The sequence below is a fragment of the Macaca thibetana genome, chromosome 3 (assembly GCF_024542745.1).
Source record: "Macaca thibetana thibetana isolate TM-01 chromosome 3, ASM2454274v1, whole genome shotgun sequence".
Classification (NCBI taxonomy): domain Eukaryota; kingdom Metazoa; phylum Chordata; class Mammalia; order Primates; family Cercopithecidae; genus Macaca; species Macaca thibetana.
Window position 1 is genome coordinate 130,661,382 of NC_065580.1, and position 1,153,433 is coordinate 131,814,814.

General features: G+C 44.1%; 3 protein-coding genes across 8 annotated transcripts in view; 1 reads left to right on the top strand and 2 right to left on the bottom strand.

The window, feature by feature from the left end:
* The first annotated feature begins 43,289 nt into the window (after window positions 1-43,289).
* CALN1 (calneuron 1) lies at window positions 43,290-706,185 on the top strand. 6 transcript variants are annotated; one of them, XM_050783591.1, is made up of 7 exons: window positions 43,290-43,514; window positions 87,934-88,177; window positions 215,654-215,778; window positions 374,199-374,342; window positions 457,217-457,329; window positions 674,975-675,131; window positions 697,739-706,185. In XM_050783591.1, exons 2-7 carry the CDS (start codon window positions 88,047-88,049, stop codon window positions 697,864-697,866), a joined length of 798 nt encoding a protein of 265 aa, XP_050639548.1. In that variant the 5' UTR covers window positions 43,290-43,514; window positions 87,934-88,046; the 3' UTR covers window positions 697,867-706,185. The 6 variants fall into 6 exon arrangements, with proteins under 6 accessions (XP_050639548.1, XP_050639554.1, XP_050639553.1 ...); XM_050783597.1 differs by having other exon boundaries at window positions 87,934-88,125; XM_050783596.1 differs by lacking the exon at window positions 87,934-88,177 and adding an exon at window positions 102,138-102,748.
* On the bottom strand, window positions 541,717-543,249 carry LOC126950315 (40S ribosomal protein S28-like). Its single transcript, XM_050783607.1, has one exon. The coding sequence runs from the start codon at window positions 543,067-543,069 to the stop codon at window positions 542,860-542,862; it is 210 nt and encodes a 69-aa protein (XP_050639564.1). The 5' UTR covers window positions 543,070-543,249; the 3' UTR covers window positions 541,717-542,859.
* A 63,849-nt stretch (window positions 706,186-770,034) lies between the features above and the next one.
* Window positions 770,035-1,153,433, bottom strand: part of GALNT17 (polypeptide N-acetylgalactosaminyltransferase 17) — a 603,442-nt gene continuing 220,043 nt past the window's right edge. The window contains exons 3-11 of the mRNA XM_050783574.1: window positions 1,106,596-1,106,762; window positions 1,078,422-1,078,596; window positions 1,073,310-1,073,507; window positions 912,003-912,120; window positions 819,267-819,452; window positions 814,784-814,921; window positions 806,653-806,748; window positions 772,716-772,883; window positions 770,035-771,654 (exon numbers count right to left, since the gene is read on the bottom strand). Of these exons, the coding sequence (XP_050639531.1) occupies window positions 771,526-771,654; window positions 772,716-772,883; window positions 806,653-806,748; window positions 814,784-814,921; window positions 819,267-819,452; window positions 912,003-912,120; window positions 1,073,310-1,073,507; window positions 1,078,422-1,078,596; window positions 1,106,596-1,106,762 (1,375 nt within the window). The 3' untranslated portion in view covers window positions 770,035-771,525. The remainder of the gene's footprint in view (window positions 771,655-772,715; window positions 772,884-806,652; window positions 806,749-814,783; window positions 814,922-819,266; window positions 819,453-912,002; window positions 912,121-1,073,309; window positions 1,073,508-1,078,421; window positions 1,078,597-1,106,595; window positions 1,106,763-1,153,433) is intronic.

Genomic DNA, 1,153,433 nt, shown 5'->3' on the forward strand with positions numbered 1-1,153,433 from the left:
TTCCAACTATTGATAGTATATCAAAACAAAACAAAACAAAACAACAACAAAAAACAGAGGTTGTGCATTATTTGTCTGTCTGCCAAGACAAGTATAAGGCCGCCTATTTCCCTCCCATTCAAGAAAGTGTAGAGCTTTCACTTTTGGTCGAGATAAAAGAACAGAGATCAGATTTCACAGATAGGCTTGGACACACACAAAAAGACAAAATATGTAAAAAACAATAAAAAACAGTTTCAAAATGCTGGATATCAGAGAAGAACGGACCATTATCCCTAAGAGATGAAATGAAATGAAAAAGAAATGAGACAGGCCCTACAATTGCTCAGCTTACTCCCCTGAGAGTATCCAGGCAGTGCTGTGGGAATGGGAAACCCAAGCAGAGCCAGGAAGCCTTCTCGAGTTGAGAAGAGATAGCTGGCATTCCGGGGAGATGAAGGTGGCTGGAATTCAAAGGACTAAGCAACAGACAGAAGCAAGCCGCACAGAGGAATCCTGAGTTACCAGAGGGCGACCCTCAGCTATTCAGCTGGATATTGATTAGTGTACGGAAGTCGGGAAACTACTCAAGGCGGGAGAATCACCTGAAAGGATTAGCGGTCATGATGCTTGACACACACACAGGACTGGGAATAGTGTCTGTTCCCACCAGCCAGAATAGAAAACCTCACAATTCATGGGACAGAAGGTAGAGTTCACAGGTCTTTCCTCAACAGGAGAATAATTAACTCTAGATTAATCACAGCTCTTGCCTCACGTAAAAAAACCTTAAAATCAAGACCCAAATGGATAAACTATTTCTAAATAGTTGTGTCTCAGAAAAAAAAAAAATCAAGAATACTTATAAAAATTTAAAAATAGCCAGCATCCAACAAGGTAAAATTCGCAATGTGAACTCACATCCAATCTAAAATTACCAGGCATGCAAAGATGCAGAAAAATATGACTCATGAAGAGAAGAAAAATCAATTGTAAAAACCACCCCAGAACTGACAATGGTGTCAGAATGAACAGATAGGATGTTAAAACAAGTATTGTAATTGTATTACATATATTCAAAAGTGAAGAAGAGACATGGGGACTGTAATAAAAAATTTGCAGTGAGCTAAGATTGCGTCATTGCATGCCAGCCTGGGCAACAGGGCGAGACTCTGTCTCAAAAAAAAATTTAAACCAAACTTTCAGAAATGAAACCCACAATGTCTGAGACAATAGACAGGAAAATGTTAATAACAAATTAAACATTTCAGAATAAAAGATTAGTGAACTTGAAGATAATTATCCAAAATGAACCACTGAGAGAAAAGAGAGAAAACAAGGAAGAGAGTATCAGTGAATTGTTTAGACAACTTCAAGTAACTGAATAAATGTGTAACTGGAGTCTGCAATGGAGGGAAGGGATTGCAGAAAAATATTTGAAAAAATAATGGCTGAAAATTTAGAAATTTGATGAAAACTGTAAACTCACAGATCTAAGAATCTCAATAAACCCAAGGCACAAGAAGCATCAGGGGAGGGTCTGGTGTGGTGGCTCACGCCTGTAATCCCAGCACTTGGGGAGGCCAAGGCAGGCGGATCACCTGAGTTCAGGAGTTCAAGACCAGCCTGGTCAACATGGCGAAACTCCATCTCTACTAAAAATACAAAAATTAGCCAAGCATGGTGGTGGGTGCCTGTAGTCCCAGCTACTTGGGAGGCTGAGACAGGAGAATCACTTGAACCTGGGAGACGGAGGTTGCAGTGAGCTGAGATCACGCCACTGCACTCCAGCTTGGGTGACAGAGCAAGACTTTGTCTCAAAAAAAAAAAAAAAAAGAAAAAAAAATTAAGAAACAAAAAGCAACAACAAACAACAAAAACAGAAAAACCCCACAAAAAACATTGGGTAAAATAAAAATGACACCAAAGCATATCATAATCAAACTACTCAAAACCAGTGATAAAGAAAAAAAAAATCTTAAAAACAGCCAGAGGAAAAACAGACATGTTATATATAAAAGAAACAAAATAAGAATGACAGTGAAGTTCTTGTAAGGAACAAAGTAAGTGAGAGGACAATGGAACATCTCTAAAATATTAAACAAGTATACAAACAAACCCTTTCCACTAGAAGTCAATGTTCAGCAATAATATCTTTCAAAAATGAAAGTGAAAGAAAGAGTTCTTTGGAGACAGAAAATTGAAAGAATTAATCAAAAAGCATATCTGCAATAAATGAAGTGTTTAAGAAATATTTTCAGGAAGAAAGAAAATGAGACCAGAAGGAAATACAGATTTACACAAAGGAATGAAGAGTACTGGGAATGGTAACTACATAAGTAAATATATATATATTTTTATTATTTAAATCTCTTTAAAAGATACTGACTTTTTATGCAAAAATATGAATAATGGAGTATTGGATGTATAACATATGGAAAAGTGAAGTATATGACAACAATAGTGCAAAGGTTAGGAGTAGAGAAATTGAAGAGTACTATTATAATGTTCTTACATATCAAATGGTATAATATCATTTGAAGGTAGACTGTCATAAAGATATATTCTATAAACCCCGATCAGTCACTAAAATAGCAAAAAAAAAAAAAAAAAAAAAAAAAAAGCCAACAAAGGGGGATTAAATGGAATAAAAGAAAGAATTCAGGCTGGGCGCGGTGGCTCACACTTGTAATCCCAGCACTTTGGGAGGCTGAGGTGGGCGGATCATGAGGTCAGGAGATCGAGACCATCCTGGCTAACACGGCGAAACCCCATCTCTACTAAAAATACAAAAAATCAGCAGGGCGAGGTGGAAGGCGCCTGTAGTCCCAGCTACTGGGGAGGCTGAGGCAGGAGAATGGCATGAACCCAGGGGGCAGAGCTTGCAGTGAGTCGAGATCACGCCACTGCACTCCAGCCTGGGCGACAGAGCGAGACTCCACCTCAAAAAAAAAAAAAAAAAAAAAAATAAAAAAATAAATAAAAAATAAAAATAAAAAAAATAAGAAAATTCAATTCATTCAAAAGAAGCTAGAAACAGAGGAAAAAGTGACCAAGGAACAGATGGAACAAATAGAAAACAAATACTAGCATGATAGGCTTAGACCTAATTATATCATAACTACACTAAACAGAAATGGTCTAAACACTCTAATAAAAAGGCAAAGAATTTCAGTTTGGATAAAAAAGCAAGAACCCTTTACATATCGCCTATAAGAATCACACTTTAAATATACAAATCTAAATAGATCAGAAGCAAATGATGTTAACACTACTGAAAATGAAGTTGAATGGCTCTATTAATATCAAACTAAGTAGATTTCAGAATCATGAATATTTCCAGAGATTAAAAAAGTCCATTTCACAATAATCAAGATATTGATTAATCAATAATTCTAAATGTTTATGTTCCTAATAACAGAGCTTTGAAATACCTGAAAGCAGAAACTGATGTAACTGCAAGGAGAAATACACAGATTCACAATTATAATTGAATATTTTAATACCTCTATGTCAATATTTGAGAAAACAAGTAGACAGAAAATCTAAGATAATAAAGATGTGAAAAACACTATCAACCAAGTTGATCTAAATGATATTTATAGAACATACAAGTCTCAAATGTCAAAGTATACAAATAATAAAAAAGTCCTATGACCAAAATGAAATTAAATTAGACATCAAGTTAAATTCTAAATCAATAACAGGAAGGCTTCCTGAAAATTCCCAAATACGTGGAAATCAAATAACACACTTTTAAAAAACCCATGGGTTAAAGAAGAAATCAAAATTGAAATTAGAAAGCACTTAGAATTGAATGAAAATCAAAATACAACACATCAGAATGTGTTGCATGCCATGAAAGCAGTATTTAGAGAAACACTAACAGCACTAATAAGTATATTAGAGAAGAAAGTTCTTAAATTACCTAAGCTTCCACCTTGAGACACTAGAAAATGAAGAGCAAGATAAACCCAAAATGAGTTTTTAAAAATAGGAATAATAAGATCAGAATGAAAAATCAGCAAAATAGAAAACAGAAAAACAATACAGAGTATCAATAAAATCAAAAGTTTGTTCTTTAATAAGATTGGTGAAGTCACCTGGGCACGGTGGTTCACACTTGCAATCCCAGCACTTTGGGAGGCCTAGGCTGGCAGATTGCTTTGAGTTCAGGAGTTCCAGGCCAGCCAGGCCAACATGAAGAAACCCTGTCTCTACTAAAAATACAAAAATTAGGCCGGGCACGGTGGCTTCAGCCTGTAATCCCAGCACTGTGCGAGGCCGACGCAGGCAGATCACTTGAGGTCAGGAGTTTGACACCGGCCTGGACAACATGGCAAAACCCATCTCTACTAAAAAAACAAAAATTAGCTGTGCCTGGTGGCCCACGCCTGTAATTGCAGCTACTCAGGAGGCTGAGGCAGGAGAATCGCTTGAACCCAGGAAGTGAACTGAGATCACACCACTGTACTCCAGGCCAGGCAACAGAGTGAGACTCTCAAAAAACAACAACAAAAAAAGATAAGTAAAATTGATAGACATCTAGCCAGATTTATCAGGACACACATTACCAATATCAGGAATGACAGAGGTGACATCATTAGAGATTCCATATACAGTAAGTGAATTATAAAAAATATGATGAACAATTTTTCTTGGACAATGAATTTGACAATGTAAATGAAACAGGCAAATTCTTTGGAAGACGTAAGCTATCAAAGTTCACTTAAAAAGAAATCAATAATCTGAAAAGCCCTATGTCTAGTGAAGAAATTCAATTTGTAGTTTAAAACATTCACAGAAAGAAAATTCCAGAATTTTCTGAATTCTACTGATTCAGATGATGAATTCTGAATTCTACTGAATTCTGAATTAATGAAGACAAAATACCAATACCACACAAACTCTCCTAGAAAATGGAAAGGGAGACAATATTTCCCCACTCATTAACACCAAAACAAGACAAAGACATGATAAGAAAAAGAACAAAAAAAGCAATAGTCCAATATCCCGCATAGATATAGATGCAAAAATTCTAAACAAATCTTCAGGAAATCAAATCTAACAATATATATGTATAAAGAAGGTGAAACATTAAAAACATTTATCCCAAGAATGAAAGGTTAGTTTAATATTTGAAAATCAGTCAATGTAATCCACGCTCAATAGACACAGTAAAACATTTATCAAAATCCATCATCGATTCCTGACAAGTACTCTCAGAAAATTAGGAATAGAAGGTAATGTTCTCAGTCTGATAAAGAACATCTGTTTCCCCTTAAGGAACACTCTCACCATTCTATTTAATATTGCACTGGAGATTCTCGGCCGGTACCAAAAAGTAAGAGCAAGAAATGAAAGGCATCCATACTGGAAGGAAAAACATAAAATTGGAAAATTAATGCTGCCTGATTTCAAGAATTACTATAAAGCTACAGCAGTTAAGCTAAGGTATTATTGGCATAAAAGTAGACAAAAGTGTCAACGGAATGGAATAGAAAGTTCAGAAATATACCCACACTTACATGGGCAATTAATTTTCAACAAAGATACAGAATCAATTGAGTGGAGAGAGGCTAGTCTATTCAATAAACTGTGCTGGAGGCTGGGCTCAGTGGCTCATGCCTGTTATTCCAGCACTTTGGGAAGCCAAGGTGGGTGAATCACCTGAGGTCGGGAGTTCCGGACCAGCTTGGCCAACATGACGAAACTCTGTCTCTACAAAAATACAAAAATTAACTGGGCATGGTGGCGTGTGCCTGTAGTCCTAGCTACTTGGGAGGCTGAGGTAGGAGAATTGCTTGAACTGGGAGATGGAGGTTGTAGTGAGCCAAGATCACGCCACTGCACTCCAGCCTGGGTGACAGAGCGAGACTCCATGTAAAAAAAAAAAAAAAAAAAATTGTACTATAACAATTGAATATCCATATGTAAAACCTAAAACTATAACGTATCTAGAAGAAAACATAAAAGAAAACCTTTGTGACCTTATGTTAAGCAAAATTTCTTAAAAACAAAAAGTGTGATTAAAAAAACTACAAATAGGCTGGGGGCGGTGGCTAACACAGTGAAACCCCGTCTCTACTAAAAATACAAAAAATTAGCCGGGTGTGGTGGCAGGTGCCTGTAGTCCCAGTTACTCGGGAGGCTGAGGCAGGAGAATGGCGTGAACCCGGGAGGCAGAGTTTGCAGTGAGCCGAGATGGCGCCACTGCATTCCAGCCTGGCCTACAGAGCCAGACTCCGTCTCAAAAATAAAAAACAAAGAAACAAACAAACAAAAAACTATAAATAGACAAATTAGAGTTCAACAAAATAAAAAAATTCATCTGTCTATAGGATACTGTTAAGGGAATGAAAAGACAAGGCATAGGAATATATTTGTGGGAAATAACTTGTAAATCATATTAAAGAAGTCTTGAATCCAGAATATATAAAGAACTTTCCAAACTTGATAATAAGAAAACAAACAACCCATTAAAATAGATAAAATATATGTACACACACTTCAACCAAGAAGTGGTTCATGGGCCTGGTGAGGTGTCTCATGCCTGTAATCCCAGCATTTTGGGAGGCTGAGGTGGGCGAATTGTGAGGTCGGGAGATTGAGACCAGCCTGGCTAACACGGCGAAACCCCATCTCTACTAAAAATACAAAAAATAGCTGGGGGTGGTGGTATGTACCTGTAGTCCCAGCTACTTGGGAGGCTGAGGCAGGAGAATCACTTGAACCCGGGAGACAGAGGTTGCAATGAGCTGAGATCTCACCAATGCACTCCAGCCTTGGCGACAGAGCAAGACTTCGTCTCAAAAAAAAAAAAAAAAAAAAAAAAAAGAAGTGATTCATATGCATGGCAAATAAACCTGTGAAGGAACAATCAATACATTAGTTTTTAGGGACATGCAAATTAAAACTATAATATACGCCCTATAATTTATTATTTTAATTACATTGTTTGCAAATGTTGACTTTATTTTGGGTACCCGGTTATTTATGATACACTCACAGTTCATTTCTGCATATACAGGGTGTCAGGACATGGAGGCAGCAGGGGAAGCAATCATTTACAGACTGACACCCCTAACTAGGCCCTGAGATCTCAGGGGCCTTCTCTGGGCTTCCTATCCTTGTTGGGATGAATATTCCAGGAAGACTGGGATGTTTGTGGCATGTCCTGGTCACCCAGGCTGGATTACAATGGTGTGATCATAGCTTACTGCAGCCTCGACCTCCTGGGGTCAAAGAATCCTCCTGTTTCAGTCTCCCAAGTAGCTGGGACTACAGGAACATGCCACCACACCCATCTAATTAAGAAAAAAAAAAAAAAAAAAAATATATATATATATATATATATGTCTTGCTACATTGCCCACTTGTCCTGAACTTCTAGCCTCAAGCAATCCTCCCTACTCAGCCTCCCAAAGTATTGGAATTACAGGCAGGAGCTAATGGCCCTGGCGTCATCACCCATTTTCATTCATTCATTTATTACATGCTTATTCTGATCCAGGCAATGTGCTAGGCTCTGAAGATATGAAGATGAATACCACATGGTCCCTGTCTTAATGCATCTTAGTCAATAATGGGTAAGGTAGGGATGTCAGAAAAGCATGATATGAATGCAACTGAAACAAAGGAGATTAGATAGAGGAGATTTTGGAGAATAAAGGCAAGTATTCCTGGGAGAAACCAGTGGACACAAAGGTGACTCTTGGCAAGGCAATGAAAAGAGAAGGAGAGGCTGAGGCAGGAGGAGTCCTTGAGGCTAGGAGTTCGAGACCAGCCTAGGGAAACACAGTGAGACCTCGTCTCTGCAAAATAAAATGAAAAAATTATCCAGGCATGGTGGCACGTGCCTGTAGACTTAGCACTTTGGGAAGCCAAAGTGGGAGTATTGCTTGAAGCCAGGAGTTCAAGACCAGCCTGGGCAAGAAAGCAAGACCCAGTTTCTACAACAACAACAACAACAAAAAGTTAGCTGAATGTGATGTTCCTCTTCTGTAGCCCCAGCTACTCAGGAGGCTGAGGTAGAAGAACTGCTTGAGCCCCGGAGTTCAAGGCTGTAGTGAGCTATGATCCTGCCACAGCACTCCAGCCTGAGTGACAGAGTCTCAAAAACAAGAACAAAAAAACAACAGAAATTAAAAAAGGGGTAAGGAGAAGGTGGCAGCCCCGAGCAATATCAGAACTCCTTTAACTCTGCTGTGTACTGGGGGCCTCACATGCCTCCTCTCTGTCCCTCACCTTCAACTCATTCTTTGCTCCCCTAATACAATTCTACTCATCAGATCTCAGCTCAATAGCTCCTTTCTCTTTCATGTTCTCAGGACATGCATCCTTCCTCCCTCCCTCCCTCCCTCCCTCCCTCGATCCCTCCCTCCCTCCCTCCCTCCCTCCCTCCCTCCCTCCCTCCCTCCCTCCCTCCCTCCCTTCCTTCCTTCCTTCCTTCCTTCCTTCCTTCCTTCCTTCCTTCCTTCCTTCCTTCCTTCCTTCCTTCCTTCCTTCCTTCCTTTCTTGTTGAGACAGAGTCTTGCTCTGTCACTCAGACTGGAGTGAAGTGGCACGATCTCAGCTCACTGCAACCTCCGCCACCTGGGTTCATGCAATTCTCCTGCCTCAACCTCCTAAGTAGCTGGAATTACAGGTGTGCACCACCACACCCAGCTAATTTTTGTACTTTTGGTAGACACAGTGTTTCGCCATGTGGGCCAGGCTGGTCCGAAACTCCTGACCTCAAATGATCCGCCCGCTTGGCCTCCCAAAGTGCTGGGCTTACAGGTGTGAGCCACTGCGATGCATATTTTCTTTATAGCATTTTCTCTAACACTGGTTTCACATTTATGCATGTGTTTCCTCAGTTGCTTTTTCCCTGCAATAGAACACAATCTCCAGCAGGGGACTCTGTCCCTGTCTGATTTGTTAACCTCTGCCCCCTCTAGCACCTTGTACAGTGCCTGGCACATGGTAGGCATGGTAGGTGTTCAGTATCATTGTGTGGAATGCATGAATGAATGCACAGTTTGAACAGAAGCTGGAAAAGCACCCCTGAATGTATAGGCTGATAGCATTTGAAGGCTGATGGGGTTGGTTGTGCAAAGGCCCCAGGATGCTAGCAGGCTTGGGCTGAGATATGATGTGGGCATGTCCAGTAGAATTCCACTATTTTGGAGGCCCTGAGAGGTCTCAGTCAGGAAGTGATTCACATCACTGCACTATGCTTGTAGGCTAGGCTTTGCCAATGGAGGTCACCCCAGAATTCCCAGGGGTTATCAACCATTTACACATTAAATGCTTGTATTAGTCTGTTCTCATGCTGCTAATAAAGACATACCCAAGACTGGGTAATTTATAAAGGAAAGAGGTTTAATGGACTCACAGTTTAGCATGGCTGGGAAGGCCTCACAATCATGGCAGAAAGTAAAGGAAGGCAAAGGAGAAGCAAAGGCACATCTTACATGGCGGCATGTAATCCCAGCACTTTGGGAGGCTGAGGCAGGCAGATCACGAGGTCCGGAGTTTGAGACTGGCTTGGCCAACATGATGAATCCCTGTCTCTACTAAAAATGCAAAAATTCACTGGGTGTGGTGGTGCATGCCTGTAATCCCAGCTACTTGGGAGGCTGAGGCAGGAGAATTACTTGAACCTGGGAGGCAGAGGTTGCAGTGAGGTGAGATTGCGCCACTACACTCCAGCCTGGGTGATAGGGTGAGACTCAGTCTCAAAAAAAAAAAAGAGAGAGAGAGAGAGAGAGTGCAGGGGAACTCCCTTTTATAAAACCATCAGATCTCGTGAGACTTATTCACTAACAGGAGAACAGCACAAGAAAGACCCACCCCTATGATTCAATTACCTCCCACCGGGTTCCTCCCATGACACATGGCAATTATGGGAGCTACAATTAAAGATGAGGTTTGGGCAATGCTCTTCTAAAACATCCCTAATATTTCTTCATTGGAGCCAAACTTGTCTAAATTTTCAGATGATCTTGAGCAATTTGTGCAAAAGGCATATGCCACAAAATTCATTTTCTCAGGGGGCTCATGAAAATCTGCACAGAGCAGTGTGAAAAGTAAATCACTCTAGGGTAGAGGAACAAATAAAGGTATGCATCAGAAAGATCTGTGTTGCAGTTCTGCCTCGGCCACTTTCTGGCTGTGTGATTTTTGGAAAGCAACTTCATTTCTCTGAATGTCTCTTTTTCTTTCTTTCTTTCTTTCTTTCTTTCTTTCTTTCTTTCTTTCTTTCTTTCTTTCTTTCTTTCTTTCTTTCTTTCTTTCTTTCTTTCTCTCTTCTCTTCTTCCTTCCTTCCTTCCTTCTTCCTTCCTTCTTCCTTCCTTCCTTCCTTCCTCCTCCCTCCCTCCCTCCCTCCCTCCCTCCCTCCCTCCCCCTTCCCTCCTTTTCTTTCTTTCTTTCTTTCTTTCTTTCTTTCTTTCTTTCTTTCTTTTCTTTCTTTTTCTTTTTCTTTCTTTCTTTCTTTCTTTCTTTCTTTCTTTCTTTCTTTCTTTCTTTCTTTCTTTCTTTCTTTCGAGACAGAGTCTCACTCTGTCGTCTAGGCTGGAGTACAGTGACACGATCTCAGCTCACTGCAACCTCAACCTCCCAGGTTCAAGTGATTCTCCTGCCTCAGTCTCCTGAATAGCTGGGACTACAGGCGTGTGCCACCACTCCTGGCTAATTTTTTTTTATTTTTAGTACAGACGGAGTTTCACAGTGTTAGCCAGGATGGTCTCAATCTCCTGACCTTGTGATCTGCCCGCCTCGGCCTCCCAAAGTGCTGGGATTACAGGCTTGAGCCACAGCCCCCGGTCACTTCACTTTCTTTATATGGAAAATGGGATAATGTTATCTTTGTCCAGTCTTTGCTGAAAGATTTCCACTGGATAAGACCCATACATGATTCAGGACAAAGCCCAGTGCATGTTAAGAACCCAGTCATTGGGAAGAATGCCATAATTGCTATGTTAGATACTGTCTTGGGAGGGTTTGATTCCCCAGGCTTAGGGGAGACAAAGTACTGCCTGGGGCGTGTCATGAAGTAAGTACAGAAGTAATCCAGATGAACAATTGTGGGGAGGGTGTTTCAGGTTCAGGGGGATAATGAAGCCTGGGCAAAGTCAATGATGGAGGAGGCCAGTGTGTTTAGAGACTGCACAGACCCACGTGCTGGGCACATGTGCGGAAGTGGCAAGAGGCAGGAGAAGGTCTCAACTCATACAGGGCTTTGTATGTCCCACCCAAGAGTTGGATTTTGTCGTTTTAGGGAGCAAGGAAGGGTCCCTGCCAGGGTTTTTTTTTTGTTGTTTTTTTTGTTTGTTTGTTTTTGAGACAGGGTCTCGCTCTGTCACCCAGACTGGAGTACAGTGGTGCAGTCACGGCTCACTGCATCCTCAACCTTCCCAGCTCAAACGATCCTCTGGCCTCAGCGTCCTGAGTAGCTGGAATCACAGGGATTACCATCATACCTGGTTAATTTTTGTATTTCGTGTTGAGACAGGCCTTGACTATGTTGCCCAGGCTGGTCTTGGACTCTTGGGTTCAAGCAATCCTCCCACCTCAGCCTCCCAAAGTGCTGGGATGACAGGTGTGAGCCTCTGCACCTGTTCTCTGCAGGATTTTAAACCCTGCATGCAGGTCCATCTCTTAGCGACATTTCCCTGAGAGCTTGGTTTCACTACCCCTCCGAGGAGTGAATACAAAGTAAGAAATAAGACAGAGAAAGAACAATGTCTTCTTTCAATGCCACACTGGAGCATTGCTTAATAAGGTCCCCTGGATTATTTAAATATAGAGGAGTGTTCCTTTGTTTAACTCACTATTGATTAAAAGCCTAGCCATTGTGGAGTTACATGTTAACTTGATGGATGTTTTCCTGCTGGAAATGCAATTGATTTCTGTCTGATAGAAGTGATACTTCCAAATGTTATGATCTTATTGGCCTGTAAGGACACTAACTAGTTTTGTATCCAACCTAGCAACTTTGTTTTAACAAAAACCTATAAATACTCAGTTCCTCAAATGCTTTTTGAATCAACTTTACTTACGCACCTTTTTTTTTTTTTTTTTTTTTGAGACGGAGTCTTGCTTTGTTGCCCAGGCTGGAGGGCAGTGGTGTGATCTCGGCTCACTGCAAACTCTGCCTTCTGGGTTCAAGTGATTCTCCCAGCCTCCCGAGTAGCTGGGATTACAGGTGCCTGCCACCATGCCTGGCTAATTTTTTGTATTTTTAGTAGAGATGGGGTTTCACCATGTTGGCCAGGCTGGTCTCGAATTCCTGATCTCAGGTGATCCGCCCGCTTTGGCCTCCCAAAGTGCTGGGGTTACAGGTGTGAGCCACTGTGCTCAGCCCTCAAATGGTTTTTGAACCAGCTTTACTTACTCACTTTTGAAACTGCTTTACCCAACTCTCTTAATTATTTCATTACTAAGTTAAATAAATCTTTGGCATGTGTTCATTTTACATTTACATGAGAACCATGTTATTAACTTTCTGAAAATTATACTTCGATGGTGCTATCAGCCAAAAATCTCTGTTGAAGAGCGAGTTATGAAACTGGAAAGACTGGAGTGATTTTTTTCATTTCAGTCTCAGGCTTGGGAAGCAAAGCTGGGAGGGGATGAGGGGAACCTGAGATGGAAAGATTGTCATGAGGATTAAAGGGAGTATCACAGCTCAGATGGGCACCCTGAGACCTCGGCAGCTTTGGTTGAGGGTGAAGAGTAGCAAGAACAGGCTGGGCCGGGCGCGGTGGCTCATGTTTATAATCCCAGCACTTTGGGAGGCTGAAGTGGGTGGATTGCTTGAATCCAGGAGTTCGAGACCAGCCTGGGCAACATAGTGAGATCCCTGTCTCTTAAAAAAAACCAAAAAGAACAGGTTGCACAGCCTCAAAAACAGGGGAACTGACCCAACTAAGCACAGGCACGTGGTGTTTGGTTGGGACCAGCGTGGACACTGGCCCAGTAGATGGTACAGGAAGGAGGGCTTCTCTGCAGCAGGTCATTTCAAGATTAGACTAGCGGCAGAAGCATATCTGCCTCCCGCCCCTTGCCCTATACTTCTAGATGTAAATCCGTTGAAGGAAGAACTTAAGCCAATTCCTGGCCAATGTCCAAGGGATAAAGTGAGCAGGCTCTGTCCCTTGTGGGAGGGATAGCAAGGTGTTTGGGCTGAGTGACACACCTTTCTTTTTTCTTTTTTGATGGAGTCTCTCCCTCTATTGCTCGGGCTAGAGAGTAGTGGTGCGATCTAGGCTCACTGCAACCTCTGCCTCCTGGATTCAAGCAATTCTCCTGCCTCAGCCTCTCGAGTAGCTGAGACTACAGGTATCCGCCACCATGCCCGGCTAATTTTGTAGTTTTAGTAGAGACAGGGGTTCGCCATGTTGGTCAGACCGGTCTCGAACTCCTGACCTCAGGAGATCCTCCCACCTTAGTGTCTCAAAGTGCTGGGATTACAGGTGTGAGCCACTGGGCCAGGCCTCGAGATAAACCTTTCATTGTAGAACTGGAAACACAGCAAAAGCTCCACCTTTCAGATCTGGCCAATGAGTGGGGGCAGGTGAGAATGAGAAGTGTTGGGACGTGTTGGGAACATGTTGGGGTCACGGGGCTCGATCCCAGGCATGGCAGATATTGTGCCGGGGGTGACTAAGGTGTGTCTACATTGTCTCTGACCATGATTTCATCCACTTGCTCAACAAGGATGTATTGCCTTGCAAATGCCAGGCTCAAGAACGGAGATGCTGCGGATGGGAAGGTTTTGGTGACTATGGCTGACAAAGTGGCACTCTCCCTTTTGAATATCCATGTTCTTGCCTTCACTGTGGTGGATTTGGAAGCAGAGGAGCAGCATTCTGTTCACCAGGCCTTCATAGGACCTTACTGGCTGGGCACAGTGTCTCACATCTATAATCCCAGCACTTTGGGAGGCCGAGGTGGGAGGATTTCTTGAGACTAGGGGTTTGAGACTAGCCTGGGCAACATAGCAAGATCCCATCTCTACAAAACAAAAAAATATTAGCCAGTGTCATGGTGGTTGCCTATAGTTCCAGATACTTGGGAGACTAAGGCAGGAGGATTGCTTGACCCAGGAGTTCAAGGCTGCAGTGAGCCAAGATCACGCCACTACACCCCAGCCTGGGCCACAGAGCAAGATTCTGCCTCAAAAAAAAAAAAAAAAAAAAAAAAAGTAGGACCCCATTGTGACGCCCCACGTGGTGGACGACTGTCTTGCTTGTTAACACTTAGCTCCTCTGATCACCTAACCTATGTCGGGAGAATTTCCCGTTTGATGGGCCAGCTCCTCCCCAAAATAAAGCTCAGGAATAAGCTCTCCCCATTACCCTTGCAGCTGAAGGCAGGCATGTGATCGAGGCTCTGCCCAGTCCCATGGACCTGCATATATTTCAGTTTGGAAGCAAGTGACCCACAGAGGCAAGAACCCCATGGACACCACTTGGATGAGGGTGGTGCAGAGACAACCTGCCTCCAGCACCAGCACAGAGCAGCCTGTGCCCAGAGACAGAGAGAGTATGTTCCCCCAGGGGAGGTGCATGGCTGAGGACCCACTGACGCTGTGTAGCCTCTCTTTAGCACCTGGTTCAGGCCATTCACCAGGCAGGACCAATGGGTTTCAGGCCCTTCACGTGTCTTCTCCCCAAAGGAGATCCCAGTGAAATACACCTGTCTCAAACTAGGGGTATCCTTAAGCATCTAGAAATGCCTCATGAAAAGGAATTCTGGCGGCCAGTTAGGAAACCCTATAAGCTCCAACTTGACTGTTCCTTTAACAGAAATGCCGGATGATTGATTATGTTGAGACCAGCCTGGGCAAGATAGCAAGACCCCATCTCTGCAAATAATAAAAATATTAGCCAGTGTGGTGGTGCTTGCCTGTAATTCTAGCTACTTGGGAGGCTGAGGCGGGAGGATTGCTTAACCCAGAAGTTTAAGGCTGCAGTGAGCCAAGATCACGCCACTACACTCCAGCATGGGCCACAGAATTAAATTAATTAATTAATTAAAAAAATAAAACAAAACCAAACAAAAAAAAGGATCTCATTATAATGCCGCATGTGGTGGACAACTGTCTTGCTTGTTAACACTTAGCTTCTCTGGCCACCTAATCTATGTTGGGAGAATTTCCCCCTTCTATCAGGGAGAAGACAGTGACTGGCTGTCACTGAAATATACTAATTCCTGATATGGGTTTGCTTCCCCTGCTCACGTGTTCTGCCAACAACACTATTTGTGGACTTGGAGAAAGCTTTGTTGGTCTTTATGGTATCCTACATAACAGATGACACATTTTATTATTTTATTTTATTGTTTAATTTTAATTTTATATTTTACCAAGGAACTCATTTTACTGCAAAGAAAGTAAGGACATAGAAAAGACAAATTGTCTCTTCAACTGCCTGGCTTAGGTCTGCATATGCCTGTGACTGATGAAAAACAAGAAATCTATCCCCGTTTCACACATTTCTAGGGGAGCTATATTTCTGATCTTGGAGTAGTCAGGATAATCACACATTTCCATGATCATCTCACCGTGCCATTTTATGCTATTTGTTGGCCAGATGTACGTTACTGGGATACATCCAGGCTTTAACATTTTTTTTAGAGTCGGGGGTCTTGCTATCTTGCCCAGGCTGGTGTTGAACCCCTGGACTCACGTGATCCTCCTGCCTCAGCATCTTGAGTAGCTGGGATTACAGGTATGAGCCACCACACCTGACTTCATCTGGGCTCTATGCACATCATTGCACATGTGTAATTCTCACAATAACCCATTTTGCAAATGACAAAGCTGAGGGGTTAGAGAGGATAAGTTGCCCAAGACGATATAGTTGGTAGGCTTCAGAGTTGCCTACCGTGTTCAGAGCATTGTACATGGCTGGTGGGAATGTAAAATGGTTCAGTCACATGTCTGGTGTCTCACACGTGCCTATGTTCTTTTCACTGTGTTATGCCCCCGCCTTTTGTGGGAAACTGAAGGGAGTAATGCTATACTGGCGCTGCAGGCTCTATACTGCCCCATCTCCCCTTCTATGTTGACTTTAGAATCAGGACGTGAAGCCACAATTTCAAGGGACAGCTGAAATTTAGGAGGCTGCTTATGTGGCATCCAGTTAGGAAAAGGAGAACTGACTCAAGTCACCTAAGAGTGAGGAAAATGATTTCACAATTTACTATAAAGCTATACTAATCGAAACAGTGTGGTATTGGCATAGGATGGATAGTTTTATCAATGGGATAGAATTGAGCGTTCAGAAATAAACCGGCTGGGCGCGGTGGCTCACGCCTGTAATTAGCACTTTGGGAGGCTGACATGGGTGGATCATTTGAGATCAGGAGTTCGAGACCATCCTGGCCAACATGGTGAAACTCTGTCTCTACTACAAATACAAAACAATGAGCTGGGTGTGGTGGCGTGTGCCTGTACTCCCAGGTACTTGGGAGGCTGAGGCACGAAAATTGCTTGAACTCAGGAGGTGGAGGTTGCAGTGAGCCGAGATCACACCACTGCACTCCAGCCTGGGTAACAGAGTGAGACCTTGTCTCAAAAATAAAATAATAAAATAAAATAAAATAAAATAAAATAAACCTATATATCTATGGCCAACTGATTTTTGACAAGGGTTCCAAGACTATGAAATAGGGAAAGGACAGTCTTTTTAACAAATGGTGCTGGGACAACTGAATATTCATATAAAAAAGAATGAAGTTATATACCTACCCCGTATTATGTTAAACAAACAAACAAAAAACTCCAAATGGATTTAAGACCTAAGCATAAGAGCTAAACCCCATTAAACCCTTAGAAGAAAACACAGGGGTGAATATTAATGACCAGGGTTTCATGAACCAGTGGGTCCTTAGATATGACACCAAAAGCACATGTAACACAAGAAAAATAGAAACATTCAACTTTATCAAAGTTAAAAACCTTTGGGCGTTGAAGGTCATTGTCAAGGAAGTGAAAAGGCAACCCACAAAATGGGAAAAAAATTGCAAATCATATATCTGATAAGAGTGTAGTATACAGAATATATTTAAAAAAACTCTTACAACTCAACAACAAAAAGACAACTGAATTTAAAAATGGGCAAAGGATTTGAACTGGCATTTCCCCAAAGAAGACGTAACAGTTGTCAACAAGCACATGAACAGATGCTCAATGTCATTAGTCACTAACAAAATGCAAATGAAAACCCCAATGAGATATGACTTCATAGCCACTATGGTGGCTCTTAAAAAAATTTTAAGTGTTGGCAAGAATGTAGAGAAATTGGAACCCATTGTACATTGCTGGTGGAAGTGGAAAATGGTTCAACCACTGTGGAAAACAGTTGGTTGTGCCTCAAAAAGTTGAACACAGGCCAGGCAGGATGGTTCATGCCTGTATTCCCAGCACTTGGGAGGCCGAGGCTGGTGGATCACTTAAGCTCAGGATAGTTTGAGACTAGTCTGGGCAACATAGCAAAACTCCAACTCTACAAAAAATACAAAAATTAACCGGGAGTGTTGGCACATGCCTGTAGTTCCGCCTACTCAGGAGGCTGATGTGGGAGGATTGCTTGAGCCCAGGAGGTGGAGGATGCAGTGAGCTGAGATCATACCACCGCACTCCAGCCTGTGTGACAGAGTGAGACCCCGTCTCAAAAAAAAAAAAAAAAAAAGTTGAACATAGAATTACCATATGATCTAGCAATTCCCCTCTTAGGAATACATCACAGAGAACTGAAAACAAGTACTCAAATAAATACATGTACAGAAACATTCATAGCAGTACTGTTCACAATGGCTAAAAGGTAGACGTAACTCAAATGTCCATCAATGGAAGAATGGATAAACAAATTGTGATATTTACATGCAATGGACTATTATGGGATCATAAAAAGGAATGAAGTACTGATACATGCAACAATATGGATGGACCTTGAAAACATGCTAGGTGAAAGAAGTATGCACAAAACATACTATATGATTCAATTTACAAGAAATATCCAGAATATAGGTAAATCCATAGAGATATCCAGAATATAGGTAAATTCATAGAGATATCCAGAATATAGGTAAATCCATAGAGATATAATACAAATTGGCGGTTGCTGGAGCTAGGGGTAGAGGGGAATGGGAAGTAACTGCCTTATGGGTCGAGGGTTTCGTTTTGTGGCGATGCAATGTTTTGCAACCAGGTAGAGATGGATGTACTAAATGCACTGAGTTGTTCACTCTAAGACGGTCAATTTCATCATGTGAATTTTAGCTTCATAAAAATATATTTTTAAAAAAGATCCAAGCAAGACAATAGTTGTATAGCAGAGGACTCTACTGAGGGTGTGTTGCTGGGGCGGGAGTTGGGTCAGGCATATGGATGGCCAGCTCTGATTGAAGTAGCAAGTCATAGTTAACCAGAGCATTCCAGAGGGCTAGAGTGAAGGAGGTGGACCCCCACCAGCCTGGGTGGGGCTCTGCCATGGACCTAGAGACTGCCACCAGCCAGCTGCCTCCACGGCCCCCTGGGAGTTAATCCAATCTTAGAGGTTTTACAGGGCTCTCTCGGGCTCCTCCTCCACCTGGCTGGCTGGACCAGGAGTCCTGGCCGAGCTCCAGGGAGCTCACAACACTCTTCTTCCTCGTATAGCCTGAGTGACAGCCTAGCTGGGGTCTGGCAGGCCTTCAGTGGGCTCCAAGGACGGGGCAGGGCTGCTCTGGCGTGGGACCCCCTGCCGTGTGGACACTGCAAACCGCCTTCTCAGCCCCACCAGCAGGACTGGGGACCTCTTTGGCAGCTCCAGGGAAAGGGCTTGGAACTGCCCAGGAACACAGGTAAACGAGACGGCCTGAGAGCTCTGCGGACTCATATTGGTCATAGGTTGTCTTGGACACATCTGAGGTATGCGTGACCCAGTGCTGGTCTCCTTGTATCTTAGACCTGCAGCAGGGCCTGCCACTGTTCTCTGGGGGTGATGGAGGGTGTTAGTCCAGGAACAGGCTTCTGATTAACTTCTCTTTGATCCTCAGAGCTCAACACTGACATCACCTCCTCCAGGAAGCCCTCCTATGCCCTAAGTGCCCTTCCTCTGCCCTCAAAACATCCTTCACTTCCTACATATCATTTTCTTCCTTCCTTCCTTCCTTCCTTCCTTCCTTCCTTCCTTCCTTCCTTCCTTCCTTCCTTCCTTCCTTCCTCCCTTCCCTTCCCTTCCCTCCTTCCTTCCTCCCTTCCTCCCTTCCTCCCTTCCTCCCTTCCTCCCTTCCTCCCTTCCCTTCCCTTCCCTTCCCTTCCCTTCCCTTCCTCCCTCCCTCCCTCCCTTCCTTCCTCCCTTCCTCCCTTCCTCCCTTCCTTCTCTCTTTCTCTCTTTTTTCCTTCCCGAGTCTCACTCTATTGCCCAGGCTGGAGTGCAGTGGCACGAACTTAGCTCACTGCAACCTCTGCCTCCTGGATTCAAGCAATTCTCCTGCCTCAGCCTCCCGCGTAGCTGGGATTACAGGTGCCCACCACCATGCTGGCTACTTTTTGTATTTTTAGTAGAGACGGGGTTTCACCATGTTGGCCAGGCTGTCTCGAACTCCTGACCTTAGGTGATTAGCCCTCCTCAGCCTCCCAAAGTGCTGGGATTATAGGTGTGAGCCGCTGCGCCTGGTGACCCTACAAAGCATTTTCAACTCCTCTGTGTTGTAAACACCTGATGATCTCTTGGTTCCCCTGACACACTAGACTGCGGATGGGGGTCTTTCTCCAGGGGTCTACTTACTGCCACAGTTGTCTTGAGTGCCTGCTAGTGACCTGGGAAGGGAGGACCAGTTCCTTCTCTTTGCCAGGTAATTTTCTGTTCACATCTGTGTAAACACACACACGCACCACGCACACACACCCACACACCCCACACACATCTCCAGGAAGTTCTGTAGGGTCTGTTCTCCTGTTTAGGTCCCTGTGGTAGAATCTAAACTATACAGAGCTGGAATGGGCAATGGAGGTGGAATGGGCCATGGAGGCGGAATGGGCAATGCAGCTGGAATGGGCAATGCAGCTGGAATGGGCCGTGGAGCTGGAATGCGCCGTGGAGGTGGGATGGGTAATGGAGGTGGAACGTTGTGACCTCCACCTAAACAGCTCAAACTCTTGCATCCTTCCAAGCACGGGCCTCTCTCTGCAGAGCTTTAGGGTATCCACTAGCAGAAGCATATATTCTCTTGGCTGGCCAGATCTTCCCCTTGGATCCTGTTTCTCATCTTTGTTCTACTCTGGTTTGCTTTTCTCCTTTCCCTGGTCCAGGATTATCTTGTGGTGGGGGTATCCCACACCCTCTTCCGTATCGGTGTCCCCATTCATTTTACTGTCACACAGAGTCAGGGGAGACCTGGAGCCTGGAAGACTGAGGAGAGAAGGGTGGGGATTCCACACTCTGGGTGGCAGCTTGATTTTCCTTTCTGTTTCTCTTTATCATTCTAAACTGTTTTAAACAACAAACCAGGCATTTTATACTGCAATTGTTAATCTCCTACCCACAGACCTCAATGATCCATGTATACGATTCATGTCTCCCTGCTAGCATAATGTTGGGACTTTATTATGATGGAAGAGTGTCTTGTCTCTTTCCCGAGTTTGGCTGTGACTTTATAAAACCCTTTTCTATTGGTCTGGCCTTGGAGAGCTCCGTGGTCAATTTCCATTGCTCATTTCTCCTGGCTGCAGCAATCAGGGGTGGGTTTGAGTGGAAAGATGTTAGCCCTGATACAAACACACACAAGTCACGTCTTAAAGCCCTAGTTTGGAGTTGAGGGTATCCAGGATATTGGCAGATGCAGGTCACTGCTAGAGCCTACTATAGGGGCAAGGAAGACAGAGCACAGAAGCTCAAAAGCGCACAACCTAGCATGCATTTGGGAGCAGACAGAGCACTGGAAACTTACAATCTGGTGATAAATATGTATGGGAGGTGCATGATGCTTTGAGATCACAGGGAGCTAACCTTGGGCATGAAGGAGGACTTCTCGGATGAGGTGATGTCTGCCCAGAGCCATGAAGAGCAAGTAAAGTTATCCAGGAGTGTGTCCACCTGTGCCCTGACCTCTGAATCCTTTCCTCTTTCTCAAGTTCTGGAGAGACCAGAGATGCCTCTATCTGGTCCTGTGCTGAGATATCGTCCTGTGCTGTGTCCAGGACATCTGGGCTTGGTGACCTGGACTCTGAAGTTTGAGCTGGACTGAACATACCAGAGGGTGTTCCTCTGGGACCCCGAGGCGGGGTCTGGGTACAGTTGGAGACATCAAGAGGAAATGGATGTTCTTGGAGTGCCATGAGGGTCGACATAGGTGGCACTGCCTCTGATTTCTCTCTGGGAGATTCTTAGGTTGGGTCGGGTCCCATTCCGGGACAAAAGGCACTGGTGGTTTCTGGTTTTGACACCTTTGCTATGGATGGCATCTGTCCCCAGGACTAAAACTGAGGGATCCAAGTGATACCCATTAGCCAACTTATCAGTGCTGGTTCCTCCTGTGGTTGGGAATATTGCTCTCACCTTACTAACTTCCCAAAGCTGGAGCTGCTCCAGTCACTGTTACTTGGGGCAGCTGTTAATTTTAGAGTCTGCAATGGGCTTTGCTCTTCCAGGTTCAATGAATGATCTCAGGTGGGTTTAGCAACTCTAAGAAAGGGTTAACTGCAGGGCTTGGTGAGACCTTGACCACATGGAACAGGGAGAAGAGGGATGTGTGGGATTGGCATGAAGGGAGGAGCTAGCAGCGGGTTCCCTTGGGATGCAGGTGGCTAATATGGACATTTGGGCACCATTGGAATACGAATTTTTATTATCCAGAGGCATTGAAGAAAAGATTAACACAGGTTTTGAAGTCAGGTCAGTATCGATACTCAGAGACAGTGCGGTCTAGTTCCACATGAAGGGAGAAACCCTTTTCTTTTTAAGAGACAGGGTTTTGCTTTGTTACCCAGGCTGGAGTGCAGTGGCACCGCCATAGCTCACTGCAGCCTTGAACTCCTGTGCTGGAGCAATCCTCCTGCCTCAGCCTCTTGAGTAGCTGGGGCTATGGGTGCATGCCACCATGCTCAGTTAATTAAAATCTCTTCTCTTCTCTTTCTTTCTTTCTTTCTTTCTTTCTTTCTTTCTTTCTTTCTTTCTTTCTTTCTTTCTTTCTTTCTTTCTTTCTTTCTTTCTTTCTTTCTTTCTTTCTTTTTCTTTCTTTCCTTCTCTCTCTCTTTCTCTGCCTCTTTCTTTCTCTCTTTCTCTCCTTTCTTTCTCTCTCTCTTTTCCCTCCCTCCCTCCATCCCTCCTTCCTTCCTTCCTACCTTCCTTCCCTCCCTCCCTCCCTCCCTCCCTCCCTCCCTCCCTCCCTCCCTCCCTCCTTCCTTCCTTCCTTCCTTCCTTCCTTCCTTCCTTCCTTCCTTCCTTCCTTCCTTCCTTCCGTCCTTCCTTCCCTCCTTCCTTCCTTCCCTCCTTCCTTCCTTCCCTCCTTCCTTCCTTCCCTCCTTCCTTTCTTCCTTCTCTCACTTTGTTGTTCAGGCTGATCTTGAACTCCTGGCTTCCAGTAATCCTCCTGCTTCTAAGAAACCCATTCCTTTAAATAGCCGGGCCAGGCCAGGAAAGGTGGCTCATGCTTGTAATCTCCACACTTTGGGAAGCTGAGGTGGGAGGATTGCTTAAGACCAGGAGTTTGAGACCAGACTGGGCAACAGAGCAAGACCCCATCTATAAAAAAAAAAATTAAAAATTTTGCCAGCAGTGGTGGTGCTTGCCTGTGGTCTCAGCCACATGGGAAGTTAAGGTGGAAGAGTTGCTTGAGCTCAGGAGTTTGAAGTTGCAGTGGGCTGTGATTGCACTGCTGCACTCCAATCTGGGAGACACAGTGAGACACTGACTCAAAAAAATAAAATAAAATAGGCAGATCTCCACGTTGCAAAACTCCAATGCTGGGGGGAGTACCACTGTGTTATGTGGATGGTGCTTCCTGAACTCCCAGAAAAATGCAGATATTCAAAATGCAAACCAGGCAGGGTGCGGTGGCTGATACTTATAATCCCAACACTTTGGGAGGCCGAGGTGGGTGGATCACTTGAGGTCAGGAGTTTGATACCAGCCTGGTGAAACCCCATCTCTACGAAAAGTACCTGGTGAAACCTCACTAAAAATACAAACGTACTGAAAATACAAAAATTAGCTGGGCATGGTGGCAGGCACCTGTAATCCCAGCTACTGGGGAGGATGAGGCAGGAGAATCACTTGAACCCTGGAGGTGGAGGTTGCAGTGAGCCAAGATTGTGCCACTGCACCCCAGCCTGGGCAACAGAGCAAGACCCTGTCTCAGTAAATAAATAAATAAAAATGCAACAATTCTGGCTCTGTGAGCCTCAGTTTCCACACCTGAAAAACAGAGATTATAGTACCTAACCCCACAGCATGGAGGTGATAATTAAATGCACCTCACCTAGTGCATGTACCAGGTGCTGAACAGTACACGTGATTGTTGCTAGAGTAATGTTCATTGATGGAAGACACGGGACTTGAGCAGAACTACGTGGATGGTAGAATCCGGGCAGTCGAGAGAGGAGAAGACTTTCTGGTGGAGGCGGTGTGGTCTGGCTAGAGGAAAGGATGTTCCTGGCAAGTTTGGGCAGGCAGTAGCACAATCACGGTTGAACCCAGGGTTGTAACCCATGTGTAAATCTCTCCTCTTCCAGAGACACTGTTCTCTAGAATTCTGGGGAAAAGGGGAACGCATCTCACATCTGCCCCCGAATCTCCCACCTGACAGGTGAACATGCGTGGGGCAAGCTTCTCCCTGCTGTCCAGTCCTGCTGTGAGCTGCACTCCTTTTAGTGCTGGTCATTGTCCCCACAGCCCATTTGGACTGCAACCTCCTCGACAGTACTATGGGATTTTCTCCTTACCGCTCGACCTCATCAGTCGTTCCCACCAGGCGATGCACACCAGCTTTGACTAAAGATACAGGGACAAGCCGGTTGCGGTGGCTCATGCCTGTGATTCTAGCAGTTTGGAAGGTTGAGGTGGGAAGATTGTGGGAGCCCAGGAGTTTGAGACTAGCCTGGGCAACATGGTGAGACGCTGGCTCTACAAAAAAAAATAGAGAAATAAGCTGGGCATGGTAGTGCACACCTGTAGTCCCAGCTACTCAGGAGGTTGAAGCAGGAGGTATGGCTTGAGCAACCTAGGAGTTTGAGGCTCCAGTGAGCTACAATTGCACCATTGCACTCCAGCCTGGGTGACAGAGCGAGACTCTGTCTCAAATAAATAAATAAATAAATTAAATTAAATAAAAGGACCACAGTGAAGGTATGATGTAGTGAAACATATATTTGGTCTTTGACCTGTTTCCTGGCATACAACTCCTAAAGTCCGAAGAAACTCCAAAGCGATGCCTCTTTTTTTCTTTCTCTCTCCCTTCCTTCCTTCCTTCCTCCCTCTCTCCCTCCCTCCCTCCCTCCCTCCCTCCCTCCCTCCCATCCTTCCTTCCTTCCTTCCTTCCTTCCTTCCTTCCTTCCTTCCTTCCTTCCTCCCTCCCTCCCTCCCTCCCTCCCTCCCATCCTTCCTTCCTTCCTTCCTTCCTTCCTTCCTTCCTTCCTTCCTCCCTCCCTCCCTCCCTCCCTCCCATCCTTCCTTCCTTCCTTCCTTCCTTCCTTCCTTCCTTCCTTCCTTCCTCCCTCCCTCCCTCCCTCCCTCCCTCCCTCCCTCCCTCCCTCCCCTCCCTCCCTCCCTCCCTCCCTCCCTCTTCTTTCCTTCCTTCCTTCCTTCCTTCCTTCCTTCTTTTCTTTCTTTCTTTCTTTCATGAAGTCTCACTCTGTCATCCAGGCTGGAGTGCAGTGGCGCAATCTTGGCTCAGTGCAACCTCCACCTCCCGGACTCAAGCAATTCTCCTGCCTCCGCCTCCCTAGTAGCTGGGATTACAGGCGTGTGCCACCACACTGGGCTAATTTTTGTATTTTTAGTAGAGATGGGACTTTGTTATGTTGGCCAGGCTGGTCTTGAACTCCTGACCTAAAGTGATCTGCCAGCCTCAGCCTCCCAAAGTGCTGGGAATACAGGCGTGAGCCACCGAACCTGGCCTTAAAGCAATGTCTTTTTGTAAACTAATGAGCTGACTGATGTCCTCTAGGTAGCTTCCAAGATCGAGGACGGATTAGAGGGTTGGGACTTCCAGCCTCACCCCTCAACCTCCAAAGAGGGGAGAGGGGCTGAAGAGCAAGTTGATCACCAGTGGCCAGTGGTTTAATCAATTATGACTACATAATGGAACCTCCATAAAACCCCAAGAGGACAGGGTTAAGAGGGCTTCCGGATAGCTGAACATGGAGAGGTTGCTGAAGGGTGGTGTGTCCGGGGAGGGCATGGAAGCTCCGTCCCCTTCCCCGCAACCTCACCCTACACATTTCTTTGTCTGTATCCTTTGCAATATCCTTGATCATAAACCGATAACTGTTAGAAAGTGTTTCCCTGCACTCTGTGAGCCACTCCAGCAAATTAATCTCACCTGAGGAGGGAACTGCAGACGCCCCAACTTGAAGCCAGTTGGTCAGAAGTTTCATAGGCCTGGACTTGTGGCTGATGTCTATGAGCCAGGCAGTCTTGGGAACTGAGACCTTAGCCTGCGGCATCTGATACTATCTCCAGGTAGATAGTGTTGGAATTGAACTAGAGGACAGTCAGCTGGCATAGGCTGCAGGACTGGTTGCTGGCTTATTGCTGGGGAAAAAACCCCACACATTTGGTCATGGGAGTCTTCTAAGCTGATAGTTGCTGTGGTGTGAGAGCAGAGGAAAAACACAATTTGAGTTAATTTTCCACTCACAAGAGGGGATCACTAAAACCATATGCTTGGCTAGGTGCAGTGGCTCACACCTGTAATCCTAGCACTTTGGGAGGCCAAGGTGGGTGGATCACCTGAGGTCAAGAGTTCAAGACCAGCCTGGCCAACATGGCACAACCCCCTCTCTACTAAAAATACAAGAATTATCCGGGTATGGTGGCGCATGCCTGTAATGCCAGCTACTCGGAAGGCTGAGGCAGGAGAATCGCTTGAACCCGGGAGGCGGAGGTTGCAGTGAGCTGAGATCGCACCACTGCGCTCCAGCCTGGGCAACAGAGCAAGACTCCATCCCAAAAAAACCAAAAACACAAAAAAACCCCCAAAAAACTCCATGTGCTCCATCTGACAGTCACCAAAGTGCTAGGGAAAAATCACAAAAAGTGTTTAAACCCTTGCAGAGGTCCACCATGGACTTGCTCTCATTTTTTGTGTGTATTGCTACCCTATTACTCAAGGTCAAGCTTCCTCTGGAGACTACCTTCTTCTAGAGCTGTCTAAAGGCCAGTATCCACCCCTTTGGAAGGAAAATCTGTCCTCTACCCTCGGGGCTAGTCTTGTCCTGCAAACTCCTTGTCCCTCCCTCAGCAAAACCTTCCCAAAGTCTGAATTCCCCACCCGGATAGCACCAATGAAAGTTCCCATAGGACAGTCTGGGGTAGGCTGTGGCATTTAAAGTCCCAGGAAGGAGTTTTGCTCTCCAAGTCCAAGATCTTTGACATCTACCTGAGGAGCTGAATTTGGGTTTTCTCCGTCAGACCATGGACTGGTACCAGTCCATGGCCTGTTAGGAACCAGGACACACAGCAGGAGGTGAGCAGCGGGTGAGTGGGCAAAGCTTCATCTGTATTTACAGCTACTCCCCATCACTCGCATTCCCACCTGAGCTCCACCTCCTGTCAGATCAGCAGCGACATTAGATTCTCATAGGAGCGGGAACCCTACTGTGAACTGTGCATGCGAGGGATCTAGGTTGCTCGCTCCTTATGAGAATCTAATGCCTGATGATCTGTCACTGTCTCCCAGGATCCCCAGATAGGACATCTAGCTGCAGGAAAACAAGCTCAGGGTTCCCATGATTCAACATTGCGGTGAGTTGTATAATTATTTCATTATATATTACAATGTAATGATAATAGAAACAAAGTGTACAATCAATGGAATGTGCTGAATCATCCTGAAACCTCCATCAATGGAATGTGCTGAATCATCCTGAAACCTCCCTCCACCCCATCCATGGAAAAACTATCTTCCATGAAACCGGTCCCTGGTGCCAAAAAGGTTGGGGACTGCTGATGTAGAAGGTAACTACCTAATCTTGTGGGGGCCAGTGTACTTCAGTATGAATGTGTGTTCATAGACACACACACATCTCAGGATCCATACTGTATCTCAAATACAGTGTATTCTAAATTCCACATTAATGAAGAAAGCTATTTCTTCAAATATTCAGAGCTGCCATGTTGCACAGCTTCAGGGAGCACCACTATGAATGTTGCAGAAAAACTTTATTATTTTTTAATTTTTAATTTTTATTTATTAATTTTTTTTGAGACAGTTTCACTCTTGTTGCCCAGGCTGGAGTGCAATGGCACCATCTTGGCTCACTGTAACCTCTGCCTCCTGGGTCCAAGTGATTCTCCTGCCTCAGCCTCCCGAGTAGCCAGGAGTACAGGTGCCCACCACCATGCCTGGCTAATTTTTGTATTTTTAGTAGAGATGGGGGTTCACCATGTTGGCTAGCTGGTCTCGAACTCCCGACCTCAGGTGATCCACTCACCTCGGCCTCCCAAAGTGCTGGGATTACAGGCATGAGCCACCAAACTTTATTATTTTTTAAAGACAAGGTCTTGCTCTGTCACTCAGGCTGGAGTGCAGTGACGTGATCATTGTTTACTCTGCTACAGAAAAACTTTGGTAAGAAATATGACCTAATATGCAAAATAAGAATGGTCTTTTTATTATTTTGCAAATAACATTAGTCCTGCTTTGCCCTGGCTTTTAGCTGTGTCCCTAAGTCTAATGTCATAAAGTACCCAATAAAGAGACACCTACCTATTCATGGCTACACAAAGAGCCTTAGAGCTCTGACGTTGCCGTCTTTCTGTACTTTGGGTCTCATCACATTTTCAGTGTCCTGGTATCTCTCTCTTGTGTTATAGTCCTTGTTAACTTACATGCAACTTACATATAATTATGCGTGCTCATCATAGAAAATTAGAAAACAGATGGGTGGAAGCGGACCGTATGAGGATTTACTCTTTCTGCACAAACCACCCTGGGCTAGTGGAGGTTGGAGGGACAATTTGCTGTAACTAACAGCTAGGTAGGGTCTTGGTAAGAGATGAGACCTGTCCCGTTCTCAGTCAATTCAGATTCAGCAATCCCAGGTCCATTTATTTATTTGAGGCAGAGTTTCGCTCTTGTTGCCCAGGCTGGAGTGCAATGGCATGATCTCGGCTCACTGCAACATTCACCTCCCGGGTTCAAGTGATTCTCCTGCCTCAGCCTCCCGAGTATCTGGGATTACAGGCACACGCCACCATGCCCGGCTACTTTTGTATTTTTCCTAGAGATGGGGTTTCTCCAGGTTGGTCAGGCTGGTCTCAAACTCCCAACCTCAGGTGATCCGCCCACCTCAGCCTCCCAAAGTGTTGGGATTACAGGTGTGAGCCACCGCGCCCGGCCCCTTTCATTTTTTTTCGTCCTTTAGTTCTCTTTAACATTATAGTGACCTCCCTCACTCCCCTTTGAACTGGATTCTTAGGGATCGCTGAGTGGTTGGAAGAAATTGTAGTTGGCTCTGAATGGTCTTTAGTTTCTAAAAATGTGCGACTTCTCAAGCCTGAAAAGGCAAACGAGGGGACTGATCTCAGCCTCCAAGGAGATGCTGAGCACACTGCTAGCTCTTCAGGCAGGGTGCACCAGGCTAGACTCTGCGAGAGAGGCTTGGAGCTCAGAGAGTCACCAGAATGGCGGTGATGATCACGGTTGTGTAAAGGAATAGGCAGCAGGGAGTAAAACGAAGCTTTTGCTGGGCTCTTATTGGCAATTGATCGAAATAAATGTTAACAATAGTAATCCCCGGATGGTGGCGTGTCAAAAGATTGCCCGTCATGTTTTCTAATTTTCTATGATGAGCATGCATAGTTGTATGTAAGTTGCATGTAAGTTAACAAGGACTATGACCCAACTCAGAGTGGATTACGACAAGTGGCTGAGTTGGTGTGGACTACATAAGGGGCATTGTAGATTGGGGATTGGGGCAGGAGTGAGTGCAGCCCCCACCCCTGGTCTCTGCTTAAGCCTTCCTGCAGGATCCCATCCCTTGACCAGAAGGAGCCATGTTGCAGGGACGGCTGGTGGCTGTTCACACCCTGACTTTGCTCAGTACTCAAATTTTTCCAAACCTTACAGCTTGATCACAGCTCTCTCTTCACAGTGGGCTTTTCTGTGTATGAAGCTGGGGTACCTGGGATGTCTAGGCTGTGGACATGGCCTCAATTCACCTCATAAAAGACTCAGCTTGTGTTTGCACCCACAGGCTTGTCTGACTGTATTGTTTTCTCAGAAGTCAGTGACACTATTGTTGGGTTTGGCATCTCCTTGGGCTTTGAAATAAGAGAGAAAGTGGGGCCTTCGAGTGTTGGTCAATGGCCTTGCCAAGTGACAGTGGCCTGATTTAGGGAAATGACATTGCTGCTTACAACATGTGTCTCCAGAGGACCCTGGCTCTGCTCAGAGAGGCTGAGATGGTGCAGCCAGCTGTGCTAGAGCCCAAGGTCAAGTGGCTAGAGCAAGGCCATCCATCAAGCTGCTTGTGAGCCACTCATCACCTCCGGGAAATTCACCTGGGGATCCCTCTTGGCTTCCCTGCGCTGCTGTGTCAGATGGTGAGCAGTGTCTACACAGCGTCTACACAGCCCACACCCCTGTTTGGATTTAGAGAGAGGTTTCTGAGTCCCAAGGCTTTTGTGCTCTCGGAATAGATCTCATGAATGACAGTTTTTAAAACATGAAAAACAGGCCGGGCACGGTGGCTCACGCCTGTAATCCCAGCACATTGGGAGGCCGAGTTTGGCTGATCACTTGAGGCCAGGAGTTCGAGACCAGCCTGGCCGACATGGTGAAACCCATCTCTACTAAAAATACAAAAAATTATTCTGGCGTGGTCGTGCTGCCTGTAGTCCCAGCTACTTGGGAGGATGAGGCAGGAGAATCGCTTAAATCTGGGAGGCGGAGGTTGCAGTGAGCCGAGATTGTGCCACTGTACTCCAGCCTGGGTGACAGAGTGGAACTCTATCTCGAAAGAAAGAAAGGAAGAAAGAGAGAAAGAGAGAGAGAGAGAGAAAGGAAGGAAGGAAGGAAGGAAAGAAAGAAAGAGAGAGAGAGAGAGAAAGAAAGAAAGAAAGAAAGAAAGAAAGAAAGAAGAAAGAAAGAAAGAAAGATTTTTTATTTATTATTATTATTAGTTTTTATGAGATGGAGTTTTACTCTGTCACCCAGGCTGGAGTGCAGTGGCATGATCTCGGCTCACTACAACCTCCGCCTCCTAGGTTCAAGCGATTCTCCTGCCTCAGCCTCCCGAGTAGCTGGGACTACAGGCGTGCACCACCATGCCAGGATAATTTTTTGTATTTTTAGTAGAGATGGGTTTCACCATGTTGGCCAGGCTGGTCTCGAACTCCTGGCTTCAGGTGATCCACCCACCTCGGCCTCCCAAAGTGCTGGGATTACAGGCATGAGCCACCACGCCCAACCCATATGAATTTTAATTTTAGATGCAGGGATACATGTGCAGGTTTGTTGCTAGAGCAGCAAACTGCTCCCCTCTTTAGTCCCCAGGGTCCATTATTCCCATCTTTGTGTCCACATGAACCCACTTTTTAGGTCCCACTTACAAGTGAGAACATGTGGTTTTTGGTTGTCTGTTTCTGTGTTAACTTGCTTGGGATAATGGCCTCCAGCTGCATCCATGTGGCTGCAAAGGACATGATTTCATTCTTTTTTATGGCTGTGTTGTATTCCATGGTGTATATATAACACATTTTCTTTATCCAATTCACCATTCATGGGCAACTGGGTTGATTCCATGTCTTTGCTATGCTGCATAGTGGCGCAATGAACGTATAAACACAGGTGTCCTTTTAGTAGAACAATTTATTTTCCAGGGTAGACAGCCAGCAATGGGATTGGTTTGGTGGTAGTTCTGTTTTAGTTCTTTGAGAAATCTCCATGCTGTTTTCCACCGGGGCTGAACTACTTTGCATTTCCACCAACAGTGTATAATTGTTCCTTTTTCCCCACAGTCTCATTGATGTGTTACTTTTTGACTGTTGTATCCTTCACGGGTCCTGTTCATGCTTCCAATCTGTCATGCCCCCTCATGAGACATTCTACAGCATAGGTGTGCCATCTTCCAGCCTAGGGAATGGGATGGAGAGAAGGAAGGAGGAAGGAGAGGGGAAGCTGGAGAGAGAGAAATGGATCAGGGATTGTTGGAACGTGCTGTTTCTGCTATTTGCAAATCCTTCGAAACCTTGAACTTCAGAGCCATGGAGGTGAACCCAGACTCAGGGTAATTCAAGAAGGAAAAGCCCTCTGTCCTGCCATGGGGGGAAGCAAAACCTCTATAGGGGGCACCTCCCAAAGCCACATCCACTGAGTAATGTGGCCACAGAGCTGACCACAATAGGTCAGAGAATGGGACACAAGGACTGAGCAACAGGAAATTAGACCTGGTGCTCAAGGGGAGACTTCACTCGAGATACATACAATTTATCCCATGCATTCGCAGAAATCTCATGGGGCGGTAAGGACTTCATTTTCTTTTATTTGAGACCGAGTCTCACTCTATTGCCCAGGCTGGAGTGCAGTTGTGTAATCTCGGCTCACTGCAACCTCCACTTCCAGGGTTCAAGCGATTCTTGTGCCTCAGCCTCCTGAGCAGCTGGGACTACAGGCGCCTGTCACCGCGCCCCGCTAATTTTTGTATTTTTAGTAGAGACGGGGTTTTGCTATGTTGGCCAGACTGGTCTCAAACTCCTGACCTCAGGTGATCCACCCGCCTCAGCCTCCCAAAGTGCTGGGATTACAGGTGTGAGCCGCCGCGCCTGGCCAAGGACTTCATTTTCATCTCCATTTTCCTACCTGTAGAATGAAGTGGATGTCTTTCCACCTTCATTAGTGACATCGTTTGGATGTTTGTCCCCTCCAAATCTCATGCTGAAATGTGATCCCCGGTGTTGGAGGTGGGGCCTGGTGGGAAGTGTGTGGGTCATGGGGGTGGATCCCTCATGGGTGGCTTGGTGCTGTCCCCATGGTAATGAGTGAAATTTCACTCTGTTAGTTCATATGAGATGTGGTTGTTTAAAGGGTCTGGTTTAAAGGGCCTCCCTCTCTTGCCATGTGATGCCGGCTCCCCTTTTCCTTCCGCCATGAATGGAAGCTTCCTGAGGCCTTCCCAGATGCAGATGTTGGCTCCATGCTTCTTATACAGCCTGCAGAACCGTGAACCAAATAAACTCCCTTTCTTTGTAAATTACCCAGCCCCAAGTATGCCTTTATATTAACAGCAATGCAAAATGGACTCATACAATGAGAGAAGGCTATAGGTTGGAGACTGGACGTTGGTGCTATCAGAAGCTGGTGGCTTGGTATCTTGCACGCCTGTATTCCATACACATGGAAGTCGTGTCATGTTGGGTTGTGATTTCTTTAAATTGGGAAATATACATTTCCTTTGATGTAGCAACTCTTGAGCATGAGTGAAGGGCTAGTTGCATCTGAGGCATTTTATTTCCACATTTAGGTTGGTCTAGCCTCCTTTTATTTTCTTTTTTTTTGACACAGCATTTCACCCCGTTGCCCAGGCTGGAATGCAGAGGCACCATCATAGCTCACTGCAGCCTCAACTTCCTGGGCTCAAGTGATCCTCCTGCCTCAGCCTCCTGAATAGCTAGGACTATAAGGCCTGCACCACCATGCTCAGCTTAGCTTGCTTCTGCAGGCAGAGATGCAGTGAAACAACTCTAGAAAATTTTGGCAATGTCAGGAAAATGAGAAAAATGAATAAATCGTAACTTGTGTATTACTCTAACAAATAAAACAACTATTTATTTATTGGACAGACTGTCCTTGGATTATAGGCCTTTAGTGGCTACAGGTTGTTGACATTTTATTAGAATTTCACAGGTGTGAAGTTGAAAAATCACGCATTTTACACCAGGGAGCTAAGCTCACTTCACATGTTAATATAGAAATATATGACCAGGCATAGCGGCTCATGCCTGTAATCCCAGCACTTTGGAAGGCCAAGGCAGGCAGATCACCTGAGGTCAGGAGTTTGAGACCAGCCTGGCCAACATGGTGAAAACCCATCTCTACTAAAAATACAAAATTTGGCTAGGAGTGGTGGCACGTGCCTGTAATTCCAGCTACTCGGGAGGCTGAGGCAGGAGAATCGCTTGAACCCAGGAAACGGAGGTTGTAGTGAGCTGAGATTGTGCCACTGCACTCCAGCCTGGGCGACAGAGTAAGACTCTATCTCAAAACAAAACAAAACAAAAAAACAAAAAAACCCCTAAAAAAAACAAAACAAATATATATGTATATATAAATATATTATATATCATATATTAAATATTATTCATATATTAAATATAATATATTGTTTATTATATAATATATTAAATAAAATATATTATATATTAAATATATAAGTATATTAAATATATATAACCAATTTTCATTTTAATAAGAATTTGTTGTGAGGCCATTCTGTGCCAGGCACTAAGAATAGGAAGGTGGCTGGGTGCAGTGGCTCATGCCTGTAACCCCAGCATTTTGGGAGGCCAAGGTGGGGAAGATTGCTTGAGCCCAGGAATTTGAGACCAGCCTGGGCAACATGACAAAACCCTATCTCTACAAAAAATACAAACATTATCCAGACGTGGTGGTGCATACCTGTAGTCTCAGCTACTCAGGAGGCTGAGGTGGGAGGATCACTTGAGCCAAAGTGCTGGGACTAGAGGCATAAGCCACCATGCCTGGCTGAGGGATCTTTTATATATTTATTATTATTTTAGAAATAGGGTCTCATTCTGTCTCACAGGCTCGAGTGCAGTGATGCAATCATAGCTCACTGCAGCCTTGAACTTCTGGGCTCTAGCAAGCCTCTTGCCTCAGCCTTCTGAGTAGCTGGGATGACAGGCATGCACCACTATGCCTGGATTATTTATTTATTTATTTTTTAATTTTTGTAGAGACAGGGTCTTACTATGTTGTCTAGGCTGGTCTAGAACTCCTGGCCTCAAGTAATCCTCCCACCTCGACCCCTCAAAGTGCTGGGATTATAGGTGTGAGTGAATGAGCCCAGCCATAGCTCGTTTATAATGGTACATGTCTCTTTTTTTTGAGACTGAGTGTCACTTTATCACCAGGCTGGAGTGCAGTGGCGCGATCTCGGCTCACTGCAACCTCTGCCTCCCAAGTTCAAGCGACTCTCTTGCCTCAGTCTCCCAAGTAGCTGGGACTACAGGCACGTGCCACCACGCCCAGATAATTTTTGTATTTTTAGTAGAGACGGGGTTTCACCATGTTGGCCAGGATGGTCTCGATCTCTTGACCTCATGATCTGCCCGCCTCAGCCTCCCAAAGTGCTGGGATTACAGGCATGACCTCATCATGTTAAGATGACTTAACCCTATAGTGGCTTCCCCTCTCCCTCACTGTCAAGTTCATAGCCTCATGACTATCTCTTGCTTACTTCTCCTGCCTGACCTTGACTGGTCTCTCCCCTTGATCAATGTGGGTTTTCCTCCTTGCTTGGAGCCTGGGAGTCTTGGAGCCCATTCTGTTGGTCAGGAGCAATCTCTCCTCCATCACCTCATCAACACCTATTATCTTCCAGGTTCCAGTGTCACCAACACCCATCTCAGGAGCCTCCTCCACGTCCCCGGAGTAACTCAGTCCTCACGATGAGAACCAGGGGCTGTACTGTACATTTCTTGCTTTAGACACTTGTGCTCCTTTGCAATTGTTTGAAGTTTATCTTTCCCGCCAGCTCCTGAGCTCCAAGAGGGCTTTATCTCCCTCGTTTGTCACTGAGTCATAGGATGTGGGTTATGATTTGTGAATGAATGGAGGTAAGGGATTCATTGAGAAAAAAAAATATATATATGTAATATATGCTTATGTATTATATATACACACATATATACATATACACACACACACATATACACACACACACATATATATGCACACACACACATACATATATATATTTTGTTTTTAGAAACAGGGTCTTGCTCTGTTGCCCAGGCTGGAGCACAGTGGTGGCGATCATAGCTCACTGCAGCTTCAAACTCCTGGGCTCAAGTGATCTTCCCGCCTTGGCCTTCAGAGTAGCTGGGACTACAGGTGCACTCCACCACGCCCAGCCAGATATTTCTTGTAAGAGAGCAGAGGCCGGGTGGTGGCTCACGCCTATAATCCCAGCACTTTGGGAGGCCTAGGCGGGCGGATCACCTGAGGTCGGGAGTTTGAGACTGGCCTGACCAACATGGAGAAACCCCGTCTCTACCAAAAATACAAAATTAGCCAGGCATGGTGGCGCATGCCTGTAATCCCAGCTACTCGGGAGGCTGAGGCAGGAGAATCGCTTGAACTCGGGAGGTGGAGGTTGCGGTGAGCCGATATCGTGCCATTGCACTCCGGCCTGGGCAGTAAGAGTGAAACTCCATCTCAAAAAAAAAAAAAAAAAAAAAAAGAGAGAGAGAGAGAGAGACCAGAGAAGAGATCAATAGGGCTTAACTGAAGCCAGCAGCAGTGGGAAAGCAGAGGAGGAGACAGCTGAGGACCGGATTTCTAAGACAGCACAAATAAATCACATTTGATGTGGTGTGCTGGAAGAGTGCAGAGAGGTAGGACGATGATCTGAAGTGTTGCAAAGACGCTTTTCTTCCTCTCCCCACATTTTTGCTCCTTCCTGTAATGAAGGAATACTTCTGTTTCGTTCTCTGGGCTTTTGCCTTTCTGCCAATCGCTTTCTATAAGGAGGAGAACTTGTGAATCCCTGACCTGAACTGGGACCTGGATTAGTGGCAGGGTCTGGTGTCTGTGGTCAGAAAGTTCATTGCCATTCACAGCCGGTCATTTTGTTGATCTTCCTGTCTTTTGGCAGACAGCCCAGTGGGACTGTCCCACTTGGGACAGGGCGTTCATTACTTGAAGCTGGCCTCTTTCAGCTGCCCTCTCTCTCTGTGTCTGGTGGGTGTCTGATCAGGCCTGCTCTCCAGGTCTCATCACCCCTGGTGGTCTCTCCCTCCTGCCAGTGGAGACACCAGAGTCATCTCTTAGGCCTCCTAGCCTAGGGCAGCTTCTCCAGGCACTGCCTGGGGCTCCTCTATTCTTTGCGTGGTTCTCAGAGCAGAAATCCCACAGACGATGAATTGAGAGCTGAATTAAGGCCTTCCAATTCCTTAACAACCTACACTAACCAAGTTCTAAAAATATTAGTAAAACGTACGGACATTTACCTAACACACCTAACACAGTTAGGTAATAAGCTGTGCTGGTATTCCATTTAATTCTCCTGAAGCAAAGTTTCTTAGTTGTCCATGAATTTTTTTTTTTGGTTGTGAATTCACTACATCTAAAATTAGACTTGGAATATTGTTTCTTCTTGATATGCTAATGTGGTTTAATAAATGACAAATATGTGATACAAGGACGTGCCAACGGGCTCCAACTTAAGGATTGATCTTAAAACTTCACTCTCTCTTATAATTCCTTTCATGGTTCCATGTTGACATTTATACTGTAACATGCATTGTCTGTGCCCGGCTGTTCTGATTAGGGCTGGACCACGGCTATGAAAACACTCCGATCTGGGATCTCCAAGGAAAATTTTTGTCCGGTCAGGAAAACAAAATCCACATGAGATGTTTCAAACAGATGGCATTTCATACAGATGATTAGTTGCACAGGAACTGGAAAGCTGAAAAAACCCAGAGATTTGTAATTGCAAGAGTAGCTAATGAGATAGGAGGTGGGACTTGACTGTGGACCAGATTGAAGACTGACTGAAACAGGGAAGAGGCACCTGAATCATTTTTCCGTAAGACATGCCCACTAGCACCATGACCGTTTACCATTGCCATGGCAGCATCCAGAAGTTACCACCCCTTTCCAGAGCAATGACCCAGAAGTTACTACCCCTTTTCTAGAAACTTCTGAATAGTCTACCCTTTAATTTGCATGTAATTAAAAGTGTATATAAATATGACTGCTGCATTGCCCCTGAGCTGCTACTCTCCACACACTGTCTGTGGGGTAGCCCTGCTCTGCAGGAGCAGCCACGGAGCTATACCACTGCCCCCTCAATAAAGCTGTTTTCTTCTGCCATCAGCTTGCTCTTGAATTCTTTCCTCAGTGAAGCTGAGAAACTTCCCAGCCTAAGCCCCAATTCTGGGGTTCACTTGCCCTGCATTACTACTACCACTAGGGCTGGGGGAAAGAAAAGGAAGATGTGGTTTGCCTGGCTTAGGAAGGGCTGGACCTCTGAGGGGTGCAGTGAGGCTGGCATTAGCAGCACCAAAGCTTGCTGGAGGCTTGAGTAAACTTTCTGCTGCTTTCCTTCCTCCTTGCCTTCCCATCTCCTGAGTCCTCCTTTGGCTGAATCTAACAGGAAGCCAGCAGGTAGGAGCACTCGTAATTGTGGTCTGGGGAACCTGGCCCCCCTATTGCAGAGTCTCTGTGGTATCCTGGAGCTAAGGGGCAATGGGAAGTAATCAACACAAAACCAGATTTACATACAGGCCAATTTTGAAGCTCTACAAAAATCACTCCCACCTTAAACAGACATTAGGCCTCCTGGATTCTATTCTGATAAGCTTATCTCTTAGAGGTTCAATAAAGTTAAGCTCCTTGAATTAGTCTGTTTTGCACTGCTGTAAAGGAATATCTGAGGCTGGGTCATTTATAAAGAAAAGAGGTTTATTTGGCTCACAGTTCCACAGACTGTGTAAGAAACATGGCACAAACATCTTCTGGTGAGGTGTCAGGAAGCTTCTACTCATGGCAGAAGGTGAAGCGGGAGCAGGCATCAAGTGGTGAGAGGGAGGAAGAGAGAGAGAAGGAGGAGGAAGGAAGGTGCCAGGCTCTTTTTTAACAATCAAATCTCTTGTTAACGAATAGAGTGAGAATCCACTCATTATTGCAAGGAGGGCACCAAGCCATCCACGAGGGGTCCACCCCCATAACCCAAACACCTTACTCCAGGCCCCATCTCTAACATTGGGGGTCACATTTCAACACGAGATTTGAAGGGGACAAATATCCAAACTGTACCACTCCTGCAGATGGGAATGAGATCAGAGCAGAGACCCCACAAGGAGTGAGTTGAGAGCTGAATTAAAGCCCTCCAGTTCTCTAATAACCTCCCCCATCCAAGTTCCAAAATATTCATAAAACCTATTAATATTTACCTAACGCACCTAACATAACCAGACAACAAGCAGAATGGTAATATGCAAATTATCCATAGTCCTTTGCTGTGCTGGCATTCCATTCAATTCTCCCAAAGTGAAGTTTCTTTTCCTTTAAAAAATGTATTGTAAATAGAGATGGGGATATCACTTTGTTGCCCAGGCTGGCCTTAAACTCTTAGGCTCAAATGATCTTCCCCTCTCAGCCTCCCGAAGTGCTGAGATGAGGGATTACAGGCATGAGCCACTGTGCCCAACCCCAAAATACAGTTTCTTAGTTGCCCCTGACATTTTTTTTAATTCACCACATCTAAAATTAGATTTGGAATATTTTTTCTTCTTGATAGGTTAATTTGGTGTAATAAATGACAAATACATAACACAAGGATGTGCCAAAAATAAACAAGGTAGAGTTTCTCATTTGTCCATGACTTGTCAGTCACCGGGGACAGGGCAGATCATCTTATGGGCCAAAGGGGTGCCAGTGGTGAACCGTAGGCAGGAGCTGAGGGACCGCCTTTCTCTCTGGGTTTTGGTTTCTCCTGTTTGGCAGTTGAGAGGTCAGGGTAGACATGAGGGTACTCCCTGGTGGTGGATGCTGTGGACATCTTACCAACCCACAGGACCGTAGGGGCCCCAGGAGAGTTGAATTCTTGTCTTGGGCAGGTTACCAGCTACAGTTTTTTCTTCTCCTCCTCCTCCTCCTCCCCTTCCCCAACTCCTCCTCCTACTCCCCCTTCCCCCACTCCTCCTCCTCCTCCTCCTTCTTCTTTCTTTTCTTCTTCTTTTTCTCTTCTTCCTCCTCCTCTTTCTTCTCCTTCCTTCCTTCCTTCCTCTCTCTCTCTCTTTCTTTCTTTCTCTCTCTCTTCCCCCTTCCTCTTCCCCCTTCCCTCTCCTCTCCTCCTCCTCCTCTTCCTCCTCCTCCTCTTCCTCCTCCTTCTCTTCTTCTTCTTCTTCTTCTTCTTCTTCTTCTTCTTCTTCTTCTTCTTCTTCTTCTTCTTCTTCTTCTTCTTCTTCTTCTTCTTCTTCTTCCTCTTCTTCTCCTCCTCCTCCTCCTCCTTCTCCTCCTGCTCCTCCTCCTCCACCTTCTCCTTCTCCTTCTCTATCTTCTTCTTCTCCTTCTCCTTTCTTCTCCTCCTCCTCCTCCTTCTGCGTGGTCTGAGTTCTGTTCTGAGGAACTATGGAGAAAGCTGGGGGAAGATGTGAACTGCAACATCCTTGGGCACAGAACTTCCACCAGGCCGTCATGGTGGCAACTATGGGGACATGATTGAGAGAACTCTAAGGGACTGGAGAAACGGCAGAGTTGAGGCCACTGCTCCTGCCCCATGTAAGTATCCTCCAATCTCAAAAGAAATTAGAGCTATATTTTATTTTTATTTTCATTTTTATTTTGAAACAGAGTCTCGCTCTGTAGCCCAGGCTGGAGTGCAGTGGTGTGATTTCTGCCTCAGCCTCCCAAGTATCTGGGATTACAGGCATGCACCACCATGCCCGGCTAATTTTTGTATTTTTAGTAGAGATGGAGTTTTGCCATGTTGCCCAGGCTGGTCTCAAACTCTTGGCCTCAAATGATCTGCCTGCCTCAGCCTCCCAAAGTGCTGAGATTACGGGCGTGAGCCGCCATGCCTTGCTGGGGCTTGATTTTGTTAATGAAAAAGCAGAAAGAGACCCAAAGATTTGAGGAAGACATAGTAGGAATAGTGTTTGGAACTCCCTTCCAGGCAATTCCTCATCATGTAGTCCTTGTTGGCCATCTGTGCTGTGCCATCCTCTGTTGACCTGAGTCCACTTTATTTGGAGATGCCCCACTGGGTGCTGGAGGTTGGGAGGCTCTGGGATTGTGAGTCTGTGGACACTGTTTATGCCAGGTGTACATCCCCCACTTACAACCTCATCATTTCCCTCACTTTTCTTTAAGGGGAAGAGAAGAGGCAATATGCAAATCTACTCAGAAGATGGAGGACAAGAAATTGCATGTGACTGATGTCTGAATGAGTGATGGCAGATTCTTTATTTTTATTTTTAAAGACAAGAGCTTACTCTGTTGCCCAGGCTAGAGTACAGTGGCACCATCATGGCTCATGGTAACCTTGAACTCCTGGGATCAAGCGATCCTCCTGCCTTAGCCTCCCACGTAGCTGAGACTATAGGCCTGCACAAACAGGTTCAGCTAGCTTTTAACTTTTTTGTAAAGATGGGATCTTGCTATGTTGCCCAACCTGGCCTCAAACTCCTGGCTCCAAGTGATCCTCCCTCCTCAGCCTCCCAAAGTGTTGGGATTACAGCTGTGAGCCACAGTGTCCAGCCTAAATTGCTGACAGCAGATTCTTTTGATTTATTTATTTATTTATTTTTGAGACGGAGTGTTGCTCTATCGCCCAGGCTGGAGTGCAGTGGCGCGATCTCGGCTCACTGCAAGCTCTACCTCTGAGGTTCATGCCATTCTCCTGCCTCAGCCTCCCAAGTAGCTGGCACTACAGGTGCCCACCACCACGCCTGGCTAATTTTTTGTATTTTTAGTAGATATGGGGTTTCACCGTGTTAGCCAGGATGGTCTCGATCTCCTGACCTTGTGATCCTCTGGCCTTGGCCTCCCAAAGTGCTGGGATTACAGGTGTGAGCCACCGCGCCTGGCCTGACAGCAGATTCTTTGCTGACAAAGATTTTGCGGCTAGTAGGGGTGAGGGCTGTGGGCATCTGACGGTGTGAGCCAGGCAGGGGTAAAGTGGGCACAGAGGGAGGTTTGCTGGAGGGGGCTCAGGGATTTTGCTGAAAGCCCACTCTTTGTGACATTGCCAGTCTGAGCTGGCCCAGTGCAGGATCCATTTCTCAGAGGAGTGACTGGGATCTGGGAGACTGTGGCCATCCCGCTGCATCCTCACTGACTCTGAGGTCCTTACAGATGATCCTGCACAGATTTTCTCAAGATTTTTAGGGCATGTCGTCTGCAGTGCGCCGTCCCCATCTGCCAAGAAGATTTGGTCAACCTTGGGGCTGAGATAATTGACGAGCTTTCTAAAAGTCCATATATCCCTTTCCTTCCTTTCCCTTTCTGTTAAGAGCATTACTGGCTTAGTTCAACCCTGTCTAATTTTTAAATTATAAACCCGGGCTCAAAAGGGGAAGGGGGTCCAATGCATGCTCTTAGTAGAGCTGAGATGGGATCTGGGGTTCACTCTGACACCACAGCCCAGCTCCCTCCTGGACACCCCGACACTCACTCCGAGGCATGTACCCTGGAGACCTCTGGGTTCTGAGCACCAATTGGCTGGATTTATTTTGCATGCTTATGAGGGGGAAACGGTATTAGAAAGATCATGCGGCCGGGCGCGGTGGCTCATGCCTGTAATCCCAGCACTTTGGGAGGCCGAGGCGGGCAGATCATGAGGTCAGGAGTTCAAGACCAGCCTGGCCAACATGGTGAAACCCCGTCTCTACCAAAAATACAAAAAATTAACTGGGCGTGGTGGCACGCACCTGTAGTCCCAGCTCCTTGGGAGGCTGAGGCAGGAGCACTGCTTGAACTCGGGAGGTGGAGGTTGCAGTGAGCCGAGACCACGCCACAGCACTGCAGCCCAGGCAACAGAGTGAGACTCCATGTCAAAAAAAAAAAAAAAAAAAGATCATGCAAGTGCCACCATATTGACTAAAGAAATATCACCGAAAAACCGACTCCATAGTATGGGATGCCAAGTGCAATGAGCTATTGTGAGGATGAGGCGTGGTCTTAGCCAAGACAGGCTCACAAAGGGACCAGCAGCTGCTCAAGCAGGGACAAGTGAAAAGAGGTGGCATGGGAAGGGGGTCTCTGAGGCTGGCCTTCTATCCCTGACACAGGAACTGTCCTTAACACAGATTCGTGCTCTATCAAAGGCAGCCGGAGATGCTGGGAATCCCCAACGTGGGTTTGCTCTTCCCCTCATTCCTGTGGCTACCTTTCTCTGTTCCTCTCCTGGCCATGCTCTGTGTCACAACTATTTCTCTTGGTGATCTGCCTGTAATATGCAGGCTTAGGGGCAGGGTATCTAGCTGGCTGCGGGCACAAGTCTGGAAAGTGGGCAAGTAGGTATGTGTGCATGGGCAGATGTGTGTGTGTGTGCATGAACGGGCATCTATGTGTGTACGGACAGACACGTGTGTACCGGGGCAGGTGTGTGTGTGTGGTATGGGCAGGTGTGTGTGTGTGCATGAGCAGGCATGTGTGTACCTGGGCAGGCATGTGTGTGTATGTGGGCAAGCGTGTGTGTATGTGTGTACATGGGCAGGCGTGTGTGTATTTGTGTACATGGGCAGGCGTGTGTGTGTGGTATGGGCAGGCATGTGTGTGTGCATGGGCAGGAATGTGTGTGTACACGGGTGGGTATGTGTGTACATAGGAATGTGTATGCATATACATGGGCAGGCATGTGTGTGTACATGGGCAGGTATGTGTACATGTATGGGCAGTCATGTTTGTGCATGGGCAGGGGTATGTGCATGCATGGGTGGGTATGTATGTATAATAGGCAGGCGTGTGTGTGCATGACAGGTGTGTGTGTACATGGGCAGGTGTGTGTGCATGCATGGGTGGGTATGTATGTATAACGGGCAGGCGTGTGTGCATGCAGCTTACATAAGTGGCAGTGCTCTCAGGAGGGGAGCACACAGTACAGACCAGGTTTCCCACTTTCCCCAGGCAGTGTCCCGTGCAGCCCCTTGTCTGAAGAGGGTGTCACTGATGCCCCCTGCCTCCACGGAGCCCAGCTCTTTCCCTCGGTCTGGAAGACAGCGAGCAGGACCTTGGTTCTTCCTAAGGTAGGCAGTGCCTGGGTCCACAGCCCTGTGGTTCCGATTCAAACCATGCAGCCCGAGAGACTCTGGTGGTTCTGGCTGCACTTTCCACCTTCTCAGCCCCGTTTTCTTGCTGGAGTGACAGGGCTGCAGGAAGCTTTCCCAGCAGCCGAAGCAGCAGCCAGAGCAGTCACGGCAGCAGCCACGGCAGCAGCACTGGCACCCTTCAAATTGGGACTCTAGCCCTTTAAATCTGCTCAGTTACCAAAAAAGAAGAGGCATCAGACCCTGTTAATTAAAGCTCGCCCCGGTCCATCATTCTGAGGAGCTGCAGTGCCCTGCTCCTTCCTGATGGCTTAGAGATTCTCCTTAACTCCCAGCCATGGATCTTGGAGAATTTCCCCCGAGATCAGCAGGAGGTATGACCCTTGCCGATGACACTCTGAAGCTTGTGTAGCTCTAAATCAATGATATAACTGACTGCATGGATGCTGCCTGCTTTCCCCTTTCTGCTTCTCCTCTTCCCCTCTTCCTCCTCTCCAATTTCCTAGCTTGTGTTTAGTTGAGACAGAATCAAGTTTTGATGGGTTTCGGAGGAAGGGGAGGGGTAGGGAGATCTGGAGGTGGCGGTGGCTCCTGGCGTGTTTGTTTTGGCCCTGGCTTCACCCAGCTGTCAAAGTGGTTTGGAGGAGTGGGGAGACATGCCTCTTTCAGCTCTGGCTCATGCAAAACCATTTCCTCCTGGCCGGGTCCCTTCCCCTTGGAGATAATGAAAAGGGCATAACCCTGACTTGACTTGCCTATCAAATCCATGCCCTGCCACTCAGTTGGAACATGGCTGTGTGGCTGCGCTCCCATGTTATTGGAAAACTCATTCCATACAACTTTCTCCCTGTAAATCGTCCCGGAGGAACATCTTGCCGACACCTGTCCCCCCTCCCCGCCCCTGCCCTCATTCTCCCCTCGTCTTTACTCTCTTTTCAAATGCTTGCTGTGTGATTTCAGGAATTCCTAACTCTGTCCCTTGTGCCTTTTGAGGAAACTCACTTCTAGCCGAGTCTCAGGTTCTGTGGCAAAGAGTTGTTTTGATTCAGGAATCTGCTCTAGCCTGGCAGAGAGAAGGAGTAGATCTATCTTCTTTGTACGTTGCATTGTGTAAATCGTACATGGGCTCAGAGAACATCTATCTGCAAATCTTTCATTGATTTGTTTTTGACCCTCGCGGGGTGCCTTCTGGGTGAAATGCTCTTCCCGAGTCATACCCAAAGGAAAGATTTCCTTTCCATCAGCTTGACACGACTTCGCAGACATCCCTGAAAGTCAGACTTGGGCAGAGGGAGGCATTTTCATTGGCCTGAGTGACAGTCGTCTCTGGGGGTCCCAGGGGCATGGGTTCGTGTGACTTGGGAGCAGCGCTTCTAAGGACTTCCAATTCCCCACCTGGGAGAGGAGCTTGGGAGGCAAAGTGCTTGTACTGAATTTTCCAGGGGCTTTAAAACATGCTGAATGGTTAACATCCCCGTTCAAGTCTTGAGAGGAATCTGAGCCAAAACACAGCTCACGTGAGTAGGGATTTTCCCCCAAAGTGATTGCCTGCAGAGTCCTGAACCGTTTCCATGAACGGTAGTTACCGCGTTTGCAGCTAAATCCCTTTGCAATCCCCCAGCCAAGGATGGGCACTTTCTCAGGGTGAATGTCCCGGAAGTCAGCCTGTCTGCTTCCCAGACACTGGAGGTGCAATGCATTTTGTAAGATCAGAATCATCAAACTCTCCGCTGTGGCAGAAACTCTCTGGTTTAGGAGAGACCATTCAGAGCTTATGAGTGAAGCTCTTGATGGAAAGAATTCTTATCCCCATGCCCATCGGTGGATCTGTGTGGTTGATTTAAAGATTCTGAAGAAGTAACCCTGGGAGAGATGTTTCCTGTAATCAGAAACTCAGTATGGAGGCCTTGGTCGCGCTGGTTAAAGGGAGGAGGCTTCCGGGAGGGTGGCGTTGGAGGTTTGAGGTCCTTCTGTTTTTTTGTTTTTTTTTTTGAGATGGAGTGTCTCTGTCGTCCAGGCTGGAGTGCAGTGGCCAGATCTTAGCTCACTGCAAGCTCCGCCTCCTGGGTTCATGCCATTCTCCTGCCTCAGCTTCCCCAGTAGCTGGGACTACAGGCGCTCGCCACCACGCCTGGCTAATTTTTTTGTATTTTTAGTAGAGACGGGGTTTCACCGTGTTAGCCAGGATGGTCTCGATCTCCTGACCTCGTGATCCACCCGTCTCAGCCTCCCAAAATGTTGGGATTACAGGTGTGAGCCACCGCGCCTGGCCGAGGTCCTTTTTAAAAGTCGTGCTGTCAGCTGGTCTGTGAGGGTCAGATTCTCTCCTGGAACTGAGGATAGAAGCGGACTGAGGCCATGGTTAGCCGGGTGAGTTCCTTGAGGTCACAGACCATTCAGTGGAGAAGGTTCATCCACACAGCTATAGGCACCTCTTCCTCTGTTGCCTGGTGGCCCAAAGGTCAACACCCTTCTTTTACTTTCTAAGGGAAGCCAAAAGAGGCTTGAAATAGATGTCACTAACTGTGTTTTTGTACCAGCTGGGGTCTATTAACAATAACTAATTAAGTAGACTGTTTCTTTGTGTCAAATTTTCTTTTCAACTTAATGGGGGGTGTGTGTGTGTGTGTGTGTGTGTGTGTGTGTGTGTGTGTGTTTTAATTCACTGATGGCTGCTGGTTTCAAGAAGCTGTAAACAGGTCCCAGGGGAGTTTGCTTAGATTTGGCAACTTTGTGTAGTTCTGTGGTCTGTTGACATTTCTTTAATGGCCGTGGTGGGCTCTTAGCTTACAGGGTGGTGGGAAAGGCATGCCCTTTCGGGACCGACAGACCTTCATTGGAGTCTCAGCTTCACCACACAAGAGCAGGTAGCCTGGGCTGCTGGTGAATCTCATTGCACGTCAGTTTCTCTGTCTGTAATATGGTAGCATTGTCAGGATTAAATGGAGTCATTTAGCTAAAGTCTGTGTAAGTAGCTGGTATAAAGGAGCATCTCTTCTTTCAATTGCATCTGCCTTGAATTAAATCAACATTAACACAAAGGATTGGACCATTTAAATAGTTTCAGTGACCCCTGTACTGACTGCTGGACTGTGCCTTTTCTGAGGGCAGGGATGGCCTCCTCCCTGTCACTCTGTCTCTCTCAAAAGCTGGCACAGGGACTGGCATGGTGCGGAAGCAACATCAAAGTTTATTGAATGAATACATGCCAGTCTGTGGACACGTAACTTTCAACATAGGTGGTTTTTAATGACTAAGCAAAACCAATTCTCACTCAGTTTACTTAAGAAGTACAGCTGAGTCAGTTAGATCAAAGAGCCTCATAACTGTAATAAATTTGGATTAAGATAGATCCATTTGTGGGGAAATTTGAACTGTACTAAAAAAAAAAAATTGTCTCCTGCACTGGAACCTGTACCGGGTGCCTGCGGACTCCAGGAGTGCCCCGGGAGCCATTCTGATTGCTAGCAGCCTTCCCTCTTCATGTGCTACTTCCTCTTTTTCATGCTTTGAAGAAGAGAAGAGACTCTGAAAGGGGAGAACTGCTGTGAATGGAAAGAGGAGCTTCAACTGCTACTCTGGGGTGTAGAACGAGTCTATCAATGTATCAATCCATTAAAAAAGAGTAAGTTGATTTGTGTGGAGACACTTAGTACCTACCGGGGAGAGCCATTGATTTAACAATTTTTTAAAAATTTAATTATTTAGTTTTTGAGACGGAGTCTCACTCTGTCACCCAGACTGGAGTGCAATGGCATGATCTCTGCTCACTGCAGCCTCCACCTCCCGGAGGTTGCAGTGAGCCGAGATCGCACCACTGCACTCCAGCCTGGGCAACAAGAGAGAAACTCTGTCTCAAAACAAAAAAAATTGATCAAAGATCATCATCATCGTCATAGTGAATACCACCACCACCACCTCACATTCGCAGAGGGTCTCTCTAGCTAGGGGTTGGAGGAACCCACGTGAGATTGGCTGCCCCCTATTCTCAAGTAAAGGGATGGGAGGTAAATAGTGTGTGTCATAGGCTACAAGGGGCACGAGTCCGGTGGATCATGGGAGGATGATGATCTTGGCCTTGGGAGAGCTTCTTTTGAGTAGATGATCCCCAAACTGAGTCCCGACAGAGGTGGCTATGAAGTATCATCCTAGGCTGAAGAAATTACACACGCAAAGAACAGAGGTGAAAGGAACACTCGAGGGAGCGGCAGCAAATCTGTCTAACCATTATGGGAGGCAATGTGATAAAAGAAGAAGCTGGAGAGGAGACAGGGGTTAGATCCTAAAGGACCCTGGGTGCGTGAAAGGCGGGGACTTCATTTTGAAGGAGATGGAGTCACTGAAGGATTTTAAGCAACGGAATTACCTGGGGAAATGGAATTGAACAAATACGCACTGAGCATCGATCCTTTGCCAAGCTGTGTCCTACGCACCGGGGATGTGGCGGTGAACACAGCACACAAAATCCCCTGCTCTTGCGGAACTTGCAGGCAGTGAATATGACAAAAAAAAAAAAATAAAATAAAAATAAAAAAATAAGCCACGAAAGGTAAATTGTACGGAGCACATCAGACGGTGACACACGCTTTGGAGAGAAATACAGCTGAGGAGGAGGATGAGGTCCCGAGACAGGCGTGTGTGTGTGTGTGTGCAACCCTTAATAATGCTCAATCCTAAGTGCAATCCTTAATAAAGTTTAATCCTAAATAAGTGCAACCCTAAATAAAATGCAATCCTAAATAAGTGCAACCCTAAATAAAGTACAATTCTAAATAAGTGCAACCCTACGTAAAGTGCAATCCTAAATAATTACAACCCTACATAAAGTGCAATCCTAAATAATTGCAACCCTACATAAAGTGCAATCCTAAATAAAATGCAATCCTAAATAAATAAAGGTGGCAGCAGAATGAAAACTCTCGGAGGCGTTGTAAGAACTTTGGCTTTTGCTTTGAGTGAGGCGGGAGCCAGCGCTGGGCTCTGAGCAGAGGAGAAACATTTTTAAATGATCCTCCTCACTGCTGTGTTGAGGAAAGACTGTGGGTGGGCAAGGCGGGAGCAGGAAGATCATCCAGGAGGTGAACATTTAATCCAGGCGAGAGGTAATGGTGGCTGGCCAGTGGGGTACCAGTGGAGGTCTGCCAAATGCTAGGATTCTGAACTTCTTGTTTTTTTTTTTTTTCAGGATGGAGGCAATGGGATGTGTTGATGGGTTGGAGAGTTGTGTGAGATGAGTCGAGGATGACTCAAGCTTCCTTGGCCTGAGACAGGGACAGCTGTGGGTGGAGCAGGTTTGGGAGGAGAGCAGGAGTCGGGTGTTTCTCATGTTAAATTGGAGACGTCTGTTGAGGCTCCCGGTGGAGATGTTGAGTGGGCAGTCCTGGGTTCACGGGAGAGATTTGGGCTGGAGACAGCCTTGGGAATCAGAGTACAGATGGTATTTAAAGCCATCTCAGATGAGATCATCGGGAGATGGAAGAGACGAAGAACTGAGTTCTGAGGCATCACGGCTATTTACAGGTTAAAAAGATGACCAGAAACCAAACCCGGAGATTGAGAAGGAGGTGTCTTTCTTCTTTCTCCTTCAAGACGATTCGCCCTGTTTGTACATTCTACATCCTCGTCTCTCCTGGGACCAAGACTCATAGCTCGTTCTCCCAAATATTTTTTTTGTTTGTTTTTTTGAGATGGAGTTTCGCTCTGTTGCTCAGGCTGAAGTGCAATGGTGCAATCTTGGCCCACTGCAAACTCCACCTCCCGGGGTTCAAGATATTCTCCTGCTTCAACCTCCCAAGTAGCTGGGATTACAGGTGTATGCTGCCGTGCCCGACTAATTTTTATATTTGTAGTAGAGATGGGGTTTCACCCTGTTAGCCAGGCTGGTCTCGAACTCCTGACCTCAGGTGATCCTCCTGTCTCAGCCACTCAAAGTGCTGGGATTACAGGCATGAGTCACCATGCCCGGCCCTCATTCTCCCAGTTTTTAACTTGTTCCTTTCTCCTGGCTTCTTCCCACCTCCCTGTAGGTCTGCTCAGATCTTTCTCATCTCAGAAAAAAACCTTCCCTTAGCTCCTACCGACTCCTTTAGCTTTTGCTCTCTTGTTCTCTTTTTCTTCACAGATAAACTTTTATTTCTTTCAGCATTAATCAAACAACTGCTGCATACCAGGAGTAAAGAATATGGAAACAAAAGACAGATTTTACCCTACTTGAAAGAATATTTATTTACACCTTGTCTACTTCCATAAAGCATTTTGGATAGCATTTTTGACACGTATATATAATGAAATATAAAATATATGATCATAAACTAAACATAAAAAATTTTGTACCAAAAATGTTTGTATTTGTATTCTAAAATACGATTTAGAACAGAGGAGCAAGATCAGGACAAAAAACAGAATGCAGAAATAAAGGTCATAAGATTCTATTTTATTATTATTATTGTTTGTTTTTGAGACAGAGTCTCGCTCTGTTGCTGAGGCTGGAGGGCAGGGGTGTGATCTCAGCTCACTGCAACCTCTGCCTCCCGGGTTCAAGCGATTCTCCTGTTTCAGCCTCTGGAGTAGCTGGGATTACAGGCAAAAGCCACCACACCCAGCTGAGTTTTGTATTTTTAGTAGAGATGGGATTTCCTCATATTGACCAGGCTGATCTTGAACTCCTAGCCTCAAGTGATCCACCTGCCTCAGCCTTCCAAAGTGCTGAGATTACAGGCTTGAGCCACTGTGCCTGGCCAGATTCTATTTTATTTTAATTTTGAGAGACAAAGTCTTACTGTGTTGTCCAGGCTGGTCTTAAACTTCTGGCCCCGAGTGATCCTCCCACTTTGGCCTCCCAAAGTACTGAGATTACGGGCATGAGCCCCTGCGCCTGACTGGTCATAAAACTGTATAAGAATATAATTGAGCTGCTAATCTGATCAGAACTTTCTGGTCAGAAAAGAGAAAATGGGAATTTCTTTTTTTCTTTTTCTTTTTTTTTTTTTTGAGACAGAGTCTCGCTATCTCCCAGGCTGGAGTGCAGTGGCCCGATCTCGGCTCACTACAACCTCCGCCTCCCGGGTTCAAGCAATTCTCCTGTCTCAGCCTCCCGAGTAGCTGGGACTACAGGCGTCCGCCACCACTCCTGGCTAATTTTTGTATTTTTAGTAGAGACGGGGTTTCAGCATATTGGCCAGGCTGGTCTCGAACTCCTGACCTTGTGATCCATCCGCCTTGGCCTCCCAAGTGCTGGGATTACAGGCTTGAGCCACCGCACCCGGCCTGAAAATGGGAATTTCTTAAAAAAATTTACCAATGCTCTCAGATCATAATTGTATGGGTCAATACATATTGGGGTTTTGGATATGCTGGGTGCTACCTAACCAGGACCCAGACCAAGAAACAGGACATGGTCTGCACCCCAGCGCCACCCCCATGATCATTTCCAGTTGGTGTTCTCTCCAGGGACTGACATTAACCATTTGTCTGTTTTAAACTATTTTGGGAATTGCATTCTGAGTTTTGTTGTCCGTGAGATGATATGGTTCCTTAAGGAAAACCAAAGCTTTCTGGCATTTAATTCTAAAATCATACAGTTGATCCTTGAGCAATTTGGGTTTGAACTGTAAGAGGCCACTTATACACAGATCTCCTTCTGCCTCTACCACCCCTGAGACAGGAAGACCAAACCCTCTTTTTCTTCCTCCTCCTAAGCCTCCTCAATGTGAAAAAGACAAGGAAAGGCCCGGTGCAGTGGCTCACACCTGTAATCCCAGCACTTTGGGAGGCCGAGGCGGGTGGATCATGAGGTCAGGAGTTCATGACCAGCCCGGCCAAGATGGTGAAACCCCGTCTCTACTACAAATACAAAAAAATTAGCCAGGCATGGTGTTGGGCGCCTGTAATCCCAGCTACTTAGGAGGTTGAGGCAGAGAATTGCTTGAACCCGGGAGGCAGAGGTTGCAGTGAGCTGAGATTGTGCCATTGCACTCCAGCCTGGGCGACAAAGCGAGACTCCATCTCAAAAAAAAAAAAGAATAAACGACAAGGATAAAGACCTTTATGATGATCCACTTCCATTTAATGAATAGTCAATATATTTTTTCTTCTTCATGATATTTTAATAACATTTCCTCCTCTTTAGCTTACTTTATTGTAAGAATACTGAATACATTATATCTAACACACAACATATGTGTTAATCAACTGTTTACGTTATCAATAAGCCTTCTGGTCAACAGTAGGCTATTAGCAGTCAAGTTTTTGGAGATTCAAAAGTCATATGTGACTGGGCATAGTGGCTCACGCCTGTAATCCCAAGACTTTGGGAGGCTGAGGTAGGAGGATTGTATGAGCTCAGGGGTTTGATACCAGCCTGGGCTTGTAAAATAATTTAAATTATTTCTGGAAATAATTTTAAAAATTAACTAGTTATGATGGTATGTGCCTGTAGTTACAGCTACTTGGGAGGCTAAGGAAGGAGGATCACTTGAGCCCAGGAGGCTGCAGTGAGCTATGATGGCGCCACTGCACTCCAGCCTTAGCAACAGAGTGATACACTGTCTCCACAAAAAAAGAAAGAGTTGTATGCAGATTTTCAACTGCATGGGGCAAGGGGAGCAGCACCCCTAACCCCCACAGCGTTCGAGGGTCAACTGTATTTTCTTCTGAGTTTCCATTTAAGGAATGCTGAAAAGTTAGGTGGCCTATACCTTGTCTATTTCCGTAACATACTTTGGATAGCATGCAAATTTATGTGTGTGTCATGAAACATAAAATATAAACTTATAAACTAAGGCAAAGAGTGGCAGCTATTTGGCATCACTTGAAGCCCAACCAGGGGCAGTCAGAAGGTAGAATCTGGAGAGGATGGAGTGTTAAATGCCAGTGAGATGAAGCAACATAAAGCCCGGAAGTGTCCGTCGGAGTTAGAAAGTAGGAGGCAGCCAGCCAGGTTCCTGGAGTGATGGAGGTAGAAGCCAGATTGAGGGAGGAGGTCAAGGAAGTAATAAGAAATTTGCTGTGATGTCTCTACGTGGCGGCTACTATTTTAAGATGGTCTATTCTCATGCGAAGGAGAGAAAAGATGGCAGGTAGAAGACCTTGCAAAACATAAGGAAGGATTTTGTTTATTTCTCAATAGAATGAGAGAGACTTAATCGTGTTTTTGGAGAAACAGGTAGTCAAGAAATACAGGCAAGGCTGGGCGCCGTGGCTCACTTCTGTAATCTCAACACTCTGGGAGGCTGAGGTGGGAGGATGGCTTGAGCCTACGAGTTCAAGGCCAGCCTGGGCAACATAGCGAGACTCCATCTCTACAAAAAAACAAAAATAAAAATAATTAGCCAGGGATAGTGGTGCATGCTTGGAGAACCAGCTACTCAGGAGGCTGAGGTAGGAGGATTGCTTGAGGTCAGGAGTTTAGAATAGCCTGGCACCATAGCGAGACCTCATCTCTACAAAAAATAAAAAGAAAAACAAATTAGCTGGGTGTGGTGGTTGCACACCTATAGAACCAGATGCTTGGGAGGCTGAGGTGGGAGGATCATTGGAGCTTAGGCATCAAGGCTGCCGTGAGCCATGATTGCACCACTGCACTCCAACCTGGACAACACAGTGAGACTCTATCTCAAAAAGAAAGAAAGAGAAGGGACGGGGGAAATAAGGAAGGAAGGAAGGAAAAAAGGAAGGAACAGAGGGAGGGAGGGAGAGAGGAGGAAGGAAGGGAGGCAGGGAGGGAAGGAGGAAAGAAAGAAGGAAGGAAGAAAAGAAGGAAAGAAGGAAGGGAGAATGGAAGGGAGGGAGGGAGGAAGGAAAGAAGGAAGGAAGGTAGGAAGGAAAGAAGGAAGGGAGGGAGGGAGAGAGGAAGGAAAGAAAGAAGGAAAGAAGGAAGGAAAGAAAGGAAGGAAGGGTGGGAAGGAGGAAGGAAAGAGAGAGAGGGAGGGAGGGAGGAAGGAAAGAAAAAAGGAAAGAAAGAGAAAGAAAAGAAAGAAAGGCAAAAGATAAAATGGAGAGAAAAGATAGTTAAAGCAAGCAAAAACCTAGATAAATTTGCATACTCTAGACACACACACACACACACACACACACATACTCCACACAACTGGGTTTCTCACCTTCTTTAACTTTTCCTGGTGACAGACCCTTCTCCTTGCCATTGTTCTCCTTTGTTTTGAAGCTAAAACAGCCCTTAGCAACCGAACCCCTTAGGATCTCCTAGGATTGACCCACTCAGGCTTCTCTCTAGTGAAAGGGACACTGTCTGTAATCTGTCAACTTTATTTCAGTCATCAGTCCCAGAATGTCAGGACTGCCAGGGGCCTTCGTGAGTGTCCAACCTGTGTTCTTATTTTCCAAATGAAAAAACTGAGGCCCATGATTTCCTGGCAAGGTAGAGAGAACAGCAGAGCTAAACCCCAGATTGCCAGACTACTTGACTGTATTTCCAGAACTCCCTATTTCCAGGCATTTTCAAATCTCTCCCTCCTAATCTCTAAAACTTGAGTGTTTCTAAAATTTCAGCAAGCACCAAAATCATCATCTAGAGGGTTTCTTTTTTCTTTTTTTTTTTTTGAGACAGGGTCTCATCCGATCACCAGGCTGGAGTGCACTGATGCAGTCACAGCTCACTGCAGACTTGACCTCCTTGGCTCAAGCGGCGCAAGCCTCCCTGCTTAGCCTCCCAAGCAGCTGGGACTACAGGCGTGTGCAACCATGCTTGGCTAATTTTTTGTTTTCTGTAGAGACGAGGCCTTGCATGTCGCCCAGGCTCATCTAGAGGTTTTTTCAAGACAGATTTTTTTGGGCCTCACCCCTTCTGAATTTCTGATTCAGTAGGGCTGGGAAGAAGGTGAGAATTTGCAGCATCAACAGCTTTCCCAGGTGACTCTGAGGCTGCTTGTTTGGACCCACACTTGCAGAACATTATTTAAGAGGGGGTGTGCGCAGAGCAGGCAGGGAGGGAGTGAGAAAAACTAGACAGGGGTTCCTAGAAGCAAGCATCTTCTCTGATCTGATCTCATTTCCCTTGGGTCAGGCCTGAATGAGGTGTGGTTGGCCAGCTGCCAGGCCCAAGAAGATCAACACCATTTCACCTTCTAGTCACCAAGAGGCTTAAGGAATGCAGTTGTATTAGTCTGTTCTCACGTTGCTGGTAAAGACATACCTGAGACTGGGTAATTTACAAAGAAAAAGGCGTTTAATGGACTCACAGTTCCACATGGCTGGAGAGGCCTCACAATCATGGAAGCTGAAAGGTACAAGGCACATCTTACATGGCGGCAGACAAGAGAGAATTTGTGCATGGAAATTCCCCCTTATAAAAACCATATGACCTCGTGAGAGTTAGTCACTATCATGAGAACAGTATGAGGGAAACCACCTCCATGATTCAACTACCTCCCATGGGGTCCCTCCCACGACACGTGGGGATTATGGGAGCTACAATTCAAGATGAGACTTGGGTGGGGACACAGTCGAACCATATCAGTCAGCAGTGTAGCAGGCTGAGCCCTGCAACTAATCCCAAGAACCTGGCTGTCATTAAATACAGCACAGTCTGTGCTTTTACATCTTTCTGCCTTCCATGGAAAGGGAATCACTGGGAAGCTGGCCATTCAGACCCAGGCTGGGGGGCATCTCATAGCTCACATTTCCCTTGCAGCCACTCTGAGGCCAGCACCCCTTTGTCACTCCCCAAGGGAATAGGGAACGCCCAGTTGGGTGAGACTCAAGGTTTCTCTTGAGCTTATTCCATTATCTTGGCACTCAGAGTGTATGTCAAGTGAATTCTGTGTCTCTGGCAGGTTATTACGAGCTGAATTAGTGGTAGTGAAATAAAAACCATAATAAAGCTGTACTGCACTCTTAAATTGTTAAAATTTATTAGAAAATGCGCATAGTTATTAACTGATTTTCGCCTGTGTGCATTCGCTTGTGCCGAAGCCAGGGAAGATGAAAAGTGGCTCTGTCAAACGGAGGCTGAGGGTTGGTTCCTGGAATTCTCCAGAGAGCCCTAAATGGGAAAGCATATTCACAAATTCACGGAGCGCTACTGGCCTCTCCGTGTTGGCCGCTGCCTCTCTCCTGTGCTGCCTGAGGCTCTCCAGGGCTGTAACTGTGGTCCCAGGGGAAGGAAATCCATCTGTCCACTTCCAGGAGGCCCCAGCGGCAGGCTGAGGGAGGCGTGGATGAATGGGGCCTTGTGTTTCTCCAGTGTTTACACTTAGAAGGCTCAGTTACTCACCCTCTCTAGTCTTCAGGCGGAATGTTCGAGCCCAGGAAAGCTGTTGTAGACAAGCTTCCACCACATTCTCTTGTGCTCTCTCTGCTGGCCTGTTTCCTACTTCTCTTTTCTTTTCTTTTCTCTTTTCCTTTCCTTTCTTTTCTTTTCTTTTTTTTTTTCCTTAGAGACTGGATCTGGCTCTGTTGCCCAGGCTGAAGTGCAATGCTGCAATCACTGGTCACTGCAGCCTCGAATTCCTAGGCTCAAGTGATCCTCCCACCTCAGCCTTCTGAATAGCTAGGACTACAGGCATGTGCCACCAAATCCAGCTAATTTTTTTTTTAAACTTTTTTTTTTTGTAGATACAGTGTCTTGCTATGTTGCTCAGGCTGGTCTCACACCCCTAGCCTCAAGTAATCCTTCCACCTGGGCCTCCCAAAGTGCTGGGATTACAGGTGTGAGCCACCACGTATGACCCCTACCCTGCCTTTTGAAAATCCAAAGAAGCAGCCAAATTTTCCTTAGCTCAACTAGGGCCATTTCTAGATTGCTTCACCAGCAAGTAACTGGTTATTGACTGTCCAGGCCTCCTATGAAGTGCAGAAATGCAGCAAGAAAGTTTTTCCTGCTGTTCTGCTCTGTGGGGAATTGGAGGATGACGTTTACTCATTTTCAGAGACAGAGAGAGATGCTTTTAGTCCTTAGTCCTTAGGAGGACGGGAGCCCTCCATGGTCTTATAGCTAAGAGGGCTCACCTTACTGCCTCTCCTCCTGCAAAGATCTTTCCAGTAACTAATTCTACCACTCTTTGTAAATTATTATTATTATTATTATTATTATTTAGATGGAGTCTCGCACTGTCGCCAGACTGGAGTGCAGTGGCACGATCTCGGCTCACTGCAACCTCTGCCTCCTGGGTTTAAGCGATTCTCTTGCTTCAGCCTCCCGAGTAGCTGGGGTTACAGGCGCCTGCCAGCAGGCCCAGCTATTTTTTTTTTTTTTTTTTTGTATTTTAGTAGAGACGGGATTTCACCACGTTGACCAGGCTGGTCTCAAACTCCTGATCTCAGGTGATCCACTCGCCTCGGCCTCCCAAAGTGCTGGAATTACAGGGATGAGCCACTGCACCTGGCCTGTAAATTATTTTTATCCTAAAAAAATTGAAATGTTATTTTCCTATTTGTTAACTTTAAGCACTCTTCCTTGGAAGAGAGTGGACTAGAAAGCAGGAAGTGATTTGTGCAAATCCAATATACAGTTTTTGTTTTTTTTTTTTCTTTCAGGAACAGGATCTCACTTTTTCACCCAGGCTGGAGGGCAGTGGCATGATCATAGCTCACTGCAGCTTTGAACTCCTGGGCTTAAGTGATCCTCTCCCTCAGCTTCCCGAGTAGCTGAGACTACAGGTGTGTGCCACCACCACGCCTGGCTAATTATTATTATTTGCAGAAATGGGGCCTCGTTATGTTGCCCAGGCTGGTCTGGAACTCCTGGCCTCAAGTGACCCTGGCCTCCCAAAGCTCTGGGATTGCAGGTGTGATCCACTGTGCCTCGCCTCCAATGTACATTTTGAATCAGATCCCATAAGACCTACCTTTGAGTTGATAGCAGCATCCGCATTGGTTTACTAGCCCTGGGTCCTTCTTGCTACCCTGAGACCCAGCTACGTTGTAAATTCACTTGAAGCCTGAGACGCTTCTGCTTAGAAGAAGTAGGGAAGCAGAAAGCTGAGAGTTTTCTGGAGTCTCTGCCACTGTGCTCGGATGTTTCTCTTGGGGTTTTCTGGGAGCCTCAAGCACCCAGGATGGGGTAGCAGGGCATTGCTTCCTGATCCTGGGGCGGCTCCCAGCCTTGGCATAATCTGTGGGATCCACGGTGAACTGAAAAACTCAGGGCCAGTATGGGAGAAGTGTTGGGTTTTTTAGTCCCCTGTGGGAGAAGTTTTCTCCTAACTAGTTTCTTTGTTGTTCCTGTTTATATAGCACAGCTGATGCGTACTAAGAGTTCAGAGGACACCACGTGGTTGAATTCCTGCAGTCTTGTGGATGTGTTCTCTCGTTTGGAGAGCGGTTAATCTATTTTTCTGTCCCTGGGATACTTTAGGCTGCTACCTGGTCAGGGGGCTGCTGGAGGGAGATCAATATCTCAAAGACTACTTCAAGGGGCAGGTTCCTTTCCCCCTTGTAGTCACTGATTCAGAGGAAAATGGAATTATACCAGCAGAAATTTAAGACACCTGAGCTCCAATGAGATCGTCCAACACTCTGAATCTTCCCTTTTTTTTGCCCTTGAGCCTAAAGATAGTCCATGGGGTGTGTAGAAAGAGTAACAAATGTTTGGATTCAAACAGAGCTATGGCCTTGTTCTTTTCCCGCCTCCCCTTGATGTGGTATCTAGAAGATAACGTGATTACATGAATATGTAATGCAGCGAAATCTAGTTAGTTTACCAGCACCGTCTCCTTGCCCAGGCAGAGTGATTTCCTGGTTTTAAAAGACAGTGAAATTGCTGATGTGAGAGCTGGTGCTTGCTGAAGCATGTCATGAAGTAGTCAACTTCAGAGAGCCCTGGTGCACTGCAGAAACCCAACATTTAGGATCCATTTATATACTCTCCACTTTGTTCCAGAAAGGATGCAAGGCGATTTGCAAAGATGAGTATCCAATTACAGGACAAAATTAAATGAAAAAATAAATAGACAACGAAAACAAGAGAAGGGAAAAGCGGGCCGGAAGGCAAGGATGGAGCCAGGAATGAGGTTAGGACACAAAATTCGTGACATCAGATCCTGTGCATTTACTGGAGGCAAAAGTCTGGGGTGACCCTGAGCTTTCTTTCAGCCAACACGGAGAGGGAAACAGTCCCTTGTTACACACCCAGCATCTGTGTGATGAAAGCAAGCCAGCTGCTCAGGAGAGGCATGGCTATTTCTGTTCCTGGAGGCAGAGAGAAATATTGCCCATGGGTCCTTGTATTAGTCTGTTCTCATGCTGCTAATAAAGACGTACCCAAGGCTGGATAATTTATAAATAAAAAGAGGTTTAGGCCGGGCGCGGTGGCTCAAGCCTGTAATCCCAGCACTTTGGGAGGCCAAGACAGGCGGACCATGAGGTCAGGAGATCGAGACCATCCTGGCTAACACGGTGAAACCCCGTCTGTAGTAAAAAATACAAAAAAACTAGCTGGGTGAGGTGGCGGGCGCCTGTAGTCCCAGCTACTCGGGAGGCTGAGACAGGAGAATGGCGGAAACCCAGGAGGCGGAGCTTGCAGTGAGCTGAGATCCGGCCACTGCACTCCAGTCTGGGCGACAGAGTGAGACTCCGTCTCAAAAAAAAAGAAAACGAAAAAGAGGTTTAATGGACTCACGGTTCCACTTGGCTGGGAAGGCTTCACAACCATGGTGGAAGACAAAGGAGAAACAAAGGCACGTCTTACATAGTGGCAGGCAAGAGAGTGTAGGCAGGGGAACTGCCCTTTATAAAACCATCAGGTCTCATGAGACTCGCTTATTATCACCAGAACAGCACAGGAAAACCCACCCCCATGATTCAGTTACCTCCCACTGGGTCCCTCCCATGATGCATGAGGATTATGGGAGCTACAATTCAAGATGAGATTTGGGTGGGGACACAGTCAAATCATATCAATCCTCAAAGGGAAGACATGGTATAATGTAATAATAGTGTCCTGAACGGTCTCACAGTTCATTATAACAAGGAGTTTAATAGGACTGGCTGCCTCCTCTTGTAATATTCCTCAAGATTGGGAGATGGTTAGGGAGGTAGAGCTGTCCCAAAACATTCTCTGATAGTCTGACTTAGTTTTTTTTTTTTTGGGGGGGGGGGATGAGGTCTCACTCTCTTGCCCCGGCTGGAGTAGTGTAATAGGAGGATCATGGCTCCCTGCAGCCTTGAACTCCTGGACTCCGAAGATCCTCTGACCTCAGCCTACTAGGTAGCTGGGACTACAGGCATGCACGACCACACTCGTTAATTTTTAAATATTCTGTAGAGACGAGGTCTCTCTCACTATGCTACCCAGGCTGGTCTCGAACTCCTGGCCTCGAACGATCTTCCAGCCTTGGCCTCCCAAAGTGCTGGGGTTATAGGCATGAGCCACTGAGCCTGACTTAATCTGATTTAGAGCTTAGATTACCTATGGTGGGCTGCCTTCCCTCCAAATCATTCTCTATGGCAAGTGCGTCCACAGAGTGGCGACAGAGGCTGCTGCAGTGTTAAGTTGTGTGTGCGTGTGCGCATGTGGGTGTACATGTGTGCGTGTGTGCTGGGGGAATGGCAAAGGATGGGGGTGCAGAGATCAGGAGGGTTCTGTTCCCCCCAAACCCTCAGTTTTTTGTAATTTTCATATTGGAGTTCCTCATATTTTTCCTGAAGAAAAGGGCCCCCCACTACTAATAATAGCTTTATCAGTGTTTAAGAAAAATAGATTGTTGCCCGGCTCAGTGGCTTATGCCTGTAATCCCAGCACTTTGGGAGGCTGAGGCGGGTAGATCATTTGAGGTCAGGAGTTCGAGACCAGCCTGGCCAGTATGATGAAACCCCGTCTTTACTGAAAATACAAAAATTAGCCGGGTATGGTGGCACAGGCCTGTAATCCCAGCTACTCGAGAGACTGAGGCGGGAGAATCGCTTGAATCTGGGAGGCGGAGGTTACAGTGAGCCGAGATTCCATCTCAAAAAAAAAAAAAAAAAAAAAATAGCCTGGCTTCACCCCATGGGTAGTTATTTTCCCAACACTGTGAGCACTGTGCAAAGAATTTTGAGATAATTCTCCTTGACAAAAACTTGGAGGGCAGTTGCCCTGGGCTGCTGGTTGAGTGCAACCCCATATGCTTTAACAGTTGGTAGAGCTGGAGGTGGCACTGAAATCCTCTTAGGAACAGGGAACAGGTGACCAGGACACCGTCCGGAACAAGATACCGTGCAGAGCGCATTTACAGCCAGACCGGTTCATTAGAGCCAGTGTCACTTCTGATTGGTTGGTCCTTAGCTCACCTCCATTTTGATTGGTCAGCGCATGCGCCCTACAGGGAGTTAAATACTGACATTCACCTGTGTGTGAGCAGGCTGAGAAGCCCCTTGAGGGGAATATTTGGGGTCCCATGTGAAGTCCAGGCAAAGGGTGTAACAACATCCCAAACTTTGACCATGGCAGAAAAACGTTCATCCAGAAAACACTTAAAGCAGGTGACCTAAACAGCCACCTCAGTAATCAACCTCCCTGTAAAATTTTATGTTTAACCTTAAACATCATAATTTCCTGGTGTATTCTGTTATAAATTGACCACAAATTAAATACCTAGGTCTTAGAATTTATATATATATATATAAAATTATTATATCTGTTAAAAATATGTGTAATTATAGATACAAATGTATTATTATTATAGATAAATATATACTATCTATAAATTTATAATTATATGTAAATATATAATCTATAAATATATGATTATGTATATACATTATCTATAAATATATGATTATATATAAATCTGTAATAATTACATATATTTGTTAAAATACATAATTACAGGCCAGGCGGTGGCTCACACCTGTAATCTCAGCACTTTGGGAGACCAAGGTGGGCGGATCACCTGAGATCAGGAGTTTGAGACCAGCCTGGCCAACAAGGTGAAACCCCGTCTCTACTAAAAGGACAAAGAATTAGCTGGGCGTGGTGGCAGGTGCCTGTAATCCCAGCTACTCGGGAGGCAGAGGCAGGAGAATCACTTGAACCCGGTGGGGCAGAGGTTGAAGTGAGCCGAGATCATGCCATTGCACTCCAGCCTGGGTGACAGAGTGAGACTCCATCTCATATATATATATACACACACACACACACACATATATATGTAATTTCATATAATAATTATATATATTTATGTAATATATAGAAATATTCTAAGGGAGTTAAATCATGAAGAATGTGAAAGTTTTTTTTTTTTATGATGACATTGAGTTTCAGAATAGCTATTGTACATACTTTCTTTTTGGCACTAATCTCAGATCAAAGCCACTTGTCTACAACAGCTACTAGTAATTCATGACCATAAAACCATGAATGACCTCCGTTGAAAAGAGAATGGTGATGATTTGGTTCTCTGTCAGCATTCCATTCGTCTAGGAGGGGTCTCAAGTCCAAAAGGTAGAAAATGAGGGGAAAATCCCACGTTACGCCACATTCATTTTGGGGGGATATTTTCTACAAGCCATTTGCTATTCTAGGTGCTGGAGATATTGCAAGGAACAAAACCAGTAAGATTCCTGCTCTGACGGGACTCATAGTCTAGGGGTGAAACACAAATAATGAAAACTTAGCAAATATTTTCTTTTAGGACCTCGAGCTAATGTCAATATCCAAATCCACTTGAGGTTGGTGTCCATTGATTGACTTTCCTCTTGAAGATGGATTCTATTATCCTGCTTATGGGTATGTCCAGTAATTTTGCATTCTACCCTGGACTTTGTGAATGATCTGTTGAGTAGTCTCTGGGTTCTGTTGGGCACATCTGAAGAATATTGATTTATTTGTCAGTTTTTGTTTTAATAGGAAGTTAGCCTGGCTGGACAGCAGCTGAATGTCTATTTGCTTCTCTTAGGCTGAGTTGGGCCTCTTGGAGTCTGTCTTGTGTGTATGTGTAGTTATGGGATCAACCAAAGGTTTGATAGAGCCACTCTCAAAATTTGGGTTCTCCCTGTGTGATTCTTTCTTTTCTGATAGGTCCCTCTAGCTTTTTTTTTTTTTTTTTTTTTTTTTAAACAGATGGGGTTTCACCATGTTGGCCAGGCTGGTCTTGAACTCCTGGACTCAAGCAATCTGCCTGCCTTGGCCTCTCAAAGTGCTGGTATTACAGGCATGAGTCACCATGCCTGGCCATCCTTCTAGTTTTCTAGCTGCTGGTGTCATCCTGAAAAGTCTCTTCTGATTTTTTGATAGTAAGACTTCAGGTTTCTGGCCTCATGCCAGCAGCAGTGCTGACTGGGGACTGTCTGCAGGTGAAAGCAATAAAAACTGAAAATTTGGGGCCAGGCATGGTGGCTCACACCTGTAATCTCAGCACTTTGGGAAGCCAGCGTGGGTGGATTACTTGAATCCTGGAGTTTGAGACCAGCCTGGGCAACACGGTGATACCCTGTCTCTACAAAAAATACAAAAATTAGCTGGACGTGGTGGCATGTGTCTGTAGTTCCAGCTGCTTGGGAGGCTGAGGCAGGAGGATCACTTGAGCCCAGGAGGTCGAGGCTGCAGTGAGCTGAGACCAGGCCACTGCGCTCCAGCCTGGACCACAGAGCAAGACTGTGTCTCAAATCAAATCAAATCAAATCAAATCCAAAAAATCAATCTGTGCCTTTCTCACTTCCAAAAATCACCCCCCTTTCAGTTTCTTCCTGCTTTGGGCCACTTCCCAGTGCCTCTTGAGCATTGTCTTTTGTATATTGTCCAAAATTTATGGTTATTATTTGTAGGGGAGCTGGTCAAATATGAGCTACTATGTGATTATGAGAAGAACTCTAAAACTTAGCAAGGAAGTAAGTGAACAGATATGATCATTCCCCATAGTGATCAATGCTATGATGGAAAACAGCATGACAGGGAGTGCCTGGAGTGTGTCTGCGGAGGGTCACTTCAAATGAGTGCAGAAGGGACATTGAGCTGAGGCTGGGATGACATGGGAAAGCCACATTTGTGTGGTGGGGCAGGAGCACCCCAGAGGGAATATCAGATGTAAAAATGTTCAGGCAAGAAGGACCTAGGCTGCCGGAGAGGCAAGGGTTAGGCAGTGGGGACAAGAGAGAAGGAAGGCAGAGATGCAGGCAGCAGCTGGACCATGCGACAGTCATTGAGATTTTATTCTACATAGAATGATCTATCACTGAGAGGACTTTAAGCAAGACAGTGATATGATCTGTTTTGCTCATTCAAAAGATCACTCTGCGGCCCAGCGCTGTGACTTCTGCCTGTAAACCCAGCACTTTGGGAGGCCGAGGTGGGAGGATTGCTTGAGGCCAGAAGTTCAAGACCCTGTCTCTACAAAAAAAAAAAGTGCCATACTTGGTGGCGTGCACCTGTAGTCCCAACTACTCAGGAGCAATGATTATGCCACCCTGGATGACAGAGCAAGACCCTGTTTCTAAAGAAAAAAACGAAAGGACATTGGAACCAGGTCCCCTCCATCCTAAGGTGCCTACAGAGTATCTTTCTCTGCAAAGAGTAAACATCATCCAACTCCGCACAGAGTGGAGCAGCAGGAAAATGCCCTCATCTAATTTCTGTGCTGCTTGAGAGTCCTGGACAGCCCAATAACCAGCTCCTTGCTGATGAAGGGATTGAGGAAATGGCCCTAGTTGAGCTCAGGAAAATTTGGTTTCTTCTTTTGGTTCTCAAAGGGCAGGGTAGTGGCTGGGTGAGGTGGCTCACACCTGTAATCCCAGCACTTTGGAAGGCCAAGGTGGGAGGATGGCTTGAGGCCGGGAGTTTGAGACCAGCCTGGCAAGGCCCCATCTCTACAAATAATTTTTAAAAATTATCCAGGCATGGTGATGTATGCCTACCATTCCAGCTACTTGGGAGGCTGAGGTGGGAGGATCCCTTGAGCCCAGGAAGTTGAAGCTCAGTGAGCCATGATCATACCACTGCACTGTAGCCTGGGTGACAGAGTGAGACCTCATCACTTTAAAAATAAAGATTGCTCTGATTCTGCAGAGAATAGGCAGGAAGGCCAATGGGGGGCTCCTGTGGGAGGGGGAGGACAGGGGCTTGGGTAAGAATGCCACCACACAGGCAGGCCCACCATGGGCAATGAGCATCTCCATGCACTATTGAGTCTGTATGAACAGAAAACATGAGCGGTCAATACAAGCCATAGCTGGTCACTGTCCCCAGAACCAAAGACTCAAGTCAGGTTGATAGAAGTGCTTCCTAAGAGACCACTCCTCAGGAGGCTAAATAGAGCCCAGTGGTTACAGCAGAACAGCCCTGCCTGGCCCTGTCCATCAATTTCGTGGCGCCTGGCCTGAGATATTCAGGCTCACAGTGTTTCAGCTACAGTAGATATATTAGTTCATTTTCACACTGGTTTAAAGATAATGCCCGAGCTGTGTAATTTATAAAGGAAAGAGGTTGAATTGACTCACAGTTCCATATAGCTGAGGAGGCCTCAGGAAACTTACAATCATGGAGGAAGGGGAAGCAAACATGTCCTTCTTCACATGGCAGCAGGAAGGAGAAGAGTGAACAAAGGAGGAACTTCTAAATACTTATAAAACCATCAGATCTTGTGAGAACTCTCATGATCATGAGAGCAGCATGGGAGAAATTGCCCCCATCATCCAATCACCTCCTACCAGGTCTCTCCCTCAACACCTAGGGATTACAATTCAAGATGAGATTTGGATGGAGACACACAGCCAAACCATATCAGTAGAGCACTTGAAGGCATTAGATGGGCCAGCTGCCTTGGGCTGGGCTGGGCCTGGGCCCCTCACCTTCTTCTGGTCCTTCAGCCAGGTGAGGCTCATCCACACAGTCCCTGGGGTAAGCGGACTCAAGTCTGGACAATGCATTCTTCACTTTCCGGAAGACAGTGGCAGAAATCCCTCCTGGTTTCTTGGCCTAAGCTTGGGTGCCAGCATACCCCATCAGAGATACCCCCCAATCAGAGGCAGCAGCTCACCTTCACCCTGAGGCATTCTGCTTCCTCTTAGCTGTGGCTCCTTATGTCTTTGGCTCCCTCCGAGGGCACCCTGGGGTGAGGGGGATTTTGGTTGTAATTATTGGAATCTCTTTCCCAAAGCCAAAGATAGCCATCTCCCTAAGGGACAGAGTGGCAGCTTAGACGTGGGACTCTGTGTACAGAGAGGCCTGGATTCAAATCTGCAATCTTAAGAATTTGCGAAGTCAAATTCTGCAAGCTTTATAGCCCCCTTAACGTCATCCATTAGCAGGAATACAAACAACTCCTACTTCACAGTGTGGCTGCGAGACTCAGATGAGATGGTAATGAGTGAATGACCTGTTGGATGCTCAACAGAATGCGGAAATAAGGAGCTGTCAATCAACATTAGCTGCAATAGAAACGATGAGGTATACTACTTTCCATAATTAAGAATGGCCAACTCTTCAGGATGGGAATAGATTCAAACAGTCGTGGATGGGCTGGAGCTGTACTGGAACTCATGAGTAATGAGGCGTGGCACTGATTCGGAGCATGGCCTCAGCCATGGGTACATGGGGCTGGAGGGCTCCTGGTAGTAACTGGGCAGGAGGCCGGGTGCAGTGGCTCATGCCTGTAATCCCTGCACTTTGGAAGGCTGAGGCGGGTGGATCACTTGAGGTCAGGAGTTCGAGACCAGCCTGGCCAACATGGTGAAACCTTGTCTCTACTAAAGGTACAAAAATTAGCTGGGTGTGGTGGCACGTGCCTGTAATCCCAGGTACTTGGGAGGCTGAGGCAGGAGAATAGCTTGAACCAGGAAGGTAGAGGTTGCAGTGAGCCATTGCACTCCAGCCTGGGCAACAGAGTGAGACTCTGTCTCAAAAAACAACCCCCACTCCTGCAAAAGCAAACCCTACCCCTCTCTGAGGTCCTTAGGTCCTTTAGCAACATGGATGCCAATGGTGGAAACCGTGCCAACGAGTCCTAGAGCTTGTGGATTGATTGTATCACTGTGTAGCATCCTCAGGCTCAGGAGAGAAACCTTAGAGATGGGCCCAGTCTTAGAGCCGCCTGAGTGAGTCCTGTGAATCTTGCCATTCATCTAGGATAGGCCCCAACTTATCAAGGTAGAAAATAAAAAAGGAAGCTACTCAGGAGGTTGAGGCAAGAGGATCTTTTGGGGCTAGGGGTTAAAGACCAGTCTGGTCAACATAGCAAAATCCCATCCCTACAAAAATACAAAAAAATTATACAGGAGTGGTGGCGTGCATCTGTAGTCCCAGCTACTGGGGAGGCTGAGGTGGAAGGATCTCCCGAGGTCAGGAGTTTGAGGCTGCAGTGAGCTACGATCACACCACTGCATTCCAGCTTGGGTAACACAGTGAGACCCGTTCTCTAGAAAAATAAAAATAAATTAAGAAAGAAAATTGAAAGGATGGAAATAAACAATCTTGTTTTACACCAGATTCATATTTTTGCAAGGTGCATGGTTTGGGAGACGAGATGGTCCTGAAATGCTGGGTGGGTTTAGTGCGCCTAAAATTCATTTTTACAACCCAAAAGTGCCATTAGGTTAGGGCACTACACATTTTAGTCCCCAATTCTAGAAAGTTAAAATTTAACTTTAAAATTTTAAAATGTAAAAGCCGCAGATGTTATGACTCAACTGAAGCCAGTCCTCTGCCTTAGGATTGTATTGGAAGTAACTGGAAGGCCTCATCACTTGCTGATGGAGGAAGGAAGCCTGGAGGGCTGCCTGGGGGAAGAATCTTCCTACCCAACAAAACAAGGGGGCTCTATTGAGAACCGGACACTGGTGACTGAGGGCAAAGCTGGCCTCTCTCTCTTGCCTTTCCCAGGGGGCTCTCTGGGGCTCTCTGGCTCCTGCTAAGGGATAGGAAGCCTGGGTCCCTGCCCCAAGATGGCAGGAGGTACAAATTCAGGTGCATGTATTTTCTTCTTTTCTTTCTCTCTTTCTTTCTCTTTCTTTCTTTCTTTCTTTCTTTCTTTCTTTCTTTCTTTCTTTCTTTCTTTCTTTCTTTCTTTCTTTCTTTCTTTCTTTCTTTCTTTCTTTCTTTTTCTCTCTCTTTCTTTCTTTCTCCTTCCTTCCTTCCTTCACTCTTTCCTTTCTTTTCTTTCTTTCCTTCCTTCCTTCCTTTCTTTCTTTTCCCTTCTTCCTTTCTCCCTTCCTTCCTTCCTTTCTTTCTTTTCCATTCTTCCTTTCTCCCTTCCTTCCTTTCTCTCTCTCTCTTTCTTTCTTTCCTTTCTTTTTCTCTCTCTTTCTCTCTCTCTCTCCTTCCTTCCTTCCTTTTCTTTCTTTCTTTTTCTTTCTCTTTTTCTCTCTCTCTCCTTCCTTCCCTCCTTCCTTCCTTCCTTCCTTCCTTCTCCCCCCTTCCTCCCTCCCTTCCTTCTTTCTTTTCTTTTCTCTTTCTTTCTCTCTCTCTCTTTTTTGTTGAGACAAGGTCTTGCTCTGTCACCCAGGCTGGAGTGCAGTGGCACGATCACAGCTCACCGCAGCCTCCACCTCCTGGGCTCAAGCCATCCTCCCTCCTCAGCCTCCTAAGTGGCTGGGATTACAGGTGTGAGCCACCATGCCTGGCCAGATGCATGTATTTTCCAGAGAGGCTGGATTATCTTCTTTGAATATGCCCAGATGGTGTGGGGCATCAGATGCCAGGCCCTTTTCTTAGAGCAGGTGTGTTACATGTAGCAAGGTAATTGTTACTGCCTTGTCCCAGGGCTGGTATCTCTGGGTCTCCTGGGGGTGAGGTTATCTGGAAAGCCAGCCTTGGATGGTCTGGAGGTCTATTTGGAGGAGACACAGCTTTAAGGACAGCTGTGAAGGAGGAAAACCTCCTGCCCTGCCCCTCTACTGGTCCCTGTCCTGGGGCTAGGCTTTCTGTGCTACTCAGAAAAGCAAAATAAAAAAGGAAAGAGGAAAGAAGGGAAATAAAAGAAGCACATTTGTCCAGTGATACAGGACTTGTAGAAAGTAGGAAAATTAAAACTTGAAATTGAAAGAAAAACAGAAGGAATAAAGACAAAAGGAAAATACAATAGTATAAGTTCTGAATAATTCCATCCAGTAAAAATTAAGATTAGGTGAAATTGGTAAGATGAAATGATAAGATAAAATGAAATATTTTCTTTTTTTTTTTTTTTTTTTGAGATGGAATCTCATTCTGTTGCCCAGGCTGGAGTGCGGCGTGATCTTGGCTCACTGCAACCTCTACCTCCCGGGTTCAAGTGATTCTCATGTCTTAGCCCCTGAGTAGCTGGGATCACGCCTGCTAATTTTTGTATTTTTACTAGAGATGAGGTTTCGCCATATTAGCCAGGCTGGTCTCAAACTGCTGACCTCAAGTGATCCGCCTGCCTCAGCCTCCCAAAGTGCTGGGATCACAGGTGTGAGCCGACGTGCCCAGCCAAAATGAAATCTTTTAATCTGAAATAAGATGAATCTGATAACATAAAGACAAAATGACACCATGAGAGTTCAAAAGCCAAGAAGATAAGATGTTAAAAGCAGAAAGGTTGACAAAGAGAGAGAGAAACAGGAAAAGGTGAGGATTCACATGAAGGATGAAGAATAAGAATGAAACAGGTAAATGATAATTTATATAAATAGAATCTCACTGGGAGGGAATATTTTAAGAAGTCAGCTGGAAGCACTTGCAGAGGACGAGGGAAGTGGCTTTGTAACTGGTTCTTAGAGTGTCCTAAACTAAGCCTCCCCTCTGCAGAGGTTGGTGTCACTCAGCAAGAAGAATTAAAGGATGCTGGGCACCCTGCAGCTTTATCAGCTGCTGCTGCTACCTTGAAAAGATTTTATCAAGATAAACTTGTGGTTACTCAAGAATCTCAACATCTCTAATCATCGGGGAAATGCAAATCAAAACCACAATGTGATACCACCTTACTCCTGCAACAATGGTCATAATTAAAAAGTCAAAAACAATAGACGTTGGCGTTGATGTGGTTGATGTGGTGAAAAGGGAACACTTCTACACTGCCGGCGGGAATGTAAACTAGTACAACCAATATGGAAACAGTATGGAGATTCCTTAAAGAGCTAAAAGTAGATTTGCCACTCGATCCAGCAATCCCACTACTGGGTATTTACCCAAAAGAAAAGAAGTCCTTATATGAAAAGGACACTTGCAGATGTATGTTTATAGCAGCACAGTTCACAATTGCAAGATGTGGAACCAGCCTAAGTGCCAGTCGATCCACAACGGATAAAGAAAATGTGGTATATATACACCATGGAATACTACTCAGTCATGAAAAGGAACGAAATAATGTCTTCTGCAGCAAGTTGGATGGAACTGGAGGCCATTATCCTAAGTGAAGTAACTCAGGAATGGAAAACAAAATGCCATATAGTCTCATTAATAAGTGGGATATTGGGAGACCAAGGCTGGCAGATCATGAGGTCAGGAGATTGAGACCAACTCGGCCAACATAGTGAAACCCTGTCTCTACTAAAAATTGCAAAAAAATTAGGTGGGTGTGGTGGCATTTGCCTGTAGTCCCAGCTACTTGGGAGGAGGCTGAGGCAGGAGAATCGCTTGAACTCGTGAGGCAGAGGTTGCAGTGAGCCAAGACTGTGCCACTGCACACCAGCCTGGGTGACACAGCAAGACTTCATCTCAAAAAAAAAAAAAAAAAAAAAAAAAAAAGTGGGATAAAATGAAATCTTATAATCTGAAATATGATGAATGTTATAAAATAAAGACAAAATGACACCATGAGAGTTCATGTAAAAGATAAAGCCAAGAAGATAAGATGTTAAAAGCAGAAAGGGCAATGAAGAGAGAAAAACAATTTGGAAAAGGTGAGGATTTACATTAAGGATGAAGAATAAGAATGCTTCTTTTGATTTTCCATTCTTGAGTTATTTCACTCATTGCTAAGTTATGAGGATAGAAAAACATACAGAGCCATCTAATGAACTGTGGGGACTTGGGGTGGGGAGAGGTTGGGAGTGGAGTGAGGGATAAAAGACAAAATCTTGGGTACAGTGTGTGATGTGTGCACTAAATCTCAAGAATCACCACTAGAGAACCCATCCATATAACCAAAAACCACCTGTACACTAAAAACCATTGAAATAGAATAATATTTAAAAAAAAGGAATCTGGGCCGGGCGCAGTGGCTTACGCCTGTAATCCCAGCACTTTGGGAGGCCGAGACGGGCAGATCACAAGGTCAGGAGATCGAGACCATCCTGGCTAACACAGTGAAACCCCGTCTGCACGAAAAATACAAAAAATTGGCCGGGTGTGGTGGCGGGCGCCTGTAGTCCCAGCTGCTCAGGAGGCTGAGGCAGGAGAATGGCGTGAACCTGGGAGGTGGAGCTTGCAGTGAGTCAGGATCATGCTACTGCACTCCAGCCTGGATGATGGAGCGAGACTCCGCCTCAAAAACAAAACAAAACATAAAAAAACCCAGATGCATCCAGATCAGCCTGGAGCAGGCCTGGTAAACTGGTCTTCTGTAGAGGCACTGTTGCCTTTGGGGGAATTTTTTGAAAAGGTGATTTCTCATGACCTGAACCAGGTGCCCAGGTGAATGCCAGCTCCTCTCCCTCTCTGTGTAGCCCTGCTTCCCTCCTTAAGGGGAGCCCTGGATTCAGATTTCACTCTGAAGTGAGTGAAGCCTCCCAGCCAGCATCTACTCAGCAAAATCTGCACATGGTTGGGGTTGCAAGAGGCGGTATTGCCTGTGGGGTTTAGAACCAGGTTATGTAGTTATTTCATGATGGGCTCCAGCCAAGGCAAGGTGGGCCGTATTAGATCGTGCCTCAATATTACCAGTATGGCTACCTCTGTCTTTCTTTTCCCAAATTTCTTTCTAGTCATGTCTTCATACAACCCAAGGGTGAGTGTTAGGGTGGGAGTTAGGGTTAGGGTTAAAGTGAGTGCCTAACCTGCATACCCACTTTGGGAATGCTGGAAATGAAGGCAGATCCCTGGGATTGAAATGAGATTGTTCCCTTGACCTTGACCCCCTTTGTGGGCAGGAACTGGAGTGGCTCGTTTCACTCAGCCTGCAGACTGTGGACGGCTAAGTGTTAACGACTCCATGAAGGGTCAGGGTGACAGCCTTCTGCACCTGTGCTTTTTGACATCCGGCTTCTTGTTCAGTGTCCAGGAAGAATCAGGTCACATGAACTGTTTGAAAGATGATGAATGCAGAAGACTTTATCGAGCAGTGAAAGTGGCTCTTGGTGGAGGGGGAGCTGGAAAGGGGATGGTGTGGGGAGACGGTGATCTTTTCCCTGAAGCTCAGCCATATCTGGCTGGGCTCCCCTCCAAAACCACATGTCTGAAGTTAGCTACGTGTACCTGCATCTCCAATGCTCAGTTGCTGCTTCTCTGTTCACTGCTCAGCCACTTGTGTCCTTGCTGGTCAGCCACTTGGGTTGCTCTTTTTCTTTTTATGGGCACAGGATAGGGGCGTGGCAGGCCAGTAAGGCAATCATTTGGGCAGGAAAATTGGGCCAGTTGTTTCAACTTAGGGCCGAGGTTCCAGACTGGAGAGTGGGGTTTTGCCGGGAGCCCAGCTGTTCTGTATCAGGATGACTCCAAGGCCAGCTGGGGAAAGTGGGGTTTCTGGGACACCAGTATTCATGCAGTCAAAGCCAAGAAGGGCAAACTAGTGCCTCTCAAACCCAGCCGTAGAGGATTACCTGAGCTGATCCAGACATGAATCCTGAGGAAAATACGGCAGCCAAATGCCCTGCCCCAAGATTCCATGGGTTACCAAAGAAGGAAGATCTGAGGAATCTTCCTTCCCAAGGAACGACTAGGGAATGACTGCCAAAGGATATGAGGTTCCTTTTGGGAATGATGAAAATGGTCTAAAATGGGCTGTGGTGATCACAATCCATTTTAGACCATTTGCACAATTATCGTGTGCATCATGGAATTTTGAAGCAGGAGGGTGAGAACTGTGATGCTTTGAGCAGTGGTAGGGCATCGTCAGCATGGCATTCATGTGTTGTCCAGCTCAACTTTGCACCCACTGGGATGGGCATCCATCTTCTTGGCTGCTTGGTGTTTCTGGGGATCTACTTCTAGGCTTTTCAATGGGTAGAGGTCTGCCAAACTGAAAAACAAAGTGATTACTTGGAGTCTTGCTTTGTCACCCAGGCTGGAGTGCAGTGGCATGATCATATTTCACTGCAGCCTCGACCTCTTGGGCTCAAGCAATCATCCTGCTGTAGCCTCCCAAGTAGCTGGGATAACAGGCATGCACTACCATGCCTGGCTGACTTTTAAAAATATTTTTTTGTAGAGGCAGGGTCTCGCCATGTTGCCCAGGCTGGCCTCAAACTCCTGGCCTCAAGCAATCTTCCCACCTTGCCCTCCCAAGAGCTGGGGTTATAGGTGTAAGCCACATCATCCAGTGACATAAGAGCTTGAACTACAGGGAGACCCATCCAGGTGGGGCTGAGCAAAGGACTGAAAGTCTCTGTGGAAAGCTCTGGTAAACTCCAGGAGCCCTATGTGAGCCGGAGGGGAAGCTACAGAGGACGACTGTCCGCAAGTGGTGAATATATGGCTGAGGTGCTGCGGATACTGTGGTAAATCTGGGGACTACTGTCTTCCAGAGTCCTGGAGGGTGCAGTGTGACAGTCACCCTGGGCAGAGCCCCTTCCCAAACCCAAAGGAAAATAATTTGTTCTGCCAAAAAGACACCTGCACTTGTATGTTCATTGCAGCATTATTCACAAGAGCAAAGACATGGAATCAATGTAGGTGCCCATCAGTGGTGGATTGGATAAAGAAAATGTGGTCAATATACACTGTGGAATACTACACAGTCATCAAAAAGAATGAGATCACGTCCTTTGCAACAACATAGATGCAGTTGGAGGCCATTATCCTAAGCGGATTGATGCAGGAACAGAAAACCAAATACTGCATGTTGTCACTTATAAGTGGGAGAGACACATTGGGTACATGTGAACATCAAGATGGGAACAACAGAGACTGGGGCTACTGGAGAGGGAAGAGAGGGAGGGGGGTAAAGGTTGAAACACTACCTATTGGTACTATGCTTGCTACCTGGGTGACCAGAATGTTTTTACCCCAAACCTCAGCATCACACAATATATCCATTTAACCAACTGGCACATGTACCTTCTGAATCTAAATTAAAGTTGGAAATTTTAAAACCCTTAAAACAAACAAACAAAAAGAGGAACAGGGAAAAACAGCTCAGCAGAGGGAGGAGCTCCAGGTGAAACTTAGGGACCCAGTGAGTCCCTGCGTGGGGCTCAAAACACAAGGTCCCTGTGATCGTGTTTAAGGCCAGGGTGTCCCAGGGCAGCGCGGATTACCTTGAACCCACTGATGAGGCTCCTACAACCATGACTAATGAACATCAAGAGCTAATGGACTCCTCTTCTTTCTCAAAGCCTCTGCCAACTCTGCCGCCAAGAATTATAAGCATTTAGAAAATAATTATACATCCGGACAAATCAGTTTCAGTCTATTGGATTGAATATAATCATATTAAAATATAATGAATACATTCAAACACACAATGCATGATTGAATAGTCACCTTAGGAACCAGTGCTGGTGAAGCATGCTGGCTGGTAACCAAGAACTATGTGGCAAGACCCCACAGCAGCCGGGACAGAAGTAGAAAGCCACCCCAGGCTTGCAATTGATTTCTTTGTCACCTTTGGTTTAGGTTCTAATTTACTTCCTCCCACCCTGGTTCGGGCGAATCCACACAAACTGGTTGTGGTTCCTGCAACCTGATTTTGTTGGCTGGTGCTAATCTTTGTGTCATTTGGGATGCAAAGGCGGAGTGGGGGAGGTAGGATGTTTTTGGCGGGCTGATGGCCAGAGACTGCAATCTTCTGAGCAGTCAGGGGTCTGCCTGGGGTCTCTGCCAATCCCATTGCACAGGGCATCTCACTCATGTCCTCCCTCGGGAGGCGAGGACACCAAACAGCAGTGGTGCTTCTCAAACCCTTGTTGTCTTATTATCCGTGGCTTCCAGATCCCAGCTGGGACCGCCCTCTGACTGCACTCATTGAGCATATCTCCAGCTTTCTGGGCCTGGATGAAGACTCAGGCTCTATGGGAATCCCAGGGAAGCTGAGCCTCCATCTGGCAGCTGACCTGGAGACCTGAAGCATGCCTTGGCTAAGCATGCCTTTCCCCACTGACTTGCCCTGGACCAAAGACTTGGCCTCAGCTCTCTGTGGCCTCTTTGTGCCCTGCACTTCTCTGCCTCCTGGCCCAGCCCAGCCCAGCCCAGTTCAACCCTCAGCTGACAGATGCTGACACTGATGCAGGAGAGGTGGGTCCCCAAATTGGGGTGAAGCCCGGGAAGGTTCTTTTTGTTGTTTGTTTTTTTTTGAGACGGAGTCTCACTTTGCCGCCCAGGCTGGAATACAATGACGCAATCTTGGCTCACTGCAACCTCTGCTTCCCAGGTTCAAGTGATTCTCTTGCCTCAGCCTCTTGAGTAGCAGGGACTATAGGCACACACCACCATGCTCAGCTGAGTTTTGTATTTTTAGTAGGGACAGGGTTTCACCATGTTGGCCAAGCTGGTCTCGAACTCCTGACCTCAGGTGATCCACCTGCCTCAGCCTCACAAAGTGCTGGGATTACAGGCGTGAGCCACCGTGCCCAGCCGGGTTCTTGGCTTCACTCAGGAAACAATTCCAGGGTGAGCCAGTGGCAGAAGAAAACAGCTTTATTGAGGCAGCAGCGTTACAGCTCTGTGACTGCTCCTGCAGAGCAGGGCTACCTCGTAGGCAGTGTGTGGAGAGCAGCAGCTCAGGGACAGTGCTGCAGTCATATTTATACTCACTTCTAATTATATGAAAATTAAGCGGAAGGCTATTCAGAAATTTTTAGAAGAGGGGTGGTAACTTCTGGGTGTTGCCATGGCAATGGTAAACTGTCATGGCGCTGGGGGGCATGTCTTACGGAGAGGTGCTTCCAGTCCTTCTTCCCTGTTTTAGCCAGTCTTCAGTCTGGTCTAGGGTCAAGTCCTGCCTCCTACCTCAACATCACAGGTGGAGATTGGAAAATGTCAAGGGTAGGGCGAAGGGAACAGTACAAGCCTTGGTAGTCAGCTTCAGAAGCAGACCTGCAACCTCAAAGGAAATGGAGCCCAGGCTGGGGCTGTTTGTTTTTGTGCTGCCTCTAGATGTGGGATCCTGGCCCCTGGGAACAGATCAGACTCAGGCACCTGGGTGGGCACTGGCCAAGAGAAGCCCTAGGTGAAGGAGCCTGGTGGTACCTGCTGGCGGAGTCACTGTCCAGTAGGGTGGTTCTATGCCCCCCGCACGCCCCGTACCCTCACGGGCCTCTGCCCACTGCCTGGGACCCTGCTGTCTTAGTCACCACTCAGGCTTCCAGCATTTTCCCAGGAGGACTGACTAAACTGAGATCGTGAGTTGGTGGCTCGCAGGCCCGGTTCAGCCCACAAACAGGTTTGTTGTTGTTTCTTGTTGTTTACTTGTGTCTTTGTTATGGTTTTCTCCCAAAGTGTTTTGAAACTTTGAAGTCGTTGCCAGCATTTGAAAAATCAGCTGATTTATTAACAATCTGGATTTCCAGCTCCTCTTTAAATCATGACATCTGGCAATGCCGGGCCATACTCACTCATAGCAACAATGGATGGGTGATGAGTCGTGGCTAGTGCTTTGCACAAAGGGAGCTACTTCCTCGTGGTCTTTGCCTCTTGGCATGACTGCCAGTCCCTGTAGGCATTTGAGCTGGCCTTCCCTGTTTTATAAGAAGGAAAAAACACAGGTGCATCTGGAGTGGATGACACAATAGTATGAATTAGACCCCGGTGCTCCCACAGGGAGAAAGATCTAGGTACTTTGTAGTAGTCTGCTCAGGCTGCCATAACAAAATACCATAGACTGGTGGGTGGGGAGCTTAAACTATAGCTTAACAGCTGTTATTTTCTCACAGCTCTGGAGGCTGGAAGTCCAAGATCAAAGTGCCGGCATAGTCAGGTTCTAGGGAGGACTCCTTTCCTGGCTTGCAGACAGCTGCCTTCTTGCTGTGTCCTCACATGGCAGAGATAGAGATCCCTCTCTTCCTCTTCTTATAAAGCCACAGTCCAATTGGATTAGGGTCTCACCCTTAAAACCTCATTTAAAATGACCTCCCCTAACCCCTATCTTCAGCTATAGTCACATTGTGTTTGAGGGCTTCAATGTAGGGATTTGGATGAGGGATACAATTCACTCCATAGCATATCTGGAATTCAAGATGTATATTTGGGGGCTGGGAAGGGAAATTAAATGACCAATGGGTGTCTCGGGTCATCCAAGCATGTCACAAAAATGGAAAGAAACCATTGCCATGAAATGGATCAACTTGGCAACAGAGACGGGTACACAGCTCATGTTCCCCCATCTACAGATACTGCTTCTCAGTCGTCCCGGGAGAAATACAGCTTACGGCAAATTCAGGACATCTTTCCTTCAAATATTTGCTTGAATTATCCAGATTGGGGGTCAACACTGGACTTCCAATCTCTACCGTTCTGTAATGTCTCTGGGAAGTTCTGTGCCGCCTTGCTAGTGTTAAGGTGGAGTGGGGAGTGAGTTCAGGGAGGCTGGCGTGAGGGTCTTGCCACCACCCATTCCAGGAGCCCCTGGTCTGGCATCAAGAAGGCCTCTGGCCTGCAAGAGAAGCCGTGTGACCCTAGGAAGCCACTCAGCCTCTCTGTCTCACTCCACCCAATTGTGAACCAGGGGTTGATGAGGTCAGTCTCTTTTGTAGGTCACTCTTCATGTGAGTAGATGATTTTGAGCCCTGGTTAAGGACACTGCACTGTAGTGGGTGCACGGAATGAAGGATTCGGCCCCAGGACTCAAGGAGGCCCATGGGCCTCTGGCTCCACCATGAGTTTCTTGAGCTTCCTGCCAAACTCCAGGATCCTGGATCTTCCCACAGCCTGCCTCCAATGAGTGAATCCGCCTCATACCTCACTGCTCCTGCTTGGCGAGAGTGATGGGAAGATACGGTATTAGTGGGTAATTAAGTTATTAGCTGCCAAAGCTTAATTGCTCTCAGGAGTATTTTAATTGTAGCAGGGGACTCAACAACAGAAAGCCTTGGAGACATCAGACATCATAGAAACAGAAGGAAGGGGGAGTATATGTGAGGGTGCGTGTGTGAGAGTGTGGTGTGTGTGTATGTATGTAAGAGTGTATGTGTATGTATGTATGTGTGTATATATATGCGAGTGTGTGTGATGTGTGTGGATGTGTGTGCATGTTTGTGTGTGTGTACATGCCATGCACGTGAATGCATAAGTGGGAATGTTTGTGAGTGGTGTGTATGTGTGTATGTGTAGTGTGTGTGTTTGTTACATGTATGAGTGTGTGCATATGTGCTGTGCATGTGAGTGTGCATAAGTGTGAGTGTATATGTGTATCTGTAGTGTGAGTGTGAATGTATATGTGTATGAGTGTGTGTGCATGTTTATGCACTGTGTGTGTAACTGTGCATAACTGTGAGTCTGTATGTGTATGTGTAGTAAGTGTAAGTGTATATGTGTATGAGTGTGTGCATATGTTAGTGTGTATATGTGTGTGTGTGTGGTGTGCAGGAGTGCAGGCAAGAGCTTGTGAGTGTGCATATGTGTGTGTGTTTATGAGTGTATCTGTGTGTGTGTATGTGTGAGTTTGTGTGCTTATGTGAGCATGTGTGGTGTGAGTACGCACATGTGTGTGTCCATGTGTGCTATATGAGTCTATGTGAGTATACATGTGTGTAAGAATGTGCATGTGTGGTGTGCATGTATGGGGGTGTATGTTCGTGGGTGTGTGTAGATGAGTGTATGTAAGTGTATGTGTGGATGTTAGTGTATGATAGTGTGTTTATGAATACGTGTGTGTACATGTGGTGTGTGTGTGCATAAGTGTGAGTGAGGTGTATGTGAATGTAAGTGTGTATGTGTGGTGTGTGTGAGTGTATATGTGTGTATGAGTGTGTGTGTGTGAGTGGGTGGGCACAAGTGTCAGTGTGTACGTATGAGTGTATGTGTAAGTGTGTAAGTGAGCATATGTGTAAGAGTGTGTGTGCATGCATGTGTCTAACAGATCTCTGCCAGGGCACCCATCAGTGCAAATCCCTGGGGTGAGCCCAGGTCTGAAGGTGGCCACCAGCCACTGGCCTACTCTAGGTGGGTTTAGAGTGAGCCAGCACAGCCATCAGAGAACCTTCTCAGAGCTAGACCAGCTGCCCCAGGAGAAAGATGGTGACCCTCAATATTATCCTACCAGGAAAGTCAGGCCTGGGGCTGTGGCCTCCATGGTCTGGGTGCTTCCTTTTGGAGGTGGGAGATGGATTCTCCAGGGAGAGCTGGGCCACCAGATATTTCTCTGTCCTGTGGCTTGACTGCTTCTAGGAACTTCCTGGGCTGAAGACAAGGGACTTTGACAAGGGCTTGATTTGGAATGTGGGGCATTTTTATTGTTCCAGTTTGTTTTTCCCAAAGCAGGTTTATGGGGGCATGGTGAGGGGACAAGAGCTGGGGCTGCTCCTCTGGCAGCTGCGCCTGGGTGTGAGAGGCGAAGCCAGCTGGGCTTCTGGGTCGGTGGGGACTTGGAGAACTTTTCGGTCTAGCTAGAGGATTGTAAATGCACTAATCGGTGCTCTGTGTCTAGCTAGAGGATTGTAAATGCACCAATCGGTGCTCTCTGTCTAGCTAGAGGATTGTAAATGCACCAATCAGCACTCTGTAAAATGGACCAATCAGCAGGACATGGGTGGGGCCAAATAAGGGAATAAAAGCTGGCGACCCGCCCCCCCCCCCACAGGGGCAACTCACCAGGGGCTCCTTCCACTGTGTGGATGTGTTGTTCTTTCACGCTTCATAATAAATCTTACTGCTGCTCACTCTTTGGGTCCGCTCCACCTTTAACACTCACCACGAGGGTCTGCGGCTTAGTTCTTGAAGTCAGCAAGAGCAGGAACCCAGCAGGAGGAACAAACAACTCCAGACGCGCCACCTTTAAGAGCTGTAACACTCACCGCGAGGTCCATGGCTTTATTCTTGAAGTCAGCGAGACCAAGAACCCACCAGAAGGAATAAATTCCACACACAGGTGGGCACAGAAACTGAAGGGCACGGTGGGCTCAGCTGCGTGCAGGTGACGGCTGGGTTGCGGCTGGGCCAGGTTGGGAGCCAGAATCTGGGTACTTTCACAGTCTGGAGACAAGCTCCAGATTATGGTGGCATTCTAATCTATGATTTTTTCTTTATTGGTTTATGATTCCTCTCTAAAAGAGAATTGCTTCATCAACTATTTGGTTATCCTGTAATATAATCTGTATAGAAAAGGCAGGACAGTTGTTTGGTTCTTTTCTTATTACTTTTAAAAGAGTAATTACTTTATGCCTTAGCAATTACATTCATATCAGTTTTCAGGATAATGAGTTGTACCATATTTGGTCATTGCATATGTCTTCCGGTTGGTTTCTCTGTCATTTGGCATCATTGAGAGCTTATCCACTTTTAGGCCTGACAAGACTTTTCGTATTTCCTCCCATGGAACTGGTTACTTAGCTGGAAATGGTATTTAGAGACTATAATTTGGGTGCTCATTGCCTGAGTTTTATTACCTTGACGTCTTTTCAGTGACAAAACTGACATGTCCATATTTTTTTAAAGACAAAAATAAATTATGAGTTCACACTGATATTTTTATTCAGACTAGATTTCAGAGTTTTTACTTAACCTTAAAATTGTTATATTTACAGCTCTTTTCTCTAACATAGAAAATGTTGATTCCTAATGATGTTACATGAATCTCTTATGTATGATTTCTTTGTGGTTCTTTTTGTCCTGAGACTATGTCTCAGTTGGAAAGCTCAGTCAAAATATTATGTTTTAAAGTAACTTGAAAAAAACAATTTTCTCTGTAGTTAAACCATTAACTTGAAATACAGTTGTGTTTGTATGTTCCAGTTCATTTTCTATTTTAAGGAATTGCTTTGCTTTTTCCTTTTGATACAATTTTTTTCAAATCTGTAAAACTTTTGATTTATATATGTTTGCTATTATAAATAGGGTCTGCTCATACATTATCTTCTAACTCAGTATTGCTTCTACACATCTCCTATTAAGTTCTGTATGCTGGTCTTACATTCTATTGCTTTACTAAATTCACCTATTATTTGTAATAGTTTTTTCATGAATTCTTTTGGATTTTCCAGACATATAATCATATCACTTTCAAATAACTTTATTTCTTTTCCCATCTTATGCCTCTAATTGCTTGTCTAATCATGTTGGTTAATGCCTACAGTACGGTGTTAATAGTAGCAGACATAGTGAACATCCTTGTATTTTTTCTGAGTTTAGCAATAAAGTTTCTAGTGCTTCCTGGAAAGTAGGGTGCTGGCTTGTGAGCTGATGTGGAGGTGTATGTATTTATGTTCAGGAAATATATATAGTTCCCTATTTTATTCTGATTTTCAATGTTAATTTTATTGTTGTGAGCCATTCATAGGTCTTGGTTTTCACTTTGAAGAACCAGGGTTTAGTATGTTTTGCTTATGTCAGTCTAAGCCAGGACCGAAGGGACGTTAGGGCTCCTGAGAAGTCTCACCTGCAGTAGAATTGTACGGAGGTGATTTGAAAAGCTAATTTCAGTTTTCAGATGTCGGCTTAGAATTTTGGCTTTGACTGTGTATGTATTTTATTTGCATGATGTTATCTAATTGGTTTTGGACAGAGATAGGGAGAAAACAAGTTTTCATTTTACATCACATAGAAGGATTTCGCTTTTGCATCTTTCAAGGAATTCCATGGACATTTTCTACATCCTGCATCAGCGGTTTTAGATTTCTTTTTTGTACTTTTGAATACATCTTAGTATTAAGATATTCAAAATGATGGCCAACAGTCACCTCTGCAGAGTCAGTAAACACAAGTGCAGTGATGAGACTTCATTGCTCATAAGCAGTTGAGTAGATGTGACAACCTTTCTTACATATTTAAAAGCTCCAGGCTCCCATGTTCCAGCAAATGCAGGGCTTAGCTTTGGGGCAGGCTGGAGCTCACACTCTGCCCCCATCCTCTTTTTTGTCAGCAACTCGTACCTCATTACACACCATATGGCATGACCTGCACCATGCAACATTTCGTCCAAAAGGTATCTTCAAAAAAGAATTATGTTCATTTATAACAAAAATAAATTCTTCTTGTGTGTTAAATGTGGTGCGTCTTTGCAGGGTTTTAGAGGAAAGGACCACGGGCGAAACCATTATCAAGCATTGAAAAAATTATGATTATAATGTGGCCCTCAACAATCGTAAAACCTAGCAGAGACCACAAGATGCGAAAGACTCTTAACTTGATGCCCAACGTGGTTAAAAGGTAGGGAACGTTCCTTGGTGATTCTTTGAACTGGGTCTTCGAGTAACAGCCTGGGAACCACTGTTCCATGGGGCTCCCAGAGACTAAATAAAATCATTTAACCCATGCTTATGAATTATTTATGCCCATAAACAACACAGGCTCATCCTCCTCCATTCACAAGTATTAGATTTTCAGCTCAATCTTGCTCCCAGTGATTGGAATTTTAGACACTTCAAAAGGGATCAAATCCATGAAGGACTTTGGTGTGCTCAGTCTGCTTGTAACCCATGTACCAGTTTGGTTGCTGAAGTCCACAGAGGCTGAAATACGCCTCCCTTCCTCAGAGGCTGGCACAGAGATCGATTTAAGAGTATACCCTGTGCCAGCCTCTGAGGAAGGGAGGTATATGGATACAGTCTAAGTGGACTGGCCGACCTCATCATTTCAGCCTCTGTGGCCTTCAGCCACCAATCTGGTGTGTGGATTACAAGCACAGAGATCCATTTAAGAGTATACTGGGCTGGGTGTGGTGGCTCATGCCTGTAATCCCAGCACTTTGGGAGGCCGAGGCAGGTAGATCATGAGGTCAGGAGTTCGAGACCAGCCTAGCCAAGATGGTGAAACCCTGTATCTACTAAAAATGCAAAAATTAGCCGGGAGCGGTGGCGGGCGCCTGTAATCCCAGTTCCTCGGGAGGCTGAGTCAGGAGAATTGCTTGAACCCGGGAGGCGGAGGTTGCAGTGAGCTGAGATCATGCCACTGCACTCTAGTCCGGGCCACAGAGCAAGACTCCATTCCACCGCCACCCCCTAGCCCCCACCCCAAAAAAGTATACTTGGGCCTAGGTGTGGTGGCTCACACCTGCCATCCCAGCACTCTGGGAGGCTGAGGTGGGTAGATTGCTTGAGCCCAGGAGTTTGAGACCAACCTGGGAAACACGGTGAAACTGCATCTCTACAAAAAATACAAAAATTAGCTAGGAGTGATGGTGCCCGCCTGTAGTCCCAGCTACTCAGAGGGCTGGAGGTGGGGCCCGCCTGTAGTCCCAGCTACTCAGGGGGCTGGAGGTGGGAGGATAACTTGAGCCTGGGAGGTCGAGGCTGCAGAGAGCTATGATTGCGCCACTGCACTCCAACCTGGGTGGCCGAGTGCAACCCTGTCTCAAAAAAAAAAAAAAAAAAAAAAAAAAAAAGAAAATAATTGGTGGTAATTTGTATGTCTTTTCATGACCACTATGCAATCTTTGCATGTAACAAAATTGCACTTGTATCCTATAAATTTATACAAAAAATTATTTATCCATGATGGCCAGGGCCTTGTTGGTTTTGTCACCAACATCACCAACATATTCCAGTTACACTCTCTGATCTTCGCATCTCTAGAGAGTCTTTGTCTTTATTATCTGTGTGTGTGTGTGTGTTTTAATTTTTTTCTGAGACTGAGTCTCACTCTGTTGCCCGGGCTGGAGTGCAGTGGCGTGATCTCGGCTCACTGCAACCTCCACCTCCCGGGTTCAAGTGATTCTCTCTCGTGCCTTACCCTCCTGAGTAGCTGGGGACTACAAGCGTGAGCCACCATGCACTGCTAATTTTTGTTTTTGTTTCTTTTTTTTTTTTTTTTTTTTTTTTGACGCGGAGTCTTGCTCTGTGCCCCAGGCTGGACAGTGGAGATCTTTCCCCCGAATAGACATGGAGTTTCACCATGTTGGCTAGTCTGGGCTCAAACTCCTGACCGTGGGTGATCCACCCCTCTTGGCCTCCCAAAGTGCTGGGATTATAGATGTGAGGCGCCATGCCAGGCCTACAGTTTGTTTTTAACGTCAATATGGAACCAAAGGGAATTAACATTGATTAAATGTGTGTTCAATACATGTTTATTGAACACCAATTATTTTAAGGATGCCCCTGCCTGGGCCTAAATGCCACACAGTGCACATCTGCATACCTAGTGCCTCAGAAGGGGAGAATCAAAGTCTGCCTTCTTGGATACCCTCAGGAACAAACCGATCCTTCAGACTGAAGGAGCAGGGACAATCTTCCCCTGTTCCGTGTGTTTGTGTCTGAGTTCTCAGCTTGACTCCGAGCTCTGTGAGGCTACATCTGTGGTGGATTCACTTCTGCATGTCCCACCTCCATCCCGCTGTGTATCCAGTCCAGCGCCCATCTGAGCAGAGAAGGAGCGCAGTCACTATCTATTAGTGCAAAAAGAAAAAAATGGAGAATGATAGTGTATTAGTCTGTTGCTTACTGCACTGCTATAAAGAAATCCCTGAGAGTGGGTAACTTACAAAGAAAAGGGGTTTAATGGGCTCACAGTTCCGCAGGCTATACAGGAAGTATGGCTGGGGAGGCCTCAGGAAACTTACAATTGGGTGGAAGGCCAAGGGGAAACAGGCATGTATTCACGTGGCCAGAGCATGAGGAAAAGAGAGGAGGGAAGCACCTCACACTTTTTAACAACCAGATCTCATGAGAACTCTATCACAAGAACAGCATGAAAGTGGGCAAAATCCACCCCGGTGATCCACTCACCTCTTACCAGGCCCCATCTCCAACATTGGGGATTACAATTTGACATGAGATTTGGGTGGGGACACAAATCCAGACCATATCAGGTAGCTAGCATATGTAGCACCTGCTCTGTGCCTAACACTTTACAATAACTTTAAAAGGTAGGTGTTATTATCAGGTTCATTTTGCAGATCAGGAAACTGAAGCCCAGAGAGGTTAAGTCACTTGCCCAAGGTCACACAGCCCCTAAGTGGCACAGCCAGGATTTGGACTGCATGGTCTAATTTGATTAGCGATGTTCTTAACAGCATCACTCCACCATTCTCTGCATATTATGGGTTGGTAAAAGTGACGCAGGTGATGGAGCACTCAAAGGGTAGACCCAGGGCTGCATCACTTTTTGGGTGGGTAAGAGTGCCTCCTACTGGTCTGAGCCCTAAAAGAGTGGCCAGTGTTCCAGGGACATTTTCAGTGCTAAAGGAAGTGGGTAGGTCACCTATTGGAATGAAAAGCTGACAAGGGGCTGGTGGCTCATGTCTGTAATCCCAGCACTTTGGGAGGCTGAGGCAGGTGGATCACTTGAGGTCAGAAGTTCGAGACCAGTCTGGCCAACATGGCGAAACCCGTCTCTACTGAAAATACAAAAATTAGCCAGGTCTGGTGGTGTGCACCTGTAATCCCAGTTACTCAGGAGGCTGAGGTGGAGAATGGCTTGAACCTGGGGGGCAGAGGCTGCAGTGAGCAGGGATCACACCACTGCACTCCAGCCTGGGAGACAGAACAAGACTCTGTCTCAAAAAAAAAAAACCCCAAAAAACAATAAAACAAAAAAAAGGCTGATAAGGACCCTCATGTGGGTCTAGGAATTAGCCCAAAGCTCTAACTTCAAGACTGAGGCTCAAAAATCCAGCTCCTCCCGGCTGACCTTTCAGATGGTGATTGTAAAGGCAATTAGCAAATGGACTTTAGAGGACAAATTCTGGAAATTAATCGTCCTTAGGAATCACATCAGGAAATGAGGTAGCCAGTTAATTTGGGGACAAGGAAGCTCATTGGGAAATGCACCTTGGGTCCCAAGATGCATAAGGCTGTGAGGACTCAGGAGGTGCCTGTGTCTTGGAGAAGCTTCCAGTTAAATGGAAAGATGGAGGTCTGTCTTCTCTGCAGATGCCAACATGGGGTGCTTCATTAGTTGGCCAAGGGTGGTCAGTCCGGCTTGTGCAGGGCAGTTTGGCTTCCCCCGTTGTTATGCCAGCAGGCAGCTGTGACTGGGAGAGGGGAATTCTGGAGAGATGGCTTCTGACTGCAGGAGCCAGCTCCATTTTGGGTCCCCTGGCTTTGTGTTTTTCTGGCACATCCCGAGTGACGCAGTGAGGGCACCAGAGGCCAGCTGAGCAGCAGGAGCCATTGTTCCTTACAGGGAGCTGACACCTTCAGTGCCGTGCGCCTGTTGAGCTGTGGGCAGGTTCCAAGTCATTAAATGTATTGGGCTCAGAAGCCTGGTGACCATCAGCCTGGAACATCCTTGCAGAGAGCTCCTGGTGTTCTCATCTGGGTGCCTTGCTCTGATGTCCACACTGCCTTGGGAGGTACCTGACAAGAGAAGGGACTCAACATATTCAGAAGTTTTTGCATATGGGGAGCTAATTACTGCTTTTTGAAATATGCATTTACCACCAATCACAACTTCCATGGTGCTGGGACTGCCATGGCAACTAAAAGCATATCTGAAAATAAAATGTCATTTTTTTTTTTTTTTGCGTTTCTACTGTAATGACACACTTGTTTCTCCTGTTTAACTTAACGAGCTAACTAGAGAAGTCTCCAAGAGTTTCAGCATGTGCAGCGTGTGTGGGGAAGTGGGTGTTGTAGTGTGTGTGAATATATGAGTCATAGGCATGTGTAAGTGAGCGGCGTACGGGTGCGTGCTGATGGGGACAGAGTGTGCAGCTGTGTGAAGTTGCGTGGGAGCCATGTGGGTGTGGGGGTGAGTGCTCCTGGGCATATGTCTCAGGAAACAGGCGAGTGAAGACATGCCTGTTTCCCCTTTGCCTTCTGCCATAATTGTAAGTTTCCTGAGGCCTCCCCAGCCATGCTAGGTGGGTCTAAGATCACCTCTAGGCTATGAATGCTACAAGGCTGATCTGTGAGCACGCATCTGAAGACCAGTGTGTGCATGTGTGTGTTTGAGGCCAAGTGCTGTTACGTGGATGCATTGCACACGTGCTGTTTGGTGAGACATGGCTTCTTGCTTTGAGACACTTACTCTCTTTAAGGTATCTTTGCGATCCCAGCCCTTGGGAAGTTCCAGCCCAGTCACAGGACATAACACCCTTCCTGTCCTATCTCATCATTCCTGTGGGATGGAGGGCTCAACTCTATCCCACAACCTTGGGGAACCAGAGACCTCAGAGGTCAGGGGCACCCAGACACCATCTGGTCCAGATCTGAGCTAAGGACACGAGGGTTTCTGGTCCAGGTGGAAATTACAAAGCATCCAGTTGGTTTATGTGTCTGTCCTTCATTCATTCACCCCAGTGGCTGATGAGTTACGCACAGGGCCTTGGGCTGAGCCTGTTTCATTCGAGCCAAATGAGGCTAATTTTCAGTGGGTAGTGTGTGTGCAGATTTACAACAATGATCTACAACAATAATGTCCACCATCCACATACAGCTCTTCAAGCCTTCTTCCTGCTTTCTACAGTCATTTTCTGAGCCTGATCTCCTAAAATCTGACTTTGACAGGAGACCGCTTCCCAGGCGTGGGCATGCACCTCTCGCCGGAATTGAGAGAGCAGAAAGAGGGCAGAGGGACTCTTCCCAGGATGCGATGTTCAGGGGCCAAGCAATGAGAAATGGAGACTCATCTGTGTGTGGCTGCGAGAAGCCATTGCCTGCTGCAACGTGCAGACATCCTTATGAGCACAGCTTTCTCAGATAGGTCCCTGATCCATGGTGGCCAGGGCTTTGTTGGTTTCGTCACCAACGTCTTCCAGTTACACTCTCTGAACTTCACATCTCTAGAGAGTCTTTGTTGGTCTTCATTACTGTTTGTTTTTAACTTCAATGGAACCAAAAAGAACTGACATTGATTAAATGTGTGTTCAATACATGTTTATTGAGCACCAGTTACTTTAAGGTTGTTCCTGCCTGGGCTTAAATGCCACACAGTGTGCATCTAGCCTGGGGTTTTTCTCAACACAGTGTTGGGAGGAAGGGATGGAGGTTGTAGACAAATGACAGTAGAAGTAGGCAGAGATGAGGGGTGCCTTAACTCAACCAAGGGAGAGGGCCAGGTCAAGGACAGCTTTTCAGAAGAGGTGACAGCTGAGCTGAGTTGTAAGGGACAAGTAGGCGGTAACTGGATATCAGAGAGAGAGAGAGAGATAGAAAGAGGATGTTGCCACTTGGTGACATCAAGTGGACGTAGAGATTCCGTATGCGTGGGCTGCAAGTCTGCACTGGAGCTGGTAACGGGATGCCGTCTTGGATGCTCTTTGCTTTAAGGAAGTTAGGAGGATATTGCCCTGGGATTGTGACAGCATCACCAAGTTTGGGAGACTTGGCAAGAGCCCTTCACCGTTAGACGGTGATTTCCAGCTCAGTCCCTCATTTTGTTTCTGTGGATTTCCTGGTGTCAGCAGCAAGGAAACAAATGATGCTGGCGAGGTGCTTTGCTTCCTTGCAAGTTGCAATCACGTTGGCGGCTATAGATCTCTCCACACTGCTCATACTCCAGCAATGCCCATGTGAGTACGAATGGAAAAATACCTGTAAATATTAAGGTTGGCTCCAAAAGCCCATTATTGGCTTGTTGTGCATTACCCTCTGGTGACATTGAGGCCTTATTAATAACTAAACATCTGTCACAACTGTAATTATATTTCTTGTGCCAGGATTGTGTTTCTACCATTGTCCTGTGTAAACACGGAAGGGAGGGTGTGAATTATTTAGGCGGCCGGCTTTGAGAAAAATAATCGCCCAGCACTGTGCAGGCTGTAAGTTTCTGTCAACTCCTTTCAGAGTCTCAGTGCCTTCGCTGACGTTCCTTTGATGTGCTCCTAAATCTCTCTGAGAACATCGCCCTGGACCCCCGATGCGGCTGCCAGAGCAACCCGGAGAGGGGAAGCCCGAGAATGAGAAAAAGGGGGACGGAGGAGCCCTCGGACGGGGAGAGGAGCCGCCGAGGAGCCAGGCCCCCGACTTCCCCACCTGGCAAGTCTTCTTCCCCCAAACCCCAGGATCTAGATTGTTTGGCAGCCCTCAGGTAGGGGGTGGTGCGGGGTCCAGGAACCTTTGCCGCTGCTGCGTGTCTAGGTTGGAGAGGAGAATCTATGAACTGAACACCTGGGAGAGCTGTCCGGGTTGGGTACAGAGATTCTATCCCCTTTCTTGAGCCTATTTGAGATGTGTGGATGGGACGAAGGGACGGGTTTGCAAACCGACTCTTGGGGAGAGACATGCTTGTTTTCAGGTGAACAATGACAAATACAACTTACAGAGTGTGGACTATGCACTAGCATAAAAATGGAACCTTTGCATCGACAATTTCAATCAATTCTCAAATAATTTCATAAGGATGTTGTTAGTCTCGCTTTGACAGGAGGAAAGTAACACAAACATTAGGCAGCTTGACTGAGATGACACAGCCAAAGGCAAACCTGGGATTCCTACCCAAGTCTCTCTGAATTCCACCCCTCCTCCCACCGCTAAAAAAAAAAATTATGTTCCTAACCACTAGGCTACCCTGTGTCTCTCTGGTCATTGATGCGGTCAGTTCGGGGTAAAGAGTTTTCTATGCTACCAAGCCACAGGCCTCCATGGGTTTTTTTTATCTTACTCTTTTTCTTTTCCTCGGAGACCCTCGGCCGTACAAACTCAAGAGGAGTTGCAACTCTGGGTGTGGTTTGGTATAGAACGCAGTTTTGGTCTGTGTGATGCTGGCATCAAGGAATCGGTCTGTGGTGAGTCCTATAAATGGGTACATTCTGAAATTCTCTTCCTAAGGCTGTTCAGAATGGGATCTCCAGCTCTAGCCACCAGCTTTCAGTGGCGGCTGAAAGCGTATATGGTGGGGGCAGTTAGTTTAGAGATAGGCTTATGGGGAAGAAAAGGAAGTGGATGTATTTATGGTGACTACAGCTCCTGGTGTTCAGCAATTTCTCCCATGAGCAGGGGGCCAGACTGTAGGATCCAGGAACAGGATGCTGCAAGACTTTGTTCAGAACCTTCTCCAACACAGCTTGACATTTGAGAAGCCAAGGGCGGGAGCTGATGAGACCCCTGGCCAAGGGAACGCTGACCAACCGGGGGAGCCACTCTCTCAGCCTCTGAGGAAGGATCTAGAATAGGACAGCGTAAAGCTGGAAATGACAAATGCTGAAGGGCACGCTCAGAGCAAGGAAGGCTGGCTAGAGTCAGAGAACATTTTGGGATGGTCTCCCCATCTCAGCTCATCCCTTCCAGGAGAGGACCCCCCACCAAAGGCAGGCGTGGTTGGACTTTCACCAGCCTAGGATAAATGAAAGGACGGTGAACACTTCCCCTGGTAAAGGGGTGGGGCATGTTGAAAAAAGGAGGTAAGAACTGAGTCAGAGAAACATTTCTGTAAGTCCTAGGAGGGCTGCCTTGAGTGACAAGTACAGTTGGTGGGACGGAGGAAAGGGATATTTGCCTGCCTCTGTAGATCTGAGGATATCACACAGCAAACAGAAAAGAAATCTTTTTGCTCAACACATTGTCACATTAAAAATGTTTCCCCATTTTATCCTGCATTTTGGGAACTTGGCATTTTTTGGCCAGAGTTGTGAGCAGCATGAATTAGGCAGTTTAGTGTCACCTGTCTCTAGGGGACAGCGATGACCCAAGGAGTCAGTTTCTCCCAAGGTGTGTGCTTCTCTTTTGGAGTTGAACATAAACTCCCTTTAGGGCCTGGGGCTAAGGGTCTCTACACCTCTGGCTGTTCCCATCACACATTTGCATGCACGTGCACACACACACACACACACGCACAATGAACATGCTTTTGTTTTTGTTATTCCATCCTTGGGCATGTACCCACACATTCCCCAAAGATTTCTTTGTGTAGTGGGCTGAGAGGGAGAGAGCCAAAAAGCAGCAGATTAGGTGGGGCCAGAGGAGGGAGATCTGTGGTCAAGATCTTGGCTCCAGGGAGTTGGACGTGGAGGGGAGTGGGAACATATCTCATCTGGAACGTGTTCTCCCGTTAGGTTCAGCAGTAATGTCATCTCTCAGAGCGCATCACCTCCTGCCCTTCAGTTCTCTGGCTGGCAACCTCCTTCAGATAAAGCACAGCCTGGGTATTGTGAGACCTTTGAGAGAAAGGAGTAAAAGAGAAGGCAGTCCCCATCTACAGGTCATCTTCTCCAGGTGCACTGAAAGAAGCATGTTGACACCTTAGCAAAAACAGGGGCACCAGGGGCCTCCTCTGACCCCAAAGCATGCTCAAAGAGCCACCACTACTTCCTAGCTGTGGTGGCCTGAGCAGTTATGCACAGCGTGGGCAGGGCAGGCGAAGTTAGAAAGCAGAGAGGAGCCTCCTTGATGTGTCTCGTCTTCTGTCTCCAGATCACTTTCACATCTCCCAGAGCCATATTGGTTGCAAGGGACAGAAGGCCAGGAGAGTTCTCAGGAATGAAAAGGGAAACATGCTAGGGATATTTCCATGGGAGTGGGCAGAGGGTGGGTCTCGTGAAATCCAAGTCCAGAGGTGCAGCTCTGGGATTACAGGTGGCTGCCACCAAACCCAGCTCATTTTTGTATTTTTAGTAGAGACGGGGTTTCACCATGTTGACCAGGCTGGTCTCAAACTCCTGACCTCAAGTGATACACCTGCTTTGGCCTCCCAAAGTGCTAGGATTACAGGCTTAAGCCACCGTACCCGGCCTTGATTCCTTCTTAATCTCACCTCATGTAATGTAGCCTCTGCTCCCATCAGTTTACTGATCAGATTCTGGAGGGAACGAGAGCTAGTGTCAGAGCAGAAGGAACGATGCCAAGCAATGGCCAGTTCAAAATTTAGCTCATCATCAAAGACCTAGAAGGATGTGGAAAATCTGAGAAAGCTAAGTCTCTTGCGTTTCTCTGTCCATGTGAAAATGATTCATGTCAAATAGCTACCCATTTAACAGTGATCAAATGGAGGAATCAGTGTGGTCTCAATTCCAAATCCCCTGGGAAACAAGCCCATTGCTGTCCATTCCTGATCAAATCAATAGTGCCCAAGAGAAGAGGGTCAGATGTATGAATGCAGCTGCTGCCACTCTAAATGGGCGGACAGAAGATGGGGAGGGGGAGTGACTGGAGAACTGGGGTGCCTCCTCATCCCCATGTATTAGTCCATTTTGTGCTGCTATAAAGGAATACCTGAGATTGGGCAATTGATTAAAAAAGAGGTTTATTAGGCTCATGGTTCTGCAGACTGGACAAGAAGCGTGGCCTAATCTGCTTCTGTTGAGGGCCTCAGGAAGGTTCCAATCATAGTGGAAGGCAAAGTGGGAGCAGGAATGTCACATGGAGAGAGAGGGAACAAGAGAGAGGCAGGCTCTTTTAAACAACCAGCTCTTGCATGAACTAATAGAGTGAGAATTCACTCATTATCACAGGGAGGGTGCTGAGGCATTCATGAGGCATTCGCGTGCATGACCCAAACCCTTCCCACTAGGCCCCATCTCCAACACTGGGGATCATATTCCAACATGAGATTTGGAGGGGACAAATATCCAAACTATATCATACCAGTTCCTTGAGCTATTATATGTATTTCTTATTCTTGGAGTTAATTGATGCTCCATGAAGTGCTGGGAAGGTATTTGCTATTAAGGCTTTAAGTTGGAACTTTTCAAGAAGGTAATCCCTACAAGACCCAAAATGATGAACTGTGACTTGTGGAACAAAAGCAATAGGTTACGCCAGGCGCAGTGGCTCACTTCTGTAATCCCAGCACTTTGGGAGGCCGAGGTGGGTGGATCATGAGGTCAAGAGATTGAGATCATCCTGGCCAACATGGTGAAGCTCTATCTCTACTAAAAATACAAAAATTAGCTGGGCATTGTGGTGTGTGTCTATAGTCGCAGCTACTTGGGAGGCTGAGGCAGGAGAATCGCTTGAACCCAGGAGGCAGACATTGCAGTGAGCTGAGATCATGCCACTGCACTCCAGCCTGGCGACAGAGAGAGACATTGTCTCAAAAAAAAAAAAAAAAAAAAAAGGCAATAGGTTAGACAGAACTGGCTGGGGACTGGAGAGGTAGGACCCCACCCTTCCCACAGCCAGCCTTCCTTGCAGTCCGTTGTCCCCCCATTTGTCAGCCTACATCACTGCAGAAGATCCTTGATTGTCCACTCATGTCTTTCCTAAGGTGTCAACATGCTTCTGTCAATGCATCTGGAGGAGGTGACCTGTAGATGGTGACCTCCTTCTCTTCTCCTTTCTCTCAAAGGTCTCACAAGGGAGTGAAGCAAGGAAGCCCTGACCTTTTTTCTAGCCTGTCAAGGTGACTCCTTGGCAAGGAGGTCTGAAAGGACACTTTAGCAGAAGGAAGCAGTGGGTGCCTCCCTCAAGTCACTGTATGGACTTGAGCTCATCTTTGGCTTATAATGGAAGAGTTGGGTGTGATCAATGGTGTTTAATTTTTGTTTTGTTTTGTTTATAGAAACTTTTCTAAAATAAGTCATGTGGGGAATGCTAATACTCAGAAAAAGGACCCACTTTTGTTGGAGCAAGGTGTGTGTGTACCTATTTGGGATAATGGGGTGTCTCCCAAGATCCCTAAGAGGAGCAGTGAAATCCTTCACTTCTTTACTTTTTGTCCAGACTTTGAGATCTGGAGCTCTTTGGACCAGGTCTAGAGCTGACTCATCCATGATGTCACCTAGAAGACAGACTCCAGGAACTAGAGTGATGCCCAGGTAGCTTCCACAAATGACAGCTAAGTAAACAACCCCACCACTGTGGTGCGGCTCCAGCCCAATCCAAAGGAAGCTTTTTTATTCATATGGGGAGAAATGGATGTGCACTATTGATATATGATCTAAAAATATCTCATGTTCCAAACAAAGTGTTTTTTCGTATTTTGAAATGAAAACGTGTAGACAAAGCAAGGATTTAGAATGCATGACTCATTAAATTGCTGACTCTGAAAGCAATGGAAATTCAAAGGGAACTTTTCTCTCTAGTTCTCCCTCCCACCCCTGCTCTGAATAGCTTATAAAAAAGTCTACACATAAACAAGACCTGTAAACTTCCTTGTGACGGAAGGTCACGCACAGTGAGAGGCTGAAAGAACTCAGCCTTTGTTGCCTGGATGCTGAGCTGCTCTTCCTTGCTAGATTGGAATCATCAGCTGGACTCCTCCTTGCTTGCCATCTTTACTTCTCCTCTTCTTGCATCTCTTCCCTGTCCCTAACAGGTGTCCGAGGACTTCCATCATGGCCCTTCTCTGGCCAATGGTCCTTCTTCCCTACAATGCTTGGCTCTTCTGGACTTCAGCGGTGCTGAACTCATCGGCCCTAAAAGGATGCATCATCCAGGAGCTGTGTCTTAGGGGAAAGTATACCTCACGTGGTACGCTAGCAGGATGCAGCAGTGGATACCTTCATCAAGCTCATCCTTGGCTTATAATGGAAGGGTTAGGCATGATCAATGGTGTTTAATGGTTTTTTGTTTTGCTCGTAAAAGCTTTTCTAAAATAAGTCTTATGGGGAATGCCAATACTCAGAAAGAGGACCCACTTTGGTTGGAGCAAGGTGTGTGTGTGTATGTATTTGGGAGAGTGGGTGCCCTCCAAGACCCCCAAGAGGAGCAGTGAGATTCTTCACTTGAGGCTACTGGTAGACTTTCATATGCTTGTTCCTAACCATTATGTAAAAATCTCTGCTTCATTGAGGAGCACATTCCCTGCCTCCCTCTCCCTCGTTGCTATCACCTGCTTTTCTTCTAGTCACCCATTCACTCCTGGAATTCCCTAGCAGCTTGTTCATTCTTGTATCTACCGCAAGTTGTGATCATACCGGGGAGATGAATGAGCATGGGGATGACCAGGCAACATTCTCACCTCTTGTTGCCTCAACTTCAACTCTTGTGACCTTTCCTGTTGACTTTCACTCCTATGGCCTCAACCTTGATCTCGTCATTCTCTAGAATGTGGACCCTCTGGGTAGGTGCTCACACTGCAACCTGCCTCTCTGTGGCATCCTCCTTGACAGCTGTTTTCCATTGTTACGTCTGCTTCAGTATGTGGAGTGCTCCAGGGGAAAATCCTACATGGGTTGAGTATGATGGCTTAGGCTTGTAATCCCAGCACTTTGGACGGCTGAGGCAGGAGGATTGCTTGAGCCTTGGAGCTCAAGACCAGCCTGGGCAACATAGTGAGAACCCCATCTCTGCAAAACTAAAAAAACCCTTAACCGGGCACGGTGGTGCATGCCTGTAGTCCTGGCCACTTGGGAGGCTGAGGGGGGAGGATTGCTTGAGCCCAAGAGTTGGAGGCTGCAGTGAACTATAATCGTGCCACTGCACTCCAGCCTGGGCAACACAGAAAGACCCTGTCTTACTCCTCCTCCTCCTACTGCTACTACTACTACTAAAAGATTCTACAAGGATATGGGACACAGATAAATGATCCTATATACTTCTAACCTTCAACCTCAACGAGGTTCTCAGTGTGAGTCATGGTTCTAGTGATCAGGTCTTCATGACTATTTCAACCCCGACTCAGTTGTCTTAAGAATGGTGTCACCTCCTCACTCACAATTGAAACAAAGACTCCAGGCAGAAACGTCCTCAACTCCCTGTCCACCTAACTGTCACCTTTTCTACATTCAGCTCTGTCTTTGCCACTCCCTGTCCATGATAGTAGAGGATGGTCCTTTCCCAAGTCCAAGGACCACCTGCCACATGTGCTGGAATATCTCTTCCCTGCCGCACTGTCTTCAGGGACCTTATTTCATCAATGATAGCTCCTCCATCCTATTCACCAATGTCTTATTTCTTCCCCCAAGAAAAATTGCATACATTGCTCTATTTCCCCACTTTTCGTTTCCTCCTTTTTTTTTTTTTTTTTTTTTTTGAGAAAAAGTCTCCCTCTATCACTCAAGCTGGAGTGCAGTGGCATGGTCTTGGCTCATGCAACCTCTGTCTTCCAGATCCAAGCGATTCTTCTGCCTCAGCATCCCGAGTAGCTGGGATTACAGGTGCCTGCTACCAAACCAAGCTAATGTTTGTTTTTTTAGGAGAGACAGGGTTTCACCATGTTGACCAGGCTGGTCTTGAACTCCTGACCTCAAGTGATCTGCCCGCCTCAGCCTCCCAAGTCCTAGGATTACAGGCTTGAGCCACCATGCCCGGCCTTGATTCCTTCTTAATCTTGCCTCATGTAATGTGGCCTCTGCTCCCATCAGCTTACTGATCAGATTCTAAAGGGAACAAGAGCTAGTGTCAGAGCAGAAAGAGTGATGCCAAGCAATGGCCAGTTCAAAATTTAGCTCAACATCAAAATGTATCTGGTGAGTTAAAAAAAAAAAAAAAAAAAAAAAAATATATATATATATATATATATACACACACACACACACACACACACACACACACACACTTGGGAAAGGACTGTCCTCTACTATAATGGGCAGGGAGTGGCAAAGACAGAGCTGAATGTAGAAAAGGTGACAGTTAGGTGGACAGGGAGTTGAAGACGTTTCTGCCTGGAGTCTTTGTTTTATATATATAATATATTATAATATATAATATATAATAATATATAATATATATTTTATATATATATATTTGGAGGCCCTACCTCCTAAATCAGAAACTTTGTAGGAAGCACCTGGAATTCTGATCGCTGGGCTCCTTCCCTGACATCCCTGCCTGGGTCTCGGAAGTCCCCAGGGCGAGGATTTTTGTCACCCTGCTGTCAGCTCAAGCATGCTTTGCTCACTCTTGTTCCATTGACCAAATCTTTTCCTTCTCAGTTTCCGCCATCCAATGGGAGTTTCAAATGATCTTACCTGAGAAACTTTCATCACTCTTTTGCCCTCCTGGAGATTCTCGTACCCCACCTCTTCACAATCCGACTTTCACCCGGGATCCATTGACTTCCTTTGTGATTCTTCTAATGCAGCATGTTACAGATGAATGATCCTCAGAACATCAATGTAAATAAATATTCCTCTGAAGGTGCTTCATGGTCAGTAAAATTTGGATGATGCTCCATACTATATCTGCCTCTTGGAGAATATCAATGCAAATTAAAATCTTAGTGATGCCCTACAGTCAAGAAAATGGTTTATCTTTGTTTATCTCAGTTTTTCCAAATACAATTTGAGCCTGGAATCCTGGATGTGAGTGAGTGTGTGTGTGTGTGTGTATGTTTGTGTGTGTGTATGTGTTTGCTAAAGCCTGGAAGCCATCCATTAAGTGTTTATTTTCTCTCCTGGAGACATACCTAGTTCTTAGATCAATGCAAATAATAGATAACTGACATATCCTGGTGCCCATGAATGCTCACACCCTCATTAATTCAGGTGCCATTGGTGTGCCAGGCGCTGTGCTGCATGTTGGAGGTAAAAAGATGAATAGTCCCTTTCCTCTTACAGTTTACAGGTTCATGGGGGAGATGCGTTACTACTCACCATAGAGTTTATGTGTTAAGATACTTGCAAGCCCAGGGTGTGCCTAGGGGCACATCAAGTGACACACACACACATGCATGAGCACAGGTGTGGAGTTCCCATGTATACCATTCATTACTTATAAGACAAGAATAGAATGTAGGCTGGGCACTGTGGCTCACGCCTGTAATCCCAGCACTTTGGGAGACTGAGGTGGGAGGATCGCTTGAGTCCAGGAGTTTGAGACCAGCCTGGGCAATCTAGTGAGACTCCATCTCTACAGAAAATAAAATAAAGTAAAAGAATCAGGCATGGTGGTACCCTTGTAGTCTCAGCTACTCAGCAGGCTGAGGTGGGAGGATTGCTTGATCACAGGAATTTAAGGCTGCAGTGAGCTATGATTGCACCACTGCAGTTCAGCCTGGGCAACATGGTGAGACACTGTCTCAAAAAAAGTCAATGGTATGCAACTTTTTTTCACTCAACAGTTTATTACCAGCATCCTTTTCTATTGTACTGCAATGTACTGGACCAGTCCTGTAATGATGTCTGTTCAGGTCATGCTCTGTTTTTGTTCTCATAGGCAATGCTTCAAAGAGCATCTGTGTATGAGCAACATTTATCCTTATGAACTTGTGCAAGCATAACTAAAGATACATTTTCTAGAAGTGAAACATCTGGGTCAAAATGTGTACATTTTTTTTCTTCTGCTAGGTTTTGCCAAATTGCTCTCCAGACTTAGGGTACCAATTCACTTAAGGGAAGGGCTTTTGAGGACGAGGACACCAGAGTGGAGGGGAAGGAGGCAACAGAAAGGAAGTGCTTGAGGGTGATCATTAATGGAGTCATATGTCCCTGAGGAAGTGAGAGGGTGCAGGATCAAGAGAAATGTCGTCATGATGAAAAAAATTCTATATGCCCAAAGTGTAAATTCTGCACGTCACCGTACATATCACCAATGATCTCAGCTAAGAAATTTTGATCACTTTTTCATCTTCCTGGAGATTTGCTGACCTAATGTCTTGGAAATCTTCTGTTCGCTCAGGATCCGTTTACTTCCTATGTGATTCTTTTAACAAAACATGCCACAACTTGATGATTAACATCAATGCTGATAAATATTTTAAGAGTGCTCCGAGGCCAGGTACGGTGGCCCACGACTGTAATCCTAGCTACTCAGGAGGCTGAGGCAGAAGGATCCCTTGAGCCCGGGAGGTGGAGATTGCAGTGAGTTGAGTTTGTGCCACTGCACTGCAGCCTGGGTGACAGAGTGAGACTCTGTCTCAAAATAGAAGAAGAAAACAGCTCTATGGTCAATAGACTAAATGGCTAAGCCCTAGGCACCTGACTCCTTCAAAAGGGCTTTGGCACATCAGAATTCTGTATACTTATTCTTTTGGCATTTGCCTGGGGGAACCCAGCTGTGGGACAGAGTACCTCTGACATCTGATGATAAACAGAGTACATGTTCATGCAATGTCCTTCTTACCTCATCACAGGTAATTTAAGACACTGTACTGTTAAAAACATACTTCATATGTTATGGTGTAGAATGTTAGTTTTTAAGACAAAAATATTGGACTTTAAAGATGGTTCTTGATTGTGTCTGGGCTGTTTTGGGCTATGACCCTGTAATTCTCCTTCATTAGAAGCCCTTTCATGGACAAATTTGGAATCACTGAGAGAGACTGAATTCACCTAACACACTCCTGGTGTTTGTACTAATTTTTTTTTAAGAGATGGGTCTTGCTGTATTGCCCAGGCTGGAGTGTCGTGGTGAGATCATAGCTCGTTGCAGCCTTGAACTTCTGGGTTCAAACAATTCTTCCACCTCAGCCTCCCAAGTAGCTGGGACAGCAGGTACATGCCAACATGCCTGGCTAATTAATTTTTTTTTTTTTTTTTTTTTTTTTTTTTTTTGAGACGGAGTCTCGCTGTGTCTCCCAGGCTGGAGTGCAGTGGCGTGATCTCGGCTCACTGCAAGCTCCGCCTCCCGGGTTCACGCCATTCTCCCGCCTCAGCCTCCCAAGTAGCTGAGACTACAGGCGCCCGCCACCACGCCCGGCTAGTTTTTTGTATTTTTAGTAGAGACGGGGTTTCACCATGTTAGCCAGGATAGTCTCGATCTCCTGACCTCGTGATCCACCCGCCTCGGCCTCCCAAAGTGCTGGGATTACAGGCTTGAGCCACCGCGCCTGGCCATTAAATTATTTTTAAGAGACAGGGTCTTGCTATGTTGCCCAGGCTGGTCTTGAACTCTCCTGACCTCAAGCGATCCTCCCACCTGGGTTTCCCAAAGTGCTGGGATTACAGGCATGTGCCACTACAATTGACCTGTACCAAATTTTAATTTGAGGATTTCGCTCCTATTGAGAAAGTGGGGTAGGGGAGAAGATTAGTCAATAGAGTTCATGCCCTAAATAGTCTTGCTGTTAGCAGAAGACAGTATGAAACAGTACTACTCTGGGTACAAGTCATTTCTACTCATCACAGTGCAAAGGGCACTGGAGAGACACAAGTTGGCCCTCAGTCCTGTTTTGCTATGTGCCCCTTCCCCGGTCTCTCCCATTAGAGCACCGTTCAGCTCTCCATCCATGAACCATGTAGCCGTCACAGGAGCCTCTTCTTCCTGAACTTCTCATCTCCTCTTAGTCTGGTTACTATTGCTTCATAATAAACTGCCCCAAACTCAGGGGGGATAAACCAACAACCATCCTGCGCTTGTGGAATCTTGGGGTCAGGAATTCAGTAGAGACAGCTTTCGTCTGCTCCGGGATGTCTGATGCCTCTGTTGGAAAAACACAGATGGCTGGGGGCTGACGTTATTTGGTCACTTCCATGTCAGGTGCCTAGGATGGCATGGCTGAAGGACTAGCTCAGCTGGGAGCATCTACATATGGCTTTGCCATGTGGCTTGCGTTCTGACAGCTTGGTATCTGGGTTGTAAGAAGAGCATCCTAAAAGGGAGCATCTCAGTGAGCCTTCCAAGAGAAACAGATGGAACCTGGTTGGCCTTTTAGGACTTAACCTTGCGAGCAGTGCTTCTGCCATACTCTAGGGGTCAAAGCAGTGCAAATCCTCCTAGATTCAGGGAGTGGAGGCGTAGATACCACATCTTAACAGAAGGAGGCTGAATGAATTTGGGGACTGCATTAGTCTGTTTTCACGCTGCTGATAAAAGACATATCTGAGACTGGGTAATTTATACAGCAAAAGAGGTTTCATGGACTCACAGTTCCATGTGGCTGGGCGGGGGCAGCTCACAATCATGGCAGAAGGTGAAACGCATGCCTTACGTGGTGGCAGGCAAAAAAATAAAAAAAAACCCAAAAAACCCAAAAAAACCAAAAAACGAAAAAAAAAACAACTTGTGCAGGGGAACTCCCATTTATAAAACCATCAGATCTCATGAGACTTACTCACTACCACGAGAACAATATGAGGGAAATCCCCTCCGTGGTTCAGTTATCTCCCACTGGATCTCTCCTGCAGCGTGTGGGAATTACGGGAGCTACAATTCAAGATGATATTTGGGTGGGGACACAGACAAGCTATATCAGGGACCATGTTTTAAAACGACTACACTCCTTCATCATGCTGGATCCTTTTGCTACCTGCTCCTAGCAATGCACCTCTTTGGGATCTTCTGGTTTCTTGCTGGGTGAAATGGAAAAGTAGGATTTTAGGGGAAGTCAACATAAGATGCCTTCCAGCGATCTGAGGATCCTGTGGATACCTCTGCTCATTATTAGGTTTGAAGAGTGTTTATCTCTTAACATTTTCCTAACCTGTCTGGGCTTGGTACCATCTTAGCCCTCTGCAGCTTCACTTTGGGTCTACATCTGGGACTCTGGATCTATCATCTTCTTTCAATATGCGGCTGCTACCAAGTCTCCAGCCTCTGGGGTTGGGAGGTGGATAGGGAGGGTGAAATTTGTTTTACTCCATCCTCTCTCAATTCTCCACAACCCCGTTAACACACAGCAGATGTATATAAATCAGGTTTTACTGAAGGCTTGGGAGTAACTGGAGAATTTCAATGTCAGGAAAAATTACAATGTACAAAGAAATCTTAAGAGTCAGAAAAAATATATTTTAAGGGTACTTTTGATGCATGGATCTCTTTGGCAGTCTGTTGAGGCCTGTGAATTATGTTTCTAAATGCATAAAATAGAATACTTGAGGTAACAACAAAGGAAATATATTATACATAAGTATGGTATCAAAAATATTAAGCAGAACAAATGTGTTGATATAATAACACATGTGCTTCTTTGTTGATGCATTAAATAATAAGGGCTATTGGTGGATAAAATAATCATGATTTTGAAGTGCTGTTATGGTAAGCATAAACAACATTTCAAAGTAATTGGGACAATGGGAACATGATAGGAAAATATTAGTGGCACAATCACAGGCGTTGCTAACTCTGCGGTGCCTTGTGGCTTGCATTCCTAATTGAAGAAAATGCTGGATTTCATTTATAGGATAATGGAAATAAAGGTATATTCTTTCCCATCCAAATTTGTGGACCTCTTGAATTCTATTCTTGGGCACCCTGGCTGGTGAGTTTTTCAGCCATGTTTCACTGCCTCAGGGCAGCCAATCTCTCTTCTTTCTATCGCTCTTTTTTTTTGAAACGGAGTCTCACACTGTCGCCTGGGCTGGAGTGCAGTGGCGTGATCTCAGCTCACTGCAACCTCTGCCTCCCAGGTTCAAGAGATTCTCCTGCCTCAGCCTTCTGAGTAGCTGGGATTACAGGTGCCTGCCACCATGCCCAGCTAATTTTTTTGAATTTTTAGTAGAGATGGGGTTTCACGATGTTGGCCAGGATGGTGTCAAACTCCTGACCTCATGATTCACCCACCTTGGCCTCCCAAAGTGCTGGGATTACAGGGGTGAGCCACCGTGCCCGGTCCAAATCCCTCGTATTTCTTAGAGCCAGTGTTTCTTTTTTCAGGCTTCCCAGGGCAAAGTTCCCACCCCTCCTTAGCCAACCTGGTCTCCCAGCCAGCCAGCCCATAGAATTCATCATACTACCCCAGCAGTAGGCCATGGGAATACTATTTTGGCAAATATCAAACTAGTGCTTGTTAATTCTCCTTTTTCTTTTCTTTCTTTTTTTTTTTTAAATGGGATTTTGCTCTTGTTGCCTAGGCTGGAGTGTAATGGCTGCAATGGCGTGATCTTGGGTCACTGCAACCTCTGCCTCCCGGGTTCAAGGGATTCTCCTGCCTCAGCCTCCTGAGTAGCTGGGATTATCAGCATGCACCACCATGCTCAGCTAATTTTGTATTTTTAGTAGAGACAGGGTTTCACCATGTTGGCCAGGCTGGTTTTGAACTGCTGACCTCAGGTGATTCACCCGTCTCAGCCTCCCAAAGTGCTGGGATTACAGGCATGAGCCACCAAGCCTGGCCCATTGGTATTTGATTGCAACTGAGCTTAAGTCAAGAGACTTTTTACCCCAGGGCAAGACAACAGTCATTTGACTTCTTAAGGAGACATTACACTTTAAAACCATGCTTCGTGGGCAGTGAAAGCTTGCAAAATTGAAGTCTAACAGGGAAGACTCAGATTTTTGAATTCTTTTCCTAGTGTAAAGAAGATGCCTCGGACACTTTTAAAGCTTAATTTTGAGGATGGAGCCAGAAAGAAGGAAGCTATGAAACAGAAGTAAAGGAATCTTCTATTATCTGATCAAAAGTTGGAGAAGAGAAGGGCAAAAGGAGAAAGAGACAGGAAAACTAGGATTCTTGCATCCTTCTCTCTTGGATTAGTCCCCAGGGGGTGTTTGATGTGAGTACCAGGGACAGGGGCTCCTGCCTTGCCCTTCCCTGGAGACCTTGGGAGCCCACTGGACAGAGCACCTGCTCAAAATGCTGCTTGCAAGTCTAGTTAAATGAATAGAGAGCGCAACAAGGTAGCTTTCCTGAGTCTCACTCAATGGCTGTGTGGTAACTGAAGGAGGCGCTGGATGCCAGGGTGTTTCCAGAACAGAGGATGGACTTAGCCTGTTGGGCCAGGTCTAGAGAGAGGGCAAAATAGAGACCCAGCGATCTGCAGCAAAACAGAGCTGAGAGGACACGCAAACACTCAGGGCAGATACCAGGAATCCTGAAAGCATTGCACCAACTCGAAGGAGCCCAAATGCACCAGTTCTGAACGTCAGGATTGGAGGCCAGCCAGGGCACACCTGCGACTGCATGGTAAGACACATCCCCCCTGGAGACCAACAAGTGTCTGTGGTCACGTATGTGGGATCAGCACGCAGGATGCATAAGCCACGATGCTCTCTCTTTCTCTACACATTTTTAGGCCATCTTTTAGGGAGAGGGCACAGATGGGGGAGACAATATGAGATTTAATTTTTTAAAAATAAACTTTATTTTTTTAGAACAGTTTTGGATTTGCAGAAACATTGCAAAGATAGCACAGAGTGCCCATATCCCCAACACCTGGTATCGCCCATTAGCATTTTATTTAAGTATGGTACATGTGCTGCGGTTAATGAACTACTTTGATACATTGTTATTCATTAAGGCTCATGATTTATGCAAATTTCGTTGAGTTTTTACTTAATGTCCTTTGATCTCATTGTAGGATATAACGGTACCTTTGTTTGTTTGTTTGTTTCTTTTTTTGCATTTTTCCTTGCTCTCCAAGACTCCTGAGACCATGTCCAGGCGGGACAGGAGGTAGGAAGTATCTCTTGGGAAGATGGAAGGATGTGCCCCGTTTTAAAAATTTTTATTGCCGGGTGCAGTGGCTCACGCCTGTAATCCCTGCACATTGGGAGGCCGAGGCGGGTGGATCACGAGGTCAGGAGATCGAGACTATCCTGGCTAATACGATGAAACCCCGTCTCTACTAAAAATACAAAGAATTAGCCGGATGTGGTGGCGGGCGCCTGTAGTCCCAGCTACTCAGGAGGCTGAAGCAGGAGAATAGCATGAACCCAGGAGGCGGAGCTTGCAGTGAGCCGAGATTGCGCCACTGCACTCCAACCTGGGTGACAGAGTGAGACTCTGCCTAAAAAAAAAAAAAAAAAAATTTTTTTAATGGGCTTAATAACTGTCATTTTTATGGGTTACAGTGTAATGTGACACATTTGTGGATTGTGTATTGATCAATTCAGGGTAATTAGCATGTTCATCACTTCAAACGTTGATCATTTCTTTGTGGGAAGAACATTTTAAAAAATCCTTTCTTCTACTAGGTTGGTGCAAAAGCAATTGTGCGTTTCACCGTTAAAAGTCAATGGCGAAACTCACAATTACTTTTGCACCAACCGAATAACTCTTTGGAAATATACAACATACTATTGTTAACTACAGTCACCCTACAGCGCAATAGAACACAGAACTTATTCCTCTCACCTCACTGTGACTTTATACCGACTGACCAGCCTCTCCCTATCCCCATCCCCCAGTTCTCCCCAGCCCCTGGTAACCACTATTCTACTCTTAACTTCTATGAGATCAACCTTTTCAGATGACATGTGGGTGAGATCATGCGGTATTTGTCCTCCTGTGCCTGGCAAGGGTGCATTTACTTGTCCTGTCTCCTTAGTTCCCCTTGGCTGTGACAGTTTCTCAGACTTTTATTTTTGATGACCCTGACAGCTTTGAAAAGTATTGGGTAGGTATATTGTAGACTGTCTCTCAGTTGGGATTCATCTGACGGTTTTCTCATGATTAGACTGGGGTGATGGGTTTAGGGGAGGAAGATCACAGAGGGGAAGGGCCATTTTCACCACATCGTATTAAAGGCTTACACTATCAACATGACTATCATGGTTGATGTTGACCTTGATCACCCGGTGGAGGGAGTGTGTGTTTGTCAGCTTTCTCTGCTGTGAAGTTACAACTTTTTCCTCCTTCCATACTGTATCCTTTGGGAGAAAGTCACTTCACAGACTACACTTAAGAAACAGGAGTTATGCTCCTGCGCCATGAGGTCAGATTACCTATAAATTATTTGGAATTCTTCCGTATGGGAGATTCCTTCCCTTCCTTCCTTCCTTCCTTCCTTCCTTCCTTCCTTCCTTCCTTCCTTCCTTCCTTCCTTCCTTCCTTCCTTCCTTCCTTCCTTCCTTCCCTTCTTCCTTCCTTCCCTTCTTCCCTCCTTTGCTTCTTCCTTCCTTCCCTCCTTCCCTCCCTCCTTCCTACCTTCCTTCTTCCTTCCTTTCTTCCCTCCCTCCCTTCCTTCCTTAGTTTGATCATGTATTTTCATAAGTATGGACTCATGGATATTTATTTTATACTTTGGGTTATGACCCAATACAACTTTTTTCTTTTATTGCTCAAATCGTCGTACCCTTGGCCATTGGGAACTGTTGCCCCCTGTGTTTTGAGAATTTTCTTACTTTCTGGCACTAAAAGATGCTCCAGGCTCATCTTGTGTATTGCTACTGGGGCATTGTTATTTCTAGGTCCCCTCAGCTGACAGAATAATGGAATATATGTATATATACTAACCCATGTATGTACACATATCTATACTTCTATATGTAACCATCTGTATCTATATTAAGTTAAACATGGGGTTAAGGCGAGCCAGGTCAAGGTGACAAGACTCCTTAAATTTTTTTGTTTTAATTAGCTAGGTGTGGTGGCATGCCCCTGTAGCCCTAGCTACTCAGAATCCTGAGGTAAGAGGATCTCTTGAACCCAGGAGTTCAAGGTTGCAGTGAGCTGTGATTATACCACTGTTCTCCAGATTGGGTGAAAGAGTGATACTCCATCTCTAAAAAACAACAACACATAGGTCTGCACTGATGTCTCCAACTGTAATCCATTATTACATGGTCATCCTAGAATTCTCCTCTTGTTTATTGGAAACCCCCACTTCAATACTGCAATCTGGCTCCTACTATCCACCATTTATTTGCTTAATTGCTTAGGTCTAGTTTACAAGTAATATCAGAATTGTTAACCCGTTCACCCATAGGAAACAGCCTTATCAACTAAAACGCTTATGTATAGTTCCTTTGCAGTGAGTTTTCTAGAATCCAGCCATTTCCAAAGTTACTTAGGTCAGCACTTTTCTCCTCACCCCTTCAGTGAGTTTGTGTCATGCCATTTGTAATACAGATTGATTTGTCACATTCTGTATTCCATCCTGGGATTCCATGGACCTCCTAGATCATTTTTTAAAATTTTCATGCATTAAGATTCATTCTTTGTGCCAAAGTTCAACGGGTTTTGACAAATACGTATTGTCATGTATCCACAGTTACAGTTCCATACAAAATAGTTTCACTGCCCTGAAAAATGCTCTCTGCTTCACCTCTTCATCCCTTCCCTTTATCCCTGAGAGTTTTGCCTTTTCCAGAATATTGTGCGATTGGAAGCATACAGTAGGCAGCCTTTTCAAACTGGCTTCTCTCACTTATATATCTGCATTTAAGATTAACCCATGTCTTTGTGGTTTGATAATTTGTATTAGTTGTTTTTACACTGCTATAAAAAACTACCCAAGACTGGGTAATGTATAAATAAAAAAGGTTAAATTGACTCACAGTTCTGCATGGTCAGGGAGGCCTCAGGAAACTTCCAGGCATGGTGGAAGGTGAAGGGGAAGCAAGGACCTTCTTCACATGGCAGCAGGAGAGAGAGTGTATGATGGGGAAACTGCCACACACTTTTAAACCATTAGATCTCGTGAGAACTCAGTCACGATCACAAGAACAGCACAGAGGTAACCACTCCCATGATTCAATCACCCCCACCAAGTTCCTTCCTTGATGCCTGGGGATAAGAATTCCAATGAGATGTGGGTGGGGACACAGAGCCAAACCATATCAATATGGTATTTCTTTTTTTATAACAGAATAATATTCCATTTTCCTTTGATACCTGGGGATGAGAATTCGAGATGAGATTTGGGTGGGGACATGAAGCCAAATCATATCAATATGGCATTTCTTTTTTTATAACTGAATAATATTCCATTTTCCTTTGACACCTGGGGATGAGAATTCAAGATGAGATTTGGGTGGGGACATGAAGCCAAACCATATCAATATGGCTTTTCTTTTTATAGCTGAGTAATATTCCATGTTATAGATGTACCACAGTTGGCTTATTATCCATTCACTTATTAAAGGACACTGTAATTGCTTCCACTTTTCTGTGATTCTGAATAAAGCTGCTATAAACATTTGCATGCAGATTTTTGTGTGGACATAATGTTTTCAAATTAGTTGAGTAAATACCTGAGATCATGATTGCTGAATCATGTGATAAGATTATGTTTAGCCTTGTAAGAAACTTCTAAATTGTCTCCCAAAGTGACTATACCATTTTGTATTCCCATCATCAAGGAAGAAAGTTCCTGTTGCTTCATGTTTTTGCTAGCAGTTATTACTGTCTTTTAAAACATGCTCTAGTCATTCTTATAGGTGTGTAGTGGTACCTCATTGTATTAATTTGTAATTCTCTATGATGAATGATGTTGAGCATCTTTTCATATGTTTATTTGGCGTCTGTATATTTTTCTTTGCTGAGGAGTACATTCAAATCTTTTGACTACTTTTCCCATGAGATTCTTTGTTTTTTTTTATTGTTGAGTTTTACCACTTCTTGGTATATTTTGACTACAAGTCCTTTATCAGATATGCGTTCTTCAAATATTTTTCTCCTCCCAATCTGTGGTTCATCTTTTCATTCTCTTAAAAGTGTGTTTTAAAATATTAATAATGTCCAAACTAGCAATTTTTTTCTTTTATGGATCATGCTTTTGGTGTTTTATCTGAAAGCTCACCACCAAACACAAGGTCACCTCTAGTTTCTCCTATGTATTCTTCTAGAAGTTTTATAGTTTTGTGTTTTACATTAAGGCCTGTGATCCATTTTGTTTTCTTGAGATGGGGTCTCACTATGTTGCCCAGGCTAGAGTGCAGTAGCTGATCACAGGTGCAACATAGCATACTGCAGCTTCGAACTCCCAGGCTCAAGCAATCCTCCCCCATCAACCTCTTGAGTAGCTGGGACTACAGGCACACAACACCAAGCCCCATTTTGAATTAATTTTCATTAACCCAAATTAATAAAAAGGTGTAAGTTCTATATTTAGGTTCATTTTCTTCCTCTCTTCTTCTTTCTTCTTTTTAAGGTTCATTTCTTTTTGTATGATCATTCAGTTGTTCCAGCAGCATTCGTTGAAATCAACATACGTTTTTTATTCTCTCTGTGGTCTTCTGATCCCCCAGGAATAGATCTTGGAGAGAATATGCACACAGTTGCAGACATTCACTCACCTCCCAAGGAAAAATTATACTTCTCAGAGACAGTTTTGTATGAGTCCACATAATGGAAAAAACTATTTTATTAAAGGCTACATAATCTGCAAAAATGTCCCCTGCCCATAATGGAGAAAGCATTTTGCCTCCTTCTTCTTCCAAGTCATATCCAGGAATGCAATTAGGCATAAGAAATGGGGATTAGTATTGATGGGCATTTGGGTTGGTTCCAAGTCTTTGCTATTGTAAATAGTGCTGCAGTAAACATATGTGTGCATGTGTCTTTATAGTAGAATGATTTATAATCCTTTGGGTATATACCCAATAATGGGATGCTGGGTCAACATGTATCCCTATGTAACAAACCTGCATGTTCTGGACATGTATCCCAGAACTTAAAGTAAAATTTTAAAAAGGGATTATTGTGATGCTAATGGGACAACAGGGCCAACTCCTCTGTGTCCCCACCCTTAGCTGCACTATGGATTGGAAAATAAGTTGTGAAATCATTGCTTATTCTCTCTACTGGGCAGGAACAAATGTTCAGACAGGACTTTTCTTCTCCTCATTGTAAAGACTCCCTGCTCTGTCCCTTCCCAGAACAATTCCTTGGAGGTAGGATGGGGTCCTATACTTGCAGTTATACAAGGACCATCTGCACCAGCTGCTGGGGACAGAAGTGAAGACGGCATCCCATAGGGCCTGCTCTCCGGGTGTCACATTCTAGACGTGCAGGCAGCCAACAAACATGAAAAAATGCTCAACATCACTAACCATCAGAGAGAGGCAAATCAAAACCACAATGAGATACCACCTCACACTAGTTAAAAAGTCAGAAAATAACAGATGTTGATGAGGCTGCAGAGAAAAGGGAAGGCTCATACTCTGTTGGTGGGAATGTAAATTAGCTCAACCACCGTGGAAAGCAGTTTGGAGATTTCTCAAAGAACTAAAAGCAGAAGTGTCCTTTCACCCAGCAGTCTCATTACAGAATATAGACCCAAGGGAAAATAAATTGTTCTGCCAAAAAGACACATGCACCCTTATACACTGCAGTACTATTCACAATAGCAAAGATATGGAATCAACCTAGCTGCTCATCAATGATGGATTTGGATAAAGAAAATATGCACATACACCATGGAATACTATGCAGCCATTAAAAAGAATGAAATCCTGGCTGGGCACGGCGGCTCATGCCTGTAATCCCAGTACTTTGGGAGGCCGAGGTGGGTGGATCATGAGGTCAAGAGATGGAGACCATCCTGGCCAATATGGTGAAACCCCGTCTCTACTAAAAATACAAAAATTAGCCAAGTGTAGTGGCGGGCACCTGTAGTCCCAGCTACTTGGGAGGTGGAGGCAGGAGAATCGCTTGAACCCAGGAGGTGGAGGTTGCAGTGAGCCAAGATCACACCACTGCACTCCAGCCTGGCAATAGAGTGAGACTCCATCTCAAAGAAAAAAAAAAAAAAAGAAATCCTGTCCTTTGCAGCAACATGGGTGCAGCTGGAGACTATCATCCTAAGCGAACTAACGCAGAAACAGATACCCAAATACTGCATGTTCTCATTTATAAGTGGGAGCTACACATTGAGTACACGTGTACATAAAGACTGAAACAACAGACACTGGGGACTACTAGAGGAGGAAGGGAGGGAGGTGGGGAAGGGTTGAGAAACTACCTGTGGGGTGCTATGCTGACTACCCGGGTGATGGATAAAATTGTACCCCAAACCTCAGCATTACACAATATACCCATGTCACAAACCTGCACATGTACCCCCTGAATCTAAAAAAAAATTGAAATAAAAAAAATGCGCTTCTAATAACAGTCACCAGGAAGCATTTTTCTGACAGTCTGTCACTCACTCTTTGGAAACTTAAGCCTCCCAGACTCTGCAGAGGTGTTTCTCACATGTCTGTGCGCCCAGATTCTCTTAACTTCTTGCCTGATGGCTGTCATTTTTCTCCCTTTCTCATTGTTCATCATTAAGACGGTCCTCTACCATGAACATCTTGTACTGACAGAAAAATTCCTATTGTTGATCTCCCTGGGCCACAGCTAGAAATGCCCAGGGACAATGCTCCCATCAGCTGAAGGACTTGTCTCCAACACTTGCAGCTTTGATTCCTCTTAGGGTCCATCCAAGGGGCTTGCATTTCTGTTTTGTTTTGCTTGTACATTGCAGTGATTCTTTTCCCCTACACCCATAATGTTAAAAAATGTTACTAGCACATATTTACCTATAAGTCTCTTATCATCAATTTCGGCAGGAAGTTGTGATCCACTTGAACTTCATACTTTTTAATCAGTTCAGAAAAGAAACTTAAGGTTTGCATTTTTCTGATGATTGCCTCTCTCCTATGGGTTTGGCTTACTTCTTGGAACACCTATAATTCTTTTTTTTTTTTTTAATTTTACTTTAAGTTCTGGGATACATGTGCAGAACGCGCAGGTTTGTTACATAGGTATACGTGTGCCATGGTGGTTTGCTGCACCTATCCACCCGTTATCTAGCTATTTGTCCTAATGCTCTCCCTCCCCTTGCGCCCATCCCCCTGACAGGCCCCGACGTGTGATGTTCCCCTCCCTGTTTCCATGTTTTCTCATTATTTAGCTCCCACTTGTAAGTGAGAACACGGGGTGTTTGGTTTTCTGTTCCTGTGTTAGTTTGCTGAGAATGATGGCTTCCAGCTCAACCATACCCCTGCAAAGGACATGAACTCATTGTTTTTCATGGCTGCATAGTATTCGTGGTATATATGTGCCACATTTTCTTTATCCAGTCCATCATTCCTGGGCATTTGGGTTGGTTCCAGCTCTTCGCTAATGTGAATAGTGCTGCAGTAAACATACGTGTGCATGTATCTTTATAGTAGAATGATTTATAATCCTTTGGGTATATACCTAGTAATAGGATTGCTGGGTCAAATGGTATTTCTGGTTCTCTATCCTTGAAGAATCGCCACACTGTCTTCCACAATGGTTGAATGAATTTACACTCTCACCAACAGTGTAAAAGCAAGGAACACCTATAATTCTTAGGTTGCATCTTCATTCTTTGCATAATTTAATACACATTTATCAACGTGTTTATATCTTTGTGCTTTCCGCCTGCATTCTGGGAGAGCTCTTCTAGTTTTTCTCTTACATCAAAACTATTTTTCAGGAAAACATCGAGTCTTTATTGCCTCTGATGTGCATTTTTATTCTGCTGCTGAATGTTTCATTCCTCTCTCCTTATTTTCTTGTTTGTGGCTTCTCTGTCACTATGCTGTGCTCTCTTTGCAGCGATCTGCCCCAGTCTCACAAAGACCATGTCTTCCTGCATCCTTTTAGGGTGACCCCATCAACAGGGTTTCTAAAATTTACTTGTTTCTTTTCTTCTTGAGACAGGGTCTTGCTCTGTTGCCGAGGCTGGAGTGCCGTGGCCTTATCATAGTTCACTGCAGCCTTGGGTGAGGCTCAGGGCTGAAGCGAACTTTAGCGCTGTCTGTCTGTCTGTCTGTCTGTCTGTCTGTCTATCTGTCTGTCTGTCTATCTATCTATCTATCTATCTATCTATCTATCTATCTATCTATGTAATCCATCCATCCATCCATCCGTCCGTCCGTCCGTCCATCCATTCCGTCCATCCATCCATCCATCCATCCATCCATCCATCCATCCCATCCATCCCATCCATCCATCCATCCATCCATCCATCCATCCATCCATCCCCTCCCCAAGCAGCTGTCTAGCTGGTTTGTCTCTTAATATGACTCTGATGCTAGGACATGAAGCTCGCAGGGAACTGAAAACGACACAGTCACCTCCCAGGTAAATGAGAAGTCATGGGCTCAAGAGATCCTTCTGCCTCAGCCTCCTGAGCATTTGGAACTACAGATGCGCACCACCATGCCCGCCTAATTTTTATACTTTTTGTAGAGACAGGGTCTTGCTATGTTACCCAGGCGGGTCTGGAACTCCTGGCTTCAAACGATCCTCCCAGAGTGTTGGGATTATAGGTGTGAGCCACCGCACCCAGCCTACTTCTGTTTCTTAAGATGGAATAGGCTCTTTCTTTGAGACTTGGGACAATGGTTTTCCTCCCTACATGTTGCAGTATCTTCTTGTAGGCCCCATGTTTACTTTTCATTTTCATCAAAGCTTGGCATTTGCTAATTTGTGGGGTTTGACTGGTATCCAGCTGGCATGGGGCTGTGGAACCTAAGTGGGATCTTCTCTTTTTCTGACTATTGGATTTTCTAACTCTGTTGGAGAATTCATCAAATTAATAAAAAACAATGTGCACTGTTTCTAACTATCTACACTGCTCTTCACATATTATGTTTCAGTAGCAAATACCCTATTTATAACACTTCTCCTTCAATAGCATAGACCGACAGGCATACTTGGTTTCTTCCATGGTAAGAGTTGTAGTGAATTGAAACAGAGAGAAGTTGTGTGAATTTGAGTGAGTGGGAGAAGGTTGCACGTGATGCCAGCAGTCTCCAAAAATATTCTCCTGCACCTGGGAGGTGGCCGTGTCATTTTCAGGTCCCTGCAGGCTTTGAGTCTTAACATCAGAGTTGTATTAAGAGACAAATCAGCTACACAGCTGCTGGGGGTGGACGGATGGATAGATTAGACAGACAGATAGAATGCTAAAACATAACTGATATGAATGAGAAACGTGTAGTAAATAAGGAATGCTTTCAAGTAGTGTGAAGAAAACTCCTCATTGAGAGTGTCCTGTCTCTGTTGGACATTTTTGTGTTTGCAAGAGTTTTCAAGGTGAAATTTGACATGGGTCATGAACACTGTGACCAGGGAATGGCTGATAATTGCCTGAAATTGCCAGCTGTAGTCACTTGGAATTTTGAAACGATGTAATGAATAGTGTAGTGCTGTTTATAGAGGTTGAGTGATTTTTCTGGTATATCTGTTGTATTAATTGAGATAGTTCATGAAGAGTGTTTAGTCTGGTGTCTGGTGTGCACCCTATAACTGTTAGCTAATACCGTTGCCATTAATTGGATGTATTTTACTTAGGGTTTAACCCTTTAATGTATCCTTTAAAAATTATTGTATTATCAGAGAAAATAAGAATAAACTGACCAGGTGTAGTGCTTCACACCTCTAATCCCAGCACTTTGGGAGGCTGTGGTGGGAGGATCATTTGAGCCCAGGAGTTGGAGGTTGCAGTGAGCTATGATCACACCACTGTAATCCAGTTTGTTTTTAGAGACTCTGTCTCTAAAAAAAATACAAAAACTTATGAACACAGCCTCAAATATTCTTTACAAAATTTTGACCAATGAAAATGTATTATATAAAAAGGATAGTCCAACACAATCAAGTGAAAGTTTATCTCAGAAATGGAAAGTTGGTTTAACATTCTAAAATCAAACAACATAATTCACCATAACAGACTAAGAAAACCCACATGATCATCTTGTTAGATGCTGGAAAAGCATTTGACAAAATCCAGCATTCATTCCTGACTCAAAAAGAAAAACTTTCAGAAAACTAGGAATACAGGCCAGGCACAGTGGCTCATGCCTGTAACTGCAGCACTTTGGGAGGCGGAGGCAGGCAGATCACTTGAGGTCAGGAGATCAAGACCAGCCTGGCCGACATGGTGAAACTCCGTCTCTGCTAAAAATACAAAAACAGATTTTGTATTTGTATTTTGAGATTCCATCTCAAAAAACAAAAGCAAAAACAAAAAAAACCATGTTTGGCAGATGGAAGTAAAGATTATAACATTACCTAATGGAGATTCTAAGGTATATGGAAGTAGTATATAAGACAACTACAATATAAAAGAACAGAATAAAAGGACTTATGTGCTGGTAAGATTTTTGCCTTCTACTTGAAGTGATTAACTAGAGAGTGACATCAGTGAAAATGGCAGATCGGGAACTCTAAATTCTGTGTTTCCATAAAAGCAATTTAAAAATCCTGAAAAAAAAGGTCAGAATCAATTTGTTGGAACTCTGGAAACTAGTCAAAAGCTTGCAGCAACCCAGGAAGCACTTATTCAAGAAAAATAGCTGCATTTTGGTGAGAATAACAAGCTTTGTGGGATGTTAACTTTCCCTATTCTCTGCTCCCCAGATAAGTGATAGCTTTGAAATGATAGCCCACATGTCCAGTACTGGTAATAGGATAAACCTCATTCACAAAAAATTGTAAGTATTTGTTTTAGCTTGTCTGATGACTCCCTTGAAAAAGCTCAAAAGGTTTGACTTTTTCTCATCTAACTTGGAAATCACCCAGTGCTGAAGCCACTACCAGGGGTTGTTAGATGAAAACATTTGCAGGCAAATGACTTAGTTCCTGCTGCTTAAGCCAATGGATTACAGTTGAATAACAGTTGAAGCAAACAACAGACTAATCAAAAAGTTTAGGAGGAATGGCTGGGAAATAAAATGCTTTGGGGGGAAGGGGAGGTTTTGAAAAGCTCTAACATATTCCTGGGAATTTAGAAGTTAACATTCATTCCCAGAGCTGTGAATATGCCCAGGAAGGATCTGAGGAGGCCCTAAGTGCTCACCTCTGGCTGACCTTCAGCTTCTAGGCATGTAGAAAGTAAAGACTATGTCACACTTGTCAACAGCTTGGCTGAGTGTTGGAGAAACTTACAGAGCTGTTCTGGAAAGACTGGGAAATTTGGGGTTTCATAAGTTTAAGGAAATCTCAGTCCAGTCATTAGCTGACCACTAAGCTAACCGAACAAAGATGTCAATGCCCACATATGGCAAATAATACAGACTTCACAAAATTAGTTCAGAGAAGTTGTTAAACAAACAATAACTAAACTAAGCATCAACAACAAACCATAGGCAAGGGGTATCTAATTTCCATAATTATTCTTTTATAATAGTAAAAATGTTCAGCATTCAATAAAAAATTACAATACATGCAAACACACACACACACACACACACACACACACACACAGGAAAATGTAGCCCATATTACCCACAGAGTAAAAAAGCAATCAACAGAAATTACCTTTGAGAAAGCCCAGATGGTGAACTTACTAGACAAAGACTTTAATCAGCTATGTATAAAATGTTTTAAAAGCTAAAGGAAAATACGTCTAAAAAAACTGAAGATAAGATTCCCCAAACTGATCTGCAGACTCAGTGCAACTGCTGTCAAAATTCTAACTGCCTTTGTGCAAAAATAAGCAAGCTAATCTTAATATTCATATAGAAATTCAAGGAACCATGACTAGACAAACAATCTTAAAAAGGAGAAAAATGTTGGAGGACTCACTTTCTGATTTCAAAACTTACTACAAGGCTACAGTAGTCAAAACAGTGTGGCACTGGCATAAGTATAAAAATACATGCTATGCATTCTTATACACCAGTAACAGACAAACAGAGAGCCAAATCAGGAATGAACTTCCATTCACAATTGCTTCAAAGAGAATCAAATACCTAGGAATCCAACTTACAAGGGATGTAAAGGACCTCTTCAAGGAGAACTACAAACCACTGCTCAGTGAAATCAAAGAGGACACAAACAAATGGAAGAACATACCATGCTCATGGATAGGAAGAATCAATATCGTGAAAATGGCCATACTGCCCAAGGTAATTTATAGATTCAATGCCATCCCCATCAAGCTACCAATGAGTTTCTTCACAGAATTGGAAAAAACTGCTTTAAAGTTCATATGGAACCAAAAAAGAGCCCGCGTCTCCAAGACAATCCTAAGTCAAAAGAACAAAGCTGGAGGCATCACGCTACCTGACTTCAAACTATACTACAAGGCTACAGTAACCAAAACAGCATGGTACTGGTACCAAAACAGAGATATAGATGGAACAGAACAGAGTCCTCAGAAATAATACCACACATCTACAGCCATTTGATCTTTGACAAACCTGAGAGAAACAAGAAATGGGGAAAGGATTCCCTATTTAATAAATGGTGCTGGGAAAATTGGCTAGCTATAAGTAGAAAGCTGAAACTGGATCCTTTCCTTACTCCTTATACGAAAATTAATTCAAGATGGATTAGAGACTTAAATGTTAGACCTAATACCATAAAAATCCTAGAGGAAAACCTAGGTAGTACCATTCAGGACATAGGCATGGGCAAAGATTTCATGTCTAAAACACCAAAAGCAACGGCAGCAAAAGCCAAAATTGACAAATGGGATCTCATTAAACTAAAGAGCTTCTGCACAGCAAAAGACACTACCATCAGAGTGAACAGGCAACCTACAGAATGGGAGAAAATTTTTGCAATCTACTCATCTGACAAAGGGCTAATATCCAGAACCTACAAAGAACTCAAACAAATTTACAAGAAAAAAACAAACAACCCCATCAAAAAGTGGGCAAAGGACATGAACAGACATTTCTCAAAAGAAGACATTCATACAGCCAACAGACACATGAAAAAATGCTCATCATCACTGGCCATCAGAGAAATGCAAATCAAAACCACAATGAGATATCATCTCACACCAGTTAGAATGGCAATCATTAAAAAGTCAGGAAACAACAGGTGCTGGAGAGGATGTGGAGAAATAGGAACACTTTTACACTGTTGGTGGGATTGTAAGCTAGTTCAACCATTATGGAAAACAGTATGGCGATTCCTCAAGGATCTAGATCTAGATGTACCATATGACTCAGCCATCCCATTACTGGGTATATACCCAAAGGATTATAAATTATGCTGCTATAAAGACACATGCACACGTATGTTTATTGCAGCACTATTCACAATAGCAAAGACTTGGAATCAACCCAAATGTCCATCAGTGACAGATTGGATTAAGAAAATGTGGCACATATACACCATGGAATACTATGCAGCCATCAAAAAGGATGAGTTTGAGTCCTTTGTAGGGACTTGGATGCAGCTGGAATCCATCATTCTTAGCAAACTATCACAAGAACAGAAAACCAAACACCGCATGTTCTCACTCATAGGTGGGAACTGAACAATGAGATCACTCGGACTCAGGAAGGGGAACATCACACACCAGGGCCTATCATGGGGAGGGGGGAGGGGGGAGGGATTGCATTGGGAGTTATACCTGATGTAAATGACGAGTTGATGGGTGCAGCACAGCAACATGGCACAAGTATACATATGTAACAAACCTGCATGTTATGCACATGTACCCTACAACTTAAAGTATAATAATAATAAATAAATTAAAAAAAAAAAAATACATGCTATGGAATATAATTGAGAGTCCAAAAAGAAAACCTATACATTTTGGTCAATTGATTTTCGACAAGGGTGCCAAGGTCATTTAATGGAGGGAAGAACAGTCTTTTCAACAAATAATGTTGAGACAACTGAATGTCCACATGCAAAAAAAACCCCAGAAAGTTGGATACCTACCTCATAACATATACAAAATTTAACTTCAAATGCCAGAGCTAAAGTTATAAAATTGTTAGAGGGAAACAGGTGTAAATCTCATGACTTGGGTTAGGCAGCAATTTCCTAAATGTGAATTAGAAAGTCCAAGCAATAAATATAAGAAATAGATAAACTGGATTTCATCAAAATCCAAAACTTATGTGAATCAAATGACACCATTAAGAAAGTGAAAAGATAACCCACAGAATAGGATAAAATATTTGCAAATAAAGTATGGTATAATGGTGTAATGTAGAGAATATAAAGAACTTGCAAAATTCAACAACAAAAAGACAAACAACTAAATTAAAAATGGACAGATTTAATGAGAGTAGATATTTCTCCAAAGAAGATACACAAGTGGTCAATAAGCACATGAAAGATGCTCAAAATCATCAGTCATTAGAGAAATACAAGTCAAAACCACAATAAGATCAAAACCCACTAGGATGGTGATAACAACAGCACCAAGAAGTGTCAGAAAGGATGTGGAGACATTGTAAACCTTTTGCGTTGTAGTGTAAAATGTTAAGTCATTTTGGAAAACAGTTTGACATTCCTCAAAGGGTAAACATAGAGTTACCATAGGATCCAGCAATTCTACTCCTAGATATATACACAAAAGAATTGAAAACACATGTTCACACAAAAACTTGTATATAAATGCTTGTAGCAGAATTATTGACAATAGTTAAAAATTGAATACAACCCAAATGTCCATCAACTGATGAATGGATAAACAAAAGATGGTATATCCATAAAGTGGATATTGACCAGCCAACTAAAGGAACAAAATACATACTTGGCTAAACCTTAAAAACATTATGCTAGGCAAAGAAACTGGACACAGAAGGCTGTATGTGGTATGATTCCAATTATAAGATATATCCAGAATAGGCAAATCCATCAAGATGAAATGTAGATAAGTGGTTTCCCTGGGATGGGGAGAAGGGGAAAATGGGAAGAATGGGATTTCCATTTGGAGTGGTGGAAATGTTCTAGTATTAGATAATTGTAATAGTTATACAACATGGTAAATATACTAACAAACACTGAATTATATACTTTAAAATAAGTAAAATTATATATTTTAGAACAGGCACAGTGACTCATGCCTGTAATCCCAGTGCTTTGGGAGGCCAAAGCAGAAGGATTGCTTGAGGCCAGGAGTTCAAGACCAGCCTGGGTAATAAAGCAAGACCCTGTCTCAAAATGTTTAAAGTCTATATTTTTATATATGCTTAATTTTATGTTATGCTTTGAAAGCAGATTCTTTTATTTTTTCCCTTTCCTTTTTTTTTTCTTGGAGGTGGGGTTTTGCTGTTTTGCCAGGCTGGAATACAGTGGCCCAGTCACAGCTCACTGTACCCTTGACCTCCAGAGCTCAAGTAATCCTCCCACCTCAGCCTCCCGAGTAGCTGGGACTACAGGTGTGCACCACCACACTCGACTAATCTGTTTGATTTTTTTGCACAGCCAGGGTCTTACTATGTTGCCCAGGCTGTTCTCAAACTCCTGGGCTCAAGCAATCTTCCTGCCTTGGCCTCCAAAAGTGCTGGGATTACAGGTGTGAGCCACCACATTGAAAGCAGATTCTTTTCTCTGGTCTAGCCTCCAGATGAGAATAGAGCTCACTGAACATTTTTATTTCAGCCTTTTGAGACCCTGAGAAAAGGGCCCAGCTGGGCCACACCAAGACTTTTGCCCTACGGAAACTGCGAGACAATGGGTGTTTAAGCCACTGATGGTGGTAATTTTTTATGCAGCAATAACAAATTAACACAACTACCATGTCATCTGTAAATAAAGACAATCTTTTTTTTTTTTTTTTCCAATCTGGATGCCTTTTTTACATTTTTTAAGTTTTTATAAGTATAAATAATTTTATTGATAGATTTTTTAACATACATGGAAAATTAGATCCATATTTGTATGTAAAAATTGCTTGAATTTATAAGAATCACAGTGTTTACAGATGATCCCAGTAGTATTCAGGTAAAATTGAAATTCAGAGGTTGAGCTATTTACAGGTCTTCATCTGAGCAAAATATGTGATAATAATTTCAAACAAAACATTAAATAACCTCATGCTTGGGAGAAGGTGATACATGAGAAAATTCATTGCGCTGTCTTGAATCTCCAGAACAACTTTGGATATAATTGGAAAGGGGATACCATTTCCTTGTTCCTGATCTTAGAGGTAAAGCACCCATCTTTCATCATTAAAATGATGCTAGCTTTAAGTTTGTTTGAAGTTTTGGTGCAGATGTCCTTTCTAAGGTTGAGAAAGTGCCTTTGTATTTCTAGTTTTCTTTTTTCTTTTTCTTTCTTTCTTTCTTTTCTTTCTTTTTTTTTTTGAGACAGAGTCTCTCTCTGTCACCCAGGCTGGAGTGCAGTGGCACAATCGTGGCTCACTACAACCTCTGCCTCCCAGGTTTAAGCTATTCTCCTACCTCATCCTCCCAAGTAGCTGAGGTTACAGGCACCCACCACCACACCCAGTTAACTTTTGTATTTTTAGTAGAGACGGGGTTTTGCCATGTTGGCCAGGCTGGGCTTGAACTCCTGACCTCAGGTGATCTGTCTGCCTTGGCCTCCCAAAGTGCTGGGATTATAGGTGTGAGCCACTGCCCCCGGCCTGCTAAACATTTCAATAGAAGAATAGTGTATTACACTCACCTGGATATTTCCTTTTATGTCGTTTTTCTTCATTCTCCAGGGTTTCAGGTTTCCTTTCTGCGTCATTCACTTTCTGTCTGAAAAACCTCATTCAGCAACTGTTTGAGAGCAGATCCATTGGCAAGAAATTCTCTTTGTTTTCTTGCATGTGAGAATGTCTTTATTTCACCTTCATTCCTGAAGGGTATTTCCACTGGATATAGAATTCTTGGTTTAGCATTCTTTCCTTTCCGCACTTTCAAAATATTTTTCCACTTCCATCTGGCCTTCATGATTCCACGTGAGAAATCCACTGTTATGTGAATCACTGCTTTTCTACAAGCAATGCATCATTTTTCTCTGTTTACTTTCAAGATGTTTTTCTTTATCTTAGTTCTCATCAGTTTATGGTGTGTCTTCATGTGAGTTTCTTGGGACTTCCTCTGTTTCTGATTCTATGAGCTTACCGAATCCATAGATTTACATACAGATGCCCCTTGACTTATGATGGAGTTACATCCTGATAAACCAACCCTAAGTTGAAAGGATCTTTAGGTTGAAAATGCATTTCATATACCTAACCTATCAAGCATCGTAACTTAGCCTAGCTTACCTAAAACATCTTCAGAACACTTACATTAGCCTATAGTTGGGAAAAATCACCTAACACAAGCCTATTTTGTAATAAAGTGTTGAATATGTCATGTAGTTTATTGAATACTGTCCTGAAAGTGAAAAACAAAATGGTTGTATGGGTACTGAAAGTATGGTTTCTATTGATGATTGATTTTGCACCATTGTAAAGTCAAAAAATCCTAAGTCAGACTATTTTAATTTGGAGAGAGTCTGCATTTTACAAAATTTGAAAAGTTTTCAACCATCATGTCTTAAAATATTTTTTCTGCAGCATATATATTTTTTTCTGTCCTTTGGGACTCTAATTACACAGATAATATTGGAATTTTTCCACAGGTCCCTGAGGCTCTGTGCACATTTTTTCCCCCAAACTTTCTTTTTTCTCTGTGTTGCTCAGATTGCATGATTTCTATAGGTCTATCTTCAGATTCTCTGGCTCTTTCTTTGGTTATGTCACGCAAAGCTGGTTAAGTGTGTTTTTAAAATTTTGGTTATTGTATTTTTAAGTTCTAAAATTTCCACAGGGTCATTCTTCGTATCTTCTACTTCTTTGCTGAGACTTTCTGTTTTTCTGTTCTTTTCAAAAGTGTTTTCCATTGTTTCTTGGAGCATTTTCTGGTAGCTACCTTTTTGCCAGATAATTTGCCAGATAATTCCAACATCCCTGTCATTTTGGCACCCTGGGGATGTGTTGGTTACCTTCACCCAAACATTTTTGGATTTTCTTGGTTCGTTGCATTTTGGGAATTTAGAGTTGTATCCTTGACATTTTGAATATTTTGTTTTGTGATTCAGGCTCATGTTTACACATTGGATAAGGTAGAAATTTTTGGTTTTATTTTAGTAGGCGATCAGTCTGGTTGGATCCAGGACTCAAGCTCTGACCAATTTTATATTGGTTATGGTTCCAATTTCAGTTAAGTTTCCAAAGCTTTTGCATTGCTATTCAGATCTGTCCCCTGTGTGTGACACCAGTGACTAGTTTGGCACCAAAGCTATTGTCTACTCCATTGTTCAGTTCTCAAAGTCTATAGATGTACTTTAGGATTGGATCAATATACTCATATGAAATTGAGCCCAAATATTTATAAACAACTCAAAGTAGTTACTTCAGCGAACTTTTCCCTATCCATGATCTTATCAGTACTTTCCCTTTTCTTGGTACTCCCTTTGTTGGCCCCCCAGCTATAAAGTTGCAGCTTTAGTTAACCCCAATCTGCTGCATGCTTTCTGCAACTACAGTTGTGTTGGGGCCAAGCAAACAGAGGACAGAAACAGAAAAAGCAACAGAAGTTTTTCCCATCCTTTTGGGACCACATATTATCTTATTGGAGAGTAAGGCTCTCTTTCCTCAGAGTTTGAGGCTCCTACTGTCCCCACCGCCATGACTGCTTCTGCTGTCATGAATTATTTGGGGGCTGAGGTGAAAGACGGTAAAGAAAAGGAAAAGAAAGAAATAATCATAGGGGATTTTCACATTCTGAGTATTAGGAAACCATGTATCCATTCATCAAGCCAGAATGAGAGGTGTCTCCTGGAGCCTTCCCTGTTTTGCTAATACCTACATTCAACTTTCAGGCGGCATTGAATTCAATCCCAGAAATGCCAGAAGAAGGAAATGGTAAACTCTCTACCAGTGTGGTTGTTTAGTGAATTTTCATCTTCTTTCCCAATCTGCCTGTTAGTGTATATGTTCAGAGTCCTTGAATAGCTGCTCCATGCATTCTGCCCTGATTTTATCGCTGCATTCATGGGGAGAGCAAGGGTCATGCATGCTTACTTTATCTTACCCAGAAATGGAAGCCTACTGAATTGATTCCTGGACTAAGATGCAAAGGCAATTCAGTGGAGAAAGCATAGTTTTATCAGTGAAATGTGGTGAAACTACTAGTTATCTGTATGGAATACATGCATGCATAATACATACACATATATGCATATATACATGCTACTTTAGTCCATTCTCATGCTGCCATAAAGAACTGCCCAAGACTGGGTAATTTATAAAGGAAAGAGGTTAACTGACTCCCAGTTCCACATGGCTGGAGAGGCCTCAGGAAACTTACAATCATTGTGGAAGGGGAAGCAAACACGTCCTTCTTCACATGATGGCATGAAGGAGAAGTGCCAAGCAAAAGGGGGAGAATCTTTATAAAACCATCAGATCTCATGAGAACTCACTCACTATCATGGGAACAGCATCAGGGTAAGTGCTCCCACGATTTAATTACCTCCCACCTGGTCCCTTCCACAACACGTTTAGGGGATTATGGGAACTACAATTCAAGATGAGATTTGGGTAGGGACACAGCCAGATCATGCCATATGCACACATGCAAACATACATACTTCAATCCTTACATCTCATAAAACTTAATTCAAAATGGATCATAGGCTTAAATGTAAAGCGTGATATCCTAAAAGTTCTGGTAGGAAATACAGAAGAAAACCTTTGCAACCCTAGGTTAGGCACATATTTTAAAAATAGCACATCAAAAGCATTATTAATAAGAGAACAAAATAATATACCAGATTTTATCAAAATTAAGAGCTTTCTCTTTGTTTTTGTTTTGTTTTGTTTTGTTTTGTTTGTGAGACTGAATTTCGCTCTGTCGCCAAGGCTGGAGTTCTGTGGGGTGATCTTGGCTCACTGCAACCTCCACCTCCCAGGTTCAAGTGATTCTCATGCCTCAGCCTCTCGAGTGGCTGAAATCACAGGCACATGCCACCACACCCAGCTTTTTTTTTTTTTGTATATTTAGTGGAGATGGGGTTTCACCATGTTGGCCTGGCTGGTCTCAAACTCCTGACCTCAAGTAATCTGTCACCTCGGCCTCCCAAAGTGCTGGGATTACAGGCGTGAGCCCATGCCCGGCCAAGAGTTCTCCCTTTGAAAGACACTGTTAAGAGAATGAAAAGACAAGCCATGGACTCAGAAAAAATATTTGTCAATCGCATATCTTAATTTTACCTTTTTTTTTTTTTTTTTTTTTTTTGAGACAGAGTCTTGCTCTGTCACCCAAGCTGGAGTGCAGTGGCGTCATCTCGGCTCACTGCAAGCTCTGCCTCCCGGGTTCATGCCATTCTCCTGCTTCAGCCTCCCAGGTAGCTGGGAACAGGCGTGTGCCACTCTGCCTGGCTAATTTTTTGTATTTTCAATAGAGACGGGGTTTTACTGTGTTAGCCAGGATGGTCTCCATCTCCTGACCTCGTGATCCGCCTCAAACCGAAAGTCAATCGCATATCTTATAAAGAACTTATGTGTAAAACATATGAAGAGCTCTTGAAATTTAATAATAAGGAAACAGACTACCAATTTAAAGATGGGTAAAAGACATGAGGAGAAGACCAAAAAATAGGTAAAATACATACGGCAAAAAAGATATACAGATGGCAAATAAGCATCTGAGAAGATATTCAACATCATTGATCATTAGGGAAATGCAAATGAGAACTACAATGAGACGTCATTAAATACCTATTAAAACATCTAAAGTTAAAATGACTATGCCAAGTGTTGGTGAAAACGAAGAGTCACTGGAACGCTCATGCATGACTGGTGGGAATGTAAAATGGTACAACTAGTTTGTATAACAGTGTTTGGCAGTTTTAAAAATAATACACATACATTTTTTGTATGATGTACATTACACTTCTAGGTATTTAACCAAAATAAATAAAAGCATATAGTCATGGAAAGACTCAAACGTGACTACTAATTGCAGCTTTATTTGTGATAGTCAGAAACTGAAAGCATGCTAAATGGCCATCAACAGGTTAGTGGATTAACAAATTGTGGTGTATTCATACAATGGAATACGACTCAGAAAACCATTGTTAGTCACAACATGGATGAATTTCAGAATAATTATGCTGAGATAAAGAAGCCAGACAACAAAAGTACATATAGCACAGTTCTATAAAGTTCTAGAAAATGCAAACTATGGTAATTCCTATGAGTGAAAGGAGAGAATGAGGAAGTGGAAGGGAGGGATTACGTCTGTAATCCCAGCACTTTGGGAGGCCGAGGTGGACGGATCACCTGAGGTCTAGTTCAAGACCAGCCTGACCAACATGGAGAAACTCCATCTCTACTAAAAATACAAAGTTAGCTAGGTGTGGTGGCGCATTCCTGTAATCCCAGCTACCGGGAGGCCAAGGCAGGAGAATTGCTTGAACCTGGGAGGCGGAGGCTGAGGTGAGCAGGGATTGCCATTGCACTCCAGCCTGGGCAACAAGAGCGAAACTCCATCTCAAAAACAAACAAACAAAAAATACATATATATATATAAAACATTTTGGGTAATGTACGTGTTTACCATCTTGATTGGTGATGGTTTCACAGGTGTATACAGGTATAAAACTTATCAGCTTACAAATTGTACACTTTACATGAACCTTATTGTGTGTCAATAAGACTTCAATACATCTGTTTTTAAAATGAGTTTTCAGGCTGGGCGCTGTGGCTCATACCTGTAATCACAGAACTTTAGGAGGCAGAGGTGGGCACTTGAGGTCAGGAGTTTGAGAGCAGCCTGGCCAACACGTCTCTACTAAAAATACAAAAACTAACTGGGTGTGGTGGTGGGCTCCTGTAATCCCAGCTACTCAGGAGGCTGAGTCAGGAGAATCGCTTGAACCCGGTAGGTGGAGGTTGCAGTGAACTGAGATGGCACCACTGCACTCAAGCCTGGGCAACAGAGCGGGATTCCGTCTCAAAAAAAAAAAAAAAAAAAAAAAAAAGAGGGAGGTTTCAAACCATTCTCTGTGATGGTGAAATCAGCAGAAATTTCCCTAGGACTTTGGCTTTGGCTTATGGCTGAAGTGTCATTTTTCACTTTGTCTTCTTGTATAAATTCATGAGTTCTTTAATGGTCATTTGGGAGAAAGTGTATCAGTCACTTTCAGACAACCTCCGTATGATCTGATGGTTTTGTAGCTCATATCTTTATTACTTTATTCATTCTACTTTTTCATTTTTGATGATTTTTCTAATTTCTTGAGTCGAATGCTCAGTAGACTTATTTTCACTCTTTCTTTGTATTTTCTTGTATATAAAGTTACCATTATCACGTACTCAGTTGGGAACATTTGAATGATACAAGCACACAAAAAGAAGCCAAAGTCATGCAGAATCCCATTTCTATATAGCACCACTATTAATATTTCTGCCGACATCCTTCCTGCCATCTTACGTGCTTTCTGGCTTTCTGTGCATGCATACCCTTCGTGTATATATGTAAAAAGTGCACAAATCACAAGTGTACAGCTTTCCACAAACTGAATATATCTACGTTACCAGCACTCAATCAGTTAACAGTTAACAGAACATTACTAGCATCCTAGATATATATATACACACACACACATAGATATATATACACACATAGATATATATACACATAGATATATATACACAGATAGATATAGATACACATATATATACACACACATAGATATATATACACACATATATATATATACACACATACACATATAAATATATATATAAATATATTTTTGAGAGACAGTCTCACTCTGTTGCCCAGGCTGGAGTGCAGTGGCACAATCTTGGCTCACTGCAAGCTCCGCCTCCCGGGTTCACGCCATTCTCCTGCCTCAGCCTCCTGAGTAGCTGGGACTACAGGCACCTGCCACCACGCCCAGCTAATTTTTTTGTATTTTTAGTAGAGATGGGGTTTTACCATATTAGCCCGGATGGTCTCGATCTCCTGACCTTGTGATCTGCCTGCCTCGGGACTCCCAAAGTGTTGGGATTACAGGTGTGAGCCACCACACCCGGCCTATATGTATATTCTTAAGAGACAAGGTCTCGCTCTGTCACCTGGGCTGGAGTGCAGTGGAGCTTCTTCCAGCCTTGAAATCCTGGGTTCAAGCGATCCTCCTGCCTCAGCCTTCTGAATAGCTGGGACTACAGGCGTGTGCCACCATACCTGGCTAATTTTTATTTTTATTTGTAGAAACAGAATCTCAGTCTGCCACCCAGGCTGGAGTGCAGCGGCGCAATCATAGGCTTCTGTAACCTTGAAATACTGTGCCCAAGCCATCCTCCCGTCTCAGCGTCCCAAGTAGTTGGAACCACAGGCATGCACCACAATGCCCAGTTAATTTTTAAATTAATTTTTGTAGAGACGGGAGCTCACTTTGTTGCCCAGGCTGGTCTCAAATTCCTGGGCTGAAGCAATCGTCCCACCTCAGCCTTCCGAGTGAGTAGCTAGGAGTACAGGTGCATGCTAAAATGCCCAGCTGATTTTTTATTTTTGTAGAGACAGGGCCTCGCTATGTTGCCCAGGTTAATCTCGAACTTCTGGCCTCAAGCAATCCTCCTGCCTCAGCCTCCCAAAGTGTTTGGATTACAGGTGTGACCCCAGATGCTATCTTTGTATCTGCTTCTAGTCCCAACCTGCTTCCACCAATCCAAGTTAACTAGTATCCTGACTTCTAATGACATAGGTTACTTTTGCCTTTTTTTTTTTTTATTTTGTTAAAATATAATCATGAAGCATGCTTTCTGCCCTATCTGCCTTCTTTGACTCAACATTATATTTATGAGGTTCATCCATCTGGTTGTAGGAGGTTGTCATTTATTCACTATTGTTGTGGTATATTCTTTCCCATTTGTGTGACTATATCATAATTTATTTATCCATTTTATTGTTGATGGGCTTTTGTGTGGTTTCCAGCTTGGGGCTATTCTGTATAGTGCTGCTGTAAATATTCTAGTGCATGTCTTTTGTGAGCATATCAATACCTTTTTTTGTTGGTTGCATTCCTGAGAAAGAAACTGCCAGGTCATATACATGCAATTTAGATGCAACTTTGAATAGTTATCATAGTGGACACACTATTTTGAAACTTGCTTTAGTCATTAAACAAGCGAAACTTTTCCATGTCAATTAATAATATTCATTATATGTGAACTTTAGAGACTCAGAAGTGGGAGAGTGGAAGGGGGGCCAGGGCTAAAAAGCTACATATTAGCTACAATGTACACGGCTCAGATGACCGGCGCACTAAAACCTCAGAATTCACCACTGCAGAATTCATCCATGCAGCCAAAAACCACTTGTACCCCAATAGCTATTGAAATTTTTGAAAAGAAAAAAAAAATAGATCAGGCACTGTAGCTCATGCCTGTAATCCCAGCACTTTGGGAAGCTGAGGCAGGTGGATCACCTGAGGTCAAGAGTTTGAGACCAGCCTGGCCAACATGGGGAAACCCCATCTCTACTAAAAATGTAAAAATTAGCATGGTGGTGTGCGCCTGTAATCCCAGCTATTTGGGAGGCTGAGGCAGGAGAATCACTTGAACCTGGGAGGTGGAGGTTGCAGTGAGCCAAGATGGCACCACTGCACTCCAGCCTGGGCGACAGAGTGGGACTCCGTCTCAGAAGTAAATAAAATAAAATAAAATAAAAAATTAAATTAAAAAATAAAAAAGATAAAAAATAGTGTTCATTATAGGAATGTACCATACTTTATTTAGTCACTCATCAATAGACATTTCCTGTGCTTCTCATTTTTCATATTATGAGCAATGCTTTATTCCACATCCTTATGAACATGTCTTTATGCAATTGATTGATTATCCTTTTAGGATAAATACTTAGAATTGGATTTAGGGAATCCAAGGGTATGCCCATGTGCATTTAAAATTTTGATACTTGTCTAATTTTCTTCTTGGAATGATAAAGTATAATTTAGAATTTCACCAACTGAGCAAGAGGGCACATTTTCATGTACTCTCACTCACACTGGATTTTCCCTGTATTTTTAAGCGTTGCCAGTACTGTAGAATAATTTCACATCTTTGCATTAGATAATGTTTCTTTGATTATTTGTGATCTTACACACTTTTTAGGTCACGCATAGTGGCTCACATCTGTAATCCCAGCACTTTGGGAGGCCAGTGTGGGATGATCCCTTGGGCTCAGAAGTTGGGACCAGCCTGGGCAACATAGAATGACCCTGTGTCTACAAAAAAATTAAAAAATTTGCAGAGGAGGGATGGCATGCATCTATAGTCCCAGCTGCATAGGAGTCGAAGGTGGGAGGATCGCTTGAGCCCAGGAGGTTGAGGTTACACCACTGCACTCCAGCCTGGGTGACAGAGCGAGACCCTATTCAAAAAACAAATAAATCAAATAAACATGTTTTAGAAAATGTATTTCTCATTTTATGTACTTTGCTAGTTATTTTATTGTTGTTTTTCCCACTGATTTATAAGTTCTATATACACTGAAGATATAATTCTTTTTTTTTTTTTCTTTTTTTTGAGACAAGGTCTGACTCTGTCACCCAGGCTGGCGTGCAGTGGCAAGATGGAGTCTTGCTGAACCCCCTGGGTTCAGGTGATTCTCCTGCCTCAGCCTCCCAAGTAGCTGGGATTACAGGCATGAGCCACCAGGCCTGGCTAATTTTTGTATTTTTAGTAGAGACGGGGTGTCACCATGTTGGCCAGGCAGTTTGAACTCCTGACCTCAGGTCATCCACGTGCCTCGGCCTCCCAAAATGCTGGGATTGCAGGTGTGAGCCACCACACCCTGCTAATTTTTGTATTTTTAGTAGAGATGAGGTTTCACTATATTGACCAGGCTGATCTCAAATACCAATATTACTTTTGAATAACAAATCATAATTTTATACATCTATGGGGCACAGTGTGATGTTTTGATATATGAATACAATGTGGGAGGATTAAATCAAGCTAAGTTAACACACCCATACCTCACTTACCTATCACTGTTGTTTCTTTTCTAATTTGAAATACACTTTATCAATATTCAGAATTCCTGAGAATCTATGTGTGTCTATTTCTGTACTGGGAATATAACCCTGTGTTTTGTTCATCCATTTACTCAACAAATACTTTGCCAGGTACTTTTCTAAGAATTTGTGCTGTATTAGTTAAAAAAGAGAGAGAGAAAAAACTCCTTTCCTTATGAAGCTTACATTTCAAAGGGAGGTATAGAGACAAAATACTAAATCATAAACATTATTTTTATTTCTTCTCCAGAATTAGTATGACAATTATAGATACATCTATAGTCGTAATTGCTATAGATTTATGGTGTCTTTGAGCTCAGGTAAAGGTAGTTCTTCCCCATTAATTATTTTGACTCTGTAAATATTGAATCTTACAGACAAGTTTTAGAATTGTTTGAGCAAATTCTAATCGAAATCTCACTGGGATTTCTGTTGTGATTGCCTAGAATTTTGAAATTAATTGAGCGATTTGATATCTTTACAAAGGTCTTTTCTTTTCTGGTAATGAGGTATGCTTTTCTACTGAAGTTTTCTTCTATTTAAGTGTCCTTCCATGTCCCTTAGAAGATTTTCAAATTTTCTCCATTATAGATCAAGCATTTATTTATTTTTTTTACTGCAATTTTGAATTAAAAGAACATTTTGTGCCAGATGCCATGGCTCACGCCTGTAATCCCAACACTTTGGGAGGCTGAGGCAAGGCAGATCACCTGAGGTCAGGGGTTTGAGAACAGCCTGGCTAACATGGTGAAAACCCTTCTCTACTGAAAATACGAAAATTAGCTGGGCGCATGGTGGTGCCTGCCTGTAATCCCAGCTACTTGTGAGGCTGAGGCAGGAGAATGGCGAATCGCTTGAACCCAGGAGGCAGGGGTTGCAGTGAGCCAAGATTGCACCACTGCACTCTAGCCTGGGTGACAGAGCAAGACTCCATCTCAAATTTTTTTTTTTTTTCACCATATGTTACAAGTAGCCTGTTACAGACATTTAGCTAATGCATATTCTCACCAATGAATGCCTGCTGTCAATACTTTTACTTTCAACGTTTTGTGTCTATTAAGTATAAAACCTAGACTGATACTTTTTTCTGTAAAAAAAGTAAGTTTATGTTTATTTGTCTTTTTAAAATTAGGTCGGGTACAATGGCTCATGCCTGTAATCCCAACACTTTGGGAGGCCAAGGCAGGCAGATCACCTGAGGTCAGGGGTTTGAGACCAGCCTGGCCAACATGGCAAAACCCCTTCCCTACTAAAAATACAAAAATTAGCCGGGCATGGTGGTGCCTGCCTGTAATCCCAGCTACTTGGGAGGCCGAGGCAGGAGAATCACTTGAACCCGGGAGGTGGTGGTTGCAGTGAGCCAAGATCGTGCCACTGCACTCCAGCCTGGGTGACAGAGAAAGACTCCGTCTCAAAAATAAAATAATAAAATAAAATAAAATAATGTGTCATATAATCTCACAGAAGGGAACAACACACTGGGGCCTATCAGAGGGTGGAGGGTGGGAGGAGGGAGAGGATCAGGAAAATAACTAATGGGGACTAGGCTTAATACCTGCGTGATGAAATAATCTGTATGACAAACCCCCATGATGTAAGTTTGCCTGTATAACAAATCTTCACATGTACCCCCTGAACTTAAATTAAAAAAAGAACATCCTTAAAACCAGGTGCTTCTACCTTGCCTATAATTGCCTGCAATGAAGTAATATCTGGGCCAGGCTGCTGGCCTGTGACGGGACAGGTGCCTGGGCAGACACAGAACCAGGGCTCTGCTCATTAGAAGTCCGCTTCATTTACCACAATATGGTAAATGTATATGAGCTGCTCGGGGCAGACACCAGGAAATGGATGCTGGCCCGAGGAGGTGATGGCTGGGCTGGGATCAAAAAGATGAGTATGATTTCTTCCTTGAAGAAAGGAAGAAAGGCTGCAGGAGGGGGAGAGTCCCCAGGACAACGGGACACAGAGGAATATCCTGGGGGTGGCAGGGACTGGGCACACAGGCAGGACAGAATGACAGCCAGGTGTGTGGAGGGGCAGAGAGAACTCACAGTAAAAAAACAGTGTGAGATGAGAGGTCCCTGGAACCAGGCCACCATGGAGAATCATTATCCATGAAAGAACTTGCATCTTTACCTGGAGAGCAAAAGGAAGTGAAGGAAGTGTATTTTATAGAGAGAGTGGTACCCAGACCAGATGAGGCTTTGAGAAGATCACCCTCCTAGCGTGATGCTTAGTAAGCCACCAGAGAAGCTGGTAGAGAAAGGACAGAGACTTAGAGTGGTCCCTTGGCCATGGAGAGAAGTCAACAGACTTGAGAAATATGTAAGCTATGAAACTCTTGTGACTGTAGATGGTGGAAATCTTCTCTGTCTTCACTGGGAGGTGTCCATGTAGGCGTATCACTTGTCAAAAGTCATCAAATTGGTGGACATAAGATACAGACATAAGATCCATAACACTTCCACAGTTAGCAATGAACGCAGCTGTGAACATCTTTAATTGTGCCAGTCCTGGACGTGGATATTTTATTCATTTGGACCATACCTCAAAATTAACATACTTAAGAAACTGTCACATGTTGTATTCTGTTAATGACAGAAACCTGTCCAAGGAAGAAATGGCACTATAGTTACACAGTACATGCTCTTTACCAAGGTAATGAGGAAATTTTCTCTCCTGTTTTTATCCTGTTCTGAGTATATGTATCTAGAACTCGCATTAAGAAATTAATCTAAGAATAAAACTGCATAAGAAAAAAATGTGTCATATGATCTTAAAATCTTTTTTCTCTTTGGTGATTTGTAATGGATACTACATGTATAATTTCCACTAATTTATAACTTTACATGCTTAAGCTGATGTTTTTCACTTAGACACCTTGGAATCAAACAGTTTCTACTGAACCTTTGCTCTGAAAGATCACGAAATAGATTATTCCTTTGAATTCTTTTTACTTCGTTCTCCTCGTTCTCCCCACTACTCAGTTGGCATTTCCTGAGTGCAGAGTGTGGTAACCTGGTAAACTTCTGGTAGATGATGTGATGATGCACATGTAAATGTGGTATCATCTGGTCCAGTGTATGAAACTATGATAAACTTTTATAAAACATTTACGTGTACAAATTAATCTCTGGAGTTAAAGATGAATTCTTTGTTTGTTTGTTTTTTAGAGACAGGATCTTGCTGTGTCACCCAGGCTGGAGTGCAGTGGTGCCATCATAGCTCACTGTAGCCTCGAACTCCTGGGTTCAAGCAATCCTCCTGCCTCAGCCTCCTGAGTAGCTGGGACTACAGGTGCACATCATCACGCCTGGTCTGAATTCATTTTTATTTAACATCAATTTTACTTAGTAATGGATTTTATAGTAGGTGGTATTCAAAATACTTAGCATCCAGCTCCAGGGACCAAGGCTCTGGAGGCTTGGCCGTTGGATCTGGGGAAATCTAGGGGTCTCCAGGCATGGGGCTGGAGAGTTGGGGATATTTGGAGATATTTGATGGTTCATCTTGATTTGTGCATGAATAACCTGTGGAGAATTTAAATTATAAAATGTAAGCTTATTTTTTTTTTTTGGTACAAAAAATGAAAAGTAGTACATTTTCATTGCAACAAATGCCAACAAGGCAGAATGAAATAGAATAAGCAATGTTAGGCTGGGCACGGTGGCTCACACCTGTAATCCCAGCACTGTGGGAGCCCAAGGCAGGCAGATCACTTGAGGTCAGGAGTTTGAGACCAGCCTGGCCAACATGACGAAACCCTGTCACTAATAAAAAAATACAGAAATTAACCAGGTGTGGTGGTGCGTGTCTGTAATCCCAGCTACTCAGGAAGCTGAGGCAGGAGAATTGCTTGAATCTGGAAGGTGGAGGTTGCAGTGAGCCAAGATGACGCCATTGCACTTCAGCCTGGGTGACAGAGGGAGATTCTGTCTCAAAAAAAAAAAAAAAAAAAAAAAAAAAAGAAAAAAGAAAAAGAAAGAAAAATAGAAAAAAAAAAGTGCTATAGTATTCATTTATCTATCTAATGCCATCGTTTCATTCCACCAAGGTGATTGACATCCCCAAGGTGATTGACATCCGATGTTGCCGGTTTGGCTTTTATGAAACCTAGTTTTTTCTGTGCGTCTATAAACATGCATGATGTCTTCATTCTTTCTCTGATTTTTTTAAATAAAAAAATTTCAAAACTAGAGACAAATCGTAAAAATAGTACCAAAAACAGCCATATATCCTGCACATTTGTTTCTTCTTTTCCTTTCTCCTCTTTCTTGAACCATTTGAGTATTAGGTGGAAATAAACGGAAAACATCACAACAGACTGCACCATTAAATATTTAGCACATATTTCCCAAAGACAATTACATTTTCCTACGTGACCACAATATCCTTATATCCAGGAAGCTTAACACTAATACAGTAAATGCAGGCCAAAATCAAATTTCCCAGTTTGTTGCAGTAATGTGCTTTATAGTTTGTTTTAAAACCAAGATTTAACCATGAGTTGGACATTCTGTTTCATTGCCAGGTCTTTAAGCCGTAAGAATTTCTTAGCTTCTTTTTATGTATTTTGGGACATTCACGTTTTTGCAGAATCCAGGTCAACTTTCAGAAGGTTCCTCCACTTGATTGAGTTTGTATGAGGTTTTCTCATGACTGGAATCAAGTTATTCGTTTTTGTCAGGAATAGTACATACATGATGTTGTCATCTTCTCAATGTGTCGTATCAGGAAGCACGTGGTGTCCGCATATCCTGTACCTCACTATATGTACATGTGACCTAAAAATAGTACCCTGTCAAGTGAAAAAGAAAGGTAGAGAACAATGTGTACATTGTGTTAGCATTTGTATAAAGAAGCAGCAGATATATGTAAAATGTCTCTGGAAAGAAACGCAAGAAAGTTACAATGCTTGCCTTGTAGGAGAAAAGAGGAGGATCTGGAAGACGAAACAGGGAGGGAGATGTGTTATTGAATATTGTTTTTCACGTTGGAATATTGAACCATCTGATGGGACTCAGAGATGGATTGAGAACGCCGTCAGGGAGGAGGAAGGTGCCAAGAATAACTCTGACATGGTCTGGCTTCGAAAATAGAGGGTATTATGCTGATTAGCAAACTAAAATCTACAGATAAAAGGTATGAGATCTAGTGCAGGGTTCCTAGAAAATGGGGAGGAATGGGATCCTACAAAGCACAGCGGAGGGTCTGGCCTTTGGCAGGAAGAGATGCAGGGCCTCTTCATGGGGAAATAAAAAACAGGCTGCACTGTGATGAGGTGGCAGGTTTGTGGCGTCGGTAGCAGCCAATGTAATTTTTTTTTTTTTTTTTTTTTTTTTTTGAGATAGAGTCTCACCCTGTCACCCAGGCTGGAGTACAGTGATACCATCTCACTGCAACCTCTGCCTCCTGGGTTTAAACAATTCTCCTGCCTCAGCCTCCCGAGTAGCTGGGATTACAGGCGTTATAGGCGCCCGCCACCATGTCCAGCTAATTTTTGTATTTTTAGTAGAGACGGGATTTCACCATGTTGGCCAGGCTGGTCTCGAACTCCTAACCTCGTGATATGCTTGCCTCTGCCTCCCAAAGTGCTGGAATTACAGGTGTGAGCCAGCGTGCCTGGCCGCCAATGTTATTTTTACGTCTATCTTTGTTGACTTTGCCCCATTGGCTTGAGGGGAATTCACCAATTGCACTTTTCTTCTCTCTCCAAAGTTGGGGTCAGTTTGACGGGGATCACAATGCCTGCTCTGGTATATTGCACCCAGAATTAGTACCACCTGGCCAGCCACAGGGAGTGATGGCTAAGTGCAAGGTCAAAGTCAAGACAGTGCTCCCTGTGGGCAGGGAGAGCCGAGGAGAGAGAACAAGAGGATTTTATCTTCCAGTCCTTTTCCTTACTCCATTTACTAATCAGAGAAGTGAGCAAGGAAATACAGAGAGATCCAGAGTGTTCCACTAGTGGATATCACTCCACGTGAAAATTTGTAATTCAAGGCTAGGCATGGTAGTAGTGGCTCACACCTATAATCCCAGCACTTTGGGAGGCCAAGGCTCAAGGATCATGTGAGGCCAGGAGTTTGAGATGAGCCTGGGCAACATAGTGAGACACTGTCTCTAGAAAAAGATTAAAAAATTAGCTGGGCATGGTGGTGCACACCTATAACCCCAGCACTTTGGGATGCTGAGGTGGGAGGATCGCTTGAGCCCAGGAGTTTGAGGCTGCAGTGAGTTATGATTGCACCACTGCACTCCAGCCTGGGAGACAGTGAGATTCTGCCTCTTAAAAAAATACGAAACCCTGTCTCTACTAAAAATACAAAAAAAATTAGCCAGGCATGGTGGTGCGTGCCTGTAATCCTAGCTACTCAGGAGGCTGAGGCAAGAGAATCGCTTGAGCCTGGGATCTGGGGACTCCGTCTCAAAAAAAAAATCATATATATATATACACACACACACACACATATATACACATATATATACATATATACACACATACACACACATATACACACACACATATACACACATATATACACATATACACACATACACACATATATACACACATATATACACATATACACACATACACACACATATATACACGTATACACACATATATACACATATACACACATATATACACACATATACACACATATATACACACACATATATACACACATATATGTAAACACATATATATATAAAAGAAAAAGAAGTTTTCTACCATGATCATTTTCTTCAGAATTCCTATAAACATGCTTATTTCTTTATACCTCTGCCAACATTGGGTTATAAATATTTTTAAATTTTGCCTATTGATTAGGCTAACCATGTTATCTCAAAATGGGGAGTTTTTTCAACTGCTGTTGCCTGGGCCTCACTTCTGTAGATTCTAATTCCATTGGTTTGATGGGAGTCTCATTTGTATATTTAAAAGCATTCAAAAACCTCATGCATGATGCTCATGGTATACAGCTAAGATCAAGGCAGCCCTGAGATTTGATTAGGGATGGAGTGGGGGTGGTATCAGCACACACTTTCCTCTACCTTTAATTTTCTTCTTTGATAAGAAATTTGCTTTATTTCCAATCGAATCCCTTTGTTTCACCATGAAAAAGGTGGGACTCACCAACACGGGCAGTACCTGGTCCCACGAGGCCTCTCCGCTGGCACTGATCTGTGGTGCAGGAGGAAGCTTTCTCATTCTGAGGCCCAGCCACATCTCCAGATCTCAGCTTGGGCTGGGGGATGCATTAGCAAGGCTCTTGGGCCCACAGCACTGCGTTGGTTCCGAAGCGCAGGAATTGTGGTCAAATGCCAGCATCACGTTTCATTTTGGTTCAAGTTGTGTTGTATCTGGCAAGTATTCTTTGGCATTTGTAGGGCAAGGTTAAGGCTGTCTCTAAGTTTCAGTTTGGTTTTCATTTTAATCATTAGTTCCTTTGTTGGTTTTTGTAGGTTTTAGGGAGGAGGTTTTAAAAATGTCCACTTACACTGTCATCTTTCCTTGAAGTCTCCACTTCTTCCCCTGAATTAAAAACAAAACAAAACAAAACAAAACAAAACACCAAAGCTTAGAAGTGTTGGTTTTAGAGGAAGACATATGTTGCCAAACACTAATATAATGCTCTAAGCTTTCTCACTCCCCCTGCAGCGGCTATGTTTAATCAGATCTGTTTCAACATGCCCAGACTAAATAATATGCTCATTTTCCTAATTTACAGTTTTTAGCTATTATATTTTGATTTTCTTCTCTTACATTGTAATTTATGTTCTTCTAGTTCTTTGATTACTTACTGTGTCAATCAGATTGAGCTAATAATGCACAATAATAATAATTGTTTTTAATTTGTAAGTTTGGCTTTATATATTTTGAGCCTATATTATTAGGTGTATCCAATTTTTGAAATGTTCTATCTTCCAGGGAGATTGGCACTTTTTATACAATTTTAGTCCTCCTTGTTAGTTTACATTCTTTTATTATTCTTTTAGTGATATCCCTAGGGACTGCAACGTGTATCCTTGACCCACCGATATATATCCTAAATGAGTACATTTATCACTTTAATGCAAGTTGTATCTAAAGTTGCAAGGACCTTAGAACACTTTTACTCCGTTTTCCCCTTTCTTACCTTTTGTGCAATTGTTCTCATGTATTTTATTTCTTAGTAGATTTAAGAACCTACCAAACATTATTAACATTTATTATTAGATTAAAATATGATAGTTACTCAGATTTATCTACATTTATCTACTTTCCAGTCTTCCATCTCTGTTCCTCCATTTGAAACCATATTTTTTTCCGTCTGAATAGCTCACTATAGCAATTCTTTCTTTTTAGAAAATTTTAAGCACAATCTTTAATCTAATTTTTAAATTATCATTTTAAATGAACACATAATAATTGTGCATATTTATGGGGTACAGTGTAATATTTCAATAGATGTATACAATGTGTAATGACCAAATCAGGTAACTAGAAAATCAATCACCTCAAACATTTATCATCCCTTTGTACAACCATAATTTTTTTTAAGGCTTCACTTTCTTCTTTTCAAATCAACTTTATTGAGGATAATTTACATATAATAAAATGCATCCATTTAAAATGTACACTTTGATGAGTTTTGACAAAATGTATAAACCTTTGTAACCATCACCATAATTAAGACATAAACATTTCCTTCAACCTAAACTATTCCCTTGTACTCTGATGGAGTCAACCACTCAGCCCCAGGAATCCACCGATTTACTTTCTGTCACCATAGATTGTCTTTTTCTGTTCTAGGATTTCATAATAATGAAATAATGGATATGTATTATGAATAATTTTTCCTTATCTGTGACTTGTCTATTCATGTTTTCAAAAATGAAATTTTCAGGGCATAAGATTTAAAATTTGTGAAATCAAAATGATCAAATTTTTCCTTTATGACTTGTGCTTTCTGTTTTGTTTTGTTTTTGTTTCATTTTGTTTTTGAGAGAGTCTTGCTCTGTTGCCCAGGCTAGAGTGCAGTTGTGTAATCCCGCCTCACTGCCACCTCTGCCTCCTGGGTTCAAGCGATTCTCCTGCCTCAGCCTCCCGAGTAGCTGGGAGTACAGGCGCGCACCACCATGCCCGGCTAATTTTTGTATTTTTAGTAGAGATGATTTCACCATGTTGGCTAGGCTGGTCTTGAACTCCTTGCGTCAAGTGATCTGCCCGCCTCGGCCTCCCAAAGTGCTGGGATGACAGGCATGAGCCACAGCGGCCGGCCGATTTGTGGCTTTTGTATCCTCGTTAAGCAATTTTTGGCTGGGCATGGTGGCTCACGCCTGTAATCCCAGCACTTTGGGAGGCGGAGGTGGGCCAATCACTTGAGCACAGGAGTTTGAGACCAGCCTGGGCAAATGGTGAGACTCTGTCTCCATAAAAAATACAAAAATTAGCCGGGCATGGTGGCGCGAGCCTGTACTTCCAGCTATTCCGGCGCTGAGGTGAGAGGATGGCTTGAGCCCGGGAGGTGGAGGATGCAGTGAGCTGTGATTGTGCCACTGCGCTCCAGCTTTGGCAACAGAGCGAGATCCTGTCTCAAGGGAAATTAAAACAAAAAAACAAAGAAAAAAAAAAAAAGAAATTTTTGCTTACTCAAGTTCTCAAAAATTTTCTCCTGGGTTTTCTTTAGAAATTTTGTGGCTGTAACTTTTATATTTAGGACTACGATCCATTCTGAGTTAATCTTTGCCTATAGGGTAAATAAAGTATCAAAGTTCATTTATTTCCACGTGAATATCCAGTTATTCCAGCACAATTGGATGAAAAGACTATCCTCATTAAATTAATTAATTTGAATTAATTTGGCACCTTTGTGGAAAACTAATTGGTCACATGCATATGAATGTATTCCTAATCAGTTCTGTTCCTTTGCTCTATATATCCTTGTGCCAAAACCACACTCTCTTGATTAGCTCTATAGTTAAGTCTTGAAAGCAGTTGGAAAGAAAGTCTTTCCAACTTTCTTCTCTGAAAAATTTGTTTTGGCTATTCTATGTCCTTTGCATACATATATAAATTTTTAAACCAGCTTGTCAAATTTTGCAAAACAGCTTGTTAGGATATGGATTGGGATGATGCTGAACCTGTAGATCAATTTGGAGAGAACTGACATCTTAAAATTATCAAACCTCTGATCCATTAACATGGTATAGATCTCCATTTATTTTTTGGTCTTCTTTAATCTCTCTTAGCAGTGTTTTGAGGTTTTTAGTATATAGAACTTACACTTATTTTGTTAAACATATCCCTAATATTTCATGTTATTGGTATTATTGTGAATGGGACCTTTTTTTTTTTTGTTTGAGATGGAGTCTCACTCTGTCACCTAGGCTGGAGTGCAGTGGCACGATCTCAGTTCACTGCAACCTCTGCCTCTTGGGTTGAAGAGATTCTCTTGCCTCAGCCTCCCCCAAGTAGCTGGGATTACAGGGGTCTACCACCACGCCCAGCTAATTTTTGTATTTTTAGTAGAGACAGGGTTTCACCATGTTGGCTAGGCTGGTCTCGAACTCCTGACTTGAGGCGATCTGCCCACTTTGGCCTCCCAAAGTGCTGGGATTACAGGCATGAGCCGCCACGCGGGGCCTGAATGGAAGTGTTTTTAAAATTTCTTTTTTCAGTTGTTTATTGTTGGCATTGATCTTGTATTCTGTGACCTTGTTAAGGTCACTTTTTCATTCAAATACTCTCTTTTTAAATGTACACAATCATGTTGCTTTTCAGTGGAAACAATTTTACTTCTTACTTACCAATCTGTATGCATTTTCTGTCTTTTTATTGACTTATTTCATGGCCGAGTCCTCCAACAAATGTTCAATAGAAGCCCTTTTCCTGATTTCACAGGGAAAGCATTCAGTTTTTAACCATTTTGTGTGACGTTAGCTGTAGGTTTTTTAGTACCCCTTAGCAGGATGAAAAAGTTCCCTTTTGTTCCTAGTTTTCCAAGTTTTCATGGAGAATAGGAGTTGCATTTTGTCAAATACTCTTCATGAATGCATTAGGATGATTGTAATTTTTTTCTTCTATAAATAGGATAAATTATACTGATTCATCTTTTAGAATTTAAGATTTAGACTAACTTTGTGTGACTTAAAAACACTCCACCTTGTCAAGATGTCTTATCCTTTTTTGTTTTTTCTTTGAGACGGAATCTCACTCTTTTGCCCAGGCTGGAGTGCAGTGGCGCCAACTGGGCTCACTGCAAGCTCCACCTCCCAGGTTCACGCCATTCTCCTGCCTCATCCTCCCGAGTAGCTGGGACTACAGGCACCCGCCGCCACGCACAGCTAATTTTTTTGTATTTTTAGTAGAGACGGGGTTTCACCGTGTTAGCCAGGATGGTCTTGATCTCCTGACCTCGTGATCCACCCACCTCGGCCTCCCAAAGTGCTGGGATTACAGGCGTGAGCCACCGCCCCCGGCCGTCTTATCCTTTTTATATACTGCTGGATTTAGTTTGCTAATGTATGTTAAGGCTTTTTTTGCGTTTATTTTCATTTTCTGCTTTGGTATTGCCTGTATTTAATTTTGATAAGAGAGACAGTAGCCTCATAAAATGAGTTGAGCTGTGTGCCCACTCCCTATTTTATGAAAACGTTTTATGAGATTGGTATTAGCTCTTCATTAAATGTTAGAAATCACCAGAGAAACCATCTGGGCACAGAGGAATTTGTTTATGTTTTGAGGGCATAGGAGGTTAATTATGAATTCAATTTATTTAAAAGATACAGGAATATTCAGATTTTTATATCTCCTTGGGTCTATTTTGGTAATTTGTGTTTTTTAAAAAAATTTTTCAGCCGGGCGCAGTGGCTCACGCCTGTAATCCCAGCACTTTGGGAGGCCGAGGCGGGCGGATCACAAGGTCAGGAGATCGAGACCATCCTGGCTAACACGGTGAAACCCCGTCTCTACTAAAAAATACAAAAAATTAGCCGGGCGAGGTGACGGGCGCCTGTAGTCCCAGCTACTCCGGAGGCTGAGGCAGGAGAATGGCGTGAACCCGGGAGGCGGAGCTTGCAGTGAGCCGAGATCGCGCCACTGCACCCCAGCCTGGGTGACAGAGCGAGACTCCATCTCAAAAAAAAAAAAAAATTTATCTTTTGTTTAAATTGTCCATTTTTTGTCATAACATTGTTTTATAATATTCGCTTGTTATTCTTTTTTATATGGTTAGTATCTATAGTGATTCCTGATCTTGGTACTTTGTGTTTTTGCCATATTTTCAAATCAAGTTAGCTACAGATTTATTAATTTTATGACATTTTAATTCATTTTTCTGTCCATTTTTAAATTTGATTTTTCCTATCCTTTTTCCTTTCTTCTGTTTTTTTTTTCAATTTAATTTGCTCTTCTCTTTTTAGCTTTTTAAGTTAGAATCTTAAAACATTGGCTTTAAACCTTTCATCTTTTTGTAAAGTAAACATTTTAAGCTGTAATTTTCCTTGTAAGCACTGTTTTAGCTGATCTCACAAATTTCAATACATTGTGCTTTCATTTCATTTAGTTCAAAATATTTTTAAACTTCATTTGTGATTATTCTTTGACATACGCATTATGCGAAACTGTTTTTTACTTGTAAAATTACTTGGGGAAATTTAAGGTATCTTATTATTGATTTCTAATTTAATTTTTAATTCCATTGTGGTCATAGAATGTTTCCGGTATGATTTGGATAACTTTAAAATCTCAAAGTGGGTGTTTTTTTTTTTTTTTTTTTTTTTTTTGAGATGGAGTCTCACTCTGTCGCCCAGGCTGGAATGCAATGGCATAATCGCGGCTCACTGCCAGCTTTGCTTCACAGGTTCAAACCGTTCTCCTGCCTCAGCCTCCCAAGTAGCTGGGACTACAGGCATGTGCCACCACACCCGGCTAATTTTTGTATTTTTAGTAGAGATGGGATAACTTTAAAATCTCAAAGTGTGTGTGTGTGTTTTTTTTTTTTTTGAGATGGAATCTTGCTCTGTCACCCAGGCTGGAGTGCCCTGGTGCAATCGCGGCTCACTGCAAGCTCCGCCTCCTGGGTTCCAGCGATTCTCCTGCCTGATCTCAAGCGATCTGCCCACCTTGGCTTCCCAGAGTGCTGGGATTGCAGGCATGAGCCACCACACCTGGCCTAAAATACTAAAGTACTGAGCATTATTCTGTGGCACAAGATACAGCCTATCTTTTATGAACATTCCAAGTGCACTTGAAAAGATTATGTTAATACAGTGCTCTATAAATTCAAAATTTGGTAATGGTTCCGCACTCTTTAAATGCAGTTCACAATACATTTAGGTTTAAATGTACCATCTTGCTATTTCTTTTTGTTTCATGTGTTCTTTGTTGCTTTTTCCTTTTTCATGACTTCTTTTGGTATTGATTATTTTTCAAATACTGTATTTACTCTCCTCTATTGGCTTATTTGCAATATCTCTTTGTGTTCTGGGATTTACAGTGTGCACCTTCAAATGTAACAGTCTGATATCAAATGGTATTATACCACGTCGTGGATAAATTGACTACCTTTTAATAGTATATTTCCATTTCCTTACTCCCTTTGTGCTATAGCTGTCATACATGTTTTACTTATACATGTCTTATAAATCCCATAAATGCATTGGGTAATATTTTTGTCTTAATCAGTAAACTACCTGTTAAAGAAAGTTAAAAATAATGACAAACTTTTTATTTTTATTCACATATTTTCCATTCCCAGGACTTATCATTCCTAAATTTCTGCTGTCATTTACTTCAGTCTGATGGCTATAAATTCTTGAATAGAGACAGAGTCTTGCTAGGTTGCCAAGGCTGGTCTTGAACTCCCGGGGTCAAGTGATCCTCCTGCCTTGGCCTCCCAAAGGGCTAGGATTACAGGCAAGAACCCCTGTGCCTGGCCTATAAATTATTTTACTGTTTGTTTATCTGAAAAACTCTTTATTTCACCTTTATTTTTTAAAATTAAAAAATTAATTTGTATTTATTTATTTATTTTGAGACAGAGTCTCACTTTGTCACCCAGTGCAGTGGTGCAATGGCATGATTCGGCTCACTGCAACCTCCACCTCCCGGGTTCAAGTGATTCTCCTGCTTCAGCCTCCCAAGTAGCTGGGATTACAGGTGTCCACCACCACGCCTGGCTAATTTTTGTATTTTTAGTAGAGACAGGGTTTCACCATGCTGGTCAGGCTAGTCTTGAACTCCTGACCTTAGATGATCCACCCACCTTGGCCTCCCAAAGTACTGGGATTACAGGTATGAGCCACCTCGTCCAGCCATCACCTTTAAATTTAGAGACTATTTTTGCTGATTAGGAAATTCTCGGTATTTTCTTTTTCTTTAAACTTTTACTTTCGTTTCGGGGTACATGTGCCAGTTTGTTATATAGGTAAATTGAGTCTTGCAGGGATTTAGTGTACAGATTATTTCATTACTCAGGTAATAAGCATAGTATCTGATAGGTAGTTTTCTGATCCTCACCCTCCTCCTGCTCCACTCTCAAATAGGCCCTGGTGTCTGTTGTTCTCTTCCTTGTGTCCATGTGTACTCAATGTTATAAGTGAAAACATGCAGTATTTGGTTTTCTGTTCTGCATTAAATTGCTTAGGATAATGGCCTCCAGCTCTATCCCTGTTGCTGCAAAAGACACGATCACATTCTTTTTTATGAGTGCGTAGTATTCTATGGTGTGTATGTGCCACGTTTTCTTTCTCCAGTCTACCATTGCTGAGTACTTAGGTTCATCCCATGCCTTTACTATTGTGAATAGTGCTGTGATGAACATATGTATGCACAGGACTTTATGGTAGACCAATTCATATTCCTTTGGGTATATACCCAGTGGATTGCTGGGTAAAGTGCTTATTCTGTTCTAAGTTCTTTGAGTAATCTCCACACTGCTTTCCACAGTGGAAGGATTCCCTTTTCAGTAAATGTTACTGGCATAACTGGCTAGCCAACACGGAAGATTGAAACTGGACCCCTTCCTTTTAACATAGGCAAAAATCAATTCTAGATGGATTGAAGGCTTAAACATAAAACCTAAAGGGTTTATAGGCGTATAAAAACTCTTGAAGGAAACCAAGAAGATACCATTCTGGACATAGGTCTTGACAAAGATTTCATGACAAAGATGCCAAAAGCAATGATAACCAAAATAAATATTGACACATGGGACCTAATTCAACTAAAGAGCATCTGCAAAGGAAAAGAAACTAACAAAGTAAACAGATGACCGACAGATGGGAGAAAACATTTGTAAAATATGCACCTATCAAAGGGCTAATATCCGGAATCTGTAAGGTGCTTAAATTAACAAGCCAAAAGCAAACAACCCCATAACAAAGTGTGCAAAGGACACGAACAGGCAGTTTTCAAAAGAAGACATATACATGGCTAATAAGCATTTGAAAATATGCTCAGCATCACTAATTGTTAGAGACATGCAAATCAAAACCACAGTGACAATTCTCGGTATTTTTGTTTTTGCTTTCAATTTCAGCACATTAAAAATGTTATTCCATTGTCTTTTGGCTTGTATTGTTTCTTAAAAGAAGTTAGTATTACGTCTTCTCTTTGTTCTCCTGATATAATGTTTTCTTCTTCTGGATACTTTAAAGTTTTTTTCTTTATCATGGTTTACAGCAATTTGATTATAAGATACTTTGGTGTGTACTTTTTGTATTTATCTTTCTTGTAGTAAATTGTGTCATGTGGAGCTGTATTTTAGGCTTTTATCAAATTGCGCAATATTAGCCACTATTTATTCAAATCCTTTTTTCTGTTTAACCTTCCTAACACACACACACACACACACACACACACACACACACACAGAGTCTCTCTCTTTTTATCTCGCTTTAGGTATTAAAATCGAACATATGTTAGGTAACTTGATATTGTCCCACCTGCCATCAAGGATTTTAAGATTTTTTTCAGCCAGCATTCTTTCTCTGCTTCAGTTGCTATTTTTTTCAAACTCACTTATTTTTCTACAATACCCAATGTTGTGTTAAGCCCTCAAATAGCTTTTTCACATTAAATATACATTTTTTCAGCACTACAATTTTATTTGCTTCTTTTTTTAGATTGCATGCCTTCCTTTATTGTTCACAATTTCCTTTAAATCCTTGAAAATATTTCTAATAGCTGCTCGAAAGCCCCTTTCTGCAGATTCCATCACCATTGTTATTTTTCCTTCTGTTTCCATGGACACTGTGGGTGTTGTGTTGTTGAGTTTCTGAATTTTGTTTTTGTCCTTTGAAAAGTTTTGAAGTTTCTTTGCTAGGCATTTGATTAGTAACTTGGGAGTCACTTTGATCCATTTGATGTTTGCTTTTAAGCTTTGTTAGGTCGAGTCTTACAATAGCTGTTATTCTAGAGCTAGTTTGTTCCTGCTACCAGGAAGGTGCAATTCACTTATGGACTCTATTGTACCCACTGGGTGTTCAATGCATTTTCTCACTCAGGATCATCAGAACTTGCCCATTTTCCAGTTCTTTCTTACATCTAGAAATTGTTCGACTTACAACTCTCCACTAACTGCTCTCTGCCTAGCGGCATGGAATTTGTCTTCTTATGCACATCTTAGTTGTCATCTAGGAACTTAAATCCTTACGAAAAATTTCCATCTTTTTTTTTTTTTTTTTTTTTTGAGACGGAGTCTCGCTCTGTCGCCCAAGCTGGAGTGCAGTGGCCGGATCTCAGCTCACTGCAAGCTCCGCCGCCCGAGTTTACACCATTCTCCTGCCTCAGCCTCCCGAGTAGCTGGGACTACAGGCGCCTGCCACCTCGCCTGGCTAGTTTTTTGTATTTTTTAGTAGAGACGGGGTTTCACCGTGTTAGCCAGGAAAAATTTCCACCTTTTTATCTGTGTAGCCTTCTCCTCTCCAGTTCTCTGCCCCCCAAAATTTAGCTACCTAAGCCTTCATGAACTCTGATCCCTCAAGTTAGTGAGACCCCTGTGTTCTGTTTGGCTTCCTTTTCCTCTACAGTGATACGGAAACTATCTCCAGGTAGAAAGCTGGGCAGTTGCAGGACACACATAATTTTTTCCTTTTCTTACATGGATCACAGCCCTGTACTATCTGTTGTCCAATTACAGAAAACACTTAATTTGTACATTTGTTTAGTTTCTAATTGTTAATAGTGGGAAGAAAACTAACTTATTATGTCGGTGCAAATGTAATTGAGGTTTTTGCCATTACTTTCTTTTTTTTCTTTGAGACAGAATGTCTCTCTGTTACCCAGGCTGGAGTGATCTCAGCTCACTGCAACTTTGGCCTCCTGGATTCAAGCAATTTTCTTGCCTCAGCCTTCCAAGTAGCTGGGATTACAGGCACCTGCCACCACTCCCGGGCCATTTTTGCATTTTTAATAGAGACAGGGTCTCACTATGTTGGCCAGGCTGGCCTCAAACTCCTGACCTCTCAAATGATCCACCCTCCTTGGCCTTCCAAAGTGCTGGGATTATAGACATGAGCCACCTTGCCCTACCGCCATCACTCTCAGTGGTAAAATCTGCAATTACTTTTGCACTAACCTAGTAACATAGAAGCAGAAATTGCTCCTTTTCTTTTTAGTGGGCATGTTCACTGCGTTCAGAATTTAGTGGATAGCTATTTTCTTTTAGTGCACCAAAGATGATACCAATGATTGTAAGTTGTACTGGCTTTTATTATGTTTGTTAACAAGTCGTCTGTCAGGTGAATTGTTCCTTTGCAAGGTGTATGTGTGTGTGAAGAAGAAGGGGCCTGGCTGCTTTTAATATTGTGTCTTGGCTGGGTGTGGTGGCTCATGCCTGTAATCCCAGCACTTTGGGAGGCCGAGGCGGGAGGATCATCTGAGGTCGGGAGTTCGAGACCAGCCTGACCAACATGGTGAAACTCCGTTTCTACTATAAATAAAAAAAATTAGCCAGACATGGTGGTGCATGCCTGTAATCCCAGCTACGCAGGAGGCTGAGGCAGGAGAATTGCTTGAACCCAGGAGGTGGAGGCTGCAGTGAGCTGAGATCACGCCACTGCACTCCAGCCTGGGCAACAAGAATGAAACTCCGTCTCAAAAAAAAAAAAAAAGAAAAAAAAGAAAAAAAAATTGTCTTTAGGTTTTAGAAATGTAATGATGACTGCTTTCATGTGGATTTCATTGTACATATCCTATTTGGAGTTTATAGGACTTCCTGAATCTGTGGCTTCATGTCTTTATTGGTTTTGGAAAATTCTCAGCCAGCATCTCACCCACCTCACTCTTTCTCCCCTTTCCTTTTCAGACTTGAGTTATATATTTGACGATTCACTTTGCTTTAATTCTCTTATTCTCTTTTCTCCATTCCCACCTTTTTCTTCTCCTCACACATTAGCAGGATATTTTTTACTGACCTATTTGAAGTTCACTAATCTCTTCTACTGTGTCCAGTTTGCTTTAACCACATCTATTGAGTGCATTTTATTTATTTTTTGATGGGTTCCAGAATTACTACTTTATTCTGTGTTAAAAATAAACAAATTTTGGCAGGGTGCGGTGACTCACACCTGTAATCCCCCACTTTGGGAGGCCAAGGCGGGTGGATCACTTGAGGTCAGGAGTTCGAGACCAGCCTGTCCAACATGGTGAAGCCCAATCTCTACAAAAAATACAAAAAAATTAGCCAGGTGTGGTGGTGGGCACCTGTAACCCCAGCTACTTGGGAGGCTGAGGCAGGAGAATTGCTTGAACCTGGGAGGCAGAGGTTGCAGTGAGCCGAGACCGTGCCACTGGACTCCAGCCTGGGTGACAGAGTGAGATATCGTCTCAAATAAATAAATAATAAATAAAATTTAACTGAATAGAGATCAAATTAAACATTATATATGGGAGAATCAGGACAGAATGTATGTGCGTGGATTGGAGAAACAAGTAAGAGTATTACATCTTCATCCTTCAGTTAGGTGTTTTAATTGGAAAAGAAAATAAATATTTTTAAAAAACCACTTATTTAGAAATATGGATATAACTATCCAAAGAGGTAATGGACTAGTTGAAAGTAGTTATCTTTGGGAAAAAAGAATGGAGGAGGAGGAAAAAGAGAACACCATTTTGCACAATTGACCTTTTAGAACTGTTTGATGTTTATTTTTAAATTCTACTTCTGCATAACAAATTACCATTTGACCTTTAACAATTATGGATCACATTAATAAAAAGTAAAAGTTCAATTATTGAATTAGAAAGAAATTAAGAATAAGTAAATAGACTTTAGCTCTTTAGTGGTGAATTTCTTTATCTTGTCATTCATTTTCTTAAACATCTATACAACTGTTTTAATGTCTGTTTTATATAAATCCAGTGTCTGAATTTCCTATGTTTGGTTTTCCTATTGTCTGTTGTTTCTCTTTATTTTTTCTTAATTTGATTCTTTTTCCGGACATGCCTGTTGATTTTTGATTAAATGCCACATGTTATATTTAAGAAATTATAGTGACTATATATTTGTTCTCTCTCCTCAGAGAGATTTAACTTTTGCATCTGGCAGGCATTTAGGGTACATAAAGATCATTTTTGGCTAATCAATTATTGAAATAATTTAAGGCTGAACTTGATTCTCCAAACGCTTTTGGTTTGCCCTTAATCTTAATGCATGTAGTATTTCAAAAGCTTCAACTGAAACCCTGGGGTGTTTATGAGTGTCCCTCGTCCTAGGGAGGTTATAGACTCCCAATTTCCCAAGAATTCTCCTTCCTGCTGCTTGGTTTCCCCTTCCCCTCCCCTCCCCTCCCCTCCCCTCCCCTCCCTTCCCCTCCCCTCCCCTCCCCTTCCTCCCTCTTTCTCTCCCTCCCTCTCTCTCTCTCCCTTGCCTTCCCTTCCCTCTTTCTTCTGTCTTTCTTTCTTTTTGTCTTTCTCTTTCTTTCCCTCCTTCCTTTTTTTCCTTTCCTTTTCTTTCCTTTCTTTCTCTTCTTTCTTTCTCTCCTTCTTCCTTCCTTCCTTTCCTCTTCTCTTCTCCTTCCTTCCTTCTTCTCTTTTTCCTTTCCTTTCCTTCCCTTCCCTTTCCTTTTCCCTTCCTTTCTTTTCTTTCCCTCCTTCCTCTTTCTTCTTTCTTTCTCTCTTTCTTTCCTTCTCTTGCCTTTTTTTTTTTTTTAACTGTTCACCATGTGCAGTTTCAAACACAGGTGAATGAATGCCTTTAAGGGCACAATGGAGCACAATGATGCCTCCACTTTCCAAGGTTTCCTTTTCCTTCTACGCCTGTGATGCTCTGAAGATCTCTAAGATGTTCTTTACTTTTGGCATTAAATAATAGTATCTAATACATATATTATGTAATATTGTATAATATATAATTATAATATACTATGTATGATATATAATTATATAATATGTATGATATAATTATATATAACATATATTATGCATGAACATAACAGTACATGTAATATATATTATGTAACATGTGCCATTATATATCATATAAGATATTATTTATATATAAATATAAATACCACATAAAATAATTTATATATGAATATATAAATGTATGTTCATATATAAATTTATATATTATATAAATATAGGCTATTTAAATATTTATATATTTTATAAATATATGCTATATTATATATACTTATATATATTTTTTTTATATGTAATATTTAACCTCAATTCCATTTTGTTGGCTGGCTAACATACGTTTTGAAAATATTTTCAAAAAAGCAAAAAGCCATTTATATTCCATTTATAAAAAGCCATTTATATAATAAGCATATATAAATAAAAATGTATGAACATTTATATACATAAATAAAAGTATATATTTATATAAATTAAAATATAAATATAAATATATATTTAAATTTATTTATATAAATAAAATATGTAAACATATATTCATCTATAAATAAATATATATATGTTTATCCCCTCAATACTGGTTCTCCAGAGTTAGTTAACAGAAAGCATTGGAATTACATTTGGTGCACATATGTGTACATGGATCCCATATACAAAGTTTTCTTTTTCAAAAGTGGCACCATACATGTTATTTTGCCATTAAGTTTTTTCACTTTACAACATATTTTTTGACATCTTTCTAATTTAGTAAATTAAATTTTTCTGGTTATTTATTGCTACATAACAAAAATTCATCCCAAAACGAAGTTACTTAACACAAAAATGTACGACTGCCTCTTGCGGTTCTGTGGATTGGGAATTCAGAGCGCGCATGGCGGGGGTGGCTTGTCTCTGCCCAGCAGAATCTGTAGCCTCCTCGGGGAAGACGCTCACAGCAGGGGCTTGAATCGCTGTAGACAGGCCTGGAACCTCTCTTTTTCTCCCTGTCTCTCTTTTCCTCTCTGAAATCATGCCACTGCACTCAAGCCTGGACAACAGAGTGAAACTCTGTCTCTAAATAAATAAATAAATAAAATTTAAAAATAAAAAAAAAATAGACCTTTCTTTATCTTTAGGCTCCTGCAAAGCTGCTGAGTGAGGCACAGTGTCTTTAAGACATGTAGAAGCCCTTTTGGGCATCCCCTTAAATATGTCTGAGGCCTTAACAAAGGATCGTACAGCCCCATTCTTGAGTCCATCTTTCCCAGAAACCAGATTTTGCTGCCCCAGATTTGAAAGGTTTTGCCTGGAGACGCCACAGTGAGAAACAGTAGTTCTTTCTAACCCAGCAGAGAAACAGTAATCCTTTCTAACTCAGCGAACTCTGGTTCCTTGCTATTCCATCTCAGTTCTACTAAAAAACTGGAATAGCTTCTTCTTCAATTAACCTGTCTCTGCTTACCTTTTCTCATAGGCATCTGGAAAAATCCAGCTGGCATTTTCTATTTTTCCACTTGGAAATCACCCTAGTCAGATCCATGAGGTCCTTAGGTATCCTTGCATTGGTTATATTGATTTTTTTTTTTTTTTTTTGAGACAGAATCTTGCTCTGTCACCCATGCTGGAGTGCAGTGGCTGATCGCAGCTCACTGCAACCTCTGCCTCCCGGGTTCAGGCAATTCTCCTGACTCAGCCTTCCGAGTAGCTGGGATTACAGGCATGCACCACCACGCTTGGCTAATTTTTTGTATTTATAGTAGAAATGGAGTTTCACCATGTTGGCCAGGCTAGTCTGAAACTCCTGACCTCAAGTGATTCACTCGTGTCGGCCTCCCAAAGTGCTGGGATTACAGGTGTGAACCACCACACCCAGCCAACCATTGACAGGTAGCAGTTTTGCTAACTGTTCTCCTGGTACGTGACTCAGGGGTTCTTTTCTCCAGCTTCCAATAAGCACTTTCTGTGCCCTTCATGTTTCCTCCAAGAGTTTTCCAAAGGTCCTTGCAACTCTCATTAATACTCTTCGGAGGAAATTATAGCTTTTTCCCGTTGCTCAATCCTAAAGCCAGTATTTTAAGTTTTTGTTACAGCAGCACACTCCTTCCAGACACCAAATGTTGTCCTGGTTACCGATTACTGCAAAGCAAACCACTGCAAGGTTTGTGGCAAACCCCTAGCCACACAGGAAAGAATGTGTGTTGTAAAGAATTTAGTGAGTCCTGGATTCCGTACTTTGATGGAAGACCTGAACAATTTTACCCTCCAACATATATTTCTCGAATGATTTTTTTTTCTACTTCTACCTATTTCTATTCAGAGTGCAATGAATCTTTTCATCACCCTCTACCCTTGGGTGTCTTGGGCACTTGAAGTAGATGTATTTATTGATGGTAAAATGAAAGAAGATAAGGGAAGGGGATATTTACAAGAGGATTATCACTGGTAAGGTAGCACTTGTCTCAGTGTCTGATTTGTGTAACTCTGAATCCCAAAGCTAGAGGCAGGTGGTAGAAGGAAGTTGAAATTGACTCCTCGCTGTTTCCTGGAGGGCTGTACTATTCTAGGTTAGAGAGAGAACTTATGCTAAATCCAGCTACAAATGCACGATAAGGAGAAGTCCTTCCTGTTCATTTTGTTTCATGTTGAGTTTAGCCTCCATCCCGGTAATTGGTAAAAGATTTTCTTTGGTATTTTCATAGGAAGGAGCTGACACATTTTGACAACATATATTGAATAAAAGTTGGAGCAAAAGTGCCAGGGCCTGTAAACCTCCAACCACCTTAACATGGAAGTCTCAAAATGGTCATAGCTGGGGAGGACCAAGAAACTGCAGAAGTCTGCCATCCAGCTTCTCTAGTTCTTTGTGTTTCTGATTTTTTTTTTTTTTTTTTTTTTGAGACAAAGTCTTGCTCTTTCACCAAGCTGGAGTGCAGTGGTGTGACCACAGTTCACTGTAATCTTGAACTCCTGGGCTCAAGGGATCCTCTGCCTTAGCCTCCTGAGTAGCTAGGACTACAGGCATATGCCATCACACCTGGCTACTTTTGCAAATCATTTTTTGTAGAGATGGCGTCTCCCTGTGTTGCCCAGGCTGGTCTCAAACTCCCAACCTCAAGTAATCCTCCCACCTGGACCTTCCAAAGTATCTGTATTACGAGTGTGAGCTACTGCCTAGCCTTCTCTAGTTCTGAGGCTTGCTGAACTTAGTGTCCTAAGGCAAGAGATCCTTGATTTTTTTTTCCTCCCAAAGTAAGGTCTTTGTTATGTGTTTGTGTTGACTATTCACTTGTAACAACTGCCAACATTTATTGAAAGCTTACTCTACGCCTGGAGCCAGGTAAACTGAGCGAACTGCTATTCACATAATCACATTTAATTTTCTCAACAACCTTGTGGAATAGATACTCTAATTATCCCCATTTTATAGATGAGGGCGATGAGATTTAGAGAGAATAAACAACTTGCCCAAATTTACACAGGCAGCAAGGGAGGGCAGAATGAGAGCTTTGGCCAGATGTTTCCGACTCTGGTTATGTGGGAGGCCCCCACATTTTACCAGGAACTTCATGTGTGTATCTACACTTACCAAGGCATTTGTTTGTCTGTTTTTTTTTTTCTTTCTTTTTTTCGCTTTTTGAGACTGAGTCTTGCTCTGTTGCCCAGACTGGAGTGCAATGGTGCGATCTCGGCTCTCTGCAACCTCTGCCTCCCAGGTTCAAGCGATTCTCATGCCTCAGCCTCCAGGCACCCATCACCATGCCTGGCTAATTTTTGTATTTTTAGTAGAGATGGGGTTTCACCGTGTTGGCCAGGCTGGTCTCGAACTCCTGACCTCAAGTGATCCACCCGCCTCGGCCTCCCAAAGTGCTGAGATTACAGGCTTCAGCCACCGTGCTTTGCCCTATCAAGGCATTTTGGTGACCTGGTTGCCATCTAGAAAGTGACAAAATAATTGCTTACAGAGGCAACAGATTGTTAGATGATGCAGTATTCATCCAAACTAAGGGATCAAAGGGAAAGATCTTATGGAGACCCTGTCAACTCTATTCATCTGCCTGTGACCCATTGTGGAAACTCTTGTAGTATAATACCTTCTGTATTAATTCGTTTTCACATTGCTGATAAAGACATACTTGAGACTGGGCAATTTACAAAAGAAAGAAATTTAATGGACTTACATTTCCACATGGCTGGGGAGGCCTCATAATCATGGTGGAAAGCCAAAGGCACAGGCACATCTCACATGGCGGAGACAAGAGACAGAGTGAGAGAGCCAAGTGAAAGGGGTTTCCCCTTATAAAACCATCAGATCTCGCGAGACTTATTCACTACCACCAAAACAGTATGGGAGAAACCGCCTCCATGATTCAATTATCTCCCACTAGGTCCCTCCCACGACACGTGGGAATTACGGGAATAAAATTGAAGATGTGATTTGGGAGGGGACATAGAACCAAATCATATCACCTTCTATGCACATCTCTGAACTAGGTATATGAAACTCAGCCAGTGGCTCAAGCATGTTATAACAGGGGCTGCTCACCCGGCACAGAAAGACCAGCTGTCCACATCAAGGTTTTGCAGCAGGAGAAAGGGAGGCATTTATTTGCAGGGCACCAACCAAGAGGAATCAGGCAGCTCATTCATGCTTAAGTCCTAACCACCCAGTTGACTTACAGGGAAGGATTTTTAAAGGTGGGAGGCAGAGGCTACAGGCAAAGCCATAAATCAATCCATGAAAGCTCGACATTTGGTTTGACTTAAAAAAGCAGACGTCTGGGAGCAGAGGCCCACATGGGCTCACACTGGGACTAGTAATCCCAATACTTTGGAAGGTGGGGGTGGAAGAATTACTTGAGGCCAGGAGTTTGAGACCAGCCTGGGCAACATAGGGAGATCCTATCTCTACAGATGTCATAGGTGAGTTCAAAGGTTTTCTGATTTGTGATTAGTTAAGGAGGTAAAGCTTTATCTAAAAATATGGGGTGTGCAGAAAAGAATGTTCATTCTGGCCCGTAGGTGTGGCTTCCTCCAGACCCTTCAGGAAGAAATTTAGAACAAGAACCACAGTTAGAGTTTAGTCCTCAGTTCCCTCTTATTTGAGGTCTATGTGCTAGTCGATCAGTTTAATGGGGGTCCAGGTTTCTGAAAAACAACTCAAGGACATACACTAAGATGTTATGTTTAGATTCTATAGGGAATGATATGGTTTGACTGTTCCTTTTTGCCGCCCCCAAGGTTGTGCCAACAAAGAAGGAACAACAAACCTGGCTGAAGCAGGCTAGTCCTTCCTTATAGCACTCGCCTTTCCTGGGTCCCCAGTTTCTTGTCCCCTCTTGGTGGCAGAAAGACTGGTTACCAGCTCAGATGCCTCCAATTCCCAGAACCAGAGAAAAGATACATGTGAAAATTCTCACACCAGTCAGCAACAAAAGCAGGCAGTGATTCTCTAAGCCTCTCATCCAAACAGCTTAGCAGTCACTTCTCCTTGACTTGTAAAAAATCTCATTTTGTAGCTCCCATAACTCCCATGTGTCATGGGAGGGATCCAGTGGGAGGTAATTGAATCATGGGTGCAGGTGTCCCCCATACTGTTCTCGTGATAGTGAATAAGTCTCATGAGATCTGATGGTTTTATCAATGGGAGTTCCCCTGCACAAGCTCTCTTGCTTGCTGCCATGTAAGATGTGCCTTTGCTTCATCCTTTACCTTCTGCCATGATTGTGAGGTCTCCCCAGCCATGTGGAACTGTGAGTCCATTAAACCTTTTTCCTTTGTAAATTAACCAGTCTTAGGTATGTCTTTATTAGCAGCACGAGAACAGACTGATACAGGGAACAAAAACATTTCCTGACTCTAACTTCCTTGGCTATTGTTTTAAGCTAAAATTACCTTCTTGCTTATCAAGTTGCTGGTTTACTTCTCAGGGCTAGCTGGGTGCCTGGAGTTTCTTTGAAGGAACTCAAGATTTTTCTGTGTTTTCATGCTGGGGTAGGGGACGGGTACCCAGCAAGTCCCTGAGAATGGTGCCTGTTACATCTCAGTTCTAAGATTGCTAGGGAGCATATGATACAGCAATCCCACTGCTGAGTATATACCCCCAAAAGAAGAAATTAGTATATCGAAGAGGTATCTGCATTCTGATGTTTGTTGCAGCACTGTTTACAATAGTTAAGATTTGGAAGCAAGCCAGGTGTCCATCAACAGATGGATAAAGAAAATGTGGGACATGTACACAATGGAGCACTATTCAGCCATACAAAAGAATGAGATCCAGTCATTTGTAACTACATGGATGGAAGTGGAGATCATTATGTTAAGTAAAATAAGCCAGGCACAGAAAGACAGACATCACATGTTTTCACTTATTTATGGGATCTAAAAATCAAAACAATTGATCTCATGGACAGAGAATCTATGAATGATTACCAGAGGTTGGGAAGGGTAGGGGGGCTGGGTGGGGGTTGAGAGGGTTGGGTACGTAGGGATGGTTAATGGGTTAAAAAAAAGAAAGAATGAATAAGACCTGTTATTCGGTAGCACAACATGGTGACTATAGTCAATAACTTGTATATTTTATGATAACTTAAAGAGTGTAATTGGATTGTTTGTAACTCAAAGGATAAATGAGGGAATAGTACCCTGGTCCCCATGATGAGCTTATTTCACATTGCATGCCTGTATCAAAACCTCTCATGTACCCCATAAATATGTACACCTACCATGTACCTATAAGAATAACAAATAAAAACATATTTTGAAAAGATTACTAGGGAAGTAGGGTCCGTACAAGACAGTAATAATATAGGTTAGCAAATGCTAAATGCCAAAGGCGTGGCACCCACAAGTGCTTCAGGGACTCTGAAACCATGCCCAAGCGACACACACACACACACACACATACACACACACGACCCTGATTGTGCTGCTGGCTAGCAGAGAAAAAAAAAAATGCCCAAACTTCCCTGACAGTTGAACCAAACAGTGGAGAGGTGACTGCTGAGCTGTTTGGATGAGAGGCTTGGAGCAGCATTGCCTGCTTTTGTTCCTGATTGGTGTGAGGATTTGCACATGTATCTTTTCTCTGGTTCTGGGAATTGGAGACATCTGAGCTGGTGAGCAGTCTTTCTGCCACCAAGAGGGGACAAGAAACTGGGGACCCGAGAAAGGAGGGTGCTGTAAGGAAGGACTAGCCTGCTTCAGCCAGGTTTGTTGTTCCTTCTTTATTGGCACAACCTTGGGGGCAGCAAAAAGGAGCTGGGAAGCATCTAATCTGTCTACGGGACAGTCTGAGCCCCACCTTGGTGCTTTGATTCTTCTTTTTCTTGCCAAGACAAACCTTGGTTGCACCGTGTATTCTGTCAGCTCCTGGGAGGCAGACAGGTGGGGACTAGGAAAGGTGACTGCTGTCTCCAAGCAAATGCGTTGCCCTTGAGACCCGGGGCAGGGGAGAGAAGGGTCTGTCTGGTCAGAGACTCAGCAGAGGTCAGCGCATGGGCAGGTTGCAGGCAGTCTGCGAATTTGTAGCTCACACCTGTGCCCAAGCGCCCTCTCCCTCCCATCGGATCCGTCCTATGACCTTGGAAGAAGTGGGGGCCACGCCACATGTTCTCAGGCCCTGGAGGAGTGGGATCCCAGGTGGGTGGGCGATGCCCCGCGGCAGCCGTGCCTCCCTGGATGTCGCCACGGGCGGTCACGCGGAATGCTGGCCCCCGCAGTTTCAGCCATCGGCCCCTCCACCTCGGCGCCCCGCCTTCTCCCTGGGCTCAGGTGTAATCGTGGCCCTAGGGTGTGTGCACCTGGGATGAAGTAGTGAAGGCGGCGGGCGCTAGGGTGAGTTGTCCTGTTCCGAGGAGCAGCAGTTTGCCAGAGTTAACGTGGGCAGCCTCTTTGGGAAGGGAAGGAAGGAGCACCGTCTGCCAAGCGCCTGCTCGCCCCCCGCGTGTCTGCCTGTGTGTGCCGTGCATGTGCGTGCGTGTGTGTGTGTGTGCGCGCGAGTGTGAGTGCGCGCGCGCCGAGGCGTTCCTCAGGTTGCGCTGCCTAGAAACCGAGGGAGCCATTGGAGAGGCGGAGGGTGGGGGTGGGGGCTCCCCGACCCTCGGAGGAGCCGGGGCGCAGGCGGCCAAGGCGAGCCCAGAAGCCCGGCTCCTGAACGCGGGCGCCGGCAGAGCGTGGACTGTGCTGCTGGCGGCCGCAAGGCCCCGGGGGACCCGCAGGGGAGGAGCTGGGGAGGAGGCCGGAGCTGCATGGAGTTTCTAGGGCGCGCAACTCCGGCGGGGCCTCGGCCACTGGGCTCCGGGGCGCAGCGAGGCAGCCGCGCACATGGGCTGAACCCGCGCGGCCAGCGGGAGCGGGAGGGGTAGAAGAGCGCGCGGTGCAGGGGGTGCGGGGCACACGTCCCCAGACGGGAGCAGAGGACAAGGACAGGGAGGCACGCGCCCAGATCGCGCTCCGAGTCGACGAGGGGGCTCGTGCAGGTCTCGGCGCGCGCGTGGGGAGCGGCCCGGGGGCGCCGAGGGAGCCGGCGGCAGCGAGGATGCCGGCGCGGGGACGCGGCTGCCGGCTGGGGGTGTGAGCGAGAGGCTAAGCGCTGCCCGCTTGGCGCCTCCATTCCGCGCCGCCCCCTCCCTGCGGGCCTCGGAGGAAGCCCCCCGCGCGGTGCGGAGGCGCCTCGGCTGCCGGGCTGCGGGGCCCCGGCCCAGCGAGAGGTGAGTGCAGCCGCCGGCTCCCCAGCTCACCCGCGCGCTCCCTCTCTTCTCCTCTTCCCTCGGTCCTCGCCCCTCTCCAGGGTGTCCAAACCCCCGGGCTGTCGCGAGCCCCCGTGTTCGGAGTGGGCGGGCGATTGGCAGACAACGCCTCCCGTACCTGTTGGCTCCGGCACTGGGGCACCCACCCGGCGGGCTGGGGGCTGCCCCGGCCACCTTGCCCTCCGTGGAGCTGGCTCTGGCTGCTTGCCTGGGGGCGTGGGGCTAGGGAAGGGCCGCGGCGCACTCTGCTGTCCCGGCACTGTGCGGACTGGAGGCTGGGAACCGCTCCTGTAGCCCCCAGGCGCCAGTGGCCACCAGGCAGCGCGCCCGCGGCCGAAGGCTCCCGGGCGGTGGGGAGGGAGGGCAGGGGACCCGGAGCCGCACCGCAGCCCAGGTGGGAACGCCCGGCGGCAACCAGGTCTCTTCGGGAAGCCGGAGTCATGGCGATCGGGGGAGACGGGAGGCAGGGTTCTCTCTACGTCCGGCCCCCAGCGCTGACTGCTTGCCTTCCTGGACGCACGATCCTTGCCGCCACCTACCCCGAGTCTGGGGGCGCCGGGGTGCAAGGGGTAACCAGAGAGGCCTCTGCAGTCCGGCTGGTACCTAGTCCCTGAGCTCCAAGCAGCTGGATGGGTCTGGCGCCCAGGCAGGGGCGGGCTCCGTCTTCCCCGGACAGTCTGGGTTTACCCGGGTTCCCAGTCTCTCCGGACTAGCGCAACGCGGAGTGAACTTCCCGAGACTTGGTCCGAGGGCTCCTAGGCAGCAGCAGGTAGTTCTGGGCCGCCCTCGGGGAGAGGGCGAGCGGGGGACACCCCATCCCGACGGGCTGGGGATACAGAGCGTGCACCGAGGGGATCAGTTTGCGTCCTAGCCTTGGGCCACGTGCGCCCGGGCCACCACCCCACCATGGTTTCCCACTGCTCTTTTTTCTTGGACAAGGCTTGTGTGAGGAAGGCGCCTTTCTTCCATTTGGGTCGAAGCCCTTAGCTCCCGGGTGAAGCGGTGCCTGCAGTTCCCTGAGTGCCAAGACTGGGGCGCCAGCCATCCCCAGGCCCTGAGCCGGTTTTCTGCAAAAAAAGGAGAGTTTCTTGGGCTCAGGGAATAGCAGCTTAGCGCCGGCTGTGTGTGGCTGGGAAGTCTGTTTAGTGGTGATAATAACTACATTCTAGAGTGACCCACAGTAGCCTCTGCGACAGAGTTGGGATGACCTTCCCAGAAAGAATGGGTAGATTTCTGCGCTGCGTGTTCAGACACACGCAACATTTGTGCACATAGGAGAACTCATGAGCTCCTAGGATTTTCAGGTTCTGCTTCTTTAACTGCTGACTTTTGCTCAAAAAGGGAAATTATTTTTCAATTCGGGCATCAAAGCTTTGGAAAGGAATTTAAAGCCATTTGGTGTGAAATTGTCTTGAGGCTAGAACAGGACGTGTTTTTCCTAGGAGCCTGATTCCAGCTCTCCTCCTTGGCTTGTTCGTGGTTTTATTTCATTTTTGTGGGGTGGGAGGAGGTGTTAGAAGAAGAAGAATGTGGAGTCTTGATTTTTATCTGCTACCTGTACTGATGTCCAGGTGTCACCTCAGACCTCTCAGCCTTGTGGTTCTGTCACCACGCCCAGTTTAGGATTCATTCCTGGGCTCCAGGAACTGCATAACTTTGCTAGTTCCTCAGGCAATCAGTGGGGTCTTCTACCAAAGCCCCAAGGATGCCCTGCGCTGTGTTTCCAGAGCAGCCTGCCCTGGTGGAAGACCAGTGGAGTGGCTCTGTTTTTTGACTTCACTGCAGACGTGTGGGTTTTTCATGGCAATAGCTGCATGGAGCTGTTTACTGAGAAGCTGTTCTACGACAGTGAAGTTGGTTACTGGGTGTATCCAAGTGGAGTAATGAAAACAAAACTCTTTGGAAATCCAATCCTCATGATATTTTATTGGAGGAGAGCTAAATCCTCTTAGAATTGTTCACCAAGATGTCACCTTTCCCTGAACTCTGAAAGCAACTATTGCCAGTAATCAGGCCTTCGGCTAGGGTGCAGGATAAGGGCTTTTTGGCAAGAAAATAATTTAATTCAGCTGGTTCTGTTGAGAAAGGGATGGGCAAGACTTGACCGACACACGTGATGCCCTTTCCTCTGTAAGGGGAGGGGGATACAGGGTGGGGGGTGGATGAGAACCGATCACTTTTGAATTTTACATTTATCTCCCCAGTGGGTAGCTTCAGATCCCTCCATAAATATTGGGCAGGGCAAGGATCTCATTTATACATTTCTTTTTCATAGCAACTGGCCTTGGGAGGGTCACCAGCCAAGGTGGGGTATCTGTGGCAGGCCCTTCCTCCTGTTGTGGTGTGTGCGGTGGTGTCTTTTACCACATTCTTATACTGACAGCCTATGCAGTGCTCGCTGGTTGTCAGAAGGGGGCACTAGTTCTCATTACGAGAGAAATTCCGATTGATAGAACTTTGGACGTTTAAAGCCTTCGGAGACCCTCTTAATTCAGATTTCTGAGACCCTACTTGTGTGCCAGACCCTTTCATACCTTTGAGCTCATGTCATCCTCATTTTTCCTGTTTGGAAACTGCTGCGAAGGGAATTGAAATCACTTTTCCTGGGGCTGTGAAGCTTGCAGGTCAGAAGCAGCGTTACGGTTTGAGGCTAACAGGCCGGGATTCGATCCTATGTGTGTGGCACTTTCCACACTGCTTCCTTAGGATAGGAAAAGTATTTTGGGAATCTTTGACCTGCAGTAATTTGTTTAGAGTCAGACACAGAGTGGGTGCCCTGTCTATGTTTGTTGAATGAATCTAGGTCGGCATCTCATTCCTCATTCCTGGTGAGGAAACTAAGGCACAGGAGGAGCTGTGTCTTGTGCAGTTGGTTTGGGGAGGAATGAGAATCCCACAGCAAAGCCCTTCCCTTGTCACGTGTGCCTGTACTGGTTTGATGATTGATGATAAGCTTTTTTTTTTTTTTTTTTTCATATTCCCTTTCTGTACTCATGTTGGTATAGGCTGAGTGGCACCTTAGCCCTTCACTTGGGGTTTCAGCTGGTGTAGTCAGAGTGTCTGAAATGTCCTTTCACGATTGAGAACCATTAGGCAGTGCAACCAGCAACAGCCTCTGATGCTTGTTAAAACAGTGTGAGTTCTGACTCCTAAGCTATGAAACCATCCTTCAAGATTAGCAGAGCATTGGCAGATTTCTCAGAACGCTCAATTTGAGGATAATTCCAAATGTGGTTCGGAAGGAGAAAAAGGAAAACACTATTGTTGCATCCAACCTAGGGTTTTTCAATGTGAATTATGTTTTTAATCATTTAACATTCAACAAGCATTTATTCAGTGCCTAGTATGTGGTACAGATAGATGAAGATGACACAGTGCCTGTCATCAAAAAATTCACAGATTAGTGGGGAGGGCAGACCATGTGTTAGGGTTGCACATTTGTGAGCAGAGGTGGATGGTAGCTAGGCAAGGGTGGAGGTGATGTCTGAGCTGAGTTTACAGGATGATTAGGACGTGGTTAGCTTTTCATGGGTATTCTGGTGCAGAGGAAAGGGTGGGAAAGGACAAGATATTAGAACACATGTGGAGAATATGAGGAAGCAGCTGGTAGTTTGGAGTTCTTAGTGCTTAAAGATTGAGACAGGGAGGTACAAAAGAAATGACCAGATGATAGATGGGGGCCTTTGGTCAGGACCAGGGACTCAGCATTTCTCCATTAGGGTGGCGTGGTCACTTTTGGCTGGAGACTTCGTGGTGAATGAATTTGGCACTGAGAAGACCAGAAACATGGATACCAGGGAGGAGGCTGGCTCTGAAAGCCAGGCAAGGCTGATGAGGCCATGGTGGGGAGGATGGAGAAGATGGGATGGATTCAGCAAACAGGAGAATTGTCAGCTAGGATCCTTGGGTTGCAAGCAACAGAAACTAAGTCTGGCTAACAACGTCAACAAAGATTGCCTCAGAAATATTGATGGAAACTCACAGGATTAAGAGCATCCCTAAAGAATCAGGCACGGAATAGACAGGAATTAGGCAGTGCAGGGGATCTCGGTGGCAGGAATTGACTTATGGTCTCTTCCAGCAGATGCTATGGAAGTAAATGATCACCAACCTTTTCTGTTATTATTGAGGTAGGAGGTGAGACTCAACTCTAGAGGTGGGGCTCAATTTGGTCCAATTAGCTGGACCAAATTGAGGACCAGCTAAAACAAGGCTGGGGGGCAAGCAGCTCTCCATAAGACACACCCACACATGCGCTATGTCAGTTTACCATTGCCATGGCAGCAACTGGAAGTTATTACCCCTTTCCATGGCAATGACCCAACCACCCAGAAGTTACCACCCTATTTCTAGAAATTTCTGCATAAACTGTCCTTAATTTGGATATGACTAAAACTGGGTATAAATAAGACTGCAGCACTGGGGTGCTACCCTGCACATACTGCCTAGGGAATAGCCCTGCTGTACAAGGAGTATCTCTGCTGCTGCTGTACACTGCTGCTTCAATAAAAGTTGCTGTCTCCCATTGACAATAGCAAAGACATGGAATCATCCTACATGCCCATCAATGATAGATTGGCTAAAGAAAATGTGGTACATATACACCATGGAATACTATGCAGCCATAAAAAGGAATGAGATCATGGCCTTTTCAGGGACATGGATGGAGCTGGAGGCCATTATCCTTAGCAAACGCAGGAACTGAAAATCAAATACCACATGTTCTCACTTATAAGTGAAAGCTAAGTGATGAGAACATACGGACACATGGGGACACACACACGCACACACACAAACACACACTGGGGCCTGTTAGAGGGTGGAGGGTGCGAGGAGGGAGAACATCAGGAAGAATAGCTGATGGATTCTAGGCTTAATACCTGGGTGATGGGATGATCTGTGCAGAAAATGACCATGGTACATACACATTTACCTATGTAACAAACCTGCACATGTACCCCTGAACTTAAGATAAAAGTTGGAAAAAAAAAAGGTACAAGTTGGGAAAAAAAATGAATAAGTAAATAAATAAATAGATATTCTGTGACTATTAGAAAAAAAAAGTTGCTGTCTCACACCCCTGGCTTGCCCTTGAATTCTTTCCTGGGCAAAGCCAAGAACCCTCCCAGGCTAAGCCCCAATTTTGGGCTCACCTGCCCTCCATTATTGTTATTGTATCATTCTGCTGCATTCAGGATGCTCAGAGGACATATCCAATTGGCATAGTTTTGGGTTCCTATATCTAGGGGTAGGTTTCTGAGAAGTCACTGAGATTGGGACAGATTGTTTTCTTTTCTTTCTTTCATTTTCTTTTTTTTTGATGGAGCCTCACTCTGTTGCCCAGGCTGCAGTACAGTGGTGCGATCTCAGCTCACTGCAAACTCTGCCTCCCGAGTAGCTGGGATTTTGGGCTCCCGCCACCATGCCCGGCTAATTTTTGTATTTTTAGTAGAGATGGGGTTTCACCATTTGGCCAGGCTGGTCTCGAACTCCTGACTTCAGGTAATCTACCTGCCTCGGCCTCCCAAAGTGCTGGGATTACAGGCATGAGCCACTGCGCCCGGCCGGGAGAGAGTGTTTCCTGAAAGGAAACTGGAATGATTCTGCTAAAAGACAGTGATGTTGAGCTTGTCTTCCATAAGAGGGAAAATTGGCAGGACTTACTAATTGCTGGGGAAGTGGGAGAAAGGGAAGGTGTCACCACCGGGTTTCTGGTTTAGGTAACAGGGTAGAGAAGCAGAACTGAAGTCTGAACGAGACTAAATAACTGGTTTGCTTTCCCACTGGCAGGGCTGTGGGCAGCTCTCCATGACCAGGTTATCGGAGAGGGTGACAATCTATTTTAACAAGCTTCATTAAGGGACTGTGCTGCTGTGAATAAGACCTATTTAAGTAGGTTACTTTATCTCACGCACCACAAATCTGGATTCTTTGAAAATGCTTTCATTCATCCAACCAGTATGTATTGAGCATCTCTGGTTCAGGTACTGGGGAAAATGATGAATTCATCAGACAGAGATGGTACCCTTATAGTCTAGTGGTGTAAGACACAATAAAAAATATAGAAATGAAATTGGAGGATATAATTGAGACAGATGCAAGGGCTACTTCAGATTGGATGGCCAACAAAGGTCTCTCTCTCTTTTTTTTATTTTTTGAGATAGTCTTGCTTTGTTGCCCAGGCTGGAGTGCAGTGGTGCAATCTTGGCTCACTGCAGCCTCTGCCTCCCGCATTCAAGTGATCCTTCTGACTCAGTCTCCAGGGCAGCTAGGATTACAGGCATGTACCACCACACCCAGCTAATTTTTGTATTATTATTATTATTTTTTGAGACGGAGTCTCACTGTGTCATCCAGGCTGGAGTGCAGTGGCATGATCTCAACTCACTGCAACCTCCGCCTCCCAGGTTCAAGCGATTCTCCTGCCTCAGCCTCCCGAGTAGCTGGGATTACAGGCGCCCGCACGTCCAGCTAATTTTTGTATTTTTAGTAGAGACGGGGTTTCACCATGTTGGCCAGTATGGTCTTGAACTCCTGACCTCAGGTGGTCCGCCTGCCTCAGCCTCCCAAAGTTCTGGGATTACAGGCATAAGCCACTGCGCCCGAACTAATTTTTGTATTTTTATTTATTTATTTTTTGAGATGGAGTCTTGCTCTGTCACCCGCACTGGAGTGCAGTGGCGTGATCTCGGCTCACTGCGAGCTCTGCCTCCTGGGTTCAAGCGATTCTCCTGCCTCAGTCTCCCGAATAGCTGGAATTACAGGTGTGTGGCACAATGCCCAGCTAATTTTTGTATTTTTAGTAGAGATGGGGTCTCATCATGTTGGCCAGGCTGGTCTCGAACTCCTGACCTCAAGTGATCCACCTGCATCGGCCTCCCAAAGTGCTGGGATTACGGGCATGAGCCACCGAGCCCAACCACGAAAGATCTCAATGATGAGCTCTATTTAGACTGACACCAGAATGACATGAAGAGATAAGGTGGGGAAATATCTGTGGAAGAACTTCCAGGGTGTGGGAACAGCCAGTGCAAAAGTCTCAAAGCAGGAATGAACTGGGCTCATTTAGAGGAGAAGGAAGGAGACTGGTGTGGCGGGAGATGAGTTCAGAGAGATGGGGGCTAGCTCATATAGGGTCATCCTGTGGAGTTTGGGTTTGATACTGAGTTCAGTAGAAGCCACGGAGGGGTTTTAAACAGGTGAGTGATATGACTTAGTCTATATTTTCCAAAGATCATCCTGTCTCCAGCTGTCCATTCTGCCTGCACTACCGTGGTACAATAAAGTGAGTCTTTATCCATCAGAATGTAAAATAAAATGTAGTGTTTAGGAGTAACAGATGGAGAGAAAATGCTTTGGTGACCTTAATTTGGTGATTTCTAACGTACCAGTTAAGTGTGGATACAAACAAAACTGCAATCATAGTATGATTTCAGTTTTGTTTAAAAACGTGGTACAGAAGAACAATGGAAATAAATGGACCAAAAATGTTAACAATGCTTGTCCAAAGCTGTTGGCATTATGAATGATTTTATGGTTTTGCAAATGAACACACATTTCTTTTATAATCGGAAAAATATTTGTTTTAAAATGTAGACACCGGGCCGGGCGCAGCGGCTCACGCCTGTAATCCCAGCACTTTGGGAGGCCGAGATGGTTGGATCAGCTGAGGTCAGGAGTTCAAGACTAGCCTGGCCAGCCTGGCGAAACCCTGTCTTTACTAAAAATATAAAAAACTAGCCGGGCGTGGTGGTGGGTGCCTGTAATCCCAGCTCCTTGGAAGGCTGAGGCAGGAGAATTGCTTGAACCCAGGAGGCGGAGGTTGCAGTGAGCTAAGATTATGCCACTGTACTCCAGCCTAGGTGACAGAGCGAGACTCTGTCTCAAAAAAAGTAAATAAATAAAATGTAGACACCGATGATCACCAGTGCCTTGAATAGAGTGTTGGGAGACTGTAATCTACTAAAGACTTTCCCCTACCATCTTATTTTGGGAATTTTAATCTCAAAAACCCACGGTCCTGGTTGGGACAGAAGATAGGATGCTCATTGTATTAGTCTGTTCTTACACTGCTAATAAAGACATACCTGAGACTGGGTGATTTATAAAGGAAAGAGGTTTAGTGCACTCACAGTACCACATGGCTGGGAGGCCTCCCAATCATGGCGGAAGATGAAGGGAGAGCAAGAGGATGTCTTCCACGTTGGCAGGAAAGAGCTTGTGTGGGGGAGCTCCCATTTATAAAACCATGAAATCTCGTGAGACTTATTCACTACCATGAGAACAGTGTGGGGGAAACCGCCCCCATGATTCAGTTATCTCCACCTGGCCCCACCCTTGACACGTGGGGATTATTGCAATTCGAGATGAGATTTGGGTGGGGACACAGCCAAACTATATCACTTGTTTTGACAAAGGTGCCCAATGAGTGGCTCTGTTTTGTGCTTAAGACATTTTTTAGTGATGAAATTAAACATTCTTTTTAAAAAAGAAATTAAAAGCTATACAGAAATGTTACAGAGAACATGGAAGCCATCTTTCTTCACTCTCATTCTCAATACCATTCACATTTCAAGTACATATATTGTTAGATTTTTTTCTATGCCTTTCAAATACATACATCTACATTTTGTTGAATTTGGGATATTGCTGTAAGAAGTCACCTTACTTCTAAATTACTCTCCAAGTTCCTTCTCATAGAGATTGAAACCAAGATGACCTTTTTCCACCCTTTTGAAACAAATTACTGGGAAATTTGAACACATAGCTAGGAAGAACCGAACCTTGCCTTTTTAGTATTCAGAGTGTTACTGAAAGCATAATTTATACTTATAAAGAATAGAGCAATTAAATATTCATCAAAAGCTCATTTCTGAACATTTAAACATTACTGCTTTCGTATTGGATCCCAAAAGTTTGTATCACGATTACAAATTGCTTGCACTTTTTCGTTATCAAAAGTTAGGCAATAGGAAAATTTAGAAGTGCAAATTCAACAGCTTGGCTAATTATTTTGGTGTCATATTTGTTACAACTAAGTATTATTCCTTGAAAACAGGAAAAGAAAAACATTCAATGAAGTGTTTATTTATTTATGTATGTATTTATTTATTTATTTTGGAGACAGAGTCTTGCTCTGTTGCCCAGGCTGGAGTGCAGTGGCGTGATCTTGGCTCACTGCAACCTCTGCCTGCTGGGTTCGAGCGATTCTCCTGCCTCAGCCTCCTGAGTAGCTGGGACTACAGGCGTGTGACACCACACCTGACTAATTTTTTATTTTTAGTAGAGACGGGGTTTCACCATACTGGCCAGGCTTGTCTCGAACTCCTTACCTCAAGTGATTCTCCCGCCTCAGCCTCCCAAAGTGCTGGGATTACAGGCGTGAGCCACTGCACCCAGCCTCAATCAAGTGTTACTCAGAACCATTGAGGTGTTCTGGAAGAGCTGGACATCCACATAAAGCCCAAGTCGACCTTGTGGTCTCATCCTATAGACTGGGCTTGGGGGCTTCAGTGTCAGGAATTAGCTGCCACAAACTCAGTCGCAATATGACTGAATAGTGTTGGATCGGAGTCTCATTATGTGATTCAGCAGAATTACTACCTTAAAAAAAGTCATTAATTAAACATATCCTTTTGTGGTGAAGAGAATGAATACGTGTTTAGAAGACATTGACTGCAAAGTAATAGAACCGTGGAATTAAAGGAGGAGAGGAATCTTGGTTAGCTTTTACAGATGGGGAGACTCAGTCAGAGAGATTGAGTGACATGTGCGCTGTCAGAGTTCATTTTACACCCCAGATCCCTTTCCCCTACACTCAGCCGTGGCTCCGTGTTATTGGAAACCGAATTTATTTTCGTAAACCCAAGAATTAGGAAAATGCTCCGAACCTCATGAAAACCGAGAGGGTTTTTGAACCGTTCATTCATTCTGTAAAGTGTAATCTGTTTGTGTACTGATAACAGGCCTAATTACTGTGTAAACATTTTTATAGCCTGGTAAGAAAACCTCAAACATCTGTACTGAACACTGATGTGGCGTCTCAGCCTCCAGCGTTCCTACTGCTGCCTCGGAAAACCAGTTGCTCTGCTTTTTAATCTGATCTGTGGTTGATGATTCATTTTATATGCATACACATAAACACATATTCCATCTCAGCAGGCAAACTAGCTTAGTGCTTAGTAGGTGTCATCTATTTTATTTCTCCCATTCTACAGATGAAGAAACAGAGATGTAGCCAGGCCACAGAGATGTTGCACAGGGTCACGGTTTAGTACTTGGAAACCCAGAGGTATGTAACCCACTAGCTAAAGCCTCCATCCTCTCTGTGCCTATCCAAGACAAACAACTGTTGTGCAAGGACGATCAGGATCTGAGTTTGTGAAACCATTTTCAATAGTTAAATCAAGGCCGGGCACGATGGCTCACGCCTGTAATCCCAGCACTTTGGGAGGCCCAGGCAGGCAGACCACGTGAGGCCAGGAGTTCGAGACCAGCCTGGCCAACATGGCGAAACCATGTCTCTACTAAAAAATACAAAATTTAGCCAGGCGTGGTGGTGGGCGCCAGTAATTCCAGCCACTCAGGAGGCTGAGCAGGAGAATCGCTTGAACCCAGGAGGTGGAGGTTGCAGTGGTAGAGGTTGCAGTGAGCCAAGATTGCGCCACTGCATTCTAGCCTGGGTGACAGAACAAGACCCTGTCTCCCACAAAAGCCCTCCAAAAAACAGTTCAATTACATTTTTCGCCCAGATGTCAAGCGGCAGAGAGATCTCTGCGAGGTTATTGCATTTTAAGCCTGTTTTGTGGGTTGCCATCAATCCGTTCCCTCCATGGCTCACTTGGTGGTAGCAGGTCACCAATAGATCATCTGCCCTCAGCTCAGATGGGTGGTTTTCTTTTCCTGCCAAGACCCAAGCCTCAAGTTAGTTACCTAGGCAACTAACTGACTTGGTTCCTGTATTGTTTTTATTTTATTTTATTTATTTTTGAGACAGAGTTTCGCTCTTGTTTTATTTATTTATTTTTGAGATGGAGTTTTGCTCTCGTTGCCCAGGCTGGCGTGCAATGGTGTGATCTCGGCTCACTGCAACCTCTGCCTCCCGGGTTCAAGCGATTCTTGTGCCTCAGCCTCCCAAGTAGCTGGGATTACTGGTGCTCACCACCACACCGGGCTCAGTTTTGTGTTTTTAGTGGAGACAGGGTTTCCCTATGTTGGCCAGGCTGGTCTCAAACGCTTGACCTCAGGTGATCCACCCACCTCGGCCTCCCAAAGTGCTGGGATTACAGGCATGAGCCACTGCACCCGGACAGCATTATTTTCATTTATTTATTCAGAGACAGAGTTTCTGTCACCCAGGCTGAAGTGCACAGTCACAATCATGGCTCGCTGCAGCCTCAGCTTCCTGGGCTCAAATGATCCTCCCACCTCAGCTTCCTGAGTAGCTGAGACCAAAGTTAGCCAACAAGCCCAGCTAATTCTTAATTTTTTTGTAGAGACAGGGTTTCACCATGTTGCTCAGGCTGGTCTCAAACTCCTGGCCTTAAGCAATCCTCCTGCCTTGGCCTCCCAAAGTGCCGGGATTATCGGTAGGAGCGACTGCACCCAGCAATCTTTAAATAAACACTGAAATTCTCTAATCTCGACACCCAAAGAGATAAATGCTTCTGTTGAGCTTCCAAAAACCCAGCCAGAACTCCTTGGAATCCTCAGAGGGCAGTAGGCAACGGGGAAAAATCACATTGAGACTGGGAGCAGCGGCTCATGCCTGTAATCCTAGCTCTTTGGGAGCAGGTGGATCACTTGAGGTCAAGAGTTCAAGACCAGCCTGGCCAACATGGTGAAACCCTGTCTCTACCAAAAAAATACAAAAGTTAGCCGGGTGTGGTGGTATGCATCTGTAGTTCCAGCTACTCGGGAGGCTGAGGCAGGAGAATCACTTGAACCTGGGAGGCAGAGGTTGCAGTGAGTTGTGATTGCCCCATTGCACTCCAGGCTAGGCAACAGAGTGAGACTGTCTCGAGGAAAAAAAAAAAAAAAAAAAAAAAAAAAAAATCACATCATTAAAGAGGAGGGAAAAAGAGAGAGCCAGAGCTGAAAGTGAGCTTTCCACTCCTAGGGAAAGCTTTTGGAGGTTACTGCGGAATAATATTAGGAGGGAAGGTAAATGCAAGAGGCAGGCATGGTTGGGACAGTGACCCCATCGTAAATGATAACTCCAGAGATGGGATGACCCTGCTGTGGTCTTGGAAAAGGGCGGTTATCAGTGATGCTTTTTCAGGAAACAGACCTTTCTGGAGGAGGTGAAATCCCTCCAGATCTTGGATTTGAGTGCTAGAATCTGAAGCAGAGATTTTAATTCAGTGGTTCTCAAACTTTGCTGCACATTAAAATTCTCTGGGGAGGCTTTAAAAAGTTCCAGTGCTCTAATCACATCCCAGGAATCTCCTGGGGCCTGGGAGGCGGTGGTGATTCCACTGTACAGCCAACTTTGAGAAGCAGGGCTCTCGCACACCATTTCTCCAAGGGATGTGCCAACCAGGGGATCTTGTTGAACTGCATTTAAAAAAAAAAAAAAAAAACAAAAACAACCCAGAGTCTTGCTCTGTCACCCAGGCTGGAGTGCAGTGGCACAGCCTCAACCTCCTGGGCTTAAGTGATCCTCCTGCCTCAGCCTCCCAAGTAGCTGGGACTATAGATGTGTGCCACAGCACACGGATAATTTTTGTGTTTTTTGTAGAGATGGGGTTTCACTATGTTTCTCAGGCTGGTCTCAAAGTCTTGGACTCAAGCAGTCCGCTCACCTCAGCCTCCCAAAGTGCCGGGATTACATGTGGCATGAGCCACTGTGCTCAGCCTAAACTGCAAATTATGATAGTTGAGTTCGGGGAAGATATCTCTTTTCTTTCTTTTTTTCTTTTTCTTTTTCTCTTTCTTTTCTTTCTTTCTTTATTATTATTATTTTTTTGAGATGGAGTCTCGCTCTGTCACCCAGGCTGGAGTGCAGTGGCGTGATCTTGCCTCACTGCAACCTCCACCTCCCAGGTTCAAGCTATTCCCCTGCCTTGGCCTCCCAAGTAGTTGGGATTACGGGCGCCCGCCACCATGCTCAGCTGATTTTTAAAATATTTTTAGTAGAGGCGGGATTTCACCATGTTGGCCAGGCTGGTCTCAAACTCCTGACCTCAGGCAATTGTCCATGGAGCAGGCATTTCTAACAAGCTGCAGCCGCCACTGCTATTGGGTGGACCCCAGTGGGAATACTAAGATGCTAGTTCAGAGAAGCGTTTTCCTGATGTCCTTAGCTTCACATGAAGGGCTTCCGGAATCACTGCCTTTTCATGAGATGCCTGGCAGCATGGGTTCATCCAGGGCAGGGTTAGAGAACAAAGGACTGAGGACCCTGCCTTTCCCACCCCTCAGACCAAGACAGACTCACTGCAAAGGCTCATAGCACCCTCCGAGTCCTCTCTACAGGGTCCTTCTCAGAACCAGTTGTTAGGATGAAACTTACTTATCCTTCAAGATTTAGCACATTCTCCTGTCCCTGGTCAGGATTTTTTTTTTTTTTTTTGTGGTTTGAATTACAAATTTGTTTATTTGCCTGCCTTCCCTTCTCCCCTCTGCCTCTGCCCTCCCCTCTCCCCTCCCCCCTCTCCCCTCCCCCCTCCCCCTCCCCCCCCCCTCCCCTCCCCTCCCCTCCCCCCTCCCCTCCCCCCTCCCCCCCCCCCCCCCCCTCTCCTCCCCTCCCCTTCCCTCCCCTCCCTCTCCTCCCCTCATCTCACCTTTCCTCTCCTCTCCTTTTTCTGTTCCCACTCCACCAGGGTATTTATTTATTAAAAAAAAATTTTTATTTTTGTGGGTACATATTTATAGGGTACATGAGATATTTTGATACAGGCATGCAGTATGTAATAATGACGTCAGGGTCAGTGGGCTATCCATCCCCTCAAGCATTTATCCCTTGTGTTATGAACAATCCAATTACACCCTTTTAGTTATTTTTAAATTTAAAATTAAATTATTTTTGACTGCAGTTACCCTGTTATGCTAGTAAGTACTAGGTCTTATTCATTCTTTCTATTTGTTTGTACCCATTAACCATCCCCACATCTCCCACATTCCCCCACTACCCTTCCCAGCCTCTGGAAACCATTCTTCTACTCTCTATCTCCATGAGTTCAATTGTTTTAATTTTCAGCTCCCACAAATAGGTGGGAACATGCAAAGTGTGTCTTTCTGTGCCTGGCTTATTTCACTCCTGGTCAGAATTAGAGTCAGAATTGGAGGCTTGGAGAAACGGAAAGGAACTTAGGAATTATCTACTCTAAACAAGGGATCTCCAACCCCTTGGCAGTGGATGGATACTGACTGGTCCATGGCCTGTTAGGCACCAGGCTATACAGCCAGAGGTGAGAGGTGGGCCAGGGAGCGAACAGGAGGTGAGAGGTGGGCCAGGGAGCGAACAGGAGGTGAGAGTTGGGCAAGGGAGTGATGTTTCATCTGTATTTACAGTCGCTCCCCATCGTGCACATTGCCACCTGAGCTCTGCCTCCTGTCAGATCAGCGGCAGTGTTAGATTTGCATAGGAACCCTATTTGCATAGGAACCCTATTGTGAACAGCGCATGCGTGGGATCTAGGTCGTGGGCTCCTTATGAGAGTCTAATGCCTGATGATCTGTCGCTGTCTCCCATCACCCCCAGATGGGACTGTCTAGTTGCAGAAAAATAAGCTCAGGACTCCCACTGATTCTACATGATGATGAGTTGTAGAATTATTTATTATGTATTACAATCTAGTAATAATAGAACTAAAGTGCACAATAAATGGAATGTGCTTGAATCATCCCAAAACCATCCCCTCCTGTTCCCCCGTCCATGGAAAAATTGTCTTCTTCCACAAAACTGGTCGTTGGTGCCAAAAATGTTGGGGACCGCTGGTCTAAACCACTATGTTTGGTGGTGGAGGAAGCTGGGACCTAGGGTGATTTGTTTAGAGTCACAGACCGTTAGGACAGGGCTGCTCAGGAGGACAGATGCGGCAGGGAGATGCCAAGAGAGATGACGCTTTGTGCTGTTCTTGGTACGGGAGAATCAGGAGACAGAGCTATCCAGAAAGACTGTGGGTATAGTCACGTTAAAGGCACCTGTGACTCTGGCAATGTCACAGTTAGTTACACCTGCGATTTTCCGTCCCCTCCCTCCAGGCACCTCACCAACTTTAGTTAACTCCACAGAAGCTTGATGAAGTTCTTTGCTTCTACAGTTGGAGTTGACACCTTGACAGATGTTCAACAGCTTGCTTCCAGGTGGGACGCCGACGTAGGCTGCCCCACTTCACGCAAAACAATTACGTTTACCATTTTCTCCCAAAATATTGTCTTCTGTCGTTGAAACCATAGAGAATGCTTGCAACCTATAGATTTCTTGGTGTTGTGGTGAATATGTTCAGCTCGTAAGAATAGTTCATAATTGACGCTCTCAGCATTTATCAGCCAGCCGTGATGTGCTCAGCGCGTGATGACTAATAAGTTTATTTCATTGGATCCTTTTTGCCTGCCTTCTCAACCCAAGTCACCTGTCTCAGCATGTCAGTGTCGACAGGGACGGTTTCCTGCCCGGCTCTTTGTGCTTTGTGAGCTGCCTTGAGATGAAGACAATAAATGCGAAACTCAAGGACTCAAATAGATGGTGCTTTTTCAGGGTGTGTGCATTTTGTCCCAGAAGATCAAGTGTTTAAATTGAATAGGTGAAGTCTTAGGGGGCACCTGAAAGTGAGCATAAAGATTGAGGCAGCATAATTACAGCTAATGGTTATAGAAGTGCTGCTTTCTAAGCACTTGGCACAGGTTAACTCATTTAATCCTTTCAATAACATTTTCATGGATGAGGACACCTAACCCCAGAGAAGTTAAGTACCTGGCTGAAAGTCACACAGCTATGGACTAGTGAGGTTGGACTCATGACTTTAAAAGCCATGCTCTTAACCTGCTAGGTTAGGCTGCCTCTGTGATTCTTTTTTTTCTTTTTTTTTTTTGAGATGGAGTCTTGCTTTGTCGCCCAGGCTAGAGTGCAGTGGTATGATCTCAGCTCACTGCAACCTCCGCCTCCCAGGTTCAAGCAATTCTTCTGCCTCAGGCTCCCGAGTAGCTGGGATTACAGGTGCATGGGTAATTTTTGTATTTTTAGTAGAGATGGGGTTTCGCCATGTTGGCCAGGCTGGTCTTGAACTCCTGACCTCAATTGATCTGGTTGCCTCAGCCTCCCAAAGTGTTGGGATTACAGGCATGAGCCACCACTTCCAGCTGCCTCTGTAATTCTGATTGCTGAAGTTGTTGTACAAGTGTCTGCAGAGTACTTCTTTGTTTATGTCGTCCTAGGTCTCAGGACCGTGGCACTTCGCTGATTCCATCCTGAAACTCGTTACCTCATTCTTGCTTCCCCAATAAGAGCCACTCCTGGAGCATGTGCACCTGGGGAACAGAGCTCCCCAAGTCCTCCCGCACTTCAGGCTCGACTCACTGGCCTGGATTTCCTGGGACTACCCTTGCCTGAATGGTACTGGATTGCTCTACCCTTTTGCAAGGTCATAGGCTGGGGTCTAGGCCTTGCTCGCTGCCCTGGTCAGCAGCTTGACTTGATCTTGGCCCTCCCTGTCTTCCTGCTTGCCTGGTATTACAGCCTGATTTTTAGAGGACCACAGTCCACTCTTTGTTCTTTTTATGAGATGGAGTCTCGCTGTGTCATCTCTGTCCGTTGCCCAGGCTGGAGTGCAATGGTGCGATCTCAGCTCACTGCAACCTCTGCCTCCTGGGTTCAAGTGATTCTCCTGTCTCACACCCAGCTAATTTGTTTTTGTATTTTTAGTAGAGTCTGGGTTTCACCATGTTGGCCAGGCTGTGCCTAGTGGTGAAGTCTGGGCTGTTAGTGTAACTATCACCCGAATAGTGTACATTGTATCCATTAAGTAATTTCTCATCTCTCATCCCCTCCCACCCTCCTACCTTTCTGAGTCTCCAGTGTCTATGTTCCCACTCTCTATGTCCGTGTGTACACATTATTTAGCTCCCAAGGCCCACCTGCCTTGCCTTCAGTGGACACCTCACCCCAGCCTGACCACAGATTTACCTCTGTGTTCTTGTAAAAATTAAAAAATATATGTATTTGTTAACATAGTATATTGCACATAGCTTGGAAACCAAATAGTTTTCTGACTTATTTCGCTTAAAGATAATGGGCTCCTGCTCCATTTCTGGTGCTGCTGCATTCTTTTTCATGGCTAAGTAGTATTCCATTGTGTAGACGTGTATATGATATGGTTTGGCTCTGTCCCCACCCAAATCTCATCTTGAATTCCCACATGTTGTGGGATGGACCCAGTGGGAGGTAATTGAATCATGGGGTAATTGACTCTTTCCCGTGCTGTTCTCATGATAGCGAATAAGTCTCACGAGATATCCTGGTTTTAAAAGAGGGAGTTTCCCTGAACAAGCTCTCTCTGCCTGCTGCCATTCACGTAAGATGTGACTTGCTCCTTCTCGCCCACAGCCATAATTGTGAGGCCTCCCTAGCCATGTGGAACTGTGAGTCCATTGCTTGGCTCACTGCAACCTCTGCCTCCCGGGTTCAAGCAATTCTCCTGCCTCAGGCTCCTGAGTAGCTGGGATTACAGGTGCATGTCACCATGCCTGGGAAATTTTTGTATTTTTAGTAGAGATGGGGTTTTGCCATGTTGGCCAGGCTGGTCTTGAACTCCTGACCTCCTTCTTTTGTAAATTGTACAGTCTCGGGTATGTGTTTATCAGCAGTGTGAAAATGAACTAATAGAGTATACATATGTCTATACCACATTTTCTTTATCCAGTCCTCCACTGATGGACACTTAAGTTGATTCTTTATCTTTGCTATTGTGAATAGCTCTTGGATAAACATATGGGTGCAGATCTCTTTTTGATGAAATGATTTCTTTTTCTTTGGGTAGATACCCAGTAGTGGAATTACTAGATCAAATGTAGTTCTATTTTCAGTTCTTTGAGAAATCTCCATATAGTTTTCTATAGAGGTTGTACTAATTTACATTCCCACAAATAGTATATAAACATTCCTTTTCTCCAATCCTTGCCAACATCTGTTTTTCTTTTTTTCTTTTGACTTGTTAATAGTAGCCATTCTGACACATGCCTGAAGTCCCAGCTACTCCAGAGGCTGAGGTGGAGGGATTACTTGAGCCCAAGAGTTTGAGACCAGTCTGGGCAACATAGCGAGACCCTGTCTGCACAATAAATAACAAATAAATAAATAAAAAATAAAATTAACTAAGCATGATGGTGCATGCCTATAGTTCCAGCTACTCAGGAGACTGAGGCAGGAGGAGTGTTTGAACCCAGGAGTTTGAGGCTGCAGTGAGCTATGATCGCACCACTGCACTCCAGCCTGGGTAATAGAGCATGACACTGTCTCAAAGGAAAAATGAAGTTAAATTGGAGGATTAACTATACAGTGGAGAGCTAGCTGTACATTTGGCCCTCCATTATCATAACTCCTGGACACCAATGTGGAAAGAATAAGCTTGTATTAGTTTGCAAGGTGGTTCTCCCTGCAAGGAATCCTGGTCTTCTGTCCCTTGCTCTGTGATTTTTTTGCTCCAGTGTAAGAGGGAGATAATAGTTGAGACACTAATGGAGAGGTTGGTAGTAGGAGAAGAATGGAAGTGTGTTAAATAAGCGACATCTTTCAGTCCCTCGAATTCGGAGAATTAGCAGAAGAGAAAGTAACGTAAGATCAAGGTGTTTCTTAAAGGGGCCCTTTAAGAATATCTGAACAGATGTATAAGACTTGAGAAGGAATCTAGAACTAGAAATACCATTTGACCCAGCCATCCCATTACTGGGTATATACCCAAAGGATTATAAATCATGCTGCTATAAAGACACATGCGCACGTATATTTATTGCGGCACTATTCCCAATAGCAAAGACTTGGAACCAACCCAAATGTCCATCAATGACAGACTGGATTAAGAAAATGTGGCACATATACACCATGGAATACTATGCAGCCATAAAAAAGGATGAGTTCATGTCCTTTGTAGGGACATGGATGCAGCTGGAAACCACCATTCTCAGCAAACTATCGCAAGAACAGAAAACCAAACACCGCATGTTCTCACTCATAGGTGGGAATTGAACAATGAGAACACTTGGACACAGGAAGGGGAACATCACACACCGGAGGGATAGCATTAGGAGACATACCTAATGTAAATGGGTTAATGGGTGCAGCACACCAACATGGCACATGTATACATATGTAACAAACCTGCACGTTGTGCACATGTACCCTAGAACATAAAGTATAATAATAATAATAAAAAAGACTTGAGTGTCATTTGCATTGAAACCAAATAATTCACTGTTGGGTCCTTTGAAATAGGGATGCTCCTTATGAATTTGAGTGTTTCCGGATCAGATTATTGACAGAGGGAGGTGAGACCAGAGAATAAGGGTCCCTGTGAGCAGTCATAGAAGCTCAATCAGAAATAGCACTCAGGTCTCATACTGTTTTGCGCATCACTGGGAAGTAGAATTTGTTCTATTGCACAGAGTGAAATATTTTTCCTAGTGTGGGCTGTTCTAAAGTTTGACATTCTTTTTTTCTGTACTTCCAGTGCATGCATGCCTTTCCTTTTTCACCCGTTGCAAGGATGTTCTTTGGATTCCCTCTGTTTACCGGGGCTGGAGCCTCCAATTCTGGGGCCAGTGTCACTGCTGGTGTCTCTTGGAGGGAGGCATTGAGTCCTTTTTCCTGGAAAGGCTAGAAGTAATGCTCCCCTCAAATCCCTAACCTCAGTCCTTTCTTTCCTCTCAGCCTCGCATTCCTTTCTGAGTCTTGTGGGGACTTCCTAGGCCAGGTCTGTCCAGGTGCCACACAGGTTCTGCTCTGAGTGGCAGCTGCCCAGTTTGCCCTGTGGTCACAGTTCTGTCTCCAGCGTTTGCAGCCCAGCTGTCCCATCCTGCCAGATGCTGGCTGCCATCAGTTCTCTGGTGGGCCGGCCCGGCAGAGCAGACAGAGTTGTGGGAACAGTTGTGGTACCAAACTGCAACACTAGATCCTCTCAGCCTTCGTTTGCAGAAATGTTTAGGAATAAATCCTCCTGTGGGGTGATGGCTTCTAAGACTCACCAGCCTAACAGGGATTTCCCCAGGAGAAAACTGCTGCTGTCTTGTTTTTGCCCTTCCTTCCTTCCTTCCTTCCTTCCTTCCTTCCTTCCTTCCTTCCTTCCTTCCTTCCTTCCTTCCTTCCTTCCTTCCTTCCTTCCTTCCTTCCTTTCTTCTTTCCTTCCTTCTTTTTCTTTTCTTCTCTCTCTTCCCTCCCCATCCCTCCCTTCCTCCCTCCCTCTCCTCTCCTCTCCTCCCCTCCCTCCCTTCCTCCCTTCCTTCCTTCCTTTTTCTTTTCTTTTCTTTCTTTCTCCCTTCCCTTCCTTCTTTTCTTCTTTTTCTTTCTCTCTCTCTCTTTTCTTCTTTCTCTCTTTCTTTCTCTCTCTCCCCTTCCTTCCTTCCTTCCCTCCCTCCCTCCCTCCATTCCTTCCTCCCTTCCTTCCTTCTTTATTCCTTTCCTTTCCTTTCTTTCCTTTCCTTTATTTGTTTCTTTTTCTTTTGAGAGGCAGAGTCTTGCTCTGTCACCCAAGCTAGAGTGCAGTGGTGCCATCATAGTTCACCGCAGCCTTGAACTCCTGGGCTCAAGTGATCCTCCTGCCTCAGCCTCCAGAATAGCTGGGACTACACGCACATGACACCATGCTCAGCTGATTTCTAAATTTTTGGTAGAAACAGGGTCTCACTATGCTGTTGTACAGGATGGTCTTGAACTCCTGGTCTCAAGCGATCCTCCCATCTTCCCATCTCGGCCTCCCAAAATGCGGGGGTTTTAGGCACGAGCCACTGCCCCCGGCCTAAAATATTCTTTCAAGTGCATAAGTAAAAGATTTGTGGTTAAACTTTTAAAGATAAGCAAATAGAAGAAAATTAAATTCACTCGTAATCCCACTGACCCCAGAGATAATCACTGATAACAGTTTCAGGCTAAAATGTCCCAGAGTCTGCATTTGTATGGATGTTGTATGTCTTTACTCTGTATTCCCTTCTTTATTATCTGAAGGGGTTGCAGCATCCATTCCTATATGAACTATTTTTTCACTTAATATCCTGTGAATGTTTCTATATTATTAAGTTGGTGCAAAAGTAATTGCGATTTTTGCCATTCAGCATTTTAAATGAATTCATCATAGTCCACAAATGGGTGTGCCATGTGTTGTTTTCGATTTCACTATTGAAAAATATGGCACATGTGTAGTATTTTTTTAAGGACAAATTCTGTTTTTTTTTTTGTTTTTTGACGTAATCTGTCACCCAGGCTGGAGTGCAGTGGTGTGGTCTCAGCTCACTGCAAACTCCACCTCCCAGGTTCAAGTGATTCTCCTGCCTCAGCCTCCTGAGGAGCTGGAATTACAGGTGCCTGCCAGTTTTTGTATTTTTTTTTAGTAGAGATGGGGTTTCACCATGTTGGTCAGGCTGGTTTTGAACTCTTGACCTCAAGTGATCCTCCTGCCTCAGCCTCCCAAAGTTCTGGGATAATTACAGGCATGATTCACACCTGGCCGGACAAATTCTTAGAAGAGGAATTATCAGGTCTACAATTTGGAGACCTTTCTTCAAGCTTTTTCCTATTTTCACTTCTAGCAGCAATGAAAAGAGGACTGATTTCTATACATCCTCACCAATGTCTGCTATTGGTGTTGTTTTTTGAAATTTTTTGTTTTAGAGACAGGGTCTCACTGTGTCACACGGGCTGGAGTACAGTGGTGTGGTCATGGCTCACGGCAGCCTCGAACTCCTGGGCTGAAGCAATCCTGCCTTCTCAGCCTCCCGGGTAGCTGGGACTGCAGGCATCCCCCACCACACCATCTAATTTTTTATTTTTGTAGAGACAGGATCTTGCTATGTTTTCCAGGCTGGTCCCGAACTCCCAGGCTCAAGTGATCTTCCTGCCTCGACCTCTGTTTTTCAAAATTTGACCGTTAAAATGGTTTTGTGTTATTGTCTTCGCTTGGATTTTTGAGGTTGTAAGCGAGCACATACGTTTTGTTTTCATATACTTACTGGCTGTTTGATTTTTCCTTTTGTGAATTGCACATTGATGTTTTATGTCTGTTTATTGATCAAGGTTTTATTAAAAATGTTTTTTTAAAGAATTGTAGTGGAAAGAATAGTAGCCTTTATTATAGAATTGTAGTGGAAAGAATAGTAGCCTTTATTACCTGTTGCAAAATTTTCTGTGTTTGCTCTTTGTCCCTTTCTTTAGTATTACTTTTAACTTAGTGTTTATTATTAAAAATTATTTTTATAGTTACAGGGTCTCACTCTGTCACCCCTAGGCTGGGGTACAGTGGTGCGATCATAGCTCACTGCTACGTTGAACTCCCGGGCTTAATTAAGTGATCCTCCTGCCTCAGACTGCCAAGTAGCTGGGACCACAGGTGTGTGCCATCATGTCCAGCGAATTAATTTTTAAAAAAATTTTTTAGAGATGGGTCTCACTGTGTTGCCCAGGCTGGTCTTGAACTTCGGCCTCAAGCGATCCTCTAGACTTGGCCTCCCCAAGTGCTGGGATTACAGGAGTGAGCCACTGTGCCAAGCCTAGAGTTTTTAAATTTTTTTATTTTTTTGAGACGGAGTCTCGCTGTTGTCCAGGCTGGAGTGCAGTGGTGTGATTTCAGCTCACTGCAACCTCCACCTTCCAGGTTCAAGTGATTCTCCTGCCTCAGCCTTTCGAGTAGCTGGGACTACGAGGTGCCCGCCACCACTCCTGGCTAATTTTTTGTGTTTTTAGTAGAGACGGGGGTTTCACGGTGTTGGCCAGGATGGTCTCGATCTCCTGACCTCGTGATCCGCCTGCCTCGGCCTCCCAAAGTGCTGGGATTACAGGCGTGAGTCACCGCACCTGGCGAGTTTTTTTTTTTTTTTTTTTTTTTAACAAAATGTTTTATTATTTCTTTTTACATCTTTAAGTTTCGGAATCATGTTTAGAAGATCCCTCCCCATCCCTGAGATTACACAAATATTTACCTGTGTGTTCTTTTAAAAATTAAAAAATATGGCCGGGCGCGATGACTCACACCTGTAATCCCAGCACTTTGGGCGGCCAAGGTGGGCGGTTCACTGGAGGTCAAGAGTTCGAGCCTGGCCAATATGGTGAAACCTTGTCTCTACTAAAAATACAAAAATTAGCCAGTCTTGGTGGCGGGCACCTGAATTTCAAGCTACTCAGGAGGCTGAGGTAGGAGAATCACTTGAACTCGGGAGGCAGAGATTGCAGTGAGCCAAAATTGTGCCGTTGCACTCCAGCCTGGGTAACAGAATGAGACACCGTCTCAAAAAAAAAAAAAAAAAAAAAAAAAAAAAAAAATATATATATATATATATATATATATATGTATGTATATATGTTAACATAGTGTATTGCACACAGCTTAGAAATTGAATAGTATTTTACACAAAGTGGCTGTCCCTTGCTGCCCTGGGAAGGTGTGCTGGAAAGCAGGAATCAGGTGTAGGCTGGGCTGCTGGAATTCCGCCATCAGGGCAGGGGAAGGTGGCAGAGGGCCCTTGATTCTGTGCACAGACTGGCTCCCCCTCCTTACCCTCAGTCGACACCTCACTCCAGCCGTGTGCTGGGCCTGGTGTGTCCTTTTATTCATTGCTGTCGAGGCTGGCCTGCAGGCTTCCAGGAACACAGACATAGGGGCAGTGTGCTGACCTCTTGGGTGAGGGATGGGGCTCTGTCCATCTGCCCCTGACTCCGGCCTCCTGTGCCATCAGCTACTCCTTGTGTCCCCTGTGGCTCTCAGGGTCTGAAGCCTGTTGTCTGGCTCATTCCTGGTGTAGACCCACAATAGAACAGAATTTGTCACACCCTGTGGTTACCATTCCCTCTTCTTTGTGCCTTCCACAGCTCCTTTGAAATCTCCCTTCCCTTCCTCTGTTTCCTTGTGGTTTACAGGAGAGCATCTCCCTTGCCTCTCCATTCTTTGTTCTTATTTTAGCAGTGTTTGGGGAAAGAGAGGGGAAAATGAATGAGTTCAGTTTGCCAATTATTAGCCTATAGTCCCATCATTAAATGTTTTAATCCAGGATGGGCACAGTGCCTCACACATGTAATCCCAGCACTTTAGGAGGCCAAGGTGGGAGGATCACTTAAGCCCAGGAGTTTGAGACCAGCCTGGGCAACACAGTGAGACCCCATCTCTATAAAAAATACAAAAAAATGAGCCAGGCGTGGTGGTGTGCACTAGTAGTCCCATCTACTCTGGAGGCTGAATTGGGAGCTGTCGCTTGAGCCCAGGAGCCATAGGTTGTAGTGAGCTGAGATTGTATCACTCCAATTCAGCCCGGGTGACACAGTGATACTCTGTCTCAAAGAATTTTTTTTCTTAATACAACTAGTATTCATTTGGCTATGGTAGGATATAGGGATATAACTTTACTGTTATTTTTTTCCAAATGTTTTTCATTTTTCCCAATAGTGCTTACTAAATAATCCATCCACTGATTTAGAAATGCCATTTTTGTTATGTGCCAAATTACCTTACTCATCTGGGTTGACCTCTCAATCTTGTTTCTTCTCCATTCCCCCATCCATTCTTTTGCCAGTGCCACCCTGGTTTAATTTTAGTAACTTTAAAGTTTATGATTGGCCGGGTGCAGTGGCTGGTGCCTGTAATCCCAGCACTTTGGGAGTCCGAGGTGGGCCATCACCTGAGGTCAGGAGTTCGACACCAACCTGGCCAACATCGTGAAACCCTGTGTCTACTAAAAACACAAAAATTAGCCAGGTGTGGTGGTGCATGCCTGTAGTCCCAGGTACTTGGGAGGCTGAGGCAGGAGAATCATTAGAATCTGGGTTGCAGAGCCGAGATTACACCACTGCACACAGTCTGGGAGAGAGAATGAGACTGTATTTCAAAAAAAAAAAAATTATGATAGGGCAAATGTTCCCTTATTCTCTCTTCTATTTTAAAATTATCCATATTTTTTTTCAATAGGAAAATAATCATGATCTTTATGGTCACTATTTTTCCAGTTGTCCCAAATCTTTCAACTTGTCATAACTGTTTGTTTTCCTTTTAAATGATGCCGTTGTCCTTCTTTCTTTGACTTACTTGTCCTTTCTGAATTTTCTAAACCTGAGGCATCTTTTCCAAAGTTACATTTTGAATTTGCAAAAGAAAAAGTATCTCCTAGCACGAGGATCTCTTGGTATACATGGCTTACCTGCAACCCAATTTTCTGTCCCCTCAACTGCAAAGTGGCACAGCGCTGTCTGTCCTGGGGCATATGGCTTATAGGTATAACATGGGGTGAACAACAAAATCCAAAATATTACAGGGAAGTGACTTGCTTTTTTTTTTTTTTTTTGATGAAGTCTCACTCTGTTGTCTAGGCTGGATTGCAATGGCATGATCTCGACTCACTGCAATCTCTGCCTGCTGGGTTCAAGCGATTCTCCTGCCCCAGCCTCCCGAGTTGCTGGGATTACAGATATGCACCACCACACCCTGCTAATTTTTGTATTTTTAGTAGAGACAGGGTTTCACCATGTTGGCCGGGCTGGTCTTGAACTCCTGACCTCAAGTGATACTCTGGCCTCAGCCTCCCAAAGTGCTGGAATTACAGGTGTGAGCCACTGAGCCCAACCTGGGAGTGACTTGTTGAAACCAGAATGCTTCTTGTAGTCTAGGGCAGGTGGCTTTTAGCAATGTCCAGAAATGTCGACAGTATCCCCTGGGGACGTGAATCTTACACAGCTGGAAATGGCACCTGTGGCAGGTCGCTTCTGCCGCTGGGTCTTGGAAGCCACTGTTGTTTTCCTCTTCCTTCTTTCCCATCACTTTTCTATGCTCATTTCTTGGATCTTTCATCTTTCTTTGGATCATTCCTATTTTTCTTCAAAGTCTGAGCCTTGCTATGGCATTCAAACCCTTCACAGATCACTTTACTCTGCTTGAAATACAGGTAATGGCCAGGTGCGGTGGTGGCTCATGGCTGTAATCTCAGCACTTTGGGAGGCTGAGGCAGGAGGATCGCTTGAGCTCAGGAGTTTGATACAAAACCCCATCTCTTAAAAAAAAAAAAAAAAATTAGCCGGGTGTGGTGGCATGTGCCTGTAGTCCCAGCTACTTGGGAGGCTAAGGTGGGAGGATTGCTTGAGCCTGGGAGGTCGAGGCTGCAGTGAGCTGAGATCAAGCCACTGGACTCTAGCCTGGGGCAACAGAGTGAGACCTTGTCTCAAAAAAAAAAAAAAAAAAAAAAAAAGGAAAAAAAAAGAAATACAGTTGATTCTTTGACAATGCAAGGTTGGAGTACTGACCTTCTGCACAGTAAAAAATTCGCATAACTTTTGACTCCCCCCAGAACTTAACTACTAATAGCCTACTGATGACTGGAAGCCTTACCAATAATATAAACAGGCAATTAACACATATGTTGTATATTTCATATATTACGTATTGTGTTCTCACAGTAAAGTAAATGAAATGTTATTAGTAAAAGAAAATGTTATTAGGGAAACCATATAGAAGAGAAAATCTATTTATTACTATTCATTAAATGGAATTGGGTCATCATAGAGGTCTTCATCCTCATCCTATTTGCATCGAGTAGACTGAAGACGAGGGAGGAAGAGGAGGAGGAGAGTTTGGTCTTGTTCCCCAAGGGGTGGCAGAGTCGGAAGAGGGGGAGGAGGTGGGAGGGGAGGCAGGAGAGAAAGGCACACTTGCTGTAACTTTTGAAAAAAATCCATGCATAAGCAGACCCGTGCCGTTCAATGTCATGTTTAAAGATCCACTGTATATATACATTTTCTCCTTTTTTTTTTTTTGAGACGGAGTCTTGTTCTGTCGCCAGGCTGGAGTGCAGTGGGGTGATCTTGGCTCACTGCAACCTCCACCTCCCGGGTTCAAGCGATTCTCCTGCCTCAGCCTTCCAAGTTGCTGTGATTACAGATGCCCACCACCATGCCCGACTAATTTTGTATATTTAGTAGAGATAGGGTTTCACCATGTTGGCCAGGCTGGTCTCGAACTCCTGGCCTCAGGTGATCCACTCGTCTCAGCCTCCCAAAGTGCTGGAATTATAGGCATGAGCCACCATGCCTGGCCTGCTCTTGCGTTTTGATGTAGATGTCACCAGATGCATCAGATGTCCACCGCCACACCATGCCAGCACATGGCTGAGAGCTGGCACTACCCAAAGTGTTGTCTAAATGGCACTAGGGTGATGTCAATATTATAACCATGGAAGCCAAGATTCCTTTTGTTCTGCCCTTTGTTTCTTGTCTACTGACATTAGCACTGCTGCATCTAGGCCATTGCCGTTGTTATTAAGCAGTCATTGTTACTGGGTAGTAGGTCGAATGCCAAGAGCTGGATGCATTATCTTCTTACCACATACCCGCCTCTGTGATAAGTATCTTCTGGATCATTTCGATTAACCCTCACAATGGCTCGATGAGGTAGATACCTTACAACTCCCATTTGATCCAAGGCAAAACCAAGACGGAGAAGCATTGCACCGTCTAGGGTTTTTCAGAGCCAGGACTGGGTCCGGGGGCTGTTTGGCTTGAAAACCAGGCAAATCTACTAGGCTGCCTCTTGTTGTGTATCTAGAGACCTAAGCGTTGCAGAAAGCCTCCTTCCTGAGCAAGTCCGTGAGCAGGACGTTATAACAGTCAGCTGGTAGCCACGAGTAGTCAGAGACTGAAGACATGGAGAGCAGTGTGGGAGCATCCCTGGGGGATGCTGGCAGACTGATGTGACAGGGCGCAGTGCTTAGGGAAGAGAGTGCTGGCAGGAGCCTCTTGGAGGGCATCGGAGTTTGTCCAGGCTTGCCCCTGGCCCTGGATAGCCTTGAAGCGGGAAGCACAGGTAAAGTTTCTCATTCAAAGTCAGCAAATCTCCCTGGACCTGGTGATGAAGGAAGGTCATCTCAGGAGAGAGTAGAGAGAAGATGACTAAATGAGGTTGGCTTTTGGACCTCTTTGGCTTGGAGCAGAGTGTGGGAAGTGGTCCAGTGCTGTGTTTCTTGGCCGGCTGTGGGACAGGAGACGACAGTGCACAGCGGGGGACTTTGCGCTTGTGCTTGTTTTGCCTCTCCCTGCCCTTCCCTGCTTGCCACTTCTGATTCATCAGCTTCCCTCCCATGCCCTCCGCCAAGGGCTCTTGAAGGTGGCTTCCTTCCCTTGGTCATGCACGTTGCCGTTCCTTGAGTCCCTTGTAACCCATGTGAGCCCCCCTCCCCTATTCTTTTCTGTGGCACCTTTGACACCTGCTAGGGCTGTGTTTCCAGGCCACAGGATCTTGCACGGGACATCAGAAGAGAGGGGTCCATTCCCGAGTTACTTGGGACCCTTTTGAGTCCCTTCTTGGGTGCCAGTGGATTTATTTGCACACAAACTGATGTGTATGTTTCAAAGAGTGGTGGTCCTGCTTCAGAATGTGACTTCAGAAAGATGAATAGGACCAGCATGGATTTCTAGGATAAATGAATGCCTTTAGTTGTGTCTTCTCCATCTGGCTCAGGATGAGTTCTGAATAGTCTTCCTCCCGTAGAGCCTCCCTCCAGGTTCCTGGCTTAGGTGAGAAAATGAAAAAGGCAGGCTATAGATGTTGTGCAAACTGTTGCCTCTGGAGCTAAACCGCCTGGTCTACTTACTAACTGCAGTTTTGAACCAGTTATTTAATTGGCCTATGCTCCATTTCCCCATCTATAAAATGGGGATAAGCTGTAACTGAGACATTACTTAACATTGCCTAGAATTGCCTAGCACATAGTGAGCCCTCTAAAAATGTTTACCATTTTCATGCATGAGTTAGTTGCATGAAATTTCATGCAAAATTTTCCTTTGGTACTTGCATACATGCCAGATGGGAATGATCCCCAGGGAAGCTTCTAGAATCATTGTGACTCCATGAAAGTTCTTCACCCAAGTTTTTATTTTTCTGCCCCCACCAACTTCAAGGTTGTATTTTGTTCCAGGAAGGAACAAAGAGGAAGGTCCCAACTGACAGGAGAAGCAAAAGGCAGAGACAAAAAAAAAAAAAAAAAAAAAAAAGAACACAACCTAACCCAAGAGGGCAAGTTCACCAGAAGGACATGGGAGGATGGTAACTCTGGGGGACTGATCATTTTATGTCATCTGCAGTGTTTTCATTGCAGTTCTCAGGGGGACAGGATCCCTCATATCATTAATTCCTTCATTCATTCGTGCATTCAGCAAACATTTTCAAATATTCCTTCTATATCTGACGTTGGGCTTGACACTGGGAGGGCATTGCATCCAAGCAGCTCGAGGTTTGGTGGTACTTTGTGGATTTCCCCTTCCTTCCTTCCTTCCTTCCTTCCTTCCTTCCTTCCTTCCTTCCTTCCTTCCTTCCTTCCTTCCTTCTTCCCTCCCTCCCTTCCTCCCTTCCTTCCTTCCTTCCTTTCTTTCTTCCTCCCTCCCTCCCTCCCTCCCTCCCTCCCTCTCTCCCTCCCTCCCTCCTTGCCTCCCTCTTCCTTCTCCTCCTCCTCCTCTTTCCTTTTCTTTTCTTTATCTCTGAGACAGAGTCTCACTCTGTGGCCCAGGCTGGAGTGCAGTGGTATGATCTCAGCCCACTGCAACCTCCTCCTCTCTGGTTCAAATGATCTTTCTGCATTACAGGTATGCACCACCATGCCTGGCTAATTTTGGTATTTTTAGTAGAGATGGGGTTTTGCCATGTTGGCCAGGATGGCCTCAAACTCCTGACCTCAAGCGATCCACCTGCCTTGGCCTCCCAAAGTCCTGGGATTACAGGTGTGAGCCACTGCACCCAGCCCTACTTTGTGGATTTCTGTCGTTTTATTTTACATCTTGAGCAAAGAAAAGCTCTGATTTCTTGTAGCAGATTTCTGTCCATCACTGTGTCTTTGTGAAGGTTAGTGAGTGAGAGGACTCACGAAATGTCCTTCTGGTGAACTCACCTTCTTGGGTTAGGTTGTGTTCATTTTTTTTGTCTCTGCCTTTTGCTTCTCCTGTCAGCTGGGACCCTCCTCTTGCCAGCAAATGTCCTGAGGCAACAGCCGTCTTTCATTCATTGTCCTTTGCTGGGCTGTTGGGATGATCTTGTGTCCTACTGGTGACATCCCTGTTGCCGGCTGCTGTCTGCAGAGCACTGGTGTCTGGGTCTGCATTGGGAAGTCTGTGCCCAGCATCACCTCCCCACGGCACCTGCACCAGAGGCTCAGCCAGGAGGTTGCTTCTAGTCCCCACTCTGTTCTCTTTGAATATGCCTAGTTCTCAGGCAGTCACATTGCCCAGATAATATCATATCACAGCTATTCTGCAAGCTTTGCGAGGACACAGGTTGTGACTTCTGCTGTGATACCATCCGGGGATCACAGCCCATTAGATGCATTAAATGCCCACCGCACGAGCGACTGAATGAATGAACTGACCTCTCTTGCGGCCAGACGAGCTTCAGCCTTTGTAGGGCATGCCCTCGGTTTTATGGCAGAATGAGAAGAAACCTCAGGAAAAAGTAATGCAATCTTTGTCCTCAGTGCTGTAGTCTTATTTCCAAACATTCTCATGCTGTCAACTCAAAAATAACAAGTAAGTTTCAAACGCTTTCCACCTGAATGATGGATTGAATGAATCTAATTTACATGCTATTCATTTTATGTTAATTGGCCAAAATGAAGCTAATCTCCAGAGGTCCTGTACCTTTCTGCATGAATCTCTTAAAAGCCTCTTCTGCTGAGATAGGGCTAATTTGAGTTTTAAAAAAATTTACAAAGAGCAAAAACCAAAAACAGAAGCCTGACTAGGGCCCCTGCTTGACTTTGTCTGTCTTCAATCATATTTGCTGTCAACCTGGTTAGTGCTGTCGACTGAACTGTGTCCCCCAACCCCAAATTCACATTTTGAAGCTCCACCTCTCCTCTATGTGATGCTATCTGGAGATGGGGTTTTGGGAGTGTCAACGAAAAGAGTCAGACTCTGTAAAATACCTGAAGAGATTTATTCTGAGCCAACTGGAGTGACCATGGCCCGAGACACAGCCCTCAGGAGGTCCTGAGAACAGGTGCCCGCAGCAGTCGGGACACAGCTTAGTTTTATTCATTTTAGGGAGGGATGAGACATCAATCAAATACATTTAAGAAATACAATAGTTTGGTCCAGAAAGATGGGGTAACTCAAAGTGGGGGCTTCCAGGCTATAGGTAAATTTAAACATCCTTTCTTGCTTGCTTGCTTGCTCTTTCTTTCTTTCTTTTCTTTTCTTTCTTTCTTTCTTTCTTTCTTTCTTTCTTTCTTTCTTTCTTTCTTTCTTTCTTTCTTTCTTTCTTTCTTTCTTTCTTTCTTTCTTTCTTTCTTTCTTTCTTCTTTCTTTCAGAGCAGGAATGAAAGTTTATTTAAAAGCTTTAGAACATTAGGGAAAGAAAAGAAGGAAGGCACAGATGGGAAGGCCAGGTGGGCAACTGGAGAAACCAGGTACACCATAAATTTAAACATCTTCTGATTGACGGTTGAGTTTGTCTTAAAGACCTGGGATCCATAGAAAGGAAATGTTTAGGTTAAGATAAAAGATTGTGGAGACCAAGGTTCTTCTGAAGTCTTATAGTGGCTGCCCTTAGAGACAGATAGATAGATGACAAATGCTTTCTATTTAGACCTTTAAAAAAGTGCTAGACTCTTATTTAATCTCTTCAGGATTGGGAGGGCCTGGAAGAAAAAGATCTAGCTATGTGAATAGACATTCTTTACAGATGCACATTTTCCCCACAAAGGACAGCTTTGCAGGACCATTTCAAAATATGGCAAAGAAACATGTTTTGGGATAAATTTTTTTGATTTTCTTCCTTGTCTTGTAATGTTATGCCAGTGTCAGGTTGGAAGGTAAGTCATGATATTCAAGGTTAAATAAAACCCATCTGATGAGTATTTATGGTTTGTAGGGCATGACTCCCTCCCTAGACCCCTTAGATAGGAATTTGGGCAAGGTAACTTTAGTCCTTAGGAGGTAATTAGGTTTAGATGATGTCATGAAGGTGGGGCCCTCATGATGGAATTTAGTGCCCTTACAAATAGAGATACCAGAGAGCTTGCTCTCTCTCCCTCTTTCTGTCTCTCCCCCGCCATGTGAGGACACAGCAAGAAGGTGGCCGTTTGTAAGCCAGGAAGAGAGCCCTCATCAGAACCTGACCATGTTGACCTCTTGATCTTAGACTTCCAGCCTTCAGGCAATGAGAAAATTAATTTCTGTTGTTTAAGCCACACAGTCTGTAGTCTTTTGTTATGGTAACCTGAGCAAACTAAGCTACTGAAGTCTTAAAAGTGCTGTTCTAGAGAACTGTCAACAATCAATGTTGGGTACATTGTGCAGTTATTTCCTGTAGATTGAATAATCCCTGACCTCTCACTGCCTTGGGAGAGGCCTCAGCCAACAGGATTCTCCCAAACTTTGCAGAAAGCTCTGTAAAGCTCTCAGTTTGATACAGGTGTCTGAGCAGCTAGAAATGTGTGGTGGACTTAGCAGGCCACTTTACATGGGGATCTTGAAGGAAGTTACATAGAAATTCATCACAATTAAATCCTTCCATATTCAACTTATTAATTAAAAGAGATCAAAACAGCCTTAAGGAGGAGCCTTAACAAGCAGTGGAACTTTTTGTGTAATTACTTTCGGAAAGAACAACTCGAAATCATCTGCCAAAAGCATTCCTGTTGGCAGGCCAGCGCCGGCATCCTTGTGAGACTGGTGTAGAATTTCTTCGAGCAGGAGCGTTCATCTAATTACCTGAAGGTTTGCAAGTCTCGGCAATTCTCTGGGGGCCAGTCCCAATCAAAATCAAAATTGGGATGGCAGGCACATGTCTGTCCTGGCTGACACAGCCGGTTGTTAACATGGGTCCTTAAAGGGCTCCGGCCCAGGCTTTCTCTTTTTGGAGGCCTGAGCTGCAGATAGCAGCTCACATGCGAGGTTGCAGGTCACTCCAGCCGTGGCCATGAGACAGCCTTGGTCTTGTCTGAGGGCTTCCTGGGGACTTACTCCCACATGGAGGAAATTCCAGCCAGGCTCTTTCATTTGTAAAATCATTTTAATTTCTCTCTAGCTGTAAAAATGAAATAGACCCATGGCACTAAGTGTGGAGAGTTTAAACAACTAAGTATACAATGACAGTAAATTCATCACTCAGCAATAACTAGTATTTACGTTTCAGTTTATATCCTTTGAAGAACTTTATATATCTATATAAATATACATGTATGTGGCTAGGTAGGCCAGGTCATTATATTTATATAGTTGTGATTATGCCCTACATAGGATTTTATGGCCTGACTTAATAAAAGTAATATAAGAATAGGATAATAAAAAGCAATATAAGTAGATACACGTAAAAGAGACGCTGGTAGCTGGACCCTCCATGTCAGAGGCAAGCATTTTAAGCCATTTTTCATCCCAGTGATTCTGGTGGATGAAATCACTCCAAGTAAAGTGCTTACTTTTTTTTTTTTTTAATTCCTTTTAATTTTGTAGAGATGAGGTCTTGCTATTGTTGCCCGGGCTGACCTGAAACTCCTGGGCTCAAGCAATCCCCTCTTCCCCCGGCCCCCGAACACTTTGGCCTCCCAAAGTACGGGGATTACAGGCATGAGCCACTGTGCCCGACCTTATGTGGTTTTGAGCATCCGCTTGAAATGGGATCTTCCCATCCTCTCCTTTGAAAGACAGGAAGAACGTGGAGTGTTTCCCCTTTCCCATCCCAGGCTCTGCCAATCACATTTTTAATTTTTCCAATCTGAATTGAATAGCTTTATTGCTTTCGCTCATAAGCTTAAGCCTTTCTTTATTAACTTGAAACCATACCTTTGGACCTCCCAGTCTGAAAGATGGTGGTTTGAGGGGAGGGCTTAGCACCTCTTCATTTCTTTCTTCTTTTTTGCAACTTGTCTTCTGTATTACTGACTCATAGAGTGACAGGCACTTACATTTGTTCTCTGTCTGAAATTTCCATGATTCTCCTATTAATTTCAAATTCAAAACCAAAGATTTTGTGAATATGATTACTATGATTATATAAATATTACTCACTGCAGAAACAAATATTATATAATTAATCCCATGACATTTACTTTTTGTTTTCTCCAGACAGGGTCTTGCTCTGTCGCCCAGGTGGGAGTACAGTGGCATGATCATAGCTCACTGTAGTCTCAAACTCCTGGGCTCAAGGGATCCTCCTGCCTCATCAGCCTCTCAAAGTATTGGGATTACAGATGTGAGCCAGCACACCCCACCTAGTGCGGTAACATTTATAGGAGAAAATAATAAATAAATTGGAAAGAAGACTGAAGGAGGGAGGGTGAGCCCACTCTCATTGTATTTATTTGATATTTGATATTGATGCTGGCTTCTCCTTCTCACTAAGTGTATGCAGTTTCTGCCTCCCGGGTTCAAGTGATTCTCCTGCCTCAGCCTCCCAAATAGCTGGGATTACAGGCATGTGCCACCATGCCTGGCTTGTATTTTCAGTAGAGACGGGGTTTCTCCATGTTGGTCAGGCTGGTCTCGAACTCCCGACCTCAGGTGATCTGCCCGCCTGGTATGCAATTTCTTTAACTCACTGGTCCTCCTTGGCACTGATTTACAACACCTGCTCCCGCCGTGGTCTTCTGGGGTCTCACCCATTGTTAGAATCCATCTCATGAATTGGATCTCATTTTCTCTCATTTCTTGGATTCCTTTTGCATGTTGCTGAAATAATTCACTGAGTGATTCTTTTTAGGTGATGTCTATGAATTGTAAACTTCCTTTAATTTATTTTTTTTGAGACAAGGTCTCGCTCTGTCTCCAGGTTAGAGTGCAATGGCACAATCATAGCTCACTGCATTCTTGAAACCCTGGGCTCAAGGGATCCTTCTGCCTCAGTCTCTCTGATAACTGGGACTACAGACGCATGGCACGAGGCCCAGATTCTTTTCTTTTTTTTTTTTTTGAGACTGAGTCTCACTCTGTCTCTAAGGCTGGAGTGCAGTGGCGCGATCTAGGCTCACTGCAACATCTGCCGCCTCCCGGGCTCAAGCAATTCTCGTGCCTCAGTCTCCCAAGTAGCTGGGACTACAGGTGCTCACCATCATGCCTGGCTAATTTTTTGTATTTTTCGTAGAGATGGAGTTTTACCATGTTGGCGAGGCTGGTCTTGAACTCCTGACCTCAAGTGATCCACCCACCTCAGCCTCCCAAAGCGCTGAGATGACAGGTGTGAGCCACTGCGCTTGGCCTGTTTTCGTATTTCTTTGTAGAGATGGGGACTTGGTATGCTGGCTGTTCTGGAATGCCTGCGCCTCCCAAAGTACTGGGATTACGGGCCTTTGCCACCACACCCAGCCAAATTGTAAACTTTCTAAGCCCCTATCTTGATTGGATTTTGACTGGGTGTAAATTAATTTTTCCTGTGAGGTTCAGGCCGCTTGCTCCACTGTCATCTCGTGTCTGATGATGCTGACGTGTGGTTTAATGTCAGCATGATCACCTTCATTAGAACGTTGTCCATCCTTTCCTCTAGGGCTTTGGGTGCTTTCTTGAATTCTGATGTTCTGAAATTTTATGAGGTTTTGGCTCCTTGTGAGTCTTTTCATTTATCCCATATAGCAGCTGACAGGCATTTTCAGTTTCAACCTTCATCTCATCCGTTCCGGGAATTTCTCTTCTACTATTTCCTCTCCGTGGTCTCTGTTCTCTTGTTCTGAAATGCATCTGCAATAATTTGCTGTGTATACAGTTTGAATTTGCTTTCTTATTTCATCAGTTTTTTAAACTCTCTTAAATTCCTCATCTGAGACTTTTTTTTTTTTTTTTTTTTAAAGCAGCCTCTCAGCTCTCCCTGAAGCATTACATTAAAATTCTTCCAAGGTCTCTTCTTTTTTCCAGAATCATCCTTGTTGTGACTAGGGTCACCTTTTCTGTCCTGCTGTGGGTGATGCTGGTTTTCTTCAAGTGTCTGGCAGTCCTTGTTTGGTCATTGCCATTCCTGCATTTCTGAATGGGACGGGCTGTGATAAGAGGCAGGTTTTAGAAGCAGCCTCTCTCCCTGAATGGGACCAATGGCTGCAAACCCTTTTATAGCAGTGGGGCATGCTGACCAGCAGGCTTCATTTTAGGGTTCGAGACTGGGAAGGGGTGAACAGGATGCCCCCATGTAAATGCCAGGGGAGGAAGGCCTTGCCCTGGGGGATCAACCTCAGATCTTCTCAGGCAGATCACTGCTTGCTTTTTTTTTTTTTTTTTTATGAGAGACAGAGTCTTTGCTCTGTCGCCCAGGCTGGAGTACAGTGGTGTGATCTCAGCTCACTGCAACCTCCGCCTCCTGGGTTAGGGTGATTCTCCTGCCTCAGTCTCCCGAGTAGTTGGGACTACAGGCACGTGCCACTGTGCCAGGCTAATTTTTGTATTTTTAGTAGAGACAGGGTTTCACCATGTTGGCTAGGCTGGTCTTGAACTCCTGACCTCAAGTGATACACCTGCCTCGGTCTCCCAAAGTGTTGGGATTACAGGTGTGAGCCACGATGCCTGGCCTGCTTGCTTTTAAGAGGATCTTTTTCTAGGGGTGGGAAACCCAGCAAGCTGATCCAAATGAAGGACTTAAATCAGTCACCCCTGGTCCACCCTGTCTCCAGTCCAGATCCTAGCACCTGCCGACTGAGACTACTCTCTGTGGGCTCTCAGAGCTTCTCCCTCCACCACTTTCTTTCCAGTTTGCCTGTTTTTTCAGCCTGGCTTCCCTCTGCCCAATTACATCTGTAAAGATGGATGAATTCATCCTGCCCTCCAGGGATCTGCTAAAGTTTTTGGGCCGATGATGGTCTTTCCCTGATATTCTATGCACATGTATTTATTTATTTATTCATTTATTTGAGACAGAGTCTCACTCTGTCATCCAGGCTGGAGTGCAATGGCATGATCTCAGTTCACTGCAACCTCCAACCTCCCACCTCCCGGGTTCAAACGATCCTCCTGCCTCAGCCTCCCGAGTAGCTGGGATTACAGGCGCGTGCCACCATGCCCAGCTAATTTTTGTATTTTTGGTAGAGATGGGGTTTCACCATGTTGGCCAGGCTGGTCTCGAACTCCTGACCTCACGTGATCCGCCCCCGCCTTGACCTCCCAAAGTGCTGGGATTACAGGCATTAGCCACCATGCTCGGCTATAAATATAATTAAACAAATACAATTTATACGTAAAAATAATATACATCTGTGTTTATGCATTTATTCCATTTTGTTCCCTACATCATGACTGTAATGGAATTTTAGGAGAGAGAAATGTGTTCATTTTACTCACTTGAAATACTTTTTAGAGTTAGTGGTATATTATAAAGATTTTTGGACATCATTAAAATTTTAGTAAGCCTCATTGATCCACAACATACTCTTATATGTATGTACTTTGCTTATTGATTGCTGTATTTTTAGCTGTTCTTTTTTTCTTGTTTTCATCATCTTTTTTTTTTTTTTTTTCATTAAAAATACAATGCAATGCCTTTTCTTGGTACACAAATCTTTGGCTACATCTGAGGACAGATTAAAAAAAAAATAGAATTACAGGATCAAAGAGCCAGAACTATTTTTTTCAGACTTGTGATGCAAAATGGCCAAATTACTTCCTCTGAACTGTTGTTTCAATTACTGTGAAGTATCAGTCCCATTACATTCTCACCAGCATGTCAAAAACAACTTGAAACAGGGCTGGGCGCAGTGGCTCACGCCAGTCATTCCAGCACTTTGGGAGGCCGAGGTGGGCAGATCATGAGGTCAGGAGTTCAAGATCAGCCTGGCCAACATGGTGAAACCCTGTCTCTACTGAAAATACAAAAAATTAGCTGGGCATGGTGGCGTGCGCCTGTAATCCCAGCTACTTCAGAGGCTGAGACAGGGGAATGGCGTGAACCTGGGAGGCGGAGATTGCAGTGAGCCGAGATCGTGCCACTGCACTCCAGCCTGGGCGACAGAGCAAGACTCTGTCTCAGAAAAAAAACAGCAAACAAAAAAACAAAACAAAACAAAAACTTGAAACAAAAACCCTCCCCCATTGAAAAAGCAGATAACATGGTCAGGCATGGTGGCTCAGGCCTGTAATTCTAGCACTTTGGGAGGTCGAGGCAGGAGGATCCCTTGAACCCAGGAGTTTGAAACCAGTCTGGGCAACACAGCACAACCTCAGTCTCACTCCCCCCCCCCTTTTTTTTGTAAAAAAATAAGCAGAAAAGAGCATCTTTTAAAAAATTGTATTTCTTTGGTTACTTGTGAGATCAACTATTGTTTTTGCATACTTTATTCTTTGTCTTTCCAATTTTGTGAATTATCTGATCATAGAGTCTTTGAGTTCCCTGTTTTCCTATTACCTTTATTTATGCTGTTTATAATGTTTAGAAGTTTATATTTTTATACTGGCAAGGCTATTCATCTTTTCCTTTGTAATTTCTTTTGTTTTACTTAAACTCTGAGTGTCTCTTAACTATGAAAGATGAGTTAAGTATTTACATGTATTTCACTCTAGGCTTTTCATTTTTATTTTTTAGTTTTCTCCTCTTAAATAGTCTCTTATTTTGTTCATGTCTCACTGCATTAAGTAGAATTTCAGGGATAGTGTTATTTAATAGTAGACATAATGGGCTTCTTGTCTTTTTCCTTGTTTCATGGTAATGTCTCTGCCTGATTTTCAAAGGGGAGGGCATGTAAGGTGATTTTTTGGGGTGTAAGAATAAAAGGAGGAAATTATACTTTACTGATTATCTGCAGTAGAGAATGACACTGGCGCCTTCAATTGCCCATGGGCCCTCTGGTCTGGTGTGAAGTGTTTAGGAAAAGGAGAGCGTCTCACACTGGGAGGTATTGACAGTGGTGCTTTCCAGTGACTTGTGACACAAGTGCCTGGTTAGGGGGATTGTGTTAGTCCGTTTTCAAGCTGCTGATAAAGACATATCTGAGACTGGGCAATGTGCAAAAGAAAGAGGTTTAATTGGACTTACAGTTCCACATGGCTGGGGAGGACTCACAATCATGGAGGAAAGCAAGGAGGAGCAAGTCACGTCTTACGTGGATGGCGGCAGGCAAAAAGAGGGTTTGTGCAGGGAAACTCCTCCCACCCTGTCCTTTTTTTTTTTTTTTTTTTTTTTTTTAAACCATCAGATCTCTTGAGACTCATTCACTATCACAAGAACAGTGCAGGAAGGACTCGCCCCCATAATTCAGTCACCTCCCACCAGATCCCTCCCACAACATGTGGGAATTCAAGATGAGATTTGGGTGGGGTTGCAGCCAAACCATATCAGGAATTGACAGATTATATTAATTTGCTTCAACTAGACTAATAGATAATGGGCAAGACGCTTTATAAAACACCTACCAAGAAACCTCAGCTTTTGATCATGCTGATCTAGCAGGCCCAAGTAGACCCCCGGACAGTGATCAAGTTGACATTTCCTTTGCTTGCAAAAGGAGCCCTTCATTAGTTACTCTATGAGTTAGAACACTGAGGAGTTCATCAGATTGGACAGAAGTTGGTCAAAATGACGAACAAACTTCCAAAAGACAATTTAAGATGGAAATCTCTATTGACTGTCACTGGCCTACATCTTTGAAATGAGATGGAAGACGGCTGCAGGTGGCTTTTGTGCCACAGTAAAGTGTGCGTCTTATTTTGGGGCAAAGTTCTCAAAAGAATTGTCAAACACAAATAAGAGTGGCATGCTTTTTGTCATAAACAGTCAAATGATCCACATTTTCTGGTCTTTTCTGAGATGGCAGGATGTTGTTGGCCATACACAGTTAAAGATGACATTTTAACAAAGATTGAGGAAATCACTGCTTCTCAAAGGAACCTTATGCTATGGAAAGAACATTTTTTAAAATAGATGTTTTTGGAAATGTTTCAACTATTATGTGATTTTGTAGCTTAAAAAAAAATGATGGTGAGTGCATTATCTACAAACTCTACTCCGTAAAGTTCAAAAATCTGGAAACAGAACTTTGTCAGCTGTGTGAGAAACTTCCAAATGAAGAGATCAAGGGAGTTTCAGACTCATTTGTTAAAAATATGAACATGCAACTGCTTTCAGTTTGCAAAATCATCCGTTGACGTTAGGGAAGATGAAACTTTACCAGCCAAATGTCAGCAAAAACCTTGGCATGCTTGTCAGATGGAATTGAAGAATGAATATTATGACTTCGTAAATACTGCCAATGACATTTTTCTTCCATTCGAATCTGTGTCTCTTACGGAGGTGTATTTTTGGTTATGGCAGACATGAAAGTAAAGTCTGGAAATAAGCTCAACCCAAAACCAGATCTTCAAATCACTGTATAACAAAGTGTTATGTCAAGGTTTTCAATAACTGTGAATAATATTAAATCATCTTGTTTTTGCGAAAAAAGAAAAAAAATTCAATTTCTGTATCTTGAGAGCAAAGTTATTCATTTAACTAGTGTTTTAAAATTTATTAGTTTGGAGTTGCATGTAGAATTCCTATATTTCAGGATGTTATCTATTTATGCTTTCTATATTTGTTTTAATAAACTTGTCAGAGATTTGTTGTTTATTGCTTTTGTTTTGGAGAACTAGCTCTTTCAAGTTATCTGTTTTCTAATTCACTGCTTTCATTATTTCCTGTTTTTTTCCATTTTCTTAATTTATTTTGTTGTTATTTTTTAACTAAGAAGTTAGCATTGAGGACTTAGTTTTTTTCCTCTTTAAGATAAAGAGAACATTTAAATAACAAAACTTTCTTTCTGAATGCTCCTTTGCTACACTCTGATTATTAAAAATAAGTATTATTTTTGTTATTTTAAATAATAAGTGTTGTTGCCATTTTCTTTACTTTAAAGATAGCCTGTAATTATAACTTTAATTTAAACATTGACCTAGGAGATATTTTGGGGAATGTAATAAAATTTTCAATTTTAGCTTCTATTTTATTTTTAAATTTTTTTTATTTCCATAGGTTTTTAGGGAAGAGGTGGTGTTTGGTTACATAACTTCTTTAGTGGTGATTTGTGAGATTTGGGTGCACGCATCACCCGAGCAGTATACACGGAAAGTATTGACTTTTATTATTGTCTCTACTTATATTCAACTCTGGTAGACCAACTTTTGAAATACCTATGCTGAAGTTTGCTCTGTGGTCTTATATCTGATAATTTGACGGATCTCTGGGGGACACACACACACAAATGCACACATTAAATTAGCCTTCATAGCACAATACTCACTTTTCTTCATATCCTTTTTGTTTCTATTTTTTATCCAGGTAATTTATCAGAGGCTTAGAGGGTGTCTTTAAAGACTTCAACAATTTTTTTTTTTTTTTTGAGAGGGAGCCTGGCTCTGTCGCTTAGGCTGTAATGCAGTGGCGGGATCTCAGCTCACTGCAAGCTCCGCCTCCCGGGTTCACGCCATTCTCCTGCCTCAGCCTCCCGAGTAGCTGGGACTACAGGCGCCCGCCACCTCGCCCGGCTAGTTTTTTGTATTTTTTAGTAGAGACGGGGTTTCACCGTGTTAGCCAGGATGGTCTCGATCTCCTGACCTCATGACCCACCCGTCTCGGCCTCCCAAAGTGCTGGGATTACAGGCTTAAGCCACCGCGCCCGGCCGACTTCAACAATTTTTAAAAAGTATGTATGTATGTATGTATGTGTGTATGTATGTATGTATGTATATATTACTTTTTTAGAGACAGAGTCTTGCTTTGTCGTCCCGGCTGGAGTGCAGTGGCAACATCATGCTCACTGCAGCCTTGACTTCCTGGGCTCAAACGATCCTCCCACCTCAGTCTCCCAAGTAGCTGAGGCTACAGGTGCGCACCACCATGCCAGGCTATTTCTAAATTTTTCATAGAGATGAGGTTTTGCCGTGTTGCCCAGGCTGGTTTGGAACTCCTGGCCTCAAGTTATCCTCCTGCCTCAACCTCCCAAAGTGTGGAGATTATGGGTGTGAGCCACTGTGCCCAGCCAGTTTTTCTTTATATTTAAATCATTTTTACTTTACAGTGCTATGATACGGTACATAGAAGTTTATGACTCATATGCTATCATTTTGAATTTTACCCTCAAACATAAAATGACCATCATCCTTCACTTGTACTTCACTGTACTTCAGTGTTTTTTAGTATGAATTGTTTGAAGTGAGAACTTTATTTTCTGTTACATTTGATTTAAAATATTGCCTCATGATTTACTTCGTAAACTTCTCTACTTATTTTAAGTGATCCTTTCAAGGTGGCAGGAGGTGGAGATAGTGTTGTTTTTGTGGCTGCTTCTAGAGGAACCTTCAGAAGCCGTTATTACTCTGAAGGAAACTGAATCTCATTTTGTTTTTTTGTGAGGTGCTCTGTCGCCCAGGCTGGGGTGCAGTGGTGTGGTCTCGGCTCACTGCAGCCTCCGCCTTCCAGGTTCAAGTGATCCTCCTGCCTCAGCCTCCCGAGTAGCTGGCATTACAGGTGCACACCATGATGCCTGGCTAATTTTTGTATTTTTAAGTAGAGATGGGGTTTTGCCGTGTTGGCCAGGCTGGTCTCAAACTCCAGATCTCAAGGGATCTGCCTGCCTCGGCCTCCCAAAGTGCTGGGATTACAGGTGTGAGCCACCATGCCTGACCGGTAACCTGTATTTTCTACCTGAATGCTTGGAGCATTTCTCCTTATCCTTGAAGTTCGAAATTGTCACCTGGAGATCTACCTCTGTCAGTGTCTTAAGCTAACATGGGTGCTTTTTCTGCTATCAACATAGAAATGCAGAATAAAATAGTAATAAAATTAAACGTGTCACTGTGCTGGTCATCTGCCTGCTTTCTTATGGATTTATCTGCCTTTTTCTCCTACTGGGCATGGTAGGGCTTGATGTTTGCAAACTACATTTCCAGATTCCCTGGCAATAGGCTGCTGACTGATTTGGCCAAAGGGAGGCCCCAGCAGGAAATGAAAAGGCGGGAAAAAGAGATAGGCTGGGGTATTTTCCCCATCTCGATCTGCTTTTGACGAATGTCTCCAGCAGTGGCTATGTCTTTTCAGTGGTTCTTGCTTTGAATCTTGGCAGAGCAAAGCCTTTCCATCTCTCCTTTTGGCTCCTATTGGGCAGCCCCTACCACGGTGCTAGATCCTTTTGGGAAACTCAACTTTGAGGCTCTGATAGTACCACCCTCTCCCTACGTCCTTCTAGGTTGGGGGTGGGAATACGTTGCTGCCATCTCTAATCTCTGCTAAGTATCTCTGTTTGGCTTTTCCACCCTTCCAACAACTTAGTAGATGGCTGTTTTAAATCCTCCTGTTGAACGGCCTGATACAGGCTCTGTTTTCCTGGCTAAGCTCTGATGAGTAAAATCAGTTAGTTTGGAAAGAAAGGAAGGAAGGGGAAACTCAGAGCCCAGGGAGATAAGCATAGGAGTGGGTACCACTCAACAGCAGGAACCTCCCTGCCACCCAGAAAGCTCTGGTGATGGGGTTTTAATGTTCATGCAGAGACAAAAGATGTGGTCTTGGAATGGCACAGGCAGGAAACAAGAAATGAGACTCCGGTTTCCCAGCCCCCTGGAATTCATGGACTAAATATTTATGTTTCCCCAAAAGTCATATGTTGAATTTTTTTTTCTTTTTTTGAGATGGTGTATTGCTCTGTTGCCCAAGCTGGAGTGTAGGGGTGCGATTGTGGGTCACTGTAACCTCCACCTCCCGGGTTCAAGTGATTCTCCTGCCTCAGCCTCCCAAGTAGCTGGGATGACAGGCATGCACCATCAAGCCCGGCTAATTTTTGTATTTTTAGTAGAGACATAATTTCACCATGTTGGCCAGGCTGGTCTCGAACTCCTGACCACAAGTGATCCACCTGCCTTGGCCTCCCAAAGTGCTGGGATTACAGACACGAGCCACCGCACCCGACCATATGTTGAAATTCTTATTGCCAATGTGATGGCATTAGCAGATAGGGCCCTTGAGAGGGATTAGGTCATGATATAGTGAGCCACTCATCTCTCAAAGGCCCTATCTGCTAATGAGCGGGAGGTGGAGGCCTCGTTCGCTAATGAGGTGGAATCCTCATGAATGTCCCCTTATAAGGGGACAAAGAGACCAGAGCTCTCTTTGCCGTCCACCTCATGGGGACACAGTGAGAAGAGGGCCACCTATAGACCAGGAAGAGGGTCTTCATCAAGAATTTGATCAAGCTGGCACCCTGATTTTGGCCTTCCAGGCTTGAGAACCATCAGAAACAAATGTTTGTTGTTTAAGCCACATATTCTGTTTTATTAGGTTGGTGCAAGAGTAATTGCGGTTTTTGCCATTAAAAGTAATGGCAAAGAGTAATGGTTGGTGCAAGAGTAATGGCAATAACTGCTATTACTCTTGCACAACCTAATAGCAACTTACTATTCATGGATGAAATGTTTGTGTTTTCCCAAAAGTCATATGTTGAAATTCTTTTTGAGACGGAGTATTGCTCTGTTGCCCAGGCTGGAGTGCAGTGGCCCTATCTGCTAATACTGTCACATTGGCAATAAGAATTTCAACACGTGGTCGGGCACGGTGGCTCATACCTGTAATTCCAGCACTTTGGGAGGCCAAGGCAGGTGGATCACTTGAGGTCAGGAGTTTGAGACCAGCCTGGCCAACATGGTGAAATTCTGTCTCTACTAAAAATACAAAAATTAGCCAGGCATGGTGGTGCATGCCTGTCATCCCAGCAACTTGGGAGGCTGAGGCAAGAGAATCATTTGAATCTGGGAGGTGGAGGTTACAGTTTTCACTTACAAGTGGGAGCTAGATTCAGTCTCACCACTGGCCCAGCAAAGTAGCAGTGATGCTTATTTCTTCCCAGAGCAATGGCTGCCAAAGACATATGCTACAGTGACAAATCAAAACTCTAAGCCAGTGTTCCAGGGGATGCGCTGTCCAAATGTACACTACCTGTGTGGTGCAGGCTTCTAAGTTAGGGAATTTATCTAATTACTGCTTCCAAACTGGTGAGACGCCCTGTGTGATGGACGGGGATCTCTGTGAACTTGGAACTCCAATGGGAAAGCGTCACCTGTTGTAAAGGCTACTGGGGTTCCTCCCCTCAACAAATGACAGGCCGCACTGGGAAACAGTTTGTCACCTAGGAAAATCAGGGTAGTACAAAAAGAGGATTAGTGCCTTCAGAAATGGAAATTATAGAATGATATTCTGAAGAAAAATATGAAATAAGTCAGTTAGAAATGGTTAAAAGGGCCAGGCGCGGTGGCTCACACCTGTAATCCCAGCACTTTGGGATGCTAAGGTGGGCAGATCACTTGAGGCAGGAGTTCGAGACCAGCCTGGACAACATGGTGAAATCCTGTCTCTACTAAAAATACAAAAATTAGCCAGGCATGGTGGTGCACATCTGTAATCTTAGCTACTTGGGATGCTGAAGCAGGAGAATTGCTTGAATCTGGGAGGCGGAGCTTGCAGTGAGCTCACATTGCACCACTGCACTCCAGCCTGGGTGACAGAGCGAGACTCTGTCTCAAAAAAAAAAAAAATAAATAAAAAAAATGGTTAAAAGGTGAAAGAAAGTATAAGAATCATAATGAAAGATTCATACTCAGTGAAAAATAAGAGGTGTGTTTATAAAAGAACCAAAGTAAACTTTTGGAAATGGAAAATATAGTCATTTAAATAAAAAATTCAGTAGACAGGTTCAACCACAATTCAGTAAAAACTGAAAAGAGAAATTGTAAATTTGCAAATAATTTGAGGAGATTACTTCTGAGATACACAGAGAGGTAAAAATGTGAACAATTAAAAGAGTTTAAGGAACATGGACAATACTATGAGGTATCAGTCAAGATTTAGTTCAAGAACCAGTAACCACTCTGGGTATTTTAAGCAGGCAGGGATTTAATATGAGGGATTTGATGCTTGCATAATTGTTCAAGGGTTGAAGGAGCGGATTTTAGGTGGTTGTCCGGCATGACTTCCAGAATAATTCAAAGCCAACTCTCCAGGAGAGTTACTACCACTGAGGCTGCCACTGCAGTATGTTGTCCCTGCAACATTCTCTTGACTTCCCAACATTTGGAGAATGGTCCCCTAGAGCTGTGATCTGGGGACTCAGAAGCCATTGCTACCACCCCCATAGCTGCTTTGTCACAGCCAAGAAACTGGCGTGTGAACAATGGAATGTTGCTGCAGGCAAATGTCATGTTTTCATGTCTTCTTTTCTGTAGAAAGTCACAACATGGCAAGGAGACAGTGACATGCTGGAGCCAGCTCATACTGGCTTGTGAGAACCCACTTTTACATTCTGAAGGATTTTGTGAGGTGATTTTTAAATGCATCTTTTTCTTTTTTTTTTTTTTTTTTGAGACAGGGTCTCATTCTCTGTTACCCAGGCTGGAGTACAGAGGTTTAATCTTAGCTCACTGCAGCCTTGAACTTCTGGGCTCAAGCAATCCTCCTACCTCAGCCTCCCGAGTAGCTAGGACTACAGGCACATACCACCATGCCCGGCTAATTGTTTTATTTTTTGTAGAGATGAGGTTTTGCTATGTTGCCCAGTCTGGTCTTGAACTCCTGGCTCCCACCTTGGCATCCCAAAGTGCTGGGATTACAGGTGTGAGCCACCACACTCAGCCTATGCGTTCATTTTTAAAAATGGAATATAAACTTACCATGAAATAAATTAAAAAATCAAGGTAATAAATATTTAAAATTCATCACTTCCTAATCGTTTTGCTACATTTTACTATTATTTGTGATTTTGTGGTTAATGTAGTCTAGTGTGTGTGTGTGTGTGTGTGTGTGTGTGTGTGTGTGGCGGAGATGCTGCGTGGCGGTATGCTGGTATACTGCTATACATCTCTTTCCAAATCCATGTTTAGTGGCACATGTTGGGAGCTTGGAATTGGCCCTTGTGGGAATATTTACACCATGAAAATGGAAAACGCTACACATCAAGAGTGCTTCTTTTTGAGAGCGAGTGCTAAACATTTACCAGTATACCGCTGCGTTCACCTCATGTCTATATTGCAAATTTTGTGTAAGAGCTTTTGAATATTAGAACTAACTTTCATCCCGAACCTTAGTAGCAAGAGAGTCTGGAAAATAGTTATTGGCTTCCCAGCTTCCTTGGTCAGATGAACTATGAATAGCTTTTGGGTGAACCAGTCAAGAGAATCTAGCTTGAACAGAGAGGTCTAACGTACATCTAATAAGAGCTTATGAAAAAGAAAATGAAGAGATTTGGAGAGTGCCTATATTTGAAAACATAATGACTTAGAATTGTCCAGAATGAGTATGAATAGGTGAACAGCAAGTATACCTATAGATTTCTCATCAGAAACAAAACATTTTCTAAGTGCTAAGGAAATCATTAATTTATAATTCTCTACTAGGTTAACCTTTGTAATTCAAATGAAGTTGAAATAAAGACTTTTTAAGACAAAGACTTAGAAAGCTTGCCATTTATAGCCCCTTATTTACATTTACACGTCACTGAAAAAGAAATTGAATCTGGAAGGAAAGAGTAGCCTGCAAGAACGAGTGACGAGCAGAAAATTGGCAAACTTGTGGAAAAGTTTAGATAAGCATCGGTTGTAAGAAACAATAATACTAATTTTGGGGGAAAAGGGGTTAAAAATAAGATTGAAATTAGACACTGGACAATAACATAGAAGGACAAAGCAGTGCAAAAATTATAAACAACCCAATACATAAAGATGAAAAGCACACTTGTAGCAGAAGAAATTGAATGGGCAAAAGCCATACAAAAAGATGCTTAAGCTAGCAGTCAAGGAAATCCAATTAAAAATGAAACAGTCTGCTAATACCAAGTTTTGGCAAGGCTATCGGGGAAATTGACACACTTCTAGACTAATGGTGGATCTGTAAATTGTCACAGTCACTAAGGTGGTTTTAAAACACATCTAAACATTCTCTGATACTCCATTTTTCAAAAGGTGGAGTCTAATTCCTTTCCCCCTAAGTGTTGGTTGTATTCAGTGACACAGTTCTAATGAAAATAATGTGGCAGAAGTGACGGTGTGTGATTTCCAAGACCAAGTCATAAGAGTCCCTGACCCTGTCTCTTTGATCACTTGCTTGGGGTGATCCAGCTCCCCTATGGAGAGACCCACAAGAAAGTGAGACCTTTTGTGAACATCTCTTTCCAAATCCATGTTTAGTGGCATCATGTTGGCAACCATGTGAGTGCTCCCAACTTACATGAACAAAGAGCTATGTGAGTGCGCCATCTTGGAAATGGATCCTCCAGCCCCGGTCAGGCCTTCTGATGATGGTGGCCCCAGTCAGTGTCTTGACTGCAATCAGAGAAGACTCCTTGAGCCAGAACCACCCAGCTAAGCAGCTCCTGATTCTGACCCACAGAACCTGAGCTAATAAATATTTATTTTAAGCCACAAAGTTCAGGGGTAATTTATTATATATCAATAAATAACTATTATATACTATTAAATAACCCAATCACTTTGGAGTGCAATTTCACTAAATCGAATAAAGGTAAAGATTTGCATACTCAACAAGCAGGTAGTATTTTATTTAGGTATGCAGTTCAGAGAACTATGAAGAGACACATGGGGATATTCATTGCAGCACACTTTTCCATCAATTGTGTAATTTATACAATTGGGTATTTGTACAATGGAAAACTGTTGAGCAGTTAAAAATTAATTAACTAGGTGTATGTGTATGGATTTAGATAGATCCCAGAAAGCCAATATAGAGTGAACCATGCAGGTTGCAAAAGCGTATGGAAGGTGTAATATCATTTACGTAAATTTAAAGATAGACACAGCAATAATACAATATATTCTACATAGTTACATCAAAATGTGGACAAATTTAAAAGCATGGACAGGAAGGATATGTTCCACCTCCAGAATAGAGTTGTCACTGTGGAGGGAGGGAAGTGAAGGAATAGAGTAGGTGGTAAGGGTTTCAGTGTAGTATGTTATTTCTTTAAAAAAAATCTAAGCAAAGAAGGCAAAATATCATTAAATCTGGGTGGTGGGTACATGGGTGCATTATGGTATGTGCTAAAATTTCTGTTTCTTTGAAATATTCTTCATTGCCATTAATGCAGATTTTCATTCTGTTACTGTTTTTGGATTTCTCCTTTGTTTGCAAATGTCTGCACCTTTTCCAAACTGGCTTACCTCTCAGCTTATTGCCTTTTCTTTTTGTCTTGACATCTCTTCTTCTCACTCTGATATTTCTTTATGAATTTGCATCCCTATGTCATAGACATCTTGCTGAAAAGTTTAGGGCATAAAACAGAAAGTTTGTAAAATTGTCCTTTCTTGTATTATATCATTGTTGCCAATAGGCTTTTGCTCTACTTCTTCTTGAAAGTTCTTCCTTCTCTAATGATGCAGAATTTTTACACAGAACTACTACGTTAGTGTTTTTGCTTACTCATTCTTGTCTGATTTGAGATCTGTCCAAACCCAGTGTTTGCCAACTGGCATGCCCCTGCAGGATTTTAGCAAGGGAATAAAACTGTTTTGTAAGCGCTTAGCCAAATGTCCAGGGTCTAGCTGGCCTTTGTCGAGAGCATCTTTGCTGGAGTAAGATGAGATCTTCTTGTCCCCACCACGTAGCTCTTGAACTGAGAGGAGGAGATATATATTTCTGGGTTATTCGAGGCCTTCTGCAGTTTTTTTCCTTTCTGAAGCAATGCTTGAAAAATCATGATCCCCATAGGTCGTTACTCCTGGGGTGCTTCTCACCAACACCTGTGCCTTGCAGCCAATTTCTCATCTTCATGTACAGGGTTCATGTCTCAGACCTTCCATTTCTAGCCACCTTGCATACTGGGAATTATGATCCATGAGTAGCTAGAGGAAAAAGGTTGTTGCTTCACAGTGGCGGAAATGTCAGTGGTGGGATTTGACCTTGGCTGCTTGAATAAAGCAATTCCAACACAGTCAGAAGGGTGATTGCCTGCTGTTCTCATTGGTCATCCCTAAGTCCCTGAAATAGAAGAGAATTTGGGTAGATAAAAATCTCTTCTTATCCCTGTACTATCTGACTCTATTATTCCCTCTCTGACTTCAAGGCTGCACCACTGATTATTCGTTATTCTAATCCTAACTGTACGGATTTTATGGAAGCTTCTTCCATACCCTGGCATTGGTGTCGTTGAGAATATCACTATTTTGGTGTGCTTTCATGGTTGTTTTTACAGGAATTTGGCAAAGGCTCTATCAGGGCTGGTTAGGCTCTTTAACCTTTAGCATGCAAGATCAATATTGCCCCTTGTATGTCTGGTAATTGTAGGACATGGATTGCCGTCAAGTCTGCAAGAGATGCCATGTACTTCTCCAGCACCCTATAGAGAGCTCAGGAATCAACTGAAGTCTTTCAACTTCTTTCAGAAGTCCATCTAAGACTTTTAAGAAGTCTTAAGCTCTTTGAAAAAGTTTCAGGGACAAGTTAAGATGCATTTCTCCAAGTGGTTTTCTTCCTTTCTCTGTGGTTCATTATCACAAATCTATACAACATAAATTAAATACTTTAGAGCTGTGCTTCTCAAACTATTTGTGAGGAAGGACCAGTTTTAATTTTTTTTTTTTTTTTTTAGTTTCAGTCTTGTGTAGACTGATACTTTAAAAAAGTACAGTGAGAAAGAATTACCAGGAAAAATAAAAGAAGCAAAAATATACAAAAATCAAGTCCACTGGTCATGTGCTTAGAAGTTGGGGCAATGCTCTAAATTGGTATTTCAATGCTTTCTCTCAATTCTTGTACTTATCTCACTGCAGACCAGCAACAAATGGTGTGCAATTGGCAGTGGTCTATAGACCACACTTTGAGTAGTACTGCTTTAGAAGCCCTGCAGAACACTCAGGGCTTTGCTCAGAATAATATACTACCCTCCTGCAATGTGCCTGGGTCTTTGGTACTGTAGAGGAAAAAAAAAAGAAGGTATATTAATGTGGGTTCTCCAAAGATACAGAATCTATCTATCTATCTATCTATCTATCTATCTATCTATCTATCTATCTATCTGTCTATCATCCATCAATCATCTATCACGTATCTCTATTTTTCTATCTATCAATCATCCATCAATCATCTATCACGTATCTCTATTTTTCTATCTATCTATCTATCTATCTATCTATCTATCTATCTATCTATCTATCTATCTATGTGTATCACTTTAAAGAGATTTATCGTAAGGAATTAGCTCATGCAGCTACAGACTCTGAAAATTCCACAGTCAGCTGTCAGCAAGCTGAAGACCCAAGAGAGCTGATGGTATAGTTCTAGTCTGGTTTGAAGACCTGAGAATCAGATAGTGAAATGCTCCAGTCCAAGTCTGAGTTCAAGGGCAGAATAAGACGGATGTCCCAGCTTGAAGACAGTTTGAAGAACAAATTCTTTCTTACTCAGTGTGTTCATTCCATGTAAGCCTATTCATTCTATTCATTACTGGATGAGACCCACCCACACTGGAGAGGAGAATCTGCTTTACTCAGGCTACCAGTTCAAAAGTTAACCTAATCCAGCAACACCCTCACAGACACTTCCAGAATAATGTTCAACCAAATATCTGGGCAACCCATGGCCCAGTCAAGTTGACACATAAAATTGACCATCACAAAAGGGCATCATTTCAAGTTAATGTGAATGACACTCTTTAGTTATTTAATTAATTTTTTTATAGACAAGGTCTCCCTCTGTTGCCCAGGCTGGGGGGCAGTGGCAAGATCATAGTTCACTGCAGCCTCAAGCTCCTGGGCTCAAGTGATCTTCATATCTCAGCCTCCTGAGTAGCAGGGACTACAGGCATACACCACCATGCTTGACTAATTTTTCAAATTTTTTTCTAGAGATACAGTCTTACCATATTGCCCAGACTAGTCTTGAACTCCTAGCCTAAAGTGATCTTCCAGCATCAGCCTCCCAAAATGCTGAGATTACAGGTGTTAGCCACCATACATGGCCTCTTTAGTATATTACTTTGTCAAGAAATGTACCAGTTCCTTGACCCCATTAACAGGAACCATCCCTTTTGGTTTTAACCTCTCAATATCTTTTCTTTGATATGACCATTTAGCCAGCCTTCCTGGCACCCAGAAAATGGACTCTTCTTTGGCTCTGGCAGTTTCCATTCAAGTAGCCCCTTCTGCATGATACTGCCAGAGCTTGCTGACACCATTCAGCACTGGAACCCGCTGGTGCTTTGCTGCTCACACCTGATCCCTCAGCACAGTGGTTTACATGCCAGCCTCTCCCTGAAGCTTGCCCTTTGTCAGGTCTCACTGACCCTCCTTTGTAATCCAGTATGTAATCCAGGCATCAATCTAATTCGTCCATGACTTCTTGTTGCCCCTGCATCCTGCTTCATATAATCCTTAGCAAATAATTACTGGTGATACTCACTGAGCAGATGCCTGGTGCTAAGTACAGTGCTTTCCGTATCGTATCTTTTTAGAGTCAGAGTCTTGCTCTGTTACTCAGGCTGGAGTACAGTGCTGTGATCATAGCTCCCTGAAGTCTCAAATTACTGTACCCAAATGATCCTCCCACTTCAGCCTCCCAAGTAGCTATGACTGCATGTGTGTACCACTGTGCCCAGCTAATTAATTAATTACTTAATTATTATTATTATTATTTTTGTCTGGGTAGAGACAGGGTCTTGCTCGGTTGTCCAGGCTGGTCTGGAAATCTGACATCAAGTGATCCTCCCGCCTTGGCCTCCCAAAGTGCTGGGATTACAGATGTGAGCCACCATGCCTGGCTGTTTATCTTATTTAATATTTACAACAGTACTGTTCTCTTCAGTATGTATTAAAACCCTAGTTTTACAGAAGAGGAGACAGGCTGACAGAGGTCAAGCAACTTATTTACCTAGCTAATAAGGGCAGAGGTAGGATTAAAATCTAACACTGTTTTTGACTAGAAAGTGCTGGGTTTTTTTTTTTTTTTTTTTGTTTTTTGTTTTTTGTTCTTTTTTTTGGAGGTGGAGTTTCCCTCTATGACCCAGGCTGGAGTGTGGTGACACAATCTCAGCTCATTGCAACCTCCACTCCCGGGTTCAAGTGATCCTCATACCTCAGCCTCCCAAGTAGCTGGGATTACAGGCACCTGCCACCGCACCTGGCTAATATTTGTATTTTTAGTAAAGATGGGGTTTCACCATGTTGTCTAGGCTGGTTTCCAACTGCTGCCTTCACCTCCCAAAGTGCTGGGATTACAGGCATGAGCCACTGCACCCAGCCAGTTCTTAACCATGAAACCACTCTGCCTGTCTTAGTTTCTACTGCTGTAACAAATACCTTAGATTAGCTAATTTATAAACAACAGAAATTCATTTCCTACAGTTCTAGAAGTTGGGAAGTCCAAGATCAAGACACCTGTAGATTTTGCCTCTGGCGAGGGCTGCTCTTGGCTTCCAATATGCTGCTTTGTTGCTGCATTTTCACATGGTGGAAGGCAGAAAGACAAAAGGGCCTTGCTAGTTCCTTCCAGCCCTTTTATAATGGTATTAATCCCATCCATGAGGGGAGGAACGCTCATGGACCTAATCAGCTTCTAAAGGCTCCATCTCTTAATACTATCACATTAGAGTCTTAGGTTCCAGTGTATGAATTATTGGGGGTCACATTCAGTCAGACCATATCACTGGCTTACATAAAATACAGAAAGATTGTTTTCATGACAGTCGCTTAAACATTTCACAATGAGTGAAACTGCTATTGCAAATATTTATTTATTTTTGTTTGTTGCCCTGTATAGAAGGATCCATCTTCAGGTTTTAGTTTCAGGACAAGATTTGTCTTTGCTTGAACTTATATATTTCTCTCCCCTTAGCCAAGGAGAGAATCTTAAAGCTTGGGTTTCCCTAGGCAGCTTGGAGTGAAATTTAGTCCTTAATTGCAGCAGCTGTTTTTAGCTTATTTAGGATAATGTTCTTCCCTTTCTTGAACATGACTTTATATATCTATATGGATGGTTCAATTGCACGTTTTCTTTCCCACTAGACTTTGAGCTTTTTGAATTCAGAGACTAAATGAACTGAATGTGTACCTAATTTTGTAAGCTGCCTTTTTTTTTCAGAAGCAAATTATGTTGGTATATCAAGTGGGATTCAGTTGTGACCAGTTTTCTTTGCAAAGTACTCAACATTTATTCTGTGGCTGAACTGGGGCGTGGGTTGGGTATGTTTGCTTGAATATAACATCCTTATTATGACTGTAAAATTTTGTGTAACGAATCCAAAGCTGCAGACAACCAGGTAAAAGGTGACAATAAGAAGATATTTAAAAAATGCTGAGAAACTAGAGTGATGCATGGTGGAATGGAAGGAATGCTTTTTGTACCGACCTTAGTGGGTCTTGTTCCAGGTAGCAAATTAGATAAGAACACAGCAGGTGTCTTTCCATGCTTCTGAAGACTTAAACATTGGTTAAGATAGCAGCTGGTGAGGCTCATCTAGTGAGGCTTAGCTAACAAATTAGATAATATCAGAGCAGGTGTCTTCCCATGTTTATGAAGACTTAAACATGTTAAGATAACAGCTGGTGAGGCTCACTGCGTGTAGGACTGGTGCTGAGGGTGAAGTTGAAATCACACAAGAAGTGTTAGCCAGGGTTGACATCTCATTTTCTGGACCATGGATGTCTCAGTCTGTTTTGTGCTGCTATAACAGAGTACCTGAGACTGGGTTGTTTACAAAGAGCAAAGATTTGTTTCTTACAGCTCTGCAGGCTGGGAAGTCCAAGGGCAAGAGTCCTCCATCTTTCAGGGGCCTTCTTGCTGTGTTGTCCTGTAGCACAAGAGGAAGAGAGCATGAGTGTTATTAGAGAATGAAAGAGACAGAGAAGGGAAAGAGGCTGAATTCATTTTTTTTTTTTTTTGAGACACTCTTGTTGCCCAGGCTGGAGAGCAATGGTGCGGTTTCAGCTCACTGCAACCTCTGCTTCCTGGGTTCAAGCAGTTCTTCTGCCTCAGCCTCCCGAGTAGCTGGGATTACAGGTGTGCACTACCACGCCCAGCTAATTTTTTGTATCTTTAGTAGAGATGGGGTTTCACCATGTTGGCTAGGCTGGTCTCGAACTTCTGACCTCAGGTGATCTACCTGCCTAGGTCTCCTAAAGTGCTGGGATTACAGGCATGAGCCACTGCAGCCAACTGAACTCATCCCTTTATCAGGAACTCACTCCTGTGATAGGTAACCTACACCTGCAATAACAGCATTCATTCTGCCCTCATGACCTACTCACCTCTCAGAGGTCCCACCTCTCGACACTGTAGCATTGGGGATTAAGTTTCTGACACATAAAATTTGGGGGAGACATTCACATTATGGCAGTGGGTATCAGTCCATACTCAAATGACCATGACACACAGTCCCAAGAAATCAGGATTGGCCTTAAGGAAAAGATAGAGTAGTCTTAATTCATATATGCGATTCTCCCTTTTAAAGCTTTTTCGTCTGAAAATTAACTTGGAGAAGAAGGGAGGTGGTCATCAAAGTGTTCTTCCAGAGAAAGATTCTTGTATTCTGTTTAAATATAAGGATAGATTTGGGAACATCTGACTTGTAACTAGCTGAAGATGTACCCCTTATAATTGGCAAATGCATGTGCCCTTTGTAATCAGTATCATGCCATTTGCGATTGTCCTGTGGATGTACATGTTGTTAGCCATGGAAAGAGTTAAGGGCGAAGGGATGGGTTGCAAGCTGACAGTTGGTTCTTGCCTCAGCCATGTGTCTGTTTTACTTTTTGGGGCCCCGAGCATTTGGGAGAGTTGTCCCAGTTGTTGTGATGAGCAAAAAGCACCTTTGATAGAAATAGAGAAACCAGGAAGTGTAGCCTACTTTGTAGGAAGATAATTAATTCATTTTTAGACGTTTTGAGTTTGAAATGAGGGTTTGACATCCGGGTGGAAATGTCTGGCGCTTAGCTGGGGCTGCTTAATGGAAATAGCATGTAGGATGCTGGAGTTCTAGAACAACTTCTGTCACTAACTGGCTTTGTGCTCCTGGTTAAACCTTTTAATTTTCAGGGGTTTCACAGGTTGAGTGCTGCCCAGTTTACCTTCCAGAAGCTCTGATACAAAGGTGTTCTCTACCCACTCCTTGTGATTGACTCCCTGTGCTTCCTGCCTGTTGGCCCTAATTCTGCTCAGAGGTTTATCCATACTCTTAATCCCCCTTGCTAGATGGGGAAGCAGAATATGAAGCATTTGGCATCTTGTTCAAAGTCATGGAGAGCATCATTGGACAAGTTGGGCCAGGAGCTGTGCTCCTTCTGCTTTAGAGATGATCATCTTCCCAGCTGCCTTTCCTCTTTCTTGTCTTTGCTTGTTCTTCCATTCTCTTCCATTGTATTTGCTGTCCTTTTATCTCACATCTCTTTTTTCATAGCCTTGACCCTCCAGTCAGTCTTGCATTAGTGGAAACTTCTAAGCCCCACTGATGACCATCTGGGTGCAGGAGCTTTTTTCTATTGGTCTAAAAGGATGCTTTAAATTTGTGTGAGAGTGCTGGAAGCAGCTTCATTGTGGGACACCTGAAGGCTGCCACGCCCCTTTGCAGCAGGGCAGGTGTGATTAGCATTTCAGAACGTGTGTGATTAGCATTTTAGAATGTGTGTGCTCACACACCACTCATGTAAGCAGCATCTGCATCTTAACCAGGCTTGGCAGCTGCTTCTTGAGATGCAGACCATTGCATGTACTTACTTAGAGCTTGGGCATTTCCTACCTGTTTTGAGTGCTGTGTGAGTGCAACGTCTGTATTATCTGGGAGAAATGAGACACTTGGATCTCGGCTTGATCACAGCCAAGACATGTAGTCCCTGGGCATGCCAACACTTCTGGGATTCTCAGTCCTTTCTTACAAGCATCAAGTGAGAATTTATCAGGCCAAGGAAAGGAGTCAAGGGTGTTGCCATTTGCATAAAGAGATAGTTTCATGGTAATGTGGTGTGCCATGATTAACAAGGACAACATGGTTCAAATTCATAATTAAATGGGGAAAATGAAGTAAGATGCACAGTGAAGAAATGGGAAGAACCTGAGTTCCTTTGGAAATTGCTCAGGTCATTGGGACCCTGGAAATATCCTGACTTTCCCACTAGAAATATTGTTATTTTACAATGACACCAGCCATCTGAAAATCAGATGGTCCTTTAAGAAAGGAAAGGAAGAATGAATGATGATGTCTTTCTTTTCCCCTCCCCTGTTCTCTTTTGGGCAGGGAAAAGATGCCGTTCCACCATGTGACCGCTGGCTTGTTGTACAAGGGGAATTACCTCAACCGATCACTCTCTGCTGGCAGTGACAGCGAACAGCTGGCTAATATCTCCGTGGAGGAGCTCGATGGTAAGGAGCCTACCCTGTTTGGGGGGTTGTCCCCCCTCCCAGGGAGGTGTTTGTGGCTATTCTGAAGCTCAATTGAATGCCCTGGACTTTGGCTACTCTTTGGCAGTTGTGGCCAAGTGTAACCATGGTGTGATGGGAAAGAGTTCAGAGACAAAATTTTACCCAAGTGACTTTTGTGTGTGTGTGTGGGACAGATCTGATAGCCTGAACAATCTATGGTGGATATTTCGGTTTTCTTGGATATTGACTAGGGGGATAGCCTTCACCTCTCTTAAAATGTGTTTTCCAATTTCCGGAGTCTTTATCACCAATGGAATTGTCTTGTTTCTATGTTGTCACCAACAATAGAGTCCATCTGCAGGGGAGGTTTAAGCCCTGTTAATGGCTGTCTCTTGACTTCTGGCCATGGTGCTTTGAATCCTGCCTGAATCGGAATCATCTGGAAGCTCTGTCTAGGTGGCAATGGATAGCAATTATTTTAATTGCCTCTGTTTCTTTGTAACACAGTACAGCCCTAACTGCTCAAGGCAGGAGTTAGGGATGGACATAAACCTGGGAATGTGACGACTAAATTCATCCTAGGACTGTGTCTCATTGTATCTTGGATAAACCAATCCTCTAATTAAAAAAAATTAAAAATAGGAAAAACAAGTTTTTTTTTTTTTTTTTTCTTCCTGGAATAGAGAATTAGGTTGATTTAGCCTGATGTTTTTACCTAGGTACTGCATCTGCTGAGGTCAAACCAGAATCAGTTTTCCCCAGTGTTTTTGAATACTTTGTTGCTTGTAATAATACCATTTTAAAGCACAAGGTTTAAATTTACTTTCTCAAGTAGAGAAGTAAAAATTACCCCAGATGGCCCACATATTTGCTTTTAAGTGTAATGGTTCAAATCAATGTGCTTTGTATGTGCACATTAGGGAGCCTCATTTCTCCCAGAAGGCAGGTGGAGGACATTTAACTCTGAGGCAGTGAAGCCAAACTTGCTTCACAACAGGCAGGAGGTGAGGGAGGTGAAGGGGAGAGGCCATTGAATAGCTTCTCTTTCTGTCATCATTTTGCTTGTGTGCTTATTTAAATGCTTGCTTATTTACATAAATGAGGAGGGAGGCAGCAGAGGATGTGGCCCTGGTAGGCTGGGTCCAAGGAGAGTCTGGGGGATGTTTGAAGAAGTGTAGTGATGGGGGCAGAGTCAAGATTCCTAGGGATAGCAGCTGCTTAGTGTGGTCTGGACAAAGACTGGTGGTCTGAGAGGAGATCAGGGACCCTTACATCTTCTGGTCTTCAGTTGAGCAAAAGGTATGCTGATATAGGACACAGAAGTGGGAAATTGAGCTCTGACCTCCTCCAGAGTGAGCCCATAAAGGCAACCACAGATCAGGCTGAGGTTGCCCTTGGGTGGTATCTTGGTCTGTTCAGGCTGCTTTAACAAGACACCATAGACTAGGTGGCTCATAAAGAACAGAAATTTATTTTTCGCAGTTTGGGAGGCTTGGAAGTCTAAGATCAAGGTGCCAGTAGATTTGATGTCTGGGGAGGGCCACTTTCTGATTCATAGATGTCACCTTCTTGCTATGTCCTCAGATGGTGGAGAGAGTGAATAAGTTCTTTTGGGCCTTGAGTATATAAGGGCACTGTCTTAGTCTGCTTTGTGTTGCTATAACAACATAGTACGTTCTGGGTAATTTATACAGAAAAGAAGTATATTTGGCTGATGGTTCTGAAGACTGGGAAGTCCAAGTGCATAGCACCGGTATCTGGTGAGGGCCTTCATGCTGTTTCATCCCGTGACAGAAGGTGGAAAGGCTAGAGAGGGTAAGAACAAGAAAGCCAGAGAGGACTAAACTCACTTTTATAATAATCCATGCTCTGGATAATGAACTTCCCCCTGAGATAATGACATTAATCCATTCATGAGGGCAGATCTTTCATAGTCTAATCACATCTTAACCATCTCACCTCTTAGCACTGTCAATGCCAATTAAATGTCAATGTGAGATTTGGAAGGGACATTCAAACCATAGCAGGCACTAATCCCATTCATGAGGGCTTTTCCCTCCTAATCACCTCCTGAAAGACCTCATTTCTTAATGACATCACGTTGTTGATTAGGTTTCCACATATGCATTTTGGGGGGACCCAAACATTCAGCTCATAGGAGGTGTGTTTGGGAGGTGAAGTGAGGCCCTGGCTTTTCCTACCTATGGGAGTCTTCAATGTGAATGGATATTAGGGCAGGTGGTGCATTAATGTGGGGTGGATGTTTGCCTGTGTTTATTTGAGTAGATCCCTGAGGCTCAGTCATCAGTTAGCAGGAGGGACTGGGAGTCCCCCATGCATGCAGGACCCACTGAGTGGCCCTGGCTGAGAACTGGGTAACGCTATCTATATGTTTTGGAGAATTCTTTAAGAGGTTAAAAATCACTAACCAAATGGAGTTTGGAAATCTCCATTTGGATTTTGGAATATGGAACATGGCTTCCCATATTCTCCCCACTTCCTGCTTCCCAACTTTGCCATGAATGATTAGGAGATGATTTCTCTGTGACTTCTCAGCGCAATGGCTTTTTTTCACTGTTAAATTCAATCTCTGCTAAGGCAACTGTTCAGGGCCACTGTGGAGGTGCATGGCTTTTCAAGAGGGCTGCTGGCTGGATTTCAATCCTCCTCTCCCTACTTGGGTGCCCTGCTGAAATTGCCCTCCACTTTCTTGGCCAAACAGAAAAGCATATAAACTTGCTATTTTAATCAGGCAAAGGCAGCTTGAGAAGGACTGAAATGTACTTTTTCAGTATGTAGATTAGTAGGAGTAATTCTAAGAACCCTGCAAGCCCAGGCTGGCAGCCTGAGCATTGGCAACCTTGGGGTATTTTATTGAGTGAAGTGGGGGCTTTGTAAAGGCCTGAGATTGGCTGGGTGAAGATGCTGTGTTTGTCCTTCAGGAGGGTAATCCAGGCTCTCAACCTGGGGAAGGGCCATTTATTTTCTGACGGAAGATTCATTCCACTTATTTATTTAGTTTTTGCCAAGGTGAACACTGAGTTATGACTGCTCCTGGTTTATTACAAGTATCTCGGGGCTCCGGGCAGTACAGTGCAGATGTGTTTGGAGTTTAGAGCAGGCACGCAGGGTCTGGAAACCAACTGGCTTGAATCAATTCAGATGACTATAGATTGGTCTTGGGGAAGTCAGTTTCCAGGGCAGTTTGCTTGCTGTTCTCTCAGGCTGCTTCATGGCATGGTGACCCTAAAGTTCTGCTGGTTGGGGGCACTCATTTACCCTCAGAAGACAGGTGGTGCTGCGCTGGGAGGTTGATGTGTTGGACACTGATGAACATCGCAGCATCCTTTGTGGTCTGGCCGCCTTGAGCATAGGCATTAGTTGGGTGCTATCCTTATCTGCTCTCTACCTCTCCACCCTGTAGTCACTGCAGCCTTCTGCTTGTGAATGGCTACACTTTCCCCACCTGTTCGTGTTTATCCCTTTCCTCCAGTGTAAGGGCCAAAGGCATGCACTTCATGAATGGTTATCCTCTGAAAACAGGCATGAAAAGGACCACTTGCCATGCAGGTCATTTTCAACTGCAGTTCCCTTCTGGAAAGTTTCTATTTCTTCTCTTTAAACAAAGCTCAGGAGGGAAACATGCAAAGCTGAATCAAAATGATCAAAGTTGGGAATCACCCAACCAAACTCACTGAAGGTGGATTGATGGAGAGTCATTCATTCATTCATCCATTTTTATTCATTCGTTAAAAGGATGTTTAGTAGGTGGAGGAGGAAATGCCTTCTAGGTAGTAGAGGAAAATCAAATAAGCATAATATTCATTGCCTCTTTCCAAGGAGCTTACATCTATCCAGGAAGTTTATGCATATACCAGATTTATTAGCAACATCTTATACTTTTAGAGTGCATTATAAGGAATTCTATTAGATATATGCAGTGTGATTGTTGAATAGTTTTCTTAATGCTATTTATTGAATAATCTCATGATGCTTTTTTTTTTTTTTTTTTTTTTTTTTTTTTTTTTTTTTTTGAGACAACAGAGTCTCACTGTGTCACCCAAGCTGGAGTGCAGTGGCACGATCTTTGCTCACTGCAACCTCCATCTCCCAGGTTCAAGCTATTCTCCTGCCTCAGCCCCCCAAGTAGCTGGGATTACAGGCATGTACCGCCACACCTGACTAATTTTTGTATTTTTAGTAGCGACAGGGTTTCACCAGGTTGGCCAGGCTGGTATTGAACTCCTGACCTCAAGTGATCCACCCACCTTGGCCTCCCAAAGTGCTGGAATTACAGTTGGGAGCCTCTGTGCTTGGCCTTGTAATGCTATCTTAATCTTAAACTAAATTCACCTCCATCTGAAGTTTACCTGTTTCCTTTAATATATAATTTCCATTGTATATAAATATATCTTAATTTATTTTCCTATTTTATTCTCAATGGACATTTGGGTTGTTTCCAGTTTGTATTAGGAAATAGCTATTAGCCATCTTCCAGTTTGTGAAAATCTCTTCTGTTTCCGGTCATAAATTATTTATATATATATTCATAATAAAAGTCTTTTTCTCCAAGTCTTCCAGATGACAGTACCTTTCTTTTGCATGAAATTTTTTTGTGTATAATTTATATTGCTTTTTTCTATTGCGTTTTGTAACTCAACACTATGACTTTTTTTGTAGGCTCAGTATTTGTCAGTAAACAAGGTGTATAAAGAGTCTAGCTTTGGCCAGGCACAGTGGCTCATGCCTGTAATCCCAGCACTTTGGGAGGCTGAGGCAGGAAGATCACGTGAGGCCAGGAGTTGGAGACCAGCCTGGGCAACATAGGGAGACCCTGTCTCTACAAAAAATTAGCTGGATGTGGTGGTGCATGCCTATAGTCCCTGCCACTTGGGAGGCTGAGGATTGCCTGAGCCCAGGAGTTTGAGGCTACTGTGGGCTATGATTGTACCACTGCACTTGCACTTGAGCCTTGGTGACAAAGAAAGACCCTGTCTCTAGGGGAAAAAAAAAAAAAAAAAGAATCTTGCCTTCTTCACTTTATCCCAAACCTGAGATAATATTCCCCACCCCCACCCCGCCTTTTTTTTTTTTGAAATGGAGTCTCGCTCTGTCGCCCAGGCTGGAGTGCGATGGTGCAATCTTGGTTCACTGCAACCTCCGCTTCCTGGGTTCAAGCGATTCTCCTGCCTCAGCCTCCTGAGTAGCTGGGATTACAGGTGCGTGCCACCACGCCCAGCTAATTTTTGTATTTTTTAGTAGAGACGGGGTTTCACCATGTTAGTCAGGCTGGTCTCGAACTCCTGACCTCGTGATCCACCCGCCTTGGCCTCCCAAAGTGCTGGGATTACAGGTGTGAGCCACTGCGCCTGGCCTCCCCTTTTTATCCTTAGTCTGGTGAGAGATTGATATGCATGCCGTCTCCAGTTTCCAGAAGACATTCATGTAGCCCATGGCTCTGGGCAGAGGCGGGGGGTCTCAATGGTCTTTCCTGCTGTCTTTGCTCCCTATGCTACAGAATTCCCCATCTCTGTTGTTTGTTCTTCCCCTCTCCTTCTCTCCTTCTCTCCAAACTACTCTTGTACATTCAGTCATCCTAGGAATATTTTGGCTTTCACCTGTGCTGTATAGATAACCCAGGATGCGACATACCAACCCATGGCTGCAGTTAAGTTGTGTTCCCGAAATGAGCTTAAAAAAGGGTGCTGCTGAAGTGGGCTTGGGTTGAGGAATAGACTCCCATGGAAAACAGTTGCTGTGAAGTAGGGAGTGACTGCATGATTTGCTGTCAATGTATTGTGGTGAGTCAGTCTTCCTTCCTTATGTGCCACTGTAGTTCCAAGTGTGGGTGGAAATGGTGTCTCTCCAATTTCATTGGTGGGGCAATTAGCAAAAATTCTCAGCCTCTCACATGTGTGCATGTCTCAAAATTAATATTTCTCTTTCTTTCTCTCTCTCTCTTTCTCTCTCTCTCTCTCCCCCCCACCCTCTCCCTTTCCTCCATTCCTCCTTCCTTCCTTCTTTTTTTCTCTTTTTCTTGAGACAGAGTCTGGCTCTGTCGCCCAGGTTGGAGTGCAGTGGTGTGCTCTTGGCTAACTGCAACCTCCACCTCCTGGGTTCAAGCGATTCTCTGACTCTAGCCTCCCAAGTAGCTGGTACTACAGGCGTGCACCACCACACCCAGCTAATTATTGTATTTTTAGTAGAGATGGAGTTTTGCCATGTTGGCCAGGCTGGTCTCGAACTTCTGACCTCAGGTGGTCCACTTGCCTCGGCCTCCCAAAGTGCTGAAATTACAGGCATGAGCCAACACAGCTGGCCTCAAACTTAATATTTATACTGATACACTCTTCTGCGTATTGTAGGGGGTATTTTCATTTGAGTATGGGAACAGACATACCAGACTGCCATCCTTGGAACCTGGGGTTCCATTTTAGTAGTTGACCAGTGTCACTTCGACTATTCCAGAGTCACTGCTCTCCTGCAGCTCAGTTTTCTCTAGGAGCCCCTATTTGCCTCCTCTAGATGACTTTTTTAAAAAAAAATTTTTGACAGAATCTCGCTGTGTCACCCAGGGTGGAGTGCAGTGGCATGATCTCAGCTCACTGCAACCTCTGCCTCCTGGGTTCAAGCGATTCTTCTGCCTCAGCCTCCCAAGTAGCTGGGGTTACAGGCGCCTGCCATCATGCCCAGCTAAATTTTGTATTTTTAGTAGAAACGGGGTTTCACCATGTTGGCCAGGCTAGTTTTGAATTCCTGACCTCAGGTTATCTGCCTACTTCAGCCTCCAAAGTGCTGGGATTATAGGCGTGAACCACCATGACTGGTCTAGATGACTTTTAATGTTTATTCAGGACTTTCTTCAGCCTCTGGCACTGTTGTTCACACCTTTGTTTTTGCAGTCCATCACTGCCTTGGTACTCATGTCATTACCTAGATCCCCTCCTTCCTCGTTTCTACGTATTTGTCATCTCCGCATTCATTGTGTACCGCTCATCCCCTGCCTGCTGAAAAATGTTTTTTTTTTTTTTTTTTTTTTTTTTAAAAAAGGCAGGCACAGTGGCTCATGCTTATAATCCTAACTACTCACGAGGTCGAGGAGGGAGGATTGCTTGAGCCAAGGAAGTAAGGCTGTAGTGAGCTATGATCGTGCTACTGCACTCCCTCAGAAAAAAGAAAACAAAAATAATTTTTTAAAAAAAGAATGGAAAACAGATATTTGCCATGCATTCCTAAACCTCTATAGATTTGAAATTTTTTAAAAAGATTAAAGAAATATGAGGCACACTCTTGTCTCCTGGGGTTGGTTTTTGTTGCCGTCTGCCTGGGCATCTACATGCTGATGACCTCAAGATCTATTATCTCCAGTCCTGCTTCTCTCTTGGATTTTAGACCTAGTACCTGTAGTCCTGTGCAGGTGTCTCACAAGTCCCTTAAACTCCAAATATCTAAAGCCAAAATGGATTTTCTTTATTCTTGAAAACTGCCCCTTGTCTGGGATTTTTCCCAGGAAATTATATTGCCAGTCAGCCACAGCAGTCATCTGGGAATCATCTTTGTTATCTCTTGGTCCTTACATACAATTGTGAGCCCCACATATCTTGACCTCTCTACGTATTGTATAACTCTTCCTTCCTCTCTGATCACACTGGTATTGCCTCGGGTCACGTTTCCACTTCCTAGACAACAGCATTCACTAGAACTGATCTTGTTGGGTTTCATCTGTGATCCACCTACATGTCAGTTCAGTTCGATATCATTGGAGGGATGCTACTCAAATGCACACCTAGTTAGGTTGTTCCTTGGCTTAGAACTTCTTGTTTTGTTTGTTTTATAAGACAAGTGTCTTGCTCTGTTGCCCAGGCTGGCGTGCAGAGGCACAAACATGGCTCACTGTAGCATCGACCTCCTGATCTCAAGCGATCCTCCTGCCTCAGCCTCCCAAATAGATGGGACTACAGGTGTGGGTCACCACACCTGCTAAATTAAAAAAAAATTTTTTTTTAGAGATGGGGTCTCACTATGTTGCCCAGGCTGGTCTTGAACTCCAGGTCTAATGTAATCCTCCCACCTCATTCTCCCAAAGTGCTGGGATTATAGGCATGAGCCACCACACCCAGCCTTGGCTTATAACTTTTATCTTCTTTTTTTGTATATATATACATATATATATATTTCTAATATCTCTTTAGTTTAAAAAAATTCAAATCCACAGAGGTTTTTGGAAAGTACAGTGAGTATTTGTATATCCTTCACTTAATTATTATTTTTTAGAATTTATTTATTTAGGTTTTTCAGGCAGGGTCTCGCATTGTCACCCTGGTGAGTTCAGTGGTGCCATCAAAGCTCACTGCAGTCTTGATCTCCTGGGCTCAAGTGATCCTCCTGCCTCAGCCTCCCAAGTAGTTGGGATTGTAGGCATGAAGCATTGTGCCTGGCTTACTTTTTAACATTTTTCAGCATTTAGTTTTTTTTTTTTTCTCTCTCTCAACACACACACAGACACACAGACACACACACACACACACGGAAACACACACAATTTTTTTTTAAATCTGGAATTTTTATTTGGTTCTTTTTTACAGTTTCCATTTCTTTGGTGAGATACCCCATCTGTTTAATCATTAAAACAATAGTTTTCTTTAATTCTTTGAATATACTTTCCTATGTTTATAGTAGCTCTTTAAAGTTCTGTGTGCTAAATCCAACATCAAGGCTCTAGGCCATCCTGGGATTGGTTTTTATGGACTTTTTAAAAATACTGTGGTCAGATTTTCTTGTTTCTTTGCATGCCTGTGAATATTTGACTATACACTGAACATTGTGAATCCTATATTAGAGTGACTACATGTTCTGTTATCTTTCTCTGAAGAGTACTAATTTTTGTTGTAGTAGGTAATTCAATTACTGGCTGACCACATTGAACTTGTGTAGATTTATTTTTATGCTCTGTTAGGGCAAATCAGTGGAAACTAACCATCTCTTCATCTCTTAAGAGGTGGTCTTTCTAGTGTCTTAGCTGGATGCCTGCAGTACTAATGAGGTTTTTCCACTATCTGCTGCTTCAGTTATAGTGTTTGTTTTCTACCTCATAGCAGCTGCTTCCTGGTAAGTCTTATTTAATCTCACCTTGCATCTGGATAACATAGGTTTCAACCAAATGTTCACGGGGAACCCACACACGGGCTTCTGATGTTCATTCTTTGCATAGTGTTCTTCTCTCTGCTGTCCTACCCTGCAGATTCTAGTTCCTGCAGCTACTACATGAATTACGGTTGGGAAATTGTCCCCAGGCAGAGAGCCAGGGTGAGCATAGGGCTCACCATGTGAATTTCCCTTCTCCTTGCAATTGTAATCTTGTGCTGCCTGTTGTTATTTGCCTGAAACAGTTGCCTCATATACTTGGTTCAGTTTTATTGTGCCTGGCTTATGGCACATGGTGGGAGGGTTATTCTTGCGCACGTTTCTTTGTCATACCCAGAAGTCTGTTACAGTTTTGTGCGCGCGTGCGTGTGTGTGTATGTGTGTGTGAGGCAGGGTCTCCCTCTGTTGCCCAGGCTGGAGTACAGCTCCAGCTTACTTTATCCTCCACCTTCTGGGCTCAAGTGATTCTCCTGCCTCAGCCTCCTGAGTAGCTGGGACTACAGGTGCACATCACCATGCCTGAATAATTTTTGTATTTTTTGTAGAGACAGGGTTTGCCATGTTGCCCATGCTGGTCTTGAACTCCTGGGCTCAAGGGATCTGCCTGCCTTGTCCTCCCAAAGTGTTGGGATTATAGGCATGAGCCACCATGCTCAGCCTGTTACAATTAATTTAATTTTATTTTGTTCATCTGAATTAGTTAAAATTGTCAACCATTATAGCACTTTACCTTTTAACATTTTGCTTCTGCTTATCATTCTTAAATAGCTCTCCACAGCCTACAGCCATGTTACCGGTATCTAGACTTGGTGACAAAGTGCATGAAGTCCTGTGTGGCTGAATCCCTTCTTTTTTTGGTCTGCTTCAACTCCCTGCTTACCCTCCACACGGTCCCCTGCTACCTTGGGCTCCCTCCTCCTCCGCTTTTGTTTAAGCTGCTTGGGCCAGACATATTCTTTGTCTGCCTGGGAAATCCCTACCTATTCATTCAACTTTTTAGTTTCAATATTGTCACTGTTGTCATCATCATAATAATCACATTTAAAGCTTATTGAGTGCTTGCTATGTGCTAGGCATTGTTCAAAGTGCTTTATGTGCATTAACTCATTTAACCCTTTCAATCATCCTATTATGCATGTACTATTATTGTAATTTGTATTTATTTATTTTTAAAATTTTAAAGACAGGCTGTCATTCTGTTGCCCAGGCTGGAGTGCAGTGGCATGATCATAGCTCACTGCAGCCTCAAACTTCTGGGCTCAAGCAAGCCTCCCCTCTCAGCCTCCCGAGTAGCTGAGACTACAGGTGCACAACACCACGCCTAGCTAATTTTTAAATTTTTAGCAAAGACAAGGTCTTGCTGTGTTGCCCAGGCTGATCTCAAACTCCTGGCCTCGACCAATCCTCCTTCCTCAGCCTGCCAAAGTGCTGGGATTACAGATGTGAGCCAACACACCCGGCCCAGGTACTGTTATTAACTACATTTTTGCAAATGTGAAAAATCCAGAAGTTAAATAACCTTGTCCAAGGTCACATAACCAGCATCTGTTGAACCTAAGAGCCATTCATTTTTATGTACTGAATCCTGCTCCCTGTGAGATGAGACCCTGTGTGCTTCCCTTGTACCCGTCACATCACCATCACATGCATCTCTGCCACCACTGTGACACATGGGTGAGCACTTGGCTGATTAATCAAATTTCAGTGGGTGGAGAGATATTTTTAAAGTTCTGTGTGAGCCCAGAGTGCTCCTTACTGAGAGGGGAGGTGCCCTGCAGCCCAGGAAAGGCTGGCCATGAGCATGATTTTATGCCAGGAGGGGGGCTGGTTTCTGTGCAGTAAGCTCTGGAGGGCCCTCTCCACCCGCCACCCATCTGGTCCATCCTACGTTTTCTTGTAATGAAGGTCCCCCCATCCCCTACTGTTTTCTCCCCTGCTTTTGCCGGTTGATTTCAGGATCCCAGAGGCAAACTCAACTTGCCTTTTTTGGAGACACTTCTCTCTACAGGCTTTCTAAGAGGGGGTTTGAAGGAGGCAGAAACATTCCTGTTACAAGAAGAGAAGCTCGCAACTCTTATCTGATGGCTCAAAGTTCTCTCCTCCAGAGGAAGCCTAAAACCTACGCAATGCATGAACCACATCATCATCCCAATAAGAGGGGGAGTGTCAGATATAGAGCTCTGCCCTGAGCTGGGAATTAGCTTTACAACTTACATCTTTTATCTACCTGGGTACCTTCCTCCTGGAGGCTTGACCTGCCTTTGAGCCTCGAGAGAAAAATCTTTTGTGGAGAGTTGTGAGGCTTTGTTAGCAGGGGAGAGCAGGGATTTCTCTGAGGGTAGCTGCTTCCAAGGGCCCATTCCTTAAAGGGACACTTGCTAAGTCTTCTAGTAGTTTCCCGCATGTTGTTCTGAAAATGCATTTTGATAGCTGTGACCAAGAAAGAAACCCGAGCACCTACCTTCCCCGCCAGCTTCGTGCTGTTAATTTGTAATTTATATTCTGCCTGTTTCCAAAAGCGATCGAGACATCATAAGATAAAAGAAAAACACAACTGCAAAGGCTGTCAGAATAGAAATAGAAAATAGAAATCCACACACAAGGAGAAAGAAAAAAAAATATGGCAGCCCCTTAAAGAAACACATTGGCTCGGAATGTGCATGATATTAGCTGCAAACTTCCAATTGGTTCAGGCAAAAAGTTAAACACCAGTTACCTGATTCCAATGATGGCCTTAAAGTGTCTATTGGAAGAATGGTTTTCTCAATTATATTTTAAACAGGAACTCTTTGCCGCATATTCAGATTATCTAATATACAGGTATTTTGTATTATTTCAGACACATTGGTGGCTTTCAACCTTATCTCACTATCAAATTTCTGTGGACTTTTTCAATACATATTTCTTCTAGTGATAGTAACCTATCATGGTGGCGATTCTCAATGAGGAAAGAGGTGCTCATACTAGACTTTCTAGATGCAAGGAGATAGGGGTACATTGTAGTTTAGTTTTGTGTGTGTGTGGTTTTTTTTTTTTTTTTTTTTTTTCTGAGATAGGATCTTAGTCTGTTGTCCAGGCTGGACTGCACTGGTGCCATCACTGCTCACTGCAGCTTTAACCTATCAGTTTCAAGTGATCCTCCCACTGCAGCCTCTCAAGTAGCTGGGAGCAGAGGTGCGTGCCACTACACCTGGCTAATTCTGTTTTGTTTTTTATTTTTGGAGATATAGGGTCTCACTGTGTTTCCCAGGCTGGTCTGGAACTCCTAGGCTCAAATGATCCTCCCTCCTTGGCCTCCCAAAACGCTGGGATTACAGGTATGAACCACTGTGCCCAGCCATTGTAGTTTAGAAAGCCTTCCCAACAGGTGATCTAAATACTAGCTTTAGAAAATGTTTCCTGGGTTCTTATTTCTAGGAACCCTGCATGAGATAGCAAGCAGAGGGTGGTATCTTGTTATGCAAAAGAACCTGCTGCATCTTAAAGCATAACCGTGACTTGAGCTAGTTGAGGAACAGGAGTAACCAAGTGTTTATCTCAATCATAAAATCACCTTTATCTTGTTCCTGGGGAATCTTTCACTCTTAACAGAAATGCATCATAATAGATCTAGTAAGGTAATTAAGCCCCATCATGCTTCCCCAGATAACTAAATGAGTTAACCTGTTGAGTAGAGTTGTTCAACATTATCCATCTGGATGCTGAAGGGAGTTTGCCAAAACCCATCTTTCCGACGTTGGCTTCACTGACACTGAGCTGTTTCTCCTTGCAGTAATTGGCCAGCAGCAGGTTCAGCTGTTCCCTGTGACTACTCAAGAATGTGATATTAGCAACATGTCCTAGCAGCAGTGACTCACTGGTCTTCTCTCTTCACAGTGGCATCCAGGGCATCTAAATTTTGCTCCACTCATTGCAGGTGATGAGTTAGGACACACCCATTTAAAATACAAATTTGCTCTATCAACGTGGTCATTAATATTTACTTCTTAAGCAGGAAGAGTGTGGAATTTACATCCAGGTCTGTATTGCCATATTACTGTATAACAAATGACTCAAACACTTCCTGGTTTAGCTTGGGCATGGTGGCTCATGCCTGTAATCCTAGCACTTTGGGAGGTGAGGCAGGAGGATAACTTGAGGCCAGGAGTTCGAGACTAACCCGGGCAACATGACAAAACCCTGTCTCTACAAATACCACAAAAATTAGCCAGTAGTTACATGGATGGAGCTGAAGGCTGTTATCCTTAGCAAACTAACGCAGGAACAGGAAACCAAATGCTGCATGTTCTCACTTGTAATCCGGAGCTAAATGATGAGAACACATGGTCACATAGAGGGGAACAGCACACACTGGGGCCTGTCAGATGGTGTAGGGCAGGTAGGAGGAGGGAGAGGATCAGGAAAAAATAACTAATGGGTACTAGGCTTAATACCTGGGTGACAAAATAATCTGTACAGCAAACCCCTATGACACAAGTTTACCTATGGAACAAACCTGCATGTGTACCCCTAAACTTAAAAGCTGTTAATAACAACAACAACAAAAAAATTAGCCAGGTGTGGTGGTGCATGCCTATGGTCCTGGATACTCAGGAGGCTGAGACCGGAGAATTGCTTGAGCCCAGGAGTTCCAGGTTCCAGACTGCAGCGAGCTATGATCGCGCCACTGCACTCCAGCCAGGGCAACAGAGTGAGACCCTGTCTCAAAAAAAAAAAAAAAAATTATCCTGCTTATTCTTTTTGAGGAGGAAGTGTTGTAGCAGATTAGGATCTACAGACAGATCTGTAATTTTAAAGCGTTGGAGGTTTTTCCTTTTTTGAAGATATATTTTGTTCAAAGATCTTAACTGGTTTTTATATGCAATTCTGGAATTGGGCAACACTTCATTCTATAAAGTGAGTGTTCTTATGAGCTGAGCAGAGAAGTTTGGTTTTATAGACAGAAAAGGGCTGACGAAAGCAGAACCAGAAAACAAAAAAAGCAGATTGATTGTTTCAGAGTGACTTTCCTTGTAAAGGTTAGAGCAGAGGGACTTCCTTCTCATGCTGGCTAAAACGGCTTGCTTAGGGATTTGGCTACCAGCTCTCAGTCTCCTGACTTCTCAGAAGGTCATATAAACCACTTAGTTTTGGCTTGGTCGTGTGGAACTTTTAGCACGAGGAACTCCATTTTGGTTTGGTTTGGTTTATTGGGCCGTGTGCAGGAGCTCAGTCCAAACCAATGGCCTCCCATCAATTTCACTTAATATTTATGCAAAGCAGTTCAGCAAGGTAAAAGGGGAGTGAACAGGGAAGGCTGGATGGCCTAGACCCTTGAAGCCTGCAGGACGACATTAATTTGGGGAGAATTTGTTTCATCCTTAAGGCAGTGCCTAAATATATCACGTTCATCCCTGGGAACAAACATAGTGAAATGATAGGCATGTAGTGACTGCTCAAAAATACTTGTTGAATAAATGAACACTAGTTCCTCTGATAAGAGAACTTTGTCAAAAAATGAGCTCATTAGGCTGGGCGTGGTGGCTGGCGCCTGTAATCCCAACACTGTGGGAGGCGGAGGAGGGAGGATTGTTTGAGGCCGGGAGTTCAAGACCAGCCTGGGCAATATAGTGGGCAACATAGCACAGGCTGGGCAACCAGCCTGTACAAAAAGTTAAAAAGTTACCCAGGTATGGTGGTGGGTACCTATAGTCCCAGTTACTCAGGAAGCTGAGGGAGAAGGATTGTGAGAGCCTAGGAATTTGAGGCTGCAGAGAACCCTGATCATGTCATTGAACTCTAGCCTGGATGAAAGAGTGAGTCCCTGCTTAAAAAAAAAATAAAAAAAATAAAAAAAATAAATTAAAAGCATGGTTGAAGATGCATGGCATTTGACCTACTTCACCACCCCACAAGTTTTGATTTTCTCACCTGTACCATGTGGATAATAGTATATACTTTATAGGGATAATAAGAGGTAATACATGCAAAGTGAGGAATTACTATTCCTACTATTGTTCCTATCTATTGGGCACGTACTGCATGCCAAATACACACCGTATGGGAACAATAGCAGGAATAGTAAATTGTTGTTATTGTTATGACGATGCTTATTATTTTGATGGAACAAACCCAGGCAAAGGACCAACACTGGGACAAGTAGTAGCTCTTTAGAGGAGAAGCAAAACACTGGACAGGGTCCAGTGCCAATTGTTCTGCCAGGACAGGCCCACTTCACAATGTGAATGCCTCTAACTGGAGAGGCTTGTCAATAAATGGAAGAATCTGGTCAACCCATTGTGATTCTTTGTGTCTTAGCTCTAAGCGCACAAGGATACCTTTCCTACTCCCCCATCTCAACTTCAGCACTTTGTATCCCAATGGCTGTCCTCACTGGTTTGGAGGTGAGAGACTAAATTGCCAGTGAGAGGAGAGGGAAGAGGAACCAATAATAGTTTCCAAACCTTGAATTCTCCTGAGGGATAGAACCAGGATCCTCTTAAAGAAAATGTAGTACATATACATATATGTAGTACATATACTACATATGGAATACTATGCAGCCATAAAAAAGAGTAAACTCATGTCCTTTGCAGCAACATGGATGCTGCTGGAGGCCATTATCCTAAGCGAATTAATGCAGAAACAGAAAACCAATACTCCGTGTTTTCACTTGTAAGTGAGACATAAACATTGGGTACACGTGGACATAATAATGGAAACAATAGATGCCGGGGACTTCAAAACAGAGGAGAGAGGAAAAGGGCGCATTGAAAAACTACCTATTTGAATAGTACTAGGTTAACTATTTGGGTGATGGGTTCCATCAAAGCCCAAACCTCAGCATCATGCAATATATCCATGTAACTAACCTGCACAGGTTACCCCCTGAATCTAAAAAGAAAAAAGAAACAAAAAAGGCCAAGGATCCTCTAAGACCTGGGTTTTGACGTGGGAAACAGTGCAGATGGCTGCAAATCCAGGCCTTCCAAATCCTCCGTGTGAGGCTTCCAAGGATCAGGAGGGAATGTGTCCATAGATCTCCTTTTAAAGTTAATGGATGTGTCCCGCAATACTTATTCCCTGGGTTGGAGCTGCGGTGGTGATGGGAGATGGGGAGGCTGAAATCAAGGCTGGTTGACCAGCACTCACTCCCCTATGGAAGGGGACACTGGAGGCTCTTTGAGTTCAACACACGGAAATATTTCTCTGCCTTCCTCTCTAAAGCAGGAGGTGGTGTTTGAAGAGCGAAGCTTTCTGAAATGGAAGAGCCCAACCATCCATCTTGCTGGTGATGGATGTTAGCATCGCTATATTCAGGAGTGTTCCTTTTCCCTGACTATTCTCACTCCTCTTGCGGTTTCCCTAACCTCATCTGGTTAAAATACAAGGCCATTTTTCTTTCAATGGTGCTTCCAAACTCTACTCATCAACTTCAATATTAAGAGTTTGTGGTTGGGCGCGGTGGCTCACGCCTGTAATCTCAGCACTTTGGGAGGCCGAGACGGGTGGATCACGAGGTCAGGAGATGGAGACCATCCTGGCTAACACGGTGAAACCCCGTCTCTACTAAAAATACAAAAAATTAGCTGGGCGTGGTGGTGGGCGCCTGTAGTCCCAGCTACTCGGGAGGCTGAGGCAGGAGAATGGTGTGAACCCAGGAGGCAGAGCTTGCAGTGAGCCGAGATTGCGCCACTGCACTCCAGCCTGGGCAACAGAGTGAGACTCCTTCTCAAAAAAAAAAAAAAAAAAAAAAAAAGAAAGAGTTTGTTTGTTACACTGAAGATTTATGGTGATGGTGAAAAAAGTATTGTGTTATTGTTGTTTCCTGTAAAGCTGCTAAAATAGCCTGGGTGCGGTGACTCATGCCTTTATCCCGGCACTTCTGGAGGCCGAGGCAGGAGGATTGCTTGAGCCCAGGAATTTGAGACTTGCTGGGCAACATAGGAAGATCCCATCTCTACAAAAAATTATTGAAAAAATTATCCAAGCGTGATGTGCATACCTGTAGTCCCAGCTATTTGGGATGCTGAGGCAGAAGGATCGCTTGAGCCTAGGATGTTGAGGCTGTAGTGAGCTATGATCGCACTCCAGCCACTGTACTCCAGCCTTGGCAACAGAGTGATACCCTAAGAATAAAAAAAAGCTGCTAAAATAAATGGTTTCAGGACTGCAGGTGATGCTGGCCTCAGCAGTGTGCCACCATTTACATGCTCACATGTACGGCTAGTTTTTTTGTGTTTTTGTTCTTGTTTTTGGTTTTTTGAAACAGAATCTCACTCTGTCACCCAGGCTGGAGTGCAGTCGCGTGATCTCGGCTCGCTGCAACATCTGCCTCCCAGGTTCAAGCAATTCTCCTGCCTCAGCCTCCAGAGTAGCTGAGATTACAGGTGTGTGCCACCACGCCCGGTGAATTTTTGTATTTTTAGTAGAGATGGGTTTCACCATGTTGGCCAAGCTGGTCTCGAACTCCTGACCTCAGGTGATCTACCCACCTCGGCCTCTCAAAGTGCTGGGATTACAGGCGTGAGCCACTGCGCCCAGCCTACTGATCATTTTTAAGCTGGTGCCAGTTGGTGTGGGCTTTGCTGCTGTTACTCTGCTCGCATCCAGTGAAATGAGCCTCGGGGTATGTTGCAGACCTCAACTATCTGGGGGATGATGCCTAGAAGCACCGTAGGGATGATAGATCATACAATTTTTGGTCTGGTACCCCTGTGTAATTTGTAGGGGACTTTGGAGAGCTTGGTTTCTCTGCCATCTGGTGCTGTGGTGGGGCGGAAGTGGGGAACAGGGTGTTATGGAGACACGCCTGAGAACTTAAGTGTTCTTTACACCTGTGTGGGGGGCTCCTCAGATAGTAAGTGCAATGGCTTAGCCAGCACCAATGGGGGGTGTAAAACTTCTGAGAGTTTCCGGTGCATGATTGATCGTGGTTTGATGCTACCCCCTTTAAGATCCCTTCAGAGGTGCCACTCTTTCTGGGAAAAGTGCCCTGAGCTGCTGCTGAAGTCGCTTGCCAGATTTTGAAGATCCCCAGTATGCAAGTTAAGAAAAATGTTGTTTCAGATTTTGAATCTTCCATGACTGTGGTTGATCAGCCCAGCAGCCTAAGTCTGAAGTTTTTAACCTGGGGTCTGTGCCCCTGTGGAGCTTAACAATCTTGTGTGTGTTTATGAGTAGTGATGATTTTTTTTTTCTGGAGAGAAGACAGATCTGTAAGTTTTGTCATATGGAGTTCAACAAAAGGAGTTTGTAAAAGGAGTTCAACAAAAAGGGAAACATCAATTGCTAATCCACACTCCATGAACTGGACTTCTCTTATTCTTATCACTGCACAGGGCTTTTGCTCTGTTTTGCTTTGTATTTATTTTATTTTTTCCAGAGACAGGGTTTTGCTCTGTCTCCCAGGCTGGAGTGCAGTGGTGCAATCATAGTTCACTGCAGCCTCAAACTCCTGGCCTCTAGAACTATAGGTGTGTGCCATCACACTCGGCTAATTTTTACATTTTTTGTAGAAATGGGATCTCACTATGTTGTCCAGGCTGGCCTCAAACCCAAGGCTTCAAGCTGTCCTTTCACCTTGGCTTCCCAATGCACTGGACTGTTTTGCTTTTGGTGGGAAGACTGGACAAGGTATATTGATGCTTGCGGATGAGATCCTTTTTGCATTTTAAAAGGTTGCATTGGTTGTGGTTTGCAGAATGGATTTGAGAGAAGTGGGCCTTGAGGCTGGGGCAACAACCAGAAGCCCTGTTGCATAGTTAGGGGAGAAAGGAAAGGGCTTAGACTGAGGAAGGAGCAATGAGTTGGGGAGAAGTTGGCATGGGAATTTAACAATACAGACCCTTGCTGTGTTTATGTTATTCCATTTGATGTTTGCAATAACTGGGAGACATTTGTGTCTCCATTATACAGATGAGGGAAATTAATGTGAAAGGGATTAAGTCAGTTGCCCGAGTCACACATACTGAGTCACGCAACTCATGGGAGTGAGATTTCCGCTCAGCTTAATCGGACTCCAAAGCCCATGCTCTTAACTAACTACCATGTTAAATTGTCTCTACTGTAATGCATCTTGATGAGATATGGATGTGGGGGTGAGGTGTGTGGCCACTTAACTAGGTAATGAGGTGCAGGTGGTGACAGCCACTGAGACCAGGGACAGGGAGTCTGGAGAGGGTGGGATGGTGATGAGAACTGAAAGTCATCTTACTGGAGATGTCCAGTGGGTTCTTGCATGTTGATTTCTCGGACTCAAAGTCTTTATCCCAGATATACAGATATTGGGGTCTTCATTATACTGAAGTGATGATAATGGGAAGACAGCCAAAGACCCATCCCCAAGACCCAGCAGTCTTAATCATGCTTGATCACAAGCTGGTCAGTGGTGGCTGGAGAACTGGGAGTCACTGCTTCTCTAGCTAAACTTCTTCATATCTATTTTTGATGTATATATATTTTAAATTGAAATGGAGTTTCGCTCTGTTGCCCAGTCTGGAGTGCAGTGATGTGATCTCAGCTCACTGCAACTTCCGTCTCTCAGGTTCAAGCAATTCTCCTGCCTCAGCCTCCCTAGTAACTGGAATTATTCATAGGTGTGTGCCACTGTGCCTGGCTAATTTTTTTTTTTTTTTTTTTTTTTTTTTATTTTTAGTAGAGACAGGGTTTCGCCATATTGCCCAGGCTGGTCTCGAACTCCTGACCTTGGGTGATCTGCGTGTCTCAGCCTCCCAAAGTAATGGGATTATAGGCACCCACCACCACACCCAGTTAATTTTTGTATTTTTAGTAGAGACAGGGTTTCACCATGTTGGCCAGGCTGGTCTTGAACTCCTCACTTTGGGTGATCTGCCAACCTCAGCCTCTCAAAGTGCTGCGATTATAGGCGTGAGCCACCGCACCTGGCTGGCTTCTTCATATCTTTTGGCTGTGTTTAACATGCCATGCTTAGTCCCCTAGTTTTCCATAGTATTCTCAAAGCCAAAATCCCCTATCAGAAAGATGAACACGTTGAGTTCAAAAAGTCACCTATTTGTGCTCAATTATTCTGGTTTATTGATTGACAGTGGCCTTGGGTTATTGATTGATGGAGTTCTCCTCTTTCAAACTACTTGTTTGAATAAGAAACTGGTCTAAACCCAGTAGCTGTCTCCGATTTTAAAGGAAGCTCACTCTGGCTCCTGGCCACACAAATCTCTTTTTCAGGGTATCATAGAAATATGCTGCAGTTTCCTCTGCTAAATGGAATCATAAAGAGACTGCAGGAAATCAAAGATTGCCTGCATATAATTTGGGCTGCCCCGTGGATAAGGAGCTTGCCTTCTTGCCGGTGAAGGAGCAAATTCCAGGGATTGTGAAATCAGACTGAATTTGGGTCAAATACTGGATGTATTGTTTATGATCTCTGTGTTCTTGGGCAAGTTTTTTTAAAAAAAAATTTCATTTCATTAGTTTTTCAGGTACAGGTGGGTTTTGGTTACATGGATACTTTTTTTTTTTTTTTTTTTTGAGACAGAGTCTTACTCTGTTGCCCAGGCTGGAGTGCAGTGGCACGATCCCAGCTCACTGTAACCTCTGCCTCCCAGGTTCACACCATTCTCCTGCCTCAGCCTCCCGAGTAGCTGGGACCACAGGCACCCACCACCTCGCCCGGCTAATTTTTAAAACTTTTTGTAGAGATGAGGTCTAACTCTATTGCTCAGGCTTGTCTCAGACTCCTGACCTCAAGCAACCCTCCCACATAGGTCTCCTAAAGAGCTGGGATTATAGGTGTGAGCCACTGTGTCATGCCAGGCAAGAATTCTTCGAGATGGAATTTCTTGAATGATAAGACAACAAAGCCCGCCATCTAACAGGACACTAATAATGTCCCCACAAGTTGTGAAATCTTAAAAAGTGCCCATCACTTCAGTATATCTCTCCTTAAAGAATATTTATTTAGGCCAGGCGCGGTGGCTCATGCTTGTAATCCCAGCACCTTGGGAGGCCGAGGCGGGTGGATCATGAGGTCAGGAGTTTGAGACCAGCCTGACCAACATGGTGAAACCCCGTCTCTACTAAAAATACAAAAATTGGCCAGGCATGGTGGCGTGCATCTGTAATCGCAGCTACTCAGGAGGTGAGGCAGGAGAATGGCTTGAACCCGGGAGATGGAGGTTGCAGTGAGCCGAGATCGCACGACTGCACTCCAGCCTGGGTGACAGAGTGAGACTTTGTCTCAAAAAAAAAAAAAAAAATTATTTAAGTGTACTAGACTGGGCATGGCAGCTCGCACCTGTAATCCCAGCACTTTGGGAGGCTGAGGCTGAGGCTGGCGGGTCACTTGAGGTCAGGAGTTCGAGACCAGCCTGGCCTACATGGCAAAACCCTGTTTCTACTAAAAATATAAAAATATTAGCCAAGTGTGGTAGGGGCACCTGTAGTCCCAGCTACTTGGGAAGCTGAAGTATGAGAATTGCTTGAACCCAGGAAGCAGAGGTTGCAGTGAGCTGAGATCATGCTACTGCACCCAAGCCTGGGTGACAGGCTCAGAAAAAAAGGAAAAAAAGTCTGGGTGTGGTAGATTACCCCTATAATCCCAGCACTTTGGGAGGCTGAGGCAAATCACAAGATCAGGAGTTCGAGACCAGCCTTGCTAACATGGTGAAACCCTGTCTCTACTAAAAATATAAACAAACAGAATTAGCAGGGTGTGGTGGTGGGCACCCATAACTCCAGCTACTGGGGAAGTTGAAGCATGGGAATCGCTTGAACCCAGGAGGCAGAGGTTGCAGTGAGCTGAGATCGTGCCACTGCACTCCAGCCTGGGTGACAGAGCGAGATTCCTTCTCAAAAAAGAAAAGTAAAGAAAGGCCAGGCATGGTGGCTTATGCCTGTAATTCCAGCACTTTGGGAGGCCAAAGCGGGTGGATCACGAGGTCAATGGTTCAAGACCAGCCTGGCCAACATGGTGAAACCCCATCTCTACTAAAAATACAATAAATAAACAAACAAACAAATAAATAATTGGCCAGGCATGGTGATGCAAGCTCTTAATCCCAGCTACTTGGGAGGCTGAGGCAGGCGAATTGCTTGAATCTGGGAGGCAGAGGTTGCAGTGAGCCACGGTGGCACCACTGCACTCCAATCTGGGCGACAGGGCAAGAAAGACTTTGTGTCAGGAAAAAAAAAAAAAAAAAAAGAATATTTATTTAAGTGAGCTAAGACGTCAAGGTATGTGCTAATGGCTTCAGGTTCACTTGTGCTGCGTGTTATGACTGAGAGCTCATAAACAGATTCTGTCCCCTCAGCAAAAAAACAAAACAAACAAACAAAACAGAGTGAGGAAGTACCCTCTGAGCCTCTGATCACTGTTTTTGATTATAATGTGTTTTTTCCCCTAAAGCATTGCCCTCTCACAGTAAAACACATTTGTCTTCGTAGAGACAGTGGCTCTGTGTGTGTGCTCGAGACAGCTACAAGTCACTTGGGAGGCTGATGAGTGGGGACAGCCGACGATGGATCCAGGCAGGGGACTCATGCATCACATTGTTCCTTCATGGCCTTAACAAATTACCAGGCAGAGACAAATCAAGTACACTCAAACAATCATGTTCTCTGCATTCTCCCCAAATTTGATGCAGTCCTGAGCAAATTCTGTGCAACAAAACCAGGGCATCTGTAGAGAAGGCAGCTATAAAATTGTTCATTGCCAGCCTAAGGAAATCCAATGGGACAGACTTCATCACAAGATTCTATGGGGCACTGCACAAGAAAGACAGCACAGCACTGAGAAAGGTTCTTGTGTATTCTGTACAGTAGTTGGTCTAGTTTGCTGACGGGCAGTGCTACCCAATGGTCAGAGCCACCAAGAAGAGCAGAAATGGAGCCTCAGTTTGCCTCCCAGTAAAATGGGGATATGAGGCTGGGCACAGTTGCTCATGCCTGTAATCTCAGCACTTTGGGAGGCTGAGGCGGGCAGATCACTTGAGGCCAGGAGTTCGAGGCCAGCCTAGCCAACATGGTGAAACCCCATCTCTATTAAAAATATAAAAATTAGCCAGGCGTGGTGGCGAACCGCTGTACTCCCAGCTACTCTGGAGGCATAGGCAGGAGAATCACTTGAACCTGGGAGGCGGAGGTTGCAGTGAACTGAGATCGCGCTACTGCACTCCAGCCTGGGCAACAGAGTGAGACTTTGTCTAAAAAAAAAAGAGGGGATATGGTTTGGCTTTGTATCTCCACCCAAATCTCATCTTGAATTGTAATCCCCGCATGTCCAGGGAGAGACCTGGTGGGAGATGACTGGATCATGGGGGTGGTTCCGCCATGCTGTTCTTATGATAGTGAGTTCTCATGAGATCTGATGGTTTTGTAAATGACAGTTTCTCCTGCACATGCTCTGCTTCTCCTGCTTCACCATGGTAAGATGTACTTGTTTCCCTTTCAACTTCAGCCGTGATTGTAAGTTTCCTGAGGCCTCCTCAGCCATGCAGAACTGTGAGTCAAAGCACCTTTACAAATTACCCAGTCTCAGGTATGTCTTTATAGCAGTCCTTAAAACAAACTAACACAAACGGGAATTGTTATCTTAGAATCACACCTTGACTCACAGAAGAAAGTTGTAAGGATGAAGGCACCAGTTCCATAGAGGTCATAAATAAATGAGAAATAAACTCATAACTGAATTTGGTACATTTTCATAACATGATCAAAAATTTGCATTCATTCTTCAAGTTTTTAATTGCATCTCTGCAATATCTAAGCAGTATCTCCAGATGCTGAAAACCAAAATGATCAATCAGACACAGGTCCAGCCTGTGAGGACCCAGCCAAGAGACTAAGTCCAGGTAGAACAGGGTGGATGGAATGTCAGTCTCAGAATAGGGGAACTTCAGCTCTCATCCATTCCAGAGCCTTGACTTTCTCTGAACCTCAATTTCCCCACTTGTAAAAATGGGACAATAATAATAAGTAACTTTGTGAAGTTTTTTAAATACCGAAGGCATAATATTCATTGATTTGCTCATTCATTCACAAATGTTGATTGAGTGCCTACAGTGTTTCAGGCACTGTTTTAAGCTCCAGGGTGCAGCAATAAGCAAAGTAGAACTCCCATAGAGCTTCTGCTCTTGTGGCAGGAGGCATAGTATATTATATTGTAAGAATTACAGAAAATAAAATAAGCAGGAACAGGAGTAGGAGTAGCGTGGAGGCTTTGTAATAATCTAGATGAGATATAGTGGTGGCTGGGACTAGGGTGGTGGCCCTGGAGGTTGGAAGGATCAGTGGGATTCTGGATCTCCCTCCCTCCCTTCCTCCCTTCCTCCCTCCTTCTTTCCTCTTTCTCTCTTTCTTTCTTTTTTTTTTTTTTTTTTTTTTGAGCCAAGGTCTTGCTCTGTCATCCAGGCTGGAGCGCAGTGGTGTGATCACAGCTCACTGCAACCTCCACCCACCCTAGGCTCAAGCAGTCCTCCCACTTCAGCCTCTTGAGTAGTAGCTGGGACCACAGGCATGCACCACCACACATGGCTAATTTTTTATTGTTCTTTTAGTAGAGAGGAGGTCTTGCCATGTTGCCCAGGTTGGTCTTAAACTCCTGAGCTCAAGTGATCCGCCTGCCTTGGCCTCCCTAAGTGCTGGGAATATAGGCCTGAGTCAATATGCCTGGACAGATTCTGGATCTGTTTCAAAGGTGGACTTACCAAGATTTGCTGATGGGGTAGGTGTGGAGTATAAGAGGAAGAGAGAAGTGAGGGATGACTAGCAAGATTGCTGGCTCAATCAACTAGAAGAATAGAGGTGAGATTAACTGAGAGGGGAGAAAGAAAGTCCAGGAACTCAGTATTGAACGTGTTGAGTCCAATACTTATTAGCTATCCAGGTGGAGATTCCGAATAGGCCATTACAAAACTGAGTCTGGACTTTGGGGAAGCATTAAGATTTACATAACTAAAATATCTTGTGTGTTGTGTGACAAAATTGGGTGCTGAATAACCTTAATTATTGATCAATCAATTAATTATGAATAATTATTAATCTATATTTTTAAAATTAAACTTCCAATCGTGAAATGTGTGTAGAATCACATGCAATTGTAAGAAATAATGCAGGAAGGTGCCTATACCCTTTGTCCAGTGTCCCCCAGTGGTAATGTCTTGCAAATCTATGGTACTATATTACAACTAGGATATTGACGTTGATACAGTTAATATATAGAACCTTTCCATCACCATAACTCACCCATATTCACATAATCTATTAGATGCCATAAACACTACAGAAAGTAAGCTATGGCATGGTGGCCTGTAATCCTTGCACTTTGGGAGGCTGAGGCAGGAGGATTGCTTGAGCTCAGAAGTTTGAGACTAGCCTGGACAACGGAGTGAGGCCTTGTCTCTACAAAAAATAAACAAAATGAGCTGGGCATGGTGATGTGTACCTATAGTCTTAGCTACTTGGAAGGCTGAGGTGGGAGGATCGCTTAAGCCCAGGGAGGTTGAGGCTGCAGTGAGCTATGATCACACCACTGCACTCTGATCTGGGCAACAGAGCAACAATCTGTTTCTAGAAAAAAGGGGGAAAAAAGTAGTTCAGAGGAAAGAGAAAGAATGTCCTGGTGTAACTGCTCAGACAAGCCTTCCAGCAGAGGGAGGCACTTGAGATGGGCCCTGAAGGAAGAGAACAATTGGGATAGATAGTATAATAAAGGGCAGAATGAAAAAAATCCTGTGATGTGGAAATTTGGTGTGTGCTGGGCCTTGGAGGCTGTCGGGCTTTGACCAGAGTAGAAGGTGAGAGGTGGGCACATCAGAAGCAGGATTGAAGGGCTGGTTAGGTCTGGGGGCTTAGGGGACCAGGTCAAAAGGTGGGACTGTAGTAGGGAGGTAGCCGGGGGATCTTGGAAGATTTCTGAGCTTGAAATGATGCAGCCTTAGCTCCAAGAGGATTGGTCTGGTCTCTATGTCTTTAGTAGGATGGAGCAGGGGGAACACTGGGGTGACCGGAGAGACCCTGCCCAACAGCCAAGGATAAAGGAAAGCCAGGCCCTTAACCTCATAGAGGATGGAAAAGGATAGTGTATGAGATCGTTTTGCATTGCTATATAGGGATACCTGAGACTGGGTAATTTACAAAGAAAAGAGGTTTATGTGGCTCACGGTTCTGCAGGCTGTATGAGTGTGGTACCTGCATCTGCTTGACTTCTGGTGAGGCCTCAGGGAGCTTTTACTCATGGTGGGAAGAGAAAGGGGAGTGGGCATCACATCGCAAGAGGGAGAGTAAGCAAGATGCCAGCCTCTTTTAAACAACCAGCTCCCACGTGAACTAATAGAGCAAGAACTCACTCATTACCGCTGGGAGGGCACCAAACCATTCATGAGGGATCCGCCCCATGACCCAAACACTTCCCACCAGACCTACCCTCCAACACCAGGGATCACATTTCTTTTCTTTTCTTTTCTTTTTTTTAATTATACTTTAAGTTCTAGGGTACATGTGCACAACGTGCAGGTTTGTTATATATATACATGTGCCATGTTGGTGTGCTGCACCTATTAACTCATCATTTACATTAGGTATATCTCCTAATGCTATCCCTCCCCCTCCCAGCTCCCCACAATAGGCCCCGGTGTGTGATGTTCCCCTTCCTGTGTCCAAGTGATCTCATTGTTCAATTCCCACCTATGGGTGAGAGCATGCGGTATTTGGTTTTCTGTTCTTGCGATAGTTTGCTGAGAATGATGGTTTCCAGCTGTATCCATGTCCCTACAAAGGACACGAACTCATCCTTTTTTATGGCTGCATAGTATTCCATGGTGTATATGTGCCACATTTTCTTAATCCAGGGGGATCACATTTCACCATGAGATTTGGAGGGGACAAACATCTGAACTCTATGTCAGGTGGCCCCCAAAATGAGTCTGTACCACATGCGAGTGGTTAAGAGTACGTTACGGGTACAAGAGCCAGGCTATTCATGTGCCTGACATCGCTCTCATTCAGTATTCACAACTGCTCTGCCAGGTCCTATGCTGTCATTATTCTGATTTCCAGATGAGAATGCTGAGGCACAGAGAGGTTGTTACTGCCACAAGGTCACACAGCTAGCAAGGCAAAGCCAGGTGGCCCACCCAGGCTGTCTGATTTCCAGGCTCCTTGTTTGAACCTCTCACAGTTCAGCCTCTCCTAATCATCTTATTTGGATGCCAGGCTTATTTTTTAAGGGGAAGAGCCAGTGGCAAGAAAAGATGAACACTGCATTAAGATCGAATTTTTCAGATACGTTTGGGGAGAGACGGTCTGAGAAAGAGTGGTGTTGGGTGAAGACGGATAGTAAAGATTTGGAATGAAGACTGCAGGGAATTGTGGAATTATGAAAAAGCCCATTTGAGTTAAAGGAGAGGTTATAGCAGGATCAGCATGGTTCACTGAGGGTCTGTTTCTCTTTTTTTTTTGGTTTGTTTTAAGACAGGGTCTCACTCTGTCACCCAGGCAGGAGTGCAGTGGTGTGATCTCAGCTCACTGCAACCTCCACCTCCCGGGTTCAAGTGATTCTCCTGCCTCAGCCTCCCAAGTAGCTGGGATTACAGATGCCTGCCACCACACCCAGCTAATTTTTGTATTTTTTGTAGAGACAGCGTTTTGCCATGTTGGCAAGGCTGGTCTCGATCTCCTGACCTCAAGTGATCTGCCTGCCTCAGCCTCCTGAGTAGCTGGGATTACAGTAGCCTGCCACTCCACCCAGCTAATTTTTGTATTTTTTGTAGAGACAGGGTTTAGCCACATTGGCAAGGCTGGTCTCAAACTCCTGACCTCAAGTGATCTGCCTGCCTCAGCCTCCCAAGTAATTGGAATTACAGGCACCCACCACCACACCCAGCTAATTTTTGTATTTTTTTGTAGAGACAGGGTTTTGCCATGTTGGCAAGGCTGGTCTCAAACTCCTGACCTCAAGTGATCTGCCTCAGCCTCCCAAAGTGCTGGGATTACAGGCATGAGCCACTGTGCCCTGCTGAAGGTCTATTTCTTGTTGAAGATCCTGTGGATAGATCTGGGGGAAAAGTGTGCCTTCTTGCCTGGGCTAGTCCTGCCTCCACCAGCCATTAACCATGTGATCTTGGGCAAATCTCTTGACTTCCTTGAGCCTTGATTTCTTGACCCGACACAGGAGGGTGGAAATGCTTCCCTGGCTTCCTGGTGGTCTTGCGATGATGGTTTCATGAGCTGTGTATGGGCAGCTGTCCGGTGCTTTGTACAGGAAGATGACACCTCTGTTGCTCACGGCTGGAGTGGAGGGGCTGGTGAATCTGTAATTTTTTCCATCATGATACTGAGTCAGGCAGGGGTGGCCTGAGCTTGTCCTCACTCAGGGCAGAATGATGAATCTGCATGTCTGTGTCTAATCAGGTCAGTCGGAACTCTGTGATGTCTAGTTGCTTTTTAGCACAACCCATGTGGTTTTTCAGTGTTTCTTTAATGAAGAAATTCGTGATCCATCACTGCTTATGTGATTTTTAAAATTAATTTGCCTCGCTTTCCTTTTGTCTTCTTGATTAAAAATAAACTTCTTTTAAGCCTTTCTCTTATATTTTGGAACGTTCTAGAACTTAAAATGTCCTTCTGAAATGTTTCCCATAGCAACAAAACATGATCGATTATAGACTATCCTGATTCTCAAAATGGGATTGAGATTATATTTTTGAAAAAAAAATTTAGATAGAGATTTAATAGATGCTGTGGTTGGCTGAACAATGTCCCCCGAAAGACGTGCCCCCAAAGATATCCTCCTAAAGATGTGCATGTCCTAATTCCTGACACTTGTGAATATGTTACTTTGTATGGCAAAAAGTAAATGCGGATGTGACTACATTAGGATGTTGAGATAGATTATTTGGGGTTATCTGGGTGGGAATAATAATGTAACGATAAATGTCCTTGTTAGAGGGAGGCTGGAGGGTCAGAGTCAGAAAGCCATGTGATGATGGAAGAAGAGAGAGAAAGGAAGAGAGAAAGAAGGGGAGAGAGAGAGAGAGAGCGATTAGCTGGAAGTTGCTGCATTGCTGACTTTGAAGATGGTGGAAGGGGCCATGAGCCAAGGAATGAAGGCAACCTCTGGAAGTGAGAAAAGGCAAACAGGCCGGTTGTGGTGGTTCATGACTGTAATTCCAGCACTTTGGGAGGCCAAGGTGGGTGGAGTTCTAGACCAGCTGGGCCAACATGGTGAAACCCCATTGCTACTAAAAATACAAAAATTAACTGGGTGTGGTGGCAGGCACCTGTAATCCCAGCTACTTGGGAGGCTGAGGCAGGAGAATTGCTTGAACCCGGGAGGTGGAAGTTGCAGTGAGCCAAGATCGTGCCATTGCACTCTAGTCCGGGTGACAAGAGCGAAACTCCATCTCAAAAAAAAAAAAAAAAAAAAAAAAAAGCAAATAAATTATCCACTAGAGCCTGCAGAAGGAATACAGCCTTCCCAGTATCTTGACTTCAGGACTTCTGACTTCCAGAACTATAAGATAATACATTTGTGTTTTTCTTTATTGTTGTTTAAAGACAAAGCCTCACTCTGTTGCTCAGGCTGGAGTGCAGTAGTGTGATTGTAGCTCACTGCAACCTGGAACTCCCGGCTCAAGCCATCCTCCTGTCTCAGCCTCCCAAGTAGCTGGGACTACAGGTATGCATTACCTACCATGCCTGGCTAATTTCTAAATGTTTTGTAGAGATGTGGTCTTGGCTATATTGCCCAGGCTGGTCGTCTCCAACTCCAGGCCTCTAGCGATCCTGCTGCCTTGGCTTCTCAAAGTGTTGGGAATCCAGGCATGAGTCACCATGTGGCTTGGCCAAATTTGTGTAGTTCTAAGCCACTAACTTTGTGATCATTGGTTGCAGCAACCACAGGAAACAAACACAGATGTCTGCCAGGGGACTGACTATGTTACCACTTCTGTAAAGTGGGCATGATAATCATAATTTATCTTTAATAAGAAAATGGTCTATTGAGGCCGGGCACAGTGGCTCACGCCTGTAATCCCAGCACTTTGGGAGGCCGAGCCGGGTGGATCACGCGGTCAGATCGAGACCATCCTGGCTAACATGGTGAAACCTTGTCTGTACTAAAAATACAAAAAATTAAGTCGGGCATGGTGACGGGCGCCTGTAGTTCCAGTTACTCCGGAGGCTGAGGCAGGAGAATGGTGTGAACCGGGAGGTGGAGCTTGCAGTGAGCCGAGATTGCGCTACTACACTCCAGCCTGGGTGACAGAGCAAGACTCCATCTCAAAAAAAAAAAAAAATGAAAATAAAAGAAATGGCCTGTTGAAAACCTTTGCCAGCCAAGGACCTACAAAGTTCATGAAATACCTTGTGGCTTTCTCCGTGACTATCTGGGTGGGGATAGGGTGAGTAGAGGAAGATGGCCACAGGGCATACACTGGGCTGTCTATGATTATATAGAAATTGTTCTGGTAGGGCTGGTCGGGTGCAGTGGCTCATACCTGTAATCCCAGCACTTTGGGAGGCCGAGGCGGGCAGATCACCTGAGATCGGGAGTTCGAGACTAGCCTGACCAACATGGAGAAATCCTGTCTCTACTAAAATATACCCTGTCTCTACTAAAAATATAAAATTAGCTGGGCGTGGTGGTGCATGCCTGTAATTCCAGCTATTTGGGAGGCTGAGGCATGAGAACCGGTTGAACCTGGGAGGCGGAGGTTGTGGTGAGCCAAGATTGCGCCATTGTACTCCAGCCTGGGCAACAAGAACAAAACTCTGTTTCAAAAAAAAGAAAAAAAATTGTTCTGGTAGGAATGAGGATCATTGGCCTAACTGTGAGGATGGGGCATCGGATAGTCCTGGGCAAAACAAAAAGTTGGTCAAAGGACCGTGTCCTTATTCTATGTCTTTTTTTCTGTCTTTTTCTCTTCTGTCCACTTTGAGGCATTTAGTATTATTCTCCTTTTTTTCATCACTTTCTTATCAAAACATTCTCTCAAAAGAGAATCTGGTAATAGTAATGTATACCTTGGATGAGTTTTGATCGTGGAATTACTGAGTCACTGAAAGTTAGCCTGGCAAATGACACTGGGGGCAGGACAGGGCAGCTTCTGGGGCTTCCCAGGGAGGACACCACTCTTCAAGGGACATTGCCAAGCCATGGTGTGTCACTTTGACCGCAGAGCCCGAGTCTTCTGACTTGGAGTCAGTCCAGAGCTGTCTGCAGGAGCCCTCACCCCTCACAATGGTGTCAGCGTTTTAAGGCCAGTCCCTAAATTTGAAATGAGAGCTTTTATCCTCTGCCAAAGAAAGAAACCTCAGGTCTCTCTGAGAGAGGAAAGGGAATGTTTCTGAGGTAAGGGTTTGACGGTCCAGAGGTCCCATTGCATAAGGAGTTGATTCCTTCATCCCAAGACCCAGACAGGAAATGGAACTGGAAAGATGTTACCATAATAAAGTGTCTGGAAATTACTTTTGTTAGATAAGAGGGCACTCTGGAACTAGAGAAGAGAGAGGGAATCCCATAGGGAGAAAAGAAAGGAGGCTGGGTACATCTTAGGTCTGAGTTTTGTTTCATAGTGACCCTTTTTTAATTCAAAAATGTGGAGAACGCCTTGCAGTATAAGCATTGCTGCCAGGGCAGTGAGAGCTTGTGGCCAGCTGCATTTCTTTGCTGGTGGAACAGAAACACATCTAGAAACGGTGGCTAGAAGAACACTGGTGCATAGTCGCTGTTGAAAGAAGAACTGGTCTTTTGGGTTTTGCTGAGGCGTCAGCCTAGCAAAGAAAGACCACGGGCTTTGGAGTCACAGACACCTAGATGAAAATCCCAGCTTGGACTCTAGCCAGTGGTGTGATGTCTGGGAAGTAAATTCTGTCTCTGATCTTGCTTTACTCAACTTTATTTATTTATTTATTTAGAGACAGTTTCATTCTTGTTGCCCAGGCTGAGGTGCAGTGCTGCAATCTTGGCTCACTGCAACCTCTGCCTCCCAGGTCAAGTGATTCTCATGCTTTAACCTCCTGAGTAGCTGGGATTACAGGTGCCCACCAGCACACCTGGCTCATTTTGTATTTTTAGTAGAGACGGGGATTTCACCATGTTGGTCAGGCTGGTCTCGAACTACTGACCTCAGGTGCTCTGCCCGCCTCAGCCTCCCAAAGTGCTGGGATTATAGGTATGAGCCACTGTGCCTGGCCCCACTTTACACAGCTTTAAAATGAGTCACAATACAGTACTGCACATAGGGCTGCAGGAGAAGTCAGCGTGTTGCTGGTGCCTAGGAATTGGTGGCTAAGATGATATTGTCCTTACCAGGGTTGGGCTGGGCTGCCTGCACAGAGGATGCATGAAAGCTTGAACAGTTCAGAGGGAGGAGGGAAAACCCCACATAGCACCTCAAGCGGGGATTGCTCTGTTTACATCACCTCACTTGAGTATTTTCCTCCAAGAGAACTCATCACCGATGATGTTTTGGGATGGAGCAAGGTGATGAGGATGCTGAATAATGTCCTGTTCTGTTTTCCTCGTGTGAAATGTAGGATGCCGGGTGATGTCACCCATCTCTCCACACCACGACTAGAGAAGCTGGAATAAAAGTCAGAGGGAGTCAGAGGGTAGCGACGTCTTAGTATTTGGTACAATTTAGGTAATTGGAATTTGCTTTTCCTCTCTCTCTGAAGTTAAGCACCAAGTTATGTAAGTTATTGCTAACTATGGCGTTGAGAAAGGGAATAGTCATTCTTTCTATCCATTGATAGTGCCATAAAACCAAATTTTTCTGCCTGCAAGCTACTTATAAATATATTTTCTCTGTCTGGGAAGCCCTTTCTGCTTGTTCTTCACCTGCTGAGTTCCTACTCAACCCCCATTTTAATTGCCACATCCTTTATGGAACCTTCTAAAATCACCCTACAGCTAGATGAAATTCATTCTTTTCAACCTGAGAAAGCTGATTTTTTAAAAAAGAGGAATTCATTCTCTATGCTTTAACTTGGCTTATTCCTCATTTATATCCCAATAATAAATTGTAGAGCTTTTCTTTTTTCTTTTTTTGTATTTTAGTTCCTCTACTAGATTATATCCTAGAGAGCGGGAACATGCTTCTTTTTGAATCCTGTTTACAACAGTCTTATGCATTGTAGGGACTTAATATGGTATTTATGGACTTGTTGAATAGCTTTGCATTGAAATAATTGAAACCAAATACCCAGAATTCTGAAATAATCAGAGTTTGAGGGATCTTTACCCTATCATTTTATTGGAATCTAGTAAAGGTTTACTGAACATCTACTATATGCCAGGCACTGTGAATGCAGTCATGAAAAAGTCGAGGTCTGTGTGCCGAAAATCAGAGATTTCTTCAAAAACATAACTTTAGGTTCTTTTCTGGAGTTCCTTGCAGGGTCAGGCCATGCACTGCACCTTCTATGTGTATGGTCTTGAACAAGGAGATTTAGCCTTCAGAAAAGTCCTCATTCCATTCAACAGGATGGGAGAATTCAATATACAGACTTGACAGTAGCTCTTAGAAAGACTATTGTACAGTAGATAGAGGTAGAACAGTCGGCATTCATGGTGACCTTGAGCTAGCAAATAAAGACTAAAAAGAAGGAATAGAGGTATGCCATATGTCTCAGCAATATTTCCATTCAAACTGGACTTTGTCTCCGGACTTCAGTTAGGCAGAGAAATTCACTTAGGTAGAATGAGTTCTTTCCTTCGGGCCAGTGAGGACTCACAGTTCTATGGCCCACTTTGTTGTCCACATACAGAATCTCATTAGATCAGTCTAGCAGCTTGATTGGCTCAGAAGGGCCAGGGGTTCTGTCTAAGGTCACTCACGCCAGCCAGGAGAACCACTAAGTCCTGACAGTGAGTGCTGGGGGCAGGGGCGGAGGAGGGGTGAGCGCTGATTCATGTGCTCTTTCTGCCTTCCTGTGCCTGGAGCTGTTTCTCTGAGTCCCCAACACTGCATCCCCAGATGCAGCTAAGGTTTGCTAGGGTCAGCACTTAGTACCGAAAGAAGCTCACTGATAGTATTCCATGGTGTATATGTGCCACATTTTCTTAATCCAATCTGTCACTGATGGACATTTGGGTTGATTCCAAGTCTTTGCTATTGTGAATAGTGCCGCAATAAACATACGTGTGCATGTGTCTTTATAGCAGCATAATTTATAATCCTTTGGGTATATACCCAGAAATGGGATGGCTGGGTCATATGGTACATCTAGTTCTAGATCCTTGAGGGACATGGATGCAGCTGGAAACCATCATTCTTAGCAAACTATCACAAGAACAGAAAACCAAACACCGCATGTTCTCACTCATAGGTGGGAACTGAACAATGAGATCACTTGGACTCAGGAAGGGGAACATCACACACCGGGGCCTATCATGGGGAGGGGGGAGGGGGGAGGGATTGCACTGGGAGTTATACCTGATGTAAATGACGAGTTGATGGGTGCTGACGAGTTGATGGGTGCAGCACACCAACATGGCACAAGTATACATATGTAACAAACCTGCACATTATGCACATGTACCCTAGAACTTAAAGTATAATAATAATAAATAAATTAAAAAAAAAAAAAGCTCACTGATTTAAAAAACGAACAGACGTTAGACAGTTGGGAGTAGGAAAATGAAATCAAGATTACTTCTTATCATAGTCAGTTTGGGCTGCTATAGAAATGCCATCAATTGGTTGACTTAAATAACAAAAGTTTGTTTTTCGTAGTTCTGAAGGGCTAGGAACTCTGGAATAAAGATGGCTGCTGATTCAGTTCTTCTTGAGGGCTCTCTTCCTGGTTTGCAGATGGCCGCCTTCTTGCTGTGTACTCATGTGGAAAGAGAGAGAACTCAGTCCTTTCTTCTCCTAATAAGGGCACTGATACCATCATGGGGGCTCCTCCCTCATGACCTCATCTAAACTTAATTACCTCTCAAAGGTCTACTTCCAAATATCATCACATTGGGAATTAGGGCTTCACACATTCAGTCCACATTACTTTCCTTTATCTGGATTACTGGTTAGGCTCAGATCATTGAGTGAAATTGGGTTTTGGGAATATCTACCTTCATATCTATTAATATCAAATGTCTTTGCCAACTTTAGTATCATTTTTCTGGAAATAATTGAAAGCCAGTTAATTTTTATTTTTTTAATTTTAATTTTATTTTTAAGTTGGAGTCTTGCGCTGTCACCCAGGCCGAAGTGCAGTGGTGTGATACTGGCTTACTGCAACCTCTGCCCCCCAGGTTGAAGCAATTCTTCTGCCTCAGCCTCCTGAGTAGCTGGGATTACAGGCGCATGCCACCATGCTCATATAATTTTTGTATTTTTAGCAGAAATGGGGTTTTACCATGTTGGACAGGCTGGTCTCTAACTCCTGACCTCAAGTGATCTGCCCACCTCAGCCTCCTAAAGTGTTAGGATTACAGGTGTGAGCCACTACACTTGGCCTTAATTTTAATATTTCAACCATATTTAGCCAATGAGTTTAGAAGTCCCTAAAGGTATGATCATTTACTATTTTTGAATTGTTCATGAATAGGTAAAAATCTGACATTTCCAAATCTTCCACTAGAGTGGATTTTATTTTCCCAACTGTGTACAAAAAATAATGAGTTGTTCTTTCTCCCAAAGGTTAAAAATAATTTAAGATTTTAAAACCCAAACATAAAGTTACCATATTATCCATCAATTTCATGCCTATGCCTCAAAGGATGGAAAGCAGGGACTCAGAAAGATATATGCACATCTCTGTCCATAGCAGCATTATTCATAATAGCCAAAAGGTGGAAAGAACGTGGTATATCCATGGAATGGAATATTATTCAGCCTTAAAAAGGAAGGAAATTCTGACACACAGTACGGTGTGGGTGCACCTTGAAGATAGCATGGTAAGTGAAATAAGCCAGACACAAAAGCAAAAATACTGTATGACTCTATTTCTTTGAGGTCCCTGGAATAGCTAAATTCATAGAAAGTAGAAGGGTGGTCGCCAGGGACTCAGAGGAGGACGAATAGGGTTGTTTAACAAGTACAGAGTAATTTAATAGGTAGAGTTTCACTTTGGGATAATGAAAAAGTCCTGAGGATGGATGGTGGTGGTTGCCCAATAATGAGAATGCACTTAATGCCACTGAACTGTATACTCAAAAGCTTAAATGGTTAAAAAGAGAGAGAGAGAGAGATTTTAAATACATAAACTTTCATCCCAGTGGCCTATACTTTTTAGATAGCATGGGCGGCTTTTGTTTGGAGACAAACTAAAGAGGCACGGCTGAGGGCTGAGTTATGGTATCTGTTGTTTTAGACATGAGTGTGTTGTGTCAGATATATTTGAACCTTTTTTTCTTTTTTTTTTTTGAAACGAAGTTTCACTCCTGTTGCCCAGGCTGGAGTACAATGGTGTGATCTCGGCTCACCGCAACCTCTGCCTCCTGGATTCAAGTGATTCTCCTGCCTCAGCCTCCCGAGTAGCTGGGATTACAGGCATGCGCCACTGTGCCAGCTAATTTTGTATTTTTAGTAGAGACGGGGTTTCTCTATGTGCATCAGGCTGGTCTCGAACTCCTGACCTCAGGTGATCTGCCCGCCTTGGCCTCCCAAAGTGCTGGGATTACAGGTGTGAGCCACTGCGCCCGGCCTGAACCTTTTTTGTTTAAGTAAATGTGTGGGGGGAAAACAGGATGTGCTCATACCATTCTTGACTTTTGAAAATTATTAAAAACAGAACAAAATAAAGACACTCCAAAAATGCAATGCACAAGACTGAGAAAAGACACCAAGAAATGACTCTCCCTTCCCCTAGTCCATGGCTGGCATAAGTTTAGTGCCCAATGAATGCCTGGTGAATGGTGAATACTTTCACTGTGCAAAGCAGACTCTAGCATGAGGGATTCTCAAGCCAGCTTACTTGAACTAAACTATTCAAATTCAGCAAATATTAACTAAGAATCTACCGTGTGCCGGAGAATGTAGTAAATGCTAGATTGGAATCAAAATGGTTCAAAGATAGTTTGATTCCACTCCAGTCTGTTGAGAGGGGCAGATATAGACTCGGATAATGTGGGGAGTAAGTAATGCTTTTAGAGGAGGTGGCCGGGAGCACTCAAGGAAGGTTCCAGAGGCCCAATAATGCTTTTAAAAGACCAAATATTTGTCCAGTGTAAACAGGCATGGGACTGGCCTTCCAGGTAGAGAGAACAGCAGGAAAGCATGATACACTCTGGTTTGTACAGGTCACTCAGAAACAGTTCAGACCAGTGGAAGTGATGGACCCTACACATTAGTGATTCTTTCTCCAAGAAAGCTGCCCACACTCAGTGAATGACTTGATTTCTTTGCTAGCTGACTATAGGCCCTTAAGACATCCTCAGGAATAAACTCACCAGCAACGAATCTCTTTCTTCTGAAGATGAGGGTAGTTTTAGCAACAGAGAATGGCAGTTTAGAGTCAAATCATGTGGAGCAGTTGATTGATCAAGCTGGCAATAATGTTTGTATGAACACGCAGTAACAAGTTGATCTGTGTTCCTTAGACACTGGCTTTGGAAGCTATTCAGCAATGTTCCCCAGGCGCAGCAGCTCATACCTGTAACCTTTGGGAGGCCAAGGCTGGAGAATTGCTTGAGGTCCAGAGTTCAAGATCAGCCTGGACAACAGAGCAAGACTCCAAGTCTACAAAAAGTTAAAACACTAGCCTGGCATGGTGGCATGTCCTTATAATCCCAGATACTCAGAAGGCTGAGGTGGGAGGATAGCTTGAGCCCAGGAATTCAAGGGTGTAGTGAGCTGTGATTGCTCTACTATGCTCCAGCTTGGGCTAAAAAAGCAAGACCCCATCTTTATTTAAAAAAAAAAAAAAAAAAGAAATTTCCCCAAGTGTTTCGAGAACTGTAGGACTAGCGGATCCTATGAAACTTCCCGAAGTAACCCCCGCACTCCTGGAGTCTCTGCTAAAAACATTAGTCTCAAGTTATTACAGCTAGAACTTGAGGCTAGGATTCACTCCAGGATTGTTTAGTTATTTACACAGCAAAATGAGCTGGTTGTAAGAATGTCACTCATATTGAAACTTAAAGCTTGGTTTCAGCATGGTCGAATAGAAATCCTCAAGCCCTTCCACCTTTGGCTTGAGTTTGCACTTCTCTGTCTCTGCTGGCCTGCAATGTACAAGACGATCCTACCTTCAGGAGGAGGGGCACTTTGACAGTGGTTCCGTTGGTTTTAATTAGGGCAATGCACACTTGAAGCTGTGCAATGTGTACTAAGTGGTGCACATTCTCTCTTCTGAACCCTATTGGGATCGAGGCCACCTCTAGGAGCTACCTGGCCAAGACTGGGCATTCTGTGTCATTAGAAAAGCCACATTTTTTTTTTTTCTTTAGCATCCATGTTATTCTATTGAGTTAACTTGATCTACAAACCTATATGCACCTTGGGGATTTAGGAAATTAACACCTTAGAAAAGTTATACCCAGAGAATTTAGAAAGATTTTGCTGTTTACATTTAAATACAGGAGTATACTAAACTTTTATTATATGCTGGTATTTCTACTGTGTCAGGTGTGCAGAATACAATAGAAACAAACAAACAAAAATCCCTGCACGTCAAGAGGGTTTGGAAGCTAAGAGAGCAGAGCGTCATAGAATCTTTGGTTTATTTATTCACTTTTTTTAGGGACAAGCTCTTGTTCTGTTGTCCAGGCTGGAGTGCAGTGGTGCGATCATAGCTGATTATAGCCTCACACCTGAGCTCAAGTGATCCTCCTGCTTCAACCTCCCGAGTAGCTGAGAATACAAGGACATGCCACCACTCCTGGCTATTTTATTTTTTTTTTTTTTGGGAAAGGTGGGGTCTTGGTGTGCATCCCAGGCTCGTCTCAAGTTCCTGGGCCCTAGTGATCCTCCTGTCTTGGCCTCCCAAATTGTTGGGATTACAGGCGTGAGCCACTGTTCCCAGCCATCACAGAATCTTTGAATAGAAAGCACCAGGAGGTATTTTAGAAATCACAGAGTGCAACATCTTACTGGCTGTAAAGGTACAGATAAGTGTGAAGACTTAGGCTGTTCAGTGTGGGGCAAGAGTCTGAGGGCCCTGTCTCCTGCTTCCTAGCCTTGTCCACATTAGTGGGGGGATGTCTGATCATGAGGGGTCTGTGTATCTTTTTTTTTCCTATCACACTGTATTAGCCTGTTTTCATGCTGCTAATAAAGACATACTGGAGACTGGGTAATTTACAAAGGAAAGAGGTTTAATTGACTTACAGTTCTACAGGGCTGGGGAGGTCTCAGGAAATTTACAATCATGGTGGAAGGGGAAGCAAACATGTCCTTCTTCACATGGCGGCAGCAAATAGAGGTGCAGAGCAAAGAGGGGAAAAGCCCCTTAAAAAAACATCAGAACTTGTGAGAACTCACTGACTATCTTGAGAACAACATGGAGCTAACCTCCCCCATGATTCAATTACCTCCCACTGGGTCCCTTCCCATGACACGTAGGGATTACAAGAACTACAGTTCAAGATGAGATTTGGGTGGGGACACAACAAAACCATATCAGACACTCATTATACCATGAATTTCCAGGGAATTCAGTGTTGCTAGGGAATAAATTCATTAAATAAAAAATTCATTAAATAATAAATAATACTTATTAAATAAATAATTCATTCAATAAATTTCTAGGAAATAAATTCATTATACCATGAATTTCTAGGGAATACATTTCTAGGGAATAAAGCCAGCAGCTCAGTCTCTTTGCAACTTATTCTCATAGACATTTGTTTCTCTGGATGGAGCAGACTCCACTTAAAATTTAAAAATAAAAGAAATGGAAATATTAAAACTCAACTTTGATGTGCTCTTATAACTATCATAAAATACTGATTTCCTTTTGTGAATTTTTCATTTAAGAGTATTATTCCTGAGCAACAATTTCAGTTTCCCAAGGTCAACACCTGCAGACTGTAAACAATTAGCTCTCACCTGGAGCTTTGGTGAACCAGCTGTCTTCTGTAGGGCTTCCTTCTTTTGTGGGTCGTTCCTTTCACAAGCTTCTGAATGCCACCTCTGTTCTTGGAGTCCTTTAAGATGCTAGATTCACACATCAACTTGGCAAAAGCCTTGTCCTTTATGCGTTTGCTGCCAACAATGCCAGGCAGAAAGAGCCCTGATGTTGCAGGCACTTCCATTTTTCATGGTAACATTTCTGGGGCACTCCTTGTTAAACATTCCTCATTCTCTTGATGTCTGCAATCTCACCTTATAGATTCCCTCGTGAGTAGCCAGAGAAACTCAATTTCTGAAGGATCTAGAAGAAGGAAGCGTTCCTCTCTGTCTTGCTTTTGTGTCGGTCGTTTTGGGGAACTCCTAAGAGAGGGAGGACCCAGTTAAGGGCTGGTGGTTCTTGAGTGAAACCAGCCCTCCCAGGACTCAGCCCCAAGAACCTAAAAAAGCCCATCTGAAATGCTCTAACAGGCAGCGAAGACTCTCCTTGGTCTAATGCATTTTTCTGCTTCTGTCGCCTGGTCCCCGCTGTGGCTTCTATGCCTGTTTCTGCCTCTCCTGGTCTGCTGCTCTCTCTAGTCCTCTGCTCAGTGATAGGTGCAGTCTGCTTCTTTGGTCCTGTCCTTTCTCCCTGTCTCCCTTATCTGGAATAAAGACCTCCCAATTTCAGCTTCTGGCCAGGGAGGTGGGATTCAGAGCAGCAGATGTTTGTGATGTTCCATTTTAGTGATGCCTTAAATACATTTGATCTTCTCTTACCAGTGTAATAAGAATTCCCCAGGGCTGGGTGCGGTGGCTCACGCCTGTAATCCCAGCACTTTGGGAGGCCGAGGTGGACGGATCACCTGAGGTCAGGAGTCTGAGACCAGCCTGGCCAACATGGTGAAACCGCGTCTCTACTAAAAATACAAAATTAGCCGGGCATGGTGGCGCACGCCTGTAATCTCAGCTACTCGGGAGGCTGAGGCAGGAGAATCGTTTGAACACGGGAGGTGGAGGTTGCAGTGAGCCGAGACTGCACCATTGCATTCCAACCTGGGCAACAAGAAGGAAACTCCATCTCAGAAAAAAAAAAAAAAAAAATTCCCCAGCTAAGTCAGACTTCACCCCCCACTGCAGGCTCCTTCAACACATCAATTAAATTCTGCAGACTCCCAGTATGGGGAGGTGTCCTAGGACACAAATCTATCCCTTGGACAAAAACCGTGAACATTGCTTATGAAATAATAATAACGAACATGTCTTGAGTCTTTTCCATGTGACAGATAGTTACAAGTACCTGTACTATGTCATTAAAGCTGAAAACCAATGACACCTTTATTTCCTCCTCCCAACAGTTAGCACAGTTTGCTCTGGGACATCATTTGGTTCAGATAATCCAACCATTAATTATCACATATTTTAGGGATAATTTGATTTTTGCGATGAGACTGGCGTTTTCCACCACGATGCAAGAGGAAAAATATTCTGCAACCCTGAACTTTTTCATGCATGCCGATGAATGGCAGGACTTGAGTTTCTCGTTGTGGCTTTGCTACTATCTCTATGGGCAGGTTTTTCTCACTGATTTCCTGGTTTAATCAACATATTTGAGCCTCCATATTGAGTGTTGTCAGTAGAGCCATTCCATTTCATTGGTTTCTTCTGCAGTTAATTCGGAGGGCGGGTGGGCTTGATGATTGGCTTTGAACACTGAGAATTTTGACTTTGAGTATTTTATATGTTCTCTTTCAGCCATATAAGCCAAAGCAACTCTTCCTTAAGCACTTAATGATAATTCCCAACCTCAATGAGCCTTGACGTAAGTGAGAGATACTGTGTACATAACAACGTTTCAAGGTTGGGATGGCCACTATCCCAATGATTAGGTGATTTTTCTGAGGGTTTGCAGCTTGTAAGAAATGGGGCTGGAATGTGCAGTCAGGTTCTTTTTCTTTCTTGCTTTCTTTTTGTGGAGAATGGGTTCTCGTTGTATTGCCTGGGCAGGTCTCGAACTCCTGGGCTCAAACTATCCTCCCGCCTCTGCCTTCCTAAGAGCTGGGATTCCAGGTGTGAGCCACTGTGCCTGACCCAGGATGTGAAATCAGGTTATTTGGACTCCAGGGCTGGTTCTTGGTCAGGCAGCAGTTCTATGCTACCTTGGAGCTTGGGATGTTTGCTTTGCAGAGGGTGCAAGTAGAGGTGTATAAGGATGGGGTACCGGGTAGGCGAGAATCAGAGGGATAGTGATTGTAACTTGGTCTTCCAGGGTTACATGGCCAAGGGGTGATGGGGCAGAGATTTGATTGACAGGCTTAATAACAATGTAAGACAGCAGAGGGAGAGATGTCATGGAGTCCAAGGTTAGGGGAGCGGGGGTGGGGGATGCTGGAGAGTTTTCCCACACATTTAGAAATGTGCCAGGTTCCCGGAGTGGAATTCTGAGCCCTTTACAGTCTAATCAACAAGGGCTGCTTTGACATCCTTCTCTGCTTCACAGCACAGTGTGTGGGACTCTTGCTGCTGCGGCTGTGAAGGATTTCATTTGCAAGCCTGTCTGTGCTAGTGTTAAATGATTTTTACACTGTGGAGCTATTGCTTTAGGAGTTGCCTTCAGTGTAGATTTCCCTGTAGCAAATTCTTTTTCAAATGCACCCAGGACAATGCTAACGCAGGATTTAAAGGAATTCTATAAGACGTGGACACACTGTAATTGATCTGCTTGAACTTTTTGAAAAATTATTAATTTACTTTTCTTATTTATTTATTTATGTATTTATTTATTTTTGAGACAGAGTTTCACTGTGCCACCCCGGTTGGAGTGCGGTGATGTGATCATAGCTCACCATGGCCTCCAACTCCTGGGCTCAAGTGATCCTCCCACCTCAGCCTCCCTGGTAGCAGGGACTACAGGAGCACGCTACCATGCGTGGCTAATTTTTATTTTTCAGAGACAAGGTCTTGCTATATTGCCTAGGGTGGTCTCAAACTTTTGAACTTCCAGAAGTGATTCTCTCACCTTGGCCTCCCAGAGTGCTGGGATTACAGGCATGAGCCACTGCGCCAGGCCTGTTTTATAAGTTTTTATAAGTTTTTATCTGTTGTGTTTCTTTAAAGCAAGTTTTAACCAATATGTTGGGAAATTTTAGCAATAGCAACCAGAAGCATTTGCTATTACTGCTTCTCTTCCGTTGCTTTCCACCCATAATTAAGTACTTAGTGGGTATCTCCTGAGATCCAGCATCTGGAGCATATACAAAATTAAATTAGAAATGGCCTCTGTTCTCCAGAAGTTAGGAAGATAAGACAAGTGGACTTCATGCCCGGACATGGTGGCTCATGCCTGTAATCCCACCACTTTGGGAGGCCGAGGCAGGTGGATCACTTGCGGTCTGGAGTTCGAGACTAGCCTGGCCAACATAGTAAAACCCCATCTCTACTAAATACAAAATACTAAAATACAAAAATTAGCTGGTGTGGTGGCACACACCTGTAATCCCAGCTACAGGCTGAGGTAGGAGAATCACTTGAACCTGGGAGGCAGAGGTTGCCGTGAGCTGAGAGTGTGCCATGGCATTCCAGCCTGGGTGACAGAGCGAGACTCCATCTCAAAAAAAAAATAAAAATAAAAAATAAAAAGGCAAGTGGACTTCAAATAACAAAGCCATCAACATTCAGGAGATGTCAGAGGCCACCCTGACTAATGGCCTCATACGTGCTAGACTGTGGGAGGTAGTTTGCTGGCTGGAGGAATCTAGGCAGAGTCTAATCTTGGCTGGGCTCCCGGGGAAGTTTCTTGTCTTCTCTTGTTGATATCCAAAGCAGAGATCGCAGCTTTTCTCTGTGCTCTGTAAGGTCTGTAAGGTTCTAATCCTGCTTTACCTTGTAATTCCCTGCTAACTGCCTATCTTTGTGGTAAAAGATTGAAACTGTCCATGGCAAACTCTTCTCAACCTTACTGTTTCCTTGTAAATATCAGTGTCTCTTTCTATTATTATGTTCCCTCTTTCTTTCTATCTTTTTCTAACTTAATTTAGTTTATTTGTTTATTTATTTTTGAGACAACATCTTGCTCTGTTGCCCAAGCTGGAGTGCAATGGCGGGATCTCGACTCACTGCAGCCTCTGCCTCCCAGGCTCAAGCGATTCTCCTGTCTCAGCCTCCCGAATAGCTGGCACTACAGTTGTGCGCCACTGTGCCCGGCTAATTTTTGTATTTTTAGTGGAAATGTGGTTTTGCCATGTTGCCCAGGCTGGTCTCGAACTCCTGACCTCAGGTGATCCGCCTGCCTCGACCTTTCAAAGTGCTGAGATTACAGGTGTGAGCCACCATGCCCGGCCTCATTGAGTTTTTAAAAGAAAGGGCCTTGCTCTATTGCCCACTGGTATGACCATAGCTCACCACAGCCTCCAACTGCTGGGCTCAAACGATCCTCCTGCCTCAGCCCCCCAAGTAGCTGACACTGTAAGTGCTCACCACCACTCCTGGCTAATGTTTCTGTTTTCTTTTTAGAAGTGGGGTCTCACTGTGTTGCCCATGCTGGTCTCAAACTCCTGGCTTCAAGTGACCCTCCTGCCTTGGCCTCCTGAGTTATTGGGATTCCAGGCATGAGCCATTGCACCCAGCCTTTTCTAGCTCTTGAAAGGAAACATCTCCTCTCTTTGTGAACACTGCCTTCTCTTCTCCTCCTAGCCCCTTAACTCTCCATCCCAGTGAGGGTCACAGGCGACTCCTCGAGACCGTCTTCTCCGTTGGCTCTTATTCTGTTCTTGGGCTTGCTTTTTTTCCATCTTCCAGCCCCGCAATGGGTCCGTTACTCAAATGATCTCCTCCATGCTTTTCTCCACAGTGCCTTCTTTTTTTTCCTTTTTACAGAATGATCTTTATTGTATCAAGAAGTCAAGCAGTAAAAGCAGTGATGAAAAACAGTTGCTTGTGTCCAAAATAAATGAACTAAACTTTTTCATCAACAATCAGAGAAAGAACTTAATAAAGCCAAAGCTTTTAAACAGGTACAATAAAATTATATGCATATACAGTATTGAAAACCGTGTTTCCATGTTATGGAAACATGCTAAACATGTTACATACTAAGCATGCTAATTTATGCTAAATTAAAAAAATAGCAAATTATGAAGAAGAAAGTGTCACTATCATCACTATATCCAATATAGATAGTGTTAAAGTCTGTTGTTTCCTTCCAGTCTTTTAAAGAAATTTGGCTTTTTATGTTGTATTAAAAATTTTCAATATATCATGTGTTTTCTAAACCATTAACTGTTCTTTAAAAAATATTTTTTAAGTCAGATGTGGTGGTTCATGCCTGTAATCCCAGCACTTTGGGAGGCCGAGGCGGGCGAATCCCCTGAGGCCAGGAGTTCGAGACCAGCCTGGCCAACATGGTGAAACCCCGTCTCTACTAAAAATACAAAATTAACCGGGCATGGTGGCGCCTGCCTGTAATCTCAGCTACTTGGGAGGGTGAGGCAGGACAATCGCTTGAACCCAGGAAGCGGGGGATGCAGTGAGCCAAGATTGCGCCACTGCACTCCAACCTGGGCGACAGAGTGAGACTATGTCTCAAAAAATAAATCTAAAAAATTTGTTTTTTGAAAGCTTTCTACAAGTCCATTGCATGAAGTTACCATGACTTATTTAACCATCTCCTCTTTTTTGGATTTTTGTTTTTCTCTAACGCTTGGCTATTGTAAACAGTACTATCATGTACAATGCAGTCATTCGATTAGTTGTCTCCTTCCTGGACCCTGGTTACTTTTGGCTTTTGCCTCTCCCCTCAGGGTTCTACAATGGTATCTTTAGTTCTGACTGCAATTCTAAGCTCTTGGCCCCAAATCTAAACCCCTTGCTGGAGCTGATGCGTGCTCCTACCTCCTTTCTGCTCCCCCTGCTGAAGCAGTTTCTTCTGACCACTAGAATGATGTCCCTGGGATTCCCATGAGCCAGCCTTTTGTCTTCTGTGACCCTACTCCTTTAACCCCAGCCTGCAGGAGATCTCCAAGTCGTGTATGTTTTATGCATCCAATATCGCAACACACATTTCACACCTGTCGGGCTCGTTATCAATGTGCTGTCTTGTCCAAGACAACGGTGTCTTTTCTGACACTTGCTGCCTCCCTCCTGCCCCCCAGTGCAACTTACATGCTACTAAACAAATTAATTTTATAAAAATATAGCTCTAGTTGATCACTCTTTTCCTTAAAGTCTACTCTTACCCTGACAGTCCAGGCGTTCCACAGCGTGGTACAGTAAGGGAGGGGTTATCAGCAAGGGAGGGGTTCCAAAGCCCTCAGTAGATGCCTGAAATCACACATAGCACTGAACTCTGTACATAGTACGTCTTTTCCTATAGGTACCTACCTACGAGAAAGTCATTTCATTTATAAATTAGGCACAGTAAGAGACTAACAACAATAACTAATAATAAAATATCATTCTATTACAAAGATACATGCACGTGTATGTTCATTGCAGCACTATTCACAATAGCAAAGACACGGAATCAACCCAAATGCCCATCCATAATAGACTAGATAAAGAAAATGTGGGTTCATGTACCATGGAATACTATGCGGCCATAAAAAAGAATGAGATCGTGTCCTTTGCAGAGACATGGATGGAGCTGGAAGTCGTTATCCTCAGCAATCTAACACAGGAACAGAAAACCAAACACTGCATGCTCTCACTTATAAGTGGAAGCTGAACAATGAGAACACATGGACACAGGAAGGGGAACAACACACACTGGGGCCTGTTGGACAGGGGCATTGGGGGAGGGAGAGCATTAGGAAAAATAGCTAATGCCTGTTGGGCTTAATATCTAAGTGATGGGTTGATGGATGCAGCAAACCACCATGGCACATGTTTACTTGTGTAACAAACCTGCACATCCTGCACACGTACCCCAGAACCTAAAATAAAATAAAAAAATAGCAGGTACTGCAACAGTCGATCTGATAGCTGAGTCAGCTACTGAGTGACTGACAGTCTGGCAGTGTAGACAGTGTGGCTAGGCTACACAAAGGCACGATTCATGTCCCCAGGCGGGGTAGTTTGGGATGGTATAAGGTTTCATCACGCTCCTTGGAATGGCAGGCACATGAAAACTGATGAATTTTTTTATTTCTGGAATTTTCCATCTGATATTTTTGGAATGTAGTTGAACTCAGGTAACTGCAACTGCAGAAAGTGACGCTGTGGGTGATGGGAAACGACTGTGCCTATGTTCGCTTTCTATAGTTGCTGTAACCAATTATCGCTAACTTAGCGCTTAACAGAATACGAATTTATTATCTTTCAGTTCTGGAGGTCGGAGTTTGAAATGCGTCTTACTGGGATACAATTGGGATATTATCAGGGCTACGTTCCTTTGGAGATGCTGGGGGAGAATCTGTTTCCTTGCTTTGTCCATCTTCTATAGAGGCTGCCTGCATTCCTTAGCTCATATCCCCTCTTCCATCTTCAAAGGCAGCAGTGGAGCATCTTCAGATCTCTGTCTCTGACTCTCCTACTGTCCTATTCCACCATTTTTTTTTTTTTTCTCAAGACAGGGCCTCATTCTTTTGCCCAGTCTGGGGTGCAGTGGTGTAATCATGGCTCACTGCAGCCTTGACCTACCTGGGCTCAGGTGATCCTCCCACTTTAGCCTCCTAAGTAGGTGGAACTACAGGTGTGTGCTACCACACCCAGATAATTTTTTTTTTTTTTGGTATCTATTTTAGAGTTTTGCCATGTTGCCCAGGCTGATCTTTTTTAAAAATATTTTTTAAATTTTACTTAAAATATACATGTGCAGAACGTGCAGGTTTGTTACACAGGTATACGTGTGCCATGGTGGTTTGCTGCACCTATCAACCTGCCATCTAGATTTTAAGCCCCACATGCATTAGGTATTTGTCCTAATGCTCTTCTTTCCCTTGCCCCCTAAACTCCCGACAGGCCCTGGTGTGTGATGTTCCCCTCCCTGTGTCCATGTGTTCTCCTTGTTCAACTCCCACTTATGAGTGAGAAGATGTGGTGTTTGGTTTTCTGTTCCTGTGTTAGCTTGCTGAGAATAATGGTTTCCAGCTTCATCTGTGTCCCTGCAAAGCACATAAATGCATTCTTCTTTATGGCTGCGTAGTATTCCATGGTGTATATGCGCCATATTTTCTTTATCCAGTTTATCATTGATGAGCATTTGGGTTGGTTCCAAGTCTTTCACATTGTAAATAGTGCTGAACTAAACATACATGTGCATATGTCTTCATAGTAGAATGATTTTTAATCCTTTGGGTACACACCCAGTAATAGGATTGCTGGGTCAAATGGTAAGTGATCCTCTGGCCTCAGCCTCCCAAGTGCTGGGATTATAGACGTGAGCCACTGTGCCTGGCCTTCCCCTTTCATCTTTTTAAGAACCTTTGTGATTACATGGGGTTCACCCAGATAAAACAGGATAATACCCCCATCTCAAGATCTCTTTTTAATCACATATGCAAAGTCCCTTTGTCATCCGAGGTAACAGATTCACAGGTTCTGGGGACCAGGACATGGTCATCTTTGGAAAGGCTTTCTGCCTCCCACAGCACCCAGCCTTTCTTCCATGTTAGTTTTTCCTTTTTCCCTGATTGTATCTTTAATGCTGGACAAATAATAATAATAACACATGGGCTGGATGTAGTGGCCCATACCTGTAATTCTAGCACTTCAGGAGGATCACTTGAGCTCAGGAGTTCAAGACCAGCCTGGACAACATCGTGAGATCCCCCACAACATCTCTACAAATAAAAAAAAATTGCCAGGGATGGTGGCATGTGCCTGTAGTCCCAGCTCCTCAGGAGACTGAGGTGGGAGGATCATGTAAATCCAGGAGGTTGAGGCTGCAGTGAGCTATGATCGCACCAGTGCACTGCAGCCTGGACTACAGAGCAAGACCCTGTCTCAAAAAAGGAGGAAAGAAAGAAATAGAAAAGGAAAGGAAAGGAAAGGAAGAGGAAAAAGAAAGAAAAGAAATAAGACAGCCAACACTTGTGGAGTGCTTGCTATATTCCAGGCCCTGCATTAAGCACCTTCTCTCTATCATCACCTTTATTTAAACCTCGTGACAACTGAACATCAGTTATTATTGTCCCAGTTTACAGATGAGGAAACTGAGGCTCAGAGAGTAATTTGCCCACAGCCATGCACCAATGAATGCTGGAGTATTTTTAAAAATAACTTTTATCGAAGTATTGTTTGTATACCATCAAATTACCTGCATTAAGTGTGCAGTTCAATGATGTTTCATAATCTTATGAAGCTGTGTGCACATCGCCATAATTCAGTTTTAGAACACATTTTATCACCCCAGAGAGACCCGGCGAGAAGCTCTCAACCCAGTGGGGAAGCCAGACATTTAAACTAATTGTTATGTGATATGCTAAGCTCAGGAGTGAAGTTACACGCATTCTAGGCACGCAGAGGACAGAATGTTGGGTGAAGGGAAGATTAAAGTAAGCCTGCTAGTCCCTGGAAACACTGCGTTCTGTCTTTGACCAAACTAATTAGATGAGAGAAACAGACATTGGGATCACAGGCATCTCACTGACAAGCCCCGTCCCCATTAAGCAGCTGTGTGGATGGAAGTTCCCATGACAAAGAAAGAAGAGCCGCGTTGATAGGCACAGACAGCAGGGCTTGGTTCGATATTTCCATACCTGTTCAGAACCCTTCTGCTTTGCCGTGAACCTGAAATCTGACATTGGAGGAGCTTAGCAGAAATGAGAGTAGGGATGGTGGAACTGGAAGTCACTCGGAGAAGGTGAGGGTCCTGGGACAGAGTACTTACTAGCTGGCGGAAGACTTTCGGGATGGTGTCCACAGTGCAGCCCGGGGAAAGCTCTCTGGCTTTCTGGTGCCTCTACTTCTCATCTGCACAACGATTCAGAGTGCAGTGGCGCAATCTCGGCTCACTGCAACCCCCGCCGCCTGGGTTCAAGTGATTCCCGCTTTTTTTTTTTACTTTTTATTTTAGGTTCAGAGAGTACTTGTGCAGATTTGTTGCAAAGGTGTATTGCATGATGTTGAGGTTTGGGATGTGATTGAACCTGTCACTCGGGTAGTGAGCATAGTAGTGAGCATAGTACCCAACGGGTAGTTTTTCAACCTTTGCCCGCCCCCCACAACCCAATGTCTGCTGTTCCCATCTTTGTGTTTGTTTTTTTTTTGAGACAGAGTCTTTCTCTGTCACCCAGGCCTGAGTGTACTGGTACCGTCTTGGCTCACTGCAATCTTTACCTCCCAGGTTCAAGCAATTCTCCTGCCTCAGCCTGCTGAGTAGTTGGGATTACAGGTGCCCACCACCATTCTCAGCTAATTTTTGTATTTTTAGTAGAGACAGGGTTTTGCCATGTTGGCCAGGCTGGTCTCGAACTCCTGACCTCTAGTGATCTGCCTACCTTGGTATCTCAAAGTGCTGAGATTATAGATGTGGGCCACCACTCCTGGCTGCCCTCTTTTTTTTTTTTATTTTTTTATTTTTTTTAAGCTTTTAATTTTAGATTCAGAGCGTGCCTGTGCAGATTTGTTACAAAGGTATACTGCCTGATGCTGAAGTTTGGGATATGATTGAACCTGTCACTCAGGTAGCAAGCACAGTACCCAACAGGTAAGTTTTTAACCCTTGCCCTCCATCCCTGGTTCCCCAATGTCTTTTTTTTTTTTTTTTTTTTTTGAGATGGAGTCTCGCTCTGTGGCCTAGGCTGGAGTGCAGTGGTGCAATCTCAGCTCACTGCAGTCTCTGTCTTCTGGGTTCACGTGATTCTCCTGCCTCACCTCCCAGGTAGCTGGAACTACAGACATGCGCCATCAGGCCTGGCTAATTTTTTTTTTTTTTTTTTTCAGTAGAGATGGGTGTCACCATGTTGGCCAGGCTGGTCTTGAACTCCTGACCTCAAGGAATCTGCCCGCCTTGGCCTCCCAAAGTGCTGGAATTACAGGTGTGAGCCACCGTGGCTGGCCTTATGGTTCCCATTTTCCTGTCCATGTGAACCCAATGCTCCCATCTGTAAATGAGAATGTGCGGTATTTGATTTTGTTTCTGCATTAGTTTGCCTAGGATAATGTCAGCCTTCTTTCTTATCTCTACAGTGTAGGAAGATGTGTTTGGGGATCATAACTTTCATCCTGTCCATGTAACCCTCGAAAGCACTGGGATAGTGAAAGCTGACCTTCAGTGATATGTCTTAGAGGAAGTCCTAACGATATAAGGTATTAAAGCTGGGTCATCTTATGAAGTTGCCTACTTTCTTGCCCCTTCCTTGCAGCTTTATAGGTGAGGAAACTGAGGCCCAAAGAGGGGAAGAGAAAGGACTCCTATGGGCTAGACTATGCATTGGGTCATGATGTCACCCCTGCCAGGTAGGCAGAGTTAGCCTCATTTTACAGTTGGGGAAATCATGGTTCAGAGAAGCATCTCGGTGGCATGAGCAGTTTTCCATTGCTATTTCTTTCTTTCCTTTTAAAATTATTTTGAGACGGAGTTTCACTCTTGTCACCCAGGTTGGAGTGCAATGGTGTGATCTTAGCTCACTGCAACCTCCATCTCCCGGGTTTAAGCAATTCTCCTACCTCAGCCTTCTTAGTAGCGTGCACCACCATGCCCGGCTAATTTTTTTTTTTGGATAGAGTCTCGCTCTGTCGCCAGGCTGGAGTGCAGTGGCGCAATCTCGGCTCACTGCAACCCCTGCCTCCCGGGTTCAAGTGATTCTCCCGCCTCATCCTCCCTAGTAGCTGGGACTACAGACATGCGCCACCACACCTGGCTACTTTTTGTATTTTTAGTAGAGATGGAGTTTCACCATGTTGGCCAGGATGGTATTGATCTCTTGACCTCATGATCCACCCGCCTCGGCCTCCCAAAGTGCCGGGATTACAGGCCTGATCCGCTGCTATTTCTTTCCCTGCACCCTTTTGCCTTGCAGAAGATATGCACAGTTGAAATTGCAAGCCTCAGACATTGTGGGTACTCGCTAGGAGCTCAGAAACAGCCGAGTTTGATTTTCTTGCAAAGAGCACATGGAAGTGAGGAACACACAAGATGGTGTGACATTTTATGCCCTTTCAGTGTAAATTCTACAAAATCATCAAGGTAGCGCCGAGGGCTTCGCTTTAAAATAGAATACACGTGGAATTATCAATCTTCAGAGACCGAGCTCTGTCTGATCTTCCCGTCCAGCCGCTTGTCTTTGGCACAGAAAACTGAAAATGACCTCTTTTCCCGACTGGCCGCTCCTTTTGAAGCTTGACCAACACGGCGGAAAGCCCTGCTCACTTCTTTGTAAATGGCCCTTTTTGGGGTGTCGTTGCCCCACCCCCATGCCGGGGAATGGTAATTGGCACCTAAGGATCGAGTCAGTTGGAAAAAGAACCGAAGCAGGGTGCTTACAGAATTGGGGACACACAGGAAGACACCCTGCTAAGGTCTGTGCTGCTGTCTCAGAACCTGGTGCTCGGTGAAGGAAGCTTCCCCGAGAAAGAGACGTGAAAGCCCGGCCCGGCCTCTTTTGGTAAAACAACTTCGTTCCCGGGGCCCTGTGAGGCACCACATTGGGCCTATAAGAGACCAAGTGCATAGAAAATGCTGGAATATCCTGCTCTTTTTTTTTTTTTTTTTTTTTTTTTTTGAGACGGAGGCTCACTCTGTCGCCCAGGCTGGAGTGCAGTGGTATGATCTCTGCTTGCCGCAAGCTCTGCCTCCCGGGTTCACGCCATTCTCCTGCCTCAGCCTCCCGAGTAGCTGGGACTACAGGCGCCCGCCACCTCGCCCGGCTAGTTTTTTGGATTTTTACTAGAGACGGGATTTCACCGTGTTAGCCAGGATGGCCTCGATCTCTTGACCTCGTGATCCACCCGCCTCGGCCTCCCAAAGTACTGGGATTACAGGCGTGAGCCACCGCGCCCGGCCTTATCCTGCTCTTTTTGTTTGTTTGCTTTTTGACAGGGTCTGGCTGTGTTGCCCAGGCTGGAGTACAGTGGCGCAATCTCGGCTCACTGCAACCTGTGCCTCCTGGGTTCAAGCGATTCTCGTGTCTCAGTCTCCCGAGTAGCTGGGATTATGGGCGCCAGCCACCACGCCCGGCTAATTTTGTATTTTTAGTAAAGACAGGTTACACCTTGTTGGCGAGGCTGGTCTCGAACTCCTAACCTAAAGTGATCCACCTGCCTTGGCCCCCCAAAGTGCTGAGATTACAGGTGAGCCACCATGCCCAGCCATATCTTGCTCTTTTTAAACAGCAAAGCTGGGTCTTATTTAGTTCATTGGGTTTTAATTCTGAACATGAGTAACAGCATTAAAAGAAGTCACTTGTTTCTTTTTTGACCCTGTAATATCCATCCCCCCAAAAATTTGTCTTCCATATGACTTAGAAACTGAAGGATCGCTATTTCCTTGTGCTGGCTTTGCACCGTCTTTGGTATACAGATGATGTTTCCTTTGCGTTTTACCTCCTCTAGTGATTGAAAAAATCACTTCTTCCAATTTTAATTCCCTAGAAGATTTTATTTTTTAATTTAAAAAATAATTTCAACTTTTGTTTTAGATTCAAGAGGGTACATGTGCCGGTTTGTTACAAGGGTATATTGTGTGATGATGAGTATATATTGCAAGGGTATATTGTGTGATATTGGGGTACAATTGATCCTGTCACCCAGCTAATGAGCATAGCACCCAGTAGGTAGTTTTTCAGTCCTTGCCCTTCTCCCTACACCCTCCCTCTAGTAGTCCTCAGTATCTTTTGTTTCCATCCTTATGTCTGTGGGTACCCGGTACTGAAGCTCCATGTAGACGTCAGAACATGCAGCATTTGGTTTTCTGTTTCTGCATTAACTTGCTTAGGTTGATAGCCTCCAGCTGCTTGCATGTTGCTGCAGAGGACACGACTTCCGTCTTTTTTATGGCTGCATAGTATTCCGTGGTGTCTATGCACCACATTTTCTTCATCCAATCCACTGTTGATAGGCATCTGTGTGGATTTCATGTCCTTGCTACCGTGAATAGTGCTGCAACAAACATGTGAATGCGCGTGGCTTTTCAGTAGAATAATTGGGTAGAACAATTTATTTATTTATTTTTTTGCTGGATCAAATGGTAGTTCTGCTTTACCTGGTAATGACTTCCTTTTGTGGGGGCCTTTGAGGGACCACATCAGGCCTATGAGAGACCAAGTTCAGGGGAAGTGCAGGGAATGTCTTGCTCTTTTTAAGCAGTGGCTGCTGGGTCTTCCTGCAGTTCACTAGCATTGAGAGAAGTCACTTGGTTCCTTTTTTACCCGTAAGCAATATCCATCCAAAAACGAATCACTTTCCCTACTAGTTACAAGTTGAAGGAGCACGGTTTCCTCATGCTGGTTTGGCCCTGTTTTTGGTTTAGAGATGATGTTTCCTTTGTATTCTCCCTCCTCCAGTGACTTAGAAGTCATTCCTTCAGATTTTAATTCTCCTGGGAGATTTTATTTCTCCAGTGTGCCCAGCTCCAGCCTCAATTTCAGATTAAGCTCAGCTCTGTTGTCAGGAGAATGGGAACTCCTCTTCTCCTCTGCCTGACTGCAGCCCATTAAATAAATAGCAGCAAGGAAAGCCCATCATTCTAATTATATTTTGAGCAGTGAGCCAACTGCTTTACCGGGAGCCTGTAGCTCACCCTAAGCAGGGGCTACCCTCTCATTTTCTTTTTCCATTGTTTTTTAGAGACAAGGTCTTGCTTTGTCGCCCAGACTGGATTGCAGTGGTGCAATCATAGCTCACTGCAGCCTCTAACTCCTGGGCTCAAGCGATCCTGCTGCCTCAACCTCTTGAGTAGCTGGGACTACAGGTGCATGCCACCATGTCTGATTAATTTGCATATTTTTTGATCGTGATGGGATCTCACTATGTTGCTCAGGCTGGTCTTGAACTCCTGGGCTTAAGCAGTCCTTGCACTTTTGGCCTCCTAAAGCACTGGGATTACAGGTATGAGCCACCACACCTGGCCTTCTCTTTTTCTTTTTACCCTGTGATTTCTGGCCATGGGGGTCTCTTGTGTCAAGCAAGATCCTGAGAGGTGGGTGAGAAACCAGCACTGACGCTTCCAAACGAGGCACCTGATAGGGTTTGGATCTGTGTCCCCCACCCAAATCTCATGTTCAGTTGTAATCCCCAGTGTTGGAGGGCGCCCTGGTGGGACGTGATTGGATCATGGGGGCAAACTTCTTGTGAATGGTTTAGCATCATCCTCCTTGGTACTGTCCTTATGACAGTGAGTAAGTCCTCGTGAGATCTGGTAGTTTAAAAGTGTGTGGTACCTCCCCTTTCTCTTGCTCCTGTTTTTGCCATGTGACATAATAGCTTTCCCCTTTACCTTCTGCCATGATTGCAAGTTTCCTGAGGCCAGCCCAGAAGCCAAGCAGATGCCAGCATTGCGCTTCTTGTATTGCCAGCCAATTAAACCTTCTTTCCTTTCTCTTTTCTTTCTTTCTTTCTTTCTTTCTTTCTTTCTTTCTTTCTTTCTTTCTTTCTTTCTTTCTTTCTTTCTTTCTTTCTTTCTTTCTTTCTTTCTTTCTTTCTTTCTTTCTTTCTTTTCTTTCTTTCTTTTTTTTTTTTTTGAGATGGAGTCTTGCTCTGTTACCCAGATTGGAGTGCAGGGGCGTGGTCTCGGCTCACTGCAATTTCTGCCTCCCAGGTTTAAGCGATTCTCCTGCCTCAGCCTCCCAAGTAGCTGGGACTACAGGCTTGTGCCACCACATCTGGCTGATTTTTGCATTTTTAGTAGAGACGGGGTTTCACCATGTTGGCCAGGCTGGTCTCAAACACCTGAGCCCAAATGATCTGCCTGTCTTGGCCTCCCAAAGTGCTGGGATTACAGGCATGAGCCACCATGCCTGGCCTAAACTTTACTCTTTTCTTTATAGATTATCTAGCCCCAGGTATTTCTTTCTTTTTTTTTTTTCTTTTCTTTTTATTTCTTTTTTTGAGATGAAGTCTCGCTCTGTCACCCAGGCTGGAGTGCAGTGGCACGATCTCGGCTCACTGCAACCTTTACCTCCAGGTTTTAAGCAATTCTCTGCCTCAGCCTTCCGAGTTGCTGGGATTACAGGCGTGTGCCACCATGCTTAGCTAATTTTTGTAGTTTTAGTAGAGATGGGGTTTCACATGTTGGCCAGGCTGGTCTTGAGCTCCTGACCTCATGATCCACCCACCTCAGCCTCCCAAAGTGTCAAGTTATTTCTTTATAGCAATACTGGAATGGACTAATACAGCACCCCTGTGCTAGAGCATAGCTTCTTAAGTGAAGGGCACCACAGCATTACCTGGGGGAGCATTTCCTAATCTGAGGGCCTGGCTGCATGTCTAACATCTTGATTCAGAGTCTCTGATGAAGCAGAAGCATAGGAATGGGCATAAAGTCTACACACAGACAGATAACCAGCCAAACAAAAAGTTTCCTTTGCACTTTGGTAATGAAGCATTATTCTTCAGAAAGTCCTGCTTGGCAGTTTTTGGGTACGGTGGTATATCAATCTGCTCTCACGCTGCTGATAAAGACATACATGAGACTGGGTCATTTATAAAGAAAAAGGTTTAATAGACTCCCAGTTCCATGTGGCTGGGGAGGCCTCACAATCATAGCAGAAGGGGAAAGGCACATGTTACATGGTGGCAGGCAAAGAAAAAAGAGCTTGTGCAGGGGAACTCCCATTTATAAAACCATCAGATCTCCCGAGACTTATTCAGTTTCATGAGAACAGCATGGGAAAGACTCGCCCCCATGATTCAATTACCTCCCACCGGGTCCCTCCCACGACATATGGGAATTGTGGGAAGTACAATTCAAGATGAGATTTGGGTGGGGACAGAGCCAAACCATATCAGGTGGTAATGATTCCTCACTGTGGCAAATGTGGGGAGGGGTGGAGATGAAGGTGTCATTAGGGAGAGTTTGGTGGAAGTGACCCTAATGGAGGCCCTGTTTGTCATTCTGGCACCATTGTGCCCCAGCTCTGTCTTTCAATCTATGTCTACCTGACATGAAGGAAGCAGAAATTCCTGTTTCCTAGGAGCCTTGGTCTTTGTTTTTTTTTGTTGTTGTTGTTTTTTGAGATGGAGTTTTGCTTTGTTGCTCAGGCTGGAGTGTAGTGGTGTGATCTCAGTTCACTGCAACCTCCATCTCCCTGGTTCAAGTGATTCTCATGCCTCAGCCTCCCAAGTAGCTGAGATTACAGGCACCTGCCACCACACCTGGCTAATTTTTGTATTTTTAGTTGAGGTGAGGTTTTACCATGTTGGCCAGGCTGGTCTCAAACTCCTGACCTCAGGTAGTCTGCCTGCCTCCACCTCCCAAAGTGCTGGGATTATAGGCGTGAGCCGCCACAGCCAGCTGGGAACCTTGGTCTTTGATTGTTTCTCTATTAGCACCTCGTGGGAAGTCGAGAGATGTTGTCTCAGGAGCAGTGACGAGGTTCCATTTTAACTTGGAACAAACTTGCATTGAGGACCAGTATGTGCCTGGAGTTCCTCAACTGTGCTTTTAGGCAGGAGGTGTAGGATGGGATTGAGAAGGCACAGGGAGCTGGGCGCGGTGGCTCATGCCTGTAATCCCAGTACCTTGGGAGGCCAAGGTGGGCAGATCACTTGAGGTCAGGAGTTCGAGATCAGCCTGGCCAACATGGTGAAACCCCATCTGTACTAAAAATAGACAGATCACTTGGACACAGGAAGGGGATCATCACACACCGGGTCCTATTGTCGCAGGGGGAGGGATAGCATTAGGAGATATACCTAATGTAAATGACGAGTTAATGGGTGCAGGACATCAACATGGCACATGTATACATATGTAACAAACCTGCATGTTGTGCACATGTACCCTAGAACATAAAGTATAACAAAAAAAAAAAAATACAAAAATTAGCCGGGTGTGGTGGTGTGTGGCTGTAGTCCCAGCTACTTGAGAGGTTGAGACAGGAAAATCAGTTGAACCCAGGAGGCGGAGGTTGCATGAGCCGAGATCACACCACTGCACTCCAGCCTGGGTGACAGAGCGAGACTGCATCCCCCCACCAAAAAAAAAGAGAGAGAGAGAAGGCACAGGAATGAGAAGGGCACTCAGACAGTTCCTACCCTCTGAGGACTTTCTGTTTAATAGAAGAGATACATGAACACTAAGAAGGTACAAGGCATGAGTCCTCATGTCAGAGGAGGCTCAGACAGTGCTTGGCTCATTGCGTTTCTGTCTCTGAGGTGGAAGGATCACCTGAGGCCAGGAGTTTGAAATTAGCATGGGTAACATAGCTAAACCACATCTCAACAAAAAGTTTTAAAAAATTAGCAGGGCAAGTGGTGTGCACCTGTATTCCCATCTACTCAGGAGGCTGAGGCAGAAGGCTGCTTGAGTCTAGGAATCTGAGGCTGCAGTGAGCTATGATCGCGCCACTGCACTCCAGCCTGGGCAACAGAGCAAGACCCTGTCTCAACAAAACAAAAAATAAAACCATGTATGACAGAAGCATGAAATCACTATTTTATTTCCATACTGGATAATAATCAATCTCTCCAACAGACCTATTCTTTTGTTTTTTAACAATTAGACAATAAGGACTTTATAACCCAAGCGTTTCCTGTGTTGCTGAAGCTGTCGTGAATTGTATTGCTGAATTCAATCCTGGGTTATAATAATTAAATTCCTGTCTGGCAGCCGGTGGCAACTGTTTTTCTTTCCCTTTTCTCCCTTCCCCACTTCCATTGTGATTTTCTGTTCTCCTTTTTTGTGGGTTTATCTTGCAGGGGGAAATCTAGGCTTTGGGAAGGACATAAAGGTAGAAATCTTAAATAAATAAAAAGTATTGGCCAACTCAATAGCCCACTTCCTTATGTTCTCTCCTATCTTCATTTCTCCTTGGATATTTCGCTCCAGGTTACATAACTCCTATTATGTTCAGAAAATAAACTCCTTGTCCTGGTTGGACTCGCTGCAGGACTGAGCAGAAGACGCAGGAAGATGATTTGGGTCAGGTTCTGCTTAGTGGGGCAGGCACGGGTTAATGGCAGGTCTAAGTGGAGGAGAACTCACTCTGAAAACACCAGCTCCTGGAGAAACATCTTCCCCTTCATTTACTTAGTCTTTCTCCTGTTGTCAGCCACTCAGCCCTTTTTTTTTCTTTTTTTGTAGATAGAGTCTTGCTCTGTTCCTCAGGCTGGAGTACACCGGTGCAATCTTGGCTCACTGCAACCTCCGCCTCCCGGGTTCAAGCGATTCTCCTGCCTCAGCCTCCCGAGTAGCTGGGATTACAGAGACACGCCACCACACTAGGCTAATTTTTTTGTATTTTTAGTAGAGATGGGGTTTCACCATGTTGGCCAGGCTGGTCTCGAACTCCTGACCTCAGCTGATCTGCCCTCCTCGCCTTCCAAAGTACTGCGATTACAGGCATGAGCCACTGTGCCCAGCCTCAGCCACTCAGCTTTATTTCCAGTTTTTCCCGGTCCTAAGTAGCGCTGTAGTGAACTATGGAAAAACAAATCTTTGCTTGTCTTTGTGATTGTTTTTTAAAGCTGCGACCTAACACAAAAAAATTAGCCAGGCGTGATGGCGGGTGCCTGTAATCCCAACTACTATGGAGGCTGAGGCAGGACAGTTGCTTGAACCCAGGAGACGGGAGATGGAGATTGCAGTGAGCCGAGATCAGGACACTGCACTCCAGCCTGGGCAACAGAGAGATACTTTGTCTCAAAAAAAAAAAAAAAAAAAAAAAAAAAAAGCCAAGACTTGTGCAAGTGAAAACACTGGGGCATTGTGTCTCTATGTTTTCAGGGCTCTTATTACAGATTGTCCAATTGCTTCCCTGATAGGTCAGTTCTTTTTCCACTCCTACTAACCGTGTGTGAAAAAAAACAACAACAAAAACTCCCGTTTCACCACCCTTTTGTCAACATCATGTTTATAGTTTTAGAAATTGTTGCCAATTTAGTGGCTTCAAATAAGACTGGAGTTTTGTTTTACTTTAACTACTAGTGAGGTGGAATTTTTTTTTATGAGGAGGCTAATCAATGCGTTTTTCTGCATCCTTTGATATCATCGATGCAGTTCTGGTTTAGAAGGTAGCTCTTGTTCATTCTAGGATTTTCTCTCTCGAACTGAGCCTATTGACAGTTCAGCCACTGAAATGTCTCCCATTCGCATAGGAAATCCTATTATATGCAGTTTCCTATTCTACTGCCTCTGTGTGTGAGTGTGCGTGTGTGCGTGTGTGCATGTGTGTGCATGTGTGTGTGTGCCTGCATGTATGTGTGTGCGTGTGTGCATTGCATGTGTGCATGTGTGTGCGTGCTTGTATGTGTGCCTGTGTGTGTGCTTGTATATGTATGTGTGTATGTGTATGTGCATGCATGTGTATCTTCATGGATTTTAATGGGAAATTGTATCAGGGAGTACTGTGTGTTGCACCTTGGATTCTGAAGTTCAGTTGACTCTTAAATGAACAGCGTCTCACCAGGTGCAGTGGCTCATGCCTGCAATCCCAGCACTTTGGGAGGCTGAGGCAGGAGGATCACTTGAGGCCAGGAGTTTGAGATCAGCCTGGGCAATAGAGCAAGATCCCATCTCTACAAAAAAGAAAAAGAAAAATTGGCCAGTTGTGGTGGAATGCACCTGTAGTCCTAGCTGCTCCTTAGGCTGAAGTTGGAGGATCACTTTAGCCCAGGATTTCAAGGTTACAGTGAGTTATGATCACGCCACTGCACTCCAGCCTTGGGCGACAGAGCAAGACCCTGTCTCTTAAGAAAATGAAGAAAAAATGAAGGGTATTTGACTCAGTTACAGCTGGCTGTTGCTAGGGAGGAATTTTTCCTCTTCTGTGCTCATGGTCAGATCTTAGGGTCACTAGAGGTAATTGAGAAATAGAATGGCTGAGTGCTTATTTAATGAATACATATTCCCCAAAAACGCATGTCGTTAGTTGTCAGAGTCGAGTGGGGTAATTCAGATAGGTTGCAGTTTACTATTTCAGGGGTGTGCTTCTCACGGCATCTGCAGTTCCCTGCACTCTGTTGCTCTTGGGACTACACAATTTGCATCTCCCCTACCCATCCCCTTCCTGAACTCCATGACTTTTTACCTGTGGGCCAGCTCAGATTAGATGAAGGTAGCCCAAGCGCTATAGAATGGATAATGAGACACTTCTCCTGCAGAGGAAAATCGATGTTGGACATAGTGCTTTACCAGTCATTGTTTTATAGGGTCATATTCATTAATGTCCATAAGAGGGACTTAATGACCACCCAGTCCCTACTCTCCCAGGGTTCCCCTTGAGTGGATTAATGGTTTTCTCTTCTTTGAAGGACAATTATGTTTACTTAGACATTGTACACTAAAGCAAAGTGATGTTTCGCTTTTGGAAACTTCTTCAAGTATGGCGTCCTCTACATGGTCAGGTTAGGGATTCTCACTCAATTCCTCACCCCACACAACAGAAAAACCAGCAAATCACAATAACAACAGGCTACTGAGCTGGGCTCTTCATTATTTCTTTGGGATACCAAAGCAACAATGCACAGTCATTTTATTTTATTTTTTGAGACTGAGTGTTGTGCTGTTGCCCAGGCTGGAGTGCAGTGGCGTGATCTCAGCTCACTGCAACCTCCTCCTCCTGGGTTCAAGTGATTCTCCTGCCTTAGCTTCCTGAGTAGCTGGGACTACAGGTGCATGCCATCATGCCCGGATAATTTTTGTATTTTTAGTAGAGATGGGGTTTCACCACGTTAGCCAGGATGGTCTTGATCTCCTGACCTTGTGATCCACCCGCCTCATCCTCTCAAAGTGCTGGGATTACAAGCATGAGCCACTGCGCCTGGCTTGCACAGTTATTTAAAAAAATTTTTTTTCGTAGAGGTGGGTGGTCTCACTATATTGCCCAAGCTGATCTTGAACTCCTGGCCTCAAGCAGTCCTCCTGCCTCAGCCTCCCATAGCATTAGGATTATAAGTGTGAGCCACCACGCCCAGCCCCAGTGATATTTAAGGTCACCAAGTTTGTCAGTTGGGTCTTTCTGGTTTGGACCCTACAGATGCCTGTGAAATCCTCCTTCTTCCCCTAGACCTTCTCTGATGACGACCTCTGAACTCCGATGTAGCTTTCTGGCCCATTTCTTCATCTGGCACGACTTAGTGTCTTCAGTTTTGACTGTGTTTTTCAGTCTCCCACATTTTGCTCTTTGAAGAGGAACTGGTTGCTATAGAAGCAGTGATGTCAGGACCAGGGAGAGAGGTTTATTGGTGTGGACCAGCGCTTTATAGAGTTGTTCTCTACAATAATGTTTGGGGCTGGTGTTAGTCATACTCCGAGAGGCAAGATGCCCAGGCCCAGACCTGCCTCCACCCGAGACTCCTGAGTCCTGTTACTCACTGGGTCACAGGGCTGTGCTGCCTGGGACAGGGGAGTGGCTGGGGTATGCTCTGTCTCCAGGAACTCTCTTGTCCATTTAGCTACGTCCCCCAACAGAGAGTAGAGCCCTTTAGGGGGAGTTTGGGGGTGGGATAGCGCCTGCACCTTGGTCCGTGGGGAAGCAAACCCCCAAAAAGGCCCTTTCCTTAATCTTTTCTTACATTCTCTCTATTGCCTCTAACATCCTGTCACATTCACACATGGGCTTAAAAATGGTGAAGGCCGGATGTAATGGCTTACACCTGTAATCCCAGCACTTTGGGAGGTGGGAGGATCATCTGAGCCCAGGAGTTTGAGACCTGTCTGGGCAACATAGCAAGACCCCGTCTCTTTAAAAAAAAAATGTCAGTGGGTATGGTGGCGTGTGCCTGTACTCCCAACTACTCAGGAGGCTGAGGCAGGAGGATCACTTCAGGTGGATAAGTTGAGTCTGCTGTGAGCCGTGATTGTGCTACTGCACTCCAGCCTGGCTGACAGAGCAAGACCCTGTCTCCCCCACCAAAAAACAATGCTGTGAAGTTGCCTCTTTTGGAGAAAGAGCTCAGGGTACCAGTCAGCTGCACTGTCCCCTGCTTTATTTTGGGATCAGAGGTACGTCTGGTCCAATAACTGATCTCTACATCTAGACCTCAGGAGCGAGAAGGCAGGTGAAGGGGACAGAAAGTGACAAGAGCTTAGAGGGCCACTGGCCCCATGCCGACTCTTCTCCCCCTCCCTAGGGTCAGGGTACTTTCTGCTTCAGATGCGCCCGATGATATGCAGAATTATGGCTTCTCCAAAGATGCCACCTCCTAATCCCCAGACCTGTGAAAATTATATGTATTTATTTATCTTTAGTGTTTATTTTTAGACATAGGGTCTTGTGTCATCCAGGCTGGAGTGCAGTGGTGCAATCATAGCTCAAACACCTGGGCTCCAGCGATCCTCCTGCTTAGGCCTCCCGAGTATTTAGGACTACAGGTGCATACTACCACTCCCAGTTATGTTAAAAAAAATTTTTTTTTTGTAGAGTCAGGTCTCACTGTATTGCCCAAGCTGGTTTCGAACTCCTGGCCACAAGCAATCCTCCCCCCTCAGCCTCTTAATGCGTTAAGATTATAGCTGTGAGCTACCCCGCCCAGCCCCAGTGATATTTAAGGTCAACGAGTTTGTTATTTGGGTCTTTCTAGAGGCACATGTTGAGATCAAGTGTGCAAGGTTTATTGGTGGGGAGGGAGGAAGTATTATAATAATGGCTGTGAAATTGAAAGGCCTGGAAGTAGAACCGAACAGGAGGAATCTCAGACTCCCATGTAGATCTGACAGTCTTGGTCCGACCCGTGCTCACCTCTGCAGCAAAGACTGACCATTAGAGGAACCCTGTGTTGGGTAGAAATGGCCAGGACCAAGTCCCATGGCCAGCCCAGTCACTGGCTGGGGACTGCCCGGGGAGGGCGTGGCTGTGGCTCAACACTGAGTGAATCCGGAAGGCCTCGTGCGGCAGGGAATTCTTTTTTGCAGGGAGATCCTGGCTGGGTCCATCCACAGCTGCTGTACGAAGGCAGTAGCTCTGTGTGGGGCTGTCTTGATTTCAGGTCTTTTGCAGTATTATGGGATAGAAATGATTAAAATTGGGGCTTCACTGCCTTTTTTCTCCTTTGTCTTCTTTTTTTTTTTTTTTTTTTTTTTTTTTGAGACTGAGTTTCACTCTTGTCACCTAGGCTGGAGTGCAGTGGCATGATCTCGGCTCACTGCAACCTCCGCCTCCTGGATTCAAGCCATTCTCCTGCCTCAGCCTCCCGAGTAGCTGGGATTAAAGGTGTGTGCCACCACACCAGGCTAATTTTTGTATTTTTGGTAGAGATGGGGTTTCACCATGTTGGCTAGGCTGGTCTCGAACTCCTGACCTCAGGTGATCCGCCCGCCTCAGCCTCCCAAAGTTCTGGGATTACAGGCGTGAGCCACTGCGCCTGGCCTCTCCTTTGTCTTTAATATTCAACAGAGGTGGTGACGCAAGTTTGCATCTCTGCCTGGGTCAGGCTTCTGGAGAGGTGACATGGTGTGTTGATGTAGCCACATCTGCAATCCTCATCTTCAATCATGCATTGATGTTAGCATGTAGACCAGTGGTCCCCAGCCTTTTTGGCACCAGGGACTGGTTTCATGGAAGACACTTTTTCCCACGGAGCAGTGGGGGATGCGGGATGGTTTTGGGATGATTCATGTGCATTCCATTTATTTAGCACTTTATTTCTATTATTATTACATTGTAGTAGATAATGAAATAATTGTATAACTCACCATAATGTAGAATGAGTGGGAGTCCTGAGCTTGTTTTCCTGCAACTAGACGGTCCCATCTGGGGGTGATGGGAGACAGTGACAGACCATCAGGCATTGGATTGTAATAAGGAGCACACAACCTAGATCCCTCCTATGCACAGTTCACCATAGGATTTGTGCTTCTGTGAGAATCTAATGCCGCTGCTGATCTGACAGGAGGTGGAGCTCAGTGGGAATGCGAGCGACGGGGAGTGACTGTAAATACAGATGAAGCTTCACATGTGCACCCGTCACTCACCTCCTGCTGTGCGACCCGGCTCCTAATAGGCCACTGCCTAGTGGTTGGGGACCCCTGATGTAGAAGACCTATTTTTTTTTTTTCTTTTTCCTGAGACAAGATCTCGCTCTGTCACCCAGGCTGGAGTGCAGTGGTGCAATCATAGCTCACTGCAGCCTCAAAGTCCTCAAAAGACCTATCTTAATATGCAAATATTTTTCTTTCTCTTTCTTTCTTTCTCTCTCTCTTTCTTTCTTTCTTTCTTTCTTTCTTTCTTTCTTTCTTTCTTTCTTTCTTTCTTTCTTTCTTTCTTTCTTCCTTCCTTCCTTCCTTCCTTCCTTCCTTCCTTCCTTCCTTCCTTCCTTCTCTCATTCTTTCTTTCTCTCTTTCTCTTTCTTTCTTTTTCCTTTCCTTTCCTTTCTTCCTTCTTTCTTTCTTTTCTTTCTTTCTTGTCTTGCTCTGTCGCCCAGGCTGGAGTGCAGTGGCGTGATCTTGGCTCACTGCAACCTCCGCCTCTCTGGTTGAAGTGATTCTGCTGCCTCAGCCTCCCAAGTAGCTGGAACTACAGGCATGTGCCACCACACCCAGCTAATTCTTGTATTTTTAGTAGAGACGGGGTTTCACCATGTTGGCCAGGCTGGTCTCAAACTCCTGATCTCAGGCAATCCATCTGCCTAAGCCTCCCAAAGTGCTGGGATTACAGGCATGAGCCACCGTGCCTTGCCTAATACCCAAATATTTATAAAGAAGGTAGCACATTAACTAGTCAATAGTTATGGTGCTAAACACCTTAGCACAAAACTTTGTGGATCGTTCATTGCATAGCGGAGGGGGTTGAGCTGGGTCATCTGCCCAGATTCGTGCACTTGCTGGGGTGGAGCTAGCGAGGCCTGTGCTCCTCCTGTGGCTATTGTGTTGGGTACCCTCTGCCTAGACCAAGGGCTCACTGCAGGGGCCTCTCCTCCACCCTCAGCTTGCTGAGCAAATATCACAACAGCGCCTTTGCCTCGTAGCCCTGGTCTCTCACTTTAAGATTGCCCCTGAAATTCAAGAAGCTACAGGGCTCTCTCTCTGGGCTTATGCATAACCCAACAATGCAGGGGGAACTGTGGGTGGTGGGTGCATCCTTCTCCCTCCCTGTTTGGAGCACACAGCGCTGGAGTGGAGTGCATTGTTGAGTAGACACAGCTGGTCACAGAGCCTTGTGGCAACACTTCTCAGAGCTGCCATCCCCCTGTCCCCAACTCAACCCTTTACCATCACTTTTGCCTTTCTGCAATGCTATTCCCCAAATAAACATTAGCTCATATGCTTTTCTTCCCCCCAACAGCTTTATTGAAGTGTAATTTATTAAGTGTAATTTACATACCATAAAATCTACAGCAATGCGCAACCCTCACCGAAATCCAATTTGAGTAGATTTCCATCACCCCAAAACACTCCTTAAGCCCATTTGCAGTCATTTCCCGTTCTCACTCCCAGCCCCAGGCAACCACTAATCTATTTTCTGCTTCTGTAGATTTGCCTTCTTTGACCCATAAAGTTTTGCCCGAGGCTTCTTTGTTTAGGGAACCCAGGTTAAGACACATAGCAGATAACTCAGAAAATTCCGTGATGTCCGAGAACTGCCACTTGCTCTCTCCGACTTTGAGGCCAGAGTGGACCGTCCTGGACATCTTGCTAGAGTGGAGAACAAGGATAACGTCTGGACAAATGTTTGGTTATTTTTAATTAGGACACACGATGCGTTAACAATTATAAGAGGCAGGATGGAATGCCTCTTAGTGGTAGCAGCGTAACTACCAGAACGGACCCATGTCTTCAGAGTAATTTTCATTCTGAGCAGAAATTCATCAGCAGATTGATCACAAGCCCTGTGAAATCAGGCAGAGCCCACAGCAAGGAGGGTCCTGAGGACGAGGCTTTCTCGAGCGTTTTTGTTTTGTTGACTCCACAATCAAAAGTTTCTCTCAAGGATTTTCTCCATGTGGAAGGCAACCCACAAACAGTTAAGGTATTTTGCATCATTACTGTTGACTGGTTGATACATTGGTTATTTAGAAACACCTTTTTAAAAAAATTTTTATTTTTCTTAGGAGTGAGAGTCTTGCTGTGTTGCCCAGGCTGGAGTGCAGTGGTACAATTGTAACTCACTGCGGCCGCCAACTCTTGGGCTCAAGTGATCCTCCAGCCTCAGCTTCCTGAGTAGCTGGGACTACAGGTGTGTACCACCAGGCCTGGCTCATTTTTCATTCTTTGTAATGATGGAGTCTCACTTTGCTATCCCAACTGGTCTTGAGTTCCTGGCCTCAAGCACTCCACCTGTCAGCCTCCTAAAGCACTGGGATTGCAGGCGAGAGCTACTATGCCAGGCCTAGAAATATCTGAATAATAAGATAGGTCTTTTTCTATGGTATCCCCCATGCATGACTGAAGATGAAGAAGATATTTTGGAATAGTTTCAATGGGGGCTGGGGCACTTCTTAGTCATAGCCCTTCAGTTCTCCCGTGTCATATCTATTGGGTAGATTCATCCCCTCTCTGGTATTTTTTTTTTTTTTTTTGAGATGGAATCTTGCTCTGTTGCCCAGGCTGGAGTGCAGTGGCGCGATCTCGGCTCACTGCAACCTCCACCTCCCGGGTTCAGGTGATTCCCCTGCCTCAGCCTTCCGAGTAGGTGGGATTATAGGCACCTGCCACCACGCCTGGCTAATTTTTTGTGTTTTTAGTAGAGATGGAGTTTCACCGTGTTAGCCAGGATAATCTCCATCTCCTGACCTCGTGATCCGCCCGCCTCGGCCTCCCAAAGTGCTGGGATTACAGGCGTGAGCCATTGTGCCCGGCCCTTCTCTGGTATTTAAAAGCAAAGGAAACATGGATTTGAAGTACAAAATAATCAGATATCCAGGAGCCACAGAAAAAGTTATTTGTCAAGCATCTATTACGAGTCAGGTCTTAAGTCTTATATGAAACATTCTCCACCTATTAGCGGGCCAGAAAACATGCCAAAAGCTCTCTATCATCATCATCTTTAATCCTCTGCACAACACTGTCATATTTCCATTTGAGAGATGGAGAAACTGGCCCAGCTAATAGGTGGAAGAATGTTAATTCAAACCCTGGCCTGACCCCATCACGGGCTGTCACCTCATCTGCCGACAAGTTAGATGAATAAGCCAGAGCTCACGGACTCCTATTTTAGCAGCAGGGACCGTCAATAGAAACAAGAAGATACAATGATATTTTGCAGTGATAGCTAACATTCATCGAACATTTGTGATGTACCGGGCCTTGTTTCTCATGCTGTAGGTGTGTTATCTAATTTAATTCTTGCTACAGATCTATCGAGTCGTTTCTTGGATCGTCATCGTTTTACGGATGGGTACACTGAACTACGGTAGGAGTCAGTTCATTGGCCCAAAGTCAGGAGACACAGGAGAGATGCTTTGCATGTGGTCTCTCCTTTCTTGCTGAAATAAAAGGCAAAATGGGGCTCCATCTGAGAGTCAGCAGTATGTATTTTAGCTGAGTCACACATAGTTAATAGGAAGGGAATGGGCGGGAAAAGTGTTTTAGGCAGAAGGAGGAGTTACAGCAAAAGCAATGGTGTGTGCAACAGAGTAATGGGTCTGAGCAACTCTACCTGGCCCAGCTTCTCTGGAGCCTGGAGAGGAAGGGAAAAGAGATGCAGAGACTGAGGTCTGGAGAGGTGGGAAAGGGTCAGGTTGGGGCCAGCCTGGAGAATTAGGCTACAGGGAGCCTAAGTTAATTTTGTTGGCAATACGAACCCTTTGAATGATTTCATTAGGGGTGTCACAATAAAATCTTAATTTCACTTCATTTTGTTTATTTTTTTAGAGACAGGGTCTTGCTTTGTCACCTAGGCTGGAATGCAATGGTGCTATCACAGCTCACTACAGCCTTGAACTCCTGGGCTAAGGTATCCTCCTGCCTCAGCCTCCCAAGTAGCTGGGACCACAAGCATGTACCACCCAGCCCAGCTAATTAAAAAAATTATATATATTTTTTTGTAGAGACAAGGGCTCATCATCTTGCCCAGGCTGGTCTTGACCTCCTGGGCTCAAGGGATCCTCCCACCTCAGCATCTGATATGGTTTGGCTGTGTCCCTACCCAAAATCTCATCTTGAATTGTAATCCCCATAATCCCCACGTGCGAAGGGAGAGACCAGGTGGAGGTATTAAATAATGAATCACGAGGGTGGTTTCCTCCATACCTTTCTTGTGATAGTGAGTTCTTATGAGATCTGCTGGTTTTGTAAGTGTCTGGTAGTTCCTTCTGTGTTCACTCTCCTTCCTGCCTCCTTGTGAATAAGGTGCCTGCTCCCCCTTTGCCTTCTCCTATGATTGTAAGTTTCCTGAGGCCTCCCCAGTCATGCTGAACTGTGAGGCAATGAAACCTGTTTCCTTTATAAATTACCAGTCTTGGGCAGTTCTTTATAGCAGTATGAAAACAAACCAATACAGCCTCCCAAAGTGCTGGCATTACAGGTGTGAACCACCACACCCAGCGTAAATTTTCACTTCAGAAAGATTACTCTGACAGCACAAAATCTTAGCATAAAATAATTTATTCTTCACATTCACCAGCACTCCCAAGGGATGGAGTACACCAAAGAGAAGCTTGATTAGGCTGGGGTGGGGAAGAACAGGAAAAATGGAACTGCAGGCACACCCCAAGGGGAGGCCGTTCTGGAGAAGCCCTAGCAGCCTGGTAGGAGATGGGAGGTGGACGGTTGGAAGGAGGAGAGAGAAGAAGATGAGAAAAGCAAACTATGTGTCCCTGCAGTTGTCCTTCTCAGTAGGACGAAAGGGGATAGGTGGTGGGAAGCCTGGGAAGAACCCGGAAGGGTAGAGAAGGGAGACTACCTTCAGAAACGAGGGCTGCGGGGGACGCTGCTGGAACACCTTCTTTTGACTTTGTTTTAATTTTTATTCTCTAGAACTTTTGATTGAAGTATCCCACTGGTACAGAAAAGTATATCAAGGATATTGTACAGCTCAGAGAATTTTCACCAAGTGGGGTGACCAGCCCCTAGGTCAAGAAACAGAACCTGAGCCTTGAAAACGTGCTTGCTTGAGAGAGAATCCAGAGACAAAAGGCCATGTAGGATTCCATTTCTATGAACTGCCCAGAATAGACAAGTCTATACAGATGGCTGGTAGAGTAATGGCTGCTTAGGGCTGGGGAATAAAGAGCCTGATAGCCAAAGTGTAGAGGATTTTTTGTTTTCTTTTTTTTTGAGGTGGTGAAAATGTTCTAATATTGACTGTAGTGATGCATATGTCTGTGAACATACTAAAAACCATTGATTGATTGTTTGCAAAGAGAAAGGGAGTGAGAGAGGGAGGAAGGGAGGGCAGAGAGAGGGAGGGAAGGAAGAAAGGGAAGGGAAAAAAGCAAGGAAGCAGAGAAGAAAGGAAGGGAGAAGGGAAGGGAGGAAGGGAGGAAGAAAGGATGGAAGGAAGGAAGGAGAGAAGGAGGGAAGGAAGGAGGGAAGGAAAGAGGGAAGGAGGGAAGGAAGAAGTCAAGGGAGAAGGGGAGAAGGAATGAAAGAGGGAGAGAAGGAAGGAATAAAAAAGGAAGAGAGAAATGACACAAGAAAGGAGGGAAGGAAGGAGAGAGGACAGGATGGAAGGAGAGAGGACAGGATGGAAGGAAGGAGGGAAGGAGAAAAGAGGGAGGGAAGGAGAAAAGAGGGAGGGAAGGAAAGAAGGAAGGACGGAAGGAAGCAGGGAAAGGAAGGAAAGGGAGGGAGGGAGGAAGAAAGAAAGAAACAGAACATGACCAGAATTTCTGAGCCCTGGAAGTGGTGATGTCTTTCAAATCCCAGCCTTCCTGGAGAGCAGCCACTACCTTTACTTCTAACACTGTGTATTCCCTTCTCCTGCTTTTGCATTTTAGGTAAAAGGAACAAAATGGTCTATTGTGTCTGACCTCTTTAGCTCAACATCGTTTGTGACATTCCTGTGTATCAAACATGGCTTGCTGGCTTTTTAAAAAATAGTTGTTTTCCCATTACAAATTAATATACACCCATTTTTAAAAATCCCTGGAAAATACAGAAAAGCAAAAAGAGAGAATAAAAGTCTCCAGGCATTCTGCCACCCAGGTGGAACCACCGTTAACATATTGGTATATTTTTTGACTCTTTTTCTCTGCCTCGTGTTAAACTGTTGCAGTTGCAGGCATGTCCCTGTGGTTTTCAAAATATCATCCGCGGAACTGCAGTTTCCCATGGACATGCCTGAGTGGTCGTGCAAGTGTTTTATTCATATTTAGTATTTTAAATACATTCTGTTCTATTTAGAGCTATGATAAAAATGACACCCAAATGTATTAGAAACCAAACTTATTAGAAACCACCAGTGTGAAAATTTGTGTAGCTTGGTTAACTTGCAACTGTGTAAACTTAAAAATAACTGTTCTCTTATAAATCCTATTCAGTGTAAGAATATTGTAAAACCAGGTGACTTATTAAAACTGCTACATTTGCACCTACCCGTCTATATGAATCAGGATCTTCCTCAATATTAAACAGCTAAATTAAAATAAGTGAATGCCATCTGAGGCTTTTATTAAATAACAACTTTCCTCCCTATTTCTCAATTTAAAATGTAAACTTTTCATTTAAAAGGCCTCTTTGTTTTATGGGTTGATTGTATAAGAGGCAACTGTCATAATCTGAGTTTAACGATACATTGATAAGAAAATACTGCCTTTATGTCTGCTATACTGGAGTTTCACAAAGATTTTGTAAAGAAGATTTGCTGCTAAAAACTTTGAAAACCAATGCTATAGATAAAATTGTATAGATTTTTTGTCTTAAAATGTATTTTTTACTATAAAAGTAATATATATGCATTGTAAAGTATGAAGAATAAAGAAAAATAACAAGAGGAAATAAAAGTCGCCCAGAGTTCCACCTGTCGTATATAATCATTATCCACGTAACAGACACGCATTGTGTGTCTGTTAATTATACGAAACTCTTCTAAGTTATGGGGTTATAGCAATGTAAAGACAGAGAATGTCCTTCTTACAAGGCTTATATTTTTGGTAGGGGGAGACACTCATATAAGAAAGTAAACAGGACAGGTGCGGTGGCTCATGCCTGTAATCCCAGCACTACTAGGAGGCGGAGCTTGCAGTGAGCCGAGATTGCGCTACTGCACTCCAGCCTGGGCGACAGAGCGAGACTCCGTCTCAAATACTACTACTACTACTACTACTACTACTACTACTACTACTACTACTACTAAATAAACAAACTAGCTGAATTTCGCTACTTGTAAGTGCTCTCAAGCAAATAAAACAGGCTGGCAGGTTGGGAACCACATAGGAGTTGGCCAATGAGAGTGTTCAAGGGAGGGACATTTGAAGGGATACTTGAAAAACAAAAAGTTGTTTGCCACTGGAATATCCAGAGGCAGAGCATTCCCTTCAACCCAAAGCTCAAGGTAAGAATAAGTTTTTCCCTCACCCCGACAAAGAGACAGAGGGCCGTAGTGGTTGGAGATTAGTGAATCGGGGAGAGAGTGGGAGGAGGCATAAATGTAGAAAGACCAGCTCAAATGAGCCCTTGCTAGTCATGGCATGAAATGCAGATTTTACCAGCATTTTGAGTAGTTCATTAGCATCTTTTTCTTTTTGGCAAATTGTAATAGTTGATATTTTATCATTTATATTGATGTTAGATAGAGATGATATAGAGACTGTTTCAACAGCTTTACAGCAAAGATAGAAAGAGGAGCTCAGTGACAGATAATGTCTATATTTGGGAAGATTACTAGTCTTTGGTTCTTATAAAAATACAGGGACCTAGCTCATTCAACAAGATTCCCATGTTGCAGCTGTCCCAGCTTCCAGGTGGCCAGGTGGGACAAATCTCATCAAGGGATAAATCCATTCTTATTAAAGGCTGAATAAGCAGGAAAAACCAAATCTTCAATATGGGATATACAAACAAATCTGCAGTGTGAAAGGAGATAAACATATTCCTCAAGAAGTAAAGAAAGGGCATAGTTAAAAAAAGATTTTTTTCTTTGAAAACAGGAACAAATTTTAGCCTGCCTCTGTTCTAGTCTTAAGGGATTTTAGGAAATGAAACAAGAAAAGAAATAAATAAAAGAATAAACACAATAAAGGGAAACAGACTCTAAAACAAAAGAGCAAAATACAAAAAAAGATAGGCTTATAGGATAAGGCACTAAGATGAAATGAGTTTGGCAAAATTTCAGAGTAGAAGAGGCAAATCATGCGATTGCAAGTCACATGTAGTATTAGAAGTAGTAAGAGGCAGAAGTAATATTACAGTGAATCTATGCAGTCATAAGGAAGAGGAGTTTGAGAGAAACTCTAGAATGTATAGGATGAGGACAAGAAACTAAAAGTTATTTGAGACATCATAAGTACAGAGAACAGACAGCAAAGATCCAACAGAGGGATCATTTGTATTTTCGAAGATGAGGCCAAAACAAATCCAATGACAGATGCTGCATTTCAAATATAACAATAACAAAATTCCTACCAGACATTTTTTGGGGAATGTGACAAAATGATTCTAAAATTCATCTGAAGAATAAATGGCTGTGAGAGCCAATTAAGTTATTCAAAAAACAAAAACAAAATGGTGAGTGAGCCCTTGATCTTCCAGATATGAGGATTCACTTTAAAAACTCTAATAATGAAAAGTGGTGCTGCTATTAAAGCAGGGAGACCAGTAAAGGATAGTAGAGAAGCTGGTGATGTATTTGAGTTTATTTGGCTAGTATGTAGCAAAAATCCAAAATCAGCGAGGAGAAGATTCAGTAAACATGTTGGGAAAATTTATTAATATTTGGAAGGAAAATTGTTGGGTTCTTTCCTTATGCTAAAGCATAAAATTAATTTGATTTGGATTAAGGAGTTAAATACATAATATGAAATCACAAATAACTGTTAGAGATTGCACTGTAGGTTAAATACACATAAACTTGAATTTGGGAATTCTTTTTCAAGTTTAACCCCGAAGTCATAAGGTATAAAGGAAAAATTGGTAAATTTGATGTTATAAAATTTAAAGCGTTAAAAAAAATAAACAAGTCTGACAAATTGAGATAAAATATTTCCTATATATTATAAATGTTTATCCTGAATATATTAAGTTTTTTTTTGTCTTGTTTGTTTTTTCAGTCGGGAGAAAAATACTTCTGACAGAAACTGGGGAAAGGCTGGGTGTGGTGGCTCATGCCTGTAATCCCAGCAGTTTGAAAGGCCGAGGTGGGTGGATCAACTTGAGGTCAGGAGTTAGAGACCAGCCTGGTTAACATGGTGAAACCCTGTCTCTACTAAAAATACAAAAAATTAGCCATGTGTGGTGGTACATGCCTGTAATCCCAGCTACTAGCGAGGCTGAGGCAGAAGATGCTTGAGCTTGGGAGGCGGAGGTTGCAGTGAGCTGAGATCACACCACTGCACTCCAGCCTGGGTGACAGAGCAAGACTGTCTCAAAAACAAAACAAAACAAAAACAAAAATAAAACAAAAAGAAAAACTGGGGAAAGAATGTGAACAGGTTTTGCACAAAAGGAAAAAAAATCAGATTGATCAATAAGCCTATAGAGAAGAATCGCCAACTTTTAGTAATAGAAATTGAAAATAAAGTAACAAAATGTCAATTTCTATCCACTATCTTAGCAGAGTTGGGCAGAAAAAGTAGATATCCAGTGTTGGCAATGCTGTGTGAAAATGGGCATTTTCATTTTTTATTGTTGGGATTATAAAATTGTAGAATTTTCTGGTATGGAATTTAGACAATATGTATAGCAGTTGAAAAATGTGAATTGCCTTGGGAGTCGCTTTCATTTTTAAGAATTTTATATTTAAAATAATTGTATTAGTTTAAAAAACCACATGTAGAAAGATGCTCATTCCACACTGTAGCAAAGAACTGGAAACAAGCTAAATATATGCTGTTTACCATAAAAGAATAAACACGATAAAGGGAAACAGACTCTAAAACAAAAGAGCAAAATACAAAAAAAGGTAAGCTTATAGAATAAGGCACTGACTAAGATGAAAATGAATTTGGCAAAATTTCAAAGAGTAGAAGCAGCAAATCATGCAATTGCAAGTCACATATAGTATTAGGAAACGTTCTAAAGGAGCGTTCTAAAGCCTTTACACGTATAATTCATTTAATCCACACAGCTCTGTGAGTTAACTACTGTTGTAATTCCCATTATGCTCATGAGGAAACAGGCACAGATGGTTTAATTTACTCAACACTGCATGACTAATAAATGGTGGAAAAGCGATTTGATCTCAGGAAATTTTACCTTGTGAACTAAGTTTTTAATTGCCACATTACATAGTATATTGTATAATGTGTAGTATAATTTCTATAATGTTAAAAATAATTATCCAATGATCGGGGTTGGTTGTGTTAATTATGAGTCAATTATTCATGGAATGGAATGCAGTATAGCCATTGAAAATAATATTGTTGAAGATTTTTTTTTCACATGGGAATTTGTTACATTATGAACAAAGGCAACAACAAACCGTATAGTTGAATACAGTTAACATTAAAAAAGAGTCCTCTTGGCCTTGGCAGGGCGCGGTGGCTCAAGCCTGTAATCCCAGCACTTTGGGAGGCCAAGGTGGGCGGATCCCGAGGTCAGGAGATGGAGACCATCCTGGTTAACATGGTGAAACCCCGTCTCTAATAAAAATACACACACACACACACACACACACACACACACACACACACACACACAATTAGCCAGGCATGGTGGCGGGCACCTGTAGTCCCAGCTGCTCGGGAGGCTGAGGCAGGAGGATGGCGTGGACCTAGGAGGCGGAGCTTGCAGTGAGCTGAGATCGTGCCACTGCACTCCGGCCTGGGCGACAGAGTGAGACTCCGCCCCCTTCCCGCCCCCAAAAAAAGAGGCCTCCTATATGAAGGCTATGCATGGGAAATGCTGCAAGAACATAACGAAAGTTAACAATGTTTTACTTTAGGATAATGGGTGTATTTTACCCCTTGGTGCTTTTCTGTATCTTCTGCATTGAGTTAGTATTACTTTTGGACTTAGAAAAAAAAAAAGTTATTAAATAATAAAGAAACAGAAAAATCAGACCTCAAATTACTTGGCAACAAAGGCAGCTTTTAAATGATGTTGCCCTGTTTGGGAAGGAGGTTCTTTGTATTAATTTTCATACAGCACCCAGCAGTGTATATAATTTAGCACTTGCTAACTTTTGTGAAACAGAGAAGCACCAGAGATTGTTTTAACTGGTTGGAAAACTTGGTGTGGACTGTAGTAGTCAGGATGTGATCCAGGGAGCACAGTTCCTGGTTTCTGGGAGTTGACAGAAACCACGGAGAAGGGGAGTTATCAAGGGAAGTATTGTAGGTTCCCAGAAACATCCTCACAGTCCTTAACCCACCCTAAACCCGCCGGAGTTTGGGGATTAAATTTTTTAAGGAAAACCCACAAATAGCATGACTGTGACCTACTCATTGTTTGGCATAAATGTAAGGTGTTTTTTTGTTAATTGTGCTTTAAGTTCTGGGATACATGTGCAGAACGTACAGGTTTGTTACATAGGTATATGTGTGCCATGGTGGTTTGCTGCACCTATCAACCCATCATCTAGGTTTTAAGCCCCACATGCATTAGGTATTTGTCCTAATGCTCTCCCTTCCCTTGCCCCCCACCCCGCAACAGGGTGTGTGATGTTCCCCTTCCTATGTCCATGTGTTCTCATTGTTCAACTCCCGCTTATGAGTGAGAACGTGTGGTGTTTGGTTTTCTGTTCCTGTGTTAGTTTGCTGAGAATGATGATTTCCAGCTTTATCCATGTCCCTGCAAAGGACATGAACTTATTCTTTTTTATAGCTGCATAGTATTCCATGGCGTGTATGTGCCACATTTTCTTTATCCAAAAGTCTGTCATCGATGGGCATTTGGGTTGGCTCCAAGTCTTTGCTATTGTAAATAGTGCTGCAATAAACATATGTGTGTGTGCATGTGTCTTTATGGTAAAATGATTTATAATCCTTTGGGTATATACTTAGTAATGGGATAGCTGGATCAAATAGTATTTCTGGTTCTAGATCCTTGAGGAATCGCCACCCTGTCTTCCATAATGGTTGAACTTAGGTGATATTTTTCTTAAGCTGCTTACTGGTGTATGTACTCTCAAAGCAAAAACAGCCAAGCATGTTATTTTCACAGATGTCAGACTACACAAGTGTGTTTCCAAAATCTCTGGTTACTCCTTGGTTTTCTAACCCTTCCCCTTAACTGTGTAGATAGTATTCTGGTGTTTTCCTGAACTTTCTATCGCAGGGAAAAGCCAGGGTCAGTCTGATTTTCATTCAGTTCTAAGTACTTTTCTCAGATCCTGAAATGGTTTAAAGTTTTCCAGCATTTCAATATATATTCTGCCAGGATATGTCTATGTGAGGATCTCTTTTTATAGAACATGATTTTTCTAAAGGTCAAGAAAAGATGTTTTCTATTTCTTTTTTTCATTAGTTTGTTGTTTTTGTTCTACTCTATTCTGAAAAATTTATTATATTTATATTGGAGTTTTAAAATTGGGTTTCACAGAGCTATCATTCTCATTACTTTCATTCCTTTATCCTTTTCCTCTACATTCTTGGAGAACTTCTCAGGTGTATTCTTAATATCGCTGATTTGATTTTCCTGTGGTATCGGTCTTGCTGATAGATATCTCCATGTGGATATTTAAGTGCTTTTTGATTTCTTGCAAATCTTATGTTACATATATCCCTTTTCATCTCTTTCCATTTCATTTTTCCTTTAGGAGGTTCTCTCACTACAGATTTTTACTCCCATTTCATGAAGCCCACATGTCCTTGAATTGTTTTGAGGCCTGCTCCTCCCCTTGAGACTTTGGGATATGGTTCTGAAAGGGTTTTAGGCATCTCCTTGTCGGTTTCCCACTTTATTTCAAAGCAAGGTTTGTCCGGACGTAGCTCTTGCCAACAGATAGGGATGTGGGTTGCTCCAGGCTGCGTCTTCTGTCCTCTTGGGTGATGTGTGGTGAGTTCCACTTCTAAGGCTAGAGGGAAGTTTGATGGATGATGTTTCAAATTTAGGTTCCAGGTTCTAGCTGGCTTTCACTTACTACAGTTACTGCCTTTTTTTTTTTTTTTTAAATCAGATTCAAGGGGATACATGGGTATGCTTGTTATATGGATATATTAAATGATGCTGAGGTTTGGGGTACGATTGATCTGTCATCCAAGTAGTGAGCATAGTACCCAATAAATAGTTTTTCTTTTTTTTTTCTTTTTCTCTTTTTTCTTTTTTTGAAATGGAGTCTCACTCTGTCACCCAGGCTATAGTGCAGTGGCACAATCTTGTCTCACTGCAGCCTTCACCTCCTAGGTTCAAGCGGTTCTCCTGCCTCAGCATCCCGAGTAGCTGGAGATTACGGGTGCGCACCACCACGCCTGGCTAAGTTTTGTATTTTAAGTAGAGACGGGGTTTCACCATGTTGGCCAGGCTGGTCTTGAATGTCTGACCCCAAATGATCCACCCGCCTCAGCCTCTCAAAGTGCTGGGATTGCAGACGTGAGCCGCCGTGCCCGGCACAATAGATAGTTTTTCAACCCTTCCCCCAACTCCTCCAGTAGTCTCTAGTATCTCTTGTTCCCATCTTTGTGTCTGTGAGTACCTAATGTTTACTTCTCACTTATAAGTGAGAATATGCAGCATTTGATTTTTTGTTCCTGAGTCCATTCACTTAGGATAATGGCCTCCACCTGCTTCCATGTTGCTGCAAAGGACATGATTTCATTCTTCTTTACAGCTGCATAGTATTTCATGGTGTATATATATCATATTATCCAATCCACTGTTGATGGGCACCTAGGTTGATTCCGTGTCTTTGCTATTGTGAATCGTGCTGCAATAAACATGTGAGTAACAGGTGTCTTTTTGGTAGAATGATTTATTTTCCTTTGGGTATATCCCAGTAATGGGATTGCTGGATGGAATGATAATTGTAATTTTAGCTCTTTGAGAAATCTCCAAATTGCTTTCCTCAGGGAGAAACAAATTCACAAGCCCAGTGTATAATATAGCTACAGCTTTGCCATGTGACATCCTGTTCTTTTCCCACTGTCTGGTTCTTCCTTGCTTTAAACCAACAGAGCACTTGAAAAACAGCCATCATCAGTGTTTGCTGCCGCCAGCGTTGGTGTTTTCTTATTCTCCGTGTGTAGTTTTTTTACTCATGGAGACTGCATCCCTCAGGAGCATAGCATGGTACGCTGGTAGAACCTGGGCTTTGATGGCAGATCTCAGCTCAAGCCCCGGCTCCACCCCACCAGCTCCATTTCCTTGAGCTAGTTATGGAGCTACTCTAAGTCTCAGTTTGTTCATCCATACAGTGGAGCTCAAAGCATCTTTGGGATGATTAAATGAGATAATACGAGACACTATTTGTAAGGTGCTTGAAACCTAGAAATAATAAACTGAGTGCTCACTATGGTTAAGCATTCTTCCAAGGACTTCATGTGTCTTAAAATATGAGGTAGTCACTATTAACATTTCTAGTTCACAGAGAGGAAGGAGGCTTGGAGAGGTTAAGGTATTTGCCCATCGTTGCACAGCCAGTAGGTGATAATGCTGGGATTTGCCCCTGGCTGTCCGACTTCAGAGACTGGGCTCTTAACCATCATGTCACCATACATGCTGTCTCAAAAATGTGTCACTGTCACTCCCTCCACTCCTCCCAATTGCATATTAATTTGGCTTTTTTGAGTTGATTTGTCGGGACATCAACATTTATGAAGAAAGGTGAGATATAGTGGAGAGGGGGTAGGATAAGGGGAATTGCAAAGTGCCATACAAGATGCAAAGTTCATTTCTTATTATATGAAGACTTAGGGGGACATAGTAGAGGTCGCCTGAGAATTCGGCTAACCTTGCAGGCTGCCTGTCATTGTTTCATGAGGTAGAACCAGGACAAGCCTTATAGTTTGGGCTGCGGTATAGGGATTCCATCTAGAGTTAGGCTGTAGTTTGACCATTGGCTCAGTTGTGGATTTTGTTGTTGTTGTTGTTTTGTTTGTTGGGACTCTGTCTCCCAGGCTGGAGTGAGTGGCGCAATCATAGCTCACTGCGGCTGTGATCTTGACCTCCCGGGCTCAAGAGATCCTCTCAAGTAGCTAGGACTACAGGTTTTGTGCCACTGCGCCTGGCTACTTTTAAAAATATTTTGTAGAGATAGCATCTTGCCATGTTGCCCAGGCTCAAACTCCTGGGCTCAAGTGATCCTTCTGCCTCAGCCTCCTGAATAGCTGGGCTTATAGGCAGGTACCACTGTGCTAACTTTTTTTTTTTTTTTTTTTTTTTTTGAGATGGAGTCTCGCTGTGTCGCCCGGGCTGGAGCGCAGTGGCCGGATCTCAGCTCACTGCAAGCTCCGCCTCCTGGGTTTTTACGCCATTCTCCTGCCTCAGCCTCCCGAGTAGCTGGGACTACAGGCGCCCGCCACCTCGCCCAGCTGGTTTTTTGTATTTTTTTTAGTAGAGACAGGGTTTCACCGTGTTAGCCAGGATGGTCTCCATCTCCTGACCTCGTGATCCGCCCGTCTCGGCCTCCCAAAGTGCTGGGATTACAGGCTTGAGCCACCGCGCCCGGCCTGTGCTAACTTTTTAATTGTTTGTAGAGATGGGGTCTCACTATGTTGCTCAAGCTGGTCTTGAACTCCTGGTCTCAAGCAGTGCGCCCCAGCTCAGCCTGCCAAAGCACTGGAATTATAGATGTGAGCCGCTGTGCTTGGCCAATTCCTTCTAGATTTAGGCTGTGGTTTGACCATTGGCTTAGTTTTGGAGAGAGAGCTGAGTTTCTGTATTTTTGGATTTTAGCCTCTCATGGGAAACTGGGAGAGTGGGCATTAGGATTTGTTTGTTTGTTTATTTATTGTTGTGTTGTTTGAGACAGGGTCTTGCTCTATCGTCCAGGCTGGAGTGTGGTGGTGCAATCTTAGCTCACTGCAACCTTCGCCTCTCAGGTTCAAACAATTCTCCTGCTTCAGCCTCCCGAGTAGCTTGGATTGCAGGCGCCCACCACCATGCCCAGCTAGCTAGTTTTTGTATTTTTAGTAGAGATGGGCTTTCACCATGTTGCCAAGCTAATCTCGAACTCCTGACCTCAAGTGATCTGCCCGCCTCTGCCTCCCAAAGTGCTGGGATTGCAGGCATGAGCCACTGCGCCCAGCCAGAATTTACCATTTTAAACCTCTACTCATTCTTCAGATGGTTCTGGACAGATCCTTTCAGGGGGTGCCTTTGAGAGCACAGAGATAACTGTAGGGATTAGTGAGAGCTTGATGACCTCCTCAGTGCCTTTCTCCAGCTGTAGCCCTCTTAGCCTTTCCCCAGTGTTAAAAATCTTCCCATCCCAAATGAAAGCAAGCCTGTGGTCCTAGAGTACCCGTCTGCCTTTCAGTATTGATCATCTAGAGTGCAAAGTGACAGAGTTGGTGCCTGAGAGCGCTTCTCTTTTCTGGCCCAGTTTTGATGATGAATCCTTTAGTAATCCCTTTTTCTTTTCGAGGTTGGTCCCATGCTATAGATATCACAGTCGGTAGAAGGTAGAATTGCTGGGAGTGGGTTATTTTAAAGGGTGGGGGGTGGTTATAGCAGACGGGAAAGGGAAGGGAGGGAGGAGAATGGCTTCTATGTGTAATATACTTGGAAATCCTGTTTGGAAGACTTTGATGTCAGGACAAAGTGATCCTTACTTGAAAAACTGCACATTATTTGAGGAAGAAACCTGGTATGGCTTGATAACAGTGATGTTTTTATCTAATCTCAGGTAATAAATAAAGCAAGGTACCTGCAATCCTTTGCCAAAATTCAAATGTCAAATTGATTATGTAAAAAGCAGAAGAAGCCAACGTTTTTTTACATGAAGGTTTATATTTTTTTATGGCCATTCATCATGCCAAAGTAAAAGCCTTGCAAGTATTGAAATATCTGATTACAAATGACTGAGCTCCTTCTGGCCTTTTGAATTACTCAGATGTATTCTTCCTCCTCTACCTTCTAAGCATGTTGCTTGCATTAAACATCTACTATTGAGAAGGCCATTCTATTTTTAAAATCATTTAAGAAGAGACTGGAATTTCCTTTTATGAAAGTCTTATATTTAATATATCAGGGAGCGCTAGGCACTTCCCCTCCAAAGAGGGAATGAACCTTTTTTTCAGGAGTTCTGAAGTTTTACAAAACCTGATTCTACATTAGACCACGAAGAAAAGTGTCTTAAATCCCTCAATGAAGAAACTCTGCAGGCCACGTTCTTTTTTACATTGATTTTTATTTATTTTTAATTTTTATTTATCTGTTTTTCGGAGACAGGGTCTTCCTGTATTGTCCAGGCTGGAGGGCAGTGGCATCATCATACCTCACTGCAGTGCTGAAGTCCTGGGTGATCCTCCTGCCTCAGCCTCCCGGGCAGCCAAAACTACAGGTGTGCACCATCTTGCCAGGCTAATTTTCTATCTTTATTTGTTTACTTTTTTTTTGCAGAGACAAGGTCTCGCATTGTTGACCAGGCAGGTCTCGAACTCCTGGCTTCAAGTGATCCTCCTGCCTCAGCCTCCCAAAGTGCTCGATTACAGGCATGAGCCACTATGTCCAGTCAGGCCACATTCTTTGGCCATAATGTAACACAAGTCTAAAGAAGCAAACCGGCCAGGTGCAGTGGCTCACGACTGTAATCCCAGCACTTTGGGAGGCCAAGGCGGGTGGATCACAAGGTCAGGAGTTCGAGACCAGCCTGATAAACATGGCAAAACCCCGTCTCTGCTAAAAATACAAAAATTAGCCATGTGTGGTGGTGTTCCCCTGTAATCCCAGCTACTCAGGAGGCTGAGGCAGGAGAATCGCTTGAATTTGGGAGGCAGAGGTTGCAGTGAGCCAGAGATTGTGCCACTGCACTCCAGTCTGGGCGACAATGAGACTTCGTCTCCAGTCTCCAAAAAAAAAAAAAAGCAAACCTTCCATTTCACAATGAAAACCAAACAACAGGAAATTAAATATAGGAGAACAAATTATTTAAGTAATAAAAAATTAGGTCAATCCAAATGACTTCTGGCGAAATTTACTCAAAATTACCCAGAGGTAAAATTTCATAGTTTTAAGTGCATCCATTCTTAAAGAAAATAAACTCATTCCTCTAGAGAGCTTTTCAAAGACTGTCCCTCATTTAAAGAAACAAGAAAGGAAAAATCTTAATGTACCCTCCAATTTCATAAGCAAAACCAAGAGGTCAAGAGTGTAGATTTGGAGCTAGTTATCTTCGGTTCATGTCCTGGTTTCATGGTACTAACCGTGTGCTGCTGAGCAAATGACTCCGTTTTCTCCTCGGTAAATAGGAATAAGAATACGTAACTCATGGGGATGAAATAATTACATAGGTAAGGTGTTTGATATAGTGGCGAGCACACAGGAAGAATGTAATATATGTGAACACATATTTGCATTCCGATTTCTTCATGCTGCCTTGGATGAATGTCCACCGTGAGTTGGGCCTGTCTCCCAGTGTGCTCCTCTAGTTCTTTCTTTTTCTTCGTTAGAGAATTATATTTGAATCTAAATATGACGTCTTTTTCTTTTTGGGTAACAGCTTGATTGAGCTGTTCACATACTGTACAATTCACCCACTTAATGTGTGCAATCCCATGACGTTTTGTACAATCGCGTAGCTGTGTGTCCGTCAGTGTAATCAGTGTAATCACTTTCAGAACATTTTTATTGCTCCATAAAGAAACTCAAGGGCAGGAGTGGTGGCTTATGCCTGTAATTCTAGTTTACTTTGGGAGGGGAAGAGGGTGGGTTGCTTGAGCTCAGGAGTTTGAGACCAGCCCGGGCAACATGGCGAAACCGCATCTCTATCAAAAATACAAAAAAATTACTACCCAGGCATGGCGGTGTGCGCCTGTAGTCTCAGCTACCTGGGGGGGCTAAGACAGGAGAACCGCTTGAGCCCAGGAGGCAGAGGTCACGGTGAGCCGAGATCTCACCACTGCACTCCACTGCAGCCTGGCTGACAAAGCAAGACCCTGTCTAAAACAAAAAGAAAAGAAAAGAAAAAGAAACTTAATACCCTGTAGCATTCACTCCTCCAATCTCCCCATATCTCCAACCCTAGGCAGCCACAAATCTACTTTCTGTCTCTCTCTGTTTGCTTATTTTGGACAATTTCATATAAATGGAATAATATCAAATATTCTTTCATTGAGTGTAATGTTTTCAAGTTTCCTTCATGTTGTAGCATGTATCAGTACTTCATTTCTTTTTATGACTGAATCATATTCCGTTGAATAGATATACCAATATTTTGTTTATCGTTTTTCAATTCTTGAACTAAATATGACACCTTGTAACTTCTAGTGACTTTGTTTTATTTTTCATCTTTCTCCACTGATTGATTAATTCCTTCACCAAACATTTATTTAGAAGCTAGAAAATGTTAAGTGCTGTGTTAGCCACCAAGAATGGGTTGATGAATAAAGTATTGTTCTTGACTGGGCACAATGGCTCATGCCTGTAATCCCAGTGCTTTGGGAGGCTAAGTTGGGAGGATCGCCTGAGGTCAGGAGTTAGAGAGCAATGTGGACAACATAGCGAGACCCCATCCCTACAAAAATTTTTTAAAATTAGCCAGGAATGGTAGCACTTGCCTGTAGTCCCAGCTACTCTGGAGGCTGAGGCAGGAGGATAGCTTGAGCAAAGGAAGTCGAGGCTACAGTGAACTATTACTGCATCACGCACTCCAGCCAGGGTGGCACAGCAAGATCTAGTTTCTTAAAACAAAAAAAAGAGAGAGAGATTGTTTTTGACTTCAGAATACTTATTTTCCAGCTGTGGGAAAGTTATGCACTGAAATATGTGCCTGAATTTAAATAATGGAAGCCCATACCTGTTCACTGGGAGGAGAAGACAGTGGTTATTCTGTCTGGTAGGGACATCAAAGAATGCACAGAGGAGCAAGGGCTCAAAAGATGAGTGTGTATGCACAGATATTACACAGGCAGTGGTGTCAGTCTGAGCTGAGGCATGAAGGCCCTTGGCAATGTGCTGCTTCACATAACAGGAACTGTAAAGTGACTCGACCTGCCTGATGTTGAGGATTGCGGATGGGATGAGTGGCAAGGAATATAGCTGGAGACAGGGGGAGGGGTCAGACCATAAAGTGTCTTGTAAGTTACAATGAGGAGTTGACCTTAACCTAAACCATATGGGACCATGGTAGAGTGAGGGAGAATTGTGGAGGACACAATAGAGGGGAGGAATATAAGGCAAGAGGCTCACGCCTGTAATCCCAGCACTTTGCGAGGCTGAGGCGGGTGCATCACGAGGTCAGGAGATTGAGACCATCCTGGCCAACATGGTCAAATCCTGTCTCTACTAAAAATACAAAAATTAGCTGGGTGTGGTGGCTGGCACCTGTAATCCCAGCTACTTGGGAGGCTGAGGCAGGAGAATCACTTGAACCCAGGAGGCAGAGGTTGCAGTGAGCCAAGATTGTGCCACTGTACTGCAGCCTGGCGACAGAGCAAGACTCTGTCAAAAAAAAAAAAAAAAAAAAGAGGCAAGAGGCCAGTTAGAAGATCCCCTCCTGCCCCAACCTGGTTTGTTTTTGTTTTTGTTTGAGACAGGGTCTTACTCTGTCGCCAAGGCTAGAGTGCAATGGTGAAATCCTGGCTTACTGCAACCTCCCCTGTCCCAGGCTCAAGCGATTCTCCTGCCTCAGCCTCCCGAGTAGCTGGGATTACAGGCACGCACCACCACACCTGGCTAATTTTCGTATTTTTAGTAGAGACAAGGTTTCACCATGTTGGCCAGGCTGACCTCGACCTCCTGGCCTCAGATGATCCACCGCCTCGGCCTCCTGAAGTGCTGGGATTGTAGGCATGAGCTACCACGCCCCACTGAGTTTTAGCCTTGGTTAATGGCATGGCCATCTACCTAGTCAAAGAGATGCCGTCATACACTGCATAATGACATTTTAGTTAGGGATAGACTGCATAAACAATAGTGATTCGGCAAGATTATAATACTTTTTATTTATTTCAATAGGTTTTCGGGGAACAGGTGGGTTTTGGTTAGATGAGTAAGTTCTTTAGTGGTGATTTCTGAGATTTTGGTGCACCCATCACCTGAGCAGTGTACACTGTACCCAGTGTGTAGTCTTTCATCTCTCACCCTCTCCTACCCTTTTCCCCAAGTCCTCAGTCTATTGTATTATTCTTATGCCTTTGCATCCTCATAGCTTAGCTTTAACTTATGAGAAAGAACATACAATGTATCATTTTCCATCTGAGTCACTTCACTTAGAATAATGGTCTCCAGTTCCATCCAGGTTGCTGCAAATGCCATTATTTTGTTCCTTTTTATGGCTGAATAGTATAGACAATTTCTTTATCCACTCATTGATTGATAAAATATTTGTACTGAACCTTTTGTCTATTTAGATGTATTGAGATACATAGATGCTTACCACTGTGCTACAATTGCCTACTGTATTCAGTACAGTAGCATGTTGAACAGGTTTGTAACCTAGGAGCAACAGCACATACCATCTAGCGTAGATGTGTAGTGGGCTAGGCCATCTAGGTTTCTGTAAGTAGACTATGATATTTGCATGACCACAAAATCCCCTAATGACACATTTCTCAGGACATGTCCCCATTGTTAAGTGATGCATGTCTGTGTCTTCCTACAATGGCATCTGGACCTGATGGGTTCCCTAGTGAATTCTTTGTTATTTTCAAGCTTGGATAATGGCTTAATTTTCTACAGAAATATCTGAGTCTTCTTCTACCTCTCTCTGTTGCCCAGGCTGGAGTGCAGTGGTACAATCATGGCTCACTGCAGCCTCAATCTCCCAGGCTTAAACAATCCTCCCACCTCAGCCTCCCAAGTAGCTGGGACCACCCAAGTAGCTGGGACCATAGTTATGTACCACCGCACCTGGCTATTTTTTTTTTTTTTGAGATGGAGTTTTACTCTGTTGCCCAGGCTGGAGTGCAGTGGCACAATCCTGACTCACTGCAACCTCTGCTTCCTGTGTTCAAGTGATTCTCCTGCTTTAGCCTTCCGAGTAGCTGGGACTACAGGCATGTGCTAACCACTCCCGGCTAATTTTTGTATTTTTAGCAGAGATGGGATTTCGCCATGTTGGCCAGACTGGTCTCGAACTCCTCACCTCAAGTGATCTGCCTGCCTCAGCATCCCAGAGTGCTGTGATTACAGGTGTGAGTCACTGTTCCTGGCCCTGGCGAAATTTTTTAAAAAGTTTTTGGTAGAAATGGGGTCTCCCTATGTTGCCCAGGGTATTTTAGCAGGTCCTAAAACCACCAGTCTGCCCTTGCTCCAGGCTGTTCTCTGCATTCCTGTCAGAGTTCCCTATCACCATCTATTGTGATAACTTTCCTGCGTAAACATCTTTCACTGTTCCTTATTGCCTGCGGTATAAAACCCAGACTCTAGACAGATTGACAGAACAATGCCCACCCCTATCCACAGATTCCCACGTCCTAATTCTCAGAACAGAACCTGTGAATATATTACTCTGTTTCGACAAGTCTTCTAAGACCGAGGCAGGAGGGTCAGAGTGAGAGAAGGAAACGTGATGATGGAAGCAGAAATACACAGACGCTTACCATTGTGTTACAGGTGCCTACAGTATTCAGTCCAGTAACATGTTGTATAGGTTTGTACCCTAGGAGCAATAGCATATACTCTGTAGCCTAGACGTGTAGTGGGCTAGACCATCTAGGTTTATGTAAATACACTCTATGATGTTCGAGCTTCTGCAGAGGTCAGAGGAAAGAGAAGATGCAACACGACTGGCTTTGAATGTGGAGGAAGGGGCCATACACCGAGGAATTCAGGTGCACTCTGGAAGCTCTCAGATTGGTGCAAAAGTAACTGTGGTTTTTGCCATTAAAGGTAATGGCAAAAAAATGCAGTTACTTTTGCATCAACTTAACAGAAAAGGCAAGGAAACAGGTGCTTGCCTAGCAGAGAGCATGCGGCTCTGCTGACACCTTAATTTCATCCAGTGAAACCCACTTCCGACTTCAACTTCTAGAACAGCCAGATAACGAAACCCATTTCAGACTTTGACTTCTAGAACGGTCGGATAATGAACTTGCGTTGTTTTAAGCCACTAGGTCTGCAGGAATTTGTGATGGCAGCCCTGGGAACTTCACACAGACTCAAACCTGTGGTTCAACCTGATTTGACCAGCCTCACGTCCTGCTTTCCTCCGTTCCATGTTCTCGCTGCATAGTCTTTCTCCTTTCCTCCTCTGCCGTTTTTTGTTTTGTTTTGTTTTGTGTTTTGAGACAGAGTCTCACCTCTGCCTCCCGGATACCCGCGATTCTCCTGCGTCAGCCTCCCGTGTAGTTGAGATTATAGGCATGCGCCACCACACCCAGCTAACTTTTGTATTTTTACTAGAGACTGGCTTTCACTGTGTTGGCCAGGCTGGTCTCGCACTCCTGACCTCAAGTGATCTACCCGCCTCGGCCTCCCAAAGTGCGGCAATTACAGGCGTTAAGCCACCGTGCCTGGCCTCCTCTGCCATTCTTCATTCCTCTTTCCTCTTGCACAGTCTGTAGCTTCCACCTAAATTGCTATATGGTTCTCTATTCATCTTGTAGGATCCAAAGGCTTTGAAGTTGCCAGTTCCTCTAGGCTGTCAATCGCATTCTTCTTGTCTTCCCAGCCTGCTTGCGTGACTTTATTCCATCCTTCATTACAGCAGATTGTAATTATTTGTTGATGCATCTGTCTCTCACACTAGACCATGACTTGCACAAAAGCAGTAACTATGTCTTGGCCACGTTTCATTCCTGGTTCCTGCTGTACAATAGTCGCTTTGAGTTTCTTGGTCAATGAATGAATGCCAAAGATGTAACAGAATTAGAAATGGGAATGTGTATTTGATAATAGCCATGAAGGAAATGTAAACATGAAAACATACCATTGAATGCTAATCAGGTTTTGAGCTTTAAATAAAGAAACACATTTTTTAACTGAAAGAAAAAAAATAAATCAATGTACAGATGTAGGCACTTGAGTAAGGCAGAGCAAGTTGGGACTGAGAAAGAATTTACAAAATGTATCCGATGCTAACCTCTCCCAGGAGGCATGGGATAAAATGACAGCTACGTCTTTCAAATATTCTAGGTACAAAGAACTCTTGCATTAAAAAAATAATTGTTCTGAAACATGGACACTGTAATGTATTAAATTTGTTCTACCAGGCAATCATGATCTTGAACTCAAACCTCAATCAAGGTATTTCAGAAATAAACAAGACTCAGTTTTTCATTAACTAGCATTTGGAAACTGGTGATTTGCAGAATGGTGCGCTGGAAAATGTGACTAGATGTGCCGGGGGGAAAGGCCTGTAGTCAAATAAGTGTGGGAAATGCTGCTGTCACTTCCCTCATCTTGAGATTTACAATGCACACCAGCTGGTTACAGCTTCTCAGTGTTCATGTAGCAGAGACCTGCTGAAGTGTTTTCGTTGTTGTTGTTGTTTTTTGAGACAGAGTCTTGCTCTGTCACCCAGGCTAGAGTGCAGTGGCGCAATCTCAGCTCAGCTCACTGCAACCTGTGCCTCCTGGGTTCAAGCGATTCTCCTGGCTCAGCCTCCTGAGTAGCTGGATGTGCCACCGTGCCCAGCTAATTTTTGTGTTTTTAGGAGAGACAGGGTTTTGCCATGTTGGCCAGGCTGATCTCTAACTCCTGACCTCAGGTGATCTGCCCACCTCGGCCTCCCAAAGTGCTGGGATTATAGGCGTGAGCCATGGCATCCAGCCATTTTTTTGTTTTGTTTTGTTTTGTTTGTTTGTTTGTTTACCCACCATTTACTTTTCAAGTTGGAGAATAAGCCCTTTTTAAAAAATCGGTATATACTAACATCTTGCTGGACAGTAAAAAATGCTGATATAGGCACAAAAGTCTAAAATAATCTACTAGCAGACAGAATTTGGCTATATGCATTCAAAGTATTGTATCCCACGCCCCAGTAGAGAAGCTAGGGAAAGAATTCATTACCATGGTACATCGTATGACTAGTTTAAGGAAAAGATGAAAAATCATCTCCGTACATAGTAATTTTTTTTTTTTTTTTTTTTTTTTGAGACGAAGTCTGGCACTGTCACCCAGATTGGAGTGCAGCGGCAGGATCTTGGCTCTCTGCGACCTCTGCCTTCCAGGTTCAAGGGATTCTCCTGCTTCAGCCTCCAGAGTAGCTGGGATTATAGGTGCAGGCCACCATACTCATTTTTATATCTTTAGTAGAGATGGGGTTTCACCACAATGGCCAGACTGGTCTTGAACTCATGGCCTCAAGAGATCCACCTGCCTTGGCCTCCCAAAGTTCTGGGATTACAAGCATGAGTCACCATGCCCGGCCTGTAGTAACTTGATTTAATAATGTCCAACACTTATTCCCAATTAAGCTTTATAATTCTAATATAATAAAGTCCTCTTTGACACCAGAGACCAAATGTTTTGTTGCTTCAGAAACAAAATCCTTTTCTGTAAAAGTAGGAGTGAAGCAAAAACAGTTCACTCTTCCATCAATACACAAATATTACTTTAGAAATTCTGACACACAGCAGAAATAGTACAACCACTTGGCTCCCTGACATCAACCCCAAAGGACAGAACACCCATACGCATGTCAATTTCCATCATGATAATCCACGACGATTCTCAGCGATGTTCACCCTTTCTGAAGCTCATGTATGCCTTTAACGTGGACAATATCGGGGGTTTAAGATTCTCTTAATTTTGGCTCTGATTTTGGGTAGCAGCATCTAAAGGTTAGTTCTTTCTGCTTCTCTCTTTTCTTTTTCCTCACTGGAGGAGCCACAGTTCTGAAGGCAGGGAGAGTCCTGGTAGGAGGAATGCTTAGTTGTTCCTCCTAGACCAAGATGGGGCGAGCTTTGTGTGTGTGTGTGGTGGTGGTAGGGAGTGGGGGCCTGGAGATAACTCTGGGGATACCTGGTCTTGCTGCATCACTGTGGTACCTGAGTCAGCTCCCGAGAAGATGGGAGAAGGACTGACACACACACCTTCAGGCTGTATTAGCTACACAACAGCTCTATCCTAATACAATATTGCATGATGGGGTTTTTTTTTTTTTTTTTTTTGCTTTTTAATTTATATGATTATTATTTTTAAATGTTCTATTTCCATACGTTTTTGGGGAATGGATGGTATTTGGTTACATGAGGAAGTTCTTTAGTGGTGATCTGTGGGATTTTGGTGCACCCATCACCTGAGACGTGTACACTGAACCCACTTTGTAATCTTTTATTCCTCACCCCCCTCCCACCTTTTCCCCCAAGTCCCCAGAGTTTACTGTATCATTCTTATGCCTTTGCATCCTCATAGCTTAGCTCCCACTTATGAGTGAGAACATATGATGTTAGGTTTCCCATCCTGAGTTACTTCACTTAGACTAGTAGTCTCCAGTTCCATCCATGTTGCTGCAAATGCTATTAGTTCATTCCTTTTTATGGCTGAGTAGTATTCCATCATATGTCAGTTTCTTTATCCACTCGTTGATTGATGGGCATTTGGGCTGGTTCCACATTTTTGTAATTGCAAATCATGCTGCTATAAACATGTGTGTACCAGTATCCTTTTTGTATAATGACTTCTTTCCTCTGGGTAGATACCCAGTAGTGAGATTGCTGGATCAAATGATAGTTCTACTTTGAGTTCCTTAAGAAATCTCCACACTGTTTTCCACAGTGGCCGTACTAGTTTACATTTCCACCAGCGGTGCAGAAGTGTTCCCTTTTCACAGCATCCTCACCAACATCGATTTTTTTTTTTGAGTTTTTGATAATGGCCATTCTTGAGGGAGTGAGGTGGTATTGCATTGTGGTTTTGATTTGCAATTCCTGCAGAATAAATTTTTGAAAATGAGAAATCGTGATTCCCATACAGATATAGGATGAACATATATCACACATTTTATATAAGGCATTCACTGAGAGAGCCAGTAAGGTGATATGACTTGTTCCAAGGAAAAGTCCAAGAACCACAGGTATCCCTGAAAAGAGTGAACGCTGAAATTGATTTACAAGTGGATGCAAGATGGGTCTGTCACCTAGACCAGCAGTCCCCAAACTTTTTTGGCAGCAGGGACCAGTTTCGTGGAAGACAATTTTTCCATAGACTTGGGGTGGGGATGGTTTTGGGATAAAACTATTCCACCTCAGATCATTAGGCATTAGATTCTCATAAGGAGCACACAACCTAGATCCCTTGCATGTGGCTTATGCTCCTATGAGAATCTAATGCCACCACTGATCTTACAGAAGGCAGAGCTCAGGAGGTAATGTTCCTTCACCTCCTGCTGTGTGGCCCGGTTCCTAACAGGCTACGGACCTGCACCTGTCTTAGATCATCTGTCCTAGACAGTGATTGCATTCCACCAGATGCTACTAATCTACATCTCTATGGACAAGAATTCCTTGCATTCTTAGTGGTTTTCTACCACTTACAGATTATGTAATAGGATGAAAGGCTGAGATAACCTGGAAAAAGGTGTCAGACAAGACACCCAGGAATCTTTTTCATCCATTTTCAATCTCACAATTTTTTCCCACAAAACACAGAAGAGTCATAATAATAGTAATGGTTACAATAATAATAATGATAATACCCTTCTTGCAGCTTTTAACTGGCTAAAGCAATCACATTCTTTTACCAAATTCTCATCAGTCTCAAATTGTCAAATTGGTTCCACTTTCATCTTCTTCCGAACTCCCCTACTTGCCCTGTCCCTTTCTGGGGACTCATAATATCACTTTATAGAACAGTTTAGAAAATGCTGATATAACCCAAAGGAAAAGAAATCATTCTATCAAAACAAACAAACAAACAAAAAAACCAAAAAACAACAACAACAAAAAACAAAAACCCTGCACTCATACGTTTATTGCAGCACTATTCACAATAGCAAAGTCAGAGAATCAACACAGGTGTCCATCAGTGGTGGACTGCATAAAGAAAAGGTGGTACATGTACACCATAGAATACTACGCAACTACCAAAAAGGACAAAATCATGTCCTTTGCAGCCACACAAATGCACCCGGAGGCCGTTATCCTAAGTAACACAGAAACAGAAAACCAAATACTGGATGTTCTCACTTGCAAGAGCTAAACATTGGGTACTCATGGACATAAAGATGGGGACACTGGAGACTACCAGAGTGAGGAAGGAGGAAGGAGGCAAGGGCTGAAAAACTACCTGTCAGCTCCTGTGTTCACTACTTGGGTAAGGGGTTCAATTGTACACCAAATCTCAGCATCATGTGATATCATCAGGTAACAAACCTGCACATGTACCCCTGAATCTACAATTTACAAACATTTAAAAGAAAATGCTGATATAGGCACTGATTTGTTTGCTTTGCCACTTCCACTCTTGCTGTCTTCTCCTTACCTATCCGAGCGAGTGCACGTGGATTTTCTCCCAGACTCCTCCCTTTTCCCACCTGTCCATTCGGTTCCTACTGCTGCTGTAACCACAATCACCATTTGAGTGGCTTAAAACAACAGGAATTCATTATCTTCTAGTTCTGAAGGTCAGAAGTGATGGGTGGGGCAGCAGGGCTGCATTCCCTCTGGAAGCTCTAGTAGAGTATCCTTTCCTTGCCTTCTCCTGCTTTTGGAGGTGACTAGCACTCCATGGCTCGTGGCCGTGCATCACTGTGGCTATGCCTCGGCCCTCACCTCTCCTTCTCTGACCCTCCTGCCTTCCTTTCAGTAGGGACTCTTGTAATGACATTGCACCCACCCAGATAATTCAGGATAATCCCTCCGCATTAGTTTGTTTTCACGCTGCTGATAAAGACACACCTGAGACTGGGCAATTTACAAAAGAAAGAGGTTTAATTGAACTTACAGTTCCACATGGCTGGGAAAGCCTCGCAATCATGGGGGAAGGCAAAGAGGAGCAAGTCATGTCTTCCGTGCTTGGCAGCAGGCAAAGAGAGAATGAGGAAGATGCAAAAGCGGGAACCGCTGATAAAACCATCAGGTCTTGTGAGACTTATTCACTACCACAAGAACAGCGTGGGGAAACCGCCCCTATGATTCAATTATCTCCCACCAGGTCCCTCCCACAACAGGGGGGAATTATGGGAGTACAATTCAAGATGAGATTTGGGTGGGTACACAGAGCCAAACCATATCACCCTCTATCTCAAAATCCTTAACTTGATCACACCTGCAAAGTCCCATTTGTCATGTGAGGTGATGTATTCATAGACACGGACATCTTTGGAGGGCCGTTACTCTGCTTACCGCAACCTGGTTTGCTGGCCTTGAGAAGCGAAGTTCTCTGCCTTCCTCTGGGAATCCCAGGGCCTGTCCAGGAAAGCTGCCTGAGCAATCTGTGTTTTCAGCTCTATCTCTGGGTTTTCTCCACCTACCTGTTTGTTATAAGCTCATTCCTCTTTTTCTTTTCCTTTCTTCTTAAGGCTGTCTTCAGCATCTCCCAGCAAATGCTCCTTCCTTTCATGGGATGTACAAGGGAAAGAGATGGGATCTCTTTCCCATGTACGTTTTTCCAGAGATAAAAGTCTATGCTTGGACTCTTTGGGTGAGCTGATTGGCCCAGAGGAAGGACTTTCAAGCCAACTGCACACAAATTGCAAACTTCTCACTCTCATTAAACAGAGATGCCTCAGCTTGGTGTGGTGGCTCAAGCCTGTAATCCCAGCACTTTGGGAGGCCAAGACGGGATGATAGCTTGAGCCCAGGAATTTGAGACCAGCCTGGACAACACAGTGAGACCTTCATCTCTACAAAATAAATAAATAAATATTAGCCGGGCTTGGTGATGTGCACCTGTAGTCCCAGCTACTCAAGAGGCTGAGATGGGGGATCACTTGAGCCCAGGAGTTCAAGGCTGCAGTGAGCTATGATTGCACCACTGCATTCCAGCCTGGGTGACAGAGTAAGGCTATCCCTAAAAAAAAAAAAAGATGACTTGGGTGGGCTGATTCCTCCCTAAGTATCTGCAGAATACTCAGATGATTCCTGAGGCCCGTTTGGAGCTCTGAGATAAATTCGAGTGTTTTCCTGCAAAGTGGAACATTAAAGTAGGAAGCGGTGGAAAAAGAACCAGAAAATCACCCATCACTTTTACAATAAATGCTATGTGTTTACCTTCCCAGCTACAGCAGAGGACACAAGGTAACATGATGTAATACTAATCAGAGTCAGCCACTGCTGAGTGCTTCCTATGTGCCAGAACTGTGTCAAGCACCTTAACTACGTTAACCTATGTTAACTCCTATATTGCTCACATGCCATAAATTAAACACATAAAAACATAAACTCATAAATAATAAATATGAAAATATAAACTCGTGTATCACACACAGAATGCCCACAACATAAGAGAGGGTAGTATTACTGTCTGCATTTAAAGGTGGGGAAACTGAGGCATGGAGGCATTACACAATTGCTCAAGGCCACAGAGGTAGTAAGGGCTAGAGTCAGGATTCCAACTTAGGCCGTCCGGGGCCACAGTCAATAAATGACGTAAAAGATAATGGCTCCGGATATGTCAATGTATTTGAAGACGACGATTGAAAAATTAACCTTCATGCCAGGCTGTGCCTCCAGGGTTATCCCAGTGAAGTAAGAGTTTAGAGGAGGGAGAGATGAGCATTTGCTAGCCAGTGACCTGTATGGAGAACTTTAGAAAGGTTCTTGGAGAAGGTGGGATGCCCCCTGCTGGTCGAGTAAATTCAATTTTCGTAACTGAACCGTTGTCATAAGGTCAATTTTTAATGATCATTTCCCCGTCCTCCTGCTTTGGATCCATGAAGCGACTTTACTAGAAAAAAAAAAAGTCAGTTTTTCTCTGCTCGAGGGGACTTTGGTTGCTAGGCAACCTATACCTCAAATTTGGGACTCATCTTTGACGCTAAGGACGGCATCCTGGCATACTGGACGTTCATAATTTACTTCCCAGAGAACATTAACATTTAAAAATGGAGAGGCTATAAATGTGAGTTGCCCTGCATGTGTTTTTAAAATGGAAATCCTGATGAGTTTATTTCTCTGAGATGTCTTTTGCAACTTGTCTGTTTTGCAAATACACTCCGTCACGTATTAATTCTTAATCAATTTGCACTGTGATTTGGCTAGTTAGCAAATGGAATTGCATTTCAGCGACTTCCTGTTTACACTCAGAAACCTCAGAGTCATCCTTCATTCCTCTTCTTCATGACTTCTCGCATTTTGGCAATCACCAAGTCCTGTAAATTTCACCTGTGAAAAGCTTCTCGAATGAATTTCTGCCTCCTTTTTTTCTACCTGGCAGATTTAAGGGATACTTCTAGACCCTCATAATTTTTCATCTGGGCCACTGTAGATTTCTAACTCGTCTTTTTGTTTTGACTTTTTCTCTCTTTTGGTCCATCTACCCTCTCCCCCTCCTTGCCTTTTTTTTTTTTTTTTTTTTTTTTTTTTGAGACGGAGTCTCGCTCTGTCACCCAGGCTTGCCTTCTCACTGTGTTCTCCTGCCTCTTTTAAAAAACCGTGTTAGCATAGATCTCCAGCCTGGCCAACGTGGTGAAACCCCGTCTCTACTAAAAACACAAAAAATTAGCTGGGCGTGGTGGCGCACGCCTGTAATCCCAGCTACTTGGGAGACTGAGGCATGAAAATCGCTTGAACCAGTGAGGTGGAGGTTGCAGTGAGCCGAGATCGTGCCACTGCATTCCAGCCTGGGTGATAGAGTGAGGCTCTGTCTCAAAAACAAACAACGAACACCCCAAAAGCAAACAAAAAACCCCATAGAGCTGACCATATTACTCTTGCTTGACAACTGGATGGTTCCCTTCAGTGTAATGATAACACATAGACTCCTTTTCATAGCATTCAATGCCTTCACCACCTGGTCCCGTTAAACCTTCCTCTGCTACCTCTCGAGCATACTCTGTCTTCTGGCCACACAAAACCTGTCACTGTTGTCCATATAATTGTCACAACTTTGTGCCTTTGCAGAAGCTGGTCTTCCTATCTAGAACGTCTTTTCTGTTTTTTTGTTTGTTTGTTTTTACAACATTGGTAGAATTTTCGTCATTTTTTTTTTTTTTATTTTTTGTTTTGTTGGAGACAGAGTCTCACTCTTTAGTTCAGGCTGGAGTGCAGTGGCACAATCTTGGCTCACTGCATCCTCCACCTCCCAGGTTCAAGCTGTTCTCCCGCCTCAGCCTCCCAAGTAGCTGGGACTACAGGTGTGCGCCACCACGTCTAACTAATTTTTGTATTTTTTGTAGAGACAGGGTTTCACCATGTTGCCCAGGCTGGTCTCGAACTCCTGGCCTCGAGTAATCTGCCCTCCTCGGCCTCCTAAAGTGGTTGGATTACAGGTTTGAACCACTGCATCTGGAAAAATAAATTTCAGTCATTTTTTAAAAGCCCAACTGATATTTCCTTTCCTACAGATTTTTTAGACCACATGCTCATCGCTATTCTGATGGCATTGTGAGAACACATCCCACTGTGTTATAGTTGTCTGGTAACACATTGCTCTTCCTAGACCAGCTTTTTTTTTCAGAGCATGACACACTTGATCAATGATGCACAGATATAGGACACACTGCCATGTGCAATGCTGAGCGATCCAGCTGCGTCTGCTCCCTGGTTTTCTGCATATTGAGACACATTGAGACCAGTGGCATTCTAGGGCTCACCTTGAATCTCTTCTCATTTATTTCTTGAAGAGGCCTGTCATTTGCAATTATCCCTACTCTTCTCTAAGGCAAGCTATAAATGATTCATGACCAACTTCTCACCTGAAGTGCAGGTGCACTAGAATGCTATGTTTATAAACAGCTGCTCGAGTCTGTAATCCCGTAAGAACTGAACATGCTATACCTGTCTTTGTAATCCAGTCACTTTGGATGGTGCTGGTACATAATATGAACCTAATACATTCTCGTGATAGAGACATGTTGAATAGGCTGAATACTTGTGTTCTTATGGTCATTGTTATGTGGAAATAAGTTTGCTTTCATATAGTCATAGATAAAAGTTATGGAAGTCGGCTGGGTGCGATGGCTCATGCCTATAATCCTAGCACTTTGGGAGGTCAAGGTGGGTGGATCACGAGGTCAGGAGTTTGAGACCAGCCTGGCCAGTACGGCGAAACCCCATCTCTACTAAAAATACAAAAATTAGCCGGATATGGTGGTGCACACCTGTAATCCTAGCTACTGGGGAGGCTGAGGCAGGAGAATCTCTTGAACCCAGGAGGCAGAGGTTGCAGTAAGCCAAGACTATGCCATTGCACTCTAGCCTGGGCGACAGAGCAAGACTCTGTCATAAAATAAAATAAAATAAAATAAGATAACATAACATAACATAACATAACATAACATAACATAAAATAAATAAAAGTTATGGAAGTCCTTACTATGAGCTAGGCAGTGTGTGCTAAGTCCAAAAACTAATAGGTTACCTAAGAACTGGAGGCTGCTGAAAGGACATCCACTGCCCAAAATGGAATAATTGAAGCAGTAAAAGAAATGAGAAATGCAACAGGTAGCAACACATTGAAAATATATAAACATACATAAACATTTTACATATTTTATATACTGTGTATTTGTAATATATACCATAAACTATATATTTATGATGTACATTTTATATACTATATATGTATTCCAATGTGTTTCTACCAACACATACATATATAGACTTATTTCCATGGTACTTTAATATGGTAGGGGTAAAAGCTTATATGGTACCAAACTTTTTTTTTTGGAGATGGAGTTTCACTGTGTCACCTAGGCTGGAGTGCAATGACTTGATCTCGGCTCACTGCAACCTCTGCCTCCCGGGTTCAAGTGAGTGTCCTGCCCCTGCCTCCCAAGTAGCTGGGATTACAGGCACCTGCACCACGTCTGGCTAATTTTTGTATTTTTAGAAGAGATGGGGTTTCACCATGTTGGCCAGGCTGATCTTGAATGCCTGACCTCAGGTGATCGCCCCCCTTGGCCTCCCAAAGTGCTGGGATTATAGGCGTGAGCCACCGTGCCTGGCTGGGTACCAAATCTTTACTCCAAAGATTGGCACTTAAAAAGCATAAACAATCCAGTCGTGGTAGGGGGTAGGTGGTAGCCTTCAGCTACGTGGGAGGCTGAGGCTGGAGGATCACTTGAGCCTGGGAGTTTGAGATTGCAGTGAGCTATGATGGTGCCACTGCACTCCAGCATGACCCACACTGTGAGATCCTGTCTCTAAAAAAAAAAAAAAAAGGAAAAAAAGCATAAACAATATTTCACATAGCCCAAGTAACAGTAACCAAGTAGCCCAAGTTGATTAAAAAAAAAAAAAAAAGGACACCTTCTTTATGAAGATGTCAATGAATAATTGTGGAAGAAGGTATTGCACTTGGAAATCACCAGTTTGCCACCAAGAATGAAATACGGTGTTTGCATCAAGCAAGGCACTGTGATGAAAGAAACCATGAGATGAAAGGTTTATGGAGAACTTGACAATGCACACTTAGGGCTGTCACCCTCTGAACCTGCTGGTTGTCACTACAGTTGGCATATCAGGTAGGGTGGAGTCCCAGTGTAGTACAACCTGAAGCTCACAGCATCCATATGAAGTTGTCTTCAGGAAAAGCTGAATATGAATCTATTCAAAGCTCTAGGGCCAACTTCCATTTACAGGAAATATGAGAGACAGAGGAACAAACTAAATGATACCACAAGGGCTTCCGGAATGTGGGACAGTCTTCAGGACAGCTGACATGGTTTCTGCAACAAGTCAATGACTTGAAAAGAATGAGAAGCCAGGGAGGGTGGAGCGCATTAGAGACAGGCAGCATGTGTGCCTTGTTTGTATCCTGATGCGAACAGATCATGTAAAATGACCTTTGTGAGACAATTGGGGAGGTGGGATCATGGATGAGTGTCGGATGAGTTTTTTTCATCCTGAGAATTATTATGTCTTTTGTTAATATGAGTCAGTATATAAGTTTTTTACTTAAGAAAATGTTTGTATTTTTTTTTTAATAGGCGTGCATTGCAGTGCGTAGGGGTGAAATGACATGATGTCTGAGAAGTGCTTTAAAATATTTTAGCAAGAAAGGGGGAAAAGATGAAGCAAATGTGGTAAAATATTGCTAATTGTTGAATCTGAGTTATGGTTATGTGTTGATTCATTTCATTATTTTCTGTCATTTTGAGCAAGTTTGAAAATTATGTGGATATATAAAGTTATACATATATATTACACACATGCATATATTCATATTTATTTACTTATTTTCTTCTTCAGTTTTAATTTTCATGATGATAAGTTAAATAGTCTACCAGTGTATAATGAGACAAGATTCTTCATCAGAGAAAACTTGCTGGTTTTGGCTGATGGAAACTCTGGGGCAGACCTAAGTGTTTGGTGACACTTGCCTTAACCTGTTTGGTCTTTGGGGACAGATGTATTCGCCAGCGCCAGCCATTACTCTTAAGTCACGATGGGAACAGTAAAAAAAATTGTATGACATTTAAAAAAGAACTTTTAATCTCAAGCATATTAGTCCTCATGCAAATGATGTTAATTACCCGTGAAACTTATTTAGCCTCTCAGAGCTGTCCTGGTTAGATGTATAAATAGAATGTTTTTGTTATCTACTTCCTTTTGTTACCGAATGCCCTTGAAAGTCATAATGCTGAATTTAAAGTTTCTCTAATTCAGATCGACTTTTCACCCAATTAGTGTGAGATATGAGTTCAACTAAAAACTTGCTTGCACGTGAGAAAATATCTAAGTTTTACCTTTGCTAATTTTAGTCCAAAAAAATCACCAGTTTTCATTTAATATCTCACTTATAAAGGAAACCAAATATTATTTGGGGGTTAGCTTTTAAAGTAAGCCGTGATGCCTAAACACCAAAAATATTGAAAACATGGAAAACCCAGACTTCAGACTTTATCAAATAAACTTCATATAAAATACAAGAACAAAGCATTTCAAAATTTGCTGTTTATTTTTCAATGGAGTCTAAATCTGACAAAATGACGTTTATAGTCCCTAATTGAAATAGACATCTGCAATACGCATCAACATATTACCCAAGTGAAAAATAAAGCGGGACTTTGTCAAAGAACCTCTTCTTCTTCTTTTTTTTTTTTTTTGACACAGAGTCTCGCTTTGTCGCCCGGGCTGGAGTACAGTAGTGCAATCTCGACTCACTGCAACCTCCGCCTCCCGAGTTCAAGCGATTCTCCTGTGTCAGCCTCCTGAGTAGCTGGGATTACAGGTGTGCGCCACCACGCCTGGCTAATTTTTGTATTTTTAGTAGAGATGGGGTTTCACCATGTTGGTCAGACTGGTCTCGAACTCCTGATCTCGTGATCTGCCCACCTGGGCCTCCCAAAGCGTTGGGATTACAGGCATGAGCCACCGCTCCCGACCCAAAGAACCCATTTTTAAGTTAGCAATCCCAGTGATTATGTATGGGATGTTACTCAATTTGACCTCTTGCACAAGTGCAGCCTTTCCCAACAGTCACACTTCCCATTGCCTTTTCTTTCTCAGAATTTCCTTTTAATGTCAAGCTGAAATAATTCTCCATGCTGAATCAGTCTCATCTAGATTTGTGGGAAGAAGAGGTCTTCCTTCCTGTTTCTGACAACACTGTTGTTCCGAGTTTCATTCCTTTGTGCAATACACACTGGGCCTTATTCTCCCTCTGAATTGCTTAAGAATCTTTTTCCCGTTTTTCAGGATGTGATTTGAGCTAAATGCAAACACACCTTCCTCATCCTTTCAAATTGGGGCAGGTTAGATTAATGATAATAAAAAGCCTTAGATTCAACTTCTACCAAATGGGAGCTTCTGCCTTGGCTCTCTGAGCAAGAGCCCTTGGCTGGAAAACAGGTGGTTGGACCAGAGTGAGTTCTTTTTTGTTGCCCTGGATCAGCACTGGGTGGAGGTGCTAAGGGACATGAACCTGTTACAAAGGAGAATGCTAGAAGAGAAATAAGAAAGAGCAAATAGCTTGGTTGCCATGGTCCCTGGAGCCCTGCAGAATGACTCTTCAGAAGGGCCAAATCTCCACCAAATGTCTTTTTTTTTTTTTTTTTTTTTTGAAATAGAGTCTTCCTCTGTCACCCAGGCTGGAGTGAAGTGGTGCAATCTCAGCTCACTGCAGCCTCTGCCTCCCAGGTTCAAGTGATCCTCCTGCCTCAGCCTCCCAAGTAGCTGGGATTACAGTCATGCATCACCACGCCCAGTTAATTTTTGTATTTTTGGTAGAGATGAGGTTTCACTATGTTGGCCAGGCTGGTCTCGAACTCCTGACTTCAAGTGATCCACCCTTCTCAGCCTCCTCAAGTGCGGGGATTACAGGCATGAACCACACTGCCCCGCCCAAATGTCCTATTTTAATATAAAACTTGCTGTAGAAAATAAGAACCCTGAGCTCTTTGAGAATAATCAAAAATTAATAACAAAAACCCTGAGCTGTTGATCAGTCTCACATTGATCCTCTGGCCAGGCCTGCTTAAGAGACATGACATAGCCTGGGATGTCTTATTTCTGTTTACCTTCCTTAAGTCTGTCTCCTCCTCCAAGTGTCCTCTTCTCTAAGTCAGGGTAAGCACTTGAAATAACAGTGAGAAGGGGCCACACAGTCAAAGCAGGGTGTTCTGGTGCATCAGAATGCTCATGTGCTCATTGAATGAATACACACATGAATGAGTGAATGAGCTCTTGTAGCTCAACTGGTTTGTGATCACGCTTAAGGATTACACCCACGCATCGCTCCTCCTCACCATTTCGGCAGGAGACGAAGGCTTTGAGTTAGATATCATACGAGGATGGCTTTGGGAGCCAGCACACCAGAAATTACAATAGGTGTTTCCACTCAGCCGCTACTGTTTGTGCTAACTTCAGACTAATTAGTCATTACAAGATGAGCTTTTGGAAGGGAGCAAGCCTCAAAATCATCCATCTTCAGTGTAAGTGTTCGTGGGCCAACAGAAAGAAGGGGATCTGGCACCAAATAGACAGGGTGGAAAATTCCTCTTCATTTCCATCCTGACATTTTAATTTTCTTTAGAGAAAATTGTCTGGGAAAGGGAGACTCTATTGAACTTTGGGCTTTCCTCTGCTGTAGTAGGCTGTTCCTGCATCACTAGGAAGAAAGACCTGAAGTTGGGTAATTTATAAAGAAGTTTAATTGGCTTATGGTTCTGCAGGCTGTACATGAAGTGTGATGCCTGCATCTGCTTCTGGTGAGGCCTCAGGAAGCTTCCAATCATGGTGGGAAGGTGATGAGGAGCCAGCATGTCACATGGTGAGAGTGGGAGAAAGAGAGAGAGGGAGGAGGTGCCACAGAGTTTTCAATAACCAGGTCTCACTATGAAGGCCAGCACTAGGACATTCATGAGGGATCCGCCCCCATGACCCAAACACCTCCAAGCAGGCCTCACCTCCAATACTGGGAATCATATTTCAGCAAGAGATTTGGAGGGGACAAACGTCCAAACTCTATCATATGCCAACAGCAAACAGCAGAGAATGCCTAGTCTTGCAGAATTCTAGCATCTTCAGGTTGGAAGAGGCCTTATGGGTTGGTCTCCACCTTTCTCACAAAGTTCCTCCAAATCCCTGGTCTGCCTGTAAGAATTAAAGAAAGAAGAAAGAGGAAAGAAACACGAAAAGTGGCTTAACAGTCAAAGACAGGTTTATTTTGGAGAATAACCCTGAGAGGAGCTTCGGGCCAAGCTAGGTCAGAGGTGCTCTCTCTTACAGACTAAGAGTTTTTAAGAGTTCAGGGTGGAAGAGCTTATCACAGGCTCAGAACGTTTCTGTGTCTCTTTGTCTTGCTTATCTGGGAGGGGGAGTTTTGTGTCTGTTCCCATACATTTTTTTGCAGTTGCAGGCATACCCTCTGAGTTTGCTTTTAGTTTTTTTTATTTTAGTGCACTTAAAGGGAAAGGAATATGCTTATTAGGGCCCACTATTTTACTGGGGCCCATTGTATGATTGTGAAGTTTGGTGGTTACCTAAGACACTTTCCCCTCTTCCTCTGTGCCTGAGCTGTTTTATTTCTGATTTATTGTCTGTTATTTCAGACTGCTTGTTATTAGAAGAGAAGTGATTTCCTTGAAATGCTTGAGGTTAGAAAGGGAGCTGGAACTTAAAAGTGGTGGTGTTTGTTCTCACAAAGTTCCTCCAAAGCCCTGGTCTGCCTACTTCTCCATGAATACCTCCAGTACCAAGGAACACCCTCTCCAGCATGGCAGCCAGTTTTAGCTGTGGATTATTCTTCCTGGTTAGGAAATTGTTCTCTGTCCTCAGATGAAGTTTGCTGTCTCCAAATTCCACCAGTCTATCCTGGTTCTTGCAATAAGGTTGTCCAGAAGCTGACTCTTGTATCTGATGGACATCTGAGGACAGTCATGATGCTCCTCAAGAATCTTCACTCGTGTCTCAGATTGCATGCTTTCCCACCCCACTTACTGTATTCTGAATTTGCTCTGGTTTATTCTTATTTTAAAAAATGATTTGGCTCACTCCTGTAATCCCAGCACTTTGGGAGTCTGAGGTGGGCGGATCACGAGGTCAGGAAATTGAGACCATCCTGGCTAACATGGTGAAACCTCATCTCTACTAAAAATACAAAGAATTAGCTGAGCATGGTGGCAGGTGCCTGTAGTCCCAGCTACTTGGGAGGCTGAGGCAGGAGAATGGTGTGAACCCGGGAGGCGGAGCTTGCAGTGAGCTGAGATTGTGCCACTGCACTCCAGCCTGGGCAATAGAGTGAGACCCCATCTCAAAAAAAAAATGATATTGAAGTATAGCTTACATACAATACACTGCACATATTTAAAGTGTGCAGTTCGTTGAGTTTTGACTAAGTGTATACCAATAATACTGCCACCCAATAAAGAGACCAAAGATTTACATCACACCCCAAAATTCCATGATGGTCCTTGCAAGTCATCCCTTCCTCCATGCTCTCACCTCCCTGTCCCAAACTGATCTGCATTCTATCACTACAGTTCAGTTTTTGTTTTCTGAAATTTTATAGAAATGTGATAATACAATATATACTCTTGTGTCTGGCTTCTTTCTCTTAGCATATTATTTTGAGATTCATCTGTGTTGTTATGTATTTGTAGTTTGTTTTTTATTGTTGGGTGGTATTCTGTTGTGTGAATATTCCACAGTTTATCCATCCACCTGTTGATGGACGTTTGTGTTTGTTGTTTAGCTAGTTTTTGACTATTATAAATAATAGGAAATTGTTCTCTATCCTCAGATGAAGTTTGCTGTGAAGTTTGATGTGATTTATAATAGTCAAAAATGTAATAAAGCTTCTTTGAATGTTTTTATACGAGTGTTTTTGTAGACATATGTTTCCATTTCTCTTGGGTAAATAGCTAAGAGTGGAATGGGTGGGTTGCATGAGAGATGGATATTTGACTTTTTAAGAAATTGCCAAACTGTGTTTCAAAGTAGTTGTACCATTTTAGGTTCCCACCATTGGTGTATGAGACTTCCAGTTGCTCCACATCCTTGCCAATCCTGATACTATGTCTAATTTTAACCATTCTACTGAACTGTGGTGGTATATAATTGTGTTTTTATTTGCCTTTTCCTAATGGCTAATGATGTGTATCCTTTCCTGTGTTTATTGGCTGTTTGTATTTCTTCATTTTTGAAGCCTCTTGTATTTTTTAGCTATATAAGTTCTTTACATATACTAGATATAAGTCCTTTGTTTGCATGCATGTTGCAAATACATTCTCCCAGTCTGTGGTTTGCCTTTTTATTTTCTCAACAGTGGCCTTTAAAGACCATTTTTATTTTTTATAAAGTTAGATGTATCAATATTTCATGTTGTGATTCATGCTTTTTGTGTGCTATCTAGATAATCTTTATTTCATGGTCACAGAGATTTCTCTTTTGCTTCCGACGTTTTATAGTTTTTGTTTTTCTATTTAGGTATATTATCAATGTTGAGTTCATTTTTATGTACAAGATGAGAAAATTGTTGTTTATTTTTTCTTGTGGTTATTTAGGCATTCCAGCATCATTTATTAAAAACAAACAAAACAAAACTACCTTTCTTTTGCCACTGATTTACCTTAGCACCTTTGTAAAATATCCATGTATATGTGTCTCTATTTCTTGACTCTATATTCTGTTCCATTATCTAGAAGTCTATCCTTTTGACTGGGCTTTCAAAATAAGTCTTGAGATCCGCTGCAGTTAAGTCCTTTAACTTTGTTCTTTTAAAAACATTGCTTTGGCTTTTTATAGCATTTAGCCTTTGTATGTAAATTTTAGAATCCAAATTGTCAATGTCTGCATAAGTCTGGTTAAATTTTGATAGTAATTGCATTAACTCTATAATCAATTGGAGAAATTAATCTCTTAACAATATGGAATATTTTAACCCATAAACATGATATATATATATTCATTTAGGTCTTCCTTAAGGCCCAAATAATGTTAAATTATAACTTTCAACTTTGAGATTTTGTATAACTTTTGATTAGTTTTCTTCATATGTACTTTATTTTTCTTTTTTTAATACTACTGAAGATGGAATTGATTTTTATAGCTTCATTTTGTTATGTATGCTCCTATATAGAAATACAGTGATTTTTTTCATATAAACCTTGTATCCTATGACCTTGTGAAATTTATTTATTCCTTTTAGAAATTGTTTTGTAGATATCTTGTAAATTTCTATACAAACATTCATCTGCAAATAAGGGATCATTTTACTTATTTTAAGTTCTTTTTTAAAAAAGATATTTACCTCTTTTTTTCTTGCCTTACCGCAATGGCTAAGACCTACAGTACAGTGGTAAATAGAAATGGTAACAGTGGGCATCTTTGTCCCCAGTTTTGGGGGGAAGTCTTCAGTCTTTCACTGTCAAGGATGATGTGATATATAGGTCTTTCATATATAACAGATTTTATCAGACTGAGGAAATTACCCACTATTTCTAATTTGCTGAGTGATTTTACCATGAATAGTTGTTAAATTTTGTCAATTACTTTTTTCTGCAGTCATTGAAATAGTCATAAGTATTTTCTGCTTCATTCAGTTGAAATAGTGAATTATCTCTTTAAAAAAATGTTGAACCAGGCTTGCATTCCTGGAATAAACCTTACTTAGTCATGATGTATTATATACCTTTTAATAAGTTTCTGTAGATCACTGGTTTAATTTGCTAATACTGTGATAAGGATTTTGGCATCTTTGTTCACTAGAGTTATTGGTCTGGAGTTTTCTTATAATTGCTTTGTCTGCTTTTTGGTCCATTTCACTCTTGAACACAAAGCACCAGGGCTGTGCAAGACTGACTAGTGAGGCTTCTGGCCCTAAGTCTTCTCCATCACTGGTTGCTGTGAAGGAGGGACAAATGGTCTGAATGTGATTGAGAAGGTATCAAAGCACTTCCCTGGTAGACATCTCATGCATCATTATGACATCTTCTTAGGCAAGGATGACTTCGTTTTTACTCGTGGAAAGCCTTGAAAACTAAGAGGTGGACAGGGAGTCTGAACAATGACTGTTAAAAACTCAGACTCTGGTTCAACTTTTCCACAGGTTCCATGGCCCTTACTTAGTCACAATCAGGCTGGACCCCATGGGTCTGTTCCCTGGCGGATTACTCTTTTGCTGATGAACCTGTTTGTGGCAATGGCAAAGAGGGATAATTGCAAAAGGACCAGCGGATAGAGATGCTGCTGGGATGTTTCCTGCTTTCATCAATTCTCAGTATGGTTTTGGCTCTGCTATTTATCACTACATGGGCTGTGATCTTTCTGGACCCCAGTTTCTTTGCCTTTAAAATGGGATGACGACACATTCCTTGAAAGGTTGTAAGAATCAAAGATGGGTGTGCGTGTGGACCTGTGTGTGTGTGTAAATGGTCAACATTATTACTATTTCAATATTTAAACACTCTGATCCTTAGTTTACTGATCACTAAAATAAATATAATAATACGTAAAATGAGGAGGATCCCCCAGTATTATTTTCAGACTAAAAATAAATTAACAGGACCTAGTACAAAGTAGATCTTCAAAAGCCTATTTTTTTTCTCTCCTCTCCTACTTGACATTTTAGTCCTGGATGTGGGCCTCTTTTTTGCAGGTCAACAAATTTGTACTGAGAACATACAAGGCTAAATAATACAGGTTTTCAGATGTTTTTCCTTCATTGATTTATTTGTTCATTTGTCAGCCATTTATTACAAATCATCTCTATATCAGTCACCATGCATTTTAAGAATTTTTTATTTTTATTTTTTAAGAAAATTGGGGTCTCACTATGTTGGCCAGGCTGGTCTCAAACTCCTGCCTCAAGCAGTCCTCCTCTCTGAGCCTCTCAAGTCACTGGAATTATAGGTGTGTGCCACCACACCTGGCTACACATTTTAGGAATGTATTTTAAAAGACTTTGATTATTTGGAGGCATAGAGCTCTAGTTAGCATCCAATTCCTTGACATTCAAGTTGGATTTGATTGGAAGTCAGCTTATCTTTTAGGGGTGAAAAGTTCAAACCGGCCAATAGCTAATTTTGACTCTGTGAAATCTTTTTGTTTGTTTTGAGACTGGATCTCACTCTGTCACCCAGGCTGGCATACAGTGGTGCAATCTAGCTCACTGCAACTTTGAACTCTCAAGGGCTCAAGCTATCCTCCCACCTCAGCCCCCAGAGTAGTTGGGACTACAGGCATACACCACCATGCCCAGCTAGTTTTTGTATATTTTGTAAGACAGACTCTTGCTATGTTGCCCATGCTGGTCTTAAACTCCTGGACTCGTACGATCCACCCGCCTTGGCCTCCCAAACTGCTGGAATTACAGGCGTGAGCCACCATGCCTGGCTGACTCTGTGAAATCATATTCATTGTTCAGCATCCTATTTAAAAGTCCCCACAAGTATGAGTTTCTAGTGCTTAATTCAGTTCATCTCAAATCTTTGGTAGAATATACCAAATAACTCGTCTCTCTCTCTGAAAGATTTTCCTGAAAAAATCTGGTTTCTTAGTTGTTTTGAAACCTTGATAAAGACATGACAGTGACAGATGACTTAAATTAGGCAGAGAATGACTCAGGAACACCCATCTCGGAGCTTAGGATGTAGGACTCTCTTTATGTGTGTGCCTGATGTTCTCTGTTCTCTGGAAGAAGGTAGGGGGAATGCCACTCGCCCTAACATCCAGCTTGAAATTCCTGCGACTTTAACCAAGTTATGTAAAAATGGTCATTCACTTCTTTTTTATCTTTTTCAAGATTGTTTTGCAAGTTGTTGCAGGTGCTGCTCATCTGGTTGGCTTATAGAGGACCTTGTCACGATCGAAGACTGAATGGTGATTGCTAAACGTGAATAGGAAATGCTTTCTAAAGTAGCATCAGAGTCATTAAGGCCATAAGTAGACAAGAGAGTAGAACTAAATGCCAGCAAAAGAAAGAGTTAGAGGGGTAGCCAGGCATGATAGTACACACCTGTAGTCCCAGCTGCTCAAAGGATTGAGCAGGATCACGTGAGGCTAGGAGCTCGAGATCAGCCTGGACAACACAGCGAGATCCTGTCTCTACAAAATGTAAAAAGAAAAAAAAAATTAGCTGAGGCATGTCCTAGTTACTTGGGAGGGAGGATGCTTGAGCCTAGGAGTTCTAAGCTGCAGTGAGCTATGGATTGTGCACCGTTGTACTCCAGCCTGGGTGACAGAGTGTGATCCTGTCTCTAAGAAACTAACAATAAAAATTGGCCGGCTGCAGTGTCTCACACCTGTAATCCCAGCACTTTGGGAGGCCGAGGCAGGTGGATCACCTGAGGTCAGGAGTTCAAGACCAGCCTGGCCAACAGGGCAAAACCCTGTCTCTAGTAAAAAAAAATACAAAAACTAGCTGGGTGTGGTGCAGGGCACCTATAATCCTAGCTACTAGGGAGGCTGAGGCAGAAAGAATTGCTTGAACCCGATAGGTGGAAGTTGCAGTGAACTGAGATCGCGCCATTGTACTCCAGACTGGGTGACACAGCGAGACTTTGTCTTGGGAAAAAAGAAAAAGAAAAAGAAAAAAGAAAAGGAAAATAACAATAAAAATTAAAGAATTAGAGGGAGAATGAGGATATAAGCAAGAGGCAAGGCTGCGTGGTGGCTCAAGCCTGTAACCCCAGCACTTTGAGAGGCTGAGGCAAAAAAATCACCTGAAGTTAGGAGTTCAAGACCAGCCTGGGCAACATAGAAAGACTCTGTATCTAAAAAAAAAAAAAAAAAATTAAGAGATGAGCTGGGTGTGGTGGCATGCACCTGTAGTGCTAGCTACTTGGGAAGCTGAGACAGGAGAATCACTTGAGCCCAGGAGCTCGAGGCTACAGTGAGGTGTGATCATACCACTGTACTCCAGCCTGGGTGATAGAGTGAGACTGTCTCCAAACCAAAGACAAAACCATAAAAACTAACAAAGCAAACAGATAAAAACAAGAGACAAGTGAGGGCCAAGGAGAGTGCATGAAAAATTTTACTTTTTTGGAGCATTTTTTTTTTCTCTTTTAAGTTCTTTTCATATGGTACAATGAGAGTTCTGGGCCTTCATTCAATACTTATTTATCTCCTGCCACATCAAGTATGCATAAATGTAGGGAAGAAGGCGATAAAGAAAGAAATAGGGCTAGGTGTGGTGGCTCATGCCTGAAGTCCCAGCACTTTGGGAGGCTGAGGCGGGCAGATCACCTGAGGTCAGGAGTTCCAGACCAGCCTGGTCAACATGGTAAAATCCTGTCTGTACTAAAAATACAAAAATTAGCTGGGCCTGGTGGGGGGCATCTATAATCCCAGCTACTCGGGAGGCTGAGGCAGGAGAATCGCTTGAATCTGGGAGGCGGAGGTTGCAGTGGGCTGCAATGTCGTCACTGCACTCCAGCCTGGGCGACAAGAGTGAAACTCCGTCTCAAAAAAAAAAAAAAAAAAAAAAAAAAAGAAGAGGAAGAAGAAAAAAAGAATAAGCAGGCATCCTTGAAGTATTTCTCAGAAAGGGGACACAAAACTTACTGCCATGAAACTGGAAGAGGAAGGGTAGTGTGGCATATTGTATTGACAGCTTATAACAAATCAAATTATGATAATAGACTGAATTAGACTACACAGGAGTTAGAACACTGTCTCTTTTACTTTTTTAGTTGCAGTCTATAAATCCAGTTGTGAAAATATATTGGAAGAGACAGATGGGTGCCATGTCTAGCTTCACACAAACATTATAAATAAAACATTTCTTGTAATGCTTGGAACTTTGCTTGGTGCATTTTAAAAGATCCACATTTTAAAGCCCTGAGCTGTAGATTCATTAGAAAATATAATTTTACTACTGATGCCAAACATAAATATGTATCCATGCAATTTTCTGTGTCTTGAATAACTTTTAAAAAATGTATTCACAGTCTAGTTCACAAATAATCAACCTTTGATTCTCCACCCTACAGATTATAGATCTTTGAATTGTCTATGTGAATATTTCAAGCTAAGATCCTCTTCCCAAGTTGTTTATTTTATGTATTTTTTTTGCTTCTTTGCAAAAATAAGTATGTGTTGAGAAAATGTAAATGAATTTTAATGCTAGCTTCAGGGGAGAAATAATTTTGAAGGGAAATTTTTCTATTAGAGAAAACCCAAAACAAGCCATCACTGTATCCCTGAGTCAGTTAAACATAGTTTCTGGCCATTAACATAGATTGCATAAATTTGACAACAATTCACATCTTGCCCAGGCAATAATTCCTTTGTTAAGTTCACAGCTACTGTATAAGCTTGTTGAGAGTGCTTAGGGAGTTATCTTTATTAACAGAATTCTATCTTCTGTATCCTGCTTTGACTATTTCCGCCAAGTCTTTGGAGCCTGGGATAAACAATTGCTGTCGCTCTCTTGACATGACTGTGATGTTTCATAAATACTCCATGAATTGTTACAAATCCAGCCAAATTACTTCAGCCAAACTAAATAGGTTGGAAATTAGGATGTTCGATGTCAAGTGCACCCAACAAATAATTTTATCCAACGTCTGCCTTTAAGGGAAGAAAAACCATCTCAGAGATATTAAATGATTCTTTGGATTCACAGAGCATGTGACTAGCAGTGTGAAAACTAGGATGCAGCCAGGCACGGTGGCTCATGCCTGTAATCCCAGCACATTGGGAGGCTGAGGCGGGTGGATCACTTGAGGTCAGGAGTTCAGGACCAGCCTGGCCAACATGGTGAAACCCTGTCTCTACTAAAAATGCAAAAAATTAGCTGGGCGTGGTGATGCATGCCTGTAATCCCAGTTACTCAGGAGGCTGAGGCAGGAAAATCCCTTGAACTGGGAGGTGGAGGTTGCAGTGAGCTGAGATGGTGCCACTGCACTCCAGCCTGGGCGACAGAGCGAGATTCCGTCTCAAGAAAAAAACGAAAGAAGACAAACAAAAAACAAACAAACAAACAAAAACATGGTGGCGGGCCCCTGTGGTCCCAGCTACTGGGGAGGCTGAGGCAGGATAATTGCTTGAACCCGGGAGGCAGAGGTTGCAGTGAGCCAAGATTGCACCACTGTATGCCAAGCTGAGTGACAGAGAAAGACTCTGTCTCAAAAAAAAAAAAAAAAAAAAAAAAAAAAAAAAAAACAAACAAACAAACAAAAAGAAAGTAGAATGTTAGTCTACTGATTCTCAGTCTACTACTATTTTCGCATTACACAACTGGGTAGCAGCCCCACATACTTGGTTGACCCAGCATGCCTGCTGCTGTTGTTTCTCAGCAGCATCGTGGTCCAAGGGTTTCCATCTGAATTAGTAACACAATGCATGTCAATTACTTAGAACCTAGAAAGCCATCAATAAATGTTAACATCAATAAATGTTAACAATTCTTATTTTACTTCTTCTCCTTCTTTTATTATTAACTGCTTTATTTTTACCTTGGTCTTTTCTTTTTTTTTTTTTTTTCTTGAGATAGGTGTTGCTCTGTCACCCAGGCTGGAGTACAGTGGCATGATCTCGGCTCACTGCAACCTTCACCTTCCCAGTTCAAGCAATTCTAATTCCTCAGCTTCCAAAGTAGCTGAGGCTACAGGTGCATGCCACCACCACGCCAGGTTAATTTTTGTATTTGTAGTAGAGATGGGGTTTCACCATGTTGCCCAAGCTGGTCTTGAACTCCTGGCATCAAATGATCCACTCACCTCGGCCTCCCAAAGTGCTGGGATTACTGGCGTGAGCCACCACCACACCTGGCCTACCTTGGTATTTTGATGCTAGAGGTAGCCAACAAGTAAACTCTGATCCATTCACAGCCTTTGAAGAATGCTTCGTACATTTACATAATCTGTTTGCCACTCCACTCTGTTTCCCATCTTTTGCTATTGTTTGTTAGGACTCTTAGGTAGGAGGGATATAGTTGTTAGTTTTATCAATTAGGAATGCATTTTGTAGCAAGTAATAGAAATATGGATGAATAGTGGCTTGTCACAAAGACAATGATTGCTTACTTAAGAAATTTCACCTGGGTGTGTTGGCTCATGCCTGTGATCCCAGCACTTTGGGGGGCTAAGGTGGAAGGATCACTTGAGACCAGGAGTTCAAGACCAACCTGGGCAACACCGTTGCAAGATACATGCAAGACTGTGATAGGCATGGTGGCTCATAGGAGACCAGGAGTTCAAGACCAGCCCGGGAAACACTGTTGCAAGACACGGCAAGACCGGGATAGGCGTGGTGGCTCATACTTGTAGTCCCAGATACTCCAGAGGCTGAAGTGGGAGGATTGCTTGCGCCTAGGAGTTAGAGGCTGCAGTGAGCTATGATCATGCCACTGTACTCCAACTTGGATAACAGCGAGAACCTGTCTCAAAAAATAGAAATAACAAAATGGAAACCTGAAAGTGGACAGGTCATGGCAGACACAGCAATACGTTGATATCCTCAGGTATTCAGGCTCTTTCCAGCTTTCTGTGCTACCACAGATAGCTGTGGATTTCGGTCCTCATGTTTATTGGTTTCATGGTGTCAGGAGGGCTTCCTTGCATCTAGGCATCACACAAGCATCTCAGGCATCAAAGAAAAGACCAGGGCAAAAGACCTTCACCTCCTGAGACGCTCTTTGTCTGAAAATATAACCTTTCTTCTAATGTTTTTCTTAGCCAGGACTGTAATATATGGCCAGTGCTCACTGCAGGTGAGGCTGGAACAGTGAATGTTTAGTTTTCTAGCCTCTGCAGCAAAGCATGAGAAAGGAGAAGGAGGTTCGGAAAATTGCTGGGTCAGCCACCAGGTCTGTTACACAATTTGGGTAGCAGCCTCACATACTTGGTTGATCCTAACATGCCTATGGGTGCGGTTTCTTGGCAACATCATGGTTCAAGGGTTGCCATCTGAATTGATAAAATGCAATGCAATGCATGTAAGTTGTTTAACCTGGCTACCTGGCATTACACACACAATTCATTTCCTTCTTCCCTGCATTTTATCTAGTATATGCTCAACCTTCCTCAAGGAAACAGTCCTCATGGCTTAAGTTTTATTTATTTCTGGGCAATTTTAAATGCTACTACCATGGATGAAGATATTATTTAGGCTCCATTTTTAAAATTTGATAATTTTTTTCCCTTCCCATTTTTGGTTTCTTTTCTTTTCTTTTCTTTTCTTTTCTTTTTTTTTTTTCTTTTTTCTCTTTTTCTTTTTTTTGTTGGAGACAGAGTTTGACTCTGTTGGCCAGGCTGGAGTGCAGTGGCATGATCTCGACATGCTGCATCCTCTGCTTCCTGGGTTTAAGCAATTCTCCTGTCTGAGCCTCCTGAGTATCTAGGGTGCTGGGATTAGAGGCGTGCGCCACCATGCCTGGCTAATTTATTGTATTTTTAGTAGGAACGCAGTTTCACCATGTTGGCCAGGCTGGTCTCAAACTTGTGACCTCAAGTGATCTGCCTGCCTTGGCCTCTCAAAGTGCTGAGATTACAGAAGCGAGTCACCATGCCTGGCTGCCACTTCTAGTTTCTGCCATCCTTCTTACACCTAAATGTATGGGCAGTTGCCTTGAAGAAATTTGAAACAGTAGGTTCTGGGTTCTGGTGGGCAGACACCATGCTGAACTTGTTCTTTGCTACCAGGGTCTTTAACCTTATATCTTGACAAAACATCTGCTTCCTTGTTTATACTATAACATTTACAATTTAGAAACAGTGAAATGCGTAGGGCTTTGACGCACAATTTGATGAATTTGGTAAATGTATATGCCTATTCAACTACTTAAAAGTATATACTTGGCTGGGTGCAGTGGCCTATGCCTGTAATCCCAGGACTTTGGAAGACTGAGGCAGGAGGATCCCTTGACGCCAGGAGTCTGAGGTCAGTTTGGGCAACATAGCGAGACTCTGTCTCTACAAAAAAACAAATAAAAACCCTAAATAAACCCCGAATTAAAAAATTAGCCAGGTGTGGTGGTATGCACCTGTATTCCTAGCTAGTTAGGAGGCTGAGGTGGGAGGAGAAATTCAAGGTTACAGTGAACTATGATCATGCCACTGCCCTCCAGCCTGGGTGACAGAGGGAGACCCTATCTCTGAAACAAATAAACAAAAAATGTATATACTCATGTAACCATGTTTCTGGGCTGCCATCACAAAGTGTACTATGAACTGAGTGGCTTAAAACAGTGTTAATTTATTTCCTCATAGTTCTAAAGGATGGGTGTTTGGAATGAAGGTGTCAGCTGGGCTGTGGTCCCTCTGACACCTGTAGGGAGAGCCCTTTCTTGACTCTTTCTGTCTTCTAGTGGTTTCCAGCAAAATCTTTGCCACTCATTGGCCTATGAGAGTAGAATTCTGATTTCTGCCCTTATTATCACGTGGCATTCTTCGTATGTGTCTCTGTCTTCATATGGCCATCTTCTTTTTTTAATTTTTATATTTTGAGATGGAGTTTTGCTCTTGTCACCCTGGCTGGAGTGTAATGGTGCGATCTTGGCTCCCAGGTTCAAGTGATTCTCCTGTCCCAGCCTCTAGAGCGGCTAGGATTATAGGCATGTGCCACCATGCCTGGCTAATTTTTGCATTTTTAGTAGAGACGAGGTTTTGCCATGTTGACCAAGCTGGTCTCGAACTCCTCACCTCGGGTGACCTGCCCGACTCGGCCTCCCTAAGTGCTGGGATTGCAGGAGTGAGCCACTGCGCCCGGTCTGTATGGCCATCTTCTTAAAAGGATACCAGTCATGTTGAATTAGAAGCCCATCCTACCCCATTTTTTTCTCTCTCTTTGATGTGTACAGGTTTCTTCTTTCTTGATCTTTTATCTCCTTTCTTTACATTTTTTTCCTTCTTTCTTCTTTCTTTTTACCTTTATCTTGTTTGTGGTAGTCTGATCATGGATTCATCAGGAAGCCTGGGAAATCTTCACTTGTTACATATTCAAATATTTCTTGTTTTATGTTGTCTCCCCTTCTGGATTTTCATTACAGATATGTTAAATCTCTCATCGTCTCACAGGTCACTGAATCTCCATCAGTATTTTTCTGTATCTTTTTCTTTCTGTTCTTCAGATTGGATGATTTCTATTGATCTGTCTTCAAAGTCATTGATTCTTCTGCCATCTCTAATCTTCTGTTAAGCCCATCTAGTGAACTTTACATTACTGATATCATACTGTTTAGTTCTAGAATTTTTATTTGGTTCATTGTAATAGGTTTGTTTCCTGGCAGAGGTTCTCCATCTAGTCACTCGCTAGGACATATTTTCCTCTGAGTCTTTGAAGTTCATTTTAATTGCTCTTTTAAAGTACTTATCTGCCAGTTTCAATATTGGGTTATCTTGGGGTCTGTTTCTATTGACTGTGTTTTCCACTATGTGACATGTTTTTCTGTTTTTTTTTTTTTCTCATCTCCAATAAATTTTTTTGTTGTAGTGCATTGTGGATAATGCCTTGTAAAGAATCTTAATTATGCTCTTTTTCTTGAATAATGTTTTTATTCTCAAAAGCAGTTAAATTATTGTTCAATCACCTTGACTTTATAGAAATTTGTTTTTATGCTCTTTTATGGCATTTTTCAATTTTGTCCTTCATGCCAGAATGAACCCCTCAGTTTTGGGACTTAGTTTTAATTTCAAGGGACTAGCCCTTCTAGTTTCAATGGAAATTCCAAACGTTTTACCAATCTCTGTAATTTGACAAGATTTGAACTCCATGCTCTGTCTCTCCAGCCTCTATGGAGGGCGGCAGCTGAAATCTCTGCTCAGCACTTTCAGCATTCTGGCAATTCTGTCCTTTTGTGCTCCTGTGCCTGAGCAGTTCAGAGGTCAGCTGTGGATTTGAAAGGCTTTGCCCTGTGCAGCTCTCTCCTTTCTGGAATATTTCCTTTCTATTTTTAACTCTTCTGGAGCCCCAAACTTTGTATCTGACACCTTGATCCATTAAGACTTTAAGTTATCCTTAAGTTCGAACCACCTCATGACTCACACAGACAGAGGAGTACCTTCAGAAGAAAAGCCATATAAACATGTATGTATCCTCTTTGTTTATTTGTTTGTTTGTTTTTTTGTTTTGAGACAGAGTCTTGTTCTGTTGCCCAAGGTGGTGTATAGTGGCGTGTTCTTGGCTCACTGCAATCAATCTCTGCCTCCCAGCCTCAAGTGATTCTCTTGCCTCAGCCTCCTGAGTAGCTGGGATTACCGGCATGCACCACCGTAACTGGCTAATTTTTTTTTTTTTTTGTATTTTTAGTAGAGACGGGATTTCACCATGTTGCCCAGGCAGATCTCGAACTCCTGTCCTCAAGTGATCTGCCCACCTTGGCCTCCCAAAGTGCCAGGACCACGGCTGTGAGCCACCATGCCTGGCCCATATATCCTCTTTTTTTAAAACCCCGAAGATTCTGATCCCCTTCACTTTCTATCTGCTTTTGGCCACCATCCTATGCCTTCAAATATTTATTTTCCATATTTTGTTCAGAATTTATTGCTGTTATCTGTAGGAGGATTAGTATGATAAAAGCTACTCTGCCCTTACTGAAACCAATACCTTCTGCCAACTGTTTTTATATATTTAACTTAGGGCACAGAAATTGGCTCTTAAAGCTCAAGGTAATAGATTATGTGACTCTCAGTGAATTTTATTTCCAAGTGGAAGGCAGAGAGAGCCTCTAGTAGCAAAGACGTAATTTATTCTTTCTCTGCTATAACATCAGTTACCTCTAGTCTAAGTGTTTCTGTCTTATAGAATGTTATTGAAAACTTCTAGAAGGAACTGACATATACCAAAATCCTAATATGCATATAAAATATATATATAATTTATATCATTCCACTTCCTAGATTTGTCTCCGTGACATTACAAGAATTACCAACTTTTTTTCTTTTTTTCTTCAAGTTTTGTTTGAAGCTCTGGGCTACATGTGCAGGATATGCAGGTTTGTTGCATAGGTGAGCGTGTGTTATGGTGGTTTGCTGCACCTAGATATTAAGCCCAGCATCCATTGGCTATTCTTCCTGATGCTCTCCCTCTTCCCACCCGCCACTGCCCCCTACAGGCCCCAGTGTGTGTTGCTCTCCTCCATGGGTCCCTGTGTTCTCATCATTTGGCTCCCACTTAGAAGTGAGAACGTGCGGTACAAGAACCGCCAACTTTCTAGCTCAGAATAGCTGAGTCTTCTTTGCCCAGCATTCTACCTCCTTCAAGCAGAGAGTTCCACATTTTAGGGTCTGTTGCCTCCAGCCACCATTTTAGGTACCAAATTCTAGATAATTTAGGATATATTTAGCTGTAAGTAAACAAATCAAGTGCCTTAAGCAAATATAATTTTTTTTGTCATTGTTTTATATGAGAAATCTGAGGCAGAAAGTCACTACCTTGGATTAAGCTGATTCATGACACCATTTAGGCCTATTTCCATCCTTCTCCACCGTATTCTTCTTTAGAAAGGAGAATTGACAGGACTGGGTGATTATCACCGAAGGTGAAAGAGATAGGTATTTCTGAAGTCCCTGACAACCAGCTCAACAGGTAGACCAGTAATCACTGTGTCGGGGAATACAGAAAGAAGGACAGATGTGGACAATTTGGAGGTTCCCTTGAGATTTCCCAAGTGAAGGCGGGGAATCCTCCTTATGTCATCCTTTTATTTATTGAGTTAGTTTGTTTGCTTTTTTCCTCACGGTCACAAAATGGCTGTTGAAGCTCCTGCCATGGTCACCTGACTCTGTAGAAAGGGGAGGGAGAAGAGACACGGAGGGACCCAGCTCTGTCTGCCCTTTTCATCAGAAAAGCACAAGGTATCCCAGAAGCTCCCTGCCAGCTTCTGTTTAACTTGGTTAGGTTTCATTGACCAAGATTGAGTTCCATGGTTATCCCTTCAAACAAAGGAGGCTAGACTTCTTCTAGCTTTCTATCAAGTATGGAAGGAAGATGTTGGGAATGGTTGCAGGGCTAGCTTGGGGACAGTGCTGCAGCAGCCATGGTGCTGGTAACTTTTCTGCATGCAGGGTCTTGCCATCAGTAGCGTGCCCCTCCCAGGCCTCAGAATCTCAGGCTGGAGGGAGCTGAGATTCTAAGATAAGCTGAGATAATAAGTAGCTGCTTATTATAGCAGAGCTTTGAATTCATGAACCCACTGTTATTTATCTGGGTTGCAATGGATCCACAAATGTCCATGTTGTGCAACTATTAAGCGTCAGAGGCTTACTCTAGTGTTGCATAAAAATAAAGTGTTCTGGCTAGGCATGGTGGCTCATGCCTGTAATCCCAGCACTTTGAGGGGTCGAGGTGGGCAGATCATTAGAGGTCAAGAGTTTGAGACCAGCCTGGCCAACATGGTGAAACCCCATCTCTACTACTAAAAATACAAAAGTTAGCTGGGCATGGCGGCGCATGCCTGTAATCCCAGCTACTCAGGAGGCTGAGGCAGGAGAATCGCTTGAACTCGGGAGGCGGAGGTTGCAGTGGCACCAGATCGTACCACTGCACTCCAGCCTGGGCGGCAGAGCAAGACTCTGTAGAAAACAAACAAACAAACAAACAAACAACTTAAAAGAAAATAAAGTGTTTTTTTACTGCTGATGATTGTGACGAATGTCTCTTCCTTCCTGTGACCATCATGAGAACTCATCAGGGAGTCATATTTTATGGTGACCTAATCTCTCCTTAGCATCTCAGTAAAATAACCATGTTATTCTCTGTGTTACCACGTAACCTAGTGTGCAGACCCACGGGATAGGGGAATGCCAGTTGGACTTGTTTGGGTTGGTTGCCCAGACCAGCCCTTGCCTTTCTGTCTGTTCTCACCTGCTTTCACTTTGGAAGTCGCAAGGGAACCTCCAAGTTGTCCACATCTGCTCTTCTTTCTGTGTTCCCTGACACAGTGATAAATGGTCTATCTGTTGGGCTGCTGGTCACAGACTTCAGAGATACCTATTTCTTTCACCTTCAGTGACAATCACTCCACTCTGTCAATTCTTCTTTCTAAATAGTTTTTGCACCTACCCACTTTTTATTTTATTTTTTAAAAATGAAGTCTCACTCTGCCACCCAGGCTGGAGTGCGGTGGTGTGATCTTGGTTCACTGCAACTTTTGCCTCCCAGATTCAAGCCATCCTCCTGCCTCAGCCTCCCTAGTAACTGGGATCACAGGTGCCCACCACCATGTCCAGCTAATTTTTGTATTTTTAGTAAAAGCGGGGTTTCACCATGTTGGCCACGTTGTTCTCGAACTCCTGACCTCAGGTGATCTACCTGCCTTGACCTCCCAAAATGCTGGGATTACAGGCATAACCCACTATGCCTGGCTATGTTATTTTATTTCAGAGACAGGGTCTCATTCTGTTGCCCAGGCTGGAATACAGTGGCGTGGTCATAGTTCTCTGCAGCCTCAGTCTCCTGGGTTCAAGTGATCCTCCCTGCCTCAGCCTCCCAAGTAGCTGGACTGCAGGCACGTACCACATGCCTGGCTAATTTTTTAAAAATGTTTTTGAGATGGGGTCTTGCTATATTGCCCAGGCTCTAGTTCTTTAAATCTCTATCGCAAGTGTCCTAGCATTGCACAGCATATCACTGAAGCGATTTTTGATTGCAATAAACAGAATACCAAACCAAAAGTGGCTTCATCAGTGAGAGGCTTTTTGTTTGTTTCTTTAAAAATCTCACATAATAACAGCCAGGCTCAGTGGCTCATGCGTGTAATCCCAGCACTTTGGGAGGCTGAGGCGGGTAGAAATCTGAGGTCGGGAGTTTGAGACCAGCCTGGCCGACATGGAGAAACCCCATCTCTACTAAAAATACAAAAATTAGCCGGGTGTGGTGGCTCATGCCTGTAATCCCAGCTACTCAGGAGGCTGAGGCAGGAGAATTGCTTGAACCTAGGAGGCGGAGGTTGTGGTTGAACTGAGATTGCACCAGTGCACTTGAGCCTGGGCAACAGGCTCCATCTCAAAAATAAATAAATAAATAAATAAATACATAAATAAATAAACAAATAAATAAATCTCACGTAATAAGAGGTAAGAGATAGGGCAGCTACAGGGCTGATTCAGTGAGTCAAGAATGGCATCAAGACTCAGGTACTTTCAAACTACTCACTCCGCTACCCTTAATGCCTCAGTCCTTAGAGTCACAAGATGCCTGCAACAGTTCTCAGCACAACTTGCAGATACAAACACATCGAGCAAAGAAGAGGGACGCATCTTGCTGTGTCACTCTTTACGGGGAAGGGAAACCTACCCACGAGGCCCCTCTGTAGCCTTACTCTCAGGTCTCGGTGGCCATGATTGGGTCACTTGTTTAGGCTGTAGCTAAACGAGGCTGTGAAAGTGAGTCTCTGGCATTTTCAGCTGTTGGTGTGGGAAGCAGGTTCTGCTGGCCAGGATGAAGGTTGGGCTGGAGAGGTGGAGTGGGGAAGGAGTATTTTGGAGGAGGTATTCGATATGATCTGCCTCATGCCAACTCATCTCCTGCCTGGACTACGGCCAGGGCCTCCTACTCTTTCTCCTTGTTTCTGGTCTTGCTTCCTTTCAATCCATTCTCCCCGCATTGCTGCTGCCAGGGGGATGTTTTCAAAGTGTTTAATTATCGTATTAATTTATGTGCTTAGTTGTTTATTGTCAGCGTCTCTTACGATAATGTAAACTACGCGAAGGAAGGGACCTTGTCTGTTCTGTTCCTGCTTTTATCCCCTAGAGCAGGGCCTCTCACATCAAAGGTATTTACTAAATATGTCTTGGCTGCCCGAATGAGTGAAATGTAAATCTGATTCTGTGAATCCTCTCTTAAAACCTTCAAATGGGCTGGGTGCAGTGGCTCACACCTGTAATCTCAGCACTTTGGGAGGCCGAGGTGGGTGGATCACCTAAGTAAGCTCAGGAGTTCGAGACCAGCCTGGCCAACATTGTGAAACCCTGTCTCTACTAAAAATACAAAAAATTAGCCGGGCATGGTATCAGGCGCCTGTAACCCCAGCTACTCTGGAGGCTGAGGCAGGAGAATCTCTTGAACAGGGGAGGCAGAGGTTGCAATGAACTGAGATCATACCACTGCACTCCAGCCTGGGTAACAAGAGCGAAACTCTTTCAAAAACAAACCAACAAACTTTCAAATAGTTTCCTTTGCCCCTGAGGTGAATTTGTATCTTCTGGAAATTGGAAAGCCAACTGAAATTGTCTGTCCCTCCATTTCCACTTGTCCTTCTTCCTCTCTTCTCCAGTTTTCTGGAACTTTCTTCAGTTTTTCAAAAATACCCTGTGTTTTTTTTCCCCTCTGTCTGCCTAAAACTTTTCGTTTCTCACTTTACGTGATTAAGTCCTTCTCTGGAAGCACATTTCAGTGGAAATGTCACCTTCTTTGGGAAACTTTCCAGACCTTTCTCTCACTAGGCATTGTTAGAAGCCCCTGAGTCCCCCCATAGCACAGGTTGGTCTCAAACTCTTGGGTTCAAGTGCTCCTCCTGTCTTGGCCTCTTAAAGTGCTGGGATTACAGGTGTGAGCCGCTGCACCCAGCCAATGTATTTTAAGGTACTTGTCTGTCTTCCTAGATCAGGAGTTTTTGAGGACATGGACCATGTCTTCTTCATCTTTGCATATCTTTGTTGTGTGCAGTACTTGGCATGCAACACATTCAACAAATATTTGCCAAATAGGTGAATGAATGAATGAATGAATGAGCTCTGACGAGTAGTTCCCATGTCATCAATCAAGATCTCCCACTAGGACAGATGGGCTCAACCGATTTGTTTGTACATTCTGCTGGTATTTGTTAATAAATCAGTACATTCTTTTATACTCCCATCAATTTGACTGGTGTTTGTGTCATTTCGTGAACCTCTGTCTCATCCATGGGGATTACAGCTCTCTGTAGGCAGAGGTTATATCTTGGTAATAATTTTGGCATCCCCTTAACACCCAGCATCACCACTCACAGAGACTTACAAGTGCGTGAAGTGCTTTGTGATTTGAAGTCTGTGCCTCTGAGGTTTTTGCAGGTGGGATTGTGATGTTCAGCCCCATCATCCTGAAGCAGCTTAGAAGGAACTGGTGGCTTCTGCGTCTCTTTCCCCCAGAGCACTCCCACCACGGGAGGTCCGTCCCTCAGAATGAGGAGATCATGATACAAACAGAACACTTTGTCCCAGTAGGGCACTCATGTCTGGATGGTGGTGAGCATGGCCCAATGTGTTTGGATGCCCAACTTGAGCTGCACCAAGCTCTGCCTGTAGGTGGCTACGGTGGTGACATGGGGACTCATGGGGCCCTTCCCCGAGGGATGGCTCTGTGCTGGCTTCCAGGCGCAGAGACAGTGATGGAGTCTTGCCTCCGGGCCAGTTAGTGTGAGCATTAGCCAAGCTTTGTGGCTTGGGTCCTAGTGTTGTGGGCCCAACTGCCTACTCGCCATCAGGCTGTCCACATTTGGGAAGATGCTGCTGGAGAGTGCCTCTTGGCATCATGATCTGAAGATACAGGGGGCTCTTCCCAGCGTTCTGTATTCAGGAGTCCTCTCTGAGCAGCTGGTCCTGTCCTATCCAAGCAGTTTTGCCTATAATCCTTCTGTTCCTTGGTTTCCTTAGGAAAACAATCTTCCATTATTTGGTAAGCCCATGCCATTCTTTTTGCTTAAATGTGGAAGCCCATTGCTGGACCCCGATGGCCTTCCAGGTTCTCCTTGGTTTGTCCTCTTCTGGAGAATCTCAGTGGGTGACTTTGGACCACTAGTTGCCTGTGTTAGCTGAATGATGGCCTCTGCAAAGATGTTCATGTCCTAACCTTGGAACCTCTGAATATGTTACCTTATGTGGCAAAAGGGAGTTTGCAGAAGTGATTAAGAGATTCTCCTGGAGCATCTGAGTAGGTTAATGTAGCCACAAGGGTCCTTGCAAGAGCAAGGCAGGAGGTTAGAGAGAGGAGAAAATGCTATTCAGCTGGCATTGAAGGTGGAGGAGGGAGCCGTGGTTGGTGTCTGGAAGCTGGAAGAGGCAAGGAATGGATTATTTGCTGAGCTTCCAGAGGGAACCATCCTGGCTACCACCTTGATTTTAGCCCCGTAAGACTCACTTTGGCCCTCTGACATCCAGAGCTATAGGATAACAAATTTGTGTGGTTTTTAAGCCATAGAGTTAGGGTAATTTGTTACAGCAGAAATGGGAAACTAATATATTGCCCCTAGGTTGGCATTCCAGCCCTCCCTAGTACAAAGGATCTCTGTCTGGCCAAATAGGATCACTCACTTTTTGAACTCCAAATGAAACTCTGTTCGTCTGCTCAGGCTGCCATAATGAAGTATCACAGAATGGGTGGCTTAAACAACACACATTTTCTTTTTCTTTTTTCTCTTTGTTTAAGACAGAGTCTTACTCTGTCGCCCAGGCTGGAGTGCAGTGGTGCGATCTCAGCTCACTGCAAGCTCTGCCTCCCAGGTTCACGCCATTCTCCTTCCTCAGCCTCCCAAATAGCTGGGATTACAGGCGCCCGCCACCACACCTGGCTCATTTTTTGTATTTTTAGTAGAGATGGTGTTTCACCGTGTTAGCCAGGATGGTCTCCATCTCCTGACCTCGTTAAACAACACATATTTTCTAACTGTTCTGGAAGCTGGAAGTCCAATGTGTTGCAAGATTGGTTTCTGGTGAAGCCTCTCTTTCTGGCTTGCAGATGGTCAGTTTCTCACTGTGCCCTCAAATGTCCTTCCCTCTGGGAATGCACAGAGAGAGAGTGAGAACCCTGGTGTTTCTTCCTTTTCTTTTTAAAAATTAATTAATTATCATTATTTTCTTTAGAGACATGATCATGTCCTGTTGTCCAAACTGGAGTACAGTGGTGCGATCATAGCTCCCTGCAGCCTCCAACTCCTGGGCTCAAGCAATCCTCCCACCTCAGCCTCCCAAGTAGCTGGGACTAAAAGCACACACCACCAGCTAATTAAAAAAAAAAATTGTAGAGATGGGATCTCATTATGTTGCCCTCATTATGTTGAGTTGGTCTCAAACTCCTGGACTCAAGTAATCCTCCTCTCTTCTCAGCCTCCCAAAGCATTGGGATTATAGGCATAAGACACTGGGCCTGGTTCTCTTCCTCTTCTTATAAGGACCCCAGCCTTACTGGATTAAGCCTTACCCTATGACCCTAGTTAACCCCATAACCTCCTTAAAAGCCCTACCTGGAGGTTAGGACTTCAACATCTGAGTTTTAGTAGAGGGGGACACAATCAGTCTATAACAGAGGCCCTCTGTGGTTATATCAGGGCAAAAGTGGGTAAAGGTTTCTCAGGCCATTTACATCTCGGGAGTTCAGTGCCCTTTGCAAACAAGAGTGGTGTGTAGGGACATTGCTAGCACACTGGTATCCTCAACACGGGACCCATACGAGTTTACCTTCTGCTTCTATAATCCAGAGCTTCAGAGGCTAATTTGGGATATTTGAGGATTTTTCATCAAGCGCGTTTGGCCAATCCTTCACTGATGGCAAATGAATTCTTCTGGGCCAGTCGTCAGGCATGTAGATGGCAAGCTTGGAGAGTTTTCAAGTTCAAGTTCAAGTTAGTCTTGGCCAAGGCATTTTGCGTGGTGCTGGACAAGGTGTCAACAATCCTGTAGTAGGCCCCCATCTCTCTTTTTTTAAATTTTTCTTCCCTCCCTAGTAAAAGAAGCAGTTTGTGTGGCCCTAGGTCATGATTTTGTCTTTCTAGGAGTTGAAGCCATCCCTCCCTCCCTCCCTCCCTTCCTTCCTTCCTTCCTTCCTTCCTTCCTTCCTTCCTTCCTTCCTTCCTTCCTTCCTTCCTTCCTTCCTTCCCTCCCTCTCTCCCTCCCTCTCTCCCTCCCTTCCCCCTCTCTCTTTTTCTTCCCCCTCTCTCTTCTTTCTTAGTTTGAGACTAGATCTCACTCCGTCACCCAGGCTGGAGTGCAGTGGTGCAGTCATAACTCACTGCAGCCTTGAACTCCTGGGCTCAAGTGATCCTCCCACCTCAGTCTCCCTAGTAGCTGGGACTACAGGTGTTCAGCACTACTCCCAGCTAATTTTTAAATTTATTGCAGAGACAGGGTCTTGCTTTGTTGCCCAAGCTGGTTTCAAACTCCTGGCCTGAAGCAATCCTCCCACCTCAGCCTCCCAAATTGCTGAGATTACAGAATCTTCTACTTCTGAGCATGCTTTCCTGACCTCCCCCAGCAGTGGTGAAATATTCCAGCGAGATTACAGAGAAGAGGGGCCTCTTCTCCCTCTTCCTAAAGAGGGCTTAGTAGGAGACCAGACTCGGTAAATCTGAACGAATAAAAAGGTGTTTGTCATTTGCAACGAGAGAGAAGGGAAGTAGTAACATAGTATATAGTCCTGAAAGTGAAGACCTTCTCCAAATACAGCCATCAGCTCTGTAGGGTGGGTTAAGGAGGGGCAGAGCACTGAGGTGCCTAGAGGGTGGACGTGGCCGAGGTGCTTAGAAGAGGATGGGCGTGGCCAAGGTACTTAGAAGAAGGTGGGCGTGGCTGAGAGGCTTAGAAGAGGGTGGACTTGACTGAGGTGCTTAGAAGAGGGCATGGCCGATGTGGGTAGAGGAGGGGGGGCATGGCCGAGGGGTGGTCATGGCCAAGGTGCTTAGATGAGGGTGGGCATGGCTGAGGTAGGTAGAAGAGGGTGGGTGTGGCTGAAGTTAGTAGAAGAGGGTGGGCGTGGCTGAGGTGCTTAGAAGAGGGTAGGTGTGGCTGAGGTGGGTAGAAGACCCAGGGTGGGCATGATGGAGGTGGGCAGAAGAGGGTGGGCGTGGCTGGGGGGGGTAGAAGAGGGTGGGCGTGGCCGAGGTGCTTAGAAGATGGTAGGCGTGGGGCTGAGGTGCTTAGAAGAAGATGTACATGGCCCAGTTCTGGAAGGGCCTGGGACATCAAAGAGGGGATGGATCTGACCTTGCCCCATATCCATGGGCTCTGGCCTGGTGTGGAATAGCAGCCCTATACCTGCTTGTTGAATGAATGAGTGAATGGGAGCCAGTGAGAAATTTGAAGCTGAAGCGAAGCATGATTAGACGTGATGTCTTTGACACACCACTCTGGATGCTGGAGGTACCGTCGACAAGAAGGGGAGGAGTCAAGGATGAATTTTTGAGGTTGAACTCTAGATGATGGCATTGCAATCTTTAGAACGCATTCAGGTAGAAGGAGCAGAATGACCAAATATTTTGTTTTTCATAGAACGTGTGGGCAGTCCTGGTCCATTATTCCAGAGGTAAAATGTGTTCCAGCATGTTTTTCCATTGAGAGAACTTCCTTTTCCATTATGGTGACAGTTCCGAAAGAAAGGGTAAGGGTGGGGGCTGGGGGGACCCAGGGGAGAGAGGCCAGCCAGTGGTTCCTTCATGTGCTGTTTTATCAGGCATATTGTCGTGAAACCAATTTTCATGTTGAAATGGCTTTTCTCCCCCTAAACAAATTGCTTTTTATGTTGTTGAATGGGATGGTAGGCAGCCTCTTTGAAGATTAGCTAACTCAGTTCTCAGCCGGTGCTAAAATATGCACCTTCAGAGCCCAGCTAAGGGCAGAGTCCCCAGCTCCTTTGCTCCTCACAGCTGAATTGGTTAATACAAGTAGGAGAAAAGAGTCTCCCGAGGAATCAGGTGTAAGAGCAGAAGCTTTGAATTTTGTGAAACAGGATTTCCACTCTGAGGCTTCAGATGGCATCAATAAAATGCTCCCCAGCATGGAGAGAACACTTGTAGTCAAGCCTTCAGTTTACTCATTGTTGGTTTCATTTTGTAGAATAACATTTTGTTCTTCTCAAAAGAGCCAGATACCTGGAGACGTCTATTAAAAAAAAAGAAAAAATCCAAAATAAAAATAAAGCCACCACCAAGAACTTCCCATGATCATCTAGAATTATCACCACTTGATGATAATTCCATCTTTACATGTCATATATTTCCTTTATGTCTTTTTTCCTTAGGCACATGTTTTCACAGGTTAAGCCATATTACACATATAGTTTTATATATTGATTTCTTAAGAAAACGTATTTGCTGATGTCATTTACTAAATGTGGTTTTTGAATGTGTGTAATATTTCACCACACGGATATAATTAAGTTGCCATCACATCGTCTATTTTGGTTTTACTATTTTACTTTAAATAATTTCAAAAATAGCAGAAAGTTGCATGAACAGTACAAAGAAATCCTATATATCTTTCACCCAGATTTCCTGATTGTAGACATTTGAGCACATTTCTGTATCATTCTCTCTTTCTCTCTCTCTCAAATCTATTTGATATATGCTATATTTATACCATTTATACTAAAATTTGTTCTTTTTCTAAACTTTTGTACAGTAAGCAGCAGATGTGCTGTCCTCCACTGTTGAATATGCTACAGTATATTTTTCACAAAGATGCTACAGCATAAGCATACTATAACCATCAGAATAAGAAAACTAATATCATATACCACCACCTAATCCACAGACTCTATTCAAATTTCCCCAGTTATCCAAATAACTTCTTTTACAGCTAAATCATTCAATCCAGGATCATACTGGCATACCACATCTTATACTTCACTTTATTGCACCTTGCAGATATATATATTATATATGTAATATATTATATAATATATAATATAATATATATATATTTTTTTACAAATTAAAAGTTTGTGGCAACCCCATGGTTGGGCAAGTCTGTCAGCATCATTTTTGCAAGAGCATGTGCTCACTTTGTGCCTCTGGGTCACATTTTGGTGATTCCCCTACAAATTATTCAATCTTTTTCATTATTATATCAGTTAGGACGATCTGTGTTACAGAGCAGGAGCGTCACCATCTTGAACAAACACCACCAAAGTTCTCTTTGATTAAAAACCAGCTAAATCCAGCCCCAAAGCATCAGCCTAATGGCTAATGTCAGCATAACCAGAAACATTCCAACCCAAAGATAAACCCCTCTCTGACCAGAAACATACCAACCCTGAGATAGCCTCTCCTCCGACCAGAGACAGTCCAACCCTGCAATAAACTTTCATTCACATAGAAACATTCTGAACCTATGACAAGCCCCACTTTCCAAAACCCTTAAATATCCGTAGTCTGTAAGAGAGAAGGGCTCTCTGAAATAACTTGGCCAGAAGCCCCTCTCAGGTTTGTTTTCTCTAAAATAAACCTGTCCTTAACTGTTGAGCCACATTTCATGTTTCTTTCCTTTCTTTAATCTTACATTGTGATCAGTGATCTTTGATGTTACTATTGTGATTATTTTGAGGCCACAAACTACATCTATATAAAATGGTGAACTTAATAAATGTTGTGTGTGTTCTCACTGCTCCACTGAGCAGCCCTTCCCTATCTCTCTCCCTCTCCTTGGGGATCCCTATTCCCTGAGAAACAACATCAAAATTAGGCCAATTAGTAATGTTACGATGGCCTCTAAGTGTTCAGGTGAAAGGAAGGGTCTCATGTCTCTCACTTTAAATTACAAACTGGAAATGATTAAGCATAGCGAGCAAGGCATGACAGAAGCTGAGATAAGCTGAAAGCTAGCCTCCTAAGCCAAAGAGTTAGCCAAGTTTTGAATGCAAAGGAAAAGTTCTTGAAAGAAATTAAAAGTGGCACTCCGGAGGACACATAAATGATAAGAAAACAAAGCAGCCTTATTGCTCATATGCAGAAAGTTTTAGGGTTCTGGATCAACCCTAAATATCCACAACATTACTTTAAGCCAAAACCTAATCCAGAGTGAGCAAGGCTTCAACTCTTTTCAGTTCTATAAAGGCTGAGAGAGGCAAGGAAGCTGCAGAAAAAAACATTTGATGCTAGCAAAGGTTGGTTCATGAGGTTTAAGAAGTCATCTACATAATGTAAAAGCACAAGGTGAAGCAACAAGTGCTCATGTAGAGGCTGCAGCAAGTTATCATGAAGATCCAGTTAATAAAATTGATGAAGGTGACTACATTCAACTCAACAATAGATTTTTTTCTGTGCAGAAAAAAACCAGCCTTTTTTTTTTTTTTTTTTTTTTTTTTGAGACAGAGTCTTGCTTTGTCACCCAGGCTGGAGTGCAGTGGTGCGATCTTGGCTCACTGTAACCTCCACCTTCTGAGTTCAAGCAATTCTCCCTGCCTCAGCCTCCCGAGTAGCTGGGATTACAGGTACCTACCACCAAGCCTGGCTTATTTTTGTAGTTTTAGTAGAGATGGGGTTTCACCTTGTTAGCTAGGCTGGTCTCAAAATCCTGACATCAGGTGATCCGCCCATCTCAGCCTCCCAAAGTGCTGGGATTACAGGCATGAGCCACTGCGCCCAGCCTAAAACAACCGTCTGTTGGAATAAGATGCCATCTAGGACTTTCATAGCTGGGGAGGAGAAGTCAATGCCTGGCTTCAAAGCTTCAAAGGATAGATTGACTCTTGTGAGGGGCCAATCCAGCTGGTGACTGTAAGCTGAAGCCAGTGTTCATTTATCATCCCGCAAATCTTAAGGACCTTCACAATGATGGTAAATCTATTCTGCTGATGCTCTAGACATGAAACAACAAAGCCTGGATGACAACACATCTGTTTATAGCATGGTTTATTGAATATTTTAAGCTCACTGTTGAGAAATACTGCTCAGAAGAAAAGACTCCTTTCAAAATATTCCTGCTATTGACAATGCACCTGGTTACCCAAGAGCTCTGATGGAGATGTACAAGGAGATCAATGTTGTTTTCATGCATTCTAACACAACACCCATTCTGCAGCCCATAGATCAAGGAGTTAAACTTTAAACTTTCAAGTCTTATTATTTAAGAAACGTGTATGAAATTAAGGCTATAGCTGCTGTACGTAGTGATTCCTCTGATAGATCTGGACAAAGTAAATTTAAAACCTTCTGGAAAGGATTCACTATTCTCGATACCATTAAGAACATTTGTGATTCATGGAAGGAGGCCAAAATATCAACATTAAAAGGAATTTGGAAGAAGTAGATTCCAGCCCTCATGGATAATGTTGAGAGGTTCAAGACTTCAGTGGAGGAAGTCACTGCAGATGTGGTAGAAATAGCAAGGGAAGGAGAGTTAAAAGTGGATCCTAAAGATGGAACTGAATTTCTGCAATCTCATGATCAAACTTGAATGGATGCAGAGTTGCTTCTTATGGATGAGCTAAGAAAGTAGTTTCTTGAAATAGAATCTACTCCTGGTGAAGATGCTTTGTAAACATTGTTGAAATGGCATTGTGAACATTGCAGAATATTCCATCAGCATATCCTTTACATAATAAAACAGTGGCAAGGCTTAAGAGGATTGACTCCAATTCTGAAATAAGTTCTACTTGGGTAAAATGCTGTCAAACAGCATTGCATGCTACAGATTAAATTTTTATGAAATGAAGAGTCCATCTATGCAGCCAAATTCATTGTTGTCTTATTTTAAGAAATTGCCACAGGCACCTCAACTTTCAGCAGCCACCACCTTGATCAGTCAGCAGCCATCAGCATTTAGACAAGACCTTCTACCAGTAAAAGATTATGAACTGCTGAATGCTCAGATGATTGTTTATATAGTTTAGCAATAAAATATGTTTAAATAAAAGTCAGTACATTTTAAAAGATATAATGCTACTGCATACATAATAGACAAAAGTAATAATGTAAATTTAACTTTTATATGCACTGGGAAACCAATAAATTGGTGTGACTTGCTTTATTGTGGTAGTCCAGAACCAAACCTGCAATATCTTTGAGGCATGTCTGAATTTAGCATCCATCTGTGGTGTCCCTTCTGTTTTCTCCAATCTGAAAAGGTTCCTTAGGTTTTGTGTTTTGTTTAGTGTCTCCATCTACTGGAGCTGCTATAACAAAATACCTTGGATTACTGGGTAATTTATAAAGAACAGAAATGTATTTCCCACAATTCTAGAAGCCGAGAAGTCTAAGATCAGGGTGCCAGCAGGAATGGTTTCTGGCAAGGGCTGTTCTCTGCTTCCAAGATGGCGCCCTGTTGCTGCATTCTGTGGAGGGAAGGAATGCCATGTCCTCACAGGGCAGAAGAACAGAAGAGCAAAACGGGCCTAAGCTAGGTCCCTCCAACCTTCTCAGGAGGCACTAATCCATTCATGAGGGCAGAGCCCTCATCACTTAACCGCTTCCCCAAAGGCCTTTTAATACCTTTTAATACCACTACAATAGGGATTAAGTTTCAACATGAATTTTGAAGAATTTTGAAGAGAACATACTCAAACCATAGCATTTAGCTTTTCATTTTCACCACTTGGATAGTTTTTAAGGTTACAAGCCAGTTATTTTGTAACGTATTCCTCATTTTGGATTTGTCTGATGTTCCTTCATAGTTATATTAAGTTATGCAGCTTTTGCAGAAATATCACAGAAGTGATAATGATGTATCCTTGTCCTGGCACCCAATCAGGAGATATGTAGGGGTGATTTGACCCATTACTGGTCATGTTGACTTTGATCGTTGAATTCAGGTGGAGTCTGTCAGGCTTTTCCACTCTAAAGTGGCTCTTTCCCCCTTTGTAATTAGTATTCAGTGGGAAAATACTTTGAAACTGTGTGAATATCCATAATCATCAAACTTTTACCCACTAGGTTTAGCATCCATTAGTGATTTTTGCCTGAATCAATTATTACTAAAGTGGTTACCATACGTAACCATATGATAATCATACAGTGGTTTTTCTAAGTCCATCATCTTTGCAACACTTTTTGTCATTATTCTGTACGAGCCTTTTCTTATCCTCATTCATTCATTTATATTGTATGGACTCTTCAATTCCTATTTTATTCAACAGATTATAAGCTACTGCTGTTATTGTTTATTTTAATATAGTAGTGGCCTCTTCAAGCTGGTTCTTAAATCCTTTTGGCATAATCTCATCATTCAAAATGATGGTCACATGACTCTATATTTCCCACTTGACAATAAATTATGAACATTTTTCATGTCATTAGGAGTCTAAGCATTATTTCTAGTCATTGTGTAGTGTCCATCAAATGAACTTAATGCTTGAACTCAGTGGTCCTCACCCTTTTTGGCACCAGGGTCCGGTGTCATGGAAGAGCATTTTTTCCATGGATAGTTGGGGGTGGATGGTTTCAGAATGAAACTGTTCCACCTCAGATCATCAGGCTTCAGATTCTCATAAGGAGTGCCCAACCTAGATCCTTAGCATGTGCGGTTCACAACAGGGTTCCCGTTCCTATGAGAATCTGATGCTGCTGCTGATCTGTTAGGAGATGGAGCTCAGGCAGTAATGCTCACTCGCCCACTGCTCATCTCCTGCTCTGCAGCCCAGTTCCTAACAGGCCACAGACCGAAATTGGTCTGTAGCCTGGGGGCTGGGGACTCCCACTTTAACTTTTCTGATGGGCAACATTGTCTTGGAGAGAACTCTCTCGCATGCTAATACACTCACTTCATTAGCCAAGGACATACAATATTGTCAGAAATGGAGTTAACACACTCCAGTAGCACACAAGTGCAAATTCAGCATATGTTGACATAATTTTTTCTGGGCCCCCACCCGGTAGACTGGCTGTGCAGCTGCTGGAGAGAAACACTGCCTATGCAAGATGCAAACATATATTTATTGTGGTGGCATCCTTCATATAATTTTTTTCAGCAACCTATATATCAATTAACTGGAGATGGAATGTTCTGTAGTGATGAAAACTAACTTCAAATGGTCCCCGATGGCTTGACTTATGAATTTTTGACTATGATGGTGTGAAAGCAACACACATACAGTAGAAACCATACTTTGAGTACCCATAGAACTATTCTGTTTTTCACTTTCAGTACAATATTCAAGAAATTACATGAGACATTCAACCCTTTATCATAAAATTGGCTTTATGTTAGATGGTTTTGCCCAACGGTAGGCTGATGGAAGTGTTCTAAGCATGTTTAAGAGAGGCTAGACTAAGCGATGATGTTCAGTAGGTTAGGTGTATTAAATGCATTTTGGACTTGCGATGTTTTCAACTTATAATGGGTTTGCTGAGACACAACCTTATAAGTTGAGCATCTATAGAGCTATATTGATCAATATGTATTTGTATGGATTGAGTTATTTGTGTATATCGATAAATATATATTGCATGTACATTGAGCCACTGGAGGACTTCATTATTCACTGAGAGTTTGGGGATGGATTTGGGAAGTGGGATTGAGGGCTTGAAGAGGATAATGCAGATCTTGAACGACAATAATGTGGGATGGGTGAAGAATTGTGTCTGGCCACAGGAGTGGAAAGACTCCTTAGAGGTACAGAACAGAGTCACAGAGAGCTGGGAGGTAACAGAGATGGGGTTTTGGAAAGAGAGTGGTTCCAGGCAACTTCACTAGTTGGGTTGAGTGGGAAGGGTCAATGAAGGCTGACAATCCAGAGAAATGCTGAAGAGTCAGTCTTGGATTGTTGATGAGCAGACGATGGGAGTGGCAGAGTTGGGCAAATATGAGGTCATGGAATGAGAGTGAAATTTTAGAGTTAAAAATGTTAGAGTGTGAACAATGTTAGGTCAGGGCAAGATCCAGAATTTGCACATGTGTCGGGTTTCTTGAATGGAGTGGAGGTAAAGCTGTTAGAGAAGCAGTTCGGGTATTGAATTCACTTAGAATAGTAACTGAAATCTGGGAATGGAGCAAGGTTTTTGTTCTGATATCTGGTAAAAGTTTAAAAGCATGAGGAGCAGCGATAGGTAAATTTAGCTCAGCTCCCCACTGGAGGACCATGCAAATTATTAGGCATCGTTTCAGTGCTGAATCATCAGGGGAGGTCAATTAACAAATGGAGTCTGCCATTTTATCATTGACACTAAACGGAATCATCACCATAGAGCATCTTGAATCCAATTACCATTCATCTTTAAGGATCATGTACATCCCTGCTGAAAAATCAGTTTCCTCCCATGACCCCCTCCCACCTCCCTCTTCAGATTTCTTCAGTTGTGGATATTATAGCACTTATCTCCTCGTGCTGTAATGGCCTGCTGGCTTCTCTGCCTCTCTCTCCACTCTGCCCCTTCATGAGTGCTTTAAGGGCAGAAACAGATCTCACTCAGTATCATGTCCTTACCCTGTGCCATCTCTGATGACCCATGGGTGCTTAGTACACCAAGAAGTATGATTCTCGAAGGAAGAGGGCTGTGGCAATGTCCTGTAACTGGGAATTAGTGGGTTACCTTCTGTTTGCTGATTGAGATAAGCTCTTTGATTAAGTCATTTCCTGATTTTTGCCTTTTCAAAAATAACCTTCTGTTTATTCAAATTACCTAAGAAAAAATACATTCTTTGTAGAATATTGGGAAAATAATAAGAATCACCCACAATCCCATCCTTCAGCAATAACCACTGTTAATGATTTAGTATGTATTTTTACAATCACAAATTTTACTTGTTTGGATAGATAATGGTACACATTTCAACAGGTAGAAAAGCATATACTGAAAGTGTCCCTCATAACACCTATCCCTCTTCCATTTTATCACCATCACCTGGTATCCCCCTGCAGAGGCAACCAGGAATATCTGTTTCTTATGTATTATCCAGACAAACTCTACACGTTAGGTTGGTGCAAAAGCAATTGTGGTTTTGCCCGTACTTTTAATGGCAAAAACCACAATTACTTTTGCACCAATCTAATATTTACAAGGACATTGGAAGGCAGCTATGCTCCCCACTATATCACTGATGCATCTTACAAGCACATTGGTCTAGTCTTTCTTCTTTTTTTCATAAGTAAATGGTAAACATTTGAATGCACACTGTTTGCATCTGGCTTCTTCATTTAACAATACATCTTGCAGGTCATTCCACATCAGGATATAAAATAAGCTTAGTCTTTTAACAGCTATATACTTGTCTTAGTCCATTTTGTGTGGCTATAGCAAAATACCTGAGACTGGGTAGCTTATAAAGAAAACAGGTTTATATGGCTCATGATTCTGGTGGCTGTAAAGTTCAAAATTGGGCATCTGCCTCTGGTGAGAGCCTCAGGCTGTGTCAAATCAGGGCAAGAAGCAGAAGGGGAGCGGATGTGTGCAAAGATATCACGGTGAGAGAGGAAGCCTGGTGGGGGTTGGTGCCAGGTTCTTTTTAACAACCAGCTGTTGAGGGAACTAATAAAGCAAGAACTCACTCACCCCTGAGGGAGGGCATTAGTCTGTTCATGAGGGATCTGCCCTCATGACTCAGACCCCTCCCACCAGACTCCACCTTCCAATATTGACACATTGGGTATAAAATTTCAACGTGAGGTTTGGAGGAGACAAATTGTAAACCATGTCCAAACCATAGCAATACTCTTCCACTGTTTGGGTGTATCATAGTTTATTTAACTTTTCTATTAATGGCTATTTGAGTTGATTCGGAGCTTTTTAATATTTGAGGTTTTATTATGGAAAATTTGAGTGTCATGAGTGCTAAGGGGGCCATCACTGAGCTTTAACTTGAACCAAGCATTTTTATTTACACTTCCATTTACCAACCCTCCTTCTTCCTATATTATTTAAAAGCAAATCCCAGACATTATATCATTTCATCTGTAACTATTTTAGCATATATCTCCAAAAAATATGAGGACTTAAGAAACCCCACAAAACTAATATCACTCCTAACAAGTGTAACAATAATTCCTTAGTATCATTAAATATGATCTTTAAAATGTATCTGTCTATCTATAACACACACACACACCACACGGTATTACAACCACTGCCTGGTTCATACATTATTCTATGTGTGTGTATGCCTGAAGAATACATTTCTAGAGGTGGAATCATTGAGTTAAAGTATGCATTTATAACCAGTATGAATTGCCAAATTATAAATCAAAGAGTTTATAGTAACACACTCCCAGCACTAATGTTTGAGAGGGCCTGTTTTCACACAGTCTTATCCATACTGTGTGCTATCAAACCATTTGATCTTTATCTGCCTCCTAGGTGAAATGTAAGTATACAAATGTACTTTTAATTTGCATTTCTCTGATTATGAGTTGGGCTGAACTTGGTGTTATATGTTTAAAAGCCATTTGTAATTCTGGCCTTGGGAACTGTCTGCTCTTGTTCTTTCAACATTTTTATTTTGGCTTGTTGGCCTTTTTTCTTATTGATCCTGTATATATAAATTTTTTAATGTGAGGGAAATTAGCTCCTCTTTTGTAACAAAAATTGCAAACACTTTTACTTTGTTTTTGATTTTTCACTTAGCTTATCCTGATTTTTGCCCTGAAAAACATTTTTAAAAAATTAATTAATTAATTAATTAAAAAATTAATTAAAAATTAATTAATTAATTAATTAATTAATTTTTTTTTTTTGAGACAGAGTTTCGCTCTTGTTGCTCAGTGGCCCGATCTCGGCTCACTGCAACCTCTGCCTCCTGCGTTCAAGTGATTCTCCTGCCTCAGCCTCCTGAGTAGCTGGGATTACAGATGTCCACCACCACATCCGGCTAATTTTTTGTATTTTTAGTAGAGGTGGGGCTTCGCCATGTTGGGCAGGCTGGTCTCGAACTCCTGACCTCAGGTGATCCACCCACCTCGGCATTCCAAAGTGCTGGGATTCCAGGCGTGATTCACTGCGCCTGGCCCGTTTTGGGATTTATATAGAACTTATTGGTCTTTTATTTTATGGCTTTTGGTTCTTGTTTCCTCCCTTATTCACTCTTAAAATTATTTTAAAATTCTCATGTTTTTGTAATAACAATTATAAGTTTGTTTTAATGCACTTAATCTTTGATTATTTTGGGATGTATTTTGGTATAAATTGTGGAGTACAGTTTCGTTTTTATTTTTTTCCAGATATCTACTTAGTTGTCCCCACATTATTTTTTGGATTCATCTTTCCTCATTATTTGAAGTGTCACTCTTGTTATATACTAAATTTCTGCACGCATACAGACCAATTTCTAAACTTAATACTATATTCAACTAAATGACTTCATATTATTCATTTAGCTGATCACCTATTGCTTGTGGTTTCCTATTTTCATTATTACAAATGAGGCTGTAATAAATATCTCTTAATATATATCTCTTATTTTTTAGGATAAATTCCTACAATGGAATTGCTGGGTGCAGGGTGTGCACACTTAAGAAATATTTTTATTACCAATATTGTCAAACATACCCAAAGACTGAGTTTCAACAATTTTCAACATTTTATGAATTATATTTCATCGATCACTCCTGCCCCCACCATTTTTTTTCCTGGAATATTGTGAAGAAAACCCAGATATCATATCATTTCATTTATAATCACATCAGTCTGTCTCTGTAGCTTAAATTGGCATACTTCTCTTAATTAAATTTCTCTAGTTATCTCAAAAATGTCCATTTAAGATTTGCTCTGATCAAACAAGGTCTGTATTTTTGAGGGCTCTTGCTACTTACTGTTCAATTGTACCAATTTACACTCCCACCAGCACAGTGCTAATGTTGCCATCACCTTACACCATACCAGGCACATCATCAAACAAGCCTTCTGGATTTTTCTTCCAGTTGCTGGAGTCAGAAACCTTGGAGCCTTCCTGACGTCCCTCCTTTTCTTTCATCCCACACCCCAGTTTTCAGAACACCCTGCTGGCTTTACCTTAAAACACATGCATATGTTGACCACTTTTCCCTCCTCCACTGCTGTCATCCTCTGTCCCCTGGACCACAGAAGCAGCTTCTCTCTGCTCTCAGGATATTCCAGTAGCCAGAGGCATCTTTTAAATACACAAGTCAGATCCCATGACTCCTCTGCTCTGTAACCTGCCAGAGCTCCCACCTCATTCACAGTAAAAACACAAAATATGCATAATCTGCCTTCCCACCCATTCCCTCTTGGGTCTTCTCACCTATTTTTCTCTTCCTGCCCCACTCACTTCACCCCTACTCAGTGACTCAGTATCCTTGCTGTTCCTCCAACACATCGGGCACACATCCACCTAGGGATTTAGCACTGACTGTTTCCTCTGTCTGGAACACTCTTCTCTAGACATCCCATGGCTACCACCCTTACCTCAAGTCTTTGCTCAAATATCCCCTCTGTGCCCTAACCTCTGTATTTAAATGGTACCATTCCATCCAGCAATCTACTGGATGGAATGATTGCTGGATAGAATGGTACTGTCCTTTGGGTTTTTACCCTTGGAGTCCCAAGGAACAGGTTACGATTTTTTTAAAAATTTTTATTTATATATTTATTTCAATAGTTCTTGGGGAACAGGTGGTTTTGGGTTACATGGACAAATTCTTTAGTGGTGATTTAATTCTTTATGGGTGGTTTCTGAGATTTTGGTGCACCTGTCACCCAAGCAGTGTACATTTCACCCAATATGTATTATATTCTTTCATCCCTCAACCCCTCACACCCTCCCAGTCATAAAAGAGAATGAAATAATGGCCTTTGCAGCAAATTGGATGGAGTCGGAGACCAGTATTCTAAGTGAAGCAACTCAGGAATGGAAAACCAAATATCATATGTTCTCACTTATAAGTGTGAGTTAAGCTATGAGGATGCAAAGGCACGCAGTTATGTGCCTGTAGTACGCCCAGTTAATTTTTAAAGTTTTTTATAGAAACAGGGTCTGGCTGTGTTACCCAGGCTGGTCTCAAACTCCTGGCCTCTAAGTGATTCTCCCCCCTTGGCCTCTGAAGTGTCATCTAATTATTATCGTTTTAATTCCCTCTGCTTTTTAATTTTCCAAAAGTGAATTTGGGTCTATGGTGTGATGCACAGTTGTAACTTAATTTTTTCCAAATTCTTAACTGTTCATTGTAGTCTACGTATTGAGTAATTCTTGTTTTCTCCAATAAATTGCAATGTTACCTTTACCACACTATTTACCTTCAGAATCCCCAAATCCACACGGACATGAGTCCCTCAGCTTCCTCCTGGACTCTGAGCCAGGTCACCGTCTCTTTAGGGGAAATATGGAATGATTTGTGTGTGCGTGTGCACGTGTGTTCTGAAATAGTTAGCTAACTCTCCTGTATCTTGCTTAGGATTACATTTCTGGCAGATGGAATTCCTAGAGCAATTTTTCCACTTTTCTGAGCTGCCCTTTTAATATCAGAGGGCTGGGATGAGGTCATTCTGCCTCAGCTGATTTCAGATTTATTTTTCAAGCCAGAGCCAGTGTGAGGCTTTGGAGATAGCCTTTTCAAAGGTGTAGACTTATTTCGATAGAGAAACAGCGTGTTAAAACAAAATGAGAGAGTTGGCAATTTTAAGCAAGTAAATTGCTTCCTATTGATAATGGGATATTTATGCACCCTGCAGTGGAGAACAATTTCCTTCATAGCCAGCCCTTTATCAATTATCAGGAAGACCAAATGGACTGAGAAATAATGCGGCAGAGAACAAATGCGAGTGCTGGTGTGCAGGGATTTGATGAGCTACAGAGGGGAGCGGTTCCCTGGGCTTCCCCTGAGCTTCCCTGAGCCAGTCTCAATCCTTTCCACGATTTACCCTCAAGTGGTCTCGCATTCTCTCTGGCTACCTTTTTACAGATAGTGACTCCAGGGCCTCTCGTATTTGCAAGAAAATTAGAAACAAGACATTGCTCGGTGTTTAAGTGTGCCCTTGCATATGACGACAGGAAGGACAAAGTTGATACGAGTTAAAATGGGAAAAAATCACACAACAGAAGAGGAATTCTTGTTTCGATTAGAACCAGTTCCTCCAACTCCCACCATTTGTCATTTTGTTCCACGCTTCAGTGCCATGAGTTAATTGACAGATGGCTTTAGGAGAATTTTTTGTTTCATGGGCTGAGCTACACAAGCAGAAAGTTTTCTGCTCACTTCTAGCAGGCAGCTAAAAGTCTTTGGACCCTGTTGTAGGCACCTGAGCTGTCTTGGTCTAAGACGCTACAAGATGGATGAATTAGGCGTGAGAAGTCAAGCGAATGTGTGACCATCACTGTCCTCTCGTTCTGTCAGGGTCACTGCAACAGTGGTAAATAGCCGGGACCTGCAGCCCACTCCCCGGCTCTGAATTCCCCCTTGGCCATGCAGTATTCAGAGTTGAGCCCAATCTCTCTCCCCCATAGCAAAATCCCATTGCCGTGGTCAATATAGCTATTGCAGTGGTGCTGGTTAGAGGCTGCCTTAGTGTGCTTTACAAGTATCATTGAACAATTATTTTCTTCAGCACCGCTTAGATGTCTTGTTGCTATTTATACCTTGGTCTCCTGGGACTTGGTCCTAGCACCTAGATTGCTGCCTGACATATAGTAGGTGCCTAAGAAATATTTGTTGAATTGAGTTGAATTGAATGATCCAAAGATAAACTTAGCTTTGTTTGTTTGTTTCTTAGAGACAGGGTCTTGCTCTGTCATCCAGCCTGGAGTGCAGTGGCAATGATCACAGTTCACTGCAGCCTCTAACTTCTGGGTTCCAGTGATCCTCCCACCTCAGTCTCCCCAGTAGCTTGGACTATAGGCATGTGCCACCATGCACAACTAATGTTTTAAATTTCTCATAGAAATGGGATCTGGCTATGTTGCCCTGGCTAATCTCAAACTCCTGGCCTCAAGTCATCCTTGCACCTCGGCCTCCCAAAGCACTGGGATTACAGGTGTGAGCCACCTGCCCAGCTAAATTTAGCTTCTTGAAAGGATTCCCAAGACCCTGGGGGCAGGGGAGGTGGTGCCATTCCTGAGGGAACTTCTCCCTTCTCTCCATTCACTTTTTCTCTGGTTTCTTTCTGGAACTTGGATTTTGTTCTTCTGGCCTGCATCTCTATGCTAAATCCACAAAATGATTTTGTTTCCTCAGCTGCCAGGGAGTCTCTAATCTCGGGATATTAACATTTGTAGCTTAGGAACAGTCTGATCTAATGACAAATTAACTGTATTGATTATTACCATGTTGTTCACGGATACATTCCACTCAATTTGCCACTTGCAGACACATCCAATATTGCCAAATGATGCAGTTTCTACTGTCTGACTTCGGCAGGCAGTTGGCCTAATTTTCCCTGAGAAGATGCCTGTGGCCGTGTGACAAATGACTATTTTGTGGAGGGGGTGCCAGGCTTCTCGCCTGACACTGTGGAGTTTGCTGGAAGGTGGGAAAAGGTCGATCTTTTTGTAGAACAAACTATTATATATTACATGTAATATAATATATATTATATATAATTTATAATGAATATGTAATTATATAATATATATTATAATTATAATAAACATGTTATAATCAACCATGTTTATAATAATCAAAACACATATTTATTATAATATACTTGTTTATAATAATTATGATAAAACCTTTATAATAATCAAAACATTTTTGTTATAATAAACATTTGATGTCTATAATAATCAAACATGTTTCTGGGTAGATAGATAATTCTGTCTACCCAGAAATGTAATCCTAAGCAAATCACAGGCCAACTATTGCAGAACACGTGTGCACACACATGCAAATCATGTCATATTTCCTGTAAAAAGACAGTGACCTGGCTTAGAGTCCAGGAGGAAGCTGAGGGACTCATGTCTGTGTTGATTTTTGATTTTCGTATATTATATATGACATAATTATATATCTATATTGTATATAATACATAATTGTACAATATATAATTTATATATCTACATTATATATAACACATAATTGTATAATATACAATTTATATATCTATATTGTATAGAATACATAATTATATAATATATAATTTATATATTTATACTATATAATACATAATTATGTAACATATAATTTATATATCAAGTATATATAATATAGATATATAATAGATAATATATAATTATATAATGTAGATATATTACAGATTATATAATTATATATAATTCATATATATCAATTATATATCATATAGACATATAGATAATATATAATTGATAATTATATATAATATAGATAAATAATATATAATATATATATTATATTATATAAAGCATTCCACCCCTAAAACAGTCCTGGCTCTCGAGTTAGGACAGTAGCTTTCTCCCCACTCAAACCTCTCCTTCTCCCTTTTCAGGGGAGCCCTTTTCCCCTCAGTGAGTCCTGGCCCCCTCACCTGGATTCAGATGCTCATGTGTCTTTCTTGGGGACCTCCTTAGGGCCAGGCCCTGTGCTGCATGTGGGGTTCACTCATCATCCCACAATCACCCTGCAGGCCTTTTTTAGACATAATCTGAATTACCTCCTTTTCCTTGAAGTGTAGGCTTGTAATCCTATGGATCTTGAACGTCAAGAACTAAAACCTAAGAGATAGCTGGATGAAAGGTGTATTTCCAAGGGGACTGTATTTCTGTGCCTGAAATTGATGGGAAGCAGAGGGTGGTGTAATTGATACTGCCTTTTTGAGGGCAACTTGGCAATGTGTATTAAGTGCCTGAAAAGTGTTCTTGCCCTTGGACCAGTTATTCCATTCCCAGGAAGTCATCTTTAGGAAATGGCCATGAAAATACATGACAATTTGTGTACAAAGATTTCCATTGCAACATTATGTAAAATTGGAAATTATCTAACTATCGCACAATAGGAGTTTGGTGAAATCAGTTTTGCTATGGCCATAGGATGGAATACTAAATCAACCATTAAAAATGGTGTTTTGCAGACTAATTACCAATATGGAAGATTGAAAATTGAGTATGTTAAGTGAAAAAAAGATATAAAGCTATAGAGAGAGCATGATCCTAGTTGAATTAAGAACATTTGCATATTAAAAAGTATAGAATGAAATGTGCTAATATGTTAGTAATGGTTATTGCTGACAATGAAATATAAATAATTTTTTTTTCTATATACATTTTGGGGACATTTTTTCATTAAAAAATATGTGTTGGACATAAAGATGGGAACAATAGACCCTGGGGACTACTAGGGAGGCAAGGGCTGAAAAACTACCTATTAGTCACTATGCTCTCTACCTGGGTGACAGCGTCATTCTTGCCCCAAACCTCAGCATCGCACAATATACCCATGGAATGAACCTGCACATGTGCCCCTCTGAATCTAAAGTAAAAGTTGAAATTATTTTTTAAAAGTTATGTGTAATCTGGAAAATGTAGCCTATCTCATATGATTTGGCTGTGTCCTCACCCAAATCTCATCTTGAATTTTAGCTCCCACAATTCCCACGTGTCATGGGAGGGACCCAGTGAGAAGTAATTGAATCATAGGGATGAGTCTTTCCCACGCTGTTCTTGTGGTAGTGAACAAGTCTTACAAGATTTTATGGCTTTATAAAGGGGAGTTTCCCTACACAAGTTCTCTCTTGCCTGCCGCCACCATGTAAGACATGCCTTTCCCCTTCCACCATGACTGTAAGGCCTGCCCAGCCATGTGGATCTGTGAGTTCATTAAACCTCTTTTCCTTTATAAATTACCCAGTTTCAGGTATGTCTTTATCAGCAGTGTGAAAACAGACTAATACAATATTCTATGTAGGGTTAGCTCTGTTTTTTTTTTTTTTTTCCTTTCTTTTAACATATAATGCAAGTGATATGGTTTGGTTTTGTCCTCACTCAAATCTCATCTTGAATTCCCACATGTTATGGGAGGGACCCACTGGGAGGTTAATGAATTATGGGGTCAGGTCTTTTCTGTGCTGTTCTTGTGATAGTTAATATGTCTCGTGAGATCTGATGGTTCTTAAATGGACAGTTTCCCTGCACAAGTCCTCGCTCTTCTCTTTTCTTCCACCATGTAAGACATGCTTTTCACCTTCTACCATGATTGCGAGGCTTCCCCAGCCATGTGGAACTGTAAGTCCATTAAACCTCTTTCTTTTGTAAACTGCTCAGTTTTGGGTATGTCTTTATCAGCAGTGTAAAAATGGACTAATACAGCAAGTTTATAACAGAGACTTTTAAAATACCGATGAGCAAAGAAAATAAACATCAGCTGTAATCTCACCACACAGAAAATTCACTGTTAATATTTTGAGGTCCGTTCTTGCAGTCTTCCAAAATATGTATCATTTTTATTTTATTAAAATAAGATCACAACATAGACACTGCTTGAAATATGTCTTTTGACTTTTAAAACCCATTCTGAACAGTTTTTCAAGCTTTTTTGGAGGAGCAGTTGCCTTACTGATCCTCTGGAGTTGCAGCTGTTGATGACCTAGCAGTGGAGTCTAGAACCACTCCAGACAAATGGAACTGATGTGTTCCAGCAATGCGAGATCCCTTCCTTCTGACTTCACTCGTCATCTGCCCAGAGGGGTCAGCCCTGAGAATTTTCCCATTTGTCATTTTGTATGGAGACCCTCCAGTGATTATCACTCTCATACATATTTAAATCTCATCCACTCATTTTCCTTTCGGCCCTGCCTGGAGCATTCAGTATCTCTGGCCGGGCTGGGCTTCCTTGTTTGTTTCTGTTCTAATTTGCTTTGTTCTTTCACTGTTGGGGAATTTTCCATTAGTTTTAACCTACCTGGCATGCTAAAATCGATTCAGCTTAATCTGTCCAGGTGTAACGTTTGGGGACAGATTAACTTTATGCTCTAGTTCTTAAACCCTTAGAAATGCCCCTAGCTTTCTGACTATCTTGTGCCATTCTAGCTGAAGAAAGGAATTACTTTTCATGACCTGGGATTCTTTAGTTAGTCAGTAGAATTTCACCATCTCATAAAGTTACCAAAATGCTCTGCTTTCAGAATGCTAGATAGAGAAGTAGTTGACTTAATTTTTCAATTAAAGATGTGATTTTGGCCACGAAAGAAATTATTTTTCATAACCTGAGATAGTCTTTGTTGGTATAATTTCACCACTTAATAAGTTACAAAAATGCCCTTCTTTCAGAATGACAGCTAGGGAAGGAGTCAGATTCACATTTTAATTAAAAAATGTGGTTTTGGCCATGAGGTAATGAGAAAGGCCAGGAGTGTGGCATGCGGGGACATCTGAGATGCACAGTAGGTTCATCCTATCAGTGCCCCACTAGCCCTGAGCACTGGGCCTGTGCACGTTTTTCCCCAACACTGCCTCCTGCCTGTTCCCAGGGTCAACAGTGATTCTTTTTTTTCTTTTCTTTTTTTTTTTTTTTTTTTGAGACTGCGTGTTGCACTGTTGCTGGAGTACAGTGGTGCGACCTCAGCTCACTGCAACCTCCGCCTCCTGGGTTCAAGCAATTCTCCTGCCTTAACCTCCTGAGTATCTGGGATTACTGGCGCTCGGCTAATTTTTGTATTTTCAGTAAAGATGGAGTTTTACCACGTTGGTCGGGCTGGTCTCAAACTCCTGACCTCAGGTTATCTGCCCAGCTTGGCCTGCCAAAGTGCTGAGATTACAGGTGGGAGCCACCATGCCTGGCAACAGTGACTCATTCTTAAGCAATGTAAACCAAAAATAAAATCCTAGGCCCCCAACCAACTGAACAGACCCCAGTTTGGGCCAAGGGGACCCCAGAGCACTCTGAAAAACTGAATTCTGGCCATGATGGGAAGGGAGGTCAGACACACCTTGTTATGTCCCCTCCCTGTCAGAGTTTAGGCATAACTGACCTGCATTAAGATTAAAATGCAGATTGTAAGACTGACCAAACAGTATCTTAAGGTAATAAAATACCGAATCCAGCCTGATGGGTATAGCATCACATGCTCTCTGAGGGCTGCCACCTATGAGACTTCATCTACTTAACAAAAACCTTGGCTTCCACAATCCCCTTATTTTAACTCGAGCATTCCTTTCTTCTGACTTCTTAGGTGTGGCATGATTATAGCTCACTTTAGCTTCAAACTCTTGGGTTCAAGCAATCCTCCCATCCCTCCTTAGTAGCTGGGACTACAGGTATGCGCCAATACTCCTGGTTAATTTGGTTTTTAATTTTTTGTAGAGATGGGGTCTCACTATGTTGCCCAGGTTAGTCTTGAATTGCTGGTCTCAAATGATCCTCCTGTCTTGGCCTCCCGAAGTGCTAGGATTACAGGCATGAATCACTGCACTCAGCCTCAAAAATCTTTGAATCCTCCTATGACCTGTCAGTACCCCCACTGTTCCCCTTCCATGTATTGATTTATGTCTTTGCTTATAATTTCTATCTCCCTAAAATTATAAAATTAACTATAACTTGACCACCTTGGGCACTTTCACAGGACCTCTTGAGACTGTACCCCAGCCGTGATCATTCATATTGGCTCACAATAAACCTCTTTAAATATTTCACAGAGTTTGGCTCTTTTGGTCAACAGCTGGGTGGTAGCTGGCCAACGTGAATCTGGGCTGGAGAATTTACAGATTTACAGGAGTCCTGTTCAACGCTGGATTCTCATCTTACAGCACAGATGCAGTGACTAGTTCCAGATTAATACCTGCAGCTAACTTGGAAGTATGGCTGGCCACTAGTGCTAGCTGTGCCCTTTTGCAGGGCGCCACCCAGCAGAAGCCCAGAGCTCCAACTCAGTCTCCTTCTGCTTCCCTACCCTGTTGTGCCCTCTTTGAAGGGCCTCTCCGCCATGCTTCCTCCAAGCCTCAGCCTCTCTCAGCCTCCAAGTCTCACCTCCTCCCTGTGTGTTTCCTCACAGATTTCGACTTCATCTTTCTCTCCTCCAACTCCTGTGCGTGTTTTTCCCTTAGGTAAAATTTAAGCCTTTTTTAAAAAACAGGGACAGGGTCTTGCTATGTTGTCCAGGCTAGTCTCATTTAAGTCCTTGAAACTGCCTAAAATGCTTTGTGAAATAAGATTCCATTTCAGCAAACAAAAGCGGGAAGTGTCTTCAGGACTGGGCTCGGCTCAGGCGTGCCTCTGCCATGTCTCACTTGAGCCTTCTTCTCAAGTCTGAGCCTGGAATAGAGGCACGTTCAAAGACTATTTATTGAAATGGATGCAGTCATATCTCAAATAACAAATCACCTAAGGAGTCATAATCCCTTTTTAAAATGTGCCCCGAAAAATAAAAACCAGGTTGTAGTCCATATACACAATGGACTATTATTCAGCCATAAAAGAGAATGAGATCCTGTCATTTTCAGCACCATGGATGGAACTGGAGGTCATTATGTTAAGTGAAATAAGTAAAGCACAGACAGAAAAATATTGCATGTTCTCATTCATATATGGGAGCTAAAAAAAAGAAAATCTCATGAAAATAGAGAGTAGGTTGCTGGTTACCAGAAGTAAGGAAGGAGGGGAGAGAAGGTGGGGGATGGAAATAAAAAAGAATGTATATGGCTGGGCACGGTGGCTCAGGCCTGTAATCCCAGCACTTTGGGAGGCTGAGGCAGGCAGGTCACGAGGTCAGGAGTTTGAGACCAGCCTGGCCAACATGGCGAAACCCGGCTCTACTAAAAACACAAAAATCAGCCTGGTGCGGTGGCACAGACCTGTAATCCCAGCTACTTGGGAGGCTGAGGCGCGAGAATTGCTTGAAGACAGGAGATGGAGGTTGGAGTGAGCCAAGATGGCGCCACTGCACTCCAGCCTGTACGGCAGTCACTCTGTCTCAAAAAATAAATAAATAAATAAATAAATAATGTATATGTATAATGTATTTATCATCAGTGAACTGAACACTTAACAGTGGTAAAGATGGTAAATTATATTTTTGACCTCAATTAAAAATATTAAAAAATAAATTAAAATAGATCTTTCCATGAAAAAGTAAAAAAAAAAAAAAAAAAAATTCCCGGTGGAGATGATGATGCTAAAAAAAAGTGAATTATACAAAGCAGCAGTGTATCTACCCTTCCATCTAAGTGGCTTGTTTCTGTGTCCCATGTTATTATTATACACTGTATATTATATAGTATATATTATGCACTATACATTAATATATCCTATATAATTGTATGTTATGTATAATATATACTATGCAGTATATAATAATGTAGGACATTATGGACATTATACCATATATTTATATTATACTATATATATTATACTATACATATAATACTATATATGTAGTATAATGACCATATATAATGTAATGTCCAAAATGTCCCACATTACTAAAACTGGGAACACTTCTGAGCTCCTGCTGCATGCCCAGCCTCCTTTTTCTCTTGTCGCTCAGGCTGGAGTGCAATGGTACGATCTTGGCTCGCTACAACCCCTGCCTCCCAGGTTCAAGTGATTCTCCTGTCTCAGCCTCCCGAGTAGCTGGGATTACAGGCATGTACCACTATGCGCAGCAAATTTTTGTATTTTTAGTAGAGATGGGGTTTTGCCATGTTGGCCAGGCTGGTGTTGAACTCCTGACCTCAGGTGATGTGCCCGCCTCAGCCTCCCAAAGTGCGGGGATTACAGGCATGAGCCGCCGTGCCTGGCCCCAATCTCCGTTTTCTAGCACACTTCCTTCTGCCTTCAGAGCTCTGTCCCTTTCACCTCTGTGTCTCCTAACTACTGAAGTCAATTGGTCATATTTGCAGACTGATAGGTTATAATTAAATTAGAACTCATTCACACCAAAGCCCTCCCTGGGATTAAACCAGCATTTTCTATGCAGTGATCATCATTCTATCCCCGTTTTCCATTCTTGTCATATTTTCAGCATCACCTGTCTCCAAACTCTTGTCAAATATTTGCAGCTGCTCACTAGAAGCAACCACCAGGGTATCAGTCAGACACCTGTCCTCAGTGTGGCCAAACTGCTCCTCCCTCCAAGACAGCCTTCAGTCCCTCCTGAACTGTGTGTTGTTAATGCTGTCACATAAACTACAGTGTTCTCTCCTCTCCTCTTATCTCCTCTCTCCTCTCCTCTCTTCTCTTCTCCTCTCCTCTCCTCTCCTCTCCTCTCTCCTCTCCTCTCCTGTCCTTTTCTATCCTTTCCTTCTCTTTTCTTGTCTTGTCTTTACTTTTACTTTTATTTTACTTTCATTTTTACTTTTACTTTACTTCTTTCTTAGGTTTTACCATGTTGGCCAAGCTGGTCTCAAACTCCTGACCTCAAGTGATCCACCCGCCTCAGCCTCCCAAAATGCTGGGATTACAGGCGTGAGCCGCTGTGCCCGGCCCTCCAGCGTTGTCTTTCAAATCGTCCCTCTCCCAGACTCTGACATCTGAGCTCTCCCTGAGCACCATCCACTCTCTCTCTGAAAAGTCTCTCAAGCCCTTCTTTCCATAGTGTCCTCTGCCACCATGCTGGCTTAGCTCTGAGCTCATCATCTTCCCCTCAGACTCTGTGACAGCTTCTTATCTCTTGTTACTCCAGCAGTAGCCGCCCTGATGCCTGAGCTCTTAGTCTAAAAATCTCACCCTTAAAAACATATATTTTAAAACCACTGGGAGCTCCCTGTGGCCTACATGAAAGGGTCACACACTTTAAAAAGAGAAGTCCAGAGTATAAATATTTTAGTGTTTGTGGGCCACACAGTTCCTATCACAATTATTCCATCCTGCTGGTGTAGCACAAAATCAGGAGATGATAGACAACCGGTGGAGACATATAGAAACAAATGAGCATGGTTGTGTTCCGATAAAACTTTATTTGTGAAAAAAGGTGGTGAGCTAGGCTTGGCTACAGGCCATCGTTTGCCAACCCCTGGCCTGCAGGGTGGAGCCCAGATGGCTCTGAAGGCCTGTTGCAATACTGCCTGTCTTAGTCTGTTTTGCATTGCTATAAAGGAATACCTGAAGCTAGATACTTTATATAGAAAAGAGGCTTATTTGGCTCATGGTTTTGCAGCCTGTATAAGAAGCATGGCACCAGCAATTGCTTGAGTGCTGGTGAGGACCTCAGGATGCTTCCACCCATGGAGAAAGGCAAAGGGGAGCCAGTGTATGCAAAGATCCCATAGTAAGAGAGGAAGCGAGAGAGAGAGAGGGAGGTGCCAGGTTCTTTTAACCAACTCTTGCAGGAACTAATTGAGGACTCATGCGACCCCTCCCGCTCCTCCCAGAGAGAGTATTGATCTATTCATGAAGGATCTGCCCCCGTGGCTCACAGGCCTCCTATTAGGCTCCACTTCCAACAGTGGAGATCAAATTTCAACAGTGGAAACATCCAAAGTATAGCATCACCCTAGTGCAATTCTCCACTCTCATTTCTCAGTGTTTCCGGTTTCTCCACCCACCAGGCAGCCAGAATTGTAGACATGCTCGTGTCTTGCCGCATTTTCCCACCCCTGCCCATTTGCCCTTCTCTTGATAGACTTGAGATTTAAAAGATTCAAGCATAACCCCAACAACCCTTCCTCAGAGTTGTCCCTTCAACATATCGACTTCCGTGGGATTTTGTGCAGACTTGGATTATAGCACTTGTCATTCTTGCTTATGAACATCTGGTCACCTCTCTGTCTCTTCAACTGTAATACAGATTTCTTGCAGCCTGGAAAGTTTCTTTTGCTACTTACCTATCCTAGCACAGCAACTGACATATAACTAAATAGCAACTCTTTGCAGAATGAATGGCTTATTAATCATCTGTAATCATTCATTTTTTACCTTTCTTCGAGAAGGTGAAACCCCTTCTAAATCTCTTTGTCATAGGCTCAGTCTCTGCCCAATTTCTTTCTTTGCATAAATAACTCTAGTTTTATATCTTACATTTTCTGGTGCATTTCCATTGCTTTTAAATAATTGTCTTGCCTAGCCTTGCTGAACCGCATCTTTCTCCAGTCTTGCAATGTCTCAGTGCCATGTATCCTCACAAAGCATCTTCTTTGTTAGTAGAGCCATCACTTTATGCAGTGAAGACCCACAATCTTCCTGAAGATATATTTCTGTGGAGAACAAGCAGCTTTTGCATCGTGCACATACTGAGATAGGAAAAACTGTTGTCTTCATTACCAGTGTGAGGTGGCAAATTAGTACTGTAAATTTCACCTGATTCTTCAAAGCCAAACATCAGCCAGCTAGTATCGATGCTGGCTGCTGTCTGGACTTTATCTGTTGCCTGAGAAATGAGTCTGCGCCCCGCGGTAGCTGTGCTTTTGCCGTTGTTCCTGCCTGGAATGGGCTGTGTCATTAGGAAGCATCGTGGAGCTGAGGCCTGATTGTCAGAGGGCGCTAGGTCTCAATGCAGACATTTTTTTTTTTTTTTTTTTTAAAGAAAAAAGAAAGCCTGGCACAGTGGCTCGTGCCTGTTATCCCAGCACTTTGGGAGGCTGAGGCAGGTGGATCACCTGAGGTCAGGAGTTCGAGACCAGCCTGGCTGACATAGTGAAACCCCGTCTCTCCTGAAACTACAAAAATTAGCCATCATGGTGGTGAGTGTCTGTAATCTCAGCTACTCATAAGGCTGAGGCAGGAAAATCACTTGAACCAGGGAGGCAGAGGTTGCAGTGAGCCGAGCTCATGCCACTGCACTCCAGCCTGGGTGACACAGCGAGATCATATCTCCAACATAAAAAGAAAGAAAGAAAGAAAAAAGAGTTACCAGCTCATGCCTGTAATCCCAGCGCTTTGGGAGGCTGAGGCAGAAGGATTGCTTGAGGCTGGGAGTTCAAGACCAGCCTGGGCAATACAGTGAGACCCTGTCTCTACAAAAAAATTAAAAATAAAAAATTAGTCAAGCATAGTGGTGTGTACTCAAGAGGCCAAGGCGGGAAGATCCCTTGAGCCCAGGAGCTCAAGGCTGCGGTGAGCTATCATGGCACCACTGCACTTCAGCCTGGGCAACAGAGCAAGACTGTCTCAGGAAAAAAAAAAAAAAAGTTACCAGCATAATGAGAAGTAAATCTCTTGGGCTGAATAACAGGATTATTTCTTTCCAAGTCCTTGCTTGGCTCAAGATTCTCTGCTTTCCTTTAGGGAGGAGGGGCTCAGATCCCTGTGGGAACGCCGACTTTGATTCTGGCGACTCCATATGCGTGTGGAGACTGGAGTCCTTCTTTGAGATGATGCGTCTTGCCACGTGTCCTTTCATACAGCACACAATGACAGTTGGACGGGTTCCTATCACCATTGCAGACAGCACTTCTGTGGCCCACAAAGACGTCTTGGAGGTGGCTAAAATTGGCATACTACTGTCTAACGTGCACGTGTTGCATGAGATGGAGGAGTAAAATTTAATTAAAGACCAAAGATACAGCATGCTCACGTAGCCCTGAAGCACCAGAGACTTTGGCCCAAAGAAAAGGAGTACGTTTCAGTGAAAAGCACACAACATTACTGGCTGTTCTTGAAAACTTGATCTGTGGTCCCCAGTTCCCAAGGATGGGAAAGTGGCCAAAGCCCACTCAATGCTGGGAGCCGTCCTCCTAGAGCCAGAGGGATCCTGCCTGTTCCAATGTGTCCGTGGGTTTTATGGGCATATTTTTCACACCCTGTTCTGCTATTAAAAATAAAATGAGGCACACATCACATGTCTCTCCCAGACTGCAAGACCCATTTCCTTCTAATAAGCCTCTGGTTCACCTGGGCTTTCCTTACCCTAGAAACATTAAATCTCTAGAGGTGCCTATTATGGATTTCTAGTTTTGTATTTTTTTTTCCTCTTTCTGCTATTTTGAAAAAAAAGAAGTTAGTGAGGTTTGTCTGCTTCTGCAGACAGACAGACAGACACACACACACACGCACACAGACACACACACGAATTCTCTACCTGGGAGCCAGGAGCTCCCTATGCAAATAGAGAATAAAGAAGGACAGATTTGTCTTACTTACCTGCATGCCACAGAAAATAGAAGCCTGAGCTGATGTGTGGCCTGCCCTGTCCTGGGCTTGGTTGGAAGAGGCCAGCCTTGCTCCAGACTACAGAGTAAGCCGTAGGCATTCAAGGCTTCAAAGGAGCAGGTCCCTTTAGCGGAGGGAAGTTCTGGAGTGACCTCCATCTATAGTGTGACTTGCTAAATCCAGTAGCCCCAAAGGTGGGGCAACCTGGAAGTCCAAAGGCTCAGCTGTCCAGGTCCTCATTTACAGGCCATGTTCTCAAACACCACCAGCTAGGGCCCGGTGGGGTGTCGTCCAGTGTAAGGATGTAGGTTGATGTTCACCCGTAAGGTCTAGGGCATACAGGGAGACCGCAGGAGCAAGGCCTGCCAATAAAAGGAACCCACCCTGTCCAGCCATATCAGCAGCCCAGCGAGTTCAGGATTGAATCAGAAGGAAAGGGAAGGGGAGATGCCTTGGGAAGGAGCGGTCCAGAGAACTAAGAGCAAGGCTAACTTACAACTGGCTATCCAGTGACTGTAGCCACAGACCTTGCCATCCTCTGACATTTCCTACTGTTGTCTCGTATGTCCTGGCTCCCATGTAAAACCCTGCTATAGAGGCTGGAAGGAGATCAGACCTAGCCCAATTTTTCTGATGGGGAAATTGAGGCTGAGGGGGAAGCCTGCACCAGCTTGAAGGGCAGCGCTGGTGCTGGCTGCCTCATGGCTGACTCTCACTTTGGGAGGCCTGGTCTCTGCATCTTCCCATCCTTGGCAATTGGGATCCGAGCTCAGGCCACATGAGGCTATGTCCTCCACTCCAGTGTCCTTGAGCACAGTGCGCCATGACCTCAAACTGAGCAGTGGCTCCAAGCTCCTTCCAGACCCGTCGGGACTTGGTAGGAAAACATATGGCTGTTCTAGGTCACCTTGAGCATATTTCATTGATGGGAAAAGCTCAAAATGCAGACAAATGCCTTGATTCAGAATTTGGGTTGGACTAAAATTTGTTTCTATACCATTGATGGAAAGAAAGGGGAGGAGGTGTTGAATAGCAGATTAATAGGGTATGTAAGAGAACACAGGCTTCCTGTTCTTCGCTTAACCACTTTAACGATGTCCACAGATTCATAGAAGAAGGGCTGGAGGACCTGGGGGATCCTTGCAGCCAGCACAGCTCATTTTACGCATGAACAAACTGAGGCCTCCAGGGTTTGGCCGCAGACCTAATTAGCTAATACGCCTGGCTGGAAGCCTAGGGTCCTGGTGCACAGGCTGGTCTCCTCTCTGCTGGAGCCCACAGTTCATCACAGAAAGAATTCAACATGCTGCATTAGTATTGATAATGAATTTACTACTAATATATGATTCTTATCCATTCAGACTCATCATCCGTTGAACAGCTATCTGTCTAGCGCCTCCTACAGTGTGGGCAGGGAACGCATTAAGATGAAAGAAGGGTAAGAGGTGCTTACCGCTCAGAAAAGAAGCCAATTGTATTTCTAGATGGAGTATGCCGGATGTCACAAGAAAGGAATGAATGACCTGCTGTGAACAGTCAGCAGAAAGGGAGATAACTTGGCTATGGTGAGCAAAGACAGTTTTGTGGAATCCATGACCCCCGCTTTGGTGTTTGGCAGTGGGCAAGTCCATGAAAACTTACTCCCAAAGTCCGAGGAAGCTGAGAGGCTGAAGAAAGAGGCTGGCATGTCTAGCTTCTCAGAAAGAAACATTTAATAGGGACTTACCCTATGCCTGTGTCTTGCGGGTTGGTGAGACAAGATGGTGGATCCCCCTGGCCTATCACCTACCAGACCCAGGACTTACATACCATAGGGAAGGAATGTGTAGGACAATTGTAGGGAGAGGCAGGAGTCTGCCTAAGGGCAGGATGTATGGTAAGTACACGGTCTTACACAAGGAACAGTAGATAAAATAGAAAAGGCATTCCCAGAATTAGAGTTTATCAGAAGTCAACAGGGCAGATTAGCATCCAAGATGGAGTCACTTTAGCATCCACACTTGACCTTGAAGGATGGATATAATTTTGGGCAAGGAAAGAAAAAGGGAAGATGTTTCGGGCAAAAACACTGGAAGCAATAGTGTGGCAATCTGAAAAGCAGCCTCCAAAGATATCAAATCCTAATCTCTGAGATTTATAAATGTTACCTTACAGAAAAGTCTTTGAAGATGTGATGAAGTTAAGAATCTTGAGATGGGGAGATTATCTTGGATTATCTGAGTGGTCCCTAAAAGCAAACACAAGTGTCCTTATAAGAGCAGGGCAGAGGGAGATTTATAGACAGAAGAGGAGAAGGTGGAGATTGGAGTGATGGGGCTACAAGCCAAGGAATGCTGGAGCCTCTGGCAGCTGGAAGAGACAAATAGATTTTCCCTTAGAGCCTTCACGGGGAGCACAGCTCTGCTGACATCAGGATTGTGATCTAATGTTGCTGATTTTGGAATTCTGGCCTCCAGACTATGAAAGAATAGATTTCTGTTGTCTTAAGTCACCAAGTTTGTGGTAATGACCATGCCAGGGCATGGCGAGATATTCAGTGAGGTAATAAGTAAATGAGTCAGAGTCAAGGGGCTTGTATGCATTTGAAGAGCGATAGAAAGTTTCTGCATGCATCTTACCATCCTGAGTGGAGTCAGGCTGAGTGGGAGAACCCCAATGCCTGGTGGATCATTTTTATTTCTCAGTATTTATTAATACTGTGCTTCTCACATGATAGAAAGTCAATACTAGTTGCGTGGCATGGTGAATAATGACAGCTGACATGTCTGGGCTTGCACTTCGTTTATTGATGAAAAGTCAAAGCTGCTCTAGGTCTGGTGTGCTCAGAAACAATTAATGAACCGTTCATCTTCACACTGTGACCTCCAGTTCCTTGTGTTGTACATCCAATCCAGGACTGACAGCTGCAGTGGCTCTGGAGAAGGGGACTTTGGGTGGAATTTAGAGCAACTCTGGTTTAGGGGAAGAGGAGGGGAGATTGTCTGCCAGGTGAAACAGCCCTTACTGACAGCAGAGTCGAGTTCTCTGCTAGCCCAGGGACAAAGTGATTAAAGGCCTCTTTTGAGTTTTCATGATGCTCTTATTGATCTGAGGTTGTTTATAGCTACAAAACACCTGTAAATTAGGAGAATGAGATACAAACAGCAGGATACTTAACCCTTCTCCTCCTATGAGGCTGAAAGAGCTTTCTGCACAGCTCCTACAGCTGCAGGGATCTGAAATATGCCTGCAGAGGGGAACTGCATTCTCCTTTCCTCCTGAGGACTGCAGTTAAGAGGCAGCTTTCTCCTCACAGCTGAAACCAAATCCTCACCTTTGCTCAGAAAGTGTCCTTGGTTAACATGATTCTCTGCTGGGACCACCATCTAATCGTGTGCCTCCTACAGAGTTGGAGGATGCTCAGGTCCAGCTGTCTCCTTTCTTCCTTCCTCCCCTCCCCCATTTCCTGTCCCCCTCCTCCCCTCCCCCCCCCCTCCCCCCTCCCCCATCTCCTCTCCCCCTCCTCCCCTCCCCCCCCCCCCCCCTCCCCCCCCCCCCCCCCCCCCCTCCCCCCTCCTCCCCTCCCCCTCCCCTCCCCTCCTTCCTTCCTTCCCTACTTCCTTCCTTCCTTTTCATTTTCTTTTTTTTTCTTTCTTTCTTTTTCTTTCTTTCTCTTTCTTTTCTTTTTCTTTCTTTTCTTCCTTTCCTCCTTTCTTTTTCTTTTTTCCTTCTTTTGTCTGACTGCCTTCCTTCCGTCCTTCCTCCCTCCCTTTCTTTTTCTTTCTTCTTTCCTTTTTCCTTCCTTCCTTCCTCCTTACTTCCCTCCTTCCTCCCTCCCTCCCTTGCTTTCTTCCTTCCTTTCTCCCTCCCTTCTTCCCTTTTTCCCCCTCCCTCCATTCCTTTCTTTTCCTTTCTCTTTTTTCCTCCCTCCATTCTTCTCTTCCACTCTCCCTTCCACCTTTCTCTTTTTCTCTCTCCCTTTCTCCCTTTCCTTTTCTTTCTCTTCTTTCTCATTTTCTCTTCTCCTCTCCTCCCTTCCATTTCCTTTTTTCTCTTTCCTTTTTCTTTTCTTTGTTTCTTTTCTTATGTTCTTCTTCTGTCTTCCCTTTTATCTGATTAAAGAGTTTTAACAAATCACTGTTTGTAAAGCAGTTAGGAGTTCTCGGTAGACAATCACCAATGACTGCAGTGCAATAAAGCCAACCATGTGACCACTGGACTTTCTTTGCTTTTCCATTGTAGAAATCCGAGAGGCCTTTCGGGTTCTGGACCGGGATGGGAACGGCTTCATCTCCAAGCAGGAGCTGGGCATGGCCATGCGCTCTTTGGGGTACATGCCAAGTGAGGTGGAGCTGGCCATCATCATGCAGCGCTTGGACATGGACGGTAAGACCCGTACAAGCAGCTTCTCCCCTGAGACGTGCCCTGGTCTCATCAGTGAGACGTCGGATTTATGCAGGGCCTCGCACTTTTAATTCCAAAGACTTGGTTTACATTTGAGAAACAGAAACCTGGACTAGAACAGGCTTTTTTGGTAACTTTCCATAGAGTTCTAGGGCCCTGTAGAGATTGTTTTAGGGCCACTATAGGATGGGGCAAGGAAAGAAGCCTGGCTGGTGGAGCAGTTATAGCACCTTCTTATTTCCCTTCTCCTCCTTCTCCTCCCCTCCCCCCTCCCCATCCCTCTCCCCCTCCCCATCTTCCTCTCCCTCCCCATTCCTCCTCCCTCCTCCCCTTCCTCCTCCTCCTTCTTCTTCCTCTTCCTCTTCTTCTTCTTCTCCCTCCCCCTCTTACTCCTCCTCCTCTTCTAAATAACAGCTTTATTGAGATAGAATTCACACACTCTAATATTCACACATTTAAAGTGTACAATTCAGGGGTGCTTAGTGGATGCACAGGGTTTTTTTTTTTTGTTTGTGTCCTCTTTCTTTATTGGATGCTTTGTAGATGTCACGCAGATCTAAAAGTTACATTGTTGAGGAATTATTTAAAAACTGGTCTTGGTCCAGAGCTCCAAGCTAGAAGCAAAAAGGAATGGAGATGGCGGGATCTTCCTCCAACATCACCAAAACCCCTCAAACAAGAATCCTAAGCTCCTGCATGGGCTAGAGCCTGGGCTTGGGCTCTTGGGCTAATCCTCAGTGTTTCTGGCTGCATCACAGGCAGGAAAAGTTCACCAGCAACGGGCTGCAGGGAACAGCCAGTAAAGTCCAGACATGGACAAATGTAACTGGAAGGAGGATATGAAACAGACAGGTAACTGTCCCGCTGTAGTTAAGAGTGCAGCTAACGCAGGTGGAGGGGCAGGGGAGGGGCCGTGGGAGCAGTGCTGCCGCACTGCGGGAGTGTAGTCCCAGTGTAGCCAGAGGAGAGTCACAGCTTTGTAAAACCAGTGCCACAACGGATTTTAGTTGGAAGCCATTATCCTCAGCAAACTAACACAGGTACAGAAAGCCAAGCACCACATGTTCTCACCTTTTTTCTTTTCTCATGACAAGTCTATTTTAACATTTTTATCTTACTTTAATTTAATTTTTATTTTTAATTGTATTTTATTTATTTATTTATTTTTGAGATGGAGTCTCGCTCTGTCGCCCAGGCTGGATTGCAGTGACACAGTCTCGACTCACTGCAACCTCCACCTCCCGGGTTCAAGCGATTCTCCTGCCTCAGCCTCCAGAGTAGCTGGGACTACAGGTGCCCGCCACCACAACTGACTAATTTTTGTGTTTTTAGTAGAGATGGAGTTTCACCATGTTGGCCAGGATGGTCTTGATCTCCTGATCTCACCTTGGCCTCCCAAAGTGCTGGGATTACAGGTGAGAGCCAGCGTGCCTGGCCTAAATTGTATATTATTTTAGGTTCCAAGATACCTGTGCTTTTCCTCACTTATAAGTGGGAGTTGAATGATGAGAACATAGTGGGGAACAACACACACTGGGGCCTGTTGGGGGTGGGGAGGGAGAGCATCAGGAAGAATAGCTAATGGGTGCTGGGCTTAATACCAAGGTGATGGGTTGATCTGTGCAGCAAACCACCACGGCACACGTTTACCTATGTAACAAACCTGCACATCCTGCACACAGACCCCGGAACTTAAAATAAAAGTTGAAGGAAAATAAAATAACACCTTCATCACTCCAAAAAGGATTGTCACGTCTCTTAGCCATCACCTCCCAATCCCCCTGTCCCCGCAAGCCCTAGGCAACCACTTCTCTATGTTGTCCGAGAGACTGGTCAGTGGGAAGCAGCTGTTGGTCTCCAGACAGAGGTCCTAACCCAAGACCAGAGGGCTCACATGTCGTGCGTCCTTCTGGTGAGCTGGGGATTCCCATGTACCAGCTTCGACTTGAGGTGTTCCCTGTTGGCCAGGATGTCTCCAGGCCAGTCAGTGTCTCTGCTTCCCACAGACCCGCATTTCCTGTGCAACCTGGAAAACAAATCCTAGACTTAATCCTGGGCCAGTCACTGTCCCCATTCCTGCCCAGCAGACTGATGGAAGGGGCTTCTAGGAAGAAAACTGCATTATCTTCCTGCCCTACCCCGCACGCCGATGTCTGCAGACTGCCTCCTTGCCTCTAAGTTCTTTGGGATGGTCTGTCCCAAGGACACCATAACACGCAGGCTTTGGAGCCTTCTGAGCTGGAGCTACTGTGTCATTCCCATTGTCACATCCTTCAGTCTGGACGTTCCCATTGTCCAGATCTGTTCAGAGGCTTCCCTCTTAGCCTCCTTTTTTTTTTTTTTCTTTTTTACCCAACTTCCATCTTCTCCAAAGCTTCCGAGAAATGACCTGCAGCTTATTCTCTGATGACTGTGGCAGTCCCCTATCTAGTCCATACCCTTCTTAGTAGAATCATGTTTTTGGATTGAAGGATCTTGGGACCAGTAGCAAAAGCACCCTGTTTTCTACCCAACTCTCTGCCCCATTTGGCTCAGTAATCCCAAGTTGGTTAACATCTCCAAGTAGCTACTGAAGACATGAAGTGTTTCAGTTAAGGCTTTCAAAGTAGCCCCATAGGCAGAGCCATAAGATCTGGTCCTCGCCACCTGTGTCTACACCCTGAGCCCCTTGTCTTAATTCAGTAAGCAAGTACTATGCCCCTTCATACGCCATGACTGCTCCACCCAACCACCTAGACACTCTCTGCTGTGCCTCACACCCGGCCAGGACCTCACTTGGTGAATGAGTCCAAAGTCAGAACTGACTGGCTTCATACCACCCTCAAACTCATTGATGGCGTCTGCCAGGGCATCGATGGTCTCAATATCCAGGTGATTGGTGGGCTCATCCAGGAGGAGCCTGTAGGGGTTCTGCCAGGCCAGCCAGGCCAGGCTAGATGCACAGATTTGTGCAACACATGCCACAGTCGATTTTAGAACATTTTCATTGCTCCAAAAAGAAACCTTGCATCTCACTTTTTTTTTTTTTTTTGACGGAGTCTCACTCTGTCACCAGGCTGGAGTGCAGTGGCGCCATTTCTGCTCACTGCAACCTGCGCCTCCCGGGTTTAAGCGGTTCTCCTGCCTCAGCCTCCTGGGTAGCTGGGACTACAGGCACCTACCACCACACCCAGCTAATTTTTGTATTTTTAGTAGAGATGGGGTTTCACCATGGTGGCCAGGATGGTCTCGATCTCTTGACAATGTGATCCGCCCGCCTTGGCCTCCCAAAGTGCTGGAATTACAGGTGTGAGCCACTGCATCCGGACAAAACCTTGCGCCTCTTAGCCATCACCTCTCAATCCTTGTATTTCCCCAAGCCCTACGCAAGCACTTCTCTACTTTCCGTCTCTGTGGTTGCTTCTGCTGGACATTTTCTATAAATGGAATCATGTAATTTGCCTTCCTTTGTGAGTAGCTTCTCGCACTTACTATAGTGTTTCCAAGGTTCACCTGTGTGGTAGCATTTATCATGACTTCATTTCTTTTGATGGCCATATTCCTATTCCACTGTATGAACAAAACAGCTTGTTTTATGTCTGTTTTCTATTTACTGAGTTTCCGCATACAACCTCGCTGGAAAAAATACAACCTTGTAGTGTTTCTTTAATTTGTGACAGAGTCTCACTCTGTCTTATGCCCAGGCTGGAATTCAGTGGCATGATCTTGGCTCACTGCAACCTCCATCTCCCAGATTGAAGCGATTCTCCTGCCTCAGCCTCCTGAGTAGCTGGGGTTACAGACGTGCGCTACCACGCCTGGCTAATTTTTGTATTTTAGTAGAGATGGGGTTTCACCATGTTGGCCAGGCCGGTCTCGAATTCCTGAGCTCAAGTGATCCACCCGCCTCAGCCTCCCAAAGTGCTGGGATTACAGGTGTGAGCCATCGCGCCCAGCCCTCATAATGTTTAAAAAGCTTTGAGAAATGGGCTGGGCACAGTGGCTCACACCTGTATCCTAGCACTTTGGGAGGCCGAGGCGGGCAGATCACCTGAGGTCGGGAGTTCAAGACCAGCCTGATCAACATAGAGAAACCCTGTCTCTAACAAAAATACAAAATTAGCCGGGCATGGTGGCACATGTCTGTAATCCCAGCTACTCAGGAGGCTGAGGCAGGAGAATCCCTTAAACCCAGGAGGCGGAGGTTGCGGTGAGCCGAGATTGTGCCATTGTACTCCAACCTGGGTGACAGAGCAAAACTCCATCTCAAAAATAAAGTAAAATAAAATAAAATAAGCTTTGAAAAATGACTAGATTTGATCATCTTTAAGGTTCTTCCCTACTCTAGAACCCTAAGTTTTATCCCAAACCAGCTAGATCTTGCCTTAGATAAAGGTCTAGGAAGGAGGCCTCTTTGTTTTGTTTTGTTAACACACACCGTTCCCCTCTGAAAAGCAGCTTAATTCTAGGCATTGGGCACCAGAGGATTGGGCTTTTGGCATCCCTGGGTTGAGCATGAGATATACACCAAGAAGCAAGGACAGAGGAGATGGGCAGGAAGTCTCTTTGGAAGAACAGACCAAGGTTATGATAAGGAGATGTTTGCTCGGCCTGCAGGCTAGTTGCAAGAGCATGGTTCTCGCCTGTTATCTTGCTGGACTTGTTGGGAGGATGATAATAAGGGTGACCATATGGTGAATGGACCCTAGGGCCAACCGCCAAGTGCAGCTGTAGACATTTATTTTCTGGTTCAGGATAGAGATGTTTTATCCAGGGTATTCAGTTGTATGAGTGGTTCCCAGCTTGTTCTCCCAATTCTGATTGCTGGTGACTCACCATGTCTTTGTAGGCCTGATTCGACCTTGCTTTATATTTTAGAGATATTTCTGAAAAGCTGGAGCAAAGCACACCTTTTCCAGCAAGATCTTACTTCCAGTGACTTCCATCATTATCTCAGAGATACATTTAGAGGAAAAAAATTTACTCCTTAAAACGAGAAAAGTCTTAACCTGTACCTCTGTTTCTGAAACTAAGAAGGCTTTGGGTCTTTGATTCTGCTCACACAACTCTTGTAATAAAACCTAGTCAATCGCACCTGTCATCGGAGGCTGAGGCGGGCAGATCATCTGAGGTCAGGAGTTCGAGACCAGCCTCACTGACATGGTGAAATTCCATCTCTACTAAAAATACAAAACAATTAGCCAGGTATGGTTGCACGTGCCTGTAATCTCAGCTACTCAGGAGGCTAAGGCACGAGAATCGCTTGAACCCAGGAGGCAGAGATTGCAGTGAGCTGAGATTGCGCCACTACACTCCAGCCTGGGCGACAAGGCAAGACCCCATCTAAAGAAACAAACGAACAAACAAAAATCCTAATCAAATGGACTAAATGTGAATGGAATTAGCAATTAGCAACTTCTTTACACACAGGAAGGGCTTATTTTTCTTGTAGAGTGTTATTCCTAGTTATGTCTGGAAGTTATTCCTATAATTGTGGGAGAGTTATTCCTATAAGATTTAAGGATCTTGCTGGGTACCGTGGCTCACATTTTGTAATCCCAGCACTTTGGGAGGCCAAGGTAGGATGACTGCTTAAGGCCAGGAATTTGAGACCAGTCTGGGCAGCATAGTGAAAACCCGTCTCTGCAAAAATAGAAAAAAAATAACTGGGCATAGTGGTGCACATCTGTAATCCCAGCTAGCTGGGAGACTGAGGCAGGAGGATTGTTGAGGCTGATGCAGGAGGATTGCTAGAGCCTAGGAGTTCAAGACTGCAGTAAGCTATGATTACGCCACTGTACTCCCACCTGGGTAATAGAGCTAGACCCTTGTCTCTAAACAAACCCCAAAAAACAAAAAAAATAAAAAAAGATTTAAGCGTCTTCAGCCCCAAGTTCATGCTTGTTTGTATATTCTTTCATTGGACCCCAGCTTGTGGGGAAATTTTTAGATTACTGCAAATTTTCCCTGATTTCATGAGAGCTTGGAGTCCCTTAGGGCTTTATGTGATGATATTGTTCAAAGAGCTCATCAGGGCTGAGGCATCTGGGATGCGATTTAAGAGACTTCAAGTTTCACCAATTTATTTGCAACTCATCATACTCAGCTACCAACGCTGAAAGCAGAACTTCTGAGCAAATCTCACAGCGGATTTCTATTCATTCCTTTAACAAAAACCCAAGTCATCAACTATTTCACGGTGACCCATCAGGTAAAAGTGCATTTATTTATTTTTGAAGCTCAGCTTCCTTGAAGTTTTGTTTTGTTGCCTACAAAAGATTTAGTACAAAATCCATGAAAATACGCAGCAGTGTAGGCTACAGGCATTGCCGCCACAAAATTTATACAATCCCTAAGTGTGAAAAGAGCTAAGTGAAAAATGCCCAGTCTGAGGTTGAAGTGCATGTCTTGAAGGTATTTTGCCAATTTCACTTTGCCAATGAGTGAAACTTCTCAGGTACCAGGTTCTGGATATGGATGGAATGACTGCATTTAGTTGTCCTTCTCTTAGTGGGACCTTTTGAGCTGTTCTGTTAAGAAAAAAAAAAAAAAATTAGGTTCTAATTATATCCTTCCTTCCTCGCTTCTGTAACTGGGAATCCTCCGGAGATTCGAGCCTACCTAATTAAGTTTCTCTTTGGTGTGGAACATGTGGAACGGCAGAGATTTTTATTAGGTTGGTGCAAAGTAATCGCACCAGCCTAGTATGTGGATGATGCCAAAAAAAAAAAAAAAAAAAAAAAAAAAAAAAAAAAGAAAGAAAAAGAAAAAGGAGTGTTTGGGGCAAAGCTTAGGATTCTTTGCTATAGGATGATCATGCCTCCTGTTCTGTACACCCTGGTATTGGGCAGGCGGGATGGCAACGGTGCGTCTATCCATCCAGCTGGCTGTGATTAGAAGCAGGTCTGGCCCACACACCAATCTTTCTTTCTCTGGGGTCCCTGCCGCTTTGCCCGACAGTGAGGTCATACCTTCGGCACGAGGCCCGGCTGGAATTAGCCTGGGTTTGTCTGTGCAACCCAAGTTGACACATGAGGTTTTCATTAGGTGACTCCTTGGGAGGGGGGTGCCTTGCCGGCTGCACATGGAACAGTCATCTCCCTGGATTAGGGATCTCGCCTGGATTTCCTGGACACGGATCCAGCCAGACATTTCCAGGGGACAGAATGGAAGGCAGGCAGGAGGGTCTGGGATTGCTCACCTGGCCTGTAGCCAGTTTGCCCTCAGTGGTGGGACTGGCTGTGTGTGTATGTGTGTGTGTCTGTGTGTGCGTGTGCCTGCATGCACATGTGTGTGCCAAATGGGCTGAACTGCTCAGAGTTATTTTATTTTATTTTATTTTTTGTAGAGACAGGGTCTTGCTCTGTTGCCCAAGCTGGAGTGCAGCAGTATGCAGTAATTGCTCAGTGCAGCCTCAAACTCCTGGTTTCAAGCTATCCTCCCACGTCAGCCTCCCAAATGGCTGGGACTACAGGCTGCCCCACCCAGCTAAGTTTTTTATTATTCTTTGCAGAGATGAAGTCTCACTCTGTTGCCCAGGTTGCTCTCAAGTTCCTGGCCTCAAGGGATCCTCCCGCCTTAGTGTCGCAAAGAGCCAGGATTACAGATGTGAGCCACTGGGCCCAGCCTGAACTATTCAGAGTTAAATACACAAAAAGCCCAAACTTCTGCCTAGTGCCTGGGGTCTCCTCTTTGGCTCGTCACTGCAAAAGTTATTTCTTGGAACTTTAACTCCGTTCTTTGTTCTCTTGTGGTCACTGTTCCATTTCTCTTCCATCAGCCTCTGCAGCTAAGGTGACTTTTACCAAGCACCAGTTGAGGACCAAGATCCGCCTTTCCTGGATGCCTATTTTTGGGGGCCAGGATCTCTCCATCAGCCCTGATTCTGGAAGCCTGCAGTTCTTTTCCACCAGGCTCCTTGAGCCCTTTAAGCCCAATTCCCAAGGTGTCCTTTGCATGTCAGGGTCAACTTTCCTCCTATGCATCATATTAGTTATGTATCATCCTTGGATTGGCTGACAAAATAGTCACTCAAAGCCCTGGCACGGTGGCTCATGCCTGTAATCCCAGCACTTTGTGAGGCCGAGGCAGGTGGATCACTTGAGGTCAGGAGTATGAGACCAGCCTGGCCAATATGGTGAAACCCCGTCTCTACTAAAAATACAAAAATTAGCTGGGCGTGGTGGCGGGCTCCTGTAATCCCAGCTGCTCAGCTGGTTGAGGCGGGAGAATTGCTTGAACCTGGGAGTCAGAGGTTGCAGTGAGCCGAGATTATGCCATTGCACTCCAGCCAGGGTGTCCCGGCGAGACTGCCTCAAAAACAAAAAAAGAAAAAGAAAAACAAAAGTCACTCAAAAAATTGTCTCCAAAGCTGTATTCTGTTTATTTTATTTTTATTTTTATTGGTAGACACAGGGGGTCTCACTTTGTTGCCCAGGCTGTCTTGAACTTCCAGCTTCAGGTGATTCTCCTACGTCTGCTTCCCAAAGTGCTGGGATTATAGGCATGAGCCACCACACCCAGCCAAAGCTGAATTATAGAAGCAAGTTGAGAAAAATGGCTTCTTGAAGTCGCTGTGGGCTGGGCTACACCCTATGTGTTCGCCTTAGTTTTGTGATCCGCACAAGCAGCTGTTTGGCTGATCTCAGAGCTTCCTGCAACATTCACTGGGGAATAAAGGCTTGGTATCCTCAAGACCTAAGGGATGTCTTCAATTGATTTCTGCATTCTCAGTACTTTCAAAACCACACTACTGGGTCATCTGGAGTGAATCCAGCTAACTTTGCAAATGCTTTCCTGAAACAATCGAACCAGGAAACATTCTCAGCAGCGCAAGGGCCCTTGCACCAGCCCCGCTCACACTTTCCTAATGCAATTCTCTCTTCTTCCAACCCGCGCCCACCTCTACTCTGCGAGGAGAACAAAGGTCCTTCTTTCAAACAGTTGAAGATCTTGCCCTCTTCCTCCTTGATTTACCTTCTGTTCCTCAAAGATGTAGAATCTCATGCAATTCTAGCATGTGTGTTGGAGTTTGGAAATTCATTCTCATTTCTCAACTTAGTTGTAATTTGTTTTCAAGGTTTGCCACTGCCTGGATAGGTGAATTTTATTCAGTTCAGTTAAATTTAAAAAGGATTTATTTCGGGCCCTTATGTGTGAACTTCCTTATTTTTATGGTTGGCAGGATTCACTCATGGTGTGTTTTGAGACAAACTGCTGAGCTGCCTAAGAACAAAATCATGGCCTGAGTCACATGAAAGATATTGGTGGTGTCCCCAATGTCAGCCCTCCTGTCCCCATCATCCCCTTTTCAATTGCCCATTCATTAAGAGTATTTATCCTGTGCTGATAAATCACATTAATATGACTTTTCTGTTTTCATTTCCAATCTCGTAGAAGACAGAAAGGGTATATAGCATATATAATGCCAAGCAGTGCTCATTTCCATTTCACCTTCAGACATGTCAGTGTGCTGGTCAGAATGCTCCAGAACTTGCATTCGGTCTCTTTGGTGAGATAGAACACACACTTCTTTCCTGTGCGTGAGGCAAGAAGCTCACCCACAGACTGCAGGAAGTGGAACTACCTGGCGAGAGGGGAAAGCGGGTGGAGATTTTAGCCTAAAGCAGAGGTTCCCAAACCTGATTACACATCAGAAGCACACGGGGAGTGTGTTAAACCCAAAAACAGGGCCAGGTGCAGTGGCTTACGTCTGCAGTCCCAGCACTTTGAGAGGCCAGGAGTTCGAGACCAGCCTGGACAACACAGTGAGACTCCCGTTTCTACCAAAAGACACACACACACACACACACTCACACACACCACACACACTCACACACACACACCACACAAAATAGCTGGGTGTGGTGACTTGCACCTAGGATCCCAGATACTTAGGAGGCTGAGGAAGGAGGATTGCTTGAGTCTGGGAGCTAGAGGCTGCAGTGAGATATGATTGTATCATTGCACTTCAGCCTGGGCAACAGCACAAGACTCTGTCTCTACAAAAGAAAAAAAAAAATAAAACAGATTGATAGAATCAGAATCCCCAAGCGTAGAGCCCAGGAGCCTGTAGCCCCCCTCCCCCCTTTTTTTTTTTTTTTTTTTTTTGAGACAGAGTCTTGCTCTGTTGCCCAGATTGGAGTACAGTGGCACAAGCTCTGCCCACTGTGCAACCTCTGTCTCCCGGCTCAAGGGATTCTTGTGCCTCAGCCTCCCGAGTAGCTGGAATTGCATGTGCATGCCACCATGCCCAGCTAATTTTGGTATTTTTAGTAGAGACGAGGTTTCTCCATGTTGACCAGGTTGGCCTTGAACTCCTGGCCTCACGTGATCCTCCTGCTTGGCCTCCCAAAGTGCCGGGATTACGAGTAGCTGGAATTATAGGTGCACGCCACCATGCCTGGCTAATTTTTGTATTTTTAGTAGAGATGGGGTTTCTCCATATTGGTCAGCTTGGCCTTGAACTCCTGGCCTCAAGTGATCCTCCCACCTTGCCTCCCAAAGGACTGGGATTACAGGTGTGAGCCATCATGCCCGGCCATGAGCCTGATCCTTTAACATCACATCAGGTTATTGTGCAGCCATATGTCCATTGACACAATTGGGCGGGGGGGGACCCTGGTTAAAAGAAAACTCTTTGGCTACAGAGTAGTCATCGAGCTTGCGGATATTTGCATGAGCAAGAAGGTCTGTGTGGAAGGTAAATGTGAGGTGATAAGGAGTTTTTCCTTTGGGAACCTGATGAAGGAAGTAAAGTCCGTCCTTAGGGGTTCAGTCACCCCTGTCTGAATGCAGGTGGCCCTCAAAGTGCTTGCATGTGCAGAGACCTGGTGTCCTCCCTCCTCCACGTGTGGTCTGAGGACAGTCAGAGTCAGCATCACCTGGAAGCATGTTTAAGATGCTCCATCTCAGGCCCTACCCCTAACTTGCTGAATCAGAATTTTCCTTTTTTCTTTTCTTTCTTTCTTTCTTTCTTTCTTTCTTTCTTTCTTTTTCTTTCTATCTATCTTTCTTTCTTTCTTTCTCATTTCTTTCTATCTATCTTTTAGAGACAAGGTCCCTCTCTGTTGCCCAGGCTGGAATGCAGTGGTATCATCATAGCTCACTGCAGCCTTGTCTCCTGGGCTCAAGCCATCCTCCTCCCTCGTCACTGGTACTACAGGCGTGCGTCGTCACCACGCCTGGCTAATTTTTATTTTTTATTATTTGTAGCAATGAAGTTTTGCCATGTTGCCCAGGCTGGTGTAGAACTCCTGGCTTCAAGCAGTCTCCCACCTTGGCCTCCCTAAGTGCTGGGGTTACAGGCGTGAGTTACCATGCTTGGCCCAGAATTTTCCTTTTACCGAGATTCCCAGATGTTTCATATGCACATTGAAGTCGGAGATACCCTAGTCTGGGGCACACTTTGACAGAATGGAAAGCAAACCCAATTATGTTTCCTTTTTTGAGGGTCTCTCTAGGGAGTGAAGCCCCTCCCTAGTCTCCTACAGGGAACTCAGTGCCTGGAGATTTGTATGACTACGAATGACATAATTCACAAAGCCACTAGTGTTGGTGAAGAACAACTAAAGAAAAATGTCTCTGCAAATGCTTGCATTTGTGAATAAGCATAATTGGTATTAAACTCTTTTGTATTTCACTCTGTGTTAGTGAATTATGGCTTGTATGCTTTTGATCTTACTGTAGCAAGTTTTAACTGGATAATTAATGATAAATAACACTTATGTAATGCTCACCAGGACCCCAGTGATAACACTGGATAACAATAATACTAGCTAATGCATGCAGAGTTTTCATCATGGGCCAAAGACTGTTCTAAGCACTTGATTTATTAACTTACTTAACTATTATGATTCTCATTTTGTGGATGAGAAAAATGAAGTACCGAGGTTTCTAGAAACTTGCACAGGTCATGCCACTAGTAAGAGCCATGTGACTCTAAGATCTTAACCAGATAGCTTTTAGATATAGTATTCTTTTTGTAATTTTAGTGGATATAGGTCACTGAGGGTGACAACAGGACATTGAAACTCTTAACTGAACACACACATATATACACACACACACACACACCCCCTTGAAATACCTTGGTATTTCAAACCTATATGTGAACGTTTTGGCTTCCAATTGCTTTCCAAAATAGTCTCTAGAAACATGGGGTTCTCATGAGGTTACCTTTGGTTGGGCAAAAGACCCTAGCCACTCCCCAAAATGTCCTTGTATGAGAGCAGAGGATGTGAATTGGAGACAGTCTTTAGGTTTCTCATTGTTTTGGTGAAGGGAGAATTCTTCAGACTTGCTTGGGACATGGAATGGTACTGGATGATCATGACATTTCCTCTCCAACGTTCCTATCTCCCTAAGCAAGTCCATCCTCTATAGCATGCCCAGAAAGATATGCCATCTCCATCTTACTAACATTGACCATGTTGAATTCAAGTTTCAGCCGATGACTAACTAGACTGTTTGAGTCACTTCTAGCTATTCAAGCCAATATATTAAAAAAAAATTCTGGGCCAGGCATGGTGGCTCACACCTGTAATCCCAGCACTTTGGGATACTGAGGTGGGGGGATCACCTGAGGTCAGGAGTTCGAGACCAGCCTGACCAACATGGAGAAACCTCGTCTCTACTAAAAATACAAAATTAGCTGGGCATTGTGGTGTGTGCCAATAATCCCAGCTACTCGGGAGGCTGAGGCAGGAGAATCACTTGAACTCGGAAGGCAGAAGTTGCAGTGAGCCGAGATCGTGCCATTGCACTCCCGCCTGGGCTGCAAGAGTTTAAAAAAAAAAAAAATTCTGGTATGTGCGCCTATTCCAATAAGAGCAGCCTCATCCAATTTTACAGTCTGTCTTCTTTGATTTAACACCTAGAGTTCATTGTTACACCTATTCCCCAGACGTAAGCTGATTGCAATTCTCTGTTCATTCACATCAGACCTAGAACGTTCCCTCTTGGGATATGCCAGTCTGATTCTAGCCATGGGCTTGGAGACAAGGAAACCTGGTAGGGGTAAACCTTGAAGAAATAGGCATCCCCTATCAAGGCAACTGCCTTAGCTGTGTTTATTACAGGTCTTCATGGTCTTCGAGTTGATCTTCTCTGAGCTGTAAGAGAGGACGTAAGGGAGACTTCGGGAATCAGTTTTCTAAACCCACCTAACAATTCCTGTTCTGAATCTCAGGTCCCACTCCTTTTCCATCGGGACCTGAAATTTCACATAAGAGATTTGATGAGTCTGTGATTTCAACCTATAATTCTACAGAGTGCACAGTTACATTTGGCATCTTCCCTGAAGGGTTATAAGAAATAAGAGATTATTTTAGGACCTCCATTGAAGCACGCTAGTTCTCTGTGACTTGAGCTGAGAGTCTAAAGGTCTGAGCTTGTTTGCTCTTACAAGGGTGTTCAGAAGCAGCCATCCCAGCTGGCAGTCCTGGTAGTCATCATTGTTACCATAAAGGTCAAACCTTGGAGCCACTTAGGTCTTCCAAAGCCTTACTTTCAATAATTATCGTATCCCAAGAAACCACAGATGACAGTTAATTAATCATAATGCTAATGCATGCGGTAGATACTCGTATCCCCTTTTCAGTGGGCAAGGAGGTCAGTGGTTAAAGGCAAGCAAACCAATCTCAGAATCTCACTTTGGAAGTTTGTTTTCTCCCTGGTACGAATGTACGGTGCCATCTTGAATGCAAAAACCATGCTGGATTCCTACAAGTGAGATTACTATGTGAAATATAGGAAGTTGCTAAAATTCTTCATGCTAAATAATATTTTCTTAGGCAATGTTTACCAAAAGGAATGTATGAGGATGCCTGTCTTAGAATGTTTTAACTAATATTGAGTATTATAATTTTTAAAAATCACGAGTAACATGATGGTGAAAAGTGGCAATTCATTTTGCTTTAACTAGTATGTGAGAGGAACAATTTTTTAAATATATTGATTGGTTATCCATTTTTTCCCCTTTGCAGGCTGCCTACTTTGTTTTCAGATCCGTTTCAGTAAGGATAGGCTAAGTTATGCTGCAGCAATAAATATACCCCCAAATAGCAGTGGCTTAAAACCACAAAATTAAAGCTGTCACTCAGACTGTGTGTTCACTGTGAGTTGGTTGGGTCTTTTCTCCATGTCATCCTCACTCAAGAGTTCTGGCAGAAAGAGACTCCAGCCTGTCTCTCCTTCCATGTTCGCTAAGGCAGGGGAAAAAGACCAGGAATCACACAGTGATTCTTAAGGGTTTTGTCACTTCTATTCACATTTCACTGGTTAAAGCAAGTCACATGGCCATGACTAATATCAAAGGATGTTGAGGAGTACAACCCAACTCTATGCCCTGGAGGGAATGAACTGGAAATATTTGGTGAACAACACCAATGATAACTTTAGAATTTTAGGCTTCTCCTTTTTTTTTTTTTTTTTTTTTTTTTACTAGAATACCATATTCATTGCAAAAGTTTTATCGCAGGGCAAGTTCTTAGAAGTACCATGAAAAGGGGAGAAACACAATTATTATGGGAGACTTTACACATGCCTTTCCATTTTATCAAGTGGACAAAACGAAGTAACACAATTTGAATGACATGGAATGTGTGTGTATTTGTGTGTGTGTGTGTGTGTGTGAGAGAGAGATATAAATTTTATACCCTTAAAAAGAGAATAGCTTTCTTTTTAAGCGATTCTGGAACATTAAGTAAAACATGACTATGTATTAGGCTACAAAGGCAAACTAATTAAATCCCAAAGAACAAGTAATATAGGCACATTCTTTGACTACAATATAATAAACCAGAAATTAATAACACAAGTTTGAATAAGAATCCCACCCACTTGGAAATTTAAAAATTAAAAACCAAAAACCTTTCAATCTCATGAACAGATCCAAGCACTGATTCTTTGAAAAAGAAAAGAAACAAATTCACAAAGCATATTTAATTAAGAAGGAAAGCATTATCACTAAAATAAACTAGATGTGAAAAGTAAATATGGGAGATTTTTAAAAAGAATACTTGATACAGCTTCATATTAGTGCACTTAAATATCTACATGAAATGGAGATTTTTCTGGAAAAATGTAAATTATTGAAATTGGTTCAAGCTGAAGTCAATAGTCTAAATCAGAAGTTGCATACTTGCGGCCTACCAGCCAAATACAGCTCATAGCCATGTTATATTTGGCCTGTACACCATTTTATAAAGCAGAAAATCTCACATTAAAAATATACATTCCTCCTGTTAAAATATTGGAGAATTTGGCAAGACTAGACCTGCATTCCTTCATTGCAATAATTTGGTGAAGTTGAGTGGCCATCCCCTCTGGGTAGGGCATCTGCCACAGTCTCCATTATTCATTAGTGTTTTATGCCTGCCTACTCCCGTTTTGATGGACTGGCTTGGTCTCTATAGGCTTTGGAGTTTGCCACCCTACCTGTACGGACCAGCAATAAGGGCATATTTTACTATTCTATTTTCATTCCTCACTTCCCTTAATTATAGGGAATTAATTTTTCTAGTTTTTAATTTTTATTTATTATGGATATATATTAGTTATACATATTTGTGGGGTACATGTGATATTTTGATACAAGCATACGATGCGTGATGATCAAATCGGGGTAATTCAGGTATCCATCACCTAAAGCGTTCATGATTTCTTCGTGTTAGGAACATAGCAGTTGCACACTTAGTTATTTTGAAATACGCAATAAATTACTGGGCTGTGTGTTTGTCTGTTTGAGACGCAGTCTCACTCTGTCGCCCAGGCTGGAGTGCAATGGCGAGATCTCAGCTCACTGCTACCTCTGCCTACTGGTTCCAGCGATTCTCCTGCCTCAGCCTCTCAAGTAGCAGGGATTACAGGTGTGCACCAGCAGGCCTGGCTAAGTTTTGTGTTTTTAGTCGAAATGGAGTCTCACCATGTTGGCCAGTCTGGTCTCAAATTCCGGACCTCAGGTAATCCGCCCACCTCTGCCTCCCAAAGTGCTGGGATTACAGGCATGAGCCACTACACCCGGCCAATAAATTACTGTTAATAATAATCACCTATTGTGCTCCTGATCACTAGGTCTCATTCCTTCTAAATAACTGTATTTTTGTACCCATTAACCGTCTCCTTTTATCCCCCACACCCACTACCCATCCCAGCCCCTGTAACCATCATTCTACTCTCTTTCTGCATGAGTTCAGTATGTTTTTTTAAGCTCCTGTAGATCAGTAAGAACATGTGATATTTTCTTTCCGCATCTGGCTTATTCCACTTAACGTAATGTCCTCCAGTTCAACCCATGTTGTTGTAAGTAAAAGCATTTCCTTCCTTTTATGGCTAATATTCCACTGCGTAAATGTGCCACATTTTAAAAATTCATTCATCCATTGATGGACACTTGGATAGATTCCATATCTTAGCTATTGTGAATAATGCTGTTGTAAACATGAAAGTGCAAATAAGGGAATTGATGTTTTTGTGGGTTTTTGTTGTGTATCTGTTACCATTTCTAGCTACTTCAATAGATTACTTATTTTATTTTAATTCTTTATTATTTAATAATTAAGGCAACTAGGATGGGAAATTGGACACTGAGAAAAGCCTCAGTGATATCTCTCAAATTTTGATAGATGGTTTTGATGTTTTCATTATAATGTTTTATTGTATTTTAAAATTGGGCTATAACCTCCTTCCTTCCTTCCCTTCCTTCTCTTCCTTCCTTCCCTTCCTTCTCTTCCTTCCTTCCCTTCCTTCCCTTCCTTCATTTCCTTCCCTTCCTTCCCTTCCTTCCCTTTCTTCTATCTCCTTTCTTTCTCTTTTCTTTTTTCTCTTCTCTTTTCTTTTCTTTTCTTTTTGTTTCTTTTCTTTGTAAATTTTATAGAAAACTATCTTACAATTTAATTTCTGAGTCACTGGATTTTTAAGTTCCTAGTTTACATTTTAATTTTTTTGTTTCTTTTTTGGATGGAGCTCTGTCACCCAGGCTGGAGTGCAGTGGCGCAATGTCAGCTTACTGCAACCTTTGCCTCCCAGGTTCAAGCAATTCTTCTGCCTCAGTCTCCCAAGTAGCTGGGATTACAGGCACACACCACCACATCTGGCTAATTTTTGTATTTTTTTTTAGTAGACATGGGGTTTCACCATGTTGGCCGGGCTGGTCTCGAGCTCCTGTCCTCAAGCGATCTGCCCACCTCAGCCTCCCAAAGTGCTGGGATTACAGGTGTGAGCCAATTTTCTATTTTCATTGCATTGTGCAAAGTAAGTATAACCTGATATTTGCTAAGATTTTTCTCTGTAACCAAGAATAAGATGAACTTTTGTGAAGGTATTGGCTCTATGCTACAAGGCTTTTTGTATGTGCATAGAAGTTATCTTCACATTACCCATGTGCCCTGTAGCCCTATTTTTGGTTATTTTGTCCAAGATAAATTATTGTGATGTACTGATGCTATGTTACTTCCTGGATTTACTTCCAACGGTTTTTATTTTAATTTTCAGCGCTCTGCCCTCATAGTGGATTTCACCTTTCATCAGTGCAAATGTTCTTTAAATGCTTTTGAGTTATGCTTTTGAGTCCTGTTGATTTTTGCCACATAACCTTTTTGCTTGTGTTTGTATAACATTTATCGTTATGTGCAGTGGTCACTGGGGCCATTCACAATTACGCAGTTTCTTCTCCTTCCAAGAATACGGTACACGATGCCCTACCTTTTTCTGTGATTTTGTTAGGGGTGAAACCTTTACCCAATATACATGATTGTGTTGTAATTTTTAATTATTCTGAGAGCCTTTTTATTGGTACACTTAGTCTTTTATATTTATTTCACATTAAGGCTGAGTCTTAATTCTGTCATTTTGTTTTGTGGGGGTTCTCCTGTGTACCTACTATGAAGTTATTAGTTTGTGACTATGGTTGTGTTTTTGTTTTTTATATTATCCACTCAACTGTGTGGAAGGTAGATATCTTACTTTTACTCTCTTTAGTGATGGCTGCAAAGTTTTTTGTGAGCTTATCTCTAACAGCTAACATCAGTTACAAATGAGTAATACCTTTATTATGGAAGATAAGAAATTAAATGTTATCTCTTTTCTGTTCTTTGTTAATTTTAATATATGGTGGTTATAAATATGTTCCTCCCATTTTTTACAAATTTTATTATTTTCAATTTAAATAATATATTATCAGTTTTATAATAATATTAGAAACATTTATCTTGTCTGTATATTTAACTGTCTTTAGTGCTTACTCCCAGCCATACTTAACTCTTTTTCTGTTTCTTATTTTTAATTAATATATATTTGTTCCGGCATAAACTTTCCCAAATTTCTTTTTTTTTTTTTTCAGGAAGTTTACTTTAAGCATTAATTCTCTTAGTTTTATAAATCTGAGAATATCTTTCACACATATTCACACAAATCTGAGAATATCTTAACACACAAAACAACTGGGTTAGATATAAAATTCTTGGGCTATAACCTCCTTCCTTCCTTCTCTTCCTTCTCTTCCTTCCTTCCCTTCCTTCTCTTCCTTCCTTCCCTTCCTTCCCTTCTCTTTTCTTTTTTCTCTTCTCTTCTCTTTTCTTTTTTCTCTTCTCTTCTCTTTTCTTTTTTCTTTCTCTTGAGATGGAGTCTCACTCTGTCTCCCAGGCTGGAGTGCAGTGGTGTGATCTTGGCTCACTGCAAACTCCACCTCCTGGGTTCAAGTGATTCTTGTTCCTCAACCTCCCAAGTAGCTCAGATTACAGGCGTACGTCACCACACCTGGCTAATTTTTGTATTCTTAGTAGAGACAGGGTTTCAACATGTTGACCAGGCTGGTCTCCAACTCCTGACCTCAGGTGATCCGCCTGCCTGGGCCTCCCTAAGTGCTGGGATTACAGGCGTGAGCCACCACGCCCGGCCTATAACCCTTTTCTTTTAAAGGTCTATGAGTGCTTCTTCATTATCGTTAGGGTTTAAATATTGTTAAGTTTGTGATAACCTGTTTTTCCTTCCTTGTGAGTAATCTAATTTGGCGTAGGATGTAATCATTTTCCAGGAGGTTTGAAAATGTCACCAGTTCATATTCATCTCTGTGTTCTAGTAGTGGTGGTCCTTGGTTTTGTGTTGTTGTTGTGGTTCCTTGGAATATGATTCACACTCTCAGTTTTTATTTATTTACTTATTTATTTTTAGAGACAGGGTCTAACTCTGTGTCCCAGGCTAGAGTGCAGTGGTGCAATCAAAGCTCACTGTAACCTCAAACTCCTGGGCTCAAGCGATCTTCCTGCCTCATCCTCCAGAGTAGCTGGGACTACAAACACGTGCAACCACAACTGGCAATTCTTTTCCATTTTTTTTGTAGAGGCGGAGTCTCACTGTGTTGTCCAGGCTGTTTCCAAACTCCTAGTTTCAAGTGATCCTCCTGTCTCTGCCTCCCAAAGTGCTGGGATTACAGGCGTGCACCATCACGCCCAGCCTACACTCTCAATTTTTAAACCAAGTTTTCTTTCTGGAAAACATTTGTTCAACCCTTTTTTGTTTTCTGCTTTTGCTCCGTGTATTTCAATCTCTCTTACTAGCCGTATCCACAGCTTAGATCCTGAGCTATGGCCTTCCAATACCCCTCATAGCTGTTCTTTCTCTCTGTTTTTGCTCATCCTTTTATATTCTCATACATATATTTTCTGCTTCACTACTTGGAGGTTTTCCGGTGACTAGTCTACTGATCACTGGATTTCATTTTTGTAACAATGCTTTCTCCTCTCTGTGAAATTCTCTCTCATTCTTTTTCTAATCTGGTTGTGACATCTTTTCAGTGTTGTCGAGGACATAAACTAGATACTTTTCTAACACTCTTTGGTGGATCTGTTTTAGTGCTGGGCAGTTGCTGAGTCAGACAATTGATTGGTGGTGGCTGTCTCAGCTTCCCAAATAGCTGGGATTACAGGAGCACATCACCACGCCCAGCTAAGTTTTGTATTTTTGGTAGAGACAGGGTTTCACCATGTTGGCCAGTCTAGTTGAAAACTCCTGACATCTTGATCCACCCGCCTGGGCTTCCCAAAGGCGTTTCTTGTAACAAAATGCTCCCTGAGGTTTTGTGTCTGTGCTATGAGAGGTACTTGTTATTTTTCATTTCTGCCTTATTTCAGTGGGTGGAACTTTTGGATCAAAATAATAGTAATAACTGTTATTTCAGACACTCTTTTGTTTCTGACCTTAATGATACTGATCCCCAGAGTTCTGAGTTTAAACTTGAAATTTACATCGATTGTTGTCTGAGATGGACACTATTTATTATGGTTAGGGTAATATCTTACTTGTGGTTTACCCCTTTTTTCTTTTTAAATCAATAACAACTTTGAATAACTTTTTGACATCTATTGAGATAATCATGTCGTTTTTATTATTTGACTTTGTGATGAAATCAGGTCTTTTTATTATTTGACTTTTGTTATTTGACCCTCATTTAACTGGATTTACAATAATCGAAAAACTGCCGCAGTTTATGGATTACTTCTCTTTAGCTGAGTTTCTCTCTCTATATCCTGTTGTGTTTGACTATTGTTTTATTTTTTAATTTAGGTTTTGCAAATATATCCATAAAAATAATTGGACCGGCCACAGAGGCTCACCCCTATAATCCCAGCACTTTGGGAGGCTGAGGCAGGCGGATCACTTGAGGTCAGGAGTTTGAGACCAGCCTGATCAATGTGGTGAAACCTCATCTTACCTAAAACTACAACGTAGCCAGGCATGGTGGTGTGCCCCTGTAGTCCCAGCTACTTGGGAGGCAGAGGTGGAAGAATTGCTTGAACTCCGGAGGTAGAAGTTGCAGTGAGCTGAGATCGTGCCGTTGTACTCCAGCCTGGGCTACAGAGCGAGGCTCCTCTCAATGAAAATAATAATAATAACAATAATTGATCCATTTCGTTTTCTTTCCATTTTCAGAGTTTTAATACCAGAGTTAGGCTAAATGTATAGGATATTTGGGACTTTTCCATCTTTTTTGCACTGGAAAAGATTACATAATAACCATTTTTGAGTATTTGAACACATATTTCTGTGAAATCACATAAAACTTAAAACAGTTTAGGGCAATTCTTTAACAATGTTTAGTTTATATCATGTTCATTAATTTACACAAGTGATCATTTTCTTTAGTGAATCCAATTATCTATTCATTTCAGAAATCACTAATTTCTTTTGGATTTCAAATGTATTAACATAAATGTATACTTGCCATTCTTTTATATTTTAGTGCCTTTTAATTCTGTAAATACACCATCTTTGCAATTTCTAACTTTATATATTTTTGTTTAATCTCTTTTTTCTTAACCCGACTTTCAGATGATTTTTCTTATACATTTGTTTTTACCCAGAGAATTATATCACTGTCTTGATTAATAGTGGTATTAGGTCAGTTTTTGGAGGGAAGATTTACATTGTGGATTTTAATTCTGCTAGGAGTTATTTTAGTTTGTTGTATTTTTGCTTTGTTTTCTTCAGCCTCCTTTTCATCTCAGCCTGTACCACCTGATTTTTTACTTTTTAAGTGAGACGTAATTCAAATACTCTAAAATGTAAAGCTCTTGAGTTCAGTTTGATGAATTTTGACAATTATAAACAGCAGTAAAACGCATACTCCAATACAAAGTATAAAACATTTCTATTACCCCAAGTAGTCCCTTGACAAATAATTTTTCCCATTCTGTGGCTACATTTCATTTCTTAATATAATAACCCCTCCTTATCCAAGAGGACATACGTCCTGTGACCTTCAGTAGATGCCTCAAACTGTACATAGTACCAAACCCTGTATATACTATGCTTTTTCGTATGCATAGTTACAATAAAGTTAAATTTATAAATTAGGTCCAGTGAGAGATTACAATAACTAATGATAAAATAGAACAATCTTAACAATATACTCTAAAACAATTTAAGTGAATGTGATTTCCCTTTCTGTCAATGTATCTTATTCTACTGTACTCTCCCTTGTAAAACATTTTTTAAAAAATTTGTAGAGATGGGGTCTTGCAGTGTTGCCCAGGCTGGTCTCAAACTCCTGGTCTCAAGCAATCCTCGCACCTCAGCCTCCCAAAGTACTGGGATGACAGGCTTGAGCTGCCATGTTCTTCTTGTGATCATGTCAGATGATAAAATGCTGCTATGATGAGATGGGGTGAATGGCATGGGCATAATGACATAGCATTTGGCTGCTATTGACCTTCTGACCATAAGTCAGAAAGAGGATCATGTGCTTCAGGTGATCCTGGTCATTGTGGAGCCATGACAATGTCAAAAGTAGATGGCAGCAGTGACTAACAGGCAGGTAGTATAGACAGCTTGGATATGCTGGACAAAGGAGTGATTCACGTCTCTGGCAAGTTGGAGTGGGATAGCATGAGATTTTATCACGCTACTCAGAACAGTGTGCAATTGGAGACTTATGAATTGTTTATATCTGGAATTTTCCATTTAATATTTTCCAACCGCATTGACCAGTTAACCAAGGGTAACTGAAGCCACAGAAAGTGAAACCGCAGGTAGGGGGGATCTACTGTAGTATCTTTTGATGAGCAGACATTTGAAACTTTGATTAAATCCAGTTTATCACTTTTTTCTTTCATGTTCGGTGCTCTTTGGTTCCTGTCGAAAAAAATCTCTGCCTGCATCAATGTTATAAAAATATCGTAATCCCAGCGCATTGGGAAGCCGAGGCAGGGTGGATCACTTGAGGTCAGAAGTTTGAGACCAGCCTGGCCAACGTGGTGAAACCTCACCTCTACTAAAAATATAAAAAACAATGAGCTGGGCCTACTGGTGGGTGCCTGTAATCCCAGCTACTCGGGAGACTGAGGCAGGAGAATTGCTTGAACCCGGGAGGTGGAGGTTGTAGTGAGCCAAGATCAGCCCACTGCATTCCAGAAAAAAAGAAGAAAAAAAAATTTTACTACATTTTTTTCTGGAAGGTTTATGGTTTTAGCTTTTACTTTTAGGTCTATGAGCCATGAGAAATTAGTTTTCCTATGTGAAGTGTGGTAGAAGTTGAGGTTTGGTTTGCCCTGTACAAAGTTTTGGTTATTGTAAGTGTAATCTGTTTTTTTTTTTTTTTTTTTTTTTTTTTGAGACGGAGTGTCGCTGTGTCACCCAGGCTGGAGTGCAGTGGCGCGATTTTGGCTCACTGCAACCTCCGCCTCCCAGGTTCAAGCGATTCTCCTGCCTCAGCCTCCTGAGTAGCTGGGACTACAGGCGTGTGCCGCCACGCCCAGCTAATTTTTTGCATTTTTAGTAGAGATGGGGTTTCACCATGTTAGCCAGGATGGTCTCCATCTCCTGACCTCGTGATCCGCCCACCTCGGCCTCCCAAAGTGCTGGGATTACAGGCGTGAGCCACTGCGCCCAGCCAGTGTAATCTGTTAAAACTACTTTTCTTTCCTCACTGAATTGACTGAGAAGCTTGATTGGACATCAATTGACCATAAATGTGACAGGTCATTTTTGGATTCTCTATTCTGTGTTTTGGATCTCTTTGCTCTCTTTTGTACACTAATAGCACACTGTCTTGAAGATAGTACTTTTATGCTAAGTCTTGAAGTTAAGCAGTATAGGTCCCGAAATTTTGTTAATTTCAAAATTGTGAATAACTGTAGAATGAACATGGGTATCCATGTATCTCTTAAAGAAAATGTCTTTATTTTGCCCTTATGGTGCAGATGGAAGACCTTAAGGTGCAGATGGAAGATTCTAGGTAATAGATTTTTCTTTGTGTAACATAAAGATATTTTATCTTCTGGCCTTCATTAGTTCTGACGAGACATTCACAAATATTTTTAGTGTTATTTTTAATTATATAGTACGTCTTTTGATTTTTTAAATTTTATTTATTTATTTATTTATTTTTTAGACTGAGTCTTACTCTGTTGCCCAGACTGGAGTGCAGTGGCATGATCTTGGCCCACTGAAACCTCTGCCTCTCAAGTTCAAAGGATTCTCCTGCCTCAGCCTCCTGAGTAGCTGAGACTACAGATGCACACCACCACACCCAGCTAATTTTTGTATTTTTAGTAGAGATGGCGTTTCACCATGTTGGCCAGGCTGGTCTCAAACTCCAGACCTCAAGTGATCCACCCACCTTGGTCTCCCAAAGTGCTGGGATTACAGGCGTGAGCCACCGCACCCAGCGATTATTATGTAGTATGTCTTTCCCATTGACTGTCTTTAAGCTTTTTTTGCAAGTTTTTGGCAGTCTGTGCTGTACCTAGGCATGGTTCAAGTGATTCTCCTGCCTCAGCCTCCCAAGTAGCTGGGACTACAGGCGCAAGCCACCATGCCCAGCTAATTTTTGTATTTTTAGTAGAGAGGGGGTTTCACCATGTTGGCCAGGATGGTCTCAATCTCTTGACCTCGTGAACTGCCTGCCTTGGCCTCTCAAAGTGCTGGGATTACAGGCATGAGCCACTGTGTCTGGCCTGTATGTATTTTTTCATTCCTTGCATTTTCATTTATTTTTATTTTATTTTATTTTTTTAGAGATGATGTCTTGCTCAGCCGCCCAGGCTGAAGTACAGTGGCATGATCATAGCTCGATGCGGCCTCAAACTCCTGGGCTCAAGTGATCCTCCTGTCCCCGCCTTACAAAACTCTAGGATTACAGGCACATGCCACCTCACCTGGCTGATTTTTAAACACAATTTTTGTAGAGATGGGGGTCTCACTATTTCTTTTGAAATAATTTCCATATCTCTGCTCAAACCACCAATTTGTTCATATTTTCTATTTCACCATGAGATCCTTTGGCACATTTATCATACTTATTTTAAATTCTGATCATTACAACATCTGGACCATCTTTTAAGTCTGCTTCTGTGAAATTTTCTCTTGCGTATCAGTCACACTTTCTTGCATCTTTTTTTGAGACAGAGTCTCTGTCTGTTTCTCAGGCTGGAGTGCAGGGGCGCGATCTCGGCTCACTGCAACCTCTGTCTCCCAGGCTCAAGCGATTCTCCCACCTCAGTCTCCCAAGTAGCTGGGATTATAGGCGCCTACCACCACACCTGGCTAATTTTTTGTATTTTTAGTAGAGACAGGGTTTTGCCATGTTGGCCAGGCTGGTCTCGAATTCCTGACCTCAGGTGATCTGCCCTCCTCAGCCTCTCAAAGTGCTGGGATTACAGGCATGAGCCACCACACCTGGCCTGCTTTCTTGCATCTTCTCATAATTCCTGATTGAATGCCAGATACTGCATGTAAAAAAAAAAACCCCGCAAGTCTAAGATAAATAAAATGTACGCACCAAATAGCAGGACCCTCCTGCCAGGCACTAGAGTCAGGCTTTCACGCGAGGTAATCTGTAGTTGAGCTGGATAGGAGTTCTGTTACAGCTTTAGTTGAAGTTGGTTCACAGCCACTTCAAAGATTTCGAGGGTAGCATCAGGACTTTCTGTTTTGCAGAGCTTGTGATGGGAGCAATGGGAAGACTCTGCAGATGTCTTTATGCTTTATAGTGGAGCTGCCAAGCTTTCTGAACCACGCTGACTTTTTGCTTACTGTCTTTTTCTGTCCAGTTCCATCCTGGTTTTCTGGGTTTTCAGGAGGTCTCCTTCCATTCTGTTTCTAGTCCTCAAAGAGCAGGTGCAGAAGGGACCTCAGCCATGGAGGGAGGGTCTCAGAGGGACTTCCCTCAGCTACCTGCCCTATCCTACCTTCGCCGTACTAACTGCCTACACCCAGTTAAGGTCTAAGGACTAAAGAAGTGGCGGGTGCAACGTGCTCTTCAGCTGGGGCTTTTTGGAATGTGAATCTGTCACAGCAGCTGTTAAAAGTTTGTTCCGGCTGGGCGCGGTGGCTCACGCCTGTAATCCCAGCACTTTGAGAGGGTGAGGTGGGCAGATCACCTGAGGTCAGGAGTTCGAGACCAGCCTGGCCAACACGGTGAAACTCTGTCTCTACTAAAAATACAAAAATTAGCCGGCCTGTTGGCACATGCCTATAATCCCAGCTACTCAGGAGGCTGAGGCTGGAGAATCTCTTGAACCCAGGAGGTGGAGGTTGCAGTGAGCCGAGATTGCACCACTGCCCTCCAGCCTGGGCAACAGAGTGAGACTCTGTCTCAAAAGAAAAAAAAAAAGTTTGTTCCAAGTTAGGCAGCCTCCTCCTGAAGCCCATGTCTACTATGAATGATAACCTCTGGGAGCCTCTTCTCTCCTAGGAAGGCCTCATTACTTTGTAGAATTTATCTCTTTTAGATTTCTTTATTTCTTAGCTCTTTGATGGATTAGAAAGATAAAGGAGGCTAGGCAGAGGTATCTGGGGTAGGAGAGATACCCACTCCAATTACGAAGACATCTGGATAAGTTCTGGCTAGTCCAGGAAGGAGCTGACAGCTGTTCTCAGGAGGTTTCTTAGCAGGGCTCACAGCTGTAATCCCAGCACTTTAGGAGGCTGAGGCAGGAGGATCACTTGAGCCTAGGAATTTGAGACCAGCCTGGGCAACATGGTGAGACCTCGTCTCTACAAGAAGATTTAAAAAACTAACTGGGCGTGGTGGTGTACTCCGGTAGTCCCAGCTACTTGGGAGGTTGAGGCGAGAGGATTGCTTGATTCCAGGAGTTGGAGGCCGCAGTGAGCTATGATTGCACTTGGGCAACAGAGCAAAACTCTGTCTCAAAGGAAAAAAAAACCACATACACCAAAAAAACCCAACCAAAAAAAAAAAAAACAAAAACAAAAACAAAAAAACTATGATTTTGTGTCTTATGCCAACTGTTCTCATTGTTGGGGTGAAGGAGATGGGGTCTTGTGACTTTCTGCAATTCTAACCATAATTGAATTTCCCCTAGTTTCTTTAGGCTTGTGTTTCACAGTTCATGTTTTCTAGAAGTTTCTGCTAACATAACCTAGACCCTTTCTGCTGTTTCTTTTGATTTCTATGGTACAGTTTGTGTCAATAGTATGCTGTTTCTGAAGATGGTTTTTTCCATAGCAAAATCCTTCACACACCCTACGGATAGGACGCTCTCACTGCTGTACATCAGTCCTTAAATGAGGAACAAATGACCAGGCCTGACCTGATCAATTGCCAAAAGTGAGGGTGGGCGCATTGTCCTCAGCTGTCCCTCAGAAAGTTCTCATTTGCAAATCTGAAACCAATTCCAGATTAGGTGAAGGGGGCTTTGAGAAGGCCACTGGATTGGGCCAGGATACTAGACCAGCAACAAACAGGGACAAGTTGAAAACGCACCTAACTGTCTCCTGTATCCTTTCTCTGTAATGCACACACTAATATGATATCAAACCTGCTGAGAACAGCTATCAGCTCCCCCTGGGCTAGTAAGAGAGTGGTTTGCTGATTTTAGTGGGCATCTTTCCCATTCCAGATACCTCTGCCCAGTTCTCTGACCCATCAGAGCATACAGGGTGCGTGGTGCCTCCCTGCCTGGAGTCTGTGTGAAAACCCACCCCTCCTAGCACGCCTTGTTCAGCAGGCACTTCCTCATTCTTGTGCTGACAGCTTTCCTTTTGTATCTAATACCCCACGGCACAGTACACCAGGGACTCTCTTATCCTGCTTCCACCCTCTACACCCCACATTCCCAATTAACAACCAGCTTGTTCATTCCACAGACATTAATTGAACACCCTCTATGTGCCATTCCAGGCACTTGGCATAGATCCAAAATGAAACAAACAAACAAAATCCCTGCCTCTGTGTGTTACCTGCCAGGTCCAGGTCTGTTCTGCCAGCATGCAGTAAATCAATCCCTGTGACACGGGTTTTGTAAAAGAGAAAAGATTTATTTGCAAGGGCACTGAGTGAGGAGGCAGGAGAACAGCTCTCAAATCCACCTCCCCAGAGATAAGGCTAAGGGATTATTTGTGAGTTAGGCAAGTGGGGTGGTTTAAGGCATAGGGAAAGGTGATTAGCAGTAGGGAAAAAAATGAAGTAACAGGTTCATTCTGCACAGGTATAGTTGGGTTCATGGCGTTCCATAGGACGTGTACAGAAAATGTGGCATTAGTATGATCTGAGGGTGGGGTTTTTCACCCACCATATCCAAAGGCAACCTCTTGGGCCAGGCGCGGTGGCTCACACCTGTAATCCTAGCACTGTTGGAGGCCGAGGAGGGCAGAACACATGTGGTTAGGAGTTTGAGACCAGCCTGGCCAACACGGCGAAACCCCATCTCTACTAAAAATACAAAAATTAGCTGGGCGTGGTGGCAGATGCCATGTAATCCCAGCTCCTTGGGAGGCTGAGGCAGGAGAATCATTTGAACCCGGGAGGGGGAGACTGCAGTGAGCCAAGATCATGCCACTGCACTCCAGCTTGGGCGACAGAGTGAGGCCCCGTCTCAAAAAAGAAAAGAAAAGAAAAAAGACAACCTCTTGGGCACTTGCACAGGCCTAGTTGAAGGGCCAGTGGTCTCAGTGAGTCTGAACTGGTCAGGAGCGGGCCCAAGTTCCTAAAAAACAACAGAAGCGACTCTGACCACGGTGACCTAGAAATGCTATCTATAAAGTAGCCAGTCTTCACTTAACCTTCGTTAAGTTTCAGATTTATTAGGTTGGTGCAAGAGTAATTGTGGTTTTTGCCATTACTTTCAAAATGGCAAACACCAATTGCTCTTGCACCAACCTAATAGCTGTGTGGCCATGAGCTACATGCCAAAAGGAAAAGTAACAAAAATAACAAAAAGCAAGTGGCCAAAAGCAAGCAGGTCAGGAAGACCTGGCCAAATTAACAGCTTGGTTTTATACGAGTTTATATTCTAGTGGGAATATACTCCTCTTACCTGTCTTAACTCGGTGTTATCCACACAGTAACCCTAGGAAGTAGGTTCTTTCATTGTTCTCATTTTCCAGATGAGAACATGGAAGCACAGAGAAGTTAAGTCGATTGCCCGAGGTCTTCCAGCATGATCTAAACAATGATGTCTTTTTGCTTTACTTGACTTTTCATCCTTGAAGGTCCTCAGCCATTGTGAGCTTTGCATCCTTGAAGAATTCACTGAGCTTGGTTTTCTATTAGCCTAGAACAGAGCTGGCATTTCATAAGGCTGCCGAGATCACGCCATTGAACTCCAGCCTGGGTGATAGAGTGAGACTCCGTCTCAAAAAACAAAACAAACAAACAAACAAAAAACTGCCAGGGAGATGAAGATGAGAAAGGAAGCTGTCCGTCTGTATTGGAAGTCAGTCCTGTTGAGAACTTATGCTTCACTTGGCTGCTGCAGTTTCACATTTTGAAATGAGGTCCTTATGAAATACCAGGCTCTGTTCTAGGCTAATAGAGAACCAAGCTCAGTGAATTCTTCAAGGATGCACAGCTCACAGTGGCTGAGGACTTCATTTCAAAATGCGATACTGCGGCAGCCGAGTGAAGCATAAGTGCTCAACAGGACTGACTTTCAGTACAGACGGGCAGCTTCCTTTCTCGTCTTCGTCTCCCTGGCAACTTTTTTGTTGGCTGGTTTGTTTTGTTTTTTGAGACGGGATCTCACTCTTATCACCCAGGCTGGAGTTCAATGGCGTGATCTCGGCAACCTCCATCTCCCAGGTTCAAGCAATTCTCCTGCTTTAGCCTCCCAAGTAGCTGGGATTACAGGCACCCACCACCACACCCAGCTAATTTTTGTATTTTTAGTAGAGGCGGGGTTTCACCATGTTGGCCAGGCTGGTCTCCATCTCCTCAGGTGATCTGCCTGCCTTGGCCTCCCAAAGTGCGGAGATTACAGGCATGAGCCCCTGCACCCGGCCCTCCATGACAGTGTTCTTACTCAGAGGGCGGAGGGGCCCGTCTCAGTTCCTCTCCTGGGCAATGGAGTTGCTCGACAATCTGGGAATCTGGGCTCCAGTTTTTGCTTGTCTCCAGTATCAGTTACTGTTGCCAGTTTTTGTCTGTTTATGGGTTTTCATGGGCATTTTAATTAGGAATCAGGGGAGGAGAAGTCAGATACTGCTCATCTGCTGCCAGGGACCGCTTGGGAGTCTCTGAGGCCTTACTTGAGACTCCAACTACCCAAGAGGCCACAGAATCCACTGCTTGTGATAGAAGTGATGGCTGCAGTTTTCCCAGAGGGACCCAGAGTACAGGTGGGATCGTCGCATGTGTTTTTGGTTAATCCTCGCTCCCTTCTCAGGGTAGCTGCAGAGTAAACCACTCTATGAGGAGAACACCCCATATAACCATTTCTCATGGGGAGCTCTGAAAGCAAACATTTATCCAAAAATTTTACCAAGCATATGCTTTTCTAACACATCACTCCTCACTCCCCTAAGCTTCCAAAAGGGCAAACACTTAGAACGACTGGCAAACGATGAATAGATTCTTCCCTCATTTACATACCTAGTCATTAGCCGGGATTGCCATGGCAACTCTACCTTCCAGACACAGACCTGTGGGCCCAGCACAACTTCATTTTGGAAACTGTCTAGATGCCTTGTGCTCCTCTCTCAGCGTTTGACAGGTGAGGAGAGTTTCAGGGGGCAGGAGGAGTCTCGATGTTTCCAACAGTCTGTAAGTGACAATTATCAGGTACCTGGCATAGAAAGGAAGGAAAGCACCTTGCTGGAAAGCAGTCTGCAAAGTGACGGCTTTGGTTTCCTGACCGCCTCTCTGTCCCTGGGAGCACGATGAACAAATGCAAACACCATGGATGTGGTCTTATTTCACCAGTGTCATTTGTCCCCTTGGACACACCCCCATCTGTGTGAGATCCTGGTTTGCAAACACATATACACACATCCCTATAGATCTGTCCAGGGAAAACAAGACTCCTTTGAAGAAAGACAGGGGTTGGGAAAAGAAAAAGAGAAAAAAAGGCCAGGCACAGTTTGTTCACGCCTGTAATCTCAGCACTTTGGGAGGCCGAGGCGGGCAGATCACTTGAGGTCAGAAGTTTGAGACCAGCCTGGCCAACATGGAGAAACCCTGTCTCTACTAAAAATACGAAAATTAGCTGGGCGTGATGGCGTGTGCCTGTCATCCCAACTATTCAGGAGGCTGAGGCAGGAGAATCACTTGAACCCGGGAGGCAGAGGTTGCAGTGAGCTGAGACCGCAGCACTACACTCCAGCCAGGGTGACAGAGCAAGACTCTGTCTCAAAGAAAAAAAAAGGATAAAAGAAAAAGAGAGAAAGGATACCAGAGACACTTAGAAAGATGTGTTTTCAACTTGTTTCTGTTACTTGCTGGTCTAGTATGCTGGCCCAATCCAGTAACCTTCTCAAAGCTCCCTTCACCCAACCTGGAATTGGTTTCAGATTTGCAAATGAGAATTTTCCAAGGGATACGAGATAGTCTCTGAGGAGCCGCTGCCCACTGCTGCTTTCATTCTGGAGAAGTGGGTTTCAACTGGACAGGCAGCAGGAGGAAATGTCTTTGCCTTTTTTTTTTTTTTTTTTTTTTTTTTTGAGACAGAGTCTTGCTCTGTTGCCCAGGCTGGAGTGCAGTGGCGCGATCTTGGCTCACTGCAAGCTCCGCCTCTTGGGTTCACACCATTCTCCTGCCTCAGCCTCCTGAGTAACTGGGATTACAAGCACGCGCCACCATGCATGGCTAATTTCATATTTTAATAGAGACGGGGTTTCTCCATGTTGGTCAGGCTGGTCTCGAACTCCCGACCTCAGGGGATCTGTCCGCCTCGGCCTCCCAAAGTGCTGGGATTACAAGAGTGAGCCACCACACCCGGCCTGCTTTTTTTTTTTTTTTAATTTTTAATATTTTAAGTGCCGGGGTACATGTGCAGGATGTGCAGGTTTGTTACCTAGGTAAACGTGTGCCATGGTTGTTTCCTGCACCTGATAACCCATCATCTAGGTATTAAGCCCAGCATGCATTAGCTCTTTTCAGCTGTTGCAGTTTCACATTTTGAAATGAGGTCCTCGGCCACTGTGAGCTTTGCACCCCTGAAGATTTTCACTGAGTTTGCTTCTCTATTAGCCTAGAACAGAGCTTGGCATTTCATAGGTGCTCAAGAAGTATTTATGGAATGAATGAATTGACCTCATCTGTGCTGGATTTTATCCTTCCTCTCCTCCTGACATTCCCTGTCCCCCATGCCCATAAGTACCTATGCCCTGTGCCCCAGAGACACATCTGCTCTCAGATCCTTGAGAACTTTTACCCTTCCTCCCCAGCACGTTTGTTCTCTCTGCTATTTAGCTTCCCCTAACACCCAGATGTCTCTATTTGTTGAAACCTAACCTCCCATGGCCTGAGGGTTGTGAAGATAGGACAGGGGGCTGGATACAACTATCAGACAAAAGGAGCAAACTTGACAGTGAGAAGCCACCAGTGTCACAGGGAATCCGAATACGTTGGTGCAGGGATGGAGCTGGGCAGGGCCAGGGTTGGGCTTGAGCATTGTCACCCAGGCCAAGACAGGGACAAAGCTGGTCAACACAGGCTGGAAGAGGAGCGCTAATTTTCCACCAAATGTTTACTGAGTGCTTTCTTTGTAGCTATCACCTTTCAAGGTAGGCTGTAGAGTAAGGCACAGGCTCAACCGGTAGACAGAAAACTACAGTAAACTAGGTAAGCTCCAAAATTCTCTAAAGATAGAGACTTTGTTTCAGCTGAACTAAAAGGTGAGATGTTCCAGCCTCTGCATTCTGACTTTCGGCCTGATGGTCTTTATTCCTGCTTGAGGCAATTAATCTTATGTGTCAACTTGACTGGGCCACAGGGTTCCCAGATATTTGGTCAAACATTCTTCTAGGTGTTGCTGTGAGGGTGCTTTCCGATGAGATTAACAGTTCAATAGGTAGATTGTGTAAAGCAGATTATCTTCCCACCAGTGGGTAGGCCTCATCTGATCAGTTGAAGATCTGAATTGAACAAAGGCTGACCGTCCCCTGACTTAGAGAGAGCTCCTCCTGCCTGATTGCTTGAGCTGGGACCTCAGTCTTTTCTTGACTTTGGACTCAAGCTGAAATACTGGCTTTTCTTGGGCCTCAACCGTCCTGAGACTTTTGGACTGGAATGACACCATCAGCTCCCCTGGGTCTCCAATGTGGCTGGAAGTAATGCTTCCATTCTTCATTTTCATACCGTTTAATTAATACATTTTTGACTTCTGTTTATTTATAGATCTTACCTCGTGAGACTGTTAACTTCTTCGAGGTATGATCTACTCTGATTTATGTTTGGCTCCCCAGGCTCCCAGCCTAATGTCCTACACATGGTAGACATCTCATGAGTATTTGTTGATTAGTGGAGTAAGTGAATGTTTGTGGGCGTGGCAAGTAGGTTGTCAGGGCACTGAATCTGATGCCAGGTTTCCTGTAAAAGGGGTAGATTTGGGGCCATGTGCAGTGGCTCACTCCTGTAATCCCAACAATTTGGGAGGCCGAGGTGGGTGGATCACCTAAGGTCAGGAATTCGAAACCAGCCTGGGCAAAACTAAAAATACAAAATCTACTAATCTCTACTAAAAATACAAAAATTAGCCTGGAGTGGTGGTGGGCACCTGTAATCCCAGCTGCTTGGGAGGCTGAGGCAGGAGAATCGCTTGAACCTGGGAGGCAGAGGTTGCAGTGAGCCAAGATTGTGCCACTGTGCTCCAGCCTGGTTGACAGAGTGAGACTCTGTCTCAAAAAAAAAAAAGGTATATTTGCTAATCTGTTATTGACAGAGGGGAACTGGTCACAAAGAGTCATTGAGGTGGCCCTGAGAGGTCCTGCCCCTATGACTAGGGCACTGTGTTTCCTCTGAGACCTACATCAGACTGCATCTTCTCTCTGGAAACATTTTCGTTCATGGGTGATGATATTTTTCTTCTCTGAACCCACAGCATGATCTTTTATATCTCCTCACTGGTTCGCTTTCTCAGTTAACCAAAGGCTGGTTTTGACTGTCTCATCTAGAAAGACTAATACAGTAGTTGTGTTCAAGTTTTAACCTGCTCTTCAATGGTTAGTTTCTTCAGGGCAGGGACCTGACACTTGATTCTCCCCAGTGCTTAACCAATTCCTTGCACCTAGTAGGTGCTGATCAGATATTTATTGAAAGAGGTACCAGGCCAGGCATGGTGGCTTTTGTCTGTAATCCCAGCACTTTGTGAGGCCAAGGCAGGAGGATTGCTTGAGCTGGAGAATTCAAGACTGAACTGGACAACATGGCAAGACCTAATTTCTAGAAAAAAATCAAAAAATTAGCCAGACATGATGGCATACACAGGTAGTCCCAGCTACCCAGGAGGTTGAGGTGAGAGGATAACTTGAGTCCAGGAAGCTGAGACTGCAGTGAGCAGTGTTTGTGCCACTGCACTCCAGCCTAGGTGACAGAATGAGATCCTGTCCCAAAAAGGAAAGAAAGGGAAGGGAAGGGGAAGAGGAAGGGGAAGGGGAAGGGGAAGAGGAAAGGGAAAGGGAAGGGAAAAGAAAAGAAGGCAAGAAGGAAGGTATGGAGGCAGGGAGGGTGGGAGGGAGGAAGGAAGGAAGGAAGGAAGGAAGGAAGGAAGGAAGGAAGGAAGGAAGGAAGGAAGGAAGGAAGGAGGGAAAAAGAGAGAAAGGAAGGAAGGAAGAAAGGAAGGAAGGAAGGAAGGAAGGAAGGAAGGAAGGAAGGACTAAATGCAGCCCTAATTCCACACAGATAATTATTCCACTCCCCTCCTTCTCCAGGCTGGTGTTTAATAACCACACTTGTAGTCTGAAATTATGGGTTTTTGAAGCCACAGAAAAGCAGAAAGAAAGTAGATCTTATCGGAGGTGCTGCATCTGTTTTTGTTTTCCATTTTTTTATTGTGTAAAATAAACAATATAAATTTTACCATTGTAACCATTTTGAAGTGTATAGTTCAGTGGAAATAAGCAAGCAAATATTGTTTAATAAGTACCACTACTGTCCATTTTTGTAACGTTTTTCTTCTTGGAAAATTGAAACTGTGTTCATTAAGCAACAACTCCCCATTCTCCCTTTCCCCCAGTTCCTGTCAACCATAGACACTTTCTGTCTCTATGCATTTGACTACTCTATAAGTATCTCATATAAATGGAATCATGCAATATTTGTCTTTTTATGACTGGCTTATTTCACTTATAAAATCCTCAAGTTTCTCCCATATTGTAGCACATGTCAGAATTTCCTTCCTTCTTTTAGATTGACTGGTAAGTAGGTAATTACTTCTGTCATTCACCTATTTGTTTCCTATGTACCTTAAAGCTTTTTGTCCATCATTTCCTGAATCGCTCTCTTCTTTTGCGTGTAGTGATCTTTTTGTAGTGAAATATTTAAATTACTTTCTCATTTCCCTTTTGTATATATCTTATGTCTATTTTCTTTGTAGTTACCATGGGGATTACATTTAATATACTAAAGTTATACATTCTAATTTGGATTTATACCAGCTTAACTCCAATAGCATATAAAAAATCCTGCTTTATAACTACATCCCCACTTCTTTTACTTGTTGATGTCATAGAAATACCTCTTTATATATTATATGGGCAAAATAATAAATTGATAATTTTTAAAAAATATATTAACCTCTTAAATTGTGTAGAAAACAAAATGTACAGTTACAAGCCAATGTTACCATAATACTAGATTGTATAATTGCCCACATAATTGCACCATTTTTTGTGATCTTTATTTCTTCATATAGCTTCAAGTTACTGTCTAGTGTCCTTAAATTTCACCCTGAAGGACTCCCTACACTATCTGTTGCAGGGCAAGTCTAGTGATAACAAACTGCTTCAGCTTTTGATTATCTAGGAATGTCTTAATTTCTCCCTCACTTTTGAAGGACAGTTTTGCTGGGTATTGGATTCTTAGCTGACAGGCTTTTTTTCTTTCAGCACTTTGGCTATATCAGCCCACTGCCTTCTGGCCTCTGAAGTTTTTGGTGAGAAATCTGCTCATGCTCATATTGGGGAATTTGTGGGGAAATTAACTTCTCTCTCACCACTTTCAAGATTTTCTCTTTGTCTTTGTCTTTTGAAAGTTTGACTATAGTATGTCTTGATGTAGGTCTCTTTGAATTCATCTTAGATAAAGTTCACTGAGCTTCTTGGATGTTGATATCAATATCTTTCATCAGATTGGAGGAGTTGCCAGCCATTACATCTTCAGATATTCCCCTACCCCTTTCTCTTTCTCAGATTTCCATGATGTGTATGTTGGTTCACTTGATGTTGTCCCACACATACTTTATGTTCTGTTTGCTTTTCTTCAATCTTCTTTTCCTTCTGCTCTGAAGAAGTGATCATTTCCTTTATGCTAGCTTCAAGTTCACTGATTTTTTTTTCTTCTGACTGCTCAAATCACCCACCTTGTTTATACATTGTTTTCTTGACTTTCTCTCTGTCTTCCTTCTTTGAGCATGTTTAAGACAGTTGTTTTAAAGTATTTGTCTATTAATTCTACCAGTAGGTCTTTTTGAAAGACAATTTTTGTTGATTTATTCTTTTTTTCCTTTGAATGGACCATACTTTCCTGTTTCTTTGCATGTCTTGTGACTTTTTGTTAGAAAACTGGACATTTGAATCTAATAATGTAGTACCTCTGGAAATTCAATTCTCTCCGTTCTCCAGCGTTTGCTGGGTTTTTTGTTATTGTTTCTCTTTGGTTTTTAATTGTCATGGGCTATTTCTGGGCCAATGATCTGTGTGAGGTGTAAATGTAAGATCTTCTCAGGTCTTTTCTGAACCTGCACCTTTTCATGTGTATACATGATTATTTTTTTCTTATTTCTCCTGTATGTATGATTGTTTTTAAATATCTTTGTCTTTGATATCTGACTTCCAAAAGAGGGAAAGAGAAAAATGAAAGGGGGTAAAATAGTGCTGACTCTAAATCCTCTGGAAATCATTTCTGCTGCAAGGCAGGGTTGGGGGTTGGGTGGAGCTTACACAGTGGGTGGAGGTGTAGCAACAGGGGCCCCTGCCTCTTTGTCTGCACCTCTCTGATCAGAGCACAGGACCCCTCTATTTGGAGGACAGGGTGGTTTTTTTTTGCCCAATCTGATTCCTGCTAGATGCATGCAAGCTGCTCCAGGAACATGTGCACAGCTCCCTGCCATGGGATTGGGAGTAGGGGATGGCTAGCAGCTACTGTGCTAAGAGCTGAAATCGATGGAAATTAACTGCAATTTACCAGCCAAGCCTTCCCCTGGAAGTTGTAAGCCTTCAATAGCCTGGAGTTTCAAAATAGTCACACAGGACAAATTCTGCCAGAGTGGTTGTTGTCCGGGTGGGGAGACGGATTCCTAGTGCTCTCTGCTTTGTCATCTTCTCCATCCAGTTTTGTTTTGACTTTCTGGGTGAACTCAATTAAGCCTTTGCATTGGAAGCTTTTCTATTTTATTTCACAGCAGGCTTCATGAACCAAATGTTCAATAGGACTTAAGAAATTGAATCATAGACAGGGGAGGAGACCTTATAAAAACTGCAACGTTTGGTCCCTTCAGACTGAAGTGGCAAAGTCTAACGGGGGACAAGATTAAAATCTATAATGTAACTATAGAGCGTCGGCCCAGAATCATATGTCAGATTTGGAAATTGATACCTTGTGGTCCCTTTTGCCTTGAATGAGAAGTTTTGGATACAAAATTAAATCCTAATTCATAGTGCCACAATAAACTCAGAGAACTCTTCATATCCCTTGAAGAAGAAAGAAGTAGGAGAAATAAATAAATTCCAAAAGGATCCAAGCAGAATCACGAAACACCAATAATTATGAAGAGCAGGTGGAATACATTTAATATTTGAGGTTGCCATCAGGAAGGAGAACCTAGCTGAGTCTCTGAGGTTTCTGTAACCAACAGAACGCTGGGCCAGGCAGAGCCTCATAGACCTGCAGCAGTTAGACAAATTCTCTGTCTCAGGACATACCTCATATATTTTGCCCCGGGCTCCTGAGGAAGCAATGTAAAAGCGAGGACCTAGTCCAAGTTTTCTTCTAGTGCAAGTTTTTACATTTTGGGAGAGAGAAAGATGAGAATGCCATAACGATTCTGCATTCCCAAAGGCATTTCGCCTTCCTCTGCCCTCCCTTTCATATGTGTTGTTATAGTTGACTGACCAAACTAGTTTTGACAGAGAGGCTGTTTTCTTTGCAGGGACAAGGATTTTTCCTAAGGCAATTAGAAAATATCAGGTAGAAGAGAGAATAGGATGGATCATGGCTAGAGGGAGTTGCCTGGAGACTGTCAGGTTCTGGGACTGTCTCTCTTCTGTGCCCCATAGGGTTTGGGGACAGATGTTGTTCTTGGGAAGGGACACTCCTGGTGAGGACCTCGGGACATACCCAAGAGGTCATAGTTGCACTCGCCCTCCCTTTTCTGACTGCTTTTGCACTCATTATGCCACTTATGTAACACCTTACTTTATTTGTACCGAATACTGTTGCTTATGCATAAATCATAGAATCCTAGTATCTCAGGATAGAGGGAGATTGGGAGGGGTATGGTAGGCCGAAAAATGGCCTCCCAAAGATACCAAGTTCTCCCTCTTTGAACCTGTAAACTTTACCTTATTTGGAAAAGAGGTCTTTGCAATCCTTTGTAAGTTAAGGATTTGGGGGGAGATTATCCTGGATAATCAGGGTGGGTTCTAATTGCCATCACATGTATCCCTCTGCAAGGGAGGCACAGGGAGATTTGACATGCAGAGAAAAAAAGGCCTTGTGAAGATGGAGCAGAGATTGGAGCAGTGTAGCCACAAACCAAAGGATACTGGAGGCACCACAAACCAGAAGAGGCAAGGAATGAATGCTCCCTAGAGCCTCCAGAGGGAGTGCTTTTGATTTGGCCCCAGTGATACTAATTTCAGACTTCTGGCCTCCAGAACTGTGAGATCATTCATTTAGGTCGTGTTTTGTTTTTTTCAGCTGCCAGGTGGGTCATACTTGGCTACAGCTGCCTCAGGAAACTAATCCAAGATGTCACCTCATTACACCTATCCACCGAGGACAATGTCCCATTAGGTTGGTCCCTGACAGGTGTCTGCATGAGCAGCAGAGACCCATTACCTGGCTGTGACAGCTCATCCTGAGGTCAGAGTTCTGACGGTCGCAGTGGTTCTCCTGAAGTCTGCGATTCCGCACGGACGTCTCCAGCCACTCTGCAGCGTCACTTGTGCTCTCTGTGTGCACTGACATCTGCCCCTCTGGTTGACCAGCCAAATTGTTCTTGATGGGAAAACAATTTTCATCGTACTCTAAAGCAGTTCTGAACTCTCCTGCAACTTAGAATCAGTCCACATCTACTTCCAGGTGTTTTCAGTGTACCTGTTTCCTCCAGCTTTTCCACCGTCTTCAATCAATAAGATAGTCACGATAATAAAAATAGCATTATTTTGCATCTATGTGATGGTTTAACCATTTGGGAGATTTTTTTCTTTAACCATCTTATGTGAGGTAGCTAAGTGAGTATTATTAATCCAACAAAAAATATATATATATACAAAATGAGGCCCAGACCCAGTGTGGTGGCTCACACCTGTAATCCCAGCACTTTGGGAGGCTGAGGCAGGCAGATCACTTGAGGACAGGAGTTCGAGACCAACCTGGCTAACGTGGTGAAACCCCATGTCTACTAAAACTCCCCCCAAAAAATTAGGTGGGCATGGTGGCGGGCATCTGTTATCCCAGCTACTTGAGAGGCTGAAGCAGGAGAATTGCTTGAAACCAGGAAGTGGAGGTTGCAGTGAGCTGAGATCGCGCCACTGCACTCCAGCTTGGGTAACAGAGTAAGACTCCGTCAAACACACACACACACACACACACACACACACACACACACACACACGAGGCCCAAAAAAAGAGGCCCAAAGAGGAGGAACGACTTGGTTTAGGTCAACAAGCCATGATTACAATCCAGGATTTGTTTAACTTCCTCATGGTTGATACCACTGGGATTCAAAGTGGTGTGTGTGTAGTTAAAGGGTTGCGGGAAAAATCCATTGGGGTATAAAAAGAAAATATTAGAACCTTCTCATATCTACTTCTCATCTAAAATTAAGAAGAATTGATCTCTGTTAATATTTGATGAGTAAATAGTGTATGTATATAATTTGCGAATAAATGAATGTCACGTATATTTTTGAATCTTTTGCTGGTGGAGGTGCATGCATTTAAAAAGTAGGGAAATTGCTCTCCCCCAACCCTGCCCCATCATTGTTCGTTTTAGCCAAGACTGATGATTTAAGCTTTAATTGAGGATGATATTTATGCATGAACATGTGGATGCAAATTGGTTGGTGATAATGAGATTACTGAATTAGTTTAGTTTACCCATTATCTGGTAGGCAAGCCAGACTTGTAAATAATGACTAAGATACAAAGTACACAGAAGCAGAGACAGAGGGACTAACTTTGGAAAAATTAAAACATTCTGCAAAGTTGCAAGGCAGTGTAGAATCAGCTGACTTTGCTTGTCTATGACTCCTTCCTGGTCTGTATCTGCCACTAAATGCAGGTGAAGAGGACAGCAGAAGGTGGTCTGAGGTCAGCCCTTCCTGGACCCGGGACCCAAGCATACTGAGTACCACTGCCCAGGTACATGACAGAGGCATGCCATTTGGTGGATCAGCAGTCAGCTCACTGGACTCCTCCTTAGCAAAGCGATTCATTGTAACTTATTGACTGATTCCCCTATACGCTTTTATTGAGAGATATCTGATACAATTGTTTATTTTTCTTTATAAGATACCGCTTTCCAGAGTGCTCTGGAGGCTTGAGAGAGTCATAGAAAAATTATGGCGTGGCTGAGAGTGGTGGCTTATGCCTGTAATTCCAACACTTCTGGAGGCTGGGGCAGGAGGATCGTTTGAGGTCAGGAGTTTGAAACCAGCCTGGGCAACATAGCAAGACCACATCTGTATTAAAAATAATAATAGAAAAAAATTGACTGGGCATGTAATTAACTCCTGTAGTCCCAGTTGCTCTGGAGGCTGAAGCAGGAGGATAGCTTGAGCCTGGAAGGTAGAGGCTGCAGTGAGCCATGATCACACCACTGCACTCCAGCTTGGGTGAAAGAGAGAGACCTTGTGTCTAAGAAGAGGTATGGAGAGACCCATTTTGGCTCTGTAGATGTCAGGCTCTACCTAAATTTCTGCCTCTTCCCATCTCCGCATCACTTGACCAAAAGACGGAAGAAGCCTCTCCTCTGATTTCAGACCCGTCTTACTTGGGGAGTAAATACCTGAGAATTATAGTTCCGGCTGGGTGCGGTGGCTCATGCCTGTAATCTCAGTACTTTGGAAGGCTGAGGTGGGTGGGTTGCCTGAGCTCAGGAGTTCAAAACCATCCTGGGAAACATGGTAAAATCCTGTCTCTACTAAAATTTTTAAAAAATTAGCTGGGCATGGTGGCACATGCCTGTGATCCCAGCTACTAGGGAGGCTGAGGCGAGAGAGTATCTTGAGCCCAGGAGGCAGAGGTTGCAGTGAGCCAAGGTCGTGTCACTGTATTCCAGCTTGGGCAACAGAGTGAGACTCTGTCTCAAAATAAATAAATAAATAAATAAATAAATAAATAAATAAATAAATAAAGTAGCTGGGCCTGGTGGTGCGTGCCTGCAGTCTCAGCTGCTCGGAGGCTGAGGCAGGAGGATCTGAGGCAGGAGGATCACTTGAGTCAAGGAGTTCAAGGCTGCAGTGAGCCGTGATGGCGCCACTGCACTCCAGCCTGACTGACAGAAAGACACCCCGTCTCTTAAAAAAAAATCATACATATAGTAGCCGTTTGCAAAGGCAGATTGAAGCAGGTATGGTTGCATTTGGTTGTAAAGCAGTAAGCAGAAAGGGACAGTTGGTTCCCGGAAACATCCACTTTTATCGAAAAAAAAAAAAGTACTGAAAATAAGGAAAATGAGTGTTTTAGACAGAGTGAATCTGGATTTCACCAAAGCATTTGACAAGTTTACATTGATGAATTTAGTATGTGTGTGGTTAAGATAGAAAATTATGAGCTGGATACTACTGCAATTAGGTAGAATTAGAACTGGGTGAATAATTATGCCCAAAGGAAGACTCCCAGTATAACATGCCCCAGGGCTCTGTCTCCCGCTTTATTGTGTTGAAAAATTTTAGCAGTGATTCCCTGAAGCCAGTGCCTGATGGAATTAAGATCCGAGAAGGTCTTGACAGGCTGGGACAATTAGGCCGAATCCAACACAATGAGATTTAGCAGAAACAATTGTAAGGTCCTGCATTTGCTTCCAAACAACCAACTATACAAAAACGAGGAGAAAAGTGTGACAAGAGCGGGACCGGTTTCCAGCACAGGTGCAGGTGACGGGCTTGAGCTCAGATGTGGATCCACAGAATAACGGGACTATCAACAATGCGGATTTTACTTGGAGGCTGCACTGTTAGACGTATTGCATCACATCAAGATAAGTAATTATCCTCCTATCCTTGCAAATTTTACTTGGAGGCTGCACTGTTAGACATATTGCATCACATCAGGATAAGTAATTATCCTCCTATCCTTGCTGTTTTTTTTTTTTTTTGAGATGGAGTTTCACTCTTGTTGCCCAGGTTGGAGTGCAATGGTGCAATCTCGGCTCACTGCAAACTCCGCCTCCCAGGTTCAAGCGATTCTCCTGCCTCAGCCTCCTGAGTAGCTGGGATTACAGGCACCCGCCTCCACGCCTGGCTAATTTTTTGTATTTTTGGTAGAGACGGGATTTCACCACATTGGCCAGGCTGGTCTCAAACTCCTGACTTCCACACACATGAAGTGTGGGGTTCAGTCCTGCTTTCCTCACCTTGAGATCACACAGACGACATGTGGAGGCAAGAACTGGGATCTCGATGGGACTCCAGAATACGTTCTGTAATGAATCCAAGATGGGATTGGGAATGCTTGCTTTACAGAGAAGAATAGGTGAAGATATGGTAGTTGTCTTTAAATAGTTTAGGTTGCCACTTGATATTAGAAGGGTTGTCGTGCAAAGAAGAAGGAATCTGTTTCTGGGGTGACTCTCAAGACTATAACAGGGACCAGCTGGGGTGGGGGGGAGTGTGGGGGGGTCAGGGAAGCCACTGCTGTCAGAAGGCAGAGTTTGATGCAAAGTAGAGTTATGTGGCTACTGAAACTTCCAGCAGTCAACAGATTGGGCTGTAGTATGAACAAACAGTAAAACTAATAGTTGAGATTGCTGGCCATGGTGTGTTGTTGATTTAAAGGTAGCCCATGTTCTGTGAGATTTCAATTGTCTGGGTGACAAAGGTCATTAACATATTAATATTTTAATGTTAATATTTTAAAAAATCAATATATTTTACATATATCAATATTAACACATATAAATATATTTTACATATATGAATATTTTTAAATATTAATATATTTTACAAACAGCCTGATGTCTGTTTGTGCCCAAGTGCACTGCAGCTATGTTTCTGCACAGAAGTGGTCTTAGAGCCACATAATAACAGAGCTCAGATTTTTTTTTTTTTTTTGAAACCCAGGATCAGCTTAAATGCCTGAGCAAGCACCAAACGTCCATAAAAGCTATGCAGGTTGAGTATCCCTTATCTGAAATGCCTGGGACCAGAAGTATTTTGGATTTTTGATGGGGGGATGGATTTTGGAATATTTGTATTATACTTACTGGTTGTGCATCCCTAATCCAAAAACCCAAAATCAGAAATCTGGAAGGCTAGAAGTCTTGCATCACGGATCATGAAAGAAATGACCTTGAGTTCGAAGATTCTATGTCAGGATTTAACAACCATCCCTGTCTATGTTAAAATAATAGTTGTTGCAAAATATATGATTTTTACTGGGGTTGTATCAGGATAACTTGTCAGGATTTGCTGGCTACAAAACCCTTCCCCACCTAACTGGATCAGTTACCGAATCTAATAGAGCTGTTTAGAATTGTCCATCTGGCTAACAAAAAGTACCTGCCAAAAGTGATTAGTTTTGCATTACCGTAATTGATTTTGAGTAATTTTGTCCTCAGAAAGTTCAATTGCACCTTGAGGGGTTATAGAATCTTCATAGAGAAAAACAAGTTTTCATTTTTATTTTTACTTATTTTTAATTAATTTTTTTTTTTTTTTTTTTTTTTTTTTTGAGATGGATGGAATCTTACTCTGTCGCACAGGCTGGAGTGCAGTGGCACGAACTTGGCTCACTGCAACTTCTGCCTCCTGGGTTCAAGTGATTCTTCTGCCTCAGCCTCCTGAGTAGCTGGGATTACAGGAGCATACCACCACGCCCGACTAATTTTTGTGTTTTTAATAGAGATGAGATTTCACCATGTTGGCCAGGCTGGTCTCAAACTCCTGACCTCAGATGATCCTCCTGCCTTGGCCTCCCAAAGTGCTGCGATTATAGGCATGAACCACCATGCCCGGCCAGAAAAAGAAGTTTTTAAAAATGCTATTACAAGAAGGCATATGTCCAGTTCATCCATAAAAGCTATGCAGGTTGAGTATTCCTTATCTGAAATTCCTGGGACTAGAAGTATTTCGGATTTTGAATTTTTTTTGTGGGGCGGGGGGATGGATTTGAGAGTATTTGCTTTATACTTACTGATTGGGCATCCATAATCCCAAAATCCAAAATCTGAATGCCCCAATGAGCATTTCCTTTCCACGTCAGGTTGTCACTCAAAATGTTTCAGATTTTTTAGCATTTCTGATTTCAGACTTTAGGATTAGGGATACTCAACCTGTATAAAGTAATTCAAATATATATTCAGGTATACTATCCAAGTTATGCTTTTTTCAACTGCCAGTACATGAAATGATTTGGTTTCGTTGGCTCTCATGGCAAGTCTGGAGATAAGATGAGCTCTTGGCTGGTGAATGTAGCCACTCAAGATGCCAGGCCTCTATCTAGCTCAGCAACTCTGCAGTTCTCTTGGCTTCTCCTTGTGGATACAGGATAGCTGCTACATATTACATCTTCACAGGACAATATGCAAAGCCAGAGCTGTCCCGTTTTAAGAGACAGGAAAACTTTCCCAAGACACTTATGACATTGCATGTCATACCATCTTGAAAAATTATTGTATGGCTTTGCAGATGTTGAAACTGGCTTCTTAACGCAATCTGAGAGTTATGGCCCTAAAACATTTTTATTTTTAAAATTTAAATTTTGGGCCGGGCGCGGTGGCTCAAGCCTGTAATCCCAGCACTTTGGGAGGCCGAGACGGGCGGATCACGAGGTCAGGAGATCGAGACCATCCTGGCGAACACGGTGAAACCCTGTCTCTACTAAAAAGTACAAAAAAACTAGCCGGGCGAGGTGGCGGGCGCCTGTAGTCCCAGCTACTCGGGAGGCTGAGGCAGGAGAATGGCATGAACCTGGGAGGCGGAGCTTGCAGTGAGCCGAGATCCGGCCACTGCACTCCAGCCTGGGCAACAGAGCAAGACTCCATCTCAAAAAAAAAAAAAATTTAAATTTTGAATTAATATACAGTTGACATTTGGGGGTGTACCGTTCTGTGAATTTTAACATGTGTAGATTCATACACATGTACAGATCAACACGTTCAAGATACCGCTCAAGAACAGCTTGATCCTTGTTTTGATCAGGTTTTGACACCAAAACAAACCTTATGTTATGTCTTTGTGTCTAAGTTCATGAGAGATATTGGACTCTAGGTGTTTTTTGTTTGTTTGTTTGTTTTTGTAATGTCTTTGGTTTTGGTATTAGGGCAATGTTAGCTTTATCAAATAAACTGAGACGTGTTCCTCTCTCTTTTATTTTCTGGAAGGGATTGTGTAGAATTGGCATTATTTATCCATAAAGAAAAAAATTCTTTAAATGTTTTGGTAGAATTTGCCAAGGAAGCCGTCTGGACCTATAGATTTCTTTTTTGGAAAGTTTTAAACTATGAATGCAATGTCTTTAATAGGACTATTTAGGATGTGTCTCTCTTTGTTGGTGAGTTTTGTGTTATCTGAAGAATCGATCCATTTCCTTTGTCATTCTTGCTAAAGGTTTAGATATTATATCAACCTACATTGAAAACCACACCAGACAATGTTATAATTTTGGTTTCAACCATAGAACATTTTTAAAGAACCAAACAGGGTAAGAATAATCTTATATTTACCCATATATTTGCCATTTCTTACGTTCTAAGTTCCTTTCTGGTGTCATTTTATTTCTTTTTCTTTTTTCTTTTCTTTTTTTTTTGAGATGGAGTCTCACTCTGTCACCCAGATTGAGTGCAGTGGCACGATCTTGGCTCACTGCAACCTCCATCTCCCTGGTTCGCTCCTGCCTCAGCCTCCCAAGTAACTGGGACTACAGGCATACACCACCATACCCAGCTAATTTTTGTATTTTTTAGTAGAGATGAAGTTTCACCATGTTGGCCAGGCTGGTCTCAAACTCCGGACCTCAAGTGATCCACCCACCTTGGCCAAAGTGCTGGGATCACAGGCGTGAGCCACTGTGACCAGCCCTAGTATCATTTTATTTCTTTCTGGAGAACATCCTTTAAAATTTTTTTTTAGAGCAGGTGTGCTGACAATTAATTCCTTTTCTTTTCTTCATTGGAAAATGTCTCCATTTTGACTGCATTCCTGAAGGTTGTTTCCACTGGATGTAGAATTCTGAGTTGATGGTTTTTATCTCTTGGCTCTTTAACAATGTTGTTCCACTTCCTTCTGGTCTCAGTGTTTTATGATGAGAAATCTGTATCATTGGAATCATTGCTTTCGGTTGGTAATGCGTCATTTATTTCTAACTGATTGCAAGATGTTTTTCTTTGTCTTTATTCTTCAGCAATTTGATTATGATATGTCTGAGGATTTCATTATTTTAGATTTATCCCATTTGGGGTTTTAAGGGCTTGGTGAATCTGTTAGTTTATTCCTATTGAGAAATTTAGAAAGTTTTTGGCTATTATTTCTTTAAACATTTTTTCTTCTCCGCAGCCTTTCTCATCTCCTTTTGTGACTCTGATAGTAGCAACGTTAATCACAGAATAAGAGGAGAAAGACTCACACCTTTTATTGATCTGTCTACAAATTCACTAGCTCTTCTGTCACCTCCATTTCTACATTGAGCCGAGCGTCTTTGCTGTTACTGGTTTTTTTTGTTTTGGTTTTTTTTTTTTTTTTAGTTCTGAAATTTTCATTGTAGTCTTGTTTATATCATTTATTTATTTGTCAAGACTTTCTATTTTCCCATTCCTCTCAAGACGATTTGCAAATGAGAGGAGTGGAAAGATAGAAAAAGATAAAGACCCCTCAATAAAGAAATAAGTTATATAAATAAGAACACAGTGTTAACGGTTTCATTAACATCTTTTTCAGATAATTCCAACAACTGTGTCAGTAGCATCTAGTGATTGTGTTTTCTTATACAGGTCAAAATTTCCTGCTTCTTCATATGCTTATTAATCATGTATTATAGTCTGGACATTTTGAATATTATGTTGTGATACCCTGACTCTTCTTTAAATCCTCCAGAGAACGTTGATATTTTTGTTTAAGCAGGCAAATTGAGTTGGTTGGGTGTAGGCTGAAAATTCTGACCAGCTTTCTTAGGATTGTGGTTTGTTCAGTTTTCCAGGGCTTTGCAAGGCTGTTCAGATCTCTTCTGCTCATTGGCCATTCTGGGAGTTGTGTAGTACTTTGTTCCACTGAGTTAGTTGTTGCTATAGAGGAGTTTGCCTTGCTAAGGAGAAATGCCTGAAACTGAGTAATTTATAAAGAAAACAGATTTGTTTGGCTCACAGTTCTGTAGGCTGTACAAGAAGCATGGCACCACATCTGCTTGGCTTCTGGTGAGGCCTCAGGAAGCTTTCAGTCATGGCAGAAGGGAAGGAGAGCTGGTGTGTCCCAAACCAAGAGAAGGGAGCAAGAGAGAAGGGGGAGATCCCAGACTCTTCTAAACAGCCAGATCTTACATGACTCACCACCACGCATCATGGTGAGTAGGGCACCAAGTCATTTACAAAGGATCTATCACCATGGTCCAACATCTCCCACAGGCCCCAAGTTCAACATTGGGGGTCACATTCCAACATGAGATTTGAAGGGGACAAATGTCCAAACCATCTCACATGTTTTGTAGTTTTCAGAGTCTAGGGCATGCTGTTTAGGATTAAACAGGTATGAACAACTTACAGGTGAGCCCAGGATTTCATACACAAAATGACGGGGTAGTTTTGCCAACCTCTTCACTCTCCAAGACCTTCTTGGTACTATCCATTTCTTTAGGACTCTACTTTTCATTCCTATGTCCAGCAGGCTGAGGCTTTATTTGTCCTACTCTTATGCATACTTTCCTTGGCTGTATCAGTTTCCTGATCCAGCTACAAGAGAACAGAAAGAGAAAACGGCATCAGGCATTTGTTCTTGCTCGAGACAATGGTTTCCTGATCAGAAGGAAAGGTTCTCCTTCAGACCCTTTTCCTACCCCTCAAGCCAGAACTGGAGGCTTCCTGGAGCTCTCACGATCCACACCCATGCCCACTGCCAGGAGTCTTTAGCATTGCATCTAGCTGGGCGGGGGGGGGGGGGGTACTCAAGGAAAAAGTATAGTAAACTCTTTGCTGGTTTGGTGTTACTTTAAATTCAGATCTTCTTCTCCAAATCACCTGCTACTACGACTTACTTCTCAGAATCTCCAAATAGCTGTTCCATGCGTTCTCTGCATGTTCCACAGCTGCCATCAGTGGAAAGAAGCAGGGTACAGTGTTGCTTCCTCTATCCATCATCAGAAACTCTTAGAAATTTTTCATAGGTTTTTTTCAACCTAAGTAGTTAGTTGAATGTTTTATCATAAATGAGGTCACTATAACCAAGTTATGAAATTACGGGAGGACTGGGATTGTAAAACACCGAGTGAATGCCACAAGAACTCACCAAAAATTGGGATGTCAGCTATCATGAGTCTTTTGCTGTGGGTACCCGGAGTTCACAATCGGCAATCATTTGCAACCTTGAAAGCTAAGCTCTGAAACCTATTATAGTTCAATTTCCTTTTGGAAATATTGTGCTTCTAACAAGATTTGAGAGCAAGGTAATTTCCAAGTAGTTTCCTTTAAATTTAGCCTGAAGTATTGACATATTGGCTTTTTCTTTCAGAAAACTTTTGCCAAGGCAAGAATGAGGATTGGGAGTTCCTAAGTATTAGGGATTCTCAGGGTTTGGTTCAGTTTGCCCATATTTTCTTGACATGGGTTATTGAAGGAATCTTCATCCCTACAGCTGTCATTTGAGCATTCCTTTTGTATACCATCCCTATCATACCATTGCTAATGAAGACCAGGTAAGTGGCAGGAGAAAGTAATCCTCTGATCTATTTTAGGAGGTCTAGAGCTTGGAAAGAGATGAATGGAGAAAGATTTGTGAAGACCGTAGATGGAATGACGTTCCTAAGAGTGGTTTGTTCATTTTCCTTGATAAAGGTTTTTGAAAGTGACCATTTAAAAGGAATCCGTTCTGCACATCTCTTGTGAATCCCAGAAGTTTTCAACTGCTTAATCCATTTCTAAAGTTTTAGTTTAAAAATATAATTGAAAGTGGATATTCACAATCCAGGAAGCATAACGTTTAGGTTTAAGTCCAAGTTTAAAACCTTGAATCTTCAACGAAATGGAAACATGTCAAAATGATGACACTTCCCCCTGTTGACAGCTGGGTTTTAAAGCCAGACAGCGTTCTTCGTTTTGGACTTTTGTTTTTTTAATGCAGAATGCTGTGGCTTCTTTTGCGCGTCACTGTCCTTTTGCACTGCATTGCAACTCAGCATCCCTAGTGCCTATGATCTATAGGGGCAAAGGCATATTTTTCAAAGAGAGCTTGTGAAGTTATTCTTCTCCACTATTTCAGTTCAGAGCTTACCGTCTTCCAAAGTCCTGCCCCCTCGGCCCTCTGCCCAGGGTGTGGACAGACACGCTTGGGTGTTCCCTAAAGACTACAGCTTGTTGGCTGAGTGTGGTTGCTCATGCCTGTAATCCCAGCACTTTGGGAGGCCGAGGTGGGCAGATCACCTGAGGTCAGGAGTTTGAGACCAGTCTGACCAACATGGTGAAACCCCGTCTCTACTAAAAATACAAAAAAATAGCTGGGTAAGGTGGTGGGCACCTGTAATCCTAGCTACTTGGGAGGCTAAGGCAGGAGAATCTCTTGAACCCGGGAGGTGGAGGTTGCAGTGAGCCAAGATCACGCCACTGCACTCCAGCCTGGGCGACACTGCGAGACTCCATCTCAAAAAAAAAAAAAAAAAAGATTCCAGCTTGTTGCAGCTTCTAGCCACCCCCAGCAGCCACTAAGAAATATTTACTCCCACTTTTTACTCAAGCGAGTTAATTTCTAGAGGTGAAACAATTGCACTTAAAATCATCCAGGGTCTATCTGGATAAGACTGGTAGCACATACAGGTATTTAATGTGGTGTGATTATTTAATATGTGGTGTAGTGGTGCGGCCCCAGAAGAGCAATTTTCTATACAATTCTAATTTTGCATGAAATGATCCGGATGGTGGTTGTATAACATTCTGGATAATATGGGTTGGTGCCAAGTGACATCTTAACTTCTGCACAACTTGGAAAACTGTGCTGCGTGTTCTATAGAGGAAATTATCAGCATTCAGCAGCCGTATTTGCTTGCCAGAACCATTACCCCTCAAGAACGCTTTCATGTAGACACTCGAAGGCATGAAAAAGAGAAATAACTTCCTGTTCTATTACAAACATATTTCATGCCAATACAGAAACGATAAGACCACACCAAAATAGGAGATCAATGGAGAAATATATGGCTTTCTGTAAGATGTCATAGAACCAATTTTATTATGAAGAGGTTTTTTTGTTTTTGTTTTTGTTTTTCCCACTAAGCCTTTTGCACTCATTATTGTAAAGAGTTTTAATAACATGTGTAATCTTCACAATACAATATCAAGTAAAAAGGACTGGAAAACATAATTTTAATTACTTTGTTTATTTGCTTAGAAGAAAATGAGGAGAAAATGCACATATGTTATTTCTGGGCAGTGGGTTGATTTTTCTTTTCCTATTTATATTCCTTATTCTTTTCCATTTTTCACTGTTACAAATAGTGTTACAATAAACAGCATGATGCAGAGATATTTGTCCAAATTTCTGAACACTTCATCGGGACAGATTCCAGAAAACGAATTATTGAATCAAAAAAAAAAAAAAAGGAACTTTTTATCTAAATGCCACTGCCAAATTAGTATCCAGAAAGTCCATACCCATGTTTGTTACCATCAGTACTAGTGAGAAGACTCAGCAAACTGTGTACTCTCAGTCTTTTCACTTAAAAATAAAATCTGGCCAGGCTCCATGGCTCAAGCTTGTAATACCAGCATTTTGGGAGGCCAAAGTGGGAGGATTACTTCAGGCCAGGCCTTCAAGACCAGTCTGGGCAACACAGTGAGACCCCATCTCTACAAACATTTTTTAAAAACAGCTGGGCTTGGTGGCATGTGCTTGTAATCCCAGCTACTGGGGAGGCTGAGGCAGGAGGGGCACTTGAGGCCAGGAATTTGAGGCTGTAATGATCTATGATCACGCCACTGCACTCCAGCCAAGGCGACAGAGTGGGACCTTGTTTTTAAAACAAACAAAACAACAACAACAAAAACGAAATAACATTGCATACTGAGGATATGGAACATGCTAGCTCATTATTGCTTTAATTTGCATTTATTTTCATATTATTGAAGTTGAACATTTTCTACATGTTTAATATTTGTATTTGTCTTTTGTGGATTATCTGTTTGTATCTTTTAGTATTCATCTTTCAATGAATTTCTTCATATTTGAAGAATGCTATTCTTTTGCTGTATTCATCGCATAGAGTTTTCTAAGATTATTGCTAAGTATCTAATTTAGTCTCTGATGTTTTTAACATGCAGAGTATGTTAGCAAGTCTGTGAATCTTTATTTTTTTGTTATTCCTTTATTGATTTTAAGCTTAGATAAGATTTTCTTCATTTTACCTATATATTTCTCTAATTTTTTATCCTCTAATTTGTGTTCTAGAGTAAAATGCCAAGTGAGGAATAAAATCAATTTTTCATTTCAAATTCTTAACCTATCTTTTCAGCACCATTTGTTAACTAAGTCTCATTTTTTCCATTCGATTATTTCCGTTTATTATCTTTATTTACTAGGGCTTATTTCTGAATTGTCTTGTTTTTTTATCTCCTACTCAGCCCTCATCAGTATTTTTTTATTGTAGTTTTATAATAGATTTTATTACTGATGTAGCATTATGGTCCTTAATTACTTTTAGAGGTTTTCTTTCCTGCTCATTCTTCCAAATGACCAATCCACTGGGACATTTTCAAAAAAATTCCATAGGGATTTTTCCTGAAATTGCATTAAACATATCCATTAATTTAGGAAGAATAAAAATTGTTAGAATAATCCTTCTCCCAGGATGCATGGTATTCTTTTATGTTTTCTTTTAAAGGCTTTAAAACTATCTAACTGAAGTTGTATAGGTTTCTTCATATGGGTCCTAAATGTCATTTTTTTTTTATAAATAGAGACAGGGTCTTGCTGTGTTGCCCAGGCTGGATTGCAGTGGTGCGATCATAGCTCACTGCAGCCTCAGCTCCTGAGCTCAAGCAATCCTCCTGCCTCAGCCTCCTGAGTAGTTAGGACTATGGGTGTGTGCCACCAAGACTGGCTACTTTTTTTTATTTTTTTATTTTTTGTGGAAATGAGGTCTTGCTATGTTGCCTAGGCTGGTTTCAAACTCCTAGCCTCAAGCAATCCTCCTGCCTTGGCCCCCCAAAGCATTAGCATTACAGGTGTGAGCCGCTGAGCTTAGTGCTAAATGTCATAAACTAGTAATTTTTCAATAAAATTACTCATTTCACAAAAGTTTTAAAATGTATTTGCTTTCAGTTATATAAAGGACAGTATTTCACAATTGTTATCTCCTCTGTATTTGTTGCTACATAGTTTTTCTCAGTTGCAATTTTATTTGAATGTTTCTAGATTAGATTTGTTAATTATTCATATGTTTTATAGTTTTCTCAAAGAATCCTCTTTTTTTGCAACGGTGATGACCATATCTATTTGTGTATTTCCCAATTAACTAATTCTGCCATTCCCTTAATTCTGTCATTACCCCATTACCATATTTATGTTTAACTTTTCTAAAGCTTTAATTTCCTGGTTATTTATGTCTTTATTTGCATTGGGGTTACTTTTTCTGTTGTTTAATCAGCCTCTGTTAATCTTTACCAGCCTGGTTAAAATGATGGATCCTGCAGTTCGACTGCCAAATTCGGAACCCCCACCTCACCCTGCCCCACCCAGCCCCAGGCCTGGCCCGTGCAAACTGAGCATAAGATCTTCTGATTTCCACTTCCTGTTTTAGGACATGAAATAATAATAATATCTACCTCGTTAGTGTGGTGTGAGAATTAAATGAGTTAACTCATGTACTATGATGCCTGGCAGACAGAAAATGCTCCGTGGATGTCAGCGATCATAAACAGCATTTCTCCTCCATCTGTTCTTTCGTTGTTTCTTTGGAATTCCTCTCCTCATCAGGTTAGATCTCAGGGATCTTAGTCTCCAGGTCTCTCAGCTTTTACCTCCCAGTCTCTAGCTCTGTGGTTTCTGTTTTGTTTTGTTTAATTTTTATTTTAGGTTCCAGAGTACATGTGCAGGTTTGTTATGATAGGTAAAGTCGTATCACAGGGGTTTGTTGTACAGATTATTTTGTCACCCATGTAGTAAACCTAGTACCCAATAGTTATTTGCGGTACTGTCTCTCCTTCATCTTCGAGTAGGCCCCAGCATCTGTTGTTCCCCTCTTTGTGTCCATGTGTTCTCATCATTTAGCTCCCACTTTTAAGTAAGAACATGCAGTATTTGGTTTTCTATTCCTGCATTAGTTTGCTAAGGATAATAGCTTCCAGCTCCATTCATGTTCCTGCAAAAGCCATGATCTCATTCTTTTTTATGGCTGCATAGTATTCCATGATATATATATATGTACATACATGCAGCCAACAAGCATATAGAAAAAGCTCAGTATCACTGACCATTAGAAAAATGTAAATCAAAACCACAATGAGATACCATCTCATACCAGTCAGAATGGCTGTTATGAAAAGTCAAAAATAACTACACTGCTGGTGGGAATGTAAACTGGTACAGCCACTATGGAAAACAGTGTGGAGATTCCTTAAAGAACAAAAAGTAGAACTACCATTTGATCCAGCAATCCCACTACTGGGTATCTACCCAAAGGAAAAGAAGTCATTATATGAAAAAGATACTTGCACACGCATGTTTATAGCAGCACAATTCACAATAGCAAAATCATGGCACCAACCCAAATGCCCATCAAAGAGTGGATAAAGAAAATGTGGTATATACCTGTATATATGATGGAATACTACTCAACCATAAAAAGGAATGAATTAGCAGCATTTGCAATGACCTGGACGAGATTAGAGACTATTATTCTAAGTGAAGTAACTCAGGAATGGAAAACTAAACATCGTATCTTCTCACCGATATGTAAGAGCTAAGCTATGAGGACACAATGGCGTAAGAATGATATGATGGACTTTGGGGACCTGGTGAAAAAGGTGGGAGGGGGGCAAGGGATAAAAGACAACAAATATGGTGCAGTGTATACTGCTGAGGTGATGGGTGCACCATAATCTCACAAATCTCCACTAAAAAACGTACTCATGTAATCAAATACCACCTGTACCCCAATAACTTACAGAAAAATAAAATCAAAAAAATAAATAAACTTTGATAAAGGTTGCAAAAGAAAACTGAAGTTGCTACATAGATCTAAAAAAAAAAAAATGACAGATGCTGGTAAGGTTGGGGAGTAAAGGGAACACTCCTATGCTGTTGGTGAGAGTGTAAACTTTTTTTTTTTTTTTTTTTTTTTTTTTTTGAGACGGAGTCTCGCTCTGTCACCCAGGCTGGAGTGCAGTGGTGCGATCTTGGCTCACTGCAAGCTCCGCCTCCCGGGTTCACGCCATTCTCCTGCCTCAGCCTCCCAAGTAGCTGGGACTACAGGCACTCGCCACCATGCCCAGCTAATTTTTTTGTATTTTTAGTAGAGACGGGGTTTCACCGTGTTAGCCAGGATGGTCTCAATCTCCTGACCTTGTGATCCGCCCGCCTTGGCCTCCCAAAGTGCTGGGATTATAGGCGTGAGCCACTCTGCCCGGCGAGAGTGTAAATTAGTTCAACCCTTGTGGAAGGCAGTGTGGCCATTCCTCAAAGAGCTACAAACAGAACTGCCATTCAACCCACCACTCCCATTACTGGGTGTATACTCTGAGTTTTTGTTCTGTGCAGACCAGCTGGTAATTTCAGAGTGTCTGTGAATCTGCATATTTGAAAATCATGCTTTTTAGTTTCTGGGAGTCTTTGGTGTACTCTGGTTCCACTCTTTGGGAGCACATATTCCTTTTGTTTGTTTGTTTTTTGACATAGAGTCTCTCTCTGTTGCTCAGGCTGGAGCGCAGTAGCAAGATCTTGGCTCACTGCAAACTCCACCTCCCGGGTTCAAACGACTCTCCTGCCTCAGCCTCCCAAGTAGCTGGGATTACAGGTGCCCACCACCACATCTGGCTAATTTTTGTGTTTTTAGTAGAGACTGGGTTTCACCATACTGGCCAGACTGGTCTCAAACTCCTATCCTCAGGTGATCCTCCCGCCTCAGCCTCCCAGAGTGCTGGGATTACAGGCGTGAGCCACTGCACCTGGCCACCCTCTAAGTTCTTACCGACATCTTCTTTCTTTAGTTGTAGCCAGTGGGAACCAAGTGCTTCGAAGTCTCATTGGGTCACCCTGTCTCTGGTCACTGAGACAGGGTGAGTTGTCATTTCTGAGACTGAAGTGAGTTGTCATTTCTCTTCCTGGCTGTAGATTTCCATCCGCCTTCTCTGCCAAGTCAGGGCAAAGGCACACCAACGGGTTGGGGGAAGTTCGGTGGTTTTTGTGTCCACCTGACCAGAAACAAGGGTGCCTCCTTCCTGAGGTCAAGGAGGAAGCCCCCTCTCTTTAGGGAACATCCCACCCAGGAGCAGGAGACACGGGCTATAGAGCAGTTTTTCTTTGGGTAGTCAGTAGTCAGTGAGGTCAAGATCATCACCCCCAAGCCCCCAATCCCCCCAGAGCCTGCTGGAGTAAACAGGTGTGGTCCTTCCTCGGGGAGCTTCCTGGGGAAGGTGTAGATCCTCTGTATCCTCTCTCTACCTTCCCTCCAGAGACCTGCCTGCCCTGGCCGGCGTCCACTCCAGAGGCGACTTGCCGGGACAGCAGATCGGGAGTTCTCGCTATTGTGTACTCACAGCCCCTGAACTCCGCATTTGCTCCATTTTCTAAATGGTTATTGCTGCCACACAAGAAAACAATTGATTTTTTTAAATGTTTGTCCAGGACCCAGCCACTGTTAGTAAACTCCCGGAATTACAATGGAGTCATTTCTTTTTTTCTAGATAGACAATCATACTATCCCCTGACTAGTGATCATCTTGTCCCACGAATTCCTTCAGTCATCTTTCTCACTTGTATCTCAAGTCATAATATTGGCCAGAACACGGCGAGCAACATTGAATAAAAATGATAGCGAGCGTCCTTGGGGCATTGCTTATTTTAATGGAAATTCCTCTGGTGTGGGAGAATGTGCTTCTGCCTTGAGATAGATCACTCTTACTTTGTCGAGAACGGATTATTCTTGTCCTCGTTCTAAAAAGTCCTGAAGGAATCTTATATTTTCCCCAGCACTGTTTGCAGCTTCCATAGAGATCACCAAACTTTTTATTATGTTATTGATTTGATTTCATATATGGATTGATTTTTCTAGTGTTAAATTGTACTCAAGTCCTGGAATGATCTGTACTTGGCCATGGTCAGCTATGTTTGGAGCATATTTTAAATTAGATTTTCCAGTTCCAGCTTTAGGGTTTTTGCATGTGAGATGTGTTGGTTGGTTTTCTTTTGCGTATTTTTGTATGAGAGTTATGTTAACTTTTCCACTTTTTCTTCATCCCGGAACAGTTAATTTAACATGAGGAGTATCTACTTCTTAACAACAGGAAAAAACTCAGATATAGTTTTTCCTAATTTGAGAAACTTTTCAGGTATTTTTAAAAAATAGTTTATCAGTTTTAGAAATCTGATTTCATTGTTTTTCTGCATTTTCTTAAATCAATACTAATGAATCTTTTTAAAATAAAGTCATTGGTTTCACAAAAAATCTAAAATAGATTAGCTTTTGGTTATACAAAGTACAGTATTTTATCTCTTCTATATTTGTGGCTGCATAGCTTTTCTCAGTTGTAATTATATTTTCTTCTTTCTGGGTTAGATTTGTCAATCATTCATATATTTTATAGTTTTCTCAAATAATTCTGTTTTTTGATAAAACGCATATATATTATTTGTGAAGTTCCTAATTAACGAATTCTACCATCCCCATAATTATATCATCACCCCATTATCTTTGTGTCTAAGTTTTCTAAATTTTTAAAAGAGTTTTCTTTACAAATAATAAAATATTATTTATTTATTTATTTATTTATTTATTGTGGTGGAGTCTTGCTCTGTCACCCAGGCTGGGATGCAGTGGCACAATCTCGGCTCACTGCAACCTCCACCTCCCGGGTTCATGCGATTCTCCTGTCTCAGCCTCCCAAGTAGCTGAGATTACACCCTGCTTGGCTAATTTTTGTGTTTTTTTAGTAGAAACAAGGTTTCACCATGTTGGCCCAGCTGGTCTCGAACTCCTGACCTCAAATGTTCCTCCCACCTTGGCCTCCCAAAGTGCTGGGATTACAGGCGTGAGCCACCAAACCCAGCCCAAAATAATGGAATTATCTTAACGCTATGAATTACCTCTGAGAATAACTTTGATTAATACCTACATATTTGAGTTATGTAATTTTCTCACTGTCGTTTTCTTTAAAAGTTGTTGTCTTGCATTTGTATTCTTCATTGATCAGGAGAGTGCTTTCCATTTCAGAGTGATCTAGGGCTCTCTGCTTGAATGTTTACTGTAATATTAAATCCTAGTTTATTTGGTTTTGAGTAGGAGAATGAGGTTTGTATATTTCAGCTTTGAAAAATTAGTTGTTTTTTTGTGTGATCTAGCGTATAATCCTGTTTTTATAAGTGTTTCATGAATGTTTTAAGAGGTATAGCCTTTTTTCCCTACAGCATTCTGTATATTACCTCTTATTTTACCATGTGTATAGCTAATAATCTAATAATTGCCATTGTACTGCTGAAATTCTTATCTTGAAAGAGAACATGGCATAATGGGAAGAAAAGAATGTTTTAGAGTGAAGGTAAATCAGGGTTCAAATCTGAATTTTATTACAATTAGTGGCATAATCTTGTACAGGTCACCTAATATCTGAACCTCCCTTATGCCTTATTAAAACAGGAACATCAATTAATACCTACTTTCGGCCGGGTGAGGGGGCTCACTCCTGAAATCCCAGCACTTTGGGAGGCCGAGGCAGGCGGATCATTTGTGGTCGGGAGTTCAAGACCAGCCTGACCAGCATGGTGAAATCGCCGTCTCTACTAAAAATACACACACACACACACACACAAAAAGAAGGTATAGCCAGGAGTGGTGGCACAAGCCTCTAGTCCCAGCTACTCGGGAGGCTGAGGCAGGAGAATCACTTGAACTTGGGAGGCGGAGGTTGCAGTGAGCCGAGATTGTGCCCTGCACTCCAGTCTGGGTGACAGAGTGAGACTCCATCTCAAAAATAAAAAATAAAAAAATAAAAAGGAGTAGGCGCCGGGGCTAATGCCTGTAATCCTAGCACTTTGGAAGGCTGAGGCAGGTGGATTACATGAGGTCAGGAGTTCAAGACCAGCCTGACCAACATAGTGAAATCCCATCTCTACTAAAAATACAAAAAATAGCCAGGTGTGGTGGCACATGCCTGTAATCCCAGCTACTTGGGAGGCTGAGGCAGGAGAATTGCTTGAACCCAGGAGGCAGGGGTTGCAGTGAGCCAAGATAGTGCCACTGCACTCCAGCTTGGGCAACAAGAGAGAACTTTCATCTCTAAATAAATAAATAATACCTACCTTTCATTGCTGTCATATAAAGTAAAATAGCTTAACAATATGCTTGCCCTGTAGTTCATCACGGTGAGTGATGTTATTAGTATTTGCTTATTTGATCTGCTATTGATTGATAGCACGTGAAAGTCTTCCCTTTCTTAGCTCAGAAAAATTGTCTCATTACTATACCTTCTAGTATTCTCGGATCCTTGTGTCTTTCCCTCTCGTAAAGTTCAAGTCTCCAATTTCTGTGTTTCATGTGTTATCTTTCTCTCTCATCATTTTACTTCTTTTTTATTTTCCCTGTCTAGACTAGGTCAGGGCTGTAGGTTATTGATATGATTATCTGTGCTGCTGCTGTTGCTATTTATTCTGCTATGGGAGTTGTTCTTTTCCTACCCCAGATAATATGATATCATATTTTCTGACTGGGTGCGGTGGCTCACACCGGTAATCCCAGCACTTTGGGAGGCCAAGGTGGGAGGATTGCTTGAAGCTGGAAGTTCTAGAGCAGCCTGAACAACATAGCAAGACCTTGTCTCTACCAAAAATACTAATAAAATAAAAGTAGCTGGGCATGGTGGTGTGCGCCTGTAGTTCTAGCTACTTGGGAGGCTGAAGTGGGAAGATTGCTTGGGCCCAGAAGGTTGAGGCTATAGAGTGCTATAACCATGGCACTGCACTCCAGCCTGGGCAACACAGCGAGACCCTGTCGAAAGAGAGAGAAGGAAGGAAGGAAGAAAGGAAGAGGAAGGAAGGGAGGAAGGAGGAAAGAAGGGAGGAAAGGAAGGAAGGAAGGGAGGAAAGAAGGCAGAGAAGGAAAGAAGGAAGGAAAGTAAGGAGGGAGGCAGAGAAGAAAGGAAGGAAAGAAGAGAAGGAGAAGAAGGGAGGGAGGAAAAAGGGAGGCAGAGAAGAAAGGAGGGAAGTGAGGGAGGGAGGAAGGAAGGGAGGGAGGGAGGGAGGGAATGAAAAGGAAAGAAATTATATTTTTCAAAAAGCACTTATGTTTACCTCTATAAAATTAATATACTAATACGCTATTTTAAGCAACATGAGGAGTATACGAAGTTGAAGTGTATAAGTAAAAAGTTCATATCATGCAGATTTCAACTTTTCCATTACACAGTGGCTTCCCTTTCTGCCCTTCCCAGCTCCTGTGTCCTACCCCGTCCCTGTTTTTTCCTTATCAAGTCACCTGCAGGCGCTACTCTACTCATACATGGTGGCCCTTAAAACGCATACCCCAAAAACAGAAATTGAAAACGATGATTAAAAAGAGATATGGGCTGGGTGGGGTGGCTCACGCCTGTAATCCCAGCACTTTGGGAGTCTGAGGCGGGTGGATCACTTGAGCTCAAGAGTTCAAGCCCCGCCTGGCTAACATGGTGAAACCCAGTCTCTACTAAAATACAAAAATTAGCCAGGTGTGGTGGCACGTACCTGTAGTCCCAGCTACGTGGGAGGTTGAGGCAGGAGAATCACTTGAACCTGGGATGCAGAGGTTGCAGTGAGCCAAGTTCATGCCACTGCACTCCAGCCTGGGCAACAGAGCAAGACTCTGTCTCACAAAAAAAAAAAAAAAAAAAAAAAAAAAAAAAAAAAAAAAAGCAGCAATATGAATGAATGAAGCCTCCGATACCTGTGCCCACACTGTGATAGATGCTTATGAGCATCTCTTACTTTGCTCACATCGTGGAGACCACTGCCCCAGACAATATCCAATTTCCCTGCATTTTCCTTCTGCAGCATTTTCCCCTTTTTAACACACACACCCTTGTGAGTCCTTGGTTGTCTGTGCTCCCAGCTGAACTCTAATTTCCTAGAAGACAGTATCCACGTGGCCCCTGTTCACTGCAGTATCCCCAAGGCCGAGCACGATGGCTGCCACATCAGGGGTTTGGGTAAATATTTATTGACGTGAGTTAGAAGTTGCAGTTTCCTGCCAAAGCATCCCAGGTAGGCTTTGACTTTGCTGGTGCATTGTTATTGTTCTTGCTTTTCCTCCTCACTGAAGCCAGACTCTATTTTCTTTTTTCTCTTTCATCTTATTGAGACAAGGTTCTGCTCTGTTACTCTGACTGCAGTGCAGTAGTGCCATCATAGCTCACTGCAGGCTTTAAGTCCTGGGCTCAAGCAATCCTCGTGCCTCAGCCTCCCAAGTAGCTGGAACTACAGGTGCTCACCACCACACTCAGCTAATTTTTTATTTCTTTTGTAGAGATGACATCTTGCTATGTTGTCCAGGCTGGTCTCAGACTCCCAGCCTCTCACCTCAATGTCCCAAAGTGCTGAAATTACAGGTAGCCACGACTCTCGGCCTCCTTCCACTCCTGTTTCAGCCTCTTGTATTTTCATTTCATCTTAGTATGTCTATACAGACTCTTATTTGTGGAAGGCTTTCACTGGCCATATCTAACATGAAGCAGGTGTTTCTTCCCCTTTCTTCTCTCTGATAGTGAATAATTTGGAGGGGTTAATTTTGTCTTTGTACATTGAAGGGCAATGCTTGCCTTCTCTGCTGGATTAAACCTTATGATTCCCCACTAGTTTTCAATTTTATTTTATTTTATTTTATTTTATTTTGAGACAGTTTCACTCTGTTGTCCAGGCTAGAGTGCAACGACACAATCTTGGCTCACTGCAGCCTTGACTTCCCCGGGTTCCGGTGATTCTCCCACCTCAGCTTTATGAGTACCTGTGACTATAGGCGCATGCCACCATGCCCAGCTAATTTTTGTATTTCTTATAGAGACAGGGTTTTGCTAGGTTGCCCAGGCTTGTCTCAAACTCTTGGGCTCAACCAATTCTCCTGCCTCGGCCTCCCAAAGTGCTAGGATTATAGGGGTGAGCTACCGCACCTGGCCTTAGTTTTCAATCCTTTTTTTTTTTTTTTTTTTAGAGGGAGTCTCGCTCTGTTGCCCAGACTAGAGTGCAATGGCACGATCTCAGCTCACTCAACCTCTGCCTCCCAGGTTCGAGTGATTCTTCTGCCTCAGACTCCAGAGTAGCTAGGATTACAGGCACCTGCCACCACACCTAGCTGATTTTTGTATTTTTTGTAGAGACAGGGTTTCACCATGTTGGCCAGGCTGGTCTCAAACTCCTGACCTCAGGTGATCCACCCGCCTCCACCTCCCAAAGTGTTGGGATTACAGGCATGAGCCACCACATCCTGCCTCTCTACAAAAAAATTTAAAAATGAATCAGGCATGGTGGTGTGTGCCTGTAGTCCCAGCTACTCAGGGAGGCTGAGGCAGGAGAATTGCCTTAGCCTCAGAATTGGAAGTGCAGTCAGCTGTGATTGTGTCACTGCACTCCAGCCTGGGCAACAGAAAGAGACCCGTCTCAAAAAAAAAAAAAAAAAAAAAAAAAAAAAAAGAAAAGAAAAAGGAGGAAGAAAACTGGAGCCTGTGGAGCCTATGGCTCCCACTCATTGCATTACTTTCTGGTGCTGGAACTTCTCCCCATGTAATATGCTGGGGTTGTTCCTGCAACTCAGGGTCAAAACAGAGGCACCAAGAAGGGAGAGGAAATGGATAAAACAGAAGGGGGACAAGATGCCAGACTTCCTGGTAATCCAAGCACACATAGTCAGGAGCTGGCTGTCTGGGTGCCTTGATTTTGCAGACCTGGGTCTCCCAGCTTGGGGCAGGCAGCGTATGCTGTTCACGCCACTTCCTACCCTTTCCTGGCAGGTGCTTTCTAGTAGTGCTTGCAGAGACCACCAGCTTCACTTCTCCATCCGCTTCACTGGAGCCATGCTGAGTGTACGTTCCCCAGATTCGTTCAACTGGATGACTATCTTCAGCTTCTAGGACCGCTGTGACTTTGTGTCTTTTTCTAGTTTCATGGAGACTTCCATGAGAAGTTGAGCAAAAACGTCGGAAATTGGTATCTCCGTGCCTCTTAATCCTGAAGTCAAGATTATTCTGCCGTCATTGCATCCATATTCTCAAAACGCCTAACATATTTCAGATCAGAAGTTTTAGGCTGTGGCTGGGTGCAGTGGTTCACGCCTCTAATCCCATTGCTTTGGGGAGGCTGAGGTGGGAGGATTGCTTGAGGCCAAGAGTTGGAGATCGGCCTGGGAAACATAGCGAGACCCCATCTCTTCAAATAATTAAATAAGTAAAAAATTAGCCAGGCATGGTGGTGCACACCTGTAGTCCTGGCTACTCAGGAACTTGAAGCAGGAGGTTTCGCTTGAACCCGGTAGTTTGAGCCTGCAGTGAGCTGTGATTGTACCACGGCACTCTAGCCTGGGTGACAGAACAAGACTCTGCCTAAAAAATAAATAAATAAATAAATAAATAAATAAATAAATAAATTTAAGCTGCAATTATTCTCTGAAGGTTAAAAAATACCCTGCAACCATCGGAGTAGATAGAAGGTGAGGTTTGATGCAATTGAGAGGCCTTTTTCTGTCTTGCCTGGATACTTTCTCTTCCATATGGATCCCTGAGGGAGGCGTGTGTATAGGAGAAGTTGGAATGGGAAATAAAGCTCCCCTTTATATCTGCCTTGCTCAGCCGCCATCTCCCCGTGCAGAAAAGAAGACAGGGGTAAGGTGGCTTGTCCTACTCTGAGGAGGCTGGCTCTGGATGAACCTACCACATAGGTGAGAAACACGACCAGAAATGGGCTTCAGCTCTGAGCACAAACTTTTAGCACATCCTGGGAGCCAACCCCATCTGATTTGCTCCTGCTGTTCTGCTCTTTGGAGGAGAGGAGAGAGAGGGGACAATAGCAGCACTAGGAAGTGCTGCCCCAACTCTTGTATTCACCCCTGATATGGTTTGGTTGTGTCCCCACCCAAATCTCATCTTGAACTCCCGCGTGTTGTGGGAGGGACCTGGTGGGAGGTAATTGAATCATGGTGGGGGTGGGGGGACTTACTCGTGCTGTTCTTGTGATAGTGAATAAGTCTACAAGACCTGATGGTTTTAAAAAGAGATGTTCCCCTGCACAAGCTCTCTCTCTTTGCCTGCTACCATCCATGTGACTTGCTCCTCCTTTGCCTTCCGCCATGATTGTGAGGCCTCCCCAGCCATGTGGAACTGTAAGTCCAACTAAACTTCTTTCTTTTTTAAATTGCCCAGTGTCAGGTATGTCTTTATCAGCAGCATGAAAACGAACTAATACAACCCCATTACCTCTTTTTTATTTAAGAGACAGGGTCTCACTCTTGTCCAAACTGGACAACTGCGGCCTCAAACTCCTGGGCTCAAGCGATCCTTCTGCCTCGACCTCCAGAGTGGCTGGGACCAAAGCATAGGACCATCACACCTGGCTAAGTGTTTTTAAAATTTTGTGTAAAGATGGGATCTGGCTATGTTGTCCAAGCTGGTTTCAAACTCCTGGCCTCAAGCTATCCTCCCGGGTCAGCCTCCCAAACTATTGGGATTCTAGGCATGAGCCACCATGCCTGGCTTGATTTTCCTACTCTGCTATGGTTAACTGATATTTTTCATTCTAATCTAAAGTGTACATAAAAGCATTTTTTTCTATTTTTATTGTTCTGCATTATGTAATACATATAAAAACTTTGTGCTTATTGTTCCACTCCCCTGGGAAATGGGCTTCCTGGGGGTGCTGGACTGGTGAAGGCAATGAACCTCTCTGGGTTGTCCAGACCTTTATTTAACTTTGACCAGCTGTGCGGGGATAAGGTAGTTCAGGAACTAGGAGAGCCTGCTGAATGTAAAATTCCATGAACAGAAGCAGAGAATGACGAGACTGTGCTAGTTCTTTCAGAATAACAGCAGCACCCTTGCACTGCACAGAGTTAAACATCCCAAATCTGGAAGGACCCTACCTTGTGTCACCAGCAGCTGCAAGATCTATATTAGGGCCTCTGAACCACGAGAAGCCATGCATCTATTCCTGCTCTAGGTTGAAATGTTTATTTCTATAAATTTTTGTGGCCTTGGCTCAATGACTCAGGAACTCAGAATGAGAGTGGGGGTGTGTGCAGAAGTGTTGGCCTAGCAAGATATCCTTAGGATGGCACATTTGCAAGGCTGGCCCTTAGCTGCTTTCTGGAAAATTGGAGTTTTGGAGGGGTCCCACCATTCCTAAAACTCTTAAGAGTGGTTCATCATGGCCTGTTTGTTCAAACAATATGGTTTATGCTAAGCACCATTTTCCTTTTGGGAGTCTTATTTATTTATTTTTAAGAGGTAAAGTCTCACTCTGTTGCCCAGGCTGGAGTGCAATGACACAGTCAGAGTTCACTGCAGCCTCAACCTGCTGGCCTCAAGCAATCCTGCAGCCTCAGCCTCCCAAAGTGCTGGGAGTATACGTGTGATCCACTGCTCCTGCCCCTGTTTGAGTCTTGAATTTGAGTACATGCCAGGCAGAGAGTGCCAGCATGACCAGCCCCCGGTGAAAACCCTGGACATTTATTCTCTAGTGAACTTTCCTGGCGGGCAGCATTTCACATCTATTGACACTACTCGTTGTTAGGGGAGTGATGCCTGTCCTGTGGATGCCACTGGGAGAGGATTCTGAAATCTTGAGTCTGGTTTCCTCTAGATTTTTGCCCCACACTCTGGATCTTTTAGATGATTGTGTGTTGTATTCTTTCTTCGTAATAAATTATAGCTACACTTACAACTGTATGCTCAGCCTTGGGAGGACTTGTACCAAACTATTGAACATGGTAATGGGTCTTGGGTGTCCCTCCAACACATGGCCCACCCACCTAACGTGAGATACCTCCAATGCATAACCCGTCTGAAAGCCTGCAGCCCCCTTTGAACCAAGTTGCTACTCCTAAGTCCCTTTTATAAAAATTCTGGTGCTGCTGTCAGGGCAAGAACATGGTTTTTGCCATCTTGCTATTCTGTGTTAGTCTGTTCTCAGGCTGCTAATAAAGACTTACCCGAGACTAGATAATTTATAAAGAAAATAGGTTTAATGGACTCATAGTTCCACATGGCTGGGGAGGCCTCGCAATCATGGCAAAAGGCAAGGAGGAGCAAAGCCACGTCTTACATGGTGGCAGGCAAAGAAGGAGAGGCCATGTGCAGGAGAATTCCCCTTTATCAAACTGTCAGATCTCATGAGACTTATTCACTGTCTAGAGAAAAGCACAGGAAAGACCCACCCCCATGATCCAATTGCCTCCCACTGGGTCCCTCCCATGACACGTGGGAATTATGGGAGCTACAATTCAAGATGAGGTTTGCACCAGGTGTGGTGGCTCATACCTGTAATCCTAGCACTTTGGGAGGCTGAGGTGGGCAGATCACCTGAGGTCAGGAGTTCGAGACCAGCCTGGCCAACATGGTGAAACCCTGTCTCTACTAAAAATACAAAAATTAACTGAGTATGGTGGTGTGCACCTGTAATCCCAGCTACTTGGGAGGCTGAGATGGGAGAATTGCTTGAACCCAGGAGGCAGAGGTTGCAGTGAGCCGAGATTGCACCACTGCACTCCAGCCTAAGTGACAGAGCCAGATGCTGTCTCAAAAAAAAAAAAAAAAAATTGGGGTGGGGACACAGCCAAAACATATCACACCCCGATCCCCTCACTCCGGTAATCAGTCCCACAATGTCCCTTTCTCGGTCTTCATCCTACTTGGCCCTCTGTGGCATTGAACATTACTAGAGACTAACCACCTGCCCTTGATTGGAGGTCTCCCTTGATCTCTCAGGCACCTGCCTTTCTCTTGGTTCTCTTGTCAGACTATTTTGTTCCCATTGTCCTTCATCTCCCGCCTCTTAACATGGAGTGTAATAGGATATCAAAAGGGCACTCTGTTGCCTCAATTTCAGGCCCTAAAGCTGAAGAATAATACAGTAGATGCCAACTTTTCCTCCTAGAAGTACATGCTAGACCACCCCCAAGCTAAGATGGCATCAGCTCTGCTGCCATTTTCCTATTGTTCTTCCTCATCTTTGTGTATCAGTGTGCTTGGGCCGCTACAGCAAGATACCACAGACCTGGTGGCTTCATCAACAGAAATTTATTTATTTATTTATTTTTTGGTAGTTCTGAAGGCTGAAAGCCCAACCTGAAGATGCTGGTTGGGTTGGTTTCTACTGAAGCCTCTCTCCATGGTTTGCACATGGCCACGTTTTCTCAGTGTCCTCACTTGGACATTTTCTCTGTGCGTGTGTGCATATGGATTAAGGTTCCATAGTTATGAGGCAATTTAACCTTAATTTCTTCATTAAAGGCCCTGTCTCCAAATACAACCATATTGGGAATTAACCTATGAATTTGATGGGACCCAATTCAGTCCATAACACTTTTTAAATTTAATTCAACTGTATTCAATTAATTTATTTTTTGAGACAGTCTTGCTTTGTTGCCCAGGCTGGGGTGCAGTGGCATGATCATAACTCACTACAGCCATGACTTCCCAGGGTCAAGCCATCTTCCTGTCTTAGCCTTCTGAGTAGCTGGGACTAAAAGCACATACTATCACGGCTGGCTATTTTTTTTTTTTTTTACTGTACTTTTTGTAGGGATGAGCTCTCACTATGTTGCCCAGGCACAACATTCCTGGGCTCAAGTGATCCTTCTGCCCCAGCCTCCGAAAGTGCTGGGATTACAAGCATGAACCAGGGATTCATGGGCATGGGATTACAACCATGCCCAGCTTCCTAACACTTTTTAAGAGGTTGACATTAAAGGATTAGGCAAAAGAATTCTCAGGGTGGGGAAGGGGTGTTTTCTCATTCCATTTGAGCTAAAGATGTTTCCTAAGCGCCATTTGTAGAGATTGACTTCTGATTGCTGCAGCATGAAGCATACAGCAGCTTATGTTTGAGCCATCTGCAAAAAGTTTAAAGGCCCGGGCTGGGGCTAGAGCTGCTGTTGAGTTTAGTAACCAAGCAGAACAGGAGAGGGTTGCCTTTGGAAGAGCTGCCATCTCAATGATACATGGGACAATGGAGGAGCCTGCTTGGGGATGTTTTGAGGACCTCCTAGAGTGCTAATATTGCCTCAGAGGAGGGAGAGACCTTCAGAAGCCCAGAGGTTTGGAAGGACATTTTCAGTAGCCCAAAGTGGGAGAGGCCCGGGCCCCCCTTTTCCTTTACTCTTCCAAGTCTATCCAACTATGGTGTGGCTAGAAACCACAGCTGCACAGTGGGGAAGAAGGTGGACTCAATAAGAGTGGTGGTGGTGGGGGAGACCTTGATCTATTCCTCTTCCTCACTCTAGGTTTACTAGCCTGGGTCAAGCCCAAGTCAAAAGAGGGAAGGTGTTTTCTTTCAATGGAGGGAAGTCTGTGGTTATGTGGTTAGTAGCCTGCACGGGATCTTTTATTATCTAAAAGTTACTGGATGACTTTTGATTCCTTAAGAGTCTATAACAAAGCCATGGGACAGCCCAGTGCTCTCTTCAGGGAAGGATTTGAGACAGGGAAGCTTGAACAGGGAGTTGTGAGAAAGAGCAAAGTGTTTCTGCTTGCACCCTGTGGAGTCTAGCTCATCCAACACGCCACCTACACAGCTGCTCCTCATAGTCCTCTTCTCTTTCCTGCCTTGCTCCTTTCCTTCCTTTGCTCTTGATGAGTTCATCTGGCTAGATACAAACAACTGAATTCACTGTTGAGTTTTTAAATTTTATTTACCTTTTGAACAGGTAAATGGTTCTGAACCTTTTCTGAACAGGTAAATGGTTTTGAACAGTCATATGGTTCAAATATAAAAAATTATGAAAAGATATTTAAGGTTAGGCAGGGTGGCTCACACCTGTAGTTCTAGCTCCTAGTGTTACAGGAAAGGGGTCCTGATCCAGACCCCAAGAGACAGTTCTTGGATCTCATGCAAGAAAGATTGTGGGGTGAGTCCGTAGAGTAAAGTGGAAGCAAGTTTATTAGGAAAGTAAAGGAATAAAAGAATGGCTACTCCATAGACACAGCAGCCATGAGGGCTGCTGATTGCCCATTTTTATGATTATTTCTTGATGATATGCTAAACCAGGGGTGGATTATTTATGCCTCCCCCTTTTAGACCATATAGGGTAACTTCTTGATGTTGCCATGGCATTTGTAAACTGTCATGGTGCTGGTGGGAGTGTAGCAGTGAGGAGGACCAGAGGTCACTCTCGTTGCCATCTTGGTTTTGGTGGGTTTTGGCCAGCTTCTTTACTGCAATCTGTTTTATGAGCAAGTTCTTTATGACCTGTATCTTGTGCTGACCTCCTATCTCATCCTGTGACTTAGAATGCCTAACCTTCTGGGAATGCAGTACAGAGGATTTCAGCCTTATTTTACCCAGCTCCTATTCAAGATGGAGTTGCTCTGGTTCAAACGCCTCTGACACTCGCACTCTGGGAGGCCGAGGTGGGAGGGTGGCTTGAGGTCAGGAGTTCAAAGTTACAGTGAGCTGTGATCACACCACTGCCCTCCAGCCTGGGTGACAGAGCAAGGCTCTATCTCAAACAAGAAAAAAAAAAAAATAGATGCTAGGTTGATGCAAAAGTAATTTCAGTTTTTGCCATGCTGATGGAATGGGAATTCTGGAGTCCATGGAAGGCTTGAAACTTCCAGGAGAAGGCTTGGGGGTGGTGTAAAAGTACCTCCCCATTCCTCACCTACAGCACTGTACTTGTGTTCCAGGAAGCTGTGTATGCATTCCAGGAGCAGCGTGCACACAATTTGTGAGAACTCGGTTAAATAAAAACATCCTGTCCTCCAAATACCAGGGACCTGTGTTCTGATCACTGATCAGTGGTTCTGATTACAGAGGTGCAGACAAAGAGGCTGGAAGCCATTGCTGGTGCACCTGGCCCCCTGTTGCAAGCCCCTCCCCCTCTGATTGAAGTTGCTTTCAGGAGATTTTAAGGTCCAGTGTCCTGTCCCTCCACCCCCCTCCCCCCACTTCCCCACTTTTATTTTCCCTCTTTGGGGAGCCAGACATTAAGTAGCAGGACATTCAAAAGCAATTGCCTCTACAAGGAACACTAGAAAGTGACTACACAGGCCCAGGGAAAGGTACAGGCACAGAAAAGACCTGAGAAGACATTCAGTTTAGTCAGATTGATCACTGGCATAGAGACAAGATATTCAGGCTTGGGTGGTAAAGGCAGCTCCCCATTCCCCACCCACAACCCTGTACTGGTGCTTCAGGAAACTGTGTATGAATTCCAGGAGTAGCTTGCACACAGTTTCCGAGAACTAGGTTAAATAAAAACATCCTGTCCTCCAAATATCAGGGATCTGTGTTTTGATCACTGATCAATGCAGTGTTTGCTTCCTCTGAACCTCGATGAGTTCATCTGACTGGATACAAACAACTGAATTCATTATTTAGTCTTTACATCTTATTTATTTTTTGAAGAGTTAATAAATGATATGGTTCAAATACCAAAAGTTATGAAAAGATATTTAAGGCTAGGCAGGGTGGCTCACACCTGTAGTCCTAGCTCCTAGCACTTTGGGAGGCCGAGGTGGGAGGATGGCTTGAGGCCAGGAGTTTGAGGTTACAGTGAGCTGTGATCACACCACTGCACTCCAGCCAGGGTGACAACCAAAAGAGTAAACAAAAACTAAAACAATACAAGTAAATCAAAACAAATAAAAAATGACAAAGTAATAACAAAAAATAAATCCTTGGGAGAAGGGAGAATCTGATTTCCAGAGATACCACTTGTTACATTAACATATCCAGTTTTCAGCAAAACAAAATCACAAAGCATAAAAGAAACAAGAAAGAATGGCCCATTCAAAGGGAAAAAAATAAACAGAAGCTGTTCCTGAAAAAGACCTGATGGCAGATCTACTACACAAAGAATAAAGAAAGACATTAAGAAAGTCAAGAAAATAATTTTGAAGTAAGTTGAAATATCTGTAAAGAGACAGAAAACCCAAAATGAAACGTAAGAGAAATTCTAAAGCCGAAAAGTATAATAATGGAAATGAAAAATTCACTAGAGGGGTTCAAACAGGCAGAAGGAAGAATCAGTAAACTTGAAGATAGGACAAAGGAAATTACCAAGACTGGAAAAAAATAGATTGAAGGAACATGAACAAAACCTAAGGAATCTGTAGGATACCATCATGTGGGCCAATTGACCTATTGTGGGAGTCCTGGAGGAAGAGATCATAGAGGAGGGGATAGAGGGAATATTTGAAGAAAGAATGGTTGTAAACTTCCTAAATTTGATGAAAAACATTAATATAAACATTCAAGGAGCTTGACAATCTCCAAGTAAGATGAACTCAAAGAGTCCCACAGCAAGACACATTATAATCAAACTTTCAAAAGACAAAGACAAAGAGAGAATCTTTGTAGCAGTAAGAGAGAGGCACCTCATCACATATGAGATCGTCAGTAAGATTGTCAGCGTGTTTCTCACCAGAAACTTTGGATGCAAGAAGGCAATGGGCTGATATATTCAAAATGATAAAAGAAAAAACATCCTGGTCAATCAAGAATCCAATATCTAGCAAAACTGTCCTTCAAAGGTGAGGGAGAAATTAAGACATTCTTAGATAAACAAAATATGAGGGAGTTTGTTATGACTAGATTTGCCCTGCAACAGATGCTAAGGGGAGTCCTTCAGGCTGAAATTTATGGACACTAGACAGTAACTTGAAGCTGTGCGAAGCAATAAAGATCACAATAAAGGTACAATTATGTGGGCAATTATAAAAGCTAATATTATTGTAACATTGGTTTTTAACTCTACATTTTGTTTTCTACATAATTTAAGACTAATGCATTTTCAAAAATTACTAGTTTATGGTTTTGGCCATGTAATGTATAAAGAGGTAATTTTGTGACATCAACAATTGAAAGGAGTGGGAATGGAAATGTAAAGGAGTAGTATTTTTGTATGTTATTGCAGTTAAGCTGGTATAAATCCAAATTAGAGTGTATAACTTTGGTATATTAAATGTAATCCCCATGGCAACTACAAAGAAAATAGACATATACACAAAAAGGAGATGAGAAAGGAATTTAAATGTTTCACTACAAAAAGATCAACTACACACAAAAGAAGACAGCAATGCAGGAAATAAGGGACTAAAAACTTTAAGGCATATGGGAAACAAATAGGAAAATGACAGAAGTAAGTTCCTCCTTATTAGCCTAAAAAAGGAAGGAAATGCTGGCATAGGCTACAACAGGATGAACCTTGAAGACTTTATGCTACTTGAAATAAGCCAGACACAAAAAAGACATGATTCTACTTGCATGAGATAGTTGGAGTAGTCAAAATCCAAGAGAGAAAGTAGAATGGTGGTCATCGGGGGCTGGAGGGTAGGAGCAATGAGGAGCTATGGTTTCATGGGTGGGGGTTTCAGTTTTGCAAGAAGAAAAGGATTCAGAGGATGGACGGTGGTGGTAATGGTTACACAACATTATGAATGCATTTAATACTAGACCTGTACCCCTAAAAATAATTGTGATAGTTAATTTTATATTATTATGTCTATTTTACTACAAGAAAAAAAGAAAAGGAGCTGTCATGAGAACACGCTCTACTATTCCTGTGCCCCACCTGCCAGACGTGCCGATGAATAAATTGCTATTATTAGTTTTTGGGGAGTGGGTATGTGTCTGGATATTTTTACATAAATACTTATGCAGAGAAATCAGACTATATATTCTCCTTGACCTCCCCATTTTTTTGTTTGTTTGTTTGGTTTGGTTTTTTTGTTTGTTTGTTTTTGTTTTGAGAGGGAGTCTCGCCCTGTCGCCCAGGTTGGAATACAGTGGCGCGATTTGAGATGGAGTCTGGCCCTGTTGCTCAGGCTGGAGTACAGTGGCGTGATATTGGCTCACTGCAAGCTCCGCCTCCTGGGCTCACGCCATTCTCCTGCCTCAGCCTCCCCAGTAGCTGGGATTACAGGCCCCCGCCACCACGCCTGGCTAATTTTTTTGTATTTTTAGTAGAGACGGGGTTTCACCATCCTGTTAGCCAGGATGGTCTCGATCTCCTGACCTCGTGATCCACCCACCTCAGCCTCCCAAAGTGCTGGGATTACAGGCGTAAGCCACCGTGCCCGGCCGACCTCCCTGTGTTGTTTTTTTTTTTTTTTAACCAAATTGTAGCATACTAAAATACAGTTCTATACCTTGCTTCTTCAACTTGAGAAGCTATCTTGAAGATCTGAGAGATCTTCCCATAGATCCTGGAGACTTTTTTTTTTTTTTTTTTTTTTTTTTTTGACAGAATCTCACTCTGTCATTCTGTTGCCCAGGCTGAAGTGCAGTGGCATGATCACAGCTCACCACAATCTCCGCCTCCCAGGTTCAAGCAATTCTCATGCCTTAGCCTTGTGAGTAGCTGGAATTACAGGCATGCACCACCATGCCTGGCTAATTTTTGTATTTTAGTAGAGATGGGGTTTGCCGTCTTGACCAGGCTGGCCTCCAACTCCTAGCCTCAAGTGATCTGTCTGATCGGCCTCCCAAAGTGTTGAGATTACAGGCGTGAGCCACCGTTCCTGGGCACATCCTGGAGACTTTTAAATCCACATTTTTTAGCTGTCAGGCACTCCCTGACACCAGGCACTCCCTGACTCCCTGACTGCACCTCAAAACCAGCATTTCCCCAGCACGTCCTCCTCCTGACATCTTTGTTATTCCTAATTAGTTTCATTGTCCCTTCGGTGTTGCAAACCAGACACCTCAGCGTCACTCTTGCCTCCTGCTCTTCCTACCCTTCCAGTCAGTTGCCATGTCTCGTCAGTTCCATCTGAAATGCCCTTTTCTTGTATCCAGTCTTCTCCAATCCCCATCCTCCACACTGGCTGCCTTCCCTATTGTCTTAACTAAGACCCCTTCCCCAGTCAGCTCTGCCCCATCCAGTCCAACCTTCATACTGTCCCCAGATTGATCTTTGGTGAGCAAAGGTCTGGCGCTTTCATACCCAAGCCTGGGCAGGTCCTACTGACTCTGCGTCGAAGATGAGCCCCTCAGCCTGCCTTAACCTTCTGGGCCCAGCTGGTCCTGCTGTCTTCCTATGGGGATCCTCTATCCAGCTTGAAGGGTGATCGGTCACCTTCCCTCCTTCCTAGCATCCTCACCCTTGCTCAGGCCACTCAGCTCATCTCCCTTTGCAGTTCATTAGAATCCTTCCCTCTTTTAAAGGCTCACTGCAAAACCGTGGAGAGTGACCTCTCTGGACCCTGCGTTCCTGACTTTGTCCTGCCTTAGCACAATGCTTTGAGGTCAATTACAGCACTCCCTTGATTCTGCCTTGGGTAATGGATTGCAAGCCCCTGGAAGCTAAGCTGTGCCTTATGCTTTGGGGATTTAGTCAACTAATTTGAATGGAGTCTCAGATAGACATTTTTTCTTGTCTCCTTGTTACCCTTTGAAGCCCACCGATTTTTCCTGTATATTCCTCTCTTCCCTTTTATTTTGCAGTGATTTTTTTTTTAGGATTATTTTACCTCCTTGTGAGAATTTCGCCTGGTTGGTCTTAATGAATGTTGTACAGTCCTGGCACTCCTGCAGCTTCCTGCCCTAGTTCAAGTTCATTACTTTGACTCACATAGCAGTGGGAAACCACGAGACGCAGTCCTTGGCAGGTTAGCTTTCTGTGCTTCTTGCTAAGTGGATCATGATATTTGGAAGCTGGAGAAGGGAAAATGAGGCCTGGTCGGAGTGAATTACATTCTTTCTTTCTGCAGCTACTTGCTCGTTCAAGAGTCATAAAAGAAGTTAATCAAAGTTTTTGCATTTAGAACCTCCTGAATTCCATGAAAGATTGCAGATCTGGGAAGAGGGTTACCTTTGTCTTTTGGGGTTATGTGATTCTGTAATGGCAGTTTGATGGGACCCTGCAGGGCCTGGACAGGTTTTGTTCATCAGACCAGTTCTTTTCTGGTGGAGGAGGTTTCAGACGTGTGCAGGGTTCTATGTGAAAGACCTGAATCCCCTCCCTGACAATGGAGCACCCATAGAGAATTACTAAGATCCTGACTGCAGTCAAAGAGGAGATTTGAGGAGCATCTGTTTAGACAATTGCCATTTGCATTAAAGCCCTTGATAGCCATCTATCCCAATTTCCCACTAACTTCCTTCCTAAACGCCCAGATAGGAAAACACACTATAACTCTCAAGCTTTGAAAAGAGCTTGAGATCCTGTGATCCTATGCCAGGACCAAGAGCTGGGGTCTCTGATGTCAAGGGAAGGCAGTACAACATTGGGGTTAATACCAGGGTTCTGATCGGGTGCAGTGAATCACGCTCGTAATCCCAGTGCTTTGGGAAGCTGAGGTGGGAGGATCACTTGAGGCCAGGAGTTCAAGTCTAGCCTGGGCAACATAGTGAGACCCTGTCTCTACAAAAAATTAAAAATTAGTCAGGAGCCGGGTGCAGTGGTTCACGCTTGTAATCCCAGCACTTTGGGAGGCCAAGGCAGGCGGATCACCTGAGGTCAGGAGTTTGAGACCAGCCTGGCCAACATGGTGAAACCCCATGTCTACTAAAAATATAAAAATGAGCCGGCCATGGTGGCGGGTGCCTATAATCCCAACTACTCAGGAGGCTGAGGCAGGAGAATCACTTGAACCCGGAAGGTGGAGGTTGTGGTCAGCCGAGATCGTGCCATTGCACTCCAGCCTGGATGACAGAGTGAGATTCTGTTTCAAAAAAAAAAAAAAAAATTAGCCAGGCGTGGTGGCAAATAGTGGTGGTCCTAGCTACTCATGAGCCTGAGGTGGGAGGATCACTCGAACCCAGGAGTTCAAAGCTGCAGTGAGCTATGACTGCACCACTGCACTTCTGAGTGAGAGAGTGAGATCCTGTCTCTAGAAAAACAAAAAACAAAGCAATTATGGTTCTGAGCTGAGCCCCCACTCTGCCTCATGGTAACTGCATGGCTTTGATATAGTTATTTTTAACCTCTTCTTTTCTAAGTTTTCTCATTGATAAAATGTGGAAGGGGAGAACCTATTTATAGTGTTGGCATAGAATTAAACAAGGTAATACATGTAAAGCCCTGAGCTCAGTGCCTGGCACATAGCAAGTATTAAATAAGTGGTTCCTATTACTTGTTATCACTCTCTGAAATGATGAAGAATAGCCTCTGGTGGCTGACCTGAGATGCAAGAGCTAGACCACAGGGAGCCATTTAGATTTCAGTTTGACTCTGTGTACCTGGTGCCGTAGCACTCCCTTGGTAAGAAAAGCCGGGATCAGGAGACAGTGATCCAGACAGACCATGTCAATGAGTGACCTTTTGAAAGGCCATAAAAAGCACAGGCAGACTGCTGGGGCTGGAATCTCGGCTCTACTCCCTGCGTAAGTTTCTGCAAGCTACTGAACCTCTTTGGGCCTCAGTTTTCTCATTTGTCAAATGGGCAACAGGAAGATGTAAATGAGTTAGCAGAGGTCCCAGCACTTTGGGAGGCTGTGGCAGGTAGATTGCTTGAGGCCAGCCTGGGCAACATAGCAAGACCTCGTCTCTGAAAAAATTTTAAAAGATTGGCCAAGAGTGTTGGCATGCTCTTGTGGTTCCAGGTACTCCATAAGCTGAGACAGGAGGATCACTTGAGCCCAGGAGTCTGGGGCTGCAGTGAGCTATGATGGTGCCACTGCCCTCCAGCCTAGGTGGCAGAGCAAGACCCTGTCTCTAAAAAAAAAAAAAAAAAATCATATGTGGGTATTTTAAAAAACCATGTCCACTGCATTGTGTGTGCCCAGTAAATCTTAGATAGTATTATGATTATGATTATCAGGTTTCCTGGACCTTGCTTCAGCCTGGCAGCTTGGGAATGGTTTTTAGGGACTTAGTGTAAAACCTACCTCTGAGATTCTATTTGTCTCCGTTCCCCTGAGACTGAGGTTGTGGGGGCATACAGATCAGACTTCTGGGTACAATGCTGATAACTTTTGGGGCATATTCCCAGCCCTGTTTGTCTGTTAAATTAAAATCTGCTAAAGAGGTCATTTCCATAGTCTAAATCGGAATAGAAACTTCATGTTTACCAGTAGGGTTGGCACAGAATTGTGGATTAGAAAGAAGAGTCTTCATTTACTGAAGGTCTGCAGAAAATGTGCTGTGTCCTTACATACTTAGGAACCAGAGCTGAGAAATATCAGGAGACAGCTAGAGATATGGGAGACCTACCCTGATTACTCCTCCAACCGTGGGCCTGGAGAAACCCCGATTTCCTCATTGAGTAACAAAGAGATTGTATAAGAAAAGAAGACTGTTTTCCCGATACTCTCATGCTCAAGACCAAATAGACCAAAGTGTGGGTTTTTCTCCCTCACCAAGCAATTCCCCAGTTATCTGCAAACACTGGACTGGATGTCCTACAATTAAATTGAATTCTGTTACTATCTGTTACTATCTACCTGAAGTTAGCATTATTTGAGGAGCACCTGTTTAGACAATTGCCATTTACATTAGGTCCCTCGGGTCAAGGGCTCAGTCCCACAAGATTGCTCCCACTTAGGACACCATTTCAAAGTCCACGTGGCCACCTGTGCTTCTGACCACAAATCACAGGTTTCCTCCTTGGGTTCATTCATTTAGTGGAGCAGTTCACAGAATTCAGGAAAGCACTTTACTGATTATTACCCATTTATTAGAAAAGAATACAACTCAGAGAAAGCCAGAGAGGCATAAGGTAATAGGAGTGGTACATGCAGCTTCCATGCCCTCTCTGGGAGCACCATCCTCCCAGCAACTCTGTGTGTTCACCAACCTGAAAACTCTCTGAACCTCATACATTAGGGACCTTTATTGGAGGTTTCATCGTGTAGGCATGATTGATTATTAACCCAATCTTCAGCTCATCTTTCCTCTCTGGAGGTTGGGGAGATGGGGCTGAAATTTCCAAGGTTCTAATCATGGTTTGGTGTTTCTGGTGATCATCTCCCACTGGAAGCCCACCAAGAAGTGCTTCATTAGAATAAAAGACATTCCTGTCACCCAGGAAGTTCCAAAGCATTTAGGAGTTCTGGCCAGGAACTGGGGTCAAAGACCAAATATTAGAACAAAAGATGCTCCTTGCACCCCTATCACTTACAGAATTATAAGTGTTTTATGAACTGTGTACCAGGAAACAGAGACAAAGATTTCTATATCTATATCTATTATCTGTCTGTCTATCTATATGTGTGTATTCGAGATGGAGTGTTGCTCTTTCACCCGGGCTGGAGGCCAGTGGCATGACCTCAGCTCACTGCAACCTCCACCTCCCAGACTCAAGCGATTCTCCTGCCTCAGCCTCCTGAGTAGCTGGGATGACAGGTGTGCACCACCACACCCAGCTAATTTTTGTATTTTTAGTAGACACGGGGTTTCACCATGTTGACCAGGCTGGTCTCAAACTCCTGACCTCAAGTGACCCACCCGTCTCGGCCTCCCAAAGTGTCGGGATTACAGGCATGAGCCACTGTGACTGGCCAATATGCATTTCTTATTATAAATCACAGTATCACAAGCAAAAAACACGTATCGACCAATCTGGGATTCCAAATGTCCTCTCCTAAATGACTGGAAGCAAATACTTCCATGATCTGGACCTCTTCTGCCAAGTCACGTGTACTCCACGCCATAGTTGGCCCTGCCCGTAGGATCCTGAGTGCCCTTCCCCGTCGCTTCTTCTCTGGCCAACAATTTGGAATAGCAAATGAGCTGCTCCCTTTGCCAGGACCAGGATGTGTTTCAGAAGCATCGTTTCTGCTTGTCAGCTTTTGGTCTGTAGTTCCCAGCCAAGTGCACCATCTGTGAGCTCTGCCTGGTGCTGTGATGATTTGGTCCAGAGCTCCATGTGGACCTGTGAAATGCACCAGTTCCAAACTGCTGCGCTCCCTGCACCCTAAGGCAAGGTTTCAGAGAGGTGGGTGGTCTCGCTCCTCCTCCTACCTTGAAGGTGCAGTGTTCAAAGACGGCCTCATTCTCCTGGTGCTGGCAAGCATGGGTTTTGCCACATCCTGTAAACTGTGAGATTCCCGAGTGGGAGGGAATGGTGCCCGTTATATCACGGTCAGGAGCTTAAGTAGCCTGGCGGACATATCTTAGATCAGGTCTCATGTGTTTTTTTGTTTGTTTATTTGTTTTTTGTTGTTTTTTTGTTTTGTTTTGAGACAGGGTCTCACTCTGTCACCCAGGCTGGAGTGCAGTGGTGCCATCTTGGCTCAATGCAACCCTCGCCTCCCAGGCTCAAGCGATTCTTCTGCCTCTGCATCCCACGTAGCTGGGACTACAGGTGCCTACCACCACACCTGGCTAATTTTTGTATTTTTAGTAGAGATGGGTTTCACCATGTTGCCCAAGCTGGTCTCAAACTCCTGGCCTTAAGTGATCCACCCTCCTCAACTTCCCAAAGCGCTGGGATTACAGGCATGAGCCACCGCATCCGGCCCTCATGACGTCTTTGCAAAAATTTAGATCCACGTCCTTGAGCTTCTAAGCCTGTATGAACAGTTGGACCTCACTGTGGGTGCAGATAGTGGGATGATGCCCACTGCTGATAGACCCGCATTCCAGAGGGAGTACCTAGCAAAAAGAACCACAGTACTTGGGGCATCTGCTAGTCCAGTGCTTCTTAACCTTCCTCTTCTTTCTTTAAATAAGCACCACCCAAGAGCCTTTTCAGATAGGCATTTTTCCAGTTGTCCCACCCCCTTGAAATTTTATACAGATACACTGTGTATTATGTACTGTGCCCTAGGAGAGCCACAAGCCTTTGTAATATCTAACATTGGCTAATGTTATTTTGTTCCCTAAGAATCCATTTTAACCCCATTGTTGGTGATACTGTCTCTCTTGAGAATGCATAATTTAGTCTGAGACTGGTCATCCAGCCCCACCTATAACCAGGGGAGGTGATTTGGGCTGAGCAGAGAGTTCCTGCACGTGTGTAACAAGCATGTCTGTCCAAGACGTGGAGCCACATGGAGTTAGCTTTCAGAGGTGTCAAATTCTAGTAGACTGGGCCATTCTCTTTTCCCTCTAGCTTTCTACTTTTCACTTTTACAAACACTGGTTGAGTATCTATCTGTAGGCAAATATCTTGTTCTGTATTCGAGATAATGTTGTTTTGTTTTTTCTTTAAAAATGAAGTTATTAAGGTCAGGTATGGTGGCTCATGCCTGTAATCCCAGCACTTTGGGAGGCTGAGGAAGGAGGATCACTTGAACCCAGGAGATCAAGACCAGCCTGGGCAACATAGCAAGACCCCCCTCTCTATTTTTTTTTTTCCCCAGACGGAGTCTTGCTCTGTCGCCCAGGTGGGAGTGCGGTGGTCTTATCTCGGCTCACTGTAACTTCTGCCTCCCGGGTTCAGCGATTCTCTTGCCTCAGCCTCCCAAATAGCTGGGATTACAGTCGCCTGCCACTAGGCCCAGCTAATTTTTGTATTTTTAGTAGAGACAGCGTTTCACCATGTTGGCCAGGCTGGTCTCGAACTCCTGACCTAATGATCTGCCCACCTCGGCCTCCCAAAGTGCTGGGATTACAGGCATGAGCCACCTCACCCAGCCCCCCTCTATTTTTTTAGGTGAGTTGTTAGATCCAAAGGAAACAGCACTTTACAGGATCTTGATTGGTACTTCCTGTCTATACCTGGGACAAATATACCAGGAATGCATTATAGAGGCGATCTCTTGGTATTTCTGGCAGCGTCGACTAGTGTGCTAATTTTGAAGGCAAGATGGTACCTCATTGTTGCTTGAATTCGCTTTCTTATGATTATCAGCAAGAATGAAATTTTAGAAGTATCTTGTTGAATGATGAGGTAAATCGATTTCTTCTCCAGAGGCCACTGAGGGCCCCTCGTCACTTGGTGGTTAAATCCTCCCTTTCCCATTGACTTGCCACGCCTCCCTAATCCTTTAGGAAGTTTGACCTCTGCTGGGATCTGTTCCTGGACAATCTGTTCCGAATTATTGGCATCTTGATGCTCACATCTGCTTGGCATGGTGAGATAGGTTTTGAATGAATATTCTTTGAAGGTGAATGCACTCTGAGAGGGCATTGATTTATGTGTGGGCATTCGGGCAAACTCTTGTGTGCAGACACCTGGCTGTCTGTGCTGGCTGCAGCCAAGATAGGGATGTGGTGAACTTTTGATGGAGTTGCCCTTTTGAGCAGTTCTAAGGGTGCAGAATGCTACACTGATGACTCCTGGAGGATCCAATAATGCCTTGCAGGTTCGCTTTTGTCTGTTGAGTTGGCTCAAGTCCACCTTCTGGTTACTGTCAGCTCTAGCATGAAGGATCCAACAGATGCTGAATTGAACAAAGAAAGAACGAGCAAGAGACATCATTCATTCATTGTACAAGTACATACTGAAGGCCTGCTTTGGTGTTCCATATACAAAGATGTTTCAGACCAAGTCCTTGACCTTGCAGAACTCACTATCTTTCACTTGTGAGATAGGCATGCAAATCAGTGACTGGGATATAAGGTTTTCTTTTATTGTATTGTTCTATTATTATTATTTTTTGAGATGGAGTCTCGCTCTTGTTGCCCAGGCTGGAGTGCAGTGATGCGATCTTGGCTCACTGCAACCTCCGCCTCCCAGATTCAAGCGATTCTCCTGCCTCAGCCTCCCAAGTAGCTGGGATTACAGTTGTGGGCCACCACACCCAGCTAATTTTGTACTTTTAGTAGAGACAGGATTTCACCATGTTGGTCAGGCTGGTCTCGAACTCCTGACCTCAGGTGATCCACCCACCTCGGCCTTCCAAAGTGCTGGGATTACAGGCATGAGCCACGGTGCCTGGCCGGGTTACATGGTTTTAAATTCTACAGTAGGTACACATGGAGTTAGTAGGAGAGAGAGAAAAAAAGTTCGACCAGTTCTGCCTAATGAGATCAGGAATAAAACAAAAAGAGAACATGGCATTTCAGCTCTGTCTTAGAGAAAGAGATATTCACCAGATAGACAAGTGAGAGAAAGCATCTCGGACGGAGGGACCAGCATACACATGCACGCAGAGGTGTGAAGGAACTTGCATCTTATGCAAAGGTTGGGGACAAATGGATGCAAAAGAGATAGTGAGGCTTGAACGCTATGCTGAGGTGGTATCCCTATTTTCAATCAAAGGTGCTGTTCAGGCCAGGTGCAGTGGCTCATGCCTGTAATCTCAGCACTTTGGGAGGCCAACGCAAGTGGATCACTTGAGGTCAGGAGTTAGAGGCCAGCCTGGGCAACATGGTGAAACCCCATCTTCTACTAAAAATACAATAATTAGTTGGGCTTAGTGGCTCGCTCCTGTAATCGCAGCTACTCAAGAGGCTGAGGCATGAGAATCGCTTGAACCTGGAAGGTGGAGGTTGCAGTGCGCCGAGATTGCACCACTGCACTCCAGCCTGGGCAACAGAGCAAGACACCATCTCAAAAAACAAAAAAAAAGTTTATTCAAATGTGGAAAGCATGATCAGATTTGGTTTGGGGGAATTAAACTGAGAACTGCATAGAAGAGGCTGTGAAGGTAAGAGTGTAAAAGCCATGCTGCTCATAACAGAATTGTAGCTACGAACATTAATTCTTGGAAGGATTTTCTCACCTTTGTTGTTGAAAAGAGAACTAGCCATTGAGTAATGAGGAAGATACAGCAGCCACAGATACTAAAGAGGTGGAATCAAGAAGGCTTGATGACTAAATGTATATGTGGGTGACAAGGATGGTGGAAGAGATGGGGTGAAACTGCCACTTCCATCATGTCCAACTGGGCAATTCGGAGTAAAAGGAGAAGTAGGGGTGAGGTATAGCCGTGTTAAGTGGGAAGTGGTGGTTGGACATTTAGCTAGAAATACCGTCAAATGTTTAGGAATACGTGGATGTACTAATAATTGCCAGTTTCTTGTGGTACTTTCAGTCACTGAAGAACATTGAACAGTTTTAAGTAAGGTTACCAGCTCTTCTTCACTGACTGAGGTCACGCCAAGAAGAAAAGCATAGAGGTGTTTGTTGCCTCGGGGACAGTAGGTCAAGTTCAGCTTGTTTGCAACTCATACTTACATCTTCTCCTTGCAGGGGATGGCCAGGTGGATTTTGATGAATTCATGACCATCCTTGGCCCCAAACTGGTGTCTTCAGAAGGTCGCGATGGTTTTCTTGGAAACACGATAGACAGCATATTCTGGCAGGTGAGTAAGAATTTTTTTTTTTTTTTCCAGACTGAGTTTGACAGTAAACATGTCTGAGAGTAACTTTTGCCTCTGAATTCTTGAGCTTCTGTTTGGCACATGAAGATCTCTTCTGGGCTGAGCGACATATGTTCCCGAACAAAGAATCAAAACTATTACTTTTTTAGGGTTTGGAGGAGTGAAATATCTTCCCATTTTTTTCTCATAGGATTTTTTTTTTTTTTCATTTGGGAAAAGTGAAGTTATTCTACTGCTCATTCACAAAAGTCTTTTTCCTGGGGACACTGCAAAGGGGCACACGGATATTATCTGAACCGGTTCTGTCTTTGACCCCAGTTCCGGGATATCTTTGCTGAGAGAACGGCATGGTTGCCTGGTACATTTGGATCCCATCAATATCCTTGTACTTAATGAGAGAGCATGGTTTTGTCTAAGAATGTATATTCAGTGCTTCTCAGTTAGCTCCTATTTCTATCTTGTAAAATCTCTTAGGAAATTCCAAACATCTAACATTCTAATTATTAAAGTATAATGAAATCATTTTTATATTACTTCTCTACTCTTAAAATGTGACAATTATTTTATGATTATAAAATTTAGGGAGTGGGTTATCAATCATTATTTTAAAAAATTTGAATCAAGTACGTTGTCTGTCAAATTAAATTAAATTACTGGTTAGATACGTAAAACGCCATTCAGACACAGCATGGTGTTTTGAAAATTTCTTGATACTGTTTTTTCCCTTCGCTGAGAGATTTCTCTAACCTAGCTAAGGGTTGCAGTTGACATGTCTTTCTAGTCTTATTCAGGTACCCATATTGCATAGAACCAACAAGTATTTAGTAAGAACTTATGTATGCTATAATCTGTCAGTCTTTGTGGGTTTTACAAAAGGCATTGGAGACTCAGACCTAGCTATTTAAGAATTTGACTGGGGAAGCTGAATTTGGTGGCTCATGCCTGTAGTTCCAGCACTTTGGGAGGCTGAGGCAGGAGGATCGCTTGAGGCCAGGAGTTCAAGACCAGGCTGGGCAACATAGCAAGATCCTGCCTCTACAAGCAATTTTAAAAATTAACCATATGTGATGATGCATGCCTGTAGTCCCATCTAGTCTTGAGGCTGAGGCAGGAAGATGGCTTGAGCCCAGGAGTTCAAAGCTACAGTGAGCTATGATCACACCACTGCACTCTAGCCTGGGCAACAGAGCAAGACCCTGTCTCAGACAAACAAAAATAATAATTTGGCTCGGGAAACACAATTAAGAAAGAGAAAACAAACAAGTGATTAATTAGTGTGATGGTCACTAGACTGTAACTCCTTGAAGCACAGGGCTTCAGAGTTGTAGCTCACTCGGTGCATGCTGTACACAGCAAGCCGTCAATAACTATTTGTTTCAATAGATGAATGGAAGGGCAAGAAAGGAGGAAAGGTCTTGAAGGGTCAGAAAAGAATTTAGGGAATGTGACACTTGCTTTGAACCTTGAAATATGGGTGGAATTAAATGCAAAGAAAGAAAAGAGGGCATTCCAGGCCTGCTGTGATGAGAGTTTGAAAAGGGGTGGGCATGGGGAAGTCATCGACCACGACTAAGATGCCATTTGAAGGGCAAGACCTCAGGACCCACTGGCAGAATGGATTTAGGGCCTGAAGAAAGGGAAGAGGTGAGGCTGACTCCAAAGTTCCCAACTTGCTGTTATTGGCAGGGGTCAGATCATGGAGCAACAGAGAAGTCTTGTAGGGTTGAATCCTCAGTTGAACGTGCTGAGTGGAAGGTGAGGGTCAAGTGGCCAAGCAAAGGGAGGAAGTCTATGCACAGCTGAAATCAGTCTATGAACACCGGATTGAGATTCATGAGAGCTGGTGGGTAAAATTGTAGGCAAGGATGAGCTCACGGAGGGAAAGCGCATAAATGAGGATGAGCAGAGAGACGGGACATGGTCCAAGAGGACATCCAGGGTCAGGGGAGATTGAGACAGGGGCTCTTGAAGTCCCCACTGCCGATAGGAAAACGCCATCTCCCTGAACTGATGTTAGGATCTGGAAGATCTCTAGGACCCAACTCACCATGCAAGGAGAATATTGCCGTGCTCATGGAACCTTCAGTTATGACTTGATACTTGCAAGGACAGACAGGTAGAGTCCCCTGTTGGAAACAGGAAATCACCCAGAGTTCAGAAGATGAAGGAACATCGTTTCCCACCTGGCCATCGTTTGGCCCATGGAGGTTTACTCTGATGGGCCTTGGCGAGTTGCTTCTCCCCTGGGTCTTTCTCCTTCATTCTCTCATTCTCCATCTGTTGTCCTGAATGCCTTTTTGTGTGTTTGTCTTTTGTGTATTTTAAAGACAGGGTCTCATCCCGTCACCCAGGCTGGAGTATAATGATGCAACCATAGCTCACTGTAGCCTTGAACTCCTGGGCTCAAGTGATCCTCCCACTTCGGCCTTCCAAGTGGCTGGAACCACAGGTGCAAGCCACCAAACCCTGCTGTTTTTTTGTGTTTTTTGGTAGAAATGGCATCTTGCTATGTTGCCCAGGCTGGTCTCAAACTCATAGCCTCAAGCAATCCTCCTGCCTTGCCTCCTAAAGTGCTGAGTTTACAGGAGTGAGCCATGGCACCTGAGCCCCTGAATGCTTTCTACTCTTTACCTCCATCCTTAGGGCCCACTCCAGCCTAGGAGAATGTTCCAAGGGCTTGTAAGCTCTAAGCATTCTTCTTTCTGGCCCTCATCTGGATGGGAAGGAGCTATGGCTACTTAATCTACACTTAAGCAGAGGCCTCTTGTCTTCCAGGTTCATCACAGTAGAGCATGTGCACTGCAAGGAACTATTTCTCTTACAATATATGGACTGCCTGAAGCTTAATACAGACATGCTATAATGCTCACAAAGTCTCCGTGTTTTTGTCTTACACAAGATTTTCTTCCACACTCAGGGTGAAAAGACAGGTTGGAGAAAGGAGAGTAAAAGGGGAAAATTCCATCTTGAAATATTTAAATCAGTGCTGGAAGGCACAGACTTAGTGGCTGTGGCTTTCCTCTCCTGCTGGTGCTCACCCAGCTCAGAATTTTACGACTAGCAAGCGAGAACAAAAACATCCATCAATTCTCAGTAATCAGCCTCCCCCTTTTCCCCCTGTGACTGCCTGCCCCTTCAGAGACAGCGTGAAAAAATGGTATTTAAAACGTCTACAGCATTGGCTTGTTTCTGGAAAAGCGTTCAGGTTCCCAGTGCTTGAGCAGTTTTTCAGGTTTAGAAGAAAGCTGAGTGTGTGCCTGTGTGTGTGCCCATATATATACATGTGTGTGCACATATATATACATGTGTGTGTTTCCTTCCTTGAAGTGATTGAAGATAATGTACAAAAAAAGAAGCAGAAAAGTTGCTTTCCCAACACGGTGAGACCCTGTCTCTACAAGCAAGTTGAAAAATTAGTTGGGCATGGTGGTATGCACCTGTAGTCCCAGCTACTCTGGAGCTGAGGCAGGAGGATCGCTTGAGGCCAGGAGTTTGAGGCTGCAGCGAGCTGTGGCTGTGCCACTGGACTCCATCCTGGGTGACAGAGTGAGACTCTGTCTCAAAAATAAATAAATAAATAAGAAAGGTAGCTTTTCACCTCCAGATATCCAGGCAGAAGATATTGATCTTAGACTCTAGCAAGGCTTCCCCTCCATAACTAAGTCAGTTTCCCATGGAAACAGACATGAGACTACCTCTGGAAGGGTATATATCTGTGATCTATGGCTGCATAATACATTACACCAAAATCTAGGGACAGAAAATAACACTAAATATTTCCTATCTCACTTAGTTTCTGTGGGTTGGGAATTTGAAAAGCTGGCTAAACTGGGTGGTTCTAGCTCAGAGTCTCTAATTCAGTTGCAGCCAAGATGCTGGCTGGAGCTGTGACCAGTCGTGGGCTTGACTGGACTAGAAGATGTGCTTCCTGGTGGCTCACTCACCTGGCTGGCAAGGTAATGCTGGTGGTTGACAGGAGCTCTCAGGTCCCTACTACACGGACCTCACCACAGTGCTGCTTGAGTGTCCTCCTGACATGGCAGCCAGTTTCCCTCAAAGCCAGTGATCCAGGACAGTGCTAGGCAAGATCAATGATATCTTTGATGCCCTAGCTATGGAAGTTGAACACCATCATTTCTACAATATTGTCTTGGTTACACAGGTCATCCCTATTCAGTGTGGGAGAGAACAGCCTCCTGGTGAATGTCAGGAGTCAGGAGCTGTTGTGGATCACTGTGGAGGTCAGCTACCACAAAGGGTAAAGATTCTGTCATTGGACTTCAACTTCTGATCTGACATTGCTGCCCCAAGCCTTCCATTTTCCCCAGGCTTTGGTTTCTTCCTATCTTAGAGGAAACCTATAACCAAGGCTATTCTCTGTATCACTGAGAAGCAATCCTATCAAGCACTAGGTGCCTTTTCCTAATGAAATCCTTTTTCCAGGTCGGACAGAGTGGCTTATGCCTGTAATCCCAGCACTTAGGAAGGCCGAGATGGGCGGATCACTTGAGGCCAGGAGTTTGAGACCAGCCTGGCCAACGTGGTGAAACCTCATCTCTACTGAAAAAAATACAAAAGAAAAAAAAAATTAGCTGGGTGTGGTGGCAAGCACCTGTAATCCCAGCTACTCAGGAGGCTGAAGCATGACAATTGTCTGATCCTGGGAGGTGGAGGTTGCAGTGAGCTGAGATCGAGCAGTCACTCCAGCCTGGGTGACAGAGCAAGACCCTGTCTCAAAAATAAATAAATACATACATAAATTAATTAATTAATTAAATTTTTTTCAGTGCTTTCCTTACTGGCGTTCTAGCCTATACTGCCAAGGGTAGAATAAAATCAAATGGGATTCAGCAAAAACAACTGTTTATTGGTTGGCACTAGTCACAAATTTATGAGCCCCTGGCTCTTTTCAGGAAATTGGTTATCAGTGAAGGGGGAATACAGTTGGCTACGAATGCAGCTTCCTTCCCAGGGAGGATGGTCTGAGAGTCATGCCCCAGGGTATCTAGTCCTCCCAGGATACGCTCAGCCCTCTAGGTATGAGACTCCTGCCAGCCTGTTCAGAACCACTTTCCTGTGCATAATTTGTAAAGCTGTGATTGTGTCCTTAGTCTCTGTCCATCAAGCTTCTGGGTGTTTGCTGTTACTGCAGTGATATATTTGCTGAGGAAAGGTGAAGCTGTGTTTGGAGTCAGCCTTAGGATATGGTATACGGGAATGGCAGAGAGGAGGGGAAGAAGGGACAGAGCGGGGCTGAGACTCGGGACTAGGGGGTGGCCTTCCTGCTCAATGCTGCAGGTTAATTGCAACTGCCGAGAAGTCAAGTGTGGTCCTCAGGGTCCCTGCTTTTCCACTATTTATTTACATCACACATCATGTGCCTACTTGTATCCAAGAATAAGAGGCTTATGATACAGTAGATGTCCCCAAGTGGCAGAGGAAAGAGCTCTGCTATTTTATCACCGTGTTTTCATGAATTCACCCCAGCAGCCTTTTTCATTTTCTCCTCCTTGACCTCAAGCCCCGTGCAACAGTGTTCTGCCGCGAGTTTGCAGACAGCAAGCTGTAGCGAGCATACATGAAAGGATCATGGGAGATTAAACAGGTCTGCCAGTCCCAGGGGCCAGCCAACACTTCCGTTACACTCTTTTCCCTCCGCAGAAACAGAGAAATGAGTCCTACATTTGGTGAGGAAAGCCGAGCTGTTTGCATGTCTTACTTTTGCCACCATGAGGTTCAAGAACACCTTGGCCAGAGTGAAGCCGAAAACATCTCATGTAAAACTGGGTTCCTTTGCTCACATTTTTATCTTATTCACAATCAAACCTTATTCATGAAGACTTCACTAATTTAGAGTTTCTGTTTTAAGAAATGAAACATTCATAGTTGGTGAGCCAATAGATCTGCTCACTGGATGGTGCTGGTCGTGTTGGAATGAGTCCGGGGCTAAAGGTCGGGAGACAAGAAGCTCGTAATAGCTCCCTGGTCTTTCTGCATGCTCAGGACTTTTGGGCAATACTCCCGAGCACACACGAAGTCCAGCGAGCCATTCTGCAAGCTGGTCTTTAGAATAGCTTGCTTGTCCCACAGCTGTGTGCAATGTGCAAGACATTGTAAATTACCCTAGCCTAATAGTGCATAGGGCACTCCCCTCGATTTGGTAGGGATCAAAGTCGGTTTGCCACGCTGACTTGCTTTGCCCCTCCCTGGTTATCAATCACGGGTCTGCTGCTGTCCAATCCTCACTCATCTGGTGGGAGAGTATGCAGCAGGTGCAGTAAAACGCCTGCATCTGCTCCCCAGAAACCTTTTCCGGAAAGGCTTTACCTTTTGTCTCTCCATCCCAGTTCTTGCTGTGGTCACATGTCTCCTGTGGCTTTCCATTTCTGCTTTGGTCCTGGACTTTTTTTTTTTTTTTTTTTTTTTTTAATTTTTGAGACAGAGTCTCCCTCTATTGCCCAGGCTGGAGTGCAGTGGCACCATCTCAGCTCACTGCAGCCTCCACCTCCCAGGTTCAAGTGATTCTCATGCTTCGGCCTCCCAAGTAGCTGAGACTACAGGTGTGTGCTACCATACCCAGCTACTTTTTTTTTTTTTTTCGTAATTTTAGTAAACATGGGGTTTTGCCACTTTGGCCAGGCTGGTCTCAAGCTCCTGGCCTCAAGTGATCCACTCATCTCGGCCTCCCAAAGTGTTGGGATTACAGGCATGAGCCACCGTGCCCAGCCTGGTCCAGGAATCTTGATCTCTGTCTCAGGTTCTGATCCAAAACCTAGTTCTTCCCAGCCCAGGGCCCAGGTCTTTGTCTGGGACATTTTATAAGCTGGTCCCAGGGTGATGGCAGAGATGGGCAGGTGGTTTGGTTTAAAAATTATTGACTTTAGGCCAGGCACAGTGGCTCATGCCTATAATCTCAGCCCTTAAGGAGGCTAAGGCAGGAGTTTGAGAGCAGCCTAGGTAATGAGTAACACGCCTTCTGTACAAAAAATTTAAAAATTAGCCAGGCGTGGTGGTACACACCTGTAGTTTCAGCTACTTGGGAGACTGAGGGAGGAGGAATGCCTGAGGCCAGGGCGTTGAGGCTGTTGTGAGCTATAATCGTGCCACTGCACTCCTGCCTGGTCAACAAAGGAAGATTCTGTTTCAAAAAATAATAATAAAATAAATAAAATTCTTGACCCATGGACAGTTGAGAGCGTTTGCATTTCATGATTGTGACATGTGAAGGAAATGTTACATACAAAAAGCTACAATACAATGTGACTCCAAATCTGTTATGCGTAAAAAGACTGGAAGGAAATATATCCAACCACTGACAGTGACTTTTTTTTTGTTTGTTTGAGACAGAGCCTCACTCTGTTGCCCAGGCTGGAGTGCAGGGGTACAATCTCAGCTCGCTGCAACCTCCACTTCCCGGGTTCAAGCAATTCTCCTGCCTCAACCTCCCAAGTAGCTGGGATTAAAGGCACCCACCCCCATGCCCAGCTGATTTTTGTGTTTTTATTAGAGATGGGGTTTCACCTTGTTGGCCACGCTGGTCTGGAACTCCTGACCTCAGGTGATCTGCCCACCTCAGCCTCCCAAAGCGCTGGGATTACAGGCATGAGCTACCGTGCCCGGCCTCTCTTCCATTCTTAATCATCTCATGGAACCTTAATAGTTTTCAGCAGTGCTGCCCATATCAAGGCCTGCTAGACTGAGGGCAAGCCTTCAATCCCCATAGGGATCTTACCAACTGTGGAAAAATGGAATATGGAAAACATTCATGCCAACAGTGGTTCTCAAAGTGTGGTTCCTGGACCAGCAACATTAGTAATACCTGGACCTTGTTAGAAATGGGAATTCCGTCCTGGCAAGTGGCTCACACCTATAATCCCAGCACTTTAGGAGGCCGAGGTGGGAAGCTCTCTTGAGCACAGGGGTTCAAGACCAGTACGGGCGACATAGCGAAACTCCATCTCTACAAATAATACTAAAAAAAATTAGCCTGGCGTGGTGGCACATGCCTGTAGTTCCAGTTATTCTGGAGGCTGAGGTGAGGAAATTGCCAGAATCCAGGCAGTTGAGGCTGCAGTGAGCCATGATTGCACCACTTCACTCCAGCCTGGGCAACAGAGTAAGACCCTGTCTCAAAAAAAAAAAAAAAAAAAAAAAGCAATGGAAACTCCTGGGCCCCACCTATTGAATTCAATATTCAATACTGACCTGTTGAATCAGAAACTCCAGGCCTGTGGCCCAGCAGTCTGTTTCTATAAACCCTCCGGGTGATGTCCACGCTCACTTGAGTTTGAGAGCCATTTAGTTACAGCATTTTAATGAGCCTGACATTTAGGACAGGGCAGTGAGTTAGGTTTACTGATCTGGTTCTGACCCTGGCTTCCTTCTAGGTTTGGTAATTTGGGTGTTTCTTTTAGTTATCCTTATTCATAAGTGTAATTGATCTTCAGTCTATTTAACACGATCATTTTAAACTGTTTTGAAAAGGTAGAGAAATTACCTATCAATGTGTAGCTAATTTCTAAGTAAGAAATAACTTTCTAAGCATTGGAAGCAATGGAAGAATCAAATAATACTACTAACTTATACTATTAAATTATAAGAATATTTAAAAAGATAACAAAGGCTGGACTCAGTGTCTCACGCCTGTAATCCCAGCACTTTGGGAGGCTGAGGCGGAGGATCGCTTCAGCCCAGGAGTTTGAGACCAGCCTGGGTCACAAAGCAAGACCCTGACTCTACAAACAAATACAAAAATTAGCCAGACATGGTGCTGCATGCCTGTAGTCCCAGCTACTGGGGAGGCTGAGGTGGGAGCATCAATTTAGCCTGGGAGGACGAGGCTACAGGGAGCCACGATCATGCCACTGCACTCCAGACTAGACAACAGAGCAAGACCCTGTCTCAAAAAGCAAACAAAAAAAAAGCTAACAAACTGGCATAAATATGGCAGTTTATAGAATAAAGCACATGTACAAAACATTTCTAAAGCGATGTGAAACCTCTTGACAGTAAGTGGGATAAAGAGAAATAGACAACTGATAGACATTTGAAATAAACATTAAAACAGCTTGACCTCACCAGAAATCTTAGAAGTGTTAATTAAAATAGGGATTGGTTAACAGTTGTCTTCTCAGAATGTAAACTAAATCATGTAATCCTCAAAAGTTGTCAAGAGCAAGATAAAATAGGCAAACTCAGTTGGGTGCAGTGGCTCACACCTGTGATCCCAGCACTTTGGGAGTCTGAGGTGGGCGGATCACCTGAGGTCAGGAGTTTGAGACCAGCCTGGCCAACATGGTGAAACCCTGTCTCTACTAAAAATACAAAAATTAGCTGGGCATGGTGGCGCGCACCTGTAGTTCCAGCTACCTGGGAGGCTGAGGCAGGGGAATTGCTGGAGCCCGGGGGACGGAGGCTGCAGTGAGCCGAGACCAAGCCACTGTACTCCAGCCTGGGCAACAGAGTGAAACTCCATCTAAAAAAATAAAAAATAAAAAAGGGGGCAAACTCATATAACACTGATAGAAATGTAAATAGAAAGAAATGTATTTACAGTTTATTTGTAGAAATGTAAATTTGTAAATTGTACAACTTTTCAGAAAACTATTTGGTGATACTTAGCCATAATTTTCAAAGCCCTATAATTTAAAATATGTTCAAACCCTGTGATTTAAAGTAATTCTACGTTTAGTAATCTATCATATAAAATCAGTCAGAGATGTAGGAAAATGCAATTATAAAGATAAAATATTATATAATTATTAGAAATAATATTTTCACTTTATACTAAAAGAAAAAGCCAAGATAGAGATGGAATTTACAGTGTAATTACATTACCATCCTACATCTATTATATGCCCATTTATATTCATCTATTATGCATCCATTTATAGTCAGAGAGAAAAAAATGGAAAAATTCTGATTGTACTTATTTTGACTGGCAGAAAAGTGAATGCAATTTTTTCTTTATACTTGTTTGTATTAGGCTATATGGTCTATTCTGTTATTATTCAGTAAAGTTAACAAAATCTCAAATTAGTCTGGGCGTGGTAGCTCATGTCTGTAATTCCAACACTTTGAGAGGCTGAGGCAGGAGGATCACTTGAGCCCAGGAGTTTGACAGGAGGCTAGGCGACATGGTGAGACTCTGTCTCTGCCAAAAGTCAAAAAATTAGCTGGGTGTGGTGACATGCACCTGTGGTCTCAACTACTGGGGAGGCTGAGGCAGGAGGATCACTTGAGCCCAGGAGGTTGAGGCTACAGTGAGCCATGATCACGTCACTGCACTCCAGCCTGGGTGACAGCCAGATCCTATCTCAAAAAAAAAAAAAAAAAAAAAAAAAAAAATCTCAAATTAGCAAAATTACATTATCCAACAATTGTTTTCAGTGGCAAAAACAAAAAGGAGAGAAGTGATTGGAATTTAAAGCATTTCTAGTTCACATGCCCATGGTTGCGGTAAACAGAGCACAAAGTTGATATGAGAGTATAAAAGCTGGCTGGGCACAGTGACTCATGCCTGTAATCCCAGTACTTTGGGAGGCTGAGGCAGGTGGATCACCTGAGGTCAGGAGTTAGAAACCAGCCTGACCAATAAGGTGAAACCCCGTCTCTACTAAAAATACAAAAAAAAAAAAAAAAAACAATTAGCCAAGTGTTGTGGCGTGCACCTGTAATCCAAGCAACTCAGGAGCCTGAGACAGGAGGATCGCTTGAACCCAGGAGGCAGAGGTTACCATGAGCCAAGATCATGCCATTGCACTCCAGCCTGGGTGATGGAGCAGGACTCTTTCTCAAAATCAATCAATCAATCAATAAAGCCTAAAATCAAAATTAATGCAGCTGCCAACTGCCAGGAGGAAAAGAACTCATTGGAGACCACTGAGTGGCAGCTGTCACCTAAAGCCGCTGTATGACCCTCTGCTGCAGAGGCTGCAGGAGACCCAAGGCAGGACTGTCACAGATGCTGCTCTCCACATATCAGCCTTATGTCTAGTTAGTATGCTGAAAACTCATCTTTTGGGAGAAAATCTGAAATGATTTTATGATCACAAAAAATAAATTGATTAAATGTAATTTTTGTTTTGTTTTGTTTTGAGAGACGGAGTCTCGCTCTGTTGCCAGGCTGGAGTGCAGTGGCATGATCTCGGCTCACTGCAGCCTCCGCCTCTTGGGTCAAGGGATTCTCCTGCCTCAGCCTCCTGAGTAGCTGGGACTACAGGCGCCCACCACCACACCCAGCTAATTTTTGTATTTCTTGTAGAAACGGGATTTCACCATGTTGGCCAGGATGGTCTCAAGAGGACCTCGTGATCCGCCTGCCTCGGCCTCCCAAAGTGTTGGGATTATATGTATGAGCCACCGTGCCCGGCCGATTAAAAGTAATTTTTTAAAATCCCTTCAAAATATCCTCATGGCTGGTACTTCAGCCTGTAGCTGAGATGAGCTGACCAGCGGCTATAGGTGGGGAGAGGAGAAAAATCACTGGTCACTTCATCAGGAAAGTCCTGGCACCAGTGGTTTCATATCTCTATTCCGTAGACCCTTCCCAAATTATATTTAAACATATATTTTTTAATTCAATCTACTTATCCTCAAGTGTTTAACCCATAGGATATGATGTGAACTGTAGACACCCAGGAAGGTGCAGAATTTTCATTGAAAGTTATCTAAATGGGCTGAGTATGGTGGCTCATGCCTGTAATCCCAGCACTTTGAGAGACTGAGGACTGCTTAAGTTCAAGAGTTCAAGACCAGCCTGGGCAACATACAGAGACCCTGTCTCTACAAAAAATCTAAACATTAGCTGGGTCGGGTGGTGCATACCTGTGGTCCCAGCTACTTGGGAAGCTGAGGTGGGAGGATCACTTGAGCTCAGGAGTTTGAGGCTGCAGTGAGCTAGGATCGTGCCACTGCACTCCAGCCTGGGTGTCAGAGTGAGACTCTCTCTAAATGAAGCAAACAGGAGAGAAAGGAAAGATGATTAGGATGGACGCTATCAGAAGTAGAATCTTGGCCCTGAACTTGTTAAATTTCAGAGGAAGTAGAGAAAGGAGCGAGACAGGCATGGAAGCTGATGGGGACCTCCTGGGGTCAGTCAGGTAAATCCCTTTAAACCCCAAATAAGAAGTAACGAAAGGCAGGTTCAGGAGAGGGAACAAGGGTCTTCCTTTGCTTCAGGGATGGTGTCCTGGAGGAGCCTCTGACCACGGCTCTAATGCTCTTGACCCACGAGATGGCGTTCTGAGGTTCAAGGGTGCAGCCAAGACACCAGGGAGGTGGTTACAGCCACCTGACTCTCTGGTCAGTGGGCCCTGATCCCCACACTCCTGACCCCCTCCCAGACATGGGGGAGCAGACCCTACAGTGTCTTGTTGAGGTACTGCTGTTTTTTTGTTTGTTTGTTTTTGTTTTTTTCCTATATTTGCCATGGTGGATAGGATTTTAATTTTCCTTTTTTTTTTTTTTTTTTTTTTTTTTTTTTTTTTTGCCAGAGTCTCACTCTGTCGCCAGGCTGGAGTGCAGTGGCGCCATCTCAACTCACTGCAACCTCCACCTCCTGGGTTCAAGCGATTCTCCTGCCTCAGCCTCCCAAGTAGCTGAGACTATAGGTGCATGCCACCATGCCAAGCTAATTTTTGTATTTTTAGTAGAGACAGGGTTTCACCGTGTTGGCCAGGAAGGTCTTGATCTCTTGACCCCATGATCCGCCCACTTCAGCTTCCCAAAGTGCTGGGATTACAGGCATTAGGCATTAGCCACTGTGCCTGGCTAATTTTCCTTTTTCTTTTCTTTTTTTTTTTTTTTTTTTTTTTTTGAGACAAAGTCTCCTTTGTGGCTGGAGTGCAGTGACACAATCTTGGCTTACTGCAACCTCTGCCTCCCAGGTTCAAGCGATTTTTCCGCCTCAGCTTCCTGAGTAGCTGGGATTGCAGACACGCACCACCACATGCTGGCTAATTTTTGTATTTTTAGTAGAGATGGAATTTCACCATGTTGGTCAGGCTGGTCTTGAACTCCTGAACGCAGGTGATTAGCCCATCTTGGCCTCCCAAAGTGCTGAGATTACAGATGTGAGCCACCACGCCTGATTTTAATTTTTCGTTAAATGTTTCTAACCCCTTTTTGTCAGTATGGTGAAAAATGGCTTTGGAATTTTGGGCTTCATCTGGCCACCTTACTGAATTCTCTCATTAGCAAGAGTCTAGGTGGTTGAGGCTGCAATAACTAAATACTACAGACCAGGTAGCTTTTATAAACAACAGAAATGTATTGCTTACAGTTCTAGAAGGTTCTGGTGAAGGCCCTCTGCCAGATTGCAGAGTATCAACTGATTTCCTTGGGTCCTTTTATCCCTTCATCCCTTGGGAGAAGGGAGTAATCCTTTTTATGAGTCTCTACCTTCATGATCTAATCACCTCCCAAAGGGCCCACTTCCTAATACCATCACAATGTGGGTTAGGATTTCAGTATATGAATTTTGGAAAAACACAAACAGTGGTCATGGATTTTTCCAGTGATTTTCTTAGGTTCTTTATCCCTGCAATGACTTTGTCTACAAATTGCAGCAATTTTGTTTCCTTCTTTTTGGCAGTGTATATTTTATCCCATTTGTATTGACTGAAAACTATTTACTACTAATAAACCATAAGGGTGATAGTTGATTTTAGGAAATTAACCTCTTACTTACTGTATTAGTCTGTTTTCACACTGCTGATAAAGACATACCTGAGACTGGGTAATATATAAAGTAAAAGAGGTTTAAAGGACTTACAGTTCCACGTGACTGGGGAGGCCTCACAATCGTGGCAGAAGGTGAAAGGCATGTCTTACATGGCGGCAGACAAGAGAGAATGAGAGCCAAAGGAAAGAGAAACCCCTTATAAAACCATCAGCTCTTGGAGACTTGTTCACTATCATGAGAACAGTATGGGGGAAACCACCCCTATGATTCAATGATCTCCCCCTGGGATGGCCCCTCCCACAACACGTGGGAATGATGGGAGCTTCAATTCAAGATGAGATTTGGGTGGGGACACAGCCAAACCATATCTAACTTACCAACAGTTTTTTAAAACCATGAATATATGATAGCTTTTTCTCAAATGTCCTTTGAATCTCTCATAATAGGATCATGTGATTATTCTTGTTTGGACATGATGTGATAATCAATAAATTTCCTATTACTAAATCATTTTTGTATTCTTAGAGTTAATATTAGTTGTCATGGTAGGCCATTTTCTTAATGCAATTTGAATTTGTAATGTAAGTTTTGAATTTGATTTGCCATTTTTATTTTCTTCATTCATATTTATAAATAAAAGTGCCCTATAGTTTATACAAAACTACAAGGATCGTTGTTAGGTCTTGAAACATAGTTAACCTAGCATGATAAAATTCATTTGTTTGCTTTCTGTTATTTTCTGTGATCTACAATTAATTCTATACAGTATGGAATCGATTTATAATTTTGACTTTAGGCTTGCTAGTTCATAAACTGCTTTTTTGTTTTGTTTTCATTTTTTTGAGATGATTATTTGATAAACATTAGAAGTTAATTGTTCTTCAGTCTATTTTGAAAAGTTAATATTATCTTCAGGTTACCAATTCCTCAAAACTACTTAGTTTGTTAGCATTTACTTACATATAACATTGTTTAGAAATTTATTTGAGGCCGGGTGCAGTGGCTCACACCTGTAATCCTAGCATGCTGGGAGGCAGAGATGGGTGGATCACCTGAGGTCAGTAGTTTGAGACCAGCCTGGCCAAATGGTGAAACCCCGTCTTCACTAAAAATACAAAAATCGGCTGGGCGCGGTGGCTCAAGCCTGTAATCCCAGCACTTTGGGAGGCTGAGACGGGCGGATCACGAGGTCGGGAGATCGAGACCATCCTGGCTAACACGGTGAAACCCCGTCTCTACTAAAAAATACAAAAAATTAGCCGGGCGAGGTGGCGGGCGCCTGTAGTCCCAGCTACTCGGGAGGCTGAGGCAGGAGAATGGCCTAAACCCGGGAGGCAGAGCTTGCAGTGAGCTGAGATCCGGCCACTGCACTCCAGCCTGGGGACAGAGCAAGACTCCGTCTCAAAAAAAAAAAAAAAAAAAAAAAAACAAAAATCAGACAGGTATGGTGGCAGGCATCTGTAATCCCAGCTACATAGGAGGCTGAGGTAGGAGAATCACTTGAACCCAGGAGGCGGAGGTTGCAGTGAGCCAAGATCACACTGCCTCACTCCAACCTGGGCAAAAGAGTGAAACTCCGTCTCAAAAAAAAAAAAAAAAAATCGAAAGTATTCTCATACCATTGTTTTAGCTTCTCTTAATTATAATTTTTATTTTTCTCATTTTTTATTAATTTGATATGCCAGATGATTTTCTGTTTTAGTGATTTTGGGGAAAATCTATGCTTCTATTTAATGAATAATCCTTTTTTCTCTGTTTTCATTCTGGTATTTTCAGTTTTTCTCTTCCTTTCTCTTGCTTTCTTCTTGTTCTGATCATTTGTTATCATTTATAATAATAATTTGTGTAAATTATTTTATTTAGTTTTTTCCTTTTTATTAATGAAATAATTTAGATATAAATTTTCTTCTTAGTATAGCTTTGTCACCATTCTGGAGATTTTTATATGTATTGTGATCCCTTATTATATGGTCTATGATTGTAGATAATATTTTTGTTCACTCAATAGTTATTTGGGAGAATATTACTAAATACCTTGTTTAAATACTTGTTATTGATTTCTCATGTTTTTGCATAATAATCATAGAATATCAGATATATAATATCTTCTTCATACTACTTATTGTATCCATTTATTGTGTCTCAATATGTGTTTGATTTCTGCAAATGTAATATGGTAATTGAATAGACTGCTTGCACAATGTATAAGAAATAGAGCTATTGATCCATGACTCCTTTCCACTAAAAATTACATTAAAATCATGAATGTCCCCATTTATTTTTTATCTACTCACTGACTTAGACTGATAGTGTTAACATTTGTCTCAATTCTGTTTCTGACACTTTCTCTTTGTGTGTGTCTGTGTGTATTTGATATTGCCAGCCATTATTTGATTGATTCATTCATTCATTCAACAGAGGCTTATTGAAAATCTTTTGAGATTGGGCCCAGTGACTCATGGCTGTAATCCCAGCACTTTGGGAGGCTCAGGCAATAGGATCGCTTGAGGCCAGGAGTTCAAGACTAGCTTGGGCAACATAGCAAAACCTCATCTCTATTGTTGTTTAATAAAATAATTTTTAAAAGTCTCTTGGATAGAGCACAGATGTTGTGGTGATCAATAAACAAGGCTCTCGTGCTCATGGAATTTACATTTTAGTGTAAGGGGTAGGAGAAAGGCATTAAATAAATGAATAATGAATAAGGAAATTTCAGATAATATTAAGTTGTTTTGTTCGTTTTGTTTTGTGTTTTGAGACGGAGTCTCACTCTCTTGTCCAGGCTAGAGTGCAGTGATGCGATCTAGGCTCATTGCAATCTCTGCCTCCTGGGTTCAAGCAATTCTCCTGCTTCAGCCTCCCAAGTAGCTGGGACTACAGGTGTGTGCCACCATACCTGGCTAATTTTTGTATTTTTAGTAGAGACAGGGTTTCTCTATGTTGACCAGGCTAGCCTTAAACTCCTGACCTCAGGTGATCTGCCCACTTCAGCGTTCCAAAGTGCTGTGATTGCAGATGCGAGCCACTTCACCTGGCCACAAGTCCTTTAAGAAGTTGCAAATATCACTTCTATGTATGTTCCCCACCAGATGTCAGTCACATGGTTGGTGGAAGTCAGTCACGTGGCCATACGTGGCAGCAAGGGAAGCTGGGAAATGTCATCTTTATTCTGAACAGTTCTGGTTCAAGAATTTTCAAAATTGGGGATTTCTTTGCTGTTAAGAAAGGGTGAATTGACACTTGAGGAAGAACTGTCTCTCATCTCGTCAAGGTGTGGAGTTTGGATATGATTTCTTGTACAAGCAGTACTCATTGGAGTGTTTTAAGAACTTGAGTGGATTGATTTAATTTATATGCAAAGTACATCATTTGTTGCTGTGTGAAGGAGTGTACGGGCTAGAGTGGAAATGGGGACCAAGTTATGAAGTTATTTTAGGAGTCTGGGAGGCATGTGGATGGCTTGGACTAGGGTTGGAGGAGCTGAGATGGTGTGTAAGGAACAGACTTGAGCTTTATATTGGAATTACAGCCTATTCATTAAATTAATATATGGCATTTCCATTATGCATCCATGATTACCATTTATACCTATAAATAGCATTTGTGGTCCATTCATTATTTCTGTCTTGAATCCTCCTTTTCTAATATTAATACTAACCTAATCTCATTTTCTTTTGATTTGTTTTGACTGGGCATAACTTCATTCATTCTTTTTCTTTAAAAAAAATCTGCTAGGTGCCCCTCTCTTTATAAAAATCATGGTGTCACATTCATTTTCATAAGCCGGTCTGAGAGAATTTGTCTTTTAATAGAGTGGTTTAATCCATTGCCAATCCTGTTATAACTGTTGCTTGTTCGCAGTTCATTGGCCCCATATTATTCTTTTTGCTTTTAAGCTATTTTATTTTCCATCTTTTGCTCTACTGATTGTTTTGTATATTTTATCTCCTAAATTAAATAGAACAATAGCTCTTCTTGTTAGAAGCCTTTTACTGATTTTCTTTACCTTCATGAAATATGTATTTAAAATTATATTTGTCTGAATATTAAGTTCAAAGGAAAAACTAACCTCTTACTTTTCTTGGAAGAAAATTTGGCTTATATTTACATTCCTCATTTACTTCCCAATGTCTGTTAAATTAATCTTGCACTATGCAATCTTGATTTTTTTAAGTTATTGAAATGGCTGTAGATTCACATGCAGTTGTAGGAAATCATTCAGAAAGATTCCATGTACACTCCACCCAATTTTCTCCTAATGGTAACATTTTCCAAAACCATAATACAATATCATAACTGAGATTTTGATAGTGATACAAACTGCTAATAGTCTTCGGAGTTCCCCAGTTTTGCTTGTACTCACATGTGAAAGTGTGTTGACTTCTATACAATTTTATCACACGTGTGTAGCTTTCTATGTCTACCACCACAATGAAGCTATTGAACAATTCCATCACCTCTGCTGCCCTTTAAGGACAACATCCCCACATCCCTACCCCACCCCTAACTCTGTCAACAAGGACTTGGTTTTCTAAGTCTAAAATTTTGCCATTTTAAAAATTGTATATAAATGGAGTCATATACTATGTAATTTTGGAGTGGGCTTTTTTTCCCCATCATAATATGCTTGAGATTCATTCAAATTGTTGTATCAATAATTTGCTCTGGGCCAGGCATTGTGGCTCATGCCCATAAGCCTCGCACTTGGGAGGCTGAGGTGGGAGGATTGTTTGAGCCCAGGAGTTCAAGACTAGCCTGAGCAACATGGTGGAAACCCCATCTCTATAAAAAATGCATAAGTTAGCTGGGCATGTTGGCATGTACCTGTAGTCCCAGCTACGTGGGAAGCTGAGGTGGGAAGGTGGCTTCAGCCTGGAAGTTCCAGGCTGTAGTGAGCCGTGATCGCGCCACTGAACTCCAGCCTGGGTGAAAGAGCAAGCCCCTGTCTCAAAAAAAAAAAGAGTTTGCTTGTTGTTATTGCTGAGTAGTATTTTACAGAATGAAATATTTCATGGTATGAAATTTATTTAACCCATTCACGTGTTGATGGACACCTAGGCTGTCTCAAGCTTTTGGCTTTTATGAATAAAGTTGCTACTACCATATGTATGCAGGTTTTTGTGTAAACATGTTTTCATTTTTCCAGGATAAAATAGCTCAGATGCCCTTGCAGGGTGGTATCATAACTGCATGTTTTGTTTTATAAGAAACTGCTATTTTTTCTTCCACAGCAATGGTAACATTTTACATTTTCACCAGCAATGTATGAGTGATTCAGTTTTTCCGTATTCTCACCAGCTTTGGTATGTCACTATTTTATATTTTAGCCATTCTGGTAGGTGTGAAGTGATGTCTCAACTGTGATTTTGCATTTCTCTGATGGCTAATCTTTAACAGTGATCATTTACCATCTGCATATCCTCTTCTGTGAAATGTCTGTTGATGTCTTTTGCCCATATTCTAATTGGTTAGTTGTTTTTGTTTTTTGTTTTGTTTTGTTTTGCTCTTGAGTTTTGAGAAGTCTTTATATATTTTGTATACTACTCCTTAATCAGATATATTGTTTGCAAATGTCTTCTGCAAGTGTTTATCTTTTCATTATCTTCTTATAACCTTTAGAAGAACAAAAGCTTTTAATTTTGATGTGGTCTAGCTTTTCAGTTTTTCCCACTGTGGACCGTGATTTTGGTGTCAAGTCTAAGAACTCTGCCTAGCCCTGGATACTGAAGATTTTCTCCTATTTTTTTCTTCTAAAAGTTTTATATTTTTATGTTTTACATTTAAGTCCATGATCCAGAATTTAGTTAATTTTTGGATAAGGTTCACACCTTATTACACCTTTAGGTCAAGATTCATTTTATTGCCTACAAATATCCACTTACTCCAGCATCATTTGTTGAAAGGGCTGTCCTTTCTCCATTGAATTACTTTGATGACTTTGCCAAAAATCAATTGAGTATATCTATGTGGGTCTATTTCTGGGTTCTCTATTCTGTTTCATTGATCCATGTGTCTGTCCTGCTGCCAATTCTACACTATTTTGATTACTGTAACTATATCATAAGACAATATCAGGTAAGTGATTTCTTGTACTTTGTTCTTTCCTGTCAGGATTGTTTTAGCTCTGCTAAGATCTGTGTATTTCCATATAAATTATAGAATAAGCTTGTCTGTGCCTACTAAAATTTCACCAGTGTATTAATAAGAATTGCGTTAAATCTGTAAGTCAACTTGGGAGAACTGTCATCTTTATTATGTTGAGTCTTCTAGTCCAGTGGTCTAGGGATAGCATCATCAACCTTTTTGGCACCAGAGACTGGTTTCGTGGAAGACAGTTTTTCCATAGACCAAGGTGGGGGATGGTTTTGGGATCATTTAAGCACATTACATTGATTATGCACTTTATTTCTATTATTATTACATTGTAATGTATAGTGAAATAATTATACAACTCACCATAATTTGGAATCAGTGGGAGCCCTGAGCTTGTTTTCCTGCAACTAGATGGTCCTATCTAAGGGTGATGGGAGACAGTGACAGATCATCAGGTACTAGATTCTCCTAAGGAGCACACAACCTAGATCCCTTGCTTGTGCAATTCACAATAGGGTTCGCGGTCCTGTGAGAATCTAATGCCACTGCTGATCTGACAGGAGGCGGAACTCAGGGGGTAATGCAAGCAATGGAGAGTGGTTGTAAACTCAGCTTAAGCTTCTCTCACTGGCCTGCCGTTCATCTCCTACTGTGAAGTCCAGTTCCTAAGCATCGCTCACCTCCTGCTATCTGGTACTGGTCCATGGCCTGGGGATTGGGGGCACCTGTTCTAGTTCATGAAAGCAACATGTGTGTCCTTTAATTAAGTAACTGATTTCTTTCATCCACATTTTGTAATTTTAAGAATAAAGATCCTATACTTGTCTTGACAAGGGTATACCTAAGTATTTCATCTTCTTTGGAGTGAATGTAACATGTTTATTGTTAGTAAATAGAAATGTGATTTTTTTGTGTTAATCTTTTTAAATTTTTTAAATTAATTTTTCAGGTAGGCAAATAAAAATTGTATAGATTTATGGTGTACATGATATTTTGATATCTGTATACATTGTGGAACGGCTAAATCAAGCTAACATATCAATTACTTCACATACTTACTGAGATCATTTAAAATCTAATCTCTTAGGAATTTCAAATATACAATAGACTGTTTCTCCTACTGCATAACTGAAATTTTGTATCCTTTCATCACTATCTCCCCACCTCACAACTCCTCAGTCCCTGACAACCGTAATTTTATTCTCTGTTTCTGTGATTTCAGCTTTTTTAGATTCTACATATAAGTGAGATCATGAAGTGCTTGCCTGGTTTATTTTTCATTTAGCATAACATCCTCCAAGTTCATCCTTATTGTCACAGATGACAGGATTTCCTTCTTTTTAAAGGCTGAATATAATATGTCTTACAACCTTGCGATCTCACTTAATTGTTCTAGGCGGGATTCCTTTGTAGATTTCTTGGGATTTTCTACATCGAAGTTGATGTCATCTTCAAATAAAGACAGTTTAATTCCTTCTTTTCCAATCTGTATTCCTTTTATTTTATTTTTCTTATCTTATTGAACTGACTAGCAGTTCTGGTACAAACATTCCCTGACTTATGGTGATTCAGCTTAACAATTTTTCAACTTTATGATGATGCAAAAGTGATATGTATTCACTAGAAACTGTACTTCAGTTACCCATATATCTACTTTGTTTTTTACTTTCAGTATAGTGTTTAATAAATTACATAAGATAGTCAGCATTTTATTATAAAACAGGCTTTGTGTTAGGTGATTTTTGTCCAAATGTATGCTAACATAAATGTTCTGAGCATGTTTAAGGTAGGTTAGGCTAAACAGGATGTTTAGTATATTAGGTGTATTAAATGCATTTTCCACTTAACCATATTTGCAATTTACAATGGTTTATCAGGATCAAATCCCATCATAACTCAAGGAGCATTCGTATTATATTGACTAGCAGTGGTGGGAGTAAATATTCTTGGCTCATTCCCAATCTTATAGGGAAAGCATTCAGTGTTTTCAGTCCTTCACATTAGCTATAGAATTTTTGTAGTTCTTTACCAAGTTCAGTTGATTCTTCTCCTCTTAAATTTCTGAAAGTTTTTATCATGAATGGGTGTTGGATTTTGTCAAATGTTTTTTCTGTTTCACTTGGTATGGTTATATGATTTTCTTCCTTAGTTTGTTGATATGGTGGATTATGTTGATTGATGTTTAAAATATTAAACACGACTCGATTAATTTTGGGTTGTTGAACCAGACATGTTCACCTGACATGAATCTGACTTGGTCATGTTACCAGTGGCCAATCTGTATGGCTCTGCGGCAACCACAATTCTTGCCTTCTCAGAAGAAAGAATTCAACCAAGGGGCATAAGGCAGAGTGAGAGACTGAGGCAAATTTTAAGGCAGGAGTGAAAGTTTATTAAACAGCTTTGGAACAGGAAGAAAAGGAAGTAAAGTACACTTGGAAGAAGGCCAAGTGGGCAGTGTGAGTTCTCAAGTGCATGGTTTGACCTTTGACTTAGGGTTTTATATGGTGGCATACTTCTGGGGTCTTGTGTCCTTTCTCTCCTTATTCTTCCCTTGGGTTGGGCTGTCCACATGTACAGTGGCCTGCCAGCACCTAGGAGAGGCCACATGTGTATACAGTGTGTGTACTGGAGTTGCACTCATGCTTTTTTGAGTTGGATGTTCCTAGAAAGTCATGTACCTGTTAAACTCTGCCACTTTGCTATTAGAGCACATACGTGAGCCCATTCACCCAACTCCTGAGATCTTATTGAGAAGCTGATCACCAGTTTTGGGTTTTTCTACCTGTTGAGAGACTGCCTTTCCCTGCCGCTAGGGAAACCAATTACTGTTACTGAGTGCATATACTTGAGCCCATTTGCCCAACTCCTGAGATCTTATTGAGAAACTGATCACCAGTTTCAGGTTTTCTACCTATAGGGAGACTGCCTTTCCCTGGTGCTGGCTATGACCAATTACTATTTTAGAGAGACAGCTTAACAACTACCTGCCCATCACCTGATGGTCGTCTGACATTCCTGGGGGAGAGGTGAACCCTCTCCTGCCCTGCTGATGTCTGCCTGACTACCTACTGTAACAGTCATGGTGCATGATTCTTTTTATACATTACTGGATTCAGTTTGCTAGTATTTTGTTAGGATTCTCACATGTAAGCTCATGAGAGATGTGGTCTGCCGTTTTGTTTGTTTGTTTGTTTGTTTTGTGCTGTCTGGTTTTGTTGTGAGGCCTTGTAAAATGAATTAGTAAGTGTTCCTATTTCTTTTATTTTGTGGGGAGTTGTGTAAAACTGTTTATGGGAGAGATGGTATAAAATGGCTTTTAATTCATATTTAAATGGTAGAATTTTCCAATGAAACTATTTAGGCTTGGAGATTTTTTCTTTTTCTCAAAAGCTTTTAAATTATGAAAACAATTTCTTTAATGGTTGTAGCATCATTCAAATTATCTATTTCGTCTGTTTTTGGGGTTTGTGGGTTTTTCCAGGAATTGGTCCAATTCTTCTAAGTTGTTGAATTTGTGAGCGTAAAGTTATTCATAGTATTCTCCTATTCTCTTTTTAATGGTTGCAGGATGTATAATAATATTACCTGTTTCGTTTCTGATATTGGTGATTTGTGTTTTCTCTGGCTGTTTTCTGTCACTCTTGCTAGAGGTGTGTCAAATTTATTAATTTTTTTTGAAAAATATGCTTTTGTTTCATTGATTTTTCTCTCTTATTTTCTATATCCAATTTCATTGTTTTCTGCTCTTAGCTTACTATTTTCTTCTTTCTGCTTGCTTTGTAGTTTTTCGTTATGTATTGTTCTTTTTTTAGTTTCTTGAGATAGGAACTTCGATTATTGATTGACATTCCACACTTACTTTCTTTCAGTTCTCTGTAATTTTATTTACTTTGAGACTTCTTTGAACCTTGAGTTTAGCAGCGTGTTGTTAATTTTCCAGGTATTTAGAGGTTTTCCTGGTGTCTTTCTGTTGCTAGTTTCTAGTTTCATTTCAGTATAGCCAGATAACATATTCTGTGTGATTTCAGTTATTTATATCTTTGTGGTTTGTTTTATAGCCTTTATGTTATCTGTCTTGGCGAATGTTCCATAGTCATTTAAAAAAAAAATGCATATGGCCGGGCACAGTGGCTCATGCCTGTAATCCCAGCACTTTGGGAGGCTGAGGCTGGTGGATCACTTGAGGTCAGGAGTTTGAGACCAGCCTGGCCAACACGCCAAAACCCGTCTCTACTAAAAATAGAAAAATTAGCAGGGCGTGGTGGTGCATGCCTGTAATCCCAGCTACTTGGGAGGCTGAGGCAGGAGAGTCACTTGAACCCAGGAGGTGGAGGTTGCAGTGAGCCGAGATTGTGCCACTGTGCTCCAGCCTGGGCGACAGAGTGAGACTCCAACTCAAAAAAAAAAAAAAAAAAAAAAAAAAAATTGCATATGCTGCTGTTGGATGTAGTGTTCTGTGTATATCAGTTAGATCCTACTGGTTGATTCTGCTGTGTAGTTCTCTGTATACATACTGATGGTTCTCTCTAGCAGTTCTGTCCTTTGCTGAGAGGAGGCTGTTCAGGTTTCCAACTATAATTGTGGATTTGTCTGTTTTTCCTGTTAACTCTGTTTTTGCTTCATGTATTTCGAAGCTTTTCGATGTGTCCGTATTTAAGATTGCATATCATCCTGGTGGATTGATCCTTTGACTATTATATAATGTCCCTCTTTGCTTCTATTAAATAGTAATTTTCTTTGCTCTGAAGTTGACTTTATTGGTATTAATGTAGCCACTGTTGCTTCTTAAAATTAATACCTTCAGGTTATATAATTTTCCATCCTTCCTATGCTGTTGAATTTGAAGTCACTTTCTGGTAAACAGCATAAAATTGGATTTTGTCTCTGTCTACTTCGCCAATCTGTTTTTTATTGGTGTACTTAGACCATTGACATTTAAGTTAATTATCTATGTAAGTCTACCATTTTATTAAAATTGTCTATGTAAGTCTACCATTTTATTAATTTTTTTCTGTTTGGTCCCTCGGGTTCTTGTTCCTCTGTTTTTCTTTTCGTGTAGGGTACTTGAACAGTTTTTAGGATGCCATCTTGATTTTTCATCACATTTTAAAGTATATCTTTTTGGCTGGGTGCAGTGACTCACACCCGTAATCCCAACACTGTGGGAGACCAAGGCAGGTGATTGCTTGAGTCCAGGAGCTCAAGACCAGCCTGTGCAATATGGTGAAACCTCGTCTCTACCAAAAATACAAAAATTAGCTGGCCATGATGGTGTACGCTACTCAGGAGGCTGAGGCATGAGAATTGCTTGAACCAGGGAGGTGGAGGTTGCAGTGAGCCAACATCTTGCCACTGCATTCCAGCCTGGGGAACAGAGTGAGACTGTCCCCCCAAAAATGAGTATATCTCTTTGTTTGCTCTGTGACATCACACTTGACTGGTATCAACATTTTGCCTCTTCAAGTGGAACATGAAAACAGCGTTTCCTTTTAGAACCATTACTTTCCCTGCTCTTAAATATCATTGTCTTGAGTACAAGAGGTTGTTATAATTTGTGTCTCAATCGTTAAATATAATTTACACAACTTAGAAGGAAAAGGATAGTCTATTGTATGTACCCAGATTGCTACCGTTTCTCTTATTTCTTCCTCCTTCTTGATGCCCCAAGCTTGATTCTCTTCCCATTTCTTTTCTGTTTGAAGAACTTCTTGTAGGGCAGTTTTTAAGGGTAAATCTGATCATGGTAAATTTTTTGTTTTTCTTTATCCAAGAATGTTTTTATTTCCCCTCATTTCTAGAGAATAATTTTGCCACATGTAAAATTCATAGATGGGCTGGGCCCTGTGGCTCATGCCCATAATCCCAGCACTTTGGGAGGCTGAGGCAAGTGGATCACCTGAGGTCAGGAGTTTGAGACCAGCCTGACCAAGATGGTGAAACTCCATCCTTACTAAAAATACAAAAATTGGCTGAGCATGGTGGTGCACACCTGTAATTCCAGCTGAATCACTTGAACCCTGGAAGCAGAGTTTGCAGTGAGCTGAGATCACGCCATTGCACTCCAGCCAGGGGGACAAGAGCGAAACTGCATCTCAAAACTAAATAAGTAATAAACTTAAATTCATAAATAAAAATTCTTTTTATTTTTCAGAACTTGAAGAATGTTGTGCCACTTACTTCTGGCCTCTATGATTTCAGATGGGGACATTGTTGTCATTTGAATTGTTTTTTGCCTGTAGGTAATACATCATTTCTTTCTGGATGCTTTCTAGAATTTTTCTGAGTTTTTAGTTACCAGGAGTTCAGTTGTAACATGTTTTTGCATGGGATTATTTGGATTTTTTTCTGTATGAAGTTTGATCAGTTTGTTACATCTTTGGTTTGTGTTTTTCACCAAATTTGGAAAATTTTGGCTGTTACTTATTTGAATACTCTTTAGCACTATTTTGTGGCTCTTCTCCTTCTGGGACTCTGATGAGCATTGGATTTTTTAATTGCGCCTGAGGATCTGTTAAATACCATTTCGTCTATTTTCTTTCTGGTATTCATAATGAGTGAATTTTATTGATCTGTCCTCACAATCACTGATTTTGACATCTGTCATCTGTCCTCTACTCTCCTATCCAGTACATTTTGATTTTTTTCAGTTTTGTAATTTCCATTTTGTTCCATTTGATTCTTTCTTTCTTCTTCTTCTTCTTCTTTTTTTTTTTTTTTTTTTTTTTTTTTTAGGGACAGGATCTTGCTCTGTAGCCCAGGCTGGAGAGCAGTGCCCAGGCTGGAGAGCAGTGGTGCAATCATAGTTCACTGCAACCCCCAAATCCTGGGCTCAAGCCATCCTCCTGCCTCAGTCACTTGAGTGAGTAGCTGGGACTATCAGTGCATGCCACCACAACCAGCTAATTTAAATATACATATACATATACATATATATATATACACACGCACACACACATTTTTTTTTTTGTTTTTCTTTTTCTTTCTTTTTTTTTTTTTTTTGTAGAAATAGAATCTTACTGTATTTTCCAGGCTGGTCTTGAACTCCTGGCCTCAAGCAATCCTCCCACCTTGGCCTCCCCAAAGTGCTGGGATTATAGATGTGAACCACCAAGCCCAGCTGGTTCTTTTTTATAACTCCTATTTACTTGAACCACCAAGTCCAGCTTGTTCTTTTTTATAACTCTTATTTGCTTGTTGAGATTTTCTTATGTTTCATTTGTTTCAGTAGACTTTTTAGTTGATTGTTGAAACATCATGATGACTTCTTTTTTTAATTTAATTTAATTTTATTTTAAGGATACATGTGTAGGACAGTGCAGGTTTGTTACATAGGTAAACGTGTGCCATGGTAGCTATATCAACCCGTCATCTAGGGTTTTAAGCCCTGCATGCATTAGCTATTTATCCTGATGCTCTCCCTTCCCCTTACCCCGCTGACAGACTGGATAAAGAAAGTGGTACATATACACCATGGAATACTATGCAGCCATAAAAAGGAATGAGATTATGTCCTTTGCAGGGACATAGATGGAGCTGGAAGCCACCATCCTCAGCAAACTAACCCAGGATCAGAAAACCAAACACTGCATGTTCTTACTTATAGGTGGGAGCTGAAGAATGAGAACACATGGACACAGGGAGGGGAACAACAGTCACTGGGGCATGATGGTTTCTTTAAAATCCTTTATGGATGATTTCAGTGTCTGATTCATCTCATTATTGATGTCAGTTAAGTGTCTTTTCTCTTTCAAGTTGTGAGTTTCTTGGTTCTTGATGTGATGAGTGATTTTCTATTATTATCGCAGATACTTCATCTAGTAGCTTAGTGGACTCTGGATTCTATTTAAATCTTTTATTTTAGCCGGCAGTTACCTTGTTTAGGTTTAGTCATGTTTAGGTTTAGTCACCTCGTTTAGGTTTAGATTCTGGTATACTTCTGCAGACCACGGTTGCAATGAGAACTTGTTTGCAGAAACCTTTATGGTGCTGTGTTAGCCAGCCTGGTTTCTACAGGGCTGCTGGGGTCCCACTGCTTCCTCCTGGCGCTGCTTGACGGAGCAGAAAAGATTTTCTTAGGCCAAGATGGCAGGTGAGTCTCTGCGGGAGGAGATTCTCAGGCAGGAACAAGGAGGCTTCCTAAGCCAAGTGCCTTTTATGATGAGATTCTCCTCTGTGGTGGGGTACAGAGAGCACTCCCCAGGCCAGGCACTTGTGGTTGAGTCCACTATACTGTTGCCTCCGATCTCTGGGTGGGGTGTAAAGGCTCTGACCCACAGGATCAGGCTGTTTGTGTTGGTGGAGATCCACCTTGCTGGGGCTGCCGTGTTATATTCTGGTTGGAGAGGGAGATTTCAGGCCTGCCAGGGAAGGAAATCACCTCCCTTAGCTTTTTACTGTTAGTGGCGTTCCAGTAGATCCTCCTTGCCTATCATGTGGGGTTGGTCTGGGGCTGTCTGAGGGACTTCAGTTCAATCTTGGAAAAAAATGAGCCTACTTGGGCTCCCTTCTGTTGTTACGTGGGGGACAGCACACATCAGCTGTTGATTGCCTTCTTTTGTTGGGTCTAGTTCCTCCAGAGCCAGGTCCTCAAACTCCTTTCTAGTTTGCCTAGTTCTCCCCCCTCTTAGCACCGTTGGGAGCTGTCCTTTGATTACCTCTTACATTATTTCCAGCTTATTGTTGCACTTAGCAGAGAGAAATGAGTCCACACCATCTTCCATTTTCTCTGGATCAGAAGTTCCATTATCATTAAACAGGTTTTTTTTTTTTTTTTTTTTGTTTTGTTTTTTGAGATGGAGTCTTACTCTGTCGCCTAGGCTGGAGCACTATGGCGCGATCTTGGCTCACTGCAACCTCCGCCTCCCGGATTCAAGCGATTCTCCTGCCTCAGCCTCCTGAGTAGCTGAGTTTTAACCATTAAATGTTCTTTTTCCATCATATTTTGGTCTTTGTGTTTAGTTTTTTGTTTTTGTTTTTGTTTTTTTGACATGGAGTTTTGCTTTTGTTGCCCAGGCTGGAGTGCAGTAAAGTGATCTCGGCTCGTTGCAACCTCTGCCTCCTAAGTTCAAGCGATTCTCCTGCCTCAGCCTCCTGAGTAGCTGGAATTACAGGTGCCCACCACCACACCCGGCTGATTTTTGTATTTTTAGTAGAAACGGGGTTTCACCATGTTGGCCAGGCTGGTCTCGAACTCCTGACCTCAGGTGATTCACCCACCTCGGCCTCTCAAAGCACTGGAATTACAGGCGTGAGTCACCACGCGCGGCCTTGTGTTTAGTTTTGTATCATATTTACAATAGTTAATTTTGATACAGGAGCTAGAAAGAAATTACTTAGGCAGATAGTGAGGCTAAAGGAATCCTAGGCAAGGCTTCCCTTTTAACAAAAAGCACCCCCAAAATAATTTCTCTTCTAACAAAGAGCAGCCTAAAAAATCTAGCTGCAAACATAAATAAGGAGGCTAAAGCTTGCACAGGTGAATGACGGCGGGCTAATAATGGAGGGCTACCTGGAAGCCAGGTGTGGTCAGCAGGGAGGCTCCGTCTTCCCTTCTCTCTTCATCACGTGTACAGTAAGGACCAGGTAACATGGCCCTGGCCAGGTAGAGAACCCATGTGCATAATAAAAAATTAGGATGGGGCAGCCAGCTTCTTCGTGAGCTATGCAAATGGCACACCTGGTCCAACCAATCTTTCGTCCCCTATGTAAATCAGACACCGCCTCCTCAAGCTCCTCTATGAAACCTTCTGCATTTCACACAGAACTGGCAACCCATTTTTCTCCAGGAACCCTCTCTGCACAGCGGGCTCTCCTCTTTCTTTCTCCTATTAAACTTCTGTTCTTAACCTCACTCTGGTGTGTTGGTATCCTTAATTTCCTTGGCATGAGGCAATGAATCTCATGAATTACTCCAGATAAACAACAGCACTTCAATTTTACTATCTCTCTCTCTCTCTTTTTTTTTTTTTTTTTTTTTTTTAGAGGAAGTCTCGCTCTGTCACCCAGGCTGGAGTGCAGTGGCACGATCTCGCCTCACAGCAACCTCTGCCTCCGAGGTTCAAGTGATTCTCCTGCCTCAGCCTCCCGAGTAGCTGGGATTACAGGTGTCCACCACCATGCCCGGCTAATTTTTTATTTTTAGTAGAGACGGAGTTTTGCCATGTTGGCCAGGCTGGCCTTGAACTCCTGTCCTCAGTTGATCCACCTGCCTCAGTCTCCCAAAGTGCTGGGATTACAGGCATGAGCCACTGCACCTGGCCCAATTTTACTATCTGTAAACAGTTTTTACTTACATTGTCATTCCTTTGTACTTTAAATTTCTTATATCTGAATTTTAATTATAATTCATCTCATAACATTTTTGAAAATTTAAACATTTCTTAAAAATTTTCATAGTAGGGGTTGGGTATTACTCAAGAGACATATTTTTTCAGGCCTTTGCAGATCTGAAAATATGATTCTATTAACTTTACTGACAAAATTAAAATAAGACTGAATATAGAGTTTGGGGGTCACAAAATTTAAATTTCACTCTTAAAATTCAACATTTTTTGTAGTAAAAATGCTTCATATTAATTCATCTCTTGCAGGTTCATAATGTACATTAGTTTAATTAAGGCCTCATTTGAGAAGCTTAATTTTGTTTAGCGTATCATGTCTCAACTGATAAAATGATGATATTGGAATTTTTGTGTGATGTGCTTTTCCTGTTAATATTTATATCCTCAGACCGGGCGCAGTGGCTCATGCCTGTAATCCCAGCACTTTGGGAGGCCAAGGCAGGTGGATCACTTGAGCCCAGGAGTTGGAGACCAGCCTGCCCAACATGGCCAAACCCCATCTCTACTAAAAATACAAAAATTAGCTGGGCGTGGTGGCACACGCCTGTAATCCCAGCTACCCAGGAGGCTGAGGCAGGAGAATCGCTTGAACCCGGGAGGCAGAGGTTGCAGTGAGCTGAGATCGCGCCACTGCACTCCAGCCTGGGCGACAGAGTGAGACTCCATCTCAAAAAAAAAAAAAAATTATATCCTCAGAACCTCATTGTTGCCCAGGCTGGATTGCAGCAGTACATTCATAGCTCACTGCAGCCTCAAACTCCTGGGCTTGAGTGATCCTCCCACCTCAGCCTCCCAAGTAGCTAGGACTACGGGCACACACCATCCACTAAGAGATATAAGTGGGCACTTACCCTATATCTGAAAAAGAACCCAACAATGACGTAAATACTAAAGACACAGACCTAACAAAAATGGGCGGTCAAGGTGGCAACAGAGGCTGGTGATGTCTTCCTGGGTCTGTGCACCTCGGTCTTCCACTTTACACCCTCAGTCTGTAGGAAGTACATCCTCATCCATGTGGCCTTCTGGCTACAAAAGGGCTGCTACAGCCTCAGACACCAGAACTATATTTGGAATGGGGTGGGGGTGGTAGCAAAAAAAATCCTTTTTTCTCCAGTGGTTCTCTTTCTTATGAGCGAAGGGAACTCTTTCTCAGAAATCTCCTAGCAGCTTTTCCCTGTCAGTTTCATCAGCAAGATCAGAATGGTATGCCTACTCCTGGCGGCAAGAGAGGCTGAGAAAATAGGAAAAGAGGCACACGATAGCATGATTGGCTTAGATCTGCTATTATCCACCCTTGGAGCTAGAGTCTGTCAACCTTAAGTAACGAGATTTAGAAAATATGATTAAGTATAGAGTTTATTGCAGCCCAAAGCTAAGAATAGCCATTCAGGAAACACAAACTCCAGATAAATGGGGTCAGTGCCCTCAAGTTAAAAGTTAAGGTCTTTGCGGGGTGCGATGGCTTACGTGTATAATCCCATTGCTTTGGAAGGTCAAGGCTGGAGGATAGCTTGAAGCCAGGAGTTTGAGACCAGCCTGGGCAACACAGGGGGACCCCATCTCTCCAAAAAAAAAAAAAATTAAAACTTAGCTGGGCAATGTGGTGTGCACCTGTAGTCCCATCTACTCAGGAGGCTGAGGTGGGAGGATTGCTCAAACCAAGGAGTTTGAGGCTGCAGTGAGCCATGATTGCACCACTGCACCGCAGCCTGGGCAACAATGAGGCTCTGTCTCTAAGAAAAATAATAGTAAAAAAATGTTAAAGTCTTGCTTATATAGGCAGCAAACGAAGGAATTTAGTAGAATTATAACATTTTCTTATACAAGGCTAGTGTATGAGCTACAGCAATTTAGTTAGTTACAGTTTATTTTCTTTTCTATGCAGCTTGTATTTATTTCCTTTCCAATTTAAAAGTGTATTTAACATTCCATCTTAGACAATGTGATAGTCACAGTGTCTTTGGCTTACAAAGGTAAGTGGGAAGTTAATCTATAATGAAGATACACTGTGAGCAGGGAAGGGGTCTTCCCTGGTGTGCTTTCATCATTTACAATTTCTAAAACAGTGTATTAACAGGTAAGGAAGAAGAATAATCTAGAATCAGACAAACAAAGGTTATAGCTGCCTGTTTATGTGACTCAGTTCCCATAATCACATACCCTTAAGGGTCAAAGTATTTTAAAGTTTCAACAGCTTAGATTTGGAATTACTTATTTTTGCAACTCATTATTATCAAATCAAATCAGTTTTTTGTTTTTGTTTTTGTTTTTGTTTTTAAGAAAGGAGGAGGGGAAGTGAGTGACTTCTGGCCATACCACAAATGGCACCAGCCACAACCTTCCTCTAAGTAAAATTGTAGGCAGAATGCCTCACTGGAAATACTTTTAAGTATCTGTCCCTTGTTTTCTTGTTCTTTGTAGAAAATAAGTTTGGACGTGGCTCGATTATATTCCTTGTAGAGAATCTGTTTTGTACAACCTGCCTGGTGCTTATGATTTTTTTTCTTATTTGTTTAAAATTATGTTATAGATTGGTCAGAATGGTTCATCTTTATTACTTTGCCTGGATCTCAGAGAGCACTTCTAAAATGTAGGCACAGGTCTTCCATCCAGTGCAGTTTTCTGTTATTCTTTTTTTTTTTTTTTTTTTTTTTTTTGAGATGGAATCTCACTCTGTTGCCCAGACTGCAGTGCAGTAGGATGATCTTAGCTCATTGAAACCTCTGCCTCATGGGTTCAAGCGATTCTCCTGTCACAGCCTCCTGAGTAGGTGGGATTACAGGCACCCACCACCACACCTGGCTAATTTTTGTATTTTTAGTAGAGATGGGGTTTCACCATGTTGGCCAAGCTGGTCTCAAACTCCTGACTACAGATGATCCACCCACCTTGGCCTCCCAAATTGCTGGGATTACGGGTGTGAGCCACCTTGCCCGGCCTATAATTTTCTTTTTTAATTCTTGCTTATACTCTCATTTTGTTCTTATTCAGCCTTATGGTTTTCTCCTGTGTGGCACATCGAATTCTTACTTCTGTTCTCTTCCTTCATATTTGTCGACCCCTCTCTCTCTCACTGTTTCATACCTTTTCCATCTGAACTCAGAGAAGTTCTAATGTTGGTCCTCTGCGTTAATACTCCTGATTTCTGGAGTGTATGTTGTGCTGTATGAAACTGTTACCAGACACGGGTCCCGATCCAGACCCCAAAGAGAGGGTTCTTGGACCTTGCACAAGAAAGAATTTGGGGCGAGTCCTTAAAGTAAGAGCAAGTTTATTAACAAAGTAAAAGAATGTTATTAAGAAAGTAAAGGAATAGACTGTGTGCAGTGGCTCACGCCTGTAATCCCATCACTTTGGGAGGCCGAGACTGGTGGATCACTTGAGGTCAGGAGTTTGAGACCAGCCTGGCCAACATGGTGAAACCCCATCTCTACTAAAAATACAAAACTTAGCCGGGTGTGGTGGTGCATGCCTGTAATCACAGCTACTCGGGAGGCTGAGGCAGGAGGATTGCTTGAACCTGGGAGGCAGAGGTTGTAGTGAGCCGAGATTACGCCACTGGACTCCAGCCTGGGCGAAAGAAAAAAAAAAAAGAAAGTAAATGAATAAAAAAAAGGCTACACCACAGGCAGAACAGTGACATGGGCTGCTTGACTGAGTATTCTTAGTTATTTCTTGATGATATGCTAAACGAGGGGTGGATTATTCATGAGTTTTCCAGGAAAGGGGTGGGCAATTCCTGGAGCTGAGGGTTCCTCCCCTTTTTAGGCCATATGACATTGCCATGGCATTTGTAAACTGTCATGGTGCTGGTGCTGGTGGGAGTGTTATTTAGCATATGCTAATCTATGATAATTAGCATATGATGAGCAGTGAGGACGACCAGGGGTCACTTTCATCGCCATTTTGGGTTTAGTGGGTGTTGACCAGCTTCTTTCTGGCTTTCCTGTTTTATCAGCAACATCTTGGTGACATGTATTTTGTGCCAAACTCCAATCTCATCCTGTGACTTAGAATACCTTAACCTCCTGGGAATGCAGCCCAGTAGGTCTCAGCCTCATTTTATCCAGCCCCTATTCAAGATGGAGTCACCCTGGTTTCAAAGCCTGCACAACCTACAACGTAATTTTCATTTTGCTCTTTGTTATTTTCCTAACATCCTCTTCTGTCTTATTTCAGTCCCTTTCGGCTCCGTCCCCTTTTCAATTTCTTCTCCTGCTTCTGTTCTAGAGCGTGCCTGAATTTTTTTTTTTAAGACACTAAACTGTGTTAAAGCACCATCTTTGTTTGCTAACAGTGATTTTTGGAGTTGTTTTTCTCCTGTAATCAGGATGTTTATTTTCCTTCATTACCTTTTCAAAAGTGTTATGTTAACTCCCCTCCAGCCCCTCACCCTGGATCCACATTTTCCCACTATCCTGGGGTTTGTCACAAAGTGCAAAGGCTATTTATCCTGGTTTCCCAATTTCTTTGGGGCTGTTTGTCTTCTTGTGGTTCAGAGAGTGTAGTTGGTGGTTTCTTTCTACATTGTTTCGCAGACACATGGCTGAATTAGACACATAGTTGAATTAGTGGAAATTCCTCTCAGATATTGGCCTTGTGATCATCTTTTTTTTTTTAATAGATGGAATCTTACTCCGTCACCCAGGCTGGAGTACAGTGGTATGACCTCCGCTCACTGCAAACCTCCACCTCCCAGGTTCAGGCAATTCTCCTGCCTCAGCCTCCCAAGTAGCTGGGACTACAGTAGCTGGGACTACAGGTACATGCCACCATGCCCAGCTAATTTCTATGTTTTTAGTAGAGATGGGGTTTCACCATGTTGGCCAGGCTCCTCTCGAACTCCTGACCTCAGGTGATCTGCCTGCCTCAGCCTCCCAAAGTGTTGGGAGTAGAGGTGTGAGCCGCTGTGCCTGGCCAGTTATCTCTTTTGTACAGGTCACAGTCGGCACTATCTTTTTTATTTATTTCTTTGTGTATTCTTCTGGGAAATTAGCAAGGAAATTTGGTTTGACTCTGGGCCAGCATGCAGTTGGCTGATACTTGCAAAATTCTCAGTGAGGAGTAATAGAAAAAAGCACAGGGATTTGAGGTAAATAATCTTATTCCCAGCTGTGGCTCTTGTTTGCTGTGGGACTGTGAGCCTGTTACTGTGCCCCTCTGCGCCTCTGCTTCCTCGGCTCTCATAGGAATGTCTGCATGACAAGGTCATTGTGAGGATGAAATGGGAGACCACATCTGAGATGCTGGACACACTGTCACTCACTGCGTGTCCAGTCCCCTCCGTCCTATTCCCAATGCTCTACGTGGAAACGGCGAACATCAGACTTCTTGTGAACCAGCTGTCGTCGATGGCCCAGGTCAGAGGTCTGTGCCTGGATCTCATTCTTATAGGTAGGGCCCTGCTATTAGCGCCTCGTATGCAGAGACTTCTGCTGATTTCCCAGAAGAATACACACAGAAATAAATTAAAAAGATAGTGCCGACAGTGAACCGAAGACAAAAGATAACCACAGGCCTTTATCTGGGAGGAGTTTCCACTAATTCAGCCATGTGTCTGAGAAAGGATGTAGAAAGAAACCACCAAGTATGCTCTCTGCGTCTATTCCATGTGGACTGTGGACTAGGAGCACTGACTATGCCTTCCTGAGAGCCTCCGCTGCCGCAGTGTCTCTGCCTGGCAGGATGCACGCGCACACACCTTTGGAGACACAATATGGTGTTGTGGTTAGGCTCATAGACGCTGGAGCCAACTGGCTGCTTCTGAGTGCCAGACCTGCCCCTCACAAGCTGTGGAAGCACAGTCCTTCTCCTTATTTCTGCTTCATTTCCTTCACCTTTAAAGTGGGGATATGATTTACCCACCTCCTAGGGTTAATGTAACTGTGTAAAGCATCAAACACTTCCTGACACATGACAAGTACTGATATCAGTGTCTGCTGTGATGATGATGATGATGATGAAGACGGCCATCCTTGTCATTGTCATCAGACATTGTCTCCTGTTGCAGACTGTTTGCTGACGCCTGTTGTCACACCTGGGCACGCTGTGCCCTGCTGCCTGACGCGGCCTCCCTTCCCCCACTGCTCTCCAGTCTGTGTCCCCAGACCCGCTGGATTCCAGGAGTGAGGTCTCATTCTCTTCCCCATCTGTCCTGCCCTGCCCAGTCACCTTCTCCACTCCCAGCTCTATGTGCCCAACACTAGAAAAGGTAAAGGACGGAGACTCTAGAGGCTGTCCTTAGAGACAATACAAAAGAGACGAGCCTGCTATCCGGAAAGATTTAGACATTTATCTGCCTGCAGGCCAGAGACTGAACTGGACGATCCTTCAAGGTCATGACTCTGCTCAAAATCTTTCAAAGATTCCACTTCTCCCTCAGGACAGTCCAAATTCCAAAACCCTTCGTGATCTGCCTCCTAAGCCCAGTTCCCTCTCACGGGCGTTGTGTTAACACTTTCACAAGCCTACCCTGAGACCTCCCAAATTACTCATGGTCCCAGCACATCTCCACACTTGCCCGGTGGCTCTTCCCTGTGCCCATGGGCCCGTCCCTTTCTGCTCTCCTCCCTGAAGCTAATGCCCCCATCAGGCATTCATAGGCTGCTTAGTCGTCAGGGCTCACTGGGGAAGCAGACTGCCTGGCCCGCCCCTGGGGACCCTGCTCCCGTGTCCTCACAGCCTCCCGCGTGGACTTACGCAATAGCACGTGGGCCCCTGTCCTGAAGCCGGTGGTTTCTCGTGTTCACAGACGCTGAATAAGCACAACTCGTGACATAATCAAAACACAACTTTTATTTTTGTCCTCTGTTGCCCCTTTAAAATGTACCCTATCAGAGGAATGTCACTTTGTCCCTAGGTGAAAACTCTGGCAGGCCTGTGACTTGCGTGTGGAGGAGATTTTTTTTTTTTTTTTTTTTTGACACGAAGCCTCACTCTGTCACCCAGGCTGGAGTGCAGTAGCCGGATCTCGGCTCACTGCAACCTCCGCCTCCCAGGTTCAAGTGATTCTCCTACCTCCACCTCCCGAGTAGCTGGGATTACAGGCGTGTACTACCACCTGGCTAATTTTTGTAACTTTAATACAGATGGGTTTTCGTTATGTTGGCCAGGCTGGTCTCAAATCCCTGGTCTCAAGTGATCTGCCCGCCTCAGTCTCCCAAAGTGCTGGGATTACAGGCATGGGCCATCGTGCCTGGCTCCACAAGACTTTTAAGAATTAAATATTGTACTCCTACAGCAAAGTACAGAGCAAATATAAGAAACACCACGTTATATAACAAATCACCTGTACTGAACAAATGTTAAACTATGCAGTATTTGCTTCAGAATTTCTAAAGAAGTGACATATTGTACATCTGTGTCCTCTTAGCTTTCTTCCCGGTTTTAAGTTCTCTTTTTCCCACTGGGCTACATTGGCTGTTATCTTTTCTAATCACATTTTTCTGTTTTTACGATGTAGGTATGTAGTGTAAACAGTAATGTGCTTTACATAAAAGGCATCAATGAAAGGTGATGTCTGCAGCTGAAGATCAAGACCTTTATTCTGCTCAGCCAGTTTCTGTTCACCCACACTGTGCGTGTTGAGAATATCTTGTATAATTTTATCTAAATGGTGTAAGACTGCAATGAGCTGGTTTTATATTTTTAAGCATCTAGATGCTTTTTAAGATTTATCTGGCCAGGCGCAGTGGCTCACACCGTAATCTTTGCACTTTGGGAGGCCAAGGCAGGTGGATCACCTGAGATCAGGAGTTCGAGACCAGCCTGACCAACGTGGTGAAACCCCATCGCTACTAAAAATACAAAAATTAGTTGGGCGAGGTGGCAAATGCCTGTAGTCCAAACTGCTCGGGAGACTGAGGCAGGAGAATTGCTTGAACCAGGGAGGAGGAGGTTGCAGTGAGCTGAGATAGTGCCACTGCACTCCAGCCTAGGTGCAAAGCAAGACTCCGTCTCAAAAAAAAAAAAAAGATTTATCCATGTTGATGTGTGTCAGTATAGACTATTTTAAATGCTGCAAAATATTTCATTATGCCATCATCGATACATCCAGTCTCCTACCATGGATCATTTAGATTGCTCCCAAATTTTTATTATTACAAGTCGTGCTGCTATTGAAATTTTAACTACTGGCCGAGTCTAGTGGCTCACACCTGTAATCCCAGCACTTTGGGAGGCCAAGGTGGGTGGATCATCTGAGATGGGGAGTTTGAGACCAGCCTGGCCAACATAGAGAAATCCTGTCTCTACCAAAACTACAAAAATTAGCAGGGCATAGTGGTGCACACCTGTAATCCCAGCTACTCAGGAGGCTGAGGCAGGAGAATCGCTTGAACCTGGGAGGCAGGGGTTACAGTGAGCCGAGATCGTGCCGCTGGACTCCAGCCTGGGCAACAGAGCAATACTCCATCTCAAAGAAGAAGAAGAAGAAGAAAGAAATCTTAACTACCTGTACAGCATGAGTTTCCTTAGGACGGTGTTACTGGGAATACATATCTTTAGTTCCATTAAGAATTGATAAGTTGCTCTCTCTTTGTTTGTAAAGTAGAGATGGGGTCTTGCTATGTTGCCCAGGCTGGTCTTGAACTCCTGGGCTCGTGCAGTCCTTCCACCTCGGCTTCCCAAAGTACTGGGATTACAGGCATGAACTACTGCACCCAGCCTGCTGCGTTGCTTTTTTTATAGATTTGTTTCAATGCACAATCTCAGAAATACCTTATAAAAGCTCCCACTTACCTGCATCCTTGGTAACTTAATCTTTGCCAATACGCAGAGTGTGAAATGATATTTCATAGCTGTTTTGATTTGCTCTGCTTTTAACCTCAGAGAGGCTGACCATTTCCCCATCTTTATTGGCCAGTTGGGTTCTCTCTTTCGTAGCTTGCCTATTCTTCGTCTTTGCCAAGTTTTACAATTTGGCGGTGTCTTTTCCTCCTTTGTTTTGATTCATTGTTCTACTCCTACTTGGAGTAACTCAGTGCTCCTGGGCAGTAGCAAGCAGAGAAATAATAACTCAAGCTGCAGTCCGCCTGGACGGCTCCAAACTCAAGCCAACTTTCCACATCCCCAGGAGAGACAAAGAACTTCCATCTTTCCCAAGTAGAAGAATCTGGGCAGTAATGAATGAGGAAAACAGCCAACCATGTGTGGATATGTAATTCCATGAATCTGCAACTCCGTGGTTCATTTCCTACATAAGCTTAGCCAGAGTCACTCAGGTGTGTTTGCCATACAGGTTACTCTAACGGTATGCTAAAGTTATTGCTGTCAGCTGCATTTACCCCACAGCTGGTCTGGGATGGCCTTGTGTGGCAAGACCCAACTCCTGCCATAGGTCTCCCATATCCCTCCAGAAGGGTACCAGCCCCTGCCATGGGTCTCCTGTACCCCTCCAGTGATGTTCACATGGTGGGGCAGGATTGAAGAGGGAGAAAGTATGCACCTCCACAAGTTCATGAGTCACTGGAGGCTGGAACCAGTCAGCATGATCGAAATGTTCTCTGCAGTGCGTGGGGGCAAGTTAACCCTTCTATACATCACTCAGATTCTTCCCCTGGATGGCATCGTTCTTGCTATTTTGGTTATTGTGACTTTGAAGGACGATCCACTACATCTCTCTTCAAATTACCATTTATTTCATGAGATGAGTGGATTCTGATTCTAGAGCAACCAGGAGTGGCTTACACACCTTGCAACCTTGATCAAGCATTTCATTCTGCTTGGCTGTATTCCTACTACTCTCTTGGCCTTCTCATTTAAATAGTCAAAGGCTCCCAATCATTTCACACTTCTGCCTGTTCCCCCTCTCACTCTCTCTCTTCCACCCTCCACTATGCAAAGAGAAAGAGTGTTTATTTGGCTGATCTATGCTGTTTTGCCTGAATTAACCTAACTAGCTAGATAGCCATCATCTTTTCTTTCCTCCTTTGCAAGAGAATATTCTTTTAATTAATTATATACACTTAAGAGTTTATATAAATTTTTTTAGATTAACTAGACACCCATCTATGTTATTAGTCTTTACAAACTATTATCTTTTGGCATGGTTATCATCTCCTCTGTTTTTTAGGTCATAATTTATTAACGTCTCCTCTTTAATATAGTTTGATTCTTTTTCAGCATTTCTGTGTGTTTTTACTTGGGTTTGTCTTTGTAAGTAGCATATAGCTGGATTTAAAAGCATCCAGTTGACCGGGTGCAGTGGCTTATGCCTGTAATCCCAGCATTTTTGGAGGCTGACGTGGGCAGATCACCTGAGGTCAGGAGTTCAAGACCAGTCTGGCCAACATGGCAAAACCCCGTCACTATAAAAATACAAAACTCGGCCAGGCATGGTGGCGGGCGCCTGTAATCCCAGCTACTTGGGAGGCTGAGGCTGGAGAATCACTTGAACCCAGGAGGCAGAGGCTGCAGTGAGCCAAGATCGCCCCATTGCACTCCAGCCTGGGCAACACTAGTGAAATTCCATCTCAAAAAAGGGACCAAAAAAAAGCATAAAATCAGATAGTCTTTGTCTTTAAAGAAATAAGTTTAATCTTCTTCCTCTGTGTGTATGTGTGTGCACGTGTGTGGGTGTGTGTATGTGTGATTAGAGACACTGTTGGACTCATTTGTACTATCCTTATTTTGCGTTTTCTGTATAATTGGATAGATTGCATTATTTATGCAATCTATGAGTAAATTAACCCTCTTCTCATTTTGTTTCCTTCTGAATTGGCATCATTGTCTGAGGTAAATACCTGAGGTTCATGCCTCAGGCCGAGGAAATCAAGGACACAGACACACACAAGAAGTGAGTGAGTGAAGGTTTAATAGGCAAAAGAAAGAAAGGAGAATAGCTTGCTCTTCATGAGAGAGAGGGGTGCCTGAGTGGGACTCCAGCCGGCAGCAGAGTGCACTGGATTTTATAGACAGGCTTGAGGAGGTGGGGCCTGATTTACATAGGGCCCTCAGATTGGTTGGACCAGGTGTGATGTTTACATAGTGTGAGGGGAAGCTGGCTGCCCCACCCTAATCTCATTATGCAAATGGGCTTTCACTTGGCCTGCACCAGGTTGTCTGCTCCTTACTGCACACGTGGTTGACAAAGAGAAGGGAAGATAGAGCCGCCATGTTGGACATGCCTAGTCCCAGGTAGCCCCTTTCCTGCTGGTACAACTGCATTCACCCATGCAAGCTTCTGGCCTGCCTTTCTATGTCTGCAGCTCAATTTTATAGGCTGCTGTTAGAAAAGGAAATGATTTGGGGGCTGCTTTCCATTGAAAGGAAAACCTTACTGAGGACTTCCTTACCCTCACTATCTGCCCAGATCATTTCTTCTTAACTCCTATTTCACTTCCTTGGTTTGGAAGCTATAAATTATTTTCTGTTAATTTAGAGGTTACCCTTGCATTTATTTTTTTGTTTTGTTTTGTTTTGAGACACAGTTTCACTCCTGTGGCCCAGGCTGGAGTGCAACAGCATGTGATCTCGACTCACTGCAACCTCTGCCTCCCGGGTTCAAGTGATTCTCCTGCCTCAGCCTCTGGAGTAGCTGGGATTACAGGCATGTGCCACCATGCCCAGCTAATTTTGTATTTTTAGTAGAGACGGGGTTTTGCCATGTTGGCCAGGCTGGTCTCGAACTCCTAACCTCAGGTGATCCATCCACCTCCGCCTCCCAAATTGCTGGGATTGCAGGCATGAGCCACTGTGCCTGGCCAACCCTTGCATTTTAATATCTTTTAAAATTTTTTAATGACATTCAGAATTAATTATTCAGCATCTCTGTGGCCACTGCCACCTTCATTTTTTCTTGATTTTTTGGGTGACCTTGATAATATCACAGAGGCAGGGAGACAGACGGGCTTCACATTGGCTGACCAGAGGTGTCTGGTACTCACCTCATTCACAAGAACCAAAACAGCCAGTCGATAATCACACATTGAATAGATCACCCAAGAGAGAAAGCTAGAAGTCAACCAAAAAGTGACAAGAAACACCTAAGCAAGGCGAGGGAAGCCAGGCAGCCTGCTGGCTGGGATAAACTGGGAGCCTGCCGTGCTTCCCTTTGCAGGAAAAGGGTGAGTGTTTCAGAAAAACTCTTCAACTGTGTTTTTTCTCGACTCTCATACGACCACCACAACAACTGTCAACACGGAAGAAGACTTCTGTGACCAAATGCGCAGGGTTTTTTCCTCCCACACCAAGCAACAGACACAAGCCGTGTGTCCTTCAATCCCATTCTGACACTATCTACCTAGAGATAGGTCGGTAGTTCCACTCTCCAGAAACTTCCACGTGTTCAGTGATCCAGAAGTTCCCCAGACTGAACCCTGTCCTCTTTTTGTTTGTTTGTTTGTTTTGTTTGTTTTTTGAGACAGGGTGTCGTTGTGTCACCCAAGCTGGAGTGCAGTTGTGTGATCTCTGCTCACTGCAACCTCCTCCGCCTCCCAGGTTCAAGTGATTCTCGTGCCTCATCCTCCTGAGGATGACTATAGGTGTGTGGCACCATGCCTGGCTGATTTTTGTATTTTTAGTAGAGGCGGGGTTTCACAATGCTGGTTTCGAACTCTTGACCTCAGGTGATCCTCCCGCCTCAGCCTCCCAAAGTGCTGGGATTGCAGGCATGAACCACCACGCCCAGCCCCTCTTGGGTTTTTATGGATGCCTCATGATGTCGGCATTTCGTCCCCCAGGGTTTAGGGGAGGACCCTCTCTGGAAAGGGTCTTAAGACCCACAATCAGAAAGGCAGGGGAAGATTAGAGTCCTGCCTTTGGGCAGGTAAAAGGAGGGCAGAGGAAAATCAGAGAGATTCTGTCTCCTGAGACTTGTTCCTAAGATCTAGCACACTAAATATTATAACGAAAGACAGTGACGAGGGCTGAGGGAGTTACGAACCAGGAACCATACACAAAAACCAATAATCTAGGACTAGAAATACCATTTGAGCCAGCCATCCCATTACTGGGGATATACCCAAAGGATTATAAATCATGCTGCTATAAAGACACATGCACACGTATGTTTATTGCAGCACTATTCACAATAGCAAAGACTTGGAATCAACCCAAATGTCCATCAGTGATAGACTGGATTAAGAAAATGTGGCACATATACACCATGGAATATTATGCAGCCATAAAAAAGGATGAGTTTGTGTCCTTTGTAGGGACATGGATGCAGCTGGACACCATCGTTCTCAGCAAACTGTCACAAGAACAGAAAACCAAGCACCACATGTTCTCACTCATAGGTGGGAATTGAACAATGAGATCACTTGGACATAGGAAGGGGAACATCACACACCCAGGCCTATTGTGGGGAGCGGGGAGGGGGGAGGGATAGCATTAGGAGATATACATAATGTAAATGATGAGTTAATGGGTGCAGCACACCAACATGGCACATGTATACATATGTAACAAACCTGCACGTTGTGCACATGTACCCTAGTACTTAAAGCATAATAAATAAAAAAATATATATATATCTCTCTCTCATAGCACCACGGTGAATGATTCCCAATGTCCACATTCCCACTGTAGACTCCTGTAGTCTTAGCCAGGGAGCCAGGGACAGTGTGGCCGGCGTCCTGGTGTGTGGTTTTTCTGCTTCCTGTGGCCCTCTTGAGATCAGCTCCATGTCAGCCCCAGGGTTAGAAAGAACCCTGTGGCCTCTTTTCCTGAATTGAGGAGCCTGCTCTCAGCACCTGCTTTCAAGGAGTGAGCTGAGCCCAGGTGTCTCATTTTGTAGGGGGCAATTTTAGACCTCTTTCCACAGGAGGGGAGGAGTGCCCTGCTACCTCTGTCTGTTTCCGTACCGGAAGTCAGCAGGCCTTCAGTTTCAGGGCAATTTTCTGCATTACATTTGGGTTCCGTTTTTGGCCCGTAGAAATGATTACTTTGTTCTTTAGATAGACAGTGTTTTTCCTTTCCCTTATTTATGTTGCAGAGGGAGTGGAAGTGGTACTCAAAGCAGGCCCTTCTATTGCCCACTGGACTGGTGCACTGCTGCTAGATCCTGAGTTATTTGAGGATGATAACCAGTTAAAGTATTTCATTTGTATATCCCTATGAGGAACACTATGCCATTGTAAAGTGGTGTCAAGAATTCTGATGTGTCGGCTGGGCGTGGTGGCTCACATCTGTAATCCCAGCACTTTGAGATTCCAAGACAGGAGAATCACCTGAGGTCAGGAGTTTGAGACCAGCCTGGCCAACATGGCAAAACCCTGTCTCTACTAAAAATACAAAAATTAGCCAGACGTGGTGGCGCACACTGTAATCCCAGCTACATGGGAGGCTGAGGCAGAAGAATCACTTGAACCTGGGAGGTGCAGTTTTCGGTGAACAGAGATCGTACCACTGTACTCCAGCCTGGGCAACAGAGTGAGACTCTGTCTCAAAAAAAAAAAAAAGAAAGAAAAAGGAGAAGAAGAATCCTGATGTGTCTGAGATTTTATACTACTTGCATACTAACCAGTGACTTGCCATGCTTTTCTGGATGCCAACAGAAGACACGAGACACCTAAATTATAGAAAGAACTTTATTCCTCAAGCCATAGCAGTGGACAGAGTATCGTTATGTTTAGTGGGTCCCCTGAGCCCCAGTTCCCATAGAGCAGGGGTCCCCAACCTCCGGGCCATGGAGCGATACTGGTCCATGACCTGTTAGGAAGCGGGTTGCACAGCAAGAGGTGAGAGGCGGGTGAGCCAGCCAAGATTCATCTGTATTTACAGCCGTTCCCTATCACTCACATTCCCACCTGAGCTCTGCCTCCTGTCAGATCAGCGGCAGCCTTAGATTCTCATGGGAGCATAAACCCTATTGTGAACTGCGCATGCGCAGGATCTAAGTTGTGCCCACCTTATGAGAATCTAATACCTGATGATCTGTCACTGTCTCCCATCACCCCCAGATGAGACTGTCTAATTACAGGAAAACAAGCCCAGGGCTCCCACTGATTTTACACTATGATGAGATGCATAATTGTTTCATTATATATTACAATCTAATAATAATAGAAGTAAAGTGCACAATACGTGTAATGTGCTTGAATCATCCCCCAAACCATCCCCTCTCCCCGGTCCTTGGAAAAATTGTCTTCCATGAAACCAGTCCCTGGTGTCACAAAAGTTGGGGACCACTACCATAGAGTGATGCTCACAGGACACATTGTCACCTGCATAAAATTATAGGGGAGGACCCCTTAGCTAAGGGGTAGTAGGCTTGCCTGACCTCAGTCCTGGAGGGGCACGTCATCTCTACCATACTGGGCAGTAATTAAATTTGCACTTTCTCTGGAGGGAGACACTGTATCTTCAAAGGCAGTTCTCTCTGCAAACATCCTTGAAAAGACAGTGGTGAACAAAAGCATTTGGTGCCTGTGCTTATAAGACATGCAGAAATGTAAGAGATCCACAGAGAATTGTCTCCCAACAAATAGTTGCTCAATAAAGTCTCTTCTGCAGTTCCATTGTGTGCATAAATGTATTACAGTGATAGGATATAGTGAAAGCATAGTAGTCACCAGAGATGAAGGATGGATCTCTAGTGTTGCCTATGACTCTGGGAATAAACTGCCATCAACTCAGGGAAGCTTGGTCTCTCTCTCTATGCACGATGGGAGGCAGTAGGGCCAGGCAAAGGCCTGTCAGCAATAGTCTTGTGACAACACCTGGAGCCACAGCTGGCGCTGCCTTTGCCCTCATTGCTAAGGCTGCTACTATCCTTCTGCCAGCACCATAAAGAATTCTCTAGAGTCCCTGAGGTTTTGCAATACTGGCTCAAGATTTAGCATCCCGATTGAATGCATCAGGTTGGACGATCCTTAGGCATAGAAGCTGACTTGTTTGAGAGTTTATTCTCAGGAGCTCAAATTCCCACCAAGACTCTTATGGTGGGGAAGCTTCCAGATGTAAGAAAGGAAAGTAGATCTTGAGCCTACACTTTGCTTGGACACATATCTTTAGCAGCTGCTAAGATGTGCGTTAGTCTGGTTTTGCTTCAGGAGCTGGTGGGCATGAAGAGGGACGGATGATTTTGGTTTTCTTTGCATTGCTTTTTTTTTTTTTTTTTTTTTTGAGACAGAGTCTCACTCTGTTGCCCAGGCTGGAGTGCAGTGGTGCAGTCTCAGCTCACTGCAACCTCCGCTTCCCAGATTCAAGTGACTCTCCTTCCTCAACCTCCCGACTTGCTGGGATTACAGGCACCCGCCCCCACGCATGGTTAATTTTTATATTTTTAGTAGTGATGGGGTTTCACCATGTTGGCCAGGCTGGTCTTGAACTCCTGACCTTAGGTGATCCACCCGCCTTGGTCTCTCAAAGTGCTGAGATTACAGGCGTGAGCCACTGCATCTGGCTCTTTGCATTGCTTTTTGTAAGCACTGTGGAGACATATGCGTCTCAGGTAAGCTCCCAACAGGTGTCCATAGCCCATGAGACAGACCTATCTGGCTGAACTCCAGGTACCAGCCCCTCTGATTGTAAAATCTGATGGGAGGAAGCAGGTGCAACACTGTCTGGTCTGAACTCTCGTCAAGCTCACGTTTTCATTTTTATTTACTTAAAAATTTTGAAGCAGGGTCTTGCTGTGTTGCCCAGACTGGAGTGCAGTGGTGCCATCAAGCTCACTGTAGCCTTGAACTCCTTGGCTTAAGTGATCCTCCCACCTCAGCCTCCCAAGTTCCTGGGACCATACAGGTGCACGCCGCTATGCCAGCTAATTTTTTTCTTTTTCTTGGTAGAGATAGGGTCTCGCTATGTTGCCGAGGCTGGTTTCAGACTCCTCCCTTGGCCTCCCAAAGCACTGGGATTAGAGGCATTGTTATCAAGCAAGAGGGGCTTGCTGCCCAGTGCAGTAGAAGCCAATTCTGTGACATCAGGTTTTTTAGAAAAGAAAAGCTTTATATGGAAAATCAACTCATAAGCAGACAGAAGTGTCAAGATAAAATTCGTTTGTGTTGCTTCAAGGCAGTATTTTATTAGAAAAGGTTTGGGGTGGATTTTGAGATTAGGTGACTGGTGGAAAGAAAGAGGTGGTCTGGAACATCTTTGGGCATGCACAGTTATCTCTTCATGTTAGCTTACGGGTTGCATGTGCAAATTTCAGGGGGAGTTAGTCTGAAACAGGCAGGGGAAACTCAGGTTGTAACATCAGCAGGCTCCTTCTGTGCAGACTCCAGCCAGCCATCTTGGTTCCGATGGATTTCAGTCAGTTCTCTTATCTCATAAGCAGAGGGAGTTTCAGCCAGTTGTTTCTTTTTCTACTAGCCATCCTGCAGACTCAAGAATTCCCATTCACCTTTGGTTTCTTTTAACTCTTTGGGGGCACAGTTTCAGTGTGAGTCACTGCACGCAGCCTCTCACATTTTCAGTAGGATAAGGATCAAAGGGAGGACCTGGTTCATTTCACATCTCTGGGAACATCTCAGCCCTCCCTGTGCCCAGCACTCCTGTCTCTGGACAGAACCTAGGCTCCGGTTCCATGCAGGAGTCTGTAGAGGCCGTCTATGCTCCAGGACACAGGCTGCTGCTATTTCTGCACTTGGGGAGGGAGAATCTCTGGGAGAAGGAGCCAAGCTCAGTGCTGGGAATGTGTGGTCCAAGACCATCCCCATGACCTAGCTCCACAAAGGAAGGGCCCCTGGAAGGTCACATCCGGCTACCATATTTGCCTTTCTCTCTGGTTCTCAGTCCACCCTGCTTGGGAATGTTACGTTATTCGTCACCTTTCAGTCATTGCCATGACCAGATGGCCAGCCTTGTGATCTACCCCCATGTGTTTTACACCAGTGTATCCTCTGAAGCTCTTTGGTTCCTGACCAAAATCATTGTTCAAATAAAGTCAATGGTGGACACGAGACCAGCGACGGGAAATAAATATTTGTCTTGAGAATTCTCTCAGTCTGGTGCGAGTGGTTGGAAATTGTCTCTCGTGGAGACCAGAGTCTGGCATAATTAGAGTGTACTTGAGATCTCAAATTTTAAAAGCCTTAATATAGCTGGTAATACTATTAAGTTGGTGCAAAAGTAATTGCACTTTTTGCCATCAGAAGTAATGGCAGAAGCCGCCATTCCTTTGGCACCAGCCTAACCTGATGTGTTTTGTACTGGAACTGCTATCATGAAAAGAGGATGGAAGAGCAAGAGAGTGAAAGTTAGTGACTAGGGGTAGGATTAAGGGCATGGGTCTTCATGGTTAAAAATAATTATTGGTATGATCTCATTAAAAAACTAAATAAAAAAGAGGCCGGGTGTGGTGGCTCATGCATGTCATCCGAGCGCTTTGAGAAGCTGAAGCAGGAGGATCGCTTGAGGCCAGAAATCAAGACCAGCCTGGGTCACAAAGCAAGATCCTATCTCTAGAAAAATAAAAATAAAAAATTAGCTGGTTGTGGTGGTGCATGTCTGCAGTCCCAGCTACTGTGGAGGCTGAGACAGGAGGATTGCCTGAGCCCAGGAGTTGGAGGCTGCAGTGAGCTGTGATTGCACCACTGCACTCTAGCCCAGGCAACAGAGCGAGACCCTTTCTCTAAAAAAAATAAAAATAAAAAAAATAAAAGAGCACAGGTGTGTTCCAGGCAGCGCATGGAAGATACCGGGTGTGGATTGTGCCAGGAAAATTAACAGGGGAGGTGGTGGATGGGATAGAGACTACAAATATTGATTCTGCCATTGGATTTAAACTTTATTGTTTTTTATGACTGAGGACATGGATGCCACCCACCAGAGGAGTGAATGTCAAATTGGTGGAACAAGAAGCTAGCACAGGGCTCACATCCTTCCCTGAATGTGCCTCTGTTGCAGGACCTGTCTCTGGGATTGTTTGTTGGGATGGGTTTGCCCAGAGCAGAGTATCTATCCCTGCACAGCACCCTTCTTGCTGATGAGAAGAAACACAGCCTGTGACTAATTGGATTTGGTGAAGGCCCCAGCTGGCTGGGCGGGATCTGGTGACTGATGTGCCGCCCTGCTGTGGGTTCCTGGCATAAGGACAGGACCTTCTTTCCCCAGACAGAAGGTTAATGAGAACAGAGAGCAAAACATCTCAGGGGCCTTCATCTCAGCTCCCAGAACTATTGCCCAAATGGAACCTATGCTGGCTTCCAACCTAATTACTAATCCGAGCGGAATTGCACTGGCCCAACCCCGGAGCTGCAGAGCCGTGGGCCAGGTGGTGACCGTCTTCCTTCCCAGAGTGCCAGAAAGTTTCTTCCAACTGACAGCAGGGCCAGGGGAAAAGAACATCTGTGGCTGCACTTTCCAAGTCACAGATGTCTCTGCGGATGGTTTGTTCCCTAGAACTTGCTGGTACCTGCCCACTTATGCTTGTCAATTCATCCAGGTCACAGATTGTCACTAGAGTCCACTGCATCCTGCCCAGAACCTTCAAGGACAGAATGATGGGTAAGCATCGTAGCAGAAGAAAACATCCCAAGGGGTGGTGGAACAGGCACCTAGCCCGTGTATTCTTTTCTATAAAGGACTAGATAGCAGTATAAGCTGTGGGTTTTTTTTTTTTTTTTTTTTCTTTTTCCTGTTTTTTTTTTTTTTTTTTGAGATGGAGTCTTGCTCTGTCACCCAAGCTGGAGTGCAGTGGCATGATCTCAGCTTACTGCAACTTCCGCCTCCCGGGTTCAAGCAATTCTCCTGCCTCAGCCTCCTGAGTAGCTGGGATCACAGGTGCGCACCACCAGGCCCAGCTAAGTTTTGTAGTTTTAGTAAAGAGGGGTTTTGCCATGTTGGCCAGGCTGGTCTCGAACTCCTGACCTCAGATGATCCCCCTCGCCTTGGCCTCCCAAAGTGCTGGTATTACAGGCGTGAACCACCATGCCCGGCCAAGCTGCGTCTTTATTGCAAGGATGATCCAAGTTAATAAAGATCATCATTTTGTTTACCATATATTTGGTTGAATTACATCAATTCAGACTATGCATTGAAGGCCAGCCTGGACTGCTTAGATGCCTAAATCTCATTATTTAGGCATTTTGAAGAAATGCAGCTTTATTACAGCTCATCCCCACGTTTTTGTATATCGAAGGTAATTGGAACTGCTACTTTTAAAAAGTATTTTTAAATGGAAGCTCTGAGATCCATTGATAATTAGAGCATCCTTTTATACCCTCAATTAAAACGCCAAAGTCTCTGGCAGTTTTCTTTTTTACTTAAGTCACTTAAACAAGGTCTGTCATTTTATTTACCCTTTGTTTGCCCAGGGAGCTCATTTTCAGTGATAATGGAGACGAAGACTTAGGCCCTCCCCTCATCAAATTATCATACATCTTAAATGTGCCAAATCTAAAATTCTTAATGAGGGTTTACAGTTCATAAACACGTCTCTGGGTTTAAAAGCCTCATCTTCCGCAAGGAGAAGATGCATTTCTGCTCTCACCACGCAGTGAGACAGCTGTATATCGGCTCGCAGATACGTATCTTCTGGCTTAGCCATTATTTCTATGGTGCAAACATCAGAAGCAAGGAATACTCAAACCAGAATTCAGGCTGGGCAAGATGGTTCACGCCTCTAATCCCAGCACTTTGGGAGGCCGAGATGGGTGGAACACCTGAGGTCAGGAGTTCGAGACCAGCCTGGCCAACATGGCAAAACCCTATCTCTACTAAAAATACAAAAATTAGCCGGGCGTGATGGTGCACACATGTAATCCCAGCTACTCGAGAGGTTGAGGCAGGAGAATCGCTTGAACCTGGGAGGCAGAGGTTGCAGTGAGCCGAGATCATGCCACTGCACTCCAGTCGGAGTGAGACTCTGTCTTAAAAAAAGGGGAAAAAAAAAAACCAAAAATAAAACAGAATTCCATTTTCAGGAAATGCAGTGCAAGATTATTTTTTCAAAAATAGAGAGAGAGCACCTACTTGTGTTGCTGTTATGAGACCATCAACTGGAATAGATCAGCGTTTGCCTTCAAAGAACCCACCCTCCAGTTAGGGGATGATGTGAGGGCTTTGGAGGACAGTTCTCTGACCTGCCTGACAATTCCTGGAGCTCAATGTTGATAGAACTGTCCCTCTTTTCATGAGTGAACATCAGATGACTGTTCCAAGCTGCAAAATCTGGGGAACAAACAAAAGATCGCAAGAGATCACACTCTGCCCACATGCCTTGCAGGTCTCAACATCAGCCTTTCTTGGTTACAGCTGAGACAGCCTTGATTGCTATATAGGAATCAAATTAGGGGAGCTTAACGGCTCATCAATCACTGCCAACCACACGTGTGAATGAAGCACGCACGAAGCCGAAAGCTGCATGGTAATCAACAGAGAGTGGCTCATTAAAATCCATTAAATTTCCTAAGTTGGAAATTGATTGCTCTCTCTCTGTACACCTTCTAAATCTCATCTGACAGCTTTGTCTGACATCATTTATCACTTGTGACAAAATACCAAAGGAAAAGAGGACACACCTTTGGCCAAATTATCCCACTTTAGGTCTGTTCCTTCTGCATGTGTGGAAGTGTTGCACTCTCTCTTAGCAGATGAACATAAAAGAGAAGGCAAAAATATTCTCCTTTCAGATATAAACTAAAACAAAAAATGGATCAGACTTCCAAAGGATCATTTCTCACAAAGGCCACCATTCTATAACCAGATGTCATTTGGCCAACACAATTTTTGAATCAGATATACATGAAGTTTCTTTTCTCTGAGCGTGCAACAAAATGCAAACACCCACTATTGAAATGGCCTGTGGGGTGTTCAGAACGAATTGAATGTCATCATTAAGCTTTGGACCTGTGAACCCCTAGAAGGCTGAAGGTTTCTACATTATATTTTCCTTTTTCTTAAGACAGAGTCTCACTCTGTTGCCCTGGCTGGAGTGCAGTGGCATGATCTCGGCTCACTGAGCCCCAGGAATTGTCAGGCAGGTCAGATGAAAATTTAAACATATCAGGGTCCACATGTCTGGAGGGTATTGTGGATTCATTTGCTGGTCTATTTGTGAGTACTAAGTCCATATTCACCTCTTTTTAGTTGGGTCGAACTTGGGCAAATAGCATCACCTCTCAGAGCCTGTATTCCTTTCTTTCTTTCTTTCTTTTTTTTTTTTTTTTTTTTTTTTTTTTTGAGACAGAGTCTCACTCTGTTGCCCAGGCTGGAGTGCAGTGCAGTGGTTCCAGTTTGAAGTGGAGTGACTATGAATAGAGCTATGAGCAATCACAGCCCAATGTAGTCTCAACTTCCTGGGCTCTAGTGATCCTCCCATCTCAGCCTCCTGAGTAGCTGGGACCAGAGGTGTACGCTACCATACCTGGCTAATTTTTTACTTTTTTGTAGAGACGGGGTTTTACCATGTTGCCCAGGCTGTTCTCAAAGACCTGGGCTCAAGCGATCCACCCGCCTTGGCCTCTCAAAATGGTGAGATTACAGGTGTGAGCCATCGTACACGGCCCTGTATTTCTTCCCCTGTATAATGAGAATAATATGACCTTGCTTCTTGCAGATGTGACAATCAAATGAGATAATGCATATAGAATACTTAGTTTCGTACTTAGCACATACAAGGGGCTCAGTAAATATTCGTTTTGTTTTGTTTTGTTTTGTTTTGAAGTGATTTCACTCTTGTTGCCCAGGCTGGAGTGCAGTGGCACAATCTTGGCTCACTTCAACCTCCGCCTCCCAGGTTCAAGCATTTCTCCTGCCTCAGCCTCCCAAGTAGCTGGGATTACAGGTACCTGCCACCATGTCCAGCTAATTTTTTGTATTTTTAGTAGAGACGGGGTTTCACCATGTTGGGCAGGCTGCTCTTGAACTCTTGACCTCAGGTGATTTGCCCGCCTTGTCCTCCCAAAGTTCTGGGATTACAGGCGTGAGCCACCGCGCCCAGCCTCATCTCCTTTCTTTGGCCTCTTTTGTAGTGTGTCTTCCAGCAGACACACTCATTACTCCCTATTTACCAGTCCTCTTTTGTAGCTGTGTGTCTGTAATTCTCAGTCATACTGCAGTACTGGTTTTGCTCTTTCCTTTACTAGTTCCTAGTGTCATAATCACACCTAACATGCCTTCAGGGTCTTTCTTGCCTCTACTGGGAATGCCGAGTGAACCCGCACAGCCTTGGAATCTAGGTGTTCAAGCCAGCCTGAAATTGGCTCTCAATTTTGCTGAACCTATCAGCCTCAGATCCCTGGTGCCGATCGAAGTGGTTTTTAAATTGTACGTCTTGCCATTTGGCAGTAACTGGGCCTTGTCAAATAGGAAAACGCTGGGATGGTGATGACTTGAGCCCTTTCGTGAATAAGGAGCACTTCCCTTCTTTGCTCCTTATTGAAAATGTCATGAGCTTTATTGCCTAAGTGTTAAAAGCGCAGGGAGTAAGTGGGAAATCACTTTAACTTCCATTCAGAGAATGTTGTATTGCCTGCCTATTTCTGGAGGGCATAAAAGGGCAGCTGCCTGCACAAAAAAGGTATATTTTGCAAATACAAGTCCCAAAAAGCCTAGTTGCAATTCTGCATTGGATTTCTTAAGGGCCAAAACCTAAAATGAGTATAAGAACGTCTTCTTGGTATAGCCTTTTCATTGCTACTTGTTCAAATATGCCGGGATTGTGATATAACTTAATATGATAACATAAGTTGATAAGTAAGAAAATAAGGGTGTTTGCTTAGTCAAAATAAGTTAGTTTCATATTGGAACGGTACTGTTTTCTCACAGGATTATATAACTATTAAGTCTTGGGATTGGAAGGAAGCAATCATTTATCTAAATCAATCTTTATAGGAGAGCCTTCTCAAGTGACTATCCAACCTGTGTATAGTGACAACCACTGCCTAGAGACTCTGTCTTTTCTCGGACAGTACATTGCATCTGTTCTGTGCCCCATTTGAAATGGGTTCCTGGGCCAGGCGTGGTGGCTCATGCCTGTAATCCCAGCACTTTCGGAGGTGGAGGCAGGAGGATCACTTGATTCCAAGAGTTCGAGACCAGCCTAGGCAAGATGGTGAGACCCTGTCTCTACCAAAAATCAAAAAATTAGCTGGGGGTGGTGACATGAACCTGTCATCTCAGCTACTTGGAAGGCTGAGGTGGGAGGATCACTTGAGCCCAGGAGGCAGAGGTTGCAGTGAGCCTAGATCGTACCACTGCGCTCCAGCCTGGGTGACAGACTGAGACCCTGTCTCAAAAAAAAAAAAAAAAAGGGATTTCTCCAAATGATCCTACAATAGCCTGCACCCATTGGCCCCACATCTAATTCAATGGGACAGGTCAGAATTAATTTACTTCACTTCTACCTGACAACTCATAAAATATTTAAAGACAGCTATCATGTTTTCACTGTCTTTCTCTTTCTCTTCTCCAGGATAAACTTTCCTGTTCCCCTGTTCCCTAAGTACCATCCTGTTTACCTTTTTCTGATAATGCTATGTTTAGATCCTTATTCCTCATAAAAAGAAACATCCCAAAATGAATAAAGCTTGGTACATTCTGCATGATAGTAAGCCTTAATGAATTATGTTTTTATGGCTTGAACGTTTATTAATATGTGTCAGGAGGAGACACCATCATGATTTATTTATGTATGTATTCATTCAGTTATGTACACTGTACATTGATTAAAAAAATATTTAGTCTCCGACAAGTATCTATGCCACATTAAGATAAAAACAGTTTGTCAGAAAGCAATCAGGACAAAAGGCAAATGAAAGTAGGCAAGTAAGATGATGCTGAGGAGAAGCTTAATATCCAGAATGCATGTCAGACTCCCAGTGCCCTGCTTGCTAAGAGCCCAGGCAAAGGGTAACCCTAATTAGTTACAGGGTTCACAGGCTGCAAAAGATAAAAATAACTCCAGTACTCAAGAGAAGTGCTGTATAACCATTTCCGATGCTGAAATGTTTCCTCTTTGACTCCACATGGAGGGGAGACTGAATGAAGTATTTGGAGATATAATTTCCAAAATTCATCCTTTATGTGTGCAGTTCTATGATTTTTTTTTCTTTTTTCTTTTTCTTTCTTTTTTTTTTTTTTTTTTTTTTTTTTACTTTTGAGATAGAGGTTTGCTCTGTCACCCAGACTGGAATGTAATGGTCCAATCATAGCTCACTGCAGCCTCAACCTCCTGGGCTCAAGCAATCCCCCTGCCTTAGCCTCCCAAGTAGCTGGGACTACAGGTGTGTGCCACTGTAACTGGCTAATTAAAAAAAAAAAAATTGTAGCCGGGTGTGGTGGCTCATGCCTCTAATCCCAACACTTTGGGAGGCCAAGGTGGGCGGATCATGAGGTCAGGAGATCGAGACCATCCTGGCTAACACGGTGAAACCCCATCTCTACTAAAAATACAAAAACTTAGCCAGGTGTGGTGGCTGGCACCTGTAGTCCCAGCTACTTGGGAGGCTGTGGCAGGAGAATGGCTTGAACCCAGGAGGCAGAGCTTGCAGTGAGCCGAGATCGTGCCACTGCACTCCAGCCTGGGTGACACAGCGAGACTCCGCCTCAGAAAAAAAAAAAAAAATTGTAGAGGTGTGGTCTTGCTATGTTGCCTCGGCTGGTCTTGAACTCCTGGACTCAAGCAATCCTCTCACCTCAGCTTCCCAAAGTGCTGGGATTACAGGTGTGAGCCACCACAGCCAGCCAGTTCTTTGAATTTTGATAAACGTATGCACTCCTGTAACTAGCACTACATTAAAGATAGAGAATATTTCCATCACCCCGGGTCCCAGCACAGTGGCTCACACCTGTAATTCCAGCACTTTGGGAGGCAGAGGTGGGTGGATCACTTGAGGTCAGGAGTTCGATACCAGCCTGGCCAGCATGGTGAAACCTGTAATCCCAGCCTCTCGGGAGACTGAGGCAAGAGAATTGCTGGAAACCGGGAGGCGGAGGTTGCAGTGAGCCAAGATTGCACCATTGCACTCCAGGCTGGGGGACAGAGCGAGACTTCATCTCAAAAATAAAAGAAAATATTTCTATCACCCCAAAGAAGGCCTCATGTACCTTTGGAGTCAGTAGCCCTAGTCCCAACCCTTAGGAACTGCTGGTCTGATCTCACTTCTTATAGTTTTGCATTTTTCAAAAGGCCACAGAAATAGAATGAAACAGTATATAATCTTTTGGCCTGGCTTCTTTTCATTCAGTATAATACTTTCAAGATTCATCAGTGTGGATGTGTGTGTTACGAATTTATTTATTTTTATTGTTCAGGAGAACGCCAATGTCCTGCCATAGCTTACACCCTGTGCATTTATCCCTTCACTAGTTAGTAGACATTTGACTTGTTTCCAGTTTGGAGTAACTATGAATAGAGTCGCTATAAATATTCATGTACAGGCATTTGTGTGGGCATATATTTTCATTTCTCTCAAGTAAATACCTAGGTGTGGGATTACTGAATAAAATGGGAAATGTATGTTTAACTTTATACAGAGATGCCAAAATGTTTTCCAAAGTGGTGATACCATTTTTAATTCCTACCAGCAATATATGAGAGTTCCAGTTGCTTTACATCTTTGCTAGCAATAGATATTCTCAGCTTTTTTTGTTCTATTTTAAATTTTAGCCCCTTTAATAAGTCTACAGTTGTGTCTCATTGTGGTTTGTATTTGCTTTCTTTTCATTTACTTTAGTAAATTCTTTAGTAATATGTATGCTCAAATCTTCCCCTTTTAAATTGTATTGATTGCTTTCTTATTATTGAGTTTGAAAGTTCTTTATATTTATTTTCTGGGCACAGATTTTTCTTTTTCTTTTTTTTTTTTTTTGAGACAGGGTCTCACTCTGTCACCCAGGCTGGAGTGCAGTGACACAATCACGGGTCACTGCAGCCTTGACTCGGGCTCAAGCAATTTTTCCACCTCAGCCTCCTAACATGCACCACTGAGCTCAGTTAATTTGTTTGATTTTTAGTAGAGACAAAGTCTTGCTCTGTTGCCCAGGCTGGTCTGGAACTCCTGAGTTCAAGCCATCCTGACTTGGTTTCCCAAAGCCCTAGGATTACAGACATGAGTCACCACACCTAGTCAAGTTTCTTTGACAGGTATTTGTTTTGCGATGTCTTCTGCGTGTTATATCTTGTGTTTTCATTATCTTAGCAGTGATTTTTTGAAAATAGAAGTTTTCAGTTATTGTGAAGTTCAGTTTGCCATTTTTCTCCTTCATTATTCATGCTTTATGCATCTTATCTAAGAAATCTTTGTCTAGGCCGGGCGCGGTGGCTCAAGCCTGTAATCCCAGCACTTTGGGAGGCCGAGACGGGCGGATCACGAGGTCAGGAGATCGAGACCATCCTGGCTAACACGGTGAAACCCCGTCTCTACTAAAAAATACAAAAAAATTAGCCGGGCGAGGTGGCGGGCGCCTGTAGTCCCAGCTACTCGGGAGGCTGAGGCAGGAGAATGGCATAAATCCAGGAGGCGGAGCTTGCAGTGAGCTAACATCCGGCCACTGCACTCCAGCCTGGGTGACAGAGCAAGACTCCGTCTCAAAAAAAAAAAAAAAAGAAATCTTTGTCTAGATCAAGGCTTCCTCTGTTTTCTTCTATATATTTTATAGTTTTAGGGTTAATATTTAAGTTGTTTCCATTTTGAACTGTTTATCCACTACATTATTGGAATAAACAAGTGAATGGGTTTCAAAGATATGTTCCCTAAACAGTTCTCAATAAAAATCAATGGCATCATGGCAAAGAATATTCTAGAAACAGCTTCTACTGGGGAAGTTGAACCAAGGACATATCTTTCTGTTGTCCTGACAGAATGCAGTGATGAATTTTAGAGTGTCTAGAGAAAGCCTCATCACTTGGGACATTTACATCTTACAAAGTTGCATGAAAAATTAATCTAGCTTTACATTTTTTGGAAGAGAAGAACTATAATTTTCCTTAGGCTTTCAAAGGGGTCAGTGACCACCACTTGCTCCCCAAAATATTAAGAACCATGGTATTAGTCTGTTCTTGTATTGCTGTAAATACCTGAGGCTGGGTAATGTATAAAGAAGAGAGGTTTAATTGGCTCATGATTCTGCAGGCTCTATGGGAAGCATGATGCTGGAATCTGCTAGGCTTCTGAAAAAGCCTCAGGAAACTTACAATAATGGTAGAAGGCAAAGAGGAAGCAGGTGCATCTTACATAGCAGGAGCAGGAGGGAGAGAGAGAGGAGGGAGGTGCCACACACTTTTAAATAACCAGATCTTGTGAGAACTCACTCACTATCAAGAGGACAGTACCAGAAGGATGGTGCTAAATCATTCAGAAGAAATCTGCCCCCCTGATCCAACCACTTCCCACCACCCCACCTCCATCATTGAGGATTACAATTGAACATGAGACTTGGGTGGGGACACAAATCCAAACCATATCAACCATTGACCTAGGGCAGGATTCCACAGACCAAGGTTCACAGGCCATGTCCAGTGGGCCACCTATTTTGCAAGTCAAGTTTTATGGCAACATAGTCACACTAATTTGTATTATCCGTGACTGCTTGCTTTATGACAACAGAGTTGACTGTAAGAGTTAAATTGTTCGGATCGAAACTACAAGGAGCACCAGAACTCTTTGTTATCTGGTCTTACACAGGAGCATAGACAGACTGCATATCCTTCAGGTTAACCTGCAAAATAGAAATTGTCTCAGCTGATTTTTCTATTGAGTATTGTGTAGATTGAATGCAAGATGATACACCCTGGTTGTCCTTGGAGGGCAGAAGTGTGGTGTTGATGGTTTTGCAAAACTCCATATTTCAACAGTGAAAAGCTCGAAGAAGCATTGCTACTGTCCTTTTCTGCAGGAAGAAGACCAAGAAAGATCGGTTGTTTGTTTGTTTGTTTGTTTGTTTGTTTTGTTTGAGACGGAGTCTCGCTCTGTTGCCCAGGCTGGAGTGCAGTGGTGCGATCTCAGCTCACTGCAAGCTCCACCTCCCAGGTTCATGCCATTTTCCTGCCTCAGACTCCCGAGTAGCTGGGACTACAGGTGCCCACTACCACGCCCGGCTAATTTTTTGTATTTTTAGTAGAGACGGGGTTTCACCGTGTTAGCCAGGATGGTCTCGATCTCCTGACCTCGTGATCTGCCCACCTCGGCTTGTAATCCCAAAGTGCTGGGATTACATGTGTGAGCCACCGTGCCCAGCCAAGATCCTGTAGGCTTTTAAATACTAAGTCATTTTTGTAAATTATTTAGAGATCACTCAATTGAGTGACACTGGGGCATCTTTTTATGCCCCAGAACATAGCTGCAATAATTTTAAATTGTGAAATATTTTAAGTGGTCACTACCATATGCCTAAAACTTTGAACTTTCAACAATATATCTTTTGGTTGTGCATATACCGTATCAGTAAAAAAATGGATCTCTTTTTTGTTGTTGTTGTTTGTTTTTCTCAGGGAATAACTTTTATATATATATGTGTGTATATATATATATATATATATATATACACTTTATGTTCTAGCATACATGTGCACATCCTGCAGGTTTCTTACATATGTATACATGTGCCATGTTGGTGTGCTGCACCCATTAACTCATCATTTACTTTAGGTATATCTCCTAATGCTTTCCCTCCCCTCTCCCACAACCCCACTACAGGCCCCAGTGTGTGATGTTCCCCTTCCTGTGTCCAAGTGATCTCATTGTTCATTTCCCACCTATGAGTGAGAACATGAGGTGTTTGGTTTTCTGTTCTTGTGATAGTTTGCTGAGAATGGTGGTTTCCAGCTGCATCCATGTCCCTACAAAGGACACAAACTCATCCTTGTTAATAGCTGCATAGTATTCCATGGTGTATATGTGCCACATTTTCTTAATCCAGTCTGTCATTGAGGGACATTTGGGTTGATTCCAAGTCTTTGCTATTGTGAATAGTGCCACAGTAAACATACATGTGCATGTGTCTTTATAGCAGCATGATTTATAATCCTTTGGGTATATACCCAGTAATGGGATGGCTGGGTCAAATGGTATTTCTAGTTCTAGATCCTTGAGGAATTGCCACACTGTCTTCCACAATGGTTGAACTAGTTTACAGTCCCACCAACAGTGTAAAAGTGTTCCTATTTCTCCACATCCTCTCCAGCACCTGTTGTTTCCTGACTTTTTATGATTGCCATTCTAACTGGTGTGAGATGGTATCTCATTGTGGTTTTGATTTGCATTTCTCTGATGGCAAGTGATGATGAGCATTTTTTCATGTGTCTGTTGGCTGCATAAATGTCTTCTTTTGAGAAGTGTCTGTCCATATCCTTTGCCCACTTTTTGATGGGGTTGCTTGTTTTTTTCTTGTAAATTTGTTTGAGTTCTTTGTAGGTTCTGGATATTAGCCCTTTGTCAGATGAATAGATTGCAAAAATTTTCTCCCATTCTGTAGGTTGCCTGTGTACTCTGATGGTAGTTTCTTTTGCTGTGCAGAAGCTCTTTAGTTTAATTAGATCCCATTTGTCAATTTTGGCTTTTGTTGCCATTGATTTTGGTGTTTTAGACATGAATTCCTTGCCCATGCCTATGTCCTGAATGATATTGCCTAGAAAACCTGGGAAAAATGGATCTCTTTTAAATAAATGAGGTAAGTCCCTACATAGGAAGTTAGCTATAAGCCATTTAAGTGCATTTAATGTTTGTTTATTATCATTGTTTTTCAAATAGCAGCTCTGAAGCCCTTGTTTGTAGAATGAATGAGATGTCTATTAAAGTTCCTCCTGGCTCGTTAGTATAAAATCATGTCCTCTCCCAGTGAAAGGAAGCTTTGGTTTTCCTTATAAGAGGTTGGCACCTTCTTTCTAGGGCTCACACAAAGGATTGTGCTTTTCCAAAAGTAGTATCTTGGTATCTAAACAATTAAAGGGATACTTTTTAAAAAGTGAGGCTGGGCATGGTGGCTCACACCTGTAATCCTAGTACTTCGAGAGGCTGAGGCGGGAGGATCACCTGAGCCCAGGACTTTGAGACCAGCCTGGGCAACATAACGAGACACTGTTTCTATAAGGAATAATAAAACATTTAGCTGGGTGGGGTGGCATGTGACTGTGTTCTCAGCTACTTGGAAGGAAAAGACAGGAGGATGACTTGAACACAAGAGGTAGAGGCTACAGTGAGCTACAGTGGCACCACTGCACTCCAGCCTGGGCAACAGAGTGAGACCGTGTCTTAAAAATTAAGAAAATAGGTCAGGCGCGGTGGCTCACGCCTGTAATCCCAGCACTTTGGGAGGCTGAGGCGGGCGGATCACGAGGTCAGGAGATCGAGACCATCCTGGCTAACACGGTGAAACCCCGTCTCTACTAAAAATGCAAAAAATTATCTGGGCGTGGCAGCGGGCACGTGTAGTCCCAGCTACTTGGGAGGCTGAGGCAGGAGAATGGTGTGAACCTGGAAGGCGGAGCTTGCAGTGAACCGAGATCGCACCCCACTGCACTCCAGCCTGGGCAACTGCGTGAGACTCCGTCTCAAAAAATAATAATAATAATTAAGAAAATAATAAAACGTGAGCCGGAAAACATTCTTATTTTCCCCTGAATCCTCAAAGACAGTCTCTCCTAACTCAAAGTGTGGCAGTGTTTTTAAGGTGCTGATTCTGAGCTCAACCCAATTCAGTGAAACCATCTATTCCTTGCAGATTTCTTCATGGACTGATAGAACATGACATTGATCAATATTGGAAGACTCATACCCAAAGCCCATCTCATTCCTAACGTTTCTTGCAAAGCCCAAACTTATTTATACAGAAGGAAACAGGCATGCATTTTTAATGAAGTGTTCAATAAGTTAAATATATCTATACTTTGGAATGGAATAAAGGGTTGTTCTTTTTCGGTTTTTGTTTTTGTTTTTTTTTTTTTTGAGACAGAGTCTCGCCCTATTGCCAGGCTAGAGTGCAGTGGCGCAATCTCGGCGTGAGCCACTGCGCCCAGCCGGTTGTTCTTTCAAAAATAGTGTTAATGATCTTGCTGAGAGCTATCTCCACCACTCAATAAAACCTGACACTCATTCTCCAAGCCCCACATGTGATCCACTTTTTCCAGTACACTAGGGCAAGAACCCAGGATACAGAAAGCCCTCTGTCCTTATGATAAGGCAGAGGGTCTAATTGAGCTGATTAACACAAGCTATCTGCAGCACAATGTAACACATGCCCACCGAGGCCTCAGGAGCTGCAAACACACACCCTTAGTCACTGCTATGGGATCGGAGCCCAGAAATGCTCCCCACGACCTCTGCACCTGCCCATCTGCATGCTTCCTTAGGAGTCTGAGCAGCAGGGCACCAAAGAAGTGAGCCACAACCCTGTCGCACATCCTGCGAGGGGGGATAAGGGAACACTTCCATTTCAGTGTCCATCCCTAGGGGAATGGGTAGGCCAAAGTGTATAACATGACATACTCAGCAACAATCCAGACGTACATACATAGTAATGTGGATAAACCTTAATAGTGTTCTCTTTAGTCAAAAAAGAAACAGAATGAGAGTCATAGCGGAGACATTTATGTTAAAATACATGGACGTTGAAAACAACACGTATTTTGGGGGCAGTGTATCAGAGGGGATAAGAACATGAATTCTTCAGCCAAACTTCATAGGTCCTAGTCCCAGCCCCACTATTTACCTCTTACGTTAGGTGAGTTACTTAATTTTTGTGCCTCAGTTTTCCCATTTGCAAAATGGTGATAATCTCATTGCACTGCTATCCAGGTTCGATGAGTTAATATACGTGTAGCATTTAAAATACAGAATAAGTGCTCATAAGTGTAATCTATTATTACAGTATATGTATCAATATTACATATAAAACATATAAAGTGGTGACCAAGGGGGTAAGGGGGAAAAAAAGTGGAATTTGGAGATGAAGGAGAGAGGATACGAAAAAAAGAAGAGAAAAAGTTTCCTAGTCTGGGCACATTGGCTCATGCCTGTAATCCCAGTACTTTGGGAGGCCAAGGTGGGCAGATCATTTGAGGTCAGGAGTTCAAGACCAGCCTGGCCAACATGGTGAAACCCCGTCTCTACTAAAAATACAAACATTAGCCGTGTGGGCTGGGCATGGTGGCTCACACCTGTAATCCCAGCACTTTGGGAGGCCAAGGTGAGCGGATCATGAGGTCAGGAGATCAAGACCATCCTGGCCAACATGGTGAAACCTTGTCTCTACTAAAAATACAAAAGTCAGCTGGGCATGGTGGCTCATGCCTGTAATCCCAGCTACTCTGGAGGCTGAGGCAGGAGAATCGCTTGAACCAGGGAGTCAGAGGTTGCAGTGAGCCGAGATTGTGCCGCTGCACTCCAGCCTAGGTGACAGAGCGAGACTCTGTCTCAAAATAATAATAATAATACAGTTTCTTAGAACTTACTGTTTAGTACAGGTGACCCTCATTTGTGACACTAGCAAGGGTAAACTATCCAGGCTTACCTGGTAATTGAGATTCCAAAACTTAAATACCAGTTTCAAATCTTGGATACTTTTGTTTAAACCTGTCCTCTTTGTAGTATTTGAAGGCCAACCTCAGATCCTTATATGAGAATTTATTATACTTGAATCTTTCAAGGTTACTAGAATTTGAGTAAGCTTTGAATTGATGAGATCCTGCTGATCTCTTCTGATTTCATTTTTCCTTGTTACTTTGTTCATCTCACCAGGGTTTGTCTTTTTTCTTTTTGTCCTGGCAATTCCTGGCAGACCAGGCACTAGAAGGAAAAAAGACCCACATTGCTGTGACATACTACAGATAAAACTGGTTTAAAGCTTTCAGCAATTTGTAGAAAAGATGTGGAAGAGAAATCTTCTCCTCACAGCACCCAAAGTGGAATTTTAAAAGGTATTGGAGAGTGAAAGGTTTCTAGGGGAATTTGAAATTTTCTTAGTCAGTCTCACAGTTTCTAGCCCCCTGAGCTCACCAGTGTGAAAGGTTGAGATCAGGGGAAATATTCACTCTTTATATAATCCAGAATGTCCATTCAAATGGTAGCAAATGCAGAGGGCTCCAATACGGCATGGCTTCTGCCAGCAGTTCCCAGCGTGGACTCAGTATTGGTATTTGTTACAAGTAACTGGCTTCTACTCACATTAATTAATTTCTTGGAGGCTGGGTCTTGCTCTGTCACCCAGGCTGCAGTACAGTGGTGCCATCATAGCTCACTGCAGCCTCAAACTCCTGGGTTCAAGTGATCTTCCTGCCTCAGCCTCTCAAGTAGCTGGAACAACAGGTGCATGCTATGATGCGTGACTGATTTTTAAAAACTTTTTTGTAGCGATGGGATCTTGCTATGTTGGCTCCGGCCGGTCTCAAACTCCTGGCCTCAAGTGATCCTCCTGCTTTGGCCTCAAAATGCTGGGATTGTAGGTGTGAGCTACTGTGCCTGGCCTCCAGGTTATTCTTATAGTAACTTTCCTCTCATTCACTTTCATCTTGTTTTATGAGAAAACGGAACACACAGATACAAATGAAGAGATGATGGACATAGGGTAGGCAGGTGAAAGGAACAAACAAGATATGATCGGGTTCCCTGAGGTTACAATAGCTGGAAAATGTTCCCACTCCAAGGGCTGAAGGGAAAGGGTTACTGGAACCTCAGGAGGGCTGGAAGAGGTGCCGCTCAGCGGGAAATGGGCTTTGAAGAGACATAGCTACTGCCAGAGTAGCAGAGTTTTGTCAGAAAGTACGCAGGGGAGGAGGTCCTTGCCCTCTCTCTTCTGCTGCCCTTGGATTTCTTGCCATTGTCTGAATTGGCCTAACCCAAACAGAAGCTAGCAGCAAGTTTATCTAGGAGATGAAATCTACAGGGATCAGTTTCCAAGGGCCCACGGCAGAGAGGTGCAGGGAGTGGCTTGTGGAGACAGCAAATGGATAATTGCCTGCACACATTTTCTTACTCCTTTTTGTTTGTTTAATAATGAGAGAGAGAAGTTTGCAAATTTCATGTAACAGTACCCATGGGAGTACAGTACACATGTGAACGTAATCTGTCATGGGTTTTATGGCAGAAAAGAGATTGGTAATTACTGGTCTATGGGGCTGACTCCCAAGGGGGAAATACAGGTAATATTTTCATCAGCTAGATCTCACGTGCTAACATTGAAACAGAACTGGGTTCTATGTATAAATACATTTGGTAGGGAATTTTCTATTAAGATGTAAACATCTGTCTTTAGAAGTGGGGATGTAAGCTCGGTTTCTGATTCCTTGTCTATCTTGTTTACTGTTGTATACCCAGCATCTGGCACAGTTTCTGGCATTGTGAATAAATGAATGAGAAGTAATCTTTCAGGTACCTTTTGTGTTATTGTCATTGTCAGTCCAGTGATTCCACATCTATACTACTTATTGGACTGACAATGAATAGTAACTGACAAGGAGTAGTGACTTTGCTGATTATGTGAAATTCATTTAAAATAATAAGTCTTAGGCTGGGTGCAGTGGATCACACCTGTAATCCCAGCATTTTGGGAGGCCAAGGCGAACAGATCTACCTGAGGAAAGAGGGTCAAGACCAGCCTGCGCAACATCGTGAAACCCATCTCTACTAAAAATACAAAACTAAGCTGGGCGTGGTGGCACAAGCCTGTGATCCTAGCTACTCAGGAGGCTGAGGCACGAGAATCGCTTGAACCTGGGAGGTGGAAGTTGCAGTGAGCTGAGATTGAGCCACTGTGCCCCACCTGGGCAACAGAGTGAGACTCTGTCTCAAAAAAAAATTAAATTAGAATAAAATAAAAAGTCCTAATATCACGACCAGGTAATGGTGTAGGAGTTTGCACCTGCATGGAGGTAGAGTGGAAGAATATAACTATTAACAAAGATCTAAAATTAGAACTGCCATTCAATCCAGCAGTCCCACTACCAGAAAAGAAATAATTATATCAAAAAGATACTTGCACTGGTATGTTTGTTGCAGCACTATTCACAATAGCAAAGATATGGAATCAACCTACGTATCCATCAATGGAGGAATGGATAGAGAAAATGTGGCACATAGACGCCATGGAATACTACTCAGCCATAAAAAGAATGAAATCATACCTTCTGCAGCAACACGGATGGAAGTGGAAGCTACTAACCTCAGTGAAATAGCTCAGAAACAGAAAGTCAAATACTGCATGTTCTCACTTATAAATGAGAGCTAAACAATGGGTATGGATGGATGTACAGAGGGAATGATAGATATTGGGGACTCCATAAAGAGGGAGACTGGCATGGAGGTGAGGTTTGAAAAATTTCCTATTGGGTGCAATGTAGACTGTCCAGACATTGGGTTCATGATGCAGTATATACATATAAGAAACCTGGATTTGTATCCTCTAAATATGCTTTTATTTTATTATTTATTTTATCTTATTCTTTTTTTTTTTTTTTTTTTTTTTAGACAGAATCTCTCTCTGTTGCCCAGGCTGGAGTGCAGTGGTGCCATCTTGGCTCACTGCAACCTCTGTCTCCTGGGTTCCTGTCTCAGCCTCCCGAGTAGCTGGGATTGCAGGCGCCTGCCACCACACCCAGCTAATTTTTGTATTTTTAGTAGATACGGGGTTTCACCACATTGACCAGGCTGATCTCGAACTCCTGATCTCAGGTGATCTGCCCACCTCGGCCTCCCAAAGTGCTGGGATTACAGGCCTGAGCCACTGCACCCAGCCTAAATATGCATTTTTTTTGTTTTTAAAGAATACAACTCTGAAGAGACGTCACTTGATTTGCCCAGGAATTGAAAGAGACTACAACTAGAAATGGATTCTGGTCCTATGAGCACCATGGAGTCTGACCACGGTCCTCTTGTGCTGATGGAGTCGGGAGTGGGTGACGGTCATCTCTCACCTTTGCTGAAAGTATTCACCACACATACCCTTCCCCCACTTAAAAAAAAAAAAAAGCTGGAAAGGTAAAAAGTCAAAACCCTGGAATATGTAGAGATGTCCTAAACTCCAAGTCTCTTCTATCTATATCATGTTAAAACTCCTCAGGAGAACTGGTATACCCCCATGCTCTGTCCTCCGGGAAAGGAGCATAGTCGTTTGGTAGATGTTCCTAGGAGAAGGGGAAACCCATTTTCCTTTCCCCAGAAGGACTCTCCACCCATCTTAGGAAAGTTTTCCAAATATAAAAAAAAAACCAAGTCTGGATTCTCCAGTCCTATGTTTGTGATCTCCAAGAAAGAATAGAACACGCCTCTGGACAACTTGTCCAACCTTCAGAAAGATCCCAACAGTGCTGGCCACATTATGTGGATGTTAGATTTCATGTTAGCTTGTCATTTAAGACCTGGCAGAAAGGAAGTTCCTCCCAACCATGAGACCTGACCAATCACTGCCTACCTTGACAGGCACTTCGCTGCTACTCAATCTGATGAAAAGGAGAGGGGCAAGCCATTCAGGTTGCTTTCTCTCCTAGCCTCTGATAGTACCACAGCTTCCAGAACATTCTTGCTTTAATTGAGCAGCCTATGCCTATCTTTTATGACTAACAAGTGACCCAAAGTAGAGGCATGTGAAAGCCTGATGATACGCCAGGTCTCCCATCATAAGGAAAGCCACTCGGAGAAGTCAGACAACGTGGTGGAAAGTGATCTGAGGGTCTGATCTGTCAGTCAGGAAAGAACTCTGGGCAATGTCTATTGTGAGGCTGGGTGGGAGACTCCGTCTGTTAAGGTAGCAGTGACGGGTCAGGTCTCACGGTGCAGGAGGAGCTGCCTTTCTGCCTGGTGTTGAATGACAAGCTAACATGAAATCTAATGGAAGAGACTACATAATGTGGTTAGCACCATTGTGATCAGCTCTGAAGATTGGCCAAGTTGTCCAGAAGTGTGTTCTGTTCTTTCTTCGAGATCACAAGCATAGGATTGGAGAATCCAGACTTCGTTATTTTTATATATTTGGAAAACTTTCCTAAGATGGGTGGAGGGGCAAGTCCTTTAGAGGAAAAGACAATGGGCTTCCCCTTCTCCCGGAACTGTATACACCACATGTGCCTGGGCAAACTTGGTAGTCTGTTGGTGCTTTGTCAAGGACCAATAAGGTCTTTGACAGATAGGAAGACTACACAAAGGGGCCTCCCTGAGTTGTCTGTTGTGTCTCTACAATGAAGATAGGGAACTGGAGGAAGCCAAGAGTCTCTTGAGTTGGATAATGGATCAAACTAATAATAAGCTCATTTTAACAAGACCAGTATGAGAACAGGGCAAGAAACCTGACAAACAGGGGAACAGTAGATACTGGGGTCTCCATAAAGGGAGAGGTTGGGAGGGAGGTGAGATTTGAAAAACTACCTATTGGGTACAATGTATGCTATTAAGATGATGGAGTCATTAAAATCTCAGACTTCACCATGATGGAATATATCATGTAAGAGATTGGTAATTACTGCACTTTTTTTTCTTTTTTTCTTTTTTTCTTTTTTTTTTTTTTGATGGAATTTCACTCTTATCACCCAGGCTGGTGCAATGGCACACAATCTGGGCTCACTGCAATCTCTGCCTCCCAGGTTCAAGAGATTCTCCTGCCTCAGCCTCCCAAGTAGCTGGAATTACAGGTGCGTGCCACCACGCCCTGCTAATTTTTGTGCTTTTAGTAGAGATGGGGTTTCATCATGTTGGCCAGGTTGGTCTTGAACTCCTGACCTCAGGTGATCTGCCTGCTTGGCCTCCCAAAGTGCTGGGATTAGAGGCGTGAGCCACTGCACCTGGCAGAAACTTGCACTTTCTTAGTGCGAGGTGTGAGCCGCAGCACCCAGCCTAAATTTTTCAATCTTAAAATGAGAACACTCCTAGTTTCTTCTCCTTCTTCAAAAACAAAACGCAACAAAAAATCCAGAGAATCAACTCACTTCATTTCTGTCTAACTCACCAGAAAACTGCATTAATCTGTCTGAGAACTGAATTTCCTTAAGAGGTTTGCCATTTATAAGTTGAGGAAGGCATTTTAGGTTTGCAGTGATCAGTACAGGCGACAGATCATAATGGGGAAGAGAAACAGTGTCAAGGTTTGAGAGTGGTGTCTTTTTTGGGGTTTGATTTTTTGCAGGGTGAAATATTTCATCCCTGAGTTTTTTACTACAAAAAAGAATGTCTTTGTTTTATTTTTTAAACCTCTTTATTTTCCTTTTTAGGCTTTTGTATCTGATTTCACCATGTTTTTGTCTTTCCAGCATCATTAATGATAAATTCTTACAGTCAAGAAAAATATTAGATTTAACCATGAATTAAAAAGTCACAGTCCCACCCACCTCCTATCAATCTTTCTGAAAGAAGTAAATCAAAATTCTTTCACAGAAAATGAAAGTGAAAGAAAATGAAAGTCCATCAAAGCTAAGAGTGGCTGCTTGATTACTTTGGCGTCCAGACCATGTCTTCGGTTGAGATAGAAACAAGATGATTAATTTCAAAGCTACTCACCACCTCCCCACCAATTCATAAAGCTCCCAGGAATGGAGATGCAGGGATTGACTATCAAAAAAAAATAAAGTATAGGGCCGGGTGCAGTGGCTTACACCTGTAATCCCAGCACTTTGGGAGGCCGAGGTAGGTGGATCACCTGAGGTCTTGAGTTTGACCAGCCTGGCCAACATGGTAAAACCTCCCCCCACTAAAAATACAAAAATTAGCCAGGCATGATGGTGGGTGCCTGTAATTCCAGATTCTCAGGAGGCTGAGGCCTCCCACTTGAAGCTGGGAGGCAGAGATTGCAGTGAACTGAGATCGTGCCACTGCACTCCAACTTGGGTGACAGAGTAAGACTCTGTCTCAAAAAATAAAATAAAATAATAAAATAAAATATAAATGTTCCTGGCTTGCTGTGTACCTACACTGCTACATATAATCAAAACTTTAAATTGGGACTGGACACAGTGAGCCCCTGTAATCCCAGCACTTTGGGAGGCTGAGGCTAGAGGATAACTTGGGGCCAGGAGTTTGAGATCAGCCTGGGCAACATAGCAAGACCCTACCTCTGTTTAAAAAAAACAGTTATCAAAACAAAAATAATAATAATTTTAAAAAATACTTTAAATTGAAATAATGCCCAATAGTAAAATTTCCAGGCACTCATATCTGCAGTCTCCGAAGTCCTCCCCTATAGCATATATATGTGCCCTCAATCATCCCACTCATCACAAAAGGAAACAAAAGAAAGTTCCTTTCTGCTATTAAAATTCCAGAACTGTCTGGGCACAGTGGTTCATGCCTATAATCCCAGTACTTTGGGAGGCTGAGGAGTGAGGATCGCTTGAGGTCAGGAATTCAAGACCAGCCTGGCCAACATGATGATACTAAAAATACAGAATTATAATACAAAATACAAATACAAATATAAAATATATAATACAAAATGCAAAAATCAGCCAGACATGGTGGCACATGCCTGTAATCCCAGCTACTTAGGAGGCTGAGGCAGGAGAATTGCTTGAACCCGGGAGGCAGAGGTTGCAGTGAGCCTAGATTGCACCATCGCTCTCCAGCCTGGGTGACAGAGCGAGACTCCATCTCAAAAAAAAAAAATTCATGTGTAGATGGCCCAGTCTATACTATTTCAGTTGGGGACTTTCAGTGAAACTGCCAGCTCTGAAATCACCAGGTATCACCCAGGTGCCAGACTGAATAGCTTTTTACTCTTGAGCCCCCAAGCCCTCCTAGAGTACATTCTACTTCTGACTTTCCTCCCCGAGGAGGTTGTCCATCTGCTTGGTCTGAAATAAGTGCATCATAGTCAGGTCACGTTGGAATCTGACTCCTTCCTGGATGGATCTCCTGAGTTCCAGAACATCAGGGGCTTATTGAGCCAGGGCATGCTCAAAACTTATGGTCTGTGCCCTATATTACCTCTATGTTGATTCGTTTTTTAATCTAAGGAAAGCAATGCAGCATGTTCTGTATTATTTTCCACTTAGACCAGTGGGGAAAGCGCTCATTTTGGGGTTCAACAGACCTGGATTTGAACCCCTGCTGTGCCACTGACTAAGTATGGAATCTCTAAATTTACTGATTCCTGCAGTCCTCACTTATGGAGTAGGGGTCATGTTGACCTCAAAGAGCATTTTGAGATTTAAATAATGGAATGTATGTAAAAAGTTGATCAGCTTTTCAGCCTCTCCACTGTGTCATTCCCATTAGAATACTGATACAGTTTGGCTGTGTCCCCACCCAAATCTCATCTTGAATTGTAGCTCCCATAATTCCCACATGTTGTGGGAGGGACCTGGTAGGAGATCACTGAATCATGGAGGCAGTGTCCTCCATACTGTTCTCATAGTAGTGAATACATCTCACGAGATCTGATGGTTTTATTAGGGGTTTCCCCTTCCACTTGGCTCTCACTCTTTCCTGCCTGCCACCATGTAAGACGTGCCTTTACTTTTCCTTCGTTTTCTGCCACGATTGTGGGGTCTCCCCAGCCACGCGGGACTGTGAATCCATTAAACCTCTTTCCTTTACAAATTACCTAGACTTGGGTATATCTTTATTAGCAGTATGAGAAGGAACTAATACAGATAAAAACATACTTAGGCAACCCTCATCCTAAAAAACAACATTGCATGCCTTGTAAGATGTGGGCAAAATTAATAATAATAATAATAATAATAATAATCAAATGAAACTCTTTGTTCCCCTGTAAAGAAGAGTTAAACCTCATTCCCTCCTCTTCTCTGCTCTGAATCAACACCCCAAATAATAGTCTATACTCACTGCTGCCAATTCTCTTCTCCCATTGACTCCTGAATCTACTCTGTCTGGATTTTCATTCTTACCATTCCATAAAATAAAACAGCTCTAGTGGAGGTCACTGATGACCACCATATTGCTAAATCCAACAATCAATTCTCAATCCATATCTTCTTTTTAATGTCTGAGACAGGGTCTTATTCTGTCACCCAAGCTGGAGTACAGTGGCATGATCACAGCTCACTGCAGCCATGGCCTCCCAGGCTCATGCGATCCTCCTGCCTCAGCCTCCTGAGAAGCTGGGACTACAGATGCATACCACTATGCCCAGCTAATTTTTATTTTTATTTTTTAATTTTTTTAAATTTTATGTTTTTGAGATGGAGTCTCACTCTATTGCCTAGGCTGGAGTGCAGTGGCACGATCTTGGCTCACTGCAACCTCTGTCTCCCTGGTTCAAATGATTCTCCTGCCTCAGCCTCCCTAGCAGCTGGGAGTACAGGTATGTGTCACCACAACCAGCTAATTTTTTTGTATTTTTAGTAGATATGGGGTTTCAAGATGTTAGCCAGGCTGGTCTTGAACTCCTGACCTCAAATGATCGGCCCCTTGGCCTACCAAAGTACTGTGATTACAGGCATGAGCCATAGCGCCTGGCCCCATTTTTACATTTTCCATAGAGATGATGTCTTGCTGTGTTGCCCACATTGGCCTCAAATTCCTAGCCTCAAGCAGTCCTCCCGCCTCAGCCTCCCAAAGTGCTGGGATTACAGGCGTGGGCCACCGTGCCCAGCCTTTACCCCTGATTCTCTAGCAATGGTGAATTCATTGCAGTTGTTCCAGTAAGCCAGATTCTCAGGTTCTCTTTTCTTTGAGAGACTGAGATGATGTTTTTTTGTCCACATCGCCAACCACCAACCGCACCTTGCCGGGCTAGCTCTCCCTGTCTATGAAAACATTTCCTAGCTGCCTCCCTCACCCACCAGGAGTCAGGTGCCTCCTATGTTCCCCTGTAGAAACATCAGCCCAGTCCCATCAGAGGATCTGCCCCATGACATGGAAATTGATCCTCTACTTGTCAGTCTCTGCAAAGCCCTGCCGGCCATTGGGTCCCCACTCCCAGCACAATGCCTAACACATAAATTGCGCTCAGTAAATGTTTATTTCTCAGGAAACTTTATCAACAATCATTCAAAACAGTTTTGCACACATCTCAAAAGAGCTATTATGAAGATAAAATGCCGTAATAGGCGTGAAAGCACCTTAGAATGCAGAAAACACCAGAAAGAGAATATATATATTAAAACAGGAAATTGACTTTTCTCCAAAGCTTTGACAGTATATAAAGGAGAAAAAGAGGTAACTATATCTTTATCCTGCCAATGATACAGCAATTTTAGTGGCCTGGAGTGGTCATTTAAGATGATACATTAATTCTTTTAACACAAGTGTGTGTTGATCACATCTACTTAAATAGTGTAGGGAACAAGGCTATGTGGAAAATATTAAGATGAAGAACAGGATGGAGAAGAGAAGCCACGGGCACCAACAGATTATAAAGTGTGGACGACTGAGGCAGGTGCGGTGGCTCGTGCCTGTAGTCCCAGCTACTTGGGAGGCCGAAGTGGAAGTCTTGCTTGAAGCCAGGAGTTCAAGACCACCCTGGGCAACATAACGAGACCCCGTTCCTGCAAAAAATTAAAAATATCAGCTGGGTGTAGTGGTGCATGCCTGTAGTCCCGGCTACTCAGGAGGCTGAGGAAGGAGAATTGCTTGAGCCCAGGAGTTTGAGGCTGCAGTGAGCTATGGTCACACCACTACACTCTAACCTGGATGACAGGGCAAGACCTTATCTACAAAAAATAAATAAATTATAGAGGACTGAGTCACGAAAGCCATGCAAAAGGCATTTATGACAAGCTAAAGAGGAAGACACTTTCTCCCATTAGAGGAATCAAAGAAGACTTTCTGGGGATTAGAAGAAGCTGGACAGGTCTTGATGAGCTTTGAATGTGAAAGCAAGAAGGATGCAGGGATCCTACAGGGGCCAAGCCGACGAGAGCATGGTGGGACTTGGTTTTAGAAAGAAGAATCTAGCAGATTGTGCAAGGGGGAATAGCCCAGCACCTGGGGCATCTGTACGGCTGTAGTAGTCCAGGAATGAGCTGAGATCGCTAGTGTAGTGATCTACACTAGCTTTCTTGGGTCATGGAAGTAATGCAGCCATGGCTTCCTTGGGTCACGGAAGTGATGCAGAGATTGAGCGTTTGAAGGACCCATCAAATCAGCTTGCATTTGCCACTAGCCTCAAAAAGGGAGCATTGCTGCCTGGCCAAAGGACAAGCCTATATGGGCCCCCTCCCCTCACCCAGAGCCGAGTCCTTGTGGCAGAGCAGCTCCTTCTCTGCTGACATGCACGCCTTCCCTGGACCAACTGTAGAGTCATTATCATATTAATACCAACGTCTTCCTCAGGCAAGGAGGTGAGGGGGGTGCACTTGGCAAAGGAAGAGATGACTGGGAGCCACAGAGCCCCTGTTGAGGCGTCAGGGTGGAGCCAAGAGTGGGAGGACCCTGAGCAAGAAAGTTCCATGATTCAGGAAGATCCTGCCGGGTGACCTGTGGTATCTTCAATTTAGCAGTTGCAGGTGGCATATCCAATTCAACAGATCAGTGATTTGATAGAGATGCAAGAAGGAAGCTGCTGGGGCAGACTCTTCATTTTTCATACTTCAGCTAGCAACTGTTTCTCTTGAAGATGTCCCAGAAAGCAGACTCACTCACGTCCTGGGGTGGTCCTGCCTGGGTGTCCCTCCACCATCAGCAGCCGCATCTGTTGGTTTGGGCAAGTGATGGATTCGTTGGGTCTGCCTCCCAGGAGGGGAATAGAAAAAAAAAAAGGCGGCAGCAGTTTGACAAACTAGAGCACAGAAAAAGCCCAAGACGTAAGAAGATCCACCATTCTACAGGTCGCTTGCATGCATTTCAAAGTCAAAGACTTTGATTTCAAATCCTGGCGAGGGGCGAGCCAATTGGAACCAGCCAGTGAGCCACAGATACCAGCTTTTCTGGCTGTGATCAGTTTTGTTTTAGTAGGGTGTGTGACATCTGCCAATCCAAAGAGTATATTTAGAGATGCTATAACAGACCAGACTCCTCACTGAGTTCTTGCAGAAGCTGGAAAAACGTGTTTCTGTTATTTGTGTTCTTTTTTTTTTTTCTTTTTTTTTGGAGATGGAATATTGCTCTGTCGCCCAGGCTGGAGTGCAGGTCATGATCTCGGCTCACTGCAACCTCCGCCTCCTGGGTTCAAGCGATTCTCTTGCCTCAGCCTCCCAAGTAGCTGGGATTACAGGCACGCACCATCATGCCCAGCTAATTTTTGTATTTTTAGTAGAGACGGGGTTCACCATGTTGGCCAGGCTGGTCTTGAACTCCTGACCTCAGGTGATGCAGCTGCCTCAGCCTCCCAAAGTGCTGGAATTACAGGCATAAGCCACGCGCCCAGCCGTTTCTGTTATTCTTTAGTGGAAGTAAAAGCATTTCTTTACTGAGAGTGTTTTCTGGAGACTACATGGTGCTAGAGAGCTCTTTGATCAAAATCCCTTATGCCATACAAAAAGAAAAAGATGTTGTGCCCTAGAGACAGCTACGGCTGTCATCTTTTGACTGAGTAATTAAACTGATATTTACTAAGAGCCTACTGTGTGCCCAGCAGGTTTCAGGCACTGGCCGTGAATGAGAGAGGCAGAGGGGGAAACAGATAATAGATGAACAAATAAACAAGGAAATGCCATTTATGGGTAAGTGTTATGTTAGAAATAAAACAGGGGGATAGACGGGGCCTACTTAGGAATGATTGGTTAGGGCAGGCTTCTCAGAGAGGGTGAAATGGCTAGGAAAGGAATGACAAGGTGGAGCCGGCTTTATGAAGAACTCTGAGAATCGCGTTCTGTGCAGAAGGAACAGCAGGTACAAAGTCCTAAGGTGGGAGCAGCTTGGCATGTTCCCAGAGCAGAAAGAAAGCCAGTCTGGCTGGAGCAGACTGAGGGAGGCTGGCTGGTGCCAGATGCACAGTGGGCAGGGCTGATCAGGTAGGAGTCTGGATGTGATTTCCCGTGTGGTCTGAAGCAGCTTTGAGTTTAAACAGGTGTGTTCCAACTGGATTTACAGTGTCAAAGTCTGACTCGGGTGGCTCGGTGGATCGGGGGTGTTAGGGACCAAAGAAAGACTTGACTACTCCAGGTCAGGGAGTAACCCAGCATGAGCTGATTTGGGCCAGAGTGGTGGGGAGAGGATCAATTTGGGCTATGCTTGCAAGTCTTTAAGAGGACCGTGGTCCGGCTGTGATCAGTTTTGTCTTAGTAGGGTATGTGACATCTGCCAATCCAAAAGTATATTTAGAGATGCTATAACAGACCAGACTCTTCACTGAGTTCTTGCAGAAGCTGGAAAACCTTATTTCTGTTATTAGTTGATTTTTTGGGGGGTTTTGTTTGTTTGTTTTTGTTTTTGTTTTTGTTTTGAGATGGAGTGCTGTTCTGTCACCCAGGCTGGAGTACAGTGGCATGATCTTGGCTCACTGCAACCTCCGCCTCCTGGGTTCAAGTGATTCTCTTGCCTCAGCCTCCCAAGTAGCTAGAATTACAGACATGCACCTGGGCAACAGAGCAGTACTCCAGCTCAAAAAAAAAAAAAAAAACAAAAACAAAAACAAAAAAAACTAATAACAGACATAAGTTTTTCCAGCTTCTGCAAGAACTCAGTGAGGAGTCTGGTCTGTTATAGCATCTCTAAATATACTCTTTGGATTGGATTGGTCGTAGGGATGGCATGTTGAAGGAAGACACAGAATCAAAGATGATGCCTAGGTTTTTTGGCAAGTACTCTACAGTATCCAAAAATGCATGGTAGTGATTGTCGGAGACCTAGATCCTATCCTCAACCCTTCCATGTATCTATGGGTGACCTTGAATGAGTCCCTGTGCCTCAGTTTCCTCACCTGTAAAATGATGGAGTTGGAAGAGATTACATGGAAGACCCCTTTGCACCCTGCCCACACTTGTGCTGTGGCTGAAATAACTGCGAGCAATTCTCCTCCCATAAGGGGCTCGCTCTCCAGGTGTTACCGGGGGAGGGTGTTCAGGTTCTTGGCATCTCGAACAAGGAATTGGACAAAATGCACAAACAAAGCAGGCAAAGAATGAAGCAACAAAAGCAGAGATTTATTAAAAATGAAAGTACACTCCACAGGTTGGGAGCAGGGCCAGGCATAGGGGCTCAAGAGCCCTGTTACAGAAGTTTTTAGGGTTTATATACCCTCTAAGGCCGGGTTTGGTGGCTCATGCCTGTAATTCCAGCACTTTGGGAGGCCGGGGTGGGTGAATCACTTGAGGTCGGGAGTTCCAGACCAGCCTGGCCAATACGGTGAAACTTCATCTCTACTACCAACAAAAATTAGCCAGGCACAGTGATGCATGCCTGTAATCCCAGCTACTCAGGAGGCTGAGGCAGGAGAATCCCTTGAACCTCAGAGGGAGAGGTTGCAGTGAGCCAAGATCGCACCACTGCCCTCCAGGCTGGGCAACAGAGCAAGACTCCATCTCAAACAAACAAACAAACAAAAACCCTCTTGATGTTTCCATTGGTTCCTTGGTATACGCCTTATGTAAATGAAGAGGATGAAGTAAAGTTACAGTCATTTACTCGACGTACACCCTATGTAAATGGAGAGGATATTTCCTGCCATCGCTGAAGTGTTTCCATTTGATTTAGCTCTAGGAAGTCCTTATGTTCCCTGTCTCCAAACCCTGTTCTCCTGCCTCACAGCCTGTCAGGGATTCACTTCCTTCCTCTGAATGTCCACAATATTTATGACCAGTCCTTCAGTCCAGACCACACTGTCATAATGACAAACTGGCAGCATGGAAAACAAATTCTTTAATTCTTTTTTTTTTTTGAAGAGACAGGGTCTTACTGTGTCACTCAGGCTGGAGTGTAGTGGTGCCGTCACAGCTCACTGCAGCCTGGACCTCCTGGGCTCAAGCAGCGCTCCCATCTCGGCCTTCCAAAACATTGGGATTGCAGGCATGAGGCACTGCACCTGGCTGAAAACAAATTTCTTTTTTTTGTTTTAGACAGAGTCTCTCTCTGTCACCGAGGCTGAAGTGCAGTGGCGTGGGCATGATCTTGGCTCACTGCAACCTCCACCTCCTGGATTCAAGTGATTCTCATGCCTCAGCCTCCCAAGTAGCTAGGATTACAGGCACGCACCACCATGCCTGGCTAATTTTTTATTTTCAGTAGAGATGGGGATCTCACCATATTGGCCAGGCTTGTCTGGAATTCCTGACCTCAGGTGATCCACCTGCCTCAGCCTCCCAAAGTGCTGGGATTACAGGCATAAGCTGTCACACCCAGCCTGAAACCAAATTCTAATGGAACTCAGTGTCACATGTATGATGACTCTCTCTTAGAAAGCCATGGCTTCCTTGGGTCGTGGGAGTAATAGAGAGACTAAGCATTTGGAAGACCCATCAAATCAGCTTTTATTTGCTGATTCGATTTGCTGATCAAAAAGGGGCCATTGCTGCCTGGGCAAGGGAAGAGACTATGTGGTCCTCTTCCCCACACTCAGAACAGAGTCCTTGTGGCAGGGCAGCTCCTTCTCTGCTGATATCCACATCTTCCCCGGACCGACTGCTGAGTCCTCATAATACAGGCATCTTCCTCAGGGGTGCTGGCTCAAGGCACTCTTTCCCTGCATGCACCATCGCCCTTTCAATGAGAAGTCTGGCAGCATAATTATCACTTGAACAAAATATGGGCATCAGTACCCCCAAAATGCACTGCCCCCCGTGGATCTTCCTACATACCCAGCTTCCCAGAAAAGAGAAGAAAAAAGCACGTCCACATCTTTCTTTTCCTTTTCCTTTCCTTTTCTTTCCTTTCCTTTCCTTTCCTTCAGACAGAATCTTTCTCTGTCGCCCAGGTTGGAGTGCAATGCAACCAGCTCACTGCAGCCTCTGCCTCCCGGGTTCAAGCAATTCTCCTTCCTCAGCCTCCCGAGTAGCTTGGATTACAGGTGCGTGCCAGCACACCCAGCTAATTTTTGTATTTTTGGGGCTTTACCATGTTGGTCAGGCTGGTCTCGAACTCCTGACCTCAAGTGATCAGCCTGCCTCAGCCTCTCAAAGTGCTTGGATTACAGGTGTGAGCCACTGCGCCCGGCCCTCACATCTTTCTTAAGAAGTGGCTGTTGGCCGGGCGCAGTGGCTCACACCTGTAATCCCAGCACTTTGGGAGGCTGAGGTGGGCGGATCACGAGGTCAGGAGATCGAGACCATCCTGGCTAACATGGTGAAACCCCGTCTCTACTAAAAATACAAAAAATTAGCCGGGCGTGGTGGCGGGCGCCTATAGTCCCAGCTACTCTGGAGGCTGAGGCGGGAGAATGGCGTGAACCCGGGAAGCGGAGCTTGCAGTGAGCCGAGGTCGCGCCACTGCACTCCAGCCTGGATGACAGAACGAGACTCCGTCTCAAAAAAAAAAAAAGAAGTGGCTGTTTATACAGCTTTTCCAGTCTCTTTTGTTGCTAATTCCTTTGGCCTTCCTTTCATGGGTTCAGGCGTCTTTTTGCTTTGGGAATAGATCTGTTAAACTCATCCACTTATCTACCCCTTTCTTTCTTCCTTATGAACCAGTCCTAGAGAGGAAGACAAGAATCCTGTGGGTGACCAGGTACCCTTCCTTAGAAGAGGGGTTACGTTAGCCCAAACCTGAGGATGGGGAGATTCAGAGGTACTGAGGGAGCAGAGAAAGTATAAGATGTGTCAGCCAGGCGCAGTGGCTCTAGCTTGTAATTCCAGCACTTTAGGAGGCCAAGACAGGTAGATCACTTGAGGTGTGAGGTCAGGAGTTCAAGACCAGCCTGGCCAATATGGTGAAACCCTATCTCTACTACAAATACAAAACTTAGCCGGGCGTGGTGGCGTGTGCCTGTAATTCCAGCTACTTGGGAAGCTGAGGCAGGAGAATCTCTTGAACCCGTGAGGCAGAGGTTGCAGTAAGCTGAGATTGCAACACTGCACTATAGCCTGGGCGACAGAGCAAGTCTCTCTCTAAAAAAAAAAGTGACTGCAGTAGTGGGTTCTAGAAACTGCCAAGAGTCATTGGGAAAAGCCAACTTTGTCTAAATAGTGGTCCTTAGAACAAATGACATTTCAACAGCAAGATACTGGTAATATCACAAGTCACAAAAGAGGTAAATCGGAATGGTTAGGAGTGGTTTACATCTTGCAATTTTTATTTTATTTTATTTATTTATTTTTTGAGATGGAGCCTCTCTCTCTCTCGCCCAGGCTGGAGTACAGTGGCCCGATCTTGGCTCACTGCAGCCTCTGCCTCTTGGGTTCAAGCAGTGCTCCTGCCTCAGCCTCCCAAGTAGCTTGGATTACAGGAACCCACCCCCACAACCGGCTAATTTTGTATTTTTAGTAGAGACAGGGTTTCGCCATGTTGACCAGGCTGGTCTCGAACTCCTGACCTCAGGTGATCCACCTATCTCGGGCTCCCAAAGTGCTGCGATTATAGGTGTGAGCCACCGTGCCCGGCAGCAATTTTTAAAAATCCTAACTGCATTATGAGAACAGTATTTCAAGGTGACCCATTTATGCAGAGATTTTTAGAAGAAAAAAAAAATCTCCAGTATAATTTTCTTCACTTTTAAGCCCAGTGATATTTTCAGAAATTCAAGACATACCATAGCATAGGAAAAGTGTGTGTTGAGAGAGTCTCCGGCTTCCATGTCTGATCTCATTTTCACTGTCAGTATCATATCTTCATTGTACTGGATTTTAACTGAAACTGAAAGATGTCCTCTGATTTTCTGTCCATTTCTGTAAAATTGCCTTAGTTCATGATGTGGTTGCATTGCCTGAGATAATGTACAAAAAACTCCCATTGGCTGGGCATGGTGGCTCAAGCCTGTAATCTCAGTGGTTCGGGAGGCTGAGGTGGGTGGATCGCCTGAGGTCAGGAGTTTGAGACCAGCCTAGGCAACATGGTGAAACTCTGTCTCTACTAAAAATACAAAAATTAGCCAGGCGTGGTGGTGGGCGCCTGTAATCCCAGCTACTCGGAGGCTGAGGCATGAGAATGGCTTGAACCTGGGAGTCGGAGGTTGCAGTGAGCCGAAATCGTGCCACTGCATTCCAGCCTGGGTGGCAGAGCAAGACTGTCACAAACAAACAAACAAACAACAACAACAACAACAAAAACACAATTCCCACCAAATGTGTCTCCTGCATGGTGGTTCATGCCTATAATCCCAGCGCTTTGGGTCAAGGTGGGAGGATTGCTTGAGCCCAGGAGTTCATGACAAGCCTGCGGAACACAGCAACTCACCTAAGGTTTCAGGTGACTGAAAAACAGCAGTTTCCTCGCCATCACTCGTGGCACCGAATTCAAAGTCAGGAAATCCTGATTCTAGACCATGTCAGGTACCATCCAATGCCTTACAGCTTATTTTCCATCTCGGAGGAAAAAAGGCCTTGTCATGCTTGCCTCATGACAGATGTGGGAAAATGATGTATGTGATGCAACGTTCTTGGCTGTCTAGGCACGGTGGCTCACACCTATAATCCGAGCATTTTGGGAGGCCAATGCAGGAGGATTGCTTGAGACCAGGAGTTCAAGACCAGCTTAGGCAACATAGCAAGACTTCGTCTCTTAAGAAATTAGCTGAGTCTGTTGGTGTGCACCTGTAGTCCTAGCTACTCGAGAGGCTGAGGCAGGAGGATCACTTGAGCCCAGGAGGCCAAAGCGGCACTGAGCGATGATTGCATCACTGCACTCCAGCCTGGGTGACAGAGCAAGACCTTGTCTCAAAAAAAAAAAAAAAAAAAGAAAAGAAAAGAAAAAGAAAAAAAAAAAAAAAAAGGAACCCTCTAGGTGTAAGGCAACATAAATTCAGGCTACCTTTATCATTGTCATTATTTTTATAAGAATTAGATTTTGTTACTCAAGGTCTTGGGAAACAGACAAAAATAGAAATGTATGAAGATATTCTGATTTCCCTCCTTTAGAAGAACTTTTTTTTCTTGTTATTTCTTCAGCTAATGAAAACAAAATGAGCCCCAAATCTACCATTTCTCTAAGGTCCACAATTTCCGAAAATCCTTTTGGAACTCAAATTGCCTGGCTACTCCACAAAGTCTGCATTTGAGCTTCCACCAAATGCGATCCCTACAGCGGCCCTCACCCCAAGCCTCTGCTGAGCAGAATTCCGTTCATGGGGAGTCCTTCAGAAGCCTGCCCAAGGAGTCTCTGCCCTACCTTCTCTGAACTCTAGAGCAGCGATCCCCAACCTTTTGGACACCAGGGACCAGTTTTATGGAAGATAATTTTTCCACAGACCGATGTGGAGGGATGGTTTCCATATAATGCAACCACATTATGTTTATTATGTACTTTGATTCTATTATTATTGCATTGTAATATATAATGAAATAATTATATAACGCACCATCATGTAGAATGAGTGGAAGCCCTGAGCTTGTTTTCCTGCAGCTTGATGGTCTCATCTGGTGATGATGAGAGACTGTGACAGATCATCAGGCATTAGATTCTCACAAGAAGTCCTCGACCTAGATCCCTCGCACGTGCAGTTTGCAATAGGGTTTGAGCACCTGTGAGAATCTAATGCTGCCGCAGATCTGACAGGAGGGAGAGTTCAGGCAGCAATGCTTGCTCACCTGCCACTCACCCCCTGCTGTGTCGCCTGGTTCCTGACAGGCCACAGACTGGTGCTGGTCCACGGCCCAGGGGCTGGGGAGCCCAGCTTCAGAGCACTGGCACTCTGCAATGCCTGTTTCATTCTCATTAGGTTGTGCCTCGTGTTGGTGCTTAACTGTGTTATTTTGTATAACTTGTTGACTTAATGTCTTAGTCCATTTTGTGTTGCTATAAAGGAATATCCAAGACTGGGTAATTTTTAGAAAGAAAAGAGGTTTATTTGGCTCATGGTTCTGCAGGCTGTATAAGAAGCATGGAGCCCACATCTGATTGGCTTCTGGTGAGGCCTCAGGAAGCTTTTATTCATGGTGGAAGGGAAGGGGGGCAGGTACATGACAGGGTGAGAGAGAAAGCAAGAAAGAGAGGCCATGCTCTTTTAAACAGCCAGCTCTCCTGTGAGCTAATAGAGTGAGAAGCTACTTATTACCATGGGGAGGGCCTCAAGACATTTGTAAGGGATCCTCCCCTATGACCCATGCCCCTCCCACCAGACCCCACCTCCAGTCCTGGGGATCACATTTCAGTACGAGATTTGGAGGGCACAAACACCCAAACTATATCACTTAGCTAGATTTCAGTGTAGTCACCTCTAGGGAAAGACGTAAATGTGTTTTCCCCTCCCTCCTCACTCTTTTTCCAGGGTGCTGGGAGACTGATACCACATTGGTAGCCAATTTCTTCATGAGCACAAATTCAAAGATTAGAGAGAGGGTAGCAATTGTTTGTAAACATAACAGATTCTTGACTTGGGACTTATTAATTAACTCACTAATTTATAATTAGTAATTGATCATTAAGCATTTTGATGGCAATTAGTTTTTTAAAGAACAGCTTAGACACAATAGGTAAATTATGACATAAATTCAATCAGAATTTTTTTTTTTTTTTTGAGATGGAGTTTCACTCTTGTTGCCCAGACTGGAGTGCAATGGTGGGATTTCAGCTCGCTGTAGCCTCTACCTCCCAGGTTCAAGCGATTCTCCTGCCTCAGCCTCCCAAGTAGCTGGGATTATAGGCATGTGCCACCATGCCCGGCTAATTTTGCGTTTTTAGTAAAGACAGGGTTTCACTATGCTGGCCAGGTTGGTTTCAAATCCCTGACCTCAGGTGATCCACCTGCCTCGGCCTCCCAAAGTGCTGGGATTACAGGTGTGAGCCACTGCGCCCAGCCAATGTGTTCTTATTTTTTATTTTTTAAAACAGAGATGGGGTCCCATCATGTTGCCCAGGTTGATCCTGAACTGCTGGACTCAAGTGATCCACCTGCCTTGGCCTCCCAAAGTGCTGGGATTACAGGCGTGAGCCACTGCACCCGGCTTAGCGGCATTGTTTAACACCACAAAAACATCATATAACCACTGAGCTCCTTCTCAGAAGGAAGATGGCGAAAGCTCACTGCTCAGCAGTGACTCGATTCATAACCCGGGGCTTTGGTCTGTTTGTTTTAGGCTTAATTCTTGCAGATTTGGGGAATGTCAGGTTCTAAAACTTGAGTTCATTATTCCTGTCAATTCAGGGCACACCCTTACCATAAGCCCATGAAAGGCACCCTGTTGAGTTATTTTATTATTTTTTCTTTATCTCCATGCTCACTCCCTATTTTCATCCTGCCTATACATAGGTGTCTTTGAAAATAAATATTATTGCCAACCCCAATTTAATTTTCCAAGGTCCTGTTCCAAGCACTTTTATACGCATTGTCTTCTTTCATCCTCCCAACAGCACTATGAGAAACACTGCTTTGGCTTGGCATGGTGGCTCACTCCTGGAATCCCAACACTTTGGGAGGCCTAGGTGGGTGGATCACCTGAGTTCATGAGTTCGAGACCAGCCCGGCCAACATGGTGAGGCCCCGTCTCTATTAAAAATAAAAAAATTAGCCAGTGTGATGACACATGCCTGTAGTCCCAGCTACTCAGGAGGCTGAGGCACAAGAATCGCCTGAACCCCAGAGGCAGAGGTTGCCGTGAGCTGATATCGTGCCACTGTGCTCCAGCCTGGGTGACAGAGCAAGATCCTGTCTCAAAAAAAGGAAGAAAAATTCTTTTGTTGTTCCCATTTAACAGAAGAGGAAACAGAGGCATGGATACATGAAGTAATTTTTCCAAGATCACGCATTAGCATATGTCAGCGTGAGGACTCGAATCCAGGCACCCTATACGTAAAGCCTGAGCTCTATCACTCTGCAGTACTCTATCTACTCTGCATTTTTAAATATAGTGTGTGATTTTGTGTGTGTGTTTTAAAATATATTTGAATGTTATCGTGCAACTACTGTGAAACCAGAAAGTGTGAGACAGGTCTCAGTAAATTTAGAAAGTTTATTTTGCCAAGGTTGAGGACTCGCCCATGACACAGCCTCAGGAGGTCCTGATGACCTGTGCCTGAAGTGGGTGGGCCATAGCTTGCTTTTATCCATTTAGGGAGATAGGAGACATCTATCAATATATGTAAGGAGTACATTGGTTCGGTCTGGAAAGGTGGGACAACTTGAATCACAGGCAGAAGATTGGAATGGGGGAAGGGACTTCCAGGTCACAGACAGGTGATACACAAATGGTTACATTCTTTTGAGTTTCTGATTAGCCCTTCCAAAGGAAGCAAATCAGATATGCGTCTATCTTCAGTGGGCAGAGGGGTGACTTTGAATAGAATGGGAGGCAGGTTTGCCCTAAGCAGTTCCCATCTTTAGTTTTCCTTACTGATATTGGGGGCCCAAGATATTTTCCTTTCATACTACAGGTATCCTTCTATATCTTACTTTCTTCATTCTACATTACGCTTTTAAGATCCAATCACCTGCTAAAGATATCACTAGTTGATCGCCACAGCGCATTCCATCACATCCATCCAGCTCAGCTCACTCTTTTTTTTTTTTAACTTGAAGCACAAATGCTTTATTTAAAGGCACATCTCAGTTCCTGTGTGGCGGGCAAAAAATAAAATAAAGGAGCAGATCGTGGCACACCATTCCCATGAGTCAAATGGTCAAACCCCACATCCAAGACCCAGTGAGCAGCCAAGCTCAGCGCAACTTCCAGGCATCTCGCTCTGACTCCAACAGGGTGAGCACATCCCCATCGCACACGGGGCCTTTTACATTGCGGATGCTGGAGCGGCTCATGTTGTCCATAAATTCCACATGCATCGGCGTGCACTGTCCCTGAGAGCCGGTCCCGTGCAGGACCTTGATGACCCTGGCCAGCTTGATAGGCTGCACATGGCTGGTGTCCATGACGGCAGCATGGCAGTCTGGCGGAGTCAGTTGACTGTTTTTGTTTTGTTTTGTTTTGTTTTTTTGTTTGGTTTTTCTCTGAGACAGAGACTTGCTCTGTCTCCCAGGCTGGAGTACAGTGATGCGATCTGGGCTCACTACAACCTTGGCCTCCTGGGTTCAAGCAATTCTCCTGCCTCAGCCTCCTGTGTAGCTGAGACTACAGGTGTGCACCACCACGCCCGGCTACTTTTCATATTTTTAGTAGGCACAGGGTTTCACCATGTTGGCCAGGCTGGTCTGGAACTCCTGACCTCAAATGATCTGCCCGCCTCGGCCTCCCGAAGTGCTGGGATTACAGGCGTGAGCCACCGTGCCCGGCCCAGTTGACTCTGTTATGTCCCTAACGAGGGGCAGACAGAATGTCTCCCAATCCCTAATCCCCAAACATTCTAATAAACATTCTCACTCATGGCCCCTTACATACCTGTGTGAATTTCTCTAGAATATATCATTTGGAATGAGACTGCTGGCATACAAAGCACACACTGCTCTTTAGACTGATTTCTGACATGGTGTTGCTAACCCTCTTCCCAGCAGCACAGAAGATTCTTTCTTCTCTAATTTCTCATGAACATTCATCTGACTTTATAGTTTTTACCAATTTGATGGCTGTCGAGTGGTATACCTTTGTTGTTTTTCATTTGCACTTCTCTAATCACAAATGAAATTGAACCTCTGTTCATAAACTTGGAGGCTTTGGGTTTACTTTTCTGTGAATTTCTTATTCATCTCTTTTGTTCATTTTTTATACTGGGTCTGCTGTCTTGTTATCTAGGTACTATCAGTTTTAGAGGTTTCAAATATTGCCTTTCAGTCTTCCCTCCCATCAGTTAACTTCAATTATGGTGTCCTTGTTGAACAAAAGTTCATAATTTTTCTTTTCTTTTTTTTTTTTTGAGACAGAGTCTCTGTCACGCAGGCTGGAGTGCAGTGACGTGATCTTGGCTCACTGCAACCTCTGCCTCTGGGGCTCAAGCAATTCTCCCTGCCTCAGCCTCCCAAGTAGCTGGTTACAGGTGCCCACCACCACGCCGGGCTAATTTTTGTATTTTTTAGTAGAGACAGGGTTTCACCATGTTGGCCAGGCCGGTTTTGAACTCTTGACCTCAGGTGATCTGCCCACCTGCCCCCAAAGTGCTGAGATTACAGTCGTGAGCCACCATGCCTGGCCAGAAATTCATAATATTGATATAATTATATCCACTGATTTTGGGGGGCGTTTATTAAACCTTGGAGTCTTGTTTGGAAAATAATTTCCTTAGACATCGACTGGATATAGTGGAGTAATTTATATGCACTAAACTTCTATAAAGAAGAACTATAGGCTGGGTGCGGTGGCTCATGCCTGTAATTCCAGCACTTTGGGAGGCCGAGGCGGGTGGATTGCCTGGCTCAGAAGTTTGAGACTAGACTGCACCATGGCAAAATCCTGTCTCTACCAAAATTACAAAAAATTAGTGAGGCGTGGTGGTCCTTGTCTGTGGTTTCAGCTACTTGGGAGGCTGAGGTGGGAAGATCGCTTGAGCCCTGGAGGTGGAGGTTGCAGTGAGCTGAGATCATGCCACTACACCACCCTGGCCTGGGTGACAGATTGAGGCCCCCTCTGGAAAAAAACAAAAACAAAAACAGAAGAAGAACTATAAAAACTGAATAGCTAACAACAAAACGGTTGTTTCATGGTATTGGGAAGTAAAGAAGACAACTAAGACTTGAGGGTCCAAAAAGTCAGAGAAGAGCGCATTGATGGAAGCCTGATGATTTCCACAGCATTTTACTCTCAGGAAATTTGCTATAACGAGTATAACGGTGGAAGAGAAAGCAGTGGCACTGAGATCGTGGTACTGGCTGGGATGAGTCTACAGAATTGGAGTTAATGGCTACTAAGTCAGCCTGAATGGGAAGAGCTCCATCCCAAAAAAACAGATTGCATGAAATTCCACCTCAAGGCATTCACCAACTCATAAACTATAAAATACAAGTTCAATACATCTTTGTTTCCAGGTGCTCAAAGGATAAAAAATTAATCAGAGATTTTTGTCAGTTTCACAGTGCTGAGGAGAAAATTAAGTGGAGATCAGAGCCTGGAAAAAAGGAGGAACCCTGGTGAATATCCAGGTTTCCAGTAGAGACCCTCGAAGGGATATACCCTTGAAGAGAGGAAAAACTGCAGAAGTACAGCAAAAACAACAAAGGTTTAAGAGGACACAAAGTGTTTGTGCAGCCTCTATAAGCTGGCTGAAACTGGCTCAAGGTCCGCAGTTGCCTACGTTGTTTTTAAGGCGTATCCTCTGTCCATTGGAGTTGAAGTGGTTTGGGTTGTAAATCAGCTGATAATTTCCCTGGTAGCTGCCATTGTTAGGGAGTTTGGCAAGAGTATGGATTTCCTAGTGGCCTGAGGAATTTAGAAATGTGCCATGCCAGCCAGGCCCTGACCTCTATCCCTAGGTATCTTTTGCGTCCTTAATGTTAGGGTCTGTCTTAGTTGATATAAGGGAGTGTCTCAGATCACAGTGTGAATCCCAGTCTCAGCTCCAACACTTTGGAGCAGTGTATTTAGGCAAATTACCTCCTTTTCTTGCCTAATTTTCTTGTCTAGGAAATGTGGGGTGGACAGGATTATCATAACTACAATCCATAAACTTTTTTTTTTTGAGACAGTGTCTTGCTCTATTGCCCAGGCTGGAGGGCGATGACAAGATCTCGGCTCGCTGCAACCTCTGCCTCCCAGGTTCAAGTCATTCTCCTGCCTCAGTCTCCCAAGTAGCTGGGATTACAGATGTCCACCACCATGCCTGGCTAATTTTTTTTTTTTTTTTTTTGTGTATTTTTAGTAGAGATGGGGTTTCAGCATGTTGCCCAGGCTGGTCTGGAACTCCTAGTATCGAGTGATCCATCCACCATGGCCTCCCAAAGTGCTGGGATTACAGGCATGAGCCACCACGCCCGGCCACATCCATAAACATTAAGTGTATTGAGACTGTGGTCACTGCTGTATCCCTGACACCTAGCATCACCTTTGGCACATGTTAAACATGGACTAAGTAGTATCCAGTATCACAAAAGATATGACCTAATATTCCTAATTCCTGACCTGATTTTCCCTTGCCTATCATTTGTGTTGCAAGAAGCTTCAAATGCATGCTGTCACTAGTCTGCCCTCTTATTCTTTTATTAGAACGTTGCTGAAAAGCTTTGGTTTCCTTGCGCCTTGTTTTCTTCCAGCATTCCATTTTAGATTCATTCATTCATTCGTTCGTTCATTCACTCAATCATCCTGATGACTGAATGCATTGAATTGACAATGAAAGCATTGACAAGCATTGATTTAGCGCAGATGTTTGTCCATCTCCTGCTCTTGCAAGCCTCATGGCCCCCTACTGCTATCCCACCATGGCTCTCTCTATTCTCATTGGGTCTGTGGGGTCTGTGTATGGTATTTTTGTTCGTTTGTTTGTTTGCTTTTTGAGACAGAGTTTCATTCTATCGCCCAGGCTGGAGTGGCGCCATCTCGGCTCGCTGCAACCTCTGCCTTCTGGTTTCAAGTGATTCTCCTGCCTCAGGCTCCCGAGTAGCTGGGATTACAGGTGTCCGTCACCACGCCTGGCTAATTTTTGTATTTTTAGTAGAGACAGGGTTTCACCGTGTTGGCCAGGCTTGTCTTGAACTCCTGACCTCATGATCCACCCGCCTCGGCCTCCCAGAGCCCTGGGATTACAGGCTGAGCCACCACACCCGGCCTTATGTACTTTAATATAATGCTCCTCTCGGTTCTTCTTTCCCCACCTCTCTCAGACACACATTATGGCTGTAATTATGGGAATCTCTTGGAAGCCCCAATAATGGACCCTTCCCTGATTTTCTTACTGACTTCACTTTATTCATTTGTTGATTTATTTGCCCAGTGTTTTTTGAGTACCTTCTGTGTTCCAGGTATGATTTCAGTCACTGGGGATAGAGCACCAAATAAGCAAAACATGTTCCTGTCGTCATTGTATCACAGCTTTCTCACTCTCTTTCAGGGCAGGGTAGGCACAGCTATGTATCCCTATCTGGAAATGATGGCTATGGAATGAAGGTTCCACCCCAGGGAAGAAGGCAGCCCCCATCTCTATGATATTTCCTGATTATCTCTGTGCAAATCTCTGTAATACTCTTGGGAACACTACCCATTCTTTGTCTGGTAAACTCTTTCTCTTTCTACAAGCCCCAACCCAGATGTTGCCTAAAACCTCAGTCGTTCCCTAACCCTCCCAAGGGACCTCCCTGAGTGCTGCATAAATCTGTGTTGAATAAATAGAGACAGAGATAAAAATGATGTGGTTCTGAAAAAGGGCAGTCAGATTGGTGAAAGCACAGGCTGCATTTCACTTGGGTGCTGGGTGATGGAACCTAGATTTTTTTTTTTTTCCTTAAAATTAGACCAGGTAGGAAGAAGGTATGGCTATAGCCTTCAAATATTTAAAGAGTTGACAGGCTCAGTGGCTCATGCCTGTAATCCCATCAGTTTGGGAGGCTGAGGTGGGAGGATTGCTTGAGCCCAGGAGTTTGTGATCAGTCTGGCAACACAGCGAGACCCTGTCTTTACAAAAACATTTTAAAATTAGCTGGACGTTATGGTACACACTTGTAGGCCTAACAGCTTAAGAGGCTGAGGTGGGAGGATCCCTTGAGCCTAGGAATGTGAGGCTTCACTGAGCTATGATTGCACCACTGGACTCCAGTCTGGTTCACAGGGAAAGTTTTATATATATATACCTGCATATCTACACGTGAAATTATGCATCTATACATATTACATGCATATACATATATTATATGTACATATTTATATGTGTGTCTGTATATGTAAATACACATATATATATTTATATGTGTGTATATATGTAGATACATACGCATATAAATATGTATGGGGTTTTTTTGTTGTTATTTTGTTTTGTTTTGTTTTGAGACGAAGTTTCACTCTTGTTGCCCAGGTTGGAGTGCAATGGTACGATCTCAGCTCACTGCAACCTCTGTTTCCCAGGTTCAAGCAATTCTCCTGTCTCAGCCTCCCGAGTAGCTGGGATTACAGGCATGCACCACCATGCCCGGCTACTTTTGTATTTTTAGTAGAGACAGGGTTTCCTATGTCTGATATATAGATTAGAAAGATAGGTATTTAAAGAGCTGCCTAATTGTATTAGTCCATTTTAATGCTGCAGATACAGACATACCTGAGACTGGGAAGAAAAAGAGGTTTAATTGGAGTTACAGTTCCATATGGCTGAGGAGGCCTCCGAATCATGGCTGGAGGTGAAAGGCTCTTCTTATATGGTGGCAGCAAGAGAAAATGAGGGAGATACAAAAGCAGAAACCCCTGATAAAACCATCAGATCTCGTGAGACTTATTCATTACCACGAGAACAGTCTGGGGGAAACCGCCTCCATGATTCAAATTGTCTCCCTCCAGGCTCTCCCACAACACATGGGAATTATGGGAGCTACAATTCAAGATGAAATTTGAGTGGGGACACACAGCCAGACCATATCACTAATGGAGTTTGGAAGTGGGGGTCAAATTGAAAAAAGCTTTCAGGAAGGTAGATAACAGGGGTTGGGGAAGAATACCTTAGAAACAAGGGCGGTTCAGCAGACGAGACCCAAATACCCACCTTCCAGCCTTTGCTGCAGCCCCATACTGGACACATGTAATCTTCATGCCCCAGAGCCCAGTGTCCATGTTGACCTCCCCCAGCGTTTCCCAGGGACCTAGAAGACAGTTCCAGTATCATCAGTGGCCCTTCCAGCTTGGTGTACAATGCCCAAGGAGTGAAGCAAGGCTCTACACTCATCTATTTTTAAGCAGTCAGATTTGTGCAGCCATGCCGAAGAGGCCTGAGAAGCTGTTTATTATCAAATTAAACTTGTGGTTTCTGGAAACTTTTTTCTAACTCAGCAGGTGATGCCATTAGAGTCCTGACATGGCTTCTGGTCATGCAGAGAAGAACTTCCAGGGTATTATTTTAAGAACGTCCCAAATGCTCTGCACCACCTTCACCCAGCACACCTGGGAATTTCTATTACACTGACAGGTCAACACTCCCTCTTTGCCTGCACTGTCAAAACGAGGTTACAAAAAAAGCTTTAGCTAAAAGCAAAAGCTGCAGAAGGTACATGCAACCTGTAGATTGCGTTTTGTGGTCAAGCATCCCACAACCTCAATTACCGGTGGGCAGATGCGTATCTTCATTTCACTCACAGCTGAAAGATGGAAAATGAAAAGCAGTGCCCCCTACAGGAGAAGGGATGTTTTTTGTTTTTGTTTTTTGCGATGGAGTTTCGCTCTTGTTGCCCAGGCTACAGTGCAAGGGTGTGATCTCTACTCACCGCAACTTCTGCCTCCCGGGTTCAACCAATTCTCCTGCCTGAGCCTCCAGAGTAGCTGGGATTACAGGTATGCGATACCACACCCAGCGAATTTGGTATTTTCAGTAGAGACAGGGTTTCACCATGTTGGCCAGGCTGGTCTCGAACTCCTGACCTCAGGTGATCTGCCTGCCTGACCTCAGGTGATCCTCCCGCCTCGACCTCCCAAAGTGCTGGGATTACAGGCGTGAAACACTGTGCCTAGCAGAGAGGGATGCCTTTTAATGAATCCATCTACTACTGCTGATTCACTCTGCAGACAGTCTCATTCCTGGCAGAAAGACTTCCCACTTTTTCCTTTCTAGGGCCAGAAACACTTTTTCCTTCTTTGATTTGTTTAACTCACTGCTATCCTGTATCCTGCTTGCCCTCGGGTCTGGGAACAGCTGACACAACTCCTTTGTCAGACTCACACCAATGTTAGCAGCCTTCTGTCTAGTTGGTCCTCAGTAAATCCTCATCATTGCCTTGGCCTGGACCCCTCAAGCTTTTTCATCTACTCTAGATCCTGTGTGTCCCCTCCAAATCTCATGTGGAAAGGTGACCCTGATATGGTTTGGCTGTTTCCCCACCCAAATCTCATCTTGAATTCTAGCTCCCATAATTCCCATGTATTGTGGGAGGGACCAGGTGGGAGGTAGTTGAATCATGGGGGCGGGTCTTTCCTGTGCTGTTCTCGTGTTAGTGAATAAGTGCCACAAGATGTGATGGTTTTATAAACAGGAGTTCCCCTGTACAAGTTCTCTCCCTTCTCTGCCACCATGTAAGATGTGACTTGCTCCTCCTTGCCTTCCACCATGATTGCAAGGTCTCCCCAGCCATGTGGAACTGGGAGTCCGTTAAACCTCTTTTTCTTTATGAATTACCCAGTCTTGGGTATGTCTTTATTGGCAACATGAGAACAGACTAATACAACCCTCAGTGTTGGAGGTGGTGGGAGGTGTTTGGGTCATGGGGGCAGATCCCTCATGAGTGGCTTGGTGCCCTTCCTGTAGTAATGAGTGAGCTCTCGTTCTGTTAGTTCATGCAAGAGCTGGTTGCTTAAAAAGATCCTGGTATCTCTCTTGCTCCCTCTCTTGTCATGTGGCACACCTGTTCCCCCTTTGCCTTCTACCATAAGTAAAAGCTTCCTGAGGTCTCACCAGAAGCCAAGTAGATGCAGGCACCCTGCTTGTACATCCTGCAGAACCGTGAACCAAGTAAACCTCTTTTCTTTATAAATTACCCAGCCTCAGGTATTCCTTAGACAATGCAAAATAGACTGAGATAATCAGTGACTATACCAGTGACTTCACACATCCCGTAAGTACTAACAATCTTCCACAGTTTCCTCTATTCCACTTAACAGACACCTTCAGATACAGGATCTAAGAAAGAACAATTCTCATTGAATATTATCTTTCTTTGGTAATTCACAATCTTTTGAGGTGTCGGGAGAACTATTTTAGCATGAGCCAGTTCCAGCCTGCAACCCTCTTTTGTCTGGCAAATACAAGTCACATTTTTTAAAAAAATTGATATCAGCATTTTCAAATATGGAGATTCAGTGCAAAAACTCAGATTGGCTGTTCTGTAAAGAGTGAACCTACATTCCCATATGGCAGCCCCCGACTGAAGCTGCTACCTTTGCACAGACATACATTTGGGGTTTCCTTGATCCTTGCCAACCCTTTTGTGTTGCAATCATCCCATGTCACTCACTTACATCACCTGCCTGGCCCTGGTGTTGATAATCCCTGATGTTGATAAACCCTACTAAGGCCAATAATTGTCAATACTGCTCTGAACCTAACAGCAGGACTGTGTGACTTAGAATACCTTATTTTAAAGTCTCTCTGCATAAAATAACTTACATTCTCACTGGGAGATAAGCTAAGATTTATATAGAGAATTAATTCTAGAGCATAAAAACCTAGAAATGCACATTTTGTTGAGCTTCTACTGACTGCCTGGCACCAAGGATTCAGAGGTGAATTAAGACAAAGCACCTGCCCACAAAAAAATTGTGACCTGATGGCTGTTAAGCAAAGCAACAATTTCTTTTATGATGTTGAAGCGGTGTGGTTGTCTAGGGTAAACACCCAGGGCTCATCATCTTGCGCCAAGAAAATTTAGGACGTGGACACGCATGAGGAGTTTAGGAGCGGAGGTTTATTAGGCAAAAGAAAGAGAAAGGAGAACAGCTCCCCTATCTAGTGAGAGGGGCTTCCCAAAAGGAAGACCGGCCGGCAGCGGCGTTCACCAGATTTTGTAAGCAGGCTTGAGGAGGCAGTGTCTGATTTACACAGGACCCACAGATTGGTTCCATCAGGTGTGACATTTACATACCACGCCAGGAAGGCTGGCCACCTCACCCTAATCTTATTATGCAAATGAGTTTCCCACTTGACTGGCGCCATCTTGTCTTCCTATGGTACACGTGGCTGGCAAAGAGGAGGGAAGATGGGGCCACCATTTTGGACATGCCTAGTCCCAGGTAGCTTTTTTCTTGATGGCATTCATCTATGCAAGCTTCTAGCTTGTGTGTCTATGTCTGTAACTCGATTTTGCAGGCTGCTCTTTGTTAGAATATGATTTGGGGGCTGCTTTTTGTTAAAAATGGCAACCTTACCAAGGACTCCTGTACCCTCACTATCTGCCTAAGTAGTTTCTTCTTAACTCCTACATCAATGTGACATGTGCAATATCTGGAATTATCAAAAGTAGTGATTATGAATGGGGAGAAGCATATCAGAATAAAAATCTTCCCAAAGCTCTCTAGATTCTAACATATACTTCTTATAGTCAGGTTGTAGACAAAAGATTCAAGTCAATATCGTTTGAGATATTTTATCGCCAGGCATGATGACTCATGCTTCTAACCTCAGCACTTTGAGAGGTCGAGGCAGCAGGATCACTTGAGGCCAAGAGTTCAAGACCAGCCTGGACAACACAGTGAGACCTCATCTCTATGAAAAATAGCTGGGCGTGGTGGTGTGTGCCTGTAGTCCCAGCTACTCAGGAGGTTGAGGTGGGAAGATCGCTTGAGCACAAGAGTTGGGGGTTGCAGTGAGCTATGATCATGCCACTGTACTCCAGCCTGGGTGACAGAGAAATGAAATAAATAAATGAAACATTTATTAGGGGACTCGGGTCACAGCATTGTTGGAAAGTCTTAGCTTCCCAGAACCACTCTCCAAAGCACACTGACAACCTGGGACTCCAAGGCAGCTACCTCCAGTGGCACAACAGAGAAGCTGGTGATTCAGGGAGCCATTTGCTAAATCCAGAAGCTACCACCCTAATTGCCAGATCCAGAATCACACCAGCAGTGTCATCATTCACACTGGCAAACTGCATGCCAAGTGCCCTGATTCTCTCCTCATGTGTCTCACTTCCAAATCAAGTTTTGATGTAAAGTGTGCTAGGGCTGGCAGACCCCTTGCTGCAAAGAAGTTTAGGAAATGAGTTTTGGGCTCCTCTATACTTTGGGAAGACAGATAAGAAGAATGATTATCGATTAAGCTAATCTATAATTCCTGCCACCGTAAGCCTCCCGTCATCACCCTCCTCAAAGAGAATCCCTATCTAACCATCCACAATTATGATTGGGATTACACTGTATCCGTCAGTAGCAACGGCTTTGGAAAAAAAGGGTTAGAACTACTGATCTACTACCATGTCAGGAAATTACAGTCCATCAGCCAAATCTGACTCACCACCTATTTTCATAGGGCCCAAGAAAACCATTCTTAAGAATGGTTTTCGGCTGGGCGCGGTGGCTCACGCCTGTAATTCCAGCACTTTGGGAGGACAAGGCAGGTGGATCACTTGAGTTCAGGAGTTCAAGAACAGCCTGGGCAACATGGTGAAACCTCGTCTCTGCTAAAAATACAAAAATTAGCCAAGTGTTGTGGTGCATGCCTGTAATCCCAGCTACTCCAGAGGCTAAGGCAAGAGAATCGCTTGAAGCCAGGAGACGGAGGTTGCAGTGAGCTGAGATCGCTCCACTGCACTCCAGGCTGGTTAACAGAGTGAAACTCCATCTCAAACAACAACAACAAAAAGAATGGTTTTCACAGATGAACATATGCTACCAATTTGATTATAGGAAGAATTAACTTTGAATCCCAATTAAGCAAAATGTTATCCCCTCTAAAAAAAGAATTCAATTTTTCTCATTCATGCACCCACATTTCAAAAAAAAAAAAAAAAAAAAAAAAACACCTCTATCATTATTTCTTAATTTCATCAATACAGGTATTTTTGGACATTTGTTTTCTCTCTTATTAAATACCTTCACAGTTTCCTTGATTTATCCTTCTGGCACACAAAGCCTAAAATATTTGTAATCTGTCCCTTTGCCAGAAAAAAAAGTTTGCAGACCTCTCGTCTAGAAGCATGTACAGTGTTATAAAAGTACCAAAAGCGACATCTAAATTAGACAAAGAGGTCAGAGAAAACTTTGGCATGGGTTATGCTGAACTTGAAAAGCAATTAAGCATTTTAAAGATGGAGAAGAGAAGGGAAGGAGTTTCAAGACCCAGAAAACAGCATGTGAGAAGCGCAGAAGATTTTCTGGAACTGGGACACCAGAAAATACACACGCGAGAGAGCGGAGTTGGACCGCTTCGTTACACCAAACACAACAATTAACTCAAAATGGATCAAAGACCTAAATTCAAGATCTGAAACGATAAAACTCTTAGAAGTAAATACACGAGCAAATGTTCGTAAAGCACCAGGGACCCAAGATAAAATAGGCAAAATGGGCTTCATCAAAATTAAAAAGTGTATTAAAAATAAAAGAGACACCATCAAGAAACTAAAAAGACAACCCACACGACGGGGTGCATATATTTGCAAATCATACAGTTTTATAAGGGACTTGTGTCTCGAATGTATAAAGAACTCTTTCAACTCAATGATAAAAAGGCAACACACAGAAAGGATGGACAAACGATCTAAAAAAGACACTTTTCCGAAGAAGATATACAAAAGGCCAGTCATCACATGAAAAGGTGTTCGACATTATGTCTTTAGGGAAATGCAAATCGAAGCCATAATGAGTCACCACGCCATCCTGCTAGGATGGCTATATTGAAAAAGACAGATAGCAGTTAAGTACAGTTGGCACTCTGTATCCGTGGGTTCTGCATCTGTGGATTCAAATAACTATAGATCAAAAATATTCCAGGAAAAAAATTGAGTCTGTCCAGAACATGTGCAGATTTTTTTCCTTTAGTCACTATTCCCTAAACAATACAACTATGTATATAGCATTTACATTGCATTAGGTATTATAAGTAATCTAGAGATGATTTAAAGTATACAGGAACATGTGCATAGGTTATATGCAAATATGACATCATTTTATTTAAGATACTTGAGCATCCGTGGATTTTGGTATCCATGAGATGTCCTGGAACCAATCCTCGCAGATACCGAGGGACAACCGTACTAGAAAGGATGTGGAAAAATTGGAACCCTCATCCACTGCTGCTGTGAATGCAAATTGTGCAGCCAATTGGGAGGACAGTCTGGCATCCCTCAAACAGCTGAACAATTACCGTATAATCCATCAATTCCACTCCTGGGTGATACTGAGAAATAAAAACATACATCCACAAAAACGGTATTACAAGGAAATTCATAGCTGTGTTGTTCACAATAGCCAAAAAGTGGACATAACCCAGATGTCCTTCAGCTGATGAATGGATAAACAAAAGTGGCATATCCATACAATGGAATATTATTTATCAATAAAAAGAAATGATTCACAATAGCAAGGACATGGAATCAACCTACATGCCCATCAATGATAGACTGGATAAAAAACATGTAGTACATACATTCAATGGAATACGATGCAGCCGTAAAAAGGAATGAGATCATGTCCTTTGCAGAGGCATGGATGGAGCTGGAAGCCATTATCCTCAGCAAACTAACATAAGAACAGAAAACCAAGTACCAATACTGCATGTTCTCACTTGTAAGTAGGAGCTGAATGATGAGAACACATGGATCCATCAAGGGGAGCAACACACACTGGGGCCTGTCAGAGGGTGGGGAATGGGAAGAGGGAGGGCATCAGGAAGAACAGCTAATGGATTCTGGGCTGAATATCTAGGTGATGGGATGATCTGTGAGGCAAACCACCATGGCACATGTTCAACTGTGTAACCAACCTGCACATCCTGCGCATGTACCCCTGAACTTAAAAGTTGGGAAAATAAATAAATATTTTTAAAAATGAAATTCTTATACATGCTACCACGTGAATAAAACATTATGCTAAGTGGAAGTAACCAGACACAAAAGGTCACATATCATATGATTCCATTTACATGACACATCCAAAATCGGTGAATCCATTGAATCAGAAAGCAGGGGACTGGGTCCCTGGTGGGAGAGCAGTAGGGGTTGCTGGCGGGTTTGCGTGGGCAGCGGGGTTGGGGGGTAGATCAAGGTGCAGATCAGGAATGTTTCTTTTCTTTTGTATTTTTAGTAGAGATGGGATTTCGCCATGTTGGTTGGTCTGGAGCTCCTGACCTCAAGTGATCCACCCACCTCGGCCTCCCAAAATGTTGATATTATAGGTGTGAGCCGCCGTGCCAGGCCTAGAATATTTTTTTGCGGCGATAAAAGTGTTCTAAGATCAGTTATAGAATCTGTTGTTGTGATGATGGCGTAACTCTGTGACTATACAAAAAAACCATTGACTTGTATACTTTAAGCAAAAGATACAGTGTGTGAACTATTACACTGGTGCAAAAGTAATTGTGTTTTTTGCCATTAAAAGTAATGGCACTCTGTATCCACAGATTCTGCATCCATGGATTCAAGTAACCATGGATCAAAAGTATTCAGGGAAGAACTTGTGTCTGTACAAAACATGTACAGACCTTTTTTTTTTTTTTTTGGCCATTAAAAGTAATGGCAAACTTTTCTTGCACCTCTCAGAGAATTGAAGCCCCAGGGCAATTGGGTGGCCTGAAATCAATGGAAAGACAGGCATTCCCAAGGAGAGATTGGACACAACCATTGAGTCATCTATGGGAGACCAAAGAGGAAGAGAGGCCAGGTGCCATACAGTGGGAGAGAATCATTCAGTGAAATTTTTAAACAAATTTCTAAAGTCGTGGGGTGGACTTGCGTGAGAATATACGCTTGTACCCACTTACAGGGTCTTCTCCATGGACCTCTGTGATGCACTCACAAGAAAGATTGGTGATAGGGCAGGAGGTGAGAGAAAGCCTTCCTCCACGTGGAAGACAGAGAGGAGATGAGTGTCACTTCTGTGGCAAAGCACAGATTCTCACCAAGGTCGTTCCTCTAAGGATCAAAAGGCTTAGGATGCTGGAGGAGGGTAGCAAACCTTGTGGTCACTAGGATACAGGTAAAGACCATTGCAGTAAGGGAGCAGAAAGAAAAGGGAAGAGTCTTCCATTCCAGAGGGTTGGACCCAGGCCATTAAAGATCTACCCCTGGGGAAAGAGCAAGAAACTCTCCCATTCACAAGGGCCACCAAAGATTCAAGACATCATTTGGCTGCTACAAGGAGGAGGGTCAGAATTACAGAGAAAGCCCGATCTGCAAGACTTAGGGACACAGGGCCTTCCTAGGACCGAGGCTGGACTAAGAAAACAGAGACCTGACCCCTCCTATACACCACTACTAGACCTGCACGCACCAAGTAACAGTAGCAATCTATCACTGAGAGAAGAGGAAGAGCATAAAAAAGGGACCTTCTCTAAGGTACAGACACACAGAGAAAGACAAAAGCTAAGGGTTAAACAGGAATATTAGAAACAGCTTTCATGCAACACATACCCCATCCAAAGAACTAGATTACATTAAAAACATTTGAGGCTGGGTGCGGTGGCTCATGCTTGTAATCCCAGCACTTTGGGAGACTGAGGTGGGTGGATCACCTGAGGTCAGTAGTTCGAGACCAGCCTGGCCAACATGGTGAAACCCCATCTGTACTGAAAATACAAAAATTAGCCAGGCTTGGTGGGGCACACCTGTAGTCTCAGCTATTCAGGAGGCTGAGGCAGGAGAATCACTTGAGTCTAGGAGGCAGAGGTTGCAGTGAGCCGAGATCGCACCAGTGCACCCCAGCCTGGGCAACAGAGTGAGACTCTGTCTCAAAAAAAACACATACAAGAAATTTGAGACTGGTGGTACACTGAAGGTATACCTTCAGTGATCTAAACCCAGATCAATTCCAGTAGACTCTTCTTTATGTTGGCAGACCAAGCAAAAGTACTGTTTATTCTCTACTATCATACCTCACAGTGTTCATGTACAATAAAAAGTTCCAAGACAAAAATGCAAGACAGAACAACTCACTGTCAGGAGTCAAAGTAATCAACAGAACCAGACTCAAAGATGACAAAGATGTTGGAACTCTCGGGAAATTTAAAATAACTATGATTGATAGATTAAAGGCTGTCATGGAAAAAGTAGACAATATGCATGGTGGAGAATTTCAACAGAGAGAAGCTATAAGAAAGAGTCTAATGAAAATCTTAGAAATAAAAGATATAATGATAGAGATGAAAAATGACTTTGATGGACTTATCAGTGGACTTAACACGGCCAAGGAAAAAATTTATGAACTTAAAGGTGAATCAATAGAAATTGACCGAATGCAACACAAAGAGGTAAAAAGAATAAATTTTTTTAAAAAATAGAGCATCCAAGATCAACATGCTAATATTAGACAGTCTGAAATGTGTACAATTGGAATGCCAGAAGGATTAGAAAGAGAGAGGGACAGACAACCTACTTGAAGAGATAATAGCAGAGCACTATCTAAAAATAACGTAAGACATCAAATCACAGATCCAAGATGATCAGAGAGCCCTGTAACAGAATGGGTCTAATCATCAGAACAAGCACGGATAAGGTTTGCTATCCAATAGGCCTATTGGAGATGGTATGTTCCGATGACTGGGTAGTGGAGAAGCTCATTGGTTTGGCCAGAAAAGATCTGGTCTGGAGTTGCTGGGCAAACAGTAGGTAACTTTCTGGAGTGCCGGCTGTGAAGCAGCATACAGTGGGAATCTGGGTGATGGCAGGGGCCAAAGGCTTTCAGTGCTGAAGGGGCAAGCTTGGGTGTCTGGAGACTTGCAAAATGCTTATCGGGAACACATGGAGCTGTGTGCAGGCTGTGGCGGTTGGGGGTTTGGGGAGAGGAGGAAGCTTGCTTAGGGAGCCCGAGCATGTGGGGAGTTAGCTTCTGTGTTGAGAGGGCTGCAGAAAGATTATTGCCAAATGGAGGCTTCAAGGACACAGGGGGACCACGATCTGAGTTGTGACAGTTGTCCTCAAAACTACATCGCCTTAGCCAGGTGTGGCGGCGGGTGCCTATAATCCCAGCGACTCGGGAGGCTGAGGCAGGAGAATCACCTAAACCCGGGAGCTGAGATCTCGCCATTGCACTCCAGCCTGGGTGACAGAGAGAGACTCCATTTCAAACAACAGCAACAAACTACACGGCTAGCCTCTCTTGGATGACACCAGGAGTTGCAGAACGCCTCTTTCTCCAGTTTGGCTTCAGCACCCTCTACCGAGAAAGCTCAACATTGTACTGACTTCAAAGGAGAAATGCTCAAAGGGATTCCGCTGCTTCTCACACAGCCTGTATTTGAAGATGCATTCAGAGCTGAGAGGCAATAAATGGGTAACTGGTGCAAACCCAATCTGTCAACCCAGAAGTCTATATTTTTTAAATTAAAGGAAAATATTTTTTAAAGAAATTATTTTTAAAATTAAAAGAAAATATTTTTAAAACTAAAGACAAATAATGACTTTCCAGATCAAACAACAACCAAAAACACAAACAAAAAATGGGAGGAGGGGGGCTTTGAGAACACATTACCAGCAGACCTTAACTATAAAAAATAGTGAAGGACATTCTTAAAGCAGAACAATTATCATAATGGGAGAAATTTACATCTACATAAAGAATGAGAATTTCTAGGAATAGTCGAAAGCAAGTCAATATAAATCAATCTTTCTTTCCCCCTCCCTTCCCCTCCCCTCCCCTCCCCTCCCTTCCATTCTCCTCTCCTCCCTTCCCCTCCCCCTCCTCCCTTTCCTTTCTCAGAGTCTCACTCTGTTGCCCAGGCTGGAGTACAGTGGCACCATCTCAGCTCACTGCAGCCTCCACCTTCCAGGTTTGAGCAATCCTCCTGCTTCAGCTTCCTGAGTAGCTAGGATTACAAGCATGTGCCACCACGCCCAGCTAATTTTTGTATTTTTAGTAGAGACAGGGTTTCACCGTGTTGGACAGGCTGGTCTTGAACTCCTGACCTCAAGTAGTCTGCCCATCTCAGCCTCCCAAAGTGCCGGGATTAAAGGCGTGAGCCACTGCACCCGGCCAAATTTATTTCATTTTAAATCTAAAGGTTGATTTTATTTTAAATCAATTTCTACTGATTTACCCTAAAAATGATTGATCCTTCAAAGGAATTATTTAAAGCAATTAATAGTTTTAAGACATAATGTATTTGTAGCACATGTCAAAGTTAAATGATTGACAGCAATGGAACAACAGATTGGAGAGAACAAAATCAGGAGAATACTGTTTTCAGTATTCTTACGTGTAATGAGCACTGTATTATTTGAAGATAGACATCATAGTCAAACCACTGAAAACCAAAGGTAAAGAGAGATCGTGAAGGCAGATAGAGTAAAAAAAAAATACAGAGAAAAACAGATTAAGGTAGAGCTATTTAAAAACAAGGAATTAGGAATACAAACCTCAGAAATTATTTTATCTGAGATAGTATGGATTGGAAAGACCCCATCTATAACTTCAAGAGTATCGGGTGTGTTCTGGTTCCTCAGATGGATAAGGGGTTCATAGGTGTTTCATTTATTATGCATCATGGCCTTGAAAGCAATATATAAACATTCTTTTGTATATATTAAGTATTATATTAAAATTTTAAAGGTTAATTTTCTACCTCTCACCAAGGAAATATATTCTGTATCTGGAAAGGCTGGTCTGAAGTGCAGAGGTGGGTTCCAGACCTGAAATCCTTATCTTTTTTTTTTTTTTTTTGAGATGGAATTTCACTCTTGTTGCCCAGGCTGGAGTGAAATGGCACAATCTCGGCTCACTGCAACTCTCACCTCTTGGGTTCAAGCGATTCTCCTGCCTCAGCCTCCTGAGTAGCTGGGGTTACAGGTGGCCACCACCATGCCTGGCTAATTTTTGTATTTTTAGTACAGACGGGATTTCACCATGTTGGCCAGGATAGTCTCGAACTCCTGACCTCAAGTGATCCACCCACATTGGCCCTCCAAAGTGCTGGGACTACAGGTGTGAGCCACCATGCCCATCCCTGAAATCCTAATCTTGAACTGCAAACTTATGGTTGCAGACCCTTCAAAGGCCGTGCTAACATGGGTGACATTTCAAAAATCAAATGTTAGTGGGGGCCACAGGGAGGGGACACTGTGGTCTATTGTAATACTCTAAAAACAAGTGCATCTGTGTCTAGCTGTCTCCAGGAAGGATGTGAGCATCCTTAAGTGTACTTTCTAACTTTTTGTAGATTCCGAAAATTACAGGAGAATGTTATCCGTGATCCAGGTCATTGCTCTAAATCTTCCTGGCACCCAGGAAAAACCATAAACTAGCTCTTTATTTAAATTAGGTAATCACAAGAATGCACCAGGAAAACAGGAAAGTGCAGGCTGCAGATGGAATTGGTTTAATGAAAGATTTGGAATAATAGAGTGAGACTCCTGTCTGGACCTATGCTTGAATGACATACCATTGAGGTGAATTGGATGAATCGCAAATGTTTTCTTCCCCCTTTAATCACAAGTGCATAGGGGAGCCACCATTTCCCAAATAAAATGCATTCTTCCTTCAAGCTAGCTAGTTCTCCTTTGAAGCCATTGATTATATCTGTGTTTTTATAGGGCCTGGCAGAACCAGACAGCCAAATAAAAGCAAGCGTCAACAGAGCACAGAAGTAATTGTTCTGAGGTTGGCTGTAGGCTTTTTCTGTCAGAAAGAACAGATGGGCATAGAGGGTGCCTTCTCTACGTTGCGTGGCATAAAGTCCACTTTGAAGCTACTCACTTGTTTGCCCACAAAGAACAGCAGCCAGGGCTGGGCCAAAAATAAATTTTCTTGAGTACCCAAAATTACCCATTTCTCAGACCTGGAAATTAAGAGGTTGTTTGGATGTGCTGGCTGTATCGTATCATATTGTATCGTATCGTATAGTTAGATACATAGATGGATGCATAGATACATAGATCTATATATGTATATCATATATCTATAAGCACACATTGTATATGCTTATATACAAATATACACACGTTTATATATTTATATTAATATATTTATCATATATGTTTATTATGTATATATTATGCATATTATATATGTTTATTGTTAATGTATACTATGTATACTATATATTAATATATAAATATAAATTTGTGTTAATATATTATTTATATTTATATTATTTATATTAAAGATATATTATAATTATAATAAAATAAAATAATGAATAATATGATTATATATTTAAAATAAAAATATATATTAATATATGTTAATATATAAATATATGTTTATATTTATATATTTACAAGTGCACTCCCACTTTAAATGAAGGGGACTTTAAACTGTCCCACTTTAAACTGTCACTAACTAGTTGTCACTGTAGGCTAGTCCTATGGGTCTCAGCTTTCTTGTTGAATTCATTCTTTCTTTCATTTATTCATGAGGCAGTTAATGCATGCTCAATGTATACAGGTACATTGCCTTGCCAAGTTATGCAAATGTGAACCAGACATTACACTCAAATCCTTCACAGCCTCCCGAAGAGACAAGATAAATAAATAAAAGAGAATCCATTTAACTTTCAATTATAACATCTCTTTTATTTGCTCATAGTGCTTGTCTCCATTTGTGACCATACCTGACTCCCCTGTTTACCTGCTTGGTGTATGCTGCCTGCATCAGACACTAAGCTCCCTGAGGGCAGGCCCACCTCTGTTTGGCCAACAATTGCATCTCCAGCCCCCTGGCGATAACAGCCACTCAGTAAGAATGCACTCATTGTTGCCTAATGGAAATGTGCACAGGAGGCTATAGGAACCAAAGATTACCTGCCTTAACTTGGGGAGTCAAAGACAACTTTACAAAGAAAATAATGGCTGAGTTGAGTTGGCCAGGATGTGTCTGGGAAGAGGGTAGGATGGCAGCAGAGGGGCAGTGCGGTGGTACGGTGAGAAAGGGTTTTCAAAGCCAAGGACCAAGGACAGATTGTGTGTCCCAGGCTAGACATGGAAGAGAGCACCTCCTCATCTACTTTTAAAAATCTGCAGATTAAGATTTCTTACACACTAAATGCCATAATTTTAATCCTAACATGAAAGATATTTCTTCTTTATATAGTTTATTTTTCAACCTCTAAGGGACATTGGGGTTATTCTGAATATTATAGCACCTCACTTAGGAAAATCAGTCCATTCTGAAAATATATGTATTAAGGTTGTTTTTTGTCATCTTCTTTCTCTTCTCATTTATATAATTGCAATGTTTCAGGGAATGCTTTTGTGCTAAGGTTTAAGTATCAGTAAATAAGAATCATTGTTGAGCCATTGGAAAGAAATTCTACTAGAATGCTAAAAGAGGAACAAATCTGTATAACTTACTTATAAGGTTTTTTTTTTTAATTATTATACTTTAAGTCCTGGGGTGTGGTGCATGTGCAGAACATGCAGGTTTGTTACATAGGTATACACGTGCCATGGTGGTTTGCTGCACCCATCAACCTGTCATCTGCATTAGGTATTTATCCTAATGCTCTCCCTCCCCTAGCTCCCCACTCCCCAACAGGCCCTGCTGTGTGACGTATCCCTCCCTGTGTCCATGTGTTCTCATTGTTCAACTCCCATTTATGAGTGAGAACATGTGGCGTTTGGTCTTCTGTTCTTGTGTTAGTTTGCTAGAATGATGGTTTCCAGCTTCATCCATGTCCCTGCAAAGGACGTGAACTCATCCTTTTTTATGGTTGCATAGTATTCCATGGTGTATATGTGCCACATTTTCTTTATCCAGTCTATCATTGATAGGCATTTGGGTTGGTTCCAAGTCTTTGCTGTTGTGAACAGTGCCGCAATAAACATACGTGTGCATGTGTATTTATAGTAGAATGATTTATAATCTTTTGGGTATATACCAGTAATGGGATTGCTGGGTCAAATGGTATTTCTAGTTCTAGATCCTTGAGAAATTGCCACAAGGTTCTTACACCTAGTTCAGCTTATATGTTTGCCGCTAATAATGAAGAGAAATTCTTTAATCAGGTATGTGTCAGGCATATGTGCTCAATAAAACTATACATGGAGAAAGTATGTATTATGCCCATTTTACAGATGAGGAAACTGTCCATCAAAAAACTAATTTGTCATCCAGGAGCGGTGGCTCATGCCTGTAATCTCAGCACTTTGGGAGGCCGAGGCAGGCGGATCATAAGGTCAGGAGATCGAGACTATCCTGGCTAACACGGTGAAACCCCATCTCTACTAAAAATACAAAAAATTAGCCGGGCGTGGCGGCAGGCACCTGTAGTTTCAGCTACTCGGGAGGCTGAGGTGAGAGAATGGCATGAACCCAAGAGGTGGAGCTTGCAGTGAGCTGAGATCGCGCCACTATGCTCCAGCCTGGGTGACAGAGCGAGACTCCATCTCAAAAAAAAAAAAAAAAAAAAAAAAATTCATCCCAGGTCAAACAGTAACCAAGTGATGGAGACAAGATTTAAAAGCAAGCGTGTTTGTCCTTGAAGCCTGTGCCTTCATAAACTATTTACAGGCCAGTACAGGTACACCTAAAGAGCAGGGTACAGATACAGACCAGTGTTTCCAAAACCGTCTTCCTTGGATCTCATTCTGCAGGAAGTACATAGTGGCATGATACTTTTTGGATAAACATGTCTGCGATACTTTAAACAACTTGTTTTATTGCAAGACTTAGCAGAAGCTTTCATATGCTTTTGAACATTGTGCCTTCCCAAGAAGAAGAAAAGCATGTGTTTACTCTGCAGACTTTTTATGACCACAGAATGATCTCTTTTTTTTCTTTCCCTCATGGTGAGCTACTCACCGTGCCTCTCAGAACCAGGCTCAGAACACGTCGGGAAATATTGGCATTAGATAATAAATACCACTTACAGACCTAAGAAATCCCTTTTAGTTTGAGTTCAGCTTCAACTAGGTCCTCCTGAGCCACTAGTAACTTCATGCCAGGTTCTCTCAGCATCATTGTAGGGTTTTGTGTGTGGGTGTGTATGTGTGGGGGGCATATTATTTTCTCTCTGTTTCAAATGCACTCTCTTTACTCTACCATAGTGTCTTCCTGGAAAACCAGTCTTCCTTTGCTTCTTCTTTTACTAACCCTCCCCTGACTCCCTTAGGCCAGTTTGGGCCCCACCTTTTCCATACTCACAGTGTCTCTTGCATATTGTTCTACTATAGCTTTTATCGCTTACAATTGTAATATTCTCTTTACTTCCTGCCAACCCAGTGGATGATAACTGCATTGAGATCAGGGACTGTGTCTTTTTCTGTAGATATCTCTACCACCTAAGACAATGACTCTCAAAATGACTGGGACATTCAGTCCATGCTGAATGAATGAATGAATGAATGAATGAATGAATGAATGAAGTCAGCCTCACTACTTTGGGAATGTGTGGGTTAAATGAATTTAAATAGCTGGATTCGAGCCAGCTGGTGGAGAGTCTTACATTCAAGGCTTTGACGTTTGTACCTTATCATGTAGGCAGTGTGAAGCCTTTAAAAGATTTTGAGTGGGAAATTTGAATAAGGAATTTTAAAATGGCATTTAAAGATGATGAATCTGGGAGGCCAGTCTGAAGACAAGATGCCTGTTAAGAAGCGTGGCAGCATCGGACATTAGGTGGTGATGGCAAAGACAGCCCTCATTGCTTATGTATAGAATTGGCTTTAAATGAAAGATGAGGTGAGCATTTCAAACACATTTCATTCAAAAGCAGACATCATTATGGAGCAGTATAAGGGACATAAAGATGAAAAATGCATGCTCCTTGCTCTCCAAAGTCTCTTAAAAAGATCAATTCAAGATGCCCACAAATAATAAAATATGGCAAACTATAAGCATGTTTTATAATGCAACCAAAGAAAGTAGAACTAGGAAAACAATGGAAATTCCAAATGAGTAGTCTGGGAGTGTCTCACAAAAGAAGGAAGACTTGGAACATGGCTTTAAGAGATGGATAGAATTCCAAGGAGCTGAGGGCTCGATTAGGCATTTGGTGGACAATAGGAATGACCTTTCCCTAGTGACTCTCAGCAAATGTCCTTGGTCTAGGGTGGTTTAGGTTGACTTTCTTCCTCCTGGGAACATGCATTTTGTGCCTGAGAAGGTGAAGGGGGAGTCTTTGTTTCCCAGGCTGTCTTCAAGTATTTCAGGCCTAGTGCCAACAATTTCTCCTTCCAGATTTTCTCATTCTTGTGCTTGTATGCAAAAACAAACAAGCAAAAACCTTGGCATGCCTCAGTTCTCCCAGTAGGAAAGCAGTCTACATACCCCACCTCCTAAATCATCAGAAACCCTACAAGGGCTGAGTTATTGTTTCCATTTTACCGTTGGAATAAGTTGAGGCCCAGAGCTGTTAGCATATTTGCTGAATTTCAGTCTTAGATCAGCTCATTATTGAGAAATCCTGATTCACGCAGATGCATTGTTTCAAAGGAAGCAATTTTATCAGTAACCTGCCTCATGACTCTTTGAGAGTCTTCAGGTGGATAAAGATGGCAAGAGACACATTGTTCTCAGGTCCTCATAAAAATAATTCAGCCAGGCAGCACACACGTGTGTGTACAGTGTCTTAATGTTCATAAGAAAGGTGATAAGCAAGTATAGATTTGTGTTTTACAAAGCACTCATTTGTGCATGATTTAATTTGATCCTTATGCAATTCCTATCTTCTAGGCAAGTCAGGGGTTATTATCCACATTTTATAGATGAGGAAACTGGAGCAAAATAAAAAACTGAAGAGAATCATTTTATAATGCATACCATCGACCCTAAATGCATTTGGTCCTGAGTCTGGATTTTCATATCTGAGGTTTCTTTCTTTTTCCAGTTTCACTGAGACATAGTTAACAAATAAAAATTGTGCATATTCAAGGTGTACAATGTGATGATTTGATATGCTCATACTTTGTGTAAGAATAATCACAATTGATATGGTTTGGTTCTGTGTCCCCCACCTAAATCTTACCTTGAATTTTAATAATCCCCACACTTCAAGGGAGGGACCAGGTGGAGGTAATTGAATCATCCCTATGTTGTTCTCATAAAAATGAATGAGTCTCATGATCCGATGGTTTTTTAAGCATCTGGCATTTCCTCCCCACCGCTTGCACTCATTCTCTCTCCTGCCACCCTGTGAAGAGGTGCCTTCTGCCATGATTGTAAGTTTCCTGAGGCCTCACCAGCCATGCAGAACTGTGAGTCAATTAAACCTCTTTTATTTATAAATTACCCAGTCTCAGGTATTTCTTTATAGCACTGTGAGAATGGACTAATACAGCAATCAATTAATTAGCATATTCATCACCATTTATAGTTACCATTTTGTATGCATGTAGGGCAAGGATACTTACAATCTGCTCTCATCAAGTTTCAAGTATATAATAGTGTTATTAACAATAATCGCCATTCTGTACATTAGATCTCTAGAACATATTCATCTTGCAACTGAACATTTGTATCTTTTGACCCACATCTATCTCCCTATTTCTACCACCCTCCAACCTCTGGCAACCTGCCTCATCCTGGGGTTTCTGAAAGTTCCTCAGCCTTTGATTGCATTTCCAAATGTATCATTGGACCATGTGACAATTCCAGTGAAATCTCCTGGAAGAAGCAGCACTGTGCTTTTGCTGCTCTGAGCTGAAGGTTTCCACATCTCAGAAAAACACCTTCTCAACTAGCTCATTACCATTTCTTAGGCTGTTACATCCACTGTCTTTAGAGGAAATATGTTGATTGGTGTTTGTCTTCTCTGCGAGGTATAAGGTGGAAAATGGGACCTTTTGTCCCTGACTCTCTGTGGGAAGCCCTCACAGTCTGATAAAAAGCCCAGCTGTCCTCAGACAACATGATGCTACAACGTCAGAAGACTCTCTGTGGGCCCAGGGAAAGAAACTCAATGGATGTTCAGAACCCATGCTATTTATACGGGAAGGCTTTTTTTTTTTTTTTTTTTTTTTTTTTTTTTTTGCTTCTTCAACTTTTAAGTTCTAGGGTACATGTGCGGATGTGCAGGTTCATTACATAGGTAAACGTGTGCCATGGTGGTTTGCTGCACAGATCATCCTAGCATCCATTAGCTATTCTTCCTGATGTTCTCCCTCCTCCCCCAGCACAGGTGCCCAGTGTGTGTCGTTCCCCTCCCTGTGTCCAAGTGTTCTTATCGTTCACCTCCCACTTATAAGTGAGAACATGTGGTATTTGGCTTTCTGTTCCTGCATTAGTTTGCTGAGGATAATGGCGTCCGGCTCCATCCATGTTCCTGCCAAGGACATGATCTCATTCCTTTTTATGGCTGCATAGTATTCTATGGTGTATATGTACCACATTTTCTTTATCCAGAAAATCACTGATGCCTTTCTTCTCCTCTGCCCACTCTGTGCCTGACTCTTCCCTTCATTCAAAAAAATTCACATTTGTGTCAAACCTGTCCTCTGCTTGGTTTCAGGCGATTGATTCACCATCTTCTATGAGGAAGGAGTCTACATTTTACCTCCCAAGTCATCTCTCTCTTCCTGGACTAAGAATGTTTGATTGACTAACAGATATGTTTATTTCACTAGTATATGCTCAAGATCCTCTTTCTTATACTACTGTCCTAGGCAAGCTTGATGGGAACATCCCTTTGTGTTTCTAGAACCCACCTCCAAGCTTGGCTGAAGTGTTGCATCCCACATTAAAAACAAATAATCCTTACCATTGATTTCTAGGGAAATTCACTCTTTTAAGATTTGCTGGGCTGGAGGTGGAAGTGGAGGGACAGGCCAGGGAGGAAGAATCCTATTGTCTTATTGCCCTATTGCTTTAATTCATTTCCAGAAACGGTGAGGCTGGAGTTGTGACATTTTAGGTACTAGATACATGTTGCTGCAGATGTGCAGTGACAGTGGTGCCCCCTAATCCTGGGAGTTGGAAGGATGGGTTGGAAGGATGGGTTTTCTTTCTCAAGAAATTGCAAGCTGGGTCCACTAAAGGTAGTTTCTTATCCTCAGGCTCTACCTCTCGGGCAGATTGGTTTTGTTTTTTGGTTTTTGGGTTTTTTTTCTTTTTTTTTTGAGACAGAGTCTTTCTCTGTCGCCAGACTGGGGTGCAGTGGCTTGATCTTGGCTCACTGCAACCTCCGCCTCCCCAGTTCAAGCGATTCTCCTGCCTCAGCCTCCTGAGTAGCGGGAACTACAGGCATGCACCACCATGTGCAACTAATTTTTTTGTATTTTTAGTAGAGGCAAGGTTTCACCATGCTGGCCAGGATGGTCTCCATCTCTCTTTTTTTTTTAATTAATTAATTTATTATTATTATTATACTTTAAGTTCTAGGGTACATGTGCATAATGTGCAGGTTTGTTACACATGTATACTTGTGCCATGTTGGTGTGCTGCACCCATCAACTCGTCAGCACCCATCAACTCGTCATTTACATCAGGTATAACTCCCAATGCAATCCCTCCCCCCTCCCCCCTCCCCATGATAGGCCCCGTGTCCTTTGTAGGGACATGGATGCAGCTGGAAACCATCATTCTTAGCAAACTATCACAAGAACAGAAAACCAAACACCGCATGTTCTCACTCATAGGTGGGAACTGAACAATGAGATCACCTGGACTCGGGAAGGGGTCTCCATCTCTTGACCTTGTGATCTGCCCGCCTTGGCCTCCCAAAGTGCTGGGATTACAGGCATGAGCTACCGTGCCTGGCCCAGATTGGTATTTTAATACATAGTTGCTTGACATCCAGCAGGCCATGTCTTCATTCCTAGACATTTGGTTTCAGAGCCTAATGTGATTGCTTTGAGAGGAAGAAGTGAGAAAGAAGAAAGGGGTTGTCAGAAACCTACTTGGTTCACCTGTCTTCAAAAGAAAGCCCCACTGAGATGGCCTCATTGCTTTTCTCATTTCTAAGGCAGTCATTACAAGTGTGGTTGAGAGTTAATCCTCCCTTGGGCTTTTGTTGCACTGAAGAGCTTGGCCCCCTAAGTGAGTGAGATTAGGCCTGTAACAGAGAATTAAGGTTGCAAAAGGAGAAAATTTAGCCTCCTTGAACGTTGACCTGGAGAGACCCAGGGCAGTAGAGACTAATCCCTTTGCGACATTGCCTTAAGTAACACACAGGAAGTGTTTGTGTACCAGCGTCCTGTTGCCACCATTATTTAGTTGTAGGGTGTATATCCTTCAGTAAGAGTTAAAAACATTTTGCAAACTTTATTTTTTTCTTGTAAACTAAGTTTTTTCTTGTAAACTTGTTTAAGTTCCTTATAGATACTGGATATTAGACTTTTGTCAGATGCGTAATTAAAAAAGTGGGCAAACGACACGAACAGACACTTTTCAAGAGAAGACATACATGCGGCCAACAATCATAGGAAAAAAAAGCTCAGCATCACTGATCATTAGAGAAATGCAAATCAAAACCACAATGAGATACCATCTCAAACCAGTCAGAATGGCTATTACTAAAAAGCCAAAAAGTAGCAGATGCTGGCAAGTTTGTATAGTAAAAGGGACATTTATACTTGGTGGGAATATAAATTAGTTCAATCATTGTGGAAGACAGTGTGGTGATTCCTCAAAGACCTAAAGACAGACATATCGACATATCATTCGACCCAGCAATCCCATTACTGAGTATATACCCAAAGGAATATAAATCATTCTATTATAAAGACACATGCATGAATATGTTGACTGCAGCACTATTCACAATGGTCAAGACACAGAATCAATCTAAATGTTCATCGATGACAGACTGGATAAAGAAAATGTGGTACATATACACCATGGAATACTAGGCAGCCATTAAAAGGAATGAGATCATGTCTTTTGCAAGGACAAGGATGGAGTTGGAGGTCATTATCCTTAGCTAACTAATGCAGGAACAGAAAACAAATACTCCATGTTCTTCCTTATAAGTGGGAGCTAAATGATGAGAACACATGGACACATAGTGGGGAACAATACACACTGGGGCCTTTTGGAGGGTGGAAGGTGGGAGGAGGGGAGAGGATCAGGAAAAATAATTAGTGGGTACCATGCTTAATATCTGGGTGATGAAATAATCTTTACAACAGACCCCCATGACACAAGTTTACCTATGTAACAAACCTGTGTTTTTTACCCTTGAATTTAAATGTTAAAAAACAAAACCTTTGCTTTTGGAGAAATTGTGTGAAAAATTAAAGAATTTCAATTCTGCTGCTTACTAGCTCATAAACTTGGGCTGGCTGCTTAACCTCAGTCCTTCATTTCTGTCATCCGTAAACCAGGGGCAATAATTCCTAACCCACCCCTTGTACAGGCTTGTGAGGAAGCTCGAATGGATAATGTGTATTAAACCTTTTGTAGCATGTACAGATGTACCACTGTGAACATGACTGATCTTTTCTGATCTCAGAAGCTAAGCAGGGTCAGACCTGGTTGGTGCATGGATGGGAGAGCACCTGTGAATACCAGGTGCTGTACCCCTTAGCTGGGTGTGATGGTGCATGCCTGTAGTCCAAGCTACTCAGGAGGCTGAGGCAGGAGGATCACTTGAGCCCGGGAGTTTGAGGCTGCAGTGAGCTGTGATTGCACCACTGCATTCCAGCCTGGGCAACAGAGGGAGAGCCTGTCTCTAAAATATTAAGTACATGTTTAAAAACAATAAAACCTTTTGCAACTTGTATTGTACTATGGGAGTGGGAAGGCTTTTGCCACCAACATCCTTCTTTCTTATACTTAAAGAGAAGCCTGGCCCTGAATTCTACAGTTAGTACCTACAGTGAGCGCTGTTGATCTCCTGGGCTGAAATGTCATCCCCAGGGGGTTGCTGCCTCTCTGACCTTTTGAAGAATTCCCCACTAAAGGAGGTTTCAGAAGCCAGCTCATACCATCCTAAGAGTGGCTATAAGGCTTTCTGTGGAAAAGTGCAGAGAACTCACCTAATGCACAGTGGAAGTGACTTACTGCTGGAATTTGGAATTGATGAAGGCCGCCTTCCATGCCCCGGCCTGGTCAGCTCCTCATTTCTCTTTTTACTTTTCACTCTTCCTCTTTCTGGTGAAAGTTATCAGCTGCAACCAGATGGGACGAGGTAACCCCGAGTGGATCATGCACATCCTGGTCTTGTTCTTTGCCTGTTAAAGTTGACTAAGTAGATAAACACTCGCAGCTCGCCACCTTCATGTGCTTATCCTGGATGCTCTTCTCAGCCTCTGCTTGATGGGTGCTGCTTTGCAATCAGCTTAGCACCCCAAGCTTCCCCTCCAAGGAATTCTGGCTCAATCATAGCCCTGGCTCAGTCCATCAAGTCGGTAGCGGCAGAAACTGCTGAGTCTGCCAATCTCATTTGTGGATTGTTTTTACAAGTGGATGCCCTGGAACTGAATTCTGAAAACCAAACTCAGGGCTGCCAGATCGATAGTTCAGGCCATAACGGAATCATTGGACATGGATTCCTGGGATCCGGAGAATAATCCCAACCCCCAAACCCATGGCATCCTGAGTCGGATGTGTAGCTTCTTAGGTTGTGCAGACATAACTTACTTCCTGCCAAATTCCTGGGTTCGCTCTCTCCTGCCAAGTTCAGCGGGAACTCAGTTATATCTGCCGGGTGAGTCCTACCTGAGAAAGAGCCAAAGCTGGAAGCAGTGGATTGTTTTAAAAATTCCCTACCTTGCATTAAAGACAAAAAAGTTCCAAGCCACATTGCTGGTACTAAACGCAAACATGCACCATCATGTGTGGCTGGTTTCTGTGGTTTTAAATTGCTGCAAGTATCACAGTTGCAACTGTGTTCAACAGGAAAACTGCCTTGGAAACACTTGAGATCTTAGAGCAACTACACCTTCCAATTGCCAGGAACTTTGGTTTGGCAGGGCACTGTGTCTGTTATCATCAACTGGGACCACTGAGAATTTGCTGAGGGAACTGAAGAGGACTCTGGCGCAGCAGAAAGTCTCAGGTTCCATAAGACGTAGCTTGTCAGGATCTTCTGAAATCACTAGGCAGCTGGACCTCCCTTCTGTTTGGCCGGCCACTGAAGCCTTTCTCTTCTCATCTCACCCAGAGGACTAATGTTCACTGAGGTCCACTTTAAAGCATGGTCCTACTTAGTTAGTCCTGGAGTGAAGAGGCCCAGATCTTAGGATTGAGCCCTGTTCACCCAGTGAGCTTTGCAGCGAGGAAAAAAATAATCCACAAGCAGAGACTGCCCCCTGACCATAGCCTATGGAATCAATGACCCCTGCAATTCCCCTGACCGTGGTGTTCTGGGATTTGGTGAAGCCCCTTCGTGTGTATGAAAGACAAGGATCACGATTCTTCTGATGGAAACTCATCTTCATCGTTACTTTATCAGGGCAGGATATCCTGAAAACCTCCATTTTTATCAATGTAAGAGTGAGAGAGAGTTTATTGCAGCTAAAGGCAGGAAGAAAAATGTGTACAGAGAGGCCCTTCTGATTTAGTGAGTCATTCATATCTTAGCACATCGTCCTTTCATTCTAGGCAGAATTTTAATCAGAGGTGAAACTTATTCACAGGGAAAGTCATCTCATTTTTCATCTGTACACCCACCTGCACAGACATACTTAAGATTTTTCTCTCTGCCCAGCTCCTGAAGTTCTAATCAGAGATGGAGAGCTGAGGTTTTATAATAATAATTTACTTTTATTGATATTAGTACATCACAATGTTCTGGGAATGTCAGGTTCTTCTGGTTCTTCTGCCTCTCGGGTACTAAGCTGACGGGCAAATAAAGGACCCCAACTGTTCTCAAACAAACTAAAGGACGTACTACACAGTAAATAGGCATCCGATGAGTACCGAGCCTGATTGCTTGTACTGAATACCAGCGCTGCTGCTGAGACGAATCCCCAGGGTGATGGCATACCCTCAGATCAATGCCAAGATCCCTGCACATTTGAAATGTAAAATATAAGCAATCCATGATTTCCTAGGCTAATGTGATTCTCAGCCAATGTGGAGACTTGACAGGTTATTTGTCAAAGTGTGGGGCTTGGTTTGGGTTTCAATCAGCTACCAAAATACAGGGTTTGTGCTTGTTTCAGCAATCCCAAAATGGCACAGTCATTGTCTGCTGGCGCCAGTAAGGACTTTGAAGATCAACTAGTCCCAGACTTTCATTTTACAGATGAATTTGGGGATTTGTTGAAGTTCACACAGCAAGATGGGTGACAGACCTGAGACAGGAACCCAATTTTCCCACCTCCTCCTCCAAGTTCATACCCGAGTGTATGTCTCAGAGCACCTAGCAAATCACTTCTGTTGGGCATTTATTTTCTTTTTGGCTTTTGCTGTCTGTTTGGGAAAATGTTTGGTGCAAATAACAGAAACTGAGTCTTACACTAAGCACAAAAGCAATACATTGGGAGGGTATTGGTCGTGCTCAGGTTCATAGGACAGTTCAAGAAACAAGCTGAGAAAAAAAGGTGCAGGAAACAAGGGTAGCTTCAAGGGGACTAGACGAGGAAATTACTGACAGTATTAGCAAGGTGAGGCTGCTAGAATCTGCTAGAATGAGTGAGCCCTTTTTTTCTCTGTTCTTACATAACTCCACTCAAGAACAAAAGTCTCTAGAGAGACTTTCATCTCTAGACCCAGTTAGTTTCTTGGTATTGCAGGCAAATGAACATGCCTTCAGTGGCTTTGATACCCTGGAGAGATGGTGCAGTTGGCCCAGCTTGGGTCATCTGTCTGTTAAGTGTGGATGCAGGACAGCCAGAACCAACAAACGTTCAGTGCATGGACATTACTGGTGTTCACCAGTATTTCCTGATCTCCTCGCCTCTGGCACATAAGAGGAATGTCCTCCCCAACCCTTGGAAGTTAGATGTAGCTGTGTGGCTGGATTTGGCTAATGAAACTTGGGCAAAAGTGATATGGGTTGGTTTGGGGATGGAAGCCTTTAAGAGCTGCTGTGTGGTTCTCCATATCTTTCCCCACCATGGCAAACTCTCAGGTCTGGTGTTGACATGGCAGCATCATAAGATGGTCGAACCTCTGTCATCCTGGGTGATACAGTTTGGCTGTGTCCCCATCCAAATCTCACCTTGAATTGTAATAATTCCCATGTGTCAAGGGTGGGACCAGGTGGAAATAACTGAATCATACTGTTCTTGTGATAGTGAATAAGTCTCGTGACATCTGATGGTTTTATAAATGGGAGTTCCCCTGCACAAGCTCTCTTGCCTGCTGCCTTGTAAGACGTGCCTTTACTTCTCCTTTGCCTTACACCATGATTGGGAGGCCTCCCCAGCCATGCTGAACTGTGAGTCCATTAAACTTATTTCCTTTATAAATTACCATTAAACTTATTTCCTTTATAAATTACCTTTATAAAGTATCTTTGCAGCAATGTGAGAACTAACTAATACACTGGGTCTCTAAGCGTTTATCATCACCTGAGACTTCGGGGTAGTTAGAACTAATGGCATAACTCAACAGTCCTGACAAATGCATCCCCTTTGTACAGTGTTCTATAGAGTATTCAGAGAATGGAAACCAAGTGGTAACAAATGTCCCCTGTGTAACTTGGGGAGAAATCTGCCTTGCAACTTGAAACACCATAAATATGACAAAAAGGTGTGGAGGCCTGTCATTGTACACCAGACCTGTTCAGATGAGTGTCTGCCTAATTTCATGGTGTCAATCTGAGATGCCCAGACTTAGAATATTATTATTGGATAATAATCTAATATTCCAAGGCTCATTAGCTTCAAATCCATTGCAATCCCTGTGAAGTACAGAAAGCCTTTATTAGCAATCTGCTTTTTTTAACCAGTAAGTGTTTGTATAAGGAGGAATAAATGGTGTGCTTGCATGAGAAACATATGTGAATCCTTGCATATCTGATTTTATCTCAAGGAAATTACGTTTGACAAATAAAGATGGCTTGCCACAATGAGAAACTCAAAATTAAAAGTCATACAGGCTGGGCACAGTGGCTCATGCCTGTAATACCAGCACTTCCGTAGGGGTGAAAGGATCACTTGAGCCTAGAAGTTCAAGGCCAACCTGGGCAACACAGCAAGACCCTATCTCTAAAAAATAAAAATTAGCTGGGCGTGTTGGTGCCTGCCTGTTGTCCCAGCTACTCAGGAGGCTGGGGTGGGAGGATCGCTTGAGCCTAGGAGGTTGAGGCTGCAGTGAGCTATGACTGCACCACTGCACTCCAGCCTGGGTGACAGAGCAAGACTTTGTCTGCCTGTCAATCAATCAATCAATCAATAAAATGTCACAGAGAAGTCATTAAGGTTATATTTCCAGAAATGAAACATGAACAAACATCGAAGTGCCCAATTAGACATTGCTGGATCCCTGAAAGGACATCCCTAGATAGAAGGTTAAGAACACCCCGATTTGCCCTGAATCAACAGACCAAATTGACTCATTGGAACTGGGGGTGGACGCATTGACTTGGCTTTGTCCAACTTAAGCTGTTAGTGGGTTGACCACTGTGGGAGCCTCTGCCTCAGTTCCCTTTCACAATAAGGAGGACACTTCAGTCCTAGCTCGTCCTTACTTTTTGGAGGATATGGTAGAGATACCATGTCAGGCACAGGAGAGAAGGTTTTGAATTAAAACAGCTAGTTATGCATTGTTGTGTTTATTTTTTTGGTGCATTTCTGTGTCCTTTTTAAGATATCTACTTTTCTCATAAATCAGCAAACTTTGGAAATTAAAGAAAGGAATTTTTATCTTCTATTCCCAGCCAGACTTCCAGGGTCACCTTTAGGTTTGATCTTTTTCCAGGCTTCTCAGAAACCTTTCGATGTTAACTTTGTGATTTATGTTCTGTCTTCACTTTGCATTGAAAGTAGCTTTCCTTGATCAAACCCCAGGTTTTGCAACTGAGCCTAAATTGGAAGAAAAATAATTCCAAAATTTTTTTAAAAGCCCATGATTTTAAAAAGAATTATATGGTATAAGCATAGGGGAAAAGTCAAGTTTTGCAGTACCTGGAGTTCAGATTTTTGAGAGACGAGGACCAAAAATTGCATGACTTTGGGTGGAGGCCTGAGACAAAGGAGGCCACCAAAGGTTTCAGGAGGTCAGACAGAGAAAACAGGATTTGATCTGAGTTCACTGGAGGCATGAAGTGAGAAGCCTAGAAAAAAAAAAAAAAATCATTCATCTGAAGGGTAACAGAGCAAAGTAAAAATGACTGGAGCAATAACCCGAAAGCTAGACCTGAAATCCACAATTATCTGGTATATGAAACATTTCTGATTCAAAAGAGCAGTTGTTTCAACATTGACCCCACGTCCACACGCACACACACGCATGCACATACACATGTTTTATTAATCCTTTGTCCCTGGGGACAGGATATCATCAAATCTAACACGTTTGAATACAAAATAAGCACATGACAAGTCATTTTATAGACTGGTGGAAGAACTGGAAGTGTGTGCTCTGCACGTTACAAATACCAGCTGCATAATGGGAACTGAATTGTTTTCATCTCCTAAGGATATCTACATCTGAGAATTCACAGGTAGGACAGTATGCATTGTTCCTGGAACATAATAAGTACTCCATACAGGTTGGCAACTATTGTTATTATAAAGTCATTTAATTCTCAGCAAGACCTAGCAAAGTAGGTATTATCACTTTTAAACCACGAATAGACTTGAGGGCCCCCAGAAGTTAAATAATTTGCTCCAAACTCACCTAGCGGAAGGACTGAAATTGGAGTCCAGGTCTTTTTCTAGCTCCAAACCCGGTTCTGACTCACAGCTTTATTCTGCTGATGCTGAGGTACTGTGTGGTGTGCTTCATAGTTGATGCATGGAGAATCACTGACCTTTGCAAACGAGAAAAATAATGCGGCTGTGCACATTGCCCCCAATTTGTCCTTCTGGTTTGCAGCCCAGGCCTGTGTCATATTGACTTCACAGGGAGAGCAGTGCAGCATTCTGGAGACCCTTGCGATGGAACACATCAAGCCTTCATTAAGTTGTGGGGGTGTGTGTGCGTGTTTAAACCTCATTTCTGTTTAAAAGTAAATTGATTTAGCAATTTGCACAGTGCCTCCCTGGACCATACTTTATGAAGTGGAACAATCACTTAAATGTTCAATTATCCAAAGCTGAAAAGGCCAGAGGAAGCACACATAAACCACACCCAGAGAATGACTCCCCGCTGCTCAGTCAGCTGCGCCTGGCCCAGGGTGGATGCAAGCAAGCTGCAAAAAGGCAGGATGGCACCAGGCCCTGCCCCCTGCCTCTGTCACCTGAACCGGGTGGGGAAACCTCCTCATCTAGATGCCCAGATGCACAAAGGTAGCAAGTAAAACAGAGCTGCAGACCTGAACATTACATGCAGCCTTTTTGTTATTAATTTTGCAAAAACAGACATCGTAAACCTATTTGCCACCTGGGCAACCCAACTGCAACCCTTGGCTGCTGCCAGTCTTACCTCCTTGCTTTCTGTTTTGTTCTGGAAATGAGGGTCCCTGTCCTAACTCCGTCTGGATGCCAGATCTATTTCCTTCATCATTCTCAGGAAAACTTGCATTATGTTGAAGTTTGCTCATTTGCTTGGTTTTTAAAATCTGGTTGTCCAATTTGCCCCGCTACACTATAAGCTTGTTGGTGCTGGACTACATCAAGCTTGTCACCATCAGTAACAAGTGGTATCACTATCAGTGATACCCAGTGCCTGGTCTGTCATGCCTGCTCCATTTTTGTCAATGAATGAGCCCATCCAAGCTTTCTGCCTGGCTCCTAACCAAGGTTTCTGACCTGACTTTTACCTGTCCCTATTGCCCTGGACTTTGCAACTCTAGTGACTCCTGTATTCCTCCCTGAATTCTGAATTCCGTCTGCATCTCCCGACCCATTCAGAGTCTCTGGATCAATATCTAAGCTCCTCCTCACTGCCTGCTGGCTCATGGCCTGGGAAATACGTGGTCTACCTCTAAATTGCACTTCCCAAAGTCTGGAAAATGGAAAGTTCCGCACAACTGCTGCCAGATTCCACAACATCTCACATTTATAGGAATGATCGCCAGAGCATGCCAGAAAGATGGCACCAAGCACACTGCTTCCAGCAATGATTGGGAGTGTCCATTTATTACATGGTTAGGCTTGTGTCCCTACCCAAATCTCATCTTGAATTGTAATCCCCAGATACTGAGGGAGGAACTTGGTGGGAGGTGACTCAATCATGGGGTCAATTTCCCCCATGCTGTTCTTGTGATAGTGAGTTCGTTCTCATGAGATCGAATGGTTTTATAAGTGTTTGGCAAGTTCCTCTTTTGCTGCTTCTTCTCTCTCCTGCCACTATGTGAAGAAGGTGCTTCTGCTTCACCTTCCTCCATAATTGTAAGTTTCCTGAGGCCTCCCCAGCCATGTGGAACTGTGAGTCAATTAAATATCTTTCCTTTATAAATTACCCAGTCTTGGGTAGTATCTTTATAGCAGTGTGAGAACAGACTAATACAACTTCACAGTGTTAAACCCTAGGTTTTTTTTTTTTTTTTTTTTTTTTTATAATGATGCGTTTTTCACTTTAGAGGAAATATTCCAGGTACCTCTGGTGACTGGATTCCTAAACGTTTTACTGACATGTCAGGCCCTGGAATCTTTACAGAGTTTATCTCCCACTCTATGGAGTGCATATGTCTGGCCAAGGTTTCCAGATGACTAATCTATTTCTTGCTTATCCAGCTCAGTAAGCTCAGCATGCGACTGATGTAGAGGATCAATGAGATGTTCCATAGGATGTCCAAAAAGGCCTGATCTTTTTGGACTACATTTATGACACAAGGCAGAAAAGTTAATGTAATCCTGAGTTGAGTGATATAATGGACTTTAGAGACTTTAGAGGGTAGAAGGGGGACTAGAGATTTAAAAAAAAAAAAAGGCTACACATTAGATACAATGTACACTACTCAGGTGATGGGTACACTAAAGTCTCAGAATTCACCCCTGTATAATTCATCCATGTAACAAAAAGCCACTTGTACCCCAAAAGCTATTGAAATATAATTTTAAAAAATAAATAAATAGGCCAGGCACGATGGCTCACACCTGTAATCCTAGCACGCTGGGAGCCAGAGGCAGGCTGATCACCTGAAGTCAGGAGTTCAAGACCAGCCTGGCCAACATGCTAAAACCCTGTCTCTACTGAAAATACAAAAATTAGCTGGGCATGGTCGCAGGCACCTGTAATCCCAGCTACTCAGGAGGCTGAGGCAGGAGAATCGCTTGAACCCGGGAGGCGGAGGTTACAGTGAACTGAGATCGTGTCATTGCACCCAGCCTGGGAGAAAGAGCAAGACTCTGTCTCAATAAATAAATAAGTGAAATAAAGAAATTAAGAACAAAAACAACAAAATAAAATTCTAAGCCAAAACCATAAATGTATATTGTTACACATTCCACAGAAATGTGAACTTTTTAAATTTTTACATTAAAAAAAGTGGCAAGTAACATTGTATGTATTTACCATGTGCAACATAATGTTTTGAAGTATGCATATATTGTGGGATAATTAAATGTAGCCAATTAACAAATGCATGACCTCAAATAGTTATCATTTTTGTGATGAATGCATTTGTCCACTCTCTGCATTTTTTGAGAATACTATCATCACTGACTATAGTCAGCTTGCTGTACAATAGAGCTCTTGAGTTTATTTCTCCTTTCTAACTGTAATTATGTGTTCTTTCACCAGTGTCTCTCCATCCCCTTCTCCCCACTACCCACCCCAGTCTCTGATAACCACCATTCTACTCCCAACTCGTATAAGATCAACTTTTTTAGATTTCACATGTAAGTGAGATTATTTGGTATTTGTCTTTCTATGCCTGGCTTATTTCCCTTAACATAATGTCCTCCAGTTCCATCCATGTTGTTGCAAATAACAAGATTTTATTCTTTTTCATGGCTGAATAGTATTCTATTGGGAATAGATACCACATTTTCTTTATCCATTCATCCTTTGATAGACACTTAGATTAATTCTACATTTTGGCAATTGTGAATACTACTGTAACAAACATGGGAGTGCAGATTCTCTTCAAACATGGGAGTACTGATTTCATTTCCTCTGGACATGTACCCAGTAGTGGGATTGCTGGATCTTAGGGTAGATGTATTTTTTGTTGTTTTTTGTTGAGGAACCTCCATAATGTTTATCATAATGGCTGCACTAATGTACATTCCCACAGTTTATAAGGGTTTCCTTTTTTTCCCCATCTTCCCAACATTTGTTATCTTTTGTCCTTTTGATCATAGGCATTCTAACTGGGGTGAGAAGATAACTCATTACAGTTTTGATTTGCATGTCCCTGATGAGAAGGGATGTTGAGCATTTTTTCATATACCTGTTGGCTATTCGTATGCCTTATTTTGAAAAAAATCATCTATTGAGGTATTTTGCCTATTTTTGAATTCAGTTATTTGTTTTCTTCCAATTGAGTTAAATTCCTTATATATTTTGGATATTAACCCCTTATCAGATGCATAGTTTGCAAATATTTTCCTCCATTCTGTAGGTTGTCTCTTCATTCTGTTGTTTCCTCTCCTATGTAAAACTTTTTAGTTTGATATAATCCCATTTGTCTATTTTTGCTTTTGTTGCCTGTGCTTTTGAAGTCTTTGCCCAGACCAATGTCATGAAGCTTTTCACTTATGTTTGCATGTAGTAATTTCATAGTTTTGGGTCTTACATTTAAGTCTCTAATCCATTTTGGGTTGATTTTTGTATAAGATATGAAATGAAGTTCTAATTTCATTCTTCTGCATTTAGATATCCAGTTTTCCCAACACCATTCATTGTAGGGACTCTTCTTTCTCCATCGTGTGTTCTTGGCACCTTGTCAAATATCAGTTGGCTGTAAATATGTGGGTTTATTTCTGGGCTTTTTATTCTGTTCCTTGGGTCTATGTGTCTGTTTTTATGCCAATACCATACTGCTTTGTTTACTGTAGCTTCATAGTATTTTTTTGAAGTTAGGTAGTGTTATGCCTGCAACTTTATTTATTTATTTATTTATTTATTTATTTATTTTTTGAGATGGAGTCTTGCTCAGTCGCCCAGGCTGGAGTGCAGTGGCGCGATCTTGGCTCACTGTGAGCTCCACCTCCTGGGTTCACGCCAGTCTCCTGCCTCAGCCTCCCGAGTAGCTGGGACTACAGGCGCCCGCCACTACGCCCAGCTAGTTGTTTTGTATTTTTAGTAGAGACGGGGTTTCACCGTATTAGCCAAGATGGTCTCGATCTCCTGACCTCGTGATCCGCCGGTCTCGGCCTCCCAAAGTGCTGGGATTACAGACGTGAGCCACCGCGTCCAGCTGCCTGCAACTTTAAACACTAGAATTTATTTTAAATCTTGCCAATTGGATGATTTCAAAAAATGGTGTCTCATTTAAGTGAGCCCTTTTTTATTTTTTATTATAGATCTAGAGGGTAAAAGTGCAGTTTTATTGTATAGTGGTGAAGTTGGAGCTTTTTAGTGTAGCAATCACCTGAAGAGTGTATGTTGTACCCATTAAGCAATTTTTCATCCCCCACCTTCCCCTCACCCTCCCACCCTTCCAAGCTTCCAATGACTACTACTCTGTATGTCCATGTGTATACACTATTTAGCTCTTACTTATAAGTTTGAATATGTAGTATTTGACTTTCTGAGTTATTTCACTTAGGATAATGGCCTCCAGTTCCACCCATATGACTGTAAAAGACATTATTTCATTCTTTTTTATGGCTGAGTGTGTGTGTGTGTGTGTGTGTGTGTATATATATATATATATAGAGAGAGAGAGAGAGAGAGAGAGCACATTTTCTTTATGCAGTACTTCTTTATGAATTCCACATTTTTGTTATTGTGAATAGACCTGCAATAAACGTACAAGAATGTAACTTATACATATCTTTTGATATAATGATTTATTTTCCTTTGGGTAGATACCCAGTAGTAGGATTGCCGGATTGAATGGTAGTTCTATTTTTAGTTATTTGATAAATCTCCATACTGTTTTCCGTAAAGGTTGTATGAATTTAGATTCCCACCAACAGTCAAAGCTCAATTGACTTTAGGTATGTTGCTTTATTTTTGGATTCTCTATTCTGTTTCATTGATCTATCCGTCTATTTGCTTTTCTTCATATCCTCTTCCAATACCTGTTTTTTTTTTTTACTGTTATTATTTATTACTAATAATAGCTACTCTGGTGTAACACGGTATCTTATTGTAGTTATAATTTGCATTTCTCAATGATTAGTGATGTTGAACATTTTTTTGGCCATTTATGTATCTTTTTTTTTTTGAGACGGAGTCTCGCACTGTCACCCAGGCTGGAGTGCAGGGGCACGATCTTGGCTCACTGCAAGCTCTGCCTCCTGGGTTCACGCCATTCTCCTGCTTCAGCCTGTTCATGTCCTTTGCCAACTTTTTAATAGGGTTACTTGTTATCTTCTTGTTGAGTTATCTTCTTGTTGTTATCTTCCTGTAGATTCTGGATATTAGGCCTTTGTTGGATACAGTTATTTTCTCCCACTCTTCAGGCTGCCTCTTCACTCTGTTGATTATTTCTTTTGCTGTGCATAAGCTCTTTAGTAATAATTAAGTCCTATTGTCCCATTTGTTGGTTTTTGTTTTTGTTGCATTTGCATTTGAGGTCTTAGTCATGAATTGTTTGCCAAAGTCAATGTCCAGAAGAGGTTTTTGAAGGTTTTCTTCTAATATTTAAATAGTTTTTGGTCTTATATTTAAGTCTTTAATCTATCTTGAGTTAATTTTTGTATATGGTGAGAGATGGGGTTATTTCATTCTTCTGCATATGGCTCTCCAGTTTTTCCAGAATCGCCTATTGAATGGGGTGTCCCTTCCCTAGTGTATGTTTTTGTTGACTTTGTCAAAGATCAGTTGGCATTAGGTATATTACTTTATTTATGGGTTCTCTATTTTGTTCCATTGGTCTATGTATCTATTTTTATACCAGTACCATTCTGTTTTGGTTACTACAGCCTTGTACTATAATTTGAAGTTAGGTAATGTTGATGCCTTTAGCTTTGTTTGTTTTACTTAGAATTGCTTTGGCTGTTCTGGCTCTCTTTTTTTTTGTTTGTTTTTGTTTTTGTTTTTGGTTCTATATGAATTTTAGGATTGTTTTTTCTTAATTCTGTGAAAAATGATATTAGTACTTTGATAGGGATTGTGTTGAATCTGTAGATTGCTTTGGGCAGCACTCTAATGATACAGATTCTTTTGATCCATGAGCATAGACTATTTTTCTATTTGTTGGTGTTATCTAAAATTTCTTTTATTAGTGTTTTTCTTGTAAGGATCTTCCATCTCCTTTGTTAAATGCATTTCTAGGTATCTTTTTGTTATTATTTTTGTAGTTATAGTGTTGTCAGTGGACTGGTTCAGGGTCTTCACTTCACCACACAAAAGAATTTGAGAGCAAGTCCAAAGTAAGAGTAGGCAAAGAAGTTTATTGCGAAGCAAAAGTACACTCTGATAACTGGGTCAGAGTGTGCTGCTCAAGAATGAGACAGTGCTCACTGGCACTGGGGAAAGTCCTTTTATGGGAGTCTTACATGATTATTCATGGCTGGAATGGGCATTGTTGCTCAGCATGTTGTGGGTGGTCTCTTGGGCCCACATGCACAGTTGTTGTACATGCTAGTACAAACATTGGGTATCTCATTAGCATTTTAAATCTCCACCCAGGGGTGTGTTTTTTTACTATTAAAATGAGCAAAGTTCAGCATAAGGACACAGTCCTTTGCTAGTATGCATGCTCACCTTTGGGACTTTCCCTCCAACAGTCATTCCTCCTTTAGCAAGGAAGCTGCCAACCGCAGGTGACCACAGACATCTGCCCTAGCCTGTTTCTGGAACATCTGTTATTGACTGGAGTCCTTGTGCTAACCTATTTGGCCCCATTTATATTGCTCTTAGCCACCTGCAAGTAATCATGCCCCATTCCTTCACTAACTGCCTGCCTTAATGGGATGACTTCTTGATTTGGTTCTCAGCTTGATTGTTACTGGTGTATAGAAATACTACTAATTTTTCTACATCGACTCTGTATCCTGAAACTTTACTGAATTCATTTATCAAATCTAGGAGTCTTTTGGTAGAGTCTTTAGGGTGTTCTAGGTATAAGATCATATCATCAGCAAACAGAGATAATTTGACTTTGTCTTTTCCAGTTTGAGTGTCTTTCTTGCTCTTGCTAGATTGCTCTGGCTAGGACCTCCAGTACCGTGTTGAATAGGACTGGTGAAAGTGGACATCTTTGTCTTAAATTAGCCATTTAAAAAAAATAACCATAGTTATTTGCGTTTTCTTTTTCTAGGACCTTAACTGCTTTTCTTATTGATCTATAAAAGCCATAATATTCAGGAGGTTAAAAATTTGTCTGTCACAATCACAGATATTATTTTGCAAGTTTTCCTTTGTATTTTCACCTTCATTCTCCTATTTTGGACATGATAAAGTTTAAAAAATTTAAAGTGGACAAGTCTAGCAAGTTCTTATTTTATTTACTCCATGGGTTTTATGATTACAAAGGTTTTGCCCTTATAGTGATGAGTTAAAGAGTTACCTATTCTTCTAAATTTTATGACTTATAATTTGATTTAGTAACATTAAATTCTTCAATCCTTCTAGAACTTACATTTATTTATGTGATAAGAATTTCACCTGATTTTTTTTTTTTCCAGAGAATCAAATGTCTTAATGTGCCTAATATATGTATGGGCATATTCTATGCCATGCATCCATATGGTGACATTTTGTTGTTACGACATGGTATCAGTTATTCTGAAGTATGTTATATGCTTTAATATCTGGAGATCTGGCCCTCTCATATTACTCTTTCCCGTTTATTTATTCATATGAACTTTAGGGTGATTTTTTTTCTAATTCCAAAACAAATATCACCAAGATGTTTATTAAATTACTTTAAGGACTTTTGAGATATAGGCTGTTGCCATTCAGGAACATGAAATGACTACCTAAATATTTATTTTTCCTTTATAAATTTCAGAGTGGCGATGCTGTTTTTCATAAGCATCCCATACATTTCTTGTTAGTATTATTTCTTGGGATTTTGTAGAAGTTGTCTCAGCTGGGCACGGTGGCTCACGCCTGTAATCCCAGCACTTTGGGAGGCCGAGGTGGGCGGATCACCTGAGGTCGGGGGTTCGAGACCAGCCTGACCAACATGGAGAAACTCTGTCTCTACTAAAAATACAAAATTAGCTGGGCGTGGTGGTGCATGCCTGTAATCCCAGCTATTCAGGAGGCTGAGGCAGAAGAATTGCTTGAACCCAGGAGGCAGAGGTTGCAGTAAGCCGAGATCATGCCATTGCACTCCAGCCTGGGCAACAAGAGTGAAACTCCATATCAAAAAAAAAAAGAAGGTGTCTCTGCAGGGGGCCTGGGAGGGAGAGTGAGAGAGAGAGAGAAGTTGTGTATTTGTTGTGAGTGGAATTTCTTCTTTAGATTTTAGTATTTTGGCTTATAGGAGCCATTGGGTTTTGCTGAATTTTATTCACCCTATTGAACCTTAGTCTCTTAGATTCTATGGATATATGATTCTATACAGTTCAGCAACTGTAATTTTGTCTTCTAATTTCTAAGTTATGCTCCTTATTTCTGGAATAAATTTCTAAGCAAGCAGTCACTTTCTCATTCAAATGAGATAATATTATTCCAATGTCTTCTTGCATCTGTTGTTGTTCAGTTGAGTCTTCTCTATCTGGATGCTATTTCTTGAGGGCGATCTGTCAGCCATCAGTCTCTCTATTGCTTCTTTAAGGGTAATTTCTTATTTTTGCTGTGGCCCCTTTGGAGGTTTTTGCTATGTCTTTGCATTTTTCAGTTTTACTATGACGTGTCCAGTTGTGGATTTCATTTTATGTGTCTTCCTTGGGCTTTGTCAGGCTTCTTCAAACCATGGCTTGCATATTTTAGCCTGTAAGCCCTCACATATTGCTTCTGCCTCATTCTCTGTCTCCTCTCCTTGTGAAACTCTGGAATAAACTTTATGTCAGATCTTCTCATAGTGTGCTTTATGTCTCTTATACTCTCTGTCCTCTACCTGTATCATTCAGGAGTATTCCTTTTGACCTACATTTCAGTTCCTAAATCCTTTTATCAGCCATGTCCAATCTGCTGTTACTCCCAACTATTGAGTTTTAAATTTTGGGTTATTTTATTTTTCAGCTCTATCATTTCATTTCTTTTTTTTTTTTTTTTTTTTTTTTTTTTTTTTTTTTTTTTTTGAGACAGTGTCTCACTCTCTCCCCCAGGCTGGAGTGCAGTAGTGCAATCTTGGCACACTGCAACCTCTGCCTCCTGGGTTCAAGTGATTCTCCTGCCTCAGCCTCCTAAGTAGCTGGGACTACAGGCATGTGCCACCGTGCCCAGCTAATTTTTGTGTTTTTAGTAGAGACAGGGTTTCACCATGTTGGCCAAGATTGTCTTGAACTCCTGACCTCAGGTAATCCAACTGCTGTTTTCTTTTTATTTGCAATGCCTGTGTTCTTTCTAATAGTTTCCAATTGATTGCCAACATTCTCTCTCTCTCTCTCTCTCTCTTTTTTTTTTCCAACACTATTCCTTGGCTAGATTGGCAACATTCTCAAGCTTGGTTTTTTCTTCCATGAACATTGTAAACCACATTGCTTTACAGTCTGTGTCTGATAGCCTCAATATTGGAAGTCCCTCCAAGTCTGTTTCTGTTCTCTGTTGTTTTTGTTGGTTTGGGCTCATAGTGTGTTGTCTCTTCATAGGCCACACTATTCTTTATTGTTTGTGGGATACTAGATTTGAACCCTAATAGAAATATTTTGAGACCTGGGATGATATTATCTTCCCCCAGCCCCTCCCTCATTTCCCAGTGCAGGATCTTTCCGCATCCTGTTAATAAGAAGGAAATGCTCAATTTCCTTCCTTTTCATTAGGAAATAAATTTCAAAGATGGTATATTTAATCTGAGCAGTCACAATTATCTTCCCATTACCTTGTATTAGAGTAATTTTCCAGAGGCTCAAGGTTAAATTTTTGTTTTCTATTCTTTTATCCTTGGACAGGAAGAAATGTGTGCTGAGCTGGTGTTTACCAACAGATAAATAGCAAGTCCTTGGTTCTTTCTACCAGCCTTTTGGTAGAATCTCCCTTCTTTCCCTCTTACAAGCTTAGCACTTAGTAATGTTTAATAAAAGATTACATTTCCAAGAAATAGCTGAGCAGGTTAAAATGGAATTATGTTTACAAGTCCTGGTGCAACAGTTCCCAAATTCTCACTAAAATACTTTTGAAATAACAAAAAACAATAAACACCAAAATTCAATGAGAATCTTACAGGAATTCACCACAAAAGGCCTGTGATGCTGGACTCATAGATATTACAAGAGGCCTTGTGCAGGTCCCTTGTGCAGGCCGAGGTGGGAGGATCACTTGAGGCCAGGAGTTTGAGACCAACCTGGGCAACATGGTGAGACTCCATCTCTCCAAAAATATCTAAAAATTAGCCAGGCACAGTAACATAGTAACTTTCTCTTCTGTTGGTAGATGAACACATTTCAAGGCTGCTTGCAAGTTTCCAGGGATTTTTGTTTTGTTTTCTTTTTAGCAAATGATCCTCCAATAAGGTTCTGCTAGACTGAGATGGGGGTCTTCTCATAGCCTTATTTCCTGACTCGTTGAAACACAAAAATGTAGAATACAGGGAAAACCTCTGCCACAGCACACTTCTTTTTCCTCTTTGGCACACATGCAATGCTCTGCAGGAGAGAACCCTCCTCCTAGGAAGCTCGCCATTCTCCTCTGTTTGGGAGCAGAACGCTATCAGGGAACTGCAGCTCTGCATGGACAGAGAAAGGAGTTAAAATGAGAGTGGAGGTGGAGAGGAGCTACGAATTCTCTGGCTGCCTCAAAACAAAGACGTGTGCCCAGCTTTGCTGTTAGTTCAGTCTGAGGCTCCCAGGTCCTATGTGAGACAGACACATTGAGGGTTTCTCAAAGCCTGGTCCTCCTTCCTTTCATACTCAAGAGCAGGAAGCTTGATGGACCTACACAAGGCCTCCTCTCCTATCTGTGAATCCAGCATCCCAGGTCTTTCATTGTGAATTCCTGTAAGATTCTCGTCTAATTTTGGTGTTTATTGTTTTTTGTTCTTTCGCAAGTGTTTTAGTGAGAACTTGGGAACTGTTGCATCAGGACTTGTAAGCCTGATTCCATTTTAACCTGCTCAGCTATTTTTGGGGAAATCTCATCTTTTATTAAACATGAGGAAGTGCTGAGCTTGTAAGAAAGAAAGAAGTTCTCTAGAGACACACTGAATTAGTAAAGAGAGATGATATTTGGTGACAAATCAGCCCTCAGTTGTTGAGTTTATGTAGTCATGGATTGTCAGATATTTGTATTATGTATGAGGCTTGGTGCCCTGCAAAAAAGTGTGACATTACCAATCAAGTCACATCCCTCCTCACATCTGGGCAACAATTGCAAATGAATGGACTGTTAAAAAAAATTAAGGCATATATTATTAAAAGGGAAAGGTATGGTGAGTGTCATTTTCAGAATAATTGGTGCCCTTTGTAGAATTCAGTTGGCTTTCTGGGCACAGCAGGCGCTATACACGGCAGCCCACTCCTATTTTAGGGAGCCTACTGCGATCATTATTTTCAGGAAATAAGCATATTAAGATATTTCTGTGGCCAGTGTGGTTCCAAGTTTTTTAGCAATTGACATTTGGAGCATCCCTCCTATTAGTTTAGAATCTAAGGTGATGATGGGATGGAACTATTAGATTGATGTAAAAGTCACTGCAGATTTTGCCATTAAAAGTGATGTTTCCACACTACTTCCATTCTCAGCTAGAGTCAAGCACAAACTCTAATGAATGACTAGAAGGAATCTATGCTTTAGTAGGTATATCTCTAGAAGGTGCAATTTTTCTTCTCAGATTTCTTCCTTAAAAGGTCGTTTTTGTTCTTCTGTATATTACCTTGTCATTCTACCATAACTCTTAGAGAGAATTTTATTGGGCACCTGGCATGAATGTAGTATTTGTATCAGAATTTAGACTCCATGATAGAGAATTGGAAATTTCACCATGGAGTAGGGGAAAGTCAGCCCAGCCAAAGGTGATGCACAAGAGGTGCTTCCACCAAAAGCAGAAACAAAATGAGTCATGCCATTCTTGTCGAATGAATGAGAACTATAATCATCTTATTTAACATTTTCTGAAAGTTGTAGACAATTCTATGAAATCAAAACGAGAGGAACAATTAAGATGAGATAAAGTTATCATGTCACTGCACTCCAGCCTGAGCAACAGAGCAAGACTCTGTCTCAAAAACAGAAAAGAAAAGAGATAAAATTGTCAAGAGAATCACTCAAATTTACACACAAATTGAAAATGAAATTCAAGGCCAGGCACAGTCGTTCATGTCTGTAATCCCAACCCTTTGGGAAGTCAAGGAGGGTGGATTGCTTGAGCCCAGGAGTTTGAGACCAGCCTGGGCAATATAGGAAAACCTCATCTGTACAAAAAATACAAATATTAGCTGGGAGTGGTGATGTGCACCTGTGGTCTCAGCTACTGGGGAGGCAGAGATGGGAGGATCGCTTGAGCCCAGGAGGCAGAGGTTGCAGTGAGCCAAGATTGCACCACGGCACTCCAGACTGGGCAATAGAGCAAGCCCCCTTCTCCAAAAAAGAAAATGAAATTCAACGTAGCTGAATGCAACATAAACATTACAGAGTCTGTTTTTCTTATCAATAACCAGTCAGAAATACGGAAAAAGACGTCATTTCTAGTAACAATAAGAATATGAAGCACACAGGAATAACCTTAATAAGAAATATACAGAATTGATATAAATTAAACTACTGAAAACTAAACTAAGAGTTGATTAAATGAAAAAATATACCATGCTCTCAGAAAGCAAAATAAATAAAGATATCGGTTTTTCTTTTATTTCCTTCAGATTAATGCATAGATCATTGTGCTTTGAATCAAAATTCCAGTGGAACTTTTATTGAAATGACAGATATATTCTAATCTCATCTGGAATACAGAATAAAAACTTAAGACCATGAAGAAGATAATTGGTTGAGCTGGGTACGGTGGCTCATGCCTGTAATCCCACCACTCTGGGAGGCCAAGGTGGGAGGATCACTTGAGGCCAGGAGTTTGAGACCAACCTGGGCAACATGGTGAGACTCCATCTCTCCGAAAATATCTAAAAATTAGCCAGGCATAGTAACATGTGCCTGTACTCTCAGCTATTCAGAAAGTTGAGGTGAGAGCCTGGTTGGCGTGATCATGCCATGCACTCCAGCCTCGGCAACAGAGCAACATCCTGTCTTTCTGGTTGAGTGAGGATGGAAGGAATAAGTGATAGTTGGCCAATGGCATATTAAAACATAATATAAAGTTACAGTATTTAAATCAGTGAAATCAATGGTGTAATAGGTCCAGAATTAAACCTGTTTATAAATAGATCTGACTAAACATCAGATCTGACTAAGGAAGCACTAAAAATCAGTAAGGGGTACTCCACAGGTAGGGCTCTGGCTATGCTAGGATATCAGACACGAGGCATCAGAACCCAGTTTCAGTAGCTATAGGAGTTTGAGTCCTGAAGAATGTGACAGAATATAAGAAACTAGTCTCGCCAAGCTTTTTAAATCCTGAGAGATTTTATCAGCTTGTGTGATGTCTAGCTGGGCAGCATCATGGGAAAGAGTACAAGCCTGATTCACAGAGAAAACGTACACGGATCCCTAAGAGATGATCTTTGGGCCAATATTATTTCCTTAGCCCTCATGTCGGCTCCTCTGTTCCCAGAGAGGATTAAATCTTGCAATGAGCAGAATCAAAGAGGCTCAGAGGAAACCTTAGTGGTTCATCTCACAGTATTTTCTTCTTGACATTCCAAGAATAGCCTCAGAGTTTGCAGAAGCACCTTATTCTTTTTTTTTTTTTTTCTTTGTATTCAAGACGGAGTCTTGCTCTGTCACACAGGCTAGAGTGCAGCGATGCGATCTCAGCTCACTGCAACCTCTACCTCTCAGGTTCAAGTGAATCTCCATCCTCAGCCTCCCAAGTAGCTGGGATTACAGGTGCACGCCACCACACCCAGCTAATTTTTGTATTTTTAGTAGAGACAGGGTTTCGCCATGTTGGCCAGGCTGGTCTCAAACCCCTGGGCTCAAGTGATTCACTCACCTTGGCCTCCCAAAGTGCTGGGATTACAGGCATGAGCCTCCACGCCCGGCCAGAAACATCTTATTTCAACTAGATTGTACTCTTCAGTTTAAAATAGGGTTTCTCCACCTCAGCATCATTGACATTTTGGGCCAGACAGTTCTTTGTAGTGGGAGGCCTTCTTGTACATCATAGGATGTTTAACAGCATCCCTGGCCTCTACCCACTAAATGCCAGTAGGATCTCCCCCGCCCCTTGCCCAGCCAAGTTGTAAACAATCAAAAATATCTCTAGACATTGCTAAGTGTCCCCTGAGGATGCAGGATCTTCCCAGTGGTGAACCACCAGGATAAGATAGCTTATCGAGAAAATGTGGGCTGTTAACAGTGATATCCTAAAGTAACGAACCAGGAAAAGAAAATGAAAAAAAAGGAGTTGTTAAACAGAACCTTTTTATTGGCTTTTCAGAGTCAATATCAAAGCCTTGCAAGTTGTAATTTACTTGGGCACATCACACGCCAATGATCATTTTAATCTTCCTAAAAGCTAGGAAATGGAGACAAAAATAAACTTGTCTCCAAAAAAAAAAAAAAATGACGTGGTTCCCTAACTAATAGTTCGAGAATTAACAAAACTCAGAAACATGCAAACTCAGAACATACAAAACGTGAAAGGAGACAAGTAGATATTTCTCAAGAATGAGGAGGGCTTTGTAAGCCCCTCTGCTTACTCTGCAGTCAAAGCCCAGCATACGTGAAATTGCAAGTCACACAAGAAACCAGGAAAAATACCTATAATAATTATAAAAAATAATTTGGATTTTTTTTTTTTTTTTGAAATGGAGTCTCACTCTGCCGCCCAGGAATGCAATGGCACTATCTCGGCTCACTGAAACCTCTGCCTTCCAGGCTCAAGCGATTCTCCTGAGTAGCAGGGGTTACAGGGGGGCACCATCATGCCTGGCTAATTTTTGCATTTTTAGTAGAGATGGGGTTTCGCCATGTTGCCCAAGGCTGGTCTCGAACTCCCGGTCTCAAGTAATCCACCCACCTCGGCCTCCCAAAGTGCTGGGATTATAGGCGTGAGCCACTGCGCTTGGCCCTGGATCTTTATTTTTTGAGAAAAATACTAGAATCATAATAGTTAGGTAAGCAAAAAGCCAGAACAGATGAATGAAAGCAGAAAAATAGATGGCCAATAATCATTTTTAAAAAATCTATCAAACTTCATTCATGATAAAAGAAATATAAATTAGCACAAGATACAATGTCAGACTATCAAATCAGCAAATATTAAATAGTGATGAAAATATTCAAGGTGGCCAAGGTTCTGTGCACTTCAATCTTCAATAAACATTTACTTATTGAGTACCTGTGTGCCAGTCACCAAGCTGGGAGCTCTGAATACTGAGACAGGCATGATGTAGTCTCTGTCCTCAAGCTTCTAGTCTATATAATCAATTTAATTTAATAGACACATATATAGCACTTGTTATTTTTATTTATTTATTTATTTATTTTTGAAACAGAGTCTCACTCTGTCACCCAGGCTGGAGTGTGGTGGGGCAATCTTGGTTCACTGCAACCCCTGCCTCCTGGGTTCAAGCATTTCTTCTGCCTCAGCCTCCAGAGTAGCTGGGATTACAGGCGTGAGCCACCACACTCAGCTAATTTTTGTATTTTTACTAGAGACGGGGCTTCACCATGTTAGCCAGGCTGGTCTCGAGCTCCTGACTTCAAGTGATCTGCCCACCTCGGCTTCCCAAAGTGCTGGGATTACAGATGTGAACCATCACTCCTGGCATATAGCACTTGTTATATGCTAGGAAAGCACTTTACAAATTCTGATACTTTTAGTTCTCTTAAGAACCCTATGCAATAGGCACTGTCATTACCCTCCCATTTTATTGATGGGAAAATGGAGGCACCAAGAAGCTAAGTAGCTTCCCCAAAAACAAACAGCTTTGGTAGAGGTGGGAGTCTAGGATAAATCATTTTGCTCCAGAGTCCCTGATCTTAACCAGTTTGCTAGGCAACTTCTGGAGAAAGCACCATGGAAGTTGGGACAGGGCTGCCTTGGATGTGACTTGTGTCAAGTAAGTCCAGAAGAACAATGAGCCTTCTGAAAAGCAATTGGGAAGCAGGTATCAAGAATCTTTAAAATATTCATAGTGACTTGAACTAATAGTTCCATTCCTAGGAAGCAAGATCTGTGGACAAAAATTAGAGTTCCTTCACTTTTGTTGCATTTTTAATAAAATAAAAATCAAAACAAACTAAGAACCCAAGAATGTTCCTATATTATGGTATATCTATATGTGGAATATTACACAGCCATGAAAATTGTGTTTACAATTAGATTTAATAACTAGGAGAAGGTTATTAAAGGGTAGACATTTAGGTTGAAAGCTAGGAAACAAGGCCAGGCATGGCAGCTCACACCTGTAATCCCAGCACTTTGGGAGGCTGAAGTGGGTGGATTGCTTGAGCCCAGGAGTTCGCAACTAGCCTGAGCAAAATAGCAAAGCCCTGTGTCTACCAAACATACAAAAATGAGCTGGGCATGGTGGTGCATGCCTGTAGTCTCAGCTACTCAGGAGGCTGAAGTGGGAGGATCATCTGAACCTGGGGAGGTTCAGGCTGCAGTGAGCCATAACTGCACCACTGCACTCCAGTCTGGGCAACAGAATGAGACACCATCTCAAAAAAAAAAAAAAAGCTAGGAAACAAAATTGCACATTTGACCTTAACAATGTTAAAACATAGGTGCCTGTAGGTGTAGGTATATGGGTATAGCTGCACAGAAGGATATTGGAAAGAGATATACCAAATACTGTCAGTAGTTATATCTGGATAAAATATTATGGATAATTTTTTTCTTCATAATAATTGTTTCTATTTTATATGAGCATGTGTTGCTACTGTAATGAAAACTCTTTAAAGACTTTAACAAAGTATTGCTAGAATAAAGGAGGAACACAGTATGGAGAGAGAGAGAATCAGAAGCTCAGGAAGTATGTGGAAAGGAGGGAAGAGAAGGTGAGTGTTCTTTGTCACAATCTGGTTGGAGAAGGCAGAACATGGACCAGTCCCACCCCTTATAAACAAGTAATGGCTTCAGAGCATAGCAACTTCTAAGGCATCATTTGTCATGGCTGATGTGCCCATCTTGGGTTCTGTTCCTAAAAATTCTGTTCTCAGCTGGGTGCAGTAGCACACCTGTAGTCCCAGCTACTTGGGAGGCTGAGGCGGGAGGATTGCCTGAGCCCAGGAGTTTGAGGCTGCGGAGAGCTGTGATTGTACCACTGCACTTCAGCCTGGGTGACATAGTGAGACCTTGTCTCCAAAAAAACAAACGTTCTGTTCTCATTCTCATCCCTCTCATTCAGGGAATGGAAGGGGATTCAACTCAAATAACCTCAGAATCAGCCACTGTTGTGTTTCTCTGAGAATTTACACTCCAAAGTGACTCAAATTCCTTTTTTTTTTTCCCGAGATGGAATCTAAATCTGTCACCCAGGCTGGAGTGCAGTGGTGCGATCTCAGCTCACTGCACCCTCTGCCTCCCAGGTTCAAATGATTGTCCTGCCTTAGCCTCCCAAGTAGCTAGGATTACAGGTGCATGCTACCATGCATGGCTAAGTTTTGTATTTCTAGTAGAGACAGGGTTTCTCCATGTTGGCCAGGCTGGTCTTGAACTCCTGACCTCAGGTGATCTGCCCACCTCAGCCTCTCAAAGTGCTGGGATTACAGGCTTGAGCCACCATGCCCAGCCAAGTGACTCAAATTCTTTTCAACACAATCACAAATCCATGGTGTGGAGTCGGAATGTCTCTGTCCCCCCCTTATTCATAGGTGGAGACCCTAACCTCCAAGGTCATGGTGTTTGGAGGCGGGGACTTTGGGGAGGTGATTAGGTCACAAAGGTGGAGTCCTCTTGAATGAGACTGGTGTTTTTATAAAAGAGCCCCAGTGATTTGCAAATGGGGGGAAGCTACTGTGAGCATGTGTTCTATTTCCCAATTTACACTACAGAGTGATTTTTTTCCCCCAACATCAAGTTTTTACCTTGCATGTGCTGGAGTATTTATTTCATCTATTAAAATGTTATGTTTCTCAAAATAAATAAATAAAAGAGCCCCAAGGGAGCTTGCCTTCCACCACATGAGGACGCAGGAAGAAGCTGCCATCTAGGAACCAGGTCATCACACACCAAATCTGCTGATGCCTTGGTCTTGGACTTCCCAGCCTCCAGAGCTGTGAGAAGTAAATGTCAGTTGTTTAGAATCTACCCAGTTTATGATATTTTGTTGTAGCAGCCAGAAGTAACTAAGACACCTGATCTCACATCGCACCTGGGTCCTGGGCACTGTGGTGCAGTTCCTGCACCTGTCCCCTGCCTGTACTTTCTCTATTGTGTGTAGCTGGTACCCCAAGTTTTTCCTACCTTCCCTGATCTCCCAGCCACACTGCGGCTTCCCTCCTCCTCAGCAGTGGCCTAGATTCCTACATTATGAACAAATGGGAACATTGAAGGTGAACATTGTTAATTATTTTGTCTCATTTGCCGAACTCAGTGGCATCATGGTGTCTCCTTCTGCCCAAAGCACCCCACCCCAAGCTCCGGGTCCCCTGTCCTCCTCCTCTTTCTCCTGTAGGAATGGGCCCCATCACATCACCCCTCTTGCCACCACCTCCTTTCCACTTCCTCACTACCAGCTCCGAACTCTGCCTGCAAACTTGTTAGCCACTGACCTACCCTAGAAACAACTAACTCCCTTCTCACCCAACCTATTGCCATATGGTTTCTGTCCCCTTCACTTTATTGATGCCTCCTTCCCTGAGATCGACACTACTATCCTAATTAGCAACATCAAAGACTACTTTTCAGCCCTTTCTTTATTGACCTTTGGCTGTATTGGACATAGGTATTCATTGTTGTTTGTTTTTTTTTTTTTTTAAATGCCTCTCTCTCTCTCTCTCTCTCTCTCTCTCTCTCTCTCTCTCTCTTTTCTCTCTCTCGATAATGGCTTCATTGAGATACAATCCACAAACCATACAATCCCCCATTTTTAGTGCACAAGTCAGCAGTTTTCAGTATATTCATAGAGTTCTGCACTCATCCCTACAGTCAATTTTAGAACATTTTTGTCTCCCCCCAAAATAAACTCATGCCCATTAGCAGCTCGTTGGTTTTTAGATGCTTTTTGTTCCCAGTTAGCCAAAATCGTTTGACCGTTCTTTCTCAGCCTTCTCTTCTTCTTCCAGCATCTTAAGCATTTTTGTTCCCCAGACCCTACTCCTTAGCCCTTTTCTTATATTACATTGCCCCTGGACTCTGGGAGGTCTTATTCCAGCCTATGCTTTTATCCCAGACTTCCCTATGATCCTCACTTCAATACTTCAGTGCCATGGTTGCAAGTTTAATGCACATATCCACCAGTTGCCCTACAGACACGTCAAACTCCACGGGTCCCAAGTTGAACGAATCATGCCCTCCAAGCCCACACCACACACTCTGCCATCACTTACTGCAACACGTTTCGCACACACATTCACGGTAGCAGCATTCACTGTGTACTTCAAGGTAAGCCTTGTCCACCTGCTGTCCTCCTGCTCACCCTCCATCTCCAGCCTTCGCCAGACTCTGCTAACTCTAAATCCCTGAGCGCGTTTTACTCACATCGCCTCCTCTCTCCTGCACTGTGGCTGCCTCAGTTCATACCTTGATTACCTCTTGCTTTGACTTTTGCAGAGACCCCCTGCTCTAATCTCCCTCCCCCCACGTTTGCTAGCAGAGCTCTTTTCCAAAACTATAAACATAATCATGGGCTGGGCATAGTGACTCATGCCTGTAATCCCAGCACTTTGGGAGGCCGAGGTGAGTGGATCACCTGAGGTGGGGCGTTAGAGACCAGCCTGACCAACATGGAGAAACTCTATCTCTACTAAAAATATAAAATGAGCCGGGCGTGGTGACACATGCGTGTAATCCCAGCTACTCTGGAGGCTGAGGCAGGAGAATTGCTTGAACCCAGGAAATGGAGGTTGCGGTGAGCCGAGATCACACCATTGCACACCAGCCTGAGCAACAAGAGTGAAACTCCATCTCAAGAACAAAATTGTAATTGTGGACTTGCCAGCTAAAACCATCCGTGGTGTGTGCCTGGTGCACTTGGCTTTACAGATCTAGCCCAAACACTTGAGTAGAGTTTCAAGATCCTGATGAGCAGAACTGTATCCATCTTGCCAGCCTCACAGATCTCCTCCTGACACCCCCACCCCACCACATAAAATCCCTTGATGCTCCCCAACCATGCCATCCTTCTTACACCTTCACATATTCTCAACACTATTTAGAATTTCCTCCGTTCAGAATTTTCCCTTAGCAAAATCTCACTCACCCTCTACGATGCAGCTTACAGTTCCTTCAACTAAGGCAGGCACCCTCTCTCCTAAGTTCTCACAGCACTTTGTACCTAATCCTATTTTGCTACGTCCACAATTTTTGGTTTCAGGACATGTCTCTGTGCCCCAGTAGAATATGAATTCTCCAGCAGCAGACACCATTTCTCAGCTTGGATCCTCATTGCAGAAAGCTACCCCATAACACAGAAGGCATGCAATAATTTTTTTTTTTTTTTTGAGATGGAGTCTCACTTTTGTCATCCAGGCTGGAGTGCAGTGGTGTGATCTCTGCTCACTGCAACCTCTGCCTCCCAGATTCAAGTGATTCTTGTGCCTCAGCCTCCCAAGTAGCTGGGATTACAGGCGCCCACCACCAAGCCTGGCTAATTTTTATATTTCTAGTAGAGACAGGATTTCATCATGTTGGCCAGGCTGGTCTCGAACTCCTGACCTCAGGTGATCTGCCCATCTTGGCCTCCCAAAGTGCTGGGATTACAGGTGTGAGCCACCGCACCCAGCCAGAAGGCTTGCAATAATTGACTGCAGACTTCTTGCATGAATGAAAGAGCATGTGAAGCCTTATCCTGATTCCTTTCAACACAAAGACGTGACATGCTAAGGGGGCGTGGCAGTGGTTGAAGCGCTGGACACTGAAGGGAAAGGCAGGATATGCCAAAATTCCCTTCCAGGGCACTTCAGGCCAGCCTATTCCAACTTGGGCTGCTGTGACTTTGAGCTGTCCTGAGGACCCTGCTGGATTTAATAATGAAGCTTTCAAAGGAGAAGTTCGCCTTGGGAGGGGTGGGAAAGGGCTTTGTAGGTCACTGTGAAATGATGAATCACTCCTTTCAAAGCAGAGAAAACTTACAACTTTCTTTTGGATTTGTGTTAACAGTGTGCTGGATTCTTTGCTGAGACTTGGAATCCACCCTGAATTTCTCAGCCAGCTATCTTGTCTAGACCCCTCAGATTAACTTTTTTCTGCCATTCACATGTTAAAATTGTGGATATGTTTGTTGGGAAGGAATTAAATCAACTCATCGTACTGGCAGCCGGAATGGTCCTGAGCCTGTTACTACGGAAATGAATTTGTTACTTTTGTGATTCCTTCCTGATTTGCAGGCTGTACAGCAAGGTTTGCAAAGCTCCTGTGAATTTCTCCCCAAAGAGAGGAAAGGATGAAAATAGAACCACAGGAAGAGAGAGCCGGGGATGTGTAATAGTCAAAAACATTTGGCAAATCTGTGTGCTCGTGGTCAGCGTGTCTCACTCTTGTTTGTTTGTTTGGTTTGTAGTTTATGTGCTAATCTCAGGACTTCTCTGTTTGCTCATTCTGTCCCAACAGAACTCACTCCCAAAAGAAAGACAATTATTATGGATGAAAAGAGTCAAACTCTGTAAAATATTTGAAGAGATTTATTCTGAGGCAAGTAGGAGTGAACACAGCCTTCAGGAGGTCCTGAGAACATGTGCCCAAGGCAGTCCGGGTACAGCTTTGTTTTATACATTTTAGAGGGGCAGGAGACATCAATCAAATACATTTAAGAAATGGCATTGGTGGGTGGGCGCAGTGGCTCACACCTGTAATCCCAGCACTTTGGGAGGCTGAGGCAGGCGGATCACGAGGTCGGGAGATCGAGACCATCCTGGCTAACACGGTGAAACCCCGTCTCTACTAAAAATACAAAAAAAAAAAAAATTAGCCGGGCGTGGTGGCGGGCGCCTGTAGTCCCAGCTACTCCGGAGGCTGAGGCAGGAGAATGGCGTGAACCTGGGAGGCGGAGCTTGCAGTGAGCCGAGATCGCGCCACTGCACTCCAGCCTGGGTGACAGAGCGAGACTCCATCTCAAAAAAAAAAAAAAAAAAAAAAGAAAGAAAAAAAAAAGAAATAGCATTGGTTTGGTCCAGAAAGGCAGGACAACTCAAAGTGGAGGGGGTGGGGGGCTTCCAGGCTATTGGTGAATTTAAACATTTTTCTGGTCGACAATTGGTTGAGTTTGTCTAAAGACCTGGGATTGATAGAAAGAGAATATTCCGGTTAAGGTAAAGATTGTGGAGACCAAACTTCTTTTGAAGTCTTACAGTGGCTGCCCTTAGAGACAATAGATGACAAAGTTTCCTATTTAGATCTTAGCCTTTTTAGGATTGGAAGGGTCTGGAAGAAAAATATCTAGCTATGTTAATAGAGATTATTATAGATGCAGATTTCCCCACACAAAGAAGAACTTCGCAGGACCATTTCAAAATAGGGCAAAGAAACATGTTTCGGGGTAAAATATTTTGATTCCTTGTCTTATAATGTTATACCAGAGTTAGGTTGGAAAGTAAGTCACAATATATAAGGTTAAATAAAACCCATCTGATGAGAATTTATGATTTGTAGGGCCTGACTCCCCAGACCCCTTAACTAGGAATTTGTACAAGATTTAAAAGAATCAGAGTTTACTCCTCAGTATTATTCTTAAAAGGTGACTTTCCCAGTGTAAACCATCACCACCACTGAGAGATCGATCTGGCCCAAGCTGGAACATGGTGACCTCATGGTTCAGTGATCATCGCCCCCCAGCCTCAGGGCCTGTGGCTCCTGTTGGGTTTCTCATTCCATTAATTTTCATAATATTCAGATAGGATGATGTGTCTGCCCTGTTCAGTGTTTTGATGGAGGGAAGGGAAGCAGGCAGCTTATTCTCCCCAAGATTCTGGACCTCCTCCATGACTGCATGTGGAAGTTGCTTAAGGTATATGTTTCAAGATGGGCAGGTCTATGCAAACCCATCTCCAAAAGTCCTGGGAAGCTGAGAGGCTAACGAAAGAGGCCACCGGACACAATGGCTCACACCTGTAATCCCAGCACTTTGGGAGGCTGAGGTGGGCGGATTACAAGGTCAGGAGATTGAGACTATCCTGGCCAACATGGTAAAACCTCATCTTTATTAAAAATACAAAAAATTAGCTGGGCATGGTGTCACACACCTGTAGTCCCAGCTACTTGGCTGAGGCAGGAGAATCACTTGAACTCAGGAGATGGAGATTGCAGTGAGCCGAGATCGTGCCACTGCACTCCAGCCTGGCCACAGAGAGACTCCGTCCAAAAAAAAAAGAAGAAAAAGGCCAAGTGTGGTGGCTCACACCTGTAATCCCAGCACTTTGGGAGGCCTAGGCGGGTGGATCATGAGGTCAGGAGATCAAGACCCTTCCTGGCTAACACAGTGAAACCCCGTCTCTACTAAAAATACAAAAGAATTAGCCGGGCATGGTGGTGGGCGCCTGTAGTCCCAGCTACTCGGGAGGCTGAGGCAGGAGAATGGCATGAACCCAGGAGGCAGAGCTTGCAGTGAGCCAAGATCACGCCACTGTACTCCAGCCTGGGCGACACAGCGAGACTCTATCAAAAAAAAAAAAAAAAAAAAAAGAAAGAAAGAGGCTGATATATCCAGTTTCTCAGAAAGAAACATTTAATGGGGAACATATAAATAGAAGCCATGTGTGTGTCTTGGGCAGCGGTGAAACAAGGTGGTAAATCTCATGCCAATACCCTCAAGACCCAGGGATTATATACCACAGGGAAAGGACAATTCAGAAGGGATGGGTAAGGTAACTGAAATATGATCACATCAAGGTTGTTTGACCTAACGTGCAGGATTTACAGTAAGCACCTGCTCTTACATAAGGAACAGTAGATACACGGGAAGTCTTAGAGGCATTCCAGGAACAGGGTTAACCATAAGTCAATATGGTGGATTAGCATGCAAGGTGGAATTGCCCTTCTCCTCCACACTTCCTGCTCATTATGTTCCTAACTCCTTATTCCTGTTCATTATTACCTCCTGCTCATTATGTTCCTAACAACAAATGGGAAGAAGAGAAACAGAATGACTTACAACTTAGGAACTTAAAATGCTACTGAGTTCTGAGGCTCTGAAGACACCCCCAGCCATTTTTGGTTTTGGTAAAGATGGGATCTCATTATGTTGTTTACACTAGTCTCAAACTCCTGGCCTCAAGCGATCCTCCCACCGAGGCCTTCCAAAGCTAGAATAATGAATAATTGTTCATTCAGTTATTCATACAGCACCAAATACTTCTGAGTACCTATTTTGTGCCACAAAGTCTTCTAGATACTGATGAAACAATAGTGAACAAACAAAATTTATGTGTGTGCATGTGTGTATATGTGTATAGATGGATAGATTGATATAGATATATAGATATAGATATATATCTCACTATCCTCATAGTATTTCATGTGATGGAGGAAAAATGCACAAATATTACAGTAGGTCAATAATAAGTGTATTTGATTGCAATGAGAAGGTGTCAGGACTGGGCTGTTTCAAATATGAAGACCATAGAACTTGCTGATAAACTAGTGTATATGTTGGGGTTCTCTAGAGGGACAGAACTAATAGGATAGATGTATACATGAAGGGGAGCTTACTAAGGAGAACTGACCCACAAGATCACGAGGTGAAGTCCCACAATAGGCCATCTGTAAGCTGAGGAGCAAGGAAGCCAGTCCCAGTCTCAAAACCTCAAAAGTAGAGAAGTCAACAGTGCAGCCTTCAGTCTGTGGCTAAAAGGCTGGAGAGCCCCTAGCAAATCACTGGTGTAAGTCAAGAGTCCAAAAGCTGAAGAATTCGGAGTCTGATGTTCAAGGACAGGAAGCATCCAGCACGGGAGAAAGATGAAGGCTAGAAGACTCAGCAAGTCAAGTCCTTCCATGTTCTTCTACCTGTTTTATTCTAGCTATGCAGGTAGCTGATTAGATGGTGCCCACCCATACGGAGGGTGGGTCTGCCTCTCCCAGTCCACTGACTCAAATGTTAATCTCCTTTGGCAACATCCTCACAGACACAGCCAGGAATAGTACTTTGCATTCTTCAGTCCAGTCAAGTTGGCACTCAGTATTCACCATCACAACTAGATGGAAGGAACACGAGGAAAAGAGGTAGGGAAGATAACTCCTAGCAAATAGCAAGTAACTTGAACAACTGTGGAATTCCCATTACTGAAATATGAAGAGAGGGAAGAGTCTGGGGATTTTACTGTTAGTTATTTAATTTATTGATTTTTCTATTTTTAAAGAGGGAGAGGGCTTAAGAATTATATTTTGAACTTCAGTTTGAAATGGTCCTTAGATGCCCAAATGGAGATGTTTCATGAACAGTTGTATGTAAATGTCTAGAATTCGGAGGAGAGGTTGGATTAAAGAAATAAATGCAACGGTCATCAACATAGAACCAGATAGGATCCCCTAAACATAGAAGAAAAGAGAAGGGGGAGAGAAAAGGCAAGAGAGGGGAAGGGAAGGAAGCCTGTAGAGGTGGGCTAAGCCTTGGGCAATTCTTGGATTTCGAGGGCAGTCTGCGACACACAGCCACAGAGAGCAAGGGAAAGTTGATGCAAGAGTAGTGATGTTGTAATTATAGTCTTCCTGAAGCGAAATGCAAGCTGGGAGAGGACAGAGCTTCAACCCTGGGAGAATGCTATCACATGGAGAATTAGCACTGTGTCAAGTTAATTTCTTTCCCTCTTTCACCTTAGGTTGATGAGCTCAATTGAAGGATCAAACTAATCAACCTTGAGCAATTGTTAGGGAATGTGAAAGTCTCTAACCTCCATTTTTGTTTTTGTTTTTGTTTTTTGAGACAGTATCATGCTCCATCACCCAGGCTGGAGGGTAGTGGCACAATCATAGCTTACTGTAGCCTCAAACTCCCAAGCTTTAATGATCTTCCTGCCTCAGCCTCTGAAAGCTGCTGGGATTACAGGCATGAGCCACCATGCCCAGCCTAACCTCTGTTTTTTCAAGGATTTGGCTTACAGTACATAGATGTCTGTCCAGAGCATAGATGGATATACTCCAAATATTTTGTGTTCCAGAGTGGCTTATTAATTCAGAGTTAATCTAGCTCACAATCTCCCTCACCACAGTGGTGAGAAACTCCTTCTCAGTCATGTTTGAGGAGCCTCTTTGCATCTCTGTGAGGCATGTAAGAATCAGAGTGGTACCTGGAGCCCAGGAGGGTCCTTTCGGTCCTTCTGTGGAGGTTGCCATGTTTACCCTCTTGCCCTTGGCTGTAGAAAGATGCTGGTAGTTTTCCTCTCTGCCATCCCTTGGACCCTGGAGCTCTTCAGAGTATCTTTTCCATTTAGTCTCTAAGCCTGAGAAAAGACTGGTCTGCCAGACAGCTATCCTGCACTCAGCCCACCTGGGGAAGTAGCAACAGGAGGGAACAGGTCTCTACGACTTTCAGAAATCCCACAACCTCTGCTTTCTCAGCCTCTGGAAGGGAAGCCTCCACCTCACAGGAGACCATTTCTGCCTTTCCACTCTCAGCAAGAGTTTATCTCCCCTACTCTAAACAAGCCTTGGCCTCTTGCACAAAATCTTTTGGAGGGAGATGTGAGTGGGCTTATCTTCTGGGTACCAGATCATTCTATCTAGGCTGTTAATAGCCCCCAAAATCTGGAGTTCCCTACTCAGAGGACAGAGATAATCATCTTCTAATGGGGAGAAAAAAAAAAAAACACATCTCAATTGTTTTTCAATGGCAATTCATTTAAATATGTTATGATCTTATGTAACTCTTAAATTGAAGAAATACAGTCTTGCAATAAAGCAACTGTTTTTATCTCTCCATGCCCTTAATTTTATTCTTTCTCTGCCATCAGGTAAAAACACAGGCAGACTTTTCTACTCACTCTTAGACAATAAAAATGTTCTGTGCTCTGGTCACTGCAGGTCCCATAAGTCCTCAGTTCACTCATTAACATGCCATCGCCGAAATGGCATGTTCCATTGGAAGCCACTGTTCCAGCACCCCATCCCTGACCCAGGTTGTGAGAAGGGTCTTGGTTGACTTGGTTCTCTCTTCTCACCTGGTTCTTCTGCTCCTCTTGGAGCTGCACAGCTGTGGTCTCTGGGTCATCAGGAATTCGAGCTTGACCTGAGGGAAGGACAGCAGGGGTCATTCCTTTTGACTGGCACAGTTGTAATCATTACTATTGTGATGATCTAGTATCTCAGCTGTGTGGACTTGGCAGATGGTCAAAGACACCTCTTTCTCACATTTCGTGGGCATTTTTGTGTTTTCAAGGACCTCCCACACCACACTCTACATTGGTCAATATCACTCTCCTGTGGTGTTCATGTCAGGTAAAATCCACTTCCATTTCAGCTATTCATTTCCTTCTCCTCCAGCTTCTAGGGATTCTGTCATACCTGTAGCTCCTTTGCACTGGGTCTGGTCTGTTGTTCCCTCTTCAATGGTCCTTCAGACAGCCCTGTACCAGCTGTCTCACAGGGTCCAGCTGGTCCATGAGAAACTCAGTTTGCATTTCCTTTGAGACCACATTATACTTATTTATTTATTTATTTATTTTTTGAGACGGGGTCTCACTCTGTCACCCAGGCTGGAGTGCAGTGGCGTGATCTCAGCTCATGCAACCTCTGCCTCCTGGGTTCAAGCAATTCTCCTCCCTCCACCTCCCGGGTAGCTGGGATTACAGGCGTGCACCACCGTGCCTGGCCCACATTATACAAACTTTTCTACATCTTACTTTCTTACCCAATGGCACCTCATGGACATCCTTTGTCATTTCTTAAATACTTACTTATATTAGGCTAATTGCTGGCTTTCCTAGTCTATTCTACTGGTTTGTCTTCTTTTTGGTCAACTCTATATTGATTTGTGATAGTAATGCTTCCCAAAGAGTATTCCTTAGCCCAGCAGCCACCATCAGCATCACCTGGGAACTTGTTAGAAATGCAAAATCTTGGGCTCCACTCCAGACCTCCTGAAACAGAAACTCTGGGTGAGGCCTGGCCTGCCGTATTTTAACAAGTCCCCCAGCAAATTCTGATGCATGCTGACATTTGACAACCACTATGGCAAAATGGCTTTGTAGTAGATGCTTGTATATTGACTGACTCATAAAATCAATGCCTCTCATCAGTGTTTTGTTTCAGACTTTCTTGTCTATTCATGGGCATTTATTTGTTCTTTCAAATGAACATTAATTCCATTCCATTAAAACAGTCTGTGGTTCCAATGGGGCATTGCAATAAATTATATATTAACATTAGGATAATTGGCATGTTTGTGACATTAAGTGTTTATATCTGAGAATACAAAATGTCTTTTTATTTCTCCATAAATTTGATTTTATTGTTTTTTTTATAAAGGTCTTCTGACTTTCTTGCCAAATGTATTCATAAATAATGTATAGTTTGAGGTCATTATATTAAGTACTTTCTCTATTCCATTCCTAGATTTTTATTACCAGATTAAAGAAAAAAGCTATCACATAAACTAAATATTTATCTTATATGTAGTCACTTTATTAAATTATCTTATTTATTCAAGTGGTTTGTAATTTTTTGCAGTGACATTTTTAATAAGAAGATAATTTTATTTCTTTTTTCTATGTTTATAGTCTCTTTTGTTTTGCTGCATTCACTAGAACCTGCAAACAATGTGGAAAATTAATAGCAAAAGCAAATGCACCGGTCTAGTTCCTGACTCAATTCAAAACAGCTTTACTTTTTCAACATTTAGAATAACATTTACTATTGGGCTTGGTGGTCTTCAAAACATTTAAGTGGTTTCCTTCTAGCCCTATTTTAATTAAGATTTTTGTTAGGAATGGCTGTTGATTTTTACCAAATGTCTTTCCAGCATCTATTAATATTTATATGGTTCTTTTTTCTTTAATGTGTTACTGTTATTCTGTAGCAAGAAGAAACACAAATTACTATCGCAATCAGTTTTCGTCTTTCATCAGTTTTCTTTAAAAAACAAAATCAAAGATACAAGAGTTCTAAGTGATTGCTTAGGTAAGTTATCTGAACTTACAAGGCTAGGGTATAAGACAACATAAGTCTGGTAAGCTAAAACACAAATGCCTGCACACCTAATTATTGGAGCTCTTTCATCTTTCACCATCCCAACTAAGCCAAACAACAAATAAAAAGTAATCATTGATAACAGAAATAATGTTGTGGATTGGAGCCTGAGTTTCTGTCTCAGAGAAGTTTGGGTCCCAATATTTGTTCTGCCACTTGCAACCTGGGCAACTTTGGGTAAGAAAAATGGCTAACATGTATTGAACTTTTACTGTGTTTTTCTAAACACGTTATGTAGATTCATTTAGGTTAGTTGGAGTGCAGGGGAGGACACCAGGGGTCATTCCTCTCTAAATCACATTCTCCCAAGTAAGAGATCATTGTATATGCTTTGCACAGAGGGTTGTTGTAATAAGTATCACAAAGAATTAATAAAACTTAGCTCTATACCCTCATTTATGGAATTTTTTATAAAAAGACTTGTCCTAGTCTGTTTTCTGTTGCTATAACAGAATAGCTGAGACTGGATAATTTATCAACAAAAGAAATTTATTTAGCTTATGGTTCTGGAGGCTGGGAAGTCCAAAGGCTTGGTGGCAGCTTCTGGCACAAACTTTTGTAACATGATGGAAAAGTACAAGTGAGTACATGTGAAAGGGCCAACACGAGGAGTGACCTTGCTTTATAACAACCCACTATCATGGCAACTAATCCAATCCTGCAAGAGCAAGAACTTGCTCACTCCGACAAGAACCCAGTGTCACAAGAGTGGCATATGCCTTTCACAATGGCACCCTCGTGACCCAAACATCTCTTAAAGATTCTACTACCTCTCAACAGCATTACTTTAGGAATCAAATTTTAACATGAGTTTTGGTGGAGACAAACCATTTTCATACCATAGCAAGACTCTTTTCCCCCCGCCCCCCACCCGCTGTTAACTGTCAAAACCTAACCTACCATGAAGCAGAGAGAGTCACTTGTGTGGTTTCTTGGCCAAATGCTCCAAACCTCTCATCTGATAAACAGGTTTCTATGCAGGTTGGGATGAGGTCTCCTCTTGACTGCTGGCCTTGAGCCTGTGCTCATGGTCAGGGACACTTTGCTACTGACCGTGGTCTGGGAGCACTACCTTTTTCTCACCATGGTGGACTGAGCAGGAAATAACAAAAGTGCCAACAGACCACGTTCTCCCCATGGAGTCTCCCAATAACAGAGACCAATATGGAGTTCCTGGAATTTGAGTCTGTCTAGTATGTAGTATAAGAACCTAGCTGGGCCCCCTTGCCCCACCTCTTTTTCACTTTAGAAAGACAGTTACAGGTGGCTTCTTATTTATCTGTTCTCCAGATACGTAGCTCCTGATGGTAGATGATGACTGAGCAGAGGATCTGGGGCGTGTTATTCTACCACAGTCCCCACTATCAGGATCCTAGGGTCTGGCTTCCTGCCATGACTTCCTGCCACAGACTCATAATTGATGAGTATGTCCTGTGACCCAGACCCTCAATTACTGGCTTCATTATATCACAGTTTAGCACACACAATGCCATCAAATTTGGCATTCTACGGTGTTTGCCCAATCTGCAAAATGATTTACTGCTCTTCACCCCAGGGCTTTCCTGGACTGCAGATCCTGCCTAGAAATCCAGGTTTCCCTGTAAACTGATCTCTAGTACCTAGTAGCAAATTTGGACGTGACCCACACTTCAGGGTTGTTTGTCCTAGTTCTGTCAGGTCTCTGGTCTCCTGCATGGCTCCTTGCATTTTCCCATCTGCTGACACAGCTGGTGACACCATTCGCTAGGGAGCTCATCTTACTGATTCTTTTTTTTTTTTTTTTTTTTTTTTTTTTTTGAGACAGAGTCTCCTTTACCCAGGCCGGAGTGAAGTGGTATGATCTCAGCTCACTGAACCTCTGCCTCCCAGGCTCAAGTGATTCTCGTGCCTCAGCCCACTGAGGAGCTGGGATTACAGGCATGCACCACCACACCCCAGCTAACTTTTGTATTTTTAGTAGAATTAGGGTTTTGCCATGTTGGCCAGGCTGGTCTTGAACTCTTGACCTCAAGTGATCTGCCCACCTTGGCCTCCCAAAGTGCTGGGATTACAGGCATGAATCACAGTACCCAGCCATTTTACTGATCCTTTACCCACCCCAAGACACACAAAGCCCTCCCAACTATGTGCCCCGCCCTGCCGGACTCGGCTCCTGAGTTCCCACTCTGGCCGTTTCTCTTCTTGGCCTCCCTTTTGTACCCTTGATTACCCTAGACCTGTCTTGTCTCACTCGAAGTCTCTGAAATCACTGCAGAAACAAAAGCTCTGCCAGAATCTCTTCTTGCCAGAACTAGCCTTGGGGAATCACAGAAAAATAGAGTTGTTCTCTTGTGTTCCAGACCCAATTACTGTAGTGGCTGGTGAGTATACACAACACTAATATCAAAGCCAGTCCCAGTCCACACAGCAACTATGGCTTTAAATCACCAAGTCGTTCCGTGCTCTGGAACCCAAACTGGAGAATGAAGAATGTGAACCTAGCAAAAGGACACGTGCATTTGCTTTTGCTGCAAATGACCTTCTTTATCGCATAGAATAATCAGCTTTTAGATTTTCTGTGATTAGCCCTACATTGTAGCAATGGTATCCTCTTAGGTCGTAATACTTGATGGATGAATCTTTCTGTTCCTAAGAGACAGTGAAGGAATCTAGAAGTATTTCTTTTTCTTTTTTTTTTCTTTTTTCTTTTTTTTTTTTTGAGACAGAACCTCACTGTCACCCAGGCTGGAGTGCAGTGGTGTGATCTCAGCTCACTGCAACCTCCACCTCCCAGGTTCAAGCAATTCTCATATTTCAGCCTTCCAAATAGCTGGTACTACAGGCACCCACCACCCTAGCTAATTTTTGTATTTTTAGTAGAGATGGGATGTCACCATGTTGGCCGGGCTGTTCTCAAACTCCTGACCTCAAGCGATCCACCGGCCTCCGCCTCCCAAAGTGCTGGGATTACAGGCATGAGCCACTGCACCTGGCCAAATCTGGAAGTATTTTTCGACCTATAATCTATTACTGAAATACATTTTTTACTGATCTTATCTCTACTTAGGGTCAGGTTAGGTGAATGTATATATCAAGGCTTAAAATCCTCATTTGGTTTGCAACAGAATAGTTGTTATAAGTTTATGATTTGGGAGCCAATAAAAATAGTGTCATTTTTCCCCTGTAGAATAAAAGCTCAAGGTAATATTATACTTCTCTTCAGAAAGTGAACTTAACACCCAGTGGGTCTCAAACTCTGCTGTGCATTAAAACTACAGATTTTGGGGACCTGGCCGCAAGATTCTGCCCATGTAGGTCTAGTGGGTTGCCCAGGGAAGCTCGTTTTAAACAAGCACTGCAGGTGATTTTTTTGTTTTTATTTTTATTTTTTTCTTGAGCAACTTTGAGTTGAAAGCAGATGATTTTTAGGAAATGATTCATGGACTACACCTTTGAGAAGAACTGGGTTAGATGAGAACATTGGACTCAGAGGAAAACACTGGGTTTTACTTCTAGCTCAATGGCTTTAGGTTTCAAACCTTTTATGTTCGTGGTCCAATTTATAAAGGGAAATTGTTACAAGTTTATGATAAGTTATAAGTTTATAAAGACTGCCTTCTTTATTATTTCTGATATTATTTTCATGATTATTTTCATGATGTATAGGCAACCAGTCTCTCTGAACAGACCATGAATGTGTCCACAAAAAAAAATTGTCAGCTGGACGTGGTGACTCACACCTGTAATCTCAGCACTTTGGGAGGCCGAGGCGGGTGGGTTACCTGAGGTCAGGAGTTCAAGACCTGCCTGGCTGGCCAACATGGTGAAACCCTGTCTCTACTAAAAATACAAAAATTAGCCGGGTGTGGTGGTGGGTACCTGTAATCCCAGCTACTCAAGAGGCTAAAGCAGGAGAATCACTTGAATCCAGGAGGCAGAGCTTGCAGTGAGCCGAGATCACACCACTGCATTCCAGCCTGGGCGACAGAGCGAGACTCCATCTCAAAAAAAAAGAAAAAATTGTCACGAACTTTGTGCATTTAACTATGTGGGAGAATGGAAGTACTTCAAACCTTACACAGTCATTTCCATTGAAAAATAATAAAGCACAGCCAGGCGCCGTGGCTCACGCCTGTAATCTCAGCACTTTGGGAGGCTGAGGCAGGAGGATCACTTGAGCTCAGGAGTTCAAGGTCAGCCTGGCCAACATGGTGAAACCCCATCTCTACTAAAAATACTAAAATTAGCTGGGCATGGTGGCACATGCCTGTAGTCCCAGCTACTCGGGAGGCTGAGGTAGGAGAATCGCTTGAACCCGGAGGCAGAGGTTGCAGTGACCTGAGATCACACCACTGCACTCAAACCTGGGCAACAGAATGAGACTCTACCTCAAAAAAAAAAAAAAAAGTAAATAAAGCATATAGTAGAGACAGACACAAGAAAAAGTTAATGATAAACAGTCATTTAGTGGACAATAAAAACTCAGCAATCTGTGCAGTTATTGAAGAAATGCCATTAACTGTCTCTGAGGACACAATTTATTACAACATAACAAGTTATGTACAGAAAAGCGACGTTGAAATTGCAAGGAAACAATACATTCTGGTACTAAGTTAAAATAAGGACAGATTCTGCAGAGCTTACAATAATTTCTGAAAATGCTTAGAATGAAAACAAACTTTGGCTCTTAAAATGATAAACTTGAGGTAAAGGGCATTGATTCACTTACTGAACACCTACTATGTGTCAGGTGCAGGAAAAGCATCTGCCCTCATGGAGGGTGCATGCTAGTGATGGGATAAGTCAGTCATCGGTATTATTTTCAGGAAGATCAAATGTGCAACCAACCACCCTCTGAATAAATTAGCAGGGGGATAAATCAATGACAGACCTACTATGTCCAACACAGTGACCCTGAGCTACGTATGGTTATTGAAACTGAACTTAAATTCATTAAAGCTAAATAATATGAAAAGTTAAGTTCTCTTATTGCGTTCGCCACTTTCAAGTGCCTAGTAGCTAGTGGCTACCATGTTGTACAGTACAAAATGGTCATTTCCATCATGGCAGAAAGTTCTGTGGATGGTCCTGATTGAGACTATGGTAGAAGATGAAATGTACTATGGTAAAAAGCAGATCTGGGAAGGACAACAGGCCATGTGGGGAACAGGGGAGCTGACATTTACATAAATCTGAGAATGTCTCTGAAAAGGTGATATTTGAGAAAAAACATAAGAGAGGAGAGTGAGCGATGGGAAACCAGAGAAGAGTAAATGATGGAAGAGCATTCTGGGAGTGAGAACAGAAGGTGCGGTCGTCCTGAGGAGGAGCCATCTGGTGGTGGGGGTGGGGGCAAGCAGGAGGCAGTCCAGGAACAGCGAGGAGTTTTTATTTTTTGTAGAGATGGGGTCTCACTAGGTTGTCCAGGCTGGTCACAAACTCTCCTGGCCTCAAATGATCCTCCTGACTCAGCCTCCCAAAGCACTGGGATGACAGGAATGAGCCATGGTGCCCGGCCTGGAGATGGCAACTTGATGCTTTTTGCCAGTCACATTCAGCTGTGTGGTTGCAGGTCCGGAGTAGGTGGAGGGCTGGTTGTGTCCAGTTTTTGTTTGAGAAAGCCGTACAGGCTACAGATACCAGGGAAATGAGGCTTGATGATAATTCAGTCATTGGAAAAAGAGGTCAGCCAGTGTTAGCGAAAACATAGGTGTTTTTCTTTTTTTTTTTTTTTTTGAGATGGAGTCTCGCTCTGTCGCCCAGGCTGGAGTGCAGTGGCCGGATCTCAGCTCACTGCAAGCTCCGCCTCCCGGGTTCACGCCATTCTCCTGCCTCAGCCTCCCGAGTAGCTGGGACTACAGGCGCCCGCCACCTCGCCCGGCTAGTTTTTTGTATTTTTAGTAGAGACGGGGTTTCACCATGTTAGCCAGGATGGTCTCGATTTCCTGACCTTGTGATCCGCCCGTCTCAGCCTCCCAAAGTGCTGGGATTACAGGCTTGAGCCACCGCGCCCGGCCGACATAGGTTTTTTTCAAAGCTCTTTTATTCATTAAAAATTTGTCCTGTATAATTGATATTCACTGGGTCTTGCTAAAACGAATACATAAAGCTGTATTTAATTAGCTACAATATTTACATTTCCACACTTAATGAGTTAACAGCTGTTAAAAGAATTTGCTCTCTTAAGTAGATTGAGAATCTCCCTGCCTCCTCCGCAATTTTGTTTACCTTTTTTTTTTTGCTTAATCGTTCCTTTAACAGGTGTGTATTGTCAGACAGTTGAGGGCCCAGAAATCCCCAGAATGGAAGGAGAAACCGAATACGTAGAAAACACATCCCTTGCCTATAGGAAGTGTATGGTGGAACTCCAGAATAGAATAAGCATTAAAAATAGAATTCCACCTAGGGCTAAGCAGTCTTTTCTCTCCACCAATCATGCAAGGCCCAACCCAATTCCCCACTAATTAATTCAGAATAAGTAAAGTACAAATTAATGAGACTTAACCACATTTTATGCTTCGTCATTTGCCATTTTATCAGCGTCATCCTTGATCCATTTTCCTCCTCAGTACGTTTCTACTGATCTCGGTTGATTGGTTATATGCCTATTTCAAATGGAGCTTGTTGTTCTAATTGTAAAAGTAACAAAGACTCAATATCAAAATTTTGGAAAATATTGAAAATTTGGAAGGAGGGAAAAACAATTCTACTACTGAAAGACAGCCACTAATTGTAATATATTGTCTTTCTTTTTAGTCTTTTCTCTTAAAAATTAATCTTCAGTTATGAGTCATTTCAAACATACAGACAGGTATAAAAAATAATTTACAAACAACCCAGATGAACAGGTGTTAACATGTTGCCGTATGTGCTTTGGAGCCCCCCCCCCCGCCTTTATTTATTTATTTATTTATTTATTTATTTTTTTTTTTGAGATGGAGTTTCTCTGTTGTTACCCAGCTGGAGTGCAATGGTGCCATCTTGCTTCACTGCAACCTCCACCTCCTGGGTTCAAGGAATTCTCCTGCCTCAGCCCCCCTAGTAGCTGAGATTACAAGCACACGCCACCATGCCCAGCTAATTTCTTTATTCTTAGTAGAGCCGGGGTTTCACCATGTTGGCCAGGTTGGTGTCAAACTCCTGACCTCAGGTGATCCACCCGCCTCGGACTCCCAAAATGTTGGAATTACAGGCGTGAGCCACCGCGTCCGCCACTCTTTGTTTCTTAACAAATAAAATATTATAGGTGCAGGTAAAGCCCATCCCCACTCCTCATCGTTCCTTTTCTCCCCAGAGGTAACTACTGACATTGGGGATTTCCTGCGATGAGCTAATCAGAGCCCACCTAGGTTGGTGTCTTGGTTTTGGTAATTCCAGGAAACCTGAGGAATCTGGTCTGCAAAGCTGAGGCCCACTCCAAGGAGGTGGCGACCCCTCTGCTCTACTCCCAAAATGTGATCCTGCAGCAACCTGCAGTCTCACTCACCTTTCTGGGGCATCTTCCAACTGTATTACACGATTTCATTTTCTCCTTCAAACAACCCGATCAACCTGAAGAGTAGAGCGCACAACGTACTACTTCATGCATATTCACATATATACATTATGTTCCAAGAATGAAATTAGTCCCAGGTTAAGAGGGTGGCAAAGTAGTACCGTTTGCCCACTCTAGACTTCAAATTCACATTAAAAAATATTGATTACCTGTTAGATTTTACATGAAGAAATACCAAATGGCAAATATAACAGTATTAGAAACCAAGGCTGAAAGCTGACCATAAGCCAGTATTTAAAGGAGTGTTTGGCCAGGCGCGGTGGCTCACACCTATAATCCCAACACTTTAGGAGGCTGAGGCAGGCAGATCTCCTGAGGTCAGGAGTTCGAGACCAGCCTGGCTAATATGGTGAAACCCTGTTTCTACTAAAAATACAAACAATTATCCAGGCATGGTGGTGCACGCTTGTAATCCTAGCTACTCGGGAGGCTGAGGCAGGAGAATTGCTTGAACCCGGGAGGCGGAGGTTGCAATGAGCCGAGATTGCGCCATTGCCCTCCAGCTTGGGCAACAAGAGAAAAACTCTGTCTCAAAAAAAAAAAAAAGAATGTTTTTCCCAGGTCTTGAAAAAGTCGAATGTATTCTCTGCTATACAGATCCCCAGCAGCTGTACATATAATAAACCCTTATGCGAGAGTTTCTCATCTCCCATTTTAGGAGAGGAGCAGCACTCTATCCCTGCCCCCATTGTGGGAGTGACTCACTGAGGTTGTTAAAGTGAACTTAGCTACTTCACCCAATTTGTTCTTAAAAAGGAGATCGTGGAAGCTAAGAGGAAATGAGTCAGATGACAGTTTGGTCAGCTGAGCCAGCCTCTCCTGGTCTCCTTCCTAGAGTCAGCGTACATTTCAACAGGAACCTCTATTCTTAGGCTACAAACACAGTGATTGAACTCTTATCACTTTATATCCTCTTTTACTATTAATAGGGCAAACAGATCCTTCCCAGATATGGTTTCAATCTGTGTCCTCATATTGAATTCTCATACTGTACAAATCTCATATTGAACTGTCATCCCCGATGTTGGAGATAGGGCCTGGGGGGAGGTGATTGGATCATGGGGGTGGTCCTTTATGAATGCTTTAGCCCCATCTCCTTAGTGCTAGTCTTGAGATAGTGAGTGAATGAATTCTTATCCCAGCACTTTGGGAGGCTGAGGCAGGTGGATAACCTGAGGTCAGGAGTTCGAGACCAACCTGGCTAACATGGCGAAACCCTATCTCTACTAAAAATGCAAAAATTAGCCGGGCGTGGTGGCGGATGTCTGTAGTCCCAGCTACTTAGGAGGCTGAGGCAGGAGAATTGCTGGAACCTGGGAGGCGGAGGTTGCAGTCGGCCGAGATCGTGCCACTGCCCTCCAGCCTGGGTGACAGAGCGAAACTCCATCTCAAAAACAAAACAAAACAAAAAGTGTGTCGCGCCTCCTCCCCTCTCGCTGTTCCTGCCATGTGAGACATTTCACTTGCCCTTTGCCTTCCGCCATGATTGGAAGCTTTCTGAGGCCTCCCCAGAAGCAGACGCTTCCTTGCTTCCTATATAGCCTGAGGAACTGTGAGCCAATGAAAGCTCTTTTCTTTATAAATTACCCAGTCTCAGGTATTTCTTTATGGCCATGTGAGAATAGACTAATACAGTCCCCCTCTTCCGACTTATACTGATTCTAGGATGGGGATAGACTTTGTAAGCATAAATATTTGAAAGCATAAATAAAGCAAAAAATAAATGGTAATAGATTTGAAAACAAAAAAAATACTTTTATACATGAAAAGACCATACATTACAATAAATAATGAAAAAGGAGAAATGTCTATTGTAGATGTTTAAAAACATAAGTGGACTGTTTTTAATATGTAAATAGCCCTCACAAATCAGTAAAAGCTGAATCAGAGACGCCTTCAGCTACCTGTAACCAGCAAGCCTGCCTTTGGCGTGGCTCTGTTCACTCTCACAGCCCTGACATAGTTGTCAACAAATACTGTGGGTCTTTGATGGTTAAAAAGAAAACCAAACAAACAAATGAACAAAAGGAGTATTCTAAGAGGCATTCCCCAGCTGGGCATGGTGGCTCACGCCTACAATCCCAGCACTTTGGGAGGCCAAGGCGGGCGGATCATGAAGTCAGGAGATCGAGACCATCCTGGCCAACGTGGTGAAACCCCGTCTCTACTAAAAATACAAAAATTAGCTGGGCGTGGTGGCACGTGCCTGTAATCCCAGCTACTCAGGAGGCTGAGGCAGGAGAATCACTTGAACCCAGGAGGTGGAGGTTGCAATGAGCCGAGATTGTGCCACTGCACTCCAGCCTGGAGACAGAGCTAGACTCCATCCTGAAAAAAAAAAAGACAGTCCCCATCTCTCCCACTACACACCACCAAATGCATTCAAACCCACATGTGGTCAGATTCTGGTAGGTTGATGTTCCTGTCATTCCCCTAAGGACATTTTGATGTATTTTGTAGTTTATAGGCTATTGTGACTGGCCTCTTTTTTCCCTCATGTTTCTTGACAGACTCCCTCTGGCGTGTAAGATAGCTGTTGATTTTGTATGTTTATTTGCATTTCAGATCATACTCTATCAATCTGAGTAATGCTACTGTAAATGTCCTTAGTTGTGTTTTTTTTGTTTTGTTTTGTTTTGTTTGTTTGTTTTTTGAGACGGAGTCTCGCTCTGTCACCCAGGCTGGAGTGCAGTGGTGTGACCTTGGCTCACTGCAACCTCTGCCTCCCAGATTCAAGTGATCCCCCTGCCTCCGCCTCCTGAGTAGCTGGGATTATAAGCATGCACCAGCATCACTGGCTACTTTTTGTATTTTTAGTAGAGATGGGGTTTCCCTATGTTGGCCAGGCTGGTCTCGAATTCCAGACCTCAAGTGATTCACCCGCCTTGGCCTCCCAAAGTGCTGGGATTACAGGCGTGAACCACCGCACTTAGATTTTCTAGTAGACAAATTATCTGCCAAATTTTCTAGTAGACAAATTATCTGCCAAATTTTCTCCTTTTTCAAATAACAAACCTTTTTCCCCCTGCTTCATACCTCTACTATATTGGTTTGAAATTCTAGAATCATGCTAAATTATTTCGAAGTTGAAAAGCATCCTGTATCATCCCTGAGTTTACCTAGACCATCTCTAGGTTTGAGGGTTAGTAGGATGTTGACCGGTAGTTTCAGTTAAATGTTCTCAAGCATGTTGAGTACTCAATTCATTCCTTTATTACTTGCTAAAAGGCTTACAATTCAAAACCAAATATTGCATTTTATAAAATCTCTTTCCAATATCTATGTTTTTTACCAATAACATATAGATCATATGCTACTTACTTTACAGTTCCATGTAAAATAAGTAGCAAAAATGGGGAAATGTCTATAAGATTTATTACATATATAATATGTATATTGCATAATATACATAATATAGCATATGGAACAGATAATATATAATTAATATTGCATATGTAATATATAATAAACATATAAAAATTGCCTGATATTGGCCAGGCATGGTGGCTCACGCCTGTAATCCCGGCACTTTGGGAGGCTGATGCAGGTGGATCACGAGGTCAGGAGATTGAGACCATCCTGGCTAACATGGTGAAACCCCGTCTCTACTAAAAATACAAAGAAAATTAGCTGGGCATGGTGGCAGGTGCCTGTAGTCCCAGCTACTTGGGAGGCTGAAGTAGGAGAATGGTGTGAACCCAGGAGGTAGAGCTTGCAGTGAGCCGAGATCACGCCACTGCCCTCCAGCCTGGGCTACAGAGTGAGACTCCACCTCAAAAAAGAAAAAAAAAAGAAAAAAAAATTGCATGATATTAAACAATTTTTGCATTTCTCAGAAAGCTGCTATTCATATACTTTTGTGTTTTATTTGCTACTCTTTCTAAAATTGATCATTTTTATTTGACTTTTTTCACATAAATATTAACTTATGAGCATTTGTTACATCATTAAACATTTTTCTGCAAAACTAACTTTAAACTTTTTATTGACTCTAATGTATAATACATAAATAAAAATGCACAAACCCAAATGTATAGTTAAATGAATTTTAACTATAAACTCAATACCCTTGACTAAACAGTACCTAGATGACATGTGAAATATTACCAATAGTCCAGAAGCCACCATGTGTCCTCCCTATTAACAACCCCCTCCAAGGTCAGCCATTCTGACAAAGCTATGTTTTAATGCTCCATGATGAGTGAAGGGGAAGATGAATAGCAAATAAAGCCAATGAGGCAGGGAAGAACCAGATAAGGATTTGAGAACTGTATTAGTCTGTTCTCACATTGCTATAAGGAAATACCTGAGACTGGGTAATTTATAAAGAAAAGAGGTTTCATTGGCTCATGGTTCTGCAGGCTGTATGGGAAGCATGGCGGCATCACCTTCTGGGGAGGCCTCAGGAAACTTACAATAATGGCGGAAGGCGAAGGAGAAGCAGGCACTTCTTACGTGGCCAGAGCTGGAGGAATAGAGAGAGGGGAGTGGTGTCACACATTGTTAAACAATGGGATATTGCAATAACTCACTCTGGCCAGGGCAGCACCAAAGGGATGATATTAAGCCGTGAGAAACCGCCCCCATGATCCAATCATCTCCTCCAGACCCCACCTCCAACACTGGGGATTATAATTCACCATGAGAATTGGACAGGGACACAGAGCCAAACCATATCAAAAATCAAAATGTATTGGTGCATTTATTTTCTTGCTTGCTTGCTTTATTTCTTGCTTTCTGTGTTGCTTGCTTTTTTTTTTTTTTTTTTTCTATTTTTTTCTTTTTTTGAGACAGGATCTCACTCTGTCATCCAGGCTGGAGTACAGTGGCGTGATCTCAGCTCACTGCAACATCCACCTCCCAGTCTCAAGAGATTCTCCCACCTCAACCTCCCGAGTAACTAGTACTACAGGTGTGTGCCACCATGTCTGGCTACTTTTTATATTTTTTGTAGAGACAGAATTTCACCAGGTTAGCCAGGCTGGTCTTAAACTCCTGACTTCAAGTGATCTGCCTGCCTCAGCCTCCCAAATTTCTGGGATTACAGGCATGAGCCACCACACCCAGCCAGTGCATTTATTTTCTATTGTTGTATAATAGATTGCCATAAACTTAGTGATTTAAAACAACACAAATATATCATCTCTCAGTCTCCATGGGTCAGGAGGCTTAGGTGGGTCCTCTGCCTGGGAAGCTATTTGAAGGCTGCAGTCAAGGTGTCAGCTACACTGGGATGCTTATTTGGAGCTCAGGATTCTAGTCCAAGTTCATTCTAATTTGCGGTCAGAATTCAGTTCCTGTGGCTCCAGGATGGAAGTCCCTGTTTTGTACTAGCTCTGGGCCAGAACTCTTCTTAGCTCTTAGAGGCTGCCCATGGATCCTTGCTGTGTGGTTCACACAGGCATTTCACAGCGTGCACGTTTGCTTTCTTCCAGGCCAACCAGAGCCCAGGTCACAGGCTTCACCTGATTAGGGCGAGCCCACCCAGTGTACTATCCATTTTCATCAACTCAAAGTCAACTGACTTTTAAGCTAATCATGGGAGTGATATCCCATCCTCAAGTGAAGGAGGTTATAGAAGACTGTGGGTAATTGGAGATTATCTCAAAATTCTATCTACCACAGAGGGAAGGAAACATACATATTTTTTTCTATTTGCAATAAGAAGCTATTTGAAGAATTGTAATCAGGGAGGGAGGATCTTATTTAAACACTAAAAATCACTAACCTCAATAGAGAATCTGTAAAGAACAAAGCTAACTGGATGCTTTGCAGAGAATAGGGGAATAGGACTTTGACTTTAGTAATTAGCAGAAGTGGAATTAAAGCGTTCAACTTGGGCCGTGATAACTTTTAGATTCCTGTTCGATGCAGACATCCAGTGGAGAATTCACAGTTAGCTATGCATGCACGGAGCTCAAGAAAGAGAGAGAGCTGGAAACACAGATTGAGGACTCATCAGTCAGGATGGAATGTCAACTTCCCAGACTTCATGAGAACACAGGGAAGAGATGTAGACAGGCTAGAGGATTGCTGCGGGTGCCATGATTGCTGGCCTTATAATTCTTAATCTTACAGTCAGTTGTGTCGACAGACTCCTGCATGGAGCCTTCCCAATAGTAATTCCATTGTTTTGCAGTGTGCTTTCTATGGCATCAAGCTAGTTGCTTGTGTGGGTGTTTTGTTACTATTTCTTTCTTTCTTTTTTTTTTTGTTTTTTGTTTGTTTGTTTGTTTGTTTGTTTTGTTTTTGAGATGGAGTCTAGTTCTGTTGCCCAGGCTGGAGTGCAGTGGCATGATCTCGGCTCACCGCAACCTCTGCCTCCCAGGTTCAAGCAATTCTCCTGCCTCAGCCTCCTGAGTAGCTGGGACTATAGGCATGTGCCACCATGCCCTGCTAATTTTTGTATTTTTAGTAGAGACGGTGTTTCACCATGTTGGCCAGGCTGGTCTTGAACTCCTGACCTCAGGTGATCCACCCGCCTCAGCCTCCCAAAGTGCTGGGATTACAGATGTGAGCCACTGCGCCTGGCCTTTTTTTCTCAGAGAGAGAGAGGGTCTCACTCAGTTTCCCAGGCTGGAATGCAGTGGTGCGATCATGGCTCACCGCACCCTCCATCTCCCAGGCCCAAGCAATCTCCCCACCTCAGCCTCCCAAGTAGCTGGGAAACAGGTGTTCACCACTATGCCTGGCTAATTTTTTCAATTTTTGTAGATGTAGGGATCTCCCTATGTTGCTCAGGCTGGTCTCAAACTCCTGGCCTCAAGTGATCCACTCACTTCGGCCTCCCAAAGGGCTGGGATTATAGGCGTGAGCCACCATGCCCAGCCGCTGTTGTTTCGTAATAGTTCCCCTATTGAAGGTCGTTCTTGCCACATTCAACTAACTTGGATTATCTTGTCATTACATGAGATTTCCTCTTTTCTGTCCACTTGCTGGAACTGGAGGGCTCCCTATCTCCTGAATTTCTGCCCTTTAGTAGGTTGTCATCTTGAGCTGATCCACTGGAATAATAAGTAACCATAGTCTGTTTCTTAGAAGAAACATTGAACAAAATCTGGGAATTTAAATCCTGGTCAGGATAATGTATCTAAAGATGTGAGTTTGTCAAGATTGCTTGAATCTTTTTACAATTACAGATCTAGAACCTGGAGTAGTGTTGTCTATCCATTCTAACTCAGCATGTGTATTAGGCTGTTCTCATGCTGCTAACGAAGACATACCCGAGACTGGGTAATTCATAAAGGAAAGAGGTGTAATAGACTCACAGTTCCACATGACTGGGGAGGCCTCACGATTATGGCAGAAGGCAGAGGAGAAGCAAACTCACGTCTTACATGGCAGCAGGCAAGAGGGTGTGTGCAGGGGCCCCTTTTATAAAACCATCAGATCTCGTGAGATTTATTCACTGTCACGAGAACAGCACGGGAAAGACCTGCCTCCATGATTTACCACCCACTGGGTCCCTCCTATGACACATGGGAATTGTGGGAGCTACAATTCAAGATGAGATTTGGGTAGGGACACAGTCAAACCCTATCAGCGTTCTTGGGCCTTAACAGCATATGCTAGTGTCTCCAGCATGTGCTGATCTTATTTCTGCCACACCCTGGATTTTTCAAAGGGGACTAAACCTTGAGTCACAAGCTGCTTACAGCAGGTGCCTTTGCAGATTTATGAGAGGCTAGTTGCTCCTGAGAATTAGGCTCAGGATTCTCTGTCCAGCCCAAAAAGGTCAAGGAGAGATCAGATGGCCACATCTTAGAGAAAGTTAGCTGCTAACCTTTGAGGAACCAGGCACAGCTCACAAGCTAGCAGCTTAAGGTTAAGCTTCCCATTCCCTGCTTCTGCCTGTCTTGGATGGTCAAGGATTTTCATCTAAGTAGACAGGCAGCCCTGGAATTCTCTAAGGAGACTGAAAAGGACCTGAAAACGTCTACACCAGGTTAAAGTAACGTCTTTAAAGCAGGAAACCCAACCAACATGTTTTTAGACATTTCTCTCTCTCTCTTTTTTTTTTTTTTTTTTTTTTGATAGAGTTTCACTCTTTCACCCAGGCTGGAGTGCAGTGGTGTGATCTGGGCTCTCTGCAGCTTCAACCTTTCAGGGTCCAGCAATCCTCCCACCTCAGCCTCCCGAGTAGCTGGGACTACACGTGCACACCACAATGCCGGGCTAATTTTTGTAATTTTTTCTTTTTGTAGACACAGGGTCTCACTATGTTACCATGCTGGTCTTGAATTCTTGGTCTCAAGGGATCCCCTTGCCTCGGCCACCCAAAGTGTTGGGACTACAGGTGTGAGCCACCACATCTTGCCTGGGCATTACTCTTGAACATAGATTTGATAACCTATGAGATCTTTCTGAGGGTGGGGTCCAAATCTGAGTTTCCCCTGACACTATTAAATAGCATCAGAAGGGATTAAAAAAGAGATTTTATCAGGACAAGAAAATTAAGTGAAGAGACCAATTCCACATCATGGGTAGAGCAATACATTTCTTGAAGTCAGGGAAGGTGTCTCTCTTTTTTGCAATACTCAGTTTGGTGCCCAAAGAAGTAGATGCTCAATTAATATTTGTCGGTTAGCTTATACTTGCATAAGCATAACACACACACATACACACACACCCCACCACCACCACCACCACCACCACCACCACCAGTTTGCTTTATGCATGCAAAATGCATTCAGGGTTCAGTGTTAAGCGTGCATGTCTCCATGCATCTCTTGGGCAAATGAGGAAGGAGTGTCTTCTCTTCTTTCCTTGTTCTGCCTCTCTGTATCTGACCTAAATGGTCCTCTTTGAAGATCCACACATGTTGAGTTAATAATGTGGGCTACTTGGAACTAGAAGGTTCTCTTTGTCATTGTTGGTCTTGTGATCACAGGGAGTTCTCCGTGGAATCATCCTCTGTCCCCTCCAAAGCTACAGAGAGCATGTCCCCTCAGCAAATGCTCTCTGTAGCTTTGGTGAGAGGAGCACCACCCAGGGAGGATTCAGACATTAATCACCCTTGGCAGAGTGCTCCCTGGAAGTTTACTCTGAAGACTCTTCCTTGCTGCCCGTTTTCTGTCTTTCCCTTTCAACCTCTCCTGGCAGTGGTAGGTGGCCTTAAAGGCTTGCAATGTGACATTGACCTGGTGGTCCATTGCTACGTAACAATGTCATGTCTTTTTTTCATGGGGCATGTCGTAACTATTAGTGTTGTTGTTACTGCAAAATGGTCCTGATTCAGCCCCCGAGAGAGTTCTTGGATCTCGCCCAAGAAAGAATTCAGGGCAAGTTTATAGAGTAGACTGAAATAAAGTTGATTAAGAAAGTAAAAGAATAAAAGAATGCTCAAGGCGGGGTGTGGTAGCTCATGCCTGTAATCCCAGCACTTTGGGAAGCCGAGGTGGGAGGATCACGAGGTCAAGAGTTCAAGACCAGCCTGGCCAACATGGTGAAACCCCATTTCTACTAAAAATACAAAAATTAGCTGGGCATGGTGGCACATGCCTATAGTCCTGGCTACTCGGGAGGCTGAGGCAGGAGAATCATTTGAACCCGGGAGGCAGAGGTTGCAGTGAGCTGAGATCGCTCCACTGCACTCCAACCTGGGTGACAGAGCGAGACTCCTTCTCAAAAAAATTAAAAATAAAAATAAAGAATGCTCAATAAAGGCAGAGCAGGGCTTTCCTGAAAGGAATGCACCCACCCTAGGTACTGCTTGTTTATACAGGGTAACAAAAATATCATGGGGAGATGTGCTCTACTACAAGGGTTTGTGATAAAGGGTTAATTTTCTTAATTACTATATTTGCAAAAATTGATATTATTATCTTTAAAGCAAGACTAGGAATGCTCCTGTTCTCAAGATATCGGGATATCAGGACATTCCTGAGTCTGGGTCTGTTTAGTAAATGTTCTCAATCTGTTCCCTTAATCATAAACATCTAGAGGCTAAGAATACCTAATCTCTTGGGAATGTGGCCCAGTAGGTCTCAACCTTATTTTACCCAGCCCCTATTCAAGATGGAGTCACTCTGATTCACACACCTCTGACACCGTGTCCGCATCGGCTCAGTTAAAAAAAAACTAACAATGGATGGATTTTCCATCCTACAGCTTATTCACATACACCATGCAGCAGGGCCACATTGCCAGGAAGGGCAACTTTTTATTTAGTTTCTGGTTTGATATCCTTTATTGCTGTAAATTCTTTCAAGTTTGGAATGAGCAGAGGAGAGAGGAGATCAAATTAATTTGGAGTTACCTAGATACAGGAGTCCACACTTACAGTCTCAAACTCATATAGCCAAGGGTCATGATGTGAACTAGAGGTTGAAGGAGAAACCAAAGTTCCTAGAGGCTTCTGACAGGAACAACCCATAAACGTTCCTTTCAAAGACGGCATGGAGTGATAGAAACACATCAATGTGAAGTGTGGCTTAGCCTGACTTGGTGTCTGGAGGTCAATGGACAAATAAAAAATGATGCCCCACAGTGGTTGTAATCCCAGCACTTTGGGAGGCTGAGGCAGGCAGATTGCTTGAGGTCAGGAGTTCGAGATCAGCCTGGCCAACATGATGAAACTTCGTCTATACTGAAAATACAAAAGTTAGCCAGATGTGCTGGTGCATGCCTGTAATCCCAGCTGCTTGGGAGGCTGAGGCCTGAGAATTGCTTGAACCCAGGAGGCGGAGGTTGCAGTGAGCTGAGATCATGCCACTGCACTCCAGTCTGGGAGATGGAGCAAAACTCTGTCTCCAAAAACAAACAAACAAAGAAAAAAACAAAAAAAGAAAAAAGAAAAAAAGAAAAATGATTACCCAGCAGAGGACCCCTTCTACTCTGGACTTGTTCAGTTTACATCTGTGAACTCAAAATTCTGAGACAGGTCTCAGTCAATTTAGGAAGTTTATTTTGCCAAGGTTAAGGATGTGCCCGTGACACAGCCTCAGCAGGTCCTGATGATGACATGTGCCCAAAGTGGTCGGGGCATAGCTTGGTTTTATACGTTTTAGGGAGACACAAGACATCAATCAGTATGTGTAAAATGTACATTGGTTAGGTCGAGAAAGGCAGGACAACTTGAGGCTGGGAGGGAGCTTCCAGGTCATAGGTAGATTCATTCTTTTGAGTCTCTGATTAGCCTTTCACTGAATACACAATTTACATGTGAGAGGAGGGTAGAGTCACTTATCTCGTGATCTGGCTTAGTAAAATAATAGGGCAGGGGAAGCAATCAGATATATATTTGTCCCACATAAGCAGAAGGATGACTTTGAGTTCCGTCGGTCCTTTGTCCGTAAGGAATTTTCTTGTGGGCAAATTGTGAGGGAGGTCTGCAGCTTTTTTTTTTTTTTTTTAAATCTTTGTAGCTATCTTGCGTAGGAACAGAATGGGAGGCAGGTTTGCCTGACACAGTTCCCAGCTCAACTCTTCCCTTTTACTTAGTGATTTGGGGGTTGCATTAGTCTGTTCTCACACTGCTAATAAAGGAAAGAGGTTTAATTGACTCACGGTTCAACATGGCTGCAGAGGCCTCAGAAAACTTACAATCATGGCGAGAGTTGAAGCAAGCACGTCCTTCTTCACATGACGGCAGGAAGGAGAAGAATGAGTGAAGTGGGGGGAAAGCCACTTATAAAACCATCCTATCTCATGAGAACTCACTATCATGAGAACAGCATGGAGGTAACCACCTCCATGATTCAATTACCTCCCACAGGGTCCCTCCCACGACACATGAGGATTATGGGAACTACAATTCAACGTTTGGGTGGGGACACAGCCAAACCATATCAGGGGTCCTGAGATTTATTTGCCTTTTGCACATCTTTTGTAACATTTTTATCATCCCCTGATTTCTTAAGTGTCAGGATTCTGCAATTCTTTGGCCCACTTCCTGGATAATAGAAATACAGAACATACAGCATTCCCAGGAACGTGATGTGCTCTTTGGAGTCTCTGAACCATAAGGAACTCAGCTATTTCTCATTATGCCTTTTTCCTTTTCTAATTATTGTTTTACATTTTCATCAGACATCTTGGTTTAAGATACTTTGGTCCTTGGGCCCTCTCCCATGGAAGGAGTAAATTAAGCAATTTAATTTACACTAAAATTAATGAAGGATCACAGAGCCCTTGCCTGGGGCGATTGGCCAATGCCAACTCTGCAGCCTCAGCGCTGGCATGATTAAGTGAGCGTGGGTAACTCCACCATGAGAACAGGGGGAGGAGAGGGAAGAGGAGTCTGTGAGACAGCCAGTTGGCTGGAGACAGGTTGAAGGATGGATGTGGGTAAACCTCCCCTGATGATTTTCTAAAGGAGCAATCCTTTGAAATGCCCAAGGCAGCAGTTCTCAGCCAAAATGGGTGAGAGCCCTGACAGCACTTCCAGCCCCTCCATTTAAACTCCTTTGACTTACAGGGTGAATTCCCATTTCACAAGGGTCTGACACATTCCCTATATTGAATTCTTAACTCTGAGCAATATGGCATTTCCTTTGACAGTGCCAGAGGCAGGAAGATGCATAATGAACCTTTCTTCAAAAATCTAATATTTAATAGCCACGTAAGATTCCAGAATATGGCGGCACCAAAATTCACTGAGCCCATTTGTGAAATTATTTAACTCATGTCCTTTGTATTAATTACAAATAATTGTGATATATATTTTTGACCTACATCTGTGTTTGAATTTCTGATTCTTTTTTAAAAGAAGCATGGTCCATTTGAATAACACATAGTTTCTACACTTAGGCCTGGACAGATTTACAGTTTGCACAACACACACACACGCACGCACACACACACACATACACACACATCATGAGGTTGTCTACAGTTCACCAAACCCAGCTAAGTTTTGTATTTTTAGTAGAGATGGGGTTTCACCACATTGGCCAGCCTGGTCTTGAACTCCTGACCTCGAGTGATCTGCCCACCTCAGCTTCGCAAAGTGCTGGGATTATAGGCATGAGCCACCACACCTGGCCACAGTTACTATTTTTTAATTGGACATACATGTATATTCTTGGGAAACAAATATAAAAATACAGAACAATGGAAAATGAGGCAGTTAAACAGTATGATCTGTTTTTCCAGATGTTTGACCTCCACATCCAGATGTATATGTTCATATATATACATACACATTTTAAGTAATGTTTTTAAATTCTAAAAATATCTTTGACTCTAAAATATAACATCAAAGATGTTAACCAGGTGTGGTGGTGCACACCTGTAGTCCCAGCTACTGGAGAGGCTGTGGCAGAAGGATTGCTTGCGCCCTGGAGGTCAAGACTCCAGTGAGCTGTGATTGTACTGCACTCCAGCCTGGGCCACAGAGTAAGACCCTGTCTCAAAATATATAAATACAAAATATTTACATTAAAATTAATGAAGGATTGCAGAATGAACAGCTCAGGAGTTTAAATATATATGTATATTTACATGTATAACACCCCAGGCAAGGACTCTGTATATTTTTTATATGCATGTATATATTTGAGAGTTCCAAATATATATATATGAAAACTCTCAAATATATACATGCATATCTTTAATATATTCAAATATATATTTGAAACTCTCAAATATATACATATATACATATACAAAATACATACCTACATAGAGACCCTGTCTCAGTGTATATATATGTGTGTGTGTATATAATGTGCACACACACACATATCAGTTGAAAAAGTGCCTTTGGAGCAAAACCAAAATAAAATAGATGAAAAAGCACTGCATTCAACGCATATGTAGTCAGGACTCTTAATGCCCGCTACAGAAATAAACTCTGGCCAATTGAAGCTGAAAAGAAACGTATTCTAAAGCACTGGGGTAGTTCACAGAGTTGATAGGAAGGCTGATAGGTCAGGCTTGGAGAAGGCATAGGAAATTAAGTGAGGTAGGGTAGCCAGCACCACAGTCCCAATGCCATCACCAACAGCTACAGCAAGACCCTCACGGCCACAGGAGGACTGAGAGTGCCTACTCGGGACCACAACACTTTGGGTGCTACCTAGGGTCAGTCGGAACCTCCAAAACGCTTCTTTGCAGCCCTGGCTCCAGATTGAAAGGCTGGGGTGCTGCATTTGAATGGCCAAGCCTGGGTCACATGCCCAAATCTCAGTTGCATGGGGGATGGTGACATTTATGGCCTTTGGGACTTCTAAGTTGAGGTGGGGGATACTTACCAAGGCTCCTAAGGTGAAGCATCGCCCAATGTAGAAAGGAAGTTTGGGTGCTGTGTGTCTAAAACTGAATGTCACATTTCCACTAGAGCAGTCATTGTCCAGCATCAGCCAAAGCATCCCCTGGAGAGCGTCACGAAACACGGACTCCTGAGCTACTGCCCTTGAGTTAGTAAGTCAGGCTTGAGATCTGCAAGTTTACATCTATAATCAGCACTCGGGTGATGCTGCCAGCCCATCGACCACACTTGGAGAACGACCCTAGGATGGATATTTATTTTCAATTCACCTTAGCATGCATTGATACATACAATTCCATATCCCTTTCTTCTTTACTGGCTCAAAGTTTGAGTTTAAGCTGTGTTCACAGTTAGTATGAAGCATGTTCTAAATCACTTTCAGCCATCGGCAGTTCTTTACACAGAACCTCAGAATAGCACAGAGCTTTCCACAATTCATAGCCCTTGTCCAGACAGTGTTAGCATCGTTTTGAATTGCAGCATAATTTTGAGATGTATCAAAGAACTGTGAGATTTTCTGCTTCTTAATGTTTAAGGGAAGCCGTGATTTATTTTCTTTGTTTAATTGAATTAAACTTGGCTTCACATTATATAGTTTTTCTTGGGAAATGAGCCCGAAGCTTCTGACAGTTATCACCCACTGAGTGACAGACATTCACAGTGAATGAATCAGCTATGTGACTTCTCCAAATCCGAAAATTTTTGTGATCTTTCGAGAGAGTTTGGCAACTTCAACTGCCTCTAATTGCACTGTCTAGCATAAAACTGCCAATCTTCAAAGTAACTTTTTATTGCTACTTTGTAGTGTACACTTTTTCTTGGTTTTACTTAGGAAAATTATTTGAAATAGGAAAAAGAACAGGGTCTTTACAACAAACACGGATATAACCGCAATGCAGAATGAACAAGCTTCACCAACTTGCTATAATTGCTTCTACCTGTTCTTTCCTCTTAAAATACATAGCACATTACTGATTTCACTGATATCTCTTTTATATGCCATTTCGGTTTCTTTCTTTCTTTCTTTCTTTCTTATTTTTTGAGACAGAGTCTTGCTCTGTTCCTGAGGCCAGAGTGCAGTGGCATGGTCTCAGCCCACTGCAACCTCTGCCTCCCAGGTTCAAGAGATTCTCCTGCCTCAGCCTACCAAGTAGCTGGGATTACAGGCGTCTGCCACCATGCCCTGCTAATTTTTGTATTTTTAGTAAAGGTGGGTTTCACCATATTGGCCAGACTGATCTTGAACTCTTGACCTCAGGTGATCCTCCCGCCTTGGCCTCCCACAGTGCTGGGATTACAGGTGCAAGCCACTGTGCCCGGCCTGTTTCCTTCTCTCAATTCATTTTCAGAAAAAAACACTGTCAAGGTTTTGGGTGTCTTCTTCTAGCCCATGTTTTGTAAAGACTTTTTTTTTTTTTCTGAGACGGAGTCTTGCTCTGTTGCCCAGGCTGGAATGCAGTGGCACAATCTCAGCTTACTGCAAGCTCCGCCTCCCGGGTTCACGCCATTCTCCTGCCTCAGCCTCCCGAGTAACTGGGACTACAAGCGCCCGCCACCATGCCCAGCTAATTTTTGTATTTTTAGTAGAGACGGGGTTTCACCTTGTTAGCCAGGATGGTCTCGATCTCCTGACCTCATGATCCGCCCACCTCGGCCTCCCAAAGTGCTGGAATTACAGGCGTGAGCCACCACGCCCGACCTGTAAAGACTTTTTAAAGCAAATATCAAGATCCAAATTTAAGTTAAAATTCTACCATCTGTTTGGCCTCTACCTCAAACCCTACATGCGCACACAAATTAATTTAGACTGATCATAGACCCAAAAGCCTAGAAATAGGTGGATTGTAGAAGAAAACATAATATCTTCACAATTGTATGTAGACAAAGGTTTCCTGGACAGAACATGAAAACACAAACCATTAAAAAATGGACTCATGGACTTAATCAAAATTTAAAACTTCAGGCCGTGCACGGTTGCTCACTCCTGTAATCCCAATACTTTGGGAGGCCAAGGCAGGCGGATTACCTGAGGTCAGGAGTTCGAGACCAGCCTGGCCAACATGGTGAAACCCCGTCTCTACTAAAATTACAAAAATTAGCCGGGTGTGGTGGCACACGCCTGTAATCCCAGCTACTCGGGAGGCTGAGGCAGGAGAATTGCTTGAGTCCGGCAGGCAGAGGTTGCAGTGAGCCAAGATCGTGCCACTGCACTCCAGCATGGCTGACAGAGTGAGACCCTGTCTCAAACTAAAAAAAAAAAAAATTAAAACTTCAAAATGCAAGAAGATTTCAGTTAAACAGGAAAAATAATTTCAAAAGATCTATCATACATTGTGATGACTCTCAATAAAGATATATTGTATACTTCAAAATTGCTGAGAGTAGATTTTAAATGTTCTCATCACAAAAACTGATAAGCATATGAGATAATGTATATGTTAAAGAGATTGATTTAGCCATTGCATAATGTATACATATATCAAAACATCACATTAGATACCATAAATAATAATATATACAATTTTTAATCGCCAATTATATAAATAAAATTTTAGAAAATATTTTCAAATTTATTTTAAAATCCAATTTTAAAAATAACTTTTTAGACTGAATGTAGTAGCTCATGCCTGTAATCCCAGCACTTTGGGAGGCCCAGGCAGGAGGATTGCTTGAGCCCAGAAATTAGAAGCTGCAGTGAGCTATGACTGCACCACTGCACTCCAGCCTGGGTGACAGAGTGAGATACTGTCTCAAAAACAAAGCAAATAATAATAATAAGTGTTTAAACTTCAGCTCTTTAACAGGAACAGGCAAGGCACAGATTAGGAAAATAATATTTTCAACGTATCTATCTGAGAAAAGAGTTGTAAGCAGAATATATTAAATATATTTTAAAAGTCTCACAATTCAATACTAAAAAGGCAAACAATCCTGTAAAGATTGTGCCCAACATCTAGTTATTTCACAAGAGAAAATATACAAATGGCTAATAAGCACAAGCAGTATAAAGATGTACAATGTCATTTGTCTTAGATAAATTACAAATTAAAACAGCCATGAGTTACCTGCTTCTTGCCCAGAAAAAAAGTTAAGTTTAAAAGGCTGAAAATACCAAATTTGGCAAGGATGTGGAGTAAATGAGATTCTCAGACATTACTGAAAGGAGTGTAAAATGTTACGATCACTTTGGAAAACTGTTTGGCAGTTTCTGTATTCTTTTTTTTTTTTTTTTTTGAGGCAGAGTCTCTTGCTCTGTCACCCAGGCTGGAGTGCAGTGGTACAATCATGGTTCACTGCAGCCTCAAACTCCTGAGCTCAAGGGATCCTCCCACTTCAGCCTCCTGAATGGCTGGAACTACAGGCGCATGCCACCAGACCCAGCCAAGTTTTAATATTTTTTTTTTTAAGAGATCTCACTATAATGCCCAGGCTGGCCTCAAACTCTTGAGCTCAATCTATCTTCCCCAGTTAGCTCCCAGAAGTGCTAGGATTACAGGTGTGAGTCACTGTGCCCAGTCAGCAGTTTCTTATAAAGCTAAACACATATTTGTTCTTCAACCCAAACATTCTTCTCCTAGGTATTTTCCCAAGAGAAGTGAAAACATATGTCCGTAAAATGATGTGTACAAGATTGTTCATGGCAGTCTTGATCATAATAGCCACAAACTAGACACAACTAAATGTCAATCAACCAGAAAACAGATAAACAAAATTGTGGTAAATGTATGCAATGAAATGCTGTTCGATGACAAAATGGAATGAACTAATCATGTTCTAATGACATGGATGACTATCGAAACCATTCCACCTGGCTCTGAGGATTCTGCCTTCTTGGAGAACCTCATTTAGATCCTCCTCTTGTGTGGTCCATAGACTCTGCTTCCTGTCCCTCGGGTTCCGCAGGGTCATTAAACCACAGCTTCCAGGCACCAGGCTTGGGCAGATCCTCTCAGGAAAAAAGCCAGCTCTGAGGTCTCCCTTAATTAACTGGATTCTTGCTTGTTCTTAATGTCTGCCCTCTGGAGTTTTCTTCTTTTCTTGTCAGTTCACAGACACATTTGTTTGTTTGTGCACTTTTCTGCATCAGGGACAGAGAGTTGCATCTATTATATTTCTCCATGTAGGGTAGGACGCCATCTTAGATCTATGCAAAGCCTTTCTCTTACTTTCTTTGTTTGCTCATTTGTTTATTTCCTTTTCTCTCTGTTTCCCACTCCTATTCCACCTCTATTCCTAGGGGCAATTATCCAAAGGATTTTAATTTGTGGCTGTTGGTGCAAAATTTGCATTTTTGCTTTTAGTGAACATATATATATGTGTGTGTGTGTATATTCATATATATGTGTGTGTGTGTGTGTGTGTGTGTGTATATATATATATTTTTTTTTTTTTTCTTTTTTGAGACAGGCAAGGAGCCTTGCCTGTCTCCCAGGCTGGAGTGCAGTGACATGATCAAAGCGCAATACAACCTCCGACTCCTAGATTCAAGCAATTCTGGTGCCTCAGCCTCTCGAATAGCTGGGATCACAAGCACCCGCCACCACGCCTGGCTAATTTTTGTTTTTTTTTTAGTAGAGATGGGGTTTCGCCATGTTGACCAAGTTGATCTGGAACTCCTAACCTCAAGTGGTCATCTCGGCCTCCCACTGCACCCAGCTGTATATGTATGATGTGTGTGTGTGTGTGTGTGTGTATTTAGACAAGGTCTCTCTCTGTCGCCAAGGCTGGGTGCAGTGATGCAGTCACAGCTCACTGTAACTTGGGTTCATGCAACCCTCACACCTTAGCCTCCCAAACAGCTAGGACTACAGGTGTGCACCACCGTGCCTAGCTAATCCATGTTTTAATTTTTATAGAAAAGAGGTCTGGCTGTGTTGCCCAGGCTGGGCTTGACCTCCTGGCTTCAAGCAATCCTCCCGCCTTAGTCTCCCAGTGCTCTGGAATTGGAGGCATGAACCACTGCACCAGGCCAATATTGCATGCATATTTAATGTACATAAATGGTATTCTGGTTTTTCATTCATTTATCAAATATGTATTGAGTATTCACCATGTGCCAACCACTGCTTTCTGCCTAGGGATAGTAGTAAACAAAATTCATAACATATATTTTATTCTGTTATTTTGTTCACTAATCTATGCTTTTAAGAGCTAATTGTGGCCGGGCACAGTGGCTCACCCCTGTAATCCCAGCACTTTGGGAGGCAGAGGCAGGCGGATCACGAGGTCAGAAGATCGAGACCTTTCTGGCTAACATGGTGAAACCCCGTCTCTTACTAAAAAATAAAAAAAAAATTAGCCGGGCGTGGCGAGGGGCACCTGTAGTCCCAGCCCCTCCGGAGGCTGAGGCAGGAGAATGGCGTGAACCCAGGAGGCGAAGCTTGCAGTGAGCCGAGATGGCGCCACTGCACTCCAGCCTGGGCAGCAGAGCGAGACTCCGTCTCAAAAAAAAAAAAAAAAAAAAAAAAAAGCTAATTGTATTGTTCTGTGTGCATTCACCTCATTACTACTACCTGCCTGCCAAATATTGAACTTTACAGAGCTAACTAACCACTGTTATTACTTTAGTATAGATCCTTCCAGAATCTATAACCTTCCCCCTACAAAAAATATACTGTTTTGTTGGATTTTTTTCTTTTTCCACAAGTAATATCATAGTCATTTAGCATTCTTGCTTTTCATTTCACTGAAGAGAATGTCAGGCCAGTGCAGTGGCCCATGCCTGTAATCCCAACGCTTGGGAGGCCAAGGCAGGTGAATCATCTGAGGTCAGGAGTTCGAGACCAGCATGGGCAACAGCACAAAAAAAAATGTACTAAAAAAATACAAAAATTAGCTGGGTATGGTGGTATGTGCGTGTAATCCCAGCTACTCTTGAGGCTGAGGCGGGAGAATCGCTTGAACCTGGGAGACGGAGGTTGCAGTGAGGCCGAGATCACGTCACTGCACTCCAGCCTGGGTGACAGAGCGAGGCTCCATCTCCAAAACAAAAACAACAGCAACAACAACAACAAAAATAGTATATCAGTATAGTAAGCACTCAGATCTCTTGATATATGGCATAGATTCTGTGTAAGGATATTTTACTTAGTTTTTCTGATGATGGACACTTGATTCCAATACTTCCCTTCACAAGAATCCTTCAGGCAACATGCCTGTTCTTGCCTCCATGCACACAGGTGTGAGGATTTTTCTAGGAGAGATTCCAGGAAGCAGAATTGCCAAGTTGTAGGCCGTGCACATTTTCAGCTTTAATAGACATTGTCATATCACCTTTAAAAGTTGCTAGTACAGGCTGAATGCAACGACTCAATCCTGTAATCCCAGCGCTTTGGAAGGCCTGGGCGGGAGAATTGTTTGAGGCTAGGAGTCTGAGACTAACCTGGGCATCATAGACCCCCTCTCTACAAAACAATGACCAAAGCATGATGGTGTGTGCCTATAGCCCTAACCACTTGAGAGGCTGAGGTGGGAGGATCCATTGAGCCTAGGAGTTCAAGGATGCAGTAAGCTATGATTGCACCACTGTACTCCAGCCTGGGCAACTGAATGACATCCTGTCTTTAAAAAAGAAGTTACTATAACGATATAGAAGACCTTTTCTTACTAAATTCTCTCCAATCCTCAGTACCATCAAATGTGAATGTTTTGCCAAGTTGATAGATTAAAAATAACACCCTGTAGTTTTAAGTTGCATTTCCCTGATTCCTAATAAAGTTAAACAAATCCTAACAAGATTCTCATGGAATCGCTAAATTGATCCTAAAATGTATGTGACCAAAAAAAAAAAAAAAAATAGGTAGGAAGATCCAAGATTGAAAAAAAAGAACAAAGAGTTACCAAATATCAAGACATACATATACCTGTGCAGTACTAGCCATAAATAGAATAGAGTCTAGATCAATGGAATGGACCGGGAGTCCATATATATGCCCGGGTCTATATGCTAAATCACTTGGGTTAAGGGTGGCATATTCAATACAATTGGGGCAACTGCCTATCAATTGGAGATGTAAAAAAGCTATGTGCTCACCCAGCAGCACTTATAAAAATAAGCCACACATAGATTAAACACACGTAAGAATTCTAAAATGGTTAGATGTATAGAGAGTGGACTATATTTATACCATTGAGTTAAACACCTTAAGGCACCCATAGCCAGAAGGAAAAAACAAACAGCTTTGACTAAATGCAAATTTAAAACCCCCTCATGGGGAAAGCCGCCATAAAAAATTAAAAAACAAGCTACAGACCAGGAGAAAATGTTTGCAGCATTCATCATAAACAAAGGATTAGCATGCAAAATATATAAAAGGAGTAAAAATTTAAAAGAAAAGATGGACAACCCAAGGATAAATTGAGTAGTTGATTGATGAGCTTTCCAAGTTTGTTTTCTGCAACCTGAATTAGAGTTTCAGCATCATCGATATTGGACTTTGTAACTTTCAATGTCATTTTTTTTTCTGTTATGTTTTAATATTATTAATTTTTTTCTTTTCTTGGTGAATTCCCTTTTCTCCTCAACTTGAAAAAATTCTATCCCAGTCTTCAATTATCATAGCTCTTGTTTCATAGGTAATATTCTGTGTATGTGTGTGTGTGTTTCATTAAGAACACAAAACCAATGGCTTTTAAGCTTTTTCTGTAATAACCCCTTTTTAGTGTTATTCTGTACATCTACAGAGTATCCCTTCTTTTACAGTGCAGACATTTTCCTTGCAATATTCTTTGGGGTTTTATTTTCCTGTTTATCCTTCAAAGAAGAAAGGTCTACCCTAGTTTACAAATACCAGCACACAGAATGGCTGGTGCTTCTTGGTCTTCCTCTTTGGTCTTCTGGATGTCAATAGAATTCTAAACTTGGTTCTTGAACAGAAGGGGCCATTCGGTATAAATATGGGTGGGAGCATCACATTTGATTAGCAAACACAGATGCGATGCAGTTCTGAAGGGAATACTTTATCAACCTATCTTCTGACTATGGGAGTGTTGCTCACATCTGGCTAATCTGACACAGTCTGAACAGTTCTTTATAATTCTTTAAAATGGACATTCTCAAAGTAACATTCTCCCATGGTGCTTTTGGGACACAAGTTTCACTTCTGCAATGGTGAATTTTATGTGTTACCTTGACTAGACCACAGGGTGCCCAGATACTTAGTCTAACACTATTGCGGGTATTTCTGTGAGGGTGTTTTTGGATGAGATTAATGTTTACATCAATAGACTGAGCAACACAGCTGGTCCTTCCTAATCTGGGTGGGCCTCACGCAATCACTGGAATGCCTGATAGAACACAAAGGCTGACTGGCCCTTCCCTGGGCAAAAGAGAACTCCACCTGCCTGACTGCCTTGCAACTGGGACCTCTGTGTTTTCCAGCTGTGTTAGTCCCTCTTCATGCTGCTGATAAAGACATACCCAAGACTGGGTAATTTATAAAGAAAAAGAGATTTAATGGACTCACAGTTCCACATGGCTGGGGAGGCCTCACAATCATGGCAGAAGACAAAAGGCACTTCTTACATGGTGGTAGCAAGACAGAATGAGAGAGCCAAGCAAAAAGGGAAACCCTTCTTCTTTCTTCTTCTTTCTTCTTCTTCTTTTTTCTTCTTTCTCTCTTTCTTCTTCTTTTTGACAGAGTCTTACTCTGTTGACCAGGCTGGCGTGCAGTGGTGCGATCTCAGCTCACTGCAACCTCCCACCCCTGGGTTCAAGAGATTCTTCTGCCTCAGTCACCTGAGTAGCTGGGATTACAGGCATGCACCACCACACCTGGCTAATTTTTGTTTTGTTTGTTTGTTTGTTTTTTAGTAGACATGGGTTTTCGCCATGTTGGCCAGGCTGGTCTTGAACTCCTGACCTCAGGTGATCCATCCACCTTGGATTCCCAAACTGCTAGGATTACAAGCGTGAGCCACTGCAGCCAACCGGGAACCCCTTTATATAACCATCAGGTCTCATGAGACTTATTCACTACCACAAGAACAGTATGGGGGAAACCACTCCCATGATTCAATTATCTCTCACCAGGTCCCTCCCACAACACGTGGGAATTATGGGAGCTACAATTCAAGATGAGATTTGAGTGGGGGACACAGCCATACCATATCACCTGCCTTCAGGCTTTCTCTCCCTTTAAAGGGAATTCACCAAGAGAAGAGACTGAAACATGGGCTCTTCCTGGTCTTGAGCCTGCCACCCTTTGGGCTGGAACTACACCATCAGCTCTCCTGGGTCTCCAGCTTGTCACCTCACCCTGTGGATCTTGGGGCTTATTAGCCTCCATAATCACATAAGCAATATATATATGTGTGTGTATATATGTATATATGTATATTATATATAGTATATATGTATATTATATATAGTATATATGTATATTATATGTATATTATATGTATATATTATACACAATATATGTATATACACATATTTATGTATATGTTGCCCATATATGTATATAGATGTATATATTTATATAAATATATGTATGAATTTTGTTTACTACTGTCCCTAGTAGGCTCTCTCTCTCTCTCTCTCTCTCTCTGTCTATATATATATATATATATATATATATACAGCCTCCAAGTAGATAGGTAGATAAATAAAACCCCACAGAATATTGCACAGAAAATTTCTGCACAATAGAAGGAGGGGTACTCTGGAGAAGTAAAGAATAGCCCTGTAAATGGGGGAAAACAAAAAACTTAATATATATACATATCTGTATGTATCTACGTGCGTGCACACACACACACACACACACATACACACACATATTTTTAGCCTATTAGTTCTGTTTCTCTGGGGAGCCTGACTAGTACAGCTTCCCAAGGAGCAGTGTTTGGTGCTCAGCAGAAAACTGCAGGCTCCTTTCTCCCTCCTGAAGAATCCGTGTCATTGTTTCATGACCGTGGACAGCGCCTTAGCCTGCCATAACCTCTGCCTGGCATCTCCCAAGTCTCTGCTGATCTCTGTAAAATAAGAGAATCAGAACTGCAAAAGTTACGTCACTTAAGGGGTTTCAGCTTTCCCAAACCTTGGCATCAATATATATTCAATGAGAAGTGTGTTTCGCCTCACAGGGCGATTCTTCATTGGTGTAGCTTAAATGCTGCAGTCAGCCAGGTGCTGGATGTTCAACCCTCCTTCTGTGTGGCTTTATTATGCAGAGTGGGCAGAAGAAGATGGAATCCAGGAGGAGAATGTTAATCTTTTTTTTTTTTTTTTTTTTTTTTTTGAGACCGAGTTTCGCTCTGTCCCCCAGGCTGGAGTGCAGTAGTGCAATCTCGGCTCACTGCAGCCTCCGCCTCCCAGGTTCAAGTGATTCTCCTGCCTCAGCCTCCCAACTAGCTGGGATTACAGGTGTGCACCCCTTACCAGCTAATTTTTGTATTTTTAGTAAAGGCGGGTTTCACCATGTTGGCCAGGCTGATCTCGAACTCCTGACCTCAAGTCATCCGCCTGCCTCAGCCTCCCAAAGTGCTGGGATACAGGCATGAGCCACCGCCCCTGGCTGAGTGTGTTAATCTTAACCCAGCAGGAAATCCCAGATCAGCCCTAGAAGTGATGACCAGAATCACCTGGATTCAGGGTGCTAGGTGCCACCCCAGAGTCTCTGGACAGGGCCTGTGTGCATCTGTTTCTAACAAGTTCCCCAGCCATGCTGACGAACCTCTGCGTTAGGGTTCAGGGCTATGGGAAAAGGGCTAGAGGCAGAAAATCATAAAGCAGGAAGTAAGGACCCTTGCAATGAGGCCAAACAGCAAAGGGCAAAGTGGAAGAGGAGAGACCAGGGCTTGGGCCATGCACAAAGCCAAGCTTCCAGGAGCTGTTGGCCTTAGAGCCAGCCTCTAGAAGTGGAGGTGGGGTGAGTTATTGAAACACGCAGACCATACCTAAACTAAACACAGGCATGAACGAAACCCTGCCTAGGCCTCCTCCTCGGTTCCTGCTTTCTGGCAGAGTGTTTACCAAACTGGAAAGATGAATGGAATTAGTCAATATAGATGTTCCATATGAAATTCTTACCTGACATTGTTTTTCGGACTTAGTTTGTTTTATCAAGAGACAGGAACCAGGTGAAATTGAACAGGTAAGACACATTCTGCCAGGTGCAGTGGCTCACACCTGTAATTCCAGCACTTTGGGAGGCCGAGGCAGGAGGATCACTTAAGGTCAGGAGTTCGAGGCCAGCCTGGCCAATATGGTGAAACCCTGTCTGTACTAAAAATACAAAAATTAGCCTGGTGTGGTGGCACATGCCTGTAATCCCAGCTAGTCAGGAGGCTGAGGTACTGCTTGAACCCGGGTGGCAGAGGTTGCAGTGAGCCAAGATCATGCCATTGTACTCCAGCCTGGGAAACAGAGCAAGATTCTGTCTCAAAAAATATTTAAAAATTTTAAAAATAAGACATTAAAGAACTCCAATGGAGGAGTATGTTGTTTTCAACTTAAAACATGTGATGTTTCCAATAAATTACAGATCCTTAGGTTAAGGCAGAATTCAGTAGAAGATGCGATTTCTTCCCTGTTTGGACATTTGTCTCAGGGGTGAGTCCATTTCACAATCATTTCTTAGTTTAGCCAGGATTTCTTCCTTTCCTCTTCCGCCCTTTCCACTAAGTGTTACAGTTCCCTCTGTTGGTCCAACCCATTTAATATTAATTCCTTTCCATCATCTTAAAAGCTTTAATTAGTTATTGTGATATGTTCCCTAAGAACTCTGGAGTCTGATTCATCAAAGTGATAACAAGAAGATATTTTGGGAATTTGTTCCAATTGAAATGACTAAATTATGTCCCCATTTGTTATTTATCTGTTTAAGGATATTGTAATGCTTGATGCCAAATTTATGCTCAAGAAACTGGCTATGCATAAAGCTGTTGCTTTTCCAGGGTGAGTGTCACATAAACTTAGAACTTTGGTTTTATCCTGTAGCAACACATTTTTGAGTCATTATAAAGGAGGCAGGTAAGATTAAATCAGAAAAAATTGGGCCTTGCTCAAAGCTATTTCTGGGAGGAGCGAATACCAGCTGGGGTGATGGCAGGGTCATCTGAAGGGATGACATAGATCACCATCATAAAAGGAATTCCCAAGAATGAGGCTTCAGAAAGATCGCTTTGCCACCCTGTGACAATCAGCCCTCCTCTCTCTGTAGTCCGCTCTATGGAGAAAGGGAAATCATACCGCAATGTGTTCCTTGTGCAAAAGTGACACGACTGTCCCAACTCCAGGGTCCATCTCTATAAATGCCAGAATGCCCAGTGCATCAAATCAACCAAAAAGTCACTGGGGGCAATTCCTGAGTAACGTGCATTTAGCTGCTTCTCTGATGCGGTTACCCCACTTCTCCTCCCTTAAATAGCAATCCAGGAAAGCAAGCACACTATGTAGAATCTCTAATGCCATCAGTGTGCAGATTTCAGTCGCTGTCAGAGAAGAAAGAGGACGCAGGGGAGGAAATTAACATTTGTAGAGGGCCTGTGGCTGCTGGCATTTAGCATACTTCATACGTGCCCATGAGCATAATAAGTATGGTGTAAGTATAATGTATTAGATCCCTTCTAGTCCCATTTTACAAATGAGGAAACTGAAGGTTAGCTTTGCCATGAGGAGCTTAGCTTAGCTCTGTGGTTTTGTTTGTTTGTTTCTTTGTTTGTTTAGTTGTTTGGTTGGTTGGTTTTTATTTTTTATTTTTTTCTTTATTTTATTTTATTATTATTTTTTATTATACTTTAAGTTCTAAGGTACATGTGCACAACGTGCAGGTTTGTTACATATGTATATATGTGCCATGTTGGTGTGCTGCACCCATTAACTCGTCAGCACCCATCAACTCGTCATTTACATCAGGTATAACTCCCAATGCCATCCCTCCCCCCTTCCCCCTCCCCATAATAGGCCCCGGTGTGTGATGTTCCCCTTCCCGTGTCCAGGTGATCTCATTGTTCAATTCCCACCTATGAGTGAGAACACGCGGTGTTTGGTTTTCTGTTCTTGCGATAGTTTGCTGAGAATGATGATTTCCAGCTGTATCCATGTCCCTACAACGGACACAAACTCATCCTTTTTTATGGCTGCATAGCATTCCATGGTGTATATGTGCCACATTTTCTTAATCCAGTCTGTCACTGATGGACATTTGGGTTGATTCCAAGTCTTTGCTATTGTGAATAGTGGGTTGGTTGGTTTTTATAGACAGTGTCTTGCCCTGTCACCCAGGCTGGGGAGCAGTGGTACAATCATAGCTCACTGCAGCCTCGATTTCCTGGGCTCAAGCAATCCTCCTGCTACAGCCTCCCAAGTAGCTGGGACTCCAGGTGCACACCATCGTGCCTGGCTAGTTTTCTAAAATATTTTTATAGAGACAGGGTCTCACTATGTTGCCTAGGCTGGTCTTGAACTCCTGAGCTCAAGCAATTCACCCACCTCAGCCTCCCAAGGTGCTAGGATTACAGGCATGAGGCCCCATGCCTGGCCTACAATTTTTTACTCTTAATCACAATGAGTGCATTGATGTAGTTGGCTGGTTCGTTCTTTATTTGTGAATTCAAGATGGTGCTCCATTGCATTCATGGGCCAGCCCAGCTTCTGAGAGGTCTTCAGGACTCATAGGAAAGAAATTTAAAGAGGGGAAAGGAGAAGTGTCTTCTTAGGGAGAATAAGAAGATGTAGAAATTATGGTAGATCCAGCCTCTCTATAAATTATGTATTTCACCTACATTTCTTATTTTGAGACCGTCCGATACCCATCCTCACATTTCTTCCTTTAGTAGTTAATGCCTAGCAGAGAAAAAAAATGAAATAACAGCCTCTCACTACCATGGGACGCTGGAGGTCTAGGATTTTCCTTCACTGATTTTCCAAGAATCCTTGTAAATCAAATTTACAGTAAAGTATTTAGAGTATTGTTAGGATAAAATGCGATATGACAGTCTAATGTAGTTATGTTACAGTCTAAACATAGTTACAGGAGGTATAACCCTGAAGTTAGGCAGTGCTGAGGGTACAGGAACGGACCTGTCAGCTTTTGGGGATAATTACTTACGGAAGTACTAATAATTATGGGGTTCAAAGCCAGGCAAGCTCGAAGAGGCCCTATTATTTATTTTTGCCTCACTAAGTGTATTACCATGTTATCAAAGTACTCTAACAAGCACAGCTTGCAGGCATCAGTGAACACTGCAAATGGAAGCGGAGAAGCTAATGTACCGGTGTATTTCTCTGGCTGGATTCCAGGCTGCGCTGAGGTTTTCTTAATTCAGAATTGACTATAAACGTGGATGTCTTGCTCTTGTGCCACCAACCCTGCTGCCAGAATCCCAGGAAGAAATCAGCTAAGCCACAGGGGCAAAATCCCAATAGCTCAGACTCATCCCTTGATCTTAGGTGAGAATGGATTCTGTCTCTGAGAACTCAGACAAAACGGCAGCGATCAACATCAGGGAGAAATTTGAGAGGAGCATCCAGTGGAATCGGAGTAAGCTCTCAGGACAAAGCAGGGTCCTCATTTGTATGTGCCCACAGGGCAGGATGGTATTGCTTGCTTCAGTCATTCGAGGACTCACACTCAAGCCACAATTCTCCATTGTCACACTGGGTGAATCCTGCTTGTCAAAGAGTTTTCTTGGGACGAGACTTTGTTTTTGGGACAGAGGCAGACACATGAATTGCTGCCTAGTATCTAGCTATCTCCAGTCTCCCTATGTGAGATATGAGCCATTCATCTCTTTCTCCTAACCTGTAATAAACTGACACGGACACTTGACCAAGATGGGCTGGGAGATTTGTTTTGGTCTTTTTTTTTTTAGATTCAGGAGGTACATGTACAGGTTTGTTACATGGATATATTATACAATGCTGGGGTTTGGGCATCTGTTGAACCCATCACCCAAATGGTGAATATAATACTCAATAGTTAGTCTTTAAGCCCTTGTTCCCCTCCCTCCGTCCCTAATCTAGTAGTCCCTAGTGTTTATTGTTGGCATTTTTACATCCATATGGACCCAATGTTTAGCTCCCACTTAAGTGAAATCATGCAGTGTTTGGCTTTCTGTTTCCGTGTTAATTCACCTAAAATAATGACCTCCAGCTGCATCCATGTGGCTGCAGAGGCCATGATTGCACTCTTTTTATGGCTGCATGGTATTCCACGGTGTATGTCTACCACATTTTCTTTATCCAGTCCACCATCGATGGGTACCTAGGTTGATTCCATGTCTTTGGTGTTGTGAATAGTACATGTGAATAGTACATAGTACATGAACATACATGTGTGGGTGTCTTTGGTAGAATGATTTATTTTCCTTTGTGTAGATCTCCAGTAAAAATCAGATTGCTGGTCTGAGTGGTAGTTCTGTTTTAAATTCTTTGAGAAATCTCCAAACTGCTTTGAGATTTGTTGATCTTGTTGGAATTGGCCCATGATGATTCCATCCCGTCTTTGCAGGCATGAACGGACGGAACCATCATACAGTCATGCAGGCTCCTTCCTGCCACATGAACACAGAAGAAGAAAGAGCTGAGGGTCTTACAGTCCCAGAGAGAGGGAGGGCAGAGAGGCAGCAGCCTGCCTTCCGGGGTGAGAGTCTGGGGAGGGTCGTGCGTTCTACTTTCAATTATCCTATGGAACACAGCTACCCTTGTTACCCTTGGAGAACAGTCACTGAATCAGTGATCCTATGGAACACAGCTACCCTTGTTACCCTTGGAGAATGGTCACTGAATCAGTGATCCTATGGAACACAGCTACCCTTGTTACTCTTGGAGAACTGTCATTGAATCAGTGATCCTATGGAACACAGCTACCCTTGTTACCCTTGGAGCAGTCACTGAATCAGTGATCCTATGGAACACAGCTACCCTTGTTACTCTTGGAGAATTGTCATTGAATCGATGATCCTATGGAACACAGCTACCCTTGTTACCCCACCTTTGTTACCCTCGGAGAACTGTCATTGAATCAATGATCCTATGGAATACAGCTACGCTTGTTACCCTTGGAGAACCGTCATTGCATCCTTCATCTCCTCTCCTAGGGTTCTGTGGTACCTCCTATTGTCCTTCCAACATAGCCCCTTTTTGTTGCCTAACTCAGGTTGGAAGGATTTCCGGTTGTTTGCAATATGTCTCCACTAAGACAGTGAAGAGCTCTAGGCTATCCTTCTGTGACAGATGCTTCCCTGACTCTTTGCCTTTAAAAGGGTATTTTTTTTTCAAAGAAGAAGGGAAAATGACTTCAATACATTCTTAAAACACACACACACATATCTTAGTGAAATATAGAGAGGATATATCCAAAATGTGGTTTTCCCTCCAAAATGCTATCATATATTGCCACGAAATAGTCACGGTCAAACAGTGCTAACGAAGGCTACCATTTATTGACTGTTTCCTCTGTGCCAACAATAAAAATTTCATGAGTGCTGCTTCATTTCAGCCTCACAACTGTCCTATTCATTAGTAGTATTATCCCCATTTTATATATAAGGAAACTGAGGTTTTGTTCTGAGAGGTTCAATCAATGCCTAAGAGAGCCCAGCCGTGCAGTCACAGGTCTCTCTGACTTTAATGTCTAAAGAGAAGCACTGTCTGGACAATTTCCTCCATACACCTTAGCCCTGCAGGATGTTAATAAGGGGTTTGCTTCTTTTCCTTTTTCTTTCTCTTTTTTTTTTTTTTAAGAGAGAGAGCATCTTACTCTGTCACCTAGGCTAGAGTTCAGTGGTATAATCGTGGCTCATTGCAGCTTTAACTTCCTGGGCTCAAACGATCCTCCCAACTCAGCTTCCCAAGTAGCTGGGACTACAGGTGCACACCACCGTGCTTGGCTAATTTTTAAATTTTTTATGGAGACAGGGGTCTTGTGATGTCACCCAGGCTGGAGTGCCATGATGCAGCCATAACTCATTGCAGCATTGAACTCCTGGGGCTCAAGCAATCCTCCCACTTCAGCCTCCCAAAGTGTTGGGATCACAGGTGTGAACCACTGCCACTGGCCTGTTTGCTTCTGTTAGAACACTTTTGCAACAAGTCAAAAACAAAAACGAAACACACCAATTCTAAATGGCTCAAAGGATAGGAAAATATCTCAGAAAACAGAAAAACAGAGTCAGGGAAACTTCAGGGTTGGTTGAATCTGTGGCCCAACAGTAACCCAGATTCTTTGAGCCCCCCTCTCCCTGCCTTAGTGCTGACTTCCATGCAGATTGCATTCTCCTAAGACAGCCACGGCAGTGCATGTGACCTGGCAGCCCTCCATAGAGAGAGGAGTCCATCTTCCCACTCTTTGAATCTGGGTGGGCACGTGACTTTTGTGTAACCCAGAGAACGCAGCAAGAGTGATCCTAGGTCAGGGAAGGGAATGCAGTATCTGCCTTATATCCTGGATCATTTGTAATTAGAGTCCTGAGATGCCGGCATAAGAAGTCCAGCCAGCCTGAGACTGCCATGCTATGAAGAAACTGAGTCATTTGGAGAGGCCATGGAGAGGGGCTGAGTTGGCACCTCTGGCCTCAGACTCCTTCCGGCTCTGGCGCCATGAACAAGGCTTCATTCAGATAATCCAGTCCAGCATTTGAGTTTTTCCTGACCCACAGAATCCATAAAATGGTTAAGTTGTTACACAGCGGTGATAATCAGAAAAGTATCATTTTCTTAGTTTCACTCTGTCACCCAGGCCGGAGTGCAATGGTGCGATCTTGGCTCACTGTAGCCACCACCTCCTGGGTTCAAGTGAATTCCCTGCCTCAGCCTCCTGACTAGCTGGGATTACAGGCATGTGCCACCATGCCCCGCTACTTTTTGTATTTATAGTAGAGACGGGGTTTCACCATGTTGGCCAGGCTGGTCTCGAACTCCTGACCTCAAGTGATCTGCCTGCCTCAACTCCCAAAGTGCTGGGATTACAGGCGTGAGCACCTGGCCCAAAAGTGTCATTTTTATGACGGTTACAAGATGGTTGCAGCAGTTGCAGACATCGCATCTAGACATGACAATACCTAGAGTTTAAAGAGGGAGTATCTCTTTTACGGGTCTCCCTTTCTGTCTCTCTCAAGAATGATAAAATGGGCCAGGTTCAGTGGCTCATGTCTGTAATCCCAGCACTTTAGGAGGTCAAGGTGGGAAGAATGCTTGATGCCGGGAGTTTGAGACCAGCCTAAGCAACATGGTTAGACCCTCTCTCTAAAGAAAATTTTAAGAATCAGGCAGGTTGTATAGTTCTCATGCTGCTAACAAAGACATACCCAAGACTGGGTAACTTATAAAGGAAAGAGGTTGAATTGACTCACAGTTCAGCATGGCTGCGGAGGCCTCAGGAAACTTACAATCATGGCAGAAGGAGAAGAAAACATGTCCTTCTTCACATGGCAGCAGCAAAGAGAAGTGCCAAGCAAAAGAGGGAAAAGCCCCTTATAAAACCATCAGATTCCCTGAGAACTCACTCACGATCACCAGAACAGCAGCCTGGGGGTAACCTCCCCCATGATTCAATTACCTCCCAGTGGGTTCCTCCCACAACACATGGGGATTGTGGGAACTACAATTCAAGATGAGAATTGGATGGGGACACAGTCAAACCATACCACAGGTGTGGTGGGACATGCCTGTAGCCCCAGCTACTCAGGAGGCTGAGACTGGGCTCTAGCTGTGATTGCGCCACTGCACTCCAGCCTGGGGGACAGACCGAGACCCTGTGTCTATAAAGCAGGCATCAAAGATTACAGGCATGAGCCACCTCGCCCAGCCTGTCTTTTTTTTTTTTTTTGAGACAGAGTTTCACTCTGTCACCCAGGCTGGAGTACAGTGGTGTGATCTCGGCTCACTGCAACCTCCACCTTCTGGATTTAAGTGATTCTTGGCGATCAGGCACCAAAAATCTTTGGTCAAAATTGGGTCACATGCTCATCTGGGACAGAATGGATGTTAGAGGACAGTGCCACATGTTTACCACAGTAGTTCATGAGAAAAGATTTTCTTGCTTTAATTACTGGCAAACACTAGACTTAAAAAACGATCTCTTAGCTACAAGCCTGCTTAAAAAGATTTACACTAACAGGCATTTTTCATTTTTTCATTTCCAGTTGGGGAAATCCTATGCTGCATTTCCATTCATATTAACTATGGAGGAGTTTTTCCTTTTTTCGAAGAGCACTTTACTTCCTGGAACTCTTTTCCACAGAACAAAATCTGGAAAAATACACGGCAATTTTATACAGCCTCTAAAGTCATGTCCATTAAAATCTGAAACAGGATAAGTATGCCTGTTACCACAACTACCACTTAACATAAATCTACTAATCAGTGTAATTAAATAAGAACTCTGCCCCCTTTTAAATAATCAAATTAGTACTTCCCCCACCCCCCTCCTTTTCATCCCTCCTGTTCTGGCGTTTTGATCTTTGCTTATGTAATATGGGATTTAGATCCAATTTATTATGGTAAAATTATTGGTTTTTCATATTACGTTTTCCCTTTCAACCCATCACCACGTCATTTCCATTTTGTTCTATAGCCGTGTTTACGGCCTTTATTTTAAATTAAATTTCAGATGTGGATGGTTTCAGTTCTCAGAAACAGTTCCTTAAGACCCTGTTTTCCCCCCATTCTTGAACCCCTTATTTTGATTCATGTCTCAGTGGGCCTATGTGCACTTTCAATATTTCTTTAGGAAGGGTGGTAGATTTTATGCTCTTGAGCTCTCACCTAACTGATTTATATTCTGTTACCATGTAGATGAATCATAACCTTACCAGGTGTCAAATTCTTAAGTAAAAGCCTTTTCTCCTAAAAACTCAGTGATTTCTCTCCATTGTGTCTTAGAGTCTCTCTCTGTTGTATCCAAGGATTGTCCCAGAAGGCTTTTCTTCCCTTATAGTTAACTCATGTTTTATGGCAAGATATTTGCACAATGTTTTCTTTATTCTTGCATTTCAAATACATCAGCCATCAAGGTACGTACGTCTAAGGCTAGACATCTATTAATTATGTTACCTGGTTAACAATAAGCCCAACAGATCTGGAGAGCTAACTTTGTGGCTTTTTTTTTTTTTTTTTTTTTTTTTTTTTTTTTTTTTGAGACACAGTCTTGCTCTGTCTCCCAGGCTGGAGTGCAGTGGTGCGATCTTGGCTCACTGCAAGCTCCACCTCCCGGGTTCACGCCATTCTCCTGCCTCAGCCTCCCGAGTAGCTGGGACTACAGGTACCGGCCACCACTCCTGGCTAGATTTTTTGTATTTTTACTAGAGATGGGGTTTCACCATGTTAGCCAGGATGGCCTCGATCTCCTGACCTTGTGATCCGCCCACCTTGGCCTCCCAAAGTGCTGGGATTACAGGCATGAGCCACCTCACCCAGCCTGTCTTTTTTTTTAAGACAGAGTTTCACTCTGTCACCCAGGCTGGAGTACAGTGGTGTGATCTCGGCTCACTGCAACCTCCACCTTCTGGAGTTAAGTGATTCTTGTGCCTCAGCCTCCTGAGTAGCTGGGATTACAGGCCTGTGCTACCATGCCCGGCTAACTTTTGTAATTTTAGTAGAGACGGGTTTTCGCCATGTTGGCCAGGTGGAACTCGAACTCTTGACCTTAAGTGATTCATCCACATCGGCCTCCCAAAGTGCTCAGATTACAGGCATGAGCCACCTTGCCTGCCCAGTGACTCTTATTTAGAAATAACCATTTTCTGACTGGGCACGGTGGCTCATGCCTGTAATCCCAGCACTTTTGGAGGCCTAGGTGGGCAGATTACTTGAGGTTGGGAGTTTGAGACCAGCCTGGCCAACATAGTGAAACCCCATCTCTACTAAAAATACTAAAATTAGCTGGATGTGGTGGTGCATGCCTGTAGTCCCAGCTACTCGGGAGGCTGAGGCACAAGAATCGCTTGAACCGGGGAGGCAGAGGTTGCAGTGAGCCAAGATCTGCCACTGCACTCCAGCCTGGCAACAGAACTCTGTCTCAGAAAAAGAGAGAGAGAGAGAGAGAGAGAGAGAGAGAGAAATAATGTGGCAGAATTTGCCATAAAATAGAATGAGTCTCAGTGAACCAGAAACAGTTCCTCAATGTGCAGACAGCATGGAATACAGATAAGTCCCTTAAGGGCGGTTCATCTCTGCATGGCTGTTTCTCTATGAAAGTGAAAGCCACGGAACCTGGGTCAGCACCACTGCAGAAACGAGAGGTCATTTCCTCCCTTTTACTCATTGGACCTGACCTCCACTTCAGATCCAGGTCCACCTGTGCACCTGTGCAGCCTTTTCCCTGGAGCTGCTCCCTGCCCCCATCGTGTTGTTACTGTTGCCCTTGGAAATTGCAAGGGTAACAGTTAATGTTCACAGTGAGATTGCAGCCACCCCCAAATTAAGTCATATCACCAGAAGCATTGACCCTGATGTTCCAGGATCCGCAGGTGGGCAGAGACCCGGTTGATCCAGGCTGGGCTCAGCTGGGAGGCTCTGCTTCTAGAGAAAGTTGCTTCAGTTCTGTCTCATGTACTCATTCAGGGCCCAGGCAGCAGAAACGCAGGCAAGTTTTTCTCATTGAAATGTCTGGTACAAGAGGTCATGACCGATTGCCTCTGTTCATTCCACAACTGCTAACACCTCATTACCCAAAGCCAATCACCTGGCCGAGCCTAACACCAACGGGCAGGAATATACCCCAAAGTGAGAGAAGTATATATTTGCTTTGCAATATTCCAAATTATAACTCCCAGCTGTCCCCGAATATGATGATCCACCATGACAAAAGAGCTTCACAAGGAAAGGTCCTCGGTCTACCCCATGGCTGCTCGGATGCCCTCACAGTGCCGTCTCTAATGGGGTTGGTGTGTTTCTTCTACAATTTTCTCTGCCTTGACTCCCTGACTTCCTAGAGGTGATCTCTACCTATCTTTTTAAGTGCTTCTACGGGGCTGGTGGTTTATGTGCTTTATGGCCTCCGTTACCTTGTTTCTATAAAGTGTTTGTTTTTCTTTAGCTAATTAAAATTTCATAAGCAACAAATAAATTTAAAAAGATGAGGCCAGGATGTATAATTGAGTCTAATAAATGTCACATTGCACAGCTTAGCTGTGTGCTCAATTTGTGATCTGAGAGCGAATGCCACTTGCCATATTTGTGATCTGTTTATTAAAAGGGAGAGGTTATGGCTTAAACACAGGCTAAGTTTATGATCTGGTTCCTAAATATAATAGAAATTTCTACCACTTACCCCTGTGCCTCCATGTTTCCCTGTGGTTACTAAAACAGAGGGTTGTAATTCCTAACCGCGTGCCTTATGCATGCTTTGGTCAGACAGACAGAAGGAAGTGTGACTTACCCAAGTGCCATATTAGTGATCTGGTTACCGGAGGATTATAAGCTCAGCCATGTTGCCTTTGTGATCAGTTACCAAAACAAAAGGCCAGGGGCTTAGGCAAGTGCCGTGTTTGTGAGCTGGTTATGAAAACAAAGTCTTGGCCGGGCACAGTGGCTCATGCCTGTAATCCCAGCACATTGGGAGACCGAGGCAGGAGGATCCCTTGAAGCCAGGAGTTTGAGACCAGCCTGGACAACATAGTGAGACCTCGTCCCTATGACAAATTTTTTTTTAATTAGCTGGGCGTGGTGATGTGCACCCATGGTCGCAGCTACTCAAAAGGCTGAGTTGGGAGGATTGCCTGAACACAGGAGTTTGAGGCTGCCGTGAGCTGTGTACGAGCCAATGTACTGCAGCCTGGGTGACGGAGTAAGATGCCTGTAGTCTCAGCTACTCAGGAGGCTGAGGTGGGAGGACCGCTTAAGCCTGGGAAGCGGAGGTTGCAGTGAGCCGAGATTGTGCCACTGCACTCAGCCTGGGTGACAGAGCGAGACTCCATCTCAAAAAACAAAGAAACACTTAGGAGCTGTGTTTTGGAACTTGGACTCGATGAAAGAACTAAGAGTCATTGAAGGGTTTTCAGCGGTCACCTTGGCTTCTAGGGACCTTGTTTCTGAATAAGTGCCCATATTTACAAAAGTCACAGTCCCTGCACACAGAATCAAGGTAAATCCACACTTCATTCATTTGCTCAGCACAAACAAATATGCATTTCCTGATTTAAATTGCAATTTGTTGCTGTTTGACTCTTTTCCCTCCCCTTCAATCCCCCATCAGAAATGGCTTTCTTCTCTATCTGAAGATACTCAATAAGAATTACTTGCCTAGGGTCACTGGTGTGGTAAAAGGAACTGTCCAGAATGAGACAAGTCATAGCAGTGACATCTCATCCTCTTGCTTTGCTGAATGCCAGATGGAAGCTGTCCAGGGAAGCCTAAAAGCCTACATGACATTCTTTAAATGAGAAAAAAAAAAAAAAAAAAAAGCAGCCACGAGGAACTTACATTTCACTGTTCTCAGGGAGAATTATGAACTGGGCAGTGCCAGCCTCCCGCCTGGAGCAGAGATGGACATTCTGAGCCTAAATACAGAGATGAAATTGGCAATCACATCATTAACGGGCCTATCAACAATAGGTGTTATATTTGTATTACTTTGCATTTTTTTATGGAAGAAAATTTACATTTCTTATTTGTTTATTTACTTTTTCTCTTTGAGACAGGGTTTCACTCCCTTCACCCACACTGGAGTGCAATGGCGGGATCTCGGCTCACTGCAAACTCCACCTCCAGGGCTCATGCGATTCTCCTGACTCAGCTTCCCGAGTAGCTGTGACTACAGGCGCATGCCGCCACACTGCACCTGGCTCATTTTGGTATTCTTTTGTAGAGATGGGGTTTTGCCAGGTTGCCCAGGCTGGTCTGGAACTCCTGAGCTCAAGTGATCCGCCCACCTCCTCCTCCCAAAGTGCTGGGCTTACAGATGCCAGCCACAACACCCCGCCTCTTACTTTATTTGATCTTCACAAAAACACTTTATAAGGTGGATAAGGAAAGGGATTTTCATTATTATGGTTATTCTTATCATATTATTGCTATTTATATTATTCTTTTAATTAATTAATTATTTTGAGACAGAGTCTTGCTCTGTCACCCAGGCTGGAGTGCAGTGGGACAATCTTGGCTCACTGCAATGTCTGCCTCCTGGGTTCAAGCGATTCTGCTGCCTCAGCCTCCTGAATAGCTGTGATTACAGGTGCACGCCACTGCGCCCAGCTAATTTTTTTGTATTTTTTTAGTAGAGATGGGGTTTCACCATCTTGGTTAGACTGATCTTGAAATCCTGACCTCATGATCCACCTGCCTTGGCCTTCCAAAGTGCTGGGATTACAGGACTGAGCCACTGTGGCTGGCCCTATTCTTTTTATCACTAGGATTATCTATTAAATGAACTAGGAAACAGATTCCAAGTCATTAAATGACCTGCCTCAGGCTACGCAACTAGTTAGTGGCAGAATCCATCCTGGATTATGAGTCCATTAGCTCCTAACTCAGGGTCTGCATTTATGTACATGAGGAGGCAGAGGACTTAGCTGATCCATTTCTTTTTCTGGGACAGCTGCAGCTGCCAATAAAAGTGACAAAAAGGAGCTTTGGATGGGGAATCAGGGCGTGGATGAGTTCTTACCTCTGTGGTAACAAACTGAATGACTGTTTCTCCTTCACTTTTTATGTGTGGGCCACAGCAAAAGGAAGACGTGTGATTTGGGAATAAAGAGTTCTATCCACATAACAACCACATGTTATAAGTAACATCATCTCTATTTTTCACAGGGAAGCTAAGGAACAGAGAAGTTTAGTAACTTTCATTCAGTCACACAGCCACTATGTGATGATATCTGAACAAGAACCAAGTTCATGGACTTTTTCTCAGTTTGTTCCTACTAAGAACTTACTCATTGGCCAGGCATGGCGGCTCACACTTGTAATCCCAACACTTTGGGAGGCCGAGGCTGGTGGATCACTTGAGGTCAGGAGTTCAAGACCAGCCTGGACAACATAGTGAAACCCTATCTCTACTAAAAATACAAAAATTAGCCAGGCATGGTGGTAGGCACCTGTAATCCCAGCCATTCAGGAGGCTGAGGCAGGAGAATCACTTGAACCTGGGAGGTGGAGGTTGCAGTGAGCTGAGATTGTACCACTGCACTCCAGCCTGGGCAACAGAACCAGACTCCATCTCAAAAAAAAAAAAAAAAAAAGAATTTATGGCTGGCACGGTGGCTTACGCCTGTAATCCCCGCTACTCGGGAGGCTGAGGCAGGAGAATCACTTGAACCTGGGAGGCAGAGGTGCAGTAAGCTGAGATTGTGCGATTGGATTCCAGCCTGGGCAACAAGAGCGAAACTCCATCTCAAAAAAAAAAAAAAGGAACTTACTCATGCACAAATACATACATAGAAAAAGACGGAGAGAGAGACAGACAGACAGACAATGGCTTCTTCAGTAAGTCTGCATCTTTGCTCAGATCTATAATACATGCTTGTCTGTTTCACATAAAATGAACCACTTGAGAACACTGGCACATCCTCCTCGATATGCAATGGGGAATTTTCTCTGTTGTTTATTCTCAGGAGTGCTGTGAGGATATGAGTACTTTTCCTTTGCCTTGTTTGTTTCCCATTTCGTCATCCCCAGACAGTGCAGACTGCAAACGGCTCCCAGGTATTGAATAGAGTGGGCTCCCTGTTGAGAACTCCGCCTGATTCCCACTTTACTCTAGAGGCGCATTCACATCTTACCCTCAGGGCCCGAACCAGGCAGTCCAATAGCTGTGCGGCCACCCCTAGTAAACCACAGCCTACCCTGTGTCCAGACTTCTGATGATGAGTTACTTCCAGACAGAGTGAGCTCTTGACATAAAAGCCCTTTACTTTACAGACAACAACCAAAATAAATCTCTGTTTATTCCCTGTTGCTCTTCTAAAATTACCATACACTTTGTGGCTTAAAGCAACACGAATGTATTCTACATTTCTGGAGGTCAGAAGTCTGTAATCAATTCCCTTGGGCTGACACCAAGGTGTCTTCCTGGAGGCTCCAAGGGAAGAATCCATTTCCTTGCCCTTTGGCGGCTTTTGGTGACAAGGCGGGTGGCCACTTGCCCCATCTTCGTTTCCCCCAGGGCCTCCTTCCTTCCCCACAGGGCCTTTTCCTCTTTAGTGAAATCTTTCTCCCCTAGTCTTACGTGATTACATTTAGGGTTGTGAACCCCGAACATTTGAGACAGGTCTCAGTTAATTTAGAAAGTTTATTTTGCCAAGGTTAAGAACGTGCACCTGTGACACAGCCTCAGGGAGTCCTGACATGTGCCCAAGGTGGTTGGGGCACGGCCTGGTTTTATACACTTTAGGGAGGTGAGATATCAATCAATATGTGTGGCCGGGAGCGGTGGCTCACACCTGTAATCCCAGCACTTGGGGAGGCCGAGACGGGAGGATCACCTGAGGTCAGGAGTTCTAGACCAGCCTGGCCAACATGGTGAAACCCTGTCTCTACTAAAAATACAAAAATTAGCTGGGTGTGGTGGTGCATGCCGGTAATCCCAGCTACTCGGGAGGCTGAGGCAGGAGAATCACTTGAACCTGAAGGCAAAGGTTGCCATGAGCCGAGATCGTGCCACTGCACGCTAGCCTGGGTGACAGAGTGAGACTCCATCTCAGAAAAACACACAAAACCCCAAATTACAAATATATATAAATATACATATAGTATATAGTGTATATATGTTATATATTATATATATTTATATAATATATATGTATATGTATATTTTGTATATATATGTAAGAAGTTCATTGGTTCTGTTCAGAAAGCGGGGGACAACTCAAAGCCGGGATGGGGCTTCCAGGTCACCGGAAGGTGAGAGACAGATGGTTGCATTCTTTTGAGTTTCTGGTAAGTCTTTCCAAAATAGAATGGGAGGCAGATTTGCTCTGACCAGTTCCAAGCTTGAATTTTCCCTTTAGCTCAATAATTTTGGGGTCCCAAGGTATTTTCCTTTCACAGGGTCTATCCGCATAATCCAGGTGAATCTTTGCACCTGTAAAGGCCCTTCTACCATGTAAAGTCACCCATTTGTACGTTCTTGGGATTAGGATGTGGATATCTTTGGGGCCACCAGTTGGCTTATCACAAAACCCATTTCTTTGAGGGCAGAATGAACTTTGTTCTCTGGAGTTCTCACACATTCTGCACTCCAGCAGGTCAGATCAAGCCAGCGTGAAGGGCTGAGACACCAGTGAATTATTATTTGGGGCCAAGGCTCCCATCAGGATAGTGGTAGAAATTGGGAGCAGAGAACCACTAATGGGCTTCTCCTTTGACCTGTCCTCCAAAACCATACCTATAATTTTACCCGAGGAAATGCACTTCAGCATGGTGATTATCTCCATTTTAAAAGGAGAAACGTTTATCTGGCTCTCCCGGTGATACATATTCATTGTGAAAACACATGCCTTCATCTCCCTTCCAACCCCAGCACACAGAGCTGGCTCTAGCCTCATGGACTTTGCTCTTGCTGGTCCCTGTACCTGGAATGCCCTTCCCCCAAATATCCACATGAACCCACCCTTGCCTCCTCTATGTCCCTCCTCAAATGTCACCTTCTCAATGTGACTTTCCCGGAAGTATTTATTTATTTATTTATTATTTATTTATTTTTATGTTTTATTTATTTTTTAAGATGGAGTCTCACTGTGTCACCCAGGCTGGAGTTCAGTGGTGCGATCTCAGTTCACTGCAACCTCCTCCTCCCAGGTTCAAGTGATTCTCCTGCCTCAGCCTCCCGAGTAGCTGGAACTACAGGCACCCACCACCATGCACAGCTAATTTTTTGTATTTTTAGTAGAGATGGGGTTTCACTATGTTGGCCAGGCTGGTCTCGAACTCCCAACCTCAAGTGATCTGCCTACCTCGGCCTCCCCAAGTGCTGAGATTACAGGCGTGAGCCCACCATGCCCGGCCTCACTCTTTCATTTCTTATCTTTACCTATGTTATTTAACCTCTTTGAGCTCCAATGCATTTATCTGTAAAATGGGCATCATGTAGCCTTTGCTTCCTCTGTGAGACTTAAATGAGACCACGTCTGCCATGCTCCTGGCTCAGAGGAAGCTCTCCCTGCGTCTAGCCTCTCTGACCTGCCATGACACAGCCTAGGTGGGGACCAGACACTTGGCATCCAGACAACCCAGTCCCGTGGCCATCCCTTCTCAGATTTGCCGCCAGAGGACCCACCAACGGGCTCAGCTCCCAGACAAGTTGTCTGTATACACAGGTCTTCATTTAAGTGATACGCCAAGTTGAAATGCAGCCCCCTTTCACCCATGATGTAGGGGAACACCATCTTCCACAGAGCCCAGGCTCTGTGACAAGGCAAAAGCCACAGATGGTCGATGTGACCTGGACTCTGGCTGCACCCTATCCGTACGTGCATCTGGCCGGCATTTCCTCCGGGCTGTAAGAGATCAATTTCTTCATCTGAGCACTTGTTGATGTTAACTTGTGTTCAGGGCTGTGCTTTATAAGAAATAGACATCTCCAGGCACCATAGCAACCTAGTTGGAGACCAGCCTGGGCAACATAGGAAGACCACCTGTCTCTATGAAAAATGCAAAAATTACATGGACATGGTGGCAGCATGCACCTGCAGTCCCAGCTACTCGGAAGGCTGAGATTGGGGGTCACTAGAGCCTGGGAGGCAGAGGTTGCAATGATGAAACCGCACACTGGGCGAGACCTGCAGGAAATGAGATCTGAGGTGGGAACAACAGATTCACACCTCACTTCATCCCATGCTGGGCAGGCACGCAGCAAGGCTATGTCAAGGTCCCCTCCAACCTGGTCTATGGTTGATTGCCTTTGAAGAGGAGCAGAGGGAGGACTGCTGCTACAAGAGGCTAGAGTTGGGGTCAGAGCTACTTCAGGAGCAGAGACTGGGGGCACCCCAGCCCGAGGTATTCAAGGGCAGGTCAAAGCACCTTCCTGCCTTCACTCAGAATGATCTTGTGCTCTTTTTCAGAGAGCAAAGCTTTTCAAAGTCAGCCAAGATGTCTGAGTCACATGTCTGCTCCATAGATCTTGCTGTTAGTGGAAAATTTCTTGTAGACTGTGGGAGTCAATAGGTGTTCAATCTTCGTTTGGGTGTTACTGGGCATTTTCATCTTTCTCTAAGCCGCCAGTGCATTCTGGGAGTAGACTGCAGAGGCTTAGTCACGTGCCCTGGCCCCATCCCCTTGCTCCCCTGAGCTGATTCCTTGCTGGGCCAAAGAAGGCAGGGAGTCACTTTTCTCTCTATCCTCCTGTCTCCCCATACAAAAGAGGAAAGATGTGCAGGAGTCCAAATGGATTTATCCATAGCCCGGCACCTACTGTTTTGGGGTTTTTGTTGTTTATTTTCTGCCTTTTTTTTTTTTTTTTCTGAAACAGAGTCTCGCTCTGTCCCCTAGGCTGGAGTGCAGTGGTATTGTCTTGGCTCACTGCAACCTCCACCACTCAGGTTCAAGTGATTCTCCTGCCTGAGCCTCCCAAATAGCTCACAGGCGCCTGCCACCATTCCCGGCTAATTTTTGTATTTTTAGTGGAAACAGGGTTTCACCATGTTGGCCAGGCTGGTCTCGAACTCCTGACCTGGAGTGATCAACCTGCCTCGGCCTCCCAAAGTGATGGGATTATAGATGTGAGCCACTACGCCCAGCCCTGTTTTCTGCTTTAAATGTTGCATTTTCTCAATACCTTTACCAGTCTTCCACTTCTTTGCCCAAACTACTCATCTTCCCAAGCAGTCTTGTCCAAGGTATGTCTGTCTCTTTTTTCTTGGCAGGGAGGGGTCTGTCTGTCTCAGGATACCTTTCATTTCAGTCCTGCTGTTTAATTCCTCATATGGGGAAAATTCTCAGAGGCCTCCCAGCCATGTGAAACTGTGAACCCATTAAACCTCTTCTTTATAATTACCCAGTCTCAGGTACGTCTTCATTAGAAGAACATGAAAACAGACTAATACAATGATAAAAGCCACACTCTGTGCATTCAGGCAAAAAAGAATGAGAGCTAAGCAAAAGGGGGAAACCCCTTATAAAATTGTCAGATCTCGTGAGACTTATTCACTACCACGAGAACAGTATGGGAGAAACGGCCCCCATGATTCAGTGATCTTCCCACTGGGCTCCTCCTACAACACATGGGAATGATGGGAGCTACAATTCAAGATGAGATTTGGGTGGGGACACAGTCAAACCATACCAATCAGACTCTAGACGTCTCTCTGGTTGCATTGGCGTCTCCTGCCCTTCACATCTGGACCCCCTAGGAGGTAGATGGTTGGACTCACCCTTTGGGAAGGCAGTCTGCTTATTTGATAGAAGAGACTGCATTGTTTGCGGTGTGGGGACCAAGGAGGAAGGAGAAGGCTCTGGAAGGAAGTTATGCAGATCTACCGACCTCGGTTGGCCTGGTCACGTTGGCACTCAAGGCAGACTTAAAACATAACTGTATTTTTATACTGTGTACCAAGATAGATGGGTGAGATCACTCAACTGTGTAGGTAGGACTCTAGCTGGTCAAGATCCCATCAGGATACCCCAGACAACAGGAGTTACTATTGTGGTGAACTGCAACCAATTCTGCTCCCTGGTTAGGAAGTTCTGACCCATTGATGGTCCAGGCAGCTCTCTCTCGGCAGGAAAATGCCTTTTGCAGATAGGCAGAGAAAGGAATAGAGGTGTGAAATATTTTGGAGTTTATCCCACCTGTCTTTTTCTCCAGAGGAGAAAGAACTGTCATCAAACTCATTCCAGACCTTCTGTGAAAGCTGACATGAGATTGGACTCGCTCACAAATCTGGGCAGGAAAGATGTTGGCCCCCAGCTGTGCAGGTCCCTGTATGAGTCAGGGACGAAAAATGGAGCAAAGGCCTCACAAGGCAGCCAGCAGCCAGCAGCGAGCTCTGGCCTTTCGGCAGCCTGGCATTTCATCTTATCGGGAATTCAGACTTCACTGGGGACTCAGGCACCCCTGGGGTTCCTATCACAGCAGGAAAACAAGTTCAGTTACTCTGCTCTTTCCATGCGACACAGTAGAGAGGCTGAACGTGAGAAGCCCACCTCCAGAGAGGGCTCCTCCTGGCCTTCTCCTGGATTTTGGGGGGACACTGAATGAGGAAGGGGAAACAGGCAGGAAAGACTGGGCTGCAAAGGAAATAGAAGATTAGGTTTAGTCATTCAGAAAACATGTATTCTGCATACATTATCCAGCCTCTTGGCTCCTTCCCCGCTCTAAACAACAGAGGGGCCTGGCACCTGGGCAGGAGGATTGCTTGAGTCCAGGAGTTCGAGATCAGCCTGGGTAACATAGTGAGACACCCATGATATGGTGTGGCTGTGTCCCCACCCACATCTCATGTTGAATTGCAGCTCCCACAATTCCCACCTGTCATGGGAGGGAGCTGATGAGAGGTAATTGAATCATGAAGGCGGGTCTTTCCTGTACTAGTCTCATGCTAGTGAATAAGTCTCACGAGATCTGATGGATTTATAAAGAGGAGTCGCTTTGCACAAGTTCTCTCTTACCCGCCACCACATAAGAAGTCCCTCTGTTCTTCCTTCGCCTTCTGCCACGATTGTGAGGCCTTCCCAGCCATGTGGAACTGCGAGTCCATTAAGCCTCTTTTCTTTTTCTTTTTTTGGAAACGGAGTCTCACTCTGTCACCTAGGTTGGAGTCCTGTGGTGCAATCTCTGCTCACTGCCACCTTCGCCTCCCAGGTTCAAACGATTCTTCTGCCTCAGTCTCCCAAGTAGGTGGGACTACAGGCGCACACCACCACACCTGGCTAATTTTTGTATTTTTGGTAGAGACGGGGTTTCACCATGTTGGCCAGGCTAGTCTTGAACTCCTGACCTCGTGATCCGCCTGCCTTGGCCACCCAAAGTGCTGGGATTACAGACGTGAGCCACCGCCCCTGGCCCAAGCTTCTATTTCTTTATAAATTGCCCAGGCTCGGGTATGTCTTTATTTGCAGCGAAAGAACAGACTCATACACGCCATCTCTACAAAAAATATAAAAAATTATCCAGGCCTGGTGACATACACCTGTAATCCCAGCTACGCAGGAGGATCGCTTTAACCCAGGAGGTCAAGGCTACAGTGAGCTCTGATCTTACTACTGCAGCCTGGGCCAGAGTGAGACCCTGTCTTAAAAAAAAAAAAAAAAAAAGAAGAGAGGGAGAGAGAGAGAGAGAAGAAACTGGAGAAGCTTCAACAACTTTGTGGGGGAGATTTGTATGATTCTAGAATTTTATGTCCAAATAAATTGTCTGTCATGAGAGAAGGGGAGAAAGGTATTATCAGAATTCTAAGAATGCAGAAAATGTAATATTCACAAATGTTTCATGTCAACTAGTTTTAAGTGTTCTCTAGCAGATATTTGGATGACAATTAGGCTTTTGGGGTAGGGACAGTTATTAAAAAATGGAAGCGAGCATTGGAATCAATTAAATATAATGAAGTAGCGGGAACTGTTACAAATTTTGTTACAAAATTAAATGCAGACACCGAATACTATTCTAGAAAAAGATACAAATAGTAGAAAATGTGTCATCATAAATCTCAAATTAAATTTACAAAGACTGAAAAGCATGCAGCAAGAGGTAGGAAAATAAAGGGTCTATGAATCTTCTTATTACATACAAGAAAAAATGACAGGATGCAATTTAGTTTCTTGAATCTGATAATTTAAGAAACGGTGGCTTAAGTCATTCATTTCACAAATGGAAAAAGGTCCAGCAGTATAACCAAAACTAAAACATCCATAGGTTTCTTATGTAAAAGAGAAAACAAACCATAAGAACCAGAAGCTGGCTGGGTGCGGTGACTCACACCTGTAACCCCAGCACTTTGGGAGGCCAAGGCGGGCAGATCCCCTGAGGTCGGGAGTTCGAGACCAGCCTGACCAACATGGAGAAACCCCATCTCTACTAAAAATACAAAATTAGCCGGGCATGATGGCGCACGCCTGTAATCCCAGCTACTCGGGAGGCTGAGGCTGGAGGATGATGGCGCACGCCTGTAATCCCAGCTATCGGGAGGCCGAGGCTGGAGAATCTCTTGAACCTGGGAGGCAGAGGTTGCAGTGAGCTGAGATCGTGCCATTGCACTCCAGCCTGGGCAACAAGAGTGAAATGCCATCTCAAAAGAACCAGAAGCAGGAAATAAAATAACAAAAGTCAGCCAAATATGTTTATTACAATATATAAAAATGGAATTAGACTCTACCATTGGAAAGCAAAGAATCTCAAATTAGATGTCTTTAGAATCTAATTCTAGCCTCCTTGTAAGAGACATACCTCTAAAACATAACATTAAAAAGTTTAAAAACCAAGAGAAAGGCCACGTGTGGTAGCTCACACCTGGGGTCACAGAACTTTGGGAGGTTGAGGCGGGCCGATCACTTGAGCTCGAGAGTTCAAGACCAGCCTGGGCAACATGGCCAGACCCCATCTTTACAAAAAATACAAAAATTAGTTGTAGTCCCAGCTACTCAGGAGGCTGAGATGGGAGAATTGCTTGAGCCCAGGAGGTCGAGGCTGTAGCAAGCCATGTTCACACCACTGCACTCCAGCCTGGGTGACACAGTGAGACCCTGACTCAAAATAAATAAATAAGTAAATAAATAAAAATTTTAAAAAATAAAAAACCAACAACAGCAAAAAAAAAAAAAAAAAAAAAAAAAAGGGGGAGAAACAAACATTTAGCACAATTCACACCAAAGGAAATAAGCATAGCTGTACTGATATAAAAATAGACTTTTTTCCAAAAGGCATTAACAAAGCACTAAAATATTTTTTAAAGACTGTGTGTAATGATTGGTATGGTTTGTCTGTGTCCCCACCCAAATCTCATCTTGAATTGTAGCTCCCATAGTTCCCACGTGTTGTAGGAGGGACCCAGTGGGAGATAATTGAATCATGGAGGCCGTTTCCCCCATACTGTTCTGGTGGTCGTGAATAAGTTTCATGAGATCTGATGGTTTTATAAGGGGTTTCCCCCTTTTGCTTGGTCCTCATTCTTTTTTGCCTGCTGCCATGTAAGACGTACCTTTCACCTTCCACCATGACTGTGAGCCCTCCCCAGCCATGTGGTACTGTGAGTCCATTAAACTTCTGCTTTAAATTACCCAGTCTCAGGTACGTCTTCATTGGAAGAATATGAAAACAGACTAATACGATGATAAAAGTCACACTGTGCATTCAGTAACGAGGGCCACCCACCTGTTCATCTTGAAGTCCTCTGAATGCATCCCTCAGGGCTTTCATACCCCACACACTCTTCTCGGGTGGTGTCATCTTTCTTATGACTTTATTATCATCTGTATGCAAATGAATGCTAAATATGTATCATTAACCTGTATCTATACATTCTACTACCTCCTAGGATGTTCTACTGGGCTGTCCCTCAGGAACCTTCAAAGAATGCATCCAAAATTTATCATGTAGCCTTTCTTTCTAAGCCTATCCATTCAGCTGAACGTAAAACCCAGGTGTCTTCCTGGATGGCCCATTCTCCTTCACACGCCACACACAGTGATACATCAAGTCTTATCAACCTCTCTTTTACATGGCTCTTGAATTCTCTCTATCTCCATAGCCTACTTCAGTCTCAGAATCTGTTACTTCAATAGCCTCCTCTCTGGTTGTTGGGACCCTTGTATCAGCAAAGGGTAATTCTTCTCAAGCTCAAACCTGATCAAGTAATTTCTCTGATGAAAATGTTTTAGTGGATAAAAATACAACTCAAAGATACCCAAAAGATAACACCAAGCCCTGTTCCTGAAAAAATTAAACATAGAATTACCATATGATTCAGCAATTCTGCTTCTAGGTATATACCCCAAAGAGTTAAAAGTAGTGACTGGAACAGATACTTGTACACCTACATCCATAGCAGACACTTGGGCTGCTTCTACTTTGTGTCTATCGTGAATGTGGTATGTCCATGCAACGGAATGGCCAATGAAAGGCTAAGGCTCTGATCAATATTTGAAGATATTTATTCTAAGCCAAATACTAATGACCAACGGCCTATGACACAGCCCTCAGGAGATCCTGCGAATATGTGCCCACGGTGGTCAGGCTACACCTGAGTTTTACATATTCTAAGGAGATGTAAGATGTCAATTAATACACGTAAGATGTATATTGGTTCAGTCCAAAAAGGTGGGACAACTGGAGGTTGGTGGGTGGGGAGCTTCCAGGTCATAGGTGGATCGGTCATTGGTGGGTTCTGATTGGCAGTTGGTTGAGGTATTATCTAAAAACTTGGAATCAATAGAAAAGAATGTCTGGCTTATGATAAGAGGTTGTAGAGACCAAGGTTTTATTATGCAGAGGAAGCCTCCAGGTAGCAGGCTGCAGAGAGAATAGATTATAAGTGTTCCTTGTTCTATCAGTCTTACTCTGTTTTATTTAATGTTAGTTAATTGAAACATTAATTAAGGTTAATGTTTGGGCCTGAATTCAAAAAGGGAGGAGGGTATAATGAGTCATGTTCAATTCCTCCTTCCCATCACAGCCTGAAGTCATTTTTCAGGTTAACTTTGGAATGCCCTTGGCTGAGAAGTGGGGTCCATTCACACAGTTGTGGGGCTTAGAATTCTATTTTTGGTTTACAGAAAATGGTCCAGCCTTAAAAGGGAAGGGAATTCTGACACATGACACAACATGGATGAACCTTGAGGGCGTTACCTAAGTGAAATAAACCAATCACAAAAAGACAAATATCAGCCAGGCACGGTGGCTCACGCTTGTAATCCCAGCACTTTGGGAGGCCAAGGCAGGCACATCATGAGGTCAGGAGATTGAGACCATCCTGGCTAACATGGTGAAACCCCGTCTCTACTAAAAATACAAAAAATTAGCTGGGCATGGTGGTAGGCGCCTGTAGTCCCAGCTACTCAGGAGGCTGAGGCAGGAGAATGGCATGAACCCGGGAGGCGGAGCTTGCAGTGAGCCGAGATTGCGCCACTGCACTCCAGCCTGGGTGACATAGCAAGACTCTGTCTCAAAAAAAAAAAAAAAAAAAAGACAAATATCAAATGATTCCACTTATATAAGGTACCTAAAAAAGTCAAAGACACAGAGAAAAAAAAAATAGAATGGTGGTTGTTGGGTTTGTAGTGAGGGAGGAATGGGGAGATAGTGTTTAATGATAATTAATAATAGTGTACAAAGTTTCAGTCTGGGAAGACAAAGGACTTCTAGAGAGAAATAATGGTGATGGTTGTATGACAATGTGAAAGTACTTAATGCCACAGAACTGTACACTCAAAATGAATAAAATGGGCCGGGCATGGTGGCTCACGCCTACAGTCCCAACACTTTGGGAGGCCAAGGCGTGCAGATCACTTGAGGTCAGGAGTTCGAGACCAGCCTGGCCAACATGGTGAAACCCTGTCTCTACTAAAAATACAAGAATTAGCTGGACGTGGTGACAGATGCCTGTAATCTCAGCTACTCAGGAGGCTGAGTCAGGAGAATCACTTGAAACTGGAAGGTGGAGGTTGCAGTGAGCCAAGATCATGCCACTGCACTCCAGCCGGGGAGCAAGAGTGAAAGCCTGTCTCAAAAAAATATAAAATAGGGCCGGGCGCGGTGGCTCACGCCTGTAATCCCAGTACTTTGGGAGGCCGAGGTGGGCAGATCACGAGGTCAGGAGATTGATTCCATCCTAGCTAACATGGTGAAACCCCGTCTGTACTAGGGATACAAAAAAAATTAGCCAGGCGTGGTGGCGGGCACCTGTAGTCCCAGCTACTCGGGAGGCTGAGGCAGGAGAATGGTGTGAACCCGGAAGGCGGAGCTTGCAGTGAGCCGAGATCCTGCCACTGCACTCCAGCCTGGGTGACAGAGCAAGACTCCATCTCAAAAAAAAAAGGTAAATTTTTAGTTATTACATTTTACCGCAATAAAAATAAATACATAAAAACAAGTGGTGGTGCATGTCTGTAGTCCCAGCTACTCAGGAGGCTGAAGAAGTAGGATTGCTTGAGCCTGGGAGTCTGAGACCAGCCTGGGCGCCATAGCAAGACCCTGTCTTTACAAAAATATTTTTTAAAAATAAGCTGGTCAGCTGGGTGCTGTGGCTCATGCCTGTAATCCCAGCACTTTGGGAGGCTAAGGTGGGTGGATCATGAGGTCAGGAGTTCGAGACCAGCCTGGCCAATATGGTGAAACCCCGTCTCTACTGAAAATACAAAAATTAGCCGGACATGGTGGTGCACACCTGTAATGCCAACTACTCGGGAGGCTGAGGCAGGAGAATTACTTCAACCCGGGAGGTGGAGGTTGCAGTAAGCTGAGACCGTGCCACTGCACTCCAGCCTGGGCAACAGAGTGAGACTCCAACTCAAAATAAATAAATAAATAAATAAATAAATAAAATAAGCTTGTCATGGTGGCAAGTGCCTGTAATCTCAGCATTTTGGGAAGTTGAAGCTCAAGGATCGCTGGAGCATAGGAATTCAAGTCCAGCCTGGGCAACGTAGTGAGACCCCATCTCTACAAAATGAATAAAAATGTAAAAATAAAAACAAAAAACAATTAAGCTCTTCACCATATCATACAAGGCCTTTACTGACTAGTGTCCCATCCATATCCCTCACCTTATTCCTTCCCACCTTCTCCTGGCTACTCGAAAGCTCAGAATAACTCAACACATTGTCAGTCAATGAACATGTCAAGCTTTTGCAACTCTACGCCTTGGTACGGCTGCCCCCTACCGTACCTGACCTTCTCCTCTTCCCTCCTTATCCTTTCCCCACCCTCCCCTCCCTCACCTGGCAAAGTCAGCCTCTTTTTCCTTTAGGTCTTTGATAGCAGCCATGTTCTCCAGAAAGCCCCCTCTGACCCATCCCCCTTCCCCCACCAGGTGGTGCCAAGACGTCCTGGTTTCCCTCCCACAGCGTGTATCACATGGAATTCAAATGCCTAATTTGCTTGGTTTCAAGAACAGGATTTATGTCTTGTTCGCTTTTGTATTCCCATCACAGCATCTGGCAGAGTCATTCCCAATAACCATTTGTTGGATTACTATATAAATCTTTTTGCACTAAAGAATAGCCTCATTTAACAAATATTTGAACTATAAGAATAATTTATGGAGAACAAGTTTTCTTCACAGACTTCAATATGCTACTCATGGTCCTTGACACATCCAGTCGTCCAAAAAAAAAAAAAAAGGTAAGTTTATAGAAAAAGATTATAATTATAAGCTTACATAATGTAATTAATAAATATAAATATGGCCAGGCGCGGTGGTTCACACCTGTAATCCCAGCACTTTGAGAGGCCAAGGTGGGTGGATCACAAGCTCAGGAGATCGAGACCATCCTGGCCAACATGGTGAAACCCCGTCTCTACTAAAAGTACAAAAATTAGCTGGGCATGGTGGTGGGCACCTGTAATCCCAGCTACTCGGGAGACTGAGGCAGGAGAATGGCATGAACCCGGGAGGCGGAGGTTGTAGTGAGCCAAGATTGCGCCGCTGTACTCCAGCCTGGGTGACAGAGCGAAACTCCATCTCAAACAATAAAAATAAAAAATAAAAAATAAATAAATAAATATAAATAAATATATTTGTATAACTGACCTCACAGAGATTCTACTATACTGGAAAATTTGTTAGGTTTCCAAAAATAGCAGACGTACAGGCCACATTCTCTTCTCTAACTATGATCCATTAAAAAGAGAAAAAGGTGGCCAGGCGTGGTGGCTCACGCCTGTAATCCCAGCACTTTGGGAGGCCGAGGCAGGCGGATCACGAGGTCAGGAGATCGAGACCATCCTGGCTGACACGGTGAAACCCCGTCTCTACAAAAAATATAAAAAATTAGCCGGGCGTGGTGGCAGGTGCCTGTAGTCCCAGCTACTTGGCAGGCTGAGGCAGGAGAATGGCGTGAACCCTGGAGGCAGAGCTTGCAGTGAGCCGAGATTGCGCCACTGCACTCCAGCCTGGGGAACAGAGCGAGACTCCGTCTCAAAAAAAAAAAAAAAAAAAAAAGAGAGAAAAAGGTGATGAAAACCATAACTAGAAGAGAGAAACCAATAAACGTACAAAGGAGAAATGGGATGTAATAATGATGTAAAGAAATTTAAAATTACAGGACTAGGGTCCATAGTTGCATACTAATAGTAACGAAAAATTTCTGTCTGTAGCTTTCCAAAAAGCTACAACATTCCAAAATTGAAGAAAAACTGAAAAGTAAAACGGACTCACAATCATGGAAGAAAGGCTTGTTGACAATGGGGCCCACATTGTTTTACAGTGATTTTTTTCAAACTTTTGAAAGACAGGTGCTGACAATATAGGAGATACATGGAATGCTACTCAACTTATTTTGTTTAGATGTCCTAATACTAAATATTTACCCTAATACTAAAACATGACCCAGATCTCCAAAACTATAGTTGTTGGGTTTTTTGTTTTTTTTTTTTCTTTTGAGACAGAGTCTCACTCTGTCGCCCAGGCTGGAATGCAATGGTGCAATCTCGGCTTACTGCAAGCTCTGCCTCCCAGGTTCAAGCAATTCTCCTGCCTCAGCCTCCTGAGTAGCTGGGATTACAGACGCGCATCACCACACCCAGCTAATTTTTGTATTTTTAATAGAGACAGATTTCCCCATGTTGGTCAGACTAGTCTTGAACTCCTGACCTCGTGATCTGCCCACCTCAGCCTCCCAAAGTGCTGGGATTACAGGCGTGAGCCACCACGCCTGGCCCAGAACTATAGATTTTAGAATCTGTATCTTTCCTTATCTTCTCATTGCTCCTGGCCAATCTTTTGGCCTGATTTCTGAACAACAGCAACCTCTCAACAGGTTAGAGGTTTTCCAGGCACCACACTCTTCAAGCATTACTCATTTTCTGAGCCTTGTTGACCTTGATGTTGCCACTCTTCATCGCTGATCATGGCAGGGGGTCTTGGTGTTCTCATCTGTAAATCATCCTCTTCATGCTTTCTGCCAGGCTTCTCCCCAAAGCCAAATGAACAATACCTTGCTCCCTTACCCAATATAAAGAGACAGGTTCCCATGAGTTTTCCCTGAGTGTATGTCAAAATTCCTGTCTAGGATCGTTAAACTCTAATGCAGAAAACAAGTTCGCTTTACATCTCTCCTTCAGTTGCTCTGAAGTGTATAAATGGCTTTGAACTTGAATCATTTAGATTTTACAGCAAGATTCAGTACCCCAATTTAATGTTAGAACAGGGGTACATAGTTAAAGCAAGGTACAAATTGTTTAACAAGCAAGTAAGGCAGGAGGATGGCTTGGGGCCAGGAGTTTGAGACCAACTTGGACAACATAGCAAGACTCTCTCTATAAAGAAAAAATAAAATAAAATAAAATAAAAAATTAGCCAGGTCTGGTGTCACGCACCTGTAGTTCCAGCTAGAAGATTGCTTAAGCCCAGGAGTTTGAGGCTGCAGGAAGCTATGCTCGTGCTATTGCACTCCAGCCTGGGTGACAAAGCAAGGAACAACAAAGTAAAAGGAAGGAAGGAAGGAAGGGAGGGAGGGAGGCAGGGAGGGAGGGAGGAAGGGAGAGAGGGGAGGAAAGGGGGAGGAGGAGAGAGAGGGAGGGAAAGAAAGAAGGAGGAAGGGAATGGAAGGAAGGAAGGAAGGAAGGAAGGAAGGAAGGAAGGAAGGAAGGAAGGAAGGAAGGAAGGGAGGGAGGGAGGGAGGGAGGGAGGGAGGGAGGGAGGGAAAAGTCTAAAACGTTCCTTCCTCATGGTCCAGAGTAACTGAAAACACTGATTTTTGTGTTCATCCCTGACTCAGTTACACTGCAGAAACCACAGAGTCTTAGCAGTTAGCAGCAAGCATGTATTTCTCACTCAGATCCCACGTCTTTTTTGGGTTGGTTGAGGATCTGCTCAGGTTGAATTCCTAGGTCATTCCAGAACCTAGAATGAAGCAGCAGCCCCTCTTTGGTGTAAATGTTTTGTGAAAGAAGAGAAAGAGAAATGGCAGAAAGCACAATGGCTTTGAAGCTTCTCCTTGGACTATCATACTTTTCTTCTATCACTTTCGCTCTCAGTTGATTGGCCAAAGCCTGACATCAACAGGCAAGGAGATATCATCCTCTCCTACAAGGGGAAACAAATACAGTAGGCCCTTAGGCAAAGCAGAGATGAGGGCACTGACCCACGTGCAGTCAAAAATCCAAGTTTAATTTTTGAATCCCCAAAACCTTCATTGCTAATAGCCTACTGTTGACTGGAAGCCTTACCAATAATATAAAAAGTTGATTAACTCAAGGCCGGGCGCGGTGCCTCACGCCTGTAATCCCAGCACTCTGGGAGGCCGAGGTGGGTGGATCACGAGGTCAGGAGATAGAGACCATCCTGGCTAACTCGATGAAACTCCATCTCTACTAAAAATACAAAAAACTAGCCGGGTGTGGTGGCGGGCGCCTGTAGTCCCAGCCACTCGGGAGGCTGACGCAGGAGAACGGCGTGAACCCGGGAGACGGAGCTTGCAGTGAGCCGAGATTGCATCACTGCACTCCAGCCTGGGGGACAGAGCAAGACTCCGTCTCAAAAAAAAAGAAAAACAAAAGCTGATTAACACATATGTTGTATGTTACATGTATTATACACTGCATTCTTACAATAAAGTAAGCTAGGGAGAAGAAAAAAGCTATTATGAAAATCATAAAGAGGGCCGAGCGCGGTGGCTCCAGCCTGTAATCCCAGCACTTTGGGAGGCCGAGGCGGGCGGATCACGAGGTCAGGAGATCGAGACCATCCTGGCTAACACGGTGAAACCCCGTCTCTACTAAAAAATACAAAAAACTAGCCGGGCAAGGTGGCAGGTGCCTGTAGTCCCAGCTACTCGGGAGGCTGAGGCAGGAGAATGGCGTAAACCCGGGAGGTGGAGCTTGCAGTGAGCTGAGATCCGGCCACTGCACACCAGCCTGGGCGACAGAGCAAGATTCCGTCTCAAAAAAAAAAAAAAGCAAAAAAAAAAAAAAAAGAAAATCATAAAGAGGAGGAAGTAAGTTAAACGGATCATCATAAAGATCTTCATCCTCATGGTCTTCACCTTGAGCAGGTGGAGGAGGAGGAGGAGGAAGAGGAGGGGTTGGTCTTGCTGTCTCAGGAGTGGCAGATGCAGAAGGAAATCCACATACGAGTGGACCTACACAGTTCAAACTCATGTTTTTCAAGGCTCAATTATAGTTGGAAATAATAGACTGTGTTACAGTCCATACTCTTGCTCATCAATATTTTGCCTCTCTTCAGCTGCAAAATATACTCCTCCCCTCCCCAAGGGAGATACCCCCAAAGTCCCATCCAGTTATAACACCAGACTCAAGCTCTAGAATCTCATGATGCTCATCAAATCTGGATGTGGCTCTCCTTGGTCTGGAAGCATAAAAACTAAAAAGGCAAATTACCCCTCACCCTCGCCCGGCACAGACACACACATGACATACGGTGGTGGACCGGGGTCAAGCCAACCACCAAAAACATTCCCATCTGGAAAGCAAAACAGGGGATACCCATAGCGGTCAAAAGCTCAGAGCAATTCTGAAATCCTGGCGGACAAAAACCTTGGGGTGAGGAGTTTTCCTTCAATTAGATGCTTCTGCTTCCTAGAAGTGACCCTGGATGACATTGTTCTCCCAGATTCCCAGGGAAGCTGTCCTTTTCCACTGTTCTTGTACTGATTCTATGAGGGCATTGGGCAGTACACCCTTCCTGGGACCCGTGTAGCTCATCCTCATAATCGCTTGGACCCATAGGTTGGGAAGCCCAAAGATCTTTTAAAGTTTGGAACAGTTATATGTCTTTTAATCCAAGAGTGTTGGCTCTTGGCCAGTACAGCTCTCAAGGACTTAGTTATATTTTTATCTGGCTCCAATCAGTTTATGCTAATAAACACATCCACAATTATTTTTGAGACATACCTCTCTCTAAACTTAATAACAGGCTTCCTAGGAGAGTCACTTAACACATCCAGAGATTTTTTAAAGAGGCATTGATTTAATAGGGCTGTATTATTACTTAAAGCATTTCTTTATTTTATCTTTTACTAGTTGGAAATGAGAAACAATTGTTCCTGGTGCAGCGCCTGTAATCTCAGCACTTCGGGGGCTGAAGTCAGAGTATTGCTTGAGGCCAAGAGTCTGAGACCAGCCTGGCCAACATGGTGAAACCCCGTCTCCACCAAAAATACAAAAATTAGCCAGGTGTGGTGTCACACATCTATAATCCCAGTTTCTTGGGAGTCTGAGGCGGGCAACACAGCGAGACCCTGTCTCTACTAAAAATACAAAAATTAGCTGGGTGTGGTGGTGTGTGCCTGTAATCCCTGTAATTCTTGGGAGGCTGAGGCAGGAGGATCACTTGAACCTGGGAGGTGGAGGTTGCAGTGAGCCAAGATTGCACCACTGTACTCCAGCCTGGGTGACAGAGCAAGACTCCATCTCAAATAATAATAATAATAATAATAATAGTAAATTAAATAGCTGGACATGGTGGTGCATGTCTGTAGTCCTAACTACTCAGGAGGCTGAGGCAGGAGGATCACTTAAGCCCAGAAGTTTGAAGTTGCAGTGAGCTATGATCACACCACCGCAAATCAGCCTGGACCACAGAGCGACACCTTGTCTCTAAAAAAATAGAACTAGAAATAGAAAAGAAATAGAAATAGAAAAGGGGGCTTTGAGAAATGTGGGGATAGGAAGATAACAGATCATTACGAGAAAAAAAGAAACAATTGCTTCTTTCAATGCTGCAACACCAGGAATTTCTGGGTTGTTTTTATTTTTGGTTTGCAAATCAACCAATTCTTTCCCGAGCTCATCTCTTTCTTGCAGTGCTCTGTTGGATGCAACTAATTTCAATCGTGAGTCACGGCATTCTGTTTCGCAAACTTTTTACCTAAAGCCACAGAACTTGAATTCATTATCTACCTGTCATCCAAGGTATCACAGGCAACAGTTTTACCAAATGTTTGGCTATTGTATAACAGGGATCTCTGTCTTTCCAGCCTCCAGTCACGGTTTTCTTATTTTTCACTGCCTGGCTCTGGAACCAGTACATTGTATTCTAGAATTTTGGTTATGGTAGCCTCTTGGTTTTATGTACCGATTTCTCTATTTTTGACATAGACCAACAATGGTCTAAGTTACGCTGCGGTAGCAAACAAGCCCCACATCTCAACGGCTCATAACAACACAGGGTATTCCTGACATGAGCTGTCCATTGTGATTCAGCTGCAGGTGTTCCCCACTTTATCCTCATTCTGAGACCCAGCCCGAAGGAACAGCCCCTATCTGGGGCATGCAATTCTCATAGCAGAGGAAAACAACAAATGTTAGAACCACACAATGATTCATAAAGCTGTGAATTAGATGTGGTAGATGTGACTTCTACTCACATTGCATTGGCCAAGAAAGTGACACTACCAGCCAGGCGCGGTGGCCCACGCCTGTAATCCCAGCACTTTGGGAGGCCGAGGCAGGTGGATCATCTGAGGTCAGGAGTTCGAGACCAGTTTGGCCAACATGGCAAAACCCCATCTCTACTAAAAATACAAAAATTAGCTGGGTGTGGTGGTGCACACCTGTAATCCCAGCTACTCGGGAGGCTGAGGAAGGAGAATTGCTTGAACCTGGAAAGTAGAGGTTGCAGTGAGCCGAGATCGTGCCACTGGACTCCAGCCTGCAAGATGGGAGCGAGACTCCGTCTCGGAAAAAAAAAAAAAAGAAAGAAAGAAAGTGACACTATCAAACCTAATATAAATGGAGTGGAAGAGTACAGTCCTTTCTCGGGGAGTGGCAGGATGTAATCAGGAATTCTGCACCTCTCCTTCAGCAGCTTTTCTTCATGAACATGACTTTGAACTTGTGTTTTTATCTTGTTAGAACAAGATTCGTGGCTAGGCACAGTGGCTTACACCTGTAATCCCAGCACTTTCAGGAGGCCAAGACAGGAGGAGTACTTTAGGCTAGGAGTTTGAGACCAGCCTGGGAAACATAGCAAGACCTTGTCCCTACAAAAAAATTATAAATATTAGACAGGCACAGTGGCTCATGCCTGTAATCCCAGCTACTTGGGAGGCTGAGGCAGGAGAATGGCTTCAGCCCAGGAGTTCAAGCCTGCAATGAGCAGTGATCACGCCACTGGACTCCAGCCTGGGTGACAGGGCAAGACTCTGTCTCTAATTTTTTTTTAAAAAAGATACATAATTAGGCCAGGTGTGGTGGCTCAGGCCTGTAATCCTAGCACTTTGGGAGGCCGAGGCGGCCGGATCACTTGAGGTCAGGAGTTCAAAACCAGCATGGCCAACATGGTGAAACCTCGTCTCTACTAAAAATACAAAAAAATTGGCTGGGTGTGGTGGCGGGTGCCAGTAATTCCAGCTACTAGGGAGGCTGAGGCAGGAGAATTGCTTGAACCCAGGAGGCGGAGGTTGTAGTGAGCCGAGATCTCGCCACTGTACTCCTGCCTGGGCGACAGAGCAAGGTTCCATCTCAAAAAAAAAAAAAAAAAGATACATACTTAAACCAATATGGGAATTGCCAGAGTATTGGTAAATTATAAAATGTTTAGAGACGTATGCATTATGTGAATGGTTTCACCATTCTAAAGTACACGAGATACGCCGGGTTGGCAGCAGATGATTGGGTGAATAGGAAACCAGACCGGCGGGTGGCTTTTTTTTTCCTCCAAGAATCTAAAGTGAAGGGAATATGTTCCACTCTCTACCATCCCAATAAGTCCCTGCAAGTTCACGAGTATACTTGGAGCTGAACAGGATGGAAAACTGTTCACCTGATATCCTGAAACGCTGAGACAAGCTTCTGCAGAGCAGCCTGTGGGTCTTGCCTGTCATGGCCCAAGCCGACTTCCCATCTCCGCATGCTCTGACCATCTCACTACTCTTTATCTCCACAGTTTGACATGCAAAGGATAACTCTGGAAGAGTTGAAGCACATTCTCTATCATGCCTTCCGAGACCACCTAACGATGAAGGACATTGAGAACATCATCATCAACGAGGAAGAGAGCCTGAATGAGACCTCGGGGAACTGCCAAACAGAGTTCGAAGGAGGTAGGTGCCCCTGCTGCCGTCCCCTCCCCAGTCCGGGACAGGCCAATGCACCACATTCTCTATATGAAAAATGTGTTTACACACAGGCTCCTGGGCTGATGTGGCCTGGTACCGAAGCCAAAAATTCAGGACGGGTTAAAGATCTTTTTTGCTAAGATGTGGTGGGCTTCATTTTCTCTGCCTTTTTCCTCCAAATTCTGCATTTTTTGGAGAATCTCCCCTGACCCTGTCCTTTCTCTCAAGGCTCTCTGAGGTCTGTGTGTGAGTGGATGTGTGGTTTTGTGCTGTTTGCCTTTTCTTGGTGGTGGCTGTATGGGGCGGTGTAAAGAGCCTATTTTGGCTGTCCGGCAAACTTGGGTAGAGTCCGTTGTGTGAGCTCAGGCAAAGGATGGACCTTCTCTGTGTTTCCCCATCTATAAACATCAGGGTGATTACACCTACTTCGCAGAATTCTTAGGAATGTATGACCTGTATGTTCCCAAATGCACTGGCCAAAAAAAAAGAAAAAAAAGAAAAAAACAGCAGGGACAGAGTCCTCTCATGAACTTAACCAAGTAGTTACAGAAGAAATAAGGTTCTCTGGAGGCCAAAAAAGAGACCCATGAAAGGTTATATATTTTTTTATTCATGAAAGCAAATTTAAAGAAAAAAAAAAGAGCCTACTGAATCTCCTAATCGGTAGAGAATTCCTGAGAAGCTAAAGGATTTAATCCTTCTTTTCAATTTTGAAAATCAGAGTGGCTTTAATAGCCCTGATGTATAGAAAAAAATTTTTAATTACATTAAAACATATAGCAGGCTGTCAGCGACTTTTCTCTTCAATGCTGACATTTCTTAAGGAGGTCAAATTGTTTTTTCTTTTATTATTATTTTTTAACATTTAAATAAGCCAGTATACATAGTTTGGAAGCTGTCACATAGACGCCAGAAGGATATACTTGGTTGCCTGGTCTTGTAGCTGTCTCCCTTAGAGCCAGTGAGGGCTATGGAGTGAGGCTAGTGTGCTTGGGGCTGAGCTGGTCCCAGGCACCAGAACTGTCCATGCAAACCCAGGCTCCCATCAGTCCTGTCTTGGCTGAACTGCTGCATCATGGAGCCAGCGTTAAATGCCACGACAGGAGGGAAAAGGAGATGGCCTATACTCCAAGGTTGCAAACAGTGGGAGAGAGGGAGCAGTGGAGACTGCTGCAAAGCAGAAAGCGATGATCGCTTCCGGAGTCACTCAAATTCAAACACTGCAAAAATGCCACGTGCATCAAACAAAACCCAGCTGTGGTCCTGAAGCTGCCTTGGTCTCCTTGCTGTGACAATGGGGTGATAGCATCAACAACTGTATTTGGAGTGGGAGTCACACTGATCTTATAAGGCTAGGATGGGGTGGTCACAGCCAAGGCCATTTCCAGCAGGACATGCAGGGGTCTTGCGAGGGTTAGGAGGGATGAGGAGGGAAGAGATTGGGAACTGAAACGGGAAAACAGCAGACCTGGCCTTCCCAATCCATCTCGCTCAGGGCTGACAGATGATGTGAGCCCCACACAATGAAAGTATATGGGACTCAAGCCCTCTACTGCTAGTGAGCACTCTTGAGATGGGTGGAGAAGGGTATTTTTGGGTATCATCTCATTTTCCACAACAGCCTTTGTTGGTGGATCAGTGTTTTGTTCAGGGAAATGTCATAGATCTTAGTAATTTGGGAAAGGTCAGGCTATACTGGGAAATAATCTAAATTCTAAGTAAGGCCTTTTTATTTCTCAAAACCTTATACATTAATAAAATAAATGCCTGACAAAGGGGCTACCAAGCAGAAGCCTTGCTGGGTTTCCTTTAATGATTTGTCAATAGCTTATTTATAATTAATGTAATATGATTACTATATAATGAATGATCATTAATAGCAATTATAATATTTATCAATAATAATGCAATTATTAATAATTATGTTTATTAATAATGCTATTGGTTGTTATAAAATAATTATTAATGTTTATTAATAATTATTACCATAATGGTTAATTAATAATGTTAAGCCACTTTGTGCAGTGCCTATACTAATAATTATTATCATTATTAATTGCCATTAATAACTATTAGCCCAGGTACTGCACTAAGTGGCTTAACATTGTTAATTAACCATTATGGTAATAATTATTACCATAATATTTAATAAACATAATAATAATTATGGTAATAATTATGGTATTATCTAACCATGGTTAGGTACCTAACCATCACCTAACCAATAACTATGGTAATATTTTTGTTCGTTTAGTTTTGTTTGTTTTTGAGACAGAATCTTACCTGTCACCCAGGCTGGAGTGCAGCAGCACGATCTTGGCTCACTGCAACCTCTACTTCCTGGGTTCAAGCAATCTTCCTGCCTCAGCCTCCTGAGTAGATGGGACTACAGGCGCCCGCCACCACGCCCGGCTAATTTTTGTATTTTTAGTAGAGACAGATTTTCACCATGTTAGCCAGGATGGTCACAATCTCCTGACCTCATGATCCACCCGCCTCGGCCTCCCAAAATACTGGGATTACAGGCATGAGCCACCACGCTCAGACTAATTTTTGTATTTTTAGTAGAGACGGGGTTTCACCATGTTGGCCAGGCTGGTCTTGAACTCCTGACCTCAAGTGATTCCCCCTCCTCAGCCTCCCAAAGTGCTGGAATTACAGGCGTGAGCCTGTTAGTCCAGGTACTGCACTAAGTGGTTTAAAATTCATTATCTTATTTCATTTTAAAAAGCTATTATTTTGTAATTTGCACATTGCATTCTTGTATGACCTCTGGGACCTTCATTACATAATCCCTTTTGCATATTTTTATCTCAGAGAAACTTCTTTAAAACATTATGTCAGGGTTTTTTGTCCCCCAGACACAAGCTCATTGATTTATGTTTAGTTTTAAGAATCAAGCATGATCAAAGTCATGGGTGAATATATTTAATGCTCATAGGCCTTTCTACATGCAAGAAAGAGCCTCCTTGATTGCATTTTGGGCAGAGGTGTCTAGGAAGAGAATATTGAAGCCCTGAGTGTACCTGCTCAGCATCCTAGGACTAGAGGAGTTTGTCTGAGACCCTGTGACTCACCTGAGACCCTTCACTTCCATATTGCTTCCATATCCACAAACAGGGGCCTGTTGGCATTTTGAACCTTTCCCTTCTTCTATCAAGACCTGATTGCACAGTTGCATTACTTCCACCTCCTAAATCTCCCTCTCCTCTGCCCAGCCTTGAGCCCTTTGGGGCCTCCCCATCTCTCCCAAACTGTGAACTCCTCCCTATCCTCTTTTGCCCTTAGCCTAACCTGCATGCCTTTTATCCAGCTATGTCAACCATGCCCTTACTGACATCTTGTTACAGGACCACCAGGTTCTTATGCCCACTGTTCAGTAATAGACCAATACACTGAAACAGCAGGGTTTGCAGCAGAGAAACAGTTTAATGACAGTAGGGTAGCTGAGCAAGGAGACAGGAGGAACCCTCAAATCCATTCCTTGAGGAGTGTTGAGCTAGGGTTTTTAAGGGGATTGTGAAGGGCAAGAGACTGAAAAATTGGGGTTGTTGATTTGATGAAACCATCAGGATGTGGAAACTGCATTCTTTGGTAAGTCAGCTCCCCATGGGGTCCTTCAGACCAGCTGACATCAGTAGTCTCATTGATATGCAGAACCTAAAGAATATCTCAAAGGGAAAACTTAATGTTCTATACTGTTCAAGTTGTTATCAATAGGGCAATTAAGGGTAACTATAGTGGCTCACGTCTGTAATCCCAGCCCTTTGGGAGGCCAAGGCAGGTGGATAAACTGAGGTCAGGAGTTCGAGACCAGCCTGACCAATATGATGAAACCCCATCTCTACTAAAAATACAAAAATTAGCCAGGCGTGGTGGCATGTGCGTGGAATCCCAGCTACTTGGGAGGCTGAGACAGGAGAACTGCTTGAGCCCCAGAGGCGGAGGTTGCAGTGAGCCAACATCGTGCCATTGCACTCCAGCCTAGGCAACAAGAGTGAAAACTCTGTCTCAAAAAAGGGAGGAACTATAATCATGTGTGTGTAGTGTGCGCACGCCTCGCTTACTTTTTCATTAATTTTAATTTTTTAAGTTCTGGGGTACATGTGCAGGATGTGCAGGTTTGTTACATTTAAATGTGTGCCATGGTGGTTTGCAGCACCTATCAACCCATTACCTGGGCATTAAGCCAGCATGCATTAGTTATTTTTCCTGATGCTCTCCTCCCCATCCCCCACCCCCAACATATGTTCTCATTGTTCAGTTCCCACTTATGAGTGAGAACATTCAGTGTTTGGTTTTCTGTTCCTGTGTTAGTTTGCTGAGGATGATGGGTTCCAGCTCCATCCATGTCCCTGCAAGGACATGATCTCGTTCCTTGTTATGGCTGCATAGTATTCCATGGTGTATATGTACCACATTTTCTTTATTCAATCTATCAGAAGATGGTGTGACAATTCCTCAAAAATCTAGGACCAGAAATACCATTCAACCCAGAAATCCCATTACTAGGTATATTCCCAAAGGAATATAAATCATTACATTATAAAGAACTATAATCTTATAATAGGGTCTATGTGATTCTGGGGCAATAGGCAACAAATGCCTATGAGGAAGCGAGTTGGAAAAGAAGCTGACCTCATGATCAACGCTGAGTGTGCGGCAAATTTGGTTTATTTTTGTTTCTCTCCTGCCCTTCTTCCTTGATTAATTTCCTAAGGTTTATAGGGGCAGAACGGTTCAATCTCAGATCCCTGACTCACTCTGTCTGCTCCCTCCATCCCAAGTCTCGATCAATCTAGCACCTAACTGTGAAGGGTCAAGGTGGTTTCCTTTATTTCTTCCAAGTGATGAAATTCTTCTGTCATTAAACTGAATCCTCCTTGCAACCCCACACGGCCAATGAGAGGGAAAGGAATGGGCGGGGCCTCTTCCCTCTGCCCCAGAGTGCACCCACTCAGGTCTTCTCTACTCTTGCTAACCCCTCATCCCTAGGAAGTTTTTTCCTGCTGCTCTCATTAGATCTAACAGGTAATCACACCAATTAGGAAGGTCTTTGCCATCAGAAGGTGGAAGAGCACATCTGCCTCTTCACCAGAAACTGGGAGATGGGCAAAGAAACAGACATTTTGTGGCAGAGATGGAATTTAAAGAATCCCACATCAGAGGGCTGGGAGCTCAGCAGAGTTGGAGGTGGGATTGAGATCTGGAGCGTGGAAAAGGTTTCAAAATGCTGCTGCGGGCAGCACAAGGGACAAGGACTCGATTCGAAATTAATAGGAGGACTTGAAAATGCCATCAGCATCCTTTTATTTTTTATTTTATTTATATATTTTTTTGATACGGAGTTTCGCTCTTGTTGCCCAGTGCAATGGCACGGTCTTGGCTCACTGCAACCTCTGCCTCCTGGGTTAAAGCGATTCTCCTGCCTCAGCCTTCTGAGTAGCTGGGATTACAGGCATGTACCACCACGTCCTGCTAATTTTTGTATTTTTAGTAGAGACGGGGTTTTGCCATGTTGGCCAGGCTGGTCTTGAACTCCTTACCTCAAGTGATCCTCCCACCTCAGCCTCCCAAAGTGCTGGGATTACAGAAATGTGCCACCACACCCAGCTAATTTTTGTATTTTTAGTAGAGACGGTGGTTTTGCCATGTTGGCCAGGCTGGTCTCGAACTCCTGACATCAAGAGATCCTCCCACCCTGGCCTCCCAAAGTGCTGGAAATACAGGCATGAGCCACTGCACCCAGTCAGTTTGTTTGTTTGTTTGTTTGTTTGTTTTTGTTTTTGTTTTATTTTTGAGACAGAGTCTCGCTCTGTCACCCAGGCTGGAGGGGCTCACATTGCATATAGAACTAATTTTCCTAGAGCACCAAAAGGAGTTCCCTACAGAAACCCTTTTGAAGGCAGGGAGGAGGCTAGAAGACCTTAGCTCAGGGGTCTGCTGTCGACCTTTCCATCAATCACACCCAGCTTCCAGATGGAAAATCACTCAAACTGAGTTAGGTGCTGACCACATTCCATCCGTGGTGCTGGGTGCTTTGTGCGTATGAATTCATTTTGCCCCTCTGGATTCAGGAACTCTCTGGCATTACATACTATTAGAACTTTATATGTCCCCAGACTCATGAGAATATTTGGTTAAAAGCATGACTTTCCCATTTCTCAAAAGAAGACATTCATACAGCCAACAGACACATGAAAAAATGCTCATCATCACTGGCCATCAGAGATGCAAATCAAAACCACAATGAGATACCGTCTCACACCAGTTAGAATGGCGATCATTAAAAAGTCAGGAAACAACAGGTGCTGGAGAGGATGTGGAGAAATAGGAACACTTTTACACTGTTGGTGGGATTGTAAACTAGTTCAACCATTATGGAAAACAGTATGGCGATTCCTCAAGGATCTAGAACTAGAAGTACCATATGACCCAGCCATCCCATTACTGGGTATATACCCAAAGGATTATAAATCATGCTGCTATAAAGACACATGCACACGTATGTTTATTGCAGCACTATTCACAATAGCAAAGACTTGGAATCAACCCAAATGTCCATCAGTGACAGATTGGATTAAGAAAATGTGGCACATATACACCATGGAATACTATGCAGCCATCAAAAAGGATGAGTTTGTGTCCTTTGTAGGGACATGGATGCAGCTGGAAACCATCATTCTTAGCAAACTATCACAAGAACAGAAAACCAAACACCGCATGTTCTCACTCATAGGTGGGAACTGAACAATGAGATCACTTGGACTCAGGAAGGGGAACATCACACACCGGGGCCTATCATGGGGAGGGGGGAGGGGGGAGGGATTGCATTGGGAGTTATACCTGATGTAAATGACGAGTTGATGGGTGCAGCACACCAACATGGCACAAGTATACATATGTAACAAACCTGCACGTTATGCACATGTACCCTACAACTTAAAGTATAATAATAATAAATAAATTTTTAAAAAAAAGCATGACTTTCATGCACTCCCAGTCTCTCAGATCTCTGAATCCCCTAATTACGATAAAATATACTTGATATACTTTTTTCTTTCTCTCTTTTTTTCCTTCCTTCCTTCCTTCCTTCCTTTCCTTCCGTCCTTCCTTTATTTTGAGACAGGGTCTTGCTCTGTCACCCAGGCTGGAATGCAGTGGCGCGATCTCAGCTCACTGCAACCTCCATCTCCTGGGTTCAAGCAATTCTCCTGCCTCAGGCTCCTGAGTAGCTGGACTTACAGGCATGTGCCACCATGCCCAGCCAATTTCTGTGTTTTAGTACAGACAAGATTTCACCATGTTGGCCAGGCTGGTCTCAAACTCCTGACCTCAAGTGATTTCCCATCCTCGGCCTCCCAAATTGCTGAGATTACAGGCATGAGCCCCCGTGCCCAGCTTGATATACTTTTGTGTTACTTGTCAATCTTTGTGTCTTAATTTTTTGGAAAAATTACCATAGCCTGGCAACATAGCAAGACCTCTTCCTTACAAAAAGAAAAATTTTTAAATTAGCCAGGCATGGTGGCGCATGCCTGTAGTCTCAGCTATTCGGGAGGATGAGGTGGAGGGATCACCTGAGCTCAGGTGTTCGAAGCTGCAGTGAGCTATGATTGCACCAATGTACTTCAGCCTGGGCAGCAGAGCAAGACCCCAACTCTGAATAAAGAACTTACCAAGCCCATATCCCCATAACAGGTTGGACATTTAAGTATGTGTTTACTGAAAGTACTTATTCACCATTCATGCTGAATAAGGGAGTTTTTAAAGATGTTTTGCCTCAGTTCCACCCATTTTAGGCACCAGACATTCTCGATTTTAGAGATCATAAGCTCAATGACACTGAGACGAATTTATATCTTATTATTTGGTTCCAGTTGCTGGCATCTATGGAATTCAGTGGTCTTTGTGATTGAATCATCTATTTGCCGGTCACCAGATTCTTATTAAGTATTCCCATGACACATTATACTATCTATTAAGGTTGATAATGCTTGCTTCCAGGATGTTTACTGTTTAATCCATATGGATGCAGTCCAGGAGGAAGAGGGTGGAAGAGAACTGTCACGCATGCCTGCCAAGTGCTGGTCATTTATTAGGTTGGTGCACAATAATTGCGATTTTTGCCATTAAAAGGAATGGCAATTTTTTTCTTTTTCTTTTTTTTTTTTTTTTTTTTAGACACAGTCTTGCTCTGTCGCCCAGGCTGGAGTGAAGTGGTGTGATCTCAATTCACTGCAACCTCAATCTCCTGGGTTCAAGCAATTCTCATGCCTCCGCCTCCTGAGTATCTGGGATTACAGGCGCCCGCCACCACACCCAGCTAATTTTTGTATTTTTAGTAGAGACGGGGTTTCACCATGTTGGCCAGGCTGGTCTCAAACTCCTGACCTCAGGTGATCTGCCTGCCTCAGTCTCCCAAAGTGCTGGGATTACAGGCGTGAGCCACCATGCCCAGCAATGGCAAGAGTTTTAATGGCAAAAACCACAATTACTTTTGCACCAACCTAATATTAACACATTGCATTGACCCCTCTGCATGGCCCTGAGAGACAAGTTCTGTTGCCATTTTCGTGTAAATGAGGAAACTGAGGCTCCACAAAGTGAAGTCATTTTTCCCAAGTCAAATAGTGGCTAAGAATTTTAACCTGCAACCTGGGCAACCTGGCAAAACCCTGTCTAGATAGATAGGTAGGTAGGTAGGTAGGTAGGTAGGTAGGTAGGTAGGTAGATAGATAGATAGATAGATAGATAGATAAATAGATAGATAATTGACAGGTAGATGATAGATAGATAGATAGATAGATAGATAGATAGATAGATAGATAGATAGATAGACAGATAGATAATTGATAGGTAGATAGATGATAGATAGATACATAGATAGATGATAGATAGATGATAGATAATAGATGATAGATAAATGATAGATAGATAGATAATAGATAAATGACAGATTAGATAGATAGATAGATAGATAGATAGATAACCGGGCGTGGTGGCAGGCACCTGTAGTCCCAGCTACTCAGGAGACTGAGGTGAGAGGATCACTTGAGCCTGGGAGGTTGAGGCTGCAGTAAGCCACAATCATGCCACTTCATTCCAGCCTGAGTGACAAAGGGAGATCCTGTCTCAAGGTTTTTATGAAAAGAATTTCAACTGGATAAAGAAAATGTGGTACATATACACCATGGAATACTATGCAGCCATAAAAAGGAATGAGATCATGTCTTTTGCAGGGGCATAGATGAAGCTGGAAGCCATCATCCTCAGCAAACTAACACAGGAACAGCAAACCAAACACCACATGTTCTCACTTATAAGTGGGAGTTGAACAATGAGAACAGATGGACACAGGGAGGGGAACATCACACACCAGGGCCTGTCAGGGGGCAATGGGAGGGAGAGCATCATGATAAATAGCTAATGCATGCGGGGCTTAATACCTAGGTAATGGGTTGATAAGTGCAGCAAACCACCATGGCACACGTTTACCTATGTAACAAACCTGCACATTCTGCATATGTATCATGGAACTTAAAATACTAATTTTTTTAAATTGCTGAATCAAAACAAAAGAAAAAGAATTGTAACCTGGGTCTACCTGTCAATGCCCTGCCCTGGCGTCTTCATTGGTCACCCTGGGTCATTCACGTGGGCTTAGGCATTTCCAAGTCTTCATACAAAATGGTGTTTCATCACCCATACTCATTTTCCATTTCATCACCGACAAAAGCATATTATATTTGGAAGTTGAGTAGAAGCGCAGCAAGATCTGTGTGTGCGCCCTATCAAGACACATCCCCCAAGTGTTGTCCCTAAATGGAATACCAGCTGTCAGATTTTTCTAGACATTCTGACAACAGGCACGGGAGAGGCAAGTAAAGCGAAATCACCAACTGGGGAATAAATAGTTTCTGTGAAAGACAAGGCAGAGCTCCTCTGAATCACTCAGCACTTCCATATGATGGACAAAAGAAACAAGTGGCAAGGATGGTGACACAAGCCAGGCAGCCCCAGGAAGCCCCCTGGGGAAGAGGTGTGGATTCTGTGCCAACTAGCTGTGTGACCCTGGGAAAGTTGGTTAACCTCTCTGAGCCTTATTTTCCTCATCCATCCCATGAAAAGGCTGGATGATGATGGTCATATTTAGATACAGAAACTTCTGGGCTCAGTGGAAGGTCAGAAGGAATTTTGCAGCCAAATCCAAGGTTCCCAGTGCAGTCCTCCCCGCTGAAGTCACAGCGTTCCTGTCGGGCCATTAAGTGCACACATGGATGGGGAGAGCTGCCCCATCACCTGGCCGCGCACGATGGTTCTCTCCTGCCCATCTAAATGAAAAAGGTACAATATGTCATCAACGCCATCTGTTCCCAGTCCTCCTGTGCGGTGAATTTCCTGAAATAAAACCTTTCTCCTTGGGTAGACATAGGAGGTTAAGGAGCTGCGGTCAGTAGCCAGTGGTGAGACAGAGGACAGTTTTCAAAGAGATTTGGAACTTCAGACAAAAAGGAATTTTTCTTCTGTTTGGGGACCCTTCGCAGCAAACCTGTAGGAAGCAATGAGATTCTGAAACACAAAATAGAGACCCAGCTGGGCACAGTGGCTCATGCCTGTTGTCCCAGCACTTTGGGAGGTTGAGGTGGGTGGATCACTTGAGGTCAGGAGTTCAAGACCAGCCTGGCCAACATGGTGAAACCTCGTCTCTACTAAAAATACAAAAATAAAAAAAAAAATTAGCTGGGCGCAGTGGCGGGCACCTGTAATCCCAGCTACTCGGGAGGCTGAGGCAGGAGAATCACTTGAACCCAGGAGGCGGAGGTTGCAGTGAGCTGAGATCGTATCATTACACTCCAGCCTGGGCAACAGAGCGAGACTCTGTCTCAACAAAAAAAATAGAGACCCAGAGAGCTGTTTTGTATAAACACACTAAAACAGAGCTGGTTAAGAGCTCCAGCTCTGCCCCCGAGACAAGCCTGGCTTAAAATCCTTCCCCAGCATGCACTCACTTGAGTGAGGCACTTAAGTAAATATAGAGAACCTCATTTTCTCCATCTGTGAAAGGGGAATCATGATACAATCTACCTCATAGAGTTGTTATGAGGATTAAACAACGTCATCCATGACAATATGCAGTACAAAACTCAACACATTAGTAAGCACTGGAAGTGAATGAATGAAACACAAGGCTAACCAGTTCCTAGCTTCAGTTGTCTTCTGGTTATTTTTTTTTACCTGGAGACATTGCTGAGTATGTGCTGCTGGTCTTCATGAAGCAAGAACCAAATGCAGGGGGTGGGAGTCTTGCTGTTGACACATTCATTCCTAGACTCAAATCACTACCCACATTGGGGATATCAAGGGTATCCATCAAGACTCTTGGCCCTGTAATCCCAACACTTTGGGAGGCTGAGGTGGATGGATCACGAGGTCAGGAGTTCAAGACCAGCCTGGCCAACATGGTGAAATCCCATCTCTACTAAAAATACAAAGAAAAAAAAAAGTTGGTTGGTCATGGTGGTGGGCGCCTGTAATCCCAGCTACTTGGGAGGCCGAGGCAGGAGAATTGCTTGAACCCCGGAGGCAGAGGTTGCAGTGAGCCAAGATCACACCATTGCACTCAAGCCTGGGTGACAGAGCAAAACTCCGTCTCAGAAAAAGAAAATAAAAATAAAAAGACTCTTATCGGCCAGGCATGGTGGCTCACACCTGTAATCCAAACACTTTGGGAGGCAAAGGTGGAAGGATCACTTGAGCCCAGGAGTTTGAGACCAGCCTGGGCAGCATAGTGAGACCCATGTTTACAAAAAAATTTTTTTAAAAATTAGCTAAGCATGGTGCAGTCCCAGCTACTCAGGAGACTGAGACAGGAGGATTCCTTGAGCCCAAGAAATCGAGGCTGCAGTGAGCTATGATCATGCCACTGCATTCCCCCTGGGCGACAGAGTGAAACCTAGTTTCTAAAAATAAATAAATAAATAAAAGATAGTTTCAGTTGCAAATAAAAGAAAGCCAACTGAGATTCTTTTAAACTAAAAATCACTGGCTTGGCCAGGCGCAGTGGCTCACGCCTGTAATCCCAGCACTTTGGGAGGCCGAGGCGGGCGGATCATGAGGTCAGGAGATCGAGACCATCCTGGCTAACACGGTGAAACCCCGTCTCTACTAAAAATACAAAAAACTAGCCGGGTGTGTGGTGGGCGCCTGTAATCCCAGCTGCTCGGGAGGCTGAGGCAGGAGAATGGCGTGAACCCGGGAGGCAGAGCTTGCAGTGAGCCGAGATCACGCCACTGCACTCCAGCCTGGGCGACAGAGTTAAGACTCCATCTCAAAAAAAAAAAAAAAAAAAAATCACTGGCTCAAATAATGGGGGAAGTCAAGCGCGTGAACTTTGGGTGGCCTGGACTCAAAGAGTTCAAGCAACATCTCTCTCCTCTCTCTCTCTCTCTCTGTGTGTCTCTGTCTCTCTCTCTTGCCTGCTGTCTGCCTCTCCCTCTCTCTGTCCTTTTTAACTCCCTGTTAGCTCCACTCTTGGGCAGACTCTGTCTTCACAAGGTCTCAAGATGTTATCTCTCAGGATCTGTCTTCATCCAAAAAGGAGCACCAGTCAAACCTGTTTAACTCAGGTGCCTACTGTAGAACAATCTTTGGGTACGACACCCGGGCAACCTGGTTTGTGATGGTGGAAAAGGTGAAGTCAGGAACTAAGTTCCACTAGATGGAGTGGTGCAGGTCCCAAGCACAAAAGGTGAATTTTGTTATTAGAACAAGGGGTAGGGCTTCCAGAGAGACAAAAACAATGCCTGGCTACTGCACCAGAGTCCATTGTAGGACCCTCAAAGCAAAACACAGCTGTCTGGGGTCTAGCAAACCTGAGATGCGGGGCATGAGATTTTGTAGGGGAGAAGAGACCAGATCCCAGCCCCACAAGTCAGCATGACTTACCTTCCTCTTAAGAAAAGCATCATGAAACATACCAACCTCACTCTTATTCCATAGAAGCCGCATCCTCCATCTCTTCGTTTGGGTTTTGTTTGGGTGCCTGGGCATTTCTGATATCATTGGTGTATACAAAATTCTCTTTCAAAAGCTCTTAATTAGTTCCGTTTTAGGGTGCATAAGTAGCCAATCTTGTAGAATCATAAAATATCAGAACTGGAAGGATCGCAGAGCAAAAATAGCTCCCAGGCCTGGTGGCTCTGGTTATCCTAAGAATCACCTGAGCTGGGATGGCTACTGTTTTGTTTTTTAACTTCCCTGCACCCTCAGCTCCCTGCCAAAAATAATATGACTTCTGTTGGTCTGTCACGGAGCAAGGAATCAGAATTTTCATGGCTCTGATTTGCCTCATTTGGAAGCCGGTGTCTCTGAAGACGTGCAGCGCAGCTCCCAAACGTGGAGATTGAAGCCAGAGGGATTATGAACCTATTGTCTCCAGGGCCACGGGCTGATGAGTGGCAGAGTCTCTGCAGATGACCGTCTCCAGGAGAAAAGCCAAGAACCACTGCCTGTCATTTGCCGAGTGGAGCAGTGTGAATGGCTGTTAAAATAAGAGAGGAAAAGCAACACTCCAGCAGTCTGTCGCTAGAGCTTGCACACCCAGGTCTCGCTGAGGCAGCCACCAGTCTGTCGTGCATGGAGCCTGTGAACAAGCTTGCAGGAAAACAGGAAACTCTGCCTCTGTGTCCTCCCGCGGCAGCCTCCTCAGCTCACATTTCATTCCCAAATACTGTCTGAGCTTCCACTGTGCCAAGTATTGTGCTGAAAAAGAGCCCAAGATTTAGTGGGAAGATAGAAAAGATCACCAGCAGCATGATATATTCAGTAAGAGACAAAAAGGTCAGTTCCTTAAAAAAATGAAACATAGGCCGGGTGCGGTGGCTCAAGCCTGTAATCCCAGCACTTTGGGAGGCCAAGGCGGGTGGATCACGAGGTCAGGAGATCAAGACCATCCTGGCTAACACAGTGAAACCCCGTCTCTACTAAAAATGCAAAAAAAACACTAGTCAGGCATGGTGGCGGGCACCTGTAGTCCCAGCTACTCGGGAGGCTGAGGCAGGAGAATGGCGTGAACCCAGGAGGTGGAGCTTGCAGTGACCTGAGATCGTGCCACTGCACTCCAGGCTAGGCGATAGAGTGAGACTCCATCTCAAAAAAAAAAAAAAAGAAAGAAAGAAAGAAACATAGGCTGGACGCAGTAGCTCACGCCTGTAATCTCAGCACTTTGGGAGTCCAAGGCCAGTGGATCATGAGGTCAGGAGTTCAAGATCAGCCTGGCCAATGTAGTAGAACCCATCTGTACTAAAAATACAAAAAAATTAGCCGGGCGTGGTGGCAGGAGACTGTAATCCCAGCTACTCGGGAGCCTGAGGCAGGAGAATCACTTGAGTCCGGGAGGTGGAGGTTGCAGTGTGCCAAGAACACGCCACTGCACACCAGCCCGGGCAACAGTGCGAGACTCCATCTCAAAAAAAAAAAATGGAGTGGAGGGGAGACTATATAACCCAGTAATTCAACTTCTAGGTTTGCACCCAAGAGAATTTAAGACATATGTTGACATGTAAACATGTGTATGGATGTTCATAGCAGCATGATTCATAGTAACCAAAAGGTGAAAGGAACCCAAATGTTTATAGCTTATGAATAGATAAACAAAGAGTGATATATTCATACAATAAACTATTATCCGGTCATAAAAAGGAATGAAGTACTGATAAATGCTACATACAGCTGGAGGAACCTTGAAAAATTATGCTAAAAGAAGTCAGACACAAAAGGTCACCTACCGTATGATCCTATTTATTTGAAAGATTGAGAGTAGGCAAATCCCTAGAGACAGACAGTAGATTAGCGTTTGCCTGGGGCTGCAGAGCGAGCGGAATGAGCAGTGACTGTTAAGATGCCTGGGATTTCTTTTTAGGGTGATAAAATGCTCTGGAATTAGGTAGTGGTGACGGTTGCACAATCTTGCGAATATGTTAAACGCGGCTGAATTGGACATAATTTTCGAACAAGGGCCAATTTTATGGTATGTGAACTATATCTTAATTAAAAATAAATAAATCTCGAAAGCTAGATCATTACAACGAATAAATACAAGGAGCAGGCCCTTTTATAGAGCAGGGTGTTCAGAAGAAACCTCAGAGGAAAGAAAAGTTTGGGCTGGGCCCCAGAGAAAAAGAGGGAAGATGGTCGGGCATGATGGTTCATGCCCGTAATCCCAGCACTTTGGGAGGCCGAGGCGGGTAGATCACAAGGTCGAGAGATCGAGACCATCCTGGCCAACATGGTGAAACCCTGTCTCTGCTAAAAATACAAAAAGTAGCTGAATGTGGTGGTGTGTGCCTGTAATCCCCTCCCTGCTACTTGGGAGGCTGAGGCAGGAGAATCGCTAGGGAGTTGGAGGTTGCAGTGAGCCAATATCGTGCCACTGCACTCCAGTCTGGCAACAGAGTAAAACTCCATCTCAAAAAAGAAAAGAAAAGGAAAAGAGGCAAGATGAGAAGGCACCACTGATCTGCACTGAAGAAAACGAGAGACCTGCTTGGCTGAACAGAGGTGGCCATGGGGAGGGAAGGGGAGGAGGGTGGTCTAGGAATAGAGCCGGGAAGTGGGGAAGAGTGAGCTGTGGTCTTCTGTGCTGAGCTTAGAGGATGGAACAGGCTTCTCCCATCAACGGGGGCCTTTGCAGGAAGCCTGCAGGGAAAGGTGAGTCTAGCTGCAGTTCTGAATGACTTAATGAAGGAAGAGATGAAAACAAAGATTGGGAGCATCTGAGGTAGTCTCAGCCTTGTGCTGTAGGTTGCAGGGAATAGGCTGAAAACCCAGCAGGGGTTTCCTCCTGTCCTCGGGGGATGCAAGAATGAAATCTTGTATTTCTCTGGCAATTTACAGTTGGATGTAGCTTTCACTTTGATTAGCTCATTGATCTTTGAAATAATTCTTGAGATGAGCAGAGCAATTATTAGCTCCTTTTACAGAGAGAGAAACTGACGCTGGCAGAAGTTCCTTCACTTGTCCAGGGCTCCCAAGCGGCAATTAGGGGAAGAAGTCAGATCTTGGACTCACAGTTTTTCCCAGACTGACCTATAGTCTTCTATTACAGACTTCTAAATAATAGACAGCTAGTGTAAATAAATACGCAAAAATATAGTACAATGCAAATGTATGATAAGCTTCAATAATTACCAAGAAATACATAAATTAGTGCCGTGTTCTGTCCATCACACCCGGCGTTTGAAGTGCATTTTCTTTGGACCTGTTTATTGCTATGCAGGAAACCAAGAAGAATTTGTACACAAGTTTTGAACCTGGGTATTACAGTAAGCTCTTGGCTCAAATCCCACATCTACCCTTTCCCAAATGACCTTGAACTTCACTTATTGGAATTCAGGCTCCTCACGCAGTAAATGAAGACGACACACCCATCGCACATGAGATCTGCTGCTCTGTGACCTCTGTACATAGAACCAACAAAGCTCTTAACACAGTACCCAGCCCATTGAGGCTGGTGTTCAATCAGGAAATAGGAACATTTAAAAGGCATATACAAGGGAGCTCACATTCATCGGGCATAATTTTCCAGTTTCTTCCTATATGCATAATCTCCACAAGAAGATAGATCTTTTGTTTGTTTGTTTTTGGGTTTGTTTGTTTGTTTTAGACAGAGGCTTGTTCTGTCGCCCAGGCTGGAATGCAGTGGCACGATCAACCTCTGCTTCCTGGGTTCAAGTGATTCTCCTGCCTCAGCCTCCCAAGTAGCTGGGATTACGGGCACACCACACTATGCTCGGTTAATTCTTTTTTTTTCTTCTTTTTTTTTTTTTTTTTTTTATTTTTAGTAGAGATGGGGTTTCACCATGTTGGCCAGGCTGGTCTCAAACTCCTGACCTCACGTGATCCACCCGCTTCAGCCTCCCAAAGTGCTGGGATTACAGGTGTGAGCCACCACACCCGGCCCAATAAGATAGATCTTATTATCCCATTTTATGGATGAGAAGATTGGGGCCTAGGGAAATTTACTTGCTCAAGGTCACACAGAGAATCATGATCCAGATATTGGTCTGGCTCCAAAGTCATTCCTCTTTGCTTAGCCACACAATTTATGATGATGTCAGAATGCAGTATAAGATGATTTTCATCAAAGCACAGGGTACTGACTCAGACTACGGTCTATTTCAGAGCTGCCACGATCCACTAATGATCTAGAAGCTCCTCTCTGCTTTTTTTTTTGAGACGGAGTTTCACTCTTGTTGCCCAGGCTGCAGTGCAATGGCGCAATTTCGGCTCACTGCATCCTCCGCCTCTTGGGTTCAAGCAATTCTCCTGCCTCAGCCTCCCTAGTAGCTGGGATTACAGGTGCCCACCACCATGCCCAGTTATTTTTCTGTATTTTTAATCAAGACAGGGTTTCACTATGTTGGCCAAGCTGGTCTCGAACTCGTGGTCTCAGGTGATCCGCCCACCTCAGCCTCCCCAAGTGCTGGGATTACAGGCATGAGCCACTGCACCTGGCTCTGCTCCTCTCCGCTTATAGGACATTGGTCTAAATTCTCCAGGCAGTTGCTCGGTCCTTATCTCTCCCCTCCTACTGCTTGGATGGATTTTTAGATGGAAGTTGTAGCTCCCCTCTCCTGGGGGATAATCCTGTTGCTGGTAACCTTGTTTCCTGGTTGACGTTCACAAAGAAGGGCTTCAGCAAAAATTTCCTCCCTCAGGCCAGTCATGCAATGTTTCTCTTCCTAAAGCTTTCACGGGCCCTCAAGATGGAATGGAAAAGGGCTGCCTTCAGAAACATTTTCAGGCGAAGAAGCTGCTCAGAATAAATTAGCCAGAAAGCGTTAGGGATATGCTACTTCCACATTCTCGTCTTATTTTCTGCTTTGGCCCTTTCCTTCTTAAATGCCACCTCCTTTTTCCTTCCTGGGACTTGGCATCTTTGTACGTTTGCCTACTGATGGGATGAAGCCCATCTCTACCCCAGGGATATTGTCTTCCTCCAGGTGAGAACTTGTAAGATTCTGAGACCCACACCTAGACAGCATTGTTCTTAGTAGCAAAAGGTGGAAGCTTGACTCGGCAAGAAGAAAGCTGAGCCGCAGATACTTTAAATCACCCCAGGGAAGCAGAAATCAGTGGATTCAGAAGGAATAAAGATAACAAGATGAGACCTAAGAGACGATGGCGAAAGAATTCACAAGCATCACATTGGTGAGGGGGCTGGGGGCTGCGGCTGGGTCACAGTAAGTCAGACCTTAGACTTACAGTTTGTCCCAGGCTCACCTATAGTCTTCTATTACAGACTTCTAAATGATAGACAGCAAGAAGCAAGAGTAAATAAATACACAAAAATATGGTACAATGCAAATGCATTGTAATCTTCAATAATTACCAAGAAACGCATGAATTAGTGCCAGGTCGCAGTTCTGTCCACCACACCCAGCGTTTGAAGTGCATTTTCTTGAAGCCTGGCTTTCTGGAGACACCTTCCTGCTCAATGCCATTTTTTTAACTTTTATTTTAGGTTCAGGGGTACATGTGCAGTTTGTTCTATAGGTAAACTCGTGTCACCGGCGTTTGTTGTACAGATTATTTCGCCACCCAGGCATTAAGCCTAGAACCCAATAGTGATTTTTTTCTGCTGCTCTCCCTCCTCCCACCCTCCATCCTCAAGTAGGCCCCAGTGTCTGTGGTTCCCCTCTTTGCCTCCATGTATTCTCATCATTCAGCTCCCACTTGTAAGTGAGAACATACGGTATTTGATTTTCTCTTCCTGTGTTGGTTTGCCAAGGATCGTGGCCTCCAGCCCCATCAATGTTCCTGTAAAGGATGTAGAAAGCAGTGTGAGGATTCCTCAAAGAGCTAGAAACAGAACTGCCGTTCGATCCAGCAATCCGATTATTGGGTATATATCCAGAGGAATATAAATTGTTCTACCATAAAGACACATGCATGTGTATGTTCATTGCACCACTATTCACAATAGCAAAGACACTAAATCAACCTAAATGGCCATCAGTGGTAGATTGGATAAAGAAAATGTGGTACATAAACATCACGGAATACTACGCAGCCATAAAAAAGATCAATGCCATTTTTAGAGATCCTTTGACAAGCCCTTGGGACCCTTTCTCTTGAAGAAAGTTCTGTTTGCCTTTGGAAATATGGCCAGCTTCCTACTTCTTCCCTGTTATTAATATTACCAGGAATTTGGATGAGCCACTAACATCAAGGGAGAGAGCTATTTGAGCTTGAGTGATTTTTACATTCTTTACAGGCATGTGGATACCACCTTGACCTTTTTCTTTTGCTACGCAGTCTTCTTTAACAGCTGAATGTAAAGAGCCATCTTCTTCAACACCCCTGATTTAACGTCAGCAACAACACACACACACACACACACACACACACACACACACACACACCCCCTCCTGTCTCCAGCAACTCCATCCTACTCCGGGCCTACTGAATCAAAAAACTCCAGAGTGGGTGTCTAGCAATTGCTTAATTGCCTGGAGAGCTTATTAAAACACAAATTCCCAACCTCGTCTGATTCAGTAATTCTGCAATAGGGCTGAGAATCTCATTTGTATCAAACTCTCAGCTGGCACTGGTGCTGCTGTTTCAGCCAATTGCTCTGGAGTAGGTGGCTTCCTGCCGACCTCCAGGGCACAGATGTGTCCTCTCAGCTAATTGGGGAACCATGCACCACTGCAGGACAGAGGGCAAGGGAGAAAGCGTAGAGGAAAAGAAGGAGACGGGAAAGACATTCTGACATCCACTTAGTTTCCCTGAGGTAATGCAATGCCTAGGATCCCCGATGCACTTCATCAAAGCCCGCTCTTCCTTCCTTCCTTCCTTCCTTCCTTCCTTCCTTCCTTCCTTCCTTCCTTCCTTTCTTTCTTTCTTTCTTTTTTTTTCTCTCTTTCTCTCTTTCTTTCTTTCTTGTCTTTTTTCTTTCTTCCCTCCTTCTTTCTTTTTCTCCTTTCTTCTTTCTCTTCTTTCTTTCTTCTTTCTTTGTTTCTCTTTCTTTCTCCTTTCTTTCCTTCTTTCTCTTTCTCCTTTCTTTCCTTCTTCTTTCTTTCTCTCTCTTTCTCTCTCTTTCTTTCTCCTTTCTTCTTTACTTCTTTCTGTCTCTCTTTCTACTTTCCTTCTTCTTTCTTTCTTTTCTTTCTTTTTCTTTCTCTCTTTCTCTTTCTTTTTCTTTCTTTCATTTTTATTTCTTTCTTCTTTCTTTTGTTCTTTCTCCTCCCTCCCTTTCTTTCATTTCTTTCTTTCTCTTTCTTTTCTTCTTTCTTTCTTCCTTCCTTCTCTTTCTTTCTCTTTCTCCTTTCTTTCCTTCTTTCTCTTCTTTCTTCTTTCTTTCCTTCTCTTTCTTTCTCCTTTCATTCCTTCTTTCTTCTTTATTTCTCTCTTTCTCTTTCTTTCTCCTTTCTTTCCTTATTTCTTCTTTCTTTGTTCTTTCTTTCTCTCTTTTCTTTCTTTTTTTTCTCACTTTCTTTTTCTTTGTTCTTTCTTTCTCTCTTTTCTTACTTTTTCTTTCTCTCTTTCTCTTTCTTTCTCTTTCTTTATTTCTTTCTTCTTTCTTTTGTTCTTTCTCTTCCCTCCCTCCCTCCCTTCCTTCCTTCCTTCCTTCCTTCCTTCCTTCCTTCCTTCCTTTCTTTCTTTCTTTCTTTCTTTCTTTCTTTCTTTCTTTCTTTCTCTCTCTCTCTTTCTCCTTTTGAGCTTGAGTGATTTTTACATTCTTTAAAGGCATGTGGATACAACCTTGACCTTTTTCTTTTGCTATGCAGTCTTCTTTAACAGCTGAATGTAAAGAGCCATCTTCTTCAACACCCCTGATTTAATGTCCCCAACAACACACACACGTACACACACGTACACACACACACACACACACACACACCCCTCCTGTCCCCAGCAACTCCATCCTACTCCGGGCCTATTGAATGAAAAACTCTGGAGTGAGTGTTCTTTTCTTTTTTTCTCTCTTTCTTTCTCTTTCTTTCTTCTTTTTTTCTTTTTTTCTTTCTCCTTTCTTTGTTTCTTTCTCTCTTTCTCTTTCTTTCTTTGTTTCTTTCTTTCTCTTTCTTTTTCTTTGTTTTTCTTTCTCTTTCTCTTTCTTTTTTCTTTCTCCTTCCTTCCTTCCTTCCTTTCTCTCTCTCTCTCTCTCTCTCTCTCTCCTGCAGGGTCTCACCCCTCTGTGGCCCAGGCTGGAATACAGTGGTGTGACCATAGCTCACCACAGCCTTGCGCAATCCCCACTTCCCCAACGTCAGCAGCATCCCAGCTCTAATGGAGGGCTTGTTAAACACAGATGGGGCCCCCGCTCCCAGAGCCTCTGATTCAGCAGATCTGGGGTGGGGGCTGGACAAGAATCTGCCTGTTTTTTTGAAACAGAGTCTTGCTCTGACGCCCAGGCTGGAATGCAGTAGCATGATCTCAGCTCACTGTAACCTCTGTCTCCCAGGTTCAAGTGATTCTCCTGCCTCAGCCTTCCAGGTAGCTGGGATTACAGGCGTGTGCCACCATACCTGGCTAATTTTTGTATTTTTAGTAGAGATAGGGTTTCACCATGTCGACCAGGCTGGTCTCAAACTCCTGACCTCAGGTGATCTGCCCACCCCAGCCTCCCAAAGTGCTGGGATTACAGGCGTGAGAGCCACCAAACCCAGTCAAGAATCTGCATTTTCAAAAACCTCTCAGTGGCCAAGCATGGTGGCTCATGCCTGTAATCCCAACACTTTGGGAGGCAGAGGCAGGAGGGTGGCTTGAGCCCAGGGGAGTTTGAGATTGTACTGGGCAACATAGCAAGACCCCATCTCTACAAAAATGAAAATTTAAAAAATTAGTCAGGCACAGTGGTGCACACTTGTAGTTCCAGCTACTCAGGAGGCTGAAGTGGGAGGACACCTTGAGCCCAGGAGGTTAAGGCTGCAGTGAGCTACGATAGTACCACCGCACTCCAGCCTGGGAGACAGAGCAATACACTGTCTCAAAAAAAAAAAAAAAAAGCTGTCAAGCTCTCAGCAATGGGGACGCTGCTTGTCCAACGACCCCACCGTAGAACCACTATGTGTGTGTCTGAAATAATGCAAGAAGTCACTTACAGTGATTTGACTAGCAGAACCCAAAAAAACGTCCAGGAAAGGTAAGTAGCACCCAGCTGATTACAGAGATGTAGGGAAGCATCTGAACTTCTGCTCTGTTCCTATCGGCTGCAGACATGGATACAGCAATCACCGGATGATGCCTTTTATGAAACTGACTCTGAAATGTCCCATATTTCCTGGCTCTGAAAGTCATTCTAGCTCTATTCTATCAGAAAGCTGAACATCACGTCCATCGTGGTTCTTGTTATAGAAGTTTTCTCATTTCATACCTTTCACCAGAAGGTGTTTTATATTATGCAGTCTCCATGGTAACAGTCCCATAAGTGCCTGTCAACTTGATTTGACCAGTCTCATCCTATAGGACTCACTGCTGGCCTGTTGAGGAAGAGTTGCAACCTATCTCACTGTGTTATTTCTCTCTTCTGTCTTCTCCCAACCCCTCTTCCTTCCTCCCACACCTGCTCCTCCCACCACCAGTGCATTCCCAGAAGCAGAACAGACAGACCTGCGTCCGGAAGAGCCTCATATGCGCCTTTGCTATGGCCTTCATCATCAGCGTCATGCTGATTGCAGCCAACCAGATACTCCGGAGTGGCATGGAGTAGCAGCCTCCCGCCAGCCACACTGTGTTGCAGCTCACCGCGCATGTGCATGCCCGCGGGCAGACTCTTCCTCCACACAGCAGACATGGACCTTTGGACTATGGATGGATGCGGACGATGGAACCGTTCAGTAAAGAACCCAAGGTTGAGTGCAACTGGGGTTGCACTTCAGCTTCATCTCCTTGGCAGGGACACTAAAGGGCTGTCTTCAGTGCTTTAATGGTTTTGTTTTCTAATGCAATAAATAGCCAGGATTTCCGAATTACTGCTTCAACCATCAGTCATAACTCTAGAGAAAAACTTCATCTTCATCTCGGAATTCCAGCGGCCATCCAGGTATAATGGTGAGAGAGCAAGAGAGAGGCATGAACACACAGTCACCTCCACTCCCCATTCTTTCAACCCAAGGGTCAACAGGAGACTCTCTGCTGAGGTCAACCCTCAGTTCCAAGAGGCTGACTTCTGGGTTGCCACAGAAGAGAGGGCTTTCCATCCCACCCTGGCTTCCTTCCTCCATCCAGTGGAGACCCCCCCAAGGCATGAGGGGAAAGCCATTAAGTGAGGTGCAGCCCCTGGCGGTCTTTAGCTGCACCCCTCACCGCTTCCGTTCTTACTGCCTTTTCTAGAGGACTGCCATTGGTAGAGCTGGGGTGCTCTCAGTTTCCGTTGGCACTTGGCTTTCTGTTCCTAGAGCCCATCCCGCACCAGCATTTTGGAACCTGCAGAGAGCCTTTCTCCCAGCTTTGCCGCCTGTGCTGCCATTAGAGAAAAAAAAAAGAAGCGTAATCGTGGGCATCTCTATAACATAGACAGATATATATATTTGGCTTCTTCGTGTGTGATGTCATTCTTCCCTAATCGCTTACACCTAATATAAGCTTGTCCTCCCTCCCACACTCATCCCTGCTTCTTTGGGGCAGGGGTGAGGCAGGTTGAGGGGGAGGGGACTGAGACTGGTGGTGAGGTTTTGACACCCACACCCAGCCATCTGGAGTCATGGAGACCCACCGTGTCTCTATGCCAGATGACCTTTGTAAGTTAAGGTCCTCGTGCATCTTACCTTTCCCTTACCTTGGAGTTTGCTTTGTTAGTTAGTCTTCCCCAGCTAAAAAGAGAAATGCAATCCAAAATGGAAAGATGGAGAGATCAAACAACTGTATTTTACATAAGATCTTCTGGCCTTCAGATTCTGCAACTGACTTATTTTCAGGAGGTGGGGGGAAAAGATGTTTATGAGTTTAGCCAACAGAACAGGTAATTTACTCCTGCCTGCAGAATACTTTCGTTGGGGAAGGTAACTGAACCTGAACCAAGGATCTGTTTTCAACTCCATTCCAAGTCTGTAATTTCCTGACTTTTCCTAGATGTCAGCCACTACTACGAATTCAAGCTTGTGTAGTCAGATTAGCCAGTAATCTCTAGATGTAATAGTTCCCTTTGTACTTTTCCAAGCTCAGGTCTTTATTTTGTAATGGAATTACCTTGCTCCTACTTCTTTTGATTACATCCTAAACCTACATGCTTCCCCACTTTCTTCCAGTATCGAGCCACCAGAAGCTTTCTTGTCTCAGTGCAGTGGGTAGGGTTTTTGGTGCATTGTGTGTTCCTGATCTCCCTCCCTGTCTTCCCGCTCAGCTTCCTCCCTACTGCCTTCTCAGACTTGGAGCACCCAAGGTCTCCGATGAGAGTTTTCTCATTCACCTCTGCAAGTGCTCCTGGCAACAGCCTGGGGGCAGCTCTAGAAACTTTCCCTTTGTGGGAGAGTGTGAATATTCCTGATGAGCACAAGTAAAACTAGGGTTTGAGCCATAGTATAGAGGAGGGAGGAGATGTAAGCTCCCAAGAGCCTGGGGGATTGCAGGTCCCTCTGCAAAACTTCCTGGACTTCAGCCCAGCAAGGCCAGACCAAGGAGGCAGCAACCTGCCTTTCCCCCTTACCTGCCCTGCTGCCTGCACACTGCATGCCTGCCCCTTCTGTCGCTCCCGTTGGCTGACTCACTACTGTCCCCTTAGGATTGGAATTCTGAACTAGAACAGGTCCAAATGCAGAATACTAACACATCGATCAACCTCATCCTTAATATCTGCCCTGGGCAGTTTGCCCTCTCCCAGCTGGATTTGGATGGGAGGGCAGAGCAGATCTTGAAGGGATATACTTTCCTATCTTTCCCTGACCCCTGAACCACCAAACCACGTCCTCCTGGGGATAGGGGTGCAGGACCCTAAGTAGACTGGGTAGAAACCCCAGGGATGATTCTTCAAAGCCCCCTCCCCCATGAGAGGGGCCTGAAATGCCGCAGCTGAGGCTGGTCTTCAGGGCAGAAAATGAGTACTTCTTCGAAGGTGGCTTTTCTGCAAGTTCTTCTGCCTCCCGCTGGAGAACAGAGACCCTTCAGGAGGTGGGGGTTAGATTTCATCAGCAGAGAGAGTAGCCACTGTGCAGGAGTAGGGAGGAAAAGGAGTTCTGGAGAGGCGCCATCATCCTGTTTTCTACAAAGCCTGCAGGATTCCTTCCCTAACAGTGACCCTTCTTCTCACTCCCAGTGACCTGGAAGCAAGCCCACCCTCCCCAGGAGAAAATCTAAGAGAAGGCATTCCTCTGTGGACTGCTAGAGAAAGACAGCAAGAAGGAAGATGCGGAATTCTTTCTGACAACTTAGGAGTTAACTTCCCACCGTGGTGACCCCCCACGTGGCACCCAAGGACCAAAGGACACAGTGGGTGGAGACGGCCCTGAGCTAGCAGCATTCCTTAGACTTCAGGAGCTCAGAGTTTGTCCCGGTGACTTGCACCCTGATTGCTTTTCTTGGACAGTTTTGTCTTGGGTATAAGGAAGGCTTCTTTGTCAGGCAGCCAACTCCCAGCCCCATTCACACAAATTTTATGCCAGGGCCCCATGCCAGTCAGTGTCCCCATCATGGTGGCTATGAAGCTAATGGCTGAAGGTTCCAGAAGGTCCTGGTCTCCCATTCCCAAGGGATGCCATGTAGCCCCAGCTGGAGGTGACTTCTGCAGGAATTGAGAGGGAAGAGCCCACCCCTCGCTCTGTCCTCCAGCTAATAGACTTAGGAACCAGTGACCTTGGCTGCCCAACTGTGGGGAGACTGAGGGATTGACAAATGCAGGTTGGCTCATTCTTGCTGCAAGAGCAGATACCCACCCCCCCAGAAAATACAAGTGATGATCAAGAAGGCAGTTTCCTTGGGAGAGAAGGGGAAATGGACCCTGACTCCCTTGATCCCCAAAGAAGCTGTGCCCCACCGTTCCAGATACCAACAAAGCCCCCAAACAGAATGTAGCATCGGAACTATTAGCAGTGGCTTCCAGAATGTGCATGGGTCCCACGTGACTGATCTGACAAAAAAAAGAGGGATATTACCATGGCAACCCTTGCATTCCACCCTGAATTTGCCAAGGCACACAAAAATAGGGAACATTTTCTTGAAGAACACTCCCAGTTCAGCCTGAGTGCAACCTGACTCTCTGCATCTGTATCCTGCTGGGAGAGGCAATTACCCTTAAAGAATCTGGGTGGTTTCTCTGCCTTTTTGTCTTGCATTTGAACTTGTCCTTCTATTTACTCAAGAGAACAGGAGCTACCTGTAAGCCCTGGTATCTCCCCATCCCTACTCCCAGCCCCTTCTCCCAGGGTCCAGAGCCAGGACCCCTTAATCTAGGTAAACAGGCAGAAATATCATCTTGGAAGGCAAACAAGATTTTAAGCCTCCAGTCTTTAAAAGTAACGGTTTGCCTGTTGAGACACACTCTCGCAAGCCAGACGTGTGAACTTTGGTGAACTGAGGTTTACATGTGGTCTTAGGCAAACCCAGTGGTTTCAGAAATGTCTGGGTGTTTTATTTGCAGAGAACAAGATGTGTCTTACGAGTCTCCTTTTTCGATACCTGCCCTGTCTCAAATTTCACTTGACAAATGGTCTACGATCTTGCAGTTATCCAAAAGAGCCTATGAAAAATGAACAGCTGCTTTTGACAGTAATGCCCCTCCCAACTTCCCATTCATAGAATCATAAAGCGGTATGTTTCAGAACTGAGAGGGAAACATTTACCTTTTATTCCAAATGCCTCCTACAAGGCTTAAGTCCAGACTCAGGTCATAAATCAAAGACAGTTTTGCACATTGCTCTTCACCTAAATCTAGCAGTTTCCCTGAGGCCCTGTGAGGGCATGGACAGAAAATGAAGGGTGCAACCACCCAGGACAGCTCCCCGGTTTGGGCTGACCTGGCCTTGTGTGGTCGCATGTCCTGGGATCCATGTTTACTGTGTCCTTGCTCTCCTTCCTTGCAGAAGCCGCTAAGCTCTGCTCCTCCTAACTGCAGGTCTCAACCCCTGTTGGGTCATTTTGCCACACTATTTCTCCAAAGGCCCTAGTCATTACATTTTTCACCGTGTCACCAAGATACAGGGAGGGTCTGGAATTCCCCTGCTAGGAAGGGCCCCTTTTCCTATATCACCGTGATGATACAGATGAACTGAGATTAAACTTTTAGACTTCAGCACATCGCACATCCTGGTTGTATAACCAGGAGGTCTGCAGAGCTGCGACCTGAAGAACATCTGTCTTAAAAGACCTCAAATCAGAACATTCTCATTGGCCTCTTCAGTGATCCCCATGGAGCTAAGAGTCCGCAACCTAAAGGCCTTACCATAGCCATCTTCCCTCCACACCTGATTGCTCAACTGCCCTAGAAGGGGAGAATCTGTCTGAAATAGAAAAGAAGCATTAAGGGCCAGGTGCGGTGGTTCACACCTGTAATCCCAGCGCTTTGGGAGGCCTAGGCAGGTGGATCACTTGAGACCAGGAGTTCAAGACCAGCCTGACCAACATGGTGAAACCCCATCTCTACTAAAAAATAAAAAACAAAAATTAGCCGAGCATGCTGTCGGGCACCTGTAATCCCAGCTACTCTGGAGGGCTGAGGCAGGAGAATCACTTGAACCCTGGAGGCAGAGGCTGCAGTGAGCCGAGATCGCGCCACTGCACCCCAACCTCGGCAACAGAGCAAAACTTCATCTCAAAAAGTAAGTTAAAAAAAGAAGCATTCACCAGCTAAGACTTTTCCATTTAAATTATTTAAAGTGATGGCAACATAGAGGAGAATGAGGGCTGCCTCTTACTGATTCTGTCTCCATGATAATTTGAGTGCCACAACTATTCAGCCTCACTTCATACTTGCTTTGACTAAGTCACTCAGGGGACTGTCCTCAATTTTTTGGCCCTTTTTGGCCCTGGCATAAATAGGTGTATGTTAGTACATTTTGCATTGCTATAAAGGATAATTTATAACACTGGGTAATTTATAAAGAAAAGAGGTTTATTTGGTGCACGGTTCTGCAGGCTGTATAAACAAGGTATCAACATCTACTTGGCTTCTGGTGAAGCCTCAGAAAGCTTTGACTAATGGTGGGAGGTGAAGGGATAGCAGGCACGTCACATGGCAAGAACAGGAGCAAGAGAGAGGAGAGGAGGTGCCAGTCTCCTTAACAACCAGCAACTGCATGAACTAATAAAGTGAGAATTCACTCATTACTACGGGGAGGGCACCGAGTCATTCATGAGGAATCTGTCCCTATGTCCCAAATACCTGCTAGCAGGCCCCACCTCCAGCATTGGAGATCAACATGAAATTTGGAGGGAACAAATACCCAAAGTGTATGATTGGTTTGGAGGAATGAGATCAATTATGCCAACAAGCCAAGCATTTCTCTTAGTATCCTATGGTCATTGGTAATGCATATGGTCACTTTGACAGCTGTGGTTTCTCCTTCATATTCATTTGGGACTCTTTATAGGGTCTCGAGAGACATGATGATATTGTTCAAAATGTCTCCAAGGCAAAATTAATTTCATTTCATTGACTGGAAATATATCACAAAGAATGAGGTTTTTCCAGCCCCACCCACAAGACAGTCCTCTGAAAGTGGAAAAGCTCGCCCAGTCACCTGTCCTTACCCTGACCTTGGGGTAGTTCATCAGTTGAGCACACCCCCCATGCCAGGCATAGACTCACCCATCTCTTTTCCTCAGGTGTGATGGGTTGGCTTTCAAACTAGTGCTTCTCACACTGTTAGAAGTTACTGTCCAAGTGGAAAGGATACAGAGGCTGGAATTTTCCGGTGGGATAGAAGAGCAGGCTAATTAGGAAGAAATATTCCAGGGAATGCAAGGTGCAACTGTGATATTGCTCCATCCCTGGACCTGAGAGAGACAAAGAAAGTTCTTAAAGGGCTGCAGATGCTGTCCTCTGAAGTTCTTCTCCGGATTGCCGGCCTACTTTGGAAACATGCAGAGCATTGAGTGTCAAGGGGTTGCCCATCAGTCTGATCCACATGACAGGCTCTGTGGATTTCAAGAGCAGGCTGGTAGCTCGCCAGTCCTGGGAGGATGCTGACATCTGTCAAGCCCAGAATGCCTCTCCCAGGGCACTCAGACCTGTTAAACTGAGGCCAGGAGAGCAGAGGAAAGAACTCAAACTGTGGTTGGTACTACCAGCTGGAGAAAGCCCAGGAGTTAGGACTCTTCCACCCACTATCTAGGTTATGTTGAGTGACATTCCTCCCTGACTTCAGGTTTCTCTAAAGCCAGAGGAAAAGTCAACCAGACAAGCCCTCCCATCTGTTTTGTCTGAAACAAGATGGAGTGAATACTCGCTACTGAGAGGATCTGGATTTCCCCCATGAATTGCACTAGGAACTGGCAGCTCCTTTTTGAACACAAGTCCCAAGAGGCAGTTGTGATAAAGTCTCTCTTTTGGTGTCCGCTGTCTGTAAATGAAACAATGCAAATTGGTGTATGTCAAGTGTGTCATATCTTGCAGGCAAGAGGTTTTGTTTATTCCCTAAGGACTTGCTGACTGGAGGGAGCATCAAAGATGAGCTTTCTGTCTTTGTCTTGGCAAGTGTGAAAATAAAGGGAGTCAGTCACCTCCCCAAAGGCTACGTGAATCAGGAGGAAGTTGGAGGAAACAATGGCAGATTCCAAGAAGAGTTGGGTATTTCTCCATCTGAGAAAGCCTTACTGAAAGCTACTGAATAAAGAGCACAATTTCCAGTTATTTCTTTCTTTCCTTGTTTTTTTTTTTTTTTTGGCCACTATAACAGCACTTCCAGCATATGTTGATAGTGGCTTGTAATTATTCCTAATACCGCAGAAAGAAGGTGGTCGTGATCTCTGGTGATTGTGAGGAATTAGATTAAGAGTCCCGGGGCACAGGCCACCTGCGATATTTCTGTAAACGGCTAATGAGGGATGCTGAGTGCTGAGCGGTGCCTGCTTTTGATGTGGCCCACCCATGAGCAGGGAGAGAGGGCAGGAAGAGAGCAACTGCAGGATCCACAAGTCTCTAACCCTTCTGCCCCAGGCAACATAAAACCCTAGATTCTCCTTCTTTTTTCCCTCTTCCTAAAGTAGACTGACATCCCAGTAATTGTTTTTCTAACAAACCCTGTTGTTCTCCCTGGGAAAGACCTAGATTGGCCAAGAAAGGATCCTCTCAGCTCCTGGTGGAGAGTTGCACAAGCCAGTGCCTCTCAACTCTCTCCAAGGAAAATTAAAGCATATTTTCTCTTTCTTAGCTCAAAATCAGCTTTCAGGGGTCCTCGAGTGGCTTCTTAGTGGGGTCTGATTTTCTTCCCCAGTTCTGATTCCAGGAAGAAGCTATTTCTCCAAGGACTAACCAAAAACAATGACTTTGGAGAAAAATTAGACTCAGAAAGTCTGTCCAGGCATTGGGTTGGTGAACTGTCATCTGTTGGGTGGGGAGGAGGGTTGCTGTGATTGTAGCAGTCATTAGACTTGGGACATGAGCTGTCTCTCAAAGCACAGTAGTAAATGACTGTATTTTGTATATTGCCCCCAATATGTTGGGTGTAAATAGAAGCACAGCTGGGGATTGATCACGGCCAGGACGATTGGAGCTTGGCAGCTCTCATATCCAGAATAAGCCACTAAGATGGAGCTCATCAATCACCATCTTCCCATTTACCTCATTAGCATCCCATTTTCTCTCATTCAGTATTAGTTGATGATTTCTGCTATTAAGTGATGAGAAAGTCAGCAGACTAGTCAAAAAAGAATCTTTATATAAAATGTACATATTAATATAAATTAACTTAGCATGCAACTTACCAATCAAATGAAGTATATATTATTAATATGTTATCTTAGTGTATAAAGGAAAACTGCCATATTTACCAGATGTTTTCTTTAACCAAACTTGTCTGTAAATATATAATCTGTATAAAAAGAGTCTAATTTACCATTATTTATGCAATAGAAAAAATAAAAGTTTTTTTTCTTTTGACGAGAGATTCCATTCATTATGTGTGGTTTGATTTGCAAATGGGTCAGGAGACTTATTCCTGGGACCCCAAAGGGCAACCAGTCTGTTCAATGACAGCCTGGCATCACCAAGAAGCCACAGGTGAGAAAGCTGCTGCGGGATCTCGCTGTCTGCTGGGATGCTAAAGAGAGATGACTGGCGTTAGGGCAAGTTAGTGGACTGTGGAACATATGGTGAGAATTATGAAGCATCTTCTGGCTAGGGAGCAGACATTATAATTTTAAAAACTTTGCAGACACCCAAGCTAATGGTGTCATCCTTTTGGGATTCCGTTTGCCAAATTCTTCTTAACATTACTTTAAGGCATTGTATAGCTTTTACTTTAGCTTTTGCAAGTTTTAATGTTATTTGAGCTTCTTAGAAATAGAAAAAGACACCTATTTCCTTAAATAAGGAAACGCAGGGTATGAAAAAGTTAAGTGACTTGATTAAGGGCACTAACTGAGATCATGCCCAAAATTTCTTTTCTTTTCTTTTTTTTCTTTTTATTTTTCTTTCTTTTTCTTTTCTTTTCTTTTTTTAGAGACAGGGTCACCCAGGCTGGAGTACAGTGGAGTAATCATAGCTCGCTGCAGCCTCAAACACCTGGGTTCAAGAGATCCTCCCACCTCGGCTTCCTGAGTAGCTGAAACTACAGGTGGGCACCATGATGAATGGCTAATTTTAAAAAATTTTTTTAGAGATGGGGTCTCAGTATGTTGTCCAGGCTGGTCTTGAACTCCTGGGCTCAAGTGATCCTCCTGCCTTGGCCTTCTGAATAGCTGGGACTGCAGGCTTGTCCCATAGCACGCAGCTTATATTTATTTTTAATTTTGGCAGAGACAGGGTCTCACTCTATTGCCCAGACTGGTGTCAAACTCCTGGGCTCCACTGATCTTCCCACCTCAGTCTCCTGGCTAGCTGGGACTACAGATTCACTGCCCAAATTTGGACCAGAACTCGGCCTCCTGTTTCCAAGAACCATGAAGCATCTCATACTTTTTTCTCTTCTCAAAAATGTTATCTCACATTTTTCCAGATGCCTTGTTTTTAGCCAAAAAAAACTGAGTTTCCAATTGGGTTTTGGATCTTCCAGGATTCTCTCGGGCACCCTGTTTTAAATACTCCATTTTAATATACCTTCTCAGGGGTAGCTTATGAGGTGAATTCACTAAGCATCTGTTATTGTTTTAAAAATCCTAAAAATAGAATGTTTCAGGCACAAAGCACACTTTTCTTTATGCTTTTCACCCCATTAAAGAGGCCTCTGGAAAATTCCAGCGAGATGATACTTAGAGGTTATCCTCTCTGATCTGTCGTTTTTCATTTTTGTTATTATAATCTAGCACCTAGTTATGAATATTCTTTTTTTCCGGGCAACTCACCCCAGGAGTTTCCTGTATAACAAACTGCTCACCAGAGCTCTGACCACAGAACTCAGTGTCTCCGAGTCCTGACACACTGAGCTGAGGACAATGAACCCCAAAGACTCATTGTCCAATGTGGGCCCCAACTGGATAATGTCCAAAGTAAAACAAAATTTTCCCTTAAGATGTGAACCTACCTTTCAATCCCACTGAAATTTTTCTTTTTTGTTTTTTGAGACGCCGTTTCAGTCATGTTGCCCAGGCTGGAATACAAGGGCGCAATCTCGGCTCACTGCAACCTCCACCTCCCAGGTTCAAGCGATTCTCCTCCCTCAGCCCCCCGAGCAGCTGGGGTTAACAGGCATGCGCCACCATGCCTGGCTAATTTTGTATTTTTAGTAGAGACGGGGTTTCTCCATATTGGTCAGACTGGTCTCGAACTCCTGACCTCAGGTGATCCACCTGCCTTGGCCTCCCAAAGTGCGGGGATTACAGATGTGAGCCACCATGCCCGGCCAAAATTTTTCCATGATTTCATAGCAAAATGAACTTCAAAGGCTTTTCTTTCACATAAAGGTTTATGGTTCAGCCATGTTCGCGGTTAGAAATGCGTGGATGCTCTGCTGAATCTGGAAGGTCTGCCTGTAGCAAGGGGCTTTGTTTTGAGTGACAAAGGATCAGTACCTTGACTGCTGCAGACCTGAGGCCAAGTTCTGTCTTGCACTCCCTGGTTTTATGATACAGGACGCCTGGGTTTCTTTTCCTTTTCTTTCTTTCTTTTTTTTTTTTTTTTTTTTTTTTTTTTTTTAATACAGAGTCTTGCTCTGTCACCCAGGCTGGAGTGCAAGTGGCGTGATCTCGGCTCACTGCAACCTCCGCCTCCTGGGTTCAAGTGATTCTTGTGCCTCAGCCTCCCCAGTAGGTGGGATTTCAGGTGCACACCACCACTGCCTGGCTAATATTTTTGTGTTTTTTGTAGAGACGGAGTTTCGCCATATTGTCCAGGCTGGTCCTGAACTCCTGACCTCAGGTGATCCACCCACCTCGGCCTCCCAAAGTGCTGAGATTACAGGCATGAGCCACCATACCCAGCCCAGGACACCTGGGTTTCATCACCAGGCAGTGCCCTGAGCAGAGGAAACAGCTATGTTCCAGCCTCCTAAGTACACACCTGTAGCTCCTGGTGCTCTGCACCTGGGGCAATGCTCCAGATCCCAAGCATAGGTCAGTGTGTGGCCAGAGGGCTCCTGTGGCTTCAGTGGTCTTTGGTAATCCGTCCTGCAGCTGTGCTCGGATCTGCCTGCCTGCACCAGGCAAGAACCCTGCTCTCATTTTTGAGTTTCCTAGGACCAAGAAGAAAGACGCAGGTACCAACCACCAGGAATCTCCAGAGCCGCATTAAGATGACATGCTGTCTCTGATCCTCTGGGATTCATAGTCCCACTTTGGCTCTTGGGACTTCGGCCTCTCAATCTTTCCCCATCTTTCTTCTCTGCTCTCGGGGTATCTCGAAGTTAGCTGAGCTTCAAAGACCTCTTCCAGGCAGTGGTTCTCAACCATGCTTACACATACAGTTGCCTGGGGAGTTTTTTAAAAAAAGATCACTGTTGGCCAGGCGCACTGCCTCATGCCTGTAATCCCAGCACTCTGGGACGCTGAGACGGGAAGATCTCTTGAGCCCAGGAGTTCAAGATCAGCCTGGGCAATACAGCAAGACCTCCTCCTTCCTCCAAAAATGTTTTTAAAATAGTAGGCCAGGTGCGGTGGCTCACACCTGTAATCCCAGCACTTTGGGAGGCCAAGGCGGGCAGATCACAAGGTCAAGAGATCGAGACCATCCTGGCCAACATGGTGAAACCCTGTCTCTCCTAAAAATAAAAAAATTAGCCAGCGTGGTGGCGTGCGCCTGTAGTCCCAGCTACTCAGGAGGCTGAGGCAGGAGAATTGCTTGAACCCAGGAGGCGGAGGTTGTAGCGAGATGAGATCACGCCACTGCACTTTAGTCTGGCAACAGAGCAAGACTCCATCTCAAAAAAAAAAAAAAAAATGTGCATGCATGCACCTGTAGTCACAGCTACTCTGTAGGCTGAGGCAGGAGGACCTCTGAGCCCAGGAGTTCCAGGCTGTAGTGAGCTATGATTGCAGCACTGCACTCCAGCCTGGGTAATGAAATAAGACTCTTTCAATAAAATAAAATAAAATAAAATAAAATAAAATAAAATAAAATAAAGTAAAGTAAAGTAAAATAAAATAAAATACTGAATTGTCTTAGCCTCACCCCCAGATATTCCGTTGTTCTGGGTGACTTCATTGTTCTGGGATGCAGCCTGGACCTCACGGATTTTAGAAGCTCACCTGGAGATTCTAACTGCACAGAGAACCCCGTCTCTACTAAAAATACAAAAAATTAGCCGGGCGCGGTGGCGGGCGCCTGTAGTCCCAGCTACTTGGAGGCTGAGGCAGGAGAATGGCGTGAACCCAGGAGGCGGAGCTTGCAGTGAGCCGAGATCTCGCCACTGCACTCCAGCCTGGGCAACAAAGTGAGACTCCATCTCATAAAAAAAAAAAAAAAAAGAACTAGGGCAGTGAGTTCCTCCTACTCTTTCTGATTCATGTGCTTTCCAGGGAAGCAGAACCTGGAACTTGTTAGAAATTAATCTTCTCAGGCCACATCACAGCCTATGCAATCAGAAACTCTGGAGATGCCCAAAGCCACAAGTCCATGGTAATTCTGATGCTCCTCAAGTTTAGGGACCATTGTGTTAGTAACACTTTTTCAGAGTGATGGACATTGAGATCAATACATAACTGCAATTATTATAAGAATCACCAAGTGCCTTATACATGTAAAGATGTCTAGAGCTCACCTCAAACCTACTGAATTTGAATGGAGAATGGTGTGAACCTGGGAAGCGGAGTTTGCAGTGAGCCGAGATCATGCCACTGCACTCCAGCCTACAGAGCGAGACTCTGTCTCAAAAAAAAGAGCGAGACTCCGTCTCAAAAAAAAAAAAAAAATAAAAAGAAAAAGAAAGGAGGCATAGCCTGGCATGGTGGCTCACACCTGTAATCCCAACACTTTAGGAGGCCAAGGTGGGACAATTACTTGAGGTCAGGAGTTCAAGACCAGCCTGGTCAACATAGTGAGACCCTGTCTTCAAAAAATAAAAAATAGCCATGGTAGCTCACGCCTGTAGTCCCAGCTACTCAGGAAGTTGAGGCAGGAGAATCTCTTGAACCTGGGAGGTAGAGGTTACAGTGAGCCGAGATTGCACCACTGCACTCCAGCCTGGGGGACAGAGCAAGACTCCATCTCAAAAAAATAAAATTAAAATAAAGTTGTATTGGCACACCCTTATAGTCCCCGCTACCTGAGAGGCTGAGGCAGGAGAATTGCTTGAGCCCAGGAGTTTGACGCTGCAATGAGCTTCGATCACACCACTGCCCTCCAGCTTAGGTGACAGACCTAGGCCCCATCTGAAAAAAGAGAAAAAAAAAAAAGAAAAAAAAGAAAGAAAGAAAAGAAAACACAAAGAGCAGCCTCAAAAAGCAAAGGAAAAGCAGCAAGATTCCCCAAGAGGTGGAGGGATGGAGATGCTGAGCCTTCTGTGCATATGTGAACCTCGATGGGGCAGCTGGCAGAGCCCTGCTATTCCCCAGGTGTCTTGGGCAGAAAGTCCAGCATTCCAGAAGGCAGTGTCAGACCAGGCATGAGTGCACCGTCCCAGAGAAGGGCTCAGTATGTGTCTCCTTCAGCCTCAACTCTTCCCAGCCTTCTGGAATAAAGAGGACCCAACTTGACCCTCCATGTATTTGAACCTCTGACGTACAGGAACCACATGGAATGGTTTGTGCATTTGCTCCTCCCTCTGTATAAGCCTCTATGCACCGATAACCCCATGGAATGGCTTCTTCTTGGTTGGTGTCTCTCCAGTGCCAGTCTCTGGTCCCTCCACTAGCCTTCTCCTCTGAGGATGAAGTGTCCAGTCTAGAAAACTGAATATGGGGCCGGGTGCAATGGCTCATGCCTGTAATTCCAGCACTTTGGGAGACCGAGGCAGGTGGATCACTAGGTCAGGAGTTCAAGACCAGCTTCACCAACATGGTGAAACCCCATCTCTACTAAAAATACAAAAATTAGCTTGACATGGTGGCGGGCACCTCTAATCTCAGCTACTCGGGAGGCTGAGGCAAGAGAATCTCTCCAAGTTGAACTCACGTGGTTTTGCTCCTTAACTTGAGTTTTCTCTAAGATTTCTGGAAGACCTTATAGCTCTGTCTTCAGCAATCTCTGCTGGTTGCTTATTTTGACTCTAGGAAACTTTAAGGTAATCTATCCTATTAAACCCAAATAGAATGTTGGCAAGAGTTTTAGCATCAGCCCCAAGCAAAGAATAGTTTATCTTGCCTGAGAAGTATAAAATCAAATATCCATGTCAATGGAGGGAATCTTCTTTGCTTGGCTTTCAGAATAAAATATGCTTTGAACTCCTTTACTGGAGGAAATAAAAAATAAATAAAAATAAAAGCAAAATGTCTTCAGTTGAATCACTTTGGAAAAACCACTGCCCCAGCCTTCTCTCAGCAAGCTTGGAGGCTTCAGAATTTTTATGAGAGTGTCTCAGCATTGAGCTATTTTCCAAGTGTAACTACGTATTAACACCTGTCACCATATTGAAATACCTGAGAATCAGTTTATACTCACTTGTCAGGACGGAAACCTTTAGTGTAAAAACTGATGAGACATATGAGAGAGCCTCACAACACAACTTGATTAGTTTCCAAATATATTTTAGCAGAACCACAGAGATTTATATACCCACAGGGATTAGAACCTGGCTCTTCCTGACAAGCCCGTTCTTGCCTGCCACTCCATGAAGCAAAGAGGGACAGCTATTCTCAGGAACTATCTTCTATTTTTCCATCAGTGGTAATTTTCTCTATGCTTTTCCTTACTTTATCATTTATTTGTGGTGTAAAGGCCATTCAAGAAGGTATAAGCAGGTTGGGCATGGTGGCTCATACCTGTAATACGGAAAGCCAAGGTGAGAGGATTGTTTGAGGCTAGGAATTCAAGACCAGCCTGCGCAACATAGTGAGGCTCCGTCTCTGCAAAACAAATTCTTTATAATTAGCTGGGCATGGTGGTGTGCACCTGTAGTTCCAGTTATTTGGGAGACTGGGCAGGAGGTTTGCTTGAGCCCAGGTGTTAGGGCTTGCAATGAGCTGTGATTGTACCACTGCACTCCAGCCTGAGTGACAGAGCAAAACCCTGTCTGCAAAATAACTAAATGAAGTTAAAATATAATGCTTCATTATATTATTATTATTATATATTATTTTTCTTTCCTATGTTTCCATTAAAATGATCTTGAAGATGTACAAATAAAGGGACAAAATTCAACACTGGAAACCAAAGATAAAAGTTTAGAAGAAAATTTCTGATAACCACAGAACCAGAAAGAAATTCAACGGATGATTAACTTAAATGCTACCTTCTGAACCATAGTAATTCTGCCAAGCTACAACAACCAGTGGGGAGTCTACAGCCAGCTTAAAATAGAACAGCCTACATCTTTCCTTTCTGACATAGTAAGTGCCCTTTTCTTTCCTTTACTGCCCATGTCTGTGGTTTTTGGAAAATCAGAAGCCCTCTATCCTAGAGATATCCGCTATTCTTTCCTTGACTTCATCTGAGGAACACAGCCTAGGGCCTAACAGCTAATTTCTCATCAATACCAAGAAGGTCAAAAGCTGTTAGGATGACATACTCAACATGCTGAAAGGAAATAAAACACTGTGAACCAAGAATTTTATATCAAGCAAAACTAAAGTCAATATAAATGCATGTTTTGTTTGTAACTCTTTTTTCTGTCTGATCAAAAACACAACTCATAAAGTAAGAATTATAAATCTATGTTAAATGGGCACATAAAATATAAAGGTGTAATCTGTGAAAATAACAGCATAGAGGAAATGGACCAGACTTAGATGGATTTGTTTACAGGTTAGTTCTACCAATATTTAAGGTAAAAATTCTAACAATTCTCTGCCATCTCTTTCAGAAGGCAGAAGCAGAGGGAATACTTCCTAACTCATTCTATAAGACCAGCATCACCCTAATATCAAAACAAAGCAAAGATATTACAATCAAAAAGACCAACTCATAACTTTCATGAAGATAGATGCAGAAATTCTCAAAATAATTAGCCAGTGTAATCCACCAATGTGTAAAAAGAATTATACACCACAATCAAGTGGAATTTATCCAAGTTACGCAAAGCTGGCTCAGTATTTGAAAAATCAGCTAATGTAATCTATCACATCACTTTCTAAAGAAGAAAAAGTTAAAATAAAACAGATGTTGGCAAGGTTGCAGAGAAAAGCTAATTCTTATACACTATTGGTGGGAAAGTAAATTACTTCAGCCACTGTGGAAAGCACTTTGGAGATTTCTCAAATAACTTAAAATGAACTACCATTCAACCCAGCAATCCCATAACTGGGTGTATACCTAAAGGAAAATAAATCATTCTACCAGAAAGACATCTGCGCCCGTATGTTCATCACAGCACTATTCACAATAGCAAAGACATGGAATCAACCTAGGTGCCTGTCAGTGGTGAACTGGATAAAGAAAATGTGATATATATACATCACGGAATACTATGCTGCATTAAAGAATGAAATTATGTCCTTTGTAGCCACATGGATGCAGCTGGAGGCCATCATCTTAAGTGAATTAATGCAGGAACAGAAAACCAAATACCACGTATTCTCAATTATAAGTAGGAGCCAAAACATTGGGTACACATGGAGATAAATGTGGGAACAGTAGACACTGGGGACTACTGGAGGGGGACACGGCTGAAAATCTACCTATTGGGTACTATGCTCACTACCTGGGTGATAAGCTCGTTCATACCCCAAACATTAGCTTCATGAAATATACCCATGTAACAAACCGGCACATGTACCTTCTGAACCTAAAATAAAAGTTTAAATTATAAAACAATAATGATAAAACAAAATAAATCAAACCAGGAGATTGAATTACCTTTCACCTATAGATGAAGACCTATTCCTGTACATGGCCAGCTATTAGGAGATCCAGTGTGGTCAAAGCATTTCTAATTTCTCAACATCCACCAGATCCTCAGCCTCACAACATGACTTATTTTTAGTATGTGGGGTTTTTGTCTGGGGGAGGCAGCATTACGATAACTATTAGTTCGAGTTTCATAGATAGCAATAAAATCCATTTGGTAACAACTAGTTTATTATTATTAAATAAAATATTTTTACTATAGGCGCTATTTATAGTGTTTAAATAAACTACATTCTAAATGTTAAAAAAAGAAAATTACAAGTTTATATCAGTAGATGTAGAGAAAGCATTTGACAAAATCCAATATCTATTGATCATAAAAACTCTCAGTAAACTAGAAATAAAAAGGAATTTCCTCAATGTGATAAATACTACCTACAAAACACCTACATTTAACATCATACTTACTGATGAGACACATGAGGCTTTCCCACTAAGATCAGGAACAAGGCAAGGATACCCCTTCCCACCACTGCTTTTCAACATCATACTACAAATCGTACCTAATGTAATAAAGCATAAAAAGGAAATAAAAGGTATACTGATTGGTAAGAAAGAAATGAAACTGTCTTTATTCACAGATGGCATGATAGTCTAAGAAGAAAATCTGAAATAACTGACAAAAACAACTCTTGGAGCTAATAAATGATTATAGCAAGGGTGCAGGATACAAGATTAATATACAAAAAATCAATCACTTTCCTACATACCAGCAATAAACAAGTGGAAACTGGTATTAAAAACACAATGCCACTTTCATTATTACCCCCCAAAATAATATACAGCAAAGTATGTATAGGATCAATGTGAGGAAAACTACAAAACTCTAATGAAAGAAATCAAATAATAGCTAAATAAATGGAGAGTCATTCCATGTTCATAGACAGAAAGATTAAATACTGTCAAGATGTCAGTTCTTCCCAACTTGATCTATAGCATCAATGCAATTCCAATCAAAATCACAGCCAATTATGTTGTGATGTTGACAAACTGGTTTTACAATTTATTATGAAGAAGCAAAAAACTCATAGTGGCCACCACATTATGAATTGAGAAAAAGTTGGAGGACTGGCAGTACCTAGCTACAATAATCAAGATTGTATGGTATTAACTAAAAAAAAGACAAATAGATTTCTAGAACATAATAGAGAGCTCATAAATAGACCCACATAAATATAGTCAACCTTTCTTTTAAAAAGGAGCAAAAACAATTAACATGGAGGAAAAAAATAGTCTTTCAGCAAGTGGTGCTAGAACAACAGGACGCCTACATGCAAAAACAACAACAAAAAAGAATCTAGTCACAGACTTTACACTATTCACAAAAACTAACTTCAAATGGATCACAGGCCTAAATGTGAAAGACAAAACTATAAAATTCAAGGAGAAAACATATGAGAAAATCTAGATGACCTTGGGTTTAGCAGTGACTTTTTACATACAATATCAAAGGCACAATCCATAAAAGAAAGAAATGATAAGCTGAACTTCATTAAAATTAAAATTTATACTCTGTGAAAGGCACTGTCAAAAGAATGAAAGAAGTCACAGACTAGAAGAAAATATTTGCAAAAGACATTTAATAAAGGACTATTATCCAAAGCATACAAAGAAATTTTAAATGCAACAATAAGAAAACAAACAACCCAATTAAAAAAGAGACAAATACCTCAAAAGATACCTCCCAAAAGCAAATATACAGATGGAAAATAAGGATATGAAAAGATGTTCACATCGTATGTCATCATGGAAATGCAAATTAAAATAATGAGATACCACTAACCTATAAGAATAGCTCCAATCCAGAATATTGACAACATCAAGAATGTGAAGGAAAAAAATTTTCATTCATTGCTGGGAGGAATGAAAAATGGTACAATCACTTTGGAAGGCAGTTAGGCAGTTTTTTACAAAACTAAACATACTCTTGCCATATGATTCAGGAATCTTGTTTCTTGGAATTTAACCAAAGGAGGTGTAAACTTATGTCCACTCAAAAACCTGCATATGGGGGTTTATAGCAGCTTCATTCATAGTTGGAAAGACATGGAAGCAGCCACGATCTCCTTCAATAGGTGAGTGAATAAATAAACTGTGGTACATCCAGGCAATGGAATATTATTCAGTATTTTAAAAAATGAGTTAGCAAGCCATAAAAAGATACGAAGACACCTCACGTGCATGTTACTATAGTAAATGAAAGAAGCAAAACTGGAAAGACTATATACTGTATTATTCCAATTATATGACAATCTAAAACAAGGCAAAACTATGGAAACCATAAAAAGATCAGTAGTTGCCAGGAATTAAAGAGAAGATAGCAATGAATAGGGAAGGCATAGAGGATTTTTAGGGCAAACATCCAAAACCATAGATTATACACCAAGAATGAAGCCTCATATACGCTATGGACTTTGGGTGATAATGATGTGTCCATGTAAGTTCATCAAGTGTAAGAAATATGTCACTCTTTTAGGGATGTTGATAATGGGAAATTCTGTGCATGTGTGAGGGCAGGGGATAAATAGAAAATCTTTGTACCTTTCACTCAGTTTTGCTGTGAACTTAAAACTGCTCTAAAGTAATAAGTCTTAAAAAAAAAAAAAAAAGGTGATGGGGAGTGACACAAGCACGATGGCAGAATAGGAGTTTTCAGCACTCATTCACCCACAGGAACACTGATTTTGACAACCACCCACAGATGAGAGTCCATTTGTGAGAGCCTGGGAGTCCAGCAGAGAGGTCCCAGCACCTCACTGGAGCAAAAAAACTGAAAATAGATGCACCGAAAAGGGTAAGAAGAACAATTTCACTTTACTCATGTCACCACACCCCCAAGGCAGCACAGTTCAGTGCCAAAGAACTCCTTGGCCTCTAGTTTCTCCCACAGGGGAAAGCAAAAACATAGTGAGTGTCTGTTTTCCCCAACCATGTGGAATGCTGTCCAAGATGTCCACTTCTTTTTTGTCTCATCCAGAACATGAAGGGGATTGGCACAGCCAAAAAGTCTGGGACCAGATAAGAGCAATAATAAGAGACAGGGGCTCAAAGCATCTGGGACACAGAACTCAACAAAAGGCTGTTGTTTCTGCTAACTACCTCACATTTTTCTCCAGCAAGAGGCCCACCCATGAACATAGCTGGGACACAGCACCTGGAGATTTCCCCAACTAACTCATGCACTCACCCAGTATTTCATGTACCCTTCTTTTCCCACAGCTGATACCCTGAGTGCATTCCCACTGATAGCACACTCAAGCATCTGCAGGTCATGCACAAGCACAGATAGACAACTGTCTCAGCCCTGCTAGATTGCGAAAAGGCATTTAACCTTGGATACTTTTGAGAACTGCCCAGGGAAAAATAAACAGGACACTCTCAGCACCCAGCCTGCCTTTGCATAATTGAAAGAAGGCATACAATCCTAAGACCTTCTCCTCAAGAGACAGCAAGAGGACTAGAGTATATCAATGAAAATGTCTGAGAGACCCCCAAATTACAAGTCGGGCTGACTGGTGAAGGTTTTTCTCTTCTAAAGCCAGTCATTAAAGACTGGATGAGGTTACTTCTTCTTCATATGTGAATACAGCAATGCAAGACTTCAAGAAACATGAAAAAATCAGTGAACGAAATCATCACCAAAGAAACTCAATAATAGTCCATTAACTGAGCCTATAGAAATGGATATCTCAAAACTGTCTGACAAAGAATTTAAAATAATTGTTTTAAAGGGCTCAGTGAGCTACAAAAGAACACAGATAAACAACTTAATGAAATCAGGAAATCAATACATAAACAAAATAAGTTCAACAAAGAAAAATTATTAAAGAGAACCAAACACAAAATCTAGAGGAGAAGAATACAATAGGAGAAATGAAAAATGCAATAGAGAACTTCAACAGCAGATTCCACCAAGTAAAAGAAAGAATCCATGAATTCAAAGCCAGATAATTTGAAATTATCCAGAGATGACAAAAGAAAAAAAAGAATAAAAAAGAATGAGGAAAGCCTATGAGATTTAAGAGACACCATCAAGCAAACATATATAGAGAGAGCGCTACATATTACAGTATATATATAGCTATATATATATTGCAGTATATATATAGTTGTATATATTGCAGAATATATATATATAATATATATATGAATATATATATATTATATATATATATATAAAATATATATATTGCAGAAACCTAAGAAGAAGAGGTAGGGGCAGAAAACTTATTTAAAGAAATAGTGACTGAACACTTCCCAAATCTTGAGAGGGATATAGACACTCAGCCTCATGAAGTTCAAAGCTGCCAAACTATATCAACACAAAGAATATTTACTGAGGCACATAATAATTAAATTACCAAAAGTCAAAGACAGAATTTTGAATGTAGCCAGCAAGAGAAAAGCAAATGATCACATAGAAGGAGAACCTCCATAAGGCTATTAGTCAATTTCTCAGCAGAAATCTTGCAGGCTTGGAGAGAGTGGGATAACATTTTAAAGTGCTGAAAGGAAAAAAAAAAAAACCTGTCAACCAAGAATACTATACCCAGAGATACTTTCCTAGACAAACTGAAGGTGAGGAAGTTAATTGCCACTCTATCTGCCTTACAAAATAATATTAAAGGGAATTCTTCAACTTGAAATTTAAAAAAGCTAACTAGTAACATGAAAACATAAGAAAATATAAAACCCGGCCGGGCACGGTGGCTCAAGCCTGTAATCCCAGCACTTTGGGAGGTCGAGACGGGCAGATCACGAGGTCAGGAGATCGAGACCATCCTGGCTAACATGGTGAAACCCCGTCTCTACTAAAAAAAAAAATACAAAAAACTAGCCGGGTGAGGTGGCTGGCGCCTGTAGTCCCAGCTACTCGGGAGGCTGAGGCAGGAGAATGGTGTAAACCCGGGAGGCGGAGCTTGCAGTGAGCTGAGATCTGGCCACTGCGCTCCAGCCTGGGAGACAGAGCGAGACTCCGTCAAAAAAAAAAAAAAAGAAAATATAAAACCCACTGGTAAAGGTAAGTATATAGTTAATTCAGAATACTCTAATACTTTAATGGTGGTGTGTAAATCACTTTAAACTCTAGAATAAAGCTGAAAGTAACTAGAGCTACAACAATTTGCCAAAGGACATACAATATAAAACGATGTAAATTGTGACACTAATAACTTAAAATGTTGGCAGAAATAAATAAATGTTTTTGTGTGTAATCAAATTAAGTTGTTATCAGCTTAAAATATACTGTTATAACTATAAAATGTTTTATATATGCTTAATAGTAACTACAAAGAAAAAACCTCTGCTTAGATACACACAAAAAAATCAGAGGAATAAAAGCATAACCCTAGAAAAAATTATCAAATCACAAAGAAAAACAGCAAGAGGGGCATAACGAACAAAGGAACACCAAATCAATAGAAAAACAATTAACAAAAGGCAATAGTAAATTCTTACCTATCAATAATTACTTTAAATGTAAATGGATTTAATTCACAGAAACACAGAGTGATTGACCGGCTAAAACACCATATCCAACTATAACTACCTGCAAGAGACTTACTTCACCTTTAAGGACACACATAGACAGAAAGTGAGTGGATAGAACAGCTTATTCTACACAAATCGTAACCAAAAGAGAGCAGGTTTGGCTGTCTTATATCAGACAAAATAGACTTTAAATCAAAAAGTGTTATAACAGCTAATGAAGCTCAGTGTGTAATACTAAAAGGATTAATCCATCAAGAGGTTATACTAACTTTAAATATATATGTACTCAACACTGGAACACATAAATATATAAAGCAAATATTAATAGAACTGAAGAGAGAAATAGACAACAATACAATAATAGTAGGGAACCTCAGCACCCAACTGTAAACAATGAATAGACCATCCAGACTGAAAATTCTGTAGGGAAACAACAGATTGGAATACACTACATACCAAGTGGACCAAACAGACATGTACAGAACATTTCATACAATAGCAGCAGACTACACATTTTTCTTACGTGTACACAGACCATCTCTGGTATAGATCATATGTCGAGCACAAAACAAATCTTAACAAATTTAAGAGGAGTGAAATTATAGCAATTATCTTTTTTGATATAAAACTAAAAGTCAGTATCAAGAGAAAAGTTTGAATTTTCACAAATGCGTGTAAACAACATATTCCAGAACAACAAGTAGGTTAAAGAAGAAAGCAAAGGGTAAATCAAAGAATACTTTTAGACAAACAAAAATGGAAATACAACATGCCAACTTATGGTACGTAGCAAAAGAAGTTCTAAGAAGGAAGTTTATAGTGATAAACACCTATGTGGAAAAAAAGAAAGCTCTAAAATATACAACTTAAATTTACATCTCAAGGAATTAGAAAAATAAGAACATAGTAAGCCCGAAGTCAGCAGAAGGAAGGAAATAAAGATTAAAGCAACAATAAATGAAATAGAGACTAGAAGAACAAAAGTTTAATAAAAGTAAAAAGTCATTTAAAAATAAATAAATAAAACTGGCAAATTTTAGCTAGAATTACCAAGGAAAGAGAGAGAAAATGCAAATTTAACAATTATAAATGAGACCAGGCACAGTGGCTCACACCTATAATGCTAGCACTTTGGGAGGCCAAGGTGGGCAGATCACTCGAGGTCAGGAGTTCAAAGCCAGCATGGCCAACATGGTGAAATCTGGTCTCTACTAAAAGATTAAAAAAAAAAAAAAAAAAAAAAAAACTAAAGTAAATAGCTAGGTGTGGTGGCAGGCACTTGTAATTCCAGGTACTCAGGAGGCTGAGGCAGGAGAAGGAAAATTGCTTGAACCCAGGAGGCAGAGGTTGCAGTGAGCCGAGATCGTACCACTGCACTCCAGCCTGGGTGACAGAGCAAGACTCCAGCTCAAAAAAAAAAAAAAAAAAAAAAAAAAAGATTATAATTGAGAGAAGAGACACTACAACTTATGCCACAGTAATACAAAGGATTATAAGAGACTCTCATAAATAATTATACACCAACAAATTGGATAACCTAGAAGAAATGGATAAACTCTTAGAAACATACAACCTACAAAGACTGAATCATAAGAAAATAGAAAACAGACCAATAATGAGTAAGGAGACTGAATTAGTCATCAGAATATCCCAAAAAAGAAAAGCACAGAGTGAGATGGATTCACTTGTGAATTCTACCAAACATTTAAAACAGAATTAATGTCAACCCTTTTCAAATTCTTTCAACAAATTGAAGATGAGGGGACACTTATAAATTCATTTTATAAGTCCAGTATTACCCTGATACCAAAACCAGAAAGAACACTATAAGAAAAGAAAATTACAGTCAAAATCCTCAACAAAATACTATCCATCTGAACTCAATAACACATCAAAAATATCATACATCACAATGAAATGAGATATATCCCTGGGACACAAGGGTGATTCAACCTATACAAATCAGTGCATAAGATATGCCCGTTAACAGAATGAAGAATAAAAAGCAGATCACCTTACGCCTGTAATCCCAGGACTTTGGGAGACCAGGGTGGGCAGATCAGGAGGTCAGGAGATCAAGACCATCCTGGCTAATATGGTGAAACCCTGTCTCTACTAAAAATACAAAAAATTAGCCAGGCATGGTGGGTCATGCCTGTAGTCCCAGCTACTTGGGAGGCTGAGGCAGAAGAATCACTTGAACCCAGGAGGCAGAGGTTGCAGTGAGCCAAGATCGCACCACTGCACTGCAGCCTGGGTGACAGAGCGAGACTCCGAAAAAAAAAAAAAAATCAGATCATCATCTCAATACTGGCAAAAAAAAAAAAAAATTGACAAAATTTGACAACATTCTTTAATGGTTTAAAAAAAAAAAAAAAAAACCTTTTCTATAAGTTAGATACAGAAGGAATGTACCTCAACATACTGAAGCCTATATATGATGAACCCACAGATAACATCATTCTCAATTGTGAATAGTTGAAGGCTTTCCCTCTAACATCAGTAACAAGACAAGGATACCCACCCTTACCACTTTTGTTCAACATGGTATTGTAAGTTCTAGTGTGAGCAATTAAGTAAGAAAAGATATAAACGGCATCTGAATCATGGAGAAAGAAGTAAAATGGTATCTGTTTGCAGATGACATAATCTGATATATAGAAAACCTAGATACGTGACCACAAACCTGTTAGAACAACTATGCAAATTTAGTAAAGTTGCAGGATTCAAAATTTACATGCAAAAATCAGTTGTGTTTCCATATACACTAAGAACAAACTACCTAGAAAAAGAAATTTTAAAATTTCCATTTATAGTAGTATCAAAAACAATACAATACTTATGAAGAAATTTAATCAAGGAAGTGAAAGATCTGTGCACCAGAAACTATGTATGACATTTATGAAAGAAATTGAAGAAGGCACAAATAGATGGAAAACCATCCTTTGTACATGGACTGGAAGAATTAATATTATGAAAATGTCCATACTACCCAAAGTGATCTACAGATTTCATGTAATCCCCATCAAAATTCCAATGAAATATTTTGCAGAAATAAAAACTCTAAAATTTGTATAGAACTACAAAAGGCCCAAATAAACTAAAACAATCTTGAGAAAAAAAGGTGAAGGCATCATAATACCTGATTTCAAAATATATTACAAAGCTTTACTAATCAAAATAGCATGGCACTGGCATAAAAGTAGATGCAATAACCAATGAAATAGAACAAAGAACCCAGAAATAAACCTACACATTTATAATCAATTAATTTTCAACAAAGGTGCCCAAAACACACAGTGAGTAAAGGACAGTTTTCAATACATGGCATTGAGAAAATGGAATTTTCACATGCAGAATGAAATTGGACCCTCACATCACAATACATATTAAAATCAACTCAAAATTGATTACATCAATTACAGACTTGAATATGAGACCTAAAACTTTAAAACTACTTGGAGAAAAACATAGACAAATAGCTCCATGACATTGGCCTGGGCAATGATTTTTGGATACGACCCTCAAAGCACAAGCAACAAAAGCAAAAATAGACAAATGGGACTGCATCAAACTAAAAAGTTTCTGCACAGCAAAGGAAACAATCAACAGAGAGAAGAGATGAACTGTGGATTGGGACAAAATATTTGCATAGCACACCCCTGTTTATGGGTTCATATCCAAAATATATAAGGAATTCAAACAATTCAATAGCCAAAGACAGAAAACCTCCCCAAACAAAAGAAAAATCCAAAATAACCTCATTTTTTAAATGGACACAGACCTAAATAAACATTTCTCCAAAGAAGACATACAGATGGCCAACAGGTATATGAAAATGTGCTCAATATCACTAATCATCAGAGAAATGTAAATAAAAACCACAATGAGATATGTATTAGTCCGTTTTCATGCTGCTGATAAAGACATACCCAAGACTCAGTAATGTATAAAGAAAAAGAGGTTTAATGGACTTACAGTTCCACATGGCTGGGGAGGCCTCACAATCATGGTGGAAGGTAAAAGCCACGCCTTACATGGTAGCAGGCAGGAGAGAGAATGAGAGCCAAACAAAAGGGGAAACCCTTTATAAAGTCATCAGATCTCATGAGACTTATTCACTACCTCGAGAATAGTATGGGGGAAACCACCCCCATGATTCAACTACCTCCCACTGGATCTCTCCCACAACACGTGGGAATTACAGGAGCTACAATTCAAGATGAGATTTGGGTGGGGACACGGTCAAACCACATCAAGATATGACCTCATACCTGTTAGACTGGTTATTTTCAAAAGCAAAAAAACAAGTGTTGGCAAATATGTGGGGAAAAAGGAACCCTTGCACAATGTTGGTGAAGTCCAGCCATTATGGAAAACAGTATGGAGACTCCTCAAAAAATTAAAAATATAGTAATCATATGATCCAGCACTTCTGGGTATATATCCAGAGGAAATGAAATCAGTGTCTCGCAGAGATATCGTCACTCCTATGTTCACTTCAGCATTATTCATGATATCCAAAATATGGAAACAACATGACTGTCCATTGATGGATGAATGGATAAAATGTGCAGTACATATACAATGAACTATCGTTCCGCCTTACAAAAGAATGGAAGCCATGCCAATTAATGATAACATGAATGAACCCGGAAGACATTATATGAAGTGAAAGACATTATATGAAGTTCTCACACACAAAAACAGGTTCTGGAGAACTAGTGGTTGGCATGTTGACTCTAGTTAATAATACTGGATTGTATACTGGAAGTTTGCTGAAAGAGTAAGTAGATCTTAAGTGTTCTCACACACACAAAAAAACTATATGAGGTGATGAATATGTCTATTAGCTGGATTGTGGTGATCATTTAACAATATCTACATATATCAAACATCACATTGTATACTTCAATGTGTACAATTTTTATTTGTCAATTTTACCTAAATAAATCTGGGGAGAAACAGTTGCTAAAACTTTTTCAAATTTGATGAAAACTATAACCATAGATTCGAGAAGCTCGATGAATCCCAAACACAAGAAACATGAAGGATTTTGCACTAAGTTGCTTAAATCAAGTAATAAAGATTTTTTAAAAATTCAACATCAAGGGGGAAAAAAGACATTATAGGCCAGGTGTGGTGGCTCACGCCTGTAATCTCAGCACTTTGGGAGGCCGAGGTGGGCAGATCACCTGAGGTCAGGAGTTCAAGAGCAGCCTGGCCAATGTGGCAAAACCTTGTATCTACTAAAAATACAAAAACTAGCTGGGCATGGTGGCACACACCTGTAGTCCCAGCTACTCAAGGGGCTGAGGCAGGAGAATTGCTTGAACCCAGGAGGTGGAGGCTGCAGTGAGCTGAGATCGCACCACTGCACTCCAGCCTGGGGGACAGAGCAAGACACTGTCTTAAAATAATAATAATAATAATAATAATAATAAGACATTATACACAAAGAACCAAAGATAAGAATGACTAAAGACATCAGGAATCATTCTAGAAAATAGTGGAGCAATTTCTTTACAAGACTGAGAACAAAGTATCAACCTAGATTTTTACCCAGTAAAAAAAATCACAGTCATGGTGAAAGATGAAGGAGGAGCAAAGGCACATCTTACATGGTGGCAGGCAAAAAGAGCATGTGCAGGAGAACTCCCCTTTATGAAACCATCAGATCCTGTGAGACTTATTTACTATCACAAGAACAGCATGATTTAATTACCTTCCACTAGGTCCCTCCCGCATCACATGGGGATTATGGGAGGTACAATTCAGGATGAGATTTGGGTGGGGACACAGCCAAACCACATCACCCAGAGAGAAGTACTGAGTTCAGGGTTATGCAACAAGTAGTTAATGGCAGAACTAGGACAGGAACCAGGTCCCCAAGCCCTGGCCCTGCCTCTTACCCACAGTGCACAACTTTCCCTCTCAGCCTCCAGACAGCCGCAGAATCTCACATTTCCCAGAATGAGTCTGAGTCCGGCTTCAGCCCAGCCAATGAAGATGCTGATTGATGTGTTTGCTCCATGCATGGACCCTGGAATGTCCTCATGAGGGATTTTCCCCTCTCTGGGACTCATCACCTCACAGGGCTTAGCTGCGAGGTTCTGGTTGCCACTTCAGGCTGAGGACTGAGAGTGGGAGAAGAAGGAACTTATCCTGGAGAAGGAAGGGTCTTAAGAGAACATGGAAGTTGCTGGGCACAGTGGCTCATGCCTGTAATCCCAGCACTTTGGGAGGTCAAGACAGGCAGATCACTTGAGCTCAGGAGTTCAAGACCAGCTTTGGCAACATGGTGAAACCTGGTCTCTACTAAAAATACAAGAAATTATCTGGGCGTGGTGGTGCATGTCTGTAGTTCCAGCTACTTGGGAGGATGAAGTGGGAGGATCGCTTAATCCCAGGAGGCAGAGGTTGCAGTGAGCCGAGACTACGCCATTGCACTTCAGCCTGGGTGACAGAGTGAGTCCCTGTCTCACAAAGAGAGAGAGAGAGAAAGAGAGAGAACGAAAGATAACACAGAAGCTAGGGGAAAGGCTGAGGCAGGAAAGCTATTCCAGATGGTGGAAGCTGCCAGACTGGAAGGAGGGGGAGGAGGGGAGGGGAGAAGCAGACAGGAAGTGGTTGAAGTAAGGGGCATAGAGTCAGGGAGAGAGAGAGAAGTCCCCCCTCCTCTCCTTCTAATGCCCATTGTCAACCTAGGGCTGCAGAGGGTTTCAAGGGACCTATAAGCCTTTTGAGGTGGCTGTCCCAAAATACCACCCCAAACCTTTGTCCCTGCCTGCTATTCCATCATCAAAGATAAGCTGAGTGGGGAAATTCACGGTTTCCTGGGGTCTCCTAGGAATATGCAAATCGTTCGGAGCAGGAATTTGATGCCAGAGTTTCCTAACCCTGGCTGCACATTTGAATCATCTGGGGAACTTTTAAAAAATATTGCTGCAACGCTCCACCGCAGACCGATTACTTCCCAATGAGGAGGGGGAGGAAAGTGCCCAGGCCATAATATTTTAAGGCTCCCCAGGCAGTTTTAGTGTTTGAGCCAGGGAAATTTGAGAGCCTGGACTGTTTGACTATTTGAAATGTCAGAGCAGAAAAGGACTTAGAAGTCACAGAAGACTTTTTAGCAGATGGGGAAACTGAGGCCTGGAGACAGGTGCACCCTGGGGAATCTGTGGCAGAGGCCAAGCTAGAAGGCTGCTGCTTCTTCCGTCAAGGCTCCCTCTAGAAGCTCCGAGAACAGTGTGGAGGAAAGAGAATAGAGAGGAATTAGGTGGAGGAGAGGGGCAGGCATGAGGCACGTGGGGGCGAGACCAGGCACTCAAAGGCCAGTGGTTGTCTGCTGTGGTGATGTGTGTCTGAGTCTCAGCTACTCTGCTGGCTAAGGCAAGGAGATTCCTTCAGTCCAGAAGTTTGAATCCTGTCTGGGCAATGGGTGACATAGCAAGACCCCATCAAGACAGAAAGAGAAAGAAAGAAAGGAAAGAAAACAGAAAGAAAAGAAAGAGAGAGAGAGAGAGAAAAGAAAGAAAGAGAGAGAGAGAGAAAGAAAGAAAGAAAGAAAGAAAGAAAGAAAGAAAGAAAGAAAGAAAGAAAGAAAGAAAGAAAGAGAAAGAAAGAAAGAAAGAAAGAAAGAAAGAAAGAAAGAAAGAAAGAAAGAAAGAAAAAGAAAGGAAGGAAGGAAGGAAGGAAGGATGGAAGGGAGGAAGGAAGGGAGGAAGGGAAAGAAAAGAAAAGAAAAGAAAAGAAAGAAGACAGAGAGAGAAAGAGAGAGAAAGGAAAGGAGGAGAAAGAGAGAAAGGGAGAGAAAGAAAGAGAGAAAGAAAAGAAAAAGAGAAAGGAAAGAAAGAGAAAAGAAAATGAACATAAAGAAGAGAAAGAAAAGGAGAAGGAAAGAAAAGGAGAAGGAAAGAAAAGAAGAAGGCAAAGAAAGGAAGAAAAGAAAAAGAGAAAGAAAGAAAAGAGGAAGAAAGGAAGGAAGGAAGGAAGGAAGGAAGGAAGGAAGGAAGGAAGGAAGGAAGGAAGGAAGAAGGAAGGAAGAAAGGAAGGAAAGAGAAAAAGGGAAAGAAAGCTGGGCATGGTGGTGTACACCTATAGTCACAGCTACTAGGGAGGCTAGGGTAGGGGGATTTCTTGAGTGTAGGAGTTCAAGTCCAGACTGGGCAACACGACAAGACCCCATTTCTAACATAAACAAACAAAATTTAAAATGCCAGTGGTTGGCACTAAGGAGAGGGTCCAGAGATGATGATCTTGACAAAGGTTAGATATTTGACAGACAGCCTCCGTTTCACCCCCTTTCCTGCCCTCCCACATCTCCCTTGCTTTTTTTTTTTTTTTTTTTTTTTTTTTTTTTTTTTTATTTCTTCTCTCCCTTTTCTCCTTAGATCGGCTTTATTTTCATAGATATTTTTCCCTAGCAATCTAGAAAATCCCATCCTAAAATTAAGACTTTGCAGGTGAGGTCTGCACTGCAGAAAGATGGGTGACTTGCCCTGGCTAACACAGCTGCCCCTTGTCAGGACTGGCGGAGCTGGAGGTGCACCCACCTCCGCCCCCCGCGCTGAACGGTTCCTCTGCCGGCACTACCTCTCAGGCTTGCTGACTGGCAGTTAAGGAGGCCGCCGGGCTAATAGAGAGGCTCCCCATTGCTGGACACTTTTTCTTCCTCAGAAGAGTGAGAGCAGCTTCCGGGGTGGCGGTGACCCTGGATGTCTGTTGGCACAGACTCCTTTCCACACCAACAGCCTGGACACATCAGGCTCCGGGGATGAACTCCCAGTTCTCCCAGGTGTCTTACGCGTTGGCAGAGAGCCTGCAAGAAATGCCCGGGGTGTAGCAGGGAGGGCTGCAAGGAGGAGGCGGCGCTGGAGCCAGCCCTGCTCACCTTGCGGACAAAAGCCCTCCTGCAGAGCAGCAGGCGACCTCTCCCTCCTCCAGCAGGTGACCTAGGTTCGGAGCAGCCCAGGCACCGCCGCTCCTATTGCTGCGACCACAGTGTCCTGAGCTGGGGAGCAGAAAGGGCAGGAGGCCGCGGAGAACTGGGTGCAAGGGCAGAGGCGCGCGCTCTCCGGCCGGCCTGGGCCGCCTCCCTCGCCGGGCACCGAGCGCCCTCTAGCGGCAAAACGCTCTCCGACTCGCCGGCTCCCCGCACCTGCCTGTCCCGAGCCGGGGCCGCCAGGTCCCTGCAGCCAAGCTCAGCGCTTGTAGCCTCAGGGGGATGCCAGCATCTCCGAAGCCCAGGACGAGTCTCGGCCCATCACTGAGCTGCTGCGGCCATTGCATTTTGCTGTTGTATTGCACTTCCTTGGACCCTGTGCTGCGAAATGTTTTCTCTTCTGCATTTAATAAAATGACATTTTTTTTCCTTTTGGAAAAAAATCAGAATTCCAGGTAGAGTGAGGTCGGCTGAGACAACAGGTGTGACTACAGCGAACTGCTTTAATAATTTTGCAGCCAAAAGCAAAGAAAGGTGACCTTTGCACCTCACTACGATACAATATATCCATGTAAGGAACCTACACATGTTGCCCCGAGTCTAAAATAAAATAAAATAAAATTTGAAAAGAGAAAGGTGAACTTGGCTAGCCTCTGCCACAGCCAGCATCGTAGAATGTGCCCTTGTGCCCTCACACCTGTGTGTACCAAGGACAGGGCCACGCCCTCCACCATCTGACACTGCCCACTGTAACTGCCCTAGAAATATCATTCTGCCTATTTCTTTTCTTTTTTTTAAAAAAAAAAAATTATTTTGCTTTAAACTCCGGGATACGTGTGCAAAACGTGCAGGTCTGTTACACAGGTAAATGTATGCCACGGTGGTTTGCTGCACCTATCAACCCATCACCTAAGTAATAAGACCAGCATGCATTAGCTATTTATTCTGATGCTCTCCCCTCCCTCGCCCCCACCTCCGACGTGTGTTGTTCCCCTCCCTGGTGTCCATGTGTTCTCATTGTTCAGCTCCTACTTATGAGTAAGAACATGTGGTGTTTGGTTTTCTGTTTCTGAGTTAGTTTGCTGAGAATGACGGCATCCAGCTTCATCCATGTCCCTGCAAATGACACGATCTTGTTCCTTTGTATGGCTCCATAGTATTCCGTGGTTGTGTATATGTACCACATTTTCTTTATCCAGTCTATCATTGATGGATATTTGGGTTGGTTCCATGTCTTTGCTATTGTGAATAGTGCTGCAATGAACATACGTGTGCATGTATCTTTACAATAGAATGATTTATATCCCTTTGGGTATATACCCAGTAATGGGATTGCTGGATCAAATGGTATTTCTGGCTCTAGATCCTTGAGGAATTGCCACACTGCCTTCCACAATGGTTGAACTAATTTACACTCCCGCCAACAGTGTAAAGTGTTCCTATTTCTCCACAGCCTCCCCAGCATCTGTTGTTTCTTGACTTTTTTTCTTTTTTCTTTTTTTTTCCAAATGGAGCCTGGTACTGTTGCCCGGCTAGAGTAAAATGGCATGATCTCAGCTCATTACAACCTCCACCTCCCTAGTTCACACGATTCTCCTGCGTCAGCCTCCCGAGTAGCTGGGATTACAGGTGCACACCACCACACCCAGCTAATTTTTTGTAGTTTTAGTAGAGATGGGGTTTCACTATGTTGGCCAGACTAGTCTCAAACTCCTGACCTCATGATCCACCTGCCTCGGTCTCCCAAAGTGATGGGATTACAGGTGTGAGCCACCGTGCCCGGCCTTGACTTTTTATAATCGCCATTCTGACTGAATCCTGCCTGTTTCTTCTCCAAGCAAACCTCCATGTCTGAGGTGAACCCAGGTTCTTTCTGTCTCCAAACCCTAGCCTTAGCCTGTCTTTCTCTCTGGTCTTAGTGTCCTTACCTGGCACAGGAAGCTCAAAGCTCCTGGCTTGCTTACATCATTAAAGTGATACATTATGAAGAATCAGTGAAAGCATGTGAATGAGCTTGTTAACTGTTAGGGTATGTAAGAAACTGTGGCTGTTGCCTGCTTCCGGGCTCCCGGTATCACACTCTCTCTCTTAATGAACCCTCACTCCCCTACTGATTTGATGTCTGCCTTCATCTAAGGAATATGGACACTCAAAGAAAGCCCTGAGAGGATGTTTCCTCTAGAAGGCTAAATTGCAACCTCAGTGTTTCTCAAAGCTGAGTGCATCCTAATCACCTGCAGGGCTTGTTAAAACAGATTGAGGCCAGGTGTGGTGGCTCACACCTGTAATCCCAGTGCTTTGGGAGGGTGAGGCAGGAGGACTCCTTGAGGCCAGGATTTGAGACCAGCCTGAGTAACACAGCGAAAGCTCATTTCTACAAAAATAAAAAAAAATTCAGGTGTGGTGATGTGTACCTGTATTCCCAGCTACTTGGGAGGCTGAGGCAGGAGGATCACTTGAGCCCAGGATTTGGAGGTTGCAGGGAAGTATGATGGTACTGCTGCACTCTAGCCTGGGTGATAGAATGAAACCTTGTCTCTAAAAAACAAAACAAAAACAAGCAAAAACACAGATGGCTGAGCTCACTCCAGAGTCTCAGATTCAGTGGGTCTGAGGTGGAGCCTGAGAATATGCATTTCTAACATGTTTCCATGTTACTCTGAAACCCTCCCTATAAACTTTATAAAATTAGTCAGGGAAGAAATGAAGATAAACCAAGCTTGCAGCACATTCAGCATTCACCATTAGAGCAGCTTGCTCTCTGACCTACTTCTTCATAGCTGTTTCCTGTCATAAGATTATAGTTCCCCCTAACTGCTCTATAGATAACAACTTAAGCGTTGGGAAACGTGAAGTTTTCCCTCTGAGATACTCTTTCAGGTCCTGCATACCAGTGAAACTACTGACATCAGCTGGTCTGAAGGACTCCACAAGGAGCCGACTCACCAAAGAATGAAGTTTCCACATCCTGATAATATTATTCCCCCTTTCCTTGACCAGTCAACAACCCCAATTCTCCAGCCTCTTGCCTTCCATGATTCCCTTAAAATCCCAAGCCCAGAACTCCTTGGGGAGATGGATTTGAGGGTTCTTCTTGTCTTCTCACCTAGCTGCTCTGCATTCATTAAACTCTTTCTCTGCTGCAAACTCCGCTGTCTCAGTATAATTGGTCTGTTACTGCCCAGTGGGCCTATGACCCTAGTGGTCCTGTAGCAGTTCTGATGTTGCAACTCCTGGGACCACATTTGGAAAGCCTCCAAGTTATCTGTGGGATTTTGAGTATCAGCAATACTTAAATGATGAGAAAAATTAGAACAATTTTCCTGAATCTTTTAAATAGCCTTGCACCGGCCACATTTCATTGTCTGGTAGCACAAGGAATCAAATGAGAACAATGTAAGCCACTGAAAAATAGATTCTGAAGACCCTTGAGAGGGTGGATCTCCCTCAAGCACTTTCCATACAACCCTCCCTCGCCTTCCATGAAAGCACTAGTGAAGCCTACAGATGCTGGAAACCCTAATAGACAAGGAGTAAGTGATTAAATCACATAAGGGAATAAACATGAGTCATGTAACACCAGGTACCCTGGGAGGCTGGCTGTGAGAGGCAGAGACTCCGTTGGCATCTCTGGGTCTTTGTTCCCAAGAAATGGGTGCAGATCTGCCTGCAGGAAAGTGCCAGCACCAAGACACCAGGTACATTTCTGAGCACAGCACCAAAAGCTCCAGCAAAGCATCCAAGGATGGAATGTGATAAGCGAAGGTGGCTGGTGTGGGTGGCTGCCAACCAGAGGCTCTCGGCATAGATATGCTCCTTTAGCACTTTTCCTCACTTCAATGCTAGGGTCATACTTTTCCTCACAGAAGCACTTCAAGGCATATTGACCAACAGTGCAGGGGGCTTTATGACCTCTGCCAACCTCTGGGCCATGCAATTCCCCCACCACACCTGGACCACTCTAGTAAATCTCCCCTTTTCATCCAGCCTTGCTGGGCAACTGCCTCAGGGGGAAGCCTCCCTGTGCCTTGGTTTTCCTAGAATTAGAAACCAAACCCTTAAGGTCATCTCAGTCTTACTTAAATGATGAAACTTCTAATGCCCACAGTCTTCCCAAGCTTAGAAGTCAAAGTCCCATTAACCAAATAAACAATCCTCTTTTCCCAGGCTGCAGGTTGGAGCTCTCAGCACCCTGGCTCTGCTAATCACCACCCAGGACAGCTCTAGCAGCAAGGATGCTGCCTATTGCTCAATTCTTCTACCAGCAAGACCCCCATGCCACCCCAGGGAGGGGGTTGGAACTGTTCATCTCACTTAATGCCTTCCTCATACACTTTTTCTCTCTTGAATTATACCCCTCTGGTATGCAAGAGTATTGATTTGGCAGTAGGAAACCCCACTTCTTGTCTCATTTCTGCAATCGTCTTCCCTTGTGACGATGTGCACGTTTCTATCTGTCTCCCTTTGTGTTGGACGTTGATAGTAATTCTTGCCGTGCCTGCCCGCCAGTCACCATGTTTGGGTTGCCCCAAACCTTGAACTTTCCAAAGGTCTTCAGGACTGGCTTTTGACCAGTTCCTGGGTGACAGCCTTTGAGTCTTTGGATCTCCTGTCTGATAAGAGTGTCTTTGTCAACCTGAGAACATGGGCCACGCTGTTAGTTTATGCAAACAATGTGATTTGTGATGAATGCCAGTTTTTGTTTGCCTGGGGCCCTAGACCATGCAGTATTGACTTGATTTCTGGTGGGTGGGGTGGTGGAAGCAGAACAGCTAAGGTTGGTCATGTGGGTGTTTTGTGCCTGTGTAATCTGCAATAAGAATTTGGGGTCTCAAGGTTCATGTGAGCTGCCCCGGTTGGCGATACTTCATACATGTCATCATACATCATTGCTGGTAAAAATCCGCACTGTCCCTGTGACTACACAGGGAGAAGAAAACTGGAAGTGTGTGCCTGGTTTCTCTTGGGCTCTGTCTTCTGCACGTTTTCCCTTTGCTGATTCTAGTCTGTAACATTTCATTGAATAAGCCATAACTGTGAGTGTAACAATTTTTCTGCATCCTAGGAGTCCATCATTGAATTCAAGGGTAACCTTGGGACCACCAAAACACTGCCTTGTGGGGTTAATAAAATTGATGATCCTTCTCACTCTACAGTATGCCTGATAGTTTTACAAAGCACTTGAAAAGAGAAGGGCTTTCTCATTGTCATCAAAGAAGTATGGACCAGGTGGTAAGAACAGCATTGGAGTACTTGGCCTCCAGTAAGCTATAAATGTAGGAATCTATACCTGATGTGATGGCTAATGTTAGGTATCAACTCAACTGGGCCATGGGGTGCCCAAATAGTTGATTAAACATTATTTCCAGGTGTGTCTCTAAAGGTGTTTTTTTTTTTTGGATAAGCTTAATGTATTAGTCCATTTTCATGCTCTAATAAAGACACACCCTAGACTGGGTAATTGATAAAGGAAAGACGTTGAATGGGCTCACAGTTCCACATGGCTGGGGAGGCCTCACCATCATGGTGGAAGGCAAAGGAGGAACAAATGCATGTCTTACATGGAGGCAGGCAAGAGGGCCTGTGCAGGGGAACTCCCCTTTATAAAACCATCAGATCTCATGAGACTTATTCACTATTGTGAGAACAGCATGAAGGTAACCGCTCCATGATTCAATTACCTCCCACTGGGTCCCTCCCATGACATGTGAGGATTATAGGAACTACAATTCAAGATGAGATTTGGGTGGGGGCACAGCCAAACTGTATCACTTAACATTTTAATCAGTAGACTGAGAAAAATAGATGGCTCTCCCCAATGGGAGTGGACGTTATCCAATCCATTGAAGGGATGAATAAAATAAAAGGATAAATAAGAAATAATTATCTCGTTCTTCCTGACTGCCTTTGAGCTGGGACATCAGTCTTCTCTTGCCCCCAGAGTCAGATCTGGACTGGAAGTTACATCATTGACCCTCCTGATTCTCAGGCCTTTGAATTAGGACTGAGGCTACATCATTGGCTTTCCTGGGTCTCCAGCTTGCTGATGGCAGATCTTGGACTTCTCAGCCTCCATACTCACATGAGCCTCCAATTTCTTAAAGTAAGTCTACGTATCTATCTATTTACTGGGACAAGAATCACTTTATCTTAAATGTTAGTCTGTCACGTAACTTCTGACTAACCCCAAGTTTGGAAATGCCTCCAAAATGTCTAAGTCATGTATAGCTCTTTATTTAGGAAAACCTATTTATTGTAAGTTTCCTACAAGACAACCCTTGTTGTTACAGAAATGATAGGCTGGATGCCCACAGCCACTTGAACATTCCTTCCAGAGCACATATGCTTTTTTCCCCAAAATATAAGCCCTGGGTCTAGGGGATTGCAGTGCAGAGACCTACCTGTCTTGCAGTCACTCAAGGCTGTGCTTCTCTTTGTAAGCTCTCCCTCTCTCTCTTCTTCTTTTTTTTTTTTTTGAGATGGAGTCTTGCTTTGTCACCCAGGCTGGAGTGCAGTGGCACAATCTTGGCTCACTGCAACCTCCATCTCCCAAGTTCAAGCAATTCTCCTGCCTCAGCCTCCTGAGTAGCTGGGATTATAGGCTCACGCCACCATGCCCAGCTCATTTTTGCATTTTTAGTAGAGACGGGTTTCACCATGTCAGTCAGACTGGTCTCAAACTCCTGACCTCATGATCTATCCACCTTGGCCTCCCAAAGTGCTGGGATTACAGGTGTGACCCACTGCGCCCGGCCTGTTTGTAAGCTCTTTCAGTAAATCACCCAAGACCAACAAACTGAATTTGTCTGCCTCATTTTTTGGTTCCTTTGCTTTTTTGGCATTTGGGGGCTGCTTTGTATATACAGCCCTTTCACAGACATATCCATCCATCCATCCATCCGTTTCGTTTGTTCTGTTTCACTGGAGAAGCTAAACTAATACATCTGCAGTCAGGATGCTCTGCTTCACGCTGACTGGAGATTAAGGCTTGGAGGGTCAAGGACATGCCCTGTTATGTATGCCACCAAAGCCAGACCAAAATCATTGCAAGCATGGAGATTGCCTAAGTAACCAAGGTGGAGGATGAAGAAAAATGCACTTGCTCTTGCCCCACCCCTACCTTGCACACACTCATGCCCACAACAATTGACACACTCCTAGAACTAACTCCACCCAAAACGGTATTGCCTCGCATTGGTTCTTTTTTTTTTTTTTTTTTTTTTTTTTTTCCCCGTTGCCCAGGCTGGAGTGCTTGGTGCCATCTCAGCTCACTGCAACCTCTGCCTTCCGGGTTCAAGCGATTCTCCCACTTCAGCCTCCTGAGTAGCTGGAATTACAGGGGTGTGGCGCCATGCCTGGCTAATTTTTGTATTTTTATTAGGGACAGGGTTTCTCCATGTTGGCCAGGCTAATCCCAGACTCCTTATCTCAGGTCCACCTACCTCAGCCTCCCAAAGTGCTGGGATTAAAGGTGTGAGCCACCACATCAGGGCTGGTTCTTACTAGCTTATGCTAGGTTAGTTGCACAGGACTTACCAGCAGAACTGGAAGAAAGCAAAGGTGCCCAGGCTTGGAAGGTTCTGGTTTAATAGGGCTGGAGTGAGGCTCCAGGAATCTAAATTTTTAAGAGCTCCCCGGGTTCAACAATAAAATCTGCTGGTGACTCCATGAGCCTGTAACTGAGCTCAGATTCAGCTACTAACTGCTTCAAAGCCAAAACTTGAGAGGCAAGGTTTGGTGGAAAGAAAAGCAGGAGCCGAATCATCCCCACTCAGGGGATGGCAGACTTGCATTGCAAAGGCCATCTTCCCTTTCTTGGGCTGGCTGAAGAGGTTTTAAAGGGAGACAGTTAGGCAAACTCTGTACAGAAGTTGCCTACATGCTAGTCAGCATGTCTTTTTCCAGTGATTATCTTGAGTAATGGGCCATCTGGTGGCCCAGCTGGTATCAGCTAGACTGCAGCAAGATTGAAGATGAACTGCTCAGCATTTTTCTAGGGGTGGACCTTTCACAGTCTTGGTTTTATTTTGAGGCTAGTTCTTGGAGTTTTTAAAACCCTAAGCAAGCACACAGTTAGGCATTGTGTACTTGTCCGTTTTCACGATGCTGATAAAGACATATCCGAGACCGGGTCATTTAAAAGGAAAAAGAGATTTAATGGACTCACAGTTCCACGTGGCTGGGGAGGTCTCACAATCATGGCAGAAGACGAAGGTCACGTCTTACACAGTAGCAGGCAGCAGAGAGAATGAGAGAGCCAAGGAAAACGGGAAACCCTTTATAAAACCATCGGATCTCATGAGACTTACCACCAGGAGAACAGTGTGGGGGAAACCACCCCCATGATTCAATTATCTCCCACCGGCTCCCTCCCACAACATGTGGGATTTATGGGAGCTACAGTTCAAGATGAGATTTGGGTGGGGACACGTGAAACCATATCATATTATAAAGGAAAGAATGACTATTTACTTCTAGCAAGGGAGTGACTGCCTAGGTTACAAGCTAAGTAAGAGGCACTGGCAAGCCTTCCCCACCTGGAGTTCCCCCCAGCTCCCAGTACCACACCACTGTTAAATTTTATTCTTTATCTTCTGTTTTTAATTCTTAATTTTTGTGGGTACATAGTATGTGTGTAAATTCCCACCTGGAGTTTTGAAACAACTTGGTTTTATGCTCAAACTAATTTTATTATTATTATTTTTTATTTTTGCAAGTCCTAGCCAGAGCAATCAGGCAAGAGAAAGAAATAAAAGTAATCCACGGCCGGGTGTGGTGGCTCACGCCTGTAATCCCAGCACTTTGGGAGGCCAAGGCAGGCGGATCACGAGGTCAGGAGATGGAGACCATCCTGGCTAACACGGTGAAACCCCGTCTCTACTAAAAATACAAAAAAAAAAAAAAAATTAGCCAGGCATGGTGGCGGGCACCTGTGGTCCCAGCTTCTCGGGAGGCTGAGGCAGGATAGTAGAGTGAACCCGGGAGGCCGCAGAGCTTGCAGTGAGCGGAGATCGGGCCACTGCACTCCAGCCTGGGTGACAGAGCGAGACTCCATCTCAACAACAACAGCAACAAAGTAATCCACATAGGAAAAGAAAAAGTCAAATTATCTCTCTTTGCTGATAATATGATTCTATACCTAGAAAACCCTAAAGAGTCTTTGAAAGCCAAAAGGCTCCTAGAACTAATAAACAACTTCAGTAAAGTTTCAGGATATAAAATCAATGTACAAAAATCAGTAGTATTTTTATATCCCAATAGCATTCTAGCTGAGAGCCAAATGGAGAACAGACTCTCATTTACAACAGCCACACCCAGACACACAAATACCTAAGAGTACATCTAACCAAGGAGGTGAAAGGTGAATTATAAACACTGCTGAAATAGATCATAGATGACACAAACAAAGGAAAAACATTCCGTGCTCATGGATTAGGAGAATCAAAATCATTAAAACAGTCATACTGTTCAAAGCATTTTATAGATTCAACACTATTCTTATCAAAGTCCCAATATCACTTTTCACAGAACTAGAAAAAACAATTCTAAAATCATTCATATGGAACCAAAAAAGAGCCCTAATAGTCAAAGCAATTCTAAGCAAAAAGAACAAAGCCAGAGGAATCACGTTACCTGACTTCAAACTATATTATGAGGCTACAGTAACCAAAACAGCATGGTGCTAGTACAGAAACAAACACATAGACCAATGGAATGGAATAGAGAACTCAGAAATAAAGCCACACACCTACAGCCATCTGATTTTTGACAAAGTCAACAGAAATAAGCAATAAGAAAAGTACTCCCTATTCAATAAACTGTGCTGGATAGCTGGATGGCCATATACAGAAGAATGAAACTGGATCCCTACCTTTTACCATATATAAAAATTAACCCAAGGTGGGTCAAAGAGGTAAATGTGGCCGGGTGCAGTGGCTTATGCCTGTAATCCCAGCACTTTGGGAGGCCGAGGCAGGCAGACCATTTGAGGTCAGGAGTTCAAGACCAGTCTGACCAACATGGTGAAATCCCATCTCCACTAAAAATACAAAAAAAAATTAGCCAGGCATGGTGGCACATGCGTTTAGTCCCAGCTACTCAGGAGGCCGAGGTGGGAGAATTGCTTGAACCTGGGAGACAGAGGTTGCAGTGAGCCAAGATTGCGCCACTGCACTCCAGCCTGGGAGACAGAGCGAGACTCTGGGGAAAAAAAAAAAAAGATGTAAATATAAGACCTAAAACTATAAGAATCCTAGAAGAAAACCTAGAAAACACCATTTCACGTCAGCCTTGGGAAAGAACTCATGACGAGGTTCTCAAAAGCAATTGCAAGAGAAACAAAAAAACGACATGGGTGACCTAGTTAAACTAAAGAACTTCTCTACAACATGTTCTCTGCACAGCAAAAGAAACTACCAACAGAGCAAACACAGAACCTACAGAATGGGAGAAAACATTCACAACTAGGCACCCAATAAAGGTCTAATATCCTGAATCTACAAAGAACTTAAACAGATTAAACAATCGAACAGGTGAAAAACAAATAGCCCATTAAAAAACGGTAAAGACCAGGCCCAGTGACTCACACCTGAGGTCGGGAGTTCGAGATCAGCCTGGCCAACATGGAGAAACTCTGTCTCTACTAAAAAAAAAAAAAAAACAAACAAAACCAGACGTGGTGACGCATGCCTGTGATCCCAGATACCCGGGAGGTTGAGGCAGGAGAATCGCTTGAACCTGGGAGGTGGAGGTGGCAGTGAGCTGAGATCACGCCATTGCACTCCAGCCTAGGCAAAAAGAGTGAAACTCCATCTAAAAAAAAAAAAAAAAGGCCGGGCGCGGTGGCTCACGCCTGTAATCCCAGCACTTTGGGAGGCCGAGGCAAGCGGATCACGAGATCAGGAGATCGAGACCATCCTGGCTAACACGGTGAAACGCCGTCTCACTAAAAATACAAAAAATTAGCCAGGCATGGTCTTGGGCGCCTGTAATCCCAGCTACTTGGGAGGCTGAGGCAGAAGAATGGCCTGAACCCAGGAGGTGGAGCTTGCAGTGAGCCAAGATGGAGCCACTGCACTCCAGCCTGGGCGACAGAGACTCCGTCTCAAAAAAAAAAAGGTAAAATACATGAACAGATACTTCCCAAAAGAAGACATACAAATGGGTAAAAAACACCTGAAAAGATGCTCAACATCACTAATCATCAGAGAAACGCAAATCAAAACTACCATGAAATACCATCTCACACAGGTCAAAATGGCCATTATTAAAAAGTCAGAAAATCACAGATGCTAGCGAGGCTCCAGAGAAAAATGTATGCTTCTACACTGCTGGTGGGAATGTAAATTAATTCAGCCACTGTGGAAAGCAGTCTGGGCATTTCTCAAAGAACTTAAAACTGAACTACCATTTGACTCAGCAATCCCATTACCGTGTATATAGTCAGAAGAAAATAAATCATTCTACCAACAAGACACCTGCATGAGTATGTTTATCACAGCACTATTCACAATAGCAAAGACACGGAATCTACCTAGTTGCTCATCAGTGATGGACTGGATAAAGAAAATGTGGTATGTATACACCCTAATGGAATAGTACACAGCCATAAAGAAGAACACATTAATGTCTCTTGCAGTCACATGGATGCAGCCAGAGGCCATTATCCTAAGTGAATTAATGCAGGAAAACCAAATACTGCATGTTCCCTTATAAGTGGGAGCTACTCTTGTAAGTTCTCTTATAAGTGGGAGCTAAACTGTATGTTCTCTTGTAAGTGGGAGTTAAATATTGGGTACTCATAGATATAACAATGGCAACAATAGACACTGGGGACTACTGGAGGGGGAGGGAGGGAGGGAAATAAGGGTTGAAAAACCAACTATTGGATACTATGCTCAGTATCTAGGTGATGAGGTCATTTGTAGCCTTAGTAACAAACGTGCACATGTACCCCCTGAATCTAAAATAATAGCTAAAAATTATTTTTTAAATTTTGATTTTAGAAAAACCTGTAGGCAGTTCTGTCAAGTGCCCATAAACAAAAACATTCAAAAAAGAGCTTTCTGGAAAGACTGGGAATCGGCACCAAGAGAGCTTTACTCTATGATAATTTCTGAATCTGTGGTTCCAAGACCAAATCCAGCGATATGAATTTACATATTGCAGTGAATGATAGATAGACCACATTTTCATTCACAGCATTTAGCAGAGACTCATGGGGAAGAAGAGAAAGGAGGTGTGGAAAAGGAGAAGGAAGGAAGGAAGGAAGGAAGGAAGGAAGGAAGGAAGGAAGGAAGGAAGGAAGGAAGGAAGGAAGGAAGGGAGGGAGGGAGGGAGGGAGGGAGGGAGGGAGGGAGGGAGGGAGGGAGGGAGAGAGGGAGGGAGGGAGGGAGGGAAGCGGGGGAAGGGAGGGAGGGAGGGGGGGAGCAGGGGGAGGGAGGGGGGAGGGAGGGAGGGAGCGACAGAGGAAGGAAGGGATGGAAAGGGAGAGGGAGAAAAGGAGAATGTAATTGAAAAAATACTAACTTTCAGGCTGTCAGGGACTGTTACAAATATTTAAATACAAACAAACAAGAAAATACCGTGTTTTACTCTGCCTTAACCAAACGTGGAGAATCATGATGCCTGTTGGCATTTTCTGAACAATTTAAGACAGTGATTCAGGAAAAGCATTATCTACAAGGGGAAGTTTTTAATGCCGAGGAATTTGATTTGTTTTGAGAAGAGACACCTTTTAGAATTTTCATTAGCTGTGTTTTTAAAAATATATTTAATGTTACTTTTAACCACCTCTAACTCCCAATCCGATGTTTCCTCTCAAGCCCGGATCTTGACAGCTATGGTTTTCTGACAATAACAGTTTCAAATGAAGGAACTGGCAAGAGGTTTTTCAGTTTCTAAGATGGGACATCATTGATTTCTCTGTCCCCATCTTCAGAATTGATGCTGTTCCATTTCCTCGACTACCAGACCATTAAATTTTGTTTCTGTACCAATACCGATGGGGTATGGAGGAGATGAGACCTTTCTCCATTTTTGTTTTTGTTTTTAAGCTTAATTTCCTCCCCTGAAAACCAACAGGCTTGACCAAGATAGATAATCTCCAAGGTCCCTTTGCCGTCTAAGTTGTGAGGGCTTTTCTTTTTTTCTTGTTTCTTTTTTTAGACAGAGTTTCACTCTTGTTGCCAAGCTGGACCGCAGTGGTGCAATCTCGGCTCACTGCAATCTCCACCTCCCAGGTTCAAGCGAGTCTCCTGCCTCAGCCTCCCGAGTAGTTGGGATTACAGGTGCACACCACCACACCTGGCTAATTTTGTATTTTTAGTAGAGACAGGGTTTCACCATGTTGGCCAGGCTGGTCTTGAACTCCTGACCTCCAGTAGTCCACCCACCTCGGCCTCCCAAAGTGCTGAGTTTACAGGCATGAGCCACCACACCCCACCTAGGGCTTCTTTAAAGTTGGCGGACAGCACTAGCTGCTGGATCAAAATGAGAAAATTTGTGTTTTCACTTTCTCGTCTGTACAGTCCAGGCAATAATACAGCCTTGTCTATCACGGAAAGATGCTGGGAGACGCCAACATGCAACAAAGTAATCACAATTAATTTTTATGTACCGAAACAGTCATGTGCTTCCTAAAAGCATAAGGCAAATTATACTGTCCAGACTAGCCAGATAGAGGTCTACAAACAGCTGGTCTTAACATTTCGATAGTGTGATATTCTGAAAAATCTGATGAAAGCTATGAACTTTCTCTTTCCATAAAACAGACATACACGGAAAATTTTAACAAAGGATCACATTTTTTTAGATAATAAACCAAAGTATTTTCATTTCCAGTGTTAAAAGTAAACTCCAGACAAATTAAATTTAAGAAAGTTTAAATGAGAAAAAAAAAAGAAAAAAAGAAAGGAAGGAAGGAAGGAAGGAAGGAAGGAAGGAAGGAAGGAAGGAAGGAAGGGATTTGTGAATCAGGCAGCCCCCAGAATCATGCAGAGTCAGAGAGACTCCAGGGGTGCCTCATGGTCAGAAGAAATTTGTGGACTAAAAAAGAAAAGTGACGTACAGAAATCGGAAGTGAAGTTCAGAAACAGCTGAGTTGGTTACATCCAGCTCGGCGTTTGCCTTATTTGAACAGAGTTTGGACACTCAGCAGTGCATGACTGGTTGAAGTATGGCCACTGGAATTGGCCAAGACTCAGCTATTGTTACAGGCGCATATTCCGGTTAGGTTTTCAATCTTGTCTACCTATTAAGTTAGGTTATGGTTCATCCACAAGGACTCAAATATAGAAGCACAGAGGCCTTCTCAGGTCGTATTTAGTTCACTTTAACATCAGTTATCCCTAATTCTCAGCTGGGCCAAGTCTCTCCCTCACCTATTCAACAAGAAGGACTCACTGCTTCCAAGAGGGGGTGTATGTAGCCCAGGATAAAGCATTCTCATTTAGTTCTGTGTTTCAAACAATACTTTTCTGAACCAATAGGAAACTCACCGTTGTAGGCTTTTGTTGGCAGAGCAAAGGGTTTCAGAATTCCAATTGCCTCTCTTTACAATAGCAAGAGCCACGCTGGGTGGTCTGAATATAGACATTCACTGTGGCTGCTGGTGTCGGGAAGTTTTAATATCAAAGAGGTCCTGTTTCCCCCAGAGAAATGACAGCTCCCTTTCACCTTTCAACTAGGGAATTGTGGAGGAGAGATTTGGAGACGGCGGGAAAGAAGAAAGGTGGAAATATAGAAGTAGAAGCTGAAACAGAGAGGGCTTTGGAATTTAGTGGGAAAATGGGTTCTTCGAAGAATGTCCTGTGCCGATGTGTGGCAGCCAGAGGACAGTGGAAATAGAGGCCCAGCCCTGGGGGGCAGGTGGGGCTTTCAGTTCCTCATGGCCTGTGCAGGGCCTGGAAGTTTCTGCCGGCTCCATTGTAAGGACCTGGAATCAGTAAAGGGATCAATGACACAGAAAAGCTTGGGGACAGGACAAGGTGGCCATCCACTATGGGTGCCCCTGGTTAACAGAGGTTGATGCCAGCATGACTCACAGTTGCTCTCTGAGACCATCCACAGGGCACAGGATGACGGACATCTTAAGAGAGGCCAGCAGTGACCCCCAGGACTACATATATGCCAGAGACACTGCCTCCTGCTGCCAGGAGACTATATATGGTTATGTTTGAAAAGTTGAGAGAGAAGTTTGAACTTTGAATTAACTAACCAAATTTGTTTTTTTTTTTTTTTGAGACGGAGTCTCACTCTGTCGCCCAGGCTGGAGTGCAGTGGAATAATCTCAGCTCACTGCAAGCTCCGCCTCCCAGGTTCACGCCTTTCTCCTGCCTCAGTCTCCCAAATAGCTGGGACTACAGGGGCCCACTACCACGCCCAGATAATTTTTTTGTATTTTTAGTAGAGACAGGGTTTCACCGTGTTAGCCAGGATGGTCTCAATCTCCTGACCTCGTGATCCGCCCACCTCAGCCTCCCAAAGTGCTGGGATTACAGGTGTGAGCCACCAGGCCCAGCCCCAAATTTGCTTTTTAAAAAATTTATTTTACGTTTAAAAATTTTAAATTCCTTTTTAGAGACAGGGCTTCCCTCTGTTGCCCAAGCCGGATTGCAGTGGTGCAATCACAGCTCACTGCAGCCTCAAACTCCTGGGCTCAAGCGATCCTCCTGCTTTGGCCTCCCAAAGCACTGGGATTATAGGCACGAGCCACTGTACTTGGCCTCTAGAGATGGCTCTTAATACAACTACCCAGCTACGTAAACTTTAGAAGTTTTAGGATTGACAAGTGAGACCAGGGACCATAAACCCTGATGTTGCTTAGATGTTTTTTAAGTGAGCTGATGGGTGGTGTCCCAGGAAAGAGAAGGTCTTTAGCCCTGAATACCGCCTGCATTTCAGAATAGCAACCTCTGTGTGTATTGAGAAAGCCTTATAGTCATTGATGCGGGAATGGCGTCAAGACAGGTGGCCTCAACACTTGACTACCCTCCTTCTACCAGGAATCCCATGAATGACAGAGAAGACAGGTTTTTTGTTTTTGTTTTTGTTTGAGATTGAGTTTCACTCTTGTCACCCAGGCTGGACTGCAGTGGCGCCATCTTGACTCACTGCAACCTCCGCCTTTTGTGTTCAAGCGATTCTCCTGCCTCAGCCCCCCGAGTAGCTGGGATTACAGGTGCCCACCACCACACCCAGCTAATTTTTGTATTTTTAGTAGAGATGGGGTTTCATTATGTTGGCCAGGCTGATCTCAAACTCCTTACCTCAGGTGATCCACCCGCCTCAGCCTCCCAAAGTGCTGAGATTACAGGCATGAGCCACCGCGGCTGGCCAGAAGAAAGCTTTAAAAAGAAAAAGGAGGCCGGGTGCGGTGGCTCAAGCCTGTAATCCCAGCACTTTGGGAGGCCGAGACGGGCGGATCACGAGGTCAGGAGATCGAGACCATCCTGGCTAACCCGGTGAAACCCCGTCTCTACTAAAAATACAAAAAACTAGCCGGGCGAGGTGGCGGGCGCCTGTAGTCCCAGCTATTCGGGAGGCTGAGGCAGGAGAATGGCGCAGACCCAGGAGGCGGAGCTTGCAGTGAGCCGAGATTGCGCCACTGCACTCCAGCCTGGGCGACAAAGCGAGACTCCATCTCAAAAAAAAAAAGAAAGAAAGAAAAAGGAAAAAAAAAATCAGTGAGAACCTAGACAATGAAACCTTCTCCCAGGGAGCCCAGAAGCTGTGTTCCTGACTTTGTAAACTTCCGACTTCTGTACCATGGGCGTGAGTTGGGGCAGTAGGGGGGTGGGGGGAGGCGGGGGTAGCCTGGGAGAGCAGGTGGTGTAGGCAGAATGTCTATCTTATGGAAAGGAGAAGGGCAGCTCTGTTGCTTCTGAAGGATCCTGGGGGTGTGGGAGTGGACTTCAAGCTCTAGGGTGGGTCCTCAGAAAAGCTATGTCGAAGAAAATTTGCATCAGACAGAGTTACGCCAGTAAGGAAAATGTTATTCAAGACGATAGGAGACGCTAACTCCGACTCTGCTGACACCATGCCCTAGTGCAAAGGTCCTGGAGGATGTTGGGGGTAAGGTTGCTCCGTGGGATGTGCCAAGTACATTGAGTTGCTCCGTGGGATGTGCCAAGTACATTGAGTTTGCAAATTTTTTTTCTGTGCTTGGGTCATCTGTGGTTGCTGGGCTCAAACGATCCTCCTGCCTCAGCCTCCTGAATAGCTGGGACTACAGGTGAGCACCCCCATGCCTGGCAGTGTTTTTTTAAGTTAATGGTAGAAGAGAAGGGAGGCCGGGGTGAGAGTGAGAATCAACAAGTCCGTCTAAAGTCCAGTCAAGCTGAGTCTAGGTCAATCGTTTTCTAGACCCTGACTTCCATAATTTCTGTTTCCTCTTGGAGGATCCTCTTAGTTGTGACACTTTGCCTGTTGCCCACTAGATGGCACTGCTGCAGTGCTTGCTTCGGAAACCCAGGCGATGGGAAACTCGCAGACCCAGGCAGGACTTTGGTGGCAAGAAGATTTTAATGTACAAGTCTCCTCTGTTCAGTGGCTTGTCTCTGGATTTCTCTGTATGGTGTCCATGGGGCCTTGAATGCCATATTTAAACTTAAGAGTTTTGCTGAAGCACATAACCCTGTTGTAAGAGCAATTGTATGCAGGTTTGGGTTTCCCTCCTCCTACTTGCCTTTGGGATGTGGGGCACCAGGAATGGCCTTTGTTTGAGTGTCCTGATGGGCAGAGTTAACCAGCTCCTGGATGGCTCATGACCTCAGCGCTCTTGTTATAGCCACAAGAGTTGATCCTTGCTCTGCAGCCCAAAGACTTGATCTGTTGTATCTGAAGGATATGGTCATAGAGGTGGGCATTTATTTTATTTTATTTATTTACTTACTGTCGCAGAGTCTTACTCTGTTGCCCAGGTTACAGTGTACTGGTGCAATCCTGGCTCACTACAGCCTCGAACTCCTGGGCTCAAGCCATCCTCCCACCTCAGCCTCCAGAGTAGCTGGGACTACAAGTGTATATCACTATGCCTGGCCAATTTTTTTTTTTTTATTTTTGTAGAGATGGAATCTTGCTGTGTTGTCCAAACTTGTCTTGACGGCCTGGCCTCAAGTGATCCTCCCACCTCAGCCTCCCAAAGTGTTGGGATTACAGGCATGAGGCACTGTGCCTGGCCCAGGCAGATATCTTTGATCCAGTATATGGCAAAATTTGAAGCTAAGAATCAAGAAAGCTGAAACCAAAGACAAAATGGGAGGGTTCTCTTATCAGTACAGAGTCTAGAAAGCCCCCTGCAGAGGTTTCCCAGGGCATGGCTGAATCACTCCGGAGCACATCCGAGGTGACAAACAGGCTCTCCTGTCCACAGCCCCCTCCAGGGACCCAGGTATGAAAGCTGGCCGTGATGACCCAGGAAATTAGCCTGGGATATTGTCAGGTTACCTGGGCTGGTTAAGAAGTCTGGGGTGGAGAGATGGAATGAAATAGAGTCCTTTGCATCGTATCCAGCACATAAGACATTTTGGTAGCTATTCTTTAAAAATGCATTACTGTTACTATTCTTAGTGACCAGGGGATCCATACTTTGAATTGCCACCTGCCTTTAGTACTTTTGGGGGTTTCATCTCTGAGGATGGTGTCTGACATCTTGCCGTGCCCTAGCAAGGTAAGATCTGAGTAAGAACTAGACCTCAGCGGCTTCTTTTTTTATTTTTAAAAATGTATTTGGTTTTTAAAATAAAGGCCAGGCACGGTGGCTCATGCCTATAATCCCAGCACTTTGGGAGGCCGAGGTGGGCGGATCACAAAGTCAGGAGTTTGAGACCAGCCTGACCAACATGGTGAAACCTCATCTCTACTAAAAATTCAAAAGTTAGCCAGGCGGGGTGGTATACAACTGTAATCCCAGCTACTCAGGAGGCTGAGGTAGAAGAATCGTTTGAACCCATGAGGCAGAGGCTGCAGTGAGCCGAGGTCACACTACTGCACTCCAGGCTGGATGACAGAGCGAGACTCAGTCTCAAAAAATAAAAATAAAAATAGAGATGAGGTCTCACTATGTTGCCCAGGCTGGTCTTGAACTCCTGGCCTCGTGTGATCCTCCCACCTTGATCTCCCAAAGCTCTGAGATTATAGGCATGAGCCATGGTGCCCAGCCCTCTGCAGCTTCTTAACAAGTTCATGGACTCATCAGGGTTCCATGTGTAGGATTCAGGGAATCTGTGAGCTTGGATGGGAAAACGATTCCCTTTTGTTTCCTTTACCTCTAAATGAAAGATAATATTTCCTTTAATTATTAATGTAAACAGCAAACCACTGTAGACAAAAAAGAACCTGACCTTTTGTCACCAACAGAAATCACAGATTTTTTTTTTGTCAAATTATAGGTGCTATAGAAATCTTGTAACAACATTGATGCTCATACAATTTTGAAATTATAGCGATTAGACCCATCACTTAGTCTATATAATGCATTAATCAAAAGTACATCTAGTTCTAATAAAGTATACATTATTTGTTTATTTTTCTTATTTATTTATTTATTTTTTTGTGACGGAGTCTCGCTTTGTCGCCCAGGCTGGAGTGCAGTGGCACCATCTCGGCTGGCTGCAAGCTCCGCCTCCCGGGTTCACACCATTCTCCTGCCTCAGCCTCCCATGTAGCTGGGACTACAGGCACCCGCCACCTTGCCCAGCTAACTTTTTTTGTATTTTAGTAGAGACGGGGTTTCACTGTGTTAGCCAGGATGGTCTCGATCTCCTGACGTCGTGATCCGCCTGCCTTGACCTCCCAAAGTGCTGGGATTACAGGCGTGAGCCACCGCTCCTGGCCTTTTTTTTTTCTTTTCAAAGATACAAGTTCTCAGTTTGTCTCACAGGCTGGAGTGCAGTGGCGCCATCCTAGCTCACAGCTGCCTCGAACTCCTGGGCTCAAGCGATCCTCCCGCCTCTTACGTAGTATCTTTATAGCAGTGTGAGAACAGACTAATAAAATTTCATAGTGTTAAACTCTAGATTTTTTTTTATAGTGATGCATTTTTTCACTTTAGCCTCCTAGGTAGCTGGGATTACAGGTGGGCCAACATGTCCAGATAATTCTTTCTTTCTTTCTTTCTTTCTTTTTTTTTTTTTTTTTTTTTTTTTTTTTTTAGAGATGGGGTCTCTCTATGTTGCCCAGGCTGATCTGGAACTCCTGGTTTCAAGCCATCCTCCTGCCTCTGGAAGGCCCCCACATGCCTGGAGGTACACGGCCAACCCAGAGCTGGTACCATGCGTCGCGGCACAGGCCAGGGCACAGAAGTGAACGTGTTCGCCAGCTCTGGTCTCCTCTGACCACCCCTCATTCCCACCCTTATTACTGCTCCGCCCCAGGGAGAAATCACTGAAGCCTCACAACCCTCCTGCTCGCCTTCATTTCAGGGGAAACGAAGCAGCGGAATCAAGGCCAGGCGCCAGCAGGGGGCGCCAGAGCATCGGTCTTCAGGGCCCGGCTACCCGACTGAGCTCCCGCGCGGGACGTCCAAGGAGCCTGTGGCCGCTACCTGAAGATGCCTGCTCAGGGCGTCTCCCTCCCGGGGGTCTGGCGGTGCTGCAAACACACGGCTCACTGAGGCCAGACCCGGCCTCAAGCAGTCCAGGCCGCTGCGCAGCTTGCTGCCGTTGTATACCTTAAAATTTGCATTCCCTTCAACAGGTGGTAGGACATTAGAGGGAAGCCACGACCAGAATGCAGCTCAGATCAGAATGCAGCTCAGATTTCCAGCGGGGGCACTGCGCCTGCAGGTGCAGAGATAGCCAGCCTGCATGCCTCCCTTGCAAGATTGGCACTCCCTGTGCCTCCCCTCCCTCCCTCCCTCCCTCCTTTCCTTCCTTCCTTCCTTCCTTCCTTCCTTCCTTCCTTCCTTCCTTCCTTCCTTCCTTCCTTCCTTCCTTCCTTCTTTCCTTCCTTCCTCCCTTCCTTCCTTCCCTTCTTCTCTCCTTCCCTCCTTCCTTTATTTTTCTTCCCTCTTTCCTTTCTACTTTCCTCCCTCCCTCCTTTCTTTTCTTCCTCCTTCTCCCCTTTCTTTCTTTTTATCCTTCTTTCCCTTCTCTTTTATCTTTCCTTCCCTCCTCCCTTCCTTCCTCTATGGCTTTCTCTGTAAATATTTCTCTCTTGTCTCTATTTTTCTAATGCCCTGTTTATTTCTCCCTGTCACTCTGTACTCTGGCTCTTTTCATCTCTCCTGTCCCTGTCTGCCTCTCTCTTACTCCTTTTCCCTCTCCCTCTGTCTGTTACACACACACACATTCACACACTCATGATTTTCTCCTAAGCTTGCAGCTCTTTGAGACTGGGGGCCAGCCCTGCAGCTCATGAAACCCGGGCAGCCGCAGGCATTGCAGTGGGTGGGCAGCCTCTTTTAGCATTGCTTCCATACTCGAATACTGCAGGCCCTTTTACGACTCCTCCTCCAGGCAGCCTCACCACAGGCACGAGGCAGCCTGCATCACCGGTGCTGGTGCAAATCCACAGGTGCTAGCATCTCACAGAACATTCTCCTACCGCCAATGACCCGAGTCACCTGGGATAAGGTACCGAACATCTCTGGGTCTGTTTCCTTGTTTAAATGGGCCTCTCCAAATTAGATTAAATCTTGTTTCTAAACAGGGTTCTTGTGAGACTAACTACTGTGTATGAAAGACAGTGTGGGGTTTTTGGTTTGTTTGAGTTTGTTTTTTGAGATGGTCTTGCTCTGTCACCCAGGGTGGACTGCAGTGGTGCTATCATGGTTCACTGCAACCTGGACTCCCTGGACTCAAGGGGTCTTCCAACCTCAGCGTCCCGAGTAGCTGGGACCACAGGCATACGCCACCACACCTGGCTGATTTTTGTATTTTTTATAGAGTCAAGGCCTCACTGTGTTGTCCAGGCTGGTCTCAAACTCCTGAGTTCAAGCAATCCGCCCACCTTGGCCTCCCAAAGTGCTGGGATTACAGGCGTGTCATCCTGCCCTGCTTTGGAAATGGCTCCCAGCGACTGCTGCCTCTTGTTATCCACACCCCTCTATAATCCTCTCCCTTTAAGATGGGCCAAACTGAGAAACTTGCTTCTAGCAAAAAGATTATGGCAAAAACGTATGGGATTTCACTTCTGAGATTCAGCTACACAAAACTGATTTCCGTCGGGCCAGCTCTTCTCCCGGGTGCTCCTTGCTCACGTGCTTTGATGGAACTGTACTGTCATGAGCTGCCCTGTGAAGAGGCCCACATGGTGAGGAACTCAGGCCTCTGGTCTCTGGCCAACAACCAGCAAAGAACAGAGCTGTCAGGCCAACTGAATCATCACAACTATCGTGGATCTTGGAAAGGCATTTTCCCCCAGTTGAGCTTTGAAATGTCTCCAGCTGTACCCAACGTCTTAATTGCAGCCTGGGAGGGCCCCTGAAGCAAAGGAGTCCCCAGAGCTGCCTTCAGGAGATGACCCCCAGAGACTATGAGTTGATAAGTGCTGTTGTTTTAAGTCACTGGATTTTGGGAGAATTTATTATGCAGAAATAGATAACTAACACAACATGTAAAAGATGTGTTAGCTAGAGCAGTCTCAACTGCAGTAACAAATAACTCCAGACATGAAAGGGCTCAACAAAACAATCCTGGTTTGGTATTCAGGTCAACGAGGAGGGCCTCTTTCATGCAGATATTTAGGGACTTAGATTCCTTCCCCCTTATGGCTCTACTATCCCCTAAGGCCCGGCTGTTGTCTGCATCCAGCCCAGAAGGAGAAAGGGAGTGTGGTCAAGGCAAACTCACTCCCACAAAAGCACAGCCCCACTACCTATGATATCTACTCACATTCTTTTGGGGAAAATTATTATTATTATTATTATTATTATTATTATTATTATATATTTTTTGAGATGGAATCTTGCTGTGTCATCCAGGCTGGAGTGCAGTGGTGAGATCTTGGTTCACTGCAACCTTCACCTCCCAGGTTCAAGTGATTCTCCTGCCTCAGCCTCCCAAGTAGCTGAGATAATAGGTGTGCATCACCACACCCCGCTACTTTTTTTGTATTTTTAGTAGAGATAGGGTTTCACCATATTGACCAGGCTGGTCTCAAACTCCTGACCTCAAGGGATCTGCCCACCTAGGCCTCCCAAAGTGCTGGGATTACAGGCATGAGCCACTGTGCCTGGCCTCTCTTGGGGAAAATTATATCACATGTTTCCACTTACTTTCTAAGGAGATTGAGAGCTATATTTACTGACAGTGGCTCCAATCTTAGAATGCATAGTACAGGCCTAGCATCAAACTACTCAATGTATATTGGCCCTAGGGAGTCTGGCCCTACCTGGGCTCTTCGTCCCCATGTCACCTCTCCTGACACTGAAATTGTCAGGGACTTGTCTACTGAGAAGTTCTTTCCTTTTTACTTTACTTTTCTCTCTTTCTTTCTTTTTCTTTCTTTCTTTCTTTTTTTCTTTCTTTCTTTCTTTCTTTCTTTCTTTCCTTCTCTCTTTCTTTCTCTTTCTTTCTTTCTTTTCTTTCTTTCTTTCTTTCTTTCTTTCTTTCTTTCTTTCTTTCTTTCTTTCTTTCTTTCTTTCTTTCTTTCTTTTCTTTCTTTCTTTCTTTCTTTCTTTCTTTCTGACAGAGTCTCCCACTGTTGCCTGGACTGGAGTGCAATGGTGTGATCTCGGCTCACTGCAACCTCCACCTCCTGGGTTCAAGGGATTCTCCTGCCTCAGCCTCCCAAGTAGCTGGGATTACAGGCACCTGCCACCATGTCTGGCTAATTTTTTGTATTTTTTAAGTAGAGACGGGGTTTTGCCCATGTTGACCAGGCTGTTCTCGAACTCCTGACCTTGTGATCCACCTGCCTCAGCCTCCCAATCCTTTTTTCATCTTGTACCTGGCCCATGTGTCCTCATGCTGCCTAACCACAGCCTGGGAGAATCTTCTCTCTTCTGGCCTGCTTCTACTCAGGATGTAGATTCGACAGAGTGTTTGGTCTGCTTCAGTGAGTGGCTTTTGTGTGGTGCAGTGGCTGATTTATTTCTAACTCACCTACAAAATTATGAGCTCCAGAATGTTCCCACACAACACTACATCTTCATCTTCAGGTCAAACCACTGCATCCAAAGTTTAGACTACGCTGTTTCTGAATCAGCTCCTTGCTCCTGGATCAGTAATGATGATGTTTGATGGTATATATGAAGAAATCCAGATGACTGTGGCATAAACCAAAGGTTCATTTTTCACTTTATTTTTCTCTCTTGTAAGGAAACCCTTAAGTCAGCAAGCCAGAGTTAGTATGGTAGCTTCATCGGGAGCCTTGATATTTCTACTGCACCGTTTCAAAGCCACTTTTGTCTTTGCAAAATGGTTTGCAAGGTGGTTGCCGCAGCTCCAGCCATTACGTCTGTATTCCAGGCAGCAGTAAAAAGAGAGGGCAAGGGCCAAAGGGTGTATCACCCAGCTGAATTATCCTCTTTAAAGAACATTCCCATAACTCACCCAAATGACATCCACTTACCTCTCATTGGCCACCCCTGCCTATAAAGGAGGCCACGAACTGTGGTTTCCCAGCTGCACGCATTGTGGAACACAGCAATATGGGATAGAGCTGTCTAACCCAAGAAGAAGAGGAATGTGGGTAGGCAGCCAGCAGTCTCTGACACATCCTCTTATTCTCTAAGGGAGCAGAAAGATGGATTCCCACAGATCCAAGTCCCAATTGGCTTTTCTGTAATAGCTATTAATGATATTGACTAAAGTGTCTGTATCACAGCACTTTTATGGCTCTGCTGAGAAGAACACCCCAAGGCCACTGGCTCCTTTGTTATAGCTAATAATGGCCGAGTGTTAGAAAGGGACAGTGATATCTCTTGGGCAAATGGATCACCACTTTTCAGACCCTGGCATCCAGAATTGGCCAGGGCTGCCTGAGATGATTGCATGAGACAATGCCCATGGAATATTTTTTAAAATTAGTATTAGACTTTACTTTAGAACAGTTTTAGATTTACAGAAAAATTGAGTGAGATCGTACAAAGAGTTCTCATAATTTACCCCCCACCACCACACACACAAACTTCCCCATCATAAAAATCTTACACGATTTAGATATATTCGTGACAATTAATAAACCAATATTGATAATTTTTTTTTTTTTTTTTGAGACAGAGTCTCACTCTGTCATCCAGGCTAGAGTGCAGTTGTGCAATCTTGGCTCACTGCAACCTCCACCTCCCGGTTCAAGTGATTGAACCTGCCTCAGCCTCCTGAGTAGCTGGGATTACAGGCGCACACCACCATGCCCAGCTAATTTTTGCATTTTTAGTAGAGACAGGATTTCACCATGTTTGCCAGGCTGAATGATACATCGTTATTAACTGAAGTCTGTCATTTATTCAGATTTTCTTGACTTTTATCCTCATATCCTTTCTTTTCAGTTCCAAATCCCATTCAGGATACTATATGACGTTTATTTGTCATGTCTCTGTAGGTGCCACTTGCTGAAGAGGTGACATTTTCTCAAGTTTTTCTTGTTTTTAATGACCTTGATGTTTTAAGGAGTACTGGTTAGATATTTTATAGGGTGCCCCTGTGTTGGAATTTGTCTGATGTTTCTCTCATGATTAAACTGTAGTTATGGTTTTTTGGGGAGGAAGATTGCAGAGGAAAAGTGCCATTTTCATCACATCGCATCAAGGGGACATGTTATGGACAAGACTTTTGACAGTTGATGTTGACTTTGATCACCTGGCTAACACGGTGTTTGTCAGCTTTCTCCACGGTAAATCTTTTCTTCTCCCTTTCCATATGGTGTTCTTAGGTATTTCTTCCATTAGGAAGAAAGTTACTATGCACAGCCCACACTTGAGGAGTGAACAGCTGTGTTCCCCCTCCTTTAAGTAAAGTAACTACACAATGTATTTGGAAATCTTCTATATATGAGATTTGCTTCTTCTCAAGAAGAAATTTTGAAACAGCCAAGAGTATATGATCATTTCCTCTCCCTCTACTAGACCTAAAATATGCCTGTTGCATTTTCTTGAAACAAAAGACTTAGGAAGGCACATTTGACTTTGCCCATAATTAAATATTAAGTAATTTTTTTAAAATAAATAGTGTGTTTTCCCCTTTGAGAGTCATCCAGTTAAATAAACTTTGAACTGTCAAATCTGGTTCTCCTCTCCACAAGCGACATGTAACAAATACAGCTTTCATCTCCTAGCTGCTGTGCACATCTCCATGAAAAGAAGGCTCTTTGACACCCATTTCTGTCACCTGAGCGCAGCTCACATTCTTATCAGCACTTGGATGCTAGGACAGGGAGCTGTCAGAACGGTCACCTAAGAACAGTGGGGTCATGTAAGCATGGGACTAGCATTAACAGTCAAGGCTGCCCACCTCTGCTTGAACCTCTCCAGGCAAACAGGGCTCCCTCCCTCCTGAAACCTCCGTCCCAGCTTTGGGAGCATGGCTCTGTTATAAAGCACGTTCTTTCATTGAGTCAAAACCATTGCTTGGCTTCCATCCATTTGGTCCCATTCCCATTCTCTGGGTCATAAAGAACAAATTCATATCATCTCCCAATGATGTTCTCATCTGCACACACACCCCTACCATGGCCCACTGATTGTTCAAGGCACTGATGGTGATCTGCCCAAGTCAGATTCCCCCCAGCCCAATGTACTTGGTTCTGGATTTCTTCATTGGTAAGATGTGACTTCCAGGCTTATTAACACCTCAGCTGTTGTTCTCTTTTGAGTAGACATCAAGGTGCCTCCTGGATTCTCTCCCTCTCCCTCTCCCTCTCCCCCTACCTCTCCCTCTTCCCCTCCCCCTCCCCTTTCTTCTTCTTCTTCTTCTTCTTCTTCTTCTTCTTCTTCTTCTTCTTCTTCTTCTTCTTCTTCTTCTTCTTCTTTCTTCTCTTCTTCTCCTTCTCCTTCTCTTCTTCTCTTCCTCTCCTTCTCCTCCTCCTCCTCCTCCTCTCCTTCCTCTTCCTCTTCTTCTTCTTCTTCTTCCTTCTTCTTCTCTCCTCTTCTTCTTCTTCTTCTTCTTCTTCTTCTTCTTCTTCTTCTTTCTTCTTCTTCACAGAGTGATATGGTTTGGCTCTATGTCCCCACCCAAATCTCATGTTGAATTGTAATCTGGGGGAGGAAGCTGGTGGGAAGTGATTGGATCATGGGGATGGATTTCCCCCTTGCTCTTCTCATGATAGTACGTGAATTCTCACGAGATCTGGTTGTTTAAAAGTGTGTGGCACTTCCCCCTTCACTCTCTCTCTCTCCTGCTCCAGTCATGGAAAAACATGTCTGCTTCTCCTTCACCTTCCACCATGATTGTAAGTTTCCTGAGGCCTCCCAACCATGCTTCCTGTACAGCCTGTGGATCTGTGAGTCAATATCTTTTCTTCATAAATTACCCAGTCTTGGGTAGTTCTTTATAGCAGTGTGAGAACGAACTAATACACAGGGTCTTGCTCTGTTGCCCAGGCTGGAGTGCAGTGGTGTGATCATAGCTTGTTGTAGCCTTGAACTCCTGGGCTCAAGCAATCCTCCTGCCTCACTCTCCACAGTAGCTGGGACTATGGCATGCGCCACCATGCCTGGCTAAGTTTTAAATTTTTTTGTAGAGACAGGGTCTCACTATGTTGCCTCAAACTCCTGGTCTCAAACTCCTGGCCTCAAGTGATCCTCCCACCTTGGCCTCTAAAGGTGCTAGAACTACAGGCGTGAGCCACACACCAGGACTTCATCCTGGATTTTCTACCCTAAGACTCCACAGGCTTCTTAAGGAAACGGTTGACTCATTGAAGCAACTTAAATAAAGCCCATCTCATTTTATATCAGATGCTCGCTCATCCCTAGCTCCTCTAGTTTGCATAAGTACAGCTGGTTTTTAGGATGAAAACGCAGGAACTTAAAGGTATTCCATTAAACATAATTGTGTCCTGACCCTGTTGCATATCATATATGTATATGAAGTTGTATGCATCTACACCCAGGGCTTAGTGGGAAAGGAGGTTCAGAATGACATGAAACCGTAGTTTAAATCTCTCTGGGTGGTAGGATTATTGATGCTATTTTGTTTCCATTATTACTTACCTGAACTATCATTTTTTCTTGAATGATCTTCTGAATTATTTTGCAATTTACCAAAAAACTTTTTAATCTCGCGTGAATCAGACTATTTTCTCAGCCTGCTGAGGACTCTCTGAGCTATTTCAGGGAGAACTCGTCACTCTTTGGGAATCCTTAAAGTGCACATTTGTTGGTGCTTTAAGGTGAAAGACCGAAGCAGACATGTGACAGGAGGTTGGAGGTTGAGGCAGTGCTAGGCTGTTGTTTTTTTCTTTGGAATGAAGCTCCTCCCAGGGCCTGGGTGCGCGTGCGCATGCTTGCACACACACACACGCACATACACACACACACACACACCCCGATGAATCTCTCTGCTCCTTTAGCATTTAAGGGTCCACAGCCATGTATCTAGACATATTCCTGCAGATCCTCACTCCCCTCGTCCTCTCTCATCTAACGTTTTCATGTTAGAACAGGGACAGCAGAGCAAAGCCACATGACAGGCAGTATAGTCTAGTGGTACTGAACAAGAGATTTTTCTTTACAGTTAAAGACAGGGTCTTGCTATGTTGCCGAGGCTGGTCTTGAACTCCAGGCCTCAAGTGACCTTTTTGCCTTGGCCTCCCAAAGTGCTGGGATGACAGGCATGAGCCACCATGCCCAGCCCAGAACAAGAGATTCGAGTGAGACAGACCGAGGTCTGAAACCCAAACCTGCCAGGTACAGACTACGTGATATTGAGAGCGGTTATTAATCTCCCTGAGTTTCAGTGTCCCCATCTATAAAGAGAAAATGATAGTACCTGCCCATAAGCTTGTTGGGAGGATGAAAAGAGAAGGTGCTTATAAAAAAACTCTGCAGGCAGGCGCGGTGGCTCACGCCTGTAATCCCAGCACTTTGGGAGGTCAAGGCAGGCAGATCACAAGGTCAAGAGATGGAGACCATCCCAGTCAACATGGTGAAATCCTGTTTCTACTAAAAATACAAAAAAAAAAAGAAAAGAAAAAAAAGTGTAGCCGGGTGTGGTGGCACGTGCCTGTAGTCCCTGGTACTCAGGAGGCTGAGGCAGGAGAATTGCTTGAACCCGGGAGGCAGAGGTTGCAGTGAGCCAAGATCACGCCATTGCACTCCAGCCTGGGTGACAGAGCAAAACTCTGTTAAACAAACAAACAAACAAACAAACAAAAACAAAAAAAAAAAAACGAAACCTTTGCATAGTGCCTGGCACATAGGAAGTGCCCAAATCATGGTGGTACTTATGGTTAACAGTGACAATTATCCTTTTCTGCCCTCCTCACTGGGCACCATACTTAAATCTACTTTATCAGAAAATATCCCCAGGCGACAGTAGATAACAGCAGCCTGATAAACAAGCCAGCGGACCCACAAGATAAGTACAGGGAAAGCAATAAAAAACAAAACAAAACAAACAAAACAATCCCAAACAAAACCAAAAGCCTTCCCTGTCTTTGAGAGAAACAGTCACCTTCCCCCACATCTGGCCTCTGGCCCTCAACTTCTTCATCCCTCTGGGAAATTCTTTTAAAAAGCAGATATCTTAAAGCAAAACAATAACACGTAACAGCAATTTCCTCCCAGGACACCAATGGAAAGCAGAGGCTATGTTCTCCGTGAGATCGCAGGGCTTTCTTCCACGAAGCTGTCGTCACTCATACTTATCTCACAGCAATCAAGAGTGAGGCACGAATTTGGATGACACCTCTGGGATATTGTCACATGCACTGGGGGAGCTTGGAAGAGCACGGAGGGTCGTCATGGATGGCTGCACACAGATTCTTCATAGCAGTGTGAGAATAGACTAATCCACAGGGTGTTGCTCTGTGGCCCAGGCTGGAGTACAGTGGCGTGATCATAGCTCCCTGCAGCCTTGACCTCCTGGGCTCAAGCGATCTTCCTCCCTCAATCTCTGGAGGCTGGCAGGGCGGATGGGAATCAGGAGTCTCTGGTTTTCTTTCTTCCCAGCCTCCTGCGGGTTTCCTTTGCTTTGTCACTGGGCCTCAGCTGTTACCGATTAGAACCTCATGCGAACTCTCCAGAAAGAAAAACAGCTTCTTTCCAGGGGCCAGCGCCTGATTCTACCCTGTAAATGAATTGTGAGGTTGGGTGTGGCAGCTCACGCCTGTAATTCCAGCACTTTGGGAGGCTGAGGCAGGAGGATCGCTTGAAACCAGGAGGTCAAGACCAATCTGGACAGCACGGTAAGACCCTGTCTCTACAAAAAATTTAAAAATTATTCAGGCACGGTGGTGTGTGCCTGTAGTCCCAGCTGCTCCAAAGGCCAAGGCAGATTGCTTGATTCCAACAGTTCAAGGCTGCAGTGAGCTATGATTCCACCATTGCACTCTAGCCTGGGCAACAGAGCAAGATCCCCTTTCTGAAAAATAAAATAAAATAAGATAAAATAAATTAATTATGGTAATGGCTCTGATAAGTACTTAGAACCCCATTAATTTGGGCAAGTTTATAGTAGGTTGGGTCTGAGCTTTTGGGGGCAAAGGGAATTTGAATTATTAAGCAGTGGTAATATCAGCGTAGTCTCAGGGTACGCCTGAACCAGAACTTTCCTCTAGTTCCCACTTGAGTCCCAGGCCAAGGACACTCTTCAAAGAAGTGGGTACAAATAGCAAAGAGGTAGGATCCATCCCAAAGGGGGACCTCTGAAGCATTGAGAAGACACACAGGTAAATAGCTTTTTGTTTAAATTTTTCATTTTCTGAGCCTTATTCATATGAGCAAATGTATAGGCATATTTTAAACTCAAGGATCACAAATTCTGAATCAAAGAGGTTGCAGCTTGTATGGAGGCAGAGAAATCAAGAAGGGTAGCCTCTAGCACTAGAAGTTTGGTTTGGTGCCTTGAGCTGGGACTGGAGATTTCATTCTTTGTGTATTTTCAAGGGCAAAATGTCTGGGGAATAATAAAAAACTGAGTAGCCTATATCTTCCTTTTTTTGTTATCTTCATGATGGAATTACAAGTGCTCTGCTTTATAACTAACCAGTGGCTGTGCCGCAGCCCTCTGTAGAAATCTCAATATCCAAAACTCATGCTGTTGCCCAGGCCCTCTTGCAACAGCCCCACCAAAAGCTTTACTTTTTCTGCCTTTCCAAGTGACACAGTGAAGGAGAGACCAGACTCTCAGGACTGGAGGAGAAGATATAATATTAGCTACCAATGAACTATGTATTTAGGAAAAAGATTAGGACAATCGATATTGATGAAGTTCACCAAGTGTCCCTATACCTCACTCTGACCATGCTTTTTAATGTCCTACCCAGCAAATTGTGAGATTTTGTTCTTGATACAGTCTGGATATTTGCCTCCTCCAAATCTCATGTTGAAATGTGATCCCCAGTGTTGGAGGTGGAGCTTGGTTGGGAGCTGTTTTGGTCGTGGCAGGGGATCCCTTATGAATGGCTTGGATAATGAGTGAGTTCTTGCTGTATTTATTCCTGTGAAAGCTGGTGGTTTAAAGGGACCTAGAACCTCCTCATCTCTCTCTCGTCCCCCTCTCTCTCACAAGGTGATCTCTGCATCTCTGCACACATTTCCCAGAGTGGAAGCAGCCCGCACCTTAACCAGAAGCAGATCCTGGCACCATGCTTCTTGTGCAACCAGCAGAACTGTGAGTCAAATAAATCTCATTTCTTTTTTTTTTTTTTTTTTTTTGAGACGGAGTCTCGCTCTATCACCCAGGCTGGAGTGCAGTGGCCGGATCTCAGCTCACTGCAAGCTCGGCCTCCCGGGTTTACGCCATTCTCCTGCCTCAGCCTCCCAAGTAGCTGGGACTACAGGCACCCACCATCACGCCCGGCTAGTTTTTTTTTTGTATGTTTTAGTAGAGACGGGGTTTTACCATGCTAGCCAGGATGGTCTCGATCTCCTGACCTCGTGATCCGCCCGTCTCGGCCTCCCAAAGTGCTGGGATTACAGGCTTGAGCCACCGCGCCTGGTCCACCTCATTTCTTTATAGAAGTACCCAGCCTCAGGTTTTCCATAATAGCATCTCAAATGGACTAAGACAGTTCTTTTCCCCACAAGCTAAGATAGGAAGAAAAGCAAGAGTTAGAAACACCCACTCTGCAGGTAATTTTTTCTTAGAGATAAGAGCTGCTGTTGGTTCATTGGTAGCACTTCCTTATCAAACTCCTCAACAAGATAAAAGGACGTGTGTGTAATGGAAAGTGACTCAAGCTGTGCTTCTCCAACTGGGGATTTGCAGGTATCTAGGGAGCCTCTGACTTTTGCATGTACAAGATGCATGTAAGATTTTCAAAGTTTTTTTGTCTTTATTTTTGTGATTATCGGAAAATTAGGTCAGGTGCAGTAGCCCACCCCTGTAATCCCAGCACTTTGGGAGGCTGAGGTGGGCCATTCACTTGTGGTCAGGAGTTTAAGACCAGCCTGGCCAACATGGTGAAACCCCGTCTCTACAAAAATTAGCCAGGTGTGGTGGCGCACGCCTGTAGCCCCAGCTACTTAGGAGGCTGAGGCAGGAGAATCACTTGAACCCGGGAGGCAGAGGTTGCAGTAAGCTTAGATCATGTCACTATACTCCAGCCTGGATGACAGTGAGAACTTGTCTCAAAAAAAATAAAAAAAAAAATAATATGAGCATCTTCTGCATTACCTGGATGGCCCAGGTGAGTACTGAACGTGGCTTTAGTTCATGTGTTTGTGTGCCAACAGCCCTGGGGCTAAGTTGTTCTACAGGAATTGTCATAAAAAGAAGAAGAGAGTGGTGTTTTTTTTGTTGTTGTTTTGGTTTGGTTTTGGTTTTGGTTTTTTTCGAGACAGTTTCACTCTTGTTGCCCAGGCTGGAGTAGAGTGGCACAGTCTCGGCTCATTGCAACCTCCTCCTCAGCCTCCCAAGTAGCTGGGATTACAGGTCTCCACCATCACTCCCAGCTAACTTTTGCATTTTCAGTAGAAATGGGATTTCATCATGTTGGCCAGGCCGGTCTTGAACTCCTGACCTCATGTGATCCACTCACCTTGGCCTCCCAAAGTGCTGGGATTACAGGCGTGAGCCACTGCGCCCAGCTGAGAGTGGAGATTTTAATAGAAATGTGTTTGTTGCTCAGGAAAGCTGCCAAAATATAAATTCCCAGAAAGCAGGATTTCCATCCTCTTTGCTTACTAATTTACTACACCCTAGAGAGAAAGTAGGTGCTCAATAAATATGGGGTGAATGAATGAATGATGAGTAAACATTTCCAAAATACTCCAGAGTACAGGACACTAGAGGGAGAATCAGGTTATCATGAAGCACAGAAGAACATCTGCTGGCTCAGTTGGTGCCACATTCACTTCTGAAGCAGCAACGATTCCATTTCGGTGAGTGACAGTGCCACCAGGTTAAATGAATACTGTTAACTGAAATGTTATCTGCTTTGTTGGTTTGTTCATATCGACTTGTAAATTTATTCTTATTTTATAGTTGCAATAGACCTATGAGTAGAAGCCATTTTATGTTCACACATATTTGAGAAACACCATGGTAAAAAATAAATTAGGTCAGCCCTGAGGGTCTGTGAGAGTTTTCTTTTTTTCTTTAGAAGGATGCCACCTATTCCTCTACTTAAGAAATACTACCAGCCTGGGTGACATAGTGAGATCTCATCTTTACGAAAGAAAAACAAAATTAGCCGGATATGGTGGTATTGAAGCAGTGTCATTGTCTGGGGTAAATACCCAGGGTTCATTGTCTCGTGCCAAGAAGATTAAGGACACGGATGGAACAGACCCACAGGAGGAGTGAGTTTAGGAGTGAAGGGTTAATAGGCAAAAGAAAGAGAAAGAACAGGTCTCTCCCTTGTGTGAGAGAGGGGTTCCTGATAAAGAAAATCCAGCCCTTGGACTGCACCAGATTTTCTATGCAGGTTTGAGGAGACGGTGTCTGATTTCCATAAGGCCCACAGATTGGTTCAGCTAGGTGTAACGTTTACACAGTGCGTGAGGGAGGCTGGTCACCCCATTCTAACCTTATTATGCAAATGGCGTCTTTGCCTGGCGGGCGCCATATTGTCTTCTCCTTACTGTCCACATGATTTGGCAAAGAGAAGGGAAGATGGAGCCGCTATGTTGGACATGCCTATTCCCAGGTAGCCTTATCCTATTAGCACAGCTGCCAGCATTCACCAGTGCAAGGTTCCAGCTTGCTTGTCTCTGTCTGAAGCTTGATTTCACAGGCTGCTCTTTGTTAGAAAAGAAAATGATTTGGGGGTTGCTTTTTTTTTTTTTTTTTTTTTTTTTTTTTTGAGACGGAGTCTCGCTCTGTCGCCCAGGCTGGAGTGCAGTGGCCAGATCTCAGCTCACTACAAGCTCCGCCTCCCGGGTTTACGCCATTCTCCTGCCTCAGCCTCCCGAGTAGCTGGGACTACAGGCGCCCGCCACCTCGCCCGGCTGGTTTTTTGTACTTTTTAGTAGAGACGGGGTTTTCACTGGTTAGCCAGGATGGTCTCGATCTCCTGACCTCGTGATCCGCCCGTCTCGGCCTCCCAAAGTGCTGGGATTACAGGCTTGAGCCACCGCGCCCGGCCGGGGGTTGCTTTTTATCAAAAGGAAAACCTTACCGAGGACTTCTTTGCCCTCACTATCTGCCTACGTAATTTCTTCTTAACTCCTGTATCAGTATGTGCACCCGTAGCCGCAGCTACTTGGGAGGCTGAGGTAGGAGGATCGTTTGAGCCTTGGAGTTCAAGTCTGCAGTGAGCTATGATTGTACCACTGCACTCCAGTCTGGGTGACAGAACAAGACACTGCCTTAAAAAAAAAAAAAAAAAAAAAAAAAAGAAAGAAAAGAAAAGAAAAAAGGACACACTAGATTAAAACTGTCAACAATATACACCCCATCCTGCAGGAAATGGCATATGGCGTCTCTAACCAAGAAAGTTAACCATTTCTCCAGGTGGCAGAAATGAATTCTATCCACTGATCAAGGCACTGTCCACGGAATGGAGGTTGTTCCCCTTGTAATTACGGCAGCCATGTTCAAGCTTAAAGGGGTCCACTGCCTTTGAGGCATCCTGTAGCTTAAATTTTTTGTGTGTTTTAGAGACAGGGGTCTTATTCTGATGCCCAGGCTGGAGTGTGCTGATGTTATCACCACTCATTGCAACCGGGGTAGTTTTTAAATTTTTTGTTTTGTAGAGACAAGGTCTCACTATTTGGGTTTTGTTGTTGTTGTTTGTATTGTATTTTTTTTTTTTTTTTGAGACCATCTTGCTCTGTCTCCCATTGTCACCCAGGCTGGACAACAGTGGTGCATTCTCAGCTCACTGCAACTCTCCACCTCCCAGGTTCAAGTGATTCTCCTGCCTCAGCCTCTGGGTAAGTGGAATTACAGGCGTGTGTCACCATGCCCAGCTAATTTTTTTGTATTTTTAGTAGAGATGGGGTTTCACCATGTTGCCCAGACTGGTCTCGAACTCCTGACCTCAGGTGATCTGATCCAGCCTCTTGGCCTCCCAAGGAGCTGGAATTATAGGCATGACCACCACACCTGGCCAGAGGTCTCACTATTTTGCCTAGTCTGGTCTCAAACTCATGGCCTCAAGCATCCTCCCACCTTGTCCTCTGGAATCACTGGGATTACAGGTGTGAGCTACCATGCCCAGCCCTCACTGTAGGTTTAAATCTCATCAGGTGACAGAAAGCTTAGTCTTGTCTTCAGCCTCCAGAGGCAGGGACAGTGGGAAGACGTTCTTGAGATTCAGATCGTGCTTGGCTCACTGTCAAGAGTTTTCCTGCCTTAGAACAACCTGTCTCTAGAGTTTATCAAGCAGATACTGAGTGATTACTTGGACAGGTAGGTGGGCATTCACTAGGGGAGTGGGTAAGATGCGATTGTGTTCCTGGAGGAATATGAGCCATCGACCATGTATTAAAGATGATAATAGTCTCTGGTGAGGCTGGACAGTGTCCTGTCTTCTGGAACCATCCATAGCATCATTGATTGATCCCTGTCTGGCTCTCCTTATTTCTGTCCTTGTTTTTGGCTAATCAGTATAGAGATGCTGTATCAAATTGGAGCAAGATACTTGATACTTGTATCAAGTATCAAGCAGAGGAGGTCAAGTTGGAAGCCACATGTGTGAGGTCCATCCATTGGCTGGGGCCTCTTTGGGAGAAAGAACGCTGGAATTTTCTAATATGCCTGGAGCCCTATTCATGGCAATAGGCATAGACCCCATTTCATGATTGCTTGGGCTACAGGGCAGGAGCCCAATATATTGTATCTGCCTTCTTCTCTCAAATAGGAGCTTCCAAGGGCAAAAACCATGACATTTCTTTCTTCATCGTAGTGCCTTGCACTTAATGCATTTTAGCTCAATCTCCTCCCTCCCTCCTATCCTCTCTTGCTCTCTCCTTTCCTTTTCCAAGAAATCATAAGGGCCAGGTGCAGTGGCTCACGCCTGGAATCCCAGCATTTGGGAGGCTGAGTCGGGCGGATCACTTGAGGTCAGGAGTTGGAGACCAGCCAACATGGTGAAACCCCATCTCTACTAAAAATACAAAAATTAGACTGGCAAGGTGGCAGGTGCCTGTAATCCCAGCTATTCAGGAGGCTGAGGCAAGAGAATCGCTTGAGCCTGGCGGTGGAGGTCCCAGTGTGCCAAGATCGTATCACTGCACTCCAGCCTGGGCTGGACAGAGCAAGACTTCATCAAGAAAGAGAAAGAAAGAGAGAAAGAGAGAGAGAGAGAGAGAAAGAAGAAATCATAAGGAGCAAACCACAGAGGTGTCTGAATGTAGAGAGAGAGAGAGAGAGAGAGAAAGAAGAAAGGAAGGAGGGAGGGAGGGAGGGAGGGAGGAAGGAAGGAAGGAAGAAAGAAGGAAGGAAGGAAGGAAGGAAGGAAGGAAGGAAGGAAGGAAGGAAGGAAGGAAGGAAGGAAGGAAGGAAGGAAGGAAGAGAAATCATAAGGAGCAAACCACAGAGGTGTCCTAATGTATTTGCTGAACAGAACTGAAATGCACCTCTGCACTTCCGGGTTGAGCAGTGATTCCCAAACTTGGGTCGAAGGAGACTTACCTGAGAAGTGAGAAAACAGGCAAGCCAAGACACTCAGAGATTCATGATTGTGGGACATCAGGAACCCATCATCTGCAGGCACGGGGCGCTCAGACGGCAACATGAGGCTGACACTCAGTGGGGACTGGGCTCCTGGCTTCAGCCACTGGGCTTGTTGAAGCCTGGGAAGGCTTCATGAACTGCCTGGTTCCCTACACAGGCTCCAAGCCCCTTGCAAGCCTTTTCCTGGCTGGCTGTGACCCCGCCCTTCCCAGAAAAGCATTGGCAAAGAGGAAGGAGGAGAAATAGCATGTCAATCAATGAAAACTCACTCACTGAAGCCCTGGGCGAGTGACCTGCTCTGCCCAGGGGCCTCACTTTATGAAACCAGGTTGTTTTTCAAGGATGGTAGAAAAAGTATCAGATGAAAAAAATGGCTTCAGAAACCCATATAAAAAGGCTCGGAGAGGCTTACAAGGGCGGCATCTGGCTCCCAGTGTGCTGGCTCTGTCTTTTCTATTTCTTCTCCTTCTTTAGCGTCCATCTAACCAGAAAAAAAATATGAAAGCTGTCTGATATAACAGAGATTTAAAAACATTGGCTTTGATGGCTTGGGCATTTACCAGGACTACCATCTGCAACTTTGTTGTTGTTGTTGTTGTTTGCCATATACATTGAGTGGAAACAAAAAGGAGAGGAAAGAGAAACGGTCACAGCTAGGGGAGGGCAGGAGCTCTGGTGTGAGGGGAAGGGGCTGGGCAGGACAGGAGGGAGACATAGCCAGAGCCCAGCCTCCTGTCCTGTCCTGCGTTCTCCCCCACGGCAGAGGGGGACCATGGAGGGTGCCCAGATCAGGAAACGAATCTGTCACTTCTCAGACTATAGATGACGCCGATGGCTGACATAATGGAGTGTGAGATTTCCCTTCAGCTCAAGGCTTGGAGTTTGCTGCCCTGCCATCCCTGTGCAGAGATACGGGGTCTCCAGAACTTTTTGTTTCATTTTGCTTTTTTTTTGAGACAGAGCCTCACTCTGTCACCCAGGCTGGAGTGCAGTGGGGTGATCTCAGCTCACTGCAACCTCTGCCTCCCTGGTTCAAGCGATTCTCCTTCCTCAGCCTCCCGAGTAGCTGGGATAACAAATGCACGTCCTCACGCCCAGCTAACTTTCGTATTTTTTTTTTTTTAGTACAGATGGGGTTTCACCATATTGGCCAGGATGGTCTCTATCTCTTGACATCGTGATCCGCCTTGGCCTCCCAGTGCTGGGATTACAGGCATGAGCCATGGCATCCGGCCTTGTGTTTGAGACAGAGTCTCACTCTGTCGCCCAGGCTGGAGTGCAGTGGTGCAATCTTGGCTCACTGCAACCTCTGCCTCTGGGCTCCTGCCTCAGTCTCCTGAGTAGCTGAGATTATAGGTGTCTGCCACCACGCCCAGTTTATTTTTGTATATTTTAGTAGAGAGGGGGTTTCTCCATGTTGTCCAGGCTGGTCTCGAACTCCTAGAGGTCTCCAGAAATTTAATTTAATTTAATTTATATTTTTCGAGATGGAGTCTTGCCCCATCGCCCAGGCTGGAGTGCAGTGGCTCCATCTCAGCTCACTGCAACCTTTGCCTCCTGGGTTCAAGCAATTCTCCTGCCTCAGCATCCCGAGTAGCTGGGATTACAGGGTCATCCTACCATGTCTGGCTAATTTTTGTATTTTTAGTAGAGACGGGGTTTCACCATGTTGGCCAGGCTGGTCTTGAACTCCTGACCTCAAGTGATTTGCCCGCCTCAGCCTCCCAAAGTGCTGGGATTACAGGCGTGAGCCACCGCGCCCGGCCATCCAGAGCCTTTAAATTCTCTCGAAGGACTTAGGACCAATCCTTTCCTCCCCACCAGGGTCCTGCTTCTCTTTTCTCTTCCTCCCTTTCTCCTGCTTCGTTAATTCTTCTTCCCTCCCTTGGTCCATGGCCACTCCCAGTGCCACCAGGCTCAGATGGGACCCCATGGGGTCAAGAGGGTGTTGCCCTGGGATGCTGACCTCATGCTCTGAGCAGTCTCCCCAGGTATCCTGATCCCGTGGCGGGGAGCTGCTGACAGATGGTGCTGATGTGAATAGTCCCTCCAGGCTACTGGACCTGGTAACCAAGGTCAGAGCTTAGAGCACATGTGCTGGTGCCAGAGAGTCTCCCACGGGTCCTGAGCCAGCATCCCCCACGCCACATAAACAAGCACAGCGGGCCATCTTGTCCAGCCACCGTGTGGTCCTAAAAAAAGAGGGGATGCCAGATACAGTAGCTCATGCCTATAAACTTCAGTAGCTCGGCCTCCCAAACTTCAGCACTTTGGGAGGCCGAGGCGGAGGATCACTTGAGGTCAGGAGTTCCAGACCAGCCTGGTCAACATGGTGAAACCCTGTCTCTTCTAAAGAAAAAAAAAAAAAAATAGGCATGGTGGCAGACACCTGTAATCCCAGCTACTCAGGAGGCTGGGGCAGGAGAATCACTTGAACCTGGAAGGCGGAGGTTGCAGTGAGCCAAGGTCACGCCATTGCACTCCAGCCTGGGCGACAACAGTGAAAAAAAAAAAAAAAAAGGTGGAATTTGCTGGATGGTGGCAGAAAGGGGCTGGATCAGGCCAAGTCCCATGGTAAGTCTCCCCTTCCTTACAGCTTTCTGTGCCAACCTGACACTCCTAACCTGGGACACACAAGGGTTTGTAAGCGAGGGTCAGGTGTCCAGTTCTGTCCTGCTTTGAGGGGGAAGAGGCGAGTACGAGGGTAGACCGGCATCGCCTTAGTCAGCCCCAGTGTGTGTGGGCCTTTTGCCTTTACTAAGCAAACCCAGACCTGGTGCACTGACTCACACTGTAATCCCTGCGCTTTGAGGGGCTGAGGTGGGAGGACCACTTGAGGCCAGGAATTCAAGACCAGCGTGGGGAACATAGCAAAAAACCTGTTTCTCAAAAATCAGCCAGGTCTAGTGGCCTGTGCCTGTGGTTCCAGTTACTCAGAAGCCTGAGACGAAAGGATTGCTTGAGGCCAGGAGTCTGAAACGAATCTGGGCAATATAGCAAGACCCCTCTCTGCATTTTTTTTTTTTTTTTTTTTTTTTTTTGAGATGGAGTCTCGCTCTGTCACCCAGGCTGGAGTGCAGTGGAGCGATCTTGGCTCACTGCAACCTCTGCCTCCCGGGTTCACGCCATTCTCCTACCTCAGCCTCCCAAGTAGCTGGGACTACAGGGGACCGCCACCTCGCCCGGCTAATTTTTTGCATTTTTAGTAGAGACGGGATTTCACGATATTAGCCAGGATGGTCTTGATCTCCTGACCTCATAATCCGCCTGCCTTGGCCTCCCAAAGTGCTGGGATCACAGGCGTGACCACCGTGCCTGGCCTGCATTTTTTTTTTTTTAATTAGCTGGATGCAGTGGCTCACACCTGAAATCCGAGCACTTTGAGAGGCAAAAGTAGGAAGATCTCTTGAGGCTAGGAGTTCAGGCCCAGCCTGGGCAATGCAGCAAGATTCCATCTCTACAAAAATATTTTGTAAAAAATTAGCCAGGCATGGTGATGTGTACCTGTAGTCTCAGTTACTCAGGAGGCTAAGGTGGGAGGATCATTTGAGCCCAGGAGTTTGAGGCTGCAGTGGGTCATGATTGCACCACTGCACTCCAGCCTGGGCAACAGAGCAAGACCCCATCTCATAAATAAATAGTTAAATAAATAACACTAAACCCTCAAAGCCAAATAAGCTCTCCCCTTGCGTCTCCATCACTCCCCTCCCCACCTCCAGTTCTGGAGAAATCAAGACACAAAGGAGGCCGTTCTGGGAAGTGCTATTAAGATGTATTTATTCCACAAGGTGGGAGATGGGGTGAGGAGATGGTCACCAATAAGATGTCACCAAATGAGACACTGTGAATCCCACACAGGGCAAGGGGGCAGCTACAGGGTTCAGCTCTGGGCAGGGCTTGTCCAGGGACAGAGTGGGGAACAGAGATGGGGACTGGGAGATGGGACAGCCTCCCATCGGGGGCACCCCACAGGGCAGGGCTGAGACACATCCTTCCGGCCAGTGACATGGGGCCAAACCCACACCCTTCTCATCCCTCATCCCCATCCAGGCGAGTAATGAAGCAGCAAGCCCAAGGCCACACAGCTAAGTCAGCATCGTCGCACGCTCTGGAACGCACAGCCAGACACACACACACACACACACACACACACACACACACACACACACACACACACTCTGCCACACACAGCACACAGGCACACACACGCTTGTGCATGCACACGCGTTCATATATTAACTCTGATTTATATGTGCACCCTAACCAGAGGGCAATCGAAAAAAAATTAATACTCTTCAGAGAGGAAACGACTGCCTTCTGCTCTGCCAGCCAGCAGAGCGTGGGGTGAAATGAGGTGAGCCAAAAGCATCTTCGAGGGTCCTGGCAGCCTTTGCTTCAGCCCTTAGGTTCTGGATGGAGGAGCGGTGCTGCTCCCCGGTGGCAGCCTCCGGGATCAGGGCTCCCTGGTCCTCGACCCAGCTCCATCCTGTGGGGCCCTCGCAGCTGAGACCTTGCTGCAGGCTTAGCCTATTTCTGTCTCTGGCTTCCTCTAGACACAGGCAGGAAAGCTGGCCCAAGCACACTGGTAAGAGCCTAGTGCCCAGGTGATTAGGAGAGAAAGCATCAGCTCCATCCAGGTCATCTCGGGAGGGACCAAAAAAGTCCAGAGCTGCAGTACCCAAAGCCACCATGGTGGGAAGGGTTAGGGGCCGCGGCTGCCTTGGGGCATGAACAGACAGGTGTCATGTGGGCAGAAGTAACCTCGAAGGAAACAGTGTCCGGTCCTCGCTGCCTCCTTTTAGGGCGGGGAGCTAGGGCATGGCTGAGCCCCCGCTGCCTCCCGCTGTGTTGATGGCTGGAGTTCTGCTGCTGCAAGAGATGAGACACAGGAGGGGACCCTGCCAGTCCCAGATCCTGATTCTGGGATGGGAGATGTGGAGGAGAACTGGACAGTCTTGCTCCTCAGTACCAGGTTCACATCAGAGGCTGTGGAAGACAGCTCTCGGTTTCCCAGAGAAGGGGTTGGGGGGCATTTCCAGGGTGCAGGAAACTTGTGGGCAGCTGAATGCCTGAGGGGGGACAGAGTCTCCATCCGGGGTCCTTGTGCTGCCCTGGAGAAGCCCTGGGGGGCCCGTCGAGTACTTGCCAGCCCCTTGCTGTCTCTCCACCAGGGCGGCTGGTCCAGAGGTCGGAGGGAGCAGCCATGTCCTAGGGGCCAGGCTCCAGTGCCCCAGCTCCCTCCCTCTACTTGATGGAGTTCTTAATGGTCCACCTCTGACCTGTGCAGCTGCGGAGGATGAGGTCGATGCCAGCCAGGCCCCGGTTCTCCACCTCCAGGCAGCGTCCCGTGCCCTTGTTCATGATGGCTCCGTTCTGGGAGGGGGCAAAATTGAGAAGAGAGGATAAGAGAGACAGGAGAGAGAAAATGACAAAGAGACAAAGATAAAGAGAGAAGAGAAAGAGAGACAGGAGAGAGAAAATGACAAAGAGACAAAGAAAAAGAGAGAAGAGAAAGAGAGACAGAGAAAGAGAAAGAGAGACAGAGAAAGAGGTAAAGAGAAGACAGAGAGAAAGAGGACAGAGAAAAAGAGGCAAGAGAGAGAGGAGAAAGAGAGAAGATAGAGACAGAAGAGAAAGAGACAAGAGAGTGAAAGAGACAAAGAAAGAGACAAAGAGAAGACAAAGAAAGGGAGGAGGGGTAGAAAAAGAGGGAAGAGAGAGAAGAGAGAAGACAGAGAGGAGAGAGAAAAAGAGAAAGATAAAGGAGAGAGAGAGAAAGAAAAAAGAGGAGAGGAGATGGAAAGACAGAACATAGAGAGGAGATAGAGAGGAGAGACAAGAGAGAGAAGAGAGAGAGAGAGAGGGAGAAGAAGAGAGGGAGAGAGAGAGAGTAACAGAAGGAGAGAGAGAGAGAGAGGCTTAACCATCATGGCGCCTGGCACATACCTTCTTGCAGAGAATCAATTCCACCAAAATTCTTTGCATGGGGCTGGGGCAGGGAAGCATGAGGACCTCCTCTGGGGACTCTGAAGTCAGAACCTAAATAAGCTTCACCCGGTTTGAGTATCTGAATCCGGCGAGGAGCACTGGTGAGGGATGGGGTCAGGATGGGAAGTTTCCTGGGATATTCTTCGTCTGATGGTCTCAACCCCACTGGCTGTGGGTACTTAGTGGATTTCAAGGAAGTCCCCCCTCACTCCTCTCTCAGGATTGATCAGAGCTCAACCCGCCTAGCACTGATGTAGGAATCAGAAATGCTACTCCATGCAGAAACTCCACAGCTGCGCCCAGGAAGTGCTTGGGGTCCACTAGTCCAGCCCGGGGCAGGGAGACCTGGGTTCGGGGTTGCTCTTTGCTGGGGACCCCTGGGGAAGCTGGATTCCCCTCTGTGGTCTGCAGCCTCTGACCGCTGGCCCTGTCTGTACATCACTCACCTGGATGAAGTTCCAGCGCTTGTACAGGCTGCTCTTGACCTTGTCGCAGTCCAGGAGCTGCGGCAGCCGACTCTTAGAGTTATCTACCAGGCAGCGGGTGTCAGGGAGGAGTGTGGTGGTCCCCAGGGCGCCCAAGTGCAGAAAGCCTTCCTTGGTGTAGCGGGCAAGCTGTCGAGACACCAGAGCAGCAGGCGAATGGGAGTGAGAGGCAGGAGTGAGACCACGGGAGGAAGCGGGGCTCAGGTCTGCCAGCGTCACCCCTACTGTCTGTCAATACTGCAGTCCTGCCCACCATCCCAGCCTGTCACTCACGCCGTATGCTCAACTCACAGGAGAGCCCTATTCCAGAAAGCCTCCCGGGCTTCCTGAGCCTGGATACAGAGTCCCCAGGGCAACTCTCTGATCTTTTTTTCTTTTTTCTTTTTTTTTTGAGATGGAGTCTCACTCTGTCGCCCAGGCTGGAGTGCAGTGGCGCGATCTCAGCTCACTGCCACCTCTGCTTCCCGAGTTCAAGCGATTCTCCTGCCTCACCCCCCTGAGTACGTGGGATTACAGGCGCGCACCACCACGCTCGGCTAATTTTTGTATTTTTAGTAGAGACGGGATTTCACCATGTTGGTCAGGCTGGTCTCGAACTCCTGACCTCGTGATCTGCCCGCCTTGGCCTCTCAAAGTGCAGAGATGACAGGCGTGAGCCACTGCACCTGGCCCTGATCTTTTTTCTAAGCATATCCTCAGGCAGTGTTTTAGGACCTAGTCTTCTATTCAGCAACGTCGGGGAGAAGGAATAGATGAAGAAGCTGGATGTCTAATCTCTAAATGGCTCTACTTTCAGCTGGCTGGGCCACCTTGAACAAGTCACTTAACCTCTCTGAGTCTCCATTTCCTCCTCACTTATCAAGAGGGATTGACTAAATCTGGTGCAAAAGGCTCAAAGAAGCCATTCACTGAAGAAGAAAGAGACATTAAACAGTACTCAACCTCATAGGTACGAAAAGAAACAAAAATCTAAAATAATGAAATACCACATTTTACGAAACAGAGTAGGCCAGGCTCAGTGGCTCACGCCTGTGATCCCAGCACTTTGGGAGGCTGAGGTAGGCGGATCACTTGAATCCAGGAGTTCGAGACCAGCCTGGCCAACACGGCCAAACTCCGTCTCTTCTAAAACTACAAAAATCAGCCGGGTGTGGTGGCGCATAACTATAATCCAAGCTATTCAGGAGCCTGAGGCAGGAGAATTGCTTGAACCTGGGGGTGCGGAGGCTGCAGTGAGCCGAGATCGTGCCACTGCACTCCAGCCTGGGCAACAGAGTGAGGCTCTGTCTCAAAAAAAAAAAAAAAAAAAAAAAAAAAAAAAAAAAAAAAGACACAAACAAAAACCAAACAAAAACAAAAACCAAACAAAAAACAAAAAACTCCCAAAAAACTGACACTAAAATCAGAGATTATTCACATTTTGGTGACTTAAGTCTAAGATGGACCCTCCCGCTATTGGGCTGGAGGGAGGGTAGATTACTACAACCTTTCAAAAAGGAGATTTCTAAATATATGCTTTGTGCTTTTAAAATGTTCATGGCCTTTGATTCAATTAATCCACTTTTACGCACAAAGGACAAGACACTTCTCATAAGAAGACATACAAGTAGCCAGAACACATGTGAAAAAATGCTCATCATCACTAATCATCAGAGACGTGCAAATCAAAACCACAATGAGATACCATCTCACACCAGCAAGAATGGCTACTATTGAAAAGCCAAAAAATAACAGATGTTGGTGAGGCTGCAGAGAAGAAGGAATGCTTATACACTGTTGGCGGGAATGTAGATTAGTTCATCCACTGTGGAAAGAAGTTTGGAGACTTATCAAAGAACTAAAAGTATAACTACTGTTTGACCTGCAATCCTATTACTGGGTATCGACCCAAAGGAAAAGACATCACTCTACCAAAAAGACACACGCACTTACATGTTCATTGCAGCACTATTCACAATAGCAAACATATGCAATCAACCTACGTGCCCATAAATGGTGAACTGGATGAAGAAAATGTGGTACCTATACACCATGGAATACGGTACAGCCATGAACAAGAACAGCATCATGTCTTTTGAAGCAACATGGATGCAGCTGGAGGCCATTATCCTAAAAGAATTAATGCAGAATCAGAAAACCAAATACTGTATGTTCTCACTTGTGAGTGGGAGTTAAACATTGGGTATTCATGGACATAAAGATGGAAATTATAGACACTGGGAATGCCAAAAGGAGGGAGGGAGAAAGGAAGGCAAGAGTTGAAAAACTATCTATTGGGTATTAGGCTCATTACCTGGGTGACGATTTCAAGCATACCCCAAACCTCAGCATCCTGCAATATACCTTTGTTAAAAACCTGTATATGTACCCCCTGAATCAAATAAAAATATAAATTAAAAAGAATCAATTTTTAGAACTCCATGATACTGTTTGGCTGTGTCCCCACCCAAATCTCATCTTGAATTGTAGCTCCCATAATCCTCACGTGTTGTGGGAGGGACCTGGTGGGAGGTAACTGAATCACGAAGCCAGGTTTTTCCCATGCTGTTCTTGTGATAATGAGTAAGTCTCATGAGATCTGATAGTTTTATAAAGGACAGTTCCTCTGCACACGCTCTCTTGCCTGCCACCATATAAGGCATGCTTTTGCTCCTCCCTCACCTTCCGACATGATTATGAGGCCTCCTCAGCTATGTAAAACTGTGAGTCCATTAAACCTCTTTTTCTTTATAAATTACCCAGTCTTGGGTATGTCTTTATTAACAGCATGAGACTGGACTAATACACTTTAGCAGAAGGAAATAATCAGAATTGCAAACAAAAATTCATGGGTAGGGTATTTATTGCAACAGAATTTATAATAAAGAGCAGAGCAAAAATATCATAAGTGGGCAACAAAATCCTAGTGCTTGCTTTATGCTCTATGTACAACAACAAAGGCTGGATGATTACGGTAGGTTGCAAAACCGACCACATCATCCACTATTCCTTCTATACACCCATGGCAAGATGGCTTTGAAGCAATTTCCATCAAGAAGTGGAATCTATTTCACTATCCCTTGAATACTGGTTGGTCCTGTGACTTGCTTTGGCCAATGGAATGGAGCAGAAGTGAGGCTGTGCCTGTTCCTAGACTAGACTTTTAGCGTTGTATGCATCCTTTCAGTCTCTTGGAACAGTAAGCCCAGGTTGGCCTGTTTGAGGATGACAGTCATGTGGCCCAATCAATTGCCAGTTAGCCACCAGTTAACCAAATGGATGAGGCCAACCTGGATGAGGCAGCCCTCAGCCAACCTGCCAGTTGCTGATAGGAGATGCAGGAATGAATCCAGTTAGATCAGCCAAGCCTGGTCCAGATCATAGAATCATCCAGCTGACCTGTAGACTCGTGAGCAATAAAAAAATACATATTGTTTTAAGCCACTACGTTGTGGGGTAGTTTTTATGCAGCAATTCCTAACTGATTCCAACACCAATTCCAACACCAGAAGGTGTTGCCTGGCAACCGTTCCCACAACAGGACCCATAGTAGGCTATCAGCCTTGCCTCTGCTGCCTTCAGTGTCCTGGGGAAGGAAAATTATATTGTTTAAGAATCATATTCTAAAATTTAAAAAAATGCATTCACCCATCTTTCACACTCCTGAGAGGGAGGGGCTGTGCCTAATTAATTTCCTTTCTTACTAGCAGCAAATCACAGACCAAGTGCTCAAAATGTGTTTGGGGTTGAGCACATAAATGCGGTGAATGGCAACATTTAAAAACGCAGCCACATCTACACAGCTGTTGCCTAATAAATTAAAAAAAAAAACCACTCTGCATCATTTCTAACCATTGTAAAGAGAATAAATAATGCAATTTTCACAACAACTCTGCAAGATATGTTTTATTATTATTTACATTTTATAGATGAGGAAACTGAGGCATGACGACATCTGGTCCGCTGACTGGGTGCTGGCCGCTTTCTTTTGGTCACCAAATGATTGGCTGCCATGGCCCAGCAGCTGAGCAGCAGAGGAGCCCCCTCCCAGATTGCCGGGGGAACCCCACCTCCTCCAGAGAGCCTGAGCATATTCTGCCCAGGAATGAAATAAGTAGCTCCGCTCAGGGACAGGAGTGACTCTTTTCTGGCAGAAAAGATTCTCTGCATGGGGTTCTCATTTCTTGGTGAAAGCTACTCAGAAGCTCTTGGCTCTGATCCCAAAAGGAGGGCCTGGCTGCTCTCCTTGAACAAGGGACAGGGAGTTTATTAAGTGCCCTTGAGAGAGATGCGGTTAACGTGTGCTTTAAACCCCAATTAGTTCCAAATCAAAGTAATTGTTGGAGGCAAAATGGTAAGAAAATCAGCAGCCCTCCCTCCCCCTGCCTAAACAATGTCTCCCTGAATATATTTAAATTCTCCAAATGCAAAGTGATGAATGACAGCAAGCTGCCTTTATGTTCAGGGAAAAGATATACACAGCTGCTTATTGAAATTATGAATCAATCTATTATCCAGCAGGCAGTTGAGCAGCACTAAGAACATTAATTAACTGAGCATATCTGTGACCCAGATGTTTAAAGAGGGAAGCTAAATGCCACTGGGAGTTAGAGGTTCTCCTTTCTGAGGTCTGTTAGGGAATGAAACAATCAGACCTAGAATACTAGGACCTGCGGAGGCCACATGGCAGGCCTAAGCCATGCAGGCATGCAGGGTAGGCTGGGGCAGGCGAGGAGGGCCCTGGATGGGATTTCCTTTCTAGGGGAAGGTGTTTATCACACTGAAATTACTAGGTCATGTGCATAGGTTCTGCTGGTCTGGCCAAGGGACCAATACTTGCCTCCTTTTCTGAGGAAGTTAGAAGCCAGTACTGTGGTCTGACGCATGATGGGGCTAAAGTTAGGCAAACAGATCTCACATCCACTTTTCTAGCATGAGGCAGGCGGGTAGTGAACCCTTGGATCTGCTGTCAACCAAATGTCCCAAGTTTGCCCCAGTCCTGAACCAGGAGCTTCTGTGATGTTGTCTACCTACCATGACTCCTCATCCCTCATGCTGTCTCCTTGAGGATCTCTTCTTCCTGTCCTCTGCACATTCAACAGGTTTTCCTGCCTCTAAGTCTTTGTCTAGGTGTGTTTCTCTGCCTGGAGATGCTGCTGATTGGCCTTCCTCTAGAATGTTCTGGCTTCAACTTTCCTAGGCTTCAGTGTGATTCTCTCTTACGCACAGTGTCTTCCAGCCCCTGGACCTCTCCTTTCAGGTCTTTGGAGCAACTGGATGTCTGTGCTGCTCTCATGTGTCTCTTCAAGGTGTGGTCTCCTCATCTTGACCATTTTGTTTATTCATTTTCAAGCTGATGGACATTTGGGTTGTTTCCACTTTTTGGCTATTATGAATAATGCTGCTGTGGCTATTCATGTACAATTTTCATACGAACACATGTTTTCAATTCTCTGAGGTATACACCTAAGAGTAGAATTACTCATCCTTGGGCCATATGGTAACTCTATGTTTAACTTTCTAAGGAACTGCCAAACTGTTTTCCAAAGCAGCTGCACCACTTTACACTCCCACCAGCAATGAACCGGGGTTTCAATTTCTCCACATCCTGGCCAACTCATGTTGTCGTCTGCTTTTTTTGATTCTAGCTATCCTAGTGAGTGTGAAGTGGCCACTGTGGTTTCGATTTGCATTTCTCTAATGACTAAAGATGTTGAGCATCTTTTCATTTGCTTATTGACCATTTTATATTTTCTTTGAAAAAAAGTCTATTCAAATCTTTTGACCATTAAAAAAAAGGTCATTATTTTGGGTTATAAGAGTTCTTTACATATTCTGGATACTAAGACATTTTTCTGACATATGATTTATAAATATTTTCTCCCATTCTATGGGTTGTTTTTCACATGCTTGATAATGTCCTTTGAAGCATAAAAGTTTTTATTTTTGGTAAAATACAAAGTAGCTATTTTTTCTTTGGTTATTTGTGTTTCTGAAGTCATATCTAAGAAACCATTGCAAAATCCAAGGCCATGAAGATTTACCTCTATGTTTTATATGAATGTTATAGTTTCATCTTATATTTAGGTCACTGGTGCCCTTTGAATTTTTTTCTATATATTATAAGGTAGGGGTCCAAAATCACTCTTTTTCATGTGGATATCTGTGTCCCAGCACCATTGCTGAAAAGACTATTCTTTCCCTATTGAATTGTCTTGTCACTCTTGTCAAAAATCAATGGATTATAAATGTGAGGGTTTGTTTCTAGACTCTAAATGTGATTCCTTTGATCTCCATGTCTATCTTTGTGCCATACTATACTGCTTTGATTATTATAGCTTTGTAGTAAGTCTTAGAACTGGGAAGTGTGAGTCTTGCAAGTTTGTTCTTTTTCAATACTGTTCTGGCTATTTTGCGTCCCTTGAATTCCATATGTATTTTAGGATTAGCTTTTCCATTTCTGCCAAAAAAAAAAAAAAAAAAAAAAAAAAAGGCAGTTGGCATTTTGCTAGGGATTGCATTGAATCTTTAGATCAATTTAGGAAGAACTGCCATCTTAACACTCTTAAGTCCTCTAATCCATGAACAAAGGCTATCTTTTTTAGTTAGATCTTTAATTTATTTCAATAATGTTTTGTCATTTCAGTGTACCTGTCTTGCATTTTTTTGGCTAAATTTATTCCTAAGCATTTAATCCTTTTTGATGCTATTGTAAATGGTTTTGTTCTCTTAATTCCCTTCTCAGAATGTTCGTTGCCAGTGCAAGCAGTGTGTTTAATACACCTCTGTGATCACACCAGTCACTCAGGTACCTCATGGTCACTCTGAAAAGCAGGTTTTACAAGTCTCCTCGGTCTTTGCTTTCACAGGGCCAGGGACAGGTGCCAGCTGACTACATCCACTGGAGACCTGTGTTCCAACTGTGCCTGGGCCCTTCTTCATTTTTTCATTCGCCTCATGTGACTCTCTGTCAGCCAACACCCCTCCCATCCCTGCTAGAGTCTGGATTTTAAAAAATGTGTCCTTCCTCCTCAATCTCCTATCCTGGTGTCCTGGGCCCTCACTGCCTTCAGAGAATATTACTTCCCATTTTGTTGAAAAGTTGTCTCCCTTACTTCTCAAAAACCTGTCTTCCTTCACTCACATTTCCTTCGGTCTCTGACCCTCTCCCCACTCTGTAGGTACCCTAAGCCATTACTCGCTCCTTTCTTTCATTTCTTCAATCAAGCTACAAATATAACCAGATCTTTATGTCTCTAGCCACAGCTCTATTTATCTCTTAATTTGAATTTCCTCTCTCTCATACCTTTCATGCCTTGCAACCTAACTTCTGCCATTGTTACTTTATTGAAATTGCCCTTTTAAAGGTCATCAGGTGATATGGTTTGAATGTTTGTCCCCACCAAATATCAGGTTGAAATGTGATTGCCGGTGTTGGAGACGGCGTCTGATGGGAGGTAACTGTATCATGGGGCCATATCCCTTATGAATGGTTTTAAGCACCACGCCCTTGGTGATAAGTGAGTTCTTGCTTAGTTAGTTAATGCAAGATCTGGTTGTTTAGAAGTCTGGGACCTTCTCACCTCACTCTCTTGTTCCCACTCTTGCCAAGTGATGTGCCTGCTTCTGCTTCACCTTCCACCATGGGCAAAAGCTCCCTGAGGCCTCACCGAAGCTGAGCACATGTCATACAGCCATAAGCCAATTAAACTTCTTTTCTTTATAAATTACCCAGTCTCAGGTATTTCTTTAAAACAAGGCAAGAACAGCCTGATAAAGCAGGATCTATAATATAAACTTCAATTGCTTTTTCTTCAGTTGCACCCAGGCTCTGTGCTGAGTGCAGTTGATGTAACTTCTCCTATATGTAGTCACTTTCTTGGAGATTTTTCCCATCCTCAGAGCTTTCAATAGCATCTACATGCTAATTTGGCTGTTTGAAACTTCTGTTTCCAAACCAAAAATGTCCCTCAATTCCAACTTTGTATATCCAGCTCCCTACTTGACATACCACTTGGATGTCTAATAAGCATTTTAAATTTAGATGACCCAACTGAACTCATCCTCTTGTGTAACCTCCATCACCCATACACTCATCCAGCATCGGTTCCTTCTTGGTAATAACTCCATCCTTACAGTTGCTTAGGCCAAACACCTTACTTACCCCTTTCTCTGATCCACCATATTCAATCCATTAGCAAATCATATCCAGATTTCACCTCCCTGTTCTAAGCCACCTTCCTTTCTTGATAAGGTTAGGGCAATGGCCTCCTGACTCGTTCCCCAGTTCCCCCTCCTTGCCTCCCTCAGTTTTCTTATCAACACACCATCCAGAGTGACTGCTTTTAAAATACTATATTATTTAAAATCATGTTACTTTAAATTGGAGTCAGGGCGTGCCATCTCTCTGCTGAAAATCTTCTGGAGGCTTCCAATCTCACCCAAAATAAAAGTCCAAGATCCTTGCGATGGGTCCTGCAATCCAATAATAGCTTTCTGAGCTTCCAGAACTTCCGGCCAAATGTCATACTTTTTGCTGAGACTTTTCCTTGATCCTCTTATTTAATCCAGCCACATGGGCCTCCCTGCTGATCTGTGAACCATCCATGCCTGCTCCTGCTCAGAGCCTTTGCACTGGCTGTTCCTTCTCTCTTGAATACTCTTCCTTTAGATATCTTTCTCTTCTTATATTTTTAAAAATTTTAGATTCAGTGGGTACATGTACATATTTGTTACATAGATATATTGTATAATGCTGAGGTTTGGGCTTCTACTGAACCCATCACCCAAATAGTAAACATAGTGCCCAGTAGGCACTTTTCAACCCTTACCCTCCTCCCTCTCTCTCTACTCTGGTAGTCCACACTGTCTATTGTTTCCATTTTTAGGTCCAATGTTTAGCTCCCACTTATAAGTGAGAACATGTGGTATTAGGTTTTCTGTTCCTTTGTTAATTCACTTAGGATAATGGCCTCCAGCTACATCTATGTTTTTGCAAAGGATACGATTTCGTTCCTTTTTATGGTTGCATAGTGTTCCATGACATATATATATGTGTGTGTGTATATATGTGTGTATATATGTGTGCATATAAGTATATATATATTTGCTTTATCCCATCCACTCTTTATGGGTACTTAGGTTAATTCCATGACTTTGTTTTTGTGGATAGTGCTGTGATGAACATACAAGTGCAGGCATATTTTTGATGCCTTTTCGTTTGGGTAGATACCCAGGAGTGCCTCCTCCAGATGTTTGAATGGCTCACACTCTCACCTCTTTCAAGTTTCTGCCTAAATGTCATATTCTTTTTTTTTTCTTTTCTTCTTTTTTGAGATGGAGTCTCACTCTGTCGTCCAGGCTGGAGTGCAATGGCGCGATCTTGGCTCACTGCAACCTCTGCCTCCCGGGTTCAAGTGATTCTCCTGCCTCAGCCTCCAGAGTAGCCGGGATTACAGGCACCCGCCACCACATCCAGCTAATTTTTGTATTTTTAGTAGAGACAGGGTTTCATCAGGTTGGCCAGGCTGGTCTCGAACTTCTGACCTCAGGTGATCTGCCCGCCTCGGCCTCCCAAAGGGCTGGGATTACAGGCGTGAGCCACCGCGCCTGGCCAAATGTCATATTCTTGCTGAGACTTTCCCTTGATCTTATTTAAAATTTCACATGCACCACTTACTCCCTATCTTTCTCCTTGCTTTACTTCTCTGTAAACACCTATTATCTTCTATCAAACCATCTATTTTCCCTACTTACCCAGTTTGTTGTTTGGCTCCCTTGGCTAGAATGAGTGGCATGAAGGCAGGGGTGTGTTTGCTTAGCTTTTTTGTTCACTGCTCTATCTCTAGCTCTTAGAAGAATGCCTGGCATATAATAGGTGCTTGATAAACATTTGTGACATCATGAATGAATGACACAGTGCTTGCTTTCGAGGTGTTCACAGCTTACTCACTGGAGCCAGGCAAGTAAAAAGGCAATGATAGCAATGATAACAAAATGTGGAATCTTGCCAGGAAATACACGAAGTGTGTTCATAAAGGCAGAATAGGATGGGGCCCTATCCAAAAGAGGAAGGTCAAAGAAGGATTCCCAGAGAAGGCATTGAAGTCAAGCCCTGATGGAGTCAGCCAACTAGGCAAGTAAGAGAAAAATAGATCAGACCAGGAAGAGGGAGCAGCTGTTTAAAGGCCTGGAGACCAGAGGAAATGTGGTGTTTTGGAGAATCCAAGCATAGCTTTCACCATGATGGAGTACAGAGGTGGGGGAGTTGGGTCTAGTGCAGGTGAGACTCCACTAGATGGAGTCCACCAAGCTCAGGAATCGAGGCTTTCGCATTAAGAGCCATCTGAATTTTAGGCTGACCACACTGTCTGTTGAGTGGAGAACGAACTGCAATGAGGATGGAAGTAGAGGGGTGGATGAAGGTCTGAACTCAAGTGTGACAGTGAAGGTTAGAAGAAGACAGATTTGAGAATGCATACAAGTTAATTTAAGTAGTTAAGAAGTTAAGAATGATTCTTTTTTTGTTTTTTTTTTTTTTGAGAAGGAGTCTCACTATGTCGTCCAGGCTGTAGTGCAGTGGTGTGATCTCTGCTCACTGCAACCTCTGACACCTGGGCTCAAGCGATTCTTGTGCCTTAGCCTCCTGAGTAGCTGGGACTACAGGTGTGCACCACCGCGCCCGGCTAATATATTTTTTTGTATTTTTAGTAGAGATGGACTTTCACTATGCTGGCCAGGCTGGTCTTGAACTCCGTGATCTGCCCGCCTTGGCCTCCCAAACTGCTGGGATTACAGGTGTGAGCCACTGTGCCTGGCCAAGAATTATTCTATCTTACTGGAAAACAGAATCTTTTATCATCATACACTGACACACTTCACTTTATTATTTTTTTTTCTGAGACAGGGGTCTCACTCTGTCACTCAGGCTGCAGTGCAGTAAAGTGATCATAGTTCATTGCAGCCTCCAACTCCTGGGCACACGTGATCCTCCTGCCTCAGCCTCCCAAGTAGCTGGGACTACAGGTGCATGCTACAACACCTGGTTATTTAAAAAAAAAAAAAAATCATAGACACAGGGTCTCACTATTTTCCCCAGGCTGGCCTCAAACTCCTAGGCTCAAATGATTCTCCCATTTCAGCCTCCCAAAGTGTTAGGATTACAGGCATGACCCACCGTGTTCAGGCTGCATTCATCTTTAATAACGCATTTTGTTTTATAGGCTAGTTTGTTTGATACTAATGAAGTTACCCCAGCTTTCTGCCCTTTAGAATTTGCCTGACATAACCCTTTCCATCTTTTTAATTCAACACTTCATTCTCCTGAGGGTTTTTTTTTTTTTTGAGATGGAGTCTCGCTCTGTCACCCAGGCTGGAGTGCAGGGGTTCGCTGCAACCTCTGCCTATTGCGCTGCGCTGCAAGCTCGCTGCAATCTCGGCTCGCTGCAACCTCTGCCTCCCAGGTTCAAGCGATTCTCCTGCCTCAGCCTCCGGAGCAACTGGGACTACAGGCGCGCCACCACGCCCGCTAATTTTTGTACTTTTAGTAAAGACGGGTTTCACCATGTTGGCCAGAATGGTCTTGATCTCTTGACCTTGTGATCCACCCGCCTTGGCCTCCCAAGGTGCTGGTATTACAGGCATGAGCCACTGAGCATGGCCTTTTTTTTTGAGATGGAGTCTTGCTCTGTCACCTAGGCTGCAGTGCAGTGGCATGATCTTGGCTCACTACAACCTCCACCTCCCTGGTTCAACCAATTCTCCTGCCTCAGCCTCCTGAGTAGCTGGGATTATAGGTGCATGCTGCCACACCCGGCTAATTTTTTGTATTTTAATAGAGACCAGGTTTCACCGTGTTGCCCAGGCTGATCTTGAACTCATGAGGTCTGGCAATCTGCCCCCCTCGGCCTCCCAAAGTGCTGGGATTACAGGCGTGAGCCACTGTGCCCGGTGCTCTCCTGAGGTTTTTATGTGTCCCTTGAAAATGGAATACAGCTGGAGTTTTCAAAATTGAAGGTGGCAATCTCTGTCTTTTAACTGGAGAGTTAAATCCATTCATATTCATTGTAATTAATGATATATTTTTACTTATTTCTGCCATCTCTCTTTGTGCTTTCTGTATGTCTGGGCTCCTCAGTTTCCTTCTTTCTCCTCTACTTGCCTTTGCGTGGATTAGTTGTGTTTGGATGATTTGTTGAAATGTTATCATATTTCATTGTTCCCCTCTACAGATTTAAAAATCACACTCCATTTCCATTATTTTATTGTTTACTCTTGAAGTTTAACCATTGACAACTTTGCAAAATCCAATTTTATAAAATATCTTAACATCTGCTTCCCCTCGATAAAATTCAAAGGCATTAGGATACCAGATCTGATCACTTCCTTCTAACTGTTCAGTACTTTGGTTGTATGTTTGCATTGCTCCCATGGTCCACCAATTTAAGAGTAAACTTTCTACCATGACTTTTTACTCTATGGTCCAACTTACCTTTTCAGGCATAACTCTTGCTTTTCTGGCTTAGTCTGATAGATGATATGAGGTTTCTCAACAACAGCCGACCGTCCAGCCTGCCTTCCCTGTATAAGCAGGATATTCTCTCCCTAGCCCCACCCTGTCTCCACTGGTTCCATATAGCCCCCACCCAGATATGATTCTTCCAACTTACATAATTTCATATTTTATAAATGTGTTTTTCTTTGCTATAGGTTTTTGTTATTGTTATTTTTAGCAGCATTCTACCCATTTTTATCCAACATAAGGACCAACGAAAGTATCTTGCAAAAATCAAATGCTCTATAAATGTCTTTGGAAGTGAATGGGATTACTCTAGGTTTGGCTCCTGGGCTCAAGAGGAGAAGTGAACATCATTATCCACACCCTAATGCATTAGGAAAAAACCCTCTGAGCTCAAATACAATTAATTCTCATTTAGGGGGAAAGAATTTTCCATTTGAGATGATCTAAGAGACACACACAACTATTAACCCAAATTTAACAGCCTTGAAATAAAACTAGAATATGCAGGTTATAGCCAGATAAACAAAAATCAGATAAATAATTGCAGAATGACTCCAGAACACAGCAAAATCCATCAGATTATCAATAAAAACATGGCTTGCAATTGCTTTCCTATTAAGGGCCTTTCTCCCGATTCTAATATCCAGCAGTCAGTGTAGAAAACAATGGCTAATGCAAAATGTAGGTTTCTTGGCTGGGCACAGTGGCTCACACCTGCAATCCCAGCACTTTGGGAGGGTGAGGCAGGAGGATCACTTGAGGATAGGAGTTCAAGGCCAGCCTGGGTAACATAGTGAAACACTGTCTCTATAAAAATAAAATAAAATAAATTAGCTGGGTATGGTGGCACATGCCTGTAGTCCAGCTACTCGGGAGGCTGAGGCTTGAGCCCAAGAACTTAAGGTTGCAGTCAGCTATGACTGCACCACTGCATTCCAGCCTAGGTGACAGAGCAAGATCCTATCTCTAAAACAAACAAACACCAAAAAAGAAAAGTTCAGGTTTCCCAGCTTCTACTCAAGAGACAGAGAGATATATTCCATTAATTCAGATCTGCTTTGGAGTAAATTTATTTATTACTTGGTTAAAGCCCAGAAGAATGGTTTCTTATGACTGCAAGAACATGTGCATATTCTTGAAATTGACAGAGTTTCTCCTTCACTGTCCTGGGTGTTTACGAAGCTGGGCCAAGCTAAGAAAGAGGTAGCTCAGCAGTGGACAGGAGCCCCTCCAGGCTATCCTGAGAGCAAGGACCCAGTCCCAGGCACAGAGTTTACAGCCCTGAGAAGATGCTGTCTCCAGTGGCCTTTAGACATTTACAGAGGACGCTGCCTTTGGAAAATCCCAAATGCCCAATCCCAAACTGAATATAGAAAATAAATGTCTCACAGTGGACAGGTGGTGGCTGCCTGAGAGCTGGGTTTAGAAAAGGAGCATGAGAAATCCTTGAGGGAGATGGAAATGTTCTGAATCTTGATTTCAAGGGCAGCTTCGCAGGTGTACACACCTGTCAAAACTCATCAGATTGCACACTTTAAATGGATGCGCTGTATTGTATTTACCTTATGCTTCCATATAGTTGATTTAAAAATATATATGGGAGCTTAGAAAGCATGCTATGGAACCAGATGGTTTTTGCAGAGAGGGCCAGCTCCTGGGGACTGGGATGGTCCCAAGGGCCCTTCCCCGCTGGCTTCTCCCTTCTACCTTATCATACTGGATATGACTCATCATGCTGGATTCAAGCATTATGTTTCCAGAAAATGCATTTGCTACTTGGAATGAATGGGGATACATCTTTGTGTCACAAAAACCTCAGGCTGATTTTCTTACAGAGACAGTTCTAGGAGTGGATAGATCGGGGCAGTTCCGATGGAGGCAGGATCTGGCCCACATGGCCTGTGGAGAGACCTGGGGCCTCTCTTGGTGTGGGGCACCAGGACGGGAGCTGGAAGAGCTGGGCGAGAGAGGGAATGCCTAGTCCACTCCGACTTCTAGGGGATCAGGAGGATATTCGTAAGCACATCTTCAAAGCAAACCTCTGACTGCTGAATTGGTTAAGGAAGCAAAGACTTTATTTCTCAATAGGACAGACCGCTGATAACATGAATTCCTTTTTTGTCTGTCTATGTGAAATGGGAAGGGAGGACTGTAACCTGGTGCAGCGTGGACATGCTAGCAAGCACTGGCTTTCTGTACCACAGCTCAACGAGCTCACTTTCTTCACTTGCCAACTAGAGCAGCATTTCTGGCCTTGCTGTGTCATTAGAGAGAGAGGAGAGTATAATGGTTAAGGACTTGGACTCTGGGGTCTGCTTAGGAAATCCAGGCTCTGCTACTTAATGATTTTATGGTCCTGGACCAATTACTTTAGCCCTATGGGACTCCGCTTCCTCATTTTTCAAATGGGGATAATGGCCGGGCACGTGGCTCACACCTGTAATCCCAGCACTTTGGGAGGCCGAGGTGGGCGAATCACTTGAGGTCAGAAGTTTGAGACCAGCCTGGCCAACATGGTGAAATCCCGTCTCTACTAACAATCCAAAAATTAACTGAACATGGTGGTGCACATCTGTAATCACAGCTACTCGGGAGGCTGAGGCAGGAGAATTGCTTGAACCCGGGTGGCAGAGGTTGCAGTGGGCTGAGACTGTGCAATGGCACTTCAGCCTGAGTGACAGAGTGAGACTCCATCGCAAAAAAAAAGGGGGGGGGGGATAATGATAGATTACATCATAGGGCATTTATGGAGATTGATACGGTTTGCTTCTGTCCCCACCCAAATCTCATCTGGAATTGCAGCTCCCACAATTCCCGTGTTTTGTGGGAGGGACCGAGTGGGAGGTAACTGAAACATGGAGGCGGGTCTTTCCTGTGCTGTTCTCGAGATAGTGAATAAGTCTCACAAGATCTGATGGTTTTATAAAGGGGAGTTTCCCTGCACAAGCTCTCTTCTCTTGTCTGCTGCCATGTGAGACATCCCTTTCACCTTCCACCATGATTGTGAGGCCTCCCCAGCCATGTGGAACTGTTGAGTCCACTAAACCTCCTTGTTTTGTAAATTGCCCCATCTCAGGTATGTCTTTATCAGCAGCATGAAAACGGACTAATATAGAGATTAAATAAAATAATTAGAAGCAACTGTGGATATTAGCTTCCCCGACCTCACCCACCATTGAATAACTGAGTCTTGCTCCAGCTTTACCAAGAACTTATTTTCTTTCCTATAGATTTTTTTTTTTTAACTTTTTAGAAAGCTCAGGGGTACAAGTGCAGGTTTGTTCTGTAGGTAAACTTGTGTCACGGGGGTTTGTTGTACAGCTTATTTCATCACCCAGGTATTAAGCCTAGTACCCATTAGTTATTTAATATTTTTCCTGATCCTCTCCCTCCTCCCACCCTCCATCCTCCAGTAGGCCCCATTGTGTGTGTTGTGTGTGTGTTGTTCCCTTCTATGTGTCCAAGTGTTCTCATAATTCAGATCCTACTTAGAAGAGAGAAGTTATTTGGTTGTCTGTTCCTGTGTTACTTTGCTAAGGATAATGGCTTCCAGCTCCATCCACGTCCCTGCAATGGACAAGATTTCATTATTTTTTATGTCTATAAAGTATTCCATGATGTATATGTACCACATTTTTAAAATCCAGTCTATCATTGAAGGGACATGCACATCAAAACCACAAATATGGATTTTCTTCCCAGGTTCCAATCTGGGATCCCACATTGCAGTTTTGGTCCTGTCTCCACATATATATATACACACACATATACACACACACACAATTTATATTATAGTATATACTTAAATATATACCTCTATACTTACAGTGTGTGAAGAAGACAAGGATGAAGAATTTTATGATGATCCACTTCCACTGAATACTAACACTATAAATATATAGGTATATATCTAAGTATATACTGTAACAAATACGTACTTATGGCTGGATGCGGTGGCTCACACACTTTGGGAGGCCGAAGTGGGTGGATCACCTGCGGTCAGGAGTTCAAGACCAGCCTGGCCAACATGATGAAACCCCATCTCTGCTAAAAATACAAAAATTAGCTGGGCCTGGTGGCGGGCACCTGTAATCCCAGCTACTCGAGAGGCTGAGGCAGAAGAATCACCTGATCCCAGGAGGTGGAGGTTGCAGTGAGCTGAGATCACGCCACTGCACTCCAGCCTGCGTGCCAGAGTAAGACGCTGTCTCAAAAATAAAAAAATAAATAAAATAAAAATAAAAAAATTTGAAAAGTACTTATATACATACACTGTGTATATATAATAAAATTGTTTATGTAACTTCTTTTATGTGTGTGTATATATATCACCATGAACTTACTGAAAATAATCATTCAACAGATTATTGATTATCTCTTCCACGGAGAAATCAAAGCTCTGTGAATCAGTCAGTGATGAGGCTACTGTGAGGTTCTGCATGGCTCTGCTGAGCCTCGTAGCATAAAGAGTAAGGCACTAAATCCATTTCCACCAGGAGGCTTTACGTCCCCCTCCTTGTCCTTCAGAAACAGTGATGTTGTTTCCTTTTTAATTCAGTGATACAAACACAGCCTAACAAATCAACGTATTTCTTTGAAAAACAGAAAAGCTGAAAGTAACCTTCAGTAATAATAATAGTTGTTGCAGGGTGGCAGAACATGGATGATTTAAATTTGTGTTTTTCAAACTCTCTGAAATGCTGTTGTGCCTTTGGTAAAAAAAAAAAAAAAAAAAGGGCCAGGCACAGTGACTCACACCTATAAATCCCAGCACTTTGGGAGGCTGAGGCAGGAGGATTGTGGGAGGCCAGGAGTTTGAGACCAGCCTGGTCAACACAGCGAGGCAACATAGCGAGACCCCATCTTTATAAAAAATTTAAAAATCAGCCAAGCATGGTGGTGTGTGGCTGTGGCCCAGCTACTTGGGAGGCAGAGGCGGGAGGATTGTTTGAACCCAGGAGGCTGAGGGTACAGTGAGCTCTGATTGTGATACTGCACTCCAGCCTGGGTGACAGAGAGAGACTCTGTTTCAGAAAGAAAAGGAAGGAAGGAAGGAACGAAGGAAGGAAGGAAGAAAGAAAGAAAGAAGAGAAGAGAAGAAAGAGAAGAAAGAAAATAATAAAAAAAAGAGGAGCAGAAGTGACTTTCACTTATTTGGCTGTGGAATTTAATATCCCTGGGCAACGGAGAAAGGTTCAGCTGGTGACATGGCTGCCACTCTATTGTTCAATCTGAGTTCCTTATTTCAAGCCTAACATGAACACAAAACCTGCCTGAATGACTTTTTGTGCCTGGAGAAAAGTCAACTAAACTTCTAAGAAGACACAAAACTCTCAATTCACAATCTCCACTGGAAAACAATTTATGTCTGTCGTTGTGATTTCCTGGAAAGAATAGCTCATCAATCCATTCTGGCAGGAAAGAAATAGTACAGTAATTCCTCCTTAACCCTGAGTCTTCCTTAGGCAAAATAAAATACAGGCATATCTTGAGATATTGCAGGTTCAGTTGCAGACCACTGCAATATAGTGAATATAGCAACAAAAAAGCAAGTCACACAAATACATTGGTTTCCCAGTGCATAAAAAGTTATGTTTACACTATACTGTAGACTATTAAGTGTGCAGTAGCATGCCTTTTAAAAATGTGCATACTTAATTTAAAAATACTTCGTGGCTAAAAATACTAGGGATCACCTGAGCCTTCAGTAAGCTGTAATCTTTTTGCTAATGGAGGGTCATGGCTTGATGTTGATGGCTGCTGACTGATCAGGGTGGCAGGGTGGTGGCTGCTGAATGTTGGGGTGGCTGTGGCAATTTCTTAAAATAAGAGAATAACAAAATTTGCTGCATTAATTGACTGTCTCCCTTCCATGAAATCACTCGCTGTAGCATCCAATGCTGGTTACTAGCGTTTTACCCACAGTAGCATTTCTTTCAAATTTGGAACCAATCCTCTCAAACCCTGCTGCTGATATATCACCTAAGTTTATGGAATATTCTAAATATTCTGTTGTGTCATTTCAACAATATTCACAACATCCTCATCAGTAGATTCCATCTCAAGAGACCACTGTCTTTGCTTATCCGTTAAGAAACAACTATTTTTCTGTTCATGTTTGATCATGAAATTGTAGCAACCAGTCCCCTCTACAGGCTCCATTTCAGTTCTAGTTCTCTTGCTGTTTCCACCACGTCTGCAGTTCCTTCCTCCACTGAAGCCTTGAAACCCTCAAAGTCATCCATGAGGGTTGGAGTCCACTTCTCCCACACTCCTGTTCATGTTGCTATTTTGGCCTTCCATGAATCACAAACATGCTTACTGGTATCTAAAATGGTAAATTCTTCCCAAAAAGCTTTCCATGGACTTTGCCCAGACCCATGAGAAGAATCACTATCTATGGCAGTGACAGCCTTACAAAATGAATTTCTTAAATACGACTTGAAGGTCAAAATTGCTCCTTGATCCATGGGCTGCAGAATGGATGTTGTGTTATCAGGCATGAGAACAACATTCATCTCTTGGTACATATCCCTCAGAGCTCTTGGGTGACCGTTATCAATGGGCAGTGATATTGGGAAAGGAATCATATTTTTTCCTGAGAAGTGGGTCTGGACAGTGGGTTTAAGATAATCAGTAAACCGGCCAGGTGCGGTGGCTCACGCCTGTAATCCCAACACTTTGAGAGTCCAAGGAGGGCGGATCATGAGGTCAAGAGATCAAGACCATCCTGGCCAACCTGGTGAAACCCCGTCTCTACTAAAAATACAAAAATTAGTCGGGCGTGGTGGCGCGCACCTGTAGTCCCAGCTACTCAGGAGGCTGAGGCAGGAGAATCGCTTGAACCCGGGAGGCGGAGGTTGCAGTGAGCCGAGATTGCACCACACACTCCAGCCTGGCGACAGAGCGAGACTCCATCTCAAAAAAAAAAAAAAAAAAAAAAAAAAAGATATTCAGTAAACCATGCTGTAAACAGATGCACTGATATCCAAGCTTTGTTGTTCCATTTCTAGGGCACAGGCAGAGTAGATTCAGCAACATTCTTAAGGGCCCTAGGATCTTCAAAATGGTAAATGAGTTTTGGCTTCAACTTAAAGTCACCAGCTGCATTCGCCTCTCACAAGAGTCAGGCTGTCCTTTGAGGCTTTCAAGTGAGGTACGGACTCTCTCCTCTCTAGGTGGGAAAGTCCTAGATGGTACCTTCTTCCAAGAGAAGGCTGTTCTGTCTACGTTGAAAATCTGTTGTTGAATGCAGACACCTTCAGCAATGATCTTAGCTAGATCTTCCGAGAACTGGCTGCAGTTTCTCCACCAGCACTCGCCGCTTCGCCTTGCACCTTTATGTTACAGAGAGTGCTTCTTAAGCCTCATGAGCCAACATCTGCTACCTTCAAACTCTTCTTCTGCGACTTCCTCAACCTCTTTTAGCCTTCATAGAATTAAAGAGAGCGAGGCCCTTGTTCTGGATTAGGCTTTTGGCTTAAGGGAATGTTGTGGCTGGGTATGGTCTAACCGTACCACTAAAATGACTCCCTATGAACACAGAGGCTGTTTTGCTTTCTTTTTTTTTTTTTTTTTTTTTTTTTTTTTGAAGGAGTCTCACTGTGTCTCCCAGGCTGGAGTGCAGTGGCGTGATCTCGGCTCACTGCAAGCTCCGCCTCCCGGGTTCACGCCATTCTCCCGCCTCAGCCTCCCAAGTAGCTGAGACTACAGGCGCCCGCCACCACGCCCGGCTAGTTTTTTGTATTTTTAGTAGAGACGGGGTTTCACCATGTTAGCCAGGATAGTCTCGATCTCCTGACCTCGTGATCCACCCGCCTCGGCCTCCCAAAGTGCTGGGATTACAGGCTTGAGCCACCGCGCCCGGCCATGTTTTGCTTTCTTATCATTCGTGTGTTCACTGGAGTAGCATGTTTAATTTTCTTCAGTAACTTTTCCTTTGCATTCGTAACTTGGCAAATTATTTGGCACAAGAGGCCTAGCTTTCAGCCTTATTTGGCTTGTGACATGTCTTCCTCCCTAATCTTTTTTTTATATATATATTTTTAGTAGAGATGGGGTTTCACCATGTTAGCGAGGATGGTCTTGATCTCCTGACCTCGTGATCTACCCGCATCGGCCTCCCAAAGTGCTGGGATTGCAGGCGTGAGCCACTGCACCCAGCCTCCTCCCTAATCTTCACCATTTTTAGCTTTTGACTTCAAGTGACAGACCTGCAACACTGCCTTTCCCTTGAACACGTAGAGGCCATTATAGGGCTGTTAATTGGTCGAATTTCAACACTGCTGTGTCTCAGGGAATAGAGAGGCTCGAGAAGAGGGAGAGAGATAGGAGAATGGCCCGACAGAGGAGCCGTCAAACACACACATTTATGGTTCACGTTCGCGGTCCTGTATGGGTGCAGCTCATAGTGTCCCAAATAATTACAATAGTAACATCAAAGATACTGATCACAAACCACCATAACAGATATAATACTAATGAAAAAGCTTGAAATATTGCAACAATTACCAAAATGTGACACAGCGACTGGAGCGAGCAGGTGCTGTTGGAAAAATGGCACCCACAGACTTGCTCGATGTCATGTTGCCACAACCTTTCAATCTGTGAAAACATGCAATATCTACAAAGTCCCATAAAGTGAAACGCGATGAAAAGAGGTGTGCCTGTACATGTGCCTTTACTTCTGCACACTGACAGGCTGGAATCGCTGCAATCTTATGATGAAACAGGACTAGATATAAAGTTGTTTCTTTTTTTTTTTTTTTTTTTGAGACAGAGTCTTGCTCTGTCACCCAGGCTGGAGTGCAGTGATGCGATCGCTCCTCACTGCAACCTCCGCCTCCCGGGTTCACGTCATTCTCCTGCCTCAGCCTCCCGAGTAGCTGGGACTACAGGCGCCCGCCACCACGCCCAGCTAAGTTTTTGTATTTTTAGTAGAGACGGGGTTTCACCGTGGTCTCGATCTCCTGACCTCTTGGTCTGCCCGCCTCCGCCTCCCAAAGTGCTGGGATTGCAGGCATGAGCCACCGCACCCGACCAGAGTTGTTTCTTAACGGATAAGCAAAGACAGTGGTCTCCTGAGACGGAATCTACTCCTGATGAAGATGTTGTGAATATTATTGAAATGATACAACAGAATATTTAGAATATTTCATAAACTTAGGTGATATATCAGCAGGAAATATTTAGGAACTCAAGCCTTCCTGTTTTCTGTACGTGGACCACTTCTCAGCGATAATCAGAAAAACGGAATTGGGGGTTGGAAATAGAAAAGAGAGGCAAAGCAGATGGCAGGGAAAGAGGCTTGGGTCCCCCAAAGCCTCGGGAAAATCTCAGCAAGCAGAAAGCATGTAAAACTGCGTTGCATGGAGGTCTGCAAAGAGGGTGGCTGCCAGGGGTGTACACACAGGCTGATGGAGGTGGGGCCTGGGAGGCGGGAACTAACAACCCGAAGTAATAAAATCAGAAACATTTTGAATATTTTGAGAGAAGATGAGTCAGAAGAGCAACAACAATAACAAAAAAGGCTGTTAATATTCACTGTCTGCATGCAATGAGGTAGGACGAATTTGTAAGTGTTGCATTGGAATGCAAAAGGAGGGATTTAAAAAAATATGGCATGAGAGATTGAAAATGGAAAATGAAAATAAGTGGTTCAGAACCTCTGTGGTGTTGAATTTCAGATCCACTGAACACCATCAGCATTTCCTCTCCTATTTTCTGTCTCATCTCCCATTTGTGTGTGCAGCAGGCTTTCTCAGCATCAAAAGTATCTGGGTCAGGTGTGGTGGCTCACACCTATACCCCCAGCACTTGGGGAGGCTGAAGCGGGAGAATCTCTTGAGCCTAGGAGTTCGAGACCAGCCTGGGCAACACAGCAAGACCCCGTCTGTACAAATAATACAAAAAAATTAGCTAGGCATGGTGGCGTGCATCTGTAGTCTGGGAGACTGAGGTTGCAGTGAGCTATGACTGCACCACTGCACTCCAGCCTGGGTGACAGAGCAAGACCCTGTCATGAAATATATAATTAATTAATTTTAAAAAAAGTATCTGCTTTCAGTCCCTCAACTCTGTTTTCCACAAGGTCTACAGATGCCCTGATTTGACCCCCATGGTGATTTCTAGGTATTGGGTCCTCGTGGATGGAAAGGGATGACTGAGTTTGCTTCTTATCAAATGGGAGAGGCATATTCCCAGAATCTCAGGCCTGTTTTCTGCACCAAAGTCATCTTTTCTTGGGCGAAACTTCAATGTGCTCTCAAAGGCTGCGTTGCCTGAGCTCCGACACTTACATGATAGCATCTGGAAGCCAAGAGGCTGCTGGGTGCCATTCACTTCTGCGTTTTCCGACGACGACCGGGGTGCCTCCTACATGCTAATAGCTCGCTGGAGCCCCGTCACGCCAGCAGGGCACGGGTGCCTTATTGGCACAATGCATCATAATGACAAGGTGTTTGGATGATGTATCGCTTAAAAGATGAAGCCATCAGAGAATGAGTCCAAGATCAGATTGAATTTAATTATGGGATAAAAGAATCTCATCTGTCATTTTGGTGATGAATTAACTGAGAGGAGAAATGTGAGTCTCTTGGAAAAGGACGGAGAGGAGGAGGAAAATGTATTGACAGGGAGGACACACAGAGGAGAGGTCGCTAATACCCTTCCCTGAGCCTACTGAATCAGAAAGGTCCTGGGAACAGAGCTTCACACATTCCAACAGGGACTGCTACCCTCAGTTCCTTCCCACAGTGCACACCTCGCCTTATGAACATCTCACTACAGCCATAGTTGTTTCAAAGAGTGCCTGCTGAAATCTCCAGGGCCATTTCTTGCAAACCCTGTTAGTCATACCTTGTCCATGGTATGGGCTGTGGAGGGGCAGTGAGTCTCAACTCGGGGACAAAACCGCATCAGAATTTGCAGGAACGTGTTGGGTTTGAACATGTGCAGGTGCACAGGCAACTTCTACGAACACGTCCTCAACTACGGTTCTCAAAAGTGATTGTGATTTGTATAAAAGTACATGGAAAGCTGGGTCCATTGGCTTACACCTATAATCCCAGCACTTTGGGAGGCATCGATGGGTGGATCACTTGAGCCCAGGAGTTTGGGACCAGCCTGGACAACACAGTGAGATCCCCATCTCTACAAAAATTTAAAAAAAAAATAGCCTCTCATGGTGGTATGTGACTGTAGTCCCAGCTGCTCAGGAGGCTAAGGCAGCAGGATTGCTTGAGCCCAGGAGTTCAAGGCCACAGTGAGCTCTGACGGCACCACTGTGATCCAGCCTGGGTGACAGAGTGAGGTAGTGAGATGCTATCTCTAAACAAAAGAAATCTTTCAAAAAAGTATATGTGGGCAGAGGGAGGAGTGAACTACACACAGGTTCAGGGGAATATTGAATTACTCTATATCTTGATTATGGTGTGATCATATGTGCCTGCCAAAACCTGCAAAACTATACATTATAAAGTGTAAACAGGCCGGGCACGATGGCTCACGCCTGTAATCCCAGAACTTTGGGAGGCCGAGGCGGGCGGATCACCTGAGGTCAGGAGTTCAAGACCAGCCTGGCTAACATGCTGAAACCCTGTCTCTACTAAAAATATAAAAATTAGCCAGGTGTGGGGGCAGGTGCCTGTAATCCCAGCTACTCAGGAGGCTGAGGCAGGAGAATCGCTTGAACGCAGGAGGCAGAGGTTGCAGTGAGCCAAGATCGTGCCACTGCACTGCAGCCTGGGTGACGGAGTGAGACTCTGTCTCAAAAAAAAAAAAAAAGAGTTTTAAAAATGAAAAAACAAAAAAACAAAAAACCCAAGAAACTTAATTATATAAAAACTAAGATAGCGTTATAAATTTTTAAAAAAAGAAATTAGGCTGGGACACTAGGCCTAAACAGGGCCTGTCCTGGGCAGACAGGAACATATGATCACCACCTATATGGCCTAACACATAGTCTTATCCAAAATACATGCTCGGCTGGATGTGAGGGTGATCTGGCTGCAACATCTGTCACTCCGTTGATGGCCAGGGTTAATTCAGCTGATTTGGCTGCATCTCTCCTGAAACTGCATGCCTGGTCGAAGAGGATGACCATCCCCAATAGAAGAAGACCAGTCTTTGGTCAAGGGTATACGAGTATCTGCGCTGCCTTGCTAGAACTCCCAAACAAGCCCTCAAAATAGATGCTCGATAAATAGCTGTAGGTTGACAAAGAAAAGCATCCGCCAATGCTTGTTACCATGTGGAATCCCAGGCCCTACCTCCACTAGGTCTGGGGTCGGACTCTGGAAAAGGCAGTTACAATAAGCCCCCAGAGGGTTCACTGGGTCAGTGGACCACACGTGAGATGCTGAGTGGAAGCCCCAGCCCTTGATCCCAGCACTGGAGGATCTCTATACTCTGTCCCTTTTGGGCCGTCCTGAACCACCTGCTTCTGCCAACTGTGTGATTCTTTCCTGAAATGTGCCTCGTGATTCCAGCCTCTGCACCTGTTCTTTCATGTTCCATTCCTCTCTGCTTGCTATGAATCTTTCCACTGTGTTTTGCTGTGGTCTGGAGAACACTGAAGGGCTCAAGGATATGAGGTGCTCTCCAGAATTCACCGGATGCAGAGCAGAGCACCCAAGACCAAGAGGTATGGGACATTCGTTTGACAACTGGCATTGCCCTATCTGAATCTCCATGTTCTCATTAATAATAATAATAAAAAAAAAAAGCAGGTGGTGCCAGCCAGGCAAGGTGGCTCACATCCATAATCCTAGCACTCTGGGAGGCCAAGGTGGAAGGATAGCTTGAGGTCGGGAGTTCGAGACCAGCTTGGGCAACAGAGTGAGACCCCCCATCTCTACAAAAAACTGGAAAAATTAGCTGGGCGTGGTGGTTCATACCAGCAGTCCCAGTTACTCTGGGAGCTGAAGCAGGAGGATTGCTTGAACCCAGGAGTTTGAGGCTGCAGTGAGCTATGATCGCATCACTGTACTCCAGCCTGGGTGACAGAACAAGACCCTATCTCAAATAAAAAAAGTCAGGGGGATGGGAGGAGGTTACTGTTTACCAGACAGAGTAGTTGGAAGGATTAAATATGTCACCAAAAACAGATATGGATCTTATTGCCAGCATTGTTGTTCTTTATCTCAGCCCAGCCCTGGCCAGAGCGTTTCGAGCTCTCCCTAGGCAGGGGCTGGAACACCCGGCTCTGGGGCCAGAGTCCACTGTATGCTGCACTGTCAAACTCTGGGCTGCAGGTCAGCTGCAGGGACCCGAGAGTGCAGATGCAGAGCCACTGGGGGAGTTAAGGGCTAAGAAAGATGCCACAGTGCTGCCCCCCAGCCCCCTCTTTCTTCCTGATAGCACCTTTGCCTTTCTGGAGAAATCAGAAGCTGTGGCTGGAGAAGGTTGACCAGCTGTCTGGAGAGGTGCAGCAAGAAGGGCCTGGCAGAGGAGGGCGCTATCTGTGCAAGGCAGCCAAAGTGTCCTGCTTTCATTGTGGTTGCTCCAGCTTGGGGCCTGGGCGCAGGAGGGCAACAGCCTGGTAGAACTGGGGGGTCTGTGGGCCTCCTTAGGCAAGAACTTCCACTCCAAATGGGTTTAAGCCAACACTAAGGCTGCTACTGCATCCTTGACTTTTTTTTTTTTTTTTTTTGAGACGGAGTCTCGCTCTGTTGCCCAGGCTGAAGTGCAGTGGCATGGTCTCGGCTCGCTGCAACCTCCACCTCCTGAGTTCAAGCGATTCTCCTGCCTCAGCCTCCCGGAGTAGCTGGGATTACAGGTGCCCGCCACCACGCCCAGCTCATTTTTGTATTTTTAGTAGAGACGAGGTTTCATCATGTTGGCCAGGCTGGTCTCGAACTGCTGACCGGAAGTGATCCACCCGCCTCGGCCTCCCAAAGTGCTGGGATTACAGGCGTGAGTCAATGCGCCCGGCCTTGACATTCTATTTTTAAATAAAACTCAGGCTTCCAAAAAGAAGCGGATGTTTGTCTAATTCTAATTAGTAACCAGCCAAAACTGAGGCGACAGACATTTCCGAGCAAGCAAGACTCTCCAAGTGGCCGGGAACCGTTTACATCTTGTTGACAAACACATGTTGCAAGACAGGAAATTACCCTCCTCAGTGCCTATTTTATCTCTGTTTAATTGCTGTTTGATAATAAATTACAACATAGAGTCCATTAATTAAGCTAGCAATGTCCGTGGAACACCAATTCCTTCTGCCCGGAGCCGCCTGGTTATAGGAGCTCTGATTCTGCTGCTGTTTGCACCCACAGCACTTTGGGAAGCAGTTTAGAAGGATTCCGGTTGGGTGACAGGACTCCTTGCACAGAAGGAGTGGGTCTGGGAAGCGGCGGAGCTTTGATGAGTGAGTAGAGGGACAGCCTGGCAGCTGGAGAGCCATGCCAAGTGTTCTCTAATTCAGGACACGTGGCTGAACAGAAAGCAACATCAGATTGACTTCTTAAAAAGCAGCTGACGGAAAGCAACCGGGGCCCACTTAACAAGTGTCCATCCCAGAGCCAGGGGGAGCCATGAGCAGCCTAATTCGGTTTGCCATTCTAAATCAAGTCAATCTAATCAGCTCTGTGGCAGGAGCTTTCACTTGGAAAAGTTCCGCACGCAGGTGGAGCTGGGAAAGATGAAACCCAGCCATTTCCTAACAAAGGTACCACACTGTGCTGGGAGTGCCACTAAGCTCCCAGAGGGAAAGAAGACTGGATGTCTGCTTCCTGCCTGGGCAGGGAGTCAGGAAGTGGTCACCTTCAGAGTGAAAGCCCTCATTAAATTTTAACCACAGGCTCAAGCACAGGGGCTCACACCTGTCGCCTCAGCACTTTGGGAGGCAGAGGCAAGAGAACTGCTTCAGGTCAGGAGTTCCAGACCAGCCTGGGCAGCATAGGGAGACCGCTATTTCTACAAAAAAGTTTTTTAAAAAATTAGCTGGGCGTGGTGATGCATGCCTGTAATCCCAACTACCTGAGAGGCCTAGATGGGAGGATTTCTTGAGCCCAGGAGGTCAAGGCTGCAGCGAGCTATGATTGCGCCACTGGACCCCAGTTTGGGCGACATAGCGAGACCTTGTCTCGGAAAGGGGAAAGGGGAAAGGGAAGGGAAAGGAAAGGGAAAGTTCTGACCATGTTGTCCTGAAATGATGCCATCCAGGCATTCCTGCTGGTCTTTCATGGTCCCACTGGGCAGAAGCTTGAGGGAGGGACTATAGAGGAATAAAGGCTCCAGACAGAAAGGTAAGGAAGGTCAAGTTTATAGCAGTCTGCCCCAGACTAAGTCTGGAGGTGAGGGCATTGTCAGGCCTCAGGGCCCAAGCCAGGCCATCGCATCCCCTGGGACTTGCATAAGCCCAGATGGCCTGAAGTAACTGAAGAATCACAAAAGAAGTGCAAATGCCCTGCCTCGCCTTAACTGATGATATTCCACCACAAAAGAAGTGAAAATGGCCGGACCTTGCCTTAAGCGATGACATTATCTTGTGAAATTCCTTTTCCTGGCTCATCCTGGCTCAAAAAGCTCCCCCACTGAGCACCTTGTGACCCCCACTCCTGCCCACCAGAGAACAACCCCCTTTGACTGTAATTTTCCTTTACCTACCCAAATCCTATAAAACGGCCCCACCCTTATCTCCCTTCGCGGACTCTCTTTTCGGATTCAGCCCGCCTGCACCCAGGTGAAATAAACAGCCATGTTGCTCACACAAAGCCTGTTTGGTGGTCTCTTCACACAGACGCGCATGACAGGCATCACAAGGGTGTTAAAGATGCTGGGGTAGACAGATGGGGAGGGTGGGGGGCCACAGGACCACAGAAGGCAGACATTGCTGCCTTAACATCCCAGCCCTCAGGTTCACCCAAGTGCTTCCTGAGTGGCTTTAAAAACCTTCCCCTGAGGCCGGGTGCAGTGGCTCATGCCTGTAATCCCAGCCCTTTGGGAGGCCGAGGTGGGTGGATCACCTGAGGTCAGGAGTTTGAGACCAGCCTGACCAACATGGCAAAACCCCGTCTCTACTAAAAATACAAAAATTAGTCAGGTGTGGTGGTGGGTGCCTGTAATCCCAACTACTCATAAGGCTGAGGCAGGAGAATCACTTGAACCCAGGAGGCAGAGGTTGCAGTGACCCGAGATTGCGCCATTGCACTCCAGCCTGGGTGACAGAGCGAGACTCAGTCTGAAAAAAACCCAAAACAAACAAACAAACAAAAACCAAAAACAAAACCTTCCCCTGAAACACCCAAAGCCAAATGCAACTGCTTAGAGCCACATGGGGAAGCTCTGGGATCAAACCATCTTTACTTTGTTCCACATTAGCAGGAGGAGTGGAGTCCTCGGAGCCATTTTTGATTAAGCTAGTATCTAACTAGGACAGCCTTTATTATGTCATTGTTAATAAGTGCACCATTCAAATGTGACTTATTCAGAAGATTAAACAAAGAAGTCTGGGAGTCAAGTGCTCTTTTCACAGCCACTCTTGGAGTAATTGCCTAAAAGGGTGATCTGGCACAGCCATGGGGCCCAGGAGTGGGACTGCCCTAGGCTCAGCCTCTGGGATCTTGCTGCCTGGGCCAGAGGCTGTGGGTATCCTAGGAAGGTGGTATAGGGAGTGTGCTGGGCCCTGCCTCCCACCCTCTGTGTCCCCTTTCTTCAAGTCCTCTAGGCTCAGTACCACAAGTCGCTATATCCAACTCCTGGCCATCTCAGCCTGAGACTAGCTGGGGCTTTTCATTTGGTCTAGTCCAAGACATAGCTTCTTAGATAGTCCCCTCTGGAACTGCTGTAGGCAGTCGAAACGTATCACTTCTTCTACCCCCAGGCGAGTCTTCCAGTGGCTCCCTGACATCTTCTGGATCAAGTCCCATTTCCTCAAACCAGCAGCATCAGCATCACCTAGAAATCAGCTGGAAATGCAAAATTAGGGCTGGGGGCCGAGGCTCATTCCTGTAATCCCAGCACTCTGGGAGGCCAAGGTGGGAGGATCCCTTGAGGCCAGGAGTCCAAGACAAGCCCAGACAACATAGCAAGACTCTATCTCTACAAAAAAAAACACAGAAAATTGAGTGGAACATGGTGGCATTTGCCTTTAGTCCCAGCAACTAAGGAGGCTGAGGCAGGAGGAGCACTTCAGCCCAGGAGGTTGAGGCTGCAGTGAGCTGTAATCACACCACTGCACTCCAGCCTGGGCAACAGAGCAAGACCCCATCTCTTAAAAAAGAAGGAAGAAAAGGAAGGAAGGAAAGAAGGAAGGGAGGGAGGGAGGGAGGGAGCAAGGGAGGAACGGAGGAAAGGAAAAAAGGAAAGAAGGAAGGAAAAAAGGAAAGGAAAGGAAGAAAGGAAGGAGGGAGGGAGGGAAGAGAGGAAGGAAGAAAGGAAGGAAGAGAAAGAAAGGAAAGGAAAGAAAGGAAAGGAAAGGAAGAAAGGAAGGAGGGAGGGAGGGAAGAGAGGAAGGAAGGAAGGAAAAGGGAGGGAGGGAGAGAGGGAAGGAGGTAGGGAAGGAGGGAGCGAAGGAGGGAAAAAAAGAAAGAAAGAAAAGAAGGAGGAAACAAAAGCAAACTCTCAGGCCCCACCGGAGATCTGACCCGAAAATTCTGGGGACGGGGCCCAGGAGCTGGTGTTGTCACAGCCTTGGGGGCGATTCTGCTGCCTACTGCAGCATGCAGGCTGGAACCTTGGTGCAGGTCTCCTTAGGTCTCTCACCATCTGCACTTCACGTCTCCGCTGCCTTCTCTCTCAGCACTCCCTTCCCTCTTGCATTCAAAGTTCCAGCCAAACTGGGCTACCTCCTACCTCCCAGGCCCCAGCACCCTGGGTTACACTTATTCTACTGTAGATTTCCTGCCTCTTTTCTAGTCCCTCCCCTTGAAGGGTAAACAATTTGACAGCAAAGACTGTATCATACCAGCTGCCTGTGTGACAGTGGTGCCTAGCGTTTTAGAGTAGGTAATCAAGACATATTAGTTGAGTGAACGAATGAATGAATGAATGAATGAAGACGTGCATTTCTTTTTTTCTTTTTTCTTTTTGAGATGGAGTATTGCTCTGTGGCCCAGACTGGAGTGCAGTGGCCGCATCTTGGCTCACTGCAAGCTCTGCCTCCCGGGTTTATGCCATTCTCCTGCCTCAGCCTCTCGAGTAGCTGAGACTACAGGCGCCCGCCGCCACGCCCGGCTACTTTTTTTGTATTTTTTAGTAGAGACGGAGTTTCACCGTGTTAGCCAGGATGGACTCGATCTCCTGACCTCATGATCCACCCATCTCAGCCTCCCAAAGTGCTGGGATTACAGGCGTGAGCCACCGCGCCCAGCCTTTTTTTTCTTTTTTTAAGAGACAAGGCCTTAGCCAGGCGCGGTGGCTCACGCCTGTAATCCCAGCACTTTGGGAGGCTGAGGCAGGTGGATCACAAGGTCAGGAGATCGAGACCATCCTGGTTAACATGGTGAAACCTGGTCTCTACTAAAAAGTGCAAAAAATTAGCTGGGCGTGGTGGCGGGTGCCTGTAGTCTCAGCTACTTGGGAGGCTGAGGCAGGAGAATGGCGTGAACCCGGGAGGTGGAGCTTGCAGTGAGCCGAGATCGCACCACCGCACTCCAGCCTGGATGACGAGCGAGACTCCGTCTCAAAAAAAAAAAAAAGAGACAAGGCCTCACTCTGTCACCCAGGAGTGCAGTGGCATGATCATGGCTCACTGCAGCCTTAAAGTCAAGTGATCCTCCAGCCTCAGCTTCCTGAGTCGCGTGCCACCACACCCAACTCATTTTATATATATTTTTTGTAGAGGCGGGGGTCTTGTTATGTCACCCAGCCTGGTCTCAATCTCCTGGCCTCAAGCAGTCCTCCCACCTCAGCCGTCACAGCCACCTGCATTAGATTCTGTAGCCCATATTGCTTTCCATGAGAATCCCCATTTCTCTATAGAGAACCTTCAGGGAGAGGAGAAGGTCTACGCTTCCCAGCCAATCTCCTGCTCCCCACGGGCACTTTTTGCCAATTATAAATGGTGATGGTGCTCCATAAATAACTTGAATTTAAATGGATCGCATTTGACTTTTTTTTTTTTACCTTGAGACAGAGTCTCGCTCTGTAGCCCATGTTGGAGTGCGGTGGCACGATCTCGACTTGCTGAAACTCCACCTCCAAGGTTCAAGTAATTCTCCTGCCTCAGCCTCTCTAGTAGCTGGGATTACAGGCGCCCGCAACTATGCCTGGCTAATTTTCGTATTTTTAATAGAGATGGGGTTTCACCATGTTGGCCAGGCTGGTCTTGAACTCCTAACCTCAGGTGATCTTTGACTTTAAAATGCTTGACTGTGCTTGGCCCAGAGCGGTAGCTCACGCCTGTAATCCCAGCACTTTGGGAGGCCTAGGCAGTGGATCACTTGAGGTCAGGAGTTCAAGACCGGTCTGGCCAACGTGATGAAACCCCGTCTCTACTAAAAATACAAAAATTAGCTGGGGCAGGGTGATGCAAGCCTGTAATCTCAGCTACTCAGGAGGCTGACGCAGGAGAATCACTTGAACCCAGAAGGCGGAGGTTGCACTGAGCCGAGATCATGGCACTGCATTCCAGCCTGGGTGACAGAGAAAGACTCTGTCTAAAAAAATAAATAGATCGATAGACAAATAAATAAATAGATAGATAGTATAAAATGCTTGGCTGTGCTGGAAGGCCTGGGTTCTATGTTGCTTTGCTCATGGGCACTTGCCCCTCTGTGCCTCAGTTTCCTCATGCTGCCCGCCTATTTCCCAGAGTTGCTGCAAGGATCTGCTCAGGATATGAACAGTACCCTGTCTGGCATTGCTTACCCACCTTAGGAGTATCCATCCAGACAATGAGAACTACCTGCAGTGACGTGGCAGAGGGAACGCAACTGTCTCTTTCCAGCAGTGACCTCGGGGAATGCAAAACCACTACGCACAGAGAAAAACCTGTGAGCCTTGATACGGGCACGTGTGGGGATGAGTGTAATTGATGAAGGCAACTTTGCACGTGAACGTGGGCATTCACAGAACAAGAGACATGAAGGGTGTTTACAGGGTAGCTCCTCAGGTGCCTTCCTCTTACAGACCAATGAACTGAGCCCCGGAGAGAGGATCTGTGAGCCCGACTCACAACCCACCTTCAGTGTTCCTCTGAAATTGAAATATAAATGTTTTCCTAGTCGGTGGCTTGCCTTTTTCTACTACTGGTTGACGTAATGTTTGAAATTCTGATGAATGTCAAGACTAGTGACATTTTCTTGGATGTGTTTTCTTCCAATCTTAAGAGAATTTCTGCTAAGCTCTTTGTGTACACACACACGTGCACGCACACACACCTGTGCACACACACCGCTGGCTAGCACAAAGCTGTCAAAGGAAATTCGTTTATCAAGACTCTGTTTTTACTTGTTGGTTAATTGCTTTGCTCTTCTCAGGTTATCACACGTGTTCTCTGAAAGCTGCATTTTAGAGTAGGTGATCAGGACATATTACTTGAGTGAATGAATGAATGAAGCCGTGTATTTGACACACATATTTTTTTTAAAGACACTCTGCAAACATTCTCCTCCTTCCCATCAGCTGTTTGCTCTTGAACCAGCATTTACGGTCCAGCTTGTACTTACAACCAAACTAATTGACGCTCCTTCAGGATGGATGTGTCAATCAGATTCTAGTGAAGAAATTTGCTAATTGTTTCTCTGAAGTAGTAAGCAGGTAGATTTGGTTATAATGACAGTACATGCACATATGGTATATATTTGCATGTTAGCAAATGACTCTGTGGCTTATCCACCTTTGAAATATGCACAGTGTGACTTATTCACCTATGAAACCTGCACATTGATCTTGTTAATATCCGCACTGATGCAGCCAGTCGCAGTGGCTCACGCCTGTAATGCCAGCATTTTGGGAGACCGAGGTGGGCAGATCTCTTGAGGTCAGGAGTTCGAGACCAGCCTGGCCAAATGGTGAAACCCCATTTCTACTAAAAATACAAAAATTAGCTGGACATGGTGGCATGTGCCTGTAATCCCAGATATTCAGGAGGCTGAGGTAGGAGAATCGCATGAGCCTGGGAGGCGGAGATCGCAGTGAGCCAAGATCACACCACTGCACTCTAGCTTGGAGGACAGAGTCAGACTCCATCTCAAAAAAAAAAAAAAAAAAAAAAAAAAAAAAAAAAAAAAAAAAAAAAAAAAAAAAATTCTGCACACTGCAACAACCGCTTATGAATCTTTTTCCTATCTTTAGAGAAATAACCAGCAAGACTCCTACCTTCTTCTTAACATCTCAGAATAAATAACTACCAAGGTAGACAGCAACAAACTTTATCCAGAAGGCCGGCAAGGCCCCTGTGGGCCGGAGATGGTGATATTACTACTTCCTTCCTGGTCAGAGATGAGCTCCTACCTGCGGTCCCCAGCCATGGCACGGATACAGTATTGCTGTGTGGTTCTCCAGTGGCCCCTGGTCCAAGCAGACGTCTTTTGCCTTGTTGTTGCGAAGCTGCAAGAACAGACAAAACATGATCCATCAGAGCTCCGCTAGTGGAGGTGTGGATGCCCAGTCACTGTTCTACCATGCCTTGGTTCCAACTTCATGATGGGAAGACCACACAGGCCTCTAAGTGAGGACCAGGGCTCAAGTCTGTGCAGTGATCACCTTAGCAAGAAAAATCAAGTCTTAAGGTGGATGGCATGGATCCTAGGTCTCTGACTGTGTCCTGGGCAGCTTGCCCCCCACCCTCACAGCACCTCCATTCCTAACATGAAAGGCAATCTGAGGGAACTTCTGCACATAGGAGCACTGGTTACCCAGATCTTAGGCTTCTAAACGGCTTTGAAGCTTCTAAGTGGCTTATAGGCTTCTCAGTGGCTTCTAAGGCTTCTAAGTGGCTTGTAAAATCTGGTTATCCAGATGGTTAGGCTTCTAAGTGGGCCTCAGCACCAACATTGGTTTTAATAAACCAGGTAATCAAAGGTTAGCTTTTCAGGTCATTACGTGCATAAAAGCATGAAGAACCTAAAAGCAAATTAGGCTGGACGCGGTGGCTCATGCCTGTAATCCCAGCACTTTGGGAGGCTGAGGTAGGAGAATCGCTTGAGCCCAGGAATTCAAGACCAACATGGGCAACATAGCGAGGCCCCATCTCTACAAAAACATTAAAACAAATTAACCAGGCGTGGTGGCACACACTTGTAGTCCCAGCTACTCAGGAGGCTGAGACGGCAGGATGGTTTGAGCCCAGGAGTTCCAGGCTGCAGTGAGCCATGATTGTACCACTAGACTCTAGCCTGGGCGACAGAGCAAGACCTATTTCTAAAAAAAAGAAAAAAAACCCCTAAAAGCTTACTATCATAAAATGCTCTAGCAGTATCTATTTATATATTCAAAAACATATACCTATGCTGTGCTAAGCACCACTGTAGGTGTTTGGAACGCACCCACGGAGGAAATAGACAAAAGTCCCCAAAGCAACACCTGTGAAACTAAGCATGGGTCTTTGGGAGAATGTAAGAACTGATCTCATTTGGATCTCTAGGTGCATTGTGATCTACACGGGTATCTATCCCACCAGCACCCTAGGGTCTCAATGGGTGGGAAAAAGGTAATGTTGCTGGTCCTCTCCATCTATATTCATTCCCCTCCAGATTACATTCCCCATCGAAACAGAGAGGAAAAGGCATTCTGTTTCTTTTCTTTTCTTTTTGAGACAGAGTTTCGTTCTTGTTGCCCAGGCTGAAATGCAATGGTGCAATCTCGACTCACTGCAACCTCCACCTCCTGGGTTCAAGCAATTCTCCTGCTTCAGCCTCCCAAGTAGCTGGGATTACAGTTGCCCGCCACCATGCCAAGCTAATTTTTTGTATTTTTAGCAGAGACGGGGTTTTACCACTTTGGCCAGGCTGATCTTGAACTCCTGACCTCAGGTGATGCACCTGCCTTGGCCTCCCAAAGTGCTGGGATTATAGGCGTGAACCACTGCGCCTGGCCGGCATTCTGTTCTTTATGTACCCAAATTGTGTTTAGGCTCAGACAACTTGAGCAGATTTTTTTTTTCTTCTTTTGTTTTTTTGAGATGGAGTCTTGCTCTGTCGCCCAGGCTGGAGTACAGTGGCGCGATCTCGGCTCACTGCAAGCTCCGCCTCCCAGGTTCAAGCCATTCTCCCACCTCAGCCTCCCGAGTAGCTGGGACTACAGGCACCTGCCACCACCCCGGCTAATTTGTTTGTATTTTTAGTAGAGACAGGGTGGTCTCGATCTCCTGACCTCATGATCTGCCCGCCTCGGCCTCCCAAAGTGCTGGGATTACAGGCCTGAGCCACTTCGAGTAGATTTTTAAATCCTTGTTTTTTTTCTTTGAGTGACAGGGTCTTGCCTGTACTCCAGGCCGGAGTGCAGGGGCGCAATCACAGCTCACTGCAGCTTCCATCTCTTGGCCTCAAGCAATCCTCCCATTTCAGCCTCCCAAAGTGCTGGGATTACAGGTGTTAACCACTATGCCTGGCTGAGAACTCTTTACATATTAAGGACATGAATGTTTTAACAGAGTATTTGCTTTACGTCATGATTTGAGACTGCCAAGCTTTTAAACTTTGTTCTAATGTTTCTGCAATCAAATCTATCATTCAGTAATTTAATAAATATTTATTGAAGGCCTGGTAAGTGCCTGACACTGTGCTAAATTTAATGAGCAAAAGACAAATAACATCGTCCCTGCCCTGAAGTAGTCCACGGTCTACTGCAATGACTGAAATATGCTAGGGCCAACAAGGAGAGCTTCTTTTTTCTTTTTTATTTTTTAGATGGAGTCTTGCTCTGTCATCAGGCTGGAGTGCAGTGGCACGATCTCGGCTCACTGCAACCTCCACCTCCTGGGTTCAAGTGATTCTCGTGCCTCAGCCTCCTGAGTAGCTGGGACTACAGGCACGCACCACCACACCCAGCTAATTTTTGTATTTTTAGTAGAGACGGGGTTTCCCCATATTGGCCAGGATGGTCTCAATCTCCTGACCTTATGATCCACCTGCCTCAGCCTCCCAAAGTGCTGGGATTACAGGCGTGAACCACTGCCACCGGCCAAGGAGAACTTCTTTACCCCTTCCAAGGATTCAGAGATAACTGCTAAGAGGTGACTCCTGCCCTAAGCATTAAAAGCATATGTAGGCTGGGTGTGGTGGCTCACGCCTGTAATCCCAGTGCTTTGGGAGGCTGAGGCTGGAAGATCTCTTAAGGTAACGAGTTTGAGACAAGCCTGGGCAACATAGTGAGACCCCAACTTCACAAAAAGTAAACAAAATTAGCTAGGCATGGTGGCATGTGCTTGTAGTCCCAGCTACTTGGGAGGCTGAGGTGGGAGGGTGGCTTCGGTCCAGGAGTTTAAGGCTACAGTGAGCTGAGACTGTGCCACTGGATTCCATCTTGGGTGACACAGCAAGGCTGTGCCTCAAAAAAAAAAAAAAAAGTTGTCTAGCGCCAACAGCAGTGGCTCACATCTGTAGTATCAGCTACTAGGGAGGCTGAGGTGGGAGGATTGCTTGAGCAGAGGAGTTCCTGGCTATAGTATGTCACGATCATGCTATTGTACTCCAGCCTGGGCAACAGAGCAAGACCTTATCTCTTTTTTTTTTTTTTAAAAAAAGGAAGAGCTATCTAAAAAATGGTTTTTGATTAATTTGGTTTATTTCATTCAACACTATAGTCCATCTGAAATGTGTATCTGTAAATGGTGACACTCGGCAGGTAGAGAAGGAGTAATAGAACCAGATGCCTTAAAACGTTAACATTGATTATATCTGGGAACTGGGATTTGGAGTAAGTTTAGTTTTCATCTGTGTATTTCCAATAGACTGTATGTATTGATTTTATTATTTTAAAAGAAAATCTGTAACACCAAAAGGCTTCTCTCTTCCAAATAATCAGATTCTGATCACAATGTCACTTCCAATGCCACCCCCACTGTATGGCTCAAGGGACATCATTTATACTGTGGTTGATGTCAAAGGCAGCTCCTGGAGTTGTGGAGTGCACAGACTGTGGAGCTGTACACAGCAGCTCTGGCAGTCTTCTAGCCTAGGTGGTTTGTGCCTATAGCCCCAGATACTCGGGAAGCGAAGTGGGAGAATCGCTTGAGCCAGGACTTCAAGGCCAGCCTGGCAACACAGTGAGACCTCATTTCTACAAAGAAAGAAAAAAAAAATTAGCCAGGTGTGATGATGTGTACCTGTAGTCTCAGCTACTCAGAAGGCTGAGGTGGAAGAATAGCTTGAGTCCAGGAGTTCAAGGCTACAGTGAGCCAAGATTGTGCCACTGCACTCCAGCCTGGGGGACACAGGCTGGTCGTCATTTTTATTGTTTCCTTTTTAGTCACTATTTTTCTTCTAATGATAAAAGTATCACCTAACATTAGTGAAAGTTGGAAAAGCATGACAAAGTACCCCCACCCCTAAAACTGCCCAAAGTCCTACTTACTACCCAATGTAATTATATCTTCTGCATTTCCCAATGCTATTATCACACTTGCTTCCAATCTAAAATAGCAGCAAATTGAGTTTTCTCATCCTGAGTTTTTTCCTTTTAAGCATGATGGTATCAGTATTTTTCTCATGTCATTAAACTTTCGTACGTACCATTTATAACAGCTATAAAATATCTCAAACCATGAACGCATTATATTCAACTAATCTTCAAGTGAAATTAAAAAAAATTTCCTCAAAAATAACATGTCTGAGCTGAACAATTTTACTCTCAAATCTTTGTCCTTATTTCAGATTATTTGCTTGGGATAAGAGTGGAGAAGAAACTATGATTGTCATTATTAAGCTTTTCAATACATGTGGCTCAAATTGCTTTTTAAAAGGCTTGTTTCAATTTGCACTATCACAGCGGATATGATTTTTTTTCATATTACTAAGGCCTTGCCTATAAAGTATTAACACATATTCCATAAAATGAATCTATGTTCGTTTGCAGATAGGAAAAAAAGAAAAACAAACCACCTCTGTGTATTTAATTTTTTATTTTCTTTGACTATGAAATAAATTTAAAATTGTCATGTATTTTTCATCCATGTGTATTTTTTCTTGTGTAACTGACCTTGTACTTTGTTTATTTTTCTTTGGGGATGTTTTATTTTGTTGTTTAAATCAAATTTTTAAAATAATGCCTGTAATCCCAGCACTTTGGGAGGCTGAGGCGACTGGATCACTTGAGGTCAGGAGTTCAAGACCAGCCTGGCCAACATGGCAAAACCTCATTTCTACAAAAACACAAAAATTAGCTGGACGTGGTGGTGTGTGCCTGTGATCCCAGCTACTAGGGAGGCTGAGGCAGGAGAATTGCTAAAACCTGGGAGGTGGAGGTTGCGATGAGCCGAGATCACGCCACCGCACCCTAGCCTGGGTGACTGTCTCAAATAAAAAAAAAATTAACTTAACTTGCAAAGCTTATTATATATTAATGGTATTTGTTCATCTATAGCATTTGTGGTATATGTATTTCCAGTTTGGTGTATTATTTCTCTACTCAGTTGATATACAGATTATTTTAATATTTATGAGCTTGGATCCATGACACATTTCCTTTGTATTTCTTGCATGGCTTTCATTCTTAGAAAGCCCTTCCGGCCGGGCACGGTGGCTCACGCCTGTAATCCCAGCACTTTGGGAGGCCGAGGTGGGTGAATCACGAGGTCAAGAGATCGAGACCATCCTGGCGAACATGGTGAAATCCTGTCTCTACTAAAAATACAAAAAATTAGCCGGGCGTGGTAGCAGGCACCTGTAGTCCCAGCTACTCGGGAGGCTGAGGCAGGAGAATGGCGTGAAATCGGGCGGCGGAGCTTACAGTGAGCAGAGATTGCGCCACTGCACTCCAGCCTGGGCAACAGAGCGAGACTCCAACTCAAAAAAAAAAAAAAAAAAAAAAAAAAAGAAAGCCCTTTTTCATTCAGAGATGAGATTCATGACTATTTCCGCATGGTTATTTTATTATTTCTTTCACGTAATGCTACAGTTCATCTGGAATCTACTTTGGTAAACGGTGAGCTGTAAAAATCTAAATTGATTTATTTTCCAAAGAGCTAGGAAATTGACCCAATTGTCTTAGGAATAATCCATTCACTGCCCATTGTTGTTCGATTCTTCCTTTATATTTAATATTACTTAGATAATTAAAAAAAAATCATGCTTTTATTTTGGAGAAGAAAAGGCAAGGCAGTTTATATCTATTAATAACTACTGCTGTGTGCCAGGTGCTTTTTTTTTTTTTTGAGACAGAGTCTCACTCTGTCACCCAGGCTGGAGCGCAGTGGCGTGATCTCAGCTCACTGCAACCTCTGCCTACTGGGTTCAAGCGATTCTCCTGCCTTAGCCCCGAGTAGCTGGGATTACCTGCACCAGTCACCATGCTCGGCTAGTTTTATATATATCTATATATATATGTGTGTGTGTGTGTGTGTGTGTGTGTGTGTGCGTGTATTATACAGGACTTCCCCATGTTGGCCAGGCTGGTCTTGAACTCCGGACTTCAAGTGATCCGCCTGCCTTGGCCTCCCAAAGTGATGGGATTACAGGCATGAGCCATGGCACTTGGCCACACCAGGTACTATTCTAAGAACTCTACATATCACAGCTCATTTTATACCCCCAGGAACCCTGGAGAGGAGATACTCTCCTTCCTCCCATTTTATAGATGAGGGAATGGCTGCCAAGAGGACCCACACGGCTGGTAACAGCCTACTAGGATTTGAACCCAGCAGGCTGGCTCCAGTCTTCATGTATCCCTAACCGCCCTAGAGACTGCCCTTGCAAGACGTGAGCATCCCATTCCAAATTCCAGCTCAAGAGGGTCACCACTCTACCCCGATGACTTAACCTGTGGTGGATTTACTTTCTCTAAAAGGCAGCAGGCAAAGAATAGGAAAATCCACAGTTGTAGAAAAATGTAAATACTCTAAGTCAAAGGGATTCTTCTTAGCTCTAAGCTGGTAATCACAGGGAGTCCCAGGGAAGAAAACCAGATTGCGGAGCTAATGGGGTATCTCAGCCAAATTGAGAGCACTCGGCTCCCTGCTCCTTGGCCTGACTGCGTGTCACCGATTCTATCTCAAACAGGTATCGCAAGGGAGAACGAGGTGGACGCGTGAGTGTTTCTATACGAAGATGTTCTCAGCAATGGTACTTGTGATATTTTTTTTTTTTTTTTTTTTTTTTTTTTTTGAGACGGAGTCATGCTCTGTCGCCCAGGCTGGAGTGCAGTGGCCGGATCTCAGCTCACTGCAAGCTCCGCCTCCCGGGTACATGCCATTCTCCTGCCTCAGCCTCCCAAGTAGCTGGGACTACAGGCGCCCGCCACTTCGCCCGGCTAGTTTTTTGTATTTTTTAGTAGAGACAGGGTTTCACCGTGTTAGCCAGGATGGTCTCAATCTCCTGACCTCGTGATCCGCCCGTCTCGGCCTCCCAAAGTGCTGGGATTACAGGCTTGAGCCACCGCGCCCGGCCTACTTGTGATATTTTAAAATTGGAAAAGTCACCAGTGTCTATGTTCTCAAGCAAAGTCCAGCTTACACAAAAAGTGGAACCATGTGTGGCTATTAATTACTGACAAAAAGTATTTCATGATACACTTACATATCCTGCATATCATTGAGTAAAATTTCAAACAATTAGGCATTGTGAATGGAATCGTTTTAGCAAAAAAAATACATGGGTATATACACATGCACACACATATACACGCACACACACACATACACACACACACACAGAGTCCAGAGGTCCATACATCAAAGTGTACATGTTATCTCTGGTATCCGGATCCCCACGTCCAATCTTGGCTTCGTGACTTATACGCTCTGTGACCTTCGGTAAGTTAGATAATTTCTCTAAGTTTCAGTTTTCTTATCAAGAAAACAGAAGTAACTCTAATCTCTCATAAGGTGAAGGTGAAATTAATTTGTATGCAAAAAACACTTAGAATACTGCCCAGTACTTCAAAAGCACTCAAATATTCACCCCTAGTATTATTGTTTTCAAAATGTTCTCAAATGCATATTGATGGTATTTGTAATAAGAGAAAAATCGCTTTGCTTTCAGGTTTAGAAAGGTGATATGATCACAGCATAGACAATCTGAGAACATTTCCTCCTTTCTTTGATGATAAGTGATTCCAGCCCACAGCACAGAGCAATGGAGGACTCCAACCCCCCTGCCTCTCTTTATATCCAAACTTCCTTCTCAATATCTCCATTCACAGGTCTCAGAGGACCTCAAAGTCAAAATTTCTCAAACAGGATTCATTATCTGCCACATATCTCAGGCAAAGAAGACTGTCATAGTCTTTTATCCATAGTCCATTATACATTCATCACATTTGTTCCCTACCCCAACCCCCTGGCTAGAGAGAATCTTGCTATCAGGGCCGGCACCTCCAAAAACCACTCATTGAATGAATGAATGAGCAACTCTATTTCTCCCCAGCAAAGCAACCTACAGCATATTGAACAGCATTCCAAGCCAAAAGCATGCACGGTCTGATTTACCTCCCCGTAAGCAACGGTATTATTGTATCTTCTCATTTCTGGGTAAACATGGTCCAGGTACCACTGGAAATTCTTACACTTTAAACTTTTCCTTAAGGCTCTTCTTTCAGAGACATCACCGATGTCAATTCCCGGATTCTGAAAAGAGAGAGAAGCCAAGGGGTGTTAGTGACTATGGAGCTCTGGCCAGAGTGGGGCACAGGTGGAGTCACTTTCAGGGAAAGCTTCACATAGAAGATCTTAAGCCTGGGCCGGGTGCGGTGACTCATGCCTGTAATCCCAGCACTTTGGGAGGCCGAGGTGGGCCAATCACGAGGTCAGGAGATCGAGACCAGCTTGGCCAACATGGTAAAACTCCATCTCTACTAAAAATACAAGTAATTAGCTGGGTATGGTAGCGGGTGCCTATAATCTCAGCTACTCGGGAGGCTGAGGCAGGAAAATCGCTTGAACCCAGGAGGCAGAGGTTGCAGTATGCTGAGATCGCGCCACTGCACTCCATCCCGGGTGACAGTGTGAGACTGTCTAAAAAAAAAAAAAGAGAAGATCTTATGCCTCTTATGCTTATTCAAAAGGGTTTTTTTGTTGTTGTTCTGGTTTTATTGAGACGGGCTGGGAGTACAGTGGTGTGATCTCATCTCACTGCAACCTTGTCCTCTTGGGTTCAAGCAATTCTCCTGCCTCAGCCTCCCCAGTAGCTGGGATTCCAGGCTCACGCCACCACGCTTGGCTAATTTTTGTATTTTTAGAAGAGATGGGGTTTCATCATGTTGGCCAGGCTGGTCTTGAACTCCTGACCTCAAGTGATCGGCCAGCCTTGGCCTTCCAAAGTTCTGGGATTACAGGTGTGAGCCACCGCACCTGGCAGAAAGGGCGGTTTAAGGAGACCTATTTGACTCATCCAGACCCAGGCCAGGGAACCCTCCTTCCTGAGCAAAGTCAGGAACCTGCAACAACAAAGGTCCCAGCCAAGCCAACCATCCTTATCATTGCTGTGCAAATGGATTTCTGGGACACACTGATGTTGACGACTTACATTCTCAGTTTCTTCTCTTCCACATTTCCTTAGTAACTATCAGAGACAATTATTAGAGGAATTATTTGATTAGGACAAGAAAAGAAATGCCTACAACCACCTCCTGTCTTTCTTTCCTATACCTGCAAAATTTCTCCTTTTGTTGGCTCTTTGCGAAGTTCATTATATGCAGAAGTGAAAATAATTTCCCATTGCAAAGCTTGTAATGATGTTCTAATGAATAATTCACTCTGCTTTTACAGAAATGAACCTGTAATGGCTGCTGTGTGCTGACAGGGAAAATAAAGTATCTGAAATATGACTCCACAGACTCAGCTGCAAGATGGCCAGGAATTAGCAGAGACAGGATGCACTGGGGGGCCTAAGAGAAGACTTCCAATTATGTCATTAAGATCACTTGGGCAGTCAAACAGTGACTTTAAAGGGAAATCTCTTTAAATGTCAAATTTATTCAATCTCAAAGTCAACCCTGAGCAGTAACCTTTAACTCTTTGTTTTAATATATTTAGCATGATTCATGAGATGGTCTTTTTTTTTTTTTTCTGAGATGATGTCTGGCTCTTGTTGCCCAGGCTGGAGTGCAATGGTGCGATCTTGGCTCACTGCAACCTCTGTCTCCCAGGTTCAAGTGATTCTCCTACCTCAGCCTCCCAAGTAGCTGGGATTACAGGCATGCACCACCATGCCCAACTAATTTTGCATTTTTAGTGGAGACAGGATTTCTCCATGTTGGTCAGGCTGGTCTCAAACTCCCGACCTCAGGTGATCTGCCCACCTCGACCTCCCAAAGTACTGGGATTACAGGCGTGAGCTAATGGTCATTTTTAAAAAGGCTGGTAGGTTACCACTGGCATTTGGGACAAGAGATTGTCTGCAGTCACGGACAAAGCACTTGGCTACAGTCAAAAGACTTGAGTTATTTGTAACTCTAAGTCACATCACCATTCCAGGTCAAAACTTGAGGCCAGGTGCAGTGTCTCACGCCTGTAATCCCAGCATTTTGGGAAGCTGAGGTGGGAGGATTGCTTGAGCCGAAGAGTTTGAGACCAGCCTGGGCAACCTGGCAAAACCTCGTCTCTACAAAAAATATAGAAGTTAGACAGGTAGAGGGCGCACGCCTGTGGTCCCAGCTATTCAGGAGGCTGAGGTGGGAGGATGGCTTGAACCTGGGAGATGGAGGTTACAGGGAACCAAGATCGTGCCACTGCACTCCAGTCTGGGTGACAGAGTGAGACCCTATCTCAAAAAAATAAACAATTCCCCTTTACAAAGCAGGAATAATAATACCGATTTCACTATTTCACAGGGCTGGGGTGACGTTTTGTATGAGGACCTGAACTGACATCCCTGCCCATGTGCTTTGTGTGGGGCCTTAAGCAAGCCCCTTTTAGCTTCTCATAGCTTCAATTTCTTCATCTGTAAAATGAACATCACAAAACGTTCATATCAAGCTAGCATTTATGGAACACTTAATATTTGCTAAGCTGTGTTCTCAGCCTTATTTTATCTTCACGGGCATCCTATCAGGTAAATTTTAACAATTCGTGTTTATAGATGAGGAAACTGAGGCAGACAGTTCTTACGTCATGAGGTTGTTATGAGAATTAAATGAGATATTACAAATAACGATTTATTAGGTACCTGGGACATAGTAAGTGCTCAACAAATGTTACCTATATTTAAATAATAATGGCTAAAAGCACTTAATTGCTTAATAAAAGTGCTAAGTGGCCAGAAGGGGTTTTTTAATTCTTGAGAATGTATTTCAAAACCTATAACAACACTGAATAAATTCCTCACTTTTATCTTCTTGACCCGCAAATCTGGCACATATCCAACCGTATTTCTTCTGTTCCGGGCTCTAGCCTCCTGACACACAGGGGTTGTCATCTCTGAATGGGCACCACTCCAGGTGACTTTCCAGCATGGCTCAGACACCTATGGGTGCTCTGGCTGAGGAGATAAACTGACCTGTGGCTGAGGGTGCAAGTCACGCCACTGTGCAGCATAGGACGAACCACGCATCCTGTGCCAGGTGCCACTCTCAGCATGCCACATGTATGAATTCATTTAGTTCTTACAATCACCCCAGGAAGGAGAATCTGCTATTATCCTCATTTTACAGCTGAGGAAAATAAGGCACAGTTGACCCTCTATATCCACGGTTTCTACATCCATTGGTTCAACCAACTGCAGACTGAAAATATTTTTTAAAAGCCCAGCAAGAACAATATAACAGTAAAAAAACACAAATAAAGCATAAGAAGTATTCACATAGCATTTACATTGTATTATCTATAAGTAATCTAGAGATGATTCAGCCATAAAAATAAATAATTTAACAGTATTTGCAATGACCTGGATGAGATTAGAGAGTATTATTCCAATGGAAAACCAAACACCATGTGTTTTCACTGATATGTGGGAGCTAAGCTATGAGGACACAAAGGCATAAGAATGATACAATGGACTTTGGGGACTTTGAGGGGAAGAGTGGGAGGGGGCGAGGGATAAAAGACAACAAATACGGTGCAGTGTATACTGCTCGGGTGATGGGTGCACCAGGATCTCACAAATCACCACTAAAGAACTTACTCATGTAACCAAATACCACCTGTACCCCGATAACTAATGGAAAAATAAAATTAAAAAAAAAACCTTTGTGCTACCATATATATATATATATATATATATATATAGAGAGAGAGAGAGAGAGAGAGAGAGAGAGAGAGAGACGGGAGGTTATGCTTAGGTTATATGCAAATACTATGCCATTTTGTATCAGGGACTTGGGCATCTGTGAATTTTGCTATCCACAGGGAGTCCTGGAACGAATCCCCAGGGGATACCAAGGGATGAATGGTACAGAGAAGATGAGTGGATTTGGTCAAGATCTCCTGATTCACAAATGATAGAGCTGGGATTCAAACCACGCTGACGTACAACTACCGCACGACACTCCTGTGGGACTGCAGTAACATGGAGATTTCCTTGGGCCATCTTCTGAGCAGAATGCGGAGGAGAGCTGAAGAACTAGGGGATTTGGCATAGAGTAAAAGCATACGACACAGGGCAGCTGGAGCTCCACGGGAAGTCACACACAGTGACAGGATGAAGGGTCTGCTGCCAAATATCTGGGAAAGAACTTTGTGGACATAGCATATGATCAAGAGCAGGGCAGCCAGATTAACATAATAAGACTGGGATTAACACAATAAGACTCTTCTAATCTCTGTAAGTGGATTTAAAGACATTTCCATTGTGCTAGCCCTCGAGTTAGGCAGGAGTTCTAAAGCTGAGACATCTGTGAACCCCTTTGAAATGCATTCATAATTTTTCTAAGCATGAGCATTTTCTGGGGAGGAACGATTGGTTTATTAAAGAAATCGTGACCAAATAGTAAGGATCACTGTTCTGGGGTGGTGGGGAAAGGCTGGTGATCCCTACCTCCAGCGGCAGGTTCCACGCTATGTACACATGAGACTTATAATCGTCCATCCAGACCTCAGCAACGCGGAGAGCATTCCTCTTGGTGTAGAAGCCGATGTTGCTATTATATGGCTTCTTCTTCCGCTCAATGTGGGCCACCCGTGAGCAAGGAAGGACCTCCATGCTGCCCCCACAGAGCCATACCTAGGGGTACAAAGATTTCATCAGCCTGAAAAACAAATTCCCAGAGGCTATGACCCCTCCCCAAGCCCAAAAGCAATGGTTCAGCTGACTTTGCATACATGTGAAATACATTTTAATATATAAAGCCAATGAGAGGTTGTGCACGGCGGCTCATGCCTGTAATCCCAGCACTTTGGGAGGCCGAGGTGGGCAGATCACTTGAGTTCAGGAGTTAGAGACCAGCCTGGCTAACATGGTGAAACCCCGTCTCTATTAAAGATAGAAAAATTAGCCAGGCATGATGGCATGCGCCTATAATCCCAGCTACTCGGGAGGTTGAGGCACAAGAATCACTTGAACCTGGGAGGTGGAGGTTGCAGTGAGCTGAGACCGCGCCACTGCACTCCAGCCTGGTTGACAGAGCAAGAGTCTGTTTCTAAATACATAAATAAATAAATAAAGCAAGCCAATGAAAGTTCAAGGCTGGTTTGTTACTGCTGTGTGGTCTAACATAACCTGACTAAAACATATAAAAAAGAGGCTTGTGAGAATTCTTATAGAAACAACAGTTCAGAATATAAAATCCACCTCTAGGTACGAAAGGCCCATAAACTTAAGCTGGCCATGGCAGCACAAGAGTTTTCTTAAGTTCTCAATAATGCACAACTGGCATTCCTGAAGGTTGCCTTTCCCACCTGGCTGAAGCTATGCCCTGCCAATGTAGAATGGAAAATTCATACTAAGAAACAGATCTTCTTTATTCATATCAGCACAAGCTGTGTATAATGATTTAGTTCTGTGGTGTGTTTTGTTTTGAGACAGGGTCTCTCTCTGTCACCCAGACTGGAGTGCAGTGGTGCAATCATAGCTCACTGTAACTATGAACTCCTGGCTTCAAGTGATCCTCCTGCCTCAGCCTTCCAAGTAGCTGGGACTACAGGTATGTGCCTCCATGCCCAGTTAATTTTTAAATATTTTTTGTAGAGATGAGGTCTCACTATGTTGCCCAGGCTGGTCTCACACTCCTGGCCTCAAGCGATTCTTCCACCTAGGCCTCCCAAAGTGTTGGTATTACAAGCATGCGCCACTACTCCCAGCCTAGTTCTACACTGTTAATATGCTCTACTTTGGAGTCCTGTGGGTACAGATGCCAAGCCTTCTGGAAGCATCCACTCCAATGCCATCATGAGCAGCTGTCGCTTGCTATTACTGAACTATTCAGAAGGAAGGCTGCAATGATGGCTGCCTTTGAGGGATGCAAAAGCCCAAGGACGTGGGACTTCCCATCCCTCTGCACGGGGATGGCAGGCACCTAGGCTGTAAGGCCCTGCTCCAAAAGGAAAGCTGGACCATCCAACTTCTCTTGGTCCAGGTGGGAAAATAAAAAAATAAAAACCTTATTGTCAAGAAAAAATTAATTTATGGAAATGAAGTTCCCAGTACCAGTAGAAAAAAAGGAAAATGACAGAAAAGTTTCTGTGAGGGACCTGTGAGGCTGTTCTGCTGTGAAGACACTGTATGCTCTGCATAAGTGACAGTTTTTGCAGGTGAGCTGACTCAGGTGGGCTTTCTCCAAGATGAGTCACTTCAAGCCATTCCACCTTTAGTCTCCCAGTAACTGCCATAGCAAGAATACTGGGACACTCTTGAGTGTCGGCATACCCCCTTCTTGACTTTTGTTGACTGAATTTGGTGGCAAAATTTGTTTGGGTGTGTATGATGTTTTGTTTCTATTTCCCAACTTTGGTTATACTACAGGGAAATGATACAGATAGAAAATTCTCCCATAAAGCAAGAATCCTCACTTTGCTTGCTTCTTCCAGGAGGAACTGTAGGCTAAGTGGTTAGCAGAGAATAGATGTTCCAGACTTCTTTGATCTGGGACTGGACAGCTAGATGCCCTAGCATGTTAGGTTAGACCCAGCTGCTGGCCACGGAAGGAAGTCAAGGAGGCTAAATGTTGGCAAAGGGCCTGGGAATAGAGACAAGAAATTGGTGTCTTAGAGACTAAAACAAGGCAGCTGAATTTCAAGGGACGGACAATATATAAAGAATCAGGGTCTCACAATGATGTTGCAAGACTCAGGGAATGAATGAAAAGATGTACCACATTCAAGGACTGGAAGAATTAACATTGTCAAGATGGTAATATACCCAAAATTGATCTAAAAATTCAACACAATCCCTATAAAAATCCTAGCTGGATTCCTTGAAGAAATTAACAAGCAGATCCTAAAGTTCATAAGGAAAAACAAGGGACCTCAAATAGCTAAAGCAACCTTGAAAAGAACAAACTGGGAGGACTTCACTCCCCAATTTCAAAATTTAATACAAAGCTACTATAGTCAAGACGGTGTGGTACTGGCATAAGGACAGACATACAGATCAATAGAATAGAACTGAGGTCCAGAAATAAACTCTCACACTTATGGTCAACTAACTTTCAACAAGGGTGTCAAGACAATTCACTGGGATAAGGAATAATATCTTCAACAAATTGTGCTGGGACAACATGCAAAAGAATGGACATGGCTCCTACCTCACACCATATGAAAAATTAACTCAAAATGGATCAATGGCCTAAACTAAGAGCTAAAACTATAAAACTCTTAGAGTAAAAATTCATGACTTTCAATTAAGCAAATGTCCAACAATTGATTAATGCATAAACAAAATGTAACATATCCATACGATGGAATATTATTTGGGAAAAAATGAAATGTTGATACACGCTACAATATGGATAAACCTGGAAAGCATGCTAAGCAAAATAAGCAAGTCACAAAGGACTATATATTCTATGATTCCATTTATATCACATGTCTGGTAAATAAATTGATGCTTGCTTGGGAGGTGGTGGGTGGGGGGGGGGGCTGGAGGAAGGTAGAGTGACTGCTAATGGGTTTGGGGTTTCTTTTTAGGGTGATCAAAACATTCTAATATTGACTGTGGTGAACTTTGCACAGCTCAAACATACTGAAAAAACCATTGAGTGGCACACTTCAAATGGACGAATTGTAAGGGTATGTGAATATATCTACAAAGCCGTTATAAAAATAGATAGATAGATAGATAGATAGATAGATAGATAGATAGATAGATAGATAGACAGACAGATAGAGAGATGGGGGAAAGTAGATGCAGGGGTGAATCTGTTTGGGGAGGCTCAGGAGGATGGATGGAAGCAAAGCAGAGCTCTTCAAGAACTCATTACTTAGCAGGGATGACAGACACAGGTGCATAAGAGACCTTAGCAAAAGCCTGAAACCCTATCATGAGAACGGAGGTGCCAAGTGGGAACAGAACCCACAAGCCAGGCTGACTTGGCACCACATCCTCCATAAACCATCCAGACCAAGGTCAGAATGGGTTTCACGCCTGGGGTGCAGCCAAACTGCCAAGAGGGTTCAAGTGGATGTAGCTGTTAGGAGTGGAGGTGAGAGGATGGAGAAGCCAGATGTTGGCTGTGTTAGCCCTGTGTTGGACACCAAGCCTTTTAAGCAAGGGGAGAGAGATGGTAAACAGATATGTGGCAGGAAGCTCAGCACATCTGTCCTGTGTGGCAGAGACATGGGCTTCCTGTCCTGGGCTCTGTGGTGTGGATATCAGCCAGCACACTCAGTGGGCATTGACCTAGGGTCCCTCAGCTCTCCCTGTAAAGTCTGGGGAGGACTGAGGGGCTCCTGGGCTGGCAGATGTCTTGAAGGCATGCCCCACTGTGGGGTCTAGCAAGCCCAGGGTGAACTGCCAGGGTCAGTGCCTGCCCAGGAATCCTGCTGCTGGCCTGGATGCCCACAACATTGCCATTGCCGGGCATGCATTGTGGTCATTATCCTGCCTGCCCCAGCCTACTCTGCACTTTAGCTCATCACCTCCAGTGACTCAGACTGGATTTAAAATCCTAAGCATGAACTATCATTAGCAGCACCTCTTGGGTGAGACAGAAAACGAGGGCTCCTCTTGCTCTCCTCTCCTCTGCTCTCCACTTTCACAGCTCCCTCCCCTTAGAGAGGCCAGTATACCCGCTCTGCCTGCTCCTGACCCCAGGACCAGTCCAGTAATGACAGAAAACACCAAACACCAACTCCCTCATCAGCTCATCACAGATGAGGAAACTGAGGGTAAGAGAGGCGGAGTAAGTGATTTATAACCCCACAGTCAGTAAGGGGAGAAGTCAGAACCACACCCTCCACCACATGTGACAGCAGTAGGCACTGGCTTCTCCTGCCCAGGAAGAGCTGACCAACAGCCTGTAGACCGCTTGGCTCCTCCTCAGCCACAGCCCTGTCCCTCACTCCAGGTGCCTGGTTGGCACCTCTGACCTGCATTGTAACCACAATGATCAGGGGAAACAGTGAGGACACAGCTGGGTGTATGCGTATATCCAGAGGAAGTTCCATGGATCTGGAGTGGCACCAATGATATCCTAGGGTAGGAGGTCAAAGCCTGCTGCTGCACAAAGCCATGTGGCAGCATGGCTGTGCAAGGGATGCTGGAAGATGCCTGGGAGACAAGTGATTCTCTAGGTCCAAGGCTCTGCTCTATGTTGCTTGGCAGTGATCACCGGCAGAGCTCATGGGCTGGCTCTAAGTGACGATAAGCTGATGTGAAGTCTGCCAGTGGTTAAGCAACCAGGCCTACATAGCAGAAGGAAAGAAATGCAAGAAAGTGGACTGAAGGCTTTGAGCCTTAGCAATAAACCAACAGTCCAGCTAAGTCCCCTATGGAGGGGTATTCCCAGAAGGAGTGATATTCCACCTTGGCCTCCGAGTCCACCCAAGAGGTCTGGAAGCAAAAGGGGCACCCTCCCTCTAAAGGGAGCAATCCAGTTTATGTTTCTACCACACATAAGACCCAGCTATGAGTATCCCAAGTACAGCTGGTCCCAAGAAAGGGTCCTGTGGATCTGTTCTCTACATCAATGTTTACCAGCCCACATGGCGAGTTCCTAGGCGGGCTGAAGAAATGATACTGAAGGGAAATGCAGAGAAAGGTGGGAACCAGACCCTGATTGGCATGTCTCTGATGCCAAGGAGGAAGAGCAGAGGGAAGTGCCCAAATGGAAAGCACCCCAGGCTGTGGCTCCTCAGACAGTGGAGGCAGGACTCCTTCCAGATGGGTTGGAATGGGCCAAGTGGAGGGCACGCTCCAAGCTCTGGGATCCCTCCTGGGGGCAAAGAACCCACCGCAGGGTTCTCGGTGACCCCGTGCTAGGGAAGTTGGGAAGTGGCCATGCTTAAATGGATATGGGCCTCCAGGAGGTATGGTGACTCCAGAAACAGATACTCATCTATTAATTTATTTGTTCATCAAAAAATGATCCATTCAGGGCCTACTGGGCAGGGCAGGGGGATGAAATGAGAGGTGCTAGCAGACAAGGTCCTTGCTGTCATGAAGTGGGTAATCTAGCAAGGGAAATGCATTAATCAAAGAATCACAGGCGGAAATGCACCATCACAAAGGGAGCTTTTCCTTGAGGGAAAACAACACAGGGCTAAAAATCTAGCATGTAACACGGGGATGCAGCCAGTGGGCTCAGAGAAAGTATCCCCCAGGAAAGGATACTAAGGTGAAGTCTGAAGGGCTAGGCTGAGCTGAGTAGAGGAAGTGGGCAGCAGACCCAAGCCCAGAGGCAGCCAGCACAGTTGCAATGACCTTGTGAAGGAGAGAGCAGGGTGTGCTGGACTGTACTCAAAGATGGCAGCAACAATTCCACCCACGCTCGTTGGCAATGTGACTTTTTTGCTCTTCCTATAAAAAGGCTGAACCTATTTCCCTTCCCCTTGAATCTGGGCTGACTTTATTACGACTTCCATTGATTAACAGAATGCAGATGTGACGTCTCACACAACCCAAGACTAGGCCTTAGAGACTTTGCGGCTTGCATTTTCTTCCTCTTGGAATTCTGAGCCCATCAGGCTGTAAGGAAGCTAAGGATAAAAGACAATGGAGCAATAGAGGTCCAGCTATTCCAGACATCATGGCTGAAGACCAAGGCATGGGAGTGAGGCCATGTGAGACTGGACACCCCCAAGACAACCCATCAATGGGTTGCGTGCGTGCGTGCATGCCGTTGCGTGCGTGCGTGCCAGTGCGTGCCAGTGCGTGCGTGCGTGCCAGTGCGTGCATGAGCACAGCCAGCGCCATGTGGAGCAGAGGAACCACCTGGCTGACCCCAGCCCAAACTTCCAAACTTCAGAATCTTAATCAAATCAATTGTTATTGAGGGCACTAAATTTGGGCTTACACAGCAATAGATACACAGATACACAGAGGATATTCAAAGAGCTGAAAGAATAGCCATGTGGCTGGAACGCCAAAAATGGATTCAGAAAGTAGGGATGGAACAGAGGAGAGAAGTGGAAAACATTGGAGAGGCAGGCAGGGTTCACACCAGGCAATGATCTGGAGGTCATGTTAAAAAGAAATTGATCTTTGTTGTAATGAGAAGCCACTGAAGGGTTTGGGTTTGAAAAGATCAAACAGTTTGGGTTTGAAAAGATCAGCCACAGTTCTGGCTGAACTGTGGGGAAAAGACTGGCAGCATGAAGAGGGGAGATGGAGAAAACAAGAAGGCCTTGCTATTTTGCAGGGAAGAAGAGCTGACAGCTTTAGCGACAGCAACAAAATAGAGATGTAGATAAATTTGAAGGTTTTTTTTTTTTTTTTTTTTTTTTTTTTTTTTTTTTTTTTTTTTTTAGACAGTCTTGCTCTGTCACCCAGGCTGGAGGGCAGTGGCATGATCTTGGTTCACTGCAACCTCCACCTCCCAGATTCAAACAATTTTCCTGCCTCAGCCTCCCCAGTAGTTGGGATGACAGGTGTGTGCCACCATGGCTGGCTAACTGTTGTATTTTTAGTAGAGATGGAGTTTTACCATGTTGGCCAGACTGGTCTTGAACTCCTGACCTTAAGTGATCCACCTGCCTCAGCCTCCTGAAGTACTGGGATGACAGGCGTGAGCCACCATGCCTGGCTGAGGGATTTTTAATAGGCAAAATCATCAACAATAGATTGGATATGGCTTGGAAGGAGAAGGAGGGTTATGAATGACTCCTAGCTTTCCTGCTTAGCCACTGGATATACTGAAGCTTCATTCACTGGGGCAAAAAGCCTGCCCTAACCTACCCAGGCCTCTGGAATGTGGGAGGGATGAGGCCAAAGAAACCATCACAAGACTCTGGGGGCTGGGAAGTCTTAGGCAGGACACATTGTTCTGCTTCCTGACAGTTGATGGTCCTGGAAGAAGAGGACACTATAGGAGGTGAATGTCCACAGGTGGGATTGATTTTCATCATTTTGGAGAGTCTTCAGGGACTTTCTTAGCCACTGGATATACTGCAGCTTCATTCACTGGGCCAAAAAGCCTGCCTAAACCTACCCAAGCCTCTGGAATATGGGAGGGATGAGGCAAAAGAAACCATCACAAGACTCTGGGGGCTGGGAAGTCTTAGGCAGGACACATTGTTCTGCTTCCTGACAGTTGATGATCCTGGAAGAAGAGACACTATGGGAGATGAATGTCAATGGGTGGGATTGATTTTCACCATTTTGGAGAGTCTTCAGTGGCACGTTGGTTTAATTACATCTTTTGATACATGTTTTATTCATACATTCAACTTCATCATTTAATAAATCCTTTCACTAGGCCCAGTGCAGTGGCATATGACTGGAATCCCAGCAATTTGGGAGGCTGAGGCAGGAGGATTACTTGAGGCCAGGAGTTCAAGACCAGCCTGGGCAACATGGCGAGACCCAGCCTCTACAAAAAACATTAAATAATTAGCCAGGTGTGGTGGCACAGGGTGGTGGTCTCATCTACTCAGGAGGCTGAGACAGGAGGATCACTTGAGCCCATGAATTCAAGGCTGCAGTGAGCTGTGATGATGCCACTGCACTCCAGCCTGAGTGACAGAGCAAGACCCTGTCAATCCATCCATCCATCCATCCATCCATCCATCCATCCATCCACCCACCCACCCACCCATCCCCCCATCCACCCATCCACCCATCCATCCATAAAATGAAATAACATTACAAACACCTGGATCCCACTCCAGCCCTATAAATCACAATCCCCAGGGATGAAGTTGAGGCACCTGGGGTTGTATGTAAAAAGGCCCCCCATGGGATTGAGATGTGTAGCCACATTTGGGAGCCACCAGCTTAGAAGGCTTCTAATATCGTTTCCAGGGTTGTGATCTGATGACTCAATTTTACAGAAGCTGAAAGAATTTAAGCAAGGGTTGTGCTCTGCCACAGCCTGGACAGCTGGATAGTAGCTTCAGGGACCCCAGGAAGAGCCACAGGCAACAAATGAGGATGCAGGGTGCCAGGTGCTGTGCAGGCCACCTGCTCCCCTGGGCACCTGTCACTGAGGAGCCTAGGCAGCGAGGGAGGAAAGAGGAGGCCAAGCCATCAAAACCAACATGACTGGTTCATTTATATTCACTATTCTCATAGGCTATGGGCTCCAAACACTTTTGATGTTTAAAAATGTAAAGCATACCTTCTCCAATATGTTTACTTTATTCATTTTTCAGTACATGCACATACTACTATGCTAATATACTTTACACATGAAAAATTTATAGATATATAGAAATCCAAAAATTAGAACATTAGAATATGAGAGCTAATATATTCCTCTTGTCCCTCTAATGGTCCACATCATCTTGTGTACCCCACTTTGGAATCCACTGCCCTAAGAGTAAGGGGGCTGCTCTCACCTCATGTCACAGAATTCTAATATTCAAGGTCTGGTCTTGTCCTATGACTTTTAGAGGCCAGGAGTTTCTCAAAAGCAGCAGGAAGTATCATTCAGGCATAAGTAGGTTTGCAGCCAAAATATTCCAGTGAGCGTTTTCAACCGTGTCATTAGATTGAGAACAGTGGGTGCCCTGATTATGTGAAAGCCACTTTTCCTGGGATCTTCAAGGCACTAACAGGGGGCAGCTCTCTCGAAAGAGCCTGCATGCTATTACAGCAGGTGGCCTGGAGCAGAAAGACGGTGAGTCCTCTCTCCCCACCACCCCCGTCACTCAAATTCAGCAAGGAAGCTGCTTATACCAGAAAGAAACCCAGGCACCATCCTCACCACTTCCTCCCTAGGCGCCAGCCAATCCATCACCAAGTCCTGCAGATGATGCCTCTTCACTATGGCTCAACTGCATCCACTTCCTTTCACATCCACTATGACCACCAGATCATCTTCTCCTCCCTCATCACCCTGGTGCAAGCTATGACCATCTGGACCACAGCCATCACTTCCGAATCCAACTCCATTCAGTCTGACCTCCACTCAGCAGCCAGGGTGGAACTGACCATTCCACGGCCCTGCAAACTTCGATGGCTCCCACCGACCACTCTGAAAATAAATCCTCAATCTTCATGTGGTCTTCAAAGTCTCCCCCTGCAGCCTCATCTCTGCAGCTCCCCACAACCCCAAGGTATTTCTTTTTATCCTTCCCTGTGCCCCATTCCTATCCAGGACACTCCTTCCCCATCTGCCTACTTAACTCCTAATCAAACTTTGGCCTTCAGCTCCATCAGTACTTACTTAAGGAAGCCCCAGATAAAAGCAGAGCTCCCTATAACATGCCAGCATAGCGCTTATCACAGTTGTAATTTTATGAGCTGCCAGCATACGGGCGTGCAAAAAAATTACTTTCTCTGTTCTTTACTAGGCTGTTAGCTCAATGAGGACAGAACTGTGTCATCCTGTGTCCCTACTGCCCAGCACTGTGCCTGGAACATAAGTAAGTACCCAATGAGTTCTGAGTTCTTAATCAATGAGTGAATGTGTGCATACACTAATGAATGGAGAGGGGCTGGAGGGAGTAAGCAGGGAAATTCTCTGGAGAGCGGGCCTAGGAGGTGGGAAAACAGGAACAAATTAAAGAAAGGAAAAGAAAATAGACTAGAGGATATAATATGCCAGGCAGAGAAAGTTAAAGTACTTCAACCAAGGGCCCTTATAGAACTCAACACCAGCTAAATTTGAGTCTCTGCCCAACCTCTCTTCCCACAAACCCAGAACCACCCTGGTGCTTCTAAGAACGCTGTTCCTTGGCACCCCTTCTGTTGCAAATCCACCCTACAGTACGTCGACACCAGCCAGCCCAGCCCACCCTGGAATCAGTGGGGAGATGTTCTCTAGCACGAGCTGAGATAGACCCAGGAAAGATCAATCATTTTACTCTCTAGTGGGGAAAGGCTACTGGCTCCATTTCTCCCAGAAGTCAGGCACATGCATTCTCCCCCGGAACTATTTTCTCATCTGTAAATGACAGAGGACGATCGCCGAGGTTTCTTTCAGCTCTGGCATCTCGAGAGACCATGGCCCAGTCTGCAGGACTATGGCCTCTGCTAACAGAAAACAGCAGACTGCAGAGACTGCCTACCCCAGTGTTGACTTTCTTGAGGAATCATCTGGAGACTGCCAGGAATTCCCCACCTAATGAATGTAGGAATGTTTTCTAGATCATGGAAGATAGACACTACCTGATCAGATCTGAACCACTGCTGGCCATATTAATACTTCCTTTAATTTGTCCAAAACTCCTTTCTAGGCAGCAGAAAGAAGTTTTTTTTGAATCTTTTCCTTTGATTCTTCTTCTTCTTTTTTTTTTTTTTTTTTTTTTAAGAGAGATGGGATCTCACTCTGTTTCCCAGGCTGGAGTGCAGTGGCATGACTGTAGCTCATGGTAACCTCAAACTCCTGAACTCAAGCAATCCTCCTGCCCCAGCCTACCGAGAACCTGGGACCACAGCTGAACACTAATACGTCTAATTTTTAAATATTTTGTAGGCCGGGCGCGGTGGCTCACACCTGTCATCCCAGCAGCACTTTGGGAGGCTGAGGTGGGTGGATCACCTGAGGTCAGAAGTTTGAGACCAGTGAAATCCCTTCTCTACTAAAAATACAAAAAAGTAGCCAGGTGTGGTGGCAGGTGCCTGTAATCCCAGCTACTTGGGAGGCTGAGGCAGAGCAATTGCTTGAACCTAGGAGGTGGAGGTTGCAGTGAGCCGAGATCGCGCCACTGCACTCTAGTTTGGGCGACAGAGCAAGACTCCATCTCAAAATAACATAACATAACATAACATAACATAACATAACATAACATAACATAACATAACACAACATAACATAACATAACATACAACATAATATAACATAAAATAAAGTAAAAAATAAAACTCTCCCTGTGAAAGCCTGTGGTCTATTTTCAGAAGCTTTCTTCCTGAAAGCATATGCACATAGATACCTGAAGTTAACGGAGATTTCACCACTGTCTCTTACTGTAACAGTGAAACAACAAGAAACTAACATAAGTAGTCCATTTTTGTTTAAGAGAAATTTACCCATTCTTGCATGCAGGTTAGGATAATTTGAGAGCACTGATATAAAATGCAAAGCAGCAATCATATAGTTTTGAAACTAACTCTGGGATTACAGGGGAAGCAGGTACACCACTTTTTTGTTATGTTTTGTTAAAGTTTTACAGGAGCATTGGGACCTAACCAAGGACGAAGAAGTTCCCAACCACTGGAGACTGTTGCTGGTGCCCAGATTATCTGCCGTCCTAGTTGCTTCTCGATCCCAGCCTCTACACACAGTTTCCCCATATCCCTCTCCCATAAAACCCTCCAGCCGCCTGGGCACGGTGCGCATGCCTGTAATCCCAGCACTTTGGGTCACTGAGGCCGGTGGATCATGAGGTCAGGAGATCGAGACCACCCTGGCTAACACGGTGAAACCCCATCTCTACTAAAAATACAAAAAATTAGCCTGGCGTGGTGGTGGGTGCCTGTAGTCCCAGCTACTCGGGAGGCTGAGGCGGGAAAATGGTGTGAACCCAGGAGGGGGAGCTTGCAGTGAGCTGAGATCGTGCCACTGCACTCCAGCCTGGGCGACATAGCACGACTCCTTCTCAAAAACAAACAAACAAACAAACAAAACCCCCAAAAAACCCTCCAGCAAACTTGAAAAACTTAAGATAGTACTTCAGAAAACCAGTTCACTATTATCTTCTTGGTTTCCTAGCTCTCCAAATACACATGCCTTTCTTCCCATCAACCCTTGTTTTTCAAGTCCGGCTTTAGAGGAGTGAGCAGGTGAACTTGGGTTTGGTTACCTTAGGAAAGACAAAAACAGAATTTTCACAATGTTTTGTCATGTACGCTTGGAATACAGGAGAAAAAAGTTCATCCCTATCTGAAGAGGCCACATAGCATACTTTCTAACTGTACATATGACATTCTGGAGAAGGTAAAACTATGGAGGCAATGAAAAGATCAGTGGTTGCCAGGCGTTGGGGAGAGGGATGAATAGGCGGACAGAGAGGGATTTGGGGGTCAGTGAAACTACTCTGTATGATGCTGTAATGGTGGATACACATCATTATATATTTGTCTAAACCCACAGAATGTACAACACCAAGAGTGAACCCTACTGTAAACTGTGACTTTGGGTGATAATGTTATGTGAATGCAGGTTCATTGATTATAACAAATGCATCACTGTGATGGGGAATGTTGATAAAGGGGGAGGCTTTGCATGTGTTGAGGGGCAGAGTGTATATAGGAAATCTGTGTACCTTCTGCTCCATTTTCCTACGAATCCAATTTTTTTATTATTAAAAAAATATTTTTTTTTTAAAGCTCAACCCTTAAAAAAGGGTATGTGTGCAGGGGAGTCACAGAGCCCAGGATTAAGTAATGCTTTGATGGGTCCCTGCGTGTTTGTGACCAGCACCTCCTGACATTCTGGTTCACAAGGATTTCTGGGGCCACACAGGCTCCAGCAGCCCCTAGAGCGATCTCCTGAGGACAGATGGGCTTTCCAGAAACTTCAGCACCAGGAGCCTCATTTGCACGGACTCCTTTCAAGGCTTGACCTTTGTATCTAATTTTGTATTCGTCAAGAGGGTCTCCCAGGCTGTGGAAGCATCAGACCCCATAGAACCTGAATGCCCTATACTGGGGGCATCCCTGTTTTTTCCCTCAGGTGAGATGCAGCGGGGATCCCTCTTTGGAGCCTGGCGTTTCCCCCAAAGCATGGAAATAAAGGAAAATCTTGAGTTCCTTCATAGGAAATTCTAGGCATCTAGCTAGCCGTAAGAAGTCAGTGAGCAACTTGATAACCAAGAAGGTAATAGTGGCTTAAAACAATAGTCAGGGAAATTACTCATGAGATGTTCCCTATAGAAACTAAAGATAATAGGCCAGGAATGGTGGCTCAAGACTGTAATCTCAACACTTTGGGAAGCTGAGGCGGGTGAATCACTTGAGGTCAGGAGTTTGAGACCAGCCAGGCCAAAATGGTGAAACCCTGTCTCTACTAAAAACACAAAAAATTAGCCAGGCGTGGTGGCAGGTGCTTGTAATCCCAGCTACTCAGAAAGCTGAGGCCAGAGAATAGCGTGAACTCAGGAGGTGGAGGCTGCAGTGAGCCTAGATTGTGCCATTGCACTCCAGCCTGGGCGACAGAGCCAGATTCCATTTCAAAAAAAGAAAAAAAGAAAAAAAAGATAAACATCTTAGCATTCATTCCTGAGTTGTTTTTCAGAAACTGAGACCCCACTCAATGGATTTGCTGGCAGGTAAACCCTCGGATAAGGGGGAGTTGAGGACTGAACTCTGACCACAGTGCTTTGTTCTAAATTTCTTCCCAAGGGGTCTGGAGGAGGTCATGTCCATGAGGAAGCACTAACATTCTTTCCTGCTGACCTCAAATTTTTAGACAAAGCTTTGCCTCCTGGAGCAATCGCAAATCAGAAAATCTTTGACTCCACCTTAGACCTTTGGGTCCTGCTTCGAGATGTCCTACTTTTTGGCTGGGTGCAGTGGCTCACACCTCTAATTCCAGCACTTTGGGAGGCCAAGTGGGGGGGGGTGGGTCACCTGAGGTCAGGAGTTCGAGACCAGCCTGGCCAACATGGTGAAACCCCATCTCTACTAAAAATACAAAAAATTAGCCGGGCATGGTGGCACATGCCTGTAGTCCCAGCTACTTGGGAGGCCAAGGCAGGAGAATGCTTGAACCTGAGAGGCAGAGGTTGTAGTGAGCTGAGATTACACCATTGCACTCCAGCCTGGGCAACAAGAGAGAAAGTCTGTTTTCTTTTTTTTTTTTTTTTTTAAAAGTCCTACTTTTTTAGGTCAAAACAATGTGTAGCTTCCATGTGTTGATTTCTGACTTTGCCTGTAACCTCTGCCTCTCTGCCTTTAAAAACCCTTACCTAGGGCTGGGTGCAGTGGTTTACACCTATAATCCCAGCACTTTGGGAGGCCGAGGCAGGCAGGTCACGAGGTCAAGAGATCCAGACCATCCTGGCCAACATGGTGAAACCCCGTCTCTACCAAAAATACAAACATTAGCTGGGCGTGGTGGCGTGCACCTGTAGTCCCAGTTACTTGGACGGCTGAGGCAGGAGAATTGCTTGAACCCGGGAAGCAGAGGTTGCAGTGAGCCAAGATTGTGCCACTGCACTCCAGCCTGGCAACAGAACGAGACTCTGTCAAAAACAACAACAGCAACAACAACAAAAAACAAACAAACAAAAACCCTTCCCTACAAGTAATCAGAGAGTTCAGGTCTTAAGCATGATTCTCTTTGCTGGGCGCCCTGCAGTAACTGCCTCACTTTCTCTGGCTGCAGTTGCAATGTCAGTGTTTGGGTTTGCTGAGCCAGACGGGCAGAGCTATGGTGGTTTCTGTAACACAGAGAGTGACGTCCCACTGCCTCTGGAGCATGTCTCTCTGATGTCTTCCTTCCTACTGACAGGAATTCTTCTTTTTATCAAAAGGAAGTCACTTAGGAAACCATTTAAATCCATTTACATTGTTAAAAGCAACACTGGAGGAACTTTAGCGCATAAATTACGTAAATAACACCATCTGGTAATCCAAGCGCAGGCAAATTTTAGCCCTTTGTCTGATTCAAAACAACACAGGTTTCTGGCAAAGAGAACATTTTAACTTGTTACTTGCATCCTAACAATCATTTTCGGGCCTTTCTGGTAACCTTCCTCCCAGAGGAGCAAGCTACCAGTCCTGAAAATCAGGAGAGTTTTTCTCAGTGTTTCTCCCTGCCGTGCTGGAGATGGTGAGCTGACTCTCCCCAGTTTAAATGAACATTCTCTTTCACTAAATCGGACGGTTGCATAATGGCTCTCCTCCTGAAGTCCTTTTAAAAATTCCATTTCAATCTTCTGCTTTATTTATGACCGCTTCTCAGAAATGGGATTTACAAATATGGACCTCAAGACATATCTCAATTGAAGAACGGCGGTGGTAAGAACTTCTAAATATGTGGATCCTCTTGCCAGTCAATGCAAGTCGTTTTTCTTAATACAAGATGAGGAATTAAGATGAAGTGTGGTGTGATGAGCAGTTCAGAGAAGTCAAGAAACGCAGAATGAAAGCAGCTTGAACTATAGAGCCCAGAAGCAGGGTTGGGAGGACTTTTTTCTTTTCTTTTGATTTTTGTTGCTGTTGCTATGTACTGAAAAGAATAATATTGGTTTATTTTCACCATTTTAAAATTCAACCCAGGCTAGGCACGGTGGCTAATGCCTGTAATCCCAATGCTTTGGGAGGCCGAGCTGGGTGGATAGCTTGAGGCCAGGAGTTCACGACCAGCCTGCACAACATAGTAAGATCCCATCTATATGAAAACATTTAAAAATTAGCTGGGCATGGGTGTGCATGCTTGTAGTCACAGCAACTCAGGTGGCTGAGGTAGGAGAATCACTTGAACCCAGGGGATTGAGGCTACGGTGAGCTATGATGGTGTTACTGCACTCCAGTCTGGGCAACAGAGTAAGGATCTGTCTCTAAAGAAATAAAAATAATAAAGAATAAAAAGAAAACAAAATCCATCCCAGCCTTATGACCCAGCCTGATAGATAGCTTGTGACTGTCATAGAGGATCAGGGCTTTGATGTTAGAAAATTGGCTAAAAGGCCAGGTGCGGTGGCTCACGCCTATAATCCCAGCGCTTTGGGAGGCCGAGGTGGGTGGATCACGAGGTCAAGATATGGAGACCATCCTGGCCAACATGGTGAAACCCCGTGTCTACTAAAAATGCAAAAAAATTAGCTGGGCGTGGTGGCGTGCACCTGTAGTCCCAGCTACCTGGGAGTCTGAGGCAGGAGAATTGCTGGAACCCAGGAGGCAGAGGTTGCAGTGAGCCGAGATCGCACCACTATACTCTAGTCTGGCGACAGAGGAAGACTCTGTCTAAAAAAAAAAAAAAAAAAAAAAAAAAAAAAAATGTGGCTAAAAAGTAGCCTGGGTCAGGCATGTCTAGGTTGGCTTTGTCCTTTTCTCCCTACCTCCTTTCTTTTTTTTTTTTTTTTTTTTTTGTGCTCCCATGCCTTCCTCTCCTCTCCTGCATTCCCTCTTTCCTACCACCCACTACTTCACATCTACTAACTCTCATGCTATTTCTGTCCTCCCGACTCTGACAGTTCAAACATTGGTCCATTAGTCCTTTCTCTACAACAGCTTCAACTAAGTAAGTAGTAAGCATTTTATTGTTCTTGGTATTCCCAGCACCCAGCCTAATGCCTTTAACTTCTAACAATTTACCTTCCTTAGTTATTCAATCCAGTGCCATCTACATATTTACTAAGAGCTCCAAGCTAAATGCTGCCAGGGATATAAAGATAATTCAGACATGGATGTCACTGCTTGGCTCATAGCCTTTATTCTTTCCTCAGAGCTTAAAATTAGAAAGCCAGGCAAGTATTGAAAATGACTTTAGAACCTTTGGTGTAGAAGCTGGCAAAGCGGGGAGGGTGAAAACATTGCATTCACTCCCCTGTCCATGCATGTCCTCCATCCTTCTACTGTCATTTCATTGCATTTTGCCTGGGATTAAAGGAGTTGGTAGGGCCCAATTATAGATAAACTATAAAAGAGTAGTGAATTATATTTAATTCTGTGTCTTCAACACCAAAGGGCCAGAGCGTTCAGACTGCATACAGTGATCTGAAGAGGACGGGTGTGTCCACATCCTTTAAAGAGCATAATTGGGCCAGGCACCTGTAATCCCATAATTGGGCAGGCACCTGTAATCCCATAATTGGGCTTGCACCTGTAATCCCAGCACTTTGGGAGTCCAGGAGTTTGAGACCAGCCTGAGCAACATGACAAAACCTCGTGTCTACTAAAATACAAAAATTAGCTGGGTGTGGTGGTGCATGCCTGTAGTCCCAGCTACTCAGAAGGCTGAAGTAGGAGAATCACTTGAACCCGGAAGGTGGAGGTTGCAGTGAACAGAGATCATGACACTGTGCTCCAGCCTGGGTGACAGAGTGAGTGAGACTCCATCTCAAAATAAATAAATAGCATGATTGATGTCATATGGCCCAAAAGGCCAGAAAAGCTTGTGATCACTCTCTGGCACTCAGATTCCCTAACTGAACTCAAATTGGTAAAGGCAAAATAAAAGGCATTCCCAATTACTGGTCCTGTAAGTCTGCAGAAAGGACAGTGGTACTGGGTTGTCTAGAGTTTGGGGCTAGGACTTGGGAGAAGCCAGCACTGCTCAGCTGGCATGGCTCTGCCACACCAAACTGCACATCTGCACATTGGCCACCATCTAATATGGACTTCCTGTTCTTTATGATGCAGCCAGCCAGGCATGCCTGAGCTACCCCTTGGAAAGAACCTTGGCTGGAAACTTCCTGAACTCTTCTCTATTACTCAGAAGATGCCGGAAGGAGGCTGAAGTGGCCCTCACAGGGTTAACCAGAATTACAAGCCCGGCTTTAGGCAGAATTATGGTTAGACATTGATCAGGGTACACTTTAACCCACTTTCTTGCAGTAGCTAACTATTCAAGGGTCACATAGCACACTGAGTACCTGCTCCCTCATTGTTCCTATAGATAAAATCTCTAACACTGCACCTTTTAACCCAATAACTGTTTAAGGTATGTGTGTGTGTGTGTGTGTGTGTGTGTGTGTTTTAAATCCTGAATTCCAGCAGAATGGCTAACCAACCTGAAGACCCCCACCAAGAAACCAACTCAGGACAGGCATGCAGTTTCTTCATCTTCCTGTCCCAAGACTTCATCCTCTTGCTTCTCAACCAATCAGGGATCCCCACACTTCAACCAATCACCCATCCTCTTAAAAACCCCTGGAAAAATCCATCCCAAACCTTTTGAGGAGCAGATTTTAGGTTTCCTCCCATCTCCTCATTTCCCTGACCAGTGATCTTTCTCTGCTGCAACTCCTGCTGTTTTGGTGTATTGGTATGTTATGGCACAATGGGAAATTGAACCTGTGGTCCTAAAAAATGGCCCATGAGATGTGAGAATCCCTCATTCAAAGTCACAAAGCTTGGATCTGGTGCACAAACATGAGGTCTGTGCCAGGACAGAGTTCTCAACTGTGGACAGAGCTTGAGAAGCACCTTGCAGCAAGCCACCAAGCCCAAGGGCCTGAGATTAGGACTCAAGGTCAGGGCAGGTGGGCTGGCAAATGGAGAGAGATCCAGTGCTGACAGCTGGGTAATGGGGGCAGAACCACCCCTGCAGATGGGAGGAAGAGGATGAAGAGGACCCTAAAATACATCACCCAGAACTGGGCACCAATGTGGGACCCATGAGGCTTCATGCTTTCCACAAGCTCTTTTGTCACTTCCTTGTATGGCATGATATTACAGAAGGATAGTCCTGGAGTCTCAGCACTGGATTCACATCCTGACTCTTGGTTGAGTTTAAATCAAAGTCATTGCCAATTACTACTGAGTTGCCCACAATTTGAGGCTAAGTCTCATGGTTGCCTAGCTACTTTTATGTCTGATCTTCAGTTTCCTTAGCCATAAAATGCAGCTGAGGGCCAGGGTAGGTGGCTTATGCCTATAATCCCAGTGTTTTGGGAGGCTGAGGCAGGAGGATCACTTGAGACCAAGAGTTCAAGACCAGCCTGGGCAATATAGCAAGATCCCATCTCTATGAAAAACAGATAAATAAATGAAAATTATTTTTAACTTAAAAAGGAGTGGGCCAAGCATAGTGGCTCACACCTGTCATCCCAGCACTTTGGAAGGCCAAGGAAGGAGGATCACTTGAGACCAGGGGTTTAAGACCAGCCTGGGCAACATAACAAGACCCCGTCTGTACAAAAATCTTTTTAAAAACATTAGCGGGGCATGGTGGCGTGCACATGTAGTCCCAGCTACTCAGGAGGCTGACGTGGGAGAATTGTTTGATCCCAGGAGTTCCAGGCTGCAGTGAGCTGTGATTGAGCCACTGTACTCCAGCCTGGGCAAGAGTGAGACTCTGTCTCTTAAAAAAAAAAAAAAAAGTAGCTCATGACAGCAGCTGATCTGAGGGTTGCTGTGAGGATAAAATGAGACAATGTATGGAACACTCATTAACATCATAGTAAATGCTGAGAAAAACCCAGGTAGTTATTATTTACTGGCCACGAGAATAGCTGTGTAGCTGTGAAGTGAGCAGTTTCCTGAGTGGTAGTGGTGCCACCACCTGTGTGTGGGCCCCTGGGAGGGGCAGGTTGGAGATAACGACTGTGAGGACCCAGAGGAAGTGTGGAAGTGATAGCTGCTGATGTTGGCACAGGGGTTCCAGGCTCACTGTGTGTCCCTCTGTCCACATTCTGGTTTTCCCTGTTGTACAGCCTGCAATGGGTGTGGGTTGTTGGTGAGTCAGGCCACTTCCTGCCCTGCCTGGCTATGAGGACCCTCTTGTCCTCCCCCTGGACTGCCCCGCAGACACCTGGACTGCAGCCTGGCCAAAGTGGCTGGAAGGTGAGCAAGCTGAAGGATTTCCTTGAGTGAAACTGCTGTCGAGTGGTGTCAGTGGGTTCACAGAGCCTTGGAGAATGTGTACAATTATCTGGCACTGCTCAGAGGTCCATGGGGATGTGCTCATGGCCACAGACATCCCTGGGAACAGTGGACAGAGCACGGACTCCAGCAGACAGAGGCAATGGTAGAGGTAAGAGGCTTGCAGAAAGCAGAGCCGTGGGCTTCCAGGGCCTGGAGGGTCCTCTGCCTGAAAGCCAGCCTGCTCAGCGCCAGTAGTTAGGGTCACCGGGGCTTGAAAATGGAGGGTGTCAACAGAGGACAGGAAAAGTTGTCACTCACACTCCTCTCCAGTTCTTGTAGGAGCAGGAGGAACTGGGCAGGCTATCAGGCCTCCAACTTGTCTCTCCATGCCTGTCGTTGTTTAAAAATAGCAGATTTGGGCTGGGCATGGTGGCTCACGCCTCAGGTCCTGGTGATTTGGGAGGCTAAGGCAGGCAGATCACTTGAAGTCAGGAGTTTGAGACCAGCCTGGCCAACATGGTGAAATCCTGTCTCTACTAAAAATACACACACACGCACACACAAATAGCCGGACGTGGTGGTGGGCACCTGTCGTCCCAGTACTCGGGAGGCTGAGGCAGGAGAATCACTTGAACCTGGGAGACGGAGGTTGCAGTGAGCCGAGATCGCACCACTGCATCCCATTGTGGAGCGAAACTCTGTCTCAAATAAAATAAAATAAATAAAAATAGCAAATTTGGATGCCCCTTTTGGGACTAAGTCACCAAACATACTGTCTGTGGCAGGAGGCAACTCAAAAAGAAGCATGGTCCAGGCATAGGAGGGTTTCAGCCTCTCACTTGCTTTTATTACAGGAGATCGAGACCATCCTGGCTAACACGGTGAAACCCCGTCTCTACTAAAAAATACAAAAAACTAGCCGGGCGAGGTGGCGGGCTCCTGTAGTCCCAGCTTCTCGGGAGGCTGAGGCAGGAGAATGGCGTAAACCTGGGAGGCGGAGCTTGCAGTGAGCTGAGATCCGGCCACTGCACTCTAGCCTGGGCAACAGAGCGAGACTCCGTCTCAAAAAAAAAAAAAAAAAAAAAAAAAAAAAAATGTGGTACTAACCACTGGGTTAGAAGCTATGGAAGTCAGGAAATATGCGGTTTCTGAAATTGTGTTAAAATGTCAGTAAGGTTAAGGACAGAAATGCTATTCTCTGTTCCAGGATGGTGTATCAGAGCCCAGGAACTTGGGGGCAAAATGCCAAGTCTAGTCATTACTGATGGAACCTGGGAAGGGAGGTGACCTTAGGGGAGGAGAAATTGCCACACCAGAAGACCAGACATTCTAGGACATGGTGCCAGTCAGTGCTCCTGGTGATACTACATAATTTAAAGCCAGGGAAAGACAAATACAGATCTCATTTCACTTAGGACTAGGCACAAAATGACATTCACAACCATGACATGACCCTTCTATGTGAAACTGGGCCTGCAGGCTTGATATTTGCCGATTGGCAAATTACTCCATCAGTTGACTTCACAACTGAAGTCAGGTTTTTTCCTCTTCAGGTTTTTAAATGTAAACATCAGGGCTTTGATCAGGAGAGGATCCTACAAGTGGAGGAGATACTTATACACTGAAGAAATGACAAATATCAGTCCTTTTATTGAATGGAAATGTCTATTTTGTTCCCCAGAAGAAAAAGCTAGTGATACCCTTCTTGGGCCTATAACCATCTGTAATAGTCCATTTCACACTGCTATGAAGATACTACCCAAGACTGGGTAATTTATAAAGGAAAGAGGTTTAATTGACTCACAGTTCTGCATGGCTGGGGAAGTCTCAGGAAACTTACAATCAGAGTGGAAGGGGAAGCAGGTACTTCTTCACAAGGCAGCAGGAAAGAGAGAGGGTGTGTAGGAGGAGCTGTCAAACTCTTATAAAACCATCAGATCTTGTGAGAACTCACTCACTATCACAAGAACAACATGGGGGAAACCGTCCCCATGATCCAATCACTTCACATGAGGTCCCTCCTGTGACATGTGGGGATTACAATTCGAGAGGAAATTTGAGTGGCAACATAGAACCGAACTGTGTCACCATCCACGGATGACCTAATTCACTTATGATAACACCTGGAGAAAGTTTCAGCTTTGGTGCCTGCTAATTCTTTTTTTTTTTTTTTTTTTTTTTTTTGAGACGGAGTCTCGCTGTGTCACCCAGGCTGGAATGCAGTGGCGCGATCTCGGCTCACTGCAAGCTCCACCTCCCGGGTTTACGCCATTCTCCTGCCTCAGGCCTCCGAGTAGCTGGGACTACAGGCGCCCGCCACCACGCCCCCGGCTAGTTTTTTGTATTTTTAGTAGAGACGGGGTTTCACCATGTTAGCCAGGATGGTCTCGATCTCCTGACTTCGTGATCCACCCGCCTCGGCCTCCCAAAGTACTGGGATTACAGGCTTGAGCCACCGCGCCCGGCCTGGTGCCTGCTAATTCTTAGAGGCAAAGGCCAGGAGCCTCCTGGATACACCCAGTCCAGCCTTTTCTGCAGCCAGGTGTGGCTATAAGATTTGTTCTCAGCAGTAAATGTGGGTCTAAGTAAAGCACAACCCTGCCGTGGTTGAAAAGCCAGTGTGCATTCTCCATCCTCTTTTTTCCCACTGCATGGAGACCTTGGAATCCACCTGTTGATGATGGAGGAGCCACAGTGTTAAAGGGGCTAAAGTCACTAAATGACCACCAGGAAGGCTACCTGCCAACCATGGAACATATTTTTACCATAATAAGCCACTGAGATTTGGAGGTTTGCTTGTTCCAGGAGCCACAGTGACTTGCCCCTAGCACTCTTCATCTGCTATTTTGACTCGTAATGTGTAGAATTTTATTTACTTTATTATTATTACTTAGAGACAGGGTCTCTGCTCTGTCACCCAGGCTGGAGAGCAGTGGCACAATCCTAGCTCACTGCAGCCTTGAACTCCTGGGCTTAAGCAGTCCTCCTGCCTCAGCCTCCCAAGTAGGTGGGGCTACAGGTGTGTACTACCATGCCTGGCTGATTTTTCTATTTTTTTTTTTTTTTTTAGATGGAGTGTCACTCTGTCGCCAGGCTGGAGTGCAGAGGTGCGATCTCGGCTCACTGCAACCTCTACCTCCTGGGTTCAAGCAATTCTTCTGCCTCAGCCTCCCAAGTAGCATGGACAACAGGCGCACGCCACCACGCCAAGCTAATTTTTGTATTTTTAGTAGAGACAGAGTTTCACCATGTTGACCAGGCCGGAATCAATATCCTGACCTTGTGATCCGCTCACCTTGACCTTCCAAAGTGCTGGGATTACAGGTGTGAGCCACCATGCCCAGCCTCTATTTTTCCTTTCTGTGGAATTGGGATGTCACTATGTTGCGCAGGCTGGTCTCAAACTCCAGTCTCAAGCTGTCCTCCTGCCTTGGCCTCTCACAGTGCTGCGATTACAGAAGGGAGCCACTGCTCCCAGCCCAGAGTTTTAAAATGCACACAGGAACCCTATTCTTTTATAAAGATTAGGTATCCAGAAACAAGAGGCTTCCCCGAGGTCCTGACCAACCAGTAATGTTATTTCTGTTTCTCTCCCAGAAAACAATTCATTTTTCAGCTTCCAGGAAAGCTGGATATCGCACCTGGATATTGTAAATGTCACTGGCCTGCCCTATCCCATTCACTTCTCTGCCCTGCTGGGGCCAGTTTCATGTTTTAGAAATTTACTGGAATGGCAACCAGCTGCGGAGTTGATAAAGGGAAATGGTCTTTGAAATTTTTAAACAATTGTTTCTGGTGTCGCTTTGTTCTTGCTCTCCTAACACTGTGTCTGGCGTATCTTCTAGGCCTGGGGTCTGTCTGAACAATTCTAAAATGTCATCTCCTACGTGCTGCCTTCTGCTGCTGCAATCAGCTCGCAGCCTGGCTCCCACAGAGTCTTTAGGCAGAATTCGTGTGTGGACACTGCCCATCCACAGAAACCTTGATCAGAAAGAGAGCCACCTTAGCCACAATATGTTTCTCTGCTCTCTGGCTCAGAGAAAACATAGCAATGTCATTGTATTATCTTGAATGCATCCCTTTTTTCCCTTTTGTAAAAGTGCTGGGGTGTGTGGCTGGGTTTTTGTTTTTGTTTTTTGACAGAGTCTTGCTCTGTCTCCCAGGCTGGAGTGTAGTGGTGCAATCTCAGCTCACTGCAACTTCCGCCTCCCGGGTTTAAGCGATTCTCTTGCCTCAGCCTCCTGAGTAGCTGGGATTACAGGCGCGCGCCACCATGCCCACCTAAGTTTTGTATATTTAGTAGAGATGGGGTTTCCCCATGTTGGCCAGGCTGGTCTCAAACTCCTGACCTCAGGTGATCCACCTGCTTCGCCTCTCAAAGTGCTGGGATTACAGGCGTGAGCCTCTTCCCCTGGCCTGTGGCTGGATTTTGATAGTTCTGAATAGCACTGATCTTGAAACCTTGAAGAACCATTGGCTTGGGGTTTCTCCAGAGACCACCCCAGGTCTTTGTCCTGGAGAATTTGAAGCGCCATCCATCCTATCGACTAAAGTCCATCATGTGTGACTCTCCCAAAACATGCCATGTGCTCCTGTATTTTCTTGCCACCCCTGGGTTTTATGAGGAACACTTGGGGGTTAAGAGAAAAACCTGTTCTTCATACATTTTCTGTAGATTTAGTGAGAGGCAGGGCACTGCTTCAAGGGAACTTGGATAGCATTGGCCAATAGAAGGAATAGAGAATCTAGAAGAGGTTTTTTAATGAGGCAGAGTCTCACTCTATTGCCCAGGCTGGAATGCAATGGCGCAATCCCGGCTCACTGCAACCTCTGCCTGCTGGGTTCAAGTGATTCTTGGGCCTCAGTCTCCCCCAGTAGCTGGGATTACAGGTGTACGCCACCACACCCAGCTAATTTTATATTTTTAGTAGAGATGGGATTTCACCATGTTGGTCAGGTTGGTCTCGTATTCCTGACCTCAAGTGATTCTCCTGCCTCGGCCTCCCAAACTGCTGGAATTACAGGTGTGAGTCACTGCGCCCAGTCAAGAATCTAGAAGAGGTTCTGTAAAGGAAAATCTTTCTTCAAAGAATTCCATCTCTAAGGATGTGAAGGAGTTGGTTGTCCATGACCCTGCGGCACATTCTGTTATTGACCTTGGGGGTCTCCTTTTGGAGAGCCATTAAAAATTCCCCTTCAGAAAGCTATCATCCTTGCCCAGTGAACACTTAAAACATTTGTTAGGTGTCAGACACTTTGCAAAGTGCTCTATATTCATGTATGCATTATTTTATTTCATTCCTACAACAAGCCTGCGATGGCCTGAGTGTCCACATCTCCCCAAAGTGTTTTAAGTGTTTCCGTAGGCTAGGACAATAGCTTCCTGGACTGCTGTTAGGAAAGGATTCTTTGGGAAAATGAGATGCCTGGTTCGTGGCAAGATTTGGGAGAGGGAGGAATGATGGTAACCTCTCTGGATCACTGAATGAGCATCAGCAGACAGCCCCGTGTTCCCAGGAACATGTCGACCCCGTCCCACGGTGGGGGGACAGCTGATGCTGGGGACACTGAGATCAGCTTCAATGGGGCCTCTCAGCTGCACTGTAACCTCCAGCTGAAATTCTCTACCAAGCTTCGGAAGCCAGATCTTGCTGTCATTCCATAACCACAGTTCCCTCATCAGCCTCCGAAATGCTAACTAGACTAGCCCATTACTGTCAAGAACATCATCATCAGCAGCAGCATCAGCAGCATCCTCATCATCCACAGTAGCTAAGACTTGAACACTTACTGTGTGTCAGACACTTCGCAAAGTGCTCTATATTAATTTGTGCATTATTTTATTTCATTCCTACAACAAGCCTGGAATGGACCGAATGTCCATGTCTCCCCCAAATTCATGTGTTCAAATCCTGACCTTCTCGGTGACAGGATGAGGAGATGGGGGTCTTTGGGAGGTGATTAGGTCCTCAGAGTGGAGCTCTTGTGAATGGGGTTAGTGCCCTTATGAAAGAGGAACAAGCCACCCCTCACTCCTTCCACTATGTGAGGACACTGCAAGACAACACTGTCTGGGAGCCAGGAAGTGGGCCCTTACCAGACACAGAATCTGCCTTGATCTTGGACTTCCCAGCCTCTAGAACTGTGAGAAATCAATTTCCATTGTTTACCAGCTATGTAGTGTATGGTATTTTGTTATGGCAGCTCAAACAGACTAAGACAAAGCCCATGAGGTAGGCCCTTCTACAATTCCCGAGTTACAAATGAGGAAATGAAGGTCAACAATGCCCCAGACACATACCTATTAAGTTATACGGCCAAATTCATTCAAAACATGGGTCTGCTTAACCTCTGTTCTCTTTCCCACCACATATACTCCAAGAAGTGTAAGAAGACTTTGTTTTTCTACGACCAAGTCTACCAATGCCTACATCCTGAGATCTTGGTTATTGGGATACAGATAATCTAAGTCATAGGTTCCCAATAACAGACCTCTGGTCTAGGTTGGTTGCATCCCAACTCCCTGGGGAAGCTTCTGATAAACATACATGTCTATATCCCATTTCTTGAGGTTCTGATATAGCAGGCTTTGGGACGGGCCTGAGAATCTGCATTTTATCACACAGTTAGGGAATCTAACTGTCAGAAGCCAGCTAAAGATTCTTAAACCTCTGTGCTGCAGACACTTTTTGCATGTGGTGAAAACTATGGATCCCTTCTCAGAATAATGTTTTTAGTTTAGTTTTATTTATTTATTTTTTGAGATGGGGTCTTCCTATGTTGCCCAGGCTGGTCTTAAACTCCTGGAGTGGTCTTTTAAATGGTCTTTTAAATTTTTAAACGACTGTTTCTAGTGTCGCTTTGTTCTTGCTCTCCTAACACTGTGTCCGGCGTATCTTTTAGGTGATCCTCCTGCCTAAGCCTCTCAAGTAGCTGGAATTACAGAAAATAATGTATTTAAGTGCATCGAATTAAACAAAATGCACAGGATTACTAACGAAACCAATTATGCTGAAATATTGTTATTTTATTTTTTTAATTATGATATAATCCATGTGCTTCTTCAGCACCTTAAATAACAAGATCTACTGTTTGGTTTACTAACTACTATAAATTTGAGAGTAGTCAAGAGGATATTTAAGTATTTCAAGATAGCCACAAGAACTACAATGTGATATAAAAATGTCTAGCCTACATTCATTAAAGAAACAAACACTAATGTCGGTTAGAGATCAGGGAAACATCAACATATATTTTATATTTCTGACCAAGTTTACAGACTCAGATATGATCACAGACTCCTTGGAGATGAGTGGATTCCAAGCCAAGAGCCCCTGGTGTGGAGCTATGGCCAGCCATAATCTAAAAAAAAAAAAAAAATGTAGAATACAGATTTCAAGAGACTTACAAAAAATCTTTCTGCAAATACAAGTTTTACAAGAGGGAAAATCGAACCAAAGAGGTGCTTGATTTTCATTAGCAATAAGAAGTCTGCATGGATATCTTGATCTTTTCTTTCTTGTAAAGGGACTATATTAAATGATGGATTTAAAAATTTACCATCAGTACTGGAGTGGAATAGTAACCATGAAAAATCACGCTCATGCAAATCTTATTGGAAAAAATGGTGCATGATTTATCTTTTTGTCGGCATCCTGATATTCTAAGATGAAAGTTATTTTTTTCCCCACTCTTGCTTTGTTTTGCACTTACCCTAATTTTCTAAATAACATGGTTTCCAGATTGCGAGAAATGATTATCCTTATTCAGAGCAAATGGTGCTGGAGATATATTCATGGAAGGGTTGCGATCTTCCCGCAATCAACCATCATCTCCTTTGCCTTGTCAGAGCTCACCCCCCCTGAAAGAGATTACCTAAAGGTTCCAACAGCCGAAGCAATAATGGAAATCTTCAAGTTGCAACCAAGAACAACGCTTTATAAACCTCAGAAAGTTTGCTGTTTTTAGCTTTTCAATATATACAGTGGATAATAGGATTTTGTGCATGTTCGCACAGCATTTAACAGCTTAAAGCATTCCCTGCTTGCGGCTTTCGGTTGTGTGCTATGGTTTAGGTGGGTTTAAATGTTTCCCGGGCCACTCACAATTGTTCATCTCCATGGCAGAGGTAGCAGGGAGTTCATCTTCACTCCCTGGAGACGAGCCCTCCCCACAGTCCTCCTTGTGCAATCGCTCAGTGTCAGAACCTCTGAGGGCAAAATAGAGACGCCAGCCAAAGAGGATGATGGACAGCTGTCATCTCCGGGACACCAGTAGGCACAGCCCAGATCACCCAGGAGGAGAAGATGGGGCCTCCACAGACGGTTACATTCCTCTTAAATGTGAACACTGAACAAGAGAGTGCAGATCAGTCAGACAAGGCTTCATCCTTCAGAGGGTCTTATCAAATCACCCAGTGCCATTCACGTCTCCTCAAATGGTTTCCTTCTGTTGACTCCTTGTCTTAAAAAAGTGTTAATTTTTGTGGGTACACGGTAGGTGTATATATTTATGGGGTACGTGAAATGTTTTGATACAGGCATGTAACGCATAATAATCCCATCATGGAAAATGGGGTATCCATCCCCCCTCAAGCATTTATCCTTTGTGTTACAATCAATCTAATTAAACTCTTTCAGTTATTTTAAAATGTGCAATTGAGTTGTTATAGACTATAGTCACCCTGACGTGCTATCTTATTCATTCTATTTTTATTTTTTTACCCATTAGCCATCCTTATCTCCCCCGCACAACCCCCCACTACCCTTCCCAGCCTCCCATAACCATCCTACTCTCTGTGTCTATGTGTTCAATTGTTTTGATTCTTAGATCCCACAGATAAGTGAGACCACGCGATGTTTGTCTTTCTGTGCCTGGCTTGTTTCATTTAACATAATGAAATAACGCTGTTCAGCTACCTAGCATCATGGCTCGAAGTACACAGAATCCAGACTTAGAGACCTCACCTACTCTTTGGAATGCAGGTGCTAAAACCAGAATACCAAAAGGTCTGTCTGATTACACCTTAATAAACCTACACTCTCAGATTCACCTCCCCAGCCATCCACATTAGACTTCACTGCATGCTCCTGCGTCCATTCTAACTTCGAGAACTGCCTATGCCACGTCCATACCGGAGGCCCTTTCCATCCACATCCCACACTCTTTTCAAGGCCCAGGGACCGTATTCTAGAAGCCCTTTCCTAACCTTCCAGGAGAGGGAGAGCCTCTTTTCTTCATCTACCACTCTAAGACTTGATACTAGTGTCAGGGGCATTTGAACCAGAGCAACTCCATCTTGAATAGGGGATGGGTAAGATAAAGCTGAGAGCTACTGGGCTGCATTCCCAGAAGGCTAAGTGTTCTTAGTCACAGGATGAGATAGGAGGTTGGCAAGAGATACAGGTCATAAAGACCTTGCTGATAAAACGGTTGTGGTAAAGAAGCCGGCCAAAACCCACCAAAACCAAGATGGCGACAAGAATGACCTCTGGTCATCCTCAAGGCTCACTATACGCTAATTATAATGCATTAGCATGCTGAAAGACACTCCCACCAATGCCATAACAGTTTACAGATGCCACAGCAATGTCAGGAAGTTACCCTCTGTGTTGTAAAAAGGGGAGGAACCCTCAGTTCTGGGAATTGCCCACTCCTTTCCTGGAAAACTCATGAACAATCCATCTCTTGTTTAGCATGTCATCAAGAAATAACCATAAACATGGGCAACCAGCAGCCTTCGGGACTGCTCTGCCTATGAAGTAACCATCCTTTTATCCCTTTACTTTCTTAATCAATTTGCTTTCATGTTACTCTATGGACTTGCCCCGAATTCTTTCTTGTGCAAGATCCAAGAACCCTTTCTTGGCCTCTGGATCGGGACCCCTTTCTAGTAATATTAGTACTGCTCACTTCACCAGATGTAGCAGATGGTCTGAAACGCTGGCTGAGCACAGCGACAGTGTACAGGAGATCCCAGCCTGTGACTCTACCAAGTCAGTGCTGAGCTATGTCCCAACCTCCCTATCTTGACTGACCCTCATCTTCCCTGGCAAGCCCCTGTTCCCATGGTTCCATCCTGGCCCCATTCAGGACATCTCACTGACCTCAGGCTCCTGTTCTTCCGGTTCTCTCATTCACTTACTCCCACTAAACCTCTTTGGAGGGAAGCCCTCAGGCTATTTGACAGCTATAATAATAATAATTAAAAAATGGCCAGGTGCAGTGGCTCACGCCTGTAATCCCAGCACTCTGGGAGGCCGAGGCAGGTGGATCACGAGGTCAGGAGATCAAGACCAGAAAAATTCTGGCCAACATGGTGAAATCCTGTCTCTACTAAAATACAAAAAATTAGCCAGGCATGGTGACATGTGCCTGTAGTCCCAGCTACTTGGGAGGCTGAGGCAGGGGAATTGCTTGAACCTGGGAGATGGAGGTTGCAGTGAGCCAAGATCACGCCACTGCACTCCAGTCTGGCAACAGAGCAAGACTCTGTCTCAATAAATAAATAAATAAAAATTAATAATAATAATAACAACAAAGTAATGAGAGCCAGCATGTAACTGTGTTTTCAGCATGTTACATTTATTAACTCCTTGTTAATTTGATCACATAATAACATGATGAGTTATGTGCTACTGTGCTCCCCATTTTACAGATGAAGAAACTGAGGCTAAGAGAGTTTAAGAAAATGGCTCCAAGTCATCCGACTCCATCCCGGGTTGAACTGGGATTTGAATCCTGGCCATCTGCAGATACTGTTCCTCTATTTTTGCTATGCATTTCTCTCTTTTCTTTCCCAGCTTATAGTCTGTTCTCCATCGCTTCCATACCCTCTTACTATTTTACCTCTCGCACCACTGAAGGTCTTTCACCGCACTCACATGGCAAACCACAACCTGGGATTGAACCAACCACCTGCATTTTCTGAACGAATATCCCAACAACCAAATATGACGGGAGAAAAATGTACAGGCACACGGAGGTGTCACTATCCATGTATGTCCTCAAACCTAAACCGGCCCCTTCATACAGCCAGAGAAGCCCGCTAAGTCTCCCTGGAAAACTCCGTCTTGGGTCTTCACTGCAGCTATTTCAGTCTTCCCAGTTCTCAGATCTCCAACCCCTTCTCACTTTCAGCTGATGACGTCGTCTGCTATTTACTGGAGCAAACGGAAACCACCCAGTGGGAAGTCACTCAGTCTTCTATTGCCAAACCAGTTTGCCTCCCCCTGAACCAGACTCCCCACCTTCCCTCCTGTTACAGGGGAGACATGGCCCTTCCCCTGTGTGTTGGATCTGTCCATCCTCCTTCCTTGGGAGCCTATCCCACCTGTCCCCACTGCCTCTTCCCAAGTCCATCATCTTCCCCAGAGAACTGCAGTGTTCTAACAGTCTCTCTGTGTCCTCCACTCCCTGCTTCTAGCTATGAGCCATATCTCTTCTGCAGCAAGATTTTAAAGCACAGAGTATAGTGAACAACAATGGATAGTATATTTCAAAATAGCTAGAAGAACCTGAAATGTACCAAATACATAGAAATGATAAATACTCAGATGATGGATATACCCCAAATGGCCTGACTTGATCATTATGTCAGAGGCGTTTGAACCAGAGCGACTCCATCTTGAATAGGGGCTGGGTAAAATAAGGCTGAGACCTACTGGGTTGCATTCCCAGGAGGCTGAGGCATTCTTAGTCACAGGGTGAGATAGGAGGTCGGCACAAGATACAGGTCATAAAGACCTTGCTGATAAAACAGGTTGCAGTAAAGAAGCCGGCCAAAACCCACCAAAACCAAGATGGTGACGAGAGTGGCCTCTGGTTGTCCTCACTGCTACACTCCCACCAGCGCCATGACAGCTTACAAATGTCATGGCAACGTCAGGAAGTTACCTTATATGGTCTAAAAAGGGGAGGCATGAATAATCCACCTCTTATTTAGCATATCATCAAGAAATAACCATAAAAATGGGCAACCAGCAGCCCTGTCTATGGAGTAACCATTCTTCATTCCTTTAATAAACTTGCTTTCACTTTACTCTATGGACTCACCCCGAATTCTTTCTTTCATGAGATCCAAGAACCTTCTCTTGGGGTCTGGATCAGGACTCTGGTAACAATTACACATTCTATGCAGGTAACAAAATTTCCCATGTACCCCATAAATACACACAAATATAACGTGCAAAACAAAAATGAAATTCTAAGGCTCCTCAACCATCCGAATGGACTTCCTCCTCAGCCACAGCTATTTTAAAATTTAACCCGAGAGACTGTTTCAGGCCATGATGGGAAGTGGGGGTCAGACAGGCCTCATGATATCGCTCCAGCATTAACATCAATACAGACTTTAAGTCTGATAAGAAACATTTTACAATCTCTTCTTTCTAAAGCCTAGTACCTAAAAGCTTCCTCTGCAAATAAGAACTTGGGTCTCCATAATCGTTTATCTGAACCCTGGCATTCCTTTTTGTCTTTTTGTTTTTTTTGAGATGGAATCTAGTTCAGTCACCAAGACTGGAGTGCAGTGGCGTGATCCCGGCTCACTGCAACCTCCGCCTCCCGAGTTCAAGCGATTCTCCTGCCTCAGCCTCCCGAGTAGCTGGGATTACAGGCGTCTGCCACCACGCCCGGCTAATTTTTGTATTTTTAGTAGAGACGGGGTTTCACTGTGTTGGCCAGGCTGGTCTCAAACTCCTGACCTCATGATCTGCCCGCCTGGGTCTCCCAAAGTGCTGGGATTACAAGCGTGAGCCACTGCGCCTGGCTGGCATTCCTTTTTATGGATCCCAGGTCGTTAGATAAACTCAGTCAATTGTCAATCAGAAAAATTTTTAATTTACCTATGAGCTGGAAACCCCCCACTTCGAGTTGTCCAGCCTTTCTGAACCAAACCAGTGTATTTCTTTTTTTTTTTTTTAGACGGAGTCTCGCTCTGTCGCCCAGGCTGGAGTGCAGTGGCCAGATCTCAGCTCACTGCAAGCTCCGCCTCCCGGGTTCACACCATCCTCCTGCCTCAGCCTCCCGAGTAGCTGGGACTACAGGCGCCTGCCACCTCACTGGGCTACTTGTTTTATTTTTTAGTAGAGACGGGGTTTCACCGGGTTAGCCAGGATGGTCTCGATCTCCTGACCTCGTGATCCGCCCATCTCAGCCTCCCAAAGTGCTGGGATTACAGGCTTGAGCCACCGCGCCCGGCCTGTATTTCTTAAATGTATTTGATTCATGTCTCATGTTTCCCTAAAATCTATAAAACCAAGCTGCACCCCAAACACCCTGGGCACACGTTCTCAGGACTTCCTGCCGGCTGTCACTCACGTTTGGCTCAGAATAAATCTCTTCAAATATTTTACAGAGTTTGATTCTTTTTGTCAACTAATGTACCCTCCCAAAAGTGCAAATCTGCACGGTGCTCCCCATCTTCAGTGGCTCCACACGGCCCTTAGGAGGTCTAAATTCTGCCAACTGCACGTGGACAGAAAGATGGAAGTAATAGACACTGGAGACTCCAAAAAGGCGGAGGGAAAGAGGGGCGTGAGGGTTGCAAGATGACCTGTTGAATACAATGTACAATGTTTGGGAGATGTCACTGCCCGAGAGGTTCTTCCTGCCCACTGCATAAAGAAAGACCACGGTACTGTAGTAGAGAGAGTTTAATAGACATGAGGCCAGTCACACCATGTATGTGGGCAGGGTCTGGGCCCTCCACCCAAGCTCCCAGCCCCCTTTGTCTCCGCCTTGCCTTTGTCTCCGCTGGCTCCTTTGCAATGCTTGATGTCGCTGAGCACATGACTTCAAACTGAAAGCCAAAAAAAATGTGCTTTTTCCTTTGGACCCTACCTGCAAATGCCAATTATGCCTTGGATTTGCCAGCAGCTGGTAGGAATGAGTGAGAGGCTTGTCTCTAAGATGACTCACTTCCTGTCTGGTATTTGCAAGGGAGCGAGGAATGAGCAACCAGCAACAGAACTTCAAGAACAAATTCCACCCTACAAATGCTGCGAGAATCCTCTCGGGGCCCTCAGAGGGCAATGAGGCGTGTTATATGAAGATTAGCAGAGAGAACAGCAATCCCCCAAATAAATAAATAATGAGCCGGTAAATACTGACAGCCGCATTCATTTCCTCGGCTGCATTTCCCTTTACCACTCCCTGCCTGGTGAAAGAAGTTTGCTTGTCAATAAGAAGGATTTGGGAAGAATCTTCCCCATGCCATCAGCTGATAGGAGAGCTATCCCGGCCCCCAGGACAAACTGCCTAGCCTCAGTCTGCCCCTTTGCAGGGGATTAGGGTAGGCAGGCCATGATTTGAGGCCCCATCCTATGATTTTATGATGCAAACTCTCCACATCGCACTAGAGTGTTCCATATTGGGAAACCTTTCCAACCCAGAGCTGGGCTGCACCCAGGATGTGGCAGCAAGTGAGAACGGCAGGGACTATGTTTTCTTCACTGACACCTTCCCAGTGCCATTCTCTGTGAACCACATTTAAGCACCCCCTATAACTAAATAACCTTTTTTTGTTGTTGTTGAGACAGTCTTGCTCTGTCGCCCAGGCTGGAGTGCAGTGGTGAGATCTCGGCTCCCTGCAACCTCCCGCTCCCAGGTTCAAGCGATTCTCATGCCTCAGCTTCCCAAGTAGCTGGGATTACAGGTGTGTGCCACCATGCCCAGCTAGTGTTTATATTTTTAGTAGAGATGGGGTTTCGCTACGTAGGCCAGGCTGGTCTGGAACTCCCGGCCTCAAGTGATTCACCCACTTCAGCCTCCCAAAGTGCTGTGATTACAGGCATGAACCATCACGCCTGGCCAAGATAAATAATATTTTGATGCAATGTTTAATAAATTAAAAATCATGCAGAAAATCCACAGTGAGAAAAATGTCAGAAGTTGAAATAAAGACAGGCTCCCCGGGCTCACAAACTTCCCCCCTGGTCTGGGCCCTGAGAGGACTTTCCACCAACCCTTTTCACTTGCTACATTCTGGTTATATTTTCCATGTCTAACGTGGTCCCGGATTCTCTCCTCACCCTTGTCCCCAACACACAGAGACCCACAGACGCATTAGATGCATTCAGCTCGGCTGAAGGTGCTTGTGTTTTTGAGCTTGGTCATAGATATCATTCTACTCACCCAAGTCAGAACAGGGGCCCCTCATGGACACTCTCACCCCATCAGAGCACCTACTGCCTTCTGTCTTTGAGGGCTGGGGCTGGCTCTTGTGTAATATTTGAACCCCAACACCAGGCAATGGGAATCCCATCCGTATCACAGGAATGAACGAATACATGGACAACCTGAAACAGGGCAGGTCCCAGTGCTCCCAGCAGCCTGCAGGTGGTCCCCCAGGGCCTTGCTTCCAGCGACAAAAGCTAACAGTGGAAAGCAACCTGCTCCATAGCGGAAAAGCCTGGCCAGACACGAGGCTGTTCCTTATCTTGAGCCTTAATGGTCCTTGTAAGAGCATCTTTTCAGGTATCTGAAGAAAGCACTCTCTCAGCCCCGGTCTTTTTTCTTTTTCTTTTTCTTTTTTGTTTTAGACTAAACATCTCCAGGTCTTTTAAAGACTTCTTTAAAGGGCTAGATGTAGTGGCTCACACCTGTCATCCCACCATTTTGGGAGAACAAGGCCAGAGAATTGCTTGAGGCCAGGAGTTTGAGACCAGCCTGGGCAACAGAGCAAGACCCTTGTCTCTCCCCCAAAAAAACAAAAAACAAAAAACAAAAAACAAAAAACTTAGCTGGGCAAGTTAACCCATTCAAATGCTAATCTCTTCTGAAAACATCAGCACAGACACATGCAGAATTAATATTTAATCTGGGCACCCTGCGACCAGTGAAACTGACCTATGAAATTAACCATTCCAATATTGCACCTCAGCTCAAAACCCTCCCATGGCTCCCACTCTACTCAGAGTACACACCAAAATCTACATGATGGCAGATGGTTCATCCTCCCACTTCCTTCCCTTACCTCCTCTCTGATGCCACTCTGGCCACAGTGGCCTCCTTGCTCTTCCTCTGTTGGACCAAGCTCATTCTTGTTGAAGGGCCGTTGAATTTCCCATCGCTCCTACATGGAATTTTATTCCCCCAGAAGTCCACAAGACTTGTTCCTTTACTTCATTCAGATTTACTACTTAGTCTGGGTACGATGGCTCACACCTAATCCCAGGGCTTTGGGAGGCCAAGAAGGGAGGATCACTGGAGCCCAGGAATTCCAGACCAGCCTAGGCAACATAGTGAGATCTCTCTACAAAATGTTAAAAATTAGTTGGGTGTGGTGGTGCATGTCCTTCAGTACCAGCTACTTGGGAGGCAGAGATGGGAGGATCACTTGAGCCCAGGAGGTTGAGGCTACAGTGAGCTATGATCATACCACTGCACTCCAGCCTGGGCAACAAGGCAAGACCCTGTCTCAAAAATAAATAAATAAAAAGTAAAAATAAAAATAAAAGATTTACTGCTTAACCACTTCCTTACACCACAATGTTCCCTGGCTACAAAATGCAAAACAATCTCCCCTCTCCCTTCCAATCTCTGTCTCCTTTCTCCAAATTATATATTTATTTGCTCATTGTCCACTGCAACATGCAGGAATTATATCTGTTCTGTTCCTTCCTGCATTCCCAGGGCCAGAACAGGGCCTGGTACCCAGTAAGTGCTCATTGAACAACTCAATGAATAAATGAATTGAAGTACCTGTACCCTACTTTATCAGCATCAACACATAGTATTCTTGGGTAGGATTCTAACGATGTGGCCTATATCAAATTTGCTTATTTTCTTTAAATCTGAAATGGCACTTCTCCCTTGGGTCCTCAATATCAAGCTCCGTGATTTCCGGATTGCACTGGAAGATCCAAACACTTTGTCCTGGCTGTTTTCATCTCTTGCTGAATTGAGTCTCTGGCCTGCCTTTCAGTATGAGGTACACTGGTATTTTTAGAAGAGCACTTCTCGTGTGTTTGTGAGGGCCAATTACACCAGCTGTCTCTCTGGGTATGTTTCCATTTGCTGGCTGATTTTTACATTCCATGCAAACATTGATGAGATTGTCCACTAAATGGGTACCAATCCTAATAAGCATCAATGAAATTCCGGTTCTGAGTGTCCTTGGCCACCATAGCTACCCGGTGAAACTCATTAGGGTCCATGAAAAGAGATAGAAATGCAGAGTCAGCCAGACAAAAAGAGGTCAAGGAAAGGAGGAGGGGATCAGTGCACTGGGGGCCTTCTGGGTGTATTAGGGCAATGCTGAGACTTTCATCCAGACTGGATGTCCTGAGTTTATGTTTGAATTTTTTGGCATGGGAGCTTTGCCAAAGGAAGGGGTTGGCTTTAGTCTCAAGCATTGCCCCTGGATGTCTGGATCCCGGGCTAATGATCTCTGGGTGGTGACAGTCCTGTGTCTATCTGGCAGGCCTGATGGTACTGGAGTCAGCACACAGTTACGATATAATAAACATGGGCTAGAAGGAATAAGTACATAGGGAGGGTTTATCAGCTTAACTGTTTAGGTGGTATTGTGAGCCTGGTGAATTTGGCCTGGTGTAGTGGCTCGCACCTATAATCCCAGCCCTTTGGGAGGCCAAGGTGGGAGGATTGCTTGAGTTCAGGAATTAGAGACCAGCTTGGGAAATACAGCAAGACTGTCTCTCTATAAAAAGTTTAAAAATATAATCCAGGCATGGTGGCTCATGCCTGCTGTCCCAGCTACTTGGGAAGCTGAGGCAGGGGAGATTGCTTGAGGCAAGGAGTTCAAGACTAGCATGGGCAGCATAGCGAGACCTCCCAACTCCCAATTCTCCAAAAATAAATAAATAAATAAATAAATAAATAAATAAATAAATAATTAGTTGGGACAAGTGCCCACAGTCCCCGCTACTCAAGAGGCTGAGGTGGGAGGATTGTTTGAGCCCAGGAATTTGAGGGTACAGTGAGCCATGATCACACTTGAGCCTGGGTGACAAAGCGAGACGCTCTCTCAAAATACAACTGAAAATAAAAATAAAAACGAACCTAGAGATTTTAGATTAGCTTTAGGGGATCCCAAAACCAGCTCCCAAGATTGTTAGATGATGTTCTGAGTTTGTAATGTCTTCAGGGAGAGGGTGAGTAGGTAGATGTCATCAGATTCTCAAAGTGACCACTGACCCCAAAGCACGAAGCTCCACTTGATTATTAACAGGACATGGTGTGAATGCAGCCCACAGGATTGTGGGCTGGCTACTGGCTGGAGCAGCTTGATCTGCCTTCCTGCCTGGCCTCCCCTCTTCCTCAGCCCCCTCACTCTCTGCTAGAACCCTAACTTGCCATGGCCACTCCACATGTGCCATGCACTTCCTGCTTGGTGCCTCTGCCCAGGTCCTCTCTCTGAAACAATCCTTCCTTCTTCTCCACCAGCCAACTCCTCTTGGCCCTTCTAGACCCCTCTTCTAGGCCCTGCTTCTCTCCCCTCAGTGCCCCCAGATAGGGGTGTGGCCCATGGACTACACCCCATCCCAAAACAGTCCAAACAGTGGTTCAGATGCAAATGGTAAGTTTTTTTTTTAATTTTAACTTTTACTTTTTGAGACAGAGTCTCGCTCTGTCATCCAGGCTGGAGTGCAGTGGCACGATCTGGGCTCACTACAACCTCTGCCCCCCAGGTTCAAGCGATTCTCGTGCCTCAGCCTCCCGAGTAGCTGGGATTACAGGCGTTCGACTCCACGCCTGACTAATTTTTTGTATTATGAGTAGAGACGCGGTTTCACCATGTTGGCCAGGCTGGTCTCGAACTCCTGACCTCAAGTGATTCGCCTGCCTCGGCTTCTCAAAGAGCTGGAATTACAGGGGTGAGCCACCGCACCTGGCCAATTCTGGATAAGTTTTAAAAGCATTGGCTGGGCATGGTGGCTCAGGCCTGTAATCCCAGCACCTCGGGAGGCCAAGGTGGGTGGATCACCTGAGGTCAGGAGTTAGAGACCAGCATGGCCAACACGGTGAAACCCCATCTCTACTAACAATACAAAAATTAGCAAGGCGTGGTGGCACATGCCTGTAATCCCAGCTACTCGGGAGGCTGAGGCAGGATAATCGCTTGAGCCCAGGAGGCGGAGGTTGCAATGAGCCGAGATCATGTCACTGCACTCTAGCCTGGTTGACAAAAGTGATATTCCATCTCAAAAATAAATAAATAAATAAATAAAAAAGCATTTATAGCAATTCAACAGAGCAAATTTATGTGGGTTGAATCTAATAATAAAAACATGGAGCTTAACGTTTGCTTCTTTTTTTCCTATTTTATTTTTCTAGGAATTCACTTTTACTATATTTTATAAAAGTATCGTTGTGTGATAGATTGGAAATAAGACCTGGTCCTTCACTCTACATCAGTGTCTCTCAGCCTTTTTTTCTCATTATCACCTCCCTATGAGGCATTTTTAGACATTTTTTCCCGAGATCCCCTACCTGCTCCCATTATGAAATTTTAATACCACAGATGTGCTGTGTATCTGCTTGCATGCTGTATGTGTATCTGTGGTTTACATATAAAAAGTGTAATACTCTTTTGCACCCCACTTCAAGAACCAATTTTTGCCCTGTTGGGGGCCGTATCACTCCTAATAAGGATACAGGCCATAAATAGTTCGAAAATAACATTGTGGTCTTAGGGGAGCTGGCTCTGCCCCAGGAGGGATGTACAAGTCTATGGGAGGGGGGGATGTTCTTGGCAGCTGATAGCTGAGTCGGAGTGTTGCAATATACATGTTATTGTACATTACCTTTCTTTTATTTCCCTTGTCCGTTACAGTTAGGGCATGACAATGATTTGAACAAGCAAAAAAAGAACTGTGGATATAGTAGGTCTTGTTATCTATTTTCTACATGACAGGTCTTGTGGTTCTGTGACAGATGAAAAGGAGGGGGAGGCTGTGGTTGTACCTCTGTTGATGGCCTCCACTGTTCTCACTTCTCTCGTCATTTGCCCTTTGACTACCCACTGCCCGCCACTGGGGTATCTCAAGGCAGCCATGGCAAGCTCTGAAGGCCATCTGGAAAGGCTGTTTCTTTCTGTTCCTTTTGTTTTCTTTTTTGAGACTGGGTCTGTCTCTGTTGCCCAGGCTGGGGTGCAATGGTGCAACCATAGGTCACTGTGGCCTTGAACTCCTGGGCTCAAGCAATCATCCCCTGGAAAGGCTGTTGCTATAGTGTGGGTAACCTAGCATAGCAAACCCATCTGCAGAAGCACTGGTTTGGGAAATGCCCCTTTCTCATAAACACACTTGTAATGAACACAGCATTGTAAAGATGCTGGGGAGAACATGTTGCACTCAGCAGTGAAGCCCACTGAACTCTGTTTAAGTCACAAGCTTCCAAGTGTGTCTGTTCACAAAACTCCTTTATTTTTTTGCAGAAGACCTATGACAGCCCATGAAACTGTATTCCAAGCAACATACTTTGGGGAAAAACTGAGCCTGAGGTTTTGTTAATTCGTATTCCTTTACCCCCGAGGTCACGAGTGACTGGAAGTCAATGGATAAGCATCTGTGCTGATGCAGAAAGGCCTGAGGTTCCTGGGGCACCCAGTCCTGGCTATTGAGACCCCATCACCCAGCTTTGGCCACCCATGGAACACTGCAGCTCCTGAAGCCATCAGCTCTAGGCTGTAGTCATTCTCCCTCTGCAAGGCTTAGCATGAGAGTAAGCAGACATTAAACTCAACTTCCTTCTTTGATTTCTCTTTAATCAAAGGTGGAGTAATTCTACCCTGAAGATGCCCATGGTGTCTCACTTTCTCTCCCCTTGGATAACAGACAAAGCGAATGAACATCACAGAAACTGTCAGGGCTCTGGGCTCCTGAGCTGCCCAGAGAATGTATTCTTCCAGAAGAATATTTAGCTGACATCCCCAAATCGTGGTCATTCACCTTCTAGAGCAATTATCTTGAAAACGAAAGGTAAGTCTGAGTTGAAAGCAATAGCCTAGAAAAGATGCCTGGACTCAGGGTTAGAGAACATAATAAATAGTGTATATAGTTTGCTAGGGCTGCCATAGCAAAGTGCCAAAGACTGGTGATTTAAACCACAGAAATGTACTTTCTCACAATTCTGGAGGCGAGCAGGCTGAGATCAAGGTATCTACAGGGTTGGTTTCATCTGAGGCTTCTCTCCTTGGCTTAGAGGTGGCCATCTTTTCCATTTGTCTTCTCATGGGCTCGCCTCTGTGTGTGTCTGTGTCCTGATCTCCTCTTCTTTTTTTTTTGGATGGAATCTAGCTTTGTTGCCAGGCTGGTGTGCAATGGTGTGATCTCAGCTCACTGCAACCTCCACCTGCCGGGTTCAAATGATTCCCCTGTCTCAGGCTCCCGAGTAGCTGGGACTACAGGTGCACACCATCACACCCGGCTAATTTTTTGTATTTTAGTAGAGACGGGTTTCACCATGTTGGTCAGGATGGTCTCGATCTCCTGACTTTGTGATCTGCCTGCCTTAGCCTCCCAAAGTGCTGGGATTACAGGTGTGAGCCACCACACCCAGCCCTAATCCCCTCTTCTTCTTCTTACAAGGACACCAGTCATATTGGATCAGATCCACCCCAATGACCTTATTTTAACTTCATTCTTTAAAGACCCTATCTCCAAATACAGTCAAGGATGGAGGTACCGGGGATTAAGGCTTCAACATATGATTGCTTGGAGTACACAATTTAGCCCGTAAAAGATGGGAAAGGCATCTGGTCTCTCCAGTTTAAGTCTCAGAGAAACACAGACTGTCAGTGCTTTGGAGACTGCTGAAGTCATGTGTTTCATAAACCGGAAAAGTGAGGTCCCAAAAGGAGAAGTACCTGCTGCAATCACAAGGCTCATGGGCTCTGGGCTCAAACCCAGGGTTCCCGAGGGCCAATCAGAACCTTCCCAGGCTTCCATTAGATAATCACCTCATCCCCAAACAAAAAATACCAAAAAACAAGCAATTTAGAAAGAGAGGAGGAGAAAACATACATCTCTAAGGGCAAGGCTAATATTTGGGGTACGGTTTTCTAAAGGCTGGAGACCGGCTGGGCTCGGTGGCTCACGCCTATAATCCTAGCACTTTGGGAGGCCAAGGCAGGCGGATCACCTGAGGTCAGGAGTTCAAGACCAGCCTGGCCAACATAGTGAAACCCTGTCTCCACTAAAAATACAAAAAATTGGCTGGGTGTGGGGACACACACCTGTAATTCCAGCTACTCGGGAGGCTGAGTGAGGGGAATTGCTTGACTCAGGAGACGGAGGTTGCAGTGAGCCGAGATTGTGCTATTGCACTCCAGCATGGGCAACAGAGTGAGACTCTATCTCAAAATAAATAAAAACAAAGGCTGGAGACCAAAGGAGGGACATTGACTTGGTTAGGTTCTTCAGCTGTGGTTTTCAAAGCATGGCCCGTGGAGATCCTGAGAGCTTTTCAGGGCTCTCTACCAGGTCAAAATGATTTTTATAATTATGCCGTGACGCCATTTGCCTTCTTCACTTTCACTGTCTCACAAGCATGCAGTGGAGTTTCCTAGAGGCCACATCACATGGCATGACGTCATTGCTCTAATGATGAATGAAATGTATGAAGCAGAAACAAGCATCCGCCTGCTGTCCACCAGGACCTCAAGAGATTTGCGACAAGGTAAAACAATGCCGTCCTCCTTCTAATATGTTTTTGTTTTGGAAAATACAGTTATTTCTCACAAAAAAAAAATGTGTGATTTATGTCAACCTGCAATGGGTTTATTATCATTGCCTTTGAATGATTTAATGCAGAAATATTTTTAAAGTTTTCCATTTTAATTTCTAACATAGTAAAAATCGATAGATAGGACACGCATAAACAAAAGCTCTTTGGGGTCATCTATCATTTTTAACATGGTAAAGGGGTGCTGAAACCGAAGAGTTTGAGAAAAGGCACTCTACAGCAGTGAATGACCCTTGCTGATGAAACCATCATTCTTCTCCATTCTCTTTTACATCATTTTTTTCCCCTTGCAGTTGGTTTAAGGCCAGGTTTAATTTCCCTTGGGCCCTAACAGAAAGGTGAGACAGCCCTTAATTATACCTAGAACCCTGTGAGCGCACCGGCCTTACAGCTGCTCTTCTCTACACAGCTCTCCCTCGGTTATGCTCTTCTGCTGTGGTTTTCAAAGTATGGCCCATGGAACCCCTGGGGGCCCTGAGACCTTTTCAGGTCCTAGGCCCTGGCGTGAGGACACTCAGAGATAACGGCCGCTGGCCAGCTCCCTAACTTCCCAATGTTCACTCCGTTTGTCTTTGAAGCGCTGTCATCCATCTTAACCGGGAGCCCCATGCCCTCTGGGTGGTGGCAAACACAGGAAATCAGCACCTCACTGCTGACCCCAACCATAAGCACAGAGTGGGACAGCCGCCAACATCGCAAAGCCATAAAGCAGAGCCCTGGGTGGCTGTGTCTTCTGTCCAGCCTGTGACAGGCCTTGTCCTGCCTGGCTTCCTTGACGTCCTGCGGGATATTCTGAATTGTCATTCTGACCACGGTTTTGGGGACCCGTTGGTCCACTATAGATCCATGATTCGGGTCTTTAAGCAACTGGAGTTTTGGTCCTGTCTTTTGGCATTGTCTGGTGAAAGGAGAAAGATGGTGGAAATGCAGATGAAAGGACGGGGGAAGACTGCACGCTCACATGTGTACACATGCATGCACACCATGGCTGACACTTCCTAAGCACCTCCATGCCAGGAGAAACAAAACTACCACTGAGGCAGCGCATGATGGCTCATGCCCGTAATCCCAGCACTTTGGGATACTGAGGTGGGTGGATCACTTGAGGTCAGGAGTTCGAGACCAGCCTGGCCAACACAATGACATCTTGTCCAGCACTCCAGCCTGGGCAAGGTTAAAAATACAAAAAATAGCTTGGCATGGTGGTGCGAGCCTGTAATCCCAGCTACTTGGGAGGCTGAGGCAGGAGAATTGCTTGAGCCCAGGGTGCGGAGGTTGCAGTGAGCCAAGATCGCACCGCTGCCCTCTAGCCTGAGTGACAGAGCAAGACTCTGTCTCAAAAATAAATAAAAGAAAATGAAAATGAAAAAAATAAAAACTACCACGGAGAGGAGAAACACGCGCTTACACATATGCAGGCTTCCTCTGAGCCAGGCACTGTTTTAGCCATTTGCATGTATTTATTTATTTAAACCTCACAAAAACCCTGGAAAGCAGATATGATTCTTCTTCTCGTTTTCCCGAAGAGGAAAAGGAGGCACAGAGAGATTAAGTAACTTGCCTAAGGCCACACAACTAGTAAATCACAGAGACAGGGTTTGCACTCAGGAAGTTTGATGATTTTCACTGCTAGGCAAACAGAGAGAGTATGATATCTTCTCTCAGGGAATTTAGGAGCTCACAGTCTGAAAGCGGGGATAAGGTGCAGACCCAGGAGATGGGAAGTGGCAGGTGAATTGTGATGTAGGCCAAATACCACACTCATTCCGAGGAAACAACTTGACCTGACAACTTGAAGAGCATAAGATGGAGTCCAGAGGGGATGGTGAGAAGAGAAAAGGCAGGGTCAGTGAGGAAAGTCTGAGCTTGAAGATCTTGATTCATCCCCATGGGAATCCCTCAACGTCCAGCACAGGGTTTTGTAAGAGACATTCTAAACATCACCAAGAGCATTATTGCCAACTTCCTGCCACCTATAGTGCCTTAGAACTCGCCTGGGAAAATCTGTATTTATGGAGGATTATCTGAAGAGCCTGTGGTCTTCCCAGTCCTTCCACCTCTTCCCATCTCTAACCAGACCAGAAGAGCAGTCTCTCAGCCTACAAACAGGAGTGACAGAGATCAATCCAGAAAGAGTCAGGTCAACTCATGAGAGCTGTTGTGTCCTGGAAGTGTCAGATCCTAAAGTGACATAAAGAGAAACTTGTCACGGGCAAGGCAGGAGTCCAGGATAGTTGATGCATTCAAGATTAAAGCCAGCAGAAGCCGAGAGAGACACCAGTGAGAGTAAAGACAGACACCCAGAGGGCTTGCAGGTCAGGCCACTCATCCTAGAGACAAGAAGATATCTTTGAAGACTCAGGATTCCAGCTGCTTTCACTGAGTAACTCTTAAAGCCTTCTATGTCCAGTGTTTGAATGGATGCACTTAACGCTTGGAAGAGTATGATTTCATTTTCTATGTGAGGAAAGCCCCAGAAGAATGCCTAGAACATTTGATTGATACAATGGGGCAATCTCATATTGGTAGCCTGCAGAACAGGCCTTCTACCAGCCCAATGGCAGGGCTGCCATGTTGCCCATTCTAGGAATTCCATTCAGACAGATTTTGTGCTGGGTCCCTGTTCCCCTGTGAGGTGTGCTCCAAAGCTATGCAGCCTGTGGTCCTGCCCACTGGGCTCTTTGGTTGCAGGGCCATCATACCAAAGTACCAAAAGTTGGCAAGTCTCTCACAGCAAGGGAGTTGGGTAAATTATGGTGTAGGGTTTATTGGTCTCTCCTCTCCAAGGAGGGAAAATCAAGCAGATGCCAAGATATCCACCCAGGAATGATATTCTCTTTTCTTTGTTGGTGACAAATGAAAAAAATTGAATCCCAGGGTCCATAATCAAAAGAAAGTTACTTTACTCTTCTAAGGGAGGAGGGCAAGAACCCTTTCTTAGTGACACAGTATATGACCAATCTGGAAGAGAGGCCAAGGGAACCCTTTGATGCAGAATTGAAGGGTGCATCAAATAGGTTCCATTTCTACCCCAGAATGTTATAATTTTATCAGAGTTGTCAAAAACAGAAGGAAAAAATATTTTTATCTGTTGTTCATCCATCCATCTAACCTAGGATGTTATGATCTTATCATAGTTGTCAAAAATAGAAGAAAGAAAAAACCATTATTTTTATCCATTGTCTGTCCATCCATCCATCCATCCATCCATCTATCCATCCATCCATTCAACCATCCATCCATCTATCCATCAATACATCAATCCATCCATCCATCCATTCATCCATCCATCCATCCATCAATCCATCCATCCATCCATCCATCCATCCATCCACCCACCCGCGCATTCAGCCATCCTTTCTACAAATATTTCTTTAAGGTACATATCATACCAGGCACCATGCTAGGCTGGTTAGGTGATACACTGATGAATAAAATAGACACAGATGCTCTTCTTAGAGAGCTTGTGATCTAAGACAGAAGAAAGCTAATGAAGTAGTTATAAATATTTCAAGTACCCTGAGAAGAAAAGGAAAAGTTCAGGAGGCCACAGAGCATGATATAAGACAAGAGAGAAAAAAATGAAAGGAGCTCAGAAAAAAGAAAGTGCATTTATAGCAGAGTTGTTCAGGCTGGATTAATAGCTGAGTGGCTAAAACTCTCTTTACCTAAGGATCCCATTAAAATATGGGAATGTTGTATTTCTCATATCTGCATTTGAATATATGACTTAAGCCTATAATTAACATAGTTATTAAAAAATGCAACTCAGTGTAATCTCGGACCCATATCCTGTCTCTTGGGCTATTTACTAAATCCCCTATTAGCAACTAGACAAAGTCCATTGTCCCACAGGCAGTAATTTGGTCTTCAGTGTGATCTGAATTTGCAAGCCAATGTGAATTGGGAATCAGAATAAACTTGATATTTATCCAAAGGGAAAAAATGCTTATTGATGCCAGAAAAAAATGACAACCAGAATAGCTGAAGAGGTCAGCAGAAACTTGACACTGACAAGGTTTTATGCTTCTGACAATTATTCCTTTTCTGTCAAAAAGGTTTGGTGCATAAAGAAAAGACAAATACTTAAGGTGACAGATATCGCAAGTACACTGACTTGATCTTTGAAAATTACATGAATACATTAAATTATCACATCTACCCCAAAACTATGTATATCCATATGTATCAATTAAATAAAGGTTTTGTGCCATTTTTTGTTAATTCCAGTTTATTTTAAAATTACTCTGTGAGTGACAAGAATAGTTTCACAAAACTTTTATTTTTAAAAAGTTTTTGTGATTGTAATTTTTAAATTTATTTATTAGAAACAGGTTCTTGCTCTGTCACTGAGGTTGGAGTGCACTGGCATGATCATACTTCATGGTAACCTCAAACTCCTGGGCTCCATTCTACCAGAAGCACAAAGAAAAACTGATACCAATCCTACTGAAACCATTCCAAAAAATTGAGGAAGAGGGGCTCCTCCCTAACTCATTCTATGAAGCCAGCATCAACCTGATACCAAAATCTGGCACAGATGCAACAAGAAGGAAAACTTCAGACCTATATCCCTCATAAACACAGATGCAAAAGTCCTCAACAAAATACTAGCAAGCCGAATTCAGTAGCACATCAAAATGTTAATACGCCATGATCACACAGTCTCTACTACTGGGATACAAGGCTGACTCAACATATGCAAATCACTAAGTGTGATTCACCAACTGAACAGAATCAAAAACAAAAACCAAACAATTATCTCAATAGACAGAGAAAAAGTTTTCAATAAAATCCAACATCCCTTCATGATAAACACCCTCGAAAGACAAGACATCGAACAAACATACCTCAAAATAATAAGAGCCATCTATGACAAACCACAGCCAACATCATGCTGAACAGGCAAAAGCTCAAATCATTCCCACTGAGAACTGGAACAAGACAAGGATGCCCACTCTCACCACTCTTACTCAACATAGTATTGGAAGTCCCAGCTGGAGCAATCAGCCAAGAGAAAAAAAGAAAAGGCATCCAAACAGGAAAAGAAGGTCCAATGATCTCTCTTCACTGACAATATAATTGTATATCTAGAAAACCCTACAGACTGCCAAAAGACTCCTTGAGTTGATAAACAACTTTAGTAAAGTTTCAGGATACAAAATCAATGTACAAAAATTAGTAGCATTTCTGTACACCAACAATCTCCAGGCTGAGAGTGAAATCAAGAACACAATCCCATTTAAAATAGCCACAAAGAAAATGAAATACCTTGGAATACAGCTAACCAAGGAGGTGAAAGATCTCTACAAGGAGAACTACGAAACACTGCTGAAAGAAACCAGAGATGATGGAAATAAATGGAAAAACATTCTATGCTCATGGATTAGAAGACTCAATATCATAAAAATGGCCACATGGCCAAGAGCAATTCACAGATTCAGTGTTATTCCTATTAAACAACCAATGTCATTCTTCACGGAATCAGAATAAACTATTCTAAAATTCATATGGAACCAAAAAAGAGCCCAAATAGCCAAAGCAATCTTGAGCTAAAAGAACAAAACTGGAGGTATCACACTACTGGACTTCAAACTATGCTATAAAGCCACAGTAATCAAAATAGTTTGGTACTATAGGCCAATGAGAAGAATAGAAAACAGAAATTAAAAGCATACCTACAACCATCTAATCTTTAGAAAGGCTAGCAAAAAGAAGCAATGAGCAAATAACTTGCTACTCAATAAATGGTGCTTGGATAACTGGCTAGCCATATGCAGAAGATTGAAGCTGGATCCTTATCTTTGACCATATACAAAAATTAACTCAAGATGGATCAACGATTTAAATATAAGACCTCAAACAGTAAAAATCATGGAAGACAACCTAGGAAGTACTCTTCTCAGAGTACGCCTTGGCAAAGAATGTTTGGCTAAGTCCCCAAAAGCAATTGTAACGAAAACAAAAATAGACAAGTAGGACCTAATTAAACTAAAGAGCTTTTGCAAAGCAAAAGAAACCATCAACAGAGCAAACAGACAACCTACAGAATGGGATAAGATATTTGCAAATTATATATCCAACAAAGGCCTAATATCCAGAATCTATAGGGAATTTAAATAAGTCAACAAGCAAAAAGCAAATAGCCCCATTAAAAAATGGCCAAAGGACATGACCAGACACTTCTCAAAAGAAGACATGTAAGTGAGCCAACAAACATGAAAAAATGGTGAGCATAACTAATGATCAGAGAAATGCAAATCTAAAACCACAGTGGGATATCATCTCATGCCAGTCAGAATGGCTATTACTAAAAAGGCAAGAAACAACAGATGCTGGCATGGCATGGGAGAAAAGGGAATGCTTACACACTGTTGGTAGGAATGTAAATTAGTTCAGCTGCTGTGGAGAGCAGTTTCAAGATTTCTCAAAGAAATTAAAACAGAGCTGCCATTCGAGCCAGCGACATCCCATTACTGGGTATCTATCCAAAAGAAAAGAAATCATTCTACCAAAAAGACACCTGCACTCGTATGTTCATCGCAGCACTATTCACAATAGCAAAGACATGGTCAAGCCAGGTGCCCATTAATGGTAGAATAAATAAATGTGTTACATATACACTATGGAACACTATGCAGTCATAAAACAAATGAAATTATGTCCTTTGCAGCAACATGAATTGAGCTGGAGGCCATTATCCTAAGTGAATTAATGCAGAAACAGACAATCAGATACTGCATGTTCTCACTTATAAATAGGAACTAAACACTGAGCCCACATGGAGATAAACACAGGAACAACTTTGCCGGGGGTGGGTTAAGAAAACAATCTATCAGCCAGGCGTGGTGGCTCAAACCTCTAATCCCAGCACTTTGGGAAGTCAAGGTGGGTGGATTGCCTGAGGTCAGGAGTTTGAGACCAGTCTGGCTAACATGGTGAAATCCCGTCTCTACTAAAAATACAAAAAAAATTAGCCAGACATGGTGGCACGTACCTGTAGTCCCAGCTACTCGGGAGGCTGAGGCAGGGAAATTGCTTGAACCAGGGGAGGTGGAGGTTGCAGTGAGCCAAGATCGTGCCACTGCACTCCAGACTGCGTGACAGAGTGAGACTCCTCTCAAAAAAACAAAACAAAACAAAACAAAAAAAATGGCCAGGTGCTCATGCCTGTAATCCCAGCACTTTGGGAGGCCGAGGTAGGTGGATCACGAGGTCAAGAGACGGAGACCATCCTGGTCAACATGGTGAAACCCTGTCTCTACTAAAAATACAAAAATTAGTTGGGCATGGTGGGGGGCGCCTGTGGTCCCAGCTACTCGGGAGGCTGAGGCAGGAGAATTGCTTGAACCTGGGAAGCGGAGATTGCAGTGAGCTGAGATCGTGCCACTGCAATCCAGCCTGGTGACAGAGAGAGGCTCCATCTCAAAAAAAAAAAAAAAAAAAAAAAAAAAAAAAATCCCTCCGCCCCCCGCAAAAAAAACCAAAAAATTCTATCTATGGAGTACTATGCTTACTACCTGGGTGATGGAATCCATACTCCAACCTCAGCATCATGCAATATTCCCATGTAACAAATCTGCACATGTACCCCCATATCTAAAATAAAAGTTGAAATACAAATGAATAAGTAAATAAATAGTATTGTATAAATAATATTTACTATATAATTAAGTATATAACTGATACATAATCACATATAATATATAATATATAAAATTATATGTAGCATAATTAACATTATTTATATATTCATATAGTGAATAGTATTTAATGTATAATTAATTATATTTATATATTAATATAGAACTAATATATTCATATATAAATTATTATTATTATTATTATTATTTTTATTTTTTTTTTTTTTGAGACAGAGTCTCGCTTTTCACCCAGGCTGGAGTGCAGTGGCCAGATCTCAGCTCACTGCAAGCTCCGCCTCCCGGGTTCACGCCATTCTGCTGCCTCAGCCTCCCGAGTAGCTGGGACTACAGGCGCCCGCCACCTCGCCCGGCTAAGTTTTTGTATTTTTAGTAGAGACGGGGTTTCACTGTGTTAGCCAGGATGGTCTCGATCTCCTGACCTCGTGATCCGCCCGTCTCGGCCTCCCAAAGTGCTGGGATTACAGGCTTGAGCCACCGCGCCCAGCCCATATATAAATTATTAACCATGATATAATTATATATTCTTCATATAATTCTTATAAGAATTATATATTCTTAATAATTATATCATATATAATTTTATAATATAATATAGAATATATTATAATATATATGATTATACAATAACTAATGTATATACTAATATATTAGTTACATATTAATACATAATATGTAATATAACATAAATATATAATGTAAACATAATTATATAATATAAAATATATAATATATTATAAATGTAGTATACTATGATTATAATTGTACATTATATATTTATATTATATATAAATATAAAATATATAAAAACTATACATCCAATAAAGGCCTAATATCCAGAATATTGGATTATATAATTATATGTAATTATCTATTTATATTATATGTAATGTATTATATATCAAATATTTATATATTAGTTATTAGTTATATATTAATATATAATTAATGATATTTACTACATAATAATAATTATAATAATAATAAAATGTTTCCAGGAGAGAAGCACACAGCTGGAAGGGAAGAAGACTGGCCAGTTCATATGGTAAAAAAGAGCCAACAAGAGGTGAGGTTGAGGAGCGAGTGAGGACAAGAGAAGTAGTCAAGTCCCTGAGAGGACAGGGGGAGAACAAATGTGGAATTTACTTGTCTTCAAGTTGAGCTTCAGACACTACTGTGAACCGCCCACCCCAGGCTCTGCGAACAGACCTAGATTCTAGTAAAAGCCCCGGTCTTGACCACCTGCCGGACACATTCTGATCTTCACTGATAAAGCCTCACTTTCTGATGATCTAAGAGTGTCCTCCCATCCCACCCAACTGGGAGCTCGTCTGTAGGGACATTGGTTCAATCTTACAGACGCTCAGTCTTGCCCAGCTAAGAACCACATTCAAAAGTGGGATCGAGGTTTCTGAATCCAGATTCTGGGCTCTTCCTGCTGCCTTGTGCTACACCTGCCCTGGACAGAGGTGGGCAAGACGACACCTCCTCTCCTGCTATCCTCAGGGGAAAGCTCCTTCCTTTCCTTCTGTCAAGCTGGGCGGAGGCTAAGCCTCTTCTCATGGTCTCATTCATTCAGAGTTCCTTGGAGAGAAAAGGGGTTGATGCAGAGTAAAAAGTAAGAAAGCACTTTGAGGCAGGGCGTGGTGGCTCAGGCCTATAATCCCAGCACTTTGGGAGGCCCAGGTGGGTGGATCATTTGAGGCCAGAAGTTCGAGACCAGCCTGGCCAACATGGCAAAATCCCATCTCTACTAAAAATACAAAAAATTAGCAGGGCGTGGTGGCATGCGCCCGTAGTCCCAGCTAGCTGGGAGGGTGAGGCAGGAGAATCCTTTGAGCCCAGGAGGCATAGGTTGCAGTGAGCTAAGATTGTGCCACTATATTCCAGCCTGGGTGACAGAGTGAGACTTTGTCTCAAAAAGAAAAAAAAAAAAAAAAGAGCTTTGCTCCTAAAGTGCAGATAGAAAAAAGGCACCAGGGTGCTTTAATTTACTGCATAGGCTGGAAAAGTCACATCTGGGGCCCACGATCTCGATATCAGTGACTTGGAGGTCTCGCTGGCAGACGGAGGGCCGGGGACATAAGTGACAGGGCCTGGGACAAGGGGAGCAGAGCAGGCTAGCAGAGTGGAAGCCAGTCTGGATAAAGTCCCAATTGAACCATTGCAGCTAAAATTAAATATGACAAATGGCCTGTTCAGTTACATGAGGCACTGGCAACAGGGCCTCTGCAGACTATCTGCTGAAGCGCTGGCCTTGTCATCTCCCCAGCAGCCTCCCAGTCAGGGCTATATTCCTTCCACCAAAGCTGCCACAGTGGTACTGGAAGATTCTTGCCAATCACACTGATCTTGAAACAAGCCACCTTGGCAGCAAACAGTAATCCATGTCCTCCCTAAGGAGCACTAGAAATGTGAGGCTGGACATCATGGGCTGAGTATCCCTTATTCGAAGTGCTTGAGACCAGAATTGTTTTCTTTGTTTGTTTCCCTCCCTCCCTTCCTCCTTTCTTTCTTTCCTCCCTCCCTTCCTTCCCTCCCTATTTCTTTTTCTTTCCATCTTTCTCTTTTCTTTTCTTTCTTTCTTTCTTTTTTTTTCTTTCTTTCTTTCTTTCTTTCTTTCTTTCTTTCTTTCTTTCTTTCTTTCTTTCTTTCTTTCTTTCTTTCTTTCTTTTCTTTCTTTCTTTTTCTTTTTCTTTCTCTCTCTCTCTTTCTTTCCTTTCCTTCCTTCCTCCTTTCCTTTCCTTCCTCTCTTTCTCTTTCTTTCTTTCTTCTTTCTTTCTCTCACCTTCTCTTTCTGTTTCTTTTATTCTCTTTCTCTATTACTTTTTTCTCTTTCTCTGTTTCTTTCTCTCTCTTTCTTTTGTTGTCTCCACTTCTTTTTCTTTCTCTCGGTTTCTTTCTTTTTTCCTTCTTTCTCTTTATCTCTTTTTCTTCCTCTTTCTTTCTTCCTTCTCTCTCTCTTTCTTCCTCCTCTTTCTCTCCTCCTCCCTCCCTCATTCTCTCCTTCCTTCCTTCCTTCCTTCCTTCCTTCCTTCCTTCCTTCCTTCCTTCCTTCCTTCCTTCCTTCCTTCCTTCCTTCCTTCCTTCCTCTCTGTCTCTTTCTCCCACCCTCCCTTCCTTTCTTTTTTTTTTTTTAGGAAAGGTCTCAGTCTGTCACCAGGCTGGAGTACAATGGTGTGATCACTGCTCGTTCCAACTTTGAACTCATGGACTCAAGTGATCTTCCATCTCAGCCTCCTGAGTGGCTGGAACCACAGGCATGTACCAATATGCTTGGCTAACATTTTGTAGAGATGAGATCTTGCTATGCTACGCAGGCTGATCTGCAACTCCTCAGAATTATTTCAGATTTTGGATTTTTTCAAATTTGGGGACATCTGCACTACATTTAACAGGCTGAGCATCCATAATTTGGAAATCTGAAATCCAAAAATGTTCCAAAGAGCATTGCTTTGAGTCACATCTGTGCTAAAAAAATTTCAGATTTTGGAGCATTTTGGATTTCAGATTTTTCGGATTACAGATACTCAACCTGCTCCCTATGAATGACTTCTTGGCTCTTTCCAGAAGGAAAATTTGGGTTGATCCAAATTAATATGATCACAAAAGTTCAGGGGATTAGGGCTTTTGTTTTGTTTTGAAATACTAACTTTGTTGGTGACAAGTCTGAACAGTTTTATCATAAAATCCTGGACTATTAGGACTAAAATAAAAAGTAATAGGTCTTGTAGTGCGTGATCCAGATCTGAAACAAATCAGAGTTCTTGACTCTCCATGTTATGATTTTGTGTGTGTGCTTGTTTTCAAGAGACAGCGTCTCACTCCGTCACCCAGGCTGCAATGTAGTGACTTGATCATAGCTCACTGCAGCCTTGAAATCCTGGGCTCAAGTGATCCTTTTGCCTCAGCCTTCTGAGTATCTGGGATTACAGGTGTGCATCACCATGTCCAGCTCAAGCAATCCTCCTGACTCAGCTTCCCAAAGTGCTGGGATTGAGATTTTATACCTGATTTTTCTGAAAGGATGTGTTCTGGAGCCAACAAAGATAGAGGGAAGTTGCTAAAAATACCCAGACATAAGCCTCTGACCGGCAAAGGAGACGGAATGCAATGGTCTGGAAAGTCCCTCTAAGCTCTCTATGCTCACTGGTCCCCCCAAAAAGCAGAGGCTACTCATGGAAAGAAGGATTTGGCTGAAACATCTGCAGAATGACACGGCTTCCCAGGGCTGCTTAATGCTGACCTTTTGACATTCTCACCTTTGATTTCCTTAATGTGATTGCTCTGTTTCTTTGCTGTCTGACAAAAGGTCAATTTCTGTTTGTCTTCTAATAAATGGGCTGCTTAATGCTGGGGGAAAAGGAGACCAACAGAAAATCCTCATTGCCATCTACAAATAACTTCAAAGTAAATCATCTACCTTTTGCTTTCTTCTTTGAACTTTTACATTTTTATCACATACGAATGTACCATCATTAGCTCTCCCTGGCAACATCTATCCCTTGATGGAGTAACTTCCTCTCAGAAAAGATCATGCTTTTCTGAACATGCTGTATTTTTGGCTGCAGCCCTGAACTGCTGGGAATGCAATTGCTTTTTAATTGGAACCAACAACCAGTGTTGGCCTGGATTCAGAACTAGCCTCCCCGCATCAGAAACGTCTACTGGAGTCTGGGGATACGCGAAGGGGGGAGCTGTTAACCACCTTCAGGCTGTGACTCCGGGTGGGGGTGGGAAGCTCTGTTTGTACCTGGAATCTTGGCTGGCTCAGAAAACAGAATTTCCATTTTCTGACCAGATAAAGAAATACTTGTCATTGATGGGGACTGGCAAACACAAAACCGAATGGTTGATGCAGGGAGTTTTCACCCTGCCCAGTTTATGTCTGCATGTGTGCGAATAAACTAGGAGCTTGGATGAAAGGGAACAAAAGAATCACAAAGGAAATTTCTAGTGTTTTCCATCAACATGACAGGCCAAAATGTCCTTTCCTTTCCAAAGGGAAACAATTGCAGGAATGGGTTCCCTTGTCTTTTGTTACTGAGGGGATAATCAGCATTCTGTAAAGAAACTCATCGCTTCAGGTTCTCCTCCTATCAAGCAATTATTTATAATTTACAGCCTATTAATACAACAGCACATCTCATCTACGCTGTGCGCCAAAAAGCTCATGCTTAATCAGAATATTAGCACCATGGCTTGCTGAATACAACCTCTTCTCTATGCATTCCTTTGATTTAACTAATTTTGACCCAATGCACAAAGGGCGTGGAGCTGGATGCTGGTGGTCCACGTTGCAATGCAGGCAGAGTAATTATGCACAATATAAAATGACAAATATTTAGTGTCTAAAGGTTTATTTCCATACGCCCAGTTCTTCAGATGGGGTATGTGGTTGTGCTAGAGTTAGCCACAGTGCAATGTGGGATGAAAATCCAAAGGCACAGAATCCGAATGCAAACACAAAATGCAAAGCATTCGGGTCAATAGCCTGTTTCTCCTACTCACACTAACTCAAGTGTGACCTCAAATTCCTTTGCTCTCATAGTCTAAGTTTGAAAAAATCTGCATTGGGGAAACATTCCATTTGAATTTAATGTACATTGTCAATACAAACTGAGCAGGGTTTCCAAGAACAAAAAGAACAGAGAAATCTATTTTGGCCTGAATGATGCTGATTGCTTCAACTAAGAGATGGCACCAACTTGCACCCAAATTGTGGCTGAGTGGTAAGTGTGTGGATCATCCAAGCTCATCTCCTGTGCTTCTCATTGGAGATTTTCCTCTCCAGATAAGGCAGCCCCTAAGCTGTACCACACACTCCCCATACTCACTTTCTCTCTCTGCTTGAGGTCATTTTCCTCCATCCATCCCTTTTCTGACACAACGCTTTCCATTTTGCAAAGCCTGCAACATCAGGGCATCGGGGTTATTCTACACCATGGTCTTCCACTTTGTCCAAATTCCTTTAGCATTTTCATGGCACTGGATAATATATAATTTCTCCCTTTTCCTAATAGTTTAATGTGTGCATGCCAACAAGCGAGTTTTTTTTTTTGGATGTATGCCTCCTCAAGACAGTGACAAGAGTTCTTTGTCATCAAGGAAACATTTATCTTGGATTTCTGTGCTCCAGACCTTCTGCAGGGGCACGGTGAGGAAGAGGAGGAGCAGAGAGATTCCTAAAGGAAGTGGGTCAGGGCACAGAAGCATGTAAGTTATTGGGAAGAAGACAAAGCAACAGATATTTGTTTCTCTGTGATATCACGGTGTCAAATCAAATATAAGCAGAGGAAGAGTCCCTGGATGGAGGGAATGATAACTGGTCACTGAAAGTCAGCTAACACTTGTGCTGAATCTTAAAATCCAGTGAGTGGGATGGGGTCCATGTGGAATGGGCCTTGAGTGCCCACCCCAGAGGACAGATTTCAACCCGACAGTAGAGGGATATAACCAATGTTTCCCATGAGGGAACAACAGGACTCTATCTGCTTTAGCAAGAAGAGACAGCTGGAAGATCCCAGGGTGGGGAGGAATAATGGTCTCAGGGAAAGAAGGCACTGGAGTAGAAAGCAGGTTTTGCTGTGAGATAATCTGAAGGAGCCCAGGGGAAACCTGTGGATGAATGGGATGTGAAGCATAAAGAAGACAGTGGAGACAAAGATCAGACAAAAGCTCAGAGGCCATGTGGCCAGTGGACTTTTTTTTTTTTTTTTTTTGAGATGGAGTCTCGCTCTGTCGTTTAGGCTGGAGTGCAGCGGCGTGATCTCGGCTCACTGCAACCTCCGCCTTCCAAGTTTAAGGGATTCTCCTGCCTCAGCCTCCTGAGTAGCTGGGATTACAGGTGCATGCCACCATTCCTGGCTAATTTTTATATTTTTAATAGAGAAGGGGCTTCACCATGTTGGCCATGCTGGTCTCGAACTCCTGACCTCAGATGATCCACTCACCTCGGCCTCCCAAAGTGCTGGGATTACAGGCATGAGCCACCGCACCATGCCTTTTTGATGGAGATTGAATATTCCTGATTTCTCCAGAATCTCATGTAATAATAATGACAACATTAAAAGCTGTCTATTTCCCTTTGGACATTATTTTGGCAACATTCCTTGGATTCTGATAAATATTGTTGTCATTGGCAATAATTTTTTGGTAGCCTGTTAGGATTTTTTTTGGTTTTCTCCTTTGCTCCAGAATACTGTATTTAGGGACAGTTTTTTATTTTCTTTTAGTGGGAGATAGGGTCTCACTCTGTCACCCAGGCTGGAGTGCAGTGGTATGATCCTAGCTCATTGCAGCCTTGGGTTCAAGTGATCCTTCCACCTCAGCCTCCTGAGTAGCTAGTCCTGAGACTATAGATGTGCACAACCATGCCCAGTTTTTTTTTTTAAGAGATAGAGTCTTGCTTGCTACGTTGCCCAAGTTGGTCTCAAACTCCTAACCTCAAGCGGTCCTCCTACCTTGACTTACCAAAGTTCTGGGATTACAGGTGTGAGTCACCACACCTAGTCATTTAGGACCATTTTGATGGCTAGGATATCTTTCCATTGGGGTCTTTTAATTTAATTCTATATTATCAATTTTTGATTTTATTATATTGTGATGGGAGAATAAGGTCTGTAAATTTTCTGCCTTTTAAGGTCTATGAAAATTTTGCAGCTTAGTAGATCTAAGATCAAAATTTTCTAAGATCTAATTTTTGTGATTGATTAATGGACACAGTTAAAAAGACATTACATTCTCTTTTTGGGAAGTATTAAAGTTCTAAAAAAAAGTATTAATTACACGTGTTCATTCACTCATCATATAACTAATGAATAAATATTGATCGATTGAGCCTAATTATACTTTTCATATCAGCTATATAAATTCTTTCTCTCAAGAATGCATAAAACCTACTAATTGCACAATTAGTTATTAATAATAACTCAGTAATAATTATGTTATTATTGACTATAGTCAATATAGTTATTATAGTCACCATATAGTCATATTATGTATAGTATATAGTCAGACTATATACATATAGTATATATTCAAATAGCTTGAAGAATGTAATTGGATTGTCGGTAATTCAAAGTATAAATGCTCGAGGGGGTGGATATCCTATTCTCCATGATGTGATTATTATGCATTGCATGCTTATATCAAAGCATCTCATGTACCCCACAAATATATACACCTACTATGCACCCATAAAAAATTTTTAAGTAATAAAAAATGAAAAAAATTATTTCTCTCTCTCTCTGTTTGCTGTGAGTTAAGAACAGTGGAAGAACAATGTCTACTTTCTTGTTGTAACTCCTATTCGCCTGATCCATTGAATTTGCTTTCTTTCTTCACCTCCACAGTGGCTGGTTCTTTGGCCTCTTCTTCAAGCCTTCACGGCTTACAAAGGAACGTTGGTGACCTCAGTCCTCATCTTTCAGGTCTATGGTATCTGACTCCCTCTCAAATGCTCACTCATTCTGAATCCGTAATCCACACAGACAAGTCCAGGCAAAAGATTCAGAATAAACAAACCAATGCCAGGGAAACAGAGAAAAGGCACATCCTTTGATAGAGACATCAAGGCTGTGATGTGGATCCTGAGTGAGAAGACTTAGACAGAACATGCCAGAACGGCTTTGATCAGGAGGAATAAAGGATGGCCAGACGCAACGGCTCACACCTGGAATCCCAGTACTTTAGGAGGCTGTAACGGGAGGATCACTTGAGCCCAGGAGTTTGAGATGAGTCTGAGCCACAAAACAAGACCCTAGCTCTACAAAAAATAAAAATAAATAAAATAAATAAAATAAAATAAAATACCTGGGAGTGGTGGTAAGCACCTATAGTCCCAGCTACTTGGGAGGCTGAGGTGGGAGGATCACTTGAGCCTAGGAGCTCACGGCTGCAGTGAGCTATGATTGCACCACTGCACTCCAGCCTAGGTGACAGAGCAAGACCCCATCTCTAATAATAATCATTAATACTAATAAAGGATGCCCAGTTCATCTCAAGTTGCTGTTTTTTTGGCCTCTTCTTCAAGCCCTCTCTACTCACAAAGGGACTTCTATGCCCTCCACTTTCAGCCCTCCACGGGTACCTGACTCCTCCTCAAATGCTGGAATAAAAAATGAGATGGTGTTTGCTATGAACCTGGCCAGACAGTGGAGGAAACCAAGCACAATTCAGGTCTCCCTTTGCTGTTACAATAGCAGAGCTCAAAATTATATGATGGTACTTGAGAATTTCATTATGTTGATACTAGTTGTATTTGTGTAACACTTTTCATTTTATTTTGGTTTTTACTAAGGTTATTGTGATCCTGACATTTACTGCTCACTGACTCTCCATGTGACACCTCCACCTCCACCAAAGTCCTGTCCCTTCCCCCTCCCCTAACCCCTGGCAGATGGATGGAGCCCTGCAACTCCATGAGTGGCAAGCGGAAACAGTATCCATCACTCCAGGATCAAAGCATTTCAGAACAAAACTGGCCCACGAGTCTCCATTCTTTCTTCCCTGCTGCAGTGACCTGAAAGCCAGATTCAGGTGGTGAAACTCTCAGATGACTATATAATTTATGCACTCACATGTACGTTTCTGAGAGTAAAAAAGATATTAGTGATCGTTATGTCAGCTCAACAGGAATAATTCAGAACTTTCCTGGGGAAAACAGAATATGGGCTCCCTATGTCATGGAAGTGGGATGCAGATTGGATCCCTGAGTCGCCACCTGGAAGGGAGCTGCTCTAGAGGGTCATTCAACTCTCACTGGATTTTACAGGTATGAGACACAAGTTTTGTGTGTTAGGCAATTGAAAGTTCAGGACCAAGTTGTTACCGTAGCATAGCTTATCCTATCTTAACTTAGTTCAGTTCAGTGTGTATCCCAAGGAAGTTAACCATCAAGAAGGAAGAAGGAAGTTTGATTCACATTTGGTTTACTCTATTGAGAAAGTACCAAGAGAAAAGTGAAAATCAAGGGATAGATTATTTTCCTCTTTTAATCTGTGGATTTTTTTCTCCTTTTCTTTGGGAAATTATGTTTTTCATAGATTATATCTTTATGTCTTATAACCTTGGCAGGTCATCTTTTCTAATTTTCCTTTAGCAGTATTTCTTGAGTTTATCTCTTTATATCTTTCAGTGTTAATTTGCTCTTCAGTGGAAATTAACAACAAACAAATAGTATGTGTCATGTTTTCTAACAGTTTTTATTCCACTTGCTTATTACCTGCCACCGTTTATGATTAATAGGCATAAAGCCCTCCTCTATCTTATTGAGAATTTGTAAAAATAGTCTTCCAACTTTTCTATGTGTTTCAAGTAAGAAATAATTAGATCCACCTTTAAACTCTTATGACTTTATTGTTTTGTGTTACAAAATGTTCTCACAGGCTTTAGATTTTTTTAAGTTTATTCATATTCTTTCATCATCAATTTACTGAAGTCGAGAATTCAAACAAAATTCTTGAGTTTAGTGAACTGATGATGAACTCCTTTGGTTTCTCAGGCAGTATTAGAAGCATTTTTAGTGAGCTTCTCACCACATCGCTATGTTGGGTATCAATTTGTATTTTCTTTTTTTTCCTCTTAGGTAGGGTCTCACTCTGTCACCTAGGCTGGAGTGCAGTGGTACGATCGTGGCTCACTGCAGCCTTGAACTCCTGGCCTCAAGTGATCCTCCCACCCCAGCCTCCCAAAGTGCTGTGATTACAGGTGTGAGCCAACACTCCTGGCATCAATTAGTATTTTAACATGGCATCCACCCAAGAAGGTGATCCTATGGGAAGGGGCCATTTGTTTCTGACCACCAAAGTATTGTGTAGCTTTACTTTCCACCCCCCACTACCCACGTCTTTCAGATTCACTGTACACTGCATTCATACCTCATGTGGCTTCTTCAATGTATCAGTGTATCTCATCCAGTTGTAGAGAACTGCGATCCAGAATTATGAGCAGAAAAAATCAAGATGGGATTTCCACATGTGTACGTGAATACCTGCCAGCACATATGTGGGCAGGAACAAGAGTTGATGATGGCTAATGCTGACAGAAGTAAGCCCAGCGAAACCAAGGACCTCCTAAGAAATATTCACTCATCGCGTGCCTGTTTACATACTAGGAGAACAGAGGATGATGAAGGTGGGTATTAGGCCCACTAAGAGATAAGACAGTCTAATCAGACTACTGGGTACCACGTGCAAGAACCTTAACATATGTGAAGATGGAAATGTACTGTTGCTGCCACAAGATATTTAAACTCTTATGACTTTATATCTAGAAGGAGGAAGGAAGAAGGAAGAAGAAGTACTATGCACTTAGCATAGTACCTGGTAATATGCACTTAGCATGGTATCCAGTGTATGCACTTAGCATAGTACCTGGTATATGTACTTAGCAAGGTATCCAGTGTATGCACTTAGCATAGTACCTGATATATGCACTTAGCATAGTATCCAGCGTATGCACTTAGCATAGTATCCAATGCATATGCTTAGCATAGTACCTGGTGTATACATTTAGCAAAGTATCTAGCATATGCACTTAGCATAGTACTTAGTGTATGCACTTAGCACAGTATTCAGTATATGCACTTAGCATAGTACCTAGTGTATGCACTTAGCATAGTATCCAGCGTATGCACTTAGCATAGTACTTGGTGTATGCACTTAGCAGTATCCAGCGTATGCATTTAGCATAGTAGCTGTTGTATGCACTTAGCATGGTATCCAGTGCATGCACTTAGCATAGTATTTAGTGTATGCACTTAGCAGTAGCCCGTGTATGCACTTAGCATAGTACTCAGTTGTCTTAGTCTGTTTTCATGCTGCTATAAAGAACTATTTGAGACTGGGTAATCTATAAAAAAAAAAAGAGGTTTAATTGACTCACAGTTCCACATGGCTAGGGAGTCCTCAGAAAACTTTCAATCACGATGGAAGGCAAAGGGGAAGCAGGCACCTTCTTCACAAAGTGGTAGGAGAGAGAGAGCGAAGTAAGCCACACACTTTTAAACCATCAGATCTTGTGAGAACTCACTCACTATCATGAGAACCGCATGGGGGAAATCACCCCCATAATCCAATTACCTCCTGCCAGGTCCCTCCCTCGACATATAGGAATTACAATTCAAGATGAGATTTGGATGGGGCATGGAGCCAAACCATATCATCAGTGTATGCACTTAACAAAGTACCTGGATGCACTTAGCACAGTATCATATCTGCTGTATGCACTTAGCATAGTATCCAGTATATGCACTTAAATACATAGTACTTGGTATATGCACTTAGCATAGTATCCAGCGTATGCACTTAACATTGTATCTAGTATATGCACTTAGCATAGTATATAGTGTACGCACTTAACATAGTACCTGGTATATGCACTTAGCATATTATCTGGCATATGCACTTTGCAGAGTATCCAGTGTATGCACTTAACATTGTACCTAGTATATGCACTTAGCATAGTATCCAGTGTATGCACTTAACATAGTACCTGGTATATGCACTTAGCATAGTATCCGGTGTATGCACTTAACATAGTACCTGGCATATGCACTTAGCATAGTATCCGGTGTATGCACTTAACATAGTACCTGGTATATGCACTTAGCATAGTATCTGGTATATGCACTTAACATAGTACCCAGTGTATGCATTTAGCATAGTACCCGGTGTATGCACTTAGCATAATATCTAGTGTATGCACGTTGCATAGTACCAGGTGTATCCACTATTTCCAGTGATCCCATCAGTACAGTGGCAGAAGTAGTGAAGAAGCTGAGTGACTTGTCACTGGAGGAGTTTAAGCACAGGTCAACTGACAACTCAAACAGATATTTCACTGTTTACACTACATTGACTTCTGGGGCCTCTGACAGTCTTAATTAATCCAGGAGCCTGAAAATGATCTGGCCTGTCACCTCCCCTGCCACATGGCTACAGGTCCTGTGTATCCCCCAGTAGCTGCAGAGAGTGGGGTTGGGGGGGCGGGGCAGAAGCAAAGCCTAATCTGTGTGCAAGAACCATCTTAGAGACAGTAACACGTAGAGTCAATTATCATAATTCCGTTCCTAATTTGAAATGCTCCAATTACGCCACATTAGAGCAATTTTTTTCAAAGCCGAGACATCAAAGGTACAGTTTTATTGCCTTCTTAGGTTACTAATGGCGAGTTAAGGAGGGTCAATCTGTTTTGGGGTGTGTGCTGGGAGCTGGGAGCTACCTCTGCAGCAACAGGACTGGAATCTAAAGCCCTTCCTCAGCACAGACTACGGATAAAAAGAGCCAACATTTGGGGGCTGAAAACAGAGTAATAATATTTGTCAAAAAATGGCACAAAATAGCATCATTTCTCTTTGTAGATGAAAAGTTTGGGTGAAAAATACTCTATACATTTTGATTTTTTAAAATTAGGGATGGTCGTAAAATTCCTTCCTGAAAAGATCATGAGTTTAGGACAAGAACGAAGTCAGTTAAGACAGGCCTGGATGGAAATCAGGAGCATGTTAATTCAATTAGCGAGTGTGAAAGGCCGTGGCAAAGGCCAGTCCTGCACGGGTCAGCTGGAAAGACTCCATCTGCAGCTGTTCAGCCCAGTCTGCTCCCATCTCACTCTGCAGTCAGAGGAGAGGGAAGATCCGCCCAAAGGCACCAGGAGAAAGTCATATCACGATTTCACTGAAATTCTGAGGTTGATTCATTCCATGCTTTTTGGACTCTCAACCCCTGCCTCCCTCCTCCCTCCTGTGTAATTTCCCAATTTTCAGTTTTCTTATTTTATTTTTTTCCCGAAGACAGGGTCTTGCTCTGATGCCCAGGCTGGAGTGCAGTGGCATGATCTTAGCTTGTTACAGCCTCAAACTCTTGGGCTCAAGTCTCCCAAGCAGCTGGGACCACAGGCGAGCGCTACCACGCCAGGCTAATTATTTTATTTTATTTTATTTTTAAGAAAAGGGGTCTTCCTGTGTTGCCCAGGCTGGTCTCAAGCTCCTGTCCTCAAATGATCCTTCCACCTCAGCCTCCCAAAGTGCTGGGATTACAGGTATGGTGGCCAATTTTCAATTTTCTTCAAACTCACCCCCTCCTTTCCTGTGTTCCCTTTGCTCTCTTCCCAGCTCTGTCTTTGTCCTATCTCCCCTCCCCTGCTCTCGACTGATCCATTATCCCAAATTACTCCCCAAGGAATGTAAACTAGTACAGATACTATGGAAAACAGTGTGGAGATTCCTTTAAGAACTAAAAGTAGAACTACCATTTGATCCAGCAATCCCACTACTGTTATCTACCCAGAGAAAATAGTCATTATTCGAAAAAGATACTTTCACATGCATGTTTATAGCAGCACAATTTACAATTGCAAAATCGTAGAAGCAATCAAATGCCCATCAATCAATAAGTGGATAAGGAAACTGTGTTATATATATATGATACATATGATATGTATGATATATATATGATGGAATACTACGCAGCCATAAAAAGGAACACATTAACAGCATTTGCAGTGAGCTGGAAGAGACTGGAGACAATTATTCTAACTGAAGTAACTCACAAATGGAAAACCAAACATCGCATGTTCTCACTGATATGAAGGAGCTAAGCTATGAGGACGCAAAGGCATAAGAATGATACAATGGACTTTGGGGACTTGGGGGGAAGAGTGGGAGTGGGGAGAGGGATAAAAACAACAAATATGGCACAGTGTATACTGCTTGGGTGATGGATGCACCAAAATCTCACAAATCACCACTAAAGAACTTACTCATATAACTAAATACCATCTGTACCCCAATCACTTATGGAAAAATTTAAAAAAAGGAGTGAAAACACAATCAAACCAACAAAAAAACAAAATTACTCTCCAAGGTGCAAACCCCTCTAATTAGCTCCTTTAGGTCCCATTCCTTCAGGGACACAGGTCAGTCCTGACCCATCATGGCAAAGGGCACTCACTGGCTCTGGACTTGGACATCTGATTGCGGCTCTGCCGATTGCTTAATCTGTGTGTGTCTCAGTTTCCCAACTATAAAGTAGGAGATAAATAAGAGCAGCTGCATCATGGTGTTGCCATGAGCACTCAGACCATTGGGCACGGTACCTGGCACACGGGGAGTGATTACAGTTAGGTTTCATTATGACCATGAGTCTCTGGTTTTCCGTGCCTTGGTAATCCCCTGCCTGACCCTCCCCGATGTACCCTCTGGTTCCCCAGTTCAATATCCAGTTTTCCATCCTCCAGGAAAAACTGGCTCTCTCTTTGTCTAAATCAATCTTTCTTAATTTTTTTTTAATTATCACCCCCTATTCCTGCCCAGGAGCCTTTAGACTTTTTTTTTTCCCTGATTGCCTTCCTTCCCATGAAATTTCAATACCATGGGTCTGCTGTACATCTGTTTATATGTGGCTCCTTTGGTCAACTACAAAGCCCTGTAACATCTAAGATTTTTGGCCCCCCAAAACAACGTTCTATCTCCTAGAGTTGGTGAGTATTACCCTCTTGGAAAGTCATGTTCTAAATCCATGGTTCCCAAGCAAGGACGACTTCCTCTCTCCGGGAGATATTTGTCCACGTCTGAAGATATTTTGGTTGTCAAAACTTGGTTGAGCGGTGGGGCATGGCTAATATCTGGTGGGCAGAGGCCAGAAATGCTGCTAAACATCCTACAACACACAGGATACCTTCTACCCCACAATAAGACATTACTTAGCCAAAAATGTCAATTGCAATAGTGCAATTATTATTGCACATTTGTCAACAGTGCAATTATGGCTGCACATTTGCAATAGTGCAATTATTATTGTATGTTTGTCAACATTTTGGGCTAGGTAATTTCTTAAGGTGGAGCGGGGGGGTATCCTGTGTGTTGTAGGATGTTTAGAAGCATCCCTGGCCTCTACGCACCAGATATCAATGTCCAGGTGAGAAATTCTGCTCTAATGGGTGACCCCCAAGTGCCCTCTAGGGTCCTCAACTCAGGCAGAAGAAACAGCCTAGGCTTAAAATTCAGCTGGTCCCTGACTGGTATTCAGAGCTGCTCCAGTGGAGGGAAGGATATTTTTTAAGAGGATACAGAATGATGCGGGGTGGAGCAAGACTCAAACTTGGGGCTGCTGGAGACACTAGCTAAGACCACACTTTCACAGCGAGTGAGGCTCACAGGCCCTGCTGAGACCTCAATTCTGGCTGTCTTTGCCCAAGCAGTCACCTTCCGGAGACCCTGAGAGGCTCACTGTCAGAGGGTGGCAACAAACTTTTAAATAAAAGAAAGCAAAGCCCTTAAATGCAGGGCTTCCCCAATGCAATTGGACAGAGTCAGTCTCCTCTTAGGCTCTGTCCCTAACCAAGTCTGTTCTGAACCCATATGGGATCACGTGGTTCTCCCTTCAACGATTTCTCATTAAAGTTGAGATAAAGTTCCCAAGACTCATGGTGTCCCATGAGGCTTTGTAAGATCGAGCTTCTTCCTGCCTTTTCCAACCTCACCACTCTCAGCCTGCACTGTTCTGCTCAGCCACAGGCCATCCCCAGGTCCTGGAACTCAACAAACTCATTTCTTTCCAGACCTTGAGGCCCCTATGACTCGTGCTCTCTGCCTGGACTATGCCCGGCTATCTTCCACTTTGAAGCCATGCTTCCATGCCATTCCCTGGAGAGGTCAACTCAGACCACCGACACCACCTCTACCGCCCACCACCCAATCCGCCCAGTTCTTTCTCATAGCACTCAGTACTTTTCCTTCCGATCATTTATCCCGATTTGCTACCGCCCATTTCTATGTGTTTAGTTACTTAATGTCTCCATGACTCAGAGATCTCTGATTACCCCAGGCCTGGCAGAGTGCCAGCACCTAGCAGACGCTCAATAAATATTTGCATGCCCACTGAAGTCTAGGCATTTCCATAGATTCTTTTCATCTCAATTCCATGTTCAAATATTTCTAGATAGCTTGTTGAGGCATCTCATTCCTAGGAATGGATCTCCTAGGTCTTTCTATCTGACATCTACTAAATTGAAAAAGAATAAAAAGATATCCAAACAAAGCTCCAAAATACACCAGAAACAAAAAACTACCACTAAATCCAGGTAAGAGAAATAATAAACACAGCTGTTTCCTCTTCACATATGTGAGATCCATATCTCACATGTGGGTGCACTGCCTATATCTCTGATGACCAAGAAGGACCATTGTCAACTGCAGCATGTTAATGACACACTCTGCTGCTTTTGAGGGAGTCAACCAGGATTATCAGAGTGGCGCGTCTCCTCTAGAATATGGGTTGTGTTCCTGTGTTCTGAATTAGAAAATGACTTCTATTATCATAGTAAGAAATGAAACTACCGGCTGGGTACAGTGGCTCACGCCTGTAATCCCAACACTTTGGGAGGCCGAGGCAGGCTGATCACAAGGTCAGGAGCTCGAGACCAGCCTGACCATAATGGTGAAACATCATCTCTACTAAAAATACAAAAATTAGCCTGGCGTGGTGGCGTGCGTCTGTAGTCCCAGCTGCTCAGGAGGCTAAGGCAGACAATTGCTTGAACCTGGGAGGTGGAGTTGCAGTGAGCTGAGATTGCACCACTGCACTCCAGCCTGGGTGACAGAGTGAGACTCTGTCTCAAAAAAAAAAAAAAAAAAAAAAAAAAACGAAAATACTGTGTTATCACAGCAGGGAGCAGGAGAAAAAGCAAATGCCAAGATCAGTAGGATGAGGACTTTGAGGGGCACTGAGAAGAACTTAGGGCAGACGACACTACACAGGCCCTACAGCGACAAGCAGAATAATCACGCAGAACCGGCTGCCAGGGAACCCTGAGATGGGGCCAGTCCCACAAACTCTGCCAGGAAAGCTGTTTGGCCTCCTGGTTCTCCAACACTGCATCTGTGTGACACGGAGCACAAATCACTGTGGCTCATCTGCTGACAACCCTCCATCACTGTAACGCCTCTAGGCCAGCTGCCCTTCCTGTCTGCCTTTCCTCTCTGACACCACATTCAGCTCACTTTCTTGCATGTGGAACTCAGAAATGTTTGTTTGTTTGTTTGTTTATCATTCTTTTAAAGTTGGGGATTCACTCCATCACCCAGGCTGGAGCACAACAGCACAATCATAGCTCCCTGCAGCCTCCAACTTCTGGGCTCAAGTGATCCTCCTGCCTCAGCCTCCCAAGTAGCTGGAAGTACAGGCACGCACCACCGCACTCAACTAATCATTTAAAAGTTTTTTGTAGGCCGGGCACGGTGGCTCACACATGTAATCCCAGCAGTTTGGGAGGCCGAGGCAGGTGGATCACAAGCTCAGGAGATCGAAACCATCCTGGCTAACACAGTGAAACCCTGTCTCTCCTAAAAATACAAAAAAAAAAAAAAAAAAAAAAAAAAAATTCACTGGGCATGGTGGCAGGCGCCTATAGTCCCTGTTATTCAGGAGGCTGAGGCAGGAGAATGGCATGAGCCCAGGAGTTGGAGGTTGCATTCAGCCGAGATCATGCCACTGTGCTCCAGCCTGGGCGACAGAGCAAGATTCCATCTCAAAAAACAAAAACAAAAATAAAACAAAACAAAACAAAAAACTTTTTTATAGAGATGGGATCTCACTATGTTGCCCAGGCTGGTCTCAAACTCCTAGCTGCAAGTGATTCTCCTACATGGACCTTCCACAGCACTGGAATTAGAGGTGTGAACCACCATGCCTGGCCCCTCTGCCATTTTGTTGTACACAGAAGGCAAAGCCTCAACCCTGGGTGGGTCTCCTCCAGCCCAAACTCTTGTCTTGAGTGTTGCTAGGGACCCTCATTGCAGGGAAGATGGGCCCTGATCACCACCCACAAGTGGTTCCCGCCTCTGTGCCGTGATTAAGGCAATTCCAATAGTCACAGTGAGTGTTTCACAGTTTAGCCACTCTCCTAAACCTCTGATCTTCCTTCTGCCTTTTTCTCGCAGCACATGACCACATCTTCCATTGCAAGGAGAAAGCAGGGGCCATCTCCCACGAACCCGCTCATCTTCAGGGTTGCAAACTCAAACTGAAGAAACATCTCCATGCTCCCCTTCTTCCCCCCTATTTCACTAGAGGAGCCCTGACTTATCCTAAGGCAGTTCCTGCACCTGTACTCAGATTCCATCCTCTGTCTTTGCAGGTAATTTGCTGCACTGTTTATCGATAATCCTTTAACTCTCTTGTTTATTCAACCTTTCCCTCTCAAATGAGTCTTTCCTTTCCCTCTCAAACTGGGCTTCCAACATGCATGAGCTCTTGAATTAAAAAACAAAGCAGCAGGCCAGGTGCAGGGGCTCACGCCTGTAATCCCAGCACTTTGGGAGGCCGAGACGGGCGAATCATGAGGTCAGGAGTTTGAGACCAGCCTGGCCAACATGGTGAAACCCCGTCTCTACTAAAAATACAAAAAATTAGCTGGGTGTGGTGGTGGGCGCCTGTAATCCCATCTATTCAGGAGGCTGAGGCAGGAGAATTGCTTGAACCCTGGAGGCGGAGGTTGCAGTAAGCTGAGATCGCGCTACTACACTCCAGCTTAGGTGACAATGTGTGACTCCGTCTCAAACAAAAAAACAAAACAAAAAAATCAAGAAATCAATCCCATTTTCAATAGCTGCAAAGAATATAAAAAGCAAAACAAAGCAGATTAATCTCATGTTTGCCAACATCTACTCTCTTGCCCTTTATGGGATCTTCATCTCCCATTGATTCCTGCAGCAAATTGTCTTTTCCAAAGACAGGCACATTAGTATAAATCTCATCCCCTACAATCTTCCTGCATGTCATGTTGACCCTCCTCCACTGAGGGATGGGGTCATTGGAACTGGGAGAATATCTGTAGTTGTCTCGGCCAATGGAACGTGATGGCAGTGTTGCTGTCTGACCTTCTAGTTTGGTCATAACAGGCAATATGGTGTGTGTGTGTGTCTGTCTCAGTCTCTCTCTCCATGCATCTTAGGAGCCTGGAGCCAACACATATGAAGGATGGTGTCCTCAAAGCCATCATGCTGGGAAGACCAGGAGGAGAGGAACCATAGATACACAGAGAGAAATGCCCATGAAATCCTCACTGTTCCAGTCCAGCTGTTTAAATCTTTCAGGGTATCATGACTATCAATTCATCCTGGATTTTCTTTACTTTCCTTTTTTTTTTTTTTTTTTTTTTTTTTGAGATAGTCTCCCTCTGTCTAACCCAGACTGGAGTGCAGTGACACCATCATAGGTCACTGTAGCCTCAAATTCCTGGCCTCAAGCCATCTTCCCACCTCCTTAGTAGCTGTGACTACAGACATGTGACACCATGCCCAGTTAAATTGTTATTATTATTATTTTTTGTACAGACAGGGTCTTGCTATGTCATCCCAGGCTGGTCTTAATTTCCTAGCCTCTAGTGATTCTCAGCTCTCGGCTTCCTAAAGTTCTAGGATTACAGGCATGGGCCACTGCACCCAACCCCCTTCCTCATCTCCTTTCTAGCTTTTGGTGGCGGCCATCAGTCTTTGGGGTTCCTTGGCTTGGAGCTACATCACCCTAATTTCTGACTCTGTTATCACATAGAGTTCTCCTCGTATGTCTGTGTCTCCCCCTCTCTTTATCACAGCACGAGTCACACTGGATTAGGGCCAATCCTACTGACTTCATGTTACCTAGATTACGTCTGCAGAGTCTCTATGCCCCAATAAGGCCACGTCCACAAGCACCAGGGGTAAGGACTTCAACACGTCTTTTGCAGGACACAATTAAACCCATAATACACTATTTCCTATCTGAATTCCTGGTGTACCAGAGAGATAACAAAATGACTACTGTTATTTTAAACCATTTACTATTGGGCTATTTGCTACATAGCTAGAACTGGAATATTGACCAACCTCCTCAAGCTCATCTCATTCCTCAATTGTCTGGTTCTCAAGAATTCCTGGCTGCCTCCTCCCCTTCTGCCTGGGCATGGATCTCTTCCTATCTTAACAGCTTTACTAGACTTTCTCGTGATAGCCTGGTTCTGGCTGGGCATGGTGGCTCATACTTGTAATCCCAGCACTTTGGGACGCAAGGCAGGTGGATCACTTGAGCTCAGGAGTTTGAGACCAGCCTGGGCAACAGGGAGAAACCCCGTCTCAACTAAAAATACAAACATTAGCCAGGCATGGTGGTGCATGCCTGCGGTCCCAGCTACTCAGGAGGCTGAGGCAGGAGAATAGCTTGAACCCGGAAGGCGGAGATTGCAGTGAGCCGAGATTGGGCCGCTGCACTCCAGCCTGGGTGGCAGAGCGAGACTCTATCTTTAAAAAATAAATAATCCTGGTTCTTTAGGTAGTTTGAGTACCTTTAGAGCTCCCTCCAGTCACACAGAGCAAACCCCAAACCTGCCCAGGTGTTCTCAGACTGAGGCCATCCACCCCAACTGGTCTCTATGTCTCCCCAGTAATTTTCCTTTGATAATTTTCCAAAAAGAGCCCCAAATTTCCCATTACCATTTAAGCCGAAAGAAATGGCTGATTTTCTGGGTGAGCAAAAAAAAGAGAACTTGATGTGTGTCAACAAGAGCCAAAACATTTTTTTCTTAAATGATAGCTTTTCACTGAAATCTGCACATTCCTTTGGCCTCTTACATCTGTAGAATGGACATTTGTAATTTCCCTACGTGGTGGTTCTTGTAGGAGGGCTGGAATCTGAATGTGCCCCCAAAAGTTTAGAAAAAGAAAAGTCTAAAAGCAAGCTTAGAAAAATATGTGGTTTTAGTTCTTTCCATCTCTGTCACAAGGAGGAAGCACAAAGCTGTATTTCTAAACTTGAATACTTTAAAATTTATAGAGTTGTCCAATGCACAATGCATTCCCCTTTTAGATTTTTAAAAGGGAAGGGAATTCATTAGAAAATAATGAAACAGGTACCATTTTATTTTCTGTAAGGCAGATACTGGTTGCATATGGGTCTCCACTTGAAGAAGCTACCATCCATGACATTCTGCATATCTACAGGCAGCAGCTTCAAGGATGAGAGTCAAAACTGGCAAGGGGCCGGGCACAGTGGTTCACGCCTGTAATCCCAGCACTTTTGGAGGCTGAGGCGGGCAGATCACGTGGTCAAGAGATAGAGACCATCCTGGCCAACAACCCCGTCTCTACCAAAAATACAAAAATTAGCTGGCCCACTGCAATCTCCGCCTTCCGGTTTCAAGCTATTCTCCTGCCTCAGCCTCCTGAGTAGCTGGGACCACAGGCATGCACCACCATGCCTGGCTAATTTTTGGTAGGCACCTGGAATCCCAGCTACTCGGGAGGCTGAGGCAGGAGAATAGCTTGAACCTGGGAGGCAGAGTTTGCAATGAGCCGAGATCACGCCACTGCACTCCAGCCTGGTGACAGAGCAAGACTGTCTCAAACAAAAAAAAAAGAAGAAAAAAATTGGCAAATCTATCCATGAAATTTCCATTTAGCTTTCTTGTCCCAAAACTAATTGTTTTTAAAACTTTATTATTATTATTATTATTATTATTTGCAACAAAGTCTTGGTCTGTTGCCCAGACTGCAGTGCAATGGTGCAATCATAGCTCCCTGCAGCCTCAACCACCTGAGGTTCAAGCAATCCTCCCACTTCAGCCTCCTGAGTAGCTGGGACTACAAGTGCGCACCACTACACCCAGCTAATTCTTTAAAGCTTTTGTAGAGGCAAGGGTCTCACTATGTTGCCCAGGCTGGTCTCAAACTCCTGGGCTCAAGCAATTCTCCCACCTCTCCCTCCCAAAGTGCTGGGATTATAGGCAATGCGCCACTATGCTCCACCTTAACTGGTTTAAGTAAGAGCTTCCACAATAATGATGGTCACTGGCATGAGCAGTTTTCTTGCTGAGCTAGGCTGGTATATAATAGTTAGAAAATGATGTTCAAGGACAAATGCTTCCAGTCGGGGGAGCCCCAGCAGAAACCATCCAGGCTGAGAAAATAATGAAGAGATGTCAGAGGTGTTTTACGCATGAATCCAGGTTCCTCCGTGGGTCCTGAAGCTGAGGAATGGGTAGCCTTATTCTGCAGGCTTTTATTTTATTTTATTTTATTTTATTTTATTTTATTTTATGTTATTTTTGAAATGGAGTTTCGCTCTTGTCACCCAGGCCAGAATGCAGTGGCGTGATCTCAGCTCACTGCAACCTCCGCCTCCCAGGTTCCAGTGATTCTCCTGCCTCAGCCTCCCACATAGCTGGGATTACAGGCACTTGCCACTACAGCTGGCAGCCAGCTGGCACCCAAGCGTCATGCTGCAAAATGCATAGGAAAGACAGCATGGGCACCAGAAAGACCCTACCCATCTCAAGTGGCTCCTCTGAACCCAGTCTCTGCATTGCTTGGCCTGGTACGTCATTTTTCCTCTGGTCTTCCTGGCTCTCCAGTGCTTTGCCTTACACACTCCAGCCCTGATTCCTTCCTGCTCATGGCATCTCCTGCTTTGAGTGATAATCCAAACTCTTCCCACTGCCCACTTCCCTGGCCCTGGAAGCATCCACAGTTCCAGGCACAAACAGCATTGGTCCCACAGCACCACAGGCAACTGACAGACGGACAGCTCCATCTCTGCCCTTGGCATCTTTGTAAGAGAAGAGGAAATAAAACAATGACATTTCGGCAAGGCGCGGTGGCTCATGCCTGTAATCTCAGCACTCTGAGAGGCCGAGGCAGGCGGATCACCTGAGGTCAGGAGTTCGAGACCAGCCTGGGCAACATGGTGAAACTCCGTCTCTACTAAAAATACAAAAATTAGCCAGGCGTGGTGGCAGGTGCCTGTAATCTCAGCTACCCAGGAGGCTGAGGCAGGAGAATCACTGGAACCTAGCAGGCAGAGGCTGCAGTGAGCCAAGATCGCGCCACTGCACTCCAGCCTGGGTGACAGAGCGAGACTCCTTCTCAAAAACAAACACAAACAAACAAAGAAACAAACAACAGTGACATTTCTCAGACGAGCCCATTTCCAATGGGCCAAAAGATGGGAAATCATAGATAGATAACTTGGGCATGCCCAACAGGTTGCAAATACCCGAGGGGTTCACCAGACATGTGACTAATTTCCTGTAGAAGCCCTGAAAATATAAGAAATTGCAGTGGAGGTCCTGGAAGGATGAGCACATCACGGTGCCTATGGCTCTTTCACAGACATCTATCCAACTGCTGGATCCAGGGCTGAAGGGAGCAACTCAGGACCCTTACAGCTGTTTCTTGTGATTTGATATTCAACTGACCTAGAGCCAGGTGTGGTGGTGGCTCACGCCTGTAATCCCAGCACTTCGGGAGGCCGAGGTGGGAAGATCACCTGAGGTCAAGAGTTCAAGACCAGCCTGGCCAACATGGCGAAACCCTGTCTTTACTAAAAATACAAAAATTAGTCAGCGTGATGGTGCGTGCCTGTAATCCCAGCTACTCAGGAGGCTGAGGCAGGAGAATTGCTTGAACGCATGAGGTGGAGGTTGCAGTGAGCCGAGATCAAGCCACTGCATTCCAACATGGGAGACAGAGCGAGATTCCGTCTCAAAACCAAACAAATGGCCAGGCGTGGTGGCTCATGCCTGTAATCCCAGCACTTTGGGAGGCCGAGGTGGGTGGTTCACTTGAGGTCAAGAGTTCGAGACCAGCCTGGCCAACATAGTGAAACCCTGTCTGTATTAAAAATACAAAAAATTAGCTGTGCTTGGTGGCGGGCACCTGTAATCCCACTTGTGCTTGGTGGCAGGCACCTGTAATTCCAGCTACTTTGGAGGCTGAGACTGGAGAATCGCTTGAACTCGGGAGGCGGAGGTTGCAGTGAGCCAAGATCGAGCCACTACACTCCAGCCTGGGCAACAAGAGTGAAACTCCATCTCAAAAAACCAACCAACCAAACAACAACGACAACAACAAAAGGAAAGTGCTATTCAAACATGCCTACATGGCCAGGGAACAAACAGTTGTGCCCTAAATAGAATAGGGGCAGGTTGAGTCCCCTCCCTTTTTCTGTAGAAATAGCAGAAAATGACAACAAGCACATCAGGATGTCATCTTCTAGGGCCTTGCCCCAGAAACCCAGAGCCATAAATCACCCACATCACTAAAGTCCCAACTGGAGAGGATGGTGTAAATTCAGGTTCACATTTATAGAGAATCAAATTATTGCCTTATTCCCAAGGAGATGAACGAGAGTGACAGGCTTTTTGGAGTTGTAAAAATAGATGGATGCTTCCTATAAAATAACTCACAGATGCCTACAATAATTTACAATAGATCTGGCAGGCTGGGAGCAGGCAAGTGAAATTCCAAACAGAATACCACACTATTTTCCAGTGGCAGAGTGAATGGTTTGGCTATTATGATAATACATTTCAGCAGAGCAAATATATCTCCCCTTAATAGAAATACATTAGACACCATTTATAAAAATATCAACATTGCAGTTCTATTTCTTGAACTATAACTTCGACATAAATATAACACAATTTATGGATGAGGAAATCCAATTTCATGCTGTTTCAGACACATTTTTGTTTATTACATAACTACAGTTCTCTATATATGAGATAGTGTAGTACATGAAATACATGTACGAGCATGGTCCCTATCTGCATGTCTACATAAAGATTATGAACATAATTATTGCAGATGGAATTGTTTTATGATATGCATTATATACAAGCAACATCCTTAGCACCTACCATATGACTACATCACTGTGTATCTGCAATATTGTCATAGTTATCCAGATGGTGGAAGAATAAAGTTCTCTGGATGAATAAATATTCAAGCAAGAGGTCGCAAGCCACATAGAACTCGAGTTATGTAGATTTGGGTTGAGTTCTGGCTGTTCTATTTATTAGCTGTAAGACCTTGGACAAGCTGACTTCTGTCAATCCCAGTAGTATCTGTAAAATGGGTTCAATAATCAAAAATGCACAGAAATCTCACGAGCACTGAATAATGTAATGTTTATAAAGTGCTTACTACAGTGTCTGGCGTACTGTTAATGCCAATCAACAGTAGGTATTACTTTTTTCTTTTTTTTTTTAGAGACAGAGTCTCAGTTTGTCACCCAAGCTGGAGTGTAGTGTTATGATTAGAGCTCACTGCAGATTCAAACTCATGGGCTCAGGCCATCCTCCTGCCTCAGCCTCTTGAGTAGCTGTGACTACAGGGGCACACCACCATGGCTGGGTAACTTCTTTATGTTTTGTAGAGACGGGGCTCCCTATTTTGCCCAGGCTGGTTTTGAACTCCTGGGCTCAAGTGATTCTCCTGTCTTGGCCTCCCAAAGCACTGCGATTACAGGTGTGAACCACTGTGCCTGGCCAGGTATTACTTTTAAGTGCTCCTTCGTCCTGTTTAATGTAATAACATTTGTGTGAACTCATTCTCAAAACTGGTACCTGCCAGCTTGCCTTCGTAAGCTAAGTACTCTGAATACAGACTAACCATGGTGCAAAAAGTGCTTCTCAGTGAAAACTACAAAGAAGACCAGTCTATGGTTTCCCCTCATTGTGGCTTCTCTTTCCTTCTCCCAGCAGTCCATTCTGTTCTCTGCTACCTCCACACACTAATGATAGTGCTGGTGTTTCTTGACACTCACTTCCTACGCTAGCTTTTTAAGGGCTCTGTACTGACCCTTATGTGGGCTATGTTTCCTCTCTGGCTCAGTTTTGGTATGCAAAGATTTAGTTTAACTTTGACAACCAATAGGATAATTTGGGGGAGGGAGGGTGGAGGATTTTTTCTTTCTTATGTCTGGAAGTTCTTGGATTTTTCCCCAATGCTGTAGCAATAACAGTAATCACTGAGTTTCCAGTTGGATTCATGAGACCAGCCACAGTGATGGTGGACTGGGACGAATTAACACACAAAACAAAGCCATGTTAAGCAGAAGTCCAGACCGGCAGCTTCTCTGGGAGTACGGGTTGTTGGACATTGCAGAACTGAAGGCCCAAGAGAGTGCTGGGTAGAATCAACCTAAAAGTGGAGTGTTTGGTGCATATGGCTGTGACTACACAGCAATGCCTAAAGAGTGCTCAAATTTTGGTCAACTGAGTTTAGTCAACTGACTTGTAACCTCAGTAGAAAAGAAAAAACAAAACTGAACTTAATTGTTCAATGCCATAGAGCTCTAACAGTCTCTATCAAGGAGGTGATATAACCACACAGAGAAAGTTATGTCAAATAATTTTAAAGACATTGGTTGTACATCTATAATGGAATATATCCTAGGGAAAAACAAACCATAAAGAAATATTAAACCTCATTCAATCAACTTGTTAGTATTCTTATTTTGAAACTATTATTTATATATTGTAGGAGAAGTCAAATAAGAAATGATGTCAATAAGAACCAAGACTTTCAGTGAAAAGTAAATATAAAATATAAGAAGTAAAAATCTGATAATTACAAATTTGAACAGAAGAGATTAGTATGAAATAATGATTTACCCTTCTCTTTCTAAAAAAAAAATCAGTATTGTCTAGCTTTGTTCATGGAAAAGGCTTAGATACAACAGCAACCTGGTAGCAATGAGCACCCTCACTGACAAGACTTCAGTCTCTAAATACCATTTTCCATTGGAAGGGACTGGGATTCTTCAGAGAAATGGCTAATTCCAGGTCTAGGATAGTAAATAACAAGATAAGACAGGAACTTCTTGTTGTGCCAGAAAGCAAGGATGTTCTACAAAGTGGCTGCTTAAGCCTTTTTGCAATCTTTTATTTTTGACTTTTAGGACTTATTACACATAATCTGCATAAGATTCCTTCATCAGTTGCAGGCATTATGAGTATTTTCCCCAGCATGTGGCTTGGCTATTCATTTTTTAATACTTTGTTTAGATGAGCTGAAAGTTACATTTCAATTAAGTCAAATTTATCATTTTTTCTTTGTTAGTGTTTTTTTTTTTTTAATGTGTTCAGTCCAAAAAAGTAGTGCCCACAGCAAGATACTCTCCTGTTTTCAGCAGGGCCTTTTATGATCACAGACCTAAATGCAAAAGATAGAACCCTAAGGCTTGTGGAAGAAAATACATAAGATAATGAACAGACAAGCCACAGACAGTAGAAAAATATTCACATAGTACATATCTCTGAAAAAGTAATAGTACCCAGAATACATACCATAGACCCCTGGAAATCAACAACAAAATGAGAAGACATGATGTTTAAAAATGGACAAAAGGAGATACACAAATTAACTATAAGCTCAAAAAAGGTGCTCATCCTCCTTCAAGGAAGTGTAAATTAAAACCATACTGAAGTACCCCTTCAAAGGGTAAAGAGGAGGCCAGGTGTGGTGGCTCATACCTGCTATTGCAGCACTTTTGGAGGCTGAGGAAGGCAAATCACTTGAGGCCAAAAGTTCGAGACCGGCCTGGCCAACATGGTGAAATCCCATGTCTACTAAAAATAGAAAAATTAGCCTTGGTGTGGTGGTGTGCGCCTATAGTCTCAGCTACTCAGAAGGCTGAGGCAGGAGAATCGCTTGAACCCAGGAGGCAGAGGTTGCAGTGAGCCAAGATCACGCCACGGCACTCTAGCCTGGGCAACAGAGTGACTTTGTTTCAAAAAGGAAAAAAGAAAAAAAAGCAGGTAGAGAGGAGAAAGGAGGAAGACAGCTTCATTAATGGGTACAAACATACAGTCTGATAAAAGAAACAAGACCTAGTGTTTGATAGGTCAGTAGGGTGACTATTGTACACCATTATCTTTTATATATTTCAAAATAGCTAGAAGAGAATGAATGTTTTTAGAATAAAGTCAAATATTTGTGATGGTAAATATCCCAATTACACTGACTTGATCTTTACAAATTATATGAACATATTGAATTATCACATGTACCCCCAAAATATGTACATCTATTATGTATCAATAAAAATAAATAAATAAAAGTATCCTTTCGGTGTGCCATGCAATTAAAAAAAAAAAACCCTGCTAGGTTTGTTAAAATAAATTCTGACAATACCAAATACTGCCATAGAGGTGGAACAGTGGAAAATGGCACATTTTGGATACCTGATTGACAGTTTCTTTAAAAGTTGAACACAGATCCTCTAGATATTCCAGCTATTCAAATCCTAGGTATTTACCCAAGCGAAATCTAAACATATGTTCATAAAAGACTTGTATACGAATGCTCGTACCAGTGCCAAATTGGAAACAATCCTACTATTCCTCAGTAGGACAATGAATAAAAAAATTGTCATATATTGACTCAAAGAAATATTTCTCAGTAAACAACGAAGACTGAGTTGCTGATAGATACACACAACAGCAACCTGGAAAATCTCACAAACATTCCTTTAGTTGAAAGAAGTCAGATATAATAGAGACTATAAGGTGTGATTCCATTTATGTGACGTTCTGGAACAGACAAAACTAATCTATGGTGATAAAAATCAGGGCCAGGTGTGGTGGCTCACACCTGTAATCCCAGCACTTTGGGAGGTTGAGGAGGGTGGATCACCTGAGGTCAGGAGTTCACGACTAGCCTGGCCAACATGGTGAAACTCCACCTATACTAAAATACAAAAATTAGCCGGGTGTGGTGGCAGGCGCCTGTAGTCCCAGCTAATCGGGAGGGTGAGGCAGGACAATTGCTTGAACCTGGGATGCAGAGGTTGCAATGAGCCAAGATCGTGCCACTGCACTCCAGCCTGGGTGAGTGAGACTCCGTCTCAAAAAAAGAAAAAAAAAATCAGAAAATGCTTGCTGGGGTGGGGATGAGGAAAGAACCGATAGGAAAAAGGGACTCTCTCAAGCAACAGAAATGTCCAATGTCAGGTTTTCAGAGGTGATTATAGGGGTGTATATTCATCAGACTGTGAAATTCATCAGACTGAAGACTGGCAATCTGTACATTGGATTGTATTAAATTATGCTTTAATAAAAGTAAATATGGAGTGGGCAAAAAATGAATAATGACAATGGCTTTAGACACATAAAATATTTATTTTAAAAAAAGCCTTGAGTCCATATTATTGAGGAAAAAAAAAGAAAACCTCATTGGTCATCTTAGGAGGTTGCTATGACACCAACTCATTATTCTAAAGATGTTTAAATAAAATGAAGAAATCAAGCATTTATCCTGCTTTTCTGGTTTGAACTGTATTTCAGAATATACAAATAGTTGAAGAGGAAAAGTTATTTTTAATAGAAGAATTACAGCTTATAAATGCAGAATGAGTGTAGAATCTAAAAATCACCATTCTATAGGCCCTAATGAACTAATGGGTGTAGGCAGTGATAATTGGTAGTTGCTAAAACCATTAATTAGGTGAAAGATTGATGGGGAGCTTTATAATGAATCAATTAGGCTGACAACACCTGAACCTGCTGTTGAATCCTAACAGTGAGATACAGTGAGATAACCAGACCCCATGTATCTCCCGATGTCATGCACTAGGAAATTCATAGCAGAGCCTGAAGTGTTCCTGCCAAAAAGAAAGAAAGGAAAAAATAAAGGAAGAAGTAATCAACCTTGTAGATCTAATTACAGCTTAGAAAAAAATAAAAAGAAGATTAAAGGAACAAGTTAAAGACATCAAGAAAAATCAGTCTGCTAAATCTAGATTGTGTGAAATTGTACAGGACAAATGACTTGGTTTCTTTGACAAATGAATGACATGAAATTAACAAAGGTGAGAAGAAATGTTGCAGATTGAAAGATACTTTAGAGACAGACCAGCCAAATGCAATGTGTAGACCTTGTTGGGATTCTTATTTGAGTAAGTCGACTATCAAAACAAATTTTTTTGAGAAAAAATAACCGAGTTTTGAGAAATATTTTGGAGAAAACATGGACTGGGTAATGGATTTTCCAAAGTATAATTTTATGTCGAGACTATGTTTTTAAAGAGTCTTTATGTGTTGGCAATGCACTCTAAAGTATTTATAGATGGAATGAGACGATGTCTGGGGATTTGCTTTTAAAAAGTCAATGAGCAGTAACTGAAAAAAACAGCAAAATGTTAATATTTGTTAAAGCTGAATGATCAGTACATTTGGATTCATTATACTGTGCTATCTTTGTGTACGTTTCAAGTTTTCCATCAAAAATGCTGAATTAAAATAAAAGAAATTAGCATAACACGTAATGACTGAATTCTTCATTTTCCAGTTTGTTTTGAAGGGAAAAAAAATAGTGAGACAAAATAATCTAAACCTCTCATCCACTCAGGGGAGAATTTCCAGCCTGTATAAAATTTAGAATTACAGAATTTAAAAAACTCTAAGAAGGAGGCCGTTTTTTGTTTGTTTGTTTGTTTGTTTTGAAATGGAGTCTTGCTTTGTCTCCCAGAGTGCGGAGGCGCAATCTTGGCTCACTGCAACCTTTGCCTCCCAGGTTCAAGCAATTGTCCTGCCTCAGCCTCCCGAGCAGCTGAGACTACAGGCACGTGCCACCACGCCTGGCTAATTTTTTGTATTTTTTTTTTTTTTTTTTTTTTTAGTAGTGATGGGGTTTCACCGTGTTAGCCAGGATGGTCTCCACCTCCTGACCTCGTGATCCACCCGCCTAGGCCTCCCAAAGTGCTGGGATTACAGGCATGAGCGACCGTGCCTGGCCAGGAGGAACTTTTATTCTACAACTGACTTCACGGTCCTGGACATCGTTTGGAAGGTCTCTTGAGGAAGGGTTGTTTGGTGTGGTGTGTTGTGAGTGTGTGCATGTGTGTTCATGCACGTGCATGTTATAGCCTTCTACATAGATTAGCCTGTTACTCTTAAGAGGACGGCAATACATTTTAATAGAGATAGCAAAATGGCCCTGCTATCTAATGCCAGAGAATCTGTTTAATTTTTCCCCTTTTTCCATGTCCAATAAAACTTCGTTCTGTACTGAGGCTGAGTAAGTTGTGTAACAGTGAAAGCTGGAAGAAAAAGGTGCCACTGCAGAGACAACCTTACAGGTAAGCAGCTCATCAGCTGCAGCTCTAGGGAGGGGCAATGGGAGCCTCACTATCTCTTCCTGGCAGGTGACATAGAGGCAAACAGGTGGCTGGGTGCGATGGCTCACACCTGTAATCCCAGCACTTTGGGAGGCCGAGGCGAGCAGATCATGAGGTCAGGAAATTGAGACCATCCTGGCTAACATGGTGAAACCCCGTGAAAGATGTGAAAGTTGTAAACATTTTGAAAAACTAAGTTTCTTTTCCCCAGAATTATTTTGGGAGGGGGGAAAAAAAGATGATAGGCTTCAATTTTTTAAAATCCTACTTTCCTAATTTATTTTATTTTATTTTTTATTTCCATAGGTTATTGGGGAACCGGGGGTGTTTGGTTACCTGAGTAAGGTCTTTAGTGGTGATTTGTGAGATTTTGGTGCACCCGTCACCCAAGCACTATACATGGCACCCTATTTGTAGTCTTTTTTCCCTCACCCCCTTCCCACCCTTTCCCCTCGGGGGGAAAGCCATTGTGTTATTCTTACTCCTTTGCATCCTCATAGCTTAGCTCTCAATTATGAGCAAGAACACATGATGTTTGGTTTTCCATTCCTGAGTTACTTCACTTAGAATAATAGTCTCCAATCTCATTCATGTTGCTGCAAATGCCATTAATTCATTCCTTTCTATGGCTAAGTAGTATTCCATTGAATATATACACTACAGATTCTTTTTTTTTTTTTGAGACAGAGTCTTGCTCTATCACCAGACTGGAGTGCAGTGGCACGATCTTGGCTCACTGCAACCTCCGCCTCCTGGGTTCAAGAAAGTCCCCTTCCTCAGCCTCCCGAGTAGCTGGGTCTACAGGCGCACGTCACCATGTACAGCTATTTCTTTTTTTATTTTTATTTTTGTATTTTTAGTAGAGACAGTGTTTCACCATGTTGGCCAGGATGGTATTGATCTCCTGACCTCGTGATCTGCCTGCCTTGGCCTCCCAAAGTGCTGGGATTACAGGTATGAGGCACCGCGCCTGGCCATCACAGATTCTCTATCCACTCTTTGATTGATGGGCATTTGGGTTGGTTCCACATTTTTGCAATTACGAACTGTGCTGCTACAAACGTGTGTGCAAGTATCTTTTTTGTATAATGACTTCTTTTCCTCTGGGTAGATAACAGTAGTGGGATTGCTGGATCAAATGGTAGTTCTACTTTTAGTTCTTTAAGGAATCTCCACCCTGTTTTTCATAGTGATTGTTGTAGTTTACATTCCCACCAGGTATAACACATATGGCCACTACCTGCTGTAACTTACACGCTCAAACCATGGCAGGAATCCCTATGTCCTTGCTCCCCTAAGTCAGCCCGCACCCTAAGCACTGTGACCTTGCAAACTCCAGGGCAGAATGGAGAACAGCCAACACTTGTTCTGGTACCCCTCTGCCAAATCCCACTCTTGGCCAGAGTCTCTTCCCAGTCCTGTGTTCCCTTGACATCTCACTGTCAGGTTAGAGAGAACTGCTACTCCTCAAACTCAACATTTCTAAAACGGAACTTACTCATGTCCCCACTGACAAACCTACCCTACCAGAGTCGTCTATTTAGGGGACTGGTCAGTTGGTGGGAAACCTGGGAGGCACCCTTAATAATCCCTTCTCATTCGCTCCTCTCATTCAGTGGACCACCACTGATATAATTTGCCTCTGTCTCCCCACCCAAATCCCATCTTGAATTGTAATCCAAATTGTAATCCGCACGCAATGAAGGAGGGACCTGGTAAGAGGTTATTGGATCATGGGGGCAGTTTCCCCCAGGCTGTTCTCATGATAGTGAGTGAATTCTCACGAGATCCGACACTTTAAATGTGGCCGGGCGCAGTGGCTCACGGCTGTAATCCTAGCGCTTTGGGAGGCCAAGGCGGGTGGATCACATGAGGCCAGGAGTTCAAGACCAGCCTGGCCATCATGGTGAAACTCCATCTCTACTAAAAATACAAAAATTAGCCGAGCATGGTAGTGCACGTCTGTAATCCCAGTCACTTGGGAGGCTGAGGCATGAGAATCACTTGAGCCCAGGAGACGGAGGTGAGCTGAGACTATAGTGAGCTGAGACTGAGCCACTGCACTCCAGCCTGGGCGACAGGGCAAGAGACTATGTCTCAATCAAAACAAAACAAAACAAAACAAAACAAAACAAAACAAAAAAGTGTTTAGCACTTCCTCCCTTGCTTGGTCTCTCTCTTGCCACCATCTAAAACATGCCTTGATTCCCCTTCCCCTTCTACCATGATTGTAAGTTTCCTGAGGCCTCCCCAGCTATGTGGAACTGTGAGTCAATAAACTCTCTTTTGTTTATAAATTACCCAGTCTCAGGTATGTCTTTAAAGCCGTGTAAGAACAGACTAATACAACCACGCTCTGTCTATCACACCTCCTAAAAGGCACCGGTGCATCCAAGTCTATCTCAGGCTTAGTGCTCCCTCCTTGGCTTAATCCCCACACATGCAAATGCCTCCGGGCTGGCCTGGGGTGTCTCAGAAACATGAGATTTATCACATAATCTTTCCACCTTCTCCCAAACCTCCTCCAACAGTGCTCCTTAGAGAACAGCACCACTATTCCCCACCTGTTCAGCTTGGACTCCCACTTCTCTTCTTCCCCTGCATATACTCAATCTCCAGGTCTTGTCTCTTCTACTTCCTGAATTTGTCCATTCCTCTCCCACTGTCACAACCATATAGGTCAAGCCCCTCCTCACCAGCTTTTCCTGAGTGTATGCAGCTTTATCATCCATTTTCCACATGGCTGTCATAGCTATCTTTTTAGTAAAAAGAAAAGTCTAATCCTCTTCTTTTAAATCCCCTCAAGGGTGGTAAGTAATGGGTACTTGAGACTATCTATGTCCTACCTATCTATCTATCTATCTATCTATCTATCTATCTATCTATCTATCTATCTATTTATCTATCTATTATCTATCTTTCATCCATCTATCATCTATCAATTTATCATCTATTTATATATCATCTGTCTAATCTATCATCTATATCTATCTTTATTCATCTATCATCTACATCTATCATCCATTTATCTAATCTGTCATCTATATAATCTATCAAACTATCATCTATTTATCTGTCTATATAATCAGTCTGTCATCTCTATGTATATCTAGCTATTCATCAATCATCTATCTAATCAATCACCTCTATGTATCTAATCTATATCTCATCTATCTATATCATCTATCCATCTATCTGCTATCTCTATTATCAATCTAATCTATCACCTATCAATCTTTCCATACCTATCTATATGTTTAATCTAATCTGTCATCATTCTATCCCTCTATCATTATATCTATCTTTCTATCCATCTATCATCTCTATCATCTATATCTCTATTATCTACTATATCATTAATCTATCATCTATCTCTGTCATCCATCTATCCATCCATCCATCCATCCATCCATCTCTCTCTCTCTCTAACCTATCTATGTATCTATCATCTCTCTCTCTCTCCCCCCATTCCTACCTACCTACCTACCTACCTATTTATCTACCTAACCTACCTATCTAAAATGTCCACAGTGATCCTTAAGGAAAAGCCAACTTTCTGCTTATCAATCCTCAAAATCTGGGCCCCACCTTGATTGTTGTCGCTGAATCTAAGACATTTTCCTCCCCCTTTCTCTGTTCCAGCCATCCTGAACTCCCAAGATTCTCAGGACACATTTATCTCTCAGAATTCCAAATCTTTGCAGATGTTTTTCTCTCTGTCTAGAATATTCTTCCTTGCACACCTCCTTCTTTGCTTATCTACATTAAACTCATTTTAAAATTCCTAAATAGCATTTCTGTAGGGAGGTTCCTTCCAACTCCCTAGACTAGGCTATATTCCCTTACTATATTTTCCCATAGCATTGCTCTATCTTGTCTTTTCACACTCATCACAGTGCTATTTGTTTAATGAACAGCATTTCTGTCTGACTATAAATTTCATGGAGATAGGCCGGGCGCGGTGGCTCAAGCCTGTAATCCCAGCACTTTGGGAGGCCGAGGCGGGCGGATCACGAGGTCAGGAGATCGAGACCATCCTGGCTAACACGGTGAAACCCCGTCTCTACTAAAAAAAATACAAAAAACTAGCTGGGCGAGGTGGCGGGCGCCTGTAGTCCCAGCTACTCGGGAGGCTGAGGCAGGAGAATGGCGTAAACCCGGGAGGCGGAGCTTGCAGTGAGCTGAGATCCGGCCACTGCACTCCAGCCCGGGCGACAGAGCGAGACTCCGTCTCAAAAAAAAAAGAAAAAAAAAAAAAAAAATTTCATGGAGATAGAGACTCCATGTATTGACTGTGGTAGCCCCAGTGGAAATGCCTGCTGGGCTACAGAAGGCACTCACCAAGTTTCCATTATAATCAGAAGTATTCAGTTGAACTGTTGGCCTCTCCATGAAAGACCAGTTTGTGAAATCTCAAGTCTCACTCTATACTTGGGCAAGACCAGGAACTTTGCTTTGAACTGTATCACAGATAAACTTGGGCTTTTTTTTTTTTTTTTTGAGGCAGTGTCTTGCTCTGTCGCCCAGGCTGGAGTGCAGTGGCGCGATCTTGGCTCACTGCAAGCTCCGCCTCCCGAGTTCCCGCCATTCTCCTGCCTCAGCCTCCCAAGTAGTTGGGACTACAGGCACCCGCCACCATGCCCGGCTAATTTTTTTTTGTCTTTTTTGGTAGAGAAGGGATTTCACCGTGTTAGCCAGGATGGTCTCTATCTCCTGACCTCGTGATCCACCCGCCTCGGCCTCCCAAAGTGCTGGCATTACAGGCATGAGCCACCGTGCCTGGTCCCATATTAATTTTTTAAACTTCAACTTTTGTTTTAGATTCAGAGGATACACGTGCAAGTTTCTCACATGGGTGTAGTGTGTGATGCTGAGCTTTGGGGGAACCACTGATCCCATCACTCAGGCAGTGAACATAGTACCCAATAGGTAGTTTTTCAACCTGTGGCCGCTGTCTGTCTCCCCACTCTAGTGGTCTCTGGTGTCTGTTGTTCCCATCTTTATGTCCATGGGTACCCAATGTTTAGTTCCCATGTGTAAGTGAGAACATGTGGTATTTGGTTTTCTGTTATTGCATTAATTCACTTAGGATAATGGCCTTTCACTATCCATGCTGCTGCAAAGGACACGGTTTCAATCTTTTTTATGGTTGCATAGTATTCTGTGGTGTCTGTGTACCACATTTTCTTTATCCAATCCACTGTTGACAGCACCTGGTTGATTCTATGTCTTTGCCATTGCGAGTATCACTGTGATGAACATATGAATGCAGATGTCTTTTTGGTAGAATGGCTATTATTAACAATTCAAGACCGTGAGCCATGGCTCATGCCTGTAGTCCCAGCACTTCAGGAGACCGAGGCGGGCAGATCACTTAAGGTCAGAAGTTCGAGACCAGCCTGGGCAAGACAGGGAAATCCTGTCTCTACTAAAAATACAAAAATTAGCTGGGTCTGGTGTGCGCCTATAGTCCCAGCTACTCGGGAGGCTGAGGCAGGAGAATCACTTGAACCTGGGAGGCAGAGGTTGCAGCGAGCTGAGATCGTGCCACTGCACTCCAGCCTGGGCGACACAGCAAGACTCTGTCTCAAAAAAAAAAAACAACACACACACACACACACACACACACACAAAGTTAAAAAACAACAGATGTTGGCAAGGCTGCAGAAAACAGGAACACTTGTACACTGCTGGTGGGAATGTAAATTACTTTACCACTGTGGAAAACAGTGTAGAGATTTCTCACAAAACTTAGAACTACCATTCAACTCAGCAATCCCATTACTGGATATATACCCAAAATAAGTAAATCATTCTCACAAATGTTATAATAATTCAATGCACCCACACAGGAATTCTGCGTTTTATTCAGTCCATGGGATTCATGATAAAGCCAAGACATCCTTTGGTAGTCTGGGGATCTGAAAGTGTGTCTCCCTTGTCTTCCTTTAGAAAGAACTTCCCAGCAAGATGCAACAGTCTTGGGTGCCATGTTTTTATGTAAGAGAACAGAAGAAGAGAACGCCTTTTCTTCGTAAATGGACTGATATATTGGAGAAAGACTTTACGTCATTTAAAAGTAACCTATCTTTTCTTCTGTCCTTGGAGAATTTTTTTTTCTCTCTTAACATTTAGACGCGTTACTATAATACGCTTTGTTAATAGTTTCTGATTACTATTACTCAGAGCAAGATGAAACCTTCCAATTTCCATCTCATTTATTTTTTCAATTCTGGCTTTTTGAAACGTCCTTTTCTGTATTGATTGTTTTGGTCACAGGCAAGCTGCCTTTCACGCAGGCCAGAGCCCTAGAGTCAACTGTTATTTTTGTTCAGGGTAAGACTTTCTATTCTTGTGTTCTTGTGACAGATCTTTACTTACTGAGGATGGAATTAAAAAGTAACAAAAAATTTCAAAGATAGAAAGATCACAGACTGACCCATTTCTTGAATTAAAAAAAATCAAGAAAATAGTGTTCTCGCATTAAAATTTTTCCATTGAATGAAAGTATAGGGTTTTGGGTCATTACTTATAGGTAAGCTTGTATATGTAAATGTATGTATGTACACTACATGAAAATTATATATACGCACGTATATATATTTACATAAAGCCCTGCTTCTTTATTCAGGTGGTGGGGATGGATTTCTTAAGAACGCATTTCTTATGCAACTCATTTGAGCTCTAAGCAGTACAAAATAGCACAAAATGAAAGGAGAAGTAGTATTGTCTCTGAAGCGCCTTGTGTATATTATTCCATTTGAAAAAGGGAGCTCTGTCATCAGGAACCCTGTAGTCACCTGGCCGAGGCACCTGTACATCAAGTTAAAAAGGTAGTAGATGCTGGTGCCTACAGGGCTCTGGCTGTGTAGGCTGGAGTAAGAAGAAAGGACTCACTCTGGGCCAGTGTGGTCATGGAGGGACACCTGGAGAAGGGATTAGAAAGAGGTGGATTCTCCCCTAGGCTCCTTTCTACTAAAAGGCCATGCATGTGCCAGGAAGTTGGCTAAACCTAGAGGTAGACCAGTAGCTCTCCAACAAGGGCACGTAACTGTTACCTGGTGGGGTGGGAGGGCTTGGTAAACACAGGGAGCTGGACTCCCTGCCACTCTGGAGTTTCTGGTTCAGTAGGTCTGGGATGGGGCCCAAGAATTTTCACTTCTAACAAGTTCCCAGGTGAGGTGAATGCTGATTGGAAACATGAGAACCAGAGAATTCTGTGTAGACTCGGAACCCAGGCCTTTGCCTTTCTGCAACCAACAGCACCCAATCCCACTTTAAGAACTGGCAGAAAACCAAGGCTTATGTCAAGATCAGCTTGCAGCCTGCAGGATGATGTGGTTTATGGAAAGTTAAGAGGCAAAATTATTCCCCCATCTCCAGCTGCTGGAGATGCCTGGAAGTACTGTAAGAGGCAGGTAATTACACTCTAGGGGGACATCTATGACCCTGAGGCAACTGACACTTTAATAAAGACCCACCCTGAGCGGCAGGGGAGCTGAATTGTCATGCAGGAGACAAAGCCAGGGAGAAATTGCCTGGGGGCAGACTGGGCTCTGCAGGGACCCTTCATTCCAGCCCATCAACAAGGAGTGAGGAATCCCCAAACTGCTTTCCACAAGGGCTGAAAGAACTTAAAAGAGAATTACCATTTGACCCAGTAATCTCATTTACTACTGGTTATAGAACCAAAAGAATACAAATCATTCTACCATAAAGACACATGCACACGTATGTTCATTGCAGCACTATTCACAATAGTGAAGACATGGAATCAACTTAAATGCCCATCAATGGCAGACTGGGTAAAGAGAGTGTTGTACATGTACGCAATGGAATACTGCACAGCTGTAAGAAGGAGGAGATCGTGGATGGAGCTGGAGGCGATTATCCTAATCGAATTAATGCAGAAACATCCAACCAAATACCGTGTGTTTTCACGTATAAGTGGGAGCTGAACATTGAGCACAGATCGTCACAAAGAAAGGAACCATAGACACTGGGGCCTTCTTGAGGGCAGAAGTTGGGAGGAAGGTGAGGATCAAACAACTACCTATCAGGTACTATGCTTATTACCTGGGTAATAATCTGTGCACCAATCTGCGCTCATTGAGGTGTCAATTACCAATACAGGTAATACACAATTCACCTATATAATAAACCTGCACATGAACCCCTCAACCTAAAACCAAAGTTAAAAGAAGAAAAATAAAAAATAAAATAGATCAGGCGTAGTGGCTCAAGCTTGTAATTCAAGCACTTTAGGAGGCCGAGGGGGGTGGATCACAAGGTCAGGAGATCGAGACCATCCTGGCTACCACGGTGAAACCCCGTCTCTACTAAAGATACAAAAACAAAATTAGCCAGGTGTAGTGGCGGGCGCCTGTAGTCCCAGCTGCTCGGGAGGCTAAGGCAGGAGACTGGCGTGAACCCAGGAGGTGGAGCTTGCAGTGAGCCGAGATTGCACCACTACACTCCAGCCTGGGCGACAAAGCGAGACTCCTTCTCAAAAAATTAATTAATTAATTAATTAATTTAATTAAATAAAGGCCAGGCATGGGGGCTCATGCCTGTAATCCCAGCATTTTGGGAGGTCGAGGCAGGAAGATCACCTGAGGTCAGGAGTTCAAGACCAGTCTGGCCAACATGGTGAAATCCCATCTCTACTAAAAATATAAAAAATAGCCAGGTGCAGTGGCACGTGCCTGTAATCCCAGCTATTTGGGAGGCTGAGGCAGGAGAATCACTTGAATCTGGGAGAAGGAGGCTGCGGTGAGCCGAGATCATGCCACTGCACTCCAGCCTGGGCAACAAAGCTAGACTTCATCTCAAATAAAATAAAATAAATAAATAAAAAACAAAAAATAGGGAGTGAAAGGAGAATGTATGTGATCCCACAATCTGGTGGTACAGGGGCGTTGGTGGACAGGACTGTGCTGCTGGGGAAGAACCCAGGAGCCCCCTCCTTGCTTCAGGGATCAGACAGTCCTGCCTGCTAAGCAGTTCCCACCACTACCACCAAGCCTGCAGAGCCTCACACTCAGACCTTTCCTGCCAGGTCACTGCAAAACAAAATGAATCATTTCTGGAGATCCAATGTACAGCATGGTGGCCACAGTTAATGATACGGTATTGTAGACTTTTAATTTCCTAAGAGGATAGATCTTAAATTAGATCTTCTCACCAGCCCCCACACACAGTGGTAATTAGATGGAGGTAATGGATGTGTCAATTAGCGTGATTTTGGTGCTCGTTTCACAATGTATATGTATATCCAAACCTCACCTCACCTGTACACCTTAAACATGTAGTTTTTGTTTTGTTTTGGTTTGGTTTTTGTTGTTGTTGTTGTTTTTGTATGAGACAGAGTCTTGCTCTGTCACCTGGGCTGGAGTGCAATGGCATAATCGTGGCTCACTGAAGCCTTGAACTCCTGGGCTCAAGCGATCCTCTTGCTTCAGCCTCCTGAGTAGCTGGGACTACAGGTTCACACAACCACACCTGGCTAATTTTTTATCTTTTGTAGAGTTGGTGGTTTTGTTATGTCACCCAGGCTGGTTTTGAACTCCTGGGCTCAAGTGACCCTCCTGACTTGGTTTCCCAAGTCACTGGGATTATACGTGTGAGCTAATTTTTTATTTTTTGTAGAGACAGTGTCTCGCTATTTTGCCCAGCCTGATTTGAACTCCTGGGCTCATGTGATCCTCCTGACTCGGCTTCCCAAGTCACTGGGATTACAGGTGTGAGCCACCAAAATCTGTATATGTCAATAACATCTCAATAAAGCTGTTAAAAATAAATCTGCGGGTGTAAAAACTAAACCACAAATGCCTTTGTTAGAGAGGCAGGGTCTCTCTTGCTCTGTTGCCCAGGCTGGAGTGCAGTGGTGCCATCATAGCTCACTGCAGCCTCGAACTCCTGGGCTCAAGCCATCCTCCTACCTCACTCTCCAGAGTAGCTGGGACACAGACATGCACCACCACGCTTGGCTAATTTTTCATTTTTTGTAGAGACAGGGTCTTACTCTGCTGCCCAGGCTTGTCTTGAATGCCTGGCCTTAAGTGATCCTACCACCATGGCCTCCTAAAGCGTTGGGATTACGGGCATAAGCCACTGTGCCTGGCCTAAAAATATTAATTTAAGGAGATCATTTAAGAAACATTTAAGAAGAGAACAAAACTGAATGGGAGTGGGAACCACCCTCTCCAGCTAATGCCCAGAGTGGGTTGCCATGGCATGAAATCTATCAGCCAACATTTAGAGAGGGGAAAGCCTAGGTTTCCCTACCTAAGGAGGGGTGACAATGCAGCTCATGCATCTCCCAGGGACAGAGCGGAGTAAACGAATCTGTCATTCATCAGCTGTAAGAAGCTTTAAATACACCCCACAGATGATCAAGCAGCTCTGCTCACAAACGTGGACACACCAAGAGGAAGGGACACCATGTCACAAACCTTGATTCCTAGTTCAATATTTTCTCCTCCGTACACATCCATGCCAGGATCCAGAAGACCGATTTCACCGAAGAACTTCCTGTTGACCACAAACGAGCAGCCTATCATGGCTGGGGTCCTGCGGGAGGGAGAAAGAAAGGAAGCTCATTGAGGTGTCGGCACCAGAAGCCCTTCCATTGGTACCGTCCTAGCATATACTGGGTTCCAGCCTAGCAAATCAAGTCACTTCCCTCAATTCCCACACCTCCTCTCTCTGTAAGGTTTTTTTTTTTTTTTTTTAGTCGGAGTTTGCTCTTGTTGCCCAGGCTGGAGTGCAGTGGTACGATCTTGGCTCACAGCAACCTCTGCCTTCCGGGTTCAAGCGACTCTCCTGCCTCAACCTCCTGAGTAGCTGGGATTACAGGCATGTGCCACCATACCCGGCTAATTTTGTATTTTTAGTAGAGATGGGGTTTCTCCATGTTGGTTAGGCTGGTCTCGAACTCCCCACCTCAGGTAATCCGCCTGCCTCAGCCTCCCAGAGTGCTGGGTTTATAGGCTTAGTCACCGAGCCTTAGCTTCAGAAGCATCTAGGGATAATGCGGCTCACTCGTAGATGGTGTAAGGGCTGGTCTCATGTATACATGGCGTCTGCACACATAGGAAGTGGTCCCTGCTGCACTCTGTTGACAGCTGAGTGATAGGATGGGGATCCTTGTGCAGTCCCAAAGAAGCTTGGAGGTGGGAAGCAAGATGCATCACTCCCCACCCCAGGAGAAAGAGAATGAGCAAGCTAGGAGTGCAACGGGAAACTGGAGAGAATGAGATTGCAAACAAGGGCTCCAATCTCCATGTTATGGTGGGAGAAAGTGAACCAGGGTGGCGTCTTTAGAAAAGGGTGAAGACTCAGGGAGGAAACACATCCTAGTCCCTAGAGGTATCCATCAGAAATGGCAAGGAGACCACCCCAGCCCGCAGAGAGGAGGTCTCAGCAGGAGAGACAGAGAGCATCTGTAGAGTAACCATGAAGTCAGGACAAAGGATTCTTTTATTTTCATATAAATTCATCCCCTTGGTTGTTTCTTCCTGGGAAGGCTAAAGGCACAAGTTGACCTATTGAAAATTAGAGACAAGAATCAGGTGAGGCAACCTGTCAGAACAACTATTATTAAAAAGTAAAAAAGGCCGGGCGCAGTGGCTCACGCCTGTAATCCCAGCAGTTTGGGAGGCCGAGACAGGTGGATCACGAGGTCAGGAGATCGAGACCATCCTGGCTAACACGGTGAAACCCCGTCTCTATTAAAAATACAAAAAAATTAGCTGGGTGCGGTGGCGGGCGCCTGTAGTCGCAGCTACTCGGGAGGCTGAGGCAGGAGAATGGCGTGAACCTGGGAAGTGGAGCTTGCAGTGAGCCAAGATTGTGCCACTGTACTCCAGCCTGGACGACAAAGTGAGACTCTGTCTCAAAAAAAAAAAAAAAAAAAAAAAAAAAAAAAAAAAAAAAAAAAAAGAAAAGAATAGAAAAAAGAAAAAAAGGAAAAGTAAAAAAAAAAAACCAAACAAAACCAAACAAAAACACACCAGATGTTGGTAAGGTTGTGGAGAAAAGGAAACACTTATACACTGTGGCTGGCAGTGTAAAACAGTTTAGCCCCTGTGGAAAGCAGTTTGGAGATTTCTCAAAGAACTGAAAATAGAACTCCCATCCAACCAAGCAATCCCATTAATGGGTATATACCCAAAGGAAAATAAATCCTTCTACCAAAAAGACACCTGTATCCCCATGTTCATTGCAGCAATATTCACAATAGCAAAATCACGAAATCAACCCAGATGCTCATCAATGGTGGACTGGATGAAGAAAATGTGGTGCATATACACCATGGAATACTATACAGCCAGAAAAAAGGAATAGCATTGTGCCCTTTGCTGCAGCATGGACACAGGTGTTCAACACTAGCATGGAAAAGTTGTTTCCCAGATTTCAGTCCAGGGATCAACTTCATCAGCATCAACCCAGCAACTCCTTAGAAAATGCAGCTTCTGGCTGGGCTAACAAGCAAATTAATGCAGGAACAGAAAATTAAATACCATATGTTCTCACTTGTAAGTGAGAGTGAAACATTGGGTACACACAGGCTTAAAGATGGTAACAATAGACAGGAACTCCAAAAGCAGGTAGGGAGGGAGAGGGGAGAGTTGAAAAACTACGTATTGGGTACTCTGTTCACAATTTAGGTGATGGGATCAACAGACACCCAAACTTCAGCATCACTCAATACACCCATGTATCAAATCTGCACATGTACCTCTTGTATCCAAAATTCTTTTTTTTTTTTTTTTTTGAAACGGAGTCTCGCTCTGTCACCCAGGCTGGAGTGCAGTAGCCGGATCTCAGCTCACTGCAAGCTCCGCCTCCCGGGTTTACCCCGTTCTCCTGCCTCAGCCTCCCGAGTAGCTGGGACTACAGGCGCCCACCACCTCGCCCGGCTAGTGTTTTGTATTTTTTAGTAGAGACGGGGTTTCACCGTGTTAGCCAGGATGGTCTCGATCTCCTGACCTCGTGATCCGCCCGTCTCGGCCTCCCAAAGTGCTGGGATTACAGGCTTGAGCCACCGCGCCCGGCCGCAAAATTCTTTAAAAATCATGTGAGAGCTGCACGCAGTGGCTCACACCTGTAATCCCAGCACCTTGGGAGGCTGAGGCAGGCAGATCACAGGGTCAGGAGATTGAGACCATCCTGGTCAATATGGTGAAACTCCGTCTCTACTAAAAATACAAGAATTAGCCAGGCGTTGTGGTGCGTGCCTGTAGTCCCAGTTGCTCGGGAGGCTGAGGCAGGAGAATTGCTTGAACCTGGGAGGCGGAAGTTGCAGTGAGCTGAGATCACGCCACTGCACTCCAGCCTGGGCAATAGAGTGAGACTCCGTCTCAAAAATCAGTCAGTCAATCAATCATGTGAGACAATACAACACATGCATATATGTGCAGGGATTGACGGGAATGCTGTATTATTCTACCACGTTCTTTGCAATGTTGTATGATGTATGGGACCATGTGTTGTAAATGAGAAAAACCATACTGATAAATATTAAGTATTGTATTACATTGTGCATTGTAGTATAGTATCAATAGATAATTTATTATATCTTTTTGCCTCTGTTTCCAGACTTTATAGGAACCCTTATATAATACATTCATTGAGTAAATATTTTCTCAGCATCTACCAAATCATGCCCTTTTCTATAGCTGGATGTACTCTAGATCCCAGATGCAGCTGGAGACTACTATCCTAAGCAAATTAACTCAGGAACAGAAAACCAAAGACTGCATGTTCTCACTTGTAATTTGGAGCTAAGCATTGGGTATACATGGAGATAAAGATGTCTACGGCATTTTGCTGGTGCTGTAGAAGGTGGGAAAACAGAAGACAGAAGACATACTTCTGTCATCCAAGCAACTAAGAGTGAATATAATAATAATATAATTATTATTATTGTTATTGCAACTATTTATTGAGAAATTTCCTGTCTCAAGCACAAGGTGCAAAGCACTTTCCACGCACATCTCGTGTATGCACAACCACAACCCACTGAAGGAGGCAGAACCATCCCCATTGAACAACTGCGGCACACGGAGATTAGGTGACCTGAGTCACAGAATAGAACTCAGCATCTGCCTGGCTTCAAAGCCCTTGGTTTTAGCCCTTTTGCTTAACTGCATGCCTTAGAAAAGGCTCCATGGAGGAACTGGTAAATGCCCACACTGCCAAAGGCCAGAAACACCGATACGATGCTTCCCTGGGCAAAAGAGACACCTCACGCAGGAGGCCCATTGAAACACCACTGGGGCCGCCAGGAAGCTATTAGGTGGAATTCTTTGGAGCGGAAGTGTGGACTGTAGTCTCAGACCCTCATTGGCCAGTTCTGACTTCTAACTTGACTTTGACCTTTGCATCCCGGTTTCTGATTCCACGGAAAGCCACTAGGTACCCACGTGGTGAGGCAGCAGTGGATGAGCCTCTTCATTCACCTTCAGTGGTGGCACCAGCATGAAATGTGTAGAGTTGAATGCTGGTGCTGCCGCTGAAGACTATAATTGCATAAGTCAATGGAGCACTCTAGATCCCAGTTAAATCTCTACAGGGGACTGGCGCGGTGGCTCACGCCTATAACCCCAGGACTTTGGGAGGCCGAAGTGGGTGAATCACAAGGTCAGGAGTTCGAGACCAGCCTGACCAACATGGTGAAACCCTGTCTTTACTAAAGATACAAAAATTAGTTGGGCGTGGTGGTGTGCACCTGTGATCCCAGCTACTCAGGAGGCTGAGACAGGAGAATCGCTTGAACCTGGGAGGCGGAGGTTGCAGTAAGCCAAGATGGTGCCACTGCACTCCAGCCTGGGCGACAGAGCGAGACTCCATCTCAAAAAAGCAAACAAACAAAAATTTCTACAGGGTATTGTTGTGTGGATTAAACAAGAGAAAACGTGCAATGGGCCCAGTGCACAGAGCAGGAGCTCAACAAGTACTGTGCCTTCACCTTCTCACTGGGAGGTGCCCTTCTGTGTTTTCACAGAAATCTCAAGCCAATCACACGTATGCAAACAGGACCTTGCTTCTGCTAGTGTAGCAGGACCACCCTGGACTATACCAGGGAAAAGCATGGCTTCTAATGTCCACCATTTCCTCCCAGCTCTTAGCCCCTTTTAGAGAAGCAGCCTGACCTTTAGTCTGGAAAAGCATTGAATGAATCCATTCCCTGGCCTCAGCGAACCGAACCAGAAAATGAGCACTGATCCCAAGCCAGGTCAAATTATGTTTCCTCTGAAGCTTGGAATTAGGTTTCTCCTGAAGGGGTGGCTTTGGAAATGAAGACAGCTCTGGGAGCTAGAACTCAATAGGCTCATACACCTTCAGGGCTCAGGCCGCCATTGTGAGCAGTTCCTGAGGGGCTCCATGCACATGGGTGATTGAGCAGAAGGAGGAGGCAGATGGACAATGGAGACTACATGGGCATGAGGGTGACTGGCTACCCGGGAACCCTGGCTTTCCATCTGCTGAGAGCCCTGGCTCTGCTCTCTGACCCTAAGTTATAGGAGGGTCCTTTGTGTCTTTGCAATTGGTCCTTCTCCACATAAACAGTGTTAGATAAGTTTCTATTCTTTGCACCCAAATGGTGATGATGACCTACGCTAACCCCTCCTACTTACGATCCAGAGCAGGAGAAAAAAAAAAAAAGTTTATCTCGCAGCCAGAAGAGGAAGGCTACAGGCAAGATTCCTTCTGGAAGAGCCAGAGTCAGAGTCTACCCAAGACACAGGTACCTGGGTATGCTGGCATCGCACAGAAGCAGGGGACAGGGAGATGTCCTTGGTGTTAGCTCCATTTCCTAGATAGCATTTGTGAGCCCATCAAGAAATTCTGATAAGTTATAAAAAAATCTCCCCAAAAGCCTATGCTTAGAGTCTGAAAACATCCAGCATTGACAAGAGTATGTAGTGAAGACCTTATAAAGATTCTGCTTTCTAACCTCTCAGAGGCAAACAGGGCAGTTAAAACCACAGAAAGCGCTCAGGCCACAAACTCTCCCAAAGCAGTGGCTTTGGGCATTGCCCTGTGTGCGGCAAAGTTGTTTTCCAGAGTTCAGTCTAGGGGCCGACTGTACCAGCATCAACCCAGTAACTCCTTAGAAAATGCAGCTTCTGGCCAGGTGCAGTGGCTTGTGCCTGTAATCTCAGCACTGTGGGAGGTCAAGGTGGGCAGATCACCTGAGGTCAGGACATGGGAAAACCCCCATCTCTACAAAAACAACAAACAAACAAACAAAACACACACACACACACACACACACACACACACACACACACACACACACACACACACATTAACCAGGCCTAGTGGCATGCACCTGTAATCCTAGCTACTCGGGAGACTGAAGCAGGAGAATCGTTTGAACCCAGGAGGCGGAGGTTGCAGTGAGCCGAGATCGCACCACTGCACTCCAGCCTGGGGGAAACAGCGAGACTCTGTTTCAAAAAAAAAAAAAAAAGAAAAGAAAAGAAAAGAGCCAAAAAAATGCAGCTTCTTGGGTCTGGTCCAGAACCATGGACTGGGTCCAGAGACGGAACTCAGAGATTTGTGTTTGCACCTGTGGGACCGTGCTGTGCCTATGGAGCCTTCTACCCCACTGGATGTTCAGGTATCTCCCTGACAGCAGAAAAGTTATGCCTGTCATTTTTCATGGTATTCCAGCAGCTAGAGCACTCACCAAATACTGCTGAGTGAATGAATGTGCAGAACAGATCTGGGGGAGGACTCCTGGTAGGGAAGAGCGCCATGATGCTTCAGGAACCAACTGGATATCAGGGGAGTGTGCACTAACTAGGAGTGGGAGGGAGGGATGAAATATGGAGGAGGGAGAGCAGGATGAAGTGCTAGAGACAGGAAGGAGAGGAGAGGAGAGAAGGGGAGAGGAAAGGAGAGAGGAAAGAGGGGAGGAGACAGAGGGATCAGAAGCTCATCACATCACCTTCACTGAGGAGGGGAGTAGATAGTCTTCCTCCTCTTCCAGATCCCTCTCAGTTACCCTTTGGGTAACATCTGATTTTTTTTTTCTTGAGATGGAGTCTCGCCCTGTTGCTTAGACTAAGGTGCAGTGACGCCATCTCAGCTCACTGCAACCTCCACCTCCTGGGTTCAAGCAATTCTCCTGCCTCAGCCTCCCAAGTAGCTGGGATTAAAGGCGCCCACCACCATGCCTGGCTAATTTTTGTATTTTTAGTAGAGACAGGGTTGCACCATGTTGGCCAGGCTGGTCTTGAACTCCTGACCTCAAGTGATCCACCTGCTTCAACCTCTCAAAGTGCTGGGATTACAGGCGTGAGCCAACGCACCCAGCCCAGCCTGATATTTTAATGTAACTGGGTTTTATCTGGATGGCATCTGTGGCTGTGGGTAGTAAGGAGAGAAGGCTTCACAGCATGACTTGCCCGAAGTCCCCTCTCTGGTGGAAACGGCTCTGCTCAGCACATGTGACAGGGTTCTCTATCAGCGTCCTGGGGTTTCTCACAACAAAGTGGCGAGGTCTCCATTTGGTATGTCTTCGTTCAAACCAGGACAGGGCAGGTCAGCAGCCCAGAGGTGCCCAGGAGGCCGTGGGAAACCAGACCTCCACCTGTGTCCCAGGCGGGCCCTATCGGAACCCACAGATGCAGGGGCAGGAGGTAAGCCCAGTGTGGCAGGGATGTGGAATGAATGTGTGACGATGGTCGCTGTTGGTGTCACAGGAAAATTGTCCTAACTGGCCGGGTGCGGTGGCTCACGCCTGTAATTCCAGCACTTTGGGAGGCTGAGGTAGGCAGATTACTTGAAGTCAGGACTTCGAGGCCAGCCTGGCCGACATGGTGAAACCCCATCTCTACCGAAAATACAAAAATGAGCCAGGCGTGGTGGCAGGCACCTGTAATCCCAGCTACTTGGGAGGCTGAGGCAGGAAAATCACTTGAACCTGGGAGGAGGAGGTTGCAGTGAGCAGAGATCACGCCAATATGCTCCAGCCTGGGTGACAGAGTGAGACTCCATCTCAAAAAAAAAAAAAAGAAAAGAAAAGAAAAGAAAAAAAAAAAAAAGAAAATTGCCCATCACGATCAAAATCTGCTTACAGAGCCTGACAGAGGCTGGAATGGAGAGGCTGGGACTGGCCCCAGCAGGTGACCCTCCCTGGAAGCAGAAGCAGAAAGTCGCTGTTCTGCAAACACCAAGCCTTCCCTATAGTGCTGGGAGATGGCAAGACCCCTGCCAGGTGGCTAATTCTAACTGGTGATCACTGTGGAGGACATTAAATAATGAAAGGACATATCACCCTGGCAGGGTGGCTCATGCCCGTAATCCTAATACTTTGGAAGGCTGAGACAGGAGGATCGCTTAAGTTCAGGAGTTTGAGACCACCTCAGGCAACAAAGCAAAAATTACAAAAATCCCTGTCTACAAAATAAAAAATTAGCCAGGTATGGTGGCTCACACCTGTAATCTCAGCACTTTAAGAGGCCGAGGTGGGAGGCTTGCTTGAGCTTAGGAGTTTGAGGCCAGCCTGGGCAACACAGGGAGACCCTGTCTCTACGAAAAATAAAAAATGAGTCAGATGTGGTGGCATGCATCTATAGTCCTAGCTACTTGGGAGCCTAAGTTGGGAGGATGTCTTGAACCTGGGAGGTTGAGGTTGCAATGAGCTATTATCGCACCACTGTACTCCAGCCTGGGTGATGGAGTGAGACCCTGTCTCAAAAATTTTAAAAAGAAAAAAAAGAAAAAGTAGGCAAAGGATATGAACAGACATTTCTCAAAAGAAGACATGCATACAGCCAACAGACACATGAAAAAATGCTCGTCATTACTGGCCATCAGAGAAATGCAAATCAAAACCACAATGAGATACCATCTCACACCAGTCAGAATGGCAATCATTAAAAAGTCAGGAAACAACAGGTGCTGGAGAGAATGTGGAGAAACAGGAACACTTTTACACTGTTGGTGGGATTGTAAACTAGTTCAACCATTATGGAAAACAGTATGGCGATTCCTCAAGATCTAGAACTAGAAGTACCATATGACCCAGCCATCCCATTACTGGGTATATACCCAAAGGATTATAAATCATGCTGCTATAAAGACACATGCACACATATGTTCATTGTGACACTATTCACAATAGCAAAGACTTGGAATCAACCCAAATGTCCATCAGTGACAGACTGGATTAAGAAAATGTGGCACATATACACCATGGAATACTATGCAGCCATAAAAAAGGATGAGTTTGTGTCCTTTGTAGGGACATGGATGCAGCTGGAAACCATCATTCTCAGCAAACTATCGCAAGAACAGAAAGCCAAACACCGCCTGTTCTCACTCTAAGTGGGAATTGAACAATGAGATCACTTGGACTCGGGAAGGGGAACATCACACACCGGGGCCTATTATGGGGATGGGGAGGGGGAGGGATTGCACTGGGAGTTATACCTGATGTAAATGATGAGTTGATGGGTGCTGACGAGTTGATGGGTGCAGCACACCAACATGGCACAGGTATACATATGTAACAAACCTGCATGTTGTGCACATGTACCCTAGAACTTAAAGTATAATAATAAAAAAAAAAAAAAAAAAAAAGAAAAAAAAGAAAAGACAGATCTGCCCATAGGCAGGCCAGCTAGTGCTGCTGGTGAGCTCAGTGGGCACCTTCTTTGTATTCTGGAGCTACCTGCCTGGACTGACAAACGAGGGGCTGTCCTTGTCCTCTGACTGGGGAGGGGCAGTCCTCCAACAGAAAGCTACCGCCCATCCCATCTGGCACCTGCCTCATGAGTGGCAGGTTAGCCACTTCATCCTGACAATCAGGAGCAAAGCACGGCCCTCGCTTCCCCTCCAAGGAGTCCCCACCACCAGCCCAGCCGCGGAAGCTGCAGTTGATACCACTTGGGGCCTGATGAGACCTGAGAACATGAGTCTCCAGCCTCATCCTTCAAACTCAACGGCGATTATGACCATGAGTGCAAACATTTCAATTCAAAATCTTTCAAAAATGATAATCATATTAAGGGATCTGCCAAAGCCTAATAGCTCCATTACAGAAGAGAAGAACAGAAATTAAAAATAATCACTTATTGTTGCTGTTACAGAAATATATGCAACACACACAACAGTTTCCACTGAATGACAGAAAAGCAAAGGAATAGACAGTGAGGAGAGGGTGGCGGCCCCAGAGATTGGCACCGAGACATATACAGCTTTCTCGAGCTCATCGTGTTTTCTTTTCATAGGTGACAAAGGGCTTATCTGAATTCTAGATGCTTCCCCTCCTCTACATCCTTCAATGGCTCACTATTCCCTTCTGAATTAAGTACAAGTTCTTCCTTGGCATCTCTGCCTCTCTCAATTCCTTTCCAGCCATCAACCTGATAAATCCTTTGGCCTGGCTACTCTACACCAGGGGTCCTCAACCCCCAGGCACTTGGACCATGGACCAGTACCAGTTCGTGATCTGTTAGGAACCAAGTGGCCCATCAGGAAGTGAGCAGCAGGCAAGTGAGTAAAGCGTCATCTGTACTGACAGATGAGGTTTCCTATCACTCGCGTGACCGCCTGCGCTCCGCCTCCTGTCAGATCAGCAGTGGCATTAGATTCTCATAGTTGTGCAAACCCTACTGTGAACTGCGCATACGAGGGATCTAGGTTGCAAGCTCCTTATGAGAATCTAATGACTGATGATCTATCACTGTCTCCCATCACCCCCAGAAGGGACTGTCTAGTTGCAGGAAAACAAGCTCAGGGCTCCCACTGATTCTACATGATGGTGAGTTGTAGAATTATTTCATTATATATTACAAGGTAATAATAATGATTTCTAGTTGAAGCCTTGTGTCCCTGCGTTGTACGTCAATGAGCGAGGCTGTAGGTATGGGAAGAGCAGGCTCCAGTGGTGGAGAGAAAAGAAGGAGCTAGAAACCAGAGACTGTGAGGCAGGTGCAGTGGTGCACACCTGTCATCCTAGCACTTTGGGAGGTCCAGGCTAGAGGACTGCTTGAGTCCAGACTGGGCGGCACAGTGAGACCATGTGTTTCTACCAAAAATAATTTTTTTAAAAAAATAACCAGGCATGGTGGTGCACACCTGTATTCCCAGCTACTTGGGAGGCTGAGGCTGGAGGATCACTTGAGCCTGGGAGTTGGAGGCTGTAGTGTGCTATGATCACACCACTGCACTCCAGCTTGGGTGACAGAGCGAGACCCCATCTCAAAAAAAAAAAAAAAAAAAAAAGAAAGACAAAAAACAAAACAGAAAATCTGCTGATCCATAGCCTGTAAATTAGGGGAGTGTCTATCTCCAGAATGCACTAGAAGGCAGCCCCTTTGGACCAATGTCTTCCACCCACCCCTCATTCCCCTGTTTGGTGACATTCTCCCCCTTGGATGCCTGCTTGTCACCGCATGGCTGGCCATCTCAGTCACCTGTTGGGCACAAGTCCTGGTGTTGTCGTGTCTTACCCTTGCTTTTCCCCGACACCTATCACCTCTTGACATTCTCTTAGACCCCAGCCACCTGCTGGTCTCTGTTCTCTGGCAGTCATGTCTCCAAATTCTACCATGATGATGGTCCCTGACCCAGGGATCAGGGCTGACTCTATTGTCTATTTCCTGATTCCCACTGGCCTGCTGGGACTTGCTGCTTTTCTCTGACCTCAGACTCAAACAGCTGCCATTTCCTTTGGTCTTAGCTCTGCTTCAGCTGTTTGCTAAGCACTTCCACATTCCAAAGCCCCGTGTGTAAACCACTCATCCTCACCCCTGGGAGTTGTCCTGGTATGAATGAATGTCTGCAAATCCAACCCTCAAGGTGTAATCAGTACTGAGTATTTTGGTAGTACCACCAACTTCTTTGGCAATCAGTAGGTTGGTTAATGCAAATTCACTAATTTCAGGCTGGGTGCGGTGGCTCATGCCCATAATCCCAGCACTTTGGGAGGCCGAGGTGGGCAGATCACCTGAGGTCAGGAGTTCGAGACCAGCTCGGGCAACGTGGCGAAACCCCATGTCTGCTAAAAATACAAAAATTAGCCGGGCATGGCGGTGCATGCCTGTCGTCCTAGCTACTCAGGAGGCTGAGGCATGAGAATCGCTTGAACCTGGGAGGCGGAGATTGCAGTGAGCCGAGATCATGCCACTGCACTCCAGCCTGGGCAACACAGTGAGACTCCGTCTCAAAACAAAAACAAAAACAAAAAGAAATTCACTAATTTCAGTGCATTTTGTTATAATATCAGCAATGGTGAATTCTTTTATACCATTTCCTAATACATTAGAATAAATGCTCATGCGAATATTACCCTTTTGTAATTATATCACACATCCAGTCTATACCCACTGGCACAGGCACCATTACTGTAAGCAAACAGGCAGGGTCTCCAGGGATCATAGGAATTTACTCAATTTGAGCAATCAGCCTGTTTTACAGCCTCCTCTCCGGAAGCCTGTTTCTTCCTAAACCCTATATGGTCACCTAGTTGGTTAAAACCAGCTCCTGACAGATTCCCCAGTGATTTATAGATGAACTCAAGTGAACTTTCTCATGACAGTGCTAAACAGAGCTACAGCTCCGCTACCATCACATGCAACCTGGGTGCTGGCATGATGGCATGGTGGTTCCCTGTGCCTGCGCCACTGGGAACCCTCCTCTGCCTGTGATGACACACCCTCTCCCCTCTCCATCACCCCATAAAACCCTCCTGTTGCTTTCCCGCGGGAGACACTGCTTTGGAGGATACTCCCCATGCTCTCCTTCCTTGTGACAAGTGATCAACCCCCTATTGATCAAAGCCTGTGTTCTCCTGGGGAGTTGCTTGTTACTCCCCAGGCAAATGGATCCTGTTTTGGAGGGATAATGGTAAGCCACAGTGACCAAAAGACCAGGCAGGGAAGGAGGAGGAGAACAAGATAGGAGCATATCACTCAGGCCGACAGCACCCTTTATTGGGCATCTCAATGCATCTGGTGCTACCTTAGGACAATCTGTGATTATTTATTTTTTCTTTTCTTTTCTTTTTTTTTTCCTCCCGAGATAGACTCTCACTCTGTCCCCCGGGCTGGACTGCAGTGGCATGATCTCAGCTGACTGCAACCTCCGCCTCCCGGATTCAAGCAATTCTCCTGCCTCAGCCTCCCTAGTAGCTGGGATTACAGGCATCTGCCACTATGTCCAGCGAATTTTTTGTATTTTTAGTAGAGATGAGGTTTCAACATCTTGGCCAGGCTGGTCTCGAACTCCTGACCTTGTGATTTGCCCGCCGCAGCCTCTCAAAGGGCTGGGATTACAGGTGTGAGCCACCGCACCTGGCTGATTATTTCTTTTTAAATTTTAATGTTTAAAATGTATTTATTTTTAATACATAAGACAGAAAAAAAAAAAAAACCTGCACTCCGGGCTGGAATGCAGTAGTACAATCTCAGCTCACTGCAGCCTCAATCTCCTGGCTCAAGCAATCCTCCCACCTCAGCTTCTCAAATAGCTGGGACTATAGGCACGCACCACCATGCCCTGCTAATTTTTTTCTTTCGGTAGAAACAGGGTCCCACTCTGTTGCCCAGGCTGGTCTCCGACTCCTGGCCTCAAGCGATCCTTACACCATGGCCTCTCAGAATGCTGGGATTAAAGCTGTGAGTCACTGCGCCTGGTTGGTTCATGATTACTTCTAATCCTCAAAGCAGCTCTATTTGGTAGACATTATTAGCCCTGTTTTCCAACTGGGGCTCAGAGGTTCAGTAACCTGACCAAGGGGAAACATATGCAAATAAGTGCAGAGTTAGGGGCAACCCAGGGGGCCTCTGATCTCTCACCCCTCCCAGGTGCCCAACTACCTCCCAGACCAGATCATCTCACAATGGCAGCGGATAAGAGCTCTTGCACTGGGTGAAATAAGTGATCCCACTTTGAAGATTTCTGGGAACTTGCAGCTGCTAAACACTAAAAATACAATTTTGAGGAAGGAGTTGGCTGGCTTGAATAGAATTCTCAACTGGCACAGTACGGTAATTTAATGCCCAGAGTTCCAGTTGCCTCTGCTATACATATAAATACCAAAAGGACAAGTCGGACGTCTTTTAAAACAATCAGACACTGCATCCAGCTCACAAATAATCTCACAAGAAAATAGGACTCAAAGGCCAGTGCTTTGCCTTTAAGAGGAAGTAGCACTTTCACCTTTGTTGCTGAAAAGATAATTCATGCTGAAACGACAACTTCCTTCAGATTGGAAAGTGAACTGGCAAGGAATTAGGAGCGTTTCCTTTTGTAGGATAAAGGAAGCGCTCATCTCTCTGGGGTGTGATTTTTCACAGATGCAGAAAAAAATGCCAGTGGGGATTGAAGTTGCCAGTCTCAAAACGCATTTCCTTGGCTGACTGATTTCTGTCTGGGCTTGTTTTATTAAAACAAAGACCCACGAAACTCCCTAGTAAGATATTCCCTTTAAGCAATTTTTCTCTGGATAATACTTTTACTTTTTGGTAATCATATTTCCTTGAAGCTTTGAGAAACTGATTTGCAAATAAGCGTGGAAAAGTGTTTTTGTAAATGCACTATGCTTCTTAAGAAGTGGTAACACATTAAGCCGTTGTCAGCCACCGACACTTTATATATACTGTGTATATATATTTTAAAGTGTCTGGTGAGTTATCTTGTGAGATGAGACATGGTTGAGTGAAGTTTGGGGAAAAGAAAAAGAGAAAGGTCTAGAACAGACATCAGCAGCAAACTACACTGCCTATTTTTGTCTGGCCAGAGAATTAAGGATTTTTTTTTTAAACAGATGAACACTTATAATTGATTTGATGATGATGGGAACACTAACTTTGAACCTAAACAAAGCGACGTGTCACCTGTACACACAAAAATTCGAATGTTCTCATTAGTCGACCCAGACTACAAAAAAAAAACCACCCAGACTCATTAACGTTACATTTTGGATTTTGTCAATAAAATATTTGTAGAAATCAGGTTTTGAACTTTGTTTATACTTATCCACAAAATAGCCTTGATTTTGCCTAAAATATTAACTATCCAGCCCATCAGAGAAAAATGTCACCAACCTCTGTGCTAGAAGATGAAGCCGTGGAGCAGAGTACAGTCTCTATGGACTGCGAGAGACTGGCAGAAAGGTGACTATGGTTTTCTTTCGTTTTGTTTTGTTTTTGAGACTTGCTCTGTGGCCCAGGCTGGAGTGCAGTGGCGTGATCTCGGCTCACTGCAACCTCTGCCTCCTGGGTTCAAGCCATTCTCCTGCCTCGGTCTCCTCTGAGTGGCTGAGATTACAGGCGCCCACCACCACGCTCGTCTACTTTTTGTTATTTTTAGTAGAGACGGGGTTTCACCATGTTAGCCAGGATGGTCTCGATCTCCTGACCTCAAGTGATCCGCCTGCCTTGGCCTCCCAAAGTGCTGGCATTACAGGTGTGAGCCACCGCACCCGGCCATTTCTTTCTTTCTTTCTTTTTTTTTTTTTTTTTGTGACAAAGTCTCATTCTGTCACCAGGCTGGAGTGCAGTGGTGTGATCTCGGTTTGCTGCAACCTTCATTTCCCGGGTTCAAGAGATTCTCCTGCCTTAGCCTCCTGAGTATCTGGGCTCACAGGCACACACCACCAGGCCCAGTTAATTTTTGTATTTTTTACTAGAGACAGGGTTTCATCATGTTGGCCAGGCTGGTCTTGAACTCCTGACCTCAGGTGATCGCCTGTCTCAGCCTCTCAAATTGCTGGACCACAGACATGAGCCACTGCACCCAGCTAGGAAGGTAACTCTGAAAGAATGAATGGGGACTCAGGTGAAGAGAAAGACTTGAAAGACCGATCAGCCTCCTTTTCATCTGTAAAAGGAGGGCAATAATCCCGCTTCAACTTCCAGGGCTGACGCAAGAACAACTTTGATAAAAGCTTTAGGATGTACATTTGAGAACAGCATCAGGCTAGCAACACCAACACTGTTCCGAAAAGAAAGAAATTCGAGTATTGAGATTTCTGCATGGTGGAGAAGTTTTCTGAGAATGTTTTAGGGCATCCTATATCAATGCAGGCACTATGGGATAAAACAAAATGCAAAGAAAGTGAGACTAGATGTGGTGGTTCACACCTGTAATCCCAGAGCTTTGGGAGGCTGAGGTAGAAGGACTGCTTGAGGCCAGTAGTTCGAGACCAGCCAGGGGGCAACAAGAGAGACCCTATCTCTACCAAAAAAAAAAAAAAAAGAAAAAAAAAGTAGCTGGGTGTGGTGGTGTGCACCTGTAATCCCAGCTACTCTGGAGGCTGAGGAGGGAGGATCGCTTGAGCCCAGGGGTCTACAGCCTGGGCCACAGAGAAAGAACCTGTTGCTTTAAAAAGGTTAAAAATAAAAATAAATAATTGGGAATTAGAAGACAAAGAGCAAAATAAGACCATGTCAAGAGGGCCATGTGCAGTGGCTCATGCCTGTAATCCTAGCACTCTGAGAGGCCAAGGTGGGTGGATCACCTGAGGTCAGGAGTTCAAGACCAGGCTGGCCAACATGGTGAAACTCTTGTCTCTAATAGAAAATAAAAAATAAAAACAGCTGGGTGTGGTGGCTCGCGCCTGTAGTCCCAGATACTCGGGAGGCTGAGGCAGGAGAATCACTTGAGCCCGGGCGGCAGAGGCTGCAGTGAGCCGAGATTGCACCACTGCACTCCAGCCTGGGTGATGAAGTAAGACTCTGCCTCAAAAAAAAAAAAAAAAAAAAAAAGATGATGCCAAGGATAAGTTTAGCAGACAAAACGCAGGCTTTGACATATTATATATTTAATAAGAGTGTACCAAAAATTCAGCTCCAAGTTCTTTCATCCCAACTATAGTCAGAATCGTTAGATGGATCTGCAGTGTCTAAAAGATTTTTTATAAGAGAGGGATAGTTACTTGACCACTAAGACCCAAGAGAAATTTCTCTACTGAGTGACTCGGTCTCCTTAACCAAGTCTCCTTAACATCCCACTTCAGCAAATACAATAAGTTCCACAAATCTGATTTTTAAAATGCTTCTCAGCACTGGCCTATGATGTTTACCAAGGACAGTCAGATGTCAGCAACTGTTCTTGGGAACAAATGAGATCCAGATAAGAAGACAGCTTTCTGATGGCCTTGCGTATTTAAGGGCTACAGTAGCAGCAAAATAGTTGTAAGAAAGTAGTCAACTAACAGAGTGTAATAATTTATTTTGAAACATAGGAATGGGCTTTTTCTATGCTGGATTTGCCATCTCATCCAGAGGCAGCTGTAGCCTTGATCTGGGGGAAGACTGCCAGAGCTGAGATAGAAAGAAAAGCAAAGGAGATGTTAATTTTCTGTTGTGACTACAAAATAGAGTCCTGAAGTTAATTGCTGAAGCAATAGTCTCTAAGCCCAGAATTCAAGTGCATGAGCCGTGCATCAGAGAGAGAAAAGCATTTGCTAAATTCCAAAAGTCTCCCTTTAGATATTAAGGACAGCAGACCGGTGAAGCCAGAGGATGGTGGCTGTGACAAAGCCATGGGGCTCACTGCTGGCTCACCTTACAATCAACGGGGGAACCTTGAAAACTTACCTGTGTTCAGGTGCACTCCCAGACACTGGTTTGACGGGTCTACATCCACATTTGATTCTAAAGCACAACCAGGGTTGAGAATCACTGACGTAAGGGGTAGTTCCAACCCCAAAAAAGGCTGATATAATTTGGATGTTTCTCCCTTCCAAATCTCATGTCGAAATGTGATCACCAGTGTTATAAATGGGGCCTGATGGGACGTGTTTGGGTCATGAGGGCAGATCCCTCATGAATGGTTTGGCACTCTCCCCATGGTAATGAGTTCAAAGTAATGGTAATAAGACAAAGCTGTTGGGCTCACTGATGGCTCACTTTAGGATCACCTGGGGAATCTTGAAAAATGACCTGTGTTCAGGTACACTCCCAGACACTGGTTTGACTGGTCGACGTCCATATTTGATTCTGAAGCACAATCAGGGTTGAGAAGTACTGACATATGGGAAAGTTCCAATGCCCAAAAAGGCTGACACAATTTGGATGTCTGTCCCTTCCAAATCTCATGATGAAATGTGATCACCAGAGTTGGAGGTGGGGCCTGATGGGACATGTTTGGGTCATGAGGGCAGATCCCTCATGAATGGTTTGGTGCCTTGCCTGTGGTAATGAGTTCAGCAAGATCTGGTTGTTAATGAAGACTCTGGACCTCCCTTGTCTCTCTTGCTCCCTCTCTCACCATGTAATGCTGGTTCCCCCTTCCCCTTCTGCTATGATTGAAGATCTCTGAAGCCTTCACCAGAAACCAAGCAGATGTTGGTGCCATGCTTTTTGTACAACCTACAGAACCGTAAACCAAATAACCCCCTTTTCTTTATAAATTATCTACCTCAGATATTCTTTTAGAGCAATGCAAAACAGACAAACACAGAAGCTAATTCTCCCTGGGCTGGGGAGTAAGTCTGGAGAGACAGGAGAAGACATAAGGGAAGGTCTCTCCCGGGGGAGTTTCAGCCTCACCCTGCTGCTCACGTTGGAATTCAGGGAGCAGGTAGAAAAATCTGCAGATGGGTTTGAGGATGGGAAGGCAAAGAGATGGATGTTTTGCTTCCTGCCTAGCACTCTGGCGGGAGGCAATGGTCTTGCAGCATGCTGTGGGCAGTGGGGCAGGAATGGTGGAGTGATGTTTAGGCAGAGAGAGGACCTAAAATAATGCTCTAAATGCCCACAGCCAGCTCCTGGCCTGTAGGAAATCCTGAAGTTCCTAAGTACTCCAGGCGAAGGGGAGGTGTATTAGTTCTCACACTGCTAATACAGATATACCCCAAGACTGGGTAATTTATAAAGGAAAGAAGTTTAATGGACTCACAATCCACATGGCTTGGGAGGCCTCACAATCACGGCAAAAGGCAAAAGAGGAACAAAGTCACGTCTTACATGGTGGCAGGCAAGAGAGCATGTGCAGGGAAACTGCCCTTTATAAACCCATCAGATCTCACGAGATTTATCCACTAACATGAGAACAGCATGGAAAAAACCCATCCCCAGGATTCAATTACCTCCCACTGGGTCCCCCCCACGACACACAAGAGCTACAATTCAAGATGAGATTTGGGTGGAGACAGAACCAAACCGTATCAGGAAGCAAAGAACTAGACAGGTTGGTTCACAAAGGGAGTCAGGGGACAGGAGGATACCCCCTGGGTGAATATCTTGCCTGAAGTTCAGGAGCAGGGCCAAGGACATCAGCTATGAATACAGAAGGGACAAAACTCAAGATTGGGAGGTGTCAACAGAAGCCAGAAAGGTCCCAGAAGAAAGGTCACAGCCCAGACACCTCTCTCATTGCCCCAAAGCAGCACCAGCTTCCTTTGCTCCCAGGCACTATTTAAGAGGAAAGCTGGGAGAAGCAGAACTTTCAAGGGGGAAGAGCAGCCCTTACAAATAACAGCCTGTTGAAATCTCAATTTAATGGAGCAATTGTCCTGAAAGAGATGAAGTTTTCAACTGGAAGAAACTGAGTTACCTTGAAACAAAAAGATTAGTTTTATTTTCCATCATCGGTGAACATGAGGGCTGGAGAGCAAGTTGAATTCATATTTGGAAAAATAAAGTCACCCTTTCTTACATCTGACTTGCAACTAAAATTTAAATTGTGTTACAGGTTTTAAATTACTGTAGAAGAATGAACAGAACTCTGAGACACCAACAGATACTTAGCAGAGGGGAAGAAAAAGAACAAGGATTCAATATGAAAAACAACTTTTCTGGAAAGTAATTTGGCAATCTGTCTCGCATTAAAAATACACGTCTTAGACTTAGAAATCCTACTCTTAGGAATTTATCATAAAGGATAATAATGACTTCTGCCTCTGAGAATGTCAGATGATGTAATTTGGACCAACTCTATAGCCAAAAAAGAAACAAAGAAGCTGGATAATTTTTTTTTTTTTTTTTTAGAGACAAGGTCTTGCTCCGTCCCCCAGGCTGGAGTTCAGAGTGCAGAGGTGCGAACATAGCCTACTGTAGTCTCAACTTCCTAGGCTCAAGCAATCCTCCCACCTCAGCCCCCCAAGTAGCTGGGACTACAGGCACATACCACTACATCCAAATAATTTTTGCTTTTTTTTTTTTTTTTTTTTGAGATGAAGGCTTGCTATGTTGCCCTGAAAGGAGCTGGGCACATTCCTCAGCCCCGGGCTCAAAACTCCCTGAGCCCAGTACAAACACCACCTGGAAAGTCTCCGATAAGGGGACAGCCGTTCAAGGTTACTGAAAGCGCGGGAGCCAGAAGAATTTCTTTGTTCCCCTGCAACTTTCGGGCTATAAAAAGCAAACGCTCGCATTGTTTGGGGCCCTCTTGTATACTGTAGAATGGAGGGACCAGGTTCAAACTTGTAGTAAAGATCCTTGCCGCTTGGCTTTGACTCTGGACTCTGGTGGTCTTCTTTGGGGAACAAACAGTCTGGGCATAACATCTGGGAGCCCGTCCGGGATTCCCCAAGCCCAACAGACCCCTGGTCAACGGATCTGCTAGGATCGATCTACTGATAGGTGAGCTGGCTCGTCTCCGTTTGTCTGTCTGTGTCTGTATGTCTGTTCTAAATCTGAATCTGTGACTCGCAAGGTCTGAAACTGGAGCTGGCACAGTCCTGGCGGACACGCTATAGGACGGCCAGTGGAGACCGGTGGGAGACGTCCCCTGGCTCTCTTCTGATCTAAATTGCAATCTGAGCTGCCGGAGCGCGTTCGCGATCCGGGCAGCAGCTGACTCTGACCCCGACTGCCGGGGCGCGCTGGCGATCTGAGCTGCCGGAGCGCGTTTGCGATCCGGGCAGCAGCTGACTCTGACCCCGACTGCCGGGGCGCGCTGGCGATCTGAGCTGCCGGAGCGCGTTCGCGATCCGGGCAGCAGCTGACTCTGACCCCGACTGCCGGGGCGCGCTGGCGATCTGAGCTGCCGGAGCGCTTTCGCGATCCAGGCAACAGCTGACTCTGATCCCGGCCTCCGGCGCACGCTCCCGGCCCCGGTCCCCGGGCTCCCGGCTTCCGGCACGGGTTCCCGGCCCCGGTACCCGGGCTCCCAGCTTCCGGCGCGCGCTTCCGGCCCCGGTCCCCGGGCTCCTGGCTTCCGGCGCGCGCTTCCGGCCCCAGTTCCCGGGCACGCGCGTGCGATCTGAATTGCCCCGTGCCCGGGCTTCCGGCTTCCGGCGCGCGCGTGCGGCCCCGGTTCCCGGACTTCCAAAGCGCGCCTGCGACTAGATATCATTAATAAGTCAGATCAGATTTCCTTTACAGGGATTCTAACCCACATTCCTTTACAGGAAGAGACACAGAAAGTGAGAATGAGTGAGAGAGAGACCCTAAGAGACGGGAGAGGGAGAAAGGGAGAAAGTGAGAAGGGAAATCGGAAAGAGAAAGGGGAGAAAACGGCAGACGTGGAGAGTCAGAGAGAGAGACAGAAAGAGGAAGAGACTGAGTATAAAGGAGAGAGGACACAGGATGACAGATAGAGGGAGAGAGCAGGCAGACGGGAGGCAGCTGCTGCACCCGGACCCGCCCCTCTGGGCTGAGTCGTGGGAGGGAGCAGGCGGAGGGGAGGCCGCCGGCACTCACGAGCCTGCTGAAAGGGAAAGTAACTTTGAAGGGCCGGCGGGGCGGACGCGAGGGCGCACTTCGCGGACTAGCCCCCCCCCCAGCCGCCTGACTCCACGGAGGCTTTACCCCTTCGGGAAATAGGACCCCCAGATGACAAAGGAATCCCCAAGCTCTAGTACTGGCCATTCTCCACCAGTGATCTGTATAACTGGAAGACTCAGAGTGCTTGGTTTTCAGACAACCCCAAAGATTTACTGGCTTTACTGGATAGTGTCATGTTCACCCACCAGCCCACTTGGGATGATTGTCAGCAGCTCCTCCGAATCTTGTTTACCACGGAAGAGCAAAAAAAAAAAAGAATACAGGTAAAAGCTAGAAAGCTGGTCCCGGGGGACAACGGTCAACCGACTGCCAACCCTGACCTCATAAACACGACCTTTCCTCTGACCAGGCCGGTGTGGGACTACAACACGGCAGAAGGTAGGGGACGGCTACACCTTTATCGCCAGACTCTAATGGCAGGTCTCCGGGCAGCTGCTCGCAAGCCCACTAATTTGGCCAAAGTATATTCTATTCTACAGGGAAAGACAGAGAGCCCAGCTACCTACTTAGAGAGATTAATGGAAGCTTTTAGACAGTACACCCCCATAGATCCAGAGGCTCCAGGAAGTCAGGCAGCTATAGTAATGTCATTCGTAAATCAGGCAGCCCCAGATATTAAAAGAAAACTCCAGAAATTAGAAGACTTGGAAGGAAAGCGGATTCAGGACCTCCTTCAGATAGCCCAGCGGGTTTACAATAACAGAGATACTCCAGAGGAAAGGCAATTTAAGGCCACTGAAAAAATGACCAAGGTCCTGGCAGCAGTGGTACAGAAAGAGCATCTACAGCCAGAGTACACCCAACCCAGGCGGCCCCCCAGGCATGATAATCTGAGAAAAGACCAATGTGCCTACTGCAAGGAGGCTGGCCACTGGGTAAGAGACTGCCCCAAAAAGAAACAACGAGGACAGGGACCCCCTAGGTCTACACCCGTACTAGTCACTCAAGATGAAGACTAGGGAAGATGGGGTTCGGATCCCCTCCCCGAACCTAGGGTAACTTTGCAAGTGGAGGGGTCCCCGGTCCAGTTCTTGGTCGATACAGGAGCACAGCACTCAGTCTTAGTTAAAACTAATGGAAAATTATCCTCCAAGTCCTCGTGGGTACAAGGGGCCACAGGAGTTAAGAAATACCCATGGACAACACAAAGAACAGTAAACCTCGGAGCCAAGAATGTAACCCATTCTTTCCTGGTCATCCCTGAGAGCCCCTGTCCCCTATTAGGGAGAGACCTGCTAACTAAAATGGAGCACAGATCCATTTCCTCCCTGAGGGGCCCGTCATGACCAACTCCCACAATCAACCCGTGTCCGTCCTGACTATAACCCTAGAAGATGAGTACCGGCTCCACCAGGAGCAAACGGCCCCTGACCAGGACATAGCAACCTGGCTCCAGCAATATCCAGAAGCTTGGGCGGAAACGGGGGGCTTAGGACTAGCAAAACACTGTCCTGCTTTATTTGTTAAACTTAAACCTGGGGCAGACCCCGTGCGTATACGCCAATACCCGATGCCCCTAGAGGCCAAGAAAGGAATTGCCCCGCATATCCGCCGGCTCCTTGACCAAGGGATCCTTCGCTCATGTCACTCACCCTGGAATACTCCATTGTTGCCAGTACGAAAACCTAATAGTGGAGAATACAGACCTGTACAAGACTTAAGAAAAATCAATAAGAGGGTTGTAGACATACATCCAACTGTGCCTAACCCATATACCCTCCTGAGTACCCTAAACCCTAAACATCAATGGTACACTGTTTTAGATTTAAAAGATGCTTTCTTCAGTTTGCCTTTAGCCCCTCAGAGCCAAAAGCTCTTCGCCTTCGAGTGGAATGACCCTGATAGGGGCATAAGTGGCCAACTAACATGGACCAGACTGCCACAAAGATTCAAAAACTCTCCTACCCTGTTCAATGAGGCCCTCCATGAAGACCTGGGATAACTTTCCTGCCCCCAACGACCTTAAACCCTGCCTCACTGCTGCCCAACCCGGACCTGGACGCCCCACTCCACGACTGCACCGAGATACTAGCTCAGGTGCACGGAGTTCGAGGAGACCTGCAGGACCGCCCACTTCCTGACGCTGACCTCGTCTGGTTCACTGATGGGAGCAGCTTCATGCATCAGGGCCAGAGGTACGCTGGAGCGGCAGTGACTTCAGAGACTGAGGTAATCTGGGCGGAACCCCTGCCCCCGGGGACATCGGCCCAGAAGGCCGAACTGATAGCGCTCACCCAAGCTCTTACCTTAGGGGCGGGGAAAATGCTGATGGTATATACAGACAGCCGACATGCTTTTGCAACGGCGCATATACCTGGGGCCATTTACAGGGAGCGGGGGTTACTGACGGCTAAAGAAAAAGAAATAAAAAAACAAGCAAGAAATCCTAACCCTGCTAACAGCCCTATGGAGGCCAGAAAAGTTAGCCATTGTGCATTGCCCAGGGCATCAGAAACTAACTACTCCAACTACTCAAGGCAACTTTCTGGCGGACCAAACTGCAAGAAAGGTGGCGAAGGCTCCCAGCCAACTCCTTGCACTCCAGCTCCCTGACCCGGGCCCCCGGGACTTGCCATATTTCCCTGATTATTCAGAACAAGATCTCCAATGGATTGACAAGCTTCCCCTGAAACAGATCCAGAATGGGTGGTGGACTGATACTAATGACCAAACCATCCTACCAGAAAAATTTAGACAACAAGTGTTAGAACACATCCACCGAACTACCCACCTGAGTGCTCGGCGGATGATAGACCTGATCAGACGCTCTAAGCTCAAATTCAGACATACAGCCGAGATGGCCAGCAACATTGTGACAAGTTGCAAAGTCTGCCAGCTTAACAACGCCTACCCCCAATCCCAGGCTGCAACGGGAACAAGGCTCAGGGGAACCAGGCCCGGTATCTACTGGGAAGTAGATTTTACTGAGATAAAGCCAGGAAAATACGGGTATCGGTACTTACTTGTCTTTGTAGATACTTTTTCAGGGTGGACTGAAGCATTCCCCACCAAGAAGGAAACTGCTCAGGTTGTAGCAAAGAAAATCCTGGAAGATATCCTCTCCAGGTATGGCTTTCCCATCCAGATAGGGTCAGATAATGGGCCGGCCTTCATCGCTAAGGTAAGTCAGGATTTGGCTTCCATCCTTGGGGCAAATTGGAAACTACATTGCGCTTACAGGCCCCAGAGTTCAGGACAGGTAGAGAGAATGAATCGGACCTTAAAGGAGACCTTAACTAAATTAACTATAGAGACTGGCGCTAATTGGGTGGTCCTTCTCCCCTGTGCTCTGTTCCGGGCCCATAATACCCCTTACAGACTGGGCCTTACCCCTTATGAAATTATGTATGGCAGACCCCCACCCTTAGTTCCCAGCCTAAAAGATGATCTGCTCAAGTCTGAAACAGAAAATGTCTCTGAACTCTTATTTTCCCTACAAGCCTTGCAGAAAATTCATCAAAAAATCTGGCCCAAGCTGAAGGAACTATATGAGACCGGTCCCCCGCCGACACCCCATCCATACCAGCCAGGAGACTGGGTCCTGGTCAAGCGACACTGACAAGAGACCCTAGAACCCAGGTGGAAAGGACCACTCCAGGTACTCCTAACCACACCCACCACCCTAAAGGTAGAAGGCATCGCGTCGTGGATCCACTACACCCACGTCAAGCCGGTGGACCCAACCTCCGACCTCCTGGGACCAATCACGGCGGCGGCTGAAGCACCAGACACGTGGACTGTGGACAGAGCTAAAAACAACCCCTTAAAACTCACCCTGCGCCGGCAGCATAGCTCACTGCAAACATGCAGTTAGGTAGTCTAACCCTAACGTTAGTCGCCCTGGTGGCCGCTGGAGAAATCACAAAACCAGCTCTTAATCCCTTTGTCTGGAGATTCTGGCTTTATGAAAACCGAACCCACCCTGGACAACCTCATAAGCCCGGGAAATTATTGGCCAGTGCTGATTGCCCCTCCTCAGGGTGCAACAGCCCAATTCGACTAAATTTTACTGGTTTCCAAATAGCCAAACCTATGACACCAACAATATGCTTTGAGTTTGATCAGACTAAATACAATTGTAAACACTATTGGTGGCACCAAAATGCCGGCTGTCCTTATAACTATTGTAACATCCATAGGCCCCGTTATTGGGGAGAGAGAAAACAGTTAGACCTTAAGTGGCCCTTCCATCGTAGACGGGAAGGAGACTTTTCATATACATGGATAGTTAGAGACCCCTGGAACGCCCGCTGGACCACGCCTCAACATGGGGCTGTATACTACTCCCCCTCCTCCACATGGCCTAGCAGTCACCTCTATCTGTGGCGAGGCCTAGTGCAAGTACTGCCCCTGGTCCACGGGAATATCCAACGACAAGAAAACAGACTAACACAAGACTTACGTCCTTTCTCCTGGTTAAAGTTATTACAAGAAGGACTAGAACTTGCTAACCTTACAGGACTTCACAGCCTGTCTGGCTGCTTTCTGTGTGCCACTCTAGGGTGTCCACCGCTAACCGCTGTCCCTCTGTCATGGGGATCCTCTACCTTTGCCCAAGCTAACAACCTCCGAAACCTCTCATATGCTACTATCCTAAACGTGCCCCTATACCTAAACCCCAGTCAGGAAAAGTTTCCCTACTGTTTCTCAGGAACCAATTCCAGCCTCTGTAGCATCACTGCAACGCCCCCTAATATCACCTTAAGGGCTCCATCAGGCATATTCTTCTGGTGTAATGGAACCTTATCTAAAAACCTACCTAGTCCCTCTGTTAACAACCTACTGTGTCTCCCTGTCACATTAGTTCCCCGGTTGACTCTACTAACTGCTGGCGAGTTCCTAGGGTATACCGGTAACTGGACTAGTGCTGCTATTCACCCAGACCCTAGACCGAGACCTGCACAAGCCATATTCCTCCCCCTCATTGCAGGAATCTCCCTCACCGCATCCTTCATTGCGGCCGGACTGGCGGGGGGAGCCCTAGGTCACACCCTCATAGAAAGTAACAAGTTGTACCAACAATTTGCCGTTGCTATGGAGGAGTCGGCTGAGTCCCTTGCCTCCCTTCAGCGGCAGCTCACGTCCCTAGCTCAGGTAACCTTGCAGAACCGGAGGGCCCCAGACCTACTCACTGCTGAAAAAGGGGGTACGTGTATGTTTCTAAAGGAAGACTGTTGTTTCTACATAAATGAATCAGGACTTGTAGAGGACCGGGTCCAACAGTTATGCAAGTTAAGCACTGAAGTAAACACATGGCAGTTTGCTTCAGCTGCAGACCAATGGTGGAATTCCTCTATGTTTTCTCTGTTAGCCCCCTTCCTTGGACCCCTGCTAAGTCTACTATTTCTGCTTACCGTAGGACCTTGTGTTGTTAACAGAATTTTACAATTTGTTAGGGAGAGATTTGACACCGTACAACTCATGGTCCTCAGAGCCCAATACCAACCTGTAAACGCTGAAACAGAATCAGACTTATAAGACCCAAGATTGGCTCTAAAGATACCTGAAAAGAAGGGGGGAATGAAAGGAGCTGGGCACATTCCTCAGTCCCGGGCTCAAAACTCCCTGAGCCCAGTACAAACACCACCTGGAAAGTCTCCGATAAGGGGACAGCCGTTCAAGGTTACTGAAAGCGCGGGAGCCAGAAGAATTTCTTTGTTCCCCTGCAACTTTCGGGCTATAAAAAGCAAACGCTCGCATTGTTTGGGGCCCTCTTGTATACTGTAGAATGGAGGGACCAGGTTCAAACTTGTAGTAAAGATCCTTGCCGCTTGGCTTTGACTCTGCACTCTGGTGGTCTTCTTTGGGGAACAGTCTGGGCATAACAGCCCAGGGTGGTCTCAAACTTCTGAGCTCAGGCAATCCGCCCACCTCGGCTTCCCAAAGTGCTAGGATTACAGGCATGAGCCACACACCAGCCTGGGTAAAATTGTTTGATCTTAATAAAACCACTGTAGATGAACAAAATGAAAATTATTAAGCTGAACCCTGGCTGAGACTGGAAAAGGGAGACAGATGCCCAGCAACCCAGCAACTGGTTGTCCTTCTACCTTGAGGTGTGTTCCAGGTCACAAAGCGGGACTGAGAGGCTGGGGTTGCACTTCTAGCCACCTCAAAAGGCCAGAAAGTCAAGAGTTGGATTTCAGTGCCCACTAATAATGGGTAACCTGGTAAACCACCCTTCATTTTTGCTAAAACATGAAAAGTCTGCCCGTAAGAGTAACCTGGTGGGCTGGGCACAGTGGCTCACCATGGTAATCCCAGCACTTTGGGAGGCCGAGGTGGGCAGATCACCTGAGGTCAGGAGTTCAAGACCAGCCTGGACAACATGGTGAAACGCCCGTCTCTACTAAACATACAAGAAATTAACTGGGCATGGTGGCACAGGCCTGTAGTCTTAGCTACTCGGGGGGTTGAGACAGGAGAATCACTTGATCCTGGGAGGTAGAGATTGCAGTGAGCTGATATTGCACCACTGCACTCCAGCGTGGGTGACAGAGTGAGACTCCGTCTCAAAAAAAAAAAAAAAAAAAAAAAAAGGAGTAATGGCCGGGCATAAGGTTCTTAAGAGAACTAAAGGTATCAGAACTTGTAAAGTGCCTTCCTGGTGTATAATAAGCGCTATATGCCAGATATGGTGGCTCACGCCTGTAATCCTAGCACTGTGGGAGGCCAAGGTGGGTGGACTGTTTGAGGCCAGAAGTTCAAGACCAGCCTGGCCAACATGGCCAAACCCCATCTCTACTACAAATACAAAAATTAGACAAGTATGGTGGCGTGTGTCTGTAGTCCCAGCTATGCAAGAGGCTGAGGCATGAAAATTGCTTGAACCCAGGAGGTGGAGGTGGAGGTTGCAGTGACCCAAGATCCAGCCTGGGCGACAAAGCAAGACCCTGACTGACTCAAAAAAAAAAAAAAAAAGAGTAACCTGGAAATCAACCTGACCTTTCCCCCAGACTGCAAGCTCACTTCATTTCCTCTGGGAGGCCCAGAAAATCTCACATCTTGCATTTCCATTAAGGGAGTCAGAGGTTGTGAGCACTCCTGTGCTCCTGGCAGAAGTAAACAAAAACTCTCCCTAGAGGCAGATAACACCGTCCTAGGTTACAAATTAACTTGATAAATAACTTTTGCTTTCTCTCTTCTCTCTTTTTTTTTTGAGACAGAGTCTCATTCTGTCCCCTAGGCTGGAGTACAGTGGTGTGATCATAGCTCAATGTACCCACAACCTCCCAGGCTCCAGTGATCCTCCTGCATTAGCCTTCCAAGTAGCTAGGATGACATGTCTTTGCCACGCACCTGGCTAATTTCTTTTTGTATATATTTTTTAAGAGACAGGATTTCACTATGCTGCCCAGGCTATACATAACTTTTTCAAACACAGTAGCTAACATCTCTAACACATAATCAAAGACAATCAAAAGCATTAGGAATCAAGAGGCCAAAAGTTAGACTTGTGTGAAAATAACAGAAAACAAAAAGAGAGGCACAGGACTTCCAGATACTGGAACTATTAGACTTATTAGAAAAAAATCTATGTTTACTGCAGTTAAGAAAATTAAAAAGCAAGCTTAAAATTTTTGACAGGAAACTGGAAATCACAAAAAGAGGCACAACACATTTGAACAAGGAAAAAGAGAAAAATCTAAAATCAAGAAGTTTAGTAACTAATATAAGAACTCAATGGATCGTTTATCAGCAGATTAGACACAGCTGAAGAGAGCATTAATGAACTAGAGGCTAAGTCAGAAGAAAGTATGCAGAATGAAGCACAGAGGGAGAAAAAGATGAAGAATACATAAAAGAGGGTAGGCAACATAAATAATACAATGATAAGATCTGACACTGGTTTGTGAAATCCCAGAGGGTAATAAACAGGGCAGAAGCAATATTAGAAGATATAATGAGTGAGAATGTCCTATAATTGAGGACAGAAATGAACCCTTATATTCAAAGTTCAACAAATCTCAAGCAGAACAAATAAAAAGAAATCTATCCTTAGACACATCATAATGGAAAATTTAAAAACAAAGGCAAAATCTTGTAAAAAGCCAGAAGGGGAAATAAAAAAAAATTAGAGATTTTTAAAAAAAAGTTTTTGTACAGAACTTTAATCAAAATATTATTGATCATAATGAAAAAATTAAAATCTAAATTTCTATCAATTGGGCTACAATTAAGTATATTTTGGCAGAGTCCCATGATAAAATGAATGTAGCTATTAAAACATCATTTAAAAAATACTGAATGAAGGCTGGGCATGGTGGCTCATGCCTGTAATCCCAGCACTTTGGAAGGCCGAGGTGGGCAGATCACTTGAGGTCAGGAGTTCAAGACTAGCCAGGCCAATATGGCGAAACCCCGTCTCTACTAAAAATACAAAAAACTTAGCTGGGCGTAGTGGCATAGGCCCGTAGTCCCAGCTACCCAAGAGGCTGAGGCAGGAGAATTGCTTGAACCTGGGAGGCAGAGGTTGCAGTGATCCGAAATCACACCACTGCACTCCAGCCTGGGTGACAGAGCAGGACTTCATCTCAAAAAACAAAACAAAACAAAACAAAAAAACAACTGAATGATATCATAAAAAGTTCATGTCATAATGCTAGTTAAAAAGTCAAAACACAATCATAGCTATGTATGACCCATTACTTATTTACATATACAGTACAATAAAAAGCAATATGCTAAACCTGTTACCTATCATTATTTCTAGGTTGTAAGGTTGTGGGATATTTTTATTTTCTTCTTTAAATATTTTTCTATGCCTTTACAATGAACCTGTTGACTTTTATAATTAGAAAAGAAGTGGTTTTGCTTAGTTTCATTTAAAAACATAACACTAGTACTCACTGTTCTCAATTTTAAATTGGGGCAGGACTCATCTGAGCTAGTAGTTATTTCGTACATAACACATTCTAATTATTCTGTCTTTAAAGTATGTTGGGTTCTGTGCGTTGAAAGACAAGCAGGAGACAGTTTTAGGTTGAAACATGGTTATTACTTGAACAGGGTCAGAAGATAGCTAAGAAAGTCACACGCTTTCTCTGGATGCCTTCATGGAGAGAATCTACGTTCTCTCAGAACCTCCTTTCCCTTGGATCCTCCTCTTCTGCATTCCCAGAAGACCCATGAAACAGAACAAGAATCTTTTTCCTCCAATATTCTTCCAGGGGCTTGGTATGACCCCATTCCCTCCTGGGCTTGGCATATACCAAGCTGTGATAACAGAAAAGAACTCTTTCTAATACAACTTAAGGAGAAAAAAAGAAATACTCTTTTGGTATAATGAAACTTACATGAAGTCTTTATGTATATTGTAATATATTTATTCACCTACCTATTTATCTATTTATGACAGAGAGTCTCACTCTGTTGCCCAGGCTAGAATGCAATGGCATCATCATAGCTTACTGCAGCATCAAACTCTTTAGGCTCAAGAAACCCTCAATCCTCCAGCCTCAGCCTCCTAAGTAGCTGGGACTACAGGCATGCACCACCATGCCAGGCTAACTCGTGTACTTTTTGTAGAGACAGAGTCTCACTATCTAGCCTAAGCTGGTCTCAAACTCTTGGGCTCAAGCAAGCTTCCCACCTTGGGCCTCCCAAAGTGCTAGGATTACAGGAATGAGCCACCATGCCCAGCCAAGATCTTTTCTAATGGTCTTGTAGATGCCTTCTTTTATCACCTCTTCAAGCCATATCGGTCTAAAAGCATATGGAATTCCATTCCAGAAACAAGTCAACAAAGGAACATATATCCAGAAAGACTGGCAACTCTGCTTGAGTAATCGAAAGGCCAGCTGAAACGTGGACTGTACCATCCCTGCCCTCCTGAAGATCACAGCACACTGAAGGGATATATGCAAAGGCCACCAGGGTACCAGGTCCAGCAGCTGGCAAGGGGCATTCCTATCCATAACCCCTAGAGGCTCAGAAGCAAAGCTGTTTCTCACACACACCCTGCTCCCTGGCTTTCTGACTCAATGACGTAACCACAAGTTCAGTCAGTTATTTCACTGGAGGCTGATTCGTTGATAATCACAGGGAGACATAACACAAAGAATTAAGCAAGACTCTGTGGAAACAGGATTTTGGCTGCCTTTTTCCTTAATGAAAGCATTCCTTTCTGGAGGTGTCCACTCTGAGGAAGAAGAGACAGGACAATGTATTAGTCCATTTTCACACTGCTATGAAGAAATACCTGAGACTGGGTAATTTATAAAGACAAAGAGGTTTAGTGGACTCACAGTTCCACATGGCTGGGAGGCCTCACAATCATGACAGAACATGAAGGAGGAGCAAAGGCACATCTTACATGGTGGCAGGCAAGACAGTATGTGCAGGGGAACTGCCCTTTATAAGACCATCAGATATCACGAGACTTATTCACTATCAAGAGAACAGCACGGCAGAAACCTACTGCCATGATTCAATTACCTTCCACCAGGTTGTCCATGTTGAACTCTAAGGCCAGCCAGTTTCCTCCCTCCTCCCAAGAAAAGAAAAGATGGCATGGCCCATGGCCACAAGGTGAAACCCCTACAACCCACGGGCAAGAAAGCATAAAAAAAGGTTGCTGTCCTTGTCATTTGGGGGTAGAGTGAGACAGGAATGCATCTCAACCACTCAAGAAAACAAAGAGATGAACAAAAATCCCAGTTTATATTAACTATTTTTGTTTTTGAGACAGAGTCCCGCTCTGCTGCCCAGGCTGGAGTGTAATGGTGTGATTTTGGCTTACTGCAACCTCTACCTTCTTGATTCAAGCGATTCTCCTGCCTTAGCCTCCCAAATAACTGGGATTACAGATGCACACCACTAAACTGGCTAATTAAAAATCTTTTTAAAAAATATTTGGTAGAGACAGGGTTTCACCATGTTGATCAGGCTGGTTTCGAACTTCTGACCTCAAGTGATCCACCCGCCTTGCCCTCCCAAAGTGCTAGGATTACAGGCAAGAGCCACCACACTTGACTCCTCTACGAACTTTTAACTCTCTCACATGGCTCTCAACTAAATCGATTCACACAATATGCTATAAGTGTCCTTAAAAAAAATCACTGTGTACAACTCATTTCTTTATCTGAAAAATAAGGAAAACAATTAGCTTCTGCCCGTATTACATATGGCTAATAACCTATTGTTTATGAAAGACTAGAAAATGGGTAATAAAAGCCACTTTATGAGATAGCTTTTATTGTGCTTCCTGTATCATTAGAAAATTGCTTTCATTATCAATGAAAATAGTGACAGTCTCTCTTCTCTCAGTGCAGGTTTCACTCCTGCTGCCGGCTGAAACCAGAGGCCGGGCTCAAGTTTGAAACAGAATTTAAGGCTGGGTGCAGTGCCTCACGCCTGTAATCCTAGCACTTTGAGAGGGCAAGGCAGGCAGATCACCTGAGCTGAGGGAGTTCCAGACCCACCTGGCTAACATGGTGAAACCCTGTTTCTACTAAAAATTAGCTGGGCCGGGCACTGTGGCTCACACCTGTAATCCCAGCACTTTGGGAGGCCAAGGCGGTCAGATCACTTGAGGTCAGGAGTTTGAGACCAGCCTGGCCAACACGGTGAAACCCCGTCTCTATTAAAATACAAAAATTAGCTGGGTGTGGTGACAGGAGCCTGTAATCCCAGCTACTCGGGAGGCTGAGCCATGAGAACTGCTTGAATTCAGGAGGGAGAGGTTGCAGTGAGCCAAGATGGCACCACTGCACTCCAGCCTGGGTGATAGAAGGAGACTCCTTCTCAAAAAAAAAAAAAAAAATTAGCCGGGTGTGGTGGTACACGCCGTAATTCCACCTACTTGGGAGGCTGAGGCACGAGAATCACTTGAACCCAGGAGGCGGAGGTTGCAGTGAGCCAGGATCACGCCACTGCACTCTAGCCTGGGTGACAGAGTGAGACTCTGTCTCAAGAAAAAAAGAAAAAAGAAAACCAAAGAAACAGAATTTAAGGGAAAAAAAAAACACCAAAAAACCAAAATAAAGATAAAACCCTTAGTTCTTCCATTGTTTCACGGCAGGAAAGTTTACCCAAATGTGGGTAAGTGGACCCATAAAAGGGTTTCTGAGAGGAGGCTAATGGCCTAACCATGGTACCCTTGCCCAGTGGTACCATGACTTTCAGTGTCTGAGATTTCTCATCTCTGAAATGGGAAGACCAAGAACAGCTACCATGTATGAACTGTTTCCTCTATGGCAGGTCCGAGGCCATGAACTTCATATACATGTAGGATCCCATTTCATTCTCACAGCAATGCTTTTAGGCAAGTAAGAGTACCTGCTTTTGAGAGCTGGAAACACTGAAGTTCAGAGAGGTTGAGTACCTTGTTCTAACACAGCTATGAAGATGCAAGCCTGAATCCCTTTGACATTCAGATGGTGATCACACAGGCTGCTTGCATTCAGAAAATCTAGCTCTAATCATAAATCACAAGGAAACCTGTCTGTCTCTTCTTGAGCGCTGGGCATAAAACAAAAAAGGTTGTCAGCTGGGTGCAGTGGCTTGTGCCTATAATCTCAGCACTTTGGGAGGACAAGGTGGAAGGATCACTTGAGCCCAGGAGTTTGAGACCAGCCTGGGCAATATGACAAAAACCCATCTCTACTAAAAATTATAAAAAGTAGCCAGGAGTGGTGGTGCACACCTGTAGTTCCAGCTACTCAGGAGGCTAAGATGAGAGGATTGCTTCAGCCCGGGAAGCTGAGGCTGCAGTGAGCCATGATTATGCCAGGGCACTTCAGCCTGGGTGACAGAGTGAGATGCTGTCTCAAAAAGAAAAAAAAAAGCGTCCCTCAACAATTCATAATGACCTGTCCCTAAGATGGTTTGAGATTTATTCTGTTGTTGTTGTTGCTGAGACAGGGTCTTGCTATGTTACCTACACTGGTCTTAAACTCCTGGGCTCAAGCAATCACCCTGCCTTGGCCTCCCAAAGTGCTGGGATTACAGGCATGAGCCTCTGTGCCTGCTCAGATTTCAATTTACATTAGGTACATAGGAAACAGCAAGCCTAGAAATGTACATGAAGAATAGCCTTAGAAGATGACACCTAGGAGTGATGAGCAAAAGCAAATGAGAAAACTTACCGGAGATATCCACATACAACCCAGAGCCAGACAACCCAGAATTTCATAGCTAAAGCTCCATCAAAGACGAGCTCTTAATAGATATTATAAACGCACGAGGAAACAATCCACTGTAAGTAAGACTCAGCAAATACATAAGATTAGAACTCTCAAGAACTTGACATAATAGAACCATTAGACAGACACCATAAAATACGATGTTCAAAATAAGTAAAAACCAGGCCAGCTGTGGTGGCTCATGCCTATAATCCCAGCACTTTGGGAGGCCAAAGCAGGCGGATCACTAGAAGCCAGGAGTTTGAGACCAGCCTGGCCAACAGGGTGAAACCCCGTCTCTACTAAAAATCTAAAAATTAGCTGGGCGTGATGGCACGTGCCTGTAATCCCAGCTACTCAGGAGGCTGAAGCACGAGAATCACTTGAACCCAGAGGCAGACGTTGCAGTGAGCCGAGATGGTGCCATTGCACTCCAGCCTGGGTGACAGAGCAAGACTTTGTCAAAACAAAAACAAAAACAAAAACAAAGACAAAAACAAACAAACAAAAACAACAACAAAATGAGTAAAAACCTAAAAATAGGAGTCAAAACCATAAGAACAAAACCCTGTGAAAAATAAACAGAGAGATGTGAAAAACAGCCGAGTGAAACTTCTAGAAATGAAAAAGAGTCTTTAGAGCTTAAAACACAGCAAGCAATCATCAAATAGCTTATATACACGAGGAGAAAAACAGAGGGGACAAGAGATAGGTTCAATGAAATTACCCTTTAGTGCATTAAAGAGATGGAAAATATGAAAAAGATACAAAATATGAAAGTTGGATTCTGATATGCAAACCCTAGCCAGTCAGCCACTAGAAGCTTGCCAATTTCTCCCTGTTGCCAACAATAGTGGGAATTACTAAACGCCCTACATTCAAGTAATTTGTAAAGAAAGCTTTCAAGTTTAATTTATCTAATGCATTTGGTCCCCAGAAAAATCCACGTGATGGGGGTGCAGGTATTAAATTACTTATCTCACAGATGAAAAAAAAAAAAAACTAAAGCTCAGAAGGATGTAAGAAACTTGCACAAAATGATACAGCTCATCCATGATGAAGGTGAAAATGAGATGCAATCTTCAGAATCCCAGAGTTTCCTCTCTACTGCATCCCTTCTTGATGGATATTCACCTTGAAGAAAGGGAGATGCCAACTGTAATGCTAAAAACTTCCAGAAATTTTTTGAAGTGTGAAGTCAACTACACCCCCCAGGCAAGAAAGCTATTTCCTTTCCTGGGCTTTGGAGAGCCTCCTCTATCTGCTTAGGTTGATTGAGTCTGCACTTGCAGAGGATGAAAGACAAAAGACTGGGTTCCAAAAGAATAGATTGCTAGCTGCAGCCGGTTCTCAGAACTAACCCCTATTATGCCAGACTTTATCCTTTAGGGTAGGCATGAAATCATGCCTCAAAGAGTTAAAAGGCCAGGTGAGATGGCTCACATCTGTTATCCCAGCACTTTGGGAGGCTGAGGCAGGTGGAACACCTGACATCAGGAGTTCGAGACCAGCCTGGCCAGCATGGTAAAACCCTGTCTCTACCAAAAATACAAAAATTAGCTGGGTGCAGTGGCATGCGCCTGTAATCCCAGCTACTCAAGAGGCTGAGGCAGAAGAATCTCCTGAATCTGGGAGGCAGAGGCTGCAGTGAGCCTAGATCATGCCATTGCACTCCAGCCTGGGCGACAGAACAAGACTCCATCTCAAAAAAAAAAAGAAAGAAAGAGAGAGAGAGCGCGAGAGAGTTAAAGAAGCTGGTAACTCTCAGAAATTCTTCAGTTTGCAGGACAGCAGATAAGAGAAAAAACAACCTGCTGAAACACTGCAACTCCCTCTGCTTGTAAGATAACAAAACTGGCTGAAATCAGTTAGACCCGATATGACCAACAGGATTTTGCATAGAATGAGCTTGTGGATATCATAGCCTGAATTTCCAGGCATGTTTCATACTAACTCCCCCTGAATTTGCAAGAGACCCATAAGGAGGCATGAAGAGATAAGTGTACGTGTCCGAGGACTTTCCAGATCTCTGTTTTCCTTCCATCAATCACCTGCAAATCTCAGAATCCACCTGCTAAACATTTTCTGATTAAAATTCCTGCCTTAAAGCCAGCATACAGAGACAAATTTGAGCCAGACTCCTGTCTCCTGGTTAGTCGACTAGCAATAAAAAGCTGTCCTTTTCTCAAAAGCTTAGTGTCATAGTATTGGCTTCCAGCACACTGGGAAGCAAGACCTTTTTGTTTGGTAACAGAAGAATCAACAATGCATTATTCATTTCCTACATATTTTAGGGAAAAATAACTTGGATGGGAACTATGTCAGGGTCAATCTCACAGGCAGGGCACAAGATGAGAAACATATTCACAGCCATGGGATGAAACCGTAACTCCAACATGGGTTACTGAAATTCTCTGACCAAAGACAAGAAAAAATAAAATTCTTTTGGTGTGTGGGCTATTTTTTTTTTTTTAAACAAAGGTCAGGCATTTCCCCACTCTGAACACTAAAGTTACTCAAGCTCCCTGTTCCTAAGAAACCCTCCCACACCAGACAGGTTTGATTTCTACAGTCTTACAGCTCGAATTTAAAAGTTATCAGGACTCAATACATCTGCCAGGTGGGATCTTAAATCTGATGAGGTTGTGGATTCATTAACCTTGGCTGAAGGAGTCGGGGTAAATCTGTTTGCAAAATATCTGTCGTATATTTTAATTCTCAAAGGGACAGGGAAAGTAGAATGCAAATCGCTGTATCCCACTCCAACCACGTTTGACAATTTCCATCGCTGCCTCCAGATTATCGTTATCTTTTTTTTTTGAGACGGAGTCTTGCTCTGTCGCCCGTGCTAGAGTACAGTGATACCATCTCGGCTCACTGCAACCTCCACCTCCCGGGTTCAAGTGATTCTCCTGCCTCAGCCTCCCGAGTAGCTGGGACTACAGGCGCCCGCCACCACGCCCGGCTAATTTTTCTTATTTTTAGTAGAGGCAAGATTTCACCATGTTAGCCAGGATGGTCTTGATCTCTTGACCTCGTGATCTGCCCGCCTTGGCCTCCCAAAGTGCTGGGATTACTGTGCCCAGCGATTATCATTATCTTTTAGTGAAGAGTGACTTCTCCCAGAGTTGCAGAAAAATCGTCAGCAAAGCAAGTGGATTTTCTAGGTTTTTTCTTTTTTTAATTCCAATAAATGTAACAGGTAATACTTTAAATGTATATTTTATTACACAGTTATATGTATGGGCCACCTTCCTAGAAGTGTTCTATTTAATCGTAGAGCATGACAATGTTATATGTATTTAATTCACAAATCAGAAAAGGCGGTTTGAAGCCCCCTCTCTGGACTCCAAGCAAGCTCTGCTCCCCGCATCTCAGGCATTTATTCCATTCGACCTTCTATTGCAGTGATTCACCTGCACGATCTGGTTCCCCTGCTGTAAAACGTATCCCTGTTTTATTCCCTGTTCTGTATCATCGCCTGCATTTAACACAAGGTTTTTCACTCAGTAAGTGCTCTATATGAATGAATGAACGGGCCTGATTCCCATACTCTTTCTTCAGCAACTGTTCTGCTTAAATAAGACGTCGTCTCTGAAACGGGCCTCCCTGTGTGTGTATTCCTAGGAGAGCAGCAGTAATTCAGAAAGAAATAATGTGCAAGTAACCCAATGGTGATTTAGTAATATTTACAATGAGGTTGTCCTTTCCTTTGTCATTTTAGACGTGCAGCTTGACTGCATCGGGTTCTCTGGAAGATTAACAGCAAGGCATCCCAGCCTCAGTTCCAATCTCCTTACAGTGTTAAGAATCAGGGAAAGGGTGGCTTAGTGACATGACACAGGTCGGCGGGGCGGTCTCTGAAAGGAAACGAGGTGAGGCCGGGGCAGAGGAATTCTCTCTCCACACTGAAAACCAGTGATCACCGTTTCTTTTTCTTTTTGTTATTTTCTTTTTTTGAGACAGAGACTTGCTGTGTCATCCAGGCTGGAACGCAGTGGTGAGATCTCGGCTCACTGCAACCTCCGCCTCCTGGGTTCAAGCGATTCTCCTGCCTCAGCTACCCGAATAGCTGGGATTACAGGTGCCTGTCACTATGTCTGGCTAATTTTTGTATTTTTAGTAGAACTGGGGTTTCACCATGTTGGCCAGTCTGATCTCAAACCCCTGATCTCAGGTGATCCACCTGCTTCGAGAAGTGTAGTTCAGCCAGGCCCAGCACACATACGGCCAGGCCATCCACCGTACACAGCATTTTTTTTTTTTTTTTTAGACAGTGTCTCGCTTTATTGCGCGGGCTGGAGTGCAGAGGCATGATCTCTGCTCACTGCAACCTCCGCCTCCAGGGTTCAAGCGATTCTCCTGCCTCAGCCTCCTGAGTAGTTGGGATTACAGGTGTGCACAACCACACCTGGCTAATTTTTGTATTATTATTATTTTTTTTTGTAGAGACGAGGTTTTACCATATTGGCCAGGCTGGTCTTGAAGCCCTGGCCTCAAGTGATCCACCCACCTTGACCTCCCAAAATGCTGGGATTCCAGGCATGAGCCACAGCACCTGGCTGGTCACTGTTTCTTTAGCTTAACTCTGACGTGTCTTAAAGAATCCAGGGCAGGCAAGCACAGAGTACTAATCTAAGGCAGAGAGAAGCAGACCTAAAGCAGCTGTTGAGAGTTAACTGATCCTGTGTGAACTAAGAAAATGGCCCACTGGTGAATGCTGTCATCGGGGCAGTTTGAACCTCCTGCTCTGGCTTGTGAATTACATGCATATAACACTGTCATGCTCTAGAATTAAACAGAACATTTCTACTCCTAGGAAGGTGGCCCATAAATATACCTGTGTAATAAAATATACATTTAAAGCTATTAGCTGCGTCATTTGTTGGAATAAAAAAAAAAATAGAAAAAACCCCTAGTGTCCATCAGGAGGTCCTGATTAAAATACTCTACAAGGGGAGATGGAGGCCTTTGGTCTCTTGAGTCACTGCTGTAAGCCCAGCACCTACACACCACAGGGATACACAGTAGGTGCTTACTATATAGTTGTTTACTAGATGAACGAAATAACATTTAACTGTTAAAAAGGCCAGGCATGGACCAGACACAGTGGCTCACAACTCTAATCCCAGCACTTTGGGCGGCCAAGGTGGGTGGATCACTTGAAGTCAGGAGTTCGAGACCAGCCTGGCCAACATAGTGAAATCCCATCTCTACTGAAAATACAAAAATTAGCCGGGCGTGGTGGCTGGCACCTATAATTCCAGCTACTCAGGAGGCTGAAGCAGGAGAGTCGCTTGAACCCAGGAGGCAGAGGTTGCAGTGAGCCGAGATCGCGCCACTGCACTCCAGCCTAGAGGACACAGCAAGACTCCATCTCAAAAAAACACAAAAAAAAAACCCAAAAAAAAAGGGGCCAGGCAGGCGCGGTGGCTCACAACTGTAATCACAGCACTTTGGGAGGCTGAAGCAGGAAGCTGCTTAAGCCCAGGAGTTTAGGACCAGCCTCAGCAACATACCAAGATCTTGTCTCTACAAAAAAAAAAAAAAAAATTAATTAGCCAGGAGTGGTGGCTACTTGGAAGTACCAGCTACTTGGAAGGTTGGGGCAGAAAGTCCCAGTTACTTGGAAGTCTGGGGTAGCTACCTGTGCTACCATAGTAGCTCCAGACTATAGCCCCAGCTACTTGGGCTCAGGAGTTAGAGGCTGCAGTGAGCTGTGATCATGCGTCTGGGCAAGAGAGCCAGACCCTGTCTCAAAAAAAAAAAAAAAAAAAAAAAAAAAAAAAAATGGTGGGACTAAAGTCCTGAAATAGATATGTGTCCATATGTGTCTTTGATGCATTCAGTGAAAAAAACAAGTTACAGAATAATTTAAATGACATACTCAAAGTTTGACACATCGGAGGTGCTATAAAAATATTTGCTGGAAAAATATGTGTGTTGGATTGATGTCGAAGGCACCAGCATATTCATGAGTGCATGTACCTGTACACGTGCACACGCACACATCTTTGTAAAGGCAGAAGCAACAGGGGCTGGAAGGCTCTACACCAAGCTGTTCAAAGGAAGAGAGTGAGATAAGGGGTTTTGAGCTTACATAATTAATTCTCAATAGGTTCCTTTTTTTTTTTTTTTTTTTTAACAATAAACACAGTTCTATTTTTACCATTCAAAAGGCAGTTTAATAACCGCAACCTCCAGGAAAAACTCCCCATGCCAAGGGCCCAGAGAGATCCTGAAGAATCAAAAACCACTGAGTATCCTGAGGCTGGGCATGGTGGCTTATGCTTGTAATCCCAGCACTTTGGGAGGCCAAGGGGTGCAGATCACTTGAGGTCAGGAGTTTGAGACTAGCCTGGCCAGCATGGTGAAACCTTGTCTCTGCCAAAAAATACAAAAATTAGTTGGGCATGGTGGTGCATGCCTGGAATCCCAGCTACTCGGGACGCTGAGGCAGGAGAATCAATTGAACCTAGGAGGTGGAGGTTGGGGTGAGTTGAGATGGCACACTGCACTCCAGCCTCGGCAACAGAGTGAGACTCCTCAAAAACAAAAAAAAAAAAAAAACCCAAACATTGAGTATCCTGAGCCTCCCTCACCCTCCCTCCCTCTCACTGTCCCTCCTTCCTTTCTCTCTTCCTCCATCCCTTCCTCCCTCCCTCCATCCTTCTGTCCATCCTTCCCTCCCTCCTCCTTCCCTTCCTCCCTTCAACAGAAAATGAGACCAGCAACAGAGGACATAAGAGTTCCAAGGGCTCAGCCCCTGAGCTCAGAGAGAGTGGTGCAGAGGCTGCAGAAACCCACTTTTAAAAGGGGGTTAATTGGACAGTGGAAAAGCTATTCCCGCCACCACATTACCAAAAAAAGGGAGGTTGATAAGGGCGATTGATCATTTTATTTCATCACTTCAAGGGACTGAAAGATCTTTCGCAGGCACTGAACTCTCACTCTCAAGTTTAAAAGCTTTTAAATCAATTTTATTAGGTTAACTGATGATAGCTTTGGTGCACTTTGCTCTGCAATCTGTCGCGTCCCGTCGGGTTGACTGAAAAGCTTGAAGTGGAGTTCTCCGTGCCCTCATTCTTGCTGAAGACAAGACGCGTAGGGGGTGATGTTGCGTCCACGTGCTGCTGGTTTAAGGGCTGATGGAATGAGAGGTTATTTCCTCTTTCGTGGAGGAGAGGGGTGCTTGAAATAGCCGTGGCAAGCTCTGCCTTCCAGGGTTTCAAGTGGACTCATAAAAACGTAATTGGAGCAGAAGACGCATTTAGAATTTTCTCTTTCGTCTTAAATATCTTTAACCACTCCAAGTGTTCTAAGTACAAAATTATCAATGTTCGTTCAGTTAACAGCTGAGCTCTTTCTTTGTGCCAGTTGTTATATATATTAGTTTCCGAAGGCTGCCTTAACCACTTAGCACAAACTGGATGGCTTACATCTGAAGTTTATCCTCTTAGAGTTCTCTGTAGGCCGAGAGTCCAAAATCAAGGCGTAGGCAGGCTGTTCTTCCTCCATGGCCCCAGGGGAGAATCTGCCCTTGACTCTTGTAGTCTCTGGTGGTCGCAGGAATTAGTCTGTGATCACATAATCCCAAATCCAGTCTGCATCCTCTCATGGCCTTCTCTCTCTGTGTCTTTTTCTCTTCAACTTTTTTTTTGGTTTGTTTTTGTTTTTGAGACAGACTTGCTCTGTTCCTCAGGCTGGAGTGCAATGCCTTGATCTCGGCTCATTGTAGCCTTTGCCTCCTGGGTTCAAGTGATTCTCCTGCCTCAGCCTCCTGAGCAGCTGGGACTACAGGCACGCGCCACCATGCCTGGCTAATTTTTGTATTTTTAGCACAGACAGGGTTTCGCCATGTTGATCAGGCTGGTCTTGGACTCCTGACATCAAGTGATCTGCCTGCCTTGGCCTCCCAAAGTGCTGGGATTACAGGCGTGAGTCACAGTGCCTGGTCTTTCTTCTATCTTTATAAGGAGACTTGCCGTCTGACTTAGGGCCCCCAAAAACAATCTCAGATGCTCATTATCTCAAGACCTTCAGATCTGCAAAGAACCCCTTAGCCGCCCACCACCCACTTCCAAACAATCAGATCTGCAAACACCCCCTCTTTCCAAACAAGTTCACAGTCACAGGCTTCAGGAATCAGGATGTGAACTCATCCTTTCAGGGGCCGCCATTCACCTCACCGTATTATGCCGGGCATGGAAGAGACAAAGAGACTAAAGCCACACTTCTCCTCATTAAACAGTTCATGGGATGGCTCTATAGCATAAACAAATGACTATGATATACCATGCAAAATGAAACAAAATCGATGGACGGAAACAATGCTACAGAGGCCGAGAGACCAATTCAGGAGAAAGCTGAAGAAGGGGTGGCATTTGGGATGAGCCTTGAAGGATAACTAGGCTATCACCAGGCAGACAAAGATGCAATGAGATGAACATGACATCTCAGGCAGCAGAAGGATGATGGGCTCATGGAGGAAGGAACGGAGGTTTGAATGTGCATGGTATGTTCAGGGCACACAAAGTGTCTCAAGGGGACAGGTCCCCGTGCAGGGGCTGGGGAAGGGTTTCCAGGAGATAGGGTTAACTATGTGGCATCAGGACGTGAAGAATCTTGATCTTCCAAGTTCATGTCTTGCCAGGCATTTGCCATCACTTAACCTTTTAAGAGGAAACATCAAGCCACTTGGAACTTACCTTTATTGCTGTCATTCCCATTCTACAAGGAGCTTGATATGGTTCAGCTCTGTGTCCCCACCCAAATCTCATCTTGAATCGTACTCCCGTAATTCCCACGTGTTGTGGGAGGGACCCGGTGAGAGATCATTTGAATCATGGGGGCTGTTTCCCCCATACTGTTCCCGTGGTAGTGAATACTATGTCTTATGAGATCTGATGGTTTTATCAGGGGTTTCCACTTTTGCATCTCCTCATTTTCTCTTGCCATCGCCATGTAAGAAGTGCCTTTCACCTCTCGCCATGATTCTGAGGTCTCTCCAACCAATATGGAACCGTAAGTCCAATTAAGCCTCTTTTTCTTCCCAGTCTTGGATATGTCTTTATCAGCAGTGTGAAAATGGACTAACATAGAGCTCCTGAAAGCTGAAGACCTGTCTTCCTTGCTGCTTCCTGAGAGACCTAAACAATGCCCAGGCCACGACTGTGTCTAGGGTCTAGGTCTCTGAGCCAGGTTGCCCTGGTTGTGCCTGGAGAAAAGGTGAGACCCAGATCTAGGAGACTCCCAAAGGCAGGGGCATCCTCAGAGCCGGGGTAGTGTGAGCCTGCCAAATAATCTCTGGGAAAAGGAGCTTAGAGACAAGAGCAATCACTGAAGTAGATAAACAATCTTTTTGCTATGAACAGTCACTGATATTTGGTCTTTAATCTCTGAAAGCTAAATGTCCAAACCGACTCAAATAGTTGAGTCATAAAATGAGTTGCTAGGCTGAATTCATTGATTTTTATTACTAAACAAGCTCTGATAATGGCCTGGTTGGGGTGTTATATAGACACAGCTCCAGTGTTACAGTACACAGAGTCAAAAATTCTAACTGTTGGAAATTAAATGCATTTATTTCTACAAATTAAATGGCCTTGGGGAACTCAGCCTCAGGTGCAGTAATGCTTAATGTTTACCAGCTAATAGTCAAATTGCCAAGTGACTCTGTTGGATCTTGACACTTGGCCCAGAAAGGGCATCTGTCTTCTTAATAAACAGATAAAAAGAAATCATAACCAAGGATTTCATGCTAGCCACTCTTCCTAACACAGATGTTTGATGTAAACTCCAGAGACAAAGAGAGTAGAGTCATTATCAGGCCATATGTTAGAGGGAAGCATCACATTGTGCATTGACTTATTGCTTGGACAATCTTTGTGTTGATAAGCAGAACTTAATGGTCCTCAAACATGAATTTTATGAACATTTACTTTGCAGGTGAGAATACATGGACATTATAGGAAATGTAGTCGATTTTATTCCACTGCCCTTTTTTTTCTGTACATATTTAATCTGGGTGCCCTCATCAACAGGGAGCATGAACCTGGATGACATCATGGAACAAAGAGGCAGTAAACCAAGGGCTGCATGCGCCAGATCCAGATGGCAGATGTGGCTGGCTAGCAACCCCCCATGCCACCTTCTCATCAGGTGCTAAGACGGATGAAAACGCAGAAGAAAATAAAAATTTCTCATCACAAAGCTTGGATTCAGGCAACCTATTGCTAGACTCAGGCAGAAACAGCTGTTTAATACTAACCACAGGTCAACGGGGCTGGATGGAAAAACACAACTGTGGCCTCCCTCTTAAAACACATTTTTGTTCTCTTGAAGGATGACAAGGAAGCCACATGGCCCTTCCTTACATCTTCCCAGTGTTCTAAAGGCTCAGGCACAAAAGAAAATACAAAACCAGGCATGTTGGCTCCTACTACTTTGGGGGACAAGATCTTGGGTTGCATGTACTATTTTCCCCTCCTTGTACAAAACTTAAGAGACTGAAACTCCCAGAAACAGCCAGCTGGAAATATGATAGAAGGGAACCTAGTAGGCCGAATCACAGAAGTGTAGTTCTCACAAGTGAGCAAGAAAGGGAGACGGTGGCACGTACAACATGTCTGAGATTGTGAGAGTCAATAGGTAAGACGCATGTAAAACTGGCCCAATTTTTACATAGAACGGAAGCTTGAGAAACTTCCTGATATGGTTTGGCTGTGTCCCGACTCAAACTTCATATTGAACTGTAGTTGTCATATCCTCACAATTCGTGGGAGGGACTGAGTGGGAGGTAATTAAATTATGGGGGCGGTTACCTCCATGCTGTTTTCGCAATAGTGAGTGAGTTCTCACGAGATCTGATGTCTTTTTTTTCTTTTTTTAGACGGAGTCTCGCTCTGAGGCCCAGGCTGGAGCGCAGTGGTGTGATCTCGGCTCACTGCAAGCTCCGTCTCTCATGTTTGTGCCATTCTCCTGCCTCAGCCTTCCAAGTAGCTGGGACTACAGGTGCCCACCACCACGCCTGGCTAAGTTTTTGTATTTTTAGTAGAGACGGGGCTTCACTGTGTTAGGCAGGATGGTCTTGATCTCCTGACCTCGTGATCCCCCCGCCTCCACCTCCCAAAGTGCTGGGATCACAGGCGTGAGCCACCGCGCCTGGCCGATCTGATGGTTTTATAAGGGGCTTTTCTCTCACTTTGCTTTACGCTTCTCCTTGCTACCCCCATGTAAAAGAAGGACACATTTGCTTCTCCTTCTGCCATGATTGTAAGTTCCCCGAGGCCTCCCCAGTCATGCTGAACTGTGGATTAATGAAGCCTCTTTCCTTCATAAATCACCCAGTCTTGGGTATGTCTTTATTAGCAGTGTGAGAACAGATGAACACCTTACATTTGTTTTATCTGAGTTCCTTTCTCAGAAAACCAACCATCAGCCCTCCCAGATGGTATCAGGCAATTGAAACGTACCAGATTACCACATCTGGACAACTGCCTGTTAATCAATTCCTCTTCCTTACTCTGAATTCCTGTTTTGCCACACATAGTTAAAAGAGACACCAGACCCCTCATCTGACCACCTGCTGACTGTTGACCAGCTCCTCTTCCTGTACCCCTCTCTAATTGTTCACTATGTAAACCCCTGACTTTAGTTGGTTAGGGAGATGGATTTGAGACCAGTCTCCCATCTCCCAGGTGACATTACCTGTGTTACAACTGTCTTCCCTGGCAATACTTATTGTTTCAGTGACTGGCTTTCTGTGAGCAACCAGACCTAGACCAAACCTCTAGGTATTGAGCAGCACATGCAAAGAAACCCAAAACAAAACAAGCATGCAAAGCAAACCTACAGCACCTTAGAGACCTTTGGGAATGGGGTACAGAGATAATGCTGCCTTATTCCATGAAGGAAGCTTCCAGGAGCATACTTGAGCATATTGTTCTGGCCCCCAGCTGTTAAAGTGGAAAACAGGCTCTCACCAGCAACTCAAGCCTCAGATAATCAACTATGTTGCTCAGCATCTCTCCTGAGGATGAGAGTTTGTGGAAAGATATTGCAATGCAAGGGAAAGAGAATTACTTCCTGAAATCTCAAGGAAAGATTTTAGCTCTGAAATTATTTGCTACAGAAACCGGAAATTTAGGAAATGTTTTGGTTGTTATCGACTGAAAGATGCAAGAATACATCGTCTCATGGTCTTCTCTGATTCATTTCCTAATTTATTATACGTCACGTTTATTTTATGGATTCTGGCAGGGAAAATGAACATATTTTTGTTCCCTTATAGTTTAACAAATGCATGAGCTAGTCACCATATTGCTAACTTGTGTTGGTTCCTGTCTCAAGTCCTAAGCTTCTCCTCCATGGGAGGACTTTTAAGCCATGTGATGAAGATCAATTCTCCTAGATAATTGGAAGTTTTATGAAGAAATATGTTTCTGAATTTCTTGGTCTGAGTGTTTAGTCAAAGAGAAACATGAGCATTTATTTCTTTCCGACCTCATGCAGGGTTTGTGGGTGGAGGTGGGGCACACACTTTCCCCAGTCCATCTCCAAAAAATGAAGAGCTTTGTATAATGCACACCAAAATGAGGAGAAATGGAGGGGTCCTATGAAGGCAATGGGGCTTTTACTGGAAGAAGCTCAGAAATTGTAAACAGGAGCAGCAAGAGATAACTTCTCTAGCATCTATATTTTTATTCCTTTGTTCCTCCCCACATGGGAGTAGAAGGATCTGGAGGTCTGCAGACGGGAGTGAACTCAGAGAAAAGGCAAGAAGTAGGTCCCATAGTGTGGCCTCCAGTGCTTCAAGCCAACTGTATGGGACCTCCTCACAGCATGGGAGGAAAGAGACCAATTAGCAAAGTAGGGAGGAAGTCCCCATACGCATGCATACCTATGCATAGAACCTAGCTGGGGTGACTGCAGCAACTGACAATTAATCAAGATTTGGTCGTTTACATCCATGTCATCTCCCTAAGACCTGCCTGACATATGCTATTTAGCCCAGAAAGTGATGATATCATTAATACATTTAGATATATGGTACTTTAAACAAAGTGCTTATCAAAAAATTCCTTGCAAGTGATCTGTCTCTTCTCAGCTCCAAGCCCATCTTTCTATACCTTGAACTGTGATACTGGGGCAAGAAGTCCCCAAACAACATTTTCCAGACCCTTCTGCCTGATTATATTCTGATTAGATTTGTGATTAGCTTCTGATTAGATTGAGCTATGCAGGTGTTGTGTGCCATAAAATTAGATTCCGCCAATGGGAGGCACAAGCGGGAGGCCCAAGCAGGAGGCTCAAAGTCAGGAGAAGGAAATGGGGCTTGTTTCCCATCTTCAGCGCAAGTCTGCATCTCTCAAGAGGTGAAGGAAGACGAGGACTCTAATCTCCAGCTTCTGGTGCTCCCAGTACTTGGGAACTCATGAAGTTCCTGGCACCAACCACACTGGCTTCCCCATGCACTGAGCATTTGCCATTAACACCCCTTGGTGGTCCTGTGTTCAATTTCCTTCTGTTCCCTCAGTTCCCCAGCCCTACGCATTGGCAGCTGCTTCCTACATTATTGATCTGGGTTACCTCAGTATTCCCTTTTCTCTTTCAGCCTTTCAATGCCAGTGTAACCAAACAATATCCTATATGCATTCTGCTCTGTTTGAAATGCCGAGCTTGGCTTCTGTCTTCCTGACCGGACCCCGCTGATCTACTATCTTTAAGAAATTTCTTAAACCAGACGTGGTGGTGCACACCTGTAGTCCCAGCTACTTGGGAGGCTGAGGTGGGAGGATTGCTTGAGCCTGGGAGGCTGAGGTTGCAGTGAGTCTGGGCAACACAGTGGTCAACATAGCGTGACCCTGTCTCAAAAAAAAAAAAAAAATCTTATCCTAAAAGTTTGTGAGATGTAAATGAGTTCATATCTGGGAAGTACTTAGAATAGTGTCTGGCACATAGTAAGTTTAAAAAGCCTGAGTCAACTCACATACAAGTATTCACTATTGTTACTATTACTATTATGTGTGCAACTGTTGCTGAATTATCATCTAGCTCTGCACTATCCAATATGGTAGGCACTGGCTACAACATAGCGCCTATAGTTCATAATATTGTACGTATAATTGAATATTTGCTAAGGGGGTAGATCTTATGTTAAGTGTTCTCATCACAAAATAATAATAATAACAACAATAATAATAATAAAAGAGGACGGAGAAAACTTTTGGAGCAGGTAAATACTTTTGTTTTCACTTTTACTATTATTTTTAATTGATGCATAATGGAGGTGATAGGTTTATAGCACTGATTGCGGTGTTAGTTTTGTGAGTATACACTTGTCTTCAAACCCATCAATTTGCATACATGTATTGCTTTTTATATGTCAATTATGCCACAATAAAATGGTTTAAAAATATTTTAATAAAAATACCTTTTGATAGAAAGTAATTAAAAATAAAATAAAGATTCAGTGAGTTGTGCTGGCTATATTTCAAGTGTTCATGCAGCCACATGTATCTACCACATTGGACAATGCCTATATGAAGTGTTTCCATCATCACAGGAAGTTCTATTGGACAATGCTGGACTAGATCACTGTGTGTTTAAAATTAACTGGAGAGCTTGTTAAAAATAAAATTCTTGTACCTATCCAAAAGACACTGATTTAGAAGGTTTGTACAATCGGTATTGACAATCAGTCCCTCCCAGGTTTCTGATGTAGGTGTTCCTAGACTACATGTTAAGAATAACTGAGATAGCCGGGAGGCCGAGGTGGGCAGATCACAAGGTCAGGAGATCGAGACCATCCTGGCTAACACTGTGAAATCCTGTCTCTACTAAAAATATAAAAAATTAGCCGGGTGTGGTGGCGGGCGCCTGTAGTCCCAGCTACTCGGGAGGCTGAGGCAGGAGAATGGCACAAACCTGGGAGGCGGAGCTTGCAGTGAGCCAAGATCACACCACTGCACTCCAGCCTGGGCAACAGAGCGAGACTTCATCTCAAAAAAAAAAAAAAAAAAAAAAGAAAAAAAAGAATAACTGAGATAGAAGATGAGTACTTATCTCCTAACATTCCTCCTTTAAAAGTCTTTAGAAGTAAATGTGTGTGTGTGTTGTTGTGTTGCATAGACATACACGAATACTATGAATTCACAATTAACCAGCAAAATAGAAATCAAAAAGGTTAGACATAAACCCAACTCAAAAAGAAACCTCCGTCAATCCAGATACTTAGGAGCATATGAACTGTGCTAGAGGGACAGCAGGGACCCAGGACTTATCCCTTGGGTTCAGAACTCTGTCCACCAGGCAACAGTTGACCACATAAGTAGTAAAAATGATGAGTAGCCAAATGCTGCCTTGGTTAAAATGGAAAAGTAATCAACTAACTAATTATGTGTTCTTGTTTACCTTGCTAATCATAAAGCCCACTGTTTCATTAAATGCTTCCATCTTGATTATCATAATTAAGCTCTATTTTTAAACAAAAGTATGTTTACATTTTCTAGGTATTTAGACTTCAAAAGCTTTCCCTAGAAAAGCCCAGGAGTCAAACTTAAACAACTCTTTTGTAACAATGAATTCTTGATTGAGCAATTAGCTTCGCAAATGCTGAAGTAAACATAACTGAAATTCACGGGTTATTAATTACCTAGTTGTGCGGTAACAGTACATACTCAACCTTCTCTTACAGAGGAGTTACATGTGGCATGCTGCATGCGTCATCTGCTACTGAAAGTATCGATCCCTTTATGCAAAGAAATAAATAATGAACGTTACTTGAAGCTCAGAGCTGGGAAAAGTTGTCTCTCTTGATACGTCTGTACACATTTCACTGCCACCAAATGGAAGCTTGGTATCCCATCTTCCTCTACCGGGACTGCTAGGTGGGTCATTTCCATGGCTGAAGTTTTATATATCTACTTTATAAATAACTCTGTGTTTTATTGTATATTTAATCATGTCACATGGTTTAAATCTTATACATCTGTGATTTTACAGTAAGTCTCTTCAACTTTTTTTACAAATAGGTGATTATGAATTTATCCATACACCCATTGGGTCAAACTTTCTTCCTTACTGTGTGTGGAAGCTACCACTTGGTACCTAATTTCACTAGAATTTCTACCTGCTCCCCCTCAATCCCTGAAGATACTGGAGTTGTAAACAGAGAGAGATGGTATTAATTAAATATTATTCATCTCCTTCCTGTTGCGACCTTGCTTTCCTGGGTAATTTCCTACCCTACTGACCTTCAGCTTGGTAATTTTTGTATTTTTAGTAGAGACAGCCTTTCACTATGTTGGCCAGGATGGTCTCCGACTCCTGGCCTCAGGTGATCTTCCCGCCTCAGCCTCCCAAAGTGCTAGGATTACAGGCATGAGCCACCACACCTGATCAGCTTAAAAAAATTTTTTTTAACCACTGTAAAAATGTTTTTATTCATTTTCTCCCTAAGCTTACTCTGTTTTTATTTTATTTCAATCATTCTTGAGAAATGGTTTTTGGTTACATGGATAAGTTCTTTTAGTGGTGATTCCTGAGATTTTGGTGCACGCATTTTGGTCATGTAACTTTCACGGGCCAACTGGATATGATGAATGTGATGTAGACCACATTTAAACAAGATCTTCAAGCACACTTTTGTGGTTTGGCTCTAATTACTCCTGCCCTTTCCCTAAGACCTCAGCATGGACCCCACAGGTACTACTCTTTGGCTTGGGTCCCAGGATGAGAAGACACATGGAGCAGACAGCCTACTGCCCCAAGATGTTGTCTGTAGCCTGTAGATGACACAGAACATAGGCAACCATGACCTTATGCTGGGGAAGCCACCATGATTTGGGGTCACTAGTTATGCCACATAGTGGATCAAATGTAGTCTTCTCAATTTTGCTGTTGGTGATGTGAGACAAAATTGGAGCCCTGGCCGTATCTAACGGCAGACTCCCAGATGGGAGCAGCCCACAGACCATCACACTAGAACATACAGTCAGAGATGCAGGTGTGCTATGTTGGTCTAAAAGCCTACTAGCCAAGAAAACTGATGTGAAAACAAGGGAATTCCCATCCCATTTTATCTGCTTTTTAGATAGTAACAAAACAAGATGATATCAAAAACTGCAACAACAAAACCCAAAGGTGTTCGATAATTCTGGACTGCAGATTGCTAAGTGCAAGCTCCCTGTCCTAGAATGGCTAATTTTCAAGCTATTTTGTAGCTTGCTTGTCGAGACCCTTTGGGTTGACACAACAGCCTTGATAACTTGGCCAAAACTGGAGGGAATTTTGGTTAAAAAAAAACCTTGGTGCAACAGTTATATTTCCAAAGTAGAGAAAAGATAGATAAATACGGAAGGATTGTAGTGAAGCGAGTGCAAGTGTGCAGGGTATGTGTGTATGACAGAATGCAGTGTGTGTATGGTATGTATATGTGTGTGTGCTATGTGGGTGCGTACATGCATGCAAGCGTGTGCATACACACACGTGCCAGTATTTAAGTATAAAATAAAGGTCTCTTCTTAGGAACTGCCAAGTTTCTTGTCTTGCTTTTTACTGAAGACATTTTAAGATTTTGGTACATTTTAAGATTTGCTACAGATGGCAAATATTTATTAACAAACCAACTCTGAAATGAGCACAGTGAGAAAAGACAGTTAAAAGTTTACACAAGTCTTGAAGTCGAGAGTAAAGTGAGCCTTCCGTGCCAGCCTTCAGAGGATAGGATGATAATCAGGCCAGAAATGAGGAGAAATGCAGTTGAGGACTTGGAATCTCTAGGCTCAGGGCTCCTTTCAATTACATATCAGAAACCTTAATGACATTCTCAGAGGACTGATCTCACATAATCGGGGGAAAACTGCGTTCTTCACATTTAAACAGCAGCGTTATGCAATGACTTTGTCCTCATTTTTCTTTTCTATGAATTTGTATTGCCTCATGGCCAGTATACAATGGTTTTTCTACACGATTTTTATGTATCATGCTGAACTATCTGTAGAACTTTCTCTTTCATTATTTCATGGGTGATGTTTTCATATATCCTGAAGTAACTTCATTCATTTTATTGAATAGCCACACCAAAATCACAATTATTAAAACAAAAATAGACTGAATGCCTACTAGATGGAATACAGACTGGACACAAAGAGAGAGGACAAGATTCTAACTTAAAATTCTAAAAAAGAACCCAAGAGAGCTCAGATTCCAGTAAAAGTGATAGAGATACAGAATTTAGTAACTAGTAAGGCAAAGGAAATGATAGTTGTGATGCAGACGAATGGACTGTGGAGAGATTACAGCTCCATAGAAATGAAGGTGGACTTCCTGGAGGAGTTGGCACTGAGAGGGGCTGAGGCTGTATCTGGGCACTGGCAGTCAGGGAGGGGATTTAAATCACATGTAACTGGCCAGGTGCAGTGGCTCACGTCTGTAATCCCAACACTTCAGGAGGCCAAGGCAGGTGGATCACATAGGAGTTCAAGACTAGACTGGCTAACATGGTGAAACCCTGTCTCTACTAAAAATACAAAAATCAGTCAGGTGTGTAATTCCAGCTACTTGGGAGGCTAAGACAGGAGAATTGCTTGAACCCAGGAGGCAGAGATTGAAGCACGCCAAGATTGTGCCACTGCACTGCAGCCTGAGCGACAGAGTAAGACTCTGTCTCAAAAAAAAAAAAAAAAAATTCCATGTAACCATGTCAGTAGAGTCATAGAAACAGACTGGTGTCTGGAAATGCAGAGAGCATGGGACGGTGCTGTTTCACAAAAGAATATATTTTGCATTTCAGTATGAGAAGTCTTGTCTGATTTTGCGACTAGGCTCAACCACTCTGTGAGGAATTGGCTGTGGATTCTGGAAAAGAAATTGGTTTTTGACAGAGCAAAGGAAATGGAAATAGCCTAGGTACTGTTTCTATTCCTGGTCCTGTGCGTAAGCGGCAGTCACATCAACTCTCTTCCAGGAAAAAAGTCTAACATCCTACCAAGAATGAAAATTAAGAAGGATAAGTGAGAACATTTTTGACTAAAAGAACTTGTGGCTGGCACTAAAACCTCTCAACAGTTAAGTCTAATAATAATTATAGGTATGTGCATTAGTCTGTTTTCACGCTGCTGATATAGGTATGTGCATTAGTCTGTTTTCCTCGTACTCGAGGCTGGGTGTGGTGGCTGGCACCTGTAATCTCAGCATTTTGGGAGGCCGAGGCAGGTGGATCACTTGAGGTCAGGAGTTCACGATGAGCCTGGCCAACATGGCAAAATACTGTCTCTACTAAAAATTCAAAAATTAAGTGGGTGTGGTGGTGCACACCAGTAGTCCCAAGCAGTCGGGAGGCTGAGGCAGGAGAATCACTTGAACCTGGAAGGTGGAGGCTGCAGTGAACCAAGATCATGCCACTGCACTCCAGTCTGGGTAATAGAGCGAGACACCATCTCAAAAAAAAAAAAAAAAAAAAAAAGACATACTCAAGACTGGGTAATTTTGGTAAATTTATTAAAAAAAAAAAAGATGTTTAATGGACTCACAGTTCCACATGACTGGGGAGACCTAACGATCATGGCAGAAGGCAAAAGGCACATCTTACATGGTGGCAGACAAAAGAGAGAATGAGAACTAAACGAAAGGGGAAACGCCTCATAAAACCATCAGATCTCATGAAACTTATTCATTACCACAAGAACAGTTGGCCAGGTGCGGTGGCTCACACTTGCAATCCCAGTACTTTGGGAGGTTGGGGCGGGTGGATCATGAGATTAGGAGATGGAGACCATCCTGGCTATCATGGGGAAACCCTGTCTCTACTAAAAATGCAAAAAGAAAAAAATTAGCTGGGCATGGTGGCGGGCCTGTACAACCTGTAGTTCCAACTATTCGGGAGGCTGAGGCAGAAGAATCACTTGAACCCAGGAGGTGGAGGCCATAGTGAGCAGAGATCACACCAGTGCGCTCTCCAGCCTGGGAGACAAAGCAAGACTCCATCTCAAAAACAAACAAACCAACCAACCAACCACACAAACACAAAAGTAACAGAACTAAAACTATTAAGTTGGTGCAATAGTAATTGCAGTTTTGCCATGACTTTTAATAGTAAAAGCCACAGTCACTTTTGCACCTGCCTAATAAAATGTATCTTTTCCAAATCACCAAAGAAGATAAAAATCAATAAAACATGTATCAGAGAAAAAGAAAACAAGGGGCAAGGAAGTATGCAAATAAGAGATATAAACTAGGACAGGAGGTGAGGACAGTGGTATTAGCTCTGACAATGAACACAGTTCAGGCTTCTGTACTACAATGTAAAGACTCTAAAACTGAGTTTAAAAACAAAATCCATCCACATACTTCTTACAAGCAACACACTCAAATCAAAATGACACCGAAAGGTTAAAAAGATGGGCAAAAGCAAACACCAAGAAAATAAGGCCATGTTAATTTCAGGAAGATGAAATTCAGCGCTTGCTACACCTATGAAATCAGAGACCTACAGTAAGTCATTCTCACCACTTTTTCTAAAACTAGCACAGAAAAGTTATACTCTCAAGAACAGTGACTTCACTTTCTTCAACATCCTTCTTCAAGGACAATTTCCAAATGTTTTAGGGAATGCTTCTGGCATACCGTGGCCATCTGTTCAACCAGTTTAAGACCGAAGCCATGTGTAGGCTTTGGGTAGAGTTTTGTCAGAGTCCGATGTACTGGGGACTGTTTAGATCACTGGTTTTCCAACTTGAGTAGCATCAGAACCAACTGGGGAACTTGGGAAAACAGACACACAAAAAAGTAATAGAACTTAAACTATTAAGTTTAGTTAATACTAATAGAACTAAAACTATTAAACAACTTGGCCTTACTCCCAGAGTTTCTTTCTTTTTCTTTTTCTTTGAGACAGAGTCTCGCTCTGTGGCCAGGCTGAAGCGCAGTGGTGCGATCTCAGCTCACTGCAACCTCCGACTCCTGGGTTCAAGCGATTCTCCTGTCTCAGTCTCCTGGGTAGCTGGAATTACAGGACTGTGCCACCACATTCAGCTAGTTTTTGAATTTTTAGTAGAGACGGGGTTTCACCATGTTGGCCAGGATGGTCTTGATCTCCTGACCTCGTGATGTGTCCACCTCGGCCTTCCAAAGTGCTGGGATTACAGGCATGAGCCAAAGTGCCCAGCCCAGAGTTTCTTAATCTGGGGGCTGAGGATGTGTATTTCTTTCTTTTCTTTATTATTTATTTATTTATTTATTTTTGAGACAGTTGCCAAGGCTCTGTAGCCAAGGCTGGAGTGCAGCAGCACAATCATAGCTCACTGCAGCCTTGAACTCCTGAGTTCAACAGATCCTCCTCCTTCAGCTTCTTAAATAGCAGGGGCCACCGCACCCCACTAATTTTTAAAGATTTTGTGGAGACATGGTCTTGTTATGGTGTCCAGGCCGATCTCAAACTCCTGGCCTCAAGTTATCTGCCTGCCTCAGCCTCCCAAACAGCTGGGATTGCAGGCAGAGCCACTCACTGTGCCTGGCCAAGAATCTGCATTTCTTTTTCTTTTTTGAGACAGGGTGTTGCTCTGTTGCCCACACTGGAGTTCAGTGGCACAGTCTCGGCTCACCACGGCCTCTGCCTCCTGGGCTCAAGCAATCCTCCCACCTCAGCTTCCTGAGTAGCTGGGGCTACAGGTGTGTGCCACTGTGCCTGGCTAAATTTTTTAAAATTATTTTGTAGAGATGGGGTCTTGCTATGTTGCCCAGGCTGGTCTCAAACTCTAGGCTTCAACTGATCCTCCCACCTTGGCCTCCCAAAATGTTGGGATTACAGGTATGAGCCACTGCACCTGGCTCCTAAAATGTAAAATGTTATGTAATGGCTTTTAGAATGTTCACAGAATTGTGTGGGACTACAGGTGTGTGCCACCAGTTTGGCTAAGTATTAACTTTTTATTTGACATAAAGATGAGGTCTCACTGTATTGCCCAGGATGGTCTTGAACTCTTGGCCTCTAGTGATCCTCCTGTCTCCACCTCTCAATGTCCTGGGATAGTAGGCATGAGCTCCTACACCCAACTAAGAATCTGCATTTCTAAGAAGTTCCCAGGGGATGCTGGCCTGAAAACCAAGCCTTGCATTGCAGGGCTGGTGGAAGTGGTCTATGATATGGTTTGGCTCTATGTCCCCACCCAAATCTCATCTTGTAGCTCCCATAATTCCCACATGTTGTGGGAGGGACCCAGTGGGAGATGACTGAATTATGGGGGAGGGTCTTTCCCATACTGTTTTCATGGTAGTGAATAAGTCTCACAAGATCTGATGGTTTGATAAGGGGAAACCTGTTTTGCTTGGCATTCATTCTCTCTTTGCCTGCTGCCATCCATGTAAAACATGACTTGCTCCTCCTTGCCTTCCACCATGATTGTGAGGCTTCCCCAGCCATGTGGAACTGTAAGTCCAATTAAACCTCTTTCTTTTGTAAATTGCCCAGTCTCCAGTATGTCTTTATCAGCAGCATTAAAATGGACTAATACAGTCTGTCCACACCAACAGAAGCCCTGAGAATAAAAACCTGCATTTCCTGCATTTTCTCAGGAAGGGCCAACCATGCTCAAGAGGGTTTGAGGACTCTCTGCATCCAACGTTTACACCATGCCAAGGAACTCACAGAAACCCTGTGCGTTTCCAGCACGGTCTGCTTTCTTCTCCAAGAGAAGACAAAGTCTGGATCCGCAGGCTCCACAGTATTCCACAAACAGCATTAGACGGAACGTCAGGGGCCTGGGTTTTGTTCTTGGCCTTATCACTAATTACCTCAATGACCTTGGCAAATCCCTTAATCTCACTGTACTTTGATTTTTTTGTTTGTTTGTTTGTAAAAATGAGACATTTGGATAAGAAGCTTTCCAGGGGCCCTTATGATCTAATGTTCTGTGACTCCTTCTAGAATCAAAACTTTAGGGGAATAAAAAATAATCTCTATGATTATGAAAGCACTCACTCAACAGCTACACTTTTAATACAGACCATCTGTTACTGTTTCGGATGTGTCATAAACACAACAATGCCATCAGCTGGGAATCTGGGTTTCCTTCTTGCAGCATGATTGATGATATTCAATCTGCCACCAAAAGCATCAGGAAGAAACCATTTTTTCTGAGCAACCCAGCATGGTGAAACCCACTGGGCTCAGCGCCTGGGCCTGAGAAGGCCAGGAAGCAAAAACAGACCTGAGAAGTGTAAGTTGACAGCTGGCTCAGAACTGCGTTCAGCCACAGTGATCTGATTTCACTGCAGTCCTTACCCGCGGGAGGCAGAAAGGCTGCCATGTTAGCCCAAGGGGGCTCCAAGCCCTTCCACAGAGAAGGTGTGAATAGCAATAGTTAATACAAAGATGTGTCTCCAGGCAGGTTCTGCAAATCTTTTGTGGTCCAGGACAGATGAACATGAATGGCAGATGAAGGAAAGGGCCTCTTCCTGCTGGGAAAGGAGGTGGTCAAAGGGAAGGTGGCCTTTATATTGGGCAGACCTGGCTGCTCTGTCCACCTGCGGACAGATATTCTAAGCCTAGTCTTGGCCTAACTCACCAGCACACAGCCCTAGAACCTGATTTGGGGGAAAAAAAAGATATGGGATCTATGTGAGCATCCATGCCTTAGCCCTTCTGAGCTACAAAGAAGTGTGCATGACAAGCTGGAATTGCAGCAACCAATACCACACATACATGCATGTGCATACACTTATTCAATGAAAATGCATGGCACACACATCCAGAATTTTCTGTGGCTCCCAGGACCCTCAGGCATCTTCCATAGACAGCTTTCATTCTCCTCCCTCGCCTACCTGGAGATCAGCTTTGCACTTCTGACAGTGTCTGAAGACTAAACTGACGCCTTATCAGATTCTACTGCAGGTGAATCAGAAAGGAGTGACATCGTTTGCCACTCAAAAAAACTCAAGCCAAGTTTAGCCCCTAGTTACTCGTGTCCCTCTTCTCCTAGTCTCTCCTCCTGACACTGCTTTTGCTGGGTCTATGCATTCCGTGGCCCCATCCCCTCCTGCCATACGCTTGCTCCCCTCTCCTAAACCCACCTGCCCTCCCACCTCAAGCCTAGTAATCTTTCCAAGGACCACACTGATGGAGAATAAAGAGTTCGCCAGGATTCCAGGGCCAGGCAGCGTGGCCCCTCCATCTACTGCCTTTCCCATCATCCACGCAAGTATGTTTTCCAGCCTCCACACACACCATGCAGCTTCCTATCTCCTTTGCCTGCCCATGCTGGTCTCATTCCACCTTCTTTTTCCTTTCTTTTCCTTTCTTTCCTTCTTTCTTTCTGTCTTTCCTCTCTTTCTCTTCTTCTCTCCTTCTCTCTCTCTCTCTCTCTCCTCTCTCTCTCTCTTTTTTTTTTTTTATTGACAAGTCTCACTCTGTCGCCCAGGCTGGAGTGTAGTGGCGCGATCTCAGCTCACTACAACCTCCGCCTCCTGGGTTCAAGTGATTCTCCTGCCTCCACCTCCCGAGAAGCTGGGATTACAGGTCTGCACCACCACACCCAGCTAATTTTGTGTTTTCAGTAGAGACAGGGTTTCACCATGTTGGCCAGGCTAGTCTCAAACTCCTGACCTCAGGTGATCCGCTCACTTCGGCCTCTCAAAGTGCTGGAATTACAGGCATGAGCCCACCTTTTTAACATAGAATTCTAGCACGTTTTATATAGGAGGCATCCTTGGAGAGCCCATGAAAGATCAGAAGTCTCCAACTCTAGGCCCCCGTGAGACCCTGTGCATACGCTGGGCTATTCTAACCCACTGTGTTACAATTACCTATCTGTATGGAGGTCTCCCTCATAGACTGTGAGCTCTTTGAGGGCTGGGACTGCCTCTTGCTGGTTTCTCAGAGCCTCTATGAAGCTCAGCACATAGTAAGTAATCAGTATAATGGTTTTTCTGCAAGATTTTAATATATCATACTGAACCATCTTTAGACCTTCTTTCTTTTATTATTTTATTGGAGATGTTTTCATATATCCTGAATTAACTTCATTCATTCAATTTATTGAACAGCTACACTAACGATCACAATTATTAAAACAATAATGGACTGAATGCCTTCTAGGTGCAATACAGACTGGTCACAAAAAGGGAGGGCAAGATTCTAACTTAAAATTCTAACCTGGGCACGGTGGCTCACACCTGCAATCCCAGCACTTTGGGAGGCTGAGACAGGCAGGTCATCTGAGGTCAGGAGTTTGAGACCAGCCTGGCCAATATGATAAAACCCTGTCTCTACTAAAAATACAAAAATTAGCTGGGCAGGGTGGTGCACACCTGTAGTCCCAGCTACTTGGGAGGCTGAGGCACGAGAATCGCTTGAACTTGGAAGGTGGAGGTTGCAGTGAGCTGAGATCATGCCACTGCACTCCAGTCTAGGCAACAGAACAAGACTGCATCTCAAAAAACAAAAAAAATTCTAAAGGAAAAATTCAATAGAGCTCAGAGACTGGTGGAAGTGACAGACACACAGAATTTAGCAACTAGTAAGGCAAAGGAAATGACACTTGTGGTGTAGATGAAAGGACTGAAGAGAGATTACAGTTTGATAGAAGCAAGTGTTCAATAAATGAATGATTGGATAAATTAATGAATATTGCTGCTGACTTCTACAAGATAATGGGCCCCATTCCTTTCTGCTCTCTCTCTCTCCTCCCCACCCCTCTCAAATCCTGCATCCCTGCGTTTATCTGGTAGTTACACAGCCTACTTGGAACACTGCTGAGCCCAGTTTCAGATCACACTTCTCTCCTTGTCACAGTCCCTGAGCTAGCTGGACTTGCACCTGGCTCACCTGTTCTTTTCCGCTCTGAAACTGCCCAAGCTTGAGGGTAACACATTAACTTGGAAAACAGAAATATGCCTAAATAATCCTCAGCCATGACACTGACGAATCCTGTGGCTTTCTGGAAGGAAGAAATGACGTCTTTCTCCTCTCACTGCCCTCTAGGACAGCTGGCAGAATGTGTGGTTACAAAATGAATGAATGTGAGAAGGGAGAAATCAATTGGTCCATTCTTTTGATTAAATCCTTTACCTAATCCAAGCAAGAGACTGGGAAAAATAGGCATGAGACCATTTACTGGAACCCAGAGAATCTTCCGACTCCCTTCCAGGCAAAGGTTTTAATTTTGCCTGGCAGTGGGTTTTTAAAAGTATGTGTTGTTCAGAACATCTATCCTTTCTCCCTCCGCCCAAGGAGAAATGTGGGAGTATATCCAAATCCTGTTTAGAGAAAGCTGCTTTAATATCTATACGGCTATTCTGAAGTTTCCTAGTGACTCACTAAGTGAAGAGACATTTTGGAAATCACAATCTCAAGCCATATTGATTTTACTAACTGCTGCTGGACTTGTGTCTCTTGCATGATTAATGGCATCCTGGTTAAATAGCACAGTTTATCCAGGACTCTGAGAAACACCACAGTCAAAGCACGGCACATACTGATGGCTTGAAATGATGGTACATCAGCCATCCAGAGTTCCTTGGGGAAAGCAATTTCCAGATTAGATCTTGGATCCCAAAGGAAAGAACAACTAGAAATGATGATATAAAGATAATTGTCTTCTTTAGAAACCAAGGGAAACAGGAAATGTACAGATCCAGTAGAAAATAAGAAAGAAGACGCCTGAAGTAGAAATTACTGATGAGCATTCTCACACGGTATTTCTATTTTTATAAATTAGATCAGATCATGTCATGCCCCTGCTTAAAACCCTCTAAAGGCTTCTCCCTTGAGCTAAGAATAAGATGCTGCTTCCATGTCCTGGCAAGGAAGGAATGCATGCCCTGGCCCTGTCCTCTTTCTCTTCTCCTCTCACTGGCTCCAGTCTCCCTGGGTGGCATCTAGTTTCCAGACCAGGGACACATGCTGTCTCCCCCAGGGGCCTTTCATGAGCTGCTCCCTCTGAGATAAGAATTCGTCACCCAAACCTGTTCCCCACAGCTCATCGTTCCTGTCATTTGCACCTGCAGTGGTCCCCATGTGTCACATTTATGACACCATATCCAACTTTCTGCATAACTTATATCACAGGCTCAGGTTTTCTGTTTTTGTTTACTTGGGAATGAGATGCTTCCATGTCTGTCTCCCTACTGTAGTGTGTAAATGCCATGGAAAAAAAAGGTTATTCCCTGTATTGATCACCACCAATTTCTCTAAACCTAGAACAGCCCCTGGGGCAAGGAGTTGACAGTCAGTGAATATTTTTTATTAAATGCTTGAACTCCATTATCCTATATCCCTCTTGAAGTCTTATATAGCAGTGATGTCTAATCTAGTAAGAAAAGCAACCACCAATATAACTGAAAATTAAATTTAAAAAATGCTGGCTAGACACTCCAAAGTTCGGTCATTCCTATATATATAAAAAAAAGCTACACAGTAAAATCAAGGTAAAGTGGGCTAAAACAGCAGGGGAAACACTGGTCCTCTCCCAAGGATGTTATGGAGTGATTGCTTGTGTGCTCCAAAATTCCTATATTGAAGTGCTAACCCCCAGTATAATGGTAGTAGCAGGTCAGGACTTTGGGAGGTGATTAGGTTTCAAAGTGGTGATGTGAGTGGGGCCCCCATAATGAAATTAGTATCCTATAAGAAGAAGAAAAGACTGGAGCCCTCTCTCTTCCCACCATGTGAGGACACAGCCAGAAGGTGGCTGTCTGCAAACCAGGAAGACAGCCCCCATCAGAAACTGACCATGCTGATGCCCTGACCTTGAACATCCCAGCTTCAGAACTGTGAGAAATAAATGTCTGTTGTTTAAGCTGCCTAGTCCATGGTATTTTTGTTATGGTCGCCTGAGCTAAGACATGAGAACTTTGACATCCCTACATTACTCTAAAGGAGCCTCTGGGGTGACTTCAAGCTCTGAGCAATGGTGACAAGAAATACAATATAAATGTTGGCCAGTATGACATTTATCCCAGGTGGCTCAGGAGATTCCACCAAGGGTGCTGTGTGCTCTGAGTGCAGAGAAACCAAGCATGACCCTGGGAGGCTGTACTTGTTTTCTTGGTAGGTAAAACACAGGAAGTTCAGCCACGAAGGATAAAAATAGTTCTCTTGGAAGTAGGAATCTTGAGTTAGAGCAGCGATGCTGCTCCAGGTGACAGGAAGCATGGGCAGAATGGGAAGAAATGGAGACCATCCATGGCACAGGTTTGCAGGCAGGGCTGCTCTGGAAGAAAAGTACCTCTGTCCAGCCCTTGGGTTTATCTCAAGTCATTCAAGTCACTCCTGCAAGTTCCTACTTTCTTCAAGGAACCCTATAGACCTGCAGAGCACAAGATGTGTACCTACACCCCACCTGCATTCTGAAGTAGACCGTAAGATCTACAGCAACCTACCCGGGAGCCAGGAGAGAAAGTATAGAAGAAGTGCTATTTCTCTACCCCTTAGATGTCCAGGTGTACTGCAATCAGCTTCTCCACTCCAGCTCTGGAAATGCCATCATCATCATGATGGGATCATGCCGATCCCATCATCACATACCAAGGGCTGCTCCATCACTCCTCCGAAAAAGTGTGACTCAAGTCCTAATCTTTGTCTGCTACTAATCATGGTAGATTCTGAGTGGGAAGGAAAATAAAATCTCAGGACCCCAAAGTAACTATGCCAAAGGGGAAAGTTAAGCTTGGGAAGTGAATAATGCAAAAACTGCCCCCCCTCTTTTTTTTTCCTAAACAGAAAGCTGCAAGATAGAAGGTTACATATCTCCCCAAATGGCCTCCTTCACCCTGACAACGTAAATTAAAAGCTTACCTTTACAGGTTCTGGAGAAAGACAAGACTAGAAATCATCCCTCTGTCCACCAAGAGTCAAATGCATATTTGACTTCTTCCTCTACCATATGTTTATCTTATGTAAAATGCAGTTGACTGACTGCAAGATAAATGCATTATCTACTGTTCCTCTATCCCCGCCCTCCTTTCATTTTCAACATGTGGATCCAGTGAGTGCTAATGAAAGCCTCATGAGAAAGTGGCTACTTATCTCACTACCTACCTTCACTTTCTTTCTCTTTCCTTCTTCTCATCCTGCCACTCTTTCCCTTTCAAATATTGAAGTCCTCAAAACCCTCTTTAGAAAAAGCACAGGTCTCAGATCCTACTGTAATTTTTGTCTCTTTTTATCCAGGTACATCCTCACCCCTGGCAAAATACACCTCTAAATTGATTGAGACGTGTCTCAGATACTTTTTGGTTTACATGAGCAAGTACTAAATTCCTCAATTATCTGAATGAGGAAGGTGATAGCTCTCCTCTCCCCATGGGGAAAGGAACAGAGATTTAAAAAAAGATGAGCCAAATTAAAGAGGGCCTGTATCCATAAGTAGGGAGTGGGGGTGCTATCCAGGGTCTTATCAGAATCTCAGGGAGTGTTTCTTAGAAGCCCAACCTCAAAAGGCACTATCACTGCATCTGATGAAGTCCTTTCCTGACCAGGAAGCCCACTCAGGAGAAAGTGAAAGACAGAGAGAAACTTAGGTGACGTAGTTTGTTACATAATTAAGAAGCTTCAGTACAAGACTTGTAGTGTAGATGCAGGGCTGTCCCCTCCATCCCCCTCCAGCTGCATTCTGCGAGCAGGGATCTCCTGGCAGATGCACAGCCCAGTGGACCCAGGGCAGAGGGAGATGTGTAGTCCCATAAATGCAATGCCAACCCTAGCCTCTCCCCAGCTCCTAAGGCATTTCTGTCTCTTTGTATCCTTTGCGAACCAACCACGGAGTGGTGTATTAGTCTGTTCTCACACAGCTATAAGGACATACCCAAAACTGGGTAATATATAAAGAAAAAGAGGTTTAATGGACTCACAGTTCCACCTGGCTGGGGCGGCCTCACAATCATGGCAAAAAGCAGAGGAGGAGCAAAGGCACATCTTACACATGATTCAATTATCTCCCACTGGGTCCCTCCCACAACACGTGGGAATTATGGGAGCTACAATTCAAGATGAGATGTGGGTGGGGACACAGTCAAATCATATCAGGTGATCAGGCTCTGGTGAGGGAAGTCTCACTGTCCAACTGAAACTGAGCAAAGCAAGACAGTTAATTCTGGCAACTGCAAACCAAGAAGTTTGAATGTATACTTTAGAGAAAGGAAGCCATTAGAGACAAAGCCAGGCTGAGCAAGGCATTAGATTAGAACACATTTCAGAAAGATAAGCTCGATTTCCAGTGACAGGCTGGACAGGCATGGAGGTCATGGGGCCAATTAGGAGATTTTTACCAAAAGAGATGGATGATGAGACGGGCATTGGATGAGGATGGGCGGGAGAAGAGAAGACAGATAGTAGAGATTTACAATAGCAGATCCATCAGGACTCAGTGCCTACATCTCAAGGAAGGCACTGGGGACAGCAGTACCCCAGGTCCCAAAAAGGGCCCTCCACCCTTCACTGTTTATGAGCTCAATAGGTCCTACATTTCACCTGGCTAGCGTCTACCTCTTTGGGTCAGGTTAGACCACAATGCCATCATTGATCATTCCCAGCTGGGCTAGGGTCCATCCCCATGTGCTCCCATAATGCCTCTTAGAGGAATATCACCTACCCCATTGTGCAGTTTTTTGTTGGTGGTGGTGTTTTTTGAGACAGGGTTTTGCTCTGTCACTTAGGCTGGAGTGTGGTAGCATGATCATAGCTCACTGCATCCTCGACCTCCTGGGCTCAAGCGATCCTCCTGCTTCAGCCTCCTGAATTGCTAGGACTACAGGTACATGCCACCGCACCCAGCTAAATTTTTAAATTTTGTTTTTGTAGAGACAGTCTTGCTGTATTGCCCAGGCTGGTTTCAAACTCCTGGCCTCAAATGATCCTCCTGCCTTGGCCTCACAAAGTGCTGGGATGACAGGCATAAGCCACCATGCCCAGCCCTCCAGTGTGAATTCCTGTAATTGACTCATCTGTTTTCTCAACCAGACCTTACAGAGCAGCAGTGCCATCTGTCTCAGTCATTATTGAACCCACAGTCCCAGGATACAGAAAGCCTTTCTTCCATGTCAATTTCTCTTACTAAATTTTCCTACGTGTTTTTTCCCCTAGGAAAAGTTAACTAGTACCTTAAAGGATTAAAAAGAAAAAAATAGCCAAGGGGCTGGGAGCAGTGGCTCACACCTGTCTCTCCCAAAGTCTCAGCACTTTGGGAGGCCGAAATGGACAAATCACTTGAGGTCAGGAGTTCGAGACCAGCCTGGTCAACATGGTGAAACCCTGTCTCTACTAAAAATACAAAAATTCACCAGGCTTGGTGGTGCATGCCTGTAATCCCAGCTACTCGGGAGGCTGAGGCAGGAAAATCGTTTGAACCAGGGAGGTGGAGGTTGCAGTGAGCCAAGATGGTGCCACTGCACTCCAGCCTGGACGACAGAGCAAGACTCAGTCTCAAAAAAACAAAAACAAAAACAAAAACAAACAAACAAGAAAAACAAGGGAAGATTGAGTTGTTAATCATTCAAGCTGGGTGCAGGGAGGTTTGTTATATTTTTCTCTCTACTTTCGTATATGTATAAATTTTCCATAATAAAGAGCTGGAAATGAAAATAAAGTGAAATTGCCAAGAGAGGAATAAAAGTTGGAATTCAGGGTTCCTTGGCTCCTAGGGAACGGTCCGATCCATAAAAGACAGCTCAGACTTTAGTTACAACAACCATCCCTGAAAAACAACACAAACAGCCTAATCAACCCGAGAACACAGAAAAGGCTGTTTGTGAAACTTAATTGCCATTTTAATGTGTTTTAATTGCACAGAAATGCTACTTAATGTAGTGTTTCAGTTTCCATTTGCCATTTTGGGAAATTTCAGTGCTCAAAAAAAGAGCAGGCCAGGTTGGAGCTAAAGGAATCTTGGCCCATTTGACAATCATGAAATATTTTCCTTGACAGCCGACCTGGGCCTCAGGCCTGATTCTCCTCATTCTTCCCCCTCCACCACAGCCTTCCCCCTGCGTACAAGGAGCCAAGTTTGTGCCTGGTTGTCAGAACAGAGAGAGGGAACAACGCCTAGAGCAGTACCTGGGCACAGTTCATTACCAGAATAACTGGGGCACAGCCAAAGTGGGCCACTTCCCAGGGGGTGGGCCAGAGAGCCCTGAAAAATATCCCCAGCCTCCATGGTCTCTCACATTCATCTCTGAAGGGGCCTCAAAGCAGAGAAACAGAAAGAGCTGAGAAGCAACGTTGCCCTCCTGAACATTTTTGCTCATGGCCCAAGCTGACTGAAGCAGTTTTTCAAAGAACATCTACCCAGAAGGCTGGTGGACAACCTAGAGGTCTTTCATGAGTCAGAGACAGCTAGGCTTTCTTAAGGAGCTGGAAGTCAGGGCATGTCCACCCAGACAGAAGAACAGCTACCCTGGGCTACCTCTCACTGTCACGTGTCATGACACAGAGAGCAAAGAAGGCCAACCTCCATGATGTTAGAAGGTTGCAACCCAGGGCCAGGCACAGTGGCTCACGCCTCTAATCCCAGCACCTTGGGAGGAGTGAGGTGGGTGGATCACTTGAGGTCAGGAGTTCGAGACCAGCCTGGGCAACAAGGTGAAACCCTGTCGCTACTAAAAATACAAAATTAGCTGGGCATGGTGGCACACACCTGTAGTCCCTGCTACTTGGGAGGCTGAGGCAGGAGAATCGCTTAAACCTGGGAGGAGGACGCTGCAGTGAGTCAAAATTGCACCATTGCACTCCAGCCTGGGTTAACAAGAATGAAACTCTGTCTCAAAAACAATAAATAAATAAAATTAAATTAAAAATGCTGGAACCCAAATTAGTACATTGACATAGGGTTAGTGTTGAGACTTAACTGCAGATAAAAGGAAAAATTCCTTTTCATCCTAGCAGACGGGACACATGTCTATGGACACATTCCTAAGAGTACTATGGTACGTGGCAGTTACTACCAGAAAAGTCTAATAGAAGCACAACTCTGGGATATATGACAAGAGAAGGGGCCCCTGGGCAATCCAAGCAACAGTATCAGAGATGTCTGTTGTGGGTGATATGCAGGACTGCCACCTAAGGTTGTGGAGGTTGTGTACTGCCCACACCATGGTAGACTTATATATTAATGATGATGGTTTTCCAGTAGACAGCAGGAAAGGGTCTTCAAAAAGGGTACGTTTGCCTAATTTGCATAAAGTGCTACTCACATTAGCAGGACTGGAGTTTAACGGCTGGACAAGGGCCACGTGGGGCTGGAGAAGGCTTGCAGGAATCCAGTGCTAAAGGGATGAAGTTCTAGGCAAATGGACTCGGTCTCAACAGGAAATCAGACCAGGTTGTGCCACTGCGTGATAGTCTTCAAAAGGCTTCCCACTGCTTTTGGAAGAAAATCGCCCAGGGCCACGAGCGTTGCTTGCAGGATCTGCTGCTCTCACACTCTCTCCTAATCTCATTCTGCCCCTCACCCCCCTATTATCTACACTCCAGGCACCCTGGTTTCCTATCTGATCCTTGCCAAATCCAAGCCCATTCCCACTTCCCTGTTTGTGCATTTGAACCCACTGCTTGAGATGCTTGGCCCTGTCCTGCTAAGCTGGATCCATCCCTCTCTCTCTCTTTCTTTTTTTTTAGAGACAGGGTCTTCCTCTGTCACCCAAGGTGGAGTACGGTGGCATGATCATGGCTCACGGCAGCCTTGAACTCCCAGGCTCAAGCGATCCTCCTGCCTCAGCCTCCTGAGTAGCTGGGACTACAGGTGTGCACCACCATGCCTGGCTAATTTTATTATTAATATTATTTGTGGAGATGGGGTCTTACTATGTTGCCCAGGCTGGTCTGGAACTCCTGGCCTCAAGGGATCCTTCTGCCTCGGCCTCCCAAAGTACTAGGATTACAGGTGTGATGCAATGCATCCAGCCTTAGCTGGTCCAAACTTACCTTGCAGGTCTCAGCTCAGAGAGGCATACCCTACCTTCCTCTCCAAACAAACGTTCCCTTCCCACCTGGGAAGAGGATGCAATCAATAGAATGAACAGAACTTAGGAAAAACAAGGCACAATTTAAGAGAAAGATGCAAAAGAGACCCCTGAATGAGAAGAACAGAGAGGAAGCCTGGTAAGGAGACATTGTCAGGACATGGCCTGCATCTCTGAGGTCTCCCTACACCTGCTGAAGCCCTCGGCTTCCACGGCCTCTCGGTCTGGGTGGATTCCGCGTTCTCCCAGTAATTGTGACCTTGGTCTACGAGTCTGTACTCTGGGGCAGGTTGGAAGTGGCAGGAAATTAGCACCCAGGCATGACCCAACTGATGGAGGACAAAATTTGCGTGGACAAAAACCTCGGCAAATCTATAGACAGGCAGTAGATTAGTGATTGTCTAGGGCTGGGAAGGATGGAGGGGCTGAGAGATGATGGCTAAGAAGTACGGGGTTTCTGTCTGAGGTAATGAAAATGTTCTAAAATGGATTGTGTTGATGGACACACAGTTCTGCAAATATTCTAAAGGCCATTAAATTTTACATTTCAGGGGCCAGGTGCAGTGGCTCATGCCTGTAATCCCAACACATTGGGAAGCCAAAGTGGGAGGATCACTTGAGGCCAGGAGTTTGAGACCAGCCTGGGCAACATAGCAAGACCTCATCTCTACAAAATAATAAAAAACATTAGCCAGGCGTGGTGGTGCACAACTGTAGCCCCAGCTACTCGGGAGGCTGAGGCAGGAGGATTGCTTGAGTACAGGAGTTCAAGGCTGCAGTGAGCTATGATTGCACCACTGTACTCCAGCTTGAGTGAGAGAGAGAGAGAACCTGTGTAAAGGAAAAAAAAAAAACCAAAAATTATACCTTTTAAATGGAGAATTGCATGTTATGTACATTATATCTCAATAAAGCTAATTAAGAAAAGCAAAAGACCCCCAGTGTCCTCTTCTCTCTTGGGGCAATGTTGAAGGATGCTGCACCCCGCTTCTCAGGGGATCTCCAGTAGGGTGAACCCCAGCTGCCCATAGCAGTGACCCAATTATTAAGCCTCCATCTCTCTGTTTCCGTGTCCTGCCTCCCTTCCGCTGACAGTGCTTTCTGGGATCAGCTCCCAAAGAAATTGCATGCCCAAATCCTAGCCTCGGGCTCTTTGGAAGCATCCCAAAAAAAGATACAGGCTCTAGTTTGAATCCTAGCTCCCGTGACAAACTTAGGAGCTATGTGACTACGGGTAAGTTTAAGGCTCAGGCAAACCAAGTGTTGCCCTAGCTATATAATAGCGATAATTATGCCCACTCGGTCAACATACTTGTGAGGATTAAATGAGATAGCGAATTATAAATATCCAGAACAGGGGCTGAGCACAAGGATTAACAGAGATAGGGGTTAGCTTGAGTATACAGACCCTCCTCCACTTACGCTTGGGGTTACATCCCCGTACACCCATCCTAAGCGGAAAAGAGCCTAAGTGGAAAACGCATTTCCTGTACTTAATCTCTAGAACATCACAGCTTAGCCTGGGCTATGTTACATGTGCTCAGAACACTTAACATTAGCCGACCGTTGGGCAAAATCATCTAACACAGGACTATTTTAAAATAAAGTGTTGCATATCTCATGTAATTTATTGAATACTGTTTTGAAAGCGACAAACAGAAACGGTTGGATGGGTACTCGGAGTACGGATTCTACTGAATGTGTATTGCTTTCACACCCTTGCAAAGTGGGAAAATCGTTAAGTCGAACCAACGTAAGGCAAACAATTTTAAGTCGGAAACTGTTTTTATGGTGGAGTGACTGGAAAACAGGTGAGAGGCTGTATGCAGACACAGGGGCCGGGCATGCACATGCATACACACACAGACACGTGCACACAAGCACACGCACAAGAACGTGTCCAGGGTCCCTTCCTGGGAACTTCTGAAGCTCCAGAACCCAGCAAAAGACTTCAAGCAAACTGCAAAAGCAGCGACCTCACAACCAGGGAGCTCGTGGGTGTGAAGTCTGTCAATGGGGAAGGAACACAGTTTTCCGGAGGGAAGTGAAGCAGGGAGATGGTAAAATGCCCTCCAGGGTCCCTTTGGCCCCCACAGCCCGGGCATGAAGGCTGGGGACTTGGAGCACCTAGGTTCCTCAGAGCTGGTGCAGAAGAGGACCTGCAATTATCTCCTGCACCCACAATGATAGCAGCTCCAATAACACACTGAGAGTCTGCTAACCAGCCATGGGCAGGGCCGGGGGTGCTGCCTGTGCTCACTTCTCTATTTTTTAATGACTGCTCTAGCTTCCAAGGAGCCAGAAAGGCAGGCAAATGCTCTCACTGTTTAGCCAACGGCATCCAGGTTTCTGTCTCTTAAAAGCCAATTGGAAATTATACAGTGTCACATATACAAACACAAGACCACACATTTTTGCATGATGGAATCTGGATGCCAAATTGCTCTAATATTTCCAAGTTGCCAAAGCCTGGATCCAGGATTAGCTGGCTTCACGTAATTGCAACAGACATGGAAACCTTTTTAAAAATATGCTGATTAGTGTCACAGGCTTACGGTGGAGGTTGCGTTTATTTCTTGCCTCACCTGGAGACCAGGTCTCTGGCTCTACAAATCCCCCCAGGGAAAGAAACTAAGCAGAGGAAAGGGGAGGTTCACTCCAATGAGTGGGGGGCTGCAGGCCTACAGGAAGCCCCTCATTCCAGCAGCTCAGCCTCCGTCTCATTACGACAAGGAAACTCGGCACAATTAGAATGAGGGGGCTTAATTTCTTCAGGGTGGACTGGCACAGCTTAAAATACTTAATATTTTGTTTTATCTTCATTGACTTGTCTAATAATGCAGAAAATATCCTCCTCGGGCATTGAACAAAGGAGATTATCCTGTCACACAAGCTTAACAAAGCCTGTGAGCTGCATGCTGATCTGAGACGTGGGGAACTTGAATCCTCCTGCTTAAAACAATTAGGCTTATCATTTGAGAGAGGAGCTTCCTTCTCCTTCTTCATCCTGCATGCAAACACCTCCCAGCTCCTTCCCAACTCTGCACAAGTGTGCAGTGCTCTAGATCACTCTTTTACCTGACAGGTAATAAACAGGTAATCAGAAGATGCAAATTCCTGCTGCATTAAAGGAACATGGCTCGAAGATTAACCAACGCATTGGCTCAGGGCCCAGTGGTGTCTATAGACGCAGGCAGGTTTAATTTTCTTAGTGTGCCAAGGCCAGCTGAAAAAATTCAGACTCAAGGGGTCAAAGGAAACCCCGTGTGACTGCCAGGCAGCTGTTCCAGCAGAACTGTCTCCCAATTATTCTGGACCTGTGACAAGGTTTTCTCCAGAAATCACCTAGATTGTATATACATACCAAGTGTTTTCCTCATTTTAGCTGAATTTAATTTTCATCGTATATAAAAAAATAAATTGCCAAACAACTTCAGGCTCAAAACTGTGTGTCAAGACAAGGGAGGCAGCAGGCTGAAGGCTTAACAGTAGACTTTTTGGTGCATTGAATGTGCCCTTTATTTTATTTACTTATTTATTTATTTACAGACAGGGTTTTACTCTGTCATCCTGGCTGGAGTGCTGTGGTGTAATCATGGCTCACTGCAAGCCTCAACCTCCTGGGCTCCAGCGATCTTCTTGCCTCAGCTTCCAAGTAGCTGGGAGTACAGGTGTGCACCACTATGACCAGCTAATTTTTAGTTGTTTTGTAAATATTGGGTCTCACTACGTTGTCCGGGCTGGCCTGTAACTCCTGGTCTCAAGCGATCGTCCCACCTCAGCCTCCCAAAATGCTGGGATTACAGGCGTGAACCTCTGTACCTGGCCTGAATGTGCTTTTAAAATCCTTCCTTTGAAATTACAACTATTAGGTTGGTGCAAAAGTAATTGCGGTTTTGCCATTACTTTCATTGGCAATTACTTTGCCACCAACCTAACAGATGGGAAGAATAAGTTCTAGTGTTCTATAGCACTGGAAGATGACTACAGTCAACAACAATACATAGTCTCCAATAGCTACAAGGAAAATATTGAATGTACCGGTACAACATAAAGAAATGACAAATGTTTGATATGATATTTACGCTAATTACCCTGACTTGATGACCATATATTGCATGTATTGAAACACCTCTATGTACCCCATACATATATACAATTATTATTAGTCAATTAAAACATAAAATTAAATTTAAAAAATTAATATTCCTAGGCCTGAGCATGGTGGCTCACGCCTGTCATCCCAGCACTTTGGGAGGCTGAGGTGGGCGGAACATGAGGTCAGGAAATCGAGACCATACTGGCTAACACGGTGAAACCCCGTCTCTACTAAAAATGCAAAAAAAGAGCTGGGTGTGGTGGCGGGCACCTGTAGTCCCAGCTACTCGGGAGGCTGAGGCAGGAGAATGGCATGAACCCGAGAGGCGGAGCTTGTAGTGAGCTGAGATTGTGCCACTGCACTCCAGCCTGGGCGACAGAGCGAGATTCCGTCGCAAAATAAAATAAAATAAGATAAAATAAAAATTCCTTCTATGCCCCAGCTAGTGTCCTCCTGTTTGATTTTAGAACTGTGAATTCCAATTTTATGTTTTATGGATACATAATATTTGCAAATATGTACAGAGTCCTGGTGATGTTTTGTTACATGCATAGAAGTTGTAACGGTCAGAACTACCAAACCACCCAACAGTGCTACTACTACTGGGTATTTATCCAAAGGAAAAGAAATCTGTGTATCAAAGAAATACTTCTCCCTTGGTTTTGATTCTTGGTTTTGCTGTAGCCAGGAGACAGAGAGAGATCAACACAATGGGGCCTGTGGTTTCTGAATCTCAAGTGTATATGCAGCTTATTATGGAGCTAAGAGAAATGTTGGGTTGGACAATCAGAGACATGAGTGCTTGGGGCCCCAAAAGCAGAAGTAGTTACTTCTCTTTCTGTTCTCACTACTTTGTACTAAGTTCTCTGAGGTCAGGCACTTATAAAGAGCCTGCCAAGGGCTTGTGCTGAAGGGGAAAATACACGCAAATAGTCACATAATCAACAACAGAATCGCTGGAGCCGGACGTGGCAGGAGAAGCGCATGGCCTTCCAAGAGCACATAATGGGGTAATCTGACCTCTTCGGCAATGCTGAAGAGGTTCTCCAGGAGAGCTGACTTCTTTTTTGGAGACAGAATCTCACTCTGTCACCCAGGCTGGAATGCAGTGGCAAGATCATGGCTCACTGCAGCCCTGAACTCCCAGGCTGATGCAATCCTCCCACTTCAGCCTCGTAAGTAGCTGGGACAGCAAGTACGTGCCGCCCCAGACAGCTAATGTTTATATTTTTCTGTAGAGATGGGGTCTCACTATGTTGCTCAGGCTGGTCTTGAACTCTTGGCCTCAAGTGATCTTCCCACCTCAGCCACCCAAGGTATTAGAATTACAGGTGTGAGTCACTATGCCTGGCCCCGGGAAAGAGATGATTTCTGAGGGATGAGAAGTAATTCACTGGTGGAAGAGGGAAGACATGAGATGCCAACAGCAGGACTAGCACATGCAAAGGTCCTGTGGCCTGGGGAAGATGTGGCAGGAAAAAGAGGAGGAGGGCCACGAGGTGGGAGCAAACAAAGTGAGGAGTGAAACTGTTCCAACTGGGGATAAAGAGAAAGAAAAGTCCAGAGCACACAGGGTTCTGTGGGTCAAGTAAGAGATCAGACTTTTAATCCTACAAAGCCAGGAGGGGCCACTGCATGATGTAGTGTGTGTACACAACAGCGTGTGGGGTGTGATCCAACTTGCATTTTGACAAAAGTCCTAAGATTGCAGTGTGGGATATAAGCTGGAGAATGTCAGGAGGGGATGAAAGCAAACCAGTTCAAAGGCTACAGCAGAGCAACCCAGAGGAGAGATGACAATGGCATGACCTTGAGTCGCTGCGGCAGAGGTGCATAGAGAGATCTGAGAGCTATTCAGGACGTAGCATTGAGAGCTGATGGGCCACAGAGACAGGGCAGAATCCAGGGTATTTTCTGACACTGCCCTGAATCCACGCCCAGCCCAATAAGTAAACTGAAAGACAGTAAAAAATACCGACAGCAAATTTGACAAAGGCAATTTGTAAATAAGTAAAATATGTAAATAAGTAAACTAGGTAAATAAGTAAACTATGCAAAATATGTAAATAACTCGGAAAAAATGTAAATAAGTAAACTGCAAAATATGTAAATAAGTAAACTATGTAAACTATGTAAGTAAACTATGTAAAATATGTAAATAAGTAAACCAAAAGAGAGTGATAAACAGCAGACAGCGAATTTGACAAATTACCTTTGTCTAGTTCGCTGTCTGGTGTTTGTCGCCCTCTTTTAGTTCACTTATTTACCTTTTTTTTTTTTTTTTGAGACAGAGTCTACCTCTGTTGCCCAGGGTGCAGTGGTGCGATCTCGGCTCACGGCAACCTCTGCATCCCAGGTTTAAGCAATTCTCCCACCTCAGCCTCCCAAGAGTAGCTGGGATTACAGATGCTCGCCACCACACCCAGCTAATTTATTTATTTTATTTTGTTTTATTTTATTTTTTGAGATGGAGTCTCACTCTGTCACCCAGGAAGGAGTGCAGTGGTACAATCTTGGCTCACTGTAATCTCTGCCTCCTGGGTTCAAGTGATTCTCCTGTCTCAGCTCCGGAAGTAGCTAGCACTACAGGCCTGTGTCACCACACTCGGTTAATTTTTTGTATGTTTAGTAGAGACGGGGTTTCACTATGTTAGCCGGGATGGTCTCAATCTCCTGACCTTGTGATCGCTTGCCTCGGCTTCCCAAAGTGCTAGGATTACAGGTGTGAGCCACCGCGCCCGGCCATTTTTTGTATTTTTAGTAGAGATGGGATTTCACCGTATTGGCCAGGCTGGTCTCAAACTCCTGACCTCATGATCTGCTCGCCTTGGCCACTCGAAGTGCTGGGATTACAAGCGGGAGCCACCACGCCCGGCCCTTATTTATGTATTTATGTATTTGACTATCTGTTCTAACTACCTAGAATAAAAGCTCCACGAAGGCAGGAATGTCATCTGTCTCACTAAAACACTGGGTAGAATTACCCCTGAACAATAACACACTCTCATGAACCTGCAAGGCAGAGCAGGTGGAAGGAGCAACACAGTTCTGAAATCTTGACTACATTGAATTTGAGGTATCTTTGACATTCCCAAGAGATAATTCCCAGTAAGAAACTGTATCTATGGGTCAGGAGCTCAGAAAAGTGATATGGGCCAGGCACACTGGCTCATGCCCGTAATTCCAGCACTTTGGGAGGCCGAGGCGGACGGATCACTTGAGGTCAGTAGTTCAAGACCAGCCTGGTCAACAGGTCAAAGCCCTGTCTCTACCAAAAATACAAAAATTAGGCATGGTGGCGTGTGCCTATAGTTCCAGCTACTCCGGAGGCTGAGGCAGGAGAATTGCTTGAACCTGGGAGGCAGAGGTTGCAGTGAGCTGAGATTACATCACTGCACTCCAGCCTGGGTGACAGAGCAAGACTCTGTCTCAGAAAAGTGATATAAATTATGACTCGTGCACAGAAGTGATCATTGACATGTGATTGTGTAGGGAACTGCTTAGGGAGAGAGCTTTGAGTCAGAAGACAAAGAAGTTTAGGTGTGAGTCTTGAAGGATTTCAGCATTTGATAGCTGTGGACAGAATGATGGAGAAAAAAGTAGCCCAACAGGTAAGAAGATGGCTGAAAAAGTCCAGATGAGGGTAATACAGTGGATACCAAGGAATTGGACATTTCAAGGTGGGTGATCAACAGTGCAGGGGGCTAATGACCAAGACAGCAGACATTTCAACAATGTCTGACTTAGCAACAGGGTGTGCCTATTAAGAGCCATTTCAAGCACTTGATGGGGCAAACTGATATCCTGGGGTGAAGTCAGAGGCTATTACAGCAACTTCATGCTGTGGAACACATGATTGTAAACTTAGTTTATTAAAACAGTGTATTCGCTCACAAATCTACAATTGGGGGTCAAGCTCAGTAAGGATGGTTGTCTCTGTTCTACTCAGTCTGAGATGGGTGACTCCAAGGCTGGGTGCTGGAATCATCTAAGGTATTCTTCACATCCATGGTTGACACTGGGAAGATTGAAACAGTGCAGGTGGAACACCAGGAGCTCCTTGGGCATCCCTTTGTACATCTATAGTTCCTGTTCACATGGTCTTCCCAGCATGGCGGCTTTGAGGAAGCCATCCTTTATACATGTTGGCTCAAGGCTCACAAGATGCATGGAGGGAGAGAGAGACTGAGACACACACACACACACACACACACATACACACACACACTGAATTGCTCGGCACTTCTCCTTATTGCCATCATGAGAAGAAGGACATGTCTGACACATGTTGAAGGATGACCTAAACCCAGAAGGTCAGGCAGCAACCACCTTATTTCATCATATTCCATTGGCTGAGATAACAAAGATTCTCCCAATTCCGATGACTATGACCCCACCTCTCAGTGGAGAAAGTGTCAACATCACACATAAGAAGACCGTGAAGGATGGGATATACTAATACGATTAACTTTGGAAAAGAATTTGCTGCAAAAATCAATGGGTGGTGAGGGATGGACACAGCACAGGTTGTGAAGTTTGGTCATAAGGGGCAAGAGAGTAGATGCTGGCAAATATGAAATTAATTTGCTTCTTTCTGCTTTGATTTTAATGCAAGAGCTTGCGTATGATGAAAGGCCAGTGGGAGAGACTCACTTGAGAGCGAAAGGTTGAATAAACAAGACAGTTAAGGGATTATCTATAAACAGTGCAAAGTGCCTACAAAGACACGGAATGGAATCTGAGTGCAGCTGAAGGGTCGGGCTTAAGAGGAGACAGGGCTCCTCTAATGAAATGGGAGGGAAGAAGGGGAAGGTGGTAATCTTTCTGAAGTTTGTCTTTGCCACCCTGAGGACAAGCAGATTCCTGAGAGATGGTTCCTGCTTCCTCTGTGCAATGGCATATGCAGTCATTTGCTGTGAGAAAGAGGGAGAAGGAAGGACAGATGGTTGGGGGAGTAGCAAAACCGTGTGACACTCTATATGAGTGTAAACATTTCCTTAACCACGGCCACAGAGTGGAGGGCAGGGCTGCTTGGGGTGCTGATAAGAATCTGTCTGCCCTGCACTAAGGGTCCCTATCAACTCTCAGGACATGGGTTTTGGCCAGGAAGACCCATCTAGGGTTGAGGTCTTGCCATTTGTATACAACAAAAAGATGGCGGTGGGAAGCCATGATGGTGCACACTTCTAATCCCACCACTTTGGAAGGTTATGGCAGGAGAATTACTTGAGGCCAGAAATTTGAGACCAGCCTGAGCAACACAGCAAAACCCCATCTGTACATATTTTTTTTTTAAGTTAGTCAGACATGGTGGTAGATGCCTATAGTCTCAGCTACTTGGGAGGCTGGGGCTGGAGGATCACTTGAGCCCCGGAGTTTGAGGCTGCAGTGAGCCATGGTCACACCACTGCACTCCAGCATGGATGACAGAAAGAGACCCTGCCTCAAAAAATTAAACTAGGCTGGGCGTGGTGGCTCACACCTGTAATCACAGCACTTTGGGAGGCTGAGGTGGGTGGATCATTTGAGGTCAGGAGTTCAAGACCAGCCTGGCCAACATAAGAAAACGCTGTCTCTACTAAAAATACAAAAATTAGCCAAGCATGGTGGTAGCGCGTGTAATCCCAGCTACTCAGGAGGCTGAGGCAGAGGAATCACTTGAACCCAGGAGGCAGAAGTTGCAGTGAGCTAAGATCACACCACTGCACTCCAGCCTGGGTAAAGGAGAATCTGTCTCAATAAATAAATAAATAAACAAACTAACTAACTAAAAAGACAGTGGAACAAGAGCATTGAGCACAGGAATGATTCAAATGAAGAGCCCTGGAATCTAAACTAGATCAATATGGTAAAGAGGGAGAAGAGAGGACAGAGGTCTGGAGGAGTGGCCAAACTGCAGCACTCACTATGATGATAGGAATTGCCTTGGCCATGGCCACAGGTGAAGGACCACTTGGGGTTGGTGATCAGAGCCCATCTTCCCTGCAGTGAAGGTCCCTGGAATCTAAAAGGTAAGGGGAAAGCAATGAAAGGAGACAGCCCCAGAAGAAACAGTATCAATGTGCTGCAGGTTCTGATGCCAGCAAAGGATGCTTGGAGGAGAGCCAGTGGGACAAGCAAGGAAGTGGCAGGGGGTAAGTGTCTGAGTTACCGCTTTACAGGTAATGACAAGCTCTGGAGGTGTAGCCGTAAGACTGGATGGCTGAGAACAAGTGCAGGACGCCAACAGAGAGGAGGAAGTTGAGACCTGGAGAGACCAGTGTGTCAGAAGGAACATCGTTGTAGACACCAAAGTCACTCATGATGGTGGTAGGTGGAGGATCAAGGAGGACCACGAATAGGGTCTGCCTCAGCTGAGTTCAAAATCATTGTGCAGTCAACAAACAGTGGTCTTCCAAATAAATCAGTGAATCTTTATTGAGTGCCTGCTGTTTTTAGAGCCCTTTGCTAAACACTACGGGAGAACACAAACATGCAAAATAGACATTAAAAGTCATTCAAGACTGTAATAAGGGAGACAGGGCAAGGCGGTACAATGAATTGTCAATAACTGCTCTAGGAAATTTATAGGCAAAAGCAATCAATTGGGATGGATGAGTGTATTAGTCCATTCTTACGCTGCTATAAAGGACTACCTGAAACTCAGCAATTTATAAAGGGAAGAAGTTTAATTGACTCACAGCGCCACATGTCTGGGGAGGCCTCAGGAAACTTACAATGGTGGTGGAAGGAGACGCAAGCACATCCTTGTTCACATGATGGCAGGAAGGAGAAGTGCCGAGCAAAAGGGGGAAAAGTTCCTTATAAAACCATCAGATCTTGTGAGGAACTCACTATCATGAGAACAGCAGCGTGGGGGTAATCGCCCCCATGATCCAATTACCTCCCACTGGGTCCCTCCCAGGATACATGGGGATTATGGGAACTACAATTTAAGATGAGATTTGTGGGGGGACACAGCCACACCGTATCAATGAGTCAGCGTTGGCTTGACGGAGGAAGAATGTGGATTAGAAATGGCTCTGGAGGATCAGGTAAAATCTGTACAGATGAAGAGAAATTGGGAGTGCATTTCAGGCAGATGGAGGCCAGAGTAAACAGTCTTCTTTGCAACACATTCTGAGTGTAAGGAAGCGTTTCCCTGGAATCTTTGGAGCACTCATCATAAAACGATTGCATCATTAATGAAAATGTTGCTGTATGTGGTATTTCCTCTCACTGTGATCTGAGCCTACACTTTACTGTACTAGGTTCAAGTTACACTGAGTCTCTCCTACTTACAATAATGTCTATAAATCAACATCATATGAGATTAGAAATGTTATTTTATTTTTACTTTACATAGAGATGGGGGTCTCGCTACGTTGCCCAGGCTGGTCGGGAACTCCTGGCCTCAAGCAATCTGATCCTCCCATCTCAGCCTCTCAAAGTAATGGGATTTGGAAATGTTATTGGTTCATGCAAAATACCAGTAAATGAGGACTCCATTCCACTCTCCAACCCTGCCCCAACTGGGTCCTCGTTGCAGGTAAGAATATTAACATTCAGGTAAGCGGATGACGGTCTGAGAATGAAATGCCATTCAATTAAATGTCAGTTAAGTTGGACATGACATATGGAGATTTAAAAAAAAAAAGGCTTCACTGTCCTCTGTCTTCAGATCATCCAGAGAAAATACTTCTGCTGAAAGAGTTGCTATGGAGATTCACAAAATATTCCAATGTCCTGTAGGTCATTCTTACAGGTAGAGTTGGCACAGTGCAGATTTCAAAGAAAATATCAACAGATGCTTTTAGTATTAAATGTCACCATGTCCTCAAAGGTAGCTTAACTCAGAGCTTCTACATTTTCACAAAACCACAGAATCTCTGAGTTAGGAAGGACCTTAAATGTCATCTGTTTCAACCCTATTCATCTCTTTGATGGAGTTATCTGGCTTCTGCAAGAACATTCATCTCCAGGGTTTTCAGAGGCAGCCCAGTTGCTCTTAATGTGATGCTGTGATGTTTCATAGACACAACAAAGGGTCCTCTACTCCCCAGTCCCCAGTTGTATTCAGATCTTCTGATTCCAGCCATCTTGACTCTGGGCAAATGTTCATCTCCTCCTTGTACACCCAAACCCATAAATCTGACATTTTAAATCCTGGCTCAGAAATCCAAATTCCATTCACTGACTCCAACTATGAGGCTAAACATTCACCTCCTGTTTCTTTCCAATATTACATAGCCCTTTCTCTCTTTTGTCGTTGCTTTATTTATTTATTTTTTTGAGACAGACCCTCACTTTGTTGTGCAGTGGTGTGATCTCAGCTCACTGCAACCTCCGCCAGGCTCAAGTGATTCTCCTGCCTCGCCTCCCAAGCAGCTGGGATTACAGACGTGCACCACCAGACCCGGCTAATTTTTGTATTTTTAACAGAGACGGGGGGTCTCACCATGTTGCCCAGGCTGGTCTCAAACTCCTGATCTCAAGTGATCTGCCCACCTCAGCCTCCCAAAGTGCTGCGATTACAGGTATGAGCCACTGTGCCCAGCCCCCTTTCTCTCTTTTGTATCACAAAAGTAACAAATTCATTGTAGCAAATGTAGCAAATACAATAAATTGTTAAAATGGTAGTCACTCATCTTCTTGTCTTCAGGAATAACCTCTGCTACCCCACTGCGGTCTTTCGTCTTTCGTGTCTGAGTTATCTGCTTGCACAGAGAGAAGGCATGATCCCACATGCATGTGCATACACACATTCTTTTTCTTTTTTGAAAAACATTCTTTTAAAATCCAATCACGCTGTACTTTCGGTTTTGCAAACTGCCCTTTTCATGGAATAATAGTACATTGTGGATGTTCTTGTTTCTCCAAGTCTCAGCCATCTGTAGGACAAAAAGAGCACCTGGGTTCCCAGTGCTTCCTGTTCCTGCTGCAGCCCCCACAGATGGTGTTCCCATGCCTTCTGGCCTTGCCATTCAGTATCAGCAACAACAGCAGGAGTGGGCAGCAGCGGACGTCACTAACCTTGGCAGGCTGCATACAGCATGTGCTCCAGGAAAATAGCACACTTCCCCACGGGCCACAGTGGATCCACATTTAATGGACTGTCATGGGCTAAATCCTGTCCCCTGTAACCAAATTCATATGTTGACCTCCTAACCCCCAGTACCCCAGAATGTGATTGTATTTGGAGAAAGGGTCTTTAAAAAGATAATTAAGTTAAAATGAGGGTATCAGAGTGGGCCCTAATTTGGCGTGCTCACTGTCCTTATAAGAAGAGGAGATGGACAGAAACATCCAGAATGTAAGAAAAGACCATGAGGCCCCAGAGAGAAGACAGCCATCTACAAGCCAAGGAGAGAGGCCTCAGAAAGAACCAACGCTGCTCACATGTTTATCTCGGATTTCTGGCCTCCAGAGTCGTGAAAAAATAAACTTTTCTTGTTTAAACCACTCAGTCTATGTTATGGCATGCAGTTTGCACAATGTGTGTTATGGCAACATTAGCGGATTAGTGCACGGAAGGTGGTCAGCTCATTGCAGATACAAATGTCAAATGACTTTGTATATCCAGTCCCTGCTCCCAGTTAAGAGGATGAGGACCCACATTTCCCTCCCTGGACAAATTTCCTAACTTTCAGATCAATTTCTTCTTTTAGAGAGAGAGAGATTCAGGGTCTTGCTGTGTCACCAGTGGCTTGATCACAGCTCACTGCAGCCTCAAACTCCTGGGCTCAAGTGATCCTCCTGCCTCAGCCTCCTGAGTAGCTGGGACTACAGGTGTGTGCCATCACACCTGGTTATTTTTTAAAAATTTTTGTACAGTCAGGGTCTCGCTACTTTGTCCAGGCTGGTCTCAAACTCCTGGCCTCAAGCAATCCTCCTGCCTTGGCTGCCCAAAGTGTTGGGATTACAGGCGTGAGTGCCCCCCACCCCGCCCCATCAGGCCCAGGTCATTTTCAGTGATTGATATTTAGACCCGTTCAATTGAAAACACTGAACTCACTTGGTTTTCACGGCTCTTACCACTCCCCAGGGCAGCTGGGGGCTTAGGACAGGAAAGAGGGTGCTGTTTCTGCAATGCCTTCCTCCTCACCCTCCCTCATGGTCTATCTCCTCCACTCCTTTCAGATCGGGCCTCGGGGAAGAAGGACAGGAGGAGAGGAAGGCAGAGATTGTTTATGTCACTGAACAATGTCTGTGCTGAGAGGGGTCTCTGTCCTCATTTTGACTTCCTTTGGTTCAACCTGTGGCTAGTGACCTCACCAACGTGTGAGGTCCACCAAACAGGTCCCATGCCCTGCTGTTTTTCTGGAAAGATGCTCCCCTCGAATGCTAAATATGCCTCCCCACCCCCACCACAGTAAGACAGTCATGTCTCCAATTGGCCCATTGCTGCTTTGAGCCAGCACACACTGCGGGGCCTGGCTCCAGCTGCTGGCCCCTTCTGCCACCTGGGGATTCTCATGATCCCCAGGCCTCCCCACTGCACGGTCCTTACACTCAAGTCCTGGGAGCTGCTGAAGTCCTCTTCCCTACGCTACGAAGACAGGGCAACTAAAATAATAGTACATTGTGGCTGTTCTTGTTTCTCTAAGTCTCGGCCATCTGTAGGATGAAAAGAGCACCTGGGTTCCCAGTGCTTTCTGTTCCTGCTGCAGCCCCCACAGATGGTGTTCCCATGCCTTCTGGCCTTGACATTCAGTATCAGCAACAACAGCAGAAGTGGGCAGCAGCGGACGTCACGAACCTTGGCAGGCTGGACTCTCAATATTCTTTGCTTCGCAAGGACATCATTTATATCTGCCCTGGTGGCACCTGCCGATCCCCGAACTTCCCATTTTGATCAGTCTCTAGACCAAAATCAGGTCCTCCTGGAATCCTCTCTTCCCTACCTTACAATTCCCTATACAATTGGAGAGAGGATGGGAAAGTGACCATAATATGTAAGAAAGGCACTGTTATGATGTCCAATTCAAGCAGAGAAATGACCAGCCTCTACATGTGACCATCCAGCATCCTCCAGTTACTAGGAATGAGCCAAGGTATAGTGCTCCCATTCCAGGCCGGGTCAGGAGATCAGTCCTTAGAGGCCTGGTCACTGGAGATCAGACCTCGGCCCTGAACCTGAATCCAGCTCTGTTACCTACTAGTCCTGGGCATGCTATCTTAACCTCTTTCTGCCTGATCCATAAAACAAAAATAATGATAATAATAATGCCTCCCCCTCGAGGTTCTTTTGATTAATAATATTTTACTAATCCATAGACAGAGGTTAGCAGCACAATGCCTGGCACACATTAGGTGCTCAAGAAAGAAAACTGCCATGGTTGTCATTGCTATTATCACAGAATGTGGAGTACAGTGTCTTCGCTTGGCTTTTGACATGGTTTCACTGTGTCCCCACCCAAACCTCACCTTTATTTATTTATTTATTATTATTTTTTTTGAGATGCAGTCTTGCTCTGTCACTCAGGCTGGAGTGCAGTGGCACAATCTCAGCTCACTGCAACCTCCACTTCCAGGATTCAAGCATTTCACCTGCCTCAGCTTCCCAAGTAGCTGGGACTACAGGCATGCACCCCCATGCCCAGCTAATTTTTGTATTTTTTAAAATAGAGACAGGGTTTCACTATGTGTTGGCCAGGCTAGTCACAAACTCCTGACCTCAGGTAATCCGCCTGCCTCAGTCTCCCAAAGTGATGGGATTACAGGTGTGAGCCACTGCACCTGGTCCCAAATCTCACTTTGAATTGTACCAGGTGGAGACTACTGAATCATGGGGGCAGTTGCCCCCATACTGTTCTTGTGGTAGTGAATAAGTCTCATGAGATCTGATGGTTGTATAAATGGGAGTTCCCCTGCACAAGCCTTCCTGCCTGCTGCCATGTAAGACGTGACTTTGCTCCTCATTTGCCTTCAGCCATGATTGTGAGGCCTCCCCAGCTATGTGGAACCATGAGTCAATTAAATCTCTTTCCTTTATAAATTGCCCAGTCTCAGGTATGTCTTTATTAGCAGTATGAGAACAAACTAATACAGCTTCTCTCTGCTTTATCACAAAGCAGACAGGCGAGGCACAGTGGCTCAGACCTGTACTCCCAATACTTTGGGAGGCCAAGGCAGGGGAGTCACTTGAGTCCAGGAATTCAAGACCAGACTGGGTAATACAGTGAGGTCCCATTTCTATAAATAAATAAATAAATAAATAAATAAATAAATAAATAAATTAGCCAGGTGTGCTAGTGCACACCCGTAGTCCCAGCTACTTGGGAGGCTGAGGTAGGAGGATTGTTTGAACCACAGAGGTCGAGGCTGCAGTGAGCTATGATCACACCACTGCACTCCAACCTGGGTGACAGAGCAAGACTCTGTGATATGGTTTGGTTCTATGTCCTCACCCAAATCTCATATCAAAATATAATCCCCATAATCCCCACATGTTGATGGAGGCATCTGGTGGGAGGTGATCGGATCATGGGGTGGTTTCCCCCATGCGGTTCTTGTGATAGTCTCATGTGATATGGTTTTCTAAGAGTTTGACAGTTCCTCCTTCACACACATACTCTCTCCTCTCGCCATGTGAGAAGGCCCAAGTTTGCTTCCCCTTCACCTTCTGCCATGATCATAAGTTTCCTGAGGCCTCCCCAGCCAGGTGGAACTGTGAGTCAATTAAACCTCTTTCCTTTGCAAGTTACCCAGTCTCAGGTATTTCTTTATAGTAGTGTGAAAATGGACTAATACACCCTGCCTCTTAAAAACAAAAAACTTTATAAAAGCTGATAGACTTTCTTCTTCTCTGAAAGTAAGTAACCTGAAACATCTATCGATCCCATCAACAGTAAAGTATGTTTATCTATTAGAGAGAGAAAGATAACATACAATAGATTTAAACGTAAATATTTGCATTGTTCAGAGAGGACAGGCAAAGACAGGCAAGGGGATGGGATGATGAGGAGAAGGATGGAGAAGTGGAGGGGAGAGAAGGGAAGAAAAGGCACTGTTATGGTCTGGCTGCATTTCCACTCAAATTTCATCTTGAATTGCAGCTCCCATAATTCCCACGTGTTGTGGGAGGGACCCAGTGGGAGATAACTGAATCATGGGAGCGGATTCCCCCATACTGTTCTCACGGTAGTGAATAAGTCTCATGAGATCTGATGGTTTTATAAGGGGTTTCCCTTTTTACTTGGCTCTCATTCTGTCTTGTCTGCTGCCATGTAAAACGTGCCTTTCATCTTCCACCATGATTGTGAGGCCTCTCCAGCCACGTGGAACTGTGAGTCCATTAAACTTCTTTTTCTTTATAAATTACCCAGTCTTGGGTATGTCTTTGTCAGCGGTGTGAAAATGGACTAACAAAGGCACTGATCAAAACTAATTTCCTTCTCTTTACCAGGGAGCATGATTCTTCAATATGAAGGTGAACTGGGGCCCAGTCGAGAACATCCAGATAACCGGGGCAATATCACGGATGCCTGGCAGAACTGGGTGGAGGAGCCCATGTCTACACTCACTGTCCTGGAGGAAAAACCCAGGAGAGCCTTGAAAGGCACTGGTTGGATTTGAGCATTAGACTGTGGGCTCTTCAAAGACAATATGATGCTTCATTCATCTCTGTGTCCTCAGCCTGACTGTCTGCAATTTATTTGAATACAAGTAGAAATCTAGGGGCTGAGAGGGACCCATCCATTACATGCGAATTAAAGAATGCTAAATAGGGTATCCCTTGGCCCCCATATCTTCCACAGCTACTTCTTTGGTCCATCATAATCCCCCAAACTCTCCATCCAGGTCACTCTTTCAAGACAAGGATCCATGAATGTATTTCGAAAGGAAAAGGGAAGAATGATGGAGCGGTGATACGTCAAACACCCTATTGTCCAACTGCATTCTCACAATGGTTCTAGGAAAGTGTACTGTCCCCATTTGACAAATTAATAAACTGAGAGAACTGGAGTAACGTGCTCACTTTCACACAAGTACTTGGCCAATTTACTTCTGAACCCAAGTCCACCTGCCACCTAAGCTTTTCTCTTCTCCTCCACCAGGGAAAGCCACCCATTAGACGCCTTAGTTAGATTATGGTTGAATGAGGATAGTGGCTTCTCGCAAGACCAGGAGAGTGACAGCCACAGAAAAGAGCATTTCCGTGGGTACCAAGTCTGGCACATTCTAGCACAGGATGCATCTCAGGAAGGTGGGTATAAGTGAGAGGCTCCTAGCAGCTCTAGGGGTGAAGAGAGAACCTAAAACAGGCACAGAGATCACTGGGCATGAACACATGAACACTATTCCAAATCATGCTTCCATTTTATTCATATTTTATTTTATTTATTTATTTTGAGACAGAGTCTCGCTCTGTCTCCAGGCTGGACTGCAGTGGTGCGATCTCGGCTCACTGCAACCTCCGATTCCCTGGTTCAAGCGATTCTCCTACCTCAGCCTCCCGAGTAGCTGGGATTACAGGCATGTGCCACCACGCCTGGCTAATTTTGTATTTTTAGTAGAGATGGGGTTTCACCATGTTGGCCAGAATGGTCTCAATTTTCTGACCTTGTGATCTGCCCACCTTGGCCTCCCAAAGTGCTGGGATTATAGGTGTGAGCCACTGTGAGCAGCATTTTATTTTATTACTTATTTATTTATTATTTTTATTTTATTTGAGATGGACTCTCACCATGTTGTCCAGGCTGGTCTTGAATTCCTGGGTTCAAGCGATCCTCCCACCTTGGCCTCCTAAAGTGCTGGGATTATAGGCATGAGCCACTGGGCCTGGCCTAAGTTCATGCTTCCAGAAGGACAATCGCAGCATGAATTTCTGCAGATCAGTGCTTCTCAAAGTGAGACTCCCAGGACAGCAGCATCAGCACCACCTGGTACTTGCTAGAAATGCAGATTCTCAGGCCTGCTCCTGACCTAGGGAATTAGAAACTGACCAGTCTGTGTTGAGCAAGTCCCCCAGGTCAGTCCAATGCTCACTTAAGTTTGAGAACTGCTGGTTTAGATCCAAGTCCTCTTCTGATTGCATCAGGATGGTCTGGAGTCTGCTGCTAAGGCCACTTAAGCAAGCTAACCTACCTGGGCTGATACGGGAACCCTGCCTCTCTCCAGGGCACAGATAGTGGATTAATTTACCGGGGTCTGTAGCTGCCTTAAATCTTCCTTGGAACAAGGCAGGGTGCAAACACATAAATAATGGTGTGTGCTTCTTTGCCATGATGGACCTCACTATAAATCATAAGCTGTAAAATGCAACTGGTGGAGAGAAGGCATCGTGCCAGTTTCTTACATTCCTGTCCAGGAAAAAATGAAGGCTGCTGGTACCACCACTCCCACCCCGTCACCGCCAGCTACTCAATAGTGCCATGGAGACTCAGGGAGCGTGAGCAGGAGACAGAACCCAGAGCACCAGAAGGGCAAAATGTTGTGTTTTTCTTTTCTTTTTTTGTTCTTTTTCTGAGACGGATTTTCACTCGTTACCCAGGCTGGAGTGCAATGACGCAATCTCGGCTCACTGCAACGTCCGCCACCTGGGTTCAAGCGATTCTCCTGCCTCAACCTCCCTAGTAGCTGGGATTACAGGCATGTGCCACCACTCCCAGTTAATTTTGTATTTTTAGTAGAGACGGGGTTTCTCCATGTTGGTCAGGCTGGTCTCAAACTCCCGACCTCAGGTGATCCGCTTGCCTTGGCCTCCCAAAGTGCTGGGATTACAGGCGTGAGCCACCATGCTCAGCTGTTTTTTCTTTTTTTTAGAGACAGGGTCTGCTACCTAAGCTGGAGTGCAGTGGTGTGATCATAGCTCACTGCGGCCTTGAACTCCTGGGCTCAAGAGATCCTCCTGCCTCAGCCTCCCAAAGTGCTGGGAGTACAGGCACATGCCACCTTGCCTGGGTAATTTGTTTACATTTTGTAGAGATGGGGTCTTGCTATGTTGCCCAGGCCTCAAGGGACCCTTCTGCCCTTGCCTGGCTAATTTGTTTATATTTTGTAGAGATGGGGTCTTGCTATATTGTCCAGGCTGGTCTCAAACTCCTGGCCTCAAGGGATTCTCCTGCCTCAGCCTCCCAAAGTACTGTGAGTACAGGCACATACCACCTTGCCTGGCTAATTTGTTTATATTTTGTAGAGATGGCATCTGGCTATGCCCAGGCCTCAAGGAACCCTTTTGCCCCAGCCTCCCAAAGTTCCCTTCCCCAGAGAACACCAACTAGTCTGGTCTCACTTGCTAGAGCTGTTCCCCACTGCCTGTGTGCGTCCCCATCATGCACAACAAACACTTAAAGGGGTCTCTGTAGGCTAAATGCCCCTGATAAGAATAACTTGAGCATACCCTAAGAATGACCCTGTATGGCAGATGCACCTGAATCTATGTTCACAGCCGGGGTGAAGAAAGAGCCAAAAACAGGCACAGAGATCACCAGGCCATTAATACTGTTCCTGATCATGTTTCTTTTCTTTTTTTTTTTTTTTTTGAGACGGAGTCTCGCCCTGTTACCCAGGCTGGAGTGCAACGGCGCAATCTCGGCTCACTGCAACCTCTGCCTCCCAGGTTCAAATGATTCTCCTGCCTCAGCCTCCGAGTAGCTGAGATTACAGGTGCCCACCACCACGCCCAGCTACATTTTTTTTGTATTTTTAGTAGAGATGGAGTTTCACCATGTTGGCCAGGCTGGTCTCGAACTCCTGACCTCGTGATCTGCCCGCCACGGCCTCCCAAAGTGCTGGGATTGCAGTTGTAGACATGGAGTCTCACTATGTTGCACAGGCTGGTCTTGGACTCCTAGTCTCAAGAGATCCTCCCGCCTTGGCCTCCCAAAGTGCTGGGATTACACGGTGTGGCCAATGCAGAGATTCATTCCTTATCTATGATGAACATCTGAGTCCCCAGCCCTACAGGAGATTGAGGCCCTGAATTTGGGGTTAAATGAAGGTTGCCAGGTGGAGGTCATTGAGGGAAGGGTGTTAAAAGAAAATGCTGTAGAAGCTGCATGATGTTAGAAGGCGGTTGCAGTTTTCCTGCCCAGCCCGCCGCCAATGGACTCTCTCCCCTGTGTGTAAGCCTCTAGTAAAATCCCATGTCTTGTTGGCTGGTGCTGGTCTCTCCTTCAGGCTCTTGAGCCTGGGGCCCTCCCTACTGAGGTTAACAGGGGTTCAGCACAACAGTCTCACATCATGCTAACACCTTCCACACTTGATCTCTCCTCCAATCCTTACAACAATCCTATGTGATAGCTGTTCTTATCCTCTTTTTACAGATGAAGACACAGGCTCAGAACAGTTAAGTCACTTACCATGGCGAATATCTGAGGCCAAAGCCTGTTGATCGTATCAATTTGTGTTTTGTCTGAATCTCCTGATCTTCTCTCAGGTTTCCAGGCCTAATTCTGTCCTCCCCTACAAGAGCAGGGTGTGAAGGACGCATTTTAAAATGACAGTCAGGTATAGGTGTCTGGCTGACCCATCTGAAGGTTCTCAGAGTGTGGCCCCTAGAACCACAGTATCTACACCTATTTGAGAACTTGTTTAAGAGACAAACCTGGTTGGGTGCAGTGGCTCAGGCCTGTAATCCCAACACTTTGGGAGGTCGAGGCAGGCGGATCACTTGAGGCCAAGAGTTCAAGACCAGCCTGACCAACATAGTGAAACCCTGTCTCTACTAAAAATACAAAAATTTGCAGGATGCGGTGGTGCATACCTGTAGTCCCAGGTACTTGGGAGGCTGAGGCAGGACAATAGCTTGAACCCGAGAGGCAGAGGTTGCAGTGAGCCAAGGTCTCGCCACTGCACTCTGGCCTGGGCAACAGAGCAAGACTATCTCAAAACAAAACAAAACAAAACAAAAAGCAAACTTGGCCAGGCGCGGTGGCTCATGCCTGTAACACCAGCACTTTGGGAGGTAGAGGCGGGTGGATCACTTGAGGCCAGGAATTCAAGACCAGCCTGGCCGACTTAGTGAAACTCCGTCTCTACGATTCTTTTTGTGTGTGTGTGTGTGTGTGTGTGTGTTTTTTTTTTTTTTTTTTGAGACGTAGTCTTGCTCTGTCGCCCAGGCTGGAATGCAGAGGGACGATCTCGGCTCACTGCAAGCTCCGCCTCCCGGGTTCACGCCATTCTCCTGCCTCAGTCTCCCGCGTAGCCAGGACTACAGGCGCCCGCCACCACGCCCGGCTAATTTTTTGTGTTTTGTTTAGTAGAGACAGGGTTTCACCGTATTAGCCAGGATGGTCTGATCTCCTGACCTCGTGATCCGCCCGCCTCGGCCTCTCAGTGCTGGGATTACAGGTGTGAGCCACCGCGCCCGGCCCCCATCTCTACTAAAAATACAAAAAAATTAGCGGAGTGTGGCTCTCCTGTAGTCCCAAGTTACTGGACAGGCTGAGGCACGAGAATTGCTTGAACCCAGGAGGCAGAGGTTGCAGTGAGCCAAGATCCTGCCACTGCACTCCAGCTTGGGCAATACAGTGAAACTCTGTCTCCAAAAAAAAAAAAAAAAAAAAAAAAAAAGCAAGCCCTGGGGCCCCACCCAGCCCTGACTTGCCCAGTGGGAATATCCGGGGGTGGAGCTGGGATTGCGTTAGAAGCCCTCCAGACAATCCTGATGCCATCCCCATTTAAGAAACTCCACTCCAGGTTGTGTTTCTAATGAGCAAAGGAGTCCCATTCTGCTCACTGTGCGGAAGGTGATTTTTGTCCAGGAAGTTCCCTGACAATTCCCCACAGCAAAGACTGGAAGGCCTACGCTGCACTCCAGGCAGGTGGGATGCTAGGCCTTGCTCTCTGCTATAAGCCTTCATTAGCTTGCCTGCCCAGACATCCCATAATCACCACCAATTCTATCCCTGGACTCCTCCTTATCTCACTGGTTCTTGGGCGCACTAAGGCTTGCCTCTTACCTTGGCTGTTTTTGTTTTTTGTTTTTTTTTTCTGTAAGAGATAGGGTCTTGCTCTGTTGCCCAGGCTGGAGCGTAGTGACATAATCATAGCTCACTGCAGCTTGGAACTTCTGGGCTCAAGCGATCCTTCTGCCTTGGTCTCCCGAGTAGCTGGGACTACCATCATGCACCAGGATGCCCAGTTAATTTTTAAATTTGTTGTGGAGACAGGGTCTCTCGCTGTGTTGCCTAGGTTGGTCTTGAACTCCTCGCCTCAAGTGATCCTCCTGCCTCAGCCTCCTGAATCACTGGAATTATAGGTGTGAGCTACCATGCCCAGCTCCAAAACTGGGATCTTGATGGCTGGCCACCTATATGTGGGGCAACTTCACAACTAGGTCAGTACCTGGACCAGAATGTCATATGGTTCTGGCTTCTCTCACTTCCTGTCCCTGTTATCACTACTATTAGGTTGGTGCAAAAGTAATTGTGGGTTTTGCCATTATTTTTAATACGGCTACTACAATTCTACAATATTCCACTTCCCGTCTCAGCCTCCTGAGTAGCTGAGACTACAGGTACGCACTACCACACCCAGCTAATTTTTATTTTTAATTCTTTGGTAGAGATATGTTGCCCACACTGGTCTCAAACTCCTGGGTTCATGCAATCTTCCCGCCATGGCCTCCCAAAGTGCCAGGATTATAGGCGTGACCCGATGCATCCAGGCTTGGCTTGATTCTTCTTGGAGTTTAACTCTCACCTATTCCCTGGACCCTGGATGGACTTTTTGGTGCCTCTCTCCAAACTTCTGACTCATCTGCCCTCGCTTCCAGCTTCCAGTTGCTCCCGGTCTTCTCCATTCTGTATCAATTAAGCCGAGGAAGGATTAAGAAAAAAAAACATGTTTTTCCTCCTCCAGCCAACTTAACAAAACTCTGGGAAATACCAAAGATGGAGAAGACTGTCATAGGTCGGGTCCCTGGGAGGAAGCTCTGAAATAGAGATTTGGGTGCAGGGAGTGAGGGAAGCAGATTGATCAGAGAGACACTGAAAAATTATGCAATTTCAACAGATGCCTCAGCCAGTTCCCCGGGAGCTCTGACGCAGAGCTGCCCAGCACAGATGTCCTGAAACAGGCAGGAGAGCTGGAGCTTCGTGTCCCACACTGAAAAGTCAGGTGAGGGGAGACACAACCGGGAAGAGCATCATCCCAGGCAGGGAAGCACCCTGTAGTCATCTCAGTACTTAGGGAGGAACTTGGCTGTGAGCTGTCAACAGGCAACAATCCACCAGCAGGAGCAAGAAGTGCTTTTTTTTTTGGCAGGGTCTTACCCTGTTGCCCAGGTTGAAGTGCAATAGCACCATTATAGCTCACTGCAGCCTCGACCTCCTGGATTTTGGGAATCTTCCCACCTCAGCCTCCTAGTAGGTGGGCTTACAGGCACATATCACCATGCTTGCCTTTTTTTTTTTTTTTTTAATTGACTTATTGTAGAGATGGGATCTCACTATGTTGCCCAGGCTGGTCTTGAACTGCTGGGCTCAAGCAATCCGTCTGCCTTTTGATTGTAGGTGTGAACCATCATGCTTGGCCTGAGTACCTTGGTCCTGAAAAGAGGGGCTCTTTGGGATGTGTCACAGTACCCCTACACCACTGCGGAGCACCAAGAGCTGTCTGCTGTTGTGAGCAGCAATGAACTATGGTTCATATGGGGAAGTCTCAACAATCCAGGAAATCATGAAAATCCGTCACTACAAATGAAGTCAAGACCAGGGAGGAAATATATTATTTACTATTATTATTATTTTCAGACAGGCTCTTGCTCTGTCACTCAGGCTGGGAGTGCAGTGGCGCGATCTCAGCTCACTGCAAACTCCACCTCCTGGGTTCAAGTGATTCCCCTGCCTCAGCCTGCTGAGTAGTGGAATTACAGGCATATGCCACCACGCCCAGAAAATTTTCGTATTTTTAGTAGAAATGGGGTTTTGCCATGTTGCCCAGGTTGGTCTCCAACTCCTGACCTCAAGTAACCCGCCCTGTCCTGGTCTCCCAAAGTGCTGGGATTATAGGCATGAGCCACTGTGCTTGGCCGAGGAAATATAGTAAATGCCCATTAAGTCCAGTAGCTCTATTGAAATTGGCAGCGGGAGCTTTATTTGTTCAAATAACATAAAATCTGGGTCAGTAAAGCACCCATTTTGCTCCAATCAGAGAAACGTGACAATTAGATTAAGAATTCCTTAAGAAAAGAGAACTACCTCCTTGTATCTGACTACATAGCTTACACAATTTCTGGTTGACAAAGAAAATATTCATCCAGCCTTTTCAGACCAGAGGATGGATTACAACCGAATTTAATTTTTTTTTTTTTTTTGAGACGGAGTCTCGCTCTGTCGCCCAGGCTGGAGTGCAGTGGCCGGATCTCAGCTCACTGCAAGCTCTGCCTCCCGGGTTTACGCCATTCTCCTGCCTCAGCCTCCCTAGTAGCTGGGACTACAGGCGCCTGCCACCTCGCCCAGCTAGTTTTTTGTATTTTTTTTTAGTAGAGACGGGGTTTCACCGTGTTAGCCAGGATGGTCTCGATCTCCTGACCTCGTGATCCGCCCGTCTTGGCTTCCCAAAGTGCTGGGATTACAGGCTTGAGCCACTGCGCCCAGCTACAACCACATTTTTAAAATGTCAGGACCCACAGGAGGTCTGAGGGAGCTACAATGATGGCAAATGACAAGGCCATAGACCATGTCTTAGCTCTCTTGCTCCTTAACTGTAGAATAAGAGGTATTTCTTGAACAGAAAATTGGAATAGATACAGTGGACATCCTCAAAACCATCTGCACTAAGCTGTGGGAGTGTCTGGGTGAAAGGTGGCCAGGTGATCTCTCAGTGATGGCACCACAGGTCAAGGACCTGCCGTGAAACACTTTCTAAAGAATGAAGTCTGAGCCAGGATAGGCAATCAGAAGCTAGGACTGGCACTCATGGGATCGAACTGAAAGCACAGGCCAAGTAAGACGTAAGACTAGCAAACTAGAAGAGCAAAAATGCCTGCCAAGTGTGGCAGCTCACACCTGTAATCCCGGCACTTTGGGACGCCAAGGCGGGAGGATTGCTTGAGCCTAAGAGTTCAAGACCAGCCTGGGCAACACAGCAAAACCCCGTCTCTGCAAAAATTAGCTGGGCATGGTGTTGCATGCCTGTGGTTCCAGCTATTTGGGAGGCTGAGGCAGGAGGATCGCCTGAGCCCAGGAGGTTGAGGCTGCAGGGAGCTATGATGGTGCCACTGCACTCCAGCCTGAGCAACAGAGCAAGACCCTGTCTTAAAAAAAAAAAAAAAAAAATCTTGGCTGGGCATGGTGGCTCACGTCTGCAATCTCAGCACTTTGGGAGGCCAAAGCGGGTGGATCACCTAAGGTTAGGAGTTCAAGACCAGCTTGACTAACATGGCAAAACCTCATCTCTATTACAAAAGAAAAAAAATAGCTAGGTGTGGTGGCGCATGCCTGTAATCCCAGCTACTTGAGAGGTTGAGGTAGGAGAACACTGCTCAAACTCAGGAGGTGGAGGTTACAGTGAGCTGAGATCGCACCATTGCACTCCAGCCTGGGCAACAAGAGCAAGACTCTGACTGAAACAAAAACAAAAACAAAACAAAACAAAACAAAAAATTCCTTATGCTGGGTTCCCAGTGTATCAGTCTGAGTTCAACCTGAGAAATAAAACCAATAGGAAATCTATATATGCAGTCATGCACCACATAATGACAAATTGCATGTAGGACAGTGGGCCCATAGGATTACAACATAGCTGAATAATTCCTATCACCTAAAGATGTCGTAGCTGGCATAACATCATAACACAATGTTTGTGGCAATGCTGGTAATGCTACTCATTAGCCAGTCACAAAAGTATCACACATACAATTATGTCCAAAACATACTATTTTTTTTTTTTTTTGAGGCAGTGTCTCACTCTGTCACCCAGACTGGAGTACAGTGGTGCGATCCCAGCTCACTGCAGCCTCCGCCTCCCGGGTTCAAGCTATTCTCCTGCCTCAGCCACCCAAGTAGTGGGATTACAGGTGCATGCCACCACATCCAGCTAATTTTTGTGTTTTTAGTAGAGACGGGGTTTCGCCATGTTGCCCAGGCTGGTCTCGAACTCCTGAGCTCAAGTGATCCGCCCACCTCAGTCTCCCAAAGTGTTAGGATTATAGGCATGAGCCACTGCACCTGGTCCAGTACATAATACTTGACAATCATAGTAAAAGCCCTAATGGTTTCTGTATTTACTACACTATACTTTTATCATTATTTTAGAGTGTGTTCCCTCTATTTATATAAAAAGTAACTGTAAAACAGCCTCAGGTAAGTCCTTCAGGAGGGATTCCAGAAAAATGCATTGTTATCATAGATGACAGCTCCATGCCTATTATTGCCCCTGAAAACCTACCAGTGGGACAAGACGAGAAGGTGGAGGACAGTGATACTGACGATCCTGATCCTGTGTAGGCCTAGGCTAATGTGTGTGTTTGTGTCTTGGTTTTCAAGGAGTAAAGAGAAAAAATATTTAGTTGGAAAAAGGTTATAGATTAAAGCTATAAAGAAAGAAAATATTTTTGTACAGCAGTACAATGTGTTTTAAGCTAAGTGATTACTGTCAGAGTGTCAAAAAGTTTATAAAATTTAGAACCTTTATAAAGTTACAAAGTTACAGTAAGCTAAGGTTAATTTATTACTGAAGAAGGGGTTTTAAAAAGGATAAATTAGTATAAGAATTCCTTGAACCCAGGAGGTAGAGGTTGCAGTGAGCCGAGATAATGCCATTGCACTCCAACCTGGGTGACAGAGCGAGACTCCATCCCAAAAAAAAAAAAAAAAAAAAAAAAAAGAAAAGAAAAGAAAAGAAAAAGTAGCTTAACCATACAGTGTTGACAAAGTCCACCTCCAGTAGTGTGCAGTAATGTTCTAGGCCTTCACATTTTCTTTCTCTTCTTTTGTTTTTTTTTGGAAGGAGTCTCACTCTGTCACCCAGGCTGGAGTGCAGTGGTGTGATCTCAGTTCACTGCAAACTCTACCTCCCAGGTTCAAGCAATTCTCCTACCTCAGCCTCCAGAGTAGCTGGGATTACAGGCACCTGCCACCACACCAGGCTGATTTTTTATTTTTAGTAGAGACAGAGTTTGGCCATGTTGCCCAGGCTGGTCTTGAACTCCTGACCTCAGGTGATCCGCCTGCCTTGGCTTCCCAAAGTGCTGGGATGACAGGCATGAACCACTCATTTTCTCGCCACTCTCTCACTGACTCACCCAGAGCAACTTTCAGTGCTGTGAGCTCCATTCATGGTAAATGCTTTAGAGAGGTGTACGATTATTTTGTCTTTTATATCAGCAGTCCCCAATCCCCTAGGCCTTGGACCAGTACTGGTCTGTGACCTGTTAGGAACTAGGCTGCACAGCAGGAGGTGAGCGGCCTGCAGGCGAGCAAAGCTTCATGTGTATTTACAGCTACTCCCCATCACTCGCCTTACCCACCGAGCTCTGCCTCCTATCAGATCAGCGGTGGCATTAGATTCTCATAGGAGCATGAACACTCTTGTGAACTGCACATGCGCAGGATCTAGGTTGCATGCTCCTTCTGATAATCTAACTAATGCCTGACGATCTAAGGTGGAACAGTTTCATCCTGACACTTCCCCACCCTTCCCTGCAGCCCTGGAAAAACTGACTTCCACAAAACCAGTCCCTGGTGCCAAATAGGTTGGAGGCTGCTCCTTTATACCGTATTTTCACTGTACCCCTTCTATGTTTAGGTATGTTTAGGTATACAAATACTTAGCATTGTGTTACAATTGCCTATAGTATTCAGTATAGTAATGTGCTCTACAGGTTCGTATCCTAGGAGCAATAGGCTTTACCATACAGGTTAGTGTGTAATAGGCTAGACCACTTAGGGTTGTATAAGTACACTCTATAATGTTTGCTCAATGATGAAATTGCCTAATGATGCATTTCTTTGAATGTATCCCTGTCGGTGGGTGCGGTGGCTCATGCCTGTAATCCCAGCACTTTGGGAGGCCGAGGCAGGCAGATCACTTGAGGTCAGGAGTTCGAGACCAGCCTGGCCAACATGGTGAAACCCTGTGTCTACTAAAAATACAAAAGTTCACCTGGCGTGGTGGTGGGCACCTGTAATCCCAGCTACTCTGGAGGCTGAGGCAGGAGAATCGCTTGAACCCAGGAGTCAGAGGTTGCAGTGAGCTGAGGTTGCACCACTGCACTCCAGACTGGGTGACAGAGCAAGACTCCGTCTCAAAAAAAAAAAAAAAAGTATCCTTGTCGTTATGCAATGCACGACCACACACACACACACACACACACACACACGTATACCTATACATCAATGTACATATATATAACTTTTATGACTTTTTGCAGGGATTTGACCTCATGCAACTGTGGGAGCTGGTTAAACAGTCTCTACTAGAACTGACTTTGTCTTTCCTTCTTTGCTTTCCCTTTTTTTCCCTTCTGATGCTGGCACCTGCAGTCCACAGGGCAGACAGCCTGGAAGGGGAGATGACGGCTATAACCTAAGGAAGCAAGAACAAGCTCAAACCCACAAACTTGAGCTGGAGCCCAGGAGTACGAATGAAACTTGTCAAAGTCCCTTATTGCCTCTGACCTTGGGTTTTATGTCGTGCAGAAGCCAGGGCCCTTCAGGGTGGAGCCGACAGCCACACAAGGTCCAGGTGTGGTAGAACCTGGAGGGGCTCCAGGGGCAGGTGGAGCTGTGGCAGGCCCAGCCAACAAGTGGAGGCAGCAGATGAGCAGTGACGTGGGTGAGCTACAAAGGGGCTGCTGTTTCCCCTGCACCTTCCACATCTCCCATAGGTATCCCTCCTGCAGTCCACCCTACTGGAAAACATATAAGGAAGGGAATTCTGGGAAGTGTAGTTCAGCCAGGCCCAGCACACACATGACCAGGCCACCCACCACACGCAGCCTCTTTATTTGTTTTGAGGCAGTGTCTCACTCTGTCGCCCAGGCTGGAGTGCAGTGGTGCGATCTCTGCTCACTGCAGCTCTGCCTCCCGGGTTCAAGCGATTCTCCTGCCTCAGCCTCCCCCAGTAGTTGGGATTACACATGTGCACCACCACCCCTGGCTAATTTTTGTATTTTTCTGAGTAGAGATGAGGTTGCACCATGTTGGCCAGGCTGGTCTCGAACTCCTGACCTCAAGTGATCTCTGCCTGCCTCAGCCTCCCAAAGTGCTGGGATTACAGGCGTGAGCCACTGCGCCCGGCCCACACCCAGCTTTCATCTAAGGTCAGTCTTGCCAGAGGACTTGTCAAGTGGCCTTTGGTCAGGGATTCCACCAGACTTAGAAAAGAGAGGTGCCAGCCAGTGCAGGATGTGGTCTGTTTGTCTTCTTATGGTCACAGGCTGGTGGCAGCGGTTCCCTCCCTCTGTAGCTCTGTGTTGACTGGGCTGTCATGAAAGGGCTCATTCAAGAAAATCTCTAGTAGGTTTGAAAGCACAAGGCCTCAGTGGGGTTGGCACCAGCCACTTTGGCAGTGATGAAAGACAAGGTCCTTGACTTCAGAAATCAGTAGCTTTAGCTGGGCACGGTGGCTCATGCCTGTAATCCCAGTGCTTTGGCAGGCCCAGGTGAGTGGATCACTTGAGGCCAGGAGTTCGAGATCAGCCTGGCCAACATGTTGAAACCCCATCTCTACTAAAAATATAAAAATTCGCTGGATGTGGTGGTACATGCCTGTAATACCAGCTACTCAGGAGGCTGAGGGAGGAGAATCGCTTGAACCCGGGAGGCAGAGGTTGCAGTGAGTCAAGATCATGCCATTGCACTCCAGCCTGGGCAGCATGAGCAACAGAGCTCGGTGGTGTCTCTGGTCAGTAATGTGTCACCAAGGCACCATGCACTGTACGGGCTGTTCGAGGCATTGCAGAGGATGCCATGCATGAGTTGGACAGGAAAATGGAGAGCATGAGGCTGGTGGACAAGAGGACTGACTGCAGAGACGCCGCCCAGAAGAATCACGGCCAGGACTGTGTAAGAGTCCTCAGAGGGCATTAGCCAGGTGTGGTGGGGCACACCTATAATCAGTTACTACGGAGGCTGAGACAGCAGAATCACTTGAACCCAGGAGGCAGAAGTTGAAGTGAGCTGAGATCGCACCACTGCACTCCAGCCTGAGTGACAGAGAGAGACTCTGTCTCAAAAAAACAAAAAAAAAACAAACAAAAGAAAAGACTAAAAAAAAAGAGGGGGTCTCCAAGAGCCGTGGACCTGTGACTGTTACTGTGGGCCTCATTTTAATCTCAGCCCAACTGGTGTTAGCGTGGCCTTGAAAACAAGCATCAAATATTGGGAGTTCATCAGATGTCAAAATCATATTCTCCAAGGATAGAGCTGCTCTGTTGAGATGGGGTTTACTCCAGAGGCTGAGCAGAACCTCTCACACGTATTTCAAAGAAGAAAGAAGATGTCTGTGGCCGTGATCACAGAAGAAGACATGCCACTGTTTCACAGGAATAGCTCCACTGTGCTGTTTGCTTTGGAAGATTTCCTAGAAAAACAGCTGGAGTGGCCCCAAAGTGGATCTATTGCCTTAGAATATCAGCTCCATCTTTGACTCAGACACCATCAGCTGGTCTTCAAGACCCGGCCCGTTCAAATGCAATTTTCTTGCCTGAGGAGGAAGGAGCTTGATGCCATCTTTGCAAACATAATGTTAGATTTTACAATCTCTGGGCATTTCTACAGAGCTTTGAACATCTTTCTATGTGCAAATAAATGAGTTCCAGCACAAGAAAAAAAAAAAAAAAGTCATTTTCTAAGACTGAATTAGAGAAACTTCTTTCTAACTGACCGGTTGAGAATAAAAGGTCTGTGCTGTTTATCGCACACAAATTATCTTGCCTGAATCAATTAACTACCAGAGTGTCATTTGAACCATGCTGAGCTGTAATCAAGGAAGCTGTCTCCACCTGTCATGGCCTCTTTTCTGAAGTTTCTTCCAGGAATATGTTAAGGCAGAGCCTACCTGAAACCATATGTGCTGAGCACCAGTGCAAAACTGGGGAAAAAAATAACATTTTGCCTTTTCTTTACTTGCAACATTTTTTTTTTTTTTTTTTTAAATTCAGGTACAGAGACGCAGTCAATCATGCATAGAGTCATCATGAACTGAGCAAAGCCCTTCTTATAAAGCTACTGATTCTGAATTCACCACAAAAGACAAGTTCTGGTCTATTTAAAGGTTATGGTTGCTAGCGAGTTCTTCCAAAACCTACCTAATTAGGGCAGGCAATGCTGAGGAGGTGCGAGCAGTGAAGGTTTGTCTCGTGGCGACAGTCAGTATTTCACAAAACTGCGGAGTGCCAAGTGATTTGGTCTCTGAGATATTTCCACAGTAACATTTCTCCTTCTGTATCAGGCAGCAATTTTAGTTATGGTCTCCAGAACCAATTTGAGCTAGTTTTGGAGAAAAGGGATTTATTAAAAGAGGGTTCCTAAATCCAGCTGCCACTTTGTCCACACAGGAAATGAGCTGCTGCCACTAAGACTGGTACAATTTTTGCCTTTCAAAGTTAAATGTCTCTCCTTCTTGTCATCGCGATGGGTTTTGCATGATATACTCTCATGGGTCTGACTGGAGAAGCCTGGCTCCCAGGACAAGGTCTAGGAACAAGGAAAGTAGTAAAGTTGATTTCTACTTTGATCTTGGAAAGGCAGGACTCAGGCTGGGTGCGGTGGCTCACCCCTGGTACCCCAGCACTTTTGGAGGCTGAGGTGGGAGGACTGCTTGAGCCCAGGAGTTTGAGACCCACTTGGGCAACATAGGGAGACCCCATTGCTATAGAAAAATTTAAAAATTAGCCGGGCCTGGTGGGGCATGCCTGTGGTTCCAGCTACTTAGGAGGCTGAGGTGGGAAGATTGCTTGAGCCTGCGAGTTCCAGGCTGCAGTGAGCCATGATCGTGCCACACTGCATACTAGCTTGGGTAACAGAGCGAGACACTGTCTCAGAACAAAACAACCAAAACAAACAAACGAACAAAGGCGGGGCTCAGAGGGTGGAAACTCCTCCAAATATAAGGAGAGTGATCACAGGATCACAGGTGTGCCACAGCCACCAGGAAGGATAAATGTTCCCACAGCCAGCGTGCCTTTATTTTTCTCCCCCAGTTACCGGCATTCTGGTTCCAGTTCTCACCATCTATGTTTAGAAGAGACATAAACATAAGCTACAGATTTATTTAAAACTCCAGTGTCCAGAATATACATCGGAGATGGGATAATTTTAGCCCTAAATTCTACACCCTCTAAATGTTCACAGCCACGTACAGGGTAAGACACAGTAAATGCCTTAGTAAATTGTATCAATAGGATTCTTAATAAAGAAAGAACTCTTTTTATTGCATCCTGTTTAATGTGTTTTTATGGTCAGAAATTAAACCAGTTCATGTCGGCAAGATTTGCAGAAATGGGGTTTGAAACCCCATAGGTTTTTCTAACAAGGTCTGAATAGACATTTGGAAGGGTGGGCTCAGGCACCGGGGGCAGCCAGGATTCCCAGTACTATTTTTTTTTTTTTTGAGACGGAGTCTTGCTGTCTCCCAGGCTGGAGTGCAGTGGCATGACCTGGGCTCAATGCAAGCTCCGCCTCCTGGCTTCCTGCCATTCTCCTGCCTCAGCTTCCTGAGTAGCTGGGACTATAGGCGCCCGCCAACACGCCCGGCTAATTTTTTGTATTTTTAGTAGAGACGGGGTTTCACCGTTGTTAGCCAGGATGGTCTCGATCTCCTGACCTCGTGATCTGCCCACCTCGGCCTCCTAAAGTGCTGGGATTACAGGTGTGGGCCGCCACGCCCAGCAGATTCCCAGTACTATTAGTGACCAGTCCTACATCTGTTAATTTTTTATTCCTCAACACAAAATAAAAACACACTAGGTATTTTCAAACTTTTTTGTTTTTTAAGATACAGGATCTTGCCCTGTTGCCCAGGCTGGAGTGCAGTCTGAACGCCTGGACTTCAGCAATCTTCCTGAGTAGCTGAGACTGCAGGTGCCAGTCACTACACCCGGCTCTAGACAGCAGCAGTACTGCCCTCCATGATATTTGATCACTGAAAACAACACATCTTTCCGTTTAATTGTCGTCTGTGCAGTTTGCGTCTCCTCAGCTACAGGAGACGGCCAGCTGGAGGGGTAGGGTAACCTCGAAACTATCAGGGACACCTTGGTCTTCCACTGCTAACATCTAATGCCTTTGCACTCTCACAGCTAATGGTGAAAACACCAATCTCCATGGCACAATCATGGCTCACTGCAGCCTTGAACTCCTGGATGTCCCGAGGAGTTCCCACTCATAATCCTTTTTATCTCTTTCACTGGGCAGGGAAGGCTGTCAGTCAAGATAATCATTGGTTCCCACTCAACACAACCCACCAAGTTAAAAGAACCAGCCAGTACATAAAAGGGAATGATGACAGTGATTGATGATAATGATGATCATGATGATAATCAATTATTAGTAGTATTATCACTAAAGCTTACATAGTAATGCTTACTATGAATAGTTACTTTATATATTTCTGTCAGCAGAAATACTCACCCCTGCACCAACACCCACTGCAGAGGAGAGAGACACGTGTGATGTGGGTAACACCACGAGATCCACCCTCCACACCCTCCACCGCCTCTCTGGTCCCTGGGCTCCTGGCGCCTCCCCCCATCCTGTGAGCGCTGAAGGATGTCCTTTGAAAATCACGGAACCTCATAATCGCTAAGGTCCCTGCAGGACTCTGATTCTGTGAGTCTGCAACTCTTACCCTAAAGCCGAGTTTCCTGGCCTCAGCATTAGTGACATTTGGGGTCAGATAATTCTTTGTTGTAAGAAACTGCCCTGTGCATTGTTAAGATCTTTAGGGGCAGTCCTGCCCTCTACCAAGTAGACATCAATAGCACTCCCCGCTGCGATGACCAAAAATGTCTCCAGACTTGCCACATATCCCCCTGGGGGACAAAATCCACCTACCACCTTGAAAACCACTGGCCTAGATTAACTTAAAATGCTGCTGAATGCCACACTCCATTCCTTCAGCAATTCGTCAATTTTCCTACAGTTTTTCTTCTCTCTCTTTTTTTTTTTTTTTAAACAAAATCTCCTTTTCACTTGGCAATACCACCCTTGCTTTCCCTGTTCAGGGGATCTGTGCATAAGCATTTTTACCCCCTCGTCATGCCCTCCATGATATTTATTCACTGAAAACCACACATCTTTCCATTCAATTGTCCTTTATGCCATTTGCATCTCCACAGCAGCTCAAGATATCCAGCTGGAAGGGCAGGGTAACCCCAAGTCTATCACTGACACCTTGGTCTTCCACTGCTAACATCTGATGCCTTTGCACTCTCACAGCTAACGGTGAAAACACCAACCTCTGTGGCACAATCATGGCTCACTGCAGCCTTGAACTCCTGGATGTCCCGAGGAGTTCCCACTCATAATCCCACTATTCTCTTCCACTGGGCCTGGAAGCCTGTCAGTCAAGAGAATCATTGGTTCCCACTCAAAACAACCCACCAAGTGAAAAGAGCAAGACAAGAAAATAAAAGAGAATAATGATGATGGTTGATGATGATGATGATGATGATAATTATTATAATTAGTAGGCATACTAGTAATATCACTAAAATTTATATAGTAATGCTTACTTACTGTGAATTACTTTATATATATCCCAAGCACTTTGTAGACTAAAATTGCCAGGAAAAACTGTCCAAACTTAGGAATGGGTAGGAGATTCCTTGGTGTCTTTTAAGTGAGGTGCTGGGTATCATCTAGCAGACTCACTGGGGATACTTTGATTAACTTTCTGTCGAGAAAGCTCTTTGCAACTTTGTAGCCAATTTCCTGTGGCTACTGTAACAGATGACTACACACTAGGTGGCTTAAAGCAGGGGACCCAAACCCAGGGCCGCAGACAGGTACTGGTCTGCAGCCTGTTAGGAACCTGGCCACACAGCAGGAGATGAGCGGTGGGTGAACCAGCAAAGCTTCATCTGCATTTGCAGCTGCTCCCCACCACTCCCATTACGGATTGAGCTCCACCTGCTGTCAGAGCAGCAGCAGCATTAGATTTTCATAGAAGCATAAACGCTATTGTGAACTGCGCATGCGCGCGATCTAGGCTGTGGGCTCCTTATGAGAATCTAATGCCTGATGATCTGTCACTGTCTCCCATCATCCCCAGATGGGACCGTCTAGTTGCAGGAAAACAAGCTCAGGACTCTCACTCATTTTACATGATGGCGAGTTATACAATTATTTTATTATATACTACAATGTCATAATAATACAAAGTGTACAATCTATGAAACGTGCTTGAATCATCCTGAAATCATGCTCACCTTTGGTCCATGGAAAAGCTGTCTTCCATGAAGCCAGTCCCTGGTGCCAACATGGTTGGGGACCACTGGCTTAAAGCAACAGAAATTGATTCTCTCACGTTCTGGAGGCAAGAAGTCTGTAATCAGTTTCACTGGGGAACAAAATCAAGGTGTCAGCAGGACCATGTTCCCTCTGAATGCTCCAGGGTAGAAGCCATTCATTGCCTCTTCCAGCATCTGGTGGCTGCCAGCATTCCTTGGCTTGTGGCTGCATCCCTTCAGTCTCTGCCTCTATGGTCATACCACCTTCTAATCTCCTGTCTGGGTCAAATCTTCCTCTGCTTCTCTCTTTCTAGGGCCACCTGGAAAATCCAGTATAATCTCCCACAGTCTGGAGACTGTTGTGGAGTGAATGAATCACAACTGTAAAGTCATATTTTTGCCATATGAAGTAACATTCACAGGTTCTAGGATTGGAATGTGGGTATCTTGGGTGGAAGGCATTTTTCAGCCCATCGCTGAAGGGATAGCTGCAAAGTTGTAGGAAACTAACAGCACCGCAAATGACTCCTGTAATGATTTTTTTTCTGGTGGAGAATATACACCTCTGTAAGTTAAATTCTCATTTGAACTGGACTTAACACCTTATTGATTCTCCCATGAATTAATAAGTTGAATAAAATATATTCCTCATTTTCATTTTATATTGAGGCATAATTTTACCTTTCTGGATGTTAGACTTTACTGATAGTAACTCATTCATGCTCACAACAAGCTTGTGACATAATGTCAGGGGCGTTCAAACCAGAGCAACTCCATCTTGAATAGGGGCTGGGTAAAATAAGGCTGAGACCTACTGGGCTGCATTGCCAGGAAGTGAGGCATTCTTAGTCACAGGATGAGATAGGAGGTCAGCACAAGATACAGGTTACAAAAATTATGCTGATAAAACAGGCTGCGGTAAAGAAGCCTGGCCCAAATCCCCGAAAACCAAGATGGTGGTAAAAGTGACCTCTGGTCATCCTCACAGCTCATTATACGCTAAATATAATGCCTTAGCATGCTAAAGACACGCCCACCAGCACCATGACAGTTGACGAACGCCATGGCAACACCCAGAGATTACCCTATATGGTCTAATGAGAGGAGAAACCCTCAGTTCTAGGAATTGCCCACCCCTTTCCTGGAAAACTCAAAAGTAACCCATCCCTTGTTTAGCATATAATCAAGAAATAACTATAAGTATCCTTAGTCCAGCAGTCCAAGCTGCTACTTTGCCTATGCAGTAGCCATTCTTTATTCCTTTACTTTCTGAATAAACTTGCTTTCGCTTTACTCTATGGACTTGCACGGAATTCTCTCTTGTGTGAGATCCAAGAACCCTCTCTTGGGATCTGGATTGGGAACTTTTTCTGGTAACAATAAGCATGGATACTTGTCCCTATTTTACAGATTATAAAATTGAGTCCCTGACAGCTTGTCCAAAGTGTAAGGCAAAAATAAAAATCTAAGCCACCGCACTGACTGAATGAACCCCCTTTGGGCCAAAAGGATCCCAGAGAAACCTGAAACATTGGATTCCTGGCCATGACAGGAAGGATGGACAAGCCTCGCTATGCCCCACCCCTTTTGGAGTTTAGGCACAACTGACCAGCATTAACATTAAAATAGAAATCATAAGACAGAGAAAACAGATTTACTATGGCAATAAGATACCAAATTGCAACCTGACTCTGGTATAGTGTCACATGCCAGACGCTGAAGGAAATCCAAATGTTTTACCCCAAAATATATTGCTTTGACATATTTTGAAACGGCTCTGCAAAGCTGTCTTTTCTGAGTAAAACGTGTATCTGCAGAGAATCTCTATTAAACCAACCAGGCCTTTACGGGGTCTAGAAGGGATTAGCTAAGAGTCTGACACCTTTTAAGGTCCGAAGAGAGGTATTTACCATCTGTTCTCTCTGAAGCCTGCTACCTAAAGGCTTCATCTACATAACAAGAACTGAGGTTTCCACAGCTCCCCTTTTCTTAACTCAAGCATTTCTTTCTACTGGCTTGGAGACTTTAGACAAAGCTTAACTCTTTTAACCAACTGTCAATCAGAAAATCTTTGAATTCACCAATGGCCTTGTACCAGCCCCAACAGCCTTGCACTTCAAGATACCGTGCCTCTTTATGCTGAGCCAATGTATACTTTCCATGTACTGCTTTATGATTTTACCTACAATTATTGTCTCATAAAACGTATAAAACCAACCTGTAACCTGACCACCTTGGGCACACTTTCGTGGGACCTCTTGTTCCCCAGGCCGTGGTCACTCATATTGGCTCAGAAGAAACCTCTTTTAAGACTTCACAGTTTGGGCTTTGCGGGGTTTCTTTTTGGGTTTGTTTTGGTCAACAGAGGTCACAAGGTCCTACAGCTAAGAAGGGTGATTTGGACCGAGTGTCCATTTTGCAACACTGTTGTAATATGATGTCCAGATTAAATGTCTTTTTTATTTTTATTATTTTATTTTATTTTATTTTGAGACAATATCTCACTCTGTCCCCAGGCTAGAGGGCAGTGACATGATCTCGGCTCACTGCAACCTCTGCCTCCCGGATTCCAGCAATTCTCCTGCCTCTACCTCCCGAGTAGCTGGGATTACAGGTGCACACCACCACGCCCAGCTAATTTTTGTATTTTAGTAGACACGGGGTTTCGTCATGTTGGCCAGGATGGTCTCGACCTCTTGACCTCGTGATCAGCCTGCCTCAGCCTCCTAAAGTGTTGGGATTACAGGCGTGAGCCACCACGCCCAGCCCTAAATAACTTTTAATGTCTCATTAAGCTAGCTTTGTCATTTGCTTCAGAAGTTCAGTAAACATCTTCCACAATAACCATTATGAACTAAATGTTTGTGTCCCCCCAAAACCCTCATGTTGAAACCCTAACCTCCAATGTTATTCCCTCAATGGTATTAGGAGGTGGAGCCTTAGGGAAGTGATGAGGCCATGACGATGGAGTTCTCATGAGTGGGATCCATGCCTTATAAAAGGGACCCTACAGAGCTCTCTTGTCTCTTTCCACCACATGATGATACAGGGAGAAGGGGCCATGTATTAACTGGGAAATGGGCCCTCGCCAGAAGGTGAATCTGCTAGCACCTTGATGTTGGACTTCCCAGCCTCCAGAACTGTGGGAAACAAGTTTTCGTTGTTTATAAGCCACCCAGTCTATGCTATTTTATTACAGCAGCCCAAAATGACTAAGATAACAATCTAAATTAAAAAAAAAAAATGAGATACAGATTAGGCCTGCTGAGGGCAGACAGGATGATGTACCTGCTTAGAGAGATTTGGGTTATTTTTCTCCCAATTCAGAACACAATCATGAAATGCAAATATTAGGATTCAGCCAATACACACATGCAAACTGAAAAACAAATATCTCTGATGGGAAAAAAACGGTACTGGTTGTTTATAATCCCCGACTGCAAAGGATGGATTGCTGGAAGGCTCTTGTTTGCTAAAAGAGATTCTGAGCTTGAGAATTCAGACTGAAAAAGCTAAGAGATAACCTGCTTAGCATAAAAAAGGGAGAAGAAGACAAAGATCTAGGGCAAGGAGGAGGAGGGGATAACCAGTGGCCCATGAGGACTTTGGAAGGTAGAATTAGGTCTGTGATTGCAATTTCGTTAAGTTTTACAGTGGCTTGTGACAGAGCCTTCCCTAGGATCTCTTGCATTAATTGCCTATAGAATCTATTTTACACAAAATATGCTTTGTAGAGCCAAATATGTGTTTTTTAAATGCTGAGCTCCGCTAGGTCCAGTGGCTCCTGCCTGTAATCTTAGCACTTTGGGAGGCTGAAGTAGGTGAATCCCTTGAGTTCAGCAGTTCAGAGACCAGCCTGGGCAACACGGGGAAACCCTTTGTCTACGACAAGTAGAAAAATTAGCTGAGTATGGTGGCACCTGCCTGTAGTCCCAGCTGCTTGGGAGGCTGACATGAGAGAATCACTTGAGCCTGGGAGTCTGAAGCTGCAGTCAGCCAGGATCACATCACTGCATTCCAGCCTGGGCAAGACAGTGAGAACTTTAAAAAAAAAAAAAAAAAAAAAAAACCAAAAAAAACAGAAAAAGAAAAAACAAAAAAGAGAAAAACAGAAAAAAGAGAAAAAACCAAAAAAACAGAAAAAAGAGAAAAAAATACTGAGTTCTACTTTTAGAAGAATGCAGGGTAAGAAGAAAGGATGTCCACAGGGCTGCCATCACATTTGGGTCACACACAATTCCATTTTAAAACTATATGTATACTTTTCAAAATGTGCCAAGGATTAACTGTTGTCTGGGGAATCAGATGGACAAGATTTCAGTATATTACTGCATCTCAAATTTAATGAATTTGCATGAAAAAAAAAGTTTTTTTAAAAAGGACACAAGGAGAAGCAATGATCCCACTGTATTAAAAAAATCCAATAGCATTCAAAATATTATTCATACGCAAAACACCCACCCTCACTCTCTAAAATACAAAAATCAGACAGCTGACTTTGATTCCCAGTCACTTGTTTTTAGAACTCGAGGGTCCCCTGGGTGTCTCTGAATTAAGCAAGTTCTCTGGTCTGTTCGTTTTCTGATTCATTTTAAATCCCTGCCTAGATTGTGGTTTTTACATCACATCATCTCCCTCTTTCCGCCTGGATCCATCTTTTGATTTCTAAAACTGAGCAGTTTACGAAGAGTTTTTCCTTTCTGAATCCGGGTCTGTGTATGAATAATCGAGAGACCTACATATCCTTTACACAGGAAGCACTGGGAAGAGGCATGACCAAAGCAAGGACCTGTCAATTTCAAATGCCCCATTCAACTTGGCTTCTGCTGTTTCTCCTCTGTACCACAGGAGACACCAGGAACCAACCTACCCACCAAACACCCTCCAAAACTTAAATATGTATTTAAGATACATTGTGTCTCTTATTTTTTATAACGTATCATTGCTGTTAATTTCTAACTGGACTACAAAAAAATCTTTCTTTTTTTTATTGTTGTTTTTGAGACGGAGTTTCCCCTCTGTCGTCCAGGTTGCAGTGCAGTGGCGTGATCTCGGCTCACTACAGCCTCTGCCTCCCAGGTTCAAGCAATTCTCGTGCCTCAGCCACCCAAGTAGCTGGGATTACGGGCACCTGCCACCATGCACGGCTAAGTTTTTTATTTTTAGTAGAGACAGGGTTTCACCATGTTGGCCATGCTGGTCTCGAGCTCCTGACCTCGGGTTACCCATCTGCCTCGGTCTCCCAAAGTGCTGGGATTACAGGCGTGAGCCACGGCACCCAGCCTGGACTACAATCTTAAATGTAAAGGTACTATATATTTTGAGCCCAACATTTTAATCCAGTGAACAATATCTCTAATTGTGTGACAAAGTCCTATTTTCCTCTGGTCCCTGATGTCAGTCTTCAAAGAATAGGGGAATTACTAAATCCTATTCAATTAAATTTAGCCTAAAGCTACCTCCTTACATATTTTAAATTCACCCTGAAGGTTTCTGTGTCCATCGTGAACTGTAACAGAACCAGATGTATAAACAGACGGTCACTTACCCTTCTGCCAATCACCGAGTTTTGGCCAATCAACGGTGGTCAAGTGTTCCAACCATGTTCCAATAAGGCAAGCGCTAAGCAATCTTTGTTTGTACCTCACTTCCATTTTCTGTGTGTTATTTTCCTTCCTCTGTCCATAAATCTACTTCCACAATGCAGCTGTGCCAGAGTCTCTCTGAATCTATTCTGGTTCAGGGGTTGCCCGGTTTGTAAATCGTTCTTTGTTCAGTTAAACTCTGTGTAATTTAATGCGTCTAAGGTTTTTCTCCGACCAGTCCTAGGCCACAGGAATACTGTTAATTCACAAATGAGGAATTTGAGGGTTATAAAGTTTAAACAACTTGCACACAGTGGCACAGCAGAGCCAACATTTGAACTCAGATCTTTGGGACTCCAGAACTTTCTTTTACACCATTACCTATCCCTTCTCTTCAGCAACAATGACTTCCTTGCAGTAGCTGGAACCTAGAATATGGCCTTCCACCTTAGAACCTTCACATACCCAACACTTCCCTGAAACTAGAACACCTTGCGTCCTCTGCTGCGCCTTCACTTACTGGACTCCTATATAGACCGTATCTCCACTCCAACTACCGTGTTCTTTACCATCAGAGCATGCATGTCACTTTGTCATTGTGAGCTCATCAGTTCAAAGAGGTGATAAACGTTTCTGTCCCCCACCAATCTCTGAGCTCCTTCCAGAGGCAAGAGCTTCTGTTGCGATTTATGATCATGACCCTGAACCCAACAAATAATAAGAGTTTAACAAATTTTTAATTGAGCAAATAGATGAATGAATGAATGATACACTACAAGAAGAATGAATGAAAGAACAAAAGCAGCCCCAGATGGAGAACGTAAAATGCACTGTGCAGCACCAGACACCATTGCAAGCACTCAGGTCAAGATGGGAGGAGTTTGGGGCCAGGTGCAGTGGTTCACGCCTGTAATCCCAGTACTTTGGGAGGCCGAGGCAGGAAGATCACCTGAGGTCAGGAGTTTGAGACCAGCCTGGCCAACATAGTGAAACCCCGTCTCTACTAAAAATACAAAAATTAGCCAGGCATGGTGGCAGGCACCCGTAATCCCAGCCACTTGGGAGGCTGAGGCAGGACAATCACTTGAACCCAGGAGGCAGAGGTTGCAGTGAGCCAAGACTGCACCATTGCACTGCAGCCTGGGCAACAGAAGAAGACTCCATCTCAAAAAAAAAAAAAAAAAAAAAAAAAAAAAGGAGGACTTTGGGCCAGTGGGATTTTGGGCAATCTCATCTATTATATCAAGAATGCCCTAGAAAAGACTGGGTGTGATGGCTCCAACCTGTAATCCCAGCACTTTGGGAGGATGAGACAGGAGGATTGCTGCAGGCAAGGAGCTGGAGACCAGCCTGGGCAATGTAGTGAGACCCTAGCTCTACAAAAAAAATTTAAACAACTAGCCAGGTATGGTGGTGAGCACCCATAATCCCAGCTACAGTGAGGCAGGAGGATGACTTGAGCCCAGGAGTTTGAGGCTGCAGTGAGCTACAGTCAGGCCTTTGCACTCCAGCTTGGGTGACAGAGCAAGACCCTGTGTCTAAAATTTAAAAAATTAAAACATTAAAACAACAAAAAAAGAATGCCCTAGAACATACCATAGTCTTTCCCACATGCAAATTCATAAAATCCAGGTGCAAGGCCTGGCTGGTGTAGAGGTTCTCACCCAGGACGCCTGTGTAATTTTGGCAGTCTATGGAGACACCAGCCAAATACACCTTGGCTCTGAAACCCCTTGGTCCCCACCACAGCTATCATTCATAGACGGTTTTCCCTGGATTTGAACTTCAGGTTTCCCTGCAGATTTTGAGGTTTGTTTTTGGTTTTTGTTTTTTGTTTGTTTGTTTTTGCCTTTCCATGTTCCCTGTTGTCTAGAGCAGAACTCCATGCACAAGTCTCAGGCCCTCAGAGTCCCAAACCTTCCTTCTGGGACGAAGCTGGTAGCTCACTAGGCAAAGTCCTGCCACGAGGAGGGTGTCAGAGAAACAGGATTCACATGCAGAAATTACTCCAAATGTCTTTTTTTTTGTGTAAGAACTCATGTCACAGAAAGTGAGATATTTGTAACTTTGAAAAATAAGACTCCTTGCTTTTGCAATTGTTCCTTGAAGACCACAATCTCCCAGGCATGACTTCGTCCCCACTCCCCTGAAGTAGCCCAGTTGTTTTTGAATAGTCATGCTTCAGTAGTACAGACAACTGATATTTACTCCATCTCCTGTGAACCTCGTGGGCATAAAACCATATTTGGAAAACACAGCTGAATCTATTGATCTATAACATGGTATACGCGGCATGAAAATGAAACAGAGACATGTGGCCTGGCCTCACTTCCTTCCAACCACAGAGCTGTCCCTAGGTTCCTCCTTTGTAGATATCCCAGAGCTACTACTGCTGTGCCTCCAAGAAATGTTCCCAGGCATAACTTGAAAGAAGGACTAGAGTTAGGGAAAAGACAAAGCAGGGGCCAGTGCTTCTACTAAGCAACCTTGAGATAAGGGAAGTTGTTTAGGAATTTCATTCCCACCAATGTCAGAGGCCATGAAGAAAACTGTAAATCAAAAAATATCCAAGATAGGTCCTAATCAGTTTAGAGTTTTATTTTGCCCAGGTTAAGGACCGTGGCCCGTGACAGCCTCAGGAAGTCTTGAGCACATGTGCCCAAGGTGGAGGGGTTACAGCCACCTTGGGCACATAGTTTTATGCATTTTAGGGAAAGATAAGTTACAGGCAGAAACATAAATCAATGTATGGAAGGTATATACTGATTCAGCCCAGAAAGGTGGGATATCTCAAAATGAGTGTTTCCAGGTTGTAGATGACTTCATAGATTTCTTGACTGGCAATTTGTTAAAAGAGCTAAATTTTGTCTGCAGAGTTTGAAGTCAGCATAAAGAAATGCTTGAGTCAAGATGAGGGTTATGGAAGCCAAGGCTCTTGTTATGTAGATGAAGCCTCCAGGTAGCAGGCATCAGAGAGAATAGATGGTAAATATCTCTTTTTGGACCTTAAAAAGTGTCAGACTCTCCAGGAAAGACCTAGGAAGGGAAGGGAATTCTCTACAGAATGCAAATTTCCCCCACAAGAAACAGCTTTGCAGAGACATTTCAAAATATGTCAAAGAAATACATTTTTGGGTAAAATACTCTGATTTCTTTCCAGGTCTGCTCTCTGTCATGTGATACTGTATCAGAGTCAAGTTGGAATTTGGAAACTTATTGCTACAAAGAGTCTGTTTTGTCAGTCTTATGATCTCTACTTTAACACCAATGCTGGTCACTCGTACCTACACTGCAAGGGAGAGGGTATAATGAGGCATATCTGACCCCTCGACTTCCAGTCATGGTCTGAACTAGTTTTTCAGATGTGTTTGGGACACCCTTGGCCAAGAGGGGGGTCCATTTAGTCAGCTCGAGGACTTTAAATTTTATTTTTGATTTGCAAAATCAAAATATTTTCCCAAAGTACATGACTTTGGTGTATTTTGAAACAGCCACTGCAGGGTCAGTTGACAGAAGTGGCCTTGCAAAGTTGTCTTTTATGGGGGAAATTTGTATCTGTAGAGAATCTCCATTCATGCAGCCAGGTCTTCCCTTTCTAGGCCTTTCCTGGATCTAGGAGAGACTGAGAGTCTGACACCTTTAAAAGTCTGAAAAGAGACATTAACATCCATTCTCTCTGAGGGCTGCTACCCTGTGAGACTTCATCTACCTAACAAGGCCACCTTTGCTAGCCAAGCCTCTTTCTTTCTCCCCCGAGCATAACCTGTCCTTCCAATAAAAGCTGAGTTACCACCATAACCTGTTTTTGGCCATGCATCCTTTCTGTAACCTCAAGACAGTATATAAGTTTCTCAACCTCATTGGTGGATTGGGTCTCCACTCTGAAGGTTCCCATGTATAGATGTTAAATAGATCTGTATGCCTTTTCTCTGAATCTGCCTCTTGTGAGTTGATTTTTCAGTCAACCTTCAGAGGGCCAAAGGTTTGGACATAGTAGGAGGAGATTGGGCTGGGAGGGAAGCTTCTACCATTTTCTTCTGTGGCTTCCCACGCAGTTATCCTGGAGAGATCAAAGTCTATAGAAACCCACATGTAGAAAATTACATTTGGCAATGTGTTGCTCAAGAGAGTGATGCTTAAGTAGGTTGAATAAGGTTATCATAAAGCTTTTCTTCTTTAAGTTAGGTTGTGTAACAGTGGAGGGCAAATTAGCATGACTGACTCTATTTTGTCTCTGACACTCCCCATGGGTGTTATCTTTTAGGTTAACTGCTTTTGCTTACCTCTGCATGTAGGCTGAGCTAACTAGGGAAGGAATTTAGTTTATATGTAACTTTAAAGTAAGGATCATAGTCTCTTCCCAAACTTAGCCCGTGAGGAGATAAGGAGGGTATACACACAAGCAAGCATATTATGTTAAACATTTATAGGAGCATTGTGATCTGACCAAGGAGAAAGAATTTTCACAACATCCTTGGACCCTTGCTGCCACCTAGATGTCTGTGGCCATTGGTCATCTCTTGGTCTCAATCCCTTTTCTCTTCCCCCTTCCCCTAGCATAAAAAGAGCCTAAAGTTCGTATTTACTTAAGATGATTCTTTCGAACGCTAGTCCACCATCTTCTCAGTTTGCTGGATCTCCAAAAGAAATTTGTCTTCCTTGTCCCAACACCTTGTCTCTTCACTTATTGGCTGCCACGCACTGGGCAGCGCAAGTTTGAACCCAGCTGCAATTGTAACTCTGGAACTAACGTGTATTAAGGATGCTGGGGAGAATGATACTAGACAAGGGAAACAAAAGAGAAAGCAGTCTCTTCTTATCTTTGTCTCTCCTCAGCCCCATAGCACCGAGGTCTTTGGAGTCTTGAGCCTGTCCACAGACCAAGAGGGGAGTCCGAGATTAGCAACATGGAAGGATTACCAACTGGCATTCACACCCGTGCCCTTTCTGTTTGCCAAAGGAAATAGGAAAGAATGAAAAGATCATTTTTTCCCAGCAAATATCTGTGGTCTAAAGGTTATGCTGAGGGAGGGGAAATGGGGGGACAGAATGACAGCTTCTTTCTGTTTCCGGGGAGTCCCGAAAGACAGCCTTTCCCCAATCCCACTCTTGTTGAGACGGTGGGTTCATCAAAGCCACAAAGGGGAAGAGGACCAGGAGCGTGTTTTTGGCAAAGATGTTTTCCTTGACCAGTCCTTGGTTAGGCTCCTCTGATCTCACTTATCTACTAGGCCTTGATCTTGGCCTTCTGTGTCTGTCCATGCCAAGTCCAGTTTTAGTAAGAATCTTGCAAAATCAGGTTTGAGAAAATCCCCTAATTCGATATCCGATCAAGTTCATCACCCCATACCCTTGTTGTCTGAGCCCTTGGCCTGCCCTTAGCAAGAATCCTGTTGGCCCATTTAACAAGAATCCCCCACCCTTGATGTCTCCTATTAGTAGTTTTCCATCCATTGACACTGAAACCATCCCAACAGGGTTGAAAAGACTTGGAGGCTCAGTTCTGAGCAGAAATATAGTTATAATTAAGTGTCAGAGGCATTCGAACCAGAGCGACTCCATCTTGAATAGGGGCTGGGTGAAATAAGGCTGAGACCTACTAGCTGCATTCTCAAGAGGTCAGGCCTCCTAGTCACAGGATGATAGGAGATCAGCACAAGATACAGGTCACAAAGACCTTGCTGATAAAACGGGTTGCGGTAAAGAAGCCTGCCAAATCCCACCAAAACCAAGATGGCAACGAAAGTGGCGTCTGGTTGTCCTCGCTGCTCATTATATCTAACTGTAATGCATTAGCATGCTAAGAGACACTCCTACCAGCGCCATGACAGTTTACAAAAGCCATGGCAACGCCGCGAAGTTACCCTATGTGGTCCAAAAAGCGGAGGAACCCTCAGTTCTGGGAACTGCCCACCCCTTTCCCAGAAAACTCATGAGTAATTCACCACTGGTTTAGCATATCATCAAGAAATAACTATAAGTACATTCAGTCTAGCAGCCCATGCCACTGCTCTGCCTATGGACAGTCATTTTTTTTATTCCTTTACTTTCTTAATACACTTACTTTCACTTCACTCTATGGGCTCGCCTTGGACTCTTTCTTGCATGACATCCAAGAACCTTCTCTTGAGGCCTGGATTAGGACCCCTTTCCTGTAACATAAGCATTAATCAGGCTACACTCTGGTCCACTTCCTTGCTGCTAAAAGTCCTGTAGCACTACATACTTCCCGTGTGCAGATAGGATCTCTGACATTAGGGCCCTGCAATACTACGCAGTCATAAAAAAGGATGAGTTCGTGTCCTTTGTAGGGACATGGATGCAGCTGGAAACCATCATTCTCAGCAAACTATCGCAAGAACAGAAAACCAAATACTGCATGTTCTCACTCACAGGTGGGAATTGAACAATGAGATCACTTGGACACAGGCAGGGGAGCCTCACACACCGGGTCCTATTGTGGGGAGGGGGGAGGGGGGAGGGATAGCATTAGGAGATATACCTAATGTAAATGACGAGTTAATGGGTGCAGCACACCAACATGGCACATGTATACACATGTAACAAAACCTGCACGTTGTGCACATGTACCCTAGAACTTAAAGTATAATAATAAAAAAAAAAAAAAAAAAAAAAAAAAACTCCTGCATTGCCAACAAACATGAAAAAAAAAAGCTCATCGTCACTGGTCATCAGAGAAATGCAAATCAAAACCACAATGAGATACCATCTCATGCCAGTTAGAATGGCGATCATTTAAAAGTCTGGAAGCAATAGATGCTGGCAAGAATGTGGAGAAATAGGTATGCTTTTACACTGTTGGTTGGAGTGTAAATTAATTCAACCATTGTGGAAGAGTATGGCGATTCCTCAAGGCTCTAGAACCAGAAATACAATTTGACCCAGCAATCCCATTACTGGGTATATACCCAAAGAATTGTAAATCATTCTACTATAAAGACACATTAACACGTATGTTTATTGCAGCAATATTTACAATAGCAAAGACTTGGAACCGACCCAAATGCCCATCAATGATATACTGGATAAAGAAAATGTGGCACATATACACCATGGAATACCATGCAGCCATAAAAAAGAATGAGCTTATGTCCTTTGCGTGGACATGGATGAAGCTGGAAACCACCATCCTCAGCAAACTAACACAGGAAGTGTTCTTACTCATAAGTGGGAGTCGAACAATGAGAACACATGGACACAGGGAGAGAAACATCACACACCGGGGCCTTCAGGGGGTGTGGGGAAGGGGAGGGAGAGCGTTAGGATAAATACCTAATGCATGCGGGGCTTAAAACCTAGATGATGGGTAGATAGGTGCAGCAAACCACCATGGCACATGTCTACTTATGTAACAAAACCTGCACATTCAGCACATGTATCACAGAACTTAAAGTAAAATAAGTAAGAAATCTGAAAATAGGACAAAAAGAAAAAAAAGGAATTGATTTGCAACCCCACTGTTTCTATAGACAGGGTCACTGATGTTAGAATCCTACGTCTTTTGTTTAAGGATCACTCAAGATGTTTTTTAGACCCCAAATTCCAGCAACCAGTTTTAAGACCCTCACAGAGGAATGGGATCAGCCTGAGAATATAGAGCTGCTTCCCCTCCCTGTCCCATGACTTCACCCTGCACTCCTCCGCCAATCAACGATCCATGCACTTCAGCCCACTCCTGCACCCTCAAAACCCCTAACCCTGAATTCCTTGAGGTGATGGATTTGAGGTTTCCTCCCATCTACCTGTTCAGTGGCCCAACAATTAAACCTTTTTATCTGCTGCAATCTGCTGTCTCAGTGCATCGACTTGCCATAGGGATCGGGCAACAGACCTATTATGGCCATGTGAAAGGAAAATACCTTGGGTCCCCCCAATCACTAAGCTAAAGAGAAAACTCAAGGTGGAAACTGCTTGGGGCAAACCTGCCTCCCATTCTATTCAGTTCTCTCTCTCTGCTCACTGAGATAGATGCATACCTGATTGTCTCCTTTGGAAAGGCTAGTCAGTAACTCAAAAGAAAGCAACCATTTGTCTCTCACCTGTCTGGGACCTGGAAGCTCCCTCCCACTTCAAGTCTTCTGGCCTTTGTTTCAAGTTGTCCCACCTTTTCAGACCAAACCAATGCACTTTTAACATATATTGATTGATGTCTCGTGTCTCCCTACAATGTATAAAACCAACCTGTGCCCTGACCACCTTGGGCACGTGTTGTCAGGACTTCCTGAGGCTGTGTCAGGGGTGTGAGTCCTCAACCTTGGCAAAATAAGCTTTCTAAATTAACTGAGACCTGTCTCAAATTTGGGGGGTTCACAGCTACAACCCTGTCATCCTGCTACTTAGCTATAAATCCCACTTGTCCTGTTGTATTCAGAGTTGACCCCAATCTCTCTCCTCTATTGCAACAGAATCAACCTCTACTGTAACAGGCTTGAATAAAGTCTTCCTTAGTATTTTAACAAGTGTCAGGCTCTGAGTGGAGGGAACGAATGGCTGAGGGTGAGGAATGAATAACCTTGAAAAGAGGATGAAGGGGCCAGAATTTCGGACTCTCCACTTCAAGGGAGAAGCACGCGCTGCACCCCATAGCGCCCCACCAGGGAAGGGCTCCAGGGAGGACTCCGGGTGGCTGAGTAGCTGGAGAATCCTCTCAATGTAGCCTGGAGCAGCTCCCACTTCCACCATCGCGCAGTAGGGGCAAGTCTGCTCTGCCATCCCAGACCTCTGCATCCTTGAAGAATAAGAGGCCAGACAGGGGAGTCAAATAATGGCACTGCTGGACATTGAGCCGATTAAGCCAGTTTTCAATTGATCCAGAAGCTAAAGACAGGCATCATGTCCTGTCCCAGAGGGCTGCACAGCAAGTTGATAGCAATTACATAATAAGTAACTCGGACCTGCGGAGACATCTGCGGCTGAGAGCGCCAAGATGAGCCAACCTGCTGGGAGTGACACTGCAGAACTGGACAGGAAAAGGCAGAGGAGGAGGGGGTCAGCAGGAGGACCCGCCTAGCAGCCCCACTCCTGGGAGGCAACAGCAGCAAGAAGTCACGTGGGACTGCCTCATTCCTCCCCTGTGGATATGTTAATGGAGGTCTCATTTCTGACTTTTTATGTTAATTTAAATGATGTATGTTTACACCCCACTGAGTAAAAAGGACATTGAATTAATGTGCACAGGAAAGAAAACCACAGCCTTCAGCAATCCCTCTTCAAATGCTCCTCTAAGTCCTTTTGGATGAAAGAGTGCTACGCTCTGCTTCTAAGAAATCCTTCTATTATCACCTCTGTATTGTGAATACTTCCCATAGAAGTCATTAAATAGGTACTTGGTTTCTTAATGAGAACAAAGTACAGGAGGTCAATAATTGCTTTAGCACTCCCGCTTAAGAAAAATGAAAGGCCCTTTCCTATGTTCTCCTTCCGAGTTTTCCTTCAAGCCATTTTTTAAAGTGTTTTCTAACATCCTGGAGATAGTATTTCCAATGTTCACAGTGATGTGTGCATTTGGCTTTCCTTTGACAAGTCTACGGTGTCTGGACCTAGAAAAATGGGTTGCTGCATACTCTAGCTGAAATATTCTTCAATGGCTTGAGTTTCAATCAAAAGCATGAGAAAGTCTTCAGGAATGTGAAGTTTTATGTCTCTCCTTTCCCCGACTGTCAGAGGCATCTGAACTAGAGCGGCTTCATCTTGAATAGGGGCTTGGTAAAACAAGGCTGAGACCTACTGGGCTGCATTCTCAGACGGTTAGGCATTCTAAGCCACAGGATGAGATAGGAGGTCGCCACAAGATACAGGTCATAAAGACCTTGCTGATAAAAATAGGTTGCAGTAAAGAAGCTGGCTAAAACCCACCAAAACCAAAATGGCGATGAGAGTGACCTCTGATTGTCCTCACTGCTACACTCCCACCAGCGCCATGACAGTTTACAAATGTCATGGCAACGTCAAGAAGTTACTCTATATGGTCTAAAAAGAGGAGGCATTGTGTAGCGTATCATCAAGAAATAACCCTAAAAACGGGCAAACATTTTTATGTTTGCTATGGAGTAGCCATTACTTTATTCCTCTACTTTCTTAATAAACTTGCTTTCACTTTATGGACTCGCCCTAAATTCTTTCTTGATGAGATCCAAGAACCCTCTCTTGGGGTCTCAATCAGGACCCCTTTCTGATAACACTATTACTTATATTTTGGTCTCAAACTCCATTATATGGTGTGAGATCTACTTATCCTTCAAAAGGCCCATCACACAGACCAATTGCAGGTGGCTAGTGACCACAAAAATGACTGCCCTGCTTGTAGTGCTTTGTTTTGTTTTTTGAGATGGTGGTGATTTAGTATTTATTTTTGTCTACCACTTGTCACCAACAATTCTATTGAGGAAATACGAATCTCACGGTTGGCAGCTTACTTTTCCCTCCCACTCCCGAGGTCCAGTGCTGCCATCCTTGTCTATTGGATAGACATATTGTTGTGTTAAGTTTGGCTTTGTTGATGAAAAGAGTCAAACTCTGTAAAACATTTGAAGAGGTTTATTCTGAGCCAAATATGAGTGACCATGGCCCGTGACACAGCCCTTACGGGGTCCTAAGAACATGTGCCCAAGGTGTTTGGGGTGCAGCTTGGTTTTATATATTTTAGGGAGGCATGAGACATCAATCAAATACATTAGAGAACTACACTGGTTTGGTCCATAAAGGCAGGACAATTCGGAGCTGGGGGCTTCCAGGCTATAGGTGAATTTAAACATTTTCTGGTTGACAATTGTTTGAGTTTGTCTAAAGACCTGGGGTTAATAGAGAGGAAACGTTCAAGTTAAAATAAAAGATTGTGGAGACCAAGGTCCTTTTGAAGTCTCATAGTGGCTGCCCTTAGAGACAACAGATGACAAATGTTTCCTATTCAGATCTCTAAAAGGTGCTAGGCTCTCAGGTAATCTCTTCAGGATAGGGAGGGCCTAGAGAAAAACATCTAGCTACATAAATAGAGATTCTTTACAGATGCAATTTTCCCCCACAATGAACGGCTTTGCAGGGCCATTTCAAAATATGGCAAAGGAACATGTTTTGGGGTAAAATATTTTGACTCTCTTCTTTGTCATGTAGTGTTATGCCAGAGTCAGACTGGAAAGTAAGTCACTATCTATAGGGTTAAATAAAACCCATGTGATGAGACTATGGTTTATAGGGCATGACTCCCCAGACCTCTTAGATATTTGGGCAAGATAAGAAAAAATTCGAGCTTAGTCCTCAGCCTGAAAGTTTCTCCATACATAGTGAACTGTAACCTATCTTAATGTGTAAACAGACTGAAACCTGCTCTTGTAACAAATAACTGAGTCTCAGCCAACCACAGGCGACCAACTGTTCAAAGCAGGTTCAAACAAGGCAAATGCCCAGCTGTAACCAGCCCAGCTGTTTCTGTCTGTCACTTTTTTTTTCTGTATGCTGCTTTCCTTTTTCTGTCCATAAATATTATGTTATCTGCCCAGGTAGCAGCCCTGGAGTCACTCTGAACCTATTCTTCTTCTGTAGGCTGTCTGATTTGCGAGTTGTTCTTTGCACAATTAGACTCTGTTAAATTTAATTTGCCTAAAGATTTTTTTTTCTTAAAGCAATATCCAACCCTTCCAGATACCCGCTCTGCCCATGTACCACTTCGCGTTAATATGCTGGGTGGAAGAGGGCGGTTCCTCAGCAAAGGCCCCACCCTCAAGCCTGGAAACCTGCGGACCTAAATGGGAACAGCCATTCCTGTTTTCACACCCAAAGTTTTCCTTTTGGCCTGCCATGCCCTTCTATCTCGTACCCATATAAACCCCGAACCCCTGGCTCCCTGAGCAGATAAACAGAAGAGCGGCAGAACAGGGCAGTAGAGAATGATAGAAAAGAAGGAGCGTCTGAACATCGAGAGGAGTTCAGCTGGGGATGGTTGGAGAGGAGATGGGCCGCTGGACAGCCAAACTCCAGGGGAAGATCCTCTTCCCACTCCATCACCTTTCCAGGTCCCCAGCCATGCTGCTGAGAACCACCTCCATCACTCAGTAAAACCTCTGCATTCACCATTCCTTCAAGTCCATGTGTGACCTGATTCTTCCCAGACACCAGGCAAGAACCCAGGTACCAACAGGGCACTGAGCTGGTTAACACTTAAGCCATCTGTGGGTAGCAGAGCGAAAACAGCACTGCAACTGAGATAAATGTATCTCAGTACAAACGTATAAATGCAACATGTCCACTGGGGCTTTGGGAGTCACAGGCACCCATCTTAGATACTACCGTGGGGCTGGAGCCCAAAAGCACTCACCCCGCTCCTGTTTGCGTGCTGAGGTGGCGAACAGACAAGCCACGCTCCTGCGGCACATCCTGCAATGCGGGTCAGGGAAGTCTCCTGTTTCGATGTAGTTGTTAATGCAATGAAAAAGTTCTACTTTCTATGTTCCTGGAGCAAACAAAGACCAACTATATGTTATTCTGGTAATGTACAGGATAGAGTCCTTCCATACACAGGCTGAATGCAGGACCGGCTAAGCCTGCTGCCTGAGCCCTGGCAGCCGGTGACCCCTCACACAGATCTCTGCTTGTGGCTGTCTTTGACAGTGTGGGGGTTGGAGAGAACAGAGTGTCCTACTGGGGAACACAGCTTGGCTTCAAAGAGTGGTAGAGGAAAGGAAGGGTGGGCAGCGGTGTCTCTGCCTTCTGGAGATGCCTGCTGTTATGGATAAAATGTGTAAAAGTGTCAGAGCTGTTTGAAACAGAACAACTCCATCTTGAATAGAAGCCGGGTAAAATAAGGCTGAAACCTACTGGGCTGGATTCCCAGACAGTTAAGGCACTCTAAGTCACAGAATGAGATAAAAGGTCGGCACAAGATACAGGTCATAAAGACTTTGTTGATCAAAACCAAGTTGCAGTAAAGAAGCCGGTTAAAACCCACCAAAACCAAGATGGCGACCACAGTGACCTCTGGCCGTCCTCACTGCTACACTCCCACCAGCACCACTGCATTTTACAAATGCCATGGCAACGTCAGGAAATTACCCTATACGGTCTAAAAAGGGGAGGCACGAATAATCCATCCCTTGATTAGCATATCATCAAGAAATAACCATAAAAACAGACAACCAGTAGCCTTCAGGGCTGCTCTGGCTATGGAGTAACCATTCTTTTATTCTTTACTTTCCTAATAAACTTGTTTTCACTTTACGGACTTGCCCTGAATTCTTTCTTGCACAAGATCTCTTGGGGTCTGGATCAGGACCCCTTTCCGGTAACAAAAGAATCCCAAAATCACAAAGCCAAGGGAGAAGTCAAGCTGGGAACTACATCAGGCTACCCTGCTTCCTATTTTATTCCTAAATAAGATAGCTAACAAGATAAAAGAGGTACATATCTCCCTCACAATTTGCCCACCAGGAAACTCCCTGTGGGCCTCAAAATCTTTCCCCTCAAATGATTCTGTTGAATTTCACCCTGACAATGTAAACGGACAGCTTATCTTCACATGTGCAGGATGGAAAGTCATCCCTCTGCTCACCTGAGACCAATGCATATCTGATTGTTTCCTCTTTCTCTATTGTTTATGTGAAAATGCAGACACACTGAGCCAGACTAAATTGTGTATTCAGTGGAAGGTTAATCAAGGACTCAAAAGAATCCAACAATCTCTTACCTACCTATGACCTGGAACCCCCCCCGACCCCGGCTTCACGTTGTCCCACCTTACTGGACAGAACCAATGTCTGTCTCACACATAGTGATGGATGTCTCACGTCTCCCTAAAATGTATGAAAGTAAGCTGTACCCCATCCACCCTGGGTACCTGTCATCACGACCTCCTGAGGCTGTGTCACAGGTGTGTCCTGAACCATCGCAAAATAAACTTGCTAAAATGGTTGAGATCTGGCTCAGATATTTTGGGTTCAAAAACGTCATTAACTCCTTTCTACAAAGAGGCTTTTTTGTTTGTTTGTTTTGATGGAGTCTGCAGCCTCTGCCACCCAGGGTTCAAGTGATTCTCCTGCCTTAGCCTCCTGAGTAGCTGGGATTACAGGCACCCGTCACCATGCCTAGCTAATTTTTGTATTTTTAATAGAGATGGGGTTTCACTATGTTGGCCAGTTTGGTCTCAAACTCCTGACCTCAGGTTATCCACCCACCTCGGCCTCCCACTCGCCTCGGCCTCCCAAAGTGCTGGGACTACAGGCGTGAGCCACTACGCCAGGCCAAGGCTCATTTTAAAATATAAATTTAATATCATAAGCATCCTTCTCAAGTCTTATAATACTTGATTTTCAGAAGTATAAAAAAGAACTAACAATTCACTAACTCTCGCAATATACTGGGTGAGTATATTGGTCGCTGGCATCTCACATACTATTCACAGTTGAATCTTTTTTTTTTTTTTTTTTTTTTTGAGATGGAGTTTCACTCTGTCACTGAGGCTGAATGCAATGGTGCTATCTCGGCTCACTGCAACATTTGCCCTCCCGGGTTCAAGCAATTCTCCTGCCTCAGCCTCCCGAATAGCTGGGATTACAGGCATGTGCCACCATGCCCAGCTAATTTTTATATTTTAAGTAAAGATAGGGTTTCACCACATTGGCCAGGCTGGTCTCGTACTCCTGACCTCAAGTGATCCGCCCGCCTCAGCCTCCCAAAGTGCTGGGATTTCAGAAGTGAGCCACCGTTCCTGGCCTCACAGTTTAATCATCACAGGAGCTCTGAGGGGGTAGGTGATGTCTCCTGAGACTTCTCATAGGAACAGAAGGTTCCCTGCCTTTCATTAGGTCAAACAACTGACAAGTACTGGGACCAAAGTTTGATCCAGGTCTACTGGGTTTCAAAAGCCTAACTTGTTCGAATCTTACTCAAACAGGAAAATCTCTCACAAAGAAGTAATCTCCTAGCCACTGTGATATTTGCCACGTGGGATTTGAGATTTCAGATGAAGTCCCTACTCCCCGTGCTGGCTGGGGAGTGTGGACTTTGAGCATGAGAGACAGCTGCCTTCTCTGGGAACAAGAACTGTTGGTTCGTCCCATAGGGTCTGGGGTCTGCTACAGTGCTTTCCTCATAGTGATATTCAAGAAATGTTTGCTAAACGAATAAATGAGAAGATGGATACAGACTTAATAAAATGCAAAAAACCAAAACCAAACCAAAACAAAACAAAACAAAAAAAAACCCTGGAAAGTATTCATACTGGGAAATAATAAAATCCAAAACCCCTCAACTGACTGACTGGACCCCACCTGGCAAAGAGGACCCCAGAGCAACCTTCAAACTGAGTTTCCAGCCATGACAGGATGGGAGGTTGGACACACCTCTTTATACCTCCTCCCTCCCTAATTGCCATTAAGCTTCTACCCTAAGGGCCAAACAGAAACCAGCCCTTTCAACAGGATCCACCTACTATTTCAGCCAACTGTCTGACTGCTATCCCTCCCTTTGATGGTTTCAACATGAACAACTGACCAGCATTCCTTCTTTCTTTCTTTCTTTTTTTTTTTTGAAACAAGATTTTGCTCTGTTGCCCAGGCTGAAGTGCAGTGATATGATCACGGCTCACTGCAGCCTTGATCTCCCAGGCTCAAGTAAAGGGCCCATCTCAGCCTCCTGAGTAGCTGCCACTATAGATGCATACCACCACACCTGGCTAATTTTTGCATTTTTTTGTAGAAATGGGGTTTCATCATGTTGCCCAGGCTGGTCTTGAACTCCTGAGCTTGAGCCATCCGCCTGCCTTGGCCTCCCAAAGTGCTTGGATTATAGGTGTGTGCCACCATGCCTGGCCCAGGATTCCTTCTTGATAAGAGACCACTCACCATGGAATAGTTCAATGTAGGATGTGCAGTGAGGATTTTCATGTCCTCTGCTTCACCGTTTAATGTCAGAGAGTCAAAAGTTCCACCCTCAGATCATGCTAACACTGCCATTTTTGTACATGCAACTCATGAAGAGGCATAAAGTTGAATTGTGCATGCACACATTTCTCCTTTGGTAAATATTCATGAATCCTCCTATAGCTTATTAAATACATGCATTTAGCCACCCAGCTCAGCATAAATTCTCGTTACCTTTGACCTTCTCTCAAAGTATTTCTGGCTTCTGACCAGAGGTTACACTTCCCAGCCTGTCAGAGTGGCCTGGTAAGGCTGCAACCATTTATGAGAAATAAAGTTCTCCTTTCCAATCAACTCAAATGCCCATCAATGATAGACCGGATAAAGAAAATATGATATATATACACCATGGAATACAACGCAGCCATACAAAGGAACCAGATCATGTCCTTTGGAGGGACATGTATGAAACCAGAAGCCATTATCCTCAGCAAACTAAAACTGGAACAGAAAACCAAATACCACATGTTCTCACTTGTAAGTGTGAGCTGAACAATGAGAATACATGGACACAGGGAGGCAAACAACACACACTGGGGCCTGTTGCGGGAGTCTGGGGGACAATGCATCCTGGGCTTAATACCTAGGTGATGGGTTGCTAGGTGCAGCAAACCACCATGGCATACGTTTATCTATGTAACAAACCTGCACATCCTGCACGTGTACCCTGGAACTTAAAAAAATAAAAAAAAAATTTTTTTTAAGCTCTCCTTTCCAAATGTATGAACCCCATCATTCTTCAGTTGACAATACCCTGGGACATATGAAGTCGTGATATGAGCTTTTGAAATTGTAGTGTGAATAGGTGTATGGGAGATTAGCAAGTGAGTCACTGAGTAGAGCCAAAACGCAGTGAGAAAAGCTCTTGCAAGAAAGATGTGGAAAGCCCATTTGAGAGCTGGAATGGCAGGAAAAAAGGAGTGTCTGCTGATGTCCGCAAAGAGACCTGATGAGACATTCAGTACTCACTGAGGATTCGTGCAGAGAAGGAGAGAAGGTGGTGCTGAAAGGATGAGATAGTCAGGAGTGGAAGTGTGGCATGGCATCCTGAACATGTGGCTTAATTCAGAGCCTCATTCACATGTTCCTCTTATCTGCTATCTGACATACAAAGGAGTGATTAAAGAATGTCAACCATGAATATTGTTGATATGGCATGGCTGTGTCCCCACCCAAATCTCATCTTGAATTGTAGCTCCCATAATTCCCATGTGTTGTGGGAAGGACCCGGTGGGAAGTAATTGAATCATGGGGGAAGTTTCCCCCATCCTGTTCTCATAGTAATGAATAAGTCTCATGAGATCTGATGGTTTTATAAGGGGAAATCTTTTACCCTTGGTTCTCATTATTTTTTCCGGTCTGCCACCATGTGAGACGTGCCTTTCCCCTTCCACCATGATTGTGAGGCCTCTCCAGCCATGTGGAACTGTGAGCCCATTAAACCTCTTTCTTTTGCAAATTTCTGAGTCTCAGTTATGTCTTTATCAGCAGTGTGAAAACAGACTAATACAACTGTGGAACCAAGTTTGCTGGTGAACTGGGTTATAATGCTAGACAAAAGATACCTGGGATATAATTATGAATGATGTTCCAAATGAAATCTGGTTAGCACTCTCCTTTACCCAGGCAGCCTGGAGATACAATAATGAACAATGTTGGCATGTCTCTCATCCTCCTGGAGTTTCCGGTCTGGGACTTACTAAACCACCAGAGAGAACAGACAACATGATGGATGGCAGAAGTCAGAACAATAAGAGTGACACAGAATCTAAGGCCAGGATCTAGGTAGAATCAGCAATCATGTTAAGGCAGATGGAGCAAAATTGAGAAAAAGCAACCCATGACTCAGCACAGAGAAAACACTGACTATACTTTACAGAACCGGCCAGAAAACAAACAAACAAACAAACAAAAAACAGCAAGATGCTTAATTTTTGTTCCAGAGCCTCTGGGCCTGTACCCACCAGAGAGGCCCCTTTTTATCAGATACTGCACTAGAAAGTAGACAGAGTCACCCCCTGCTCTTCTCAGCTCTCATACTGTTTCTCAGGAACAAACCAAGATGCAAATACAAATGATTTTTTTTAAATGCATACCAACTTTTCTACCCAATAAAGACTTTTTTTCCCAACAGTCATTATAAAAACTGATCATATATTAGGCCTCCCTAAAATCTTTTTTTATTTTTTTGAGACCAAGTCTCTCTCTGTCGCCCAGGCTGGGTGCAATGGTGTGATCTTGACTCACTGCAACCTCCGCCTCCTAAGTTCAAGCAATTCTCCTGCCTCAGCCTCCTGAGTAGCTGGATTACTGGTGCATGCCACCATGCCTGCCTAAATTTTGTATTTTTAGTAGAGACGGGGTTTCACCTTGTTGGCCAGGCTGGTCTCAGACTCCTGACCTCAAGTGATCTGCCCACCTCAGCCTCCCAAAGTGCTGGGATTACAGGTGTAAGCCACCATGTCTGGTCCTAAAATCCTTTTTTTTTTTTAATTTTATTTTAAGAGAGCCTCACTCTGTTCACTCAGGCTGAAGTGCAGTGATGAAATCATACCTCACTGCAGCCTCGAAGTCTTAGGCTCAAGTGATCCTCCCATCTCAGACTCCCAAGTAGCTGGGACTACAGGTGTGTGCCACATTTATCATTTCTTTTTTTGTCATTTATTTATCATTTATCACTTATTTGTCACTTCATTTTTTGTAGAGTTGGGGTCTTGCTATATTGTCTAGGCTCATCTTGAACTCCTGGGCTCAAGAGATCCTCCTGCCTTGGCCTCCAAATGTGTTGGGATTACAGGCATGAGCCACTGCGCCCAAACCAAAATTTTAATTCTTAAACAAACAAACAAAAAAGCACAATTCAGTGAAAGAAATTAAAAATAGAAGCTTACATTTAAAAAATTGGCTTGGTTTTTAAAAATACTTCTAAATAACTCTTAGACCAAAGAGGAAATAAAGTCTGGAATTAAACACTATCTAGAAAATAGTGACAACTCAAACACTACATATAAAAACTTATGAGGTGTAGCAAGATCCATACTTGAGGGAAATACATAACATAAAGTGCTTTTGCTATTAAGCAAGACAAAAAGAAAATAAATGAACTGAGATTTCAATTCAAGAGGGTAGAAAGAGAGCAAGCAGACCAAGGAGAAAAGAGGAACAGACAAAATGAATTTATAAAATTCAAATATAAGGAAGGAGGGGAATTGATAACAAGGAGTTCGTTCTTTGAAAAGATTTTAAAATTAATCTCATTTTAAAGGAGAGAAGAAATACTGATAAATGCTATTAGGTCTGAGCAAAGAACTCTTACCAAAAACATATAGAAGCTTTTAAATTTTTAAATGATGAGTAGAAGAATGGTCAAGAAAACGTCCTGAGACAGAGTAGAAAACTGGCATAGACTAATCACTGAAAATCCTGGAAAGGCTGTCGAAAATGACTATCCAAAAAGACACTAGACCCAGAGGGTATTATAGGTAAATTCTGTCGATTTTTTGAGGACTAGAAAAATGCCATGCAATCTGAAGTAGTCTAGAACAGAAAATAAAATTTAAAAGTTTATCATTTTCTCCAAGCTTATATAATGCTCTTAGAAAAGCAGTGAAGCCAGCACACACGCCTTGAAAGCATGATGCTAACAGAAAGAAGCCACTCACGAAAGACCACCTATTCCATTTCTATAAAAAATCCAGAACAGGCAAATCCAGAGACAGAAAATAGATTTGTGGTTGCCTGGAGCTGGGACAGTTAGAGGGAAATGAGAACGGCGTTTCTTTTAAGGGTGATGCACGTATACCAAAACTGCAGTGATGGCTACAGAACTCTGTGAATGTACTAAAAACCATTGAATTGTACACTTTAAATGTGTAAATTGTATGACATGAATTATATCTCACTAAGGCTGTCTTTTTTATTGAAAAAGCACATGTACACACAAAAGAAAAAACTACATGAGTTTCACTAATCCATTAAGGGTTAAAATTTTCAACTTAACCAGGTGTAGTGGCTCATGCCTGTAATTCCAGCACTTTGGGAGGTCGACACAGGTGGATCACTTAAGGTCAGGAGTTCGAGACCAGCCTGGCCAACATGGTGAAGCCCCGTCTCTACTAAAAATACAAAAATTAGCTAGAAGTTGTGGCATATGCCTGTAATGCCACTACTCGGGAGGCTGAGGCAAGAGAATTTCTTGAGCCCGAGAGGCAGAGTTCGCGGTGAGCCGAGACCGCGCGACTGCACTCCATCCTGGGTGACAGAGCAAGACTTTGTCTCAAAAAAAAAAAATCTTCAACTAAAATACTAACAACTAATATACCAGGACCAAGTAGTGTTTGCTCTAGAAACACAAATATGGCCCTATTTTAGACAATCTTTTTTTTTTTTGAGACAGAGTTTCGCTCTTTGTTGCCCAGACTGGAGTGCAATGGCACGATCTGGGCTCACCGCAACTTCTGTGTCCCAGGTTCAAGCGATTCTCCTGCCTCAGCCTCCCGAGTAGCTGGGATTACAGGCGCCCGCCACCACAACTGGCTAATTTTATATTTTTAGTAGAGATAGGGTTTCTCCATGTTGGTCAGGCTGGTCTGGAACAACCAACCTCAGGTGATCCGCCCGCCTCAGCTTCCCAAAGTGCTGGGATTACAGACTTGAGCCATCGCGCCTGTCTAGACAATAGATTAATACAATTCAAAAGATTAATAAATCAAGACAAAAATATATAAACACCTTAATGAATGCCAAAAAAGCAATGAAAACATCCAATATGTGTCGCCAAGAAAAACTCAAGAGTAAATTAGACAGAAAATGTCCCTAATCTGATGTCTATTTAAAACAAACAGAATCATAATGGTGAAACCAATATGAGTAATAATGGTGAAACACTCAAGGTATTTCATTAAGTCAGGAATGAGATAAAGATTTGTTCTCAACATTAATACTCAACATTGCTCTGCAGATTCCAGTTAAGGTTAAAAAAAAAAAAAAAAAAGTTAAATATAATGATAGGAAATAAAGAGGCAAATTATACTTACTAACAAAAAAAAAAAAAAAAAATCACATACTGTGATTATCCACTGGGAAAAACAAAAACAAGAATATCAAGCACTTTGGGAGGCCAAGGCAGGCAGATCACTTGATGTCAGGAGTTTGAGACTAGTCTGGCCAACATGGTGAAACCTGGTCTCTACTAAAAGTACAAAAATTAGCTGGGTGTGGTGGCACACACCTGTAATCCCATTACTCGGGAGGCTGAGGCAGGAGATTTGCTTGAACCTTGGAGGTGGGTGCTGCGGTGAGCCAAGATTGTGCCACTGCACTCCAGCCTGGGAGACAGAGCAAGACTCTGTCTCAAAAAAAAAAAAAAAAAATCAAGAAAAATTGTTAGAACTTATAAAAGAGTTCAGAAAAAATAGCCAGCTGTTATTTCTAATTAAAACTATTCATCAAAGTAGAGCAAACACATAGAAAAGTATACAAGTTTCAGGAGTTCAGCTGTCAACTTTAACAGACTGAATTCCATTTAAACCATCACCCAAGTCAAGAAATAGAAGATAACCAGTGTCCTAGAAGTCCCTCCTACGCACTCTCCAGTCATTACCCCCATAGGCTACCTGACTTCCAATAAAAGCTAAATTTTTCTTGGCTTTACAGTTTATTTATTTTTAAACAATTTACTAAGGTATGATTCATACAGAAAAAGCTATACATAGTTAATGTATACAACTTGATGAGCTTGAAATAGAAATTTATATAAAAAGAATCAAATAGTATGCATTCTTTTGTGCCTGGATTCTTTGATTCAACGTTATGTTTGTGAGATATGTATACCTTTTGTTTTGAAGAAAAAATGACATGCATAGTCTCAGATAATTAGAAAAGATATTGCACTGATAAAACAAGTACTGAGTGTTACAGCAAAAGATCAATAGAGAACCAAAAGAACCCCTGAAAATGAAAAATGTAAAAGCAGAAACAGAACATTTAGAAAACAAAGTTAAGAAAATATCCCAGAAATACAGACAAAAGATAAAAGATGAAAAATCAGAAATTAAAGAAAAACAAAGAAACAGTCCACAAGGGTGGTTCAACACCCAAACAAAAACAAAAAAGCTTCCAAAAATAGAGACCACACACACACACAGTGTACACACACACACACGTGTGCACACACACACACGAAGTAAGGGTATCAACAGCACACACACTTCAAATGGAAAGTTCTATCGAGTGCCAGTGCAATTAATAAAAAGAAATATACTCAAAACACAGCATCATGGAATTTCAGAGCACCTAGAATAAAAGAATTTCAAAAGAGAAACAGACAAGTTACATTCAAAGAACTAGGAGTCAGAATGTCTCTGAACTCTCCAATAGCCACGTTGGAAGTAAGAAGACAAACGAATATTGTCTTCAAATTCTAAGGGAAGGTCATTCAAAGTGGAAGACAGAATCCAGACATTTTTACACATACAAGCACTAAAAATAGTTATTTGAAGATATGCACCAATAAAATGAGAGAATAAGCTAAAAAAGATAAAGACATGAGATCCGGGACACAGAAGAGAAGTGAAAGGAATACCAGGATCACTGCTAGAGGGCAGCCAGTCCTGAAGGACGGGGCCATAGCACCCTGGGGAGTTTTCTTCATGAAAATAAACCAGACAGAATACCTAAGGTGGCTGAGAGGACTGAGAGGGAATTCAGAGGAGTGGTAGAAGGTATGTAGTTGAATTAGTTAACAGTCTATAGAAAACAAATTAAGGAAACAAACAGAAAGGCAATGGTTAAGTACAGGAAAAACAAAAAGTTGTGCAGGAAAGGGAAAAATTAACAAAGTATACCATGTGGATCAGCTGCAAATAGTTATAATAATGTAAGTATCAGTAAGTGATGTAAGAATGGGCACAGTGGCTCATACCTGCAATCTCAACACTTTGGGAGGCCAAGGTGGGTGGATCACTTGAGCCCAAGAGTTCAAGAGCAGCCTGGGCAACATGGTGAAACCCTGTCTCTACTAAAAATACAAAAATTAGCCAGGCATGGAGGCACATGCCTTTAGTCCTAGCTACTTAGGAGGCTGAGGTGGGAGGAACACCTTAGCCTGAGAAGTCGAGGCTGCAGTGAGCTGTAATCACCACTGCACTCCAGCCTGGGCAACAGAGTGAGACCCTGTCTCCAAAAAAATAAAAATAAGATAAATGATGTAAATTTACAATGTAATGATAATGGAAGATGGAGGAAGATAGTATAACAAAATATATTTGGTCTTTGTCCCAGCTCGTGGCATAGACCTCTGAAAACACTTGCAACCTCCAGAGTGATAAGTGTCTTTGGTATGCTGATGAGATGACTCTTGGCTGGGGAACTCCTAGATAGCTTTAGGATGGTGGCTACAAAGATCAAACCATGATTAGAGGGTTGAATTCAATGTCCATCTCCTCTCCCTCGACAGGGGAAGATACACACTTTTTCCATACCATGTGGATCAGCTGCAACTATGTAAGTATTAATAAGTGATGTGCACAGTGGCTCATGCCTGTAATCCCAGCACTTTGGGAGGCCAAGGTGAGTGGATCACTTAAGTCCAGGAGTTCAAGACCAGCCTGGGAAACATGGTAAAACCCTGTCTCTACTAAAAACACAAAAATTATGCCTTGGAGGATGGTATTATGCCTTGGGGGATGCCTTAGGAGAAGATACACATTTCTTCCATTCAGCTATTCCTGGGTTGCATGTTTTATTGTGAACTGGGGTAGATCAAATATCGTTTAACCAACACACTTGAGACCCATGTTGCAAATCTCAGATTTTTTTGGACTTTAGATTATTTACATTATACTTATCAATTGAGCATTGTATGTCAGAAAATCCAAAATACTCCCCAATAAGCATTTCCTTTGAGCATCATGTGGGCACTCAAAAAGTTGGATTTTGGAGCATTTTGAATTCCAGATTTTCCAATTTAGGATGCTCAACCTGTAACCGTAAGCAGTGTTTTCTTGAGCTCTGTGGCTCATTCTAGCAAATCATAAAACATGAAGGGTGGTGGTGGGAACCCCCAAATTTGTAGCCATGTTGGACAAAAATACAGATAGCCTGGAGACCTGATATTTGTGACTAGTGCCTTAAGTGGGGGCAGTCTTTGGGACTGAGCCCTTCAACCTGTGGATTCGAATGCTTACTCTGGGTAATCAGTGTCATAATTGAATTGAATTGTAGGAAACCCAGTGTCAAGAACCAGAGGACTGAAGATTTGGCTGGTGTGGAGGGAAAAGCCCTCAGCAAAGGAATGAATAGTGTGTTAATTTGTGGGAGAGGTGGACGCGGGTGAGTGAAAAAAAGTTAATACCTTGTCTCCCATAGTAGAAAGTCAAGAAGTAATGCCCACATCTCAAAATGCATGATGTACGACTAAAGTGTACTATTTAGAGATATAGACGTAAACAAAAGGCATATTTAAAAGAATAGGGTTGGGCACGGTGGTTCATGCCTGTAATCCCAGCACTCTGGGAGGCAGAGGCAGGCAGATCACTTGAGGTCAGGAGTTCAAGACCAGCCTGGCCAAAGTAGTGAAACCCCATCTCTACTAAAAATACAAAAATTAGCTTGGCATGGTGGCACACGCCTGTAATCCCAGCTACTCTGGAGGCCGAAGCAGGAGAATTGCTTGAACCCAGGAGGCGAAAGTTGCAGTGAGCTGAGATCGCGCCATTGCAATCCAGCCTGGGCGACTAGAGCAAAACTCCATCTCAAAATAAATAAATAAATAAATAAATAAATAAATAAATAAATAAATAAATAAAGTGGTACCTCTAGAGAGTAGGTAGAGCCTTGTCGAATATATATTTGACTTTTAAACATGTACATACAAAATTTCTATATGTAAAATATAAATTTTACATTATCTGTGAGAGTAAAAAATAATGTGAAATATTTACGCTACTCATGAAATATTAACAGTGGCTATGGTTATCATTGGGTGTTATGATTATGAGTGATTAATGATCTTTTGTATTTTTAATTTTTACAATGAATATTAAATTTATAATGGATATCGTATACATTTTATAATGAACACATAATTTAAAAAGCATTTTTACACTATAATTTTAAAAGTCATCAGTCTCCTAGGCTCTGGTCTTGTTCTTCTCTACTGGGTTGGAAGACAAATCAACAAACCTGAAGGGTGGTGGTGGGAACCCCCAAATTTGTAGCCATGTTGGACAAAAATATGGATAGCCTGGAGACCTGCTATTTGTCACTAGTGCCTTAAGTGGGGGCAGTCTTTGGGACTGAGCCCTTAAACCTGTGGATTCTAATGCTTACTCTGCTGGGTAACCAATGTCATAACTGAACTGAACTGTAGGAAATCCGGAAAAGAAGCAGAGCAGAAAATCATTCTTATTTCTTCCCCTCTCGAATGGTTGTAGACAAATTATGGAGCTCTAATTTCATGGCTGCCAGCCTCTGCTCCTCCCTCCTCATATAAGTTAAGATTTAAGTCTCTGTAATTTCAAGCTTCTTCAAGAAAATATTCCCGTTTCTCAGAAATGACTATAAGATTTAGGGGATTTTTTTTTCCCCTGAATAAAGTTACTTTTAAGAAAATACTATAAGGGGCCGGGTGTGGTGGCTCACACCTGTAATCCAAGCACTTTGGGAGGCCAAGGTGGGCGGATCACCTAAGGTCAGGAGTTCGAGACCAGACTGCCCAACATAGCGAAACTCCATCTTTACTAAAAAAAAAAAAAAATACAAAAAATTAGCTGGGCATGGTGGTCTGCGCCTGTAATCCCAGCTACTCAGGAGGCTGAGGCAAAAGAATTGCTTGAACCCAGGAGGTGGAGGTTGCAATGAGCCGAGATTGTGCCACTGCAGTCCAGCCTGGGCGACAGAATGGGACTATGTCTCAAGAAAAAGAAAAGAAAATACTATAAGGTTTTGCTGGATGCGGCGGCTCACGCCTGTAATCCCGGCACTTTGGGAGGCCGAGGCGGGCAGATCACTTGAGGCCAGGAGTTCAAGACAAGGCTGGGCAATATGGTGAAACCCCGTCTCTACTAAAAACACAAAAATTAGCCATGTGTGGTGGTGCGTGCCTGTAATTCCAGATACTCAGGAGGCTGAGACACAAAAATTACTTGAACACTGAAGGCAGAGGTTGCAGTAAGCTAAGATTGCTCCACTGCATTCCAGCCTAGACAAGAGAATAAGACTCTGTCTCAAAAAAAATTTTTTTTTTTTTTAAAAGAAAATACGATAAGCTTCGGTGGAGGAAGATGTAGATGTCCTAGTTACATAGAAATTCACAATCAGGCTGGGCATGGTGGCTCATGCCTGTAATCCTAGCATTTTGGGAGGCTGACATGGGGGATGGTTGGAGTTTGAGACCAGCTTGGGGAATAAAGAGAGGCCACGTCTATACAAAATTTTTTAAAGAAACAGAAATTAGCTGGAAGTAGAGGCCCAGGCTTGTAGTTCTAGCTACTTGGGAGGCTGAGGCAGGAGGATCACTTAAGCTCCGGAATTTGAGGTTATAGGGAGTTATGATTGCCACTGCACGCTAGCCTGGACATCAGAGCAAGATCCTGTCTCTAAAAAATGAAATCAAATATATGATCAGTCAGAGCACCACCCTGGAGCGCTACAAGGGGGTTCATGGGATTGGGAAGTTCAAGCTTGCCACATGGAGTCCAGGAATGTCATGTTCTAGCCACAGAGGCAGACTGGAGAAGGTTAGCCCATCAAGCAAAATCTCTGCCATTTACCACCTGAGCTCCAGCCATCTGGACACCAGAAATCCAAAGCGAGATCATGGAGCTGGGGTGAGGGGCTCAGCCAGGCCAACAAAGGAGGATTCAGAAATATTTGAATTCAGGGCAGGCAGGCACAGAAGCAATTTCCAGGTGCCTAGGACTCAGTGCCGACAACTAGGATCCCCCGAGAGAGGGAATGGCAATGGTGAGAAACGCCCCTGGCTACAAGGAAGCCAGGATTCTATGCCCAGGGGACAATGTGGAGTAGAACCGCTGTTTCAGAGCCTCATGATCAGGACAAAGGCCTGCAGGAGCAGTGCCTGCATGGAGGAGAAAAGTCTCTTGAATCCTGAAGTTGGCTCTAAAACCAAATGCGTGAGCGGCTCAGGGTTCAAGAGAAGAACACTGCTTCTCAGCTCACAAGGCAGGGACCAGAGCTGCCTCAAGCCCATCCGTGTTCCAAGGCCCAAAGTGGGGCTGAGCCTGCAAAGAGAAGGTGGGAGCAGGGGGAGGGGAATCTCAGAAGAATTGAGAAATTGAGGGTGAGCTAATGAAAGACAGAGGTCCTACTGCTCTCCCTCTTTGTACCCTAAAAACTAGAATCGAAGAAGCGCTCAGGGGAGCAGTCGTCTTTCAGAAATTCCCTTTCGCATTGCTCCAGAAAAGAAGCGAACACAGTGAAACCCCGTCTCTACTAAAAAATACAAAAAACTAGCCGGGCGAGGTGGCGGGCGCCTGTAGTCCCAGCTACTCGGGAGGCTGAGGCAGGAGAATGGTGTAGACCCGGGAGGCGGAGCTTGCAGTGAGCTGAGATCCGGCCACTGCACTCCAGCCTGGGCGACAGAGCGAGACTCCGTCTCCAAAAAAAAAAAAAAAAAAAAAAAAGCGACGGTTGGAAAACCGTTCAAGTACTTTTTTTTTTTTTTTTCCTGGAGTTGGGTGACCTCTGCTCTAAACTGCAAGCCAGGTGACTGTCACATTTCCAAATTCCTTTACCTCTTCTTTTAAGAGATGATGGGCTAAGCTTGGAAGAACCAGATCGTAAGGGCTCTCAGAAGGGGCTCTCGTAATATGCAGAGAAGCCTCTCTCCTCTCATCACAGCTAAAGCCGAGTGTGGAGAGGCATGAAGCAGCACTCCAGGGGAAGGCCCAGTGTCCTGCCCAAGGCCCTGTGGGAAGCAAAGGAGGTCCAGGGAGCTGGGAGAGGTGAGAGGTGACATGTTTCTGGAAGCAGAAAGGGACGGTCTCCAGTAATTATAGGAATTTAATCGACTTCAGCAGTCAACCTGTTTTACAGCCTCCTACCTTGCAGCCTGTTTCTTCCCAAGCCCTGTGCAAAATATGGTTACCTAGTTGGCTGGAACCAGCTCCTGACAGACCCCAGCAACTTAGAGATGGACCTGAATGAACCTTCCTCATGACCCTGGCTCCACCCTGGCTGGGCGCAGTGGCTCACACCTGTAATTCCAGCACTTTGGGAGGCTGAGGCGGGTGAAAAACCTGAGGTCAGGAGTTCCAGACCAGCCTGGCCAACATGGCGAAACCCCGTCTATACTAAAAAAAGAATACAAAAATTAGCTGGGCGTGGTGGTGGGCACCTGTAATCCCAACTACTTGGGAGGCTGAGGCAGAAGAATCACTTGAACCCGGGAGGCGGAGTTTGCAGTGAGCTGAGATTGTGCTACTGCACTCCAGCCTGGGTGACAGAGTGAGACTCTGTCTCAAAAAAAAAAAAAAAAAAAAAAAAGGTTCCACCCTGGGAGGTGCTATAGCTCCATTACCATCCCATGCGATGTGGGTGATGGCATGATGGCTCTCTGCATCTGCGCCACTGGGACCCCTCTTCTACATGGGCTGATGCACCCTCACCCCTCTCCATCCTCCCATAAAACCCTCCTGTCACTTTCCCTCCAGAGACACCGCCTTGGAGAATATTCCCAGTGCTCTCCTTACCTGTGATGAGTAATAAAACACCTACTGATCAAAGCCTGCGTTCTCCTGGAAAGTCATTTGTTACTCCTCAGGAAAATGAACTCCAGTTTTCTTCGGGTAACATTTTGTTCGTTTTTTTTTTTTTTTTCCTTGAGACAGAGTCTCGCTGGCCCAGGCTAGGGTGTATGCAGTGACACCATCTCGCCTCAGTGCAGCCTCTGCCTCCCGGGTTCAAGTGATTCTCTTGCCTCAGCCTCCCAAGTAGCTGGGATTACAGGCGCTGCCCGGCTAATTTTTGTATTTTTAGTAAAGACGGAGTTTCACCATGTTGGCCAGGCTGGTCTGGAACTCCTAACCTCAAGTGATCCACCTGCCTCGGCCTCCCAAAGTGCTGGGATTACAGGCGTGAGCCACTGCGCCCAGCCCTTGGCTAACATTTTGACCCAGAGAGGGAGAGGCGTGTTGGATAGTGACTTTGCTATGGAGGGCACCCCTATTATCCACGGGGGGTGTGTCATGAAGCTGCCTGCAGGTGTCTATGTCCTCCAAAGCCCATCCTCATGAACTTTATGGTTCAGTGTGGCCACATGGCAGGAGGCCACGTGCATTAGCCCCTCTGCTTGGTTCTCCTAGGAGGGAAGGGGGAAGTGCCAATGAAAGGCAGAAGAGCCGTTGATGGCTTTTCCCGGGCAGGAATGAAGCCTGCAGCTGGGACTGGATGGGTAGGGGAACGTGGCCAAGGTTCAGGTGTCTGCAGCCAGCATGAGCCACAGAGAGCTGGGTCAGATGGGCCCTGAGCAAACCGAGAAGTTAGATTCCAAGTTAGGCCCATGGCAGATGTCTTCCGGGAATGCCAGCAGGGCAAGGAGTGGCCAGCCAGGCCAGGGACACTGCCCAGAGGGCAAGAGGATGTCTTACTCCATTTCGTGTTGCTATAAAGGAACACCTCAGGCCAGGTATGGTGCCTCACACCTGTAATCCCAGCACTTTGGGAGGCCGAGGCAGGCAGATCACCTGAGGTCAGAAGTTCGAGACCAGCCCTACCAACACGGTGAAACTGCGTCTCTACTGAAAATACAAAACAATTAGCCAAGGGTGGTGGCAGGCGCCTGTAGTCCCAGTTGCTCGGGAAGTTGAGGCAGGAGAATGACTTCAACCCAGGAGGTGGAGGTTGCAGTGAGCCAAGATCCTGCCATTGCACTCCAGCCTGGGCAACAAGAGTGAAACTCCGCCTCAAAAAAAAAAAAAAAAAAAAAAAAGAACACCTCAGACTAGGTAATTTATGAAGAATAGAGGTTTAGAGGTGTATCTGGCTCATGGTTCTGCAGGCTGTACAAGAAGCATGGCACCAGAATCTGCTCCTGGTGAGGGCCTAAGGCAGCTTCCACTCATGACAGAAGGTGGGGGGGGGGCAGGCATCACATGGAGAAATAAGAGGAACGAGATAGAGAAGGAAAGTGCCATGCTCTTTTAAACAACCAGCTCTAACATGAAATAATAGAGCAAGAACTCACTTATTTTTTTTGTTTGTTTGTTTGAGACGGAGTCTTGCTCTGTCGCCCAGACTGGAGTGCAGTGGTGCAATCTCGGCTCACTGCAAGCTCCGCCTCCCAGGTTCACACTCTTTTCCTGCCTCAGCCTCCCAAGTAACTGGGACTACAGGCGCCTGCCACCACGCGTGGCTAATTTTTTGTATTTTTAGTAAAGACGGGGTTTCACCATGTTAGCCAGGATGGTCTCGATCTCCTGACCTCGTGATCCACCCGTCTCGGCCTCCCAAAGTGCTGGGATTACAGGCGTGAGCCTGTATCTGAGCCTGTTCTGGTCGCACCTGGCCAGAACTCACTTATTACCAGGAGGAGGGCACCAAGCCATTCATGAGGCGTCCACCTCATGAATGGACCACCCAAACACCTCCCTCCAGGCCCATCTCCAACACTGCGGATCAAATTTCAGCATGAGATTTGGAGGCGACAAATATCCTAACTCCACGGAGAAACACTGCGTGCAAAGACCATCATACTTCCCTTCGATCACAAAATAAGCCCTACCTCTCCCCACGTACCCAGAAGCCATCCTAGGGAAGGAATGGGGCAGGAGGCAAAGAACTGAGAAGCTGCAGAGACCCAGTATTCAACTAGAATAAGTTGAATTTGGATTGGCAACGAAGCTGACCTCGAAAGTGAAGAGCTGTAACCTGCTCTGAGTCATTCTCAGAGCCTGTTCATGCAACTGAAACTTAGAGTTGCTTATAGCATGGGAAGGGCTCACGCCACCAGCTGACACCTCCCGCAGCCGCCACAGAAACCACAGTCGGAAATTCAGTGTTCATAAAAGACACTCAAGAAACATTTCTCTCCTCTTTCCTTTAAGTTGAAGTTCTTAAGAGCCTGGGAGTCCATTGAACTTCATGTACAGAAGTTAAACTCCAAAATACTGACTGGGGCATCCTGCCAAGTGTATAAAGGGCCTCCCATGCAGGCCAGCTCTCCCAGGTCTCACACACTGCCTGTTTTCAGAGGGCTTTGAAGGGGCCACTGTTTTATCAAGCACGACTGGTAGTTATGTTATTCATAACAGTTAAGCAAACTTATCGTAACCTCTCTGCTGCTATAAGGATGCGCTACCAGAATGATTTAATGACACAGAGCCTACGCTTCTGGAAGAAAATGAAGTCGATTACCCCTGACTGCCTGTGTGCCTGGTAGCAGAAGCTATTTTTAGAGTTCATGTTGGCAGCCAAAAGAGTAAAGACTATGACCCAACCCTCCAAAGACGTATTGCAAAGTACCAGCTCACATTTTCAGACTTTGGGAAAGTCTGCTTAAAACTTCTGCAGGCTTGAATGGCTATTATGAAAAAGTCAAAGAAAATAACTTGCTGATGAGGTTGTGGAGAAATAGGAATGCTTTTACACTGTTGATGGGATTGTAAATCAGTTCAACCATTGTGGAAGACAGTGTGGCGATTCCTCAAGGATCTAGAACCAGAAATACCATTTGACAGAGCAATCCCATTACTGGGCATATACCCTAAGGATTATGAATCATTCTACTATAAAGACACACGCACACGTATGTTTATCGCACTACTTACAATAGCAAAGACAGAACTAACCCAAATGCCCATCAATGATAAACTGGATAAAGAAAATGTGGCACATATACACCATGGAATACTATGCAGCCATTAAAAAGAATGAGTTCATGTCCTTTGCAGGGACATGGATGTAGCTGAAAACCATCCTTCTCGGCAAACGCAGGAACAGAAAACCAAACACTGCATGTTCTCACTCATAAGTGGGAGTTGAACAATGAGAATACATGGGCACAGGGAGGGGACCATCACACACAGGGACGTGTCAGTGGGTGGGGGGCAAAGGGAGCGAGAGCATTAGGACAAATATCTAATGCATGTGGGGCTTAAAACCTAGATGACAGGTTGATAGGTGCCACAAACCACCGTGGCACATGTATACCTGTGTAACAAACCTGCACGTTCTGCACATGTATCCCAGAACTTAAAGTAAAATTAAAAAAAAGAAAAAGAAAAAAAACTGTTGCAGGGTTAACAGGATGAAAAATGGAAATGGTGTCCGGGTAGTTAACCACAAACGGTCATTTGTGTATGCTGGACTGCAGATAGTTCATTGGTTGGAAAAGAAGGCTCTGCAGGCTCTGATATCAGTACTCATGATTGACTTCCCAATCTCAAATAAAATTTGATATGGGAGGCCAAGGTGCGTGGATCACAAGGTCAAGAGATAGAGACCAGTCTGGTCAACATGATGAAACCCTGTCTCTACTAAAAATACAAAAATTAGCCGGGCATGGTAGCAGGCGCCTATAGTACCAGCTACTTGTGAGGCTGAGGCAGAAGAATAGCTTGAACGCGGGAGGTGGAGGCTGCAGTGAGCCGAGATCGCGCCACTGCACTCCAGCCTGGTGACAGAGAAAGAATCCATCTCAAAAAAAAAAAAAAAGAAAGAAAGAAAAAGATTGATATGCTTTCTCTCCAACGCGCAAGACACGAAATAATCATATGCTCCTCTATTTCCATAAACGAGAGGAGAAATGGATGGCCTCAAACACAACACACCTTGCATGACTGGTAAGGTCTGATGAGAAGTTATTCACTACCATGCCTCTGAGGATGAAACTCCAGCAAGTGCTGCCGGAGAGACTGGGCAAACAAAAAAGGCTGTTTGGGTTTGAGAACAAGTTATAATCTTAGTTATCTTTTCTAAAGGATCCCCATAAAACAACTAAGAAGTACTAATTCGTGGAGGACCAGATGGGCCAGGAGACAAGAAAAGAGTTCTGAACTGGTGAGGTGCGGTGGCTCACGCCTGTAATCCCAGCACCTTGGGAGGCCGAGGTGGGTGGATCACCTGGGGTTAGGAATTCAAGACCAGTCTGACCAACATGGTGAAACCCCGTCTCTACTAAAAATACAAAATTAGCTGGACATGGTGGTGCATGCCTGTAATCCCAGCTACTCGGGAGGCTGAGGCAGGAGAATTGCTAGAACCCGGGATTTGGAGGTTGCAGGAGAGCCGAGATCACGCCGTTGCACTCCAGCCTGGGCAACAGAGCGAAACTCCATCAAAGAGGGGGAGGGGAGGGGAAGAGAGGGAAGAGGAGAGGAGAGAAAAAAGAAAGAGTTTTGAACTGTGCTGTAGAAAAAAACCATTAGAGGCCGTGGGGGAGCAATGAAGAAAGGTTATTTTCTGCCCTGAACTCAATTTGAGAGTCTTCTGCAGTTACTTTTCAGCCTTTCAGGATACAGTGGAAAAAGGAATAAAAAGAAAGGGCAGAAGAAGAAAGACATCTAAGAGGGCCTGAAAGACGGATCACTGGAGGTCAGGAGTTTGAGACCAGTCTGGCCAACATGGTGAAATCCTGCCCCTACTAAAAATACGAAACATTAGCCAGGCGTGGTGGCACATGCCTGTAGTCCCAGCTACTCGGGAGGCTGAGGCAGGATAATTGCTTGAACCCAGGAAGCGAGGTTGCAACGAGTCAAGATTGTGCCACTGTATTCCAGCCTGTGTGACAAGAGTGAAACTCTGTCTCAAAAAAAAAAAAAAAAAAAAAAAAAAAGAGGGCCTGGAAGATGAAACACTCTGGAACCATCTAGAAAGGAGGATTAAAGCTACCAAAATAAGGGCTGGAGCCTACCCCTTTCCACTCCTCACTATAGTCTACATCTAGCCCCAACAGAGGGAGCATATGAAGCCTGTTACCCTCTCTCCCCACAGATCAGCTCCGTAAAATTAACGGGATGGCTGCTTCCCTATTTATGTCCAGCAATAACTCAGGAACTGAGCATTTAATTCAGAGGTAAAGTGTCTTCCATTTTTAAAAATCCTTAATTTTAAAATAAAACGTGTCTGCTCCTTGGCAGTCCGCAACACTGAACCTCTTTACAAGGGAGGAGAAAAGTCATTCTGACATTATTCAAATTAATCCACCTGCCGCTGGGAGCTGTCACAGTGTATGTCGGTTGATGGAGGCAAGCCTCTCTGCTTGTCATCGCAGAGAGAGTTTACGTTGCTAATGCTGCTCCAGCTCCAGGGCACTGCCTGGGAATTTTGCTTCCAAAGGAAAGCTATCTAGCAGCAATATCAGCGTGTCACACAAAAAGAAATATTGATCTACCCAGGCTGGTGCAGAAGGTATCTAGGTGATGTCAAGAAATAGCATGTATTTCACCTAAAAGCAAGGTGTTCACCGTTCTGTAAGTGCACCCCCATTTCATAAGGAATAGCTTTCTGAAGACAGTGGCTTCAAGAATATGAGTCCCTTCTTTTCTGTGCAAATCCCTTGGCATTTAAAATGTCTCTCCTGGCCTGGCTGGGCACAGTGGTTCACCCCTGGCAAAGTAATCCCAGCACTTTGGGAGGCTGAGGTGGGAGGATCATTTGAGGCCAGGAGTTTGAGGCCAGTCTGGGCAACATAGCAAGACCCATTTCACAAACAATTTTTACAAATTAGCCAGGCATGGTGGTGGTGCATGCCTGTGGTCCCAGCTACATGGGAGGCTGAGGTGGGAGGATCCCTTGGGCCCGGGAGGTCAAGGCTACAGTGAGCTATGATTATACCACTGCACTCCAGCCTAGGCCACAAAGCAAGACCTTGTCTCCAAAAAAAAAAAAAAAAGTCTCCCTTTTATTAGCATCCAGAGTCTGTTTCATGAGTAGGACATACATTAGTGATAATCCAATGATCAGGTTATTTGTTATAACTATTTGGTTGTATGACCTAGACCAGATAAAAAGAAAAGGGTTATTATAATATTCCCAAAGTGAGGAGCAAGGGTGCCATTGTAGAACAGAGAATTGCTCTAATAATATTGATAACAAGAAGAGCTGTTATTTCTAGAGCACTTACTATGTGCCATGGACCATTTAAGCATTTTACATGTATTATCTCATTTAATCTTCACAACAACCCTATAAGACAGTACTATTATTGTATCCTTTACAGATGAAGAATCTGAAGACATCTCATCCAATGCATCTGTGATGGTTAATACTGAGTGTCAACTTGATTGGACTGAAGGATCAAAGCATTGAGCCTGGGTGTGTCTGCAAAGGTGTTGCCAAAGGAGATTAACATTTGAGTCAGTGAACTGGGAAAGGCAGACCCACCCTTGATCTGGATGGACACCACCCAGCATGGCTAGAATATAAAGCAGGCAGAAAAATGTGAAGACTAGACTAGCCTAGCCTCCCAGACTGCATCTTTCTCCTGTGCCGGATGCTTCCTGCCCTCAAACACTGGACTGCAAGTTCTTCAGTTCTGGAACTTGGACTGGCTTCCTTGTTCCTCAGTTTGCAGACAACCTATTGTGGGACCTTGTCATCATGTGAGTTAATACTTAATAAACCCATATATATATTATACATAAAAATATATATTATATAATACATAACATATTAAAATATATAATATATATTTTATATAATATGTCATATATTAAATATAATATATGATATAAATATTAAAATACATAACATATATTAAAATATATATTATATATAATATATATACATATATTATTAGTTCTGTCCCTCTAGAGAACCCCGACTAATATCACATAGTCCAAATCCACCATTTTACAGGGAAGTAAACCCAGTATCAAAATTTGTGGTTCACATCTGGCTTAGAAAATAGGTCTCTTGGCCAAGTGCAGTGGCTCATGGCTGTAATCCCAGCACTTTGGGAGGCCAAGGCAGGAGGAACGCTTGGGGCCAGGAGTTTGAGCCCAGCCTGGACAACATAGCAAGGCCCTATTTCTACAAAAAATAAAAGTAATTAGCTGGGCATGGTGGCATGCACCTGTAGTCCCAGCTACTTGGGCAACTAAGGTAGGAGGATTGCTTGGGCCTAGGAGTTCAAGGTTACAGTGAGCTATGATTGCACCACTGCACTCCAGCCTGGGTGACACAGTGAGACCCTGTCTTGAAAAATTTAAATCAAACAAACAAAAACAACAACAAAAACTGAAACAGGCTCCAGAACCTGGGAGATGTTCTGTCACGTCATGTTGCTGACATTTGAAGTCACTGAAAAACCACTTGTCTCCAGCTGTGAAGTTACGTATTCTTTGAGCCCTGTGGGAAGGCAGCAGTCAGCTGTGGACAGTCATGCAAAGCCGACCAACTAGGGAGTGATATCCCATGTCACCTTGTGAACTGTCCCTAGTTTCCCAGAAAGTGATAAAGTTGATGATGATGCCCCTTTAGGGTCCTGATCAACTGTGATGGTTCATAGGCATTCTTCCCAGCTGACTGTCTGAGCAAATCGCAAATGTTTTAAAGAAATGTGGGAATTCAGTCAGGATGGTGGGACAAAGTGTAAAATCACAGGAAACCTTCTTGGAAGGCTAGGGAGTTTTGCATAACTTCAGGTAGTTTGGCTGAAGGCAGCCGGATTCTCTTTTCAGGAGCCAGAGAGCTTAGGGCACAGATACAAAGGAATGTAGAGGAGTCTATCTAAACAGCTTGTTTACTCATGTGGTCCTAAGACTAACCTTTGATCATACACAGGTGCATGATTGCTCTCTACTTGGGGGGGTTGGCAACAGTCATTACCTTCTAGTGGTGCTTACTTGAGACCTCTGTCATTTAATGTCTGCTGAATAAATGCCGGGAGGGCCAGCGAGTCAAGGCCATGGCTGCTGACTCTTTACACACCTTTCTTGGTGTCTGTGAGGGGCCCAGATGCTCAGCTGGACTGACAAGCAGAATATTTGTGTCAGTGTACGTTATTCATCCATTGTTGAGTCAGGGTCTGTGGGACGGACCCCCGCAAAGAAACAGATATGCCTCCCATTAGACCATCTTACAGACAGCCAAACTCACACTCTGTTTCTCCAGAGGTTGTTTTCATTCAGAGTTTGCATTTGGGGTCTCGAAAGTGTGGAAACACGGATACACTTTTAAAGAGGAGTGATATACAATAAAAGTGTCCTCCATACTTCTTAGAACAAGTTGGTTTTTAAATTTTATTTCATTTCATTTTCTTTTAGAGACAGGGTTTCACTCAGTTGCCAAGGCTGGTGTGCAGTGGAATGATTACGGCTCACTGCAGCCTCCAACTCTTGAGCTCAAGCAATCCTCTCATCTCAGCCTCCTCAGTGTCCAAGACTTACAGGCATGTAACTGCCCGGTGGGTTCACCTTGCCTGCTGCCTAGACAGAGCTGATTTATGACGACAGGGGAATTGCAATAGAGAAAGAGTAATTCACACCAGAGCCAGCTGTCTGGGAGACCTGAGTACTCAAATCAGTCTCCCTGAGCATTCGGGGATCAGAGTTTTTTTGTTTGTTTGTTTTGTTTTGTTTGTTTTGAGACGGAGTCTCGCTTTGTCTCCCAGGCTGGAGTGCAGTGGCACAATCTCGGCTCACTGTAAGCCGAGAATGGGTTCACCCCATTCTCCTGCCTCAGCCTCCCAAGTAGCTGGGACTACAGGCGCCTGCCACCACACTCAGCTAATTATTTTGTATTTTTAGTAGAGACAGGGTTTCACCGTGTTAGCCAGGATGGTCTTGATCTCCTGACCTCGTGATCCGCCTGTCTCACCCGGCCACAGATCAGAGATTTTAAGAAGAACTTGGGTAGGGGAAGGCCAGTGAGTCGAGAATGCTGATTGGTTGGGTCGGAGATGAAATCATAGGCAACTAACGCTGTCCTCTTGCGCTGAGTCAGTTCCTGGGTGGGGGCCCCAGGATCAGATGAAGTAGTTTATTGATCTGGATGGTGCCAGCTGATCCATCAAGTGCAGGGTCTGCAAAATATCTCAAGCACTGACCTTAGGAGTGGTTTAAGGAGGGTCAGAGTCTTGTAGCCTCTAGCTGCATGACTCCTAAACCATAATTTCTAATACTGTGGCTAATTTGTTAGTCCTACAAAGGCAGTCTAGTCTCCAGGTAAGAGGAGTTTTGTTTTGGCAAAGGGCTGTTATCATCTTTGTTTTAAACTATCAACTAAGTTCCTCCCTAAGTTAGTTCAGACTATGCTCAGGAAGGAACAAGGACAGGTTAAAGGTTAGAAGCAAGATGGAGTCATTTAGGTTAAACCTTTTTCACTGTCTCAGTCATAATTTTGCAAAGGCAGTTTCAGGCATGCACCACCACATCCATCTAATTTTAATATTTTTTTTGTAGAGATGGGGTCTTGCTAAGATGCCCAGGCTGGTCTTGAACTCCTGGTCTCAAACAATCCTCCCACTTCAGCCTCCCAAAATGCTGGGATTATAGGCATGAGCCACTGCCATGACCAATTCTGCTGGTTTAATATTTGACCCTGATTCCATCACCTGGTGTACTCTGTGCTGCTGTGACAAAAGGAGGGGCAGGCAAAATCTCAGGGTTAACCAGAGAGAAACGTTCCAGGCCATTGTACCAAGAATTGATACCCAATCTGTCTTCATCTTGTTGAAGGACTGGTCATCCCATGGCCATCAGCTTCTAAGAAAGTGGACCACACAATTCACCTGCTTGCTGTGTACAAGCCAATGGTTTTTAGTATAGTCACAGAGTTATGCAATGTCACAAAAATCAATTTTAGAACATTTTCATCACTCCTGCCCCAAAGCCTCATCCTCATTATCAGTCACTCCTCTATCCTTCCCTCCTCCACAGATGGGGGTGACCCCTAGTAGTGGGCAAGCACTATTCTACTTTCTATCTCTCCCAGTTGGCTTTTTATTCATCTTTAGTTGGACTGACCAGACTGGTGGGATGAGTCTGCGCTCCCGTTTGGCTTTTAGAGCCCTCTATACAGCATACCTCCTGTTTTCATCTGGAAGATGATGACTTCCGGATGAAGACTGGAGAGTCTTCCATCTTTCCTCTATTTTTACTTTATATTTTTAAAGACTGGAGATGGGGCCAGGCACGGTGGCTGACTTCTGCAATCCCAGCACTTTGGGAGGCCAAGGTGGGCAGATCACTTGAGGTGTGGAGACCAGCCTGGCCAACATGGTGAAACCCTGTCTCTACTAAAAATACAAAAAATTAGCCAGGTGTGGTGGTGCATGCCTGCTATTCCAGCTACTCGGGAAGCTGAGGTATGATAATCGCTTGAACCCAGGAGGTGGAGGTTGCAGTGAGTTGAGATCACGCCACTGCACTCCCGCCTGGGTGATGGAGTGAGACTCTGTCTCGACAACAACAACAACAGCCGCAAAATACAGATGGGATCTCACCGTGTTGTCCAAGCTGGCCTTGAACTCCTGTCTTCAAGTGATCTTCCTGCCTTGGCCTCCCAAAGTGCTAAGATTACAGACCAGAGCCATCGCACTCAACCTCTTTCCTCTGTTTTTCAATGCATATTTCCCACCTTCAGTATCTTCATAAGACACTAAACAACTCATCTTCATTACGTAGTAAAGGGTTAACTCAGTGGGCTTGGGTTGCCCAAACCCTGCACAGTCCAGAGAAAGAACTAGCCCTGGATCAGCTGCTGGGAGACAACCTCTAAGCCCTTGGAATATCCTATCTGCTAAGAGTGTCTTTGTATGCCAAGGCCCTGGACCATGCTACAGCGGTTTAACTTCTGGTGGGCGAGGGCTGGAGGTTGAGTTGCCAAGGAGAGACACGCAAGGCTCTCCATGCCTATGTGACTGACCCACAGTAAAAACCCGGGATGCCAAGGCTCAGGTGAGCTTCCTGATTGGCAGGACTTCAAATGAGTTGTTATGTGCCCCTGCGGAGCAAATCAGCCCTGCCTGTATGACTTCATCTGGGAGAGGACAACTGGAAGCTTGCAACTGGCTTCTGCTGGACTCTTCCATGCATCTCTGCAGATTTTTTATTTTATTTTATTTTTTTTTTTAGATGGAGTCTTGCTCTGTCGCCCAGACTGGAGTGCAATGGCGTGATCTCGGCTCACTGAAAGCTCCGCCTCCCGGGTTCAAGTTATAATCCTGCCTCAGCCTTCTGAGCAGCTGGGATTACAGGTGTGCACCATCACACCCAGCTACTTTTTGTATTTTTAGTAGAGACACAGTTTCACCATGTTGGCCAGGCTGGTCTCGAACTCCTGACCTTAGGTGATCCACCCCCCCACCCCCTTGGCCTCCCAAAGTCCTGGGATTACAGGCATGAGCCACCATGCCCAGCCTGTTGACTTTAATCTGTATATTTTCATCATTAACAAATAATAACCATGATTGTACTGCTTTTCTGAGTTTCCAGAGTTCTCGTGAATCATGAAACATGAGAGTGGGCTTTAAGACCCCAAATACACTCATTTGCAGAACTCTACCTGCGTTGGGTTATCTCGCATATACTCAGCCGGTGAAAATCTCCTCCAGATGGCAAGGTCCAGCTAGTCACATCTTTTCCAGGAAAGAGAAAACAGCAGGTAAGAACACAGATTCTGGGCCCGACTACATCTGAATCCCAGCTTAACCTCTTACCAGGTGTGTGACCTTGGGTAAGGTGCTTAACTCATGCTTCAGCAGCTCTGCCTGTAAAAAGGATATAATAATATTCATCTTGGCTGGGCACGGTGGCTCCCACCTGTAATCCCAGCACCTTGGGAGGCTGAGGTGGACGTATCACTTGAGGTTAGGAGTCCGAGACTAACCTGACCAACATGGCAAAACCCATCTCTACTAAATGTACAAAAATTAGCCAGGTGTGGTGGTGCATGCCTATAGTCCCAGCTACTCAGGCAGCTGAGGCAGGAGAACCACTTGAACCCAGGAGGCAGAAGTTGCAGTGAGCTGAGATCGCACCACTGCACTCTGTCCTGGGTGACAGAGCAAGACTCTGTCTGGAAAAAAAAAAAATTCTCATAGGGTGAGAATGAGGAGTGAATAGATTTGTATAGTGCTAAACACAAGAACAGTACCCGGCACATAGAATATTCCAGTGTTAGTTATGGCTATGAGCTTTTCCATCCACTCCAATGGCAAAATTCACTCCCTCCCATGATTCCACATTTCCTTGCCCTGAAGTGCTATCACACGCATTTGAAAGCCTGTGTCACCACCCATGAACTCCTTCAAGACAAGAGAATCATTTCATTTACCAATACTATCCCCTGCTGGAAATGCTTACCATGAAGCTGAGCACACAATTGGCCCCTAAAACGTATTTGCTGATGCCTAGGAAAGATACCTCTATTTTAAAGTCTGATTTCTTCCCTTAAAGCTTGCCTCCTCTGTAAGCCAGTCATATTCCTCTAGGGAGGAAGAACTAACCTTCTCCCTTTGTACATATCTGTGCAAAGAATTTGAGATCCCAGCAACTATATATCCAAAGCATCCCTTTCAACTAAAGGAGTCTAAGAGGCTCTAACAGCACCCGTACCTTATAATTTATTATCAAATTATATGTTGGATTAAGGATTGCTAAATTGTTAATCATTGCCTTTAATTAGTTGTTCATGAGCAATGTCACTAATTATAGGACCACCTAACACACAGCAGGGAGGAACCACTGTCACCTCGCAGAAGACGCCTGACTCAGCTTTCAGCCGGTGCCCTGAAAGCAACATGCTGTAAAATGTCCCATCTGTGGCATTTTGGAACCTTCCCTCTCATGGTGAAAGTCGCAGGCTTCTGCAGATCAGCAGTTCTCTAACTATGAGCAAAAGTTCTCTGAAGGCAGCAGAACTAAGCCAGGTTTTCATAAACTTAGGGTGCACCTAATCTAGGTGCGTTCAGGCTAAATAAATGGCATCCTTCATTCTTATCTTATACCTCACTCTTTTCCCCATATATATACATAATATCATGAATAATAAAATCTGAGTTCATAACAAAACACAACTGAATTCATGGTAGTTTTTTTCCAGATATCCTGGTGGAGTCAGGTGCAGTAGCTCTTGCTCATAATCCCACTGCTTTGGAATGACAAGGGAAGAGGATTGCTTGACGCCAGGAGATCAAGACCAGCCTGGGCAACATAGCAAGATCCCTGACTTTACATTCTTTTAAAATTACAGCCAGGCACAGTGGCTCACATATGTAATCCCAGCACTTTGGAAGGCTAAGGCGGGCAGGTCACTTGAGGTCAGGAGTTTGAGAGCAGTCTTCCCAACATGATAAAACTCTATCTCTACTAAAAGTACAACAATTAGCTGGGTGTGGCGGTGGGCACTGGTAATCCCAGCTACTCAGGAGGCTGCAGTAGGAGAATCACTTGAACCCAGAAGGTGGAGGTTGCAATGAGCTGAGGTAGTGCTATTGCACTCCAGTCTGGGAGACAGAGTGAGACTCTGTCTCAAGAAAAAATTAAAAAATTAGCTGTGCATGGTGGCACATGCCTGTGGTCCCAGCTCTGGAGGCTGAGGCAGGAGTATCGCTTGATCCCAGGAGTTGGAGGCCGTGGTGAACTATGATCTCACCACTGCACTCCAGCCTGGGCAACAGAGTGAGATCTTAACTCTAAAAATATAAATAACTAAGAAAAAGAAAACCTGGTGGAAATTTTGTTGAATTTATATTCTTTGCACCTTGAAACAGCCATTATTTTTTCTGTTTTCGGTGAACTTTCTGCAATGATTCCAGACTTTTACCCCTTTTGGGTAGCCTCCTATCCAAGGTCCAGCTCTCACTCTTAACAAATGATTTTCTTTCCTCATTCACAAGGAAAATGTGAGTCAGACAACATGACTTTGCCCTTCCTACTGTTCAAGACCAAACCACTGTTCATGTCCTGAGCCCACCCATGCGTCCTTCTTCAGAGTTTTTCTTTCCCAGTCAGCCCCCACCCCTTCCTGTCTGTCTTCAGACTTCCCCCTTCTCCTTGTTTCATGCCTTCAGCTGTACGTACTGTGTTAAAACAGGGTTCTTCGTGTCCATACTGGGGCTGAAGACATTCTGACAACAGATGCTGTATTCAAAGAGATCTTGCAAAAATTTCAATAGACAGACAAGCAGATTAGCTGAGTACTTAGGACAAGTAAGTGGAGTCTGGGAAAGGAAGGTGTCAGGAGGGTTTCCCAGAAGCAAACTGTACCCCAAGGGAGGGGCGAGAGTCCTACCATCTAACCCCAAGCCTAGTGGCCGGTGTCCCTGGAAGTGGACACACATGTTCACTGGTGTGTGACTCACACTTATGAAAGGAAATGTGCCCTCTGGAGCACAGGGGAGCCCTGGTCAGGGAAGCTATCTTTCCACCTAAGAGGGACAAAGGTGTGCAAATCCCAGAAACCAGATACGGAATCTGCAGAAGGTGTGGACTTGGAACCACTTTAAAAACTATGTCAGCCAGGTGCGGCGGCTCATGCCTGTAATCCCAGCACTTTGGGAGGCTGAGGCGGGCGTATCACAAGGTCAAGAGATCAAGACCATTCTGGCCAACATGATGAAACCCCGTCTCTATTAAAAATGCAAAAATTAGCTGGGCGTGGTGGTGCATGCCTATAGTCCCAGCTACTTGGGAAGCTGAGGCAGGAGAACTGATTGAACCCAGAAGACAGAGGTCAGTGAGCCAAGATCGCGCCACTGCACTCTAGCCTGGGTGACAGGGAAAGACTGTCTCAAAAAAATAAAAATAAAAGGGATGTCCACCAAGAAAAGCAATGGATTTCTCATGCATGAATGAATCTCATAAACTGTATGCTAATAAAAGACGCCAGAAACAAAAAGTCATATTCTGTAGGACTCCACTTATATGAAATGTTCACGATAGGCAAATCCACAGAGACAGAAATTAGATTGGCAGCTGTCACGGTTAGGTGGGAGGGAGGAATAGGAAATGACTGCTTAATGTGTACTGGGTTGCTATTTGGGGGAATAAGAAAACTCTGGAAGTAGATCGTGGAGATAGTTGCACAACATTAGGAATGTCCTTATTGCCACAGAATTTCACACTTTACAATGGATAAAATGGTAAAACTTATGTTACATATATATTGCCACAATTAAAAACAACATCATAAACAAAACCAAAAGGGATGCTTCTAGACCAGCAGTCTCCAACCTTTTTGGCACCAGGGACTGGTTTCATGGAAGACAGTTTTTCCATGGACAGGGGTGGTGGGTGGGGATGGTTTCAGGATGAAACTGTTCTACCTCAAAAGATCAGGTATTAGATTATCTCATGAGGAACATGTAACTTACATCCTTCACATGCGCAGTTCATAATAGGATTTGTGCTCCTATGAGAATTGAATACCACCGCTGATTTGATGAGAAGCCGAGCTCAGGAGGGAATGTGGGAGATGGGGAGAGGCTGTAAATACAGATGAAGCTTCGCTTGCTCGCTCGCCTGCCACTCACTTCCTGCTGTGAGGCTCAGTTCCTAACAGGCCATGGACCAGGACCAGCACTGGTCCGCAACTCAGGGGTTGAGGACCACTGCCCTAGACAGTGGCTTACCAGAGCATGTAGACTCCAGGAATAAGAGGACATGGGGCAAACAAGAAGGCAAAAGTCGAGGGTACCCTGGGAGAGGCCAGCTGAAGGGAGTCACTGACTGCATGGGGTCAAAAAAGCAACCTGGAGGTTCAGATTGCCTACACCCCAATGTGGTGTGGACACTGAAAACAAAAAAAGGATATTGCCTAATCATATGGTACTAGCTTTATGACTATTAAAAGTAAATGAGGCCGGGTGTGGTGGCTCACACCTGTAATCCCAGCACTTTGGGGGGCCAAGGCGGGCAGATCACGAGTTCAGGAGATTGAGACCATCCTGGCTAACATGGTAACACCTCGTCTCTACTAAAAATACAAAAAAAAAAAAAAAAAAAAAAAAAAAGCCGGGTGTAGTGGCATGCACACGTAGTCCCAGCTACTTGGGAGGCTGAGGCAAGAGAATGGCTTCAACCTGGGAGGTGGAGGTTGCAGTGAGCCGAGATCGCGCCACTGCACTCCAGCCTGAGCGACAAAGCAAGACTCCATCTCAAAAAAAAAAAAAAAAAGGGTAAATGAAAAGCTATATATAAAGTCCTCAATATGCATTCAGTAAATGGTACATCTAGTAATAATTTGTTTATTATCATTATTAATATGGATCAATGGTATAACTTCCTATGAACAACAAGCTTGTCTTTCTAACTAGCCAATATCTTTTTTTTTAAGATGGAGTCTGGAGTCTTGCTATGTCACCCAGGTTGGAGTACAGGTGGCATGATCTTGGCTCACTGCAACCTCTGCCTCCCAAGTTCAAGTGATTCTCCTGCCTCATCCTCTCGAGTAACTGGGATTACAGGAATGTGTCACCATGCTCAGCTATTTTTGCATTTTTAGTAGAGACAGGGTTCATTCATGTTGGCTAGGCTGGTCTTGAACTCCTGATCTCAGGTGATCAGCCCACCTCGGCCTCCCAAAGCGTTGAGATTAAAAGTATGAGCCACCGCCTCTTCTTCCTGCTTTTGCTGTGAGATGTGCCAGCTCCTGCTTCACACATTCTGCCATGAGTAAAAGTTCTATGAAGCCTCCTCAAAAGCCAAGCAGATGCCAGTGTCATGCTTGCACAACCTGCATAACTGTGAGCCAATGAAACCTCTTTCCTTTATAAATTACTCAGCCTCAGGCATTTCTTTGTAGCAATGCAAGAACCGCCTAACAGAAAAGAAGTCACTCTTGGAGAACAATCAGAGCTTAAGATAGCAGATTTAGGGAGTTTCTCTACACAGACACAAGAGCTGGGTCAGTGCTGCTTACACAGACGAAGCTCAGCAGACAGGCCTGTGTACACACAACAATACAACATGAGGGGAATCTCTACAGGCTGAATTCGAGTTCCAGGAAGTCTGGCCATGTTGCTCCTATGACTCTGAGTGACACTTTCCCCAAATCCCCCAGCCCCACTGACATGGTTTGGCTCTGTGCCCCCACCCAAATCTCATGTTGAATTGTAATCTTCAGTGCTGGAGGTGGGGCCTGGTGGGAGGTGATTGGATCATGAGGCTGGATCCTTCACGAATGGTTTAGCACCATCCCTTTGGTGCTGTTTTCATGATAGAGTTCCCAGGAGATCTGGTTATTTAACATTGTGTGGCACCTTCTCCCTCTCTCTTCTTCCTCCTACTCTGGCCATGTAAGACGTGCCTGCTTCCCTTTCTGCCATGACTGTAAGATTCCTGAGGCCTCCCCAGAAGCAGAAGCCTCCATGCTTCCTGTACAGCCTGCTGAATCCTGAGCCAATTAAACCTCCTTTCTTTATAAATTACCCAGTCTCAGGTATTTCTTTACAGCAGGGCAAGAACTAATACACCCACCATGGCACCCACAATACATATCACGGGTGCCCACTGCCAGTGCGAGATGCATAAATAAAAGCTATCCTGGGAACAACACAGGTCTCCAAGGAGTTGAGTGTAAAGGCAAGATCGAGTTCTGGGGGCTGGGTGGTCCAATGCAGTCTAGACACATGCGGTTGGGTCCTTGAAGTTTTGAAGAAGAGAGGTTTATTGTCAACATTTAGAAGGCAGGAGATTTCACAAAGGCTCTAGATTTATGGCTGCTCTTAAAATTCTGGGCCGAGTGCGGTGGCTCACGCCCGCAATCCCAGCACTTTGGGAAGCCGAGACAGGCAGATCACAAGGTCAGGAGTTCGAGACCAGCCTGGTCAACACGGTGGAACCCCGTCTCTACCAAAAATACAAAAAATTAGCCAGGCATGGTGGCGCGCGCCTTTAGTCCCAGCTACTCAGGAGGCTGAGGCAGAAGAATTGCTCAAACCCGGTAGGCAGAGGTTGCAGTGAGCCAAGATTGCGCTCCTGCACTCAGCCTGGGTGACAGGGCTAGACTTCGTCTCAAAAAAAAAAAAAAAATTCTGAAGGCCTAAACACACTGGCCTTATGTACCCCCAGCACCATCAAGCAGAGCTGGGAACAGTTGCCTCCTTGGGCAGGACCTGTGTTCTTCAGTTATCCAACCTCTTACCCTTACAGTCAGCTTTTGCCCTCTTTCATGGCACTTACCCACTTGCCATACTGGAAACTCTGGTGTAGAAAAGAAGAGTGGAGGACAAAGAGAAAACCTGAGAAAATAGCTCTTTAGCAGGCAGGACAAAAAAGATATTAATATACACAGAAAGAAATAGGAAAAGAACTGAAACAGAAGGAATTATCAATCCCCTTAATGCAAATCTCCTATATTATGTTGCTTACTGGGAAGTCTCAGTATCTAAAGACTCGTCTAACGTAATACCATTTGGATGATGAAACGTTCTCCTTGGCCCATCTTTTACTGGAGTAAAATCGTAACTATTAAAATTTTGGCATCACAGCAAGAAAGAGAAACCGCCATGTCCTCATGTCTAAGAAAGCATATTGTATCTGCTTAATAATTTCAGAAGGACCATAAAAATTCATCCCTACAATTAAATTTCCCCATCAACTATTAACAAATTAAGCATCCCATAAGTTGAGACACATTAAAAAGAGATCATTGGCATTTGATTCTATTTTGTACATCAGAGATGCATGTAATATTAATGACTCATGATCATGACTATTTTCTTGAGTCTTTTCAAAGTGCATATAAATCACCTGTTAATGTTATTGTAATTCATGAAATACAAGCTAATTTTTTGCTTAGAGCCACATTATAGATGTTTGCTGGGCATCCGAAGGCACTGCACTGCAAGCACTTCTTTTTCTCTGTTGCTAGCACTTACGGTCACACACGCATACTGTTATCTGTCCTGGCTGCAGGCCAGTCTCCCGTGTGTCAGTGCGGAGACTTGGGAGAAAGTATCTTTTAGCCAACACGTGAAAGTCACTGTCTGTGAGTCCATCCTTTGAGTTTCATCCCTTTGAGATCTAAAGGTCAACATGTCTTCAAGCACTCGCCATTAAAGCTCAAATATCCCTGAAGGCTTTGCTTTAGTTAACCTTACACTATTAATGTTATTTGCAGATAGCCAAGAATATGGTCCTGAAACACTCCATGATGAACAGGTTGGGTGGGAGCTGAGCCGCAAGACAGCTTGAGGAAGTTGTAGACCCAAAAGATTTACCTTCTCTGTTGTACAAATTTGCCCATGGCTGGCTCTACTCCAATGCAATTTTTCAGCTCTTGGTGTGAGCAGAAAATTAACAGAACTTTTCAAATGCTTACTCTTTTTTTTATTATTATTATTTGTGACAGGGTCTCCTATTGCCCAGGCTGGAGTGCCATGATACGATCACAGCCCACTCCAGCCTCGACCTCCTGGGCTCCAGCAATCCTCCCTCCTCAGCCTCCTGAGTAGCTGGGATTACAAGAGCACACCACCACCTGGCTAATTTTTTAAAATTTTATTTCAATGGAGACACAATCTGGCTATGTTGCCCAGGCTGGTCTTAAACTCCTGAATTCAAGCAATCCTCCTGTCTTGGCCTCCCAAAGTGCTGAGATTACAGGTGTGGGCCACTGGGCCTGGCTAAACTCTTACTCTTGTTAATCACAAATGTTTTAACTGAGAAAGAACTTCATGACTATCTGGAAAAAGTCTTCATCCTTACTCCATTATTCCATCTTGCTATCTTAACACCAACAACCACACCCCTAAAACCGAGCCCAGGTACACAGGCCTCTCCTGCCTCTCCCGACTTAAGACAGAATCATGATTTTAAGAGTCAGTTTGGTCCTCAAGAAGAACTCACATAAAGTCCTGAACTATAACTCGGGGATCAAAGGATTTTCAACCAAGCCATTTCCCCCAAATAAGGTACCATTCACAGGTTCCAGAGATTAGGATTTCCACATCGCATCTGCAAAGTCCTTTTGATATGGAACAGGGGCAGGGAAGTGCTGGGTAGAGAAGGGCAGGGTCCCTGGCAAGGGCTCCACCTTTGGGCCTGTGCTCACGGACCTAAATGAGGACAGGTATTTCTGTTTTTGCAGTCAAAAAGTTGCCTTTTGACCCACCATGCCCCATCCCCCATCCTGTGCTCATAAAAACCCGGGACCATAGTGGGCACAGACACAAGCAGCTGGACATTGAGAGGAGCAGAAGAACACACGGACAGACACCAGCAGACACTGGCAGGCCAGCAACAGCAGAATGACGTGGATGCTGAGGGGAGTTCGGCCAGGGGTAGTTGGAGGAGAGTCTGGCTGCTGTGCTACCCGACTCCAGGGGAAGACCACCTTCCCACTCCATCCCCTTCCTGCTCCCCATCCATCTTCTTGAGAGCTACCTCCACCCCTCAGGAAAACCTTGCACTCATTCTCCAAGCCCACATGTGATCTGGTTTTTCTGATACACGAGGACAAGGACCCGGGATACAGAAAGCCCTCTGTCCTTGTGATAAGCCAGAGGGTCTAACTAAGCTGATTAACACAACCTGCCTGCAGATGGCAAAGCTGAAAGAGTACATTGTAACACACACCAACGGAGGCTTCAGGAGCCATAAACACTCAACCCTAGAGACTGCCATGGAGTCGGAGTCCCAAAATGCTCCCCGAAACCTACCCATCTGCATGATCCCCCTAGGGGTTTGAGCAGTGGGGCGCTGAAGAAGCAAGCCACACCCCTGTCATATGCCCCGCAAAGGTTTAAGGGAACACTCCCGTTTCACTTTTTCCTAAGGGACCATTCACAGGTTCCAGAGATTAGGAACCTGTGAATGGTCCCTTATTTGGGAAAAGGACTTTGCAGATGCCATTAAGTTAAGGATCTCAAGATGGGAGATAATCCTGGATTATTTGTATGGACCCAAAATATAATCATAAGAGCCTTTATAAGTGGGAGGGAAGGAAGCAAAGGAGGAAAAGGTCACGTGATGAAGGATGCCAGAGAGAGAGAGAAAGGGAGATGCGACATAGCCATGAGCCGAGGGAGGAGGCAGCTTCTGGAAGCTGGAAAAGGCAATGAGATAGATCTCCCCGAGAGCCCCCAGAAGGACCCAGCCCTCCTGACCCAACCCCTCCTTTATTTTAGTTCCATCGGCTCATTGCAAACTTCCGACCTCAAGAACTGTAAGAACATCAATCTGTGTGGTTTCAAGTCATTGTTTTCATAGTAATTTGTTATAGCAGCAAGAGAAAACTAATACAGCATTGAAATCAATATTCATTCAACCTCCTTGCTTTTTTTTTTTCGAGATGGAGTTTTGCTCTTGTTGCCCAGGCTGGAGTGCGATGGCATGATCTCAGCTCACTGCAACCTCCACCTCCCAGGTTCAAGTGATTCTCCTGTCTCAACCTCCCAAGTAGCTGGGATAACAGGTGCCTGCCACCATGCCTGTCTAATCTTTTTATTTTTAGTAAAGAAGGGGTTTTGCCATGTTGGCCAGGCTGATCTTGAACTCCTGACCTCAGGTGATCCAACCACTTTGGCCTCCCACAGTGTGGGATTACAGGGATGAGCCACCATGCCCAGCCTCAACCTCCTTTCTATTTGAGTTTTGCAATTATGCCTCGAGATATTGATCTCCATATCCCAAGAGGCAGCTTGGTGGGACCCGGGACAAGAGTTCTAAAGAGTTCCCCAACGTCCCTCCAGCTTCCCAGAATGCCACACCCCCTTGTCCTTTTCTATATGATCTTGTATCATGAAAAAGAGTGCAAACACAACAACAGTAGAAGACTTCAACAAGTATAAAATAGCCCCAGAAAAAATAACTTTCAAACTTCATCCTTAAAAGTTTCTGAACACAGCTCCTCCTAGACGAGGAAGAATAAAGAAGTGTGAACATTACTATCAATCTGAAACTTCTCAGTATCGCCGTTGAGAAGCTGCACTTGAAAACTTTACATAAAGGTGCAAAATGCAACATCCTCCCTCTGCAGGAAAGCTGTGATCCTGAGACAACCACGGCTCCTGGAGAGCTGTGTGCACACAGCTGCTCGAGCCCAAGGCAGGCTTTTCTGGCCTCTCTCAGTGGCTCCTTTGTACCCTTGAATTTGGGGGCTTGTTGGCCGCCAGGGCTCACCAGCCACAGACCTTATGGGGAGAGAAGGGTCTCCGGCGTCCCACCAGTCTTTTGGGGGGCTGATGTACATGCACCACAGCTCCCAGCTGTACCCGTGGGCCGAGTTCTCGTACCGCTGCACCTCAAAGTTGTCCTGTTTGATGTTGTCAATGGAGGGGAGGATCACACGCTTCCGGTTTTCCTGGATGCGGGATAGAACCGGCTCAGCCCTGAAACAGAGAAACAGACATGAAACCTTTCTTCCCTCTCCTGAGGCACACCTCCCAAGACCACAGGGAATGAACAGCATTTAGCTAAAAGGCTGGGCTTCGGGAAGGCTGGAACTCAGATGGAAACTGAGGCTTCCAGGGACCTGTCCATGCTGGATCCTGCAGCTTCACACCTGGGCTGTAAAGTGTATGAAATCAGCTCACCCCTTCACCCTTGTTGGAATTACTACAGTGATGCCTGCTCCAGCCTGAAAAGCCTAGAGCAAGAGTTCAGAACATGGGGTCTCCTTCCCAAGAAAGTGCCAAGTCTCACTTTCATATTGACAGTGGACTCCACGATTTACACTGCATGACAGTTTTATACAGTGTCGTCAGTTTACCCCTAGGGCACTGACTGCCACCGCTTGTTTTTTCTGCTGGCACTGAATTTCCTTTCCCAAAATAGGTCACTTCTGCCTGGGATGGCCTGGTTTTAATACATATTTCACTAGCTTCTGTGTGTGTGTGTGTGTGTGTGTGTGTGTGCGCGCACGCATGATTATTTCAGTTGTTTTAATTAATTTTGTGTGAGTGTATGTGTGTGTGTGTGTATGTGTGTGTGTGTTGGCATGATTATTTCCGTTGTTTTAACTGATGATTTAATTGTGTGTGTGTGTGTGTGTGTGTGTGTGTGCGCGCGTGATTATTTCAGTTATTTTAATTGATGATTTGATTTCTTAGAAGGGACCTAATTGAATTGGTTAGCAATAGAAGACTGGAAACTAATTAAATGCAAAGGCAGGCAGAATCCTGGCTTCCTGCTCACTTCCCCAGCTCGAGGCTGCAGCGGGCATTCGTCAGTGATCTGGCTTCAGGTTCAAGGCGTAGCCCGCTGGCTTAGGAGACAGCAGATGGTCAGACACCTCCAACATCGTGCATCTCCGAGGCAGGCGCGGGAAGGGATCATTTCCCACATTCGAGAAGGAGAAGATGGCTCTCCTAAGCCAGTGCATTAATCTCCCAGCTTAGAACAGAATGCAGGTTTTGGAACAGAGTCAAGCGAAAATCCCATTCCTCTGCATTATCGGGAAGAATAATGAGAACACACAGTCGACAACCCATCTCTTTTCATTTGCAGCTATTGAATTACCTGTTGGCTCATCTCATCTTTCTATTTAAAATGAGCAATAAAATATACCCTGGGCCATTACCTGCTTCCAATACTTCTGCACACACCATATAAGCTGAAGCCAAATGGCACTGATTTTCCAAGGCTTCCAGGCAGGCTTAGGAGCATGGCCCTGGCCAGGTCTCCACTCATGAAATTCTCCCCTGGGAATGTCTTTTGCTATTAGCTGAAAGCCCAGCCATCTAACAAGGCTTAGACCAAGTACCACCTCTCCCACCTCTCTCACCACCTGGTCCCAAGACCAAGCATCACCTCTCCTGTGGGAGTTCTTCCTCTCAACTCCTAGATCATTTTCCCCACCTTATTCAAGTCACAGTGACTGTGAAGCTGCCTTTGCTAATCATCTCTGAACACAGGCTATTGTTCCTATGAGCTAATGACAGCTGATCTTTATTGAGCACTTACTAGTGTTAGGCGCCATTCTAAATATTTCCCATGTGCTGACTAATGCAACCCCCAAGATAATCTTATGAGGTAGATGCGATGATCAGCATTATCCAAATGAGGAAACTGAGGACCAGGGAGGTTAAGCAGCTTGCTCCAGGCTACACAGCCAACTGGTGGTAGAATCAGGTTTCTAACCTAGATGGTCCGGTTCATGTCTTAATTCTGAAGCTCCACTACCTCCTTGATGAAACATGATGAACCCCACACAAGCCCAGACCATGCATATAGAAACATTCAGTTCAGCCCATCCACCAGCAGTAAGAGTCACTGAGTATGGAGGCAGAAGACCTGGGTTCCAATGATATTTCTTTTTTTTTTTTTTTGAGATGGAGTTTCACTCTTGTCTCCCAAGCTACAGTGCAATGACGCGATCTCAGCTCACTGCAACTTCTGCCTCCCAGGTTCAAGCGATTCTCCTGCCTCAGCCTCCTGAGTAGCTGGGATTACAGGCACCTGTATTGTATTTTTAGTAGAGACAGGGTTTCGCCATGTTAGCCAGGCTGGTTTCGAACTCTGACCTCAGGTGATCCACCCGCCTCAGCCTCCCAAAGTGCTGAGAGGTGTGAGCCACCGTGCCCAACCCCAATGATATTTCTGTGGCTGAGAAGTTTGATCTTACTGTCTACTAGACAATGTATGACGATTCCCAATAATTTGCTCCCTCCTCCCTGGGGATGTCCTGCCTATTACCAGATGGCCTGCAATGCTTCCCTAGAGAAGCACACTCCTTCCTCAACCTCCAATTAACATTTAACCTGGACATGTGAATTGGTTTGCCAATGGGATGTGAGTGAAAGTGACGGTGTCACATCAGAGCAGAAACTTTAACAGCCATTTCGAAGTTCAGCCACTGTTCTTTTCCCTGAGCCACAAAGATGGGATGTTCTAGACAGGAGGATTCCTTGACTCTCAGAACACAGAGGATAAAAGCACAGCCACAGTCAGACAACCGCAGCTGATGTGCCATGCAGACAAGAGAGAAACATGTATTGCTGTAAGTCATTGTGACTGGAGACTTTTATTGCAGTAGAACCTGGTAAAAGTTGAGACATGCTATCTACCTTGTGATGGAGAACCACCAGGGGGTTTTAATTCAGAGAGGGCTCTATGCCACCCGGGTAGATGTGTGGAAAATGAGTCTGAATGGCAAAGACTAAAGTCACAGACGTCAGGGAGAATCAGATGATAGGTGGATTCAATTAGATAGACTAGAATTAGACTGTAGACTTGAGGGCAGATACCAAACTTGCCAGATTTTGAACCCCAGTTTAGTGTCCAACTGTCCCAGTTTGTGCAGGACTCTTCCAGCCTTACCACTGCAAGTCCTGAGAAATCACTCAATGCCAGGCAAACCCCAAACCTAGAACACCACCAGGGGATACAGTAGGCATCTAGCAAGTATCTGTCAAAAGAATGAGTTTCAGCAGTGACCGCATTCGTTTAGGTGAATGTCAAGGAAGAACCAAGCTGGGAGAGTGGTGGTCAAGACACTCTTGAAAGAGGGAGACAGGAGAAACGGCAGACAAAACTGGCTGAAGCTGGAGGTTGAAGTGATGAGTAACATGAGGGCAAGGGGAAAATCAAGGGAAAGGGACATATGTGGGGGGCAACCAGTTTTGAAAGGAAAGAAACGAGGACGCAATGATGCCAAGGAAAAGACAAGGTATGCCAGGCCTGAGGCTGTGACAGAACATTGGCGTGCATCTTTTTCAGAAGGCTTCCATTATGGCTCAGTGCTTCTCAAACTGGAGCATGCATCAGAGTCCTCTGGAGGGCTGGTTACAACAGACTGCTGGATCCCACCTGCACGGCTTGTGATTTCAGGCGACTGGGTGGAGCCCATGAATTTGTATTTCTGACAAGTTCTCAGATTCTGTGGATGCTGCGGGTCTGGGCACCACACTTTGGGAATGATTATTACTAGAGATAAACAGCTCTGGAACTCAGGAGAGAGATGGGGGCTGAAGACACGCAGCTGGGTGTCACCAGAGTTTGATGACAGCAAAAAACTGGGAGGGAAAATTGGTGTCTGAGATGGCAACAGACCCCAGCGTGCACTTGAAGGGGTCAGTGTTATCAGTGGTCCCGGGTTTCTTAAGTGGTCATATGCATAAACATTGGTTTATTGGTTGTTGCAAATGAAGAACAGACATTTTAATGTTAATTAGTGATGGGATACTGGTTCTTCGAATCTAGTACAGTGAACAACACTTACTTAAGACAGCCTCAATAAGTGTAAATAAACATATTTGTGAAATACAAGACTCTGCTTCTTACTAATTAAGCAACCCAGGTACAGGTTATTTAACCTCTAACTTGATGGATCATTGGTTACTTAGCAACAATCATCTGACCACGCTTTAAAACGGGAAAGTTCTATTCCAATTTTAACATGATTTTGGCATTTTTGTGGCCTCACTCTTTGTGCATCCAAAATCTTCTACTCCCCGTACACTCAACCAGTTTCTCACACTCTGTTCTTTCCACCTAGAAAAATATCAGGGCCATATCTGCAGAAAATATGCTTCACCTTCCTCCGAATGATGTGAAAGATAATTCTGGGGAGCTTTACCTGAGTGGTCAGAATTATAACTATATCTCTTTTCTCACAATGACAGTCAACCATCAACCTGGAAAGACAGCAGCAAAGAAGGAAAAGAGAACAAGAAAATTATGACTTCTTGTCCCATTTGCAAGGATTCTGTTGAGTTTTGTCTACTTGATACACCATTTTCTTTTTCTTTCTTTTTTTTTTTTTTTGAGATGGAGTCTCTCTCTGTCACCCAGGCTGGAGTGCAGTGGTGTGATCTAGACTCACTGCAACCTTGGCATCCCAAGTTCAAGCAATTCTCTTGCCTCAACCTCCCGAGTGGCCAGGACTACAGGCGTGCTCCACCATGCCCGGTTAATTTTTGTATTTTTAGTAGAGACAGGGTCTCACCATGTTGCCCAGGCTGGTCTCAAACTCCTGATCTCAAATGATCCACCCACCTTGGGCTCCTAAAGTGTCGGGATTACAGGCATGAGCCACCGTGCCCAGCCTGATACACTATTTTCATTGGGGATTTTGATGATGATGATGATGCCAATGATGATGAACTGAACAGACGGCAGGTAAATTTCTCCCTGCTCCCCAGTTTTATCCCAGACAATGGTCTCACTTTCTTCTTCAATGAGTCTTTCTCTGTTCTCCCAGTGCCCCTACAGGTAACAGGCGAAATGTCCCACCTCCCGCATTCCAGCCCCTCTCAACCACAATGCAGGTCTTGAGCACCCCTGAGTTTCAGCTCATGACCTACCAGCCAGCGGTGAATTCCACGTGGGCATCAAAGAAGCCAGTGACCTGCCCGGTGGCCACCTTCCAGCCCTCAATGCGAGCGCGGATCAGGCCTTCCCTCTTCTGATTTCTCACCACCTTCACCAGCCCGGGGTAGCGTTTGTGGACATACTCCTCCAGGGGGACCTTCAGCTCCTCTGCAAATAACAAAAATGCAAGAAGGTCTATAAACATGTCACTTCAAATTTGCATCTAACCCACTGCAATGCCCACAGATCTTCAGCGAGTTGAAAGATCTCAAAAAAAAATCGCATGTTAGTAATTCTGGCAGAAAAGAAAATCTCATCAGTCTAGGAGTCAGACGACATCTCTGATGCATTCACCCAGGATAGCTATCTTCTGACGGTTTGCAATCCGTACAGCTGGATGGGAACCAGGCCTGGCTTTTATATCCTGGCTGCTATGAGCCAGCAGACGTCCTTCAAGATTCTTTTTCTTCGTGGCCCTCCCCCCAAACTTGACCAGAATCCTTGTCCTTGTCCTCCTGCTACCCCATGGGTCCATCCAGTTTATCAATTTCTATACGGGCTTTTCCATCTGCACACAGACTCATTCTTACAGTACGTGCCTTGGGACGCAAAATAAGTCTCTGCTCAGTAGTAGAAATGCTAGCTTGGAGGCAGAACTAAAGCTACCAGGGATTGAATGCCCTCCCTTCTGCAACAAGCAGGTGGGAAAGTGCATTTCTATGAGCTAATTTAATCCTTGCAGAAACCCCAGGAGGTTGCTAGATTAATTCCATTAATTAACTACGTTAATTCTATTTTGCAAATGAAGACATAATCTTAGAGAGGCTAACCTGTTCCGAGGTCACATTTGTGGTAACGGGAGAGCTGAAACACAATTCAACTGAATCTAACTCTATAGACATAAAGACTGATACTCAGCCGAGTCTGGTGTTGTGCACCTGTACTCCTGGCTACTCAGGAGGCCAAAGCAGGAGGATCACTTGAACCCAGGAATTGGAGGCTGCAGTGAGCTATAGTTACACCACTGCACTCTATCCTGGGCAACAGAGCAAGACCTGGTCTTTAATTTTCAGAATAAATAAAAATAAAGACATCTTAAAAAAAAAAAAAAAAACAGCGATACTTTGTGTGCATAAAAATCACCAGGTATAGGGAGGAAAATGAGGGGCTAACAGGGAGGGGATTCTTAGATACCTGCACTCCATACACTCTGCACGGGTGCTGGGGTACTCAAGGACATGTCACCAAAGGCCATAGATCATGGAATGCTACAAGGCGAATCCCCCCTGGTGACCAGGGTTGGCTTGTGACTGCAGGAATCTCCGTTAAGTTCAGGGAGAACATTCTGAATGCTGAGCGCTGGGCACCATGCCAGGAGTTCCGCAGGCACTGTTAGCTCTTAGCTGCCACGTGACCTGTGACCTGGTCGTGGCTCTTCCCAGGAACAGGATGTCAGCTCCTGGCTACATTACTCACCACATCTGGGTATCAAATGAGTTCCTCATTTGTTAAGCAGTTGCGAGACTTTGGGGGAGATATATGGGTATGGATCAGTAAGGTTGGCAAAAGAAAGTGTGGGTCATTACCACTGGCCTTCTCATATCTAAAGAGTTTTGGGAGGTATTAAAGGAGTAAAAGGATAAAGCCTAATCATTTGGTACTAGCCTTATGGCTGCTAAGACTAAAGGAAAAGCTATATAGAAAACACTCAACATGCATTCAATAAATGGTAAATCTAATAATAATTGGTTTATCATACTTATTAATGTTGATTAATTGCATAACTTCCTATGAACAACAGCTTGTCTTTCAAACTAGTCAATATCATTTTTATTTTTATTTTTTGAGATGGAGTTTCCCTCTTGTTGCCCAGGCTGGAATGCAGTGGTGCGATCTCAGCTCACTGCAACCTCTACCTTCTGGGTTCAAGTGATTCTCCTGCCTTAGCCTCCTGAGTACCTGGGACTACAGGCACGCATCACCACGCGTGGCTAATTTTGTATTTTTAGTAGAGATGGGGTTTCACCATGTTGGTCAGGCTGGTCTCAAACACCTGGCCTCAGGTGAGCCACCCACCTCAGCCTCCCAAAGTGCTGGGATTACAGGCATGAGCCACTGCGCCCAGCCGCCAAAATCATCTATAAAGTCTAGGGCCTACTGTATAGCAGTAGACACCATTCTCACTCTTACAAGGTACAGGGATACACTGTTCCAAACAACAGCGTATGGAAACATCAAGGCAGATGCCACCATCCAATGATCAGGGCTTAAGAACAAGTGACACTGGGCAGGCTTCTCTTCCCAGTCCCTGCAGTGTGATTCTGGACTTTATAAGATACTGAGTTGTGCTCTGGCCTGTGCTCAAAGACAATCCAGACACAAGTGCTCCCTCAAGATGCTTACAATTGAGTTAAGGAGATGAGATATGTTTAAAAATTACAGGAAGGCGTACTTTGGGAGGCCAAGGCAGGTGGATCACCTGAGATCAGGAGTTCGAGACCAGCCTGGCCAACATGGTGAAACCCCGTCTCTTCTAAAAAAAAAATAGCCAGGTGTGGTGGCGGGTGCCTGTAATCCCAGCTGCTCGGGAGGCTGAGGCAGGAGAATCGCTTGAACTTGGGAGGCGGAGGTTGCAGTGAGGCGAGATCGCACCACTGCACTCCAGCCTGGGCGACAAAAGCAAAACTCCACCTAAAAAATAAATAAATAAAAATAAATTATAATATTTAATATTATAAGGTAAATGAAGCTAATGGCCCCCCCCCATCCCCACAAAAAAATAATGGCCATGGAGGAAGAGTGCTGTGAGGAGTCGCAGAGAGAGAGAAATTGTTTTGGCTGGGAGCATTCAAGGAAAAAGTTGTTAAGTTATGCAGAAGATTTCGACATGAGCTCTCACTATTCTAGAATACATAAGCACACCAAAAAACACCTAAGTGAAAAATTGTATCTACTTAGATGACAGTATCATGAGCACCAACATTTCAGTCTAGGAAACTGGGAAGATGCCACTGATTTATTTTTATTTTATTTTATGTTTCAGATGGAATCTCGCTCAGCCACCCAGGCTGGAGTACAGTGGCGTGAACTCAGCTCACAGCAACCTCCACTTCCTGGGTTCAAATAATTCTCCTGCCCCAGCCTCCCAAGTAGCTGGGACTACAGGCGCCTGCCACCATACCCAGCTAATTTTTGTATTTTTAGTGGAGACAGTGTTTTGCTATGTTGTCCCTGCTGGTCTCGAACTCCTGGCCTCAAGTGATCCCCCTATCTCTGCCTCCTAAAGTGCTAGGATTACAGGTGTGAGCCACCACACTCGGCCAGATACAATTGATTTAAAAAGAGAAAAAGAAGAAAAGAGGAAGAACAAGTTGATGAGTTTCTCTGAGGACAGGTTGAGGGGGCCAGAAGACATTCTGGGTTAGGCATCTGAACCACGACAATGGTCTGGAGGGGAGAAAACAGGGCAGAGGTGTCAGGGACTGTGTGACGAGAGATGGCGTCCTAACATGGAGAAACCTCATCTCTATTAAGAACAAAAACTAGCTGGCATGGTGGCAGGCACCTGTAATCCCAGCCACTCAGTGGGGCTGAGGCAGGAGAATCACATGCACCTGGTGGTGCGGAAGTTACAGTGAACTGAGATTGTGCCACTGTACTCAAGCCTGGGCACGAGACTCTGATGGCCATGAGAGGGTGACAGTTCCAGGAAATGCAGGGAAGAAGACTTAGAACCACACTTTGTGGAACACATGTGGTTAGGAGACAGGAAGAAGGGCTAGTGAGCAATCATGGCTCACTGCAGCCTCCACCTCCCGGGCTCAAGCAATCCTCCTGCCTCAGCCTCCTGAGCAGCTAGAACTAGGGGCATGCACCACCATGCCCAGCTAATTTCTTTTATTTTGTAGAGGGCTGGATAGAGAATGTAGAAGGAAGAAGGGCTGGAGAAGCCATGCTCAAGGCAGTACAGATGGGCCTCCAAGGAGGAACTGCAGTTCTCAAATCCGAGAGCCCAAGAGCATCATCTGGAGGTGTTGAAAACCGAGTCCAACACTTTACAGGATAATGCTCCTATGACGCCAGTTCCGAAGCATTATCCTGTAAAGTGTTTGGCAGAGTTTCTGGAAGAAAGATATGTGCATTCATTTTATAAATATTTAAAGGAGTCTCTGTGGGTGAGAGTCCCTGTCCTCAAAAAGCTACTCAACCTCCTGGGTCAGGAAAGTCAAATGCATTAGAGAAAATGAGAGCTGAGAATGGCCCGTTGATCTAGACAAACAGGAGGCCTCCGATGGTACCAGTGAGAAAAAAAGAAATCCCTCCAGATTCAGCTGTCTCCTGCAGGGGCAGGGTCAACACAGAGAGAACTGGATGAGGACATCTCAAGAAGGACTTCCAGAAAGCCCGGCTCTGGTGGAACACATTTGAGACCGCCTAAGAGCATTAGGGTGTTGAGATTTGAAAATGGAGAGAAACTGAAGTTGAGATGGGGTGCAAGAGCCCAAATTCACCTTAAAGAGAATGAGTCTATAAATTAACCAAGTAAAACCAGGTCCCCAGGCCCCCATAGAAGCACACAAATCCCCAACCTGACACTGGTTAGAAAGTCACCCCCTTAGCCAGGCATGGAGGCTCATTCCTATAATCCCAGCACTTTGGGAGGCCTAGGCAAACAGGTCACTTGAACTCAGGAGTTCGAGGCCAGCCTAGCCACATGGTGCGACCCTATCTCTACTAAAAATACAAAAATTAGCCAGGCGTGGTGGCACATGTCTGTAATCCCAGTTACTCGAGAGGCTGGGGTAGAAGAATCGCTTGAACCCAGGAGGCGGGGGTTGCAGTGGGCTGAGATTGTGCCATTGCACTCCAGTCTGGGCGACAGAGAGAGACTCTCTCAAAAAAGGAAAAAAAAGAAAGTCACTCCCTCACCTAAGATCCTTTATCATCCTTAACAGATTAAACCATTTTAGGATGTTATAAAAACACTAAGAAAAACATCTTACTTTCTCTTTTTCCTCACGAACACACTCAGAGAAGGAAACAGAAACTCATTTCTGCAAAAATAAATGTTTACCTTCTGCAAAAATAAATGCAGAAACTCATTTTGACAAAAATAAATGTTATAAAATCCAATAAAAAATTGGCCAAGTGCCATTTGGGAACCCTTGTGTTTTTTAAGATTTTGATAAACAGCATTTGAGGAGGTTGAGGGGGAGAAGCGAACACTGCTTGTGATCGGGAAGGACTGGAGAGGGAGGTATGCACACCTGCTCCTTAACAATAAAACAAACACATGTCATCCAGGCTTATGGAGCATAAATTGACGAAAATAAAGTTATGAAACAGTAAGAACTAAAGCAAAGAACATTACAGAATTCTGTCTCAATCCTGCACTTTCAGTGATATGACAGAATAAACTATTGGCACCATCCCTGGTCTCAGAGCCCTGCTCAGGAGCAAGTATTGACCTAGTAGACTTGAAATTGCCCCTATACACTTTATAAAATTAATCAGGAGGCCGGGCGCAATGGCTCACGCCTGTAATCCCAGCACCTTGGGAGGCCGAGGTGGGTGGATCACCTGAGGTCAGGAGTTCAAGACCAGCCTGGCCAACATGGTGAAACCCCATCTCTACTAAAAATTAGCCTGGCTTGGTGGCACACGCCTGTAATCTCAGCTATTCAGGAGCCTGAGGTGGGAGAATCGCTTGAACCTGGGAGGTGGAGGTTGCTGTGAGCCAAGATCATGCCACTGCACTATAGCCTGGGCAATAGAGTGAGACTCTGTCTCAAAAAAAAAAAAAAAAAAAAAAAAAAAAAATCAGGAAAGAAGGGAGGGGGAAATTAAAATAAACCAAGCATGCAGCACATTCAGCATTAATCATTAGTCTCTGATCTGTTTTGTCATAGTTTCTTGGTGCCTGTTGTACTAGAATGCCTAGCACAATAGACCCTGTTACAAGATTACAGTCCCCCTTAACTGTTCTATTGATAACAACTTGAACATTATAAAACATTAAGTTTTCCCTTTGAGATATTCTTTCATGTCCTCCATACCAATGAAACTGCTGACATCAGCTGGTCTGAAGGACCCCACAAGAAGCTGCCTCACCAAAGAATGCAGTTTCCACATCTTGATAATGTCATCCCCTTTACCCTGATCAATGAATGACCTTGATTCTCCAGCCTCTCACCTTCCAAGATCCCCTTCAAATCCCCAGCCCAGAAATCCTCAGGGAGGTGGATTTGAGGATCTTTTCCTGTCTCCTCACTTGGCTACCCTATGATCATGAAACTCTTTCTCTGTTGCAAACCCTGCTGTCTCAGCGTAATTGGTCTGTTACTGCACAGTGGACATATGAACCTGGTGGTCCTAAAACAGACTCAGCTCCACCTGCTTCCAGAACCAATGCAAAAGTCTCAGTGCTCGGGATTTTTTATGTGTGCTTGGGAAGTGGCCACCCAGTCCAGGATTAGGCCAAGTCTGCGCATCCACAATGGTGGGCAACCTGACCTCTCAACCCTCATACAGTTATTAAGCCTTGATGATGAGACTTACTGAATATTTCAATTGCCCTTCGAAGTATGGAGATTTGGGAGAATCTGTGTAAGCTTAGATGAGTGAGTGTTCCTCTACCTTCAATCTGCATTGGAATCACCGGTAAGTCTGAGGTGGCCCAAGAACTTGTATTTCTTACAAGCTTCAAATGGGAAGCTGCTGTATCAGCTGGTCTGCTAAATGCCTATTGGGTGGCTCTGGCTTAGCATTTACCCCCCTGCCTAACTCAATCTGGGATGAACTAGACCCCGAATGTGGGCCAGAGCTTACCCCAACTGAGCTGACATTCCAGAATCGCAGTGTTGCCCTGTTCATCTCCACTTTCCCCACTGCCTAGGACCTACTTGTCCTGCCTCATCTAAAAGATTGAACCCTCTGGAAGTGACCTTGGCCTACATGGTGAGGGTTGGCCATGCCATTTCCAAAATTGGAATCTTTTTAAATATATATATATATATATTTTTTAAATGTGTGTGTGTATATGTGTGTGAGTTTATATATATGTATGTGTATATATGTATATATGCATATATATACACACACACAGTATATATATAAAATACATATACATAAGTAAATAAATAAATAAATATATACATACATACACATACACATACATATACGGAGATAGAGACAGGGTCTGGCCTTGTTGCCCAGGCTGGAGTGAAGTGGTGCAATCATGGCTCACTACAGCCTCAACCTCCCGAGCTCAAGCGATCCTCCTGCCTCACCCTCCTGAGTACCTGGAACTACCAGCACACACCACCATGCCCAGCTAATTTATTTTATTTTGTATAGATGAGGTCTCACTATGTTACCCAGGCTGGTTTCAAACTCCTGGCCTTAAGCAATCCCCCCACTTTGGCCTCCCAAAGCTCTGGAATTATGGGTGTGAGCCACCAAGCTTGGCTCCAAAACTGGGATTCTGATGGCTGGCCACTTCTGCGTGGGGCAATCTCACAATCGGGTCAGTCCCTGGACAAGGATCCCATATGGTCCTGCCTTCTGCTTTCACTCCCTGTTCCTACTACCACTGTTACTAATGCCACAATTCTATCAACACTCCTTCTGACACCATCAACCCCCATTGCCACCACTGCCACGTTTATCACCAACACCTCTCCCTGCCAGCAACTGCTGAGGTTTGGGCACGCTGCTCACTGTGAATACATGGGTTGTGACAGCTGGGGACGAGAAAATAGCACATATGGCACATTCCAATTAAGAAACAAAATAGAATGGAAATGCCTGCCAGTATTCCCAGAGTGAGAATCACTGGGGACCTTATGAAAATGTAGGTTCCAAGGCTCCTTTCTCGGTATCCCTAATTCAGTGGGCCTTAGTGGAACTGGACAGCACCCCCAGGTCATTCTCATGCAAACCCCAAACATCTCAAAAGCACTGGTTCACTTTTTTCATTGTTTTTACCATGTTTAAAATGTTTTGACCTTTTTACAATATACAATTCACTGGCATTAAGTACATTCACAATGTTGTGCAACTATCACCACTATCTATAACTTTTTCATCACCCCAAACATAAACCCCATACCTATTGAGCAGCTGCTCCCCGTCTCCCCTTTCCCAACCCCTGGTGACCACTAACATGCTTTCTGTCCCTATAAATTTGCCTAATACACATAGTTCATGAAAATGGAGTCATAAAATATGTGGTCTTTTATGTCTGTTAGTTTTGAAAGTGCAGAAGAAGAAGTGATTTTATGTTGTGTGTAATTTTGTTTTGTTTTGTTTTGAAAGAGGGTCTCATTCTGTCACTCAGGCTGGAATGCAGTGGCCAGATCATAGCTCACTGCAGCTTCCAACTCCTGGGCTCAAGTGATTCTCCTGCCTCAGCTTCCCGGGTAGCTGGGACTACAAGGATGCACCACCATGTCTGGCGAATTTTGTTATTTATTTTTTGAAGGGACAGGGTTTTACCATGTTGCTGAGGCTGGTCTTGAACTCTGGGCTCAAGTGATGCTTCTGCCTTGGCGTCCCAAAGTGCTGGGATTACAGGCATGAGCCACCATGCCCAGCCTGAGTGTGTGAATTTAAAATCCTTGACCTTGTTGAAAGTCTGATTCATATTCTGTGGCCATGGGGTCCTTCCAACCCCCATGTTGGTAACTGGTGGACTGGAGGCTTGCCCCTAAAACCCAGTCTGGTCAGCTGGTCTGTCCCTCCCCTGGGTTCCTCCTAGGCCACCTTCTCCCTGGGCACATCTCTGCTCCTAGCTTGTTCAATGGGTTTTCAAGGCTACCTCTGTCTGGAAGCATCTGGTGAGACACTTAGATAAGACTCCTCATCCTGATAGGACTTGAGTTCCTGAGCTCTTCCAGACTGGATGTGGAGAGAATCCAGTCCCTGCGTGGTGTCCACACTCTGGGCCCTCCCAGATGCCAGCCTTTCTCTCCACCCCGATGGAAACGTCCAGCTCTCTATGCTTAGGGACTTATGACAGAGATCACAGTGAAAAAAATGGTCTTCAACACAGAGTTTAGCATAGATGTTAGTCAGGACACTTGACATTTCTGCATCATCTCTTTTTTTTTTTTTTTCTGAGAGATTTCAATATTTTATATATGTAAGAATTAACTTCGATACCCTAGACAGAACATAAAACACAGACTGAAAACACTTGGGTATTAGCTACTTGGGAAGCTGAGGTGGGAGCCCAGCTTGAGGCAGAGGTTGCAGTGAGCGGCGATTGTACCACTGCACTCCAGCCTGGGTGACAGAGTAAGATGCCATCTCAAAAAAAACAAAAAACAAAAAACACCTGGAAATGCAGGTGTGCCTGGGAATAAATTTATGCCTGAAATAACCAATCAGCTAAATGTATAAAAGCAGCCATACAATAACGAATCAGCTAAATGTATAAAAGCAGCCATACAAAGACCATTTTAAAATATTTTAAAAATATTATTAGACAAAGTTTTAAAGTTTTATCTTTAAAAATGAACAAAAGATGGTGGAGCGGGGAGAAACTAGGTTGCATATCCCGCTTATGCAGCATAGGGGTTTCTTATCTGTCCAATGGAAACAGCAAATCCCAGAAATGAACGCTGGGTTTTGTGGGACCTGAAATTTATACAATTTGGGGCATTCTCTTTGAGAAACATTTTAAAAGCTTACTTTTCTAAGTTTTCCAAAAATGCATGACATGTAAACACACAGCAAGGGGTCATCAGATGACCTCGAAGGGCACCCGTGCAAGGGAGGGGCCCGATGTGTAAACTTTGTTAGTTTCTCACTGAGAATACTAACTGGGGAGGCAGATTTCACCAATGCCAGAGTTCCTTTTCTGCTGACAATCACTATTTTTCAAACATTTCAAATACTATGCTTGTCTGTATCTATAATGAAATATTTATATCCCCAAATTGCTAACCAAGCTGACTAAAAATGTCAGCTAATCAGGAAACACTCCAGAACACTAGTCAGCCAAATTAGATCTCCTCTGGTAATTGAACCAGTGAATGGGCTGTCTTGGAAACTTGTAACATTCCACAACATTTGTCTTCATACTTACTGAGTCCTTATTAGGAGCCACAAGCTGTTGGCCTACAGCAACTCCTTCATACCTCTTAAAGACTCTGTGAGATAAGGGCATGATCAACCCCACTTTACAGATGAGAAAACGGGAAGCACAGAGAGCATGCTATGCTCTGAATGTCTGTGTTCCCTCAAAATTCATACATTAAATGCCAATCAATGCCTCCATGGGGTGGTATTAAGAGGGCAAGTGTTTGGGAGGTGATTAGGTCACGAGGACTCTACCCTCATGAATGGGTTGAGTGTCCTTACAAAAGGGGCCCCAGGGAGCTGGTTCACCACTTACTACACATGGAAACACACAGACATCTATGAGGAGTAGGCCCTCACCAGACACTGACTTTGGACTTCCCAGGCCCCTGAATTGTGAGCAATAAATTTCATTGTTTGTAAATTACCAAGTCTAAGGCATTTCTTTTTAACTTCGTTATTTTTGATTTTTATGGATACATAATAGTTAAGGTATTATTTCTTTATTTTACTTTTTCTTTTTTTTTTTTTTTAGAAAAATAGTCTCCCTCTGTCAGCCTGGCTACAGTACAACAGAATGATCATAGCTCTCACTGTGGCTTCCAACCCATGGACTCAAACGATCCTTCTGCCTCAGCCCCCCAAGTAGCTGGGACTGCAGGCATGCACCACGATGCCTTATTTTTATTTTATTTTATTTTATTTTATTTTATTTTATTTTAGTAGACATGGGGTCTTATTATGTTGCTCAGGCTGCTCTCAAACTCCTGGCTTCAAGTGATCTTCCAACCTCAGCATCCCAAAGTGCTGGGATTATAAGCATGAGCCATAATACCCAGCCTAAGGTACTTATTACAGCAGTTCCCAAATGGACTAAGACAGAGGGCCAGCAACTTTCCCAAGGTCACACCACTTGTAAGTGACATGCCTACACACATCACCACTCTACCTCTGATTCCTGTGAATGTGATGTTGTGAAATCTGAAATTGTTTGTCTGCTAATACAAAGCTGCTGTGGCCTGGCCTGAGCTTGTCCTGAGAGTTGGCTCCCTCTGGTAGCTTGGAAGCACCCACACCTCTGATTATAGACTAATTATCAGTGTATACAGCCTTATTCCACTGCACAGGGTTGCATGAGGACCAATGCGAGTGCAAAGCACCAGTATGATGATCCCATTTTCTTCTGAATCTGCAGCCATCAGCACCAGTTTCAGAGAGGGAAGATAAAGGATTAGGGCTGTAACCATGAGTGGAAAGTTGGCCAGGCTGCAGGATGGGAGCAGCAGGCTCTGGACTTGAGGCAGGCGCCTACTTTTTCTAGGCTGCCTTCTGCTCACTGTGGTCGATACTCCACAGAGAAGAGACCTAAGGGCTGATTAAGAGGTTTCAAAAGACTGGGCAGCCAGGGAACCTTTTGGGCTTCCAACTCTTCTGAACAATACAGTGAAGCTCTGAAGAAGCCTGAGGGATACAGGAGCCACATATCTGGTAGATATACACACACCCCACCCCAGCTTTGCCACTATGGCATGGGCCCATCTGTCTCTGAAATCCTGGGCTTGAAGAATAGCCATGGTGAGGAAGCAAGCATGTAAAACGGCAGGATGAAATAACCCAGGAGGTGGCTGCACTGCATATTTTATTCTCTGAGCATCTCTCAGCTTTGCAGACTTAAATAATGCACTTGCTGACTATGGGCTAGAGCAAAAATGAGGCAAGAGTGAGAAGAAACTTCAGGAAGAATGAGAGAGATTAAAGAGGGAAGCTTTTGCTATGTATGAAAGCATTTTGAGGGCGATTCCATAGTGAGATCAAAGCAAGGACAAAAGAAAGCAACAGACGAAAAGAAAAGCAAAGAGATGTGAGGTGCAAAACACCAAAGTGTTAAACTAAATATATCACACTGAGTTGTGCATTCATGAGAGGCACTTTGTAAAGGAAAGCCATCTCAGCTTCCAATTCCTTTGTTAAGAAATTCCTCTCTACTGCTTCTTCCATTTACATTTTACCTTTTCGAAAATAAATATGAGTAGCCCAAACCTACAAGGAAACATCATAGTACGCATAGGCTATAAGCTATCTAGGTGAGAGCTCCAAGTTGTCTCCCCCATTTAAAAGAGCATTCCCCTATCTTACCCCATCAAAGGCATTTGAAAGTCTGGCATTTGCAGATGATTCTAATAATAACACATGAATTTCAGCAATCAAATTTGTCTACAGGCTGGGGTGTGTTTTTTTTTCATTATGTTCTTATTTACGGTGATACTGATTCCAAATGCTCTGAAGCTGGCAAATCTCTTCCTTGAAATAGCAAAAATCACAGTCATTAAAGAGAAAGCAAAACAGAACGTGAAGCCCTGGGGAGAACAGGGTCACACCTTGGTGCTCGGTCACTTCTTCCTCAAGTTTTCTTTAAATGCGTTTGGCAGCCAGGAATGGAATAACTGAAGTGAGGCATCCCGCCACTTCACCCTTCTCTAGCATTTTGGGGTGCTCCATATTCAGGACCCTGAAGTTTCCAAGATCAAAGGCAGTGTTAATCTTATGTGCAAACGAAATGCTCATGTCTGCTTATAGGAATTGTCCATGTTAAGTTATCAATGTATCATACGAATATTCTATCAATAACAGCTCTTACTAGCATCCAAAAGGGCTGCAGAGCCTAACATGTTTCTTCTAGCTAGCGGAGACTATCGAGCTTATATATAACATCAGAGCAGATGTGGACTGGAATGGCATTGTAGAACATTCCGGCTGAACAGCAGCTCTGCTAATACCAAACTACCTGACATTCCCACACTTCTCAACCATCTGGGCTAAAGGGCCAATGTACCAAAGCCAATTTCTTAGTTGTGACAGTATTCTGGAGTTTTGCAAGACATTACCACTGGGAGGAACTAAGCGAAGGCTACATGGAATTTCCTGTTCATCTTTGCAACTTTCTGTGAACCTATAATTAGTTTGAACTAAAAAGGGTTTCGTTGTTGTTGTTCTTGTTTTTAAAAGCCAGTTAGTGGCTGAAGCTTTAGCTGGGGTTCTCACACTATCGCTTGTGTAAAGATACATACTCTCCTCATTCTTTCCTCCCTGGGGCCTAAAAAACACAAAGAGAAATGTAAATGCACAACCTAGTTAGGATTACAGACCCACACAGCAAATGCTGTCACACTGCTATGATCTGGTTGGGGGCAAAAACAAGTATTATTTCTGATTAGGAAGACTCTTTACAGGCAGGGGGGAAGGCAGGTGATGTTCAAATAAAGAGAGCCTGGCCAAGCATGGAGCTGTGTGATAACAAGTTGTCTCTCGGCTATTTCACTCAGAGCCTCAGCAACACAGGAAGAATGTTATCTCTTGGAAACACAAGACTTCTCCCATCTCTGCAATTATAAACCAAGAAGAAAAGCAAACAATGCCAGTGTGACTTCTTCTCCAAAATTCCTTTTGGAAGTGCATAGGGTATAACTTTCCACTCCAAAATGTTTTCAGCCATCTTGCTTTCAACCTTTGAATACAACCAACCAAGACAAGATGTTGATCAGATATGCCTGTCATACAGGGAAGTATTAGTGACAAGATGTACAACCGTCCAAATCATCAAGAAACTCAAATGATGGTGATAGGAGATGGGCAATTTCTGACGCCTAAACCAATATAACTATAGCATTCAAGCCAAAATATGTACAACATGAAATCCTAAAGATTCTAGAACAATGCCAGAAGAAGTGAAGAAAAAAATATCTCTGCACATGTGCAACTGAAATTAACCTATTTAACAATTACTGTAATTTAGCTGTGGGCTAGATCCTGGGATTACAGCACAGAGCAAGCTATCGGTCTCACCATCAAGTGTCTTACCACTTAAGAGATAGGCAGATAAATGAAGGCAATTCAGTATGGTTTCCCAGTGTGGATGACATGCAAGTTGAATACTGATGAATGAACTGGAGCTAGCAAATCAAATAATGTCATAAGCACACTCAACAGTACCCTTTATGACACTGTTAGGACTTGCACTATGTGCCTTGCAAGTATTACCTCTAAACCTCACAATGAAAACCCTGCATGAAAGCTACTATTACCCTAACTTAAACAAGGTCAGAAAAGTTAAGTGCCTTGGCCAAGACCACATAGCTAAAGTTTGAGCCAGGATTCATTCCTCTCTTTCCTCTCCATGCTACTGATTTAAACAGCAGTCCTCATCCATTTTGGCACCAGGAACCACTTTGGTGGAAGATCATTTTTCCATGGACAGAGCAAATGGATGGTTTCAGGATGATTCAAGTGCATTACATTTATTGTGCACTTTACTTCTATTATTATTACATTGTAATATATAATGAAATAATTCTACAACTCATGATCATGTAGAATCAGTGGGAGCACTGAGCTTGTTTTCCTACAATTAGATGATCCCATCTGGGGGTGCTGGAACACAGTGACAGGTCATAAGGCATTAGATTCGCATAAGAAGCATGCAACCTAGATTCCTCATATGTGCAGTTTACAATAGGGTTCACACTTCTATAAGAATTTAATGCCACTGCTGATCTGACGGGGGGGAGCTCAGGTGGTAATGCGAGCAATGGGGAGTGGCTGTAAATACAGATGAAGCTTTGCTCCCTTACCAGCCTCTCACCTCCTGCTGGGCAGCCTAGTCCCTAACAAGCCATGGACCAGTTTATGGCCCGGGGGTTGGGAACCGCTGCTTTACAACAAAGAAGGTAACAAGGTAAGTTAAAAAAGTAAAATATTAATAAGACATATAAGAGTATTGAGGGCCAGGCGTGGTGGCTCACGACTGTAATCCCAGCACTTTGGGAGGCCAAGGTGGGTGGATCATCTGAGGTCAGGAGTTCAAGACCAGCCCGGCCAACATGGTGAATCACCATCTGTACTAAAACTATTAAAATTAGCCAGGTATGGTGGCGGGCACCTGAATCCCAGTTACTTGGGAGGCTGAGGCAGGAGAATCGCTTGCACCTGGGAGGTGGAGATTGCAGTGAGGCAAGATCGCACCACTGCGCTCCAGCTAAGGCAAGAGAGCAAGAACTGTCTCAGGAAAAAAAAAAAAAAAAAAAAAAAAAAAAAAAAAAAAAGAAAACAAAAAGAGTATTAAGGCCATTAATTGTAAAAACAAAGAAGCTTCTCATAGTAGTTTAAGGAAAACTTGACGGCTAAGGTTACAACTCACCTGTTTTAAAGGCACAGTAAATTTCCATAGGATGTTGGAACTTGGCAAATCCAAAAAGTGAAGTCCATCCCCTTCCCAAACCTGTGATTCTTAATTCTTGGCATATCCCATTCTTAATGAGAAGCACGAATACTCATATTGTCACCTAAGCAGGGACCCTGGGGATCTTCTTTGACTCCTGCCTCCTCCTTATAATTGGTTATATGTGATTCAGCTTCAGTATTTCCAAATATTAAATAATTCAGCAGATAAAAACAGTGAATTTCAGATCACTGGTTAAAGGACTTACTATTAAATTGAGATAACCGTATTTTGGGACAGAGTCTCTATGTTAAAAATTCTTACACCTTATATAAAAATATTTCCTGTCTGGAATTTATTTTGGAAAGAAACATTTACCCATAAAAATGGTTGTCAATATTCGTACAGCCTAAGCATAATGAATCACATTCTTAAGACTTTGGTATCAAAAAGAAAAGACTGATGGATTTGACTAAATAATGTAAAATTTATACTTGCCAAAAAAGACTATGAATTAAAGTGAGAAGCACAAGTTGAGAGAAATGCTTGCAAAGTGATGTAAAAAAGCTTTGTTTAATATATAAAAAGTTCTTGATATACACCATGGAATACTACGGAGCCATAAAAAGAATGAATTCATGTCTTGCAAGGACACAGATGAAGCTGGAAACCATCATTCTCAGCAAAGTAACACAGTAACAGAAAACCAAACACCGCATGCTCTCACTCATAAGGGAGAGTTGAACAATGAGAACACATGGACACAGAGAGGGGAGCATTACACACTGGGGCCTGTCAGGGGGTGGGGGACAAGGGGAGGGAGAGCATTAGGACAAATACCTAATGCATGCAGGGCTTGAAACCTAGATGACGGGTTGATGGGTGCAGCAAGCCACCATGGCACATGTATACCTGTGTAACAAACCTGCACGTTCTGCACATGTATCCCAGAACTTAAAGTAAAATAAAATAAAAAGTGCTTGTAAATCAATAAGACAAAGATAAATACTCCAATAAAAAAGGGATAAAGGAGTCATCAATAGGCAAATCTCTAAAAAACATATAGTTAAACATATGAAAAAGTATTCATCATCAATACTATTTTTTAAAATGCAGATTTAAAAATGTAATGCCATTTCCCCTGCATCAGAACAAGATGACCAAGATAAATAAGATTCAGTGTTGGTAAGAATACAGTGAAAAAAAGTCTTTCATACACTCTTCATGTGATAGTATCGCATACCTGGAAGACAGTTTATCAATTTATATTAAACATTCTCAAAGATGAACTTTCAGAATAAGATGATGAATTTAACTCATTAATCAGAGACCACTACTCAAAATTCACTAAAAAACTACAGTAAAAGGATTTCTAAAATAAACAAACAACAACAACAAAAACCATAACCTTCCAAAGCCAGAAGAAATGCAAGACAAGACAACAGCCATGAAATCGAGGAAGCCTGAATGCAGATTCAGAAGGTTAACCAAATGACTGATGTATAACAGATGATCCCAAGCCAACAATGCCCAAAACTGAGAAACCAACTCGATATATACCAGAGGACACTCAAGAGGCAATGGAACCGGCAGCACCAGGTGCCTTTGGAACTGGGGGTAAAATGGACAGACCAAAATAAGGAAGGCCAGCACAAAGGTTATTTGAAAAGAAACTGATCGCTAAATTCCCACTCCCACCGGTTTTTTTTTTTTTTTTTTTTTTTTTTTGAGTTGGAATCTCATGCTGTCACCCAGGCTGGAGTGCAGTGGTGCAATCTCAGCTCACTGCAACCTCCACCTCCCGGGCTCAAGCAATTCTGCTGTCTCAGCCTCCTGAGTAACTGGGATTATGGGTGTGCACCACCACAGAGCTTTTTTTTTTTTTTTGTATTTTTAGTGTAGACGGGGTTTCATCATGTTGGCCAGGCTGGTCTCAAATGCCTGATCTCAAGTGATCCTCCCACCTCAGCCTCCCAAAGTGCTGGGATTACAGGCTTGAGCCACCACATCTAGCCTCCACTCCCACTTCTTGTTTCAGCCCACACAAATCACTCCACTGTCAAATCAAGTACGTCCAACTCACGTACGCAATGTCTGATCAGCTTTTTAAAAATTGTGATACAATGGACATAACCAGAAATTTACTATTTTAATCATTTTAAGTATACAGTTCAGTGACATTAGGTACATACACATTATTGTGCAGACATAATCTATTTCCACAACTTTTTTCATCTTCTCAAACATATCCCATACTCTTAAGCGATAACTCCTCATTCCCCCTCCACCCAGCTCCTGGCTGTCTAATCACTATTTAAGAGATAATCACAAACAGAAAAGACTCACCAGATACTTAAGGAAAGCCTCCAACATGGAAGATAGAAACTAAACATCAATGAGAAAAATGTAAGTTGTAGAGATAGACTATGCAGGGAGAAAAACTTAAAACAAAAAATATTATTAACATCCTCCAGGGATAAGAAAACATATTGCTTCCAATAAAAAAGGACAATATGTTATAAAAGGAGCTTTCAGAGAATAAAAATGATCACTTGGAAGTAAAACTATGATAGCAGAAATATAAAAAATGGATAGAAGGGCAGAATAAAAAAACTGAAGTGAGAATAAACAGAGCAAAAATATCAGATAGAGAAAGATACCAGAGAAAAATAAGAAAATTAGAGGTTGAATTATTAGAGGCCTCAAACTAGAATAATAAAAGATGCTGAAAGAGAGAACAGAAAAAATGAGGAGGAATTATCAATTAAAAGTCCAAGAAATTTCCAAAGATAGATAGACAATAGATTTCAGATTGAAGCCACTAAATGCCCCATCCAATCAATGCAAACTGACCCATATCAAGACTCATCATTGTAAAATTTAAAACTATGGTGACAAGATAAAGATTCTACAGGCTTCCAGAAAGGAAAAAAGAACATGCAAAAGATCAGGAATCAGAATGCCTTTGGTTCTTCCAAAACAATAACAACAACAACAACAACAAAGATAGACAATAATGAAGTAAAACCATCAAAATTCTGAAAGAAGGTAACATCTAACTCAATGACACCATCATTCACCTAGAAGATGAGGCTAAAGCCATCTTTAGAGGCATGAGTGAGCTCGAAAGATTTTCTCTTTCTTGCAGTCTCTCTTAAGAAGCTTCCAGTTGTTGTGTTTCACCAAAAAAAGGAACATAAACCAAGAGAAAAGCACAGGAGACAGCACAGAAGAGGGTCTGAGAATCTGGAAGAAGACGGTAAAGGGAGATCCAAGATAACAACAACACACAGCCACAGAGGCCGACCCCCATAACAGGGCAGTGTGACTTCAGACAGATGCATTGAGAGTTGTCATTTCTAACACTGCTTCTGCAAACGTACCTCATTTTAAGCTGAGGATGAATTGCCTGAATGAGTATAGCACCCATTCTTATCTATAATTGGATGTTCTGACTACAGGCTTTCCGCCTGCTGCCTGGATCAGCGGAAGACATTCATTGTATCATATCTCATATTTTTCAAGACATGTTCTGCTTTGACCTGCTCCTGAGGACAGGCAGTAGGTCTTGATAAGATCAGAAGCAGAAAATACAGAGAAGCCCATTCCATCTGTCCAGATTTTTGCCTTAAGTCCAGTACCTGGTCTACACAATAGCCCACTATGGCAAGTCCCATGTTTCCTGAGCTCACTCATGACTTAGCTGTCTTCTCCAGAAGAGGCTTTTGTAAACCCTTAGGAAGGTACATGGGTGAATGTTCTCATACTTGACATGGTAGGAGAAGAGGTATTTATTAATAAATACATTTTGAGGAGGTAATTAAGTGAGAAAAATAAATAGAAAATATTCAGATGGAAAGAAAGAAGGAAAATTATCATTATTTGAAGATAACATGATATTCTATATAGAAAGCTCTATAAAATCTACAAAAAAACCTGTTGGAGCTAATAATAAAGTTCAGCAAAGTTAAAGGATACAAGATGAACATACAAAAATAAGTTGCATTTCTATACAATAACAATAAACAACCCAAAAAGAAATTAAGAAAACAATTCAATTTATAATAGTATTAAAAAGAATAAAACATTAAGGAATAAATTTAACCAAGGAAGTGTAAAATGTGTATACTGAAAACTAAAAAACATTGTTGAAAGAGATTAGAGACCTAAATAAATAGAAAGACATCTATGTTCATGGATTGGAAGCATTAATATTATCAAGATGACAATACTCTCCAAATTGATTTACACATATAATACAATCCCTAAAAAAATTCTGACATCTATTTCTCAGAGAAATGTTCAAGCTGGTCTTAAAATTAATATGTAAATGCAAGGGACCCAGAATAGACACAACAATCTTGAAAAAAGAACAAGGTGGGAGGTCTCACACTTCCTACTTTTAAAATTTACTATAAAGAAAAAGTTATCAAGACAGTGTGATTGTGCCATAAGCACAGATGCATAAATCAAAGAAATAGGATTGAGAATCCCAAAATAACTCCTCATATTTACAGTCAGTTGACTTTAGACAAGGGTGCCATGACCATTCAATGAGGAAAAATTGGTCTCCTGAACAAATGCTCATGGGATAACTATATATGTAAAAAATAAAAATAGAAAGAATTTGGATCCCTACCTCAAACCATATCCAAAAATGAGCTCACAATGGATATAAACCTATATGGAAGTGCTAGGCCTATAAAACGCTTAGAAGAAAACAAAGGTTCAAATCTTTGTGACTTTGGATTAGGCAACAGTTTCTTAGATATGACACCAAAAGCTCAAACACCCAAAGGAAAAAAAGATAAACTGAACTTTCTAAAAATTAAAAACTTTTGTGCATCCAAGGACATTATCAAGAATGTGAAAAGACAACCCACAGAATGGGAGAAAATATTTGCAAGTATATTTGCAAAAAATAGTTGCAGAATATTTGATAAAGATGAGTATTCAGAATAGATAAAGAATAATTAATTATAAGCCAATAATTTTACAAGTCAAATAATCAATTTTAAAATGGGCAAAGTACTTGAATAGATGTTTCTCCAAAGAAGATAGACTAATGAAAAATAAGCACATGAAAAGATGCTCAAAATAATTAGTCATTAAGGAAATGCAAATCAAAACTACAAGATAACACCTTATACCCACTAGATTGACCATAATTTTAAAAAAGTAAAAAGTGTTGTCAAGGGGCCGGGCGCGGTGGCTCAAGCCTGTAATCTCTGCACTTTGGGAGGCCGAGACGAGTGGATCACGAGGTCAGGAGATCGAGACCATCCTGGCTAACATGGTGAAACCCCATCTCTACTAAAAAATACAAAAAACTAGCCGGGCGTGGTAGCAGGCGCCTGTAGTCCCAGCTACTCGGGAGGCTGAGGCAGGAGAATGGCATAAACCCAGAAGGCAGAGCTTGCAGTGAGCTGAGATCCGGCCACTGCACTCCAGCCTGGGCGACAGCGCGAGACTCCATCTCAAAAAAAAAAAAAAAAAAAAAAAAGTGTTGTCAAGGATGTGGAGAAATTGGAACCCTCATATATTAATGGTGATCATGTAAAATAGTGTGGCTCATGTGAAAAACAGTCTGGCTGTGGAAAACAATTTGACAGTTTCTCAAAAAGTTAAGCACAGAATTATCATATAACCCAGCAATTCTACTCCTAGATATGTACCCAAGAAAACTGAAAACATGTCCAAATAAAAATGTATACATGAATGTTTATAGCCCTATTATTCTTAATAGCCCCAAAGTAGAAACAACCCAAATGTCCATCAACTGATAAACTAATAAACAGATAAACAGAATGTGCTACATCTATACTCAAATATTATTCAGTCATAAAAAGAACAAAGTACTTATATATGCTGCAACATGGTTGAACCTTGAAAACATTATGCTCAGTGAAAGAAGCCAGCAAAAAAGGCCACATGTTGTAGATTTCATTTATTATCAAATGTCCAGAAAAGGCAAATTTATCATAACAGAAAATACATTAATATTTGGCAAGGAATGGAGTAAGGGTAGGATTGCAACAGGCTACTCCCAGGTTCAGGGTTTATTTTGCAGGTGATGACAATGTTCTGGAATTAGGTAGTGGTGATAGGTGCAAATCATTTGAATATACTGAAAATCGCTGAATTGTATACTTTATTTTCTTTTTTTGGTGTTTTTTTTTTTTTTTTTTTGAGACAGAGTCTTGCTGTGATGCCCAGGCTCGAGTGCAATGGTGTGATCTCAGCTCAGCGCAACCTCCGCCTCCCAGGTTCAAGCAATTCCCCTGCCCCAGCCTCCAGAGTAGCTGGGACTACAGGCACGCGCCATCACACCCGACTAATTTGTGTATTTTTAGTAGAGACAGGGTTTCACCATATTAGCCAGGCTGGTCTCGAACTCCTGACCTCAAGTGATCCACCCGCCTCGGCCTCCCAAAGTGCTGGGATTACAGGTGTGAGTCACAGTGCCTGGTCTATTTTATTTTTATAGTATATTTGATGGTGTATGAATTACATCTCAATCAGAAGTGAGGAAAAATAAAGAATGGCTATGCATGAACCAGTGATGGAGTGTGTCAAATATTATGACTGTGATACCTCTGTGCACCCGAATTCCTCCATCCCAGTCACCCAAACAAAGATCAAGGCAAACACTGCAAGTTCATCACTGGACCAATGGAGCTACAAAGACCCAGGGTAGCCATCTGGGAGACAGAGGCCTTATAGGTTTGAAGCTCAGGGAAGAGGATAAATCGTTCTGGGCTTCAGTGGTAGATCCCACTGGACAATTCCAATGGGAAACTGTCAGAACATACACAATGGAGGAGACTGCCCAGTGTGTCCTGATGCTGAGAATCACGAGTAATCCCAGCTTAAGAAGGGAGAGGGCCGAGTGATATGGTTTGTCCCCTCCACATCTCATGTTGAAATGTGATCCCTAATATTGAAGGTGGGGCCTGGTGGGTCATGGCAGTGGATCCCTCCTCAAAGTCTTGGTGCCATTCTTATGGGATTCAATGAGTTCTCACTCTTAGTTCCCATGAAATCGGATTGTTAAAAAGAGCCTGGCACCTCCTCCCCTCTCTCTCTCTCCACTTGTCGCTCATCATGTGACCTCACCAACTCCCCTTCCACTTCAACTATGCGTGGAAGCTCCTGAAACCCTCACCAGAAGCAGATGCTGGCATCATGCTTCTTGTACAGTCTACAGAACCATGAGTGAAATAAATTACTTTCCGTTATAAATTACCTAGCCGTAAGTATTCTTTGTAGAAAGACAAATGGACTAAGAAACCAAGGAAGAGAAGAACAGCTGCAAAAAGAAGATTAGGGGAGAATCAGCAGAGAGTAATGTCGGGGCACCAGAAGGAGTGATACACGATCAAGGAAGCTGCTTGACAATATCAGATGGTGCCAAAAGATCTGGGCAGCAAAATGCCCACTGGACTTGGTAAGCAGTGATTTCTGGCAAATGTTGCCTGAGTGATTTCAGCTGGATGTACAGAGTACAAAGAATTGCATCTTACTTGGGCTTAACATAGGGCAATGTCAATATTCAAACTGAGTGAAACAAATGACTTAAAATAAAAACAAAATTCCCTGACAAAGGAAAATCTGCAGTCTCATCTTGTCTGCTTCTCCAGAGTGCCCTGGCTTTGTACACCCATTCCCTGAGCCCATCTTGACCACAGCTTAGTGAATCTGAGAATAGAGCAATCTGCCCTCATTAAAATGATGTTTGCAGAGCTTTTTTAATAATAATAAAAAAAAGGGCACAGATTATGCTTTACCCTTCAGGGGGAAAAAGCAGAACATTAACTTCTTTATACTATTGATCTTAACTATGCAAAATGTGCATTAAAGAGGGTAAGGGCATGGGCGAATGAGCAGTTGCTTCTGGTTAGTCTCTTCAGTATTTATTTTTTTCCAATTATATTTGCTTTTTGATACATTTGAATTTTCCAACAAAGAGCATGCATTTCTTTTAAGATCAGAAAACAAAACTGTGAGGCTGGGAGAAAAAACATTTTAATCAAATGTGAACTAGCAAGCAGGAACAACAATATTAATGTAAGAAGAACTAAATCCAGGGCAAAAAAAAAAAAAAAAAAAAAGATAAAGAGAGCATTACATAATGGTAACAACCATCGCTATTAATGAAGCCATGCAGATACAAATCTGTAGTTGCCAAGAAACTGACAACAAGATACCAGAAAACAAATATTAGGAACACAGGAAGGAAGAGTCATTATAAAAGGAGATTTTAAAACACCATTGTCAAAAAGACTTAAAAAAAATAAACTCATAGCCTACCAGAATACACAAAATTGATGTCTGGCAGGAATTCAATTCCATGATTACAGTGCGTGGGGGTCTTTTTTAATAGATGCAGAACATTTACAAAACTCGATAATACCAGTTACAAAGAACATTGTAATAAAATGAAAAATATTAGATTCCTCTTCTAGTTCAAGAGAAGAGATTTCTGGCCTGGGGAAAAAACATAGAGAACAGAACCAGGAACTGAAAAGAGGGAGATCATGTTAATATCATCAACTCCTGGTCCCCTGGGTATTTGGGAGAGGAGGAAGATGATGAATGGATATTGATTTAAGGTCTGGCTGAACCAAATACCTCTTCCTCCTATTTTCTTACTCACTAAACATCTTCATGTAGACCTGAAATGTGAACCATTAAAATGGGACTCAGACAGGGCTCAAGGCATGGTTGCTTAACCCAGTGGTTCTCAAAGTGTGTTCCCCACACAAGCGACATCAGCATCAAATAGGAGCTTATAAGAAATGCAAATTTTCAGCCCTACCCCAAGCCTCCTGAAGTAGAACTTCCTCCAGGGTGGAGTCCCAGGGGGTTCTTACACTAAAACATTTGATGTTAGAGGTGTATAAATACCCCAGCTTCCTCACCCTTGGAGCAAGTTAACTCTGAGGTCTGAGTTTACACAGGCTCTTGGAATTTCCCCAGTGAAATTAAGCTGTCACCCACAGTACCAATCTTTTGGGGATGCTTTCTCTACCTATTCTTACTTCCCCAGTACCCTACTGGTGCTCTCTTCACCTCCCAAATAAACTACTTGCACTCTTGATGTGAATAAACCCATCTACTTGCAGATGTTTATTTCAGGGTCTGCTTCTGGGGGAACCCAAATGAAGATACCTACTAGTATGGTGGGAATATTTGTCCTCTCTTAATCTCATGTTAAAATGTGACCCCCAATGTTGGAGGTGAGGCCTGGTGGAAGATGTTTGGGTCATGGGGGTGCATCCCTCATTTATGGCTCAGTGCCTCCTTCATGGTAATGAGTAAGTTCTCAGGGAATCTGGGACCTCCCTCCCACTCTCTTGTTCCCTCTCTCACCATGTGACACTCACTTGCTCCCCTTCCCTTCTGCCATGACTAAAAGTTTCTGAGGCTTCACTGGAAGGCAAGCAGACGCCAAGCAGATGCTGGTGCCATGGTTCTTGTACATTCTGCAGAACTGTGAGACAAATAAAACCTCCTTTTTAAATAAATCACCCAAGGCCAGGCATGGTGACTCACACCTGTAATCCCAGCACATTGGGAGGTTGAGGCAGGACGATCATTTGAGCCCTGGAGTTTGAGACTAGCCTAAGCTGCCAAAACCCCATCTCCACAAATTTTTATATATATAAAAATTAGCCAGGCGTGATGGCACATGCCTGTGGTCCCAGCCTCTTAGGAGGCTGAGACAGGAGGATCACCTGAGCCCATGAGGTGGAGGCTGCAACAAGCTGTGATCGCACCGCTACACTCCAGCCTGGGTGACAGAGTGAGACCCTGTCTCAAAATCAATCAATCAATCAATCAATCTGTCAATCAATCAATCACTTGCCTCAGGAATTCCTTTATAGCAACACAAAATAGACTAATACACCTACTGAACCCAGTAAGTGTCTAACCCTGTACTGGAGATCCCTGCAGTCAAGGAGCTGCAGTTATGGCTGAGATTGCCTTAACCTTCCCTTCCTCCTCCTGGGCTGGGCTCTACCTAGATTTCCTCAGGAGAGGGTGCACCACTGGCAATGAGTCTTTACCCCAATCCAGCCCGATCTGCAGTTCATGCTCCTCTCTGGGTGTTCTAGCCCTGGGCTATCTCTAGTCATTTTGCCACTAGCTCACACCTGCCCTTTTCTTAGCCCTACCTGGCTTCATCATGCACTCCCTTGTTGAAAGACTTAATGAGTTTCAACCACCAGTCAGGCCCTGGGAAACAACATCTCACCTATTTCAGAGAGTCCACTGTGCAGACACACTTCAAGCTAATAAGTGTGACAGCTAGTAGCAAGGTGCTGAGATAGCACAGAACAAGGGCCTCATTATCCTAAAGGTGTATAAATACCCCAGCTCCCTTGCACTTGGAGCAAGTTAACTCTGAGGTCTGGGTTTACACTGGCTCCTGGATTTTCCCCAGTGGGATTAAGCTCTGTCACCCACAGTACCAATCTTTTTAGGATGCCTTCCTTTCACAATCTTACTTCCCCACTCAGAGTTTAGAAGAGGCTTCTCTGAGGAAATGCTTTGCTGGAGACAGCTGGGGAAATATAGAGGGAGTCCCTGCATGGGTGCATGGAAGGACTGCTGGAGCAAGATGTCTATGGTAGGTGCAGAGAAAGGCCACAGAGCAGACAGCCATGGGCATGTCAAGGAAAGAGAATTTGCTGCACGACTTAGAGGCTTCCAGGAACTGAAAGAGCCTCCTTCTCACAAGGAGACAATCATTCTCAGGTTTAGAAGAATCTATAGATAACTAATGGCCAAACGTAAGGAAATAAAACTAGGGATGTGAAAAATCCACCAAATGACCCAACTCTGTAAACCAGAGATCCCAGAGAAGGCATACCACTGGGCCCAGGTGCATCCAAGCCCTTCAGAAGAGTGGGCCGGTTCAGAAGGGCCAGGGACATCAGCTCCCAGGCTGATTAAATAGGAGAGGCTCATTCCTGTGCTCCTCAAGATAATCCAGTTTTAAACAGGACCCGTGGCATTGCCTCCTCCTCACCATCTTCCAGACGCCGGAGCAGCTTGCAGGGTAATCCCTCTCCTACCCAGCACGATGAAAGGAAGGGGTTTAGCCTACCCCTAATCCTGTAGTTGCTCAGAAGATAAGCTTTCTTGGCCTTCAGGCACTCATTCTAGCTGGCCTTCTTTTATCTCATGAGCTTGTGGGGGTCGCTCCCAGCAGTGAGCACACTGAATTTTGCAGGTTGGGATCCAACACAAAGGCACCATTAGCAACAGCCACCCCTACTGCCCTGGATGCCATGCCTTTGTCCAACTATTAAATATCTCCAAGGACCTCCCAGGAGTTTTGTTATTGACATGCAATATTTTCCTGTTGTACAGTTTCCATTGAGCCATCACTCCTATTAGCGCTGAATTCCAGAAGATGAGCAAACACCACTCATTTCTACGTAAGACCGTTTTGGGCACGGTGGCCCAGAGGAGAATTCCAATGTAGACAAACAGTTCCTAACACAGGATGGAATTTTTTATTTTGCTTTTTGGAGAAGGACGACAAAGATGGGGCGTGGGGTGGGGAGTGGAGGAGGAATTCAGCTCTTCACTCTCATCTACTTTAGGTAACGAGAAGAGGGAAGTTCATCTAGATCCATGGCCAGTCAATGAGTCTAATGAGCCCTAGAGCAGCGGTCCTCAACCTTTTTGGCACCAGCGAGCGGCTTTGTGGAAAACAATTTTTCCATGGAACATGTGGGTCAGGGGGGATGGTTTCAGGATGAAATTGTTCCTCCTCAGATCATCAGACATTAGATTCTCATAAAAAGGTTGCAACCAGCCAGGCGCAGTGGCTCATGCCTGTAATCCCAGCACTTTGGGAGGCTGAGGAGGGCAGATCACCTGAGGTCAGGAGTTCGAGACCAGCCTGACCAACACAGCAAAACCCTGTCTCTACTAAAAATACAAAAATTAGCCAGGCATGTTGGTGTGTGCCTGTAGTCCCAGCTACTCGGGAGGCTAAGGCAGGAAAATCGCTTGAACCCGAGAGGTAAAGGTTACAGTGAGCCGAGATCGTACCACTGCACTCCAGCCTGAGTGATGGAGCAAGACTCCATCTCAAAAAAAAAAAAAAAAAGGTGGGGAGGGGGTACAATCTAGATCACTTGCTTGTGCAGTTCACAGTAGGGTTCATGCTCCTATGAGAAGCTAATGCCACTGCTGATCTGACAGGAGGTGGAGCCCAGGTAGTAATTCCAGCAACGGGGAGTGGCTGTAAATACAGCTGAAGCTTCTCTTGCTCTCCTGCCACTCAGGAAGGAGCCCAGATCCTAACAGGCCACAGACTGCTACTGGTCCATGGCCCTGGGGTGGGGGACCCCTGCTCTAGAGGACTCAAGGAATAATAGACCAGGGTATGCCTAGATATCTTCCTTTAAAAAAATCTCGGGCCGGGCACGGTGGCACACACCTGTAATCCCAGCACTCTGGGAGGCTGAGGTGAGCGGATCACCTGAGTTCAGGAGTTCGAGACTAGCCTGGCCAACATGGTGAAACCCCATCTCTACTAAAAATACAAAAATTAGCCAGGCCTGGTGCCAAGTGCCTGTAATCCCAGCTACTCGGGAGGCTGAGGCAGGAGAATCGCTTGAACCCGGGAGGTGGAGGTTGCAGTGAGCCGAGATTGTACCACTGCACTCCAGCCTGGGCGACAGAGAGAGAGTCCATCTCAAAAAAAAAAAAAGAAAAAAAAAAATCTCCCATTCCCCAGATACGCTCCAGGGACCAGGAGACACAGATGCTCGGGCTCACGCTGGAATGAAAGTGGCATTTCCCCCTGCTGTCATCATGTCCTGTGCACAGGTCAGCCACCCCTGTACCTTCGTCGCTGTTGTCATCCACCAGAATGATTTCCTTCAGCAGGTGTGTGGGTGTGTGATTGACGGCACTGTGCACTGACCGCAGGATCACCGACAGGGCCTCGTTCACGAAGATGAATATGATGGATATCTGGGGCAGGTCTTTGGAGTACTTGAGCTCCTTACACCTGGGGAAGGAGAGATCGGAAACGCACAGTCAGAGGAAGGATAAAAGCTCAGGCGCTGTAGCTGGGCACAGTGTAAGATTTCAGCTGAATCCTCATCCACTCATCCCAAGGTGTGAATCACTGGTTCCCTTAGGCTTCTCTTTGGCTAAGAACTGAGAATAAACCCTAAGGAAGAGAGCACTAACAGATGCAGCCCCACTTCCCCCAAACTCACCACCCTACAGGCAGTGAGTTAGAATGTTAGCTCTGTGATAACAAGAACCTCTAGTGGGTTCAGTAGACATCTGCATTTGGGTTCCCCCAGAAACAGAGTCTGAAACAAAGGTTTGAGTGCAAGTAGTTTATTTTGGAGATGAAGAGAGCATCACTAAGGGAGTTCCAGGCATCAGTCCCAGGCATATGTCTACCTGCATCTACCTGTGCCACCTACCTGTGCCCTGAGCTTCAGGGCACACCTGCACGACTTCTGACTCCAGCCCCTCCATTTCCTTGCCTGAAACCTTCTTTGCTGATGCCTGAGCAATTACTCCACCCCTTAAATCTCTCAACTAGAGACGACTGGGGACAAGGTGCAGTGACTCACACCTGTAATTTCAGCATTAGGAGGCTGACGCAGGAGCATCGCTTGAGGTCAGGAGTTTAAGACCAGCCTGGGCAACATAGCAAGATTCTGTACCTACAAAAAAATTTAAAATTAGCCAGGTGCAGTGGTGCATGGCTGTATTCTCAGCTACTCGGGAGGCTGAGGTGGGAGGATCACTTGAGCCCAGGGGGGTCAAGGCTGCCATGAGCTATGATCCTGACACTGTACTCCAGCCTGGGTAACATAATGAGACCCTGTTTCTAAATAACAACAACAAAAAGAACACCAGGAATTGATGTATTAGATTGGTGCAAAAGTAATTGTGGGCTTTGCCATTACTTTTAATGGCCGCAATTACTTTTACACCAACCTGATACAAATATTCCAGCTCCCTCAGCCCTAGATAGGGTTAAATGTAAATTCCCGCAGCAGGATTAAGTCCCCATCACCCACAGGAGCAATCTTCATAACACACCCTTTGGAGAGGGGGTGCCTTTCCCTCCCAGTCTTACTTCCCACTCCCCTAGTGATGCTTTCTTCACCTCCAAAATAAACCACTTGCACTCAAACCTTTGTTTCAGGCTCTGTTTCTGGGGGAACCCAAAAGAAGGCATCTACTGAACCCACTAAGTGCTTGGTATTATATTATACTAGAGGTTCCTGCTATCATGGAGTTAACATTCTGGGAGAGGAAATAAAACACCCATGCCAATAATCATAGTAAAGGAACAGGACTCCACACTGGAGGAGCGTGCAACCTAAGGCACACCAGCTCTTCTTTGGGAAGTCCTAGAACCTCCCCGGAGACAGGAGACAGGACAACCTGCTGACATCCCTCCCTCACAATACCCAGCAGCCCTCACGTGCCCGAGCGCAGAGATTAAAGGGAAGAATTCCTCTCATCCAGTCTGGACTCCAGAGCACAGAGTTTAGGCCTTCTCCACGGCTCCAGGTGATGTAAGAGACGATTTAGTACCTGGGGAACGTGCTCTGCTTTTCTCAGTCACAGGTGCTCCGAGAGTCTGTCCAGGCAGCACCGATGACTTTAATTTTATGCTTACGCCTAAGCCACATTGGAAACAGCAAAGAGAAACACAGTGGAATGGAGTGCCGAGGTACCTGCACTATAATGCATCCTTCTTCTCCTTATGGGAGATTGCACAATATATAGCACAACGGAATAGGGAGCAGAACAAAGAAAACAGATGAAGCCACGGAGTGAGAGAGGAGCGGAGCTGAAGAGAGAGCAAGAAATACGGCTGTTTCTTATGCTGAGCAGCTTGGGCTGTGTCGGGCTGTATTAATCATGTAGGCAATTTTCAGAAGAAAATAAAGTTTTGTTACAGTATGTGTTTGTGTCTCCTGGAGGAGATCGTCCAGGGATGCATTGATCAAGCAGCCTCATTTTTACCACACTGCTGTAAATCTACTTCTGGGGGCTGCCAGGGAGATTACAGCGATTATTGACGGGCTGGCGGGCAGTTGGCAGGAATCATCTCATTGACTGTGTGGTGGTCCGCGAGACAAGGGCACTCCAGAGGGTCCCTCGGAACTCCCTCGGCCAGACGGCAGCAGCCATCCCATCCCTGGTAGTGTGGCAGCTGTCCCACCTCGGCTCATTCTCACCCGCTGTACACGTGTGTGTGTTACTGGAAAGTGGTCCTGATTCAGACCCCAAGAGAGGGTTCCTGGACCCTGAGCAAGAACGAACTTGGGGTGAGTCCGTAAAGTAAAGCAAAAAGAAGTTTATTAAGAATGTAAAGGAATAAAGAATGGCTATTCCATAGGCAGAACAGCCCCCAGGGCTGCTGGTTGCCCAATTAAATGGTTATTTCTTGATCATATGCTAAACAAGGGTGGATTATTCATGAGTTTTCTGGGAAAGGGGTGGGCAATTCCCAGAATTGTGGGTCCTCCCCTTTTTAGACCAGGTAGGGCAACTTCCTGACATTGCCATGGCCTTTGTAAACTGTCAAGGCGCTGATGGGACAGTCTTTCAGTCTTTCGGCATGCTAATGCATTATAATTAGCATACAATGAGCCGTGAGGACGGCCAGAGGTCACTTTCATAGCCATCTTGGTTTTTGTAGGTTTTGGCCAGCTTCTTTACCGCATCCTTTTATCAGCAAGGTCTTTGTGACCTGTACCTTGTACTGACCTCCTGTCTCATCCTGTGACTCAGAATGCCTTAAACTCCTGGGAATGCAGCCCAGTGGGTCTCAGCCTTATTACACCCAGCCCTTGTTTAAGATGGAGTCTCTCTGGTTCAAACATCTCTGACACAAGGTGTCAGGGCACACGTTACACACCCACTGACTCTGTGCATATCTTCCTGGGGCTGGTTTCTCTGATCCTTCGCTTTTAACAGTTTCTGGATTTTGAAATTGAAAAGAAATGAGGCCAGACTGTACAGTCCCAGCACCATCATCTCCAGTCACAAGCAATGGGCTACACTGCAATCAAGGATCCGGTCGTAAGTCAAGCCTCTTGGCTGGAGCAGGCAACGCCCCCTGGTGAAATGGGAAACGTAGCAGCCTTCAGGGCATGGGGTCCTCAGTCCTGCCCTTTCATGGGTCCAGGTGACCATTTAAAAAATCACAGGGGATTTCAGAAGCAAAAAGTGCTGGATCCCACCTGGGATCTGTAACCCTGGGCACGCTGCTCACCCCACCTCTCTCCACAGCTCAGCTTCTCAGTCTGTGAAACTGTGGCAGGCCAGGTCTTACTAACAGCTAAACAGGCAGACCTCTGTAACAACTGTTTAAGCGCTGAGTGGTTAAGTTAAATATTAAAAGCTGAAAGAGCCTGTGTCCTCATACAAAGGCTGGAATGTAACAAAAGCCCACAGAGAGTTTTGCTCTGGCCTTTCCTGGGCCTTGAAGCAGGACAAGATAATGGAAGGAATTCTCAACAGGACTCATTTAGGATGAAACAAGTTCTCAATGGGGGTCTGAAGAAACTCCCCAGAACTCCACAAACAAGTTTTATTGGGGGTCTAAAGGAACTCTCTCCATGATTTAGCAGGAGACAAGATAAGGGTATTCACCCTCAGCACATGGACCCATGTAGATTAAGTAAATTTACTGACGCTCCAGAGGAAGGTCTTCAAGACTCACACTTTAGTTATAGATTAGAAGAAGCTAGGACGGGTGCGGTGGCTTATGCCTGTAATCCCAGCACTATCGGAGGCCAAGGCAGGCGGATCACAAGGTCAGGAGTTCAAGACCAGGCTAGTCAATATGGTGAAACCCCGTCTCTACTAAAAATACACGAAAAAAAAAAAAATTAGCCAGGCATGGTGGCGGGCGCCTGTGGTCCCAGTTACTTGGAGGCTGAGGCAGGAGAATGGCTTGAACCTGGAAGGCAGAGGTTGCAGTGAGCCAAGATCGTGCCACCACACTCCAGCCTGGGTGACAGAGTGAGACTCCATCTCAAAAAAAAAAAAAAAAAAAAAAAAAATAGCTAATCACTTACGTATTTAGATGAATGCACGCTTACATGCAGACACATAGCTCAGAAGGTATACAAGTTCTACAATCCTTTGTGATTTTCAGTTGGTCTGGTGATATTTTCCAGGCCTTTTCCCTGTAGCCAGTTACAGAAATAAACTCTCTTCTTTCCCATTTCATCTGCATCTCATTATTGGGCCCAGAGAATAAGCAGCCCCAGCAGGCTTTGAGAGCCCATGAAATGTCCCTGGGGATAGGAGACAAACTACCTGCGGAACACCAGGTATTGATGTGCAAATCCCCCCAGCCCCTCAGCCCTGGAGCAGGTTAACTTCAAATTTCCCCCAGCAGGATCAAACCCCCAACACCCACAGGAGCAATCTGTATACCACAGCCTTTGTTGGGGGGGCGCACTGTTATGCACTAACTCATAAAATAAAGGTCCAGCCTGCCAGGCTGGCCCTGCCATTCTCCCTCCTGGCTCCTCTGCTCACTTTTGCACTTCCCTGATGACCACTGGCCAGGCTTCCAGAGCCGTCACCCAGATCCTGCCCACACAACCTACTCAGGGCTCTGTTCCCGGTCAGGACCCAGGTTTCTAACCTCGCCCAGTTAAACAATGATTCACCTCTCCCAGGCCAGAGTCCTCCAAGAGTCACGGATTTACTTGACAGCAGACAATATAAATGCTGTAATTATTATCATAAAAATCAGCATTCTTTTTGCTGATCATTAAGCTCTAGGGAGGTAGACTCTGCCTTTAAAAGTAATCTCGAAGCCCAGCCTTTTGCCTGATATATTGAAGATGCTCAGAATAGCTGGGTAGATGGAAAGATGGACAGCTCAAGTTCTGTCAGAGGCGTGCGAACCAGGGCGACTCCATCTTGGATAGGAGCTGGGTAAAATGAGGTGAGACCTACTGAGCTGCATTCCCAGACAGTTAAGGCATTCTGAGTCACAGGATGAGACAGGAGGTCAGCACAAGATACAGGTCATAAAGATCTTGCTAAAACAGGTTGCAGTAAGAAGCTGGCCAAAACCCACCAAAACCAAGATGGTGACAAGAGTGACCTCTGATTGTCCTCACTGCTACACTCTGATCAGCACCATGGCAGTTTACAAATGCCATGGCAATGACAGGAAGTTATCCTATATGGTCTAAAAAGAAGAGGCATGAATAATCCACCCTTTGGTTACCATAGAATCAAGAAATAACCATAAAAATGGGCCACCAGTAGCCTTCAGAGCTTCTTTGTCTATAGAGCAGCCATTCTTTATTCTTTCACTTTCCTAATAAATGAGCTTTCACTTTACAGACTCACCCTGAATTCTTTCTTGGGCAAGATCCAAGAACCCTCTCTTAGCGTCTGGATGGGGACCCCTTTCCTGTAACAGTTTTAAGCATTTCCTGCCAACAGTAGACATAGGCATGGGTTGATACGTACGTTACTTCCAATCAGATACTAATACCCAACAGGGCAGAAAGACCAGTCAAGGAAGGCAGGTGACGGTGGACAGGAGAAGGGAGAGGGGACCCCACAGGCCACAGACATGCTAGAGATTGCACAAAGCACGGAAACAGATGCTCCCGCCCCTGGGAGATAATGCTGAATCCATTCCCACTGTGGCCTGAGGGCTATCAGACAGCGCATCCAAACTGCATGGTGTCTGGACATCCCACACGCTGGCAGGAAAGAAGCCCCTCCCTCATTCTCTCATTCCTGAAGAGCTAAGGGGTGAAACGTTCAAGGGCTCAGTGCCAGGGTGGCCGGCATGGCGCCCTCTGGTGGGCCCAGCAACAGCCAGTGCTAGGCAGGAGGATCCAGGGAAGGGAACCATCAACTCAGACCCTGGCTTCTGGCCCCGTCTCTCTATAATGAAACCTACAGATTCAGACACATTTTCTGCCTCCCTGTTGGCCTCCCAGGCTATAAAAGCCAGGCAATGGGAGGCTGAGGTGGGCGGATCACTTGAGGTCAGGAGTTTGAGACCAACCTGGCCAACATGGCAAAATCCATCTCTACTAAAAATACAAAAATTAGCGGGGCATGGTGGGGCATGTCTGTAGTCCCAGCTACTCGGGAGGCTGAGGCAGGAGAACTGCTTGAACCCAGGAGGTGGAGGTTGCAGTGAGCCGAGATAACACTACTGCACTCCAACCTGGGCAACAGGAGGAGACTCCATTTCAAGAAAAAAATAAAAATAAAAATAAAAATAAAAGCCAGGCAAGTAAGAGCAGGCTGGAAGCTTGCAAGGATAAAAGAAGCAATTCCAGATGTGAAAGACGCCCAGAGAGCAAAGAGAGATAGGCATGCCACATAAACTACAAAATACCTCAGCACCTATACCTGGGGGTTGCTGGGTGCTCCCTCTAGCAACACCGACTTGAACCTGGGTTTCACAAATCACAAATTTCCTTTCAATAACTAGTCAGTAAGCAATGAACAGTCCTTTACCTGAAAGAAGATTGGTACCCAGAAAGCTATTTTAAGGTGTGAAGGTCTGGACCAATTTCTTTTTTTATTTTCTCCCCACCCCCGCTTTGCAGACAGGGTCTCTCTGTTGCACAGGCTGGAATGCAGTAGCTCAATCACAGCTCACTGTAGCCTCAACTTCTAGGGTTCAAGTGATCCTCAGCCTCCCGAGTAGCTGAGACCACAGGGGTGCACTGCCAGCCCAGCCAATTTGTATTTTTTGTAGAGACAGGGTCTCGTTAAGTTGTCCAGGCTGGTTTTGAACTCCTGGGCTTAGGTGATCCTTCTGCCTCAACCTCCTGAAGTGCTGGGATTACATGCATGAGCCACTGCACCTGGCTGGACCAGTTTCAATGGCCAAGACCAGAAAGGGACTACAAAGAAATTCAAAACCAAGTTCCTCAAGAGCTAATTGGAAAACAGATCCTCTGCAAAGCTGTTGTCATAGAGAAAAGAAAGTAGAGACATATAACCAACCAAGTGAAATCTCTAGAACAGTGAACACCTTACTGCCCATCTGTCCATCTGTCTGTCTGTCCACATGCCTGGGATGCTTCCTTGACCTCTGAAACTCCTTGAGACTGACCACAGTTACCCCCCGCCCCCCGCCCGCCAGCCCGGCACCTCTGGGAATCACTGGAGAGAATCACAGTTGAAATCACGGTAGGTCAAGGCCCAAGGCCTCCAGCAGGGAAGAAATCGAAGCCCAGAGCGCCGGTCGTGCAGTCTCAAAAGCAGACCCCTGCCCTCACAGGACCACTTTTAAGGAGACAGTTTGCCTGACCACAATGTGGTAAAAATGAGAGGTATTAAGACATGCTTATAGCCGGGCGCTGTGGCTCATGCCTGTAATCCTAGTACTTTGGGAGGCCACGGCAGGCAGATCACTTGAGGTCAGGAGTTCAAGACCAGCCTGGGCAACATGGCGAAATCCTATCTCTATTAAAATTACAAAAATTAGCTGGGCACGGTGGAGCACGCCTGTAGTCCCAGCTACTTGGGAGGCTAAGGCAAGAGAATCGCTTGAACCCAGGAGGCAGAGGTTGCAGTGAGCTCAGACAGTGCTACTGCACTCCAGCCTGAGTGACAGTGAGAATCTGTCTCAAAATAAAAACAACAACAACAACAAAAACATGCTTGTGACCCAGTCTGCCAACTTGAAAACAAAAAGCTCCCCAAACATCCCCATCACTGGAAAACAATTTAGGTACGACAGGGCCTAGGAGGCTCAGCAGGCTACAGAAAATGATGCTGCTGCTGCTGATGATGATAACTAACACATAGTGTGGGCTACATGCCAGAAACTGCTGGAAGCTCCCATGTACTAGGCTTTAATCCTTACAGTAAACCGTAGGGGGTAGGCAGCAGTATCATGCCCATTCTGCAGATGAGGAAACTGGGGCCCAGAGGGGTGAATTCACTTGTGCTAAGTCACACAGCGTTGTCTGAAAAGTAGCAAGATGGGAACAGTAACTTACGGTGTTTAAACTTCCAAATGCCCCTGCCTGGATAGGCACGGTATGGCGGCTGCAGCGGGCAAACTTCCACACAATTTCCAGCCCAACCACTAAACCACTTCCTGTGTGAGACTTTTTTTTTTTTTTCTTCTCGTCTCTTCTTTTTTTGAGACGGAGTCTTGCTTTGTCAAGCTGGAGTGCAGTGGTGCTATCTCAGCTCACTGCCACCTCCACTTTCCAGGTTCAAGCGATTCTCCTGCCTCAGTCTTCTGAGTAGCTGGGACTGCAGGTGTGTGCCACCACACCTGGCTAATTTTTATATTTTTAGTAGTGGCAGGGTTTCACCATGTTGGCCAGGCTGGTCTCGAACTCCTGGCCTCAGGTGATCCGCCTGTCTCAGCCTTCCCAAGTGCTGGGATTACAGGCATGTGCCACCACACCCGGTCAATTTTTGTATTTTTAATAGAGACGGGGTTTCACCGTGTTGGCCAAGCTGTCTTGAACTCCTGACCTCAAGCAATCCGCCCACCTCGGCCTCCCAAACTGCTGGGATTACAGGTATGAGCCACGGCACCCAGCCAATTTCTTGATTTCTTCATCTCTGCCCTAAAAGCCCCAACTAGGAGAAAGTCCTCTACAGCCAGGTGCACCATGCCCATGGCCCGCTGGGGGCAAAGTCCTCCCACATAGTATCCCTGAGCCGGGTCAGGTTTGATTTCCTATCAAGAAGATATGAGTGAGCGGAAGCCAGCTCCACCTCCCCTGGGGTTAATAAGGCTGGCGGGAATGTGGCTAAAGCTCACGCGGGAGAGTGTTCTACCTCCAAGCCCTGGAACTGAAGAACTCCAAGCAGAGAGGAGCCAAGGCTGTCCTCAGCCTCTCTAGGCTTTGCAAAAGTCCTGTGCTAATGAGTCACTGCAGCACTTCAGCCACTGTGCACCCAGGCCTGACTCGGTCGTCCCCATCATCCCTCAGGGCAGGGACACAGAAGAGGACCTTAAAGGGGCTGGGGATGGAAGGCGTACCTGTGCATGCTCAGGCGGCTGGGCAGGTGACCGAAGGGCCTGAGCTCAGCCCCTAGTCCTTGTTTCTTGGGTCTGTCTAAGGCGAGTGCTCCCCTTTCCAGGGTCTACCTGGGTTTCTCGGTATCGCTTGGCTCACGTGGGCGCAACTGTGTGGCCGATCTGCAGGACTTCCTTGCTGCTCCCCTCAACTCTAGCTCCCAAGTGCAGTGATGCCCCTCAGTCTCTGCCCTAACATCTGCCGCACCCGAGGGACGGGACCGATCACCAAGCACTGCCCCACCCCAATCACCCGGAGTTCTGGGACATGAGGGCTAAGGCACATTAAACACTTCTAACAAGGCAGTTGTCAATGCAAAGGAGGAGATGCTAAGTGTCAAACGAAATATCTACAAACAGCTGTAATAGATGGGCTATGCTGGACCAGGAAGGTGGGGATGGTGAGCTCCAGGCTGGATGTGAATGGATGGATCTCACTGAATCAGACTTGCATGGTCAACAACAGAGGGAGAAATGGGACATCAGAGCTCTCCTGAGCACAGGGGCACTCTTCCTCGACCTTCCAGGGGAAACCTCTGTGAGCTTGTTTAGAGATTACGCAGTAAAGAGCTAGACTCACAATGGAATGACAGCCTCACACCAGGTTCTGCAAATTCCGACCAGGCTAATTCCTATTCACTTCCAAAGTGCTCCATAAACATGCAGAAGGTCATGAGTATTAATAAAGGCTTTACCGCTGATGAAGGTCCGTGCTCTCTAGGCGCTCAGGCCTCTCTACCACACACCACCCCCAAACTCTCAGAGCTCTGCAAGGCAACATGGGATGGAAACTGTGGGATTCTGATGGAAAAGGTAGTTGGAGTCAGAAAACACCACCTTGACATCCTCAGAGTAGCTGCAAGCCAGTGAGAGAACCCTTGAGAACTGCAGCACGCTGTGGACATACACATTTTCACATCGTCTCTTTCCACTGCCAGAGGAAATTCTGCCACCAGACACCCTTCCCAAGGTCTCCAGCCTGCCCACCTACCCTGCGGACACGAGATGTGCCAGTTACCACAACCGTGTGAGCCAGGTCCTTAAAATAAACCTCTCTCTGCTCAACACCACTAATCATTAGGGAAATGCAAATCAACGCTACAGTGAGGTACCACCTCACATCCATTAGGATGGCTACTGTTTAAAAAAAACAAACCTGAAAATAACAAGAGTTGAAGAGAATGCGGAGAAACTGAAACGCTTGTGCACTGTTGGTGGGAGGGGAGGATGTTACGGCCGCTGTGGAAAACAGTATGGTGGTCCGTTAACAATAATTACTATCTGAGTAGCAATTCCACTTCCGGTTATATACCCAGAAGAACTGAAAGCAGAGTGTTGAAGAGATATTGTACACGCATGTTCATAGAGCATTATTCGCAGCTAAATGTTGGAAGCAATCCAGGTGTTCATCAACAGACGAATGTATCAACAAAATGTGGTATATGGAGTCAGCCTTCCCAATCCACAGGTTCTATATTTTCATATTCAACCAAACCACAGAGGGAAAATATCCCCAAAATAAAGAAAAAAATAACATAGAGCCAAACACAGTAACTCCCACCTGTAGCCTTAACTAATTGGGAGGCCAAGGTGGGAAGAGTGCTTAGAGGCCAGGAGTTGAAGACCAGCTTAGGAAACATAATGAGACCCCATCTCTAAAAGTAAAAATTAGCCAGGCACAGTGGCACATGCCTGCAGTTTCAGCTACTCAGGAACCTGAGGTGGGAGGCTTGCTTGAGCCCAGGAGTTCAGAGTTGCAGTGAGCTATGACCTCACCACTGCACTCCAGTCTGGGCGACAGAGCAAGACTCAGTCTCAATAACAGTAATAATAATGATACAAAATCAATAAGCATAACAATTATTTACATGAGATTTACACTGTATTAGGTATTATAAGTAATCTAGATTTAAAGTATATGTGAGGATATGCGTAGTTTACGTACAAATATTATGTCATTTTATGTGAGGGATTTCCTTGAGCTTCCATGGATTTTGGTATCCAAGGGGGGTCTGGAGCTAATCCCTTTCAGATACCAGGGGATGACTGTGTATATATAAAATGGAATATTATCCAGCTTTAAAAAGGAAGGAAATTCTGCAATATACTACCACATGGATGAACTTTGAGGATTACTAGGTGAAATAAGCTAATCAGAAAACACAAATCCTGTATGATTCTACTTACAGGAGTTACCTAGAATGGTCCAATTCATAGACAGAAAGTAGAAAAGAGGCTATCAGGGGACAGGGAAGGCGGAATGGGAAGTGATTTTGATCGGGAGCAGTGTTTCTGTTTCAGATGAGGAAAACGTCCTGGAGATGGATGGTGGTGGCAGTTACATGACAATGTGAATGTGCTTAATGCCAGCGAACCACTTAAAAATGGTTAGGACGGTAAATTTTATGTTATATATGTTTTAACACAATAAAAAATGGGAAAAATAAATAAATTCATTCTCTCTCTCTACCTCCCCGTCCTGCCCCTGCTCAATTCCTTCTCTTTCTCTAGGGAACGCGAATGAACGCATTGCCCTTTGGTTGGGAAAAGATTACACCAGACTGCGGTGTCACACCTCATCAGAACCTTGTCATTGCAATCTCTCCTTCCTGTCACCACTTCAAGAGCCTCTGACCCACACCCAGGAATGCCCAGGAGGACCACACCTGGTTTAGGTTATTGCAGTGCAATTATCTCCAACCCCCAGGGCTTGTTCTGGACCTCACTGACACCCAGAACAGCTGCACTTAGACCACCTTTGACTTCAACAGTCATAATCTCCCCTCATCCCAGTTCTCCAGCCTCGTAGTCCCAAAACCCCTACCCTTACTTAGACTTCCAGGCCCCAGGACACTTGTTTTTGTTTGTTTGTTTTGTTTCATTTTTGTTTTTGTTTTCTTGAGATGGAGACTTGCTTTTGTGGCCCAGGCTAGAGTGCAATGGCGCGATCTCGGCTCACGGCACCCTCCGCCTCCTGGGTTCAAGCGATTCTCCTGCCTCAGCCTCCCGAGTAGCTGGGACTACAGACACCTGCCACCACACCCAGTTAATTTTTGTATTTTTAGTAGAGACGGGGTTTCACCATGTTGGCCAGGCTGGTCTCGAACTCCTGACCTCAGGTGATCTGCCCACCTCGGCTTCCCAAAGTGCTGCGATTACAGGCGTGAGCCACCACGCCTAGTCGTTTTGTTTTGTTTTGTTTTAATCTATTAACCCTTCCCTAGTTTCATGTTCGTCCAGTCGAACTGGAATCTCCACACTTCCTTCAACCAGGCTCTGCCTTTTGCCAGCCCCACAGTTCTCCTGTTTCTCTGCCTTTCTTTCCCTCAAGTGCTGAAGGACCCCAGCTCTAGATGGAACCACCCCCTTGCCTCTTCTCCCCTTCTCTCACACAGCTGACATTGCAGGCTGCAGGACCAAGTCTCACATTCGTGCAGCTGCAAAGGAGACACCTCCAGGAGCTCCAGTCTTTGCTCTGCAGGTTTCTTTTCTTTTTCTGAGATGGAGTCTTGCTCCGTAGCCCAGGCTGGAGTGCCATGGCGTGATCTCGGCTCACTGCAACCTCCACCTTCCAGGTTCAAGCGATTCTCCTGATTAGCTGGGATTACAGGCGTGCACCGCCACACCCAGCTACTTTTTGCATTTTTAGTAAAGATGGGGTTTTTCACCATGTTAGCCAGGCTGGTCTCGAACTCCTGACCTCAGGTGATTCGCCCGCCTTGGCCTCCCAAAGTGCTGGGATTCCAGGCCTGAGCCCCCGTGCCTGGCCTGCTCTGCAGGCTTCTTTCTGTTCTAGGTCAGAATCTTGGATTTCACTACCCTTCACTGTCCTCTACCTTTTGCCAAGTTCCTAGGGCCAACCTCCCTATCTGCAAGGGATTGTGCCTCCTACTCCATAGAGAAATCAACACCATCAGCCCTAATTTCCACATGTGGTCCACAGGTCTGTAGCATCTGCAACAGCATCGTCTGGGAGCTTGTCAGAAATAAAAATCTCCAGGACTAGGCCAGGCGTGGTGGCTGATGCCTGGAATCCCAGCACTTTGGGAGGCTGAGGTGCCAGATCACCTGAGGTCAGGAGTTTGAGACCAGCCTGGTTAACATGGTGAAATCCCATCTCTACCAAGAAATATAAAAATCAGCTGGGTGTGGTGGCACGCACCTGTAGTCCCAGCTACTCAGGAGGCTGAGGTGGGAGGATCCCTTGAGTCCGGGAGGCAGAGACTGCAGTGAGTCAATATCACGCCTCTGCACTCCAGCCTGGGTGAGAGCGCGAGATCCTGTCGTTAAAAAAAAAAAAAAAAAAAAAATCCCCAGGCTCCTCCCAGACCTAGGGACTCAGAATCCTTGGAGGTGGGGCCCAGCAGTCTACCCTTATCAAGCTCTCTGGGTGGTTCCTGCACAATGGAAATGGGAGAAGCACTTACCTTCTGCAAGCTTACCTACCTCTCAACCCATTCTTTGTCTTCACCTCCTCTCTTGATGGAACCTGAGTCCAGGAGTTCAAGGTTGACCCCTGCATCCTTACTGTGCCTCCTCCCACCTCGGGGCCTTGCCTCGTCTATCACTGTCTCTCTTGCGTCTTTGCTCTCCCTCTGCTGACCTTTTCTACTCAACTCCCTCCCATTTAAGTAAAAAAATTGGGTTGGTGCAGTGGCTTATGCCTATAATCCCAGAGTTTTGGGAGGCTGAAGCAGGAGGATTGTTGAGGCCAGGAGTTCAAGACCAGCCTGAGCGACAAAGCAATATCCTGTCGCTACAAAAACATTTTAAAAATTAGCCAGGTGTGGTGTTGGCCACTCAGGAGGCTGAGGCAGGAGGATGGCTTGAGCCCAGGAGTTCAAGGCTGCTGGGCGCTATGTTGGCACCACTGCACTCCAGCCTGGTCAACAGAACAAGATCCTGTTTCAATAATAATAATAATAATAATAAAATCGTCTCTTTTTCCACAGTCTTAATTGGCTTAATTGCCATGTTCCCTTCCCTCTCTGTCTCCCTTCTTTTACCTCTCATTCACTCCTCGCTTCATACAGCATTTGGCTCCTGTGCAACCTATTTTGCTAAAACCGCTCTTGTTAAAGTTTTCAGTGACATCTACCCTATATGGCCAGAATTGGAGGGACCCTTGCCAACCTCACCATCGCTCATGATCCTTTCTGCAGTATGCAACACCACCATCCTTCTCCTTGTATAATCGCTATTTCCTCTTGGATCCTGGACATTCACTATTCCTCCCCCATTCCTATCTGCGCTTTTTCTCCTCTGGGATCTTCCCTGGCCACTGGTTTTGGTGCACAGGTTACCCTTTCCTTTAAATTCCCCAAATCCTCAAGCTCCTTCTTTTGCCCTTTGCTGTTCTCTCTTCATAAACGGGTCCTGGGTGACCTCATGCAAGTCTACAGCTCCAAGTACCCTGGCAACTCCCAAACCCACATCTCTAGCCTGGATCTTCACTGAAACTTCAGCTCCCCCCCCCCCCCCCCCCCGCCCCACAAATCTCCACGTGGAGAGCTCATAAACATCCCAAATTCAGCATGCCGAAAATGGAAACCTGCTCTCTGTACCACCGTGTCTTTGCTGAAGGCCACCACCCTGTCTCTTCAGGCGTCAAACTCAAGTCATGACCCCTCACCATGCCCATCAGTCACCAAATCCTGTAGATTCTGCCATTTTCAGGATCTCTATATGACATTGGTCCCTTCTCCTCCATTTCTACCGCCTTAATTCCAGTCCTCACCGGTTACCTCCTGAATGACACCAAAAGCCACCTAACTGGTCCCTTGCCTCCAACCCCATCCCACCTACCCTACTGCGACCAGAATGACCTCTCTAGAGTACACACATGATCACGTCACTCCTCTACTTAAACGATCTCCTGGCCTCTCCTAATTCTAAGCTTTCAGAATTAGGTTTAAATTCCTCTGCTTGGCACCCAAGTTGAACCCAATCCCTCTCTCCAACCTCATCGCCTCTCCCTGCCCTTTCTCCAGCCACTATGAATTTATTATTTCTTAGAACTGAGAATGCTGTCTCTCAAGTCACACAAACTGTTCTATCTGCCCAACACTGCCTTTCTCCTGTTAGGCACTTCCTCCGGTCTCCAACCTCAGCCTTCCCAAAGCCCAGTCTTGTATCAGGCACTTCTCCTTTGTTACTTTCTGTCCCTTTGCGGGCTGCCATCATGGCAGTCTTCAGTCTGGTCATTCCCACTCCAAGGGTGCAGGCGTTCAGGAGCTACAGAATCCTTTTTCTTTTTTTGTTTTTTGTTTGTTTTTTTGAGACAGAGTCTCGCTCTCTCGCCCAGGCTGGAGTGCAGTGGCGCGATCTTGGCCCACTGCAAGCTCTACCTCCCAGGTTCACGCCATTCTCCTGCCTCAGCCTCCGGAGTAGCTGGGACTACAGGCGCCTGCCACCATGTCTGGCTAATTTTTTGTACTTTTAGTAGAGCCAGGGTTTCACCGTGTTAGCTAGGATGATCTCGATCTCCTGACCTTGTGATCCGCCCACCTCGGCCTCCCAAAGTGCTGGGATTACAGGCTTGAGCCACCATGCTCAGCCGCTCTTTTTTTCTTTTTTAGAGATAGGGTTTTGCTCTGTCGCCCAGGCTGGAATGCAGTGACACAATCATAGCTCACTGCAGCCTCGACCTCCTGGGCTCAAGCGATCCTCCTGTCTCAGCATCCCAAGTAGCTGGGACTACAGGCATGCACCACCACACCTGGTTGATTTTTTTTTTTTTTAAAAGATGGGGTCTCAGTATGTTGCCCAGGCTGGTCTCAAACTCCTGACCTCAAGCAATCCCTCCTCGTACGCCTTCCAAAGCACTGGGATTACAGGCGTGAGCCACAGCGACTGGTCTTAATTCTTTCTATTCCCCCAGAGCCCAGTACAATGCTTGGCAGATAAATGGTTACTGAATGAACAAATGAAAATCCCTTTCCTATTTATTCCCTCTGCTTCTCTTATGATCAAAGGCATCACTTATTTCCTACCTCAATTAAAGCATCAGTGATGGCACCTCAACACTTAACAGATACCATCCTGAACACAACCACACTTCTGTCTCCCTTGATTTACTAATCAGGGCTCAAACTCTGAAAGCTGCTTGGGTCAAGTGCATTAACCAGCCCAATTTTCCCTTTTTGCTTCCCTCCTCATCAAGGCTTCCCTATAATCTCGGGAAAGAGTGGTATCATTTTTGGCAACAGCAAACCTCGCAAAATGAGATGGGGGTCAGAATCACTGAGAGGTGCGAGGCCCCGCTTTTGGAGCTCTCATTATTAGGAAAAATGCACACTTTGCTGAGTGGTTAAATTTCCTCCAGTTGAGCTCTGCAGTTCTTCCAGGAAGCAACAACACACCTCATTAGCTCAGTTCCCACACAGAGCAGTCTCCCGGACAAACCGTCTACTCTAGCATTTGAGTCCAAGTGTGCCCTGCCTATTAGTTATATTGGGGCAATGCTCACACATCAAGATTTAGCCTGCTTTAAAGCATGAGATATTTTGTGGTCTATGGAGCCCCTGCAAAACTCCTAGACACTGAATGCAAGACATTGTATGAGTCCGTTTTCACACTGCTATCCCCGAGACTGGGTAATTTATAAAGGAAAGAGGTTTAATGGACTCACAGCTCCACATGGCTGGGAAGGCCTCAGGAAACTTAAAATCATGGCAGAAGCAACAGGGAAGCAAGTACCTTCTTCACAAGGCGGCAGGAGAGAGAAGGAAGGAGGGACTTCCAAACGCTTATCAGATCTCGTGAGAACTCACTCACTATATCGCAAGGACAGCATGGGGGAAACTGCCCCCATGATCCAATCACCTCCCTCCCTCAACACGTGGAGACCACAGGTCCCTCCCTTGACACATCGGGATTACAATTAGAGATGAGATTTGGGTGGGAACACAGAACCAAACCATATCATTGTGGGTGCATGAACCTTGATTTTTTTTTTTTTTTTTTTTTTTTTTTTTTTTTTGCTGGGGAGAGAATTCATACCTTTTAACACCTTCCTTCAGAAGCAGGGCAGAAAGGGATGAACTCAGTCCACACATCCAGTGAGAACATCACTGTCAGTGTGAGTCCCGCCCCCGCAACACCATGGTCTCAGGCCAGTGACTGGCCCCGGTTCTGTTGCCAAGCACTTTAGGCTCAACGAAGCTCTATGTCTTCTTTGCCAGCCTGGCTCCTATTAATATTTATTTTGGAATATTTTCCAAAGACATTTTTTATTCTTGGACTGATCACCTACTGGCTCCATGGCTACCTGGGAAACAAGTATTTTTCTTTGAGTCATAAAGAGTTGCTTTTCCAGGGACAAGGTAATTGCCTTTAGCCAAAAATCTGTGGGGCTCAGTTTTCCTTGGCCACGTATGCCAGTTTCAAGGTACAGTAGGAGGGCCTGTCATGGGCAAACAAACTCAGTCTCTATCATCAGAAGGAGATATATATATATATATATATATATATTTTTTTTTTTTTTTTTTTTTTTTTTGAGATGGAGTCTCACTCTGTTGCCCAGACTGGAGTGCAGAGGCAAGATCTTGACTCACTGCAACCTCCACCTTCTGGCCTCAAGTGATTCTCCTGTCTCAGCCTCCTGAGTGGCTGGGATTTCAGGCGTGCACCCCCTCGCCTGGCTAATTTTTGCATTTTTAGTAGAGACGGCGCTTCACCATGTTGGCCAGGCTGGTCTTGAACTCCTGACCTCAAGTGATCCACCTGCCTTGGCCTCCCAAAGTGCTGGGATTACAGGCACGGCACCATGCCCAACTAATTTTAATGTTTATTTTTTTCAGAGATGGGGCATTGCTAAGTTGCCCAGGCTGGTCTCGAACTCCTGGTCTCAATCAGTCCTCTTGCCTGGGCCTCGCAAAGTGCTGGGATTACAGGCGTGGGCCACTGTGCCCAGAAGGATTTTATTCTTTTATGCTCAGTTCTACCATAGTTCCCTGCTTTGTGCAGCACTGCTTTCTCTAAAAGGGAAGAAAAGATACACACACACACACACACACACACACACACTCACACACACACACACTCACACACTCACACACACACTCACACACACACAAGGGAGCAGAAGGGAGGCATCCTTCAGATTCTCAGTTCAGTAAATGAGTCTGGGTACAATAAAGCTTATCTTGATGAATTCAACTAAAGCAGAAAAAAAAAAAAAAAAACCCAAAACCTTGAGTTTTATTAAGCAGTGGCTCAGGAACAGAATTTCTAAAAACAATTAAGGGTAAATTAATGCAGACAGTTTCAGGCCAGAGCTAAAAACACCCTCCCATGCATGCACAGGAAATGCTGCCTACGTTATTCCTACGTAGTATTTATCCCATAACCTTTCTACGGTACATGTCAAACGAGAGGGGACAACCCTCACTGCTGCAAGAGCAGTGAAAATACATCAGGAAATAATGCAAATTAGAAATATTAAATAGCTTTACGCCAAGGACCAGCACATCCAAAATTTGGCCAGTGGGATTCTTTTTTTTTTTTTTCTTGAGATAGAGTCTCACTCTATGGCCCAGGCTGGAGTGCAGTGGCACAATCTTGGGTCACTGTGACCTCTGCCTCCCAGGTTCAAGTGATTATCCTGCCTCAGCCCCTCTCCCGAGTAGCTGGGATTACAGGTGCACGCCACCACACTCAGCTAATTTTTGTATTTTGAGCAGAGACGGGGCTTTACCATGTTGGTCAGGCTGGTCATGAACTCCTGACCTCAAGTGATCCGCCCGCCTCGGCCTCCCAAGTGCTGGGATTACAGGCATGAGCCACTGCGCCCAGCCCAGTAGATTTCTTCACAGAAATTAAAAACCATAGGCTGGGGGCAGTGGCTCATGCCTGTCATCCCAGAGCTTTGGAAGACCCAGGCAGGAGAATTACTTGAGGCCAAGAGTTTGAGACCAGCCTGGGCAACACAGGGAGACTCCCGTCTCTAAAAACAATTTAAAAATTAGATAGGCATGGTGACACATGCCTATAGTCTTAGCTACTCACCTGGAAGGCTAATGTGAGAGGATCGTTTGAGCTCAGGAGGTCGAGGCTGCAGTGACGTGTGACTGCACCACTGTACTCCAGCCTGGGCAACAGAGCGAGACCCTGTTTCTGAAGGCCATAAAACTCTTTGCTGTCACTCAATGTCTCACCCTTGCCTGTAATCCGAGCACTTTGGGAGGCCGAGGTGGGTGAATCACGAGGTAAAGAAATCAAGACCATCCTGGCTAACACAGTGAAACCCCATCTCTACTAAAAATACAAAAAAATTAGCTGGGTGTGGTGGTGGGTGGCTGTAGTCCCAGCTACTCAGGAGGCTGAGGCAGGAGAATGGTGTGAACCCAGGAGGCAGAGTTTGCAGTGAGCCGAGATTGCGCCACTGCACTCCAGCCTGGAAAAAAAAAAGTCTCACCCTCCAACATCTTCAGCCCTTTATAGACCTCCAAACTGGTCTTAAAAGTTGTTACCCTGTTAACGTCAGCAGAGCAATGAGAAATGTATTACCAAATGAGCCGGTTTTCCTTTTACTGTTCTGCTCAAATTGGCCCTGCAAGCTTGTGTTTTTACTGACATTGACCCTGAAAACACTGCTGTTTCTTCCCATATGTGGGCCATCCCTATGTCCTTGTGTTACTTTTATTATTGTTATCTCCACTTATAAAATCTTCCAGCTGGGCACACTGGCTCACACCTGTAATTCCAACACTTTGGGAGGCAGAGGTGGGTGAATCACCTGAGGTCAGGAGTTCAACACCAGCCTGGCCAACATGATGAAACCCCGTCTCTACTAAAAATACAAAAATTAGCCGGGCATGGTGGCGCATGCCTGTAATCCCAGCTGCTCAGGAGGCTGAGGCATGAGAATCACTTGAACCCAGGAGGCGGAGGTTGCAGTGAGCCAAGATTGCACCACTGGGCGACAGAGCGAGACTCCGTCTCAAAAAAAAATTTTCCTCAAGGACAGGCCAAATGCACCTTGCAGTCAGATCCCATACCCCAGGCCCTCCAGGCCCAGCTTAGTCCTAACCTTGTCTTATCTCAGTCAACCCTAAAATGCCTTCTTCATCCTGAACTGCCAGAGAGATTGAGCAGATCCTGTTTCTACTGTGTGGCAAAATGCATTCATAGCCCAATCCCTCGCCTTCCGTGTCTCCATAGCCTTTGCAGTTGACTCTGAAGTTTCTCCCACTAAAGAGGCAAGTCTGTTTTCTCTATCCCTCTGATCTGGGCTTGGCCACATAGCCTGTTTTGACTAGGTGAAGAGCTACGTGCCAGCTGCAAGCGTGAGCCTCACGAGGGGCTCTCGTGCCTTCATAATGAGAAGACTGGGCTAGCCCACTGGTCCCAAAACACAAGGAGCAGAAAGGCAGTCCCCAGCTGGACATATGTGCAAGGGTGAACCCAGCCATTTCGGCCGCTATGCTGGAACTGTACAGCCTATACATTATCTCATTCTGTTTCACAATAAGCCAGTCATGTAGGAATCCTCATTTTGCAGATGAGAAAATTGAGGCTCAGAGTCACTTTCACAAAGCCAAGAGAGTGGTGGGTAGAGTAAAACTTTAAATCTAGATCTATCTGACTACAAAGCTCCTGCTTCTGAAAAGAAGGAGTTATTCATCAAGGAGGGTGTGAGTGGATAAATTTTTTATTGCTTCTGTTTACTCCTTTATATTTCACTGTGGTCTCCAGTTCTCCACACTGAAAACCCATTACCTTTATAATTTAAAAAATACTGTAAATGTTACCTTTGTAAATATTTCTATGGAAACAATTTTAGCACTTGACAAATGATTTCAACATTGCACCTGAAAGATTAAATAGGTAACAATAAATAACAAAACTGTGGAAAAGAAAAGGGCATAAGGAAACCCAGAGATACAGAGTCATATGGTGATGAGCAATATGATATGTTTGGAGAAACGCGTGGTTAGAAGAGTTTGTCATTGGGAGACAGTATAGAACAGTGGTCCCCAACCTTTTTGGCAGCAGGGACCAGTTTCAGGGAAGGCAATTTTTCCATGAACCAGGGGCGTGGGGTGGGGGCGATGGTTTAAGAATGAAACTGTTCCATCTCAGATCATCAGGCATTAGATTCTCATAAGGAGTGTGCAGCCTATGAAATAGATCCCTCATATGCAGAGTTCACAATACCCCTATGAGCATTTAATGCTGCTGCTGATCTGACAGGAGGCAGAGCTCAGGTGGTCATGAGAGGGATGGGGAGCAGCTGTTAATACAGTTGAAGCTTTGCTTGCTCACCCACTGCTCACCTCCTGCAGTTCGGCCCAGTTCCTAACAGGACACAGGCTGCAGACCCAAACCAGTCTGCTGCCCAGGGGCTGGAGACCCCTGGTACAGAGACTCGGTCCTGGCAGACAAGAGGTATGGTTATCAAGACTCTTCACATCTTCCCCTCCCCAACCTCCCTGCCTCCCTTCACCAGCTGACCCGAGTCACGCAGCAGAAAGCAGGCCCTCCTAAATGAGCTAACCAAGCAGAATTCCCAATCATAAAAGAAAGAACACAACCGTTTCTCTCCTTGAGTTACTTCTCCCCAGGTTGTTACAGAGGGACTCTACCATTCCTGATAAGAATGTGGCCATCTTCCAAGGCTACAGAAGCGAGACACTGGCATTCCTGAAAAGAGCCTGACCAAATCCAGACAGCTCAAGACAAGATGGGCTCCAAGCACTGACTTTTCACTGAGTTTTTCCTCAATATAATCTCATTATAATACTAAAAATCATGCCCAGGAGTGGAGGTTTCACATGCTAATCAGACATGCAATGCATAAAGAAGCATGTTATCAAACTGTGTTGATGCTAACAGCTTCCCACCTCGACATGCGGATCACTCCTTTTTGGGCCTCAGTTTCCTTAAAAATGACAAGAGTTAAGCCCTTCTGGGAGCTCACACGGGAATCCCTTTCTTGTACGCTACCTGGGAACTATTTTTCAGCTTTTCACCATCGTGTGTGTAGGCCATAGATGACCAAAGCATCATTGTATGCTACATATCTGTATATGATATTCAATCCAATAGAAAGCTAACATAATTATGGCCGGGCACAGTGGCTCACATCTATAATTTCAGCACTTGGAGAGGCAGAGGCAAGAGCATCACTTGAGGCCAGAGGGTTGAGATCAGCTTGGGCAACATGGTGAAACCTCATCTCTATAAATTTTTTTTAAAACAGTAGCCAGGTATGGTGGCACACGCCTGTAGTCCCAGCTACTTGGGAGGCTGAGGCGGGAGGACTACTTGAGCGCAGGAGGAGGTTGCAGAAAGCTGTGATGACACCATTGGGTGACAGAGCAAGACTCTCAAAAATGAAGTAAAACAGGCTGGGTGCAGTGGCTCATGCCTATAATCCCAGCACTTTGGGAGACTGAGGCAGGTGAATCACTTGAGGTCAGGAGTTCGAGACCAGCCTGTCCAACATGGCAAAACCCCGTCTCTACTAAAAATACAAAAATTAGCCAGGCTTGGTGGTGGGTGCCTATAATCCCAGTTACTCAGGAGGCTGAGGCGGGAGAATCGCTTGAGGCTGGGAGGTGGAGGTTGCAGTGAGCCAAGATTGTGCCACTGCACTCAGGCCTGAGCAACAGAGCAAGACCTCATCTCAAAAAATAAAAAAATAAAAAATAAAAGCATATAATTAGGTGGTGCATGCCTGCAGTCTTAGCTAATCAGGAGGCTGCCGTGGGAAGATCACTTGAGCCTACAAATTCAAGACGGCAGTGAGCTATGATGGCACCACTGCACTCCAGCGTAGGTGACAGAGTGAGACCCTGGCACACACACAATAATAACTCTAATTCTAAGGCTAATATCATTTAATCAGGATGGTTCCAGAACAAGCCAACTGGTAAGTGGAACAGAACCAAGAGGCCACAAGCAGACCTGCTCTAAGAGAATAAATACCTAGAAGGTACCACAAACCAAAGGCAAGGAGAGAATCATTCAATAAATGGTGTTGGGGGTCTTTTCCTCTCTCATGGGGTAAGAGAGTGCACGTCTCCCTTCCAAACACAATTCAAAACCAGCTGCAGATAGATAAAACCATTAAACTTAGAATTATAAATACAGGGAAAGTAAAACAAAATATAAGTGAATATTCGTACAAATTCTGGATAAGAAAGAATTTCCAAGTTTAAAAGTAATAGTTTAATAATAGCCGAAAACCTCTGATCATCAAAATAAAATGAAAAGACAGGCCGGGCGCGGTGGCTCAGGCCTGTAATCCCAGCACTTTGGGAGGCTGAGGCGGGAAGATCACAAGATTAGGAGATCGAGACCATTCTGGCTAACACAGTGAAACCCTGTCTCTACTAAAAATACAAAAAGTTAGCCGGGCATGGTGGCGGGCACCTGTAGTCCCAGCTACTTGGAAGGCTGAGGCAGGAGAATGGCGTGAAGCCAGGAGGCAGAGCTTGCAGTGAGCTGAGATCGCACCACTGCACTCCAGCCTGGGCAAGAGTGCAAGACTCTGTCTCAAAAAAAAAGAAGAAGAAAAAGACAACGGCAAACTGCTAAACAGTCACTTACAGCGACGACGAAAGAGTGAAAGATCTTACACTATTCAAATAATGAAAACTCAAAAAGAGCACAATTAGATAAATAAACAAAAAACATGAATGCATAACTCATATAACAAAAGAGACGAATGGCTAACAAACTTATAAAAACAGGTAGAACTTCATGAGTAATAAAAGACATTCAAAGTAAAAAACAATGAAATGTCATTTTGCCTCTGGGTGGTGAAATTATAAATCATTTTTGTTGCTTCTTTATACTTTTTCTGTTCTTTTTTTTATCATAAGCAAATGCCAACACAGAAAAACACATCGATTTAGATAAATTCACGGATGACAAAATCATACTGCAAAACTAAAGGGAACTGCAAAGCTTGACTAAAAGCCTGAGATTTTCACATGGGCATGACATGAGGGCGCATGAATGAGAGATACCCTGTGTTACCCTACGATTGCCCGCTGATGCCACAGTCAGGAACAGTCCTGAATCAAAACTGAAATCACGACTATTCTTACCTTTTCACATGCAGACGTGGGGAAGAAAGATACAACTTGACCTCACGTTATTCATTCTTGAAAACAAATACAGATCCCGCTAAAATGGACCTCCACCTTCTGTCTCTACCCAGGAGCAATCCCACGATATGCTTGTATAATAAACATAAAGTCAGACGAGGCACAGTGGTTCATGCCTGTAATCTCAGCACCTTGGGAGGCTGAGGCAGGAGGATCACTCGAGGCCAGAAGTTCGAGACCAGCCTAGGCAACAAAGAGAGACCCCCCCATCTCTACAAAAAATAACAAATGGGTCCAGGCGCAGTGGCTCACACCTGTAATCCCAGCACTTTGGGAGGTGGGCAGATCGCTTGAGACCAGGAGTTCAAGACCAGCCTGGCCAAGATGGCGAAACTCCATTGAGACGTGAAACCCCATCTCTACTAAAAATACAAAAATTAGCAGGGCATGTAATCCCAGCAATTCGGGAGGCTCAGGCTCGAGAATCACTTAAACCTGGGAAGTGGAGGCTGCAGTGAGTTGAGATCGCACAACTGTACTCCAGCCTGGGTGAGAGATGGAAACTCTGTCTCAAAAAAATAAAAATAAATAAATAAATAATGAAAAATTTAAAAAATTAGCCAGCCATGGGCGGCACACACCTGTAGTCCCAGCTACACACGAGGCTGAGGCGGGAGGATCACTCGAGCCCCGGAGTTCAAGGCTGCAATGCACCATGATGCTGCCACTACACTTCAGCCCGTCTCAAAAAATAACAAAATAAAATAAACATAAAATCAGTCGCTCCACTTGTAGACTTTCCTCTGTTGGTGAACAGGTGGCTCCGAAGAAGCATGAGAGACTTAAACATACAATGACTAAAACCTTGTTTGGAAACTGAGTTACCTCCAGCTGTATGCCAATTTTTTAAGGTTACAGAACTGCTGTTTACAATGATAACAATGCCACACAGGATGGGAGCCGGGGCTGGGTGTTTTATTAAGAAGCCAAACTCTCTTACCTGAGCATCCCTGGCATTGGGTCTCGTCCACTAACAACCACTTGTAAAGCAACCTAATAACTTACATGCTTCCTCTGGACCTCACTTCCTCTAGATCTCACTTCCACCCCAGGACAGAATGGCATGAAAAGAACGTTTTCAATCCTCTTTAAATCTCATTTCCAGAGGCTTTTGAACATCCTGTAGAATTCTCCCTGCCATCTGGACTATCCCTCTGACATAGGTCAATAATACATAGTTTTTGTTCTTTTTTTTTTTTTTTTTTTTTTTTGACACAAATCCTCACTGTGTCACCCAGGCTGGAGTGCGATGGCACGATCTCAGTTCACTGCAAGCTCCGCCTCTGGGCTCAAGCGATTCTTGAGCCACAGCCTCCCAAGTAGCTGGGATTACAGGCACGTGCAACGACACCTGACTAATTGTTGTATTTTTAGTAGAGACGGGGTTTCTCCACTTTGGCCAGGCTGATCTCGAACTTTTGACCTCAAGTGATCCGCCTACCTCTGCCTCCCAAAGTGCTGAGATTACAGACGTGAGCCACCGTGCCTGGCACATAGTTTTCATTCTTTTCAACCTTCCTCCAGCTAGCAGTGCCTTCCTTTCCAAACCCCCACAGAGAAGATCTCCTACAGACTTGGAGACTGCCATATTAACTCAACTGCTCGCATTCTGGGCTATTGAGGAAGCCATAGAAATGGTAGTGGATACATGAGGCAGGAACTCTGGGTGGCAACAATAAATCTCTCCATAACCTTTGTTCCTGACTCTTACCCTTTTCATCCCTAGCCTCCAGGTTCCATGAGGTCAGGGACCACTAAAATCTTTGGCTGCTATATCTGCTGCACATAGGTTGGGCTCATCCCAGATACTTAATAAGTATTGGCTTAATACATTAATAGATATAACAGAGAAAAGACATTCTGGTCACGTGTACTAAGAGTAGGTTGTGCAGAGCACAGAGCTCTAGGATTCTAGGGACTTACTGAAGAACCTATAATCGTAGAAATACTGATTCCCCTCCCAGGATATCTCATTCCCGGCTGAAAATGCCACATCAGATCACTGGAGAAGAAACTCGTCTCTTGCTGAGGATGGTGACTTTAATTAATTCCAATTCTTGTTTCATCTCACTGGCAAAAGCCAAGAGAGAGGACCACCCACCCTGAGGAAACTGGGCGGTACAGATATGCCTCAATGCTTATTACTGATGGAGGGCCATGCCTAGCCTTTGATTTTAATATGGATCTTGTATCCATTTAAAAATCTGTTTCTTCATTCTTAACACACCGAAGAACAAGTATGTCTGTATCACCCAGAAACATGAGCTTAACTGTGACATTTGCAAACACTGAGCATCAATTATGGGCAAGCAAAGTGTTGAGGATACAGACATTTCTAAAACCTCACTGTTATTCTGGAAAAGCTCACAGCTCCATAAGAAAAAAAAAATATATGTAAATCATAATTATGACATGGAAGGATAAATGTGACAAGAGACGTTTGTTCAGCCTGCTCTTGGAGCTTATTTCTGCCTTCAAGGAGATCAACGGGGCCCCGGGAAGGTTTCACAGAGGAGATAAAATTTGAGCTGGGTCATGAAGCATGAGTAAGTAATTTCCAGGCGAGGGCCTGCAAAGGGGGAGACAGGAAGAAGGGAAAAACTCTCTAGGAAAAAAATGAATAGCATGTGTAAAAACACAGGAGAGAAAATGCGCAATGTACCGCCAAGAAATAGAAATAGGTGTTACAGGAAGGGACTGAGGCGAGGACAAGAAGATAGCAGTGAACCAGGTGTTCTGAAGCCAGCTTATAAAATTCAGACTTGATCCTCCAGTCATGAGAAGTCCCAGTGTCAAGGGTTTTAGACCAGGGAAGTGACACTACACAGAGCACGTGTCTTAAATCAAAGAACAGCACAGCATCCCTTCAAGTCCAACAAAGATGCGGGTGTGCATGCTGTCTTCCCCAGATCACAATCCTCCCCCTCCCCACATCCGTTCTTCGGCTCCTCCCATGGCTCCAGAGATTCTGCCACTTCCTTTTGGCCCCAAGCAATGGGGAATGTGTGGAGACATCTTCCGCTGGCAGTCAAAACTGGCTCAGAGAGCCCAAGTCCTCTCCTAGGGTCCAGTGCTCTGGCTGGTGAATTGCTAGTTCTCTGTATGGCTCCCTCACGAGTCCCCTCTTCCTTATTCTGAATGAAGACCACCAGTAAAAGGCACTTCCTTGACCACATACACTTACCTAATTAACAACGGCAGCTCATTCTATGCAGCTGACTGCATCGCTGGCAGAAAACGGTGTTTTTCAGTCTAAATCATCAGAACTATGAACAAGGCATTTGATCTGATAGGAAGAGCCCCAAATAGAAGAGGGCATTTGACCCCTGCAATTAAATGTGAAAGGAGCTGGTGGAATTATCAGTGGTGAGTGAGACCAGTCAAAGAAACAGGCAACTCACTAGATCTGATTTCTCCATTTCCCGGTGGCCTCAGGCATTAGGGGCTCCCACTGTAACATGCAACCATCCCTTAAAGGCAAACAGCTGCATAGCTTAGGGACACTCGTCTGGAAATCACCAACAAACGTATCAAACAGAAGGGAAGCTCTGCCTATACCAAATGGGTTCCTTTCCCGGCTGCCATTATGCTGTGTGGTCCAAACGCCAGTGGTCCAGACTGTCCCCTTCCCACCTCCCCTGCACACGTGTCAAGGTAAACCTATGGCCAGCGCTTGGGATTTGGGGTTTTCACCCACATGTTTTTTGGTCCCATACCCTTCATTAGTTTATCCTCATGCTAACACCCAACTAGAACCTACTGATGTTTTACAAAGATACTCAGGAGCCCGCAAGGAAGAAGTATTGATGAGGAGACGCAAGAGAAGCAGATCAATAAGATCACGGCAGTGGTTTTACAAGAGACATGAAGGAATCCAGGGTCAAAGAGAAATTTTTTTATTGATCAAAGGTATATCACGAATATACATACCTAACAACATAGTTCACCAATAGGTAAAGCAAAATGTATTGAAAATCCACGAACTAAAAGACAAAAAGTCTTGGTCCGAGTAAGTGATATTAACAAACGTCTCTCAGAAATTAACAGAAGGCACCCACATATCCAATAAATATATGAAAAGATGATCAACCTCTGTAGTAGTCAAAGAAAAGCATCCAAGAACTATAAAGAAATATTTTTTTAGCCCTCAGGTTGGCAAAACAAACGAAGACTGGTCTTACCTAGGGTAGGCAAGTGTGAGGAAGGACACTCATGCCCTGTTGGTTGATGTATAAACAGGCAAAGTCCTTTAGAGAGCAAGTTGGCAGAATCTTTCAAGATTAAAAATGGACATGTCCAGCATATTCATGCATAAGAAAACAGCAGAAAGACACACAAGAAACAGCCAACAGTAGTCACCTTTGCTGAGAAGAGAGAGACCTGGGGTTGGGGCTTGAACAGGATTTTTTTGTTTGTTTATTTCTTTGAGACGGAATCTTGCTCTGTCGCCAGGCTGAAGTGCAATGGCATGATCTCGGCTTACTGCAACCTCCACCTCCCAGGTTCAAGTGATTCTCCTGCCTCAGCCTCCTGAGTAGCTGGGACTACAGGTGCCTGTCTAGCTAATTTCTGTATTTTTAGTAGAGATGGGGCTTCAGCATGTTGGCCAGGATGGTCTCGATCTCTTGACTTTGTGATCCACCCACCTAGGCCTCCCAAAGTGCTGGGATTACAGGCGTGAGCCACCGCACCCGGCCGCGGGTTTTTTTTTGTTGTGTTCTCTGTATACATCTAGATCACAGGTTCCCAACCCCCCGGGCCTTGGAACAATACCAGTCTGTGGCCTGTTAGAATCCAGGCTGCACAGCAGGAGGTGAGTGTCAGGAGAGTGAGCAAAGTTCTTCTGTATTTACAGCCCCTCCCCATCCACTCACATGACCACCTGAGATCTGCCTCCTGTCAGATCAGCAGCTGCATTTGATTCGCATAGCAGCACAAGTCCTATGTTCACTGTGCATGCACAGGATCTAGGTTGCATGCTCCTTAAGAGAATCTAATGCCTGATGATCTGTCACCGTCTCCCATCACCCCCGGATGGGACCATCTTGTTGCAGGAAAACAAGCTCAGGACTCCCACTGATTCTACATTATAATGAGTTGTGTAATTATTTTATTATATATTACAATATAATAATAATAGAAACAAAGTGCACGATCGATTAAATGAGCTTGAATCAACCCCAAACCAACCCATCCTTCACCCCCAGAGTTCACAGAAAAATTGTCTTCTATGAAACCGGTCCCTGGTACCAAAAAGGTTGGGAACTGCTGATCCAGACAATTCATAAATAACATATTCAACTGTCATTTGTGTACTTTCTTTAAATTAAAATAAAAGACTTTAAAACTCTATTAAAACGCTATTAAATTTGGCAGGAAATCATAGGAGACATCTGTACATTTTAATACAGTGCTTACTATGCTGAGTTGTAGAAGGAGTGATACTTGCAACGGATTAAAGCTATTCTTTCCAGCTGGGCGCAGTGGCTCATGCCTGTAATCCCAGCGCTATAGGAGGCCGAGGTGGGTGGACCACCAGAGGTCAAGGTATCGAGATCATCCTGGCCAACATGGTGAAACCCTGTATCTACTAAAACTACCAAAAACTAGCTGGGCATGGTGGTGCGTGCCTGTAGTACCAGCTACTTGGGAGGCTGAGGCAGGAGAACTGCTTGAACCTGGGAGGCAGAGGTTGCAGTGAGCCAATATCGCACCACTGCACTCCACTCTGGCAACAGAGTGAGACTCTGTCTCAAAAAACAAAAACTATTCCTTCCATGGCCGGGTGAAGTGGCTTATGCCTGTAATCCCAGTGCTTTGGGAGGCTGAGGCAGGCAGATCACTTGAGGTCAGGAGTGTGAGACCAGCCTGGCCAACATGGTGAAGCCCAGTATCTACTGAAAATACAAGTTAGCCGGGCATGGTGGTGCATGGGCCTGTAATTGCAACTACTTGGGAGGCTGAGGCAGGAGAACCGCTTGAACCCAGGAGGCAGAGGTTGCAGTGAGCCGAGATCACGCCACTGCGCTCCAGCCTGGGTGACAGAGTGAGACTCCATCTCAAAATAAAAAAATAATAAAAATAATAAAAATGTAGTAAAACTATTCCTTTTAGAAATCTGGGAATGCAGGGGATAGACAGGAGAAGGGAAGTAGGTTAAAGAAGAGGAATTTTCACTTGGCATTCAGCCCCAGCAAATGAGTTCCTCTCATTTTACATTCCTACAACTTTAAAGAATCTTGTTCTCCACTCAGCCAACAGGCAGGATTGTAAGCAGAAAGCATGCTAAGCTCTAGTAGGCAAAGTCATGCCTTCTTCAAAATGAGTGTCCTGACATACCTCGCTCTTTTCTCCCTAAGACATTTTGCTCCCTGACTCCGTGCCTGGGTTTAAAAAATTGCTTTACTGAGTCACTGAAAATGGGTTCTAATGAAAAATATTTAGTCACACATCTGCACTACTCCATAAAATGTTCTATTTTGCTTACTGGTCCAAAGGAATATTGCCAGGAATGCCATTTACCTGGTAAAATGGTACATTGCATTTGGAATCCCACCCCATACAACGACCTCATGGAAGAGAGGCAGAATTAGGCCCAGCGGGATATTGGTGGAGGGTATTGAGTCCTGTGAAGACCGGGACTGAAGCGAGACGTTCCATCCAGGACGCTCAGAGGAGGAAAACATAAAACTGTGTGGAAGCACCAAGATCCTAAATGCCAAGAACTAAGGAAGGCAGATCACCAAATCTGTATTGAAGCCTGACTTCAAATCTCTGGTCTGCCACTAACACCTGTTAAATTAAGTTTAGCCTAATAAGAATGATACAATGGACTTTGGGGACTTGGGGGTAAAAGTGGGAGGGGGGTGAGGGATAAAAGACTACAAATAGGGTGCTGTATATACTGCTTGGGTGATGGGTGTACTCAAATCATCACTAAAGAACCTACTCATGTAAATACCACCTGTACCCCAATAACTTATGGAAAAAAGTATATATATATGTAAGTTTAGCCTAAAGCTGCCTCCTTGCATACTTTAAGTTAAACCTCAAGGTTTCTCCATAAATAGTGAACTGTAACCTAACTGGATGTGAAAACAAACTGTCACCTATTCTTGTGCCAATCACTGTGTTTCAGCGTATCAAAGGTGGCTGACTGTTCAAATCGTGTTCAAATAAGGCAAACACTGGGCTGTAACCAAGAGACTGCCTCTCTACCTCGCTTCTGCTTTCCGTCCACCACTCTCCTTTTGCTGTCCTCAAATCTTTATCCACCACGCGGCTGTCCGATTCACGAATCCTTCTTTGCTCAGTTAAACTCTGTTTCATTTAATTTGTCTAGGGTTTTCTTTCTAATATTAGCTTTGGGAAAGTCACTTAACGGCTGGAAGGGAATACTACAGAAGGCTGGTTCTGAAGTCGGAGAATGAAGAAATCAGAGAATGGAGGAGAATTCCAAGTTGGAGAGCTCATCATGGGCACGGAAGGGTCTCAATCAAAGTGGATGGGGGTGATGGAGTTGTCCAGAGAAAGCAGCCAAATTGGCAGCTGGCATTGGCTGCTGGTCTCACTACAGTGACAAGGACATAATGTGTGTTTGCAAAAGATTGCTTCGCTCTGAGGGTGAGGACTTTGCCTCTCCCTCAACAGTGTATTTTCCAGTGCCTGGTGCAATTCAGGGCATATCTACACTCCAAAAATATTGGTTATTGAGTAAATTAATACATTAGAAATGGAAAAAAGTGGCCAGGTGCAGTGGCTCACGCCTGTAATGCTAGCACTTTGGGAGGCCGAGGTGGGTGGATCACTCGAGGTCAGGAGTTCGAGACCAGCCTGGAGTTCGAGACCAGCCTGGCCAACATAGTGAAACCCTGGCTCTACCAAAAATACAAAAATTAGCCAGGCATGGTGGCGCATGCCTGTAATCCCAGCTACTTGGGAGGCTGAGGCAGACTTGAACCCGGGAGGTGAAGGTTGTGGTGAGCTGAGATCGGGCCACGTCTCTCCAGGCTGGGTGACAGTGCGAGACTCTGTCTCAAAAACAAAAAAAAAAAAAAAAAAAAAAAAAGAAAGAAATGGAAGAAGGCGTGGAGCGCAATGTGTTCAGTCGCCCTGAATTTAGAGTTCGGGAAAGGAGTGCTCAGCATGGCTGAGATTTACCCAGCATCAAACAACCCGTGTACGGCCTTTTAGTCAAGACCTGAGTCGCCCTTCAAAGGCAGCAAATCGGCCATGTTTCCTTCATGACTTATGGAGAAGGCTTTCAGCAGGGCAGGGTTAGGTGGAGCGTTTCCTGTAAAAGTATACACAAATGCATTTGTTTTCTTGGGGCACTTTTGCCAAGAAAAATACCACTAAATCAGCATCTTGGCCGTGAAAAAAAGCAACAGCAACTCTTCATCTGAATCACACAGCCACGTGGGATGCATTCCCTTAGGCCTGTGCACAGGCATTAAGGAAGCAAAATGGGATCAATGAATTTCTTTGTTAATCTTGATATTTGCAGGAAGCCAGCGAACCAAGCACTCTGCAAATCACTAGCTTTAATCTTCAGAATTACTTATACTGCCATTTAGGAGAGTTTTGTTTTCTGGGGAGATCTGCACACAGCAGGCGGCAAACATTCTAATTGCTCTTAAGTACATTTGGTGTAATATGTTGGGGGAAATGTAGTCTTTGAATCAGTTAAGCATGAACACACATGCTCAGGGGCAGAATGTAAGTTTGTACACAAAGAAGTGATTTAGTCACAAAGACAAAATCTCATACAAAGCTGGGCGCGGTGGCTTATGCCTGTAAATCCCAACACTTTGGGAGGTGGAGGCAAGTGGATCACCTGAGGTCAGGAGTTCGAGACCAGCCTGGACAACATGGAGAAACTCCGTTTCTGCTAAAAATACAAAAAATTAGCCAGGCGTAGTGGCAGGCGCCTGTAATCCTAGCCACTTGGGAGGCTGAGGCAGGAGAATCGCTTGAACCCGAGAGGCAGAGGTTGCAGTGAGCTGAGATTGCACCACCGTACTCCAGCCTGAGCGACTGAGGGAGACTCCATCTCAAAAAATAAAAATAAAAAATAAAAATCTCATACAGGAAAAGAATCTGCCTCCTCCAGGTATAAGCAGCACCTAGCCCAGCCCCAGTCGTTGTTAAATCACATAAACAAATGCCCAAATTGTGCTCAACCTTTTATCTTCCTGCCTGCCCACACTCTCTCTCTCTCTGAGTTCATTTGCAGTCAAGATGCAATGCTATTTATAACATATATTTGCTGGAGTCACCAGGATTTGCAATCTGAAGCTGAAGACACTCAATCTATGCAATAGAAATAAAACTCAATGAAACTCAATATCACAGCTATTTTATTCTGCCAAGTGTTATAGCCAGACACGCCAGCTTCTCCTACTAGATGAAAAAACTCCCGGTAGTTAGGGGGCAGGTCTTGCGCATTTTCACATTCCTTAGGCTCTGAGCTCCGTGCCTACTATATAGCAAATATGCATTAGGTATTTGTTGAACTGAATTGAAGATGACTTCCCAAGAATTCATGAGAAAGAACAGAGAGGAATATCGAAAGGGAAGAAACCTTCAAGGTGGTCTCAGGTAGTAGAAATGGTGTCCGTGGGTTTCAAGTGCTAAAACTTGCCATGAGAAGCACACTGACAAAGCCTGTAGGCACCAAGATCACAGCTAAAACGCAAGACTCAAATGTTGTTGACAGCGGTTTTTTTATTTTTTATTTATTTTATTTTATTTTTGGAGACAGAGTCTCACTCCGTCGCCCAGGCTGGAGTGCAGTGGCGTGATCTCGGCTCACTGCAACCTCTGCCTCCCGAAGCTCAAGCGATTCTCCCACCTCAGCCTCCCGAGTGGCTGGGATGACGGGCATGCACCACCACACCCAGCTAGTTTTCTTGTATTTTTAGTGGACACGGGGTTTCCCCATGTTGGCTAAGCTGGACTCGAACTTCCGGCTTCAAGTGATCTGCCTGCCTCAGCCTCCCAAAGTGCTGGGATTACAGGTGTGAGCACCGCGCTTGGCCAGTGGTGGTTTTCTAAATGATAATCCAACCCCGGCTTGATTTCCATTTATATCGCTGAAACCATGTAAGGTTTTCAGTCAAGTGTGAAATAATTCATTTAGCCCTTGATGCCTAAGAAAAATTTTCTTAAAAATCTGACAAGTTGTAACTAAATAAATAATTTATCCATAATGAAGAGAGAGGCATAGCATGGTTACCTGACCATTCTACTTCTTGGGAAGTCACTAGCTAAACCACAGAGGGCCAAGTTTCAAAGAACTGAAGTATTAGGTTGCACTGTATGAAACTGCTATTTCTGGCCAAATATCAACAATCTCACATGATCCAACCAAAGATGATGAAAATCCCACAGTACTAAAGTAAACCTACTGAACACACAATTGGATATCTTAGCTGTTTTATAAGGACTTTTAGTGAACTCATTTGTTCAAAAATTCATTCATCTGATCGACCAGATATAAATTATGACTACCAATTCAGATAAAATGTGATCTCCACCATCATAACTACTAAATAAAAGGAAAACATGTGCTTTCCAGTTCAGATGAGTCACTGAAGCAAGAAACCCAGAAGGAAGAACCAGCTTGTGACGAAAAAGTCATTTCCCAAGTTCCTGGGACTATGGTTATGGAACTTCAGTTATCAGTTTAATTACTGCAGATACACAAGCCACAACAAACTGGCCTGATTTATATATAATTACAGACACAACAAATGCTTTGGTTTTACTAAATCTCAGATATCACATTGCCATTGTTCCTCTCTCCTAATAAGAGGGTGTAAATTACAGATACAGAGGTTTTTAAGACTTTCTGGTAGTCAGCGAATGCAGTGGCTCATGCCTGTAATCCCAGCACTTTGGGAGGCCAAGGTGGGCAGATCACTTGAGGACAGGAGTTCAAGACCAGCCTGGCCAACATGGCAAAACCCCATCTCTACTAAAAAAAATACAAAAGTTAGCTGGGTACTGTGGCGGGTCCCTGTAATCCCAGCTACGCGAGAGGCAGAGGCACGAGAATCGCTTGAACCCGGAAGGCGGAGGTTGCAGTGAGCCAAGGTCACAGCACTGCACTCCAGCCTGGGTGACAAAGTGAGACTCCGTCCTTAAAAAAATAATGATAATAATAATAATTTTCTGGTAGCTGTATTTCACATCAAGAAACAATCCTGATAAAACTTATTTGACTAGCTACTTACTGGTATCAATAAGCTCTTATTGAATAAATATATAACTGAATGACATCCTGCCAACTCATAATTATTACATGAGTTACCCAAAGTTCCCAGAATTTCTGGTATGCAGTGCTGTAGCCAACAGTGGTCATTCCTATATCTGGTTTTACAGTTTTTACTATCTATACCAGTTACTCTCAAAACTTCATGGGCATAGAATCACCCGGCCGGTGGTGGTGGGGGGGAGTTGTCAATTGAAATACAAATTTCTGAGCCCCACTCCCAGAGATGCTAATTCAATTTATATAAGGTGGAACCTGGGAATCTGTACTTCAATAAGAGCCTCAAGGGATTTTAATGTAGTTGTCTACATTGATGTAGGTAAGTATTCCCATCCACGTAAGCCTTCAATCTAGTATCTCCCCACTTAAAACCAAGCGGGGAGATGGTGGAGATCACATCTTATCTGGTTGAAACCTTACATGGTTTCAGCGATATAAACAGAAATCAACCCTGGATTGGATTTTCACGAATTTTTATTTATTCATTCATTTCAGGCAGGTGGATCACCTGAGGTCAGGAGTTCGAGGCCAGCCTGGCCAACACGGTGAAACCCTATCTCTACTAAAAATACAAAAATTAGCCAGGCATGGTGGCAGGCACCTGTAATCCCAGCAACTTAAGAGGCTGAGGCAGAAGAACTGCTTGAACCCAGAAGGTGGAGGTTGCAGTGAGCCGAGACCGTGCCACTACACTCCAGCCTGGGCGACAGAGGAAAATCCGTCTTAAAAATACTAAAAAATATGACACCCACTGCAGAAGTTATATGCTATGTTTTGGATATTTGACACGCCATATTGAAATCTGATTCCCAAAGTTGGAGGCGGGGCCTACTGGAAGGTGTTTGGGCCATGGGGCTGACCCCTCATGGGGTAGCCAACCTGGAGCTATCCTCATGGTAGTGAGTTCTCCACTCTGTGAGTTCTCCGGAGAGTTCCCCGGGAGCTAATTGTTGAAAAGAGCCTGGCACCATAAGAAAACTTATGATAATTAGTGAAAATTCTGGGCTCCACATATTTCTGAACACATTTTAAAACATAATAAAAAATACGGTTAAAAGAACAAATTACAACAAAGTAGAAAACCACAAACTACCAGTGAGCTTTCTCTCTCCCACTCCTGTGGCAAACCTTCACACAGAGAGCAAGGAAAATCCAGGAAAACTGTGGAACCAGAAGGTGGGAAGCTGCTGCTAAGAGTAGGACCGAGCTAAAAAGAACCATCAGAACAGGAAACACTAGCTTAAGTGTGAAAATATGGAAAAAGAGTTCTGGTAGATAAGATCAGGCTCTGTAACAAAGATAGAACTTTATTTTTTAATTTAATTTTATTTTTTGAGACAGACTCTTACTCTCTCGCCCAGGCTGGAGTGCAATGGCGCAATCTCGACTCACTACAATCTCTGCCTCCCGCATTCAAGTGATTCTCCCCTTCAGCCTCCCTAGTAGCTGGGATTACAAGCACCTGCCACCATGCCCGGCTAAGTTTTGTATTTTTAGTAGAGACAAGGTTTTGTGTCTGCAGTTGGTTCCTGCCAGTGGGTTCGTGGTCTCGCTGACTTCAAGAATGGAGCCGTGCACCTTAGCAGTGGGTGTTACAGCTCTTAAAGGTGGCATGGACCCAAAAAGTGAGCAACAGCAAGATTTATTGTGAACAGTCAAAGAACAAAGCTTCCATGGTGTGGAGGGTGACCCAAGTTGGTTACAGTTGCTGGCTGGGGTGACCAGCTTTGATTCCCCTATTTGTCCCCTCCCATGTTCCGTTTCTGTCCTATCAGAGTGCCGTTTTCTCAGTCCTCCCTGCAATTGGCTACTTTTAGGATCCTGCTGATTGGTGCATTTTACAGAGCGCTGATTGGTGCATTTTACAGAGCACTGATTGGTGCATGTTACAATCCTCTTGGTAGCTACAGAGCGCTGATTGGTACATTTTACAATCCTCTTGTAAGACAGAAAAGTTCTCCAAGTCCCCACTGGACCCAGGAAGTCCAGCCGGCTTCACCTCTCAGTTTCACCATGGTAGCCAGGCTGGTCTCAAACTCCTGACCTCAAATGATCCACCCATCTTGACCTCCCAAAGTGCTGGAATTATAGGCCTAAGCACCTAGCCAAAGATGGGACTTTAAATGTGCATGACTCAAGGCATTGTTTCTGGGAGAGAAGAAAGTTAAAAAGTATAGGAAGGCAGCCTTTAAACATTGAGTGGTGAATGGGAAAATATGCAAAAGGGGAAAACTCAGTGTCCCCTTAAACAGCGGTCCCTCACCTTTTTGACACCAGGGCCAGTTTCATGGAAGACAACTTTTCCATGGGTTTTGGGGGGATGGGGAACGGTTTCAGAATGAGACTGCTCCACCTCAGATCATAAGGTATTAGATTCTCATAAGGAGCATGCAATGCATGCACAGTTCATAATAGGGTTCACGCTCCTATGAGAATCTAATGCTGTCGCTGATCTGGCAGGAGGTGGCGCTCAGGCGGTCATGCTCACTTGCCTACCACTCGCTTCCTGCTGTGCCACCCAGTTCCCAACAGGCCACAAACTCGTACCAGTCCATGGCCTGTGGGTTGGGGGTCCCTAAATAAGAGAAACCCAAAGGCCAGATGACACAACATATTCCCTATTGCAAACACACACAAAAAAGCACTCCCACTGGCCAGGCACGGTGGCTCACGGCTGGAATCCCAGCACTTTGGGAGGCTGAGAAGGGTGGATCACCTGAGGTCGGTCAGGAGTTCGAGACCAGCCTGACCAATATGGTGAAACCCTGTCTCTACTAAAAATACAAAAATTAGCCAGGCATGGTGGTGTGTGCCTGTAATCCCAGCTACTTGGGAGGCTGAGGCAGAAGAACTGCTTGAACCCAGAAGGCAGAGGTTGCAGTGAGCCGAGATGGTGCCACTGCACTCCAGCCTGGGTGACAGAGTGAGACTCCATCTAAACAACAACAACAACAACAAATATATATATATATATATATATATATATATATATGCCTACTGCAGAATTTATATGCTGTGTTTTGGATATTTGACATTCCATATTGAAATTTAATTCCCAAAGTTGGAGGCGGGGCCTACTGGAAGGTGTCTGGGTCATGGGGCCAACCCCTCGTGGATGCCTTGGAGCTATCCTCACGGTTCTGAGTAAATTCTCCACTCTGTGAGTTCTCAGGAGAGTTCCCCAGGAGCTAATTGTTGAAAAGAGCCTGGCACCTGCCACCCCTGTCTCCCTTCCACTCTCACCATGCGATCTCTGCACGCTGGCTACTCTTCACCCTTCTCTGTGAGTGGGCACAGCCTCAGAACTTCGACAGAACCTGAGCAAATATTGGTGTCATGTTTCTTGTACAGCCTGTAGAACTGTGAGCCAGTTAAACCTCTTTTCTTTATAAATTATCCAGCCTCAGGTATTCCTTGACAGCAACACAGACAGACAAAGGCACCATACTTGTGACACTGACAAATGATTCCTTTGAACTAAAAATCTTGTAAATCATTGCAAATCAACAAAATTAATGAATGGAAGAAAATCTCAGCATTTTGGGAGGCCAAGGCAAGAGGATCACTTGAGGACAGGAGTTTGAGACCAGCCTGGCCAACATGGCGTAACCCCATCTCTACCAAAACTCCAAAAGAGTAGCCGGATGTGGTGGTGGGCGTCTGTAATTTCAGCTCCTCAGAGGCTGAGGCAGGAGAATCGCTCGAACTCAGCAGGCAGAGGTTGCAGTGAGCCAAGATCGCACCACTGCACTCCAGCCTGGGTGACAGGGCAAGACGCTTCTCTCTCAAAAAAAAAAAAAAAGGTGGGGGGCCGGGGGAATCAGATTCCATATACACAAAGTAACTATATCAAGAAGAAATTGAAAACAGAAAATCAGAATGCCTCATGTGATAGAAATACACACTGCTCTCAGAAAACAGGCAACACATCTTCTCAACCTCAGGGGAAGAGTTGTAAAAAAGAACCCGCTGGGCATGGTGGCTCACACCTGTAATCCCATCACTTTGGGAGACTAAGAGGGGGTGAATCCCTTGACCCCATGAGTTCAAGACCAGCCTAGCCAACATGGAGAAACTCTGTCTCTACCAAAAATACAAAAATTAGCCGAGCATAGTTTAGATGCCTGTAATCCCAGCTACTCAGAAGGCTGAGGCAGGAGAATTGCTTGAACCTGGGAGGCAAAGGTTGCAGTGGGCCGAGATCATGCCACTGTACTCCAGCCTGGGTGACAGAGTGAGACTACATATTTGAAAAAAAAAAAAAAATGACAAACAATACTCTCTGATCACTATGCAATAAAATTTAAAATTATTAATAATGTTTTTAAGAAGTTATCCATCTGCAAATTTCAAAAACCTACTAAACCAGTCTTGCGTGACAGGGTAAATATAAACCGAAGTTAAAGCATTTCTAAAAAATAATGGTAATGAAAACACCACATATCAGAATCAGTGGGAAGTTGTAAGCAGTAAGAAGAAAAACATTCAAAGCCTTAAAACCTTTTAGCAATAAAAATACTTGAATTACATTTCCAACTTAGAATGCTTTTCAGAAAGAAAAACAACAAAGTAAATCAAAAGAAAATACAAGGAAGGCAGTAATAAATATAAAAAGCAGAACTCAGTAAGTTAGAGAACAGAAAAATACAAGATCTTGAATAAATCAAAATACTGTTTTTTAAAACATAATTAACAAAATAGACCACATTTAACTAACTTAAGGGAAAAAAGAGAAAGCACAAATACATAAATAAGAAACCAAAGGGGGAAATAATCATCGAAACAAATAACTGTTAAAAATAAAAAAAGGCTCATTTGCAGATCCCTATGCAAATACATTTAAAAGCCTAGATGTAATGGATAATTTCCTGGAGAAAGGCAATTTGCCAAGGTTGACGTCATTAGAGACAGAAACCTTAGACCTATTTCCTCAGGAAAAAAATTGCAAAAACCAACAAGAAACTACCCTATAAAAAACATCAGGCCCAGATTGTTTCACTGGTGACTTCTACTAAACATTTAAGAACCAGATAGTCATAATGCTCCATCAATTGTTCCAGAGGATTGAAAACCTAATTCCTTTTGTAATGTATTAATAACTAAACTTCTTAAGGGAAGCAGAGAGAGTGAGAGAGAATGAATTACAAATATTGATGCACAAGTTTTAAACCAAATATTAGTGAACAGAATCCAACATCACATTAAGAAAACAATACACCATAGCCTAGTGGAATTTATTCCAGGAATATAAATTTGGTTTAATATTAAGAAATCCACTAATACAATGCAAAATCTTTATAGATGCAAGAAGAAAGACAGAGATGACTTTCTGCAGAGTTACTGAAAAGACTGAAATGGGTTTGAAAAATTCAACACTTACCCTAATAAAGAAACCCTCAAGATCATTAAAACTAATGGATACTTTCTTAGCATAATAAACCATACCATAGCCATAGAGACAGCATCTTATTAATGAGAAACACTAGAGGCACTTCTGTCAAAGACAGGAAAGGCAAGGGTTCCCACTGTCTCCACTAATTCTACATTGTCCTGGAGGTATTAGGAAACACAACTGACTACCACACAGACACAATCTGCTATAGTGTGGGTCTGTGTCCCCACCCAAAATCTCATGTTGAATTATAATTCCTGATGTTGGAGGTAGGGTCTGATAGGGGGTGACTGAATCATGGGGGTAGTTTCTTATGGTTTAACACCATCCCCCATGGTATTGTGAGTGAGCTTTCATAAGATCCGGTTGTTTAAAAGTGTGTAGCATCTCCTTCTCTCTCTCTCTCTCATCCTGCTCCCACCATGTGAGAAATCTTGCTTCCCCATCATCTCCCGCCATAATTGTAAGTTTCCTGAGGCCTCCTCAGAGGCCCAGCAGATGCCAGCATCATGCTTCCTATATAGCCTGTGGCACCATGAGTCAATTAAACCTCTTTTATTTGTAAATTACCCAGCCTGCGGTATTTCTTTATAGCAATGCCAGGACAGATTAATATACCACCTTTAACCCAGTAATCAACATTATTACCACCAGTAATGAGACAAGTAATGAGTGGCTTCCATGTCACTACATTCTTCTGAATTTCTTCCTTCTTCATTGGCTGTTCCTTTTCCTCATGTATGTCCTGATAAGATGCACCAAGATGCAACACCATTTTTGTAGTATTCCTGCCACAAAAGCACATTCTGAGTCTAATTCTGATGAAATATTGGACAAATACAAACTAAGAGACATTTTACAAAATGACTGGACTATAGTATTCAAAAATGTCAACGTCATGAAAGACAAAGAAAGACTAAAGGACTGTTTCAAAATAAAACATTATGATAAATGAATGTAATACATGGTCTAGGACTTTCTTTTTCTGTAAAGGACATTATTGAGACAACTGGTGAAATGTGGACAGGTAATACTATCATATTGCCGTGTGGTTATGTAAGAGAATGCCCTTGTTCTTGGGTTGCTCATGCTGAACTATTCAGAGACGAAGGGGCATCATGTCTGCAACTCACGCTCAAATGATTCAGAAAAAAATAGATGTACACATGGAGATATATAAATATTGTAAAATGTTAACCTTTAAGGAAACTGGATAAAGAAATACAGAATTTTTTGTAGTATTCTTGCAACTTTTCTGTAACTCTTATGACAAAATGGGAATTTTATAAGGAACAATAATAATAACCTCCTTTGACCCCCATCCCCCAAAGCCCTCAGCTAGCATGCCTCTTCTCCCTTTCACAATAAAATTCATCAGAGTAGTCATTTTGCCCTCTCATTTCTTCCCTCCCATTCGCTCCTTAATCAACCCCAATAAGGGCTGAATATCCTTGTTGAGGTCATCAGTGAACTTCATGTTGCCAAATCTGCTGAACAATGCTGGCATCTCAGTATCCCTCATCACCAGTAACCACTGCTTCCTTCTGGAATACTCCTTTTCTGGCTTCCACATCACTTCATTTTCCTGGATTTCTACCTGCTTCATTAGTTATTTCTTATCCACATCCTTCGCTGAATTTCTCTCCTCTATCCATGTTCTAAATTTTGGAGTGGCACAGCACTCACTCCTGGGCTGTTGCCAAATCTCCAGCTCTCTCTCCTTAGTGATCTCAGCTTTGATGGTCACCTCTATGTTGATGCCTTCAAAGGTCTATCTCCCAACCCCCTACCTCTCTCTCAAGCTCAGAGTCATAAATTGTTCAACCATCTATTTGATAGCTCCAATTATATGACTAAACATCAAATCAAACTTAACAAATCCCAAGTAGAATTCTTAAAGAGTCCCCCAAATCTGTTTTTCAGTTTTACCGTTTCAGTAAATGGCACTACCGTGCACCCTTATGTTGCAACCTAAAACCCAGTAGTCTTCCTTGATGACCTCCACCATCAATCTCTACTTCTCCCTATCTTACTATGTGTATTCGTTCATTTTCATGTTGCTGATAAAGACATACCTCAGACTGAGTAATTTATAAAGTAAAAGAGGTTTAATGGACTCACAGCTCCACATGGCTGGGGAGGCCTCACAATCATGGCAGAAGGTAAAAGGCACTTCTTATATGGCAGCAGCAAGAGAGAATCAGACAGTCAAGCGTAAGGAGTTTCCCCTTATAAAACAATCAGATCTTGTGAGACTTTATCACTACCACGAGAACGGTATGGGGGAAACCGCCCTCATGATTCAGTTATCTCCCACTGGGTCCCTCCCACACATGGGAATTATGAGAGCTACAATTCAAGATGAGATCTGGGTGGAGACACAGTCAAACCATATCACTATGCACACCCTAGTCGGAAACACTATCGCCTCCTACCGGCACTATCCTCCAAACTGGACTCCTTGCATCTCTCTTGCTCTCTGCAATCCATTCTCCAAACACCATTCAGAATGACCTTCTAAAAACATACTCCAGATCAGCACACTTCGCTATGTCAAATCCCCAGTGGCTACCATGACCTTTAATATCTGTTCCCTAGGCTGCCATAGCAAAGTACCACAAAATGGGGGCACTACAACAACAGAAATTTATTCTCTCACGGTTCCAGAGGCTAGAAGTCCCAAATGAAGGGGTCAGCAAGGGCATGCACCCTCTGAAGGCTCTAGAGGAGAATCCTTCTTTGCCTTCTCTAGTTTTTGGAGAGTGCTGGCAATTCCCAGCACTCCTTGGCTTGTGGATGCCCTATTCCAGTCTCTGCCTGTCTTCACTTGGCCTCCTCCCTCTGTCTCTGTCTTGGTCTCTGTGTTTTCTCCTCTTAAGATACTAACCATCTTGGGGATTTAGGCAGCACCCTAATCAAGTATGCCTCACTTTAACTAATTACATCTGCAAAGACCCTGTTATCCATATAGGGTGACCTGAGGTTCCAGATGGACTTGAATTTGGGGGTATATTATTAACCCAGTGTATCACTTTTGTTCCCACTGAAATAAATCCCAGATTCACTGCCCACAATCCCACATGATCTGATTCCTACCTCCCCTTCCATCACCCTCAAACAATTGGCCAGTATCTACTATCAGTTCCTAAATCAAGCCCATTCCAAACTTAGGGCTTTCTAGGCACTATTCTTTCTGTCCAGAGAGGTTTTCTGACAGAGGTTTTATTTACTTTTGTTTTGAGATGGAGTTTCATTCTTGTTGCCCAGGCTTGAGGGCACTGGCTCGATCTTGGCTCACTGCACCCTCTGCCTCCCAGGTTCAAGCGATTCTTGTGCCCCAGCTTCCTGAGTAGCCTGAGGACTACAGGCGTGCACCACCATACCCAGCTAATTTTTGTATTTTTAGTAGAGATGAGATTTCGCCATGTTGGCCAGGCTGATCTTGAACTCCTGGCCTCAAGTGATCCACCAGGCTCGGCCTCCCAAAGTGCTGGGATTACAGGCGTGAGCCACTGCACCCAGCTGCTGCCAGACTTTTGAGCTGCTGTTTCATCCTCATCTCCTCTGCCTCTTCAACTCACCTTCTCTAAAGTACATTCTTGTTTCCATTTTCTCTCTACAGTTGTCCCCCAGTATCTAAGGGGTATTGGTTCCAGAACCCCCTCACGGATACCAAAATCCAAGGATGCTCAAGTCCCTTGTATAAAATGGCATAGTATTTGCACATAACCTACTCACATTTCCTGGATACTTTAAATAATCTCAAGATTACTCACAATATGTAATACAATGCAAATGCTATGCAGTCATTATACTGTAGTTTTTTTATTTGTATTTTTATTGTTGTATTACTATCTTTTATTTTTATTTTTTCTAGTATTTTCCGGTTGAATCTGCAGATGTAAAACCCAGGGATTTGAAGGGTCAGATGTATGTTAGCACCTGCTTATTTACTTCAAAGCATTTATCACAATCTATAATTAGCTTGTGTTTATTTTTCCCAGTTTATCATCTGTCTCCCCCTTATAACCTCAACCTCCAACATAGTGCCTGGTGTGTGGGAGCTGACTGATGAGTATTTACTGAGTGAATGAATAAAATCAAATGAGTACAAGGACTGTGTCATATACATCTGTTATAGTTCCCATGGTACCTGTGCATGGCTTTCTACAAAACCCTAGAAAACATTTGTTGAAATCAGAAATACATTCCTTTTTGCTTTATTTTTCTTTAAGTCATAAATAATTTCCATCAATTTTATCCACACCACAGTTTATCCTTACACAAGAATTCCCCGACCAGACTTGGCAAGGCAGAAACAACAGCTCAAATTCTGCCACCAGGGTTCCAAATATTTATTTAGAATTATGTACCTAGTACTGCACAGCCCGAGACTCTTCAAACTTGTGATTATCAAATATTGCCTCAGCGCAACCACGTGCAAAGTGGGGGCTGCATTCATCGCAATGAAGATAAGTCTATTTAAATGACTTCAAGGTCATGTTTATGAATCAGATTGTGAAACTAAAAACTTCATTTGTGTTCATAAAACACTTGAGCGCTACAGAAAGCTCAATATCATTGACGAGGGTCAAGTGTCCAGCAAAGCGCTGCCCATGGAGACATAATCACGTTGCTTCATCATTGGGGCATGCACCATTAAAGGAATTTTCAAGGAATAATCACTTGTAGTGCATCTACTTAAAGCAATTTCGTATTTATTTATTCAATTGAATTATTTATGTTATTCATAATGAAACGAAACTCCGAACAGCATTGGTTCCGTCACATCTTCCTTTGCTTTCATTTGGTTTACCGCATGTGACTATTTTTATGCAAATGAGGTTATGATGACATTAAACATTTTCTACTGATTTTCCAAGAACAAATATGTTCTCTCCATATGCCACAGTCTTCTTTTTTCCTGCATCCATCCTCAAAGCTCTGTTGGCTGATGGGAATTTCTTCTAAATTAACTAAAGGGACACGCCATCTGTAATACTGATGAGGCTTTCTCCCTCTGCAGTGCACACGTGGCTCTCCCACTAATACCTGAATTTAGTCCATTTCACCCATTCCACCAGAAGCCTGATTTATACCCCCAGCTCTTACAAGCCTGTAAATCTCACCTTATTACAGAAGCACCGTGGTTCTCTCCTGCTGCCACTTGGAGAATGTTTACTGTACTCGCACACCTAGAACAACGAAGAACTCCACACATAAACAGGCATTGTGACTGCAAAGGCATTTGCCTCTATTGATTATTTCCAGGGCTGAGAAACAAATGTTTCCTGTACTGCGAGTATTTCACTAAGTATTTCACGTAAGTTATCTGTCCACTGAACCAATCAGAGTGGAATTTGGCAAACTGCCTAAAGTGAGCTTGCATAAACCAGCTTGGGCTTTCTTGTAGGGTGTGGGTGTTTGTGTGTACTCATGTAGACGCCTGGAGGCAAGTTTAGGACGGGTTGGTTTTAACTCAGTGCACTGCTAGAGTGAGGAAGCAATGGACTAAGCAGACAGGATAATCCCCTAGAAACACAAAGGTTGTTTAAGTACCAACTCTCGAGTCCCCAGTAACAGTGTGAGGATTTCTGAATATGAGATGAGATGAGCTAGCCTCTCCTGCAGCTCTCATCTGTCTACAATCCTTACTAAACTATCAAAGGCCAACAGAAGCAAGAACAGCCACTACTGTAAATCTCAACATTGGTCTGATTCAAACTAATACATGGAGAATTCAATGTCCCATAGCTGCATCTACATCTGGGGAATGTGAACTGGACACTCGGTGACCCTGGGGGTTGTAGACAGGTGACAGAGCAGATCCATTTGCATAAATAGGACAAGGTTGACACTGC

What these genes read in the sequence shown, in the direction of transcription:
- CALN1 (XM_050783591.1), top strand. Translation starts at nt 88,047, where the DNA reads ATGAGAAAAAGGGGGACGGAGGAGCCCTCGGACGGGGAGAGGAGCCGC. An exon ending in GCAGCGCTTGGACATGGACG is followed by an intron (nt 374,343 to 457,216) that starts GTAAGACCCGTA and finishes TTCTCCTTGCAG; the next exon opens with GGGATGGCCAGGTGGATTTT. An exon ending in TAGACAGCATATTCTGGCAG is followed by an intron (nt 457,330 to 674,974) that starts GTGAGTAAGAAT and finishes TTATCTCCACAG; the next exon opens with TTTGACATGCAAAGGATAAC.
- LOC126950315 (XM_050783607.1), bottom strand. Translation starts at nt 543,069, where the DNA reads ATGGACACCAGCCATGTGCAGCCTATCAAGCTGGCCAGGGTCATCAAG.